The sequence below is a fragment of the Alternaria metachromatica genome (genome assembly GCF_023757995.1).
Source record: "Alternaria metachromatica strain BMP 0045 chromosome Unknown scaffold_5, whole genome shotgun sequence".
Taxonomy (NCBI): domain Eukaryota; kingdom Fungi; phylum Ascomycota; class Dothideomycetes; order Pleosporales; family Pleosporaceae; genus Alternaria; species Alternaria metachromatica.
Window position 1 is genome coordinate 978,294 of NW_026055496.1, and position 947,138 is coordinate 1,925,431.

The following is a 947,138-nucleotide window of genomic DNA, read 5'->3' on the forward strand; positions in this document are numbered from 1 at the left end:
AAAAGTCGCGGTGACAAAGATTATTGTATGTGTGTGCTGAAAGATCAGATGGTCGAGAGAGATGGGCGGCACAGCCGGCGATAAGCTAGCGCAGTCTGATATCTCCGGCGGCGCGTCTTGAGATTTTTGGCGCGTCCAATTTTCGTCATCGCAGTTGCGCGTGACTGCACAACCCTCGACTATTGCGCGCCTCTCGCTGTTAAACATGGGTAATGCAAAGCGCATGAGTGAGATGTTCGCATCGTCGGCCGAAAAAGACGCCAACACCACGACGGTGACGGCGAGCCCGCCGTACTCGAGCGAAGGACCTACCCTTCCCATCATTGGGGCACCCGAGGACGCACCGACAGCTAGTAAGAAGCGAAAGGCGCAGGATAAGATTAATGGCGTAGCCTCGAAGAAGCCATCGCAACCACCATCTCCTCACACCATCCATCCCTCCCTCTACGAGCCATGGACACAGCTGCCTACCGAGCTACGCAAGCTCCCCGAAACCCAGAAGCGCATGCGAGCCACACAGAACATCGTACCCGTCGTCTTCTCGAAGAATCAGAACATCAAGTCTGGTATCAACAGGCTGAAGACATATTTGGGCGCGTACAAAGACCCAGCGTCTACAATCGAGATGCCCGAAGCTCTGAAAGAGGATGATGTGATCATAGCCGTTTCTGCTCAGGGCGAGGGCACTACCAAGTTAGTAGGCATAGTCGATATGGTTCGGCGCATCGTAGCGCCGAGTGGTGGAGAGGACGATGAACACGGGAAAGACGAGGCTTGGTGGATGTATACAATGCTCACGAGCGTCGAGGTTGACAGAGAGATCAAAACTTCAAGGCCCACGGACAAGGGCGACGCGGACGTCGAAAAGACACAGAGTGCACAGAAGAAGGATGAACAGTCAAATGAGAACAACACGATGAAGAGGAGGAAGATACCAGTGTTAACAGTTTGGATGACCAAGAAGCGGATAGCCGCGTTCAGGAATGTCTTTGGAGAGCAGACATTCGCTGTGAAGCTGCTATCACAAGACTCTGACTGAATGCCACGCGACGAATCAATCGAAATCTTAAGAAGCCGCTTGCGCTGCGGGTATGCCACCGTCATATCTCTGGGCGAGCTCGATTCGCTCGGTCCAATACAACCGATTTGCGGACCTGCTCCCCTCGCCCTCTTTACACCGACCGCATATAGCAAATCGCACAGCGGGCCCGCCAGCCGCCAACATGAAGGCAGCGTCCTCTGCATCTTCCATCTGAAATCGCCGACGGTTCTCCGGCTCCATCCTATCGTATTCTTTATCCATCGCATAATCTAGCTCAGGGTGACCCAGGCCTGCTCCGCGTCCAGAGTAGGTGTAAACCGGCTTACCCACCCACGTTCGTGGAACGGGCGTGTTCAGGGGATAAGAGAGGCTCATGACGACGACAGTGTATGGACTATCTGCCGAATTCGCTGCCATATCTGTAGAAGAAAGATACTTGTCGGGAAAGAATTGCGCTGCCGACAAAGCAACTTATAGGCAACGACATGCGTGTTAGCACACGCCTCATGACCTAGTCACGGCAGCTCAGCAAACTTTAAACTGGCAACTAATTGGCACCGGTTTATCAATCCGATGTGTCTATCAACTTCCACTTTACGTTGGCCAAATCTTGGACCCGATGGCGACGGAGGTGTACACAGTGTCTACCGACCTCAGACCCAAAGCATTAGTCCTGATGACACTGATTCGCCCCATCCCACCCTCCCCATTCCCCTCTCCTACCTCCCCTCCCTGGCAGGGTGAGCCACTCGGCGTGTGGGCACACGAGCTTCCATCGGCCAGTTTCCTCCGACTTCAGATGCTTCAACTCCGAGACTCCATGCGTGCTGCCGGCGACGTCTCAGCTGCGATAGCTCGCATCACGCCGGGAATGTACAAGCTGGTAAATGGTGGGCCGGCCAGTAACGGTGAGCCGCTTTCCGATTTCGGTGTCCTGGCTGGGATGGAGATGAAGGATGGAGTACAGCACGAGAGGCTGTACTGGGTTGAGCTAGCGGAATATCACGCTGGTATGTGAGTCTACGGGCCGCATGCATGTGTCTCATGAAGATGTCTCGTGATCTCCAATATACCCTAAGAATACAATTCATCACCTAGAGCAAACATTATCTCAATCTCAACAAGAACACAGAATACCCCAAGCCATCCCAATACTCAACAGACATGCCCTCACACATCACTCCCGCAACCAATACCCCCCTCCCATATCCCCCACCACCGAAGCCTCCACGCCCGCGCATAAGCCAATACGTCCTGATGCGCACCACTTGCTCCGCCTGGCCTCTCCAAATGGTTCCGCAGCATTCCTGGGTCGGCAACGCAATCCAGGTCTTTGATTGCTGGAGTAGAGCAAAAGATGCCTTGAATAGAGCGGAGACCGACGCAGGTTTATGGGGCTGTACTACGCGTAGGGTGAGGGCGACGAACTCGGCGGATGGTGGGTACGAGGACTGGAGCTCGAATTCGACGGTTGGACTGGTTGAGGCAAACAATGGTACGTGGGATTTGTGGTGGATTAGAGAGGTTGAGTTTGGGGGATGATGGACGGGTACACGATAAGATGCACGGTATTTTAGGTTGGACACACTAGGTAGTCGGAATAGGCATTAATTGTATTGCTTTTGCCTGAAAGCTGGGCATGGACGCTATCTATCACTTATGGTTTTATCGGGAACCACTGACTGAACACTCCCTTCGGGTCGTATTTTCTCTTGAGTATTTTCAGCTCTGGAAGACTGGACCCGTAGATAGCAGTGTTCGTCTCGTCGCCAAAGGCGAAGTTGGCATAGCTGTATATCTTGTGAGCACTAGTTCGTTTCGATTGTGGCAGCAGAAACTTACGTGGGGTCATTTTTGGGATTATCGCTCCTTGTCCAAAGAGCCCTGACCTTGCTTCCAAATTCTAGGGCCTCAGTATCGAGGCTAGCATCATCATACCACGGTATGACAATAGCCTGCGAGAACGCATCCCTCCTGAGTGCTTCATTCATTGCTGCCGAGCCAACGGGTGCCGACATGGCCTTGGTCAAGTTGTAGCGCTCGATGAGGACGGCGGAGTTCGGACCTTTGGCCTGGAAGCCTTTGTAAAGCTCCCAGATCTCGGGCCACTTCTGTGCGTTCATGCCCATGATGGTGGAGCTGTACGAGGGCTTGCGACCTCCGCGAGTGCAAAAGCCAATGTTGGCATCGTTCCAGTGATCGTACGTAGTGATGGCACTGGACTCAGAAATGGGGCCGATGTCGTAGAAAGGAGCGAAGGCCTCGCGTCCTGTTTCGTTCGTGCCTTTACGAAGTAAGCCAGTGACGAGGATAGAAGGCTCGTTAAGTGGCTCCCCACTAGAGGTCAGTACAAGGTACACTCGCTGTTGGGGCGTAAGGGGAAGTTCTTCAACCGCTTGCGCAACCTGCTCGAGCTTGTCGGGTGAAAAGAAAAGGTTGTTGATGTATGCTGTGCGATCCTCTTTAGTGGCGGGCGTTGCCTTGACGGTTGCTGAAACGACGATTCCGAAATTGGGTCCTGCCCCCCGAAGTGCCCAGAACAGTTCCGGATGCGACGTGGCTGATGCGGTAAGTATTTCGCCTGATGCAATGACCACTCGCATGGAGATGATGTTGTCGACTCCGAATCCGACCTCGCCCATGAGATTGCCATAACCGCCACCGAGCATCGCACCTAGAGCGCCAACGCAGTTACAGTTTCCGGTGATGATCAATGCACCTGCAGTATTCGCTGCTGCAATCGTGTCTCCGATGCTTGCACCGCCACCGATAGTGGCAGTCTTCTTGTCTGCAGCGACAACGACTTTGTTGAGATTGGCAAGGTCGATCAGGACTCCCCATTTCCCCAACTTGAAAGTCTTTCCCCATCCGATGCCGCCATTCTGTGCAAGGAACGGTATCCCAGTTTTCGTACAGTATTTGACCTTTTCGTTGGATTAGCATCGACGATCCATTGTACCAGCAATTTGGTTGAGGCTGAACCTACTATCTTTGCTACATCCTTGTCATTTTGCACGCGGACGACCACAGATGGAAGGGGGGCGTTGTAATCACTCCAACGTGCTCGAACCTCGACGTTGACCGAAGATGGCGACGAGACCAAAGTCTCCAGATCCTTGGCGACATCAGTCTGTCGTACAGCAAGTGCAGAGACCGCCGCGGCAAAAGAAACCAGTAATGATAAGACCCTCATGTTAACAGTACCAAGCGAATGGGTAACGGCCCAACGTGCTTTTTAATTGACATCAAACTTTCTCGGCTACCTGCATGGTGGCATAGAATGCCCGGACCACAAGTCGTCAGGGCGAGGGATTTGTCGTCCCGGTGGACCCTCTAGTCGACAAACGGGATGCAGCCAGTGTCCCTGCATACTAAATCCGCGCTGGGTTAGGTATAGTCACCGACGCGGTTATCTGCCGTACTCGTTCGCAATCGACCCGGTTACCGCGGGCGCAGCCGCATTCGGTTATATGTCCTCCGACGGCCCCGGACCCGTGCGTTACCCTAAAGCACACCAGCACAGTGTCTCCACACAAGACTTTCGCAAGAGTTCAGCGAGCCATGTTGAGAGCATGACGTGGGCCGTAGTTCTTTAGGCGGTTCCATCCTTGCGCACGTGGGTTGAATTCCAGGTAGCATTGAACCACCATCGAAGGATTCGGAAGGTGACAGCGCTGCAGGAACAGGGTGTCTGTGAAGTGTTGTCGGTGGTATGCAAGATATATTTCGCCGATGAACTTGGCACTCGGCAGTATTTTGCGAGAAGGATGCCAATCCAATCAAAAGATAATGCATATGCTACGCCAATAGCCTGGAGACCACCTTGAGCAACCAGTTCCGAGACATATACCGAGCGGAGTATCGTAGGATTCGCGGTTCAATATGCTAACACCGGCGCTTCTTGTTTGCACCGAGATAGACGCCCTTTGTGGGAACACATTCATCCCAACGTCTGGTGAATCGTGATTTCCTTCGTGATACCGCGCTTGCCTAGCGTTGAGGCGTCTTCGGGAGGCGTAGAAGGAGCTTCAGAGCGCGCCGTCAGCTCTGCATAGCATTAGTGGAGCGCTTTACGGGACGTCATGCATTACGTACCGATCTCGTCAATCTCCTGGTATGGCTTGCGTACCAACTTGCCGCCAAACGTAGTACTTTTCGTGGTGCCGTTCAGCGCGGATGAGCCAAAGCCGTGACCTGACGATCCGTATCCGTAGCTCGAACCAGTTTGTGTTGCTTCGCGAGGATAGAAGTAAAACCAAATGGGCCGGAGCGTGGGCAAACAGGCGCAAACAACACCCAAAGATAGTTCAATGTTGGTCCAAAAGAACACCGGTGCTGTGTAATAAATGACGTCGTCGGGATGCTTCAGGTATTCGCCGGCGATCGAGTAAGTCGCCACAACCCGTGTGATGCTGACAGCACATACTCTGTACGACTCAGTTGTCTTGAACACAATGACGTACGAGACGGAATAAGACTTACGCAGCTCCAAGTGAAAGCATTGCGATCACGGCTAGCTTCTTCTTGGCCTCCATTCTGACACTCAGAACCATCGGGATAGGAAGAATAAGGATGACAATGTCTGCGAAGACACCCGTGTACTGGTAACATGGTCAGCCTGGAATCGAAATCATTATGCTGAGTGAGAGACAGTAGCTTACAAGTAGGGCCAAAAACATTGGCACGGTTTCGACACAACTATTCCCATAGTACGGTTCAATAAATACCGTTATGGGGTAACAAGTGAATAGATGCGAGAATGTGAAGCTGACGGTCCAGCATACGACATACGCAAGCACGCAGTATACCACGATGCGAAACTTTCGTACGTCAAAGATGTTCTTGTACAATACCAAAATCGACGATTTGACAAGACCTAGTCCAATAATAGAGATCATGTTCAAAGCAAACTTCGTCTAGAGAAGTCAGCAATTGCACTGCTATCAGCAGCTGGGTGTACTTACCTGCTCAAAGAATATCAATCCCGGATCGTCCATAATGGGCTGGCCTTTTTCATCCAGTGGTTGATGAGAACCTAAGTAGCCGTGTATCGCAGCTATCAATTGGCGTAAGTTTATAAAATGCCTTCCATTCGAAACACTTACTAGCTAACTGTAAGGAGCAGCAAGCCATAGACACAGCCTATCAACCCTCAGTCAGAGGGTGCAATACACACTGAACTGCTCAAAAATCTCTTACCAAAGCAGCAACCGTGAGAAAGTCGTCCCAACCCACGCGCTTAGCGATCCTTTTTGCCCATAAACGCAAACAAACGAAGAAGAATGGCAGTACCATGAAAGCCACGGCCAGTGCGACCATCATACTTTTGGAGTAGTTGTGATACATTTTGACTGTCGCTCCAGAGTACTGTTGGTACAGAAGACTTGTCAATAGCCGGACGGTCAACAAATACTTCGCATTGGTGCAGACAGGCGAAATATAGGCCGCACCAAGCAACATTGAGCTTCAGGTCCTCTCTTCTCATTTGGCCGACATATCGACAGCGTACCACGTCCTAGGGACCCCATGGCTTGCCCGTCACATGTAACCTGCGACCCAACCATAACCATCCTTTGAGCTTGGCGGGTCTCCAGTAAACGCCCTGTAGGTATCACAGCACCGAGGGTGCCACGCTTGGTCTGTCCCGAGACTGACTAGGATGAAGTAAGGCTGAGAGATTGCAATCACACATCTCTTGAGCCTGGAAGTCACCCGAAAGTCCCCAGGAGTATGACATCCCAGTGCTATGAGCATTTTCGCACGGGTCGAACCAGCGTAGCTTTTGGCCTGCAGGTCGGTGCGTCCCAATACGTCAATCTGGGATATGCGGTGCCCACAGCTTCAGCTGAGATTTGTGCTCCTGGCATGCCACCACGTTGAAGATAAACTCACACACGAATGATGCCCAGCTATCAACTCCAAGGCCGTTCGAAGTGTCTAGCCATCCCAGTAGTAGACCGGTAAACCGGCAAACCTGTATTGTTGTTCTCATGAAACCGAGAGCCGTGGGGGTGTAGCTGGGGTGTTCCAGACAGGGGTTCGCCGCTCGGGTGAACCTTTCAGGACGGCAGAAGCCGCACTGCTAAGCCACGGGACGTGCAATGACCCGCTATTATAAGACAGCCTCGGCCAGAACCCATGCGAACTGAAGCTGCGCTGATTCCTCATCTTTCGGCGGATGCGACGTTCTACAGACGCCAGCAGTAAAGAGGTTGTAGCTCCTGGAGGCTCTTACGGCTTCGTCGTCTCAGAATAGGCATCTCGCTGCATCGCGTGCACGAATTTGCTTCTGCGGCTTCGAGTCGTCGATGTGGACGGAGGCTTACTTCCGATAGTCGTGCATGCGAGTCTTATCACGTAGGATCTGGTCCAAAATCACTGACACCGAGGTGTGGCCGCAGTATGAACTCGCCTACAAGGATGAAATATTAAATGGTACCGTCTTCGACAACATGCGTGAAGGTCCTAGTGCGGAACGGGACTGATGCTGAGTTTGACGTCGGCAAGCTTTTTGAATGACCGGAACGATATCTCTGCCGTGTTTGGTCAACTTCCCGTGCGCCTGTCGTGGCCCATTGACGCATTCTGAGAAGCCAGCTCAGCCAGTCCTAAGATAATCGCACGGCGTCTGCGTGCTCGACATGTTGTACCATCTCTCAAACGGCACTAATTTTGGGGTAGGAAGCGATGGTGACACCTGGTTGCTTCTTCGTGATCAATGGTGTATGACGCGTACTGAGGAACGGTGGAAATGTATGCGTCACCCGGTTGGCCCCAGCATCGTCGCTGACAATGTGTTTCATACATGGCTCGCAAAACCGTCGGGTTCCTGAAACTGGCAGCGGTAGGCCATCCATTTGGATGTAGAGGAGTTGCTGAGGCTTGCAGCGGAGTTCTTAGGCCATTTGGCCCAAACGAGGTGATTCAGCGCGGGCATTACGTCATTGTAATCAATCCACGATAATCAATTGATGCCACCTAACACGACTTCCATTTGCAGACGGTTCTCAGTGCACATGCAAATCGCTCTAAATCGTACTATTCTCTTGTCCTGACGCTTAAGCCCACGAAAAGTGTTCCATGTGCAGATACACATCCCGTTTCCCATCCTTCATGCCACCGATCTGCGCACGAGCAACAGCGTTCGACACATCGCTCTGCATACTCAACGGGCCGCATACCAGTACAGACGTACTTTCACTTCCATACTCTGTTGCGTCGGAGATGATGGCTGGAAGGTCCGGTCGTTGCGATACATGCTTTGGGGTGAGCGCAGACTGGATGATGTTTGATGCGGCTTCCTCTGAGCGACGTACATCTGTCGACAACGCTTTCGTCCCTGAGCCAACACTCTCATTCGAAACTTGAGACTTCTCTTCCGATTTACTCGGGCCTCCGATGGCACTATTATGGTCCTCCTCACCGGTGTAGTAGATGTCCACGCTCAATTCGTCACAGCGACGTCCGCTCAGCTTGTTCGCTACTAGCTCCATGACGGCCTGCTCGAACCAATTCCTGGTCAGCGAATCTCTTGTCGCTAGTATCACTTTCATCGCAGCTTTCCTGCTGAGATCTTCGTCGCCGTCGCGGTGCGGGTTTGTTGCGCTCACTGCAGCCTGGTGCTCACCCTGCCGCAGGAACGCTTCAATTAGCGGCAAAAGCCAGCCAGCACCAGATCCACCAGCAACAGCCACAGTATTTTGGCTTGCGGCAACTCTCCTCATGTCTATGCCGCTATAAGGGCCATCGAGTAACACCTTTAGGCTTGTCTTAGGATGTTGCTGAGCGTGCCTCGCCAAGCGTGCTGTAAAACCTCCCTGCGGTCGAATATAGAAGACGAGTTCGTTCGTGAGAGAGCGAGTCGCTCCTGGAAGAGAGCACGCCGTAAAGGGATGTGTTGTCATCCCATGTACACCTAGGCCAAAGACTCTGATAAAGTAGTGTTGACCCGCTTTCCAGCTGCCGTTCATCGGGATTGAAATCTTGACGAAGTCGTTCGACACCATGCTGACGGCAGCCGTTCTGATGCCGTTCTGGAAAAAGATGCGCATGTGGCTATGAAGCCAACACAATGTATAGATGACACCTGTTGCGATGAAATAATCCCACGACGACAGCCGAAAGTCGCAGTGAAGAAAGAAGAACAAGACGAACACTAGGGCCGCGATGAAATGAGTTGCTTTGAAGAACTCATAGCTGACATTTCGAAGGTAGGAGTTGGAAGCGAATGTCAGCCAGGCCTGGACGCTCATCAGCTTTCCTCTGGGCATAGTCTAGATCCCACACGGGAGGGAGACGGATTTGATCACGAACCTGCGCAATGAGAGCGATGACACCGGTCCAATAGCATACGTCCGTATGCCACTCGCTCTCCATAGTGCCTTTCCATACATTGAACACAATGAAGGGGAATGTATGCATCAAAGCAAGCACAAAGCATGCATAGCTGATCCATCGATGGAACAACTGCAGCTTCTCATGCGATACTCCCGTCAACAGTGTAATCATGTTACTTTTCGTCGACGTCGCCATGATAAAGGGTAGGCAAGCGAGCGACATCCATCCTGTTCTTGTAGCGATCGGCGGTGAGCCTCCGAATGAGATCGGAGGGCTCTTCTGGTTGGGCCAATAGTACGGTCGCGGACCGAGTGTCATACAGACGAAGAAGACTGTGCCTATCGCCCCAAGTATGAGAATGCCGAGTGGTGCGGAGTTCCAGTTCAAAGGCCGGATGCGATATGAACGGTAGGCGAGGTAGCGAAAGATGGCAAGCAGTTGTCGCACAGCCTTGATCTTTGGGGGAGGTTTTCGTACGAGCTTCGAGGTGAGAAAAGGGATGGCAAAGAGAACGATGGTCGCCATGAAGAATGCGAGTGTTGGAAGAGCATACCTGTGGTCGGCTTCGTACCAAAATCTCCAGTACCCTTGCTGCCACTTACAAAGCGTGTCGCTTTTGAGACTGCAGGTGTACTTTCGAGAGGAATGTAGCATAACGGGTTGAGTGAGCCATGGTGTACCACCACTGTGCATGGAATCCATCGACATCATGGTCCGAATTTTGCGGTGTTCGTTCGTAAGGTGGTAGCTTGTTCCAGTCTCAAGGTCGCCAGTCCGACAGCCGGTCAAGGGTAGCAGTGTTTATCACTTCAAGGACACCTAATTGCTTTCGTCACCAGCAACACTCGCGACCCACATGTTTATATGTTATACAGAAGTCAGAACGCGGCAGTGGGGTCTATGAGAGGTCAGGATAGTGCACTTCCGGGTGCTCAATCGCAGATACTTGCTCATATTGCGGTATGCTACAGCAAACTCATCACCTATGAACGTGTTTCCGGCAGCGGGAATAAGATATGCAACTCGTGGCTGACGAGGCGCACCGACGTTGTTTTTGCCCGGTTAAAAAGAGGGTTGACACACGCTACTCGTATGACTGAGCAAGTTTGCGGTCGTTGTGATTGGCGAAATCGTCCAGCGCATATGAGGTGACGGGATACTGGTAATTATGCCGCTCAGGATACGTGATGAGTTTTCAACTTCGCAAACGGTTCATTATTTGTTTTAGTTAGCCGCGCGACTCCTGTGCACCTTGAGGGTAGTGACACAAAGCTTCGCGTTAAATGTCTACATGCGGGCTGTGAATAGGAGTGGCACAAGGTACATCAAGGCTACAACACCTCTTCAAGCCTTTGTAACGCTTCCCAACTTTTCCATAAATGCCGCTTCGATAGGGGCTAGTTGAGAGCGCGTCGCAGTCATGCTCGCCATAAGGTAGATGACATGACCCAGTATGCGCGAATGAATCTGTACCTGTGATTCAGAAACATCGTGGAGTAAAGAATCGCGAAGGCCGACCGCTGCAGAGGAAGTATAGCCTAGATCACATTAATTAAGAAGCTTGGAGGAGAAAAGATCGACATACCGGAGCCGCCTTCGTCAATGAGCGATACGGCCAGCACTGAACCCAGCGCGTTCACATACTCAACCCTCTCATGATTTGAGACGCTTGCCACGAAGGAGTCGGACCACATACTCCACACACGATTGCCGTTATCATGGCTTACCATCTTGTCCTCGTTCTCGGCCAAGTTCCGCTCATGGCCCAAGTTCAATTTCTCCATGATGTCCAGACTTGTGTTTGCAACGTGGCACCCGACTGCATGAGCGGTATAGCTATGTCCATGCAGGAGAGCTTCCGATTTCTCGTCGCCCAAGAAAGCCTCGAAGATGGATTGGCTGGCGCTGGTAATCGAAAGCGGAAGCAAACCTCCCGTAAGCAGCTTCGCATTCACGCTTATGTCCGGGTGGATATCAAGGAATGAGGCCGCAGAGAAGCGGCCCAGACGGTACAAACCAGTGAACACCTCATCAAACATGACAGGAAGACCAGACCAAGCATTCTCCTCCTTCGGAGATTCCGTAACCTTGGAGCCGTTTGCAAAGTCGTAATGACGGACGACGCGCACTAAGCTTTGCTGGAAAAGCGGGTCCACGAATAGCATACCTCCGGCTCCGAGGACGACAGGCTCTAGTACCAAGGCACCGAACTTCTTGCCTTGCTTCTTGACCAGCTCGTCTAGTGTTCTCTCTATGTAGGCCTCGTACTGCGCCGATCTACCTCTGGTAGCGAAATCGAATATCCCGTCTTGACTCTCAAAGTTCTGAGCTGGACCCAATTCTTCTTCCATGCCCTTAGGCGGTTCGACTACCCATTGGCCATTCTTGAGCTTGAAGGTCGGGTAGTCAAACCAGAATCCGCGACCGCGATACCAGTCGACTTTCTCGTTGAAGACACAAGGTTCAGAGGCATCCATGGCCCCAATCGTGTCTCCGTGGTAGCTGCCTTTGAGTCCAAGGACGCCAACGGCCTCTTTCGCGCTATCCCAGCCATAGCGCTTACTGGACGCACGAAGCGCCATTTTGATACCGACTTCTGTCGCTGTACTTCCGTTGTCTGTGTAGAACACTTTCCTCAAACGAGTCCCTCGTGGCGAGCCCGAAAGTATCTTTTCCGCTAGAGTGAGAGCTGGTTCGTGTGTGGCGCCGGCGAACATGACATGACCATAGCGTCCTGCTGCATATGCTGCTTCCAGTGCCAATCGCGGATTACCGTGTCCAAGACCTTGCGTCCACCATGATGCGGAGCCGTCAAATGCTGGGTACAAGGTCTGGTTCTCAGGATGGGGCACCTCTTCATTTCCCTTGTGCTTGACCTGGAAGAAGTCGCCATATGCCGAATCGATGACTAGTATGTCGTTTGCGTTCTTCACATGCTTGTGCTGTGTGAAAGGATGCCAAATCTTGTCCTCGGTTTCGTACGGCATGGATCCTAGGCGGCTGAGTCGCTGGTCGTGGCGATGAATCAGGTCCTCGGCAACCTTTCCTACTATCGTACTATCGCTTTCCGTGTCGTAGTAATTCCGCATAATTTCTTTCTCTCCTTCGGTACCTGGAGCAACACCTTGGAGATTCGGAATCCATTGTAGTTTGTAAGCTGGTATACCCATATCCATGAAATACTTCTTTAAGTAATCCGCGTTCTCATATTGGCTCTTGTCGTCGAAACACACAACGGCATCGATATCATATCCTCGCATGATCAGGGACTCCGCAGCTGATATAGTAGAGGCGATGCCACCTAACCGGTGGTCGCCTACGAGCACCGCAGGAAGTCGTAGTGGTCGAAAGATATCCGCCTGTGGGGTGCCGGAAGGTCCTGGGCTCAGAACTCCTCCAGCTGTCTCAATTATCGAAAAGAGTCTGCCCTGATCTAATGTGCCTGCTGCGTTCTGGACCGTCTTGAACACCGTTTGGCTGATGAGCTCATCGCTGGGCTTTGCTAGTCAATCGCTGTTGGCGAAAGCACGACAATAAAGGTAGAACTCACAATGTTTTTCGAACCCCTTGCCGCAACATGCGGGCTCACAGCTTTCTCGAATTTGAAGAGTGTAGAAACACGCTGGCCAGTGTACTTGTGCACATAGCTAGCGTACAGTCAGCCCTTATGTCCCAAATATCTGTCGGATCACGCATCACCACACTGACCTATCGTCGGCTTCATCAGCTGGGCCTGTAGATACAGGCTTTATATATTGTACTTTGTAAGGCCCGTGGCGTAACGGCGATGCCCTGCTCTTGAGGCTTGCCCTACCGAAATGCGCACCCAAGAGCGTCGAGAAAACTGTTTTGCCAACTCCCGTGTTGGCACCATAGACCTGAACAGCAATCGCGTTCGTCCACAACCCTCCTGGCACCTTCGCCATTTCTTTTTTACTTCCAGATAGTGGTGAGTCGAGGAAGGTGCTATGGTAGATGGCTGCACCTGCATGCTGTCCAATGCGGAGAGTGCGCTAGTGGTTCCGCGTCCACACCGACGCTAAACATGCAGGTACAAATGTAATGAGTCAAGCCGCATCTCCGACGGCATCGAGGGGTCAGCTTATGCGGTCTTTTAGCTAATGAGTATGTTTTTACTTTTGACAGCTTTCGACGACGCGGATAGCCGCGGCAGACCCCACGCTTCCTTCCCGCTTTCCGCTGATCCTACCACGCCAGCCATTTGGTCAGCTCCACACCATCACTGGAGGTCACGTTATCGTGGGTCAAAGGCGTTCCTATCATCACCTTCACAGGAAGAAATGGGGAGCAAAATGCATTCGGCGCCGTTGCAAATCAGGTTACAAGAACTACTCGATCGCCGACGGACAAACGCAACACTCCGTAATCTGACATTACCACTTCAAAATCAGACCGACTTCTCGTCCAACGATTTTCTGTCGCTATCCACTTCGCCACAACTCAAATCGGAGTACCTTCAAGAGCTGCAAAGAATTGATTTGCCATTGGGTAGCGGCGGGTCAAGACTCCTAGATGGCAACTCGACGTACGCCGAACAATTGGAGCAAGAGATTGCCAACTTCCATGGAGCTGCATCTGGACTACTGTTTAACAGTGGTTTTGATGCAAACGCGGGCTTCTTTGCGAGTGTACCGCAGCCGGGAGACGTGATAGTCTATGATGAGCTTGTACATGCAAGCGTTCATGATGGCATGAGGTTATCACGAGCGGGGAAGACGATTGCTTTTGAACACAACTCCATATCCGCCCTAAAGAATGCTTTGATAGCGGTTCTTGGTGAGAATGAGGGTGTGCAAGACAAGAGCTGTAATGTGTTTGTGGCATTGGAATCCATCTACAGTATGGACGGGGACGTATGCCCTTTGAAAGAGATGGTGGAGGTCGTAGAAGAAGTCTTGGGCCCTGAACGAGGATACATCGTCATCGACGAGGCGCATTCTACTGGTGTATTAGGACCAGAGGGTAGAGGTTTGGTATGTGAGCTAGGCCTCGAGAAACGCATATTCGCACGGCTCCACACATTCGGGAAAGCGGTAGCGGCGAACGGAGGTGAGTTTCCTTCTGTTGCTTACAAGTATGGCACAGGTACTAAGCGTTTTGCAGCAATCATTCTCGGCTCAGACACCTTGCGTCATTACCTCATCAACTATGCACGTCCACTCATCTACACGACGTTCCTGTCCTACCCCTCGCTGGCGCTCATACGATCTTCGTACCGGCTACTCCAGTCTGGAAAGAGTGTTGGGCTGCAAGCTCATCTACAGCATCTTACCCAGCATCTCTATACCAGACTCGGTCATCTCCAGAATAATTCAGACTTAGCTTGTCGGACACTCACGATTCCAAGTGCATGCCCAAGATCGCCCATATTCGCAGTACAACTGGCAAAACCGAAAGTCCTGGCGAGCTTTCTGCAGACTCATGGGATGATGGTCCGGGCGGTTGTACCGCCAACAGTGCCGATGGGAACTGCTAGAGTAAGGATCTGCTTACACGCTGGCAACACATCAGCGGAGGTGGATAGACTGGTAGCATTGCTTGGGAAATGGTGCGAGAGTCAGGCAGGCGAGCAGTCACAAGGTCCTGTACAAGAAGCGGGTGTGCAAGCCAAACTTTAGCTTCAATTGAGAGAATCATACGGCTCAGCATTGCAGTACTTTGCTGCATGGTAACTCCGTGATGATCGTTCTACATAGATCATTCCTGCCCTCAAGCAAGTGCCTGAACCGTAGCCTCAGCCTCAGCCGCCGCGACAACCGCTTCAGCTTCATCCTGTCCCGGAAGCTTGCGCTGCTCTCCAATTGTCTCCTCCATCTTCATCGGCCTCAGTCCCCACCTGCCAAACATAGCCTTGTCCTCTTCCCAACCATTGCAAGCAGTAGTCAACATCTTCTCGCCAGTGAAGACGGCATTGGCGCCCGCTTGGAAACACATAATCTGCTTCTCCTCGCGCATTGTGTGGCGGCCAGCCGCGAGACGGATGATGGTGGTCGGCATAACGAGTCGTGCGGTAGCGATGGTACGGAGAATGGCGTCGAAGGAGATGGCTTGTGTTTCTCCGAGGGGAGTGCCTTTAATCGGTACTAGGGCGTTGACGGGGAAGCTCTCGGGATGGGCTGGTAGTGTTGCGACGGTGTGGATGAGACCGACGTGGTCGCGAGCCTTCTCGCCTAAACCAAGGATACCGCCGGTGCACACATGAATGCCGGCTTCTTGGACGTTCTTGATGGTGGCGAGTCGCTCGTCGTACGTGCGAGTGGTGATGACACTGGGGTAGTGCTCCCGGCTGGTATCAACGTTGTGGTTGTATGCAGTCAATCCAGCGTCTTTGAGCTCTTTTGCTTGCGCGGCATCGACCATACCTATCATGTAAGAACATGAAGTCAGTGTGTGTCTGACATGCAGTTCGTAAACTTGGTGCTTACCCAAAGTGACACATGCCTCCATACCCATGCCGCGAACCCCTTTTATCATCTCCTTGATGTTCTTGAGATTGGTCTTGCGGCCTCGCATGTCTCGCCAGGCAGCTCCCATGCAGAATCTTGAGCTTCCATTCTCTTTTGCAACCCGCGCAGCTTCCAGGACTGAGTCAACTGATGACAGTTTCGTAGCCTTCAATCCTGTGTCGTAACGCGATGACTGCGCACAGTAGGAGCAATCCTCGCTGCAGCCTCCAGTCTTGATGTTGAACAGTGTGCACATCTGGATGGCGGCGGGGTCATGGAAGCGCCGGTGCACCGAAGCCTACAACGGGATTGATGAGACATTGTCCATCCAAATAGTGATAGAGCTGTGTGACACACCGCTGCATGTGTAAGGTCTATCAACGAAGTATTGTAGACTTCAGTGATCTCCTCCTTCGTCCAGCTGGTCCTGGGAGCACTTGCATTGAGCGCATTCTCGAAGACGGAGCCTGTCCGCGCTGGTGAGCGTAATTGTTGAGTTCCAGGGTCGACAGGGGTATCGAGAACGGTGCTGAAGGAGCGGGTGATCTGCAGGGAGCGAGGCGCGAGCGACAAGCCCCGGCCTGTTCGAAGAAGCACTCTTTGAGCCATTGCGAAAGGTCAATTGATGCTCGATACTAGTCGTCGAAACCACGTACAGTCAATAGGTGCCTCGAACTAGCTGCCCGCTCACGGCTTACGGGAGACGGCTCTAGGGCTCCAGGAACGCGTCGGCCTGCGTTGGTAGATCAGCGTGGGACTTCCGCCAATCAGAATCGAGGCGATGACCGCGGGGTTCCGTGGCGTCTTTACATTATCTAACCCCCCTAGACCGAGCGGTCCAGCCAAAAGCGCCGAGGTAGTCATATAACTCAATGGCTAGTATCGCTGATGTCGACATCGAGTGGAGACTTTTGAGTTTGTTGATGTTGCAAGGTTGCAATTGTCTCCCCGGGGGCCTACCCCAAACCACACCTCCAACTCCAGTCTGCCGCATCATCTCCCCAAGACCGTCTGTTTGATATGGTTCAGCGCACTCCCCGCTCTCAGCCACTTCAATTGACCGTTGCTGTAACTATGGTTGAGCGGCGCGACCCACTCTTCTGCATTATTCGCGCGCACCACACGCATGCTAGCCTGCCTTCCCGGCCGTAGCTCGCCGTCTTCAACACCTTGTAGCGTAATGCGATCGCCCAACTGGATGCGATCGTAGTCCTGGGTATTTGCAAACGTCAGAGGCAGCATGCCCTGCTTCTTCAGATTGGTTTCGTGTATCCTGGCAAAAGAGCGCGCTATGATCGCGACACCACCGAGGAAACGCGGTTCTAGTGCTGCATGCTCACGCGATGACCCTTCTCCGTAGTTGAAGTCCCCGACAATACACCAGTTTACACGTTGATCGCGCAAGTCTCGGGCGACTTCATGCACAAGTCCGATTTCGCTGGTTAGCGGGTGGACCGTGTGGCCGAGCAACTTGGAGTCGGAACCTAGGAAGGCGTTCGAAGCTGCAAGAAGCATGTTGTTGCTGATGTTCTCAAGATGACCACGGAACTTGTACCACGGGCCTGCGGGGCTAATGTGATCGGTCGTGCACTTTCCTTGGACTTTGACGAGAATCGGCATGTCTTTCGTCGAGCCGGGTGACCAGGGTTTGAAGGGCTCGAGTAGTTGCAGCCGCTCAGATTGTGGGTCAATGTCGACTGCCACATCGTCGGCGTCATGAACTGGAGCTTGGTAGAAATCTTCGCCCACAACGAACTGCATGGGCAACTCGACATTCTTTGGTGCTGTAAACTGGAACCCCTGCGCTGACCCTTCGATTTGAAGAGAGTCGATGACAGGATTAAAATCTAACCTTCCAGAGTAGGCAAAAGCCGTCACCATCTCTGGAGAAGTCACAAATGAACAGGTCTCTGGGTTGCCGTCGTGCCGACCAACGAAGTTGCGATTGAAACTGGAAATCACGGTGTTTCTCTCGCGGCCTTTGACATCGACGTCTGTACGCTGCCATTGCCCTACGCAAGGGCCACAAGTTGTGCTCAGCACAACAGCACCTGCCTCGCGCAATGTTTGCAGTATACCCTCCGCCTCTGCAGTCGCGCGTATGTCTTCGCTGCCTGGAGAGACCAGAAACGGTGTCTTCACTTTCGGCAGCCCAGCAGCCTTGGCCTGCTCGACAAGCTGGGACGTCTTGTATAGATCTTCGTATGAGCTGTTGGTGCAGCTGCCTACCATGGCATGACTGACTTCGACAGGCCAATCGTTCTTTGCTACAGCATCCTTCAGTTCTGAAAGAGGATGCGAAAGATCCGGAGTGAAGGGTCCGTTGACATGTGGCTCTAAAGAGTCTAGGTCAATCTCGATAACCGTATCATAGTGCTTCTCGGAGCCATCATCTGCGGTCAGCAGAATATCCTTGTAGCTGTTTGTAAGACGCGCGATATCTTTCCGCTTCGTCGCCGAGAGATACCGATTCATGGCCTCGGAGTAGGGAAAGATACAGGAAGTCGATCCAATTTCAGCTGACATGTTGCAGACTGTTGCCATGGCCGTGGCACCCAAGGTCTGCGTACCTGGGCCAAAGAACTCAATCACCTTGCCCTTTCCGCCTGAAACAGACAGTATACCGGCGAGTTTGCAGATGATATCTTTTGTCGAGGCCCATCCATGCAGGCTACCAGTAAGTCGGACACCTACGATCTGTGGGCACATGAGCTCCCAGGGCATACCAGCCATCGCATCGACTGCATCAGAACCCCCAACCCCAATGCCAAGCATTCCCATGCCGCCGGCGTTGGGCGTATGCGAGTCCGTCCCGATGATCAGGCCTCCAGGAAACGCATAATTCTCGAAGATGGTGGTGTGGATGATGCCGGCACCCGGTTTCCACCAGCCGATTCCGTATTTCTTCGCTGCGCTACTAAGAAACGCGTAAACCTCGCGATGCTCTTCTCTTCCACGGACAAGGTCCTCCTCGGCGCCGTCGCGCGATACAATGAGGTGATCGCTGTGCACTGTTGTGGGGATCTGGACTTTCGGGAGGCCTGCGCTGATGAACTGTAGCAATGCCATAGTAGCCGTCGCATCATGGCATGCGACTCTGTCTGGGCGGAGGTGCAGCAGCGTCTCTCCACGCCTGATTTCATCCAGAGACCAGTGGTGCTCAGCGGAAGTATAGAGGTGACTGTACAGCACCTTCTCCGTCAAGGTCAACGGGCGCGGGGAGCCATGTCTAACAGACTTGAGCTGCAAGACCTGTCGGTCGTAGTCGAGTGATATGCCTGCATCGAGAGGGCTGATCGACACGCGCGGTGCAAGCGAAGCCAGACTCCTCGCATACGAATTGCTACATCGATGTAGAGGGTACCTTCGCGCTGCAAGTTTAGTAGTAAGCATGACTTAACAATGGCTTGGATAGCACAGGAGGAACGACACAAGCCATGTTTGCGATGTTGTGAGAAAAGGCAGGCCGGAAACATGCTCCTTATCCGTAGCCGGTCGGCTTTTGAATATAGCGCTAGAATCTCGGGATATCTTTTGAAGCCGAGCAGACCTCGGGAACAGTGCCGAGGGAACTATGGATAATAAGGAGTTTGAACAACCACAAACAACAGGGCAAGCCACCAAATGCGAGGGTATGGAACCTGCATTTTCACACGACGGACTCGTCGTAGTCTTCAGCATGCATAGTAATTGTGACGGAAGCTGATTAGTCTGCCTTTTCTCGAAGTTGGCGCATGAGCCGAAGTTGGGTATCGATAGGGATATGAAGCAGATGCGATAGGTCTACTCTACAAAGCAAGAGCGTTTCGAATGTGTTCGCGTTGTCGCGTCGCGTTGGTATCGCGTTCCAACACAGTCATCAGCAGCCCATCCCCTCAACCCTGCAAGTTCTAGAACGCGATGACGTAGCGTCCCGTCCCTCCACCAAACTTCCTTCTACACCTTCACACCCACCCCAGCAAGCACATCACCAACAATCCCTCCAACCCCACCGCCTTCGTTGATTCAGACGCCCTCCTCTGAATCAACCATGTTCTCCCCCTCCATCTACACCGTCAGCGTCTTCCAACTCGGCCTCACCTCGGCCCTCAGCGCCTACGGCCTCTACCTCTCCTACCAAAACATAACGCGCCTGCAGCAATACGAAAAGCAGAGCGAGAAAGCTGCAGAATGGTCAAATACTGCGGCGCAAAGACTGCACAAGACGCGGTCGACGCAGACCAGTGGGACTGTTACGGTTTGTAACCCCCCTGTCAGGGCCAATGCGGGAATATGTGTAACTAACAAGATGGTTGTAGCTACTACTCAGCCTCCTCACCTCCACGGCCCTCCTCATCGTACCTAGTCTCGCGTCTACAAAAGTGCTTATTGGGGCTGGCGCGGCGAACGCGGCAGCTGCGTACCTTGCTCGGGTACACATGAACAACTTCTGGAACGACAAGAATCAGACGAAAATCCCGTTTGTCGAGAAGTTCAATGAAGCGATACGGGGTAGTGAGCTTGTGGTGTTATTGCTGGGTACATTGAGTCTGGGATGGGCGGCAGCAGGAGGCGTATGGGCGGGCATGGCGAACGGTGGATCAGGGATACTGGGCCTGGGTGTTTGGGGGCTGGTCGTAGGTGGCAGGGTCATGTCGATTGCGCCGCAGATGGGGTGGACCAGTACTACGCAGTCTTAGAAAGTGCAACGCTGGAATGATCTATGGTAACTTCATATATACACGGGTATCTTGGACGGTGAATCACGATTTCATGTCTTCCATCTCACTCATCTCGCGTACCAGCCGCACGCTATCCGCTTCTCTGACCCAGTCTTCTATCCTTGCGCCGACATCTCCTACTAGCTTCTCATATGTCTCGTTGATGAAGAAAAGCGAGGTATGTGCTGTCACCTCGTCCATATTCTCCATGAAGACTCGTATCCATGTGGGGTCTTTGTTCCCATCTGCGTCTTTCGGTGGTAGCATGCAGAATTTCTTGAGCTTCTTGGGTTTGGCAGGCGCATTCTCTTCCGACTCGGTCTTTGGTCGATGACTGTTCTGGCTGTCCATTGTGGAAAGGGTGTAGGAGGAATCGGCGCGGCCGTCTGGTGTGTCTTGACGCATGATTCCGCTACGGGAGAATTGGTAGTTGGCGTATGGATGCTGGTGGTTGTGTTGAGCTGGCTCATCGTCTCCCAGTTCAATAGCACCAATGTCCTCTTCCAGGTCAGTGGTAGCACGCTTTGGTTCGGCTTTATCTTCTGCGGGTATCTTCCCATCGCGCAAGTCTGCCTCTCGTTGCCTTTGCCGCGCTTCTTCTTCCCTCTGCTCTGCCTCCGCTTGTCGCTGTTCTCTTTCTTTCTGCCTTTGCCTGTCCTCTGCTGACATGTTGTTTGCCTCTTCAGCCTTCTTCATCTCTTCCTTCTCCTGCTCCTTCCTTGCTTTCTCCCGCTCTTCTTGCCTCTTCTTCTCTTCCTTCTCTCGGTCCTTCTTCTCTTTTGCTTTTTCCTTTTCCCATTTCTCTTCCATCTTGGTCCGTTCATTGATCGTCTTGTTGCGTGTCTTCACAGCTTTCTGATATACTTTAAGGGCCTGGTCGTGCTCCTTCTCTGCAGCTTTGCGCTGGGCCTTGTCGGAGAATTGCATCAGATCAACAAATGGTGGCTCCTGCGGGATAGGCGGAATCTCTGGTAAATTTGGAGGACCGCTGTCTTCGCGCGCTGATTCCTCGAATGTTTGAGGTGCTATGGGGCTGGTAGCTGAGAGCAGGTCTTGAGGGCTGACAGGCACGACACAGTCCTCTCGATGCTCGTGGACTTTAATGGATAGTGGTGGAGAGTCTACCATGGGTTCAGGATGCACGTGTGTCATCTCTGGCTCGGACGATGTGACCGATGAACTTCTCGACCCCTCTTGTTCCTCTGTTTGAGCGGGTATATGTCGCGATACCTCACTCGAGACACTCGTATTGCTGTCCTGATGCTGTAGTTGCTGACTGGAGGAGCGGGATGGGGATGGCGATTTGGGAGAAGGCGATTTGGGAGATTTCGGCTTCTTTGGTCTCCCGGTGCTTGCAGTATAGTAGTTGACAAAGCGTACGCGAGGTACTGTGCGCCCTTGGCCAAACCCAGATCTCCTCTTGCTTTCGTCGTCTTCTTCAAGCGCGCGCACCCTTGCGTATCTGTTCTTCAGTTCCTTGTAGTCGGCCATTGCGCTACCGAACTCAAAATGAGACTTGACGAGACCTTTAGTGGCTTCTTTCAAGCCGTCTTTGTAGTGTTTGGTAAGCCAGTGTAGGCTATTTTCCCAGCCCTTCCGATTTGGCAGATTCACATCATTTGGGAATGCCGGGTTGTAATTGGGATCCGTCGGCTTTGGGTTGAAGATTGTACTCATTCTACTGGGCCTCTTTCCAACATCGGCGTCTTGCACAATCGCGTCCTGTGGTGTTGGTGGTGAACTAAAGATGCTGCCTAGTCCAGCTTTGATAATTCCAGGATGCATGCCCAGGAACGGAACATCGAAATTCACGATGCCAATGATGCGATGGCGGAATACTAGCGCGATGTCTGCAGCGAGCAAGCCACCCATGGAATGACCGAGCAAGACAACGTCGGTCCATTGATCCTCGTGTGGAGCTAGCCTGACAGCGGTCAGTCCTGAGCATGTTGATGGGTGAGAGAAGCGAACCATCTCGAGAAATTGTCTCTCGCAATCTCAAGCGAATCCCTGGACTTGTATCTGGGATAGATTTTTGTGTGGACGACATGGGTTTCGGCGAGCGTGATAGTTACAAGATTGTGCACGTGGGCTGGGAAGCTCCTAAAACTTGTTTCGTTGCCCATGAAGCCATGAATGAAAACGAGCATTAGCCGCCGTCGCCCGGTGTCTCCCTGCGAGGGATCTGGAACGAGCGACTGCGTTGATGAGGAGCGCGGGTCTTGCGACGACATGCCCATGACGGAGTAGGGTGGAGGCGCATCACTTGTTGAAGAGTCTCGGGGAGGAAGAGGTGGTGGGCGTCTTTGGTGCTTTTGGGGGTCCATTGCTTGACTTGTGGGCGACGTCATTGTTGGGTGTTGGTGCACCTGTTACGACACGGGCGACACGCATGGGAAGAGGCACGAATTATATAACCAGTGTCTTGAAAACTTGGAAGTGTTTGCGAGGCTTGGAAGGCGCGCAGTTCAGAGGGGCAATGTGGGGTAAAACGCGACAACTCATACGCAGGTGCGATACGAGGGACGGCGTATTCGCTCGCCACTCGCGTATTCACCTATACGCATGCTCAACAAGTAGGCATAACGAATAGATACGCGCCAGAAAGTCAAGACTGGCTGGTTCGAGAGTGCGCACCGTCAGATTCTTGGATCCAAACGAAGAAAGGCATGCGCAATGAGATGTAGTAGTCCACAAGCGGCAGGCAGTCGTAGTTGGGCGTGTGGAACCCGATGAGACGCACGCTTTCCTAGCGGAGACAAAGACTTAGAAAGCAGCAAGTGACCAAACCGCGGAATCTGGCGCGCCGCCGATCACTCCTTTGGTTATATATTACATATATATTCTACATGTTTGTGTTTCGAAGTCGCGCTCGTGTCAGAGGATATTTGAAGTTCCGTGTTAAGGTGCATGACTCGTGCGTATAGAGCTGATCACTGAGGCCTTGTCATTTAGGTTTGCTAAGGTCTGTGAAGCTATATGACGAATAGTCATGCACCGCAGAGTGGCACATCTCACAAGTCATGAGGAATGAGGCATGCTGAAGGGCAGGTCTGCATCAGGAGGGCAATGTCAGACGGCGTGGATGGCCTCGCTCTTTGTTCGGCGTGGTTCATGCGCTGTTGTTTGTTGACGCGATAGGCCAGGGGCTCCAGACAAACATACTAGACAGTGGCGCGTTCCAGAGAGGAAGCTCGTGATGTTGGTGGTGAACTATGAAGGCCACCCTAGCGAACAATGAACACTACTCGGGCTTGGCAATACGCCAGCCAGCAGACACGGGCCGGCGGTGGTGGAAAGGGCACGGCGGCAGATTGCAGCAAGCGAGTCCCCCAAGGCGACGAGCACGAGTCGGCGATGCTTGTGCGACAATAGCAATGGCAGGTGCGACAACCCAAGGGCGGCAACTAAGAATAACACCTTGACAGACTTTGCAGTGGGCCATAGCCCTGCATACTCCGTTCCAGAATGCGGTACCTGAAAGACCGTCGCTGGATGGTGTGGCGCCACTGCAGGTGCAAGCGGGACGGCTAGTTAGCAGCCCCTTTGGACCATGGTACGCCAATTCTCCGAAGTTATACTGCCGAAGAATGAAGCTCGACGACGCGCGACGGGTGGGCGAGGTCGAGATTAAGCAAGAGATTGCCGTCGTCACCAGTCGTCATGGCAGCGAAGATCGCGTCGCTGCTGAGGGCGTGTGGTGATATCGTATGCCGGTGGGGCCTGCTATTCCTGGACATATCATCTCGGTTGCGGGCCAATCAGTCCCACAGGGCCCGTGCCAACGGCCGACGGACCCCAAACGGTTTCTCGTCTCCTCGCTGCATCTGGCTGGGCTGGAGCGTCGGCGTGCGCTGTGAAAGTGTCTGTGTCTGCTCCCTGTGTCCCGATCGCTCTTTCCCACGACGCTTCCGCCGCGACGTCGACAATTCCACGGACCCAGCGCTACCACGGCCAAGGGACCCTCAGGAAGAAGCTGTTGGAGCCGCCGTCGCGCGACACCCACACCACGTCTGGCCCACCCCGTTGCACGATACACGACGCTAGAAATTGCGTCCGCCGCCCGTTCCCCATAACCACCCCGTCTGCCCCCTCAACCGCGCGACCGTCGCGAAGCAAATGCTGGCCTATTGATCGCCTTCACGTAGGTCCTCCTCTGCACTCATCCTCCTGACATGTGAGTGCTGATCGTTGCCGCCTCCAGACCATCCCTCAGTCAGTCACCTGGCGTCCATTCTTTTGCCGACATTCACTCGCTCCCACCCAAACCCACTCCATTGACTGGACTCCCTGCATCGGCTGAAGCCCGTACGTCCGCTCATTCGCAACACCGTCCCTACAACACATGTACCGCCAAACCGCGCGCCTCGCCACCGATACTCTGGAAGCATCGCCCTAGTCCATATTGCCTGGCCCCGTCTCTAGACCTTTATGGACCCCGTTGCAACACCTCCCAGGATATCCAGAGTCGATTCGCGCTACCGTCACCGCGCGCAAAACGTCCCGCTCCAGAGCGAACCTGTGCCGCAATCTGAAGAGAAAGAGGAGGAATCAAGCCAGGAGGACCTTATCCCTGAACTGAGAGCCAGAGACAGCATGAGCAGAGGCCATCGCTTCTTTCACCGTCGTGCTGCACTAGGCAACACGAAGGTTGTCACTGTCGCCGTCGAAGTAGTTGGAACCGTCGATACCAGCGGAAGTTTCATCCCTCAGGAGACTATGGCGCCCGTCACACCTCAGTCCCCAGATGCACCTGCACTACCGACTGCTGCAGCAGTCGCAGCGCCTTCACCCGCACCAGCGCCCTCGGTAGCTCCCGCGGCGCAGCAACCACTGCCCTCCGCTCCCTCACCCGGTGTTCCAGCAGTACCAGCAGTACCTACAGTTGCGGCTCCTGTGCTTCCATCCGTCCCAGCAGTCCCACCTTTCCCAAGTGACCTCGTGGTTCCCACCGTTCCTGCGTACCCATACTCTACAGGCGGCCAAGTCCCGGCCACCTCCGACTTGAGCGCATCTCCAATTCCATCTCCAATTCCAACTGGTGCCCCCGTAAGCATTGCGACTCCATCTGCAGCCCCTGTGCCGCTATCAGATGTTAGTTTTATCTTGAACTCGACCGCATCTAGTAAGCCAGACGATACTGTCAACATGATCAAGTCTAACATTTCCAGGCACTGCTTCCTTGTTCTCATCTTCTTCATTCGTCTCTCTTGACAGCATCTCGGCGTCAACTGCGACTGACCTGATTGCGACCATCGCAGACGCTCCGACTCGCTCGACATCTTCATCGGCATCGCAATTCACGTCCTCGTCCGACGCAGCGTCATCTTCTCAAACTTCAGCAGAATCTGCTTTCACTAGCAGTACCGTCATCTCCTCGGATGCTGCGTCAACAACAGCATACTATGGTGGTGCCGGTGGGGATGCGTCTGGAACGGCGGCTGCCCCTGCTGCCACCACAGCAGGCATCTCAGATGCTGATGCTGACACCGCTCCTTCTCCACTTGAAACACCACAAGTCGTCGGAAGTGTAGTGGGCAGTTTGGCTGGCGCTGCGCTCATTCTGGCCATAATACTGCTGCTGCTTAGACGTCACAAGCGGAAGCAGGGCGGTGCTTTACAACTCACTGGCGACGATCACACCGATAACAACCAGTCGATGAGGCAAGCACCCACCACAGCTAGTACTTTGGCTCCTATCGCCTTCTTGAACCGTTTCTCTGGTTTGTCAGGCAAGACTGCGGAAACCAACCTCAGTGGTGGTGAACGCAGCTTTCAACGGGTGTCAGGGCGCAAGCTTCCTTCCGCCTTCAGTGAGGGCATGACATCAGACCAGTTCTCTCGTGGCGGCACAATGTCTGGGTCTTCTTTCTACCAAGATGAACACGGCACATATGGCGGTCCCGGCATGTCAAAAGAGTTTGGCAAGGAGATCGGTGACAGCCCAACGAACCGAGAGTCAGGACCCATGAACATTCGACCCAGCCCAGCCAGGACACCAGTCATACGGCATCCTGATGATGGCAACCCCTTCTCGGACCGCCACTATCTCAGTCCGCCACAATCTCCAAATCCTGACGCCCCACCTAGAGGCACTCTTGGTAGAAGTCTGCCTTCGGCGGATGGATCCAGGTCATCTCGGTTTACAGAGAACGTTTGAACGATCTACTAGTCTTTTATTGCCTTCTTACTCTCGCTCCAGCATCTGTTTTGCCTAACGACACGCATGAACGTGCGTATTGCTCACCTCGCATTGTACCCACCATCTCGCATCTCTTGTCGGTCTTGTCTTGTATACCCCAGGATCCGCTCGACATGTTCCACTACTCACCACATACTGTCTTTAATCCGGCCGCAATCTGGCGGCCCAGAACTAATGTCTTGTCGGATTCCTTTACTGTTTGTTGTTTTACTATAGTCGTTTTCAGTTCCATTCTTCACGATACTGCCGGATCGGGAACGGTGCCTAGTTTCATACCCCCTGGTTGTTGCTCTCCAAGGGAGAAATCCCTGGGTCTAGACCATTTGTTTATATCGGCTCTGTGGTCCGTGTATATATTCTACGCTGTGCTTCCTTGAAGCCGGCCTCGTGCATATGGTCGCCATGTTTGTCATGTATGTTGGGGCGCGAGGGCAATTCGGACTAGAGGTCTCGACTATAGGGTTGGCGGAGTTCATAGTGGTCTCTCCCAATGCTCAAAAGTTTTGGTCTTGCAAATTACAGTCTGACATGCGTGCACCTCAATTGATCCAGTGATGCATCGGGTAAGTATGCATGCTGCTTACCACGTTTCTATTTCTAGGACAAGACGCAATACTAGCACACGAACGGCTGCAGTATTTCCTGTCCTGGCCGGCGCAGCATGCATTACCGTTTCCTTAACACGGTCCATGTCATGTTCATCACCTCCGTGGTCTTTTGATAGGGTACTTGGCATCCTCTTGACATCGCTCTCGGTTGGCCGGCCGCAGCTCAGCCCCACCCGTGCTTGCCTAACCGTAAGCACCGCCCCAAGATCGACGGTTGTACCGCCTAGCGTCACGTAAGGCTTCCCAGATGGACATGATTAAATGCCAATGCCGACACCAGACTCATACCTATTGCTCTTACTATCTGACTCTCAGCACCCGAACGTCACCCTACCTACCATTTGCGCACCTATCCCTAACCTCTGACGGCAAGCAACAGCAGCAGCAACAACCCAAACATCACCACCACCAGCCTTGCAACCCCCAAACACCCACGCAACCATGGCCCTCGCACCAGCCCCCCAGCCCATCGGCGTATTCCCGCAATTCTTCGCCGCAGGTCCCGAAACGCTCGTGCTGAAAGAAAAAGTCATGTCCCTCAGCGGTGACAGCTTCAGCATCAAGCTCGCAAACGGCACGCCCGTGCTCAAAGTCGAAGGCAAAGTCATGAGCCTGACGGGCCGCAAGAAGATGTTCGATATGCAGGGTAACCACCTGTGTAGCATTGTCAAGGAGCATTTTCATATTCATTCCACGTATGTGGTTGAGAGTGCGGGGGGTGAGAAGATTATGGAGGTGAAGAGTAGTTTTAAACGTAAGTGTTCTGTCTTGTCTGTGATGATGATGGGAGATGTGCAAGAGAGGGATTTCGTAACGATGGGCGTGATTTGAACTTGATTCCAGAACGTTCTTGGCTGACGATGGGGTACAGTGTTTGGAAGCAAAGCAACAGCAACATTCACCTCGCAAAACGGCAAGCAAGAAAGCCTCACTATGAAAGGCGACTTCTTCGATACGCAAGCTGATATCATAGATGAGGCACAAGGAGGTACGTATCTCCCACTTCCCTTCCTTACTCACTCCTTACCCTACCAAACCCATCACACCCCCACCCAGTCCCCACCCAGTCCCCATACTAATCCCTTCCCTACATAGGCCTCGTCGTCGCCCGCATCGACCGCAAGCTCCTCAGCGGCAAAGACATATTCTTCGGGCAGCAGACCTACGGCGTGCAAATCGCACCGGGCGTCGACATGGCGCTCATCGCCGCACTGTGCATCTGCCTCGACGAGAAGAACAACGAGGGGTCATAGAATAACTCGAAGAGAAAACAAGTGCCGTATGTGCTTACTTTGGCGAACAAGGCGACCAAGGGGAGGAGTGGGGCTTGGTGGGAGAGGGTGGAGGGCGTGGGGATGAGGAGGGGGACTTGGTGATGGGGAGGGGAGGTGTGGTGTTTGTTGTGTATACCCTTTGCGTGGAATATCGATGTCTCTTTCTAGTTTATTGAACTGTTTCGTGGGTTAATGTGTCTGATGATGAGAGAGTTTGTCGAAAGTTGATCTCTTTACGCGTCTCTGCGGGAGAACGACAGTGCTTGTAACACATGTAACGTGGTTGCCAAAACTATGAGGCATCACCAGACCATACATGGTCTAACCACTGCGACTAAGCGGCACGACTCATCACTCTCAGTCACGACAAGAGAACGAAGAGTGAAGTATATAATCTTAATATTAAAGGAGCGTCTTTAGTTGCTTATCACTCACTCATCTCCATCCCAGCATCTATACACAACAACACCTAGAACTTCCCCCAGAAACCCCACAAAAAACAACAAAGGAGAGATCTAATAAGCCGAAGTACAGGCAATCGGGAAAACCATGGGTAAATGACCACGTCCCGCAAAATATATGCTAGTAATGCAGTCTAACACGAAGCAAGACGGAGAAAGCAACAGAATATAGAGAAGGATGGGAATAACTCAGAGGCTACGCATGAAGAGATAACGAGAACGCCTGCCCGATGAATGCTATGCTTGACTTGGAAAAACTTATCACACCTTCTTCTGCAACAAAACTTTTGGCCGGCCTGGTTGTATGCTCACGTCTGCATCCGTTCCTTGTCCCGATCTTTTCGCGGAGGGGGTATATATGCCACTTGACTTGACAATGGCGGGGCGCGGGAAGGGCCGGCTGCGAGGGTACTGCAGCAAGGTCGATGACGACCAAAGAATTAAGACACTGTCTGGACCGTGTGTTGGCAATCCAGCTACCATGGTCAATTACTTCGATCCAGCGAGCAATTCAGATCCCGGTACATTGTGGCCGAAATCTAAGATCAAAGTCCTGCCATCCTGGCTTGTAGCAACAACGCGTCTGTAGTCACTCTTGGCTGAGAGGATCCAGCTCGTTGTCCAGTTCTTGTAAACAGCATATGTTTGCCCAGTCTCATAATCCGAAACTTGTATACTCTGGTCGTACGAGCCAGAAACGATGCGACCGTTGAAGGCGTCGAGGAACAGGGATCGTACAAGACCGTCGTGCTTAACTCTACTGTGGACCAGCTCGCCGGTTGAAGCATCAAACTTGTACACGACGTGGTCATTACCACCAGCGAGAACGTATTTTGCATCATCGGAAAATTCAACAGCGGCGAGACCACGGTCTTCGGACGGGAAGTCTTTGATTGAAACACCAGTCTCAAGGTTCCAGAGCTTAGCTACACCGTCGCCACTAGCGGAAACGAGGAAGTTGCCGCGTAGCTGAACGGCGTTGACGGGGCCTCTGTGACCCTTGAGTGTGCGGACACAGTTGCCAGTCTTGCGGTCCCAGACCTTGATCATGGCGTCCTTGGAGCAGGAGATGATGTACTTGTCATCGAGGCAGACGTCTAGGACACCAGCCTCATGGCCGCGGAGTCGGTACATGGGAACGTACTCATCGCCGGTAATGTCCCATACGATGCAAGTGTAGTCCGAGGATCCTGTCACCATGATCTCGCTATCGTACTGTAAGCACAGAATGGAAGCGTCGTGGTAATCGGTGGGGACGGTGTATATCTCGTTGCCAACCTTGGTGCCGTTGAGCGAAGCGTGGCTGATGACTCGTTCCGGTCGCTCCTCCATGGGTGGGGGAGTGTTGGCTGTTGGCCGGTGGTTGGGTCCACCGTAGACCCTGATGCACTTGTAAGTTTTCAGGTCCCACACGCGGATAGTCCTGTCTCGGGAGCCGGTGATGGCCTTGTTCTCGTCAAACTGGCAGCAGTAGACGCTATCTGTGTGACCATTCAGGTAAATGGCAGCGGGTGTACCGGTCTTCCATCGCCCGTCGATTGTGCTCCGCGCCCTGAACATCTGCTTCCAGTCCTGAGCTGGTGCTGGGTTGCCGCCTGCCATCTTGCCAGTGCCCAAGCCGCCCATTTGGATAGGCGCAGGGGAGACATGTACTTCGGGTTCGTGTTTGCGGAGGAAGACGTTCCGCCAGACGTGCGGTGACGAGGCGTGTTCGTTCCAGCTGCGCGAGACGCGCTCAGCCCGTACGAGAGAAGCGGCATCGAGGTTTGACAGAACGGTGGTGGCGAGCTCAGCTGGGAGGCGTTGGAAGGGATCGACTGTGACACTGTTAGCGTGGCCCCAATGACTGGTGTTTGCCAACTCACTCATCTTCTTCTCCGTGACACTGTCGGCGCGGACAATGGGAGAAGCACATGTCATGTCCACACCGCTCTCGTTGTCCTTGATGTCGTCATCACGCATGGAGGTGGTGATGAGGCCATTGAGAAAGCGGTGGGTGTGTTCCTGCTCGCGTCGCAGCTGGTTCTGGCGATCCTGGTTTGCGGCGGCTGCTGCTTGTCGGGCGGCGGCGCCTGGTACGGACTGGCTGGGGTAGGAGACGGCGGGCGTGAAAAGGGTTTTGGTGATGTCTGTCGATGGCCCCGAAGCTGTGGGGCGGCGTCGCATGCTACTCAGACGCTTGAAGGGAGCAAAAGCCTTTGAGCTTGTGCTTTGTGGTTGCAGTTGAAAAGTGGGAATGCCAGAGTCTTGGTGTTGCAGGGGCATTCGCTGTTGATCCATGGTAGATTTCTGGCTAGTGCTCGAAGAGGGCAACGACTCGAATAAGGAATGAATGGAGCCGCGGCGACGCTGTGCAGGTGTGGCGGACGACACGGACGACATGCGCCGGCGCGTCTTTTGGCGGGTGAAACTACCAGCGACTGCACCAAACGCGCGGGAGAAGGAGCTGGCCTGTGAATGCTGCGACAGGCCGTCGGCGTGCATGGTGGCTTCGTTGACGGCGTCCAACATGTTGGTGTCCTTGACGTCGTGTTGGTAGTGGGTAGGGAATGTCTGCGAGATGGTGCGCTTCATCGTGTGCGGCGGCGGCGCGGCAGAGGTGTAGGTGTCGTCGTCCACGTCGGAAGAGGTCTTCGGTCGGTGCGACAGGATGGACTGCCTGCGATGCATGCTCCCAGGGATGCTGACTACTGAGCCCAACGAGTTGCGGTGAAGGGCAGGTGCGAAACAGAAAGCGAATCGTAACGTCGCAGGATAACACGGCGGTGACTAAGAGAGCGTGCACAGCAAAGCGGGCTGCGAGGAGTAGAGAGGGTGAGGGTTAGGCGGAAAGCAAGGATACGCAAAAGAGTCGGACACGAGGTTTATAGCATGAGTATTAGTAGTCGCAGGAGAGGGAAAACAGAGCTTGTTAACAACGCCAGACGACGTGCCACACACTAGGCCAGGAGACTCAGCCGATCTCAAGCCGGTTCGAGTGCCTCCCGAACGTGGTCTGTTCACCAAAGCAACTCCAGACCCACCCCTGCAAATTACCACTTATCTTATCATGCCAGCACTACCCACACCGTCCCACTGCTGCTGCTGCTCCAAGTCGTCGTAAAGAGTACCGTTCAACCGCCTGCTGCAGCATCCGGCTCCTCCGATCCACTGTCACCACGGCCTCCTGCGTCTGCTTATGCTACACCGCTCCGACGGTACGCCATCCAAGTCGCTTCACGGTACACCATCTTGAATCGCGTGGAGCCCACAACCTAGATCACGCGAAACCGGGCCAAACCATCGCTCAAACATCATGGCATCAACCGCTCCACCCGCCCCCATACCCACCGTCTACCGCCTCGTCTTCTGCTGGCTAGAGCCCGCTTCCATCCTTCTAGGTGCCATCTACGCGTTTTTCTTCCAATCCACCTACCTGGACTTGACCCATGCAGCCAGCTCGCCGGGCCTGCCGGTTCCAATCTCAACATCCATAGTCATGTCACAGTTAGCGAATCTGTACCTTGGACTTGCTTTTTTGGAAGCCTCGATCCTGCGCGCCACGGCCGACGTAAAAGTCTGGAAAACCTTCATAGTCGGTTTGCTGCTCGCCGACCTAGGCCATTTGTTCTCTGTGTTGCCGGTCGGAAGCGAGATCTACTGGGCCTTTTGGCGATGGAACGCCATCGATCTGGGGAACGTCCCGTTCGTCTACTTCTTAGCCGTGACGCGCATTTGCATGCTTCTTGGCGTCGGCTTCCAGAAGGAAGGTGTGAGATCGAAGATGACATGAAGGTGCACTGGTAACAATTGCAAAAAGACAAGTCCCATGTATATGTTTGTAGTCGTGTCTATAGAATGTCATGCATCGTAGCAAGTCCGCCAGCCGTCACTACGACCATCGCAATCTCTCATTTCCACATGCGCGCTCGTCACAAACAACCCAATCCTGCCCAACACGCTCCTCGAGCGACCCAACCAAAACGAGGACATTCGAGCATGCCTCGCCTATTCACGATTCATCCCTAGCTAGGCAGCCCAACCGAGCAAATCGCATACCTCGTTACCCCAGACCCACAGTACAAGACCCTGCACATCATCTTGTGCATACCCTTCACCCGTCATCTCACCGACGGGCCTCACCGCCCCAAATCTCTTCACCAAAACCTTCACCACTCGGAATCATTCCGAGCCTAACAATCATCAAACCCGCAAATAGCAGCTTACCCGCAGCACCACAGTGAAACGCCATTACACTTGAAGTCCGCCCTCTCTTACCGCCGCGAATGAATCCCAAATTCTGCCTTAGGTCCTTTGTCCAACAGCGCACTCAGGCAATCCAACAAAGACGCTGACACGTCTCCATGCTTCTCGACAAAAAATCATCGCGTGGCATCCCCGGCACCACCCACATGCAGCATGCCGAGAATAGCAACAGCAACCTCGCCTTCGCCACGCCTGCTCAGCCTCTTGCCCTGCATACCCGCCAGTCATCAGCAATCCCAGGCAGGGCAAGGGAAGCGGGTATCCCGGAGGCGAGGCGCAAACGTCATTACTACCACGAGATTTTTTCTTTCCCTCCATTCTTTTTTGCTCCTTCGCAACTTTCGCATCATACTCGGGCTTAGCACGCCACTGTACATGTAATTGCAGATCTTGATGTTGGGAGAGGCAAATTTGAAGGGAACACGTCGTTGGGAATTCCCTTTGTTTCGCCGAAACACTAATTCTTGTCACTACCATGGATACGGGCTGCAGCTGCACACAATTGCTAGGCTCGGTCTTGCCCATGACACGCGCCTTGCATCATGTCATGTCGAACCAAACGTTATCTTTACATGCGTACCATGGTTTGCGCGGCGCAAAGGGGTCTTCGCCGACCTTTTACTTCGTACCCTCGTTCCGAGCAGCCTAGATAGCTACGTGAGTATGATGGGGTGGCCGTCATGTGTACCAGCGGATGCTTGGCGGGGTCGTGTAGGGAGGTCGCGCGGAGAAGGGTGTAATGGACCCCGCACCCACGATGTTCAGCTCTTGGGTATACCGTGGTACACGTGCTTCCAGGCGGGCCTTTGACAACGCAGCGTGTTCGAGAACAATCGTGAGCATTCATGGCGTTTGTAAGATTGCGCTACGTCACAGAGTTTGGCTGTAGTGTACCCGCAGCTTGAGATTGCTGCAAGGTAATTAACATGGCATGGGAAAGGCACGATGGTGGTCTACCCTTTCCAACGTTTCGCACGGCTTTGATTCAGAAACATGTCGTCTCACTGCAAAACATCAACACACAACACTCGTTACAAAGACGAACAATGATAGAGATTCAAGACACTGCTTCCCCTGCACCGCAGAAGCCGGAAGCGACAGGAAGATACGGGGTATAATATCCACACCAGAAAACAGTAATCCAAACACGAGACCCAGCTACAAAAGTCAACCCAATGCTGTAGAGAGACCGCTTTTCCCATTGCAACATGAAAAGCGCCTTGACCCCATACCAATCAATAAGCTTTGCTCATACATGTATATTAGGCCGTAATCAATCCGAACACCGTGCAAAGTGACGCAGTATAAACAGAAAGCGAGTGAAATCATGGTACATGGCAGATACATAACAGCGCCCGAAGGCAAAAAGATGAGAAAGAATAGACGCAGAAGTACGCGTCAGGAAAGGAACAGGATTCCAAAAAGGTTGTAAGAATGAGGCTCAAAGCATGGATGGATCAAGTGTTCCACCCATGCTGTCCATGGTCTTCTCGAGCATGTCGAGATCCATCATAGTCCCTGGACCATAGTCAGGGAATAGCATCATGTCTTCACTGTCCATGGGAGGAAGAACAACGCCCAGATTCTGCAGGTCTTCAGAGAGTTGCATATCCATTGGGAGGACATCCCCAGCCATAGTGATGTGCCATGCATCAGGCATGTCGGCGTCCTTGAGATCGATATTGATAACGAGATTGTCGTTCTCGGAAATGTCAGACTGTCGTGTGGAAGGCGTGTCTTTGTTTGATGACTCGGGCGTGGCGGATGGTGAAGCGGGCCGGGAGCGGAGTGCCCACGTGTTATCTTCGTCCTTGAGATCGAAGACTGTGAAAGGCCCGTTCGCATCGAGAGCGGCAAAAGTATCTTCGTAGGAATAGTCAAGAAGAGACATTGGCAGCATGGGCTGCTGCGGCGTCTGCTCTTCGTCTTGAACCACAGGCTCCGGAGCTGTTGCTTGCTGCTCCTTGGGTACAGATTTGGGGATGCTGGCCGGTGTGGGTTTGCCGCGGGCACCCGAGCCAGGTGTAGCCACCTTGGTCATCGCCTGGGGTGTCTTGAGCAGATTCGACGACGGTGAGTCCTTGACGCCTGTTTGCGTTGGCACCCGCGCCATCGCCGTAGTTGCCGGCTGTTGTCCAACTGGAGTGGCAGCATTGTTCGAAGCGCCGGGAGTCTGCTCCGGCTTAACAGCCTGTTGGGTTGCTCGTGGGGCAGCCGGCGCGGGCTTCGAGGCGCGTTTGGCAGCGTTTTGGTCGACCTTAGCTTCGCCAGTCTTCTGGTCAATATCCAGGTAATCCGCCATGGAGTCGAGAGCAAACTGCATCGGATTCTCGACCTTGACATGTATCTGACTATGCGCCTCTAGTTCACCCTGGGTGTCGAACCCCCTTACAGAGAATTCACAACTCGCATCGTTGCATCGGAAGGTTGGCCGTTGTGGCATTTGCTTCTCAGGGGGCGGTTGTCTTCTCAGTTCAGGCGAGTTACCTGTACCTGAACCGATTCGAGGAGACGCTCTCGCACCGGGAGTAGATGATTGGCTACCCTCAAGTTTTGCGCGCTTCTTCTCCGGCAAAACCAGATTCGTGACTGGTCTCGCTCCCTCGAAGTAGTGTGCTGCTCCGTGGCCTGAGTCAGCTCCGATGGCGAACGGTGGTCGGTCGGTGGTAGGGGCAGAAGGCGGCTTCTGGCTGCGGTTTTGTTGTTCTACGATTTTCAGATTTGCGGCATTAAGTTGAGCGGGCGGGGCATTCGAACCACCCTGGAGCTGCGGCTGCGGCTGCTGACCAGCTGTTTGCTGCTTGACCTTTTCCATAATCTTGTTAACGAACTTGAGTGTTGCGCCCATATGGTTCTTGAACTCTTCGATAGTGAGCGTGACTTGAGGGCGAAGCGTGCCATCTGACAGATCGATCTGCTGGTACAGCAGCACGCGAGATGTCATGATTTGGCGGATAACTTGCTCGGGCTCAGAGGAATCGTACGAAGCGTGGAAAATGCGTAGAGCCTGATCCACCTGCTTTAGTCGGCTGAGTTGTTCTTTAAACGATCGCTGTAGTGGTATTCGCATCTGCTGCGGCAGCTGTACTGGCGGTCTGGCGGGGATACTCTTTTCTACTTCATCCATCAGCTGCTTGAATTGCCGGGTCCTCGCTGGGTCTGCCATCCTTTGTCGGAGTTCTTCATGGTTGACGACACCACCCCGTTGTTGCTGCATCTTGTTGTTGGAGGCATCTTGAGCCTTCAATAACTGTGCCTTGTACTGAGCGTGCTGGGCAGGGGTAAGTTTCGACATTTGCTCGTGGGTAAGATTGAGCCCGGGTTGAGACTTTGTCGAAGCCATGGCGGTGGCCTGTGGCGCAGCATCTGCAACTGACTCGGCAGTGTCCTCGTTGGGTCGCTTTGTGCCCTTGTTCACATTGTTGTTGTTGGATAGCTGTGGTTGCATGGGCTGCGATTGTGGTGGAGGAGGTCTGGCCGCTGGTTTGGGCTGAGGGGTTGGTTGTGCTGGAGGTTGTACAGTCGGTGGACGGTTGTTTTGTTGCTGCTGAACTGCGATGTTCGCAGGCGGTTGCGCCTGACCACGTTGGGCTTGTTGCTGCTGCATCAAGTGTTGCTGCGCCTGTTGCTGCCGCTGATGCTGAAGATTCTTCATCTTGATGGACATCATCAGACCTCGTAGTTGCTCGTCTGGCATGTTGGCTTGTGGCTGGCCTGCCATTCTTGCCCGGAATTGTGCCAATTCTTGAGGGGTGACCTGGAGCATGTTCTGCATGTTCGGTTGTTGTGGGGGATTCCTCAGAAGACCTTGATTAGGATTTCCTTGCGCCGGTGGGGCAATGCCATGGCCAGGCTGTGGTGTGCCATTGGGGCCCGGTCCATTTTGGTTAGAGTTCCGTACCATATCTTGGAAGTGAAGAACCTGTAGCATAAGCAGCTTCTGGCTGTCGACACCCGGAACGAGAGCGGGGTTTTGGCCAGCCCATAGCTTCAGTTGCTGCCATGTTCTAACATCCGGAGGAAGACTGTTACGGATGGAATTGTTCAAAACGTTCGGAGGAAATGGCTTGGGGTCAGTAGCATGTATGATGCCAGGGTTGGCTCGTAGCAAGTTGGAGGCCGCCTGTAAGCGTTGCTGCTGAGACTGCATTGGCGCACGCTGTGCTCCCATAGGAGGCTGTGGTCCAGCCCCAGGTTGTGGCTGCGTAAGGTTCAAGCCACGATTTATGCCTTGCTGCATGTTGGGGTTCATCATGGGACCGCCCATATTAGGCGGCATCTGCTGTTGCGGTTGTTGATTAAAAGGCAAGTTTTGCTGCCCAGCATTGGGTTGACCCGGGGGGAAGGCTCCATTTTGAATTCCGCCATTGCGACGAAGATTCATCATGTAGCTCTGTAGTATTACGCGGAACTGAGGCTCCGGAACCTTGAGCAGTTGCTGCTTGACGTTCGGGTCTAGGTCGGCCGGCATCATGTTCATGCGAACCTGATCAGTCAGCGGTTGCTGGTTGGCCTGCTGCACGGCGGCAGCTCTTTGTTGCGCTTGTCGCATAAGCTCGGACAGGTTGGGGTCAGTCTGTCCAGGTTGAGGCGTCATGATGGGAACGTGAGCTTGAGGGGGCCGTTGCTGTTGCGGTGTACCAGGAGGTCCTGCCTGTCCCGGTGGAGCCATCGGCCGGTTGAGCATAGGCATGGCAGGGCTAGCCTGAGAACCCTGGGGCATGTTCAGACCGCCCATTTGGCCTTGGAGCATCTGGTTCTGCTGGTTGCGTGCTTGCGCCGCCTGTTGCTGCCGTTGTTGCTCCAACCGCGCCTGAGCCTGAGCCTGAACTTGAGCCTGGGCCTGTGCTTGTGCTTGCGCTTGTTGCGCCTGCTGTGCCTGTTGTTGGCGGTGGAATGCCTCAGCAGCCTGGCGCTGTGCCATGGCATTTTGTGATGCATTTTGTTGTGCGTTTTGGCCCTGGAAGCCGCCCATCTGACCGCCGTTGTTCTGGTTGTTACTTGCAGGCACTACTGTGTTGCCCTGGTCCTGACTGCGCATAGCTTCCATTTGCCGATTTGCTATCTCAGTGAAGTCAAACTCTTGGTTAGGCTGACGTGGATTCATGCCCATCTGCTGGGCCTGCATCCGGTTCGGCTGAGCAGCTCCCTGCATGGCGCCGGCATTTTGCGCAGCTCCCTGCTGGTTGAGGGCGCCTCTTCTGTAGAGCATGTCGGCGTGTTGTCGGAAACGGAGGAAGAGAGGGTTGATACCCTGAGCGAGCAGCTGCTGCTTCTTATCCTCGGGCCATGCGCGAATATCAGCTTCGAATTTAAGCCGAACCTCCTCTTTACAAGTATCCATGAGCTTTTTAGCGAACTGGTTGATGATCAGTTGGTCCTGACGATTCTGTGTGGGCTGGTTGGGTTGCATGTTCGGTTGCTGGTTGTTTTGTCCCTGTTGGGGCATGTTGGCGGGGTTAGCCCCATTAACACCCATAGAAGACTGCCCTTGTGACATGGGCACTGGTGAAACTTGCATGGGCCGTTGAAGTTGGGCATTCGGAAAGGCCGGGTTGAACTGGGGGCCTCCGGGCCTGGCGCCTTGCTGACTCATCTGATTCATCATGTTCATCTGGTTCATCTGGGCGGGATTCATGCCGTTCATCGGGTTGTTCATGTTGTTGGGAACGCCGCCTTGCATGCGTTGTTGTAGTTGTTGCTGGCGCGCAGTCGTCATGACGATGAGCTTTTGCTTGATGTTGGAGACGTATTGGTCCTTTGTCGAAGAAGACATGAAGGTCTGCGTCTCGAACTGGAGGGCGGCGCGCATAGACTCGACCTCGGCGATTTCGGGCTTGAGCAGGCGGTACTGAGTGAAGAACTGGAGGGCCAGCTGACCGCGCTCTTCCGGCTGCGTGCCCTGCTGCCAGCCATTTGGGATCTTGCCTTGCTGCTGCTGCACGCGATAGTGCTGGATAAAGTGGTGGAGTCCCGCGGTGGCCCGGTTCTGTTGCATGCCGTTCTGTTGCATGTTGGGGTTGTTCATGGTGGTGGAGCGCGAACGGCCACGGGCGCGCTATGTCGCAGGCTGGCGGAGGTGCGCAAGATACAGGCAGCGGTGCAGTGCCGCGGATGTGCAGTGAACAGCAGCACTCATGCAGGCCGAGAGTTTCAGGTGCGCGGCGGGCGGTGGGACGACTCCGGCGTCGAGGCGTCGTGTCTGGTGCCGAGTAGACGACTTGGTGAGACGTGGGATGGGGGCGGTGACGGTAACGGCAACGGCGAGGGCAGCGGTGACGTGGGAGAAGATGGAAGCGGCCACGGAGGAAAACGTGTCGGGTGTCGTGGAAGAGAGCTGGGCCTGCGGCTCTATGGGCAAGACGCGAGGAAAGGCAGGGCCACAGCTGCTCACCTGGAGTGAGGCTTAGGTGCTTAGGTGAGTGAAAGGCGGAGGCTCGAGAGGACGACGCCAGCTGCGGCTCGAGACTGATCGACACTTGCGGACAGGGCGCAAGGTTAGCGCAGCACCCGTGGACCCAAACGACGGCGCCTAAATGATGCAGCTGCAGGGCTCAGGACGACGTGTCCATGGGAACAGGATACAGCTATCGCAGTGAAGATGTCGTCGCAACAGGAAATACTAAGATGCAAAGGCAGACGTGTTTGGTGGGTGGGTGAGCGAGGAAGATTGCGAAAGGCGACAGAATGGGCGTGCGTCGCAGCCCAGGTGCAGCAATCGCGCCCGTCGCACCTACCTCGTCCAAACTGCAGGGATTATCCGCTAGCCTGCAATTGGTAGGCCCTCTAACGCTCCTGCCCCGGTCCGCCTGGGTCATGCCCCCAGTGCAAAGGAACAGCTGTCGAGGCATGCGCACGACGACTTGCTGCGCTGACGACGTGCTGCATGTCTGATTCATGTATATCAAGCTGCTCCCATGGCCAGCGACGGATCCAGCGGGTGCCTGTTGCGCCCCCCATCTCTGTCGACGACTAGGTCTCACAGGTTCGTCGAATGAACGGCACTAGCGCTTGGCTGGGACCCGCCAAATCTTCCGCACTTCTGGTGGCAGGACGAACCATGTGCTCTGCTCGTCTTCCCTCCTCCCCGCTCGGCCGGTCTAAGCGTCGCTCTCATCTTGCAGTCGTTCGTCGTCTTGCTCTGTATTGTGTTTGAGCCCTGTGGCAGCTCTACGGTGCAGCGCCTGGTGTGCGTATCGACGACTCTTCGGTTTCATCCCAAACGTCAGGAAGCCCTGTGGCTTGGATGGCGCCATGCCATCTGCCTGATGCCCTGCGAGGGTTCCGCTGCTTTTTCCACTACCATCGCTCACTAGCCGCTTTAGCTGTCATCTGCGCCAGGCGGTGATCAGGGCAATAACGCCTTCAATTCAAATCATCTCGTCCATTTTCCCTATCAAGGACACATGGCAGCCCCGTGGATGCAAGATGCCAATCGCACAATTCTTCATTCTCCATGTGTATGAATATCAAGATGAGTATAGAAGCCTCCATATACCATCGCCACTGAAAGCTGTCAAAGTTGACGTCCTCGTACTCGTCCTCCAGGTCGCTGGTGATCGGCCACCCGTTGCCCTAAAAGATGGTGAAGGACTAGTTATCCACATCTCGCACTAAAGCGCCGGACGCTATGGCACAGGACTATGGGCCTCCACCCCGTTCCGAACCAACAACGCCGCTGTCAAAGCAGTCACCTTGCCCTCCCTCATACGCCCTCCATCCCTGACACTGCTTTTTCTTGACATCTCCGCATCTAGAGCTGCCTGTCCATCGCCTACCCATTGAAGAGGCCACCTTCTCTCACACAAGTTTCGCTTGCTCCGCCACTGCCCCTTCCGTCTCTGGTTCGCGTCGATCCTTGGCGGAAAGCCCCCCTGCAGTCCCATGTCAGTCCCATGGATTGGGCATGATCGCCAGGGAACAATGAAGCCGGACGCCAGCCAATAGCATCCAGCGTTTGACACGTTTCTGCTCCCCCCACCGCTGCTTTGTCTTGCAGTTCAACTTCGGCCTTTCTTGCGTTCAAATTCTTGCGTTCGTGATGAAGAAACAATCTAGCATACAACGTGTCGCGTCGCGCCTCGTGATCCCCAGCGTTCCGTCATTGGCCTGATACGTCACAACGGCCTATCAACAGTTTCGTGCACGCTTAGTGAGACGACTTGTAACCACCATCATCGATGCATCGGAATTGCATCGAACTTAAACACGGCCAGGTGCCTTTCTTTACTGCTTCGGGGCATTCTACACAGTCTTTGCGACTGGCGGAATTCCGTGAAGCACATGAACAGAATGGTATCTTCGGGCTATGTGGATGCTCGCAACCACACTCCAAGAGCGGAGCAACTCTCACGATGAGTCCGTGCGCTTACCCTCAGCTCACGTCCATCGATCGCGAACAACCGTCTATGTTTATTTTTTTGTTATCATCCCTGCGCAACCGTTGCTTTGAGAAGACAGCGCACCACACACCCCTTCAAGGGGAAAACCGGACAAAGGCCCTGAAGTCTACTTTGCCTTGAGATCTTGAGGCTGTAGCTTGTTAAGGCAACGCAGACTTCTTAGCTTTCTCTTTGGTAATTGTACTGCGAAGATAAGTGTTCAGCTTTTCCCTTGAATGGGTTGCACCCAATTCGATATCGGGATGATCTTCATCGTCACGTACTTCACCCAAATCAACAGCCTTGTCATCACTCTGCACGTCTCCTCTATGCCTCGGGAATACATGAGAACGCTCGATGGCCCCCTTTCTCTATGCCCCTGAGACTGCGTATTCACTCTAGATGATTGTTCAAGACCGCCTTACCTGCCACGATGTGAAGGCTTCGCGTGGAAGGAGCGAAATGATGCCGCCGCGGATCCGACGAACAACGCCTTTCGATGGGTTGTAAATCTTAGGCATATGACGAAGTTCAAGCCCGCCCGATAACCTTCTGCAAGTTTATCAGACTCGTGTTAGGCATGGGTAAATGCGGATCACATCGTATTCTGGAAAAGCCTAAACTTTACGGCCATTTTCTGACGTGCAGAACGCCCAAGTCCAATGAAGCGGCCCGCGTAAGAATCACATGTTCGAGCAATCATATCGACGACTGTGAGCGCGTGGAGCCGTCATTTCACAAACAAGTAGCACTGTTTAAGAGCGACGAGACTGGGTATTTGTATGGATAGCCGTAGTCACAAAGCACATTACACGTGAGGACGCATACGTGGGGTCGTTTGACGGAGTCTGATTTGGCTTGCTGTCGAGAGATCCCCCCACCTATGATACATCTGATCCCCAGCTATGCCCATTCTATGCTTTCGTGACCTGTCGATACAAAGGAGATGTCGATTCGCGAAGGGCAGTCGCTTATTTCTGGCCGAGAGATGATGCGCGCTCGTCTTCGAGCTTCTGGTAGAAGGCGTCACGGTGACGGACGGCAGGGACGTGGTAGCCTTGGATAGTAAGTATGGGCGTGACAAAGATTTCCGAGGATAGGAAGCGCAGTCGCATCGCCTGTGACTGATTCACGTACCGTACCACCAGCCGTAGCCGGCAGTGAGGCCAAGACCTGTGACTGCTGTTAGCCAATGTCCAAAGCTGACGCGCGCATTGCTACAGAGCTCTTTGAGCCCCGAAAATAGCAGACATGCACTGCCCGATTCTTACGCACCCATAGCGACAGAGAGGTCGAGCACGACCTGTCGTCGGAGCATCTGCAGTCCAGTCATTAGCGTCCAGCGCACTACGGCCCACGGCACTCAATGGCAGCACCTACGCCGGTGATCGGTTTGACAGCCATTGCGGAGTTGGATTCGGGAGAGCGGAGAGTTTTGAGGCGCGGGTGCGGTTTGCGGGAGCTGGTGGATGTCGTCGGCGGCTCTCTGAAGGTGTGGTGGTTCGACGGGAGAACGCAGTGCTGCTGACGTAAGGCAGGCGTCCTAGCGTCCCGCGCCTTGGAAGCTCCCGACCCAACTGAAGAACAACGGCAGCAGGCAGGTGAAAGGAACAATACCATCGAATAAGAAACAATACGCGCCTGCACGTCCGCTCCCATCGCGAGGGCACCCTTTCGCAACCGATGCGCCCTCTCACTCCCGTCTGCGCCCTTACCCACCGATAGAGACGTCCCCGGAACCACCATCGCGTGCGCAACCTGCTCCCACGGCGTACCCTCCCACCGGATCCGCGACAACGAGCAGCATATGCCAGGCATCATACTATCCCCCAGCGCCAGCAGCGAGGGCGCAATCGCAGGCATGAAGCGGGCACATGATGCGGACCATGCGCCGACGTACGGAGAGCCGCACCCCAAGAAGCGACAAGTCGTACGGGCGCTGCACCACACGCAGCCGGTCCAGCACATTGCCGACCCCATCAGCGCCGAGCACGATGTCTTTGGCGAGAGCAAAGACTTTTTCGACCAGCAGCTGCGGCGCGCAATAGCCATCCAATGTAAAGGCATCGGTTTCGAGAGCGCGCGTCCGGACGCGTTGGAGGAGTTCCGGGCGCTGGTTGATTCCTGTATGGCTTCACCTTGCGACAGAGACTGGCCGCGAGTGCCCACTGCAGTTTTCCAGACTGACCCGTCACAGACATGACCAACTTCCTAACACAAGTACGCACGTCTATGATCAGCTCGCGACGCACCGAAACGGTCGCGCACGACTGGATCTATGCCCTCACATCCGCCGGCCTTCGCGGCTCTGCGCCCCTCGAACAACATTTCGATACAGGCGAGATTCCGCCGTCTGTCTTACAGCCCTACTTTGCACCCCCCGCGCCTCCAGAAGCTCCGCCGCCCGACACCGAGTCCTTGCTAGGTCCTGGACTCTCCGGCAAGGCGGACAAAGAAACGCGTCCATACATACCAAAACACTTCCCCGGGTTCCCGTCGAAACACACATACACAGCGACGCCCGTCTTCACAAAACGCGAGAATGACCCGCGCAAAATCAGGGAGAAGGCGACAGAAGAGGGCATTCTTGCTGAGCAGAGTCTGCGAAAACTCATGGCGGCGCAAAAGGCGGGCGTGCAGAAGCAGAATGTTGGCAAACGGAAGCGCAGTAGGCGCATGAAAGAGAGCGACCAACTGTGGCAAGCCGCCATGACAGACCTGCTAGATGAAGAGAACCAGCGAGAGAAGGAAGAAGAGCGGCGGCAAGCTCAAATGGACGAAGACGACGATGACTACAACGCGCATCAAGACGCTCCAATACGGCAGCCCACCGCCGATCGTAACGTCAATCTGGAAGAAGGCGTGCACGTCAACTACGACCAAAAGTACTGGAGGAAATCCGCGACGGGCGTCTCATAGTTCGTCACAGCCGGTCAATGGCGGCGACACCTTCAGAAAAAGTCGTTTTACTAGCATTTTGATAGCGAGGCGTTTGGGTATCTGCATTTCGGCCGCGGGGCTTCGAGATACGTTTTAGGCATTAAGGCGGCGTTGATTGTCTATTTTTTTCGTTGCAAGTTGTACTATAGTCTACTCGCTCTCCCACACAGCGTAGCTGAAGGCTACACAAAGTTTGGTCAATGCGAACTCATTATTCATCCCATCGAGTTCATATCTAGATTGGATTTACTCCTGGAATCCTTAGCAAGATCTCATAGTTGAAAATACATGTATAATAATCATGCCTCCTGTGTAAACCGCCACCCAAAGTACGATGTTGTGTGAGGCAGTGGGTGGTGACTTGATCTCATCGCTCGACCATCGCACCTTCCTGTTTCGCCTTCCACTCCTCCCACGCCGTAGTCTCCACAGTCAAACCTCCTGAACACCTATAATCTCATTAGCCATGCGCTCAACCTGATAACACCAACTCCCAGTTCCTGGTCACAATGCCAAGACCTCGTGCCTTCCACCTCACTCCACCAACACTCACTTTCTTAGCAAGTGAACCAGCGGCTCGCATATAATTTGCGGCACACCGCCCTTCTTCTTCGGCGCCTCTACGTTGCATTTATACTGCACGAGTTCCTTTAGCGCGCAGTCGCTCAGATTGACCGGTGGATTCCGTCGTTTTCCCGACGGCAGAGTATTGATCGAGGCTTCCAAGTCGGTTACCGGGATTGTGGAGATTGGTGGCGCCATTGCGCGAAGGAAGATATATTGAAAGAGTAGGGTCGTGCTTGGAAAGGTCTGGGAAGGATCAAGGGGTGATCTGCATGGGAGATGGAAATGAACGGTGATGGGGCGAAGAGGTTGGGGGAGAAGTTGTTGATGGAAGTTGAGGTCGAGGACCTGAGCTCGGTATGTCATATCGACACACGCTCCATGCACGAGGTGAGTAGCGTTAACGAAAATACAGCTGTTCAAGTCTCTACGTGAGTTTATGGTGCAGGAAGATGGAATGTACGTTCATTCTTCACAACTCACCTAATCTATTCTCTCACTTCTTACTCTCGCGACTCACAAATTGATACTCATCTGACAGAGCCAACAACACAAACACCGCCCAACCCTCTCATTTCAACATACCAGAAATCGACCGCCTAATGCTAAACTCATCTTCGCCAATCCTCGAAATAATGTCTCCACCGCCAACCCATCACGCCTCAGGAGCCGGAAAAACCTCACTCATCTACCTCATCATCGCCCACGCCATCCTCCCTCCCAGCTGCTCTTCCGCCCCTCTCTATGGCCAAGAAGCAGCCGTCATACTATTCGACCCACTGCACCACTTCAGCATCCCTCGACTAGTAGAAGTCATGTCCAGCCTTTTCAAAACCAGCCTTGTCGCCACGGAAAAGGAAATCAATGACGTCCTCAAATCCGACATGAAATCCGTAATCAAGGCTGCACTACCACACCTCCACATCTTCCGCCCACAGTCCTGGCCTTCTTTCCTAGCGACACTCGATTCGCTACCAGAATACCTTCTCAATGATAATCCTCAACACAAGAGTATGCACCGTCGCATCCACTCCATCATCCTCGAAGACATCGATGCGTTCGTCTGGTCGATACGAAATACCAGTACTACCGTATCTAGCTCCTCGAATACCCTCGCGACGGCATCCATACAGCTTACCACCAGCGTTGCGAAACTGGGCAAGCTACTCTCCTGCGCTACAATACTGACATCGCAATCTACCACGCTGTCATCGTACCGGCCGTCGTTGCCTACATCGTGGCCACAGGGCTCCCCAGTTACAAGATTAGCAGTTCGGCGGGTAGATGTGCTCAAGTTCGCTCCGGCGATTAGTGTGGAAGATGCTGAGAAGGAGAGAGTGCAGCGATGGGAAGTGGTTAGTCGCGGCCGATTTGAGTGCTGGAGGGTTGGTGTGGGCGCGAGAGACGGCGAAGGATTTGTTTTCAGGGTAGGGAAGGGGATTGAGATGGAAAGAGAGGGTGGAAGGTGATGCGTGGTATTTCATGAAGCAGTCTGGCGTTTGCAACAGCTTGGGATGATACCCTCTAGACCATGATTCAAAAACAGCTCTGATCAGTATGTGTTTCAAATCGGTAGTATGATATACCAGACTACGAATATTCCTTTGCTCTTTACACATATCGTATACCACATCCCCGTCATTTCCGTAACCCAACAACCCAGGCTCCAAGCCATCTAAGCTAAGATCATACAAGAGCCACCCAAATAGCCCCAGAAACAACATCCATTTAAGCGTCCCTCCCCCAAAGCACCTTCCTCCTCCCCCGATCTTCCCTAGCCTCCCGTCTCCTTGTGCCCCACTTCCTCCTCGCAGCCTCATGTTCCTTCTCCACCCTCTCCGCCTTCGCCTCGTTCTTAGCCACCATGCCCACAAAGAATTGACTACAGCCAAACTTCTCCGCCAGCTTAACTCTAGTCCACGTATCCGGATCCGCACTCCTCAGTCTCCTGATCTCGGCAATGTCCGCCTCGTTGAGATGGTACGTCTTCTCGTACGGCTTCCGGAGCGGCGCAGGCAGGGACGCAGAAGGGCGTGGAGGCAAGAAACCTTCTGTGCTGAGCGGTGTGCCGGGTGCGGCAATGGGTGAGGATTGGCGTGTGTGCGCGAGTTTGGTTGCGTATTGTTGGGCGGCAGCGTATAACTGTCTCCGCTTATCTTCCTTGGGCAGGAACTTGAGCGGGGTGTGGTAGACGTTTGGCGCCGAGGACGGCGGGTTGAAGACCAGTGTGGGCGCAGAGCGGTCGGGTGTGTATGATGGGGCTTCGGGGAGTGCGAGCAGTTTTCTGTGTCGCCGGGTTGTGGATTCGAAGCGGCATTGCGTGAGAGGCAGGAGCGACGGCGTGGTCCGTTGCGAGGGACAGGCTCGGAGGAGGGATTTACATGTTGACATTGTGGAATTGGGTGTGTGGGTTGGCGTGCCTGCTGTGGTGCACGCGTTGGCACGGTGCTGGCCGTTCCTGGTGGAGCGATGCCGAACTTTTTTAGTTGTTCCGCGCCGGGGTGGTCAAAGCTGGGCGGGATCCCATCTTCCACCCCCAGACTACCGCCGGCGCATAGTCAGGGTACAGTGCGCATGACAACATTTTAACGTTGTGCGACTTGTCATAATCCTAAGAGATCGATGGAAATGCACGATATGAGCCTGTCACGTCATTAAGCCGGGGTCGACCGAGGAGCACACTGCTGAATGGGTATTTATTTCTTGTTGGTAGCAAACCATCTAAGTATTTACGGGAACAAGACCGACGATGTTACTCATGGTGCGGCATTCTACTCGCGCTTCATCTCTCCTGCAACGTAGTGCAAGTAGGCTCCTAGCAGCTTGGTGCCCTCGATGTAGTTCCTCTTGTCCAGCTTCTCGTTGATCGAGTGAGCAGCATCAGTCGAGCTACCCATTGGCAGCAACAAGACGTTCTTGCCAAGCTCTTCCTGGAAGGTCAATGTAACAGGAATGCTACCACCCTCCCGAGTCATGTCTGGCTTCACACCAAAGACACGCTCGACAGCCTTGGCAGCAGCCGTGTAGTTGGGGTGGTTGGGGTCCTCGACCCACCACTTTCCGCAGTGTACCACGCTGAACTTCATCGTGTTCTTCGACTTCAGCTTAGCGAACTCGTCGTTGACGTGCTTCTCAACCAGCTTGGTGACTGGGTCAATCTCCATGTTGGGTACTGTGCGAATGGAGAACTTTCCAATAACCTTTGCTGGGATAACGGTCTTTGCACCCTCAGAGTAGAAAGCACCCTCAATACCGTGGAGCGATAATGAGGGGTATCGCATCTTGTGCTTCAACGCTTCCTCCTTGTTGTCGTGGATCGTTACTGCACCACCTAGTGATTCCCTCAGACCGTCCATGGTGAAGGCGATGGGTGGGTAAAGCGCGGCTTCCTCGTCAGTAAGGGGAGCGACGAGATCGTCAACGCCCTTGATGAGGATCTTGCCATCGGGGTCGACGAAGGAGTTCATGATGCGAACCAAGTCGGTCATGGGCTCGTGTGTCATTCCACCGTAGACACCGGAGTGCAGATCTTGACCAGGGCCAGAAACCTCAACTTGGTAGTAGTTGCATCCGCGGACACCGTATGTCAAGCATGGCTTCTCAGTTCCTAGCCAGTAGTTATCCGAGATACAGACAACGTCGACGTCCTTGAAGAACTTCTTGGCCTCGGCGCGGATGGTGTCATCCAGACCTTCTGATCCGTTCTCTTCCATGCCCTCGAAGCACATGACCAGGTTCACTGGTAGCTCTACGCCGGCCTTCTGGTGGGCCTCAATGGCGTTCAACCAGCCAAGAACCGGACCCTTGTCATCTGTGCTACCGCGTCCGTACATGCGGTCCTTGTCATCGATGCTCAGGGTGAAGGGGTCGGTCGCCCAGCCGTCGGACTTGTTCGCGGGCTGCACATCGTAGTGACCGTAAACGAGGACGTTGAGTTTCTTTGGGTCGTTTCCGTAGCGTCCAAGAAGGCACGGTGGGAGGTCAAGGTGCTCGCGACCAGGCTGCTTTCCGAGCTCGCGGAGCTCAACTTCACCACCGAGTGCCTTGATCTGGTCGGCCAACCAGTGGCCCATCTGTGTTTAAGTCAGTCATACATTCAGATATGCATCCAGTATCTTGGCCCAAAACATAGACTAGACTGCCTATCTCTTGGGGCTTTATGCCGTACCTTGACTACATCAGGTCTCCTTTGGTCCTCGGAGCTGATACTGGGAATAGCGACCGCCTCCCTCAGCCTCTCAATAAAGTTTCCCTGCAAGGCATCTACCTGCTTGAAGTACGGGTCGAGGTGTGCCATCTTGTTGAACGGGTGGTACAGATACGGCCAGGCGGCGTTGGGTATTCTTTCGGGCGTGTATTGGTCGCAGCGGATAGGCGTAGCGACGAGTCTAAGTGAGGGCGAGAAGTGGAAGCTTCGTGGATGACAGAAGAGGCTTCTATGAGTGGCTGTGGCGCTTATTCGCGGTCTACAGGCTGAGATGGATCGGGCAGGTGCTCGTCCAAGGGCAAATTGGGTGGGGAGGGGCAAGCGGGGCATGATTGAGAGGGCACAGGGCAAACGCGCGAACGCCAACCACAGCGTCGGTCAAGTCAAGCCTGTCAAGCTTCCGACGAGTGGATCAGCTGGCCCAAGCTTGCCTAGGGAAGCATGCACGAAATGTTCCCTGCATATTCTCGCGCATGCCCCGGTCTTCAGTCATCGTTGGCATTCCAACTCATTCAAGGAAGAGTCTGAACGGGCCTGCAGCCTACATGACGATGAAAATATGCAAACTAGAAGACCTAGCGTCAATGTAGGCTCCAAGGTGGTCAGAGTTCCATTGACTGAAGTGAGTCCATCACCCTGTACATCTTACAATTTGAAGCAAACCCTGCAAGCAAGTATGGATAATGAGCTCCAACAGATCGCTATGCAGTGACGATGCAAATGCTACAAGGCTCGCGAACGAAAGACAAGAAACATACAGGTATCAAGACGAAAGGGTAAAACTGAGATCGCAACATGTATCCTCCATCGTTAGCAGCAAGAGATCGTCCATGGTCAATAACCGACAAATTGGTACCGCAAACATTGATATCCATCATTCGTTCATCATCTTGTTCTAGGTCCGACTCTGTGTCGGACTGAGATCATCCCCAGCGGCTTGCGCCTCAGCTGAAGCACCGTCCTCGAAGACGGGGACAGTGAAAGTCATGCCTCCAGCCTGGACTGACTGCGAAGATTGACTGGTGGTCTGTTCTGTAGACGTCACCTGCGATGTGGAGCTTGAGAAGTTCTGCCCGAAGGTGCTGGAAGATCCAGAGGAAAAGTCCTGCTGAGAGTAGTGCTGGGGCGCAGAGCTCTCGTCCCCATGTGCGAAGGAACGATCACTGGAACTCGGTCGCACGTCTGGTGCAGGGTCGCTGCTAGCAAAGTCTTTCTCGACAACGCTTGGAAAAGATCCGGGAATGCCCTGATCGTTCGCTCCATCAAGTCCAAACGAAGTGCCTGTCTTCTCCTCCCCGGCAATTGAATGCTCGGGAAGTGCACGCATCGGCGGGTTTGGGTGCTCGTCTTTCTTCAGGTGCTCGAATTCGATCAGGGATGACCGCCGTAACTGGTCAAGCTTCTCCTCCGGATTCTTAAAAGTTCAAAGTCAGCTCATGATTGAAAGAGGAAAAGGTGTATCGTAAACATACCCATTCGGTCTGATCCGGCACTCCTGTGGCAGAAGGTAGCTCGCCTGTCTGGTTACTCTCTTCGCCCCAGAACATTGGACGACGAACCGGCGCAGGTGTTACAGGAAGACTCGGTCGCTCCACTGCGGACGGGAAGTCGGTGAGGACTAAGCTCTCACGGCGTTGCTTGCGATCCAATATAGGCGAGCTGATGTCGTCCGTGCCTGTGGTCTGTTGTAGCGACTGGTTCTTACCCCGTATTCCACTCAGATCCGATATGGCACGAACATAGCTGTCGATGCCCGGAACATTATCCCAGGCGTTGCCGCTGTTGTTCTGGTAAGACTGCCAGCCTTGGTCAGTAGAGCTCGAAATAACATCGTTGAGGAGATTCCTAACCTTTTCCGCTGCCACTGGGGCTACTTTATCGCTGTCGTCGAAGTGTGTGGTCGAGAAAGCATGTGTCGGCGACATTACCTGGGGAGTTGGCTGTGGTGACAAATCGTCGGCGAATACACGCGTCGGCTTAGGTCTATCCGCCTCTTGCTCCCATGGGAAGATGGGCTTGGGCGCGTCCCTGGTTTCTGGAACCTGGTACCACATGTCTCGCGGCGCATCGGGATAGGCTCGTGGTGCCTTGAAGAGCGATCGGCTATCACTGAAGGCATACGTTTGCGTAGGGAAGTTGGCAGCTTCGGGTCTCGATGACGCTGGTGGCTCAAACCTGGACTTGTCAGTTGTTACCCAGGTATCTCGGTGTGAAAGAGCCTACTTGGTGGCGTCCCACTGCATCTCGGGCGCAGAGAACTTGCGTTGTTCGACCGTGGGGGTTGGTTCTATCACACCTTGGTCAATATTCTGAATCTCATCTTCAAATTCGGTCATGGGAGGCTCAGTCGTAACGGCGGAGGCTTCGAGAGGGGCAGGAGTAGAGGAAGAAAGCATGGAGTCACCAAGAGTGCTCTTTCCCTCACCAGCTCGTTGGCCCTTCGCCTTGTGCAGATGCCTTTGATGCACCGCCCACCATCGCGCTACCAGTTCTCCATAGACACCCTTCCCACCCGCATGTTGGGCCATCCAGGGCTTGTTCTTGCCGATGAAATGGACCGCGGCGATGTCGCGCTTGTAGTGGCGGTATGCGGGCTCCCATTGGTACTCGGCATTTGGCGTACAGTTGTAGGTAAACTTCAATCGCTGCCACGGACGGTGTTCGAAGTACTGGTTCAGTAAGCCTTGGTCTGCGCCATCGAAGCTGTCACCAGTCGCTGCCATAGTCTGCAGTGCCCAGTATTCGCCCATGTCTGGCTTGATGACCATGACACCGCTGTTGAAAGCATCGGGCCAGCCAATATCTGGAGCGGCAGCAAACGACGCCTCGATGTCGAACAGCTCGTCCAACGCCCTCAGCGCTACCACGTCTGCGTCGAGGTACACGAGCTTGCGGAACTGAGTCTGTCTCCACAGAGCAATCTTTGTGAATGCAAAGGCCAAATCAGGTCGCCCCATGACATAGAGGTTTGCAGGATTGGCATTCCGTATGCGCTCCACGGGAATCAGGTAGTCGTAGAGCGTCTTGAGCTCCGAAATGGTATCAGCTGAAAGCGTCTCCATCGTGACGAGCACGGCAAGCTTCTTGGTGGTGCCGGCATCGCGCAGAGAGTTTGCAAGAACGACTGCGCCTGGTAGGTAGGAATCGCTCATAAGAAGCTGCACGATTGATTAGCTCGCGTGCGTGGTACTACCTGCATATTGCTCACCGTGATGTACGCATCTTCCAGTGGTTGTGCCATCTTGTGGACGGTGAAGAATAGAGAAAGGTGGAGGGCAAGTGGGCGGCGGGTGAGGCCTGGGGAGATGGGTCTAGAGTAGAGTAGAGCGCGGAGCTTCGATACGGGTTGTGGTAGTTTCCCCGCAGCCAGCGAATGTGTCGAGGGAGGCGCTGATCTGCAGTGCAAGTGGTACCGACGCGAGCAGCGGTAAACTGCAGCACGGCAATTCTAAGTACTTCACGCGGGAACAGCAAGCACGCGCTTTCACGCCAGCTCGACCCTCTGCGCTGTCAGAGTCCCTTCTGCACTCCTTCGGGCAAAGCGCCTGCAGTATCTGTTGAGAGATTGTTTGCACACAACAAACCATGGGTCCACGAGCTTGAGGGAGCTTGGGCCAAACCTCGAAGCTCCCCGAGGCCATGACGCATGAACCCGCCCGCTAGTGAGCCGTTCTTTCATCATCGCACGCGCACCCGCCGCCCTGCTTTCCCTCTGCTTGCTTTTGACTATAGCTGCTACTATCTCTGCATGCATGCAGCGTGCAGCTGCACCCTCTCAATCTCAACAACGTCTTTCGGTGCTACTTGCTACCCGACAATTGCTATTCGCCCATGTGCGCCACCAATTGTCCCCGCAGCCAGCGCACCTCATTTCGGCTAGCAAAGCCGTGATACTGCCCAACAAGACAACTCATGTGCCTTGAGAGGACCCTGGACTGTGTCTGGCCAGTGCCCTGCGTTTGGGTTTCTCGGAGCAACTTGGCTGATTTTAAGGCTTCACGCTGCGAAAGGCGCGTTTGAGGTTGGGCATGCGCAGAGGGATGGGCAAATTTCCTGACCGCCATCTTTACGCAGGAAAAAGCTACCCAATTGCCGTCCACCCTGGGCAGGCCTTGGCAAAGATTAACATGAGATGAGACCGCAGGCGCATCCGCTGTGTGCTGTGTCAAGGGCAACAACCACCGGGGCTTCGAGTAGCTGTCAAACAACGTCGAACTTGCAGCTGCAAAACCCTCAGCATGTTCACACAAGCTCAGGGTTCAGTCGTCGTCCCAGGTCCCACCGTCGGAGAGAGCAGTGAGACCGATTGGTGTCTGGGATCTGGGATGGACCAACGAAGATTAGCGAGTACCCTAGCTCCGATCGATGACAGCATTCATACCAGCCATGCGGTTTTCCCCCAGTAGTTGCAGTGTACCTAGGTATTATCTTTGCTGTAGTTCGGTGGGTCCATCACATGGAATCGACTGAGCAGATCCCCGTTTTCTCTTCTCGAAGCTTCACCCTACCAACTTCAACTACCACACGTGCGTGAGAGATGTCGAAACCACGAGTGATCTACTGGTTCCGGACCGATTTAAGACTCCACGATTCTCCAGCTCTCAAAGCCGCATTGGATCTCAAGCCAGAATGTCTCTACCCTATATGGACTTGGGATCCGCATTACGTTTACCGCGCTCGAGTAGGCCCCAATCGCTGGCAGTATCTCCTGGATTGTCAAAACGATCTCTCCAAGTCGATAACCAAGCTCAACCCAAAGTCGAAACTCTTCCTTATTCGTGAAGCACCGCAAACGTTGTTACCCAAGCTCTTCAAGGCATGGAAGATCACACATCTGGTTTTCGAGAAAGATACCGATGCATATGCAAGAGAGCGGGATGATAAGGTGACTGAACTTGCAAAGAAAGCCGGGGTTGAAGTCATCATGAAGACCGGAAGAACCTTGTACGATCCTGATGAGCTGGTCAAACATAACCATGGAAAACCCACCATGACCATCAACCAGGTGCAGGCTGCAGGAAAGAAGATTGGATCGATTCCAAGACCTATCCCCGCTCCCAAGTCTCTGCCCGACCCAGGAAAGACGGATCTGAAGTTTGATCAGGAAAGACCAGAAAGCGAGCCAGACATCAACGCGATCCAAAGAGACGGCGAAGAAGCTTCGTACTCTGCTCTCGCAGGACCAAAAGGCGATTTCGCAGTACCAACAATGGAAGAGCTAGGCCTGAAGCCTGCGACAACCTCGCACCGGGGCGGCGAAACGGTAGCATTGCAAGCCCTCGACAAAATCATAGCGGACACAGACTACACAGCAACATTCGAGAAGCCGAAAACCGCCCCGACCGATTTCGAGCCCCAGTCCACAACCCTCCTCTCCCCACACATGCACTTCGGCTCCCTGAGCTGCCGACTCTTCTACTGGCGCGCCCAAGACGTGGTGGACAAGTACAAGGGGAAAGCTTCACAACCACCCACCAGTCTAACAGGTCAACTCCTCTTCCGCGACATGTACTTTGGCGCACAAGCAGGGCTAGGATACTCCTTCGGCCAAACATACAACAACCCACACTGTCGCTTCATACCCTGGCACCTACCCTCTAAAATCGACACCAAAACCAATCTCATCACCGGCGAGTATCTAGTCGACAACGCAGAAGCGGAAACACATTTCCAGCGCTGGAAACACGGTCGAACGGGATTCCCCTGGATCGACGCGCTCATGCGTCAACTTGCCCAGGAAGGCTGGATCCATCACCTTGGTCGTCACGCCGTCGCTTGCTTCCTCACGCGGGGTGGTTGTTACATAGACTGGGAGCGCGGCGCCGAGGTCTTTGAAGAATGGCTCATTGACCATGAAGCTGCGTGCAACATCGGGAACTGGCAGTGGTTGTCTTGTACAGCGTTTTTCGCGCAGTTCTACCGATGCTACTCGCCCATTGCCTTTCCACAGAAATGGGATAAAGAGGGTGAGTTTGTGAGGAAGTACGTGCCTGAGCTGGCGAAGTTCGACAAAAAGTACATCTACGAACCGTGGAAAGCGCCGATTGCGGATCAGAAGAAATGGGGGTGTTTGGTCAAGGGGGATGGGTCGGAGGAGGTGGGCGAAGGTAAGATGAAAGTCTATTCGAAGCCGATGTTTGATTTTGCGAAGAGGAGGGAGATTTGTATCCAGGGTATGAAGAACGCGTATCACGTTAATCTGTACGGAAACTCACCGCAGGTTCTCGATGGGACGTGGCGTAAGCTCTTTGAGGATAACGCAGAGGGACCGACGGGAGGGACTAAAGGGCCGCCGGGCGCGATGGTCAAAGAGGAGGACCATGAAGACGCTGATGGTCATGAAGAGGATACGCATGTAGACGAGCCGCCGAGCCCAAAGCAAGCGAAGAAGATGGCGGTAAGGAGTGAGAAGAAAGCGGGACATAAAAGAGAAGCGAGTCAGGGCACGCTGGACGGGATGGTGACGAGGAAAAAGAAGAAGGATGGAGAAGTCTTTCCTAATGACACACACTTCGGGTAGCAGAATCTTGAGGAATGAATCCATTCGTCGCGGCTACCGCGGTGGGATCAGCAAGTAGCAATGTATCTAATCTCCTGTCCTCAAATAAACAAATGGGTATCACAAACGCGCATCATCACCTCCATAACCTACGCACTCGCTATGCGACCCGCACCAACAACCGTCCAGAACGCCTCCTCCCGTTTCTCTCTCTCCCCTTTGCTTCCTCTAGAATCACCCAAGCCCCTCTCTTCTGCGTTGACATCTGCCTCGAACTCAATACGCACAAAGATTGGTATCTCAAGCAGATCCTCATCTTCGTCTAGTTCGTCTTCGCCCCCAAGCTCGCTAAGAAAGCCTGGGATGACTTCGATAGCCACGCTTGTCCAGTTCCGCCCTTTATCCCATATCTTTCCCGCTTCAATTTGTCCTGTTTCGGCGTTGATGGTCGAGCGGCGAGGCATAGGTGCGGGACCTGAAGCGAGCGCGTCGTCCCAGACGTCGGTATTGGCGCCGACTTCGAATTGCGGGCATAGTATCGTTACGCGGGACTGTACTTTGCCGGGTGTGGTGCTTGACGTGGCGAGTGTGACCTGTATGGGATCGAAGAGTGGGTTGCTGACGTGGAGGAGGAAGTGCGTTGCGATGCCCGGACGGAGGGTGTTGTAGTTGAAAGGAGGTTGCGGGGCGGGCATGGAGCCTGGGACTGGTGGCACAGCTGGGTTGGGGGGTAGTGCGCGGATGCTGAGCCTAGGGATGTGGTTAAGTGCTAGCAACTTGATCTTGTATCGTGTTGATGTTATTTTGGACTCTGGCTTGGACAGGATGTGTCGACAGGACCGGCATCGCTTCGATCGCTTTGTGCAGAGGAGAGTCGGTATTGGCCGGAGCTCGTTGTCGAACTGCATGTGGGGATCTAGTTGTGCGAGCTTCTGGGCAGGCGACAAGGTACTGCCCCAACCGTCTCGTTTGATGCGCTCGATCGCTGCGTTGTCCGCGGCGGGGTCGTGAACGACCAGGCCTTCTAACTCCGACGCAGCCTCTCGCATCGGCGTCGGCTTGTTGCGCTTCTGCTTCTTCGCTGTGTTCGTTGAATAGAGATTCATGATGCGGGAATAGGCCGAGGGCGAGGAGAAGTTCATCTCGAGAGGATTCGCTGGTGTCTGGGAGTCGAGCTGCGCCTTGTAGAAAGCACCTAGGTTTGAGAATAGGTCGTCGCGTGTCGGTGGCTCATATTGTTCGATATCCTGAGCTGTAGAGTCGCTGGAAGGAGATAATGGGTTCCTTGAGTCTCTCTGCCGAGCCTCGAGCTCCTTGCGCCTCTCGCGCTCCTTGTCGCGCTCTTTCGCGGTCGGTATCGGCTTCCCTCCATTTGCTATACGTGCAATTTGCGAGTATACGCCTGTGTGCTTCTCGAACTCTATGCCCGTCTCGATTGTACTCCAATGGCAGTACGGACAAGCGAGTATGTGTCGGTCTGGCACTCCTTGGTCCGCGTCAGGGTTGTCGAGAAGGTTGACTATGAGCGGCGAGATGCACACGGGGCAATTGAAGCAATTGCGTGTGCACCGGTTTCCATCGCTCTTAACCACGGAGCTCGGTACTTCGAACAGGCAGTTTGGGCAGTACCAGTTCAGTGTCTCCTCTATGACGCATCGCGGACATCGTATTTGCAGGCAGTCTTCGCAGTAGAGGAGATGTTCGAGCGGGTATAGGGCGTAGTTGGAACGCGGGTTCCTCGGATCCAGGGTCTCTTCTTCGTCGTCAAAGGCAGCGAGGACGTGCGTCGTGCGTTTCGTAGAGGTCGTGGTGTTGTTGTCGAAGCAGTCGCAGGCGTAGTACGTGTACGGGAAAGCTTGCGCCATGGCGAAGTCGCGGGCTCAAGAAAAACGTTCGAAGCTGAATGGGTGCTTCTTCCCCAGCCAGTCGTCCGGGTTGGCAAAGAAGTGGTGCTGGTGATGGACTTCTGGAGGACGGAGGTAGATCTCGGTGGAGCCAAACGCCGATTGGCGCAGGAGCTCAAGGGTCTTGACGTATTGCTTTCTCGTCCTCTCTCTTGCGCGCCATCCGTTTTCACGTCGTCCATACCGCCCTTATAGAGTCAATTCGTCTTCCATTGGCACCATGGCATCCTTTTCGATCCGCGCTTTCATCCCACCACTAAAGCGACGATGTTTGCCCCTCCAAACCACCCGACGGTATGCGGTACAAGCGCCCGGTGCTCCAATGATGGAGATATTCAGTGGCCAACAGAAGTGGTTACAGAAGGAAAGAGCCGCAGCAGACAAAGAGAACAGCAGAGGTGTAGACTACCTCAGAGATGAGGTGGCATCAAGGCTGTGTGAGCGAGTATTAGTATGATGCTCCCCATTCTAGAGATGGACAGCGACTAACGACCACAGGATATAAATCGGCATTTTCCCAAAGTCCTCGATCTCGGTGCGAACGCATGCAATTTATCCCGCGCACTTACTCTACCCTCCGAAGACGCCCCAGACAAAGGCCCTCGATCCAAGCGAATCGGCACCATCACAGCCGCAGACTCGTCGGAAGCGCTCTTATACCGCGATGCCGATCTCCCCTTCAACAAGGAGATTGACATCGTACGCGAGGTTCTGTCGACATCGGAGCTATTGCCATACGAAGCGAACTCTTTCGACGCCGTCTTGAGTAGCCTGAGCCTACATTGGATCAATGACTTGCCCTCGGTGTTGGCGCAAGTGAACAACATTTTGAAGCCAGATGCTCCTTTCATAGGCGTCATGATGGGAGGAGACAGCCTTTACGAGCTTCGTACGTCTCTACAACTAGCAGAGCTGGACCGAAGAGGTGGTGTCTCGACACATACCTCGCCACTTGCGGACGTCAAAGATGTGGGTGGACTGCTACAAAAAGCAGGCTTCAATCTCCTCACCGTGGACGTGGATGATATCGTAGTCGACTATCCCGATACATTCTCGTTGATGAAGGACCTGCAAGCTATGGGCGAGTCCAACGCTGTGCTTGCACGAGAGAAGGGGCCAATCCAGAGGGACGTACTACTGGCCGCTGAAGCTATATACAAGGAGCTTCATGGCAACGAAGATGGCACGCTTCCGGCCACTTTCAGATTGATCTACATGATTGGTTGGAAACCTAGTCCCACTCAAGCTAAGCCGCTTGAGCGGGGGACGGGTATGTTCAGCATCAAGGACCATCTGGAGAAGAATGGTAAGCCTGGTGGAGACAAAGAGTAGAAGTCAAACGAGGATTAGGTTTACGACAACTCGTCACATGAAATAATTAGTCGAACATACGTCCGGCGCCAACGATACGGCAGAAACTAAGCATCTTCACGAGAAATTAGCAATCTCAATTCGGACACCACGTCCTGTAGTTCTACTACTAAGCTTTGTATATATCTAATAATCTATAGATAGCTCGGTCTTCCAACGACCTCATTGACCTCCATCAAAGAATGATATGTTGCATGACTATGTCGCTCCGCTAATTCAGCTTGTGATCAGACTTCCTGAACTCATCCTCTCAAATCTGCTTCTCATGATCAGGTGTCTTTGCGCCCTCGCCTTCTTCCGACGAGTCAATAGCGTTTGCCTGGTTGACGCGAGGGTCAGCGGCAGCAGTTGCGCGAGCAGGACCGAGAGCAGGACGCAATCCATTGACGAGCTTTCCACCGCTTGTGGAGGCCTTGGTGGGGGGCAAGGCTGGGAAAGAGGAGAGGTCAACGTGTTCGTTGCTTGACACGTCCTCCATACACTCGCGCGCCATGTGGCCTTCGCCGCCGCATTTGTAGCAGATAAACGGCTGCTGAGACTTTGCCTTGCTCCGCTCAGATTGCGGCTTCTCCTCCGGACAGTTGCGTGCAATATGGCCGTCCTCGCCGCATTCGTAGCAAACGGGTAGTGGACGCTTGTCCGTTGCCTTGTTGAGAAGACCGGTAATGATCGCGGGTTTGGCGGCGGACTGCTCTGCTGGGCAATTGCGGGAAAGGTGGCCGGTTCCTTTGCAGGTGTAGCAGACTGGACCTAGACGCTGCTCTGGCTTCTTGTATGACATTCCAGTTGCAGCGAGGGACTCACCAGCAATCGCCGTGGTGCAGTTACGTGCAATATGACCCTCACCACCGCACTTGTGGCAGGTGAACGGTGTGTAGGTTTTGTTGACATACTTCTTATCGTGCTTTGCTGCGAGAGCTGGAATAGTTCCTGCTATGCCGTTCGCATCAGCCTTGACGTTGTTGAATTGACATGCGGCGGCCTTGCCCTTCTGCTGAGGCTTCCAGGACAACATATTACAAGGCCTGTCGGCGAACTTGATGTAGGGACGACGACCGGCGCGGATGTCCTCGATGTAGTTGATGGCCCAGATCACACGGCGATCCTTCGTAGTGCGATAGTAATCTTCGCTGACCTTGACACGTGAGGCGATGTATTTCTGCAAAGCACTGTCCAGCGCCTTGCCGAAGGCCTCATTCGTGTTGGCAAGCTCTTGATACGGCTCGTAGTCGCAAGTCCACGGCCTCGCCATCTCATCTACAATGCAGCGAATTGCGCAGTCGTATAGCGCTGGGATCGAATCTTGGTAGCGCTTAATCTCGTCGATAGTTGGAAGCGTATGGTAAAACTTGCTCTTCAGGCGATTGAAGATACGCTTCCTCAGCGAGTCGTATTCAAGAAGGTCGCAGTGTTTGTACACGTCGATCAAGGCATCCGAGTTCAGTGCCTCGAACGTAGGCATGTCCGAGGGATCACGCTCGCCAGCTTGCATGTACTTGTAGATCCAACGGATGGCGTTCTTCGAACCGTTAGGAATAGTCAAGACTGTGCTTCGTTCTTCGACGAGCTTCTTCCGGGCTACGGGGGAGAAGTGCGCTAGTAGATTCACGGATGCACTCTCAAGACCGATGTAGCGGTTATCGTCGGGACCGATGACAATGTTTGCCTTTGGACCCTTCCTGAAGCTGATGCAGTTAGCACACTTCGAACACAAAACGGGAAGACTTTCAGGATAAACTTACTCGGCGAGCTGCTTTGGCGTAAGCTGGTTCGTCTTAGGCGGAGGCATGCGCCCAGAATTGGTCATCGTTGTCATGGCTACAGGTCCTTCTTAATCCAAGCTTGTCCTAACTGCTGTGAGTAAAAAATCTAGCAGTCTGATAGCAGTTGAAGGAGTGATAGGTTGGCGGGCCAAAGCTGGTGAGGCCCTTACAAGATTATGGACGAGGAAGTGAGGGGCTGACTTACTTTGAACACGGTTGAGTTAGCGACAGGTAGCCTATGTGGGGAGAAGAGAGTATAAGAGCATGGCCACGGGTTATATAGTGAGGAGTGTTTCTGTGGGTCTGCGTTGGGAGAACAGTGAAGGAACCATCACGTGAGAAATAGTGAAGTCGCAACGACCTTTACTCCGGTGAAGGAACTGCTCGATATTCGTGCATAGGTGTCGGCTATCGTATCACCAGCGATGCTACAGCGACATGGGGAGTGAAAGGTTCACGTTGTCGGCAAGACCGAGTGAGCACTCCTCAGACCGGGACAAGTTGCTTTGTAGCGGCGACACTTCCAACATTCACAGCTGACCAGAATATAGCGTCGCTAGTCGTGGAACAATATTGTCGACTGGGATGTCGTCAACTCGCAAGGTTGCTGATGCCACAAGCACCAACGAGTAACACTGTTTCAATTCGAATGATGAAGAAACTTCACTTCTCAATATTGTACCTATCCGAACCCATATACAATTGCGTATTCTTGACATGTCGCGAAAAGAACACAATGAAGGAATCCATAGTATACGTGAATCCGACTTGATAAGTTGGGATGGAGCAGTCGCGCTAGTTGGCCAGTCGTGTCCACTACTTCACCATCTGAGGCAACCGCGCCTGCTTCCTGTACTGTTGGACTACCCACGCAAGCACCAACATCGACCTCGTCACTAACCCTGCTACAATGCATTGTCGCAGTATCGACGTCGGACTGCATTCCCAATTCGACATCGAAAAATTACCCGAGTATCGCCCAGATCCGCGTGGTAACACCAGCTTCACGCCGCAATTGGATGAGAAGACGTCGACTTGCAGCGTCTACGTCCCAGCTTTGCCAGGCAGCACCTTCTGGATCGAATATGCTGTGTCGCCGCCAGTCCCCGAAGGGCATTACTTCCTGTTCAAGCTGTACATCAACGGCGCGCACGTCGTGAGCTGGTCGACGGGCAAGGACGAGGAATGGCAGGGCAAGACTATGTTCGGTCTATTCGAGAGCCCCGGGGATGGCGGTGACAGGAAAAAGTTCGAGAAGCGAGTGCTTTGCTTTACAACCAAAGATGACGTAAATGCATTCGACGAGACCGCGCGCGTCGAGATCAGAGTACATCGTGCACATGGACGGAAGCGAGTCGAACGACAGGCAGAAAAGTACAAGGAAACGGAGCATGCTAAGACTGAGACTGGGATAGGGTAGGTGCCCGACAGGACACGCACGTACTGTGCTAACCTCGACAGCCTTGTAAACGCTGGGCCTGCGGGACCGCAGCATCCGAAGCGCTTTTACAAATTCGCCCTCATCGACCCTTTCGATCAGCCTTTTGTGACATTCCGATACTACTGCCGCAGCTGGGATCAACTGCGCGAGTTGGGGCTGCTTGATCACAATCGCGGCGGTGCTGGCGAAGAGAACGACCTCCCTGTGATAGAGCCGAACGAAGGCGGTGGTACCGATGAAACCATCGAGGGCATAAGGGCCTGTAGCGCCATGAGCAGGGATTCGGAAGATGTCTTTCAGGACTGCAAAGAGAACTTTGATGGACGAGCCGCGAGTGCCACAGGCATACAAGGACAGACTAGGAGTTCGTCAAGCCCTACGCGATCTACATCAGCGGGGAGGCGGAACCCATTTACCCACAGAGCGTCACTACGTCTGGTGAGCGATACAGAGCAGCCGCGCGCCTACATCCCACGCGGTGCACCAGGCCCGAAGGCAGATCTGCCAGTTGGGCATGTGGGCGAGAGTGCACAACAGCGCTATGGCATTGTCCGCACGCCAACCCCGTTCTACCGGCTCTCGATACCACCGTCTATCAGACTCGGGCCTCCAGAAGAAGCTTCACGGCCTCTTCCTACGCTTCCCATCAAGAACGACTTCGAAACATCCACGTCATACCACCCGCATCCTGCGTATCCATTAGACGACTGGACTGTGCGCACTCCCAGCCCCGTCAAATCGGTTCGGGACGGCATATCCACTCCGCCGCCGTTCAAGCGCAGAGAGCAAGGTCGGTCGGCTTCTGCATTGATGAGCGTGATTGCATCTGCTTGGAAACGCCGAGGATCACAGACGCCAGATGGATCGCTGCGAACAGACGGTACGGAAGATGCGCAGAGGTTGCTGTGATGTTGAGGGCGTGATAGAGCCGCGGTGGGCAGTGTGGTTGCAAGTGATCTGAAGCGGGCACGTTGACATTGCGAGATTGGAGCATAGGATTCGGCTGAGAGGTCAATAGAGCTCTGATGCTGCTCCACGCTACCCAATCAACATTTGAGATGTCATGAGGTCAGGACGCGTAAGATGAAACGTGGGACGATTGCCGATCGGCACGATGATGCAAGGCACCGCGCCGTGATTCGCTCCTCCACAACCCCGCAAACTGCAGCTACCTCGAGCTTCCATCCCAGCTGACAGCTCCAACACTGTTGCGTGCTTCATGCTTCTTTGCGTATACAATAGCCCATAACTCATGTTTTCGTCATCATAGCGTCGAGCATATTCTTTTGGTATTGATCTGGCGGCGATAGTCCTCGAACTACACCATGCGTCCCTTTGCTGTCGCAGCTGCGGCGCTCCTAGCAAGCGTGGTAGATGCGTCGACTCTCCAACCACCCGTCCTTCCGTTGATCGTGCGGAACCCATATTTGAGCACATGGCTGCAAAACGCAAGGGAAGAGCCATGGAGCAAATGGCCCATGTTCTGGACTGGATCTGAGGTTGGCTTCAGTGTCATGGCGTCGGTCCCTGACACGAACGAAGTCTACCCTTTACTCGGCCGACCTCATGATTCTCTGGAGCAAAAGGACAAAGAGTATGTTTACTCTAATCTTTCAAAGCATAGCCGTCACTGACTCTTGCCGGTTCTAGTTACGCGATAGCATACCCCATATACCGAGGTGCTAAATACGACGCGTCGACCACCAACCTTACGTACTCGATACCCGCACCCGATGCACTCCGCTCCGCGAAAGACGTCGAGATCATCTTGTCCTTCCTCTCGCCCATCACACCGACCTCGACTTTGCGCCAGACCATACCGGCAGCATACCTGTCTATACACGTAGAAGGAACGTTCGATGTCAACATATACGTGGACGTGAACGGACAATGGGTCAGCGGCAAGAGGGAGAGCCTGATAGAATGGGGCTTGTTCCAGCATGTCGCGCCGGGTCTGAACGATAAGCTCAAGACGTGGCAAGTCAAGCGACAGGTTGAGCAGCTCTTCACCGAGACGAACGATCAGCCTGAGTGGGGTCAGCTGCACTTTACTGGGCCAGTCGATGCGCGCCATGAATCGGGCACATCCGCGCTATTGCGTCAGCGGTTTGCTCGAACCGGAACGTTGCAGAACGAGGTCGATGGGAACTTCCGCGCTGTCATGGATGAAGAGCCCGTGTTTGCGTTTTCGAAAGCCTTCAAGCTGGCAAACTCGTCCAACACTGGCTTCAAATCCAGCAGCAACAGCGACAGCGTTCTGTTTACGATAACCCACATCCAGGATCCAGTGACACAATATGCGTCCGCTCGCGGTCTTACGTTCATGCGGCCGTTGTGGAAGTCCTGGTTCCCCCAAGACGACAAGCTCATTCAATTCCACTACGGCGATTTTGCAATGGCAAAGAGCCTCGCTGGCAACTATTCGGAACAGCTGCGCATCGATGCCTACCAATCTGGCTCGACGAACTACGTGGATATCGTTGCCTTATCTGCACGACAGGTCATGGGTGCCACGAGCTTCTCCGGAACCAAAGACAACCCGTTGCTCTTCCTAAAAGAGATCTCCTCCAACGGCAACAGTCAAACGGTCGATGTCATCTTCCCGGCTTTCCCGTTCTTCCTGTACACGCAGCCTAGGTGGTTGGCGTACCTCTTAGAGCCACTTCTGGAACACCAGCTGTCCGGCCAGTATCCCAACAAGTACTCGATGCACGATCTTGGCGCACACTTCCCTAATCTGACGGGACATGCCGATGGACGCGACGAGTACATGCCTGTTGAGGAGTGTGGCGATATGCTGATCATGGGTCTGGCACTGGTCAACTCGTTAAGCTACAACTCCGACGCACAAGCTCAGTCCATCTGGTCAGCTATCGGCAACGACGCAGACCATAGTGCTGATGCAACCAACGCATTCTCTTTGAACAGCGTTGGAATGCACGACGGAGTTGAATACATCGATGAGACTTGGGGCGGAAGTACCAAAGGCATCGACCAAGCGAAGAAGTGGCTGGAGGGCAGCTATGACCTGTGGAAGCAATGGACAGGCTATCTTGTCGAAGACGCTCTTGAGCCTCACAACCAGCGTAAGCATTGACTCGCGATAGTTCAAACTACAAGCTAACGAGTATCACAGTCTGCACTGATGACTTCGCTGGCTGGTTGCCACTTCAAACGAATCTTGCCTTGAAGGGCATTGTCGGCATCAAAGCCTTCAGTGAGATTGCTGACCTCATGGATCGACCCGGCGACGCAAAGCATTACCGCAACATCTCCGAGACGTACATCAAGAAGTGGCAAGACTACGGCATGTCGCGCGACGGCACACATGCCAAACTCGCGTACGATTGGTACGGCAGCTGGACCACTCTATACTCACTTTACGCCGATGCCGTACTCTGCTTCCACCCCACCATCACAAACTCGTCTTCTATCTCAGAACAGCCAGATTACGCATCTGGAAACGATGAAGCGCAGAGGCCTTTGTCGCCTTCTAAGCACTCCTCCGGCCGCGAACCCATCACCGAAGATTTCATCCCCGACAAAATCTACAACCTCCAGAGTGACTGGTACTCCACCGTCATGCAGAGATACGGCCTTCCCCTCGACTCTCGTCACTTGTACACCAAGTCCGACTGGGAGTTTGAAGCTGCTGCCGTTGCGAATAAGAAGGTGCGCTCGGAGATTCTTGATCGTGTGGCTCTTTGGTTGAATGAGACCGTCACGGACCGCCCTTTCACGGATCTTTATGTCACTGAAGGTGATGGTGGATTCCCTGGGCCTTGGTTCTTTGCGAGGCCGGTTGTTGGGGGGCACTTTGCGTTTTTGACGCTTGAAAGGGCTTGTGGTGGGAGTGGGGAGAAGTAGGATGGTGGGCGTCGATGAGTTAACATGAATGCATGTAGAGGGTATTCAGCGGTGAGAAGATTGGACGCTGCGCAGATGCGACTATTCAACACCATTAGTCGAATATGAATTGGCAGCGCTATGTTGCAGCATGGTCTCCAGGGTCTTCTGAACTAGCCGTATCCGGCGCAACCGAGGTATAACCTTTTAGCGCTTCAACGTATCTCTCCTAAACAACAATCCTCACCCCTACGCACATTCGCATCAACATCAACCAAGAAACACGCGTCCAAGCTCCATGATGTCGTATTCAGTATCGCATGGCGGCCGATTGGTGTCCTGTACTCCGTATGGCTGAGTTGGTAAACGCGCTTTGTGCCGAACACGGCGCGCTCAAAGAAAGTGATGCCTCGCGTCGATGGCTTCGGAAAGTTTCGCCTTCGTCAAAGGAACCCAAATCAACAAAGGGCGCGCAACATCGAAATGATGTCTTTTGGCAGCGAACCTTGGAGTTCTCGAGTCCTACTAAAGATCACCACTATACTCTCTGAGCCACCGATTCGCGCATCGACATCTCCGACGGATATCTGGACGACACCATGGTTCTTTATCATGCTAACGGAAGAGTTGTTGCGGACCACGATCGATATCTAGATGAAGAAGCACGGAATCTAGCGGATCATTATCGATACATCGAACAGATTGATATCTGTGACCAAAAGTCTGCGGACGCTTCTACTGATAACGTTCAAATCATTATCGATAAGCAAGAGTATAGAACACTCTATTGTGAGAGGGAGGGATATTGGGAAACCATAAAAAAGTTCAGGCAGAAAACTTCATATAACGACTTATCGGCGGTTGATCGCGCTACCCTGATGATGTGCTCGACCTTTGCCGATGACCACTTCAGATACAATCCGGGCGCCAAGACTCTTCATCTACCAGTGCGTTATCCGAGACAACACCAAGCTGGTCTGGGTGACAGAACGAATCAGTATTTCAACGACAACTATGAATCTTGCGTAGATGGAAAAAGACTCGCCGAACAACTTGATGACCAAATGGCGTTTATACGACCGGAGGAAATCGAAGAATACATCATTCCATGGCTACAAAAAGTGCAAGAACAGAGTAATCGCGAAGAAGATGAACCAGACAAAGAGGACGATGCAAGACCACCCAAGAAGACGAAGCGCGCACGCAAACCAACAGGGCCTGACGGTGCCGTCACCATGAGAATTCCAGATGCACTTGACGACAAAATCCATCTCTACAACGCTATGCTGCAGCTAGGCCTGTCTAAGCTCGTGCAACTGGTAAGAATCACTTCTCCAATGCCTACCTATTTTCAAGACATAGACTGACCATACCCCTAACATTTAGCCACTCATCGACGCAATCGTCATGCAGATGTACAAAACCAAACTCAATGCGTGTCATCTTGCCACTCTAGAGCATACTGTCGGGCGCTTCTACTCCAGAGGTGTTGCTGTCCTTGACCCAGTTCTCTGTCATTTCATCGGAACGTATCCTCGCAGGACCTTGCAAGATCGCAGAAACGTCAGACCTCCACCTGAAAGCGAAATTGAATCATCAGATGATACGAATAAGCCCAGCGAACAACCGCCAGAAGAAGCGCTGGATGCTGATAATCAGTCGGGAGAAGAACCACCCGCAACAGCACCAGTACCAGAAATAGAGAGCAACTTCGACTTCAAGAACTCGGAGAGAAAGTATCTCGGTTACCATGATCAGCCTGCGGGCCGCGAAAAACCTTATGATGAAGACAAGTTCATTCTTCCCCCTGAGCTGCCTGTCATCGGTCATAGTATAAAGCATTGGTCTGGAGTCCGCAAGAACGGTAGCACAGCTGCGGCTCATAACGGATTTCCTCTCAACATTGGAAAATACAAGAAGTTCATTCGGAGGAATGCGACAGATGCGATCGACGTAAATGACTATTTTGAAGAGGAGACAAATCGATTGGCAGGTCATTCCGACTACGAAGACAACGGTCCGGGGGAGGGTGATTTGTGATGTCTTCGTTGGACCAAAGGCTACTTCCAGTACGTCGTAGTTCTTATTCAAACCCAATCCTCATCGCTTTCGTCACATATATCACTGTCAACTTGATACCTTGTCTTCTCCAATGTCTCATCTACATGCTTCTATCGAGATACAGTGAACGCCTCTTCCACACAAACATGACCTCGGCAGCGACAGGAACAAAAACAACGGTAGCGACAATCTGACCAAAAGTCCACTGCCCATCTGGGAAGCTCCCACCAGCTGCTCGGATCATGACACTTTGTAGTTGTCGCAGCCGAAAGAACGCCCAGAATTGCACAACAAGTGCGATGGCGACGACAACGTCGATTCCCAGTTTTGCATACAACCCAACAATATCTCCATCAAACATAGAACAGCACTTTGTCAGCCAGGCTTGTTTATGGTCCATGTCCTCTAAAGCGGAAGAAAGGATTTTCGAGATGACCACAATGGACAACAGCAGATAGCTGAGAATGCCGAACGCCGTGGTGAGATCGCGTTCATGTGAGCTGATAGTGCTAACGCCTTCGAAACAGACGCCTGCGATCACGCTCCATTCTTCGAACGTTATGGCGGTGTTTGGCGAACTTCCGATCCGGCTTTCGCCTGCATTGGTCAGTCGGTAATCTATTAACAGGTCGTTACCACTTACCGAAAGTACCTCCCATGCGAGAGAAGAAAGGGCAAAACCCCATAGCCCAGCATATCACAAACAAGACAAAACGTTGTCCTCTCCGAGCATCGGAGAGAAGCCCGGGCTGTCCATCAGTGCCGCTTCCTGCCTCTTCATATCTGTCTTCTGGAACATCAGTACCACTAGACAACCGTCTTCTAGCAGCATCTATTGCGCCGCCTTCCAAGAACATTCCCGGTCGCAACACCATTGGAAGGAGAGGCAGAAGCGTGAGCGACGAGACCAGCCAAGCAATCTCGACCGTGAAGCCACCCATTCCAACAGCGTTTACACCAAAGTCTACCCCAGACAGTGTAACAATGCTAGCAGTTTGAATCGCGAAGGTGAAGAAGATGGCGTTGTCGAAAAAAGTTCTTGTGGCGTTCGCAACCAATAGCCTTCCGATGATTGGATGGCCTTTTGCGCTTCGTTCAAACCACATCGATGTCGCTACGAGACATGCGCATATGGAGCTCTCAAGAATATATCCAATCGCCATACCAATACCGCTGATGTCTGGATTCCCTGACCCCCAAAGAGCCCCGCATACGTGAGTTTTGCAATCCTTCACAAGGCTGAAGTCCCCGCCCGTGGCGTTGCGGAGCAGGTCGATGTACGCTGCGAAATCCGTTCGAGTGGAAAGGGCAAGACAACCCGATGGGTCCATTTTGGAAAGCTGTCAGTATGAAGAAGCAGCGAAGGAAAAGTCGGAACCGTCTATTGTACCGACCAAAAGAGGATGTCAGCTCTGATCAGGCTGAAGTCTGCCTTATCGCTCAGCAGAAGCCCCCCCTGCCGCGGCGTAAGCTTAGCCCCCAACCTTGAGGTTTTTTTTAGACCGACGCCCCATCGCGACTCATTACAAAGCAGATAAACCCAATGATTACTCTAAGCCGAGTTTAAGTCTTCGTTCTCACTTACTGCTGTCGAAAATGAAAGCGTTTCTTGTATACTTGCTCGTTTCGCATCTCATCACAATGACAAGCGCTCAATCGGTAAGAAACCTCCCCAAGTTTCACAGACGAGAGTGAGACTTACTCTATAGCTTGATACTACGCTCGTCAGCTCTCCGTTATCTGCATCTGAATTAAGCGTATTTGAGGGAACAACTCAGTTCAATGGCCAACCATCATTGTTCATTACCATGACACGACCTTTCACCACAACAACATCAACATCATCGACGTCTGCATCTAAACACCCGATAGCTCCACCCCCGCATTCATCACCGCCTCAACCTCCACCTTCACCTCCACCTCCGACAGCAGTTCCACCCCCATCTCCACCTCCCACAGCAGTCCCACCTCCAGCCCCGACAGCAGTTCCAACAGGTGTTCCGACAGGTGTTCCGACAGGTATTCCAACAGGAGTCCCATCTCCGCCAAACCCTACCTTCACCCTACCACCTGTTTCGGGTGGCGGACCTCCAGGCTTGTCTACAGGTATTAATACATTACAAACAACCTGAAAGCCTTCTGCATATGCTGATCCCGGAGCAGGTTATACAGTCGGTACCGCAGTTGGCGGCTCCGTCGGCGGTTTACTCATACTCTCCCTCCTTATTTTCTGGTATTAGTCCAGCTCTCGCAATGTGTAATTACATACTGACTAATCAGGTTCCGCGCGCATAATAACAAGAAGAAGAAGTTGCGACTCTCTGTTAGTAACGGGTCAGCGCTAGCAAAAAAGCTTGAAGAAGAGAAGACGGAGAATGTCAAGGCCAACGGTGTTCCAGAGAGAAAGCCACTGCTTATGAATCCTAATGCTTCTGGAACAGAGACAGAGACTCATGTGAGGAAGCTAGACGGCGAAAGAACTCCGAAGTCTACTAATACGATGTGAGATGGTCACATATCACAAGAATGCGTTGGCGGGTTGAGCGGCCTAGATCACGCAATTTTGCAACATTTTATTCCATTTTTACGATGATTAAACTATCAAACATATCAAAGATCCATAGCTACGTGTGACGAGCACATGTGCGACCCGCGCAGTGCCCGCTTTGAACTTCGCATTGATGCAAATGGACTGATGCTCTCTCGACTATCTTTGCTCCTCTTCTTCGGAACGCTCTCAAATGTGCGCTTGAAAAAAGCAATTGGGTATCGTAGATGGGTCGCTCGTATGTGAACAGTACATGTGCCGTGTAGCTTTGGGATGGATGGCGACTTGACTGTGATGACGCGCTTGCAACGCATGCCTGTTTGGGGTCTCTCGGCCATGTGTAGTCTGCCTCTGCCCGTAAGGCTCATCCGCTAGACCTTACAAGTGGCGGGTATGGTGAGAGACTGAAGGGGCGCAGCTTTGGCGCTTGGTTTCGTCTTTTGTGTCTGATTTGGCGTTTTTCTGTTTTCATCTTTTTTTGGTAGGGATATCTTCCCTTTCAGGAAAAGAAAGTCTCAAATTCATCGCGTGCATATCGCGAAGGAAGAGATCTGAGCGTTGGCCATGCTGGCAGGGCCTTCTGTGGTACATTGATGTGGCATGATCCCCATGTGTTGGGATTCTGCTTAGCAAGATCGCACCGTATGCTTGGTGTTCGTGACCAATGCCAGCGTCTTGGGCGATGGCTTCATGCTGTGCAGACGAAGACAGCGAGCTGCTCCTCTACTTACTCCAGAAGGCCAATCGTACTGATTCCGTCCTATACCTCGCCATCAATGACGACACCCAGGTTAGCGGTGTCGCACTGACTGGTATAGTCTCCGTCTCTTTCTTTCTGCTCAATGTCCTTGCAAGAGCCTATGACCGTCTCACTCCTGTAGACTGTGTCATTGCAGTAAGGTTCAGGATACTTTTGTTCTCAACTCAAAGCTCTTCGTCCTCTTTGTTGTGAACTGGGCTTTGGTTTTGAGCTTCATCACCCTCGTGGATGTCGGTATCGTCCCAATCTACCTCAACATCGTAGCGTTGAGATACTGTAGACGGAGTCTTGCACGGTCGCACTGCTTTAGTAACCGGTACTGTAGGCTCATGTGAAGATCCTCCTAGTCCGTCACGACCTGGTGAGGCCTGGTGAGGACTCAAGGACGGATCCATCGCCGTCTCTTGTGTCACAACAGACCCAACGTTTGCGACTTGTGTAGGTAACGTGGCATCGATGGTTCCTTGAGATACATCGTCTTCGCCAGTAACATCGCTGCTGCCCTTATTCGCAATCTGTCCAAATTGGGAGTTGGGACTGTCATGACGCGAAATACGTCCATCCTTGACCTTCGACGGTGGCGATTCTCCCTCTTTTGGCGAGACACGAGGACCTGGAGATTCAGCATGCATCAAAGACTGTAATGAGCTTTCCGCTGCAAGCGCAAGTTCAGACAAGTAATGTTCGCCATTGCTGCCAGGTGTCGCTGCTCTTCCCGCGGGAGATGCCAATGTTGGTGTGATCGGCGGGAGTGGTGTCGTGGATGCATAAACTGTTGCCATTCCCCGCGTTGCAACCGTCAACTTACGCTGCGCCGCTTGTTGAGCTGCAGCTCGAGCTGCGAGAGGACTATAGTCAAATGTTGACCAGTCAATGATGGTAGGGTCGTGTGTGGTTGTAGTTGTCTCTTCCGGGTCTTTGAGCCAGTCTATACGACATGTTTTCGAATAGTCGAACCAACCAACAACGCCATCATCCTCTCGCGCACCGTAGGCCATTCGGGTCTCCGTGCCGGTGTTGTGGTCGATGTCGAAAACGCCATGCTCGTATACTACCACGGTAGAGCTGTGCGTGATTGAGATGCAGCCGCCTTCTTTCAAGGCTGCACTAGGGTGCCATGACTCCAACACACGCCTGTGCTCCGGCTTGGGCGTAACTTGGCTCATCCAAGCGGGTTTGTTCCCATGGAATCGTACTGGCTGCGTATCCGGAACTCCGATGAGCTTGAGGTACTCTGCTGCTAGAAGAAGTCCTCGCTCGGTAGCGATGTGAACCTTCCCATTGTAGAGATAGAGATCACAGTCGCCGATGTCTCTAGTTGGCTCGACTTTCGAAGCATCTTTGCGGCCAAGGTCTTCGGACGTCCAGAACTTCTTCCTGGAAAGGCGAAGCGCTTCCTGCCGCAGAACAAGCATCTTACGACCAAAGACATGGACCTCGTTGTCATCAGTGAACGACCGTTTCAGCCTGTCTGAAGGCTTATCCATAACCTCGAATGGGTACTGATGTTCAATCGTATGTGAGCACAGGAGGGGTATGCTGTAAACGTCATAGTCGACAAAGGTAACTCCTTCCTCTGGGAAGCGATCCTGACCGGCGTACAAGTGGTGATCATCCAGAGATTTCTTGATCTTAGAATTCCGTCTCTTTATAGCCTCGTGGCTCGCTTTGGCCTTTTTGCGTGAAGCTACCTGGGGATTCTCCAACTCCACGAACTTCCGCTTACTGCGCTCAGCCGGCGGTGTGACTGTTTGGCTTGGAGTAGAACTAGGCTTTGGCTTTGTGCCACCTGCGCTGCTTTCGCCATCCTTTGCGTCTTCCATCTTGTGTATTTCCTTCCCTGCGCTCGGTTGCCGTGACTTGGGGGTTGAGGCGGCGCCCTTGGTGACGGATGTACCGGGAGGCATCGTGGCCGCGGTCTTGGTGCTAGCATTGGACTGCTTTAGCGAGCTGGCTTTGGTGTTTTGACTTGGGGTCCGTGGAGTAAGCGCCTTTGCCTCCGGCTTCGCTTCGGGTGCTGTGATCTTGCAACCGTCTTTGACACCGTGTCCCGTCTTAGGGCTCTTTAGCTCATGAGAGACTGTCTCCAATACAGCAGTTCTGCTAGGAACAACAGGTTTCTGTTTGAACTTGTCATCACGGAGCTTCTTCCTGTCTTCCTCGGTCATGTTCTTTAGGTCAAGTAGGCTAGGGACCTTCTTGCCTGCATCAATGCTTTTCTCCACTGCTGGTGCGCGTACATGTTCTTGTCCGTGAGCGACCATTGTCGGTTGCATTTCTCCAGGTCCGCTACGCGCTTTCTTCTTCGCATGCAGTCCATCATCTTCAGTTGCCTCTTGTTTACGCTTCCGGGAAACCTGTTCAGCGGCGTCGGTAGTCGCACTTGCGCGGAGTTCTTGGACCTTGATTGGCCTATCGTGGATCTCTCTGGTTGGGGGTGGGGTGCGCGAGCGCCTGTTGTCTCGATGCTTGGATTGTTGCTCGGGCTGAATGTCTCGCCCTGGCGACTTGCTCCGCCGGTCGCCATGTCCACGTCTGCCACCGTATGCACGTGCACCATTACGGCCGCGTTCTTGCTGTTGTGCTTGGTCTTGGTGTTGAAGTCCTTCTTTTGCCTTATATCGAACATGGGTAGTCATCGCAGTCTTGGGGTGAGTATTGTGGGCGCCGTCCGTCTTTTGGTGCGAACCGCCGTTGCGTTTCCTGGCCATAGTGTCGATTATCGAGGACAGCAAAAGACCTGTGATTTGATACGGAAGGTCGTGTGTAGAGGGGAGCAAGTCAGACTAGTGAGACAAAGGTATTGTGTGGGTCCATTGTCGCGCTAGTACCACGTGCTCTAGTATTGTCTCTGTCACCCACATTCACTACGGCCATACTTTCGAAATGTCCTTCTCGAAGGATAATGGTCATTCTATGCGCCTCCAGGAACGAGTTGTACCGTTGTGCGCGCATAGTTGCGTCATCACGGCGTTGCAGGCGCTGTTGCCAATCATGGCAGGCAGGCGCAGCCTATAGTGAAGAGCCATATTTTTCCGTCGCAGCATTGCAGAGCCTCAATCCGGCTTAACAGACTTACAAAGCTTAGAAACAACCTCGGAACGAAATGCTGCCGCTACACCATCGAGACGACCAAGCTACAGTTGCAGGCGCACAGCTCGAAGAGAGCTTCGGCAACATGGACATAGATACTACGGCTTCCTTCGATGATAGCCCGAAGCAGCCATTTGGAGATCTTTCGTATGAAATACGCGCTCTTCTCCTGGAAGGTCCTCCAATTTTGCTTGTCGCGTCTCATTCGGGTGCGCCATCGGACTACGCCCACCAATGTTCTGCTGCCAAAGGTCTCGTTTCCCTCGATCGTAGTCGTCAGATGACCGAGCAAGCCGAGAGCGGCCACCGTCCATATGCCATCGAAATTTCGGTTTGGGCGCTCGCTGCGGCTTCGCAGGCGATTCGAACCGGCTATGAGGAATACCCAGACGTTTCGCAACTCGCTCTTGCCATGGGCCCCATCTTACCAGGTTACGCCATGTGTGTCCTCGACTGGCTTGTTCGGTGTTTCAGAAGCAAGACGACGACATCTTTCATTCCCGATGACCCAGAAGTCGATGGCGAAGATAAGTGGTATTGGCTGTATAGCTATGCGGCGATGCGCGCTCTCGGTATTGACGCTGTGGAAGATCTGCAGCCGTTCATCAAGCGTCTTATTGATCATGAAGGCCTCGTCGCGGAGATGACCAGCTACCTACGTCTTCTGAGAGCCCTGAAGCCTTCGGATCCAATCGTCACGTATCTTGCTGTAAGAACAGCCAGGCAGATGTTGGGAAATGCGCACGTGTTGTCGGAGGCGCAATGCGACGCCATAGGCGCAGCACACCCGCATTTCGCCGCGCTCGTCAACGAGCAGCTACAAAAGTCAAAGTTGTGATCTCTTGTCGAACACCAGGCAGCGGTGAGGGGACGGGTCCCAATACAATAAGCAAGTAAACCTCATTGCTGGTTGAGATGTCTGGTCGAAGTAAGGCGGGGTCCCGGAGCTCCACATGCTAAACCTTTTCGGAAAGGTTCGCCTGATAACAAGGGACCCATCCACCTGGGCAACAAAGATGCTCTACATCACTCCCACCACCTCAACCAAATGCGCAAGTCGGTCAGCTGCGCAATCTTCTCTCACCGCATCAGATGAGAGAGTCTATCTTCATGACAAGTTTATGCTGTCTCTTGTCAGCCCTAGCAAGGCCCCAGTGTAGTCGTTTTTCCTTTTCAATCCCCTATTTCGCTACAATGTCAATGCATCGGCTTGTTCCACGGTACTGCCAAATGATTCGCTCATGCTATTGAAATGGCTCACGATTTGTTCGCTGGACCGCGTCTTTTTCAGTCTCTCGTCTCTCATTTCGTCTTCATCGTGACACAAGCGCATCTCCGATTATGGAAATGCTGATGTATCGTTCGCGGCAAACCCCTTCGATAACCCTCCACTGACATTGATGTCTGATTGCCAAATGTTTCGTTGTTTCTGTCATTTGTGTTGGGAAAGTTGACCGCTTTCTCTCTTCAGCTAAGGTTGCTGTCACCGCCAGGTGTGATGCGTGTTCCGCTCCGGTCATGGTGCTGTCCGGGCCAACGTTGAGGGACACCAGAGGAAGTGAGGGCTCGGAGACTCTGCCGGCGCATCCATTTGACAGTCGCGCTAACACATCTTAGCTCAATGCGGGAGGATGTTCCTGCATGGATCAATATTACACATCCAATGTTGGGACTGTATGGTACAGCTGCAGGTACTTGCTACCAGCACACAACGCTTTGATTCTATCTGAGAAGGGTGAGGGTAGTGCGAAAGTTGGTGTATAAGAGGGGCAACATCCTCACTCTAATCGAAGCACAACATCAAGCATCACTTTCAACACATCACCTCACCAACAACCACACAATCATCATCATCATGCGTTTCTCCCAAATCGCCACTCTTCTCTCCATTGCTGCTGCGGCCAGCGCCCAGTACACCTACAACATTACCCAAGCTGAGAAGCATGGTAACATGGAGAAGTACAAGTGCTTGTATGCTAAGCCTCCCCGAAACCTCGTTATACTCTGTACTGATGTCATCATGCTAGGGACAACAAGAAGCTCAGCAAATGGATGCCCAAGTGCCTTCACCAGTGCCAGGAGAAGGCCAACCATGCTGACGGCTGTGCGCCCGATGACTTTACTTGCCATTGCATCAACTACAGCGTCTACTCTGCCGTGAGTACCATGTCCGTCCTAGTTTCAGCTGCAGCACTTTTCTGACACCGTAACAGGCGATTGAGCCCTGCGCCTTCCCTGCCGCCCTCGGCGGTAAGGGCACTTGCTCGTTTGAGGAGCTCGGCAAGGCACGCCCTATCGTTCAGGACATGTGCAACTTCTTCAACGCCACTCTATACGACGACTACGCGGAGTGCGACATAGAACTGAGCGAGGAGAAGACTTACATGATCCTCGCTGACGAGGAATTCGGAGAGGTCACTTACTAGATGTGGACGAGCAAGGCTTGGTGTGATAGATAGGAGTATTAGACTTAGGATTGAACTTTAATAGACTTTCATCTTCTCAAACATCTTACTTACAGTGGGACATGTCTTATGCAGTCGTAGTCACTGGCGTCGTTACAGCCAAGTGATTTCACAACACCTGACATTCGTCTCACATGGTGCCTTCACGACCGCCGCCCCGACTACTACAAATAGACTTCTCGCGCTGCAACAACCGAACCACACTCACACCCTCACACTTCCACGCTCTCACACAACCATAACCACTATCCCCAATACAAGCATCCCTCCCAACAACCTCACTACAATGCCAGAGACATACGGCGAGTACGAACAAGAAGGCGGTCGTCGTGGCGGCGTCTCCGGCCAAGGTACCGGTAGCGGTAACAAGTGAAGAAGTCTAGTCGTTTTCGACCTTACTTCAAATAGAGATAGATAATGCCTGGTTCTCATCGGCGAAAAGCGCATCGTGTACACGAGCGCTTTGCTGCGTCGTCATGTGTTCGCGCACATGATAATCTTATCAGTTTAATGTAACCTTGAAATCATTCTTGTTACCGCCTATGAGGAAGTAAGCTGAACTGTGATTCCCAAAAGTGGATACCTAGGTAGGCTGCGTGATGCACAGATGTGATGTTGGGACGGATATAGACGAGTGTAAGTCGATGATGCAGGTCAAGACATGACGCCGTGACTATTGAACACGCTAGGAGACCAGACACGCGCACCCAGGAACTCATTTCGCCGTGTGTTGTTCCGACGCCCAGGAGATGTCGCGTTTCCAAGATGAGGAGCGGCGCAGCGCGATTCTAGCTAGCGTGCTTGGCATGAACGTGACGCGCGCGTGTGGCACATGTCTCCTTTCGCGCGAAAGTTCCACCAAAACCTTCACATACCTACGTTATCCCTGAGCCTACTGACTTTCTGTTCTTTCCGGACGCGTCGCGTTGCCCTGCGATACAGCAGCTCCGAAGCTGCCCAGTCTGCCAGATTCGACTGGCCCTTCCGGTGGGCTTGCGCCATGGCATTATGTACTGTCTCCAACCCCATTCTTTCACATACGACCATAGGATCATGAAAATTAGGCTTCCCGTCCGCTCAGCCATATACAAGCATGATACCGGCGGATTAGTAGTTAGGTGGGTGACCACTAGCGAATCCCCGCTGTTGTATGTTTTTGATCTTTTTTGCCCCAGCTAAGGACATGCGACAAGCTCTCGAGCGGTGCCGTCTGCGGGCATCGCTCCTATTTTTGCTGGTCTGGCAGTACTATTCACGCATCCATCACCCCAAAAGGCATCAATTCGGTTGTCTCTACCCCGAGGTTAAATGGCGAACAGGTCTTCGCCCTCCCACAAACATGTCGATCTACCCCACCTCCACAGTAGCTCCACTCCTGGCCATCACACACGAGGCTCGCCAAGGACACACCAGCCTCGTTCAGGACGACCTACATTACGTTCTGTGGACACCTTCTTGCGTGCGGGCTAGTCGACGGGTATGCTACCGCAAGTGACATGGTGAGCCGGGTATTGGACGGGCCACGGCCCGTTGCGGTCAAGCCGTAGCCAGGTACCTGGTCGAGACATGCAACTACAAAATGCTTGCCCGTCGGATGGTCAGGGAGAAAGTCAAGCCTCCCCTCTGGTTGCGACTTCTTCCACTGTTTGCACCATCTCACAATGTTTGGGGCCTTCATTGGCCTTGCTGGCCTTGTCAGCTATGCCACCGCCCAAAGCGACTCTGTCAAAGTCAAGTGGCTTGAGGATACACCAGAATACCTCGCTGGCGTGACATTCGGCCTACCGTGGCCTCGAGGACAGCACCTTGCGAACGCGACAACCTTCACCGTCTCTGGGGATGCGGAACTTCAGTCGTGGGCAACAGCATACTGGCCTGATGGCTCGCTGAAGTGGGTACGACATGTCCCTGTACGAACTGCATATGAGACATTGACTGACTTCGTACACCCACCTCTTAGACCGGACATGCTCTCGGAGCTAGCGACGTACCAGCCAGTGAATATACAATCACAGCTTCTGGTGCAGGAAACTCCTCGGCTTCGCTATACAAACGCCAAGCCAATGGCATCGAAGTCACCGACTCTGACAACACCATCGTGGTCAGTACTGGCAAAGTCTCAGCAACCTTTCCCAAGTCGGGCAACATTCTGGTTTCCACCATTGAAGCCGGCGGAAAGACGGTCGGAAGCAACGGTCACCTCGTCCTACGCTCTCAAGACGGTACTCCTGATGACGACGAAGATGGCAAGCCAACCGGCATCGACTACTTCAGCTTCACCAGCAAGATCTCGAACGTCACTGTATCGGAGGAGAACAGCGTTCGATCATTAGTCACTATCAACGGCATCCATACTATCGACGGAGATGGCGCTCATGACGACTGGATACCCTTCACCGTTCGGTTTTACCTCTACGCCAACTCCGAAGCAATTCGGGTCATTCACACCATCATCTACGATGGAGATATGTACAAAGATTTCATGTCGGGTATCGGCATTCGCTTCGATATTCCCCTAGCTGAAGAGGAGTTCTACGATCGTCATGTCCGAATCGCGGGTGTTGAAGGCGGGATGCTACACGAAGCTGTCAAGGGCATTACTGGTCTGCGTCGCGACCCAGGTGTCGACATTCGATCGGGCCAGTTCAACGGCACCGTCTTGCCACCGAACTCTACATGGGATCAGAGGGTGACCACTCGTTTACAGTGGATCCCAACGTGGAGCGACTATCAGCTCACACAACTCTCACCAGATGGCTTCAACCTCAAGAAGCGCACGAAGGCTGGCCAAAGCTGGGTCAAGATTCCTGGAGGCACACGTTCAGGTGGCCTGGCATATCTCGGCGGCGCTACGGTTGGCGGCCTTGCCGTGGGCCTTCGCGATTTCTGGAAGAAGTATCCTACCAGTTTGGATATCTCTAATGCCGCAACTGATACTGGATCAATCACCATGTGGCTGTACAGCCCTCAAGCAGGGCCCATGGATATTCGCCCATACCACGACGGACTTGGACAAGACACCTACAAGCAGCAATTGGACGCTCTTGATATCACATACGAAGACTGGGAAGGAGGCTACGACACTCCCTATGGCCTTGGCCGCACCAACGAGCTTTACATCTACGCGTTTGACAAGACTCCATCCGCCGAGCACCTTGCAACGCTCACCAACTTCACCAACAACCCACCCGTTCTTATTCCTGAGCCAGAGTACATGCGCGACACCAAAGCGATTGGGTCGTACTGGGACGTGCCTGGTGCTGTGGACTCTGCGCAAGCACAAACTATCGAGAACAACATGGACTTTCTGATCAAGTTCTACGAAGACCAAATCGAGCAGCGCCGTTGGTACGGATTCTGGGATCATGGGGACATCATGCATACCTATGATAATGATCGTCACCAGTGGAGATATGACGTCGGTGGCTATGCTTGGGATAATTCGGAGCTGTCGCCTGATCTCTTCTTCTGGGACTTTTTCCTCCGCACCGGTCGTGCGGATGCCTACAAAATCGCTCATGACCAAGTGCGCCACGGAGGCGAGGTCGACTCGTATCATCTTGGCAACTTTACTGGGCTTGGGACGAGACATGGCGTCCAACACTGGAGTGACAGTGCCAAACAGGCTAGAATCTCAACTCCAGTCTATCGCAAAACGTTTTACTACATCTCCGGCGGCGACGAGCGCACCGGCGACCTGGTAAGTGAGGTCATGGATGCTGATAAAGCCTTCCTTCGCGTAGATGCGAGACGCAAGGTGCGAGAACCGGGTATTGTCTACAACCCTGATCCCGAAGCGCTGTTCCTCAACTTTGGCACCGACTGGGCTGGTATTGCCCAAGCGTATCTTATCGAGTGGGAGCGTCGCGGGCCTCGCTGGGAAGAATCCCACAAAAAGCTCGTCCAGTCCATCATGACCTATCCAAAGCTCAAGAACGGATTCGCCACTGGCGAAGCTTTCTACAACAGTCTCACTGGTGCGTGGGCACCGCCACCCACAGACCCGAACAACACCGGCAACGTCACGGTTTCGCATCTGTCTGGTGTCTTCGGCGTCCTTGAGACTATTGATCAGCTTATGGACCACTTCGGTACGGAGGAGAAGAATCTCACGCAGCCTTTCTTCGAAGCCTTTTTGGACTATTGTTACTATTACGGCGCCGGGAAGGCTGAACAGAAGGCTCGTTATGGCAAGGACTTTGGCACTTTAAGTCTGATGCAGGGCCACTCGCGCTTCACCGCATATGTCGCGAATCATCGCAACAACGCGACACTCGTTCCAAGAGTTTGGTCAGAGTTCTTGGGCGATGGTAGTAAAGACGGTCTTGCACCGGGTGCTCCATGGGCGAGGGTGAGGGTCGATGGAAGTGACGCACTTACTGCTGTCGATGAAGCCACATGGGTCAGTACGAATGCCGCAGCGCTATATGGCGTTGCTGGTATTGAGAATCTGGCTCTCGTAGGCGCGCCTGACGTGAGCACCATAGGAGGTGGTAACGCGACAAAGGGATCCGTGTAGTCCTAGTCATTCGTATTAGCCAGAATTCTTCCCTGCGAACTACCGCCACATTCCTATCTCTATGCATGTTATCTTTGTTGGCTCACTACCCGCTGAGTGCACGAGCATTGGTTACGCTTTATACGATGCATTCCACTATAACGGTCCGGCACATCCGCGTGGCACAGTCCGGATAAAGGTCGGCGTCGGGGAGAAGACCTTAATCTGTGAGTAGCGAGCTGCATGGCCCGTGTGACAGGTCAAGGCAATGGGGTAAGTTGCCTTCAGTACGTCCCTGGAGTATGGGTTGATGCATTGCAGGCTGCTTCAATACACACCGAAAAAGATACGAGGGCGACACAAATGGAAGGCAGTTGTCGCCCTGACATGTTCCGCTGCTCCCAAAATTCACCCGCCACTTCTCATGATGGCTGTCTTCACGAAACTAAGCGCGCTTCCTAGGCTCTCTGTCGTCTTCGGGAAACTCTCTGTAGCGAAACTCGTTTCTTTAGTCATGGCATTTGTCTGTTCGCACTAATTCGCTTTCGAAGACCCGGGTGTACTAACGTTGGCAGATTGTTGTACGATGGGTGGTTAGAGGCATCTACCGAGTCTACTTTCATCCGCTTAGCCATTTTCCCGGGCCAAAGTTCTCTGCCTTTACGCGCCTACCTTACCTCACTGCCATAGCGAAAGGTGAACTACCACGACACGTTGCCCAGCTCCACACGCAATACGGAGAAGTAGTGCGCCTCTCGCCTGATGAACTCAGCTTCACCAATCCAAAAGCTTGGCGCGACATCTACGGCTATGGGTCAAAGGAAGGCCCAGGCTCGGCGCCGCCCAAAAATTGGAATCGCCGGGGAAGTTCTCCTAATGGGGCCAACTCACTTGTCGCAGAGCAAGACAATGCCGAGCATGCACGGGTTCGCAAAATCTTCTCTCCCGCGTTCTCTGACCGAGCGCTCGTACAGCAGTCACCATTATTTATCAAGTACGCTGATCAACTTACCCGCAACTTGAGAGAAAGTGTCCAGGCGAACGCGGTCGATCTCGTCCGAATGTGTACGTTAGGTCTATGTACGAACGCATATTAGACAAACACTGACTTTGTATAACTATCTCTAGACAATTTCACCACTTTCGACGTCATGGCCGACCTAACATTTGGCGAATCTCTACACCTGCTCGATAACGCAGAGTACAACACCTGGATTCAAGTTATCTTCAAAAGCATCAAGCGCGGTACGCTAATGAGCATCTTCTTCTACTACCCTCTCGCCAAGTTTATGCTATTTACATTGTTGGGTAAACAGATTGCGACATTTCGGAGGGAGCATCACAACTACACTGTCGAAAGGGTCACTAAGCGACTTGAAAAAGGACGAGTGTCGGAGGGTGTCGGTCTGTGGGACCTGGTTCTCCAACAAGAAGACAACGGCAAAGCGAGTCTGACCCGCCCTGTCATGGACATGAACGGCGAGTTATTCATGTTAGCTGGCACGGAAACGACAGCCACGTTGCTCAGCGGACTGACGTACCTACTCCTGGCGCACCCTGAAGCGATGGCGAAGCTCGCGGACGAGATTCGGACGGCATTTGACTCATCAGGCAGCATTAGTATGGAAGTCACCGCTGGCTTACCCTACCTCAATGCATGCATCAAGGAAGCGTTCAGACACTATCCTCCTGTACCGATTGGTCTGCCACATCTCACTCCGGCCGAAGGCTCGACCATTTGTGGCAGTTTCGTTCCTCCCAACGTACGTTGTCATCTCACCCACATGTTGTCAAACAGCTGTCTAAGACTCACATCCTATAGACGAATGTCGCAGCCTTTCATCTGGCAATGTACAACTCCCCCGACAACTTCAAAATCCCCGAACGTTTCATCCCTGAGCGCTGGCTCGGCGACCCACATTTCGCCTCCGATGAACGCTCAGCTCTTCAGCCGTTCCACATAGGTCCAAGGGACTGCCTAGGCAAGAAGTAAGTAACGCTGCCCCTTAGTCTCTACAACATCGCAAAGATGCTAACATGCTGCTACTAGCATGGCCCTCCACGAAATGCGCCTCATCATGAGCAAAGTGCTCTTCAACTTCGATCTCGAATTGCTTCCCGAATGCCGCAACTGGATCGCGGATCAGAAGATATACTCGTTGTGGGAAAAGACACCATTGATGGTTAAGATCAAGGATGCAGTAGTTGTTTCGACGTAACTGCGCTGTCGATCTAGACATACGTCAAAAGATAGCCTGGGGGCTTTATTGAATAGAAGCAAGACAAGAATCTTTGTCTTTCACTCCAAGCGTTGACTACAGTCTACATTTTCTGTACGCTAGTACTTTTACAGCGTTTGTCTCACCTCCGCACTGACGCCGTCTCCCATTTGCAATTTTTCCTACATCCCACTCTCATATTTGATCTTTCTGCCAACGCGCAAGCGCTTTCGAGACACACTGCCACCTATTTACACGGCTCATGGCATTCGCAGCCACGGCGATGATGGCCGCCCGGACTTCCTCCTTGACGATCAAAACACTCAGCAAGGTCCCAGACGTGGATATGTACGAAGACGTCATCCAATTAACGACACCACTCCAACTCCAACCACCTGTATCCATCTACATCAAAAGCGACTCACCATATCGGGTCACTCTCATAAGGGGCAACAGTATCGACGTCGACGCTGGCCCCGAGTCCTTCACCAAGATCACGTCCTTGAGGCCGCTCGTCATTGCGTCGTCAGCACCGCTTAAGTCCGCATTCGCTGAAGGATGGAACAAACTGCCAGCCGAGCTGAAGATCCTGACAATCGAGTTCAATATGAAAGCCGAGAATCGTATCGGCGCAGGTGACAAGAAGGTCTACCCACCGATAGTCCTTTTTCAGCTGCTTCCTCACCTGACAATGACACGCGAAATCGCCGCAATAGCGCGAGAGATCTTCTGGGCCAAGAACGAGTTCTATCTAGAGCCGTCATATTACTCTGTCGTTATGGGCAATGGAAGACTGGACCCCCGCCTCTACTTCGCCTATCCCCCACAAGCATTTCACCATCTCATTCGAAGGCTCGCTGTGCGCATCCGCCCGATGAGGGATGAGTGGCTCAAGCTCGCTAAGCTTGCGAACGGTGACTATGGTTTCGCTGCGCTTCGCAACGTCGTTGTTGAGTTGGACACGCGGATTTTGCACTGGGCCAGCGCGAGAAGATACAACGATTTTCTCACTAACACGGTCGGCGATGGCATCGACTTTCACTGCGCTGGCAATCTGAAATTCCTTGCTCCACAGAAAGCTAAGGGCAGGTCATCAGAGGTTTCGTTCGAAGATGTGAAGAAGATGTTCAACAGCAGGATCAGGTTCGCGGTCGAGGAGACCAAGGCGGAAGGTTAAAGACTGTCGCTGCGTCTGGTAGGAGCCACAACGGTTAACAGTTCGTGGGAGCAAAGCATGGTTTCGAGTTCAGGGAGAGATTGGTGGATTGTAACAGGAGGCGATGAAGAAGTCAAGGAATGGATAATGGAAGGACATGAGGGTAGTGATATGAAAGCAACTTCTGTGACGTAACCCAGCAGTGTGGTCAGTTACTTTCTTAGATATTATGCTTGGGTTGATGTAATGACGTATATGGTTTTGAGATCCGTATCATACCTTGAGCACCTGTCTGCTCATAACGCCCACTGATCCTGGCTGGCAACACATCATCCCTCTTCGATCATGTGGCCTCTCCATCCGGAGCAGGTCTTGTGCCATAGCTCTTTCCATGTGGACTTATTTAGTCTTCATGGAACCCTTGCCAGCCTTTGCGTCCTTGACCTTCTGCTTCTCCTTCTCCGTCTGCGGCAAGTCCATGCTCTTGGTGCCGAACTTCGGAAGGAACTTCCCGACCCGCTCCTGGTAGACCTTGTATTCAGGGTACTTGCCCGCGCTGAGCAGCTCAGTCAACCAAGTGCTAGCCTGGAACAAGATCAGGTATCCGAATGCACCGGCGAACGCCCAGTTGACGTAGGTCTCGGTCTCCAAGCAGCACCATTGGTATAAGCATACCCAGAAGGATTGTTCGGCTGCGAAGTTGGGGTGGCGCGACCAGCTGAAAAGACCAGTAGTGTTGAAGCCACGGTCTAACTGTTCACGGGTGTATTTCTGGTCGGATGGTACCTTGGCAGTCTTCTGGTATGCATTCCTCGCCTTGTAAAAGTTCCATTGCGCTTGGTCGGCAAAGAACTCGAACACGACGATAGCGAGCATGGAGCGGCCGAAAAGGGTATCGTAGGTTGTGATGTCGTTGCCCTTGATGCGGTTGACGAGGAGGAGGATATACGTGGGCGTGGTGACGAGCCAAAGAAGAATCTATCATGATCAGTATCTCATACACTGATAGTAAATAGTAGGAGTATACTTACATTCTGCCCTAGCGAGATGAATGTGACATTGAAAATGAACATGGCGGGTCCGCCGACGTAGTCCTTGACAATTTCCCATCGGTAGTCTTCGCTGCCGACCTGATATCCGCCCTTCCGCCAATAGTTGAAAGTCAAGCGAGCACCCCAGATGATTGAGACAGCCATGATATGGTCCAGCTTCATGGTGGGCAGGCCGTTGAGATGAGCCCATAGTGCGTAATGCACGTTGTAGAGGGCAGGCAATATACTCCAGATCCTGTCAACCTGCGAGTAGTTCCGGTTGATCTCGGAGACGGCAAGCACGATCGGCGTGACGAACATCGTGGCAAATGCCAGCGATGACATGAGCGGGTTGGTGTTGACATAGAGGTCTTTCAATGCTTGCACATCGGTGATATGCGCTGCAACCTTGTACGGGAGGTCGTAGAATTGTGGCAGGAACGGCTCGACGGTCTTGAAGTAGTCGACGCAGTCGGGCAGCGTCTTGACAAGCGGCAGTGCCATGTCGGTGTATGTACGGGGGTCAGGCATCGTTGCGATGAGGGTAGGTGAAGATGGGGATGTTGCGATGCGCCCCTCGCAAGCTGGCGTTAGCGTTTGTTGTGTGAAGCGGACAATGACCTCATGAAGACCTGTTTTCCCTGGCGTCCCCGGCTTAGCGAGCTGCGGTAGCGTCCGTGCGGCTCTTGGACGCGCTAGTACGCGCCAAGGTTACTTTGACGCGTCTTCACATGACCGTGAGGATCTTTCCCCACCATCGCCTCCAGACCCACGTGAGCCTCTTTCGCGGTTTCAACGGCAGTCCAGAGGTATGACTCGGGTATTGTGCGTGGCGGAAAAGCCATCGATCGCAAAAGCAGTCGCAAATCATCTGGGCGGCCAAGCCCGAGCAGTAAGTTCAGCATGTCGCATTGACCTTCAACATATACCTTGAAAGTTCGAACTTGTGTTTGATTGATATTCCGATACCCGGAGAGGATGCCAGATGCGTTCAGCTCATGTCTTGGTATTCGGTGCAAGGATACAGGCGCCTTCATGGCCTGACGTGCAGATCGGACGCAGGCTGACTTCAGATAGGAAAGTGTCCGCGGTATCCAGTGGGTCAAGAACTACAAGTTTGATTTCCGCTTCCAAAACTGGGGGCAATGCTCTGTAACGTTCACATGCGTTGCTGGACATATTGTTGCGCAGGACTTCAACGATCGATTCAAGAAATGGCACTCATGTCAACCCGCAGCACTGTTCGAGGCTCCCATAGTGTCGAGCATAGCAGAAGTGGGTGATTTGGTTCATTTTGACGAAGTTGGCTAATCCATATACAGGACAAAAAGGTTGTAGCGAGCAATATCGAAGCGCAAGCCAGGTGGGCGAACATCTTGTTCATCTGGACTGATTGTGATCGCGAAGGCGAGCATATCGGCACTGAGATTCGTGATATTGCGCTGAAGGCGAACCCAAACATGCAGGTTTGGAGAGCGCGTTTTAGCAACATCGAGAGAGCGTCTGTGACACTGCAAGATCTTCATGAGCATCAACTAACGTGACCCAGGCACGTTATACAAGCCTCACAGAACCCGATCCGCCTAGACGAAAAGCAGGCTCAAGCTGTTTCGGCTCGTATTGAACTAGATTTGCGGCTCGGTGCGGCCTTCACACGCATGCAGACACTGGCGCTACAAAACATGATTCCTCAGCAGGGCGAAGAGCGAGGCAAGTTGATCAGCTACGGCTCCTGCCAATTTCCAACGTTAGGGTTCGTTGTCGACCGCTATCTGCGAGTGCGAAATTTCGTTCCCGAGCCATTTTGGTACATCAAGCTCGCACACAAGAAGGACGACATCGAAGTCAAATTCAACTGGCGACGAGGCCATCTCTTCGATCGTATGGCGGTCGTCCTCATCTTCGAGCGATGTCTACTCTCAAAAACAGCAAAAGTGATCAAGATGACTAAGAAACCCACAAAGAAGTGGAAACCGTTACCTCTGACGACAGTCGAACTACAAAAGAATGGAAGTAGATTTCTTCGCATGACCTCGCAAGACGTCATGAAAGTGGCCGAAGACTTGTATACGAAAGGGTGGATTAGTTACCCGCGTACTGAGACTGATCAATTTGATCGTGGTATGGACCTGCGAGCGCTTGTCGGAAGGCAAACACAAGACGGTCGCTGGGGTCCGTTCGCACAGAACCTCATGAACGGTGGCTTTCATCAACCTCGCGAGGGCCGCAACAACGACAAAGCACATCCGCCCATCCATCCCGTCAACTACGTCGCTTCCACTCAACTCAACGACAGGGAGCGCACCGTCTATGAATTTGTTGTCCGCCGCTTTCTCGCCTGTTGCTCTGAAGACGCTGTCGGCGAAGCCACAGACATCGAGATCGAGTATGGAGGCGAGGTATTTCATGCACATGGTCTTACCGTGATTGCCAGGAACTATCTCGAGGTCTATCCATACGACAAGTGGGAGAGCAGTCAAGTGCTCCCCCAGTACACGGTAGGTGAGACTTTCGAGCCTACAGAAGCGAACATGCTGGACGGACAAACGTCGGCACCTAGCTACCTCACCGAGCCCGAACTCATCGCGCTCATGGATGCGAACGGCATCGGCACAGATGCAACCATGGCCGAGCATATCGCCAAGATCAAGGAGCGCGAATACGTCATTGCAAGACTCAAAGCGGGCGGCGCAGCAGCAGCAGCCGCAGATGGCGCAGGTGTAGGTAGAGGCCGCGGCAGAGGAAGAGGAGGGGCACGAGGGGGACGTGGTGGGCGAGGCGGCGCAGCCGTAGGCCAGAACAACGGAGGAGGGACGGGCGGAATACAAGAGTTCATCCCAACGACTCTGGGTATCGCGCTTATCGAAGGATACGACAACGTGGGGTTTGAGACAAGCCTCAGCAAACCATTCCTCCGGAAAGAAGTAAGTGGAATGTTGGGCTTTGATGACCCGGCATGCTCGCTAACACATTGGGTAGATGGAGGTCCAGATGAAGGCCATCTGCGAAGGCCGCACTACGCGCAACGAAGTGGTGCATCAAAACCTCGAGCAGTACCGGGCCGTTTTTACTCGCACGGTGCAGCAGATCAACGTCCTCAAATCGGTACGTCGATTTTGGCTCGAACTTTTGTGTGTGTAGTCGCATCGCTAACGGAATCCCCACCCACTAGGCTATCACGAAGTATGTTGTCAACGCAAATCATGGTTGAGGCATTATCACGTTGTCTGGTCGTAACGCTCACGTCCCTCGGTTGACGGCAAAAAGCTCCGATGGGTTGCGCAAGCTCTCTGTAGAGTTTGGCGATCTTCTGCGACGGGATGTCTTGCAGTGAGGCTTGTCGGGCAAACACGTGTGTCAGACGGTGGTTGCTGGCCGCGAAAGCAGGCCCCTCACCATGTGCCTGAGCCTCTCATTAGTAGGCGCATGGCGAAATCGGACCTTTGGATGGTGGGATGGACCCCGCAGCGCGATAATGATAGCGCCAATCGCCGGTGTGGGAGCGAGGCATGGAGAGACGGATGGCCAACGTAAGAAGCCGATACACACAGCATGGCGATATGGGGCATCGGCTGCGAACGGAAGCCACGATCGCGATGGCTGAATGCAGCAGCTGCGAACATCGCGACATCGTTCTCACAGCGTTTCGCAGCATTTCAGACAAAGTACACGGCTTCACCGCATCGCAAAGACACGATACACTTTGTACTACTCTAGCGTTGCCCTGCTTCTTCTAAGCTTCGAGTCCCTGCTGCTGCGAGGGGCGAGGTTTCATGACGCTTGTGCGAGGTGTGTGGCTGTCAAGGACTCAGTCAGCTGCTTCCGAGCCAATCACATGGCTGACAGGGGCACGAGTCGTAGCTTCCCGTCAGATGCGCGTGCCTTCCTTGGAACCAGCTGCCTTCGGAACCAAGGAGCCCTTATCATAGCGACCCTGCCTTGCTCGTACGTAGACTCATAACATAGCCCACACCCGAATATTGAACCTCTTCTGATAGCTCGTTTGTACGCTGTTTGCCCGTCTCTGCCTCTACTACCGTTCGCCTCTGCTGCCCCGACACGCTACCTGCATCCTCCCGTTACCGACTCGCTGATCCATCGCCGATCGCTAAACCTCTCGGAACGGTGAAGGCACAAGCTACGTTGCTGCAGCTTGCTATAACAACCCAACGCCAACGCATATCCGCCCCATAACTGCATTTCGCTTGTCGCACAAAGCAGTTCGACCTCTGTCCTCAATTTTACACCCAAACTCCTGCTGCAGCCCGAAGACCGTACCGTCGATACCCGACAGTGCAAGCCAAAGCTCCTGGTGCGTTTGCCGCAAGACGAGTTGCATCGCCCTGCAAACTCACCGTCTGAACCCTACAATATCAGACATTCTGGTTGCTGACTCTTTCGCTCTCCAGACCTCCTTTCCATCCAGCGCGACTCCCGACCAACTCGCGCTTTGACTCACCAGTCAGCCCCTGCCTCCCAACAGTAAACATGGCTGCTTCCGCCCAGAAGCCGATGTCCAACATCGCCATGGCCTTTGGACGCCAGGACAGCGGCCATGCTGCTTCGACCGGTACCCTCCCTACGCCCCCGAGCTCCATCTCCCCGACGCTCCCTGCGCACAAGCGACGCCCCATGCCCGTCGTCGGGCGCCTGCACACACCAGAAGAGGAGTCTATGGACATAGATCTTCAGGATGCGGTGGAACATGCGGCAGCGCAGGATCAGCCTTCTGCGCTCTCCAAGGAGGCGCTGGCGGGTTTAGATGCGACGCGCCAGATTACGGCGCTGATGCTGGCCAAGCACCACCTGCCAGACATCATCGAAGGCCACGGCGCAATGCCCATCCGCGAGATGATGGCGCATCTAACACATGCTGTGCCTGGCTTCTCTGGGCTGCCCCCTGCGAAGGCCCGTAGGCTAGTCGTTGCGGCGCTGGAACATCGCGCCGGCGGCGGTCTGCACGGAGAGGTCAAGTTCGAGAAGGTCGGCTGGGGACGTTGGAGTGTAGCTGGCTCTGGCTCCCAGGCTGCTGGAATGCCCATCGGTGGTAAGCGCTCTGGAAACGGGCGCGCAACGCCGGCGAGTGTCGATAGCATCGGGGGCAGCCTCCAAATACCCAAGTTGCGACAAGAGCGCGACGTCTACTCGGGCAGTTGGAATGCTGGCTCGTGGTCGCCGCACCGCCAGGGCGAGGACGAAGAGATGGCTGACCAGATGTCGCTGGACGACTCTGAGGGCAGCACCGAATCCGACTCGGCTTCCGACATGGATTTGGAGGAAGAACTTAACGACGACACGGATCAAGAAGACTGGGCGACGATGGGGCCTGAAGCTCTTCGCGAGACCCGCCGCGGTCCGCGCCGAGAACACCGCGATTACAACTATCTAAGCCGAACTCAGACGAGCAACCCGCGCTACCGGAGCATATCCGCCCAGGCCCACTCTCTGCCTCAGCCTCAACCTCACCACGGACGCACTGCGACGCCCACGTACAAACCTTTCCTTACTGTTCCACATGCATCCCACGGTAATCACGTCGTGAACGCGGGCTCTCCTTTGACTTCTTCCGTTTTTAATGCACCAGCTGGTGTAGCCGGCTCTGGCGCTGAGCGCGACGCCATCGAGGCACTCATTGCTATGGGCTCCATGTAGACCCTTTTTATCTACAGCATCGAGCTGTATAGAGCTGGCGAACGTTGCGAAAACGCACAAAGCCGTACGAGACACGACTGTTACACGTCACATACCCCCCACATTCAACATTAGATTATGGCTGCGCATTTATTCACACGCAACAAGGGCTGGAAATGGTTTTGGGTCTGATTGGATTACGTTGGCATGCCCCCCAGGTTCTCGATCTGCATGGTTCTGGTATGCAATTGGGACGATCCGTCAAGTGCTGATGTGGATCATATTTGGACTTTTTGTTTACTTTCACCGCTTTATTTTTAACAAGAGATGATTGGGCTATGCCGACATCTACCATTTTGCTCAACTCACACCACACTCTTCCGCGGTATACGCAGTGTCTTTGTCCATGGTCTGGCGCTTGTCTGGCGTTATGGCGTATGGTTGATGATAGATGATACGATGGACGTGGATCAAATACAGCTTGTATATAGTCTTTTGTAAAGACAGACACCCTACTCCGCTCATCAACTGGCTGAGATGCTAGTGAGCTTCCATGATGCCGATTATGCGCTTCGGCGGTAATGGTTGACTGCAATACAATCCACGCTCGACATTTCATCTCTCTCAAGGATTTGAAGGTTGGGTGTGTTCTACGAGATCTAGTATCTTCTTCGCTTTTGCCACACAATTGTTGCTCCCACACTTGATGCAACTGCATTGCTCCGCCCGGATTCCATAACTTCCATACCCTCCATATGTATGCCTCTTAGATCTGCTCAAACCCCGTCCTTGGAATCTTCTTCAAACACCACCTTGCTCCTAACGAGTGCCTCCACCTTCTGAATGCCGTCGGTAATCGAGGGAATATTGCCGCTCTGCCACAGCCTATCGGTGAATGTGACTTCGCCTTTGCATTTGAATACGATAGACTCGTCACAGCTGTCAGGTATCCACCCAAGAAGCTGCGTGATTGAATCATCGTTTAGAGGACTCCAACTGACTCCACGGCAATTGATCACAACGTTGACGTATCGCAAGTTCGAAAGTCCGCGGCTCCCCTTGGAGATCTTTGACAGAGTTTCCCAGTCGGTAAAGGAACCCATCAGAACGTCTACCACAATCTTCCGCATTGACTCATGGGCGATTGGAAACAGAGGAAGGCCACGATGGCTCAACATTCGTTTGAGCCGTATGCGGAAGGTGTTCTGGCCGTAGAATATTTCCTTTGCAAGACCGGCGATCTCGGGAGATATACGAAGATGGTGGTCGAGGGCTTGAAGATTTTTTGTCTCGCATCGGTCGATCGTTTCGGGAAAGGACAAATTGTAGCTTAGTATTTGGACCTTGAGTTCTGTCGGAAGCTTGTTCCAGCCAGTAGCGAAAGCAAAGTCAAGCGGCAGTGATGGTACGAGCCATGTATCGTGGTGAGGTCGGAGATATACCGCGTTGGTGCAGGTCAATTGTGTGACGCTCTTGATGATGGTACTAGCACTGACTACATGTAATGCCGAGGGCGCGGTGACCCAAAGCCATGATCCCGCAGGCATTTGAAGCGGCGTGCGAATGCAGAGAGGCGAGTCTTGGGACAGACCAAGCGCAGCCGTACATGAGGCAGATGGAGGTGAGCGATTTGGCGGCGCTGTAGTTCCGAAAGCGTGGGTACGCGATGGTGTTTGACTGGTATGGAAGTAAAGCACATCCATGGCTTGTATTTTCGAGAGGCAAGTAGAAGCTGACGGGGTAGTTTGGGAGTATGCCCAGATGTGGTGGATTGCTGGGATTGTAAGGAACTGAGGTGGTCTAGCCTGCTAACAGCGAAAAAGCAGATGTGTAAGGATTAGGCGCCTTGAAAGTGATCAGGCAGTAGCGTATAGAGGGAATCACAATTCGGGCTTCAATTGCACGAACACAATCTTCACTCCGAAGCCCGCAGAATCGCGAAATATCTCTCACACGCCACCATCAGGGAATTTGTTTACCCCATCGTGTAGGTGAAAGCTTTTTTTCGAATAAAAGAATAGATTTGCATTGAAGCCTTCACTCATTACAGTTTTGAGGCGCGAGGCCTCGAATGGACTTAATTCGAGCGCCTAGAATTCACAAGCTGTATGTCAAGAGCCGTGTGAACTACGATTCAATATGAACAACATACAAATGCGCTGTGAATTGTACTACAATCATTGTGAGTGGTCAGCTTCACAGCGAGTAGATACCAATATAAGTCCGAGTTTTATACCAAGATGGAGTTATACATCTAACCTCAGCCGTTGTTCTTCAGGCTCATCGCGCCTTTCAGAGACAACCTAAAAGCAATCGTATCTTCGCAGTACTCCTTGAGAACAAGGTGCAAATACTGCAAGAGCCATGTCCGCCCCAACCCCAGAGACAACCTCAATGCATGCACAAGGAAAGACTTCAGGGCAAGATGAGGAATTTGAAGAAGTGATAGAAATCAACTGGCCCATGACTATACCCAGACAAGCTAGTTTCGCCGTTTACTCGTCCCAGCCGTTAAACATATCGGCACCCTGCTCGATGCAAATACACGCGCTTACACCGATCCATATCCAATCCGACAGCAAACTTACGGTTTCGCCGGCTGGCCCTGCAACACCAGGATTTGCAAGGGGCTGGAGCAAGTTACCGACTGAACTGAAACTCGAGATACTTCGTTACAACCTCCTGTATCCCTCCCCACTATGGCCAGCAAACATCAACACCGTCATACGCAGGGAGCTGTTCCCGTACCTGAGGATGACACCAGACATCGCTGAGATGGCCAAATCTGTATTCTACGAAGAGAACAAGTTCGTCATGCAGTTCACCAACTCGCTACATTTTCCAAACTCGATATTGGCTAAGCCTCCCATGAGTATACGGCCTCAGCTCCGTCATATCACTTTCCAGACTCGTCTGTGTGAATTCGACTGGCAAATACTACGAGCAATGTCGGGAAAAGATCGTGCTGGTTTCACGGGATTGATTCATCTCAAAGTGAGATATTTGTCAGGTGAGGATGCAGCAATCCTCGAACTTGCTAAAAATGACTTTCTACGGGGGCCCATGTCTTTCGACGAGTGCTATTTATTGCGCCGAGGAGAACCCGTGCATCTGCCGTTTGACGGCGTAGTCACGTTTGATCGATCGGGGTTTGTGGGGCGTCGAAACCCTGAGGAGGATGAAGCGCAATGGGAATTGACGCGTCGCGTCGAAGGGTTTGTGACGAGGGATATTACTTTCACTAAATAACAAGCGTGAAATGTAGTGTACACTACTGAAATTGGATTGATTCATGATAAGCGTGCACGACACCTGTATTGAGTTAGATGACTGCGGCTCCGGCGATGCCTGACGGGGACCTCGGAAAGGTGACGATGTGTGACGTCATCACCCGATTATCTAATCGCCAGCCCCCTTCACACCCCCGCTACTGCTGGCGAAGGACTAGCTGAACCCAAATTCACTCCAAGCTCTAGATATTAAAAAAAACTTGAGACCACGTTGTACATAGTTGGTCAAGCGATCAAACAGCATCGCGAGAAACAGCACCCAAAATGGTGCTTGGTACCTAAGCACATCAGACATAGGTAGGTAATGATTGGCGTTGGCTAGGAGCTAATACCAATGGTAGGATAGCGATTTGGGTAAAACAAATACAGTAACGAAATACATCTTGCAGCAAACGAAGTGCAGACCGCAATGGTAATGCAATTGGTAAAAGCGCAAGCCAAGATTCGTGCACTTCGCGCTCTCCAAACATACTACGTACTAACCATACCAAGTGACAACTCTACTATTTCCGGAGCATGCGCTGCAACGTCTCTTGGATGATTTTCGCGCAAGAACCACCACAAATACCCGATCCGTCGCCACCCGAGCATTCCATACCTCGGACCTCAACCACAATCTTTTTCGCATCGACGTTGCAGGATGTACCTCGGAGCCCCTTTCTAGCATCTTTGCGGCGCTGTTTGAGTGTAAGTCCACACCAACGCCTGGATGAATAAGGACCCCTAGCCATGAAGCAAGTCTCGTCTTTACCATCATTTTCAAGAGTGACGATGATCTTGAGCAACTGGGGGTGGAAGTACTGCTGCCAGCGCACGGGATCTGAGGCAGGGGTACCCTCGGGGATACGGGTGTCATCAGACGTGCATTTACCCAAAGTCAACGGGATCTGGGACGGCTTCCATCTGTTGGGGACTAGGAACAGCCAGTCGCCATCTAGCTTGAAGATATCTTGAAGGTACCGAGGGTCGCCATTGTAGCGCTCCGGCTGAAATCGCAGATCTAAAGTCAATTTACGCACCAGTGAGGCGGTTGGCGGACTTGGATACATGAAGTTATACATCGCTCTCCGAGGATTGAAGAGTAGCGTGTTCGTTTTCGATAGCCCGATGACAAATTCATTCTCCTTCCAGTAGACATCCATAGCTAGGTCGTATAGCCGTTTGTTGATGCTAGCAAGTCGAATGAGACGAACCATGTACACTGAGTGCATTAGGGCCGTGATGGGTTTGTCAAATACAAGACAATATCCAAGAATTTGCATCAACAGCTCATTGGATAAGGCTAGAAATTGCGACGGGACGATATTGGTTTGCGTCATTTCCGCTGACAGTTCGTGAGACTTGGAAGGAAAGACGCCTTGAAGGGCTCGTATAGGCTCTGTAATTATTTCTGATGTGCTATGCTGTGAAGGTCGAGATGTCGAATGAATGAAATAAAACGGTGTTAGATTGAGATTGCTGGTGGGTTGCTTCTCGGCTCGCACGGTGAAAGAACTACACCCGTGGGAAAGAGGTTTATATGTAGTAGAGGGATGGGCACGCCCTTTGTGCACTGTGTGCATTCACCCAAAGCTTAGACGGACGTCCAATGTGAAAGCTCGTTCAGCGTCCGCAGGGTTGACTTCGTTTCACTCGTACGCAATGAACAACTGCGTAGAATACATGGGTAGACCCCAAGTCAATCTGACGCCTTTCAGCAACGTGTCTGCTTGCCTTGACTTCACCGTACCGGGCTCAACTGTGGCCATTCAGATAAATATGTGCTGAATTTGCTCCCTCAGTCTCCCCCAGTCTCACCGAACAACTACTCGTATCCACCACCAAGCAAAACACCACAGCATGAACGGAGACAAAGAAACCAACGCAGGGTCTTTCAAGGATAGTAAGTCTTCCTATTTCATCACCCTCCATCTCGCACGCTAACGATTTTAGCGAGCATGTGCGATGAGGCCTCCTCTGCTCCTGCATCTTGGAATAGTTTACCAGAAGAGCTGAAACTGGCGACCCTTGGCCATCGACTCCACATTGATGGTACTCTCACGGCCATAACTCATCCCATCCGTGCAAAAATGGCTAGTTATGAGGCTTTGCTCCTCACCAGCAAAGAGATGAATAGACTAGCCAAGATTTCGTGGGGAGAGAACCAATTCCTTCTCGGTTGGCCGAGCGCTGGCCTACAATACCCGCGACCACCCACGTCTCTCGCAGAACAGGTTCGGAACTTAACCATCGAGATCTTCGTGGATGGCCGACTAGGTTGGAACAGGACGAATGAAAACCCCAGATTCCCGTACTCATGGAATGTCCTCCTCGACACCGAAAAGAGCTCCAGACTGCGTCGAACAACATGGAAGGAGCTTAGAGGGAACGGGGATCCGGCCGTCGCCTGGCAGTCAGAGTTTGTCGTCCTGAAAGAGCTCACAGTCGCCTGGCAGTCAGAGTTTCCCGCCCTGAAGGAGCTCACAGTCGAGATTATACTCGCTGGGGATCTAGATGGCTACCACAACGACAGAAACAAGATCGGTAGGATTCACGGCTGCAGGGACAAGGAAAAAATCGAAGAGCACTTCGAAGGCTGTCGTACATATCTCAGCACCCGCAAGCTTACAGTCAAGGTCCGTGGTTTCAAATGCGGAGACTATTCAACCGATGGAGACGCTGGTCCCAACACCAAAGCCTGTCCCAATGGGTGCGCTGAGAGGGTCGCGACATGCTTTGCGGATCTCGTCGAAATCAAGGATTAAATTGACCGTATGGACGAGAAGGACGATGGTGAGGTCCTTTGGGGACGTTTTTATGGAACGGTAGTCTTGGAAAGAGTTTGTCGACTTAGTAAGCTCAGAGCTCTCGAGGGGAATAGGACAGTTGGCTAGATGTTTCCACGGCCGACTTGGTTCATAGGAAGAAGTTTAGACGGTTAACAGAACAGTACGTTCATGCTACTGCTGCACTCTTAGCTTAGTGCACTAGGCAGCGCCCGTCTTACACGGTACATGCTAGCCCTCACTGTCAAATACCACTTTGCTTCTTCCCCGTGTACCTTCATCAACCGCACTTCCAACCTTTCTGACCACTTCTTTGTCGAAAAAGGCAACACCTAGCTCTTGACTTGTGAACCAACTCGCCCGGTCTAGATTCCCGGAGCCTAGGACGAGGACTTCGTCATCTATAATAGTCATCTTGAGATGCGACTGTTGGGGCTCTCCTGCTTCGTTGCCCCTCTTCTTGGGTCCACCGATCGGCTCGAAGTATGATACATGTAGGCGACCGGGCTTGGGAGTCGCCATAGCTGCTTCCTCATCGTTCAAACTGCCACCGTCGTGGGTCAGCTGTTGATAGCGTTTGATGAGCTTCTTGATGCAGCGTGACGTTGTGGTTCCTGCTGTGACCAACTGCTCGAGTATCATGAGACGTTCGGAGGTCAGAATGCGTACGTCGATGCCGCGTGCAAGCGCTCTGAGTATAGCGGACAGGACAGGTGGCGCAGTGACATTTGGCGTCTGAATACGGATGCTTCTCTCAGCCTTCGCGAAGAGTGTGAGTATGAAAACGTTCAGAGGCGTTGGCGGAGCTCGAAGGGTGTCTTGAGCTCCAACGAAACTAAAGCGCGGATTACGACGGTGTGGGCTGGGAAGGAAGACGGTATGTATACTGCGAGCCGATAGTAGTGCAGACGATTTCAGCGCACCGTGAAGCTTTACCGCAGCGCTGTCGGGAACGTCGAGACTAGTCGGAACATCCTCTCGCCGCTCCCAGAAAGTACGATAGAATTTGAGGAACTGTTCGACAACAGGTCCAGTAAGGGTGACGGCACCCTCGAACCATTCTTCCCAGCTGATGTTGCAACTTGGTAACACTGCCGTCTTCCGATCGACGATGATGAACTTGGGATGCATGACACTGAATGGTAATATGAATATAGACTTGATCTCGAGGTCCAGTCCATTGAGCTCAGACGGGTCAGGCAAGCCCAACTTCTTGACCCATGCTGAAGGCGGATACGTCTGTCCTGAAGTGGCCTGCTTGTGAAATAGCTTCTGAAAGACCGAGCTGGAAGAAAAGCAAAGTCGAACTCTGATCTTGTCCGTCCCTCTCCTGACAGCCTTGTCGGAGAGTCTTCTCAGAACCTCGTTCAGTGTTTCTAGAGTTGTCGATCTAGCCCAGAAGCAAGTGACGAGAATAAGCTCACGGCTAGTAGACTCGAGGAGAGGCACTAATGATTCGTAGATTGCAGATCCAGTTCCAGTCATGAAAGTGTCGAGATTAGAGGTGGTGATCAGGGACCGCGGATAGCGGGCATAGTAGCTTGGGTCATCGGTGGCATTGGCCGGCGCCGCAGCATCCAGGGCTGAGATGAAGGGCTCGTTGAAGCTGGATACGACAGGGGATGGTGTTGTCGGTGCCATGGTCATCGTATTCGAGATTCCCGTTCAGAGCAGGGATGCAGCAGTGGTCGAGAGGGAGTGGTAGCGAGATTCGACTGTTGATGGATGACGTCGGGTCGGACCTGTCGCGACTGCCATGAGGTAGACGCGTCAAGACTAGGCCCCATCCGGAAAGCTCGGCAGGGATCATTGGGGAAGCTTCAATCCCCGCCAAAATTTCGGAAGCTCTTCGCAGTAGACAACATCACCAACACCCCCGCGATATCACACGAACGCAGCCTCGACTAGCTTAAAACCATTGGCTGTAACCGAATCGATCGATCATATACTCCACTCCTTCGAGACAGAACGCGCCGTCCGCACAGGCGCATCCTTCACCATGCCAATCTCCATCCTCCCACCCAGCGCACCTCTCCCACCACGGCGCGATGTGCAAGACGAATATGACGACTCTGATGTGGAAATGGAAGACGATGACTTCGCGACTTCCGGCTCAAAATCGATCGTAACGCCCGGCGAACAAATAACCTCAGATCCTCAATGGATGCGCGGCCACGGCACTTACATTCCAAGTCTCCCTCCGTCCTCCACCACGATAATATCGACCGTCGCCGGTACCCTGCACAAGACCAACAAACTGCTTTCCGTACAACCGCTGCGCGCTCGATACCAACCCGAGATTGGCGACTTGGTCGTAGGACGCATAATGACAGTGGGAACCAAGAAGTGGAACGTGGACATCGCAGCACCAATGCACGCAAACCTGCCTTTGTCAAGTATAAATTTGCCCGGTGGAGTGTTGCGCCGCAGAACCACAGTAGACGAACTGAACATTCGGACATTCTTCCAAGAAGGCGATTTACTCGTCGCCGAAGTGCAGAGTCTGCACCAAGACGGCACAGCATCCCTCCACACACGATCGCTCAAATACGGAAAACTGCGGAACGGCTTGTTCACCAGTCTGAGTGGCGCAGGAGGTGGCATACTGAGTCGCAAGGGTGGTGTAGTGAGGAGTAGGCGGCAAGTGTTCACACTGAACACCGCGGCAGGGGAAATCGACATTGTACTCGGCGTCAATGGATACATTTTCATCAGCAAACATATCGCGACGAATGCGGACCCTAAAGAGGTGGGTATCAACAGGCTCGACGAAAGCGTAACCGAGACGCTGTACTCCAGCCAGAACGACGAGATCGAGCCAGCTGTTATGCGAGAAATTACCAGGGTCAGCACATTGATCAGGGGATTAGTAGCATGTGGCGCGAAGGTGGATGAGGACATGATTGTCAAGGTATATGACGGCGCGGTTGAGCTTGAGGCAGAAGAGCAAAGTCTAGGTGGTGTGGAGAGGGGTATTGGCGCCAAAGGTGTCGTAGAAGCGGTGCTTGGACGTATGGAGGTGGAGGCCGCCGGCTGAGGATAGACGAAGTTCGAGGCATCACAAATATCCAGAAGTAACAGACCTGGGCATTTCATGCTGCTCAAGCATCAGATCTATGCGTCCTGACGGGTTGTACCCGCCGAGTCGTTAACGAGCAGCTGCAGCAATCATGACGCTGTAACATGTAGTCACTTGCCAGAAGTGTTCTAACAACAGCACTCACGGAGCGCACACAGATCGCGCACGCCGAACAGAATTGTAAAGATAGTCAGTCATACATTAGTCATTGTGCAGTGAACACATAATACCCCATCTAAAATCGTATATGTAAAACATCGGCCCTGTATAAAGCGAGCGAAAGAAGAAGTCTCAACATAGACAAAACTCCGAAAGTCGGCGGTAGGTACACCGCCAATCACCCTTCCATGACCAGCAGCCCCTCCCTCTCCAACCTCCTCAGACTGTCGATATCACCACCGGCCTCTATAACAGCCTTCATAGCCGCTCGACTAAGCTTCCTGCGCTTATCGGCGGCTTCCTTCTCTCGTCGTGCCTTTGTCTTGCTGGAACCGCTGGGTGCGACACCTGTGAGGATTTTGCGGCTGTCGTCTGGTGTGAAGTTGACGAAGCCGACACCGCCACCGTTCACGCTCGTCTGCCGTGAGGACTGCTGGGAAGAATGGTTGGACTTGCGTCTTGACGATTGGCTAGAGCGATGATGGCTTGATGACTTGGAACGATGAAAGCGGGGTTCGACGCGTGGTGAGGGAGAGCGCGAGACTGGTTGACTGGTGGACGGCACCTGAGGTTGCGCGTAATGGTGTGATGGTCTGTTGTACATGGCACCATAGCTAGCCATATCGAACGAGGCTGAGGCTCTGGGGGTCGAATAGCTATCGTTCATAGCGCCGAACTCGAATGCGGCTGAGTCGTAAGAAATCCCTAGTCCTTCTAATCTCACATTCTGGCTCGTAGATCGCAGATTGCTTTGACCAAAGCTGGTAGAGTATGGCGGCTGAACGGTGGGGTCGTTCTCATTCCACCAACCTGCTGTCTCAAGGCTGTTGCTAGTGTCGCACGAGGCTGAGAAACTAAGATCCAGAGCTGGCGAGGTGTCAGAGCCCCATGTTGTCACGGGTAAGTGGAGAGAGGAAGGCGGGGTCTGCAAGGCTGAGAGAGCCGCACTTGACGTGCTAGAAGAGCAATAGGCGAGTCCCATGTTAGCGTTGAAGCCGCTGTCGGAGTTGCTGGAATTTCCCATTGCTGGCGATGCAGATGGAGTCAATTGGTAGTTCGTATAGTTCGACCTGTCGTTGGGCAGGCTCGAATAATCATTAGTGTAAGCCTGATGGTGATTATGGGCAACACCGCCATTGTTGCGCTCTTGCTGATCCAGATTGGATGAAAGCGGGGGCGAAGCGATACCATGTGACGAGGCTCTCGCGAAAGATTCTGTCGGGCTGTTCGTCTTGCGAGTCCACGCATTCGTGATGGACGATTGGAAATGAGATGATTGCATCATCTTGGCCGAGACTGAAGGATGTGGTCTCTTCGTAGACTTGGTAATGCCGCGATACCTCGGTTGACCGTGAGAGGAAAGAGTCTTTTTGACAGATCGTCCAGAAGGGTGGGGTCGAGATGTAGGAGGCTGAGACGTGGACCTTGAGTGATTTCTCTCCAGCTCAAAGAGATCTTCGAAGCTTAACAACTCGGAGTCGCTACGAGAATCAATGCCGGAAGATGATGTAACATAGAAAGAGGAGGCAGGATCATCAGATCGAAACGAGGTTGCGTTTTGTGCGTACTTTTCGAGAGCCTTGTGCCAAGCAGCCTGTGTTTCCCGATCGAGTATAGGCTCAGGACCAAAGCATTCGCTTCCATTTGACAAAGACGATTCGAAATGATGCGTCGTATTATCTGAAGTGGATTGCTTCGGCGTGCGGTCATTGAAATGATTGAGTAAATCTGTCTCGACATATTGTTCGAATAAGCGGTCCAGGTCGACTGCTTCGACCTCTTTGTCGCTGGTCGGCCGTATTGGCATAGTGTCGGTAGAGTGTTGATGTTATGGCGATGAAATGAAGTAGGTTTGCAGCGTATTTGGTTATGTTGACCGACAATGGATAGGCGAGCGAGTGACGTTGAAGGATGTAGCAGAATTAGTGGCGAGTAAAGGCGATAAGTAACACGGTACTTGTACCTGACTGATAGATACGCTGTGGTGGTTACAGGCCTGCACGAACTACTTCTGTAACGTGCCAATGACGCACCGTAACAAACATGCTAGACAAACCTAGACTAGAGAGATTCAATTTTGCATCCAAATATGGCAAAATACCTTACCGGCCATTTCCTACTCGGTGTACATTCCAGCTATACTTAGCGTAGAAGGTCGAATTGGGTTGACCCGGGGTTGGCATGGGGGGACCAAGCCCCAACCCTTTGGTTTCAGGTAGCTTTGAGGCGTTCGCACCGTCCGTGCCTCACAACCTCTCGAGCCCGCGACTAGGGTAATTGAACATGTCGTAATGATGGTAGGTGCGTGCCCATGCAGCCACATACCAGCCGTTGGGTATTCTCCCTAGGTACGTTGCCCATGCCGCAGGTACCCGTAATACGACAATCGGGTTGTAGGTGACGTTCTTTGTTGTAGTGTCTTTGTGTATACCGAAGCTCGACCTGCATATGAGTGAGAGGTAGCGACCTGAGGGTTGTTTCAGAGGTAGAAGTCGGAGGGGTGCCTGAGCAACTTCAAGAGGGCCACAGCTCAGATTGTTGAGTAGACCACGTGGATTACGAAATCTTCAATGCGACGATACGGCCTCGCCTGTTCAGTTACCGAAAGCCTGGTATCCGGCAAAGACAGATGCCGCAGACAGTTTCGAATCGTCGATTTCGAAGTAGGTCTCTAGATTCTGAGAAGTGGATCGATGGCCAAAAACAGATGCAGGAACGGGGATTTCCAATCGGCCAGAATGTAGCTAGTGCAGGAACCAGGGCCGTGGATCAAAGCCAGTTGAGCGTAACAACGTGAGATCTGCAGCACGGTCAATCTGCCCAGGTGATGTGCACTCCGGGGCTTGCACGTTGGGGGAGCCGCAAGGACTCAGTATGGGTGGACCTCCAACTTCACGAGGTTTAGAAACAATTTGAAACTGTATCATAGGATCGGGATGATAGTGTTTCGATGTGCGACAAGACCGCCAGGCCTCGCTTTTGTTCTTACCAAATTGTGACGGCATTGTCTTCAGTCTCATGTGTGTGGTTTGATCCTGGACATATGGCCAATGCAGAGACTCGTCATCCTAATTCAAAATGAACTGCGCTTTTTGAGTAACTGACCGGCGTCGGTTGCCAAGAACCTGATGGTGGAGGTGATGCCAGAAATTACGCGTTCACGATGGCAGCGTGGTGTTGAGGCTTGCCCAGGCGCGCACGGGCAGTTAGCGCGTCGTACGAACAGCTGTGGGTCAGCCCCGGACATGGGCAGCTCGCGAGTCTCTGGAGTGACGACTGTACCAGCACAGCACCGACGAGATCGACGCTCCTATTGTCGTGTTTGCTGTCGCAATTCTCTTGTCTAATTTCGCACCCTACACCAGTGCCATGGATCCCGACGCGCCCATGGCCAATGAGCCGGAGCCAGGAGTCTTCCGTTGGATCATGGGCTTCCTTCTGGTCGGCGCATGCTGGGGGCTTACAACACCGTTCATGCGCAAAGCTGCCATGTGAGTCTCAAGCTCCGTTATGGGCTCTGTTCTGTCTATTTCGGCCTGTCCAGAACGCGTTCAGAGCTAATTCGCATTCTAGGAACTACACGCCGCCCCAACGCCCCGCCCTCACCGATCCAAACAACTCCTGGCTGAAGAAGAAAGTCTTGGGCGTACTCTACGCCGTAATTGGCGTCTTGAGCAGGCCAGCGTATGCGATACCGCTATTACTGAACGTCACCGGCAGTGTGTGGTTCTTCATATTGATAGGCAAGGCGGAATTGAGTCTCACGGTCCCAATCACCAACTCACTCGCCTTCCTCTTCACCGTGTTGGGAGAGTGGTGGGCAGAGAAGAAGGTCATCAGTCGAGGTACGTTGTCTAATCGTGTATGTACGAGGGATATGGGCTAACACCAAACAGACACCTGGATAGGCATGGCCTTTGTACTCGGCGGGATCGGATTATGCGTCCAGAGCAAATCTTGAACAATCTACCTAGAATTCTACATGGTCGTTACCAGTCCCTCGCGAGCCTGTTGTTCGTATCCGTCCCGTTCGCTGCTGTTACTCCCTTGGACAATCTCGAAAACCCTTGTTCTGGTGGCTGCAACCAGTTCCTCTCGTCGTACTTCTCCTCGCCCTCAATGACGTGGAACGTGTAGATGTTGCGGCTCTTGCTGCTCGTATTCTTTTCCGACTTGTGGAGTATGTTACCATGGATGAGCACTAGAGTCCCGGCCTTGACCTCACCCATGTCGTATCTTTCCTCCTTCTCGATCATCTCGTACTCCTTCTCGCCGTTTGTTTCCTGCTTCAAGCTTTTTGGAAATCTGGCGCCCTCATTGTCGATGAAGCCCGTGCCGTTGCCTGTTCTTACAAACCTCTTCTCAATGGCAGCACGCTTATGACTCCCAGCAGCGAAGCTCAGACATCCATTCTCCTGTGTCGCATCCTCGAGCGCATACCACCATCCAACCGCGCTTGGCGGATCCGTGTACAAAAAGGTGCTATCTTGGTGTGGTGGCACTGCGCCGCCTATCTCTGGCTGTTTGCAGATGACCATGGATTGCAGGACACGAGGGTCGCGGAAGCCGAGGGAGGAAGCGATGGCGGCATTGCGGGCGGACAGGGACATGCTGCGGAAGGAGGGTGAAAGCTCGTGGAGGTAGTGCCCGATCTTGTTGATGGCGCGGTGTTTGGGTTTTGTCAGCGAGCCAGACTTGTCGAAGGCGTCTGCGCGGATGTCAGTGCATTGTCTTGAGTTTCCGAACGCGCTACGTACCCTCTTCAAAGAAGAACCGCACCTTATCGCCGGATTCTAAGAAGTAGCTGTCTCCAACGTGATCGGCGCCGTCGTCGCCACCAGTTGAGAACTTAGTCATGGGATGGTCGTCAAGTGAGAAGTCGTTGAGCATCTTGTTTGTGTCTTCCACCAACTGCTTGACCGTTTCTTGCGACAGAGCATCCGGTATCAGTAGGTAGCCGTTCTCATTGAAGAAAGCGAGCTGCTCGGGCGTGAGCCCTTCGGCGGATTGCGCAGTCATGGCCGGATGAAGGATTGGGAATACGTATACACTGTGGTATGAAGGATTTTGCAACGACAGCTATGTACAAGTGACTGTTTCCCAGCTATCGCATGCAGGCCGTGGGTAAGCGTCGGAGTTGGCCGTAGCCTGGCGCGATGCCATGTGCTGCCCCGCTATCGTCCCGCGTTATCGGGCTTAATTCCGCTCAGAACCAAGCCAGCCAGCCTCATCCCAAACGCGTCGCGATGTGAGCAGTCCTCGACCCATCCATCGCCCCCATCCGCGCCCCCATCAACGATATCCACCACTAGCCATCAAGATCCGAGCATCTGGTCACAGGTCCTCCAACCCGCAGTGCCACGAAACGATAGCTCGTCCTTCTGGCTCATCCCCAGCAATAAAGAGGCACGACCGGGCCCTGGCTTCAATACTACGCGACTTATAACCACGCTAACGACGACTGTGGTCACATCGCAATCCCGAAAGACAGGAGACGACCACACCGAGATGCAGGGAGATGAAATGTCGGGTCGTGTAACTCCAGAATAGCTCACCCAGGCAGCAACGACGCCATGACCTCGACCCACGAAGGCTGTCACCCTTGCGTTTGCGGCTCTTACGACTCTGCACGTGCACACTTCCCACACCGAGGAGACGACTGATGGCTGAAACAACACGTGGAGGCTCAGCGGGCTCGCATCCCTCCGCCCGTAGCTGGCCCTTCACCTAGCCATGCATGACATAGGGCTGATGTGTAGCGGGGAACGCCCTCAGGTCCGGAGACAAACAACCTCATCGTATCCCGACTGCATGTACCTGGCTGCATGAAACAACAGGGTCTCGGGTATATGGAAGTCATGGCTCCGAGGTCTCACCGTCTCTACTAATGTTGTCGAACACAACTCGAGGGATGCGATGAACAAGGGCCTGCTGGAATACGCTACTTTCTCCTCCATGTGCCCTGCGGAATCATGTCTCCTCCTCAAATCGGGTGTCCAGACTTCCAAGGTTCGCTTCCTCAGTCACGTTTACACGACAGCCTGGGCGTCAACACTCAAGATTGGTCAAGGCTGTCGCGGCTGATGGCAAAATGGGAAATACCGCTCAAATCGACTTGCGAATAAAGGTAGCTCCTTCAGTTACGTTGATTGGCTAGCGCACCTGACCAACCCTTGTTGTTGCTATAAACGCAACAAAGAACCTTGACTCGCGCGAGTAGCACGCCAGACTCTCCTACAGTTACCTCGAAACCATGAAAGGAATAATCGTGCTGCCTGCTGGGAGCTATGTTTCGTCTCCAAAAGGATGAGCACCTGCCAACTGAGGATACATTAGCCAGTCTTTGTCAGATCAATGACGTCCATGTCTCCGACCTACAGGACAACGATCGAAATAAGCACTCCATAATATTGGATCCTGTCCGTCCGACGGCACGGCAGCTTTCATGCATCATATGTATAGCGTCATGGCAGGGCTGCTTATCACACGACGTCTTTTGAGAGCTCAGGTACAAGGAAAGGGTTTCATTGCTCCATCTATATGATCATACCATCCGAAACCCACGCCCCCAGAAAGTTGCCCGACAAGAACATCGCCTGTCGTCAAGTTCCCATCCGTTTCCTTACACTGTACCTCAACACCCCGGATGATGCAGTACTAAACATTGCGAGGGACGAATGTCATGACGACTTTTGCAAATGGCTTGATGAGCAGAAGCATCGAGCACCTCTCCAAAACGGTCAATGAGCATACATGATGATGATTCACGGCCTTCTGGGCTGGTGAGCTGTTGCCTTATTCCCTTCATGGACGCATGCTCTGACATGCACTGTCTGGTCTTGGCACTATACTGCATAGCATCACCCTCGTCGTTTCGAGCATTCAGCAACTTAACGCTTTGCCAAAGAGAGCGAATGAACTCGAGATGTTTCTGCAACATCGCTGAGAGGCGCTTCAGAGGTTGCGGCCTGAGTTCTACTGCTGACGGAGTGTGGATACCTCGGAGGCTCTTCGGCCATTTGTCAGCCTATGCGACGAGACAGTCAAATGGCGTCAAGAGCCAAGTCAGGCGTACCGGAGCCTAGTCATATTATACGAGCAGCCGGCTACCCAACCTACGAATAGATTAGGGCAACCTGCTGTTGGCATATACGAGACGACTGAACGGTCGGTCGGCACGAGGTACGCTAATCAAGAAGTCTACGTGGCTAAACAGTGCGTCAGCCTAAGTAAGTCGGCATGCAAAGTATACGCTCTGTGACATCTCTGTGTAACGGAATTGCTGCTATGTACTTGAAAATGCAGGATTTCGATCACCGAGGAGCCTATCATTGCCCCTGGTGGCGTTAGCGAGTGCGCCAAGTCGTGCAAATCTACTTCGTATCACCACAATCGATCACGGCGCGTGCCGTTACTGCATAGCCATGGGAACGGCTACCCGTAGCCACCGGCTTGCCGTTCTGTTACACGGTCGATCATGCGAGGGCAGCTTACACCTCACTCCGATCTTGCAGTTTAATCTGGCTCAGACGGGGTTCAAGAACATATCCCTTATTGCGATGGGTAGTCGTCGTCACTTGAGAAGAGACGAAAGAACTCAGTCACCGTATTACAATGTACGCGCCCGGATGTTCGTGAGGTTCGAGACATACGCCCGGGCGCGGGTCAGACACCCAGGTGCCGTCTACATCAGTCTAGCCTCATATGGCAGACTACGCCTAGGTCTTCCTCTTTCGACTCTCGAGCGTGGGTTCCTCAGTCTGGAGTATCAAATCACTACTGTTTGCGGGAAGTCTTTTCTTTCATGGCGCCGGTAGCCTGGTAATGCGGAGCGGCCTGGGAAAGGGCGCCCCCACATGCACAGTACAATCTCTAGAAACCGAACGCACTCACTACTGGTTGGGAAGCCATGATGTATTGCACCTTCCAGTTGAACTCTAGGGGTGAGCGAGCGCGTTTGCATATCGCCCGCCTGGCGCGGTCTCAAGATCAGGCAGGCACTTGCAGCACGCAATTGCCTCAGCAGACGCTTTATTAACTTGCTCAGGCAGTCGCTCACTCACCTGTACAGTGAAGTTGCCGCCCCGCATTCCCCAACACCTCACTATAACTCACTGCAGTGCCTAACCTCTTAACCGGTACCTTAAAGTCGCACTTGCCAACACCAGCGACTCCCCGTTTATCCCTACTTTCTCAACACCTCAATCGACCACACCTCACGATATGAACACCTCCACCGATACTGAGCAGCCAACCATGGCTTCCTCGAGCCAACCCTCTGGCGTAGAGCCAATTGCCATTGTAGGCTTTGGCTTCAAGTTTCCACAGGACATTACCGATGCTCAGAGCTTGTGGAAGCTACTCATGGAACGCCGATCGACTATGACCGAGATTCCTAAGAATCGCTGGAACATCGATGGTTTCTACAAGGAGCATGGTCACCGTCCTGGTACTGTAAAGAACAGAGGCGGTCACTTCCTCGCAGACGACCCCGCTCGCTTTGATGCTCCGTTCTTCTCTATTCAACCCGCGGAAGCGGAGTGCATGGACCCTCAGCAACGCCTGTTGCTTGAGACAAGTTATCATGCTCTCGAGAACGGTACGTCATATCTCAAAAACTAACTCTACCCGCACTGACGTCTACACGCAGCCGGTATCCCTATGCAGGCAGCCATAGGCACTAGGACATCTGTTCACGTGGGCTGTTTACTTCAAGAGTACAGCCAGATCTCTCAGCGAGATGCCCAGATGCCAGGAGACTACCGTATTGTAAGTAATTGCCCATCGATGTACGAACTGCTTGTGAGACAAACACTGACTTTGCACCCATCTTTAGGTAGGATCCAGCGGTTTGGCCATGCTTGCCAATCGTCTGAGCTGGTTCTATGACTTCAGCGGGCCCAGTATGACCGTCGATACAGCTTGTTCAGGTGGCCTCGTTGCGCTCCACTTGGCGTGCCAAGAATTGTTGGCTGGAAGTGTAGACATGGTAAGTCACTTCTTGAATAGGTCTGGAGCCTACGTCGACTTGAGGTCGTATACATTGCATGTTTTCATGTTGATGTAGGCTGCAAACCTGTTCAGCCTTTTCCTAGGTTTGACGTGACAACATAACTAACACACAATTATAGTCACTCGTTGGCGGTAACAACTTATGCCTACTTCCAGACTCAACCGCTCTCTTGAGCAGTTTGAACATGATGTCAAAAGATAGTGTTTGCTACTCGTTCGATGAGCGCGCATCAGGTTACGCCCGCGGTGAAGGCTTCGGTGTACTCATTCTCAAGCGTCTGGACAAGGCCATTGCAGATGGAGACACCATCCGCGGCGTCATACGATCAACCGGATGTGGCCAGGATGGTAATACCCCAAGCATCACGTCGCCCAGCCAATCCGCTCAAGAGCGCCTCATTCGCGAGACGTATGCGCGCGCAGGTCTTGATCTCGGTGACACTCGCTATTTCGAGGCGCATGGTACCGGTACACCCGTGGGAGATCCTTGTGAAGCTGCGGCTATCAACAACGTCTTCTCCTCCCGAACGCCTGAAGACCCCATCTTCGTCGGTGCGCTCAAAGGCAACATGGGACATCCCGAGGGCGCCAGCGGTATCGCGGGCGTCATCAAGTCGCTTCTTGTACTTGAGAAGGGCATCATCCCACCAAACGTTTACCCCGAGCGTATCAACCCTGCTGTCGCAGCGGCTGGCCCTAACCTCAAGTTCCCACGCGTACCGGTAGCCTGGCCTACAAGCGGCGTCCGACGCGCGAGCGTGAACTCTTTCGGCTACGGAGGCACCAACGCTCACGTCGTTATAGACGATGCGCTGAGCTTTCTTAGCAGCCGGGGACTGAACGGCCGACACTGCACTGAACTCATCCAGGACAGCCAATCTGCGTGTCAATCGGATATTTCCGGTACCATGGAGAAAGAGGGAGATGACGACGATCGTAGCACGGGCACTAATGTATCATCGGAGCCTCTGGCTGATCTCACCCCATTCACCACCACGGACGACCCCAGCATGCTCCTTGGAGAGGTCGGTGGAAATGTCCCGAAACTGTTGATACTATCTGCGTTCGATGAGCGTGCAGCTCAGCGATCTGTCTCCGCCCTTGAGACATGGATGAGCAACCACGCGAACGAAGACCGTACTCAACTTCTCAGTGATCTTGCATACACGTTGGCTGAGAAGCGAACACCATTCCCGTGGAAGACAGCCTGCGTCGCGTCACCAGATTTGCGGTCGCAACTCACCTTTCCTGCTCCGACACGAGTCAAACAACAAGTAAAACTGTGTTTCGTCTTCACTGGTCAAGGTGCGCAGTGGCATGGAATGGGTCGCGAGCTCTTGGCGTACGAAACCTTTCGAAGCGCTATGCTTGAAACCGATCGATACTTCAAGTCACTCGGTAGTTCCTGGTCCCTCATCGACGAACTATACCACAAGTCGAAAGAAGAATCCGTCATCCATCAGCCGGAGCTCAGTCAGCCTATTTGCACCGCGCTACAGGTGGCTATTCTCAACCTGCTGACCTCGTGGAATGTTCACGCTTCCATCTCGGTAGGTCACTCTTCGGGCGAGATCGCCGCGGCCTATGCTAGCCGTGCGATCTCACGAGAGTCTGCCTGGATGGTAGCTTATTTCCGAGGGCTGGCCGTTACAATTACCCAAACTCTCAAACCATCTCATGGCGCCATGATCGCAGTTCAAGCTCCTCTCGATGCTTGGAAACATGTGATGGACAAGATGAATGCCGACAATCCCGATGATCCAATTGCTATTGCCTGCTACAACAGCGCGACCAGCTTCACACTTTCCGGTTCACATGCTATCGTTCATCAGCTGGCTGCAGCTCTCAAAGAAGCGCAGATCGAAGTACATGTTCTCAAGGTCAACGTTGCGTATCACTCGCCACACCACATGAATTCAGTCGCCGACATCTATGGGAAGCTACTCCGGAACATTGAAGTTGGAGAGCCGCTAGAGAGCCCGCCATCGTTTGTCTCGAGCGTCACTGGGCAAGATCTCCAATGTCTAGATGAGCTGCGATCCTCCAGCTATTGGCAGCGGAATCTCACTGGGTCAGTACAATTCGCCGCTGCACTACAGGGTGTATGTGCACTGCAAGATGCCTCAAGCTATCTCTTCCTCGAGATCGGTCCGCATTCCGTTCTGCGCTCGCCGCTAGGCGATATTCTCAAACAATATGGAAGGGACATTACAACCGATTACAGCTCTGTCTTGCGTCGGGATCGGGCCGCCGACATTACCGCTATGGAATGTGCAGGAAAGCTCAACACCATGGGTAGCACTGTCGACATAGCTGCAGTGAATATGGACAGCAGGCACAGCCCCAACTTCCTGCCGTCACTTCCACGTTATCAATTCGAAGATAAGAAGAAGTACTGGCTTGAAGGCAGGACGAGCATTCAATATCGTCAGACACAGTTCGTTCATCACGAGCTTCTTGGCTCGCGCACCCCTGACTGGAACGAACTTGAAGCACGCTGGACGAACCGCATTCTCTTGGATCAGTCACCATATCTCAAAGATCATCAAATCAATGGTCTTTGCCTCATGCCTGCGGCGGGCATGCTTGCTATGGTCATTGAAGCTATGCGCCAGTACTATGGTCAGCGAGCTGAGAGCGCATCGGGTTACAAGCTCGAAGAAGTCAAATTTACGAAGGCTATGACACTTTCGGCTGATCCCCGCGGTACGGAAATACAGCTAACACTCCGACCTGGATTGCTAGAATCACGTGACGTGCAGCCTGGTTGCATGTGGCACCAGTTCTCCCTCTTCGTCTACGAGGACGGCGGATGGCACCTTTGCTGTGCTGGAGCTGTTTCGATCGAATACGACGAACAACATGAGAACCTAGGAGAATACAGTGAATATGCAAAAGCACTGCATGAGAAGAAGCTCTCCTTTCTTTCGGCCTTGGACGAATGCCGCATCGATATCAACAGCGCTGACATCTACGGTGCATTCGATGAGGCCGGCCTCGCCTATGGCCCAACTTTCCGGGGCATGCGCAATGTCAAGTGGGATCGAAACAATCAGGCGGCTGGCACAATTGGGCTTCGAGACTGGCAGACGCACGCAAAGTTTGACTACAGTGATGCGCACCTCATTCATCCCGCTGCACTGGACACCATACTTCAGATGACATTTCCAGCGTATTCTATCTACGCCAAGGACTCTTCAGCCACCACTGTACCGACTGGTTTCAGCAAGGCTTGGTTTTCTGCAAACTTGCTGCGCGAATCTTGCGATGCGCAAGATGTTAGGGTACATGCGAAGGTCTCAGGACGTGGATTTCGCAACAAGCTCTTCTCCGTCACTGCAGCATTTGCCGATACGCGAGAACTCTGCTTCTACGGCGATCTAGAGACTACGACTATTGGTCGCAGCGACCCATCCACAGAGAAGAAGGACGTGCCGCGCAGCCTATACCGCATCGACTGGAAGCCAGCTAACTTCGATCACCCTACAACTTCGTCTACTTCATCAGCCTCTTCTAAATCCTGCATTCACATCATCTACGATGAAGCGGATTCATCACAGGTGGACTTGATGCAGAATCTTCGCCGAACAATGTCAGCGCAAGACGAGCTTGGTGTTGCCTTGGTAGCATGGAGCTCTGTACCAGAACATGACCTTGAGAAGGCTACCTGCGTGTTTCTTCCTGGTTTGGACGGCAATTTACTTCGACACATGCAAGAGGAAGAACTCGAGAAGATCAAGACCTTGGTATCGAAAGTCAATGCCCTGTTGTGGGTCACGTTCCAGCATCGGGCTCTTGACCAGAGCCCTACCGAAGGCCTAGTTTCAGGACTTGTGCGCACGCTAGCGACGGAATCTGAAGACTATCGGCTCGTAAGCATCAGCCTCAATTCGGATAACGGACTTGACGTAGCCGCTGCCAATATTACGACGATTACCAAGACACTGTTAGATCCACAACCCGACCCGGAGGACGAGTACTGCGAAATTGACGGCCAGCTCTGCATTCCACGTGTGGTCGACGACCCGGAACTCACTGCTCAAGCACTGCCTACCGAAGATACTTTAGTTACTGTCACCAAACCTTGGAGCGAGCTTGACAGCCCAAAGTTGACCATCGGCGCGGCAGGCATCCTAAGTACACTGCATTACGAGCAGGCTTCCGAAAACATTGGAGAGCTTGAGCCGGATGATGTTGTCGTTGAAATCAAGGCTGTTGGACTCAATATGCGGGACGTCTCGGTAGCACTTGGCCAGGTCCATGATGAGACCTTCGGAAGCGAGATCGCTGGAGTCGTGGTACGCACTGGTTCATCACACGATGGGGGCTTCCAGATTGGTGATCGCGTTTTCGGTGTCACACGAGATGGCATTGCGCAAATTGCCCGCTGCAAGTTCTCACAACTGCACAAGATGCCGAACGGTATGAGCTTCTGCGATGCTGCTGTTTATCCAGTGGCATTCTGTACGGCCTACTACGGCTTGAAGCAGTGTGTCGGTATACAGGGTGGCGAGTCCATCTTGATCCACGAGGCTGCCAGCGCACTCGGCCGAGCGATCATCCAAATCGCCGTTCTCCACGGATATACGAAAGTCTTTGCGACTGTAGGCACACCTGAAGAAGCGGCTTTCCTGGAGAAGAACTTCAACGTTCCGACGTCGAACGTGTTCCTCACTGGCAATCTCGACTTCCAGCATGGTATCCTCCGTTTGACAGGAGGACGAGGTGTTGATGTTGTGATGGGCTCTGAAGAACTCTTGCAAGATTCTTGGCCTTGTATCGCTTCGTTCGGACGCTTTGTTGGCGTTGGAGAAAAGGACGTCTTCAACTCGACCGCGAATGGCTCAAACGAGATTGTGGTACCTCCTACAACGAAGAACATCACTTTCATCAGCGTCAACTTCCAGGACCTAGCGCAGAGCCATTTGTTTGCTGGCATCTTCACAGATGTGCTATCACTGATGGAAGGTGGTAAGATCACCATGTCTCTCCCTCCGACCGTGTTCAAGCAGAGCAGGGTTCAGGAGGCTTTCCAGTCGCTCAAAGATGGAGAGAGGTTTGGAAAAGTAGTCATCGAGATGGACGGCGACGACGTTGTTGAGGTGGAACTTTCGCCAGATTCTGACAAGCCCTTATTCCCCTCGGATGCCAGCTATCTTGTCGCTGGCGCATTCGGCGGTATCGGCCAGAGCATTGCTACGTGGATGGTACACAATGGAGCCAAGCATCTAATCTTGCCGTCACGATCAGCAGTCGAGGGTACTGGATCTGAGCGCGATTACTTCATGCAAGGACTGATGGCACAAGGCGCCGCAGTGTATGCTCCAGTATGCGACGTCGCCGACTATGACCAGCTTAAGGAGACCCTTGCGTCCTTCCAAGCTCTTCCGCAAATCAAAGGATGTGTCCAAGCAGCAATGGTGATGCGCGACTCTTCCTTCGCAAAGATGCCGAGCGAGAAGTGGCACGAGTCACTCCGGCCCAAGGTAGACGGCTCCTGGAACCTACACCAGCTTCTACCTGCCGATCTCGACTTCTTCGTCATGTTGTCATCTTCCACCGGTATCATGGGCTCGTTCGGTCAATCAAATTACACCGTTGGCAACACATACCAGGACGAACTAGCGGCCCATCGTATGCGTCACGGCCAGCGTGCTCACACCCTCGCTCTGAGCATGGTCACCGGTGTTGGCTACGTCGCTCAGAACGAGCAAGTACAAGCTTTGCTCCGCGTGCGGGGTATGCTGGAGGAGGTGCCCATGAGCGACATCTACAAGCTGCTACGCTTCTGCTGTGACCCCGAACGCGTCGATGCAAGCACCGTCGGGTCCCAGATCATCACACCCTTGACCCTGCCGGCTGATCTCCGTGCCATGGGTATCGTGGCACCTCTCGGTAGTACGCGGCCGTTGTACCACTATCTCGACACGCTCCCTTCGCGCTTCTCTTCCGACACCGCGACCGCCGAAGCCAAGAATCGCCCTTCGTACAAGCTCTCAGAGGCCACGAACCTCGCTCAAGCCACCGATATCGTTGTCGACGCGATCCAGAACCAGCTTTCCAGTCTCTTGGTTGTCAGCAAGGACGACATCGATCCTCAGAAGGCGATCTATCGGTACGGCGTGGACTCGTTGGTCGCGGTGGAGATGCGGAACTGGTTTTCGAAGGCTATCGGAGCGGACGTTGGTACTGTGGATATCATGAGCGATATTAGTATCTGGCTGTTGGCTGTCAAGGTTGCGGGAAAGAGTAAGTTCGTCAAGGAGGAAGTGAAGGAGTAGACTGCCACAGCGAAGATGGGAATGCGGCTTGACTCAGACCGGGGCTTGGCCTCGCGCTGGTCAGTGAAGTGAATTGCGTGATTACATAGATACATATATTTCAATGTGATGTCTTGTCAGCTTCTAGGTGTCATTGCGAGATCCACCAAAACATGCTGATGACGCAGGTGTTCGTCATGAACGAACCTTGGAAGTGACGCGACGCGACGCGACGCGACATGACGCGTGCGGGCTTGCTGCTGACTCATCCGCACTAGAGCTCGGCAATCCGGTGATATTCGTTGGAGCACCCAACATCACCCAAGCAATCGCTCCTCTGCCCTCCTATGGCCATGATATCGGAGGCCAAGAAACAGCGAATATCCCGAAAAGAGCATCTTCCAAAATCGCTTACCACTCCGGCAACTCCTGGGCAGCAATCACCTACATCAGTCACGTATCAACATCGTCATCACAGCAGTCGTTTCAGGGCTATCATTAAGAGCTAGAAGTATGGGAGTACATGAAATCCAGGCCATTAGATCGTCTTCTTCCCCCTGTCGCCATCTCACTTCTTTACCATTAACCCTTTAATATCCGTTTCCAGATCCTCTTTACAAGTGCAGCTGCTTTCGTCATGATGCACATCTTCAGGTCTGTCGACCGGGCATCCATCCGCCTCGATCTCAAAGGTGATATCTTCAGGCGTAAGACTCAGCACGTTCTCCGTCAGAATCCTCTCCCACCATACCAGCATCTCCCCGTTAATCCGTGCGTCCACCCAGATTCGGGATCCATCCATTGTGGTACGCCAATACCCACGCGCATCAAGGACGATGCGCAAAGTCTTCAGCTTGGGGATGTTCTGCTGCCAACTCCTTGGTATCTGGTTTGCCGGCTGCCAGAGGAGACCTAAGCCTCCGTAATCATTACGAGAAACTGACTGAAACCGGAATTCCAAGTGGCGGATTTCGCTCCCGACACGTAGCGATGGTCGATGTCCGTAATGTAGCGTATAGTCTGTGACCTGGAAGACGTTGTTATTGTAATATGCTGCTTTTGCTATGGTCGCGAAATCTGTACGGAGTAGGGGAAGGAGGCGTAGCTTCATTAGGGCCCAGTGTTTTGTGTAGGTGATTGGAGTTGGGAAGGTTAGGTGCTGCTCCAGAACTATTATTCTTAGCTCTGCTGGAAGCTTATGCCAGTATTGGAAGAAGATTGAGTCTTCCGAATCGGCCTGCACTAGTGAGTTTGCGGAACCCGTGGTTGTAATTACTTGATCGGGCATTGTTGTTGTGGAGTAGAATCGGTGGAGGTAAGCTTGGTGAGTTGGGAAAGGAACGATTGATATGCTGATGGATGACATGGTCTATACGGTTACATGGAGGGTGTTTTTACATAGTCGCTGGCCAAGCTGGTAGTAGTGAGCCGCATTGTAGGTGGAGGTGAAAGCAACCTCACATCACTTGTTACATGGGATTTGCACGCGCGCCACACGATCCTTGTCGCGATACGACTCGCTTCCAGACCACTCGAAGGTGTTTGCGAATAGCAAATGCTCTTGAGATTAACAAACGTATATCCATTCACCCAGGTTCACGATGACTTTCTCGCCTTGAAACTACTCACCACCGTCACATGTATGGCGACCGCTACCGCACCCCAGGAGACAGCGTCTTTCCATTCATGGTCAGACTTACCTACTGAACTTCAACTAGAAGTCCTCAGTCACGCCCTTACCTTTCCCGAGCCTATCGACAAGGACACCAGTTATCAAGCGATGAGCTTGTTGATACCAGTTTTGCGCTGTGGCAACATAGAGCTGGCCGCGCTCGCCCGTGAAAGCTGTGAGTGAAATAGGGGTTCTGGCCAAGTAGGCTCTGCACATCTAAATCAACAACTGACAGAGGCAGACTACAAAAGCAACAAGTTCGTCACCACAGTTCCTTTTTTCTCGCCGTTCTTTCCTAAATTCCCGCCACTTGATGCGTGTAAGTGGATCCGGAGATTCGAAGTCACTTTCAATCTCTATACATCGCGGCCCAATGACCAAAACCTCGATATGGATACAGCTTGGAGAGTTCTTGTTGCGTCCACTCAGATGACACCAGGCCGAGATGCCATGCGTGAAGGTGCTGTCCTACAAGCAGCTCGACGCTCCACTAACTGGCAGACGCGTTTCCCCAATCTGAGCACATTCAATCTGAGCCTCAACATTCGTACCGATCCCACAGACCTTGTGAGGTATTACTTGTCACGTGGAAAACCATCGCCGCCTACCTTCCGATGCATTCATGACTTCAAAGACGCTGTGCTTGACGCTTTGCGGCATTGTGAGCATCGAATGCAGGCTAAAGAGGTTGTAGTACGGGTGTATTGCGAGGGCTGCAGAAACGTTGGACTGTCTCAAACTCAGCCGGCTCGGGTCACAGAGCATCAGATATCAGCACCGCCATGCACGTGTGAGCATGAGTTGGAAGAAGGTCTGGCCAAGGTGTTTGGAAAAGACTAGGAATTTGCAAAGCGCGATGGATTATGTAGGAGATGGACAAAGCGTGTGGTTTGGATGTCCGCTATGTTGGGGGCAGAGCTGTGTACCGAGGGACGCATTCAGGTGGTACATTTATACCCGTGCCACAGCATGACGCGTAGGGATCAACTACACAACTAAGTTAGCAATGTATCGTCTCCCGTCATTCGAGAGGAGGAATGTGTTACATACCTGATTCCCTAGTGCTAGTCGATGACATCAATGCACGCTTGTACGAAGCCGACTTGCCAACAACATCTCCATCCCATTTACCGGTCGAACCCAGCCCCTCGATGACACTCTCGAAGTACCTCAGCTGCGGACATAACTCCAGCACCTCCTGAATCCTCTGATCCTGCCACGGCATGATCATACCAGATCTAGATTCGATTTGAAGAGAGCGGAGTTGGGGTCCAATGGCTTCACAAACCCTCGTGACTGCTTTGTCAAAGCTACCAACATACACGTTCGACGTGCTTCCAGCAACCAGCTTCAGATCTGACAACAGTGGCACAGTTCCCAGGAAACTTTGGAGAGTAGCGTAGTCGATAGATGACGGGTTCAAACTCAGCGTGTGTAGCTTGGGTACTAGGCCAGCGATCTCTCGTAGTAGGTGTTCGGAATTAGTGGATACCACGTCCAAGATGCGCATCTCACTCCAGTCCATCGCGTAGGCCCAATCGCTGCAGTGCTTGGGGCTAAACTCGTAGGCATGCGCAAGGTCATCAGCTCTGGAGATGACCAGCTCTTCGAGCGTGGGGAACGTATCCGTTTCCTGGAATCGGAAATGAGATCCGCCAACGGCCATAGCCGTGTAGCTGTTGCCTTGACTTCTCGCAGCCATGGTAAAGTGTTGCTGTTTGCTGAGACGCAACCGTAGGATCTTGAGATTGCGACCCCGCATGAGTAGTGTCTTGAGCTTAGAGAGATCGCTATTTTCGTCCTGTCGACGTGTTGCTCCCCTATGGAAGCACCGGACTGTAATGCCGAGTGTGTGAAGCTGAGGTGATGACAGGAGAGCTTCATCTAGAGCAAAGTCCTTGCGGTTGTGGTTCGTGACTTTTAACTGAGCTGAAGGATGATCGCGGTGCAGCGCCTCGAGAACACGTAAGGGGATAGCGTAGTTGGCGTTCCAACTGAATGATGCAAGGTTTTGTATGCATTCCATGATGTGTAGAATCGTCGTGGGGGAGATATAGCTAGTGTCGGGATAAGATGGGATGACCAAGTGACGCACTGTTTTCGCCAATCTACCATCGTCCCGTTTTAGACTGCTCACGATGCTTGTGGGGGAACCGGGTCCGCTTTTCTTGGATCTGCCCGAGGTGATAGTACGAAAAGGCCATCCCAGGCCATTGGTGATGCGTGCAGTCATAGTTGAGCCTCGCTCTTTGCAAGCACCCAAGGTGATAGTGCGGAAGATAATTGGCTCGCATTGATTGCGACATGTACGCGAAACAAGACTGAGCGAGATCTGGTCTGACAGTGAGAGCTAGACAGATGTTAACGTAAGTCAAAGTGTTTTGCACTGGTGAGGCGCACTTGATCAAGAAGAAGGCGATATATGTCTGTCGGTAAATCAGGTAGCTTCATCTTTCGTTTGCTGATTACTGGCGATTCGGAACGTAGAAAGGCGAGTACGATACGCGATACTTGGTAGCGACGTGCAGAGAAGATGCGCAAACGATCCAAAGTATACATGAACGAGGTTATGTGCATGCCTTTCGTCTTTATTATGATAATGCTGCGAGGCTATGATCGCATCGCATATTGTGGCGCCGTGGCTGGGGTCGCAGGCAGACACGGAGGGGCAGGCTGCGCCACGCGATGTGCCTGAGTCCCGGACATGTGACAGACGACCACACGCGCCTTGTCGCAGAAACGCAACCGAGGAATTGAGATAGCCAGTTGGTTCACGTAATAACGGGGGTATTATGCATGATGCGAGCGGGACAGTATTCGAAGGTTACCTTTTAGACGGCGAGTGATTGTGCTATTGCAATAGTGTTTCCTGCTCTTCCTTTGAAATACCGAAGAGATATAGTACATCCAGCATGCTTTTGGAGTTGAGACGAGCAGGAGCTTGCATCTGCACCTTTGGCTTCGCGTGGAAGGCGACGCCCAGACCGGCTACGCCCATCATAGGAAGATCGTTGGCGCCGTCGCCAACGCATATGACCTGGTCAAGGAGTATATTCTCTTTCTCGGCAATTTCTAGGACGTGTTGGCGTTTCTTCTGAGCGTGCACGATCTCACCGGTCAGTTCGCCTGTGAGTGTGGCTCCGTCTTCGGAAACGACCAGGTGGTTAGCAAAGGCGTAGTCAAGACCAAGTTGCTGTCCCATCCATCCTGTTAGGGGAGTGAAACCTCCGCTAAGTACTGCTGTCTTAAAGCCCAATCGCTTCAGGGCAGTGATGAGATCCTTGACTCCCTCGTTCAAGGTTATCCTTGGCTTCAGCGTCTCAAATACACTGCTTGGCACGCCCTTGAGCAGTTTGCATCGCGCGCGTAGGCTAGCCTCAAAGTCGAGCTCACCGTTCATGGCAGCAGCGGTGATGGCAGATACCTCCTTCTCAACGCCTATCAGCGAAGCGATCTCGTCAATGACCTCTTGTTGTATGAGGGTGCTGTCCATGTCGAAGACGGCAAGCCTCTTGTAGCGCCGGTGTATGGTGTCTGCCTGGAAGACGCACTCGACGTTCCACTCGCGCTCGAAGCGCGACACGGCTTCATGCCTGCGCAGCGTCTCAAGCGCGACGGGCGAGGCGCTTGGCAAGGGGAACGTGACTTCGACTACCCTACAGAGCTTGCTTGCCTCGAGCCTTTTGCTCGTTATGGTGTTTTGCTCCAAGCCAGTTATGATGCTGGTGAGGGTGACGAAGAACTCGGTGAGACAGCTTTGGCTGACGTAGCTTCCGTAGAGATTGTCGCGAGCGTTGGGCCCAGGTGTGGGCGGTTCGAGGGGGTAGTCTGCGAGGTTCTCGGTGGGCACGGCGCCGTCCTTCAGCGACTCGAGCGAGGCGGAGGGAATTGGGTCGCCGGGACTTCGGGGTGACAGATCGGCATGTTGGAAGAAGTTGGGCGTGTCGGCCTTGTAGAAGAGCGTCGCGACGATGTGCGTGGCCGACACGTCGAGGGCGGGAGGCTTGGCCGCCATGATGGAACGAATCGGGAATAGCTTGGTCGTGATACTTTCGGACCTTTAGTACCCAGGTGGTCCAGAGGAGCGGACGTGGATGAGGAGCAGCGAATGTATGACTTGTTTGCAAGGCGGGGATGCTTGCGACTGGAAATTTCGGCAGGGGTTCAGGCACAGCAGCGCTAGCCTGACAACCCCCACCAGCTCGTGTGTGGACACTCAGGACGTCGCCCATGTCATCTTACCACGACCATGTCTGACGGCTGATCGACCTCGCATTCGCGTGTGCACTTCTCGGTCGTACTTCTCCCCTTAGTTGCAGACTACACCAAGCTCAACACTGGGGCAGCCTATCATGGCGGCGGGCTCTCACTCGACTAGGTGGATGGGCGACCTGACGCTCGCGAGCCGAGGCTGCTCTCCTTAGTGCGCCAGGTGAGAGCTGCTGCACCTCCACGGGCGTACATGCGGGTGGGTACCTCACGATATAAGAGCCATACCCAGCCTCACCCTCATAGTACCCCATAGTACTTGTTCAATCATCCTCACACTGCAAGAACCACTGCAATGGACGACTACAAACCACAGAAACCGAATGTCCTCCAGTCTCCGCCCATCGACATCACCGTTCCCTACGATGCAGCTTGGGTGAAGGGCAAAGTCGTACTCATCACGGGAGGAGCCAGTGGCTTTGGTGCGGGCTTCGTGCGGAAATGGGTAGCTGATGGCGCTACAGTCGTCGTGGGGGACATCAGTGTTCAGAAAGGCGACGCGCTCTGTCGTGATATCAACAAAGACAGCAAGAACGGCGGCAAAGCCCACTTCGTGCACTGCGACGTGACGGACTGGCAGTCGCAGGTCGACCTCTTCAAGAAGGCAGTCGAGCTGAGCCCGCACGGCGGTATCGACACGGTCGTCGCAAATGCAGGCATAGCAGGTCGCGACGTGCTCCAAGAACCTGCAAACCTCGATGCGGCTGCACCACCCCCACCCGTCTTCAAGATCATGGACGTAAACCTCACTGGTGTGCTATACACCACTCACCTGGCCTGCTTCTGGCTGCCCAAGAACCCCGGCTCCAGAGACTGCAGCTTGAGCTCGAAGCCCTCCACCACCTCCCCACGCGATCGCCATATCCTTCTGCTTGGCTCCATCGCCTCTCTCGGCCCCATTGCCATACAACCCCAATACTGTGCCGCAAAGCACGCAGTGCTTGGTCTTTTCAGGAGTTTGAGGGTGACAAGCGGCCTTCAAGGCATCCGCGTGAACCTACTTTGTCCATACTTCATCGATACACCCATCGTGCCCGCCAGTGCGCGCTTCATACTCGCGGGAGGCGGCGTAGGCAAGGTGGAAGATGTCGTTGACGCAGGGACGCGCTTCGTAGCCGATTCTCGCATACTTGGTCGGGCGCTAGTCATAGGACCCAAGATGCATGTGCGTCAAAAGGACAATGGCGAGTGGGATCTGGTTACGCCCGGCGCGCCTGGCAGTATCGAAACGGCCATCTTCGAGCCTTATGCCGATGATTGGGAGGACCAAGATCAGTGGAACCGCACCTTCATCAAGATCTTGAACATGGTCCAGGCTGGACGGGGCTGGGCTGGGTGGGCACAGGACGTTGTCAAAGCATCCTTGTATGGTCTGGGGTTCGGGCGATGATGCGCATCATCGTGAAGCTTGGCAGGGCCCTTCCCTCGAGCACGGTGCGAACTGCGATGGGGCTAGAAGCTCGGGGTCTTCCAATAAAGCTTCCACGTAAATAATCGACTTTTTCTTGCCCGTGCTGCCATGACCACATCCTTCTGCGGAAAATGCACCTTGATGCGCTGGCCTGCTGCGGCGGTTGTTACAAGCATCATCTGACCCTACAACAACGCGGTCACCATCATGCACTAGAAGCGGCAACGACCTAGCTAGATATGCTCGAACTCTTCCAAAAGCATCTGCGGATCGACAGCCGGCTGCTGCTAGAGGCCGACCATAGCGCATTCGGAGAGTATGCAGAGCAGCCCGGATAGGTCGGGACGCTACACGCCTAGGGCTGCATCATAGGGTCACGATCGTTGTGCTGTATTGGCTCCATGCATCGCACTTGAAAACATGCCGAATTATCCATACCACCTCAGCAGTGGCGCCACGTCTGTGATGTGCCACGTTTCTTGTTAGTATCTCGTGTCCAGTGGTGTACGAGAAGTACGCACATTGGCCGGTGAGATTGCCATGTTTCAAGACATGGGATTGTAATCCCTGTCGCGCAACCTCGGCAAAAAAGGAGTCGCCCAAGAACGCCCAGGCACAATTTCAAGACCATCGATTTAACCCGACCAAGTTAACTCCCGCGTTGGCGCCTTCCGTTAGATCCACACTGCAAATGTTTGGACGTGATGTCATGCCGCCTGTTCCTGCTGGTGCTGCTGTCCACCGAGTGGCCTTGATCGGCCGCTACGACCATCCCACGCCATCCGCATGTGTGTTTATTCACTTTTTTGCGCGCCCGTTGTCCGGATCCAGGCGACTATACGAGAAGCTTTGTTGGCGCATGCAGGTGAAGCCGGGTGTCGCGCGTCCCTTCAGGCTTAGACTTCGCTCTTTCTGCGCTGTCACCATCATCGCGCCGTCACTACCGGCAACGCGGAACCGTCACTGACCCAGATCTTCCGACCCACCAAGACGCCAAACCTCTTCGCACAGCTCACTATGGCAAACCCTACGCCTAGTCCCAAGCGCGAGGGTCTCGTCTCGCCCATCGGTATGGTCATCGAAGAGCCGACCTTTCCGAATATCCCTGGCCAAGAGCCCACCACGCCCACGCCCGTCCACAACACTTCGACCGCAGACATGGCTCAACCAGCAGGCGTATCGTCGCCAGACCAGCCCATCGAAGCCCCACGAGACACCGCGGAGTCTACCCCCGATGATCAGGACTACTTCGCGTCGACGACGCGTCCCACACAGCAGAGATGGGCAACGGAACGGCCGAAGCCCTCTGTGCGACACTCTTTGCTAGGAAGGATGCAGAAGCCCCGCGAGGCAAGACCAGCCGCACCCGAGAGAGCAGCAACAATCACCTTCGACCCCGAATCCGAATCCTCAGACTCCTCAGACGATGAGAGGCAACTCCCCCGCAAGAGCCTCGGCCATGCAGACGACCTCACCAAACAAGCAACGCGCCAGCCTCGCGGACGCCGATCGGGGCCCTTTTCTCGTCTCAAGATCGCCAACGAGCATTTCAACACAAAGGGCAGGGTATCCAAGGCGGACGGACGTCTGAAGCTTAGTATACTCGAGGAGAACCATGGCAGTGGATACATCGCAAAGGCTCTGGGCACAGCTTTCAAGAAGAATAGCAATGACGAGAATCAAGGCCCTACGAGTTACGACGATGCCGGAGCTACCAAGATTAGCCCTGAGGATGACGAGATGGAACATGATCCTTCACGAAGAATCAAGCTCAACATTGTTATCATCATCATTGGTTCGCGCGGAGATATTCAGCCCTTCATCCGGATAGGCAAGATTCTGAAAGAAGACTACGGACATCGCGTTCGCATGGCCACACACCCGGCTTTCAAGGACTTTGTGGAAAAGGACTCCGGCTTGGAGTTTTTCTCTGTTGGCGGCAACCCGGCAGAGCTGATGGCCTTCATGGTCAAGAATCCTGGACTAATACCGAACATCGACACTATCAAGGAGGGTGAGATAGGCAGGCGAAGGAGCCAGATGTACGAGATGTTCCAGGGCATGTGGCGTGCCTGCATCAACGCAACCGACGACGAAACGGATAAGACGAACGTGAAAATGAGTAAGTTCCTCGGTTGCATCCGTGTTACACATGACTAATATCAAGTAGTGGGTGATAAGGCACCTTTCGTTGCAGACGCTATCATTTCAAATCCGCCAAGTTTCGCACCCACTCATATTGCTGAGAAGCTCGGCATTCCGCTACACATGATGTTCACGTAAGTACTTGAAATGCAGACTTGCGAGTCAGTACTAACTCCCGATAGCTTCCCTTACACGCCTACGAGCCAGTTTCCTCACCCACTGGCGAACATCAAGGCCAGTAACGTCGAAGCCACCTACAGCAATTTCATGTCGTATCCGCTCGTCGAGATGATGATGTGGCAGGGTCTCGGCGACCTTATAAATCGATTCCGTACCCAGGTCTTGCATCTTGAGGAAGTAAGCAGAATATGGGCGCCAGGCCAACTCTATCGGCTCAAGGTACCTTATACCTACATGTGGTCACCCGGTCTCATCCCAAAGCCAAAGGATTGGGGCCCAGAGATTGACATTTCCGGTTTCGTCTTTCTGGATCTTGCTTCCTCATTTACGCCACCGGATGAGTTGAAGAAGTTCCTGGACGACGGGCCTCCCCCGATCTACATTGGGTTTGGCTCCATCGTTGTAGATGACCCAGACGAATTCACTAGTTTGATCTTCGAAGCTGTCAAGTCCGTTGGCTGCCGTGCCCTTGTTTCGAAAGGTTGGGGTGGCTTTGGCTCCAACGCAGACTGCCCGGAAAACGTCTTCATGCTTGAGAACACACCGCATGATTGGTTGTTTCCCAAGTGCAGTGCGGTTATCCATCATGGCGGCGCTGGTACAACCGCTATTGGCCTCAAGTGCGCTATACCGACAATGATTGTGCCCTTCTTTGGCGATCAGCCATTCTGGGGTGCGATGGTTAGTAAGGCAAAAGCTGGAGCGCACGATTGTATACCCTACAAGAAACTCAACGCAGAAAGACTAGCAGAGGGCATCAAGCAATGTCTGACTGAAGAAGCCAAAGAGAACGTGAAGAAGATCGCAGACAGCATTGCGAAGGAAGGCGATGGAGCGCTCAACGCCGTGCGCTCCTTCCACAGGTCATTACCCCTTACCGGCGCAGGCAGCATGCGTTGCGATTTCCTCGACAACCGTGCGGCAGTATGGAAGATCAAGAATACTGAGGTCAAGCTGTCCGCACTCGCTGCCGAGATCCTGGTAGAGAAGAAGAAGCTCAAGTGGAGCGAGTTGCGACTCATACGACACTACGAGTGGAACGACTTTGGTGGCCCAGGCGAGCCAATCACTGGTGTCTGGGGCAGCCTGATGTCGTCATTCTCTGATGCGGCTGCCGGTGTAGGAGGCATGCCTGTCGAGATGGGGAAAAGCATCAGGAAACGGGAGCAGATTAAGGAAAAGAAGCGCAAGCACCATCAACGCCACGAGCACAAAAAGGCAACACTAGCCAAAGCAAACGCCGACAGTGCAAATGCAGCCGAAGATACGACGCACAACAAGAGTGAACAAGACGGATCCAGGCCACAAGCAAATCGCAACGAATCATCAATTTCGAAGATCACGGAACCAGACGAAGAGCTGGCTGAGGAGCTCGGTCGCGAAGCTGCCTTTGGGTTCAGGAAGACAGGTCACGCTATCGCTCGATTCCCTATGGACTTGACGCTTGCCATCACTCAAGGCTTTCATAACGCTCCCCGTCTCTACGGAGATGAGACTGTACGCAGACCACCCCGAGTCACTGGTTTCCACTCAGGCACGCGCGCCGGTCGCGACGAGTTCCTTTACGGCGTAAGAGATGGCGTTTCGGGCCTTGTCACTCAGCCCTACAATGGCGCGAAACAGAACGGTGTTATAGGCGCAGTCCGAGGCGTGGGCTTCGGTATTGGCGGCTTCGTGCTCAAGGATATCGCGGCTCTTCTTGGCCCTTTGGCATACACGATGAAGGGGCTTGATGCAGAATACATGAAGCGGTACCAGCCTACAAACTACCTCCGCCGTGCACGCATTGCTGAGGGGCAGAAGGAGCTGACGATGTTGGAGTCAAAAGCTCACATTACGGCTATCAAGGAAGCTCAAAATGGAGCCAAGCGACCTTCCGAGAAGAAGGAATCCGTAGAAGAGAATGTGGTCATCCGATGGAAGGCTCTACAAAAAACGATCGCCGACGAGAAGAAACAACACAAGAACGGAATTGTGGGCTCTCTCACCGGTCGAGGGGATCATAAAGAAGGCCAACGAGTTGGACGCAAGTCTACTGAGGTCGCCAAGAAGGATGCCAGGCGATCGCAGTCCAAAGGAAGGCCAAATATCCATACGCCCAACGACAAGCCCGGCGGAGGTCTTCCAGAAGATCAATCCAAGGTGATGGACCCCGGAAAAGCGCGAAGAAGCGTTGACGGTAACGCAAGAGGTGGAGGAATGCACCGGATGAGCACCGCTCCAACCACCACTTTGGAGCATGGCGAACACCTCGAAAGAGAAGAGCTACAGCTTCCTCCAAGACATCTGGCGACTGGCGATGCTGCGTTGAAAGAGCATGATACCAACTCGCTTGGCTCAGCACATCTAGGTGATGACGCAAAGAACAAGTCTGATCCTGAGCTTGCTAGCCCTATCACCGAGGCTAACAACTTGGGACCTGTAGATACGAAGGGTGGATTGGATGTTGCGGATCGTCCTTCCGCAGATGGCTCCGATGAGACGAGGGTCGATAGCGATCTTACCGATTGGGCTGCCGTAAGGCAGAAGACTGATGGTTTGGCACCGGCCAATGAGCCTCCTAGGGTGGTTGGTGTGTAGAGACATGGCGGCTTTGCATCACATTACATGTAGCGTGGCGTTGTTAGTCATTGTCGTCTTTCAGTACTGGTCCATCACCCATATTTTTCCTTTCCTTTCCATTCCATTAGTTAGTTTTACATTAGAGGTTCTAATAACTGAGATACCCATACTTGTACACTAGAAGCCTGATTACATGAAACTCACAGCGCTCTCTCTTCTACCCTTTCAAAAGCCGCATACTCAGGTAGCTTGAAGCCATCATCCCTACTCTCCGTATCCCCAAGCCACGGACCGACCCACTCCCATCTCAGAACCATCGACACCAGCCTCACGAAGCCGTGCAAGACCGTCCTTTTCCAAGCCGAACCTGGATGCATGAACCCCGGTACAAAAGGCGACATGACCTGACTCTGCACCACAAACGGTCGAAACTTGTCCTCGTAGCTGGTAAGCGCTCCAGTAAGACCGTCAAACGTCGTAGAAGAAGAAAAGTCCTCCACACAACTCAGCTCACCCGCCAAAACATACGCCCCCAGCACCGCAAGCGACGTCCCCATACCCGTACAAGGACTAGGACAAAACGCGGCATCACCCAGACATATCACACGATCGCGACTCCACCGTTTCATCTTGACCTGATTGATAGCGTGGAAGTAGAAGTCTGGCGCCTGAACCATGGCATCAAGCAGTCTCTTGCTAACCCACCCTGCATCTGCAAATCCCTCGCGAACAAGCTTTTCCTGAGCCATCCTCCCAGCCCTACCCGCTTTCTCCCAGGCGAGTTCCTGGGCAGGAGTTGACGGCATGAAGGTAAACATCGCACGGGTTGTACCGTGGGGATCTGGTCGCGTGGCAACGGTACGTGAACCTTTTGCGACGAAGATGTCCCACCAGGGTGCGTCGGAAGGGAGGCGGGGGGTGGTGAAGTATGCGGCGTACATGCCTTTGTGTTCGATGGATACGTCCTGGGCTGGGAAGACCAGACTGCGTGTTTTGGACCATTGACCGTCTGCTGCGATGAGTAGGTCATAGGTGCGTGTTGTGCCATCGCTAAGGAGGACTTTGACGCATGCAGAGTCGTTTTGGAGGATTTGCGCGACTGTTGTGTTGAAGAGGTAGGTTACGTTGGACTGGGAATTTGTTGCTTGGTGTAGTAGTTTTGCGAGGTCGCCGCGTAAGATTTCGTATTCTGATGTTGGACTTGCTGAGCCGCCTTCTTTGATGGGGAAGGGGGCAAAGGGAGTTCCTTGCGAGTCGATGAATCGAGTGCCGAGTTCTTTGGTGTTGCATTGCTGGACTTGTGGCAGTAGGCCCATCTTTTTGATGCAGGTTACGGCGCTACCTTGGATGTCGACATTCTGGCCGTGGGGCTGGAGGGAGGCGGCCTTTTCTAGGATGGTGATGGTGTGCTTGGGGTTGAGGGAGAGCCAGTAGGCTAGGGCTGGGCCAGCGATGCCTGAGCCGACGATCAAGATATCCATGGTAGACAATGATGTTGTTTAGTTGAGCTGGAATTTGGGGGCTGTCCTAATAAGCTCGGTGTTTGATATCTTGTCATGGTTGCGAGGTTGATCATCGTTATATATAGGATAGAACGAAAGCAATCGTTATGGTTGAAGGCGCGGGATCGGGCGCATTGAAGCATGTGCTGAGGTTTCGGGGTTGGGGTGCTTCGGGCTTCGTGCATTCGGGCGACGGCTCGGGGGTAATGGACTGCGCACTATTCCCGATGTGGTGTCACGCATCTACCATCATCCCGCATCGCCACTTCTTCAACTCTTGTCATCTTCTTTCGCATCTTGTGCTCACTCCAATGGCATGTAACGAGACAATAGCGACACCTGCCGTTACCTTCATTCAGCGCAGCTGACTTCCACAATGGCAACCACAAGCCTACCCACAAGCGGCCACAAAAGACCCACTTTCTCCTGCATCCGATGCGCTGAACGGAAGGTCAAGTGCGACAGGCAGAGGCCATGTGCTGGTTGTGTCAAGAGCAATGTCGAATGCATCTTCAACCCCGTGCAACCGCCGAAACAGAGAAACAAGCGCGTCAAAGTCAAAGTACTGACTGATCGGTTGAAACAGTATGAGGCTCTCCTTCAGGAAAAGGGTATCGAACCCGCGAACATTCCGAATCAGACGGATAGTAGGCCGCAGTCGCAACCCTTGATGCACGGCGCGCCCGATCAACAAGAGCAGCATGTCGTTCAATTGCAGACGCCTTCGTCTCCTGAGTCTGACTCGTCGCCGTATGACCTTCAGACTTCGACTGTTCGTGGCCAGGCACCTTTTCGATTTGTGGAGAACAGTCTGTGGGACAGAGTGGTTGAAGAAGTGAGTGGAACACCTATGCCATACGTTGTTACGGTAATCTCATCATCACGCCGATGCTAACGAGTGTTTAGTCTCTCGACCCTAACAACGATTTAGAAGACTCAAGCGATATCAGCGAGGAGGAGTCGACAACGGGCAACTCCGGTTTTGCTGTTATCAGGTCCTCCCATCGCAGCGGCAAGCCTCGTCATCCACCGCTCGAGCGCCTTATTCAGCTTTGGGAGATCTTCGTCAGTAACGTGGATCCGTTGACTAAGGTGGTACATGTACCCAGTCTACGGCCTATGATTGAAAAAGCTGCCAAAAATCTTGGGCTCATACCGCGGCCGCTCGAAGCTCTCATGTTTGCTATATATGGCTCCGCTATCATGTCATCGAGCCAAGAGGAGTGTGAGCAACGTTTCGCCAAATCGCGCGACCAACTACTTTCTCAGTACATCTCGGGGACAGAAGCGGCATTGTCTAGAGCAAGAGTGATGGAGACTTCCAATCTTGTTGTTCTACAGGCATTAGTGATACATCTCGTCACAATACGTGAGATCTATGCGCCACGCGCGACCTGGACGCTTACCGGCGTAGCTGTTCGCATCGCTCAAAGCATGGGTCTTGAGCGCGATGGTAAATATCTAGGATTATCTCCCTTCGAGACCGAGATACGCCGCCGTATCTGGTTTCAGTTGAAAGCTCATGACTCTCGAGCAGCGGAGTTGTGTGGTCTCGCGAAGTACCGAGATCCTGACATCGGCCCTGAGCGAGCTGAATGGCCTACCAACCTCAACGACGATCAGCTGTATCCTGGTATGTCTGAGCTACCCTCAGACTCCAATGGACTAACGGATGTTATCTTCGTTGTAACAAGATGTGAAATGGGAAAGTTCGCTGCGCCACGCATTGCAGCATTGCGCCAAGAAGGAATGGACCCCAGGCAGATGAACCTTGACCATTCGGCAAAGAGCAAGACCGCCCGTGAAAGCTTAATCCAAGAGCTTGAGGATACTATCGAAACGAAACATCTTCGCTACTGTGACCCATCTCAGCCTTTACATCTTGTTGCAATGGTTGTGGCTCGGTATGGTCTCAATGTAGCCCGCTTTTTGATACATCATCCACGAAACTGGGGTACATTGGAGAAAACACCTCTCGAGGAGCGCAAGAAGATTTGGGAAGTCTGTCTCAAGCTTCTCGAGCAACAGATCATGTTGCAGACCAACCCCGTCATTAAGCGCTTTGCGTGGAGCGCGTCCTACTTTCGGCAGTGGCACGCCTTAATTCATCTGCTAGATACTCTTCGCGCTCATCCCAACCTGATCGACACTGATCGAGCTTGGCGACTCATCGGGGAAACGTACGACAATAATCCGGAGATGCTTGAGGACATGAGAAGGCCTATTCATGCAGCTGTTGGCAACCTATGCTTGAAGGCCTATGACGATCATGAGGCACTGATGCGCTCGAAATATGACCGTTCTCATTCGCCACCTGGGTTCATAGCACGTCTACGACACCAACGCGATAGCGCCAGGTTGCGACGCCAGAAACGCACTGCAAACGGCGGTCATGCCGCTGCATCTACTGATCAAACCCGGGCTGACATATACCGCATCGATGGCGAAGCATTAGCTGATAACTGGAATGCGTTGATGGAATCAACTCAGGCTTCTTTTCAGGCATCGTTCGGACCGACGCAAGACACTGTATTTGACAGCACTCATTCTTTCACCTTCTCCAACCATGCGGACGGCACATTTTTCGACAGCATGGATTTGGACGGTGCGCATGATTTTTTGGCTACCGACTACATCATGGACGATTCATCACTAGAGTTCATAGACTGGGGCAAGTTGGATAGTTGGCTTGCTCATGCTTCCTGACGGAGTTATACAATTTATCTAGCACTGCGTTCTAGCGGGAAGGGAAGAGTGCCGCTCGGCTTCCTAGGATGTTGGAGCACATACGCATATACAAAGAGAATAGCTTTCGCTCAATGAGCCCCCATCAGCCAGCCTGATTACAACACACAATTAATGGCAGCTGCAGCTATCCCCGCGCCCACAACTGCTATTATCTTCGCGCTCTCCACTCTGCCACTCGCACTGTTCGGTAACCCGGTCTTGGCTGTCGCTGGAGCTTGGGTCGGGGTAGCAATCGACGCGATAGAAGTCGTTTGCACAGAGCCGCCTCTTGATTGCGCAGTCGTCGGAGTTTCATCGATCTCACGCGCCTCGGCGTAGCATCCCGCGAACGCAATAGTGTTGTTCAGCCAGACTTCGCCGTACAGGGCCTCGCGCATTTCACTGATCCAAGTATTGGGGCAGCTTTGAACGACTTCGACGGCTCGCGAGCTATGCGCAGCCCACCAGGAAGATGCTACACTAGCATAGGAAGAGTAGGCCGGAAGGACTTCTTGAGGAGCAGCGGTAGTGAATGCGCACCAACTAGTCCGTTCCGGAAAGGGACAGGTTGGTACAACCGTGGCCGAAGGCGTGATAGTGAGTGTGCAGTCCTCGATAAGTTTGTCTCCGTAGATTAGAAGCTCATCCAGAAGAGCTCCAGTTGGCTTCGGCATGTCGAAATATTGCGCGATGCTTTCGGTCGCGCAGTACCAAGGATCTCGGGTGGTCGTTGGCTCCGCGATGGGCATGAGCGTCAGCTGGACTGCGGGCGCTGTAACGGCAGCTTTGATTGGAGGAGTGCCCGTGACAAGAGCCATTTCAAGCAATATATCGCTGAGGGTTGATATGCTAAAGTAAGGTTATTCGTCAAGTGGTGTTACAACGCAGAGACTTTAGACATATAACTCCGTTAAATTGTCAGGGTAAGTACTACATTGATCAATAGGGGTTTCACGCCATGACCAAGTGCAGCTGTGCCACACACAACTCGATCAGGCTGAATGAAAGCAGGGCATTCTGCCAGGGTGGTTTGTTGCATGCCATCGCTTTTGGATGACCTTGGTAGCTTGAAATGATTCGTTCCTGCGTGAGGCCCGCTATCTATTGATAAAGCTCGACAGTCCTGCTCAGGGCTACAAGGCGGCCACACAGCCCTTTTGATAGTAGTAGCGTACTTTCTACTGACTGTAGTCAGGATAGTGCTGCTGCAGAGCGACTTCCACCGCGGCGAGACATTCAGTCTTTCGATAGCGGGCTAGATCCGGCCAACCGTGCTCGCGATAGATCTTCTGCAGCATGGCCACAACCCCCTCGTTTTTATACGCTAGCGTCGCATAGATATCGATTACGGACTTCGGACCGATGGGAATGAAAGAGAGTTGTCGAAATTGGTCTTTGAGCTCGTCGAAGAAATCAGCAACAGCCCAGCAGCCCGATTCAGCCCGCCACTGAGCCTCATTTTCCGGCGCGTAGTCGTAAGGATCTTCTTGAATGGATTCGCGCGATGGGTTATTCGTGATCTCGTTGGGGCATTCGATCCAGTAGACGGCACCCAGCTCTGTATCGAGCAGGAAGTTCGCATTGTCTCTTCCACCCGTTGTTAAACCGATGACGTGGGCCGGTACTTCGTCAGTGATGCATGCGCCTTCAGAGCAAAGCTTGAGTGTTTCCGCGGTGCTGGTACCCTGAGATACGTGCTCTAAGTCGCCCTGCCAGTCGGAGAAGACACACCATGGGGCTCCTTGGGGGTTTTCGAAGCTGCTTCCGGATCGTCCACGGATGTACGGGAGATGTTTGAGGAGGGCTGTTACTTCGTCCGTCTTGTGGAGATCCCGCATGGAGTCGGGAGTGACAGAGGGCCAGCCTCCTTTGGGTGGCTCAACAACGACGCTTTCTTCCATATACATGCGAGTAAGAAAGTGGTAGTAATCGCGGACCGCGGCGATGCACGCCTCGCGCGAATAGCTGATATCTTCGAGCATCGGCATGATAATGGCGCGAGGAGGATACTGTTTAGAATCGTGTTGAAGAGATTTGTGATTTAAATCATAGCTCGTTTACCCGACTAGCCATACATGATCTTAACTCTGTACCACCAACATGTTGGTACTAAACACCCGACGGTCCTATATTAAAGCGTTCCTACGATCTGCAGCTGTGCCGCATCACTGCTTAAGTCCGGTGAGTACGAGAGGATTGCGTAGCGGTTGTTCCCAAGATGTGGATGTGTTCCAACAAGTGCGGAAGTCAAGCGTTTTCTGTATCTACTTGACAGCAATATGTTGTGAAGTAAGCCTCAAAAATTCGACCAGACCGCGATGGCAAGATTTCTCTCCTTTGGGTCAGCGCACGGGGCACCCCGACGATGGTACGTGGGTTAGCGAACCCCTTACTGAGGACGATGCCTCACCCATTGACAACACGAATACCTATTATCGCAACCAGTACGACTGCTCGCTAGCATGTGCAGCCTACGCAAACACGCACAGCTGGATCACGTACTTTTCCGTGCACCGTATCGAGCGGTGCGAGAAGATTATGCTGCTTGAGTTGTGTTTTAACCGTACTTGACGACCCTCAGACGACGACGCTGATCCGCGACTGCACAACAGGCTGAGGAGGCAATGAACCAGAACCCATGATCGCAGACGCCCTTCCGGAGAATCAAAAGAAGGCGGAAGACCCTTTTCGAGCGAGCCTCGAGTCTGCGCCAGCACGCGTGGATGGCGCAGAAAATTCACGCGACATACAACTGACGACTCGCGGTAGCGGAAAGCGACTTTCAGGCGACGTTGTGGCGTTGCTCAAAGGCAAGAGGTCGTATTTTGCGGCGCGCAACAATTGCGACGAGAAGTTGTTTGCGCGTCACCAAGATCTAGCTGTCGGCGGCCAGAGACGACTCAGTACTTGGAGATGAGAGCTGCGGATCTACCTAGGTATGCTGTTTCCGTACTAGCGCTCTTCGCCTCGGGACCGAACCCAATCCGTCGGCTTGCTTGGGAACCCGTTTACTTCGGAAATCGATGTCGCAATGATGAATTATAATGCCGCCGGCTCGTACGAAGCCCGTTCGATTCCAGAGTTGCTGTCGCGATGATCAATCACACATTGGGCAGACAGACGCACAATCTGACTTCTTGGGCTCAGAGTGAACCAGAAACGATATCAGCAGATGGACTGTACTGTGGTGGTTTAACGCCATCTCGTTGACGTCTCGGCACTAACTTAGCACCAGCACTAATCTCTTGTGAGCCTTCCTTAGCAGAGCTTGTACTTAAAGTCGAATGAACCTTAGCTACCATATGGATCTGCTTGCTGTGCGCTTGCGGGCGGGACTGTTTTCGGTTGTCAGACGGTTCAGGTCGGAAGCGCGCAAGGCTGACCAGATTGTGCTCACCTCAGCTCTGTGATCTCACTAACACAATGCATAGACTTCCCAGACAGTTGTACGAGGCGGAGTTCTCGGCTTCTTTGTTCAACTCGGCTCTCACGGTTTTGATAACTGCGATGTGTTGAGTTTCGGACCTATTCGATCAGCATAAAACCATCGACTCAGCCACTTGGAATGAGAACCAACACATTCATACATCTCGGATCTACACTCCTCTTCATCTTTTTTCTATGTCAAAGATGCGTTATCAACTTTGTCTCTTGCTCTGCGCCAGTAGTTCTGCTCACGGAGCAGTCCTCTCACCCTGGCGCCGGGACATGTCGCCCTTCTCGATTGGCACCAGCTCCAGTTCCAGTACGCGTGCATCTGCGCTTGCAGAGAAGCGAGCTGGCTGGCAATACGGTCCCTCAATCGCCGGCAACACGGCATTCTATCCAGCTGGCAGTATCGGTGGACCAGTTGCGAAGGCGCAAGGGGACCGCTTCGAAATCTTTTCTGACAAATTGAGCACTAAGAATGATGAGGATGCTAAGGCTGCCCAAGCATTCATTGTGGCAGTAAGTACATCTGAAAGACTGATTCCGGAGATCTATGCTTAACATACCTCAGGCTGGCGGCTTGAACACTTTGGATGACTATGCGAAGCTGTATGACGGCCTGTGGAAAGAAAGCGCGCCCAAAGGTCCATACCCAGGACTATTGACTAATTACACGGAAGACCTACTCTTTTCAATGACTCAGCTCTCAGACAACCCGTACAAGATCGTGCGAGTGTCAAAGGACGCAAAGCTTCTCTTTTCCGTCTCCAACGCCGACGCGATATCGGGCCAGACACTGGAAGCCCTCCAATCCTCTGGCCGTCTCTTTCTTGCCGATTATCTGGACCAAAAGTATCAGCCACAGACCGCTGGCAAATACGGGGCTGCCTGCCAAGCGTACTTTTACATCGACCCCAAGTCCCAGAACTTCCTGCCGCTCGCCATCAAATCGAATGTAGAAGGTTCTGACCTCGTCTATACCCCTCACGACTCGCCTAACGATTGGCTGCTGGCCAAGATGATGTTCAATCTCAACAGCTTGTGGTACGCGCAATGGTATCATCTCGGAGCCACGCACGCGGTGAGTGAGATTGTGTACCTGAGCGCCATCCGGACGTTGAGTGAGGAACATCCTGTCATGGCCATACTGCATCGATGTAAGCTTCAACTCCCCTTCCACGATTGTGACTCCCAACTCATAATGGCAATGTAGTGATGAAGGATGCTTGGGCGTTTCGCGTCATCGGCCGCGACAGCCTGATAAACCCCGGTGGCCCCATCGACCAACTCTTCCCATGGTCCGGCAGTGAAGCCGGTAACTACACCGATTCACTGTATCATTCAGGCGAATCCAGCGCTTTCCAGGCGAACTACTTCGAAACCAATTTGAAAAGGCGAGGCCTGATTGACTCTAGCTTCGGTCCCGAGATCAAAGCGTTTCCTTTCTACCGAGATGCATCCGTTGTCCATACTGCCATTCGCCGGTTCATGACTACCTTCGTGGAATCGTTTTACAAGGATGCAAGCGCCATCGTAAACGACAATGAGCTCCAGGAATGGATCCACGAAGCAGTACCAGCTCAGATAGTAGACTTTCCATCGACTCTAAAGGACAAGCAAACTCTCATCGACATCCTCACCCATATGGCCCACCTGGTATCAGTAGTTCACGGCACGCTCAACACAAACGCTCTCGCCGCCTCAACCGGTGTTCTTCCTTTCCACACACTCGCTTTCTACTCGCCATTGCCAACTGCGAAAGGTGTCACCGACATCATGCCCTTCATGCCACAAGTTGAAGCTGCTATTGGCCAAATTAGCTTGGTCGTAGATTTCAACCGGCCTACGTTCGTCAACAGCGGGGAAACGGTATCGCACATGTTCGACAATTCAACTATGCTAGCCAGGATGGGTAAAGAAGTGGAGGAAGCGGAGCAAGATTTTCGATTCGCGATGAAGAATTTTAGTGCGGTAATTAGAGGCAGGAGGTTTGGGGAGGACGGCCTGTGCGGAGACATGCCTTATTGTTGGACTACTCTAGATCCGGATACAGCTAGCTATTGGCTGACTATCTAGAGAACTAGTGTCGCAGAGCAGAGCTTACCTAGGTAGATAGAACAGGTGTTTGGCGGCTCTCTCTCACACGCGCACACACATTTCCCTATGTATATCTACATCCACTACGTACGAATTGATGCTCGGATTCTTGACTTCCTACGCGGTTATATGCTGAATCCACCTGCCCATCCACTTCTCATTGACCCGCTTCGCCTCATCCACCAAACCCAACTCAAGCAACAGCTGCACAGAACCCCTAACAGCTGAATGCAGCGACGAACTGACCCAAGCATGCGTTGGTGCAGTGTGCTCTCCAATGAAGATAGTGTTGTGCTCTGTCTGGTGATATGCCGGGATATACAGCTTATGCTGCATCACATCCGGACGACACCAAGCAGTCCCCGTATGCTCGTCCTGCAACCAACACAGCTTCTCGTAGTCGCCCGTATACAACTCTCTCGCTTGCTCTCCATGCACACTGACAACAGCATCCAACACAGTCTGCACATACTCTTCGTCTGAGAAGCTCGTGAACTCGTCACTCCAATGGCCTCCTCGGTAGTGCAGGATCAAGCCTGGGCGAGACTCGTTGAGGCCGTAGACGGGGTAGTAAAGAGCGCCGACGGCTGCACTGGGTGGTGTAGAGTATCCGCCGAAGATGGGACGGTCGCCCTTCTCCCAGAAACGTTCTTTGAAGAGCAGCGCCACTTTGCAGGCGGATTTGAAGCGGAGGCCAGCTTCGCTGATCGCGCGACCGAGTACGGAGGAGAATTTCGGAAGCGACATGAAGCGTGTCATGGTGAATGGCACTGCCATGATTGTGTATTCGTACTCTTTCGACTCATATGTTCGGTTACTGACGCTGGGATACCACGACAGTTTCGTGCGTGTGCGACCTTCGGCATTTTCAACAGCCTCCAGTTTTCTGATCTTACGGTTGAGGGTGAGACGGTCGCTGACATGAGGAAGGAACGCATCGGACAGTCTATTGAAGCCGCCGTCTACACACCTCCACTCAGTCATGCCCAATGCATCCGGTCCGCCATCTTGCGCAAGGTTGGAGTTGTGCACCAACTCATCCCAGAAGACGTCGTAGTCGCTCGCTGTCCAGATGGCGTCTGTGACGGTTTCGCTTGCGCCAAAGACGTGGCGCATCATGGCCTGCTCGCTCCAGTCGTCAAGACCTTGATCCATGGCTTTTTTGTGTTCGCGCCACACGTCGCGTTGCACGGCCTTGAGTCTGTCCTTCGACTTTAGAAGCTCGTTCATGCGCTGCTTGGTTTCAGTGTACTCCTGCGTGTCCAGTGGTGCTGGTCGCCCAAGAGACGAGTTTGCTTGGATCTCCGCTCTCGTCGGAAGTTGTCCATTTGGAAGTCTGCCAGTTCCTAGGCCGAGGAGCTCATTGGGATGATGCTGAACCCATGGGATGAAGTCGACTTTGTAATGAGGATCGTTTGCGTTCATCTCATTGAGCATCTCGGCCAACTGGAATACCATTTGATGGTCGCTGTATTCGATCGTCTCTCCATCCTTGTATGTAATCGAGTGAGGAAGGCGCATTGGACCCATCTCCGCCCATTCTTGCGTTCCACCAACGTACTTGGTTCGGAACCGTCCTCCGACTCGGTCACTTGCCTCGATGATCTCCCAGTTGTGCACACCAACGCTGTCAAGCATCAGGGCCGTAGCGAGACCAGAGATTCCGGCGCCGACTATCGCGATGGTCGCATTCTTCTTAGATGAGGCAGAGGTGGTTGTGTTGATCGCCGCGACACCGTCAAACCATGCTCCAAGAGCGTCGAAGTCTTGCAGCAATGGTTTGGTGCGGCTGATGTCCCTAGTCTCTGTGGATGGTCTGGGACTCGAAATGGGGTTGCTGATCACCAGCCCTATAGAAGCTAATGTAATGATTAGAGACCTCAACACCCTCGCCGCTGGATACACCATGTTGGTTAACACTTTCGACTTGGGGAGCTCAAAACTGAAGGATGAACAAGCCGTGTTTGGAACGCCTTGATCGTTTAAGCTTAATATAAGACACCAATTACCCGCGAACCATGATGGCCAACCACCATGCACCTCCACTTGGCGAATGGACACACCGCGCATCTTGACTGAAAACAGCAATCCAAAATGTACTATCAGCATTAGAGTGCCATCACGGTAGGCAGAGGACTGTGTCGCATTCCAGCACTTGCAAAAATATCCTGATCAAGCGAAGCTGGGCGGTCATACTCAGCGACCCGAACGCGCACCCCGAAAAGCTTTCAACATGTTGTATACAGCAGCGTCTTTTGTCTTCCACTCTTGATCACGCGCTGCACCTTCGTAGTCGCCAAATCTGTACGTCATCTCCTCGTTCTGTTTAGTCGCCTCTTGGTTCTTGTTGATGTTTCTCGGCGGTACTTCGTACCGAGTTGGGGTGAGGACGTGGACTTGCAGAGAGGCGCTTCCCACATCGCGGATGAATTGTGCTGTTGGCTGTCAGATCCTGTTTATGCATGTGACAGTCGATTTGATGAGGACCGGTGCGTGCAAGAAGAAGAGCAGTCTTACTCCATGGGATACCCAACTCTTCGGCCTCATTTCGGGCTTTGATCCGTGCGATGCAGCGCTCTTGTATCTCCCATTCTTCGAGGGTGTGGGCGATTATATTCCCCGCCGCAGTCTTTGTGAGGTCTTCGAGAGATGGCGAGTGCAGACGCTGCGTTACAGCTCGGGAGATGAGTTGTCGGTATTGTACTGCTTCCTGAACGTTGTTTGTCTTGGCTTTGCGAGCTCTCGTATGTACGTCGGTGGTGATGTATGAGGGTCTAGCTGAGCTCAGTTCTAGTGATCTGGTCGCCATGGCGCAACGAATGTATGGACGACCGTCAAGTAAGGACATGGGGTCGTACAGAGAGAGGGTGAGCATATAGCTGCTGGTGTCAAAACATTGGCGTTTGTGGTATGATGAACTAGACGCGCCGTGTGCTCATTATTCAATGATGCGATTGCACCATCGTATGACTGAGTATCGGGGTAGCTAGTACTTTCTCAGTTTCTTCACCATCCTCCTCTTCACGTATAGGCAGCACCCGCTTCTTATTTACATCGTCGTCTTATTTAAAGACCATCCCGTCCAGTATTTACAGCATCCTTAAGACCCTACAAGCTCAGCCCATCAGCCAGCACCGCACCGTACCAAATCATGGCTCCCAACCCCACCATGTTGACCAAGCTGCTGACACCATGCAAAATGCCGAACTGCTTGTTCAGAGCCTGCATCTCCTTACTATGTGGCCCAGCATCATAGCTCTTCTTCCCATCCCTCGTCTCCTGATGTTTCCTCAGACCCATGACCTCCGTTGTCTTGGGTCCAACGTAGACCCAGTTGACCAGCGCAGTGAGAAACATTGTGGTGTGCAGCCAGGAGCTCAGGTTATCGGTTGCTGTCGGCGGGATGGGCGAGGAAGAGAGGAATGGTAGCAAGGACGATGCTCCACCGCGTGGGTACGTGAGCAGCATGACGACGGGAGTGAGGGTTTGTAGCGTGAAGTAGACGGGGAAGGTGTGCTTCTGGAGCGTGGAGAATTGAGGACGAGGGAGGACGCGGAAGGCTACGATGCCTGAGACGAAGGACTGGAAGAGCGTGGAGCCCAGGAGGGTGCCATAGCTGTGCTTGTGTTAGAGGATCTTGAGCGTCGAGAGCTAATAAAGTAGCTTCGTACCTGAGCAGATGGTATGTCGCCGGGTTCTTGAATGAGGAGAATGACATGTTGGTGATTGTGGCTTGTCAGTCAGTCGATCGTGTTGTCAATGAAGAGGAGGGTAGGAGTGAGCAGGAAACTCGGCGTTTCAGAGCGCCACGAGCAGCAGCCTCGGCAAATGATGATCTCACGACATGTCGGAGCCATGCGGTGACCCTGCATGCTACCCGCGCGCTATCCCATCTACAGCCTCGCGCGTCTGCCCCGCTAAAGATTTCGCGAGCCCCTCCATTGCGCATCATGGCGTCGTGCGACAATCCTTCAGCCCGCCTAAGAAAGGATCCCAGCCCGCGCCCGACCAAATCTCCGTACACCGACCCTCACGATGCTACTTCCTTCGCTGATCAACCTCCGCCGCCCAGCCAACACGCCCCTCGAGCCTGAAGACATCTTTGGGTCCTCCCTCGGCGGCATCTTCACCGACGATACACAGAACCAGCATGGCGACGATCCGAGCACCGTCATTCTGTATCGCAACGCCAAGTTCGGAGAGCAGGAGATCAGGGTCGCGGATGTGAACGGCGAAGAAGAAAGAAGAAAGTTCGCGCACTACCTATGGAATGCCGGCGTCATGATGGCAGAACTGGTCAGCGGACGAGTGGAGGGTGGCGATCTAGGCGCCAGTGGGAAAGGTCTACACGAAGATGAGGAGGGCTGGAGAGACGGCAAATGGTGGACAGACAAGGAGGAAGAGAAAAAATGGAGCGTGGAAGGCGAGACGGTGTTGGAGTTGGGTGCAGGTGGGTCGGGCTGAGTAAAGAGAGGTGCAGAAGAGAGTACTGATGGACTATTTGCTCGCAGGCGTAGGACTGGGCGGGATTCTGAGTACATTGGCGGGCGCGAAAGAAGTACGTCCATGCTCAGACTCGATTCTGCACAGGCTCCAACTGACAATCCGCTAGGTTGCCATCACCGACTACCCTGCCGCTCCTATCCTCGATACCCTCAGAACGAACGTCGCTAAAAACGTCCCCACGCATCTCAAGCCCAATGCGACCGTCGAAGGTCATCAATGGGGCTCTATAAGCACACCCTTCGAGATCTCGCACGCGAACCGCTACACGCGCATTCTCGCTGCAGATTGTCTCTGGATGCCGTGGGAGCACGAGAGCCTGGCCAAGTCCATGCTGCACTTCCTATCCGACGACCCATCCGCACGTATATATTGTATCGCAGGCTTCCATACAGGACGCGCCAAAGTCGCACCCTTCTTCGAGGAAGTGATACTGGAGCAAGGGCTCGAGATCGAGGAGATATACGAGATGGACGTCAACGGACAGCGGCGGTCGTGGGCGAAAGAGCGCGATGGCGGCACAGAGAACATGGGCGAGCGGAAGAAGTGGCTCGTCCTCGCCCGGATACGGCGGGCTGTTCGATAGCGTAGTCGTAGTAGTTCCTTCTCTCAGCAGACGAAGCGCTGAATCACACCCTCTTGAAGCACAGCGTAACAACACTGCTGCCCGTCTTGCCTCCAAACGTGAAGCTGGGGTACTTGACCTTGCCCTCAAACTCCAGCTCTCCGCCTCCAAACCAGCCCTTGAGCTCTTCTTCGGTCCAATTGCAGCTCGTGATGAGGAACCTGCCGCCCTTCTTCATGAGAGGCTCAACCTTTTCCCTGTATCCTTCGCATATCCTACGACCTTGCGCGTCTTCTTCTTGCGACAAGCAGATAGCATCGAATGTACCCTTGTCCAGTACGACATCGAAGCCAGCGCCTAGCCACGCGCCTGGTGCCTGCGACAGAATATCCCACTCGTGGAACGCGATGTCCTTGTAAGAGTCATCCTTCGCGTCGCGAATCGACGTGGCAAGCGTGACGCTCTGCGCAGAGTAGTCGACGCCGACCATCTCGCCATTCCACTCGTCCTCGCGCAGCGCAAACAGCAAATGCCCATTGCCTGTTCCCAGATCTAGGAACCGCGCCGCGTTATGGTCGTCCCCGTCGTCCTCTTTGTGTATGTGGCCCTCGTCGCTGAGGTCTTCAAGGAAAGACAACATGCGCTCCTCGGCGCCCGCGTCGCTGAACCATATCGTGCCTTCGTCGTCGGCGTTTGCGGCAAAGTTTTGGCGTTCGGTGTTGTAGGCGGCGTCCCAGTAGGATTTGGTGCCCAGTTCGCTGGGGTCGAGGTGCGTGGGTGCGGTCATTGAGTGAGGGTTCGAGGAGGAAGGAGCGACCGCAGCGAGTGTAGAAGTGTAGGAGTGTAGGAGTGTAGGAGTGTAGGAGACGTGGGAGATGCGACGTCGTGGTAGAAAGTTGATTATGTTTTTGGAGGGGCAGATCTTTGGTTCCTGGCTAGACGCTCGCGCATTGCGCTGCAAGCGAGGCGGGCCGCCCTTGCAATGACACAGCATGTTAATTATCATATGCCAATGGAGGTCGTTTTAAGAAGAGTCGCATGGAATAGCTTGTATTCATTGGTTTCCCTGACAGAGCCTGTAATGATCGTTGTAGTTGCTCACGCGAACTACGTCACGCTACATTTGTAGTCCACTGTCCGCCGTCCAACGCTGCCCAGGTCTGCGAGTACCGTTACAACGGTCGGTCGCTGCTGCGAATGACCTCACCCTGGTAGACTGTCCGATAAACCTGACCGAAGCCTCGAGGGTCTATCTGATACCAAGCGTTAGATCGCTTCCAGAAATCCGTATCGATGCTCTTCACGATACCTAGGTAATCTCACTACGCCACTCATGACGCCATTGATCTAGTGTCCAGTCTCTTCGTTGGAAATAGAAGACATCCTCATCCCATAATTCACCCATATCTCCGGTGAATGTTATGTTGGTCGTGCCCTCGATTGTGCGGCGGATCGTGTCGGAGAAGCCGTCTGGCAGATGCCATGGTAAAGCCGTGGGACCATAGATGCGACCAGCTATGCTATCATATAGCCTAGACGTTGGATGCGTGTTGCGAACACGACATTGTTCGAGCATGGCTCCTTGCATGGCTGCAGCGTGCTTGATAACGTTCCACACTTCAAGAGCTTCTCGCGACGTACCATCGATGACGAGCTGGAACGAGCCTTCCGGCATGCCGTGAGTGCGGAGTAGTGGGGTCTCGGCGAACCATGGAACGGCAGCCTCCATGACATTGAAACTACCTATGCTGCTACGTCCTCCTCGGTAGCCATTAGGTTGATCTACAGGTAGAAGACTGTCCAACAGATTGATGTGTCTTTCAATCTTAAGGTTCGGGTTTGCTCTGCATATGGGGATGAGGCCTCTTGCGTGGCATACGGATCGCGGCCTAGACTTGAAGTCTTCGCAGATAATGAGCTTGCGCAGATTGTTTAAGCGCTTCTGAGGAATGTGACTGACTGCATGGATGTTAACAAAATTTCCCCGTTTCAGTACGAAAACAGATACATGACTGGTTCTTTCAGCCCGCAGCATGAAGGATGAACTTACGAAAGTCAATCGCTACCGCTGCGGCAGAGAAGTAATATTTGTTATTGCTCAGTTGGATAGGATTCGTCACATGGCACCATTCGTAGAGCAGTGTTCCATCTCCTTCTGGTTCACAGACAATTTTTTCCATTCTGGAAAGCTCACGATCTGTGGGGATTGACCTAAAGTATCGGTGCGTCAAATCAGTATACATCACACATACAATTCATATCCCAAGGTTCTTACCAGGGTTCCGGCCTCCATGAAAACACATCATGTAATGACCCCTCGACGAAAATATTGTTCTCGACGCTACCATGGAGATTTTCGATATGACACGTGTTGTTCCCAAACACTTGTCGTGTGAGCTGCACAAACTTTGTCGGATTTCGATTCTTCGCGATGTCCAGTATGAAGACTAGGGCGTCGATGAAGTCTTGGCTAGTGTGGTCGTCCAGGCTTATGGCCATATTACCGGAAAGCTTTTCCAGATTTTGCGCAACTGCTTCTTGCAGAGGCCTCCCAAAGGAATCTTCGATCACTGGGAACCGTGCCATAGCATTAGCAAAGTCTGACTCCTCGAGTAGCTCGGCAACGCAAATCAGCATGTATTGCCTCTGGGTTTGAACCATTTCGAACACTGATAAATGAGTCAGCCCTGCAATGTTATCTCATCGCCAAACGTAGCACTTACACTGAGAGAATCGCGCCACTCTAGACCGGAGTTGTTGGAATTCCGCGCCATCGTTCGCAGAGCAAAGCGTACTAAACTCGATGTTCTGGAAAGCGACATGCTTCATCTCGTCTGCAGCGATCTTGCAGGTCATCATAAGCCCGAGACCCTCCGCCTGAGCTGAAGCATCGGAGTAACGTAGCTTTGTCGTATTCTTGTCGTACACATACTGTGGTCGACCCTGGGCATAGTACTCGTAGATGGTATCCCGTATTTCTCGTGGAAGCCGAAAGAATGGCGACTGTGTCTGTCCGAGAATGTACTTTGTCTTCGGCATTGTCATGAAAGGGAACATGTTCCAGTGCGCAAAGTTGTTGGGGCCTCTCTTGTTGAAAGCCATCATGGGTGTATTGGGCCATCCAGACATTGACTGCGACTGCCCGGCATCTTATATGGTGAGGGCGCAGTTTCCGTCATACTGCCTCTGGCCTTTTGCCGATGACTCCCAAGAAGGATGCACCATGGTACCAAACTACCTAGGTATGGCTTGCTGGTCGTAAGCGGATTCATTAGCTGATCACCTGGGCACCATTCAGCCTCAGTGCAACGACTCATCGGCGACCGCAGGGTTGAGTGCATAGTATGAGTGACATGTCCATTAAGAGCAGAGCTGTAATTGTTGGGTGGTAGTGATTCTACGCGACGCGAACGAACAGATGGATGGTCGGTCTGGCGCGGACCGGTTGGCGCGAGCCTGGTGCCCAGCCTCCTCAGGAGCACGGAGCTCCACCACCCAGGCGAAACATCGAGGCTCACTCTTCCACAACCTCTTCAGCTATGACCTCACTCGCTTGTTGGGTCTGATTTTTCAAACGTTCCTAGGTAGACTCTTCGAAACTCCAGAGACTCACATTGCAAGCGCTCTTGCAGACCGCGCGCAATCTCAGCGATGGCTGTCGCCCGAACCCACCCTTGAACCTCGACGAAGACAAGAACGTTGTCCACGCATAATAAGCTCCGCACGCCATCCACATCCCTCGCCCTCCAGCATCGCGGCCTGCGTACAGCCGGTCGAAAACGCGCAACCCGATTACGGCGTACCCAAGCATTCATAGCATACCACCAACTCGGGCTCACGGCACGACACGCCCTTGACGGAGAGGAAGGCAGACCTATACATTGTGACAACGGGGCAAAGCAGCTTATAGTATAGCTTTCAGGAATATGGCTCGCGCTATAGTTCTCTTGCTTCCCGTAGAGGGATTTGTGATCTGAAGGTAACAGGTCTCAATCGATACCATATTTCAAATCCACGTTGGCAGCAGCGCAGCTAATACGACGACCCGCCTCCCCAATGACGTGCCATGACGGCCGTACTCCCCCTTCCCCATCAATCCACCGATATGCTGCCAGAAACGATTCCTACCGTCCAACCGATTCCGTCGACATACCGTTGCTCAATGCCTGTCCACACATCCTCCTGACCGTTGTTACTACTCTCTTGAAGCCCGCCGGCTCGATGCTGTATCTCGGATGTAAACGTCTCCAGAAGTCCGTGTTCAAGCTCAGACACAGCACAGTCACGTGCCATTGATGCTCCCAGGTTTCAGGGGTGAAGTGCTTGTAGTGCTTCAAGTTCAGAGTTGTGGCTTCAATCTCAACTGAGCTCATGCCCGACGTCAGCCGCATGATTGAGTTTCCTTCTGCGATACTCCGAACATTGGCCTCAAATGTTGATGGGAGGTTTAACAAGGTTTGATAGGGACTCAAACCTGTACCATTGTAGGGCCTGGGATGATTATGGGATGCGCGAAGCCATTTTTTAGAGACTTCTTGCAGGGCTCTTGCGCGCATGACGACCGCATTCCAGACCCAGTCGCCTTCCGCCACACTGTTGTCGAAGAACAGTGAGAAGCTCTCTTTCGGCATTCCAAGTGTGTGGAGTGAAGATACTGCTTGAATCCAGTGTTTCATTGCTTCCAGACATTCCGCGCCTTGGATAACATCACAGTCGTAGTATTCGCTTCGTCGGTCGTCTTGCCCGCCGGAATGTACCGGAAGCATAGATTTGAAAAGACTGACGTGTCGAGTAATCCGGAGGTTCATGTTCTCGCGACAGAAGGGAATGAGACCTTGGGCGTGGAGTTCTGGATTTGAAACGCTTTTGAAGTCTTCTCTTATCACGATCTTGCGTAGCAACATACGTGCTCTTGGATTCATCCTTTGCACTGTGCAGCAGTGTCAGAGACATTTGGCAGCATTTGGTATGAAACTTACAGTATTGGATAGCTACTGCTGTAGCGGAGAAGTACCACTTAGTATTCCGTGCGCAATAGAAGGTATGCATGCCTCCCACGGCTCTGATCGATAATACCGCTTCAATAGACGCAAGTTCCTCATGGCACGGTATATGCCATGTCTCAGGCTTCCATCCGAGAATCTCACACAAAGATCCCTCGGAAAAGAGATTTCCCCGTTTTGGTTCATGTGAGGCACGAAGAAGCTGAGGATACTCTTCTCCAAAGGTCTTCACAGCAGATCTTGCGAAAGCGAAAGGATTGCGAGCCTTGGCGAGTTCAAGTGCAAGTTGGAGAGCTTTATCGAAGTCTCCATTCGCAAACAGAGAGTCGACATGATTGTCCATCTCTTCCATCTTCAACCCATCTGTGCGTTCTCTGACAGCCCAGCGAAAGGGGCCATCAAACCAAAACGCAAAGTCTTGGTACTCTTGAGCAAGTGTCGCGTAGTCGGCTGTCGTCAGTAATGAGGCGGTGCAAACAAGCATACGGACTCTCTGGATTTGGCGACACTTGAGAACTACCATCTGGAAGTCAGTCTAAAGAACCACAGTTGGTAAGGCACTTTTCACACTCGGAGTATACGTACGAGTTTTGAAGCGCCCAGCCCTTGAGTTGAGATTCATGTACCCATGTCCGTCGTCCACGGAGCACATAGCATGAAAGATGACCTCATTACGCTTGAAAGCCAAGCCTTTCATCTCAGCGGCCGCGATCTTGCAAGTCTTTATCAAGTTGATGTTGACAACCTGTGGTTTTGGCGTTGTGGACGAGGGGTGGCCATCCATCATTTTCCGAGTTTCCGGGTTGTAGAAGTAGCCGTTATCGGCGACGACGTAGTATTCGTATATTTTGTCTCGGATCTCGCCTGATAATCGGAAGAAGGGCGATTGAAGTTGGTTCGATCTCACGTTGATGAACGGCCATTTGTTCCAGTGCGCGAAACGCGTAGTCGGCGTTTTGTCCGACATGCTTGAGGAATGAAAGATGCTACAGATGCTGCTTCCTATATACTTTAAAGTCGAGACGATAACTCTCGGTTTGAATATCTTCATACCTTGACTCACACAGGCTTGATTGGGATGAGTCGCAAGTACGCTGTTAATTTGGATCGGAGTCAGGGTACCACGTGGCTGCTCGAGTAGTCCATGGTACGTCTTAGATGACTAGAGAATCTATGAATTTGGACGGTATGCTATGACTCAGTCTCTCTGAGAACATTGCGCAAAGACATGCACCAATGCGTATCGTTAAAATTGTTTCGGGTTGTCGTAGGCTAGGTACACAGGCACATCGCACTTAACGCTTCACTTCAGTACGCGGCACTATGGCCTCGCGCCTTTGACAAAGAAAGACCCCAAAGCTTGCATGCAGGTTATTTGAGACACAGAAATGCTCATAATGGTTCGTTATCACCTGCGAAGTATGCGCACAGCCACTTTGATTCGCCATACTGTGGATTGGTTCGAGGTTGAGGTGCTGCTCATGCGAGAGAACAAGCGATTTATGGAGAGTACGCATACTATCAGACTAGCGTTGCAGTTGCATACAGAGGCGAGATATAGAGACAACAAGCCACACCGACATGCGCTTGATCATGGAGCGATTTCTTTGCCAAAAGATTACAATTGTCTCATGAAACCCAAGGCACAAAGAAAAAAGCCCCCACATCCACTACGCATTCCTTGACCCAGGTGCTCCAGTCATGTCAATGTCATACCTATCCCACACATATAGCCAGAATCGTGAGGTGATAGCTAAGTTGATCTTCTCTTTCCAATCTGACTCCCATTGCTCCAATGTCCAGTTCCTCGTTTCAAAGCAGTAAGCGTCCAGATCCCACAACTCGCCCGCATCTCCATTGTATCGCACAATTGAGTTTCCCTGAGCGATGTCGCAGATGGTTTGCGCGAAGTTGGCGGGAAGGCTCCAAACAGCATAGATGCTGTAGTAACGCGGCGGAGTGATTCTGGGTGGCAAGCTTGTGCCACTCCGCCGGTGTTGTCTGTGACGAGCTTCCTGCGTGGCTGCGGCGTATTTGAGCATGTGCCAGAATTCCGTTGATTCTCTGGCGGCGCCGTCAACAAGAAGCTGGAATGATTTCGTAGGCATTCCGTGCGAGGGTAACAACAATGCGTCCTCAATCCAAGGGATCAGAGCTCTGAAGCAATGCTCGGTATTGATGTACGCGCGTCTATTAGCCGATATCTGTGAGGAGCCCACTGGAAGTAGGTTTGTTAGGAGGCTGATATGCCTCGTGATAAGAAGAGAAGGATTCTCGAGACAGAATGGGATTAGTCCTCGCGCGTGGCACTCCGAACGGGATACGGCCTTGACATCTTCGTTGAGTACGATAGATCGCACATTACACCTGCGCTCTCCTGGTATACGGTGTACTGTATTGAGATTAGTAGATTGCTTCAATCGTCGATTACCAATTATCAAATCGCACGGGTGAGTATAGATTCGAAGAACGAACTGAACTTACGAAATTCGATTGCTGCGGTAGCAGCAGAAAAGTACCATCTGCTCCTCGCTGCGTGGAGATGTTCAGTGATGTCTTCGAAATAGAAGACTCCGTCTTTCGTCGTAGGAAGGGAGGTATCCGATTTCCCAGGCTGGCAGATAAGGGCCTCTAACTTCGAGAGTTCTTGGTCACTTGGGATGCACCATGGTGCGGGATGCCAATGATATATGTCGGATAGTGCTCCCTCTACAAAGAGGTTATTTTGCACTAAGTTTAAAGCACTGTTCCTGATGGGGCAGTCACCTAAGCCAAACGTCGGACCTACTAGCTTGGCGAACTTTGATGGATTCCGATTTTTTGCCAGTACCAACGCGTGTTGAAGAGCATCGCTGAAAGCTTGGCTGCGGACATCTTCGCCATGGTCTGTCGATGGGCCAAGCTCGTCCCTTCGACGCGCGATTGCTTGCTGCAGTGGTATGAGAAACCATTGTCTTACCGAAGGGTAACGATTGTGTATGTCGATGAAGTCCTCGGTTTGCAGTAACTCGGCAGCGCACACCAGCATGCGACACTTTTGCCTTTCAACGTATTTCAGCACTGCGGCTTTGTTAGATCTATATGAAGGAGCTCTTGTATTAGAATGGCACTGACAGCATCTAAAGCGGCCCGCCCGTGAGCGTACTGTCATGTATTCGCCCCCATCATCGACTGACTGCATGGGATAGAATTGTATCTTTCTAAACGCACTCGTCTTCATCTCTTCTGCAGCGATGCGACATGTTATCCGTAGGCCTATTCGCACGACTTGCTTAGGCGTTATCGACGGGTTCTGGTACAATAGTTTGCCCATCTCGCTGTCGTAGTGGTAACCGTCCTGCTCGAGAAGGTAGTATTCGTAAATGATGTCTCGGACCTCTCGAGGAAGCCGAAATAGCGGCGACTGGAGCTGAGCTGAGTAGTATTTGGTTTTCGAGGCGGTCATGAAAGGAAATACATTCCAATGCGCAAACTTGTTCGTCCTCATATTTGGGCGTGCAGAAGCCATGGCGACACGAGTTTGGAGTGTGGGTAGGGAAGGAATAGTCTCAGCAAATATAAGTAAGTTAAGTGTTATCAAGTGGCGATGACTCCTCTCGATACTGCACTGGTAAGGTTGTATGAACCGTGGCTCGAACACGATCGCGGCGTGTCCCTACCTAGGTAAAAGGCGGGGCCATAACTCATGCGCGAGGATGGTTTGAGAGAATTGCCTAACATGCCGTGATTAAAGGCCTGAAGCGATGGACTTAGGCAGTATCTGCACAGAATTGACGCTGACATGAAAGAAAGGTGTGTATTAATCATGTACGAGGTTGAATGGTAGAAGTGGTGGTCGCCGCACCCCACCTGGGCATAGTTGAGCCCCACACCGAGCTTCCGTGCAATCAGTCCGCCTCGAATCGGGCGTACCGGATTAGGGTTTGTCGTCGCGCTACTCTACGTCATGGATTAGCATTTGAGTCATACTGTAGCTCGATAAATCTCACTCAATCGTACTGCCTCTTTCTTGAGACTTCTCCGGGCCCCATATCCACCGAGGCGAATGCCACATGTCCAACCTCCGCCGCCATGTTCACATCTCCAATCCTGATACGTACTTTTCGCAGCGCTTTCGCAGCTTCAAGCCCATCGATATGTGATGCAACGTGTGTGGTCACATATGGATTGTCGCGCGCCGATGTAGAGACGTAGCCCAATGTATCGGGGGCTTTGGTGAGGATACCCAGAATCAGAGCCACCAATGCGGCTGCCACAAGGAACATACTGATTGCAATGGTAATGATTGCAAACCACAAATGACAGATGTATCGCTCGTCCGCATGTTGGACGTTGTGGGTGCTGGTCGTGTTCCAAGTGTAGCTTAAGCTAGGAAACCTCCCACTAAACCATTCGAAGTCGGCCGCTTGAATTCTTGTGAAGTTTCCCTTGCGCAATGTTACACCGAGTGTGATGTCCCAGTAAGTGTTGATCGCCATCTCCAAACGTTGGTTGAAGACTGCAATCGGCACTGTGCTAAGATCAACCCATTGAAGGGGCTCGGGCTCCCTCCTGTCGGGGTCAATGTCGGCTTCGTAGGAGCTGAGATTAGGATCCAATAGCCAGTGCTCGATAATACCGCTGGAGTCCGTAGTGTCGACGGATCTCCTATTGCGGTTGCCAGCCGTTGCTAAGGTTAAACCCTTGGCGATCTCCTGGAATGCTATTTCTTCGGGAGTAAAGTTGCTCTTGAAGATAGAGCGTTTATCGATTTGCAGGATGTTGGTGCGATTGAGCATCCGCATCTCTTGGACCGCGCAAGCGCGTGCCTCACAGGCGACCTTTGACTCAACCGCGATAGGCTTCTTCAGGCACAATGTTTCGGAGATCAGCGAGCCTGGGTCTCGAGCTTCATCGAAATAGGGAACCTCAGCTGGAGAATAGTCTATGGACGCAAACTCAAACATTGACCCGTTAGTGTACAGCAACTGGAATGTAGTATTCGAGCTTAGAGTACTATCAGTTCTGCCTTTAAGCACTGTCATATTGTTGCAATCGATTGACCAATAGTGCGAGGCTATCGTGAATGTAGTGTTTCCCTTCTCCGGTAATCCGGCTACAGGTATCCCAAAAAGGGAAGAGTATTCGACCCTGGCTGGATTACTGACTGAATGCCATTCGAAATCGCGGCCTCCAGGAATGTACGTGGGTAGAGAAACTAGACGAGGTATTCTGACATAGCCAGCCATGTCTACTGACGAGTTCACGTAAGATCCCGCGGTAATCAGAGCAGTCGTGTAGAGTAGAGCGTTTTGAGTCCAACTTCGGCGGACCATGGCCATTCGCATGTTGCGGATGTAACCCTCGATTGGAAAGTACATCACACTTCCATCATTGGACACCACAAACCGGGGCCTTGTTGAAAGAAGACGCAGTGACGACTGGCCGCCCACAGGAGACAGAAGCCAAGCTAACAGGATTGTCACACTCAGTGTGTCGACTTGCCGAAATGCCAGCTGTCTCTCGAACGCAGAGAACATCGATTGACAGCCAATCAGGCGCTCGATTGTCTGATAGCTGTCAGCATACGTTAGCACTCCAAATTTCTGCGTAGTTGTCCGATTCAACGTACACCAATTGTGGCGCTACGCTCCGCCTTGTAGACTCCGATGCGACGGAGCATTCTCCCTAGTATTGCCGCATACACAACGGGAAACACTGTTGGCAGGAACAACGTGATTGCGCGGATATCGTTTCCATACTTGGAGACAGGTCGGTTGTTCAATGAGAGAGCCAAGCAGGCAATTACTGTGAATCGTCAGTCATGGCTCCGCTCTTGTCACATGAGGACCTTACTTAGAAAAAAGAAGGGGATGAGCGTTAGAAGTACATCGATAGGAGTCAAAAGCCACCACTGATAAGGACTTCTCCTCAAGGAACCGATGCCTGGCTTCTTTGGGGCATAGCTTTCTGAATCTTGTATAGATGCATCCGTTGTAGAGTCTTCTAACCTCGTCTCCCCTAATCCCTGTTGCGAGACCTGCTCGTAGTGAGCAACATCTGATCTGGAAATTGGTGATATCAATGGTTCCTGGTTGGGAGTTTTCGAGGTTCGCAAGATCGAGACTGGCAAATCCACGGGTTTCTGGTTGATGAGCGGGGCACGTACGCGCACGACGGCTTCCGGTCCTTGTTTCTCAGCTTCATCGCTCTCTGCTTGGGATATGTAGGCACTGATCATGCTAGCGATCTCCGGTGGAATAACTTCGGAAGTTCTCTCCGGCATTGTATGGCACAGTAAATTTCAAAGAAATTGGAACAACATATGCAAAATGTAAACGATCTGGAAAAACCTGATATCGAAGTATACTGAGGAGGTTCCTGCAGTTAAGTAAGGCCCGATATGAAACAGGTCAGCAAGCCTCATCCCAACGCTTGGCATTATGGGGCCAGAATCATAGCCCCCAAGACGCATACTGATCGGTAGGAACCCGGTATCAGTCCTACATACACGATATCTTCATTGGCTTATCGCGATGCTGTGCCACATGAGAACGTATGGGGCAGACCTTGGTAGACTGTAAAGGGGATTGGGGGCTGTAGTCAAATACCCATGCAATAGGTCTGACACTATCGGTAGGACGAGTGCAGGTTTAGCGCCATGTAAAATTTCGCCAATTTATCCACTGACATATTGGCTCGTCTTGTCTTTTGAACCGTTATACGCGCTCGTTCGTAGAAAAGACTTGATGACTTACCATTATTCGATATGCGAATGCCACATACCAAATTAAACTTTGCTGAATTTGACCAGGCCAAAAGCGCTTGACCCTACGTCATAGTTGATGGAAAGTTGGCTGCAGTGCCTCCACGCTTCACAGGCCTCGTTTTCATCTATGTGCATCTCGCCTTCGTCCTTATGAGATATTAACTGACTTTTTTGCGCTCTGGATAAGCAGATCAAAGACCCAGCGAGCTTCAACACTACCCAGGTGTTCTCGCGCTCTGAGCATCGCAAGCCAAGGTTTGGCCTATTGATACCAAAGCCCAAAGGCATCCCCGTTCTCAAACTCTTGGTTGACGAACTCATCCACCAGATCGCCAAAGTCAAACCTCGCATCTTCTTCGTCTGGAAATGCGGAATCATGCCGTCCAGTGGAAGCAAAGTCGTGCCCATACGCGTCAGCAAGAATCGTGTCGCTGTAATTGAAGTTGCCGTCACCAACGCCTGCCATGAAGTCGTCGAAGACAAGTTCCGGCAACAGAGGCGCATCCAACCCAGGCGCGTGAGCGAATGCCAGTGCAGTATCGAAAGCGTCGGCGGCCTGAATTTCCGACTCGTAGTGGTGCTGCTCACGCGATGATCGGAAAGTAAGCGTCCGTGCCAACTTCGAGAGCACATTCGGTCGTCCTTCGCTCGAAGTCGGCCTCTTCTTACTCGCCTCAGCATCCTGTCTTGTATACCCTTTCCAATCTGCCATTGTCAACCCATCTTTGAAGTGCCCCGCTACGTGAGTCTCACGATCATCCCACGTCTTCAGCACCTTTGCGCAGAAACCGCAGGCCCAGTTCTCCACGGCATGGCTACCTGGGCCCTCTCGTCTCCAGAGATCGCGGACATTATCATCCAGTTTTGCTTTATGGAAGTTTTTTGACGTGCTGACGCAGATGATCTGGTCGCAAAAACGTTCTTTCACTTTCACCCTTGGCCATGCACTCAGCTATGCGGTGGCATTCGGCAAAGTGCTTGTCGCTGGGGTTCGCTGCCATGCAGAATACACAAGACGTAGACGCATCCGATCGAGAAGAAGTTGTGATGCTAGGGCCAGTGTGCAAGCATGTCCACTTTCGTTTCGGTCGATGCTGGGTCTCCTCATGGCGGCGCCAAGATTTGCGCGCGATGTGTTGGTAGCAAAAGGTGCACTGCCACGTCTGTGATTCGCTATCGACATCATCGGCAGATGGAAGTCGTGATTTGAATGGAAAAGATTGCTCTTTGGAGACTGAAGTAGGTACGTTGACAGACTGGCCGTAATTCTTCTTCTTGCCTCGCCTAGATGTAGTTGTGTTCGTATGGCTGGAGTCGTCACCTGTGTAATGAGACGTGACCGAATACCGACGATCGGATGGTGCCTCGAAGCCTGATGAGGTGTCTCGGTTCGACAGCGCTGTGGATATCACGCTAGAAAGTCGAGTATTCCGAGCTCCTTCATCTTCCGAGGCCGGGTTAGACGATTTCGCATCGAGGACCCTTCTTCGCGCTCGCGCATTAGTAAACCAGGTGTTAACCTGCTTCTCAGTGATACCACATTTCTCGGCTAGTGAACGCTTGGTCTCGTTGTCTGGATACGGATTGTTTCGATGTTCTCTCAACCATCCTTGCAGACATCGCGTCGCATGTGACTCGAGCTTGGTGGGTGGCCGTCGGGCGCAAGAACGTTTGACTCTTGATGGCTGGTCTAATGGAGGTGGACAGAACAAGCCCATGTTTGGGGTGCACGAAGTACAGTTGACGGGCTGGCCTGGGTGAATGAGTGTCGAGATCTCGCACGCAGTACATCGCCCGGTACTCTTGGGTTGGGAGAAGTCTTCCGACGAAGTCACCTTCAAAACGTCATGTCGAGGTGCCGCAGTCTTCGTCTTTGGTGGTTCAGCAGTACCTAGTACAGCATCAAGCGTCTCGAATCCTTCACTCGTGCAGTCGTCGCATCTAATGTTCCCGTCGGGGTTGATGATGTTCCAAAGCTGACATCGGAGGCAATCGATACCATCACTCTGCGTCGGTACCAACGATTCGTTACTAATGCGAACTTTCGCCGTGAACACGTCGACTCCCGTAGCAAGAGGCTCAGTCGAGTTGGTGATTGCTCTCGCGCGAATTTCGTCTCCCAGTTTAAGGGTCACAGGTCCGCCAAGATTTGACTGATTGGACTGGTTGGGGGACGTAGGCAACGTTCCATAGATCGTGGAGCTTCCGGCCTGGTCAATCTGCTCAGCGTCAATAATTGCGCAACATACAACATTGCGCACGATTGTACCTGGAACCCCTCATCATCTTCCAAGGTGCCTGATCCGTACCCCGAATCAAAAGACCATATACTAGCGGCCTTACTCTTAGGCGGTTGGGATAACATCGTGTTGAAGCGCTACACTAATGTTAGGGTGCGTCAAACCAACGTCTAGACGCCAAGTATCTATCGCAATACCGTCAATGGGACATGGGAAGTGGACCGCGGGTAGAAATAACTAGACACGTTCCGCGACGACGCGCGAGGACAACCACTCGATCTATTCTGAGATACAGGGTGTTCGTGGCTTGGGCTGGACGCCTAACGTGTGGCACGACTGTGGCGTTGCTTTGCTATTGGCTCGAAGCCTGTCGTTGTCGGGACAGGGAGGATAGGTACCTCAGCCTCGCCTGGGGCTGAGTACATCGAGGGTTGTACTGTTTGCTTGCCACGCTATACTGAGCGTGGCGCTGACCTGGACTGGCGGTGCGCATCAGGAAGCATCCAGACAGGCGGTATGCACTATGTGTGACCAGTATGACGGGGCAATGGACTTCTGTTTGCGCGAGTGCATTTAGTGTCATGAATGAGCACCGTTCGAGGTTGTGGTGAGGAGTCGCCCGTCGCGGATACCAGACGTCATCACGGGGAAGGAACCAGCCTCCCGCACATCGGCGCCCGGGAGCTATCGCGTCACCGTGTTCCCAGACAGAACAACCCCGTCAAACAATAATATGCGAAAACAAAGATATTGGGTATTCATTTTTTCCATCTCTCGCCCTACCAACAATGCCGTAATGCTATGGCGCAATTTTGCGAACAATGTGTGTAACTCGAAGTAGAAGGAGAAGCGCTCTATAGCAGTGCGCCTGACCTTATCCATCCCATAACCATTCCTAGTCCAGCCGCATGCAAAAGATCGTAAAGTCGTTCCATATATTCGTTCCCATGTGTTTTGGCCCTCAAGCGGCTTCTCCAACCACCCCACTGCCAGCACCAGCGCCCTTGCACCAAGGGTGCTCGAGCACCATGCTGATGGTAATCCTTTTCTCCACATTTCGATCTAGCATCAGTCGCACAAGATCGATGCTCTCTTCCGACATGACCCACGGTACGCGGAGATCATGATCCATGATCTCATCGATGGAATAGAAGGGGTTTTCTTTGTATATGATGGTGTAAAGGAGAATGCCAAGGGCCCAGACGTCTTGTTCTTTGCCGCGGTAGGCTTTTCCAGCTAAGACTTCCGGGGCAGCGTAGTCTGATGAGCGTTAGTATGACCATAAGGATTCGAGAGTGACGGGGAACATACCAATTGTGCCTACAAAGACGTCAAAGGGTCCGCTTTTGATGTACGCTGCGCTTCCAAAGTCGATGAGCTTGATGTTGCCTTCACCGTCAAGGACGACGTTCTCATCCTTGATGTCTCGATGCACGACCTTCGCTTTAGTGTGCAGATGATGTACCGCTTCTGCGACCTGAACAAAGATCTTACGACATTCTTTTTCTTCCATATTGACACGTAGCTCAATGTAGTCGAAGAGATCCATGCCCGGTAGACCGTGCGGTATCATCTCGATGTAGTAGTTGATGTCATCCTCGAAGAAATCGGCCATTTCCACAATGTTAGGGTGTTTGAAGCCGTCGCGGCGGAGATAGTCCAGGACGTGAATCTCGAGCGGCACAGTTCCAAGCCTTCGGTCTCGTGTCCACGTGTCGACTAAGATACGCCGCTTCGTAACATACTTGATCACAACCTTCTTGTTGCTGTTCTTCTTGTATCGACATAGCTTGACTTGCCCATAGGCGCCTTGGCCCATATCCTCCAACACTACAAAATCGTTGATAGTCTTCTTCTGGGATGGCTCATCCTGTGCAGGTGCTGGCGGCGGTGCCATGGCTCCTTTCTGAGATTGTTGCGGAGTATTAGGCCGCATGGCTTCTTGAATCTGCTGTGTGAGGAGTGAAACTGTAGGCGGTGTTCCTTGCGATTGATGTGATTCGGGTTCTTGTGGCACGGAGAAACTGGACTGGCCTGGCTCTGGTTGGCGGGGTGAGGGTGGCCGTGACATAAGGGGAGTCACTGGACCGATACCGTGGTTCGCAGCGTGCAGTTGCCTGGAGTATGTTATCCACAAAGCGTAGACCAGCTCTGGACCCTTGTTTGGTTTCGATGACCCATCTTCCTCTTCAATGACATTCTCATCAAATCGGGGCGACTTTTCGCTCTTCACAACTCGCATTTGCACGTCAACCATTATTTCTGATCCGTCGCGATGTAAGGCTGGCAGACCACTTGGTCGCAGGAAGATGGCTGCGGCATCTGCACTACCTTCGCGCATTGCGAGCAGGGCTCGTGCGCGACGAAAGCTGTGTTCGGGAATAACGATCCCGTCAACCAGCTCTATCTTGTCCTCGTCTGTCATGACGTGCAGAATTCTGTCGAACGCGGGTATGAGCTTGCTGACGTGGATACCTTCAGGTCGCGGCTGCCCAAACAGAGCCGCGGAGAACACGGAATTGGAACTCGTAATTTTGAGGTCGTCGGACGATAGGACAATGATGCCGGCGATGTGAGGGAAGCTAGATATGCGGAAGGTAGGTTCGCCAGGCAAGGCTTCCACAGTCACGGGTATATTGATGCTGTTCGACGTGCGAGCTGTGTAGCTGCGGAACTCGTCAATGGAGTCGTAGTCTAGTACTCCAGTGTTTGTTCCTCGGAGTCGTGGTATACCTGGTATGAGACGCTTGAGATCCATGCCCCTCCGTAACCGATCGCTCCCGAAGACAGCTTCCGTTGCGCCCCAGCCCTTGGATACGCAGCCTGTTTCGTCGACCGTGATGTACACGACGTCTTCGGCGATCTCTTCAAGCACCCATATGAGACTGCCCCGCTTCTCTTTGACCCACAAGCTGGCAGACCCGGTCGAGCCGTCGCGTTTCTGTATCGGAATAACGTCTCCACAGAGTAGGACGCCCCTTGAGCCCTTGTGTTCGTGGTTCAGCTTGCCGGTCTTCTTCGCGTTGTAGTAGGAGGATCCACTGCCGTCGTCCGTTTGTGCTTTCCTCGCGGCTGTCACTCGTGATGGAGCCTTGCTCAGTAACCGCGCTGTGACACCGCTGCCGACCTTCAGATTGTTGTTGGCAGCCGATACTCCAGACGGCGCGTTCTTCGAGCCACTTTCAGGATCCTTCAGCTTGCTCTCGAGCCATTTCCTGCGGTCCTCACGCACGACCTCGAGGATGCCCAGCTTACGGACCTCCGCCCTTGTTACTCCAAATACCAAGCATGCCAAGTCGTTTGCGGATGTGATAGTCCACGGTGTGTCTGTCTCGGTAGTAAAGATGGCCTGTGCTGCTGGAGCGTGTCGGCTCCCGTGTCCATGCGGCGCTGACCCCGCAGAGTGAGGCCCTGGTGCATTGCTGAAACTCGGTGGCAGAGTCGGTATGCTCGCGGGAGAAACGAGGTCCCCGATCTTCTCCTGATCTCCAACTCGGTATGGCTGTGCCAAGGCATCGTGAAGCTGACTTTGTATCGTAAGAGGCGCGACGTCGGTGAGGGTACGTTTCAGTGCGGCTCGTTGGGGTCGTGCAGGCTGCGAGGAGGGTGGAGGTGGAGAGGCGGCCGTTACGCGTGTGCTCGACGCGTCGGAGGTCAAATCGGTACTCGATGAGCTTCGTCCCTCTCGAGAGTCTGACGTGCTGCTGTTGTCGGCTACGTCGATTGTAGTCGCCCTGTGTACTGGGGGTCTCGCTGCTTCGAGCATGCTCTCTGGGCTGGCTGATCGATCGACTGTGAATCCCTTCTCGAATGGGTTCTCGCCAGACATGTCGGCGGGTCCTGTCACTGGGCCCAAAGCGCCCAGCCCATGGGCTCCTGTGCCGTCCTGACCTATGAGGTTTGCCCGGGTCAGGAGCTCCATCATGCTCTGCACTTCTTGATCGCCGCTGAGTTTGGCCTGAGCGTTGGCTATGCCAGGGTTGGTCGCAGCCCAGCCGAGCCTGTCTCGCATGAACTCAATGGAGCGCTTCAAAACATTCTGGCGGTTGTGTATAAACTCTTCGGATTGGGTCGCGAACGAGAACGAGTGCAGGGACTCGGAGGGGAAACGAGTGAGGTCCTCGCCAAAGGCGAAGGTCGGTGACGCGGGCGCTGTGGGCGTAGACTCTGAGGGGTGCCTCGACACTGGCGGAGTAGCGATGTTCAACGAAGCGGCTCGCTGGGTCGTCTGCAGCTGTCGTGGGCCTGGCTGTTGGCGAATGCGACGCAGGCCTGAAGAGCCTAGGCCGTGTTCATGCTCAGACACAATGGGCGACCTGGAGCATGTGTCAGCCGTTAGCCACGAAGCGGAGGAAGCTCCTGCCTGCCCAGCCTCTCGCACGTTGCACTCACCTGGCCATGCGGTCCAGCTGCCCTGCATCGATGCTCAGGCGCTTGGCCGTGTCGATGGGTGGCGGCGGCCCCGTCCGCCAGCTCAGCAGGCTGGATGTGCTTTTCGTCTTGACCAGCGGGGCATATTCGGAGAGGTGCTGCGACTGTGCGAACGAGTCGAAGGGTGCTTCTTCTGGTAGAGAGCCTGGCGGGGTGAGGGCGTCAGCAAGCAGATCCATGCAGAAGAGCAGGAGGTGGTCCAGGTGGCAGGCAAGGCGGGTGTCTATTATCTACTGCAGCAGCCCGGTGCCGTTCCTCTCGCAGTCCACGGGTGCATTGAGCGGTGAAGCTTACAAAGCGGGCCATCTCTCGCCGGTGGCAGAGGCAGACGCCGTGGAGGCAGTCGCGGGCATCACGACTCGGGGCAGAGGGTCACTTGACGTACCATGATCATTTGGCCTGCTCATTCCCTGAGGCGTACGAGCGCCTGTTCCCAGGCCTGGGCACAAGTCTCGGCTCGGTAAGACTACGCGCAGCGAATGACGACGAGAGGGCCAGTCTTGGTCTACAGGCACACAAGTCAATGTGTACTGACCCGGTGTCGCGTTGGGGGCGGCGGCGGTATCGCTTCTGGGGTACGGGTGCAAGATGCGCGGGCGGGCGGTGGTGCAAAGGCTTTGGCGGGGAATGCAGGGCTGATGGGGGCTTGGGTCGGATATCACCTGCGACGCAAGCGGCTGTTCAGTAAGAAATGCGACGCGTGGAGCGGACTAGAGTCAAGGGTGATCAGTGGGCGTGTACAGTGAATGGCATGTAGTTACGTCGCCCGCACTATGGATGCGACTTGAGACGGCAACGGCGTTATTTGCATTGCGCCTACGCTGGCCCCGCGAAGTGCACAGACGATGCACCCGCCCTCGACGCTACCAGAGATCTGATCTACCATAGACCGGGGCGGGACACCATCATCATACTCCACGCCTGCCTCACCGCACGCTAGACGTCAAGGTTGCACAAGACTCCAAATCTGCTTTGCCCAGCTGAAACCTAGTCTCTACCATGCTTGCCATGTACAATGCTTCTTGCGGCGCATCCCACTTGTCCCACAAGCTTCCCCAGCCGGGCCTGTCACCATCCGTCCGACAAGCCTCCGCTAGCCTTCCTTCTGACATGTGCTGCTCTGCCGCCTCTTCCATTACTTTGCGCAAAGAGCAAACGTTCCGTCAATCTAGCCGACGTTCATGTCGTCATAGCATGCCCTGAACAACACAATATACACTACCGGCACCTAGCAACAATATGCACACTGAATGTGGAAAGTAACAGATGTCACTTGTTCAATGGAGGCCTCTGAATTCTCTGCTCATCATGCAGAAAGTCGTGCAGGTTGCGTCCACCGTGATTAGCTCCGCATACCCCGGAGGACACCATTGGCTGAACACTTATCCTGTGCATGCCGTGTGCTGTACCCATGCATTCACCCTCGATATCCGGGGACTTCAGGTCATCAATGATGTCGAAGTGTGTCTTTATGCTGGTTCCAGAAGTTCCTACAGCCTAGTCTATAGTCAGCAATCGTCTCCATCACGGCCATTTCATAGACACACCTCTGTGCATGTTGACCTGGTCAATCCACCACTCGCCAAAGCTATCGTCCGTGGCCATATCCGCTGCAGTCACTCTTTCCTCTCGTTTCAGTCCACACAGCATGCAGGGCTGCCGTGCGGGAATACCACCCTCGGACTGCTTGAGTGTTTTCACCGGCATCGTCTCTTGTAAATCTGGTCCACGGTCTAGAGTGCCCGCCTTGATTTGATTTGCGCCAGATACGACATGCCGTAGTCTCCCAACCTGCTCTTTCCAGCTTCTGACCACGTCGGAAACCTCTCGCTCTTCCTTCATGTTCTCGCCCTTGTCAATGCCCGTCAACTTCATCCCCGAAGTTGCTCGAGATGACGCTGGGCCGATTCGCATGCCTTGTGACAAATGCTGGTCTCGCTTCCAGCGCAATTTCCTTCCTGCTATGATGTGCGCTGCAACATTCCCGAGGATGAGATAGCCCTGGAGGTAGGCAATTGTCGCGGGCTCAGCCAGTAGCTTGTTCCTCATCGGCAACGGTTGCGCTGCCATGGGCTTAAATAGCTTCTCCTGTGCTTCGGCGAACAGAGACGGAAAAAGTGACAGTAACACGCCAGGTGGGGGCACGTTTGTAGGAGGTAGTTCGCCGGCCTGTGGATCTATTGTTGTAGGGGAAAGTATCGGAGCTGGCGTGACATTCATTTTGGCATTGCTAGTCGACTTCACGGCTTCGGGTTTGCTCGGTGCTTTACTAGGAATGGACGCCTCCCAGTCGTCAAATTCATCCCACCCGTCATCTTCTTGAGTCACTGCAGGTGGCGGCACGGGTTGCTTTGGTTTGGCCACAGCACCAAAGCCTGTGCCAGGTTTCTTACTTGTCGTTGCTTGAAGCTTTGAACCCCGACGTGCGTTAGCAGTATCTCTACTAGTCGTGCTGGGTGGTTGAGCCTGTGTTATGCTCATATCGCCCAGTAGGTCTACAATCGCCGAAGGCGATGCCACGGGTGCCGTAGACTGTGTCTTGGTCTCCTGTTCGCCTTCGAAATCGCCAAAATCGTCATCATCATCCAGATCATCCTCCGCGTCGAACAAAACGCTTGGGTCGGCTGATTTCTTGGCCTTCACAACGGGCGCTCGATTCCATGTCTGCTCTAGCGGCTGCGAAGATAATTGCGATGCGAATGCAAAGGGATCGTGGGTTTCTGAGGTGATGTTCCATGCATTTGATTGCGGTTGGGCGGCCGGAGGTGGTGCGAATGCGAACGGATCTTGTTTGGCGGCAGGAGCGGGCTCGAGAGATGAGCCGCCCTCAAAATCGCCCCAGTCGTCATTGTCTTCGACAGTAGATGTTTGTTCGTAGGTCGATCCATAATTCTGAGTGTTGCTCGTTGAAGGGGGTTGCTGCGACGGTGTTGCTAAAGTCGGAGCGTTGTTCAGGCCGCTGAAGAAGTTGAAGTCCGATGCAGCAGGTGCACTTGTTATGGCGTTGGGTGCAGGCTGCGATTGCTGTTGAGTAGGAGGGGGGTCTGCTCCGAACTCCGCAAAAAGATCTGCCGACATTGTTCCTCCAGAGGGATTGTAATGTGAGAGCGTAGAGCGATGGTGACTTGCATGCGGTTAGTAACCTAGGAAGTGATGGCCAGCGCTAAATCCAAAACAGTGGGTCGTTCCTTGAAGCCGTCAACCAGCCACGATACTTGCGAGCTTCTTTTCCTATGATGCATGAAGGCATATAATATGCGACGGATAATTTTAGTGGTGCAAACACGGTCGAAGTATACGCATGTATGCCTGCTTCTGGTGTCTATCATGCATGTGTCGGCTCAAGCACCAGCGCGGCTATGTCTTTCCATGAGGAAAATCTGGACTGGTTTGCAGACTACATCAACATGAAAACATGCAAAGTAGATGATCCAACGTCAATGTAGGCTCCAGGGTGTTCAGGCTTCTAAGGTTTCGTTGAATGCGATGCTCCTTCTAGGGCCAGGATGACGAACACACGGTTAACAAAGCTCACCACAATCCGCGGCGAAACCTGCCTTGGTCCTTGGAGTACTACGGGTGACTACGATGCGTGCTGCATACATGCTATTATATTTGAATAACTAGACAGTCTCTAAGTTGATGTAGGCGTCTAGCTGAATAATAATTTTGTAGAAGCCGACACAAGTTGTAGCCACCCCAGGTGGGAATCCAAACGAAGATGGATGACGCGGTTGCACCATCATGCGAGGGAAGCAGGACAGCCAAGGGAGGGGTAAGTCAAGACACCATCAAGTCACTCACGTATGCAGAAGAAGTGTTATTATTCATATCCCACCCATGTTTTCATTCAGATCATTATGGAAACTATGGAAGGACGACGCCAGGACCCCAGACCGTTATGCATGACACGTTTCAAAAGTCATCACAGCTTTTCCGAAGCAACCACATCCCCAGAACCAGGTATCTAGAGACGAAAGAAGAGAAACAAGCAACCCAAGAAGAGAGCGCTTATTTCTTGGAAGCCTTCTGGGCGGCCTTGGTGACCTTTCCAGCCTTGTCGGCCTTGGCGACGGACTTGATGACACCGACGGCAACGGTCTGACGCATGTCACGGACAGCGAAACGACCGAGGGGAGGGTAGTCAGTGAAAGCCTCAACGCACATGGGCTTGGAGGGAACCATCTTGACGATGGCGGCGTCACCGGACTTGATGAACTTGGGAGAGTTCTCAACAGACTTTCCGGTACGGCGGTCGATCTTCTCGAGGAGCTCAGAGAACTTGCAAGCAATGTGGGCGGTGTGGCAGTCGAGGACTGGTGCGTAACCGGCACCGACCTGACCAGGGTGGTTGAGGACGATGACCTGGGCGTTGAAGGACTCGGCACCCTTGGGGGGGTCGTTCTTGGAGTCACCGGCAACGTTGCCACGACGGATCTCCTTGACGGAGACGTTCTTGACGTTGAAGCCGACGTTGTCACCGGGGACACCCTCGACGAGCTGCTCGTGGTGCATCTCGACGGACTTGACCTCAGTGGTGACACCAGCGGGGGCGAAGGTGACGACCATACCGGCCTTGATGATACCGGTCTCGACACGACCGACGGGCACCGTGCCAATACCACCAATCTTGTAGACATCCTGGAGGGGAAGACGGAGGGGCTTGTCGGTGGGACGGCTGGGAGGGTCGATGGCGTCAATGGCCTCGAGGAGGGTCTTACCAGTGGCCTTGGCCTTGGTCTCCTTCTCCCAACCCTTGTACCAGGGGCAGTTGGAGGAAGCCTCAATCATGTTGTCACCGTTGAAGCCGGAGATGGGGACGAAGGGAACGTGCTTGGGGTTGTAGCCGACCTTCTTGATGAAGTTGGAGGTCTCCTTGATGATCTCCTGGTAACGCTCCTCGGACCACTTGGTGGTGTCCATCTTGTTGATGGCGACGATGAGCTGCTTGACACCGAGAGTGTAGGCGAGGAGGGCGTGCTCACGAGTCTGGCCATCCTTGGAGATACCAGCCTCGAACTCACCAGTACCGGCGGCAATGATGAGAATAGCGCAGTCGGCCTGGGAGGTACCAGTGATCATGTTCTTGATGAAATCACGGTGACCGGGGGCGTCGATTACAGTGACGTAGTACTTGAATTAATAAGTCAGTGAACGTCACAAGCATCTTGTAGGGCCGAAGCTTACCTTGGGAGTCTCGAACTTCCAGAGAGCGATATCGATGGTGATACCACGCTCACGCTCGGCCTTCAATTTGTCGAGGACCCATGCGTACTTGAAGGAACCCTTACCGAGTTCGGCGGCTTCCTGTGAGGCTTGTTAGCAGACTGAAGCCGAATTAGGGAAATTGGATGTGCGTCATGGTGTTGGGGTTCGCGAAAGCCGCATGCGGACTAGCACTAGCGCGTAAAAGTTCGCACAACCCCACCACCCAAAAATGCCCCTCATCGCGATAAGCCGGAAATGGCTGAGCGCTCAAAGGTGCACTGGACGGTCGCGGATGTCCATGTGAAAGGAGAGTGATGCCGTACCTTCTCGAACTTCTCGATAGTACGCTTGTCGATACCACCGCACTTGTAGATCAAGTCTGTATCCCATTGTAAGTTGTGTGACCCCGCAGGCGTTCGGAGAGGGAGGGCTTACGGCCGGTGGTGGTGGACTTTCCGGAGTCGACGTGGCCGATAACGACCACGTTAATGTGCATCTTCTCCTTACTGCAGACATTGTTAGTGAGCTGTACTGAGGATGGAGGTGGCGGCCAAGGCTGCTGGAGTGGGCGATGTAAAGGCTCCAGCGACTTGGGGCAGAAGGCGGGGGAGATGACTTACCCCATGTTGGCGGTGTTGTGTAGTTTGCTTTGGTGGTGGTGAGGGGAAGTTGTTTGATACTCAGATTTACAGCGCGCGGTGTAAGGTATGAGTTGGACGAAGAAGAAAAAGTGAGCGATGGAGGGGCTGGGTGTTGCTAATATACTTGGAGGGCTGAGTGGGTCCGTGCTAGTTTTAGGCGCTAGCCCCCCGTTGGGCTACGAAAACTCCTTCACTTGCAACGAATTCGACTGTGAAAGAGGCAAAACGGGTCGTCTTCATTGGCCCACATGCCATGGAGCCCTTCCAACCGCCCTGACCGCCTACTGTGAGCTCGCCACAGCCGCAGTTGCCTCACGCGAGTATTTTGGTGCATCGTCATTGCTGTCCATCAGCCCTTTTCGTACCAGTTGACCCGCGTCACCTACGCGCTACAGCTTTTGCTTTTGCACAAGGCTCGATTTTTACCTTCATTCTCGATTCACTTTACCTGGAATAATAATCCAGTATGCAGCCTTTGCGCTGAAACCACCTCGGTGTCACTTTTGCCGCACTGCAAAACTTTTGGCGGGGTACTGAGATTGCCATCATACCGTGTACCCAGCCCCACTACAAGCGGAGTCTATTGTGGCCTTGTCGATGGTACCGCCCAGATCCTGCACACCACCGTGTTCAATTTCCTTTCTCCGCTGCTAGCCACTCCCTCTATTGCTTTTACCGCTACCTTGGGCATTGATGCTTATGGAGCCAGAACAATGGGTCTGGTTTGACTCACACGCGCTATCGCAGACGCCCAGTATCAGAGGACCCAACTATCGTGGAACCGTCCTTTGAGCTGTTCAACGCCGCCCCTTGCCGGACGTACCGCAGTTGGAAATTCCACTGCCCCTTACATCACTCAGTGGTCTTGCTCAAAGGAACCCCGCTACGAAGGGATCTATCGGCATCCAGACATGGCACAGGCGTTTCAGTCTGAATCCGAGGAATGGTAGACTTCGAACGCCTCACCGACAATCTTGGTCCCCAAAGACCTAACGTTCAGTTTGTTTTCACAGGCCACCTTACCCAAGGAGCGAGAAAATCTGAACACCCTGGAGCCTACGTTGATGTTGGGTCACCTACTTTGCAAAGTTTTATCTCGATGTAGGCTGCAGACCTATTCAGATTTTTCCTTCTATGAAGCGATGCCATGTGTATTATCAGAAGCTGGACATACGAAGTAGGATCTGGCCGTCGCCGTTTTCGATACATTCGCCTCTTTGGGCTGTTCTCTTCCAAGCCAGCAACAGGATCTTGTATGATATAAAACGCAACTGATGACGACTGATACCCAGGCTTCGAAGCTGTCGAGCGGCTGACGCTGCGTCGTTCTCTAGGCTCCCTCTTCGACGTTCCCGATTTCGAGCCACGATCTTCCACTCCGCATCCAGAACGAACCGTGCCGGCCTACAGTACCTCCGCACCGCGATCGCGCGTACCCATATAATACAATATAAGGGGAGAAGCACTCCTTGGTCTGAATGGATGGGACACTTCGTATAAGGAAAAGGCGAATAGGCTTGAGGCCTACATTAGGATAACAATTCGCAAACAAGCGAGTGTAGCGTCATTGTAGGCTTCAGGGTGTCCAGTTTTCTCTTGATCGAGGTGAGGGGACTTTGCCTGAAATGCTATCATCGTCCACGTATAATAGGTTGGTGAAGCGCTGTGAGCATGAGTGCTGCTCATTGACGACTTCCACTGGTGATACTCAGCGAGTATCGGAGGGTTGCATCGGCACGAGGCTGGAAGATCGAAACAGCGATACAAACATCGGGCGCCCTCTGAAGTATGCCCGAGGCAAGGCCCATACACCCAAGGCTTGGACGCCACGCATATGGTGGACAGATTTCCAAGCAAGGGCACGTCTATCGGATTGTACCAATTCTCGGCAGTTCATAGGCCGGTGTATGTCTCGTGCTCCTAATTTGCATTCTCTTTGTAATCAAACTACAAAACTTACACTCTATACATATGATCGTTCTACCATCTTGTGAGGTCTGGAACCGTTCAGTCGTGTAATTACTACCCAGCGAGCTTATGATAGAGACACTCAAGCACGATCTGCATTCATCCACTACTCCATACACTAGCATCACGTTCCGCCAGCATCAATATTCGCGATCACACTGTGCTTCAAGCATCTGTAAGGATCGGTTCCGAGCCATCGCCAATGAATTGCATTGCACATCCAACATATTCGTCGTCACGCTGCTAAAGACTGCGACAGTACTGAACAGATGTCTCCAGAGCTTACCGCTCCACTGGCCACCCCCAGCCCTCATCAACACCTGTGAGTGTTAGCGGCACAATGCGGAAAACATTTTTGACGTCTCGTGCGATCTGTCGCGCCTCTTGCCCCCAGAATTCACTCTCAGCAAAGGATGTTATCAGGTCTCTAACGAGACTAGTCACCCAATAGATTAGCAGCAAAGGTCCAGGACCTACAAAGGCTCATATTCAAGCGTGCCATGCTCCGCTGTTCAGAAGGCATAAGAATGGCAAAACTTGAATCAACTACGACCACGTCAGCTACTATAACTCGCTCAAATAGCTTGACAATTAAGGTTTCCAGGAACACTCGTGCCATTCACGATGGGAGTTCTGTCTCTCATCGTTCATATATCGGACAAACAGCACCAAACGGCGGCAGCGATTGCGAAGCGGTCGTTACGAGTCTTCCAAAGAACTGTAATTGACTGGACACATTGGGCGGACTAGTTTTAAATCACATCAGAATTCTTTGGTTCATCAAAAAACTCACACCATTTAGTCAAGCATTTCGCGCAGGAGGCTAGTAATGAGGCCGAGATCAGTGTCAAAAAGGTTCGAACATGTTTAACAACCTCGACACAACTCTCTCATATGTCTTGCTTCATGGCTAAATGTAGTTGCCGCGTTTTGTTCGTGTCGCTTGCCAGTGGCTAAGTCTTGACAAAGTATATGGCACCGTAAGACATGTGGTAGAAGTTTGTGTTTCTGTACTCTCGGACTGGATGTTTTAATGACACCGCGGCAGTCGTATGTTACACAAGTTGACTACACATCTCGTTTCCAGTACCTATCTCCTCATAGCGACAGCCTGAAACTGTCCATTTCCACAATTAGTCCACCCACACGTCGTTCAAAAGCCACTGCTGTCCAGCCCATTGCTCTTTCACCACCGGCCAGATCAGATCTGGTGGCAGGACAAAGCCGCCACCTGCTTGGTCTTGAGGACTCAGCTCCATCGTCCACGAATGGTTCGCGCCATGCACAGCATAGTGGTGGTCTCTCGAGTTACCGGTTGAGAAGTAAAGGATCTGACACCCAGGACCAAACTCGTACGTGCTGTTCTTTGTGCTAGCAGCCATGATAGCATTCGCCGTACCGCCAGCAACCTCAAGCATGCGAGGAAGAGTTTCGGGCAGCGGATCGCAAGAGAAGCCATAAGGAGTGAGAATGAGCTGGCCGTACGAGTGGAAGTCGATGAACGACCGGATACCAGCGCCTGTTTGCGATAGTTGAGCTGAAAGACTGTCCATGGCTTGGTTCTCAGGCGTGTCACCTGGGGCTTCTCCGCGGTATGTTTGACCGCATGGGTCAGGTGTCGACCCACCTTCTGGCGGCTCAGCATCCCACTCGTACTTCCAATTACGGTTGCCGTCAGTACCAAGGCAGGTAGTGTTGATGTTTGGGCGTGGCTGACGATTCTTGCGCCAGAGACGGTCGTTAGTCTGCGTGTACAGGAAGCCATCGGGGTTATGGAAGGGAACCAGGTAGAAGTCGTAGTAGTCCAGGAAGGTGGTCACATTGGCATCGCCCTTCTTGTAACCGTCGATTAGTTGGTAGGCCAGGTACTCAATCACTATGGAAGTTAGCTGGAATCCACATGTGTCGCGATGCACCTTCTTACCCATAGTCGATATCCACTCTCGAGCATGGACTGTCGCATGCCAAAGGATGACTGGCTTCTCTTCTTGCTTTCCGTACCCTTTCACCTCATCTCCATAAAGGTGGAATGCCCAGATGGTCCGGTTCTCGTAGCTTTGTCCAATTGGAAACTTTTTCGAGTTCTTGGGGAATGCCTTGACTAGATCGTCCCAGTATTGGAGATGGTCGGCATACGGATGATAGGTGTCAAACCAAGAGAGATCTGGCAACTCGCCACGCTTGTGCAAACCTCTCTTGTATACCGCCTCTTTGTCCGTTAAGCGTATGTAATTGCCCAGATCAGAATTGACGAGGCGAGCCTTCAGACCGAGGGCGTTGAATGCGTCGACCTCTTCTGGTGGAATAGCAATCGACAGGGTGTCGCGAATGGGATGAGTGTGGTATTGGGAGAAGCGCTTCCCAAGGTCACGAGCCTCGTCAGCAGAAGAGGGTGTGACTGAATAGACGTGGTAGCCATCGTAGCTGGCTTTAGCACTGCGCGTCACAGAGCTGTCGCGAGACTGGAAGGGAGTCGCTGCAGCCAATTGAGCGGCGAGCAACACTTTCGTCCACTTCATGATGTACAATAGTTGACTTCAGTGCTGACAAGAAGCTTCCGCGGTCAGTCCGAAGATATTATATACACATCTATGTATGCTGTCAGAACCTTATCGTGCGATGAAGGCCAAGCAAATGATGATGCAACGGTTCGAGTTCATCTCGCAGTCTCGCACAGAGATATCGCCATGACATCCGGCGCTTGGTTCCTAACGAGTATGCGGAGTGTCGTTCAACGGCAGCCAAGAAGACGCCGAGACGTTGAGATGCCTTGGATATCACCAGCTTCCTGATCTGGTCTCGCCGCCAAGGAGTGCGACATGGTACGTATCCGCCTTCCCCTCACTCCGGGTATACTGATAAAATTACGAATCATGCTCCGTGCGGTTCTTGGTTTTGCGGGGCGATGATATGGTACAATTTGAAGAGACTGAGAGTAGACTCATGTTGTGAGTTATTAAACAAGGCTTGCGAGAAAGCTGGAAAAAGTAGAAGGACCACTTCTGAGCTTTATGACGTCGTGTCTGCTTCTACATTGATTGAGTTTGGTGTTCCATCAAATGCGCGCTAGGTACTAGCAGAGCTAAGCAAAAAGAGCCTCTGCCTACCACAACCTTTCACACAGGCAACAGGCAGGCAAATAAAAAGTTGCGCCTATGCGTGTCACGTAACGGCAAAAAAGAACGCTCTTGCGAGCTGCTGTGTGACCTAACCAGGGGTCGCTTTTCTTGGCGTTAGCGACGGTATTCGAACGTGGGCTCTGGGAGCTACTTACAACCTGGAATCTCTTGATATCAAACGAATCGTAGTCAAGCGCCTTGCCATTGGGCCATTAGGCCAGTTGTACTGTTGATGGAGAGCCAGCGAAATCTATCGTATATATACTAATGACAATAAACAGACCTTGCGACGAGCGCTAGAGCGCGGGGCAGCTCCCCATGTACAGCCAAACGTCACTAGCCCCACCATACCTCTCCTTCAATTCGACGCACGTATCTTAGGCACCTACCATGACAGCATCCATCATGGCCGTCACACACCAAAGAGGCCGCTCGCTGGCGCAAGGTAACAGCGCTATAACCTGAAAGCCGCCCGTCGAGCAGGAGCTACTTCCGCAATCCCCATGTGTGGCTTCCTTTCATCCAAGACATACACTCCTCAGCCTCAACCACCAAGACCGACAATGTCTACAAGTAAGACTGAGATATACACCGCGCACTACGACAGCAACCAGTTTGTGGTCGGAGGCGGCGTCGCGATCTTTCACCTCGCGACGAGTCGTGTGGTGATATGCAGCTGCGTTCACCGAGGACGGAAGTTCTACTTCCTTCCCAAGGGTAGACGCGACGCCGGTGAGGAGAGCGGCACAGGCGCGGAAAGAGAAGGATATGAAGAGGTACGCGATGTGAACAGATCCTTGCTGCAGAGCACGTACTAATCGCGCGAACAGTCGGGCTACCGCAACCGTCTTCTCCCTCTACCCACCGTACACCGGCAACCGCAAGCCCACCCACGAATCCACGCATCTCCACAGACCGCCGAGCCAGTCTCCATGCAACTCATGCCTCTCGGCACGCGACAATACATAATCTACTGGTACATCGCCGAGACACTCCCTCCAACCCTCGAGACCCTGCTTGAGACGGAAGCCGGCGCAGTATACAAACCGCCACCGCCATACCCTCAGAATCTCTCTTTACGAGAAAGGATAAAACAAGAACCCGAGGGATACCAGCCAAGACATCATGAGAACACGGGGGTAGATGAACTGGAAGTCACGTATGAGAGCCATCTCGTGAGCGTGGAGGAGGCGATGGAAACGCTTGGCAAGGAAGGCAGTATGGGTCGCGTTATGGCGGAAGTGGTGAGGAAAGGCTGGGAGGGAATACAAAGGAGGTTCGAGATGGAGGATGCTGCAACGCATGAGAGCCCAGAGGCAGTCTAATGCGCGCGAAAAGACGCGACGAAGGAATGATTCCCGGAAGATTTCTTCGGGTTGGAGAGCTGCTATAGCGATAGTCACTCGTGTCCACGGTTTTCATCCGCAGTCGACTAGAGCTTATCAAGTGAAATGTCCAAGACTACGAATTACGCGATCAAAAGCTACCTCATAATCACAAATCACTCCCTATCACATCAACCCCATCCAACAGCCACACCCACCACGTGTCTTCGCTACCGCAACACCTCCCCAGTCCAACAAACCTCGCTTCAGCAGAGCAATATACCTCACCCCACAACGTCATGCGCGTGTTATCAGCTCTAAATGAAGCAACCCCGCCCTGCGCACGCGATAACCGTTTTCTCAAAGCGTGGTAGCGACGGAGCATTTTCTTGAGCCAGGTAGCAAGAAACCTGCTCGCGCCGGCTCTTCTTATATTGCATTCCCCCATCCGTGCGCGAGCACGGCGTATATTCGCATGCGGCGGGGACGCACAGATGGCGACGGGGTGTTTTCTTCATTTGCCGTGTGTCGCACATGAGGGACGCTCATGGATTTTGAATATGAGGACGGTAACGGACGATTCGCGTGATGTGCGATGTGTAAGTAGGCAGAAGCTCTGGGCCTCGACAACATTCGTTGCGGGTTGATTGGTTAAGCGACCAAGGCCCCTGCTCTGTTCTTTCATCCTCGTGGGCAATCCTTCAATATTAGCCAAGCGTCATACGAACGTCAGTTATCACGGGCATCTGACAAAGACGTGATAAATTTTCCGAGGCGCAGCAGTAGGGTTATGGTTGGATGGGAACCTTATCTGCACATGTAAAGGCTCGGAAGGTGCACGGATGGGGAATGCGGACGTTGGAGATGCAGGACGGCTCGTGTTGAAGGTCAGGTCTGGATCCTGGAGGAGCTGTGTGAGTCGATGGAGGCCTAGAGGCGGGGTTTGATGAAGAGCCGGTTGCTGAGGAGGTGTAGTGATAGAAGGGGTGTTATGATATTTTTCCAACACGGGTAAGTCGGTTCTTCCAATCATACTTCTACCACTTTCTTCGTACACGAGAGATACGACCAGCGATTCTAGTACGGTATGACGAATTCCGGACGCATACAGGAATCGTTTGCGATCGTTCGAAGTCTAAGAGTGGAGAAGCCATTGTTCGAGATGTGGTTTGTTTGACGACTGATTACGAATGGGATGTAGTAATTCTACCTGCAATGCCTCTCAGATCGATGCTAGGTGACAACATGACGCGGGAGTAAATGCGCAAACATCTCCAAGGTCGATGCGTTGCTCCGGATCCTTCTGAGGAAGATGCAAAGGTACGTAACTGCCCGATACCGTGGTGATGTGCGTTGGTAGTAGGTTTTGGTGAAGTACCCGGTCACAGGTAGCTGCAGCTACACTAGCTCAAGATCGGGATCTATCACCCTTGCCAGCTGCAAGCTGGACTTGCTCGGATACCTCTCTGGCATCATGAACTACGTATCTCTGAGATGATGGCGTTTGTTGAGATCCAGTCAACGGAGTTGACACTGCCCATACGTAAGCAGTGCAGACCAACATACGTACTCCGTCAGCACGATGTACATCTACAAGCATTGCGACGCAGAAGTCTTGTCCAGAATTGAAGGACGATCGACATATCCGTTCGCTCAGCTGCAAGCCTTCCGTTCTTTTCATGCACCGAATTCAGCCGCGATCTGGTGTTCGCGCACCTTCGGATCTCCTCACATCGTCCGAATGGCAGTAGAGCTACAGCGACTGGAGGAGCGCTGTGCAGTGCAGCATGAAGGCGCGCCAGTATCGATGCCTATGATGAATTACAGCGACTTGTTGAGTGTGGATGAGGCGTTTTGAAACAACCGGGCCGTTGTATCTCCCAGCGCTCCCGTACACGGGAAGGCGCACTAGAAACGCATAGCGCGCGGGTCGCAAACGCCGAAGGCTTACGGTCGCTGAGGTATCATAAGAAGATACCGAATAAGAGTACGCGGAATCGATCCTATACGAGGGTTTCAGATAAGCGTTCGTGATGGGGAGGTTTGTTCGCTCGGCGGACGCGCGTCGTAGTCGTTGGGCTGCGGCGGGATCCGGCTACTCACAGCCAGCCGTCGAGCGAAGGCGGAGGGGAGATGTTGCTGATGCAGTATCGTCCCGTCGATATACGCATGTTGTGTGTCAGGGTGTGCGACAGGTGTCCGGATCGAAGCAGGGGCATGAGATTCACGTTTTGACGAGAACGCTAATGTAAGCTGACTACCAGGACCAGGGTATGTCATGTCAGGAAAGAGCGATGAAAATCGAAATTGTTGTTAACTTGTCATGATTTCTGAGGTGATAGAGATATGTACACCATCAGTCAAAGTAGACGCCTTGAACACCAAAGAAGCATCGCCGTGCTCGTGAAAGAACCGTTGTGGTGACGTGATAACATTGATAGTTAGCCCGAAGGCGCGCCCGACCACATGAATATTTTGTCTTCGTGCCTGCTCCACAGGATAAGATACAAGGAGTGTAAAAAGAGACCAAATCGAGCGACGATGCGGTAAAGAAAAGAAATGTAATGTATACAGCGAAGTAGTAGATGCAAGCATGTCCTCATTAGATCCAACATTGGTCCTTCCAAACATGATAGATTGCAAGGCTAGTGATCAATGGACGAAGGGTATACCCATGTGACGAGACCAGAGATGAATAGGGATGATACGTTTACCACGAGAAAGACTCCTCGCGGAAGTCGACGTTCCACTGGGACTCGCGATTGCGGACGGAGCGACGGAGCTCATCCGCCAATCCACCAGTACCGCAGGTGCTGACACAGGCAGCACCAATACCCTCTTGCATCTCCTGGTCGACCAAGGCTTGGACGTTGGGACGTCCAGGGAACATTTGGACACTGGAAGAGGGCGAGTGGATCTCCTTGGTGCTGCGAGGGCGAGTGACGAAGAGCAGAATCTTCAGGATCTCGCGGCGGCGTGGCATGGACAAAATTTGTGTCATCCATGTACGGATCCATTCCAAGTGCTCGGGCGATTGGATGATCCAGACGAGTGTAAGTCGGCGGGTGGCGACAGTTCCGTTGGCGTAACCAGCGACGATATCACGAACGTGGGGGACTTGGTGAGTGATACCGATACCAGCAGCCCACAGCATGACAGTTCCGTAAGAGCTTAGGTCTTCACCGCCTGTCATATGATGTTAGCATGGGTTGTGTAGATTGGATTAATATAAGCGATAGTGAAAAGTCCGGGGAAAAACAAGCTTCGGTACTTACCATATGGGCCCTCGACATATGCCGAAGTGGAGAATCTGCCGGAAGCAGAGAGATCGGCTTTCTTGAACAGCTTGTCGGTAAAACCAGTTCGTCGGCGAATAATGAAAGACATGCTAGTCTTGTGGTGCTCGAGGATGTCTTGGCGGTTCATGGGAAGACCCTTCTCATCGGCGACGGATGAGGCAATGGTGAGATCTTCTTCTTCCTCACTCCAAGCGACAGAGAAGGGATGGTTGGTCCAGAGTCCGACGGAAGGAATGTACAAGTAGGCGTGCTGGCCGGGGCGGAACCTCCATGGGCGAGCCATGCGGACGGTTACACGAAGGGCGTCTCCGGGGAGAACTTCAACATCGCAACCGGTACCACCGTTTCCAACATTGCGCGTGACGAGGCGGACGAATCTCCAGGTTCGCTCCATGACCCAGAGCGCGAGTACGCCGTAGAGCATGAATTGCTGCGGGCGCTCCTTGAGGTGGACCCATACGGCGCCGAGCGCGATGGCAGCACCAACAATGTGGCCGTGCAGGAAAACCTCGTAGAAGGAGTGACGCACTGGAGATGGAGACTGGATCAGGAGGAAGACGAATGCGACAGTTCCCTGTGGATGTTAGACGTTGTTGGTACTGGCTTGGTACATAACTTACGATGAAACCTGTCATGATGAACTCGCTTCCAGTGATGGAGGCTTGTACGGCACCCCAGCCCTCTGCAAATCTGTTAGCATCGTGATGTTATGTCTGACCGGGCAAACTTACTGGTGTGGACCTTGTTGGCGATCCAGCATACAGTGTGGGCGATGGCCTCAAGGATTACGATCCGTCCGAACCAACGGTGGATGAGGTTCATGGTGTCGAATGAGATACCGGTGAGCTTAATGATGGGGTTGTTGCGACCAGCAAGCAGGAACAAGGGAATCATGTTGATGACAGCCATGATACCGGAGCGGCTGAGAAGTTCACCGGCTCCGGCTGAGAAGCTGCTGTAGTCGATCTTCCATACACAGAAGCCAACGTTGACAGCGAAGTAGCCAACTAGGAAGAAGCTTTGCAGACGGCTGGGCAGGGTTCCAACACCAATGGCGGAAGAGAGCTTGAATTCGCGGTGGTGACGGGTGCGGAACAGAGGCGCATCGAGGCAGTGCTTCTTGAAAGCTGCGTAGGTCCTGTTGGGGATGGCGAAGTATCGTTGGGTTTCGTTGTTCAAGCACGTGACGGTGCGGATGTAACGGACGAAGAAGAGGATGACTTGGTACATGAAGAAGACGACAACAATGATCCACCAGATGTATCCGAGGTAGTGCTGGACGTCGAGGTTCTCAAGACCAGCAGTCGGGTCTTCCTCTTCATGACCCGCACGCTTGGAGAAGCCACCCATAGTTTGGAGAGACATTGTCGTTGATGGAGCGGTAGGTGACGGGTAGGAGTCCTAGGGGAGGGGGACGCGGTCTAGAAGGTGTGCTTTAAGAATCCAGGACGGTAGGGTTGAGAGAGTGGACTCTGTCTTGGCCAGCAAACGACAGACGGGGGTAGGTGGGAAGAAGCACAACGGCACTTGTTCCGAATCGGTGATGCGGGAGTAGGCTAGAGATTCACTCGGATCGTGGCGATGATGTGGTCGTGCGTCGTGACCGGCTTCACTATAGTAGATTGGGCGGGCTGGGTTCAGGCGCAGGAGGCCAGGGTGAACGGCAGGCGCAATGCAGGCTCAGTTGACGTCGCCGGCGGTATTGACAGAATCCAGAGAATCCAGATTGGGCGAGTTAATCAACAGGGATAAAGCAAACAAGGCAGCTGATGGTATGTAGCCGTTATGCAGGCGGAATGGGCTGCGGTGATAGGGCCTCGAGGGAAAATCGCCAACCAGGGGATATATTGCAAAGAGCCGGCGGGGAGGCGACGACTAGCACGCGGAGCGACGAAGAGAAAGTAAGTGCCAAGGGGGGCCGAGGCGATAAAAGAGTGACGTGTGGTGAGCGAGTGTGGAGGTAAAGGGAAGAAGAAGGCTACGCAAGAGCGGGCGTGTGGGTAGAAGGGGAGCAATGCGTGAGTTTGATTATCGCGGCCTCTGATGCAGGATTGGAGGGAGTGCCTGACGCCAGTGGCAGGGGGGGTGCCTGTCGCGCTCCGCCTGGCCGCCGCAGCGCAGCCTGCTATTCGGGGACCGGGCGATGAAACGGGGGGTCCCACGCCACACGCGAGGCCCTAGGCGACAGGGCGTTTCATCGCTCCGAACAAATCCACGCACCCACCGCGACTTTCACCACACCTTGCGTCATCGAGGCCTGGACGCTTCAAAACAACACATGGCCGCGGGCTTGGTTTGCTGAACGACAAGCGGCACGCCAAACAGGGATCCACCACCCGCTGCTCCTGCAACACTCCCTTGGCACCCATTCACCCCGCCGCGCCCCAGCCTGCAACGGCCCTTCATCATCTGTCCGCGACGACGAAGACCGTCTCCGCAACGCCTCGCCTTGGCCCACTTCGTCGCCCGGCACACCTCCCCGCTGGCTCGCCAATACTGTAGTTCTATCAAGTGCCCTGACTTATGCCATTCCAGTGCAGACTGCTGCCATGATCGGCCTCCTCCTCAGTACACACCAAGTACATGCCGACTAAACACACTGCAGTCAGCCAGCGTGCAGAATCGACCGCTGACTACCACTGGAACCGAGGCTCACTGGGGCGCTTGGGTGAGCATCACCTCAAACAATTCATGCCCGCTGGCATCATGCCGTGGCGCCCCATGCAATGCATGACTGGTTGTTTCATTTGTCCCGTCTTGCGGAGGCTCCCACCGTCTGTTTTGACCTCTGCCCGGTAGCCCAGTCCTTGGGAGCTGTCAATCCATATCGGGCCGCCCTGTCTCAGCAACCCTACACATGCTGAAGGACTCTAGATTCGCAGGCAATTTGACGCGAGCCCTGGGTTCGGGGAGTAATTGTTTCTCCACATGGTTTGGGGCAGCACCACGATCCACAAGGGCTGGGACTGCTCGTACTACGGATGCGATTCTAGATCCTTCACGCAATCACCGCCGTGTGCTACCTGGCTGTTGAGAACGAGTGCGCATGCGGTAGCACCAGCCATATCAGCTGTTATCGCAACCTGCTGTCAACTACTTCTACAAATTACGCGTGCTCAACGCCCCCATCTTAGAGCAGCTGCTATGCTCCACGGCAAATTCACCGACGACGCCACAATGCGTTCAGAGTCCTCAACACGAACGGCTGGGACCTACGGACGTTCGTCCTGACACTTTAGCCTGTACCCGTCGTACGTCTTCGTACATCACCCAAGATGGCAAAAGCAAATCCTCTGCGTTTGATGGCTTCGAGGATGCCGTGGTTCGGAACACTCTATAGTACAGCCGCTGCAAAATACGAGTCAAAGACAGACGTGCATCCATACTCCGCTCGAGTCGCGGGACAGATCACATGTGACAGCTTCACGTTCACTCTCGCCGCTGTCACCGGCAGGCAGACCCGTGCTTGTCACGGCGACCGCTGAGAAACTGTCAGATTGCCGTTGTTTCAAACAGATGACGAGGTCCATCTAGGCCCCGCGATGTCGAAACGTCGTCAACGATCCCCAGGACGACGTTTCAAGGACAGGCACCTTTCATCTTCCTTCACTGAAAGGCAATCACTTCCCAACGTTACAATCACTCCGCAGCGTCTGACATGCGACACGACTACGCAAGCGCTGAGGTGGACCTAGCGCAAACGTTCGCAGCTATCGATACCTAGTCACGCGATTCGGAGCAGGCGCTGTGTGTTTGGACTTCCGCACCCCTCATCGCGATCTGCCAGTCGTTGATGAATGAGCACAGCCTAGCAACCAGCTTGATGAGTTATTTCTTACCACTGCTAATGCAATGTTGAGCAGCGTTTTGACCACCCTAAGACTCAATGCGCAGTTCTTAATCTCCGCATTCGTTTTGCTCGCTGCTCACTATTTCGCTTACCGGCCAGTAGGATGGCGTGCCCTAGTATGCACGAAATCCTTCCGATGCGGATCGGTTCCTGGATCGACGAGCACGCGAATCTGACTGACAGGAACCGCGCCGCATCTTTCGACGTCAGAAGCAAACATTGCCGCTAGAATACTCGGATAACGCTTATGCGGGTGTGGGCAGGTGTGGCTCCAGCGAGCGTCTGGTGTGGTGTTCACAGAGACAGAAGCATTTGGCACGTTGTAGGGGCAGGCTTATCGCGTCGGGGGCCAGCTGTCTCAAAACGCGAGTCTGACTGCAATCTGCTTCCGGCGCGTACTGCATTCCTGGGCCTCTATGTAAGGTCTCGGGGACCCAACAGGATGACACGAAGATATAAGTAGTATCTTCCGACCTGTGATTAGCATACAGTCAGGAGAATGAAGCTCGGATGCCTCACGTCCCGACGAAAGGCAATCTACATGCGCGAGACATGTCTTCTACGCAGCCCCGAGGCTTGGAGACAAAGCACATCTTCAATCATGGTTTTGCTCACCGGAGCTCTGCACGATTGGCTACGTCCGCTCATTGTGACATCATACTTCCTCCAGCCAGCTGTGCAGCGAATTGTACTATGATAAGTATGTGTGATCCACGGTCGCCACTGTGCAAGGTTGGCTTACTAGGTGCGCGTATCAATGGGATAGAGTGAGCATAGGAGTACATCGAGTCCGAACATCCGTTTTCCAATGGAATTTCATCTGGAGTGCACAGCGCGCGCGATTGCATTGTGGTAGACCACCAGTTGCATGACTGTTGAACATGTGTGCGGAATTGGTGCTGCGCGAGTGAAAGCAGTGTTTGGACGCGGAGACAGCAGCGCGTCTGGACCCTTAACGCCGACCGCCGATGTTGGTCAAACAAACAAACATCGACAAGACAACATAGCATTGGCATAACGCATCACGATTATTAACTTGCGCGTATTGCTTCTATATGCATTAGACGACATATTTACTGTGATGTCGACCGACGACACGCTGCCATGGACGACTTCACGATGCAACCGCCTGCTGCGCCCGCTCTCGTCCAAACTCGCGAAGCTGCGCAAAGAGCTTGAGCGACCACGTACTGTCAGCGCCGAATCGCGCAATGCCTCCTCTGCCTTTGCGGTCAAAGGCTCCCCACAGAAGACGACCAACTTCACCCGCCCAGCGAACAAGCCCCGAGGCTTCGAGAAGGCTAGAGACCCAGACTGGCGGCCAGGCGCGAAGGCAGGGACGGGCAAGAAGACAACGTATGGTGGCCGGGGTCGAGGAAGAGCGCCGGCATTGCAGAGAAATGGCTCTGGCACGGGCAGGGACAATGTCTCTCGGCCAGGCGAGATCGCGTTTACGCCTCTGATCTCGAGGATGGGCGGACAGTTGCACAGCAGCCCACAGATACCAATCTCGCCGCTGCGCAAATACTCCAAGATCAAGGGCCCCCTTCTGGCTCCGATGAATCCGCCCGCGACACATGTGCCTGGCGAGATCCGCAAGCTCACACAGGGACTCTCCGAAGCCTACGCGAACATCCTACAATCGACTACAACGGGCGGTGAAGCCAGGTGGAAGGGCACAAGGTCGCTTATGGGTGCTTGCTTGAGAAGGCTGCCGGCCTACATCGAACTCGAAGAGCATTTCGCCAAGCTGGACAAGCTAGAAGAAGACGGGGAGGAGGAGAGGGACATTGCGAATGAGATCTACGAACACCTCGAAACACAGTTCGAGCAAGAGCATGGCCAGGGTTGGCGGCCTTTCAAATGCGTTGTCCGGGCGCATGCCACGACACTGGTGTGCGATGCTGTAACAGATGAGGTGCTTGGCCTAGACAACGTGCTGGTTCTCGTTACACATTGTCTGAACTCCTCCGCCTGGGATGAAGCTGAGAGGTTGCTGTTAGCATATGCACCACTCCTAGAGTCTGTGTCTATACCCATCAACACGCGAGCGGACCTGTTTGACCCTCAAAAGTCGCCCTACCTGTATTCCGTGAAGAGCTTTGTCCACCACACAGGACGCTATCGCTTGCTCTACGATCTGCTAGAACACATGGTGGCGTTCGAACTTCTGCCTCTCGAATGGCTCGCGACAGACTCCATGCGCCCGGTCTGGGACCGACTTGTTCGAACGATCACCGAGAACGACCGTCGGACGCTTGCAAGTGCTTCTCGGTTTTTCGAAACGGTCACCCTTGCAAGTATGGGATTACCGGATGCACGACTTCTAGAAGATGAAGTCATTGGATCTTCGTCGAGACGGTTCGTGCCCTCGTCTCGAGAGGAGCTTCGACGCGCGCTAGACACTACCTTCTCGAGCCTACTCACTGTCTTATGCAGCATTGCTTTGGTCAACAATAGTCGTGACGATTCCGCAGGGAAAGACATCGTACGGAGAGTCGCATCGGTGTTAGATTCGGTTGTCTTCGCTTTATCTGCCCGTGAAGACATCAGGGATGAGCTGAAGCTTCTTGCGCCGGAGTTGGATGATGTTCAGCTCATGGCTCAGCGCGCTCTCTGGATCATCTTCGCATCGTATCTGGTGCATCTTGGAGGCAATGAGAATCCGGGCAAAGCTTCACTCGATTCCTCCACCTCTATTGGAATTGTCAACTGGGTGATCAACCAATATTCATCAAATATCATCAACCTTGCATCGATATTTGCAACTATTCCAGCCTTGATATCTTCAACCGCACGCGGTACGGGGCGCATCTGGAAGGACGATGGTTTCGATCAACTACAACGACTCGTCACAGCACTAACCTCGAGCTCCGGTTGCAGACTACCGCACAAGCTATGGACTCTGAAGCGGCTCGCACTGGAATCAGCCAGAGACTTTGCCCATGGCACTGGCGATGCTAAGCACATGGCCTACGTACGCAATATCGAGAAGATGATGCATACGCAAGGACGCCTAGTCATCATGCAGTCACCACAGAAGAACGAGTCACCTTCGGTCGGTGGCGGCTTTAGATGGGAGGAGGGCATTGGCGAATGGGTTACTTGTACACCATTCGCAAAGCAGAACATCAAGCGCCAGACCAAAGAGCCGATTCGAGCATTGGAGCTCTTGCCAACTCCAGCACAGTCTGAAGATGAGAAGACAGAAGCATCTGATATCGAGGATGGACTGCCGAGTGGCATACCAGACACACCAGTGTGGGAAGTCACGGCTCTCGACTACGACGACAACCAAATACCACAATCGTCGCCCATCAAGAAGAGACCGCGGGTTTCCACATCTTCACTCGGAAAACGAACTCGCGCACCATCGCCAAAGGTCGTCATATCCATGAAGCGAATGCATATAACACCCCCGGATACCCCACCAATCAGGTACTACTCTGAGCTTCCTGAAGAGAAGCACGTCGGTCCCAGGCGGTCTCGACGTCCGAAACAGGAGTCCCATGCATCTGCTGCTCGACTGCGCACCCAACGTTCCAGAACATCACTCGAAAGCGGATTGCGCAATCTGAGAAGACCAGTCTATGCTGAGCCAGCACTTGAGGTCAGCGAAAGCGACACAGAAGCGTCCAGTTCCTCGCAGGGTGACTCAGAGGATTCATCAGTGTCGGTGGAGAGTGCGCGCACAAAGATCTTCCAAACACGCTCTCGCTCGTCGGAGCGCACTCGCACACGCCGTTCCCTTCCGACCGTTCTTGCCGTCCACGACGACGACGAGGAATCTGAACGCGACGAGCTCGGCAGGACACCCGCTCGACCTCGTCTTCCACCCCGCAAACGAACAAGCGCTCGCCGGTCCATTCAGCCACGCACGCAGTGGATGAACTCACGCAAAAGCATAGTAGCAGACAGCGATGATGATAGTCAAGACGAGCTTAGTTTCTGTTAGGCACAGATTATGTACTCGTTGCACAGCTCAGACGCATGTGTACGTTCAGATGGAGTTTGTCATGATCTTTTGCTTAGCCGGTGTTGAATTGCCTCTTGTTTTTGTATCGATACCCCAATTTCTTCGTGTTACGTTGTTTGAATAGTAGGAAATATATATACATGCCATTATCGCGCTTCCCTTTGAATGTATGAAAAGGCGTGTTTGAAGTACTCACGTATCGACGAATGCAGAAGACTGTGACGCACATGCGATGAGCACACAACTGAGATCTATGACCGTCCCGTAGGGCTGCAACAAGCGTTTTGCTAGACTTACGGCTACGGAAAATGGCATGTTACAAGATATACCAACGACTCAACAGTAAACAGCCTGACCGAGCATGCATGCTTCCTTCCTCTGCATGCCGATTACAAGAGAAGTAGAACAGGAATACACTGCTGCCACTCTCCTGTACTCAGCTCCTCCACGAAGCTTCAGCATCCTTTACACAACGATACTTCTAATCACAGTCATCACATACCCAACCACCCAAAGTACCATCAATGTCATTGCAATCGGATCATCACGAGACGAGCGCGCAAACAAGAAGATGCAACGATACTTCTCTCTACTGCGCACGTTGACAGCGAATAGTGGGGCGACGTTATGCACAAGAATGCGCTCAAACTTTCTCACATTGGCGACATGCATGTTTCATACGTGGGAAAAACGGCGAGGGTCGAACAGCATAGGATGGGAAAGACGGAAAGGATGAAAAGGGCAGCAATACATGAAGTTTTGGGTCGTGCATGCGTGGGGCTGTTAGAGCTTTGCTTTACCAAAGTCAGTACGTCTGATCAGTAGAAATGAAGACACTCGCATGATGGTTTGCATGTCAAGCACTTGATCACAATAGACATGCACGCACAGGTGGTCTCATTTGATGTGCCTAAGCCATTTGTATTTGTTTATTACTCATTCCTGCATCCTATATTCCAGTCCATGTATTGTGCTGTTCAAATGATGGTGTGGGTCGATGGCGTTTCAGTCGCTTGTCGTATGTGGATATGAAATCGTTACGTGTTAAGGACAGGTGTCGAATCGAAGATTGCCGTGCCACATGTCGATGGTGCTGGTGGTAGAGAGGGTGAGTTTCTATCATCTGTTAGTAAAGCGATCCAACGTGGGAGATGCAGCAGGCGCGCCACGCGGACTGGCTGAGGGGCGAGGGCAAGGTGACGTACAGTTGCAGTTGCAAGCTCCGGGAGCGCAGCCGCAGTCGGCGCAAGTGCATCCAGAGTTTCCGCAGCCGCCCTTCATGTTGATGATTGTTTGGAGAGGTTGAAAGTGTTGGTTGTGTAGTTGAAAGAGTGGTGTCGTTCTGTTACTTTGATCGTTTGCTGGTGGGAGAGGAAGCAGGTGGAGGGGCAGAAGCGGGGCACGCCTTTTATGTCCCTGACTTCCAAGGTTCGGTGACATACCATTTCCGGAAGGGTAAGATGCGACACCGATAGCCGCACTTACCAATAGATCATGCGCTACGGGTCGGGCTCTTTTCCAAGTTCGCTATTTAGGCGGGGCCGGCACGTTACTTGGCGAATCATGGGTAGAAAGCGCTGTAGGTAGTGACTGTGGTGGCGACTCGAGCGGTTGGATGAGGTATTGGCGCAGCACGTAACCTCGTTTGAGCAAGTTACGTGGGGAGCTAGTGTGAGCTTGCCGGGTGGGGCGTGAGCGGGCGCGTGAGCCACCGGATGCGAGCACGCTGTAGACACCCAGGGATGTATGATGTGACGTAGGAGGGTCATGAAGCAGAGGAATGTCGTTGCGCTGTTGTTGCTTTTGTAAAAGAGCTCTTGTCCCGACGCGGATGCTGAGTTCAGTCTTCGGTTCACCGGAGATCTGCAATGATGGGATAGCCGTACTGTGAGGATCCAACGTAAGCAGCCAGCAAGATCAGTGGTGACTGAAGCTCTTACACGGCCTTCAGGTCTGCCTACACGGGTGTAATAGACAGACTGAGACCTTTGTTGATGTTCAGATCACCCCTCTTTTCCCCATGTTGGCAAGATCGATCACTTCCTCTTCTACTTCGCTCTCAGCAGCATGCTTCCCTTTGGTGTTCTTGCTGTTCTTCGTTCCACCTTTGCTGTTAGAGTTCCCTTTCTTCCCGTCTTTGATGCTACCCTCATCATCCGTATCGTCTCCGAATAAAAAGCCTTTGCCCTTCATACGTCTCTTCTCGTCAGATGAGAAGGTGGAGTGGGCGGCGCCAGAAGCAAAGTTGGAAGATGCTGAATCTTCACCAAGCATCCAAGAGAAATTGGAGGATGTAAGATGTGGCCGCGACGGTGGGGAGAGGGTCGAAGCAAGCTTGGATGGAGGTGATAATGTACGCGCGGGTGGTGAGGTCGGACGGGAAACGACAGGAGAAGGGTTCTTAGAAGCTGTTGTGGACGGGGTATTCGACGGAGACGTCGTGCTCAAAGAGATGGGTGGTACGACTGTTGTTTGTTTCGGCGACACCGGGGATTGAGGAGGCGGAGAAGATAAGCTGATCGCAGCCTGTGCAGTGGAGGCCTGTTCTGTTGCTTCGTCGATAGGAAGCGGTATGGAAGAGTCTTCAAGATAAACTTGCACGAATTGCACTTTCGCGATGGCAAGGCTGAGTGCCTCCATAGCTTTTTTTCCTTTCTCATCGCCTTCTCTCCCCTTTTGTGCTTCGTCACGCTCTCTGTGGTACTCCCAGAGGTCACCGACGGCGACCTCTAACATTTTAGCGAGACTCTTATTCCTGCGATCCAGCTCTTCCATCTTCTTGAATGTGTTCACCGAGTGTACCCTTTCGAGACTTGGTCGTCCATTGGCACCAGAGGTGCCTAGTTGGCCAGGCTTCCGGAACTCCCTCCCTCCAGAACGCGGTGTCGACTGGCCAGAGGTTGCTCCTGACTGATAAGCCTCAACGTTCTTCCTTACTTCGCCCACTGCATCTCGCAGAGCCTTCCCCACACCCCACTGCGATCCGCGATCCAGTACATTCTTCGCCGCACCCTGTATCAAGGCCTCGAAACCAGCGCCCTGTTGTGTCACAAAGCTTCTTGGCGATCCGATGCTCTGTCGCGTTCGGCTCGAGACGAATGACGGAGATGGCGACGGTTCGCGGACAGGTGGTTTTGATACAGGCTCGATAATGGGCGCTTGCTTCCCATATCGTGTGATAATCTCTGCCCCGCCGAGTGGAGTAAGGTGATCACGGAGATATAGCGCGTCTTTGATGAATGTGTACGGCGGTGCAGCGGGTTCAGGGTATCGCAAAAGGAGTGCAAAGGCTTCATTCGTATCAGCTGCCATCAACTCCCACCGTATGCGCAGCAGCATGGCTAATGAGATCATATCGACAAGCTCTAGCGTGGAGTCTATGGCGAACAGGGCGTCCCACACGTCGAAGACGGCGTCGAGTGAGAATTCTCGTCCGAAGAGAAGGCGTATCCAGCGCCTAGGCATATTAGAGAGGCGTGGCTCGAGTACGCACAGTGACTTACAGGAGGAAAATCTGGGGCACAATCTCAAGCTTGACAAGATGGGTATAGAGTTCTGGGTCCACCTTTGGGAGATTGCCCTCAAAGATCCTGGAACTTCGCGCAAGCATTGGTGTGTCTTTGGTTATAGATCCAGTCTCGGCCGGCGCGTAGAAAGACTTGGCTGTCTGCATGATGATGGAGAAGAGCATATGCGTGTCGTGCTCAATGTACCCAGAGTCGAGCATCTCGGCCAGAGTGTGGTCCATTGCGCCAGTCTGCTGGCCGGCCACGTCTATGGCATCTCTTTCCACGACCCACAGCAGTGGCGCAAGTATCTCGTGCATGCCTTGGCGATATCCTATGTCAGGGTGCATCTTGCACCACACGAACAGTATGTCCAACATCATGGTCTGCGTCGCGGGCTGGCGGAAGTATACATTGTCGGGCATACATCGTTCGATATCCTGGAATATCTCGGCGCGAAGTTCTTCGTCGGCGCGGAGGGCTACCCATGGTGACTTTTAACGCTTAGTACTTGTCAATAAGCGACATGTCTCGGTGGCGGCGGCCGGTCGTGGGTGCACACACCTCTGATAGTTCGCTCAATGGGTCTACGGAAGACTCGAATTCGTCGGGATTATGTATGGCACGGAGGTAGTGCGATCGCAGGGACTCGTATGTCTTGCGCGCATGGCTGAGATGGGTAGGCCATGACGAGCGGTCGAGCGTCTTGAAGACAAGGAATATCTGACCTTACTGTGAGCGATGGAGGGGAAGAGGGGTAGGTCGGACCGCACCTTCCAGCAGACGGAGCGGAGTCCTGCGGTGATCTGGGGTTCCTTGTGCGCAGATACGTGGATCTTAAGGTCAGTCAGAGAGTGGAAGTCGTCGAGCTGCCGCCAGTGCTTTCTATGCGATGTCAGAATTGGGACCATGGGCAAGGACAGGCATGACGCACTCAGCTTCAGATACGGAGCGCATGGTGGAATATTACAAAGAGGGGTGTGAGTACTGTGTCGGCAACCCAAGCACCCTGTTGGTAGCTCGGCGCCGTGATGCAATCGCGCGCGGCGGGGCAACTCGAGCCGACGACGTCACGTGGCACATGAAACATCACCTGGGCACTTCCAACGTTGGTCGCAACTATGGGAAACTCGGATGGAACGTCCCAAGCGCGTCAGCTAGGGTGCTGCTTGCAAACGCGTTGCTAGGTCGCGTCTATGGTCAGTGTCAGGGTCTGCTGCGAGTTTGGTCGGTTGCCAGAGGAAACAAGAATAGATCACGACGTCACAGTAAACCCATGATACGGATACGATAACGGTACAGTGTAGCATCGGACGATAGCGTCTAACACAGTCAATAGCTTCGTTCGTGGTAAGTTTCTAGATTTCTAAATGCATCGCACGCTACGTTCGCTAAGAACGGGATCGCAGGTGGATGAGAGAACGATTTAGTTTACGATGCAGCATCTTCGGCTGAATGCCAATGGCGGCGCGGGAAGTCGCATACGCCGTGTGGCGTAGACTATCCGTACGAGGGATGCAACAGGAACGAGAACGAGCTCTGGCCTATCGAACCAAACTTGGCTCGTTGTTCTCAGCTGCCTCCGGGGCTGGGAATGTCGGCATCGTCGGAGATCTTGGCAGTGACCAAGCGAACTCGCGATGATCGACAATGTTTTGGCTCGGCACGGCTCACTCTCTCTTCGCTGGGGGCACGGCGTTCCGCTGGCCCTCGATGACGAGCCTGTCCATGAGGCCTGGGGCTAGAATGTCCTGGCGGAAGCGCTCCTGCTGCAGCAATTCCAGTGCACGCAGCGTGGGGCCGGGGTGACTGCGCCGACGGGGTCAGTAAGCAGGCGGTGTGAGGGGCGGCGAACATACTGCAAGAATCTGGTGTACTTTGGGTCTTTGAAGTACTGCAGGTAGCCGAGGTATGCGACAAACTCGGGCTTGTCGAGCGTCTTTTGCTGGGCCAGGTAGTTGAGATAGACGGGATTGGCAAGGCACTGGACAAACTAGGCGCGTGTTAATGAAGGTCAAACAGGGGCTAATGACGACGCAGTATAGGGGAATTGCGGACCTCGAGCTCGAGCTCAAAGCGCGAGTAGCCTCCCACGCCCGGGACATGTTGCGCCGTCTCGTGAGCCATGGCTGGAGTCTCGGACGTTTGACAGCTGACGGTGCAGAGTCGCGATGGGAGCGGCGCTTGCAGGTCACGCTGAGGCTGAAGAAAAGCAGTTCAGGGTCTTCCCCGCAATTGCCAGGTTGCGTCGAGTCGGCAGCTAATCCAGTTGGGTGTATGAGGCGGGCTAAGGATCACGCACTTGCACAAACAGGTGCAAGGACGGCAGGGTTGATGAGCTTGTCGTCGACGATGGCGGTGGGATGTACGCAGTGATGGAGATAGTTGTTGGCGCTGGCTGCGGAGAGGCGGTGTTTTGGGATGCGTTGAGGCGGCCTCTACCAGACGTGTATCATGCTCTGCGCGCGCACTCTGCAGGCGGCCGACACAAACAGAGGGCGTCCAGCGCAGCCAAATGCAAAAGCGATGCACATCGAGGTCCAATGCCCCTGCGCTGCCGTGCACGTGCAGCTCGGGCCTTGACCCCACAGCGTAGCGGATTGGCACCCTGAGTTGCCGTCTAGACAGTCTTTTCCGGGCCAAAGTGGCTGCCCAGGAGCGTTCTGGGAAGCTCGTGATCGGGCGCTCGAATCACAGACAGACGGCGCCACGGAACCACGCACCCACGGTTTTGCGGTTGCGGTAAACACGAGGCCCAGCCCAGCGCCCTCTAAAAGCCTAGCTAGGCCGCGCTTGCTCTCGACGGCCTACTGCTCCCTCTGCTCCCGCCTCCTGCCTCCTGTGCATTAATCACTGCCATTGCCATTGCCATTGCCATCACCTGCTTTTGCTTTCCTCCCTCACCGTCACCACTCCACCCACGCCCAGCCCCCGCGCATTGCTGTCCTGTATTCCATAGGCGTTGCATAGACTACTAACGGGCCTCAAACACCAGCCCATCAAACACGCGCCCCGCCCGCCTGTCGCCTGCCCGCCAACGGGGCCCGTCTATCCTCAGCGCGAAACACAGCAGCATCGGTACCGCCAGTCTTAGCAAAAACCGCGCCCCTATTGCTGCTTCTGCCGTAGGCGAGGCGCGCAGGAACAGGATTGCCCGCCGTGCGTCACCAGCCAGCAGTTGCACAAAGCACGCCTGTCGTCTCCCGCGGCGCCAGTGTTTGATTGGGCCGCCCAGCAGGGTTGTGAGCAGCAGACGGCATCATGTTTGCAGAGCCGTCAATGCCAGGTAAGGCTGCTCCTGAATTTGCCTGTTTCACCGAGACTTGGGCTGTGACGAAATAGGACGCGCCGCTGATCATATTGCTTATCTACAGAAAGGCGACCCTCGCCAGGCCTGCAGCTCAACCTCTCCTCCAACAACCCCTTCCGCCGCGCTGCCTCTCCCGGTTTCCCCTCGCCCGCCAGTGCCAACCGCTCGAGCTCGGGCAGCAGACCAATGTCGCGCAATCCCTTTATATCTACCTTCGAGGCCGAGTTTAACAAGGAGGCATCCAGAGACCTCGTTGACATGTCGGCCACCATGAAGGACTCTCCCAAGAAATCAAACTTTGGCTTTGCCGCCGAAGAGCTCTTTGTACGTTCCTCCCCCTTGCAGGCCAATCGCCCGTGCCGTGACGGCTGCCAGCGCCGTCACGTCGTGCAAGCCGCGCACGCTGCACGCTGTAGCAAAATGCGGTGCAGTCTCTAGCTACACCACCGCCATTGAGCCATCAACATGGACCGCTTCAGGCGCTTTGTGATGCAGTTTGCTGACTATCCTGCCCTTGCCCAGGCCAACCTCACGATCGACGACACCGATAAGAAGCGAGCTCCCCCGCCACGACCTGCCCCTGCTCGCAGCGGCACCGATCCCCGTGCAGGCCACCGTCCCTCGCGCTCCGAAGAGGAGAGACAGCGCATGCGGGAAGCTTCTCGCGGAGGCTCTCGACCACGTGGACCTCCCAGCTCGTCGCGCCCTCCCCAGCTCAACAGCCCTGAACGCCGCGAGAACCGCCGTCCCCGACGCAACTCCGAATCCTCCATCATCGACCGAGGCTCGCTCGACCCGCGTGAAGAGCGCAGGCGCAGGGAGCGCCGCAAGGAACGCGAAGAGCGTGCTAGAGACGGCAAGGACAGCAAATCTGGCGGCAAGAAGGTCCGCAGGCCGCAGGGTCTTGATCTCATTGACAAACTCGATGTGACTGGCATCTACGGACCTAGCATGATCCACCACGATGGACCGTACGACGCTGTGCAACCCCACCGCAACCGTAAGAAGGACCAGCGCGCACCCATGCATGCTTTCCCCGTCGGTTCAGCCAACAACACTCTGGGTGGTTCTGGACCTCTGAACACAAAGATCGATCTGGACAGGATCCATGGCAGGGGTGCCGAGGGCTTCACCGACTTTGCCGGTGCCGAGACCGAGTGGAAGAAGCCAGCCCCAGTGGCCGCAGAGTTCAGCGCAAAAGGCCGAGAAGACATTGTACACGGCGAGCAGACCCATGGCCTTGGAACATCCACCTTCCTCGAGGGTGCCCCGGCTTCCCGCAAAGCGATCCAAGAGGAGTCCGATGCTCAGAGGCAGAAGCAACTAGCGGATAACGGTCTCGGTCGCAAGAAGTCCATCGCCCAGCGATTCCGCGGTATCTCTCAGCCCCGTCGTTACGGTGACGGCCCACGCATTACTTCGCCCGAGGCACGTTACGGAGCTGCCACCAGCCCAAGCGGCCCTTACAGCGCCGGAGCCATCTCGCAGACCAAGGCCGCAGAGCAGAACCCATTTTTCAGCGACGACTACGACAAGGCCTACGACGCCAAGGGCGCAGCCATCAAGACCAACGAGGGCGGAGCTTCACCACCTCGGGGCGCTGCGCTGCAACGATCCATCACCACCGACAGCGTAGGATCTCCCACAGGCGAGGCCAAGCCCAGCGGCGGGTTCCTCAACCGCGTCAAGTCTCTCAAGGGCGGACGTCGACGTCCCGCTTGAGTATTCCCAGGCATGGTTGAAACGATTCGACCACTTCACTCATCTTCCCTCTGAGCGGCTCAAGTCCATCTCGAAGGACACCAAAGACACGATGTATATCGCCCACGGCGACGACTGCAGCCAGCTTATTTCTCCTATCGTCACACACCTCCCTTCGGGTCATACACTTTCCTTCCGTCTGGCGCTGGAGTCGTTGGGGCTTGAAAGCACGAGGTCTGGATACCACTCATGTGTAACAGAACTCAGGCACGCTTCAACAAGATAAAGAAGGCTCTCCCTTCTTCAAACCACCAGCTTCAATTTTTTCAATCGAGTCACTTTTTCCTTTCAATGCGCAGAAATTGGGCTACTTGCATAGCTCTTATAACACATCAAGTTTGCGATAGTTTGGGGATGCGAGGCGTAGAATCTGTAGCTAGGAATCAAAATTTGCAAACATCAAGATACCATACCGTTGGAACTCTACACATGTGATGCCGTTTATTTGCCTCCGTTGATCGCCATCTAGACCCGCTCGATGTTCAGGGGCATCCGATTGTTCCTGGCACCCGCTAGGATCGTCCTTGACGCGTTCCTGTCGCCCAAGAAACCCCACTCGAGCTTACTGCCCAATCCTTGAGGGGCGGACCATGACGCCGCAGCTGCGTTGCCCCTGGCACATGACCTGAGAATCTATCGCCGACATCAATGCTCTCAGCCGCACGCCACGACGCCAGCACTAAGATCGGCGGCGCGGAAGTTTGGATCGCAAGCCACCACCGTATTTCTCCAGTAAGATCTTCGATGCCACGTTTCGGCGAGATATTTGCCTAGTGTCGGCTAGGCGATTGGGTGGTGCGTTGCTGTGGAAGAGGTTAGCTGCGATACGTACCTGCGGGCTGATAGGCGTTGATTGATGCCTCAGGATTGGGTTGAGCATGCAGTGCATACATAGGCTCAGGATTTTGTAGAGCTAGTACATGACGTGAATGCATCACTTGGTTATTTGGTACGTGAAGAAGGATGGAAGTGCAGGCGCTGCTCTTCTTTGATCAAGGCCTGGCGCGCCGAGACAGCGATGGGTTTAGTATCAGGCAATGTCGAAGAGATTCCTACATGCGCGTGGTTCTGGTAGCCACATCGTTATTGTTGTGTGTCCATTTCTGTCCGAGTTGAATGAACAGTATAATTGTACGTTTTCAACAAAGGTTGCACCTTCCTCCATTCCATCTCGCGCTAGCGCTTCTCTTTCCGGATGCGGTTCCGACAAGCCTGTACCATTACACTCACAGTACCGTGCCTCACCATCGTACACCAGATAGCGATATGGCTGCCGCTCAACTAGCTCTTGATAGGTTGAGTATATCAGCAAGACCCGCAGAGCCGTTGCTCGCATCCCAGTTGATTGGCGACCAAGACCTTGATGAGCTGCTCGAGAGCGTGTGCAATGTTAATCTTCAGCACCAAAATGGCGTTGGAGCGAACGTACTACAAACTGGAGTCAAAAGCTTGGACGATGCTTTCGGTGGTGGCATACAGAGCGGAAGAGTTGTTGGAGTCAGTGGAGAAGCTGGGGCGGGTGGGAGTGAGGTGAGTATCCTAACTGTGGATGTCAAGCGACAACATATTGCCAAGAAGTCCGAAGAAGAACGGGCTATAGTTTAACACTTTTAGATCTGCTGTACTCTACTTGCGAGCTCTCTCCTTCAATACGAAAACTCGACGGCTGCTGTAGTTGACACCACTGGCAACTTCGATGTACTACGACTTTACACCATGATCGTCGCTCAATTGTCACGACGACCAGATATCCTTACGTCACTACGTTCTTCACTAAACCAGGGGCCTGAAACCGCGACTGAGGATCTAGCAGCAAAGATACTTGACCGTGTCAAGATTATGCGTGTTTTCGATTTCGTGGGTGTGAGAGAAGCCATTGGTGAGATCCGGGATGGGATCGAAAAGAAGAAGGATGTTGAACGAGCTTCAAGTACTGAAGAGAAGAAAGCGACTTTAGCCATTGAGGAGACTGCGCAGGAGGAGCCGTCCGTCGAAAAGGTGCGAGTGAAGCGGACTTATGTTGCAGACAGCGAAGACGAAGAAGACGACGAAGAGATGTTATTCGATTCAGATGTTCCCGATACAGTAGCGCAGCCTGTACAGAACCCAGAGCCAATCCAGATTGAGTCTCCAGAAGACACAAATGCAGAGATTGTACCGGGACCCACCAAGACCGTGGTGATCGACAACCTTGCTCAAGTCCTCAACCCTTTGTTGAAGAAAGACTATATACAAGGTATCTACCATCAAACCCCAGATCCAGCATTGACTGACCACTCCCAGCAAACGCAGTAGCATCCACCTTCCTCACAACGCTCTCAAACCTCACACAAGCCTACGCACTCCACACTTTTCTCGTAAACCCAGCTCTTCCTCCACGCGCTTCTTCACCTAAACGCCCTGTACTACAAAATCAGTTAGGCCTTCTACCTCCACAACAGCGGCGAGAGCTCCCACTTCCACCTTCCATCTTTGCGAGTAACGATGTTGTACCGAATTTGGTGCATTTACTAGGACGGTACATGGATATGGAGGTGTTGGTGAGTCGGCTACCAAAACGGAAGATGGACGCGAAAGTGTACTACAGTGATCCTGGCGGGAAAGGGACAAAGCGAGGTGTCGAGATGGTGAGCGTGCTGGAGGTAGTGAGTGATCGGTGGGGAGGTAGGAGTGGTGCATGGGGTACGTTTCGTGAGAGCAAAGATGGTATCAAAGATATTTGAAGTGTGTTCAATATCAAAATCTGAATCTAGGATGCTAATGCAGAGGCTTCTAGGGAGAAGTGGTCGTCGCCAGTATTTCTTACCCATCCCTTCAGTGCTTTGCGTATGTCATCTTTGACTTTGATTCTCTCTTCCAGCCCTTCAGACTTTTTCAGGTCCGCATACGTCTTCATGCGAAGCGCATCACTAGCCGCCACCGCTCCACCCAATAATCCTGCTAAACGAAGAGCTTCCATCCATAATCCTTTCCGACATATCCTACTTGCTCCCCGGGGGTCTAGTTGCTTCCGACCCTGCAGCACACCGCCGATCAAAGTCTCCTGCCAGCCTGGCGTCCACACAGCGGAGAGATTACTCGGCACGGCTTTCTCGGCAGTAGACGGTGCGCGGCGCGACCACGTGAACTCGCGGGTTGTTGGAAGGATATTGAACGTTTGGAAACGATAGCCGCCCTTCCACTCCGTGGAATGCTTTGGGTCGAGACTCTTGAGACGACCTGAGGAGGAGAAGGCCCGCTCGCATGCTTGTGGTACATATTGGGAGTCTGGTAGAACCAGAGTCTCCAAGTAAGCATTCCGAGGACTGATTAGTAGAGATGATGTAGATGACAGCAAGGAGGTAGCTTGTTTGACTGCCAGTTTGTCGGTGCAAGATTTGCTCAGCGTAGGCGGGGCATCAGGTCGCGAAGGCTTTGCGCGGACAATGCCTAGAAGAGAGAAGTTCGACCGACCTCGAAGAGCCAGAGTGTCTACTTGGTCAACTGCATCAGATGCGGTAGATAGAGTTGGTGGTGCACTAGTCCACGGCGTTGCATCTTCCTGCGCAGCCATGGTGAGCTCCATACTGGCATCTCCACAGGGAGCTTCAGAGCAATACATGTGAATGGACACATCTTCTCGGATAGTGAATGGCTGGCCTAGGCTTTCGGAATGTTCATCAGGCGACAGCCGTCGAAGGAAGTCGGATGTTGGATAAGGCGGCGTCGAGATGAGAATGCATTCATCTAGAAGGTAGCGGTTGAAGGCTCGGAGCGCTATGACTTCGGCGTGCCAGTCGTGGAGGATGTTGCCGTGCGCGAGGGGTAATTTGTTGGAGGGGAGACATTTCATGCCAGTTCTAAGAGAGGTTCAGCTGGTGTCATGCCTTATTCACAGGTCGTATCGTAGTATGTTCGAGCATGCTAAGTTCAGAGCAATCCAGAAGCCTCGCTTCCTCAGTGGGGCGTTTTGCTCCTGCTGTCTGAAGTGTATGCGTGGTGTCACACCCGGTAAATCACTGGACTACACGATACCCGTTGAAGAGACAGTCTTCGGAGGTCGGCTGATGGAAATGGCTCACCCTAACGATACGCATGATAGAGCGCCACCTTGACTAGGTCATGAGCATAAGCAAGCATAGCTCCTTCCGGAAGCAAGTGAGCGATTACCTTTAGATAAGACGATTCCGGCGAGGGGTACCCATTCCCTTGCGCCATCGTGGCGGGGTCTCGGCTTCCGCTTTTCAGGTAGCTGAGCAAAGGCCCGGAGCACGCAGTCTGCGATGGCATCTGCGTCGGCGTCTGCAGCCATGGCAGCGAAGCGAGGTGGTGGGTGAAGGAGCGAGGGCGCAGCTGGGGCTCGGAGCATCCGGGGAGCCAGGCACGTCAGGGTCCATTGTTACCTTCGCAGTCGCAGAGCATCGCTCCTGCTACTCAGTCACAAAGAACCCTGTCACACGCTCAGCGCGAGTGAGACCCAGACTCCTTCACCTCCCCGTATCGCCTTGTTCCTCCTCTTCTCTTCTCAACATGCAAGCGTTTGGTGAGCAATGGCCGTGCGCCGCACCGTCGCATTCGCGACTCAGACACTCACAATCACAGTACCCAAGAACCGACGAGTAAGACTGAGCCAGCACCTCAAAGTTACACGGGCTGACATTTGCGCAGCCAAAATTTGATCTACACCTACGAGTGAGCTATCCATACACAGGCATACGATCACATTCTGACGACAGTAGATAATCGACCTCAACAACGTACCACTCGTTTCTGGCACCTCATTCATAAAATGGCACCTCTCCCACTCGACGGCCGCCGAGCACCGCGGTCGCACAGACAGCTGCCAAGTCAAAGACCATAAAGTCGCCTACAACTACGACATCACCCTCCCCGTCCGCCTCACCGTCGACAAGAATGGCATGCTGCAGGAGTGTTATGTGGAGTTGGAGGTCGTGCAAGAATACGGCCGAGGCTCAGGACGAGGCGAGCGCATCACGTTAGGAACTGTCAAGCTCAACCTGGCCGAGTACGTGGAGCAGAGCGAGATGGCGACCATCGCGGGCGAGGAACCAGGCGTCACGAGGAGGTACCTCATGCAAGACAGCAAGATCAACAGCACGCTCAAGGTCGGAATTTATATGAAGCAGACGGAGGGCGACAAGAACTTTGTCGCGCCGGCCTTGAAGACTGCGCAGGTCTTCAGTGGCATCGCTGGTATCATGGCGGGAGAGCAGGCCGAACTTGAGGATCATGGAGGTGGGAAACTCTGAACTATACACGGAGCTCGTGCTAACGCCCACAGCTGCGCCCTCCCTGACGAGCAAATCCCGCGAAGCCGGCGAGCTCCAAGACATGTACAGACGCACCCTCGCCGCATACTGGTCCGCACAACCCGGCGAGCTCAAGGCAGACGAATGCATCGAAGACATATTCGCTGGCGGAGACGGATGGGGCGACCGCGAGAAACCATACTCCCAGCAGCCACGAGCTCAGCCCTTGCGATTCGCAGCAGGCGATAGCAGCAGCTCTGTGAGTGAGAGCGAACACGGTCACATGCGCGGCGGCAGCAGCGCTCATCGCAAGTCGCATGAGACGCTGCGCCCTGGAGATATGAAATCGAATCACTCGCCTAACGTGCGGGGCCGGGGAAGTTTGGAGCAGCAGGCATCGCAGATGAAGGCAGAGGCGGCTCGCAAGCGACATCGTCCACACCATGAGGTAGATGAGTTTGACCTGCGCGAAGATCTTTGCAGCTGGCGTCGTCCAACTTGAAGTTCAAAAGGTGCCACTGAATGCAAATTCCTACATTTAATATTGAACTCTGAAGTATTGCTCGCGGGCGTCGCACTATGACGCGCCTCACACGTGAAAGCGCGATGGCAGAATTAGGGCGGTCACGAAAGTTGGAGCACGCATCGCACTTTCCGAGCCCGTCGCTGCCATCCTCATTGCACTTTTTCCCCGCTTCGTCCTCCTTCATGCTTGCGCCCCGGACCTCGAGTGCATTTGTATGCCTCCGATGTGAAGCGCAAATTGCCCGACGGCGACTGCCCGCTTTTCCTCGCCCACCATCCCGAGCCAGGTTTTCTGCGTCTGCACGCCGCCGCGGTGATGCTGAAGACGAGCAACCACCGCCTCTGAAGATCACAAAACAAGTGACGCCGATCAATCGCTTGAGGAAGAGGAAGGGAGAAAAGATCCTACGAGAAACTTCGCAAGATCTGGGCGTCAAGCGATTGGGCGACGATGCCGATATCTTGGTCCTGAGGGAAGTCGGGGAACCAGCACAAAGAGAAGCCACCACAACCACCGAAGCCTCCGAAGATGCCGAAGTAATCGAAATCTCCGAACCTCTCGAGGTCCCAGACATTCTTGCCTCAATCGAAGAAGAAGGGAAAGCGCTCGCGCCCGAAGAAATATACAAGCAGATCGAGACCTTGCGACCGAACAACGATGGCGACCCCAATGAGCCGAATCACGTCAAGCAGACTACGTTTGTCAAGCTGAGAAAGAAGCTCATGAAAGGCTTCACGCAACAGCAATTGATAATCTTCTACTCGGTCGCAAAGAATATACGGCAAGAGAAGGTCAATCAGGGAGTGATCGACAGCATCAAACGGAAGGACCAACTAGGAAACGAGAAGCAACCTGTGGAGCGATCAGAATGGCAGCCAGGTACTACGCCGATAACTCAACGCCTGCCTGGCGTTGATCGTATTGTCAAGATCATGGGCTACCGCAAGAACGTCAGCAAGCAACTGCTTGTTGATCGCATAATGAGGGATGTTTGGAATCTCGTACTCTTGGAAGAAATCGAATCCCCCGGAGAGCTAGAGCTTTCTCTGCAACCGTGGCAGGTGATGCTGCTTAAGGCTGGTGGTACGTACTATAGCATCCTTAATCGTGGATCTCGCTAACATGCCTGCAGACAAAGACACCCTTTTTGACAAGATTCGACGGACCCGACGAGTGAGGCTCGACATGTACAAACCGGATAACGCCCTCCGCATCACATCCGATAAGACGACAGCAGAGTACGCTGCCAATGATATCGAGGAAGCCTTCCAACACACTGAATTGAAGCGGATGAACCTGAACAACTATTTACGCCAGCTAGCAAATGGTCCTGTTGCGTTGGATTCAAAGTCCAATCTGGTAACTTTGTTTTATACACAGAAAGACTTTGATGTCGTCTCGGCTCTGACTCGCACGAGTATTGAGGCAGTCGGCAAGTCTATGGTATGCACGATCTCTGTAAATCGTTCAAAACCGAGCTAATTCTTTTAGTTGGTAATCAGAGGCTTCGACGTGAGCTCCATAGAAGAGGCAAAAAGGACACTGGTCAGGTTTTTGCCTTTCAAGAATGCAGCTGAGCGTACCTTCGACACTCAGAAACTAGGAAGTGCCGAGAGTGCAGCGTTCTTGTCGCCGGTTCTTACCGAACACGATTCTTTCGAATACAAGTATCGCAAACGAGAGCTGGGACGTCTGTCAATGCCTATCATGCGGCTCACTGAGCCTGACACTGTCGAAGCTCAGGCTGCGAAACCCGCAAAAGCCCCCAAAACAACACTCCACGGTCTCGTGAACCGGACTCTAGGGACCATTCTGCGACCCGCTTCTGCTGTGCCATTGCCTAAACACGAGTTGAGCAATTGGATACCGAACCCAACATACGAGGTCTCCGCCGAATTTGGCCAGGCTCTATTCCCTCTCGAAGATGTGGACCCCAGCCGAGTAGTGGAAGCTGCTCTTTCTGATCCATCTAAGGCACCTTTTCTGTCAACATTCCCAGGGCTGAATAGTGTCTTCACATCGCCCAACTATTCTGTCGTTTCGCGCTTGCAAACACCATCTTTGCACTACGGATTCAGACCTGACCTGGAGCACGAGCCAGGACAAATATTGCCCAAACTCAGGATCCAAATGCGTACTGGTCGCAGTGGTGCCAGAGCCACTTTCCGCAAACTCGCACTGAGCTTCGATCATCGTATCCACGATGTTCTGCTCCCAGACAAGGCCGTAGATGTACGATTTCAACGCCGAGCAAACCTCAGCTTCAACAACAGGGACCACAATGACGAGAATGTACAGGCATGGGTTGATGCCGTAACAGACAACATTGAGAGCGGTGGCCGCCTCACTGCGCCACCTCTCCGCATCCAGATCCCCAAGTGGACCATACCCGGATTCCCAAGCGAAGAAAAGGGCCTGCGCACCGTCACGTATCACTTCTCTGGTATCCAGTTCCGGCAACCGGTGATTGGGGATCTATTCGGTGTAGCTGTTTCGTACAATACTGTACAGTCTGGCAAGCTCGGTGCCAAGGGCGCGGCGCTCACTGCGCATTACAGTGGCCATGGCGATACAGAGTTGCGCGACGAAAGTGCGATGAAAGCCTTTGTGGAGAGGTGTTTCAAGATAGCAGACTTGATCACTGATGCGAGTAAGCAGACACTTCCTCCGTCTCGCGTAGTCCGCCCACGCGATATGAACAGTGAACGGAAGGCGAAAAGAATGGGACGGTCGGGCGATCGAGCTCAGGCTGTGGATGAGCAGAGCATTGAGCCGTCGAACGATCTTGTCGAGCGCGTTGGGGAATATCCGGATGTGAAGGACGATGTTGAGGCGAAAGAGAACGCGGCAGCTGTTGAGGATGTGGTGGAAGAGCAGCCGGTTGACGGAAACACGGAGTCACGATCTGACGACTCGGTTACCGGAAGCGAAGACAACGTTCGCACTTTGTAGTCACCAAATTCAACTCTTCAAAGCAACTCATGTTCCTAATTTGTTAGCACTCATCTCATGGAGCGTCACGTCAAGAACATCACAGTGAGATATTCTCTTCGAGCAAATCATCAGTTCGTAAGAATTGATTAGGGCATAGTATGGCGATCTTAAGAAACCGCGGATGCAACGAGTAATAATGTGTCCATGCTTCTACATGGGGTATCTACCGTGTATCTTGCATGAGTTGTAGCAGACCTTCTGCGGCGTCGCTCTTAACACCGCCGACACTGCTAGCCAGACTGTAGTGTTGTTGCTTCATTCTTTGAAGCCTGTAATGCGGGTTCTCTTCCTGCATGTTGATGCGCTCTGCATCGTGCTCACCCATTCGTGTTCTTGAGTCAGAGTGCGGCGGGTAGTAATTTCTGGGTCGCACAGGCGATGAGAGCTGATCGGGGGCTACTGAGTGGGGCAGTTGAGGCCCGGGTGGTGAAGACGTGAATGCATAGCCGGGCACCATGCGCGATGATGCGGGCATGTTGCCTTGGGGTATGGCGAATTGAACGGGTGCGGGACCGAGTTTGGAGATCGGGTGGAAGGGATCTAGGTTGGCCCTTACGAAGACTGGTCCTTGATCGCGTCGCGGAGAAGATACGGTGATGTTGGGTACGCGGGGATCGCCTAGAGATTCGCGTGAAGTCGTCATGGCTGTTGATCTTGACGCGTTGAGCGCGTCCGACGAATAAGAGGCGCGAGCTTCATAGGGTCCAATGATATCCGCGTCGCGTTTCGTGACTTGGTTTGTCTTGAGCTTATACAGTCCAAACTTGAGACGCGTGCGCAACTGTTCGGCACGCGATTTCCTCTTTCCTTCCACGGGTGCTGGTGCGGGGGCAGCCGCTGGCATAGCTATACGTTCTCCATGTTCGCTCTTCTGGCTGGCACACAGCTCGTAGTTGAGAAGGTCGGAGAAGGACTGATTGCTCTTCTGGGAGGCTTGTATCGGCTCTGGTTCGGGTGAGGGTGTTGGTGTAGCGCGCTCGGTGGGGGATCCAGGATCCGCGAGGCCAATAGGGTTGTTCTCCTTCGATATGTCAGTGGTGTAAAGACGCGTCAGTATCGCGTATGCCTACCGTATGCTTCTGCACCGCATCAGTGGTTAGGCGCACGCCGGCGGTAGTAAGACTCTCGTTGCGGGCGTGGGCAAGCATCTTCACACTCTCAACGGCCTCAGCGCCGTCGACGTCTTCTATGCCCCTCTTCTTGCTGTTTGAGTTGGTCTGGGGAGTCATGAGGTTTTCCTTGCCGACCGGGTTGGTTGGGGTATGCGTAGTAACCTGCTTCAGCGGGCTTTGGGCTCGACCGACTTCAGACGGACCATGAGGGGTGGAGGGCGTATTTATGGCCTTTGGGGTGAGATCCCCAAGCACGCGTCGCGAGGGTGTCTTGGAGGGGGTATACTGAGTGGCCATGTTTGGCCGCTGCGGTGTTGTGGCGCTCATGTTGTCTTTGCGACTTGAGGGATATTGCGACGCGTTGAGACGGGACGAATGACGCGCGTGGATGCGCTCTTGTGATGTGGAACGGAAGTGTAGCCACAAAATAGTAATGAGTCTTTCTGTGTCGTGTTTCAACGTTGGGAAAGACAAATCAAAACAGAATTGGAATGAGGGTGATGGTGTGGGAGCAGTCGCGTCGCGGTTGGGGAAGTCGCAGCAGAGGCGCTAGGCGACGCGATTGGGTGGCATGTCAGGGTCCAGCTTGGCGAGAAGGCGGGATGGCGCCTGAACTAGCACAGCACAAAGTTGGCATGACTTGGATTAATTCTATTCCTCTATCCTCTTATCTGCTATTGTCACGCATTCGCATTGAATTAGGCGTCGAACGACACCTGTTGAAGCCCTCAAAGAACGCGTGGCATGAAAGACCTCATCTCTGCACTTTCCCCGTTGCTGTTGCTGCTAGCAGAGTCACCTCGACGAGTAATCTACGACACGGACACGGGGATGATGATCAATCCACATCTTCTTAGCCATAGTCATGTCGCTTTGCAGTGAGTAGACCACCCCGACTGTAGTACGGCGCGTCTCAAGCTAGAGAACCCACGCGTTCGTCAAAGTTCCGAGGCACTTGCACAGATAAGATAGCACGATAAGATGCAGCCACAGTTTCTGTGCACGAACCTACGTGCATGCCGGCCGCACTTGCCTACGGGTCTCCATTCCTTGTCTTACGTCATCAAAATAGAAGCAAATGCACGGCTACGCGGCTCCATTGCTCCACCATGATGGCTCAGCCACACCTACTCACCAGCACAGCCAACCCTTTATACACTCGACATTCAAACCTCAAAACCCCTACAATAGGACTTGTTTAAGTGCAGAGACTCACTTGTACCTTAAACTCGACTGAGCATCTATCATCAATCTGTTCGTTACCCAACTGAGGCATCCGTCACTAGTGTACTAACCCGATCAGCATATCCACGATGAAGGGCTTCCTTCAAAAAGCCAAAGCCGAACTCAAAGGCTTTACTCAACGCGACGAGCATTGCAACTCAAAATTCGATGGAACCGCTGAGGCACAACATCAACAGCACTTTCCTCCAGCCCATCAGCAAGGGCAGCAACATGGAATCAGCGATCCGACAACCCTAGATATACTTCGCTACCGCTATCATCACGGCACTAACCTCGGCTCTGTCTACGTCATTGAACGATGGCTTCAAGGTTCTCGATTTCCTGACGGTTCTGAGGGATCAAGCGAGCTTGCAGCAGTCCAGGCCTGGGTTGACAAGATTGGCATGGCTGAAACGAAACAAAAGTTCGAAGAGCATTGGGCCAACATCGTAACCGATAACGCCATCGGATGGCTTGCTAATGTAGCCAAATGCACTACCGTCCGCCTGCCCATCGGTTACTACGACCTCCCCGGAGCTGTTTTCACCCAGGGCACACCCTTCGAGCCGTACGCAGAAATATACACTGGAGCATGGAACAGTATCCGCACCCTGATCCAGCGCCTGCGTGCACGCTCTATTGGTGTTCTTATCGATCTACATGCATTGCCAGGAGGTGGAAACGCACAGGAACACTCCGGTACCAACAGTGGGCGTGCTGAACTCTGGACAAGCCATACCAACCGCGCGCTGGGCGTTCACTGCTGCCAATTCATTGCTGAGGACACAAAGGCTGGAGCTGAGATTGCCGGTCTCCAGCTCGTCAACGAGGCTGAGTGGGAATCAGAACGCATGTATGAGTGGTACGATGAATGCATAGCTGCTGTCTCTGCTATCGATCCTGGTATTCCTATCATCATCTCCGACGGTTGGCACCTAGAGAAAGCAGTCGACTGGACTTTGCAGAAGAACTCCATCTACTCGCACCCGCAGTGCCCAGTAGTGATCGATACGCACTATTACTGGGCTTTCACCGACGAAGATAAGGCAAAGACACCACAGCAAATCACGGAAGAGGCCGGTACCAAGCTTGGGCAGCTCGACGGTAAAGAAGGTTCTGTCCATGACCGCGGTGCGGTACAAGTCATTGTTGGAGAGTACTCCTGCGTTATGACCGAAGACTCTTGGGCCAAGGGCGGTGGGGTCCCCAAGGAAGAGCTCGTGCAACAGTTTGGTCAAGCGCAGAGTAGGCGGTACCAGCAGCGAGCTGGCGGCAGTTTCTTCTGGACCTGGAAAATGGATTGGATGCCTGGTGGGGAGTGGGGCTTCAAAGCTAAAACAGAAGATGGGAGCATTGTGCCACCTCAGTATACAGCAATGTCCGCTGATGATAGGCGAGGGGTGGTCGAGAAAGCCAGACACGAAAAAGACGGGCGGATGCATGAGGCTGTCCAACAGCACGTGTCTTACTGGAGTGGAGTGGATCCCAACGGTCACTATGAGCACGAAAAGTACGAACATGGTTGGCAAGTCGGATATCAAGACGCTCTTGCTTTCTTTGGGTGTGGAGAAACAAAAGGCGACAAGATTGGCATGCTCGAATTGTGGGTCCTCAAGCGAATCAGAGAGAGTGGATACAGAGGTGGCTTCACTTGGCTTTTCGAGCAAGGCCTGAGGAAAGGTGCGCACGACTGTTACTCTGCGCTCGGCATTTAATGGTTTGTGCACGGACGATATGGCTCTCGGTCACAACCGTTTGCTGTTGCTGCCTCAGTCACGAGGTACGTGCTCGGGGTGATGACGTTACGGTCAACTGTCGGATTCGCGACCTTCGTCGGTGGAACGTCTATAAAATCGGCAGAGACAAACATTCAAACAATGTATGTTGAGCGTACAGTGTCACTTTCTCAATGAATTTCCACGTCCCCTCTTCCACCCCCCCTAACTTGATCTCGCGCAATCCCTCAATTTCCAGAAAACGCCAAACCCATGGATCACACCCATTTTATACCCATTGGAACACCTGAAGAAGGGCCTGGCGAGGCGCTGCTTTTACTACATGACACACTCCCCAGGCGACCATATCAAGCTTATTGCGTCACCGAAGCCTCTTCACGACCGTCGAGCCCGGACAACCTTATTCCACAACCTCTTCGAACATCAACGACACCTGTATTGCAGGTTTTCATCGACACAGAGTCTGTTGAGACTGAAGACTGCGATCAAAACAACAACCTCACCCAGACTGCGGCAGGCAGTCCTGCGCAGTATGTCGAATCAGCAACATTACGCAGAACGGGACAGTATAGCAAAAGACAAACATTACTTCCCAATCGAAAGCTGTTGCCAGAGCGTACAAGATCGGGAAATACACCAAATCACATTACACGGGCTGTCACTCCACGCGGAAGCCACTCGTTAGCTCCATCTGAGGTGACGGTGTGCGACCTGCCATCATCACATCCACGGATGCAACAATCGACTCCTTCCAACAAAGAATCTGGTCGGACCGGCTCACACAAGCCAATTGAGCAATGCGATGATCTTTTGGGTACGTATCAGCGTCCGCTACCACCACTACCGCTCGGGGCGGCTTCAGTGATAGGCGAACAACAAGACATCGGCGCGCGGAGCGCAGACATTTACCGAAGTTCGGACGAGCCGGCTCATCCAGAATACTTTGAAGGAGAAAACGAGCTCAATACCCTCGATACTCAGGCGGGACCGCTGATCAAGAGAAACTGCTGCCTCGTTCCACGTCGGCCGTTGCCAGATTTACCGATAGACATCAGCCCAGATCATTCGAGTCAAGGAACTGCAGCGCAGAGCGCGTCTTCATCACACGTGACAGATAGACCCTCATATGACGCTGTCTTTGGTGAGTCGAGCATTAGTGCGCGAGAGCATCGTGTCTCGGGCAGCAATACACAAGAGCTCAAGGCTACTGACCCATACGAACCTCGCGGCCAATGGGATGACATTGACGATGACGTGCGACCCTTGCGGCGAACACAACCCAAAGATGCAAATCTAAAATACCAGTTTGGACAATTACCATCTTTCAGTTCAGCTTCGCCGCCATTAATCTCGCCACTCCGCGACAATTATCAGCACTCGGTCGGCAACTTCACAAACGCCGCGCCCTCTTTTCATTCGTCGACCGACATCCAAAACGGTCCCAGACCGCCTCCTTGGGGCTCATACGAAGATCTTGAGATGCAACGTCGACAGCGCGGCGATGCGAGAGAGCGCGCAAAAGTTAGAGGTAGCCGTTTGACGGCAGACAGCTCTTCAGTGTACCAGAAGTCAATGTCAACGGACAGCCTGGGTAAAGACCCTTCAAGAGAGGTAGAAGAGTACAGGGAGCAGATACTCGTAGTGTACCCGGATATGGAGTTCAATGGGGAAGCTGGGAGAGGTGATCGGGGATGGTGCTGCTGCGTCATGATGTGACCGGCTTGCCATTGATGCTCAATCCAGTCACTATGGGCATATCGCACTCATACTCGCAGAGTCTCCATGAACAGAGACGTGTAGTTCACGCTTCAACGACATACCTATCTCCTGACATATCAACATTGCGCACCAGGCCACTTCGGGCTTTACAACAACAAAGCTCAACTATCGCACCCATCCCTCCACAAATCTCCACCGCCAACTGAGTACACCACATCTTACATCCAGACTATTCAACTCATTGACAGCCTCCATCATGTCCACTGTCAAGGTCGACGGGAAAGCAAAGCCAGGACGCTCGAACACTGGCAGCAAAGCGCAACAGACTGCATCTGGATCAGCCGTCAAACCAGCCCCCGATAGCACCAACAGGTCACAAGTCACCGTGACAGTCAGAGAGCTACCAAGCACCTCCACAAAGACTCCAACAAAGCCGCACAACGCAACCAACAGCGTAGCATATGGATTGAAGAAGACCCCGGTAAAACCTCACATTGTTCGAGCTTTAGCAGAAGCAGAGGAGGAACGACAGCGGGAAAGGGAAGTCGAGGAGCTCAACCGTAGGAAGAGATTGGGACTCGCGCCATGGCAGAGATAGAAGGTAGTCTGGTACTGTCAGAGTTTTGGGTTTTGACATGTGGTTTCAGCATCCTAGTAGGTTATTGCTATTTTGTTTACTCAGATAGCGAAGGGGCGATTTCTTTCTTTTCTATACTGAGGGACAGTAAATGTACTTTGGATAATCTTGCGCAGGCTTGCGTAGGATCAGCTTTATATATTATGCTTTTCGAAACAATGACACGTATGCGCATGGTTATCGAATATGTCACGTGAGCCTACCAGTAGACGTTATGTTGGCTACAGATACTGCTTACTGCCCTTGAGTGAGCTGAGAACAGGCATGTGATGTTTGAAGTTCGATGAGACGGTACTGTAAACTTCAGGCCCTTGCTCCAGCCGGCTAGGTGATCACTGTCATGTGTTTCTCCGGCGTGTGACTCACCATCCCTGATCAATCCGCGGTCGTCGTTGACGTCTTTTGCTACACTCGTGGGAAGGTTACACAAACAGCCCATAAGTCCTAATGAGTCAACGCTGTCGTAGTCACTAGCTTGGAGTCACCTAGGTCAATGCACCCACGGTAGCTTTTGATTTGTGACTGATGCTCGGAATCTACAGCATCAATGATATGAATAATGAATGATACTGTTATCGCAGGTGTGACTAATCGCAGATATAAAAACCCCCCAGTGCCTACCTGGCTTTCCTTCACATACACATACTCATACACCTTCGTATACGCGCCTATCTTCACAAGATATTTACAACATATCTCGTCACTTCCTTGGTCGATCGGACGAGCTGTGTCAAACAGCCGTAATAAGACGAACTTAGGCCACATTTTCTGCATTCGTCTTCCGCGGTCTATAATGACGGATCCAACGAAGTCTAGGAACACCACGATAAGTTTCGAAGGTCGCACTCTTCCTGAGAGAACAGAGCTTTCGAAGCTCTTAGGGCAAGGTCGAGGTGATAAACAGACAACCGGAAAAGTTCAAGAGACGCAGAAGGTGAGAGATCGCGGCTGCAGACGCGGAACAAAGCACGACTAACTGCTAAGATAGGAGCCGGAAATGTTCAGTGAGAAAGACCAATCGAAGACTTGGTCCCTTAGTGGATCTCTTGGAGTCCCTGAAATCCCGTGGAAGGGTTCAGAGCGGAAGGGTCCAGATGAGAAACGCAAATAGGACGAGACTATCCAAACTACACCGGAGGTCTGCTTACTCGAGAAGGTTCTGAACGGTTGTCATTCATTGAATCGGTTGTATCGGATGCAGTCAGCTTATTGAAGGCCATTTCGTACGTCTGAGAGTTTGGTGCAGCGTGGTATCATGTGGTCAATGTGAACGTGTCGTTTGCACCAATAAACATGGACTACAATCAGGTACATTGAAATGAGGTCAAATATATCACAGCATCACAGCATCACAGCATCACAGTCTGCCGACTTCAATCCCGATGCCGTCGACTGAAACAAACACAAGACAAGTGCATCACACACAGCACTATATAAAGCCGGCTATACCCCTAATCTGTCTACATAACTCGGCACTCAAGCACTGCATCACTAAACATCACTATCAAGACTCTTCAGCACCCACGCCAGGAGATTGTAGTCCAGAGTCAGCTATATTTATTCATAGTACCGATAATCGACCTCTATCAAGATGCATCTTCCAGCCCACAAGCTCCAGCTGCGCCCTAAACTTACCAACGTTCTACAACACTCAAGCAAGACTTCCACACCCAAGACCCCCGAGGCTCAAACTTCAACCAAAACGGACAGCGGTATCAACACCAAAGACAAGCGCAACATCAAGATCGGCATTGCCGCACTTCGTACCGTCAGCAAATGGACCGATAAAGCTGCACTGACGCTCGAGAAGCTCGAGGGCCAAGAAGCCTCGAAGCACTGCCAGGATCGCCAGGCACGCTTGATCGCAAGAGATGGCAGTGAAGGATACGGAAAGAAAGCCCAGGATACCGGGGTATGGAGAAAGACTGTAGTATACCCGGTACCTGCCCAGGTTGGTAGTGCTAGGAGTATCGAAGTACACGATCAGCCAAGAGTGTACGGAGCAGCAACACCTTCCAGTAAAGAAGAAAGCCGCATTGCGGCCAGCGCTGTGGAGCTACCGCTCGTCCAGACTCATCATGCGCATGTCTTGGCTTCCGTTGAGGAGTACTATGACGAAAGCAGTGATGACGAAGACGAAGGCAGTACTTCTCGGCAGGTTGGCCTCAACAGCTCCACAGACGTTGGTGCAGATGAAGATACCGATGAGGAAGATACTTCCGATGATTCTAGTGACGATGAGAAGGAGGATGACAGCGATGACGACTCGGATAGTGAGCAACATGATAGCTCTGATGATGCTGAGGATTCGGACGAGGAGGAAGCTGAGGCGAAGCATCAGATGATCGTGAATGCTAAAAATTGAGGAGATGAAGAACGGAGGTAGAGGTGGTTTAGGTATCTCGTATGTGAAGAGGACGCGTTGTTGAACGATGTGGTCTTGAGGGCCTTAAGGGACGGGTTTTGACGTAGATTAAAGACTTGAGCGGAGAATGGCAGTAGTAGCATGAATCTACCTATAAATAAAGTGTTAACGCATGGCTGTACTTATTCTGCGAAAATTGCGACCTTCTGGTACTCCAGGGCTCCACTAACCTCCAGCACTGAAGTAGGAGATGCCAAATGGAGGGATATATACTAGCTAAGATGTTGGAAATGGAGTCGAATGATTATGTTTGGCTATGTGGTTGAAATATTCCAAAGGCCCGAAGTGAACTGCACGTCAGGCAGCATTGGTTCGGCACATATGCCGTAAGGTTTACACAATGACGTACCTGTGTAACTGCAACAAAAAGCCACCGCGAAAACCTCCAAACAACTTTCGTTTGTGAGATATTTGACCATCCCTTGGTATACCAACCAATAAGTATTAGCGAAGTGGCAGTGAAGGCAACCGGTACAGTAGTCCGACGACAGGCAGTGAAGGTAGGCTATCTGGCGGCTGTTAACGGCGCTTTGCAAACACTCCACAGCGCGTCACTCGTCCTCTCTCACCTTACTTGCACGCCTTGGGCAAGTTTTACGTTTGTGTTTTCATCCCACGTGCGCCCTAGCCCGAAAGTCGTGGATCGGCTTTGCCCTGCATTGTTCGTTCAGTTCGGTCCCACCCACATCCTCCTAGCAACGCCCGCATCCTCGCAGTCAACATCACGACTGTCAATTGCGAAAATGTCAACACACTTTCGCCCGCGCGCGACTACGCCTGGCCCGCCGAGCCCTACACGTCCATCAACAGCGCGCTCCACGATTCGCGCTATCTCGCCGTCGCCGCCACCGAGTTTGGATGAGGCTTCGCGACAAGATTCTGCGACTACTGGGTCACCGAATGTTGATCTTCACAGTGCATCAGAGAGTGCGAAGGTACGGCCAAAGAGCGATGGCTACCCGCGAGCCTACGTGCATGGTTCTGGTCGTGAAGAGTCGGACTTCGCCGACTACACCACAACAACAGGGAACGGTAACTTCGGAAGCTCTCCCGCAAACATCACTGCCAATGTCACCATCAAGAGAGGCGGCGGAATGATGACAAGGCGGTCACCGGTAAAGCGCGGTTCCAGATCAACAAGTCCGAAGAAACGTCCGTACAGTACACCGACGGAGCTGTCTTCGCACCGCGAGTCGACATTGCGTGACCAAGACGACATAACAGCCACCAACCCGCGAGATGCAGAGATCCAAGCTGGTGACTACGTCGATAGCGACGCATACACCGACTGCCCAGACACACCCACCCCGATGACAAACTCCCAAAAGCGCTCCGCCTATCTCCCGCTCGGAACTCCGACGCCCTTCCCAAAGTCCACGCGTTCATCCAAGCCCAAATCCAGATCAAGCCTTCCTCTTGCCACCCCTACTACTACGCCCACAGCACCGACGCCAAAGCTCGAATTCTTTGAATCCTTCGACGAGCAACCATCCTATGGCTCTGGGCTTTTCAACACGGACCATCCTCAGATGTCTATTGGGCCAGAAGACAAGCTCATGGCGTTCTACACCCAGACTGAGCGTCGGAAGATGCGTGAACGAGCGCTCGCAAGGGCTGCGCAACCGGAGAGGGCAGTGCCTGGCTCTCAGGCAGACTACGCGACAACGTCAGATCACCCAGGAAACGACGCCTTGGTTATGCAACAGCCCCTGCGAGAGGAGGACATTCGTGCGCGCATGCATCTGGCCCCTGCACAGCAGGCCATGGAATCACCGCCTCGGAAGCCTATGTCAGATGCGGCTGGCAACGTAGCGCGACACGTCTCGCCATCCGAGGGCTCATGTGTCTCCGGCGGAACGGTCACTAGCAAACGCTCTGTCTTCAGCACGCCGGGCAGAGACGAGCTTGAGAGGAAGAAGGCGATTGTAGAGACTGACGATGGACCATTTGCTAAAGCAGTGAGCATGGCAGATCTGAATGAAAGACGCAGGGTGGTCAGTGAGGAGGGAGCACAAGGTGTTCGAAGGAGCGAGGATTTGGAAGCAGAGGGCATGCAGAAGAAAAAGAAGGAGGGTAGGACTTGTGGTATGGGTATCGGGTGCAATGTCATGTAGAGATTGTCAAAAAGCTCGGAGATGTTTGTATAGACTTTGCATCGATGCGACGGAGGATGGTTCTGAACCGTAATATGAACGACAGCAATGAGTAACGATGAGGCTACTAGTTTGATGCTTAGCATAATATTGTAAAGTAACAATGAAACTGAAACTTCTCTGACGCGTGTGACAGAAGTATATCGCGAACAGACAGTGAATGCGACCACTAGCGAGCGCAACCGCAATACACTTTTGTTTGCTTCTTCGACGTCCAACTCTTCACTCGTACAACCCACTTTAAAGATCGCGACACATTAGCAGCAAAATATCACGCAATGGATGCCGCGCCCGATCGAGTACAAGCGCCGTATATGCTCGACAACCTGACCGCCGACGCGCAGCGAATATCAGCGAGCCTGCCACCGGACGGCTGGGATTCAAGCTCCGCCCTCGTGGGCTTAAAGCGTGACGTCAGTGGGGTATCGGTCGTGGTGAGTAGCACCAGCCCTAGACGGGTAACTTTGTCTGTATCAGCTGCTAACTAAAGGCTCCGTGAAGCCGTCAATAGCTGCGCCGGGCGATGTCAACAATGCTGGACATGCGCGCGCTGGGCTCTTCGCATGGCTCCGGCGATTAATCCGCACCGCTTGTCGTCGCTTCCGTAAACGCCACAAGAATGCGAAAGGCTCCTAACGGAAGGCCGGGTGGTTGTTGAACACTCCTAGCGATCGAAGAATAAGACATTGGTATGTGTAGAATGCGTTTTCGAGAGTCGAGCTAATAGCGCTTCTTAGATGAAGAATCGGCTGCGATGTCGAGTGCCTGTAGGATATCGGTACCGAAGACGACAGTCATGTATGCGGGGAAGATGACCCAGAGACCACTGCGGAATCAGTTAGCTTTTCTGTCCCTTGTAGTACGAGGTGCAAACAGATGCAGGATATCAGCTTACTTCATGACAAGGTAGAAGACCAAAAGCGTTGCCCAGTCGTTATGGCGAACGTTTGCGAAACCAGAGAAATACTCATTAAAGTCTATCATGGTTAGCCTGTGTATTGCCCGTGTGTCGCATGTGTACGTACAGTAGAGTACTGTCTTGCTGACTGTCATAACTGCTGCAGCAAACCCGATGATGAGCGCGCGGTTGCCAGTCTTGCCGCGTACCTTCCTGCCGCCAGAGAGGAACTTGCCCACGCCCTCGCTGAGCTGCAGGCCAGTACCTCCAGATGTAGGGACACTGTGGTTGTATATGATCATAGAGTAGAGGCCGTATAGCACAAGCTCCACAGCGTTCAGCATGGCTTGCGCGCCGCCAAACCCATCATGGTTTTCCCATCCGGGCCATCCGTATACGTGATCGATCGAAGCGTAAATCTCATATGGCTTCCAGATGGGCCATTGAAGCGCGCCACCGGCCATGGTATGTGGGCGCAGAAGAACATAGAGGGTGTCCCATAGCACAAGCGGAATCGAGATGGCAAGCCAGACTATCGTAAGATTGGATGCTGTGTGGCACCACGTCGGCTCGTCGATTTCGGATGGAGAGGGAGGGCTGATTTCGGCTTTAGCATTGGAGATTGCGCGCCTCGCAAGCGACTTTGGTGGGGGTGAGGTATTGAGGTCTGGGGAGGTGGGCGCTGGGGACGCGGTCGATGTTCGTGATCTTGGCGTCTTCTTGACGGGTGATGGCTCCGTGGCAGGGAAGTCGCCTTGCGGATGCGAGCGCGTAGACACCATGACGATGAAGAGATCAAGACGGCGTGAAGAATCTGGAGTTCAGCAGCAACTGCGAGAGGCGCAATGGAAGGGAGAATGTAACGTGTCGCAATGATGCAAAGGATGCTAGGGAACTAGTGGAGAACGGCTTCTGCTTTAGCCGGGCGGGGCTGTACCTGAGACGGAAGGCGCCTTCGCCCTTGATCCAATGATGCACCAAAGTTCAACCTCGATTTTCTCATTGGCGGCGCATCATTGTATCCCCTCACTTTTACGACGCGCTCTCATTCCTCACTGCTCACCTGCATGGGGGGCTGCAGAACACTGCATTAAACCCACTCCGAGAAAGTGCATGGCACGCCACACCCGCTGTTGCTGCGACCGTTTGAATGTGCACATGGAACAGTCACGAAGAAGTTTGTCGTGACTAGAATCTGGATTGTGGGATAAAAAAACAACCATGATTTAAAGAGCAAGCCCAGGGGTTGCGCTCAGCTCATGCAGCAAACAAAAAGAAGCGATTGGTTTCCAGTGGAGATGCGCTGTTGCGGCACGGACAGCTGCGGCGAGTACAGCCGCCGTGATGTTGGAAGCTGACCAACGGCCTTCACTGCAGCAGGATCATCTCAGCCTCAAGTGCATCTTTTGCAGTACAAGCCTTATCGCCAGCAAATCTTCCATTGTACTCGGGCCCATTGACGTTCATGTCGTTTCTCCTCCGCGCGGGCGAGGTTCTCAAGGGCCGCATAGGCAGCTACACGATCATCAAGCAAGTCTCACCGACACTTTGGTTTGCGAAGTGAGGCCAGGATATCGCCTTCTATGCCTTAGCCACTGACAGCTATGCAAGGGACCAAGGACAAACAAAAGTGGTGATCAAAGGCGGACCTCCAACGGTGCGAGTAGAACGTGATGCGCTCAAAATGTTCCAGCATTGCCCTCATATCAGACCAATGATCGACGAGATGGATGGGCCACCTGCCATGCCTCCGCTTATTACCTTGCGGTATCTCGACAGTGATGTCCTAACTGCATCGATCGAAAGGAAGTTGAGCCGAGAGGAGCTGAAATATGTTACTCGGAGGCTGTTGCTAGCTCTGAATACTCTGCACGAGAAAGGCTATGTGCACTCGGGTACGTATGCGCAATCCATTCGTTGAAGTAAGTGGACCGGCCTGACAGAACGACAAGACGTCAAAACCAACAACATCTTCTTCAATTTTCAGGAAGGACCCAACCGCTTCGCCGATGTTCAGCTCGGTGATCTGGGCGACTGTTGTACGGTGGACTCAGAGCGGGCTCGATCCGGAAAGCTTGTGGGTGCGCCTGTGTGGTCTAGTCCAGAGGTTATCCTAGAGATGCCTTGGAACACCGCAACAGATATATGGTCGTTTGGTACCGTGGTATGTAATGAGATTCGGCTGAAGATTGTCAGAAAGCATAAGCTGACCGTCTGCTCATCAGGTCATCAGTTTAATCTACGGTGGGGATAGGAATCTGTTCCAGCCGCAAGATGTAAAGCGCGGTGAACAAGGGTACCTGTTAGGTGTCCTCGAGCGACAATTCCGCTATTTTGGACCCTTTTTTCCACCGTTTATAGAAATGGGTGACGGAGGGATCGCCCAAGTCATACAGTATTTGATGGAAACGATCCCGTATGACGAACTAACACCGTTCGCGTCTGTCACGGAAGGACAAGTGGCGAAGAAGGACAGGGATTTCATCTCGAAGATCATGCAGCTTGATTGGAGAGATCGACCTACGGCCAAAGAACTTTTGGAGGATGAGTGGTGGCAAGATGACTGAGATAGCTTTGGTTTGTAAGGCGTACCGGAATCCCCACCTGTACGATGTGTATTATGAGTTGTACCATACACTATACTGATGGTAGAAATACTAGATGTCTCTACTCAACGCTTACGGCCCCACTCGAGTTTCACTCTCAAGGCTCCGATTCCGTGAAAGAGGGCTACAGAAAAGCGCCACCTCGCTAGCGCTCTGTTTAGCTCCATCGATACAGAAAGACCATTGCATCGGTACAGCCAAAGTTGGCGTTCCATTCACGTCTCTACCTATCGCCATCAACCATGGACATCACTGGGCTCGATCGCGCTACCGGCAGACTGGTCATCCAGATCAGACTAGACGAGATTACAGAAGCGCTCGAAGGCGTTCAACTCGACGACAATGGTACTGCAAGCTATCGCGCTATTCGTCACACGCTTCAAGATCAACTATCGATCATCTATGGGCAGGTATGCTGTTAGCCTACAATTAGCCGGACACTCCGCGAATCTGCGATAATATCCCACTACGCTGAATGCATTAAGATACTAACACATCAGCAGGATACTGATAACGAAAGCGACAATGGCGACGAAGCAAGACGTACGCCATCGAGATCAAGCAGCGACACCTCCGCGAATAACTCCGATGACGAAGGCGTCGTAGCAGAGGAAGCAAGTCCCACACCAGAACTCATTGAGGTGCCGGAGTCAGAACCCGAGCTGGAACCAGAGGCTACTGCCGATTGTGGTGCTTGCGGTGATACAAAGCCCGAGAAGGACACCATCAAGCTTGAATGCTCCCATGTATACTGTAAGGACTGCATCGTAGATCTATTCCGATTCGCTGTCCACAAAGATACCTCACTCTTCCCGCCTCGATGCTGCAAAGCCACCATCCCACTCGACACGAACGAAAACGGCGTGAAGGGCTGCAGTGTACTACTGCCTGCAGAGCTATTGACCGAGGTCAATGAGAAGAAGGCGGAGCAGGAGAAGGCTCAAGAAACCCCATGTTCTGGTGCGGATTGCGATCACGTTATTCCGAAAGAAAACATCAGTGGCGGCGTTGCGACATGCAACATTTGCGACACCGAGACGTGTACGGTATGCGAACACGAAGCGCATAAAGGATTGTGTGCTGAGGATGATGACACCAAGATATTGATGGCCACAGCTGGAAAGGTCATGTGGCAACAGTGTACCAAGTGCAAGAATCTGGTCGAGTTAGACACAGGCTGTTTCCATATCATGTGAGTGCAGCGCGCGAGACACTCGCATTTGAACTTGCTGACAAATATAGTTGTCGCTGCAGTCATCAGTTCTGCTACATGTGCGGCGCCACATGGAAGACATGCATGTGTCCGCAGTTCGACGAGGGTCATCTTTTAAGGCCGACTCCTACCGATGCTCTAGACATGGCACCGACCGTTTGCCAGCACGTGTGGAAACAACATGAAGGTACCGCATGTGCGCGATGTGAACGTACCGATCTCTTGTCCGTCATGCAATGCACTCGCTGCCTCCTTGAGCAGTGTAGTCGTTGCGTGAACAACAGATAACAGTATGGATATCATTTCAGAATGAAGGAAACTGTTCTTACAGCGAATGGAGAGTTGATATGATTAGAGAGGTATTGGTTTATTCCTGGCTCGATAGCACGGTGGAAATGCAAGGGCTCCAGGCTGATCAAAACATGTCGGTCTGCTTCATTGATGCTAAATACCTGTGTCATTTTCTATTTACCGACCCTCTTCAGCGAGATCGAAAATTCAGAATACGCGAGCAAGTACACACACGAATGATCTTGATGTTGCTTTCGTCACGGTTGTTCCTGCAAGTCACCCAACTTGTCGTTAGTGCCTTGGCGATCGACATGACAGCGGGAGTCCAAGGACTGCGCCGCACAAAATCTTGTGCGCCATGTCTTCTTCATCCGCGAACATACCACCCAAGATGAGACGATAAAGCTGTACGTATATACAGACTAGTACCGCTAACCAAGGGTTCTCGCGTCAAATACACCATGTCGACTCTTTTCCGGGTCGGCCAAGTTCTCAAGGGCAGCATCGGGACGTATGCAATCACTCAAGAACTCAAAGAAGCTGTCTGGCTCGCCAAGTCTGTGTTAGGGTGACGATAGAAACATATAAACTTCTAACGACCGCCAGAAACCAAGCGCAAAAGCTGGCGGTGATCAAGGCCCAGCAGGGTCACCATGGGGTTACGAACGAGCGAAATGTGCTCAAGAAACTTCAACATCGCAGCCCATACATTAGATCAATGATCGAAGAGATTCAGGGCCCAGATCTCCCCGTCACAATCGCTTTGGAGTATCTTGACACAACCATTTCAGAGGCGTCCGCGGAAAAGGCCTTGAATAGAAAAGAGCTGAAGCACGTTTCGCGCAGCGTTCTAGAGGCCCTAAAAAGCCTTCATGATGACGGCTATGTACACGCGGGTATTCATTGTCTGCCGCTAGGAACCAAATATTGGAGCTGATTAGACTCGAAGATCTCAAACCGGACAACGTCTACGTCAACATCCAGGGAGGCGACAATCGGTTTAACGAGGTCAGACTTGGCGACATGGGGAATTGCTCTCATGTCACCAGTGCAGGTCCTACTTCTGGGACTCCGTGTGGCGCAAAAACATGGGTAAGCCCAGAGATCATTTTGCAACTGCCGTGGAATACAGCTGCAGATATCTGGGCATTTGGATTGCTGGTAAGAGACTCCATATGATACGTTTCGGTCTCATCTCGAATGAATCCGACGTTGCTGGGCTGACGACTCCCGTGATTAGTTTGTGCACATGCACTACGGCTCTCACTTCAACCTATGCGTCCCTCAGGGCCAAAAAGCTGAGGAGGATAGGGAAAATCTCCCCTTGCATGTTCTTCTGCGACAATTATACTGGTTCGGGCCGTTTCCAAACAAGACCGTCGAGATAGCTGATGAAGAGATTACTAAGACTCTAGCGTCTCTAAAGAGGAACAATCTACCAGCGCAGCAGGGAATGTTCAAGGTCATCTCAGAGATGGAGCTGTCAAGGAAGGATAACGAGTTTGTCCGTAGGATAATGAAGATGGACTGGAGGGATAGACCGAGCGCGAGAGACTTGTTGGAAGATGAATGGTGGGAAGACGAATGAGGGACGGCTAATGACATACCGTGGACGGCATTAGCATTCGCGTTTTTGGTGTGATACGCCAACGGGGTCATGAGCGATGTATAACACTTACTGTACCATAGTTTACTTCACTCAACACAAAGCGCCCTCCGGGCTTGCTCTCCTCCACACAATTACAATTGTCTTTACCAGGCAATCAACAGCGTTATAAATACCTCCCTTTCCAAGATCCTGTCTTCGCTCATCATAACACTACCACCCAGCGTCTTCAAAACATACGAGCACTTCGAAAGTCAACAACGCGATGTCTTACCCACCAAACAGTCCCGACATCGTTCGTCGCCACCCCCAACATGGCATCAGGACAGCTGGTGCGATCGACTCATCCTCATTTCAACCATTGTCATCTTCGATGAGCGCTCACACCATCGTCTGCGCGGAGGATGACTGCAACAACAAGCTCGATGTCGTACCACATGGAGACCATGCTGGGCTTGTCGGCATAGACAGTGCGATATATATCAAGGCTAGGTGCAAGGAGTGTGAGCCGCCAGTGACTGTAGCGAGTTGGTGGGAGGGATACGAGAAGAGCGAAGAAGGCAGTGATGATTGGAATGAGGAGTTAGGTGATTGGGCGGATGAGTTCTGAGACGACAAGAGAGAATGATGGCTGGGACGATGGTAGAGGCAGCCGCACGACGTCTCAAAAAAGATATTCCATGTAATCAGTAGAGACATGGGGGTTTAGAGATTGGGTTGGATTAATACACATCTGTATCTACCATGTATTCCAAAGTCACTTTATTTTGACTTCTACGTGCGCGGTAATTGATACCCTAGTGAGAGCAGGAAGAAGAAAGTGCTAAGACATCTGAGTGCCTGCGCATGCTTGTTTTCATCCCTTCAGCTGTCCTTATGGCCTAGTGAGATGCTGTTAGTCTCTTTTACGCGCCATTATACAGCCAGTGAAAAGATAGTGTCTGTTAATCCGAGGTGAAGGCAAAGGCTGCGTTCAGCGGTCTTCTAGCGGGTGCGAGTGCGGCCTCGAAGCAGCTCCGCCTCCTCCGCAGTGACGGTCATCAGACCGGAACCCTTCTCGTCCATCTTCTTCCTCAGCGACTCAGCAGCAAGTCGCTCTTTAGCAATGCGCTCGTGCTTCTCGGCCTGGTTGTGCTCCCAACGCTGACGGCGCTCTTTCTCTCGCTGTTGCTCCCGGCCCTCAACCTGCCTCTTTGCCATTCCAGCAAAGAATATATCAGCGGACTCCATAGCTTTCCTTAACCGAGTGTGCTTCTCCAAGAACGCCGCAAAGTCTTCAGGGTCGGGTATAAGGCGTTTGTAGCGGTCGTGGCAAAGGTGGTTGACCATCGCGGTCCAGAGTGGGTCTTTGTCAGACGTGGCGTTCTGTTCGACGGCAATGATCTCTTCGTAGCTCGGAAGCTGGGTCTTGAGGTACTCGACATAGCCGGCGTGGATGTGGCTGCAGTAGCGCTCCATACCTAACAGGCGAGCAGCGCGCAGGAGAGCAACGTCTTCACCAAAGGTCTTCTGAGCCGGGACGGCGTAAGCCTCGAACTCGTTGCACGTCTCCTGCATCCAGCCGATGAGTAGAAGGCGGACTGCGCCAGGATGTATCTGGCCACGTGAGAATACATATTCATGCGACTGGGGATTAGCTGAAAAGTGCTTGCTGAGAACGGTAGAAGCAGCCATTGCTGCGCGCTTGGAAATGCCCTCAACGAATGTATCTCCAATGCGAACGGTGACGCGAGGGCCTTGGAGAAGAGCTTGACGCTGCGCTCGTATCATCTCGAGCAGGTTGTCGACAGGCTGATTTATGACCGGGGAAGACACCGGTTGAGCTGACTGCTTTGCTGCAGTCTTTGGCTGGGGCGGGACATCGGCAACCTCGGCGACGGAAGATAACGACGGCGTAGACAGCTTGGGGTCGGGTCCAGTATTGGCAGCGGGCTGAAGGTTGATCTTGGTAGAAAGTGGCTCTTTGGGCAAAGAGGCAGTCGCAGAGGCGTCAGTGTCGGCGATGCTGACGGCCTTGACGGTCAAGTCTTCGCCCTGATCCGGTATGATGTTCTTGGTAGTATCAGCAGACTCGGCGGAACCAGCCTGCTCAGTAGAGGAAGCGGTGTTCTTTACGTTCTTGAGGAGTGCCGCCTTCTTAGCAGTCCTGTTGCGACGAGCACGCGCAGACTTAGACATGGATTGGCCTTGAACAGCTGGAGATGGCTCACTACATGTGGAGTCAGTATATGGAGTGATTTCAATGGTGATTGAAACGTACGATAGTTCTGCAGCTAAGTGGCTGCTTGCAATGTCCGTGGTCGCCATCGCAAATACGATGATGATGCGGCGCAGACCGAGCGATTTGACGTGGAACCGAGTCTGTTGGTGGGAGAAGAGAAAAGACTTGTTCTTAGGAAGGAGTAGATTTGGGGCAGAGTCCAGTACTTCTAGGCAGCGAGCTCGAGGCGCGGTTTATTTACATGCAAACGGACGGGGCCCAGTGCACGTGACTACCTAGGTAGGCAGGGACCCGAGCGCAGAACGGTCGCACAACGCGAGGAAGCCGGATTGAATGAGGAAAGAGCAATGTGGGGTGGTCCTAATCGGGGCTCTAGAAAATCATGAATATCGCCCTCATCGGACTACTCGTGCCCGTTTTCATACTCCTGGCTCTTTCTAGTTATGCTGATGTAGCATCTCATCGCAGCTTTCTTACGCATTTGGAGAAGGCCATCGCGACTGCTGAACCATGTGCCTAAACCGCTATAACTCTTTCTGGATTGCAACTGGTCAATGATCTAAAGGACTTGTTACCTGGTCTGGAGTAGGTGTAGTGTGGCAACGTGCGGCTTGTAGTAAAGCGTCATCTTTAATTAGACGGCAGAAGACTCTTGTGGAACGCGTATGAAAACAATGAGTATTTGCACACGATGAACGACTGACTTTTCAACGACGACTGGGGTTCGCGAGAGAGTGTTGAAGTGAAAGAGTTGTCGCGCGTGTCGGACGCGTGCCCTCTGGCACAGTAGCGCCAGCCGAACTTACTCCGGATGACGCGAGTCCTGGGCAACACTCTTTGCTCTCCACCCAGGAACGCCGTCATAGTCCCAACGGCCCCTAGCCGGCGCGACTACGTGCACAAGGCCCAAATTATCTGTCTCAGCTTATACATCCAAGTACTTCACTTTCTCTCAGCGCATCCGACGCGTCAGACATCGAATGGCGTCTGGTCGCTGGCCGACACTCGCATACGGAGACTGACGACCGCATGGACTGAGCCCCCATCAGCCTCAAGTCATGCGCTTAATTAGGATATAGGAACCCTTCGCAAAGCTGCCGCGTCCCAGCAACCGATAGAACCGCCATCTTCGCTCCGCGCCGTAGCCCGATCGTCTCGCCAGACAGCCTCGCATCGTCTCCAGAGCCACAAGCTGGCTATTCTCTGGTACCGACAAGAACCTTGAAAACTCCAACATGCACGCTGCGACTACCATCACACTTTCACGCATACCAACACCACTCTAGAAGTACGGCTCTTGTCGAGGTAGACAGAGGGGTTCCAACGTCCACAAAGCTCCACATGCGATTGAAGGGAGCATAGTCTGAAGCTCGCTTGGCTGGCGGTTGCCCAACACATCGTAATCCACGAGGATACTGTGTCGTCTGCGGCCTTGGGGAACATAGCCGTAGCTCAGCAGTATCCCCCAGACAGATACTTGATAGCCTCGCCGCTACCTCATCCCCCGACAATGCCCACCCATTGTTCTGTGAGATCTTTACAGGGCTCTTCGAATGGCTGTGATGCCACGTCATGGTTTGTGCGTTGTGCGATACATTAGCATATCACAATGGCCTTTTCGCTTGCTCGACTTCACTTGCTAATACGCCCACCCTATGTTCTAGCTGGAAGACCGTACAACAAACGCATTTGAGTAGAGCGACATTATTGTAGCTTATCCATCGCCATCATGCCGGACCCTGTACTAATCACTCTCCCGACTGCGCCAACTTGGTCGCCTGTGATACGGCGCGACGCACCGAATGTCCGCGCTAAGCCAATTACTGGCCAAGAGCAAGAGCGCAATCGTGTTGTCACGGAAGCGATTGGCATCCCTGAAAGTGGACCGTTAAAGCGCATCGCTGAACACTCGATAAACGTCCTTAGTTTGGATACCAAAGACCGCAAGGTACTCCTCGAGGGACCAACCGTGGATCTCATTGCCCGTGGTATCGTCATCCGGAAAGACGTAGCTCTTCGTGCATTGATAGCTTCATGCCAAAAGGTCAACGATGTCGTCCAGATTACGCCCCGAATCACCCAATTTCACACACATGGTCACGCCGATGAAAGAAGTATCAAACGCTTGCTTGACGTATTCACTACATCCAAGCTTCTTGGCCTTGATCGCGTTGACCTTGTGTCCGGTAATTTTCGTAACGATGTATTAACATACCAAGCGTGTTTAGTTCTCGGCATCCACTACACTCACTCTGCACCTCTCCTCGGCACCCTTTGCGCGCTCGTATCCTCTCGACTTCTCAGTATTAGCGAGCTCGAGATGTTGGTACGTCGCTTCCCTCCCACAAACCCTTTAATTAAGCATACTGCCAAAGACCTCTGCCGCAGAAGGTTCAAGAAGCAGATACCAAACATTCTTGAATTTGGGAATTGGCTCAATGGAAAAGGCAAAGAAGGACTAAAAAAGGCTATGGCGACGTGCGACACAGTACACAAGATGACAAGGCAAGCAATCACTCGGAGAAAGTGCGACTGGAGGAAGGATGCTGTGCTACGTCTGTGGGGCGAGGATGTGGATGGGGTTTGCGTTGAGGAAGAGGCCGAAGACGACATGGAACCGGACAAGATCAAACGACGAGACTCAAAGTTACTGGAGTAGAGCTCTTAGAACTATCATAAGCGACTGCTGGGCCTGGTTAACGGGCATATAATATATGGTTAAGCTCAGTAGTGATTGACGATGTGTCGCTTCTTGCGTATCCTGAACAAGCGATTAACGGACTTCGTTCTTTGCGAGGATACTGTATTGCTAAGTCCCAAGACCCAACGCCTTCGAATGAAAAACTCCCACCCGGCACCAGGCGAGCTAACCTATTCTATGCTACTGAGGCCACTCAAGGGCCGCGAGCTTGATCTGAACTCTCAGGAGCTCCATTGGTTGACACCGGTGCTGCGAATGGGGTATCAACACTCATCAATAATTGCCGCTTCATCTCCCAGCCCCTGCTGGCGCCGTATACACAGAATTTGACACCATGTTGCGATGCTGCAACCACCGCATTGTGTAGGCATTCAATCATTTCCGATCGTAAGTCACGGAGGGATGCAGGTTCACCTTCGCTTACCCATCCAGAAGTTGGCGTTACGGCCAGATTGAAGCTTTCAAGAGTAAGCACTGTCGCCGGACTTACTATGAGCCGCCATAAGCTAGACCTAGATGGGGAGTCCAGTGGCCCTATTTCCTCTGATCGCAAACGAAGATCTTCGAGTGGCACTGTCATGGCATCGGTTACTTCTAAGTGTCTGATACTAGGGGGCAAGAAGGATACACGGCTGTCTTGTGTCATTTGGCGTAGGTATCGGGAAAGTAAGGTGAAGTCGATGTGCAGGGTATGCAGCTCTTGAAGAGCGTAGAGCGAATCGAGGATGCAGCTCGTTGGCATTGAATCGTCGTCGGGACGAACGCAGCGAAAGGTTTTTAGACATGGTAGGTGTTTCCGTAAGAGATTTGACATGACTGGGATTGCTTGCCCTGGCTGTATTACATCGCATATGTGGTCGAGGCTGAGATATTCCAGTCTTGAGGCACAAGGGTGCGAAAGTAACGACTCAAAGGCACTGGGCGTGATGTGAACATTGAGCAGCTCCAATTTTCGAAGGGCCATCTGCGGAGTGGATATCATCCTAATATTGAGCACGTCGCAGGCCCACATGCTCAGCTTTTGGACTGCGCTGGGGAGCCCGAAACTGAAGGTGTCCCCTCTCGCCTCGAAACCATAGACATCAAGCTCCGCAAGCTTCGGACATATAGGTGGTTGTCTATAATGGTCCCAATCGTGTAGGGAAATAACCTGTAGTGTGATATCGAGAGATCCTGGTGCGATAGATCCCAGATGCGCCTCCTGTACATTTGGACTGAGGGCGAATATTAGAGCTAAAACTCCATCCAAGCTGGGATCTTCAGGATCGGCATCGTCTGTTCGCTTGAAGACGTCCGCCAACCACACTTTGGCCAGTCTATCGCTCTTTAGACCAAGGCTGTCGATCGTCTTTGTAACACTCGAAATGTATTGTTGCAGCATATGCGTAGTATGGCTGAGCTCGGTATGTTCTGATACGATTGATGTGCAAGCGTGGCAAGGTTTGGTGTACTCTTTGGTATCTTTCGCAAGCAATGTGATGCGCGAGATGTGGCGTGCGAGCTCCGGTCGGTCGAGCAGAGTGATCATCAGGCGCTTCGCACGAATTTCAGCTTTGTCGCAAAAGCCGATATCACGGTACAGGATAGGTTCCACTACGTGATGGTAGTATCGAGACACGCGCGATAGAGCGCAGAGAGCCTTTCGAGATTTGCCGTCGGAGAGATGATTGGCTATCATAGTATCAAGCTCTGTCGAGAGAGCAGTGAGAGACATCGTTGTTGCCCCAGATGAAAAGTTAGAAGGACTGTCCTTGATGCGTGGCTGAGTAGCTGGTATGCGTGCTTCGTCTATGTATTCAGCGTAAAATCTACCACTAGACGGTGCGTCTGTATATGCATGGCTGGGCGGTCTGGACTTTAACAGTAATGCGCAAACCATATGCACGGCGTGACTTGCTCAGCTAATGAGAAACTTGGTCATGTATCGGTCTCATGTGCCTACTCAGGGTAAACCATCTTTCTTCCGACACCGCCGTCTACAACCACCTCCTGACCCGTGACAAACTCGTTGCCAATGAGGTACTCCACCGCCTTCGCAATATCCTCCACTTTACCTACTCTGCCAGCAGGATGCCAGTCGACGTCAGCCTTTGAAAGACCTTCTTCCCACTTGGTTTGACCTTCATCTCCAGCTTTACTTTCGTTGGCAACGTGAATCCATCCGGGAATGATCGCATTCACCCTAATCTTGTGACGATGGCCTAGCGATACTGACATGGACTGCGTCAACCCCAACAGTCCAGCTTTGACAGATGAGTAGGCTTCGTGGTCATTTTCTGATTGGTATGCGCGCGTTGATGACATGTTGATGATGGTACCAGGAGAGCTTGGAGTGGAATTTCCAGCAGCGAGAAGCGGAACGCATAGCCGGCTGAGCATGAACGGTGCAGTGAGACCGATCGCGACCTTCAAGTCCCACTCTTTTTCCGTGTCTTCCCCTTCGGCTTCCATGCTGCGATCCTCCGATATCGCTAGGTCGGTCGGGAAAGCATTGTTGATCAGAACGTCGAGTTTGCCATCAAATTTCCGCTTGACTTCTTCGACAGCCGTCTTCAACTCCGTTCGCTTGCTGAGGTCACACTCAAGCGCAGACCAGCTTTGCTTTCGCCCATTTGACCATTCTTCAGCTCGTGTTCTGACATGCTCCAGCTCTTCTTTATTGGAATCCAGAATGACGACGTCATGTCCAGAGCTCAGCAGCTGTCTGAACAGCCCGCGTCCGATACCCCTGGCACCACCTGTTAGGAGAACCTTGAGATGCTGGGGAGCTGCGTTCATTGTCATTGCTCCTTGACAGTAGATTAGGATGGGGCCTCGATGTCGTGAGCGCGGCACTTTTGCCAAGGGTTGGTATCTTTAATTTACTTTCATTAATGGGCTGCCGTGGGTTCGCGCACCCATGACGTCATGACCAAATCTTCCCGCGCGAATACCCCGAGCTCATCTCCCATGGCGCCTACAGCCCGTTGCTACTGCAAATTTAACCTCGGAATTTGACGATCGGCAAGAGAAAAAAAATAGGATATTATCGAACAAACCCGGTGGCATACAAGATTAAACGTTCGGCGACATTTTGGAGTTCGACATATCGATTGCCTGAGAACAATGCACGCTAGGCCGCCTTTGAACGCGTCCTCTTCAACACAACTGCCCGGGTCCATGCGTCCTTTCGAGACGCTTGACCTGCGCAAGACGCAAAAGAGATGCGAACTACTCTACTAGCTCAGGCAATGAAGACTATCTGCATCGAACTGCGAGGTGTGAAATCACGTGATAAAACCACTGGGGAAAGTCATGGGTATGTACTGTTCTCGCGCTCTAGGGCCCTATATACATGAAAGTCTAATTACAAGCCCGAGTCGATCTGATTCAGTACGACCTGGGAAGTGTAAGCATCCCAGGTGTCGCAAAGTTGAAATTGTTCGTCCCCAAATGTCTGCTTCTGAATCTCCTCTGGCCTCTCCAAGATCTGCATGAAGAGCCCTCCACTAACGTGCCAAGCGAGGTGGCAATGCAGTGGCCAGGCGCCTGGGTTATCTTGTACGAATTGCAGTACCAAGTACGAAGGCTCAACAGTGCCGGTGGTATTTCGTGCATTCTGCATCTGGTGGACATCGCGGCGCAGCGTGTTCTCCGGGTTTGTCACAACGCCGTCCCACTCGCCGAAGCCTTCAGCCAGGATGTGGTAGTCATGGCCGTGAAGATGCATGGGGTGGCCGCCAATGAGACCGTGATTGACCATGTGGATGCGGACATGCTTCGCACCGGGGAATTGGTACACGTTCCATTCAGGGTTGAAGTCCGACTCGTTACGCTTTGCTTTCAGTAGCGTTGGCTTGTTGTAGTTACCGTGGTAGGTACTGTTGTTGAGATACCAGATGAAGTTGGTGCCATTGGAGCGGAAGTCAAAGTCCACACGTTCGACATGGTCAGGCTCTTCCAATGGAACTTTACACAGCGGGATACCTTGAGTGATGGGGTCGTTCTTGCATTGCTCAAGTTGTTCCTTCGTGACATCAGAGGTAGACTTGGGGATAGCGTCGGTACCGGCATTCTCGTAGTATACTGCCGCAAGAGCGTTAGGTGAGATACCGTCGGTGAGTGTACAGCGAAAGCCTTGAGCAAGTTGAGAGCGCATCCAAAAGGTATCGCTAGGCTTGCCGATAGCTTCGACTATAACATCAGTGCGCTGACCGACGGCAAGCGTGACGACGTTGGTCGTGTACGGCTCGACCGGGATGTAGTCTACGGCGATGACTTTCAGTTTGTGCCCATCGATGCTGAACTTCTGGTTGCCTTCAGCGCCTGTGTTGATGAGGCGTAGTAGATGCTTCTTTCCAGACTGGAATTTGAACTTAGAGATACCTGCATTAGGCGTGCAAGGCAAGGTCGTGTTGGCACATGGGTAATTCATTCTTCCATTGATGAGGTTGTTGTTGGAGGGCGGGAATTGGCCGTTCATAGTGCCTTCAACAAGGGTATAGTAGTCAGCGTGGAACCAATCTTCGAGTATGATGGGGCCAATGTCGATGTCGTAATCCTCGTGTTTCGGCCCATGTATGACCATGGGGCCGTGAGCGCCACCGGAGTATTGCGCACTGTAATGGCCTAGGAAATCAGCTTTTGCGTATCTCAGTGTAGTACTGAAGAACTTACTGTGATACCAAGACGTCCCGTAGCGGTCGGCTCGGAAAAGCATCTCATAGTAACCACCGTTTGGAGTGATCGGGCATTGACTGACCGCAGGTACACCGTCATACCAAGTACTTTCTGTCTGGAAAAGGCCGTGGGCATGAAGGGTAGTACCCTCATCAGTCAAATCATTCGTAACTCTCCACAGAATCCAATCACCCCTGATGCGGTCAGTAAAAGCATTACAATGTTGTGTGACAGTCCATACCAGTTGGCTTCAATCAGAGGACCGGGGAATTGACCATTGACTGTGAGTCCATTCCTGGTGACACCATCTGGAGCGATCGTTTGATAAGCCACGTGAAGATCGTATGTTCTTGTCACGCCAGTGTCGGGCATGGAAGGACAAAGAAGATCAGCCTTTGGTTTAGAGGCCGCAGAAGCGATGGGGTCGAGCGTCCCGGTAGCAGTTGGTCGGAAAGTGCTAGACCCCGTGGCATTTGCATAACCGTATGGATAACCAGATACTGTAGGGTGGAGAGAATGTGTTGAAGGAAGCCTCGTTGGTTCAGATGTATATGCGCCATCGGGATTGCTGCCTGGGAGACCATTTGCCGGGAGATGGGGAGAGTCGATCAAACCCCATTGTGAGTTACCACACTGTTCGACATTTGAAAGTGAGCTCTTCAGATGGTCGGTTCCCTTGGGAACCCAGCACGGTTCTTTGTAGTCATGTTTGGCGGGCCCGCCGTATTCGTAGGGTGTCGAAGGCTGAGGGGGAGCGTACTCTTCTCCATGTGATGGTTTACCCGGCCACTCGAAAGGCAGAGGTACGTCGTTGTAGGGATTGTAGTACGGCCCACCATGCCCATGAGAGTTGGTCGTGGGTCGTGCTGTGGCGTATTCAGTGACTGTAGCTGTGACGACCTGGCAGATGGGCGCGGTGCTGAACTCAGAAGGGGTGACTGCGTGGAGGACAGACGACAATGAAGCCGTAGCGGCGAAGTAAGGAGCGTAGGCTACCATGGTTGTAGCAACAAAAGTTGGCCGTATGGTTGTTCACGAGCGACCACAACAGGCTTGACTGCGCAAAGAAGGAACGACTGTGTTGAGAAGCAAGACACTGCATCTGAAGATATGCTGAAGGCCATGTTATATGGGATTCTATGACAGTATGCCAAATACCCAACGTTCTATGTTTGGCCGTGGGGCTTGAGAATACGATGAAGCGAGCTATGTGGCGGGAAAAAGTATGGGCCGTGAATCTGAATATGGTCGAGACACCCGAGGCGAGGCGAGGCGCAAGAAGCAACGCGCTGTAAGGCTCCCATTTGTGGATCAGGCAAGCAGTATAGCGAGTAGATCATGAGAGCTCAGCGTTACTTTTGAGTCCAACCCGTGTTCCCCTTGGCGTCGTTCGGACACCGAGGCGGGAGAAGGAGATGAACTAAGCCACTCAATGTTTGGCATCATCGACGTTGCGAAAAGATCTGCAGACGCAGCATCCGCGGCATACATGCCGTCGCCGTTTTCGCGTTTAAGGTTCTCCCGACGATATGCAGGTACGTGCCGGAGTATGCCAAGCGACACGATTGTACATCATTAACGTATCCAGTGTGATGGTGGCATTGCCATACTTGTTTGCGAGTCAGCTTCGAGAGATGTGGGACCACATGTGGTATCTATGTAGACTTATTCTGAATCAGCTACCATATTTCGATACCTTGAAATGCGGGACTTATAGCCTAATCTTTTGTTGTTGTGATGGTTCGTATTTTGCTGCCGTGAGTGCCGTGTGCGTAGGTAGTCCAGAGACATGCTAAGCTCCCAAGATCGCGTAGAACCGTTCGCAATAGTGGCTTAGACGAAGCAGGCGACTGCATGTTCTCCTGACCGTGTGGAGATGATGAAGAGAAGGCTGCGCTGTGGAAGCTGAGGTCATTGGCAAAGTGGTGTTGAGGCGTCGGGATAAGCACTGGTTAGCGCTGACACCTCCCGCACACTTGGGCATGGCATCCGGCTAAAAAGGGGCCTGGCGCTGATCGCTCAAGACCACTTCTACTCCAGAGTAATTCCAACTGAGGGCTGACAGTCGTTACTGGCGGTGATGTGGCGACATAAGGAAGCTATGCAGCTAGGTGTCGCATGCCTTTCTTTCCTGCCCGTCGGATCACGACCATACCTAGGTACCATGCTGTCTGTCAGTACCCACATCGCGACTACCATATTGCTCTCAAGATGGGAATACGGCAAAGAAGAACTTATACGTGACGCGCTACAGGCCGTTCATCGATAATGCAGCACATGGCACGAGTCATTGAGTGATATGTTGTTTGGCAAAAGAAACCTTATGGGCCAGGCTCAAGGCTTCTACCGCCACATCGTCGGCAGTCCTCGGGTACATCCTACCGAACTCAGAAAGGTACAAAAATTGCTGATAAGGTTTGAACAGCTAATCCGACATGCGCAGCTAGTTTCGCGGTCTGTTTAGTATCGTTCGTCGATCTTGCGTGCAAATTTCAGGTCTTGACACCCGCTTGCGACACACGCCCTGCGCCCACATCATCTTCTGGCCAGGTCCCCGGATCTTTCTCTTCATATGTTGGGAAACAGTATCCTTCAGCTTGTTCTGAGGCATCGAACGCCTCTAATGGAGATTGCCGATGCACCGCCAGCAACTAGTAACACCGCACCCGCCGCAGTGCATGACGAATCGTAGCCAGTCGGCGCTGCAATCCTCACAGTCCCCCCCAGTCACACGTTGCCAGACGTGCAAATGCTCAGCGGGCTCTGGTTCTGGAGCGGGGGCTGGCTGGCCGACTGGATCAGGGCGAGTCAGGAACTCCTCATCCCACTGTGGGCATCTGCATGTTTTCCAGGGCACGCCGCAAAGGTAGCAAAACTCATGACCGCAGCGGCAGTACATGTGGAAACAACCCTGAGAAAGCTCAACCATGTTTCTACATTTGGCGCATTGCTGCCACTTGGCCCGCTTTGCTGCATCCATGAGGAGTTGTACATGTGGGTCGCTCGGACACAGTCCGTCATGTGCACGATGTTTGCACTGCACGCATGTCGTCTCTTTGCAGTCGATACAGGTGCCTATATCGGCGCTAATATCCTTGACCCGAATGAAAGCGGTGCAGTCGATATTTGCGCAATATGTCGGATTCGGTGTCGCAAGCTCCTCCACCTTGAGGTCGAACTTCTTGACGTATCCTTGCGGAAGCATGGTACGACATACTTCCAGCGGAATTGGAATGTTGCAGCATTTAGGAGGAAAGATCGAGACGTCTTCGAGGGCCCTGACGAAGAAGTCATGAAGACAATCTCGACAATAGCTATGAGCCACAGGCTTGCATTCGAGTGTCAGGGTGTCTGTGGTCGGTATATTATCGAGACACATCCCGCACAGAGTGAGGGGCTCTTCCAGGGTAGGTTCCGAGTCGTAGTCAGTCCCTTCTTCTTCGGTATCGCTTGTCTCATCGGGCTCCGTTGAAGTTTGCGAACCCATCTCGTATGCGTGGATTTCGGCATAGAGCTCCTTTGCACGAGCCCACTGCTCATTGGTACCGAGGGAGCGATCGTTGGACAGGTTCGTAGCGTAGGTCGAGCTGAGTACGAATTCTGGGTCTTCGGTACTCAAGCCGGCCAAAGTCAAAGCGAGCTGATGGTCGGCAATGGCCTGTCTTTCCTCTTCGAGAAGCTTTTCGAATTCTGCGTCAGTCTCACGCTCAGTTTTGGAGAGCTCGCGCGCCATCGCGTCCGGGTCAAGGACTATGCCGAGTGTTTGGGTCATTGGAGGGTGTGTGTGTGTCGCGCCCATTGAATAATGGACGGGATGAGAAAGAGGTCGCGTCGCTCAAATTTCCAGAAAACTTTGTGGGCGCTGAGTTCCAAGGTTGAGTTGGTGATCACAACAACGCTACTGCGTTTGTCTTCCAGATTGGGAAACCACTGATTCCTCTGTCACCGGTGTAGGAGCGCTGCCACAGCATCCTCAGTAAAGGGCTCCAACTGTTGCAGGCTGCAATGATGCTGCTGCATTACAGAACAAGAATCCGATGCCGGCTGCAGATGTATCTTAGCATTACGAAGAGCAACCCTCTGTAGAATCGCTGTAATAGACCTTGTCATCCTTGAATAACGCCTTTGGCGGCTGTGTGCACAAGCCCGTATCTCATCCTAGATGTGGGAGGTAGTGGTGAGTTTGATAACATGAGCTAGATACACTGAAGCTCTGAGTGAGGGGACATGCAGCGTCTTGTGAATACGGTGATAACCATATTTGCTGATCGAAGGTCTCTCGGAGCGTCGCTACCTAGGTACTGGGAACGATAATCATGCCGATCATCTGTTGAAACCGAAACGAATTCTTGTTGTAGGCTTGATCCTTGACTGCACGTGTTATGCGACAGAGTTTTCGTGATATGAGACGGCGAAGAACGAGTTGCATTGTGAGTCTTGCCGATGTGGCGCGCTGGCGATGACATCATCACCATCCTTAGGCGCGTACCAGCCTGGCGGCCTCTTTCTCCTGGCAACCACGATCCAACACCGCCTTTACATACGCGCCTTCATCTCCTCAACGTTGGATACTTCATCCTTCAGACTCAGTCACTTTACCGCGATCCTTCACGGCGTCGACCGCAACCCCAGCAGCGATCATGCAGTTGGTGTTTCGTCTCGCCCCACCCCAACGTTTCAACGTGCCGCGCGCAAAGCACATGAGCATGAGCGCGCATTTCTCTATGACTCCATCCGCATACGGCGTAAAAGTCGACTCAGGGTATTATCCTGTGGCTATTTAGCCGTCTTGTCATTCTCCGACGAACATGTTCATGTCCACACTCGAGCCGTTGTTGATACCTCGACCCTGGGTTGGCAGACCCGCATCGTATCTTAAGCTGCAGATTCTTGAGATTGCAGAGGATGCCATCATTAGATTCTGCAGCCATACCCTATCGCACCATCATCTCCGAGGCAAGGCAGGTGCCAAAGCAAGTGCGATCAAGAAGTTGTTGCGATCCATCCTCTGCAAGCTCTGCTCCAGCCATCGCAATAAGCAGTTGCAATGCGTTAACAGCCACACCAATGTGCAGTTTGCAGCGCGGGATAGTAACGCCAACACTTTACAGAGGATGCCTCGGAGCCCCTGCAATGTGAAGGATTCTCGCCTCGTCCAATGTCAAAACAGCACTAAGCTCTACTCGGCTCGAACTCCAGGCACAGTGCATCTCCACCAATCAGCGCTCCACATGTCAAACCTGTCAGTCGTCGTTTGACCCATGGACCTGGTTCTGGTTCCCAAGAGTTCTGTTCTTGGCCTAGGTATCCATCCTTCGTTCATCTATCCGAGTGTGGCTGCAGACACATAGCGCCCCGGCGTCAGGTTCGAGATTGGACCGGTGGTAAACGAAACGGCTAGCTATGCAGCGTGCCACATATTCCTCGGCTTCACGGCTGGACTCATCTCCTGCGCTGGAGGATATAAGTCTTCGGACTCGCCAGACTTTGAACAGTAACGCAGCTGCGCTGGACATTCTTTCACTACGGGACTTCGTCATTCATTCGTTCTTTTGCCTTTTCAGTCACCCTTTTGTCAACTTTTGACTAGTCACTCATTCCAAACATCACTACTCGCATCAATATATACAATATGAAGTCCGTAGCTGTTCTCCCCGCCATTCTGGCGCTGGCCAACGCCCACGCCACTTTCCAACAACTCTGGAAGAACGGAAAGGATCTTGAGAGCACCTGTGCCAGGCTGCCACCTTCCAACAGCCCCGTTGAGGACTACACAAGCACTGCGCTGCAATGTTGGTACCCCTCGAGTTCCTACTTTTGATCTGTGCTGACATCGATTCAGGCAACGTTAGCCCTGCTCCCGCTGAAGGAAAGTGCGACTTCGAGGCTGGTGACACAGTCACTATCGAGATGCACCAGCACAACACCCGCGACTGCAAGGAGGAGGGCCTTGGTGGTGCTCACTGGGGTCCCGTCCTCGCATACATGTCCAAGGTTGAGGATGCTGCCACTGCCGATGGTTCCAGCGAGTTCTTCAAGGTTTACCAGAACACCTGGGCGAAGAACCCAGATGCCACTCAGGGCGACAACGACTTCTGGGGCACCAAGGACCTCAACTACAACTGTACGTACGGCATCATGTCTGGAAACTACTGCTAACAATCCAATAGGCGGAAAGCTTGACTTCACCATCCCCAAGAACATCGCCCCTGGTGACTACCTCCTCCGTGCTGAGGCTATCGCCCTTCACGCTGCAGGCCCCGCTGGTGGTGCTCAGCATTACATGACCTGCTACCAGCTTACCGTCACCGGTAGCGGAACCCTCGAGCCCAAGGGTGTCACTTTCCCAGAGGCCTACTCCAAGACTGGTCCTGGTCTTGGTTTCTCCATCCACGCCGATCTCGACTCGTACCCCGCCCCTGGCCCTGCGCTCATCGCTGGTGGTACTGAGGCTACCCCCGAGCTTCTCACATTCGGCGAGCTCGCTGGTGCCCCCGCTGCTACCGCTACCGGCGGTGCTGAGACTCCTGCTGCCTCCACCCCGGCCTCCGCTGTCGCCTCTTCCACTGCTGCTCCCGCTTCCACCAGCGCCGCTGCCGAGGCTGAGCCTTCTTCCGTTGCCCCAGTTGAGGTCTCTTCTGCCGTTGAGAGCTCCGCTGCCGCTACCTCTGCCGCCGCTACCTCTGCTGCCGCTTCTTCTGCCGCTGCTCCTGAGGTCTCCAGCGTTGTCGCCCCCTACCCCGTAGCCAACAGCACCTCTTCGATGCTTCCCGGCACCGTCTCTAGCGCTATCGTTGCTCCTACCACCATGCTCACTGCTGTCCGCCCCACTCCTACCGCTGAGCCATCTGGTCCCATTAAGGAGTACTACCAATGTGGTGGCCAGGGCTTCAAGGGTGACAACACGTGCGCTGAGGGTCTTGAGTGCAAGGAGTGGAACCCATACTACTCCCAGTGCGTCAAGCCTGAGGCCAACAAGCCTGGTCCTTCCAAGGGTCCTATGCCCTCCGCTCCTGCCCCCAAGCCCACTGCCGTTGCCCCTAAGCCCACCGGCGCTGCCCCCAAGCCTACCCCTGAGGCTCCCAAGCCCTCAGCTGCTAAGCCCACCCCTGCTGCCCCGATCGAGGCCGAGCCTACCTCCGTCGCACCCGAGGCCGTTGAGCCCACCAAGCCTGCTGCTTCATCCGCACCCGAGGCCGGTGCTGGTGAGAAGACCTACACCCTCGAGACCTTCATTGCTTTCCTTGAGCAGGAGGCTGGTAGCGAGTCTGCTGCCAAGATCCGCCGCATGATTGAGGCCCTTCAGTAGACAACTTCGCATCTTTTGCGATGTTCATCTTGTATATATACTTACCCTAGATGGGTAACTTCGATTCTTGTAGCGATGTTTTTGGAATGATACTTCTACCTCTTCATGATCACCACCCTGCTCTGCAAACTTTGCTATTACGTCTATTGCATGCCGTTTCATACACTTGGTCGGGTGCATACCACTGCAATTCGTTCATGCGCTTGTCCTCCGTGTTCTCGTCTGTATGTTGCCGCGGCCAATTTGAAGCTGACTCACGTCCTGATAACGCGCCCACTCGAGACGAGTCGTTCTCAAGAAATCAATGCCACTAGGTGCGGCCACAGCTCGTCCTGTCTTAGCTTGCTGTTTACAGTATATATGATATTAAATACTGATAACTGGGCAGTCTACAAGATTATGTATCCTCCCAACCCAAATTATTTGTAGAATGCGATACGAGTTCCGCAGCATACCGTAGAGGTCTCTGTTCCATCAAACATCGATGAGCGACAAGTCATGCGGTATCGTATGCCTCAGAGGTGCTCGATCACCACAACACCAGTCGATCTCGTATTGGTGTTGCCGTGCAGATACCGCGTTTTGCATGCGCTCAATCTTATCTCTCTTGCATTTTGATCAATTACAAGCGTTGTAACCCAGAAGATGGTGGAGCTGTTGTAACAAAAACCATTGCTTTTGATTCTATACCGCTATTTCGCCCTCTAAAACTGTGAATGCCAATCTTTTCTCGACCAATCGACCAGGACCCCAACCCATTCTTGAATTCCACTCCGATCCCTCAATAACAACCGCTAATCCTCGTCTTGAACTTCAGAGATCTGCATCCGGGATTCAGTCGCCCCAGACCGATGCCACGTGTAGCGCCTCTCACAACAGCGGAACTCCGTGATGAAGTAATGCAATTTCTCCAGCCCGGTTGCCTTGATAAAGTCCAGCATGGTTGCGCCTTTCTCATCAGATGTGAGATCTGTGAAACAGGCGCAGCGTAATCCAATGATCATCGATGGCTGCTCATGAGCGCCGTGAGTGCCGTGAACCTTGCCCATGGTCAAATTGACAGAGGCGATGTCACGCTCAACAACCTCGAGACCCTTTGGCGGTTGGGCCCAATGGTAGAACAAAGTAGTGAGCAGGTTGCTAGTCTTCCAGCGGCTTTCCTCCCCAAGAGAATGCTCGGTAAGCCAAGGAAGCGACTTCCGTTGCTTGGAAAGCTTTCTCAGAAGCGGCAGGATGTCCAATCTCACATCTGGAAGGAGGGGTTGTTTTATGATGGCCGTGAGCGTCTTTCCAAGAGTCAACGCATTTTCTGTTGTGCCGAAAGCGTAAAGGTATTGGCTAAGATGCCGCGCTGAGATGGTGAAAGGTAGAGTCCTCTGTTGTAGAGGGCGGAATTCCCGACGCAATATTTGACAAGCCTGGATAAGACCCCAGTATTTGCACTGCCCATGCGCTGCTCTCCAGCATGTATCGAACTTGGACTGCCAGCTCTCGAGTTCCTCAGTCATCGGGCAAAGGTCCATAACGAGATACATCCTACTTAGCTGGCGAGAGGCCTTGATTAGCATGTATGTTAGACGGATTCGACGACCATCAAGTTCTTGCATTGTGTCGGCTAGGGCGAGTTCGTAGATACGATTTCTGATCTCTATTCGAATGTCAGTACCTTCATCTCTTGAAATCAAGAGATCCCTACCTCCAGGTAGGCTGAGAAGTGGAGACTTGTTGTCGGCAACGTCTTTACGAGCCCGCTTAGGAGGGGGATCCTTGAGATCAAGAAGTGCGTTGCCTTGGCGCTTTGGTCTGGTAAGCGGTCAGTCTTGAAGCTGTTGAACGAGCAGTGGACGCTTACGCCATGGCTGTTGGGTTGCGACGTCTCGTCAAGAAACTTAGAAAGGTTGAACGTATTGTGGTGGAGGTTGCAGCGATCGCAGCTTATATGCTTGTTACTAGTCGGTGTGGCACGTGCGTATAGTCGGATCGAAGGTCAAGGTGATAGTAGAGGTGAGAGGAGATTATATGGTGCTGCTGATGTTACAAACCGGCCTGATGAACCGATTACCCGATGCGACACCGGGCTCATCTTTTGGGCGGTAAGCGTGCGGTACTCCCAGTGACGTAGCTAAGTTTAAATACTTCCAGCCCCACAAGCCGGCCTTTACACAAGCCCTCCTTCCGTAAATCTCTCCCCATATCTCCCGGAGGGTTCATATTTACCACCGGTGTATTCGGATTACGATTACTAACCTTGTTTGTTTGCGCATAATCTTGCGTGGAGAATACAGCAAGAAGTGCTGCCATAGCATGCGCGCCTGTTCTCCTGACAATGATGATGGGTATGTAGACGTTGAGCGGGTTGTGCCACCATGCCATGTATGTGATGAGTGCGAACGTAGACTGTAACACCGTTGTCATCTCCAGCAGTGGTCTTTGGTATTCCTGGAGAGACCAGAGGAGGATTTGTGGGCAAGAACTCGATAGTTGAGAACGAAGTGTCGCTTTCGTGAGTGGGTTCGCTTTGACACGATCTGCGAGTGTTGAACTGGAGACGTCAAGGATGGAGGCGCGTTTATGTTGTTACTATGTAGGCAGAGCTTGTTGTTAAAGGGTAGGCGTGGCACTGCTGTCGTACGAGTGGACGAAGGTCGCAGCTTCCCTCTGAGGTTGACAGCCGAAGACCCTTTCGCCCAGGTTTGCGCGCGTGACGTCAACGGAGTCAGTAAGGAAACTTCGACCAACATGTGTCGTCGAGACCGCCATACTCATGATATGTCGCAGGTCCCTCGAAACATGACGCTGCAACCGACGTAACATACTGTGGGGGTATTCACTATACTTTCCATTTCTGTGCATTGATTCTCATGATAGTGTAAATCTCCAGAGTTATACGTGCATTGCTACGCTATGAGATCTGCTTCAATCGAAGGATTGCGGCTTCTACGACGGCACGTCGCTAGTCCAAATCTTTGGCTATCACAAATAACTTTCGCATCTTGACACTTGCCCTCGTTATCCTATGGATGCGTCACGGAGCTTGGCCCGTGAACTAGCGCGAGTCGGTACAGCATGACCCCGTACCACTCTGCCGCACCGGTGGTGTACGTGAAGCGCTCATGCCCGCAGCGAAACTGCGTGATCGTGTTGTTAAGTTGTCGTAGACCAAACCCAGATATCAACCTCCTCATATGAGCGTCCATGGTCTGGTGCGTCTGCGACACGAAAACATTTGCGTCCAAATCTATAACCAGCATCGGTCTGTCGTTCGGCGGGTCGTCGCGTTCTGCATCCGGGCGCTTGACGAAGGTAATCTTGGTGATACCAGATTTTGCTTCAGCAGAAATACCAAGTGTATGACCATGCCACCAGAACCAGATTAGGGCAAACAGACTGTCACAGTCCCAGTATCGCTCTCCACCGTATATAACGGGGTGGTCATCGATCAGTCGCGGTTGCTTCAGCTCACGGAACCTCTCCAAGACTGGAAGCAAGTCTGCTCCATCCTCTGAAAGTGGAGATTGCGAAATGTTCGCAACAGACTGACCGATAATCTTTTCTTCTTCGTTGGATCCAAAAGCAGCGAGGCATTGACCAATCTGCCCAAGATCGATAGAGAACCCAATTTCGCTCACGTACAGAGGACGAAATTCTTCTCGCAGCGTACGACAGGTTTGGGTCAAACCGAAGTAAGGACGACGATCGTGTGCGACAGCCCATTGCTTAGCCGTCTTGTAGCGTTTCCGAGGTTTGATGGACGTGTATCTGAGATAGATGGGCTCATCGTTGTCGAACGTCCTATACAACCCTCCACGACGTTTCGGTGCTTTTGATGTCGTGCCTTTCTTGTGCTCCTTCACATCTTCCATAATGTACTCGTAGATACGGTTTCTTAGCTCTACCATCCGGTTAGCTAGACTCATGAGGTTCTTTTGTCGATGTCACTCACCTCCAGGGAGCTTCAGCAGCAGAGACTTGTCGTTGATCACCTCTTTGCGAGCGCGCTTGCGGCGGGTGCTTGTCGCAGCAGGAGGTCCGGCATCAACGGCAGGCTCGAGTGCCCGTTTTCTTCCACTGAAAGGTTAGCGCAAAAGCGATAGTAGGGTTGATGGGTACTTGCGCCATGTTCATTGGCGTGGAATCGTGCCACTCGCGGGGGTTGATGGTGTAGTGGTGTAGTGGAGCAAGTTAGGATCTGGCAGAACTAATGATTTAAGCTCCAAGACGCTTTGACGCATCGCCTGCGTAATGCGATGAAAGTGAGTGGTGATGGTGAACAACCCCACGGGGAGGATGGTGAAGATGAGCGCGCAATTTGATGCAATCGGGAGATAGCTTGAGAGATGCCATAGAAGTATCCACGTTCAGCGCTCATGCTGTAGGGTCGTACCCGCTTGTTTCGGTCTGGTGAAAAGGTCCCAGACGTCTCTTCGAGGATCCGTCTTGGAGATCAAAGTAGCTTTGTCGAAGAACAGCGCATTGCCACACCGCCTCTCCCCACCCACGTGTCCAGGAAAGCTTCTCTTATCTGGCTTTGTCGCTCTTTCTCTTGTAGGGCCCATATAAAGTGCAGAATGAGACCAGCGCGCACAGGCCGGGGATGATAGCTGCAAGAATAAGATGAGATTGATTTAATACATTAATGAAAGTAAACATTAACGTGCAACGTATTGCGGAGTATCATGAAAGCACAGTAAAGCCGCCCCAGAACCACCATGGTCTAATACCCAAACGCCATGCCATCGCTATTAGTGTCCAGACTGAGCAACATATGCTATCATGTCTCTTACAACCTGAACTTGGCGCTCATCTTCTTAGTGAAAGCCATGTTGAACGCCTGCCTCTTCGTGGTCACGAAGCCATTGGGGACCAAGCTCGAGCAATCTTGGAGCTTGCTGGCGTCGCTTCCAATGACGGCGAATCGGTCCCACGCGCTAGTGAAGGCGGTAGACCAGCTGTTCGCGTCTTCAGCGAAGTTGGACCAGGTGGTTGATGTCTGCAAAGATAGTTAGTGACGGATCAGGTGAGGATGTTGAGATCGTGAACACATACCTCTGAAGAATTTGACATGAGAAGATCGCTCTGGAGACTGTAAGGGGCCTTGCGGTCCTTGGTCTCTTGGTAGAAGGTGTTGTCGTATCTGAAAGGAGTCGAGTCAAGACCCTTTCCAGCTTGCGATGGGTCGTCGTGGAACTGGACTGCCACACTGTGCGCACCCATGAGGGCAACGACATCATCGGATGAGAAGCCCTTCGCAGCAAAGGCGCCCAAGATGCTTTCGAGGGTGCCACGGCTGCTGGGTACACTCCCGACAGGCGCGGCGTTTGAGCTGTCCTTGCGGCCAACCAGTGCTTGCACTCTGGGGCCGAGCGGGCAGGCTGCGATTGCTTGTGCGCCGGCGAATTGGATCATGTCTGCTGCGCTGACTTGGTACTTGTCGCTCCAGTCCTTGAGCTTCGTGCAGATAGCTGAGAGACCGGCGTTCTCTGATCTTCCACACTCGTCTGTAAGAACGAGACTGCCGTCACAGCCATTGTTGATGCAGTCGTGGAAGGGGGCACGGAGGGCTTGGTGAGTATCCGCGCCACAGCCAGCAAAGTCGGCTTGAAGCTCGGTGGCGACGGCAGTCCAGACGGAAGGACAGCTAGAGCTTTGGCGAGGCCATAGAGAGAAAGCTGAAGACGATGTCGCCGTGAGGGCAACGAGGGTGATGGCGGAGTAACGCATGTTGGAGAAGTAGCGAAGGTCCTTGGAGATAGTGTTGTGTTGCTCAAAGATCCGACTTCAACGATCGTAATGATACCAGTATATGAACGCAAGGCTAGCGAATTTGGAAGAAGAAAGAAAGAAGAAACCGTGCTGAACTGTTGAGCCTGACGAAACCAAACTCGAGAAAGTCCAAAGAAATATATACCCAAACACCAACGTTCGCCGCTCTCAACGGCTGACCGTGAGATGGGTCGCGATCAAAATTAGACCGATGGTGATGACAGCCGTACCGACGCATCCGCGCAAAACTGTAGGAAATTCGATAAACACTAAACAGCGATCTTACCCACCGGCAATCTACAGTTCCTCACCCTCTGCATCTCTTGTATCCATTCTGACCGATTCGAGCCGTACCCACTTCTAAGATCTGACGATTCCGGTCCACGGCATTGGTGGATGGGGGGTCGTGTAAGCCGTTGGCGGCCTCGCGCTACATGCGACTTCCTGCCTAGTATCGCGCACCGGAACACGTTCCCAGTTACTAATCTCGAGCTACAGCAAGGCCCGGACCCTGACAGGTGTGATAGACGTATCTTCAGCGCTGGCGCTGACAAGTGGCTTCAAGGTTTTCGCGGTTGTGGAATGTTGATCTTGGCGCTTTCGCTGTGTTGTTGTCGGTGCTCAAAATCCCCGACGTGAGATCGACAGCATCGGCACAAGGGTGATCCACAGAATGTTTCCAGAAGCAGTGCATTCGTCGCACAGTCTGCTCGGACCTCAGCATGGAGAGCCGAATTCGTTTTTTCGTCGTCTCGTTTGGGCACGATGAGATTCTGAGTGCGTACTGTCAGGTCTGAGGGTCGTTGCTGACACGGCGAGGCATTTCGCGATAGTTTGACAAGACGTCAGGGCTCGCCCGCAGCGCGCTACTACACGGTTCCATAATTAGATTGGGTTCTACCAGCGATTCCATCCCGATTCCATCTCATGCAGGCCCTGCTCCTTCATACACAGATTCAGCCAGACCCTGGAGTAGAGTGATCTATTCCCAAGTATTCGGTACTGTGCTACCTGCGCAGACGCAGGCGAATGCGAGGCGTCCTGCCGGCAAAACCTTGGTGTTCCGGTCAGCGCTACCCCACTACCCACTCATTAGAGCTCCGATGCATGCATGTTCTCGCTAGATGTCGGGATGGTGGATGCGATGTTGATCGATGAGAGATCAAGCTTTTTTGGTGGCGGTAGTGTTGTGGAGCAACTGCATGTTCGTGTAGACATCTCGCTCGGTGGTGTGTGCCGAATCAAGGCCATCATCTTAGTCGGTGGGGACTGACCGGTATCTAGGTCGTTCACGAACGAGCGGAGGTGAAATGAGTTAGGATGTATTAGTTATCAACTGTATAAGCCTTCCAGGCGATGCGCAATAGTCTAGCCTCGTAAGCACATCAGCAGACGGTGGTATTCTTTCCATTTCAGTTTGAAGGGTAGAATCCCTCTCGTATACCTAGGATCTTTACAGGCAGCCCATCTTTAGAGATTGACATCAACGCATTGTACTAGACCTGTATGGTACCCCCGGTCGACGATCAGAGATCGACTCAGATGTCCAGGTCACAGCCCACAGCGCCTTCAGCTCGAACCGGTCGATCCCCTCTCCAGCTTGACCATTTCTTACTTCTTACCATCCTTGTTGTGCGTCAACTTTTGCCTCTTCGACGCTGCCGCCTCCTCTTTCGTACGAGGAGGTACTTGCCACCAGTCTGCATCCACTTCCATCACGTCTTTGTCGATCTCGATTATCTCATGGTCTTTGATCTCATGAATCCGCCCCGCGGAACGGGTTGCCGCTGTGGGGAACGAGGAAGGAAATCCCTCAGTCCAGGACTGCAATGCCGCCTTCGGACCCGTCCCTTTAGTCGTGAAGCCCATCTCTTTCTCCAGGGTCTCGACCTTCTTCTTCAAGAATTCGTTGCCTGCTTTGCACAAGAACTTGCTCAGTTGCTTAGGAGCGAGCTGGCCGTCGAGTCTTTTCCCAATCAACTTCTCCGCAATCCCCATGAGCAATTGGTCGTTGTCACCGCGGCACGACCTGACAAGCTCTGTAACCTGCTGGGAGCTCAGCGCAAGCTTGCCGGCGTTTGTAATAAACTTGTCAGTCAGGTGCTGAACATACTCTGGCGCGTGTAGAGTGTGAACGCAGATGAAGCGGATGCACGTCTCGATCGAGAAGCTTGCTCCGGCAAGAGGCATGAGTGCGGGTGTGCACAAGGCTGTAAGCCACTGTGAGATCGCAACAAGAGCAGCTTCATGGATCCTGATCTGAGCTTCGCGCATCTTGCCCTTCCCGGAGACGAGTTTTGCCTGGCCATGTTCACCTCGCAGCTGTACCGCGGGTACGTCGAAGGTGAAGTTGATTGCTGGTGCGCGAGGGTGCTTGACGAGGAATGCGAGCGCCTTTTGAGACACAGCCATCAAAGCAAAACGTGGCGCTGAGCCTACGCGACGGCCATAAATTGTGAAGTCGATGAGCCCACCGCGAAGCAGCGAAAAGCGCATCATCGGGTTCCACTTGGTCACGTCGACAGGATTGGCTTCAAGCTGTTGCAGGAATAGGCGGACATCGGACTGCGAGAGTTGAGATGCAGATGTCATGTTGACCGTGGCCGGTACGGTTGAGGAGTGTATCAAGTCGTGTTGCGTTGAGGTGGGTGGAAACCAGAATATCACCCGATGGACTGTGATAGTAGTGAGCCGAATGGGCGTTGATTAATGACAACGCAAGAGCAGAGTGGTGTAGTTTGGTAACCGTGGGTGAGTCTCTCATTCACTTGGTACTGTGGTACTGGCTCTGGCCAATGACAGACCAGCGTGATGATGAGGGTCAACGAAGCCACTTTCTTGTGAATTAGAAGCACCTGCTGTAGTATCGAAGACAGCAATGAACTCATCCACCATATCGGTCATTGTACGATGTCCTCGGGCCACGTCCAGACGTCGGACTGGATGCTCTGCCCCCGAGTGCGAGCTGAAGCGCAGATGTTCGAGATTCCCACACTCCTTTAGAGCGTGTAATAATGACGACCAAATGCCAGTCACAAGGCGAAGGTCAGAGAATACAGCTCGTCGCAATGTCGCGGCCTGGCTTCTGATGATAGCGACTAGGTCGTCTCCATGCAATGCGCAGAACATGAGCTGGAGTACTTCTAGCTTAAGGCAAGCGCAAGAAGCAACCATGTGGTGAACGATGGCTGCGGCATAGTTAGTCCGATCTAGACTCATCGTGAAGCTTTTCAACTTTGGTGCAGTGGCAATGATATTTCCGACACCGTTCTGCCAACCAGGTGTGCGAGAAAGGTCATCGTTTCTAGACAAAGCAGAGAGAGTGAGAACTTTGAGTTGCGAAAAGCGATGATGTAGTGTCCTCAGAGATTGCGTAGGTATTTGGAGTGCCGAGAATGGTAAGATGGCCTCTTTATGTAACGCAGTCCCACGCTTGCACTTGGCCATACGAAACTCGCTCAGACGGACCTCGCTTTTGACGATGGCATCTATGACGACCTGAAAGCATCTACTACGGAATAGGCAATCGGTTGCGGAAAGAAGACTGCTGGATTCCGCGAGCTGGGATCCCCTCGGATGGAAGTGAATGGCCGTCAAGTTGGTGAAGCCTCGCAATGCTCGAACAAGGCCATCGTACAAGCGGGTTGGATACTCGCATTCCACGACATATGTGAATGTGGGTGCTTCGTCTTTGATATCTTTGTCTTGGATGCCAGGTACCCTGGGGAATCGTTTGGGTGGCGGAAACCTGCCGACACGGCTAATAGCAGCGAGGACACTATACTCCGCTGATGTCAGGAGCTGGATCTGTAGGACTTTGACAGAACCACGCAAATGAGGCGACTGGGCAACGTTGACGAGACGGTTGAGAGAGGGGGGTCCAAGAGTAGTCTTTAGCCGGGAGAAAGCGCGTTCTACAAATACAGAATGGGTGAGGAAGCGACATCTCTTGGATGCAAGACGAAGGCTCTTGTGAGACGAGAGATTAAGAGTGGCAGCAACGAGCTCGAACAGCTCGACAGGAAGGCGTTCTAGGTGCGAAGTCATGATGGCATGCTGACTGGAAGCTGGGGCTGTGAATCAAGGATGTTGACGGGGACGGGTGAAGGGTGGCACATGCTGTCAGGGCCTAGCCCGGAGCTAAGAGCCCGTGATAGCGTCAACCCCGCGAGTCCAGGAGCAGCGCACGACCTCAACCCAGCGAGCGACGAGAAGCCACGCTCCTTCCGAGTGAACCGCACTCTCGTTCACCTTATCGGCTTCATCTACTCTTTTTCTTCCATCACGCTCCCCATCACGGCTGCATCGCCCGCGGGTGCCGAACACCGGCCACAACGCAGTGGAGCCCGACAAAGATTTGACACGACCGCACCTGCCGCCAACAGCTCAGACAACCACCATGGACTCGATGCGCAGCCTTAACAAGTCGCTGCCCAAGACAAGAGGGCAGCACGCCGTGCACCAGTCCTTCCGCACCGCTGCCCTCAACGTGACGCATCTGTACAAGTCCGCGCTTGCCGACATCGACAGAGCCCGTACCGACGGCTACCAGGAGGCTCTCGATGAGCTGCTCACCTTCCTCGACAAGGAGAATATTGGTGTGGGCGACGGCGAGGGCTGGCGGATACGGCAGTGGGCGACGGAACGACTAGACGGAAGCTTGCCCAAGCAAACGAGCAGCGACAGCGACGACGAATACCTCGACAACAACCGCGCCAGAAGCTCATCCCCCATCATGGACCGAACCCACGGCATGGACGACTCACGCACGCTGGTACCCACGACAGTCACGGAAACACGCTCTGACTCTGCGCCGCCCCTCCAGATGGAAGCTTCTACGACCGAGGCCGACATGTCGCCACTACACCACATCTTCGAGTTCTCTGCCGCACAAGCTCTACCCTCTGAATCGCCAAACGAGACCGCTGCCGCCGACATGTCAGCTGCTGCCCGCCGCGCTTTCCCTGCTTCTCGCCGCCCCACGAACCGCTCGTCTACCCGAAACCTCCAACGATCCGCCGCCCAGAACCTCTTCCAACTAGGCAACGGTGCAGGGCAAAAGAGACGACTCATGAACGACTTTTTCAACGTCGATGGCTTCAACGACCGGCGAGACGGCTCATCAGGCGGAGGATCCAAGCGCGGACGCATGTCATAGCACCGCAGCTCGAAGCCTGAGGGCCTGTCATCGAACTCCAGGCAATGACACGAACGACTGTTCGACGAATCACGACTACTTGCATCATACCCAGACGGCGCACAGGGCTAGTGGATCATTTTTCATACGCATTGGGGGAGGCTTACTAGACGCATTCTGTGGTGTTATTGATTTCGGAGGCTATATACCTTTTCGCATTTTCTACGGGGTGGGACATCATTCGGGGTGGAAGTAGATAGTGTTTTTTTTGGAGGGTTTGGTGTTAATAGCATTACATGTCCTCAACTGTTGTATGCCATATGCAGTGACTCATCTCGTTCGTGAAGACGTGACTCCCAAACGCCGATGCATGTCCAAGTTTGTACTCAAGTCTTTCCGCCTACAATACCTAGGTATACGTTCCCGGCTTGTGACCTTCAAGCGTCTCCTTGTATCCCTCCCGTTATGCAAACCACCGATATAACCCCAGGCCCACCATGACGGCGCTTGTTCCTGTTATTGCCATTCCCCTACTCCGCATTCCGAACATGCTTTTGCTGGCTCGTATCGCGGCTTCGTTGGCTTTGATCTGTGAATGGCCCGAGACGTACGTGAAGGCGCCGAGGCCCAGAAATGTAGCGCTCCCTAATAACCATGTCAGTACTGAGGGAGATACAGTGTGTTCTAGAGCACAATACCGACTATGCGACATGGGGTGCAATCTTCAAATTCCGCTCTGTCATTCTTGAGAGCCTCTTTGAAGGTCGGCGCGGAAGGAGGTGGCAGTGCCATTATCGCGACGCTAGACAGACAGCACCGCGACTAACTCAGATGCAACACGCTGGCTCTATCGTGTAAAGATCTTGCGACCAGAAGTCTGCATGACATGCTAGGCAGGCAGGGATGTTTCTAGCTCCGGCAGCTCCCCGCCCAAACTGCCCCACGACGCGGACCTCACGTCTTCCCACGCGCATGGCTCGCAGCTGACATTTCCCACCATGAGCGCAATCGAAGCTCTCTACATCTTTGATGAGCACAAGTAAGACGCGTCTATTCCAGCGCTTACGTCATCCGTCGCTAACATCTTCAGCACTCCACTGCTCGAACACACATACCTCAACCGCCCGCCTCCATCCTCCGTCCTCCTGCCTCTCTATCTCGCGCATCCTGCCCCCCGGCCACCGCTGATATATCTGCCCAACACCAATCCTCCGACGCTGCTATACAGCATAATACAAGACCAGCTTCTGTTCCTGTGCCCGGCATCAGCAGACACCGATCCCCTCGCCGTCCTCACCTTCCTCCACCGCCTGACCGACGTACTCGAAGACTTCCTAGGGTCACCACTACTGGCGAGCAAGATCGAGGGAAACTACGATGTCGTCGCGCAACTACTCAGCGAAATGGTGGATGGCGGAATCATCGCGAACACAGAACCGAACGCGCTGAGAGATGTCGTCGAAGCGCCGAATCTACTCAAGAGTCTACTGGGAGGAGTGGGTCTGCCTTCTTCAACACCGAGCTCGCTCGCACCCTCTGCTACCGGAGCATTTGGTCTAGGGGGTGGAAGAGCAAGCCCGCGATTGGGACCATCACCGAGCTCAAGTCAGACAGGCTCACCGGTGCCGTGGAGAAGAGCGAACGTCAGGCATACAAGCAATGAGATGTATGTGGATATCGTGGAAACACTAGAGGTCACCTTGTCACCATCTGGTCGCCCTCTAGCCGCGATGGCCAACGGTACGATCGCTTTCACGGCAAAGGTCTCCGGAATACCTGATCTCATACTACACTTGGGCTGCGCAGGTGGCATACAGAACGCGGTATCATTACCCGTCTTCCATCCTTGCGTCAGACTCAACCAGTGGAAAGCGAGGCCAGGGGAACTTTCCTTCGTACCGCCAGATGGTCGCTTCGTGCTCGCTGGGTACGAAGTCGACTTGCTGGGCTCTGCGGCATTAGATGCCTTCTCCACAGAGAAGAACGCGAAAACCGCAAGTCCAAAACTAAACATACCAGCTACAGTATCCGTTCACCCCTCCCTCGGCCCGACCGGCACAGACTTCGAAGTCAAACTCCAACTCAACCCACGCTTCAGCGGAAACAAGCCCTCCCAACCCAGCGCAGCGAAAGCTAGCCTGGGACGCGTATCCTCCTCTACAGGAACCACGTCCGCCCCTGCGATCGAAGAAATGACCATCCACATCCCGCTTCCAGCGTCCGTCAGAAACGTCGCCGATCTACGCGTCGCGCGCGGAACAGGAGATGCAGGCTACGCGCCCGGCGACAGGGCAATAGAATGGCGGATCAGCAGTCGCGAGATAAGCAATCTCATGTCGCAAGACCGCGGAGGAGGGGTCGGTGCTACGGCTACATTGCGTGGGACTGTGATTGGGCAGGATGACCCATCCGCGGAGGACGCGTTGGACGTCGGTGGACCTGTATCGTTCGCGACGTCGACATACGATTACGATGATGATCAGGGCACACAGGTCTCTTTACCTGCGGCTTCGTCGTCCAGCGCACCCAAGCCGGACAGCGATGCGAAGATCAAACAGGCAAACAAAGTCCTAATGCCGAGCTGCGCGACCATCAGCTTCTCCGTCAAGGGTTGGCTGCCGAGTGGGATCAAGGTGGAGAGTTTGAATGTAGACCAAAAGAAGAGTAAAGGTTTGGGTAGTGGCGTTACGCCATACAAGGGCGTCAAGTATCTTTGTGTGAGTCGGAAGGGTGTAGAATGTAGATGTTAGAACATACACTTGGCTATGACGACAGGATCAAAGAGACAAACAACTCCCAATGAGAGATATTCAAGAGTTTGCTGCACAGATGTATCACGTATGAAGGGTGTTTGTGTCCATCGATGACATTACCAACTATAACTACCTGACATTCGTTGATGGCGCTGAAAATACACCCAGACATCCTATACTGCCTTATCAATGAATCAAGCTTTCGCTCTATATACCCTTTTTCGCTGTAAATGCAAAGCACTACAGAGCATACAGTACTCTCGCTCGCTTGAACGCATTGGAATGCGCTCGCGTCGCTGAAGTCGTCAATCATCCGTATTTTTTTCCACGGTGTACTCCATCCCTCCCTCCTGTACACCGCGTCATGTCACTAGGCGGACCTAGTGGAGAGTGGTAAACAACGCTTCACCAGGCGCCGGAGTAACGGGCTTGTTGCCAGGCGCTGGCGAAACAGGCTTGTTGCTCGGTGCCCGCTGTCCACGGTTCCCACCCTTGCCGCCGCTGCGATCGTTGCTCCCACCACGAGCGCTACCCTCGGGCGAGTTCCAGGTCTTACGTGGACGACCTCCGATCCGCTTCTCAATCTTCTCCACTTTGTCCTTCAGAGACTGATGCTTGACCATCAACTTCTCCAGGTCGGCCGCTCCCTTGGCGTTGCCAACCTTCTTCTGGTTGACGAGGTTGTGGACCATGCAGTCAAACACCGGGTCGTTCTCCGGGTATGCCAACTGGCAAAGAAGGTCCATGAACTCGAAGGAAACGTCCTGGGCACGGATCCGGTCGCAGAACTGTTTGGTGAACTGGGCGACGTAGGTATTATTCAGACCGAGAACGCGGGCAGCGCGGCAGATATGCAAGTTCTTCTTGTCATATACCGTCTCAGTCTGGAGGCGGACTGAGTAAACCCTGCTCTGGTACGTCATCTCGTCCATCCATTTTAGATGCGCCGTTGCAGCATCGGCGTCCATCGAGCCGGCGGGGAGGTTCCAAGAGGTTGCGTCGGGATTGGCAGTGAAGAACTTGTAGGCCTTGCCTGAGCATTGCATCAGGACGTACTTTGGGATGGTAGCCAGCTTGGTCTCTCCAAGCTTCACAATAACCTCGGGACCGTTACCGAAAATAACGCGCTGCCCGTGCGACATGTGACGGATGTCAGCCGCAGGGTTGAGCTCGGGCATAGTACCGGTCTTGTCGCGCGCCTGCCTAGACGAGTGGCCCCAGGGGGTGGTATGGCCATTTAGCTCAGCAACGGGCGACGATTTAGGTGCAATCTTCGCCGCAGCCGACGCGACAGGCTTCTTCCCGTACTTGGACATATCGATGCCGAAGGTCAGGGTCTTAGGCTTCGGGGCCGGAGGAACGACCTTCAGCGTCTCCTTCGTCACGAAATTGGGGAACGTGGATGTGATGAGCGATGGGCCGCTGGTGGTCTTTGCCGGTTTGGTCTCCTCGGACTGCTTGGTGGTGACGGTCGCAGGCTTCTCGTCCTTGACCTCCTCAGTCATGGGAGCATCAACGATTTCAAAGCTGTCTGAATCAGAAGCCACAGATGCGGTCTTCTTAGTCTTGGTCTCCGTCTCACTAACAACATCGGTGCCATTGGACTTGATGCTCTCCGACACCACGTTCTTGGGCTCATCCTCGGGGGTCACCTCGTCGTTTGTGGGCACCGGGACGAGTGCGGCCGACTCCTGCTCGAGGCTGCTAATGGTGGCAGCCTTCTTTGCTCGCTCAAGGTTGTCGATGGCCGAAGCCTTCTCTTCAAGCTCAGCCTTCAGACTCTTGATCTGGCTGTCCTTCTCTCCAGCCTCGCGCAGAAGCTGCTGGTTGTGAGCGAGATGGTCGCTATTCGTCTTCTTGAGCTTCTCGATCTCAACATCCTTCTTTTGGACATCCGTCTCGAGATCGCCAATATGAACGTCCTTATCTTGGACTGCGCCTTCCAGCTCCGCGATACGAAGCGTCTTGGTTTCGATCAGCGCGTCCAACTCTTTGATGCGCTCCTCTTTGAGGGTAACGGTGGTCTCGAGGGTAGCAATCTTCGGATCCTGGCTCATGAACTCGGCGATGAAGGTGTTATCATCATCGTCCTCGTCGGCCCAGTTGGTCTTCTTGCCAGTGGCAGCCTTTGGGTAAAAACCCTTCGATGCGCCGTTGGTAGTCTGACCGTTCGTCATTCCCTTCAGTACCAGACCCTTCTTCTGTTGGGGATCCGGTTTCGACTTGGCCGGCGCCTCTGCGATCTTGGGGTTCGGGGAGTCGGCGGACTTGATTTTGCTGCCGCCAGCAGCCCAGAAGGAAGGAGCAGTCGCCATCTTGTGAGATCGCTCCACGAGTGGGGTAGGAGTCGGGAGTTGGGTCGCTGTTCGTGAGGTGTGGGAAGTGGAGGTGAGGGCGAAGCTCGCTTGATAGACACAGATCGCCTAAGGAAGGCTCAAGTAGCGCAAGGTCGACAGAAGATTTTGGCGGTAGGAGCTTCGGAAGACAAGAGCTGTAGCTGCGCAGTTGAGGAGCGAGTGTGGAGAGAGTGAGAAGAAAGGTGAGGGCGGGCGGATTATGTACTGGGGAGGGAGCGGCTAGCAAAATTGAGAGGTGCGTGTGAAGGCGGAAGTGTGCGAGGCGAGTCCAAGCTTTTCGTGGTGTTGAGGGTCGAGTGAAGACAACCTTGGAAGGAAAGAGCGCCACACGAGGGAAAATTCGACAGAAAGCAGGCGCAGTCAAGCTGTCAAAAGCTGAACCTAGTTTCACCGCACATGCAGACAAGCATTGTACCGCTTCCAAAGCTTTTCACAATTCCAGGCAAAGCATGGTAGCGATGCGTTTACGTGCGCTGATATTTGAGTTGACGAACCTCTGATAGGACGAGACCACGGATAGACGAGTTTGCCATGTGCCTATCCGATTCAAGGAAGTAACCCCATCCAATCCCAAGATAATCGCTACTGCGAGCCAATACGCCCACTCATACTCACAGAGTGAATGAGCGATAGCATATATACGCCTCCCGGTATGCACTCAGCCATGATGCCTCTACGACCCTGTTTCCCCGTGCACTCCAGGCCTAGAGTTGACAGAAGTCGATATTCACTCTCCATCTCTTTCCGGGAAGCTCCTGTATTCATTCACGCTTCCTTTCTCGTGAAAGCCTCTTCCCCCTTCATTCGGCATTGCAGCGCGCTCGCTGGGTGTGGAGGAGAAGCCGGTATCGCCCGGGGCGTGGTTCACTGGAGACGTGTCTTCACTGTGACGCATGCCAGGAAGCCATCATCGCGGGGTTTTATCAGGGGAATCGAAGTAGTAAGCACGTATTAATCTTCACAGTGGTGTTCACATGTTGTAGAAGCTACGAGGCGCGAAGCGATGGGGCGGAAGACGCGTCGACGCGACAGGCCTGCGATCCCCGCAGCCGAAGTCCGAACTCGTCAGCCAATGGGAGTTGGAGGAAGTCTACATACACCTACATCTCTCCTGCGTCGATGGCATCCCTTTCTATAAGATTACACCATGTCTCGTCTCGTTTCTCCAGCCTTGCACCGCTGCAATTCTCTCCGAGACCATCCTGAAGGTCAAACCAGTCCGCCACCATGACAACTCAAGCCCGCAACCTCTTCCACCACCTACCTCCGCCAGCGGAATGCCTCGCGCTCTTCATCGCAACCCTCGAGATCGTCCCTTTCGGGATAATAGGTCTACGCAACCCCTCCTTCTTCGCTGATGGCTATGGTCTACCCATCTCAGCCGAATCCGACACATCACCCGCATCTGCGAAACGCTCCAGCAATACCGAAAGCACCTACGATGAGGATCAGAATACCAAGAAAGCCCTGGTTGCAGCAATAGCAGCGCGCAACGTTCAGAACGGTGTCCTGCTGGCAGTCTTTGGTCTGGTACTGCGAGACAGGAGGAGCTTGGGAGTTGCGGTCATGGCGGGATTAGTCGCAACCGTTGCGGATACGGTGATTGTCAGCGCGTATGGAGCGAAGGACAAGATCGCGGGTCACTACGTTGGCATCTTCAACAGCTTGGCGATTGGGGGAAGTTTGCTATACTGGGGAAGGAACGACCCGCTGTGGTAAAGGTACATTCGAAGGTGTACAGGGGATGGAAGGAGAGAATCAGGCACGATGACCCGGCGGCATGAAGCGAGGTGTAGACATGAATCGCGGGGGTTTGCCTAGCGTCCAAGACAACCATCCGCCATCCAGGCAGCAGTCCCTATTCTTATTCCTTCTTCTTTCATTCCTTTCATTCCGTTTCGTACTGACACCTGTTATGGCATGTAAGCACACCATTCTACAACTAAATCCATCGCCCTTCGCAGAATTAGCTGGATATGAACAACCAGATGCGGCAGCACGCGCAGCAGCCGAAACGACATCTGGAAGAGCGCCGAAGAATGTCAAGGATCATCCCATTGGGACATTTCCCGCTCCTCTAGTCCTACCTCACGACGAGCTCAACTATGATCCAGATTCTTTACCGCAGAGTATGAAGGAATGGCTGAACGAGGAGTGTAGGAACAAACTTTCATCGGCGCCAAGAAGGAACAAATTGTATGTGGTGCAAGTGCCTAGGATCTGTTTCAAGGTGGATTTTATGAGGCACTGGGTAGTGCCAACCGGTTGTGAGGAAGTCAAAATCGAGGGTAAAGTCGGACCATCTCCTCCATCTGCGGATCACTTCGTCGACTATCTCACCGCATTTTATCACGATATGCCTGTTCGCCTCTTCCCCACGCCATTGACCTGGACATCATGGGGCTCCAATACCAAGTCCGCCAAGGGCTGTCGAAGTGCCGCTCTGCCGAAGTACATCGGTCTATCACATGGAGATCGTTGTACCAGAATCCGCGTCCGCCCTGCGCCAGACACCGCTTTCCCTGCTCAACTGAATCTAGACGACATCCTCGACACAGCAATCTCAATCCTGCCTGATGACGCTTATGCAATGGTCGTCCTAGTCGACCACGACATTCACGAATCTGACGATGACGACTTCTGTTGTGGTAGGGCATATGGAGGCAGCAGAGTGGCAGTTGTGCAGACTGCGCGATATAACCCAATACTGGATGAACGAAAAGGAGAAGAAATCGACCGAAACCACATGTGGCCATGGAGTCATTGCAAAACCTTTGTCGATGAATTATGTGCTGTAGAGGATGTAAAGGCAAAACCTGCGACGAAGAAACAGAAAGAACTAAGCAAGAGTGGGGCGATGAAAGCGGCTACCCAGGCCGCGACAACATATAAGCCTACATCATCGGTGCAAGAAGTCCAGGCGCTTTGGTTCTCACGCCTCGCGCGTACGGTGTCACATGAGCTAGGACATTGTTTCGCGCTCGACCACTGTGTATACTATGCATGCAATATGCAGGGTACAGGTAGCATGAAGGAAGATGTAAGACAACCGCCATATCTGTGTCCAGTGTGCGAAGCAAAGGTAGCATATGCCATTGCTGGAGAGCTGCACGGTGGCCGCGAAGACGAAAAGAGAGATTGGATCAAGCAGAGGTGCGAGGCTTTGAGGCACTTCTGCAAAAGGTTGGGAGATAAAGATATGGATAGTTCGATGTGGCAGGGCTTGAACGGGTGGCTGCAAGAAAGGATGGTAGTGTTGTAATGCCGATGGCATCCCATGCATCTGTAAATCTGTGAGATAATCACAATTCTTCATGATGCCGATATTCGGAGTGGAGGTCTTGGTCATAGTACGTGTCATTGGCTGTCGCTTCGATGACACGTAAAGCATCGGCTCACGGAATTGCAGCAGCAGAGGAGTATCTCTTCTTACTCGTTCTATTTTGGCGCGACGCAACTATCTCAACCAAGTAATCTGTTGGCTGGAAAAAGACAAGATCGTCGTCTGAGATCCCAAGGACGTGGTTCAGTAAACCTAGACCAACCACCCAAGTTAGAGCCACGGCTTACGGACAATCCGTACTCGATTCTGAACGAATGATGATTGCTGAAAGACATCCCGCCTGCATGATGAGACGCGTGTTGTGGTTCAGTGATGTGTTTTGACCCACGCGGGAAGTGTACCCCTCATTGCCCCACCATGTCCCAACACATGCACCTACAGTGAGCAATTTATCCATACATTACCTCAGTCGACAGTATGAGAAGTAAAGTATAAGTATCCGGCTCTAGCCGTGGCCTCAAGCTGCGTCTCCAATTGCTTCTCAACGTTTTTCAATCGCACATATCCAGCTTTCACCAACCCAATACAACCCACTTTGGTACGATGCTATCATCGAACCAGCAAAGCGAAGCCTTTTCGGCCTCGCTCTTCGCAATGCAGAATTGCATCTCGGTCAAGTAACAGGTGCCCAGCATGGCATCATCAGGTACTCATCTCAACCATCAGAAGCAAAGCATGGCGGGTGTTCAAGTCATCAGCGGATCAGGTCACTCCCCGGGGCCTGATCGTTAATGGCTTGTTCTGAGATCATACCGTTCAAACTTGATCTGGATAATTCCAGCGCGAAGGACTATTGCTGCTTCATGATGACCCCTTCCCCACTATGTTGGCGTACTGACTAGCTCAGCTTCTGCACTCAAGTCAAGATGTCGACTGATAAGATCACCTTCTTGACCAACTGGTGCGCTTTGCATCTTGATCGAGCGAGGTGTATGCTGACTGTGAATAGGCACGCTACGCCATACCACGCTCCCCTTTATCTTGCTCAGAGCAAGGGATACTTCAAGGATGAAGGCATCAAGGTCGCTCTTCTCGAGCCCAATGATCCTAGTGTATGGTCAATACAAGCTGTCTTACTTCATCAGCTTACCATCCCAGGATGTCACTGAGATCATCGGATCTGGCAAGGTCGATCTCGGCTTCAAGGCGATGATCCATACGCTCGCCGCCGCCGCTCGTGGCTTTCCGGTTCAGTCGATTGGCTCTCTTCTCAATGAACCTTTCACTGGTGTCGTGTACCTGACATCGTCCGGGATTACTCCCGACTTTACCACCCTCAAGGGCAAGAAGATCGGCTACGTCGGCGAATTTGGCAAGATCCAGCTCGACGAACTCACTGCGCATTACGGCATGTCACCTGATGATTACCAGGCCGTCCGTGTCGGCATGAACGTGACCCGTTCCATCATCACTGGCGAAATCGACGCCGGCATCGGTCTCGAAAACGTCCAGATGGTCGAGCTTGAAGAGTGGCTCATCAGCCAGAACCGCTCGCGTGACGAAGTGAAGATGCTGCGCATCGATGAGCTCGCTCAACTCGGCTGCTGCTGCTTCTGCAGCATCCTCTACATCGGCAACAACGCTTTCATTGAGCAGAACCCCGAGAAAGTCCGCGCCTTTCTTCGCGCATGCAAGCGCGCGACCGACTTCGTCCTCGCGTCTCCTGACCAAGCCTGGGAAGAGTTCTGCAACTTCAAGTCGGCCATGAACACGCCTACCAACCGCAAGATCTTCGAGCGTAGCTTTGCGTACTTCAGTCCCGATCTTCAGAACGTCCAGCGTGACTGGGAGAAGGTCACTCGCTACGGCAAGAGGCTCGGTGTGTTGGATGACAGTTTCAAGCCTAACTACACCAATGAGTACTTGGCTTGGGGTCTGGAGGAGGAAGCTGACGACCCTACTGGCGATCAGAAGCGGATGGTCGAGCTGCAGGAGGGTGTGAAGCAGCATGGCGGGTTCAAGCGTCTCGAAACCATGTCCGGCAAAACCGTCGTTGGCGCTGCTGCCCCTGCCGCTTGAATTTGTCCCTCGGCACACAAATCTGGAGATGCAATCATTAGCTCCATCTCAACGCTTCGGATATCTTTGGGCTGCTATTCAATTGCCAGCACAATCTCGATATGAACAATGAAATTGTCACTCGCTCAAGATCTCTTTACTGCCCCTTGTACGTAGCTTCCGTGATGCTTGTGACGAAGAGCCTACGTCATTCACCAGGGCTCAGGCCCATCACAGTCAGAGAAGCTCTGACGTAATCCGCAGCCAGACGACCATCTGCGGCCACCAAGTACATGAGTGAATGGCCATGCACGGGTTCAAGGCTTTCACAGTCACGCCATGTGATCCGAATCTGTCGCGTGTAAAGTACGCAGAAAAGCGCGAGGAGTAAGCTGATGTGCGAGTTGGCATATCTTTGTCAGAAGCAGTGCAGGAAAGGACCAGGGTGCTGTTGCTCACGAGTGCAGGCACAATCACGTGCCTTCCTCGATTGCGCGGTAAGCTACCCAAGGTCGTCTCACGTTCAGTCGCCACCCAGTGGCTTCACGCTCACAACATATCACAGCTGCCAATTTCCCGAATGCGTCGCGCATCTTCCTAGGCGCAAGCATCGCCGAAGCAGTTACGACTATCGCGGAGATGGAAAAGCTCGCGTTGGTCACAACCCGCACTGCACTGAGAAATGCAGGTGACGGAGAAACATTCTAGTTATCTGAATCCTTACTCTGGACGAAATCTTCTATTACCTGTCCACGTGGAAAGCTAGTGCAACATACCTCAATTCTCTCACCTGGGACCCTTGCATCGTGATACATAAAACCTCGTGGTCTGTTCAGCTCCATCCTTCCTACACCATCGCAACAATATCTTTCGTCGATTCTTCCTCATCTCTATCATTACTATTTACTAAAACAATCCCAACACAACAAGAAAAGCCAACAAGATGCCGAACATCGAAAAGGAGATGACCGCTTCCTACACAGATACGAAGGACTACTGCGTAAGATTAACCCAACACGTTACGCTTGGGATCATCACTAATGCGAACAGCTGGATGAGGACCTCAAGCACTACGTCTTTTCTAATGCCTCTAAACGCATGCTTGTCGCCGAAGGCCCCGAAACAGGCAACGAGGTCTGGATGGCTGTACACATCAACAAGATGCCAACAAAGGATAAGTTCAAACTGAAGCCATCCTATTACAACTCTCCGAACAAGGACAAGCAGCTCAACGTAGTCGAGGCAAAGAAAATCAACAAGGACCATTTGTTCAATGGGCTGCCGAGGAATGGATGGTGGATTCAGACCGCGCTCGCGATCTACAAGCACAAATATCGAGACTACCTTTCAGAAGAGCTCGTAAGAGAGCAGAACGATCTGAAGAGCAAGCGAGCGAAGCCAGCCAGGATCACTAAACCGCAGTTCAAGAGCATTAAGAGCACCAAGAGCATCAAGCACACGGAGAGCAAAACCGTCAACAAGGAACAGCCCAACGTAAAGACCATAGACCTGCAAGGGACGTTCTTCGCCTTCGAAAAGAACTTGTCCGCAGGCGAGTACGAGCTCATCGGAGCCGAAATGGCCAATACACTCAGCCTCAAGACAACACCTCCAACACGTGTGCTCTCAGAGATGAGGGACTTTGCGAGACTCACCGGATACAGTGTTTGCTATGCGCCTTCTTGGGGTCAGTGGCTGGAGGATACGCGACAAGAGCTTCCCGAGCCGGCTGCTGTTGATGCCGAGGCAACGAACAAGGAAGAAGACGAGGCAAGGGAGCCCATGGATCTAGTGTCCATTGCCCATTCCATTGCCGATATCCCGAGCGGCTTTCGACTAAGGCTCCTGGACCCCATGCCCGATGACATGATCGCTGGCATCGAAAAGGTGACAGCATATTTTGAGATGAGAGCGAAAGAACTTGCAGCTGGTGCTTGAGGGCAACAGGACAAACGGAACATGAGGCCACGGCGCGCTCTTGGCGACGATGAGCTAATTTGCATTTATACCCAGCTAGAGTCCAACAGGGCGTCGGTGAAACTTGCATAGTAGGAGAGGCAAGAAAAGCGTGTCTTTTCTTTCTACTTATTATCAGCTCTTTACCAGAGTGGGCATAAATCTTTTCGGAAAATATAGTCAATCTGATATCAATTGACGCAACCATGACACAGCTCTCTCTCCATTGTGACTTGCTGTTGACTCCAAGAGACTCCGCTTGTCTGGTTGGATACAACAGACAAGCCTAACTACTATGCTTGTGAATCTGTGATCGTGACCACAGCCCAAGCGACCGCGTCCCGCGCGTATCGATCCCTACGTTACGCATTCATGCACCTTGTACATTGTTGTCACACGTCTTGCCGGGCAGCATATTGGCTACGCTGGGTTGACTGGCTGACGGGCACCCACCCCGTGGCTAGGAGCTGTCGTGTTACGTATGAATCAACGATCAGGCTTTGTGCGTAGATGTAGACAAGATCAGAAAGTCCGATGTAAAAACATGGCAATTTTGTAGGAATGTCATCATCACAGTGAAGCAGATCAGACTCATATATAGTTTACACTCATTATATTATACTACATACACAGTGCTCAGCACCAGACCAAGAGGAAAGAGGACATCGAAAGCCAACCATACCGGCTCCGATCCATGGGAAACCAATCCTCAAACGCCAAAGTATGCAGTTGAACCGTAAGCGGCCGTTGAAACCCACGCCTTGATAAACACCAGTCAGGCCCGTGTAGGGCCTTGACATGCGACCGTACTCCAATCCTCTGCCATTACTCTTCCATTTTGTCGTTGTCCTTGTTTGCCTCTTTCGCAGGCTCCTTCAAGAACTGTGCGCGGAAGTCTGCGTTGCTCTTCGGCTCGCCGTTTGTTGTTGTAGCACCTTTCGGTATAGCTGGACGACCAAGACCGGGCTTTCCTCGTCCTCGTCCACCGCGAGCAGCAGTAGGTCGGTTGACACGGTTTGGCTGGATGAAGCTGTTGCTCGCCTTCCACTCTCCCTTCTGCTTGTTAAGGTCCTGGACTGTACCGATGCGCAGTTTCCTTCCCTCGAAGTCTTTGCCCTCAAGCGCGAACTGAGCCTTGCCAGCACCTTCCACAGTTGTGAACTCAATGATCGCACCCCCATGATGGGGTTCGAGCTTAATCCTCTTGAAGCCGTACTGTTCGACAAGCGGTTTGATGCGCACGTCAGGCACAGTGTCAGGCAGGTTGAGGATTGCAATGGATCGGTCCATGAATGATGCGGGCTTGATAGCGGCTTCAGGAGCAGCGTCGCTCTGTCCAGAAGTACCTTCGCGAGCGGCTGCGTTTTCCGTGTTCTCGAGAGTTGATTGCACCTTTGGCTTCGTGTCAGGACGCTCTTTTGCAATCTCGACATGAATCTTCATGCCCGCAAACTCCTTCTCATGCATTTCTGCCACTGCTGCATCAGCGCTATCCTTGTTATCGTAAACGACATAACAGAAACCGCGGTTGTTGCCAGTCGACCTGATAGTTGGGCAATTGGTCCTCTCAATCTTGCCAAACTTGGAGAAGGCGTCCCTAACTTCTCGTTCTTTGACCTTGAAGTTGAGATGCCAGATGTAGACTTCGCGACCCTCGGAGGTAGCGCCATCGCGTTTCTTTTTGGCGTTCGGGTCGGAGATCTTTGAGATTAGCTTCAACCCTTCAAAGTCAGTGTCGTCCAGCTGTGTCGCAGCGACCGCCTGTTCAGCTGAAGCAAACTGAACGTAGCAGAACCGGCGATGCGCATCGTACTTGAGTGAAGGGAAGCGAATGCCGATAATTTCTCCGAATGGGCTATAAAGGTTCCGGATCCAGGCTTCGTCGGCATGCGCAGGGTAGTTTGCGACGTATAGTGTCGTGCCTTGGCCTCGCTCGATCGATATGTTGTGACCTTCGAATCCTTTCGCCTCTTTGCTCAGGGCATACTGGGCTTCTTCAGGTGACTCAAACTCCACCACAGCCGTGAGACTATCCTTCTCCTCTTTCAGTACTAGATTGCGGACTGTGCCTGCGTCGGTAAAGAACTGGCGTATTCGAGTCTGTGTAGTGTTGAGTGGTAGCTTCTTCACGATGACTGTAGTGTGCTCGCGATCTCGTTTCGGTCCTGTAGAGCGAGCTTCCGAGGGTGCTTCGCTCGCGACTCTGGCTTGACCATTGACCCCGTCAAGAGCCTCTGAGATCTCTACATGTTTGCTCTTCTTCAATACCGCGTCCTCGTCACCGTCCTCCCGTTTCCGCTTCGTCGAGCTATCTCCGACTTGGCTATCTGGCGTGTCTTGTGGCGGAGCTGCAGCGGCCGCAAGTGCTCGTTCTTTCTCCCTCCGGACGGACACGATGCGCTCCGCTCGTCGTCGCTCGATCGTTGCGCTACGCACCTTTAACGCTGATTCGTGCTGCTCGCAATGGCTAATGTACATGTCGATGAGCAGCTCGGGTTGATCAATCGTTTGTAAGCGCTTCATGCCACGTTCCAGAATGGCAGTGGCCTGGGTGGGCGGCAATAACGGTTGACCTGCATTTTGCTTGCCCCTCGTTGCGTGTGGCGCCCACAGGAGCATCTCGAATATGTAGCAGCGATACCAGAAGTCGTAAGAGTCCTCCTGGTACTTGGTGATAGAGTCCTGAATCTGCCGGGCTTGATCGATGTCACCGCGTTGGAGCCAGAACTTGATATGGGCGCGCTCAAGACGATATTTCCGGTCCGTCCATTCCCTGCCATGCTTCTTCATGCCGACCTCTCGGACAAACTCCAAAGCCGATCGAATTCCGACCTCAGCAACATCGACATCATCCTCCGTTGCTCTGGGGTCATCGAAAGCCCTTCGCCGAAGATATCCACACCAGGCGAGCTGAACCTTGATGAGTTCATCCAGATCAGTGTGCTCCAGAAGTCCAGATCCAGTGGCTGTGTGCTTGACAAGTTCAAGGTCCTCGAATGGCTTGTTTTCCGCTTCGAGTGTCAATAACCGGTGGGACCAGAGTGACCCGGACCATGGGCAATGGCGTGTCGCGCGCTCGAGAACGTTGAGTAAATCTACCGACCGGTTATCTTGCCAAACGAGAAACTCAACGTGGTCTTCCCATATGGAAGGATCAACGGGAAATCGGAGCGTAGCTCGCTCATAAAGTGCGTTGACGAGGTGGAAGCTGTAGACACCCATAGTCCTCTTCTCCCATTTCAAGTAGCGTGTCATGGCGGTGTACTCTGCAGCCTGGTCGCCTGCTTGGATAGCCTGCAGGAGTTTGAACTCGTACTCTTCGCGGTTGGCGTATTGCTGCTTGATGTGTGTATTCTTTTGCACCACTTCATCCATAACCTGCTCGTAGTGGCTTTGGTTATAGCGAGAATTGAAAGAAGAGTATCTGCTAAGGGTGTTCGCCCATGTTGCATGCGGTTGGCCGAGGCGGTCGTTGTAGATGGCGGCCACCCTCTTCGCCTTCTCTTGGCTGAAGCCTCCTCGCTCGAGGTCTTCTTCCAAAACCTGTAGGTAGCGGTCCCAGACGAGATTGCTCTCCTGGAGGTTGTACTTGACTCTCTCAGCACCTTCTTGCAGCGCGTCCAGTAGCAGTTGGGGTTGGAAGAGCTCTCGACCAATAAGCCTCTCCTCTTCAGACCACTCCTCTGGGGGTACTTGCTCCCAAGAGCAGGCGACCAGGTAGCTCACATACTCGCCGTATGCTGCCCAAAGCTTTGCGCTGTAAGGTTCCTCCTGTGTTGCCTGCTTGTGCAGTTCGAGCACACCCATGCGCTGCTCCACATCCTTGGCCAGAGTCTTCTCGTCGTTCAGCCGGTAATGCCACAAGAGCTCGCCAAGCGGGTACTTGTCTGACATGGTTTTGTAGGCATCGCGCAGAGTCTGGACCAACTCGTACGCATTTGGGTCGTACGCGTTTGGGTCGGAGTCGAACGAAGCGAGGTGTTTTTGGAGCCCTTGGTGTAGAATGGTGACGAGCGAAACATGGCTGTAGTAGTCGAATGGGTTTTCCAGCAGCGTTTTATCGAGTTGGTTGAGCCAGTCGATGTGCTGTTGGTCGAGAGAGCGAGTGATGAAATTGCGCGGTCGCGGTGAGGCCTCGGACATGATGCTAGCTACGGACTCGCCGGAGAGGTTTTGTCCGAGGTGTTGCAGTCTGGCAAGTGGTCAGTGTTTGGTGGTGGAGTTTGCGCGACAAAACTAGGCTGCCGGAACAGGCTACAGCAACCCGTGATCACGGGCAAGCGCGACACCCGGACGTCACTGCCTGCCCCACAAAACACAAAGCGCGCTACTTGTGGACATGCAGGTGCAGTCGTCGGCTCAGAAATGGGGCGGCCGAGAAAAATCAGCAAAGATGAAGAACTTACGTGACAGGCCGTTGGTGGACTACAGAGTTCTGGCGCGCAGCTTGTTGTTGCTGCATGCTGGCAAGGTCTGAAAGTTGTTAGCAGATTCCCTGGGAGCTAGCGACCCATCGTCGTTTGTCGTAGCTCTTTCCTCCCTGCATCTAAGCTGCGGCTCCCTCATATGGGGGCCGTCTACAGCAGTGTGCCTCTACCCCAAAGAAAGCGGGCACGTACCTGCAAGAGTGTCCATGCCCGGTGTGGATGTTTGGCGGTACATGGGGTTCGGGGTCGCCATGCGCGCGTCGTGCGGCGATGCTATTTGTTGTGGCGTTCCCATTGCGCTGTGTACTCCTCTTGCGCCGTTCGCGATGTGGGCGTATCCCGGGGACGGCACACGCTGTTGGAGCGTCTGGGGCGGCTGCGGGGAGGACCTGATCTGTTGGCTTAGACCCGAAGGTGTTCGCGATGGCATCTGGCGTCTTGTGCGCTTGCCCGGGGATCGGAGTAGTGACGGCGACGGGATGGTAGGGGCGGCTTGTGGTGTTGGGGTGCCCGCAGGCGAGTCCGATGGCGACAATAGCGAGTTGATATCCATGGTGTACAGTGTTCACGACCTTTTGTTTCGTTTGGCACGCACTGCGATCCAGCAGCTGTCTTGAATGCTACACGCGCGCCAGGCGTCTGTCGATGCTCTCTCTTCCTATGGTCGCGAGCTGCAGAAACTACTAGGCATCGGGTCCCTCGTAACGAGCGGCATGGGACGACGGCGGGCGTTTGGCGCGAAAAGGACCGTCGGAGGCGCGAGGCGATGGGGATAGCGAGTGTGATGGGAGATGACCTCGTCGGCGTCGTGGGTGAGAAGGCCTACACCCGGTCTAGAAGAAAAGGTGGTTAGGTGCACCAGGCAAGCTTGGGCCTGCGACTAATCGAGTAATGATGGAGCGAGCACGTCGCGACTCGGAGCAGCTGGATGCGGACTCCCGGAGTGAGTTGGCGGCGGTACAGCACGATGTTTGGCGCGTCACGGAATGCGCGTCAGGCAACGGGGTCAAGAGTCTAGAGTCGACGGTGGTCTGGACAGGAGCGGGACGACACGACTCCTGCACATTTCTTCTGCGTTCTGATCGCTCTGGTTCAATGATGATCCCGCTGCCAAGCCAGCCCCCTGCAAGCGCCCTGCGCCAGCGCGGAGCCTTTCGCCGTGCCACAGAATTTCCCGCGACACTTCACAGCAGTGGCATCATCAACGCCGCAGCGCCGTGGTGTCGAGCATCGCTATGAGCGCCCGGATACCCTCACGGCGGCTGGGGCAGTCAGGTAAGCTATTACTGGGAACATTGATCCCCTGCACCATTTTCTCCGCACCTATCGGACCGCTAGTCGTTCTTCCGGGCGGTACAACACCATGACGACTAACATTGAATAGCCCTCGCCGCGCGCCCACACACCCAATGGATACCCTTAACCTCGATCCTTTCAATCTCACAGCGCAATATCTCGTTCGGGCGCAAGAAAGACAACGATGACCTCTCCAATACCGTCTATTCAGGCGCTCATCGCACTGAAGAGTTCAGAGGGGTCAAGAATACCAACGATGACCTCACCAATCCGATCCTCGAAGACTACCTATCGAAGAGGGCAAAACGAACAGGTGCGAAAGGAAAAGACGCATCAGCAGGGCCCGTACGCCCCACTCCTCGTGAAGGAGACTTCGCCGTAACCCCAACTTCCCTCTTCCCACCCGAAAGCGACATTCCCGGCTGGCGGCCAGACCTGAGCCCACAGGAGAAACTCGAACTCAAGGCGAAATACCGCAAGGGAGAGCAACAAGAGGCGCTTAAGGAGGACAAGAAGCTCATGGATATGTCACTCGATCCCGACCAGAAAGCCCGCAGGCGTCTCGAGCGCAAACTCGTCATTTCTGGCGTGAAGCGTCACGGCCGCATGACAAAGGCGCAGAAGCTACTCCGTACCGAACGCCAGTCAGTCTACAGGTCACAACTCCTTCCTACGTCTACCAAGAAGCTGCAGAAGGTCGTAAACCAGATCGCCGGAAAGACTGTCTCGGAAGCCCTCGTCCAACTCCGCTTTTCTCCGAAACGTGTGGCCCGCGACGTCATCAAGGGCCTCGAAATCGCGCAGAACGAAGCCATTGCGGCCCGCGGCATGGGTCTCGCTGGCGAAGACGCTGCGGTGTCGCGTTGGAAAAAGCAAAGAGCAGCTACGGATGCGGGGAGACCGAAGGATACTTGGGACTACAAGACGTCGAAAACGAATGGCAGTCTGGAGGCGAAGCCGGTTAAGGTGCCTTTCTTCAAGGACACGACGATCCAGTTGAAGGATGGGAGTAAGAAGGTGGTCCGCGACCCCAGCGAGATCTACATTGACCAGGCGTGGGTTGGACCCGGGCAGAGCTGGAAGACCCCTGAGTTCAGGGCGCGGGGCGCTATCAACATGCTCAAGCACCGGACGACGAGTGAGCTTGTCACACACTTAATCTTGGAAATTGGGCGCTAACAGTGCACGACAGGTTTCTCCGTCCTTCTCAGGGAAGAGAAGACGCGCTTGCGCATCTCAGACGAGATTCAGAAGAAGCGCGACAACCGCAAGCTGTGGACCGCACTTCCCGACCGACCCGTCACATCACAACGGCAATACTGCCTGTGGTAAACGATTGTACGAATTCAGTGTATAGCATATATTGCCGGTGGAAGAAACTGGCTTGTACAATATACCATTCAAGATCAACCGTTCCCCATCATCCAAAGCAATATCAATCGCTTTATCCGGGTATCTCTCTATCACCCATCCAAGGTGCATAACGTACATGGCTGCTGATGCCTTTTCAACTTTTGGAACATGTGACAAGATCCTGAACGCCTTCGCTATGCAAACAAAAGATCCCTTTACCATTCTCATGCTTCCACGCCGTCTACTGCGCCGACGCTGCTGACGAGCATATCTAGCATGCCACGTACCTTCCATGCGTCTTGGCTTGCTTCGACGGTCACCTTGACTCGCTGCATCAGCGCCATGATTAGATCGTCAACCTCCTCGCTTCTGCCCAGTTGATCGGCGTATAGGTCCAGGACCACGAGCGCGACGTCGGTGGTCAGACGTGTGATGCGGTAGTCGGAAACGTTCTTTATGCACCAGCGGAGGATGGGTTGGAGTGTTACGGAGTCGCGGTTGCTGAGAGCAGTTCGGAGAGCAGAGCGGTGGCGTAGAGCGGTCAGGAGAGTAAGGGACTGGCTGCGGGCGTTTGCGTCCTTGAGAGATGTTAGTCCTAGTCTCAGAGGTGTACAGGAGAATGGAAAACATACCTTTGATTCGAGCACCATGTCCAGCGCCTGCGCGTACATGCCCTTTCGCAGCGCATGCGCCCACGGCTGTCCGGCCGTGATCTTTCCCCGCGCATTGCCCTCGATCACGATGTCTGCGCTCTCGCCGGTGAAGTCTTTGCCTCGGATGCGCTTTTCCCAGCCCTTTCCGCGCTTCCGCTTCTTGCTCCTGTCGTACTCTTCGATCTTGCCTTCCATAAGCGCTTTCATCTCCTTCTCTCGCTCACGAGCCTGAACCTTCTGCTCGCCGGAGAGATGGGTCTTGATCGAGAGAAGACCAGATTGCATACCCACCGCAATGTGTCTGTCCTCCTTTTGGTTCGGGATGACGCTGAGTGACAGGATGGGCGAAGGGTACTTCATACCACCTACGACATTCCAGCCTGTTGTTTCGAAGACCTTGACGTGGCCGTCGAGGGCACCGGAGAGTAGGCGTTCGCCATTGTTCGCTAATGAGAGCGCAGTCACAGTTTTCTGGTGGTTGCGCAGCATGTGGATCGGCTTTGCGGCTACAATGTCGAGAACGCTGATGACGTTGTCGGCTGCTGCGAGGACGGCCGTTCCAGACGGCATAGGGAGGACAGTCTCGACGGGCGCAGCGTGTTTGAAAACCATGACCGCCTTTCCGCCTACTCGCGAATCCCAGAGTCGTACCGTCTGATCGTAACTACCAGATACAAGCAGCCCACTTTGCGCAGGCATGAAGGTACCGCTGCGCACGTAGTCTTGATGCCCGTCAAACTTCATGACGCTCTTCTCACTCGGCAGGTCCCATAATCGCACGGTTCTGTCGTCGGAACAACTCATCAGGCCAGTAAGATCTGTGGGATTCCACTGTGTGACCCAGACGGGCTGCTTGTGTTCCTTCCATGTCTTCAAGATGGCCCTGCTCTTGACATCGAACGCTTGTATGACACCAGTATCTCCTCCTGCGACCAGAATCCTGCCATCGCGCCGTATGTTTCCCGAATGCGCAACGTCGTCGACGCCGAAGCGCGATATCGTCTTGACGACCTTTCGGCTCTTGGAGGAGAAAATCTGGACGCGCGATCCAGTAGTGACTGCGAAGAGATCCTGGGTGGCCGAAAGCGTATTGGCGGGCTGAGGGGGCGGTATCGAGATGTGAGTGACGGGCGAGGAATGTTGCGAAGGGTCGAGTTTGAGCTCCGAGGCGAATGAGTTCCAGTACTTTTGCTCAGACGTAAGGGTGGAAGGGCCCTTTGGCAGCTTCAAGGGCTGCAGGAGTTGTACTTCGGCCGCCATTGTGAAAGTTGGATGCGATCAATGCGCGTGGAGTTGCGAATGTCGTGAGCTTTTCGGGTGGAGGAACTTTTCGGTGGGTCAGGAAGTCACGCTAACGACATCGGATGGTGGCGCCTTCCCGGCCTGAACGCGGACAGATGCCGACCGTAATCAATTTCAGCATGAAAGTCGCGAGTGAGCAGATCCTGATAATCTGTGCCGTGAGCTTTACTTGTCAAAATCGTCTTAATGGATTGCTATCATCATCGGAAAACGCCAGTTTCTTCGTCACACAGCATGAGCTGACTAGTGTTGGTTGCCTGGAGGATCGCCCGGGCGCACCCAGTTCATCAATAGACGACGGACGGCGCAGCACATTCCACCTCATCAGCGTCAAGCCGGCTTCCACGTTCTGTCATGCGACCCCCAAACATCAGATGTCTCTCTTTTCGATTCGGACCTATTGAACTGCCAATGATCAATTGCCTGGCTCCAGGATAACCCACTCGCAGCGCGTCCACCAGGGCCGCACTAGACGCGTCACGATGGATCCCGACGCGCTCGACAGGATGAACGATTTCTTCGATTTCGCCGCTCTTGAACAGAACGACCAAGTCGAACACACCCATGCCTCAAGTGGGCAAACCGTGTCATACTTTCAACCAGACAATGTCACGGCTATTGACTTCGCTTTGGAACCAGCGGCCCAAGATACCCTCCAATTGTACGACGTGCCCATGTACGACGTGGCACACAATCTCTCCTCTGGCGATATAAACCAACAATGGCTAACGTCTCACCCAACAACATATGCTGCGACGTCTATGATTGAAACGAGTGTAGACTCAGGAGCAGACGTCGATTGGCAAACTGTTGATATGGAACATGCGAAGGACCACAGGATCCGCGATGCGACGGATCTCGCTCTCCCGCCTTCATTGTCATCGCTTGCGCTAATGCAATGCGATGATGAAGGCAGTTTGATTGATGCCCCGCACTCTCAGCTCGGGCTATGTCCTTCAGTTCTCGATCATTCAATGATTCCGGCCGATGCCTCCCTTGGACTGGAGCAGCTACCAGTCAGATCGGCCGCATCCCAGCAACAACCTTCAATTGCCACCTGGAAACCAGCATCAGCCAAACGTAAAGGTCCTCAGTGCCGTATTCCACTTGAGGCAAGACAGGTGTTGGAGGACGAATTTGCGGCCAATCCATACCCCTGCGCGTGGGAATTGGACATCATCGCACATCAAGCCAATCTCGACGTGAAGAAAGTCCGCAACTGGTTCAATAACACCCGAGCCAGGAAGAAGTGTGGAGGTGAGTCGTATCCCATTCCATGAGATCATGCTTTGACTCATCTATTCAGATTCCCACCCCTCGGTAACGGATGGTTCAGGCCAGAGCAATCGCACTCTGAAGACAAAGCTGTCAAAGGATAGTCTGGAAAGCCTCCAAAAGCAAGCAGATGACACCAATCAACTGCCGCAGCCGCCTCTGGCGGTATACCTTGCACAGTCGTACCAAGAGGAAGCTGTTGAACTTTCTGCAGTGCAGGCTGCCGTTGATGTTGAGTCTCTCAACGAAAGCATCCCAAATAGTGGATGGTCTGAGTCCAGACAAGGTCGCAGAGGTTCTGTCATCACCTCGATTGCTTCTTCTGAAGGCACTGCACCCACAACATACACAGTGTCCTCCAGCGGTAGCCGCAGTAAAACCTCATCCTTTGGTCGTGATCGCCGCCGGGGTAGACGTCGGATGGCGTGGAAAGAATCTCCTCGCCAAGCCATTAACGGTGTGAACAGTGCGGGTGAACCCCAGAAAGATCTGCCTTTTTTCTGTACTTTCTGTCCGCGGGCATTCAAGACGAAGTATGAATGGATACGCCACGAAGACTCTGTCCACGCGCTTCGAACCACTTGGATTTGCTGTGACACAAAGTCATCCGTAAATCTTGAAGCATGTCCATTCTGCGGCCAGGCCCATCCCGACGATGCTCACTTGGCTGGCCACAAGTACCAACAATGCCGAAGCAAGCCCGAATCCCAACGAACTTTCTATCGCCGCGATCACTTCATCCAGCATCTGCACCATGTTCACTTCGCCAACACCAAACATCCGTCCGTACGTACCGGCTGTCAAGCTCGATTACTAGCCGCTGAAGGCCACAACTTTGGTTGCAAGGACCTCGCCATGAAGTGGCGTCGCTTCGGTGCTCCAATGAAGCTTGACGATCCTATGCTTCATTGTGGCTTCTGCGGAAAGAAGTCAAAAGACTGGTCCGAACGATGTGAGCATGTTGCTGAGCACCTTGTCGCGCGTGAGCTTGACCGTGCTGTGTGGTGGAGCGAGCGCAAGGAAAACCATTTGGAGAACCTCTACTCGACTACACCATACGAATCTTTCCGATGCCGATACTGCCAAAAGGTCTTTACGGATGTCAAAGATATGAACGAACACTCTCACTGTCGTGTGTGGAGCTGTCGATTTCTCCGGAGCTTCGACGACGTTGCTGCAGACAATGCAGGTCCGCCCCTCTGTCCAGACTTTCCTTCGGCCAAAGCTCACCATTGTCACCTTTGCGGCTCCGGCTATCGAACGTTCCACGTCGAACATGCGCAGAACTACCATCGGTATCGCTCGTGCAATCAAGAGTTTTACACATCTGAAGACGCTTTCCTCCAGCATTTGCACAACTTTCATGGCGCTTCACAGCCAACATTATTGCGAGGCTCTGGTGTCATCGAGCAGAGCTATATGCGCAACAAAGGCGCATCGTTCGAGCCCGTGGAGTTCAATGAGAGCTGGCAACCTTGCGTTATGGATCTAGACGTAGCCTCTGTCAGTCCATTTGTTGCCGACAACACTGTTTCAACCCTACCTGTCGACCACAGAAAGAATCAAAATCCGACCCGAAAGTCGCTCGTCATTCCAAAGAAAGCTCGTGACAATGTGCAGACTCAGGACGTCAATGTCAAGAAGGTATCAAGACAACGATCTGACACATCAACCTCGAAGGCCGAGAGTCATCACCCGCGATTCTTCCGACTCAGTACTTATGTACCCTTTCTGTCATCTCGTATCTTCTACTCGCGGTCTGCAAAGGCAGCGGACTTTCCGAGAGACAACCAGGCTGTGCTAGAAGAGCTACCGAAGCCGCACATTGCGACACTGGCAATGAGTGCAGGCACAGTCAGCATGGCCGCCGCTCGCTGGTTCATTCGGCCAGACACATGTTCGGTCAATGGTATGGTAGAGCTTACCATTGATAATGAAGCAGATGTAGATTGAGCGAACTTAGCCGCTGCCGAGTGGGGATCGGGATTACTGTAGATTGCACGAGACCTTTGGCACTGTCCCTTCCCTCGGCAAATGCGTTACTGCGTTGCCTGAGAAACTGTCCGACAGCTGACGTCGTGGTACTGCCTATCCGATTGGTCAAGCAGCGTTGTTTTGAAGTGGATTGGACCTTGGTGGGCGCACAGACTGAGTTCCTTGTCCACTTTAATACTGGTGGGCATCCAGCAGCTCTACTGACAACACACCCAAGCTACCTGGCTGCTAAGTACGCACCCAATCAACCTCCCACCCCGTCAGTCCCTCGAACCTGAAGCCAAGATTCGAAATCGCTCAAGACAACATGGCCGAAGACTCGGTGATCCATCTCCCGCTCGCCATCGACGTTCCCAAGGACTCACCTGAGGACTTACTCCTCTCCACTACCTCTTCCGACACTGATGTCAAATTCGATCGCTTCAATGAGCTTCCGGAGGAGCTTAAGCTTGAGATCTTTCGACACCATCTCCGCTTTCCCTGGAGTGTCACCTGTCGTAGCCATGACTTTATCTACGGACCCCGCTTTCTGAACACCGCGCTTGCCAATAAAGAACTGTGTAGTATTGCTTTCCAGATCTATTACCATGAAAATACATTCAAGTTGGCCTGGTTAGTTATTCCCGAGTCACGTCGGACAGGCATTCCAACTGCGCGCTATCTCCGACAACCTTATTGCGCCCCATTGTGGTTCCGTTATCCATCTAAGGCCATCGCACATCTTGTTACGAAGCTCGAGCTACACATCAAAATACACACTTTCGAGGTACCCTTTAAGCCATTCTACTGCATCGGTTGCCAAGGCTCCCAACTAGATGTCCTAGCTCATCCTCGCCGCGCGTCCGTCAGAGCCGGGCACACAACGTCAATGTTTCTGATAGGCAGGTTCCAGGAGCCGCACTTGTGGGCAAATGACGGTGAGGCCAAGGCTGGCTGGGGAAGATACTTCACCTCGTTGAAACAACTCCGCATTGTGATTCGCTTGCCTTGCTGTCTTCCAGAAGGTTCAAGCGTTTTCTTCGAGAGACTGCCAGAGCAGGCGCGCCTTTTGTTGCAGGCCAAGAACATCCAGGTCGAAGTCGAGCATGCGCATGAGCGCACTCGCTGTGACGGTCATTGCGAGCGCACGATCGAACGTGGTATTATCGGTATGACAAGACCGCCAATTCCGAGTCACTACACAGCGTGAGAGTTGTCTCCAAGACTATAAGGCTCCGAACCACTATCTGGAGCGTTTCTCCTTCGAGGTGCACTTGGACTGCCTGAACGAGGGATATTTGTCGACATTACGCCGAATTGACGTGGCAGAGTGACAGAAGCGTGGAACGTGTGAAGGTGCTATGAGGACAGGCTCCAGAGTTTATACGGGCTGGCGTCATGGCGCATAATTCCCATCAAGCCGTCAGAGAGCATGTCCTGGACATGGGCGGTGGCGTCTTGACTGTCATGTATACAATAATTTCCAACCTCGATAAGGAACGTCTTTCCCAGGAGCTTTTCATCTTATAGTCGTTATTGCGCAGATCATGAGCGCAATACCACATTTTCAAGAAAGGCTTATCGCCGAGGTATTTGTGAAAAGCCATTGTTAAAACACATGAGGCCTGGTAACGCCTACCTGGTCTCAACCCACTTAAGTCTCACTGCCATTTTAGAACCTTGGAAGAGTTTCACTGCACATTGTTAGTTCTGCACCTGCCTAGTGAGTCGCGGTGCACGGACTTTACCTCAGGTGGTACCTGCCTTGCATCCCGCTCTGAGGCCACTACTCTATACTATGGATCCCGCTCATACCATCAACGCCCTCACACCATACGAGTCTCATCACCCAACCAAGAATTACGACTACCAATATGACAACCGGATCCGACTCATTCCTCCGAGGGTTCCGCAGCCTCCCTGGAGAGCTGAAGCTGCTCATCCTACGCTACGCCGTCCACACTCCAACGGCCGTGACATCCTGCACTTGGCTCGATGAATGCAACCTCCATTTTCTCTGTTATCCTCAAGACTGTTTCGAAATCAATCTTTTCCAGTACGGTACGATTGAGACAAGGCGATTTCTGAAAGAGACAGTGATGCCCCTCCTCTCTGTTCCTGAAATTAAGCGCCTTGTTCTGGAAGCTTTCTATGGGGTCAATCGAACGGTGATGCTGTCCAATGACACCCCCTCTTCGAATAGGAATATTTGCTACTGTCCCCCACCTGTTGTAAGGCCGCTTGTTCGCCGTCTCGAGATTAGCCTCGATTACAACAGACCTCATCACCTAAAATTATTGAGGGATATATCGGATGGGTCAATATTTCCGAACTTACACTACTTGACGGTCAACCTCGACCCGGAGTGTCTATTCTTCGACACCCAGGAGGACGACGAACCGAGGTCGTATTTCGAGGCGTATTTTCAGCGACTCGGCCCAATCCACTTCCCCACGCTCCATCTGACCATCATGTCAATCACATTCGGATCAAGCGACGTCGATATCGAAGCGGTGGAATCACTTTTTTGTGAGCAGCTTGACCTGAAAGCCAGCGGAATTCGAGAAGAACGATGGCAACGCTTCTGTATATTTGACGACAAAGACGTAGACGAGAGGTCTCAATACGTTACAGAGAGGTCGAAATTCGTCACCGGTATTGCCTATGCGGGCATTTATCAATACCAGTACCGTGTGACGATCAAGACCGTGTCGACTCGGCCGAAGGACTCGCCATATGGGCACCATATGTGGGCAGATTATCCAGTTCGGAAGTAGCAACGTGGTGGTGAACATATGATGCGCTCCTTCTTATGAACTTGAAATATGGGGCGGTAGGCTATTGGACGTGGGGAAGTATCGTCTCATCCAAAAATAATCTAGACGAGATGCATGTTTGACAAGCGAGTGGGCGAGCTTCTAGGTGTATAAAGTTAGCTACTCAGATGTATGATCACGAAGGTATTCTCATTGATCCCCCAACGCATCAGCCCTTGAAATTGTGACGCCCTTTTCTGCTGCCGCAGTTTAGCTGCAAGCAGGAACGATTGCTGATATCTACGCGCTGATTCGTCGCCTTCTCCACCCCTAACCACAGATTAGCAGTCGCATCCCACGCTCACCTCAGTCAGAGCGGTGCGCATACATCCTGCTCTCATTTCAACTTCTACTTGAACAAATTACACCCAACGAAACATCGCGCCGTTGAAGCCTCGCAAAACCATAACATCTCAGTTCAATCCGAAAATGCCTTCCAAGGCCCAACAGAGCAATGCAGCGTCCAGCATACCTACAGATGCGAAGACAAACTTCCTGCACCAGTCCGATGCCGAGTTCCTAGAAAAGCTTCGACCTTTCGCCAAGTTCAAGGAACGCTCGCGCCAAACGCACCACCAAGTACACGTACCAGAACTTACCGCGCGTCTTCAACTCGATACTACGTTACCTATACCGAGCGAAGATGCTTCTCCCCCCGCACCAGATGCGCTCGTACCAAATCTCGCAAACACATCTCCCATCAGTGTCGTCTACCTCGGCAACTCCATGCTCGAGCGCTTCAAAACCAGCGGCATCACCACGGATATCGGCAAGCTCGGAGACACTGGAGTCGCATTCAACGCCGGTGTAGGCGGCGACAGCAACCAAAACGTCGTATACCGACTCACGGAAGGTCTCTACGACATGCTCAAGACGGCGAAGAAAGACGTATGCGACATCAAACTCTGGATCGTGGCTTCCGGGACGAACAATCTGCAGAAGAAGCGTGCGTTCCGGAAGCAGGATGTGGAGAGCTGGAGAGTGTTGGTGGAGGCTTGTCTGAGGATTGCGCCGGAGAGTACGGTGTTGGCGTGCGATATTTCGTACAGACTGGATATACCTGATGGGATTGTGGATCAGAGTAATAAGATGCTAAGGGAGGTTGTTGGAGAGATCAACGGGGCTCTTCGGGTTGAGAAGGAGCACGAGCTGCAGACATGTGAGGATCAGACTGAACGGGATCGCGAGGACAAGGTGAAGTGGGTTGATACGAGGCACATGTTCATCAAGAATATGCTTGACGACCATGTGCATCTGAATGAGGAGGGCTATTGGTTGTGGGATTTTGTGTTATGGCCGCATGTGGCGAGGGTCTTGGTCGTCCCGACAGAAGAAGATGATCAGCTTCTTGATTGGACGTGAGTCTCAGCCATGCCTGGGTTTGGTCAATGAGGACGTATTCATTAGCATTATGGATAGTAAAAAGCAGCTATTGGAAACTTGAGACGAGGATCTTGCACGTCCAGACCTTGTAGCTTTTCCGCTCATCCTACATGTTCAACACCACCCGGTGCCGCCCCTGCAATTCCCCCAATGATTGGTAGCATGACTCAAGATTTCTTGCCCATGATCATGTCTTTTAGATGTTGAAAGACTTCGGTATGATCCTGCTCGCAAGGATGATAGTGCCACAAGAACCGGCGGCCATTGTACGTATCACGGACCGTAAACTCCACTTTCGGTGCCCGGAGACGTATCCCAGAGTTTTCTATACAAGCTCTTAACATGTCTCCTATGCCGTCCTCGAGAAAGCATCCGGGCATGATATCGCGTTCAAGACGCCACTCGATCCCAAGGGTATGTAGGTTGACGAAGCGTTCTTGCCATTCAGGGTTTATATTGGCGCGAGGTACATTATCTTTGGTACCGTTAATCCAAAAGTCTCGCGGAGGTAGATCTATGAGGTACATCCAACTCGTCGAGTGCGAGGCACATATAAGTCCCTTCTCTATACCGACCTTGCAGTTCATCGCCACAATATGCAGATGACGTATCATGGCAGCAGTATGTGGCTTGGGACACCAGAGACCGCTGATGCGGTCCTCAGGGGGAAACGAATAGCCATTGCCAAGTTTGACGTCCCCTGTTTGCATGCGGCACCCGATACACAGCTCGAAGACATTGTTGTTGTAATATACTTCTTGTGCGATGTTGGCTAGATGACGGTTGCGCGTGGCCAAGAGCGGAAACAGGCCCGACTGTAGATACTGGGCGTGTTTCCTCTTGTCAATTCTTTCATCCAGGGTTAGATTGTGCGAGAGAACTTCGCACTTGAGCTCATCAGGAAGTCGCGCCCAGGCGTGGAATGACCGAGAAACTGGTATGACTGGTTCTTCGGTGCCGGTAGCTTGAGCCATCATCCTAGCATAGGTTTCCGACCTCGGTGGTAGGCAGGGCTTGCGGGTGTGATGAAGGTTGATGAGGCAAAGTCTGTCAGCAGAGCCGGGAGATAGTTGCATGCTTTTGCGAGAGGCCCGAAAGCAATGATGGGAGAGAGAGGAACAGGTAGGAATCCGCGCCATCTTGCGAGGTCGTCCACGCTGCGGCACGGGCCAGCCAGTGCAGAATGCGCGTGTGACTCAAACTGGGGCATAGTCTTGGTTCGCGCGAATCGTTGATGGAGATGCATCGACGTTGTCGTGCGATGATCACCACGAGTATGAACCGATTCGAGGTCGGGAATCTGAATCATCCTGAGCCTTTCACAAGGACTGGCACCTGCAAGTCAAAAGAGAACATGAACTTCATTCACCAAATGCAACCGGGGTATACTAAGACAAGAACTCCGCTTCCAAACTCCTTGGATATTTGAACAGGACTCGCAGATCATTCTCGCCACTCTTTCGCGCATTGGGTGCACTGGAACAGGTCAGTGGGGTTTTTGAGGAAGTCGTGTATGTGGCGTACCTTGTAGAAAGCAGTCATGGGCTCGTCGGCACTTCGAATCTGCAGCTGGTACCAGTATGCTTCGTGGTTCCGGCACTTCTCGTTCGGACATTGTACTGTGCGTTGTCAGCCATATCCAACGGGAATAGCAGCCTCGCTCAAGATGGCGCAATCTTGGGCTGAAGTATCGGAGCGTACCTTCCGTCTTGTCCACATTATCCCAGGCGCCCTTTCCACCCAAAATGTCTTCGACCTCCTTCTTCTTTAAGTATTTTCGTTCGTAGTAGCGTTTGTTGATGACGAAGTGGTAGGGGCAGGTAAGACATTCGAAACGGTTTTGGCCGACAGCATCTTCGGTGGTAGGATCGCCGGGGGGTACTTTGGAGACGCGGAGCATATTGCTGCATGTTGGGCAAACTGTGGCTGTTAGCTGTGGCTGAACTGGGACGTGGGGCTGTGAATGTGGCCATGTAGCAGACGCAAGCGGGACACGCGGGTATGTGAGTATGGGACTTACAAAGCAACATGGTGGGCGACAGTGGATAAAAGTCAGTCAGACGCGTGAAGCCGAGCGCGAAGAAGATCAAAAGTTATGACGGACCCTGATCCGCTAGGGCTGGAACGGCAAAGTGCGGGGCGACAGTGTAGCAGCGAAAAGCCACCGGCGACGCGCACTTGGGAGCGGACTGTCTCAGATTGGGGCTTATGCACGCTGGCCTGTCGACGTCGCCTGCATCCTTATCGCCGTATTAGAGAGATACTTCACTTCTTCACACCGCCCTGCCCTGTTCGCTTTCCGTTAGCACCTCCGAGTACCCCGCCAAACCACAGCTCGAAACATTCACGCGTACCTGACTGGACCGCCGTCCCTGCCCAGTCACCCGACGCATCCTCAACACCACACACCATGGCGGACGAAGAGGTGCATACACATGCATACCCAGCGCCTATCAATGCTGACCAACATCTAGGGTGCTTCCCCCCGAGAACTCGTCCTCGAAGCGTGCCGACGCAACAACACCGAGCTGCTTGAGGAAACTCTGAAAGACCTTGCTGCTGCTGCCTCGAAATCAGGGAAGAAGCCAGAAGATCATGTCGCGGAGACATTGAACAACACGCGCGACGGCGTGGGTAACGGCTGCCTTCACGTCGCGGCAACATACGGAAGTTGTAAGTATCTATCCCAGCGGCGCAGCACCAGGACGTCTTTGTCGCACGCCACACGGGGCATGATTTGACTAACTCTGTCACAGTCGAAGTTATCGACATGCTTCTCGACCAAGACGGTCTTGAGATCGACGAGATCGACCGCATGGAGCAGGATACTCCCCTTCACAAAGCCGTACGCTACGTCAACTCGCTCGAAAAGTCCGTCTGGCCCCACGGACACTCCATCGTGGCCATGCTCCTAGATGCCGGATGCGACCCGAGAATAAGGAACAAGGCCAAGCTCAAGCCCATTGAGTTGGTGGACCCGAGGAACACTGAGCTGAAGAGCATGCTGCAAAAGGGTGAAGTCTCGATGCTAATGGGCGGTGACGTGGTGGAAGACGACGACGATGATGGTCCAACAGGAAGCGCGAGTGATAGCGATTGAGAAGTCAAACATGGGAGAGCACGAGTTGGAGAAAGACTTTGGGCCCCGGCTATGGTGGCAATTGGGGTATCTTGAGAGGGGCCGAGGTGTGTACACCTCACTACCGGCACTCAGCGTGCGCTACGCTACTGAACGACTTCATAGTATCGGCTTTGATAGCCTAGACAAGCAGCATGTACCCATCTGTTCCTCTTCATCCACGAGCCGGCCTCGCGCGCATTCGTGTTGGGGATGGAAGGCGGCTTTCGCTTTGGATCTTCGTTCTCCGCATGTCTCCATAATCAAGTCTGTCGTTTCAGAGTCTCCCGATCAATCTTGTTGCTACTTCCTGTCAGCTCATTGCTTCTAAAACTCGACATTCCCATTACTCACCTCAGGCGGAGGCCCGACAGGCCTAACCATGCGCTCTAGTAACTGTAGTCGGGTCTTTTCGCGCGGCTGTCCCAGTCCGATGCTCATGTACTGTAGAAGAGGCGGGTGACCAACGTAGCTCGAGAGCGAGTCGCGCGCGATGTTGGACGTCCACTCGTGCTTGGTAGTGTCTGCGCTTCCGATACCGATGTAGCGGGCCTGGAGAGCCTCGAGTTGTTGCTGCGCGCGCAGTTTGTCGGCCATAGTCGCGATGTGGAGTTTGATCGGTTGTTTGGCGATGTGCGACTGGGTTGGTGTTGGGCTTGGTAGGCAAAAGTTGGGCAAGTCGCGACCGCGGAGGTGCTGCGGAACTTGGGCTTAGTCATGCGGCATCAGCCCCATCATCGCGACAGTCTCGAGACGGATCCCCTCAATCCAACAAACTTCGGATCGCAACACCCTGCTTCTCTCCATTACGCGTCGCATGGCTAATTACAACCGCGAAGACGACAATATGAGCAACCATGACACGATTATGGGCAACACGCCCCTCACACCACGCGACGAGCCCGAACTCACATCCCCCATGGTCGACTTCTCGCCATCCACAGTACAATACGACGAGGCGTTCGAAAACAGTCTTATGGAAGTCATCCTCAACCCACCACCCCAGCCCTCGCCGCGAAAGCCTTCAGACGAGATTCCCACAATCTCCGCATCGCAACTGCCTATCTCGCTCTCCTCCCACCTACGCACACATCCTTCCGCCGTGCCGGGGCTTTACATGACCCACCAAAACGGATATCATACAGGTGGTCCAGGGCCATCACCACACACTATCGAAGAATTCGCGGACCGCTTCATCAGAGAGCATGGCATCGAGGATGCGGGGCAACTGGAGAGGGTGGTGGAAGATGTTGTGAGGCACAAGCTGGAGGAGGCTAAGCAGAGGATGGAGAAGAGGAAAGAGCTTGTAGAGAAGAACAGAGGGATTGAGAGGGAGTTGGAGGATCTGAGGCTGCAGAGGAGTGCCGAGTTGAGGGTCATGGAGAGGGTCAAGGGGAAGAGGAGATGAGACCCGAGAGTTACTGTGCCTGTGGACGTTGGAGTCTTTGTGCGAGATAGCGTTGGAGTTGTTATGATACCCGACATTGAAATGTCAAAGTTATTGGGGGCGCTGCGTTGAGTCCCAGGTGAGCGAGCTCTTGTGCATATTGGGGCAGGACCTCCAAAATGGAATATCACATTGCGCACACGTCAGGAATCCGACTATGGCTGTTCCTATCTAAGGGCCAAGGCCATGATTGCCTTTGATAACGTACGAGCATTGCGCGTAGAATCTCGTAGATAGACGAGTAGACCCACGATATCCCAGCTCTCAGTGGTGACAACTCAAGCATATATTAAATGATGTGCAGCGCACGCGCATCGCCCTAACCCGGTGCCCAGGCGACCAGCGACTGCACCCTGAACCGGGGGACGAAGCTACCCGACCGATCAGACTGCGTCAGTCCGCGGCATAGCAGAAGCTATGGCCAATAGCGTCATACCTCAACGATCATCACTGCAGCTTCCATGGACACACAGGACCCTTGATCGTCTCTGCCGCGTGGTTTCGCGGGTCATCTGCTTCGCCATCGCGATCTGCCCCTGGGGCTACCGCTACAGTCAGGACTATGTTCTTGCTTCCAGCATGCGGGGGTGGATACCAGCCAACCTTGATTTTTGATCGCACTTTCTCAACTTTGCTTCCGCGCTACATGTGACAGGACCGTCGCTCAACTACAACCACCACCAACACATGCGCACGACCTTTCATTGAGCGCCTAATCTACAGACAACTGAGCAGAGCTGTACTGCGACACACCTCCAGCCAAAACGCCAACATGGCAGACAAACTCGGGAGTCTGGCCTGGAGCGGTTTCAAACTTGGGTTTGGACTGTTCAGCCTTGCCGGAGTATGGACCATGGCAGTTATCAAGAACGGAGCGCTCTGGGCGAAAGATACCGCCGAGGAGAAGCGCGCGTTGGCTGCTGCGCAAGAGAGTTTCTGGAGTCTTGACCGGGAGCCTCTTCCAGGTTTCAAGCATGCCTTCTACAAAACCACCAACGGTACCCGCCTGCACTATGTCGTTAACCAGGACACTGGATCGTCACCCGCGAAGAATGTCACCATCTTCATACATGGTATGTATGCACTGGCAGAGTCATGCAGGTACTAAACTTTAATGGATTACGCAACTAACAAAGACCAGGATTCCCCGACTCTTACCTCATCTGGCGCCACCTACTCCAATCCGCTTCCCTACAAAAGGACTCCATCTTGATAGCCGTCGATCTTCCTGGCTATGGCGGCTCCGACAGTCTGTCCGCGTACGGCCCGAACGAAATGCTCGAGGTGTTGACCGAGTTCATTGTTGGCATACGAGAGCAGTTCCTGTCGGAAGGCAAGAAGGCAGTGGTAGTGTCGCACGACTGGGGTGCGGTCATTGCTGGCCGGCTGGCTTCCGAGGCACATGTCCTGGCTGACCACTGGATCATCACAGGCGGCGCCGTCACAGCTCTACTACACTCGAACGCGACGAACAGGATCTTGTTGGCGAAGCAAATGCTGAGGACATGGATACACTCTCCGTTCAACTTCCGTCTGCTGAAGAATGGGTTACACGCACTCGGCCCTGTGGCTGGACAGTTCCGAAGCTCTTTCTACATCTTCGTATTCCATCTACCCTGGCCTCTCCACAACGTCTTCGCGACTTTTGGCAACTACTTCTTCCTGCGTGTTCTCCACCAGTTCGGCAAAGGCACACCGAAGAAGGGCAAGGCTGCTACTGTGTTGGAACCTACGGAAGCTGCTGAAGCAATGGCAATCTCTACTGGACCCGGAAGTGCCCAGCTAAACAAGGCGAACGACAAGGGTGAACGATACGGCGATTCTGTCAAGAGCAGAGTAGGCGACCGCGGCATGTCCGAGAAGATCCACATCTATCGCGACAGCCTGGCTTTCGGCAAGTGGGAAAAGTCGCTCGAGGTTACTGCCGCGCTGTACAACATTTCCTCTGAAGCTGCTTCTTCGCAGACCTTGTCTGCATCAGGCACCCTGTCCAGCATGGCACCACAGGGCGCGCTGAAGGCCCCTTCGACACTCATGATGGGGCAGTTTGATCCTGCATTCAATCAACGGCTCTCATTTGATAACGCTCGCGACTATCTGGTCAAGGGAAGTCAGGTCGTGGTTATCAAAGGAGCAGGCCATTGGTGAGCTGACCCGAACACCAATATTGAGGGTGCATCTGCTAACATTATATAGGCTACCTCTTGAGCACACAGGTAGACGTGCGGTAGAGAAGACCCTGCAGTGGGCCTTGCAAGGTGCAGGAAGCGAGACGATACCCTTTGAAGCGATGAGCGATGTGCGCATTCTGGAGGCGTTGTAAGAGACAGCACGAGTGAGATGTACGATTAGGTACCAAAAGAATTTCACAGTGCTCTTCAAGATTTCTCACAGTGCCCTCCAAAGTTCAGTGACTCTTATACAGCGTTGCTCTTTCCCAACCTGGAGCGCACAGTCCTGAGTTGGCTAGGCTTGGCAGCTACAGTAGATAACACCACTCACCTCTTCGCCAGTTTCTCACACCCTTTGCCTTGATTCTGAGCGCCCCAGAATCTTGGTTAGGAGACCACATCATACGGATCTACGAGGCTCACAATTACAGCAGTGAACGCGAAGTCTGGAGTGCAGACAGTCTGCGCGTTAACACAGCCTCAAGGTGAGTGCTCGTCTACATCGTCCGCGCGATAGCTCATTGATCATTCTGTTCTACTCAAAAGCTAACACGGCCTATAGATCTCTCTTCGTTGCAACTAAAGCAACATGGACGATTCCAACACCAAACCGCCTGCTACCTTCCGTGGCTGGTCGCGGCTTCCAGATGAGTTGAAGGTGGAGATTTTGGCTCATAACCTTGATCAAACCAACGGGATTGATTCGATTGCACACTCTCGTGTTTTCGCAGAACAGCTTACGTCCATCATCGGCACTCGGGACCGCGAATTCACTACGCTAGCTTTAGAGACGTATTATACGCGAAACGTGTTCCAGGTTACTATTGACGAAGACATACAAAAGAAATGTGCATACGTGCAACATCCTCCGGCAGCCTATGGACACTTCATTAGGAGGATGGAAGTACTGGCGTGTACCCACTACTTGTATTGGATGCTCCCAAGGCTTTTAGTCACTGGAAGTTCGGCAATGCGTTGCATTCTCAGCCGCAGTCCAAAGTCGCCGCTCGGAGGAGATGACGCCTTCGATTTGTTCGCCCTGTTGCCGCACGATTACATCGTCTCGACCGTCTGGCAAGCAAACTTCATGCATCTACAATCACTGGCATTCAGATTCGAATATCCGATGCAAAAAGAGATTGCTCTGTTTAAACGCCCTGGCGAATGCGACCACTGCGGGCTCGCTCCTATTCACGTCGAGAAGGTCCTCACTGCGGTACAAGGGTTGCACATCGCGTTACAGGCCGCGAAGACGACCGTTGTTTTCGCCTCGACCTGTCCTTGTCTCACTCGTCTAGCCCAATTGCTTGCACGAATGGCGACAAAGTCGGACAAGTGAGAAGGAGATAGCTGACAACAACGCGTTCATGTCAGACACCACTAAAGATGCTTGAGAAGATGAGAGACGCCCTCATCAACGTCAGGTGTCATCGCATTTCGCCCTGTACCACAAGCCTGGGATCGGAATGCATAGATTGACAAATAGCCAAATGCACATGCTAGTATGCACAAAGAATCGAAAACAATACAAAAATTCCACCCATGTCCACCCTTTCAAAGGCCATCTGTGCCCTGTCTACTAACCCCAAACATGGGTACAGCACTGTCACTAATACCCTGCACCCGCTCGCTCACCCCGCTTGCTTCCATCGCTCGTGGACTGCCCATTGCAGGTGTGTTACTAGGCCAGGCCCACAGCGCATCGAAATCGATCTGCTCATCCTGCCCGCTCTCCTCAGAGTGCAAACTAGGCACGCGCGTTGCTTCCAAAGCAGATAGATCGAGCATGGCTGATAGCGAGGGCGCTCTCGAGGCCGACGTATATGAGGGCGTGGCCATGTCTACCGGCGGGGGCTCTTGAATAGGGGACAGATGGACACTAAAGTCTTCACCTGTAGGAGCTGGGCTGTGCTGGACGTTGGCATGGTGTTGGTTTTGCCCGAGATTATGGTGTTGCTCAGATGCTTGATACGTCAGTACCGGTTCGTTGATCGGCGCTGTCTGCATGCCGGGATATATGTGTACGGGCACTTGATGGAGTCGTGGTGTTGCATCCATCGGGTTTGATGCGCGCGCTGGATCGGGTGCCTGGGGCACAGAGCTACGTTGTTGCTGCGGCATCTGCCTGCCGTAGAGTTGTGATGCGATGCTGGGTAGTGTCGCATTACTTGTTGAGTCTTGTCGCCGGCGTAATCGCTGCTGTGCGACGACGTCTCGGAAAGAGCTCAGGATGTATACTAGGCGGCTTGCTTGTTGATCGCTCTCAGCACAGTAGTTCATGACGTTGATAGCATTCACAACGCAATTATTCGTTAGCTCGATCTGGTATAGGCCGGCAAAATCGCTTGCAAGAATGACGAGGGTGGCTGCGAAGAGGAAGTAGATAACGGCTGGGTTGCGTCGGGACAGATAGCCAGCCTCATAAGCGTTCTGTATGAGCAGGATGGTATGCACAGAAGCGATGACACATGCCTCGCTGAATCGCTCCATGCGGTGGAAAGGTCGTGGTCCTCTCGACCCAGGTTGTTCGACATGTCGTTGGGTTTCTTTGTTGAGTATGTACAGTAAGAAGGGTCGAGTGAGAAGGATGACGGAATGGCAGTAGAATAAGTTGACGTGCAAGATGGCCACGCCTTGACTGGGCGAGGCAGTCGCTGCTTGTCGCCATTGCAAGATGGGCGTCAACAACCGGGGCCATGTCTTGCATATGTCCGATATCTCTTGGGCGAGACGAGTGCTGATCTTGCGTTGCTGGTACACCCTCCGCAAGATGACGCCGATGACTCTGCAGCTTCGAACGGTGGCTTCCAGAGCAGGTGGGCCAGTCTCGTTGAAATCGTACACAGTCTTTGCGCTGAAGCTCCACGACTGGTTGCGAACACTGCTGTCAGGCGGGCGGAGTGTATCTCCCGAGCAGTCGTCTTCCGATATTGCGGTCGGACGGCCGAGAGAGCAAGACAGTAAGCGATCCATCACGAATATCGACCGCCAAAGGTCTTTTCGCTGTGTTTGTTCCTCCGGGCTAAAGATGACCATGGTCTCTTCTCTGTGGAGACCGAGGGCAAGTGCAGACCGTACTGCCATGCCAAGTAAAGCGAAAGCAGTGTTTCGCTTGCTTTTGGCCAACATGTAATATGACATAAGAAGCAGCGCTTGGACAGACCAGAAATCCTGATCCTCCAGACCCGTCATCGGATCGTTCATGTTCCTGGCATTTAGATAGAAAGCCTCGGCTCTGTCGAGGTGTTCACTTCGGAGCTTGTCAATGATCAGTGCCTCAGGGCTGCCCGAAAGCGGTGTCGCCATGGTGAGGCCAATAGCGAAAACGAGGTTGAGCAAGCATGACCAAGATGTATCGACAGACAGCGGATCGGAGTAGCAACGCTCTAGTTTCTCAAGAAAGGAGTCACGTCGAAAGACCTGCAACAAGCCGTGGGTATTGACGAAAAAGGCATCCACCAGCACGCGTGCCGTTCGCTCATCTGGGAGTAGACTCGACTGTCGATATCCCAATGGAAGTGAATATTGGCCTTCGACTATCTTGTGACGACGAGGGTCAGTCGTAAACGGTGACGGGCCGGCTACCGTTTCAACCATCATCCGGAGCAGCTGAAGAAATGATAGGGTAGCTGCATCGCCAATGTATATCACTCGACCCGTTGGATCTTGTAACATGCGGCTCTGGCTTGGAAACTCCGCCACTTCATCTGTGCCATCATTTGGAGTGGAAGCGTGTGTCGGAGTAAGCCGGTCACGGGTGTTATCATGATTGACAGCCAGACGATCAATTGAGCTGTTTGCATGCTCTATACTGGGTTTTGGGCCGGGAGACTTGAACGGTACTTCTTGGTTGACACTGAGTGTGCGTGTCAACAAATTTGGATGGTTGACAGAAGACGTGCGGTTGTGTAACGAAAGTGGCGTTGTTTGTGCGTGCTCGACAGCCGGAGTGTTTACAGTCCGGTTGTCAGTTGGACTACAAAGTGAGCAGTCAGCGGATTGTGCTTCGGAAAGCGTCCAGGCATATAGCGATGGATAACGCTTTTGGAGGAGTGCAGAGTCCCATATTTTTGGCAGAGTGATGAAATGCGAGATACGTACATTGAACTGTCGCTGTCATTGCCGCTCTCAATTGTACGTCTCTTTGCGGGTGGTCGGTCCTCGCCTGGAGAATTCGGATCTCGATCCGCGTATATGCAGGTAAACTTGCGCTATCTAAAGTCAATACATTGCAGTATGCAGTTGGGATGGGGGCCTAACCTTATCACATGTGTTGCAGGGGCACAAGCCGTTGCACTGTGATCTGTCAGTCTCGTATGCCAACTGGAGAGCATAGTTGCACGTGTCCGCGAGTCATCTTGCGAAGGAGCCGATGCAGATACTGTCCATGATTACAAAGCGTTCGGGTGAAGCATCGCCCAGCCGGACAGTTTCCTGTTGTACAACGTGATGGAGCCGCACAGCTAGCCGATGGCCTCCCGCAATGCCTCCACCCGGCGATCGGTGAGCATATCAACCTCAAGATGCTAGCGTAATGGCATGCAAGAACTAAGTTGCAGGTCGTGAACGTCGACAGGGGTCTGTGCCAAGTGCATCTGTAGCCGAACGCGAAAAACGTCGTGATGCAACAGTTGAGAAATTGAACCGACCTTCTGTTTTCTCCTCTTGCAACTTTCGCACGCCTGAGCGGTGCGCTGTCGTTGGTCTGCGACGCGTCAAATTAGCCGTGACCTCGGGAAGTCGCCAGTACGAGCGCAGACGAACCTGGTGGGACCTTGGGTCGCGTCATCACGGTATCGACTCCGCGGGTAGTCGCAGTCGTTATCACGTGCGAATCCGGATGGTCAATGCCTGGGAGTACATTGCCGACGCGACGGATGGATGAGCTGGTCGGAAGATGCACTCGTGGTAATGATGGAAGCGAGTCACGGAAGTCCCATAACGCTACGCGAAAATGACGCGGAAAAGGGCCCCGCAGCCTTCGCCGTCTGTATTGATGAGATGGAGACGATCACAGTAAGATCCTGATGGCCTTGCTGATGGAATTGGGTGACGAGTCCCTCGTGGTTGTCGCGAAGCTGCGAAGCTTGGGCTTCCCACTGTTCCGAAAATCGAGTAGCGCTGGACGTCTGCCGATCGTCATGAAATCGGCCTACAGACCCCAGCCCAGCCCGCCTTTAGACTCAACCCGTTGGTATGCATGCAGGACGCTCTTAGCCGATGCTGATAGCAATGGTCATGACCGCATGCGGTCAACAAGCTCGATATGCCGCTAATCAGCTTTTCAACGGCAAAGCCGTTACCACGCAACCTTACCTCGGGCCGTCTTTGGAAGGGCTACGAGTATTTACCCTGAGATTCCCTTTGCTACCATCTTGTACCGTTCTGTTTTGCCTTTACATTCTTCGAAATGGCGCCATATCTAGGATCTGACAATAGTCACCATCAAATTGCCACACACGCCAACACATTGCTAGCGGGAACCACGGCAGCATTAGAACAATTGCTCATCGAGGCGAAAGACAATCTGCCCAAAGAGTCGCTGCCACACATCGCCAATGTCAAGTTCTCGACCGCAAACACCGGAAGCCCATACTTTCCCAGCCCACTGAAGCAAACAGAGGCCATCTCTGCGCTCAAGGCGGTTGAAGCAGGAGTCGCATCTGCCATCGCCGATCTACAAGATGCTCAAACGCCACGCGGTATCGCTGTCGATCTCGAAAGAGCCACAGCTTTTCTATTCTCTACCTATTTAGCCACGGTGGGCGGGTTCGATAAATCGGACGCAAGGGCTAAGAAGCTACTTAAAGGTTGAACTCACTGCCTCAGCTTGGCCGACGATTAATACTGACCGGGACAGACACCGACTTGCTTCAAGCACAATCTATCCTGTACCGCAGACTATCCGCAAACCTCTACCAGACCAAGAATCCAGGAGAATACTTTCACCTTCATGGATCTCTTGAGGCAACCAAAGCGCTGAACATGATCGGTCTCGAAGGATCACGGCCTGATCTGATAGACTACCATGAATGCATCAAGGTCATCGAGGATCATGTCAGTCGATACACTGCTGATCAGCTCGAAGAGATGAATAAAGAGATTGGACAAGCTGGTGTGACATGCCTGAAGTGGGAAGATTTCCAAAAGACCCCACACGGACGTACACTTCTTCAGCAACCGCCTTGGAAGGTGGAAACTCTCGAAAGCGAAACTCCCGCGGCTCCTTTTCCGTTCAAGTCATCTAACACGCCCAAACCACAGATTCTTGCCGGTATCCGCGTTCTTGAACTATGCCGGATCATTGCCGGGCCCGCTATGGGTCGGGGGCTCGCCGAATACGGTGCTGAGGTCATCAAAGTCACATCGCCGAACCTCTCCGACGTACCTTTCTTCCAAGTGGATGCAAACATCGGCAAGCATACCACCGACCTAAATTTGAAGGACCTAAGAGACCGTCAGACCTTCGAGGAGCTTTTACAATCGTCAGATGTAATTTTGGATGGCTATCGACCCGGAAGTCTAAATCGTCTCGGATATGGGCCCGAGCAGCTGCTTCGTCTTGCCAGAAAGCGCGGCAAAGGCTTTGTCTACGTTGCCGAGAATTGTTTCGGTCACACTGGGCCATGGTCCTCACGTCCAGGCTGGCAGCAAATTGCAGACTGCGTGACGGGTGTGGCATGGGCGCAGGGTCAAGCAATGGGATTGAGTGAGCCTGTTGTACCACCTTTCCCTATGAGTGATTATGGAACAGGATGCATGGGCACCATCGCTGCGCTAGTTGGACTCCACAGACGAGCAAAGGTTGGTGGAAGTTACCTAGGTACCACGTCGTTGGTTCAGTACGATATCTACCTACTCCAACTTGGACTCTACGACGACCGTATGATGGCGGAGCTACGCAAAGAACATGACCAGGAGTTCTTTCAGTTGCGACATCACGATTCGGTAGATGAAGTGGGAAAGAGAGCATTGAAGACGATGAGACGAACGCATCCAGAGCTCTTTGAAGACCGACACATGCAGGAGTGTTACAGCAAGGGATTCAACGCCAAGGTCAGGACTATCCGACCCGTGGTCAGCGTTGAAGGTTACTGGAACGGCTTCCTACGCAGCTCTCGTCCCAACGGGTTCGATAAGCCTACTTGGGAAGATTGGGAGATTGATGAAGCCTTACTACGGACTTGAAGAGGCCCAGCCATTGTTGCGTCATAGGTTTTTCTCATCTTACCATGTCGTCTTGAATACCCAAATTAGCGTTGTTTCACTTGTACATCACGTCCTCCTTTCATTCCCATATCTCGTTATCATCAACCATTTTTTCTAGCATCTCCTTGCTGATATTCCTTCACGATCTCGAGCACCCAAAATCGCGCCTCGGCATGATGTGTATTGTGCCCCACATCGCCCCACAGTGTCGTCGGAGTTTCCCAGGCGGACTGGTGCAGCTTCCGACATACCACTGCACGATGTAAGCACACGTGCAATGCGTCTGGTACGTCCTTACGGTACCACCGGTTGAATATGATGTCGCTATGTGTACCGTCATTTCGCCTCGTACGCGATGCTCAAAGTAGGAAGAAGGCCCGGTCGGGGATGTTCCCTAGGTACGCTAGGACACGCCTTCCGTCGCGAGACTAGCTAGGGATACAGTCGCTCAACACCGAGACGGGCCGCTAATGCTGGGGAACGACGCCATGGATCAGTGGAGAAAGCCTAGAAGAATTCCGCGCAGCATTACCTCGGTGCACCCGTTGGCTCTCATTACCTAGGTATTGGTAAGCGGCGCACGTGCTACGTGGGACAAACGTGGGGTGCTGAGGTAAGTACCTTGCCGTCATGTCAAGCTTACTCAGGATCCCAGGTACTCTGTAGCCACGAGCTAACCACGGTTAGTATCTTTATACGATCCATGCTCAGACCCTTTGCAGGCGCACAAATTGTTGAACCGAGGTGCTTGCGGGTTGATTACATTTTGACTTTGCTATAGTGACGAGATTTGGCCGACGATGGTACCAACTGGATGGACAGTATGTTTATCGGACAATGCCTATATTACCGCTCTTTGCACCGTCCCGGGATTCAACGAGAATCACTCTTCGGCCTTTGATGCCGCCAAAGTCATGCTTTGCTACGAGCACTTTGTAACTCGTTGACACTGTATCTGTCTTTTGAGCTAGCTTATGTACGGTGTGAGAACACACAGGTCAATCGGATATCAGCATGATTTCAAACTAAGATGTTGAAACAGGCGGTGCGATTGGCATTGCGAAACTCAAACGCCATGATTCTACGACGGCATTTGAAGGACGAGTACCGATCCTGGCATACACCGGCAACCGGCGATCACCAGAACACTCGTACAAACCTTCGAATATGCCGGCTCGAAGATAGGACCGACAGATGTACCGCTGCACTAGCTAGACTATGGGCCTGACCAGTATCCTAGCACTGCTTGAACATCATCATCCTCGTTTCCAAGCTCGCGAGAATTCTCGGCATCTCTAGCTTAACGGTCTCCATGACACATACTCCGAGCTTGTGAGGACTCCACTCCACTGCAAGGCTAGATATATTTTGCGTTCTCATGTCTCTTTTGCTCTTGCGTCCGTCACATCCATGAATAGCTGCAAGAGCTAGTCATGCAGAGCCTGCTTCTAGCTTTGTATCGCAACCGTTTTCTTTCCTTGCTCTATAGGTTGCCCTTATTGCGGAAGGCTCTTCTACGGTAGTAGATGTCTGTCATCTCGTCTTCGGAGTCGCTACCGCCCTGCTGGCTGGGTTGCGCATGGCAATTCGTTGCCGTAGTCAATCGCCGCGGCGCAGCCTCCAGACTGTCACTCACCGAGCCGCCGTAGTAGGGACGCTCTGTATAATCCTCCTTATGTCTTATGCGGGGGTAATCCGAGTTGCGCGTGCTTGGGCAGACTGGCGATCGAATTGAATTGCAGCTGCTGTGGGGGCCGTCGTCCGCCATGAGTTAGGTCTCACCGTCGGTTGGTGAGTGCCTCTGGGCGCAATGACAACGGACAGCAGCCCGAGCACTTGACTAAGAAGCAGGCGACCTCGTTAGCATTGAGTCGACGTTCGCTCGCTGAATGTAACTTTGACCCAGCTTGAAGCGCCGCCTCGTCGCTCATCGCAGCCCCAGTCACTACCTACTTAGGTAAGCCGAGGGGCGTTGAACCACCTCAGTGATGCACCAGCAATGGAGAAGATCCATAACTAGGTATAGAAAGCCAGAGACTTCATGCTATCCTTAAACTCCTTCTATTTGTGCGGTCACCTTGCTGTCGACACTATTAGCTTCAGCATGACTACCTCGTCAGAAGACCTTACGTTCTCAGGAAAGGCTTCACTTACAATGGAGCTCCTGTTCTTTGCTTTTACAGTCTCTCGTTCTTGCAAAAGGGTAGCTTCGACTCTGGCTGACAATCAACTGTCATCAATGGATCGCTGGCTACAATCAAGGTGAGCCACAGGGCGCCTTGGCGAGACTTGCAGCGACAATGCCGCAATGTGTACGCTAGTACAGCTACTCTTATACCCCGAACGCTCATATTGACACGTCGATTTTCGTTCACGGGCGTGCTGTCGCCGGCTAGCATTGCCGTGGTAAGTGGTTGCCTGGGCTCAACCACAACAAACGGTCACTCAACCACCACATTCCCCCTTCACCTGAGCAACTCCAGCCAACGCAGGCAGCCCGATGATCTGCCGGCCAGGCGCTAGTAGAGCATCACGTGACGCTAGCGCCGCCAAGCCCTGAGGGCCTACTTAGTTTGGCTACCTCCACGTCCACTACCACAACGCCCAATGGCCAACACATCAATTTGGAGCTCAGGTACCTTTTACCAAGTTTTAAGCTCTTCCTACCTCATCCTTCTTCAGCCTTGACCTTCATCACTCTGGTCTATCATGGCAACATACATTCACTCATCCTACCTTGGCACTTGGTATACTTGAACACTTCTTCAACACCTTCGACCTTCTCCAGTACTACACCATTACATCATGTGAGGCTTTGCCTTACTTTGATCTTCGAATACCTTCAGGCTACATCATCATATCTTCCAACTCCAGCCATCACCATGTCGGTATTCATCAATACTCCACTGGACGTTTATGTCGACTTCACTTCCCGTCAAGTGCCAGCTGCTATAGGCTAGAAGCTTTCAAGGTTTGCTTCTATCCCCTCTTCGTTGTTCACTGACATGTCTTCTGACTCGTTCAGAACAAAAACAAAGTAGGGTCTTCATTCGTCTCTGATCATCCTGTACTGACCTTCACCAGAACAATATCAACAACTTCATTCAACTTCAATCACCTCCTCCCTTCATCGACTTCATCCTGGACATGCTGGACTTCCACCTTACCTCACTTCATTCCACATCAACATCAACCTCATTATCACCTTGGACCTCCAGCATGCTCCTTCGCATACGACAAAGCTCAAGAACCGATCGGACGAGTCCCCCCTTCATCGACTGAACCAATCTGCGACTACGACAGATTGCTTCGACTCTCCCTACCGACCGCGGCGCGCGACAATGATCAGATCGAGTGGTTGCGACGGGTGAGAGACCCTTACAAGATTGTGTTGTGCTTTTGGAGCGCTTGACGGCTTGTGGTTGTGTCAGGAGGACAGAGGGTCAATGACAACTTGGTTGTTATACCTGGCCTACAACCACTACTGCGGTCTTGCGCACCCTGCTTACATACCACTGGCGTGCCTCGATGGGGTTCAGGTTGGCTTCGGCTGATATCAACGTGGTCACTGTTCGCAGAAGCATCCGGTGTGTAAGAGCTTTGGATGAGATCCTCTGCCGGTTGTTGGATTGGCGCACACTCGGCTGGTCAGTTTGGACTTGAAATGGTGGTAGGAGGTTTGGACTTGGTGGTGGTGGTTCTTCATGGGCTTTTCGATCTTTCATGGTCTTGGTGGTTTGAGCAAGGAATCTGGTTGGTCTTTGGGTGCAAGGAATGGCTTCTGGCCTGGTTTACTTCAGTGTGTTGGTTTTTCAAGGACATCTTCAAGGGGTTTTGGTCGTGGGTGGAAACTTCGCAGCACTTATCAAATCAATATGTTGACTGCAACTTCATCTTTTTTGCTCGTGACTTGTCTTCTCTTCTTACTTTGCTTTTTTACTTAGCATCATTGCCTCTTGTTCCACGCAATGATCTACAGCGCCCATTATCCTCCTACTACCACCTCATACAATGGAAAATCTGAACACCCTAGAGCCGACGTTGACGTTGGGCGACCTACTTTACATGTCTTCGTCTTAATGTAGGCCCTAGGGTGTTCAGCTTTTCCCTTGTATGAGGTGCTACTCCTCGCACCCTCAACTACCATCACCGCGCCTCACCACCCACCTTCCCATCTCCACGGCCCAGCACCCCAAACATCCACTCCCCAATTTCCTGACTCTCTTCCGGCTGCACAGGATACAGATGACCCTGCTCCCAATGTCTCACTACGCTTTTCCCTTCGCCGACCTCATACCACCCATCAATCAGTCCCTGACCCGCCCAATTCCACTCATCCTGCAGGCCCTGAACATGGAAAGCCGGCAACTTGATCTTCCCCTCTACCAACTCCTTGCGCTCCTCCACGCTCATCCCAAACGACGAAACCGCTTCATCAAGCGCCGCAGACGCAGAAGGCGGTATCAGCGGCGGCGGATACGACCCACAAACACTGAGACCGAACTCGAAATCCAGATACGCAAGCTGCGATACATCGCCCCCCTTCTCAGCGAGTGCGCGCCGGATTTCGCAGCCTTTGAGGAGCCCGGCTACGACTTTGGTGCCTTGGGAGAAGCCGATGAGACCGACGACTTTGCCGCCGCTGGAAGTGATGCGCTCAACGGTGCTGCGGACGAGGTCTTCGACTTCGGAGGGCATGGCGGTGGTGGAGTTGCCGGCTTTCATGTCGGAGATGGTGACGCTGGATTGCATCCAGCGTTTGAAGGGCCCGCAGCCTTCGAAGAAGGGGAGGATGCCTGGGCCGGGTTGAGAGGGGAATGGCGCTGGATAGCGACGTTAGCACGGGAGCGCATTCCAAGGGGTGGGAAGGTGGGTGGAGATGGGGTATGCATACCTTCTAGACTCTCGACTTCGAAATGGTCTTTGATCACTCTCATTAGTCTTGCTAATTGGATGGTGTGTACGGTCGCGTTGCTTCCTGAGCCATGGAAGGCTAGCAGGGTAGGCTTCACAGGCCCACCCATTCCTGCGAGTTTGGGTGCTGTGCTGGGCGTCATGTATGTGCTGTTCTCTGTTTGTGCTGCCATCTTGGCAAGGTGTGGTGTAGGCCGTGGTTCGAAAACACCGAGAAACAGTCCCCCGTGAGGCTATCTAGATCTCTTCGATGTTACCCTTAGGCTCCCTGGCTGTAGGAAGAAGAACGCAGGGTCCGGTGCTGTTTTTCCAGATGGTGGGGGAGGGTGTTTGCTTCTTTTCGTTTGTTTCAGCTCTACACGTTGACTACTTCCTTCTTCTCCTCTTTCTAAATTTGGATAGACAATTAAAGCTGTAGGTTTCGTTGGATGATTCCTGTACATGGGTTGAAAGGCATGTGCTTCGTAGACGTGGACAAGTGGCTGCTTATCGGGCCGTAAAAGTCGTCATTCGCCAAGGACGTGTGTATTGCTTGTATGAGAAATAAGTGTCTATGGCCGTCGCATTAGAACTGAGGCGCCGAGAAGTATCGTCGACGAACAGGAACGTGCATGCTAAGGTACATGTCTACATGCGGGATGTAAGGTCAAGACCGAGGATGCCTGCCCAAGTGGGGTTTAGTCAGAGGCGAGATGCGCCCATAGATTACGCACGCGTTCGCTCATAGCATGGCTCATAAATAGAGAGCACCCATTCAAGATGCGTCAACTCATTGTTTGGTTTCTCATTCGAGTCTGCTACTTGGCAATCGTTTGTCTCGATTGTGGTGCTCCTTCTGGAATCCCATAGCCCGCATCTGAACTACGCCTTGCTCACTCGCTAATAGTACTTCATAGGAAGGATAAAGGGAAGAAAAGAAAAGACAGCAACGCCATCTACCCGTACTCAGGCTCAAAAGTTTGTTGTACCAGCCCTAGGTAGCGTGTTCGACGAACCACTCGAAGCTTTGCTCCTCGTTCCACTCATCCCGGAGCTCACACTCGTTCTTGAGCTTGCCCTTATTCTACCCTTATCCCCCTCCTTGATCGACCGCAGGATCTCAATGCCCTCGGGAGTCTTTCCCAACCGAGATACGAGCGTCGTGTTTTCATGTTGCAGGTCACCAATCTGCTCCTTAATCAACTTGTTCTCCTGCTCCAATATCTCCACGCGCTGCTTGAACTCGTCCCGCTCGCGTTGAGCTTTGGCAAGTTGATTCTTATCTGCTTCCTTCTGTTGGCGGAGGAGCAGTTTCTTTGTCTCCTTCTCGCGGCGCTCTTCGAGTTTGCGCATCTCTTTCTCATACTTCTCTTTCTGTTTCTTCTTCTCCCTCTCGTGCTTCTCATTCGCTTTTTGCATGTCCGCATTCGCCTTCTGGCTTTCAGCTTGTAGTCCCGACTCCTGCTTTTCGCGCGCTTGGTCGAGTTTCGCCTTCAGCTGCTCCTTCTTTTCTTCAATCTTCTGTAAGCCCTTGTGGTGTGGGCTGTCTTCTGTCAACGGTAGGGACTGTTGCGACGAAGTTGATGGTGTCGGGATCTCTCGGTCGATCGGGAGTCCTTCGCGGGCAGTAGTGAACTGTTCTGCAGATGCGAAAGAATCGCCGGAAGACGACGAGCTTGAGGAGCTATCGGATCTTGTGCGCTGTAAGCTGTATTGGCTGCCAGCCTCCCCAGTTTTGTCCACTATGCTGGTTCCTACTCCGGCACCCATACCGTTCGCGTCAGTCGCGGAGAATGTTCGCCCAGTGTCGTGCGCTTTGGGCGTCTCTGCGGAGTCGTCTTGGCCTGCCATTCCCTCTGCATCGACGTCGTCGTCTTTAGCACACGCCCAGTCGAGGAATTTGACCGCGTCCTGGACTATGCTGCTAGGCACATTCCGCTCGACCATGAATCGAGGAATACCACCACCTGGATCACTGCGGGTAACCATTATCCACTCGATAGGGTTGGTCTCTGCGTCGCCGTCGCCCATGGGTATCTCCCTGATCATCTCGATCGACTCGTAGAAGCCTCGCACCATGTTGCTTCGCGGCGGCGCATCGGGATGTGAACAGGGTATGGAAACGACCATGAAGTGCCGCGGTGTTGAGTTGGCGACTTTGGAGGCATCGGTAAGACATGTGTCCGAGGTGATGAGTAGGGTGATGAACTCTCGCGGTGAGGTCGGGCCAGGGAATTGCGCGGATAGCTGGTAGACTGCGCCTCTGTTAGTTGCTATAGGCGACTGGAGATATTCGCTCTCCCATACCTTGCAATTGGCCAACGCCGTCGACTGTCATGTCCTCTAGTCTCTGGTCTCCTCCAATGCCTCTAATGTTGCCCTCGCCGGGGCCACCCTGGACTTCCAGACTCTCCGGGAACTCCCTCTTCATGGCGCGCTTCCACTTCTCGAACCCGAGGCCCTCGTGGACGCTCGAGCGCGAGAACCAGGCTCCATGCCTGTCCTTTCCGGCCATCTTGTAGACGCTCATGCCTGTGGCGGCATCATTGTTTCCTAGCTTCACGGGCTTGCCCCATGACTTCTGCAGCTCTTCATGCTCTGGCGCAGGTGGTGGCCGGCGGACTTGGGAAATTGTGAGGTCTTTGGAGCCTGTCGCAGGTTCTTGCTCGGTTCGGGTTCGTTGTGACGACTCGTAAGGCGTTCCATTGGGTGGTGGAGGCACAGAGTTCGCGATCACTTCTGCTTTGGCCAGTATTTCGGATAGGAATGTCTGGAGGTTGTCGGTAGGGACGTCGCTAAACTCCTTCGGCCGGAGGCACGCGAGCGCTTCGTGTAGCTCCGACATGATAATGTCTGACGGAAAGATGGGACTTGGAAAGATCTGGGGGAGGTAGTAACGAGGGATTCAAAGCCACAGGATACCTAGACCCTTTGTGGCTGCTCCCAAGCTATTTGTGTGCTGTGAATGTTCCGAGGTACCCGTGGTGCCAGCTAGCAGGGTCCGGTGACGGACGATGAAATCATTACCTGCGATTATCGATTCGATTTGCAATGAAGATGGAGCTTGAGAAAGAACTAATAACGAGTAGCAAACTAGGCGAGCTAATTTCCTATGCTGAATTGCGAGGCCTCCAGTCGATATGGCGGTTGTTTGCATGTGCAGGTATAATTGATGCAACGTCATCCCTGCACGTCGCTCGCTCTTCCCAATCCGCGACGCGTGACGCGGGGTCGCCCGCCGCGCCACCGACGTATCAATCCCTGGCCGCCCTGCATACGAATACGCCGGCAGCCACTACGTCACATATGGCAAAGCTTGCGAAATTGCGACCTTCGCGTTTGCTAGCATTCTGGCTTGGTATAGCACTCGATGAAACGCACCAGGCGGATATAGTGTAAGAGAAATATTCTATCTATCTAAGACGTGCTGGACACGTAGAGAGGGGTATTTCGCAGGTCTAGATAATGTAGCAAATTAACCTATTCCAAAGCAACAATCCATGAACTACACAAGTACGTATAAAGCACACATCTGTCAAACTGTTAGTCTCCATGGATATACGCCGGAAGTTCATAGCTTACCATGCTAAGCCCCAAGATCATGCTACACCAAAAGAGAACGTTGTTCAACAGAGTGCGGCCTCTAACCCACTTGCTCCGTTGCAACATCACAATCGGCATCTGGAGCATCATCGCAACGAAACCGTAGCCTCTAAACTTTCGTGTAATGCAGCCCATGACAAGCTCGTGTGCCAATGCGGAGATGAGAAAGGTGATTGTTGTGGCCAGAGGACGCGACATGTGGTTCTTTGATGCAGAGTAGACGTGTCGTCGGAAGAAATGGTGTCTAAATCATAAGGCTTCCAGTCAGTATATTTCTCACATGCGACTCGTACAGGGACGTGACTTACACAGGCTTGTTCCATTCGCGCGAGAATTCTAACCAGTCGCAGCTGTTCCACCAGTCTGCATAGAATTGACGGTCGGCAAAGCCTGCAACTCATATTAGCATCGGACGCTGGGCTTGGCAATGGAAACTCACGTGTAATCTCTGCAAAAGCACCCAGGATGTACTCAAAGATGACGAGGAAGACTAGCAGGAAAGTAATCATAAATGGAAATAGCAGACGGCCGATAGTCTCGCTGAGAATCAACGTGAAATCCGTAGCACCCTTGGAATTTTGGAGACGCACAGCCGATACGTCCAGCACTGGGAGGATGAACTCCTCCGCAGTAATGACCATCAAGAAGATGCATCCAAATACGGCAAGAGTTTTGTAGAAGACCTCCAACCAGCGGATGCTGGTGTTCCTCGGGTACTCCAGCTCGTAACACAAGGTCGGACAGAAGATAAAGTCGACAAAGTTATACAGGGTGAGGTTGTTAGGGTAGGAGACGTTACCGAGAGGCGAAGCAAGCTCCAATGCGAGATCATCTCTCAGCTGGCCAAGATACTCTGCATTTGCCTTCTTTGGGTCGGGCTCCTCCTGTGAGGGCGATTGCGGGATCTCGTGCAAATGAGTGCTTGAGCTTGGATAGCGCACTGCAGCTACCTTGCTGGCCTTGTCGGGTGTATCAAGATCGTTCAAGCGACGTAGAGTTTCGCTGAGATGACCGTTGTAGAAACTTCACAAGGTTAGCTATACAATCGAAGCTCTAGTTACTTGGTGCCATACGCATAAGAATGCATCTTCATGAAAATCGCAAGCAGGTGCAGAGTGAAGAAGACCTGCGCAGTCCAGCTCCAGTCGCGAATGAAAGGGTATCTTTGCATTGGTCAGTCTACAGTACAATGTATAACCAGGGCCAGCGTACGTAGTCCAGAAAGCAAGCCAGATTGCCTGAAAGATGCTCTGTATAGCAATGCCAGACGTGTTCCAGCGTAGAGACCCCTGTTTGAGAAACAGCCTCTGGAGTGGCAGCGACAGGGCGGTGCTGAACACCATGGCCCCGTCGACTAGGCCAAGCTCAACAACCTTCTCCTTGAACAGCGCCCACTGTCTCATCTGAAAGGGGTATCCGGTCTCGGTCATGTTGCGTAGCATCGATGTAATGACCATGATGGCAAGTCCGATCCAGAACAGGACGAAGAAGCCGCGGAAGTCATGATAGTCGCTGTTTGGGTCGAAGTGGGATACGCGATCCACGTAGTCTATGGTAGGGAATATGCGCTGCTTGTGCTGGGCGCGTATCTGCCTGCGTGCGGACGATGAGGCCTGGACGGAAGGCGGGGCATCGTCGGGTATGGGTGTGCTTCTTCCACTGCTGAGGTCAGCCATGTATCGCGTCGCGAGAGGTGCTCATGTACCTAGAGATGCCTGAGCCGGGCTCCCGGAGCGTGCCATTCTTGTTAAACGCCTCGTCGCTGAGTTGGGGCTTGAGCAGGTCGATTCTCGTGGGTTTGCGCGGTCGCGGCGAGTGGAAATCGGTGTTGCCGTTGTGAGCATTCGCGTCAAAAGACGTAGACTCGGCCATTATGAGGAGACGTGTATGCGCATGTCACGGAGGAGAAGTGGGAAGGAGGATTCAAGTGTGGACAGGCCAGACTATGATCCGCAACTAACAGGGTCACTGGCTGTGTCAGATGGGGCAGTGAGTGGCAGACGAGGCTTCCGGACAACCGCTCGACACAAACAGGTAATGGAGAGGTAATAGGCCTGCATTTGATACGTATATATGCTACAAGGAATATGCAAGTACATGCGGTCTGCTGATGTAGTGGTGGCCTAGCGACTCGGAGAGTTGGCACTGAGGGTCGAAGGGTCGGTTACATCAGCGGCCGCGCGAGTCAGTGCGGGCGTCTTGGGAGCAGTGCCAGGCATTGTCGTGTTTCTTGGTACGCAGAGTAACGTGCAAGTAGTTATATCTCAGGGGTTGCTTAGGAAATTCCGCCAGGATCTATGCGCATCAGGAATAGCCAGAGTTCAGAGTAGAGTAGAGTCTAGGCATCCGTACCCGTTGTTGGTGGCATGTGCGTCCGACCTCTGGACTCTGGAACAAATGACGGCCCGGCCAGCTGTAGGCCACGCCCAAACGTTCCGCCTACCAACGCGCAGTCAGGACAATCCACATAGTCGCCCGTGACCGATCCATAAAACCCATCGACGGCCGAATACCCTTCCCGTCCTCGCCAGCCTCTTTCCCATCGAAACCTCTTTCGCTGTCCGGGTGGGGTCCAAGAGGCCACCGCAATGGCTTCCTGTACGCCAAGCACCGCGACCCCCAGCAGCTGAGGACTTGTGCTAAGGATATACAGTGAAGCAGTTCATTCGCAATGTGCGCGCTGCAAAGACAATTGCCGACGAGCGTGCGGTTGTGCAGAAAGAGAGTGCCGCCATCCGCGCCAGCTTCAGGGAGGAGAGCCACGACTCCAACGTGAGGAGGAACAATGTCGCAAAGCTACTTTATCTCTTTACTTTGGGCGAGCGGACACACTTTGGCCAGATCGAATGTCTGAAGCTGCTGGCCTCTCCGCGCTTCGCTGACAAGCGGTTGGGATATCTGGGTACCATGCTGCTACTGGACGAGAACCAGGAAGTCCTGACTCTGGTGACGAACTCGCTGAAGAAGTAGGCAATGATGCACTCTCTGATATGGATACACATGCTAAACAATGTGTAGCGACCTCAACCACCCCAACCAGTATATCGTCGGCCTCGCCCTCTGCACGCTCGGCAACATCGCCTCCGTCGAAATGGCTCGAGACCTGTTCCCGGAAGTCGAAACGATAATATCGAGCGCGAACCCATACATACGTCGCAAAGCCGCGATCTGCGCCATGAGGATATGTCGGAAAGTGCCCGACCTCCAGGAACATTTCTTGGAAAAGGCCAAGTTGCTACTACAAGACCGAAACCACGGCGTCTTGCTGTGTGGCGTCACTCTAGTAGAGAACCTCTGCGAGGCGGACGAAGTCGAGGACGACGAGAACGGCGTAAGGGAGATCTTCAGACCCATGGTGCCCAGCCTAGTCAAGATATTGAAGGGGCTCTCATCGTCTGGTTATGCGCCCGAGCACGACGTGACTGGCATCACAGACCCTTTCCTACAATGCAAGCTACTCCAGCTTCTACGAGTCCTGGCCCGTGGCGATGCGCAGGTTAGCGAACAGATCAACGACATCCTAGCCCAGGTCGCAACCAACACAGACTCGTCGAAAAACGTCGGCAACTCCATCCTATACGAGGCGGTACTTACAATCCTCGATATCGAAGCAGATTCTGGACTCCGCGTGCTCGGTGTCAACATCCTAGGAAAGTTCTTGTCAAACCGTGACAACAACATCAGATATGTTGCGCTCAACACACTGATCAAGGTTGTCGCAGTCGAACCAAACGCCGTGCAGAGACACCGCAACACCATCTTGGATTGTCTACGGGATCCTGATATTAGTATTAGACGGCGAGCGCTTGACCTCAGCTTTACCTTGATCAACGAGAGCAATGTGCGAGTACTGATAAGGGAGCTCCTTGCCTTCTTGGAAGTTGCTGACAACGAGTTCAAACCTGTCATGACCTCTCAGATCGGTGTCGCAGCAGACCGCTTCGCACCAAACAAGAGGTGGCACGTTGATACCATGCTGCGCGTGTTGAAACTCGTAAGTCAGTCATGTTCCTGTAAGCTGCATGTAACTAACGTACGCATCAGGCTGGAAACTATGTCAAAGAGCAGATTCTGTCCTCCTTCGTACGACTGATCGCTACCACACCTGACCTCCAGACCTATTCCGTACAGAAACTCTATGCGGCCTTGAAGGAAGACATCACACAGGAGGGTCTCACATTAGCCGGTTCCTGGGTCATCGGAGAATACGGCGATGCACTGCTAAGAGGTGGTCAGTACGAAGAGGAAGAGCTTGTCAAGGAAGTCAAAGAAAGCGACGTCGTCGATCTTTTCGAAACCATCCTCGGTAGCAGTTACGCCGGCCTCATCGTTCAACAGTACATCGTCACAGCCTCTATGAAATTGACGACACGTTTGAGCGATCCTGCTCAGATTGAGCGTTTACGACGGTTATTACAACGATACGCGGCAAACCTTGACGTTGAGATTCAACAGCGTGCAGCCGAATACGGAAACTTATTCGGTCACGACCAGATTAGGAGGGGCGTTCTTGAGAAGATGCCACCGCCTGAAATCCGCGAAGAGTCACGAGTCCTGGGCGAAGCTACCAAGAAGCGACAGTCGAAGATTGCGAAGAAGAAACCTGCGCAAGCAGCGACAGAAGACTTGCTGCTGGACCTCATGGGCGATGCAGGCCCGTCGACTAGCATGAATGGGGCGGCCAATGGAACTCAACAGAGCCAGGACTTACTTGCAGACATCATGGGCGGGTCTTCATCACCGCCTCAGACATCCTCCCCGGCGCCACAATCAAACGTGGCCAACATCATGGACCTCTTCAACTCTGGAGCCAGCAGTTCTCCAGCCCCAGCGCAGTCTCACGCGCCGCCGTCAGGAAACTCCATGGACCTTCTGGGCGGACTCGGTGGTATGTCCTCGCCACCACCACAAGCTTCAACACCGTCGGTGGCCTCAGGCCCACCCGCGCATCCAGCATACAACAAGAACGACCTACAGATCACCTTCCAGCTCAAGCGTGACGCAAACGCCGTGCAACTTCTCGCACGTTTCCGCAATACTGGAAGCTTTGGCCAGCTGTCAGGTGTGAATCTACAAGCTGCGGTACCAAAGAGCCAAAAGCTGCAGTTACAACCTATCAGTACCAGTGAACTGGAGGGGGGCCAAGACGCGACCCAGCAAATGAGGGTCACAGCTGTCAATGGGGTAAGTCATTCTCAGATACGTTTTATAAGCACAACGTGCTAACATACCTAGCCCCCGCCCGCAAGGCTAAAGCTCCGACTCAAGATCAGTTACTCGGCAGGTGGTGCTCCAGTGACAGAGCAGGTTGACTGGGCCGAGCCGACATGATCGCAAAGCACACTTTGGTAGTAAAATCTTCAAGTAGCGAGCAGTATAGAGCAAATGACATACCCGAGCGATGATGACATGCAGAATAGAATAGATCCAGCGCAAGATTTTCGTGCGCGCATCTTTGGAGCATATATGAAGTGCTGAGCGCAGGGCGGGTTCTTTAGTGTTAGTGTATCCTCGAAATGGATCGCAAGATTACTTCGGGGGGCGCCTAATCTTCCTGTATAAAATGCAGAAGCCGCCTTCTGCACCTGTCGCAATAACCCGACAGAGGTGGAAATAAGATGCGGGATTAGCGCCTCAAGCCATCCGCGCCCGCTTTTCCGGTAGATCCCCCCGCCATTGCCAGGAACGCGATCTGCTGGGTCGCTTCTCTCTCCTGTACAACTGTTTCTCCACTGCACCAACCATTCCGAAGCGGAACTTCTGCCCATTCAGGAACGATTTGTGTCGAGAGAACATCATTGTGTCACATATCGCGACGACGGCAGCAGGTGATGCACGACCAGGGATTAACACAGATTCTGGGATCGACATGATAGCACGCACCAGCGCCTGCATGCTATAAACCTTGCCAGCCACTCACTTTTGTCACTACAGCGGTCACCCTGTCCCGTCATGCGCCCCAAGAAGTTCGGTTCGCATTAGCACGAGGGGATCGCGGGTACCCAGCTTCACAATGCCTGCTGCCAGTATCTGTTAATGCCCGCATAGAGCTACTACCTTCCTTATTCAGCGTTGCATGGGACGTTATAATGGTGTCCCGATATTCCCGAAGTCCTGGATCTGGCTGCACAACTTGCAGTAGAGAGGGAACGTGATGCAATTGCCAATAGACGGGTCTTGGTCATTCTCCACTATGAACAGGTGCTTAACCTCTCAGATCTGCTTCTATTACTTGGACACACCCTTCTATCACTTGTTTCAACTTTCGTCTTCATTGGAGACGGTGAAGATATTCATACCCGAACTTTGTTGGTCTCTCATTAAACTGAGTAGCAACCGGCCCGAACGGTATCCCTGACATTCAACATATTTATACAAGAGGCTTTAGGGACCACAAGCGTCTGTGGAAGATCACACGCTTGAACGCAATGCACATCACGTCTCTCACGCTCGGAAGTGTCTTTTTGTCGCTGGTGTCGGGTCTACCATCGAACACACCAGTAGACCTACCGAGGAGGCAGTATGAGACCACCCCACCATCATACGACCCTGTGTCGCCTGATCAGAGAGCACAAGCCGTGATCGACACCTTCAGAATAAGCTGGGATGGATACCGCCAGTATGCATTCCCGATGGATGAGCTGAGGCCTGTGAGCAACAACGGAAGTAATTCGAGGTACGTACCCAATATCCATGTTTCAAGGAAGTCTTGCTAACATGGTCTCAGGAACGGATGGGGTGCCTCTGCCGTAGACGCGCTCAGCACAGCACTCATCATGGGCCAGAAAGACATCGTGAACGAAATCATAGAATATATCCCCAGCATCAACTTCGCGTATACTGAGGATCCTGTCTCTCTATTCGAGACCACAATCCGATACCTTGGCGGCATGCTGTCCGGCTATGACTTACTCTCCGGTCCTTTGGCGTACCTCGCAGACGATCCAGCAAATGTAGAAGCCCTTCTCACACAATCCGTCAATCTGGCCAACAATCTCTCCTACGCATTCGAGACACCCACAGGAATACCCTGGAACATCCTTACTTTCAACAACCGAAGCAACGTCGATCAGGAGAACGGACTCGCAACTGTCGGCACACTGATCCTCGAATGGGTACGCCTAGCCGATCTCACCGGCAACCAAACATATGCGGATCTAGCTGAAAAGGCAGAACAATACCTACTCTTTCCATCTCCCGACTTCGCCGAACCGTTCCCTGGACTTCTCGGCATGGGAATCAATGTAACGACCGGGCAATTCAACGACGCAGTCGGAGGCTGGGTAGGCGGCGCCGACTCCTTCTACGAGTACCTGATCAAGATGTACATCTACGACCCACGCTACAGCTTCCTCAAAGAACGCTGGATCAAAGCCGTAGACAGTTCCATTGCGAATCTAGCCTCGCACCCAGCCCCCCGACCAGACATAACCTTCCTCGCAGCCTTTGAAAACACGACGCTCGACCTAGAATCCCAGCATCTCGCCTGTTTCGACGGTGGAAACTTCATCCTAGGCGGCCAAGTCCTCGACCGACAAGACTACATCGATTTCGGTCTCGAACTCGTCAACGGTTGCCACGAGACGTACATTCAAACCGCAACACGCGTTGGACCTGAAGTCTTCTCCTGGAACACCTCGGCCGTACCAGCGAACCAAACTTCCTTCTTCAATCAAACTGGATTTTGGATCGAGAACGCGGGTTACCAACTCCGTCCTGAGGTCATAGAATCTTACTATTACGCCTACCGCGCGACTTCGGATTCAAAGTACCAGGACTGGGCGTGGGATGCTTTCGTTGCTATTAATGCGACGACGCGGGTTGGCAGTGGGTATAGTTCTATCGAGGACGTGAATGTGGTTGGGGGAGGTAATTTTACGGATTTCCAGGAGAGCTTCTGGTTCGCCGAGGTGTTGAAGTACAGCTATGCGATTCAGGCTGGTGAGGCGGAGTGGCAGGTTGGCAAAGATGGGGTTAATGAGTGGGTTTACAATACTGAAGCGCATCCGGTCAAGGTCTATGGGGGTGGGAATGCGACGAGGGGGTTGTAGGAGGATGGGTCTTGAAGTACGTGAAGATTCTGTAGTAATCGAGTTTTGCTGCAGAACAATCTTATTGGCGACTGGACGCCGGGTATATGATGCAGATGAACGGATTTCCGTGCCGTGAAACTACTCGAAGAAACCACCGTCGCTCTCCTCCGCCTCTTCTTGGGCCTGCACGCCGAGTGCTCTCCTCTCGCGACGGTTCTTGGCTGCCGCCAACTTCTCTTCCACCTTCTTCTCTTTGACCTTGACTGCTTGTTGCACTTGCGGCTGTGCCTTCTTTTTCGGTTCTTTCTTGGGCACAGCAGCGGGCATGCCCTCCTTGCTATTCCTAAGCGCATCCAATGTGCCTGCTGTCATCGCCTCCTCCACGGCTTTCCACATATCCAAGTCGCCTTTTGGCCCGTCGACCTCGCGGTTCGCTTTGTCATCGGTATCCCCCTCAGTTGCTTCGTCGGAATCTGAGGCCTTGTCCTTCTTCGACTTTGGGTATAGAGACGCGTAGGGCTTCATGAGCGGGTAATAGATGGCGTAGTTGACATCGACTTGAGCGTTGTGCACCTTTCGCGCTAGGCCTTGCTTCTTCGCCTCGTCTTCCTCGGCCTCGTGTTCTTTCTTCAGCTTCTTGAGTATCCTTGTGCCCTTTTGACGATCTGAGGCGCGTTAGCAATCGCTTCGTGTTGACTCCCATGTGCCATGCGCAATCTATGACATACCGAAGAATCTTATGTGATGATACTTTCCAATCATCTTCTTCCTGTATTCGGCCTCTCTGCTGCTCTCCAGCTTCTCTTGCAGTTCGTGCTGACAGGCTTCGAGCTCTCTCTCCCTCTCCACCCTGTTGCCCGCTGACATCTTGTGGTCGCCTACATTGTCGACGTGCGCAAGCAGTCGCTTCAGGTCTCGTATACGGCTCTTGAGCGCGTTGGTGCTGGTGCTCTTGTCGATGTCGCTCGAGACGTGCGGCCGCTTCTTCGACTTGGGATGGCTCTGGCCGGGCTTGAAGGTGCGGTGCTTCTTGAATGGTTTGGGGGCAGAGGACGACGACTCGGTCGCTTCGGCATGCTTGCGCTTTTGCGACATGGTGGCTGGCTGAGATTTGGGATTTGAGAGTTGCTGGCTGACTGCGGAAATCTTGGGATCGAACGAAGGGAAGTTTTAGTGGGGCGGCAGAATTAAGGTTGCTAGACCGCCCGATGCGCGCCAAGTGAGATCACGCGTCTGGCGTTCACCCACCTGCATGCTCCCGATGTCTTCCACTTGCACGGTAACTTAGCAAAGTCGACTGTACTGCAATATGCACACGACACCATCCCCTCCGGGCTCTTTCAGATCATTTCTCACTGATTCATGAGGCTTCCTTACTCCGCTTTCGGACCTTGAACTTCCATCATCGCGGGATCGCGATAGTCAGCCAGTGAGATGGAAGCTGCGATAAGATGGTCGCCGCACTCGACACGAGACAACCCTCGCTTCTTGATTATCGATGTCGCGGGTAATAGGCTACGTTTGTGTCAAATCGAAGAGTTTAGTAAGAGCAAGGTCAATTATAAGCAGATATGCATCCGAGATAAGCTGCCAAACTACACGGCCTTCGACTGGTCGAAGAAGGATCCGAGTGTAGTTGCTGTGGGTTCTGCTTCTGGAGAGGCTACAATCGTTACATTGGATCCGGACAAGCCTGATCACGACTACATCCACTCGTTTTCGATACGACACCAGAGGAAATGCAACTCCATCGCATTCAGCGCGAAGAATCTACTTGCTACGGGGCTGGATAGAGTCAGGAATGATGTATGTCTCAACATCTACGATATGAACGACTCGCGAGTCACAGCCAAGGATGAACCGTACAAGAAGCTTGCGAGCTCAGAAGCCATCTCTAGCATCAAGTTCTTCAATGGACAGCCTGATATGCTCGTCGCCGGCGTCTCCAGGCAATACGTGCGTATATACGATCTCAGAGGTGGGTCACACATGAAGCAGTGAATATCCCCTGCTCATTCTTTATAGACTCTAGCACGGCGGGCATTGCGCAATTCCAAACACGTCAGGTGCACAACATTTCCATAGACCCGTTGGACGAAAACTACTTTCTGTCAGCGGGGACGGCAGGAGACCCAACGGTGACTGTTTGGGACACACGCTTCGTCAAGCAACGAGTAGCGTCCAACGATAATGCGAGTGGAGGCGCCGTCCTCGAGTTCAAGCCAGTCGTGGACAACTCACAGTCGGCTTCTATATGGAGTCTTCGGTACTCTGGTACCAGGCGAGGCACATTTGGAGTACTCGCCAATACTGGAGAATTCAAGATCATCGAATTAGCACAACACTCTCATCAACCTTCCGAGACAGCAGATACACCTTTCGCTCGAGCATGGGCGTCTCCATACTACACCAAAGCCACACATCATCTACGCTATGCCTCACACGACAAACAGCATCGGCACGATGAGAAAGAGCGCGTCGTGGCATACGACTTTATGACTACGGGAAACCCGCTCGGTGGACAATGTGCTTTAGCTCTACATTCAAATCGAGAAGTCGAAGTTCTCAGAGTACCACCAATACCACCTCGTATCAACGTCAGTGCGCTGGAAGAGATATACAAAGATCGCACCTGCATCGCTAGGCCGACTTCGCCATATGGTACGGTAGCAGAGGATCTAATCCAGGTACAAAACAGAGCACTGGGCGACAAGTACGATATCGAACATGATCACAAGCCCAATCTCTCCGCCAGTTTCGATAGACTGAGCCTCAGCAACAGCCAACGAAGCCTACCTCTTTTGTCAACAGAACACCCCAGCCATCACATGCATGAGGACCTTCTCGACCTTGCGTTCCCCGAGTTCAAGATTCCCCTCTCTGATTATTTAGCCGTCCTCCAGGCACCCAAACGCCGTGTCCAGGAAGGCTACTCGCTCGATTGTGCCAAGAATAAAGCTATTGTCCACAACGATCCCTGGCTGGTTGATGTGTGGACGCTGATCGACCGCATGGATGCGCATGCCGCAGGAGATGGCATGGTGGGTAACGGTCTCGATCTCAAATATCTGGGAGTCAGCTCAATATGGGCAAACGAACTGACGATGTATGACGAACGACTCATCGATCCGGATACAAAGACGAGTCAAGAGATGTTCAGCGATGCAGTCAAAGAGATAGTCGAGGCTATGGAATTCACCATCTTCGAAGGCGTGAACACAGAATATCCAGAGAACAGGCAATTGTGTCTCAGTCTCTGCGGCTGGCCCCTCGAGAAAGCCGGCGTAGAGCAAAACTGTCAACGGCTTATAGATGAAGGCGAGATATACAAAGCGATCGTTCTCGCCGTCTTCCAGGGACATAAGGACATCGCACTAACCCTCCTCCGGGCAAGTCTCACAAGCAAGAGACTTCCACAAGATGACATCGGCCTCGCGGCCGTTATAGCCTGCGCCTCGCCCTCCTCCGGGGTCTCAGCCGAGCAAAGAGAAGCCTGTGCCTGGATGGCCGACATGACCAGCGATGCCTACCTAAAATCACTCCTCACCTACTTCATCACAGGAGACTGGTCAAGCGTAGTCTCGATGCCGCAACTCACCCTCTCCGACCGCGTAGCCGTCGCCCTCAAATACCTGCCAGACGCCTCCCTAACCACCTTCCTCACCACCACAACAACAACCGCAACAGCCCAAGGCGACATCTCCGCCCTCCTCCTCACAGGCCTAACTACGCGCTCCCTCTCCCTCCTCCAAACACACATCTCTCACCACCCCACCACCGGCCTGCAAAACGCCGTCCTCATCCTCTCCCGCGCCTGCCCCCTCTACATCCAAGACCCGCGCTGGACCCTCTGGAAAGACATGTATCTCGAGCAACAGCAGATCTGGCGCACGTTCCTCGAGCGCACACGCTACGTCAAAGAACACAATCTACTCAGTGTAACGCGCGAGGGAAGGAGTGTGAATAAACCCAGTCAACCGAGCTTGACGCTCAGGTGTCTGAACTGCCAGCAGAATCTCGCGTTGAGGAAGGATCCGAGGAGTAGTACAAAGAGGCTGCTTCCTACTGCGCATCAGGCGGGTGGCATGAACAACGCGCCGTCCACGGCGACGACGACGCATCGTGCAACGGCTTCGTTGTCGTTTGGTGGCGGTGCTGGGAAACCTGCTGCACCATTGCAACAGAAATCTGCAGCTAGCACGCCTGGACTTCATTGTCCGAATTGCGCGGCGCAGATGCCGAGGTGTGCGCTGTGTATGTTGTGGTTGGGCTCGCCCGATCCGAGTAAACAGGGGGCGTACGAGACGCTCAAGGGAGAGGACAAGGAGGGCAGGATGATGGTGTTTTGTATGAATTGTACGCATGGGTTTCATGGTCATCATGCGAGGGATTGGTTCGCTAGACATGCCATGTGTCCTGTGCCGGACTGTGGGTGCATGTGTGGGTTGATGAAGTGAGAGAAGATTTGTATTTGCATATTCGCTTAGGATTCGCATGCTTTCAGTAACAAGGTAGCACAGTTCAGCATAAGGAGTGTACCAAAGTAGTGGGGAGTAAACAGATATAGTTTTAAGAAGCTGTGCGGCCGTTTGTCCGTGATGCTCCTGGTCTGGAGATCTCAAAGTCTTCCCTATACGCGCTATTGTACCAAGAAAAAGCTAAAGAAACGCAAAAAGGGTATAATCGCCACCGAGGTGCGGCTTGTCAAGACCAACTGTTCGTTTCTGTACCCTTACAGAAACGATAATATCCTATAGCGCCGCTAATGATGCCAAAATGACTGACACGTCCAAACACCTCTATAAATGCGGAAAAAGCGACTGCGAACAGTTAAAATGTGCGATGCAGACACTAAAGAATCAGGAAAACGTTCGACGGCTGTCCAGTTGACCGCCTTCGATGCTCGCGCGATGCGCAGATTTCCTAATCTTGCCCTGCCATCTCACTGTCGTCGTTGCCGAAGTCGTCTTCTTCGTCAATGGCCATTATGTTCGCTTGTGCGGTGACAACGACCATGTTGTCACCATCCTCTTCCTCGTGGTACATGGTGCCGTCGTTGAGGTCGAAAGCGTTGTCCTCGTTGTCAACGTCGTCTCCACCGTTGGTGTTCATGAAGACGCGCAGACGTTGTACGCCAACGCCGCTGAAGACGCAGAACACTTCACGCTGGTGATCGTTGAATTCGGGGGGTGCCTCGCGGCAAAAGGCGAGAAGATCGTCGCGAAGGAAAGCTTGGACGCCAGTGAGAGAGAGGTGGGTCAGGCGGGGGCAGTTGTTGAGGAGCGCATGGATGCCCTGTTCATGTCAGTAACGGCACGGGATTTATCTTGGGTGGGGCACTTACGGCTAGGGAGAGGTTGGTGCAGTAGCTGAGGTGCACTCTCTCGAGCACACTGGGTGCGATGGGCCCGCTGGAGCCGATCTGCTTCGGTTTGGCGAGTGCGAGTATGCTGCGGTCCGTTATGGCGGCACACTTGACCAGGCCAATGCGCTTGAGCTTGGGTAGAGCAGCGAGTTGCATGACCGAGGCGTCGGTGAGAGCAATGCAGCATGCGAGATCAATGTACCGTATGCGGTTGCATAGTTTGACCAGCTGCGCGACACCGACATCTGTGATGTTGGCGCAATGTCCCAGGTGTATGTAGTGGAGGTTCTTGCCCAGACGAGTAATGGCCATGACGGCTCTGTCGGTAATGTTGCGACATTTGGCGAGGACCAGGTTGCGCAGTCGCGGAGCTGCGTGGACTATCTTCTGGACGCCAGAATCTTGTAGCTCTTCGCAACCAGTAAGATCTAGGATACGCAGGCAGTCGTAGGTAGCCTCGGCTGGGAGACGGAGGAAGGCCTGGTCGGTGATCTTGACGCAGTGGGCTAATCGTAGCTCGCGGAGGTTGGGGCCTTCTGTGATGAGCGTAGTGATGGAGGCATCGTCGAGGTTCTTGCAGTCGTGAAGATCGATTTCGAGGATGTAGCGGCAGTTCCTGGCAAAGGCGATGATGCTCCGGTCGCTGAGTTGCGAGCATCCGTTCAGCTTGAGGCGCTTCAGATGTCTGCAGTTCTTGGCAACTTCCTCGAGCGAATCGTCCGTGATCTTCTTGCAGTTTGTGATGTTGAGGCCCTGCAGGCGGACTGCGTGCTTGGCCAGAGCGAGCATTGACTTGTCGGTGATGGACTCGACGTTGGTGACATCCAGGGCGAGAATGTAGCGGTTTTCCTCGAGCATGGCCTCCAGACTAAAGTCGGACAGTCGTGAGCAGTTGGTCAGCGTTAAGCGCTCAACACGCTTGCAACTTGAAAGCGGTTTCAGCGTCCCGTCACTGACTTCACCGCCCAAAGCGGACAGGTTCAGACGCTTGATCAGACTGCTATAGTCGAAGAAGCTGTTGACCGTCTGTACCGTCTTTATGACGCTCTTGACATTCGACCACTTGTTCGTTGAAGGACGATGCCAGAGCAGACCGACACTGTTCCCAGCCCATGTCTTGGACACGAGCATGCAGTTCTTGAGGTCGGCGGGCGAGGAGAGTTTTGCGAAGACGGCGATCATGAGCTCGGCGGGTAGGCGGGAGACGGGCGAGATGCGGTTCTGCTCTTCGATGGCCCGCCGGCGAGCCTCCTCGTCCGAGTCGGGCGATACTGACGGCGCGAGCGACGAGAGCGAGTCGTTGGACTGCAGCATGATGGAGTCCTTGTCTTCATCGTCGTAGCCGCGCTCGGGCGAGGTCGAGGCGGAAGAGTCGGAGCGCGAGGTGCTGGCGTCTCTCTGGGGCCGTCGTGAGCGCGCCGTGGTGCCTTGTCGGACGCGGGCGAGTCGTGGGTTTTCGGCCATGGTACCGGGTGTGTCAGGAGTCGCGGGGGCTTCAGTTTATATAGACGGGCAGGCGTGATTGCGGTGGGCGTGGAACAGCGTCTAAAGGGCACAATCGGTGTGCTGGTATACGCGGCGGCTGGCGGGTGTATGGGGCAGCCCGCTTACTCTACAAATACAACAACAACAGTGCGGTCTGGAAACGAGAGCGGAGGAGGCGACTATCTTGACGCTCCTAAATAGGCACAGGCGAGGCGACAACACACGACACGACAGTGCGGAGGTAGAGAGGGAAGGGTCAAGTCGTCTGGGCAGTCATGGGTGGGTCGCTGCCCATCGTCGCATCCCGCCAAGGTCCTTCCCTGCAACTCAGCTCGCCGCCCGTCCAAACACGACGTCCTCGTCTGCCTCAGTCCTCTCCCACACGACGATCCCTCTGTTCCTCCTCCACCGCGCTTACACTGCAGGGTCAACGCTTTGCCATGTTTGCTGTCGGCATCACGGCCGCCCTCACCCCCGACCTGCACCCTACCACGGCGTCATGTGCTCTAGCACCGTCCACGCCTAAGTCTTCTTCCCCCGCCATCGTCATATGACACAGCCGCGTCCAAGTCGCGTCGTGTGCAGTAAGTCCAATGTTGCCATGACTGCAGGTCGTACGGCAGACTGTTGTGGAAGCCGCGACCCCGCGCCTATGCCTGCCATGATCGAGTTGGTGTTCCTTCACCGTCACTGCCTGCTCACTTGCGTGTTTGAACACAAGGACCCCTCATCCGGGGTTTACAACAAAAGCAACTTCGCAATGACATCGGCCGCGTCAGTCAGGAACCTGCCGTCTGCGTCTGCGTCTGCATGTGCATCTAGATCTCTCGGTACTTGTTCGAGTTGTTGCATCCATGGTACACCCATCTGGAGATCTAGAGATCGACAGGGCCGTTGTCTTGGGCTTTTCACATCGCCCTCTCTTTTAACTATTCGATCTGTGAGGTCGTCGAAGAAGGAATCATGGGGCTGGGATATCTGATAGTCTACCTAGTACCTTTGCTGTACCTCCTGCTGTACCTCCTGCTGTACACATATCAAGCTACGCGGCGTAGTCAACATCTGCTACCTTCTGGAGCATGTCACACCAAGCCAGTCCGTGGACGAATGTATTGACCAAAGCAACCAACCAGCTCGCATGCGTTCAGAAATCGTAATGTTGCACGAAACGTCTTGGTGGTAGGTTGACCTGGCTGCGAACATCAAGCTGTGCCCAATGAACACGTCGGGAGAGAAACCACGTACTCTACCGAATAAAGTGCCCCAGCTTGGCGCTACATGCCCGGACTACGGCTTCCTCGAGTCCGTGATACTGAAATAGTCGTCTGAGGAGCAGAGAGAGTAAATAGACACGTCCACGCCCGGCGTGCATGCCCGAGGCGTCGCGGTCTAAAGATACATTGTGACGTTGGTGTGGCTTCGTCCATGCGCTCGTGGATGCAAGGGTCCGTTTCCTACGGTACCATCACAAGCATCGCCAGGCATGCCACCTTCACTCCACCTCACCACCCGTCCCCCCGTCTCGCGCTTGAGAGCCACCCCCGCCCTGTCTGTCGTCTTTTCGATGCGCAAAATATAGCCTCGTCGTTGTCCTGCACCGCAGCAGGCTCCCTCACCGCCCAACATGTCCACCGCTCGCTATGCGCCCTCGGCCGCCCATCCCATGGCCCAGCAGGCCGCATACCGCGCTCCCGCGCCCATCGCCGTCTCCAATGCTCCCCCGGGCACCTTTGCGCCCGGCACCAAGGTCCAGGTCGGCAACCACCGTGTCACCATCGAGAAGTACCTCTCCGAGGGTGGTTTCGCGCACGTCTACCTCGTCCGCGTGCCCAAGTCCGATAATGGAACCCCCGAGACTGCCGTCTTGAAGCGGGTAGCTTGTGCGGACAAAGATGCACTGGCGAACATGAGGACCGAGGTCGAGACCATGAAGAAGCTCAAAGGCCACAGCAAGATCGTCACCTACATGGACTCGCATGCTTCACAACTGAAGACAGGAGGTTATGAAGTCTTCCTTCTCATGGAGTTTTGCTCAGGAGGCGGCTTGATCGACTTCATGAACACCAGGCTTCAGCATAGATTGACCGAGCCTGAGATTCTGCACATCTTCTCAGACGTCGTCGAGGGCGTTGCTACCATGCACTACCTCAAGCCGCCGCTCCTCCATCGCGATCTCAAGGTCGAAAACGTCCTCATTACCACCGTGGGAGGCAACAAGATATACAAACTCTGCGATTTCGGATCCACCGCACCCCCGAGACCCGCCGCCACAACTGCCGCCGAAGGGAGGCTGATCGAGGACGATGTGCAACGGCACACTACACTACAGTATCGCAGTCCGGAAATGATCGACGTATACCGCAAGCAGCCAATAGACGAGAAGAGCGACATCTGGGCGCTGGGTGTACTATTGTACAAGCTATGTTACTATACTACACCTTTTGAAGAGGTCGGACAGATGGCTATTCTGAACGCCACGTTCAAGTACCCAGCCTACCCCCAGTTCTCTGACAGGATAAAGAAGCTCATAGGTATGCGCAGCAAGACTAGGTCATGGACGAAAGCTGATTAGGAACAGGCTCGATGCTGCGAGAGAACCCACAACACAGACCCAACATCTACCAGGTCGTCGCCGAAGTCTGTTCGATGCGACACCGTCCCATTCCTATCAAAGACGTATGTTTGACATATTGGCTGCACAGCCCCATGCTAAGACTAGCCAGATCTACTCTGGCAGAACACAGTCAGAAGCCCGCCGGAACCAGGAACTCCCCCCTACCGAGCCTCAGGTCTCTTCGCCGCCTCCTGTCGTGGGTCTGCAAAGGGTGGCACCTACAGTGCAGGTACAGCAAGTACCAGACATTACACCGATGAGAAGAGGCAGGCCCACAGGTCCAGCCCAACCCCCTCCAGCGGCAGCAAGGCCAAGTCCGTCGCCTATGAGAGGGACAACATCCGACCCATTCGCTGCACTAGACTCGCAGGACGTCCAGGTCAGACGAGCTGCGGCTGATGAGCTTGCGTCGCGCTTCCCATCTCTGGATGAATTTTCATTACTGCATGATCGAGGCCAGAAGTTTGAGTTTGGTGAAGCGCCAACGACTTCCGACCCGGCACTTACCAAGCGGGTGACAGATGCGCTTGCAGATGAGGCTTTTGCGTCACCGCCGCTGTCCAAGGTCGACTCAACACCTGGGGTAAAGCCCTCGGCCGCAGTGTCCTCCACGGGTGTGTCCAGGACCACCTCTCTAAGAAAACCACAGCCCTACGAAGCCAAAGACAGTCCGCGCAATGACAACGCAAGCATACAGTCGCCTATCCCACAGCGGGTTGGCATGGTCTCTACTGGCGTACAGACATCCCCACGAGCATCTCCCGTTCCAGCCCAGCAGAAACTCCCCGATGTCAACAACCGGCCCATCTGGAAGGTACCTCTGTCATCGCACCACAACCGTGCTTTGAGTCAACAGGCGTCAGAACCTCGTCCAAGGAGTCCCTTGAGCAGTCCTTCACTGAGGCCCGAATTTGCTTTGCCAGCACGGCCCTCTTTCGAGTCGAGATCCAAATCTCAACTCAGCATCCCTCAATCCCCGGCTTCATCTAGACCCTCCTTAGAAAGCCAGCGTCCCTCTAATATGGACCTAGGCTCCGCCATTGATCGGTCGAGATCTGCAAACTCAAATGCACGCCCGGCCAGCATGCATGTAGAGTCGAACCTGGACTATCTACGTGATCGAGAAATGACACCTGGTCGTAACTTTGACGCTCCATCACTACAACGCCGCGTCACATCAAACGCAATCGATGACTCTGAACCTGAAGAGAAGAACGTCAGGTCAAGCGTTGATTTCCTCCGCTCCATCGAACAGGATGAGCATGGTCACAAACACCGCCGTAGTAGCTCCCGAAGTAGCCAACAAGGCAAACACGGAAAACGTGGCAGCATCACGAACATCGTCAAGGGAAGATTTGGTGATGCCTTCCGTCGCTTTGAGTCCACGAAGACGCCTGAGCACGAACGCGATCAGCCGCCCATGACACCAACCGACCCTCTTATCGATTCCAAGGGCGGTTTGACTCCCATTGCCGGCTCCGAAGCTACTGGTGGTTTGAGTGACGACGACCGCAGCCAGATCGACGAAACGCAGGATCTATCACCAGAAGTGAGAAGAGAACTTGAGAAGAGACAGTTGGCTGAAGAAGAGCGCCGCGTTGAAGCTGCGGCAGCAGAGTACAAGCAACGCGTCGCTTCGCAAGGGCAAGGAAAGCCCAAAGGCGGCCCATCCAAAGCTTCGTCCATCCAAAACCGCGTCAAGAACCTGCTCGATGAAAGCAGCAAGCCAGCAGCTTCCAACCGCACAGCTGAGGGATACGGCAAGTACACCGACACCGGAAAGCCACTACCCATGCGGCCCCAAGACCAAAGCGGAGCAAGGCAGCCACCTACCATTGCTCGTAAGCCCATGAATGTCTCTTCACAACAACCTCAAGATCTCTCGTACGCGAAGCCGTCTTCGATTCGGCCCAACATGCCTCCACCAACACCCTCCGCCTCCGCACCGCCCACAATCAACGTGCGCAACCCCTCCGGTCCCCCTCCTCGGGCTCCCAAGCCCAAAAATCTGCAGACCGGCGGCTCAGTAGCCTCCGGCCAAGCATCACCGGTGAAATTAACCCCAGGCACCAAAGAGAAGCCACTCCCGCCCATCGCCCGCGACGGTGGTGACGACTTCGACGTCGACACCTTCAGCAAGCGGTACCCCAGTTTGAGCGGCTTGGAAATGGTAGAGACGGAGATTCCTCGTCGTACCGTTCGCGACGTCTAAGCAGCGTCTGTTTGAGTTTGCTTAGTTTGTGAAGGTTTAGATCTATCTACCTCCTGTACCTTTTTTTGAAGCGTTTGCATAGCATGTGGCAAGGGATCAGCATTGTCAGACAGATCGCAATATATATGTAGAGTGAGGGAGTGTTGGCAAGAATATAGAATTATCATTGGGATGTAGCGGATTTTGAATTGTGATGTTTCCTGATTTCTGTTTGACATATTGAGATGACATGTTGGGATGAGATCTCAAGTGACATAAAGCGTAATTTTAGGAGAGCCCGTTCGAGATGGAGCTTTCACGGGGTCAGAGTCTTCGCCAAATCGAGAAAGATATGTGAGGTGTCTATAGTGGATCGGGTTATTCTGTCAACAAAAAACAAGGTGACGAAGATGGCGTGAGAAGGTGGTGAGGAGCGTTTTGCAGGCTCATGCGTTTAGATGTAGCTGCACACGAAGAAGTTGTTAAGAAATAGTATCGATGTAGTCTCACACCGGTCAAAATGTGAAACCTCATTCTCTGCATGATCATCCCGCTTCAAACCATCTCGCATTGACAGCAGCACATTCACGTAGCATCTGGACAAGCTGATGCAAGTTTGACGTTCATTCAATCCTTTCTCATTTGGTATCATGGCCTGATGACCTGTCTAAATCCATGCAACCCATCACATCGTGAACCCTATATCCGCCCTTCCATCCCTCCCAAACTCCGTGTCATGCCGACGTGCGACCGAATCGATGCAGCGGAAGGTGGATTGTGCGAGACAGTTCGTGTGTTGATGGGCATCGTGCTCGCGGGTGAGGCACGTTTACTGCTCGGTCTGGAAGTAGTTGAGGAGGATGCTGCGCTCCTGGGACTCCTCACCCCAGTCCTTGACGACGACGCAAGAGCAGTTGACGACCTTGCGGGGGTTACCCTCACGGTCGATCTGGCCTGTAGATGTTGTTAGTCGTTGTTCAATCTTGACAGTGGATGGTATCGCGCGCAAAGTTTTTCAATCTTCAGCACTCCACCACGGGATAAAACGTACAGAGACCGGCCCACTCGCCGAGCTGCTTGCCATCGGGAACCTTGATGAGGGGGATCTTGTGCTCGGAGCACAGGGCAACGACGAGCTTCTTGTATGCCTCCTCCTCGCAGGCCTCGTTGAGAACGCACATGTGCGCCTCACGACGGTCGAGGGCCTTGGAGGCCTCGCGCAGACCGCGGGCAAGTCCGTCGTGGATGAGGGAGAGCTTGAGGACACCCTTGAGAGCCTCAAGGACGCTCATCTGGCCCTTGCCACCGGATGCATCGGCAGAGACCTCGACCTCGGCGGCCGCGCTGACTTGGGATTTGGTATCGTCTTCTCCGTCCGACTGTTGGCGACGTCAGTGATATTCTGGGAGTGTAAAGCGCGGGGTTGCGGTGCTGAGCGCTGTGCCATTCTCGTTGCGCCACGGACAGCTCGGATCGCAGCTGGGACAAAATTCCACATACCATGATTGATGATTTCTATCTGTCGACTTTCCTCGAAGAGAGTTGGTTGTGGTGATAAGGAAGTTCGAAGTTCTGCGGCGGCTCGAATTTCGCACTCTGTGGAGACGCTAGCCTGAAGAGATGCTAGCGCACGGACAAGCTAACCAGCACTTCCAGCAGAATCAGAAGATGATGAAAGTCATGTTGCTTCCTGTCTACAAAGGAGTGATTATCAGAATTAGGTTGTATATTACAGAAGGTGCACTCACTTCACTTAGGTACAGTGAAGGCTAATGAGCAAATGGCCTTGTAGGAGTTCAACTTACCACAAAGCGTTCCCTCATCCAGATCAGAAGCGAGGCTACGTCACTCTCCTGCCGAGATGATAATTCGCGAAAAGAGGTTGAGCACATTCACAGTTTCGAACAATTGATATCATTGTATGTCTGTACATTCTACTACCACGACACAGTTCCATCGCTGCTGCTTGGACCTGCCGTAGCCATGTCTCCTCCAAACATTTCTCATCCTCCTACTGAGGCCATTGCTAGCCATGGACATGTATGTCCCATCTCTGTATACGATAAACTAAGGAAATACGGGCGGTCGGCCGATCGGATATGCTCATGGATGTAAAAGTATCCCAAGTCAGATAAATGAATACAAACGCCAGACGCACAGACTGTACGGAGGGTTTAGAAAGATAGCAAGTGGTAACACGAGAATGATCGCTGAACGCTATCAGCCCAGGCGTGTAACGAGTTGAATGTAGAGAGGAATGTAGCCACCAAGCCAAAGACTGTGCTCCAGTAACGCCGTACAATGAAGGAAACCTGTCTTTGAACGCAGTTGGTGTAAGTAAGGAATGAAATGGGTATATAAAGCAATGAAAGCTACATGACGATGCAGCAGCAGCCCTTCTTCTCCTTGAGCTCCTCCTTCGGCTCCGGCAGGCGAGTCACCTCAGGCTTTGGCTCGGCCGGGGCGATAGGAGGAGCCAGCTTTGGCGAAGGAGCACGCTCGGCACCTTGAGGTATTTTCGGTGTCAGGCTGTAGCCGCCTTCGTTGACCGGGGATTTGGCGGTGTTTGTGTCAACCTTCTCAAGCGATGCGGGTGAGTCCGGCTTTGTCGGGCTGGGAAGTGGCCAGGTCTCAGCCTCTCGGGCTTTCTCGATGGCGATGGGGTCAAGGTTGGCGAGCTGTGAGAGTCGCTTATCCCCCATGTCGTCGTCGTTCAACAACCGGAAGTCTTTGTCATACATGGAACCAACCCTCCCTTGGTTCTCCCATTGTTCTTGCTGCATCCGCTTGGCATGGGTTGGGATAATCTGCTGGTCTGGAGGCAGACGCGGATCGGGCTTATACATGGACGCTATCCATGGAGCCTCACCTTCTGGTCGGTGGCTAGTGGTAGGCCTAGTATTGGTAGACCCGCCACTGGTACGGGGACGGTTTGGAGGCGAGTTGTTGGAGGTTACCCGGGACCGAGGCTGTGTCTTCTGGGCACTGGCTTTGCGTGCTCCAGTAGCGTTCGTTTTGCCAGGCGTCTTGGCTTTCATAGGTGACTTCTGGGGCGATTTAGGCGGACTCCAGCTGCCAGTAGAGGTATTGCGCCTGTGGCTGCCATATGGAGGCGTCGTCTGCCGACCGTCGTCGACATCATCGAGCAATGCTTGGCTGCCTACACTGCCGCTCCGTACGCGTGCACCCATGGTAGCGATCGCGTCGCCGTTCCAGTTTCCACTGTTGCCTCTAGACCTTGGCAGCGGCGCATCACGTTCTGCCATTGAAGCAGGCACAGGTATACCGCTCGTCTTGGGCAGAGGAATGCGAGACGTACTAGGCCTCACAGTGTGGTTTGTTCGCTGAGAAGATGGCTGGAACTCGGTTGTGCCGTCGGCCCCCGGGCTCCAAGCATGATATTCCTCCGTCGCATCCTCATCTTCAGCTGGTATCGTGGATATGCGTTTGCGGGGCTCGGTTCGCTCTTCGCCGTTCTGCGTGTGGTCCGTGGATGCAGAGTTTGTCCGGTCTCGCGCACGTCGCGTGGCGCTTTGCGAGCGACTGTTCGACCTGCTCGACCGTCCCACCCTGAAGCCTGCCTCCTCTAGTTCCCGAGTCTCAATCTCCTTAAGCTTGTCTCGGTGTATCCAGTGGTTTGCGTCATACTCGGGCTCTGTTGCACCGGGCTTGGTCGTCTTCTTCTTGGGCTTTCCCTTGACGGAAACGGGGCCCTTTTTGTTGGTGGTGTGGCTCTTGTAGTACTCCAACACACTGTCCTGGTCGACATTGCTGGCAATCATGTCTCCACTTTTCTTCTTATGCAGTTCGTTCATGCGGTCAGGGACCAACTGTGGGCGGTTCTGGTCCTGTGAGTCCCACGTGGGCGAGCGTACGGGCTTGACGAATCCGTTGGCTTGCGAAGTGAGGGGCTGTCGAGAACCGTGGGCGGGAGCACCGTATTCAGACATGTAGGGCTCCTGGTCGTATGACTGTCTCTGCACAATGGTCAGCACGCTACTACTCGCACATTGACATCACTGTAGGCAGGCCTTGAAATTGCACTGTGAGTGGGCGAACTTGGCGGTCAGATGCGCCATGGGGAGGGCCGCAGTAGTGCACCTAGTGTCCCAGCGGAGTCGTGCCGGACCCAGATGACGCAGCTTTACAGAGACTAAACTTGGTACGTACCGAATCGTTCACAGGCACGGCAAAGTCCCACGATCCTCCTGCGCCGTGGGAACTACTGGGGGGCGTGAGTTGCTGGAGTGAAGCTGGCGTATGGCGGGATGACGCGAAAGTAGCCATGGACGGGGCTGCGAGGTGGCTGGGGACCAACCGATGACGTGCCGGAGACTATGAGGCGGTAGACAACGGCGGCGTAGGCGTACGAGACAGTCGACGTCGGGTGACGACGCAACCAGGAGTGTCGAGGGCGGAGAAGGGGCGATGCCGGGCAGAGACCGCGGCCGCTGGCAGACTGCGGTGTACAAGTAGCCTCACGGTAGCAAGGTCCCTATTATAACGCTGTAGCTATAAAAACAATGCCATGGGCGAGAAGGAGGCAAGACGTCGGTGTGGGGACGCTGGTCGGAAGTTGTGAGGGGTGGTTTGCATGCGCGTGCAAGCAACTTCCCTGTCTGGTGAGGGTGTGGTGCTGGCGCGTGCGATCAGAAGGGAAGTGAAGGAGAATTACAACGAGAGACAAGCAAATATTAGCGATCGGAAACGCCGCCGCGCACGATGAGTCCAGCCACGGCAGTGACAATGATTCGTGAGAGAGTCGCGACGGGATGCAGGAGCCCTTGAGAAGAGGATTTGGGAGCGTTGCTCGCCTTGCTGGGGAAGATGGTGATTCGCCCTTGGCTGCAGCCCGCTCGGGCCTCGTCTAATCTGCGCCGCGGCCAAAGAGGAATGGCTACATCATGGGTCCAACTCCTTAAACGCAGATGGCCTTGCTACACGCGCATGCAAAAAGCACTGAGTACCTGCATGTAGTTCGCGATCCTAGACACGCAGAGTCTTTTTGCTGTTTGACGACGTCTCCATCGCCGACTCCCAAACACCTACAGCAGACACCACGCGCCGGGTAAACACTCGCAGGCACCCATGAACCCAGTTTGATTGTTTCCCTGTTATGCACACAGCCTGAACAGTGCACAACTGTCTTGACAAGCTTCCGTCTCCCTGCGCCTTTCCCGTTCCTGACAAGATAGCCTCCGGCAACGGCCCACAGTCCGCCGTCATGGAGATCGGGCGTGGTCCAGAGGCGGTCAGCGGTTTAGAATTCGATCTAACGGCTAGCCCGAGGTATTCATCGAATGTCCAAACCTTCAAACGAGAAGGTTGTGGTGTGAATTGAAGATCCCGGGTTGCGGGAAGAGGCTTGACCGATGCGACCCACTGTCAATACCCAATTGCCGGGTTGACGGCAGGAGCAAGGCTGATGAGCAGCTCAGATCTCTTAAATGCGCCTGCTATGAACTTGTCCTTCACCAGCCGAACGTCTCGTCGTACCAAAACACGTCGTGTCCCTTCTTAACCCAAATCTCAACGCTTCTCTTGAGATCGTCCGTCAGCCTCTTCGGCCCGCAGCAGATTACCGCCGTTTTCATACCCTTGCTAAACACCTCATCGACAACGTTACTTAGATCCGGCCTTCCGCTTCTGACAAGCATCCCCTTTCGCGGCTTCTCCATCTGCTCCTCCATGCTCAGCAGCTGCTCGTTCTCTTGCATCTCAATCCCCTCCCCGTCCTCGTCGTCGTCAATAGCGAACACGCCAGCCGCGCTCGCGTCGACTTGCAGGTTGGGTCCCGAAGGTCGTGTAACGTAGACCTCGACAATCTGCGGCCCTTGCAATAAACCACCCTCGTTCGCATCGGCCGCTGCGTCATCTTCGTGCTCGTCATTGGGTGCGGAACTTGCAGGGAATGCCCACTGCGTTTCAGCCAGCTTCTGAACCGCCCAAATGCACCGGATCTGGGTACCTGCAGGTGTGGGGTCGTGCAAGTCGATGATGCTGCGATAGATGGGCATGATGAACGTTGCACCAACCCCGCCAGCTACCAAAAGTATTTTGTCAAAGTCTGATAAATCAGGTAGTCGGTTGGAGGCTCCGTATGGTCCTTCGAGGGAGAAAGGCAGGATGGGAATGTCACCACCAGCTGTAGGTAGCATGGGCACATTGCTTCCCCCCTGTGACAAAGAGCGCGCCAGTTCTCCCAGATACTTGGTGTTGCCGTTGAGCGTTCTTGCAATGAGAAGTAGTTCCTTGTCTTTTGACGGGAGGGAAGCAACCGTGAAGGGGTTCGTCTTATTCGTCATAAGCCATTGGTCGTACCACGTAGGAGCTTTCCCCCTGATATGCGGTCTGCTGAGGTACACATGCTGGCCAGGCTTCCAAGTAAGCGCGGCGCTTTCTGCCGGCAGCGGGATGCGGACCTGGACGAGATTGGTGCCTGGCAGAAGTCTGAGAGTACCTTGGTACATCTTCAGACATACAGCTCGGGAAATGACATGTAATGCCTCTACCGCAAGAATCTCATACACGTAGATGCGGATATGAGATACGTGCAGATACAGGGGCACGACGATGAAATTTGCAATAGCGATATGAGAGATGTAGAACACTCGATAGTTCTTGCGGCGTATGAATCCGAGGGCAGTCGTGGAGATGGTGGTGAAGAGGATGATGCTCACAAGGCCCCAAATGACGTCCCAGTCCTTAATGCGCTTTGCTAGAAACCCTGATAGAACAAAGAAGTTCAAATACAGGGCCGTATGCATTAGGAAAAGCAGGAATGTGATGCGTCCCAGGATCTGATGCGAGGCCTTGATTTGCTCGTGGGAAAGCCGTGTCAGCCATTGCACAGGACTCCATGGTGCTCGCACTGCCAGTAAGTAGTGAATTGGTAGCTGCGACGCGCCAACTTGTCCGAAACGCTTGGTGAGATGGAGGTAGTCTACATATTGTCAGTAGTAGACGCGAACGTCGGAGATCTTCAGTCCATACCGTTCCCGGTGTGAGCAATGCAAAGATACAGCAACCACACTGTCCAGACGCTGGCTCCGATCCATTCTCCTCTTGTGCCCCAGTTCCAGCCCCGAATGACATCCTTTCGCATCCACCAGCTCATCCTGCTACATCCGGTCTGTATGCTTCGCAGCCATCCGAGCCTGTCCTTTGGCCGTTTGGTGAATGACGGTGATTTGGGCTGATCAATCTTCAACCCGGTTTTCATCACCCACGAAAAGGCGAAGCCAATCTGAAAGAGCGCAAATATGACCAGGACGGACCATTGTGCGACGAATCCATACCATTCCAGATATTCCCGGCGTTGATGTTTCTGCTCGTCGTTCAGGCTTTCAAAGTAGTACCCAAGTGCCCAGTATTGATCTGTCTTGACCTCATGGTGGCCTTTATGACGCCGAAAGAGGTCCATTTCAAAGCCCCTTCTCGACTATCAATGCTGCGTATCGCGGATAAGAATAACCCTTGCAGTAGCTAAGCTTCACAGCGTACAAGTCCTCATCAAGAGGATCGAAAAGGTTTGCCTGCAGCGCAGATTATAGAACGAATGCGTAGCGACCGAAGGAAACAAGGCCAAGTGTTGGACGGTGATGTTGAGGAGTTGTGTTGTATACGTGTGCTTGTAACGGTGCAAGACTTGGATTCGGACTTTGCTGATGCAGGGCTGACGGCGCCAGTGATGCCAGCCAATCGAAACGTGCTCAAAGCACGAGCTGAACACGTTCCTTCTGCCGTCGCTTGCTTGTTCGACGCGTCGGTGAACACAGTCTTGTAGAATGAGAGTCGAGCATCGACGAGAATGGGCGTAAATAGAGATGCGCGTTCCTGGGTCCTCAGCCAGTAGCGGTGCAGCAACCCCACCAAGCATCCCGCCTGCAACCCTGCATGTGCATGCAGTGCATGTGGTACGTATCTGCAGTTGAAGCTGCATCTAAATAGACACACAACTGGTAGACTCATATAGAACTATGAGCAACCCTTCTTCCAAGACCCCGATCTGGCTCGACTGCGTGTGTATCCGTTCGCGCTTTCCTTATTTGTAGTGCTGACCAAGGAAGGATACTGGGCATGATGTGAGTCTCGGATAAGCTCTCCCCCACACGCTGCTCATGACCACCCCAGGATGCCTACGCCCTCCTTCTCTGCGCACACGACCCGAAAGTCGAGCTGCTTGGTGTGAGCACCGTCCACGGCAATGCTGCGCTCGACCAAACGACGTACAACACCAGGGCAATCCTCGAGGCAATCGGAAGACGCGACGTGAAGGTCTACTCGGGCGCTGCGAAGCCAATCATACGCGATGCCGTACACGCCGCTGACATTCATGGCATGTAAGACCTCATCCAGTCCCCATGGGTATGCGCTGACATGAACAGGCGAGTCCGGCCTAGACGGCGTGACGCTGCTCCCCAAGCCCGTCGAACCAGCAGCTACCGATGTCGACCACCTCGAAGCCATGTACCGAGCGCTCATTGCTACACCCCAGAATACCGCCTGGTTGGTCTCTACGGGCACCTTGACCAACATTGGTCTGCTATTCCAGAAGTACACAGATCTAGCGGCTCATCTCAAAGGCCTCAGTATAATGGGAGGTGCAGTCGGTGGTGGCTTCACGGATGCGCCAATGGGCACAGTTCAAGGAGAAGGTGAACGATTTGGCAATTGGACACCTTATGCTGAGTTCAACGTATGCTGCAATCTACATGCATGATGTTGCCCGGCACGGCTAACAACTCCCACAGATCTACGTAAAGACATCGATCATTCGCATGCTTAGAGAATGCTGACAACAACAGTGTGACCCCGAAGCATCCCACTTCATCTTCTCGCACCCCGTTCTCAAATCAAAGACGACGCTTATACCTCTCGACCTGACGCATCAAGTCCTCGGTACGAAGAAAGTCCGCCAAACACAACTATATGGAGACGAGATATGGGATCAGTCAGTCTCGAAGAGTGACTACACACCCTCAGCTATGCGGGCCTTGTTCACCCAGATCATGTCCTTCTTCGCTGGCACGTACGCCGAGGTGTTCTCTATAACCGAAGGACCGCCGTTACATGATCCTCTCGCCGTAGCGGCCGCCTATAATCCTAGCATATTCGACGACAAGGGTGGCGAACGCTTTCAAGTGGATATAGTCACGGAAGGCCTTCACTCGACAGACAAGTCAAAGGTTGGTGAACTTGGTAGAACAAAGGTCACCAAGCTACCGACCGGGCAAGGTGGCTGTCGTATACCTAGAGGCGTTAATCTCGATGACTTCTGGGGCAGCATCGAAAGTGCACTCAAACGTGCAGATGCCGTCAGCCCCATGCCAAAGATTTCTGAGAAAGAATTAGAGGAGGCCGGTGTTTTCAATGGAGTTGGAAAACTACAACGATGAGCGCCTAAGCGCACCGCCGCGTAAGATTATGGTAGTCCAGGGAAAGTATAGAACGAGACAATATGAACATTCAACTCCAGACACTGCGGGAGTTCGCCGGATAATTCAGCCGTAACCAACGGACTTCCATTTAGCCTGATCTCAACATTCCGCGTACCTTGCAGCGCCGAGCTTGCTAATCGAAGACCACAACTTTTTACGACGGCCTGTACTGATATGACTCCACCAATTGGCGTCGACTGGTTCTTCCCCAGATGCGCACAGGCCGTGTCAGGATCCAACCCAATGGCATACCAAGCTCGTAATGAACACCATGAAATCCCGCGGTTAATCGCATCATGATCCAGACAGCCAGGTCGCCTTTCGCAATGTTAATACTCTTATGTTCGTGAAAGCCACATCATATCGCAGTACAAAATTAACTTCCGACGTTACGTCGAGTTCTGCAGAAGAAGTCTGGCTACAACAGCGCCAGTAGAAATCTTCAATGGGTATGATGGTATACGAGCAGTAAAGATACCAAGCCCGGGTCTTGACAGACCGTCTCGGAATCGGACCGCATGCTGAGCTGTATAGAGCAATATGGCAATCTCGAATGCGGGGAATACCCGAAGAAGATGTGATGTGCACTTCACTTCCGTATAACATATGCTACGCCTCCCACCTGTAGGCTCACTATCACCGCGAAGATGAAGTCCTCCGTTTTCCAGCTGCTCCTTCCGCTTGTGCTCGCCTCTCCAACACCGGCCCCCATATATGCACACCCCAAACAGGGTTCCCATCCCAAACCTGCTCCAGGTCTCGGCGATCTCGCAAAGAAAGCTGGACTAAAGTACTTTGGCACCGCCATCGACAACGTCGTCCTCGATAATGACGAGTACACTTCGATAGCCTTCAACCGCTCCGAATTCAACCAAGTTACCCCGTCCAACGGCCAAAAATGGATACACACAGAGCCCCAACGCAACGTCTTCAACTGGACGCTCGGCGACGAGATCGTTGACCCGAGCAAATATGCTCACCAAATGCGGCGTTGCCATACCTTCCTCTGGCACCAGCAACTGCCCGACTGGGTGAACAACGGCAACTGGACCAAAACTAGCCTCCTCTCTGTCCTAGAAACACACATTAAAACGGTCGCCGACTACTACTGGAACGACTGCTACGCCTGGGATGTTGTAAACGAAGCATTCGAGGACGACGGCACGCTGCGCAAGTCCATCTGGCTCGATGTCATTGGCCCGGAGTACATTGAACATACGTTCCGCCTTGCAAGAAAGTACACAAGTCCAGGCACGAAACTATACTACAACGACTACGGGATTGAGAGGGTGAACAACAAGAGTTTGGCTGTTGCACGCATGATCAGCGAGTATCAACGCGCTGATGTGCCGATTGATGGTGTAGGACTACAGGCGCATTTCACCGTAGGCAGAGCGCCAACTTATGACGATGTGCGGGCTTCGCAGCAGCTGTTCTCCGCGTTGGGCTTAGAGACGGCGTTAACGGAGTTGGACGTTCGGATTGGGCTGCCTGATAACGCGAACAAGACGGCTGCGCAGGCGGCCATCTATGCGGACTCCGTGCGTGCGTGTGTCGATGAAGAGAGCTGTGTTGGAGTGACCGTTTGGGACTTTTGGGATCCGGTTAGTTGGGTGCCGGAGTCGTTCCCGGGTAATGGGAATGCTTGCTTGTGGGATGAGAATCTGGAGAGGAAGCCGGCGTATTATGCTATTGCTGATATGTTGAAGGAGGCGGCGGCGAAGAGGGGATGAGCTGGGAGACATCGGGCATAGAGTTTGAGAAGGTGTGCATTCTGGACTCATCATCACAGCAGTGTTCTGTCTTGCGGAATGTTGCGGGTTCCAGGTTACATGCCGCATCCTTACATGTCTATGGGCTTCCTTAACAAGTAGGATTTTGCCTGGGCGCTGCAGGGAATGCGCAGCATGCCACGTGGATTCTCAACAAATATACCTCTATAAACCCTTGCAGGTCAGTGTGGTGAGCTCATTGAATATAGAGTGAGGCAAAGTTCATGCTTGTGTAGCTTGAGCTGATGCGAAAAAAGATGAGCCTTGCAATATGGTAAAAGCTAGGAAAAAGCCATGTATTTTCATTGAGTCTTCATTGCATGTGGATGTCATCTGCATTGGTTTGTTGGTTTGTAAGACAGCGTTAAGACAATCTGGAAATCTAGTCTCAACGCGATCATCGATGAACTGCTGATAACGAAGATAGTTGTGGAGGAGGAAGTACCTGTTGGGGCTTGGCGACTGAGAATCAAGAATTCCGCTCTGCCGTACTCTTGGTGTTCGTGCGGGACGAGAACGCGGATGCATCGGCAGACAGGCACAGTGCCTGATGGGTGCTAAGACCTGTCTCCTATCTTCCAAGGCCCTCCGCTGATCTTGGATGACGGCGCAGAGGCGTGGCGTCCGTCATGGTGCAGATAGGAGACACGTGTGGCGGTGCTGTGGCTTGCTGGTTCGTCAATTGCGACGCGCATTCTGACTGCGCAGGCAAGGTGTTACAGGTAACTGATTGCATGCATCATACTTGATGTGTGTACACGCGTCTCCTGCTTGGTAGATGCAAGATGTTACAGAGAGATCGGAACTAAGTCCTTCGAGGCGGTGATGTGTATGTGGTTAGATGCGCTGGTTCATTAGAAACGAAGAAGGCCCGGTCTCGACGTATCACCGAGAGTACTGAGATGCATGAACAACCCAGCTTTCCTTGTTCGGATTCAATCAAGTAAAAGTTACGTCGAAGAACGTAGACGTATGCAGTTCCTGTTTCGTTCCAGATGCACCTCGTGAATTCGATGCAGCAACGTCTCATGCAAGATCTGCCGAACTTAGAATTGGTATACTAAGACATGATACAAGCCATGCAGGCGTTCGCAGTTCGCGCGATGGCTGTCATGCCCCTGAAGTACGGAGATCGAAATCCGGCTATGTTTGGAAAGAAGAAATGTATGAGCCGCTAATAGAACGTAAAATACCGCAAGGCTGCTCTGGTCAGCCTCCTGGGACCGGTGCGACTTACTACGAGCGAACTACGCACGCGGTAGGTGTGATTGCTCCGCAAGGTCATACCTCCTGCCTCGTAAGCGTGCATAGCCTCAATGTGATAATCGCTCAATTCTTGGCCTACTTGCTGGGCACTTGGCGAAGAGCCAAGAGTGGAAACGTGGATGCGTGGACATCCCGCCCAAAGCTGGCGACCGTTTGAGACATGGAAACCCGGAGCCATTCAGGGGACCTTTTCGAGGGCCTCGACGTGTTGGAAGTGTACTATATGCTCAGGGAATGTCAAGGGGAGGTGGTTGCGACAGAGTTCATCTACATACGGCCGGCGCGACTACAAGGTTGACAGGCTGGTATATTGACATTTGCGCCGAAGATCGAGATCATGCTGAATGATTCTACAGGCGTGTACATGATCTGGTGTGCCGTAAACATCTCGTTGAGATGAGGGGCATTTGGCAAGCATCGATGGCCCACTGCATAGAATGCGAGTGCGACAGGCCATTCGCCCGAGCCGGGAAGTCAGCAAGACATCCGATGGGCAGTCGGGCGGCTCTGTAATCCAAGTAATTCAAGGTATGTGGTATAGCCAGCCAACCAGCCACAGCTGTCGCCACCAGCGATGATGGGATGGCGTGACAGGAGCATGGGATCGCAGCGAAAACTGGAGTAGATTGGATGCCAATACTTCCCGCTGCTGCTCATAAGCCAAGGGCACCAAGAATTCCGCATTTTGATTGCTGTTTCGGTTGTGTCGCTTCTGTGTGAGGGGTCGAGCGTGCGGCAAGGCACCCAGCGGCGCGCGCAACAACGCCCATGGCCCTGCTTGTGCGTGGTGTCTCTGGATGCGCCGACCAGATACCCCGCGAAAACAGGGAGCGCGTACGTGAATCTGGGTCGCATGTGGTCATTTGCGAGTGACGGATGTCGGCGAAGCCATCGCGTTCGGCCAAGATGAGGGCCAAGGCGCCAGTGAGCACGAGAGTGGGGCGGCTGAGCAGGCAAGGCCGAATCACAGGACGTCTGCGCCCACCCTACACGGACCATGCCTGCCCCGGCCTAGCCCGGCAGTGCCTCGCTCATGGGCCGCGCCAGTTTCTCTTTCTCTGGGCGAATCTTCGCCCGCTCCGTTCCGCTGGTAAAAGCTGCCAACTGCCCCCGAGAACCTCTGGGCGCCCTCTCCTCTGACTTTGCTCCACGACCCCAGACTGCCCCTTCCTTACCGTAGCTTAACTTTGCGATAACTGTCATCGCTCTGCGCGGTTTTGACTCTGTCACCCACATTTTACCCTCACCATTGTTGGTAACTGCCAGCACCTTCGCCAAGACGATGAGCGAGGTTCAGAATACAGTGCCCGCAGCGGCCACGACTCCTCAACAGCAGCCCCAGGGCACCCCCATCCAGCAGAATGCCCCAACACCCGCCTCAGTCTCTGCAGGCTCGGGCGACCAGCTTACCTGCCAGTGGCAGAACTGCGGCGACCGTCTTCCCTCTGCTGAGCAGCTCTATGTAAGTTCTTCGCCAAGTGTGCTTAGCGACGGCTGCATACCGCGCCGCGACGCGTAGAACACTGCCATTACTCGTCTTTGCAGCTCGCTGACTTGCGTGCAGGACCACGTCTGTGAGCGCCATGTTGGTCGCAAGAGCACCAACAACCTGAATTTGACCTGCCAGTGGGGTAACTGCCGCACCACCACGGTCAAGCGTGACCACATCACTTCCCACATTCGCGTGCACGTGCCGTTGAAGCCGCACAAGTGCGATTTCTGCGGTAAGGCGTTCAAGCGTCCTCAGGATCTGAAGAAGCACGTAAAGACGCACGCCGACGATTCCGTGCTACTCCGCTCCCCAGAGCCCAACCGAGGCGGTCCCCACGGCGCCCAAGGCTACCCGGGCCAAAACGGCAAGCGTAAGTACTCCTCACATGACTTGGTCGATCTCAACTTCGATCCATGTCCGCTACCCAACCTCGATCATTATCTAACAGAACATACAGTTGTCGCTGACTTGCAGGCGCTTGCTGCCACAGCGAGTGGATACCAATATCCTGATGGTGCCCTCGGCCCCAACGGAGGTTACGGCCAGCAACACCCAGGTGGTGCCCCAGCCGGATTCTACGGAGGCCCACCCCAGAACTCCGCCTATGGCCCTGTCTACTATGCTGTGAACCAATCGCAACAGCTCAACAACGACTACGAAATCAGGAAGCGCGCCGCGTATGATGCGCTCAACGAGTTCTTCGGAGACGCCAAGCGTCGCGCCATTGACCCAACCACCTACTATGATGTCGGCCAACGGCTCATGGGTCTCCAAGGTGTTCAGCTTCCCGTCCTTGGTGGAGGTGGAGGCGGCTACCAGGGCCAGGGCATGTCTGAGTATGGCCACGGCGGCTCAATGGTTGCTCAAGCACAGCACCCACCCATGCACCACCCCTACTCTCTGCCGCTTCCCAACCTCAGGACCAAGAGCGATCTCTTGAACATTGACCAATTCTTGGAGCAACTGCAAAGCACCGTCTATGAGAACCCCAACCACGCTGCGGCTGCTGGTGTGGCCCACCCCGGACACTACGTTCCTACCGGCGTTGGCTACCGCTCCAGCAACTCGCCACCTGGCCTTTCGTCTAGCCACTCCCAGTCGTCTCACGCCACTGCCATCGGATCCACCAGCGCTGAGACCCCTGCTCTGACACCAGCATCCAGCGTGCTGTCATACGGATCTCAGCACTCTCCTGGTGCGCAGCACTCTAACAACGGTGTTTCTCCCACATCAAGGAGTTCGATTGGTAGCATGTACCCTACTCTACCATCTGTCAGCGCGATGTCAGACATGTCAGCTGCTGCACCATCTTCTGGACTTGCACCAGCGTTTGATTCTGATGGCCGTCGCCGCTTCTCTGGTAACCTCCTCCAGAAAGCCGCTCCGGACCGATCAGAGCACGACTCCATGGATATGTCAAGCGACGGTGCGTCGCCCAAGGATCGCCGGGACTCTGAGCAAAACAGTCTTCACCATGACGTTAACCAGTTGGCTATCCACTCGCCCAAGGTTGACCCTGCTCTTCGCTCACCAAGCATTGCGTCGTCAAACAACACAGAACAAGGCGACCAGTCTCAGCAATCCTGGGTTGAGAACATCCGAGTCATTGAGAGGCTCAGGGCGTATCTCAAAGACAGACTCGAGTCGCATGACTTCTCTGACGATGAGGAAGACGTCAAGCACGATCTCGAGCGCCGCATGAGCGACGACGATGCACACAACCTCTACCCCGTACTGCGCGCTGTACAAGAGGGCCGAGAGTAGTGTTTCTCTTCTTGGGCGGGTTCAAGATGCTTTATGGAGTTCAGAAGGGAATGATGGCGTCAAGGAGTTAACCAGGCTTGGTGGCATCATCAGGGACGATGGCCAATAACTGTTTCGATCGGTATAGCGATGTCTTGTTATGTTCTTTCACGGCTGCCATTAGGGAATAGGCCCTTCGGTAGCATGTTCAGCTTTCCACTTGTTAGTAGCAGTGTGCGAATATCACGATTATTCAAAGTTTCAACTCGAGGATTACATGACATGTATGTGATTGATTGACATTTGAGCAGTCGTCGCGCAACTAATATGCAAACCTTGAAGCATGTGTAGAAGATCATCATACCCGAGTCGTCTTTCAAGACGGTGACATCTGCTTGGCAGCCCGCGTTATCAATTTGCCAAGCTTATGACCAATTCCGACCCCACACTGAATCTCGTAGATCGTCGTTTAGACAAGCCTTTCCCCACGTTCCTATCAATCCAGAACATTGGGCGCAGATTGATATGGTTTCGCATGACCCACTCGGAGCCGCGTACCGTGTAGCAACGTCTAACCTCTCCATTCATCTTCTTCTTTGATCAATTCTTTGGTTCAACATTGATAGCTCTTGTGCACCTACGCCCAATACAACAAATTGCAAAACGAGGCCGTAGTCTGTCGCTGTAAGCATCTGATCACGATGGCGTACGGACGCGGTGGTGCAGGCAATTACTACGCGGCGCAGGAGCAAAGTAAGAAGGTTGCCGAAGTGAGTCGATAATGATCATGCATTCTTAATCCTCTATGCCCAGGTGTTCTTAGGTATGCTGACCGTCAACACAGGACGTCGAAGCCAACCGCTCTTCCACCACTGCCGCTGCGCAACCTTCACGCGACCCTCCACAAGTGCAGCCCTCCAATGCGTCGCAAGACTACGCACACATGGGTCGTGGTGGTGCCGGCAATTGGTACCAGCCCACTGAACTTCAGAAAGAGGGCACCTTCACGCAGGCTGCTGACGCAACTGCTATTCCCACATCATCGAAGCCACAGATTAGCAAGCCATGGCATCCAGAAGGCCAGGAACTTCCTGTTGCGAGGAGTGGAAGAGGTGGCGCTGGTAACTTCGTATGGAAAAGTGAGGAACAAACGAAGGGACAGATCCAAGATGAGGAGAAGAGAATTGAGGGGCTGAGGAACGAAGTGGAGAGAAGTGTTGAGGCTGGCTTGGCGAAACCGCCTGGCGCACTGCTTGGGAAGGAAACGCGGAAGGGCTGGTGAGCTGTGGACTAGTATCCGGTAGAACATGCGCGAAGTCAGTGCAGGGCGATTTTGACATTAATGTGGAAAACATTCCATCGCGAAACAACGAAGCTCTGTCTTGTGCGCTGTGCGCCAGTTGTGCCTCTCTGCAGGACGTCAACCTAGAAGCCCTGGAGAAACCTGAACATCCTAGAGCCTACATTAAGGCTAGCTTACCCACTTCCATGTTTACATCTCAATGTAGTCTGCAGTCTCCACGTGCCCTCACATCTCGTGGTTCCTCATGACGTCGTTTCCTGTTCGGGACGTTAAGGCCCGTGCGCTTTGTTTATCCATGCTCTAGCCGATATCTTCCCCGTCCCTCCCCACCCACAGGCCAGTCCCAATCTCCGCTCCCTTCGTGTTGCAACCTAGTAGCTGATCCTTCTTGAACATTTCTTGACAAGATGGCGCGTCGATCAGCTCGTCTGCTCAAGGTACGCGCACATTGCTTTTCCACCGTTTGTTTACATTTACTGATGCGTCTGTTGTAGCGCGAGACTACGCCCTCCGAAGATAGTTGGCACACTGCCTCGTCGCCCAACTTGGGCCTTCCAGATCTTCCAGAATTGCCAGAGCCTGTTATGGCGCGGAAGACGCCCTCGAACGCCTCTGCAGGTCCCAAGGCCCAGTCCAAGTTACCGCAAGCGGCCGCGACACCCACACCTCATAAGAGCAAATCAACCAAGTCGCTCATTGATGACGCCAAGAGCCAAACACCGAAAGATCGCACTCCGATCAAGCCGGCAGGACAGGAGATGCATCCAGCGCATCACCACGCGAGCACAGCCAAGATCCTGGATGAGGCGCGCTGGCTCGGTTTTCAGTCACTGGGTACCGCGCCATCCAAAGCGACCGGCCTGGTGGGTCAGGCAACGCCCTCGAAGACTCCTGTAGCTGCCTCCTCGATGGCCAATGTAGGGTCATCGCCTAACTTCCGTTTCCGCTTCAAGTCGCCTTTCTCGAAACAAGACGAAGCCACGCTGAGCCCAAGCTCGCGCAACATCCTGAAAGACGCTGGGATCGCAGGCACTCCTGGTGGTGGCAGCCGTGCTCTGTTCGGTACGTTAAAGTGATAGTCAACTCAACCTGTTTTGCTTTTTCTAATCGCTATTTTCATATAGGCACGAGCGAGTGGTCCTCCAAGGTCGACGTGTCTCCCCAGCGCAAGATGGCCGAAGCCAAGGGCAAGATGGCTCGCTTCAGCGACGTACACATGAAGCAGTTCAAGAACATGGACTCCATCGCGAACCACCCGTCAGCTTTCCGCGCCGACCCGACACGATTCAAGCCCGTCGTGGGCCAGTCGATCAAGAAGTCGCCCTCGAAACCAGAGCTCGCGAACACGGAGACGAACAAACTCAAGCGTACACAGTCGAAGGCAGATCTGGCGGAGCCGAGCTCGAGTGCCGCTGGAGGTCTAAAGCGCACACAGTCGAAGATGGACCTCGCAGGATCCGGAAGCAAGATTCCCCCAACCCCGTTGAAGCGCACTCAATCCAAGATGGACCTCACCGGATCTGCCCTGCCACGCTCCCAGCCACCAGCTCGCATGGCTCCTCCTACACGCGATGGACGACCGGCCTCCCGCGACGGCGACGGTGACCGTAACCCGGTAGCTAAGCGTGTCAAGCGCACCGAATCTGACGATGCTGCCACCACCCGCCCTGCGTCTCGCGAAAAGGTGCCCGATGTCCCAGCCCGCGCAGCTGCTACTCCGGCCCGTAAGAAGACATCTCAAACTGCACTCCCTCGTCTAGCTGCGCGATTGATGACGCCTACGAAGTCGTCTATCGCGCGTTCACAGAGCGTCAAGACTCTGAAGACGACATCGATGATTCCAACTCTAGGCAAGTCGCCTTCCACGAACAACCTGGGAGCTTCGCCGTCTGTCAATCGTAGCTTCGAGTCGTCCTCTGCCCGTAATACCTTCTCTCCTCCTAGCAACATTGGCCATCTGCAGACTTTGAGGGACAATGCACGCGAGAGCATGCGCAAGGTATGTCTTTTTATGGGCGCTTTTCCAAGTATCCACTAACATCAGCAGGCAAGCAGCAACTTGCAGCGCGTCCGATCAATTCTTCGCACGCCAAACCGCAAATTCTCGGACGATCCTAGCAAAATCGCGGCAGGCACTCACATGTCACCTCCAACCATGAGCCTCGACAAAGCACCGTCCCTGGTCCCTGCTACAGCTCCTGTGAAGAAGCAAGTCAACTTCAGCAGTAGTACTTTGGAGCGCGCGTCGCACGACGAGCTGGGCAAATCACCCTCCCCGATGAAGTTCAGGGCAGGCAGTGAAGTGCCTGCTGGTGCTGTGATCTATCCTACTCTCGGCTCAGGAGCACACAATGGCCCAGATCTTTCTCAAGAGATTGAAACTCTGACCGCTTCTCCATCTCGTCGCCTCACATTCGGTGGCGAAGCTCCTAATCATCCACGTTCCTTTTCCTTCGAGTCCGGCAACACTGTCAGCTTTGGTAGGTCCTCGTCTTGTCTCTCTTTACCGACGATTAACTAATTTCCTTAGGCCCTGTATCGACTGGCACGATCCGCATGGTACGTCCGAGCGATGCATCTTCTCTTGTCGACGGCACAAAGCGCAAGCTGGAGACCCTCCAGGAGACATCCGACAAGGAGAACGATGGACCTAATGACGACGACACGCGCTCCAACAAGAAGATGAAGCGGACACCTGCACCCGCTCCAAAGGCCCCTGCCAGCGCAAGCAAGCCAGCTCGCCACACCCCAGGACGTGCGGGTGCTATCAGCAAGTCAAGGCTCGCCTTCCTTGCTACGCCTAAACGAAGCAGGGCGTAAGCTTGCTTATCTTGGTCGGAGAATGTGATGCTACTGAGGTGTGTTCGTCACAAGCTGTAGCGAACATGCATCATCCATGATTCGACGGGCATTTGTTCCCAGTTCACTCTCCAGTCATTTGCTGGCGTACTTGTCACGATGCTTGTGCATCGCCTCATGACTTACGATACTTCCTTCTTGTCAAATCTTTGTTCTTTCTCACGTCATAATTGGCATCGGGGCGTAACGGTTCTCCAGGCATAACCCTCAAAATCTTTCCTTTTGTTTCTGGATCTTACGTGTCCGATGGACACTGATCATTACGAGAACGGTACACATGATCAAGCCTAGCTTGTGTATTATACTGAATCAACGATTGCATGACCACCAAATTTCCAACGAGTGATGTGTGAGTTGTGTACTGCGTCAGCAGGGGCGGCAACAAGTCGTGGCGTGTTGTAAAGAATTGTTGAAGAATCCATCAAGCTAGAAGTATACGTGATCTTAGAAATTATTGACTTGCTAAGTTATAACAGTGTGTATGCAGCGAAGCCTAACGTTCAGTGACTATTCGTAGGTGGGAGACATGTGCAGTCAAGTGGGTCGATGCGGCACTGGGCGGTCGGAGCTTCCGTACCAGTCGCTCATACTTTTGGCCGATCAACATTGATTCACACCGCCTACAGCCGCCCCCCACTACACAACCAAGGGCTTTTTCTGGCAGCTTACTACGTCATTCGCATACGCGGACTGCTTACGGCCTGCTACACTGGCAGGGCGAGTCTCACACCACCACCGTGGCGTCGCTAAGTAACCTGGTCGACGAATTGAAGAAATCCTTCAACTTCCGCGACTCTCGATCTCTACTAAGCTCCACGACAACTTCTTCGTCGGGCGACACTGAAAACCAACACACGAACGCGCTATCGAAACTGTTGCGCGCCCTACAGCACCGCAGCTTCCACGACGTCGCCGAGTTCCTCACGAACCCTCGCCTCGACGACCCTACCTACCTTACCACCCTTGCTATCGCACTAGCCTCTGTCATCGTCACCATGTCCTGGTTCTCCCGCACCGGCGGAAACTGGGGAGGACGCTTCTCGCCATTTGGCCGTCCAGGCAACTCGCCAAACGCCGGCGTCGTTAACGACTCTGACTTTTCCTACATCACCAACGAAGACCTCCGACGAAATGGTCAAGCGCAAGCACCCGAAATCGTCGACTGGGATGACAAGAACCCAGAACGGGAAACAGACGTTCTCATCTTCAAGAACGGGCGCACACATTATCCTACACACTTCCCCGCGCACAGCATACGCGATGGAGACCTGAAGATTGGTACAGTTCGACAAGCGGCAGCAAAGAAGCTGGGCGTCGATGACCACAGGCGGATACGCATGTTCTACAAGGGCAGGAATTTGAAGCACGACGAGCGGACTGGCCGAGAAGAAGGCCTCCGTGGTGACGGAACCGGGAGTGAGATTCTAGTCACAGTAGGCGAAACCCCAGTCGGTGGCCTAGCACCCGGATCAGAAGACGCACCACAACACGCATACAGCGAGGGAGAGGACGACGATGATGACGAAGATGACGTCGACTCTGGCGCGAATACCACAGGCAAGAAGAAGTCCCGCAAGCGCGGCGGCAGGAAGAGCAAGAAGAAGGGTCCTTCTTCCGCAAACGCCTCTGGCACCTCAACACCCGGCTACACAACTGGCGGGGCCGGCGCAGAATACCTCCCTATCCCCTCGCATATCAGTGCGGCACCGCGCCCGAGTCCCACTCCTCCCCCAGCCAAACCCGCCGAGCCCCAAACCCCGATCGGCAAACTCGATGCCATCGCCAGCAAGTTCCACACCGAGTTCGTACCCATGTGCGTGCAATTCATGGCGAGCCCGCCAGAAGATAAGGCGAAGAGGACATTCGAATACAAGAAGCTGAGTGAGACTATCTTGACCCAGATCATCTTCAAGCTAGATGGTGTCGAGACGGAAGGTGATCCAGAAGCTAGGCTCAAGCGCAAGGCTCTCGTCAAGGAGGTCCAGGGCATGCTGACAAGGCTGGATGAGGCCGGAAAGGCTGGTTAAGATGTGATCGTAGACGAGAGGAAATAAGCTTAAGCATCGTTACATGGTGCTGTGAGGCGGGGAACTAATTTCGTTAATGGGGATTGCACGTGCATGCTCTCCTTGCTGTCGCTCTACTTTCTTCTCGGGTCTGCATTGGTGATAGTTATCAAGGAGCATCTAGCGAGCGATGCTGATGATCGGCTAGCGATCGATTTGCGTATCAACATTAACGAAGCTCTTCGCTCTATTTTCTGCTTGTGTGAAGTGTCTGATGCCTGCATCATTGTTCTTTGTATCACTCTCTTGGTCCCGTCTGCCTCTCTTTCACGACCTGTATCCTTTATCTCACGCTTTGTCAGTGCCCCATTGTGTTCATGTCTCTCTAGCTCCTGCCTGGATGCGAAATGCCAAGAGCAAGCTACATCATCTGATGACTTTCCGTATGCGTCTTGCACATGAAAAGCCAATCTCAAGTTCGAATGCACTGGGATTCATATCGCTCGTTGGCCATTCACAACTCGCAAGACCACGCGCCATGAGTACGGAAGCTAGCCACCAATCGCTACAAAGTCTCCACGAAGCACTTGCCTGGAATGGTCTCCCGCCTATAGGATCCTCCCAAATATTGTCGTCGAAATCCATCGATGCTCTCGACATTACAAGTGTCCCCCGTTTCAAGGCAGCCTCTTACATTACTACCGGGGTTGATCGTGTCAGCAGCAGAGGTACCGACAATCTTATCTCTCATGCCATCCCAATCGGCAACTGCGCTCGACTTCTTAAAGCTGTAACCAACAACCAGACACTCCGCAAATCTGAGATTAGGTCAACGAAATATCCTCGCCGCTGGTCGGTTGATTGCTCGGCCTATTCTGGGGGAGGAGATCTGTCGTCAACCAAGAGTGATGGGCATCACGAAGCGCGCAAGTATGATAGTGTCTTCGAAGACACTGATGCGTTCAGGGAAGCAGAAGCCTTTAGTTGGGATACCTACACGAGTATTCGGCGGCTAGATGTCTTTGATCGCGACTACATTCCCACCGCAAAGCCCAGCTATACTGTCCTCGAAACCGCAAATGCATCGATCGAAGAATCTCAGTTTGTCCACTTTCTCACTCTCGGCCCTGAAGACGGTTGGTTTCACGATAGTCACATAGATACATCTCTGGATATACTGGAACGAGCAGTCAACTGCCAGAAACACGGGATCGCAATCTGTCGTATTAGTCAGGGAGCCGAGCTCTACACCAGTATGAGGAAAGCGCAGGAACTTCAAGATCAGGAGGCAGTATGGTTCGATAGACTGCTGATTGAGAAATGCAGGGACAAAGACTTCATCTTGGTACCGATCAGTAACGCGTACGAAGAAGTTTACGAGACAGGCATGGAACGTGAACGTCAGTATGAAGCGGCCAAGACGAACCTTAACACAGATTCCACGCTTCCTGAACAAACCGCAGGCAATCACTGGTCTCTTCTCCTCGTCGACTGTCGCTCTTCGACCATCAAAGGCCGCTACTTTGACTCCAGCTACCACGAATCCGCTGGCCTTGTACATCACTACGCAATCGAAGACTCGAACATTTGCAAGGCGGCCCTAATGATCTTAACTGGCGTACGAACGATGCTCAATCATGTCCAACCGGGACGTTTCAACGAGGAAGAATTTGTGTTTGACATTGACATACACTGCCCTAACCAAGGCCATGAGAATGTCAGCGGCGAAGAAGACGGCCTGGGTGCTTGTGGCCCTTTCGTGTGGGAAATGAGTAAGGAAATTACGCAATACATTGCCGACTGTCGTGAAGACCCCAACTTTCCCGATGTTGGTCAAGTCGACCCTTGTTTACCAGACGGTTACCAGCGCCGTAGGAACTGGGACTCGACGAAGACGCGTAGGACGATATGGAATCTTGTGTTGAGAGAGCTGAGAACCCGGGAGTGGCTGAATCGTACTTCGGAATGGATGGATAGTATGGGAAAGAGGAATTCCACGCCGGGGGACGGCATGGCAGGTTGGAGATCTTGGCTGAAAGGAAAGGGATTGAACGAGATGACCTTTTGGGATCCATGGAAGCTAGAGAGTGAACTGGCGCCTCAATTTGGGCGGCCGTTCATAGTAGGCTCATAACCTTGTTACCTTTTCGATATCTCTCGAATGTATAGTGAAAAGAGGGATGCTCACGAAACATATCGAAATCTCCCAAGGTACCAGTCCTGACTTGGCTACTACTTGGTGATTAGGGAAGTTGAGAACAGTATGATGTAAACTTTGAAATCTTCATAAGCTGTCAAACTATGACGATTGCTTAGGATCTTAACTTTGAAGGCCATGCCACGGATCCCAGAAATAATCCGCAGTTATCCTTTGACTCCTGGCCGCCAGCCAATCTTTCCACCCGGGCTGCCCATCTGTCTCCCACCAGTCATGCGTACCATTGAGCCAAACCCTCGACCTTCGTTCTAGTTCAAGCAGGTTCTTTATCCTTTTCCGCGTCGCCCCCGAATCCCAACACCAACGTTGCGCAAAGCCAGCGGGCAAGGTGATGCCAATGTCAACATGTCGGCCCAGACGGTGAGCGTCTTCATGACATTCGATGATATACTGTACCATATCTTTCGCGAAAGCCCATACAAAAGGCCCACAGGCACCGCCACCATCAGCGTAGCACCGGTTGTGGAGCTTTTGGTTTGGGCAGCGCATTTCTCGGTGGAGGTTAGTGTCAAGCGTCTTTTGATCAATCTTGTAGTCTGGTCGCGTTTCCGCATAGATTCTGCTGAAACCACGGAGTAGTACCATAGCCGCTTCAAAATTGGTGGACGTACCATCAGAGTCGTAGTGTCGTGCATGGATAACCGGCTGGTGACAGTCGATGATCACCAAGGTCCAGTGTGTACCGAGCAAATGGCCGCTACGATCTCCAGCGTGTATCCTTTTCCAGCCATTACTCACGGGAATCATGACGAACTTGTTTGTTCCTATCGTCTTCTGCAGCGCACCCCCGGCTTCTAAAGTCGCGGTCTCGTCGCGGCCAATCGTGTACAATTCCGCAGCGAAAGGCGTACCGAGAATGGCGATGTCGTGATATTCGCAACCAAGTATACGGTAGATGGCATCGAGGCCAATGTCCAGAACTTCATCATAGAACCAGACTCCGATGTGATCAATTTCGCCGAAGTGTTCGTTGCGAAGCTGAGCCCTTTCCGTCTCGAGGTATACCATGTGCTTGTCGCGGTCTAGCTCACTGGTACTAAGCTTATGCCTTTGAAGCACAAGATCTCTTTCCACGGCATCTTCTACCGCTCCGCCATCGTCGTTGCTCAATTGAGGGTATCGCTGATCCGGCGTTTGGTACAAGTCGACAGACCATCGCCGGCGTAAATAAGGAACTGTGCGGGCACTTCCACATGCCTCATCTATTTTATCGTCGCGATCCTCCGTTAAAAGAGCGCCGGACCGAGTGGTGTGTGTATGTCGTGTGCGAATGCGCTCGGTCGATATAGACTCGTCCAGGTCGACCTGGGAGAGACCTTGCGTACTAAAGAAGTCATTCAGTATGTCTTGTTCGCTTGCTACGAGCGCTTCAGATGAGCTCTGGATCTTTTGGAAAAGGTGCCTGCGTTCGTCCATCATCGCAAAGTCCTTCTTTCCCTCTTCATCGACAGAGGTGAGCTTGAGGCACAACGCTAAAGCCACGGTCGTGAGGTATACATCAGAAGGCTTTGAGTATGCTAGAGAGCATATAGCCTTTGTCTAAGCGGCTTTTGTTGGTATTGTTGTGATGTCATCAGCTTTGTGGCTGTACGACCCCTTGATCACTAAACAAAGAATGGTGAGTGACAAAAGGTCAATGAGTGCCTCAGTGTGTACAAATATAATGATGATACATGGCGATGAAGTAGTCGAATGGTTCTGCTACATGGTCTTTGCGTAGTCAGTATATGTGGAAAGGCCAGTCATGAAATCTAAGGCACCTGGCACCCACGACGTTGGATTAAGGATCACATTTTCGACGTTGGATTAAAGTTCGAAACAGCTATGAAAAGCCCTCCGTGGATCTGAGCTAGGATTACCAGCCGTCGGCCTGTGCTACACTAAGGAAGGGGAGTCAGTTCCCAGGAGACAAAGTGTCGGAGTCGGAGTGGGTGTATCGGTCTCGGTCTCGGGATCACCCTAGCCTTTTTCGTTCGGTGGACGTTCGCCCGAGCCCGTCACAGAAACTGACTAGAGCACCCGAGCATCTCCCGCTTTTCAAAATGCCCTTGTTTTGTGCATACGCCACCCTGTGGAGACTGTTTTACCTTGTCTACGGGTCTGTCCTCGCGTTATGGGGGTGGAGCCTGTTGACGGCGTGTCAGTACCACGTGGGACCGCGCCATAGCGGAGGCGACGATCAGGTCATGCTAGGATCAATGGATGATGAGTAAACAGTACTTGTGCGACTTAGGCTAAAGGTATACAACGCTTGTTAGAGCGAGACTCTGACGAAAAGGTACATGGTAGGCGCGCCCCACTGAGCGGTGTCACGTTCGCTTTTGATTGCTCGACTTGACTACTTCAAAGACCAGACACCATTTTCCTCAATGATGTCAATCGGCCGGTTTTCATCGAGCGATCTCCTACCTGCCTCGAGAATTGCTGTCGTCGCGATAGTGTTTTTCAGGGTTGGGAGTGGCCGCGCGTCTAGCTGTTCGAGTGTGACCTCACCTGCGTTGAGCTTGTTGACGGCATCAACGAACTTCTCAAAAGAAATGTATCCGTAGCCGATCTGGCCTGCGAAGTTGCCCTCCTCATCGGGAGCGTACTTCATGTAAAATCTGAAAGTGGTTAGTACGCAAAGGGATGACTTTGCGATATTTGAACTCACGGGTTGTACCAGAGGAGACCACCCTCGTCGTCAGTAACGTCGTAACCGCGCTTGGCCTGATTGACGCGGATTTCTCCTGTAGATGCCATGTAGTGGAAGTACTGATTCGAGTGCACACCGGCTTTCTGAGGCGCTGCCCAGCCAGCTGTGTAAACACCTGTTCCGACCTTGCTAGGGTCATCCTTCTTCACCCAGTTGGTGAGCAGTGTGATGGTATCCTCGGTAGCAGGATCGCAGCCCAGTTCTGTTGCAATGCCCTTTGCAGCACTAGCCATGACGCGTACTGGCTTCCAATCGGGGATCATGGACTCGTTGATGTCGATGTGGTGAGAATTGAGGTAGTAGGAGATATCAGAATCGATACCCGCCCAGGCCTTGAACGTCTCCAGTTGGCTCCTGATCGAAGTATTAGCAATTAGAGTCTTCGATTCAGTAGGGGTTAAATGTACTTTGGCTGGCTCATGTAGGAGTAGAAGTAGTTGAAATCGCCCAGCTTCTGCGCCCGGAAACGCGCATCAGCATACGCAGGATCATATCGCTTGTGGTGCTCAATGTAAACGAAGACATTGTGTTTCTTCGCAGCTGCCAAAAGCGCCTGGTGATGTTCCAGAAGCTTCACCGCGGGCTTCGTGATAAGGACGTGGATTCCGCGTTCGATGGCGTACAGGGCGATCGGGTAGTGAGTGGTGTCAGGTGTGAAGATGGTGACTATGCAACGTCAATGGGAGGAGGCAATTGAGCGGGTATATATTGCAACTCACTGGCACTGCCCTTTGGAAGCGCGTCAATCGCTGTCTTGTACGCATTCGGATCGGTTTTGCCTTCCTTTGGGAACTCCTCAAATGACACGTCCAAGCTGTTGTATGCCTCGGAAATGTTCTTCTGGAGATGCTCGCCTGGCAAAATATCAGCATGCCGGACATGGTGAAACCGTCCAGATGCTGTGCGACTCACGGATTGCGGGGAATTTGCCGCCCGATGTGCCCACCATGGACAGCTTGCCCACTTTGCCGCGTCTTCGGAGGTCGAACAGCGTCAGGCCTACGACACCGACCTTCTTGTCCGACTTGGAGGCGCCTCCTCCGACGAATCCTGTCGTGTACTCTCCAGTACCGACCTGGCGTGCAATTAGCATTGACATGCGACGCGCCGCAGATGTGAGTGAGCCACAGAGCTGCGGCTAGACTGTGGTGAGGGGCAGCGTACCATGAGTACTTCTACTGGCGCCATGTTGACTGTAGTTTTGCAGGTCTGAGAAAAGGTCCAGATGATAGAGAGGATTGGCAGCTACTGTCCTGATCTCGAGCAAGATGAGACGAGACAAGAGCTGGAATTGAAGGGGATGCGCTGCTTCAATACCCGACACAGCTTCGTCGGCCTTTGACCACTTATCGATAGCGACGGAAGATATATGACCCAGCAACGCGATGAGGGGCACGAGGCCTCACGCGTGCTGCCGGCAGCCGCGGCCGGATGACGTTGCATCATTCGAGGCCTTGGTCATGGTGGGGGCTGTGTCTTGCTCAGCGCGCGCTTTACATCTGTTTCCGATGGCCGTGGCGTCTCCAAGCCGTCGAGGAAGCAGCAAAGCTCGTCTCGACATGGCGGAATTGTCTTGGAGCAATTCCTTGGGGCACGCGTGGTGGTTGGCGTTTATTGCGCTGCGAGGGGTAACGAGGTTCCCCAGAGGCCAAGGAAAGAGCGACACTGGCTTCCCCCACGCGCGTGCCTACCTGCTATTGGTGGAAGAATGCCACCCCGTCCACGACAGCCGTGCTGTGCCACTATGTTCGACAGCTAACCCTGCCCCAGGTGCAGCTCTATCCCATCAGACAACCGCCGACTTTAGTCACTCTCATAGAAAAGGCCGCAGAATGTCCCGCATTTCGCCCAGTGGTGTCCCGAACTCGCCAGATGGCCCACAGCCCTGCACCCAACCTCCAGTCTAGCCCTCGCCGTTGCGGTCCTTGGCGAATCAAACTCGACCATTTGACGAGATCTTGAACGGTAGAGCCACTGAGACACGCCAGTCCATGTGGGATGAGAAGTGAGCTCTGCCGAACTTAGCTCCTCTGACTTACTTTGCGCCGATTACCTCCATCTCGCTGCTATATTAAAGCTGACCGAACCCGTGTGTGCATCATCTTTATTGTTCGCCCCTTCCTCTCCCCCGAAACTTCCCTACTCGTATATTACTCACGTTGTTCTTTTCCAGTCTCAACTCTTCTTGATCATACATACCGCAAAGATGACATCAAACGGAAACGGGGCCAATGGCCACTCCAAAGAGCGTACTCCTCTTCGGCCAGGCATTTACTCGCCCACCATGACGTTCTTTGACCCCGAGACCGAGGAGCTAGATATCCCTACCATCAAGAAGCACGCAGTACGACTTGCCGAGGCTGGCCTTGTTGGTCTCGTCACCATGGGATCCAACGGAGAGGCTGTCCATCTGTCACGGGCTGAGAAGACCGCTGTCACGCGAGCAACCCGTGAGGCCCTCGATGAGGCTGGCTACCAAAACGTCCCGGTCATTGTCGGAGCTTCTGAACACGGCATCAAGCTTACCATTGAGCTCTGCAAAGAAGCAGAGGCGGCAGGTGGCGAGTACGTTCTTACTGTCCCTCCCAGCTATTACCGCTATGCCATCGACGAAGACGCCATTTACGAGTACTTTACCAAAGTCGCAGACGGCTCACCACTCCCAATCATTCTATACAACTACCCGGGAGCTGTTGCCGGCATCGATATGGACAGCGACCTCATCATCAAGCTTGGAAAGCACCCAAACATTGTTGGTACCAAGTTCACATGCGGTAACACTGGCAAACTCACCCGTGTCGCCCTTGCTACCAACGCCTGCACAATGAAGAGCGAAGGTAGTGGCTACATGGCCTTTGGTGGCATGGCCGACTTCACAGCTCAGACTGCTGCTAGTGGCGGATCGGGAATCATCGCTGGTGGTGCGAACGTTCTGCCGAAGACATGCGTCAAGGTCTGGAACCTATGGGCGGAAGGCAAATACGACGAAGCCATTGAACTTCAGAAGGTACTCAGCAAAGGCGATTGGGTTCTCACAAAAGCAGCTATTCCTGGAACCAAGTCAGCACTCCAGTCGTATTACGGCTACGGCGGATACCCCCGCCGGCCACTCAAGAGGCTTCCGCAAGAGAAAGTCGATGCAGTTGCAGAGGGTATCAAGGAAGTCATGGAGGTGGAGAAGAAGTTATAGTTGCTTTCAGTTGTGTTTCCTTGCGTTCATGGTTAGTTGCACTGCCTTTTCTCCGCCCATACTTGTTGACATTGGGGGGCAAAAGCGTCTGTCTGCATTTACGATGCTTCCGTTATCATGTACAGCCGTACCACAATAGATATCTTTTTTGGTTGTTCTCGTCGTGGAACTCGTTTTGAGTGGGGCAATCCAACATAGCTGACTGCACCGGAGGTTCCGAGCTTGCGCCTTCCTAGCTGCATCGTCACGTGCTAGCGCGAAAACATCGCACCTGCCTTGCAGTCCCAATGCACCATCGTAGAACAGCAACACACTCCCTCGCGCCACCTTTGCCTGCCTTCAGTCACCATCTCTCAGCCTCACCGGTCGGCTGCTTGCTGCCATTCCAATACCCGGTCGCGTCTGGAACCTAGCTGCCCTAGCGACTAGCGACGCAGCATCCTTGCCATGGCGATCGAAATATCGGACGCAAAAACTAGATCGCACACCAACGTTTCGCCGCCTTTGCCATTCCAAGGTTTTCTGCCCGAGCGGTAGTCGCGGTACCTATCACAGCCGGCGTTTTGTCTCGCATGTTGAGCTCAGCCTCGGCCGATGCCGAAGCTTCTGGCCATGTGAACGTGACACGGCACATACGTGCGTCCCCAGCTTAACAGCTGTAGAGTGTACATTGGCACTTTGGAAAATATCTACAGTTCGCTGGCCTGATTGCAGCACAGCTAATCGCCCAAAAAGCGCCATCCACAGCTGCATGCAGCTGATCGCATGCGCCTGTTTACGTGTCTTCATAACCACGCGTCGAAAAAGAGATTATAGTTGTACAACGCTCCAGCCAGGTATCCAGCCCGCAGGCTTGTCCGAGTCGCTCCAGACGCCGAATCCCACAAACTTGCTTCGAATGATTTGCGGCTCACTTATATGGCCAATCCATTTCCTAAACTTGTCCAGCGATACAAGGATAGGACTTCCCGCCGCTTCGCAGGCGTCATCTCTCTGGCGTGGCCGTGGCCTTTTATTTGCGCTAATGTCGAGATCATCACTTTGCGGAAGTTTCTCTGTGTCTCGTTAGCGCTGTCACGTCCAGAGACCGGAGTGATGCGGCTTACCTGATACTCGGTGTTGAGAGTCACAACCGCCGCCTCGTGTGCCCGGACAATGGTTTCGCACGCTCGAATAACCCCGTCATTGGTCTCGGTCGATAGCTTGTCCGCTAGAAGGAGCAGGATCAGACTTCCTTGCAGGAGATACATGCCGAACAAGTAGGGCATAAACGACAGATCCGGATCAACGTCCAGTATGACTTCTACCGCATGTGCAGCGGATATCGCGTTGGAAGTCGCCGCAAGGAAGGACTGTGAGCAAATCCACATGTTGTCGTCCTCTAATAGTGCCACCGGATCCCATTTGCCGTGTAACAGGATATGCAACACGTGCATGATGTGGGTGGCATATGCCGCGACTTTCCTCGTCTGATGCATCCACTCACTCCGAACTGGGTCTGGGGTGCTGTTGGCCTGCGCTTCCTCATTCGAGCCGCAGCCATGTTGTGCCTTGAAGTCCTCGATGCTGTACGCGTACCGTTCTAACTGGCGGGTGATTTCTGCCTCGTGGAGCTCCCAGGATGTCCGTTGACCAAATCTTGGATGGTTCTTCTGTGCATTCAGATCTACAATGTCTCCGAGAATCGTCATTAAGGGCAGGAAGAAACCGAAAATGTCATGCCTGTAAAAGTTAGCCTCGTGTTCAGACTCATCGTCGTGTGCCAAAGAAACTCCGGCTAGAGCATCTTTCGGCCGCGGTGCATACGTACGATGTGCACTCAAAATTGAGTCCCCGTTTCCGTGACCCAGGGTGGCCAGTGTAGAACTCGCCCGCCTGCCAGAGGGTGTCAGGAACCGGCTGGAACAAGTCCTCGCATTCGTTGTCGAGCATCGCCAACGGTCGGTTGTAGCAGAGGCCAAGGTGCCGGTCAACCATGTACAGCAACCACCACAGTCGGCGCCTTTCTTCCTTCATCTCTTCCACGATTGCTGCGGATGGTGTGCCCACGGGTGCCTGCGCGCTGGCGCCTTCTGGCATACCCGCCTCAATCTCCTTCTCTGTTGCAGCTGTCTCTCGCTCTTTCACGGGTCCTTGTGGCAGTTCTCGCCCTAGTTTTAGTTCTCGAGCCAGCGACCATGCCGCGTTCCACCACCGCAAAGAAGCCGCTTTGTATTCGCTCGCGGACGTCACGACTCCGAGGTTGATGTACGTAGCGACATCATCCAGGGTGCTGGTGGGTGGCATTGCTCCGTCGGGTCTTCCATCGTATCGTCCTATAGCTCGGTCAACTCCGAAAGCGTCGTGTGCGGCAGATGTCAAGCCAGGTCCAGGAGCGAAACCGTGAGAAGATGGAGAGTGGACAAGAGGCTTGAGCAGATCTACTGTGAGCTTCCACAGCTTTTGGCTGATGATAGCTCTGGCTGACGGCGAAGATGTCAGATAGCTCGCTTCACTCGTCTGGGCAGCGACCCATAGCATGCTTGATAACAGAGCAGGGCTGCATTTCCTGGGCTTATGTTGTCGGAGGAAACTTCGCTTCCTGAAAACAGATCCGAGAATGTACGGCGAGACCGGTTCCATGAATACCGACGATGAACTTTGAAAGTAAAATTCGAGGAGATCGCATGCGGTGGTGACATTGAGTATCGGTCCAAGGTGGGGTAGTAGTGGCCCCAAAACAGGGTATCTGCAAGCGGCGATGGCGGCGCCGTTCTGGGAGGAGTTCGCGCTCACTCCAGACTGCGGTGATCCGGTGTCTACAGAACCATAGCTGTGTGGAGACGATTGCCTTCCTGTTGCTTGGTACTGCATTGGATACGTCATGTTGGCGTACTCAGGAGGGATCGAAACCGGTGTACCATTAGGACCAGGAATAAGGTGCATGCCTGTGACTGTCAGCGGCGCTGCTAATATACCACGTATCGCAGATACGCTGGGAGGGTTTCGAGTAACATACGAGACAAACGAGACATGTACACAGACTGGGAGTTTTGTGAAGCACTCCGAGCTCGGCCATCGTACGTACCGTTCATGGCGTACATCAGCTCTTCGCGAGGCATCTCGGCATGCATTGCCGGGTACGCAGCACCAGAACCAAGAAGCAATGGGTCGATCATCATGTGGTTGACAGGTGGATCGAATGTCGTGCCAGGGTTCAGAGCTTGCCAGTCACCTGCAGGCAGACCACCTTTGCCGGCTGGGAAATGTTGTACAACTGGTGTTGCTTCAGACTGCGACCAAACATCTTCGTCCATCTCTGCCATTACGCCGGGCCTTTCGTAATAGCTCGAAATTCCATTGGGGGTTTGCGGACTACCACTGGCAGCTGCCTCTTCTCGCTGCTTCTGGATGTGCCTCGGGACCTGCGACTCGTTAGCTACTCGATGCACTTCAAATGCGCGATGTACACGCGATACCGAATGCTTCACGTTGAGGGACAAGGCTGTTGATCGTTGGAGGTGCTTACTTTTCCGCGTCGTTTCTTTTCGCGGTTGTACTGGCAGACGTACTCAAGCTCTATGCAGCGCGAACACGGAGCTTGGCCGTTGCATCTTGTTCTCATTCGATGGCAATGATCGCATGCTCGGCTCACTCTTCGCTTCACGGGTGCCGAGCCACGACGTTCAAGCTTGGGTGTCTCTGCTGTTGTGGTCTCCATGGTTGCGTCTGTGAGTTGGGATGACGACTATGACTTCAACCGGCCGCCGTTGTCCCTACATAAGATCAGCATCAGACGGCCCCCACCAAACACGGCCGACGTACTACTTTGTTCCAATGTGGCGACTCAATTCGAGAGCAGCGATTTGCGAGGGAACGGCAGTTTGTGCACGCGGGTGACGTCGCGGGAGTACTTGAGGACGAAGGAGTCGGTTGCCGGAAATCTGGGGACGACCACGGGTCATGCGATACTTGGGGAGCATATGTGGGCCTCCGACAAAGCTTTGGGTGCCGAGGGTACACCCCGATTGTGAAATGTCCTAAGCTGCAAAGACGATTCCAAGGGTCAGTGTGACGATCTGTGGCTTGAAGATTCCATGCGTCCACGCGGGCTTCGAGAAGCGAGATCAACTGGAGAGCAATATCAGAAGACGCAATGTTTAATTCGAGCATTCATGGATGTATGAAAGCTACGACCCATTGGCTACGGCAACCAGGCTCTGGGGCAAGACGTGGCAAGGGTCAGGAACACCGTAGCAGGGGACCGTAGCAAGGGTCAGAAAATCCTACCGCATGATTCGAGCATGGCTAAATACAAATTAGCCGGTGGGAGATGTGCTGCGCAGCGTCGGCGCTAGGAGCGAACCGCAGAGAGCCCCGCTTCTTCGAAGTTCACACCGCACGTCAGCTTCCCGCCAATCCTTGCCTGCGCCGACTACCAATACCTCCTGGCACTTTCTCCAGGTTGTGGCTTGTAGCGCCTGACCATGAATAAGACCCCGAAGCTCTTGCGCAACATGCGTGTCGGAGGTATCATCTTAACGCGCCCGCTATAGCCCCCCTTCGCCGATATTTGGCGCGCCACATTGGGAGCGCTGCTGGTTTGGAATGCCCTCATCTGCTGAAACGGCTTCCGTCCCGTTTCATGGTACCTGGACATAATTGGCGTGCCCTTGCCCGTCAAGGACCAGACGTCAGAACGTCAAAAATATGCACGCTGCCATGGCATCTGAAACCCGATACCTGATACCGACAACGATCTTCTCGTGAAGGCATGGCACGACCTTTGCGCTACGCCCAATGATATCCACACCCGGTCCCACTCCCTTGAAGGAGCGTGCGTGAGTCTCGACCCGCGGACAAGCTTATATTTCAGTATCCACAAAGGAGTCATTAGTACTGAGCGTCGCCGGGCTGCTAACACGAGTATTCGAGCGCACACCGCGACAGCTACGTTGGTTGAAGCGTGAGCTAGGTGTGTCGGTGGATTTTGGCCAAACTTTGTTATGTGGCTTCGCGGTCCCCGCCATGCAGGAGAAGCCGAGCAGTCCTAGGGCCTCTAAGCGACGTTGTAGTGCCTGCAAACCCACCTCCGATATGTGGTCGGCCCAACGTCACCGTTTTTCGTCTATATGCGGAACACCGCGAACTGGCCGTATAATCCTTCTGCCAGCACACCAACAACGTGAACGGTCCAACGACTAACGAACTGGCCGTAATAGATCTGGAACCAAAAGTCCAACATTGGATCCGCTTATAACTTCATCGAACGGAGACTATCCAGGCATCCTGCGCTTATCTCAGGTACGCGCTACACGGCAAGTTCTCGAAGACTCAAACTTGGAAGCCTCCTCGGGTGTCTTGACCAGTTCGTCAGAATCTTGCAGCTGGGTCTTCAGACCCACGTGGGCGCCATCCGTTGAACAAAACTCTCCTCAGCTGAAACCGTTGGCCGATGGAAAGGGATGGCACTGCTCCCTGGCTCCGTGCCAACGATCTTCATAATTCTGTCCAAATTTGTCGTCACATACTGAGAGTTTGATCCACACCAAGACGAGGGCAGCGCCTGCCGGGCCGTTGAACTAGCTTGCAGCCTCGCAGAATACTAGATGCTGCACCACCACTGAAGTGTTGACTTCTCCGGCCCTACAGGTAGACAGTAAGATTGCTTCATTCTGAGAGGCTGCGCGTTGCGACCACGAGGGGGGCCCGCAATACATCTGCAAGTTCCAGTGCGAGGGCCCGCACAATGAACATGCATAAGGGCAGGACCCCTTCACTCTGGCTTCGACAAGATGACCAATCTGTGCCTTCTGGGTCCTCTCGCCTGCAGACAGGCGCCAAAGCTCATCCTCTTTGTGTCAAGCCCCGAGACGTGTGACCATACAGCTTTGGCCTTCCTATCTCTGTAAGAGTCAAGCTGATGCAGGATCCCACTCACATTATACTCATGAACGCAATTGTCCGGATCATAATCTATTGAAAGCCATGTTTCCCCACAAAAGATGGATTTGGATTGCAGTTTGGCGACTGCGTCTGCTCATGCAGTTCGACAGTTCGAGGCCTCAAGGCTTGTTGCCAGCTTGCGACGCTTCACTCGCCCTGGCTTATTCACCACTCACAGACCGGATCCCCGCACGTATTTGCTGGATTTTTGCTCCTTTCCTGTAATATGGAACGACATTATTCCAGCCACACACAGAGGTTGTTCAATATGGGCGGGAGGCGTGTTCAGTGCATACTGTACTTACTGCTAGATCAAGGATTCAACACCAGGACACTCGTGATCAAGCGCAGTTGAGTTCACTATGACCATCCCCAGACTATATACTCCTGAGCAATATGAGCTGGAGCTCAGACTCGCTAGTTAGGTACTATGGCATGCAGCAGGACCTGCCTCTGTCATGTACCCCAGATTTTCCAACCAGTGAAGCCGGGAACGTGGCCTACACCAAACCTGGGGAACTGACAGCGTCGGCTGAACGGACGGTCCACCCGCTTCGCAAAGACGATGCTTGTCTGCCCTGTAAATCTTATGACCCGCTTCGCTCGACTATACTCTAGGAGGTGCGATGTTCACCGTTGAGATCGATCCGTGACAGCTCTGCGGGGGCGCCGCCTACCGCGTCGGCTATGGCAGAGGCGAAATAGCCGTAGTATAACAGCTACGGCTCGAAACCTCACAGCTGGGGCATCAGGCTTCCTCAGACCCTTGAGGCTTAACCGGCTCATTCTAGCGAGCCTAACCGTCGTTGCCGCCGTCGCAGAGCAGCGTGCGATCATGCAGCCTGCAGCTGATCGAGCAATAATGCGGGGAGAGTATCAGACTGGGGAAGGGACTAATGGTGTTGCGGGACGCAAGTCTGACGCATGCTGCATGGAGGAATAACTGATGAAAGGGGCGACGCCTGTTGGTGGCTCAAAATAGTCCGTCCTGCTGATACAGGTGCAGGCACCACTATGGGTGAGATGCAGGTGCTCTGCACAAACCCGGGGCGATATACATGCTCCCCTGAAGTGATAAACACTGCGTGTTCGCCCTTCATCAAACCAGTCAGCAGCCCTCGCACTTGCTCTGGGAACACGACTGATCCTTCTTCGAGCCCCTGTAGAATGATACCGGGAGGCGACGTGTTCCGTACCCGTGGTTATGTCCTTCCATTCACGGATAGGCCGGGTGAGCTGATGCTCCCGGCACACAGGAAGCTCTGATGTCTTTGAGACGAGTAAGATTCAACCATGCCTAGGCGCGCGTTCTTTCTGAGGCAATTTCTGATCCCTCGCTTGATGGCTGAGTCCATGGCTGAGTTTCCAAGTTTCGAGCGGGTGTCACCGCATGGCCACCGTCACGGCAACAGGCGATGCCGTCCGGATCTTGCCAGCCACCTGAGCGGTAGGCACCAGCCCATGCGCGTGGCAGACACTGTCACAAACGCTTGGTCCCTCTGGCAATTAACAGACACTAGATCTGTCTGTTGGGCCCAGACTGACGGTGAGCGTTAGCACACAGGCTGCCATTAGGTCCTTTTGTTTTTCAAGTGTCTGAGTGCAGCTGCATCGGCACTTGGTGGTAGCGTACTCTGGGGACAGCCGGCTTGACACTAGGCTACCCAGCTGTGCGATCGCGAGCAAGCAAGCGTTCCTCAGCTCCGACACCGTACGGGCAGTTTCCCGGGCTCCAACAAAGTCTTGGGACACCCTTCTCGAACGTTTCAGACAAACAAATGTGCAACTTGACAGCAATCGGAGCGTTCGCGGTGTTATACGGGATCAACGGGCCTGACCTCGCGAACAGACACTAGTATTGTACTAGTGTAATGTCCCGTCAACCGTGATGAGCCCGCCACTTTCCATCCATCATTTGTTAAGTTACACCCCTGATGACTGAGTATTACGCAACCAAGCTTGTAAACCTGGATATTCCCTACTTTGTTGACATTCTTGGCAGGCCGCATAGACTTTACCTTTTAGGCTTAGAGTTATGGTGTCGTTCTGTGACTAAGTAAAATGATGAATGGTCTTGAAACTCACCCGAGCTCACGCGAGAAAATGCCAAGATGTAAAAGTTCCAAGTGGGTCATATTCAAGAACGAGCAGTGGGAATGGTGCAGGTCTACCCTGACTTGTTTGGCGTTTCGTAGATGGTACCTGCAGTGATGCGATGGTGGCGCAATGTTGTTTATAGTCTGGAACTTGAGGGTGTTAGTTGGCGTGAAAGTGTGCGCCGTCTAGGACAATTGTAACAAAGTTCGGATTCGGGTTCGTGGTGCGCTACTAGGTAGACTCTAATTTGACTTGATCCGATTGGTCAAGCACCCAGAATCCTTGGATGCGATTGGCTACAGATCAAGGGTTTCAAGGTTGCTTGTCCGCTCCTCTCTCACATGAAGCACCTTCATGCCCAAGGACCTTCACTATGACGAGACGTCGTCTGTAGTCATTTGGAATATGCAAAAATAACTTACTTTTGCTTCTCAGCATCCTGCTTCATGCCGCCCTGGATCCATTTGCGGCTCTTGGCAGCGTACTCCTCCATCTTGTTCTTGTCTGCGAGGAGCTCTTTGATCGTGTGAGGGTCCGGGACATGACGACCCTTTTCAATACCGGGTCGGGATGTCATGCGCTCTTCCCAGGCCTTGAGGGAAGGAAATTCGTCGATATCAACCCCAGCCCAGCCTGCGGACGCCACCCAGCCATAGTGCGAAATATCTAGCATGTATCAGCACATATCATCATGGGTATGCTGGAGTAACCAGCTGCTTGTGAATTTTGGGTAGGAGATGTGGGTTTTGACGAAGTTTCGGATAGATCATAGATGCTTCCATAGATGGTGCCATCATCTGCGGATGTAGATGTCGAGCTCACCGCTCAGTACATTTGAGGGGAGTGCTTACCGGCAATTGTACATTTCTCGCCACACAGATACGGCCTGTTATCTGAAGCAAGATGCTTGTCAAGGACTGAGTACAGACGACGTGTCTCGTTCTGGTATCGGTTGACACCGTACTCAATGTGCTCAGGGGCATATCGTGTGAAATGGTCTGCGGTCCACGTTAACCTGATATCCCAGCTGACATGGTACGTCTCGGCTCCATTGCAGTATTGTGAAGCAGTCTGAAGCCAAAGAAGCAGTAATCTGCGCCACCAGGGTGACTGTGCCTCCAATGGCTTCTGAAAATACCTCCACATCGGAACCGACCCCCACATCGGAACCAAGATCTACAGTACAGCCGCTCGAGCGGTAATGCTGTCTCGTGAGGCTTTCCTCGCTTACTATGAGAAGACTGATTCGATACGGTCATCTGGGTCGATGGAACCTGAGTACCAAAGCCAAGACGATGAACTCGGCGATCAAGCCATGCTGCGCCCATCTTACTATACATAACAACATCTCATTGCCGCTCCAAGTATGGTATTGAATGACGACACCACCTTGAGAGCGGTAACGAACCGTTGTTGCAGCGGGTGACAAGTCCACATGATCTCGGGACTGCCGTGAAAAAGCAAAGGCCAGAAAGAAAAAGCATAGGAAAAGTCATACTTACTAGCTTGACCCTGCATCGGACCAACGCCGGCGTTCTGAAAGTAAAGCCAATTTTTCATGGCATACCAGTCTCGTGTTCCCTTGGGAAAGCTGATCTTGTGATCTGAGTCGTAGCGATCGACAAGGTACTCCATGATGCTTCCGGATTCGAAGAGGTTGATAGTCTCGCCGTCGGTGAAGGTGTCGGTCAGTGTGGGGATTCGCCCATTGGGGTTCATCTTCAGGAACTATCTACCGTTAGCATGGCATTGATGCGAAAGGGGAATATAAGGCTGACCCATTCTTCCTTTTGTGTGTTCTTGGAGATGTCGATCTTGTGGACTTTGTAAGGGAGACTGGGGATATCAGCAAGTTGAGCTAACCTTGAATGCATAATATCCTTTTTTCTATAACCATTGTGGATTATGAGTAAAATGATGTAGCGCTTCGCAAATGTACGTTATTCGGCAATGGCTATCCAAGGGCAATATCCAGAGGCATCCGAAGGTCTGGCACGAAAGTGAACTATCGCAATAGACACTTTCCGATGCGCAGATGCTGCTGACTATACCCCAAGGTACTTCATGTAGGTCGAATACATCGCTTAGCTTGTTTTTCGTTTGCTTCGAGCTTCTCGGAAACACCGAGGTTGCTGTCCCTTTCTCTCGCACTCGTGCAATGACAAGAGCCTTGACAGCGGAAGAGATGGAAATAGAAACATGTACTGCTAGGTTTCCCCAAGGAATATCCCCGAGATTGTAGGAGACGTCTTACATGGTCAGAAAGATACGTACCCTAGTTCCTCCAAAGTGATGGAGACCTTGATGCCATTAGGCGTCTGGGTGGTGTACAGGTTGATGTCCGATTGCTGAGACATTTTTGCGATGGATCGGTAGCTGTAAGTCGACACAGAAACAAGCAAAGAATCGCTGTAGTTCGTAGCTATATAGCTTGAGAACTGACGTAGTGGAGCTTTGTGATCAGACAACTGCGATGATGAAAGTGGGGTGTAATGAGGGGCAGCTTCGGGCGAAACCAGCCTTCATGCTTTGTTAATAGTGCCGACGGCGAAAACTGCGGCGATTCGTAAGCGATTCAAGAATCCGAATCTTATGCTTTAGCTACTGTGGTCAAGAGCCTTGGTGTCAAGGAACAGCTTGTTCAGCAAGCTCATTGCTTAGAAGCGACTGTCAAAGCCTGCATCATCCAAGAGCAACGACAGCCCCAGCACTCGTAACTCGGCCATCAAACGTGTCCCTTGTAGAGGTACAGAAGTTGGTGAGGACTATGTAGAGGCCAGCATTTCGTCGAATAAAACATAGATTTGAATGTGGTAGCAGCTGAAAACATTACCTAGGTAGGTACAGAAGGAACGATTGTTAAGCAAAGCGGAGAACAGAAGCAGCCCCAAGGGTTTCGGCAAGTGAGTCTTCGACACGGCAAAATGGAAACTTGCCGATAAACGCTTACGGCGGTAGCTTCCCTAGTATTACTGACGAAGCGCTGTACAGTCTGGTTGTACTGCACGCGCATAAGGTTGATGTTGAGATACCCGCAGGCTCCAGAATGGGCCAAGATCGTACTCAACGCGGGGCCTCGGATATGCTAATACGATGACCTAGGGACAGGCGCATCATAAAGAGCTTACATAGTGATATCAGGCGGCGAACCACGCGAATATGTGAATGTAATCGTGAGATTTGCGCAGCGGCGTGCACGTGATCTGCCGGGCAGCAGACTGCAGCCTAAAGCGGCCAAGCGTGCTCCCTACTAGCCTGAACCTTTGCCTCGTCGCGACAGCCTCCACTTTCTCACCAACTACACCTCCATCGCAACCACAACCTCTCGTCAACAGCAAACATGTCGTGGCGCAACCAGGGCATCACCGGTTCTAATAACATACCTCTAGGTACTCGCCGTCGTTTCGGTGGAGGCGACGATGATGGCGGCTACAACCCATCAGCGCCCGCCGAAGGCTTGTCTGAGTTGAAGCGCGGCCGCAGTCCTGAGCGCAGTAAGTCGAGTCTTCCCACGCACTCCCATTCATCTGCTAACAGCCAAGCTGCAGACTCTGCCGACGGTCCGCGACAGCGCAAGAAGCGCAACCGATGGGGTGACGCGAGCGAGAACAAGGCTGCTGGCTTGATGGGCTTGCCGACTGCCATCTATGCCGCAATGACTACTGAGCAGCTTGACGCGTACACTCTGCATCTGCGCATTGAGGAGATTACCCAGAAGCTCAAGATCAACGACGTGGTCCCAGCCGATGGTGACAGGTACGTGGCTTCCCTCCTCAAACGTTGGAGATGCTAACATGAACAGGTCCCCATCGCCGCCCCCCCAGTACGACAACTTCGGTCGCCGTGTCAACACTCGCGAGTTCCGCTACCGCAAGCGCCTCGAAGACGAGCGTCACAAGCTCGTTGAGAAGGCGATGAAGACGCTTCCTAACTACCACCCACCTGCCGATTACAGGCGGCCTACTAAGACACAGGAGAAAGTCTACGTTCCGGTCAATGACTACCCGGAGATTAACTTCAGTACGGAACTAACCCCTCTAACTCCCCTCCCCTTGTTTTGCTTTACCCCAGCCTTTGTCTTGACCAGCCTGCTCAGACTGCTGGATGTTCACGTGCATCTAGTGGCACCTGCAGTACAGCTATGTCACTAACCCTAACCCTTTTGCTCACAAATTTTTGATCATACACTAACCACAGCTTTTTGCACTAACAGTTGGTCTACTCATTGGCCCCCGTGGAAACACCCTCAAGAAGATGGAGACCGAATCCCAGGCAAAGATTGCGATCCGTGGCAAAGGCTCCGTCAAGGAGGGTAAAGGACGTTCTGACGCAGCTCATACCAGCAACCAGGAGGAGGATCTTCACTGCTTGATCATGGCCGACACCGAGGAGAAGGTCAACAAGGCGAAGAAGCTTATCCACAACGTTATCGAGACTGTAAGACACCACTCTCTTCCTAATCATGTACATGTACTAACAATTACAGGCTGCCTCTATCCCTGAAGGCCAAAACGAACTCAAGCGCAACCAGCTTCGTGAGCTTGCCGCCCTCAACGGTACCCTTCGCGACGACGAGAACCAAGCCTGCCAGAACTGCGGTGAGATCGGTCATCGCAAGTACGACTGCCCGCAGAAACAGAACTTCACCGCCAGCATCATCTGCCGCGTCTGTGGTCAAGCTGGTCACATGGCTCGCGATTGTCCCGACCGCAAAGTTGGACAGCCCTGGCGCAACGACAACCGTTTCCCCGACCGCGGTCAGCCAGCTCGTATCGCTGCTCCGGAGAACGAGCTCGACGCTTTCATGGCCGAGATGGGAGGTGCCCCTGGACAGCCTCGTGCGGCGATCGAGTACAACGGCAACGGTGCTGCTGGTGGAGACGGCTACGGTGGAGGCGAGCGTGCCGTCAAGCCCTGGGAGCGTGGTCCTACTGGTGGCTCTGCACCCTGGGCGCGCAACGATGGCGATGACCGTGGTCGCGGTGACAGCAACTCTGCTGCTCCTCCCCCCTGGGCTGGTGGTGGCGGCCGTGGCGGTCAGTCTTATGACCAAGGCTACGGTGCTGGCAACGGTGCGGCTCCTTGGGCTTCTGCCACCCCCACTGCGCCTGCGGCAGGTGCTGGCTACGGATACGGTGGTTATGGTTACGACCAGAACGCTGGCATGGGCGCTCCTGGTGCGTATGGTGCCCCTGGCTATGGCGCTCCTCCTCCTCCCTCCGGTCCTCCTCCTGGACTGGGTCCTCTCTTCCAGAGCTATGGTGGTGCTGGCAGCCCTCCTCCGCCTCCCCCGCCGCCGTCTGGATCTGTGCCTCCACCACCCCCTCCGGGCGAGGCTCCTCCTCCTCCCCCGCCCAGCGACGCTCCCCCACCACCGCCACCTCCTCCGGCTTAGATGGACATATGATGCAGCGATCGCGCAGATTCCGGATTGTGCATAGCCAGTTTTCGTGTCTATGCCCACTGGTATCTAGCTATTAACAGCTGTAGCAATATTTTTGTCTTGAAAGCGCAGATGGTGGTCTTTGGGAGTCGTGTACATCTAATTCGAGCAGAGAGCCGCTGGTATATGGCACAGGTAAGCTCACGGGCGAGGTCTAGTAAGTATGTAGCTTCTCGCACTTTGTGCTTGGATAGCTAGGTGCTAGATATACTCTGTACATGAAAAAGCGAGGTCTTACTTAGCATCTTGCTGAATGCATTCCTCTTCGATACTCTGACGATACCGATGCTTCATGTGTGAAAAGCAGCCAGTGATGTCACCGTAGCAGTTTATGATTTCTAGGTAAACGTAGAATTGATTATGGCGATGTAGATGACGTTGTACGCCAAGGCGGTGCTAGGACAAGCGGCGGGACCAGGCATGAGCGTGACAGGGTGGGCACATGCAGACAAGCTCATGTTGACGATACGCGCTTGACTACTCGACCCTCTCATTTGCCTGTATCCTTCTCTCTAGATGCTTGCCTTGCGTGCTTCTCTATTTTCTTAGCGAGTTGCGACCCCGCTCTGGGCCGCCCGCCCTCACTCTCACCCACCCTACAGTCGTTATGGAGCGGATACGCGTGAGCAAGGTACGAGTCGCTGCGAGCTCTACAGGTTCCTCGAAGCCTTGCTGATACTGCTCCTAGGTGGAAGGCGTCTACCTCCTTCGTAGAGGCACGCGCTTCGACGGCACGCTGCATCTTATGCCCCACCATCTCGTCTTCAGCTACCTCCCCAGCCCGCCTGCCGATGCTCCTGCCGACGCGAAACCACCGCGACAGAAAGAAGTATGGATAACGTATCCTATGATCAACTATTGTTCCCTCAAACCGTGCCCGCCAATCCTACGCCAGGAGCCCTCGATCCGCATACGATGTCGCGACTTTACCTTCTTTGCCTTCTTCTTCCCCAACGAGAAGAAGGCGCGTGACGTGTACGATAGCATACGAGCACTCTCGTGCAAGATTGGTAGACTGGACAAACTACTAGCCTTTAGCTACCAGCCAAAACCGCCGGAAGATCAGCAAAATGGTTGGGAGATTTACGACGCCCGCCGCGAGTGGAAGCGACTGGGCATCAGCCCCAAGGACACGGAGAAGGGCTGGCGGATCTCTGAAGTCAACGTCGAATATAAGGTACATCAGATGTGACATATAAGGTCAAACACAGATCTTGACGAGTGGAACAGTACGCGCCGACATATCCCGCCCTCCTCGTCGTTCCCACCAACGTCTCGGACAGCGTTCTCAGATACGCCGGTGAATACCGCTCGCGACAACGCATACCAGCCCTCGTCTACCGACATCCCATCAACAACTGCTCTATAACTAGGAGCTCACAGCCTACACCGGGTCTGCGCGGGAATCGGAACCCTCAAGACGAGCGGCTCGTCGCAGCCATCTGGGCTACTAACCGTGGGTGGAAACCTGCGAATGCCTCTTCTTCAAACTCTACAGAACTCACTCCCGACACCAGCGTTGTGAACCTGAATGATTCCAGTGCTAATGGCTCTTTTGTTGGGACAGTGGACGAGAATACGAACACCGGTAGGACCACCGCAGACGATCTGACGGCGTCTTCGGAGACAGACCCAGACGCACCAAAAGTATACGGAGCCCAGCAGCGTAACCTCATTGTCGATGCCAGACCTACAGTCAATGCCTATGCGATGCAAGCTGTTGGACTTGGCTCGGAGAAGATGGACTATTACCCTGGTGCGGAAAAAGCCTACCTCGGAATCGACAACATCCACGTCATGCGGAAGTCGCTTGATACAGTCATCGAAGCGCTAAAAGAGTCCGATCTAGTGCCTTTCCCCCCCAATCGACAGCTCCTGGCAAAGAGCAACTGGATCAAGCATATTGCCAACATACTGGACGGGACTGCGCTGATAGCCCGAACGGTCGGGATCATGCACTCCCACGTCCTTATCCACTGTTCTGATGGCTGGGATCGTACGAGCCAGCTCAGTGCACTCAGTCAAATCCTGCTAGATCCATACTACCGGACATTAGAAGGCTTCATTGTCCTTGTCGAGAAAGACTGGTTATCGTTTGGACACATGTTCCGACACCGATCGGGTTTCTTGAGTCACGAAAAGTGGTTCACTATAGAGAACGAGAAGATTGAGCGCAAAAGCGACGGCACTGGAGGCAGCAATCCCTTTGAGAATGCTCTCCGTGGTGCGCGGGGTCTCTTCAACCGACACAACGAATCGAACGAGTCTCTCAACCAGCTACCAGAGACGAACGTGCCGGAAAATGGCACAGATGTTGCAGAACCTACTTCAGCTAAGCCGGCCCAGATCGGAGCTGCAGAAGAGCATCGCATCACCAAGGTGAACGAGCTGTCACCAGTCTTTCATCAATTCCTCGACTGCGTATACCAATTGCATTACCAACACCCAACCCGATTCGAATTCAGCGAGCGCTTCTTGAGGCGCTTGCTTTACCATCTTTATTCTTGTCAGTACGGAACGTTCCTCTTTGACAACGAGAAGGAACGCATAGATACCAGGGCTAAGGAGCGAACAAGGAGTGTGTGGGACTACTTCCTGTGCCGGAAGCAAGAGTTCATGAATCCAAAGTACGAACCTGAGATCGATGATGCTGTTCGCGGCAAGGAGCGCATGATCTTCCCTCGGAAAGGAGAGGCAAGATGGTGGGCTGAGTGTTTCGGTCGAACTGATGAGGAAATGAATAGCTTTGGTTCTCAATTGCCGCCGAACCTCACACCACAGACCAGCAATGCCAGTACTGGCAGGAGTGGTACAAGTACGCCAATCATCCAGGAACCTATCGTGACCGGTACAGAGACCGCGGAGGGAGCGACTGGAGCAGGTACGACCGGTCATCCTCCACCCACACACGCCGTCGGGGACCGTTCTCCGATGGCATCGAACACACCAAAACCCCTCGATGCCGCAGCAGCTCTGGGACAAGACCTAAGGCAAGGAGTTATGGCGAGCTTCGAGAAGTTGGGGTTCACTGGCAACGGGAACAGAGCAGCGAGCCCAGCTGCAGCAAGCAGTAGACCAAGCGAAGACGTCGCACGTGACATTGTGAAGCCAAGCTCAGACCTGAGTGCCGATATGGACACGGATCGACCAGCGCAAGATGTCACTCAGGACACGGTCGATGAGAAGCCGGGAGAGCCTATACAAGACAACGAGAATACGAGCTCCGGAGTGAAAACCGAACAGCCCACTGAGCCCGTGTCGCACCAGGGTGTCGATTTGGGGCTGGGAGCGGATATCGTGGAAAAGAAAGCAGAGAACAGGAGTAGAAGTCGGCAAAAGCCTAGTCAGACGATGGCGGCGAAGAAAGAGGTTGAGATGGAGATGCAATGATGATTTGTGGTGTTGGATGGTCAGTAAGCTGATTGTCCTTATGAAGTATGGAATCATGGGAGAGGTTTGACGAGACACGGTAATGCAGAGTCACGATGGATGCAACGAAAGATACCCCTCATCAGTTCTTTTAAATGCAGCTCATCTGTCGGCTGACATGTTTCACGCAACGTCCTGGTCTAGGTCAGATCTTCGCCTCGTGTGGATGCTACACCCTTTCGCGCAGCAGCGAAAGCTCCGAACGAGTTGATGCCAGATTGCCTTTACAGACTTCCACACTGATGTTCTTTTGCATGTTGGTTGTATTGAACGAGTCTGTGGCTTGTCAAGTCGAGCGTCCTTGAGAATGATAGCCGGACACTTTGTTTCTAGCTTTCACTACCCCGCAAGAGGCGCCTGTTATATGTGTTGTTTCTTATCAACTGTTACACAAGCCCCGTCACCCCTTCATCAAACCAAAAAACTTCAGCTTCCTGCAATATCAACTCTACGACATAGTCGTACTGTCGGACAGTGACATGACTTCGAAACCTTCAACATTTCATCTCCGCGATGCGATACGCATTGCGCTGATCTTCGCCATACTCGCATATGGCCAGCTGCTCAGTCCACTGTCACTTTGGGCGGTTATTGTGCGTCTCTACGTTGTAGGCACTACGTGCGTTTCCATTGCGCACTTCAGCAGAGGCTGGGTCAGAACCACCATGGCTTGGGATGTCATTTACGGCCTTCTTGTCTGCTTGTGTCCATTCTGGGGCAGGTTTCTTCTACGCATGACATGGTTGGGGTGCAACATTGATGGCTGGCGCTTTCAACTCGTCTATTACCCCTTTGTTGCTAGGAAATTGATCTATCTTATGCCCGCTAACTATGGCAGCGATGTCGAGGTAAGATACTCCACCCTCTTTCTAGACATACTCGCATTTTAACCGGAGGCTTGCGTAGGCATTGCTTCCAGAATATGAATATGCATATATTCATTTTCGAAGCTGTGTTGGCACGGTCACCTTCGCCATAGTATATCTGGCCTTCTGGCGAAAAGGATATGGTTGGGTGGATGTAGTGGTCGCGCAATCCATCGTGACCTCGTTTGTCGAATACCTTTACCTAGCACACGCGAACTATGTGTAAGTCTGCCTCAACTCCGCATGCAAGAAGAACATTAGTACTCATCACTTGTCAGACATCTGCAAAAGACTGGACGGACGATTCGACAAGACGTCTGGCCGTATAAGGACATGTTCACGAAGAAGTGGGCGACGAATGATCGGGGACAGCGGCTGTACAGGATTAACCATAAGTTATTGGAGCACCTTGAGTGGTTGAGCACGGGAAGGGTAAAGGATAGAGACTGAGATTTCTTTGTATTGCAACGACGCAGCGATTTCTGGTACACAGTCATCGAGTCGCCGTTTCCGAACGAGAGCGCCCATGACTTCCATGTTTCTTTCGCATATCAGCTCTTTATCGTAAGGCTCGGGGCGGGAACTTTTTCTATGTAGTTTCTTCGAAAATTGCACGTAAACGTAGACCGTTTAGCCTCAGTATGTCATCAAAAGCGTATGAATATGCAAAAGAAACTGCCTGGTGCCAAGGCCTCTGAGCCGCAGCTCCTGTATACCTTGGTGGGTGCGGGCGCCGATCTCCAAGAAATGAGGCGGGTGATAGAGGGGTCTTTTGAATCTGGCTAGATACGCTACTGCGTAATACAGCAGCCGAACAACATCTGACATGGCAGCGGGCCAGGCGCAACCAGTCAGCTTCTCGTACACGTGCCAAGAACCAGGTTCTATGCACGCCACCGTTATGCCTGCGTCAAAGGGCGTCGTCGACTTTGGTATCAACACGTCGCCTACTTGTAAGAAACCTCCTGCTCGGTTTGGTGGGCGGTCGTTGCCTACTTATGCTTGTCGTACTAGCGCGTGGGACGCCACCATTATACTTGCGTCAAAGCGTCGACTTTGGTATCAACACTTCGCCTACTTGTAAGAAACCTCCTGCTCGGTTTGGTGGGCGGTCGTTGCCTACTTGTACTGAGTACCAAAGTACCCAGGTACCTAAGTCTCTTCCGACTCAACTCTGCTCCGAGGACAATGTGTTATCAATAAGACGCCAAGAAAATTACAGGAGACTGCGATCGCATTTCTTCCATGACTGCAGACAGAATAGGGGCCCGAAGCTCATTGAACGCAACTGGATGGTTGTGTGCGCATCGTGTGGGTAGGTACCCAGGTACCCGTAGTTCACTCGACGCTCCCTTGCGCCGTGCTCTCCGCTGTCGCAGCTCCCCCCCGTACGTTAGATCCTAAGCTAGCCGCTGTAGGCTACTAACTGCTTTCTTCGCGAGGCCTCTTGTTACACCACTGACCGCAGGTTGCATACTCGGCCGCCAAGTTGTCCCAGTAGCTACCCGACATCTCGGCTCCCGCACCAAGCACCCCAGAAACTGCTCGCAAGTCTGCCACGACACTACGCCACGGAGGGCACAATGGGCTATGTAAAATGACCATGTATCGGCTTTTGCTCAAATCAGCGGTGCTCTGCAGCTGAGAAAGCTTGTGCATAAAGAGAGCGACCCTGTTGCGATATCAGATTCGATGTTTCACCCACGCCAGCTTTCTTTCCCTACTCAACCTGGATATCTTGAATAGCCACATCAATTCACTGAGCTATGATGAGCCACGGTAGCAGTTACAACTACCTCCGCTGGTTGCATTATGTTGCTGGCACATGTGGTCCTTCATGCCCGTACTGCCCCGACTTCTTGTCTGACGAACCTTACACCACGTTGTCCTGTGAGCATGTTCTTCACTATTTGCAAGATGAATTCACTAATCATTTAGCGTCTTCCGTCGCTCCTTATGTAACGAATCATGATAACTTCGACGAAACTCAATCGACTATTGCTAGACCAGCGGATGCCACGAGCACGCTCTCGATTGGAATCGACCATGATGACAGGACTAGTGTAGTTGACACTGGATCGGCATACACTTATAGCACACCTCCAGGTTCATTTCATGGGTATCAGAATATTGACGAGGTCTACCAGCCGATGGGATCACACTATCATCAGCCCGTCCAGAACGCTTACATGTATGTGCTGAGAGCCTATGGCCTCCAATATCCTGGCTGACATCGAGACAGCACTACTGATTCGCCGTTTAGTCCCTTCGATGACGGAAACAACGTGCTCCAGGGAATGGTGGTGCCAGAACTGTTTGACCTCCAAGGTCGAACTCTCAACAATACGCCACTGACTCTTGATCCAACTCTTTCGGGGGTTGCGTTCTCATCAACATCTACTCATCTCCCGCACAGTCGGGCCCTCATGGCGTTTCGCTCGAACCCAGCAAGGATCGACATGAGCGATAACATCAGATACGTACCCGCTGCCAGGAGGCTCATGTTTGTTTGTAGCGAGCCTCAGTGCTCTGGACGTACCTTCGGTCGTCGGCAAGAGCTTGTGCGGCACTATAACGGGGCCCATGCACCACCAGATACGGGCAACATGTTCTGGTGCGCAGTGCCGGGTTGCGACCGTGGTGTCCGACCATTCCCAAGGAAGGATAAATTGAACGACCATGTTCGGAAGGTACACATGTCGATGGTTGGAGCCGCGTCGTCGAGATAACTATGTGGTAATGTAGTGGTGTACAAGTAGATCCTGGTTGACAAGGGTTATCTGTTGTATCAGAGACGAATACCGAGTGTGCCTGTAAGGGAAATGCAAGCAGCCGCACAGTCGTAGTTCTTAGTGCGTATGTCATTTGGTAATGCGATTTGGAATTCCTGGATATTAGAGCTATACCATCTCCGTCACGTTACCCAAGGATGGCCTCCTTTCCCAAACTTGGCATTACAAAAAGCTAACTTCGTCAACCTCTTTTCCAATATCTCTTCCTTGTGCATCTCCATCTCCTCGTAATCCCAGTTCACGCTCACCATACTGCCTCGCAACCACTCTGCTCTTTCTGTAGATAGGAAAAGTGTCAAGCCTCCTGTTAGCATGTGATTGTCAAGGGCAAAGTCCAGATACTGCTTCGGCGGCATCTCCGTTGCAACAAGGCCGGGAAAGAGGCTGAATGTGCGGATGCCAGGCTGCTCATGATGAAGGAACTCCATGAACTTGGTTTGCGCGAGTTTACTGGGGATGTAGGAGGAGAAGTCAGGGTACATGTCGCCCAACGTTCCGGTGGAGACCGAGATCACAGTGCCCTTGCCGTCCGGCGCTTGGGCGAGGAAGTGATGCACGTTCAGATGTACGGCCTTGACATTCACTTCCTAGGCAGGCGTCAGTAACCATCGAGGGCTTCTAGGAAAGAGACGGGAGAGGTCTCACAAAATCCTGCCACCATTTTCCTGGTTCAAACTTGCCAATCATAGCTTGCGTCAAGGATCCGGCGTTGTTGACGAGGACATCGATTCGGCCGACGGCTTCTCCTGCCCTCTTCCACAACGTCGCAACATCTTCTTCCTTCGTGATATCGATGGATCCAGATGAATGCACGATCGTCCCATTATGGACTATGGCGTCCAACTTGTCAACAACCTCTCGTAGTTTCTTTTCGTTCCTCCCGGTTATGACGATGGCCTTAGCACCGGCGGTTACCCATGCTTCAGCAATCGATCGACCAATGCCACCTGTGGCCCCAGTGATCAGGACTGTTTTGCCTGCAGCTGAAAGGGCAGGGTCGCTAGGATCCAGGAGAGGGTTGTTCTTACGATGCACTTTGCTCGTGAGTTGGACGGGCCAAGTTATCGCGTCGTAGTCTGGTTGGTCAGCCATTGTCCTGGTAACCGATATACGGATTATGGTCCAATTGCAAGTCGTTGCTTAAGGAGTATAGTACTCATTGTACAGTAATTTGTGGTATCTATAACATGACGCGACTGCGGGGAATCTGTGCGCGTCTTGTGCCGTACCCACAATATGCGGCACGCGATAAGTACCTTCCGAAGCGGGATGCCGATGCCGACGCACGATCGCGGCGCGGACCACAGTCGCTAGTAGAAAGCACACGTCGCATATCCTTCGAATACGGGAACAGGATGCCGAGCCATGTGAACAAAGTCATCGTGTGGGTGCAATTAATGAAGTAATAGGTATCTCAGATTCGCAGTTACTGTGTTTGTCCAAGACCCCAAGAGGGATCCAATATATCAGCGTTGAACCAGTCCAGAGAAGGTTGCGACTGAAACAGCTGCCACATCATGTCGTCGTTCCATGAAGATGGCATGATACCAGCAGTGTTGTCACTCCCGCTATTGTTCAAGATGCCAGGACCGTTCCCGAAAGCTGCCGACATGGGATAGGTGGTCAACGGTCCAGTCGAGTCTCCAGTTGGGTGCTGTGTCTGTCCATGGGTACCAGAGCCCTGCACCAGGGGCCTACAGAGGCCCAGCAGCGTGGCACACAGCCGATGTAGTCGATGTACATACTTGTTCTCTGTAACGAGTGCAGAAAGACCATCGGTGACATCTTGGAGGAGCTGGAAATCTTGGGCGCTGGATGTACCGACGACGTTGCAAAAGACGACGAAGAAGGGACAGAGTGGGTAAGAAAGCATGCTCCTGGTCGTTGTCAGTAACAGTGTTTTCGCCAATTTTTCTTGCACCTACCAAGCGAGATAAGGATCATAGCCTTCAATGAAATGGTCTAAAGATCTTCCGAGCTCCTCTATGTACTTTGCGCACTCGAGTGCTTTCCGGGCGCTTTGGAGGCACTCTTCTCGTTCCAAGGGATTTGTCGTAACGGTGGGACTCAGGCGGTGGACCGACGTCAGGGTAGAAAAGTATCTGAACTCCATGCTTTTCCAGTGTATGAGAGCATCCGTTCTGCTATCCAAGAGATGCAGTTGCCGTTCCTTCTCCATGAGCTCGTAGATTTCCTTCATCTTTTTCCGTAGTTGCGCAACCTCATCGTTGAGTATAGTAGGCGATGGCTTCGTGTCCAATGTCAGATCCAGGATCTTGTCGAGTACGGGAAGCATCTCTAGAATGCTCATAGGGCTGGCTGGATCGGCTCGTAACAAGTACGAGGCTTTGACCGGAAGTTGAGGAAGAGATCTTGGTCGCAGCAGCAAAAGGCTCATGATACTGTCAAGAAATGCGCATTGGCCGACAAGTGCATAGATTTCGCTTTCGGAATCACTTTCAGGCATTGGATTATCAATGTGGTGATATCCCAGAGCTACAATAGTGCGAGATGCATGTGCCGTGAGTTCCCAACAACTCACTGGGTTACCCATAATTTGCATCATGATGGCCTGCATCTATTAGTAAATCATCTCGAAGTAGCACAGCTACCATAGACGTACCCCAGTGATCAAGGCCTGAGCAAGTAGTAGGGATGGCGCGGTTAGGAAACTAATGCGGTCCAGAGCAGTAAGCGCTGCTGTCAGATGATTGAACTCCATTTGCTGGATGTGCGTTTGGACGGCTGCGCTTTTGGGGCCTTGTAGCTGATTTGCGTATAGTACAACAGCGCCTTGAAAGTGCACAATGACCTTGTACAGATTAAGGGTCTTCTCGTCCGCGTTTCCTCCCATTAAAGCGAGCGCGATCTTCTCAAACGCCTTTGGTGGTACATGATCGACAGTGTGGTAGCGAACGGCAGCGTTGCCTCGGTCTTTGGATTCAGCTAGCAGTCTCATCAGTTCTGTGTCAAGATTCTCCAAGCATATCGACTTACTGCCAAGGATAATGTTAAAGATCTCGCGCTTGGATATTTCAGTAGAGACATGCATCGACTCGTCAAAGGTACTTCGATCAGTCATGGTCGGCGTTGGGGTATTTGATAGCTGGTCAACGAACGACATGGCGGTCTCGAGGACCGAACGCTGATGACCGGACAGCAGTCCATTGGTAGAGAGCTCTTTGCTAATATGTACACGAGCTTCATGTGCTGTCTGGGGACTGTTATCAACATCCGAAGCTGCCACCGGGGCCGGCACGTCTAGCGAGCTTGTTGTTCTCTGCCTCTTTGTCGGTCGGTCTGACGATGCTTCAATGGTCGGTACAGCGAAACTGTTTGTACACTCCTGCTCCTGCGCCAGGCTTGGGCTTCGGTGAACACTCTGGACCGAGTGTTCAAGACTCGACAGCCGCTCCACGAGAGCTTTTATTTTTTCGTCCCTGCATCATCATCAGAGCTGGAACGAAAGGTGCTAATCGAGAAAAAGAACTCCTGTTCTGCATCTGTCACAAGCACGAGAGATGGGCAGTTGCTTACGTCCGAACTTTAGGCTTAGGAACACGCTTGTGTCTGTTGCGCAAGCACTCCGTCTTGGCTGCCACACAGTTTGCACATGGCTCTTTGCGATCACATTTCACCTGCGAGCTGTCAACGCTTCAGTCGCAATGCGGGTAGTGGCCCGATTGGGTCGGCGACTCACCTTTCGGGAATGGCATAAGTCGCACGCGGGGACGCCTCCATGAGCAATCCAATTCTCTTCCGGCATTTTGTAATCCTGAGAGTAGTGGAGAACGCGACAAAGTAAGTAGTCCCCGACTCTAGGCTCGCTGCTGGAGGAGGACCGGCTTGATGCTCGGATATCTTGGCAGATTCAGACGGGGAATGATCCGTCCGAAGCTCCGACGTCATCTGCCCGACGTGCCCGGGACTGCCTTGTCCATGGCAAACTCCGAGGGCAGTAAGACATCGTCAGCAAGCCCAAACCTTGCTGCACGGTTGTTGAGACGAAGGCCCAAATATGATTCTGCACCCCTATCCGTACGTTGTCCAACCACGATGGCAGTCATGGAAATGAAAAGGACCGCTCCCCGCTGACTGCAGCTGCCGTTCTGGCCACGTGATCGCGTTAGGAATATACGAGTGAGCACTCATATCTCCTGGGCCGCGCGTGCTCGAGCGTTGCATGTCGCGTCGTCGCGAAAGCAGAGATCGAGGCACAGGCCCGATGAGAGCCGGTTTTATGATGACAACCGTTCCCATCTTATTTTCAGCACGTGGGAATCCTCCAAAGGTGCGATGACTTGCAGCGATTGCACGCGTGGCAGGATCACAGAAAAGCAAATAAAATATGCGCAGATTTTCACAGCCGTTTCAGGAAGGACGCGATACACATTGCTGGCTGCCCCACGGCTACTCCCGCGAGGCTAGCCTTTCTGGTTGGATGGGGAGTTGAGGGCGTAAGTAAGACGCGATTGAGCGATGCAATGTCATCAAGCGAACACGCCGTGACGGTGCCGAAGAAGGAAAGTGGTATGGCATGTCGCTAAGAGGACGTGGGATACCGACGTTTCGCGACGTGAAAAGATATATTTCCGTGGTCGTACAGATGTCATACTTACCAAGTATCCGGTAGCAGGAGTTCTCGAAGGAGCAAACGTGCAGTCAAAGTCTGCAGTGTTTGGAAGGAACTGGTATCCATTACCCCATCGGTTCCACCGCGATGGAAGCGAAGTCATGGAATTTGATGAACATGCCGCGCTGTGTGGGACGAATCAGTCATCGTGGCAAGCATCGTCCACGTTTCGCCGAGGCCCTGCGTGTGTAACGTCTTTACGTGACGTGGGATTCGGTGGTTGAGCTGGTGCGCGGTCCTGCAGCGCGCTACTTGGAGGAGCGTGCGACGGATTAACACACCGTCTCATGTGACAGCGCGTTTGACAGAGCGCGTTCAGAACGACTATCCTGAACTCACCAACTCTTCAGGCGCTGCGCCGCTTGAGACGATTGACTGTGCCGCCTACGTTGGCGCGAGAGAGGGTCTGTCTCACGAACAAGGGGTGGCGTGTGTGGCGTGTTTTGGTCAGCGTCGACCTCAGAATTGGGTTGAGAAGATATCGACACAAGACTGTCAGACCCCTGACTCGACCAAACGGGCTCCTTCATTACTACGCCGCTGCCTACATGCATCAATGGACATTCAGAGGATGCGGATGAGGCTGGTGCTCGAGTACCAATGGAGCAGGCGCGCCTTGCCACATCGAAGACCCCGTGCAGAAGGAGCGACCGGCATTGGGTCGGGTGCGAATGTTGATGCATGCCGTGAAGCCTGAGTGCCGGGTAGGTGACGGGCATGCATGTGAAATGGCGATCGTTCGCTGCAGCAACAGAAGGCCGTCGGCGGTGTAGAAGCAGCAGAGAAGACGGCGGACGTACAGGCTTCTTGGGCTGTGTGGCATTGAGTGATTTTGCCACAATCGGGCCACTATCTCTGTCCTCAGCGCGCTGGCAAAAAGAAGGCGGTTCCAAAGTTGTTCTGCGTTGATGCGACGGGAAGCCAATCAGATAAGCGAACCCCAGGCTGCGTGGGGTGTATCAGGAAGTCGCGATAAGGGACAGACCACCATGGATCCTTCCCTCGCTCACGGGCGCCTGCGAAGCGTCTGGTACGGGTGACGACCATGTCCATCCAAACCTTTGACGACGCTGCACGTGGACCAGCGTCTACCAGAGCCAGCATCCTCACTGCGGAATCGGGGCGCTGCTCCGCGTCTGCTATGACGAAGAAGTGTTACAAATGGCCTCAGGCCGTCAGGCTCGGCTCGTGTGGGGTTTGGCTCACCGTCCAGAGGCAGGGCATGGCACGTCTTGTGGGCGGTGGAGACAGGCGCATATCAGATGAATGCCGTGGCCGCGATAAAGCGTCGCACAGGGGCGCGGCGTCGAGAAGCCACCCGGTGTGCTGCAGGGCATTGCGGCTGCAGCAGCGCAGGCACGCAATGAGAGGGCACATGGGGCCTGCGGCGACTCCAGGCGGTCTCGGGGCTCCCACGCCCGCCGTGTCATTGGCGCGTTTTCTGGCAGAGGGCGTGAGTCTTATCTCTTACTCCTGGCTCGGCGGCCACCACACACCCCAAACTCCAGCTTCCAACCGCACCCACAACCAGCCCAGCACTGTCCCCGCCCAGCACAGGGCTGGCCATCCCCGGCGCGGGAGCTAGTTCCAATGCCAAAAACAAAGAGTACCTGCACATCCCAGCGCCCCAAAACCTGACCAGCACCCACTGCGCTCCTACGCTCTCTACCGCTGCTCCAACCCTCACCCTCACCCACGGGTGCACAGGTCTGCCGTCCTTTTGATTGTGCCACCTTCCACTCGGATGCTCCCGCGTGCACCGCCTGTCCGGCTCTGAATGTGCGTAGTCCATGATTGCTTATCTTGTGCGCCAGCCCCATACATGTCCGAGCGACATGCCTGTGCCTGTATATTACGAGCCTCGCCCCAGCTAACCGTTGTGCCTCAGGCTCTTGGCTTCGTCTCCCCTGCGTGCGATACCGTAGACACAGTCGCTCCTTCCGTACACCCAGAGACCCTCTCTGCCGGCCTTCCATGAGCCGCCCATTACCCGTACAGCAACCACGCTACGACCACCACCTCAGGTCGACTCCTGATGTTCCATAGCAACATCCAGGCCCCCGTCCATCCGACTGGAAACCCCGCGCCTGGCGACGAACCTCAGCTCCCCCGCGGAGAATGCGGCTTCATCCTTCCACCATCTGAGGGGCGGGGCGCTCGCCAGCGCTGCCCCTGCCGTAGCTTCTACCCCGACTCCATCATACGCTCCCGCTGTGGGTGCGGACACCAGGCGTGGAACCATGAGGCCCAGCCCATCTCGACTGTGTCAACCGAGGCATACATACAAGCAGTAGAGCAGATGAAGCGGCTGAAGCAGGAGGTCAAGCGTTTCGAGACGCTGGAGCAAGACTTGAAGCAGGAGCTGTTCAGGGAGCGGCTTGCTCGAGAAGAGCTGGTGCGGACCAACCATGCAGTACAGGCACGCATGTACGAGAACATGCAACTTCTCAAGTTGTCTATTGACGACCGAGTCGAGGCCGTGGTGGATAGGACAACAGAGCTCAGTGATCAGATCAAGGTGCAGGGCGAGAGGCTCACTATGGTAGACGAGTTCAGCATGGATTTGGAGAACAGAGTCGACCGGGTGGAGCAATTCAGTGGCATGTCGCGAGACGTCACGCCTGCTGCCTCGACGCCAAAAACGCGTCTGTCAACACCAAAGGCCTCGCCTGCGCCGCCAATGCCACTGTTGATGCAGTCAAATCACACCCTTGGTCAACTTCCGATTCGAACTGATAAGAAGTACCCCCTTTCGTGGAGCGTCCGTGTCGTCTTCGTCCCACGCAAATCGCAGAGGTTCGCGTACGATCCGGACAGCAATGGCTACCGACGATGTGCTTCGCGCAAGCTACTACAAACCCTCGAGTTCCCCAGTCCGGACAGCTCCTGTTTCGCGAATGGCATCGAGACTGCCTTCAAGGGCGTGTTCCGTGGCAGACCATGGATGCCAATGACCGGTCATCGCCCAGCCGACGAACCCTATGGCCGCATGGCGCTGACGCTCTTACCACCTGATCTCGTTCACCGTGGTGTATGGGATTATCCTTTCCTGGAAGACCACTGCATCGCGCACGACAAAATGCAAGGAGATCTCCTGTACATCACCCTGCAGTATGAAGATGTCACCTGGAACGAAATCCGATTCTTGCCTCCCGTGACTGGCATCGACGAGACCTGTTGGGAACACGACGAGGAGCTTGACGGCACTGCCAAATACAAGAGCCTGGACTCTGAGATTATGTACGACTACCAGGATCCTCCTCCTACTTATTCATCTCGAACTCACTCGATGGCGACTAGGGCGCCTTCGGGGCTGGACGTCCTCGCCAACTCCGCTGCCATGCTGAGTCCGATCGAGCGCGCTCAGACAGCATCATCGGTCCGTTCTTCTAGGCTGAGCCCTCTGAGCCCTCTGCAGCGTGCGCCGACCCAGTCGTCAAGCCATTCCAGTCATCCGCGTTTCTCCTCTGAGCGCAGTAGCCTTCGCAGCTTCGACACGGAGACCACAGATGACGAGCATCGCGACAAGAAGCCCAAGCTGCGATCGAAGCAGAGCATGCCCAACGTCAATGGCAACGGTCATGCGCAGCAGCCAATGTACGTCTCGGGTCGCTCCAAGCGTAAGATGCCGGTCAGAGAGAAGGGACCCAAGGAGCCTCTGCATTTCAATGTCGCTGGTGTCGCCAAGGGCGGGCTTAACTTCCTGCACCCTCGCTCCTCGAAGGGAAAGGAAGTAGCCCATAACCCGTAAGACAACAATGTCTGGTCTCTCTTTTCCTTATGTACAAAGTTTCTTATCTGCACTCGGTAGAGGCGTTCACGAGTAAAAGCCTCACTTTGTTTACAGGATACCCACTGGCGTTGTATATTATGGTTGGATGTACCATTCCGATTGCGTTTCTTCCCTGTTCTCCTCAGATCTGTCGTTGCGTCTTATGCAGTCATCATGCACGAGACGTATTCTGGAGCTTCAGCAGACACATTTCCTTTCTCGACTATAGAAGACTCGGAAGACAATATGTCCGCTTGAACCAAGAGCCTGCAATGTACTCACAGCTCGCGCGATGAAGATGACGATATTCTGGTACACTCACCGTGCGAACCCTTGGAAAGTCTCGACCCAATCAGTGATCTAACCACAGACGTTCTTGCGCTATCAGGATGATCTACGAATAAGACACGGCCCGTGTCAAGCTGCCGCATCCAGAAAGCTGTCGTGCGCTCATGTTGGGAGAGGCTTGGTTGTGGGTCCTCCGATAACGTATCGTGCTACCCTGCGTTGATAACCGCCCGCATAACCCCATTCCGCATTCAACAGCCAAGGCGGCGCAGCGGAATTGATATGAAGCAACAGGCCTTGGTACTGTGCATGATCGGATTGAGGGGGCTTGATGCTAACGGTGAAAAACGTTTCTTACTCCGACATCATATCTCCCATATCAAGACAGCTTAGAGTGATTGGCATAAGAGAGAAGCCTTGGAACATCAGAGCCAGATGTCACGTGCAATCTGCCGGGTCGCGAACTGTGCCACTGAGATGTTGGGGGCGACCAACCTGCCATCTTGTACAATGTGATGATTGAACATCTACCATCGAGCCTGACAGAACCCGGATCTCTCCCACTCAATTTCTCCAGATCGATAGCTTGATTTGAACTCCTTTTACGCTGGCTGCGACTATTGGCCTCACATAGCTGCCGCTATTGACTCGAGCCTGGGCTTTGCAAGAGCGTCTACTACCACCATGAGTCGTACATTTTGTTGATGAAGAACTTTTCTGGGAATGCACAGATAAAGGGACCTGCAGATGCAAAGCGATTAATTCTCCCACGCGGTATGGCTTTAAGAGGAGAAGTAAATCTGGATTTCTTTCGATGAACGCACCGGACCCCCCGTCCCAAACGAGAAGACCCTTTTGTCAACCGCCTAGCTGGTCTAGGGCTTCGCGCAAAAGTGATGGTTTTGTTGCCTGGTACAGGCATCGAGGAAAACATGTAAGACACGCGCAAGTTGCGGCTGTCTCCGTCACACCAAAGGGCCTGGATCCGGCTGGAGAAGATCACGCTGGATCCGTGATAATATCTGGTAGACGTGTGACAGCTCACCTGGGATTCAAGGATGAGAAGCCTTCTCTACTTGTTCTGAGCAGTATACTACAAGATGATGGCACGAGTCGGAGTTATACCCCTTCAAACTTTTATTGATACCTACTGCTGCATTACAGCGAATATAAGGTGTTTGGGAAATACACCTACATTGAGATCACTATATAGAGTTACTAGACCGCGTTTTGTTGCCCTGCTCTGCATCAACATTCCACCATAATACCCCTTCAAACTGGTCGTTCGATATCGATATTACGCTTGGCCGAGCGATGGAAGTGGTGCTTCTCGAACTGGCAGTGGACAATCTTGAGCTAAAAAAAACATCATCACCTTCTTGTGTCTTCGTTCGGTCGGACACAGTGCTATTCACAACGACTATTCTACTGGGGGCGACATTCCGACGTTTGAAAGAATTGGTATTGGCCAATTCTACCTCTCCGAAGAAGCAATTACTTGTTTCGAGTCTCATCCTAGTACCGTTCGGCTGGTCTAGTTCTCTTTGTCTCCAGCGTTGGCTAGGATTTTGTATGTCGGAATGTTATGGGCCTGCTGTCAAGTGTAAAGAAACATATGAATACTGCATGCAATATCCGGTGTCTCTTACTTGGAGTAACGGGTGGCTTTTGAGTACGTGATAGCAGTGAGGAAGACAGGTCGCAACTAATTGCGGGGAACAACCCCGAATTCCACTCCACCTCCGCTAGCAGACGACAACACGACGAAACGATTACTCGACGTTGCGATAATCGTACATGTATGGCAAAGCTGAATACGAGAGGCACACCGATGGATTATCGCAGGTTTGATGTCAGTTGCAATGTTCGCGGATCCTTCCGATACCGCATGGTGACGGGCCTTTTCTTATCATGCCGTATCTGGTATCTCGGATGAACCCCTCCACTCCTCCATGCCGATCCCTCCATACAGGCATCGCTGCCGAACCACTCAAACCCCGGACGTATGCCCCGACACGAGGCGAAATAATCGGTATTGGTCAGAAAGAGCAGGGAGTTTATCAGGAGGACCATGCGCGACGTGAGATAGACAGCGGAGAAATGTTACCTTGCACTCGCTACCACCGTGCGACGCCTGGATAAACGGCTGCGTCAGCGCTTGGCCTCAGGCCGCATGTAACTCCACGGAATGGGTGCATTTCTTGCAGATTTTATAATCGGAGAGGCTAGCTTGCGGTGATCGTACTTAAGCTTGTGGACGCAGTTGGTTCGTTCGACGTTGAGTCGCATTGCACCTTCCTTCACGACAGCCTAAGAAGCGCAGCTCGATCGCGTCGCTCCAAGCTAGGACTTGGTCAAGCATCAACAATATCACAACGCTTTCTCGACTCTCGGCCTGTCAGTATGTTGACAAACAAAGATCCCGAACTTGCGAAAGACGGTCTTGAAGTCACGGCATCCCTCTCTTCCTCCAAAGATGCCAATGCGCCCGTGCCAGTCGAAGGCACGACCGAACACCTACCCACATACGAGCACGAGAAGGCTTTGACATGGAAGTTCGACCTCCGGATACTGCCCATGTTGGCAGTCATGTACCTCTTCAACGCGCTCGACAAGGGTAACTTGGGCAACGCAAAAACGGACAACATGGACAAGGACCTTGGCTTCGTTGGAAATCAGTACAACATCATGCTGAGCATCTTCTACGTGCCATACGTTATCTTTGCGCCACCGATTGGTATGCTCGGAAAGAAGTATGGACCGCATCGCGTGCTGCCGATCATGATGTTCTGTTTTGGTAGCGCAACTCTGCTTGCTTCTAGTGTGCAGAACTGGAGTGGAATGATGGCTTTGAGATGGTTCTTGGGTAAGTACATTAATTAGGATCTCGAAAGGTTCATGACTGACCATGTACAGGTATGGCTGAGTCCGCCTTCTTCCCGCTCGTTATCTACTACTTAACCACCTTCTACCGTCGAGGCGAGCTTGCAAGGCGACTAGCCCTGTTCTACGCCGCGTCCAACATCGCGAACGCGTTTTCAGGCCTCCTCGCCTTTGGCGTATTCCAGATCGAATCGAAGCTCGACTCGTGGCGCTATCTGTTCATCATTGAGGGAGCGCTTACAGTTTGCTTCTCATTCTTCGCCTACTGGTACCTTCCCAAGAACGCATTCGAAGCCAAGTTCCTCAACGAATCGGAAAAGCAGCTCGCGTTTACCCGTATCCAGATTGACTCCTCATCAGTTGTTGACCAAAATTTTGATCTGAAGGACGCGCTTGGGATCTTCAAGGAGACCTCGACCTATGGTTTCCTCGCTATTGAGGTCTGTCTGGGTGTACCACTTCAGTCCGTGTCACTCTTCCTGCCGCAGATTGTAGCGCGACTTGGCTACGACAAGATCAAGACGAACCTCTACACCGTTGCGCCCAACATTGTCGGAGCTGTTGTGCTTCTCATCTTGGCCTTTGCCTCCGACCACACACGTCTCCGTTTCCCTTTCATCGCCCTCGGCTTCCTGCTCACGTTCATCGGCTTCATCATCTACGCCACCATCGACGTGGAGCACTCCCTTACCGTCGCATACTTCGCCTGCTTCATGATGACTTGGGGAACATCCGCACCTTCTGTCCTCCTCTCAACATGGTACAACAACAACGTCGCCGACGAGAACCGACGTGTTACCCTTACTTCCGTTGGTGTGCCGCTGGCGAACTTGATGGGTGTGGTCAGCTCCAACATCTTCAGGCCGCAGGATGCGCCCGAGTATATTCCCGCGCTAGCCACCACTGCGGCTTTTGGCGCGACTGGATGTGTGTGTGCCGCGCTGCTAGGTGCTTATATGGTCGTAGACAACAAGAGGAGGAACGCGAAGCAGGGCGTCAACCACACTGCTAGGGATGTATCGACTGAGAAGCTCAGGGATGGGCCTAAGAACCCAGAGTTCAGGTGGTTCTTGTAGGGCGGGCATGAAGTTGCGGTTGCTCAAAAAATCTTTCTTTTGGATTGAATACGTCGACTTTGTCATTTTTGTGCCTTTGGATAGATCTAGATACCCTTTGAATCCATGTTTGCGTCTTCAAAAGGAACACACGCGAGCCGCGCATTGATCCGATAGCGGGAAAGCTCCTCGAGCACGGGCGTGACCGACATGGTCACGCGTCACCATCATCCAAACCAGTGTGAGACAGGTTGGGAGGATCAACGCGGACTCGAACAGGCCTGGAGACTATTTGCTGCTAAGAGTGTAGAAATTTGAAGCGACAGTTATGATGTAGTTGTTAGATGAGACATGAACCATAGATGCATACATGAAGGCGAGTTGCAGCACAAGACGCAGCTGCAAGGGTGTTTCCGTCCAGGGATCGTCGAGAACGCGGCCAAGCGTTAGCGCCATCTCTTATCGCCGAGGCAGCTGCTACATCACCCGTCACATAGCCTCACGCGCCTCACTCGACAGTCATCACGGGTCGCAGCTCAGAGCTGCCTAGTACCTTGCTGTCGCTGCATCTATCTATACTCTGTTCTGCATTCATCTCTTCTGAGGTTCATCTGGACACTGGACACTTCTTTGTCCATAGCCCATCACTTGCGACACCGCGTCCGATAAGCGTCGCTGAGCTCCGGGAGCTCGACTCATCACTACCATGGCGGTCAAAGCTGCAGTGCCATTCCTGGTGGCCATGATGCTGCTGACAGGTGTGTGTAATACACTGTTAACCAAGTACCAAGTATGTGAACTCTTCCACACAACCGCCTCGCTCGAAGTCTGGTGCTGACTGCGCGCGACCAGGACATGCAATGCGTCGACAACTGCGACTCTCCCTCGCCGAAATACCGCCAGCACTTCGAACAGCCCGTCCTTCAGACCCTACAGATGTTTGTGGGCGAAATGGGCTGCTGGCTCGTCATCGGCCTATTCACCCTCTACCAGCGGTACGCGAGCGCGAAGGCAGGCTACGAGGCCATCCCGGACAACGATGGCGCTGCTACACCAGGTTCAGATGATAGCGAGACCGGCGCTGTTGCCAACCCGCTGAAGCCTGCGCATCCCGATGATGAGGGCAGGATACCACTCGAGGGACGAAGCATCTTCTTGTTGGCGCTCCCAGCATGCTGCGACATTGCCGGAACAACGCTCATGAACGTTGGTCTGCTGTTTGTCGCAGCCAGTATCTACCAGATGACTAGAGGTGCTCTGGTGCTTTTCGTCGGTCTGTTCAGCGTCTGGTTCCTCAAGCGTCATCTGGGATTGTACAAGTGGTTTTCGCTCTTTGTTGTCGTTACTGGTGTTGCGGTTGTTGGACTCGCAGGCGCCATCACCAAAGACGACAAAGCATCGCCCGGGCACCAATCCATTCACGATGATACCACTGGCTCCGTTGGCGCGCAAGCTGCCACTACTCAAGCTGCCATGACCATCATCGGTGTACTGCTCATTGCTGGTGCGCAGATCTTCACCGCGACGCAGTTCGTGCTCGAAGAGAGGATTATGGAAAAGTACGCCATGGAGCCGATCAAGGTTGTCGGCTGGGAAGGTGTGTTCGGCTTTTTGGTTACGCTCATTGGCATGATCATCCTACACTTCGCAATTGGAACTGGATACTTCAACGCGAGAGAGGGATTGTACCAGATGACGCACTACCGCGCTATCGCAGTATCGTCGGTGCTGATTATGATCAGCATTGGGTATGTCTTCCAACCTCCTCCCTCACTCTATCTCTTACTGACCCGCCACAGTGGCTTCAACTTCTTCGGTCTATCCGTGACTCGCACCGTCTCTGCCACTTCGCGCTCGACCATCGATACTTGCCGCACCCTTTTCATCTGGATTGTGTCGCTTGGCCTTGGCTGGGAGACCTTCAAGTGGCTCCAGGTTGCAGGTTTCGCTTTGTTGGTGTACGGCACGTTCTTGTTCAACGACCTCATTCGCCCACCGCTAAAGGCGTGTGTTGAGAGGAAGGCTGAGCCTCTGCTACCTGAAGGTCCGATCGAGCACCTTTAGTCTGTGGAGAAGAATGGAAGCAAGGAGGTCGAGGAATACTGTATATACTGTGCATGAGATTGGCGTTGGTTGGCGCAGGGTAAACTTCTCTACGCGGGCATCGAACATATCTTTTGCATCAGGCCTACATGAATTACGTGCGTAGACATTCATTAATCGTGAGACCCCGAAAGCGCCTCTTCGTGCGAGGGAGATACTTGAGAATACTCTTCACTTGATCGGGTAATAGATGTGAAAGGAAAGACAGTGTAGTACGGTATCTACTTCTGCTGTTCTTGGTAGGGAGGGGCTGTCTAATCATGGTCGGTGGTGGAGGTGGTCCGAGCGTCAGTCCACACCACTCGCTTAATATTGTGATTCCCAAGTCCATCAACTACGACTTCAACAACGGCTCGACCTTTCTGAACACCCACGCCCGGAGTTCAGATACGCCCTTCCAAAGTTCGACAAAATGGCCACCACTCAAACCACCATGTGAGTTTATCCGGACGCCTCCATGACGCGCAATCGGGAATGAGTACTGACGGCCTGCAGCTCCAAGAGGAGAAAGTTCGTAGCTGGTACGATATACCCTTCCCACACGCAGTAGACGGAGAACAGAAGGAGACGGCGATCATTGGTGTTGCTGCATGGCAAAGAGCCTGCGAAGCCTAGGACGTCGAATGCGAAGATCGCGGGACATTGCGCACACAGAACGGTCGCTAACATATCCCCTCACAGACGGTGTTTTCTACGCCGAGCTGAACGAGTTCTTCCAGCGCGAGCTGGCCGAGGAGGGCTACTCCGGCGTCGAGGTCCGCGTCACCCCCACCGTCACCGACATCATCATCCGCGCCACACACACCCAGGAGGTTCTCGGAGAGCAGGGTCGCCGCATCCGTGAGCTCACCTCGCTCATCCAGAAGCGCTTCAAGTTCCCTGAGAACTCCGTCTCCCTCTACGCCGCCAAGGTCCAGAACCGTGGTCTCTCCGCCGTCGCCCAGTGCGAGTCCCTCCGATACAAGCTTCTCAATGGTTTGGCCGTCCGAAGGGCTTGCTACGGTGTGCTGAGGTTCATCATGGAGTCTGGCGCCAAGGGTTGCGAGGTCGTCGTTTCCGGAAAGCTCAGGGCCGCCCGTGCCAAGAGCATGAAGTTCACCGTACGTACACACATTGGGCACATCGCAATGACATACTGACGTTATCTAGGACGGTTTCATGATCCACTCCGGTCAGCCTGCCAAGGACTTCATCGACCACGCCACCCGCCACGTCCTGCTCCGCCAGGGTGTGCTCGGTATCAAGGTTAAGATCATGCGCGGCTCCGACCCCGAGGGCAAGGCCGGCCCATCCAAGACTCTTCCCGACTCCGTTACCATCATCGAGCCCAAGGAGGAGCAGCCCGTTGTCCAGCCCATGTCGCAAGACTACGGTGCCAAGGCCATCGCTGCTCAGCAAGCCGCGGAGCAGGCCAGGCAGGCCGAGCAGGGCGAGGGCGAGGCCCAGCCAGCTGGTGGTGAGGGCTACTCTGAGGAGCAGTAGGTTGATACTTTGCTGCGGGCGCAATGAGGTTACGAAAAGGCATTTAGCGGAAGGATATGATGCCATGACGAACCCTGACACATCTTCCTTTGCACATTCGGAATGGACTGGGCTGCTTTTTTGACACGGGAGGGAAAGGAGTCTGCACTGCTTTACTGCTATGTACTCAAATGAAACCACCCAAACATCAAAGATGGCTCTGACCATGAGTATGTTCTGATCGACGTCACTGCTGTCTCCACTACATCTTTTGACTTTACGTATTGCCCATTTATATTGATTCAAAGGCGGGCTGATGTCATAGAACGTGCAGGTGGGGGCTGTCACAACATCCCACACGTGGTGTCTTTGAAGTTCTATCGTACGCAATATTTACAACTTCGCACCTCACACAAGAAAAAAGCTGAATAAGTCTGAAGCCTACATTAACTCTAGGTCACCTACTTTGCATGGTTTTATCTTAATGTAGGCCCCACAGTGTTCGGGAGAACGGCGATGTCGCTCATATGCTGGCGAACACAGCCAAGCTACTCATGACCTTACCATCGTCACCAACCATCAAATTCCACCCACAGCTGCTGCCCAGCCCAGGGTTTGCGATCCAGGCCGGCTCCCAATAGAACAACCCAGTACCCTTGCCATTCGGCACAGCAGCCACACGCTTCGCAATCTCTTTCATCCACTGCGTCTGTCCATCCACACTAATCGGAATACTCTTCACGTCCGCGGGGAAGGCATTCGACGGGTTAGGGCAGTAACTCGGCCAGTTGGTCTCTACAACCATAACCTCCTTACCGTACTTCTTCGCCATGTTGTTCAAACTCGTACTGAGCGCAGACAGCGTAGCAGCGCTGTTGTAAAACGGATAGTAAGACACGCCCTGAACATCGTAGTCTGCAGCCGATAGCCCGCCGCCCGAGCCCAACACGGTATCGTACCACCACTGCTGCGTATCCCATTTCCAGCCATTGTCCAGATGAATCATGATCTTGGGCTTGGGGCTCATGGACGATTCTTTGATAGCTTTGGATGCGGATTTGAGCAGGGCAGCGACATTCTTCGGTCCATCGGTGCCGGAGAGCTGGCCGATGGGAAATAGGAGTCCGGGTGTGATTTCGTTGCCAATACTGACGAGGTTGAGGGCGATGCCGTTGGTAGCGAAGGTGTTGAGTACGTTCTTTGTGTAGTCGTAGACTTGCTTGATGAGGGCTTCGCGGTTCAGCGACTTCCACGCTGCGGGCACGACTTGTTTGCCTGGGTCCGCCTGCAGAGGTAGAGGTACGAAGTCAGTAATTGTCTCACATGCATTTCGGACAGTCAGAACTTACCCAGTTGTCGCTGTAGTGGAAGTCGAGGTAGATGCCTAGGCCGGCTGTTTTGGCGCGCTTCGCGAGCTTGATGTTGTAGTCGAGGTTGTAGTTTCCGTCGGACGGGTTCACCCAGATCCGTTGGCGCACGGTGTTTACGCCACTGTTCTTGAGGATGGTTTCCAGGGGCTGGACGGTCCCGGCAGCATTTTTGTATTTTTTTCCGGCTGCTTCTTCGATCAGGAGGGAGGACCAGTCTGCGCCTTTGTAGGGGAGCGCTGCAAGTGCCGTGCTGGCGAGGAGGAGGAGTAACGTGAACCGCATCGTGAGGGAGAGTGATCGATACAGAGATAGATGCCCCTTACCTTTCCAAGGATATAGCAGCTATATACCAGAGAACATCCCGTAACCTGTTACTGATCAACGACGTTTTAGAAGTACGGACAAACCTCTACATGTGGCAACGCATCCCCTCCTCCAATTTGCACCGTTAGCTGTATGCATCTGAACGTGACACCAGAACACTAAACAAAATGCATGAACAATAGTACTTCCTCCAATAACACCCGGTGCCACTATACAGAGCGCAGTTTCGAAACATATGAACTACCGAAGCGAGCTTTGCCGTGTGGGGAAGTTGGCCGGGGTAAAAGCTCCGGAGGAAATCTAGCCTAGGATGCCGCGGAACACGTGGGAGCGGGCGGAGGAACGAATTCCGGAACAAGTAGCTTATGAGTGCCTTGCTAGGCTCCTAGTGTTGGGAAGAGGTTTTGGGGGGTGGTGTTTTGTCTGGGTGAGGTTGTTCATATCGAAAATGGCACGATTGTGACAAGGATGCTGGAAGAAGTGCGCAAATGGTCTGTGAGTGAAACAGACCGAAGACGTGCAGGAGGGAAAGCATAGGGGCAGTTGTAGGCATTATTTTTACAGGATATGGTGACAAAGGCGCGATTTCTGCTTTACTGGTCGAAGTTCTTGATCTCAGGCATCATGCCGAGACCCTTTCCTTCCTGTTTTGTGGTGCCTTCGCCTTCGATGACGCCTCCCGCTTTGCGCTCGTTGACGTGCTTCCGGAGCAAGCTGAGAATCTCACTGCCCTTCCACCTGCTAGGCACAGGCCTGTACGCGGGCTTGAAAGTTCCGACAGTCTGCGCCCACTCGCCCTCTCCAGGTTGTCTCTTGCGCTCGTCTTTCTCAGGCAGCTTCGTCTGTGCCGTCGCGTCCATGCCCTGTGCATTGGGGTTGGACATAGCAGCGCCACCGCCCTCAGCTGTCTCGTGAGACGTAGGTGTGGGTTCTTGAGTCGCCCAGTAGTAGATATCCCAGTCGTTCTCGTCGAGGAAGGTGTCGTATTGCTGCATCAGGGAGGGAGACATGGTGCTTAGGTGGGCGTCGGCGAAGGTGCTGAGGAGGAGATCACTTTCTAGGGTTCCCCTCTTGCGGCTCTGATCTGATCGTGCGTTAGCCATGTTTCGTCCTGGTCACCAAATCGTGTATTCCATGGGAAATAGGGAATGGGCAGTGTATGAACGGACATAATAACCTCGCACGCATGGTGTTCGCGTCCTCGCCAGTCCTGCGGATAGGTTCGACCTTGAACTTGGCGCCCTCCATCTCGCCAACACCCAGTTCGCTGTTCGCTCCGCTGACGTCCTGATCCTTGCTGCCCTGTGTACCGCCTGTCATGCGCTCCGTGTTCTCGGGCACAGAATCCTTGGGTGCGAATTTGGCGTCGGCGTTGGTGATCAACTCGGGTGGGGCTGCGTCATTGCCAATTGAAGGCATCTCATTGGCAATGGTAGATGTGGTGTTGGTCAGGTGAGGGTTCAGAGGTCTCTCGATCTGGTATTTGCGGTACGTCTCGGAGGTGTCGTTTGTGCGCTTGTTGAGAGCTTCAAACTCATTGCTACGGATAGTGGAGATGCTGAATGTGCGGCATTGGGTGCGCGGGAGGGAGAGGAGAGCGCGCGATGAGCGAGCAACTAGTCTTGAGGACGCCATGGTGCAGATAGTCTGTCGTGAGGCTTCAATTGGCGTTTGGACAGATTATAGAAGGTGGGTGTTGCCGAGGGTTGTAGAAAACGTCACCGGGCCAAAGCTCGCTCGAGGATTACTAAGACGAAAATGAACCCTGTGATCGCCTCGTGAAGTCTATTACTCCTACACATCGCCCAATAGCATCGGTCATTCAATGCGCAAATCCCGCGACATAACCGATACCATCAAAGGCGACCACACGTCCGTAAAATTATCGCACCGTCACGGGTCATGGACATTCGCAGCAACGGTCTAGCGGTAGTCGCCGCGCATCGCATTCATTCCTACGCTAGAACCGCTTTGGATGAACGTCTGCCCCAGTGCCTACTTGAGTCCTTGTTTGGGTGCTATGAGCCAGTACGCAGTTGCCAACACGGGAGCCTAAACAACCGTGCAGCTATGACCGGCCAAATGTATTCGTCAATGCACTCCTCAGTATCACTACGATTCTTACGCTCCTCAACCGCCCTTAGTATAAGACTGGTCGCCAATGCGTTGCTTCTATTCTTCACAAATGACCAACCCAACTATCGACTCTAACCTCAAGTTCCTGAACAAGAATAAGCAAAACGACGATACTATGGAGCAAGCAGACATCAAAGCCCAGCAGATTCGGTGCTCCAGTCTCGTCACATTACCGGTCGAGGCAATGGCCAGAACGACCACTTCACGCCCCCCTCTCCTCGCTCTACCGGGCGAGATCAAGTTGATGGTACTGTCTGAGTACCTACCTTCCAACAAATTCTTTGTTCGCCCGGATTTCGAGAGAAATCAGCTCCATACCTTCGATTTCGCGAAACAAGTCTTGCCACTCTTGATGGCCATTCCAGAACTGAAGTATTTGGTATACGACGTGTTGTTGAAACAGAATAAGATCCTAATAACGACCTCTCCTCGTGGCGGCATACCATACCCTCCGGGGTGGATAAACGCGCTAATTCCGCGACTATGCGTGCGCATACACATGACTGAGGAGGGTATACAATTTCTCCGCCAGCTAGCGACGGGGAAGCTTGGGTTCGAGAAGCTCGTCGAAATCGATATCAGACTTACGGCCGCAAGGATGAAAGTCATCTCGACAGAACCTACACTCCTAACACGTCGGTCCAGCGAGCCTCTAGTACCGCATGTCGCAGTGGTCTTAAAGAATATGGAGTCTATCGTATTCCCTTTCAAGACCATCTCAGTATCTTGCGCATATGCTGATAACGTAGGCTACAGAGACAGCTGGAGAGATTTGTCGGGTCGAGCAAGCATACTAGGTGCATTCGCAAACAAAATACTGAGCAAGATCAGCCTAAGCGAGGGAAGAACAAACGAGGATGTTTCGGAGAGGTATAGCTGCTATAGGAACAAAGATGGCTCCATACTGAAAGGTGACGAAGACGCGGTGTGGCCTTATGGGCCGGTCTGCGAGTTGTTCGAGTACACCCATGTGTTACAGATAACGATTAAGTAGGGCGAGCACATCTCCAAGTCAGATAGCTCATCGTTGCTATTGAATGAGGCGATTCGTGGAGAGACGCGGGCGACGATACTTCGATGTCATGACTGTAGGGCTACGGAGCATGAAACCGGATATGAGGTGTCAAAATCCAATTAGAGGTATTCAAAGTCGTCACAGACTATTTGACCGTTCCCGTACGAGGCAATTCAGTGACTCTTATCACGAACCCAATGAGTTGTTATATATACTTTTTCAAGCTCAGCAGTTATCTACCGAAGGCGGTGTGTAGGTATATTAGAACGAACAGGGGTATTGCCTCACTGCCGACTTCGGTTCAAAATCTATACTCAGCTTCTCATCTACTTGATCAGAAGCTTGATTGAAGTGCGCCCGAAGCCACGGTCAGACAAAGGTATACCCACCGCTTCTCTCTCGGGCCACGTATCCACGTATTCTTTCTCTGATTCAGGCGATTCCCCGGAGCGGTAGTATCGACATAACTTCGCATCGCTGTTCTGAGCTTCAGCTATCGCAATCTTTTGCAATAGCAGCTCTTCCACAGGATCGCAGACTTGGGTACGTATCCATATCAATACAGGGTCCGTGACAGTAAGCCAGGCATGTTTGTATGTGATCTTTAGTTTCTGCGTGTGGAAAAGCATTGGTGCCATAGCTTTGAGAGAGTGTCGCATTTCCTCGATTGCGGGCGGGAACTCATTTTGGTCGTCCGTGAGGTCCAGTGTTTCGGTTGCCTCTACCGACGATCGGAGGTACGGCAAAACACGACCATCGATGTCTATCTCCACGGAGCGTAGATCTGGAAACCCCATATCGCCATTAGCTAGCCGAGATATGTAGTTCAGACTCTTGAGTGTGAGTGTGATGTTAATATGGAGATGCCGAACAAACATGTTGATTGAGTGCGGCGGAAAAGCGCGATTCTCCATCGCAAAAGGATTGCAGACGACCATGGTGTTTTGACCGTAGAAAACTTCATAGATCATTCCGGCCATCCCAGGGATTGCACGCACAAGATTTAGCCAGCAGTCTTTGTAACAGGCGAGTCCATCGTGTGTATAGGACTCGCGGATTCGACAGTGACACGACCTCCGAAACTTTTGTCGATTGGGTAGAGCTAGGCGCAGAATTTGTAACTTAAGCTCATCTGGAAGAGCTAGGAAATAATCGATGGAGCGCTTGGACCGAATCAACTTCTTCAATCTGTTGATGCCGGGAAGACTGAAGCGAGCGAGAAAGCGCTTGATAGAGCGTTTGGGTTGAACGACCAATTTTAGTTCCATAATGCGGAGAGGCCGGGTTGGTTGAGTCGATAGTGGTGGAGTGGAAACAGTTTCTAGGGAATAATTGCTTGGGATTAAGAGTAAGCCTGCAGGAGTGAGTGGTATAACATGAGTGCAGATTTGCGGTGGCAGCCAGCATGTTGCTCGAGCTTTCACTAAATCACAGGCCCACGCCAACCTAGGAGAAGCTGAACACCCTAGAGCCTAGGCTGACGTTAGGTCACCTACTTTGCAAGATTTTGGTCACATGTAGCCTGTAGACCTGTTCAGCTTTGCCTTGTATGAGGTGGGCCGTGAGATAAGCCCGCAAAAGCTCTCAAGATCGTGCTTGGGGCAGCGTGTAACCGCCCAAATCATTGAAAAACTTGCCACCTCTCGTCATGATGTCAGAAATCTCTTCTCCTAACCAATCTTTCGTTGACGTAGTTCTTGGCTCTTCGATCTCTCTGACCAAGTTGCCTGCAACCTGTGACTCGATCAGCACTACTTCTTCGCTACATGTCGAGTCATCGCAACCCACCATCATACTATGACCCTGTCTTGCGGGATCCACGCTTGTAGACACGATGGCATTAGCGACGTCCTCGGTTGTGTTCGCAGGTAGACCACTCTCTTTCCACTTCTCTGAGTAACCCGAGGTAATATGCGTAGGGGTAAAGAAGGGTGCAACGACATTGACTCGGACGCCTAGCTGTCGGGCAACGGATTGTGATGCTCGTGATAAGCCTACTACGCCATGCTTGGAAGAGATGTATGAGACTACTCCAGTCCCGCCAAAGTATCCGGACGTCGAGGCGATAAGTACAATAGAGCCTCGTGTACCGTCCGCGTCCGGTGGGTTTGATTTCATGGAGTGCATAGCCATTCGGAGAGCTACATGATGTTAGAGATAGACCAGGAGAGTACTAGTGAGACAATGTAGCTCACTGTTCATAGTCCCCTTGAGATTAATGTCGATGACCCTGCCAGCTTCAGTCGCCTCCATCAATTCCCCATGTTCGTCCTCTTCGAAGTCAAAGAACCCCTTACTCTCCATCGTCCCTGCATTCGAAACAACGATATCTATCTGACCGAATGTCTCTTTCGAGAGACGAAAAAGAGCTTGTATATCGTGCCAACTAGTGACATTGGTGGGGTGATACCGGGCCCGTGATGGCTCTGTGAGAGATGCGATGAGGGCATTGGCAGCGTCACTGGAGGAAGGGAGATCAGCTATGATGATATTGCAGCCATGGCCATGGTAGGTACGGGCTGTCTTGGCGCCGATGCCGTTTGCGCCGCCTGTGATGATGACAGTCTTGGGCTTGTTGTTGGGAAGGTGATAGCACGAAGCGCTTGTATTCATGTTTGATCCAAAATGAGTATACCACCCAGTCTGGTTTTCAGATATTCCAGCCTTGTTCTCGCGTGTATTTGGGTGGTTTGAGAGAAAAGGCTGCCCCCGGGGAAAGACGCGTTTCTCCGTGGGGCATGGTGATGGGTGGAGGTTTACCCCGCTTTAGCGCGACGCGCCCCTCCGAAGACGCGTCGCAGTCGCGATCGGTCCTACTTGTCCACCCCGACTATCGGAACACGCAATGACGACAGCCAGCAATCATCCAGCAAGGCGCAACATCCTACTTCGAATTCCGCCTTGATCGCACGAATAACACCATGTCGACCAGTACTATTCCGATACCTCGCGACCCAACCGATGACGAAGCTCTTGCTCTGTTCAAGGCCATAGAGGAGAAGTTCCCATCGCAGTCACTTGGAGATGACAAGTGGTATGTTCTTCTGGTATGGTATGTCTTTTATACACAGACGAGAGCATTGACTAAGCCATTATAGCTCGCGGCGATGGTAGGCGGCGGGCAGCCGGGCTTCGCGCCTCTGCTCTACAAGGAACTCATCAAACGACCCGAATGCCAAACACCCGAACAGCGTCAGGCGTTGATGCGGAGGATCCGAGAGACACTGTTCAAGCTCATCGTCATCGTGGGCGTGTGCAAGCCGTTGGAAGCCATCTTCGATATCGATGCCATCACGAGGCCAGAGGACAAGGATTATACATTCTCTAGGTATGAAGTCATGCGTCGACAACAGGGCGGCTGCGGAAGCTGACAACAAGCAGAGAGGGATGGCAGTGTGACGAAGCCAACTCAAAACGTGGTGCAGCATGGCAAGGTCGCTTATACCAACACAACCAGGAGGGCATCGACAACGTGTTGGCATCACAAAAGGATTTCGGCATGTAGCCCCTGGCCGCTTCCTGATCCTGAGCTAACGCAGTATAGATTGGACGAGCAAGCAAATCACCTATGGCCTCTATCTATCCGATCACAGCATCCTCAACGACGTCGAGACCGAGCTCACCGTACTCAGCGGCATCATGATACAAAATCTGCCGAGAGAGACAGCCTGGCATCTGCGCGGGACAAGGCGCATCGGTGTCAGTAAGGAGGACGTGGAGATAATCCAGCAATGTGTAAGACAGCAGTCAACCTCTGTCTCGTAACGTGCACTGACCAGGCATAGATCGAGCTTGTCGCCAGCTTCTGTGGCTTGCGGCTACATAGGGTGCCAAGGGTCGCTGAAATTGAGCATGAAGTCTGAGCGGACTGGTCACAGTCATTCCGCAGATTATGTGCCCTGCTGACATACAGGAGCAAACTTCTAGCTATGGTATAAGATATGCTCATTGACCTTGAGTCACAACCAAATCCAAAGTTATCATATGCCGACAATGACCCAGCAAGATCAAGACGGCATCACAACAGCAACAGTGTCTCCATCGCTCAGGCAATGGGCAGACCTTCCCGAGGAGCTGAAAATTTATGTCTTATGCTTTATCGTTGGTGACATTCCTGAAAGCCCCGTGCCAGACAGTAACTATACAGTCATCTTCCGCAAACATATGGAACCTATCTATGAGGTGCGGAACAAGGAACTGTACCGGCTGGCCCGGACCGCTTACTACAATAACAATGTCTTCGAAATCTGTATCGAGGAGAAACCGTCTCATTCGTCTCAACGAGTCACCTTTCGTTACCCTCCTGCAGAAATAGCAAGCATGATTCGGCACTTACGCGTTACCGTTAAGGCTTACACCATGGATGTTTCACGACTGGAACATATACTACTGTGCAATTCGCAACCTTTGGCCTTTATGCTGCAGGCAACAAGGCCCTTATTACAATCGAACGAACTGGGCCTGCCTTTACCAATCGTGAGATCGAGATGGCTCATGACGGCACCCCACGACAATGTCTGGCAAACTAGATTCACGAACCTGCATACTCTGAAGCTCAGCTTCCACTTCTTTGATGATGACAATCTCACAGAAGGTGATGAAGACTGTTGTATGTCGCCTGGATTGATAGAGGAAACGAGAGCGTGCTTAGCTGACACAAAGACGTTGTTCAAGGCGAAGGAGGTGGAACTTGACCTGACGCTGGAATGCCACAATAGCATTGCGAGTGTCTATTGCAATAAGCACGCCAACATCATTCAACATTGGAAGCTGCTGGCAACGACGAAGAGTGATGAATAGCATACGAATCGCTCTAGTTCGTACTAAGTCCAAGTCTGGATTGATACGAACAGGCAAAAAGAGAGGTGAACCAAGTCTACCACCATACTGACCCGCTCTGACACCGCTTTTCTTGTCGACGGTGACGTTATCTTGCGAGCTGAGCATGTAGAGCAAACGCAGAGGTTGCTGCCTAATCCCTGGTCACCGTAGCTTTTGACTCTCACCTGTCGCGTGCGCGGTCATGACGCGCGCACTAGTTGGCACGTCAACAACTCATATCGCCAGCTCCTTCTCTCTCTGCTACAATACACCAGACGCCGAACCTCACGGCTACCTCATCTGTTCAATTCCCTCTTTCACAGCTAACAATGCCTCAGAACATACCCTCCGGCGGCACTCGCGTCGGCTTCGACGCCCTTCCCGATGAGCTCAAGGTCCAAATCCTCACGTACGCCCTCAGCACCAGCAAATTCATCATGGCAAGGAACCACAAAGCCATCGAGGGAGGTTTGAACCTACCAACTTTGCTACTCGTCAACAAGCGCATGCATGCCCTTGCCGCACAAGTGTACTACAGCGACAACACCTTTGTCATTAGGCGCTCTGGCGTGTCTTGGGGGCACGTTACCCCGGGAGCCGACGACAAGTGGCGTTTCCCTCCGTTTGTGTTCGGTAGTCACGTTCGCAAACTGGTGATACAGCTGGAGTTGTACAATCGCATTGACAACGCGGCACAGTGCCTGGAGCCGTCGTTCGAGAACGATTGGCTGGTGCTTCTCCGTCCCCGACCTGTCCACAAAGCTGCTACTCCCAACGCGCCACAGCAGGCAGGAGGGCAGGATTGGCAGACTCGATTCCCCAAGCTCACCGAATTGACGGTGCGACTGAGCACTTCTCTGCACTTGCATTTACAAATCAACAGTGACAGCGATGAGTACCGACGAGCACTACTTGACCTGCCAAACAAAGCAACTGTTGTGCTGCAGCCAAAGCTTTTAAAGCTCGAGAATGAATCAAGCGCGGAGATCAGGTCCAGTGACCCTATGCATGGCGCCATTCACAAGATGGTCAAGCTCAGAATTTAACCTGAATACCAGAAGAAAGGTGGTGGAGGTATGAAGAACTTGGAATGACTTGTCTTTCAGCAGATTGGTGACATGGGTCAACAATAAGAGCGGCCATATAGACATTGCTATTCAGTTTCTGGAAAGGATTGCTGGCTGGTTTTGCTGGACAGGAGGATACTAGCCTAGCGTGCAAGGAGATCCGCCAGGAAAGCGGAAGCTTCGAATATGGATTGTGTTCTGTCGAGATCGTTCTGCACAAGCTAATGTCCATTGTCAATATCACGAGCAGTCAATTCCAGTACCAGTTCTTACCCATAGGCCAAAGGTGATGATAGATCATGCTGTCGCACCTTATCTAGTGACATCGTACTTTAGTCCTTCGCTAGCGAAATCTTTGAGCTCGAATACGGCGATGAGTACCGTCTCGGCCCGTTGTTTGATGACGGCCTTGCATCCTCCAATTTTGGCAAACCATCCGCTCTTTTCGCACTCAACGTACCGGTCGCGAGTGACATCTTTGACTTCCTGCACGAACTGAACTGGAGACCATGGCTCGGTCTCACCTCCGGTAGGCGGACTGAGGAGTACTAGTGACTGCTCATTGCTTAGTCCAGAGCGCTCAAGAGCCAGCAGCTAAAGATCTGGTTTCTCAATGCGTGGTCCTTGACACTGTCGTGGTCCTTGACACTGTGGTGATATTATGGTCGTCGGATGCGATAGATTTTAAACCGGCTGGTCGAGAGTATGGGTTAATAGGCTCTGTGGTATCGCTTGAGGCTCGGGTTTGGGTGTAAGAGGGATCAATGATTCAGATTCCGAACGAGAGGAGCTGGTAGCAGACCGCTTCTGCCCGCTGTCGACGTGTCCGGAACTTTTGTTTCTTGCAAACAATCTTCTGCCGATAGAATGCTTCATGACGTCTGCATCGACGGGACATCCAAGTGAATTGCAAAGGAAAGTACCCGTTCTTGCGGACTGAACGAGATCTGGTAAGCGTGACTAGATGGAATGCATCCATGTCGTCGCCCCTCACGTCGGCTGCTGCAGAGCAGATTCGTCCATCTAAACCCGAACCAGTCGTTCCACTCGAAGTACCACGCCGCAATATAGTCGTTAGCGTTGGCGTCGCACAAGAGAGGGGGAGCTGCAGTGCACCAATGCGACTGCACATCGTTTGCGACACTGCATCGCGATAGCAGAAGGCACGTGCAGTGCTGTATTGCGCAAGGCTGGTATTCTTGCCAGGCGTTCATGACGCTCGTGGGCATCGGTCGGTTGTCGTCTTCCATGGATGTTCGCGGGGTTATTGGGCGCGTCATCGCACCGAGGAGGAAGGAGGCACCCGGTCGGCACACGATATCTGCGATGCAGATCAGTAAACAATACACGCTCACGTACCTGTGCATCACCAACGTATTTGCTCAACGCAATCGACAACGTGAAAAGAGGTGGTATTCCAAGTGGCTATCCTTGCCTAACAATTCTCATACATGATCAAGGAAAGCCGTCTTTGATGCACGTCCCACCCAAGTCTAATATAATGATGTAACATGCTTGAAAAATCGCTGTGCAAAGACGTAACGATAAGACATGGGACGCCTGTAGACGCCGACAGAAAAGTACTGCCATGAAATAGCAGCGGCGTATATGATGGTTATATAAAGGTCGTGCGTAAATGGCGCAAGATTGGTGAAATAAAATGCAATGCGCGTGCGCGGGGTGAGGGTCAAAGGCCGTTGCGAAGTTCAGAGTCGTCCTACCACCCTTCATCTTTCTGGTTCTTGCCCTGTCCTTTCTTGGCCGCTGCCTTCTCCTCTTCCGTCATCTCGATGAGCTCCGCGCCCTCGAGCTTGAAGCCCTTTGCGTCGACAATGTGCTCGCTCGCTGAGCCCAGGTACGCCTCGTGTAATCGTGGCAGGAAGTACTGCATGACGCTGTCCGCCAGGTTCTTAGCCACCAGGCCCTTGTCAACCCAGAAATGTCGTACAAAGACGCCCTTGCAGCCGCCTCGGTTCGCAGCCTCGGGTGCACCGTTGGCTTCGACGCAGGGGAGAACGCGAATGTCGTCCGGTCGGTCGTAGTCGTAGCGCAGGTAGTTTCCGAAAGCAGCCTGTTCGTGTGCCCAGTCGGTCTTCCAGTGCGCGCAGCCTTTGTACTTGGTCTCAGAAGGGCATTCCGCCCAGGCCTTGTACATCTCTTGTGTCCTCTTGCTCTGTCGTGCGATCACGAAACCAGTGTTCAAGTATCGGTTGCCCTTCGCATCGTAGTTTTGCGGTTCGTTCGGGTCAATGGACATCATCGCAAGGGTATCGTCGGTCATGTTCCAGTAGTTGAGCAACCATTCGAGAGGCAGATGCGGGTAGTGGAACATGACATCAGAGTCCATGAAGACGATGTACTCGTGGGTCTTGAGCGCCTCCTTCATCATGGGAACCTTGACCCAGGTGCCCCACCGGTCGGCGTAATCGGGTGCGCGGATGAACTTGTAATCGTAGCCGTGTATTTGCGCTGTCAGATGTTAGCCGAGTCGCTCGTTGTCCACTCCACGTGCCGAATGGCCCTGGATGTCTCCTCCTGTATGGTCGACAACGTACCAAACATGTAATGCCCGAGCATGCCCGCACTCAACGAGCGCATGCCCTTCCACTTCAATTGCGGGTCCATGAGCTGGCCCTTTTCCGTCAACGGCCGACTGTCGATATCCAGTATGAGCACCTTCTTGCCCAACTTGCTCTTGAACTTCGGTTCCCCTGCTAGTCTGTATATATCTCCGTCCTCGTCGGTAAAGTTGGCAGCATCGATCGGATGTAATATCGGGCCGTAGAGTGCTTTTATTATCGTCGCCATGGAGATGTCGTCTTTGGGGAGGGAAATGTTTTGCGTATGCGGGAATCTGCGCCTCGTCGTCAGTTGTTGCAAATAATCAAGGATCGCGACACGTACTGTGCCCGGAGACTGCTCGGCACGTATGAAGGAGAGCTGAAGTAAAGCAGAGCCAATGCCATGGGTATTATGGCAATCAACAGCACACGCCGCCATCTCCCCTGTGGTCCCATGTTGGCCAGCGATTGGTATGAGTAGTCGGCCATCGTCGCGGCTCGTCGTCTGGGGTTCAGAGGCCTAGAATGCGATCCAGTTCGCCTGCGCGTGGGAGTCGAGTATCACGCCCTCGTTTTTTTGCATCCAGATCCAGTTGGTCCAGTCCAATCCAATAATTTCCCAAAGATGCCGAATCTGAACAATGGAGCGTGCGTCGCGTAGTGGACACCACGGAAAGACGGTGGTGTATGCAAAAGATGACAATGTATGCGGATACCGGAGAAGCGCTGCGCCGGGTGCCAAAAAGGAGCGGTAAGAAAGGCAGGATGACAAGCAAAGTGTCCCTCTGCCTCAAAGGAGGCGGCCGACACGCCCCCAGTTTAGTGGCAGTTGTGTCAGTCGGTAGATCCTTGCTTCCATCCCTAAGCAATGCAGGGGCCACTACCGTCTGATTGGGCTTAGCTGCCGCGCCGGGAGAGGGCTGGAAGGCTGAAACGCCGAAATCTGGGATGCGCGCCCTGTGGCTGTGCTATGCTCCCCGTCGACGCCTGTGGGACTGCGATGAGGGTATTCGAGATGCAAACATGGGCCTGTTATGTATTCACAATTTGGTTCTTGTGCGGAATGTGTCGTGCACTGTATTAGCCCAACGAGCCGGTGCCGCATGCGCCTTTACGATAGTCAGCTTAGTAGCCACTTTGTACACGCAAGCCTCTCGTACTCGGCTGTAGATGGCAGGATCGACACGGGTGCGGCGGTGCTGAAACATCACCATCAGTCGGAGCAGAAGACGCGACCATCCTAGAAACCGCAAGCAAGGCTCATCGTGTCTTCCTTCGTCTCGACCTTCTCGCAATTGACTTTTGCTGAAACGCAGACTTGGTCGTACGTTGAGTGCCCAAATGCGACGACGACGGCTGACAAAAGCCTGGCTCGAGTATCTGTGGTACCGTGTTACGTCTGGCAGCGTGACGCAGGGTCTCACGCGAACTCGTTATGAATATAATCATGTTGGCTGTATACCTACGGACTACACTGACGTTGCAGCAGCAATCTGTAGAGTTTCGCGAGCGTGTCCATACTACACGTCTGGAGCTAGGCGTCCAACAAGCGCAATAGCTCGTAGTCCTTTGCAATACCAGGACTGCTTCTCGCACAACTCTCGATCAAGGTCATCATGATACCTACCCACTCGCGCCATCCTTCCGGCAGCGTTTCTCGTAATCTTGGGTCTGGCAACTGCGCTACGGCGTGAAACAATAGCACCTGTCCAAAGCACTGACAACACCACCCAAACTTGATTGGTAGAGCCGACAACATTTGCGTGCAAAGACCCATGGTAGTTGGCCAGTACATGCCACCGCGCAGACCCTCGCGCACCTCGTTGTACTCTGCATCACTGGTGAACGCTGGTGCATGCAGCGCTTTGTAGAGGAACGGACGGCCAATGTGGAACTTTGCGACGAGGTAGCGGCTTCGCAGCATGGCCTTCGCGATGACGTGTGCAGGGCTGTGTGAGTCACTGGCGTTGTCGGTGTCGGAGAACTGAAGCGACGGTGGGAGGTTTGCGCGCCACTGCTCTAGTTGGTGATGCATTTCTGCTGTCAAACTGGCGCTGGGGTAACCGTCTTTCTCCGCAAAGGTATACAGGCTCTGCTTTACGCGTGTCAGGATGATGCGATGGGCCGCTTGAGCGAGAAAGTGGAAGTTGAAGAAAGAGTCCTCTTCATCGGTAAGCAGTCCCGATATGGACGTCTTTGGCCGTGGGCATTGGGTAAACTTCGGTAGAGGCGTATCTGGCTCGTAGTCTAATAGGCCGCTATGCGGAAGTAGGTCCAGTTCCTGTGTGATGACTGTTTCGTACATCAAAGTACACCAAAACAGTCGTGATAACATATCGCCCTCCCATGTGTCATAGTCAATCGCTCCCGTGCGGGTGAGAATGCTAGCGCAACAGAGGGCCGCCCTGTTCACGGTGGTCCAAGAATCGAGAGGCCGGAGAACCTGAGCATAATACAGAGTCGAAAGCATGTAAAATTGACCTGCTTGAACATCGTTATCGCACATGAGGAAGCCGAAGCGATGCCTTGCTTCGTTGAAGAATTTGAGCCCCGGTGGATCATCTGCAACGAGTTCGTACCAATCCGGGTGCACGAAGCCACGTCTGGCTGGAGAGTGGCGCGAGGGAAGAGCAAAGTCGCCTTCCTCGTGAGCCTTGACAGCTAAGCAACCTAAGGCAAGCACATTGAGTACCAGCGCAGACTCCACGTCGTACCCGAACTCGTTCTCCATAGCTGTGCCTAGTGTGCTTGAGAAGAAATGATACTTGTCAAGGATCGGCGTGTTACGGTGGAAGACGGCAAAATAGGCATCTGCAAGGCCTTTGACTGCCGATTGCGGGAGGCTCATCAGCCAGCTCTCAGGGACAGTGCCGTAGGGACGATCGATATGTATCGGCAGCTGCGCTCGCCGGTTCTCAATATCGACTATGTAGTCCTCTGGAAGCTCTGCTCGGACAGTGACGAAACCGCTAGGAAGTATTTGCTGTATGGCCGGCCAGAGCGCGACACGATGTTGGCTGAAGGAAAGATTTACTGCGCCTTGGACTTCCATCACCGGGAAAGGACTTTTGGCGGGAGATCCCACGACTTGTGGCGACATTGCTAACTCGTGTATGCTTAGCCTGCCATTATGAGAGTGGTGAGAGGGCATCGCTGAGATGTGATATCCTGGACTTGGTTGTGAGAAGATGGTGTGAGGTGACTGATGGTCGTTGATAGGCCCTGCCGGTGAAAGTGGTAATGTAGACGACGGCTTTGGCGTATTGATCGCTGTTGTCAGGTCTTCGATCTTTGCTTCCAGTCTTCGGATAGCATTGATTGCCAAAGTCAATGACTGGTCTTTCTTCGTACTGCGTGGTGCCTGATACGTGCACTCCAAGTTCATGTTCCTACAGTAGCCGCATCTTGGCCGATCTTCATCACAGCGCGTCTTCCTCGATCTGCAGATGTCGCAAGCCTTCTCTAGTCAGCAGAGCAGTGCATGTCATTTCTTGACCACATACCAAGGTCGCCATGAACGATCGCGGCTTCTTCAGCGACGAGCCATCCCCGTCCTCGTGGCTTCCGCTACGCTCCCCATCGTAGGACGTCTGCCGCTCTGGAGGTTCTGCTTGCGAGGAGGATATGTTGGCATGGGACCTCTTGGTCATAGCATATCACGATGTATTGTCGATTTCGCGCATGGGAAGCGGTGTGTAATTGCCAAGGTTGTAGGAGATGACTGGGAGCGATCATGGCCGGCGACGGAGATGACCATGCTAGCGTGCACAGACCAAGGCGGAAGTTCAATCTTGCCCAGCTGCCTACGGCCTCCATCTTTCCTACACCAACACCTTGCCTCACTGCCTTGCTATTGACCTGTGAAATTTGCACTCATTGACCTCAACTGATACAATTACAGATCTCTCGCACGGTATTGCGACACGACAGTACGACCAAGCTCGTTCTCGACGTATCGCGATCCTGATACCGAAACTTACCCTAAGGTTATGCGCTCTACGGGCGATGTAGCAGTGTATATCCTGGGGTACGTTCGAGGTACGGTTCGCAGACCACGAGCTTGTTCGTATGCGTGCCATGCGCCCATGCACCCATTAGTCCTGGACCTCGAATTTCGCGTCCGCTGATGTGTGTCCTGCCGCGCAGCGTGGCGACTGCGACCTGTTGTCTCTGATACTATTGCCATGATTCTAACGTGATTTGCCAAATTCCGTCCTCTGTGACCACCGACTAATGTATCTCCAGGTTCACATGGCTCTTCTCCGCCGAGGCTTGCCTACATGGTGTCCTGGTATCGCCTGTGCCCGGCCTGCTCTCTGGCTCTCTTTTCGATGAGCATTGAAGTGGCGTCTTCATGCTGCCATCGCGCTGTCTTCCACAGCCGCTTTTCATGTCCCTTCTCGTTGGCTTGTTGCGACACCCTCCCGCGTCGAAGCTGAAGAGTTTTCTTGCCACGGAGTCACCACTCTTGTCTCCTCAGCTGGCCTGTCTTGCACAGTGCAGTTGTTCGGGCATTCTTCTTCTTGTCATCTCATCCAAGTTCCTTCAACTCGTTGTCGCCGCCGTTGCGGAGAAGAGGGGGGAGGTTCGTCGGGGTTCGAGAGGAGCAGGCGCGGCAGCTTGCATCGGCAACGACTGCGGGCAAGGTCTGGTTCGTCTCGTGAGAAGTATGCGATGGGTACAGCTCACTTCCTGTGCTGTCGCTTCGTCAACTGGGGGTGCAGCTGGTGCTCCAAAGTTTCGGCGTTGATATTGGTGGTCGGTGTTTGGTAGCAGCTTCCCCGCGGACGCAGCCAGCTGTGCAGCGCAAAGAACTACCTGGCAAACGAACGCCATAGCTGACTCCAGTCAGCTTCATGGTGCTTCCACCGCAAGTAAAGCAAGACTAAAGGCATCGGACGCTACTTGAGCTCTTCTTGCAGGATGACACGGCCTTACCGACATGTGCAGCCTTCTGGAAGTTATTTTTCCAATCTTTGGAACGCTCCTCTACCTCAGCGATTGCTTCGGCCTCCCACCATCGTAGCCCTCACCCTTTCACTTGGTACCAACAGAGCCACGCCGTCGTCTAAGTGTCTTGATTCGCTGGACTCGTACGGATGTCCAAGGAAGCCACCTACCCCTTTTAGATCTAGTCCTGGACATACTCGATTCGTTCTTCTTCCATCGTCGCTGAAAGAAGCATCATTAGTGATGGATTCACTGCCAAGGCAGCATTCATACTGCCAGAACGTCTCCGGTAGCCTTTCTGCCGCCAATCGGAGCCCAAAGAAGAAGTCTAGTCAGATATGAAGGCTACTAGTACGGTGAAGGACACAGAATGGACAGCCCCAGGACGAATCAGAGGCCATATAATAGGGCAAGGGCCCGGTTTCATCGCAGACTTCATGCTTCCATTCTGCAGAATTAGGAAGCTTCAGACTTCCTCGCTCTTCTTCAGCGGCGTACCGTTCTTCTGGAGGAGACGCTAGAGGGTCTCCCTCTGTCTATATAAACTGGCCTCCCCCTGCCTCCCTTCAGTTCCCTCAGCCTGAAAGTTCCTCACTTCTCCAGTACAAAGTCGCCTTCAAACTTCTTTTTCCGAGCACTTTCAAACCTCCTCACACACCTCGAAACACAACACGCTTCCTCATCACCTCCACTCACATCGGCTACAAGCACGATGTCTTCTCCAAACACCATCACAATGGTGACGCCCGCGCCTCGTCCGAGCGTTGTTCTCCCCAACGAGATCCTCAAGATGATTCTCATGAACATCCTCATCTTCTCCACGGTCTCGCCTCGGGGCAGGCCAATCAACGCGTCCCGCTTCGCCATGCTCCACAAGAGCATACTGCACAAGCTCTGCGTCGTCTCTCGCCAGTTCCAGGCGGTCGCTCTCCAAGTTTTCTACGAAGAAAACTATTTCGAGTTCATCTCAAAGACATCACACCGCGCGCCACTCATGCCCTCTGTCCACCTCCTCCCCTCCCTCCGCCACATCCGGGTGCAGCTTGTCCTCACCGACAGCTACGCAGGAGAGCCGACTGTACTGCCCGACCGCATCCTCGACAACAGGATATACTTCCGCAACACTGCCGACCTCTTCAAGCACTGTCGCAGTGCCCACACCTTGCGGAAGCTCTCTGATCTGATGACCATGCAGAATCTGAGGACGATTCAGCTTCACATCACTCCCATCTTCAGCAACCCCGACTCCGAGGCGGCGGTCGCTATCTACCATCAGGCTCGCTTCATGATCGGCGCTCGTGATGAGTTCAACATCACCGTCGAGGCTGGCCTCTCCGACTTGAGGAGCGCCATGCTGAGCGAACTCTGGGCAGCTTTGTGAATTGTTTGTGGTGGTTGGTGGGGTTTGTCGTCTCCTGGCTTGGTCATTGCCATAGTGTAGTGCAGAATGAGATTCTTTGTCTTCTCCAACATGCTTTTGTGCATGGTGAATGTCGCTTGTGATTACTGTGAGTACCTCTTGGCTATTGTGACACGTTTCAATGCGACGATTTCCGATGCTACGTATGTCTTCAGGCTCAATCATTATGTGCATGATTGATCTCTGATAGTAGATTAAAGAACTCCTGGCTTACTTATGAAGTTCCTTATGACTGCTAATAATGTGAGGGAGACTTCTACTCGCGACGTACTGTTATATCCATTTCACGACCTCAGCCTCCACCTTGATAAATGGCTCTGCCTGCCACCAACCTTCAATGACCACCTCTTTCTTCGCCCTAATCACAAAACCCTCATCCCCTAGTCGGTTCAAAACAGTTTGTTCTCCACAATACATGCCCGGGGCTTCTTTTATCACCAAGCGCAAGAATTCGACTCTAGTAAGTCTGGCCCTCCCAGAACAAAGCTTGACAAGTGTCTGCCATTGGTATGAAGTGGTAAAATCCCGACTAAAGTATTCCAAAGAGATCATCAACTCCAGTCGCCGAATATGCTGTCTGGCATGTGGCGGGGGCAGCAAGACAGGACTTTCCCGAGGCTTATCTTCCATCCACGCCTTCAGAGTTCTCCCGCCTGAGGCGCATCGAAACTCGTTCTCGCGGTAAAAAGCCTCTAGAACGAGGGGATAGAGTGACTTGGATATAACCAGATACCTAGCCAAGCGACCGTTGCGAGATATATGGCTCTGAAATCGATCAGCGCAAACAGGTAGTCGTGGCACGGATGAGCCGAGGCCGAGACGAAGAGCGTGATGGAGGATTTGGATAATCAGCTCGTTAGGGAGGTGCGGATTCGTAGTCGATGGGGAAGTCATCTCTTCGGATTGGGTTGAGGAGATGGGTCGGCTTGATTTGTCGTTGGAAACTGATGATGGCGCGTTATTCATCGGCAAAGTCGAGGGTGGTGATTCCGATGCGGGAAGAATGGTGTGAGGTGAGTGGGACTCGATCTCGGCCATAGTCAACCCTCCGAACAGTTCAACCAGCTGCCTGAGTGGGGAGTCGACTTGGCTGTTAATCTCTTCTGGGTGTGTGGTTGCTGCGTATCGACGTGATCTTGACCCGATTGCACGGACTTCCAGTTTCACTCACCTTTAGTGCGATATATGTATTACCGGACTGTCCGAGTATGGTATGAGAGATCGATCCAAACGGACAGGATCTTCATTTTATTAGCATCGCATAATTCGAAGTCACGTAACTATGGGAAATGGCAGCATGGAACCGTGGTTTGCAAGTGGGTCCCATCATGGTCTCGAATAAGGTATAAATCAAAGGTGACCTTGGACAGCTTAGTATGAACAAAGAGACAGGTCGGCCTGAACGGCAGGATAGTTCTTCTTGGATGGAAACGTTGGTAATGCCAATGGCAGACATTGCAGGCGCGGGGGTGGTGAACAGCGACTTGGTGAGGGCTTGTCTGGGGTCTCAGCTTGAGACAGCGAATTTGGGGTAAAGGCATCTTCGCATAACTACTGTACATGGGCGGGCTGTCGCTGTGTCGAAAGGCGCGTCAAGGTATTAGAGAAGAGTGGAGGAGAAAGTCGGAAAAGTATCCGTCGTGTGTTTGGCCAGAAGGCGCGACCCGCGCGGAGCGTGTCCCCGCTGTCTGCCTTGCCTTCCTCTCCGCGCTATCTTCCCCACCATCGTACCCGGGTCCCCCATTGAGTCACATCCTGAACAGTTTTAATCAGGATGCATCCAGCTCATCGCCGCTCTCGTCAGTGGCAGCCATGTCCTCCTCAGCTCTGCATGCCTCCCTGACGCGCGCCTCGGTCGAAGCCGCCCACGCCCTCATCAAGCCGCACATCCACGATACGCCCGTCTTGACCAACACCACCCTGAACACTCTCGCCAATAAGCCTCAAGCTCCAGAGGCACTCCAGGGAACCCAATGGGAAGGCCAAGAGCCCGCTAAGCCCAAAGTGAATCTCTTCTGCAAGTGCGAAAACTTCCAGCGCATCGGCGCCTTCAAAGTACGCGGTGCTTTCCATGCCGTCACGCGATTGATCGAGCGGGATGGATTGGAAGAGGTGCAAAGAAAGGGAGTGGTTACACACAGTAGCGGTACGTCTACTTATGACCATACCAGGCAGGCAGGACTAACATCAACAGGAAACCATGCGCAGGCCCTCGCGCTTGCCGCAAGAACCTTCTCCATACCCGCACACATCGTCATGCCCTCCATATCCACGCCCTCGAAGATAGCAGGCACGCGGTCACAAGACGCCAACATCCACTTCTCCGGCTCCACGAGCACCGAACGCGAAGCCGTCGTCGCAGACGTAATCAAGGACACAGGCGCTACCCTGATCCCTCCCTACGACCATCCCCACATCATACTCGGCCAGGGCACCATGGCGCTGGAGATACAGCATCAAGTCAGCAAGCTTCTGGGAAGCGGCGAGAAGCTCGACGCTGTCATCGCGCCCTGTGGTGGCGGCGGCATGCTGAGCGGCATCGCAGTCGCTCTCCACGGCACTGGGGTACGTGTCTTCGGCGCAGAACCTAGTTTCCAGGGTGGTGACGATGCGAGGAGGGGCGTCGAAGCGGGCGAACGCGTTACCAGCGTCAAGACCTTGACTATCGCGGATGGTCTGCGTACGCCCCTCGGTGACCATACATGGGGTGTTATTTCGAACAAGGAATACGTGCATAGTCTATACGCCGTCACAGAGCAGAACATCAAAGACGCGATGAAGCTGGTGTTGGAGAGGATGAAGTGCTTCGTCGAGCCGAGCGCGGTTGTGGGTCTGGCGACTATCCTGTACAACGAGGACTTTAGGAACATGGTGGAGAGAGAGGCTGGGGATAAGGGCTGGAACATTGGCGTCGTCTTCAGTGGGGGGAATACCACGATTGAGGCCATCACCAAGATCTTTGCTGAAGTGCCGGAGGAGAGGGCGCAGAGACAAGAAGGCGTGTTGGGTAAAGATGGGCGGAGGGTGGCTGAGAACGTTGCCGGTTAGTGTTGTTTCGATATCACAGTAGAACAATCAATCTACGCAGACATCACGCATGCTTCATGATTTACATTACGTAGTCGCATTCATTGCGTTATACCATTAAACGGGCATACTGATAGTCTAGAACCACTTCTTGAACTCTCCACCCATGGTCCCTAGATCCCGAGAAACGATGCTGGTGTCGTTGCTCTGCAGGATCTTGGGCAGCGTGGTGAAAGGCTCCCGGCTGGTCAGGCTCTCAATACGTCCAAGCAAGAACTCAAGCTGGCGGTACGCGCTGCTAGGCTGGTACTGGGGTACCATGTGTCCACTCAGAGCTTGCTGAACATATGTGAGCTTCCTCTCGGTGATGGTCTTGCCCATGAGGCCCTTGGCGCTCAAACTGGTGAGGCTCAAGTCGTCGTGGTAAGGAACGTAGAAGTCATCGACAGGTGGGTTCTGGAAACCTTGCATGCCGCCCCAAGTCATGTTCTGGATAGCCATGAGAGTACCATTGTAGAGCAGGATGTAGTCGAGCTCGCCGTGTGCGATGACGGTGCGGTCTAGTGCGTCGATAACGCGGGGGATAACTTCCCAGGACGACTGGGGAGACGAGTCGGTGTCGAGAACGCCGTTGGAGCACTCAGCCCATGGCTGGATGGGCGCGTTGATGGCCTTTTGGACTTCGGTGCGGTTGAAGTAGATCTCGGTGTTGGGAGGGAGGTAGTCGAAAGAACCGGGGAAACCGAGAACGTCCCAGAGGAGAGGGCAGGTGGTGGCGATGGCGTAGACGTCGAAGCAAGGGTTGGTGTAGAAGACGGCGTTGTAGATGTCTTCCCACAGCCCGCAGCCTTCAGTCTTGGCGTCCTTCTCGGGGTACGGGAGCTTGCTGGGAGGAGGGAAAGTAAGGTACTTCTCCATGTACTCGGTGTAGCCGCAGGCCTCGGAGCGGTTGTGGATGTCGTCCATGAAGGTCTGGTTGAAGTTGAAGAGACCGGCCCATTGGTCGACGAAGGGGACAGCTGGGATGTCCTCTAGCAGGACGTCCTCGGCTACACTGGGGTCGTAGAACATGATGCCCTTGACGTCGTAGTAGCAGGAGTCGTTCTTGCTCAACATGGCATCGGCGATATAAGGGACGTAGCGTCCGGCGTACGACTCGCCAGTGATGTACACCTTGCGGTTCTGCAGACCGAATGTGTCGACAAAGTTCTTGAAGAAGCCGAGGAACTCCTCAGCGGTCTCCTCCTGAGAGGTAGCGGTAGCGTTTCCTTGGGTGAATCCGGTTCCTACGGGCTGTTCGACCCAGACCATGTTGGTAAGGTTGGCCCAGTTCCAGGGGTTGTATACAGCTGCTGGGCCGCTGCCGTATTGCCAGGAGATGGGACCATTCTCTTGGAGGAATCCCTCTAGAGAAGAGCAACCTGGGCCACCTATAAAATATGTTAAAGGTTGTCGATCATGTACTTGTGACTGCTCATACCGTTCAGCCAGATGGTGATCTCGTCATCCGCGTCTGGGTTCTCGGATGGGAAGAACCAGAAGTACAGTTCAGAGGTCTCGTTGGCGGCATCGCTGATGGGCAAAAGACCAGCGTAGGACTCGCCAATGTCGAAGTCGACGTCGGGGATCGCTCCCGCAGTTCCGTTGACAGCGAATGCTGCGAGCTGTTAGCTAGTGGTGCGTAGGATTAGACGTTTACCATACCCTTGGACGCCTCAGTGGTGATGATCTGAGTGGTCTGACGCTTGTGAGGGCGAAGACTGGTCTCGGGGACAGTCAGACGAGGACGAGGAAGTTCCGTCTTCTTGCCGACAGATCGAGCGCTTCGTGCGGAAACGCTTGCTGTGAGGCCACCAACGGCGAGGAGTGAAAGAAGCTGCATCTTGACGTGCTTCGCGATCGCAGTGCCGGGGTTGTTCGTTAGTCAAGCTCGTGCTGTGACTATCAATGGCCGTGAAGAAGAGGGAACCGAGCGGGCAGCCCAGCCTTCTTGAAGTAAAAGCGTGGAGCGCCAGACCGACGTCACTTCGGGTCTACCACGCACGCGACGCGGCCTACATCTTCCTGTACCTGCACAAACACAGATAGCTCATGGCGAACATAGCTCCAGCTCTTTACCTGATTAGGCAGGCGTGAAGTTCCGTCGCATATTGTTGCTTACCCCCGAAGCACACCGAAATCATTCAAACGCTTGACCCTGCGCATGAGCTCCGTTATACTCTAGTATAGTTGTATGCGCACGATCGCGAAGTTGTGTAGTTGAGGTTTGAACATGGCGCGATGGTAGTCGACATTGCTGCGATTGCTCATGATGCTGGTACTGTTTTCCAGGTACGACCGCGATAGAGGCGGGGAATGCATGCGACTAGACACACGACCACACTGGTGGACCGAAGCTAACGGCGCAAAGCTTCTCCAAGGCCCGCCAAAGACGCCGCCACTGCCTTCAAGCACTGGCAGGTCCACTTCGTATTTCTTGATAGTGGACGGGGAACTATCTCTTCGGGCTTTTCGACACCAACTCTTATCTCTGGCCGCAATCCGGGGCCACGGTAGGCTCAGTGCGCGTCATCAGGTACTGGGGCAAAGGATGGTCGAGCTGCGCGATTGGCTGAAGTCGGCCTTCGAGAAAATCGCTCCCATACAGGTGTCGAAGGATCAAGCACCATGGCGGATGCTTGTCATGCTTCGGCGCAGATAAGTCTTGTGCGCTTTAACCGCATGGGGAAGCTCGCGAAAATTGATGCTGTGGCGGGTCGCTGTGACGAAAACAATGTGGTCAATCAAACACATGGGCTTTCCCGTCTCCTCTGAAGGGTCTGAAGCAACGACTGTTGAAATGATGTCTGCAGGACCATGGCTTGAGGTGCGTTCAAGGTTTGTGAGAGTGTCAGCATGTCAGCAACAATCGGTTGTGGCTTCCGCGCGTCAAGTGGCTGATTGGTCGCGCACCCGGAGAAGCCGCCATCGTCACTGAGGGGCGCGTTTTGATATCGATTCCACTGAGTTAAAGCAAGCAGACTGGAAAATCTCGCGTCAAAGTAGACACCAGGATGTCAATTTCATGACAGGAATTGCTCTATGGATGAAGAATTATCTAGGTAAAGAAGGTCACAAGTCTTTGCTTGCACTATGCCTCTCCACGTAGGCCTCCACGACGAACGCGGCGCTCACCGTATTGCGGCGCAGTTACGAGGCGAACCAGTTGCTCGAAATCGGGTGTACCATAACCAGTCACAGGATCCCATCCCTCCGTCGCATTCCAGGAAGCGTAAGGCACAAGTGCGGTTGGAAGTCCGGAGTAGATGGAACGACCAGTGCAACCACGAGAGCCTCCATCGACAATGTCGTTTAGACCCTTGTAGCCCTGCTCGTAGATCCAAGGGTTCAGGAAACCAAGTGAAGGCATGCCAGCCGCAATGCGAGCGTTGTTGAGAAGCGCAATGACCGATGCGAAGACGGGCGCTGAGGCACTAGTTCCTCCAACAGACGACAGTCGACCCTTATCAACGACCTAGAGAAGGAAGTCAGTATCTGTCTCACATGCAGTTTGTACAGGGAGTATAACTTACCTGGAAACCGAGTCCTTGAGCGGCGACGTCAGGGAATCCACGGCCGTTGGGGTTGTAAAGGCCTTCCCATTGAGATCCGAGCTTGCCAAGATAGTCGGAAACTGCCTTCTCTTGGTATGTTGGGCGAGGCCACAGATCAGAGAAGCCACCAGAAGAGAAATCAACAGCACGCTCAGGCTCTACTCCGCGAGTGCCACCTACGGAGGTGACGTAGGGGCATGAGGCGGGGAAGATTGGCTGGAGACGGGTCGTGTTCTTGCCGTCGTTGGTCTGACAAGCGGAGCCTGGACCAGTATCACCGCTGGCTGAGTATTGTTAGCACTCAGGTTTACATTGATGGAAGCTTTGAGTGAGAAAATACTTACAGAAGATGACTGAGACGCCACGAGAACCGAGCTGACCGATCATATCACAGACCTTCTTGGCGTACTCGGCAGGGACGCTTTGCTCCGTCTCACCGTACGAGGTGGTTAGTACTTGGGGCAGCTCTTCATCCTCCAGACCCACAAGGTAAGTGAAGAAATCCAAGTAGGGCTCATTGTTGTTGTCGTCCTCATCGGGCTGATCAAGATCAGGGACCAACAGTCCTCGTCCTGGAACAGTGTAAAACGTGGTTGATATGTTCACCAGGCCGGCTGTGTACTGGATATCGAGATTGGCCTCGACGCTATTGGCCGATGAGTTCTGGGGAAACGGTCCATCGTTGACAGACTGTACTCCAAAGCTTTTACCAGCGAGACTTTGAGAAAACCTCTGTGTGAACAGGTCGAGATCGTTGAAACGAGCGTATTGCTCAAGGAACCCGCTCACTCCGATCGTTACGTTGGCCTGGTCGCTAACGTCATAGTCTTGGAAGTTGTATAGGTCTGCGAGGCAATCAGGCGTGATCCTTGTGTTACACGTGGCATTAACAGCAGCAAGCTTGGAGAAAGGCGCAATTTCCTGTGTGAGGACTTGGCTATCTTCGGCGCGCATTTGACCGAAGCGAGTAGTAGGTTGGATCATATCAATGTGGCTGCGAACCTCCACGGGGACAGAGTAGCCCAACGAACGAGTCCTCTTGACTCCAGGGCGTGCGTGGCTCTGGTAGGTCTTGAACGTGGTGCCCATCATCTGTTCTGCGCGCTTCACAGGAGCGAGGAAGTTGATCCATTCGCCGTCATTCTGGATGTCTCGAGGCTCGACGCCGGATTGCTCCAGCCAATTAAGCACATTTGCAGTTGAGTCGGCTCTAGGCTTGATGAGATCCTTCAGTTCGTCTCGCTTAAGGTGCTGGCCGTAGCGGGGGTGGCTGGGAGTTGAAACCTCCAAGAGCGTCCTCTCAAACAGGTCTGGGTTTGCCTGCGATGATCAGTATTCGACTTTCAACATCTCAACCATGGAGGCCTTCCTGATCTGCTTCGCGATGACTTACCGAGCGTACTGCAATGCGGAAATGGAGCTTGCGCTCGGGCGCTGGAACACCAATCTCGCTCCATCCCTCAGGTACAGTGTTCAGACGTTCGACAACTTCGTTGCCCTCGATGTGAGAAGTACGGGAGGTAGATCCAGCGCTGACACCAGAAATGGCCAGTAGGCCTGTGAAGGCGGCAGTGGTGTACCTCATGCTAGCCGGCGACGTTGATCGTGTGGAACCAGAAGTGGCAGGACAGAAGGAGATGTATGCTCGACCCTGGTTGCTTGGCAGCAAACGAAAGCAACGGATGGGTTGGAAACTGCGATGACAACCACGGCGAGAGCGGACATATACTGGGCTGCCAAGCCGTGGAGATTTAGACACCCAACGTAGTCACCTGGGTGACCTATCGTATCCAGATGTTTCAAGTACATGATGCAGGTAGCCTCCGGGATCAACGTGATCGGCTCTTGATTGGAGTGATGGCTGATCACCCCCAGCCGTGTTTAGGTAACAACGTTCTGAAGCACCTTCCCCTTTGCCTCTCGCGGTTGTCTCGAATATAGAAAGTAGGCCGTACCGCTCCTCACAGCTTTGGGGATGGGTATCGCTGTTTATTGCAGGGCTCCATGGTCCACGGGTGCGGAACGGCCCAATTTTGTCTAACTCCGTTCCGTTCTGCTAGAAGGAGCACAGATCTGCGCAGCATGCATCCTTTTATCCTCATACCAATAGCCGGCTCATGCATGCAGTGCGCTGATCTCCAGGCTGGCTCAATGCTTACAGGATCTGAACATTGGCGAAAAGAAGCGTGGGCTCATGCATGGTCTCAGTGCTCTTGTCCCGGATAGTGTGCAGCGCAAGAATGCTTGTGAGAGCTTCATGGGATTGGCGGCGGGTCGGCACTGTGACGACAAGTGGCGCTCGAGGGCGGCCCGTGCTGCACCTCAGCCTGCACGCAGCCTGGCCCAACGATCGCAGCGAAGTTGCTCCAGCGACCATCAAACAACGAACAGTACGGGCACGATGTCTCAAGACGCATAATGACGGACTTCGTTAATGCGTATTGCACATCAGCTCTTACAGACAGCTTCCTCTACTGCCCTCCTGCATCTACTTCTCTTCGCTAGATTCAACGCGTCCCTCGAACCCACTCTCAAGGATGGCGATGAGATCATCGAGCCGCTGAACGACGAGATCCGTGTGCTGGTGCTCCGCAAGATGCTTGTTGACGTCGTTGACTAGCAGCACAGTCGCAGCTCCCGCACGATGACCAGCCGTCATGTCGTCAATCGAATCGCCAACCATGATCAGACTCTTTCCTCCGTCTTCGTGCATCCAGTCCTTCGCAATGTGCAGAATGCCTGCCGGGTCGGGCTTGGGTGGCCTAAACTCTCGCGTCACGACAGGGCTAAATTTTGATGTTGGCAGAAAAGTAGTGAGAAGATGAGTGACGGGTGCGTCGAAGTTGCGTGTGCAGATGCCCTTCTTGATGCCACGAGAGTCCAGATATTCCATGAGCTCTACGAGCCCGGCCTGCGGCTGTTGGGACTTCATTGCGATGCGCTCAATGTCCCGGATCTTCTCCTGTGCTTCTTCCTGCTCGCCCTCGGGTAGCGAGTAGATGTGGTCCAGGATGTCCGTCGGCTTTTCGATCCCCAGGGCTGATCGCATCTCTGCGAACATGTAGTTTTGAGGCAGACCTAAGTCATTCAGTACATGAACACAGGTGCACGATATCAGAAAACATACATAACGTGCCGTCGACATCAAACACAATGCCCTTTAGCAGTGGTCTAGTGTCCCCTTCCTTCTTTTTCGCGGGATCCAGTGGTGCAAACCGCCGCGGTCGCACGGGCTGCGACATGCTGTTCACCGATCGTGTCGCACGCAAGCAGATCCGGATGTTGTTAGCTCCAGATGGCTTGCAGAGGCCCCTAAGCTGGTTGGAATGTCGTGATATGATGGCATTCATGTTGGTGGGGTTGTACAAGCCGGTCTTATTCTGGAAGTGGGTCCGTTTGCAGCCGCAGCCTTTGCGCGTGGCCTCTGGCCTTCTGGGCTAGTTTGGCGGGGATGACGCATCACCACGACTCCCTTCTGTCTTCATACCAAACTTCGACTGCGCGCTCCAGCATCGAAGAGATCACTTACTTGTGCATCAGACTATGAAGTTGGCTACACGATGATGACAGTGCTCCAGCCCAGAGACTGCTCCTATTTGGGACATGTTTCAACAGTACTACAAGGTCAAGAAAGGGCAGGGAAGGCAAATATGGTCAAGTCAAACGTCTATTAACTCTTTGAGCGAGCTTCTCGTGAATTTGCATCACGTGCGTATCTTGCATTAAGGTCTTGCAGTAACAGTGCAAGTAAAAAGGTTTCTAAAATAAGGTTCTCAAGAAAGGAAGTGCCAAACTGGGGATCAACTAGCTGATCGCATTACTGCGCCAGAGACGCTTACAACCAACTATCTAGAACAGGCTCAAGGTAGAGTTGGCCGATGGGCGGATGTTGTAGTACTTCGACTTGGGGTAGTACAGGTTGTTCATGTTCTGGACAAAGCTCTCGGGACCACCCAGCTTCTTGACAACGGTAGCAACGATGCTCTTGTCGCTGGTGGCCGGGAAGTCACCAGATGACTCCCACCACCAAGCACCACCGAGACCCTCCTCCATCAAGTAGTCAGTCTTCCAGGAGGCGACCTTGGGTGTGTCGAAGGTGACGAGCTCCTTAGCAACAGGGTCCCAGCTCCAGCTGGCCAGAGTCTCCTTGTCGGTGTAGACCTTGCTGCCGTTGACGGGAAGGACCTTGTAGTCAAGGGTACCGGGCTCCCAGGTTCCTGCAGTAGATCCGTTGAACTTCTGGCCGAGACCGCGTTGGTCCTTGCTCATGTCGATGACGTTGGCGAATCCGCGACCGTAGAGGGGCATACCGAGCTGGATCTTGGCGGGGGAAGCGACGATCATCTTGTAGTAATCGATGGCCTGCTTGGTGTTGAAAGGAACAAATGACTTTGTCTTGCTGTTCCAGCCGTCGGTGGACTTGGGGTTGGTGGAGCTGGGGTACACGTTGCTGAGGTGTCCAGTGTAGTTGGAGAAACCGGGGCCCTGGTAGTCGAAGGCCATCAGGTTCCAGTTGTCAACGTAGGGGTCCATCCTGGCAATGGGCATAACGACGAAACGTTCGGGACCAGCTGGGGCGGAAATGCCGATGTCGAAGTGGTAGCCGGCGGCGTTCACAGCAGAGTAAGCATCGAAAGTCTGTTAGGGCGTTAGTTTTGCGAATATTCGAATCTTGAGGGCACGGTTCGTACCTGGCGGCAGCGCATGAGAGTGTCGACAAAGTTGTCACCGTCAGTCTCGTCTTCTGGGTACTCCCAGTCGACGTCGAGGCCATCAATGCCCAAGTCGGCGATGAGTTGGATGGCACTGTCGCAGAACTTCTGTCTGCCCTCAGCAGTGGCAAGAGCAGGCTTGAAGTTGGCCCTGAAGCTCCAGCCACCGACTGAGAGAATGACCTTCAGGTTGCGGTTCTGCTGCTTGAGCTTGTAAAGCTGGTTGAAGTTACCAAGCAGCTGGGTACCGTTGGTGGCGACATCTCCGGGGTAGGGGAACTGGGTATCAGCCCACTCGTCGGAAAGGATGATCTCGCCGGTCTGGTTGTTCACATTCGCGAAACCGTAGTTGACCTTGGTCAGCTTGTCGGCTGGGAGGTCGGTGACCATGTGCTTGCGCGCGTAGATGGCCCAGTTGGTGTAGAAGATACCAGACTGGTACTGACCACCACCGTAGCCACCACCGTAACCGAGATCACGTGCGTGTGCGTGCTTGTGGCCATGGACGGCTGGAGCAGCCGAGCCTACAGAGGCCAGAGAGAAGAGAGCGGCGGCGTTGGAGAAACGCATGTTGAAAGAGAGGACGGCGAGTAGCCAAAAAGGTCAAAAAAGAGGTTGAAGGGAAGCTTGCAGGATGTGCGAGTGATGGATACTGCAACACTCACGAGGATGCAGCCCTTACATACCTCTCATATTGGCCGCTGCCCTACTTAGTGGTCTTTCGTCGGTCTACGTCGGTGTCCAAGCCCCAAAGCTTAACATTTGGCCGTGGCGTGGACTCGAAACGGCGAACAACTCTCTTTCGCTGTTCATGCCAACGCTCCCCAAGCCAGGTTTCGCAGTGCTCTCCAGAGTATACGGACCGAAGCGATCATGTTCATGGGGTGTGGGTAATTAAACCCAGTCCAAGCGCTGAGTTTATTCGCTAGTCTGTCAGAGTCGGGCCTTCTTGGGCTTCTTCGTTTCGTCTAGAGTGTCCCTTGATCTTTGACAAGGCGCCCGCCTCATCCGATTGCTCCCCTGATCCAAGATGATACTTCGACCGGAGGTTACCGTCACAGCGCATGAACATAATAGGGCTGACGTTGGCGACGGACGTCAGATGTGACCGCGCAATCTAAGTTGGGATCTTGGTCGCTCTAGCTTAGCTTGACAACTCAATTCTCGTCGCCGTTAGGCCAACCCATCGACTTACTTCACGTTTGACTTGCTGAGAGATCTGGTGGTATTCCAATCGGGTTCGCATTGTTGGCGGTGTAATGTAGCCCGATCGCTTGGCTTTGATGCGAATTCACACTGGTCTCAACTCGCGGTCGATCTTCCGGCTTCATTTCGATGCTGACAATATCGACTGTTCCACCCCACCTTGGTCGCGACGATGTCAAACGTAGAAACGTTCTCGTACAACCTGTCGCGGAGGAAATGTCGGCACTAGAATGCTGTCAGATCCACGGCCCGGTTCGTTCAAATAGACTGCGCGAGTGCAGGCGCTGGCGTCGCCTCCGAAGCTGCGCGCACACCGATTCCTGTCCAAGTTCTACCAAGATGTCTTGTCAGCTTGTATGAAGCATCTCAGACTATACTTACGGCGCGATGTTGATGTAATCAACTACGTCCCCTCTCTTTGCAGTACAATGATTTCCTACATCGCGCGATTAGATCTTTGACATGAGCGCATGCCCAATCTGTCACGAGTCATTTGTGCTTACTTCGATTGCTCATCTTCGCGCTCGAGCCCCAGCAAACCCAATCGTTAGCGTCGATGTTTCCAAATGCGCATGAGCGGCCACAACGTGCTAGCAGACAATGCCATTTCGAGAACGCCAGAACAACGGCCGGGTCATTTTGGCTCTCTCTATACACACCCACAACGTCCTGTCATCGGGCCTACGAACAAGACGCGTAAACGAAAGCTCTTCTCACACTGCTCACGGGCGCAATACTCGAAATTTCTGGCTATGCTCAGCTCATGCCAATACGCGATTGAAGGAAATCGAGTGTGTCGTAAATTGACGTCAAAAATGTCAATTTGACGAAACGCTCACGCTCAATACCTTTTCCTGCTGTTTTAGTATTACCTCAGCGTCTTGCTCAAGCAAGGTCATACTGATCGAGTAGTTACTGCGTGGCGCTATCGTTGAAAAGATGGCGCAGTCGTCTTGTTAACATCTCGTTCAGCCTGAAACGGTGCGACGAACCAGCTTCTCATACCACTGAATGCGAAGGTGAGCATCTGACTTCCTATGACAACCAGTTCTCATATCCGAATGTTGCCTGTCTGGAGGACACCTACTGCAACCTTGACGACCAAGGATAGAATGAACAGAGTCTGAACCAGCGCACTTCTGCCGCATCGCGAGGCGACGAAGCTTACCGCAAAGCTGATAGACTGCAAACAGGATGTTGCGAGTAGCGGATGCACGTGGTACCAAGACCTGAGAGGCGTTTGATCGTGGGGTGAGACATTGGCGATGTGCTTGACAGTCTCAAACCGCTTGTTGGCTTCCAGTAAGTGAGGCTAACAGGTGAAAGAGCTGGACAAGGAAACATTACCTGTACCCTGAGAACTACCTGTATCTGTAGCTTGGCGCTACACTCACATTGCGGTTTCACGGCAATCGCACTCTTCCGACGAGCTTATTTCGATATCACTGCGACAACCGCGACAACCGCGACAACCGCCAGTAATTCAACAGGTCTTTCGCTGGGTACTTTCACAATATACTCCATCCTACTAGTGGATCCAGAGCTCGACATGAACCGACCGCAATGCTTCAATGTCGCTCTCCAGGTACCTACCAAACTCATGGGTCGGCTCGTGAGTAATTTCCGATGTACGAACTGCATGTGAGATGAACACTGACTTCGTACATCCATCTTTAGGTGACAGATAGAGTTGCATGCCGCCAACATACCGAAGTACTGCAAGAGAGACCTCAAGATGCCCGAGCGTGTGCGAGGAAAACTGAATATCGGCGCAATTTGCTGAATGCGCTCGTTGCAGCGTGTGCGCAGACAGAAAGCTTTGCTCAGCGCGATGTTGCTTTCAAGCTAGTCGAGAAGTTCAGGACTCTGGCGCAGACACTGGATAGGTCCAAGGCTGTCGCATTCACCTTTGGTGTCGAAGAAGACGAGGAGATTGTAGCTTTGCCGATCGAGGAGCAAGTTGCTGTGAGTGGGGATTCGTCGCCCGAGCCACAATCTAGTCCGCTTGAGCTTTCTACCTCAATGCCTGCCGGGGAAGACGCGTTACACCCTCTCTTGGTCGCGCTCCTTGCCTTCAAACTAGGCGGTCCCATCAACGCAGCCTTTACTGGACACCAACATGAATGGAGGCCCCCAATCGACACTGCGCGCGATGCACCAAGCTTCTATTCTGAGGGCGATGTAGGTAACTTCTTCGATGATATTCGAATAACGGTAGTATGGGAAATGCGCGATGATAAAGCGACCGGTCCTTCGGGGAAACACAGTGTGTTCCTGACAGGCGATGCCACGCCCCGACCGCTGGAAGCGCTGACAGTCCAAAAGCGGGCTGAAGCCAGCTCACCAGTTACTATACTCTACGACTGCGGACACGCAGCGTTGTATTACGTCTGCGATGATCCAGACGCGATACGTGAGAGCAAGAGCTTGGATGTCCATCTGAATACCATCTCGGACAAAGACGTCCGCCTTCTGAATGCAGCAAGAGGCGACAAGTCTCGCGGGAAGCCATCACTAACAGAATTGGTGACCAATTTTCCCATCGAAAATTATGCCAACCACTTTCACGATATTCTTTTCGACAGTGTCTCAATCAACGCCATCTTCACCAAACTTGATATGTTCGACGTACCGCCAGCGCCAGCTCTTCCCACAGACCGGCAGCATCTGCAAGACAAGCGATTTGACGCATACAAAAAAGACAACTTGGCTCATTTGCCAATTGACATTAAGAGACTGGCGGGCGACGTATATCTAGAAGGCAGCTATCCCACAGCAGCCAGTTTCCTAGATAAGGTCGTTCTGAAAGCACGCCGCGACGTTCATCTGCCTGTTGGGGCCAGCCTTTTTCCACAGTCCCCTATGGAAGAGAATATGGAGTGGGCACGGAAATCCATTCGAGACCTAAGCGAAGACCTGGTGTCGAGTCGCGTTGCACACTACGCAACAGCTCTCGTAGATTCTGCGTATGCAACCAGAGATCTGATTTCGACCGCGAATTTGCGCAATTATGCGAAGATGCTGGAGCGGCACTATCTGGAACTCATCGGCACCGGTTTCACAGACGACGCACGCTCGCTTCCGTCGATGGCTGCCTTAGCTTGTGCTTTCGGTAACGCTATCGATGGGCTCAAGGAAGTGCAGATTGTGCCGGAACCATGGATCGAAGAGATGGATCTGCAGGTCTTTCGGACGCGCTGTTTGTGTCTCTTTTGGTGCGCCGACTGGTTAGTACGCTACCTGGTGAAACCAGAACCAGGACCGTTCATGATCATTGATGAGAAGACGGCCATAGCAGGTGCGCAAGGTATGGGACGAGCGGTGCGCCGGATAGCGACTATGCTGTTGCGCAATTGGGTAGCCTGGAGTCTTTTAGTAGAGGGCTTGCCACAAGGTGGTTTCTTCGTCCGAAAATCGTGAGCATAGCTGCGACTATGATTACTCATAGTGTCCAGAGCGGCGTGGCGGTGAAAAATCTAGGGGTAGATCCGAGATTTGAGCCTATACCTAATTACTTCCCGTGTCCGACTGGTTCGCGGACCGTGTGCCTGGGAGCCGGAGTCGTGCTGCAATGCATGTTCTGCGAGTTCACGACTATGTTGATGCAGATGCAATACAACTGATGCAACAGTCTCTCAGTGCGCGTCTGGAGAGATGGCGATGAGATGGAAAAGGGTTCATGCAGGTGCGGGATATCGCTGCCGTCACTTTCGGTGACGGGACGCTAGTCGGGCGCTAATCCGGATTCGTTTCTAGAAACCCCTCCGGAAGTCATGCAGCTGTCCTTTCACTCAAACAATTCTCCGTCAATCCTGCGCATCGCTCCAATCCTACGAAGGTCTCACGGTGTGGCTGGTGACATTCCATCAATCGGCGGCCGGCGGCGTGAACGTGCTTTCTGTATCCGCAATGGCGTCTGACCTTTTGCGCCACGCGACAGCGGCGCCACGCGTCTGGACCAGTTGTTTCGTTTCACCATTGATCTAACACGGCAAGACACGAACACCTGATAGTAGTCCAGATTGCCCGCGTGCTGTAGAGTATTCAACTCTGGGTAAGCTGTATGCTTCGTCGCAGTGAGATTCTGCTCAGCGCTACGAGGCTGGCAATCGATTTGACGGAGAATTGTCACAGAGATCGCCCACCACCATCTGCGATTCGGTCACATCCAGATCTCGTTTCATTTATACAAAGCGGAGTAGCCCCAACCGAAGATCCACCTGTTACATGCTGCGAGAACACCGGCGCAGGTGCCATCCGCTTTGTGCCCTCATTTCTCGCAGACCCTAGACCTTCTGCGATGACAAGCCTTGCCCAGCAATGACAAGCTCAAGGAATTTGAGCTTGTCGACGACTCGTGTGAATCCTCCGATGTCTCCACCTATCAATACGTACCACTGTCGATGAAGCCCTGGTATAAAAGGCATGGTGGTACGTCTCTACAGCACCCAACAACTCACTCATTCATTCATTTTCTACACAACAGCCTCACATTCACTTCAATCATCCCCATTTCCAAGCTACATTCATCATGGTTGCTTTCACACTTACCTCTCTCCTTCTCGGCGCTGGTGCGCTCGTCTCGGCTGCTCCTTCCAGTCTTGACACTCGTGCAAGCTGCACCTTCTCCGATGCTGCTACAGCCATCAAGAACAAGGCGTCTTGCTCTGCCATTGTCATACAGGGTATGACTGTTCCAGCAGGAACGACCCTTGACTTGACAAAGCTCAAGTCAGGCACCACCGTCACCTTCCAGGGCACCACCACCTTCGGCTACAAGGAGTGGGAGGGCCCTCTCATCTCTGTCTCGGGAACCAACATCAAAGTCATTGGCGCCGCTGGCCATGTCATTGACGCAAATGGTGCTAAGTGGTGGGATGGCAAGGGAAGCAACGGCGGCAAGACGAAGCCCAAGGTATGTTAATACTGATCTTTTGCTGAGCTACAACTGACTTCGCAAGTTCTTCTACGCCCATTCCATGATCTCGTCTTCCATCACTGGACTCAACGTCAAGAACACCCCTGTACAGGGATTCTCCATCAACGGCGCGCAGGATCTCACCCTCGACAAGATCACTATCGACAACACTGCTGGTGACATCACCAACGGCGGGCACAACACCGATGCTTTCGACGTTGGCAGCTCCACCGGTGTGTACATCACCAACGCGAACATCAAGAACCAGGACGACTGCCTGGCTGTCAACTCTGGTACGGACATCCACTTCACCGGCGGTACCTGCTCTGGCGGACACGGTATCTCCATCGGCTCTGTAGGTGGCCGCAGCGACAACACCGTCAAGAACGTCGTCATCTCCGACTCCACCATCAGCAACTCTGACAACGGTGTCCGTATCAAGACCGTGTCTGGTGCGACCGGTGCTGTCTCTGGTGTCACATATAAGAACATTACCCTCAAGAACATTGCGAAGTACGGTATCGTTATCCAGCAAGACTACCAGAACGGCTCTCCCACTGGCAAGCCTACCACCGGTGTCCCGATCACTGGTCTTACCATCCAGAATGTCAAGGGTACCGTTGCTGCCAAGGGTACTGATGTCTACATCCTTTGCGGCAAGGGCAGCTGCTCCAACTGGACCTGGACCGGTAACAGCGTCACTGGCGGAAAGAAGAGCACTAGCTGCCTCAACATCCCTACCGGCGCTTCTTGCTAAGTTCCAGAATGAGACGAGTGCTATACCTCGGAGCACCGTGAAGTAGCTTTTCAGCGGCCTGTGGCCTTTTCTATTTTCTCTTGTACATCTTCCTCTTTCAGTAAATATTTAGTCATCGCAGCAGCTACGCTGCTGAGCGATACACATATCAATCCATTGCTGTAGCAATCTGCATCTTAAATTACAACTGTGACTGACACTAAATCACCAATGCATTCATGCGCGGCCAGTACATCTCAACGTATGTTTGAAAAGCGACTCTCATATTATCCGTTCTCAGGTGGAACTCTATCTCAGCCCGTCTTTGTCATCATACATTAGGCCATTATCATCCCTATCCTGTCTAGACCCTCGGCGGCAGCACCGTAGGCACCGGCCCCCTAGTTGTCGTCCTTGGCAACTCAGGCACAGCAAGCGTAGGCAAGCAAGCACACGCACTGCTAACCTGCGCAACCACTTGCTCACCCGCACAAGCCTCCTGCGCAAACTCCGGCACGGCACGCACATCGTCAATCAGCCTCTGAGTGAAGTTACCGCAGAACTCTTGCGAAGCCTGAAGTCTACCCTCCACGTTTGCTGTGCGCATCGACGTAAGACAGGAGTCTACTTCGCAAACGGCTGGCTTTGCACACTCCTTGCTCGACATCTTGACGACGAAACTACCACGCTCGATAGTGTGCACGAAGATGAATCCGCTCTTGAAGTTCGCGTAGCTGGACCAGGAGCCGAGGAAAGCTACTGTACCACCACCTTCGTTCTCGTCGTCTTCGGGGTAGATGTCGAAGAATCCGGCTTCGCAGATACCGTCGCCGCTGGGATCTTGCGTGATGGTGTGGATGTCCAGGACGTTGAGACCGTTTCCGTAGTTCGATTGGTAGAGGTAGTCGCCAACGACGTATTGGTTGTGGTCGATACTGCGGCGCTTTCCTTCATAGTTGCCAGAGTAGAAGGGGTTCTCCAGGTCGCGAATGTCGAAGATGTGGGTGGTAGGCAGACCCTGTGTCATGGGACCGACTTTGGCGTCGCGCTCGTCGAATTCATCGTCGAGGAAGATGTATTCCTGCCAGGTTGCGTTGTTGACGACGCCCTGATGCACGTACTCTGCTCCAGGGTATGTGGTGCGAGAGATGATGTTGGTAGTGTTGCCGGCTTTGTCAGTCACGTCGTAGATGGTCAGCGTGTCTTCGTTGTAACCGTAGCAGATGTCGCGGCCGTAGTACTTAGTGTCTGGTCCGCGGTAGACGATGCATTCGGCATCGTGGACATAGCCATCAGCAGAAGCACAGCCTGGACTCGTCGGGTTTTCAGGGTCGCTCATGTCGATGAAGATGAGGCCTCCGCGGCATGGTAAATCGCCACGGACACGGATAGTCTCGTTGCCACCAACTGATCCAACTGCCACGGCGTAGTTGAGTTCTTCGTTGACAACGATGTTGTGGGTTCGGCCAACCGGAAGAGCATTCCAGTCATCAGTCAGACCCCAGTGGCCAGTCAGATCGTCTTGGGTAAAGTTTATCGGCTCGCTGCCGTCGAGGTCCAATAACTTCTTCATGTCGAAGATCTGAACACCGTGGTTGATGGCCTCACTACCAATGACGGCATAGTCCCTCATCACGCGAATCTCGCGCCAGCGGGATCCGACAGGGTCGAAAGGAGGCAGACGGCCCAGATAGATCAGCTTTCCTTCGCTGCTGATCTCTGCAAAGGCGGTACCGTCGAACTGGCCGATTGCTACAAACTCGCGTCCATCCTCTGATGTCCAGCCCCAAGAAGAGGAGCCTTGTCCATCAGAGCTGCCAAGGAGGGAATGTGGGAGGAAATGGTAGAGGTCGATCTACGCACATTAGCAAGCTGATAAGCGTTTGGACGTAGAGTCAACTGACGTTGTGGCACCTAAACGTATTGTTGAAGTCACCAGGGATTGCAGCAGCGAAGCCGTTCTCACATGGTGTGTGACCTAGTTCAGGGTAGCGGGTGCTATCCATCTCTCCCGAGGCAATCTCAGCATCCCATTGCGCCTGTTGGGGTCAGTATGAGCATGTATCAGTGTGCATCGACAAGGAAGCCTTACGATCTTCATCCCCATGATCCTTGCATGCACGGTACCATCAGCATACTCCTCCGCAGTACCCAAGGCGGCCGCATTACTCAGCCCAACCAAGGCAGAGCCAAGAACCGACAACGAAGATACGTGAACCATGACGATAGTGATTCTCCGTCAGCCCAATGGTGCGAGATGTTCCTGGTACCTCACATATTCAGCGTCACCGCGCCTAGATATACACTTTCCCATGTTCCTTCCGGTAAACCACGAGCCGATATCCTCCTTGGTTCTGCGACCATACTCACTACGATATCCTCCAAAACCTGTTAATCTCTTAGCCAACTGCTCGCTAAGGTACAAAAGATCTAGTCGGTCAGCCCCGATGACCTGGTTAAGAAGGTCGCTAGATACCATCTCTTGGGACACAGAAGACCGCTTGGAAACCGCTTGGTAACCAAGACCCCAATTGTCGGTAAACACTAACCCACACTACTTGCCGTTTTCTCAATGGTGGGTGCTAGCGCTTGGCCCACGTTGAGCTGCACTTGGCGGCTTCGGCGCCGAAGGTGGAGGTCTAGGCACGGCCTTGGAAGTCTGCATGGGATTTACCCCGCTCCGCCGGCCTACCGTGGTGGCTGGGTGTCTGTGCTAGGCTCCACTGAGGCTTCGTTTTAAGACCATGGCTTCTCTTTCAATTCTCGTGCGTCTATAGCTGGCCTAACTCTAACGTGGGCTTACCGTTCACTAAGCTAGGTCAACATGGATTTCAGCCAGCTTCTGGTGTTCATGCCAGAGCATTTTCAGCAATGTGCGTTGTACTTTAGTCTTTGTAAGCTATGCGCGATACCTAAGTATCGCCTTCAGTCAATTTACTAATCTACGGCGTTACCCGTTACTGGCTCGGACAAAACGAGTGTGGTCCTTCAACGCACTTCTTCCAACCTTCATGAGTATCTTCGTGGGATGCTCAATATGCACTCGCAGCCGCGAGGTCCGTCACGCTCAAAAAGTCTAGCTTCTCGAACGCCAAATCCAAATCGAAGTCTTAAAAGCCAAAAAAAAAAATCAATGCTGAAATGCATTGGACAGGTCGCGATCGTAGTGGACTGAAAAGTCACAACTACGTCAGTGAGGCTCTGTCCTCACCCTACGCATACCGTTGGAAAACGCTTAGCTCATCGGTGCCAGCCGGTTGACAATGGGGTATAATGCTTTTGGTAGACTCGCAAACGCCGGAATAAAACGCTCAGTGTACTAAGGAAAGATCGGCCGTAATCGTTGTGTGGGAAGGAGGGCGCAGGCGAGGGCACCGCTCATAGTCGAAGCTGATGCACATCGATAGACTGGACTCAACATGCTTTACAACAAAGTAGAAAACAAACGTTAAAGCGTTGATAGCCCCGTCCAGTGGTCTGCGTTGTGTGGGTCGACGAACTAACGCCATCCATTTTGGCCAAATTGGGCATTGTTCAGCGATGACCTCCCATCATTTATGTTCATCGCAGGGTCCATGAAAGATTGCGACCAGTCTTCTTGATGCATCAACTCATCAAAAGGCATGTTGCTGGATGTTTGCATCGGCATACCCTGCTGAGGTGGATATCCGCGGTATTGCTGGTTACCCTGCATGAAATACATGGGCATGGAAGTAAAGATCTGTGCCTCACTGTCCATGGGTCGAGCTTGCGAATTGGGCGTGCTCGTGGGAGCAAACATGGCCGGGTGTCCTTTCATCTCCATACTGGTCGAGAGCTGAGGAGGATGTCCGCTCACCGGGGTGCCAGTACTGCGGTCGAAAGTTTGTGGATGTTTGTTTTCGAAAGCAGTCATGGGCTGGTTGGGGTAGGCGAGCGGGTCGGCAGACGGAAACATCATTGTTGAGATGTCTGCGATCGGGACATTAAGACCTGACGGGTCTGCCAAAGGGTTGCCTAGACTTGTTGGACCAAAGGCAGATGATGTCTGCTGCGAGTCATGAATAGGAGCCAAGCCAAAGCTCGGTAGGCTATCGTTGGATGATGTGGGTGTAAGGCCTGGCACACCATCGAATAGATTGGGGTTGGAGACCGAGTGTGCGGGATAGGAAGAACCCAAGCCAATGCTACCGAAGTCAGGGCCGCCAGACTCGAATGACTGGGCTTGACCAGCAGTCTTGACATTAGGAATACTATCGGGATAGGTGCTCGCACGGCGGGGCGCGGCAGATTCGCTTTGACCAAAGAAGGTAGGGCGGGTGCCAAGAGAGTGCGGCGAGCTTCCTTGTCGGCGCTTCCGCGATGCAATGATCTCTCCACCATGTCTGATTGATTCCGGGAGACGTTCAAACATGCCCTAAGAAACATTGTTAGTGTTGTCAATCAGAGGAAGCTAGTGCTGTGCTTACCTTTAGTGCTGTGCTGCACCTATCAGCAGCGAGACTCCTCTTCGCGAAGTACGCCAATACGTCCTTTCCTTCCACTGCATCCCGTAGCAATTCAAAGCTGGTGGGACTTTGTGGGTTCTCCAAGACGAAATACAAGATTGATACAATAGCGAAGAAGGTCGTATACATGGAAAACCAGTATGCACCAGCCAATTGGCCGCGATTTCGCATCTCCGTGGAAATGTGAATAATGTTGCGCGAGACGTTGACGCAGGCAGAAGCGCACGCAAAGGCCCTCTGGTCCACGGTGTTCACGTTGTAGGATTGCGAAACGTAGTGTAGGAATGGCCGATAGAGTAAAAGCTGGGCATGTCCGAACGCCATACGGAGAAGTTGTTGCACCCTGCGTATGTCAGCAGCTGCAAGAATGATGTTAGATATCCAGCTTACCTCCTGATAATTGGAGGGGCGTCGCCGCCCGGCCTGAGCGCAACAGGCAGCTCGTCCAGCCATCTTGCTAAATCCTGCTCGATTTCGCGAATCTTGGAGTAGCCGACAGAATAGGTCACAGAGTTCTTGGCGCCTGATTGTGTGCCCTTAATAGGGTACACGTACTTGCAGATCTTGTTCAAGATTTGGACGAGACGCGTGTGGGCATTGAAGGCCGCCATGACAGAAATGCTTCCATTGGGCATGGGCAGAATCTCCGTCTCCGTAATATACTCGTCATCGACCTCAACCGGCCACTCCTGATCAATGTCCTCATCGTCCAGAAATCGCGGTAAACCGAGCATGGCTCCAACGTATGTGTCCATCCTTCGAATCACCCAAAATATGCGTTTGCGTGTTTCTGCCTCGATGGGATTGAACTTGACGTTGAATGAACGGTGCAAGCCCATGCGCAGTGCTGAGCGCAGAGCAACCCCGATGTAGGCATAGCAGGTGCTAAGCTTGGCTGACGATTGCAAGAATTGAATCATGAAAATGATGGCTTGAAGTGAAGTCAGATCTCTGCAGTCGGTGATGTCTAAAAGCTGACGCGAAGCTTTGAAGTACTTGAGTCTGGATCGTATTAGCATGGACGAAGTCCGCAAGGAGGGCTTTGCTGCATACCCCTCATCAGTCAGGATGTCGTAGCTTGCTACATCGACCCCGGTATCGTTTTCGGAATAGAGTTTGCCTAGAGCCAAAACGGCGTAGAATAGAGGTAGAAAGCTAGTCTCGGCACTACTGTAATTCTCGGGGGCGACTTCGTAGAGACGGCTCATTTGCTTGTAGAAAGTGGGGAGGTGGACGACCCGCAGCATGGCGCTATACTGGATAATGGCACTGTCACAGAGAATGCGTGCATTTTCCTGGCTGGGCAGGGGCACGTTTGACGGAGCTGTAGTGGATCCAGCGATTGAAAGGGAAGGAGACGGCGGTTCGTAGGACATGGATTGGTGACGGAGGGACGGCGACTCGTCCGAAGGGATTTGGAACATGTCATCGAACTGCCGCAGGCCCCTCATAAAGCTGAGCCCTGAAGAGTGGCCCTGGTAGTCCCATTTGCCCTCTTCGTCGAGATCAAGCTGGCCCGTCGCTTTCACCATGGCTTCCAGGTGCGAATCAGGCTGGTCTTCGTTGTGGGCCGATGCCTGGTGTTGCGCGATCCGGGGGTCTACAGGCATCACGGGAGGCCGCGCAGCTGCTTGGGGCAGCTGTGGTAACAGACCATTCTGGAGGTGGGCGTCTATGGCGGGGTCATTCAAATCCACGGTTGGCAGCACTACGTGCAGTAGCGCCTTTGCGCGCTTAAGCTGGCTTTCGAGAGCCTCAATGTACTGGGGCGTCGCATTGCGGCGGCGGTTTGAGGGCTGGTCATAAGTGCTAGAGAGGGTCAGTTCTGTGTGCAGTAGCGAGTCCGTCAGGGGACATTATTTACCATTCTGTAGGCTGTTAGCTTGCATTCTCCCACACAATTCAGTGTACACACAGGACATACCATAGCTGTAGACAGTGCAATGGGTGCACGGCTGCTTGCCGTCGCACTTGATCTTCTTGCGCCGGCATTCGTCGCAGGCACGCGTCACTCGTCGTCGCTTCTGGGGTTGCTGTTTCGGTGCGTGATCGTCGCCGACGTCATTGGTTTCTGAGTTTTCCTCGCCAAACTCAGAGGCGTCTTCCTGCGGGTTGTCGAAGGGGCCCGAGCGGCCCGCGTCTGCTGGAAGGCTCTCAGTTGTCGTGAGGGCCGGAGAAGTCATGGGTGTCGGGAGGAGAGTGTAGCCAGCTGTGGCTGGGGGGAACGCTGCGCCTAAGAGCAAAGTGGTGGATGCGCGCGGCAGGGGTGTGTGAAGACGGCGGAGAAGCTTGTGGGTCAGGGATTAGAGTTGGGTTAGCGCCAGCGCATGGCACCGTCCCGCCCTTTGGACGCCGGAATCGAATCGTTGCTCTCCGCCGAGTCGTCCGCTTTTCTCTCCTCACCTGGCAGCCAAGCCTGGAACTGGTGCATTCATCTCGGCGAGCTCCCTCGACGCTTTCTGGAATTGCCCACGGCCGCATCGCACGCTGCCAACTGCCCGCTGCCTCTGCACAGTATACACACCGCTCCTGCGGGCCCCACTTTCCGATAAACCTCCTCACTGATACACCACTCTTGCACCTTGCCAAGTCGTCAAGCACAGCCATGCTCACCTGTGCCCTGTGGCGTCATACCGCTGCTGGCATGTGTCCTGGGGACGCCCATGGGTTGAGACAGAGGTGAGGGGTCCTGCTGCGACGCCACCCAACAAGTCGTGGAGCCCTGCGTCCAAGCGAAGCCGAGCCTTCTCCATGGCTTTTTGGAGCAACTCAAGCCGCATTAGTGGTCTGATCCGCCATTCCGTTGCAGTTCAGTCGTTCCCCGATATTCCTCGTGCGCTCTAAAGCCACTACTTCGAGCAAAGATCAGCCACCGATAGACTCGCTTACGGCTGAGGTGTCGAGTGGCACCGTATTCTCCTGCCAGCCATCTGTCATACGCCCAAGCGAAGACAAATATTCACCCCAGATGTGGGCTCTTCGGTCTCTCATCCAGGGCGAGCTTCCGAAGGCCTGTCTCCCCACCAGCACCAACCAGCATGCAGCCTTGCGCGACAGATCTTAGCGCCGGATAAAGTCGCCATGATGGTGACAGCGTGGCTTGACTGCGGCTGGTGACCCTGGCTGTGGTCTGCAGTACACCGGCAGACAGACGTCGGACACGGCTCTGCCATGCCTGGGCTCCTCCCACAAACAGGAAATGTACAACAAGCGAAAGATTCACATCCGCATCCAATCCGTCGTGGGCATTCGGGCAATCTCAGTCAATTCACTTGTTTTCCGTATCTGTTCGCTTTCGGGTGACGACCTTGAAATGTGCTTAAAACGTTCAGTGGGGCCAACTACCGCTTTAGTTTCCCCATGAATACAATCTGCCAATATTGTAGAGCGTATCGACTCGCCAAGCGGGAAATCCTTTGAGATATGAGATATCTTGAAGGCAAACTCTGCTCAACCAGGCTCGTTTATGCGTGTTCTGCCTGGCGCATGTCGCCTAATTCTCCACGACCGTTTGCGATGCTTGTCAACCGATCTCTCGCCACAACTGCAAACATGCATATATATGGATTCCCACGAGTAGTCCTGTCGGAGGTACCGATGATGGACTCATGTCATACCGAGGTCCCTTGGCACTGCCACGCTTGCGGTTATGGAAGCCCACACGGTGGTTATTGGAACACCCTACGAGGTTTTAGTGGTGCTTGTCTTGAGCTATGTGTGCCGACTTCCGGATGACTCAGCGGATCGCTTGTTGCACCCACTTTCGCCCGCCGGGTGGTCGCGCGCTGACTCGGCGGGTGCACTGGCAGGTCACGGTCAGCGTTTAATTCGAATGCCGTTGGCATTGGCATTGGGCTGATCGTATTCCTGCTCTAGCCACAACACTAGCCACACAGCCAAGAGGAAAACGCACGATATTTCCTGCTGATGGTCACCTGCCAATGGGCCAAGCTACGTCAGGAGTGGCGCAAAATTGTCTGGGAGATGGGCCAAGTCATGACTTCGTCTTGGTGAAACGTGGCTGAACAGGAGAATGTGTGCATGACGCCAAGCGAATCCAGTCTCGCGATCGGTTCGAGTTGTGGCGCATGACGATGCATATGTCGTTGCGAGAAACCTTGCAAGGATGCTGTCCATGTGCTTAGCTTGCTGCTTGCGCCTGTACGTAAAAGCCAATGTAACCTACAGGGCGAGGGGCCGATCACCGGTGACTCGTCCGTTGGGGCTCTCAGGCAACATCTCGAATCGAGGCGTAGCGTGATGGACCATCAGGATATGGATTTACCTGAGGCTCCTTGGCTCTCTAATGTGACGTTCACTGCAGATCCATGCAGCCTCTGTGATCGACAATTTAAGCATCACACCCGCAGTAGGACCGCAATCGACATGCGTTTAGTGAACCACGATCAGCGCACCCTGCAATGTGTTGGTAATCGCGAAAGAAAATTCTGTGTTCTTGTCATGTCTACCAGCAACAAGCTTCGGGCTGAACACACCCGCCATTGGTACCAGCTTTAGATTCACCTGCATTAGCTTCATCCTGGTCGTGAATCCGACTTCGGCATCGAGACAGCCATGAGATCCATCATCGAAACGTTTTCCCCATGCCGTGACGTAGTGGGCGATCTGGCTCCGGTAAAAAGGTCGAGATCAAAACTACGGCTTGGTAGCACAGGCTAACGGATTAGCCTCCGGAATTCTGGACTTTGATGTTCTTGGTCGAAGGGTGAGCATCCTTATGACGAACTGAGTATGATTGTCAAGATTGGCGTTCTTTGGAGCGCCCACAACAGCATGGCTAACACTGTCTGTATCCCCAATGGAAAGCGTATCGACGGCTTCACACAAGCGTAGGTTCGTCGAAATGCATGGCTGAGGATAGTGGTGCCTTGTCTGTCCTCCGTCCGATGCACAGTCGAGGCGAATGACGAGATTGTGACAGATGTTGAAACTAATGGAGGATGCCGAAAGTAGTGAATGGGTTACCGGATTAGTTAGATAGCCCGATACTACCAGCCATTAGCGCCAGGCATCTATACATTGCCAAGATCTCTGTGTTGTAAATCGAGCAAGTATACTACGGACGCGAGAGGCGAAAGACATAGTAGCCGTCGATTCCACAAACCTTAAAGACGACCGGGATGTACCGACTCTGGTACAAGCAGTCTGCGTCAACTAAGAGCCGTTAGCATCCGTTCAAGAGCCGTGATAGAGAATCTAGACCTACGTGCCGAGGCTACCGAATGCGTACGATCATTGCGTGTGCAATACAATGGTGCCAACGACGAATGCATCCGCTTGCAAGTTGGGATATGCGCTTCGAACATCATCAGCACAAGCGACGAGGCAGGGTGCAGCTATCGTCGAAAAGAAATTGCCGGGTGAGATGATGATGGCTGGCGAGATGGAAAAACGCGTTGCGATAACGTGAGTCGTGGCTCTTCTTGCAGACGCTTCTGCTTACCAGAACTGATGATGCGCGTGGTAGAGCTGGGAGGCGTGCCTGCCTAGCATGAGCCAGATGGGGCGCAAAATTCATTTTGCAGCTCAGTCTGGCAGGAGCGAGAGCGTACGCTATCGTGACCTTCTTCGATTAACAGAATACCTGTAGGCCCTTCCCTTCAGCCAGAAAAGTATTGCGATGTATACCCTAGTACGGTTCAAAGACAGAGCCGACTGTGCATTTGTGAGCGACGATGTTCAAAGCCATTAGACCCACAACATCGTCGTGCTCTGGCTCTCGCTCGCTCTCTCCTATCTCTAACCAGAGTTGGTCATCGCAAAAGCGCTTACATCGTTGCTGTTCGACATGTTGAAAACAGACACATGCTGGACATCGATAGAAACGTACGCATCTAGGAAGAGTATCGGATCAGAACGATAATGAGTGCTAGTCCTTGAGTCGGACTTGGAGTATTCGCAGCTTGCAGGTCGGCAATGTATCCAGATGTTGAGATCAGTTTGGATTGGCATGGTCGCAGTAGTGGCAGCATCAGCAGCTCAGACTGGGGTAAAGGACTGTCGCAAAAAAGCACATGGAGTTGTGCGTTCAACGTGTAGCCTAACCACGCCGCAGAGATCGTTCAGCAATCCATCCCTCACAAGATCACACAGGCCAAATCTGAACTGTTATTTCTTTCGCAGTCGAAGCCGTTCAATTAACCTCAACGACCCTGGAACGCGCGCGTCTGACATGACGGGACGAGCAGGCGGTCCGCCAAATGCTGCGACAGTTCGCCGCAGCGACATGCGTGCATTGTATCCGGACTGCTACCTCACAGGCGAGCGACAAGACGTGCGTTGGTTGTTGGCGTTGGCTGTCATGCAGACGTTGGTGATGGGCAAGCTCACCTCGTTGGAGATGAAGTCACGCTAATGGGTCCGTGCACCACAAACTCGAATATTCAGTTCGCTTAGTCGAGCCACCTGGAATTCGCATCCATCGAGCTCTCCATCACGACAACTAACCTCACAGCACACCGGAGTCGAGCAAAATGTCGACATTCGAACCCGTCATTGTACGTACGCCCCGATAGACGCAGCCCGATATCCCAGGCACTGGCCTTCGCATGCCGCCGCGATGCCAGCCTGCAATCCCGTCAACACCACGCATCTTCCTTGGACGTCTCGCTGACAGCGCACGCAGGTCATCGACGGCAAGGGCCACTTGCTCGGTCGCCTCGCCAGCACCGTCGCCAAGCAGCTCCTCAACGGCCAGAAGATCGTTGTTGTGCGATGCGAGGCCCTCAACATCTCCGGCGAGTTCTTCCGCGCCAAGTGTACGTACACCCACCGAACGAGCGAGCGAGATCAGGAGCAAGCCATGGAGTGCAATTGGTACATGGGGCTACAAGAGGATGATGTGGCCGGCGATTTGCACTTTGGCTGCTTTTTGGCGGAGCGCTCTAGGGACAATTTTCTGGCAAGACAGCAACTGACATGACCCTACAGTGAAGTACTCTGCTTTCCTGCGCAAGCAGACCCGTTACAACCCCACTCGTGGTGGTACGTCTCCCCGTCCATACATGGCGCATTCGCGGTCCAACGTCGAATGTGCGCGTTACTAGCCGTCATGTGCTGACCCATCTGCCAGGTCCCTTCCACTTCCGCGCTCCCTCCAAGATGTTCTGGCGAACCGTCCGCGGTATGATTCCTCACAAGACTCCCCGCGGTAAGGCCGCCATGGAGCGCTTGAAGACCTTCGAGGGTGTCCCCGCTCCCTACGACAAGAAGAAGCGCGTCGTCGTTCCCCAGGCCCTGAGGGTGCTGAGGCTCAAGCCCGGACGCAAGTACTGCACTGTCGGCCGTCTCGGACACGAGTTCGGCTGGAAGTACCAGGACGTCGTTGCCCGGTATGTCGCTCCAATTCCTGCATGCGAGATCAGAAATGCTAATCCATACGCAGTCTTGAGGAGCGCAGGAAGGTCAAGGGTGCCGCATACTACGAGCGCAAGAAGGCTATCCGCCGGCAGATGGCTGAGGCCAAGAAGACGGCCTCCGTCGACTCCAAGGTCCAGCAAGAGCTCACATCCCTCGCATACTAGAAATCGGCAGTCGATGAACAGTGTCGGTTTCAGTTTCGGTGACGTGGTTCGGCGTGGATTGCATTGGGCTCATGGGATGTTTATTTCCTCTACTATACTCCGACCATTCGAAAGGGTGTCCAGGCTAAAAGAGCACATCAATACCAGGGTGCTTACGTGTTCATGGGTCTCTTCGCGGTCGGTCTGCTGTGTCTTCAGGTACTCTTCCGGCTAGAAGCAATACGAAATGAAAAATCCCAGCTGATGTAAAGCATGGTGACGGCGTTGAGCATTCAGCAATAGACTTGTGGTTATGTTAATTCACTCACGATTCCCTTTATGCTTTGCCACCCACCTTGCCGTGACTTGATGGACAAGTACCTTGCATAACAGACTCGTAGTCCGACATGTCTGCTATCCGACGCGGTCGGGAGGATAGGGTATGCCTACTGGCGCTTAACCTCGGCTGTGACGTCGTGCCGCACCGGAACCGGTACCCTTCCCCAGGTTTCCCCATGGCTGGGAGCTTCAGGGTCGGCTGTCAGCCATTGCGCCCTGTAAGAAACGTATCAGACCACGTTGTTCAGAGTATCGCGACATCCTTCTTTCCGCTGTCGCGCACCCCTGTCAAAAATCGCGTCCTGCAGCCCTCTCATCGCTCAAGACCTCGGACATCTCTCGCATCTCGTCCCACAGCGGAGCTACTCCGCACTCTGGCGTCTGTAGCTTCAGCTCAGCTGGGCCAAACTGTAGATCAATATTTCCGTCGCGTGTATATAAGCTGCTATTAAAACGTTGATCAACCAGATCCTCGTGCAGATACCATGGAAGGTGCTAAAGATCGTCTCAAGCAACTCGCGTCGCATTTCACGTCCGCCAACCCTGTCCCTGGGCCACCGCCCATCCATCCCGGCGACAGCCACGAATACCATCATCGACACAACTTCCACACCCTCAGCCCAACATGGTTCCTCTGGCGCGCGGCGCAAATCGAGCCAGACGCCATGGCAATATACCACAAGACGGCGAACGGCAAGATCCTACGGCGCTCTTACGCTGAAGCTGCGGACCGCGCACGAGGGCTGGCATACTACCTGAGGAAACACGGGTATAAGAAAGTTGGCATATTGGCGACGAACACACCAGCATTCCTGGAGAGCACATTCGGTATCGCGGCGGCTGGAGGTGTGAATGTCGCTATCAACTACCGGTTGAAGCATGATGACATCAGTTACATCTTCCAGCACTCGGACGTGGACATGATCATTGCGGATGCCGAGTTTGTGGGCTTATTGGACGAATACAAGAAGGAAAGACCAAACGTACCCATACTGATTGACACAGACACGGATGCGACAGAAGGTGAACTCTCGGGCCCTTTCGACGATGCAGTACTCGAGGGATTGAAGTACGATATTGAGCAAGGAGGCAAGGGCTGGGCAGATCTGGAGTCGCAGGCGAGGGACGAAGAAGACGTCATGGCACTCGCATACACCAGCGGAACAACAGCACGGCCGAAGGGGGTCGAATACACACATCGCGGCGTCTACCTTGCTGCCATGGGCAATGTCATCGAGTCTGGGCTGAACTATCATACCGGCCGCGCAAAGTATCTCTGGACTCTGCCAATGTTCCACGCGACGGGTTGGACATTCCCGTGGTCAGTCACCGCCGTCCGTGGAACGCACTATTGCCTCCGCAAGATCGACTACGCAGAGATCTGGCGCCTGCTCAAGGAGGAAGGCATCACGCATTTCAACGCCGCACCAACCGTCAACACCCTCCTCTGCGCAGCGAAGGAAGCAGAGCGCCTACCCCAGCCAGTCAGAGTCACCGTAGCCGCAAGCCCACCGAGCGCATGGCTCTTCGAACAGATGTCCAACTTGAACCTACACCCCGTCCACGTCTACGGTCTTACGGAAACGTACGGTCCGATCACGAAAGGCTACCACATGCCCGCATGGGAAACGCTCCCCGAGAAGACGAAATACGATCGTATGGCACGACAAGGCCACGGCTTTATCATGGGCAAAGCGACGCGAGTCATCAAGACTGAGCAGCCGGAAGGTGTCCTCACTGACGTGGAAAGAAACGGCAAAGAGATTGGGGAAGTCATCTTCGAAGGCAACATCTGCGCAAAGGGCTACTACAAAGATGCCGAAGCGACGCGCAAGTTGTGGGAGGGCGGCTGGTTGCATACAGGCGACCTAGCTGTTTGGCATCCAGATGGAGCAATCCAGATTTTGGATCGTGCGAAGGATATCATCATCAGTGGTATGTTGTTGACTTTCCGAACCTCACTCTTTTGAAGCGACTTGCTAACCGAATGGCTCACAGGCGGCGAGAACATCTCCAGCGTAGCGCTCGAAGCTATGCTTTCCACGCACCCCTCCATCCTCGAAGTCGGCGTCTGCGCCGTGCCGGACTCACACTGGGGCGAGCGGCCCAAGGCTTTTGTTACCACAAAGGACGGCACAAACAGCGACACATTGGGTGGAGAGGTGATTCAGTGGGCCAAAGAGAACAGCAACATCAGTCGCTTCATGGTGCCCAGGGAGGTTGTGGTTGTCAAGGAGTTGCCTAAGACGAGCACAGGGAAAATACAGAAGAATGTCCTTAGGGAGTGGGCGAGGAAGGGCAGTGTAGAGTAGCTGTGCTCATGGAAACGTATCATACCTCCTCCATGGGGCCTCTCAGTCACAAACACAGATGCGGAGTCATGTTTCTGCACCACGCGTGAAGTCTGAGCACATGGTGAAGCAGCGTGGTAAGGGAAGCAATCGATGCTGCTTCTCCATTGAAAAGGAACTCAATGAGCCTGGGGTTCTGACTCAGAAGTCAACTGCTCTTAATCAATCCATCATGTTTTCACCTGACGGAGCTTTCATCAACACGAGCGAGATACTCAGCGATGCCGAGGCTCAAGCAATCCACAATAGAGTTCAGGACGAGGTTGCCGCTGGGAATATTGCTGACGGACGTGTGGGAAAGTTCAAAGACGATCCTCAATCCGCAGCAGCTAAAGCATATGCCGATTCAGAAGTTTCCAGGCGACTGCGCGCGGCTATTTTACAGGCTGAAACTAAAGCTAGGGCCGGACAGGGAGATGAGGATGCAGGTAAATATCCCTCGTTATTCTGCTTAATGCTGATCAGCTGACTCATTGAACGATTCTGAAGCATCTGCAACACAACTACTGGAACAGTACAAAGGCTTTGTCCTCTCCAAGCTGGCTGTATCAGAGGAAGTTCAGAGCCAGATACGCGGGCTGTTTCAAAAGTACGGTTGGCCAACAGTCTGGCAGTCTCTTGACTCAATCGAGGGCTGCGGAGATGGTCCTACATGGACTTGGCAAGATGTGGACAATGACCTGCTCGTGAGGCTGGGGGACGAGAAACTGCTGGGAATGAATAAGATAGGAGAGTACATTTTCATTGGTATGCGAGTCAGCCAGTGTCGTGACCAGTATAATTCTCTGACAACGGAATAAGAGGGGGGTTTAGGATATGTGTATAGTTTTGCTGTATACACACTGGATTAGCTGAATTAGCAAGATACTGTCGTTGTGACCCTTCGCCGAGGATCGCACCCTCTGTTGAGGGTCACCGGAAGTGCCGGTACGATTTCAATACCACGTGCCCCCTTACAAACGAAAGAGTACCTAGGTAAACACCAATATGAGTCCTACGTCAACGTAATATCTTGGGTCGCAATGATACGCCGTGGCAAGCACGACCCCGTCCTACTGACTGATATCGCATCAAGTTTGTACGTCAGCAAACGGAGAGTATTATATAGCGCTGAAGCCATCCCTCGTGTAATTCCTAACTGATACCTATCATGGCCTCCACATCATCTAGTGCACATGTTCCCGCACCAGGCCCAACTATGGCGCCTACAACTCAATCACCTGGTAACCAAGCGCTAAATGATATCGAGAAAATCCGGGATCTGGTCGCACGACGCAACCGAGCGCTCGACTCCTTATACCTTGACCAAGAAGAGAAAGATGAATTACGTAAGGATTTGAATCAGACAGGTTGGCCGGTAACTCTTTGTAAAGGTGGCTCACAGGCAATGAGGGTCATGAATGAGTCGTTCGATACCCGCGATCTCTATGCACTGCTCTGTATCATGCGACACATGATCATACGACACCCCGATGTTGTGCCCGACGAATTGAATCTCTTCTTCTTGAATCAGGACAGCAAGAAGTTCAGCAATAAGTGGAGCAAGATGCAACAGAAGTGCAACGATAATTGGAATGAAGCAGATGACGAGGACCTGATAAGGCTGTACGAGGGCGTCAACAAGACTTTCAAGGATATTGCTAGTGAGAACTTCCCAGACTTTCGAGAAGCCGCGAAAAAGTTTCCGGAACCAGGTATCCTGATCGAGATTGCGCATCTGACAGCTAAGAAGAGGTTGACAGCTAAGGAAAGGAAAGCGAAGCAGATGGCGTTAGCAGATCAATGAAAAGCAGTACAAGGGTAGTGGGAGTCTCAACAACTGTTGGGAGTACTCAAAGCTTACCGCAACTCTATGAACATCCCAAGTCTCCCAATATCTGTAGAATGAATAGTACATGCCTTCATTGCAGTCAGTGATACCTGTGTGCGTACTGCGCGTGACGTATGGAGCACATGGCGAAGCCATGCGGATACGAAAGCAATCGATACTGAGAACGTAATGGGAATAAGAAGACATTCAACTCACCGAATCTATAGCCAACTCCACCTATCCGCCATCACTCACCCTCAATCTCAACCACATCCACCAACCACAGCATGTCGTCGAACGACCCAGTCGCCACTGCCTCCGGTAACACAAGCACGATACTCAGCAACCTGGAGTACTTGTTCGTCTATAACGGTCTAGCAGACGTGATAGCTACCGAGAGTCAAAGAGACGGACGGACGGGCCCGTTTGCCGATGCGTATGCTAACGCCCAGATGTCTCTACGATTACCTGCGGCGGTTGTACGTGCTGAGGAGCAGAAACTAACCATGGTAGCCCATCTCGCAGCGAGAAAGAAGAATGATCAGGGATCTGGTGGTAATAACCAAGGAGTTGAAGGTAATGAACGAGCTGGCCAGGACTACGACGATGGCACAGGTAGCAGTGCAGGTGACAGAAATTAGGTCGCCAGGCGAGAACAATACTGTGTCGCCGCCCCAATTGAAAGATTACACGGAGCTGTAGTCAGCAGAGATACATAATGGATGTAGCCTCTTGTTATTGGGAGGTGATGTTACCAAGAGTGTGAGAGATGGATGCTGGCACGTAGCTTTCAATTCCACGATCGCTGAGACTTCCAAGCTAGCGCAAGCTGCTAGCCCATCTGGGCGTGTGACTTCCGTAATCCCCATAAGCTTGGAAGGGCGTTGATCTCCAGATAACTGAGCTGAATCACACCAAGCTGTTGCATCGACGCCTTCGTCGCAACATGACCCTTCTTGTCACCATAAGCACTCACATCACCCACCCGTGAATCCCCACGAACACCACATCGAACCAAGCCTGCGCCGCCATGAACACTACTGCCCAATTCGGTGTCTCAAGCCCTTCACACCACATCTTGTATGCCTGCCAGATCGATACATGAGCCGCTGCGAGCACCGCCTTCCCAGCAATCCCAACACCGATAGTGATCTTGCGCTTGAGAACCGAGCCGCTTTCATTGTCATGCGCGATAAACACGAGATAGGCGATCCAGAAGCACGTTGATACTACGAGAGAGATGGATGCGAAATACGGAAGGAGGGGCGCGGTGTCAGTGTGTGGGGTGTGAGGCTGCGTGAGACGTCAATAGAGGACTATCAAACCTGGTTGATTACTTACGGGATCCGCTTGCGTACCACTGCTTCGACTTGCCCAGATAGTCGCAAAGATAGCGCTGACACATGAGACAAACACGAAGAGAGTATTCATCAGTGCGCGAGCGGCATTGGTGTGCTTTCCAACAAGACGGTATTCGCTTGAGCGGGGGCGCTGGGTAGCTGCGCCGTAGGAAGGCAGGAGAGGTTCTTGTGACATGGTTTGGAGTGTGTACTGCGTATGTCTTGATACTTGCTGCTAATAGAGAGAGTGTGCAGTTTGTGTTGGAGCTCTCGAAGAGGAAGTGGGGTAATTGGGGCGTGGTGGTACAGATGAGTAAGGCTCAGCTTGACTGCTGTCCGAGCTCATGAATTGAAGCTAGTCTAAGAAAAAAGGTATTCTCTATCAACTGCACAAGAATCGTCTACCGCTTTATGAAGTCAGATTATCCTCTAGCAGTCTCAAAAAATATGTATCCCAACTCACATAATCTATCGTTTCCTCTTCTCCTCCTCCAACTTCTTAGCCGCAGCCTTCTTCGCCTTCTCCCTCCTCCCCACCGCCGCTTCCGCACCAATACCACCAAACACTAGTCCAACACCTAGCCACTGCATGCCAGTAATCTCATGACCGAACCACCACACACTCCAAACCATGGTCAGCATCTTCCTCGTAACCGTCACTGTAACAAGCAGCAATGAGCTAAAGTGGGCTAGGGTGTGGAAGATAAAGACCTGGCCTATAGCGCCACAGGCGGAGAACATGAGGACGTCCCAGCCGACAGCGGGGTATGTTGTTATGAACGAGAGCGCGTCGGAGAGTTCACCGGATGAGGAGCGTGGGTCAAGGCCGATCCAGCCAGCGAGGGGCGTGGATGCAAGGAGAGGTGTGATGAGGAGGTACGACACTGTCAGGGCTGTCGACATGATGTTCTGGGCGCACATCATCTGGGGTCCAGTGAAACCTTTGAAACTGCTGAAGATGTGATCTTGGACCGTGTTCGTAAGGCCGTCGAAGAGAAGATTTACCCCGAGCAGAATTAGACCAATAGTTTGCGAGGCGTCTGCGCTGACACCCTTCTTCGCGGCCTTCTTCGCCGTGGACGGGCTGTGTAGTGTAAAGACTGCGACACCGAGAGTCACGAAACCGACGACGGCGTACTTGTACATTGGGTATCGCTTCTGGAAGAGCGAGATGTGGAGGAACATGACCGGGAGCAGTTTGCAGCTCTTGGCTAGGATGAAGGTGACGTAGTCAATGTGCTTGAGACTTGCGTATCCGAAGGGGGACGCGAGCGATGATGTGAGGGCGATTCCGAGGAGCGGCATGAGGATGTCCTTCGAGGGGAAGATGGGTAGCACCTTGCGCACGCCGGTCTTGGGGTCTTTCTTCGCGGAGAGGTTGAGGTAGAGGAGGCCGGTGATGGCAGCGAAGGCGGATTGGACGGTGTTGAGGAAGATGGAGTACGTGAAGCGCTGGTTGCCGGGACCGTGGGTCGTGGTTGTCAATCGCTCTTGGATCCATGCCCAGGTCATGCTATCCTGTGTTAGCTACCTCATACACGGAAAAAGCTGAACATGCCTGCAGCCTACATGGACGTAAAAACGTACAAAGTAGGCGACGTAACGTCAACATAGGCTCCAGAATGACTTACAAACTTCCATATATACCAGCGACACAGATTACCAACTGGAACAGCCCTGCTTCCTTTTGCTCCTGAGGGTTCCGCGCATGGAGCTCTGCTTGCTCTTCCAGCTTCTGCTCGATCGAATGCACCGCGCCGTCCAATTGGTGGGCGCCATCCAGTTGATGCGCATCTCCCTTCGCGATTCCATTCGTCCCGTTGACCTTGCGACGAGAAGCTTCCGCCATTGTGTGCTGTATCGTGGGTCTCGCTACTGACGTCGTGGGAGTTGGTTGAGGAAGGCGCGCGCCGCGTTCGTGTTGGGGCGTGTCGCGCTTTGTCTAAAAGAGTGGACTGCGCGATGATAATGCGCGAGGGATACAGAGAAACAATGTTTCTTGAGCGACTGTGGGTCAGTGGAAAGTGTACACCTGGCTTTAGGTTTAGATTACACCTGCGCCATAGGCAGTTCTAAGCTTCAACCGTGGCATCAAGTGGCCGGGGCTAAGACGGAGTTAGAAGCGAGCGAGCACGGGCCGTGTTTGAGCCTCAGGGATCGACTCGACCGGGGCGCGCCACCCACTCGCTAGTGTGTGGAGCGAGCGCCGCTTCACTGCGAGCTGGAGGAGCACACACATGATGCAAAGGGCGCCAATCTGGCGGCTGAGTTTTCATGAGGTTGTGTCATTTATTGTGGGAGAAGGTATCTACGCATAGTCTGGAAAAGGCATCAAAGCCTTCTCCGCGCTTACCGCTCCAGCCGTTCATAAGGTCGTGAAAATATGCTCGCTAAAAAAGAAGATCCAAGGCCAAACGCCAGCAGATGCAGCCCCCACTCTGTTCCGGGGCCCAGAAGGCAAGCTCACGCCTCACCTCTGACAATCTTCGAAACAGCGCTCTTGACCAGCACCCACATTGGCCCAGCGTTGACTTCCTTGCCGCCGCCCTCCTCCATCCCGCACTTCCTCTTCCACGCATCTCTCCACCCTCGCTCCGTATCCTTTTGCTTGAGCCTCATCAGCTGCCCCGCTCGCTTTCCTTGCCTTCTGTACCCCGCCATGAATGCGTCCCATTCTTTCCTCTCCTTGACGAAGACGACTACTCCGTTGCCTGCATCGATAGGCTGGCTGCCTCTAGATAGAATCCGCGCTTCCCATGCGCTGCCCATGGACTGAAACGTGAAGTTCGCGCTATGCAAGACGTAGTAGCGCTTCCGCTTGCCGAACTTTGACGCAGCGTTGGAGGAGGGCGTGATCCAGTGTGTTGCGCGTGAGTAGATGCCGTCTGCCAGTGCTTCGTGGAGAAGCTCTGAAGGGATGTACTGGCGGCACTGAAGAAGCAACTTGTTACGCAGCAGACTGATGTCGATGTCTGGGTGGGCGGTAGGTATTTGTGGCGAATGAGACAACAGTGCTTTGGTCTGCGTACGCGTTGATCGCGCTGGTGGCTTGGATATGCGTCCTGATGCTCGAATGACAGTGACTGGGTTGCTGAATTGGTGAGGGGTAATCGTCTGCGTTTGGATGGGCGCCATGATAGTCGTGGTGCTCAGTTGAGAGTGGTGTGTGCTTTGTAGGCGGTGTCAAGTCTCGTAGGCTTCAAACCGTGAATCCGTATGGTGTCGTCTGGTAAGGAAGTTGCGGATGGAGTAAGGAATATTGTGGAGGAGCAGAAGCGAGGCAGAGAGGGAACATGCGGTCAAGAAATCATCTTTAACCATCATGCACCCCTTCCTAGAAGAGCTAGCTCCTGAAAAGAAACAGCTACTACCCAGCCTTCGGAAATCAGTCGGGGTGCCAAATCTGTCTCTGCCCTAGTCTACCGCCTGCCCGCGTCTGGCGTCTGGGCGATCCTGGAAGGATTAGCGAGGCACACGAAGCCTGCCTGCCGAACCTCACCGTGGGCGAGCATCCCGCGCCTGCAGCGTTTGTCGTTCGAGCTTGTGCTGCTCCAAGGACTTCTTTGACGGAACACCTTCCTCTCACTGCTGAACCCTCTGTGGAAAGCTCAGTTGTTGTGGCGAAGACATCGTGCTCAGGTGCTCAGCGTCCGAGCGTGACACTAATGACGTATTCCCGATTGGAGGGTCCAACGGTTCGGAACATCTGGGCAGCCTCGTTCTGCACGTGCAATGCTGCACTCATTTCCCCTTGGGCAGCACCATCATCAAACGTTCGCAAGTACCACATCACGTTACGAGTAGTTCGCAGTCTAGACACTATCATCATAGAATTCTAAATATTGGTAGTAGATGTTGTTTGTTTGTATCGGAGTGTCGGTAGGGGAGCAAGGGAGAGGGAAGGGTTTCGGGTAAGGAGTGAGGGAGTGATTAGGAAGGTACATCGGAGTGTCGGAGTAGAGCTCGGGACGTGGTGAGAAGCTTCTCACTTCTTCCCAACTCTTCTTCGCCAAGAAAACCCAAAGATGGATGTCAGAGCTGCTACCCTTGAGCAGATGTACTATCCGGATATCAAAGGCCATAACGTCATGACATTCGTGAGCCGCTCAGCGTGCACTCAGTTCTCTCTCGACAATAGTAAGAAAAGTAAATAATGCTCCAGACAATCCGTGGTATCCATCAGTAACAGCAAGTAAGAAATTCAGCAATTCCATGCTTTTGTTGTCGGTTTTCGTGGTCTCCGTTTTGGGAGACATGAATGCAGATGGCGACGGACGTGAAGAGCTGGCGACTGATAGCGAGGCCTGCACGGCCTCAAGCTATCTTGCACCTCCCAAGAGGGTTGGCAATACCCAACGGCGCCGACGTTGGGTAGCAGATGCGCTAGAGAGCGGTCTACTCCTGGGCCTGGCTGCGGCGCATCTTCTCGGCCTCCAAGTTCTCGTACAGCAGATAGAGCGCCTTCTCATTGGCACTGGCACTACCAGTGATGGTGAACATGCGCTCGCCGGTGTCATCGTGAGGTGCCTTGGCGATGGAGATGCGGGCGTTGGACGTCTTGCGGATCTCGCTGATCTTGCTACCGCCGCGTCCGATGATACAGCCGACCATGTCAGACGGGATGCTGATGTTCTGGGTCTGCATCTCTTCGCCATCCTCGGTGTGCGTTGGGGGCGGGGGCCTGCTGGCGGCATCGGAGCCAGATCGTCGAGAAAAGGCAGGAGGCGAGTCACTGAAATCAGCGCCGTGACCAGTGCGGTTGTACGAGCGTCCGCCCATACCACCGGCGGGTGCGCCACCGCCGTTGGACAGAGGGACCGGACCAGCACCAGGCTGAACCCTGACGGCGGGGTTGTAGAGGACAGTGCCGTAGCCGCGCTCGTGGTCGTCGATGAGGCACTTGCCAATTTCCCAGATAGCCTTCTCGATACCGCCGGGCGAGCCCTGGACTTCGACGATGCGCTCGGTAGACTGGGGGAGCATCTCCTTCTGTGCGACCATGCGCACGCCGGAGGCATCCTGGATCTGCTTGATCTTCAGGCCCTGGCGACCAATGATGGTGCCCATTTGGTTGTGCGAGATGAGCAGGCGGATGGCTACAGAAGTTAGCTTGGTATCAGCGCTTGAACGCAGCCATGTCGCTGGGAAGCGCCGGGGTGTCGCAATTGTACGTACGATGAGTGCCGTCGGTGCGGATAACGCCGCCCATGCCCATAGCAGGGGCGCCCTCGAGCAAGCCTTTGGCGACTAGGCCATACGCCTTGGAGATGCCAGAGAGGCTACCGGTAACGGAGAGGACGCGATCGTGGACACCTTGGACGACCTTGCTGACACCGGCGCGCACGCCAGTCTCGTCGCGCAGGTCAGCGACGTTCTTGCCCGCCTTGCCTATGATGACTCCGGCCTCCTTGGACGAAACAATGGCTCGGAGGGTAAGCTGCGACTCAGCGTATTCCTCTTCGGTGCGCGGGACTACTTCGCCCTCGCCGTCCATGTTGAGGCGGTCCAGCTGGTCGGCGACGCGGCTAGCATCCTGACCGGGGCCGGGTTGGGGCTCTTCTGAGGACATGTTGTGGGGATGGCCTAGGGACGGGCTGCAGCTGCGGTCAGTGACGTAGTTTTGCGACGCGCGCACTATCGCGATACTTACAAGAGAAGAAGGTGGGTCGCGGAGACAGAGAAGAGAGCTGGGTGTGCTGCGGCGGAGGGGTAGGAGAGGACGAGTCGAAATTATCGAGGCTATCGTGCTACGTATCAGCAATTGTGTCAAAGGCTCGTGTTTGGGAGTGTGCATGGAAGCTACTCACTGGCGACTACGGAAGTGGCGGGGGAGGTGGTCGGTGCGGGATAGCGGACAGATAGGTAAGAGGGGGAGGGCGCAAGGGTAGGTGGGAGGGAGCGGAGAGGAGGATTGGGGGACGCGTGGGAGAAGAGAAGAGGCGTGTTGGCGGAACCTCTCTGGAGCGTGCAGATAGAGTGGAGGTAAGGTGACGGAGGGGAGACGAAGCCCTGGGTCTGCGCAATATTAGGGCGGCAGGATGTAGCTTTCCTTAGCGAGACGGACGAGCCTTGCCCTATTCACAAACATTGCAGGTGCTGGGAGACACTGCAGGGGATTCGGCGCAATCGCTGTCCTCGTGCAGCAGGCGGCACTGAATCTACGGGAGCAATCACCATGCATGGCCTGCATGCCGGCGTGAATGCATCAAGCTGTTCGCAACTCTCGCGCGCCCCATCACCGAACACAGAACAGAATAGACCCCGCGTGCACGAGCCCCGAAAACGGCCAAGGCCCCGCGAAGATGCAGCTAAATCCAGCATTTTCAGGGTACTGGCTAGCCACGACTAGAATGTGAATGTATCGTGCCGCTGAATTCCATGATTGGCTGAGATGCGCGGGTTTTCTGCCTTCCATTGTTCGATTGAGACTAGGCCTTCACCACGCCTACGTATGCAGCGGCCTCCCAACACCACCCAATGCGCGCTCACACATCAACCAACGCCAGCTCGTGCTTTATCCACTCTCTCAAACGCCGTATCATAGCCTCACACCGCCTCAACACCATTCAATGCAGTCAACCTGCATGCGCCCTACTTTTGCGCCTCGAAAACGACCTTCTGCACCTTCATCTTGTCGAATAACTCGTAGCCCTCAATGGCGTCGCTCAACGGCATGACTTTATCAGCCATAAAGCTGTCACATATTAGTCAGCGGCTTACACTCCTGCATTATCATCAAACTCACCCAAGCTTATCCTGATGCCTCTTCAAGCTGTCAAGTGCTTCCTCAAACACACTTCTCACAGGGCACCTTCCCATCTGAACTCTGACGTTCTTTCCATACGCCTCATTTCCAGACCAGGGTATCTCGCCGTTGTGAACTCCGACCGAGCTGATGACGCCCCAGGGTCGGATCAATTCGTATCCCATTCGAAGCGCAGGAGACAGACCGACCACTTCGATGACAATGTCTGCTCCCCGGCCGTCTGTGAGCTCCTTGACGCGCTTATCGAGACCCTCACGATCAGTCTGGAAGTTCCAGGGTTCCGCACCCAGTGACTTGGCAAGTTCGAGGCGCGAAGGTACTGAGTCGACAGCGAGAATGTGCTTTGGCTTGTAGTCGGTGATGTTGCAGAGCGCGCAGAGAGCTACGGGACCGCAGCCAATAAGCACAACGACGCTGTCCTTGATCTCCTCGGGAGTGGAATATTGGAAGCCGTTCTTAGCTGCAAACATGCCTGTTGGGAAGATGTCTGCCATAAGAACCAGTGCCTCGTCTTTGATGCCAGGTGGTGCTTTGACGGCTGTGGAGTCTGCGAGGGGAATTCGGACGTATTCTGCCTGGCCGCCGTCTAGGGCAGGGCATCCAAAAAGCTGACATTTGACGCATCGCGAGGAGAAGCCGTGGGTGCAGTAGAAACACTCGCCACAGCATGTTGTGAAGGGAGAGACGACATGGTCGCCAACTTTCAAGGTCTTTACCGATGAGCCTACTTCGTGAACGTGACCGGTAAACTCATGGCCCATTACAAAGTCGGTAGCAGATGGCTGATGACCGCGGAAGACGTGTAATTCGCTTGGAGTAAATGTCAGAGATGCTGTTGTTATAGGTGGTGACTTTCAGTACCTGCCGCATAATGCCGTCTGAAGAATAAGAATTAGTAGGAGGTGATGGTATTGATCAGCGTACGTGCCTTTTCAACTTTCACGACAACATCTCCTGCATCTTGAATCTTCGGAATTGGTCTGTCTTCAATCACCACCTTCCCCGGTCCCTTGAATACGACTGCTTTCATGCCGTGCCTCTTGGTATGTTGTCAGGAGTAATTATCGTTATTGAAAGTGAAAAGAAAAGATTGTGATCAGGAGATTCAGGAGAAAAGCAGATGTAATTCAAGAAACTGCCTGCAACCAAGTGGAGCTTGTGGACTAAGTACAGGGCGCACGCCCTGACGACATCGGAGGCGCGAAATGCTCCTCGGTGATGATGTGGTGTGGTAGCTCCTACCCCGCCGAGGTTCGACTGCGGGGTAGAGAGGATGGGCAGTGAGAGCACATTGGCTGCAGGCGTGTATAGTAGCTTAGATAAAAATCGCTAAGACAGTACGCGAATCCTGAGAGGTTGATCAAGGAATGTTTCGACCCGCGTCTTGGGTTGCTGTCGGGTGCCCCAGTTCGCGACGTGGCTACACCTTATCCAACTATTAGATTTTTGTAGGTAACTATAGCCGCTAGCTAGTTAAGGTTGTTAGGGGTAGAATAAGGCGTAAGCGATAGTTAGATTAGATAGAATTATTCTCTATATAGCTTAGCGTACTATATATAAAAGAAAACTAAAATCTAGCTCTAGAACGTATTAATAATATATTTATATTTTATCTTTGTAGAAACTATAGAAGCGCTAGTACTCTTTCTACTAGTATTTAACGCTAAGTAGCTTAAAGTACCTTTACTACTCTTTAAGAACGCGTTTAAGAACCTAGATATAGCCTTCTTAGACCTTAAAATAGCTAATAATATACTAAGTAAGAAGAGTAACTCTAAGCTAATTTAACCTATATACTACTTATAACGTCTTTATATTACGTTCTTAATATAATTTAGAAGAACTTTATTCTACTCTCTATAAGTAGTAATAGTAGTCTAGGTCTAATAGTAATATTATATAAGTATATTATAAGTATACTAATATAGCCTAAAAGTACACTAGATAGCTACGTATATATTATCTACCTACTACCTACTTATATAATATAAAAAGATACCTTAGGTAAGGCTATTAATATAAGAGGCCTAAAAACGTAATATTAACGTGTTTCTAACATAATCTAGTTCTAATATAGAAAGGCCTAGAAATATAAAGAGCGTATATTCTCTTTACTTTTCTTAAATATAATTATATAACGTTAGAAGTATATTTATATAGGTATTAAGTATTATACTACACTTACTAAGCTACTTAAAGCTTATTATTATTCTAAAATTATACTTAAAGTAGAGAATATACTTAGAAGTCTAAGAGATACTATTATATCTAATAATAGAATAACTTGCTAGAAGTAGGTAGCTAGGTACGTTTAACGTATACGTAACGTATTCTTAACGCGCTTCTACTAACTTTAAAGGCTCTACGCTATAACTCTTAGACGCTTTATAGGTAGTAGATCTTATAGTAACTAGTAACTAAACTATAGATCTATATACTTCTAATAGTAATATAAAGTAAGAGATACTATAAATAGAAATACATTTATAACACGTAGTAACTAAGTTATAGAGTCTTACTAGTAATAAACCTTAGTTTATTAAGTGTATAGCCTAGATATATAAACTTAGATATACTAAGAAGTATATCTTCTGCGCTGTTAGTTCTAAAATAGACCTAAAATACCTTAAGAACTTATTTAATAATAGCTCTCTAGCAGAGAAAAATAATAAAAGAGTATATAATACTATAGTATTAATATCTACTAGAACTCTAAGGTATAGTAAGTAACTTTATACTATATTACGTTTAGCGCACGTTTATAATACGTTTTAGAACATAACTACCTCTATAGAAATAAGTAGCTAGTTAAATAAGTATATAATAAGGCTAAGTACTATATTATAATTCTAGTAGATCTAGTATCTTATCTATACATAATTATAACGTGTTATAGAGAGTATATATATATCTCTTCTTTTTCTTTAATTCTAAGTAAAGACCTAAAGGCTAAGCTTCTTATAGTTATTCTTTCTATGTTAACTCTAGGTCTTATACGTAGTAAGTCTACTTTCTACGCTTCTATAATATGTTATAATAACATTCTAATTACGTTTAGCTAAGGCTTTAGTATTCTTCTAAGTCTAGGTATAAGTTAAGAGTAAAGGCTTTAGGTCTATTAAGAAGATATATATTATACTAGCAAATAAGAATAAAATTAGAAGCTTACTTAAAACCTGCAAAGCTATAATATACCTCTATAGCTCTAGTGTAGAAGGCGTTATACACAAGCTTAGAACTAAGTATTAAGATCTAGCTATAGTAAGTAGCTAGTAACGCGCTAGAAACGTGTTTCTAACATAATATAGGCGTATATCTAACAAATATACTCTACTAATAATAGTATATTTATATACTACTTTCTTAATAAGTAAGCCTTTCTATTACTTTAATAAAATACGTTCTAAATAGACATATTATATAAGCGTATCTATAGTAAGTAGTCTAAGTTACTCTTTGCTATCTTTAATAAAGATACTATAAAATATAGGTAAAAGTATATTAACGCGTCTATAATATATTCTAAATATAATATAGTAATTTCTTTTAGAAAGGTTATTATAGACATTAATTCTATAGAAATATATATAGAGGTATTTACTAAGTTCTTTAAGCTCTATTTAGAGGTGTTAGAAAAGCTAATTTACTTCTACTATCTTTATAAAGACAGTATTATAAGTATTACTATTAATATAGATAATAAATAGTTATAAGGTTAGTTATATTTTAATAGATTATATTAAGAATACGTTACTAACATAATTCTATAGGCTAGAGACTCTTTCTCTAAGAATTTTTAAAAGTTAACTATAGATAGAAATAGTATTATCTTTATATAGTTTGCCTATATAAAGCTTACTTTCTCTATAGTATTAACTACGCTATTTCTAATGTAGAGTATATAGAATACTCTATTTAGAGGTGTATAAAAGCTCTTCTTTATTATAAATTACTAGATAAGTATTATATCTATATTAGGCTTCTATAAGGTATAAAACTTCTTTTAATTATAAATATAATATATTCTTATAATATAGTAGAGAATAAATCTAAGGTAGTTGTAGATTAGGTAGCTTATAAGGTATACTTTATTATTATAGGTAGTCTTGTAAAGTGTAATAACTATATAGAGTAACGTATTTAGAACTTGTTAGAGCGCACTTCTAACGTAGCTAAGTAAGCTAGTATAAAGTTATATTATAATAAAATTAATAAGACTTTACTTAAGGCTATTCTAATATAAGTACGTTTAAATATATTAAGAACGTGCTAGTAACGTGTTATAGCTTCTATAAGTAAGACTTCTAGAATATAGAGAAATATAAAGTAAAAATAGTCTATAGCGTCTACTATAAGAATAGATTACGCTATAGTTATATATAGAGATACTTTAAGGCTATAGAAAAAGAGAATAAGTCTGCTGCGTACAACGTATTTTATACGTAGTCTTATTAAGTTTAGAGTAGAAATTAGAGTACTAGAATCTTATTATTATTAATAATAATAATAGTATCTTAGAGTAGGCTAATTTATCTAGTTTTATTATATAGAGTAGATAACTAAGAGGTAGAGGCTGCAGGCGCTCTTCTCTAGCCTGCTCTTCTCTAGTCTACTCTTCTCTAGCTTACTTCTCTTTAGCACTAGAAGCTAGCCTAGAGTAGGTCTACTATATTGCGTTCTTATTACGTTTCTAATACGCTCTTAAGCCTAACTCTTCTTAAGCTCTAAGGTAGTAGATACTTAAGAGTAACTAGACTATTATAGAAAGAAGAGCGCTTTTAGAAATTAAAAGAGAGAAGATAGAGCTATAGAAGTAAAGACTACAACTAGAGAAACGTAAGGTAGAACTAGAAGAGCGTAGATAGTAGCTTTAGAGAGATAACTCTAGCTAAATTATACTATAAACGCGTTCTAATTATAATCTAGTATAGTTACTATATATACTAAAGTCTATAGATAGAATACTAGCTAGTAGAACGTAATAGAAATACGTTATATATATAATCTAAGCCTATATTAATCTTTACCTAATATAGTAAGGCGTAATAAATTTCCTCTTACTAGCCTAGCCTCTTGCCTTTCTTTAGAGTTAAGCGCCTACCTACTACTATTCTTTCTCTCTCTACCTTTTCTCTTTACTCTACTATAGAACTTAAGACTATATATTAGCATGTAAGTCTTCTAATAACGCGTTTCTAACGTAATTTAATTATATTTAGAATAACTATCTATAGTATAGCTAACTTAGTGTTCTTTCTTAAAAGATACTACTATTTAGTAAATATAATAGAAGTAGATATTACCTTATCTACTAGAGAGAGATCTTTTATTGCGTTTACTATTACTAGCTTAATAGGCTGCTTTATAGTGTAAGTGCGCTAAAATTATATATAGAATATATACTTATAATATTATAGTAGTAGTTTAGTAACTATAGTGCGCTAGTAAACTATATTAAAAGATACTACTCTAACTACCTAGTAGCGCTTATACCTATAGAGTAATTATTAATAAAGTAAGAAAGAGAAGTAATATTCTTCTTTAGAGGTATTATTTTACTAAGAGACTCTACTTTTAGAGTATCTATAAAAGACTTACTAGAACGTATTTCTAGCGTAATTCTATTACGTTTACTAGCTAAGATATAGGCTAAAGTATAGTATAAAGCACTACTTTAGCTAAACTAACCTCTACTACTCTAAGAACGCGCTTTTCTAGACTTAGACTATAAGCTTCTATAGGTAGATAGCTCTAAGTATAATATCTTACTATAAAGTAAAGCTAAAAATAATATAAACGTATCTACTACACGTTCTATATTAACTCTACTAGCTACGCCTCTAATAAAAGTAATACGCAAAAGAAAGAAAGATAAAGCGTAGAAGAAAACTATAGAAGCTTTAATTTCTATTCTACTCTATAAGTCTACTAACTTAAAGCGTAAGTAGAAGAAAAGTAATATATATATCTTCTCTAACGCGTAGTAACTACGTTACTAATATATATAGGTAAATTTAAATAAGGTTAGACGCCTACTTTTAAACTAGAAGCTTCTAACCTAATATAAGACCTATAAATTAAAGAAGAGAGATAGTTAGTAAACCTATCTCTCTAGTAAACGCGTTACTTATATATTATAGAGTGTTATCTAGAGGTCTTCTACTAATTAAGAAGATACTTTACTTTTCTAGATAGATAGTTAGCTTCTTTTTTTAATATATTATTATAATATTATATACTTCTATAATTAGATTAATATATCTATAAGAAATATTATATAAACGCATTATTAGCGTATTTTACTACTTAACTTAGTAATAGGTATAAGTTTTAGTATTTCTATCTATGCGTAGCTACGCGTAAGCTACGTATATGCTCTATAGCTATCTAGGTTATATAATACTAAGCGCATTAGTTATAGATTAAGTAAGTTTAAGTAAAATATAATAATATTATAATTATAACGTAATAGTTTTTTTTTAGCTACTACTAACTCTATTACCTACTAACTACTACCTTAAATTACTACTACTCTCTATAATACGTTATTAATAAGATAGTAACACGTTTCTTAATAAGATAGCTAATTATAGTTATCTACTTTCTCTAGGCTCTAGCGCTATAGTAAACTATATAAGTTTTATATAAATATAACTAGAAGACGTATCTAATATATTTTAGCCTGCCTATTACGCCTACCTTACTTTACTTACTCTACTTCTTCTATACCTACTCTTTAAGAAGAACGCTAATAGTAAGATCTTAATTTAATATACTAAGCAGCGCTATAGGCACGCTCTAGAGAATAGAACTCTCTATAGTATAAGTCTTTAAAATATATCTTCTATATATTACTAATATATTTAGGCTATTATAGGTTCTTATAGCTCTCTTATAACCTACTATATTAACTAGTATAGCTCTATTATCTAGAGTAATACTTACTCTCTAGGTAGAAGGCCTAGCGCTGCCTTTATCTATAGTAAAAAGAGTACGTAAATATATTATCTATATATTTGTAATATATACCTCTTCTCTTCTAAGTCTTTTTCTTTTTTTACTTTTTTCTTTATTTTTATTCTTAAAGTTTTTCTCTTTCTTTTTTTTACCTTTTTTCTTTATTAGCAAAACGTAATATAATTATAATTCTAATATATTTTAGAGTTCTATTAAATCTTAATAGATAACTATAACTTTAAGTATAACTACTTACTTAAATAAGTACAAGACAACGCCTTAGTTTAATAAAATATTCTAGCCTAGGTCTAGTACCTTATAAACCTAGTCTACTATTAAAATAGTTATTTTTAAAAATAGGTAACGTGTTCTCTATATATTTACTACGCGTTTCTATACTTATAATTCTTAGCTTTATCTTACTACTATAAAAGATATACTTAATACTTATACCTTTTTTAATCTCTACGCTAACTACTACGTTATTAGCTATAGTAAGCTTTCTTAAAATATATTTAATACGCTCTACTAATATATTATAGCGTATAACTTCTAAGAGAATAAAGATAATAATAAGAATTTTTATCTCTTTTATACTTACTTTAACTAGGCTATAGGCCTCTAGAGTATTTCTACTAATACTTACACTAATATACTACTCTAGCGTAACACGTTTATATTATATTTAGTATATAATTTAATTAGTAATAATAGAACTATAATACTCTAATATATTTTCTTTACTTACTCTTTTTTATTTCTGCTATAATAACTTATAAACATATTGTGCAGTATTTATGCTAGTAAGCGCTAGCCTAAAAGAAGTCTTGGCAATAGTTAGGCTAGTTTTTTTGATGGTCGGATAAGCTGCGCTCTCGTTCGCGACGGACTCCGACAAGCTTGAAGTTCGACGTAGCTCTCCGTCTCCTTCCGCACCAGTACTTCGGTATAGCGATAGGAAATTGTAACAACGCTATAGAGTGCAACATACCATGTGAATCCACATGAACGCCTTGTCCAAAGCTCACCAAAATCCAAGCGTGTAAACACCATCCGGGTAAACAAGCCGTATCGCAGTATCCAATCCAAAACTCCCAGCAAATGCCCTTTCAATATGACGTCGATGCTGCGTAGTAGAGTTCCGTCTTCAGGTGACGGTGCACAGAAGCTCTTCCTCCAAGATGAACTTGCCCTCCTTGTACTTTTCACTGGCTTCATACGCCTTATCGTATTTCCAGCCGACGGTCTCCTTGCATTGGCGGCAGTGGATGTCGCGTACTATGTGACGTCCCGTGGTCATATTGCGCTCGTTGGGGTCTGACTCGGTGATGTTGACGACGGTATCGAAGAGGTACGCCTTGCCGTGTTGACCGCGGAAGTTCTCATGACGGTTAGCGATATGGCTACGTGTGGGAGTTCAATATGCGCTCACCCTGCTGAGTATGTCGTCATGGTTGGAGAGATGCGTCTTGCAGTTCTTGCAGCCATAGATGCGCGACGTGGTCGAGTTGAGGTAGATGTTGTACGTGAGGCCCATAGTGATAGACAGGCGATCCGACGCGTGAATCGAGGGCTGCTGCGGCGTGGGAGTTGTGTCGAGACCGTGGCGGTAATCAGAACGGTAGTCAGAGGTGGCCACTCGTTGTTGGTCGCCGCCGGTCATACGTGCTGTTGGCGCGGGTGCAAGGGGAGAAAGGTGGCGGGGAGCTAGCGGTGAAGCGTTTGAGGGGCCGATGGTTGTGGCTCCCGCTGTTGCGCCCAAGCGCGATTGCTATCTTGGGATGTGGAGTGAAGCTTTGGACCTGGAGGTGACGGCGCGGTCCCTGATGGCACGTGCGCGTCAGTTGGGCGGGATGACGAAGACGAGGGGCACAGCCGGGTAAACACTTGGGCAGGTATGAGATCGGATGCTCTACGGATATCTATGTGGCATGTGCTGTGACTTTGTGGAACCAGGTAACGAGTTCCATGGGAGCCTGACAGCTGCTGAGCTAGTGCATGGTAAGATGGTGTGTAGTCAGCTGGTGACGCACGTGAGGGCACGCTGAGCTGGAATACCCAGGTAGTCCGGATACAGTCGTGTCAATGAGAACCGATAACATGAACAGTCGACTAAATGGAAAGCATCTCCTGCATCAGATCATTGACAGACACCCTGTGACAAACCACAGCCACGTCAATTTGCCTGTTCGGGAGATCATTGTCGGTCTTGCTGCCTTTGAACGTCTCTCCGCAACGGCGAGTCATCGTATAAGCGCTTGTCTACCTCAAGTCATCTTCTCGGTGTTGTTGTTGCCATGGCCGAGTGTGTGCATGCACCTGCAAACAGAGAGCGTTTTACATTGGCACACAAAGAAGCAGGCTGGTGGTTGAGAGGCCAGCGCATCGACGATGAAAAGGACGATGAGCGTTGGTAGTGGACAGACTGTCGCATCCTCTATGCAAGGTATTGTTGTCGTCTGTTGATACTGCGCGCCCCAGCCTCTCTCCGCGGATTGGGCGAGTCGGATGCCCCACTCGAAGTAGTCCTGGAGTCCCACAGCGTATAGTCGCGTGTCGAGAGTGAGAGAAAGGTAATTGCAGAGCGTTTACCGCTTCCGCGACGTGACAACGGGCAGTAAGTCGGTGCCGCATGCAGGGCGATTGGCGTGGTAGGCGACTATCAGCCCAGCCTTCCGATGCACGTCCGCTGCGGCTTGACTCTGTGGCAGAAGTGCTAGCGGGCTTAACCTCGCTGATATGGAACATTCTAGCAACGTTTTTAGGACCAAAATCCCAGCTTAATTTTTATCCGCCCTGGATCTCAACCAACAGTCGCTGCAGCCAGACTAATTTTCTAGTGACACCGTCCAGGCCGCTATCCTTCCGCAGCTCGCCCCCATGGTTCTTCCCTCCTTCTTCGCATCCTCAAAGAAGTCGTCCAAGACCAGAGATATCCCCAACCTTGCCCCCCGACCCTCCCCCCAGGCTAACTCAGGCACCCCTCCGGCCTCGCCTGACAAGCACACCCACTCCAAGGTCAAGGACCGGGAACGCTCCTCCAGCCGCCGCTCGAGCTCCTACTCGTCCAAGCGCTCGTCCAAGTACGACCGCGACTCCCACCCGCTAAACCTCCCGCCCGAGGAGCGCCAGCGCCTGTCCTCGCAGATGTCCGCCATGGACCAGCCCACGCCCCAGCCAATGGACGTGGACCGGGACCACTCGTCCTCGCCCGCCCCCTCGAGCCCCGTCGCCGACACGCCCAAGACGAATGGCGCCAACGGCGCCCCCGACGGGCCTGCTCCTCCACCACACCGCTACACGAAGAGCCCGCCGCCGCCCACTGCAAACTACGCCGCGACCCCCGAGGCTGCCACCCCGCCCGCTGAGCCCCCGACGATAGACGCCGAGGAGTACAAGGCGGCCGGCAACAAGTTCTTCAAGATCAAAGACTACCCGCGGGCCATCGAGGAATACTCAAAAGGTGCGTAGTGATACTGGCCATGCTCTAGCCGAAGCTTTGCACTACAGTACACCGGGAGAGCTTCTGGCTAACCAATCCGCAGCGATCGAAGCCGACCCCAAAAATGCCACCTACTACTCGAACCGGGCCGCCGCCTACATCTCCGCCAACAAGTTCTACGAGGCCATGGAGGATTGCAAGATGGCCGACGAGCTGGACCCCAACAACATGAAGATCCTCCTGCGGTTAGGCAGAGTATACACCAGCCTGGGCCGGCCGGACGAGGCTGTGCAGGTGTACGACTCCATCAATGCCACGGCCAAGGACAAGCAGCCTGCGTTGACAATGCAGAAGCACCTCCGCATGGCCGAAGACACATCACGGAACGAGGGCTCGGGTTCCATGGTCATATACGCCCTCAACGAGGCTGAGAAGGGTCTCGGCGCTGGTGTAGACAAGCCCCGGAAGTGGCAGCTTATGCGGGGAGAGGCACATCTGCGCATGGGCAATGCCAATGCTCTTGGAGAGGCACAGAACGTAGCCATGTCGCTACTGCGGTACAACAACCAGGACCCTGACGCCCTCGTACTGCGCGGCCGCATCCTATACGCCCAGGGCGAGAACGACAAGGCTGTGCAGCACTTTAGACAAGCACTGGCATGCGACCCCGACTTCAAGGCCGCTGTCAAGTACCTGCGCATGGTGCAAAAGCTGGACCGCATGAAGCAAGAGGGCAACGCTGCCTTTAAGTCCGGCAGGTACCAAGAAGCCATCGACACCTACACGCAGGCACTCGCAGTCGACCCCTCGAACAAGGGCACAAACTCCAAGATCCTACAGAACCGAGCCCTGTGCCACAGCCGGCAAAAGAGCTGGAAACAAGCCATTGCAGACTGCGAGAAGGCCCTCGAGCTCGATCCCAGCTACACAAAGGCACGGAAGACCCGGGCGAAGGCCCTGGGAGAGAACGGCAACTGGGAGGAGGCAGTACGTGATCTCAAGGCTATCCAGGAAGAGAACCCATCGGAGCCTGGCATTGCCAAAGAAATCCGCGATGCCGAGATGGAGCTTAAGAAGAGCAAGAGGAAGGACTACTACAAGATTCTCGGTATCGAGAAGGACGCCACAGAGACACAGATCAAGAAGGCATACCGAAAGCTGGCCATTGTCCACCACCCCGACAAGAACCCAGACGACGCGGATGCTGCGGACAGGTTCAAGGAGATTCAAGAAGCACATGAGACTCTGAGCGACCCACAAAAGCGCGAGAGATACGACTCCGGCGCTGATCTTGTCGATCCCAACGACATGTTCGGCGGCGGAGGCATGGGAGGAGGCATGGGCGGCATGGGTGGCGGTATTGACCCAGAGATCCGTAAGTATTCTCATAACCATGAAAGCAAGTTCACGACTAACGCGATTCACAGTCATGCAAATGTTCGGCGGCATGGGCGGAGGTATGGGAGGCGGCCGTGGCGGCGGAGGTGGTTTCCACTTCAGCTCCGGCGGCGGTGGAAGTCCGTTTGGCGGTATGGGCGGCATGCCCAGCGGTGGCCGAAGAGGAGGACCGCCCGGTGGCTTCCCCTTCTAAACGCCCCGATCATACCCACGTAACGACAACCACCACCACGCTCCGTTTCAAACACATCATCCGACCTTTGATTCGTGTGTATACCCTTGGCAGAACATTTCCGACAGATTTCATTCATGGCGTTGGATACAGGAGATGCGCGAGCAGTAGATGCATAGACGGTCGTTTGGATCGCTCTCCTGTATTTGGGTGCGAAGCATTGATTTTCACATTGGCCTTCGAGGGATTTGAGCATTGCCTGGCGTCTCTCATTATTATCTTATGCACGAGATCTGCTTGAGGAAATGAATGCCGCTTGTGACTTGTTGGAAGAAGTAGTGTAGAACGAAATTTCAAAAGTTAACGATCAAGAAGAGAGCGTCTTTGCACATGTTATACTGTATGTATTCGTGATTGTTCTTCAGGGATTGTGATAGTGTCACGAGAGTATACTTGTATGCCGAACGCATCAAGACCTCCATTCCCAGGTACCTCATCCCCCAAAATGCTCCTCGACATGATGCGCAACCGCCGCCTCGTCCCCCTCGAATTCCCCGCAAACTGGGCACGTTGCCATCTCCACCTCCACCCCCCTCACATCTGCATCCCCACCCTGATGTCTCCGATCCGCCTCTTCCAACGCCGCAAAAAGCCCCACGTCAGCTGGCTGTCTCCGAGTCCTGCCTTCATCATAAAGGTACTCGTCCTCATCCCTAATATCTCTCTCCACCCTGCCTCCAACCATCCTCCCACCTGCTCTTCTCATACCTCCGTCACCTTCACCATCCCTACCCAGCCCCGCCCCAGCGCCCCCAACAACAGCCTCGCCCTGCTGTCCCTCGCTCTCACTGACAAGCTTCTGCACCCTCCCCACCCTTCCATCTCGTAACCTCACTTTCACACCTCGCGGATGATCACCCCGCGTTAGCAGATCGGCGACGATACCGCGGACTTGGTGTCCGGTGGGTTGATCCTGTTTGAGAATTATCGAGACGCTTGTTCCGGGGTGGATATATGTGAATGAGGGGACAGGGGGTTCGTCGGGGTCCGGTCTGAAGTTTGGTCTGCCGCGACCGCGGCCTTGTCCTCTGCCTCTAGATGCTCCTCGTCCTCGTCCTCGGTCTGAGATGAGGTTGGAGTCGCCGCGGCCGCGACCGCGGCCCGTGTGGGTACCTCTTGATGATTCTGAAGAAGGCGGTTGCCGGTTTGGACGGCCTCGTCTGGAGGGCGGTTGTTGCATGATGTGTATAGGGTGGGTTTGTTCGCTGGCTCGGAGATGCTGGCGCAGAAAGAAAAGCAGCGTTTAAAAGCCGTCTTAGCGAGCCCTTTGTTCCTCCAATGAACTTTCAATCTCTTTCTCAGGATGTGTTCGGATAGTTATTGTATTCGCCTTCTCAAAATCGCAAAAGACGACTTAAGAACAAGTGCTGGTGAAAATGATCTTAGCTTAAATTGGCACAGAGCTGATCTGATACAGAAAGAAGAGTTGGCGTGAAAGCCCGCATTTGTCGGAAAAACTATTATCCCTGTACAAGGAAATGTTGATGTTGAGATCTTAAACGGGATGAGGATGTTGTAGGATGTTGGTGTTAGGGCAGTTTGCACAGTATTTTAGTGCGCATTACGTCATTCGCTCGCTCCCTTCACATTATGTAGCAGTGCGTACCGCACTCCAAACCGTGAGACACACAGGGATATAGACAATAGCCAAGCTCCCGAGGTCGTTTGGAGATTTTTCTATGTACATGTACGTCTGGTTAGAGTAGCGCATCGTTATCCTCGCGATATCAGCGTCTTTCATACAAACCACACACATCACACCGTACACCTCCCGCCTCCATCGTCATCATGCCTTCCGCGAGCAGTACTCGTTATGTAGTCATCATAGACTCGTATATACGCCCCGTTCGTCCCGTCAGAACATCAGTTGTAGGTGACGTTGACCCCACGTTGACCGTCAAGGTTGTTGAACTCGTCCCGCAGAAGCCAGAACCGAACACCGTTCCCTTCCTGAATGCGTCCATGAGCCTTGTGATGCTTTATTAGCTTCTGTCGGCGATGTGTATACCCTCTCATGAACTGTTCATCATCCTGCCAATCCCGAAAGATGTCCTGTGCTACTCTGACAGCGGTAGGCCCATACGATGAGTTCCTTCCGTCAGGGACATTCCTAACATTATCGTGCTCGCAGTCGAAGGCTCGGAAGTTTCTGTTGGCTAGATCGAGGTCCATCACGTAGTCGAGTGCGTTCCATCTGAGCTCAGCGAGCTTGTCCTTGATGATATCGACCTCGTTCTCTGCTTCCGGGTCCTCATCCACACGGCCGTCAGAGGATGGAGGATGTCCGGCAGCTTGGATGTTCCTGTCTGTCTGCATCTGCACCTCTGCTGCACGGAGCCTGTGACCATGTTAGTAGGTGCTCAATGAAAGGAAAAGTTGTGACTAGGTTTTGGGTAGGCCTGGAGGAACTCGCAGCACTCTCATGAATTGTGAGAGTGGTAAAGATACACTGAAGGCCTTCTGGGCTCACCAACAAATCCCATAAAGCGGATAACAATGTGATGTAGTACGTACCGATCGCTGGCTGTCTCGGCATCAACGAGTTTCTCTTGAAGATCTTCGAGCTCTCTCTTTTGACCGTCGATCTTGCTCATCAGGCGCTGCACATCCGTAGTGTTGATGTTCGCCTCCAAAACATACTGACGATTCTGAGCAGACAGCTGGTCGACCCGCGTTTGCAGATCGTCAAATGCCGCTTGATTGATGGCCATTTCGTTGGAGCGTGTGTTGGCATTGGACAGCTCGCGCTCAAGAGAGTCGACTCTACTCTGAAGACGACGGACGTTGGCCTGTAACTGTGTACGGGTCTTCGCTGCATCTTGTTCCGCTGTAGTTGCAGCGCGTCGTGCGATGATCAGTTCGGTATCCTTTTGCTCAATGGTGGATCCGAGCACCTGTACTCGTGCGCGCAGTGACTTCGCTTCAGAGACCGTGATGATATGGAGCTCATTCGTCCGCTCCAGATCCCTTTCCCGAGTCTTACTGGCGTCGACTTCACTTTGCAACCGCTGAATCTCCCGCTTCAGATCGCTATTGTTGCGGTCCGCGATAGTCAGCTCCAGTGATAGCCTGAACAAATCCCTCTCGTCGTCGCTGTCAGAGCCATTGTTCTCAGATGCGACGGCGCTGTTGGGGAGGGGTGTAGGCTGCTGCTGTCTTCCTAGATGACTGCCGTCATCATCGTTGTCGAAGGCGGAGGAAGCCATGTTTTCGCGAATTCGATGACCGATTCTTGCGCTGCGTGTGTGTGCTGTGGTGATGGTGGGCGAGCACCTCGGGTCGTACCTACCAGATGCAGAGTAGGGCCCATGCTTGGCGTAGCGTCCTCACCAGGGAGGAAGGCACGCCAGGCGCAGATGTGAGCGATGAATGGTGAACTACGAAAGAGAAATTTGAAATAAGAATGACAGCGGCTGGTCTCTATAGGAGGTCAACCTGCGAGGTTCGCGACAGGCTCTGACGCTTTCCAAGCAACGCGACAGGATGATGGCCGCTTGCTCACACCGTCTGTTCGCGCGGGTGAATGAACACAGCCCATCCAAGCAAGCCATGAGAGTCATTCTTGAAACGCGAGCTGCAGAAATGTGATCATTGTACAGATAATCATATGCAAATGAGGAATACAAGCGAAATGAACAGAAAGGGTTGACACATCCTTGTGTTGTCAGGCGGCCAATTATCACTCATTACCTGCCAGTGTTGCTTCTCCATTGGCGGCGATATTGATACCGTTTGACCCGCCGATTGACTTGCTGCCGTCGGAGCCCTGCGTGATGCCCAGGTTTCCACCGAGGTTCGCCGCGGCACCGTCCTCGCCGAGGGTGATACCAGATTCCTCAGAGAACTTCTCGGACTCTTCAGTAGCCTTGACGCCGTTTGACTTCTCACCCTCGGCCTCTTGAGCTTCCTGTTCAGATTCTTTCCTTGCTGCGTCTCCTTCGGCGCGTCCGGGCTGGTTCTCCGTACCAGCGCCAGCGCCAGCCGCACCTTCTTCTGACTCTTGTTCAGCGGCGACAGCAGGCTTTTCACCGGCGGCGGCGGACTTCTCGCCCTCTGCTGCTGAAGACTTGGGCTCCTCCGCGGCTGCCGCAGTACCATTACCCTGCTGACTTCCGCCGAGCTTGAGACCGTTGCCAGTAATACCACCGCCTGAGCCACCTAGAGTGAGGCCTCCGATCGTGAGACCACCTCCTCCACCACCTTGCTTTTGAGCCTCGCGGCGGCGACTTCCTCCATGGGTCAACGAGTCCAAGCTCTGAAAGTCTGCGTCACGTCTGACAGGGTGTGCGCGATACGAGCGAGAGGCAAGGTTTGCTTTAGTCTAGCATGAGTGTCAGCATACGCAGTGAGTGACAGGCTTTAACAAGAGAGATAACGTGTTGAGTAGCCAAGATGGTGCATCGGATCAACATACTGCCCATAGCGTGCGAGGGGGAACGACGAATGCATCGACGCATGATACGGCCAGTAGACCGAGAGTCAATTCCAGAGAGAGCTTCATATCGAGAGAGTTTGTTGATTAGCGGATCGAAAGAAGACGTAGACGAGAAACAGCTGTCCGGCAGCAAGATGAACAGATGACTGTGAAGTAAAGCGATGGTACTAGTGAACTCATCAGGTGCACCTCCTGAGGCCTACTGCGAATAAATGCTTCTCAAGCCCATGAGTCTCAGTGACATTTGCTTCCCTCAGCCACCCGTCGTTGGCATTGCCGGAATTACATGATGGAACGCTTTCACAACGTTTACAGGCCAGCTTGGCGATCCAGAGTGGTCGGAACAGTGTGTCAAACGCCAGTGCGCGGCGGGGCCGACCGCTCGCTAGGATGCTGGGGTTCTTCATGTCGCACAAGCGTCGCAGCTCCCGTCAGGGCCATGATCTTCGGCTCTTCGGAATTTTCGGCCTCAGATGAAGCCGTCTTTGAAAGCCCAGATAAGAGCTATCCCCATGGTTAAGCAATCCAAGTGCTGTCTTGTGTGTAGTGCCATGAAAGCCAAGACCGGATTTGAATGGGATCCTGACAATTGTGTACGGTGTGTTGACTGCTGGGTTTCGAATCAGAACAGAAACTAGTTGTCGTACGAGTTTCTCGGTTGTCAGAGAGCCTCGCGGTATTGCTGCGTGCATCGCGGGATCCCGAGGTCTGTCTAGCAAAACAAGACCACGTGTGGACAGACATGATCACGAGCTCCACACATCCATCTTGTGACTGCCTCTATGCCACGGATGAACGCATGTTATTCGCGAAAGGCATGAAGCGAAGTGAGGAGAATGTGCCCGGAAGGAAATGGGATGAGATGCGTTTGGTGAGAGGACAATGGAAATGACGACTGGCGGCCACGCGAGATTGACGCGCTAATGTCGATGACTAATCCCGCGCAACACGCGCCTCACGTCACGATAACTCGTCATTCTTTCCAGTTGATTCATTCCGACTACCCATTCAATATTCAATACACATCTGCGTCGCGGACTTGGGCTTGGAGTCGTTTCCTGTTCGGACGCGACGATATGCAAAACATTATCGCCTTTCCGACGTATCCTCATACTATGGCCTGATGGGGCACAGCGCTATATTACCCATTCAATCCAACAAGTTCACTGACGTGAAGCCAGCATCCCAAATCGCATCAATGTCCTCCGTTCGTCCAACGAATACGTATACGTCCTACCCAAATCCAAACAACACCGGTCCTGCGCACCCTTATCCGTTCAACAAACGCTCTCCTTCATTTTTGTACAACTTGAACGCCTCGTGTAGTGACTCCGCAGTCTCACCAGGAAATAGATGCAAAAAGAAAGGGTAGCCCTTCTTGCGCTTTACTTTCCACATGAAGAGCTCTCGCTTGGCTTCATCGTTCCAGCCGGTGAACACGAATTCACCATTGCTGCTAGGTGATGGGGCTTTCACGGTCTTTCGAGGAGCCACAGGTGTACCTCGCACGGCACTATCACGGCTACCAGGAACTGGAATCGGGAAGGCTGCGAAATAATGATTTAGCGGGAAGACTACCAAGGTGTTTTGAGTCATCTTACTGCCTGGCTCACGCTTCTGAAGATCTACTGGAGCTTGCGGCTGTCCAGTGAAGTCAAAGACACCAGGACTATGTAGGCCCCTCGGTGCTTGGCTTTGCCTAGGGTTTTGTGGAGCTGCAGCTGCAGTTGAAGATCCAGAGGTATGCGGATTGGCCCTGGCTGTCCTTGTATCCGGCCGAGTACGACGGGAAACTACGAAGGCCTCGCCGGTCCATACCCTGTCGTCATCCACGTACCGCCAAGCCTGAGCCGGGTCTTCCCATGGGGGTGGATTTGCCGCTGGGGCTACGCATGAAAATTAGATTGAAGACTACAGTATCGTTATAATGGCTTACGTCGAGTGTGTAGGCGACTGGCTGGTCCATGTGGCTGCATGAATGAAGGTGCAAAGTCCCCGTCGTTGTTGGGGAACAGAGATTCGTCCAGGTATTTCAGGGGGCGATATCCAGCACTACCAGAAGGTTCTTCGTGATTGGGGCTGTTAGAGTTCGAGTTATTGGCCATGATACTGTATATGATGATTATTCGTTATAAGTTTGAGGTTGCAGAGGGAAGACGATGGTAAGAAAGAGAACTTATAGACACTGAAGCTATGAAAAGTGAGCCAGAATCGACCGTGAGTACGACACTCTTCTGAGTGTATATACCAGGTGAAGGCAGGAATAGTTGAGTCAAACACCCCTTAGCTATTCAAAGACGATGTGACCTTATTGTTCCTCGGCTCACGCGTGTATATTCCTTCTTTATGTAACAATACGAGTACGTTTGCTTGTTCCGCACGTACAGAGGAGTTGACCACCTACTATCTGAGCAAGCTAACTATTGTGTAGACTATACTAAACGCTGGTAATGAAGTTACATTCACGGTCGGTATCATGGCTAAGGAATCAAGAACTAGGCAGCCTACCGACCAAAGGCGAAGAATTCATGAAACATTGCAACCCGACTAGCTTGTTCGTACAGAATACCACGAATGTGTCATCACAACCAGCCTTCCGCTACGTCTTGCACGAATGGGCCAAACTCTCGTATCACTCACTGATACCGACCGAAATATGGACCTCCTGGAAGTACCGAGGGCGCCTCGTTCCTCTGGCTAGCCATTATAGGACCTTGGTAACCTGGGGAGACAGGAGATATGTGGTTCGTCGACATCACACCTGGCTGTGACGCGTTCCTTAGGGCGTTATCATTATAGCCTGAGCCCCACGGCAGTGGATAATTCTGAGTTTGGTAGCGTGCTGCTACCGGGAAGTTATAGTGTTGGCCAAAAGGCTCGCCGGATGATCGAAAACCTGGGGCAGAGTACTGCGGAGGACCGATATGTACGGTTTGATTTGAATACGGCCCATGGACTTGACTGTAAGTTGCCCGGGCGGGTGTCGCATACTTGACTGAGAGGTTCTGTCAGCGTGGAACCATATTGGACTCTCTGTAACACTGACCTCGTTCCATACTCAGAACGCCGCCGAATGCTCGTCGAAATGTCATGATAATCTCGACCAAAGCCTTGCTGTCAATGTGGTACGACAGCCGCTGAAAGCTCATCTGCAGCGCAAGCATTGTGTTACCTGCGGCCGCCGGCAGTAGGTCGAATGCACCATTGAGAGCCGTCTTCAGCGCGTTCTCGTTGATGTTTAGAGTGGCTGCGAGTACGGCCAGAGCAGACTGCGCTGCTGGGCTGCCTTCGTTCGTGCGGACGGCGACTACTGACTCCATGTGGGCGACTTGAAGGAAGTGGGGAGAATGGACTGACCTTCGAGAGAGCCATAAGTGACATGCGGTGAGCGGAACTAGGCAACTACAGTGAAATGTGATTGTGGAGGTGTTTCACGGTGAATTTCGCCTTGTCTAGTTTACCTACGTAGTTCAACATTTCGACGACTTGACTGAAAATCATGCAATCAACAGTATCGCCTCCGTGACTTACTATCAGATTGCCAGGGCTCGGTGTATTCTAATTGAGCATGTCACTCGGTTCGCCAGTAGTTGATTACTGCACGCCCCTGTCACCGATCCACCGAGATTTATTGAGAGTTGATGGCTCCCTGTCCAGCTCGGATACCACCTGGGAGACACGAACTTGAGTCTGTGCTATACCGTCTCCCGGTAGTGAGCTCTTGCTGTGCTGACGTCTTTTAACCGAGCCTGGGAAGCCCTGGGGATAGACAAGAGACCCACGTCAACCAATGTAAAACTTAAACACCCTGGGGCCTACATTGGGTTGAGCTCAGCTACTTTGCATGTTTCCATCTTAATGTAGTCTGCAGACCTATTCAGGTTTTTTTCTTGCATGAGTGCTGTCATTGTGGAGATGCTGGCGGTGGCAGGCCGAATAGGGCTAGGGTGTCGCGCCTGGCTCAGCCGCCAAAACCAAACAACGTCATTGTTCGCGAGTTTCGCTTCGTGCCCAGGTGGGAACTGCCACGCCCTTACCCTCCAGCTCAACAGAGCCCATCCCCCGTCCACAACAACCATGGCAACGCGTCGAAAAGCCGACACCGACATCAGCAATGGGGCTCCCATCACAGCCGGTATGCCCAGCGGTACCGTCCGCTCTCCGTCCGCGCGACGCTCGCCGTTTCTCCCCACCCGCCTCGAGGCGCAGCTCATCGCCATCTACCCATTGACGCTCCTCATGGGTAGCGTTTTCAGCATAATATCGCCGTCAAACCGCAGTGCGCCCTACTCCGCTGTCCTCCAGTCCCACCCCGCCGAATTCGCGCCCTCGTACTTTGCGCAGAAGAAGAACATCTTCAACGTATACTTTGTCAAGCAAGGATGGTTCTGGACGACGCTCGCGTTCGCCGTCTTCGTCACCTTTCACCCTGGATTCGGTCAGGGTGCCAGCGCGAGACGCATCCGAGCGGTGATGCGATATGGCGTCGTGACAACATGGTGGTGCTTCATGACGCAGTGGTGCTTTGGGCCGCCGCTGATTGATCGCGGGTTCAGGTTCACGGGAGGCCAGTGCGAAATCATCAGGGACCCGGAGGCGAGAGAGGAAATGAGCACCACGAGAGAGTACATTACCGCGGCGACGTGCAAGGCCGTTGGTGGAACATGGAAGGGCGGACACGATATCTCTGGACACGTCTTCTTGCTCATACTTGGCTCGTCACTCCTGTGGCTGGAGTTTCTGCCTGCGTTGACGCGTGTAGAGGGACTGAGGGATGGAAGGCTCATCACCTTGCCCGATGGCAAAGTTGCGAGCGTTGCAGTGGAGAAAGACCTCGTCAAGTCTGAGGGCGAGGCTACTGCGCGTGGCGTCAAGTTCGCGCTTGGTGTCGCCGCACTGATGTGGTGGATGCTCCTCATGACGGCCGCCTACTTTCACACTTGGTTTGAGAAGTTCACGGGCCTATTGGTTGCCTTTGCAGCGTTATGGACTGTTTACTTCCTTCCAAGAGGCGTCCCACAGGTCAGAGCGTGGTTGGGCATGCCTGGTGTATGAGAGCCCTAGCTAAGAATCAGGCTATGGGTGATGGCTCTCATCTTGCGGAAGACATATCAGAGATAGATCGCAAGACGGGTTTGTGGGTTGACGAGTCAAGCGTTCGAGCAAAAGCTTATCCAGCGTCAGTATAGTTTAATAGCATGCATCACGACTTTGGCCCTTGTACAGCACTGACAGCTGGGCGCTCTAGCCTCGAGCATACATCCCGAGATTTGCACCCGTGCCATGTTCTCCAGCAGCTGGCACCTCATTCAAGGAAAAATTGGATACCCTGGAGCCTACATTGACCTTGGGCCGTGTATTGCAGCTTTCCTCGTTAATGTAGGCTCTAGGGTGTCTAGCCTTTCCCTAGAATGAGGTGCTGACGCTACTTGAACGGCTTTTCTGCGGCAACCATATCGTTTTCCTGTAGTTTTCCGCTCAACGTTGTGCTAGTGTACCTGATGAGCGATGGCAGCTGCAGCCTTCTATGGGACCGTTGACGACATCAACCGCGGCTAAACGTCGCACCGACCCAGAGTCGCCCCGTCCCTTCTCCATCCGGCATACTATCCGCCGACTTCCGCAGCTGGCCCAATCACTGCAATTTACGCAGAGTTCCATGGCAGAAGAGCTTGTCTGTCGACCCCGGACCCTCCCCACTTCCCCTCACGATGATCAGTCCACTGCATCCCCGATGTAAGCTAGGCATGCGACCAGGGTGGTTGGGAGTGTACTTAAGCAGGTACCTTGACGAAATTTCGTGATGCATTGCTCACCTGTAAGATCTAGCAATGATTGCAATGAAGGGTCTCGCGTTGAGCCTTTTGGCCAGCGTTGTCGTGGCGCAAGATGGTAAGATATAGCTGTGGGTTACAATAGAGGCAGTCGCTAATTCGAGGCAGCTGTTCAAGCATCTGGCACGAACTTCACACTTGCCGCCGACGGCATGTCATACCTGTTCCACGTTGATACTGAGTCTGGCGACCTCATCTCAGATCACTTTGGAGGACCAACCGACGACTTCACACCACCAGCCTACATCCTACCATCCGGGTGGGTAGCTGGCGAGATAGGCAACGAGCGTCGCGAGTTTCCCGATATTGGCCGCGGTGACTTCCGTTTACCAGCTATCCATATCGAACACGCCGATGGCGACACGATATCCGCTTTCCGCTACCAATCCCACGACATTGTGCAAGGAAAGCCTTCTCTGCCAGGACTACCTGCGACTTATGGAGAAGCTGGCGATGTCACGACGGTAACCGTGCACATGTACGACAACGTGTCGGATGTTTCCGCTGCATTGATGTACTCAATCTTCCCCAAGTACAACGCTATTGCACGTAGCTTCAGCATTGCGAACAACGGTACTGCTGATATCGTCATCGAGAGAGCGTCGAGCTTTAGCACCGACTTCCCCAATCTCGACCTCGAGATGATTGAGCCCCACGGTGATTGGTCGCATGAGTTCCAGACCGTGAGGAGGAAGATCGATTATGGCGAGACTTCGTGAGTTGATATGCCTAGGCGTTGCTGTATAAATACTGACATCTATCAGATTCCGAAGTACCGCAGGATATGCATCTCATCTTCACAACCCTTTCTTCGCGTTGGTTTCGCCAACCACCACCGAATCTAGCGGAGAGGCTTGGGGCATCAGTTTAGTGTGGACTGGTAGCTTTGAAGCTACAGCACAGCGCTTCTCCAACGGCTATGTGCGCGTTCTCATGGGCCTTAACCCGCTTCATTCCAGCATTCGCGTGGCACCAGGGGAGATGTTCCAGTCTCCCGAAGCTGTTGGTGTGTACTCCTCTCAGGGTGTTGGTGGCGTGTCGCGCTCATTCCATGATCTCTATCGCAATCACCTCTCTCGACACAAGTTCACGGACCAAACCCGCCCCATTCTGCTCAACTCGTGGGAGGGGCTGAGTTTCGATATCAACGAAACGTCCCTTGTCAGCCTGGCCGGCGAGGCGGAAGAGCTTGGAATTGAACTGTTCGTGATGGACGATGGCTGGTTTGGTGTCGAATACCCACGCAACAATGATACTATGGGTCTTGGAGACTGGACGCCCAACCCGGCAAAGTTCCCCGATGGTCTGGGCCCGTACGTGGAGCAAGTCAATAACTTCACGGTGTTGAATGCGTCGTCCACGCCTTTACAATTTGGTATCTGGGTAGAACCAGAGATGGTAAACCCCAATTCGACCTTGTACCATGAGCACCCCGACTGGGTCCTGCATGCTGGAAAGCACCAAAGGACGTTGACGCGAAACCAGTTGGTTCTAAACGTAGGATTGCCGGAAGTCCAGGACTACATCATCAGCTCGATTTCTCGTGTACTCGATTCCGCCAACGTCCAATACGTCAAATGGGACAACAACCGTGGCATGCATGAGCTTGCCCGCCCATCTGATGACTACACCTACATCCTCGGTCTGTACCGTGTTATCGACAACCTCACAACGAGCTATCCTGATGTACTCTGGGAGGGTTGTGCATCAGGTGGAGGCCGATTTGACCCTGGTCTTCTACACTACTGGCCTCAGCACTGGACCAGTGATAACACCGATGCTTCAAACCGTCTCACGATCCAAATGGGCACATCACTGGTCTACCCGCCCTCCGCAATGGGTTGCCACATATCTGCAGTTCCCAATGGCCTTACCCATCGCAACATCAGCATCGAATACCGTGGTCACGTCGCCATGATGTGCGGCTCCTTCGGTCTCGAACTCAACCCGTCCGAACTCTCCCCAGAGGAAGCTTCTGCCGTGCCTTCCATCATGGCCCAAGCCAAGGCGGTGAACCCCGTTGTCATCTCCGGTGATTTCTACCGCCTTGCGCATCCCGACAGCAGCAACTGGCCTGGTGTGCAATTCGTCAGTGCAGAAGGAAACCAGAGCATAGTCTTTGCGTTCCAGCAACAATACATGATCAAGCCGGCAGCACCCCCGCTTAGACTACAGGGCTTGGATCCTAAGGCGAGGTATAGTAACGATCTGGACAATGCCACCTATAGCGGGGCTACTTACATGAACGGTGGGCTCAACATCGCGTGGCCAATGGGCGACTACCAGAGTAAGCTCATTTGGCTGAACAAGGTCTAAGTACGTTAGTCTAATAGTACTTTAATCGAATTATTATCTTGATTGCGGCAACGCGGTACACTGCGAAGAATATGGGTGCTTGTTCGATCTTACGCAATACTGGTCATTGCTCACACTTGCTATCGCCTGGCGTTATCACGTTGGCTGCCATATCTTGGTTACGAATGTATAGCCAATGGTAACGAAAACAGAAGCTTTATCAAACTATTCTAAGTCTACTTCGATGAAACTAGTGATGAGTCTAAGACTGCGCCAGTGGCTGACGGCATATAGCCTGCCATCCGTTCTGCGCAATAGCTCGAATTTTGTCGTCTTTCACGGCATCCAACAGCTTCGCACATTTTGCCCCGGCAAGCGCGACCAGATATTGGTCTTCTATGTCCCTGCTGACCAGATGGTACCGACACAGATAAGCGACATAGTTGGCCAAAGCGTCCACGATAGGATCTTCTACCGTTTCCTTGCGCGTTAGCTCAGCCACCAGGACCAATTCCTCTGCTTCCACGGGACGGCAGATGAGGCCGCATATGTAACCTTTGATGATCTGAGACGTGTATTGCGTCATTCCCAGCACCTGCGCAGCAAGACACAGCTCTAGACCCTCCTTGTCGTCTTTGGGTATGGGGATATCAGTGTACTGCTGGTCAGTACAGATTGTCCGCAGCCACTTAGCGATCGTCCGCATGGAGTTGAGAGAGACGTCCTTGTGGCAGAATTTGACCCAGGTATCATCTGGGTTAGCCTCTAAGTGTTGGCGGAAAGCCGATGAAGCAGCGAAGAAGGCTAGCTTGGGCATGTTGACGTTCACTTTGTTGCCGTTGGGGTCTAAAACCTCCACTTTGATGGTGATGTTAGGGGCTAGCTCCTTGCGCGCGGAAGCTGACCAGTTGCGGAGGTGGTTGCCGCCGTTCAGGTTTGCCATGTCTGTCAAGACTTTGTTGACTTGGCCGGCGGGCGAGAGGGTATTGACGTAGGCCTTTGTGTTGGGACCGTTACGGCGACGGAAGTTATTGCTCTTCGTAGGGCGGCTGCCCTTGGACTGTTCTGAGGTAGTAGACATCGCGGTGGCTTGTATCGAATGAGCTCTTGTCAAATCGGATGTCGAAGCTTGATGTTGCCGAAGTTGCAAGTGGTGTCAATACGATAGAGAGCAAGCGAGAAGGGTTAAATGCTCGTCTAGACGACTTGTAAACCTACAACAGTGTCCTATCGCTGCCAGTGACTCGTGCCTGAAAAGAGTGAAACTATCGGATGTGAGTGGATGAAATTTAGTACTCTGGTAGAGATCATCAGTAGGTAGAGCGGAGTGAATCAACCCAGATCACTATGCGCATAAGGGAGTCTGGGTTCTGATGGTGAATGATGATGTAGAGACCAACGATCTGGTCCTCGATGGCGCTGGACGGTCTCATTTGCGTAGCAGACTCGTTACCATGGAGACGAAACTCTGCATTCCAGCCTTCACTGTTGTGTACTGCATCACTCGACATGGAGATGATGCCGCTACGATGCGCGACGGCCATCGCATCCAGAGGTACTTAGCTTCGCTCGCGAGCGCGATTAACACAGCGGCACGGTCTTCTGTTCTGGCCACACGCGTGGACCATTCTTAACTAGAGCTTATGAGCTGTCTCATGAATGAGCCGGATGAAACTCATCGGTCTTTGTGCCCAGCAAAAGACTCACGCGTGAAGATCGGAAGTTTTCAAACGGAACCGATCGAAAGCCATATATCGATGCGTGGCTGATGGTACGGGTAACGAAAGTTCTCAAAGAAGTGCGCTTGATGACAATTAAGGATGGGGGAGATGAGACGCCCAGTGGTGTTTAAGCGGGGCCCGGTATGTGACCTCGCCCGGTCGGAAACGCGTGCGCACGTGCTCTCGATGACGTGCCTAGCTCGACTTTCCAGCCCTCACGAGAACGTGGCGCGGCCACTTTCCGCCCATCTACCGAGCGGCGCTCTTTCACCACCAATCCTTCCATTCACGTCGTGCGAGCGTATCTTTGACTATCCTGCAACACGCGGTAAACCTGGGCTCATAGTTATTCACATCGCATTCTCAACCCGCCCGACCTGATCAGAGCGCTGCTCGCCAGGCTTGTCACCTAGCGCGACGTGAACAACATCATAGAAACCCTTTGCCGGAGAACGCATTCGAGGTCTGTGTCTTCAAGCTCATTCAACCTTAACAACAACACCATCCGATTGCGCGCGATGTCAAGCAACGTTCACCTGACGCGAGCGGTATAACGTTGCCGTTGCTCTACGGCTACAAGGATATACGCAGTTTTAGGCCTCTGTCTCATTTCCTTTAGCAGGGTGACATCTCCCCCGCGGGGCCAGCCCCGACAATTCTTGTAGCCCGCCACGTTCCCTACCGCGTTTCGGAAACAAGGCTGCGTTTTAGTCTCTTCATTTGGGTCACGGGGACACGTTTCTGAATGTCTGTGCCCTGCCGAGTTGACGTAGATCGCGTTTGCGACCAGTGAAGATTATTGCCTAACCAGGAACCAGGATGCAGGGTAGTGAATTGAGAGGTGCAGAGTTTCTTGGCGGCTGGTTGACTGTAAAATGAGGCAGACTACTTGTGGCGTCAGCTCCAGGAAGAGTGATCTTACGTCCCTTGAAGAGGAGACTGCGCGCCGTTCCCTGCTCGCAACTGGCGTTCGGCGACCTCGTAACTGAAGCCAACCACATCACAGGACAATATCGCACCCAACGCCGACAATGGCTTCCCAACAAATGTCCGACCGGGTGGAGGGTATGACCACGAACCATACGCTGTCTCACAAAACCTCTCTTGTCGTCATCGTCTTCCTCGCCCTCGCCGTCTCCCATACCCTCGAGGTCTTCGTCAAGATCTTCCGCCTCTTTCGCACCTATCACGGCGTGTACTTTTATACGCTCATCGCAGCCTCGGTCGGTATCGCCATACATGCCTTTGGGTACTTCATCCGCAACTATGGGATATCCGACTCGGCCCCGCTGGAGATCGCCTTGGCCTGTGGCGGGGGTATGCTCATGATCACTGGCCAATCCATCGTACTCTGGTCACGACTACACCTCATCAGTTCTGGAAAGAGAGATTGGTGGTTACTCTGCATGATTATAGCAGCCTGCATAATCGTGCAAGGAGGGGCGACTGCGCTTTTTGCTGGCTCGAATTCACCGAATCCCAAGAGGTGGCTACAGATCTACGAGAAGTGGGAGATCTTCCAGGTTACCTGGTTCGTCTTCCAAGAGTGCCTCATAAGCGGCCTCTATATCTATCGCACCTTCGCTCTCATGCGCAGCTCGGCCGCCTTCCGAGGCCCACACGCCAAGCGGGTCTTCAACCATCTTATCATCGTCAACACGGTGGTCATCTTGCTCGACGTCACGATCCTGGTCCTACAGTACATCGGCCTGTACGAAATCCAAACCAGCTGGAAGACACTCGCATACGCCATCAAGCTCAAGCTCGAATTCGAGGTCCTCAATCAACTTATCGCATTCGCGACGAGGGGCTTCGATGCGAATGCTGAATCGCACGATATATCCGGAAGCGCGGCCTTGAAGGACGACACAGGAGATCTTACACGGAATTCTCGATTTGGTCACTCGGCGCATCTCCGTATGGACAACGATGGTACAACAGCGCTTCCGATGGGGAATGTGATGAAGAAGACGGATATCCAGATCAGCGTTGAGCCGGATACTCTGAGCGAGAGAAGTGCAAAGGTGCTATACGGGAGGGATAGCGGGGCGATGTGTTGAACACATGCGGACGGGCCGAGGGCAAGAGGCCATTACTTGACGACCATTGACGCCAATACACTACACAATCCTCGGGTGCCGAGCCGCGAGGCTTGGTCCGAGCTTCCCCGTACTGTCGAGGATACACTGCATTTCTTTTGTTTTACGATCTTTTTGATACTGGTAGAGGGCTACACTAGACTTAGACGATTTCTTCACGATACCCACTTGCTCTTATATACTCATTTTAATGAACTATACGATTGTCAACACGATTTAGTCAGGCTGATGCAGCAAGTATTGAAGTAGTGAATGTAAGTTTTTCTGCGTTACTTTTGGGGATGACTGACCGTGAAGAAGATGGACAGGTGGTCGCAATACAACGTCATGGGGTTACAATACATCTAGACGACTATAAACACCGGTGATTACCCAACGTATGATCACTACACTTGCAAATTTACTAGCCGCACGCCTCAGTAAAACATGCTTGACACCTACAGTGCGGAGCGCGGGAGCGACGATCGAGCTCGTAAAGGTATCGTGAGATTTCAGACATTTTAAAAAGAGAATTCAGGTCTGCTCCGTGTTTACCCGGATAAGAAACAAGTGTGCGCGATGTGACACCAATATCACAAACCAGAGTGTCGAAGGCTAGTTCTTCAACCCTGATCCTGACCGAACAACCCATCCACCCATCCATCTTCGGCCCAGTCCGCCTCCCACACTGAGCCTTCCTTCCGAGCTAGAGCCGCGAATGCTCCTGGTGTCTCTTCAACCACACGCACATCGATACCAAGGTCGTTTAGCTGCGCGAAAACGTATATCGAGACGTCGCCTTCGAACTCCTTAAGTCCAGCACCGTAGCCACATCTGCACAAAAGCACGATCTTATTCAGGGCTGGCACCTCCGTCTTGCGCTCGACTATCATGTTGAGCCATGTAAGAATAGCCTTGGTAGGACATATTACGGTGAGTGACTCGAGGCTTGGAGGAGGTATAACACCGCTAAAGTAGTGCAACTCACCGAACGTATTGCGGGCCTCGAATACAAGTACACCTTGCAGAACCTCCATCTTCGTCAACTTGCGGAATGAGCTGAAGCTGTGCAGGTTCGTACAACCACCGAAACAACGCCTGGGATCGAAGTGATCAGACTCCTCGTAGTCGATTTTGATGAATTGTAAGCTTGCAGATACGTTTGTGTCCTCACTCAGAGCACGCGCGATATGCTCGAAAGTACCCAGCCACTGCTTGACAACAGTCGGGCTCCTCACAAACAGTATCTCCAGACGGGTGATGGTAGATCCAGCGAAGTCTTGTAGCAGGATAGGAAGCTGGTAGCCATGACTCATATGGGCGTTATCGTTTAGCTCATTCCAGTCGCTTCGTATGATGAGTGAATGGAGGCTGGCACAGCGGGGTAAAAAGCACCGAGTTGATTTGTTGCCGAAGAAGACATGCTCCGGAGTGGGCAGATCCTCACTAAAGTACTCCCACGAGAAGTCGATCTCGAGGACTTGGAGGGAGATGAATGGGAATCTCAGTATGTCGATGCTCAAACCGGAGACTCTCAGGCGCTTAACGTTGTGGAATTGCTTGAAGTCCGACCAGCGGCTTGGTGGTAGCTGCATCAAGTCGCTGTAGATGCCATAAAGCGAGCGAACGACGTCGAAAGCGGGTATATCTATGTCGTCCCTGTGATAATTGCCCATACAAAGCATGTCAAGATTGTCGCAAAGAGCAAGAAGCAGTCCAGCTAGCGAACTCAGCCGACCGAGTAACAGAGTGCACCGCCAATCAATCTCTTCCATGCTCTGAAATGGGTTCCCGGCTCCGAGAATGCTCAGACTATCGAGACTTTTAGATATTTGTAGCACCAAAGCTCCAAGCTCGTCGCGAGATGTCGTTGGACGTGTTCTGGTGAATATGCTTCCGACTACCACAGTGTCACCATTGCTGTCGATACGCCAGCTGGTCGTGGAAAACGTTAGTTGACGGATCTTGCTTCTCAGTTCCGGTCTTTCAACGATGGTGCGCACGAGGTAGATGACGCTGTCACCTCGGTTACGAGGCAAGCTGATCGTCCGATATAGGAGCTCATCACCGATGGCTTTGAAGCGACGCGATGTCCGAATCAGATTGCCAAGCGTCGGGTTGTCGCCCTCAAGGTGTTTGGCTATCTCAAGCAGCAGCTCGTCGGGTAGGTCGTTGATCGAGCGGAGGTCGGGTCGAAGAATATCCAAGGACAGCTCGGTGACCGCGTTTCTCCGCTTCTCTTCGATCACTGTCGGCGGAAGATCCATCGCAACAAAAGTCCCGGGCGGGTTCCGTTGGCGATGTCAAATTGCTAAAGCAGTTAGCCAAGGCGTACGATGAACTGACGTGCATGGGGTGACTTACTTCTCTTCGAAGTTACGCCAGGATGGCGGGTAACAAAGGCTTGTGACGACAGTTAGAAGGTTCGCGATAAACTTTTCAGCTTTACCAAGCTGTGTATTCATTGACCACCTAGGCAACCAATGAGCGTGCTGCAAACGCCGGTGTCAGGCACGTGATACGGCGGCGACACACCGCCCGCGTCCGCTTGTAGCACGTCAACCTAGGGAAAAGTGAACACCCTGGGGTCTACATCGATGTTAACACACCCACTTTGCATGTACACATGTTAGTGTAGTCTGCAGACCTGTTCAGCTTTTCCCTCGTATGAGGTGGTAGCGCAACGTATTCCATGCTCATCTTTTGATGTCGCGTCCAATCTGAAATGACTTGGCCGTTTTGTTCCCATTGTGACTACGTACCTAGAACCGGGGTATATAGGGCTCGTCTGAGACTTCAATCTCAGTAGACGGGTACAAGTATGGACCTAGATCTTCTGGAATCCAGACGCATCTCCCGTTTACCCTCTCGCAATGTCCTCTCCAGTTCCATCTAACGAGGTGGTGCTTAATGACGCGCCACTTCACTGCAGCCCAGAGATCTTTGTCGTACTCATCACCCCAGACTCGCTTGTTGTCGAGCTTGTTATGGATGCGCAGAACCTCGTCGAGATCAACATCTCTGATGTGTTGGCCTCTGCAGTAGTTCTGATACCATGGCATGCGATAGTTAGGAGCATTGGGATGATCTCGAAGAAGCTTTCTCAGCTTCATACGCTCATTATACACCAGCGCGTCGGCTACATCGTCTTTGCCGCGGTTGTCAAAGATCCTTGTGCCGTCTTCCCTGTAGGGATTTCTGGGGTCGAAGTCTTTGGGATTTTGCTTGGTTCCTATCCCTTGGTCCTTGGTCCATTGGTCGTATGGTACAGGTAGGTAGTCGTCGTCGATCTCGTCGAAGCTTTTTCCAACGTGCTTTCCATAGGTGAAGACCCACTTTGAGCCCGGCATTTCTGGCTCTCTATCGAGGAAGTGATATTTTAGGGCTATCCGGGTGTAAGTGTGTTTGTGCCCACCGGTGGCGTAGATCCAGGAATTGATCCATGAAATTGGTGCTTCACCAAGTTTGCAACCGTTGTAATAGCCGCCAAATTCACTATCGATTTTGTAGATGTTATTCGCCCAATGAATGAGAGCCTCACGTAGACCAGGTTTTGAGTTCACCACGGCATCGTCGTCTGATATTCTTGCTAACTCTTCGTCGGAGAGGTCCTCAAGGGTGCGGCCTTTGTGTTCTCCGAAATCGAGCTGATAGACCTCAACTTTCACGCGCTTGTTATCCGGCGACAGGGAATCTTGTCTTGAAAGGAGGTCCGGAGTCTCCTCGCGCTCCCTCTTGAACGACATGGTGGATGGCTGGACTGCAGTCGCTTCTTGACGAGAATCGAGCGTTCCACGTTGCCAATTGCAGTACGTCAGTAGGAGATACTATGTGTTGCAACCCTTCCAGCACATGTAGTATGAAGAAGAGAGTTTTAAGATATGGTAGCTCAATAGAGCAATGAGTGGAACGTTGGATGAAGTGGATAAAGAGGTTACGGGTCACAGTAGACGAGATGGACAGAAGCGGGGTGCGCGCAGACCGTCGAAGCTATCCCTGCTAACAGCCTTCATCGCTGGGCATTGTCCAGCATGTTCCATCGCTTTATCTTCAGCCTATCACGGACGTGCTGCTCCGCATCCTTAACGTTCCTTCTGCGGCGTCAGAGGGTCTGCGATGATCGCTGCCGTTTTGCCGGCGTTTCGTCCCCTTGTGACGTCAGACCCGTCCGCGCCGGCGCCGTTCCAACCACGCACGTTTCGTGCCTTGCATCGACGGGTACCACTAGGCCCGGCTCGATCCATCGCGCGGTGAGTGAGCCCAGCTGTCGCAGCATTGCAGTCACGAATATTCAACTACAGAGCTGCAACAGAGGAACTAAGGTTAGACAGTGTAGTTTAGCTAACCTCTAGACTTTAGTTAGCTAACCTTTAATTAGACAAAATTAAACACTAGTAAGCTAATCTTAAAAATTCTAAGGTTAGCTAGCTTTTTAGTTTTATACTTTTATTACCTTACTAATACTCTATATACTATATTTAACTTAGTTATATCTTAGTGTACTTAGCTTTACTACGTAGCTCTATATTATATTATAATAAATATACTTATATAGCTATTATTATTATTAAGCTAATATTATATAAAATAATAGCCTACTACTATTAGTCTAGCCTATTACTATAACTAAAAGTTAACTTAGTTATAATCTAATATTATAATAGCGTCTAGAAAGTAAAGCTATAGTTCTAATTATATCTAGACTACTTATAGTAGCTATATAGCTTCTATTTATAGAGTTAGATAGAACTAAGTTACTATTTAGTAGACTAACTAGCTATTAGTTCTAACTAAGTTCTAACTAAGTTCTAACTTAGTTCTAACTTAGTTCTAACTTAGTTCTAACTTAGTTCTAACCTAGTTCTAATCTACTATAACTACTACTTTCTATTTATACTTAGTATATATATATATATATAGTGTTAACACTTCTATATTAGAGTATACACTAAGTTTATACTTAGCGTAATTATATTTAGCTCTACCTATATTTTAAGAAGTAGTACTTTTATATCTAGTAGTCTACTATCTTATATCTCTACCTTTACTACTCTTATTAGTATTTAATTTATCTTAGTTATAATTTAGCTTTTTTACTTAGTTACCTAAACTCTATATATTTTTATTACTATAGTAGTAAGACTTATTTTAGTTAAGCTAGAGCTAGTTTATACTATATAACTATAAATTAAGTATTATATTTTATAGTCTATCTATAATAATACTAGCCTTAACTAAGTAATTTATCTTAGTTATATTTATATTAAATAAGCGTATTTATATAAATAGTATACTATCTTATTTAGGTATAAAGTTATTAAGTTAAGCTATATTAGAATTTAACTTAATTTAAATCTATTTAGAGAAACTTATTCTTAAAAATAAAATAAACTTTAACTTTAAGTAAGTATCTAACAGCGTATTAATACTAAAGCTACTAATACCTATATAAAACGTAATTAATTATTCTAAAGAAGAAGAGCTAGTAAGTAGCTAATAAGGTAGATACTTCTAGGTTTAGTCTAATAAGACTAGATACTAGAACTAGATTCTTTACTCTTATTAGATAAGTCTAATACTTCTTTTAATAGTAATAATTCTAAAGACGCTATAGTATATTAACTCTAGATATAACTTAGCTAGGTCTTATATATTAGTAGTATACATCTAGTTCTAAGACTATTATATAGATATCTAGGTAAAAATAATCTAATTCTTAGATAAAACCTATTACTATAACTTACATATTTAGAATAGTAGTAGTACTAATATTTTTTAGAATATCTAAGAATAGAATAGTATATATTATTAATATTTTAGATATTAAAACTTACTAAGACGCGCTTACACTTACTAAAGTATAGATACTATCTTAGTTTCTTCTATATACGCTAACTATAATATAAAATATATAGTATTATACTTTCTTATAATAGAAAACTAATTATACTACCTATAAGAATACTTAGAAGAATCTTACCTAATATATATTACTTTATAATATAGAGTACTATTACTATATCTATAACTATACTAGTATTAAAGTATACGTAGTGTTAAGCCTAGTAGTATAAGATTTATCTTACTTTTATTATAATTATAATATTAGAAATATCTTACGCTAGATTAGACTTAAAAATAATATCTCTATACTTTAAGATATAGTATATAGGTAAGTAAATAGTCTTAGAATCTATTTTAGTGTTATCTAATAGTGTTAAGTATTATCTAGGTTATATTAAGGCCTACTAAAGAGGTAAAGTTTATAGTTATAACTATAATACTACTATCTACTATTCTATAATACTATAAGAGAATAATTTATATATACGTATAATAAGTCTTAGTTACTATCTATTATATCTCTTACCTCTATATCTAATAGATCTTACTAAGTCTATACTAATAACTATAGATACTAAATTCTAATCTAGCTTAGTATATAGTCTATATTAACTAGCGTATACCTAGTATATACTATAGAGAGCACTAAATTAGTAAGATTAATCTATATTACTACCTAGAAATTACGTTCTTACGTAATTAGTTTAGTAAGAATTAGTAAACTACACTTTTAGCTAAGTGTATAATAGTTTAGTAAAATAGTAGTAATAAAAAGTAATGCTATATATATATTATAGACTATACTAAGATAAATCTAACTATATCTAGTAGTTAACTACTTCTAAGAAGCTTAGAAACTCTATTTATTCTCTAAGAGATACTTATTATATAGACTCTACATATACTATTTTTATATATTTATTCTAGTAGAAACTAAAAGATATCTATATATAGCGCTTGTATTCTATAATATTTATAATTACCTACTACTTTCTTTATCTAAGCTTCTCTAGATAATAGCTTTTAAATTATCTAAGATTATATAGTAAATTTATAATCTAAAATTAAGTATAAGTACGTACGCGTGTGCTATATTAGAAATATACTAAGACTAATTCTATAAAGTAACCTTTTTATAGAATTCTTACCTTATTAACTAGCTTATAAAGAATAGTAAAAAGTTTATTATTAATGTATATATATTACTAGTAAACTATAATTAAATATAAGCTATTATATATAAGAAAAAACTAACTATAATCTAGGCTAGTAAGTATATAGATAGCGTATAGCTAAAGTATATAACTAATCTTTATAAATATAATTTTATAAGTATAAAATAGGTCTTAGTCTAATTCTAGCTAACATAATATAGTATATTAAATATTTCTATTAGAATAGCTATAATCTTCTTATAGTTTACTTTTTCTAGTCTTAACTTACTTCTATTAAGAATAGTATATACTACTAATTATTTATTAATATAAGCTTTAAGTAGGTATATTAAGCTTTTATATAAAAGGTTATATTTACTATCTATATATATAGTGCTAATAAGCGTTAGTTTCTCTATAATATAACTAAGTATATACTAATAATATATACTAGTCTATACGCTATATTGCGCCTTTATAAATAATAAAACTACTAAGTCTTATAAAAAGATGTTTAAGTAGGTATTTACTAAGATAGAAAGCGTAGACTTTATTATATATTAGTACTATAAAGATAGAACTAGGTTTAAACTAGTATATATAGATATATACACTAAATAGCTACTAGGTTTATATCTTTAGTACTAGATTATTCTTAGTGTACTTATATATATAGGCTTTAGAAACTATCTTACTAGTAAGTATAATAATAGCTAAATATAGAGATACTATATTTTCTATATAGTTATATTCTATTACGTTTATCTAAAAAGAGAAATATAAAAGATAACTAGATTAGAGAATTAGACTTAGTTAAGTCTAAATAAATTTACACTTAATCTTACTAAATATAAAACTAAAAATAAATATAAGAAGTTTGTTTACGTAGTAAAAGATATATTAGAATATATCTTAGTTACTTCTTAATCTAACTATTATAGACTAGTACTCTAATACTCTACTTATAAACTAGTTTAATAATAAGTATTTAGTATATACTACTAGTATATACCTTACCTATTTAAGAATACTAGACTATATATAAAACTAGTATTAGACCTATACTAGTAACTATAGTAAGTAGAATAATTTTAGAATAAACTTATAAAGTAGAGTAGTAATACTATTAAAAGTAGTTCTAGAGTAGATTATACTAGACTAAACTAAGACTATACTCTACTAATTAGTTCTAGTAGTAAAAAAGTAGATCTTAATAATACCTATTAGTTTAACGCGTATAATAAATAAAGTGTTACTTCTACGTAGTCTAAAACTAGTATTAGTAATTATATAGCTATAAATATTACTAATTAAGGTACTATCTCTAATCTAACTTAGACTATACCTAGTTACTAATTATTATAGAGCGTATTAAAAAGAATAAGTATAAGAATAGATAACGCTATAAAGAGATAGAACTAAGTAATAATAAGACTAATAATAAAACTACGTTTTCTCTATTCTATAGTTAGAGTAAGAGGTTCTATATAATATCTACTAAAGTAATCTAAATACTAATCTCTAGTACTAGTATAGATTTATTTTAGTCTAGATTTTATAGTTAAAGTAATAGATTCTACACTATATCTACTAGAGTAATCTAAACACTAACCTCTAGCGCTAGCGTAGATTTGTAATAGATAGAAATATAAGTTAAGATTATATTACTTATAAGATACTACGTTATTAAACAAACAGCTATATACGTAAGGTTTTAATGTTCTTTACTTAATACAGAGCTAGGCCTAATTAGATAGAGATTATAGGTTTAATCTATAATACTATCTTCTCTCTTTTTTAGAGTAGTTCTATTACTTTTTAAGTCTTTTTACCTAAAGTTAATAACTTTTTAGTTTAGTATGTTGTAAAAGTAATCTTATGCCTAAGCGCTTATTATAAAGAAGACGCCTGTTTCGCGAAAGCTATATAAGCTAAAGCATCTTCTATATCTTTTATTATAACCTAGACTAGTATTCTATATTCTCTACTTATATTCTTCGCGTTAGAGGCCTAGAGCTATTAGTTAGAGCGCTTAAGCGCTAGTAGAGGTGCGTTAGAATACTAGAGTAACTATATAGAATATAGAATATTCTGCTATTATTAGCTTGCTTTAGGCGTAGTTATTCTATACGTGTTACTTTTAGAACGTTATAGATCTAGCTACCTCTATCTTAACACTAGTCTATAGAATTATAATCTCTAAGTTAATATTGCGTAACTAAGCGCAGCAAAATTCTATTATTAGAAGATAGCGTAAGAGAGTAAGCTATAGGCCTCTAATGTATTAGTTTATATAGTGTAAGTATTAGTGCTAGTTAAGTATTATATACTAAGATAATACGTAGAGGTAGCCTTTCTATTACGTAAGTAACATGTCGCAATAGAGTGTTATGTAACTACTTATAATATAATAGTTTACGTAGTTTATAGTAAGCTCTAATTATTATTCTAATAAAGTATTATTATTAAAAGGTTCTACTTACTAGTTAGCGTGCTAAATTTAGCATAGAGTCCTAGTTTTCTAGGTTAGTAGTAGTAGAACTTAGTAATAAGATTAGCTAAGTCTACTAGATTTATGTAGAGCTTCTAAGAGAAGTTATTAGGTCTATTAGAGTAGTTAGCTTATTAGACTTTATACTATAGAAGGCTCTTCTAATTATCTAGTTTAGAGTCTAATAATTATCTATTAACGCAGCTGTTAAGAACAGCTTCTATAGAGTAATTAGTATTATTATTAATATTAGAGTTAGCAAGTTTAATAGAGCCTTTATTATTCTATAGTTGCTTAGAGAGCAGCTCGCTATTAGCGTAGTAGAGTAACTAAGAATAAAAGACATTATAAGCGCGTATTCTAGAAGCTAGAGCTACTTTATAAGCTATATTATTAATAACTTATATAATAAGAAAGAGCCTATAGTTCTTAAAGTTAAGAGACTAGTTTAGGTAAGTAGTGCGTAGATTCTAAAAGTCTACTATAACGTAGTCGCTAACCTTAAATTTAGAAGCTAGTAAATAGTAGTTATTAGCGTACTCTACTTGTTTAGACTAGGCCTACGTAATCTATTCTCTAAGGTAGAAGCAGAGTTTGTTTAATTATTCTATAAACTTATTAGTATTAAGGTAATTATAGTAGGCTAGAGTAGTAAGGTAAGCCTTAAGAGCTTATGTAGGCTTAATACCTAACTATAAGTTGTACTCTTTTATAGCAACAAAGGCAGATACACTAGTGCTTACGTTTATAGTAGTATTAGCTTTAAACTTAGCTATTAGTAATAGAAGAGCTTAGTTATCTTAGTTATAGTTAATATAGGCGCGTAAGTATTACTTAAGAAAAGCGTTAGCGTTCTTAGTTTATTTATTAGTTTTAGAGTAATAGGTAGTTAATAGCTTAGGCTTAGTACCTAGCCTCTAATAGAGTTATGTCTAGAAATAGAAGGTAAATTAGAGTCTATAATCTAATATAATATACTCTAGGTAGCTCTCTTCGCGCTATATAAATTTAACAAACGCCTTTACTAAGGTATTAATACGTAAGTTAATAATAGAGATAAACTTCTTCTTCTTGCTAAGCCTATTAATAATAACTAGAATATTCTTATATATGCGCCTGTTGTCTATGCTTAGAAAAAGATAGGTAATATAATCTATTAAGATAGAGCTCTAGTAATAGTTAGGTATAGGTAGTAGATAGAGGAGTCTCTATTTCTCTTTATAATATAACTTAGTTTATTAGTATATAAGATATATATAGGTATACTAGGCAACATTATAGGTTATATATAGCTAGTAATACTACCTTATAAGCTTAGCGTATGTTTTATACTTACTACTATAACCTCTACTATATAAGAACTAGTGTACTTAGTTAAAGACCTTTATACGTAATTAGTCTATATTAGAAACGTAGATCTTGCTATAGACGTATAATAGTCTATTAAGAAGAGAATAATTACCTAGCTCTATGCGTAGCTTATAATTTAGGCTAGTAATATTAGCTAGTAGTTATTATAAACTATCTTGCTTAGCTATAATAATAGCTTATAGAAGTTTATTATTAGAGTAAGTAGCGTAAATAACCTGCGTAAGGTCTATTAAGTTATTAACTAGGTTGTTATTTACGTTATCTTTCTCTAGATAAGCTATAAGCTTAGTAGGCGCTAAAGAACTAAGAGAGAGAGCGTTAAGTAAGTAGCTTTTAGACATAGTCTCTATTTCTCTATTATAGTATATATAGTAGGCCGCGTCTAGTATAGAAATACTTATATAGTAGAGGTAGTAATAAGCTAGAAATAGAGTATACCTAGTATCTAGGCCTTATTAACTTATTAACGTCGCAACGTATAGTAATAGATCTACCTAGTAAGGTTTAATAAGAACCTACTACTAATATTAGCGTTACTTATTATTAGCGTCTTCTAGTAAGTTACTAGGTCTTCTAGTTAACGCGTTAGGTTTAGTGCTCTAATAGCTAGGTTTGTAAGTAACTTTAAAATTAAATTTAGAGAGAAACTTAGACTAGCGTGCCTAGTAGTAATTTAATCTCTTGTTTATTATAAACGTCTACAGCGCTTAATAGTTAGTAAGAACCTTAACTAGGTTAATAGTACTAGCTAGTTTAAAACGCTACTCTTTAAAAGCGCGCATAATTACTAAGAGTTTCTTATTATAGATCTTATAGTTATATTCTATAGAATTTATCTTATGTAAGAGAAACGTAATAGAGCGTAGAACGCTGTTAGGCTCTATCTAAGATAATATAGTAGTAGTAACAAAGTTAGAAGTATTAGTCTCTAGCTACGTCTTATAGTCTATGTTAAAGTAGGTAAGTATCTCTATAGTGCTAAAGGCGTTCTTAAGCTTCTAAAAAGAGTAAACAGCCTTTAAGTCTAGAGCTAGTAGAAAAGCCTTCTTACTATTAGCCTTAGTTAACTCTATAAGTAGTTTAGCTAGCGCGGAGAAGCTCTTAATAAAGCGATAATAGAAGTTCGCAAACCTAAGAAAAGCTTATACGTTCTTTACTATCTAAGGTATCTACTAGTTAAGAATAGTAGCAATCTTTTTAGAGTCTATTTCTAGGCCTTCTATTATAAGAATAAGCTCTAAATAGCGCACGCGCTTAGTAGAGAAGAAGCACTTAGTAGCGTCTAAGTATATACTAGCGCTACTAATCTTGCCTAAGATAGTAAGTATATAGTCTTTGTACTTGCCTTTATTATCTAAATAGATAAGAATATTATTAAGGTAAGCTATATAAATAACGTCTAAGTAGTTCTAAAGCGTCTTGTTTATAAATATTTAAAATGTGCTAGAAGCGTTATATAGTCTAAAGAGTATAACAAGGTACTTATAAAGCTTATAATAAGTAAGAAATACTATCTTTTCTTTATATTCTTTCTTTACTTACACTAAGTTAAATACAGTAATAATATTAATAAGTATTATAATCTAGACCTTTGCTATTCTTACTAGAGTCTTCTTAATAGTAGGTAGAGCGTTATAGTTCTTACGTATAATAGCGTTAAGGCCGCAATAGTTAACGTAAATCTAGAGTTCTCTAGATAGCTTCTTAACTACTAGTACTAGCAACGCGTATAGAGATATAGAAGGTTAAATAAAACTCTTTCTAATTATCTTATTAATATAGGCCTTTATAGCTATTATCTTCTCTCTAGTAAGCCTATAGATATAGAGCTTAGAGATACCTATTCTAGAGTTAATATTAATAGTGTAGTTAACACCTAGTTGTTATAGTAGTAGAACGTTAGCTAGTTATAGTAAAAATAGATTAGAAAACTTATTTAAGATGTAGAAGAGAACAAGCTTACGTATCTTCTTCTTACTTATAGTAGGTTATTCTATCTTAGATATATAATGCTTAAAGTTCTCCTATATTACTAATACTAGCTCTACTACTTATTTCTAGAAGGTAGGTAGGTTATAGTTATCTGTATATAGGTTCTTAGGCTACTTAACCTTATTAAAGTAGTAGAGCTCTAGCTATATAACTAATTCTAGGTTGCTTATAGTAGTAAGATAAGTAGCCTTAGCGCTAATTATAGAAATCTTAAAGTTGCTTACTATAGTGTTAGTAGAAGTAGTCTTTTAAGATAAGCTCTTAGGTAGGTAGTTCTTATAAATAGTATTCTAGAGACTATTCTTTAGGCAATTAACTTTATAATCTTTATAGTTAAATATTATAGAGCGTAAAGTTCTAAAACCTAGAATAGAGTAATAATAATTAAGCTAGTTTATTCTAAGAATAATATTAAACTTATTTATATTTATAATATAATACAGAGCTATAGAAACGTAGTTTCTATACTTAATAGTAATATTAGTAGCGTAGGTTAAATAGGCTACTTCTTTACTATTAGCGAGAGCTAACTATATTAGCTTTGCTACACAGTAGGTAGTGTATTATTATTATTTAATCTAATCTTAACTAATAAAGCATGCGCTTGCGCTAGTATTAACAAAGATAGTATTCTATTACTAGGTACTCTGCTATTACTTTATGCTACAGCGAAATTAAAGTTAATAACTAACGTTAGTCTAGAGGCTATAGAGAGTAGTAGTAGAGATATAATAAGTCTTCTAAACTTTGCTATCTATAGTATAGAAGGTAGTAGTAAGCTTCTAGACTTTACTCTATCGCACGTAATGTTATAAGACCTTAGCTAAGCTACGCTAATTATACTTCTATTTGCAATTTTAATTAGAAGTATCTAAAAATTTAACTTATTATTATCTATTCTACTAACAACGTTATTATAGTCTTTGCTATTACTATTATTCTTCTTCTTAATATTAATAGTAGCTAGGTAGAAGATATTACTTAATAGTATAATAGGCTTACTACAGTAAGAAGCGTTCTTATTAAACTAGATATAGCTCTTCTTACTACACTTATAGCACGCTAATGCGTCTTAAAGTTTCTTCTTCTCTTTAGTAGTATAAGTATTCTAAACCTTACGCTTAGTGTAATAGTTTAATTATTATTTACGCTTAGAGAATTAATTACTAAAGGCTTATTAATAAGGCTTTAAGGTTGTAGAGGTAGTAGTAGCTATAGTTCTACTAATTTAGACGTTCTAAAACGCTTTATTAATACTTTACACTTAGTAGAGAAATTTAGCTAACGTCTTATAATTATTTAGAACTATTACTATTATATTACTAAGGTAAGTATTTATTAGACTCTACGCCTTCTTAATTAAGGTGCGTTAAGAGTAGGTATATAGTACGTTAGCAACGCTAAGAAAGTAAGCTTACTATTTAGTAAAAGTCTTACTTTACTTCTATTATAGGCTACTATTTATAAAAGTAGTCTTAGCTTTGCTAAACTAGTTATAAGTAAAATATATACTATTAAGAGCGTTAAGATAGTTAATAAAGTTAGTAGCCTTTATCTTCTTAATAATAGGCTAAGCTTTACCTATAATATAACGCTTTAGGTAGGTAACGTAGAGTAAAGAGTCTAGAATAGTGTTATACTTGTCTATAGCAGTCTTGCGCTATTACTTATAGTCTTAGTTAGATTTACTTCTAAATTTCTTAATGTTTAGTATCTTATATAATGTAGAAGCTATGCCTAGAGAATAGACGCTACTAGGTAGGCTAGTAGTACCTATCTATAGTAGTAGTAGAGCGTAAGTAGCTAGCGGGGGGAATATCTATAGCTCTAGAGAAGCTACGCTATATAGATTTAGTGCCTATAGTAGAAACGTAGTAGGCGCTAGTTATTCTAAGTTCTAGAAGAAATAGTTATAGCTTGTACAAGCGTTGCAAGAGTTATATAGTAGAGATATACCTTAGTAAGTGCGCTAGTTAGTGCCTTAATTATAATAGAAGATAGAGCACTCTTAACCTAGGTCTAGGCGTCTCTAAGAAAAGTTAGAATAATCTTAGTAAGAGTTTAGTTGCTTATAACGCTTATATTATAGAAACAAGTATAGCTAATAGCTAGGCTTATAATACTAGAGCTTAATAAGGTAGTTTCTATTCTTACGTTATACGCTCTATAGGTCTAGCGTTACCTAGTCTAGTTACTACTATAGGCGCGTAACCTTAAGATTCTTTACCTTAGTTAGATTATTAAGTTTATTCTTATACTTGTTATATTTCTTATATTTATATTAGAACTAAGCGTACTAGACGTCTACGTTACTATTTACCTTATTAAACTTTGCGCGCATAGCGTTAAAGGTAGTAGTGCCTACTATATCTTTAAGGCGTTTTTTAAGTTTATTAACTTTAAGCTAGGCAGTGTTGCGCTTAGAGACTATAGCCTTATAGATTAGATATTCTATAAGGCGTTCTATCTTAGAGGCCTATAGCTATATTATAGCCTTCTTAAGAAGCTTAAATTTCTTATACTTAGCTTTATAGACGTTGCTACTAACTCTATTAATAGTCTAGAACTAGTTAGTAGTCTTAGAGAGCTTCTTAATACGCTAATTCTTAAGCTTAATAGTATATATAGCGTTGTAGAGAACTGTAAGAAGTCTAGTAACGTAGAAATACTAATTATAGAGGTAGTCTACAACTTACTTACTAAAGTTCTCTACGTTAGTAATAGTAGATGTAACAACACCTTAATAAGTGTTATTATTATTACTAGTAGAGTAGTCTTAATCTACCTAGATTATAAATAATCTAATATTAGTTTTGCTATTATTACTAGAGTTATTATATTATTATAATTTAACCTAGTTATAAGGCTTATTATTGCTATTATAGAATAGAATATATGCCTTATAGAAGTTATTCTATAAAGCTTCTATAGTAACGTTGCTAATCTTAATATATATATACTTGTTATTGTCTAGAATAGTAGGTTCTTTGCAACTGCTATCTAAACCTACTAGCTAGAGAAGTTGCAGGTAAAACGCCTAGAAGAAGCTCTTATGTCGCTAATTAGATATTAGTAAAAGTAGAAGGTAGAAGCTCTTGCGCTGCTAGCTAAATATTAGTAGAAGTAGTAGAGGCCTTATACTTTCTTAGGTATTACTTATAATAGTCTAGAACTATATAGCGTTATTACTAAAGCTAAAGCTATCTTAGCTAGTAGAGAACGCGCTAAGAGCGTTAAAGCCTTAGCTTGCTATAGAGATGTAGAAGATAAAGTTATAGTATTGTAGAGACGCTTCTTTGTTAGTTGTACTAATAGCGTATACTACGTCTACTTACTTAGTAGTTATTTGCTACCTTCTTATTTACTAGCAGAATAAGCTAGTTCTCTACTAGCTCTGTAATCTAATATTGTTTATGTAACTAAGCCTAACACTTCTACTATATTCTCTATTAACAAAACTAACTATTGCGGTAGTAGGCTTCTAGCTAACTACTAATCTATTTTGTCTTTATAGCTCTGTCTTTAGTACGCTTATATACGTAACGTTAGACCTATAAGTTCTACTCTATAGTTATGTAATAGAGCTCTATAGTCTTTAATTAGTAGCGCCTATAGCGTTATTTCTAAAAGAGTATAAGTATCTAATTTACTTAATAAGCGACTGCGGTAGCAGCAGCAGCGCTTCTTTAGAGTTAGTAAGTTATACGTAGATAATAGCTCTAATTGCAATATAACTTAACAAAGTTAACCTATAGTATTCTAGGTATAGAGATTTAAACGTAGTATAGTATAATAGATAGAAATATAAGTTAAGATTGTATTACTTATAAGATACTATATTATTAAACAAATAGCTATACACGTAAGGTTTTAATGTTTCTTGCTTAATATAGAGCTAGGCCTAATTAGATAGAGATTATAGGTTTAATCTATAACAGATTTATCTTAGTTTAGATCTAGATTCTAGAGTATTTTACGTAGCTATAGTTATAGCTATAGGCGTAGTACTAAGTCTAGCTAGTATAGTAGCTCTAGCTTATAGCTAGATTTTAACTTAAAGATAACTAAAGAATATATAGTAGAACTATAAGATAGATAAATACTACTTTTAACTTAGTTAACTTCTACTAATTAGATATAGTCTATTTATAGTACTATCTATAACGCTATTTATATAGAGTTTCTCTAGTATACTATTATAATAGAACTCTATTTTACCTCTATAACGCTAGCTATTCTAGAATATTCTTAGTTAAAACTAAGTAGAGGCTAATACTACTATAATTACTACGTTAGAGCTCTATAAGCGTAAGATAGCGCTAAAGAAGTAGTATATAGTATTAGAGAAGTAGCGTATAGTACTATAATAATAGAAGCTAGTTAATACTTAGAAGTTACTAAAGTAGTTAGTAGAAGTTTATTAGCGTAGTTTAAACTTAGATAACTTTCTAAAGTTATAGTATTTATAAATAGTCTTACTATTATACTATATTATAAATACTATAATAGTAGTATAGTAAGGTTCTAACTAGGTTAGAACTAGGTTAGAACTAGGTTAGAACTAGGTTAGAACTAGGTTAGAACTAGGTTAGAACTAGGTTAGAACCTTTAGTAATTACCTAGGTAATTACCTAGTCTTAGTATATAGCGCTAATACGCTAACTAGGTTCTAACTTAGTTCTAACTTAGTTCTAATCTAGTTCTAACTTACTTTATTATAGTGTTTTAGCTTTAGAAATAATAAAATAGCGTAGCTATTTCTTTAGCTACTAATATACTTTCTTTTACTTTATCTAGTACCTCTAACTATAAAATCTATCTTAGTTCTATCTAACTCTCTACGCCTACGTTACTACTATAGGTATTATAGTATAGTTACTATAGAAATCTATATAGTAATTACACTTAGTCTACTCTATATATACTAACTCTCTTAGTATTTCTATACTAAGCTAGTAAAGTTTCTTTATTTAGAGTTCTTCTCTTACTTATATTATATACGTATAGCTAGTAGAGAGACTATACTAGATCTAATCTATAGTAAAACTATTTATCTAATCTTTATTAGTATATAAAGAGTTAAGTATATTATAATATTAATATTAGCTATAGTAGAGCTATTCTAAAGATATACCTAGTTAACGTAAGTTAACTTAGTCTATTTATATATTATATAGTTTACTAATATATTATAAAACTCTTTTATAAGTAAGTTATCTTATATATAGTATATAGAGAGAGCGTATATATAATATAATCTAAAATACACTAAAACTAGTCTTACGCTAGTAGAGTATTATAGTTAGTAGATAAACTTAGAGAATACTAGCTTAATAAGCTAAGAAGGTAAAGTATATATTTACTACGCGCTTAGATCTGTTAGAGTCTAATCTAACTAGTATATTAGAAAACTTTTCTTAATTACTTTTAGAATACTTATAAGAAGAAGCTTATTATTCTACTTCTACTAGTTATCTTTCTCTATAAGAGTAGAGTATAACTTAGATAAGACTAGATTAAGTTTAAAAATAAATTTGCGCTACCTAGTTTATATAATAATATAGATAGTGTATATTATATTAACTAGTCTACTTAGTGCTATTCTAGTCTAATTTCTATTAACCTATATATATATAGAATAATAATAGTCTTAATACTCTACCTCTTCTAACCTCTATTAGTAATATAAACTAATTACTATCTATAGGCGCTAAGACTACACTAAGTAGAATCTTACTAATACCTATAACTAACTTAGCTAACTAGCTAATAGATAACGCACTTATAGAATAGTAATATAATAAGTTAGCACTAAGATTAATTAGTATCTTAGATAGTAATACTATAGGTATACGTATAGCTAACACTATTCTAGACAACGTTAGTATAAATAATATAGTAACTATAGATACTATAACTATACTAAGTTTTTACTCTAGTAATAAGAATGTAGTTAACTAGCGTAAATAATATCTAGTAGATAAGAATAGAGTAAGTATATACATATTCTATATTATAGTAGAATCTAACTAGGTAGAAACCTAATATAAGTCTTGTAAAGAGAAGGCTTTAAATTAAAGCCTTATACTAGGCTTACTATAAGAGAAAACTTAGTATATACTCTACTCTCTTAGCTTAGATATTACTTAATACTTATTCTTTTCTAGATTACCTATTATAGGCACTAATATTAGTCTATTATATTACTAGGTAATATACTCTACTATAAACTAGGCTAAGTTAAAACTAATACTTTTTATATTATAGTACTAACGTATATATTAAGTTCTAGCTCTAAAGAGTCTAAGCTAACTTAGTATTAGCTATAAATACCTTAGAATTACTATTATAGCTTAGTAGTAATTTATCTCTAGTCTTTTTAAAATAATATACTTAATTATAGTCTAATATTATATATCTAGTATTTAACTAACTTTATTATTTAATATTTAAATTACTCTACTCTATAATACTCTTATATATACTATTTAGATATAATAAGCTCTAAAGTAGGTTTCTCTAGCGTAATATAATGTAGTAGTAAGTAAGCTATACTATTCTTACGCGCAATAGATAATAACTAGAAAAAATTAGCTTCTATATTTTTAGAAGTAGTAATACTACTTACTAAGAAACTTATAGACCTATTAGAAGCCTCTTTAGATATTACTAATCTAGCTTTAATTATTAGAGATAGTAATACGCTATTAGAGTTTATTTTAGAGCTAACTAGGCTTTTATAAGCTACTACTACTAAAAGTAAAGATAAATAAGCTACTTTAACCTATAAACTTAAGAAGTTATATAAGTAGAAATAATTAGAGTATACTTATTAAGACGTAGTCTATCTTAGAGAATTAAAGTACAAAGTACTTATAAGTAACTACTTAGCTTTTAAAAAAAATATTACCTACTATATCTTAGCCTTAAAAGGTAAGCTTTAGTTAAACTTAAAAGCTTTATACTCTAAAAACCTAGAGATATTTACTACGCGTAACTACTTATAGTATAACTACTAAGTATATAATTATAAAGCTATTTTTAAAGAAGCGTCTTCTACCTTCTTTATAGATACCTAGAAAGTAGACTTTACTATAAGGTTTTTAGACAAAACTACTTACTCTACTTAAAATATCTACTTCTAGAACTATATAAGACTTAAAGCGTCTTAGATACTTACCTAAAAGAAACTTAAAATAGTTATACTTAATATACTTAGTCTTAAGTTATTATAATACCTTATAGCTTATAATAGACTTAAATAGGCTAAATAAAAGCTAAATTAAAATTTTAACTCTCTTTTAGCCTACCTTAATATACTTTAGAGTAAACTAAGTAACTATACTAAAAAGTAGCGCTATATAAACTTTATAAGCGCTTTTTTTTCTAATATTTAGAAAGAACTTTTACTTTAAGATCTAAAAGACTATAATATAGTCTCTAAGCTTAATACCTTAGCTTACTACTATTAGAGTAAGATAAAGTATACTACTATACTTTTTAAGTATCTAGCTTATAAAAATAAATTTTATAGCTATTAGACTTAGAACTTTTTTTTAGAGCCTTCTTAAACTTAGAAAAAAGCTAAAAAAGCTAGTTTAGTAAAATCTAACTTATAACTAGCTAAATTAGACTAAAATAGTCTAAAAAACTCTAATATAATTTATTAGAGATATAATAAGACTAAATACTTTTAAAGAGACTATCTAAAGTCTAAAAAAAACTCTAAAAGCTTATCTAGTTAAGAATTAGAAAAAAATAGTAAGTAAAGAAGCTAGAGTTCTTCTTAGCTACCTATATTACCTTAGATCTAGTATTCTAGAACTTAGAACTTCTTTATAACGCGCTTTACTCTAAGCTAGTAAAGCTACTAATAGTAAAGGTATTACTTAGCTAATTAGAGCCTATTAAGGCTCTAGTAGATAGAAGTTTCTAGTTAAACCTTATTTTAGTATTACTTACTATAGAGTAAAGCTTACTAGTTTACTCTCTACTTAAGCTATTAGTAGATAGAGTAAATAGTAAAGAATTAAAGATTTATAGCACTACTATAGTAACTATAAAGATAGTAAATTCTTATAGAAAATAAAAGATCTAGAATATTCTATATATTATTATAAAAGTCTATAAGTATTAGATATACTTAGATTTACTCTAGATAGACGCGTATTACTTAAAGATTAGCTACTCTATATAAAGGCTGCTTTTTTAGAGTACTAAGTCTAAAAATAAAACTATTTATAGAAAGATTACGCTAGAAAAAGCTAAGAAGTTTAAGAAGACTATACGTAATTCTATAGTAGATATATATAGCTATTTTATTACTTTAATACTCTAGTCTAGTCTAGAAGAAGCTAAAGAAAGTAGTTTACCTCTATAATATACTAAGTTTACGCACTTTAGGTTAGAAGATAACTTAAGAGTTTTTACTAACTATAGTCTATAAAACTTAGCTATTAATCTACTACTTAGAACTATAGCGCTTTATTAGCTATTATATAACCTCTCTAAAATAGAGTTAGAGCTCTTATATAAGTATTTAGATAAGTACTTAGTATAAGAGTAGATTAAGTATAGTAAGTCTCTAGTAAAAGCGCCTATACTCTTTACTAAGAAGAAAAATAGTAGTATATATTTATGCGTTAACTATAGAGGTTTTAATAAAGTTACTATTAAGAATTAGTACTTCTTACTACTTATTATAAAGTCTTTAGAAAGATTAGCTAGCGCTAAATTTTATACTAAACTTAATATAAAAAAGGCTTACTATAGAGTATATATTAAGAAAAGTAATAAGTAGAAAACTACTTTCTATATAAGATATAGTAGTTTTAAGTATACTATAATACTTTTTAGCTTTATAAACGCTTTTACGTAGTTCTAAACTTATATTTATTAAGTTTTTATAAAATTAATTAATATAACCTATATTATATACTTAGATAATATTTTTATCTTCTCTAATACTAAAGAGAAGTATAAAAGCTATATTAAGAAAGTTTTATATAGATTACGTAATATAAAGCTATTCTTAAAGCTTCTAAAGTATAAGTAGTATACCTAGCGTACTAAGTACCTTAGATACGTAGTTTTCTCTAAGAGAATATAAATTAATAAGAATAGAATTAAGATAATCTAGAAATAGCCTAAACTACGTATAGTATATAAGATTTAGGTATTTATTAGCTTTATAAACTACTATAGATAGTTTATTACTAGATTCTTTTAACTTACTCTACTATTAACTAAACTAATCTAAAAGAAGCTAAAAGTAGCTAAGAGTAGCTACGCCTAGTAAAGAGAGAAGAGTTAAGTTCTTAACCTTAATAAGAAAGCTAAAGAGGCCTTTTAGAAGCTAAAAGACTCTTTTTTAAGTATTTCTATCTTAACTTACTTTAAGTAAGATAGAAAGACTAAGGCTAAGATAAATATCTTAAGTAGCGTAATTATAGGTATATTAAGCTAATATATACTAAATAGAGCTAGAGAGTACTAATAGCGCCTAGTTAACTTCTTTTTATATAAGCTTATTATAGTAGAGTATAATTATAATATATATAACTAGAAGCTACTTATAATAGTTAAGAGCTTAAAGTATTAGCGCTAATATTTAAAGAGTATATACTTTAACCTCTAGACTAACTATTAGAACCTAAAATAGTTTATAAAAACTAAGACTTTTAACTATTAATAGATTAGGTTTTATATTATACTATTTAGGTTTAATTTTAATATTTACTATAAGGTAAAGTCTACTAACTCTATAGATAGGCCTTCTTACTACTCTAACTATATAGTAGAAGTTTAGAAACCTACCTAAAAGTATAATAAAGCTTTTATCTAGCTTATAAAAGATTTTATAACTAATAGTAATAAAACTTCTCTTTTAGTAGCTATAGTATAGACACGCTTTACTAAGTATACTAAGAAATAATAAGACTTTACTAAGAGTCTAGAAAGCTTTAACTAGACTAGTAGATATACTATACTAGAGCTCTAGACTCTAAAGAAGTATAATAAAATAGATTACGTCTTTTTAAGTACTTTAAATAAGTCTAAGTCTAAAGCTAACTAGTCTAGCCTAGATAAAGCTAAAACGCGCTATTATATAGTAAGAACGCTAGTAACTACTAAAGAAAAGTTATAAGCTCTCTAAAAATATTATAATAACTCTTTAGTAGGCTACTTTAGAGTAAGATATACTTTAGAAAAGCTATAAAAACGCTACTTTTAGAAGAGTATATATAAAAACATAAAGTAATACTATAAGAATTATCTTATATATAGAAAGTCTACTTCTATAAAATATAAGCTTTATAGCCTACTATAGCCTCTTCTAATACTTAACTACTCTTAAAAGAAAGTAATAATAGACTTTATTATAAAACTACTACTTAGTATAGTTTCTAGTATAAAGTATAACGCTATACTAGTTATTATAAATAAATTAACTAAAATAGCCTATTACGTGCTAGCATAAGCTAATTAGAATAGTACTAATCTAGTATAGGCTTAAATACGTAAAGTTATCTAACTTTATAGTATACTAAAGCGTATTATCTTAGATTAAGGCTCTTTAATAAACTCTAAGTATTAGAATTCTTTTCTTTACTACCTTAATACTAGAAGAGTCTTTACTTCTACTTTCTATTCTTAAACTAATAGCTAGACTAAAAAATAAAACTAAACTTTAAAGTAGTATCTTTACTACTATTACTTTCTAAAATAAAATAATTAGGCGTACTAAATATCTATTAGAAAGTTTACGTATAATAATAGTATCTACTCTACTACTAGAGTTACTTCTTTCTAGGTTTACTATAGAAGGCACTTTTATAAAGTAAATTAGCTTAATTTAGCTCTTAGTAAGAGAGAAAGCTCTATAAAAGCTAGTCTTACTAAATAAGTAATTAAACTATAGTAGAAGTACTATAGAAAGATTAAGGTAGTAAATACTTACTAGAAAGAGTATACTAATAAGCACTATACGCTAATACTCTTTAAAGTAGAAGACTAAGTTCTAGTTTCTAACTAATATATTAGAAGTACTTACCTAAAGAAAAAGCTAAATTAGAAGTTTCTTAGACTTAGAAAGATTATAAACTAGATTAGTCTCTTAGCTTTCTAAGTTAACCTTCTAAAACTTAATAGTGTCTATCTAGTGTTTTATATATTACTTTTAGAGCCTTTTAATCTAAAAAGTACTATTCTATACTCTAAGGCGCCTAAATAAAATACTTTAAGAGAATTTAGTAATAATATATATAAAGTAGAATATATTATTAAAAGATAGCGTAATAAAGATAACTAATAGAAGTATCTAATTAAATAGGTTAAGTACTTAGAGAAAGAAAACTTATAGAAACTAAGTCTAAATATCTTAGCTAATACGCTATAGAAGTTTTAGAATAAAAAAGATATCTAGTAGTATAGAAAGTTTTTAAAAGTATAGTCTATAAAGTAATACTATAGATAGCTTTATAAAAAGAGAGAATAAGTTATATTAAGCTATAATAGACTATTCTAGTGTAAACTAGAGTATACCTTTACTTTTTTTTCTCTATATAGAGTTTTTTAGAGTGTTTAATAGTGCCTTAGACTATAATAGCTTATAACTATCTAACTCTAACTTACTTTCTAGCGTAAGAATTAATAGTTTTTTAGGCCTTATAATTAGTTTTAAAGAATTTAAATATTATACTTTAGGTAAATTTATATAGATAAATAACTTTAATTATAGATATAGACCTTTTTATATTTATAAGAATAGATCTATTTATAGATATTAATCTAAACTAGACTAAGCTATAATAGCTTATATAGAGCTAAAAGAGGCTAGTTTTAGTTAATACCTCTTAACTCTAGTTAATTCTATATAAACTCTATTAAACTCTACCTAAATATACTAGAAGAGCTTATACTACTCTAGAATAAGCTAAAATAAACTATAAGAGACTATTAGAAGTTATCTAAAAGTAACTTAGAGAATACTAGCTCTAAAGCGCTTAATCTTATCTTTTTTACTTTTAATCTACTTCTTAAGCTAGCCTTTCTTAGTAGTAGCCTTATTACTTTTTAGCTAGAAAGTAAACTCTATCTAAAGTTCTTAAATAGTATTTTATAAATTTTTAACTATAGAAATAATAGTCTACTTAGTAGACTTTAAAGTAGAATACTATAAAAAGAGTTAGTATAGACTAAAATAAGCTATAAAAAGCTAAAAAGAAGTAAATAAAAGTAAAGTAGCTACTAGTAATCTATAAAGAGCTAATTAGAGCTATAAGAGCTTAAAAGAGAGTATTTTAGAACTTACTAATTACTTAAATAGTAATCTAGCGTTAAGCGCACTAGTAACTTTATTAGCTCTTTTCTTAAATATATAGAAAGTACTATTAGTAAAGCTAGTAACTATAGCCTTAGCTTTAGTCTTATTATTAGAGCGTACGCTAGACTTAGTAGTAGTATAGCTATAAAGTACACTAAAATAAAATTATAAGTACTTCTAATTAGAGAAGTAGTTACTACTAAAGTTAGTTAAAATAGTCTAGAATAAGCTATTATAGGCTAATCTAGCTCTTTTAGGCTCTATAAAGGCTTTACTAACTCTAGAGAAAATAGAAAAGTTTATAAGACGCTAGATTAGGCTAGAATAAACTAATATAAGTTAAAACTTATTTAATAATATTATTATAGACGCTCTTACACTCTTCTACTAAGTCTATCTTTAAGTAGCGTAAGTTACTATACTTAAAGTTCTCTATAGCTAGTAGAGTAAGTACTAAGGTATTATTAGAAGCTTAAAAACGTAGAATAATAAGTCTCTTACTAGAGAGCTTCTAGTTAGTAGATAATTAGTAGATAATCTTATATATAGTTTCTAAGTTAATAAAATCTTTTAGAAGCTATATTAGTTAGTATTAGCGTAAAAAGACCTAAAATAGGCTAAAATAAACTAAAACTACCTATTCTAAAGCTATTTACTATATATTAGCTTTATAAAAGCTAATAAAAAGTAATAGTAGCTAAAAGAAGATAAAATAGGTACTTATAGTAAAGTACTACTTATTTATAGCCTAATACTAGCTATATAGAATAGTTTAGATAATAGTATCTCTAGATAGTACGCTAGTAACCTTTCTAATTATACTAGCAAAGATAGTATACTCTTTCTTAGTTTTAAGAACTAGAAAAGTATAGCTATAGTAGTTAAATATATAAGGCTTATTAAGCTTCTATAACTATAGATAACTAGTATATAGTACGTAACTAATCTTAAGAAGCTTAGGCACGTAAAAGTAGCTTATAGTAATCTAATTATTACTAACTATAATTAAGTTAAGGTAAAAGAAGCTATTAAGGCTTAAAATAGAGTAATATAAAGTATAAAAAGTAAATATAAGTAAAAAAAGAGTAAATTAGTATAAAGTATACATTAATAGTTTTAGTTAAGGTACTAGAGGCTAGTTAGTAGTAATTTAGTATAATTTGCGCTAGAAACCTCTAATTTAGACTAAACTACTTTATTATACTCTAAAATAGGCTATAATAAGTTACTTTAGATCTTCTTAGAATTCTAGAAATAATAAGTAAAAAGAGCTAATACTTACTATTATAGAGTAATTAGAAAGTAAAAAATAAAAAAAAAAAATCTAACTAGCTAGAAATACCTAGAGCGCATAGGTCTACGCTAGCTTTACTAGCGTAGGTAGTAGTCTTATACACGCGTCTATACGTAATTTTCTAGAACTACTACTTTTTATAATAAATTCTTACCTTTTTATAGACATAATATACCTATACTAGCTTAGAATAGGCTATTATAGGCTAAAATAGCCTATTATAAGCTATAGTTACTTTATCTAGCCTATTAAATAACTTTAAAGGTAGATTAAAGGTAATCTACTCTAAGAGAGAGAATAATATTAGATTCTAGCTCTAAAGAGTCTAGGCTAACTTAGTATTAGCTATAAATACCTTAGAATTACTATTATAGCTTAGTAGTAATTTGTCTCTAGTCTTTTTAGAATAATATACCTAATTATAGTCTAATATTATATATCTAGTATTTAACTAACTCTATTATTTAATAGTATATCTCTATTTTCTTCTATTTGTTATTAGCTATATTCTAGAATATTACTAAGACTAAACTTACTTTATAGCTATAGCTAACTAAGTGTTCTAGTATAATAGTATATTAGCTAGATCTAGTACCTAGAAGATATTATAGTTAGAGTTATCTACTATAATATATAGATAGGCTATATAGTATTAGCTAAGATTAGACTAAGTTATATCTAATACTTACTACGCTTCTCTATAGTCTTGCACTTATTATATTAAGTAATGTTTTTAAAACTAGTAGTGTCTCTAGTCTTTTTAGTTTATATAGTCTAATAGCGCGTTAGCTAGATTAAACTAAGGTAAATCTAATAACTTACTATATTAGTATTACGCTTAATATAAGTCTAACTACTAACTAGAACTTACTATATAGAAGCTAGAGATAACTATATAAAGGTAGTTACGCTACTAATATATATTAGCTACTAGAATAGAACTAGGTTTAAACTTAGTTCTGCTAGTATTAGCTAATAAGATATACTTAAGTTTAAGTTTACTACTAGCGTATTAGAAAGAGCTTAGACCTAAGATAGAACTTAGCTACCTCTTACTAGCGTTAGCGTTAACTTTAAGTAGAATAGAATATTAGCTAGGTAGTATATTATATTACTATTTATCTCTACCTTATCTAAAGACACGTTAACTAAGGTTCTATACTAATCTAGAATATATTAGCTAGAATTACTCTTAGTATAGTCTAACCTTACTAATTAATTCTATTATAAATAGACTTTTTATTTTACTACTAAGTTAGCTTATAAGAATAAATTCTATATTAAAATACTATATAATTAGTAGATAAGACTATACTAAGTTAGAACTAATATATAGCTTAATAGTATACCTTTATAATATAGTAGGTAATACTTAATAGTATAATAAACTAGGTCTATATATTATAAGCTAAGAGTAGACTAAGTTAACACTAATATATATAGTATTGTAATTACACTATATAGGTAGTAAGAATCTAATATTCTTATCTATAAAGTAGTCTAGTATCTCTTTTAGAATATAGTATAAAAGTACTCTATTAATAATAGCTTATAACTATTAGTAAAAGAAAACTTAGTTAAAATATATAACACTTACTATATAAAAAAAGAGTAGGTTTAGTAAAGAGTTACTTATAAATAATAAAGTAATATACTTCTTATAGAGCTTTTATATAATATAAGCTATATATTCTCTATATAGAGTAAACTAAGTATATACTAACTACTTAAGCTTTAAGGTACGCTTTGTTTTAGATATAATATATATATCTTAGTATTTATTAGAATTCTCTAAGAAGTCTTACTTACGCTTTTAAAATAGTATAGTAGATAGAACTTAACTAAGTATTCTTTTAGTGTAGGTAGTACCTAGAAAAGAAACTTAATAGGTAGTAGAAGTACCTAGACCTAGCTAAGTAGTATCTTTACTATTAATATAGTCTTTATAGTTAACTAGATTAGCTTATTAAAGTTCTAGCGTAGCTTAGATATATTCTAACTTAGTTATATCTAGAGCTAGGTTCTTAGGTTCTAGTGTAGCCTAGTCTTCTCTATCTTTAGGTAGATGTAACTTAGTTATCTCTATAGTAGTACTATCTTACTTATAGGTAGCTTTAACCTAGCTAGTAATAATAGAATAATCTATATTACTTAGTTTTAATCTAGTCTAATCTTATATACTATATAGAAGTTAATATTAAACTAGTAGTAATACGTTAAGCTAGTTATTAATTTCTTTAGGTAATAGTAATAGTATAGTGTATTTAGTAAGATAATTATTTATATAAAATACGTATAAGTAAAAGCGTAGATATAGTATAGAGAATTAAGTTAAGGTAAGTCTACTATTAGAAGCGCCTTACGCTTTAACTACTTATAATATTATAAATATATACTTTTAATTATACTAAGTCTATACTTACTTATCTTTATAGAGCTATCTTTAATATATATAAAATATTTATATAAACTTATAGAATCTATCTTAGTCTATACTAGAATAGAGTCTAGTAAATAGGTATAGTAGCTTTTATATTACTAGGTTTCTATAACTACTTTTGCCTATTTCTCTCTACTATATATTTACTATCTATCTAGTTACTTATACTAGTGTTAACTAAGACAAATCTTCTATAGCTTTAGTAATAGCCTACTTACTCTCTTTAAATACTAGCACGTTAACACTAACTTAACTTAGATTAGACTAGAATAAATCTAAACCTTCTTTACTAATAGACTCTCTATTACTAAGCTTTATATTATTAAAATTCTTATTATTAATATTTTTATTATTAATATTTTTATTATTAGCATTCTTATTATTAGAACTAATATTAGGTTCTAAACCTACTTCTAACTTAGATCTATCTAAGTTACTACTAGCAGCCTTCTTCTTACTTTTCTTAACTAATTAAGTTAACTTCTTTATAATACGCTTTTACTTCTTAGGCTAAGACTTATAAGGTATTTAGTTAATATATAAAATAGACTAAGTTTAAATATAGACTTACGTAAAATAGTATACTTCTATAGACTTATAGATATAATAGCCTAAAAGTCTATAGTCTAAGTTAACTATAATATCTAAGTATACTAGTATAGTTAGCTTAGTTTACACTTAGACTTATTATAAACCTACTATAGTAGTTAATATTATACTTAATACACTATAGATACTTAAAGTACTTAGCCTAGGCGCGCGCTATAGTAGTATATAGCTAACTAGAATTATAGATAGTAATATTAACCTAGCTATTAGTATTTATTAGAAATAGTTTCTATAGTAGTTAGTTAGATAATACTAAGTCTAATCTTAGATATATATATAGCAGCCTTTTTTATAAAAGTATTCTTAGTAAGCTTCTTTAATATTAGTTTACGTAACGCCTAAGACTATTAGTAAATATTATAAGTAGACGCAACTAAGAATATACTACTAGTAGCTATTATTACTTAGACTTTATATATATAAGTACTCTTAGTTAAGAAGAAGCTAGTAGATTTTTAACTATAGTAGTATATATAAGGTTTATATATTTATAAAAGTCTAGTTAAACTATTAGATATAACTAAGTTAGATTCTAGAAAGAGAGAGCTACTAGAGAATTTATATATCTACTTAGTAGGCACGTTACTAAGTAACTATACCTACTTAAAGAATCTAGTATTATTATACTATATAGACGCGTTAGTATTAATATAAGAATAAACTTAGTATAATTTAAATATATATCTTTTTTATAGACTACGTGTATATAAGCTAAAGTAGTTTTATTAGTTTTATATATAAACTATAGACTATAAGCTAGAGTTATAAGAGATATATCTAAGTATATACCTACTTAGTATATATCTTTAGTTAGGCGCTAGACTTATTAATATTCTTATTAAACGTATAATATTATAGTCTCTTAATATAAAGAAACTATCTAGTTACTATATTCTTTCTAAATATTAGACTAAACTAAGAATAATCTTATACGCTTACTATAGGTAGAAATAGTATACTAAGTAGCTAAAAGGCGTAAGTTAAATAGTAGTAGTAATATTTCTAATAATATATATTAACTAAGTAGTTTTAACTAAAAATAGTCTATACTTATATCTACTATTAAGAGCAAAAATTTCTAGACCTATTTCTTATCTTTTTCTTTAATATTACTCTTACTCTAGCGTTTATTATTAGAATTAGACTAGAAGTTATCTCTCTTAAACTAGAAGTTATCTTTCTTAAACTAAGAGTTATCTCTCTTAGACTAAGAGTATTCTCTATTAGATAGTAATAACTCTTTATTAGACTAAGATAAAGCTAGATCTAACTAAGTCTTATCTTTCTTTCTACGCTTATATTTAGTATTCTACTCTTTTAGTCTAGAAAGTAACTTAGTGTCTTTATAGTTAGAATTTACTAATATAGCTTTATTATTACTATCTTATACTATAGAATATAACTAAGTTAGTACCTAGCTACTATTATACTAATAAGCCTATTATTTTAAGCTCTTTTCTACTTCTTAAAGCTTTAGTTTAGACTAAAAAGTATCTAGCTATAGTACTTTCTTATCTTTATTAGAGAAATTAGAACTAGAACTTAATAGACTTCTCTTAATTATAATTAGATTAGTAGACGCTCTACTAGAAATAAATAATATAGATTTACTAAGTTAGTTAGAATTAATCTAAGTAGAATTTAGTTAGATAAGTATAAGTAGTGTAAAGAATATAGTTTAGAAGTTCTAAAAGAAGTTCTAAGAGAGATACTACTAAAGAGTAAGATTATTTAGATAGAACTTAGTAGTATCTAACTATAATAATATAAACTATTCTATTAAGCTTAATACTTTAATATTCTAGACTATATTATTTAACACGCTATAGCTAATTAAAGAAGATATATCTAGTTATAACTTAGTTCTATCTAGACTATTATAGTATATAGCTAGCTATAAACTTTTATCTTTTTAGGTTAGTATAGTTAGTATAGACTTAGACGCATTAACGTAGACGTCTTTATTCTACTAGTTACTATTAGACTTAATAATCTTAGCTATTAGCGTTATTACTATAGTATTAATTAGATTTAACTTAGTTAAATTATTATAAGTGTACGTTAGGCTACCTAAAGAAATAAGAAAAGTAGATAGTTAAAGTAATAGAAAACTAGATAGGTAGTTTCTTATATATCTACCTAAGCGCTAGCTAGTATATAAATCTATAACTTCTATAACTTTATATCTATAAAATAAAGATTTATCTAAGACTAAACTCTCTATAGATATAAATGCCTATAGCTCTAAACCTAAATAAGAAGATAATATATTATCTCTATATCTAAGAAACTATTTAAAACTAACTATACTTAGTTAGACTTAACTAAGTTAAATATTACTAGTATAACGCTTTTATTTCTTTTTATTTTTCTTCTTATTCTTCTTCTTATTTTTACGCTTTTTATTATTCTAGTTTACCTTCTTAGCTTTCTTCTTATTATTACTACTCTTTTATTAGTTTAGACTCTACTAAGTATTATTATATTAATATATATAGAGTAATTATTATATTCTTATAGATAGCTAAAGATACTTTAGTAAACTTAATAGAAATATAATAATATAGCTTATTATTCTAAAGAATAGCTAGATAAGCTATAAGAGTTAGCTAAGTCTAATCTTAGTATACACTTAACCTACTACAATTATTAGCCTTATAGTAGAACTAGTAGAACTAGTAACTCTTCTTTAGACTAGCCTAGATATAGACTTTACTAGCTAAGACTTTTTATATTATATTAGAATAGGTATAGACTAAGTTAATTCTATTTATACTTATACTATTCTTATATATAAAGAGCTCTAGTAATTTCTCTATAATATATACTATCTACTTATTTACTTCTTAGGCCTATAAAAGTTAGTTATAATTAAACTAAGATAGATCTTCTATATATCTTTTAAGTAGCTAGCTACTTAGCTAGCTACTTATTATAAAAAAATAGTAGAAGTAGAGCGTCGCTAAAGCTAGGCTTTTCTAGAGTTTTATAGTTAGGTAGTTAAGGCTTAGTTTAGTCTAACTTATACTAGACCTTAACTATATTCTTAGCTTTAATATATTTTTCTATAGTCTTTATATAGTTAAGTATATTCTAGAAGTAATTTATTTAAGTTAGCTATAATTAATCTAAGTTAAATTCTTAGTATTTATACTATTAATTATTTTATAGTAGCTTTTACTTATCTATTTCTTTACTTAATTTATAAAGAAATATCTAGTATAATAATACTATTATATATTAGTAGGCTTAGATAAAACTAAGTATAATCTAACTTACTACTTTACTATAGGTTTATTTAAGATACTTTATAAGTATACTAGTATTATTTATAGTAAACTATATTACGTTAGTTAAAAGTTAACTAAGTATATATAAAACTTCTTATCTTACCTAACTTATATCTACGTAGTAGTTTTCTAGTTCTAAAGTTAATATTAGCTAAGTAGTAAATTATTTCTTAGACTATAGTAACTATTTTAGTTTTATTATTCTAAAGAATATTAACTAAGATATATCTTAAAAAAATATAAGTATAGCGTATAGTCTAAAAGTAGAGTAGACTAGCTAGACGTAGTAGAAGTACTTAGTAAATCTTAATAAATTTTTATACTACTATTAGTTCTAAATATAACTAAGTACTATTTAGATAAACTTAGTCTTTAAGTTTTTCTATTTTACGCACGCTCTTTATTATTACTTTATATTTTTATTTAGCTAGATCTAACTAGATTAGATCTAGAGTTAGCTACTTTATATTATAATTAGAATTTAGATTATTAGATTCTAATATTATTAAATACTTTAAAATATTACTAAGAAAAATCTTAATAGTAGTATATATACTACTAGTACTACTTAAAGGTATAGTATAGTAGTAAATAGTAGTAAGAGAGTATAGTTACTAAGTATATAAGCTTTAATTAGTAGCTTAAATTACTAGTATACTAGTAGCTATACGCTAATTTAAGTAAAGGTTAAGTTACTTTTACGTAATAAATTAAGAGTTAGCTAAGTTAAATCTAGAGGTTAGCTAAACTAATCTCTGCTAAGGTTACAACCGGCAGCTTCCTGCCGCTCGCTACTGCAGGGGTTAATGTATCGTATGATTCGATGAACTACCGAGGCACATCGCCCCGGGCCTTCTCGACGCATCGCACCTCCTCCATTTCGCGGCTCCGCCACGCGCACACCACAAGCAGCAACGACGCCATGCGGTACTCATCCTTCACATCTCTGCCTGTATGAGATGCGCATCCACTGAATTTTACACGCGACGTATGCGACAAACCCTTTGGTACAGGCGTTTAGGACACAGCGGCATTAGCTTCGTCAATATTGTGGATAATTTTCGCATCAATTTCATCTTGTTACACGCCATCCATCGCACGATAACATTACGAGACCAGCAAACTTCCCATTCGATCGTCTCTGAGCTGCGTCCCATACCACCCACCTCACAACAGATCTACCGCTAGCATCTCATGAACAGCTCCATCAAATCTCATCGAGACCTCGCCTCAGTGAAATACTGTATGCGGGAATGTCTGTTGCCCCGTTCGCGATCGCGACCTCGCGGATCATGGTGTATAGCATCTTGGTCTTGGGCCAGCGCGCCCGAGGCGGCATTGTGGCTCCCCTGCTCATGAGCAATTCCAGTAACTCCTTGCTGTTTCGGTTGAGAGCAACTTCCATCGGCGAAACCGTCTCTGTGGACCGCTGGTACCTAGGAAAGGCGCCATTGACGTCTGCACCTGCATCCAGGACCGCGGCGACGACCGGGATGTCGCTGGCCTTGATGGCGCAACAGAGGAAGTTGGTGAAAAGGGTTCCGTCGTTGATGTCCAATTCTTCGTCGTCCAGAAGCAAGTTGACCATGTCAACATTACCAGTACGACATGCAATTGTGAAGAGGCGATTATTGACCAGGCTGCCTGATGGATTCAGGCGTAGGATAGACTCTACTATGTCTGTGTTTCCGTGCTCGATGCCCATCTCGAGCCACCCGTTGTACGTGCGCTTCTCAACCCTGCGAAAGATTGTCTGGCGGAACTTGACAAGCTCATCCACGAAGCGTGTGTTGCCAGCCCGGATAGCGGAGCAAATCGCTTCTGCAAAGTTGTAGTCGTAAGAACCTAGAGTATCACGTTTGACCGACTTCTTGAGGTTATTCAGGTGGTGTAAGACTGCATCGAAAAGCTCGTCGTGTTTCGAAGTCACAGCCATCACCAGAGGGCCTTCGCCGAAGGTCGTGTAAGGAGACCAAATCGCGGGAGGCATTTGCGCTAGCAGAGGGCGAACCAAGTCAATCGCCTGAGTCGACATAGCCGCTACGATCTTCTCCCAGTGGTGCATGTCCGCGCCGTTTTCTGGATTGTTCCTCAACTGAATGGCTGGGTGGCGGTAGGAACGCCTCCAATTCATCATCATATACATTACTTCGTCAGGACCAGTGACTCGGACAAGACCTTCAACCATGCGGGTCTCAGTCTCCTTCCGCTGTCCTTTCGGGACTGAGAGTTCCGAAACCAAATAGCCAATCATTCGGTGGATCGTATTGAGTAGCCGGTTGTCGACATCGGCGGGCTTGTTCAGATGGGCAAGTATATACGTTGTGATGTTGGCAGTGATGACTCCCGGGATCAATCCAACGATATGCTTGGGCTGATTGCTGAGCAGGTCATGCTTGATTTCGCCAGCGAAAGTGTGACAAACGCTTCGAAGTTTCCAAGTGGCCCTGGGGCTATCAGAGTTGAGCGAGTGGATAATGTTTTGGAATATCTCCGTGGGTAGATCCAGAAGTTGCGCCATGTTGAGTTGTTCTTGCGCTCGGTTGATGTCGTATACGGCGACTGGGTCGTTGGAAGATGGAGAGTTATATGTGGAGGAGCTAGTGGCTGGGGGTTACTTTGTCAAATACGCTAAACAGCGCGCTAGTGCCATATTAAGGTGTTCGTGTGAAAGGCCTTCGACCCGCCTAGGGTAGGCCCAAGCGCTGAAGAGTTTGATCACATTCACTGCCACCATCACGAGAAGTGGCTCGAATTCGTGCCACATAGGTAGGGTTTGCTGCATACATCGTGTCAGATCTTAACAAGTAAACTGCTTCCAAGACAATGTATCCTTCTATTCTGCATGTCGGGTGTCAGGATATGGGAACAATGGTCCGTACCGTGGTAGAAATGCAATGAAATAGCTCTCGGGGTAATTATGTGCTAGGCCTCCAGCGATAATGGTGGGTGTATGGCTCTCGCTACTTGAAGCATTACCAACTAGATACGCTTGCACCGTGTGTACTCGCATAGCCTGCCCCGTGACAAGGTTCCCTGCTTTCCATGCTGCAATCTCCCAGTAGCCGTGTATTCCCCCACGGATGTACCAGAGATCTTAAGACAGCAAGGGCTCTCTACTGCTTCTGCTTGGTCGTTTTCTCCTGAGAGGCTTGCGCATTCCGGATGATGACTTGCATCTTTTTTGAGAGGTGCCAAGTATAGGTAGCAGGAACGCTGGCTCCACATTTGATCAAGTAGCACACGGCGTCAAAGTTGTTCAGGTAAATGGCGTACTCAAGTGGTGTAATGGCATCGCAATGCTTCAGGCGATGGGTCGTTATAACCAGATCAATGTCTGCACCAGCTTCGACGACTGCGCGAATTACCGCAACACCGCCAGCTCTTATGGAAGCCGCCAGGGCTGACATCTGGGCGCTACTAGAGTCTAGCTGAATGCTTCCGTAGTTGATGAGAGTGGTAACGATAGCTGAGTCTCCGGTCTTGACGCCCCGTTCGAAGATAGTAGTGTTGATCTTGAAGGGCTTGGTGTCGGGTGCGGCTTGGAGAAGAGTTCTGAGGACGTTGTTGCTTCGTGAGAGAATAGCACGATCAATCCACTGACGATAATAGGTTTTGTCGGGAAGAGTCAGGTAGCGACGAATGTAGCCAAGCAGGAGCTTTACCATGTCGACGTTGTCATCCGCGATAGCTGGTTGCATGGAGCCAAGCATACTGTATGGAGAACCGGAATTCATTACCTGAGACCTTTTGAACCTCTTGGACTTTTGTTGGTCCAGAACTGTCATCATAACAGTGATCATCTTGTGATCATCTTGTAGAACAGCAGCTAGCGTTGGCTCTTCAAACACATCCCGCGAGAGTGAGGTAGGAGCTTGGGGTAGAAGTTTTGCGACTACGTCGTAAGCACCTACACTTATCGCCGCGATGAGCTGATCATGATAGGTGATATCCTGGCTCAGTGCTTGGCGCCGTTTTTTGTATCTTTGCTCGCTCCCTGGCGAGGTTGAGCTATTCCGCCAGAGAAAGGTTTGAAGAAACGGACATGTCTGCGCAACGCCTGCACAAACCTCCAGGAGAATGTTACGGCCGTCGAGATTGTCTGTTGCGGTGAGCTCCTTGGTGACATACTCCACCATTTTCTGTATCTTGGCGGGAAGCTCCGGTAAGACATCGCGTGGACTCTTGACGTGATATGCGAGGTAGTGCTTCATGTTGTCTTTGTGGGCGAGTAGGGACCAGGCGTAGTAGCCGCGAAACGCCTGTCTAGGTTGTACGGCTAGAATGTTTTCACTGATGTCCTGATCGAAGGTCCCTATAGAATGATCAGCCCTGAGCATCTGCGCGACTACAGGAGTGAGAGTCTTACGACACACGCTTCGCAGTTTCCAGGCGCCTAGCACACCAGTATCACTGACGAGGCAGTGAATTATGTGCCTGAAGATCTCAGGCGGAAAGTCGAGCAAGTCCATCGCAGTGACTGAAGTCGTTACTCCAAGCTCGTCACTTCTCGAATCTGGCTGATGTTAGTACATATCGCAATCAAGCCGACGGGGATTGTTTACGTAGGGGTTTCAGTCGTTGCAGTCGCGACACAGTGCGGTGGAGAAAGGAAGGAAGCAGAGTGGGTTGCCTCAATAGGGAAAGGGCCTGTGTGCCAAGCTTTCCTGGTCCAGGCAGAGGTAAAGGTAGTCGCAACCGTCGATCACCTCGACTTATGTATAGCCCTGGCAACTGCAATTCGAGGCGAGCGCGACTTTGATGACGAAATAGGCCGTCATAGGTACCAGGCAGCCATGATTTTGAGCAGAAAATAATGACTTCTAAGATAGGTACAGTACGAACCCCAGCGCCCGCAGATCCCATAAGTAAAATAGTAAAAGAACGTGTCCAAAGGGAGCTGCCCGCCGTCATCGCAAATGATCTAGTATGGTCGTCCAATCGTATGGGCTAGATGATGGCTCCAACCTTGTGCTGCGCCTGATATTTCTCGATATCTTCCTCGCTCATTCTCTTGAAGCGCTTATACTTTAGGACATGTTTGCCTCCATCTTGGCTGATCTTTGCTTGTCGCAGCACCTCGTACGTAGCCTCATGCATTGGCCAGCCCTTCATGTTGGGCAGACGTGCGCCTGCATCGATCAGACGCTGAGTTATGATCGGATTCTTCTTGAATATCGCGAGTTCAATCGGAAGCATGTCTTGACGGTTGAACTTCGACTTAGTGTTCACGCTGGCTCCAGCTTTCAAAAGTAACTCGACGATCTCGATACAGTCCGAGCGAACGCCCTCAATCATAGCAGAAGCTGTTGTTTTCGTCTGCAAGGGATCGATGTAGCCTCTATCGAAGAACAACTCGACGATGTCCTCACGTCCATGCGTACATGCGATAGAGTACTGAGCGAAGGTGATGCGGGCTGCGGACCGGTTCCTATCGCATGATGTGTATGCTGTGTCCAACACGTACTGAAAGACGATCAGAGTCGACTCGCGGATGGCTTGCTCGAGCAAAAGGTTGTACATAGCCTTTGAGAAAGTGAGCCCTTCTTCTTTATACCAGGTAACAAGAATGGTAAGTATCTCCAAGTCGGAACGTTCGAGAACACGAAATATCACCTCCATGAGACGAAATCCGTTCTTCTTCTTATACCGCCAACGAAACGGATGTGCCTTCAGAAGCTCTTGCACTTCTTCCGTTTGTTTTGGGTCCTTCAGAGCAGTGCCAAGATGATGTAGCATAGCTTTGAGAACGGGAATCTGTCGATCTGTGCTCGCTCGCTCAAGTGGACTTCCGAAAACAGGATGAGGGTCGTAGTTGCTGAGTGATTTCATCACAGTTCCAACAAGATCATGATGTCCAAGGCTTGACGCAGCTATAAGCTTGTCCATTTCTCCAAATGGTATGTGAGAGAGGAAATCCCCGTAGTATGCATGTTCATCAATCAGAGCACAAAAGACCGTGCTAGCCGAGGTGGGGTGACCTAGTTTATCGCAGAGATCCCGCCTTAATACTTCTTTCTCACTCTTCTTGGTGATTTCTAGCTCTTCTGCAAGGTAATCGACCATGTCATTGATTCTGTCGGGTAGATAAGGCTGGGCCTCCAGAGGATCCTTGCTGCGGTAGTAGAGATAGAGACCAAGATTCCGAGAAAAGATCGTGTGTAGTGAACGCCAAGGACGGAAGGCTTCGATGGACTGTTTTGCGAAGATGTCGAACGTTATAGCTGCCTTGAATGTGCCTTTACTCGGTCAACTTGCGCTCGGAATATGAGACCTCACCACCGTTGTACTCACGACAGACCCCACGGAGCTTCCAGGCTTTGCCGACACCAGCGATAGAAACCAGCTCGTGGGCGACATTCTCAAACACTTCCGGTGGGAAATCTAAGAGCGGCATTGTAGCAGACGGTATCGACGATAAATCTTTGGTGCTTCTAGCCTGCGAGATGCTGACGTTAGCTTCTTATAAGAGATTAAGGCCGCTGTGGTACCTTTGTAGTCTGTATACTTGCTTTTGCGCGCTTCATGGTGATATCCCCGCTTTAAGATCGCCTCAGTGAACAAGTCGGGGAAATGAGGATGAAGAGAAAGTTGGAAGAGGAGTACAGTAGTTGCCGTGCTAGATATACTGCTCTAGTCTGGCGCTAGCGTAGTGGTTGTACTCTTGGTAAGAGAGTCGTCTCGGTGGGTAGCAAGGTACCCAGGTAAAGGTAGCAGTGATATATACACGTCCCGTACAGCTGTCCGGGTAAGCCCAAGTAGCCAGTGAACTGGCAGGTGATGTGCAATGGTCAGTCCTGCACCTCGTCCTCCATGTACTCCTGCAGCAGGTCCTTGCGGCCGGCGTACGGCGACGGCTCGACATACGTGCCCTGGAAATGTGCCATCCAATTCTCTCCTACTCGCGCCGGCGTGCTTTCCCGGTCGACTGGGATTGCCGTGTTGCTATCACAGACGCTCAAGTCGCCTATGTCGAAACGAACATTTCCCTCGCCTTGTTGTATCCCTCGCATAACGCGTGTGAACGATTCAGAAAAGAAACAGCAACTGTCCAGGAGGCTAAGCGGGCTTATGGGACGTGGAGCGAGCGATTCGAGTGTTCTTTGCCACCTGGCATCTTCGAGCATTTGCTCAAGGAGAGCGAGCGTGCTTGCAGTGTTTCTGGAGTGGAAGATCAAAGACAAGCGATCGGGAGACAATCTCGATGAAAGAGCCACGGCTTCCTCAAACCACCGCATGAAGGCCTGAGATACGCGCACTCGTTCTATCTCTCCGTCGATGTCCCAGACTTGACCATCGTGGTATTGATCTACGAGTTGCTCGAAATAGGGCTGACCGATCTTACTCGTGATGGCCATAGTCTTTGTATCCACTTGGCGACGAATACTGATGCGGGGATACTGTTGCAAAATGCTGACCAGACCCAGGCCATGGCACTCCGAATATGCTATGCTGGCGTGGGCTTCATCGAGTACAATCTTGCGAACAGCGGATAGAACGCTCGGGTCTAGACCGTTGAGAAATTGTATGGCAAGCGCAGCTGCGGAGAAGTAGCGCTTAATGGGACCGTCCTCATATATGGGGCTATCACTCTTTGATGAACTCCAGGAGATGCATTGTTCTTTCAGCGAGGCGATTTCTGCTGGGTTGGGTATCATCCAAGGGTCAGGGGTCCCAGCGAGCAGTGATGCTACATTTGGCTGTTCAGGCCGCTGCCCAAGGACTTCGTCATCTTTCCAAAACTCCCACCACCTTCTTGTCCCCTTTCCCCGGGACAGCATGAACTTGACGAATCCACGATGAGTGGAAGGTGGATGACGCCAAAGTCTCCAGTCAACCACCATTTGCAGGGGGGTCGGTGCAATCGTTTCATGACCTCCGCGAAGGCGGTGAAGCAGCGAGAGACATTGGGGAAAGTCGACTCCGGCATGCTCAATCATATCTTCGGTGATGGCTTTACGAACCTTGTAGAGTTGGTAGGCGGTCTTTATATGAATCCATTTGAGAGCGATTGCAAAGGACGCGGCTCTATCGCTCGTCTCACGGTCGACCCAGCCCGTCCGAAAAGTGACGGTATTCTTTTCAAAGATGACGGGTCTTAACTCGTGGGCTACTTGACTGCAGGTTTGCATGAATGCGAGATTGATCGGGTCGCCGTTGGCTGTGCGTAGCCTGCGCGTGCGCTGATTATAGAGATAGCCGCCATCCTGGGCGGCATAGTAGGTATAAATCTCATCCCGTAACTCTCGAGGCAGATCGAAAAACCCCAGCATGGCAATGTTGTAAGTGGTGACGGGTTGCGGGATAGGTTGAGTGTTCTGATGAAATGGGTGAGTGATGATGGACAACTAACGAAGGAGCGAGCCATGGACCCCACACATGTCGCCAAGAGGAAGCGGTAGCGAGAGCGCTCAACCATGAGCTGCGCTGAACGAAGTGAGACTAGCGACATCGCTGTGCCAAACAACACCGATGCCTAGAGCACTGCGTTGTCTCTGTGGCAATGCGTGCAAGTGCAAAAAGCACGAAGATTGACCGAGACAGTGTCGGTTGAACAATTGATTCGCGTGCCAACACACCTCAACCGGCATGACGTCTCTAGTGTATCGTAGATAACCCAAACGCCATGAAAATGCAGCCTGTATAAGGATCGAGACCGATGTACACCATATGATACATTCCGTCATTGTAATCCATCCGTCTCTTCTGTACACCCGCTCATGATGCCATCACCTGAAGTTGGCTGTTCCTGGCACGTCCTTGATCTCCTCAAACTTGGTGCCCATCTTGACGACGCTGTATCTTATCAACCGAGGGTCCAAGCTCATGGTTCGCCGTAAAGCGTGCTGTGCGCGGGCGCTCGCATCGAAGCGCATGATGAAGTGGTGGCCGTAGTGGTGTGTGGTTTGCAGCTTCTTCGCTGGCTTGGGTAGGAGGAAGGTGCCCCAGTTGGAGACGCCGCGGACTACGCCTTGTTGATCGAGGACAATCTTTCCGGCGGTTTTGGCGATTCTGGAACATATCGGGTCAGCGTTTGGCTGGGGGTGTTGGAGGGCGAATTTACTCTTTAACTTCAGAGAGGCGGCCGGGCCGTACCTGCACTTGTCAGCATGTACTCTGTTGATCAATGCGACGCTCCTCATACCACTCCGATCATCTCGTACAGCATCTTGCCTCGTTTGCGCCGTGGTGTTGCTGCCGTCGTGCCTTCCGTCGCGAAAAGTGTTCGAATGCGGCCAACCTTTCCGTAATCGCGGAGGAGCTCCACCAATGTCTTGGCGCGTGTTATCACCTTTCCAGCGCCCGCAACTTGAAGCTTCACAACCCACACACAATCTGCTACAATGGCTGCCCGGACTTCAATCGCACGCGCTGCGCGCCAATTCACCTCCGCCGCCGCGAAGAGGCCATCACCATTCGTCTGCCAGAGGTGGCAGCAGGCGACTCAGAAGCCACGGTTATTCTCGGTATCTGCCGCACGTACGCACATCTGAAGCTCTGAGAAGCAATTGAGAGGCGAGCATGGGTGCTGACTGAGGGTAGTGAAGGAGAAGAAGTACACCGAGGACCATGAGTGGATTGAGATGTCTGCAGACGGCAAGACATGTATGCGCACCCTCCCCCACATCCCCACATCCCCATACGCCCTTACTGTCCAAGCGCTCTGTGACTGACACACCGCGCAGGCACCCTAGGTATCTCCGAATACGCGGCTAAGGCCCTCGGCGACGTCGTCTACATCGAGCTTCCCCAGATCGAAATGGATGTTAGCGAAGGCGATGCCATTGGCGCCGTCGAGTCCGTCAAGTCTGCCTCAGACATCCTCACACCTATCTCTGGTACCGTCGCTGAAGTCAACTCAGCGCTGGAGCAGACTCCAGGCAATGTCAACAAGGACCCCGAGGGCGAGGCGTGGATCGCCAAGATCACCGTGTCTGGAGAGCCAAGCGGCAAGACCATGACCAAGGAGGAGTACGCCGAGTTTACTGAAGAGTAGACGTGCGGGAAGGAGTTCGGGGGAAGGATGGATGCATGGGATTCAGGCACCTAGGCGCATACTTCAACATGAAATGCGAGACTTCAGTCAAAATCTCCTTCTGCGCGTATCAGCTATCGAAATCGCCATACCTGCGAGAGAGAGACTACAGAGCATTGACAGCAAACAGGATTGCACTGACATCCCAGGAATTTCGTACATTTCTACGCCAAACGATCCTCCTCTTCCCATGCTGTTTCCGACTCCCCAATCCTGTCCACAGCTTCAGTCACCATCTCCGAAACCTCCAAATACAGATCACGAAAGGCTTCCTCCTTCCCTATACCCCTGCCCTCAAGTATAATCTTATCATCAACGACAAGATACATGACTTATGTGCTGTCGCGCGCAGGGCGACTACCCATCTTCCGCAAACGAAAATACACGTCTGATCTGATGTCCAGCTGAGGGAAGTAGCCTTGCTTATACAGCCAGGCCATATTTGCTACTCAAGGGGTCAGTAAACATACAGAATATTTGAATACGGCCGATCGAGCGAAAAGCGAGGGAAATGAATGAGCGGGTCATACTCAGGAGGGAGTTACTCACTGGTCAAGCTAACATCGGACTTGGAGACCCGAAGCAAGAGCTCGTTGAATCTAATGAAGATGTCTTGTAGCGACAGATACTTGCGATCTGTATCCTGTTAATTGGGTGCGCTCTCATTAAAGTGAATCTGGATCCAACGTACCGTTGGCATGCCATAGTCTAGTATCTTCGCGCTCTGCGACTTCCTCCGCTGACTCGGTTGAAGCAGATGGCGACTTCAATGGGCTTTTCATGGATTCCGAGGGTTTCTCTTCTTTTCCAATACCCATGGCGAGGGCGACGTATCCCAGCATGGTCGTGGGAGGGAGCATGCATAAGACGCATATCGTAGTTAAAAGCATGGCTTGATGTTGTAGGTTGATACACCAGGAGGCTTATTGTGTTCGAAAAAGCGAGGGCTGATGGTGAATTTCCACTTCGCTTATATATAGCATCGAGCGCTTGATATCTGGCTGTCGCTATGCGAACCTTGGGAGAGATGTTTACGAAGCGAGAGTAGCCAGGTTATGTCTTCCACGGGTCAGAGACTACGAGCCAACCAGACCTTCCGCAATTCATACGACCCATGAACAATGATATGGTCTCGAATGAGAAGCATGGAAACTCTACAAACTTCTTCCCAGTGTTCCAAGGTTCACGTATCTCAGTCACACCACGCTTCTAACCTTTATGAAAAAAACATATAGATACGCACACCCGCACCAACACCGCGATGACCAGCTAAAGACCTACAGATCACACCGCCGCATACGTTCCCAAGGCACAAAGCTGACCACGAAATCTCATCAAAACTTCAACATGACGAACGGCAAAGCCATAACACCCGGCGATAGCGCCCTCACTACAGGCCCAACTACAGATCCCAATCGACCATCATCTCCAAGGTCCTTGGTGTCAGAATTGAGAGTACTACTGGGAGTGATAGATTCCCGCCCGAAGCCCACTTTCACACAATCGCAAGTCGCAGTCGAACTCAAATCGGCATTCTCACGTTATTTTTTCATCTACGACGACGATGATGATGACGAAGATGACGAGGACGACGTTGATGAGTGGCTGAAAGAGAGCATAAGTGCGCAATTTCCCGCCCCATTCCGACTCATATCCCGCTAACACGAAAGTCAGACAACCTATCTTTCCTCGCCGTAAACAATCGCTTCCCTTCCAGTCTTTCGCTGCAGGACTATGCAAAGATCGACGTGTTGACCTCTCTGCGGGGTCATAATCAGTATTCAATGCTCCTGGTGCACGAGAACAAGGTGTTGGTCGAGGGACAAGCTGGCGAACATAGTAAAATGGCTAAGGGCTTGTTTAAGTCGATTGCGATGGAGGTGGGGAAGGTTATCAAGGAGAGGAAGGAGATGGGCGAGCGATGGGTCGGCCCGTGAGAGAACAAGGGGGTTTGTAGAGAGGACTGAGATGTTGGTGTTGGATATAGTGTGTATTGAAGACTTATAGCTATGTACATACCAAACCACCAGTCGGAATTAATCCTCCATCGTCCACATTTCCCTTCCTTACCACACGCTCTATCAACAACCTATCCAGTCCACACATTGGGCCCAGGGCAAGTATACGTAGTGGCCTTGCTACCATATGTATCAACCATGATTCCTGGGTCACTCTGCGCCGCGTATCCGGGAATGTTCGCAAGGAAGTCACCACTCGGCGAAGCACTGCCGGAACCCGTGACTTCGATTTGTGCGCATTCAGCATAGAACTGAGGTGAGTTGGCCTGGTGAAGAGCAAGAAGCTCGTGGCGAACGAGGTAGTTGCCCGGTGCGAGGGACGCGGGGACCTTGGATTCCCAGTACAAGTTCTTGAGGACCTTGGCGGTGCCCCAGCTGCGGCCCGAGAGGGGAGGTGCGGTCATGCCTTCTTGGTCGATCTAGCCAGCGTCGTTAGTAAGAGACTTGTGAATATCAGACTCGATAAGATGTGTACCTTGAACCACTTCTTTCCAGAACCGTCACAGCTCTTAAAGTCGCCAGAGCACTTATACATCCACACCATGACGGGGCCTTGCTCGTGGGTCCATTGCTTCCAGTTTGCGCGGATCTTCCCGCCGGCTGCTACCTTGGCGGAGAGATCGGCTGAGGTGCCGCCGTTGCACATAACCTTCTTGTCGTTGACGCTCATGGTGGGGTTGTAGTCAGGCCATTGGCGTTGAATGGTCTTGGGTGAGGAGGAGGGCGAGAAGCCTTCGTATCTGAGGTGGGAGTCAGGTAATTGTCTTGATGGTACTGCTGAAGTTGAGGGATGGCTTACCCGGGGTAGGTCACTCCGTCGATGACATAGCTGGTGACAGCGCCGTGGGCTGCGGCTTGGGCTGCGAGGAGCGCTGTGGGTAAGAGGACGTTTGAGAACAGCATATTGAAGGCGAACAAATGTGTACTTCGAGGTGTGATGTGATATTCATCCCGTCTGCACCCCAGCTTTATATACTCGCGTCGTTGCAGCATCGCCCGACCTCAACGCCCACCACTACTCTCCAATATCCACCATGATCACATTACTACAGCCCACCACTCACCTCTTTCTGACAAGCCTTGTCGCGCCCACTTCACATAAACGCGATAGTACTACCTCAATATCCACGTAATATACAAAGATGCTGTGCCCGGACCGGTTAAACACCATTGGCTGCACAACACTATACATGCTTCGCTAGCGAGCGAGCCTCCATGTCGGCTCTTGGGTCCCGAGCCAGATCGGGAGAATGATGGGGCCGCGAGCGGTACCCCGGATGTTTAATCTGCACGCGAAGGTTGGGATGTGCGGCGTGACGAGGCACAAGGTGAATGGCGCATGTGTTGTCGTGTAAGCGATGATATTCTGGAATATGCAGAAGAAAGGCACATGTGAGGCGGAAGAGGCGGAAGAGGCGTCAATAGCAGTGGGAAGAAGTTTTAATGGGGGTGTCGTTTCAGGTGCTCGATGCGAACGAGTGCAGCGACGAATGATCTAAACACTTAACCGGTAGTCATACAATGAAGTATTGGCTTGATTTGTGAGTATCTTTGGCTGGATGAGCCTCACACTGTAAGATGAAGAGCATCTTCCTAGTCACCTTAGAAGGCGAGGTTCATGTTGGCTGCGCAATCGTGCTAACGACCGATACCTGTCTGAGGTGTGAATGCCACGCGCAGGATGCGTCTGGGTGCACTTCGTAACAGTTGTGGCTTGAATGGGACCTGCCGACAGTTGAACACGAAGCAAAGACCCCCGATGACCTCATGAAAGCGATGATAAAAGTGATGGAAGTCGCGAAAGAGCACTGGAGGTGTCAGCACAAGCACCAGGCGGAGGCGCTAGCCGACACGCTAGCTGAGTGCCACCGGGCCTTTCTTAGCACTCCGCGAGTTTCATCAACTCCACATGACACAGAGAGTGCAAAGAGCAAGATCATAAAGTGGAAATTCATTGCGAAAACGACTGTGACCCAAGGCGTGGTCTGGTATCTCTCACCCTGTCCAAATTTTGCAAGGAAAAAAACATAAGCGCCTCCAGCGTACTAACAACAGATGATCTAAAAGTTCTTCGACGCTTCAACCCCCTTTCCGTCTCCGCCGTGCATGATTTCTTCATCGTAACGATCAGCATCGCTATCGGTGTATGCGACACTGATGTCTGTGATCTCGTCGCCAACTTCCATCCAGACGTCACTAGTCGCTGGGATAGGGCTGATCTTGCACAGCGCCCAATACGTAATGCTTGCGACCAGAAAACCAGCAAAGAAGTTGAGGTCATAGATGCGCTTCGCACCAATGGGTACGTCGCGACCGATAGCTCCTGCGAACCCGACGACGTTGATGAGGATACCGGCAATGTACGCTGCGTAGCCGCGCCAGTGGAATCCAAGGGTGTAGTAGTAAGGACCAGTCTTCTTTCCAGAGTATAGGTCCTTGATCTGAAGGTAACCTTTTCGGACGATGTAGTAGTCGCAGATCATGACACCCGCAATGGAGGAAAGGAAGACGGAGTAGGCAGAGAGGTAGGTTGTGAAATTGTTGGTGTCGGAGAGGAGGTTCCATGGGCACATGACGAGGCCGACGAGCGCACAGATGTATCCACCACGTCTGATACTAATCCATCGGGGTGCAAGTGCTGTCATATCAGTTCCGGCACTGATGGAGTTCGCTGCGATGTTGGTTCCGAGTTGGGCGAGCGCGAAGGCTGCGGCGATGCAGAAGACACCGAAACGTTGCGCTGAGCCACCCTCATCCAGGAAAGACTCCAGCAACTTCAAAGGATCCCAGATAGCCTCGCCGAAGATCACAGTGGATGAAGATGAGACGATGATACCAATGAACGAGGTGATGGCAAATCCAATGGGGATAGTAAGCAGTTGCGGAAGGAAGGCGTTCGATGGCTTCTTCGCAAAACGGGCGAAATCAGGGTCGTTGACGATCAAGGTGGCGAAGTTCGCAATGGCACTCATGATTCCGCGGACCATCATCCAGCCAAGCGCAGATCCGCTGAGTGTACCTTGTTGGTGAACAATCGGTCCCAATCCCTTCGCACGAACGACGGCCCAGATGAAGAAGGCAACGCCAGCAGTCGGAACGACATAGGCCTTTACGGTAAACAGGTGGCGGATCTTGTGTACTGGCGGGTAGATGAAGGGTAGCGATCCAGCCCAGAAGAGGAAAAAGGACACAAAGGCGACGGTGGTCGTGCCGGAGCTGGGGATGCCGTTGGTGATGCCACCTGTACCGGGACCCTCAGAGTCTCGCCAGTTGTTCCAGATGGCGCGAATCATGAGGCGAACACAAGTACCGCCAATCCATGCTTGTACACCGTACCAGATACTGGCCATGGCTGCACGGTTGAAAACGGGCCATAATGCTCCCCAGATACCGAAAGATGAACGGTTGACAACGGGGAAGGAGATGTGGTATGTTGCGCCGATACGGCCAGTCATGCAGACAAAGCAGGCAGCGATGGAGTAGCCAAGCTATCAGTCAAGTCAGCCAATGTCGGTCTAGTTAATATCGATTTCCATACCCAGACACATATCCAAGATTGCCACCATGAAAGACCGTCAACAATGTTTGCGGACGAGATCATCCAGGTGTTGATGTTGAACGAGTCGGCTGCACAGTATTAGCCTAAGTCTGTCGTTGCTTGGGAAAATGTTCGACGTACCGACCCAAAAGCCCACGAAATTCCAAGCGCCCCATTGACGACGCTCCGGCTCGACAGGCTTCAAATCGTGGTTGAAGAGCATAAGCTGCGCAGTGGTGAGGTTGGGTTCGCTCTCCACGGCGAGCTTGTCGGCCCAGTATGCGACCTTTGAGTTCTTGACTTTCTCCATGATCAGGCTATAGGAGAAGAAACCTTCGTCGCTGGAATGGTGAAGAGTCGAGGTTGCAACAGGCCTTATGAAGCTTTCGCTTCGGCTGCTCGAAGCCGCTGCTTGGTAGGATTCAAGATCCCCGCTCGGATGACGTGGGGTGCTGGCAGAAGCGAGTGAAGGCCTTGGTACGCCTAGTCTTGGTGAGGATTGTTGGTGGAGGAGTGGCTGACGTTCAGGATCCACGATGGGTGGCGTCTGAGAGTAGTTGTGAATTATGAAAGAGGTATTTATATAGGCGCACTACTGCATGAGCGAATGTTGACGATGCTGAGGCTCCCATCTGGGGCACGCCCCATCTTAAATATCAGGAACGACTTCGCGCACCTCAAGATCTACCCTGGGTCCACTCCACGCCTAGGTGCTAAAGTGCCTCCGCATCGGAACGCTTCATGGTTGTGGTGGTTGACTGGTAGGCCCGTTCCGGTAGCCTTATCTTCGAGTTGCGATAGCCCACGCGGTGAGCTCCACCAAGATGCTCGCTGCAATTGCGCCACGAAAAGTCCCGACGACCAGCCCCGTGTGATGCGCATCTGCACCCTGCATTGTCTCCGAGGATGAAGATGCAGACTTTGCAGAGTTTGGGTTCTGGGCGTGTGAAGGATGGCAAGACGAGTGGGTGGATTTCCGCGGATGACGCAGCGCCATCGTAACAATGGTATCGCGTGCCCGTCCAGGGTGTGTACAGATGTCTTGGGGACCATGCACGTCTGCACAGCTATCTCCGCGATAGGAGCCCTGCAGACAGAAATTTCGCTACTCTTTGACTCGATAGAAACATGTCACCACGTCCCTGGGCCCGGAGAAACTCTCTATCTTGCAGCATCCGACGCCATGATGGTTCGAGGTTGCGTCTCTGCGTTCGCTTGGGATGGTTAGCTGGGGTGCTATGGCAGGGAAGGGATAGCGGTTCTGCGGTAGGGAGATAAAGGCAATGTGGGGTATAACGGGGCGCCGCCCCGGCTGCTGAGTGGCCGCCATGTCCAGTTTACTCGATGACATCGAGTAAACCGTCGGGCTGCTTATAACATACCTCAACCGCCAGCTCCCCTGCCTCAAGGCTCAGCTGTGAGCTTCGGCTTGCCAATCCCACTACTGTTGGCAACAACTTGCATGGTCATGCGCTTGTACATGCCTCTTGCGCGCTGAAGGCATCGCGCCAGCCGACTTCGCCAGCCTCGATTTTTCCCGGACTCGTATACCTCTTCGAGCCTTCCGATAGCTCGCATCAGCCTAGGTGGTTTCGGGGACGCCGTGCTAAGTGTGGGAGTCGCATGGCAGTATATTTTACCCACGCAAAAATTGTCCTACATGCTTAGGACTTTCGTATGGCACAAGCTAGAGGCTGATCGCGTGCAATGGGAGTAGGATGCACCAACCGATACTGTCCACCACAAAACGGAGGTATATGCTCAAGCAATACGTCAGAAGATCCGACTATCGTTAATAGAAGGCACGTGGTCAAGTGGCAGTCGCTACCAACCTTGGAAGTTGATAACCCATAGCACCTTCCTAGGCGTGTCGAGTCACGAGGTTTTCCCAAAGACCATCATGCTGCTGAAGAACGACACGATCCCACCCTTCATTGAAACCCCCTCGGACATTCGGACATCCAGCATCTCAGATCCCATCGAAATCTCCGCTGTTTCCAATCCCGAACAGAGGCCAAGATGTTCTATGCCTTGCGTGTTTACAACCACCATCTCACGATGAACGCGCAGATCGGAAACATTTGCCGAACAATGGCTGAAGTCGATACACCATGTCGAGATTGTTGCGCGTTCATCAAACAATATACGCCGGCTGGGACTGTTTGTCTATCGGGCCGTTGGAAAATGCCCCAAATATGCAGCCTGGCTGAGTGAGGTTGTTTCGCACGTTGGCGTGTTTCAACGCCCGCTCGATGTAATTTCCCGTCCACAAGATCACAGTTCTAGACATGAAGTTCACTGGAGCGTCCAAGATTGTTTCGCTTTAATGTGCAAGTGGAGAGATCGTGGCGTCTATTAGAAACGTATTGATTCGTGACTACCGTTCATTCTAGAGATGATCATTCATACCCAATACCCAAAGTCGTGACGGTCATCCAAAACGCCGTGAAAGAGCAACCCACCCATTGCGGAACCAAAACAAAAGGCATTAACCCAAAGACTTCGTCCTTGTTTTCCCCTTCTAGTGGTAGCCGTTGCCGTGCTTCGGCTTCTTGTGCTTGTCCTCGAGCTTTGAACCAAGGATGGAGCCCGCTATGGCTCCAATAATGCCGTGACCGCCCATCTTGTTGCCTCCGAAGTAGCCAGCTGCACCGCCACCTAGAGCACCCATGAGACCTCGGTCGCCTTCAGCCTGCATATTGGGGTCTGTGGCGCCGTATTGCTGTCCTTGCTGCGGCTGGCCGTACGCATTGTGGCCCTGTGGGTACTGGTCTGCAGCGTATGCGCCCTGCTGAGGGAACTGTCCTGATGGTGCTTGACCAGGGTATTGGCCTTGTGGAGGGTATTGTTGTTGCTGGCCGTATCTGTGATCGAATTAGTACACATACGGCTACATTGTAAACATACTCTCTTACCCTTGCTGTTGCTGGTCGTACGGCGCTACTTGCTGGCCATGCTGGAAGCCGCCGTGAGCAGGCGCACCATACTGCTGGTTATAGCCTTGCTGTTGGTAGCCCTGCTGTTGCTGGTCATAGTAGCCCTGGCCTTGTTGCGGCGGGTAGCCTTGTTGCTGGTAGCCACCCTGTTGTCCATAGCCTTGTTGGGGCGGGTATTGGCCTTGGGGCGGGTATTGCTGATAGCCCTGGTTGTATTGATCGTAAGGGCCAGACATGTTGCTTGTGTGTGTGTTCGTAGGACAGGAAAGGTGAGTAGACGCTGGTGTTGCGCTGATGAGGGGTCGATTGAGGGGTGGTTGACGTAAGATTGGGGGCGAGTACGGAATACGGGGTACGGGTTGATGTGTGAATGAGGCAAGAGCGTCACAACAGGAACATCAGAGTCTTATATCTACTGCCACCTGCTGCCGCAGCACCCAACAAGATCTGCTGACTACCAGATCCGATGACTGAACAATTCATCGCGTCTTTGGGGGCGGAGCACCGCACACGCAGCGAACTCGGGCTGCACTCAGCCTCAGCCACCCAGAGGTCAAGCTCGTCCGGCAGCCACGGCCAGTTCGGCGCGAGCGAACCGCCCACGACTCAACGCCGCATCATCCGTCGTGCAATTCCTAGCGGTGCGCAATTCGAGCGCTGCGCATGTTGACGTAATGCGACTTGCCTATTATTGTTTCCAATCGAGATGTACTGACCATCCTAGAGAGCGATCGCGGCAAGGCAGCCTTGGCTAGCCTCAGGAAACACTCTCTTCCGCAAGCCCACCAAACCTTCTTGCGAAACACTGTGTGCCTCTTGTCCACCCAAGAAATTGGCCTCGGCCGGATTCTCGCGAGAGCCTGGTCCCCAGCACCACCGCATCGCGCTACCGGAAAAGGCACATTGTGGAGCCCAAGAGCATTCCACGCCATCCGAGGCGCAGCAGGCTCTGCAGTCCGCGGACTAAGTGTGGCGTCGTCATATGCAGGCTGTACGACATCGCGCATTTCGCCGAATCCCAGAGCCTCTTGTAATATGCGGGGAATTATCAAAGGGATTAAGCTCTACTAAACCTCACGTTGGGCTTTCGACATCCAATATCTGTACGTCGGTCGTCGGTCTCACGACTCAACCCCTGTGGCGTTTGATCGTCCCCGGAAACGGGAGCTGAAACCTGACCATGGCGCCCTGAGACGACTTTAAGACAGCCTCCCAAACCTTGCACGCGCATTTTGTTCTCGATCATGGCACATCTTACCCCATTGAGGGTATTTAAGCGCATTCAGGGTTATGATATCTCGCCATTTGGATCACGACCGGCATCGAAATTGCTGCTAAACACTCCGTAATGATCATAGCGGCGCATCCACATCTTCGCGTCTCCCCAAACTGACATGGGACCAGCAGCGACTCACTGCTAGTGTCATTCATGCGCGCTCATATCCCACCCCTCCCGCTATTCGCATGAACGTGTCTCGTCTTGAGCGTTCGCCCAGCCTTTCGTTGCACCTTTGCTGACTTTGCTTTCCCTTCTGTCCTTCGTTCCGCAGGCCGGCTTGTTGCTAATCACTTACATACATTCGCTCATCACCCTTTCCTATCGACTACGCTGGTCGCGGTCCTACAGGCTTTCGACTCAAACACTACCTTCGATCACGACGACCTTACATCGCTGGACGAGTTTGCGGATTATGTCTGGTGGAGAAATCGAGACGCTGGAAGATTGAGAGGGGCTTTCCCTATTTGACGCCATCGCATACCGAACGCAATGCCCGCTCCATGGCGCCGTGGAGTTTACGACAAGGTGGATTATGTTGTAGTGGAAAGAGACGGTGTTGAGAACGAGATTGAGTTGGTGGAAGACGAGCCTACGCCCACGCTGAACCGACTATCACGAGCAAGACGTCAGGAGCCAAGCCCTACAGATGGAGACTACGACAGCGACTCTGACGACGACGATTACCCCGAGAACCCGACCATGACGCCTATGACAACACCTTCGCTTATGATACCGTCCGGAAGTGCAGCAGTAAGCAGCATCGCGCCAAAATATGGACTTGACTAACAAGAGCAGATGTTGGTCACAATGACTCTCAGTGGTCTGGAGCCAGAGGCTACGACACCTGCCTTGGCTGAGAGTGACCCCACGGAGACCATCGTGATTGCCATGCCACCGCCCAGACCCCATCATGACCGCCCCATCTCCCAAACGACCGAGCACCTGCTCATTGCTGCTGGTTCAATCGGTACGTTCAAGTCATGGTACTTCTTGTAATGTATACTGACATACTCCAGGTGCGACTATCATCATTGTCATGGTCGTTCTCGCCATGTACACAATGAAGAAACGAGGTCTTACATTCAAGGACGTAATTCAGCAAGGCAAGCAGCAGCTCCGTCGCGGACCCCCACCTCCACCCTCTTCAAGATACGGCCAGGATAAGAAGCAGTTCGATGATGGATACGCGTATGGCATGAACGACTCTTTCCGCGCGCCTCAACCGACACTCGCACCTGTACGATCTAGTTCGCTCTCTTCGCAAAAACGATTGCGAGACCTCGAGCGAAGTGACAGTTTCAACCAGCCTCCGACTCGGGATGGAAACATGAGCTTCTACGATGACACACCGTCGCGTGCAAACTCGCATCATCGAAACGACAGTGCAACACCCTCATCGCCGCTTTTGCCCATAGAGGGGCGACGGCAAAGTAACTCGACTCGCAACACCAGATCTTTAGATGGTGACGAAGAGTCGCTGCGATACCCTGAACCTCAGGAGCAGACTAGAAACCTACCTCCTCCTCCATCATTCCGTCAGTTCTTGTCGAACCGTCCTTCAATCTCTCAACGACCCGGTTTCGGCGGTGCATCCGCAGCAGCCGCAGCCGCCGGTGGTGGGATGGCCAGCAGATTCAGCTGGACAAACTCCCAAGCCCCGCAAACCCCACACGACCCCTCTCGCGACACTGCTACTCAACCTCTTGGCCGTGACAGCTTCATGACCACGCGATCTTCCGTTCCTCGTTTCCGCACTGTCGACTCCTGGGTGAACCAGCAATCCAACCGCGTCGAGGAACAAAAGCTCAAGCAACAGTTCCGCATGACACAGTCTACCACATACTCTGAAGACGAGGTTCCCGAGATGCCAGCCCTACCGTCCTCCGTCCCCAAGAACGCAAGCGGCATAACCAGGCAACCGAGTGCTGCGGGTCTAAGCCGCAATGGCAGCAAGAGCGGTCTAGTAGGAAGGGACATCAAGCACCAGAGACACGATACCCAGACGACGGCCCCAATCTTCAAGGCACACCCAGGCACGGAAGTGCGCTTCAGCACACGCAGCGCTGTTCCTTCAGAGATCTTGGATAGGGGACGGGACAATGTCGCCCTATGAGCATCACTAAGCCACTGTTATCAACCACTTCGTGTCTAACCTGTACAATCAAGTCATATTTCCTTACCAGTACCCCGTCAGCGTCGTCACTTCTCCAGCATCAGCATGTTTTCTTGCATTTCCGAGCGCGGCATCAGGGGGGACTTGGGGGTTTGGGACAAAATGGGACGGCAAACAAACAAACAAGCAGTTCACCACCGGAAACCAGGAACGAGACAACTATAACAAACTTCTTGTTTCCACTCAACTTTGTTCCCGGCCAAAGCCTCTGCGCTATTCACCTATCTGTCTATCCTTTTGTACATTGCAACTTTCTCTGCTTTTTTAGCTTGAGCTATCGAAATATCCCGTAGAGTCATCTTCCTCTCGCCATCTACTTAGTAATAACCAACAAATCCGGGGTTTCTTCTTCATCTGAAGAACCCATTGCCATGTTTCGTTCCCGTGTCTGTGCTCAAGTGCATTCGTGAATGCGTGACGTAGCCCATCCCAGCTAAATCCCCACCATCGTCACAAATAGCACGCTGACAGCATACCAGGCTTGTATATCACTGTACGAGGTCAAAAAGACACCCGTGCACCTTCACTCCCACCTCCACCTCCCGAAAAATAAGCTCATAACCTCCGACTTGGCACGATCTCGCATTTACCAAGCCGACGACCAGGGTAGTGGTAGGGACGTCACGCCGATCAGATAACCGGTTTACCGATATGCCGAGGGTATTTGACTAGCTGAGACGCGTCTTGCTGACATGGAGGGCGTTAGCATGGAATAGCATGACGTCCAGTCGGTAGGTTGACAAAGCGGGACGCGTTTCAGGTGTGTCTGGGGTTCATGAGATCATTGCCGTGGAAAGCGGAAATGGAGTCCGCGGGCTGTTACTGCTGTGCGGACGACAAGGCCGCGGACGGGAAGGTTGGGCGGTTGCGTTGGGGTTGTGAGGAGAAGTGCGGGTGGCAGATGCATTTGACGGAAACCACGAGACTGGGAACAAGGGATAGATCTGTTCGGACATTATTCCGACAGTTTTGAGAGCGTCCTTAGGATTCGTACTTGTGTTTTGCTAGCCATACATACTTTTACTAAGCAAATAATGTCCAAGCCATCTCAAAAGATCATAACCCGATTGATCTTGACGCATAATCCCAATTGCTGTCCGGTCAGCTAACCCTGAATAACTCATAATCCGCCTCGAAATGCAAAAACGCCCAGAACAATGCAATAATTAGACAGAGGACACCGTTTAGCGCCCACGTCTAGCCACATCTTCCAAGAAGCCCAGCAGGAAACTCTTATCAACGGGACTCTTGCCTCCGCTTGCGCTTCCCGCTCTAGATTGACCGGCACCCAGCCCGGCTAGACTGACACCATCGTTCTGCTCTAGACTGATGCCCGCGTCGGCTGGGTGACTAATTGGCGGTATTACAATGCTAGGCGGTTTTCCGTCTCCGATGCTGCTGATGCGACTTCTGTTCGCCATTCCTTCTGGACTGGTTGCACTCACACTGCCGTTCGCTGGTAGTGGACTGACAGGGCTGACGAGGCCGGACATGGACGTCTTTGGAGTCGGCGGGAGAGGTGATCGGGCCGGTGGTATTGGGCTCTGCGTTTGGGGTTTCGGAGATGGAGATGGTTTGTTGCCGAAGAGCGAGAGCAATGCGTTCTTCTGCTCCGAGGGAACGGATTCGCGACGGTCCATGCCAGAAATGGGCGGAGGGACGGGTGAGCGAGACGGCAAGACTGCTGGTAGGGTCGGCGGAGGCTTCGGTGATGAGCCCTTGAACATGTCTAGCAAGCCTTGTGCATGCGGTGTCGTCTTCTCTCCTGTACCTAAACAGTTGTTAGTCTCATTTACAGGTCCCGTCATTCTGCCAGAAACAGGCAAGCACGGGGGGATGAACGTACCTGCTGGTCCTGGCGCTTTTGACTGTTGTTGAGGTCTCTTCAGAATCTGAGGCTGGAAAGCAATTCGCGGTGATCCAGAGACCTCGGCCGGTGGTGCAGGTTGAGGCGAAGCTTGCGGCGCACGTTTGAGTATCTGCTGAGGCATGAAAGGCATGTTCGTGGCTGGCGAGGGTCCGCGTGAACTGCTGTTCGTCGGCTGCCTGTTCTTCTTCATGGTGTCGAAGTCTGGCGCGTTCACTGGCCCACTCACAGTAGCGGACGTCATATTGGCCTTGCTAGACGGAGCATTGAAGACGGCAAGAAGAGCGGCATTGGGCTGTCTAGACGGGTTTGCGACAGGTTGCGCGGACACATAGCCGGGTGTTGTGGGGAGCGCAGACAGCTCTGCAGGTGCGGGATCCGGGCTTGCCAGTGGCTGGGTAGGCCGGAACAGATTCAACAATGAATCTTGATGAGCGTTTCTTGGCTTTGGTTGTTCGGGTTCGAAAGCCGAGCTGATGGGTGGTGATTGAAACTGCGGCGGACTCGGAGCGAATTGTGCTTGTGGCGATACGAGCCCATGCGGTCTATGTTGAGGCAGCGGATGCTGTATCCTGGGCGTTGTTTGCGAGCTTCGGTGCAATGGAGCGGCGATTGTGGTCTGAGGCGACGGTGGGAAAGTGGGTTGCTGATTCTCGTTCTTGAATGAATTCAGCAATCCGAGTGCATGCGCATTCAGATTTGGTGCGGGCAAATTGGACGCCGATGGTATCGCTGGCCTTCCGTTCCCGCCTGCGAACTGTGAATCCCCCATCTCCTGGAATTGGGGCCGCAGATTGTGCTGATCAAACGCTTGCTGCATGTTTGGAGGCTGAGGTGGAAACATGGACTGCTGCTGCTGCGGCTGTGGTTGTTGGTGCATGAAATGAGGCGACATGTGTGGCGGTGGTGGTTGCATTCCGTTCATGTGACCTGGATGCCCTCGGAAAGGCATACCTTGGTGTGGTGAGAAGAAGGGCGGTGGAGGCCCCATGTTGCCCATCTGCGGTGGTCGTGGACCATGCTGGCCATGGGGACTTGACGGCTGCATGGGTGGGGGCATCATCTGCTCAAAGGGCGTTCGAGGTTGTTGGTTTCCTGCATGCTGGTTGTTGCCCTGCTTGAATAGAGCCAAGAGTGGGTTTCCTTGGGGTGGTGGTTGGCTGGGGGCCTCCACCGGCGGTGACTGCATGCCCACACTAAGGAGACGCTTGAGTGCCTCCGCTGGGTCTTGACTCTGTTGCGGTGCCTGATGCTCGTTTGATAACTCTGGTAATGAGTCGCTCGGGCGGTGTCCGCGACCTAACCGGGCCACCATCTCCGCAAAGTTGTCGGCCACCTGGGCGTCGGCGACGGGCGCTGCCTGATTGACCGTAGTCTCGTAGAGTGTGTTCTGAATGTCTTCGTCATCAGTTACTGCCACAGGTGCCGGAGCAACGTGCGCGCTGTTCCGTTGCCTCTGCCTCCCAAGCCTGTGCTGCTGCTTTATCCATTGCCTCAGAGGTCCCAAGAATGGCGCGACCATGTAGAAGTTGCTCTCCTTGATCAGGTCATTTCCGTTTCCCTGCTGTTGCTGCACCTGGTTCTTGCGCCTCAGAGTAGGCAGATCCGTGAGTTTGTACCAGTCGATCTTGGAGATTTCCTTTCTGGTCCGCGGCTCGAAGTATGTATCCATGGGCACGCCGCGGAAGACGTACAGCATCATACTCTGTTCGCGCATCGTGACGGTGATCTTCTTCATGTGCTCGTCGGGCTCGACCAAATCAGCCTCGCGCAGATCGTAGCCCGTCTCCTCCCAGACCTCGCGCACGGCGCAGTCGAGATCCGTCTCTTCCTTGTTGATCTTTCCGCGCGGGAAACTCCACTTGGCGCCCTTCTTCCATCCCTTGACCAGCACGGCGTGTGTCATGTCCTCGTTGAGCATGATGGCGCCGCGCACCGGGACGCGGGTCTTGTAGGCGAGGAACTGCTCGTAGGCCTGCTGGTGCAGCTCCTCCGAGTAGGCGGAGAAGAGCGGGCAGTGCTGGAACATGAGCTGGGAGAACTTGCGCAGGTGCATCGAGGGCAGGTTGTTGGGGTCGAGCGGACGGATGAAGTCTTCGTAGAACCACTGGGCTTCCTCGATCTGGAAGCATATTCGCTCCACCGACTGGAGTTCTTCATTGGGCAGATTGACGATGAAGCGCACGCAGAGGTCGTCCAGCCAGTCAACTAGTGATCTGTTTGTGTTTGTCATGGTGGGTGAGTGTCTGGCCCGTGTCGAGCATGCCGCGTTGAGCTTGCGTCGCAGAGAGTGGTGGGGAGCGCTCGGGCGCCAGTCAGCCAGCTATCGCGCGTCGCGGGCGGCGGGCAGTAGCGAGAGGGTCCAGGTGAGGGAAGGTTTGTTTGCTGCGATGCTGCACAGCCGCAAAGAATGGCGAAGAATGTGGGGGGAGCGGGTGGACGTGTTGTTGATGTGTTGTCAAAGGCCTATCGGAGAGTTGGGCTGTGGCTGTCGGCAAGAGCGATCGACACAAGTGTGGCGGCTGTGGCTGTGCGCGCAGGCGAAAGAAGGAGCGGCCGACCCAGGCCATGACGTTCCTGTCTGGGATCGCGTCACAGAATCAGGGCACCTGGACCTGGGCAGCTACAGCGACTCACCGCCAGCGCACCTCGATGCGATAAGTAGGCCCGTCGTCTTCGCTCTGCCGCTCCTTCTTGCTCTTCACAGCTCAATCATACTCTGTTCGTTGCCAGTCGCCCGCCAGCTATACATAGGGCAGCGACGCGCCCGTTTCACATTTTCCCAGGAGAAGCGCCGCTGGCCAACCACACAACACGCGCGCTTTGAGACAGCCGCACCACCGCGCACTGTAAAGCGACACCGTTCGAACAACAGGAACTTATAAGGCCTCTTGGACGGTCTCATATACCTGTATTCATACAACTCCCCTTACATCACGAACTGCCTCAGCAACACCACCCAACATGGCAGGCATGGTCGCTAAGTACGCCATGAAGAAGGCGTTGGGCAAGGAGATGGAAAAGTACAAGTCCAAGGACGTATCTGGACCCTACGTAAGTTAACCTTCTGTCATTTCGACGTACGCAAACTCATTGTACCCCAGGACCCCTACTACGCATTGCAGCCAGACCCAAAGAGGCCCCACAAGATGAAGAAAGTCAAGAAGGACATTCCCAACTACATTCCCGAGAATGATTGCGTTGTCCTAGCCAAGGCCCGCAAGTCTGCATACAGGCTCGATTACGCTCTTTTTACCTTTATGGGAATCCGATTTGGCTGGTCTTCTGTCATTGGCCTCGCCCCAGCCGTGGGTGACGCCGCAGGTTCCGCCTTGGCCCTGAACCTCGTTCGCAACATGTGCAAAGTGGAAGGTGGACTGCCAGCCAGCGTTCTTATCATGATGCTGTTCAATGTCGCCTTTGACTTCCTCATCGGCCTTGTTCCCTTCATCGGCGATCTTGCCGACGCGGCTGTCAAAGCCAACGGCAAGAACGTGCGCCTTCTCGAAGAGCATCTCGACAAGCTCTATAAGCCCAAGGAGCTCGCAGACAGAGATTCCAAGCTCCCCAGAGAACGACGACCGCGCCCTGCTTCTGTCTACGTCGACTTTGACGATGAGATTGATGAGCGACGCAACACGTTTGAGGATGACCATGACGATGTTCGCCACCCTCAACGTTCCTACGGTGGAGGGCGTGTCCACGACGAAGAAATGGGCGGACGGTACGACAACCAACCCCAAAGATCGCGCCGGGACGACAGGCCTAGCCGCAACAACACTAGGAGCAGCAGACGTTGATGAGTACTTCCTTATGTCTCTTTTCCTAGCGTCGTTTCCTATCACAGCATGCCAGTACTGTTGCTAGACCACTGCTGCATTTCATGCATTGTGCATTGCGCATTTGGCGTTGGCGGTTGCTCGTACTCTCTTTAAAACTATACCCTAAGTGCTGTTGGATGTACACAACAATATTATGTATACTCTTTGTAATATCTCCGATGTAAGACCCGGATTCCAATCCTCTTTTCGTTTGTTGATTAGGCTCTATCACGTTCACGTGTAGAACCAGGACGCTTTGTTCCTGCAACAGCGTGTGCCTGGATCTGATGCGCACCAATGGAATTCTTCCTCCATGTTGTACCCGCAATTATACTACCTAATCCACGACCACGACTGCTTGCTCGTCCAAGGTCCGTGTGCTCCCTTCTATCCGTATTCACACAAACTTCTCGCGTAAGCGTCTGGCATATGCTCGCCCATATAAATTCTAGTGATTTTCACTCTGTTTCCATGCTCATTGCGTTCGCGTTCAACCCCCCAGCAACAATTATAGTATACCTTGCTTTAAAGCCCTCGCTTCTCTTCCCATCATGAAGTTCTTCATCATCTTGTCGTTCGCCCTCAGCGCCATTGCCGCCGCCGTCGTTGCACCTCGGCAGCCCACGTCGCCATCCCATATCGTCGCCCTCGGCATTGATAATTCCGATATACCCCTCTACTCAGACGCCGACCCATTCCCCACTGTCACCACCTCAGTCTCAACCGCAACTACAGAAGACAACCACCAAAACGCCCGTGACAAAATTCCTTTAGTAACCGAGCACGTCACATCCGCGTACAAACTGATATGAGACACTTGCTAACTCCTCCCCTTTCCTTACAGAACCTCGCGCCCCGGCGACCCAGAACCCATCGTCATCCTCCCCTTTTACTTCCAAGTCATTGAGAACTGCCTCCCGGACAACAGCATCCAGGCCCGCGGTGTATACAAGAACATGGATTACGTGTGGGCCTACACTCTAGCCAAGGGCCGTACTGTCCAGGTTGACCACGGCATCGGGGGATACCCTTTTACGTTCCTGATCGAACCGTTCGATTACAAAAATAGTATCCTACACTTCACGTACGACAACGGCGATGATTTCCACTGCGATTGGAACGACAGCGAGTCGTGGAAGCGTTGTGGCGAGTGCAGGACGGGTTTGTGGAGTGCACCGAAGCTTGATTGTAATGGAGGTGGAGAGAAGACTAGGGTGAGTGGTTCCTTTTTCTTGGATGTGCCGCGTCGTAGAAGTCGGTTATGCTAATCGTGCCGTGGTTGTAGAAAAAGATTATGAATTGCTCATTCATTATGGGGTGGAGGAGTAAGCTCACGGGCCATCCCATCACTCCTCCTGATGGGGCAGCCTGATTTCATAGTTCTTTCGAACCGGGCAGAGAGCATGGCAGCTGGGTTCTGGATATCGCACGAGGGGTCACGGCAGACGCTGGCTCGAGCACTTCGTTACATGTAATGGTACGAAGGTGACGGAAGGGACCAAAAATAATCAGTGACGTGAGAAACCACGCTTCGTTCATGACATGGTTTCCAACAAACAAGATCGAATAACAACATATTTATTAGCCAAGGGTATCAAGCTATTCTGTTTACCCAGAAAAATAGAGAGTCATAAGTGAACATGCCGCCCTCATTACCCAAGTACCCGACCCAGGTCAGACGCCGATACCCAATGCTTGACATTACTAATGCATTACCTCCACACTCTCACGTCCGCAGCCTTTAATCGACGATGACGCCCTTAGCGCCAAACCTCTTATGGCCGTAATCGTTCTCATCTTCGTCACCGTCCCAGTGGACGGCCTTGCGCGCAGGCTTGTGAATGCGCACGCACCATAGGAAGTAGTCCTCTAGCGGTAGCAAATTCAAGAGCACCCTGTTGCCAGTCCATGCAAGTCCACAGACCATGGCACCCGCCACGGCATCCAGGATGAAGTGGTTCGCGGTAGCAACAATGGCGACCAGGATGATAGCAGGGTATGCGACACCCAAGAAGATGCAGAGCATACGGCGGGCCGACGGGAGCCGCATGCGCAGACCCATGGTGAGAGCAACGGTGCGGGATCGGTTGTGTTGAGGAGCAAGAGGAATCGACATGATGGTGAGGCCGATGAGGAGCGAGTACCCGAAATGCAGGGAAGGCATGGCAGCGTATTGGTTGCAGAATTTGTTCTGCGTCCACACGCTGCTTTCGCCCTCTGCGCCGTGAACAGTGTCGACGAAACCGTAGCTACGCGCCTCTTTGCCTACGGAGCCGGGAACCTCGGGGTCGGAGAGCAGACGCGGTGGCATGCACGGCCACAGCGTGAAAACGATGAACGCAATCAGATTGCAAGTAGCCATCGTTCTGCGCCTGGCAGCATACAGCATTGGTCCTGCAGGGCTGCCATCTGCCTCGCCCATTGGCTTGTTGTGGAGGGGAAGATCGATTCGGTTGCGCGTTGTGGTGTAGTAGAAGAGCCATACCAAGAACAGGATTGTGCCTGGAATGTGGATGAAGGAGTATGTGCGGTTCGTCCAGTGGAGGAGGAAGGGGTGCTTCAGGAACCACGCTTGAACATCGAGTTCAAGGAAGATGTGTAGTTTCTGTTCGAGGTGGATGATTTGGAGGGCGTGGCGGCGAGCGACGTTGACGGTGCCTTCGACCATGGTTACTGCGGAGAATGCGCGACCTAGCTGGTATACCTGAAGAAAGTCAGCATCTGCAGAAAAGATGTATAGTACTCGCGAGTTTGTTTACCCAGTAGATAAGCGCCCAATACCAGGCCTCCACAAGGAAGGGAAACTTCTTCAGCAGCCGACTGAGGAAGTAATCCTGGAACCTCTTGGTATTCGGGCTCATGACCTCCTTCTTCATACCCAGGACTACCACCTCTCGTTTCCTCCATTTGGGTTCCTCGTCGACATTGGCGAGAAGCGACGCGCTCGACGACGGACTAGATCGACCAGAATCTGGAGAACTTGACCGCGGCGAGTTTTGGTATACTCTCCGCCGACCAATAAGGCGGTACTCGGTGTTTCGGTTTACCCATGTACCTCCGAAGAGCAGGGTGACTACCACAAGTGGTTCTATGAAGGCTCCTGCGCCCATGGTGGGGACTACGCGCGAGGCGGCGATGTATAGGTGGTATGGGCGGTCGCGCGATGTCTGAGCAAAGTATGCTTCCCGGGGTTTCAACTCCGATATGATAACCCAGAGGAACTGAGTATATTTGTAGGGATGGCGGTAGTGTTTGGCTAGCCGGTCGATCCGGGAATCTATGCGTGGAGGTCCTGACGCAGCGCTGTATCGTGCCTTCTGCTCTGACTTGAAGGGTAGAAGTGAGGAACTCGTGGGTGTTTCAAGAACAAAAATGTTAGCTATGACAAGCCCAGAAGTCTTCGCATCAAGGAACAGGCAAGAAGACTGGCCGATGCCGAGGACTACATCCTACACTAAAGGCAGGGCGCATGGCGCGTAGTGAAGTCAGCGGAACGCACGGCATGCGCAGAGTGACTAAACAGCCACAGCAGCCACGGACAGGGCAGCGGACGTTCGGACGAAGCTGCGCTGCCATGGCATTTGGTGCGGCGTGGTCCAGCTGGGTGCAGAAGGAGCCGGCCTTCCGATGTGACTGCTTGCTTAGTGTCGCGTGCTCGCACATCATTTGCTACCAGTTGCGTCATTGACATTTCAGAGTTTTGACAGCAATGCTCGGTCCCAGATACTTATCGCGCCCGCGGAGGTTAAGAATGCGTCGACCAGCAAAACTTCGTCCAAGTTGTAATGCGCGCATCATGGGCGAGGATTGACGCCTTCGCGCGCCGGAGTCCTGTTGGTTGCGGAATATCGTGGTCGGTCTCACATGAACACGCGACTGTCGTCCATAGGCTTAGCTTCCGCGCAGTACCGGCACTAAGCCGCTTTGGCAGATGCGCATAATCTTCGATTTCGATCAAGATAATCTCCCGTAGTGGGTACGGAGTCTCGCGTCTTGCCGGTGCCGATACGCTTACGCGCGAGTACGAAATACGAAATTACATTGGCACTCATCGTTTCTGAACTGCACAACCTCCACCGCAGCTACGTGCCCAGGTGGTGTATAGTCCACGGTCTCGACAAATCATCCACACCTGGGCATCTTGTCTCCTCCATCTGCCCCTGGACGCTCCGTATTCTGTTGAAACAGTTTCTTTGTATACCTAGGTAGCGTTCACGTATAGAACTCTACCGCCATCATGCTGCATGGTCTCCTCAGCACGTCGTTCGCCCAGGGTTCTCACAAACTATAGCAGCGAATTACATTCGAGCAATAACTAGGTATGCTTGCGACTCACTTTCATCAGCATTGATCAGGAGTTTGCGAAAACCATGTGGGGAAGCATGAGCGCATGAACGAACCCGCGCAGAGGACATAGGCACCCAAGACCCTTCGTAACATGTTACATTCTTACATATCAACGAGAACCATAGAGCAGTGTCTAGTAGCCCCTCGACATTTCAGCCACAACACCGGCCCACTAGAGAGGCCTAGGTACACTCGCAGCCCAGTTTGATCAGGCCACGGGGGAGTACTTTTGAACAGTCAACATGGGTTCTCAAGTCAAAAGCAAATCAGTTCAAGTGCTGACAGAATTTCATTGTCTCACTCTCAACTTCCACTACTCTTTACTCTTCCTTTTCCACGGCCCGATCTACTAAGAAAAGAGCGGCTCAGCAATCGGGCAGCGTCCACTCAGCGGTCTCCTGATCTCTCCGTCCCACCATCATCTAATCGCAGTAGTAGCCGAAGCTGAGATAATCCTCAAATCCATTGGGGTTCGAGAAGCAAGCCGCCACGCCAGTGTCGATCCTAAGATTGCCGCCGTTGGTCTGGGACTGATTGGGGCCGGTGTAAAGCGTAAGATGGCATCCAGGAGACGTGACCAACATCTGGATGGACCCGCGGGGTCCTTTGCACATTGTTAGAGCATGATATCACGTCGTCAGCGATGTTCGGAGCTTACCTGGGAAGTTTCCCTTCACCACAGCGGGGTTGAGGTCGTAGTTCTCTTCGAAACCTTGGCAGCCGGGGTGGTCGAAGGAGTTGAAGCGAATTCGGCCATTGGCGGCTGCGAGGGGAAGGAGGGGAAGAAGGGCGTAGAGGAACTGCATTCTGCTTGTTGGCGCTGGTGTGAAGTGTGGTTGTGTTGAGGCTGGGTAGATTGATGCTTGGTTTTGGAGGGGAGAAAGATGAGGTTTTATACCTGAGTGCTGTCTTCAGGTTCAAGTCGGGATCTTCATGGTTCTTCTCACAGTGCAGCAGCATGCGTTAGCAATACGACATTATCTGACGATTACCTTGTTCGTGGTAGCTGGAAGCTGAGAATATTGTGCACCTTCAAGGACCGAAGTGGTGTAACCTTCTAAAGTTGTCAAGGTAATCTGTTTCGCGTCGCACAACTTACTCATAGCAGCGATCTGGATACGGATGCTCTCCTTAGGCCAGCTCCATCTTGACGTAGGTCTTCCTGTTTGAGGATGATGGTATCGGTTGCTTGTTGCTGGATACCTCGTTTGGGGGAAATGGGGTGTACAGGTAATGAACTGCAGGAACTGATAAAAACTGCTTTCTTGGTTAGCTTCCTAGCTCGTCGTAGCAGGCTTACTGGTTGACGTAGTTAGTCATTCGCGGTCAACGTTGCGTGTAGATACACCAATCAGGCGTAGACCTGTATATTAAGCATGACATTAGCATTTACTGCTCCTGTCTTCATGTTGCACACAGTGCGCAAGACAGGAAACATTCTACGTTAGCACATCGTATTGAACTGCACGTAAGCGAGCGGCGCGTCCCATCGCCTTCGCTCGCCTCGCTGATCTCAACCCGCAATGGCTCAACACAGCGCTCAACGTCGAACATACGGTGTCAGATGTGACATTCTGATATTATTTAATTTAATGAGAGCCAGACTGGGGTGTAGTCCGTCTGAACGACCACTCTGAGACGAACGCTGGCCTACCAGAGACGCCCAAGTACCATGCAACGCATGGCGAACATGATGTACAGCGAATGTATCGGCTGCGATACGCAATGAAGCGACGAGTCTTTCCAATTTGCAAAAATGCCAAACACAAAAGGAGGCCAGCCTTAGCTGTGGGTAGGAGACGCATGGTTACAATAATCCCGAGTTTCCTTGACGCCTCGCTGAACAGAACAAAACAGTAAGGGAAGGTACAGTGGTAATAGTATATGGACAGGCCAAATTGGCGGACAAAGGAAATGTGTGTAGTCATCAACGGTGATAACTGGTGGCGCTGATGGGACTCTCAGCACGCGACGCTGTTGAACGGCGCGGTCTCTTGGAGGTCCTCGACAAGGTCATCCACGTTGGGGAGGTACCGTCCCAGCATGTTCTGCTTCTCCTCTTGTGACCGAATGTGCTTTCTGGTCGCACCTCCGCCATCGTCGCCAGTCGCAGTGCTACCCCGCCGCTCGAAAGCACTGGTCAGCTTGCTAGGACTCCGATGCGGGCCAGAACCTGGGATCTCGGGCATGAGGTAAAAGTATAGGAATTCCAGCAGCTTGACTTTGACGTTTTGTGTAGTCTCTTCGTCCTTGAACAGGCTGGTCACGGTGAGCAGGCCGTCCATATGCTCAAACACTCGCGTGTTCTGTGGTGTCGCAAGAAGCGCGGTGACTAGGACGAGGAGGGCTTGGGATTGGATGGCGGGGCAGTTGTAGGGGTCGAGCAGGTCGAGGAGGACGTTCATGTAAACTTCGCGACCGAAGATGATGCGCGATGGCGGGTGCAGCAGGAGAAGACCCTGAATATTCGATAACGAGGAGAGGATGAGGATGTCGTTTTGGCCATCTATCGGTAGTTGATTAGCTGGTGTTCGGCATTTTCTAGTCGGGCCTCTTACCCTTACTGCTTCCCATGCCCAGCAGTCGATCCAGACAGTCGGCTACCCGTGTTACAACTATAATTGTTAGTATGTACTGGCATTGTTGCAAGTTCCCAACTCACCATTCCACTCGAATCCCTCTTGCAACCGAAAGAATTCGCGAAAGGCAAGATCGTCTGATAGCTGCCCCAGCTTCTTCGGCGTTGGTTGTTGTTGATCTCCCAAATTGAGCGCAGAGGCGTTCCGTCGGTGACCCGGTGGTGAGTTTCGTGGCTTGCCGCTTGAAAGACATATTTGCGCCAACATGCCCTCGATCTGGCGCAACCCTTTGCGAATCTTCTGCGTATCCTTGGACGCTATGTTGTCGAATGCGAGGGAGAGTAGAGCTTCCATTGTGAAATTGATCTGAATTTACCGGTGCAAAAACAGTAGCGACAGCTCTATCAACCAGAGTTAATATATGCTGCGACTAAGGATGCAGTCCAGATGTTGTTGAGATCAAGCGTTGGAGGTGCAGAAGGCGGTAGGGGAAGGCGGGAGGGGGGTTACATACATGCAGCTAAGAGGTCCAAAGTGCGGAGTAAGCAATATTCTACGCCTGTGTGGGCCGCAAGATTCAGGCTTGGGCCTTCTCGAGCTGGCCGACAGTTGGCGTGGGAGAGCCTGGTGGCATCGATAAACACCCGCCGTTGCCATGGAAATCGCGACCCACCGGCGGCGGTTCGAGCCGTGCACTACTAGCCTGGCCAGGGAAGCACTACCACAACTCAACACCTCATCTTGCGCGACACCCTTACCTTGTCGACAACCGTTTACTACACCCTTGAATATGCCCATAGTTTCTGCTAGCAAAATGACAGCGGCATCGTGACGGGCAACGTGCGGTCAAAGCCACTGAGAACTCTGCACCGGCTTGGTCCCGCAGGTGCAACTACGTCATTCACGACTCGCATTCACTACTCGCCATGCGTGGAATGCCTCGCACGTCTGACTGAGAGTAAGGCTGTTGCGATGTCGCTCGCAAGGGGTGACGAATACGAGCATGCGTGCAAATGACCGAATCACAGCCTTGCCCGTCATGGTGTTGCTGTTCACCGGACCTTGGCAGCCTTCCGACTATGCCATTATGGCTGACCGCAGCTGCTTCTTCGCGAAATTCAGAGCTTCGCAGTACAAGCCTCCGACGCCAAACCTCTTTCCCGCAGTTTCATGCACACCTCTAGAAGAAACTGCCGTGGTGGCTTGCGTCCCGAGGTCTGTCAGAGACTCAGCCGCTCAGCCTTGTGCGCCAGGCACCATCTACCTTATAACTCGCGATGGCTCCAATGATTGAATTGTCGTGAACTTCCGGCTACGGATTCGCGATTACACCCACCAAGCCACCCTCAACATCAACTTTTCGTTTCCTCACTATGGCAGTGAACTCTTACTTTTGGAACGCGAACGTGTTCATTGCCGTCATTCGTTTTGCCCTGTTCTCACCCGCGATAATTTACTGGGTCGCCGCGTCAGACCACCACGAGTTTATCAGGATCAATCCCGAACTTCACGACGGTATCTACGGCACGTCCATGCTAGCTGGCGAAAGGCTTGGGGACAAATGGGGCCTAATCTTATGGATCTGGAACGTGGCCTGTTGGTGGCCTGCGCTGGTATGCTTCCCTCCACTGAACCTACCTTTCACGATTGTCGACACTACGATCACCGTCTTTCTGGCGATGGCTACAAACTACCAGGTTGGATACATACCTCTTAATCCGAAAGCTTGTCATGACAAAGCGGGCCTCGAATTGCAGCGACCCATTGGCACGAATGAGAGCTTTTTCGCTGCTGCCGGAAGACTCAACGGGACAACGGCGACTTCGACTGCCATGTGCTTGGAATTCGTGGAGGAGGCACAATATGGTGTTGCGCTAACGTAAGCTGTACATTCGTGGATAGATGGGCCTTGCTGACTACCACAGCGTTTTGTACGCCCTCGTGTCGTTCATCGGTATCCTTGCGTTCCCCGTTGGTATTTTAGAGTTGAGAAAGAACGGCGAGTCCATTCTCGACATGGTAAAAGAAATCCTTAAAATGCACAGGGGTTGCTTCGCTTGCATGTTCAAGTGGCCAGCGCTCTTGGTGTATGGCATTCTGGTCTACACCCCGATCTTGTTCTTCCGTTACCTACCGATGGACTTCAAAGCCCCGGTGCGATCAGCCCGCCGGTACGTCACGAAGGCTACGATAGGGGCGGAGCAAAAGATCGAAATGATGTTGACGGAGCGCATAAAGCACGCGAGTAACAGCGGTGATACTGTTCTACCATGTCAAGGTAGTGGTGGTACTCAAAACGAGCTTTCACGATTTCTGGCTGTCTACGACATGTTGATCATGGTCGCCAAAGATCTGCACTACACCGATATCGCCAGCCTATCATCAGTCTCAAAATCAGTCCGCGAATCAGTCCTACCTTCGAACGATGTCTCAAGCCGACTTGGTATCTTCAGGCGCTACACGTGCGGCCCTGGCGAGAAGAACACCTGCTGGGGCTGCACGAATCAGATATGTGAAGGGTGTCAAGAGTATTCTTATATGCCACATGCGCCTGCACTTCATCATCTCGAGGATTGCGTCCCATACTGCGCATCGTGCTACCATACACACATCGTTCGCAATTCTCGCAATCGTAGAAGTCGAGCGAAGGGGAACCCAGCCTGCGTCTGTGTGAAGCTCCGTTCTTATCGGCCTCAAAGAGCGTTTTGGGGATTTCTCAACAGACACGCGTACTACACGGAGATGAGGCTATCTCAGACTACTAGGCGACTCTGTCGTATTTGCAGTCAGGTGGACAATGAAAAACTTGCCATGCGAAAGGCAGAAAGCGCGGTGGGGTTGCTGAAGAAGGGATTGAAAAGCGATGGAGGAAAGTGGAAGACGTGCGCAGTCTTGGAATGTGGTAGGAGGCTGGGGAGTGGTCCCAGATACTGGGTATGTAAGCACTACAATTGCGACAAAGAGTGCAAATGTACTATTCACCCAGCGTGGGGCAGCAAGACAGATGCCGGCGTTACTGGAGAGGCTATTGCCTAATGGGAATACCTACGGATATGGATCACTATACAATTCCGTCGATTGTCTGACTAAGTTCTTTCTTGTACAACGTGGCGCAATGCTCTCTAACCCCGTTCATAACAGGATCCATGTCTCGATACTACGCATTCATTTGTGTGGGACATGTATTACATTATTGGTATAGTTCTATGACTGAACAATCAAATAGTACCACTATCTACAGCATCATCGCGGCAAAGACACCGGCCGCAAGAGCAGCAGCACCTCCACCAAGCTTGGTAGCAGCACCAGTGTACTCAGCTGGGTCGCTGCTAGTGGGGCTGGGCATGGCCATGGTGCCATTGGGAGAAGTACCGTTGCCACCGACCATCTCAAAGTTCGCGCAAGTAATCCTCGTAGTGTTGCCAGTGTGCAAGACAAACGCCAATCCACCGAAGAATCCAGCACTGCCCTGCTCAACACTGAGGTACGGGTCGACAAAGCTAGTAGTGAAACTTCCTTCCGTCATGATCTTGCCGCCGTGCTTTCCAGCCAAGTCACCAACCTGGCACGTCTCAGGCTGCGCGGAGTCGCACATGACGAGCTCGCCACGGTTTGTAGGGTCCAAGTGGCCCATAGTTGCTGTGCAGTTTCCGTCGGAGGGGACGGGCATGGCGTGGATGTGCCAGGCGAATGGGCCGAATTGCGCTTGGTCGGGTAGGTTGGTCAGGTCGACGGTGAAGTTGACACCACCTGCACCACCCACAGCTTGGATGGAACCGGAGATGGTGCTGCCCACGAAGGGGTTGTATTGCACCTCTGGCATGGTGGCGCGGTAGGTGGCTGAGGGCTGGTTGGAAGACGCGGTTGCAGTACCCTCGAGACCACCAGTCTCACCTGGGAGGTAGCCAGGCGCAGGCGGAAGGGGAGAGACGATGGCTCCCTGGATTGTGTCGACGCCAGTGAATGGAGTGGCGGTTGGAGTGGCGGGAATGACACCAGACTTTGCGGTCGCGAGGACGACCGGCGCAGGAGCACCCTCTTGGACCTGCTCCTGGGCGTATGCCAGAGCGCCAAAGGCGAGAAGGGAGAAAGACTTGGACAGCATCTTGTAGTTTGGCGATTGGTGTCTGAGGAGCGAAGGTGTTGAAGATGCAGGTGCTTGACTGCAGGTGACAGAGACTACCCTTTCGTCTCTTATACCAATTCAATGATCAACACACGCCTCGTCAGGCATGCAAACAATACATTAGCTCTCCTCCCAATAGACGCCCCTGAGCTTGTCACCAAGGTGACATCAGTAACTGTCATATCCTTCGCTTCCTCCACCAACAACACCCATCCCATGGACGCCTCCAGCCGAGCTAACACGGCTCATTCCTCCGCCGCAACAACAGAGCCAGCATGCCCTCGCGTGCGCATTCCAGCCGCCTCGATGCATTCAACAAGCTCCATTTGTGCTGTGCCAACGGATAAATCGTGCCGTTAGCTGCTCGTCGCTTGCCTCGCGGCAATACGCAGCTATTGCCGGTCATGAGATTGGCGAAAGCTTGAAACGCAGCGGAGTCTGCAGCGAAACCTTGCAAACAAGCCTTTTACAGGCCAGCAAACGTTCGGATATCCGCCCGGTCCGCATTAGCGCTGTCTGGGGTGCATTGCAGGACCGTGCCTGACATCAGCATGTGGAGAGGCTGGCAGAGATGGTCGTCTTGGTCCGAGATGGCGGGTCGTCGAGCGTGATGTCAAGACTCGATGGATGCGGGGTGCTAAGCGAAATATGACAACGCCGCGCGCTAGGATTCAATACTGTTACTCCGCGGTGGCTAGAATTGAGGTGACGCGTAGATGTAGAAGAAAGGGCAATTAGACGTTTTGGCGAGACGAGGTGTGCCTGCTTCCTTGGTTTGTTGGCCGTGTCGCAGCAGCATGTCAGGGGCGTATGGCTTGCGACTCAGCATGAAGAAGGGACGCGACGGGTACCTTACTTCGAGTGTACACCGTGTTTTGAGGAGAAATACAAGCTGTCGGTGGCTTGTTCGATGGTATCCGGCTGATTGGACACGACACTTCTGAAATAACGCGATCGCGCCTTCCTGGAGATTCATTAACGATAACCTGTAACCTCATCATTCTAGGAGCAGAACGCAGCAATACTTCAGACTAAGTATACTGCAAGCAATCCGAAACTGGTTACGAAAGTTAGTGATGAATAGAGATGATAGTGGAGTTCGTTGGGAATGCGGCCCTCTGGGAGCACGATTGTCAGCTGCAATGAGCAACCATCTCAGACGCACAAAGACCCCGGAGCTCGTGAGCCAAGCTTGATGAGCTTTGTGTTCTAGGCTGCCTGTTTGGCGACGCGAGGGGTCAGAAACATCTTATAGTCGTAGTACAGATGTGTGTACATCATAACCTGCTCAAAAGGACTCTTCGCCTCATTGGTGCCTTCTAGAAGCCTTATAGCAGCGGCCAACATGAGATGCTCGATTTTTTCTATTCAAGCATAACTCAATACCCAATGCTGTAGGCTGATAAGAGGTTGGTGTAGCCAGAAAAGCAGAGCGTGATGTGATTTCCGATGCGCACACTTGCGACGATTGGAGGGATTTCAAATCGCGCGAGCTGTACAAGCCCGATCCGCGGAGCCCGGTTGGACATGTACATCTCGCGCTGATGATGCAAGATCCGAGGATCATTGGAAGAAGGATATAAAGATTGTTCAGTGTCAAGACCGACGTGGCGTTGCAACCGATGCGCGTAAAACCCACCGCGCCTTAGCGTGTCGCGGTCGCGGCTTCCCTCCTCGACACCTCTGATCCCCCACCAGGACATCATCGCCAACGCTCTGTGGAGACCTCTGTCAGAGCATCTATCAAAGTTATGCCGCTCGCAACTTTCTTGGTCTCGAAGATACCGATGTGATCCGATACGCCCTTCCACAGGAGGATTTGCGATTCCAACAGTGGCACCGCCCCCTGTCGCGAGCCTTCATCGCCGGGTGGAGCTATGACCACCATAACGGGGTCCTGCGAGTACGAACAATCCCAAGTATCGTGAGCATTCGCTGTTGCGCTCCGTATACAGCTTAAAGGTGTATCTCATTTGCTCTGCCAAGGATTCCTGAAAGCGAGTCTCTTCGTACCGGAAGATCAGTCCACCTGGGCACCATTGGCGGAGCAATCCGCCGCAGGCCCAGCAAGCATTACATCTCGATTGAAGGCCACCGACCAATCCAGAAAGGTAGAGGCATTGAAGCACGCAATCTGCATCCAATGCAGTATACATGCTTCGTGAGCATCGTAGTAACAAGTGGGGTTGCACATTATGACGGCGGGGTTGAGCAGGTATGAGGTAAGACGCTCGTCAGGGAACAACATGCGACGCCTCAAAGGCTTGCAGCTCGAATAACACCTATTCACTGTTTGGACTGCTTGATACAACAGAAGAAACGGCGTTCTCATCATTTTTAACAACATGTCCGACTACAGCGATTATTGTTGCAAAAGGCGAACGATTCAGCAACTTCCAGTCCCCGCTCGGAAGGGTCACAATGCCATACTCAACTCCAACTACTTAGACGATATTGTCGACGCGATTGGTACGTGGAGCTGCCAGCGCATCCTCATAGTGCACTCGAAGGCGCTTCACGAGAACACGGATATTGTCGAGAAGCTGAAAGAAAAACTGGGCTCGTTTGTTGTAGGGACAAAGTCGGGGGTCGGCGCTCACTCTCCATACGAAGACGTACTGGAGATCGCGAGACTATTCCACGAAAAGAACGCGGATTGTCTGATCAGTATAGGAAGTAGCAGCTACTCGGATGCAAGCAAGATCGCTCGCTTGATGCACGCGAATCTCGCTCCAGATAACCTCACGGTAGAGGCCATGGAATCCTTGGTAGACCAAGAGAAGGGAAGTGCAGTTGATCTGAAGGACCCAACGACAAAACTCATCCTCGTACCGACGAGTCTATCCGCAAGCGAGTGGAACAACAACTCATCTGCAACGAACCCCAAAACAAAAAAGAAGCAGCATTTCGCAAGTGAGCATGCAGCACCAGACCTCATCCTCCTGGATCCTGAAGTAGCGTCCACATCGCCTCGGAAGTTGTGGCTGTCGAGCGGGATGCGCGCTATAGATCATTGCGTCGAAACGGTATGTACTGCCCTCGGAGTTTCGCAAGGTAGAGACTGTATTGACACTGTGTCATCAACAGATGCTCAACGCCAAGTGCACCCGAGAGGTTTTTCACCATATGGAAGATGCGCTTGCAGTCCTATTGAAAGGGCTGAGAAACTACAAAAACGGCGAAAGCGACAGCAACCGATCCGAGCTGCTCGATGGAGTCGGAAATTGCCAGATAGGTTCTAGGAACGCGATGATGGGTCTCATACTGTGGAGCGTTCCGATGGGGCTTTCGCACGCCATTGGACATCAGCTGGGAAGTGTGTGCGGCGTTATGCACGGCGTCACGTCTTGTGTCATGCTCGCCCCTGTTCTACGGTACAATGCCTCGAAGTCGGAGAAGCAGAGAGAGGTACAGCAACGCGTGCTGGGAATCTGGAACAAGGTCCTTGAAAGCGACGAGCCAAGCCTTGCGGATGCGGTGGCCAACTTTGTGAGAAGCCTTGGGTTGCCGAGTACGCTGAACGAAGTAGGTGTTACGGAGCAAAAGGAAATTGAGAAAGTAGCGGAGCGCACCATGACCGACGTGTTCGGAGCGATGGAAGGTATGGGCGAGAAGGAGGATGTGCTGGCTATCTTGGCTTCAGCAAATGCCCAAGGTACCGAGGATGGAGGACTGGAAGGAGGCGCACCGATGTAGAACACGCTCTAGGTAGAACAAACGTAACACTCGCTTATATCAGCTGCGCTCTCGACTTGCCCTTGGGGAAATAATGCAACCGCAGGTCACCCATCGGAAGCTTCTCAGACTTTGCTACATCTTCCATAATGACAGTCGCCAGCTCAGCAGGAAGCTGGCCACCGCCCCATCGCCTCATAGTCCTCCAAATCTCGTATATCCTGCTACTTTCGTGCAGAAACTTTGTGGATCGACGGAACCAGCCAGCGGTCATGTGCTGAGCCACAGTGTACGAGCGGGCAAATCCCCACCTCTCCCAATCTTGCAGATCTTGCGCGGCCCATATGGGGAGTAGATCACTGGCCCTTGACAACGCTAGCGTTACCGGTGCCGTAGCTTTGTCCCAAGCAATGAGTTTGGGGGTTGATGATGAAGATGTGCGCGGTTGGGTAGAATGCGAGGATGGTGGATCCCACTGATCCACACAGATCGTCAACAGCGCATCATCCAGGATCCAATACAGACTCTCGCGTTGACTGTGTAGGAACCGCTCCAGTCCGACGTCCTTGTGTCGCAGAATGTTGACGCCCCAATACACCAGTGAGCATGCCGCCTCTGCCCACGATGCTGGCGCGACGTCCACCAGCTTGTGCACGGTCGCGGCAAATTCGCGGGTACGATGGAAGAGCATTTGGTATAATTGCGGGATAACAGTTAGACCATGAAGATCGGCTAGGGTACTGATGTTCATGGACCGGATGGCAAGGTCCATGGTGTAGGTGGGGTGGTGAGACCCGCGGTCCCAAGGTCGCAGAGTAGGGACGCGGAATTGTCCATCTTGCGGCAAGGGATCAGAGCCTAGACGTAGCGGAACCTTGGATTCGGGAGGTAGATTTAGCGCAGGCATCATGGTGACCATCACAGCTACAAGGCAGGCCAGAATGATGTAGGAGCGATGATTGTGGATGCTGTTGGTTGCGGCCTTACACCAAGTGAGCTGAGCTGAGCTGAGCTGAGGTTGTCTTGTTGGGAAGCGGGGTACACAGTCCCTTCCAGCTAAGGGAGTGCAAGGAAACCTATGGGATAACGATCCAGAAAGCGTGCCTGTGTGTGAAAGGGTCCCTCACGTGGAAGGGCGGCTCCTGCCCATTCGGCACGCTAGCGCCCTCCGACGCCGGACAGCCGGCAGCTCTGGACGCGTACGCCTCAACACACATAGACCCTTCTTCATACAGCCCTTCGAAAATCGCGTGTTGTTCGATCATCCGCGCCATTCATGAAATCGCGAGGCCCTTCTCAACAGAGTCAAAAGGTTCAATCGCGCATTCTTGCCCGTATACCCATGTCGTATGCTCCGATCTAGCCCGTTATGGGCGTCGATCTAGCCCGTGATGACAATGGTAAACCATGCGAAGCACCCGTTCCGAATGTCGAGAGAAGAATGCGGTGGACAACGGAGCTTCAGAGCATCTCAATGGATGTATCCAGCGGGGTAAAGTATGACCATGTAATGCGAACCCTCATTCTGGGCTCAATACATCGAATATATCTCATCATGATCAAGACGTAGTCTCTGGCACCATGTCCCCTTCATGCAATCATCAATGCTTCCTACTCGATTTGAGAGCTCATCCGTCAGTATAAGAAGGCGACTTCCCCATTCCAACATAGCAACAACCAACATCTTTACATCGTCAAGATTCAGAGTTTCTTCTCTGACAACCTTTTCTCATCCTTCACTCTGACCTAAGGGTCAAGCAACATACAAGATGACGAAGTCCTCTTCCATCATCACCATCTTCTTCTTCTTCTTCTCCGGTGCGGTCTTCGCCGCTGTCGTCCCTCCTTTCGTCACCTCTGCCGCATCCGCCATCTTTGCCACACCTGCCCCCCGTTCCGAACCCCTCTGTGCGCCTCTCGGTGACAGCACTGCCCCGGAGCCATCCTCCAACGCTCTCTCGGCTTTCACAGATGACGAGAAGTACGACGAGTTGGCCTTGACGGCCCCAATTCCTGCCGGCTACACTGCCACCATGAAGAACGCAAACTGTGCCTTCTCGTCCAACAGGTACATGCTGTACGTTCAACTGGACTCATACAGCCCGGAGGCTTGCGCCGAACTCTGCAACAACCATGAAGGCTGCGACTCCTGTAAGTTGTACTCTTTGGCATGATGTTATTATATAGCGAAGCTAATCATCTTCCTCTATGTAGTCAACATCTACATCCAGCGCAGCCCGTCACAGATTCCCGGACCTGCTTGCCCCAATCCTGCTCCCATTGCCGTCGCCCAATGTGCCCTCTACTCCCTGCCGGAGGATGCATCTTCTTGCACAAACTTCGGTCAGCACATTGGCCCCGCCGATGCCAACGGTGAGGCCTTCAAAACTGCTATGCGCAGCTCCAACGGTACGTTCTTCGCCTATACATCTACGTACCAGCTCAAAACTAATCAGTGTACGCAGCATACAACAAGATCGCCGTCAAGCAAGTCACCGTGACTGTCACCACTACCCACCACATGCACACGACCTTCACAAGGCTTGTCTCACGGAGTGATATTTCACGGAGGGATATCGCCACTACTATTGACAATGGTGATCGAACAATCAACATGACTACTACTGTCACACACACTCGTTCTGCAAAGTCCAAGTCTGTGGCTGCTGGAACCCCGGCTGGTGTTGTCACTGTCACTCGGTCGGCAAATCCTGCGTCTTACGTTGGTACGGTCACTGTTACCCGTTCGGCAAACCCGACTGCACATGCTGGCACTACAACCGTTACTCGGACCAGGTCAACTCCCACTGCTCACGCCGGCACTGTCACTGTGACCAGGTCCCAGAGCGCAGGCGCAACGCCCTCCCAGTTCCAGTCTGTCATCTACACAACCGTCACATCCTACTACGACAAGCGCGCCGAGCCGTATACTGCGCCTGCTGATTACGTTACCGTCACTGTGGAAGGAGAGCCTACATACGTTGACACTACGACCACGACCATCATTAACGCGTCTGGCGTAGTGACGGTAACTACCACTATCCCCAACACCCTGCCCGCAGAGACCACGACCATCACCATTGATGACGCTGAGACACCTACCTACGCTGGAAAGCGTAGCCTGGGCCCTGCTGTCACGGCTGAGCCAATGCTCACCATCACGATTGACGAGAACTACGTGTACACTGGTCCTACGGATGTGCCTATGAAGACCTACACTATCTACCCAGACCACTAGAGTGAGTAGTAGGGGTGCATCTGACTTTCTTGTGCTTTGGAAATTCGCTGGACTTAGCACGGAGTCTGGCGTTAACAAGAGAATTGGATTTGATTGTGCGGGCTGATGGTGTCTTGACTGCTTGCGCTGTAGACATAACTAGCTAATGATAACAACCCGTAAAACAACTTTGTGACTTTCCAGTGATGCATGTTAACACCCCTTCTCACTCCCCAGCACAATCATCGCAAAACCACTCTCCCTCCGGAACTGTCTTCGACGTCATCCCGATGCAGTCAAAGTGGAACCACTCGCCCGCGCAATCCTCCCCATCACACCCCACCATCCGACCAGTCTCACGCCGACATCCTCGGATACAGTAGTGGCTTGACTCCGGCTCCGGCTCATTGTCGCCGCCATCCTCGAAACCCTCCTCAGAAGCAGAGGCGGAACCATCCTCGTCGTCGGCAACCAGGATTGGTGTGTCACCGCTGGCACCAACAGCAGGAAGCCCGGCGACTACATCGTCACCAGCCTCCTCAACCTCCTCACTCTCTGCGTCGTTGTCGGCGCCAGGCTCCTCAGCGAGCAGCTGCTCGACGACCGCAAGGGGAACGTCGGCGGCAAACGCCACAAGCTCAGCCATCTTGCGCCTCTTGCGCGGCATGTCGTCGTCAGAGTCATCTGACTTGCGCTTGTTGGAGGGAGGCGCGCAGGACGGACAAGACCAATGCGCAGGGCGATCTTCCAGCCCTACACAGCTGAGATGGTAGTACCGGGGGCGGCACCGGCGGTTGACGCACCCAATTATGGGTGTGAGGTAGGTGTTTGGTGTGTTGCAGGTGCAGATGCCGGGAATTGGAGGAGAAGCGCCAGCGCTTCCAGAAGTGGCTTGTTCGGTGATGGTAGAAGTCATGATGGCTGTTGTGAGGAGAGATTTGAAGATTGTATAAAGAAGTGGCTTGGAATTGGTACTGGTAAGAGGAGATGGGAGTAGAGGTTGCTGGGAGAAAGTAGGAGAGGTCAGAACCGCTTTATATAAGGAAGCCCAGGGCTGTACTGCAATGCTGGTTTATTGTATCCGTGATAACAATAGCTAGGTGAGAATTCTGCGACGATAATAGCACGGCAGTGAGGGCGAAGTGAAGGCGGAATTCTTGGCACGGATGTGAGAGACGGAATTGCGAACTAGATGTAACGAACAATAGGCAGAGCGTTTGCAATGGTCACAAACAATCCTTCCTGCGCTCTCACAATACATATCATCCTACTCTCCGTGACCAACGATCTGCCTCCTCCCATGTACACCCTCCCACTGCTCCCAAAGCCCCTTCCAAATGTCTCTCTCACTCCTGCCTAGACCGGCGAACATAGCGTCTAGTCCATCCCTGTGCAAGCTCGCCGTGCCGATAACTTCCCAGATGCCTGGCATCAACTTCTCCCTCACCTCCTGATCTAATCGTCCGTTGAGCTGGAAGCGGCAGAACGATGCGAGGAGAGGGTACAGGAATTTGCTAGCCTTGTCGCGGGCTGCCTTGATGGGGTCATTGAGGTCTTTGGAGTTACGTGACTGATGATGCTGGTGTGCCTTTGTGATAGAAGATTGCGGTGGGTTGCACAGAGTCGAGAGAAGACGCGTAAATTGCGCTGCATTTGCGGGTGTGAGACGCACTGGCTCCGTAGCTGTGACGGTACGTAGCCACGAAGGCAGAGCGCCACTGCGACTAGCATTCGGGATGAAGAGGCAGAACAGCAGGCCTTGCAGAAGTGGTAAGAGGAGGTGGAAGCGTCCCCCTAGGCGGCCACGGTGTACGAGTAGGGTGAGGCGACTCGTATGGCAGAGCCTTGAGAAGATCTCAGGAGCATACTGAGATGACAGTACGGGGCTGCTTCGGGATGTGAGCTTTACGAGTACGCTGAAGACGCATTCGATACTGTGTTGTGAAGCAAGCGAGGGTTTATCGTTTAGAATCGTGTCAATGCAGCCGATCAGAGCGTTGAAAGAATCATAGTCGGGGCTCTCGGCAAGCAGAACGCATATCCTAGGTAGGAGTGCAAGCTGCCTCTGCTTGAGCTCGGCGTTGGACTCCAGCTGGTCGTCCACGGTCTTGATAAGATCGTCGAGGATGCGGTAGGACGCGGCAAGGTTTGGCTGTTTTTGATCAACAGTCATTGTTGGAACCAAGTCTAGCTTCTCGTGGAAGGCAAGCGGGCCGAGCGTATTGCGCAGTGTTGTATACACGTTATCTTGTATGCGAACTGGGCTACTTCTGAGGACGGTGAGCGCCAGGCTGATCAGCCACTTGACGTCTGGGTAGATCTCGTATTTGGCGATCAATGTGTATACTCGTGCGAAGTAGTCTATAACTTCGCTCGGGATGAGAACCGATGAATCGATGTATTGCTCGAGGTCAATGGCGTCCTTGAGCCATGTGCGGAGCCATGCCTGCACGCGGCCAAGCTGTTTCACTTCTTTCAAGGCGTCTATGGACAGCTCGTTGAAAGCGTCCAACGACCCTTGAAGCAGTGCAATATCCTCACTACCAAGACATTGCTTGAGCAGGTCGACATAGCGCTCGATGTGAAGCAATGAGTTTTGCTTTTGGGAAACCGACGTCGCTCGCAAGACCGAGAGCCTTGCTAGCGTGCACTTATTGGTGGCTTTTGCAATGGATAGCAGCCGTCCTGCGTAGGCGATGAAGAACTCTTTGTTTTGGGCTTGAGCCTGATTCGGAATGATATGGCCAAGGGTTCTTTGGACGAGCTCTCGCAGGAGCTGCAATGCTGCATCTGTTTCGAGATTTTGACGATGCAGCTGTTCTGCGACGTCGAATATCACGTCTGCGTCGGTAGAAACTTTGGCTGTTGCATTTGGAACATATTGGAGATGTGCCATGACGCTTAAGGGTACTACTGTGTCGCTCTGTCCGAGGTCGAGGAGTTCGGTCGTGCGGTCCAGTATGGCTTGTCTTTGCTCGCGGGACAAAGCCGAAGGTTGAATATGAAGTATTGCTTCGCCGACCACAGCAGGCATCTTGTTTCCGGCTCCCTGACCGAGAGCCTCCACAAGAGCTGCACAGTATGCGTCTTGTATGACGGAGTTTCCATGCTCGAGGATGGACTGAGAAAGTGATTGACAGATGAGATCCCTGGTAACGCCATCGAATTGAGGTAGCTTCGATAGTAAGGCATGCAAAGATTGGCGGCATGTATCCTTATCTGCGTGCTCGAGGAGACTGATAGAGTATGCGCAGAAAACTTGGATCATCTTCTGCTGTGCGTCGGGTTCTAGCTGGTCGGAAGTCAGTGAGCTGATCGCCTTGCCTAAACCACTGCGAATAATATCCTCCGAACCGGACAGGGTCTGAAGACGATCACAAGTGTTAAGCCAGAACAATGTTGCAGCAGCTCTTGCAGATGCATCTGCGCCTTCGCCGGCGTCTCGGCGCCCTGCTGACTTGACTTTCAGAGCTTGTTCGAGCAGCGGGTAGAGTAGCTCATGTTGCAGCGGGGATGATGCGTGAAGCTCGATGGGCCACAACTTCTCTAGTAGCTGGCACAGTGTGAACCAGGAGAGGTGGGCCTTGGTGTAACGGCTGTAATTGAGTTCCTGAACCCATGTCTTGTATGTGAGGAACAAAGCATGAAGCTCAGATTTAAGTGCTTCGATCGTGTTCTCGGACTGGATTGATTGGAGAAGAGCCGGCAGCAGGACAGCACTGCTTGCTGCATTCTTGTAAGCGGCGAGTTTCCTAACCTTGACGTTCTCTTCGGCGGAGGTCTCGATTGCCACAGCAAGCTGCGCCAGGCGCTCCGCATGCTCCTGAATCAGTGTTGTTATCTGGTTCTGGGTCAAGGATGGTTCGAGAGACTCCGCTAGAGCATTGTGCAGGGCGCGATCTTCCCAAATGATTTCCTGTCCGTCCTTGAGAGAATTGCGCTTGCCGTGCCTGTAGCTCTTGACCAACTGCTCATCCCATCTCCGGATGAAGCCGAGTAGATTCCTGTGGCGCACAAACGCCAGCATCAGTGGGTTGATGATCCTCTCCAGAATTTCAGCGCGACCTAAAGGAGCACCAGCCTCGTTGTTGGATGCAGTATGTCGCTTTTCTTTAGAGGCAATGGCTGTCTGCTTGTCGGTAAAGCCTGTGCCCTCCAACTCTGAAGCCGTTATCTTCTCGAACAAGAACTCAGTAAGGTCAGTCTGACGCTCTTGCGTGACTTTGGCTCCCAACTTCGACTCCACAAAGACCGATGAGTCGAGCTGAATCAGAGATGCGATGAGGGACCAATGCACCTGCTTCTCCTGGCGTTCGGGGTACTTCACACCACAGTGATACCAGAAGATCTTTTTGACAAGGTCTGCAGAAAGGCTTACTTCATGCGCTTGCAGAACGTGGATAGCACCGCTAAGCGCAGTAACGGCCGTCGGCCGTGTGATAAACTTCGGAGGTGTTGTTAGCGAGCACCCAGCACACTCAGCAAGCGCTGAAAAGACAGCTTGTATCCAAGGCTTCTCCATCGCCCTGCTCCTGGGCGTCCGTGATGGAGAGGCGCGGATTGCTAGATCGAGCACATGAGGGACTGTGTTGAAAAGAGATGCGAGCTCTGTGGGTAGCGCGTCGCCACCATCTTCAATCTGCGCAGCCTGGAGGAGCTTTGCGCGGAGCGGTTCCAGGTTACTTGCAAGGACTGTGGTATCTCGGGCGTTCGGACCAACATCGTTAGAGCCTGTAGCGACACTGACATCTGCAAAGAAAGCTGCTCTTGAAGGTGCGAGCAGGTGTCTCGCCAGAAGCTTGTCGAGCGCTGCGATTGCGCGATCAAGGGTTCTCTGAGAGCCTCTTGTTGTACCATCGCTACGCATCGTTTTGAGAAGTTCCAGCAATGTCAAGATAGGTACAAGGCACTCGGTGTTGAACTCCTCGGCGGATGCCCCAGTCTCGTCTTTGACCTCAGCGGTCCGCAGGTCCCACATGTCGAGCGCAAGCGACAGGTTCAGGTATTCGTCCAAAGAAGTATCCTCGGAAGTGGATGGAGGAGTCGCGCACAATATCCGGACAGCAGTAAGCCAGAACCTTAGGATGCGCGAGGCTTCTGCGCTGTCCGTCCTCAAAACCATCTTCATCAGCTCAGCCTGGGTAGTGTCGTCGCTCTGGTCGCTTCCGGCTAAGCGAGCGATAGAGTTGACCACAGTCCTGACCACGCCGAAAAGACGGTCCAGGTTTACAGGGCCGGCTGCTGTCGATGCTGCCGATGATGCCTCAGCGGTTCCTCGTTTGCGCTTCTTGGATGGTTTGGTTCCTTCGCGGACGGTCGCGCTCGACTCGGAGTCATCTTTCATGTGAACGTCTTCTGAAGTGGCCGTCGACTGTAGGACTGCGTCTGTGTTGAAGTTCTCAACGAGGGTTCTCTCCAAGATACTGGGGAAGGCGGCATCGCGTAGATGCGGTGCGCTTCTTGAGACGGGCAAGACATGTATCATCCAGTCGAGAAGCTGCCACGCGCTGGCATTTGTTCGCGCTGTCCGCCCGGTTTCCGTCTCGTCTTTCAACTTGTCGAGGATCCATCGCAGAACCCATTCCGCTCTTGCGCGCACAAGTCGTCGTATGATTTCTGATCTTGTGTCGTGGTCCTGTATGGTACTCCAGTCTTCGGGAAGGCCTATAATATGCGCAGCTTGGCGGATCTGTTCGTCGAGGTCGGAGAAGTCTTGGTTGATGGCTTGCAGCCGCGGTCGGGTCGACGCAGGGTCGTTCTTGGAGGCCTGCTATGTTGTCAGCTATGTATATACCTATGAGTATGAAGAAATCCTACTGGCTTGATTGGTGCCATCTTGTCACCTCGGTACCCGTTGTGATTGCAAGAACTGGGGAAGATCGCAAAGGCCTGGTATGCGGAAAAAGTTTGGGCACGGACCAGCCATCCTAGTCGTGCCTGCCAAGTGCCGGCGACGTCAAAGTTCCGCTTGGAGCTCCGCCCAGCGCCCATCAACACCACGTCGAACCGCTGTCCATCACCCCCAGCACACCGAGTGCGCCCTTGAACCGCCCAATTGCACTCGCAAACACGCCCGCCATGGCCGACAACACCCCCCAGCCCGTCGCTCCCATCTCGCGCACCACACGTCCCATGAGCGAAGCTCTCCTCAACGAAAAGGTACAATCCCTGGGAAAGAGGCCTCTGAGGCATGGCAAAAACATCTGCACATCTTGAAAGAGGCGTCAAGATATGCCAGAAGCGGGGTAGTCGAATAATGGCAGTCTTGGCCCGCCTCACGCGACTACTGCCAACTTCCGTTCGATCATACGCCGAGACAAGAATGTTGGAACGCCATCGGACAGTCATGCTAACATGATCCCAGTGGGACCGCTGCCTCTCTTCAATGCTCATCCGCTCCGGCCTCGGCCTGTCATTCGGCGTCGTCTTCTCCGTACTTCTCTTCAAGCGCCGCGCATGGCCCGCATTCACCGGTCTCGGTTTCGGTGCCGGAAGGGCCTGGGAAGAGTGCGACAACGTAAGATACAATTAGTCTTGGAACTGGCATAAGAGACCGAATACTGACAGAGGAACAGTCCTTCAAGCGCGCAGCATCACCCCCGAAAGACGGCCTCCGCATTATCCGACCATAAGCCAACTATCCTCCACGAACGACAAGAGGGATCGGAACTATTCTATGTAATTCGAACTTTGCATGCGGAAGATGCGCTGTACAGTAGGGCATGGTATAGATCATTTTGGGCAATTGAATGCTGTACTTTTCCACGACCGCTGCACGATTTCTTCCAGCTACACCCACCTACACTTTCTCTATCATATACTCCCTGCCTGATATTGATACTGCCTTCGTTATCTTCTTACGTCTTACCATTTCTTCTCCTTCTTGCATATTTTAATGTTTTGACAAATGCTGCCCATATCCACCCCCACCTCACTTGACCCACTCCTCAAACTTGTACTCCTCCGCTCCATCCGCCACTGTGAATCTGTACGTACTAAACACGATACTCTCATACAGCTCGCGTCCAGCAGCCCTCGCCTTTCTATGCCACGGCCCCAGCCCTCCTTTGTACGCATCTTCCCTGCTGTGCCAGAAGCCTACCACCATTGTCAGCGGAGCCCGTCCTAAACCACTTCACTTTGGGTATTGGAAAGAAGAGAACAACAACATACAAGTAGCAAGATTTCTCCTCTCGCCATCTGCCTTGCCGAACCAGTACTTCAACAGTCCCCCACTCTCACACGCCTCTCGATGAGATTCCTCGTCGAGTCGATACAGATACTCCTCGTCGATTCCTTCCTTGAGCTGTGAGCGGAAGACCACAACGTAGAAACTCGTGTCTCTCCAGGTGAAGTTTTCCCTTGCGATCAGATCGCGCAGAGCGGTCAGGACAGAGTCGAAGTTCAGGGCCTGAGTGTAGGACGCGGTTGCGTAAGTGGGTGTCGCTGGTTTCAGGACTGTAAGAGCTAGTGCGAGCAGCCTGGAAGAGGTGGTCAGGTGCGGAGAGGAAAGATCGAGGTAATGGCCTGGGATGTTGTACGGGGAGGAGATCAGAAGAGTGGAGGATGGCTGCTCAGCTCGTAAGGCGGTCTTGTTGGACTGCTCGTTGCAAAGTGTGAGTTGCTCATGTGCCACGGCCTCGAAACGCAGTTCATCGAAGTCGGTGGATATGAATCTTGGGTCGAGGAGGCCATGAAATTGAGTTGAGTCCAACATGGGCGGTATCGCCGGTGGCTTCATGGAAACCTCGTGTGGTGACAAAGGAGTTCTGACGGCGATGTTGGCGCCAGGAGTCTGTATCATCATCGAAGTGACCTCCACAGCCATAATGTAAATTGCACTTGTGGGCACTTTTTGGGGGATCTGGTGTATGTAGATGTCCGGTACCGAGATGTTGCACGAAGTATCTTCCACTGCGTACTACTCCCAGCTCTTACACAGCATTGATCTTGGTGAGTACTGTAACGATGACAGACTACAATTTGACATTAATTGGTGGAATACAAGACGTATGTAGTTGTTTCGTGGATTCGAATAGGCAGTAGTAGGAGGCCGAGCTCGGCGCTATGAAGGCGCGGTGACTTATGGGTGACCTTTCGCTACAAGCACGTTTGATCACGCAATCTGACGAATACGATACTAGGCCCTCCAAGATCAGCACACGCAACAAGGTCGGTCTGTTGAAGGGTAGGAGCGACTGTACGCTCTAACACGTGGAGAAATATGGGGCTGATTGGTTCGTTGGCCGGTTACGTACAATTCCATGTATACCCTGGCTGCATCTGCAGTGAGCCATGATCCTAGCGACATTCGGAAAAGAGCGCAGATGAAGGCCAGGTCCAAATTTCTAAAGTCAAGCTTTCCCTCTTTCCATATCGATTATCGCACGTTGCAAAAGTCCGAGGAAAGTGGACGTGTCTCGCCTGCCAGGTTTCCCGTCTCGGCCATCCTTTGTAATCGCCACGTGGATATCCAGCCCTTGCGCATCCCTTACGCCTTGCCAAAAGAAAGACCAAGTACAATTACACAGAGGGTATCGAACAAGATGAGAGGCATACAAGGTATCGAGGTCGACCGAATTTTCGTAAAGAAAGGGCTTATTCCACAATCGCCGTCTGCGCGAGCCTATACATGCGTTGATAGCCAAATTTATGCTGGTCTTTTGTCGGGGGTACCTCGCAGCCATACTCTTCAATGCAAGCGTCAAAAGGCTTGTTCTGCAAGCGGTTGTCTCCCGGCGGTAGCGGCAGATCGTTTCCTCGATCTCGCAGCTCGGTCTTGAGCTCCATCAGGTTACCCCACAAGATGAAGAGCTTCTCCTCGAGTTTCTTGAGAACCTTGGGCTGATTCGTGAGACTGCGAAAGTATTAGTAAGGTAGTAATCATGAAGGAACAGGCTTGCTCACTCAACAGCGTTCATCTTTAGCAGAAACTGCGCAGCTTCATTGTTGACGACCACGCGCAGTTTCTCGGCCACTGTATCGCGAGGGACGTTGGCATCTTCGAGTAGAAGAACGAATCCCCATTCCCACTTCTCGTTCGCATGGGCACCAGTCAAGCTCTGGCGCTTGGGATGCTTGTTCCACTTCCTGTCTCTTGTACTATGCGCGAAGAGCTTGATTTCAGGAGGATAAACATCTACTATCCGCACGCGAGATCGATGTCTGCAGTTGATGAATGGAAGTTCAAATGTGGTGTACTTTTCTGTTGTCGTCACCGTCCGGTGAGGGTTGTGTATGATTTCGGAAATTGTGGATAGTTTCATGTGGGGGAAAGCGGCGGTGACTGAGGAGAGTCAGTGTGGAAGAAGAAAGAGGCCGGGCAGTCTTACCGTTTGTGTTAATACCACCACGACCTTTTTCCCATTCTCGCTCTGTTCGCTGGAGCTCTTCCAGTTCGGCCTCCTTGTCTGCTCGCGCCTTCAGTTTCTTGGCCTCTCTTTTCTCTTTTCCAGATTTGGCAGAAGGCTGCTTCGGTTCATTCTGCAATGACTGGAAAACTGTTTTGGTCTCGCGTTTCTTTTCGTACTCTTCCCGCCGTTTGTTAATTGCTTCGATCTCGCCCTCGCTCTTCAGGAGCATAATATCGACTTTTGAATCGTTCATTTTGTCTTCATGTAGAGCACCCTCCAACTTGCCATTGGTAGCCAGCTTGGCTCGCATGTTTCTTACAAAGACGAAGTCACCCTGGCCAAGGTTTTCCTGTATCCAAGCCGCATTTGCTCCATACACGGTGATGTTGAGGACCATGTGACCAAATGGACTACTCCAGCGCCTTTCTCTGACCGGGAAATCTTTTTCCGAGTCTGGATCTGGGTAGTAGAGCATTTGTTCATTCGGAGTATAGTCGGTCACTTTCAAGTCGACTCGGTCACCTAACTGAGTATAGTAGAAGTCGACAACCTGTGCACAAACATCGTAGAAGGTATCAAGTTGCAGATCCTTGATTAAAGACTTCTTCCTTGCTGTCTTGGCTTTGGAAGCACTAATGGCCGCATGCTGCTTCACTTGTGGTGCTGCGCCCTTGGATGCATGCTTTAGATGTATGACAGCCATCTGCTCTGGAATCGTCGGGGGAGGGCCCCCAGTCCTTTCGTGAGGCAGCTTTTGACTGCCGGCCTGAAACGCCTCGCTCAGCCCCGGAACGGGAATCCTGTGGCTTGGGAAGACGACGATGTGGCAGGTCCTAGAACCAATGGCGTCCATGCGAAACTGGTACTCTTGCAGCTGCCACCTTCGGAGTATGACGACATCGCCAACGGTCTTGGGAAAATTGTCTTCGGTTGGTCTGAACAATCGGCAGGTGATGCTTGATTCACCTCCAACCTCACCAGACGTGAAGTCATCTTGAATAGTGAAGTTTAGGGCCATGTCCTTGCGTCGCGTTGTTTTGGGAAGATCAAGACTGACCAGCACGCCGATTAGACTGACCGTGGACTTCGCCTCGGTGGCATCTTTGATAGCCGTGAAGCCGTTGGGCAGCTGCAGCGGCATTGCAGCTGGAGATGGCCGAAAGCGGTTAGCGTGGACCGCAAGGCCGTCAAAGGAGAAGCAATTGCAGGAGAGGCGAAGTGGCTGAGACTAGGCCTTTGTCTGTCGTAATGGTCTCGCAATACGGGCGTGCAGGTGTGACAAACAGCTGCAGGGTGGCGGGGGCATATCACTGCGACAGTCGCGACGCGTCGTGGTGGTTGCTTGGGTAGAGCGCTCGAGCCAAGCTACTAGCGCCAATACCCGCTTCGCCGCTTCCGCTTTCAAAATCACCCCTCTGGTAGGAAAGTTTACTCCCCTTTACAAACAAACAGCCGCACCCAAATCTTGTCCGACTCCCACACTGCACGCCCACCAGAGTCGCTAGCATGGCCGACAAGTACATCCCCGAGCACCGTCGCACGACGTTCAAGGCGAAGAGCGCCTTCAAGCCAGACGAACTCCGCCGCCGCCGTGAAGAGCAACAGGTCGAGATCCGCCGGGCGAAGCGTGAGGAGAACCTCGCAAAGCGCCGCGGTATCGCTGGACGGGACCAGCCGGGCGCCTCGCTCGGCGCTGCCCCCGACAGCGACGATGAGGGCGGCAACATCGAGAGCCAGGTGCGTGTATACCCCACCATCCCGTGCCTCAGCGAGCACAGAGAGTGAGAGAGTAGCAGGCTGACATAACGCGATGTAGCTCAACGAGGAGCTCCCCCAGATGGTAAAGGGCGTCTTCTCGGAACAGATCGACGAGCAGATCCAGGCGACGACCAAGTTCCGCAAGCTGCTGTCCAAGGAGCGCAACCCCCCGATCGAGCGCGTTATCGAGACCGGCGTCGTGAGCCGCTTCGTCGAGTTCCTGCGCTCCCCGCACACGCTGGTGCAGTTCGAGGCCGCCTGGGCCCTCACCAACATCGCGTCGGGCTCGGCGCAACAGACACAGGTCGTCATCGAGGCGGGCGCCGTGCCCATCTTCGTCGAGCTGCTCAGCAGCCACGAGCCAGACGTGCGCGAGCAGGCCGTCTGGGCCCTGGGCAACATCGCCGGTGACAGCCCCGCCTGCCGCGACTTTGTCCTGCAGGCCGGTGCTCTCCGCCCGCTGCTGGCCCTGCTGGGCGACAGCCGCAAGCTCAGCATGCTGCGCAATGCCACCTGGACCCTGAGCAACTTCTGCCGCGGCAAGACCCCTCAGCCCGACTGGCAAACTGTGAGTTCTGCTCGCTGCCCCACTTAACTCCAAGTACTAATTGTCCAGCAGATCCAGCCTGCCCTGCCCGTGCTCGCCAAGCTCGTATACTCGCTCGACGACGAGGTCCTCATCGACGCCTGCTGGGCCATCTCGTACCTCTCCGATGGCTCCAACGACAAGATCCAGGCCGTCATCGAGGCTGGCATCCCCCGCCGCCTCGTGGAGCTGCTCATGCACGCCTCGACCTCCGTCCAGACCCCCGCCCTGCGCTCCGTCGGCAACATCGTGACTGGCGACGACGTCCAGACCCAGGTCATCATCAACTGCGGCTCGCTCCCCGCGCTGCTGTCCCTCCTCAGCTCCACCAAGGACGGAATCCGCAAGGAGGCTTGCTGGACCATCTCCAACATCACCGCCGGCAACTCGACCCAGATCCAGGCCGTCATCGATGCTAACATCATCCCGCCTCTGATCCACCTCCTCCAGAACGGCGACTTCAAGACGCGCAAGGAGGCCTGCTGGGCCATCTCCAACGCCACCAGCGGTGGTCTGCAGAAGCCTGCTCAGATCCGCTACCTCGTCCAGAGCGGCTGCATCAAGCCCCTCTGCGATCTCCTCGCCTGCCCCGACAACAAGATTATCCAGGTTGCCCTCGATGGTCTTGAGAACATTCTCAAGGTCGGCGAGATGGACAAGGAGGCCAGCGAGGGTGGTGCTGGCGGCGAGCCCATCAACCGCTACGCTCTCTTCATCGAAGAGGTCGGCGGCATGGAGAAGATCCACGAGTGCCAAAACAACGCCAACGAGGAGATCTACATGAAGGCCTACAACATCATCGAGAAGTACTTCGCCGACGAGGAGGGTGAGGCGGAGAACATGGGCGAGGCCGGACCTCAAGTCAACCAGGACGGTCAGTTCGGCTTCGGCGCCGCTGGCCAGCAGCAACAACAAAACTTCAACTTTGCCAACGGAGGTGACTCCATGGACATGTAAGCGGGTCTAGGTCCGCGACGAGTCCGAAGTTGAAACGTTGCATTTCAGTGCAGCCCTTCCACTACGCTAGCCAGCCACGAGAGCACGACTAGTAGTGTTTGCAGTATCCTGGACGAACACGGAGATCATACACGATATGATACATGATCCACGGAAGTGCTATGATTGCGAGGACCTTTGTGTTTCCTTAGCAATACCCCCATCCTTTCCAGCTATCACTTCGCCATGATTTCAATGAAGCCTTAAAGATACACCGTCTTGTACCCCACCCATGTTCAATAACCGCATCATATCCCCGGCGTTGCGTGTTTGTCTAGCTTGTCTGAAGATCGGAATGGTTGGACTGGGCGGTCTGCTCTGGAATGGCGCTCTACACAATTGGGTGCAAGGGCAACATGCGCTCGCAGTCCAGCCGCGCCAGCCAGATAGCTGAATAAATTGCCGAGTAATCGGCTTACAACATAGCCTGGTCGACATGAATGAAGTTGCATGTGATTGTTGAACTAACAGTGCCGCTAGCTGGGAAAGTAACACGTGCGTCATCCGCGGAACCCTGATCACCCCGCCCCGGCATGTCTCCGCGAACCACGCGTGGGGTTAGCTATCTTTGCTGGCTCGCTTCGTGATAGCATGTCGCGTGTCTCAGGATGAAATCCGTAATATCGCGTGCGCGCCTACGCGACGTCTCTGCAATCTGTGCAGAATCCAATGATATCCCAAGCAACGCCCTGGACCGATGGCGCAATCATCGCGAACACACCGCCGCCCCGAACTCGCAGCCAGCGCACCACCATCTTGACACAACTGCCATTCCACACATTCGGCACCAGGGTCACTACTTCTGCGTGATATGACACGCTGAAATTTGACTACACAACAACAGATACTCAGCATGTGTAGGTTCATGGTAAGCAGAGCACCATAGACCCGGGCAGTACGCAGCTAACATCCACAGGTCTACAAAGGCAAGGATGAGATCCTCCTCTCCGAGCTCATTCTAAACCCTTCGCACTCTATCCTCACGCAATCCTTCGACTCGCGCCTCCGGCTAGTGCGTTACCACCCACCACCCACATCACCCCTTCCACTAACCACCACCAGGACAGACGGCGCCCACACAACGGCGACGGTTTCGGCATCGGCTACTACACCTGCCCATCCCTCGGTCCCACGCCCTGCGTCTTCACCTCCACGATCCCAGCATGGAACTGCATAAACCTCTCGCGCATCGCGTCCAAAACCACATCGAGCCTCATCTTCGCCCACGTCCGCGCTACAACCGAGGGTAACCTCAGCGACAGTAACTGCCACCCCTTCAGCTACAAAAGCCTCATGTTCATGCACAACGGCGGTATTGGGTGCTGGAAACAAATCAAGCGGAGACTGGCTATGAGTCTGGACGAGAAGTGGTTCAACGTTGTAGGCGGGAGTACGGATAGCGAGTGGGCGTTCGCTACGTTCCTCGATTGTCTCGATAAAGCCGGTATTTCACCCGATAAGGATGTTGAGCCAGGTGTAGGCTTCGGACATACGGTCCTGCGCAAAGCCATACTGAAGACAATTGAGCGGCTCAATGGCTTCATCAAAGACGTCGTGGGCGAACAAGGTGTTGGCGAGGAGGACAGCAGGAGTTTGCTCAACTTCGCTGTGACGGATGGTGTTAGCGTGGTTTGTTCGCGGTACGTGAGTAGCAAGACAGATGAGGCAGCAAGCCTCTTCTTCAGCAGTGGAACGAGTTGGCGCGAACTCAACGCCCAGTCTCAGGACTCTGATGCTGGTGTTTCTGTCGATGACGAGGAGAGGGAGAGGGACTATGTTATGGAACGTAGGGACAAAGGGAGCGACATTGTACTTGTGGCTAGTGAGCCGTTGACGTTTGAGAGGGGTATGTTACTCTTGCCTTCGTTTATCTCCGAGTTCTTCGTAACGTTCCTGGTGTATGGATGTACTAACGACAACAGATAACTGGGTTACGGTTCCCACGAATAGTACACTTACTATATCGAAGCAGACTGTCATGATTCATCCCATTGTCGATGAGTTTTACAGCCCCAACCCGGCGCACGAGCGGAGCGCGAACTTCGCGCAGGCCAAAGGGCAGACAGTCACGGGTAGTGACAAGAGGGTCCTAGGTGCTGTCGGGGACGCGGCTTAGTGAAGAACTTAGAGAGTCAGAAATATTGTATTGGGTTGGCCGTAGCCTTGGGAATCTACGTGACGGCCGTAATCTAGTCCAAATAAGTCATCATGTAATGGTTGCGTTGCATATTGCAGTTGTATACCGAAAGCAGACGCGAGCCAGTCAGCCAGCCCCATGTTGGAATTCGACTCTCCTCCCCTGTCGCGTTGGATGAGAGAATATTGCCCCTTGACGGTTCGTGTGTCGCAATATCAAGGTTTCCGCTTGAGGACGTTGCTGCTAGCCAAAGACTCCATCCACAGTCTTGCCTTCTCCCTCTCTATTTTGACCACATCTGGCTGGTCCTGACCTGGGGACTTCTTCTCTGCCATCTTCTTGTCCGACATTGCTTTCTCAATAATGGGATGAGTCTTGTCGTCGCGCACCGAATACGATGCCTCTGCCCTATAGGGATTGATGTTGACTGAAGCTTCGTCTTCCATGAGAGGACCATAGTCTCGAACCACGGTCCGGCAGAACTCCTTCCAACCTCTACTCAAGATTTCTTGCCCCCGTTCCTGTTCTTTGGTGTTGAGGCAGCTGTATTCAATACTCCATTTTGCCAGCTGCTTCCAGCTCCAAAGCGACATGGTGGGATCGCCGACCATGATCTGGTAGAACTCGTGTGACATTGAGTTGCTGTGCGCATCGTTAGTACCCAACTCATTCGCGATGCAAAAGGTTCGCATGGGCGGTATCTCTTACCTGAAGAGTGATGGGTTGTCTGAGTTGACTGTACAAGGTATGCCCGCAGCCAGCAGTTCTGGGTATGGGTGTTCTTTGACGTTTCTGCAAAGGTGCAAAAGCTCATTCGAGATAGGACAAAGCTCAATGCAGATACCCTTGCTGGTCTTCGTCTTCTTGAATTTCTCAATGAGATGGGTATGCTTCATGAGCGCGTATCCGTGGCCAATGCGCTTCGATTCCAGCGCCACTGCGTCGTAGAGGTTGGAGTTCTCCGGATCGGAGGAGCCCCCGGTATCGAGCAGTGTCTCACCGGCGTGGAACATGAAAGGTATGTCCAGTTTGAGTTTCTTACACGTTTCCTGGAATGTGACGAGCTCTTTCCTATAAAACCCAATGTGGTTGGGCCGGTCCTCCGCGCCCACGAGATCGAAACCTAGGGGTGTTAGAAACGGTTGCGCTTTGAGTGTCAGGTGCTGCTTACCACAAATAAGATCCGGGAATTCCATCTTGAGCGCTATGCAATCTCTCATCTCCTTTTGCATAAGCGGTATGGGAATAGACCGTGGCGTGCAATATATGATCTTGAGTCCAAACGGGAACTTGTCATCGTTGCCATGCTGCTCTGCAAGCATTTTCCTCTTTTCCTTCATTCCATCTACAATGAGTCGCATCTGTTCGTGGTTTTTGATGCGCTTCTCGTGAATGCCGCTGTCGGCAGGAATGAACTTGTCCAAAAGCATTGGTCGTAGTTCGGCGTACATGACGTTCTCCTCGATCATGCGGTCAATAGCATCGCCTATGTATTCTTTGTAGACGCTCTCATAGTTTAGTAAGCCTTTGAAAGCCCTGGTGGCTTGGTTGAAGCGAGCCCATACTCTGTGTATACGTTAGTGAGTACTGCGATGATGTAGGAGCAACACATACCCATTCACAGTCTGTGTAGGCCCATAGGCTTCGTCAAGGCTAAGAACCATCTTCGATCTTAACCAGTTCTCAGCGGGACGAAGCTTGGTAGGCTTTGTCTGTCCACAGTGTTGTGGCTGTCCAGCTTGAAAAGTCTCAGGTTCTTCGTCTTGGTATTCACCTGGGAACTTTCTTTCAAATTCCTCCTGGAAGTCTGACCATGGCATCCAGGTAGTCTTCAGATAGCTTTCAGCCTTCGGGTTTTCCTGATCCATTAGTTTGGGATAAGAGTCCGAGAAGATGTTGACACCAGTGTCGACGGTTGTTGGGTCGCAGATATTGAAAATCATCTCAGTCTCCCCCAGATGCTCCTTCTTTGTGATTGGTATGATACTGCGGATGTACATGTTCTTCATCTTGCGCGCTCGTACAAGAAGTATCTCAGGATGCAGTTCGGCATTGAAGTGAAGATGTAACAAAGCGCCCTTTGGAACGTTCCTGGCGATTTGGTATAGCTTGCTTTCGTTGTCTATGCGGTCCTTGTTGGTAAGATATTGACCGCCCATGTCGCGATCGTTTTCTAAAGGCAGCGCTTCAGACGGTCGGTTACCGAAAGTAACAACCCGCTCATACTCGCGAATCGCTCGGATGATGGCAGCAGCCCTTTCCTCAACCTTGTCGTCTTTGGATCTGGATTTATCCTTGGGTCTCACTGGTCGATCCCAAGCACTCTCGTTCTCTGCTTTCACGAGATCCTGTGTCTTTTTCTCGTGAGCAGTGGCTACTTGATCAATACCTTCCAGAACGGCTTTGAACTGGATCTCCGCCCTCTTCTGAAACTCGGTCAGGTCCTCAGCGTTTGGGGAAGACATCTCGACGGTCTTTGGTTCTCCTGAATGTAGTGGTATCTTCCTAGTAGGTTGCGGGCTGAGGGCCCTCTTTCTCTTCTTTGGTGAGTCAGCTACAGTCATAACTGGTCGGTTTGAGTCTCCTGGAGAGTTGTGCCTGTCACGTACAAAGCTGCATCCAAAAGTCAACACAGCCGCGATAAATATGAGCCTTGACTTGGAGACTCACAATGTGGGGATGACAATACCACACGTTGCCAACAACCCCGGACGGGTTCTGTGGGACTCACTCGAAGTTTTGGGTTCGGCGTCAGTGGGCATGCCGATGACGATGGAATGAAGAAGCGTCTATCACCGGCTGCTCATGCCACCTGCGATAAGACTGCAGGTACAATGATATGAAGCGACACGACTGGTTCCCGCCGCACTCGGTGACCTTTCTCGATTGACCGGTTTGGGCTGTGTATGATTCGGGATATCCAACACAATCCTTAGATCCCGTGAAACGAGGTTGGTTCAAGGCACACCCCGTGACTAGATAGTGCTCTAACCAGGCGATTGATATGGTGTACCAAATTCAAGTACCGCTGTCCCGCTTGTCGGCCTATTACACGTAGCGAACTGGGTTAGTATTGGAATTCACAAGGTAGTCGCGGCTGTGGTTTGTTCGCTGCGCCTCATACCCCGCGGCTAAGGAAATGCGCGAGGCTGGGAGACGAGTGATGCCTGGAGCGATGGCCTCGACCAAGTACATATGTCGTAGCGGTGAGATCAAAAGAAAGCTTAGGGAATAGAAGAAAACGGCGATGTTTGCCCTGACTAGACGATGACGTTTCTTGCGCTCATAAATTCTGATGACTGGGAAGGAGCGATGCCACCAGCACTATCGCGTGCCTGAGGACACGCAAGACAGAAGGAAGGAGCAACCACATACATCAGCGCACGCTTTTTGCGTTCAATTCTTCCCTCTCTTGACAGCTCGAGTGAATGCGACACCGCTTTTAACGTCTTTTCAGCGAAAACCTCGACGTTTCGTACAGTTGTCGCTATCGGATCGTGTCACGGGGATGTCAGCCTGGTGCGTGCGCCTGTTCTGGTGTTGCGAGCAGCAGGCGAAGATGGCGATCACAGACGAGTTCAAGCTCCACTCGCAGTCGGGGCGCAGCGATCCAAACTTTCGCGATGTCGTTGCGACAAGCGGATCAGTTACTAGAAAGAAGTTGGAAGTCAAGCTGAAGCTGGGCAGGACTGCCCATCGCTCACACGATGAAGGAGGCTATGCAAAAGCCTCATGCATTCTGCCATACGCCGGATAACCCTGGAGCCTAGCCACTGGCCCTGTCAGCCATGTTGCCCCTCACTTCTTCAGCCTGAGGCACCCAATAGCTGCACAAGCCCCAATCCATGGGGCTGTGGGATTGCACAAACTCCCGTGTCCTCGAGACAGCGACTGTGCCTCCCTGACCGGAGTGGAATGAGGTGCCACACGCAGATCCGGTGGGCGCTGCACGCATGTTTTGGCCCCCAGCGTCTACGCTGTACGCGCGCCTTTTCCTGCTCCACGCTGGGGCTTCGTCTTCATCATACATGCCTTTTTTTCGCCTCAATCCTGGCTCTGTTGTATATACGCTTGCGGCCGTTTTGTCACTGCATCATAGCGCGTCGATTCAGATTTATGCATCGTTCCCATCACATTCAGCTTCGGCCATCAGTTTGCACTGAGTTTTGAAGATCGCGTGTATCTTAGCGACATGTATTGGCTGCCCGCAGATGAGAACGGGAAGATATCACTCAATGAACTACAACTAGATATCGTTGGTTTTCTCGCCATCTTGGGCGAGGGTTCCGTGCTCGCCAACGCTCAGGTTTCGACGCTTTCGAAATGGATATTCCTACCACGGTTGATCCCGGCACCTCAAGCCCTGATGAGGCCGACGAGACCATTTCAACTAGAGCCATCCCGGGGTCACGTAACCGGCATCGTCTCGGGGAACCACAGGGATCACATCAATCATATTGGAAACATCGTCTGGTAAGTGCATCTTCTCGGTCAAACTCGGTAGCCGCCAGCTGCCACGAGGTACTTCCCCACACGTCTACCGTGGACCGGAGTGAACAATGCATTAGACACCACACGTACCAATATACAATCATAGCAGAAGCGTGCCATACTAACAAAGTACTAGTGACGCGAACAACCTTAAGCCCTTCTCCGTACGGGTTGTCGAAATCAAACGCGTCCACGACCGACCGCTCAAGGCCAAGACCTTTGGCCCGCTCACAATCGTAAACTTCATCGGCTTCGCCCTCTCTGCTCTCCTACTTGCGCTATCGATATGGCAGGACGATGGCATGTCGGTGGTAGCGACGGTACTCCTCTCGCTTCTTTCCAGTCTGATCGGACTGGGTAATAAGTGGGAACTGGAACTACCCTCGCGGAAATACAAAAAGACAGAGGTACCCGGGGGAGACGTTGTCATTCGATATCCAAAGGGGTCTTTCCTGATCGTGCGTTGCGAGGAGGACGTGGCCCGAGAACTCTACTTCGCACCGGAGAACATTAATTACCTCTTGACGCACGGTCCGGCATACCGAATCCTGAGTCTGGTGGGCACTATGATGCTTATGGGAGGCGTCATCTGTCTCGCCAATGCTCAGATTCAGGTTCAGATCGCCTGGGCCGGTTCCTACATGCTACTGGGCGCTTCGTACTGGGTTGTCGCTGCCTTGCACAGCAAGTTGCACTGGGACACCTCGTGTTATAAAGTCGAAAACGAGTGCCTATCTGACTCCGACATGGACAAGAAAGGATACCCTTCGGAAAACGACACGTTCACACAAGCTCTGTGGAGAGCCGTTTGTGTCAGCAAAAACATTGGATGGGTTAAAATGAGCGATGCTTGTCCAGATACCGAGGCCTGGCACGAATGGCTCCTAGAGGCAAAGGCATGTAGTGAAGACGTCCAGTTAATTGAAGACCAGGAGAAGTCGAGAGGCAAAATAATGTGGGAGGTCCCCGAATGGGACGCACAGGGTTCTCTTGGGAGACTGCTGGCTGAGCACGCGGGAAACCAGAAAAAACTCATTAGACAAAAGGTCGAGTCAGCTTGACCAGTTTCATCGGGCTTCATGGACATTCACTTGGGGGTTATGCATAGCGCTGGGGCACGACAAACTAACCATCATACAACGAAAATCTTTCTACGACGAGCGCTCATTGTACGATTTACGATTTACGACTGAGAACGACGAACTTACCGCGGAGCCACCGTTGCCATCATCTTGTACCATCCTACAACACTGGAAACCTACATCAAGCTTTCATTTATACGTCTCGCATCGTTAGCGCTTTGAGCGTTCTTGTATCTAAAGCATTTTTCACGTAGCAGAAAAGAATACACACAGCAGTGTTTATACAGAGCTCGCCACTCCCACCAGTCACCACTTCTCACCAACGTAACTCGTCACACCTGTCTCATCACGCAGCCATCACCACACCGCGATCAATGCTTGTCAAAACCGGTGTCTACAGCGTGGAATAGCCTTAAATTGTGCGCAGTCATCTATAGCCGGCGCAACGCTGCGTCTAAACAACGCAGACCCATGTCCGTGGTATGACACCTGGACACACCGTGCTCAGCTCCAGACTCACAGCGGCTTGGCAACTCCGAGTAACCTCGTGGAATGGGAACCACGAGTACAGAGCCGAGGAGACCAATGAGCCCAGTGATAGGCTCTTCCCGATCTATGACCATCCTCTCGAGTCGCTGGTTATATGTCATTCCTGCTGGTTGACGAAGAACCCAACAGCGAGAGCCTCAGCCTCCGTCTTGCAGTCATCATTGTATCTTCGCGACTAGACTTCAGGTAGCGCTCTTCCACCGCTGCTCATATTCCACCTTCCTTCTGACTACACTCCTCAACCATTTCTCCAGATTCTCCCCCTCAACCTGCGCGTCGACATCCATAGCCTCGCCTTCCGCCTCCAATCTCACACCACCCTCCTCCTCTTCATCTTCCTCTCCACAGCATGCATCCTCTGCCATTTGACATGCCTCGTTCCACTCCTCGTAGCTGAAGTTTCCCTCGCTTTCGCTCAGCAGCATTTTCCTGTCGCCAGAGAATGCGAAGACGTGTACCGATCGTATGGGTTTCGCGCGTAGTAGTTCGTTCGCGGTGGGCGAGAGTAAGGGTGGGAAGGAGTTTGTAGACGGCGAGGCGGGTTGAGCGATCATTACGGAAGTGAGGACTGTGCGGAGGGGTATCGATGCGGAGAGGAGCGCGAGGAGCGCAGTGTGAAGAAGGTGTGGGAGGAGGGTCAGAGACTGGGGCTGTCAGCGATTGATGTTCATGGGAGACGGTATCGCAACTGGACATACGGTATTGACGCCTGCTGTGCTATCTTCTTCCGGTAAACTCCTGACTTGGAGTGTGATTTGTACAAGTGTTCGCGGTATCGCTCGGGTCAGAATTATACTGCGCAGTGTGTTGTGTACCAGTGTTTCGAGATGTCGTTCTCTTGGACCTGGATTCCCGTCAGTATATAAATCACTACCCCATCAAGCGTAAAAACATACTTCCAACTCCCATAGCGGGTCTGACGTTCACCTCGATCGCTGCTTCCTCGGGTAGTTCATCGCGTCGCTGTACTTCGATTGGACCATTGACGGCGCCAATGATTGAGTAGCCATTGTGGGTATATGTCGCAGAGCCGTCGGCGCGGTTCAAATGCGTCAGGGTGACTGTAGGTGCGCCCATGATTTCGTGACCCGATTCGAATGCGCGTCGCGAATGAAGAGTTCGACTCTCCGTACTGCCAACTGTGGAGGTGGGTGGAGGTGTGCGATAGGATCAGAATACTGATAAAGCCAGTAGACGTGTCGAGTCAAAGGACTTTAATGCGCAGAAATTGAACGAAGGGGTGCGTGCTCTAAGATGCGCCTCTGCACCTCAGTGACGATATGCCATCTCCAAAAGTTTTGGTGGGGATGACGCTCAGCCCAGTCTGTGGCTCAAGCTTCAGACCTCGGCGCATCACCGCGGCCAGCTCAGCCATCCGATATCCTTGCCAATGCGACAATTGAGCTGTCCGTAAGCCTCCACTCGCACTTTCACCGCCATAGACATACAGCGCATCATCTCCACCCATTATAACATCAATACCAATATCAGAACCTATCCAAAACATATATAGTCACCATGGCAGGCTCGTCGCGCAACGCATCGCCCATCAAGCGCCTCATGACCGAACTGCAAACATACCAACACGACTCCAACGACGCGCTGTACGAACTCGGACCTACAGACGACGATGTGATGCAATGGCGAGCAGTCATGAAGGGTGTAGAGGGAACGGCATATGAAGGTATACAAAACCCGGCGCATACTTCGCCTACACCGCTTACAGCACCACAACACCCAGACCTCATTCACTGACTAACACACTCCAGACGGCTGCTGGCTCCTCTCCATCGCTATCCCCTCCACTTACCCCCTCACCCCACCCACCATCCGCTTCGTAACGCCCATCTGCCACCCCAACGTCGATTTCAAGACGGGCGAGATCTGCCTCGATCTACTCAAGACCGCTTGGACACCCGCGTATACTATATCGTCGACTCTGACGAGTATACACCAATTGCTCACTAGCGCTGAGCCAGACAGTCCGCTGAATGTGGATGTTGCGCAGCTATTCAGGACAAACGACGACGTTGGGGCCAGGAGTTTGATCAGATTTTACACTGTTAGCGAGAAGTATGATTGGAAGGGGAAGAGATAGACTGTATAGCGTGATTTGGTTTGGAACAGATGTGGCTTGTTGTACATTGGCGTAAGAAGGCTATGCCAGAGGATCTATTCAGGCGTTTGGTTTGATTTGGGACGAGATACCTACATTGGAGAGCGCGAACGCATCATGTATTCGCAATGGAGTATACTACCGACACAGCATCTGCATGTCTTCATCTTGACTGTCCAAAATCGATTTATTTACCGGCAACGTCAGCAAGCCCGACACAGCCCGCCACACGCACGTGGGTCCACGGCTGTGTTTCAACTTCAGCTCCCCACAACACTTCTCGATTACGCACTCCACTGATCGTCAATGCAGCATCTCAGACCGAGCAGTCATAGACGAGAAAGATCGACGGTATCCCTTCTTGTCCGAGTACGGTTCATACAAGCGACCTGGATCGACCGCTAACTTGACCTCTACATGCGACTTCCTGCTGACTGTGTTGCATGCGGTACGTACTCTTTATGGAGTTCAAATGATCATCGTTACGAAGCCTGCAGTGAGATGAGTAGAAAGTGCTTTTGGCGCTTCGCATATGAGTTGTTTGGCAAAGCTTAGATGGGCACATTTGTCTGGCGCTTAGAATGGACCGTAGTAAAGCTGTCGAGATCACGTCATTCGATCCCTAGGGACTTCCGATACGAAAGTACGGCTACTAAGTTGAGGTAGCGGGAACTAGTTATGCGTCGTCTAGGCGCTCGGGGACTTCGGTATGCGCTCGGCATGTGAAGTAGAAGCAGTACCGATTTATACTTGGAGAATAGGTTGCAGCTTGATTCAGACCGATTACTTGAAGAAAGTCCAGGAAATTACGGTTGCCTAGATTACAAAACAAATGCTAGAGTACACCGAAACATGAAGACGATCGGGTACATCCCCCGAACCTTTCGTCTCGAAATACCAACATGACAAATACCTACCGCGGGTCCAGGAAAAGCAAGAAAAACATGATAAGCAACCGGATCTACCCATGCCGGCTGTAGTTTAAGCCTCGCAAACAGTAACAATACATACATCGTGTCGACAAGTCTCGTCTACCCGCCCCACTTTCACTCCACTTTCCTCAGCTAGTAAGCGTGGAAACTACGCAAGCCACAACACTCCATGCTCAAACTGGTCCGCTTCAGCACTTTAACGTTGAGCCTCAGTATCCACATCTGCTGAGGTCATGCGACCACGATCGAGCGATGGTGGCTTGTGTCCAGGCAGTGTGCGTTGTCGTGGGAGGTAAGGTATCGCTGTACGGAAGAAGGCATGTTGTGCGAGCGTGCGATCGCACTTGCTTTCCGACATTCCCCTAGCTTGGATTGATCATGCGGTGAATAGGTGGCAGAGGAGGCTCAACCTGCGGTGACGGTCCATTGAGTGCGTCGCCAGCCTTTGGTTGAGACCGTGACTGTACCCTCGAGGAGTGACTCTTGGTCTGGAATACTGTTTGGCGAGACGCGGCGGGTGTATGAGATAGTTGATAGTTCTTCGGGTACGTCTTCCGAGGGTGGCTCGGCCTTGATAATAGTCGACTGAGTTCTGTCGTGAAGTGACTCTTCGGTCTTGATAGTCGGTAATGGCACTGGGTAGTAGGGCGCGTCGTATGGTCCTGGTAGGTTCTGCGGCGCTGATATCCAAGGATAGATTGGAGACAGTATTGGCTGGAGTGTCTCTTGTTGGAGCGAATGGAGGTACTGGTTTGGTTCCCGGTCGAGCGATGGCCGACGAAGAAAGACATCGTTCTGTCGTTCTATGCTTGACTTCTCTTCTAAAGTTGTGCCGACAGTCTCTACGTTTTCTCCTTTAAGATGCACTTCCTCTTGATATGAATCTTTTCTTTGGTGAATGGCCAACTTCTTTTCTTGATTGACGGGCAAGTCACTTTGACCCATACCCGAACCAGTCATCGTTCTTCGTCTCCGTGCAAGGAAAGCCGATCTCAAAGCTGTCGAAAAGAGCGCCAATAATAAGAACACTTCAAAAAGATGCCGTAGACTGACGAGCGGGAGCCGCCTTTCTGTACTGAGCGAATCCGTTGGGTTGAGAAGTGGAGGCATAGGTACAAAATGACGCCGACGGAAGACAGGTGAGGCTTGGTGGGATCCACTCAGACTATGAGAAGCGTGGGATGATGCAGGTCCTAGATGAACTAGCCACTGCGTCAGTCAAGAAGACGGGGAAGCAACCGCTTTCATACAACTTACTTCGAGTAAGAACGGGAATGACTGTTAGCATAAGCACTAAAATCGGAATCCTCCGTTGTATAGTAGACAGCTAATAATACTCGGGTACGGTTATTGTCTCGTTCCTGTAGGATTGGCACTGGGGTCTACGTATAAATAAGGATATCGCATGTGAGAGTCAGGTTTGTTCCTGGGGCATCAATCTCTGCGGAACGCGCCATCCTGGTCTACGTATATGCTTCGACGGCGACATCAGCACGCCCAGATGCGGTTGAAACATCGAGATATCGGCGAGCTAGCGCGGCGTAGTCCTGGTGACGAAAGCTGGTGGGCAAAGTGAAGCGTAAGCCCACGATGCGCAAATCAAGCAAAAGGCAACAAACTGATCGTGTTCAGCTGTGACGAATAGCGCCCGTGGAAGGCATACATCACGGATTCTGCTGGGGTAGGCATGGTTTGGTGCGTGGCCTCAGCAGGACGACCAGTGTCCTCGTGTCTTGGCTGGTGGTATCTCAGCTGAGTTTGCGATGGTGGCGTTTGTTGTGGCTAACGCCACTGGTTCACTGGCCTAATCGGCAGGGGTGACCCGAGATCTGATCCTGCGCGCAAGAACAACGGCGAGCTGGCTTGACACGTCTGGCGAGACCTTTGCGCGGATGAAGGGGCCGCCAGTTGGAACGATGCAGTTGCGCCATTACGGGCGTTAGAGCGAGGTGTGGTGGGTGAGTAAGGCGTCCCGTGACGGATCGGTTTCAGCTTCTGCAGGAACGCCAACCGAAGGGCAGGCGCTCATGATACGTCGGGAAACAACTTACGCAATATGTAAGAGAGGCGGCTAAACAAAGACTCGCAGTTGAAGCACGAGCATCAGTATATTCAGGGAAACAACCGCCACACATGTGCTTTTTTGCGGGGCGGTACCCTTTTTCAACCCCAAAGAACCACATCGCGTGAGAGGCGGCTGGTACGCGATGCTGGCTTAGTGGGCTGTTATCACGTCTCGATCTTTACCAAACTCAACCGTTGTATGTGGCTGTCGGAACATGAGTCGATCCGTCGCGTCTCCGACCGCCATTCGTGGAATATCCACGATCTGGAGTACCTCGTGCGATCCCCACAACACCACGCGATATTGTAGAAGCTGGGCAAACCTCAAAAACAGGTTCTCGGTAGCGAGCGCGCATCGAACAACGGCGAGGTTGGCTGTCTGTCAGCTGGATGTTATGGATAGAACCTGGAAGATACCGAATGTATGGCGTACGGTGTAGGAACTACCGAGACGCGATCGCTTTCATCCATGAGCTCGAACCTGATACACAGAAGCCACTTCCCTATCGTCAGATCGGCGGCTTTTACTGGCCGCGCACGATATCACATCCCCCAGGCTTCGATTGTCCTCGCGTATTCAGGCTTCCAGCAGCTTGCCCAGTATCCACATTCTAGTAATTTTGTAATCCTTGCGTAGATCGAGCACGCCTCTCGCGAACAGTTGCCTCAATTTCGGAGACGCCGTGGATGCGAGAAGATCTACGTCTAGCGAATCCGAGATTAATACCAGCGGCTTCGAAGCAGGAGCACCGGGTCATCATCAAACGCGCGGGAGCTTGGGTAAACCCCTGAGTGTAACAATGGGGATGCATCGATGGTAGTGGCATGTTGGTGGTCCCGTCGATCTTACGCAACGTCCAGCTGCCCTAGTTTACTCTTCACGGCGATGCCGTCGCCACGTGAGCACGTGACTAGCCCTTACACTAACGCTTCCAGATTGGGCCGGTGGTCACATAACTGAGTGAGATTCCATAAACAAATAATCTTAGATAATCGTGATAGATTGCCGGGGCATGTTTGCAAGAATCCGCCTGACCTGCAGTCTCATAGTATAGAACATGCCGACTCGCTCGTATTTCCCCGTCCCATGCCTGGCTGGTATCAACACCAATCCAATGACTGTTTCGCTTTCGTACGCAATTCTCTTCTTGACCCCAACGATGGGCAGGAGCGTGAGTACTTGGTCCTCTGAAGTAGTATCGATGCATTCTAACCTTCCTATAGATGGCGTGCCGCTTACTGCTGTGTCAAAAAAGATTTCAGGACCAGACGAACTGTCTGGTGTAACCGATACCGGAACATGGCTGCCGAGTTCTTGTGGGAAGATCTGGGTTATCTTGCCGGTTTTGAGCTCAGGTGAGGAGTGGGTGTTGGGGTTGGCTGTCCAACATACCGAGGCTAACGGGCCAAGAAGTTTAACGTACCCATCAATCACTTGACCGAAGCGATAACCGTCTAGGTCAGTCACTACTGCCTCCTGAAGAACTGTCAGGTAGTCGTCGGAGTTGTAGTTGTGTTGGCAAGATGCGAGTGAGATCTTGCCTCTGATTGAGGCCCAGGACCATGTCGGCGCGATCAGTCGTCCCTCCGGGCGCGTCGGTAAGGCGCGCGACAATTCGTTTTTTGTAGTTTTCCATAGGAAGTATGCAGGCAAAGAAGACTGCCACAGGCCTGCGAGATAGCCGTCCCCAGGTGCGCCCGGTTCCACAACAGACACACTGCTAGCAAGACCTGCCACAGCTGGGAGTTTGTCAGAATCAAAGCTGATATGCAACGCGGTGTATAATTCAATAATCGCGTCCCAATCTTGGAACACCGCCGCAGATTTCGTAGTAGCGTGCATGATAACCTGCTGAATGGAAATAGGCGCCAAGGTTGCTCTGATAGCGTTCAAGATCCTTCTCGAAGGGCTGATACCCGGTGGAATTTGCGAAATGTGTTTTGCAGGCCAGCGGTCGTCTCTTGTCTCATCGCCGAGTTGTAGTCTTTTGATGTTGATAGATGTGTGTCCACGCACACTATCCGGAAGACCTTGGTGGTAAGTCTCGCAGGCAGCAAAGTGCCTGCATTCCCAGAAAAGCTGCCCTCGCCCGAAGTGAAGAACACGTCGCGAAAGGATACGCTCCTGAAGTACCCAGCCACGTTGATTTAGCGGTTCACGTGTGAGCTTCTGAGCCCACACGTTAGATTCGCATACGGTAAGGTACCTCTTCGTTGCAACCCTTTTGCAACCGACCCAGGGTATACTTAACTCGGTTGGCAATACAGCTCGTGGGTTTCTGTCCCAGAAGCAACCTCCATTGGAGTTCTGTGACCCTGTGGCGGCTATATTGATAAAGCCGTACCTATACACAAGGCTCATGAGACTGGCTTCATTGTTCCAATCGTCCTGGTCGTCCTGTATGATACAAAAAGCATCAATCCAGAGATATCGAAGGCCCAATTTTCGAGTGATGCTAAATGCATCCAAGAACGTTCTCGTGAAGTATGATGAATCAATGCCGGTCCTCAATCGAGATAAAGACCACGAGTTCGTATGCGGCATAACAACTTTTCCCCAACAATGAGAGAGAGTTGCGTAAGGCTGCCCAGGGGGGATGTCTTCACGATGCAGTAATCGTACGCGATCTTCATCGGAAGTGCCGACATCCAGGACCCGCGTTGGGAACCAGCGTTCGGGAATAGTTGCGTTACAACGAATATGCTTTTGAGTACACTCATCCATCCAGCGTTCGATTAAATTCCAGCTCTCGGGAGAAGATGTCGACGAAGCGGGTTTGTACGCCGCGTGTTCGCCTGTGTTCGAAAGTGAGTACTCAATCCAATTGATAGATGCTTCCAGACAAGGCTTACTTCGAAGCGTCTCAATGACCTCAAATGTGAAACCCAGACTAAAGTTGTTCACACCATCCGATGTCAACTTCCACTCGAAAGCGCTTTGCCAACTTGCCGACGAAGTATCAGATTCGCATTTGATTGGAAACAATGTCTCCGAGGATTCAGCGAACTCCCTTTGTATGTATCCGAGAGTTTCCGAACATATCCCGCAGAACTGCTCGGAAGAGTTCTCAAGAGATGCGAGTGATTCGTGATGGACAAGATCTTTATGCCATCCCGGATGGCTGATAATATCGACGATACCCTGACAGGTTGCACAAAGCTCGTTGAAAGTAACAGAGGCCACGCTAGGAATTTGAACGGGTTCTGCATCATGTCGGCCAGTCAAACGACGCAGGAAAGTCCCAGCAGTGAGTTTGAGTAACAGACACGTGATCTCCAGTAGTTTCAGAACGACGAGTAGAAGATCGAAGAAACAGGAGGTAGCAGACGCCATATCGGAAGTAATCGAGCTTTAATTTGATGACCTCCTCAGGCTGGTGTAGGATGATCGCACCAATTGTGGGGTTACTTGAGGCTGAGCAACACATCACACAACGTGCACCCCGCTTCCGACCGGTCAGCTACCGCCTCGTTCATTCGCGGAAAGTCTGCATGGTACGTTGCCACCACGTCGGCAGTACATGCAGGCATCAGAGGAACTTTTGCAAGCCTGAACGATAACGCGCAGATCTATGCCAAGATAGTGGGTTACTTGGGGAGATGCGATAGGAGCATGTAGTATTTGTAAAACTGATGGCAGAATTTGTAGCAAGTGCCTCCTGAGTAGCGCTGAGTCCTCTAGCCTATGTGTTGAGCTGAAGCTTGGGCCCACCTCATACAAGAAAAAAAACCGAACAGGTCTGCAGGCTACATTAAGCTAAAACCTTGCAAAGTAGGTGACCCAACGTCAACGTAGGCTCCAGGCTGTCCAGCTTTTTCCTAGGTTGGCGTAGGCCGGCCCTCTCTCCACTCGTCAAAATCTTTCTGACCGGGCATCTCTCTGCCATCAGAGAGCTTGAGTCTGGGAAAATGTACATCCTCGCGGTTGTATGTGGGCTCCTTCTGGGCCAACTCTTCGTTGACCAGAACCAAAGCGCCCGAGTGCCATCCTGCAGCACTCACCCGAAGAGCGAAATAGGCACCAAGACCGTCTTCACCACGGTCCTGATCCCAGGCTCTTCCTTCCTGCTCGAACCACTCACTGACCTCGCCTTGGACGTTGGGGTCGGTCCTGAACATCTCCCTGCGCTCTTGGCTCTCTTCTGCGTGTGCTTCGTCATGAACCGCTTGCTTGAGCCATTCGTTTTTTCTCGCGTCGAACCAGATCTGACGACCGCGTGTGTGGGCTTGAGGGGCAAGTTGTCCGTTGCCATTGAATCGGTCATACACGATACCTCGTGCGTTCCCGACTAGGTTGTCACCGTTCGAGCCTAACCCCAGTGCGCCACAGGCGGAGTTCTCGGTACCGTATGAAGTTATCTTGCCATCCGAGTGGAGTGCCAGGTAGTGATAGTCGCCGAAAGCAATCGAGATGACGTTACTGTTCTGCAAGGCCGGAATTTTCTTCAGCCCTTGCACATCCCCTGGACTGTGACGATTGCTCCAACATGATTCGAGGTAGTTCTGGTCGCCGGTAATTACTTCATCGTCCCTGAAGATGGCAAAGTTGCGGAAAGAGCCCTGAACGTCAAGAGGAGCTCCCTGGTCGTGACGCAGAGTTTGGAGCTCAACAATATCCTCGACACGATTCTTTTCCTCGAATCTTCCACAGAACACCTTACCCAGGTCTGTGCTGAACAGCACAAAGTGCTCCAGTATAACGTAGTTCAGTACTGCTCCAACCTCTTGACGCAGAACTCTCTGCTCATCTGAATCGCGGTTGCCCTTGACATGCTGGTAGCTGGTCTTGGGAACTTCAGCATGTTCCAGGACAAGCATAGTGTCTGTACCTTCATCGCCATGGTCTCGCTCAACGGGGTCCCAGACGACGATGCCAACGCCATGAACATAGGCCGAGCTGCGGCTCCATCCTGCTACCACTTGTTTTACTTGTCCGAAGTTGGAGGTCGCGTTCGACTTGTCGTTCAAGGAGAGTTCGTTCAGCTGCAGAGTAGCGAACTTGACTTGGAGCGCAGGCTTCTTGACATCGTACCACGACCAGATTCGGCCGCTGTCGGAGAGTCCAAGTATGTGTGCACGACCGGAGGAGAACTGCCGGATGGCGACAGTCGGCTCTTCGTATTGGGCCTCGGAGGTATTTGAAGGATAGCCTTCTGGGAAGCGGAGTGGTTGCAGAGGCCCGCTAGCAATGAGTATCCTCTGGCCATCAAGGGCGCCAGCAGTGTAGAGGGTACCTTTGGAGGTGAGCAAAGTCGTGGACCAGCCACCACATTGCATGTCGGCAATGACTCCTAGTTCTCGTGTCTTGTCCATCTCCGTCGGGAAGGCTTGATGGGCGTTGTACATGCGCCTGCCTGGCCGCATCATGCCAGCTCTCATTCCTCTCATTCGAGGCGTCCGACCATGTGCGTGGTCCTCCGGGTCTGAAGCATGCCCCAAGCGGTTGTGCGAGTTATGGCCCCATGTGTATACGCGGCTCTGGGTGAGCATGCGGCGATACATCTTCTGCCAGCGGTCGCCGTCATGTTGTACGACTGGCTGGTTCGGTACGCGGAAGGTCGTTCGAGCGAGATAACTCCAGTACGCTGGGTCTAATCGAATCGACGGTTGCTGGAAGGCTTTGCACGTGCTGCAAAGGGCGAGGAAGCTCTTGGCGTCGAGGTATGGGAATACGAGTACGAGGATGTCGAGGGGGAGGTCGGTGATGGAGCTGATGGTATCGGCCATTTTGGCGTTGCGTCTGGACACCTTTTCGGCGCGTCGAATGTAAAGTAGGAGTATCTTGAAGGTGGTGTCGCTGTTCAACGTTGAAGTAATGAAGCCTGCTCCATGTGGCAATGACGACGTGTGAGTAAACAAGATGTTTGTGCTGTTGGAGAAGGCGCGATGGATGCCTGCCCAATGACGCAGGGAGCGCGGGGATCATTGCGGGACATTTCCGTTTTGGCGCTAACCAGAAGCGGCGACCAAACTTCTGACTCAATTCACGCATCTCTATCAAATTTCCGCCTGCCCAGCCACGCTTGACCATACACGCGCTGCACTACTCTACCTAATAGAACCGACCCACGAAAATCTCCAGGCTTGGAGATACTGAATTTGGGACCAACTTCACGCCACGACACTTAATTTTGCCCCACCACGCCTGATCGTTTTACACCTGACTGGCCACATTCCAATTCTAAAAGGACGACGAGAACAGAAGAGTCGCATCGCCATGTCTGAGACACCCGCTGCAGAGGCAGCGCCTGCACCCGCTGCGGCAGTAGTACCACCTCAAGAAGGCGCACCTGCAACACCAAACGGCGATGCCACAGACGGGCCCAAAAAGCTCTCACCAGCGGAGTTGAAAAAGCAAAAGGCGGCCGAGAAGCAAGCAAAGCGAGCCCAAGCCAAGGCTGCGTCTGGCGCACCAAACCAACAGCAAGGACCTCCAAAGGACAGCCAGAAACAGCAAAAAGAATCGAAGCAGACACCAAAAGACGACAAGTCAAGACCACAGCCACCATGGCGGCAATCATCGCAAGCCAACGCACCAGTCGTGAAAGACCCAGAGAGAAAGACGAAGAAGGGGAAAGAACCAAACCAGACTGGTCTGTTCTTTGGTCATCTTTACAGCCAGCCAAAGCAACAATCTCTTGTCGGCGCGTCCAAAGATGTACATCCTGCGGTTCTCGCGCTGGGCCTACAGTATAGCAGCTACGCCATCTGTGGTAGTACGGCACGCATGGTGGCCATGCTCTTGGTGTTCAAGACAGTGATCGAGGCCTATCAAACACCCCCAGGAAACAGTTTGGCCCGACATTTGACCAGTCATCACCTTGGTCCTCAGATCGAGTTCCTGAAGAGCTGTCGACCGCTCAGCATCAGTATGGGAAACGCCATTCGATGGCTTAAGGACAGTAAGTTGGAGTTTCACATTGACCTGATAGAGCAGACATGACTTAATTGAGCAACGGGGTGTCTAGAGAACGTCTGAAGAGATACTGACATCTTCCAGTCATCATCAAGATAGATCCTTCAACTCCGGAGAATGAGGCGAAGCGAGACCTCATCGAGGAAATCGACATATTCATCCGCGAACGTGTTACAGCTGCTGACCGACTCATCCGTGACCTGGCAGCTACCAAGATCCAAGCTGGCGACGTCATCCTGATCTACGCGGCATCTTCGATAGTCGAACAGACCATTATACATGCTCACCAGTCTGGTAAACCTTTCTCAGTCATCGTCGTGGACTCAAAGCCGTTATTCGAGGGCAAGCAGCTAGCTCGGAAACTCGCAAACCACGGCATCTCAGTACGCTACTATCTCATCACAGGAGCTTCGCATGCTGTCAAGGACGCGACGAAGGTCTTCCTGGGTGCCCACGCGATGATGTCAAACGGTCGCCTCTACTCGCGCGTTGGCACAGCTCTGGTTTCCATGCTTGCCTACTCCCACTCATTGCCCGTCATTGTACTCTGCCAATCAGTGAAGTTCACTGAGAAGGTAGCGCTGGACTCCATCGTCGGAAATGAAGTCGCCCCTGCCGAGGAAATCCTCTCCGAGGCTGAGCGCCGCGAGCTCCTTCCTCTCAAGTCACGATTTACGGCTTCGAAGAGCGACGACAAGTCGTCATCGGAAGAGGCGCCTGCCGATACCACAGACGTTCTGAAATGGATTGACGATGCCAAAAACCTGCATCATCTCCAAGTGCTCTACGACGTCACGCCCGCGCAGTACATCAACATGGTCATCACCGAATACGGCAGCTTGCCACCAAGCTCGGTCCCCGTGGTCCACCGACTGAGTACGAACATATAATCCTGTCCAGCGTTTTCTTTTTGTATTCAGGGTACTTCCTATAGCAAGTGCTAACATTGGACTTTCAGGAACTGAAGAGCAGGAGACGATGCCTACTAAGAGGGGCGTTCGTCAAGCTTCGGGCTGGTAGGATTCCATTGAGATGTGTCAGGGGATTCGCGATTTCGGAGGTATTCACAGTGGCGGTATTTTTGGTATTTCTACGAGTAAGATAGCATACGAGGTATGATGTTACGAAGGAATCAACGTCCCACGCCAACGATTTTGCGCACTTCCAGTCTCACCTCCTCGATCCCAAAGGAGAAAATGCTAAACCTGACTACCTAGCTACAAAACCTCATTCTAAATTCTCAATGGACAGCCCCGCGATCTCAGCTTCAAGCGCTGCCATTTGGGCCCTCAGTGCCCGAACCCGCTCTCCCTTCTCAACCACCTGATCAGTCTGAGTATTCGCAGGCCCACCTCCACCCCTCTTCATCTCCTCCCTCATCATTGGGAACGCCAAAACTTCCTTGATTGAGTAATTGTTCGTCAAGAACATCATGATGCGATCGAGCCCAGGCCCGCACCCAGCCGTGGGCGGCATCCCATACTCCAGCGCTTTGATGAACGCTTCATCAATGCTCTGCGCTTCGTCGTCACCTTGAGCCTTCTGCCGAGCCTGCTCTAGGAAGCGCTCGCGCTGCTCGAACGGATCGTTGAGTTCGGAATACAGGTTACAAATTTCCTGGCCGCAGACAAAGGCTTCAGCGCGTTCTGTCAGACCAGGGATTGCGCGATGCGTCTTGGCTAGTGGAGACATGAGCTTCGGGTGGTGGATGATGTACGTGGGATTTGTAATGCGCGATTCGATGTAGAAGCCCACGAGCTTGTCGAGCAGACGGGCGTTTGTATGCGGGGGCGAACAGACGATGTTGCGGTCATGCAAGAGGCTTAGTAGGAACTGTCGACTTTCCTCAGTGTGAAGTTCAGATGGAGGAGGAAAGCTGATAGCACAGGCAGCTTCAAGAGCTGGTATCATGTCAATGCGCTCCCATGGCCCCTCCCAGTTGATCTCGCACTCGTCACCAGTCTGACTCTTGAACCTGGTCACATAAGACCCAGTCACACTCTTCACCAAACCAGAAATCATATCCTGCGTCAGCTGCATCATCACCTCGTAATCAGCATCCGCCTGATAAAACTCGCAGCTCGTAAATTCAGGATTATGAGTCAGATCCATATCTTCATTGCGAAACACACGTCCGATTTCGAACACGCGATCAATGCCACCAACGACTAAGGGCTTGAGATGGAGTTCCGTAGCCGTCCGGAGGTACATGTCTCGCTTGAGATCGTTGTGGTGGGTGATGAAGGGCTTGGCTGCTGCACCGCCGGCTTGCTGGCAGAGGATTGGTGTTACGACTGAGATGTATCCGCGGCTGCGCAGGAACGTGGTGATGTAGGCTTCCATCGCGTCCCAGGTGCGCAGCATGTCGCGGCTGCGTCGATTCGTAATGAAGTCGAGGGGTCGGTCGCGGTGTCGCGTTTCGGCGTCAGTGAGCGTCTTGGGCAGCATGTGCAGGCTGGGTGCTAGCAAGATGACCTTGTGCGCGAAGAGCGAGAGCTCGCCTACAGGCCGGTTTCGTGGTGCTGTTCGCCCTGGGTGACCGATCACACCGATTTGGTCGCCTCTCGCAAGGTGTTCTTGTTGCTGCTTGTATACTTCGATGTCATCTCGTTCAGTCGCCTGGCACACGACCTGTATCTTGTCCTCGCCCGATTGAACTTCGTAGAAGCGCAAACGCTCTCCTGCACTACGAATAGTGACGATGCGCCCACGTATTGCGTACTCTACGTCTTTGAGCTGGTGGCCAGTCGTTATAGATTCGTGTCGAGCGCGGAATGCGCCAAGGTCCAGGAGATTGGAGATGAAGGAAGAATAAATGCCATTCTCACGTGTATTCTGACGTAGACTCTGTACTAAGGTACAGCGGTTTTCGTAGTACTTGTGGGGTGGTAGCGTCTCCTGCTGGTTCGGTCTCATACGTTGCTTGGGCGCCTTCGTGGTGACGTCGATGGTAGCCATCACGACAGATATTTATGTCTTTAGGATTTGTTTGTTCGTGAGACGAAAACGAAAGTATGGATAATGGCTGAAGAAGATGATTTGAAGTTGTTTCGTGCTTTCAGATGTGACGATGTTCTTAAAGTTACGAACCGCGAGTCCAGTCATCGCTTGTGAGTCAAGCACTGCATCCTTCGCGAACATCTGCCCTCAGGCGCCCTATCACTGGTCTCATCAAATACCAGAGACACGAGCCCGAACCTGCACTCGCAATTTGTTAACATAATTTCCCCGCAGTTATACTTCTTTTACTACTGGCGCTGTTGGCTTCCCATCTAGACAAGCACAGATGAACGTAGATCATTCACGGAGATATTCTGCAAGTAAGCATCTAGTCCAAGCAGCATAGCAGGATGCTCTGATGTCATTTTATTTGTGCAAATCTTCCGTCTTATGACTTATCCTTCATGGCTCGCAGCGCTCCCATGACATCGATTGGCTGAGTCTTGCCAGTAACCTTCTGGAGTTCAGGATCGTCGACGCGCATGAAGACGTTGTGCTTCTTCTCGTCGCCGATCGTGAACTTACCCTGCGTCTGCTTATTCTCTTGTGAGAATGTGTCGAGCTTCTTGATGGCATCATTGTTCAGCACACTCTTGGCAAACTTGACATTGCCCTTCGTGTATTCATGCCCAGGGTAGACCTTTGTATCGTCAGGAAGAGCCGCTAGGGTCTCATTCAGAGCCTTGTGCATCTGTTCTGGGGTGCCTTCGAAGAATCGGCCGCAACCGCCGATGAACAGTGTGTCTCCGGTAAAAACGGCGCGGTCGTTGCCGTCTTCGAAGTAGAAGCATATGCTGTCTTGTGTATGGCATGGTGTGTGGAGCGCTTTGACGTTGATGGAACCGATCTTGAAGGTACTGTTGTGGCTGGGGGTTTCGGAGACTTTGTCGCAGTCACGACCGCCAATTACAGGTAGGCCGAATGCCTTGATCTGGGAGGACGGTTAGCTGATGATTTCCCACCCTGCTTGCTTCTTCCTAAACTTACTGTATCCACGTTGCCTCCTGCATGGTCTCCATGGCTATCCGATACGTCAGCGAAGTCACATTGTGTAGCGCGGTTGCCCTACTGGTGAGTGTTGATGATCTTGGTCAGCTTGAGACCTCCAGTGGTAGTCTGTTCCCGCAACACGGGTAGAACTCTACAGTCAAGTCAGCTAGGCACCTTCTTCCCTATGTCTCCGACGTACTCTGGAGGGTTGGCAGGGTCAATGATAACGGCTTCTTTGGTCTTGTCGTCTGAGACTAGGTAGGCATAGTTATTGCCCGAACCCTCCCCTGATTAGTGAGTTAGAGTGTGCCTGACGATTCGAGATGCTCCATCAGGGTGCTCGTACACATGGGGATTGATTGGATGTGCATGGCGCGTGCAGCTGGAGACGATGGCTGCTTGGCGTCAACTTCCGATTCGAGATTGTGGAAGCAATTGCTCGCGCTTACCTTGGTAAAAGTGCGAGAGATTGATGCTAGAGAGTATCGTTTGATGGTTGCAGTAAACACGCTCATGAGGAAGACACCGAACAGAAATTGGCGTAGAGTTGAGGAGGCCATGGAGCTCTGCGAAGGCCGAGGTGATGATGACGTTATCGCTCATTATCGATAAGACATTGTCACGTGAGAAGCGGCCCACTTCCAAACGCGTCGAGCTGTGCCGGACGCGTTCACCTCAAAGACACGATGCATCCTAAATGGCGCGGCATGCGGCACATCTTCTTTTTCACAACAAGCGATCAGGCACGACGCGTTTCAACGAGGAGATCTTTCAATACAGTATCTACCATGGAACTAATGGTACCCATACGCCTGACAAACACCTAAACCAAACCCAGCCACGCCATTTCGATGCTCATGTACAGTCATAACAATCGTCCAACATTACAACGTCCCAACTACAGCAGCGCCTTCAGCCTCTTCTGCAGCTCCGGCTTCTCCGATGATCCTTCACCCCTCAAGCGCTGCTCCTGAGGATCGTGCAATGGATCGCGAGTCACTGTGGCCTTGATCTTCTTGCCAAAGTACTCAATCTCCACGGTCTTCCCTTCACTCACAGTGCTGGGTAGCCATGCGTACGCGACAGGCTTGCGTACCGTGTAGCCGAAAGCGGCGCTGGTAACATAGCCGGCTCTTTGGCCTTCCACGAAGACAGGCTCCTTACCCAGAACCACCGAACGACCGTCGTCGACCGTCAAGCATCGAAGTCGCTTAGACGCTGCCTTCCTCGAAAGCTGCTCCAGCGCAGCCTTGCCAACGTAGTCCGCCTTCTTGTCCATCTGGATCGCGTACGTCACGCCGGCCTCCCAAGGGTTGTGCTCGGAGGTCATGTCGGAACCCGAGGCTCGGATGCCCTTCTCGATTCGCAGTCCGTTGAAGGCAGCGCGACCAGCAGCGACTAGACCGTGGGGCTTGCCCGACTCCCACAATATGTCCCAAAGCCGCTGGCCATACTCAGGTGTGGTCTGAATCTCCCAACCAAACTCTCCGACGAACGACTTTCGGAACATGGTGACGGGAACTCCAGCTATGCTTGTCTTCTTCACACCCATGTACGGCAAGCCTTTGTTGCTGTAGTCATCGGAGCTCACCGTGCGAATGACGTCGCGTGCGCGGGGACCCCAAAGACCAAGGCAACATGTGCTTCCAGTGATGTCTCGCACCTGAGCCCACTGACCGGACGTGTGCTTGTGTTGACGGCGAGCTTCGCGCGTGAGGTAGGCAAGATCGGTCGCTGTGTTTGCACCTACTTGGAAGAGGGCCTCCTCGATTCTCGAAACGAAAATGTCACTCAGTACGCCACCGTGGCCGTTGACGAGCAGTGTATGGGTGATGGCGCCGGGTTGCTTAGAAACGTCACTGGTCGTCAACCTCTGGAGCAAGTGCACGGCACCAGGACCTGACACCTCGAACCTGTGGAAGGTTGTCATGTCGTACAACGCTACTGCATTCCGTGTCTTCCAGGCCTCCGCCGCGGCAATCGGTGAGTAGAACTTGGACGACCAGGCGTCCCGATCAACAGGCTTCCACTCTTCCGGTAGGGTGTTGACCAAGCCTGCGTTCGCTTCGTACCAGTGTGGACGCTCCCAGCCTCCTACCTCCAAGAAGAAGGCGCCTTGTTCTTGTTGTCGTGCGTAGAAGGGGCTGACACGAAGGTTGCGAGGGTTCTCTTTCGGCGCGAGAGGGTGGATGATGTCGTAAATCTCGACGAAGTTCTGTTGCGAGGTTTCGCTGACGTATTCCGGGCTCAGCTGGACTTCCTCGAATCGTGTCAATTCACACTCAGCAATGTCGATAGTTGAACGGCCCTCTGTAAGGGTCTCTGCCACAGCTCGAGCCACACCGGCCGAGTGTGTCACCCACACGGCTTCAGCGACCCAGAAGTTGTCGAGATTGGGAGCTTGTCCAACGACGGATCCACCGTCTGGCGTGAAAGAGAAGATACCGTTGAAACCATCTGCGATCTCAGTGTTGCGCAGTACCGGAAGCAGCTCCTTGGTGGCCTTCCAGGCAGGCTCAAAGTCTTCGGGTGTGAAGTCCAAACGAGAAGGCATGTGCTTCTCATCGACATGTTTGGGTGTCACGCCCAAGTCTGAAGCCTTGACGGGCATTGGACGGTGGCCATAGTACCCAATACCAAACTGTTCGCCATGCTCTCGGTAGTATAGGTCTTGGTCCTGGTGTCGTAGGATCGGCAGCTCGGCGTTCATGGCGTTGATCTTCTTGTTGACTTCGCGATTCTCGAGACCGGGGACAGCTGTAGTCTTCGCGTACTGGTGCCCTAGAGGAAGGAGAGGAACCTTGAGCCCAATCATAGCTCCAATCTCTACGCCCCAGAATCCAGCACACGATACAACTATATCCGCTGGTACAGAACCGTTGTTGGTCGTCACACCGGTGACACGGCCGTCCGCTTGCTCGATTCCGGTAACGACGGTGTGCTCGAGGTACTTGACGCCGGCGTTGCGCGTGTTTTCGATGAGGATCTGTGTCGCACGAGCTGCTAGCGCTAGGCCATCGCTTGGAATGTGAAGACCACCTAGCACCATGTCCTTGTTAAGGAGAGGGTACCTCTCGAGACATTCATCGGGACTGATCAAGTTTGCCTCGATACCCCATGATTGCGCATATCCGTGTTTGCGCTTGAGCTCCTCCAGTCGTTCTGGAGTCGTCGCAATTTCCAAGCCACCCAACTGGTTGAAGCAGTTCTGTCCGTCTTTCTCGAGCGCTTGTAGCTTTTCGACTGTGTACTTCGCGAGTAAGGTCATCGTTTTGGAGGGATTGGTCTGGAAGACTAGGCCGGGCGCATGCGATGTTGAGCCACCGGGCATGCTCAATGGACCCTGCTCAACGACGGTGATGTTGTTCCATCCTCGTGAAACCAGCTCGTCAGCGAGGTTAGTGCCGACAACGCCGGCGCCGATAATGACAACGCGCTGGGAGGTCGCCATTGCAAAAGAGTTGAAAAGTATGGAATTGGGCAGTTGGTTGCTCAAGGCTGTAGGACGAACTCCTCTTAAAGCTGCTTGCACTCGCGATAACGGACCATTTCACTACGCTCTGCCATCATAGAAGCCGAAACTAAGCGCAGCGCAAACTTCAATTGGCAAAATAATTCCCACGGTGTGGCCAACGGCAGAGTGATGCACGGAAGCAGCCCACCGCCCCGCATGCGATACTTACAACATTGGTGGGGAAGATGCCAGTCGTGGACGTAGGGTCCTGATGTCCATTTTGGGATTAGTGATTATGGTGCGGACGCATAGAGGCAAATCGTCTCGGGACTACAATAGCCTGCAACAACCCCGCCTCGCGTGTGCGCAACACCATCCCGTCTTTCTCACGATCTTTACTCCAACCCAAAATTCGTCTCGTCTGATATCAGACCTGGATTTCAGGTAAGTATGCATAGTATGGAGAGCTTAGCATGCTTTTCCCGTCAATCGAACCTAATGCGGCTGTCGTGCCGCAAAGATTCACCGATCTTGCTCGCTACAATATATCATTGTAACAAGGATAAGCGTTGCTTCAACATTGAGGGTGACTTTCCGCCATCAAACCTTGCGCCAACCCATCGCGACCACAAAGCCGGTGTGAAAGACACTAGGCCTTGGAAGCGTGGCAATAAAAGCCATGCGACAATCACCCTCCCGGACCCAGCCTCGATCCTACGGGGCTTCTCGAGAGCACAACCCCCTTTTAATCGGCAACTGCACAGTACCACGTGCAGAAAGGCAGACCCATCTGGACCATGATGCCGACCCGTGTGGTGTCACCCACATCGCATGCCCTCGATCACTGAGTCACGCCCTGAGCAGTCTTCGCAATGGACTCACCTTGAAGTTGTCTCTGGTTGCGTTCATCGATGAGTCGATGCTGCGAGACAAACGACAGCTTATATCGCCAAATCACCCCAGACGCCTACAGTGTTAGGGCATGCCCAACGTAACACGTTGCTGCGCTGTCAGCACCAGCCGGCAAATTCACGACTGCGATTGCCAAAAGCACCCAAACCCTCCCGATTACTCTCCATATCGTCAGGAGGGGTAGTGACACGCGAGCTGCTGCGGTAACCATCCACGAACAGAGGCGCTTCCATCGAGACCAGTGACGCTTTGCTGTCGTATGCGTTGCGCGACTCGTGTGGCGTCATTCGCACTCAATGACAACGCGCTCAACGGTACGTGTGCTCCGACGTTCGCTCTATACCCTCGATCAGAGTATCATGGGCTATAGTCCAGCAGACGTTATCAGCTGCGGTACTACATCCAAGCCCGACAGCTCATCAAGATAGCATCGCTATCTCGATATCTCGACGATAACAGCTGCGATCAACATCTTCAGTGAAGATTTTCGATAAGAGCGCGATAGCACTTGGATAATGCGACCGTAATAGTCCCGCCAGAACTTGGTGGTCGCAGTCTGATCGCGCCTTGGGCTGGCGTCCGTTGTCCGCATTTGGAAATCAGATCCATTCAAGTCCGTGCCAACATGAGGGGCAATGACGAGAACGGTCTATACGTTCAGTCACCATGATTTTCTCCTGCATTGTATGCACAGTCAATGAAACTACTCTGGGGTAATACGACGCTGCCCAGTCATATGACGCCGTTGAGCTCTAGCACAGCATTCTAGAATGTTGAATTGATCACGATGGCAGAACGTGCGGTAACGGAGAGACGTCAAAAATAGTCAGGTTGTGTGGCGCTTGACGGTCACCTGCAGCCGAATTACGTTCCCACGTCCCACTGGTTATCGCTCCTCGGGCACGAATGGAAGCCATAACCCCATGGGGACTTAGTTGTTTGTCTTACTTGATAAGAGTGAGGAGTTAAGAACCTCGAGAAGAGGGTATAATAACGCCTGCGACATCCTCAACCTGACGTCCATCCTCTTTATCAGACTTGTACAACACACAATCGTGGTCGCTTCCAGTTACCTTTAGCACTCCACTATCCTACAACAAGCATAACACCACATTTCAACACGCATCCTTCACAATGGTCGGGTCACTCCTGAGCTACCTTGGCTTTGGCGGCTCAGCCGCCGCCCAGGCTCCACCAGAGAACCAGCCCGTACGGGCCCTCCCCGCCAACTGGTATACCTCTGAAGAGATGTACCAACTCGAGCGACGCGCCATCTTCACCCGAAGATGGCTCATTCTTACCCACAAGTCGCGACTCGCCAACCCTGGCGACTTCCTCCGCTACAACGTCGCCAACTACGACATCGTCGTCTCCAAGGACCGGTCCGGTGAGATCAACGCATTCCACAACGTATGCAGACACCGCGCGTATCCCGTAGTTGAGAAGGATGGTGGCAATGCTAAGATCTTCTCCTGCAAGTACCACGGCTGGTCGTATGGCCTCAACGGCAAGCTCGCGAAGGCGCCCGGATACCAGGAGCTCCAGAACTTCGAGAAGGCCAAGAACGGTCTCTTCCCCATTCACACACGCATCGACCGCAACGGCTTTGTCTGGATCAACATGGATGCGAAGAAGGAGCCCGAGGTGTCATGGGAGTCACAGTTCGACCACGTCGACGAACAGGCGCGCTTTGGTCAGTTCAACTTTGACGACTACGAGTTTGACCACACCTGGAACCTCGACGGCCCATTCAACTGGAAGATTCTCGCCGACAACTTCAACGAGTGCTACCACTGCAAGAGCACACACCCCGATCTCACAACAGGTTTGATCGACCTCGAGAGCTACGACGTCTACTGCTCGGCAGACCACATCCAGCACGACCCCAAGACCCCTCAAGACCGCAAGGACCTCGGCCAAGAGATCTGCTCCACGTACTGCTTCCCCAACGCCTCCTTCACCGTCACAAAACACTTCCTCTTCATGCAGAAGTTCATGCCCAAGTCACCTACCGAGTCAGTCATGTACTACGAGGTCTGGCGCAACAAGCACTCGAACGACGAGGACTTCAACCTCATTAGCGACACCTACAAGCGCGTCATGGGCGAGGACAAGGTTCTATGTGAGCGTGCGCAGAAGAACATCGAGGCCGGCATCTTTGTCAACGGTGAGCTGCACCCACACATGGAGAAGGGCCCACTCTTCTTCCAGAAGCGATGTCGCGAGATCGTCATGGAGCACGGCGCGAAGGAGAAGAAGGCCGGTCAAAAGATCTGGCCTGCTAAGCAGCAACTCGAGCCCACTGGTGCCTCGGCCATCAGCAAAGAGATGGAGGACTTCTGCGAGGGTCTTGCTTGCGGCAACGACAACGAGAAGAGCGACCTTGCTTGGTAAGCAAAGTCTTGACTATCACGATTCACGATGCATGGCCTTGGTGTTTGGGTGTTATGAGTACTTGAGGCTTTGAACTCGTACTTTGGGGTTTGTTGTTTGACAGCATTCTTTGTAATGACTCTTAGCGATGATTTTCATAGCGCATCTATTCCCTCCCCTTTTCTATGTAGAATCCATCTCTATGCCTTTACTACACATTGTCTTTGGCTCTTCTTGGTGACACGCATTTGCGGGTATAGCTTTGACCCTGTCTGCTTCTTCCTTTATCATGACGTATCAGTATCTCTATCCCTTCTCTTCCCCACATGAACACATCCACGCGTCGCATGCCAGATCTGCATCGCCGTTAACGGCTGTTTGATATCGCACGGTGTTTCGGTCCTATTTGGGAAAGATTGTGCGCCGACCAATCGGATGCATTGGTGCTACTTGAGATAGCCGCTTGGGCTGCGAACGATGCGATAACAATGATGGCTTAGATGAGCTGATGATGGCGCATGAAGAAGTTGAGTGATTAGTATGGTGACGGTTCTTTGACTAAAGATGAAGGCACCGATATTCTATGACGAGAGCTCCATTTCACGGGACGGAGTCAACCATTACGATGCGCCCCTCTCTGTGGAGCTCTTCCCGGCGTCACACAATTGCATGTAGTCATAATGGAGAAATGATGAGATATCACCATGGTCTTAGTCGTACTGCGCAAAATGCCATGTGTGCGATCCCAAACATGGCGAATGTCACGTTATGTGATGACGTAATCTGTGAGCAACACACACCCTGATGGCGCGCGGGGCGTGCTTGACGTGCCTTGCATGTATGTAGAGCCTCATCACAACGAAGACCTGACATCTCAGCAAAGCACCACGATCAAGGTATGCGCATCAGCCAAGTCCGGTACCATGTCTGGAGCGAAGCACATCATTTTCGATATAGTCGGCACGCTTGTGTCGCACGAGCATTTCTATGCCGTCATTGACCAACGCCTGGGCCCCAAACTTCAGGCCAACAACATCTCCGCACGCCTCCTTGGTTTTGCTTAGTTAGAAATCGCGGAGCGTTAGTACACCTACCTCTCGATTTCGGGTTCATACGTGCCCTTCGCGAAGGTCTTCGAATCCATCTTCTTCCGCATCCTGCATTTCACTGGCGTAGCAGAGCCGCGCAGCACAGCGACCGAGGAAGATGTAAAGTATTTCATACAAGAGTATACGAAGTGTGAAGTCCGACCGGGCGCAAAGGAATGTGTGGACATAATGAAGAAGGCTGGCTGGACAGTCTGGGCGTTCACTAGTGGAGACCGGCCAAGAGTCATGGGCTACTTCGAAAGAGGCAACATTGACATCGACAACGAGCATATTGTAACGTGTGACGACGTTGGTGTGGGAAAACCGGATCTCAAGGCGTACGAGAAGCTGATAGGAAAGATTGGTGTTGACAGCAAAGCTGGTGATCTTTGGTTCGCGGCTGCACACGGTTGGGATGTAAGCGCAGCGGGTAGGGCAGGGTTCAAGACAGCATATTGCTTGGTGTTGGAGAAGGAGGCATTAGACGATGTGTTTGGCAAGATGGACGTTGTGGCTGCAACGCTGCCCGAACTTGCAGAAAAGGTGACTTCACTGTAACGACAGCGGACAATATGTTGCGCTTGGGTTTGAATCTCTCAATGAAAACGTCGGCGCTGTCTAGTACGGCTTCTGCGCGCGTGACTTACCGGCTGCGCTTGATGTCGTCGGCAATCTTCTCTGCCAACGCGTATATCGTACTCTGGTGGAAAGTCAGTGATGCACGAACGAGGCGGAATAAGATGGCATACCTGTGGATGCCCGGGAGGCAATAGTGCGAATGAACTAGCATCGACAACCCTCAAACCGGTCACACCAATAACCTTCGCCTTGCTATCCACGACTGCATCTGGATCGTCAATCTTTCCCATCTTGCACGTGCAAGAAGCGTGCCACACAGTCATCAACTGCTATCGTTAGTACATGCCGGTTCGGTAGACTTGGCAGACTTACGGTATCGCGAACGGTGTTGAGGATTTGCTCATCGGTCTCAACCTTGGGTCCAGGGAAGTATTCTTTCCTATCCGCGAGACCAGCCTTCATGGCGTCTGTAGCAAAGGCTTGACGCATGCGCTTGTAGGCTGCAACTGCGAGGGCTTGATCAGTGGGGTCAGTCAACCAGCCCGGGTCGATCGAAGGGAGCTGAGCTGTGCTAGAGCTTGTGATAGTCACTGAACCACGGGAGAGGGGCGCAACAAGAGCGCCGAGAATGGACGCGTATTGGTAGCCGTCCTTGGGCTGGCTTGCGAAGAGATTGGAGAAATCACCAATATAGCCGGGTGCAGAGAGGTATTCGATCTCGGGCCAGGAAGCAGGGAACTGGTCCAGCGCTGCGGCGGCTTCTGAAGAGATAAGGTTGCGAGGAGCCTTTTCCCAGGCTAGGAAGTCGCAGACGGGGTTGGTGAGGGGACCCTTCTTGAGCAGGCCATAATCGAATGCAAATTGAGCGCCGACATAAAGAAGGTCATTGGCGAGTTTCGTGAGCGTCTGGACTTTGTAGCGGTAGGTTGGACCGAAGAAAATGTGATCTTGCATATTCTGGCCAACACCCCGGCGGTCAGCAAGGACGGGAATGTTGAACTTCTTGAGCTGTGCAGCAGGCCCAACTCCAGAGACCATAAGCAGCTGAGGAGACTGGAAAGCACCGGCCGAAAGGATCACTTCACGCTTTGCAGTAAGGACGATTCCAAGTGGTAATTGGACACCAGTGGCACGCTTCTCGCTATTGAAGATGATCTTCTCGGCGCGAGTCAGTGTGTACACCTTGAGGTTAGGACGACTTTTCGCAGCCTCGAGAAAGGTTGTTTGGCTCGACGCGCGCTTCTGGTTGCCGGGCGTGATCGTTGAGCTACAGTACTGAGCTCCCATGAGTTCTCCAGAGTTGAAGTCGGGCCTAGTCTGGATACCAATGCCGTTCATGCCTCCTTCCATGTAGCTTGAGAAAGGTCCAGCGTAGTTCGCGTAGGAGACATCCAGAGGCCCGCCGCTGGCATCGAAGGCACTTGCGACGTATTCGGCCGAGCCATTGCTTGCACGAAGCTTGGTGTTGGGTGGTGTAAATTTGACGGACTTCTTGAAATACGGCATCAAGTTATCGAAAGTGTACGAGTCGTCTCCGACTTCTTCTGCCCAGCGCTGGTACGAGCCGCGATCGCCCCGCTGGTAGATCATGAAGTTTCGAGCCGAGCTTCCACCCAGGCATTTTCCTCGTGCGTACTTGATTCGCCTACCATTCGCGCCGGCTTGAGGGGCGGTAATGAAGTTCCAGTCCACGAGAAGGTTCTGATCCAATGGGCTGGAGCCCGACCACAGAACATCTCCAGCTGGAGTCGACGACAAAAGCGGATTCGCGATCTGATAGAGAGCACCGGCCTCAATGACAGCGACCTTCATGGTGCTGTCTTCAGACAACCGATTTGCAAGTGTAAGACCCGCGGTACCACCCTTTACTACGTGTTAGCGCAACCGTTTCTTTACAGATTGGCGCAAGCCGGATGAGCGACAACTTACACCGACAATGACATAGTCGAATTCAGCATTCTGTCTCTTTTCGTGCTCTGCAACTGGTACCGCAGAGACCAGAGAAACTAGCAAAGTAACGAGTGACAATGAAGTGCGCATGATGACTGGGGCGGGAAGATCAAGAAGATGCAGTATCCTGATGATACCATATTAAACCTGGCGATCATCTTTTCTATATACGCGCCTTCGCTTCTTCCAAGTCCTGGGCAATGCTAGTGAGATCCGAATGCCGGGCTCAACCACAAACTATGGCTTTTCTGCGATCTTGGACACTACGTTAAGTTGGAGCAGTCGCAAACTACAACACCCCCAGACCTGGTTTGGAGGGCATGGCGCGATAAAAGGCTGAGCTCAAGTAGGTCTAGAGAAAGGATACCTAGCTACTTTGAACGGAAGATCACCCGACAAGCTTTTTAATCCAGGCTCCTCGCTCGGCTGCATTTGCCTACGAAACATTGGCTTTTATTTTACGAACACTCAGCGAGTGTGAGATGCTTTTCAGGTGGTCGAAGCTCGAAGCCACAAATTATACTTTATTTGGAGGCTTCAGATGTCCCGAAGAGCCGAGGCCAAATTGGCAAGCTTCCCTACGATTACTTAGGTGTGAGTCTGAGCGCAGTGCGTATCGAGCCCCTATCCCTGGAGACAGCCGTTTGGAGCCGAATTTAAGTACCGCCTACGTGCGCTATAGAATCCGTGCCGTCTTTTGGTCTCTGGGCCTGAGCGCTAATGGACGTTTGAGCTGGAACTTTAGCCGAGCTTTTGTTTTAAGTATTGGGGGCTTGATGACGATGTGCGCATCTGTACCTTGTGATCTCGTGAATGCTGACTTGGCAGAGCGATGCGATGCTTCCTTTAGCATAGGCTTTTGCGAACATTCCACTCCGATACAAAACGTCGTGGTCGACCATGACGAGATCTTTCCGAAGAAGTGCGCGCACAAAACACCAACACCGGGCTAACAACGTTGGATGCCTGTAGATCGAGCCTTTTCCCCGAATTTCATCTTGGGCTTAGGAGCGGGCTGTTGTTCTGCTCTCTCCCCAATGCTTCGCGCGTCGCGTTACCAGAATACTTTTAAGATCTAGACAACACCAAGCCGCTTGAAAAACGGGTTGCGCGAAAGAGCTACTAGTACAACGTCTGTGCGCACCATCATCATGGAACACCACCACTAGCGAGTAGAAAACCAGTTTGGATAGCTGCATACGACAGCTGGAGGATTCACAACCCCTCCCATTAAATTCGGTACTACACACCCTCAGCCTCCTGCTGCCAACTCCCATAGTTGGAATACGGATATGCGCAAGCTTTCATCCTTCACAGGCCCAACTTGAGGCACATCCAAGATGCATGCTCAACAGCATCCTTCACCCAATACTCAAGCACTCTTGCGCGGGGTGAATCGTAGCTGAAGAGCCGGAAGCGTCACGGTGAATGTGTCCATTATCTCCTTCTCAAATGCCTCTCCATTCTCTCCAGGCGCGAAGGAGACGTCGAAATTCTGCGCGATCATCGAAAGCGAGATACGTAAGCTCATTTGGGCCAGGTTCTTGCCGGGGCAGCTGTATGCGCCTACGAGAATGTTAGCTGCTGACTGCGAGTCTAGAACGACGACCGTATGAAAGGACTTACCCAGAGAGAAAGGCAGGTATGGAGCCTGGTCAGTCTCCATCTCTAACCTCTTTTCACCAAAGCGCTCTGGGACGAAGTCTTCAGCTTGCTGCCACCATCGAGGGTCTCTTTGGATGAGCGAGACTGGAACCACAACGTTCGTGTTGCCGGGAATGTACGTGTCGTCGATTTGGATGCCCTTTGCTGGTGTTTCGCGCGCTCCACCTGTCAATAGCGCCGGACGAAGTCGCAGTGTCTCGCTGAGGAAATCATCCAGATAGGAGATTGACTTGACCTTTTCGTACGACCACTGGCTGTATCCACCCGGCATTGCTTGGTCGAGGAATTGCTGCAGCCTTTTCTGCTTGTCGGGGCATTTGGCGAGGTAGTAAAGAGCTCCTGCGAGCGTTGTGGCTGTAGTTTCACTTCATATCGTCAGCAGTGTCTTTGGGTTTGTACATCACAATTGCCTACCTTCCGGCAATAATCATCACTCTCGAATCGTCCTCCAAGGCTTCTGGGCTTGGCGAGGCGGAGACGTCGTTCTCTTTGACGGCCTTGAGTAACCAGGATACGACGTCCTGAGGATACTTCTCGCCATCCCAGGTCTGTATTCCGTTAATTTTTTGTCCCCGGTAAAACGATCACAACACATACCTTATGCTTTTCGCGAATCTGGCCTGCGCAGAAGGAGAAGAAGTCCGAATAGCCGGCCGCCGCTCCAGGAATAGAGCCCAGAACGTTCAGGAGCCACGGAACCGTGCTCATAATTCCCAGCATGGTCATGTGGGCATGCACTCCCTTGATAGCAGGGTGCTCGACACCGCTCGTAAGATTGTTAAAGTCTTTGCCGAAGCCGACCTCACCCATGACGTCGAAGCTGAAGAACATTGACCAGGTGGACACATCCATTGACGTTGCTCCTTTGGTTGCCAGTTGGGACTTGAACAAGTCCGCCTTTGCCTTGATGCGTGGTTCGTAGGTGTTGAGCGCTTGTAAAGTTAGAGGTACTCGTGTAACTCGTGAGCCTATACACACCTTTGATGGAAAACCCGCGATCCCATGCTCGGCGACGAAGGCGGTGGCCGTTGAAGTCACGCGTCATGTGTATGGAACATTTCTTTGGGTCGTTCCCGGTTTGGCCGTACCATGTTGACTTCAAACATTCCGAGTTGGGCCCATAAAGAATCGGAACAGCTGACTTGCGTAGAACACTGATCTCTCGGGGACCTTTGATGACTATTAACATCTGCTCGTGCAAAGCCTCAGTTGGATGTTCGCTCACCTGTGCGCACGAAGTCACCGTACTGCTCGTGCATCTTTTCCAACTCTCTGAAGTATTTGACGTCCTTCGCTGCGAGACTTGCAGCGTGAAACTTGGAGACTTTTGCTGCGAACGGCCCTGGGAATTTTCGACACCGGTGGAAGAATACTCGGTACATGGCAATGCTGGCGAGCAATCCGGTGCTGAAACTGGTCGCAAAGAGTAAAGCTTTCGCCAATCCAAATACGTAGAACATCCCGAAGAAGCTCAAAGTGAAAGCTGCCATGAATTGGAACATGACCAGCTCAAACTCGAACGGTCGAATCGAGAAGTGGAAAACGATACCACACAGAACAGCAGCTGCGACACCTTGCGACACGCTGCGCTGAGCGGCATCTCGAAATAGTTCCATTGTCATCGTGGAAGCTCCGAGAGTCTAGCAGAGCTCTCCAGTGGGATTCAAGATGTCGAGGAAACGAGCAGGGCGTCAGCTCGGAGACAGAATCCAAGGTGCATGGCTTCGAATATAGGCGTCCCAGCCAACACGCGCTATTCGCCCACTTGATCGTTTCCAGTAAACCTCCGCGAGTTTTGAAGACGGCTGGTATCTTCTCCACGGTCCGAAAATCCCCATGATGAAGATGCAGGAGTAGCGCGCATCCTTCGAGGGGGTTTGATTTACCTAAACTCTGAACGGTTCAACGCCATTGAGCGACCTCTGATAGGCCCGAGATATTCCAGGCGTGCCTTGCTAGCTGCAGCATGCCCTGTACAACCCACGTCTCGAATTTTCCGACTCTTTGCCAGTGACTGCGTGGTCTGCGTGTTGAGCCCGGGGCTCGATTCTCGCAACGATAACGCAGCTGCACAGCACCTGGACTTGAGCGGCCAATATGCTCTTCCAGTGGATGCTTGTATGCGTCTACATACTGTTCAGGAGCGTCGGGTGTCCCACTTGGGCTCTTGTTGCAGTGAAGCTAACGGCTGTTGTGGTGGACGTGCCACCTGGCAGCACGGCTCTGCTAGCGGGGCGCGGAAGCGGCTCGCCTGCAGCCACGGCTGTTGTCTTCACCCGCTCCCCTGGGGACCACGCGTTGACGCCGGGCGACTCGACCAACGGGAACCACGTCTTGTTGCGGCAAATGCGCAGCACGAAGGATCCTTCGCTTCTCGCGATTCATGCCAGGCCACCCATATACGCACATCCTTTCCAACAATCGGGCCTCCTTCAGCTGCCCAGGTAGAGTCTTCGGGCTGGGGATCCTGCCGTGCTCTTCCCTCGTTTCCTGCGCTCATGGCTTTGCGGAAGCATGCTGGCATCTTCGTGGAGATTTCAAGCAGCTTCTTATGTTCACCTGTTCTAAACGCATTCCTAGCTTGTGCTTGTCGCCGGCTCGGGGCAGCCCTCGCACTAGATTAGGTTGAGGGTCGAGCCGCGAACCCACACGCGGCCAACCTGCCCGCTCCCTAGGCGCCGGCTTGACGCTATGAAGCACAATTATAATCATGCATAGCGGCCTGGAAGCACAACTTATCCTGGAGGATGCGGAGGATCCGACAGGAATACTTTAAAAACAAAGCTCAAATATGGACATCACTTACCGATCGTGGCAATGCATGCATCGCATTCGGTTTGATGCATCGGGGATATTTATCTCGAGGCCGTGGGGGTGGGAAGGGCAGGGTGTTGGTGCCAGGCCTTGAAACCGTTCGTAAACGGGGCGTAACGAGGACTTCTTTTTGTGAGCATTCATCTCCTACAGGTACTTCTTGAATCGTCGAGCTTCCGCTCAGGTTGAGAGTTGAAGTATTCGAGAGAATACTGTCGTGGCCATGGCACTGACGACTCTCCAGCCACTGGCTTATGCTGTGGCATACGTTTCTTTCTTCTTTGGAACCGTTTCCATATTCCTTCGTTTTTATTGCCGGCACTTTGTGCTGCGCACTAGAGGATGGGATGACAATTTCGCGATCTTGATTCTCGTAAGTGTCCCAGATCTCGATACATCCATATTCGTATGCCTAACAAGCCTTTAGCTCTTCAGTGTTGGACAACAAGTTGTCCTGCACATGTTCATATATTGGGGATGCGGACTGTAAGACCACTTCGATTACTCCCTGACGATCTATCACTTACCATTGGCGCAGACACATGGATACCCTCAGCGTAGTTCAGCAGCTGGAGATTCTCAAAGTATGGTCCAAGATTGACACTCCTTCTTCACCGTTCTGACTAGTATCAAGTGGCTCTTCATTGAAGAAGTGGTTTACTACTCAGTTCACTGGGTGATCAAATCAGCTTTCCTCCTTTTCTACCTCCGTCTTTCGCCAAGCCCTACTTTTCGAATAGCGGTATACATTGGTGGCGCTTTGAACGGTGCCATCCTGATTATCAACATGTATGTAATACCTCCACTATCAGCACCAAAAGCTGTTCTGAATACCACTGCGCAGTCCGTTCTGACCCTCACCGCAGTCTATTGGCATGCTTCCAATGCGTTCCATTTGATGAGATCCTCCACCCAGGCACGCATCCAGATGCTGTCTGCATCAGCAAACTCGTCCTTCTCATAGGGCCTTCCATCCTCGTAAGTTCAGGACTGCCTTTCCAAAGAACGAATTACTGATCATGTTGCAGAACATCTTGGAAGACTTTTACATCCTCATCCTCCCTATATATACCGTCATGAATCTCCAGATGTCGCTTCGACGCAAAGCTGCAGTACTGGGCGTCATGGTCTTTGGCAGCAGTTCCGTCATCATCGCATGTTTCCGACTCATGCCCCTCCTCGAGCTCAACGACTCACCGGACACATCATGGGTGCTGGGAAAGATGGTCATTGTCGCGGCACTCGAAATACAATTCGCGATCATCGCGGTCAACCTGCCGAGTCTCAAGGCACTGTGGACAAAATTCGGGGGTGGAAGTTCATCTGGATCGGGGCCTGGCGGAGGCAGCTCAACCCAAAAAGGCTACAAGCTCTCATCGCTTGGACAGATTGTGACTATCGGCTCTGAAGCAAAAGGACCGCGGGGATCGAGATGGGGGAAGAAGGCTCGCAGAGGGAGCATCACACGGTTGGAACAAGGCGTCACAGCTACTGAGTCGGAAGAAGAGCTGTGTCGGAAGGGCGGAGCGACATCACAGACAGGGCACTTGGCACAAGAGGGCGACATTGGCGCTATCAAGGTTACGAAGGATTACGATGTGAAGAGTTCAGACTGTTCAGGGCGCAAGGAGCCCGCCGGCATTACCTCGGACTACTACTTGAAGAGTATGTAAGTCTCAACATCAAAAGTATCTATTATCGTCACATACACCTAGATCCTCACTGGTCCAATGTGAACGCGATATGGAGGCATATGAGCATATATCTTCCACATTATGCATAAAGCCTCACCAGTAATCCCCTCCGTGCTAAATCAGGCAAGCGTTCTTTCCGCAACACGTCTTGTGCAACATTTTTCACCATGGACATTATCGGAATTGCCGAGAATATGAGTGGCTCGCAGCTCGCTACCTAGGTTCCGAGACCCAGCGGATGGTGACCACTAAATGGCGTGTAGCTAGTGCTGCGCGACCATATTTCAACTTGCAATCTTTTCCTTATGATACTTGACTACCCTTTCGCCACATTCCAGTACTCACCTAATCAACATCGTCGGCCGTCGTTTGAAATGTCTTTTTTCGACGCGGCCCTGGCTAGGTTCCAGTTCACGATGTACCGACTGGCCGTCGTACTATCACGTGTCGAAGCCGACACCCTCCGCATTCCGCCGCTCCTGCGTTTCTTCACAGCAGGAGCAGAGCCGCACGAGCTGCACCTGCAAGCTTTCATGTTTGTTGTTGCCCCACTACACGCCTTCTTCACCATGCCCCTGCTTGACAAACTGTCGGGTAAGCGCGAACCCATGTCATGGTATGGCCACCTTCGTCACTGTCTGATGTGGTACTTTTTCTATTTGACGCTATTCTGGACGGTCATATTCATTGTAAGATGATCATCCAGCTCATCGAATTTCGTGACGCTGATGTTATCGCAGACTCGTGTGTGATCGCATGCTCCGAGTGCGTTGGTGTTGTTTCTCACGTTACATTAGTCTGGACATCATTTGCTGCATCAATGATATCCTGCGCCAGCTTCTCCGCATGTGCATAAGTGACACCCTGCGTGTGTCCTGGTGCCGAGAACGGCAGAGAGCTCGCATCCACAACCCTCAGGCCACTCACGCCGAACACCCTAGCTTTGGAGTCTACGACCGCTCCGCTCGATGCATCTCTTCCCATCGCGCACGTCGCGGCGCCGTGATGAATAGCGCCCATACCCTTCGTCCTGATATACTGTAAGATCTGCGCATCGGTCGTGATGTTCGCCCCCGGCGCTATCTCTTCTCCAAACGCGGATACGCTGGCTGCAATCGTGCGCGCGCGTCTGTATGCCGCTACAGCAAGTTCCTGGTCTTCGAGCGAATCAAGCCAGCCGACGTAGACGATGGGTGCAACAGCATTGTCAGCCGACTGAATGGTAACATTTCCCTGGCTCGTGGTGGAAGTCAAGATTGTGCCTATGACACCCGTGTCGCTAGCAGCCTGGGCCGAGGACAGAATGCGTTCTGAAGCTTGCAAAACATACTCCACGTTCGGCCAATCGCTTGGTAGATTCCGCAAAAAGTCGAGAGTTGATTGGCTCATATTCGTCGTAAAGCGCTCGGGAAACCTTTCCCAGGCGGCGAAATCGCTCGCGGGACTACTGAGCGGGCCAGATCCGTTCGTCAAGTATTGCTCAACAGCGGCTTCGAAAGATGATGACTGGCGCTCCCAGGCACTTCTTCCAGGAACGTTCGTGCGATGGACGACACCACCAATAGCGGGTGTGTCTCGGAGATTCTGACCCACGCCGCTGAGGTCTGAGAGAACGTTTATATTGTGTCGCTCGAGCACCTCACGCGGCCCGATTCCAGAAACCATGAGTAGTTGGGGAGTATGAATAAAACCACTCGAGACGATGACCTCTTTCCGGGCATGGACGATGAACGGCTTCATCCCAGCGACGGTGACGTTCACACCTATGGCGCGCTTGGACTCATCGAAGAGAAGCTTACGCACCATGCAGGACTGGTAGATCTTCAAGGATGTCTTTGCAGCTGTCGGAGAAAGAAAAGCAGACTCGGTACTACTTCTCGTACTGTCCTCGGGCCTCAGGGTAAACGGCCAGTAGCCATACCCTAAAAGATTCCCATCTAGGAAGCCATTCGCCGCATTCATTCCAGCGGCTGCGTATCCTTCTGGACCGTACGAAGATATGGGCTGCGCGTACTTGGGCAAACTTAAATGAACAGGGCCTCCCGGGACGTCGAAAGCAGAAAGCGTGTAGTTGACGTTGCTTGCGTTCTTCGCGCGGAAACGAGAATCTGGGGGTGTGAACGAGAAGCTTTTCTTCATGAAGGGAAACATGTTTTCCCATAGGTAGGCGGGATCTCCAGTGAGGTTTGCGAACGACTCATACCAGCCTTTAGTCGCTCTGTGGAGCTCAGTCAGACCGTGCAGTGCAAGTACGCATGGAAGATATTACCTGTGATAAATCTCTTGGTTCCGTGCCGAACTACCCTACACATTTGCCCAAAGTCAGTTTCTTGAACAGCTTCACTTGTTCAAGATCAGAACATACCCCAAGTGTCTTCCCCTGCGCATAGTGAAAGCGTCTCCCGTTGGCACCAGGTATAGGCTCGGTGAAGATACCCCAATCTATCAACGGCTGGTAATCCTCGGGATTTGGACCAACATACTTAGTCGAATAGTATGGACTGTTTCACAGTCAACATGTACGCCTGATATACCATTTCGCATTTACTCACATCTGGCTGTAGTTACCGTTCGATATCTCATAGAAAGAGCCCGCTTCAATGACTGCGACGGTCATGTTCGGCAACGCCTCTGCAATCCGGGATGCCGTGAGAGCGCCGGCCAAGCCAGCTCCAACGACGACATAGTCGTACGTCGCGTTAACGCCAGGGTTTCCGAAGGAGTTACCAAGTAACCGCCCAGGAGCGTAGAATTGCTGTAGTAAGCTTGGACTGTCAAGGTCGGCTGAGATCAAAGAGGCCAAGAGACTGACTGTCGTTGCGGATACGCGCATCTTGTTGGGTTGTGGTGCTAAACGAAGTACCTCTGACACAGCGAAAACACACATCGCCATCCATCTTTTATACTGTAGGACTGTACTTCACTAGGTATGACACAGTCCCATGATCTGCGGACATCTTAAGCGAATACAAGTCGGCGATGCTATAGCCTTATGCATTGTCGCAATGATGGCCTGCAGAAGATCTGTAAGGGCAAGTTGCCGTTTGCGATTGAAAGCATCCTCGTTGGATGTTCTGACAGCCACTAAAAGGATTGACGTGTGACGGCTCTGTCCCGAAGGCTTTTTTAGCGGCGATCAGTGCATGCCCAGCTTACTTGGGGTAAGAGGATGGTGCTTGCGCTGCAGGATGAGTGATGGCGAGTAAGCTGCGATCGACTGTGCCACCCTCATACATCGGATCGATCGAATGCTTCATCGAGATAGGGGTGGCATCCTTTCGGAACGCTGCACGCACTTATGCGGTCGGGAGGCACGGCGGCAGCTGAACGTTCGTGGGATGCTTCCTGACGGCTTGGTCCGCGGTCCGCTGTCGCGCGATCGTGAAGTTCGAGGTCCGCGGAGGCAGGCCGGTTTCGTCAGCGATCGTCGGCCGTCACGTGCAGTGGTTCCGACCTCCGGACCCTCCACGAAACTCCCGACCACCGATCCATCAACGCAGCGCCGCCAGCCTATAAACAAGCTCACTCTTTAAACAGTATTTCGCTACTTGATTAGCCAAGCACAGATGCAGTGGACGCCTTTGAGGCACGTTTTCAGGGTAGTTACTAAGGTACCGTCTTCAAATCCAGACTCTCTTCGCCTTCTGGAGAATTATCATCTGTATGTTCATGGTTTGGCTGTGTCATGTCCAGTTGCCTTCTTTCTGGACCACCAGAGAGAGAGGACTCTCAATCGGAGTCGAAACCTCGCTCATCGTAGCCAAACTAGAAGAGTTGACCCGTGGAAGCTGCTTGCATCTCTCGTCCGAAGGCCGATGCCGACAAACACCATGACGCTCCGCAAATGAACGTCGTAGGAATCCAAAATATGGTTTCATTTGGGCAAAGACACTGGATGAACACGCCGAAAGGGCGACACTAGGACGCATAGGCACGATCTGTGAACATTGCAGGAAACATGAGACATTATGGCAAGCGATACAGCCCTGGAGGTGTCAGCTGATCAATGTCTCTGAATTCAACTCGATACCACAGTGAAAGCAATTATCGAAGCTCGCAAAACACCCAGATCTAGGCTCCAACTTCGTGTGAACATCCACTAAACCGACCAATTCTGAACTCACGAAATCATCTATCGACTCAGTAGCACAGCCCGCCTGTCGCGAGTGCATTCCACCCCGTCCATTGTTTCCTGAATTGCGCCACAAACACACCATCGAACAACATGAACAACGTACCCAACCCTCCACCCTCCGCCCCAGCGCAAAAGCGACGGAAAATGTCACTCCTCGACACCTTCCGCGGGCGAAACGGGGGAAGTTCCACCTCCTTCATAACCACCTCCAACACCGGCATAATGGACACAACGCACGGCTCCGAAACCGACGAAGAAGACAACGAGGACAAAGCACAAGAGTATCTCAACAAGATGACCGACGACACAAATCGAAAAGTCGAAACCGTATTCGGCAAAGGCGTCGAAGTGTGGAAATCGTTCAACGGCACCATCTACGCCGATGTAAACGACAAGGTCAAGAGGAAACAGCGAGACGAAGAGGTGTGGGGAAAAAAGAGGAAGCGTGGTGGCGCGGACGGGCAGGGGAAAGTGTTGGAACAGCGGTTTGATTCGCTGCGGAACTCGACGTCTTCTTCTAGTTCTACCTCTACTGCTGCTTCTACGCCAACACGAGACCTACCGCAGAGTACATACTTCGACAGTACGATTACTTACCCTTCACTGCCAACGAGATACGATACCTCACTTCCATCTACACCTACAGCGTCGCAATGGGAGAACTTCCCGGTGCGGCCGTCTCAAGAAGCGGATTTCCCTGCTGCACCCTTGGAGTACAAGTCTCTGTCGAAGACGATGTCAGGGCTTGGAGGTACGGGTACAAGTATGCCTGGCAGCTTCGATCGGCCCATCAAGCCATTACCAGCACGTGTACACCGGATGGAGGCGGTTCAGACGACGGACAATACGTCTACATCACCGCGGTCAGATCTATCGAACTCCCAGGTACAACCCGTCACTCCTCCGCCCTCTACACCAACAAGCTTCTTTGGCACCATGCTATGCGGAGCTCGCAGGGTGATATCAGGGTCTTTTGGTAGTTTCGAAAGTACACAGGCGGACCGATTTGATGAGCGGACGTATAGGCTGTTACCAGGAAGTTTCTATGGGGTTGGCGAGAAGCAGAGTGACGGTGATGGAGAAGAAGATCGAGATGCGAATCATGAAATGGTCGAAGGAAGACCTTGGCTGAGGAAAGGGTAGGTGGGTCGATGTCTAGTGTGATGGGCAAGACGGGAAAGGTTCAAGAGTGGCTGGCTCCAAGTGTTGTGTCACAGGCCTTGTGTTGTCGTTCCACAGCAGCAAGGTACATAGTCAAATGGTTTGAAGAGACATATGATGGGCACCGGCAAGCAAGTCATATTCCACAATCATCATCCTGTCTCCATTCATATTCCTACACAATCAATAGCTGGGGTATAATAAACAACGTCGTACAAAAACTCGCGGACGATCCTACTCGTCGTCGTCATATCCATCTCCTACTGCGGCCCATCCGCACTGCCATCTCTTTCCTTCGCTCTCGCCACCCATGCGGAGGTCTCTAGCTTGACTTCCTTCTTTCCATCGTCGGACGCGGAAGTCGTCGCTCACGCTGATCAAGCTGCCGTTACGCGCCCATGATACGCTCGTGACTTCCGCATCGTGTCCTCGTATGAGAGCTGTGCCGTGTTCGTAGATGGGGATGGTGTCTAGGCAACGGCTGTTTGTCGATGTGCGGGCAAGCGTGGGTCGTGCGGATTTCGCGGCAATGCCAGTAATATCAGGGAGGTCGTCTGTGTCATCGTCGTGTCTTGTTTCGCGTTTGAGGAAGTTTTCGTCGGTGGGGAACAACACGGGGCAGCCGTCTGTGCTGCCTACTGCGAGCATCTCGGTGCGGTCTTCGCATGCTTTGCGCAAGGATGCCTTGACGTAGAAGGAGCCGGCGTGGAAGTTCTGGTGTCGGAAACCGTAGATAGGTCCCAGGCCTTCTTGGCCTACACCGCAGTATTTCTGTTTTGAGGAGGAGGTCGTGGAGAGCTCTGGTGCTACGCCGAGGATGAGGTGGCTTGTGGAGTAGGCGTAGACGGTGTTGTCTTTGCTGAGGGCGTATAGTCGTGATGCATCGCCGCTAAGAGTCAAAGAGTTGATGGCAAAGTGTCGGTGGCGGTTGTGGGATTCGGGATGGCGGGTGGTTGCGATGGGGATGGCTGGCCCTCGCAGGGAGTATCGGCCTCTGATGTCCCAGAGCTTAACGCATGTCGATGCGTCTGACGCGGTCAGGAGGAGGTGTTCGCGGCCTGCGGGCATGAACGAAAGCGCTGTCACTGAAATGTCGTTCCGTCGGCTGATGTTTTCGGTTTTGCTGTTGGAGAGTGATCGGGTGGCCGACGATGTGGATGTTGGGAGACTGATGTCCGCGTGCGCTGAAGCCAGCGTGCGTACAACACTGGCATACGGTGCATCGGAGCCCCAGGCTGAATGTATTGAGCCTTGGTTGCCCTTGCATCGGAGATCCCAAATCTGTACTGCACCGTCTCGACTTGACGTCGCTACCATCTTGTCGTCGCCGGGCTGAAAGCGGACTTGCTTTACTGACGACTTGTGTTTCGCCAGCACAGCAAGAGTTTGTTGGGTGCGAACGTCGACAATCTGTGCAGTCTGATCTCCAGAACCGGCGGCGAGGTGTAGGTCGTCTGAGGAGAACTGCACGTCCATGATGGCGTTGGAGTGGGCTTTCCATGACACATGGGGTTTGGAGAAGTCGCCTTCGGAGTCTTGTAGGTGGATGTATCCGTCTTCATCGCCTATTGCGAGCATAGAGTTGGCTAGGGGTTGTCAGTATCGTGATGACGTAGGGTAATGAGTGAATGACATACTGTTGCAACTGGCCGTGCAGAAGGGCGGCGCGCCCTGCGACAACTGATGTAGGTCGTCTGCGCCACTGTAGAAATTGGCTGCCTGGTCTTGCCATGAGGCGCCATGGTCTCGTCGAAACCCTCTTCCTACACCCAGTATTCCACCGAACGACCGCTGCAGTGTTCTTGACGGCCGACCCAATGTTGTTAACCTCCGGATGGGCGCAGGGTATATGGCAGGCTCCTCATCATCCAAGTCGAGCTCGTCTTGAAGTATATCGATTTCAGGCGGAGTGACGTAACGCGATCGCTTCGACGGTGACGACTGGGCTGGTGAGCTAGCGGGCGACAGGTAGGGTATCTTCCGCTTCCGCGCGCTGCTCTGGGGGGTTCGCATTGGGTTCTCGATGTCGACGAAGTTGACTGTCTTGCGTGGGGTGCTCCGCGTCTCCCGGCTGCGATTGAGAGCAGATCGTGTGATGTCTTGTAGTTGGCGACCCGACCTCGTGAGGGTGGTGCGTGATGAGACATCTTTGGAGTTTCGCGGGGTGAAAAAGCGTGTAAAGCGCTTGGGCGTGATAGGCGGTGGCCGTTTGGGTTTGCGAGAGCAAACAGTCGCGGAGGAGGGTGGAGGTGGTGATGAAAAGAGCTCAGGCGTGGGCTCTTGGAGCAGCAGACTTCGAGGGGCGCATGGAGAAGACATGTTCCTTTTTAGCAGTACACATACACAAGCAACACCAATAAACGACCAAGCGAAGACACGCGAGCAATTGAAGATGCCGATAGTAATAGAGGACGAATGCCCATAAATGACGGCGAGGTTGGAGAGGAAGGCGCACGGCCAAAGCACGTCGCGAAGAGCTGGCGCGACCGACGTGCTGCACTATGCCGTTCTGGGCGTTAATGGCCATGGTCTTCCCTCGAGATATCCTTCCGTTTGCCGTACAACATAGCTAAAAGTTCTGGAATTGCCGCAGAAAACACCGTGGATGCAAATTTACTTTCATTTGGTGGTCTAGGACTTCCTACAACTCGTGAAAGCTGTTGCATCGAGCAGTCGCTCTCTTTCGCGCGCGTTGCCCTGCCACTCTAGCTCACGTGCCAGCCGCGGCTTCCCTGTCGTCGGGGGTCGGAGAATCTGCGCGCATGGACCCACCAAAAAAGTCGAAGAGCATATGCGACTCTCGAACTCTTGGCGCAAACCTGAGTACCACCACCCTCTCCACCACCGGAGAACTTGCGCATCATGGGCGCAATCAAACGAAAAGCAGAGCAGGGCGCCGCGCCATCGAAAAAGGCAAAGGGCGCATCCACCGACCGATCAGCGAAGCGACGGAAATCCGATGCCGAGCAGCCATCACCGGCCAAGTCGAAGCCTGAGAGCGCCGCACCCAAGCCCAGTGTCTTCAAAGATGAGGAGAAGTCGTTCCCCAGAGGAGGCGCCAGCGTCTTGACGCCGCTTGAGCACAAGCAGATTTCGATCAAGGCGAACCAGGATGTTCTTTTCGAGCAGTCTGGCGAAAAGCGACCCAGCGGCGGCGACGATGGCTTCAGCGACATGGGATCTGAGGACGAGGAGAGATCTGCCGCCAAGTCCAAGAAGAAGCCGCTGCTCAAGAAGAGCAAGAAGTCGCATGACAGTGGAGAGAAGGACGACACTGTGAGGGCAGAGGGTCTGAGCTACAAGGTACGCCAGTCTCTGCGCAATGCGAGGGTCATGCTAACGATTGCAGAAATTGTCGCCTGGAACCATCATTCTCGGCCAAATCACAGATATATCTCACCAAGACATCGTCCTCGCGCTCACGAACAACCTCGTTGGTTACGTCCCGCTCACCGCCGTGTCCGACAAGCTCAACGAGAGGCTAGAGAAACTCCTCAAGGAGGAGGAGGCGGACAAGCAAGAAGGAAGCGACGATGAAGACTTCGAAGATGTGCACCTAGAAGACATGTTCTCGGTAGGACAGTACGTCCGCGCATGCATCACAGCGACAAGCGACGCCAGTGCAAGAGCACGAAAGAGGCTGGAGCTCTCCATCGATCCCAAGCTGGTGAACAAGGGCCTCAGCAAGCGCAAGATACCCGTAAACAGCATGGTGCAGGCTTCCGTAGTCAGCAATGAGGACCACGGCTTGGTCATGGACCTCGGCCTCGACGATAGCAGCCTGAAGGGCTTCCTGCCAAACGGCGAATTAGGTCCCAAAGTGCAACATGCCAAGGTACAAGAAGGCGCCGTCTTCATGTGCTTGGTTACCGGCCTTAACTCGGATGGGCGCATTGTCAAGCTCTCCGCAGACCACACCAAAGCAGGCAACTTGACCAAGGGCAACACGCTGACTGAAGCGCCCACTGTCGATATTTTCCTCCCAGGAACCGCCGTCGATGTACTTGTTACCGACACTACATCCAGCACGCTGACCGGCAAGATCCTCGGTCTCATAGACGCGACTGCCGATGCATACCATTCTGGAGCGACTGAGAAGGCTGCCGACATCTCCACCAAGCACAAGATCGGCTCCAAAGTTAAGGCCCGTGTCCTGTTCACATGTCCAGACTCCGAGCCTAGGAAAGTCGGTGTATCATTGCTAGACCATGTGGTTAGTCTGTCCACCCGCATGTCTGGCAAACCCAAGGAGCGCAAGCCTCCGATCGACCTCCTCCCCATATCCACCATCGTCGACAGCGCGAAAGTTATCAAAGTAGCGCCAAGCCACGGTGCTTTCTTCGATCTCGGCATCAAAGATGTTGTCGGTTTCGCGCACGTTTCGAGACTTTCTGACGACAAGGTCGACGTTCTCTCCGAAGAGGCTGGCGCATACAAGCTTGACTCAAAGCACAAAGCACGGATTGTAGGCTACAATGCTTTGGACGGACTCTTCCAACTTTCGCTCGAGCAGAAGATCCTTGATCAGCCCTTCCTTCGCATTGAGGATATTAAGGCTGGTGAAGTTGTCAAGGGCAAGGTGCACAAGCTCATTGCTGACAAGAAGGGAGCTACCGCCGTTCTTGTTCACCTCGCCGAAGGCATCACCGGTTTAGTCCCAGAGATGCATCTGGCCGACGTCCGTCTACAACATCCGGAGCGCAAGTTTAGGGAAGGACTGCCTGTCACAGCCCGTGTGCTTTACACGGAACCCGCCAGGCATCAGATCCAACTCACACTAAAGAAGTCTCTCGTCAACTCAGATGTTAAGCCATGGACAAACTACTCCATGCTCTCCAAGGGTGCTACTGGCCCTGGTATCTTGGTCAGCGTTCGCAAGAATGGTGCCACCGTACGCTTCTACGGCGACGTGAAGGCATGGCTCCCAGCTGCGGAGATGAGCGAAGCATACATCGAGGATGCCACGCGACACTTCTCGGCCGGTCAGGTCGTCAACGTCCGTATTGTCTCTGTAGACGCAAAAGAGAACCAGCTCTTGGTATCCTGCAAGGATCCCGCTGCCGTTGATATCAACAAAGAGGCTGCTTTCAACGCACTGAACCCTGGTGGCATCGTCAAGGGAACCGTCATCGAGAAGTCCGATGAAACCGCTACTCTGGACATTGGCCATGGTGTCAAGGCTACCCTCCGCATAGGTCACCTAACCGACGGGTCGGAGAAGAAGGACATTTCGACCATGAAGAAGATTCGGGTAGGTGGAACTCTCGAGGACCTTGTGGTCTTGACAAAGCATGGCAAGTCTAGGACTGCAACAGTCTCGAACAAGCCTAGTCTTCGAAAGGACGCTCAGGCTTCAAAGCTGGCAATCAGCATTGAGGATCTCCAAGCTGGCGAGACGGTACACGGCTTTGTGCGCGGCATTCTTCCCGACAAGATCTTCATCGAGCTTGGCAACGGCATAAGTGGTGTTCTGTTCAAGTCGCAATTACCGGAAGACATGCTTTCAGCGCCAAACTTTGGTCTTCGTAAGGATCAGTCTGTCACTGCTCGTGTCACACATGTGGACGCTGGGAAAGGATTCTTTTGGCTGTCGATGAAGAGTGAATCTGATCCGGAAGCGGCCAACGTCGTTGATGCTCCAGCCTCGAAAGGGGAGGCCTTGGTAGAACCTGTCGACCCCAAGATCACATCTACCGACGACATTAAGTTTGGCGCCCTAGCAACAGTTCGCATTCGATCGGTCAAGGACACACAGCTCAACGTTGAGCTTGCGGCAAATGTTCCAGGACGTATTTCGGTTTCAGAGTTGTTCGATGGTTGGGATAGCATCCCAGACAAGAAGCACCCAACAGCACATTTCAAGATGAACGACAAGATCCAGGCCAGGGTTCTCGGAAGGCACGATGCCCGCAACTTCCGTTTCCTCCCCATCACTTCCCGATCAAACAACAAGACGCCCACTTTCGAGATGACCGCAAACACCGATAAAGTTAAGACTGAAGCCGACGTGTTGAGCCTTGACAAAATCACCCCCGGATCATCTCATGTCGCCTTCATCAACAACATTGCCGAGCGTTACGTCTGGGTGAACATTTCCGCCAACGTTCGCGGTCGCATTGATTACTTTGATCTGACTGACGACCTGGAGAAGCTTTCGGACGTTGCAGAGAATTTCCCCATTGGCTCTGCTCTCAAGGTTCGCGTCAAGGCGGTCGACGTTGCAGCCGGAAAGTTGGATCTAACAGCTGCGACCAATGTGACTGGCAAGTCATTGACCCTTCAAGACTTGAAGGTAGGTCACATCTTGCCTGCACGTGTCACAAAGCTACACGACACATCCATCGTCGTCCAGATCAACGACAACATTGCTGCACCCATATTCCAAGAGCAGTTGGCAGACGACTACGACAAGGCCAAGCCTAGCGAGTTCAAAGTCGGCGACGTCTTGCGCGTGTGTGTAATCGACATCGACCTTCCAAACAAGAAGCTGGGATTGTCTATTCGGCCTTCTAGGGTATTGAGCTCTTCACTACCGATCAAAGACCCCGAGATCAAGGACAGGGATCAACTCAAAGTGCATCAGGTTGTCCGTGGATTCATCAAGCACGTCGCCAACAATGGTATCTACGTCCGTCTAGGGCCGCATGTCGAAGCCTACGTTCGTGTCAGCCACCTCTCAGACGAGTACATCAAAGATTGGAAGTCTGCTTTCCATGTCGACCAACTCGTCACTGGCAAGGTCATCTCGAACAAGCCAGACCAACGCAATCCACAGCTGAGCTTGAAGGCCTCTCACGTCCAAGGAACCTACACCGAGCCGGTCGAGTTCAGCGATCTGAAGGCTGGTCAGGTTGTTGCTGCTAAGGTCCGGCATGTAGAAGACTTCGGTGTCTTCCTGGTGGTTGACGACTCGAACAACGTCAGCGGTCTTTGCCACATCTCTCAATTAGCCGACACTACTGTCGACAAGGACAAGGTCAAGGAAATGTACAAGAAAGATGACGCCGTGAAAGCCAAGGTTTTGAAGGTCGATCCAAAGACCCGAAAGATCAGCTTCAGCTTGAAATACTCTGAAGTCAAGGGTGACGACGAAGACGAGGATGAAGACATGGAGGATGCCTCGGATGCCGAGGCCTTAGAAGGAAGTGACTCAGACGGCGGTATCGAGCTCGATGACGTAGACATGAGGAGCGTCAAGAGTGCTGATAGTGACGATGATATCGAGCTTGCAGACGCAGGAGTCTCAGACGACGAGTCTGACGATGATGCGCCAAAAGCGGCAACACAAGGGCTTAGCACCTCTGGCTTCGACTGGACAGGTGCTACTCTTGACTTCGATGAGCAAAAGGGTGCTGCAGAGCCTGATTCCGACGACGAGGCCCCCAAGAAGAAGAAGAAGAGCAAGAAGGCTACCATCAAAGAGGACCGCACTGGTGATCTCGATGCCTATGGACCGCAATGTGTTGCCGACTACGAGCGCTTGCTCCTGGGACAGCCCAACAGTGCGGAAATGTGGGTTCGATACATGGTCTTCCAACGCGAACTCAACGAGATCGAGAAGGCACGCCAGGTCGCCCGTCGCGCACTGGCGACAATCAACCCCAGGGAAGAGAAAGAGAAGCTTGACGTGTGGACCGCTCTTCTCCATCTTGAGAATGACTTCGCTAGCGACGATGCTATGGACACAGTCTTCAAAGAGGCGTGCCAGAACAACGATGCCCGCGAAGTGCATGAGCGCATGATCAAGATCTACATCTCATCAGGCAAGATCGACGTAAGTACCGCTGTATCCCCATACCCTTGCGAAGTTTGCTAACACCAGAACAGAAAGCGGACAACCTCTACCAATCCATGATGAAGAACAAGTCTTTCACACCTGACCCTCAATTCTGGCTCTCATATGCAGCGTTCCTGATGGACGTTGTACAGCCACCCTCCCCCACGCGAGCTCGCGCTCTCCTTCAACGCGCCACCCAATCCGTTGCATCAACGCAACACCGCTACCTGACACAAAAGTTCGCCGCTCTCGAGTTCAAGAGCCCCAACGGCGATGCCGAACGCGGCCGCACCATCTTTGAGGGCCTTGTCGACACCTTCTCCAAGAAAGGCGATGTCTGGGATATGTACCTCATGTTGGAGCAGAGCCATGGCAGCGCAGACAACGTCCGCGACCTGTTTGAGCGTATGACCAAGGTCGGAAAGGCCTCGAGGATACGGAGTGTGTTCAAGAAATGGGCTGAGTGGGAAAGCAGCGTGGGGAACAAGAAGGGTGTAGAGAAGGTCAAGGCGCTTGAGGAGCAGTGGAGGGAGAAGAAGGCGGAGAAGGGTGATGATGCGTAAGTGCGTTGATAAGAGGATAAAACTCGCATTGCATCGATGGGTGTTTCCGGCGCAGTCTGATGAAAAGTCTGTAGCATTATGTTGGACGATATAATCTATTTCTTCGTTGATATTCATCCAGTCGTGCCACGTCGCGGTGCTTCTCGCAGAGTGCATTGCTTCGTTTCCACTCGCGGCTGCCCAACGGATCATGGGTAATCCAATGTGGTTAGCGTCTTGGTCAGCACGATAACGCGTTGCCTCACTTTGGATCTTTCCAAGATTCAATTACAAATTGAACTTTGCTCCAAATGGCACGACAACAATGGAACGAGATCCACAAGTCCTCTTCAAGGTATTCTATTGCTGTTTTGTGCCAAGGTCACTACTGATGCTTTAAAGTGCTGTCGGGCCGATTGTGCTCCAGCGAAACGAGAGCTAGTTCGCAGCCCCACATGTGCACCATGGACGCGCCACGGTCGCGACATCCAGACCTGTACACTCCCTTGCCGACAGCGACATCGATCCGCGTCATCGAGCTTCACCCAGTACAGAACGACGACGAACCTATCACATGCACGCTTCACCTGACTGATCTTGAGCACGATACCCCGAAATTCCACGCGTTGTCTTACACTTGGGGCGACCCACTGTATCGGTACTGGTTCGAGGAAGCAAAGTCCACAACATGGGTGCAGGAAGTGATTATCATCTGCAATGGACTGCGCGTCAATGTTACGGCCAATTTGGAGTGCGCGCTCAGGGCTATCTGCAAGCTGAGGGTAAAGTGTCAGGAAGTCGAATGCCAAGGGCAATACCTCTGGATTGTTCGTAACCCACCGTGCGAAGCAAATATGGTATCCCGACTAACTGTAGACGCTGATCGCTAGGACAAATTATGTGTCAATCAAGACGATGTTCAAGAGCGAAATACGCAGGTTGGCTTGATGGCTCAGATCTATAGCCAAGCTTCATTGGTCATATCGTGGCTGGGCCCCGCGGATGAGGATAGTGAGCAAGCTATACCACTCATGCGGCGCCTCAACAAACTGCAATGTTTCGACGATATGCAAGAGGATCAGCAATGCTCAATACATACAGACTTCGCGGAGAAGGCGTTGGAACAAGACAACAAAACAAAAGTCAGCTCGATCCCTGCCGAAAAATTTGAAAGCTTGACTCGTTTTCTCGCAAGGAAGTATTTCTTTCGCTGCTGGGTACTTCAGGAAGTCATGCTTGCTCGACACATCCGTATGTTGTGCGGTACGGACATCTTGGATTTTTCAGAACTTCAAAGAGTCGCGCTACTGGTTGCATGGATCAAGAAGCATCGATTTCACGAAAAAGTTGGACAAGCACTGACTCTCCCCATTAAAAACAACCGTCACTACGACCATGAAAAGGCCATTCTGGAGCTATTCCACAATCGGTGGCGATTATTAAACCCGCCTACAACGCAAGAGAAGACATTGCCTTTTACTTTTCAGCAACTCCTGACTTTGGCCCGCATGACCGGGTGCGAAAATCCCAAAGACAAGGTCTTTGCATTGTTAGGCATAGTACCTCGCGGGGCTTTTGGGCTAACTGCCGATTACAGTAAGAGCCCAGAGCAGGTTTATATCGAAGCGCTGCGCTGTCTTATTGATGAGACGAAGAACCTCAACTGCCTGAGTTGGGTTACCGACCTATCGGTACGAAAGTTTCCAAGATTTCCAACTTGGGTCGGAGAATTTGAAGACAAGGCCTATCAATCAGAGCTCGCCTCTGCAAGCGTGGGCTATAATGCCACTTTGGGGTCGAGATTGGACGCCTTGACGATTGTGCCTACGGATGACCGCGTGCTCCGAGCTCGTGGATATAAACTTGACTGTATTGTGGAGCTTGCCGGATCATGGGCATGGCACGGAAAGCGCTTGCAATTCGATCCTCGGTGGAGCGCGCTTACACTGAACCTTCCGAAATTTTATCGGTCTACAGGACAAACACGATGCGAGGCATTAACCACCACACTGGTCGCCGATGACATTGGTAATCTGCCTCTTGACCACCAACCCGACATGGACCGTTTCAAACACGTGGTGAAGCGACTAACATGCGCTTCGGTCGTCCGCTGTCTCCATCGCTTGCTCTACTACCCCAGTAATGAAGAGACGACAACGGATTACGAAAGTATAGCTTCTCCAATCCTCCGCGATATAGACATGCTCTCCAAAGGCGATAACTCTGGCTTCGCGATATCTCGGGCTGATGTCCGACATACGGAGCAGCAAAGCTGCACTTGCGGGGCGAACCTGACACAAATGGACACCAGCCGTACATATCCGCGCCGTCCTCCATTCAATTCCAAATGTCCTTACATCGCCGACTTTCATCGCCCAGATTCCTCTCTATCTTCCATCAGCGATCGCATAGCCCGCCTCGGGCCGACAGCTAGCGAGGCGGAAATTGAGCGTGACTGGCAAGACCACAAATTCGGTGGTGCAATCAATAGAAATGGTCAATTTCGGCGCTTGGCTAGGACCAAAAATGGCTTCTTGGGTCTGCTGCCGACTAGCTGTGAAGCTGGGGACGTAGTTTGGCTACTGCAGGGTGCCAATGTTCCTTATGTCTTACGGGAATCAAATCGGCACGTTTCCGATGGAGATGCGAGAAGAGCATGGGAGGTGATGGGCGATGCATATGTACATGGGGCTATGCAAGGAGAGGTGTGGAAAGATGTCAAAGATCAGCTTGTCGATATTGAGCTGGTTTGACCGTATCGAACGACCTAACTGACTACCACCAATGCGTCACAACAGTCCGGAAGACCTTCTCATTTCTTGCCAACGGGACCCAGAAACCATGCTCACGAACCTCTGAAGTCGTTGGTATTTCCTGGAATCATCAGCGCGACATTCAATCATGGCACAGGAAACACTTACCGTAATGGGTTGAACCACCCTTGCCCGTGCCAATGGTTTGACTTCCGTAGTTGGCCAAGGCACCTCGATCGTTATTACCAACGTGGCTGACGTTTGCTCTCTGCAAACTCGGGTCGCTTTGGTCTCCATGCTGTTCTTTCGCCAGCTTGATCATCCGTCTCAGCTCAGCCAAGACGTTCTGATATGTCTGGTCCTCTCTCTTGGAGAACTTGGTCATCTCAATATGGTTCGCATCCACGACGATGCGCTCATACCCCGGTGGGCCGGCCGAATAATCTGGAACAATGATGCCGATTCCGGGAAAAGGCACGCTCTCGCAGAAGCAGCGTACTTGTACGGCCTTATCTGTCCCTACGCGCTTGGCGAGAAGTTGATGGAAGCGTCGATCGATTTCTTGCAGCTGCGCATTCTGACTTTGAAGCCCTTCGAGCATCGAAGAGTTGACTGTGTGGAAGATGCCGACGATCTTGGTGAGGAAAGAAGCCGCATTCGCCAACTCTGAGCCACAATGAGGTGTACCCATGAAGATGATGCCGCACGTATCGTGTACTAACGGCGCGATACTGTCGACATTGGAGTCTTGCGAATTGAGAAGGGCTTTCTTAGCTACTATACCTCCCATGCTATGAGCGATGAAAAGGATTGGGCGATCGACGACACCGACTCGGAGACTTGCTAGTTCTGAGCAGAGCTTCTCCGCGTGCTGCGTTGGGTTTGCAATCGATACGACATCCAACGTCTTGATCGTTGCTGCGGCATAGCCCCATGTGATGATGCGTGCGTCGGGAAGGTCGACAGGAAGTAGATCACGGGGCCAGAAGCACGCATTCTTTTTGTCATCCGCCGTACGCTCTGTCCAGGTTCCTGTTCGATCTCCCCCAAGGCCATGGACAAGGACGATACTGTCAGAGATTAGCAGGTTTTCTGGCAGTAGCGACGCCTTCAGCACTTACTCGACCGCAGCCTTATCGGGGTCGCTCAGTACCAGTGGCCCGTAGGCTTTGGCTGCTTCGGTTGGCATACTGTATTGTCAGAGTCAGGTAGAATGCACATCAGTGTCACTCACCTCGTCTCTATTGCTGACGATAACACCAATGCTTGCGTCTCGGGTGCTGGCGCCGTCGAAATGGCTTGCTCACCGCCGCGGAGGTCTATGCGGCCTGTGGCTGATTTGTGTTTTGAGAAGAACCTACGCATTGCTTTGTCTTTCATCGTCGAGGGATTGGGACAAGTATACATCGAACTCTGTCAGCAAGCAACAGATTGAAGCAAATACGACAGCTGGTTCATCGACCGCTTGATAGTTTTCGCAAGCTCGGGCTAATGTCGCAAGCACGATTGCCGATGTTTTGTGATCAGACGGGAGCGTACTTTCCTATCGTCACAACGAATTCCCGCTCTCGTAACATCTCTCTTGGGCTTGCCCTTCATGAATTGTTCATGCCGAGGAAAATCTTCCCTCCGGAAATTTCAATATAGCAGACGACCTGCTCGTGGACCCTCGGAGCCGTTGATATTCCCTTAAGTGATCTCACTGACAATCAAGCATGGCATTTAGCATGTGGTATGGTTGTAGTACAGGTTTGTTCTCTCGTAACAACACAGTAAATTGCTATGGCCTATATCCACAACGTGTACACTTTCCAAGGATCCTGCATGCCGCGTATTAGCACTGAGGATTAACATAGTGAACTCTCTACTCACGCGAGACCATAGTTATTACAGTCATGTGGGGCAACTTGGGGAGGCTCAGTTTGTATGCGCTGGGGTGGTGCGAATGGCTGCTCGTATGGATTGTCGAATGTTAAGCTACGTTGTGGTAGACGAGTGTGAGCTTGTTGGGGTGGCTCTGGACTACTGTGCGTTGGTGGCGACGACTGGAAACCGCCCTCCGGTGAGGCATTCAGCGCAGGCGGCGGTCCGTAATTATTGTTATAATTATAGCTTTGGTTGTTCTGGTACGCACTCCCATCTGCATTCAGGGGCGCGAAGGAGGGTTGACCCTGTGGGGGCGAGGACGGCTGCTGAGGGCTGCTGTAGCCTTGCTGTTGGCTTTCATAACCTTGCTGCGGGTACCCATACTGCTGTTGTATACCAAGCCCCTGTGCTTGGGTCTGTGGTGATTGATGGTAGCCTGGATACTGAGGGCCTGGCGTCGGATTTGCGTAATAGCCCTGTGCTGACATCGGTGGTTGAGGTTCCCAGACACCGAAATAAGACGAGTTCTGCCCTTCACCAGGTCGAACGGGAGCAAAAACTGGTTCAGGCGGATCTTCTGGTTCCGCCTGTGGGGCGTATCTATTATCATGCTTCTGGTCGGCAAATCGAAATGCATTGACAGCTTCGAGTTTGCTCTTGCTAGATTTCCACGGACGCATGACTTGCTCTTAGCCCACGGAGCGGGCCGCGCGAACGTGGCTATGTGAATGAGACCAGCTGAGCTTAGCAAGGCGATTAATACAGTCTGAGTGGATACAATCGCGATGAAATCCGGTCAGGTATATCGTGACGAAGTGTTAGAGCAGGGCTGAGCGCCGCTGGAGGAGTACTCTTATCTGCCCCGCGAGGCAGCAAGTCAGACGCACATTAATTAAAAGGTCTATTCCAGTGAGGCTCTGGACATTGAGCTTCTCCGGTACTGGAGACGTGTGGCGCAGAGACGGCACGCGCGAACCAGTGGCGTCGCGTTCCGGTCAAGCGTAAGACGAATGACACGAACAGTGTATGCACGCGCTGCGTATTTCATGCGGTCTCCTCTTCAGCTTTCCGTTTGCGGCTGTGCATATTTGGACTTAGGTGGCGGCCAATAACACCTGTAGTATGTAACATAGCACTGCCTGGACGGGCGGGGTGTGCAGCTCAGCCCGGCCTTGTGTCACCGTCATCAAACAAATAAGTAATGTGTTGGCCCGGGCAGTCGATAACAGCGAAAGACGTGCATCATGGCAAATATATTTCGCGCTCGCGATCCTATACTGCCAGGTCCTGGTGCACACATACCCACTACGTTTTCCCAGGTTCCTATGCAGAACCTCGCTCCAGCGGGAAGTACCCTCAGTGACGCATCAGTGACCGATAAGGAAAAGTTTGAGAAAGCCTGGAAGTATGAGGGCTACAAAGAGTTTGGGAGGTGGATGGCTTCAGACGACGACTTTTTCGTGTTTCGACGCTTTGAGAGTCTAAACGCGACAACAATAGCGTATTTGCAGTACCGGATCTCGCAGCTCGAGCGACAATTGGAAGACATTCACAACGCGAATGAGCAAGAAGAGAAGCGGAAAAACTCCAGCTTCAAATGGGATGAGCAATATCAGCAGGACCGCTTCCAAATCATGAACGAACTCTCGCGTCTACTCCTACATTATAGTAAGTATTAAAAGGCTATACAACGCGACGAGACTAACCGCGATAGATCAATTTATCGACGCGTTCTCCAAGATACGCAAACGTCCTCGAGCAGAGTCCCGTCAAGTCAACAGTATCGAGAATTGGCTGAAGCGTGGAGCCATCACCCCGTCAGAAACATGTTTCGTCAAACACAAGAGCGATTTGATATCGATCAATGAGCGAGTTCGTCCACCACTAGGCCGTTGGCTAGAGGCGTGTCGTATCCTACACACATGGCGAATATTCAAGGCGAAATTTTTAGAGGACCTGCATGTCCAATCGGACGCTACATCCTACTCTAGCGACCACACCTTCGAGAGCTTCACCACGCTCAGTATAATAGCCTTAGGGCTCTCTATGCTGCTTGCACCTTTATGGTGGATGCAGAATGTTGCTGATAACAACAATCGGCTGGGAATCATTACGGGGTTCGTGATCCTCTTTACTTTACTAATGGCAGGGGCTACCATCAATAGACCCTTCGAGGTGGTGGCAGCGACTGCGGCGTACGCGGCGGTGCTTATGGTGTTCATGCAGATTGGAGGTAAATAGAAGTGCTAGAAACGCGTCAGGTATGTCGTTATGACAATGTTGCGGGCTGGTGTTGGGAGTCAGGTGCGTAGTCGAAAGCAAACCTTGGAGGCAGGCCCAGCCCCGCCGCTGAAACATGACTAAGCAGCGAGATTGCCTCGTTTCCACATCTGCCACTTGGACCTTCATCTCCCACCTCATCGCGCAAAGTCAACCTTGTTTTCAATGCAATCAGACAGCAGGGTGTTGGCGTCTCGCAAGCCTTCTGCTGTTTCTTTCCACTTCGCTCGATCCTGGAGCAATGTGGATAGAAACTGCCAATGGAAAGATGGCTTGAAGCCACCATCTGTTCTTCTGGCGTCACCGGGCATGATGCTCACCTCTCGACCAACAAAAGTCCGTGGTACGAAGTCATCGGTTCGCGTTAGCATCTCCGAGCTGCAGTTTCGAAGCGAGGAAGTCCGTGGGCCATCGCATCGCATTTAGCCTATAGTCACTGGGTGGCAATGGCTGATCTGAGTGGTAAGATAATACAATGGGACTTTCTACGACTGGTGCTTGGATACAAACGAACACTGCCAGGGCGATGATGTTGATGTACAGAAGAGACGTAGATGAGATAGTATCTCGGTGATCGGTCTCAATTCGCACTGTGCCCTCCCTACTACAGTTCATCTACACCCATCTGCACCACCTCCTGCAGGTCATCGTTCACGCTTAGCCCATCTCACCAACATCGCTTCCGTACGGCTCACCAAGGAACCTAGCGCTTCCGCTACCATGCGGCCCCTTCGGAAAGCCTAGACCTTGTCAGCGGCACGGGACGTCCAGCCTCGCAGGATCGCCTACCAGGGTAGCAGACCAGGTTCATACGAGAAAAGAAACATATCATCGATTCGATGGCTGGTGTCAGGCAAACGAACGTCAGAACTTCTGCTTGGAGATGCAGGTTGGTCACATCACTTGCATGTCAGATTCACTCGGAATGCGCCACATCCAGTGACAGGTCGGGTTATGCTCACGGGAGATCGAGCAACACATCGGCTCGGATAGCTCACAGCCTTTTCTTAGCAATGAGAACGTCGGTTTCCGCAAAACCAGCGTCTGTCACCTTATCTACGTACTCATACGTTGCTCACAAAGTACCTCACTGCGAAGACTGTGATGGCGTTGAGGAATACAAGGTCCACATATTCCACGATGAGGTGCAGCAGAATCATGCAGGAGATGCATACCCTCTCATCCTCCTCGACCTTGGCGGCTCCCATCAGCATACTGTTGTATTATCTCCAACAGGTACCAGTCAACCCGACGATCCGTTCGACTCATCGCGGCCTTATCCCGGACGCTGTTACGTGCTCGCAATTGGTGTTGCGCTTCCTGAGTGAGCTGAGCAGTAGCATGTACCTATAGGTCACACAACTATTGCACAGTAAGATGCGCTAAGAAGGATATGGCCTACCCACGAGGGTGAATCAGCCTTCTAGAAGAGAAGGATGAACAAGTTTGGCTCACCACCAACACGATTGACTACTGGCGGTGAGGCGAAAGTGTGCATCCCAAGCTCTCAACAGCATCGCGGAAGACCCAGCCTAGTCGCATAGGTGTTGGAAATGACGCCTCTTTTGGCCTGGAGCCAGGTTTCCCAGAATCCTATCCAGTGGACGACCAATCATCTCTCGCAGGGTCGGATGTGGGAGCTTGATGCACCATGATACCTGCGCCGTAGGCCGACATCGCCAGACGTCAGCCCTCGTATCTATTCACACCAACATCTTCAAGAGATCCATAGGCCATGCAAACTTCGTTGAGATGTCCGTGCGAAGAGGCATCCTTCGTGTCAGCAGAGGTAGGCTAACGAAACTTTGTGAACAGCTAGGCATACCTGGCCCAGGAAATGAGCCTCACGACAAAGTATAAATATTACAGCATCTACTCATCATCTAGTCTTCATCACAACAGTATCGTTAACACTTTCAACTACACTTCGCTCAAGCAAACCAACCCCACACACACTTCAAAATGCAGTTCACCACCACCATCGCCCTCCTCATCGCTGCCGTCAGCATCAATGCCGCCCCAACGGAGATGAGCAAGCGCCTCGACACAATCCCTCTCAAGTTCTACTCTGGCCCAGGCTGCAACAGCGGCATCGCCGTGACGACCGCCTACATCCCCGCCGATGGCTCCTGCTTCCCTACCTCGCCCATCTTCAGCGGAAACACAGACTCCGCGTTGATCCTCCCTACCGACTTGCCGGCGCTGCCTGCTGGTTGCACTCGTGAGTTACCTGAAACGAAGTAATTGGTTTCGGGATGATGAGAACTAATCTGATCGTGTTAGTCGTTGCCTACTCTGACAACACTTGCTCGAGCGTCAACAGCATCGTCTACGATGTCACTGGTCGTTGCGGTACTTTCGGTCCTAACAAGCCCATCTTCTCCGCGAGGGCTGTTGGCACTTGCCAGTGAAATTTTGCTCAAACTTGAGGATGATGTGGCAAGCGTTTCTGCGAGAATGGTTTAGTGCTCTCTGGTCGATGTTCGGAATTCTTGAGTCAGCGGCGCCGGGTCCAACACTCCGATACCCGCTGACGAGAGAGAGGTGATGTGGTGTAACATGGTTGGCGATGCAATCTTCTCGTCGCTCTTTAGCTAGATTCTTCGTATGGATGGGGACGCCCCCTCTTACTATTACACTTTTGTCATAACCAACGTTGCCCAACCTTATATACAATCGTGCGAATCTCTTTGCCATTACCAAACATTACAAAAGCTGTACAATCTATAACATGTCTAATCCTGCTTCCTCGAACTCCTCTTAACCAGCGTCTCATCCGAACCCGCAGCATCCTTCGTGCTAACGACATGGAACGAGAAGTCCAATTCGCCCACCAGCCCCTTGACGGCCTTCAACAGCCGTTCAATATCCATGTGTATACATCTCGTACTTATGCTCATGACTGCGAACGCGGCGTATCCTGGCTCGGCGATGTGTCTCAAGCTCAAGATCTCTGGGTCCACCATTTCTAATTTCCGGCTAAGCTGGCCACCTGGTGGGGCGTGTAGATAAGGAGGCAAGGGCTGTGCGTTTGTGACACTGGAAGAGAGCATTGCGAGTAATGAGGTAATCTCATGCGAAGTTACTTTTGCGGAGAGGATGACGCGGCGGAAGTCGTTGAACCATTGGGCAGAATGGTGGTCTTGGAAGGCGCCTTCTTCTGTTTCGGGGGATGTGGGGTCGGCGGATTGGTGGTTAAGGGAGGGGTGAGTGAAGGCTTGGGAGGCGTAGCCTAGGAGGGCCGTGTAGTTTACGATGCTGATGTGTTTTGTTAGTCATGCTCAATCCATTACGGTGCTGCATTGTTGGGGGTAATACGTACTTCTCGACGTAGCCAATGATTTTCTCGTACTCTTCTTTGGGAAACTTGCCTCCAAGTGGGAACTCCCACTTGACGAATCCGGCATGCATCTTCAGTCCTTGCAGGGTGAGCATCTGTTTGGCGAAGACCTTATTCCGAGCCTTGACGAGCTGGTAGCCTGGACTCTCTTTGTCAGTCTCTTCGTCGCCGCCTAGCTCACCGCGGATGCGGCCCATGACCTGTTCGTGCATGATGCTGTACATATTTGCGGAAAGGTATAGCGCGCCACCAAGTTTCTGTCGGAGCGCAGAGTGCTCGGTGATGGGGTAAGGAAAGATAGTCCAGAAGAAGGCGACAGCTAGACCACCCACTACGGTGGCAAGACGGTAGGGGCCGAGTGTATAGATCGGGTATGCAGGCTGACCTGTCGTTGCTGTCGCGGCTTGTTCTCCAATCTTGCGAACTTGTAGTTCATAACCAACAATCATAGTAGCAGTGACCACACTGATCATTCCAACGATGACGAGGTCCATGCGTTTTAACGGGATGTAGAAGCCGATTGCGACGAAGAACCAAAGGAAAACCAGGATACCCGCAGTTTGTTGCCCAGGAATGTACCAAATGAGCCAGGCTACGATCATTGCGACGGCTGTACCTGCGATTCTGAGTATGAACTGGAAAATTGATTGACCAGCTGTCGGAGTCATAGAGATGGCCACCATGATCAAAGCCCAGACTAAGCGTTGTTCAACGAAAAACTGTTGCGTTGGACGGAGGAAAGCGACGACGGCTATACTCATCGTCGCACACGCAGCACGGAAACCAAAAGCCGACTCATCACTCCGCAGGAAACGTGAGATGCCACGTACACCATTGCCAAACTTCTGCCATGCGTTTGTGGGTGGCAGATGCTCGGGATCTTTCTTCTCCTGGTAGGCTTCGCCCATGTAAACAGTGGTGTTGCTCCTGTCGAAACCCGCAACTGTCGTCTCGTCGTCGGAGGTGGAGTCCTGGCTCGCGAAGATGCTCTTCGCCCATTTCTTGAAACGCCGTCCACCAGGCCAGATAAACTTGCTTTTCAAAGTCGCTTGATCGCGCTCATCTGCGAATTTGACGAATTCGATCACGGACCGACTTATGGAGTTGAGTAGGAACATGACGTAGAGTACCATGAAGAGCTGTCGTTGATCCCGGTTTCGTGTGGTGATGCTGGGCATGAGCTTCAGGGTTTCTTCGTCAAGTGCTGACGGAGACGAGAAGTAATCGTCGCGAAGCTTGATGCCCTTGGTTTCGACCCAATGGCGCAAAGTAGGTTCCTTCCTGCTGAAGAAAGCGTCGGCTTGCTTCTGCATGTACTCTGCGAAGCCCGGTTCTCCTGGTTTGATAGCGTCACCCTTCGCCTCAGCGTCGTCCTGGTTCTGGCCCTTCTTCTTTTTCGGCGGCTTGGCCAGCTGCAACTTAAACATAACGTGTGTAAGTCCATCATCGAGAGCCTGGAAGATGTTGTTGAACGGCTCATGAACAAATTGAAACATGTTGTTCCATTCCTGAACGGTTTGCCTTCTGATCTCCTCGTCATGTTCGTCTTCTTGTCCATCCCAGTGGTTGATTTCAGCCGCCCGCTCAAAAAGATCCATAACCGAGCCGAGACCCAAGATTGGCAGCATGATCGCCCTCAGGTTCTTGAACATGCCCTCGAGGTCGTCTGGCGTTAATTTTCCATATGCGATCTCGCGCTTTGCAAACGGTAAGTCCGCAGTAAGCTTGCCGTGCAACGCCTGCAGTGAACCAGTCATCTTCTTGATAGCCGCTACTTCCGGCCTGGGTTTCGCCTTCTTCTTCCCATCTCCGTCCTCTGGCACGTACTTCTCGCCGAACATGTCGCTTGTTTCCAGGCTGTGGATGTAGTTCTTGTGCGCGCCCAGAGTCCCTCGCAACAAGCCAATGTATCCTGCTGCTTCCTTCATCACCACCTTGCGCGATGTAACAGGGAAGATGAATAGGGCCACTCCGGTTGCGATCGCGAAACCAGTCAAGAATGCCACTAGCAGTCTTCTGATGAAGGACTCGCATTGCGGTACTGTTTGAAACAAGAAGCCATTAGTCGCTGCAACATTGACCTGAATTGCGTAAATGATTGCCGGAAAAGCCAGTTGGGGAAACTTCGCCTTCATAGCATTGATAACATAGATTTGGAAGAAAAGCCACACTCCAAGGACTGCCGACTGCGAAGAGTTGTAACGTTGTGGTGGTGCCCCAGGTACAGTCGTATGTTGTCGGGCTTTGACTCCCGACCAAACCATGAGCATAGCGAGAGCCGAACCAACACACGTCGCCAATATGTTCATCGTCATCGTCTGAATGAACTTTGCGCGCGGCATGATGCAGAACCCTAGGATACTGATAATAGCAGTCAGGTAGCCCAACGTAGTGAAGTATTGCGCAACGGGCGTCGCCTGATACATCGCAAGGCAAATTGTCGGAGGCAGTGCCGCCTTGCCCATCATCATGAGCGTGCCCGGATCGAGACCGAGTTTAGTCCACGCTGCTTTCAGTTTTGACGGCTTCTTCTCTTTCTTCTCTCCATCTGCTCTGTCCTCCGTGAGTGTCGCATCTTGGTGGTAATCGTTCGACTGCCCCTGCTCGCCGCGTGGTGATTCCCCTGCTGTGTTCGTGGAATCCACCTCTTCCTTATCCGCAACATTCCGGCCCGTCGCGGTAGACGCCATTGTGGCGCTGTGAGTTCAATCGACTACCCAGGTAGATGAGCAGGTAGCGAGAGATGAATCGAGTAACAGTTAAGACATTATTGAGAGTCCTTCAGGGCTAGATCGCCCAACGAATCCCCATAGGGGCCACCGATCCTCCGCACCCGACAGTCGCGCCGCGTTCGGTATTTTTCACACGCGCGGTCGACGTCATGGTCCGTGATGTGAGTGGCCAAGCAGCGCGCTAAGACAGATCTAAAGTTTAGTCACAGGGACATCCCAGCCATTCGGGCCTTCGGTCGGGTCATCATCCGCATGAATTGCAATGTCGCAATGTCGGGATGCGGTATGGGCACACGAAGGTTTATCAGACTCGTCCGGTCTATCTGTATTGGTAACGCCGAAAAGAAGATGCTTGGTAGTTCGTACGATCTGTGGTATATGCTGCTATATACAAACTTCAAAAGCAATGCCTATACAACAATGCGCTCGAAGCTGTACTTCGGCACGCGTTTACTGATCAGCATACCCATCTCTCTCTTGCTTCGCGGCTCCTTCTTTCCTCCCTTGCCGCTCTTCATCTTCTCCACGCCCTGGTCTGCCTTGGCTCCAAGCGGCAGCATAGGCAAATCTTCCTCTCCACTAAGCTTGCTGGCGACACCGAATGGTTTGCCTTGTACCTCCAAAGTCTTGTTAGAAGGCTTCTTCGAGGTCGGTACGGTGGAAGCGTAGCGTAGGAACTCTGAAAGTAGACCACGTATGAAATGAGCTTCGAAGAAACCACTGAGTGCTACAGACGCGTCCCGGTTTAATGATTTGAGCATGTCTTCCCCGGTCTCTGAGGCGGAGATTGTACCGACAGAAGCCAACCAAGCTCCTGCGCCAATGGCGTCGAGAGTGGTAGAGAGAAGAGAAGCAATGATGGCGACTGCATGGTCGTCAGGGTCATCGCCTGAGTTCTCAGCATGAGGCGACTCTGTCTCTACAAAGCCCAGTGGCGAAGACCACCCACCGTTCTTCAACTCCAGATGCAGAAGGCGAATCAGCGATTCGAGGTCTCGCCGCGGCAACATTGAGCGAAGAGTTGCACTGACTATTGGTGCTGAGAAGGTATGGAGCCGGATCAGAGCGGGTCGCAGTGTGTGGCTGCGCGTCAACAGACCATGGTCAAGCACCGACAAGGCATGATCGATTTCGTGCGAGGCTGCTTCGAGCTCGGTAGCAAAGTCCAGGTCCATGTCATCGTCTGATGGATTGGTGCCATTCGTCAAAAGCTTAGTTGCTTCGTTGTCCTTTGGCTCGTCATCTATACTTTGGATGAGAAGCTTGATAGCTTGAACGACCTCGCCCACTGGGAGGAACTGAGTGTGATTGAGTACCGCCGAGAGGATGTGCAGATCGGGGTCATATTCGACCAAAGCCTTGACGATATCCCCATCCACGATAGCGGAAGCTGACTGCATTTGCTCGTTTGTTCCATCAAAAAGGGATCTGCGGATGGACTCCTTGGTAAGATGTCCAATCTGTAGGAGCCACTGGAAAACGTTGGGCGGGAAGAAGCCGACTCTCAACTGTCCTTGTGATTCCTCTTCGGTGGCATCTACCCAGTAGAAAATCTTACTCAATGCATATAGTGCATACTGACGGTATTGCTGTCGTTGGTGTCCTGGAATGGTTTTGGGGATTGTCCATCGGGGCAGGTCATCCTTGGAAGTTTCATCGTCGAGTTTGTCAACGACCATGGCATCCTCGTCAGGAAGACTTGGGCCCCCTCCGTTCGTCAAGGGTCCGCCATTTACCTCATTCTCATGCTTCTGAGCTGTATCGGCAGACTCAACGTCGATACCCAGGTCCGTCGCAAAGGATCGCTCGAATTTTGCAATCTTACCCCTTGTGGCGTACTTGTTGAGCTTCCATTTTCGCTCCTGCCATTTCTGAGCGTCGCCTGTGCTGAGAGTCGATTCTGGTGCGATCCCCTTACCGAGAGCGTCGATGAGAAGAGTACCTTCGGTCTTGGTCCGTTTGCGCGATCCTGCTCCACCAAACTGCATACCAAATATCTCGTCCTCTCGAGCAGCAACAATCAGTCCGGTGTCAGCGTAGTACGCCACGAGGCTGCATGGTGAAACCTTCTGCTCATCGCTCTCGGGCTGCGTATGCTTCCTCTTCTTCGATGGGCTAAGAGACTCTGATGTGGACGGACTAGCGCTCATGGATTGCACAGCTTGCAAAGAGTTGTACTTGACATCGAACACTCGGCATGTGTTTTGTGACGTGGTGAAGATGACATCTTGGGAAGTTCTGAGGAAAGAGTCGACAGCCGACCCGGGAAGCGCAAATTCCGACTGGAGCTTTGGTACGGTTCCAGACAAGTCGTAAGATAGCAAGTTCCCATTGGCGAAGATGTGAAGGGCACCACTGGAAGGGTATAGAGCGATCTGAGATGTAGGAACCCGTGCGGCTGAGGCCCTTGGTTGCGGTAGGTCCAACGAAACTAGGTGTTTCAGCGGCGAGAGCTGGTTCGTAGTAAGATCGACGGATCTTGGCTGTACTTGAACAAGGGTGAGTGTCCTCGTTTTGTCTGCTTTACGTTCGACGATGCAGAGAACCTGAACAAGGTCGAGAAGATCCGAGGTTTCGTCTGGAGTGGGATCCAAGATGGTAGCGATGTCTTGTCGGCTGCGCAGGAGCCCTCGTATGACCGACCTGGCACTGGCGAGGGTAATGTGCTCGATATCCACGTCGGTGCCTCTGGACGGCAGGAGGACCTTCAGGTTTACGGCCCAGCGGACGTCCTGGAGATCGGCCGACAAAGACATGACATCTCCATTGTCGAAAGTCGCCAGTATATCGTGCGTCGCATCATTGGTTGAGCCGCCAGGTGCGACAGGGAGCGAGTCGAGTGACGAGACGCGCGCAACATCGGAGGGCGTATACGAGGTCTTGCTGGTCTCGGTGTGGTCGCCAGAAGACTTGTCGTGGAAGCACACGAGTGAGGGCTTCTCGGCCGGTGACGACGCGGCTAAGGAAACGTAGGTAAAGCGTTGTGTCGAAGTCTTCGAGGAGCCCTTGCGATAGATCGAGTATGGGGCGGCCGCGAAGGTTGCGCTCGGCGGTAGCGCATAGGAAGTGACGAGTTGAGGATTTTGGAGCTGAAAAGTTTTGAGCGCATATCTCATGTCGCGATATAAAAGTACCTACGCTGTATATGGATACACCCTCTCCATCGACACCGACTGCGATTTCGGTGCGCTTCCTCTTCTTTATGCCGCTAATGCTGCATACTCCAGCAGCGTGAACATGGCCGTTGGTGGAGCCGATGGGCCTGGACAGCGAGGCCAATGTAAATGGAGCGCCAATCGGTTGGTCGAACGACATGATGTTTGCCAGACCCGGGTGTCGATTAAGCTGAGGTCTGCGTGAACCGTCGGGTGAGGCGCGTGCTTTGGTTGCGCGGTCGAGTCTCTGTCGAAAAAAAGATTGGAGCTCCGGCAGAAAGGCAGGCGGTGCGAAATCTTGGCGGAGGCTAAAGTGTGGCTCTTAGTGGCGCCCTTAGCGCGTCGGCGCGTCACGTCGCGTGTCCCCGGAAGTGTCTTCGATCATCGTTGACGGCGACGACGACCACACGCCTTCACCCTGCACCTCCGGCTATTGCAATCACCTGCCACGCCCTGTCACTACTATATTTGGCTCTCACCCATGTCTGGACTACTCGCATAATCTTACAATCTGTAAATGGCCCTCGCAGCAGTACAACCTGCAATGAATCTAGAGGGCAAGAACGTGCATCCATTCTTTACCAAAGCTACCAGTATGCCACCATACTACTCGCAAATCCCGCGCTTACCTAATTCCTAGACGGCCACGTACCAGATCCATCGCCAACCGCAATCGCAAACGCAACTCCCATCGATCACGCACTCGACGATCCAGAGACCACCGAGGCCGATGCCAATTCCACCCAAGGACAGAAGAAGAGGACGCGAAAGGCCGACCCAAAGAGCAAAAAGGTAGCTTCTCACGCGAAGAACCAAGCCTCTCTAGACCAATTCACTCGCCCTCCGACGATACAAAACAATGATCGAGCCAGCTCGGGCAACGCGAACATACCCGTAGAGGCTTCACTAGAGGTCGACCCAAACCACGAGCGGAGGAAGAGGCAGAAGACCGCGTCTCCAGAGCCTTCCATTCCACCAACTTCGGCGCAATCCGAGCCCAATGCATTCAATTGGCACCAGCAACTGCAGGTGGAGGCTGCGCGGCCGATTGAGATGCAAGGGTTACCAGAAACAGCGTTTCAGACAGGTGATATGGTGGTAGATGCAATACAAGAACAAGCTGTCGCGCCTGGCACACAGCCTCTGCCAGACTTGGATACAGCCGCCTTTCCATCCGGTCCTGTCGCAGACGAACCTCAGAAAACAACCCCGAAGAAGCAGATAAGAGTTACCAAGAGCGGCAGACTAGTCTCCAGCCCACCAAAACCAGCGTTCGATACCGTAGCCTCACCGGAGAAGAGAAGAGGTCGCCCGCGCGCAAAACCAAAGATACTTCCCACCGTGACAGTCATACGATACGGAACCGATGCAGCAAGCCGATCTGCTCTGGGCCAGAAGATTGAGGAAATTCTGAACGCAAAGAAGAAGCTGGCAACGCGTCCCGCGGCTCAAAAGAAGGCGACATCGAAACCAGCTGGGCCGGCCAAGAGCACACATCCCTTCTTTCTCGGCAAAGCCCCGAATGACGCTCTCCCAGCAAAAGTCGTCGCACAATTGCCACCTCCAACCCCAAGGAAGAGCGCTGTGACTCCGGGAAAGCTGCGCGCCGAGACTCGACGAGATCCATCGCCTGAGGGCCCACCGGTTTTCAGGCGAGGATTGCAGACAAGTAATGCGGGAAAACAATCTGGTCTTAACGAAGTCTGCTGGCCCACTTGTGAGAACGCGCATGTCCGCAACCTGGAATCCCCATCGCCGTGTCTGGACAATGCCACATGCATGCAATTGCCACTCAGACCTCGCAAGCTGAAGCAAGCTGTGGTGATACTACCGGAACACGAGAACGTGGTCGCGAGGCTGGCGCGAGGCCTTCAGGGTTGCAGTAGGAGCGAGAGTCGATCAGTTTCCGAGTTTGAGCCTACTGAAGATGTTCGTCTGCCCAAAAGGCTACTCACTACTGGGTCGGAGATCCAGCGCCTGGTACGTGAACAACTGCTGGCTCAGTTACCTTCTTCAGAGCTTCCAGAGAAGCCGTCTCACCCCGCTGTCAAAGATCTGTTCCGAGAAATCGAGCATTGTCTCACGCCATTTGACGAAGCCAAATGCGAGTCCCAACCTTGGACTCTAAAGTACTGCCCGAAGAGTACATCGCACGTTCTGCAAACTGGCATTGACGCAGTGGTTCTCAAAGACTGGTTACAGAGTCTGACCGTCATGGCTGTAAGCGGCGCAGCCAAAGTCGCTACAACGCTGGATGTCAAGCAGCCGCCGCGGAAGAAGCGGAAGAAAGCTCTAGACGATTTTATTGTAGCGGACGATGAAGAGGATGAGGAGGACATGGTCATGCTTCCAGCTGCGGAAGGGACCAGCTTCACACACCCGAGATCTTACAGACAACCGCAGTGGACGCGTAACAAGAACGTCGTACTTATCAGCGGTCCTCACGGCTGCGGGAAAAGCGCGACTGTGCATGCCGTCGCAAAGGAAATGGGCTTCGAAGTATTCGAGATTCACGCCGGTATGCGCCGTTCAGGGAAGGACATACAAGATAAGGTCGGTGATATGACCGGGAATCACCTCGTAAATCACAAACGCAACGCACCGTCCGTGCAAGAGACTGCTCAAGCGGCCGACGACGCGAATGATGCCGACAGAGACACTGCTCTAGAAGAGGACATCAATAGTGGCCGACAAGGGACAATGACCTCCTTTTTCCAAGTCAAGACCGGAGCCGGAGCGGTCAAATCGAAAGTCAAAGCAAATGAACCAGAAGTCAGCAAAGGCCCTGCACTCGTAGCTCAAGCTACACTACCCATGGCACAAGCCTCGCGTAACTCGCAGAAGCAATCGCTGATCCTCATCGAAGAGGCTGATATACTCTTCGAGGAAGATCAGCAGTTCTGGGCGCAGATCACAAAGATTGCATCTTTGTCCAAGCGTCCCATCGTCATCACTTGCAACGATGAGCGACAGATACCCATGCAAGACTTGCCCCTTGCAGCTGTCCTTCGGCTATCACCCCCTCCCGTGGACCTGGCTACAGATTACTTGCTTGTTCTTGCTGGCAGGGAAGGTCACATCTTGGAGCGGCAGACTGTAAAAGAAATGTATGAATCGAAGGACCACGACCTACGAGCTAGTATCATGGAACTTGACTTCTGGTGCCAGATGTCTGTAGGCGATAGGAAGGGAGGCCTCGAGTGGATGTACCAGCGTTGGCCACCTGGTAAAGACTTGGACGAACACGGTCAAACCTTGAGAGTTGCCAGTGAAGGCACATATACATCTGGCATGGGTTGGCTATCACACAACCTCTTCGAAACGCAGGGCAATCCGGCGTTTGATAATGAAGAGGAGCTTTTGCAGGAAGTCTGGGCTGATTGGGGTATCAGTCCGTCAGCATGGGGAGCCTCTGAAGCAACCGGTGCACAGTCATCCGAAACACCCAATACGGATCGGACTGATCAACTGAAAGAGCTCGCGCGTCTGGAGGATTACACCGACTCACTCAGTGCTGCCGACGTGTTCTGTCGCGTCGACCTACCCACATATGAGTCCAGCTCTCACCAGCCTACCGACTCCACCCAGCCACTGATTACCGACAAAGCACGCCTTAGCTATACGCTTGCCGCACCTCTACTCCAAGTCGATCATAGCTCAGACTTCTTGAATCTCGACACCGCCTTCTCCACACAAACACATCTGCTCATCCAGCGTACATACCCGGACCTCTCCCAAAGCCATAGCCTATCAACAACCTCCCATCTACGCACTGAAACCGACTACGCAAAAGCCATACTCCAGCATCGCAGAAACCAAAACGCAGACACCACCCTCACACGTCTTGACTTTGCAGGAGCCCTCGACCCCCTCGCCGCGCCACCAGACCAACTCCTCCCCGAGCGCACTTCCTTCACTCTCACACCATCGTCATTCGACCGCACGTTCAGCATCATCACGCTCGACCTAGCACCCTACGTCCGCAGCATCGTAGCCCACGAGCAGATCCTCGAAGAACAACGTGTCCGCATGTCGAGCTTACTGACCAGTGCTGGTGGAATAGGAGGCAAAAGAGGTCGAACCACGCGAGCAAGTCGTGTAGCACTCGAAGGAGGCGTTAGGGAAACGAAGAGGAAGGATAGGTGGTTCGATGCCGATGTAGATTTCGACGCTGTCATGCGCACCGCGGGTAGGGAGTGGGCGGGCCTGGGCTGGAGAGGCGAGAATTGGAACGAGGAGAGTGGGGAGGAGGGTACGGCGAGTCTGGCGGGGACGCAGGAGGGAGTTAATGATGGGGATGGGGATGGGGATGGGGATGTTGTGATGCAGGGTTCTCAGGCGTGAGACCAAGAATCTGGTTGACGTATAATGTATATAGATGCATGATGTATGGGAGCGTTTGGCACTGCATTTTTTGGGAGCGAAGTACGGGATATTAGCATAGATGAGTACATAGGAAGCCCGACTAAGAATATTACTACCACACAACACGTTGAAGAAGACTGCAAGTACTACGTTTGAAGAATTGATAGCATGGCAGTCAACAATAGCGATGACCTCAAGAAACTAGCTATGCGATACCCACACGAAAAAGATGAGTCAATCAATAACGCCAACCTGACCCTGTCGGGCAAACAGGTAACCTCAGCGCCAAATCCCATAGAAAACATTCAACACCCTTATTTTCATCCGCGCCAGCACACTATCCCCGACTCTCCACTATCCTCCCTACTCTACAAAACACCACACCACGCACCCTCCAGCTTAATCCGTTTCGCGCCGCTGCCAAACTACGTAGCCGACACCAACGGCAAACTCTGCCTCCCACTATCGCCTCTACTCGACGCATTCCCTGCCGTGCGCATAAGATGCGGACTGACCTTTGGCAAAGTAGGCGTAGATTTCGGCGGCGTCGAAACATCGGTTTCAGACTCGTAATCCGAAGTGAGTTGGGTGGATGGCGCGTCTTCGGATTCTGCGTCGCTGGCTTCGGTCTCGGGGTCGTTTTGGATGATTGGGTGGGTGGGTTCGGTGGGAGTGCTTATTGTGAGGGAGGGGGAGGCGGGTTCTGAGGCTGGAAGTGCTGGTGACGCAGAATCGAGAGTGGGAAGTGGTTGTGTTGGTGTGGGGAGGGTGTCGAGGAGATCGTCGTCGGAGTCTTCGGGCAGGGCGACCTTGATAGCTTCATCGTCTACGACTGGTGATGCGTCGATGGGAAGATCGGCTGGTGGTAAGGGCGCCTCTTCTGCTGCGGATATAGACTCTACCCTGGCGTCTGGCAATGAGGGGTTATTTTCATCAATGCGCTCGTAGAAGAGCATGAAGACATTGCCTTGGTGCGCTTCTTCCTCAGATACTGGATATACGCTGTCATCGCTGAAGCGCCACCACTGTTCTGGCTGTGATACCGCTAAGTCTTCTTGTGAGTCCTCCATCGCAACGTCTTCGGCCTCCTCGTCCTTTGTTGATGACACTTCAGCGTCTTCATCACTCTTGGGCTTAGGCGCAGGTTTAGGGTGCGTGCGGTAGCAGACATAGTGGCCATTACCATGCGAACCGTAGTGCGTGACTGCGGCGCGAAGTCGGTATTGGAAGGGCGAGTCTGTCATGGGCTCATCCCTTGCTAGCATCGACTGTCTAGGATCCTTTGGCCACTCCTCTTCCGATGAAGCGGGCTTTTGTGAACCATGAGGAATGCCACCCAAGCACCAGTTCCCAAGATCCAACACTGATGGATATGCGACGCCTGCGGTATTCTTGAATGGCATACCAGTATACTCGTTAAAGCTGCTTCGGTTGACGTGAAGGACTAATGATTGGGGGGCTCGCGCAACGACTGCCTGTTTCGACTTTGTGCTCTGCACCCAGTTCTTCTTTGGCACGTTCAGGGTCTTCAGCAGTGTCTTATCTTCGAAATCCTCCTTTTCGAGTGCTTCCTGTACAGCGTCTAGTCTTGCCTTCAGCGGCGATTCCGGCTTGCCAGCGACTAGGGGCGCGAGTGTCTTCTCCAGCTTAAGCAGCGTGCATTTGGCGCATTCGACGCCATCGATGAATTCTAGGGTCGTATACTCGTCTAAACATTCGCGGACGTCGTAGTTGTAGTTCCTGCCAAGGGATACGGTGATGCAGTTGAACGGAATGAGCGTGAGGCCTTCAGAGTAGCCGCAAGATGTGCAGCCAACGCGCTGGGCGAGGCGTCCCTCGAGCGGGTTCGATGGAATCTGAGGTGATGTTTCCGTCGCGTCCGGTCCGTTTTTTGTTCCTTCTTGCGCTTTCTCATCCAGGTCCTTAGAGTCACTGAGGCTCTTTGTAACTTCAAGCCACGAGACAGAGGACCGCCTTTTACTGCTCGCAGTCTTCTTGACCTCCTCATCAAGTGCATCCAATATCTTGCTATAATATTCCTGCGCGTCCTGCTGCTCGAAAGTGCTCATCGACTTCAACTTGCCACGGATCCAGAAATGCTGACCCGTGTTCGCAGGGTCGTTGAGCTTAGTGATGATGTCGAATAACGCGCCATTTGTGCTCTCGGAGGTAAGCGCGGGGTGTGCGGAGGTCGTCTTGGAAAGGTGGTCGCGTAGCGATGGAAGGGAGGCGAGGCCTTGGATAACGCTGTTCTGGTAACAAGAGTTGCTGATATTGCCCAGGCCTGGTGGCACGTCGCTGGGGCCATGCGAGAAGGCGTTCGCGACACCTATCAAGCTGTCAGCACGAATAGTAAGATGTCTTAGAACCGCGTTAGCAAAGTATAGCAAGGGGGCTACATACTAGTAATAAGTTAGCAAAATATCTTGACAGCTATTCGTGGCGGCTACTTTACCCTCGTACCCCTTTCTGTAGTAGATTTCCCGGACTCATGCCAAAGAGGCTACCGAACATGCCGCCCTGTTGTGTGGTGTCGTCGTCGCTGGTGTTGGAGGTTGTTGAGCTGAAGGAGGCGCTGCGCATACGCAGGACGTCGGTCGCCATCTCGAGAAAGCGCTGTATAAAATCCCAGACGGGAAATCCGAGAACGTCCAAGGCTTTGAAGAATACGTATAGGCCGATGATAGCGCCGAGCAGAGCGGACGTGATGGTATGCGACTGGGTTGTGTTCCAGCGTTGTTGATAGGCCTCGAATTCGGGGTACTCTGCGTAGCTCATAGCTGGGTGCAAGGTAGGAATAAATTTGAAACGCTAGGCTGCTACAGGCAGGCTGTGGGAGCGGCGGTAGCGAAAGGCTTTTCCAGGTTGAACTAGGAGTTGGGTAACGCTTGCAGGCGCAAATGGTGGGTCTTTCAACCTTCGGGCCAGCGCATGGATGTAGTCAGACAGAGCAAACGCGGCGGTGTGTTTGTCTGCGACATGGGCGAGAGACTGGGTGCGACAGTCGGGGCGACGGCGACGGCGACGGCGGTGGTGGCGGAACGGCGTGAATATCTAGGCCAAGGGCGAGGCACGCGATTCTGTTTGAAGGGTCATCGGGGAAGGTGCGGGAGCGCGCTAGCGGCTCAAGTGGATCGCGTTCACGAGCTAGTGGGGACTTTTGGAGATTTTGGGTCCAGTTGAGAGTTCTTTCGAGCACCTCATACGAAAAAAGCTGAACAGGTCTGCAGGCTACATTAAGCTAAAACCTTGCAAAGTAGGTGACCTAACGTTAACGTAGGCTCTAGGCTGTTCAGCTTTTTCCTAGGTTGGCGTGCGAGTGCACACGAGATTTCACTAGGAAGTATACCACGTACCGTGATTTTCACAATCAATCGCGCGTCTTTGCTCAATCCCTTCACACCACTGGAACTCTGTAGCGACAGCCAGAAACCAACACACAATGGCAAAGACAGCGAAGGTCAAGAAGCGCCGTATGTACCACGAAAACACCATCCTCATGAACAACTCCTAACAACCACACAGCGGTGAGCATTCACTCCCGCACCGCCCGTCGCGCCGTCTCCCCCTCCCTCAACCTCGACAAAGCCGCCCAAAAACCCGCCCACACAACCCGCGACTCCGCCTCGCCATCGCGGCCCTCCAAAGTAAACCCCCACGCCCTCGCCGCAAAAGATGCCGGCATCCAGAAGAAGCGTAAGAAAGGCACAAACATGACCCGCGCACAACGGTTACGCTACGAAAAGGGCCTCGACCGTGCGGAGGAAAACATGGAGAAGCTCGAGAAGAAGCGGATGAAGAGCGTGGGCAAAGAACAGAAGATCAAGGATAGGGCCAAGGGCTGGGAGGATGTCAATGGCGATGGCACGAAGAAGACGAAGAAGCAGGTTGCGCTCGAGCAGTTGGAGGCGGAGGAGAAGAGGAAGGAGAGGGAGTGGGTTAGTGATGAGGATATGGACGAGGAGGAGGCGGCGGCCGAGGAAGGTGCTGAGGTCAAAGATGGTGAGGTCAAGGGCGACGGCAAGGAGGTGGATGTTGAGATTGCGCAGAGCGTTCCGGCGCCTGTGGAGGAAGAGGAGATGCTTTGAGGTAGAGTGAGAAAGAAAGAAGGCTCGAACACAAAAGTCACGAAGCATATGATACCCAAAAGTTACGAATTGATACGTTGGAATTCTCTTCATCGTCAATTCAGCGTCACGCTCGTTACCGATCGAGATGATGTGCTGATATACAAGCCAGCTCCTTCGTCAATAACAAAGTAATCCAGGCTATCAGTACCGCTCTGTCCCTCGAAGCAGACGCACAAATCATCAGCCTCTCCTTCCCCACCCATTCGCATAGTCATTATCTGCCTCCACCGCTGCCCTAAGCTGATCCTTGTACGAGTGGTAGAGCTGCCTGATGCGCCCGTTCTCCTCCATAGTGTCCACAATCTTCCTTGCCTCTTTTTCCCTCTTGCGATCACTTCGACCATCTCGCTTGACCAACTTCTCCGCTGTCAGATGTCCCTCATCCTTGAGGTAGTCTTTGACCCATTGGTAGAGATTGTAGCGCCAGTGGTACAAAGTATGCGCAACTTGAGCATTAGCTTTGCAAGTCGAACCCAGTGGGAAGCGATGGGACTCTGGTGGTATCCGGTCTCCTTGGTAGTTGAAGGTTGGCTTTTCGCCGTTGAGGTGGGTTTCAGAGTCGGCGGATAAGGCGGAGTCACTGTCGCTATCGCTGTCGTCTGAGGCATTGGCGAGAGGTTCCAGTGTCTCCGGATGGTAGGGCTGGCCCTGGAAGAGGACCTCGAAGCTCGCAGTATGGTTGGTTCGGTTGCATGCTTCGCAATGTGGTGACATTACTGCCCTCTCGGCTGCGCTGAGTTCGTTCATCAAGAGCAACGGTCTTGCGCGAATGGCTCTGGTAAAGTCTGCTGTCCAGGCTGAAGATGTGTACTTGGAACCCGCGAGACCCTTCACTTCATCGTCCAGTTTGCGGAAAGTCAGCACGTAGACGTTCTTCTCCGCATCGAAAGCTGGATGAATCTTCTTCATGACCATCCACTCGACAGCGTGCTTGAACAAATCCCGTGTTTTCGCACGCGACAGACTGAACGCTAGACGCATTTCATCGAGATCGTCGTTGACAGACGGTTCTCCGAGCACATTATCCGGATCGTCGTCGATGAAGTGCTCATCTTCTTGGTCTTCCTGGAACATGTCAAGGGCGTTGGCATCGCGGTCTGACTCTTGCTCGTCGTCTTCGATGTCATCCTGTTCCAAGATCTCGAGATCACTGTCTGGCTCTTCCTTGATAACCTCGAGTTCAGACTCGGAGTCTGTTTCCACCACAATCGCTCTTTTACGCCCAGGTGTAGCAGAAGAGGGCGGTTCATTGGTACCAGCGCGTCGCCTTTTCAATGCCTCTAGAGCTTCCTGGCGTTTGTTTTTGGGCTTGCCTTGCGTGCTTCTCAGTCTGCCGCGATCCGGTAATGGAGAGGATCGCAGAAACGCAAGTTCCTCTTTCAATTCGTCTTGCTCCTCGTCGTCCTCGTCATTGTTTGCGCTTCCCTCGCCCTCTTCCTCGTCTTCGTCCTCTGACGCAGAATCCCCACGATTTGTAAGTTGAGGCGTAGCTGGCGGCTCTTCCTCATCTTCTGAAAGTGACTTTCGTCTTTTCAGTCTGCGCCTCGTGCTTCGAGGTGGGCTCTGCTCCTCTTCTTCAGCGGATGGAGAACGTCTGCGGACGATCTTCCGCCTCGAGCTCGGTGCTGGGGTAAGAGGTTCGTCCTCGTCCTCATCTTCGTCTGGTGTCGGGGCCTTCTCCGCAATCTTTCTTCGGCTGTTGCGAGGCGCAGGCCGCAACTCTTCCTCCTCTGGTGTACTCTCCTTCCTCTCTCGCCGTTTGCTGGCCTTCGAAGACTTAGTCTTCTTTTTCTCTTCCTTCTTCTTGCTCTTCGGTTTCTCCGATGTATCAGATCCGATCTCGATAACACGGCGTTGTCGTTTGCGCGGAATGACCGTGACTGTCGGTTCCTCGTCTTCAGATTCGCTGGGCGTCGCTGCTCGTCTCCGCTTTCGCGACTTCGGTTGCTCCACTTGTACTTCGTCCTCCTCTTCCGACGTCTCTGAGCTGGCAGAGCCATTGTTCGATCCATCGAACATACCACGCGCTGTGCCCGCGGCTGGCATCCCTAACCGCATCGCCTTGTTTGTTCCCACTACCAATTCGTCCTCGCTCGAAGATTCAGGCTTGTTGTTGTTGCTCTTGTTGGAAACTCTGCTAGGCGCTCGTCTTGTCGGTCTCGTAGCCGTGAGGTTCGGTCGCGACGGCGAGGTTCCCATAGTCGTGGCGGCAGTCGATTTAGTCGCGGGTGAGGATTGGGAGGCAGGTGAAAAGTTGATTTTGGTCTGCCGTTTGCGATCGCGCGCCTTCTTGGGTGCCATCTTGGCGTGTCCAGTCTTGGAGTCTGCTTCACTATGGATGTCTCTCACTGAAGTGTCGGCCCAGATTCTATCTTGCGCAGCGCCGTCGCGTCGGACAATCGCGTTGCGAAAACGTCGCTGTAGATGTGCGAGTGTCGCAAACTCCCGAGGATGAATGCGCGACTATTATATTATTCAAAAGTTTGTAGAGAGTGCTCCAAGACGGCAACAATGCGTCTTCCTTTCGATGACGGTGGGGCGGCAGAAAGAGTGCGCATCTGCAAGGCCCCGGCGATTCAGGCAGGCGCGCGAGCACGTGCGCTAGCGTCATGCGTCTACCGTCAACTGCATAGAACGAACCTGTAACACAAACATCCGCTGAACGACATCCAACAACCTAACGAACTGCTCCTATGCCTTGACGTCTCTTTGGTTAGACATTAGTCTAGTTTGTTTGATTTCACGCGTGTCCCACTCATCCTGGTTGTTAGCAAAGTGTCGCAACAAATCAATGTCACCCCCACCCGCCAATCGACTGTCAGGTTTGGTTTCTCATCGAAAGCACCCTATTAATTCCAAGGTTACATGTACATGTATAACTCCTCTTTGTCTAGCTCTGCCTGCTTACTGTATCTCATCCGGAACCAATCCTCCTTGAAATCCTGCTAATCATGCCTAGCTGCAGTCTAGTGGAGTGCTCTGAACAGTCCAACTGGTCTCTTTTTCAGAAACTCTACATCGCGCCTTTGACGCAGACTTTCTTCTGATCGTAATTCGATCCGGTCATCGATATTTTCTCTCTTGCGCCTCGCTTCGAGTCTTTTGTCCTGGTCTTCGAAAGATTCTTCAATCTTTCTCAGCATAGCATCATGCTCCCTCTCAGCGGCTTGTAAAACCTCCATCCTCGCTGCTTTCTCCGCTGCTTCCTTCTCCTTAGCTTTTGGAACATAATAAGTTGGAACTAAAATGCCCGTTTTGTTAATTGTTGATTGACCGTACGCGTTGAAACTCATTCTAGGAGTCGGGGTTTGGACCGAGGGAGTCGTCAATTTGTCGTGCAGTGCCTTCCCTTTGAGTATCTCTGGCTCTGCTTCTAGCTGCGGCGGGCTCTTATGCGCTGTCTTGTCGGCCTTCGACTTCCCTCGAAGGCTTGGTCTACGAGCCGGTACATCAGCCATTAGCGGTATAGGAATCTCACTTCGCTGCGCTCTAGTCGTGATTTTCGGTCCTCCACGTGGTTCTGGATCGCACATGTCTATCATTTTCGCAGCCGCTGGCATACTCTTCCTGAAATAGGTTTCTGGCATGCCCCTAGCTCGAACAGTGTTCGCGTGGTCAATCCTCTTCTTCTCCGCTCTAGATCGAGCGCTGTTGATGGCTTTGAGGTTCTTTTGTGCCTGTGCCTCTTTATGTTCAAGACGCTCAGCTTTTATCTGCTCGTCCCAGCCGTTCCCCCAGTAGCTATTTTTTCTCTTCTCCACGGTACCCTTTCTTATGACTGCAGGTGGTAGGCCCTTTCCGTCATCTGGGGGCTCAACCCACTTCTTCTTGAATTTGGGTTCTGGCTCTCCGGCACGCAGAGCTTCCAAGGCTTTGACCTGTTGGCGATATTTCTTCATCTCGACCTTGCTCTTTGGTGCCAACACTGGGTCATACAGGCCCTTTCCCTCATCTGGGGGCGGAAGGCGCTTCTTTTTGTTGAAATTGGGTTCTGGTTTCCCGGCCCGCAGTGTTTCCAAAGATTTGAGATCTTGGCGGTATGTATTTATCTCGATCTTACTCTTTGGTGCTAATACTAGATCTTTCATCGTGTTCTAAAGAGCGTGAAGATATCACGTCCTGCGTGGACGGGTGCTATTTCAGGAAGTGGGGTTATCGATGGGACTTCAGGCGTAATATAGCTAGGAGGCGTTGGAATGGTCTCTTTGTAATTTTACGTGACTGGAGGAAACGTGCTTGGTTGATATGCTGATGTTCGCTCCTGGCGAATACTGATGTAAGTGATGAGTAAGTTGAAAGGTATATGTAGTTGTCGATGGTATAATGCGTGTTCTAAAGAAGTAACGCAAGGATGGCTATGTCGAGGGATACTTATACCTAGCATATCAACTATGTTCACATACTCCTATGTGACAAGGCATTCGTTGAATTGAATGTGGCTTCACATAAATGTCTGGTAATGGACTGTGTATGACAAACAGTTCCAACCTGTACGTACGGACTCACGTACCCAGGTTTCCACAAGACATCTCATAAGTCAATGCTACAAACCCGCTTGATATCCTCAAAGGCGACGATACCCTCGTTCGACGAGCTTCAGGGCACCAAGCTACCCGAATTTGATAGCTCTGTGCACCTAGAAGGTTTTAGATCCCACACTTACATATGAGCATTTCTAATCCTTAGAAAAGCTACGCTGCGCCGATGTACAGAGAGCAAAGTGTAAGATACTGGAAGGGAATTGTAAAATAGAAGAGCGCGCGTGTTGGAAGGGCAGTTTGAGCCGACATGTCACGCAGACATACAAATTAGATGCATGCGGTGTTCGGAAGTCTACGCTCGACTTCAGACGCGAGTATCTTTGTGTCGAACTCCAGCGGACAAACGTGGAGGTGATGGTTTTGGTGATACCTGTTCGCTGTATACATAGCCCCAAGTTATCGCAAGCGGTGAGAGCTGTCAACAGAGTTCGGCTGACAGCACGTTCCACAGGTTCGTCATGTTGCGCGACACTGACTGCAGACTATGAGCGGCGTCAGGATCGGAAGTCGGCAGCATGTAGTGTCCCTTGGCGAACAGCTGCAGAGGTGTTCACGGAAGGATCAAGCGCGTCAGACCAGGCCGAACTGTGTTGGTGGTTCTAGACGCGCATGGCCAGAACGTGGGCGTGTTCAAGCTTTCCCGGATGTTCGCCCGCACGAAGCAGCTTGTCCCGATTGCCTCTTGAGGTTGGTGTTCTCCAAGGTTGAACAGATCGAGACAGCTCGATTCGTGTGTCGAATGAACTGAATGCGCTCTCTTCAATTAAGCGAAGCGCATGCACGTGGTCGACTCGAAGTGTTTTTCGGACGATGCCCGGCTACAACGGCTGGTATACAGACCACTCGCGATGATGTGTTCGCTGGTGCATTGTGAGGACGCAGAATCCGGTTTTGGGATGCAGTCGACGTTGAACTAAGGATTTCGATGTTGTTGTGCGGACTGGGCTTCAGTCATGGTGCAGCTGTCACCGAGATCACGCCATCTGTGAGCCTCAGGCCTGGGCTGGGATAGACGCAGTAGCAGTAGTGAATCTTAGCCCCGAGCTGTCGTTTGAAGCGTGAGCAGGGAACGGGCAAACCATATTCTCTACCTGTTCAACATCGCATGAACGTATTGATTTGGCGGTGCAGTAGCGGCCAGGTGGTTAGATTTTGCTGTCAGTGCTGGGGAAGGCATCCAGCTTCCCCAGTCGCGAAAAGAGGGTCCCCCATGTCTCCCCGATATGATCCGAGGCTGCGCGCGCCCTGCCACCCTGCGCCGACGAGATTGGTTCATGCGCGGACGAGACTCACTCACCCTGAGGAGGCTGCACAGTGTTCGCGATTGATACGGGCGAGAAAGCCCAGAGCGCGCGTGAAGCAGTTTGGAGTTGCACACGCGGCCCACTCTGCTGGCTTCAGTCTGCGACGTTTCGGGCTGCGGAGTGACTGGGGGCTCCGCGGCTGGTGGTAGTTTCTGACTTTCTGTTTGGAAGGGCCGAAAGACGCGCCAATCAGCGGCGGGCAATGGCAGTCTGGAACGGCAGGTGCCACCGGGACCGCCTGCATTCCCTCAAGCTTCGCCCAGACACCTCCCACTTGGCCTTGACGCTTAACCCACGACGGCGACCCTCGACCTCAACACCACACACAGGCCATGTCGCTCGTCTGAATCTCCATGGGCTTCTTCTACCGGACACGAACTGCTGCTGGACCAGTATAACCGCCGACCGACCATGTGGGAGGCCGAGTCCTGGCGGCATGGAGCGCCTCTCCTGGACCGTCGCGCGCCCGATGCCACCCGACCCTACGTGAGTATCACGACCGCGACGCCCTCCACGCACGCGACTGACGACCGATACCAGCACTGTCCCTCGTACAAGCTGCCGGCCCACGGAACCATCGAAATTTCGCCCGGCAACACCATCACGCTCGACCAGAATGCCGTCTTCCGCCCGCTCTGCACCAACACGGCCACCCAGCAGGGCAACATCGACGACGGCACGGGGGGCATCACCAGCGTCGCCGACATGCGCGACCCCTTCCACGCATCCATCACGCCCCAGGCCTACGCGACAGGCGCCGCGACCGTCATCGCCTGGATGCTCGTCATCATGCTCATCATCACACCACGCACTTTCTTCGTCGGCAACGCTTCGGGACGCTCAGGGCTCATGGGACGACGCGGCATGATCAGCGGCGCAACAGGGAGCGGATCCATCATCGGAGTCGGAAGCCGTCCATGGCTGCAGAAGGCCGCGGCCCTGACCGTCGCCATTTCCCTGACGCTCGCCACCGCCGACACGTTCAAGATCGCCGAACGCCAGTACGAGGAGGGCTTCATCGACGCCATGGAGCTGCGTGACCAGGTCGTAGCTGGCATGGAAATCAAGGTTTCGCGCGTTGTTTCCGACATCTTCCTCTGGCTCGCACAAGTACAGACCCTGATACGCCTGTTCCCGCGCCACAAAGAGAAGGTCATCATCAAATGGGTCGGATTCGCTCTCATCCTGCTCGACATTGCATTCAGCTGTCTGAACAGCTTCGGTCCCTATGAGAACCAACGCCGCCCCGCACACTTCGACACCGCGATCCCCGCCCTCAGCTACCTGTTCCAACTATCACTCAGCATGCTCTACGCCGCCTGGGTCATGTACTACGCCATCACCAAGAGACGATACGCCTTCTACCACTCCATGATGTGGAACATGAGCGTCGTTGCCCTGCTATCTATCATTGCCATTCTCACGCCCGTCGTATTTTTCATTACCGATATCGCCAACTACACCATTGCCGGATGGGGAGACTACTTCCGCTGGGTAGGGGCTGCCGCTGCCAGTGTCATCGTTTGGGAGTGGGTGGAGCGCATTGAAGCGCTGGAAAGAGAAGAGAGAAAAGACGGAATTTTGGGGAGAGAAATATACGATGGAGACGATATGCTCGATAACACACCCTCCGACTCGAAATGGCCTTCGAAACGCAAGGGGCAGCTATCAGAAAAAGATGAGAAGAAGAGTGGGGGAAGCTCAGGCGGCTTCGGCGTCGGCGCGTTCACATCAGCACATGCCGGCCGCTTCAACGACCTTGCTCAGAGGTTTGGACGCAAGATGACCGAATCGCCACGAGCAGAAGCACGAAAGAAGCGCACTATCCACATTCCTGCACCACCCCCGGTTGTGCGACGGTCGGCATCTGCTGCACGTGGAGACCGCAACTCGCGGGCCTATGTACGAGTGCAGACCCCGCCTCCGGTACCAATCATTGCATCACCAGTCAGCAGGACAGACACCACCAGTGCTGACTCGACTGTATACACAGTTCGCTATCATCCCCTCAGCGATACACCTGTAAATCCACGGCACGCACCAGCAGACGATCGACCAGGAAATCGTGAAGCACAACCATCAACACACAACGCACCGCAAGAACCTCAGGTTCAACCAGCTGACCCTGAGGACCCTGAGAAGGGAGGAGAACTGGAACCTGTCACCAGCCGAAGTAGATTCCAATGGCAAGCTTTAGGGAACCCATTCCGACGAAAAGGACGGACCCCGCCAAAGGAACTCCAGAGGGGGCAGGTCATCGAACCACTCGCGGTAGACGACGTCGCAGCCAACATACCCCCTCGCAACTACAACGGGCTAGCTCTAGCCGATCGCCTGGGTACCTTTGCCGCACAGCAAGGCGAAAAGCTCAGGTCGAAGAAGAAGCCTGGGTCACAGCACGAAACGACTCTACCAGTCACAATCATTCCTGCCCAACCTCGGGGCCAAACCTGGTCTCCGGACATTATTCGCCAACAGCAACAAGCACAACAGGACGAGTCCTCTGCCAGTGCGGGTACCCAGCAAGCGAGTGCGCCAACTCCGAGCGAACAAGATCAATCTCATGGAGGGACTAATTCAAGCGAGGTCGTCAACTTGTCGGCCTCGCCAAACTCCACACGCACTCCCCGTATCCGGTTCTCGCCGGCAGCCCCGCTTGGTCGCCAACACAACACTGGTGGTCTCGGGACAGAGATGCGACCAGCGCTGTCTGCACCGAGTTCACCTTTGCCACAAGATGAGTCGACATCGACCATCGACTTTAGCAGGCCCGAAAACCACCCTCGGACAGATCACGACAGGTAGCTTGTCGGCACACCATCTTCTCTCGCATGTTTCTGTTTATATTTCGAACGTTGATAGCACGTATATACCCCCACATTGAATGGCGCATTGATGGCATGGATTGAGGACAGTGGAAACCCCACACAGCATCGGCATGGAATGGCGCAATTGGAACTTAAAAAATCTTTGGTGTTTGTATGAGGGATGGATACCCGCCGGCCATAAGGTCAGGCTCTTTGATTTAGGTGGAATGGCGCAAGCCTGCGACGACAGGGGGAGCAGTGGATACTGCGATCTATTAAGCGCTATAGCATGTACAGCAAAATATCAATAAATCAGTAAATCACACGTTTGCACTTGTCAGTAACTCCTACGTCTACAGTTGTCAGAAGTCAATCAGGTGTGCCAAGGCATTGATAAGGCTGTGACGATCTGGTAGGGCATGGGACGGGCGTTAGTGGAGCCCGGTTCCTTGCACCGCCGCATCATAGCTCCATGTTATCATCGCGTGTAGCACCTCCAGTCTAAGCTGTGGCCCTGCATTCTGTCCATCGACGACGTGCAGCTTAGAAATAATTAGTCGGCTGCGCATCTTCTCCCGGCGACAATGTCTTTATTCGGTGACGATGACCCGCCGCAGCGCGCGAAGCAGTCGTCGTCGCTCTTCGATGACGATCCCAAGCCCGCGGGCAAGACGGGCAACAGCTTGTTCGCAGACGACCTCGACGCCAACGACTCGCCCTGGGGCTTCCCCACGCCCAAGAAAGCCGGACGCGAAGCTCTCGTCAAGTCGCTGCTGCCTGCCTCGGACGTGCCCGACTCGTACATTGACGCTTTCGACGCACTGCTAGATGCTGGCGACCGCGAAGGCAATGGGGTCAGCGTCGAGGGTGTCAAGAAGCTACTGGCCGAGAGCGACATCCCCGGTCACGCGCAGTCCAAGATCCTCGAGATTGTGCTACCGTCTGGTGGCAGCGCCGAACTGGGCAGGAACGAGTTCAATGTTGTCTTCGCCCTGATTGGGTTGGCGCAAGAGCATGAGGACATCACCCTAGACAGCGTCGACGAGAGGAAAAGGAGTGAGTGTTAGCATTGTCGCGCATGCCGCGAAAGAACGACATTGACGCCCCGCCAGATCTTCCCGTCCCAACCGTGACGCTGCCGCAGTCCACCAAGGCCCGCGAACCATCACCTCCTCCCCAACAAGCCCAGCCCCCGACTCCTCCCGCGCCGCAACGCCAGCCGTCTGCGCAGCAACCGTCTCCTGCAAGCAAGTCGAGCGCGCCTATGCGCAAGCAATCCTTCGGCGACCCAGAGGCGGATCCTTGGGGCAGCCCCGACCTGCACAGAGGCCACAGCCACGCGAGCTATACAAGCTCCCAACCGCACACCAACGGCTCGAGCTTACCCCCAACCGCACGAACGACGAGTCAGTTTACAACACAATCGACCGCCGCTTCCTCCAACATCCCACAGCCCGTCCAGCCAAGTTCTTTGAGCAGTGAAGGTGGCTGGGGCGGATACAATGGCGGAGCGAGCCAGCCATTCGCTGCCCCTGGCTTGGGTGAAGAAGGCTTCGGCGCACCCGCAGGAGGAGAGGGTGGCTCCAATGCGACACCAGAGTTGGGCAGATCCATTGGGCGACTGAATCCAGGCGGCAGTGGGAACGAAGAGGTCATTACCATTACTGCGCTCTCAGAGAAAGAGGGCATGTTCATGTTCCAGCACCGCAACTACGAAGTTGCCAGCTCGAAACGCACCACAAAGGTCGTGCGCCGATACAGTGATTTCGTCTGGCTGCTGGACTGTCTGCACAAGCGGTATCCCTTCAGACAATTGCCACTGTTGCCTCCGAAGAGGGTCGGTAGTAAGTACTCATCCCGCTGTGGCCTTGATACGTATTGAGATTTCTTAGTCAACGGCAACCCAATAGCTGCGGATGCCACTTTCCTCGAGAAGCGAAGAAAGGGCCTTGCGCGCTTCACCAACGCGCTCGTACGGCATCCAGTTCTGAACCAGGAGCAGCTGGTAGTCATGTTCCTGACAGTACCTACGGTATGTTTAATCTGTTTGGAGAATGCCCAGCACGTACTAATTGGAACAGGAACTCGCAGTATGGCGCAAACAAGCCAACTTATCCGTTCAGGAAGAATTTACCGGCAAACCCCTACCACCGGATCTCGAAGACTCCCTCCCGAAGACCCTCCCTGAGCTCTTCGATACCGTCCGATCTGGCATCCGACGCAGCGCAGAAACCTACATCACCCTCTGCAGCATGATGGAGCGCCTCTCTCGCCGAAACGAAGGAATGGCAGCGGAATACGCACGCTTCTCCTCCGCTCTCAGCGGACTCACGGAGTCAAGTCAAGAAACGTACGCTGTCGACACGAACGACGTGCCATTGCTGAACGAGGGCATGAATGCTACAGCACGACACCTAGACTCCAGCAGACAATTGCTAGAAGACGAAGCAAGAGGATGGGAAGAAGGTGTTCTCGAAGACCTGAAGAGACAGAGAGACACTCTAGTCAGCGTACGCGACATGTTCGACCGCCGAGACAAGTACGCCCGCGACAACATCCCCCAATTGGAAAAGCGCATCGCAAACAACGAAACCAAACTCCACAACATCCGCCAGAAACCCGCCGAGCAGATCAAGCCCGGTGAGGCGGAGAAGGTGGAGGATGCCATTTTTAAGGTTAGTTTCCAATCCCCTTTAAACAATGAGATCATATTCTAATGCGTGATGCTAGGACAAGGAATCCATCGTCCAACAACACGCCCGCGGCGTCTTCATCCAAGAATGCATCCGCGACGAACTACTCTTCTTCCAAAAGTCGCAATACCACGTTAGTAGACTGCATCAGGAGTGGGCACAGGAACGTGTCAAGTATGCGGAGCTGCAGGCGGATAACTGGCGGGCGTTGAGTGAAGAGGTGGAGAGTATGCCTCAGGCGGAGTAAGCAACACGTGTGTTTGTGGAATCAAGAGAAGGGGGGGAATAATGTCTCCTTGTCCGTTTCTTCATGGCAATCAAGGGCGATGAATGAAAGGGCATAGCGGTGATGGATGGGTGGATGACGGATGCTCGCGCTCTTGTTTTTGGAACAGTCGGTTGTCGGGATGTCATGAGCCAAGGTTGTAATTTGTACATGTCTCTTACGTCTTGTTTTGTTGCTTTCGTTTGCGCGCATTTGATATCAAGAGGTCGACGTATATACCTGTGTATGAATGAGATTGGATGCTTCTGTCTTGTCCTCAATGTATATCTGCTGCCTGCCTGTGCTGGCGATATTGTATCATCTCCTGCTTGACGGGTTTTGTGAGATGACGAGGAAGATGAGCGCTTGCCCTAGCCATGACTGTGGTATAGTGGGACTAAGACCAAAGCCGGGCTGTCGATGATGAGATCTTGTTTCGGGGTGGCGAGCCCCAGGTCCTGGTTGTCGATGATAGCCTGCATCATGTGTCCTGAGTTCGAAAGACACCCCTCTGTTACATCAGTGCACCAGTAAGAGCCGTATTGTGAATTCAGGATTGATTTCTCATTGCATGCAAGGCCGGGTATCCCCCATTGCCCGTAAACACAGTATGAGGAAATACGCCATGCAGAACCATCCCCACCCGACTACAAAGCCCACTCTCTCTGCTTTTCCTTTTATCTCAGACCCATATCCGTCCTCTTGCTTGATCGTGTGGGGCGGTCGGGTCGAGGTAACATTGTTGTATCGTATCGTCAGGTAATCATCGTCGTCACATGCGCCTTCTACTCCAGCCCTCGAAGCGAACGGTAGAGAAAATCTATCGGTGCTGTTGCGATGTGAGTATGCGTGCTTTTGTGCAAGTGTGTGTAAGGACGTACCTTGACGAAGCCAATGTCGGAGCTCTTCTCGCGGAAGCACTGACGGCAGATGTTGAGGCCGTACTTGCGGATTAGACCAGCGGGGTGGGTGCAGACGCGGCTGTGAGTACTGTGTTAGCCATCGTACTGGTATCCTGGCCCGTTGCATCAGGTGCATCCAATCCCTCCCCTCGCGCAGACCAACACGGTGCGCTCGCCCTGGCCCCAGCCGCATATATAATCGGCGCCTCTTCCCCCTCCCTCCTCCATCTAGTGTATCGGGATTTTGGGTTCAAACGTACCACTCGCGGGAGCCCTTGCCGTAAGTCCTAGGGCGCGAATACCAGACCGACTCGTGAGACATGATGTGTGGTTGGAGGGTTTTGGGATTGTCGCTTGCTATTTTCAAAGTCAGCTAAATTTGTGCTTTCATGGCGGTTCCTGTAACGGCTGCACGAAAAGGGCGACTGACAGTATTGACTTGTTGTCGGCGGAGTTGAATCGGGCGTGCGTGGGCGTGCGTAGGCTTGTCGGGGTCACGATGCTCGACTGTCGAAATCGAATATTGTGTGGGGTGGTCTGTGCTGGCCGCTAATTGCCGGCGCCACCGCCGCGGGGGGCAGCGCCCTCTCAGAACTGATCGCGACGTTTCGCTGTGCCAAGAGATCGCCATAATCCACGGTTTTGCTCCCAAACATACCGCATGCGGTAGTTTTACTAGTAAAAAGTGGGGTTTGGGAGCTGATTAGATCTGTGACCGCTACATGCTGTATCGCCGGAGAGCGGCTGCTTGCTTCTGCACGTGCGCTCTTGTGCTCTTTGGGATAGAGCTTGGAGTCGGGAGCGTACGATAGGGACTGAAGCACTTCTACTTGTGTAATGCACTATAAACCCCTACCCTAGGATAAGTGGAGTAATGATATACACATGAAGAACCTAGAAGATACAATGACATTTGCACAGTGGTGTCTCTCTGCAATCCACTGCTACTCCAACATTCATACACAATCATATCGTACAGGTTAGGATGTCGACCTCCAGGCGCTGATCAAATGTCTACTCCCGACGGTGATTCAAGTTGACCACCAGCGTGCCACTCCTGCTCCTATTCCCTGGTTAGTTTCGGTACGCCCTTCACTCTTGTTGGCTGAGCAACTTACTCTACTTTGTGAAATCTTATCTTTCCGCCATTGTCCAAGGTGGTCGGGCTGTATGAGTCGGCCTTGAGGGGTGCCCTATATATAGGAGGAGAAGGCTCCACCCGTTTTTCCTCATCCAGTGACGACGACACTGTTTTGTGATATCTAATCTTCGCCCCGCTCTCAAGGCTCTTCGTCTTGTATTTGCTGGGGAGGGGTGCGCCTTCCTCTAACAAAGTTATTGCTGGGTTGTGGATACGGGGTGGATTTGATCCCCGATCTGTAGCCGAGGTGTCGTTATTTGTAGCCGGCGTGCGCCCTTTTGTGAGACGCTGCTCTTCGGCTGTGAGAAGCTCCATCTCTCGGTCAAGAGCCTCGATCTCTTCTTGCATTGCCCTCCGCTTTTCGCGGTTCACTTGCTGCCTTTTCCACTCATCGCTCTCTTCGCCTTTTCCGGCATTGAGATCAAGTGGTTGATCAAAGGGATCGATGGGTCCGCCGAGCAGCCGGTTAGCTCTGTGCTTCTCCTCCTCTAGCATCGCTGCGAACTTCTTCCTGGTCTCCTCAAAATGTGGTCTATTCCAGTAGTCCTTTCCATAATTCGCCCGCAAATCGCGATGAAGGTCACCCACAAGGTACAGACTACCTGTCAGGACGATCGGTCCTTCGGGTTCGCGAAGATATTTCGCTGTACAAAGCGCTCGCAGCGGTCCACCTTCTTCCACAGCCAGTCCCGTGATAGTGGGCTCGATCGATTTTGCTATGGCGAGGAGTCGTTTTGGATGCATTGGTTTCACCCAAGGCATACCATCCACCGGACCAAACGACGTAGTGACGACATTGTCTCCTCGATGTAGTATGTTTCTCAGGAATTTGTGTGCATCTTTCCCATCGGTCATTGCAAGTACCCATGTGATAGGCCATCCCCTGCGTGGCCTTTGAACACCAGGAACCTTCTTCCTTACCCGCAAATTCCGTCCAACGTGGCCACTCAGCAATGTGGCAGCGTCGGCGTTATGAGCTCCATCTACCAGAATAAACTCTCCTTTTTGACTAACTCCAGTCGTGCCATCCGTGCTTGGCACACCAAAAATAGGCGGTACTCGAACCGGCTCTAGTCGTCCTGGGTATGGAATGTTCCTGGCGCCGTGCAAGGTTTGTTGCATCACAAACGGTTTCATCTCTTTGCCGAGACTCTCCATTGCTGCCATCGTAGCCCTCGCTGCGAGGACAATATTTTCTCGTTGATCGGTCGGTTTTGGTGGCCGGTCTTCGTTCGCAAACAGCATCTTCGAAAAGCCCGGGGGGTCATATTCCAAACAAGGTCCTGCCCCAATGCTGCGAGCATGTTCCTCAATGACCTCTTTGACGTTTCCCTCATTTTTAGGATTGACAAGGTAGGGCACATCCGGCCTGAGGATGCCAGCTTTGTGGAGTGCGATCTCTTCTAGGGTATCACCTAAAAAGCCTTCGTGGTCTCGCGCTATCTTTGCAATGACTGAAACCGCTTGGTTGTTCAGTATATTGGTAGCGTCGAGCTTTCCGCCCATGCCCACTTCAACGATGCCAATGTCAATTTTGGCTTCGTTGAAGATGTGGAAAGCAGTGGCGGTCAATATTTCGAAATTTGAAGCACTGATGCCATCTCTTATACTCAGGTCCAGATAGTGCTTCTCGATCTTGCGAAAGAGGGCCTCTTCCACGGGCTTATGGTTGATGCTTATACAGTCCCATCTGGAAAAGTTCCAAGGTTAGATGAGAACTAGCTCACGTGACAGCGTGCGTACCTGTCTATGAGATGTGGAGATGTGAATTTGCCAATTGTGAGTCGCTTGGAAAGGAGCCTCGAGGCATAGTGGCAAATGGATCCTTTGCCGTTTGTGCCAGCGACATGTATCGATTTCCACGGAAAGTGGACATTCTTCAGAAGCAGACTGATCCGTTCCAAGCCAGGCTGGATCATGACCACGAGACGAGTAGTTTACAGTAGCATAGGCAACTATGGGTCCAGGCAGACGCGGAATGTTCTGAAACGATGTACCTGCAGGTTAAGTTGACTCATTGGGGCGAGTGGACCAAAAGCTGCGGACAGGTGCGACCTTGCTGCATTGGGTAACTGAGGCTTGGCGATCGCGGTCGCGCCTGGCGAAGACGATGGGTCGTTTGCTGTGGGAACATGGAACTGCGATACACAGTAAAGTGAAGCTGAGACAAGCTATTCAGAGGTGATAATCTAGACCAAAGACGTTTGCTATATGAATGTTGGGAGACAAGTGTCAGCGCTGTCATCCCACTTGAAGTTCTGCGCCTCCCCTGGACCCTTCAGCCTCACTGTCCTGGTTTAGGCGGCTGCGACGTGCGCCGCTCTGCCGCCCTAGTTCCTTCTCCGACCCATCCCATTAGCATCATCCGGCGCGTCACCATCAACACCGCACCTCACCCATCTTTTTTGGAACGAAGCAGATCACACATTTGGCGCAATGGGTATCCCGATCGGATGGAACATTAATCGCGAAGAAGACGCGAAGAAAGACGCACTGAGGGCTGACATTGCCGGCTCACGCTCACCCATCCGCCGCCGCGTCAGACCTAACAGGTCACCGCGCCCTCACAGCGCCCTCGACACGGATTTCCTCATCTCCGGTCCGCATATTGAATGGATTCCTCGCTCGTCGCATCGCGCGCGTCTGGCACCGCCACCCGTCCCCGAAGTGTCGAGGACCGAATACCGCAGCAACGAGCCTTCGAGACACCCACCTACTCTACAACGCGACGAGAGCAGCGTGCGCCGATCGCGCAGTCGCCTTGATGGCTACATGCGCGCGTATGAGACGCGCGCCACTCCCGACCATGACCGCCCCTTGCCCGCTTTCACCCCGGGATTTGCGCCAGCGGCAGCGTCGCGAACGCCCGAAACGGAAGCACAACGCGATGCGCAAGACCCATTTTCACGCCTGCGCGAATACAGATCATACCGTCGCACTACCAGACGATCAACGCGTTCTCAGAGCCCCCGTGCTGACCGATCGACGCGAGGCGATAGTGCGAATGCGCCCGAGGAGAGCCACGAGACAGGCGAGAACCACGCTGTAGCATTCCCTCCGCTGCGTAGAATGGGTCGCCGCACCATTGCTGACGGACCGCTACCTGCCAGCTCTCTGCGCGAGTCCTGGAGTCCAGCTGGTGCGCTGGATGGCTTAGGCGACCGGAATCGCAGCGTCAGTCCCTTTGAAGATCAGTTGCAATGGGACAGCTTCCTCACCACCGTCGTGGACGACCCCGTCGCACCAAGTGCGGGGTCATCATTCGCATCAGCCGCAGCCGCAGCCTCATTTACAAATTCGCATCCCAGCTCACGAGCAGGAAGTGCCAACTCAGCCGCATCGTCGCATACCCACCTTACAGTGCCATCACGACGTCCTTCCCCTCCACAAAACGAGCAATTCATGAGGGCATGCGATACCTCAGAGGACGACTCAGCCTCCGACACCGAAGAAGAAGAGATGGACGTACGCGGCAGCATACGCCGTCGTACCGGCACCGAGGCCCGCAGGAACCGCTTGAACATTTCAGACTCGACCGCCCCTCGCCGAAGAATGCGCCCATCGTACTTCTCCAGCGAACCTCCTGCGCGCGATGCAGAACGCTACGGACTCCGCGTAATCGACAGATCCCGCGACGCCAGCGAGGTCGTTCACAGCTTCTACAACTCTGGCATCTGGCGGGACGCCGACACGGACACGCCGCAGAGACCACAAATCCCCCAGCTCGACGGACCAGCAGAGGAACCCGTGAGCGCCAATGACTACGAGGGTATGCCTCCACTCATACCCGCGGAGTCGCCGCAACCGCCACCACTCGACCAGGAGCTCCGTGATGCGCGGTCGTTGTTGGAGCGTCTCGCGCGCAGAGAAGATGTCAGTGACGACTTCTGGGCATCGGTTGGCTTGACGCGGTCTTTTGCCGACCCTGTTGAGCGCTTCCAGGAACTTGAGCGATTCTGATCTGGCTTCGTTATTTGCATTCTTGGTTTGGCTTGGCTGGTCCCGCCACTTTGATTCTTCCTCTTCTGCTGCTATCATGCTATTTGCGCTGTATTCATTCATCGATTGGCATTCAGCCGCTTAATGCTCGTCTTACGAAAAGTTATGGTAGTAAGGACGACGACTTGTTTGAATCGGTCGGATCGAACTTGCGTCAACCATTCTAGGATATGCATACGCATATCCGCTTGAAGATATTTACATAGCTAGCTATAATTCCCTGAAGGAGGGATAAAATAAAAAAGCTCAGTCAGCATACATGCGAATCACTCATCACTTCTACCCGCGTACTCCGTGATATACAGATTGCAAGAAGTTGAATTCATATCGGATGCTAGACTCCTAAGTGGTATGCAACCGCCCCAACGCTCACGTGTGGTATCGAAAATTCCCAGTATAACGCCATGCTCCCAGTCCTGTGAATCGCTCCCTATTTTGCTGTGCGCTCGATTTGCAGGGCAACGAGCTTCTCCGTGTTCTTCAGCCACCTCTCGGCGAATACTTGATCGGTAAAGCGCTCCGCTGACCGGCGAGCCCGCTGTCGCATGTCCAGCGTGTCTTCGGGGGAAAGTGTGAGGGCTTTGCGGAAACCGTCGGCGTATTGCTCTGCGGTTGTGGCATGGAAGCCTGGTTGAATGTTGGTAGTGTTCTGAATGTGGTATTGCGAAGTGCTAAGACTTACCAGTAGGTTTTCCGTCGACCTCAATCACGATATCCAGCTTGGGCCCACCGGAGTTGTTGACTACAGAGATCATGCCAGCGGCCTGGTATTCTACCACTCCGATTCCGAAATGCTCGTTCCACATGGCGTTCACTCCCACACTGGCTTTGCGCATCCACTCGAGCATCTGCGGCCACGGCGCATCGCAGATAAACTCGACGTTGTCCTTGATATGTAGCTCGTGTGCTAGAAGCCTCAGTTCGTAGACGCGCTTCGCATCGTCGTGCGAGTTCCGTACTGAACCTATCAGAACGAGCTTCGGGGTATCGTTGGGGTACGCTGGGAGGTCGGGTTTGGAGTGCAGGAAGGATGCAAAGGCCTCGAGAATCAGTCGGTGGTTCTTTTCTGGTCGGAACTGCGCGATGTAGAGCAGGTAAGGGCCACGGTCCTTCTCGCTAGACTCGGAGACTGGAACGGCTTCTATGACTTCTTCGACTGCGACGGGTGGGAATACGACGTCGATGTCGATTGCCTTGCTTCGTTTGATACGGTATGGTTCCCAGAGAGACTTGATGTGGCTTTGCGTCCATGTAGAGTTGGTCATTACCACGTCAATGGTGCTGCCGACTTTGCTGTATAACTTCGCAAAGAGTTGCCAGTACTTCTTCTTTGCCATGCCTCGGTATCCTGCGCCTGATCCTGCATTGATGCCTTGGCCTCCAGCCTGTAGCGAGTCTAGCATGTCGGTCGAGATGGTCGGATAGTGTACGTATGCGCCGGTCGGTACAGTCGGGAAGAGGAAGGACGATAGGCCGAGGGCGAAGGCGTAGCCCATAGTGTCGACGAATATGTCGGGTACGAGAAGACTGAAGGCATCATAGGCGAGGATGAGAGAGCCGAGAGATTGGCCCAGTAGTGTGAATCGCGGCCATGAGCTTGCGAGTACCCAGTCGCGGGTTGTGAGGTATAGGAAGTGGACGGTCGGTGGGTATAGCTGGATGTTGAAACGGTCTTTGACACGCTTCAATATGGCGGCTTTGTCGACGTCGTGGTCGCCGGTGTAGACTATACAAGTAGCCTTCGGCCAGCGCTTCTGGTTTGCTCGGATCGCAGCCCAAAGGACTCGTTCGCCGCCGCCTCCTGCATTGCTATACGAACAGCCTGTCAGCGACAACTCTTAGTCCAAGAGCAAGCTATCCATACCAGAAAGGGTGGAAGAAGCCCACTATGCCGTCCCATTCGCTATCCGCTGGTCCATCCTTCACTGCACTGCCAGGAGGTGTATTCCCGACCTGTTCCCAGTCATCGTCCTCTTTCTTCTTGTTCTTTTGCTGCGCCTCGAATGTCTTGGTCTCGCTTGCTACCCTAGCCAGGAGTAACTCTCGTCGTGTACGGGAGGATCGTCGGAGATGTTGTCCCACTATTTCCGCAGCGAAGCGCAGGGTCTTGGGAAGAAAGACGGTAACCAAGAGTGCGGGTAGCAGTAGCGAGAGGAAGATGGGTAAGAGACCCATCGTGGAACAACGCCGGGCGGAGGCACAGTGAGGAGAATCAGACAGCGAAGACTCATTCAGCCATGGGCAAATGTTTGGGCAAAGCGACAGCTGTTCAGGTGGGATGACATCGGTTCGTTCCTGGCGCCGGCCCGAGAGCGTGGGACCCTGACGCGCTAGTGGGAGCCTCTTCCTCCCGGGAATCGGACATTTTGATATCCAGCTGCAACACCAAAACTACAGCAAGATGCTCTCGTCGCGCCTCCTGCGGCAGCCAGCATGCCAATTGCTTCCGAGAATCTCCACCACGTCTACATCTTCGATATGCCGACCATCGGCTCGCGCCTTCCACGCTTCGACCCCGCGACAGGATCCCCTCGTCGATGCCATCCTGTACCTTCCCCACGAGCTGATGTCGCTCGTCCACACCGCCGTACCATGGTATGCCGCCATACCAATCACCGCCTTCATCACCCGCGGTCTTCTTGTTACGACATTCGGAACTCGGTCGCGCGCTCTCGCGGCCCGATACATTGGTCTCCAACCGCTCCGAGAAGCACTTGCTTACAAGAAACGTGACGAGGTATTGAAGCGCGGCGGTTTCAGAACAATAAAACAGGGCGTCGTAACTGCGAGCAAAGAGATAAAGGAAGTCACCACGGCGATTGACAAGAGATGGAAGGTCAGCCTGAGTGGCCAAATCATGTGGACGGTTGGGCAACTACCTATATTCATCGCCATGGCCGAGGTCATACGGCAGAAATGCGGCGCTCATGATGGTCTGGTAGGCATGGCGATCGCAGCCATCAAAGGTGAAGGCACAACGATGACGAACGAGCTTGGGGAAACCGTTGCGCGTGTAACACCTACTGCATATTTTGAGCCTTCGCTGGCAACAGAGGGGGTACTCTGGTTTCAGGATCTACTTATTCCAGATCCCACAGGTGCGCTCCCATTCATTGCATCAGCCATCATGTTCGCAAACATCTATACCTCGAAGAATAGTGTCGAAAGCAGTAAAAATCGGAGGTGGCCCGGGATCCTTCGAAGGACTTTGCTCTGGGTGGCTCTGTTGATCGGCCCAATGTGTCAGCATCTACCTGCCGCACTGATGCTGTACTGGTCGTCGAGTACAGCCTCTGTCATGCTATGGAATCTCTGGCTGGACAGAAAGTACCCAGCGCCACGAGGATTTACAGCGTGTAAGAGGCCGCTTATCATGCCACCACCACCTGTTTCGAAAGGGCGGAAAGTGTGAGGTCTCGCCAGTATTGTACACTGCCATGAGACTTGGACTACCATTGAAACACTTCACTGCCACAGATGAATCTTAAGAGAGCATCTGGGTGGGGGGACAGGCGGTGCAGGGAATGTCTGAACTACTAGCTTACAATGGAGCCACTCGCATCTTGTTGCCTCGACCTTTTCAGGGTATCTTGGAGGCTGTGGTCACTACCAGCAGGTCCCGTTATACGGTTTCTCACCACAGATGCTCGCAGTATCCCCTATACGGTCTAGACTGCCTGTAGGTCCCGGTCTTTGGCCGGCAGGGTTTTGCCTCTGAGGGATGGAAAGTGAACATGATAGTTGCAGAGATGGAAGAGAACAACTTTTCCTACCTAAGTCGGAGACACGACAGAAAACAACCCAACCGATCTATGAGCGCCAGAACAAACACCCCGCCTGCATCTCAGCGATTCTCAAACCGCGGTTCCTACTCAACAACAAATTCGCTAGTCTTGGTCTCGGCATTTACGTGAGTTCATTTGATGTGATTACGATATCGAGCAAACCCACATACTGGGGTATGGTTGTATGCTAGATCGAGGGTTTGTGCGTATAGTAATCACCCAAGACTCTGCGACACCCTAAGTGGGGGATAGCCTATGTACAGAAAAGTTCGTGGTTTTCCATGATTCGAATCAGACAATCCCCAGGAAGGCGCCGTGTCGCATATGTTTGTCACGCCGTAACAGAAAACTGCAAGTTCTTTGGGGGTACATTATTTGACTGAAAGCCAAGAAATCAAGCTTTGCGCAGTCATGAATTCCGCAGCGCAAATGATCAAGGGGGTGTTCAGCTAACTGCTCTTCAACATCTCGAAAACGCGCTAGCGGTCTAGTATGACCTGGCACAGTGGCCAAGGATCTAAGATATACCTGCTCACTCCAAGACGAGCTGAGGTCGTAAAACCCTCAAAGCATCCATCGCATGATGCGCTAGCTGATAAGTGATAGGAATGCAAGAGCGTTGGTGATGCACCTGTACCTGTTGGTCGTACTTGAGGTTCAGGTGTTTCGAGATGACATGATGTTCACCGTAGAACATAATAACGGCATCACTGCTGCAGATGTTCAGAAGTGGTCGAAAGGACCAACATACGCCCCCTCCCGAAAGTCGACTGTTCTGGAATTCACAGCCAGTTTGATCTCGATCTCGATCTGAATCCAGCCACGTGAACGTCGTCCAGGGTTACTAACCGGAACATACCGAGCCCGCTCGTTGCCAAGTCGCATGCCCATGGTAAGCGAAGTGGAAGCTGCTGGAAGGACAAAGCAGACGGCGATGACCATATGCTGAATAGATCCAGGTGCTGAGGGAAGTATTACCGGATGTCACCGCCTGGAATTGATTGGGTATAGTGTATCAGCTCGCTGGCTGTGATTCGATGTGGGAGGGTTGTCCGGCTAGAATTTCTTCCCCGCGTCGAACTTCGCAGAGCACCTGCATCGACGTCACGGCACTCTGCAACATGGGAACGACAGCTGCGTCTCACACCGTGAGGAGGCGGGCATTGCGTACTACAACTGTGCTGGATAGACCATTCTAGACTCGCAACCCTGGCGCAGATCGTATGATAAAACTGGGCGCTGCGAGATTACCAGCAGTTTGGCCATTCAAGTGGCGGTTATCATGGCTGCAAGAAGGCCATGAAAAAAGTCTTGTCACCGGGGTTTGGTTGGAGCTGAGGTTTTGGTGTGACAGTAGTTCAGCGGGTTGCTTCTCCGCCGTCTTTGCTGCGCGCCCGAGCTCGGAATCTTCTAGGCGCAGCGCAATCAAGCCTACCGCAGTCTCTGGGAGCTGGCAAAAGCCGGTGTGCTGCCTGTTGATCGTTCGATATTCTGCTTCAACCCGATCACCGGCACCATCACTAGCCAGGATACCAAGGGAGGGCTGATGACAGAGTGACGACAGGACGAATAGCCCTTGAATATATACTGGCATGAGACTTCGCCGAACTTGAGTGACTAGGAATAAACGCCCTCCCACGCAACTCCGCGGCAGCCAGACACCAAGATGGACTTCTCTAATCTGCCTGCCTTCCCTGTGGCCGCGAATAACCCAATGTACTCTCCCAACAGCGATGCCTTCCCATCACCAGACGAAATCGACGCTTACCTCACGGAGTCATATCCCGCACTTTCCGACTATGGTTTCAATACCTACGACAGCAGGAGCGGCCAGTGCTTCAACCGATCCATCACGCCAGGGGCCCGAGATGTCAACTGGAGTGCACCGGTACCCAACAGCTACGTCAGCACACCATCATTTGTCAGTGCAACGAGCGCAGGCGGTGAAGCTCCTCTGAACGCATGGCCGAATTACAGCTCAACGCCCTTGAGCTGCCCAGCCGATTTCCAACACGCCTACACTGCAACCGACTTCCCCAACGGCTATCCGTCCAACCCCTCTCCCTTACCGACGCCGCCCACTGGCCACGGCAGCCCAATATCCCTATCGCCCACCGCACACCACGGCATCTCTCCCGAGGACACCTCACTCAAGCCACCTGCTCCACGCAAACGAGGCCGACCTCGCATCCACCGCCCCGCCTCTGAGCCGACCGCCACTACTACCGCCAAAATCGCCCGGACACAATGCATGCCCCACACCGAAGTCGAGCGCAAGTACCGCGAAAAGCTCAATGCAGAGCTAGAGCGACTACGTCGGGCAGTACCCATGTTACCGCAGAGTGATGCCACGGATACGGGCGCAGTGAAGCCTAGTAAGAGCATGGTGCTGGCAGTGGCCATCGACTACATTAAAGAGTTGGAGAGGCAACGAGATGCAGCCGTCGAAGAGGTAGAGCGACTAGGAGGCAAGATGAGGTTTGGAAGGGCGGGGGTTAGGAAAAGGGAGGATGGGGATGCTTGAGCGGTGGCGTGATACTTTTGTAGTAACGCCGAGTGGTCATAACGGCGTCATGACAGGCACTGGGGATCGCACGATGGGCGACCATGACTCTCAAAGGTCGACTTTGCCTTCTCACGTCTTTCTTCGAATTACGGCCTTCGCATACGAGCTCAGTCTCGTGCTTTGGGTATATATAATGTCTGGAGTTGACGGTGTTTTACAAGGTGTGGAGGGAGGGTTGCAGAGCGTGGCTGGTACACGCTGCATGGTACACAAAATCTTGGGCACGATGCAGCGGAGTTGCGTACCGCCACTCAACATTCGGATACACGATTAGATACCCAGGTTATTGTTAGTTTAGGGGGTCGCGCTCTTATTGCGCAGGGTTGCGGGTAGACGGCAGTGATACACTGCAAGAACACAGTTCAATGTAATATATACTTCAATTTTTTTATTCTCCAACTGCAGTCATGTGTGCTCATGAGTGCAAAGAGACGGATTCAGACGATAGGCACTCAATCGTATGTTACTCTAATCACAAGCCGTAGGGTTTACGTAGTGTTGGACGATGGAGACTGCTAGCATGTAGTGTACATCTCCTCTGTCGCAGCATCAATCGTAACTGTAAAGCAAAGAGAGCCAACCCGATCTATCCGAATGAATCACAACCTCTGTCTACCAGACTTCGCCGAAGAACGTTACAGAAGTCAAGAATGCCGTCGCCTGGATTTTGACTCTTAGCCATCATCACACTTCCCACGACTCTGGAGTTGATCGCCCATGATTGGCTGTATCACGCACAGTCTCTCTAAAAGGCCACTTGCTTGCGCTGATACGAAGATACACGACCTCGGAAAGTCCGCTGTTCTGGAGGAGCAATGTCGCAACACGTGATATTAGTAGGTTCGTTGGAAGGTATGTAGTGCATCTTTGTCACGACGACTACTGCATTCCACACCACATATGGCTTGAGAACTCATCTTGTACTACTAGATACAAGAGTAAAGACCGTGCTCTGATCGTACTTGCCGTGAGATGAGCATGTCTTCTGGTATTCACATGTCACGAAACACTAAAACTCCCAGTGCGATGAGTACGTGTTTGAGGGAACATACGTTAGCTACAACCTTGAGAGAGACTAACGATAACACATCTGACCGATCAGTCACCATGCACATAAGCAAAGATGACACATACATCTCCTCCGCCTCATCCCGCTTCACCCATTCCTCCCTGCGCCAGTACGTGTACCAATCGGTCTCGTTCCCTAAAAGCCTCCAAGAACGCTTCTAATACACATCAAGCACATCGCCCACCGGAGACACGCATGCCCAGAATAAATACCTCCGAAATCTCACATCATTTTATAGTGCATGTAGACAGCCGGCTCACGCAGCCATCTCATGTCGTATCCGTATAGCACTCTCCGGTCTCAACAACAAGACCCAACACGGACAGCTCACCTTGTTGCAGGGAAAGCCGTTTGTGGGAACGTGGAATACAGTGCAGCAAAGGAGGTTTTGTTGGGATGGCTATACAAGGCAATCAAACGAGGATACTCCGCGATAGATGAAGAGCTGGAGCTAGCTTCATACAGCTGGGGTGCACAGATCACAGTCCCACGCTTTCCATGGCCGACAGGAGGGAAATGGTAAAGCGGCGCATCACTTTTCTACACCGTCGCGAAAGAACGGGGGTCGTGAAAAGAATACCATAGAAAGTGGAGTGAGATGTTTGTCAAATCGTGGAGAAATGTGTTTGATGTGCAAACGTGGACGATCGAGGTAAGCGGATGGATCTACACACGGGTTCCGTTCGTTCCAGCCCCTCTTCCCCCATCGATCCTCCCCCTCCCCGCGTACTTCCACTCCACCAATTCCACCAAACCGTTTACGGAGACAAGACACTAGCGCGATATTTCGAAGCCACTTGCGCCGACCTTGGGCGTTTTTACTCGGCACCAGTCATTCCATTCTTACTCCACTCGACTGTCTGCACGCGTATTGATGGCGCTGGAGATAGCCGAGAGAGACGAGGCGGGGAATCTGGTGGCGCAGTATGTTACTTCTGCGGAAGGCAAGAGGGTTGATGTGATTGTATGTCGTATGCACGTTTTGTCTTACTTCGATATGCGTTATTTGGTTTACTTGCGTTTAATATCCCGGTGTTTTGTACTGCAAGTCTGACTTCAGAGACGCGTTGGTGGAATATGTGTTTACGGTCACTGACATAACATCTCCACCGATTTAGTATCCCACAGGAGCAAAGAGCTATGCGCAACGCCTTCTTGACGTTTTTCTGCCAGCGGGGTATCCGCAGAGCGTGACGGAGGATTATATCCATTATCAGATCTATGTATGTTTCAGTGAGACCCTTCCTCTTCTGATGCACGATAGTTTGAGTTTGAGTATCAGGAACACAGGAAAGCTGATGGGGATATGTTCATGTAGGACTCGCTTCAAGCATTCTCATCGTCAATTGCGGGTATGTTGGCTTCGAGAGCTGTTCTGGAAGGTATGTTTCCATGTGCGGCTTGGAGTATACTCCCCATGTTTCCCCCGTCCTTGGGTAAACCAGAGATTCTGCGTTGTCAACAAGGCTCTCAAGAGAAAGGACTGTACATCATAAGCACTAAACATGGAGATACTCCATCACGATGACACCCAACAGCAAATCCTACCACCACACATCTAACCACCCACCCAGGCGTCGGCGTTGGCGACTCAACCGCCTCCCCCACCTCCGCCCTCCTCCTCTCCGTACTCCAAGAGTCTACCGGCCGCATCGCTACGATCCTCTTCGCGCACCGTCTCGGTACAGCCCTCGAGCCTGAATGCAAAATGTACCGACTAGCTGCTGATGTCTTCAACGACACCGCGATGGTGCTTGATTGCTTATCGCCTGCATTCCCAAAACCCATTCGCGTGGCTGTTTTGAGCTTCTCGAGCTGTCTGAGAGCCCTATGTGGGGTTTGTGCAGGAAGTGCGAAAGCGAGTTTGAGTGCGCATTTTGCGAAGAAAGGTAATTTGGGTGAGGTGAATGCTGTGAGTTTGCTGTTTTCTTTTCTTCTTCACTATGAAACAGCGAGCAGAAAAGTAATCGGACGTCTACAAGCACGTGTCTTACAATGGGTGTTAAGACCATGTGCTATCATGCCCAATACACAGATCTGCATAGATAGCTTACGACTTATGCTGTGGGGCACAGTGTAGGTTGGGTACACATGACCGTTACTGACTAATGCTTAGAAAGACTCGAGCCAAGAGACAGTCATCTCTCTAATGGGTATGCTCGTAAGTACCGCCGAGCTTACACACTGCTGATGTGATTACTAATACGCCGGCTAGGCAGGCAGCCTGGTGGTATCCTACATCACCTCACCCTTTGCGACATGGAGCACACTTATCTTCCTGCTAGGAATACATTTAGCAACCAACTATGCCGCTGTAAGGGCCGTCAGCATCGCATCCCTCAATAGGCAGCGCGCCAACATCCTGTTCAGCAACATGTTCCAGCACGGCGTCGTGCTGAGTCCGACCGAAGTGTCTAAGCGCGAGCGCATCTTCCACAGAGGTGACGTATTGCGCTGGTCCGACGACGAAGTGCTCGGCCAGTGTAAGATTGGCGTATCTCTCCAGGATATGCTAGGCCGGATAGGGGAAGAAAATAGGCAAACGGGCTCGCTCGCTCTGCGGACTATACAAATCTCCGAACTACTAACCGTCTTCGCTGGAGAGGCATACATCATGTGTCCCGCTGCATCCGCATCTTATATCTCCATTGCACTGAAAGCAGAGTGTGGACCGACGGATCATCTCAAAGCATGGGCTCACGCACTGTTGTTTGCGAAGAGGGCCCGAGATGGGAATGGGCACTCGGGTGATCAGCCCAATGAAGCACTACCTCCGACCAAGGATCGCCTGAAGGCTGAGTTGAGGCAGACGTTGGAGGACGTCCGGGCGACGTTTGAAAAATATGGGGACGAGATGAGGGGGAAGGGATGGGATCTAGATGTCGCTGCGCTTGAGACGCAAGCCGGGACACGGTTGCAGATGGACATCCAGAAAGTGGGATGACGAGGTAGCATGGACCTCAACTGCCTTGTCAAGAGCCGTGAAACGAACGACGTGAAAAACACCAAGGAGATACCTAGACGGGCGTCTTGTTGGGAAGACAGGTAACCCGATCGAAGCACTCGCGTGTTGCAGGCTGTCGTGGGATCCAGGGCAAACGTAACCAACGTCGCTTGGTAACGACGTCAGCCGATTGACTCATCGGCAACGGCATAGGATCGGCACCAGCATGTACGGCTGGCCCTATGTTTGAAGCAGTTTGATAACCACCAGCATGTCTTTTACCTCTTTCCTTTTTCTGCTCACTGTGTGTGCCAGCGCAGACGCATCAGTGCATCGCTCAAACAGTGGTTACGGTCCACATCGGTCCGGTTTCATGTACACCTGGCGTCTCTTCGGCGGGCGGTCGCCGGTTCCGAAGCAATCAATGCTTGAGTCCAAGCTCAACACCACAATGTGGAGTGTGGACAGGCAATGCTGTGCAAAGAATGGAAACTAAGGCTAAATGCCATGAATCTCGTGATTGCTCAAAATCATGACACAGGGCCAACATGGCCTTGGTAGTGAGGTTTTCTTCAACTCAATGTCGGGAAGCTGGTACCGAGGGCGTGGTCGTTGGGGCTCTAACAAGCAAAAAGGCGCACATTATGGACGCCACCATGCAAGGAGAGGACATGTCGTTCCGACATGACTGAGGCTCGAACAGCAGAGACTCCGCCAAGGTCAGCGTGTAGTTTCAGCGATCGCGGTGCTCCGACGGAGCGTGGGATGCGGCTAAAAAACGAAACCCCACGAAGCGGTGAAGCGGGTGAATCACGACTACGCGAACAAAAAATGGCCCACTGGCTGCGTCATGCTGTGTTCCTGAGGCTCCGAGCTTTTTTTGTTGGCGGCTCAAAATTTTCGGTGCGGAATGAATTTGGGTGCGCGTCGGCGCGAGCTGAGTCGTTAGCCGGCTACTGGCGGTGCTGCAACGACACAGCAGTCCTTCTAGAAGCGCCACATTTGCATCTTCACGAAGCACGGCAGGGTCGGCGCTTGGAGAAAGCCCGAAGGCGCCCTCAACAGGTGGCAGCGCTACATCGAATGGGTGAGCGATTTCCGAGGTGAAGGCTTCGAGGGTGGAGTGTTACAGGCGTTTCGCTGGACATGCAGGAGGTTGACGGAGATCCTGGATCGACGCGCAGGGCAGGTGTGGAAGCACTAGGCAGGTTCGGGTAAATTTCTAGAAGGATGAAATCGTTCTAGAAGATTTCTTCGGTGGCACGGTGAAAGAAAGTGCGATGGGGCAGGGATTGGGGGTGGGTGGCCTGATGGTAGCGCTGGTGGAACGTCAGCATTCCCTCGTTTGAGACAGCGAGACGCTGGCGGGATAGCTGGCGGGATAGCAGGGCAGGATTGTATAGCCGGGTGGATAGAGCAGCGGGCACAAAAGAAAGAGCATGCGTGAGTGTACACCTACAGTCGTTGGCACGGTATACTCATGCACGGTGTGGGAGTGTTTGCTAAGAAGGGTGCTAGAAGGCTAGAGAGGCGCCGGCGCATCCCAAGTGGAGGGCGGTTGGCTGAGGGCGGGTTTGCGTCAGTAATGGGCGAGATTGGGGAGCACTTGGAGGACGAGTCTGACCCCAGGCGTAGGGCGAGGGCCAAGCGTGTGGCCGTGCGGGCGGGCGTGGTGTAAGACATCAGGAGCGTGATTGGCGAGGACGACTTGATCAAGTACCGTTGCGCGTGCACATCACGCGGCAGCAGGTGACACTGGGCATGGTGTCGTTGTGGGCTGTACATGCTGTGACAAAGCAAGCAAGAGACATGGGCTTTGGTGCGATCGATCTACTTTCCTTTGTTGCGTAGGCAGAGTCATAGGGTGGATTAGTGGGCTCCGGCGGGCGCAGGCCGTCGTTTGCGGCGTGCTGGGAGGTGCTCAGGCTGCGCATTCCACGTCCCTGGGACCTCCACTGTGCACTCGATTGCCATCCGTCTCGCAACTCGTACGGACTGGTAAGGAAAGGCGACGGAAACTGGAGAAGGGTGGTCTTTATCGTCTAAAAGGGCCGTTTGGGGCAGGCTACGCCCAGTCGGCTGCTAGAGAGGGCTGCGGCGACGCACAAGGCTGGGGGGCCAAGGTAATCTATGCACGCAGCTAGTGCCGGGCGTCGCAACCAGACGGGCATGGCTGGTGAGATAGAGCGCGACCGTGCTGGCTGTCTGCGGTGCGACCTCCCACGCCCTCGGAAAGCGACGCGTCGTTCGTCGGCGGCGCTGATGTCGCAGTGTGCAGTGTCGCAGTCTGTCACAGCAGGCGGCCAGGTCGGGCAGGGCAGAGGGCCATCAGCACCCATCGGCGTGGCAAGACTGAGCAGCAGGGGGCGGTTTCGGCCAGGATGATGATGCGGGCGTGCGTCTTCCAGAAGACATGGGCGGCCAATGCCCAGGTAGCGCGTGCCGCCGCTTTTACGGCAGCGAGCCCTCAGCCATGGGCCCTCGATCCTTCGTGATGGCCAAACCGCTGGTGGGCCCTGGCGTGTGCGTCCTGACTGAGCTTTCCGCCCAAGCATTGACCCAAGACTCCCTGACTCTCCACTGCCGCTTGCTCAAAACCACGCTGAGCCGCACCTGTCCATAGCCTGCTGTCCATAGCCACGTCCTGACGCATATCGGTCTCACCACACGCCTACCCACGCCAACGTATATACAGCACCCGCCTACCACTCCCACCCACCCCCCGATGCTGCCGCCGCCGGAGCGATAACTTCCCACCACCGCCCAAGACACTAGGTTCGCCCGAACCTCGTGCCGCCAACGCCAAGCTGGCGCAACAACTGCAACTCTGTTCCTGTGAAGGCTTCGACGAGCAGAGCAGGAAGGACGCCCGCCGTGTTTACAAGCAGTTCTGGCGCAGCGTCATGGTCACACGCAAATCCGGAAGCCACGCTCTATCTATCCGCACCGACTCGACCGCCTCGTCCTCGCCCACCCCCTCGCTGCAAGACTTTGATGCCCGCGACGTCAAGATGGCCCTGTCCGACTGCCAGCCCGCCCCGCTGACCGTCTCGATACCCAAGAACATCCCCAGCCCGCAATGCCGGAAACCCAACCTGCAAGAGATTCTCAGCAACACCGCCCCGCCGCCCTACACCCTCACCTCCTTCATGGCCTTCCTGTCCCAGAACCACTGCCTCGAGAACCTGGAATTCACCATGGACGCCTCCCGTTACCGCAAGCACTACTCCAAGATGGTCAACCGCCATCCGGGGAGCCCCATCTCGCCATTGTCCGAAGAGTGCGGCTACGTGCTGATGCTCTGGCGTCGATTGATTGACGCCTACATCCGCGAGTCCGGTCCACGAGAAGTACGTTCTTTCAATCCTACCCACCCAACCTCCACTAACAGCCGCAGGTCAACCTTCCCGCCGAAGTCCGCGACACTCTACTAAGCCTCTCCGACTCATACGTCCCACCCCACCCATCGGCATTAGACAGTGCCGTGGCCAAGATCAACGAGCTCATGGAGGAGAGCGTACTGGTCTCGTTCCTCAACTCGGTCAGCCCACAGAGCGCTCACCCCGCCAGCCACGAGAGCTACGCCGGTAGCAACATCTCGCGCTCATCGACCCGCAGCTACGAGGAGCGGAGTATGCTCTCCCGCTCGTCACAGCCGCCCGTGCCTGCCCACCAGCGAGCATCGGCACCGTCGTCACTGACGTCTGGCTTCATGGCCTCGAGACCCTTCTCACACTCTCGGTTCCACTCTCAGCCGACCTCTTCCGGTCAAGCACACACCCGTGTTACATCTGGCTACACTAGTGGCAGCGATGCATTGACCGATGACTCTGGCAGCGCCAGCAGCCCGTCGGGCATGAGCGATCCACTTACACCGCCTGGCACACCGCCCATGAGCGATTACCCCATGGCCGACTTTCATCAAGCCTACTACGACACTGGCTCGAATAGCGGCACACCTAGCCCCCGCAACAGCCGAGGAGAGCACAATGGCCTCGCCAGTGCTACCCGGGATAGCTGGAAGCGAGTAAGCAGCAAGCTCTGGCCCAAGAAGAAGAGCGGCGGCCAGCTCCGAGACGACGAACCAGGCGTTGTCGAGGGCGGCCTGTTCTAAGCTACCCACTCACCTCTTACATTCTTCACTATCACACCGACATTCCGTCATTCAAAAGCGACACGATTACGACGATGCAATCAGAGCGATTTGCATCACCTTGACCTTGCATACTGGGTTGCATAAACACCGGCGTATCTGATTTCCCCACCCGAGTCTACGGGCATGCGAAGGCGCAACTGGCTCACACGACCCGGCGAGGTTGTTTTCGGCATTTCCACTTCCTTCTCAACTTCAAACTACTAGACATTTTGCGAAACGGCGTTGCGAAACTTGGCGGCCACACTTCCTATATCCACTTGTAGTGGCTAGGCCCAGGCGTTACATTTGACGTTTCCATCTATCAAGAGCATATCACGAATGACCTACTGGGCGGACGGTTTTGAATATTTTTTCTGTATCATTACGGCTACTTTTCACTTTGCCCCAAAGCGGGCGTGCTTCGGATTTGTTTCCGAGGCGCATTGACTGTTCATAGGCATGGATGGGGTTCGGATTGGAGTAGATACCAAAGCGCATGAAGCGCTAGAATCACGACTGTTTACCATTGTTGGTCAACAACACACAAAAACTGTTTCAATGCCGTTCCCTTGCTGTGACGTTCTTACTCAATCAGGCAATGTCGGATACAGGTCGTCTACGCCATCGCCGTGGTACCTCCGACTCCCTTTCTGTACCAACATATCGGAACTCCACTGCCTCCACATCAGCAAATCGCATCTTACACAGCGCCCACCAACCTGATGCCTTGCATCGGAGCTCGTTCGTCCGGGACACCATGTAGATCTTCTCATGCGCATAGGCTACGCAAGGAATCGCCGAACGCAAAGCAAAGGGATATCCTCAATCAATCCCTTTCGCCGTATAACCGGGACGCCCATCGGTGGTCATATGGGACACACCACTAATAGCAATCTCCTTTCCACTCCTTGAACACCGACTCCGCGGTATCCCTTGGATCCTTTCCGCCCCTACTTCTCTCCGCTGGGCTGGAGACGGTCGCCGAGGACCCGGGCGAATGAGCTGCTGGATTGGGAAAGCCCTTCTTTCCATCATGTACTTTCAGCTACGCCATTGATGTGCTACCCATGGCCACGGGTTGGGTAAGGGATGCGGTGCCCGAGGTGCCCGGTGCGAGGGCAATCGCCGAAGGCAGATGCGTGACGTGTGAAGCGTAGACCAATGTGTTGGGTGGTGAACTTGAAATTGGGGTGGAAGGATGAGTAGGCGGAGACTTTGTCATGGCAGTTGTCCCATCACGGGGTGGCGTTTTAGGCCACGTGCTGTGAGTCGGTCGATATTTGCCACATTTCAGGCGTGCACGATACTATTCAGATGGCTATCGCTATTTTCTCACACGCCTCTCCCCTTCCTATCCGGATCCGAACCACACACCATACGAGCACACCAACCAAGGCGCAACGATAGGCCGCCTCCGCGGATCTCTTTCTCACATCATCCCAATGAACCCAAACTCTATCCCTATATCACATACATGAGCACACCGATCAGCCTCGCGCTCCAGCTCAACCACGCAGCACCAACGACGTGTAACCGAGCGCGCCAGCCCGCTCGCCGACCCCAAACTTCAGGAACATGGCACATTACCAATCCCATGCACGCGGAATCCGCCCTTCGTGTCCAGAACGCCGTTCACATGTCGTTGCCAAGCCCGAAGTCCTCCTTTCCTGCAACTGTGCCGCACGCCAAAGGATGCGAGAGCGAGTAATGTTGGTGGTGGCGGCGTAAAGGGAAAGTGTACATCACAAACGCTATGCACAATTCCTGGTTCCTCCCTCGTGCACGAACGTTTGGTTTTGTTCTATTCTCTTTTTAGGTGGGCCCTTGAGCGAGGCAGCACGTGGAGTTGGCGTGCATTTGCATTGCCGCGAACGTGGTTTCGGGACCCCGTTGTGCTGGGGTGGATGAGGTAATCGCTCTCCTGGGACGACGATGTGATGTCTAAGGGGAGTTACATTGCTGAATGTATACGGTATACGGCCAGCATCTACAAATCTCCCATATACTGTGCCCGGGCCAGGTATTATCTACGGCATCAGCGATATCCGTATGTGCTATACCATGGCTTCCTTGATATTGTTGTCGTTCAGCGCTTACGGCGGCTCGAGGTACCATGCGGGTAAACTCGTTTCAAAGATGGGACGTTGAATCGATGTTCAGGCGTGACATGTTTCACTTGGATACTGGTGGAAGATATGACTCGACGGCCTCTGGGATGCCTTGTCTTGTTGAAAGGTGTTGTTCGTGGAGGTATTTGATATTCTGTTGGCGTGTGCTGAAGCACGACCTCAACTTCAGGACCTTGACGCTTGGGGCGGAAGATCTCGACAGCGCAGAGTCATGGAGCTTTTCGCGTTGCTGATCAACTGTACAAGCTAGCGACGTCGCACCGTGTATGTATATCCGAATTCAACGTTGTCAAGGTCACAATGGAAAGATACTTAGGTACAAGATACGCTACATGACTAGATTTTATCGCTTTCAACGGTTACCCTCTCGTCAGGTATCGCGCACACACCAACCAAGAACATGAGCACTGCAAGTATTCGTTCGCAGTAATTCAGCCTCAATCAATCTAAAGATCTATTCACAGTATCGCAATCTCCCATTCCCGCAACTCTATCGCTTTATTCCCGCGCGCACACTGAGATTGTCCTGTCTCCTTCCCCATCCACCCAAGCCTGCCCGGCACTTGTACCCAGCGCACAGCCTCCCGCGCGGCCATTGCATTGCAGATAGACTTGCCAGCAGCGCAGCACGCCGTCCAAACCTACCAGTAATCATTACGTTCCAAGCCAGACTACATAATACCAAGACCGACCGACTAACCACTTGACGGCAACACCCGTTCGCCGATGCAAGATGCCCTCCGCGGAGCAGAAAGGGGACGTAAAGCCGTGATTCGTCAATGTGCAGGTAACATCGTTATCGACGGACTTGTAAACCGCGAAAAATCACTCCACCGGGCTAACTTGATCTTACCAGCTAAACGTACAACCAGTCTCTCAATTGCATAGCTATTACCAACGACGTCGAAATTCGCGCAGGCACGATGACGAAGTCTGCGCAACGTAATAGACCTGTTTACCCTGGCCGCTTTGTGCGACTTACCCCTCATCTCTCTTCCATCATCGCACCCACCAGCGTGGAACACATGGACCTGGGGCCAAGAGAGGGGTTTCGCACAAAAGCAAACACGAGAGTGGCAAAACTTCTCGAAGTCTTCTAGAAAGCACATCTTGTTCGCTGGAGATAAGCCACACGATGTGACGTCGAAGGTTTAATCGTCACCTAGTCGCGACGATCACCTAGAGATACAACAGCAGCGTTGTGGAGTACCAAAAGCCCGCTGATCTTTCGCTCGTTACCCAGTGGAGATGCTGCCCATCTATGTTCACGTAAGACATGGTCGGAGCATGTCCAATCTCCCTGCGCGTCCTCGCGAATAGGAAGATGGGGAACTGGCGGAAGGCAAAGAAGTTTGTCTTAGCATTCCCGACCCCGCACGAACGTTAAGGGGGCGCAGCTGAACCGCCGACGCCATGGCATGTCGAACATCGAAATCGCGAGTTTTGTAATGACACAAATCTTCAAGCAAACCAATCGACGCAATATGGCCCAAGCATGCAAAGTGCTTGTCTAACCCGCGTGCAGCATTCTACCTTTCCCGCCAGCTCTCCTTATCCCGTTAGCGCGAAGGACGTAGCAAAAGCAGCGCACACTGATCGTCGCCTTCCCGTTGAGGTCAAGATAGACAGCTGTGTCAGCGGATCAAGACACTAGTGAGGGGCAGGAAGCAGGGCCAAAAGCAGCACGCCGCTGATCGCATGCGCCATGAGACATGATCGTGTGTGACGAGCGGCGCTAAGCAGTAACTGCCGTTAGGATAGTGGGCTCTCACAGCCACTGCAGTTTGTTGATCTTGGTGTGCGTGTGGTGGGATGGATCGGAGCACATGTCGGAATGGAGAAAGGAACAGGTTGTGATGGTGCCTTGCATGCTTGCAAGTAATCGATGATGGCGATATTGGTATGAATAGCATCACAATAACCGACTAAGCGATTCGCTCTGGTTGGTGCTTGGCCAATACTTTGGGGCCTCTCTTACTCGGTACGTGTATCGGTGTAGAAGTATGTATATGGGATGTATTCCGGATAGCTTATGCCTCTGCTTACAATTTTCAGCCCCGCTTAAACTCACGATCGGTAGGGGACTGTGTCTGCTGCACTAACCTCACCATGTTCAGCAAAAACAGCATGATGTAAACTCGAAGTTCCGCCCGTACTACTGCACACACGGGTCGCTAGTGCATTCAAACATGTACAATCTGTGTATACCATGTCAAAAGCCTAGACAAGGCGGCACGTTACACCGCGTCACCCCCATGCCGCATCGTTGATCGAGCAGCAGTGATCGTGGATCGTGATCGCGCTTTTGCGCGTGAAGCACCAGCACAACATCAAACAGATGAGATCAAACAGATGAGGCATCACCCCTACTTCCTTACCCCCAACAACATTCTAGACCTTCCAAACCGAGCAGATTAATCAACTTGCGCCGCGCCCTCCTCCTTCGGGCCTGCTCTCACGGCTCTCTGCAATAGGAAGGTTCCCACGATACATTCTTCCCTGCGATCGACGATGAGGCTGACGAAAATTGATGGACAAAATACCAACACCATGGGCTATCGGTCCTGTAGCTCTCTCACGATACCACATGCCACTCTACATAATATTGGCATGAAGAGGCACGTGAAAGCACGCCATTTAATCCTTACTCGCACCTTCCTCGCCGCGTCCGTCGCAGAAGGTTTATTCGACATCCACGTCCCCTGTTAGTCTTCGGTTTCCTGCAGAAAGGTTAGACCCAAAACTCCACTTGACTGACCGATCCGGGCCGGCCGTGGACTGCCATGGTGCCGTCTGGGCGCAGTGTGTCGTGTTATTTCCATATAGTAGGGCTTTAATCTATTTTGCTTACTCGTTTCCCTTGTTCCCCGGTAAACCACATGGGCGTTAATAGACGAAAGCGACGATGTGTCAGACTTGGCTGAGCTCAACGTATGCTCGCGCAATCTATGTTGCGGATTCTAGAAGGTGAGAATCCGTCTGGGTGTGGTTTCTGTTAGAGTGAAATGGTTCTTGCATGATGCGGGAGTGCCCTATCTCGCTTCCCCTGGTCTTCAAGAGACCATTGGGGATTGTGTTTCTTTGTTCCTTTGGTGTTCAGTGTTTACACTCATCCTATCATTCATCTCTACGCCTGTAGCGTGATATTCCCCGTCAATAACACTGTCTGAGGCCCCTACGAAGAAGCGTTTGGTATTCAACGGTGTGTCATCTATATAAGTGATGGGGGGTTCAAGTTCATGCTGAACCCTCCTACTTGAGATATGTCGTGTCTGTTTTCGTTAATGTAGAGCGAGAGATACTCAACTGCATCGGCAACGGTGATACTGCCGTTATCTGGATTGGTAATGATTAAGTGACGCAGTCGCTTGCAGCTGGCCGTTTTTATGTAGGCCACCACAGGGAGGTCGAAGGCGATCTTGCGGCAGGGTAGTGGACTAGCGGACTGTTTGGCGATGGGATGGTCTGGGAAGGGTGTGTGTGTATAGAGGTAGGCCTTGTGGATGCATCGGAGCGAACTTGGATACGAGATGCGTTTTCGAGGAACGACCAGTGTAGGGGCTCGAAGTCTTCACTTGGTGTCGCCCCTACTTCGTATTCGATTGCGCTCTCGCTGTCACTTCCGTTGTCATTGTCAGCATCCCTTCATCTGTACTTTCGTCTAAGCTGTTGCTGGTCATTTTCTCGGCGATCAGAGTTGCGTTCTCGGTCATATCCTGTTTGTTGCTTGTAGATGATAGTCGCAACAAACGGGAAGGAGAATGTGAGTTGGCATGCATGACGGGCACGGAACATCCCTCAAACAATCGAGATAGACATCAAGTACATGTTAATGCAATCCAAACTATTTATATCGATATGGCTACTTCTGCTCGAGTGGGCAGACGTTGATGGAATATCTCTCACGTTTGGGGTAGACCTCGCGATAGTCGATCTTGATAAGATGTATTACTATTGGTATCTGTAGATGGTGAAACGAACCGAGACTCCATCGCTTAATACCATTACCAGTTTCCGTTATGCGCCCCTTGGACATATGAAAGAGATATATAATACACCATAAGCTCAAAACCATCCGATGACATATGAGAAGGACGGAACTCAGACGATGCGCTCATAACGCAGCGACGACAGAAAAAGTGCAAGGGCGTCTGCATGAGCTTGCAGACAACATCCAGCTCAACGTGTCTAGAACATGACAACCCGTAAACCAACACGTTGACGATGCACCCAAATCTCAAAATGCATTGGTAGCAATTTGCGTACACCACCTCGCCGTACACCTTCTCGCCGATGTGGAGGGCTACACCCGAGGACGGCGAGATGTCATCCCTTTCACCGATAGTCGCCGTCCGAGAAAATCCGTGGAACGGCACGATGCGCGCGGTTGGTGTCTGAGTGAGGCGTGGGCGGTGGAATGAAGGACGTCACATGTCTGGGATTGGGTCGCCAAGCATTGACACGAGGATAAGGTTTCCAACCGAAGGAGGACTTGTACGGTGTACTCGCTGCTGGGCTCAAGCCACGCGCCATGGTCTCGGAATTCGTAAAAGCAGCAAGTGTATGAAAGTCATGTCGGTTGCCGGTACGTAAGGGGGATCCTACCTCCCAGAGGGTCGGGCGCATCAGCGGAGGTGTATCGTAACTCCGAGCCATGAACACTAAAGGAAGGTATTGCCAGCAATGGGACTAGTCCACTTTCCCTTCTTCGCCGCCCGCATCTCAGCGTACAGGGCTGGGTTGATGCCTTTCTTCTTACACCTCTTGAGTTCAGCTTCGGACAGAGTAGTTGTGTCGAAGTCGCTCGCACTCCATTTACTGCTTCCGCTTGACTTTGAGCCAGATCGACTTCGCTCCACGTTGTCTAGTACAGACTGAAGGGAACGTTCCTCGGGCATAGACCGTTGCTCTTCTGATATGGATGTTGTTGATCTTGAAAAGCTGGAGATGTGGGCGGACGTCCGATCAACCGAAGTTGACTTTGCTATGACTAGGCGAGTAGGGCTGGGAGGAGGATCTTGCGACTTGTCTGTCAACCGCCGAGGCATCATCTTCCGGAATAGTGACTGCGGTGTGTGGTGATCGAGACTCCCGTACTCTAGGGGCGTCTCCACAGGTGTCGACGTTCGCCTCGAGCTTCCACTTGATGAGTTCATTGAAGAGGGTTTGGACATGATACTGGGCGGAGGATTGGTCGGCGGATCATCTTCCAAGGTAAACCAATCCGGCGAAGGAGCCTCGACCTCAGGCGGATCATGGCCATAGATGCTCTGATCATCAGATGCTGTCGTGTTTACCGAATTGATAGTTTCTAGTGAAGTCTGGCGTCGCAGATGGGGAGGAAAGCGCTTGATGTTACTGATTTCCCTCTTATTGTTGCGATATGATATGAGCCCGCGTGGGTGTCGTCGCGTTGATTGCGGCTCAAGTTGGGGATCCGGTTCGGCTGACCGCACAGGTTGAGGTTCTTCATTTCGAAACGGACGAGAAAACTGGCGGGCTGGATTCTTTGGCGGTGGCGCATCGACTGGATGCGCTCGGAGTGGATTGAGGCCTGCTGAGGCAGGACGAGATGTCGCTTGACCGTCAATTGAGGCAGATCGACTGCGCGCTATTGGGGGTGGGGCTGCTTCATCCAGGTCTTCGTCGGATTCGTCAAAATCAAAAGTTCGGTGGTCTCTGTACTGCTTCTGCGCCTCAAGGGCAGCTCTCGGCGAACGACGGATGGCAGGCGGTAGGGCGTCGTCAATGTCCATCGCAGGTTGTGTGAGGTTGAATCATGGCATCTGCAAAAAGGAAAATGGGATGTGAAAATGCCCCGATACCCAGCCTTCACGTCCCCGCCCAACCAGCCAAAATACGTTCAATCATGACGCAGAACGGGCTGCCAGAATCCTATGGCGTGGGTTAGCGTGATCGGAGGATGCCTGTACCTTGCATAGCGTTCACGATGGGATCCGTCGACATGTCAGATCAGATCTGGTGTTGAGCATTAGCGCAGATGTAGAGACGCACGCTGATTGCAGCTCGTCAGCTTCTATATACGAGTGTCTAGGAATGTGTAGACGGTCTTCTCATTTGCAGAAAGGCCGATTGGGATGCGGAGACGGACGGCAGGAATCCTGTCGATTACGCGGGTGGCTAAGGTTTTCGGCCGTTTTGGCCGTTGGAGACTGGCCAGCCGTGCCAACGGTCTCGCCAGTCACGTGGGCAGGCGGCGTTCCTGCCTCTGCTGGGGAAGGTGTTCGGCGTCACTCGAAGCAGGCGCAAAGTCAAAACGCGTTTCAAGCGCCCAAGACGTGTCAGCAGCGGGCTGGGACATGGATGGGGCGCTGCGGTGGCTCCGAGCTGATCAGTGATGTTTCGACTTGAGCGGGACCTGACAGGCCCAGGCCGCTACGGCCGAAAGGGGCTAGGCGACGACCAACCAACCGCAGGTGGCTCCTTACTTACTTGAGCTTCACGGTCGCTGTGCACGCGAACAGCATGTATGCCACCACCACGACTCTAGCACCCCCGCCGCGCACGACAAGTGCCCGCTCGCCATGAGCAACGACGCGCCCACGCCCATCTCGGACGACGAGGTTGTGGCCCTGACCAAGGCGGCCTTTGAGCACTCCCGCCAGGACATCAACCACCGCGCCGCCGCCGAGACGCCCCGGGAATTGCAGCAGCAGCAGCCCGGCATTACGATTGACCTGGGCCACAAGAACATCGCCCGCCTGCCTGACGAGGTTATCGATGTCATCCGGGCCGAGATTGAAAGGTACACGGCCTTGCCGCCCGCGCCTGCTATGCCTGTAGTCGGCGGTAGAGAAGACTTATTGACCTGTTAGGCTCGCTCTTTCCCACAACCTCCTCTCGACCCTCCCCTCGCGCCTCATCGAATGCAGGCGCCTCCGCTACCTCAACGTGCGCTACAATGCCATGCGCGAGATTCCCAATGCCGTATGTTGGCCCCCGCAGTACCCTCCGCCGGCAAGACCCGCTGACACCGCCCCAGATCCTCGAGATGACCTCGCTGGAAATCCTCGACGTGAGCAGGAACAAGATCAGGATCATCCCGCCCAAAATTGCAAACTTGACGTCTTTGAAGGTGCTGGCAATCGCAAAGAACAAGATTGAGGAATTGCCCGTGTGTCTGGGCGAGATCAACAGCTTGCAGGTCCTTAAGCTAGACGGCAACCAGCTGGTCTTCCCCCCGCCCGACGTGTGCACCATCAAGGACAACGCCCCCTCACCCGCAAACGAAAACGAGCGCGATGCCGTCATAGCCACACAAGTCAAACGCTTCATGCGACAACACATTGCAAAGGAGCGTCAGCGGTCCGATCTGGAAAGGCTGCGTGTTGAGTCTTCTGGGGACGAGAGCTGGACCGAAAGCAACCCGGAGACACCCCGTCCGTCGAAGCGAGCCAACGGGGGGCGCTTCCCCGTCAGGCCCAGTGTAGGCAACATCGATGGCTTCTCCGACGCCAAGGCAGACTCTCCTGGCTTGCCCGTCCCGCCTATCCCCGTTCGATCTCACTACCGCGTCGGTTCTACAACGAGCAACGGCAATGGCGCGGGCATCGTCGTTTCGAAGAAGCCTCCGGTTTCGCCGCTGGTCTTGACAAACGGAAACAACGAGCGTAATCGAAGCCAGAGTGAGGGGTCAGGGCCTTCGTCGCACCGCCAGAAGCGGATGGGCATATACACCAACAAGACGTCTGAGCTGGGTTCCGTCGACGAGCTGCGGCGGACAAGTCACTTCCGCGGCTTCAGCCAGGGAATTGTTGTTCCTGCTCACTCCGCAGCGAATGGCCTGTCAGGTCCTGCGACCGCTGGTGTTTATGGAGATACTGGTACCGTCAGGTCTCTCGCGAACCGTCCATTATCCGACGTACGAGAACACAGGCGGAACTCGCGTGCGCCGGACATTGTGGTCGAAGCGGCCAAGAACTTTCTCTATGCCATTTCTCAGCTGCACGACTGCGTCTCACACATGGTACGCTCAATCAAGCTCACCGCCAAGACGAAAGAAAGCCTGCGTCGCAAGGAAGACTTTTACCGCAGGTACTCAACTACATACCTGAACATCCGAGCGTTGAACGAGGTCTTGCACAAGTTTGACAGGCTGGTCGAAGAGGACGAAGAAGATGCCCAGAAGCTCTCCCGAAGCGTGTACATGTATGCGCTAAGGTGCCTCGAATCTTTCATGTCCATCAGCCTCTCAATTGCCGAGAACCGCGTCGAGATCACCCAGAACGCAAATGTGCACATTATGCGGACTTTCTTGTTTCTCCAGCAAGCAAGCATGATCGAGATGAGGAACGCCTGTTCGATTCTGGGTGCGCAATTCAAGGACACTTCGGTAACTTTGCGCAAGCCCAGCAATCCTGACCCAGTAGCTACAGTGCGCGCACGCCCATCGAGGGCGAATCGTCGATTCCAGGCATCACCGCCCCAGCGCAACGGTGGCTATCAGATGCCTCCGCCAGTCATACTGCACAGCAATGATAACAGTCGATCAAACACTTTGACGAGCATCAGTGCCGCCACGCCGCGTTCCGGAGAGTCGTTCTCAACACTAGCGCCGTCTATGACCCGATCGAACACACTGACCAGCAGTTTCGACGAAGCAGATGAAGATGCTCAATTCGACCGAGTCTATTCGAAACTCAGGAATGCATCCGACAGCTGCAGGCAATCCATGCCACAGATCACACGTATGATGCGAGAACAGTTTGACGGTCTGCGACGCGATCTTGACAACGAGGATCCCCGAATAAAGGCGCTAGCGAACCTCATTGATAAGAGCAATGATGTCCAGCAGATGACGAATCCTCTTGCCGCCCGCCTGTCACAGATGCAGCTCAAAGACAGCTACACTAGGAACCAACCCGAGTTCTGGCAGCAATGCATGGGTTTCATCAGGGTACGTTGATCCATGTCTTGTTTCGAATCGAAGTTTCGCGAACTGGATGTTGACTTACATTTGTTTCAGGCTTGGCAAGAACTTGCCGCGGCGTATACCCAGCAGGGCCGAGAACACAAGCTGCTCTCTGGTGAGATCAAACAGCTTATGCGGCCACTGCACAAGATGGTCAAGGAAGCCACTCTGGCTATCAACGACAGCCCATGGTCGCATCTCACTAGCAGCAATACGGGTTTGATGGGTCCACCGAGCTTGTCGTCGATTACTTCACGCGTCCAACCACCTAGGTTCATGAAACAACCCAATGGGACCATGTCTTCGAGCGGCGGACCTTCGTTCCCGGGCCCCATCAACACGTCTATTCCGGCGATGGCTTCGGTCTTCTCCGCGCAGCCATACTCTAATGCAAGCTTCGGGTCGCAAGGCTCGGGTGGGTACGGCACACCCGTTCCGGCGACACCCCTCAGTGCCGCCTTAGGAGCAGCTGCTCAAGCGACTGTTCCAAACACGCCTCGCGTCTCTCAACCTTCCAACACGCTCAACGTCTTCGAGCGGGCTGATCGCTTGCTCAGCCAGACCAGTCGACGTGTGTGATTCCATAATGCTTGGGCCTGAACTTACCCATTATAATGGACCGCAACGTACTTCTGACTTCGCCTACACAAGTCATGCTGACGCACAGCAACGTAAGTACGTATTCTCTCTTTTACTCTACTGCTTCAAATACTTGTACCTGGCAGAATGATCTTTTTGTTTTGTATTGCATACTATTAGCGACGGCGTTTGTCCGGATTTCACTCTTTTTTCCTTTAGCAACGGACGGGGCATATCCGGGCTTGCATATCGGACATGGTGTTTGAGAGAGGTCGGGATCAGTCTTTTTTTCTATTGCATACTGGGCGTTTTCTTGTCTTTTGGTCTTGATGGAGCTGGATGGAAGGTTGCTTGATCAAATGGTCGGCTGGAATGATGGATTGGTCGAAACCTCTGGTTAGGTCGGAATGATATGGCGCACATACGACACGGGTCTTAATGTCTACAATGAGGGCTGGCTGCCTGGTTCGTGGCAAGAGATGGGTTTCCAGTTCGCTGGCAGAAGTCGTAACGGAATATATGGCGCTAGCTGCCATGATGCTGAGAATGAGAAGCGATTGTTCATGCATACAAAGTGCCTAATGTCGAAGACACCACGAGAAGGTGTACTCGTGAAGTGAACAACACGCAGGAACCGGAACACAGATACTGATAAAATAGAAATAAGACTTATTGATACGTCAAAAGCGTTATAGTAGCCAATTTCGAGAACCTCAACGCCGTTCCTGCCTTTGTAGATGTAACCCAACCAACGCGACCAGGCGTACACACTCCAACCCATCCAAGTATACACACGAATACAACATCCTCAACTGTCCACCCTTCAAAGCCTAACATTCGCACCAATCTTCCCACCCTTGAACCAGATATCTTCCCTCCACTCCCCAATCCTCACACCCACATACGCAAAAGCACTAAGTTTCAACTGCCCACCCAGCGCTCTCTTGATAGCCTCGTACCCAAGACTACCAAATGACCAGTCAACGGGCAGGCGAGGTGATTCCGACAGGCCAGGCGGAACAGCAAAAGGCGAGTCGTAGACGATTTTGCCCGCAGTGTGGCCTTCGTAGTAGGCGGTTGCGTCCATGCTGGTGATGTACATGGTTGTGGAGCGGAAGGGGGAAGCGAGGGTGAAGACGGCGGTGCTGGTGATGAGGTGCATGGTGGTGCCGCGGATAAAGTGAGATTTGCCATCGTCGTCTGGGTCGGGGTTGGAGCCGTCGTCGGGTTTCTTGGGGGTGGACATGTGCGGCATGGGGCGTTCGATGGGGAATTGTGAGAGGAACCGGCCGATGAAGGGGACGGCTGGGACGGACTTTTCGTGAGCTTGTACGGTTATCGTGGTGTTGTAGCCTGGTAGCTGGGTTAGTGATTGGATGTGTGGTGATCGTTGTGAAGCACGTACCTGAGATGTACTGGGAGAGTAGTTCTGCTCCGATCTTCTTGCCCTTCTCACCCCCGTAGTTGTAAGGATCCCATAGGACAGAGGCAAGCTTGTTCGTGTTGTTACCAGGAGAAACCTCCATATCCTTAACCGTCGCACTGCCAATGTGAGAGCCATTGGCTAGGATGTTGATGTTAAAGTAAGGGACCGTAGCAGAGTATTTCGAAGGATTCGTAAAGTTGACGAGGGCCGTGATGGTAAGGGAAGTGGGCGAAGTTTCGACAATGGCTAGATTACCAACCTGTACGTTGATCTTGCTCGCCTCGTCTTTACCGTCACCGGGCTGAGCGTCTTTGCCGCCACGAATCGCTGAACGCCAAAAGTTAGCTAATTGCAGGAATTGCGGCCAAACTTGGATCACGAACTGGTTACGAACGTTTGACTGGTACGACACCTTGCGCCGGAATGCCTCGCACCGCGAGTTTGCCCATGGGCGTATCCACGCCAACGCTGACCGCAGCCTTGAGGTCCATCAGAATTGATTTGCCGCCGAAGAGCAGAGCTTGCACGACCTCACTGAAGAGGTCATCGTCGAGAATCTCAATGGGTGCGTTCTTGATAACGGATTGAACAAGGAGGGAGGGTCCGTCAGAGCCATGGCCTTCAATGCGGGTGGAGTTTGCCTTTTGCCACTTTTCAAGGTTCATCTTTCCGAGCTTCTTCTTGTGGTAGTAGATATCTGCATCAGCTTTGACTTGGGTGACATCAACGGGGAAATTCATCTCGTGGGGTAGTCCGATATCGACATTGACGATACCAGAGATCTTGGGACGGGCTTCAGGTGTGCCAGGCTCGGCGAAAGGGTTGGGCAAACTGAAGTGCATGTCGGCAAGAGAGAAGTTCTTGATGAGGCTTCCCATGGACTTTCCGGCAAAGGGAACCGGAACAGTAATGTCCTTGAGCAGCTCACGGGCCCAATCGGGTGTAGCTGGGTCAGGGAACTTGCAGCAGTTGATGTAGATGGTCGCGTCTTGGCCCTTCATGTAGTCGCCCAAGAAAGCGTCGAGCGGAGACTTGGCCGAGTTGGGGCAGACTTCAGTCATGCGATCTGAGAGCTTGTCGACGTTGCCAGTGACATCGACCTTGACGTCTGAGTTGGGCTTTATTTCGAGTTGCCCAGTCTGAGCGGTTCCAAGCATGATGTGCTTGTCGGATGCCGAGCAGCCCTCAATGCCCACGTCGACAGCTACTGGAGGCAGCGTGATCTGAACAGGGAAGTCGTTCTGCACGACGATAGAGGCGTCGGCACCGAGACCCTTTTGCCCATGCTTGGCCTCGCCGAGGTTGAGTTTCGTGATGTTGTAGTGAGGAAGAGTAGGAATGTCGCCGCTCTGGAAGACCATGGACTGCTCGATGAGCTGCTCGCCAATGTTGATCAATCCAGACTTGAGAGGGACGGAAGCCTTGCCCTTGAGCCTTATCTGCCCCAGTCGGCCATCGATCCAGTCGTTGGCGACGCTGCGGATACCGTCGGGCGAACCAGGCTGGACGGTCGCAATAAACGAGACATGAGTCGTGTGACCATTCCTGATGTTTACCTTCAGGCCAGGTATCTTGGCTGTGCCAATCAAGACGTTGCCGTACTCGGGCAGGTAGACGTCGGCATCGAAGGGCCCCGTCTCAGCCTCGTGCGCAATCCAGGTGCCAAAGCGGCCGAGGTTGCGCACGCTCTGCTTCTTCACTTTGTTCGCGTCCATTGTAAAGTCGCCCTCTATGTGCACCTTCGCGCCGTGGTCTGTCAAGCCGTCCATGGAAAGCTTGGTGGGCTTGAAGTCGGCGGCCTGCATCGAGTACTCCTCGATGCTCTCCTTGGCCAGGAAGCCGAGCATGATGAAGACGACGAGCAGACACAGCAGGATGAGAGCCAGTATGCTCGGCCATCGCTTCTTCCACAGCGGGACTTTGCCACCGCCGCTCTTATCTGAGGAGCCACTGAGCGAGCGCAGCAACGAGCGTGTTGCGGGCGTGGCTTCCGCGTCGTCTGGTCTGTCGTGGTCATCGCGGTCTTCCTGCGACAGGAGCGGCGTCTGTTCGGTGGTGCGACTCGACTGCTGCGAGCGTGCTGAGCGCGACGAGCGGGCGGACTTGTGCGAGGCCGGGCGCGAACTAGAGTTGCGGGTGTTGGCGGCGGAGCCCCACTGCTCCTCTTCGGGGTTGTCCATCTTCAGACGGAGGGGCGTCCAGGCGAGGGACATGACATGCGGAGAGATGGAGGGGTCGAGGTGAAAGGAAGAAAGGAAACAGGGCGGTTGACGGGTGGTGGAGGGTCTTGTTCATCGTCTCGTCATGAACTCAGCCACTGCCTGGGCCGGATAAGACGCCCAGGAGCGACGTGTGCCCGTGCCTGCCGCGGCCGCTAGCCCCGACCCCAGCGTCTCCACAAACATGCGTCACCTCTTAGTGCGCTTTCACAATAATTCACTGCTGACAGGCCAGCGTGTGTGACTCAATTGCCTGCTGTTGGGACGACATAAATATTTTGGGTTCACTCAGTCCAGCTTCAGATACGCCATTGAAGCAACATGCCCGCTTTCCGTCCCTCGCCTGCTGCTCTGCGGAGCTTGCGCCGCTGCTACTCTACCTCCTCACCAGCGACACCGCCGACATCGCCATTCGCACCTCGACATCTCCTCTCTATAGCCGACCTCACACCTGCTGAGCTGACCACGCTCGTCCAAAATGCACACCAACATAAGACGACCATCAAGCAGACAGGCGAGGTGCCGCATTCGATGCGCGGGGCATTGGCAGGCAGGACCGTCGCAATGACCTTCAGCAAACGCAGCACGCGCACGAGGGTATCGACAGAAGGCGCCATCGCGGCATTTGGAGGCTCTCCCATGTTCCTCGGTAAAGACGATATCCAATTGGGTGTATGATGGCTCCTTCCATATCCTGAGTGCCCGCTGACACAGCATGCAGGTCAACGAGTCTCTCTACGACACCTCGCTTGTCCTCTCCAGCATGACCGCCGCCATTGTAGCCCGCGTAGGCCCTCACTCCGACGTAGCCGACCTCGCAAAGCACTCGAGCGTGCCCGTCATCAACGCCCTCTCCGACCTCTACCACCCCCTCCAGATCATCGCCGACCTGCTCACCATGGCCGAGATCTACCCCTCCACATCCTCTACCTCTCTCGGTCTCGAAGGCCTGAAGATTGCATGGATAGGAGACGCCAACAACGTCCTCTTCGATCTAGCCATTGGCGCAACAAAACTCGGCATCGACATCGCCGTTGCAACCCCCGCTGGCTACGAGATCCCTCAAGCAATGCGCGAAGTCATCTCCCACGCTGCACAAACCTCTCCCCACCCGGGCAAACTGCTCGAGACAAACACACCCGAAGAAGCCATCAAGAACGCCGACATCCTCGTGACAGATACATGGGTGTCCATGGGCCAGGAAGAGGAAACCGCCAAACGCCTAAAAGCCTTCTCAGGCTTCCAGATCACATCTGAGCTGGCGAAACGGGGTGGTGCCAAGGACAACTGGAGCTTCATGCACTGCCTTCCCAGGCATCCCGAGGAGGTTGCCGATGAGGTCTTCTACGGGCCCAGGAGTGTCGTATTCAAGGAGGCAGAGAACAGGTTATGGGCTGCCATCTCCGCGCTCGAAGCGTTTGTAGTAAACAAGGGAAATATCCAGTGACTAGATCCATGGTTCGAATGAGAGAAAGTTATACGAACTTTGATCTTCACATCTACGATGAATATATACCAAACTACCCAGGCAACTATTCAGCTACATGTCCACCTCATTCCCTCTTCTTCTCTTTTTCCTGTCCAACTTCCTTCTCCGCTTCACCATTCACTTCATCTCCATCCTTCCTCTCCTTCAATCCCTCAACACCCTTTCCCCAAGCCCCAGCCTTCTTCCCCCACGTCATCATGCCCCAAGCATGCGTCCAGCTAAACTTCGGCGGCGCATCAGGATGCGTCCGGAACGGACTCGCACCATGTTTGAACATATCCTCCATTTCCCTCTGTCGATCCTTCTCCAGCTCCTCTCTAGACAGAATCTTCGTATTCGGCGGTAGCGAATCTGGGGCCGGCGCAGGAGTAGCAGCAGGAGCAGGACGAGATGCAACAGCAGAAAAAGGCTTCTCCCAATGTCTCGACTCCACCGGCAACGGTCTCCACCATCCAGTCCCGTCTCCACTCTCCATACCCGTCGCCGATGCAGACGAAGCAGCAGCAAACCTCTCCCACCACTTCTTCGAACACATCTCCCAAATCCTACTCTCGGCCCTCTTAACCGCAAACTTCTCATCCTCACCCGTCAAGCCCCCTATATTCGCAAAGTCGGGGCTGCCAGGCCCAAACTTGCGTTCGTCCGTGAACGACGTGCCCGCCTGGCGTGACCGGTTCGGCGGGTCGTCTTCGAGTGCGTCTTCAGCCAGCGTGTCGGAAGAGTAAGAAGAAATGTTTGGTCTAAAGGGCGAGTTGAGGTCTTGGTAGATTTCAGAATAGGTTTCTGGGTACACGGCGTCGGAGTCTAGGGTCTCTTGGCCTGGTTCGCTGGATGCAGAGGGGATTTTGGCGGGGAAGAAGATGCCGTCTGGGCCGGCGGCTGCGGTGATTATTAGTCTGCAGCGGGCTTCGTACATGGCGTCGAGGAGTGTGATGAAACGTCGTGCTTCGCTTTTCATTAGCAGACCCATGACTGGCACGTCGGTTACGATGAACGTGTGGTAGGTGGATGCCAGTGTGATGTAGTCTGCGGGGCCGAGGACCGCGCCGCAGAGTTCCGCGAAGGTGAAGAATGCTACGCCGTTGTATTGCGCGGGGATCTCTAAGGGCCGGTTGTACACGGTGAGTGTTGCGGGTTCCCAGGGGATGGGGTAGGAGTGGTTGGTTGCGGACTCGACAATGGTGTTGAAAGATTCTCCGAATTCGATCATGGTTTCAGCCGTGGTGGGCTGGATGAGGTAGTTCTTAGGTAGGTAGCTTGATGGGGTGGTGGAGTCTGTTGGTGCGTCGGAGACTTCTGCAGCACCTGTCGTCTCAGCTGCTGGAGTTGACATCGAGGTAGCGTTGGTGAGAACATCGGATGCAGGCATCTGCACACTATCCTTCCTCCCTTCTTCTTCATCCCTCTCAATTTTTCTATAATCCTTCTTTCCCTCCATCTCCCAAACCTCGCAACGCGCCCTGAGCACCTCCAAGAACGCAGCAAACTCTCCCATCTGGCCCGCTCCATCGTCTCTACGTGTATACGCGCTCTTACTCATACTCCATCCCAGGCGACTGAGTCGGTTTACTGGGCGCGAAAACTCCATCCCCGCGGCTTTGGCTAGCTCCTCTGGCATGCGGTTACTAGTCGCAATAAGGACGCCACCAAGCTGGAAGAAAGACGTCATGAGATTAGACAGAATCTTGCTAGCCGCACGATCTGGGAGTTGGAATTCGTCCAGGAAGAGGATGGGAGACTTCTCAATGAGGTCGCGTGCGACCAGGAGTAGGGAATACTCATCGTGAGTAGCTCCCGGGCCAGCGACTAGCGATCTCGACATACGGAGTTGCTCGAGACGCGAGATGGTGTCGAGCATGAAGGTGTTGAAGTGCCAGCGTCGCTTCTTGCGGTTCGGCAGACAGTCTTGGAACAGGTCTATGAGCATGGATTTTCCCGTTCCGACCTCGCCGTGGAGCATGAGGCCCTTTGGGCTTTGCAGTTGCATAGCTTCATCGTGGCTGGTTAGGACACGCGTCAATGCTACAGAGTCTCTTTTGTCTTTTTGCGCAAGAAGAGATGTCCACACGCCCCTTCTACCGAAGCGGTTGACGTGGGTATCTGTTGATGATGATGCATCTTGACCCGCATCGACGGCTCTGGTGAGTTGTTGGAGTCTCTTGGAGTACTCTACACTCGGTTCATAGTCAATCAAACGGTCGTAGAGCTTCTGTAAATGTAATGCTGTAATTCATGTTAGTACATCTTCACACTAGTTTCGTCTAAATGGTAGACGTCATACCCAAGCGATGCTGCGCAGGATCAGGTCGGATCTTCTGTGTAGCAATGAGACTGCGATAGAGCACCAAGGGGTTGGTGATGGTAACACCGGTGGAAGGCATTGGTAGTCATTGGTTGGAAGAGTCAAAGTCTATGTGGCATGATGTTTGAGTGTTCGACATGGCCGAGGTGATCTGCCATGACATTGGACTAGACTGCAATCGGCGCTAGCGCTTTTGGGAAGTCCCGATATTTTATCGACGTGGTACGCGGCATCGAACGAAGGGAGGTTGGCAATCAAAACGTGGAAATCGAATATTTGCTATAAACGCCGGCCTGATGCAACATGGTATCGTGCTTGGTATAAGGTTGAATCAAATGCTGGTAACGCCTGGAGACCATGCGTCGGCTATCTTCTTGACTTCTTGGATAAACTTGCGACTTGTGATTTGAGTCGAGCCGATCCTTTGCTCGGCATTTGCTGTGACTGGAGAGTGCTCATCTGGGTCGTAGAACCTACATAATGGCACCAAAGTCAGTATGCGTCTCAACCGAGCAGCGTCCTGGAGTCTTACGGGTTTCTTAACAGCTTGATGTAAGCTGTCTGCAACGCCCTAAACGCCTAATGAATGTTAGAAAATGACGCTTATCTCCATAGCTTCAAGCTTACGGGTTTCATATCTGCATCTCGCAGCCCAACGGCAGTCGAAGTCTTGCTGTCAAGCGCAGTAGCTGGCCTTCCTTCCATGTCGACCACAATGACAAACTTGACTCCGGTATTGGTGAGCCATCCATACATCGCTAACCTCTCATCGACGGCCTGGAGAAGACCAAAGTCTTGATCTGCTGTTTTGTGTGGTAGGCGGGCTTCGAAGATGTCTAGACATGACGAAAGAAGGAACTGGAACTCCAGTGGCGCCCTCTCTTCTGCTGGGAAAAGTGATATATGGAGGGGGTTGTTCTATCAAAAGGGTTAATTCTATCTAGGTTGGAGATGTATACCACGTGTACTAACATGCTTGCCAATTACGCCGATGCACGCAATGGACGGGACCTGGGACAGTCATCAGCGCATACCTCAAGTCCTTGGAACTTTCACTCTTACCCGGCCTGACATGTTGAAACGAGATCACAAGCTTGGATAGGTTTGGTGGATCTGGGAGTATGCGGAGTAGGCTGGCCGACGTAGACCGAAAGGGTGATGGAGGGAGGAGCGATCGCCGGCTAACCTATCAGACGCCACCAAAATCGACGACTAATCGATTTCCGCCAAGCACTTTGCTGCACCTATCTCATCGACACAACTTCGCGACTCCTCGACCGCCACCCCACATCTCGCCTCTCCACTCCTTCCCTCCCGACCTTCCCTTGTGTCTGTCGCAATCATGTTCTCGACAACACGGTCTGCGGCCTCAATGGCTCTGCGAGGTTTGTCCCCGCCACCCCGAAAGCTCGCCGCCGACCGGGACTGACAATGTGGACAGCCAAACCCGCGACGGCGCTCATGCCCTTCCGCGCCGGAAGCGCTGCTTTCCTCTCCTCGAGCTCTTCGGATAGGGCGACAACCATGAAGACGCCCGCGACGATCCCCGGCAACCCTGGAGCGCCACTACCGATGAAGTCCGCGCGAGTCGAGGTGCCATTGCCGAGTCAGGAGGGAAAGAAGGGTGCTATGCAATACGCATTGTATGTGATATCTTGAAATGGCCCCGGAGCATGAGACAGGGCGACAGGATGGGATGTACAAAGGCACAGGCTAACGTGCGGCAACAGGACCACACTCGACCAAGTAGCCAACTGGGCCCGCCAGAGCTCCCTATGGCCCATGACCTTCGGTCTCGCATGCTGCGCCGTCGAGATGATGCACTTGTCCACCCCACGATACGATCAGGATCGTCTCGGTATCATTTTCCGTGCCTCGCCCCGACAGTCCGACGTCATGATCGTAGCCGGAACCCTCACAAACAAGATGGCCCCAGCGCTGCGACAGGTCTACGACCAGATGCCTGACCCCCGATGGGTCATCTCCATGGGCAGCTGCGCCAACGGAGGAGGATACTACCACTACAGCTACTCGGTCACAAGAGGATGCGACAGGATCGTGCCAGTAGACATCTACGTACCCGGCTGCCCGCCTACCGCCGAGGCGCTCATGTACGGAATCTTCCAACTGCAGAAGAAGATGAGGCATACCAAGATCACCAGGATGTGGTACAGGAAGTAGAGTGTGTTTTGGGATGTGCGGTCTAGTCATTGGTCGTTTTATCTGCGAGTTTTGAGGGAGCAGATTCCTCTTGTACAAATCGATCTTCTATATGCATAGTCTATACCAAGTCAAGGTGTGATGAGCTTACGCTGTCTCACCAAGTCCAAACATTTTGATCGAGTTCTTCCATGCTCTAGATCATGATTAGCATCTTCCTGTTGTACATATCAGAAGGGATAGGATAAACTTACGCGTCGCAAACCTCCTCTACGGTGATCTCCTTGATCTTTGCAATCGCATGTGCCACATGTGGTATCGTAGCTGGCTCATTCCGCCCCTTGACCATCATGCCCTTGGCGAACTTCTCCTTCTTGACCGCCTTGGGTAGTGGAGGTGCGTCTTGCAGATACTTGGCTGATGCATGACTAGGTCGCATTTCGCACCACGGGCCGTCCGTCTCGATCTGCAGACGCTCAAGTGGTATTTGCTTGACGACCTCGATGTTCTCATCGGCTAGAAAACCAAGTCAGCCGAATAAGCAGTCACGACAGGCTCGAAAAGACTCACTCTTCATGCTACACCCGTTAACCCCGATATCAAATCCTAGATCAACAAGCCGTTTCATCTCCTCTGCCGTTCCAGTAAAACTATGCACCAGCCCCCGTTTCGGCAACTGCTCCAATTTCGCCGTGAGAATCTTTTCAAAGTCCTCGCTCGCAGCTCGCGAATGTAGAAACAGCGGTAGCTGTACATCAATCGCGATGTCCAACTGTGCCTCAAAGTACTTCAACTGCGGCTCCTTCGCCGTCAAGAACAGTCGATCATAATCAAGTCCAATCTCGCCAAACGCCACCGCATGACCCGCTTCTTTAGCCTCAAGTGCCAGACTCTTCAACGCAGATAGCAGTTCAGACGGGCCTCCAGGATGCGTATCGAAGTGTTTTGCGGAGCAGGGATGTACACCGACGGTTGCGTAGCATTGTCCTGGGTGCGCTTTGGCGATTTCAATGGCGTGTTTGGATTCCTCGAGGTCGGAACCTGTTACCATGAATTTCTTGCAGCCGGCGTCCACGGCGCGTTGGATTACGTCTTCAAAGTCATCTTCGTGCCGTTTGGTGCCGTGGTATTCTCCTCGGTAGATGGGGTCTGTGAAGTTGATGCCGATCTGGGGTGGGTTAGTGGTGGATGGGGTAAGGTGGTGGGATGCGGACCGACATCGATGTATTTGAGTTGAGGGGCTTCTGTTGCCATGTTGGGTATATTTAACTTTGGATTCCCGCTGAAAGTTCTTATGGCTAGGACGTGTATTAGTACGGAATATATAAGTTAAGATGTTCTCTTTCAAGACGGAAAACGTGATGACGCACTTGCAAAATTGCTAGACAGAGCTCCAACGTGGCTGAAAGGGCGCAGATTAAGAGTCGGATAGATTTTGGGGCTGAAATTGCAGAGCCTCAGAGTTCGAGAGGACCTCAGAAACATCGATGACACTGATGGTGGGAATCTATTCGTTGGTTTGATCGTTGTTGCCTCAAAGTGACTCTGACTAAGCTGCTTCGAGCCTAGTTTCAATGCTGGCATCTCTCGCACAGCCACCCTTCATCACAACCACTAACCTCTACGCCCTTTTTTGTCACTACAAACCCAGACTGCATCAAGCATTCATATCACTCGGTTGAATTCTGGAGTAACATAGACCTTAGAGCAACCAGGAGACTAGTCTGTTGCTGTTTTACTGCGTTCTGCGTTATCTTAGATACCTAGGTACTTTGCGCACTCACGCGCTTCTGTTACCGACGTAGACAACAACCGCGAACACAATTTGGAATCTCGATGGAGAATCTGTGGCATCTTCGCCGTGTGGCGGACAACGCCGCGAAGGCTTGCTGGATCTGCTACAAGCCATCTACCAGTGTTTTGATTACCCCTACCAACAAGGTGCGAAACGACGAATGGTAGGCTGTACTTCAACCATGCTAACTTATTTGAAGGACTTCTTTTACATATGTCCTGGACACTTGGTCGACCGTGGATTCTGTCAACCGGAAGCGGATGAAGCCAAACGGGTCGCAGATCAGAAGAAGCAAGAAGAGCTGGATCGCGAGATCGAAGCTGTGAAGAAAGAGTACGAGGAGAAGCAGAAGCTTAAGCGGGAAAAGCGGAAAGGGAAAGATAAGGAGAAAGACAAGGAGAAAGAAAAGGAAACCAAAGGCAAAGAAGCAGAGGAGGACAAGCAGGATGAGAAAGCCAAAGACGACAAAGCATGTGATGTGCACCTTCACTTCGTCACTGTGCTAACTCCCTATGCAGATCAAGGAGCTCTCCAAAACCAAGGATCAAGCCCAGGCGGAACTTGGCCCGCGTATATACCAACTCAACAAGTGGGGCCGCATTTACAGACTCCTTGCCCCAGCTACATACTGACCCTGCACAGGAACTTCTATCAAATGCGTCTAGACAAGCTGCGGAATGCTGAGATTGCCAAACGGAATCGCGAACGACTGAACAACCCTGCAAACTTTCCGTCCGTGCCTAGCGGAAATCCTTAGACGCAGAGCGCGTCCTAATATCGACAATGGTCAATGTCACAGACCAGTCGTTGCTCCCGTCGCCTTGGAGGAATTCATACCCGCATTTCGCCCGGCAGCAGGCAGGATCGGCTTATGCGAACAGCGACGGACCCCACGGCCGCCGGCCTTAGATCCTTCGAAGACGATGCAGTCAGCTTTTAGCGGCCGGTTCAAAGGCCATGCTTACCGAATGTCATACGTGTCACGCATATCATCTGTTTATAGTTACGGTCAAACCAGATCTTTCGCCCTTCGGTACATTCCGCCTAGGGACGTTAATCGCTACCAGTGTGACGGGGATGATCGGATACATTCATCCGTTCGACAGGTGCTACTTTCAGTCAACAACGCTCACACACTGCAGATTTACTCGCAGGATTCGGCCTGTCACACTTCGCTTGTGCAGACATCGTGCGGAAGTGGCTTGGGAGCTTGTAAGACGGCAGTAACTCCTATACCGATCTAAGCTGTCTTCATGCAAGTTTGTATATCTAGTCTTGGCTACTCCCAATTGAAGTGGGGTTCCAGTTCGCTGCATCCATCGTCAAAGTTTCGGGGCCAGATAATAACTCATGGCTCTCGGATTCGGTGCGCTCATGATGAAGAGGCAATGACCAGCTCACTCAGTTGGCCAATTTCAGCCGTACACGAACCCACATGCTGTGTCATGAACCTTCGTCTATGCCAGAGTTGCTTATCAGTATGTTCAACAAGTCGTGGTACCCCGAGATCTTGGTATAACAACCAAAGCTGTGTATCCAATCACTTCCGAGACCGGCACGCGTCGTGACAGGTACAAATCCTCGCTACGCAAGCCTAAACAAGGACAAGCTATACTGTAATCGAACGATCTGCAGTCAATCTGACAGTAATGGCACTGTGACCGATCTCTATGGGGCAGAGAGGGAGTGGCATGGGTACACAGCTCGTTGTTACCACGCAATGGCGCACCCCGCCTGTTCACACTTTCGCTTATACCATTTGTCACCACATCGCATCTACTGATTCATCCCATATCTGCGCGGGTGGTGACACGATAGGAGTCTTGGCGATGTGCTATCTCAGGAAGGATGCCCTTCTCAACGACACCTGCTGTGCCAAGCATCGCAACGGCTTGGGCACTTGGGTGTGTATGCAATGAGGAATGTTGCTCATTAGTACTCCGTTTCGAGCACGATACTATACAGCAGTCAAGGGCCATACGTTGTCTCTAACTTCTCCAACTCCCGGAAGCGCTGATGCTATCCACCGCTTGGCACTGCATGCGATCTACGCTCCGCCGCTTCGCAATGCAGTCTATCCAGCCCTACATTATCTCCTCAAACGCTCACCCGTTCATGTCTTAGCTTTTCACCACAGCTCCAGATATCCGCTAATACTACGGTACAGGCCGTCAAACTGCCGCCACCAATCGCGCCCTCCAGCCAGCCTCTTCTTTACAATACCGATGAGTGAGCACGAACGGGTAATCACGCGAACAAATCTCAAACCCTGCCTCAAGCAGCAGACTAAACGGTAACAGTAAGCCTCGCTTCCGATCTGCGCGCGTCAGCATCGTCCCGCGCATCTACTCAGCGACACATCACGTACTTGCATCACATGCATGCTAGCAGCTTAATTTTCCGTTCGATTTGTCTTTTCTTTGTTTATTGGAATCGCTTATATCTTCCCATATGGTGAAATCCATGACGGCGCAGAAGCCCTTTGCAGCATAGTCTGTTGGATGCGTAGGGCGTAATGTCGACACGCATCTTGTGACACCTGTTCATCTCTAGCCTTGCAATAGGGCAATCTCACGATCCTGCAGCCACAATGCTGCTAGCTCATCGGGTGTCCGCTGCTTTAGTCTGTTCAGGCGTCCCAGGGAAAAGCTTTTGCGAGAGTGGACCTAGGGACCGATCCTGCAACCTGGGTTAATGTCAGCGTAAGCACTTGACTGAGTGCAGTGCTTCGCGAACTCAGTTCCCGGTGATGTTAGAACATTTCCTTTTTGGTCTTGATTGATATTGAAGTATGTCGGATGCCGTGTTATGCGGTAGTAGATCTTGCGAGGTCCAGTATCAGAGATGAATGTCTGCACGCGGGACCGAGATATAGATTTTGGTGACGGGTGACAATGGACAATTACGTGTAAGATAATTAACTAAGGAATGTTGGTGTTGGTGTCGCACGTCATGCAATCACGAATTCGCAGTGGACGAAACTTGACAGTACGCCTTTCAACAGCAGTAGCAATAGCAACAACGACTCGAAGCAGGGCGTCTCGTTTGGCATACTACACAGTAAAGCTATAGCGCTGATTGGAGACCAGAAAAAGCACATCTCATCTGGCGGACGAAGACACTGAAACGGATTGGATTACTCATCTCCCCGTTGTCCTTCTTCACGCTATCCTCAAAATGTGCCATACACATTTCCACAAGCCCTATCCGAGAGCCCAGGAACTCAACTTGAATCTATGCTTAGATTAGAATAACCCGAGGTAGTGATCCGTCCTTAAGCGATATTCCGGCTCTGAGAAGCGGTGGTTGGCGCTAACTGTCGTTAAGGCTGAGATTCTGAGGTCGCTGCTTGTACTAGCCCAGGTGGTTGGTGTCTTGACTATAAGGCCCAGTTATAGCTGTCGACGCGACTATGAGCACTGTAGAGTGTCATCAATATGATTTAGTTGCTGATAAATTATTAAGGCTTTTGATACCTGAACAAATGCGGTAGAGAGGGGATACACGAAAAGCACAGCGATATGACACTTTCACATTCGTTCTCCCCTCTACTTCAGGATTTAAACGTGGTATGATGCCTCGGTAAAGCCAACTCTATCCCTTGATACAGCGTTGACACAAAGACGAGCCACTCGAAATTCCAAAACTCATACCTTGCATACAAGGTGTGTCCATCTCAAAAGTAGCCATGGCGAATATCAGACCTAGATGTAGGACACATCGAAACTTACACAAGTATCATGACTTAACAATCTGACGGAAACCTCAATCCAGAGGTGGCCATCCCCCAAGGTAATGCTACTTAAAGTCATACCTCACATGCACAATCCGTCCCCTTGGAACCTATATTGCAAGAGCAAGTATAAAGTAAGAAGCGACGTCGAACTCGCCAATCCGCACTTCCTACTAACAAGAGAAAACCCTTCGAAACACCAGATCCTCTACAACATTTGCTATACACCTCCACCCTCCACCCACACCACCCCAGCACTCCTTCCCTTACTCCCTCACTCCCCTACCACATTCCCCTACCACTCCCTCCCTCCAAACCACCCACCACTTAACCTCATCTCCCCCGAAACACCCTCACCCCACCCCTCGCATGACCCGTCCCGCTCCGTCCTGTCAGAGAACCGAACATCCGAAACAAGGCATGATCCGTGCTCCTTTTCGGAGAAATTACCAACGAAGCGTGGGATGATGGCGAGAGGGGAACCGAGCCATGGCCCATGGATGGCGACAGCGTAAGCACTAACGAGCCGCACACGTGTCAGGTCCGTCTGAACGCGTGTGTTTTGGTCCGTGTACATTGTAGAGGGGGAAATACCTAGGTACGCGTGTCTGGGTCGATGATCGGGTTTGTGTGTGGGCTGGGAGTGGTTTGGGTGGTAGAGTTGGTGTGAGAGTTTGGTAGGTGTTGAAAGATATTGTGCTGGTGCAGGTGATTTATGGGGGAGATCAAGGGGTTCTTGCTCTTGATGATGGCATGGGTTGAGGCAAGATAACTCGGTAAGAGCTTGGGCGGAGTTCATGAAGCTACCACTAATGTACCTTTGATATCTTGGCTTCCTATTCCAGCGTACAATTAAAGAGACAGCATCTTTCAGAACGCAAATGCAGTGTCATTTGCCCTTCCAAGTTGCTATGCACAAGCTCGTTGGACGAACATGCATACGCGGGCAGATGATAGCATATGTTCAGCTTGCTGTACACTTTCTTTACATTGGCGACGGAGTGCCATTATCTAGGAGGCATACTCGCTCTTCAATGTGGTATCACGCGAGCATCTCCTCGCTGACAGGACGCGCACGCCTCTGCCCACATATTCTGATACTTGGGTACGTGCTTCAGATCTTGGCGAGTATCCATCCGCCACATACAGCTGACATGAATTCATGTAAAATGCTGTCGACGAAGGGAGTCAGTGTCGGCGTAGCTGATATACTGTGTAAAGGGGGTAACGGGTGTTGGCTGATGGTGGTGGCGTGCCAAGGCCAAGTGCTGAACGCCGACTGACAGCTGAACTTGCTTTGCCTCTTGGCTGTGCGCCAGCAGGAAAACTCTTTCGAATTACTGATGATGTCAGATAAACTGAATCCGCCGTACGGGCTCGCGGCTCAAACGGGTATAAAAAAACCCGGGAATAACGATCCCGCTTGCCAAGACTATGGTTCTAGTGTTGCATTCGGCCTCGCCGGCGAGGCTTCAGGTCAATGAGACGGCGGAAAGATTTTCTTCATGCATTGGCGTGACACACATGCTGTATAGTAGGTAAATAGACTGTTTGGACGTCTTCGCTTGAAACAATAATCCTGGACTTCCCGTCCTATCAACGCCCGCTGAATCGATAAAACATCCTTGAAATGCAACAGATTTGCCGCTCTGAGTGGCACCAGAAATGTCATGGGCCGCGTAGATATATCTCTAATGTGTAAGACCGAATGCCGTCATCAGTGTCGTTATACCAAAGTGCCCCGGTTTCGCCGCCGAGGCAAAAGAAATTGCGAAGCAGTCTGCGGGCGTGAAAACTTTTCGTAAAAATGAGGCAACGTGTGAGTGCCACTCTATGGGACGAATACTAATGTGAAGATAGTGCTAGTGTCGGCTCGACCGGGACGATGTTGCTGAAAGGTCCGGTTCGACAGGTAAAAGCTGCTCGGATAAGCCACAGGGTTCGTTGCTACGGATCTTGAATAATATCCGGCATCCGGCAGCGCTGTACATGGCTCCAGGCCAGTAGTATCAAGTTTTTCGAAATCATGCCTCGTCGTGTGCTTCGTTAATAACACCTGGCTTGGATGCTAGGCTCGAGGGGCCGGATATAGAGCCCATCGAGCCAACACGCTCTTGTGGTGGGGGCTCGTCTCTCATGCAGGCGTTCTCTAGCATGTTGGTCCATTTCCCACTGGTTCCAGCATGACTATGCTTCAAGTGCTGTCTGAAATGGTCTGCGCGGAAGAATTTCTTGGCTTGGTTGCATTCACCAAACTTGTGCACGTGATTAAGATGCTCAGTTCGCGCTTCCCAGTCGGCGGGGTTGGAAAACTCTTCACCGCAATACCCACACACATCTGCCACGGCTGGACGAGTAGGTGAGGGATGGAAAGCTGCCTCGATCTTGACGAGAGTGGCGCACGACCAAGAATGACGGCGTAGATGAAGGGAATTCTGATGGCGCTCCGCCTCGTTCTTATTCTTGAAGCGATTGGGACAATACAGGCAAGTGTACTGCTTCTCTAGTTCGTGTGCTCTATTGCCAGGGTCAGCGTGATTATTCAAGGGTGGGCAGACCAAATGGCGGTGGGCAAGCGAGGATCCATGCACTTACCGTAACTCATCTTCACTGTCGAATTTCTTGGGTTTCTTAGGACAGCATTCGCAAATATAAGCCCCCGGTATGCGGCTTGCGATTGAATTCTGACGCGAGTGTAACATGCTCTCCGTAGACATCTTTCGTATCTGCGGATGCTCGGCCTCTGAGAAACCCCGTTGATGCGGAGGTCGCGACAACGACCCGCGGGGACTAGGGTCCAGCGACCTATTAGCTGCATATGGCGAGACTGCGCCTAACTCTGTTTCGCCCAAAGGCGACAACGCACTGGGCGATAGGCGCTGATCTCCGCAATAACTTGCCATGCTACTTGGAGCGGTTGAAAAGCCAAATGAGGAGCCAATCGAGCCACTACGTTGACTTGCGGATCCAGCGGAGGACAGTGAGTTTTGGGTTGACTGAAAACGCGAAGCTGTGCAGTTACGATTGACGAGCATTTGCTGGGAGCGACGGTGGTAGAGGTCGTTATGGCCAGTCGGAATCGGACGGTCATCGCGCGCGGCTTCAGAGGGCGGGGACGAGGCCCGCCGTTTCAGGCCACCCTTTGGGCCTAACTGATAGTCCTCTGACTCGGCAGGGCTGCGCTCGTTGATGTTCAAATCGCGCATTCCATTCTCTTCCATGCCAACAAACTCAGGGTCCGAGAATATGCTATGATCGTAGCTACCACGATGTTGTGAAGAAGTTTCGTCCAGAGGACCTGGCGTTGAGATGCTGCCGTAACGTGATCTGTATGAATCCGCCGAGTCGAAGCCAGGACTTCGCCAGCCACTGTAGCCAGGTGATGTAGCCGGTACGGTCAGTGGCTTCAGCTGGCCGTTGAGCTTATGTGAAGAAGCGTGTGTGTCGGCGGCGGGGTCTTGGGTGTTGCCAGAGGGGAGTGGTGGTGCAGTCGTCCGTGTGGGTGTATTCGGGCCGCCAATTTTCGAAAGCAGTTGTTTGTCGTAGGCTTGCGATGAGTTCTGGAGGGCTTTTTGACCGAGTTGTCGCTCACTCGTAAACCTGTCGCTCATTGTTAGTTACTCAACTGGCACGCAAGACGACTGAAATGAGAAAGCCAGCCATTTGTATGCACAAGGGATACAAGCAACCCTTGACAAGTTCTGGACCAATCGAAAAGCGTGTGAATCCTCCAAAAGACCGGGATCTGCCAGAGAAATGACAACACCGCATCTTAACCAAAGACACTCAAGTGCTGCAGGGCCTTGCAAGAGCCTTGATAGTACTTGCTCTATGATATGAAGGGAGATGTGCTAGCGTGTTCCGTACCTGTGGTTCCCGAGAGAGGGCCGAGCTTTGCTACTACGGTCGTCTTCGCTGGTGCTGTGTTCGCTCATACCGTCGATGGATCTTGAGAGGGACGGTTCGCGGCCGTGGTTAAACATATCGAGCGAAGGTTCCCGCGGGTGGCCGCCTGTGGCTCCACCGTATAAGCTCGAGCCAGGTTTAACTGTCGCGAGCCGATTTCCGCCAAAGCCGGTGTCCCTTGGGCTGTTTGTGTTACCCCATTGCCAACCAGGGTCTTGACCACCTCTGACTTCGATGTGACGTGGAGGAGGCAAGGGAGGTGGTGGCTGTTCGCGTGCCTGTAAAAACGGTACAGTCAGTGAGGGATTCATATGACGTATTGTGTCTCGGATGAGGCTGAAGTGCTTTGCGACTCAATCAGGAGCTATTTCTGGCGTGATGAAGCCACAAAGCGCTCTAGACCTCTCCGTTGTATCCAATAGCTGGAGCACACGCTGACATACTCTCGGGATGGCCATTGCGACAGCCGGGGTTGGTATCGACGGTCGGCGGTGGTGTGGTAGTTGGTAGTGGTGGGATTCACGCTGAGAATCATATACGCGAATACTCGGTGTGGAGGACATGGCTCGCGTGGAAGTTGAGGTCGCCGGGAGCCCGCCACTAAGGTGCAGCTGAAGCGTACTCGCGCAGCACGCGAGCAGCGCAAATGTGGCGAGCGCGACGAGCAAGAGTGAGTATGCTCGCTACTGGATAGTGTATGCAAGCACGGACCCTGGAGTAGAATGGTTAGCCGGAATGTACACGGACTGGCCGAAACAGGCAGGGAATGGGAGCAGGAGGGCGGGCAGAGGCAGCTGAGCTCGCGCGATTGCGTACTAACGTGCAACGTACCTGTGCGGTCGGTCGAGGGGACGTACGCGTCGTTGGGATGGCTTCTCGACGGCGAGGCTTACAAAAGCGAAAGCGGGGGCGCTAGCGCTTGCGGCTGTTGAAAGTTCAGCCCTACGAGGGCGGAGGGTCCTTCAGCTGAACGGGAGGGTTCTGGCCAGCACCGCCACACAAAGATATTGCTTCTTTTCACCCGAAAGCAGTCGTCATATGACCAGTCTGGTGCGAGCAATGCAGCGAAGAGTCGTCAGGGCCCCGGAAGCGCACAGTTCCTGCTACACGGCAGCGAACAAGATGGCGCGGGAATGCGGTAGGGTCCCTAGCGTCGAGGCGAGTGGAGTAGAATGGAAAAGGAAGCGTGCTCGGCCGCCGGCGTCGTCTGTTCCGTCGCGGCGATGTTTGTGCAGAACAGAGGCGCCGCTGGACAGCAACAGCAGCAGCAGCAGTTGGCAGACGGAGCAGAAGAAATGCCCTCCACCGGGGAGTGCGGTTAGCATAAAGCATACGCTCGAATGTCGGTGATTGGCCATGCCTTGGTTGCTCCTGGCACGGAGCGCAGTGGAGCTCCAGCAGGGGTGAGATGCAACCCTTAGGCGGTCGGAGGAGGGCTCTCGCTTTCGAGAAGCTTCAAGGTCCACGCCGCGACGCTCGTCTCGTGCATAGGGCTTGCCCTTAGCGCCTCGACGTCGACTCGTAGATTGCAGTGACGGGCGACGACCTCCCAGCAGCGTGGGCGGGCGCGCAGGCGAACCAGAACAATCAATCGGGGATTGGCGCCCGCTCTACGCAGACCAAGTAGAGCCGCCGTGCGTAGACGTCAGGCCGGTGCAACGGTGAGAGGGCTGGTAGGGCAGGCGCAGAGGCTGCCGACGGCGCAGGCCCGCTGGCTGACGAGGGCAGCATGCCTGGAATCTGACCAGACTGTCCAACATGCAGACGTTGCGCTTCGCCTCGATGGGCATGGGGGACTGCGGTGCAGACGGCACAGCGTCAGATTCAACCGTGTGGGTTAGACTCGACGGCGGGTAGCGGGAGGCCAGTGCACGGATGCTGAGCAGTTCCAACAGCGTAAGCCCCTCGCAGCCTTACACTCTCCCTCCTGGGCATCAGTCAGGCTGAGACGGCTGTCACCCAGACACGCTGATCTGCTGATCCGTCGTCCACGGCCTGCCTTCATCACTGCGGGGCGTACACACTATGCACTCTGTCTGGTGCACCATGGTATTTTTGGTACCTGCACTCGTCGTACATACAGGCCGAGAACGGCACCCTCTATCTGGGGCCCTATCTCGATTGGCATCGCCTGCACTGTCCCTGCTCGCTGCTGCATCCAGGGTACCTCGTGCTGTCACGCGTATTACTCCGGGGTATCGGCCCCAAGCCGAACCTACTATTGCAGTCGGAGGGCGACAGTGGTACCTCGTAGCATTCACCGGCGAGTGGGTCCTGCTCTGTGGTCAGGTAAGCGGCGCTCCAGCTGCTTTGAGACAGCGCGAACCAGCAACGCGTGCGTGATGTCAGCGACTTTGTAACCCTCGTCGGCGACATGGAATATCAAATTCGCAACTACCGCTCCCCTACCCGTTTGCCAGAGGAGTCTGATGCGATTCGCCGAGATGCGGGACGAGGCGGCACCGCCAGCCTTGCGAGAGGCCGGGGAGTACAAGCAATTCGCTATTTCTGTCTCTCGGTAGCGGCTGCAATATTGCCTGTCTCACGATGCCAGCAACACCACACCACCGACACGAGACAAAACATGGCATTCAGTGACCGCTGTCGAGAATTCCGGCTGCTCGGGCAACTCAAATACGCTGGGGGCGCAGCAACAACGGTCTTAGCCCTTCATAGAACTGGAATTTCTCGATTCGAGCTATAGCCTCATCCATGTTAATGGTATGCAGTCCCTGATCCACTGTGTGTAGCCCCGCGGTCTTGCGGAAAATACCGCTGACTGCAACGACGCATGACTCTCTCCATGACAGTTCTTATTGCAAAGGGCTTCACTAAAGACTGTGAACTACGGGTCAGTACGGGCAAGGCGTGGAACGTAGTCCATGCACCTATAAGGCTATCAACTACTAGCTCGGCAACGTAATTGAAGCTGGTGGTGTCTTCACTGCGATGCTTGGCCGTGCCTCTGACACGCAACTTTGGAAACTCATACATCGATGCAAGGGTTCTGAAAGTGACCACACTATGTAGCAGTCAATCGAGCGTGTTGCAGCATCTCCAAATTTAACAAACCACTTATCTGATGCAATTACGGGTGGTCCGCAATTTTGGCGGGCAAGCGCGATCAGAAACCCAGGACCCTCGGCCAAAATTAGACCCTCTTCTCGCACACCTCCAACAACTCGCGCCTCTTCCAAGTTTATTGATCGTCATACCCTCATCTCCGGCGTCCGATTGTTCTCGGAGCCCTCCCTTTGCCTATCATGGCGCTCATCGACAGAGTGCCCGGGGACCTGAACCTGTACATTGGTGGGTACGTAATGTCGACGGTCGACCATCGTTTCGCATCTACCCCATGGCCCAGGTCTGGGGTCACCAGACTACTGTCTAACCAGTGTTGCGTAGCATGTTCACGCTGCGACGGCGCGAAGCCCTCCAGCAAGCCAATATCACGCACGTCTTGTCGGTATTGCGTACACCACTAGATCAAGACTTGTTTGGCCCCTTCAAGCACATGGTTGTCGAGGTCGACGATGTCGATGACGAGAATCTATTGGAGCATTTCCCTGCTACAAACCGCTTCATCCAGGAGGGGCTCCAGGGAGGTGGCGGAGTCTTGGTGCATTGGTAAGTCAACATCCCGGTCGAGCTGAATGAAGCCTTGCACTTGCATATTCCAACAACTCTGGATCGCCGCCGACGACTGCCCTGCTTGGCAATTTTGCCATCTTCACAAAAGACGACAGCCCCTGGGCGTCGTCACCAGCATGCAAGTCATGCAGCCTGCTTTTGCTTTCCGCGCGTCCTGCATTCTCTTTTCAATCTTTTCTCGCCTTCCGTTTTCCGCGTTTTTTCTCCGAACTACACCGCCCTGTCGCCACTCTATTTGCCCTCAGCCACTCGTATCAATATGCCAACCACAACCTCTGTTCTAGTGCTATGGGCAAGTCACGATCGGCTACCGTCGTCATCGCGTATTTGATGCAAGAGCACAACATCAGCCCATCGGAAGCTCTGTCGCACGTTCGGCAAGCGCGATCCATCTGCGAACCAAACGAGGGCTTCATGAAACAGCTCGAGCTATACGGTGAGATGCAGACACCAGAGAACGTCGAAGACACCCCGGCCTATCAGCGCTGGGTCTACCAACGCGAGATCGAGCTGAGCCGCGCGTGTGGCCAAGCTCCAGAGGCGGACAAGATCCGCTTCGAGGACGAACATGTCACCGATGAAACTTCCGGCTTCGAATTGAGATGTCGTAAATGCAGGTAAGTGGAGCTGTGCGAGAGCAGATTGATGTCACCCTGCTGCCTGTTGCCGCCCGTCTTGCTCAGCGCTTACAAAATTTCAGACGAGCATTAGCAACGTCAACGTATCTACTATCGCATGGGTCAGCTTCCTCCGTCAGCGATGAGACACCAGAAGCTAAGAAAGCCTCTTCGCAAAATTGTTCCCACTACTTCCTAGATCCCCTGTCCTGGATGCGCCCCGAGCTCGAACAAGGCAAGTTGGAAGGCCGACTCGAGTGTCCAAAGTGTCACACCAACGTAGGCAAGTATGCCTGGCAGGGCATGCAATGTAGTTGTTCAGAGTGGGTCGTCCCCGGTATCAGCCTGGCGAAGGGTCGAATCGACGAAGCTCGGAAAGCAAACTTTGGCATCCGTCGGCCGCCGGGAGCATCAGGTGCGCCTCCGCTGGGGGCAGCTCAGGCAAAGGAGAACCTATGAGGTGGTTGGACGAGGTTGCCACGTTCTGTTCGGCGAGATGAGAATGCGGCTCGTACTTAGCGTCTTCACCGGCGGCCTGTGCCTTGATCATATACTCAAGATGGATATATCTCCGATCCACTCACCACCACGACGTCGATGGTGAAGTGCTCATCCGATCGGAAATAACACTAGCCGGGCAGCGACAGGCAACGAGCAGTAAGCATGATTGATCGATGGATTGCTACCAACCGATCCAAAAGCCTCAGACCATTACGAAACCTACGACCAGAGCGCGGGTACGTCGCCCGTAAAAAGTCAATGTGCTATGATTCATAGCGAATGAATTAGTGATACTATGTCATCAGAGTCCTTCACTCCACATCTCCTGATAGCTACGAGCCAAGCAACCTGGATCACGCCAGATGTGCTCGTACCTCAATGAGTTCGCCTATCAGCGTTTTCAAACTTCGTCACTGTGACACCTGAACAATCTTTCTTGATGACATGACATGACACGGCTCTACCAAAACGACGTTTCGACAACTGATTTACTTCTAGATGTTTCCCTCTTTGGATGATGGCTCAGATGATGCTCATATCAAACGCAAAAAACATGCTTGAGCGCCTCTTCATAGACAAATGCTCATCGAACTCCTGTGACATTCGTTCTATGTAGACTCGCTGTTATGACAGCCAGTAAGATATGAGATAAACAATTAACCCACCATTAGGGAACAGTAGAATCAATGTTGTACTGCTGCATGGTTGAGTCCACAGTCACCCAGTATGAGCTGCCGCAGTGATGGCATACAGACGGTCTCAAACCACAGCCGTCCGGCTCACACGATCTTGAGTCCTGCCCAGGCTTTCACACGACCTCTTGTAGCTCTACTACTACTGCATCTATTCTAACCCATTCCGACCTCAGTATTTGAGTATGCAGGCTATCCTTTTTCCACGAAGTGAACTGTGGTTCTCTTGTAGCTCAAGACTTCCATTACAGCCTCCAACATCTACATTGAACTATCGCAACAACACCACAGCACACGAACCTTTGAAATGGGCAACAGGTAAGATCGATGTAAGTATAGAAGAAGTGAAGTGTATTGATCAAAACGCCTGATATAATCGCCCCGCATACCCCAAAAATGAAGAAGCTATCTTGCTTCGTATGTGCTCATAACCGGTAGGCTTGTACAAAACCCCACACCAAAAAACTATAAAACACCCCAGCGCCATGCAGTAAACGACAGTAGAACGACATGAACGCCTAAGACAGTAGAGGAAAAATTAACAGACTGGTATCCGCGCCCAGAAGAATACAAAGAAAGGATAACGCCGGTTATCACTCCCATGTACACACAAGAACAACTGCGCAGCCATTCATCTTCTCATCTTATACAGAACTCTCGGAGCTCGTCGAAGCAACAGCCTCACTCTCAGCACTAGAACTCCTTGTAAGCTCCTCGCCGCCCTCGCCGCCTTCGAGGCCCAATCTCTCCATTTCTTCAGCAATCTCCTCGTACCATTTACCATGGCACTTGCGGTCCACCTCACCAACCTTGCTAAGCTGCTCACAGATATCCGCAACTTGGGATACAAACTCAGGCAGACCGGTAGTAGCAAGCCCCTCCGTAGCCGTACTGGCAGCTTTAACGCGCTCGCCGGAACTGCTAGCGCTAACGCGGTTGAAGATGTGTGTCTTGAGACGCTGGAAGAGGACTTTCATGACGGGGTCAGAGAGCTTGCCTGCCTCGGCTTGCGTGAGAAGACGGGTGATGGTGGAGGAGAGCTGGGAGCGTGTTGAAGGTGGCATGTTGCGGGATGACTCGAGGAGAGAGGAGATCTTGGAAGGAGTGGTGGGGTCGGACATGTAGCCGTTCTCCTTCAAGACCAGCCACATCTTGTTCGCCTCGGATTTCCATTGTGCGCGTACGTCACGTTTGAGGAGGTTCTTTGCTGTGAGCAGGATACCCCCGATTGTCGTGATGCGCAGTGCGTCTTCGCGAATGCGCGAGATGCGGGCGCGATCCAATTCGAGGGTCTCTGGTAGCTCAGACTTTCGTAGTGGTGGTGTAGCGATGGCGAGGTCGACGAGACCGCGAGCGTAGATCTTGTGCGCTGTAGGGCGGTTGATGGGGTTGGCTTGGCTCCAGGGATCGCGACGGTCGGCTTCGGTGTGCATGTTGACTGCTGCACTCCGCCACCATCGACGTGTGCGGTCGAGAGTAAGATTGTGCTCTTCCAGATCCTGGGTGAACATGCGCTGTTCGTAACCAACAGCCTCCTTGATGAGGGTCGGGGCAGCGTTCATCAACAGGAAGTTCGAGTAGTCTAACGACAGCAGGTCGATGACATGCAAAATCTTGAAGAGCTTCTCGATCATGCTTGAAAGCTTACCCTCTTCTTGAAGCTCCTCAGCAAGCAACTGAACCTCAGTGTCTCGGAAGGGTGCGCAAAGCTTGGGAAGAATGCTAGCAATGAAGTCGAAGAACTTTGCGTATGAGAAGACACCTTGACTGCACTGCCTGCCAACATGCTCAGGGTCCAAGGTCTCGGAGATGAGTGTGTGCATAGAGTTGCCAGGTTTGAGAAGTCGTAGTAGCTTTCCCCTAATATTCTCTGCCATGGCGGCAGTCCAGTTTGTACTGTCGCCCTCTTCGAATCCGCGTCTCATCGCGTCGCAAAGCTCACGGTTGAGAGCATCGCGGAGGTCAGCCGTTGGCGAAGGATCGATACGGTAGTCCTTGTCGATGGAAAGCTCGTGGACGAGAATGCGGTTATCGGGCACGACGGTAAAGACCTTGGAGAGCGACTGTGCCTGATGACCCTGAGCGGTAGAGTCTTGAATCTCAGCTTGTCCAGAAGCTGCAAGCTCCGAAGCAGCCTCAGCCTGCTTGGCCGCACTGTCGACTGAGAGTGGGGACTCCGGTGTTGACTCGCTCGCAACGCGCGGTCGAACAGTGTCTCCGGCCAGCCTCTTCTTCGGCCTTGACCTCCGACTTTCGCGAATGGCCTTCCTGATCAACGTCAGAGCCTTGTCAGGCCCTGCCAGCTTCTTAATTCTACTAAGTAGAATAGCCTGGTTATCCCTGATACCATTCCTGTACTCGTTTGCGACCTCATCCACCGTCGCGTCCTTGACGCTTTGCCATATCTCGTCGAGGCTGACGAATGAAGCCACCATTGTCTCGACGAGCGCAGAGGAGTCGCGAGCTTTCCAGTCGTTGAAAGCGGTAACGAATGCGCTATGGGCTAGCAGTACAGTCTCGGTACGTGTGGGAGATGGGGTGTATGAGTTGAGCTTTGTCAATTTGGCCAAAGCAGACTCGAAGCTGATGACAAGGTCTTTGGCTTTGGTGATGAGATCCTGTTCTTGGTCTCCGTCTCGACTGAAGACGTGTGTGGGGTGTCCCAGGATGAGGTAGGAGGAGAGGAAGGTTCGGACGGCTGCGCTGCGGGAGGCTGGGTCTGCGTCGGGCAGTAGCACAAACAGTGTCATGATTCTATCCGTTGTCTTGAGTAGCTTCTCGTCTGCGAGCATGCCGGTGATAACTTCGAAGCTGGTCTCCTGGACCATCTCAATTGACAAGCCAAGTTGTAGCCATGCTGCGACGATGTTGTGCCTAACTTTACCCCTCCAAGCAGCTTGAATCCTCTTCGCAGCGTCCTCGGTCGACACGATAGGGCGCTCGGTTCGTATCTTGACGTCGGCTGGGGGTGAACTAGCAGTCCGTGGCCGTCTGGGGTTGCGCTTGTACTCCAGCCTGCGCTTCTCGGCCTCTGCAAGCTTTTCCTCCATCTCGGTGCGGTATCGTCGTTCCTCAGCGGCCTTGCGCTCCTTCATATCTTCCGCAATCTTCTTGGCTCTCCTCACTTCCTCAGCACAGGAAGCCGCGACCTGTGCCAGGTGCTTCTCGCGGGCCTGCTGCGCTGCCAACGCCCTCTCTTCACTGTTCGAGCCACGTGGGGTAGCCTTGGCCAACGCCGCGCGCAGCCTGACCTGCTCAGCATGCGCGGCGCGGTCTGCTAGTCGCGCTTTGCGATCCTCGAGTATAGAAGCACGGCGGAGGTGCTGGGCAACATGGTGGCTCTGGCAGCTGTTGCGAAACGATCGATTGGACGTGTGCGAGTGTGTCGACGACAGCGAATTTCGGCGGGACGAGGTGGCCGAAGACTTGCGACGATTGCTGGTATGACGGTAGAAGCGGGCGGCGATGCGTGGTGGTGGAGCAAACGACTGGCCGTTCTCGGCGTCTGATGAGAGGATCATGTCAGGCTCCTCGGGGATGTCGTCGTTCTCCCGCTGCAGCTGCGAGCTGACCAGCTCCAGTTCGGAGTCGGTGAGGGACATGGTGTGTGAATGCGACGCCGCTCTCTAGCTCAGGAGTCGCGCGAGTGTGTCGGGTCTCTTGGGCAGACAGCCGTGGGAGGGTGTTTCCTAAGATGTGAAACGAAGCACGGTCTCGGTGGTGCTTTTTAGTGTAACAAGCCACAAGCGGACGAAGTAAGTAATAGCGACTATCTTCGCGCAAGAGTCAAAGATGGGAACGGGAACGAAAGGTGCAGATGTCCGTGGAGAGCGTGGTCACCGGACGAGTTGTATTGATGGATGATTGATAAGCTGTAGTGCCCTGAGAACGCCTGAAGGTGGGCACCGTGCGCACTGTAATGTATACACCGTCGTTACTGTAGCAGAGTAGTTGCGCGCGACGGCCTCTGTCGCATGCAGAAGAAGGTGAAATTGGTGGCTGGGGAAGGGTCCATGAATCACCTGCCTGACCGGAATACAGCATATGACGAAGTGAGGCCGCATACTGCCAAGACCTCGTAGCGGCTGAGCTGCCGAAGTTAATCGAACCGCGAAGATCCTCGATGCAATCCACGTCTCCACTCTCAGCCTTACCGACAGTGTCCGCCTCGTTCGTCGTCCAGTCGGCCTTTTTGTGCGCTAGAGACGATCGTCTGCGGTTCTCTCTAGCCTGTATACCCATGGGCAGGATGTCCGCGTCACATCAGACCTCGAAATACTACCTAGGTGGTGTCTAAACTCGCGTCTTGCTTGGTCGCTGACCTTTGGAAAGCTCTGAAAAGAAAAGGCAGGCTGGAAAATGGTACACGCGCTATACTAACACTATATTTCAGAAATACTGCAAGGTCCTATGCATCACAGCGACCTCCATATCGAACGTCACGTGATATTGATCCGTCGGTACCTGCCTAGATAGGTACTCGTGTATACTTCTCCGCGATGCCTATCGCTTGAACGCTTCGAGCAATCTGAACTCTCGCCTACCCAGAGCCGCGCGCGCCGTAAATCGTTCGTGGATCTGTCAGCCAGACACTTTGTCCTGCCTGCGGCGCTTTTCGAGACGTTTCGTACTCAATCCCAACCATTCTGTGGACAAGTCAGTGTATTGCCTTACAACCGGGCGCATCTTGCTCTTACAAGGAAGTTCAAATATCTCTACCGTCTTCGTCCGACGTAGCATGTGCCGAAGTTGAAGAACGGCAATCGATATGCCAACGCCTGCGACCAGTAGCCCAAGTACGCCGAAGACTACTGTCAGACTGAGTGAATCTTCCTCGGTTTGAGACACTGCGCCTGCTGAAGGTTTCGTATTGGAAAATTCGAAGACGGGTAGTGTTGGCGCCGACAACGTCGAACCAGGGGAAGTCGTATTTGCGATGAACATATCTGCCGACGACAACTGCTATCGGAACAGTAACCGGAAGGTCTTGAGTGGGTGCGGGAGGATACCTCTCAGCGAATATTTATCTGGTGAGTGTATATGACTGGATGTAGGGAGCAAGAGGGCTTGAGTATGGGGACGTGAAGTCTGAGTGAACTCCATGTTCTCTTATACACATGGCGAGAAGGAAGTCGCTTACGCCACCTTGGGTATTGCACCCTCGAAAATGCGACCGAGTGCGATCATATTGCCAGAAGGCACTCATACCCGCACAAAAACCGTGCGGAAAGGTGCGACAGCTGTCAACCGGTGTGGCTTCCCCTGGTTGTAGACGTCAATTCAACAAGACACGGTGTGCGATGAACTGCGACTGCGAATGAGAAGATGGCACCACGACCAGCCTTGTCAGTACGGCGCAGGCGCAGATGTTTTCGCGCGTGTGAGAACTGCGACCAAGTGCGATATACCCACCAAGAGCACCGACGTCTTTGACGTTTACAGCCAGATAGATTCGGAAACCACGGAATCCGCCAGGGATGGAGGTACTCGGCTCACACCTTGCGAGGCTCCGCAAATGCGACAAAGTGCGATTACCAATGGGAAGTGTGAACGTTAGCGGCAGGCAGCAAGTGAATTGCTTTCTGAGCCAAGTGGGGCCGGGCGCGCTGCAAACCGCGCCTGAATACACATTTCTGCTACACAGCCCGTCATCAGACGTGCGACAAAGTGCGATAGCCAATAGCTGCTTATGCCGCTGTTCCACCAAATCGTCAGCCACGAAGCGAGCTGCATAAGCTCGCACCGCCAGCGCAGCATGGCTACGAGTCGCTCCCGCCGTCGCACTTCGTCGCAGAACATTTACGTTGGCCTGTTCGCACTTTATCGCGCTTTCTAAACTATCGATTCGGCAGAGACTCTTACTGAAGCATGGTCTTTTGACCAGGCGAAAGCGATTCAGTACGTACGATAATCTCTCCACTCTCGCCTGCAACTTGCCTCTCACAATATCTCTCGCACGCCTATATCCACGTCAAGTACTGAGATGTCGGCTTCCCACCGTAAACGACAAGCTAGCCCCTCTGAGGTTACATACGCGAAACGAAGGGCCCAGGAATTAGTTGGGAACAGACTTCAAGCTCGAGCACGAAGCCCAAATGATCACCATCAAATTCGTGTCCAACGTTGCTGCAATTGTGCTAAGATATACTCGACACCCCACACCTTGCTCTCTTGCACTGAGTGCGACCACACTATATGTACAAGATGTCCTGTGGACGATCCGCTCCTTCTGTTTCCTCACCCGGGGCTTATCCAACAGCGATATGAAGACATGAACAGAGAGGATGGGAATGGGAATCTGGGAATGGTGCTAGCCACATTCGGGAGAGATCAAGAACATGAGATGAGCCACAACGCCGAGGAGGAGGAGGAGCATCAGCAAGAGCTACAGTTACAACCACGACCACAGCCGACCGGGAAGCAACGACAAGTGGAAACAGGCGTACAGAGCAAGCGCAGTTTGAACATGAACAAATGTGAGCGATGTAGGTTGGATAAGAAGAAGGTGTGTTGTCTTCCTATCCTTATCACAATGTACACCAATGCAGCTTTTGAAGACAACAAAGACGTACAGCTCTTACTATATCTCACCTAAATATCTCCAAACAAATACTAACGACCGACAAACAGTGTCTTCCCGTGGATCGAGTCTGGCCGATAAAGTGTGATCTCTGCATCAAGAAAGGCTTTCCTTGTTCAGAAAGCAAGAGAGTAGTTCGCTCAACGAAACATGTACCCGCTACAACACCATCACCGACAAACATAACTTCTCCATCAGCCACTTCTGTCTCTTTTGAAGAGCGTCTCAAGCAATGGTAAGTATATCTTTGTGCAGGGATTATAATGTGAGATCGAGAGAATACAAAGTTAATTTGCTTTTCGCAGGTGCTTTCTCTTGAGTTACCGCAAGATGATAATGGCGGCTAAGGATCGACTTGAGGAGCTGGAGAAACATTCAATTTCTCTCTTCCCCTCACTAAGTCATGTTACACGAAAGACTAGATCATACTCGTATTCTCGCTTTTCGTTGTTTATCGAGCGCCTTGCCACCGTTCTTTCCGAACATGCCATGAAACTCTTTACTCTGGAACCGACGTCACGGAATCTTCCAGGCTGGTTTCTCGCCACCCATCTCAACCAATATGGCCTTGAGTCAGAGATCAACTTCGCATGCTCCGACTGCTTCCCTGCATGTTCACGACCAAAAGCTAGTGAAATGGAAAGTTCCCGCGATTCATGTGGTGAATTGTTGTTACTTCAACATCGCTTAGTATTTCACGACGACGACGACGACGACGAAGACGACAGTGAAAACTGCGAAGGACTTGTACGTTTATCATACGAAGTACAAAGTGAGGCAAGTGGGATGTTCGAGTCTCACGGATTCCACGAAAGCGCAAAGTGGGCAAAGAGCCTCGGCGTCTATCATCCCGACATACTTCTTTACGATATACCTGGTCTCTTTGAGAATGTCTCCGATTGCCTAGAGAGATCTTGGTTGCATATGCGTATGGACAATGTGGATGGTTGGGACGATGTAGACTCCATCGGATCCAGTGTTGATGTTTCCATCGTGAGAGATGGACAGGACATCCTCGGAAGAACGGCTTTGATAATAGCATGTCAAGAAGCATGGCCGGGAACAGTGGGATGGTTACTGAAAGAGGAAGCAGACCCTGGGCTCACGACCATATACGGCAGCCTTCCCTTACACTACGCAGCTGTGAAGGGCTCGTTCAACATCTGCGAGCAATTACTGGCGCACAAGACGAGTTTCGACATTAAAGCCAAAGACTGCGTGGGCAAGACCGCATTAGACTATGCAAGGGAGAAGGGACATTACGAAGTAGTGGAACTGTTGTCTGCTGAATACGCAGCAGCAGATCAAGCACTTGAAGAGCTGGAAAGAGCACGTAGCCTCCAGGCGGGATTAGAAAACCATGAGGTGCAGGGGTCGTATTTTGTATAACGAACGATAGTATCGCGAAGTCGACATCTGGTACATGAGCGAACCTTAGCTTTTTCGCGGTAGGGAACGCTTCGTCGGGATATACATCGATTCAGTGCCTACAAGGGCTACATACATACAACCACATCCTTCACCCCAAGTCCATCCAGCCATTCCAACCCCGCGCCCAAGACATCAACAAGTTTCAGCCCTGTCACACAACATATCCCACAACATGACCAGGCTTCGAGCGGCGAGCGGGGAAGCGTGAGATAAGCACCAGGATCGATCGATTAAGAGCACCTGCAGAGCCACGCTCCCTCGCCTACGCCTGCATCAACGACCAAAGCCCACTGAATCCGGGGTCTCGGAACCGACATCGCTGGCGTTTTACACAACCGCCGTGTCTCGACATGTGGTGGAGGAAGACCGAGCTATATGCCGTACCACGCCATTCAGTGGGGGGGATAAAAAGACGGTGCTGACACATGATCGTATTCCTAACCGCTATCACGAAGGCGATGCGGCATATGCAGATGTTGAATATCGAAAATGGGTAGTGAAGGAGGGTCGGAAGGGCATGTGTTTGGCGACGTGTCAGATGAATAGAGTTTGGAGATGTGACTAGAGAACTCACACTGCTGCCGCTGTTGTCAGAGGGAGAACTACTGCGGTGAGGGATGTCGTGGGTTGTAATGCGATGCGGCACGAGCCGTAGCTTGTTGGCACTGCAGTAGTCAAGGCGTTGCGGCACCACGCCATTCGCTTGGGAAGATGTCAGGCTGTGTGGGGAAAGATAGTTTAGACAGCGCCAACTTCTCTTCTCGACAACGATCTAGAATCTGGAAGGAATGTGTCAAGTGACAGAAACCGTAGTCAACTCGAAACACCAACTCCCATCACCGCCTTCCGCGGACGCCACGTCTCAGCTGCCGGCCGGGAGAGCCGTCATGCACCCAAGATAGAATGACCTACATACACGCCTGCCCTCTCGTATGCACGATCTTCCGAGATTCATCTTCGCCGCATATGCAATGTCTCATGTAAACAATCACTGTTCGTCATCAGACCTGCGTTGCGCATTCTCCGATCGGAAGATCGTCCTCGAAACTGCCTGAACCGAAGGGAGAGTCTTCCGCAGCATATACCTGACTTCTAACGTGCATGTACAGTCGCGCAGCCTACAGCTGACTTAGGCGCGTAATGAGAGGGAGGGGAAGTATGGACGACGACCAGCATCTAACATGTGGAAACGCCCAAATGCACAGCCCACCCAAATGCCATACCACACCAAACCGCATTCCAACACTGACTGACAGATGACACTTTAGACTCGCCAGTAACCTTGCACACCCTCCCCCGTCCCACCATCTCTACCATTTCGCTTCCCCCAATCTGAGTAACACTCGCTTCCCCCATCGCACAACCGCAGCCAGCAAAGATCCCCACTGTGACGCAAGGGAGAGAAAGTGTGTGTGTGTGGTACAACCGGTCCCGCCCATCTTTCGCTTGCAAAAAGCTCCCGTGGTGACACAACGTCCTGCCGTTCCAGAAGCCGGATACGAGTAAGCGCGGGCTGCGCAGCGAAAGACGGATAGCCCTACGTTGCCCGCACCATGCAGATGTTGTACAGACGACTGCCTGGTACAGCCAGCCACCGCCATTAGGTACGGCCTCGAGGGTCATCTGCCGCGCTAGGAATGCGGAACATGGTGGGGTACCAGATGCTGTTTTGTGGTCGATGTGTGGGATGGGTTAGTAATGAGACAGTGAAGGGAACTTGGGGAAGAGGATGTTGCGCGTTGAGTGAAAGAGGCTTGTTTGTGCAGACGCAATGGCGTGCTGGAACGGGCCATGAGGTGCAGAGCTGTGCATCATTGTGCGTCGGGGACTTTGCAGGAAGGAAAAGGCGTCGTCATGTGCCGGGCTGGGCGGTGTAATGGCTTGACCGGGAGGAGAGGTTGTTTGCGCGCAGTTTGCTGCGGGTTGCTTCCCGGCGGCAAGCGTGCGGTGGCTACTACCACAGACGACGACGATGAAGAAAGAGGGCACTACAATCAGGTTTGAACAAAGTATGTGTGCTTGGCTAGGTGTTTGAATTCATGTTGAGCGCTTGTTGCATCTTCTCTCGAGGACACGCTAAACTAAGGCTGTTGGTACAACACACCATTAACCCCCCATCCGTACCACCTCCGTAGACCAATTACAAAGTATCAATACTGAAACATGTCCGAAGAAGCTTAATCCTTCCTTCTACTACTACCAAAAGGGTAACAAAGACCCACGACTGCGCTTGCCCCCTCGAGTCCCAGACAAGGACGAGTAAAGGTATAGCCGCCGAAACCAAAGAGTTGGTTTTGAACGCAAGGAAAAGAGTACAGAGATTGTAAAAAGAGATTTGGCTGAAGAGCCACCGCTGCGTGAATCATGATGTGATGACGACGCTCGCTTTTATCGCCGCAGACCTTTTTTGGAACCGCCCAAACACCAAACAAGTAATCCCAGTGAAGGGAAAGCGCAGTACAGACAGACCACTGTACTGCGCAAGACAAGAAAAGCCTCTCTAATAATTGTTGTATCAACATAGGAAATTCGTGACTCTGTGATGAGAGTCGTAGTGGTCGTGGCTCCAATGAAGGGCCGAGATCTGGTTGTCATACAGTCGTACACTTTCGTAGAACATGCCCCTTGGACCCGACAAGCGCAAGGGGAGGGATAGTAAGGGTACAGGTTTGTGCGCAGGATAGAAAGACATTACTCGCACGCAATTATCGACAGGGGGAGAAAGGAAAAGGGTTGCCCGTTTTGTTGGAGGTTGGGGTTTAGTGGCCCCGGACGCCACCCGATGAACGACCGAGAAGGGTACCAGGGAACCGTAGGTCGCTAAGGAATTTGAAAAAGGCACGCTTGCGCGAAGGCGTTTTCGGGAGTAATGCGGCCGCCTGTTGCATGGGACCGACAATGTCTTCATCGCCGAGTTGGGGGAATTTTCCCTCGCTCTTGGGGTCGTGTAGCGTTGGCATCTTGCTTAGAGGCCCTGGCTCCGTGGGCGAATATGGAGCGAGCTCCTGGCCGGTGGCAGCCGCATGTGACTTGGCCAGATCGTGGTTCTTCTTCCATTCGGCGTCGATTTCAGCCCACTTTTGCTCGGTAAGAAGGTAGTGCCTGGATGTCACTCCATAGTGTTCCGCGGTTCGCACTTGGTGCTTCGCGTAGTTGCGCCGTGCTTGCGCCCATTCGGCAAGGTGCTCTTCGATGGACGCGGCAGTGCACACCTCAGGGACGTAGGGCTCGGGTAGGATGGTGAAGTTCGCATGACCCAATTCGATGGCCCACTTGTCCTTTGGGTCGGCGAGCATGAGACGGGGTATGTCGGACGAGGGAACCATGTACCCGGCATTCGGTCCTCGGATTGAGGCAAAGGATGTCTTTGAGGACAGAGGAGGCGTAGGGTAAGTGCGCATTGGCGGGGTGCCGGCCGGGGTAGGGCCCACAGATTGGGCTGCGTCTGCGACTGCTGGCGACTGCAGTGGCGACGACGCTGGTAGGTCATCGTTCCGGCAGTTCACAAGCAGCGGCGGTAATAGTGGCGTCGTGGCATAGCGCTCCCGTTCCACCTCCTCAGGGTCGATTTCCATGGCATTGGCCTTGTTGACGTCGATGGCCATTGGCGTAGGCGCATCATCGCTCAGTTGTTCCTTGCTTGCCAGCGCAGGCGTAGAAGTTGGCGACGCGTAGTCTTCTGGGAGATCGACGGTTGAGACATGGTGGATAGAACCAGCGAGCGACGAGGATCGCGTAGACGGGACCCTTGAGGGGGTTGCGCTGCGTGAAACTCTGCTGAGGGTCGAGCTGCGGTCGCGCACTCTGCGCGACAACGAGGGAAAGCGCCTCTCGAGCTTGCCGGCGATACTGTGCGCAGAAGCCTCCAAGGACCGTCGGCGCTTGGCCAATCGCAGTTCCGAGTCGCAAGTGGTGAAGTACTCGTCCTGAGGCTCGTAGGCTTGGGATATTCTGCAGTCTTGCGCGTGGCTGTAGGTGCCTCCGACGTCACCTAGACGTGGATTAGTATGGCGAACACGGACGAATCGCGCGTAGTACTTACAAGAGCAGCGGTACGGGTCCTCACTGCCATAGTCGTATTCACGCTCAAGAGGCTCCTCGGTAAGCTTGGGCAGCTTGCCTGAGCTGTTAGGGGCGTCGGTGGGCTCGTAGGTTGGCGGGCTCGACGACAATGACGAAGCCGAGCTGGGAAAGCGAAAGTGGCCCCGGGTGTACTGACTTGGCGTGGGCGGTGTCGAGCACTCCGATGCCGAGTAGAAGCCAGAGTCGGCATTGGAGTAGATGGACGCAGTCGGGTCGTCGTACATGTTGAGTGAGCTTTTGGAAGACTTGCGGGCAGCGATAAGCTGGGGAAGCTGGAGAGGTTTAAGGTCGTGCATGGTGGTTGTTGGTTCTTTTGGCGGTCGGGACGTGACGTGAATGGGCGCGAGCGACCAGGATCACATCACCAGCTTTCTCAAGCAGCTATGCGCGGGCGCGACAGTACGCCAGCACGTCGGGGTCGCGGCGCGCTGCTTTGGGACGGAGAGGCGGTCGGGCAATGTTTGAGAGGATGCCACGATAGCCGACCACGTATGTCGCTATGTACTCTTCGGCCTGTTTATGCTGCAGCAGAGACGTCTCTGGGGCTGGATGCAAAGTCAGCGCCTAATGCGGACGGCACGTGAGCGCGGTGGGCTCGGATTGGCACAACTCACCGAGGCGCGCGAGATGATCAGACTGCAACCGGATTTGCGAGTGCAAGCGAGAGACAGCGCAGCGATAAGGCGTCGACTTGAATGGCGAGAGAGTGTGACGTGGGCAAGCAAGAGAAACGGGCGGTGGACGGGGTGTGGGATAGTCGAGCATTTCTGTGTGGACAGCGACCGCACGGGTTCCACTGCTACGGTGCAACTCATGCCTGACCTTGCGCCTGGCTCGATTGGGCATGGCCGCCCGGCATGTCGACTGCTTCCGCGCGACTCAGATAGCCCGGTACACGAGGCCGTGACACTCACACCAGCCCTGGACTGTCTCCGCGCAGCCAGCACGCCAGGGCGCCGTCGCTTCAAGGTCCCCCAGCCTTCAATCCGCCGTTTAGACCACCGCGTCCGTGTCGCTACAGCCTGACCACAGCAGGTGGCTTGAATCAAACCCTACTCAACAGTACGGGGCCTGCCTCGGTGTTGAATTTTCACCTGCCCAACCTAATTATGCGATATGTCGTTGGTGGAGGCGCAACAAATCATCCCTGGCCGTTCCCACTCACGCACTTTAAACTTTGTCGTCGTGGGAAAAGCCTCTGAGCAAACTATGCAGGAACAAACGCTCAGTCACATCGTCCTCTCCCACCTTGACCGATCGACGACTCGTGGTGTTGAACGGTGCCTCGTCTGTATTGCAAAGTGCCGTACCACCAGCGCTGTGGTTGTCATCCGCTGTCTACCACTCAACTACTGTGAGCGCAACCGTGGCTGCCACTTGACAGACTCGTTTATCGGGCGGTGCAAAGGAACCGGCGTGGTTCGCCAGGCCCTTCTGCCCTCTCCCGCCGTTCTTCTTGCGCCGTTCTTCTGGCCCTTTGCCGTCTCGCAGCAGTGACATCGACAGGCATCTTCTAGTAGAGTCCATTCCATGTCGTTTCTCCCGCCTCTATCCCGTGTCACGCCCATCCACCGATTGGCCCACTCTGAATCGTCAAAATGGGCCAAGGAGGCTGTGGCATGTAACCGTGAAAACAAACAAACAAAGCCTCACGATCTTCAAAACACTGACTGATCCAACTCAGTCCGTGTCTCAAACACGATGCCTCATTGACGAGTCAAGCGGTCGATCACAACGTTCTGCGACAAAACAAGGCGCGACAACACAACTTGGTGTGGGCGGTACCTGACAGGATTCCCGGAACTTTCCCAGAGGAGGTTGGGACAGCCTTTCAGCCCAATGAAAATCCTCCAGACAAATCGGGGAACATGATGGAAGCGCTAGACCGTTGGGCCGTTGCTCATTGGCGTTCAAGCCCCTGACGCACTATCTTCCATTCCTTCTCCCCGGTGCCTTGCTGTCGCTTGGCTCGACTCCCTGTTCGCACGCTGAGCAAGCCTCACACCGCCAGCGCATTGTCTAGCTGAACGTCCGCCCGTATGGCGTTTCTCGTAGCGGCCGGCAACCTTGCCGACATGTACTTCGCGACTGACGATGCTATGTAATCAGGGTGTTTCAATTCAAAGAGAATCGCGCGGTTTGATCGCCGTGCTGTACCTCACGATCGAGCCCAGCAGAAGAAAAACCGGAGCAGGACTATTCTGTTCCAGGCTCTCGGGACCTCGCAGCATGACGACAGGGAGAAAAAGCAGCTGGTTCCGGTCTCAGGTCGGCAGGCGCCCCGCCTTCTTCGCTCGTCTCTCTCCTTGGCCAGACGACCGGACGGCACGGACATGCAGAAGCGGGAGAATACCGTTGCCAGTCCACCCATCCACACCGGCCGGCAACGCTCAACGTGCATGAAAGAACAGCCAGTTCAGTCTTAAAGCTGACTGCACACGGAAGAAGAAATTCCTGTACCTGAAAATTTTGCGTGTTCTGGACAAACACGTGGCGGGCTCATATTGACATGCGCGCGCGCACTTTGCTCACATCCAAAGACTGCATTTTCCCATATTGAACTGCTTTGCTATGGAGGTGCGCGCAATCATTCCGACGGTTCGTCGCAGGATTTGGGCGAGACCGGTCTGGTGTTGCTGATCTCTCAATTTCACCGGATGATTCCCTAGACTAACGTGGCACTCCACCGACAGTACAATGCCGCGGCCTGGACATGGGACATGGGGGTAACGACGAACGTGGAAGTCCATCTACGGGGATCATTTTAGCTAGACGCACGAGATGAATCAGCACACGACTTTGTGGAAACGATGATGTAATATTCCTCCATGTCAATGCTGTTGCGCGCTTTTCTTCTTGTCGGCAGTCCGGAGTATCATTACAGCGATGTCCATGTACAATCGTGGTATTCCTGCAGAAACTTGGAAGAAAAGTAAGCAATTTCGCACTGGAAATCAAGAATCTGTGCGTGTGAACTGCCGTTTTTCGATTAGCACGGGAGCCACACGCTCAACGGCGTAGAAAAGGAAGAAGGCGTAGACTAGAGCTGCGAACCTGCGCTCGGGGGACGGCCCCTCAGCAACATTCTCTTCTCACCCAATCACAGCATTTCGGACTTTCTGTCCACACAGCAGTGGTCGATGAAGACGCGTTCGAGGCTACGTAGCTGCCAATGATTGTTGCGATTGGGGACATTTCTTAGTCACATGATTCGCTTTCGCTCGCTTTCGCGTTCTCCATTATGATGAGGTCAGAGCCAGTATCTGCTCCATAGTAGTTTCTGCTCCTCGGAGCCTTCAAACTACGCAATGCATGCCTTGGTTAGTCCATGTTACATTCCTGCAGCCCAGCCTGCGTGGAAAGTCTTGGGTTACGCGTACCTCGAAATCGTTCTTGATTATGTCTGCGAAACCTTCCGAGAGCTTAGGCTCGCGGTATCTGGAAGCAAAGCCACTGAACGCAGCGTGCGGCAGGATAGTACGAGATTCGCGGTTCGTCTGTGGGTGGAGATCCGATGTTAGCATGGGAGTTTCTCCGTGTGGTAATGGGATTTCAAGCATTCCGGATGTTCCGCACAACCAATTTCCACATCGGATAGTGTGATAGTAGGTTTGAAGCGACCGCAAAGTCTATCTTCCGGCACTCACGCACGGGAAGAGGCTCAGTAGCTAAACTTACTTCTGGACCAAGGTTCAAGGCGCGGAACGTATCGTTGTGCTCGCACAGCTTTGGTGTCGCAGTAAAAAGTACGCAGCGGATGGGAACTTTCAGCTTCTGCGCCAACATAACCCACACAGCGCGTGTTTCTGGATCGGCATTGGTATTGTCTGAACAGGTTAGCTTAGTATGCGGAATGTATTGGGGCCCCAGATCAACATGAACATACCGATAACCGCGCTCGTGCCTTCTTCGATGAGTGCAGTAGCAGCCTTTACGCACTTCTCGCGCTGTTTCAGAGTGTTACTCGGAGTATAGAAGGGTCGCACGACACGTGCGGCAGGATGACTCAGTCAGCAACGTACAGTCTTCAGAATGTCTTGATTGACACGCCCGTATCCGAGTGGCTGCAGATGTTTCCAATAGAACGATGATTTACCTGAGCCCGGACTGCCGCAGAACATGACGATCTCGGGGCTTTCCGTTTGTGCAAAGGCGTTTGCTGCAGATAAAGTTAGCACACGGACGACGGGGAGACGGCTGAGATGTTGCATATCAGACTTACGTGCAGGTGTTGAGCCTTCAGCACGCACTCCCGTGTGAGCGGTCGGGTCAAAAGCCCTGACGAATGGTCGGGGATCTTCATGGCGGAAGTACTCTTCTGGGGTATGAAATGGTATACCGACATTAGCAGCAAAGTCTCTACATAGAGTTAGTATCCTGGTAATCATGAATGCACGATTCGGGATTTTCACAAACCTGTCGACACATGAGTGGTCCTTTACACCGCCAGCCACCGCCTCGCGACCACCAGCATCCCCAACGAATACAGAGTTCTCTAGATCGATTGATTCTGCATTCTCAAGATCATAGTCCTCCAGTAGCTCGTCCCACATCCCGGTCCTGGGCTTCCTGTACCGGTCACGACTCGTCGCAGCGTATATCGATATCGGAAAGTCGAGATGGTTGAAGACTGCTGTCACCTTGGTCTTGAAATCCGCTAGTCGCTTCTGATCTGACTTTACGGTCTTGGGATCCGGCTTTAGACTGATTCCACCTTGATTGCTGACGATAGCGACAAGGAAGCCTTCTGCGTGCAGCTCTTTCAACCGTCCTGGAACGCTACTATCCCACCACTTCCAGTCATTTGCATCACGAGCGAATGTTTTCCCCGATGCAGATGTGACAAGTGTTGAGTCAAAGTCAAAGGCTGCTATTCTGCGCCTGCCCTTCGTTGCCGACTGCGCTGCCACGCCAAAACGTCCGACTAGCAAGCTGTCTTTGACTATCCGCCAAGTCATCTTTTCTGGCTCTTTCTTCGAGGCAGGTGTAAAGAAATTGGCGACTGCTTTGCCTGAGGCATGTCAGCAAAGACGCACATCGAGTGATGGCTGACGAACTTGTTGTAGTCGACTGTTGCCGCCGCTTCGATGGAGGTGGCGACACGTCTTTTCCGTTAGAGCTCGGTCGCTTGCTGAGACCAGATCGAGTGGACATCTTGCAATTTGTGTTATTGCCAGGGTGGGTGCATGGCGATGAAGGTTGATCTCTGTTGACAAAGCAACGTCGGTGAGGTTGCTCGCTTGCGCTTTCCTTCGGCGCGAAACGCGAAATCGCGCGAGCACGTGCCTGGACTGAACTTGCTGTCACGACAACAGCATACACGCTTCTTTGGCAGCGATCGCACCACAAACATTACAATGCTCTGTTCATTACAATATACTATTAATGTTTATCCAGTAGCAACCTCCGCCGAGCCAACACTGGTGATTTGCATCTACAGAATACTGACTCGTCTGAGACCAGATACACAGCAGAAGATCGAACCTGCCTAGCTTCCTGATCCGACGCACAATCTCGTCGCGATGCTTTTGTCTCTAGGCTGATTTGAAACCCGGCGTTGATGTTCTTCGCTGATCATTCCATAGTGCGAGACCACATATTGCATGTAAAGTACCCTCACGCTTCTCATGGTGACTACTGTCTGGACAATACCCAGTCCATATCCATTGCTCTCCGTCGGCGAGAGACCGTTCATCACCTAGGCCGTGCTTGGGTAGCAGGAGCTGCAGGAGCCTTGTACTTGACACGGGGGTCTAGTGCGAGCCGATCTGGCAAGTCCAAGTTCACGCAACCCTTCATTTGCGCCTGGAACTTCTTCAACTCGTTCACCCCCTCCTCGAGTACGGCTGCGTTGTTGAAGTCTTCAATACGAACCGTAGCTTGAAGTGTGTATACGCCACTTGGGTCGAGGAGCTTCAGGCCTTTCCATGTCGGTAGTGTGGCCTTGGGGCTCTTCTGGACGTTGCGGATGCCGGGCTCGTGGAGGATACGGTGGAGGAAAATGACGACGTTACCGAGCACGAAACGGTAGCCCTCGACGTAGAACTCGGTCACGAACCTGCGCTTGGGTTAGAGGTGAAGGCAGGAATGGGAAGGTGGTCTCACTGATTGGGTCCCGAGGCGATCATGAAGGCATGTGGATCGCCAGACAATAAGTCAGTGGTGTTGGTGAAGCGGATAGAGACACCTCTATCGCCAGTATCCGGTACATCTCTGAAAACGAAGGACCATGTTGGCTCTTCCCCATCGTCTACATCAGCAGACAGGACCTTTGTGCTCTCCTCCGGCACACCATCATCAGCAGCAAAGTCGTCTTCCGACAGCTTTTGGACCAGCCGGGTGTGGTAGAGGACGACGGGAGCAGCTTGTTTGGCCTGCTTCTGCGCGACAGTCTGGGTACCGCCGCGACGGCCAAGATTGGAGCCCGGCTCTTCAGGCTCGCGCGTGGGCTTGTAGACGACATGGCGCTCAAAGACGCGCTGGGGCTGCATCATGGCAACCCCCGCCAGGATGTTCAGAACCTGCTCATAGCGCGCGTAGGTGACCTGGCCGTAGAGGCTCAACTCGTGCATGGTGAGCAGGTCGGGTCCGCACGTCCGCACCGCAGTCGGAGAAGCGAATATCAATATGCAATTCCCGCTGGTCAGGATCTGGAGAAGGCGGCGGGGTGATAAGGCGAGCGGGCGTGTGCAGCGTTGTCATTGGCGGCGAGCGATGCACTTGTAAAAGTTTGGAAAAGACAACCGGGGCGGCCTGGGAGCTATGACCGCGAACGTTCAAGAACGACTCCAAGTGTTGCGCGTAAGCCCACAAACGCCGAGGCTTGCGCTGGAATTGGCTTAGAAATACCCATTGCCTTGACATTTGCTCATTCGAGTGTGGGGAGATGCCGCTCACGTGTGAGTGGGAGGGTTGTTGGTTTGCAATCATGGAGCGGCCTTCGGCGCAACCTAGTCTTCCTTCCGCAAACGCGAACAACATTTATGCGGCTCCCCTCAACCTAACTGCTCCTCAATAACTCAACAAGTCGTCCGTCCGCCAGCATCTGTCCCGAGATCGCCTTGCTTCGCTTCTCTAATACAAAACCTCATCTGAAGTCTTCTGCGCAAGCTTTTCAGTGATTCCAATCCCAATCGCAACCTGCACATCACACCACCACCACCAACCCCACTTCATCTCTTTCACAATGAACGCTACACGCGCCCTCGCTCGCCAGCCCATGATCCGCTTCCTGGGCAAGCGCAGCACTCCTCAGAGTACGCATTACCATCACACGGCGTCATGATAAATAGCTAACGTTGCGTTTCAGAGGTTGACCACACCCCGCACGTCCACCCTGCCTCTCCCATGAGCGAGCTTCCCTCATCCTTTGCGTCCTACCGCAAGAAGGCGCAGCAGCACGGCCCACTCAACCACATCCCCAGCGCCTTTGTTGGTGGCCACATTGGCGGCGCAGCCGGCAGGAACCTTGGCCCCATCGAGGCAGGCAAGGGCCTATACTTCGACCGCTCCGAGCTGCCCGCGCGCTTCCAGAGCCCATCCATGACGATGGCTGAGATCGAACTGCTCGAGTCTGGTGGTGCCAGCGCATTCGCATAGATCAAGAAGGCACAATGAAGCGATGATAAAAGAAGGCTCGGACCCGGATACGCCGGATGAGCTGGTGTACATATATACCCACACGCGCCAGGAGGCGCACTGCATGCGGACTGCGATGATTTGCTTTATGAGATTGGGACACTAGGTTTGAGGTCAAATTTTGGGGTCAAAAGCGACAAGTACTGGTATTACTTTCATTCTATACCCATCAAGATCGATGCTCGGGACGAGATGAAGATTTGGGAGACTGCCATCGGCTGGCACTGTATGAAGTTACTGCATGGAGATACGGACTACTACGTTTGTAATTCGAGAAAAAGCACAAACAATTGAAAACACAACTATATTCTGAGGGACAACTACATTCTCCCGTCGCAAAGAACGAACGTTCATGACGAGTAGATCAATGAAGGCGTGACTGAAGCCTGCAGACTCTTCGAAATAGACATTCTTTACAAACATCCAAGTGTCGGGAGCTTCTTGAAGCGGTTACCTTCACCACTCCAAGACGTGTTCAGCGAACAATATGCAGTAGTCTTTCAGCTTTTACTTTACTTTTGGCATCGCAGCCGTCCATTACTACTTACCCTGCATGCTCAACAAACCCACCAACACCCCGCCAATACGTCACAACCCAGCTACTTCCTCCAACACTACCAACAAATTCTCGTATGCAGCGTGGGAGATGTTTGCTTATTCCTCGCAGCCAACGCGGGCTCCAACGGAGGAATCTCGGGCGCAACCCACCACGCCATCGACAGCTGGCAACCCACAGCCTCGGCTCGCCAACAGCAGCCCTCCACGTGCCTAACCACGTTGGCACAAGGCGCGCACGTGAGATAGCGCTCGATAAGACAACGCATGGCACCACGCGCCTCGCCTTTTCCCACGCGAACCAGCGCGCGCACAAAGAAACTTTCTTTTGACCACCGGATGAGTGCTGGTAAAACTCACACCCGGGTGCATCAGCTCAGCTACCGGTTCCGGTAGGAAAGAAGCGAGCTGTGGAATGCTGCGTCTCCCGGCGGTTAAAAGATGGGTGTTTTGCGTGGGTGCGCTGAGGGTTAGGTTTGGGGAAGCGGGTAAACGTTGTGCAGATGGACAGGGAGGTATTTTGGGGGTATGGGTGATTGTGTGGATTTAGAGACGGATGCTGGAGATTTGGGATATGGAATGTAGGTATCATATATGGTAATTGCTGCGCTCTGCTTTACTCTAGAGTCGCTTCTCTTTCTGATCCCAAGTTTCGCTGCAGTGAGGAACATCTGGAGACAAGACCTTTGTCCTATATTGCCCGCGGATATAGTCTGGGACTTTGAAAAGAACCGTTTCGTCAGGCTTTATCCGTCACATCGAGTGTACCTGGATTGTGCGCTACAGCTTTCCCTTTCTGGTCTGTGAATAGCACCTAGTCAATCGAATCAGTGTCTTGTTGTCGCCACTTATGCCTTCGCAGATTCTGGATACGTACCTTTGGTGGGTGCTTTACGCCCTCTGCATCGGCTTCTTCTTGGTTGGCCACCATCTTGTCTACCTTCTCATGGTGTCAGCTCTAGCCTGTGAGGCTTACGTGCTGCAGATGCAGGCGTGGATAGCATACATCGCCCTCGTGCCTTCCACCTCTTATCCGCGTGTGTACATGATCGCCTTCTTTTATCTGCTCGCCGTTCTTGGAGGTGACATCGGTGTCCGCATCTTGGGACTTGATCGCGGGAGTGTGCGCTTCAATCTCATCGAGAGAGTGAGAGAGGCGGTTCGCCATTCTGGATAGATCGTTGCGGTTGTGGGTTCAGCTTTCAGAAACGTTGGTACGTAATTGACGTGTGTTGGATGCCCATTACGAACATCTCTCCGTTCGTTCCTTACTGTTGGTCATTTTGGTGTTGGTCCACAATCACGATGATGTCATCTTTGCTGGCACTCTCAAGGGGGCAGTTGCGTTGTCCATCAACCACGAACAAAACATGATCAACACAGCGTTTGTTCTTTAGTCATATTCCCAGCCGGAACAACGTCGGTCTACGACAAACTTCAACACGCACAAAACTTCCGACTGAGAAAACCAAACTAGTGTTCACGATTGAAACAACCAACATGTGGAGCCCAGCAAAGCACCAACACCCCGTGCTAGACCCTTCCCCGGCGCATTATGAGATTACCAAGGGGCAAACACCTCGCACATCGCAACTTGGTTCCTTCTGAAACGAGCCGCAAGCGTTGTTTGGACGTCAGGCGTTCAGTGTTTTCTTTGTGTGCTTGTCGCGACATAGTTTTCGCAAATGGCCAGAAGTCTCATTTCTTTTGCGGATCGAAATTTCACAAGGTCGGTCTGCATCTGGGATCTGTGGCTGAGTAGCCTTGCTTAGGAGAGTGTGATGGAGGGATGAAGGTAGCATGCATTGCGGCCCAGCGTTGTATTTTCGGAGGCATCGGCGCTTCCTTTTGGCAAAGTACGCACGGTGGCTAGGCGTGAGGCGCAGCCACATCGTCGCATCGGCATGAGTCGAGTGCTTGCGCGTTCGTTAATAGCTCAGCTCGTATTATCAGGGGATGTCGTATTAGCCACTGTGAAGCGTTTTGCCGATGCCATAGAAAGAGGTTAGCACAAACAATGCGACTTTGATAATCGTTCACGTTAATGTAGTAGGAGGAAGATTTGGAAGTTGCGCAATGCGTCATGTATTTTCTTTTGGTAGATGTGAACCTCCGATGTCCAACTTGTATGGGTATCTAAGATGTTCTCCCATACACCAGCCCTAAAGTCTTATACAAGGAAGTGAAGAAAAGCAGGGCAAGCCCGCTGTAGTCAAAGAGCGACAAGAAATGTGAGAATGAGCCCTCCAATGCGCAAAGTATCCCCACATACATCATGGGATCTGCTATGCAACAAGATGGCAAGGCGAAATCTAGAAGAGCAAAGCTGAACAAGAACCGCAGTATCTGACGGTTCCCTTTCCGTATACTCCGGTCACCGGTCCCTGACTGATGCGTGAAAAAATGAGTCGTAACTTGGTCGTGCAAAGCGCTGACCCTGCCTGCGCTAGCGAGATATCAGAATCTTGGGTATATGGATCGTGGCGTGGCTGAGGAAGACGTTTAGATGATCTTCCAGTTGACGCCGTGGTAGCGGGTAGTCTCAGACAGGCCAAGCTCAGACCAGACAGAGCGGGAGAGATCGATGTCGTACTTGTTGACGCAGCCAGGGCACATGTCCATGATCTTGGCTGTGGCAGTCTTGCCTTGGTACTCAATCTCGATTTGCTTTCCGCACCATGGGTTGGAAGACTCGCCGGTCATGACGTCGTGGATGCTTCCGCCCATGGCGTTCCAGGCACCGATGCTGATGGCGACGACCTTGGAATCATCGGTCTGGAGCTTACCGCAAGCACCGAGGTCGCCAACGTTCATGTCGTAGACGGTAATCTCGACATCGTCGAAAGATTCACCAGAAGTTACGCCACCAGAAGAGCCGTAGCTGGGGGCAGCGCTTGAGGGAGCAGGAGCAGGAGCTTGAGAGTAGACGGGCTCGGGGGCTGCGGTAGTGGTTGGCTCAGGCGCAGGTGGAGGCGCGACGTAAGAGGAGACTGGGGCAGGAGCAGGAGTGGTGGGAGCAGGAGGAGTGTAGACGGAAGTAGGGGTCTCCACAGGAGGAGTGTAGACGCTGGAGGGCTTCTCGGGAACAACTGGAGTGTAGGCTGGGGGGGCAGCCTTGGAGGAGGTGGGGGCGGCCTTGGTAGGAGCAGCCTGAGGAGTGACCACAGCAGAAGACGAGGGCACGACTACAGTGCTGGTGGTGGAAGGCTTGCTGGGCTGCTCGTAGAATTCGCCAGCGCTGGTGGTAGTGGGCTGAGCGGTGGTCTCGTCGTCCCAGACGGTGGTGTAGACAACGACGGTCTCAGTGACGACCTCGGTCTTGTAGACAAGGGCGCGTCTGTCGAAAGGCGCAGCCACGGCGTAGGAGCCGAAAAGGATAGAAGCGAGGACAGCGGATGTCTTCATTTTGACGGTTGGTAGTGTTGGATAGCTGAAGGAATGGTGCTATAGGTGTTTGTTTGGGATTTGCAGGAGTGACAGAACCGACTAGCAGTTCGAATGAGTGGTATTGTGAGTTGTCGCGTTGACAATGTATTGTGTCAGGAATGACAGTGTTGAAGACAGAATGTCTGTAGGGAGTGAATGAATGAACAAGAAGACCTCGAGCCTGTAGAATGAGTGTTACAGGAGGGAGGGAGCAGGTTGAAATATAGAAAGAGTGTGTGGGTGATGGTGTGGGTTAGTGAGTGAAGGAAAGGTGGGCAGAGTGGATTCCCACGAGCTTTTACGCTAGGGCCGGCACTAGGCCGGCCCCTGGCAACGTGCCTGGTGCCATCGCTTGTGCATCGCATCCTCCGCTCACCACGACGCATCTAGCCTGCTTCTGTCATCGGGGGGCCTGCCACTCCGGGCCGGCTGCTGGTGGAACGGCGTGCCATGGCGGCCTCAACAACACCGCAGACAAGCTCGAGTCGTCGCCCCACTACCACGCTCATTCGCCCATGGCCGTCGCTCGCTCGAAATTGTCGGCGCTCATCTCCACCGCAACGAACTCCAGTCTTCCTTTTCCTTGTGTTCATGTGCATGCGCTTGCCAAGGGCCCTCCCACCTCTATCGATTGCCTTCTTTTTCCTTACACTGACAGTGCGCTGGTTTCCAGCTAAATATGGCCAAGCTCAAAATATCGCAAGCTGACGGGTTTCATGCTTCCGCAAGTGGCATGGCGACGGACACAGTCAGCCAATCACAACGCTGTGCCTGACGATCACTGCATCGCGGAGCTCTTCGCGCCCTCTTCCGCCAGGGGCATGGCTGGAGCTGAAGCCGGTAAACGAAACATCCCAGGCACAGCGTGTCTGCGCCTCGTTCGGGCACATGTCATCATCGCAGATGAGGCACCGACCGCTTTGACTGAACCTGCCTTGGGGAAATGCTACACACGTGTATCGCAAGGAGTCGCGCCATGTCTCCCTGGACTGACAGCAGATGGGCTAGAACGCAGAAGCGGTATGGCGACGGCGGCGCGTGGCTATGTGGACACGCTCTCGTTATTCAGACTTTGCCTCTCCGTACTCACCATTGGCTGCGTACGCTCCACTGCCTGCCAGCCAGCTCCAACTTGCTGTGCGCCGATTCGCAACGTGGGACCGGTTGGCGAGCCGTCACAGCGTCAAGGTGACATATCCTCCTGCGGTTCTTCTGCCGGACCGTCTCAACGAAAGCTGTCGTTCGCTCGCTTTGTTCTGCACGCTGCCAACTCCACAGCTTCTGGACTTTGTGATGATGGCATTCACAAGCCGTCAGCATGCGCTGGAAATGAATTGTGGGGCTGCTGCACCTTCGGCGTTGTCCTACTGGGCGGCACTGGTTCCGCGCGGCAGCCATGTGCGAGAATTTGCGCCCTACCTTATCCACTTATCGATTGCGATACCTATCCATCTCCACATCCATCCCATCGCGGCCTATCACATGTGTGTGGTGAGTAACTCAGTCTCGCTCTTGGGTAGCAAAAGAGTTTTCATCGTTCGCTTCTCGGCAGCATGCTCATCGAACGAATCTGACGTTCACCCGTCCTGCCCGACCGCGCGTTCTCACACAAGGACTGGGTTGTTTCTCGTGCGCAATATGAGAACCTTGATTTCGTCACCACTAAACGAGTTGCTTCTCATGATCACTTGGAAAGATATTCCGGTTCAACGGAGAAAGCCGCAGAACAGGAGTTGGCGCTACGGCACTTCTGATGCGCTGCTTCTTCAGTTCCTATGGTTCGCCGGGTTTGGCTTGAGCAAGTCTACCAAACATGGTGGACCGCCCAGGACCGAGGATTACCGCATTGTTCTAGATCGCAGAATCCTTCGCTACTACGTGCCAACACACCTGTATCGGCATCTGGGGTTACATGCACGGAAGAAGGCTCATGCGTTGACCTCTGTGCGTATCCGATGTCAAGCTTGCTTATGGTACACTAGAAGACGTCGAGATGCTTTTGCCGCGCCCGGCCTGCAATACATCGTCATCGTTCAAAGGCAGCGGCAAGTTTCTCGCCAACGGTATGCGTACCTAGAACGTATGTGTGAAGGATCAAACCCCCGGCAACAGATCACAACGTTGCCCCGGCCGATCCTGACCCGATCGACATTTCAACAAGTGATCTTCATTGCTTGTATGCACGCGATCTCGATCAACTTTGCGTTCCTCTTACACACACATCGGACTACTCGGATAGACGCTGTATACTAACAGACTACGCTAGCTGAGGTGTGGTTGTGCGACATTAGCATCTGGACAACTAGCCGAGAAAACTGCTCCAGCTTACCGATGATGAGAAGAGATTGTAGGGGTTGAGTAGCGGCAGAAATCTGTGCAGCGTGCAGGTGTGCGAAACGGCAGATGTACCGATGATGAATACGCTATCGGCTGGTAGCTGACTTGAGATTGTGTATTGAGCACTGTACGTGTGAGACTTCGATCATAATCGCAGTCCAGGGATGCATGAACGTCTCTGTTGCGGCTTTCATCTTGGGCTTATCTTCCCAGACCCATGTATTATTGCTCTCACGAGTCTATCTGACAAGAATGGCTATTTTTCGTTGGCTTCCCGTAGCGTCTTGCTCGTGTTCATACTGCATCATTCCCGGTTGCTGGCTACAAATACGCTACATCCAATGTCCATACAAGCAGAGAATCTTTCTCTTCCTGCTGGCCACAAAACTATTGGCAATAGATTCGTAAAAATTTGACGCATGAGCCAAGGCGTTCAGCTTCATGTCACACGAGGTCGTACCGAAAATTAGTATATTTCGTATCTCTTCCGCATGTCAGCTTATGGTTACACGATATCAACTCAGCTTTGCTGTTGTAAATGTGCCATTGTTAACCAAGCGAATGTATCTCTTGATCCACGGAGTTCAGTTCTCTTGCTCTTCTATGGCGCTCAAGATTAAGGGTTGCCTACTAGATAGTACATTCCCTTGTAACTGAACCCAAACACAGCATTATCAAAGCTATCGTCTCTCGTTGCCTCATCTCTGTTCGCAAAACGTCTCGTCAAGAAAATCCTCCCCGGCACCAATTCTTCACCGGGCTCTGCAGATTCCGAAGGCCTTAAGTACTCGTCATGGAACTTGACCTCATATACCTCTCTCTCCTCGTCCTCCCTCCCAGCCACCCTTCTCGCCTCTACGATTGGTAGACCGAACAGACGACCAACTATCTGCTTGTACGAGCCCATAATAAAGATCGGCGCGCAAACGAGTTTCTGCCTATCTAGAAATCCCCTCGTATCAAGGTCGGACCAGAACACGTCGTTTTCGTCTCGGACACGAGTGTTCATATCGAGAGGTAAATATTCGTCTACTGCACGCTCTCCTCGTAGTAAGTCGCGCAGGAAAAGCATACCCAAATCCTCTGCGACGGCGAGTACAAATAGCTTCTGTGCATGCTTATAAACTCGATAGGCGAGAAATGAGCGGCTGTGATCGGGGAAGTGTATCTTTTTAAGATCGGAATCGCAATCCACTACTTCTCTGATGTTTTCGTGCGTGGCAAGAGCTTTTATGGCGGCTGGGGGGAGGAAGGAGTTATCTTCGCCAAAGATGGTGAACTTTATGGTGTTTTCTTGTATGAAGTGCCGGATGAGGATGTATTGAGAGGTATAAGGTATGGTTGTAGGTATGGTGATTGACAATGCCATTGCTCTCGTGAGATTCGCAGATGAGAGCTCGAGTGACTAGACTAGTGCAATGAAGAGTGATTTGGATTCCAGTGAGAATATGAGGCAATTAGAGCTCATGATTGTTATTCACAAACTAATCACGCTCCAGCCGTCAGCAAACTTGCGTGCTCATTCACTGCCAGCGAAAAACATATCCTGGCAAGTTCTTCACGTCCGGTACATCTATGACCTCGTGTGTGGCGCCCTCGCCCCCTTCCCGATAATCTTCATCATCGTCATCGACGTCGTGGTTCGGCATCTCGCGGAAGAAATACCACCTCCCCTCACATGTAAAGCCCCATTGAAACCGTGACTTCGCCGCATCTGCCGTTTCTTCACTTCCGAAATCCTGCATTCTCCACGCCTTCAACGGTTTCTCTTCTTCTTTCTCGTAAATAAGATGTTCCTTGTGTAACGCCACGTTGTACACATCGGGTTCCCGGACGGCATCGACCACTTCCAATGGGAAGCAAGACAGATACGGAAGCACTTGATCAAATTTGCATGTATCAAGCACCGGCGCACACACCAGGGCTTGGTTGTTGAGAAGCTTGAGCATGCTCATCCGATGTGGCCCCTTAGGAATCATGGCGTATTTCTTCCGTTCCATAGGGAGGTCATCATCGCCCACATGATCCAAGAGTACGGAGAGGAACTCCAGACTAAGTCCCAGCTTGACGGTGAGTAGGAATAGTTTCTTGCCTCTTTTTTCGATAACTTCCGCGAGCCCTGGGGCATCATGAACATGGAACATCCCTTCCTTTGGGTACTCGGCCCCCTTTATGAATGCGGTGATGTATTGACGCTTGGTGAGAGTGCTCAAAGCGCTGCGCGGGAGGTAGAATATTTGTACACCTTCAAATCTGCGCTTTAGGGTGCGATCGTCGATAGCTTCGATATACGTAGTGTATATCTGCTCCTGCGCTTTTGTGGTCAATGTTCGAGCGTGGTTGGACAACATTTGAAGGTCCATGCTTTCAGTGTGCGGATGAAAGACGACTGTTGTCTTGAACCAGTGGCTGTATCTTATACTTGGCTTGGTGCTTTGTTGTTTGGTGTGATGCTGTGCCCACGTGTATGTCTTGATCACATAGTAGAGTAGGGTGACATGATCTTGAATCTTTTCTGCCAATCATGTAGCCGGTCTCAGAAGTTTGTCAAGCGCATATTTCCTCTTCGTTCATATGAACAGCGAAAATAGTACCGAGCATGCTCTACGGATGAGAAGAGGCGTGTACAACGGGCGGACGAAGTCAGAAGACCATATTGATATCCAGCGGTGATGTATGCTGGTGCTGTAGATACATGAATGGCTGCTCGGGAGGTACTTAGGTGACTGCCAGGGCACCCCATGTGCTCATTCAGCGCATTGCTCTGCCTTTGTGTAAATATTCAATCTTTCACTCCTCATCTTTTGATCAAAGTGCACTACCAACTCAAGTGTTCTCTCATTATAGTGGCACCTGGGTCCTTGTAGAGAGTGAGGAGGTGCCAAGGGCGACATTGCGATGATGTATGGCCAGTGTGTGAGCGGTGGCACCTGGGTCATGTATAGGATGTGAAAGAATGTGTGCTATAGAATTACTCCAAAGCTGCTCTTTCGATATACCCATTTGCTGGAATCGAATGCTATGTTCTCAAATAAATCCATGGAGAGCCCAGCAAAATCCACAGCAACGAATCACCGTGCTCATCCCATCGCACGCGTTGTCTGTAAGCAATATCGCTTTACGCACTCGAAAGGATTTGTATCACGACGCATGATGCATAGAACCGAGGTTTCAGGCTGGTCCTCGAAGGTCCATGACGTCAAGACCGCTAAGCTACCTACCTAGATAGGTAGTCCACCATTCTACGCGCTTGACCACGGAAGTAAACCCCAGACACTATTCATTTGGAATTCGTAAACTTTAGGGGTTAGTTTACATCGATACTGCATCACTCGGGTCATTACAGATATTTGATAGTGTGGTGGATTGCAATTAGTTTTACTATTTACTATACCCAAGGACTTGATGTCCTTAGTGGCATGAGGTTAAGCCTCGCTCTCAAACATCATGGTTCACTAAGGACTGTTCCTCAACTGGAGCTCAACCTGCGCTCTAACAGCTGCTGGCATGCTCAACAGTCAAGCGTGATTTACTTGCTGACCATCAAGGGGCATCCAGCATCCTTGAAGATGGGGTTCAACTTTCCAGCGGAGAAGTCGATCAACGCATCTGTGAGGTCGGTAACGCTGCTGACGGTACTGGGAATGAGGTTGACAGCCAGCTGGTAAAGCAGGCAAGTAAGCTGAGCAGCGGTAGCATCGCTGGGCAACTTTCCGTCGACGATGATATCGAATGGAGTAGAGAGACCGTCGAAGTTGCCCTTGCCAACGTTGCCACCGAATAGCTTGGGGTACTTGACGTACTGAGCAAGAATCTCGTTGGTGACATCCATGTTCTTGTAGGGCTCGACACGCGAGAACCAGTTCTCGGGAATGCGCTCGGGGACGTGACGCCAGCCACCTGGGGCAGAAGAGTCCTCAACGGCACCGAAGAAGGACTTCATGGTTGCGAGATCTGGGACACCCTTGTCACCGTAGCTGGGGAAGAGCTCGTAAAGGAAGGATGCGGCTCCATAAAGGAGAAGCGAGAGGGGACCGAAGTAGAAGTTGGGGTTCTCTGCGACAGAGTCGTCGTACCGGTTGCTGCGGTACTTGGCGAGGGCCTCACGATCGAACTTTCCACCGGAAGTGGTGTCGGCGACCGCCTTCATCTGCGCGAACAAAGTGCCGTTGAAGCTGTAGTTGTCTCCGTTGGCAAGGAAGAAGTCGTTGCGTGTGAGCGAAGAATCGGCCTCGAACTTGTTGTGGCCATCAAGACCGGGCTGGCTGCCCAGAAGAGGGAGTGTGGCAGTGCGAGACGTAGCATCGCATCCGATACTGAGACGTCCGGAGAGCACATCACCACCAGCTTCAATACCGAGGACAGCGAGGAGGACGGAAAGGTCGTATCCTACGTTGTAGACATTCTGCTGGGCGTCGACCAACTCCTGGAAGTTGGTAATACCATCGTGTGAAAGGAAGTTGTGCTGCCTTCAATTAGCAAATGTATAGTACTCGCAGTGGATGCTACTTACGTTGGCTGCTGCGTTCAATCCTGGGCAGGGTCCACGGATGTCGTTGGATCCAGGAGCAGTGTAGGCGTGAGCCTTGTCGCCGTCTGCTGGCACCTTGATACCACCCTTCTGGCTACCGGGAACACCGTTCTTAGCTCCAGAGTAGGTGTAAGGAGCAACGTATGGAGCAGCGCCCTTGTGAACAGGGTTGAAAGGGCAGTTGGCCTGGCGCTTGACTTCGGCGTTGCGTGCGAACAACCTGGAGTTGACACCAGGCTGGCCAGCGACCCAGCCGTAGCTCATGGCACCTGAGGCCTGGAGGAGGAGAAGAGAAAGAGTATGCATGGCGAATAGTAATCCCGAAGTGTACTGTGGTGGTTTACTCGAGATGGCCTGAGAGGATGATCTTCTTTCTGTCGTCTGAGTCTTCTACTTATAATCTTTTGCCATCATCTCCTATCCAACTTCTGTTTCTCGATCGAGAGACGTAGATCGGGACCGAGGCAACTTCCTTGCACGCTGTCAAAACCCTACATCTCCGCCAGCAAGTCTTCGATATCCGCGCACCTCGATTGGCTGAGACATTGCTTCCACCCCTGACTTCGCAGTGTGTAGTAGATGATCGACATACCCCGGAGTCGATCGGCGGCGATGTTCTGAGGTCTAGGCGGGGCAAGATAGGTAGTTAGGAGCCATTTCCGAAAGCGAGTTCGCATCTGCCATGGGACTATTGATGCGTACCTGCTTGGTAGCTCTTCATATGGCAGTGGCGTTGCACCTGGACGGAAGGTTTACGCTCCGCACGGACTAGTTCACGTCTCTTGCCCAAACTAGCTTGGTGCGTCGATCATTTCCCCAAAGAAGCTGTTTGCGCTCACAAGGTCCCATGCGGATGGATTGCGGGGAAAGCAAGTATCCAATGACGCATGGCCTATTCCCGCCAGACTGTGGTCATGTTGCATACGCTCAAGAAAAGATCGACAAGAACTACTATGATCGCAATAATACCGAGGCAGCTGTTTCAATGCCGCAAGATCTATAGGCTGAAGTAGAAGTTGCAAAGACGTAATTGACGTGGGAACGGGCGGGCATTGCCATATCAGAGGCTACATTGGCTCAACGTCTCTTCTCGTGTGCGTCGGTACGTGGAGGTTGCCGGCAAGTGCGAATCAAGTCGCCGAGAAGCCATGCGTGACGATGCTCTGAGGCCCAAGATCTGACCAAGGGGTATTCAGACCTGGTTCGAGGATTGAGTGGTAAAACAATAGCCCAAAACCTGGTAAGATCTGTTGCGCGGCGACAGACACCGATAAATTCCTCTTTTGGAATGCCTGCTCCCACAGTGTTCATAATTCTCCGAACAGGAATATCGATCAACTCACAGGCTGCAATTTCCCTCAGCCCAGTGCTGTGGACTTGATTTCGGATCCAAGAATTTCCAAGCCTTTCGAACCGATCACCAAACTCTCATCACGGTCCATTCCGTCTGATGCACGCTTGAAATGACGACCTGTCTTAGAACTTGAAGCCTGCCGAGGCAAGTTCCAGCTGTTTGCGAGAGTTGCCCCCACGCTGGAGAGAGCGTGACGAAGAGCGTATCAGGTCATGCTGAACATTTGCGTAGGTCGACGCCGTCAAGAACCGGCTCAATGGACTGAACGAGTGCAGCATGGGCTACAAGACCATGGTGTCGCACTACAACGCGTGAACCTTGAGATCTCGATGGAGTTTTGCTTGATTGAGTAGTTTACTTGCTCGGCGTGCAACTCCGTCGTCATACTCAGTCCACTTTACGATTTGGAGTAGGATGAGCGATCCAGAGTATGAAAAGTCATGCACAGCCCTGTAATGTCGATGTAGAGAATACCACGGCTCTACTAGGGTAACCATGAGGAGCCGCAGGCCATGACGGGAACGCGGAATTTCACCGTGCAGACTGCCAGAAATCTTCTCTTCCCAGGAAAGCATAATCTGACTCGCGTCCAGCCTGACGCTACGTAAAACGGGAAACCTGGGGCTGACAGCACGTGGGCGAAGATCCTTGAACGAGACATCATCCTAGAGATCCAGACAAGATTGAGTCAGGCAAAAGGCATACACACAATTTGACTTGTGTCCTGATGCCTGTTCCGCATACTTGTGATAACATGCACGAAGTAGGTTCCAGGTTCTTCATCAGATCATGGCGAGGCGTCAGGTATGTCCCCTGGTCTTCGATGTAGCTGACATGCTATTAGTCCAGGCTGAGTATCGCTCGAGTAATGATTGCACACTTACCTCTAGCCCCGTCAACAGCAACTAAGAAAACATTTGCACCTTCCAGACTTGGAATGGAGAGCCCAGGATAGCTGGGTAATGAGCAACGGTAGGTTGGAAGAAGCGCATCGGGCTTCACTGATCAGTGATCTCGATGGTCAATCCCAACCAAGAACAAGCCCCAGTCTGAGTCAAAGGCGCACTCTGTTCTTTGCATCAGACTTCACTAATCTGCTAAGCGGCCTTCTCAGCAGGCAACTTACCCTTCCACTAACAGTACTGAAAAATCAGGAAAAGCAAAGGGCTTCCAGACCGTATCAAACGCGCGCTTTGCCTGACCAGAATGGGTTGGCAATACCTAGGTAGCAGACAAAAAAAAAAGACTCAACCAAATCGGAGCTCTACACCACACCAGCACTGGCGAAAAGAGGGCCAAAAAAAGAGCGACAGTACTCTCCAGCGGGGAATTGAACCCCGGTCTCCCGCGAGTTGCCAATACTGGTGACAAGCGGAAATACTGACCACTATACTACTGAAGAAGAGTTGGTATCGCTGATACCAGTGATGGCAAACCTCAAAATCGAAACATACAAGACCACAGACGATCAAACCCACTCAAGATCATTTGTAAAGATAATCGACTACGCCTTGCAAAGAAATTGTAGTAGAGCAGCGGAATGTGGGTATCAGTGGAGACAGAAGAAACTAGCGAGCGGTGAGAGCAGCAAGCCTCGGCAAAAAGATAGATAGCAACGACAGGACTGTAGCATATCGAGAGCGCAACAAAGTCAACTCAAATTCTTTCAGGTAACGCTAAGAGTAGACGATTATATACATATCGCGATATGGAGACAAGGACGCCAGTCATGCGGATGGTATCGAGCGCCAACAATATGATGCAAGTCGACTCGATTACGCCTCCGCGCCGAGTAGGATGGTACAGTATGCGAGTGATGTGTATTGGGGGAGAGGATGTGACAGGTCCTCAGCTCCCAATGTCAGATTTGTGAGTGCGTAGCTGTACGCTTATTTGTTGACCTTTGACTCGCGGCCGATGACGGGGTTCTGACCGCTTGCGAACTTGCTGTCGGACTGAAGCAGCTCGTCGGGTTTATCTGCAAATACTTCATTTAGCCGAATTCCAAATGCAAAGAGGTTTGCACAAGCTTCCTCGTCGGAGTTTGACGTACCGTGACGAGCGTAGAGGTGGTAGTCCTCATCTGTGTACTTGCCGACGTGGCCGCTCTCGACATCCTTTCGGGTGAGCGAGAGCTTGTTCTTAGGCAGACCCATGGAGCCGAGGTAAGTGACTGAGTTCTTCCACTCAACGTCCTTACGCTTGTTGTCCCACTTTAGCTCCTCGGCCATGATGTCAATAACCTTAGGGAGAGCTTCCAGAGCAGCCTGGGCGTTCAGGAAAGCCAGGCGCATGCGGCGCGCGATTACGTCGGTGGCCGTCTGAGCATACTCGTGACGGACGCAGTAGCGGACCTCACCATCGATGTAGGGGTAGAGCTCAGCCATCTTGACGCCGCGGACAGGGAATCGCTGCTCAGTGGGCGATGCAAGAGCTGCGACGGTCCACGCACGGTCACCGTAAGCCTGGCAAAGGTATTTGGCTACGTCAGTCTCAATGCCGTAGTGCTGGATGAGGTTGATGAACAGGGTCTTGGAGAAACCGTGAGCACCAACAAGTCGAACACGGTGGGTCTGGCAGGTGCCGTCAAGAGGAGCCTCGTCCTTGACCTCAGTTCCGCTAACGAGAGTGGGGTTCACAAGCGGCTGAGTCTTCAGGCCGTACTCCTTGATCGCCTCGTCGACAGTCTCTTCTGCCATCTGGCGGTAGGTAGTCCACTTGCCACCGGAGCAAGTCATCAGGCCGGAAGGAGAGGTGGTCACCAAGTGGTTGCGGACAAGACCCTCAGTCGCGCTCGCGTTGGGGTCACGGACGAGAGGACGGATACCGGACCAGGCAGCGAGGACGTCGCCGCGGCGAACGTTGATCTCAGGCTGCAGATAGCGCTTAACCTCCTTGAGAATCCAGTCAATCTCTTCCTCGCCAGCAACAGGATCTTGCTTGATATCACAAGCAGTGTCTGTTGTACCGGCGATGGTGTTGCCCTGCCATGGCAAGAAAAAGATGACACGGCCGTCGGAAGTGTTAGGGTCAATAAGACCCATGTTTGAAGGGCTGTAGTAACCAGGGAGAATGACGTGAACACCGGAACTAGGGGCGACGATTTCCTGAACCTCTTGGTCGTCCATCTTACGGATGGAGTCGGTGAAGGGACCGGTAGCGTTGATGATACCCTTGGCCTTGATGGAGAACTGTTCAGACTTCTTGCCATCGCGCTCAGCAATGCAGTCCTTGGCCTTTGCTCCGCACAGACGACCATTGGCATCCTTCTCAAGCTCAGTGACTTCGAGATGGTTGACAACAGTTGCGCCGTACAGCGCAGCGGTCATGGCGATTGAAACGTTCATGCGGGAGTCGTTGTGTGCACCATCTGGTGACGTCAGTTTCTGCTGCAAAATGAGTGACCGTTGAACGTACCGTAGTAAACAAGGGCTCCGACAAGGCCTTCCTTCTTCAACATGGGGAACGCATCCAGAGCCTTGCTCTTTGTCATGTAGTACGAGCTCTCAATGTTCTCTGAACCAGCGAGGAAATCGTAGAATTTGGTACCGGCCCAGAAGTAGGGCGCTTGCCACCACTTCTGGATCGGAATCATGATCGGGAGCCATTGTGAAAGATGAGGCGCGGTGTCCAAGAAGTAACGACGCTCACGGAGAGCTTCAACGACGAGGGCGTATCTAAACGAAGTCAGAAATCGCATGGATAACATTCTGGGGCAACATACTGGTTGTAGTCGAGGTTCCAGACAGCCTTCTCTAGGTATCGTACACCACCGTGTACCAGCTTTGTACTCTTACTGCTAGTACCACTGCTGAAGTCGTCGCGCTCGACGAGCGCAACCTTCAGACCTCTTGTAACGGCGTCAAGCGCAATACCGGCTCCAGTTGCGCCACCACCAATGACCAACAGGTCATATGGCTCTTCCTCAGCCTTCTCAGCTGCTGCCGCTGTAGAGCCACTTCCACCAAGCCACTTCTTTGCCTTCTCGGCGACCTGCGAGACGACACCTGCGCTGCGCTTCAATTGCGCAATCTGCTCATCGCGGCTCTTGGCAGAGGGGAATGACGGTGGTCGGAAGACACCTCCCTCGCCATATGTGGGTGGTGGGACCGCGGCGGCTTCTGAGCCGGGGATATCGCGAGGTCGTAGGGTAACGTAGAGGGCGGATGCACCGACTGCTCCAGCACCAGCTGTGTAAAGCAGCGGCTTGATGAAGCGGCTTCCTCGTCGGGCAGCCATGATGCTTTATGGATGGGGTATAAGATCTGGAGATGCAGTCGCTCCAGGCGGTGTTGGTCTAATGTACAAATGCGTCGATGGAAAATGCTATAAAGATCTGCTGAGCCTGGGAGGCTTCATCGACTGTCAGCGCGCCCGCGCATCGGAGATAACGTTGGGTGTAGGCGCGGAATTCAACTCACCTCAAAAATGAGTTACAATGGCATGGCGACCATGGCGCTGTGTATAAATTATTCCGTAGGTTTAGGATGTAGGACAAATGGGCAATTGGGAGCTGCAAAATCTGATTATCATACGCTTCGGATGACGACAGGTGGAGTTCGCGGCGACTGCGGTCCACTTTCTCCTCCATAAACTCTGGCGGCTCATCTCCAGCCGATTTCCACGCGTCTGTGCATTATCACGCCGAGATAATGCGGCGGGGTCGTGCCTTGATGTCCTACCAAAGCAGCGCGTGGCATGGCAACTTTTCCTCGCGGCCGCGCATCTTCCAAACCTCCAGGCCGCTCATGTAGACAAGATAAATGCACAGAGTCGACATGCAGCTAGCTGCCACTAGGAAGAGGGCTTCCGCTCCCATCACAGATTCGGCGGGTGCGGCACACCCCCAACGCCCCAGCCCCCGGTTTGCCAAGAGCAGAGCCTCATGATGATCTCATGCTATGTGGGGACAAGCTTGACATGTGTCGGAAGCATTGACTTTTGTTGAGCATGTTGGCGACGATCCCGTCTTCTCTTGGACGCCTCACCCCTTTCACCGTACACTCAGGTATGGCTACACGAGGTATGACAGCCCTATAAACTTGTCGGTGTGTCCTGTGTCGCGGTGCTATCCGCTTCAGGTAGACTCGCGACGCATTTCCATCAAATAATGACGGTCGTCTGAAACGCTGCTCCAAGTCTTCTAACGCAAGATTGGTATCAGAGAATTCCTCCTAAGTTCCGAAATCATCCATGAGCTTTTATAAGGTGCCAGATCGTTGACGTGGAGAGTGCGCTTCTCGAAAGGTGACCGCCTGGTCGAGATCCATACCCAACGTCCGCATGATCCCTGGAGCGATCTGTGATACCCCGAAGGCCGCTCGACAATCATCAAGGAAGAGTGACCGAAGGAGAACCGGCTCATCAGGAGCATTCTATTCGGGCAGCATCGTCTCACTGCCATGGCGGATTCCGCTTGGAGAGGCCGTGTGTATTACCTCCGGCGGAATACGCAGGTTGGAATTCCGAATAATCCATCCAATGACCTGGCGCGGGGATGGGGGACTGATTATGCGAGAGTTGGGCGTGCTGTGGGCCGTTGGAAACGGTAGACCATGTTGGGCATGCCGGGCGTTGTCGTCTAGAGCCAGCTTATCGATTAGCGAGGGTCGTGATCACCCCAATCCACCTGGGCACCATCCGAGGTAACGCCTACACCTACGATAGACCGTACGCCTACGCGAAGAAGTTTGCGGATGCTGGTTGCAAGAACCAGCGCGCAGTGTGATGGTACTGGAGCTCGAGCCCGCATATCAGAACGAAACACATCACTATACCACAGCACAGCAACACCAATGTGTAACAACAGGGTATATTCCGAACCTACGTACAAATGGATAAGCGCCAGCAGCTCCATCATGTACACTTCCCTGCCCATAGCACAGCGGTAGACTTCTCAAACACCCAAACGCCTAGCTACCCAAACACAACACCACACATGCAAAGACCCTTCAAAACCATTACTCCACCCCATCCCATCATATCCTCAACACCCACAACAACAATAAAACATCCAACGCCACAACCGCAGCAGCAATACTCAGCACAGCACCCTGATGCACCGCACCCAGACGCTCCTGCCTTGTCCGCATGCTGATAACAGCGACAACGCAGAGCACCAGTGTACTAATAGTGCCTAACAGGACAGCCGCATCAACAACGCCCCTTTCCTTCTTGCGACTCGTCATCGTCATGAGACCCAAGATGAGGTCCATGACAACGGCTGCACCCAGTGCGGTAGAGTAGAAGCGCAGTTTAGTCATTTCAATCTTGTGTTGATGCGTTTCGACCTGGCCGAGCAGTGCGCGACGCTCATTGAAGAGGTCGGCATCGTGGCGTGGGTCGCGGAGGGAGCGGAAGAGTGTGCTGAAGTAGCCATCGCGGTTCGATGACTGCCCGTGGGTGTCTGTTGTTCCGTAGTTTGCGGCGTGTAGTATGGGGGATGAGTCGATCGTATCGTCATCTGAGTCTTCGGCAGCGGAGAGTGATGCCTCATCAGCCTTGTCGTTCCTGCCAAAGAGCTTCTTTGTCTTTCTTGCTAGTGCTTCGACGAAATCTTGGCCGGGGTATTTGATGGGCGCGTCAGGGTCGACGTAGATGTAGTAGCCAGTCTCCTCGTCTTCGGGGTGGTCGTACTCGTTCCAGTATCTCTGCTGCACTTCCGGCTCTGGCTCGGTCCGGCTCATTGGTGGAGGATAGTCAGAGTAGGGCTTCCGGCTCTTCTTCCGGAAAGCTTGTAGTGGTGGCGGATCGACAAACTCGTGCACTGAAGTCGCAGAGGACTCCTCATAACGAGAAGCCAGTGGGCTGGATTGTCCATCGTATGAGGTGTTGGATGTCGAAGTTGCTGGAGGCGATAGTCCAACTTGTGAGCCAGTTGCGCTCTCCCGGCCTCTGCGACTCCGCTTCTTCACCGGCTCTGGCAGTTTCCGGATATCCTTCTCGAGGAGGGAGATCCAGAAGGGGGCGGACATGGCGCTGGGTTTGCAGCAAGTCCAGACAGCATGTGCTTCTAATGAGAAACCTCGAACGCGTTCAACCTGCAATTGTTAGTATACTGATTGTGTGTAACCTTGGATATCGACGTACCAAATGACTGCGGTCAAGGGTCTGGATGAGCGCCATTGCTTGGTTGCCTTCACGCCGAATCTCTAGAACAGCATGAGGGAACTTCTTTGCTGATTCTGCTCGAGCAGCTGAAGTCCAGTCGTCATCTGCTAAATCTTTGTACAGTGTATCTTTCAGACAGATGTCTTTATCCAGTGTCGCCCATATGCCTCCCGTTGAGTTGTTGTGGAGTCCAGTGAATCGTGTGCGTTTGGAAACCGCACCAGCGATAGGCTTGGTAGATTGGTGCTCAGCAAGCCACTGTCGAACCGCCGGTGCATCGTCTTTGGCCGATCCGTTCTCAGAATGCTTCATGTTGTCCTCCTTTACGGAAGTGTCGAGAAAGCTTTGCAGACGCTTGCGCTCCATCTTGGCTGTCTTGACGGCTACCGGTGACTGCCCCTGCGCATCCGCCTCTGTGCATACAACAACCGCGGCTTCGCCAGATGCGCAACACCGCACTTGACCAGCGGCCTTTATGCCGATGCTTCCCTGTAGTTCTTCCGTCGCTCCAATCGTACTTGCGTTTTGCTTGAACGCGAAAGCTTCGGGATGGTCCAAGACAACTACCCCAGTGGTGTCTTCGCTGCCAAGGTACGGGTCGAGGTTGGTTGTGGAGGAATGGCGGCGGAGAGGCGTTCCTTTGCCCGATGCGTGCCGTCTGGCCTTGCTGACGTACAAGCGGGTATGTTGGAGCAACAGGACCTGTGCCTCGACGATATGGTCTGGATGTATCCAATACGTTGCCTTGTTGCCCTTGGACCCCAGAGGCACCGTGTTCATCACCAAGTCAAAGTCGAGATCCCCGCCCTTCTCAATGCTTCTAGATATGTGTGCCGCGGACGACTGGCCGTTGGTGTTCTCGGCATGCGACGTAGACGTGCCATCGGCATCAAAAGCGGAGCGGAGCGCGTCGAGCACATCGATGTATTGGTCCAGGAGATAGCCCAGATCCAGCTGGAACAGGCTATCCGGCCGGCTACTGATCTCCTGCTTAAACACATGACTGAGTTCCCTGTCCTTTGTCCAGCGCTTGTACTTCTTGAGGATCTTGATGAAGCCCGTCCGTTGCGTGACTTGGAAGCGGGAGAGCGACCTGATCTCCTCGCCGGTCCTGCGGTTGTGTCAGCGGGCGTTCTCTCTACGCGTGTTCCGGCGCATCCCGCGTACCTTGCGACGTCTGCGTCTATCTTCGCATATCTCTCCACGATCCGCGCGGGGAGACGCCCACTCGCCGGATTGCGTCGCGCGCGCAGCTGGTCTAGCGTCTTGCTGATATGCTCCAGCCTCCGTTCGATCTCGCCGCTCTTGCTGCGCACGAAGAGATTGATGCGGTCATGTTGTTGTGCCAAAACATTGAAGAAGGTGTCGCCGAATGCGCGCTCGGTGCTCTCGCCCTGGCCTGGGATGGATACGGCCTTGTTCGTGCCGGGCGTCGTCTGGTGCTTGATAAGGTCTTTGAGATAGTCGTAGTCGATATTATCTGTAGGCGCGTCTGTCAGCGGAACGCTCTCCGTGTCGCGCGGTAGCGTGCGGGCGTGGTACTCACAATGGCCCCATTCTGGTATGGACCTCTGTCTGAGAGTGTCGCCGTACTTCATTCCAACAAATTGATAAGTGGGGTGGTGGAAATAGGCCCAATTGGTTGCGTCGTGTGGGTTTGTTATGAATTATGAAAGCGATAAACTGGCACGGTCAGATAAGCCCTCGAGGGTTCATGATTGCACGGTCGTGCAATATACGTGCGAGCGTTGCACGTTCACACAGTCAGACAGCAATTGAGCCGTTGGACCGTTGAACCGCCGAGACAGGGCGCCAGCCGGACTACGTACCGTTGGTTTCAACTGGGTGAATCAAGATAACACCTCCGCCGTCGTCATGCCAAGATATCCGGCTTATGACGCGCTGCTAGCCGAGTATGTGAATTTTAAATGTGAGACGAGTGCGGAAACCTAGAGAGAAAGTGCCAGAGCAACATGGCGCTGTGAAGGGTGTATGTACTTATCGATCGAGCGCAGGTGTTCCTCGATAGCTTCGATCCACGCTATGATGGAACCTTGGAACCCTTCTCCGGTGCTACGCAGGCATCCTTGTACGTGCGCAAGGGCCCACATCCCATGCAGCCGGGATATCATCTCCACTCAACACTCAAGGTTATCGTATGACGGCGAGGGAACTGCTGAACGTGTTCCCTGGTGTTGAACCTCGGTTGGTGAGGTAAGCTTATCATTCTTCAAGGGTCAGCCCAGAGTGTCTACAGTACAGCCTCAACGTGTGACCAACCACTACTGATAACCTAGCATCTTCAAGGTTGATGTCTCCGTTAGAGAGCTTGTTGCTTCCCGCACGCCATAATCGATTCGAATTGAGCAAACGACATTAGCCGTCTGCCGTGTTGCAGAGAAGCATCACGATCCACAGTTCAAGGCGGCAATCGGCATGTACCGCGCAATGCCGGCACGTTGAACATCGAGACGAAGCCTCAGCTGTGGCTGCCATCACAGTTAATCTAGATCGTCAAGCAGCAGGAGGCATTGCCAGGAAAGACGACAGAATGTCACTACACCAACGCGATTGGCCAATGCAAGTATCTGGAGAAAATTGGAGAAGAAAAGCTTGCATCTAGACAAGGATAGACGTGCAGCTTAACGAACCTCCACTTGCCTGTTGCGAGACGAACCAGGGATGTTCTCTACACCACACAAGACATCTCTACATAATTGGAGCCGCGGAAGAAATTTGTCGCATGATTATTCCTTGCACACAACCTTCTCTTCAGTACGATAACAACATGTCCCCGCATCTATCTGGTCAATGAGAGACAACAGCGATGAATACTCATCAACCGTCCCCACACGATAGTACTTGCGGCCGCCGGCCACCCGTCGCAGGGACCTGGACCCATTGCCGAAGTGGAGCTTCATCATGCCCATCCCGTGGAGCCGCGGTAGTGCTGGCTGAATTGAGCGCCTCCGAGGAGCTACACGACTCTCGTCGTGCTAGACGATGGAGACGAAGTGAGTCAGACCAAACATTGTGAACTTGATATACGAGAACGAAGGATGAAGGCAGCCGTTAGTTTCGCCACTAAGTCTACCTTTTTTCAAATCACAAGTACTGAAGGAAACGAGTGGCAATCCCACATATCCAAGTACACGAATTTGACCACCGAGAGGAGGTTTCTGCAAAGAAATCCGCCAAACCAATCCATATTCTCTCAAAGGATCGATATGCATACCCGAGTTCCACGGAGCTACGGCACTTGTCCGCCACATTGGCGATGCTTGTATCAACATCTGCATGCACGTCTGCGCGTCTCCATTCCATGCTGTTAGTCCTGCGTCTTGAAAGGTCGCGTGCTCACCTGCCTATACCGGCTCCGCTATGACGAGCAGGGGTGCTGCATATGTAGGATCGCTAGAACGCCGTATATGACATCGCGCTTGCATGATCCAGACCCAGACGTTTGGAACCTGTCTGCCACTTGCGACGCGTGTGTTGCCCACGTGGGTGATCGGTGTGGTTTCCAGGGCTTGGATGTGGCATGTCGGTTCGAGTAATTGTGAGGATTCGAGGTGTTATACTGCCGGTGGTAGGGGTTGAAATCGACTCAGAATTGGGGTTTGTGGGGCGCTTCGCTTGCTTGCTTGCTTGCTTGCTTCTTGTTGCTTCATGTGAAGGACGAGTTGCTTAGATATCGGTTACATGTACGATTGGCCTTGATGATGGATCACAGGTAGACAACTTGGCGATCGCTGAAGCTGCCAATGATGATATAATAGTCTATGCATCAACAGACGTGAACGCAATGGCTCATTGCGTCGGAGAAAATCCTTGGTGCAACGGTCCCTACGTACTTGTCAGAACACGTGAGCTGTTTCCAAACAGTAAGCGATATTCGCACAGTATCATTCCAGCGCACTTCGTGGAACTACATGCACACTGAAGAATCTCAGCACTTCATCATCGCCCAAAGCTTCACACCTTCACCCCCCTCTCGTCCCCTCCCCTCCCCATCAACCTTCCCCTTCCCCACAACAATCTCCTCCAACAACTGAAACCCCAAGTGCGTATACACATCTCTACTCCTCGGTGACGTAGATTCCAAAACCACAGGCCACCCCTTCTCCCTCGCCATCTCAAGAACAGGGCGAATGAGATCACTGACTTTAGCCGGGTTTGAAGTAGAAGGGTGAGCGCGGTCGTTTGCTAAAAGGACTAGATGTAGCATGTGAGTTGCTTGGGAAGGGATGAAGCGTTTCCGGACGTGATGAGCGAGGGAGTTTAGTTCTGTTACGGCGGGTGGGTTGTGTGGTTCTTCGGTGTAGTTTTCTGTTACTTCTTCTAGTGTCCTGTATAACACATCGTTAGTGTGTTCCAACATCTACTCCTAAAACCTTTTTCTCTTTCAACTCCTCCATTTCTTGAAAGAGAAATCTCTCATGATGATATATCATGTACTTACCAAACACTAGCCACCCCACTCCCAGGAACCGTCATACACCTCGCTCCAGCCTTGATAAAATCCGGCACGATAAACGCAAAAACCTCCTTGTTCATCTCCTCTCCAATATCTGTCTTTCCAGAACCCTGCATTTCATCCAGCAGAATATAACGCTGGAAAGCGTCGGGTTCGAATTGCTTGGCGAGAATTTCGATCGTGTGGTCTAGCGTGTCTTCTATGAGACCAGCGGGAACGGGGATTTGCGACATTATGCTGTTAATGAGAGGTTCTCACGAGTTGAATGCAGGCTTCAAGAAAAGATTGTGGATGTTGTTGCAGATGGAGGTACATGGACTTTTGGCAGTATACTAGTAGTTGATGGGGTCGGTCCGAATTTTCAATGCTCCGGTCCGAAGTTCTCTACCTTATGAGCCGGCTGGGCAACGTGTATTACGGTAGGTGTTAGACGTCGCTAGCTTCATCCGACCGGTTGCTCGCTCGTACGAGGCTTCCACGGGCCCCGCAGCGGTACCTGTTCACCTGTCATACGCTGTAACATACTCGAACGACTAGATTCTGTTGTGGGGCAGGACCTGGGGTAGGCCGTGCATGACATGTATACATCACGCGTAGTACGTCTCACGTTGTGTCGAAGAAGAGGGTGTTTGGTCTCAAATGAATGAAGCGCTCCGACTTGGAATGTCGTCTTCTGCCTTGATTGAACGCCATACTATACACGTAGATTAAACGCCCGCATATGTTGACACTGAACAAACTTGGTACCGCCCGCATTTCAAGACGTTTAACCTGGAGGGAGCAGACTGTTGTCGACAACATCCTGCGCCTCCATTTCCTCCACGTCGGCACTGTTGTGTAGCGGGGAGCGCGGTAGAGCCATGAGGCCTGTGTGTGGTTAGCAACTCGACCATGCCTGGACATGCCACGGTGCTTACCAGTTCTTGCGGACTCCAGGATACCGAATGGAGCAATCAGCTTCATGAAGGAGTCAATCCTGGTAGGCTTCGCGGAAACCTCTACTATGCAGTTGTTTGTGCTAATGTCGAGCACCTTTCCACCGAATTGATGAGTCATGAAGGTAATCGCGCGAAGATGTTCGTGCTTGTGTCGGAGCGCCTGGCTGACAGGCAGGTTGGTCGGGTGGTAGTCTTTCCGCAACGACTCGCGAGCAGCCTCCTGTGCCATTGCGTTGCGCTCCTCATCCGTCATGTCTGGTTCGTATTGCTCCTCCATCTCCGGGGTCTGAGCCATTTCTCGGTGGTGCGCAAGCAGCTCTTCAAAGTACTCTGGACCAAGAATCGAGACCTTGGCGAGGAGCAATTCGCGCTGGACGAGGGGCGACTGGGTGTAGTCAAGCACAGCCCATACTGGGACCAGGTCCTCGAGCTGGCGGCGGGCTTGTTCTATGACACCATCCTGTCCTTGCAGCACAATTGTCATGCGGGAGAGATCGTCCACCTCGGTGTTGCAGACGACCAAACTGTCGATGTTGAAGCCGCGGGCAGCCAGGATACCGGATACGCGGGACAGCACACCGGGCTCGTTCTGTACCAAACAGTTGAGGATGTGGCTCTTGGGCGGAGCTTGGGATGGGAGCGGCGTTTCGTAGAGAATGTTGCTGACGGCAGCGGGCGCCGACCACGCCGGAGGACGGTCTTCGGTGGGGAGGGGCGCGATGCGACGGTGAAGGGCCTTGTAAGCCAGCGCCTGAGTCGACGAGGAGCTGGACGCTCTTTGCTGCTGGCGGAGGGAGGCGGCGCATTGCCTGTTGAGCAGACTGCGCAGCGGCAGCATTGCTCTCCGGGAAGCCATGGCGGGCAGTGGGCGCGGTGAAGGCGAGTAGGCGGGGAGTGACTGCGGATGTGGATGGGCTTCACGTCAAACTGCCCCAGAAAGTGAAATAGAATCCCCGGCCGATTGTCGGAGGAGCCACCAGGCCACGAACAGGCAGGTTCAGCCGCGGCACGCTAATAAGCGAGTCGCTCCTGCCAGCGCCTAAGATTCATCGACAAACACCAACCAACCCGAGCCTCACCCGCAACACGACAACTATCGCTACGGCCACCCGCATCATGTCTGAGGAACGCCGCCCCCGATCGCGCTTTGACAGCGACGATGCTGAGCGCCCTGTCCGCTCGCGCTTCGACTCAGATCGTCGCTCCAGGTCGCCGTCGCGGAGGGAATCCGAGTCGCATCGCGCCCGTAGCCCTATCGCCCGTGAAGGCACAGACAGCCCCGCATCGTCCAACTTCAAGAACGAGGCGGCAGCAAAGGCAGCGGCGGCGGCTGCGAGGATCAACGCGCAGATTCAGGCGAAGAAGGGCATCCAGCATGTCGACGTGCCACCGATTCGCTCTGTAAGTTCATCCATTCTTTCCAAGCATGACAAAACTAACAACCCAGGCCGCTACTCCTCCAGTCGCCAAGTCGCCCGCCTCAAACTCCGCCGCGGCCATAAACAACGAGACGTACCAGCAGGATGGTGACTACATCAAAGACATTGAGATCAATGATCTCCGTAATCGCTACACACTGACTAAAGGAGCTACACAAAAGAGGGTAAATAACTGTTTTTGCTGTCCACTGATCATGTAGGATCATGCCTTCTCCATGCTCTGCTGCGCTGCACCTGGTGCGTGTGCTGCGGGGCTGGAGTTGGTCTCTGTTTGCGCATCTCTCTTTGAGAGTCAGAGCTTACTTGATCTAGCACCCCACCCCATTTATCAAATGCTAACCTCCATGTGCCATCTAGATCAAAGACGAGACTGGCGCCGGTACGCATCCCCGATTACAACCATTAACCTTTAGAATACCTGCTTATACATGCAAGATGTCACTACTCGCGGAGAATACTACCCTGACAAGAACATGGCTACTGCTACTGTAGGTGAACACACAGGGTCTCGTCGACAAGGCTAATGGGAACAGAACCCGCCGCTGTACCTCCGCATCACTAGCACCTCCAAAGAAGGCCTGGACAAGGCTGTCGAGATGATCGAAGAGATGATGAAGGAGGACCTTCCTAACCTTGTAGACGAACGTCGTTTCCGCCGTAGAGAGCCAGAGAACTTTGAGCGCGACGAATTTGGCAGAGTATGTCGCCCTGTCTGTCATCCAACACTTTGCTAACTCTTCCCAGCGCAAGTGGCCCGAAGAGAAGATTTCCGTAGGTCTCGAGCCTATCAGCGGCTTTAACTTGCGCGCACAGGTTGTCGGTCGCGGTGGCGACAACGTCAAGTTCATCCAACAGGAGACAGGCTGCAAAGTCCAGATCAAAGGCCGCGGTTCCGGCTTCATGGAGCCAAACAGCGGACAAGAGAGCGACGAGCCCATGTACCTCCACATCGCGTTCGTATACCCCGCCATTCGTACCCTCCAATTACTGACAGATTGTAGTGGACCCCGTCCCGAGGGCGTAGCCCAAGCCAAGCAACTCTGCGACGAGCTCCTCGACAAGGTAAAGTCGGATTACCACGCTTACAAGGAACGCCCTCCACCGAACCGTTACGGCGACCGAGATGGCTATGGCGGTGGACGACCGGGATACGGCGATCGTGGCGACCGTGGAGATCGCGGTGACCGTGATGGTCGCAGCCAGAGCTACGGATACGGTGGAGGAAACGGAGGAGGCGGCGGCTACGGTGGCTACGGCGCTCAGGGTCAGAACGGTTACGGCGGCCAGGACACAATCATGTCTCCTGCTGCTGCGACGCCGACTGCTGATGCTAACAACCAAGCCTACGATGCGAATGCAGCACAAGCATGGATTGCCTACTACCAGCAGAACCCAGAGGCTGATCCTTACGCGGCCTACGGTGGATATGCAGCGTACCTCGCACTTCAGCAACAGCAGTATGCCGCATACTATGCTCAGAACGGTTATGGCCAGACGCAGTCGCCTGCTCCCGGTGCTGGCGCGGCTGCACCACCGCCGCCGCCGCCTTCAGAGCCATCCGGCTACGCTGCTCCACCGCCGCCTCCACCGGCTGCATCGCCTTCCAACTATGGCGCCGTCCCTCCACCTCCCGGTTTGTAAGTCCGAAGCAACGACTATGATTTCGCGCTTACGACAGCCTTTCAACTTGACTTGATTGATCGAAACTAGTCCGATTTGCCTTTGCATATTGACTGACGGCGGGTGTGGTGGATTGGTTCGAGGGTTTCTCTACGCTTCGGCACGTTTAGTTACAGGTACGGAGCATCGTCTCGGGCACGGTAATAGTCTGCCAATCTGGAGTTGTCACTTTAGTTAGGATACCAGTGCCATTGCTATAGCTTAAATTTAAGAATGGTACATCGCCCATCGCGTCATCTCTCAGATTACTTTGACGCGTGCTGTGATTGGGTCAGAGGGTTTCCTTCTCCGCGGTACATATGACTCGCGTGCATCTCCGCAGTCGGCTCGGTATATTCTGAAGGCACCATTTTTGACGTGCTCGCACCGCGTCGCCGCCACGGACAACCTACGAAAAGATGCGGTCGCAAATACTTCGTGCTGGTCAAGCAGCCAGCTGCAGGGTGAGTCTACACATACCATTGGCCGCTCAACATCTCTCCAAACCTCATGCGACTTCCGCAATAGTCATCGTCATCGCGCTTCTCTACTACACCTCCAAGTGACACAAAACCGCTGACATTACCTCTCCAGCCCCATCTCTCCTCCCTCAGCCAACCGCTCAGATGCCTAGCCACATCGCACTCGCCGCCGTCGGCGCGCAACGTCGACCTCGGCTCGCGCACCCCACCGTACGCCAAACTGCTCTCGCGGCTCGAAGAAGTCCGGCGCGTACTCGGTTCCTCTCGCCAATTGACTTTGGCAGAGAAGATCCTCTATTCGCATCTTGAGAGCCCCGAGGAGTCGCTGTTGAGCAATACCAATGGAGGAAGGGATATCCGGGGCCAGGCGAACCTCAAGTTGAAGCCGGATCGCGTGGCCATGCAGGATGCGAGTGCGCAGATGGCGCTGTTGCAGTTTATGAGTTGTGGGTTGCCGAGTACGGCTGTGCCTGCTAGTATACACTGTGATCATATGATCGTAGGAGAGAAGGGCGCCGACACCGACCTTCCACAATCGATAGCGGGTAACAAAGAGGTCTTCGATTTCCTCGAGTCGGCAGCAAAGAAGTACGGTATTGAGTTCTGGCCACCCGGCGCTGGCATCATCCATCAGTCTGTCCTGGAAAACTACAGTGCTCCTGGGCTCATGATCTTGGGCACGGACAGTCACTCACCGAATGCTGGAGGTCTGGGATCGATTACAATTGGTGTTGGTGGTGCCGACGCAGTGGATGCTCTGGTGGATGCGCCATGGGAGCTGAAGGCACCCAAGATCTTGGGTGTGAAGCTTACCGGAGAACTCAGCGGATGGGCCTCGCCAAAGGATGTGATCCTGAAACTGGCTGGCGAGCTGACCGTCCGGGTATGTCATTTTGAACATGGCCAAGTACTTTCCGGCTAACGCATGTGCAGGGTGGCACTGGCTTCATCATTGAGTACTTCGGACCTGGTGTACAATCTTTGAGCTGCACAGGCATGGCGACTATCTGGTAAGATCCTTACATGGTTCGACTCTTGGATAAATACTAATACAATGTAGCAACATGGGTGCTGAAGTCGGCGCAACTACCTCACTCTTCCCCTTCTCTCCTGCGCATATCCCTTACCTCCAAGCCACACACCGCGGACCGATCGCTGAAGCCGCCGCAAAGATCGCCGGATCACCAATGCAGCAGAATCTGCTACGACCTGACCCTGACGCCGCTTACGACAAAGTTATTGAGATCAACCTCTCAGAACTTGAACCACACATCAACGGACCATTTACCCCTGACCTATCAACACCTCTATCCAAGTTCAAGTCTGTAGTTGAAGAGAAGGGATGGCCACAAACATTCGGCGCGGGCCTGATTGGTAGCTGCACAAACAGCTCATACCAGGACATGACACGGTCAGAAGAGATAGTGAAGCAGGCACTGGCAGCGGGTCTCAAGCCCAAGGCAGACTTCTTCATTACACCGGGCAGTGAACAGATCCGAGCAACGTTAGAACGGGATGAAACCCTTCAAACGTTTACTGCCGCCGGTGGTACTGTACTGGCAAACGCTTGCGGGTGAGTTCCCAGGTTGTCCTGATTGATTTCAAGTACTGACAACCTCGACGTCCCTGCATTGGGCAATGGAAGCGTACCGACGACGTAAAGAAGGGCGAATCTAACGCTATCCTCACCTCCTACAACCGCAACTTCCCCGGCCGCAACGATGGCAACCGAGCTACCATGAACTTCCTCGCTTCTCCCGAACTCATTACTGCGATGTCATACTCTGGCTCTACGACCTTCAACCCAATGACCGACAGCATCCCTACACCCGACGGCAAGCCTTTCAAGTTCGCGCCGCCAAAGGGCTCGGACCTCCCTACCGCTGGTTTCGCAGACGGTAACCCAGACTTCATGCCTACGCCAGGTGTCCCCGACGCCAGCGTGGATGTCATTGTCTCGCCTACATCCACCCGTCTGGCACTCCTTGATCCTTTCCCAGCATTCCCTGGCTCAGAGTTTACGAGCCTGCGAGTACTCTACAAGGTCAAGGGACAATGCACAACGGATACCATCTCGGCTGCCGGTCCATGGCTCAAGTACAAGGGCCATCTCCCCAACATCTCTGAGAACACACTCATCGGTGCAGTCAACGCACAGACCGATGAAGTCAACGTTGCCTACGACTTTGACGGTAAGACGTCAGGTATCCCAGAACTAGCAAAGAGGTGGCGAGACCAGGGCATCGAGTGGCTAGTTGTAGCGGAGCACAACTACGGCGAAGGTTCTGCCCGTGAACACGCTGCCCTGCAACCGCGATACCTCGGTGGCCGCATTATCCTCGCCAAGTCATTCGCCCGTATCCACGAGACCAACCTCAAGAAGCAAGGTATCGTCCCTCTCACCTTCGCCAACGAAGCCGACTACGACGCTTTCGAAGCATGTGACCAGGTCGCTACACGGGGCCTGTTGGACGTGCTGAAGAGCGGTGGCAAGGGCGAAGTCGAGCTTGTCCTCAAGAAGAAGGACGGTAGCGAGAAGGTCGTCAAGACCAAGCACACACTCTCGCACGATCAATGCGGATTTGTGATGGCTGGCAGTGCGCTCAACCTTCTAGCTGCGAAAGGCAGGGAGACGAAGGAGGAGGTTACCCGGAGTGCGGAGCTGAGTGATTGAATCAATTTTGTATAAGCAGGCAAAAGTGAGCATCTACGGCGCTATTGGTGTCACGGCGCATACAGTATCCTAGCAATAGACTATTCCCAGTCAAATGAGTACGCAATGAATTACCTACAATCAAACCGACGTAAAGAATGGCGGTGTAGTTTTGATGTTGGGCCCTCCCCCACCAAGCCCAAAAAAAAGTCTGGCAAGCTTCATCCGCGCGCAACCAGACCAACCCTCTATCTATCCAAACAATCACACTGTGCATGAGTGAATAGCATCAAAAGGGAAGCAAAAAGCATCTCGGGCGGGGCTCGAACCCGCAGCCTTTGGATTAACCATGGATACAGTTAGTAGAAGTCCAACGCGCTACCATTGCGCCACCGAGACCGTCAAGCGGAAATAGAGACTTCTGGCAATTTTCAAAAACTTTGCGTTGATATACCGTACATTTCTCATGGATGTGATGGAGGGGGAGGATATGTGCTGCATGAGAGACTGACTGATTGAGGTTTGCATGTGAAAACGTTAAGGGTGCCACGTCACGGGCGCGAAGTGGGGGTGTGCAGACATGGTTTGGTTCTTTGTTTGACACCGTGTGTGGTGGGCTGAGCAACATCACCATGGGATCGAGACTGCGCTGTTATTGCCTGGCTGATTTATGTTGAGAATTCGTGCCTAATTCTCGAAAGGTACTGCTTCACATGCTTTCTGCGAAGTTGCGGTACCTCAACGAGGTGTGCCCATGCTAACAGCTCATCAGCAGCTAACCCTGCGCGCGTGTTATATATCTTCTTGTATTTGCCCCATCCATCGCATATTCATGGCCAGAGCAACGATAGAAACAGCTGACATCAAAGCCCTTCGATCTTGTCAATCATCTCCAACATAACCTCATCCGTTAGCCCCTCCCCTTCTCCATCACCGCCCTTATTCCGCTCACACACTTGCCGCAGCTGCAGACGATTCGACTCCCAGCTGATCCACGCAGCAGCCTGGAGAAAACAATCCGTGACATCGTCCAGCTTCTTGAGCGCAGAGCCCACGACTGCTGCAACTGGAAGCACATCATCTGATTCATCCTTGGCTTTCTTACGCCGTTTGGATGTTGACTGCGATAGGAGCGCTTGGCGAGTATTTTCCGCATCTGGCGCGAAACTAAAGGTTATGCTCGGTACCGTGTCTTGTGTTACCGATGCCGTGGACGCGGGTGTTGCGGTGAGCCAAGAGCGGAGTAGAGCGATTTTCACCTTCTTTTCTGCTTTGGATCGACTTAGCGTCTTTTTGGGAGTAGCCGCTTCATCTTCGTTGCTCCCGCTTGGTTTTACGGCTTCTTCGTCTCCTTCCGTAAGGCGTCCAGCAGCTCGGGTGAGCCAATACTGGCCCACGCGTTTGGGATCTGCACTGAAGACTTCGTAGAGCTTTGCTGTAGTCGGTGCTGACGCTCCCTTTTCCAGTCGTTGGGCGTATATGGTTTGTAGTACAGCCCAGAGCATGCCTTCAAGAGTGTTGACCCGCAAAGTCCACTGTTGCACCGCGCTGCCACCACCGGATCTCCATCTCTGCTTTTCGATCAAGATGATGTCTGGCGAGCCGGCCAGGATCGTGTTCTTAATCAAGCCATACGCTGTCTTGGACAAAGCATCCGCAGAGTACATATCCGACGCTTCGTCAGCACCCTCCGTGCTTTGCTTCGTAGTCTTGCCCTTTCGTGGAGATTTCTTTTCGCTCTGTATCTCGTCCCCTGGGGCTTCCGTAAGGTTGATCTTCTCCCATCTCAAAACCTTCATGTCCGCATCTAGGCTATGCTTCGATGGGTAAGATACCTCCGCCTCACAGAACGCCAGGTTCTTGATTCCCATGTCGATGCTCATAATGCGGAGCTTCTTGTTTGCAGCTCCAGATTTTGGCCATGTCGGTTGACTCTTGGAAAGATGAGATACCCCAATATCACGTCGGAACCGTTCCTGTAGTACTGCTTTTGTTCCCGAGGATGGTGCGCCGATGTGTACAAGTAGAGTTTGCAGCGCCTTGGCTGTCACGGCGCGAGGTTTGGGTGCCATTGAAGCTATCGGCTTTTTTTTGTCGGGTTTATAGTAGTCTAGGATGCAGATTGATCGACGAAAAGAAGTGCTATTGACCTAGCCCGAGCGGAGAGAAGCGCCGGAGGCATTGTGAATCGCGGCGCGTTGAAGGGACTATGTAAGAAGAGCAGTGGCAACTCAATGGACTGTAGTCATTTTATCAAACCTCAGCTTTGGTGTACGAAGACGTGGTGGCGGATAAAGTTTTTGGGGTTGAGAGTTGACGAAAAGTCAAGGTAGACACGTCCCGACTTAGCGTGGAGCACGCACGTGATGCGGTCATTGACATCACAACCCTCGAGTTCAAATAGATAGTTCATGTCAAAACATGAAACAGACGTACTTAGCTAATGTATCGTTATCATATTCTTTGCACGCATGCTATTAACTCTGCGTTAAACTCCATCCCAAGGCCTCTTCACGTCTCTTCACGGCCATAGTTCAAACCAAACCTGGAAGTCACCAAATACTTCTTTCCCTCGACTACCCTTCACAAATAAGATCGAAATCCGGAAAATCTGGATCAGGACCTATGTTCGTACTCGCAACCGCACTATTGAAGTCCTTGACCTGTGCGTTCTTCTGCGCATCGTTGCACTTGTCTACCAAGTCTGTTAGCGATCCGTCCCAATCTCTAGTGAGTAAGAGAAGAAGGATAACTTACTCTTCTGCTCATCACAATCATTAACACTCAACCCCCCATCCTGCCTCTTCTTCCCCTTCTTCCCCCTACCTCCACCCCCACCATTACTATTCGCAGTGTTACTGCACCCTTGAAACTGATTATCGCAACTTCTCTGCGCCGCAGAATCGAAACTGGTGAATGTGTCCCCATCGACCTGGAATGGTCGTTCTTTGTCGCCTGAATTTGTAATGGGTGATGCACGCGTTCCGCCGAGGTTGCCGTCAAAGGTTTGCAGATCGGATACTTGTCGCAGGAAGAGGGTGTGGCGAGGGACTAGTGACATCTCCCAATCGGAGGAGACTAGGGCGGGCTGTGGAGAGGCATGCGATAGGGCGGGGAGGGCGAGATGGATTAGAGCTAGGAGGGCTGTAGGAAGGAACATGGCTGTGTAGGGACGACTTGTCGACAGAGACGTTTGTCGGTGTTGGAAGGTGCCGAACGTGAATGATGCCGGGCGTAATCCTTATTAGTATGAAAGTTGCCGGTATGGAATGATTTTGCCGGGCGTGAAAGGTGTCGGTATGGAAAGACGTGTCGTGCGTGAAAGATGCCGGGCGTGAAAAGTGCCGGTATACAAAGATTTGTCGGGCGTGAAAGCTCCTGCCGTGCGTGAAAGCTCTTGCCGCGTGTGGAAGTTTGCCGGGCGTGAATCTTGCCGGTGCTGAAAGATGCGGGTATGATAAGATTTTGCCGTGCGTGAAAGATGTCGGTGTAGTAAGATCTGACGGGCGTGAATCGTTGCCGCTGCTGAATATATATGCCGTGCGTGAAAGACGAAAAGTGACGTGCGTGAATCAACCTCGTGCGTAAAACCTCAATACCACAATCGCCAATATCCTCCGAACGTATGTAGGCACAGCCTTTGAAAATAATCGACTCAATCGCACCAAACGAATGTAAATATCGCAATCTCTCCAGAGAGCAAAAGACGCAAATCCCCGTTCCAAACACCCACCCGGGGCCAACCGCATCTAAGTATAACCCACTGCCCCCAACGCCAAACGCCTCCACATGGCGTGGAAGCGCCGAACATGCATTATCTCACGCCAAACGAGTTTGGGGCCCAGCGGTCACAAAGCTTGTTTGGGCAAGTCGACACGTTGGTTGCTTGCGACGGTGCTGAAACACGATCCTTGACTCGACCCCTGGCAACGCATAAACATGTGCACGCTGCACACGTAAGGACGAGGCGGGCAGAAGAACGGCCTTGTTCGAGTGTGAGGGAGAAAAGGAGAGCATGAAGATGGTGATGTAATAGAAGGAATCGGACAGTAGACAATTTTTGCCTATGTTGATTTCGATATTTCGCGCTATGGATTGGGGTATGACTATGCTAAAACAAACAAGAAAGACAATGACGCTCTATTACAACTGACGTAAAACAGGTGTAACGATGCAAAGCGCAACGTACACAGACAGGATAATGGGGAGTGAGCGGACGAAAGTGGTTGTTGTGGTGCCTCTTCTTCAACGTGATGGTATACGTCTAAATCTACACCGTGCGCAGTCCTTGCGGGACTGACTGACCACGATGGTGACGGTATACACGAATCTAACATCGCGGAATCAGCGCCTGGAATGCAAACTCACAGAGAGGCCATCCGTGCATTAAAGCCGCGATTGCACATATATACATCCTCCGCCGTGCTGTCGTCTCTCAAAATCGCTTCTAGCTCAGACAAATTCCGCAGATAGTCGTTGGTATCGTAATGGGCCCTCATGGGCCTATGTACTTTAGTCGGGCTGCGCTTCGCCTAGAAGTTGGCAGCTGCGTTGGGGCGTCCTCCTGGGTTGTGGTACTGCTCCAGGTTCGACTGGAAGGGCGATGAACCGGTGCCGTTCTGAGGCTTGTCGCCGAGGGCTGAGCCAGTGCCGGCCATGAGGTCGTCGTCGTCTTCGTGAACACGTGCTTGGCGCTTCTTCATGCGCCAGAAGACGAGGGCGATGCCGCCGAGGAGGAGGGCACCGCCTACGCCACCGACAACACCCCCGATAACCTTCTTGTTGGAGTCACTGATGCCACCGCCGTTGTCGCTGTCACCTGCTTGTGCGGTGGGCGGGTCGGTGACGACGGCTTCACCGGTGGAAGAGACGGAAGTGCTGGTGCCTGTCGAGGTCGCTTTGGTTACTCTGCCATCGCTCAGGGTTGTGTCGAGAGTCGTGGTATACTCGAACACCGAGGTGGAGAAGAGAGCGGAAGTCCTGACAATCGCGGTCGTTCGTACGGAAGAGCTGCCATCTTCGGTGGCCGTTGGTGAGTTAGCGGCGCCGCCACCTCCACCAGTGCGACTCGTGCCCGCCGCGGTTGTTGAAGCGTCGTTGTTGTTATTATTATTGTTGTTGTTGTTGCCGCCATCGGAAGTGGGTGCGGCAGCGGTAGTCGAAGGTGCGGGAGCGTCGGATGTGGGATCGTTGGACGGCGGTGGGTTGTTGGTGGTTGAGGGTTCTGGCTCGGGAGTCGCGGATGTTGCTGGAGGTGCGGCCGACGACGTGGCAGGTGGTGCGGCGGAGGACGCTGGAGGTGCTGCTGAGGATGGCGCGGGCGTGGCGGATGGTGATGAGCCGCCAGTGCCTTCGGCGTCTTGCCTCTTGCCCTGGTGGAGGTACTGGTTGATGCCGTCCATGTGTAGATCCTCGAGGGTAAAGGCCGACGATGCGACAGTCAAGACAAAAACGGAGAGCCAGGCCTTGGGCAACATGGTGGGCGGTTGTTGTTGGTAGCAGGAGGGCTGGCAGCGTTTTTACGATGGAGCTGACTGACGCGCGTTTCACGAACAGCCAAGGTTATATTAAGGGCGATACAGGTGAATCTCGTCGCCTATGAGCTATGTGGATGGATCAAACGAGTGAACAGGTAGAGACAAGAGAATAGTGTAGCGAATGTTAGCCGGAAGCCAGTGAAGGTGCCAGGTGATCAAGAGGGAGACCTCAGGAAAGGGTTTAGGCCCGGCCTCACTCTCTTCCTTGCGAGGCACCTGGGCATAGTCACGTGAGACGTTATTTTAAACCCTCACCCCGGTCCAGACCCTTCACAGGGGCGGCTTCGCACTAGCACTGGCCATACAAAACGGTGGTCAGTCACAGTCATTGACTCAATCTGGCTTCGAAGGTTTTGCATAACCAACCATGGGTTGACGTTGCACAGTGAGCATTCGTACCTAGGTACGCAGGTAACGAAGGCTTTCTGCCCTCGTTACGTATCTGGCCAGCGTATACTGTATCACGGTACTTCAACGCGCCCTCAAACGCACTGCACCAGTTGTTGAAGTACAGACGCTGTTTATAAAAAGCGCCCGACCCTCACTGCCCTGCATATGCGCCCCAAAGGCTTGACAGCTCGAACAAAAATTCTGTCCCTCAACAGAAACACCAGGGAGATTTGCACACAGATGACCCGAGAGACTAGTAGTCTTTTACCACCCTACTAGCCAACCTCTGCTTTTTTAGTCCGACATCCCGCTGCATTGTTCGACGCGCATCGTACCTTAGCAAAACCTCCCTTCCCATTCGTCCAACCGCCAATCTTTACAACTTTTGCTGCTTCTAAATCCGTTGCTGCAGCGGCCCCATTTCGCGGCTCCCTCGGCTGGACAAGCTAGTTACGGCATTCTCTCCGTCTTGGACGTGCGTCATCAAGCCCTGCGATTTCTTTGCATGCCCTTGTACGGAGTAACAGAAGCAAGAAATCATTATTACCTGTAGCCGCACGCGCTGTGTGGGCTGCACCCTTACCCGTCCAACCCCCGTTGTCCGTCATCACGCAACGCAACCATGCTCGCAGCTGTCATGTCGCACAGCGTGTCGCTGACAACTCACGAGGCGCTTTCCGGTGTCTTCGGCTCAATCTCGCTGGCTTCGTGGATCTTTCTGTTGGTGAGTAAACAACTTGATACGACGACGTTGTTGTTCTTCATTTCCTATGCTTTCGCGGACGTACAGGGACCTTGACACGTCGTCCTGCAATGTTCATGTATCTCTGATACCACCTGCGCTATTCATAGAACCGCGACTGGAGCTGCAGCACGCGACATCATCTGGGCATACATCACCAAATCGCATCCTAACACACCGCGCAGGTCCCGCAACTAATCGAAAACTACAAGTCATCCTCCGCTGATGGCATCTCCCTCGCCTTCCTCGTCGTCTGGTTCGTCGGCGATATAACGAACCTTGCTGGCGCCCTCTGGGCCGGTCTCGTACCTACCGTCATCGCCCTCGCAATCTACTTCTGTTTCGCAGACCTCGTCCTCATCTCGCAATGCGTATACTACAACATGAAGAACTCGCGCCGCGGCGAGCGCAAAACCTCCGTGCAGTCTACAAACAGCGTTGAGGCGCCCCTGCTTGGCAGACGCGATAGCAGTAATGTCGGTCTTCCGGGAAGCCACAGGCGCGATTCTGCAGCTAGTCGCAGGCGGCGCGCGAGTTCCCTGCCTACGATTCCTGATGTAGGCGATGGCGCGAGCGAGTGGGTGAAGAATGCGCTGAGCATCGTGGGTGTATGTGTTGTTGGTGCTGCAGGCTGGGCTATCGCGTGGAAGACTGGTGTGTGGGTTCCGCAGCCTCAGCATAATACGGAAGACACCACGGATAACCCTGTTGGTGCCATGATCTTGGGATACGCGAGCGCGGTGGCTTATCTTGGAGCGCGCATTCCACAGATCATTAAGAACCAGAGGGAGAAGTCCTGCGAAGGCTTGTCGCTGCTCTTCTTCATGTTGAGTCTTTTGGGCAATGCTACGTATGGCGCAGGAGTAAGTCACATCTACATTTTGCTGGGAATTAACGGCGACTGACATCTCACAGATCATTTTCCACTCGCAAGAGAAGGAGTACATACTCACCAACCTCCCCTGGCTCATTGGCTCCCTCGGCACAATGGTCGAAGACATAACCATCTTCATCCAATTCCGCGTGTTCGGCAACGGCGAGGCATCTTCAGCCCTCGAGGCGTGATGCGCTCAGCTGTGTTTATAAAAATGATCTGTATTGGATACGTCTGGCGTTTTGAAATCTACCGCAGAGCGACGGTATGATCTGCTCCAAAAGTTTGTGTGTATGTATTTGTATCACTGGCCTACGATACCCAGTCGAAAAAAAGATGAACGTATGTTTGGGCGCCGGCGGCGAGGTAATGTTGTATTATGAGAATAGATTTGGCATATTGATCTTGAAACTTAATATCAACCTGCCCTAGTGCGCACCACCCTTGTTCATGGCCCCCGAAAGCGACTCGTATCTGTGAAGCACTTGGAGATGGAGACGAGGGTGCCCCGTCAATCCAGATGACTGGGAGTCCTGCAGTGACAACGAGGAGCCTGCCAACGACGAACAGAAGACTGTCAAGGAGGAGGATGTCAAAGAGCACAAGAGGAAAATCGATGATGGCGACGAGTCCACCGACGACGAGCCTGCTTGGGCACGAGGTCTGCCCAGCAAAGATGCTAAGTAGAGGAAGGAATACGATCAATACCACAAGATGCTCCTCTCACCTATCCCCCTCCGCTGCTGCCACCGCCGCCTTTACTAGTAAGAAGAGAAGGCGACATCATACTCTACTCCTGCAGACACTCGGAATCCCGCTGGTGAGAATGGCAGAGAGACAAGGAAGCAGGGCATTTGGGTGTGTGTGAGTGAAGCCTGTTCTTGCTGGCATGAGCCCAACACTGTACTCACAGACCACCTTGTCTCATGGCTTTCGCACGACATGTGCGCAGCCTCTATTGAAACCTATGACTCGATAGAACGAGTTGCATGTATGACAGAAGTATTGATAACCCACCTGTTTGGCGTCTACTCGTTCCACACCATGAGACACAACTACTTCTTCGAAAAGTCAGCACATGCATCATGCTTTACGATCATCAATTTCACGCAACATGGTGCATTAGTGTGCTAAAGACCGAACCCTTTGACAGATTTCCCGTGGGGTATGTCTCCCCGTAAGCAGTCTATAAGCGCCATAAGAGACCTGAGAATGAGATCCGTAGTTTCTACCGTACCAGCCTTGCCAAATCAATCATACCGAGACAGGAATCTACTTGGCATGAGCGTACTTCTGCTCGTGAACGCCAATGGCACTATACCGAATTAGCTTCTTGTCTTAATGATAACTCAAAAGGAAGTCTTACCGTCCAGAAGGATCCGTCTGGTTGCTCCATGTGGGCGTCCATCGCATGACGGTGTCGGCGCAGTAGCTGGGGAAGTGCTCGTCGAACATACACCTGTACCAGTACGCCTCCTTGGTATCCGGGATGTCGTTGCCCCACTCCGGCTTCGGGTTCTTCATCATCTCATCGGTAACGTGGAGCTCAGCGGTGTCCTTGAGCGCGTCAATCCATCCGTAGCCTACACCGTCAGAGAACTGTTCCTTCTGTCTCCAGAGGATCTTCTCAGGGAGGTAGGGCTGAGTTTCTGGCTCGTCGGTGGTATCGAAGGCCTTGCGCAGAATGTACTTCTCGATGCGGCCGGCTTCGCGGTCAATGAGCTTGTCGGCAGGATCGATGTTCATGGCTGTGTTGAGGAAGTCCTTGTCCAGGAAAGGCACACGCGCCTCAACCCCCCATGCGGATGTTGACTTGTTGGCGCGAAGGCAGTCGGCAAGATGGAGGTTCTTGACACGGCGAATACATTCTTGGTGGAAAGCGGCCTTGTCAGGCGCGTTGTGGAAGTAGAGGTATCCACCGAAGATCTCGTCACTTCCTTCTCCTGAGAGCACCATCTTGACTCCCATAGCCTTGATCTTTCTGCTCAACAAGAACATGGGTGTTGAGGCACGAATGGTCGTTACGTCGAAGGTCTCGAGATGGAAGATGACATCTGTGAGCGCGTTGAGGCCGTCTTCGATGGTGAAGGTAAAGGTGTGGTGCTTGGTTCCCAGGAAGTTGGCTACCTCCTGCGCAGCGATGGCATCGGGTGCGTTGGGCAGACCAATTGAGAAGGAGTTGAGCTGTCCCAGAAGGAGATCTGTCTGAAGCTCGTTGGAGTCATCGATACCCACCAGTTGGTTCTGTTGTTCGCTGGCGTTGCCAGAGGACGCCGCGGCCTTCTTCCTTGTGAGCTCGTTCAAGCGCAGGGTTTCACGTTGCGCGATTGAAGCGACCAGACTCGAGTCAAGACCACCAGAGAGAAGTACACCAAAGGGAACTTCCGCCATCATGCGTTTCCGCACTGATCGCTCAAACGATGCCCTCAATTCCTTGTAGTTTACGGGTTGTGTAGGGATGTTCTCGGGCTCGACCAGCCACTTGGGGTCGTAGTATCGCGTGAGCGAATCCGTCTTCGAGTCGTAGACGTGCCCGGGAGGGAAGGAGATGATGTTGTCGCAGACGGGGTGTAAGCATTTCAGCTCGGAAGCGAAGAAAACCGCGCCTGGTGCTGTGCTGGATCGGCCCATGTAGAAGGTGGTGATACCGATCGGGTCGCGTGCTGCGATGACACGATCTTGAGCCTTGTCGTGAAGGACCCAAGAGAACATGCCGTCGAGTTTCCGGGGAGCATCGATGTCATGTTCGAGATACTGCCATGCGTCAGCCTCTATCCCATACAAGAAGTGTGCCCAATATTACCAGAGGAATGATAACCTCGCAATCTGAGTGTGTCTTGAAGTTGTACGGGTTCTTGAGGGACTTGCGGAGGATTCGGTGGTTGTAGATCTCGCCGTTGACGGCCAGGGAAACGGTTCCCTCATCGTTGACGAGCGGCTGAGCGCCAGACTCTGACACACGTAAGCTTCCGCCAAAAGTAACATATGGCTTGTAATTTCTTACCGACACCGACAATACTCAAGCGCTCGTGAACCAGGACTGTCTGTCTTTAGTACTGTGTGAGACTGAGTGCTCTCAGAGTTACTCACTGGTGTTGTTCGCAACATGGTTACCAGCTGTACAGTGTCAATTATCGTAATTGTTGGCGCATAAAGCGTCATAAAAGATGCTTACACCAATCTGGACCTCGATGGCTGATCTATTAGTCAGTATGGAGGTTCTCGTGGTGTAGTCGCTGAATGGAGGGGTTTCGAGGAATCACGCACCGAACGGCCTTTCCCATCTACAATTCGTTAGTGTATGCTCATACGCAGTGGATACAGTCGAAACTTACCTTCAGGGCTGTTGGTTTAAAGGTCTGCACATCGGGGTGCCTTTTTGGAGGGTCAGTATTTAATCAACATAATCGCAACACGTCTGAACGAGAGCCAATTCGACATTATCGAGCGCGCAAGAGGTGTGACTTACTTATGGCACGCGAATATGCCACACATCTTGTCTGCTGGAGTTGATTTGGGGTGAGATTATAGGGTTTTGTCGGAGTCAAAGAGAAGGCGCGTGTTTTATCTTGTCTTGGCCTGGAAATTTACCAGTCATCACTCGCAGCTATCGCTCGCCCGCGGCGACTTCGGGCATGCTCCGACCCGCTTTTGACTGTGCGTTCTGACCACGGGATTGGCACTATCTACCGTCTCGCAACTGCAGGCATGTGACGTTGGGAACCGTCACTCCACAAGTTTGCTCGCACTTTGTGCTGCTCAAATCCCAACCCCACAACTGCGATGACGGAGATGTCGCATCTTGCTATTGGCTCGTGCGCTTGCGAACATCGCCGCGACTAGACACCCACCTCTCACGCGACACGGTCAAGGCACAAGCTAATACAGATATACGTAGACATTATTTTTGTTAAACAATTTCGCAACTTTGCAACTCCGAATTATGTAGCTGTTGATACATGGACGCTTGCACACAAATGTGGTCATGCCTCCCTAGCAGCTGCCACTTCGTATGTGTAACCAACAAACAGCTCCAGTTCCATCCAAGCAAGAGATACCCACATGAAAGAGAAAAGCACCTGTCCATCCTGTCGTCCAGCGCCATACCACCGCCCTATCTCCCCATCTCCGTGTGTTGAAAGATGTCGCCCAACTTCGCGCCGTCTCCGCACAAGGTAGATCCGGGGTCGCGGTTGGCGCACGGTGCTTCACTGGCTTTCCGGTGCCAGGTATGGTGGGAGGACGCTCAGAAGAGGAAATAAGCAATCAGGAAGCTGATAAGGCATAGAAGGGCGGTGATCTGGACAGACACACCGCCGGCAGGGGCTTGCCGTGTGTCCATGGAGGTCGAGACTCCTTGCTTCGTGTCTTGGGCGGATCCTGTCTTTCGCTGGCGAAGACCAGTGGCTTCGCTGACCTGCTGTGTCAACCGCGCGATCTGAGCCTTGGCTTCAGCGAGCTGGGCCTCCACGTCGCTTGAAGATGGCATGGCACTAGCAACAGTTCCAGCAGCAGAGCTGAAGCTCGACCCCATATTACCACTCGATGCGGGGTTGTAGGTCTCGTTCCTGATCTCGCCCAAGTCTTTGCTTCCTGACGGGCGCTCCGAGGGAACAGAGACGGGTCCAGAAGCGTCCGATACGCCGCGCTGAGGAGTCACGGCCTCGGGTGACGGAGAGGAAAGCATCGAATCGCGGCTAACGCCGTTGGTTCTCGCAGGAGTTGCGCTGGAGGCATCGTCGGGTGCGAGGAAGAGGACTCTGATCTTCTTCTCTTGGATGGAAGACTTGGCGGTCTGCTCGATGTGCGACCACTACAAGTAACTATTAGCACGCATCCAATCCTAATTCCCTGATACTATGACGTACCAAAGACCCGACGTTGGTGAACTCCTTGTCGGCGGTGACGAGGACAGATTGCACGAGGAACTTGTCGCGGCACTTCGCATCTGGCGGTGGGTCTTCCTTCATGGCTTGGAGGAGAACTGGGCGCATGCGTTAGTTTGCTATAGACTCCTGTGGGTGCGCGCATGGAGGGCATGCATACTCTGAACTTCGACATCTTTCCCAGGCTCGATGCGTCCGCTGTTCGGCCTCACACAGTATCTAAACCCGTCATCAGTGGTTGTGGGGAGAGGTATCGCGGGCGTCGTACTGCTTGGGAGCCGTTGTTTTCACCTTGATCGTGTCAGCTGCATGTCCAAATTCCACGGGACCTCACAGGACTCCCAGAGAAGCGTGCTTACCTTGAAAGCAATGGGGTCAGAGTGCGGGTTCTTCAAGCGGAGGGTCTGCGACACCTCGTGCTGGAAGGGTCCTAGCCATCTCAGTATGTTTGTCGGCTCAATGCCACGAACGAAGCTTACGCTTGAAACCAAGCTCTACGGGATCGAGCTCGACGGACATGGCGGGCGCGTGTGGGTTGCGGGTATGGGGTGGTGGTCGTGTCTTCCAGGGTTGGTAATCGGATCCGCGGTTACGGGGTACCTAGGCAGGGTCGCGACGAACCTCGGGAACCAGGGGAAGAGAGACGGGCGCGTATAATGTATTGAGAAGCTGAGTAATCGTGAGATGGGGTGCGCAAACGGCGTGGGTATCGCAGCGGGTGTGGATTGGGGTGGGTGCGGATAGTAGGGAGAGGAAGGCAGATGGTAAGGACAAGTTGCTATGACGTGCAGCGACGCCTCTTGATTCTCGATCGCGAGCTGCCTCTAGTGCCCACCCACGTAGACACTCCCAGGCGACGACAACCATCACTCCTCTCGCTGAAATAGGCTGCAGTGACAGACGTATTCCACAAACATATTCATAGTGAAGATCACTGTACCAAGACAACCATCCGAGGATCTCACGCGCCTCATCCACGGTCCACCTTCTCTGTGGTTCCACCGCTACCGCCTTACACCCACATCCCACGTATAAAGCTAGACTCCTCCACTACACTCACTTCTCACTTTGATCCGCTACTAAACTACAACCTACGCGATCCAAACGCCCAGCCCCATCACTGAACAACCCACAAGTTCCCACATACACGACCGTCACCACCGCCACATTCACCATGGCCGGAGATCTAGATACCCTCATCGACATGGGCTTCCCCCGCGAACGCGCAGAGCTCGCCGTCAAAGCCACCGGCGGCCTTCAGTCTGCCATCGATTGGCTCGAGACCAACCAGGACAAATCTGTCGACGAGATCAAGCAAGAGCAAGCCACCGCCGCCGCCAACGCCTCAGACGAGCCACCTGCCCTCCAGCCCGGCGAAGAAGCCAAGTCGCTCGTCTGCGATGAGTGCGGCAAGAGATTCCGCTCCGTCAACCAAGCCCAGTTCCACGGCGAGAAGACCGGCCACGAGCAGTTCTCAGAGTCCACCGAGGAGATCGCGCCCCTCACAGAAGAACAAAAGGCACAGCGCCTCCAAGAACTACGTGAGAAGCTCGCCGCCAAGCGCGCCACGCAGTCGGAGCAAGACAAAGAAGACCACAAGAGGAACGAGCAGATCCGCATGAAGGCCACAAAGGAGTCGCAAGATCTCCGCGAAGAGCTACAAAAGAAGGAGCGCTTAAAGGAAGCTGCCGCCAAGCGCGCTGAGAAGAAGGCAGACGAAGACGCAAGGAAACGCGTTCTAGCCAAGCTCGAAGCCGACAAGCAGGAGCGCAAGCGTAAAGCCGAGATTGAGAAAGCGAAGCGCGCCGGTCAGGCTCCTCCTCCCGCTCCTGTACAGGCGCCTCTCGCGACTTCCTCCGGTCCTACTACCAGCAAGCCCGCGAGCGCATACACCGAGGCGCGTCTGGCGCTGCAGACGCCCAGTGGAAGGGTCATGAAGAACTTCCCGGTTGAGACTACGCTGTTCGAGGTTGCGCATGCGCTGGAGCAGGATGGCATGACTGTTTCCACTTTCACGACCAACTTCCCCAAGAAGATATACGATCGGAGTGACTTTGGCATGACGCTCAAGGAGGCCGGCATGGTGCCCAGCGCGGCTTTGATTGTCGGATAGAAGCCGAGGCTTCGAAGACGTATTGTGTAGATGCTTCAGAGGATGCATAGGGTGGCGTTGAGGTGGTGCAGGTGGTAGATACCCACAGAGGGATGCTTATGAGAGCGTTGAGTATGTATCGGCGGCAGTAAGCCAGACCGTAGATGAAGTCACGATGAATGAACCATGAGATCTACGGACTACAGATGCAAATATGTTGATTTATCCCAACGCCTACTAATGCTCATTCAACCCCCATATTCCTTCCCTCACGAACACATCACCTCAATCATACTCGTCAATATCATACCTCCCCGCCTCCCTCTGCGTACTACACCACTCCTCACTCGCCAACCCACCCTCCTTCCTCCTCACCAACGCTTCCGCATCCTTACACCAATCACACGCAAAATCACACTCTGGCGTCTCCTCATCCGCAAAATATTTAGCAATGAGTCTATGCCGACATTTACTCGTGGTCTCACAGTAACCGACCAGTGCCTCTAAACTTTTCGCTCGATGCGTCATCTGCTGCTGCTGAGCCTGTAATCCCGCTCCGGCTTTAGGCTGACGAGCAATATCCCTCGACAGTGAATGCGCAGCTCGATCACGATCTTCGCGGCCGTAGTATAAGATGCAGATCGATGCTTTGCCGTCTCGGCCTGCGCGACCGGCTTCTTGGTAGAAGCCTTCGAAGGACTTGGGAATCTGCCAGTGTACTACGAAACGCACGTTTTCTTTGTCGATGCCCATGCCGAAGGCTGTTGTTGCGACAACGACGTCGTACCCGGCTTTGTTGGCTACCCAGCCTGATAGCGCGTCTGCACGGTCTGAGACGGAGAGGCCGGCGTGGTACGGCTTTGCGCCTATGCCGTCTGAACGGAGGCGTGCGGCGAGGGACTCGCAGTCTTTGCGGAACAGCGTGTAGATGATACCTGGGACGTTGTCTGAGCGCTGGTTCTGGGATGCTAGTTGAGAGGCGCGCTCAGGATTTGCAGCACGACGGGCGTGGATGGATTTGAGAAACTTGATGAAGTCGTCGTAGTGGTCTTCTGCGTCCGATTTAAAACGCACTTCGTAGTGGAGGTTTGGTCTGCTGGTACTCATGCGGAACATCTTCAGCTTCTTCGGATCCAAGGCGAGCGTGGTGATTATGTCGTCTCTTACGCGCGCCGTTGCAGTGGCTGTCAGACATATGACCGGTACGTCAGGAAACTCCTTCTTGAAGAATGACAGTTGCTGGAATGAAGGGCGGAAGTCGTGTCCCCATTCGCTGACACAATGGGCTTCATCGACAGCGATGCGAGCCAGTTCTCCTTGAGAGTGGATGACTCGAAGGATCTTGCGGAAGTTGTCGCCCTGACAGAACTCTGGTGTTACGTAGAGCAGGCGAGTTAGGGGATGACCGCATTGAAGGTCAGCTATTATCCTCTTTTTGTCTACCTGTGGTGTGGTGCTGTTGATCGTCTCGACTCTGATGTTGGCATTGCGCAGAGAGGCGACTTGGTTGTTCTGGTGACTAGTGAGCTTTCATTTTGAGGAATAGGTAGTGTGGAACAGACCATCAGTGCCAGCAATGGAGATATCACAATAGTGACTAGCAAGATTAGCGGCGATGGCAGCTCTACTTTGATTTGAACATACTGCCAAAGTCGACCACTGCCGGGAGCTGATAGCATAAACTCTTTCCAAAAGAGGTCGCTGCTTGTAGGAAGACATCCTCACCCTCCAGCGTAGCTGTGACGACTTCACGTTGTAATGGGCTGCGGAGAACATCAGTGAATGCAACGAATGATGAGCAGAATGGCATACCGAAAGCTTGCCTTCTTAAACACCTTCCTCAGCGTAAAATCGAGATTCGAGTACGGTCGTTTCCTTTTGGCAGGCATGACTCGTGATGTGAAGCAGGGAGAAACGAACGAATGGAAGGGTCGAAGAATTAGATTCAAACTTTTCACCGCTCGTGTGGTTGTAGCAGCGTCTTTACTGAGAGGCGTAGGCCCATGTTGGTCCTGCCAACTGAAAGTGACAGTACACGAGATTTGGGACGTTGCGTGTTATCTGCAAGCAAGAACGGGACGCGTCGCGCACGTTGAGGTCAACCGCGCTAGCACGTGAGGCCCCACCTGGGCACAGAAAGATTCCATTGACTCAAGCGACTACCTCTTCCACCATTGGTGAACTGTAGAACCTACTTCTGCGAATGCCCGGGTAGCCGTTTCTTGAAATGGCTAAGATACCTGCATAAATCGCCTACCACGGGCTTGTCGCAAACACCCGTCTTCACGTCTCAATGCTCGAACCAGCACCACCATGACGGATCGAAACTCTCCAGCGCAACCTCCACCTGGCTTCACAATCAAAGACTTCTCCACCTTCCCACCAAAGTCGCGCCTCTCCATCGCCGACAAAGTAGCCAAACTCGAAAGAAAAGTCTTCCCAGCAATCGAGCATTTCAACTACGACGTAGAGCTCAAGAAAAAGAACACCGGACTATTGTTAATCTTCAAAGAAGACGACGCCGACAATCTGATCGGATATCTTGTCTACCAGCGAATGAAGAGGTTGGCTTGGCTACATAAACTCTGTGTCATCGAGCAAGAAAGAGGGAGAGGGCTTGGTAGAGCTTTGATTCATTGCTTTCGTCATCAAATGGAGAAGGGGGGTTGTAGTACGGTCCTTTTGTGGGTGGATGAGAGTCGCGCTCCTGCTAGAGCACTGTATGCGTCGTGCGGCTTTCAGCAGGCGGAATGCCGGCCTGATTACTATGGACCGGGTCGAACGGCCTTGAAGCTTGAGCTGTCACTCGACAACTGAACATGACTAAGAAACCCGAATGTGTAGCAGAAGGGGCTGTCTCTAGCTCAGTTGTAGCGAAGGTAGACACTGTCAAAGAGATGGAATGGATCATAAAATGTTTATTCAAGCACAGGACATCACGGTCCTTTCATCTACTTCGTCATTTATCATCCAAAACTCCAGAGAAAGCTATGTAGCAACGTTATCTATCCCAGACTGTCGAAGCCCCTACACCATACGCCATACCATGCAATAGTCGTTCTGTCGCCTGCTCCTACAACTGAATATCGTTGTTCAGCAACCGTACTTCCTCACCGGGCTTGAATGCCGGCAGACCGATGTACGGACATCCGTCACATCTGAACGCGTCGCCCAGTGCGCAGTTTCCGCAGCTGCCAACCTTTCCTTGTACTGTAAAGTCTACCTCGTCGAGGTCGTCGGCATCCAACTTGAGCGAGTTCAATGCTTTATCGGCGGAGGTACGTTTGGCGGCGTCTTCGGCTTCGAGCTTCTCCTTCATACCGCAGGTGCAGTCTTTGCATGCGCGTCGTCGCTTGCCGGGTTTGGGTTGGCATTCGAGTGCTGGAATCATGTTAGCAGAGTCATTCGTGGCAGCAAGAAGAGTAGACGTACGTTGAAGAACTGGACGAGCCATATCTGCCTCTGTAATGAGGTCGTCCTCGTCAATTAGATCGTCATCCTCGCCCGTGATGATCGGATCGTCGAGATCATCACTGAAATCGACGAAGCCCACGCCTGCTGCTGGCTTGACGGGCTCAGGCTGGTTGCGCTTGCGAAGGTTGAGCGGGACTGAACCATCCGGGTTGACTGTGACATTTGCGCCATTTGTTCCGTTCGTCCCATTCGCGCCATTCGCCTTCTTGCCGAACTTCAGCGGTATCGACACCGGCTCCTCCTGCTCGGGCTTGGTCATGCCGTCGGCCGTCTCTGTCAGTCCTGCCAGGATAGCCTCTGTCTTCTCCGCGCCTTGGAAGGGGCCTGCCTGGCTCTTAAGAACACCTCCCACCTTCAATGCGCTGACTACTTTGTTCATGACATCCCGTGCGAGCAACTTGTGACTTTCGCGCGTGGTACCGTCGGCGTCGGCGAGGAGGAGAACAACATCGTATGTAGACGCGGGGAGATTGACCAGACCAGCGGCGATACGGTCAAGCATCTGCAGGTCGGTCGAGTTGCGATCGTGGATCTCGTAAACTTGGTCAAGTCGCTCTGGGTGCGCCGCAATCGACGGCGTGCCGATCAGAAGGCATCGCGGGGCCATGGTGGGGTATCGTGGCGCTGTGTGTCGATGGAGGGGTAGATGGGTGTTGCAAAACCAAAGTGTATCGAGGTATGAACTCTGCGAACAGTGTGTAGAGACGTGTGAGAAGAAAGGATTGTTTTAACGAAAGGCGCGTGAAACTTTTCTGAAAGTGGTTTGCGGCCTCGGAGGCGGAGAAAGCGCTGCTGATGCAATCACTGAGAAATCCGCGGCGATTGGTCATACCACCCTGGGCTGATTACGAGCTGACCGGAACACGTGATTCCGGATCAAGTGGGATGGCGGCATATGTGTGCGAGTGGATCCAGCGCATTAGCGTGCGAGGGACAAACATCTAGAATCTGGGGTAATCACCGTTGCGCTGAAGCCATGGCACGCAGGAGGCCGTTATAGACATATTCCAGAGATTATGCTTCCTCGATAGCATCGTTGACCTGTGATTGACTTATAGACCAAGTTTGTGCATGGCTGCGGTGCTGCGTCTGAACGAATTGTCGCCCACGCGACACCACCGGTGGGATTCAGGTACCAGTGACGTACCCTTCCCCTCGTTGCTTCCTCAAAAGCTCAGGGTCACCGAGATCCGACCGACAACAATGTGTGTCCAGTTACTGTATACAGGTAGAAGCTATGAGCACAACTGCAGTAGCTGGAGCTGGGCAGCTGAGGGCGAATCTTCTAGAGGCGCGTCGTTCCAGGGCCCATCTTGGTTGCGATATAAAGGCAGGAGCTCTTCCCAGCTTCCCCGCCTTCCAACGCCAGTCGCGTGAGATGCATTGCGCCTTCCTCTATCAAACCAGCCACCATCGTCTCTGCTAACCTCGTCTTCACTAACACATTGCTGCCACTTGTCCACAGATCTGCAAGGTACGCATCTGGCCGCGTTGCTTCGCGCAAGACGACGCCATCGGGTCAAAGCTCCCATCACGAGACCATGTACTGACCCGCTTGAGCTTCTTACAGTCACAGTAGCTCCGAGCCCGCCGTTGCAGGATACTTCAATCCATTCTGACCTTCTTCCATCACATCACAAACTACCTCTAGTCAATCCATCGACTCAAGACATCAAACAGTAAGTGCTGCCTTTCGTCTTGTCTACCGACGCTCTTGCCTTCTTTGCATTGAGTGTCTGAGGTAGATATGACCTCAATGGCTCCTCGGCGTAAGACGGCAGGAGGCTCTGGAGCAACACAAGCTTGTTTGTACATCGTACTGACATCTAAAGTGACTCGCTCTCACAAGTTCACTGATCGCGACCACGCCGGCATTGCTGACGGCACTGCCGAGCGTGAGACGCGACTTCCCAAATACTTCGCCAAATCCGGCCATGCCGACACCGACCCGACTAAGACAAAGAAGGGTGGCAGCGGCAAGGGCAATTGGTGAGTACAGTCTGCCTGCTTCCTTCCAAGCTACTCGAGTGACTGTCGCAGCCCCGAGACAGTTCTATTTTCATGAGTGGTTGTACCATAGAACCCATGACTGACAACATCGTTCTAGGGGCGCCGCTGGTGACGAGGTCGAAGATATCAGGCCTAATATGGCTTACGCCCGCCGTCGAAGCAACTCGTCCACCCACAACATGAAGGACTTCAAGACCAAGTTTGAGACCATCGAGACCGAGCCCGTCTTCGAAGAAGAGATTCACGGCCCTCTTGGTGAAGAGCTCGAGAAGCAGAGCACCACCTCGACGGAGAACAGCATCGCTGAGGAGGAACACGACAAGAAGATGTAGAGGCTGAGTGTGGAGCCTACGGATAATGGCATGGCTGCGTGTCGACTGGCTAGTCGACATGTGGGAAGCCATCGCTTACCGCGAACAATTTGACAGAGCAGATATCGTCGTCTTTTCAGACTGATATGCTCACACATGTACCATGTTTCTCCGGGAGGTATTACGTTCTCTAGTACGGCCATGCAAGTTCACACGGGCATGCATGGTTGGAAGTTGACCACATGGCGTTTTCTGACAACTGTAACGAGTATGATAAATGATAAATGAAACACAAACACAAAGCACTTGACTCTTTTGTTTGATGTGACTCGAGAAAGATGGCGCTCCCACCTGAATAGACAGTATGGTAGATTGCGAGCAGAATTGTGTGATGAATAGCAGATTCAAAGAATGACCAAGCGGTTGCAATGATTCCCTCGCGTATATAAGATTTGTGGTTACCTAGGTAGTAAAGTACGGGCGTAGTGCAGTGAATTGTCAGATGAAAGTGCGTGCCTGGCGACTCACTAGCAGCTGGAGCTGGCTCCAAACTGCGGGCGCTAGCGTTGGTTGAATCCCTGCCAAAACAGAACAACTCAGCGAGCAACATCATCACCGGCGCGCTCCTTCGCGTTTTCAACCGCCATCTCCAAACTCTCGCATCATGTTTTCGCCCGAGGCGTCCATCGCGAGCGCGCGCAGCTCTTTGCGCAACCCCCGACGCAGACCGCGGATGGAATCCGAGAGCCTACGAAGCAGAAAGCGCAGTAAACTCAACGACGCGACCTTCAAGGACCCTGCCGACGCCCACATCAACGGAAACGGAAGTGCCTCGACAAATGGCCACGCGGTACAGAGTGTCGACCACTCGGTTGTTGTGGTTGACATGCCCTTGAGCATTCGGGAGAAGAAGACGGCACCGAAGCGCGCGCCCAAGGAGGACACGGGCACGTATCTTGTGAGTAGATGCGCATCTACGCGAGACGGCACTGCTAATATGAGACTGCAGACCAAGAACGCAAACTACAGTGTCAAGAAACTGCCTGGCTTCCCGTCAGCGCTCCTCCGCCCATCGAGTACGGCATACACATCGTCATCCACCGTAATGCGCGCCTGCTGACACACATCTCTAGCTCCCATATATGCCACCGCCCTTCCCTCCGCCGGCCTCGCGCTTGCCCTGACGTCAGATCGAGCCCTCGTCTGGGACTACAGCGCCCCGAACGGCCCTTCAAAGGTCGTCTCCCTAAACCTGAACTTCGGCCTAAGACCAACTGAACCTCTACCGCTCGGCGCCATCGTCCGCAACGGCCCCACCAACGACTACGGTATCGTCGCGCTCGCGCCTTCGACAGGCAAGATCAGCTTCTGGGAGAACATCGACAGCGCAGACACTCGAAGCCTATACCCCCAGCGCCAGCAAGGGGTGGATGGCTTTGTGAAGCTGTACTCTGGGGAAACCATAACCGGCCTGGTCGATGTCGAGCACGCGGGCTACGTCCTGGTCTTCAGCAGCGGCAGACTCGCTCAGCTGACTCTGCGCGATTCTCAGGGTCGACCAAGCGTTGCGACAACAGTCTTGAGCGCACCAAATGGCTCGGGAGGTAGCTTCTTCAGCTTCAAAGGCCTTCTCGGAGGATCCATCCGGAAGACCATCGCCTCCGTCAAGGCCCGGACATCGCAATCCAAGGGCCACATGGAAGTCATTTCGGCGACGCGAAACGGCCTCTTTCAGACCTGGGACTTGAGCTGGTCAGGACAGAACAGCCACCAACGAGACGTAGACGTATACGATGCGATCCTGTCGGCAGTTCAAACAGACACCGTTCCAGAAGTACGCAACCAGCAGGACGTCCACGTGCTGGATTTTGCCATTATGGAACAACAACAGGGTCAGGATGCTGTCAACCTTCTGGTTTTGGTGGCACTGTCTGGTCGGGACTCAATGGACTACTTCCTCGTGGAGGTGGATCTGTCGAGGACAGCCGGTACCATTAGCAGGGCGATACCAGTCCGCAACTTTCATCAGCCGCAGCTTACCAAGGAGCCGACCGGAACGCTTCTCCTGCCACAACCTGGACACACAGCCTACGTCCAGTTCCCAGGAGCAGTCTTTGTCGCATCCCTCGCTCAACCAGAGGAGAGCCCAGAGGCACAACTGCTCGCAGACTCAGGCCGTTCTAGTTTACCCTTCCAGGACACCGTATATTTCCGCCCAGAAGTGACTCTTGCAGGCACTGCCCTGGAGACCGCGATACGGAAGGACAAGAAATCGACTGCTCTCGTATTCGTCCAGCAATTCGGCCTTCTACAGATCAGCGCATTGCCTCCTACCACAGACGATCGGGACAGAGAGCGCGTGAAAGTGACCGCACGCAGCAAACTCGAGCAGGCCACCTTCTTCAGTACCATTCCCTCCAACATCATAGACTTCTCTGTCAAATCACGCTTTTCGTTCGCAGAGGAGGAGACTGCGGAAGCTGCACTTGCTATCAGTGTCGGCATCTTGAGCTCCTCGTACGACTACTTGGAGAAGGGAGTCTCGAACTTGGACGACCAATTCCAGCAGCGCTCCTTCGCCCTCCGTACCCTGATCACTCAACTACAAACCGATTATCCCCCCATATCTTTCCAGACAAGGTGGCGGCTATTGTGGCATGCCGAGAAGCTCGCGGCTGCACACAAGCTCTGGCTCTGGTACCAAGACAAGCTGCAGGACCAACAAGCACACCCAGATACCTACCCAGAGAAGATTCTCATGAGCGACATCATCAGAGCCTTGAATGAGCGCTACAAGAGCGGCCTCGATTCTGAGCTAGGCGAGAACGACACTATTCGACAATTCTTCGTTAAGGACGTTGACAGCCTTCACACGCTGATACCTTGGGGCTGGTTCTACCTGAGGACCTTCTATATGAAAGAGGGACTAAAGCAAACACCGTCCATCATGCAGAGGCTCAGTGAAGGCACCGATGTCATGCTTGTCGCTTTGGAAACAGCTTTCGAATTCCGCCAAGCGAATGTGGAAGTATACGGTCTCGACCCTGATTGTCTAGACGACAGCATCCTCAAACCGGACTATGGCTACGATATGCTACCTCCATTCTGGACCTCGTCTCACAACATCGTCAGTTCGATTCGGAGCCTCATCGACGTTGGCCGTAACCTTGCGGTGGACAACTACGAGGAAGGCTACCAAGAACTCTTGGCACAAAAGATCGGCAAGGACAACCCTCGCTTGGTGAAGCTTGGATGTCAGACTCATATTGAACGCTTTGAGTGGGCTCTCGCCCAGAGCGATGAGAAGACACGAGCCATGGGCCGCAGCCTCAAGGATGAGTGGAATAACAACGTCCGACCATCGCACATCATGGGTCTGATGGAGATTGGACTCCCTACTGAAGGAATGGAACTGGCCGAGCAGTATCACGATATGTCGACTCTCGTCAACTTGATCTGGGAAGAGTCCAACTGGCTCGAGACGGAGAAGGCGAACACCCGCAGCAAGATGGAGCAGGCAGAAAGCACAGTCAAGCTGAACCGGATAAAAGAGCGCATCGCGCGCTACTTCGAGGTCTACGGTGATGACTGGGCTGGAGCGTTCTACTCAAAGTACATCAACGAAAACCAAGCAGGACAACTCTTCATGAAGGAGTATCTCAACCAACCGGCGCTCACGAAGTTCCTGCGAGCTGAGCCGTCGCGCGTCAGGCTCGCATGGATCAATGAAGTCTGCGGCGAGAAAGATTACGAAACTGCTGCTGAAGCTCTCTTTGAGGCTGGATCGAAGCAGGAGACGAATGCGTGGTGCCAGCGCGTTGAGCTCTCCATGGCCAAGCTCGCTCTCCTCTGCAAGAAGGAGGCAAAGCATGGCGATGACCAAGCAGTAGTCGACCCACGCAGGGAGAAGCCCAAGGCGCTGAAGATGCGCGAGGCCATGTACCAAAGCATCGATCAACAGCTCGAGTACACCAAGATCCAAGAGGAGGTCTACGAGCGGTTGCTGCCCATCATTACCGGAGCTCTGGATGAAGACTCTGCCGTTGAACTCCTTATGGCCGAGTTTGGACAAGGTCGTTTGAAGGATCGACCAGCACACCAGACCATCCTCAAAGAGGGATTCGAGGCTCTGGTTCACCACAGGGTTATCGACCCTGCGCTCATGGTTGACATTCTCACACTCATGAATGCAGACGACAGCGAGGAAGGTGTTACTTTGCTTGGGAACGACGAGTTCATCTACGCTTTCAAGGTCTTGACAGTCAACTGGAACAATATCCACCGGACAACTCGCGACGGCCTGCTCAAGCTTTTCTGGAAGCGCCTGTGCATCAAGGACAATTGGGCTTTGATCAATAATGAAAAGGAGGTGCCTGATGCCAAAATCCACGATGTGTTGCAAGGCACAGTCATGGCATGGACATTCCGCGCCTTGTCCGCCATGTGCAGTAAGTTGATGTCTAGTACCATATGTTTGTTCACCACTAACAAGTTGCAGTCGGCAATTCTTTCATCCGGACCCTATGGCCTAAGAACCTTCGGGACCTTCTAGGTGCTGGAGGAACGCATGGAGAGCTTTGTGTTCGCTTTGCTGCCGAAGACCTTCGCAACCCGATCATCAAGGACAACCTCTTAGATGACGATATCCTTCGCGAGCAGGTTAGCAAGAACAGGCTCACCGATTGGTTCAAGGCAGCCTGGAACACGGGCAAGACCATGTACGCCCGCGAGCTGGCACTGCAGGGCAAGGTTCCTCCTCAGTCTATACCAGCAGCCCCTCAGATGGCGGAGGAAGAAGTAGAGGACGAAGCGGAGCAGGACGCTGCTGGGTCGGAGACGTTTGACGGAGACGACGAGAGCGCACAGCAGGAAGACGTGGTGATGCAGGATTCATGAGAAGTCGTGACCGTATTCGGGGTTTCATCGGGCGCAGTGCATTCAGGACAGGCGCGTATCAAGCATTGGGCACGGCGTTTGAAACGTGTACTCTGCAGACGCGGACAGCGTTCATTTTCTTTTTTGTCATCAAGTGTATTTCTAGCGATGGTTTTGCAGACGACAGGCGTCCTATCTCGTCCCATGTCAGTACCTGACTAGAGACGAGAAAGAGGATGATTAGAGTTGGAACCCAATGTATAAAAGTGACTATCTGGGCAATGCATGAAGTGCTAGGGGAGAGCCATGAATAGTGACATGCATAACCGCCTATCGGCAAGGGTCTCGACTCTGTTCTGTGGACTCAAGCGACGACAAGCGTTCATTTGCGCGGTGGGTACCCAGCCGTGTCAGGGAACCGAGTGTGGCGCGAGCGAGAGGGCGCGGAAGCCGACGCGCACCAATGACCTGACTCGGCAACGGCCGTTGGGTGACTTGAGGCCGGGTTGTGAAAAAGTGGTGCTGCGCGTTGAGATGAGAGGCGGGAGATGTCGATGGAGTACATGTCAAGAGGACTACCTTTGCTTCTTTCTTGTCGCACCAAAACCGTTGGCCATGCCGTGAGGCGAAGCCACCGACTTGACGTAGGCGGCATGCATGAACAGCATGAGGCACAGCAGCGGTGAGGCTGGACAGGACACACGACCGGCCAATACGTGCTAGCCGTGCCGGTACTGTTGCGGCTCTACAGCAGGAAAGATCGTCGAGCTGCGACGGCGATGGCGATGGAGATGTCGATGTCGATGGCGATGACGGTAGACAGAGTCTTCACCCTGCTGATTGCCGTCGCGAATCCGCTGACCAGGCTTCCCTTCGCGCGGGCGCGCTTGTTGGCTGGGAAAGGATGCGTCGAATTTCCGAGGGCGTCCCAGGGCTGCTTTTGCTCGGAGGATGCTAGTTCTGGTGTGGACTGTGCTGCAGGTACAACAACAAAGTGACAGCTCAGTGGGGAAAGGACGGCTGCGCCGCGAGCGACCTGGGATGGGCTGCGGAATGCATGAAAGCCAGAATTGAGCCGCTGCATCGGGCTGCCCACGCCTGCGCCCACGACGACGGCCAGCGTGCACTTCCGTCTCTATGCAGGCGGGTGTAAATAGCTCACGGTGGCAGTCCCGTGCTCTCAGTGAATTGGGTGCTACTAAGAGTCTAGCGAAGGGTCGGTTGATAGGTTGCTAGTGCACGCCCCATGCCCAGTCGCTCCTTCCCCTTCTCCACGTCTTTTCCGCGTCGAGAGTCGGTCGCTCTTTCTTCACTATACGTGCCTGTCCTACGTGCCTTCCTCTGACCTCCCCGTCCCCTCGCACGCTGCTCGTTGCAGCACCACAGGTCGCTCCCGCCTCGCCCTCGACCCGCCGTCTCAGCAACGCCGAGTCGCGTTCGCCGGTTGCATAGCCTCGTTCCCGGCCTACGGCTGCGGCCCTGTCTCGCTGCTGTCACAACCACCAAGCCACGCACCTCTCTGCCACTCCCGTCCACCTCCCTTCTCCCTCCCCTCCGTTATCCGGACTCCATCGACACCATGGCGAGCGGCAGCACGAGCTCCAACGTCGTCGGCGTGCACTACCGCGTCGGCAAGAAGATTGGCGAGGGCAGCTTCGGCGTCATCTTCGAGGGCACCAACCTGCTCAACCAGCAGCAGGTCGCCATCAAATTCGAGCCGCGCAAGAGCGACGCTCCTCAATTGCGCGACGAGTACCGCACATACAAGATCCTCGTGGGCTGCCGTAAGTACCGACCTCGCTTCCCCTTTACCGCTTGTTTTGGTGCTCGTGATCAACACCACCCTGTATATCAACGCACGTATGCACCTCGACTATGTGGCTAACCATCTGCAGCCGGGATCCCTAATGTCTATTATTTCGGCCAGGAAGGCCTCCACAACATTCTGGTCATCGACCTCCTCGGCCCGAGCTTGGAGGACCTGTTCGACCACTGCAACAGGAAGTTCTCCATCAAGACGGTCGTCATGGTAGCCAAGCAGATGGTACGTTCCGACGGCATCACTGTACTCTCCTCTGCTTACACCTCCTCTAGCTGTCACGGGTTCAGACCATCCACGAGAAGAACCTCATCTACCGCGACATCAAGCCCGACAACTTCCTCATCGGCCGCCCTGGCTCAAAGAGCGCCAATGTCATCCACGTCGTCGACTTCGGTATGGCGAAACAGTACCGTGACCCCAAGACGAAGCAGCACATCCCGTACAGGGAACGCAAGTCTCTCTCCGGTACCGCTCGATACATGAGCATTAACACCCATCTCGGGCGCGAACAATCCCGTCGCGACGATCTCGAGGCGCTCGGTCACGTCTTCATGTACTTCCTGCGCGGTGGACTGCCATGGCAAGGTCTCAAGGCTGCCACCAACAAGCAGAAGTACGAGAAGATTGGCGAGAAGAAGCAGACCACCCCCATTAAGGATCTGTGCGATGGCTTCCCTGGTACGTTGGCTGCATTCACTAATTCTATCACTACTAACAATGCGCAGAGGAATTCAACAAGTACCTCAGCTACGTGCGCAACCTCGGCTTTGAAGACACACCCGACTACGACTACCTACGGGAGCTGTTCACTCAGGCTCTCAAGAGCACCGGAGAGGTCGAGGACGGCGAGTACGACTGGATGAAGCTGAACAACGGCAAGGGTTGGGAGGTCCTCAAGTCGCACCCATCGGCTGCGCAGGCGATGCACCACTCCAACGCTAACCCCAACTCGTCCATGGCTGTGAACATGCAGGGCCAGCAACACAGACAACAAAAGACGCACCTGCCTATCGACCACCACCGTCTCAACGAGCCTCTGCCAAAGCCCGGCGCGACCCGCGCCCAGCCCGGAAGGAGCCCACGCGAGACTATGAACCGTGATTCGCAAATCAAGCGGAAGAGCATGGGCGAGCTTGCGCCGCCCGAGGGTGCCTCGACGCAGGCCCAATTCCAACACAGCCAGCCCAACCTGGCACAGAACAACCGTGCTGCGCCTGCCAGCAGTCCGAACCCGCAACCGACGCGACAGAGTGCCGAGAAGCCTAGCTTCATGCAAAAACTGGCGAATGCCCTGTGCTGCGGCGCCAGCAAGTAGTAATCGCGGTCGCCAAGCTTGGTTTCCTTCCCTTTGCGTTGCATCCTGGAGTCCGTTCTTTGAGCGATAGTGTTCCCGGTCACGTTTTCTTCCTGTATAGGTATCTTGTAATGATTGATAGACGGGATCGAAAATCTCCTTCCACGGTAATAGTTACGACGACCGAGCGACCGAACCGCCTCCCACACCAGCCTGGATTCCTCATCAGCGCCGAAAAACATCATCACCACCCTCTCCTTCACCTCTGCGCTCCCGCGTTGCGAGACTACTTCAGCTGGCAGTAGTGTGGGAGCGATTTTCCATTGGGCGCTTGCGGCGTTGCGGTGTGCTTGGGGAGGCTCGCACTTGTGGCATCTCATTTTCATTATTCATTTTGGCACGAGGAAAATATAGCATGTAAAGGAGTCTCTTCTGACGGCCCATCGCGTGTACAGGGCGACAGACGGATCTCGTTCTAGTTCAGGTAGAGTAGTCGGGCGAATAGACGCACTCACTACACCAAATTTCATCTTTGTCCAGTAGTGACGTTTGCCATGGTCAACATCATTGATGATCCATGGATGTCTGTCTGGCATTCTTGGTAGCGGCGATCTGAGGGGTCGGTCATGGGAGGGCACCAGGGAGCTATGGCCTCTTTGCGTATGCGATTGGAAGGTGCCGTAACAGCGGCAATCCATGACTCCATAGCTGTGCGTGCCTATAGCGCAAGAACTTGACTTGTAGCTTGATTTGCACTTGAATCTCTTCGAAAACCCTTGCGCATTCTTTTGGATTTAGGTATCCGCCCATTTTGACTTTTTCCTTCGCCATTCCAATATTCCCACACGTGAGGTACCCGCGCAGGGTCCAACGCGACTTCCCAACAACGAAATTAAGCTCGTCCACCCCGGGGCCCTGCGATTCCATCACCCGCACCCTCTCCTACTACCGGCTCATCGATCAGCGGCGCCTTGCGAAAGTTGCGATGGCGTCGGGACGCGATGTGCGCGATATGCTCGGGCTGCCTGCTGCCGGCGGTGATGCGCCAAAGGCAGTAGGCCCAGCAGCCGTGGCAGCGCAGACTCAGAAGCGCTCAAAGCCTGCAGGAGGGAGCAGGAAGATACGTACGTTTGGCAGTCCTTACGTCTTTCCTTGGGAAATCGTCAAAAGGTCGAGACTGACTCTCATTCGACCAGAGGGCGTTGCGCGCGAGGTTGCTGCGCTATATGGCGAACGGCCGCCGCCTGTCGCCGTCTACGAGGAGAAGAAGGCGTATCGGGCGAAGAGACAGAGCACTGGCCCTGCAAAGAGATGGTATGTACGCGCGACGCACTGCGGAGGATTGGCTAATTCGCGCTTCTAGGGTACAACAGCCGTTTATGAATCCGGCGCGCAACGATGGCCTTGTCCTCAAGCACTGGCGGCGCAAGCCCACGACCGCACCACCCGTACAGGAAGCCGACGACGCGCCGATGCAGGAAAGCGACACCGCCGACAACTACATCGAGACGTGTGCCGACTACGCCAAATACGACATCAAAGTAGACATGCCGGGCTTCACAGACGAAGAATACAACCAGTACCTGCGGAGCGATGACTGGAGTCGCGAGGAGACAGACTACCTATTCGAAGTGGTAAAAGACTACTCGTATCGCTGGCCTGTGATATGGGACCGCTACGACTACAAGCCGACGCAACCACGCCCGTCAGAGCCAGCAAACAGCGAGGACCAAGCGCTAGCCACCATGCCCTTTGCACCGTCGAAGAAGCGGTCGCTAGAGGACCTCAAAGCACGCTTCTACGATATCTCAGCCAAGCTCATGAAGCAGCGCATACCGGAAGTCTCCATGGACGCCGACCAATACAGCCTGTACGAGATGCTCACAAAGTTCGATCCGGTTATGGAGCGGAATCGAAAGATGTTGGCCACGGCACTCATCAACCGCACAATGGACGAGGTCAAAGAGGAGGAGTTCCTGCTCACCGAGCTGCAGCGCATCAACATGGCGGCCAACCGACTCGATGCCGAGCGCGAGGAGCTCCGGGCACGACTGGACGCACCACCGCAGAACCAGGCCGTTTCCGCAGGACTACAAGCCTTTACATCATCACAAGCCCTCCAGGCCCTCTTCCAACAGCTGTTCCAGCAGGATCGTAGTAAGAAACGCGCATCTGGTGGTGGAACAGGACCTGGTAGACTCAGCCTCTCCGCAAACGACATGGTACACACTCCTGGTTCAGCACAACAACAGCTCTCGGCAGCAAATCGGCGGCAAAGCATGGCACAGAACCAACAACCCACCGCCCAGACGCCTGTCAAGCACCTCTCTCCACATCAAGAACACCGCTTCAACGTCTCAACACACGAGAGACTTACCTCGGGTGTCACATTTGGCTCGGACAAGCTGCTTAAGATGCGACAAGCAAAGAGCAACGTCCAGACACAAAAGATCGGCCAAATGCTCGCGGCGTTGGGCGTTAGTGACATCGTCAGCATACCAACGAGCAAGGTCGGCGAAGTCTTTGAGAATCTCGTATCGAAAGTTAGCAAGCTACTCGACGTGCGTAAGGTCCGAGAGAAGGAGGAGGGAGAGTGCAAAGTCTTGCTTGCTATGAAGGCCCGACGAGATGGCGGTGGTGAAGGAGGCGAAGGACAACCAAAACAAGAAGTCCCTGAATCACAACAACAAACACCCGGTGGGGACGACGACGCCGACGGGGAGAATGACGACGAGGAAGACGAAGACGACGTCAACAAAAACTACGGCGATGATGCCGAAGCCGATAGGGACGACCGCGAAGATAACAACGACGCTGACAACCCCGATGATGACGCCGAAGGTGAAGAAGATGAGGGTGGTTTCAACGGCGAAGACGACGATGGCGACGTGGATGCAGAAGGCGAAGATGAGAGTAGTAAACAGCAGTCTCGAGCAACCAGTCAAGGTGCGACGGGACAAAGCCATAAGCGGAGCGCCAGTGTCTTCTCTCAAGGCAGTGAAGTCAGTAGCAAACGGGCGAGGAAATGAGGGGGCTGGCTTTGACTGGGAGTGTGGTTTATACTTTTGACTTCTGCTTTTGATAGCATAGCGATGGCGTTGGGATTGGATTGGCAAGAAGGGAAAACATTCGTCATTGGGAATATGATACAGATATGGATATGGACAAGGGACTGGAATAGCCCTATTGGTATTGTTATACGATGCATCATCACTATCCACTGCATAGCGCAGGAATGTACAACATCATCCTACCTCATGCAACTACTTATATCTTCGCCTTGACCTCCTCCTGTTCCAGCCTCGCAAACAACGGCGCGCTTCTTCCCCCACGAAACAGATCCAACATCTCCTTACCCATCCACGCCTGCCTGCTCTTCGCCAACCCCGTCTCCAAATCCGCAAATCGATCCGCTTGGATGAATATGCCCGCACCATTCGCCTTGCTGCCCTCGTTGAACAACCAACACACCGCCAACGCCACAGCTTCCGGTCGATTAATCGGCACACCCGCCTCCGCCATCTGCTTCGCGTACACATCAGGCTGCATAGCCAACTTAGTGTTATTCGCCGTTAAGATAGGCGTAACCGTAATCGCAGGCGCGACAACGGATATGCTAATCCCCAGTTTCGCACATTCCTGCTTCAACGCCCTCATCAAGCCCACCACCCCATGTTTCGCCGCAGAATACAACGGCGCACCCGCTGAAGCCAGATACCCCGCTAGACTCGCCGTCAACACAATCGAACCACCCTCTGCCCCGTTTTTCCGCAGGTAGTAGATGGCGAGCTTGGTCGTGGCAGCCGCGGCATTCATATCCAGCGTTAGCGTCCGGTGATCTGGTTCCGCCAATTCCCCGTCGCTATCCAGCGCATCGTCGAAGAATTGGTCGCCGTGTTCGGCTATCCCTGCGTTGACGAATACACTGTCTATACGGCTGAAGCGTGCGTAGCCTGCGGCGAAACCGGCGCGTTGCGAGGGCCAGGAGGTTATGTCGCACTTATGGAATAGCAGGTTGGAAGCCGAGTGCTTGAAAGTTGCAGGTGGGGGTTGGAGATCGAGTAGGATGAGGTTGTGGGATGGGTTTAGGGAGGAGAGGAGGGTTGCTGTTGCGAGACCGATGCCGGAGGAGCCGCCGGTTATGAGAATGGTTTTTGGGGTGTTGGAGAGGGTTTTGAGGGCGGAGGGGGAGGGCGTGAACAGTGTCATTGTTTGGTTAATGTGGATTTGGCTGGTCCACGGCTTGATAGAGGGTTGTTGGTGTGCTTGGTGATAGGTGCAGTTTTGTGAAGATAGTAGTCTCGAGGAGATCAGGTTATGTGTATTTGAGTTAAGGAAGATTGAAAGACTGTGAAAAGAGAAGAGTTTGGTCGATGCGGCTGGAAATATGAACACGATCTGTTTACCTAGGTTATATGTTGTAGTTGCGGGGTTGGCCTCGGAGGTGTCTGGATTGAGTCGACTCCTGGTATAATCGCCGCTGACTCGACTGGATGAATGAAGATAGTCTTACGTGAGCTCGCATCTATCCACCCGTATGTAGTAGCATACTATGTTGTCTTCACACTACGACGACAGTACTTTGGTCTGCCATCAGCAACTGCAGCAGCCCTTTACAGTTGTCGTGTCGAGTTTCCGGAATGCATGTATCGCCATAACCTGACAGCTCTGTTGAAGCCTTGAGCATCGAAAGGGAGGATAGTAGAGAACTGCGGGTGAAGTCGCGGTGCTGTAGTGTCAAGACGCCCCGGAGGGAGCGACGCGGGCACGTGTCGGAGGTCTAACCGCTTTCGGAACGTACACCTGGAGTTTCGCGATCTCGAGCATACGAGCTTCAAGATTCCCAAGTGACCAGCTCACCCACCACTCAAACTCCGCGCTACAATCAGTCCTCCGCGCGGGATTAAGATCGCAGATATGTGGAAACCAACACTACTGCTCGCAGCCGCGCTGGCGGTGCCGTCACAAGCGCTGCACTTCTTCATGGACGGAGCGGTCCAGAAGTGCTTCTACGAGGAATTGCCCAAGGACACGCTGGTTGTTGGTACGACACTTCCTCATGATTGAGTCTCGCGGCCCGGAGACGTCGCAGAGTCAGCGGGAGAACCCACGGCTAACAAACCCCAGGCCACTACCACGCCGAAGCATGGGACGACGCAACCAAGACCTACCAAACCAAACCCGACGTCGGCGTCTTCGTCACCGTAGAGGAGACCTTCGACAACAACCACCGTATCGTTGCCCAACGGGGTAGCTCGAACGGACGCTTCACTTTCAGCGCTGCCGACAGCGGCCAACATAGGATCTGCGTGACACCCCAGAACGTACCGAGCAGCGGCGGTGGCTGGTTGAGCTCAGGCGTACACGGCACAGTCAAGTTCACGCTGGACATGGCGATCGGAGAGACGAGCAGGATCGAGAGCACGGACAAGGACAAAGTCCAGACGCTGGTGCAGAAAGTCAAGGACTTGAACTCGAGGTTGCAGGACGTCAGGAGGGAGCAAGTTTTCCAGAGAGTACGTTTGGCGTCCACCCATCGCCTGGGGGAGACAATAGAAAAACACCGGCTAACATCTTTTCTAGGAACGCGAGGCCGAATTCCGCGACCAGTCCGAACACACCAACTCCCGCGTCGTCCGCTGGACCCTCATCCAACTCGTTATTCTGGGTGTGACATGCGTCTGGCAACTATCGCACTTGCGAGCTTTCTTCATCAAGCAGAAGCTTACCTAGAATCGTCGTCGATTACACACAACTTGTTTCGTTTCCGGCGGGCGCGACGATATGACAGGAGATAGGGAACAAAAGGCATACTTTACCTGGCTCGGTGAAACGCTCTTGTATGTGAGCTGTAGGATATGGCGTTGCAATAACGGATTGGTGGGTTTAGTGTTTGTGTATTTGAATGAAGCATGGCATTACGCTGAGAGTGTCTCCAGAGGTGTGCGATTGCGTCTTGTCTCCTGGTCGTGTGCCTGAGCGGATGCTTGATATAAACATTCGCAGTTGGAAGTGCTAAGTTGATTCAGCACCGAGAGATTACCATACCGGCGAATGATTCACGCGCGGCAGTTCTTTCCATACCGACAAAATTGCTCGCTATCGATAGTGGTTCACGCACGGCAGACCATTCACGCACGGCAAGGGATTCAGCACCGGCATGTTTACCATATCGACAGATCTTCTCATACCGACAAGATGCTCGCTATCGATAAGCTATCACGCCCGGCATCTTTACCATACCGGCAAGCCCTAAAGTGAATCAGCACCGGCACGTTCACGCCCGTCAAACTTCACGCCCGGCATATCGGCAAAGGACTCACGCCCGTCAAATCTTCTCATATCGATAAGTGATTCACGCGCGGCATCTTTACCATACCGGCAAACCATTCAGCACCGGCAGATTAATCACGCGCGGCAACTTACTATACCGACACTATTCAGCAGCGACACATTCACGCGCGGCATGTTTATCATACCGGCAAACTATTCGACCTCGACCGATTGTTCAGCCCCGTCAAACCATCCACGCCCGGCAGACCATTCAGCCCCGTCAAATCTTTACGCCCGTCAAAGGATTCGGCCCCGTCACTTTCCACCACTCACATGTTTACCATACCGGCAACCTATTCAGCACCGACAGACCTCGGGATGCATAAAGCCCAGCAAATTGTTCATGCCAACACACAATATACCAACATATCCATACTGTTACTATATCTAGCACCCACATATACTCTGCGGCAAGGTATTAGCATGCTAACCATCTGATTCAATCCCAGCACATTGCCAATATTAAAGACGTCCACTGCCAGCGATCTAGCCTCCAAGCCATGGGCAGAGCGGCCTTTCCCTAGCTCATGTTCCCGCGCTTCGTCTGCTGCATGGTCCCGCCGTTCCCGCCCCCACGCAGCCTCGCAGCCTCGCGCAGTCCAGCCTTGCATATGCAGTACTATCAATGCAGCCAAACCAATCGAAGCATCTTCTACTTACATGGGACCTGATAAACCTAACCTCGAACGGGTTTCACTCGACCCTTTCTGAATGTTCATGATGCAACGTTACTGCAGTTCAATGAATTTGTGTAACAGTAAGCAACCCCTGAATGCGAACTGCCGTCGATGGAAACAGGGTGTACTGTCTTCAGCCTCATCTCGATAAAGTCGGTGTATCTAGGTACCGTAAAGAAGACGATTGTGTGCATAATTACGCCTTATAGATTACCGGAATTATCCCACGCCAAAACGAATGGAAACGCCTCTGGTCAACGGTTGGGTCGCCTCGCCAAACGCACGCGGGACGATAGACATAATCTGGAGCTGCGTTGTCACTGTGTTCTTATGCAGTTGGTCGGTGTTATTCCTCAACGTACCCGACAAGCACAGCTTCCGATCGTATCTGTCGACAAAATTATCATGGGTTGCCTTTACCATTTTCTTTCCAGAGATCCTTGCGTCGTTCGCTCAGGTCCAATATCTCTCCGCACGACATTCGGTAGCCGCTTTCCATGAGCTCGGATATTCCGACTGGTCCATGACCCATGCCTTCTTCGCCGACATGGGCGGTTTTATGCTTGATTCTCCGGACTATCCACGCTTTCCCGTAAACGCCCATCAGGTTCGCTACCTTGTGGAGCATGGATTTGTCGATTACCCTAGCATACACCGCGACACCATACAAGACAAGAACAAAGCAGACGCTTTCGTTCGTATCCTTACGTCCATCCAGATACTCTGGTTTGCTCTTCAATGCATCGGACGCGCCGTTCAGCAGCTCCACGTTTCGATGCTCGAGCTCGACGTGGTTGCTATCGTGCTATGCACTATTCCGACATTCTATTTCTGGTTCCATAAGCCATTGGACGTTGATACGACAGTCACTTTGTATATGGAAGGATCACTTCAACTGAGCGATGTGCTGGCATTAGCAGACCCTGACATAGCGAAAAGACCGTGGAAACTTACGCCGCTCGACTTCATCAACCCGCATCCAGATCCTTTCCAGATCCTCGATCCTATCATGTGGGCTTTCGAGTACTTGTTACGAATTGGTACTGACTCCAAGCATGTACCCATCACGCGCTTCAAAAACACTGCGCGTATGAACCCGGGCAAGGTGACTGTGACGGAATGGATGATTTCCACGACTGCAGCACTCACTTTCATCCTGATACATTTCATCTCGTGGAACTTCCACTTTCCAACATCTTTGGAACAAACTCTTTCGCGAGCTGCATGTCTAACACTTCTCGGAGTTGGATTTTCTTTCGGCAACTTGTGGATCTTGATGATCTGGCAACTACCCAATCTTTGTAGGTGGACAGGTATCCCGCAAGTGGATACTGTTACGGAGTACCTCCCTCATATACATCCTTTCTTCCAGTACTTGCTCACTGTTACCCATATTGGGGCATATGGTATCGCGCGAATCTTCATCATTGTAGAAGGATGTGCTGGTCTTAGGGCACTTCCTGCGAGTAGCTTCCGTAGTGTGGAATGGTCAGACCTGTTGCCTCATATATAGGAAAGGAGGAGTTAGACTAGCTCTTGCGACTATGATGGTGATGACTACCAATAAGTATTCAGCCTTTGTCCATGTTGACGATACATAGTCCTGGATGTACCATATTGTATGTGGTGTATTGAAACCAATGGCGGATAGAGAGACAGAACTGCGTAAGACCATAGCAATGTTCATATTGAAACCGTAACACAGCAACTTGCCCGAAATAGGTTGACCACATGTTGTATTTTATCTAGGCGAAAGCGTGCCTGGTCTGAAACGTCAATATTTCCTTCAGTAGGTATCAAAGACGTCCGTACTACGGAACAGCGCTCACATCAGCCATAGCTGAGATACCGTGGACGCACCATCGCGATCCATCACTCTGCAACTCAGATCTCCGAACACCTTTCTCAAAATACATGCGCGCAATATATTTTGCACCGCGGAATAATCATGCACGCGCGCATCCATAGTAGCAACTCGAACCAATAGTTTCACGACCACAAACAAGCAGCGCATCATGATCAGTAAACACTGACGCGACAATGCCCTTCCGATGCCTTCACATCATATAACCCTCGCGCATAAACTCGCAACGAGATATTTACCCAAAACAACATGCAGCACACTCCGCGGAACATCGGATGTAGTCAAAGCCAAACAGTGGATAACGGGCGTCATGCGCGTGGAGCCGAGCAAACCTTGAAAGGGTCACCGCTTAACCCACGTACCCATGAACGTGACGATCTTCTAGCGTAAGAACAATGACACCTTCTTTCCAGGGCGAGTAAAACCTTCCGCGGCACATACGTCTTGGACGCATGAACCATTTCCGTCAAAGATGTTCCTCGCTATCTGACAACTCTGACGTCGACAGGTCCCGAACCGGATTTCCCCAGAACTCTAAACACCACACAGACGACGTCAACAGCCGCGTCTTGTCAGGACCAACCAACACCAACGCCAGCGCCAACAATAACGCGGACCTTGGTTTTCTGAAACAAGCCATGCGAACTCTACAGCCGCACCAGCGAAATGTGAAAAGTCGTTCCTGCCGTCAAAGCCGTTACTATCGATACTACTACCAAATCGCTTGCGCGCGATCCCCAGCGCTCTTCTCAGCCCTACATGACGTCCTGCAGTCCAACCGCATCGGCCGGTTCCCCCAGCACGCCAAAAACCCACCTAACGTGCGTCCCACAATACTCTCAGCGCAATTCCGATAGGTCGAATCACTGTGGTACACACGCACCCACAAGCCAGGGCCCGGACGCACTGCACCTCGTCGTTCGTGGTAGGCAAGGCCCAGATCCGACGTTTTTCGGTGGAGCCCACATGCGTTGGGTCACGTCTGCTCGGTGAGAGTGTACCGAGCGGAATGCGAACCATGCCATTCATGTCAAACTGTTGTTTTGACAAGCTGTTTTACTGTCAAACCTCATAACAAAGAGAAGTAGGAGGGTTATAAGGAGTACTTCCTACATCGTTACAACATCATCTTAATATAACAAGTTTTCAACAGGTTATGAGCCCGGGTTCTTTCGTTGCCAAGATGACAACGTCAAATCCTTTCCAGACGTCCAGCAACGACCTGAACGTCAAAGACCTCACTGCATACAAGATCACCAAACTTACTGGACAGCAAAACTTCGCCAAATGGGAACGAGACATCAAGGTCGTCGCACAGTATCTGAACGTATGGAACCAAATCAACGGTACACAGATGCAAATCGAGGAACCTCAGATGCTACCCTATCTACAAGAAGCTTTTGATGCTGTACGACGCGACACTTCCGCACAAGTGGATCCCGAAAACGCCAACAACATCCTTGTCCCACCAATGATATCACCCGGAGAAGCGGAATTCTACCGAATGATAATGATGAAGAATGCTGAGAAGAAATACGATGCAGCACTCGCGCAATATCACCAGTATCAAAAGAAGGAAGGCAAGGCTCTGACACTCCTACGTCTCCATGTCTCAGACTCCATTCGATCAGTCTTGAACGAACACACTAAACCGGATATCGCCTTCCAGTACATCAAGAAACAGTACCAACTCAGCGATCATCAGAATCTCCAGATTCTTCACCGAGAAATCGAATCACTCAGTCTGCGACACTGCAAAGATCTTGACGACTTCTTCAGTCAGCTAGAAGACCACATTGTACATCTCCGAGAACTCAACGGAACATATGACGATACAGCCATTCAAGCCAAGATCTTCAGATCACTAACTCCTGAGTACGAAGAGACAACTCGTGTCATGAATCTACTCTACAATCGACAGGGAGCACAGTGGCCCGCACTAGACGACATCAAGCGACAACTACAAGACGCCGAGATCGACATCAAGCGGACCAAACACTCAAAGAAAGACAACAAAGACAAGAAAGACAGAACAACTAATGTCGACAAGAACCGAGACGAGAACACCAAGTGTCCAGTTGAAGGATGTCGAGGCTACAACCACTCGGAAGACAAGTGTTTCGTCAAACATCCTGAACTGAAACCCGAGTGGATGAAACTCAAAGAGAAGGATCGCAAGAAGAATAACAATCAACCCAGCAAGACAGCAAGCTTCGTGTTCAACCCTGACAAGGATGACACCGAAACAGCAATCCGGCAAGCTATCGAAGCTAAGCGAGACAACAGTGCGCAACCCACCAATCAAGAACAGTCTGACGTCACGACCTCTCACAGCAAACATCTTGCATTCCACATCAACAGTCACTCATCAGACTGGCCCGACGACGCCAACACCGCTTCTCAACGACATGTATCTGTCAACGACTCCGATGTTTCACAGCAAGCACCAGTCAATGATACTGCGTCTTCTTCTTTGTCGCAACCTGTAATCAAGTTTGCATCTACGTCTCACCTCAACCTTGAAACACTCGACAAACAAATCCCACGCACCCGCGGATCAAAGACAATCAAAATCGATTGGAACGACAATCCTGATGCCCTTGTTCCAGCACCTGTCACGGACTCATTCCACAAGACCGTACAGTCCTTCAAGTTTCCTCATGGTCAAGCCTTCCACTCAAACTGTCATTCATCTGACTGGCCTGACACATACAACATGACGTCTGACAACGACACCGATACCAATGACTCCAACAAAACCAGTATGCAACCATCTCCAATATCTTACAGTTCATCAGCTGACCAACCTCACAGGTTAGAGCATGAACTAAAGGATACTATGGAGATTGGGGATAGACTGAGTTTGAAGGAACAATTGGAGTTGAAAACGGTGGTTGGCTTAGCTCTTGTTGATGACACATGTAACTCTCTTATCAATGAATGGATCATTGACTCCGGCGCAAGCATGCATCTATGCAACAACAAGGAATGGTTTACCGAGTTTGCAGATCTACCAGTCAAGTCAGTCAACATAGCAAACACCAAAGTTCACCTCGACATCACCGGTGGTGGTACGGTACTTATCAACGTTTACACCAAGCAAGGACTTTGGAACCAAGTCACACTAAGCAACGTCCTTTACGCACCTGATGCTATGTGCAATCTATTATCTGTGTCACAGATCACTAGCAAAGGAGCCAAAGGATACATCGACGACACCACGTTCAACATCATTCACAATGATGAACTCCTCATGGACTCCACAGTTCACAATGGTCTCTTTCACCTCAACATGCACCATGACAGTACATTCAACATCATCAATACCACATCCACTGATGTCGCACTGGCCAATACGTTACCAACCAATATCGACAACGATCGTCCAACCGAAGATGTCAACCCTGTTGATGAGGATGGTAATGATGAAGCCAACGATCAACCAACTGAGGATACTGAATCCGTTGATGATCCAGATACCACACCAACACCCGGCTTCAACTTCAATGACCGTGTGTGGGCACTTCATCGAGACCTTGGACATATGAGTCTTGATTCCATGAGCAGACTTGTTGACATGTCTGAAGGGATGACAGTGTCAAAGAAAGAAATCAAAGCACGCATGGGTCAGAGTTGCCCTGTCTGCAAGGTCACTACCTCCGTGGTCCGCATACCCAGAGATCCTGCCAGCCGTACAAGTACTGCACCAGGAGATCTTCTTCACATTGATGTCTGGGGACCATACGGTGTCAAGGGAACTGATGGTGTCAGTCACATGCTCAATGTGATTGACGACTTCAGCCGCTATCAGTGGAGTCGGCCTATGAAGGGAGCTGAATCCAATAAGCACGTCATCACGTTACTCAAGGAACTTCGTACAGCAGAGGGACTTACCATTCGCAACATCAAGACAGACAATGCCATCGTCACTAAGGTACTCAAGGAATACTGTGCCGACGAAGGCATCCGCATCACTCCCAGCGCACCACATCGACATCAACAAAACGGAGTTGCAGAGCGAGCCATTAGGACTACACGGGATCGATCAGCTGTTATCCTTGGTGATGCTCAATTAGGTACATCACAACCCATCCTCAGCACTATTCTCCGAATTGTCGACGTTCAAACTCAACAAGCTCTCACAAACACCAACCTATCAGAAAAGCTATGGCCGGAAGCTTGGATGCATGCCGTCTACATCAAAAACCGTACTCCAACACGCGCACTCAAATCTAAGAAGACACCATACGAAGCGATGTACGACCGGAGGCCAAATGTCGCTAATATGAGACCATGGGGTGCACGAGCCTATGTGTCCATTCCTCAAACGGCTAGGTCAACCTTTCATGGTAGCACTCGACCTATGATACGCAAATTGCATCCACGTGCATGGCTAGGTTACTTCATGGGCTGCGAAGGCGATGCCAATATACGAGTCTGGAACCCCGACAAGGACAAGATACAGCGAGTCGATGTAGCAGACATTACACATGGCGAACAAACAGATGACCCTCAAACAGAAGGTACGCAGATTGCTCAATTGCGACGCATCGATCACGACAACAATGACCATCAGTCCGATACTGATGCGCACCACTCTGGGCAAGCTACACAAGCTCCTACACCACAACTTCAAGATCATGATGAAGATTCCGCATTCGATGTCTCTTCGGACGACCAGGACGATGCCATTGTCACCTCCAAGTTCTTTGTTACCAACGCGAAAGGTAGATCCAGAGGACAAGACCCTGCTGAGAAATGTCGCGCATGTTTCAAAAGTAAGCGCATATGCGATGGTATCGCACCGTTCGACAAAAAATGTACTTCGTGCGAGAAGCAGCACAGTTACTGTGTACCACAAGACTACGACGGAGGAGACGGTCGATCAGTTTCGGGTAAATCCAAAGGACAAGACCCTGCTGAGAAATGTCGCGCATGTTTCCGATATGAGCGCAAATGCGATGGTGTCGCACCTTTCGACGGAAAATGTACTTTCTGCGAGAAGCGGCAATATCACTGTGTACCACAAGACTACGACGGGGGAGGCGATCGACCAGCTCCAGGATCAGGCCTACCGGCAGACGAAAAGTGTGCCGCATGTAGTCACAAGAACCGAACATGCAACGGCACACCACCTTTCGATGAACCATGCTGGAACTGCGAGAAACGCGGTATCCCATGCTATGTAAAAAAGGCTAGAGGATACGGTCGATCAGCTCCAGGATCAGGCCTACCGGCAGACGAAAAATGTGCCGCATGTAGTCACGATAAACGAACGTGCAACGGCACACCACCTTTCGATGAACCATGCTCGCAATGCGAGAAACGCGGTACCCCATGCTATGTAAAAAAGGCTAGAGGAGTCGCTCTGGAGGATAAGTGCGCGTCTTGCACAAGTAAACAACTGCTATGCGATGGAGGAGATCCATGTGGAGCATGCATACGACAAGGAAAGAGGTGCGTTCCCAAGGACCTCAAAGACGCAGTCAAAGACAACAAGTGCACGAGATGTGCCAGTTTACAGCTCCTATGCTCCGGGAGCAGTCCTTGTGAAAATTGTATCAAGCATGGATGCACCTGGTGCGTTCGTCCCAACGGCGATGGTACGGACACGAAATATGCCACCCCGAAGTGCACTGGCACATTTTACGACAACCCTCACACCTGCAGATCTTGTCAACAGTTCAATGAGACGCACTTCGGTACTTCCAAAGACTGCAATGGTGAAATACCATGCAATTGCTGCAACGTTGAGAACATGCGCGGTCATTCCGGAGGTTCAAAAGTCAACCAGTTGCAGCGCTGTTCGTATGATCTCTGCCATGGTGTACGACTGACCCTCTCTAATGCCAGGCGGAATAGTCGCATTGACCCTTCTTCACTGCGTGATCAGGGGTCAGGGGGCGATTCAAGCTCCTATCACTCCAGTGACGACGAGGATTACATTCCAGGCGATGACAATGACAACAACTCTGATAAATCATCCGACGACAACGATGACAATGACAACAAGTTTGATGAGTCATCTGACGATGAGGATGATAATTACGATACCAACGATCAATCAACTCAAATCGACGTTCCACCGACACAAACCAACCCTACACCAACTCAAGCCGACAGTTCAACGACTCAATACATACTCATGGTAACTCCAACGGCTCTACAGTCAATCAACACACCACAGGATGCTATCACGCTCAAACAAGCCAAACAACTACCTGACTTTCCACAATACTACGAAGCCATGAAGACAGAATACAAACAACTCAATGAGCTTGATACATGGGAAGTAGTTGACCGACCTACTCATAGGAAAGTCTTGTCAGGAAGATGGGTTCTTCGTACAAAACAAGGAGCAGATGGCAAAGTGGAGAAGTACAAAGCACGATATTGCGCCCGCGGTTTTGAACAAGTCTACCTACTCGACTACAACGAGACCTTCGCAACAGTTATCAAGGACTCCTCATGGAGATCTCTGTTCGCACTCGCAGCACGATTTGGTTGGGAAGTTCACCAGATGGACTTTGTCACCGCATTTTTAAACGGAGAAGTAGAAGAAGAGATATACGTTGAGCAACCAGAAGGATTTGAACAAGGCGGAAAGAGCAAGGTATTGCTACTACGAAAAGCGCTATACGGCCTTAAGCAAGCACCTCGACAGTGGTACGAAAAACTGACTGACTACCTTCTCGTAACCGGATGGGAAGTATCTGAGTTTGATCCATCAGTCTACCTACACCCCAAACTGACAATACTGATGGGAGTATATGTAGACGATGTACTTATTACTGGACCACACATCAACTCGATCAGTCAAGCCAAGACAAAGCTGACTCAAAAGTTCAAGATGAAGGACTTAGGCAGATGCACATACTACCTTGGTATGAACATCGAATGGCTCGACGATGGCATCTTGATTCATCAACGCAACTACGTCGACAAAATTCTTGAACGACGACAATTCCAGGGACTTACGCCAACTGCAATTCCGTACAGCACAAACGAGCTATCAAGCATCAGCAGAAACCAGGACAAGTCTCCTGTTGGTCTCAAGGAAGAGTACCAGTCAATGACCGGCGAACTGCTATATGCAGCACTGAAAACTCGACCAGACATCAGTCATACAGTAGGAGTACTGTCAAGATACGCATCGAACCCTTCACAATTTCACATGGATCAGGCCATACGAGTGTACCAGTATTTGAGTAAGACCAAAGATACTGGTATCTTCTTTCCATATGGGAACCAAAGTCCATTAGTAGGTTTCTCCGACAGTGACTGGGCTACATGCAAGGACTCGCGCAAGTCAACAAGTGGATGGATAATACAACTTGGAGGAGCCACCATCGCATACAGTTCAAAACGACAACGCATCATTGCACAGTCTACTCAGGAAGCTGAGTACGTAGCTGCTGCAGAACTATCGAACGAACTTGTGTGGGTTCAACGACTACTTAACGAGATCCTGACGAAACTTGGTAAAGCAGAACTCAACATCGGACAAAAACGCACTGCGATTATGATCGACAACGACAGTGCACGACTTCTATCAAAGAACCCAGAGCACCACCGGGTCGCGAAACACTTTGGAATCAGATATCATGTACTTAGACAGAGGGTCAAAGAAGGTACACTTCATCTGGAACGTGTGAACTCAAAGGACAACACGGCAGACATCTTCACCAAGGCCTTAAAGCGGGAAGACTTCGAGAAGCTACGGGATCAAATGGGGATGAGAAGCCTGTAGAGGTATGACAGATGGTATCTTGTCAGGAGGAGTGTTGTTTTGACAAGCTGTTTTACTGTCAAACCTCATAACAAAGAGAAGTAGGAGGGTTATAAGGAGTACTTCCTACATCGTTACAACATCATCTTAATATAACAAGTTTTCAACACAAACCATGTGGTCTGTATATGCAAGCTGATGAATATGGTTCCGGGGGGTTAAAATGGTTGGTGCCGGGTTATGATACCATTGTGATACTTGCTCTATCCACATTTCTTCTTCTTTTGACAGTGACGGGCATCATGCGGGTGGTGTATGCCACGCAACCACGGAATCATAGATGCATTGCGTCCTTACGTAGGTACATGCACCACAGTAGGAGCAGGGAGTCTATCTAGGCACACGCACGTAATACATTGTAGATAGACGAATTCATCGCTATCCCCGAGCCTCGGTCCGATTTCCCACTGTTCTTTTGCTTTGAAATGCCAAACCCTGTGCAACACATCAAAGACCAAGAAAAAAAAAAGGCTTCTAGAATGCCCCGAAAATTCTTCCTCGGGGTTTGATAGGAGATGCATACTCCAGAAAGCAAAAAAAAGAGAAGAGGCTGAGGGCTGTGTTACTGCACATTGCTAGCGTGGCCGACGCGGGCGGCACCGGCATCTGCCTGGGTCCAGATATCACGGCGCTCCCATTCTGCCGCTTATGTGCTTTTCAGCCCGCACTTGTGCGTCGGAGAGACGTCTCCGCGGGAACAAAGTCGGATGTATGCTTGGTTGATGGGGTGGTGGTGGCAGGGGATTAAGGTGCTGACAGGTGCTGGGTGTGGGAACTACTTGCTGCCCGTGCAGACGTTTGTGCTTTTGTTTGTGGTATGCAGAGCCGATGAGGTTGCACATGGGTCGAGAGGCTGAATCTAGAGTGTGAGACCTTGATGTGGTGTCAGCTTGTGTTGTTCGTGCTGTGGTGTAAGGAGACGTACGATGCTTGCAGTAGGTGGATGCCAGAGGGAGGCATTCTGGTTGAGACCGGCGTCGCCGTTGCTGGGTGCAGGTATATCGAACAGGTGGTAGCTGGACATGCACGCCATGGCGACCACTGAAGAACCGTCACAGAGGAACGAGAGTTCACTAGAGAGATATTGGGTACTGAGATAGAACATTGCTTGACGTTGATATTACTCTGGGGTATCATTGCTAGCTACAATGCATATAGTACATCCGCTTGTGTTTTCCCTCCTCTTGCGGTTAAAACTTTGCTGAGTACGATGTATAGACGAAGGACTGGCTTTCGCAATTTGAGGAATAGTGAAGTGTTGTACAAATTAATAATGCTCCCAGTGGAGCCGGGTGTATCGAAGAATAGGTAAGGAAATCTAATCGCAGGCGAAACCAAAGCCCACTGGAGCCAGCGATGTCGTCTATGGAAATCATCGCTTTTTTGTTGCACATACAGAAGCCATCTCTTTCGTCAAATCATCGTACCATGCGCCCGCTGGTTCGTCGCTCAAAGTCATGTCCGTGGGAATGTGCTGGAAAATCAAAGCAGAATACTGTACAGTCGAAGAAAAGTGAGCAGAACGCCGGGTGATTCAGTTCGGACCAGCGACAACTGAATGCAATGTGACCGCGTGACCGCGAATGCAAGAAGCATGGGTATCAACATCGCCCGGTCTCAGAGAGAGCCTTGGTGCGTCGCATTTGATCCGTGAAATGATCAGGTGCATGCCATGGAACGGTCGCGGCTGTTCTGGAAGGTGCGCGATAGCGCGGCAGAGGCTCGGCCTCCGCGGAATCCCACCGCGCATGCCATCGGGTCATGCTCAGTCGTGGTTACCTCCGCGCCTGCGGTGCTTTCCGGGGAAGTCGACCTCAGGATGCACGACACGCATGTGGCGTGTCAATGCGTCGTTGCGCGAAAAAGTCTTCTCCTCGACACAGAGTGCGCAGCGGACCTTTTGCTTGCGCGCATTGTGTATCGTGTCCTCGTGACGGGTGAGGTCATAGGGACGCGAAAATACAGTGTTGCAGGGCTTGCCGGTCGTGGGGTTGATGCGCTCACACTTGTGGGGTCCCGCCTGCGAATTGCGCTCCAAAATAGCCGCCGACGTCATAGCCTGGCTGAGATTGGCACTTCGATGACCCTCACGCTTATGCTTCTGAAGCTTTTGTGGGGTCTCGAAACGCTGGGAGCAGCCATGATACGTGCATGAGTAGGTACCAGACTCGGCGCCCGTCGATGCTGGCTTCGTAATGTAGCGGTCTGAAAGGACGCTGTTCTGGCTGCCGCTCGGTGGCTCAGCTTCGCTCGCGCTTGACTCCATTGAAGTCAGGTGGGCAGGGAACTCTGGTGTCTGGTCGACGCCCGACGACATAGTGTTGGGAGTTGATCGATACTGAGATGGTGCGTTCATAGGCATGCTGTGCATGTTCTGTATTGATGGCGTGGCGAAGGTGAAGCTCGATGACTGTGGTAATGATGGGGCGGGGGCAGTGGAGAAGTTTGGTGAGAACTGTGGTGTTACCCAGCTGTCGCGACGGTAGGACTGTGATGATGGAGTGTCGAAGCTGGATTGGGTGGCAGTCCTATATTGGTCGCCACCGGTGTATTGGCTGTCGTACTCGCTAGCGCCACTGTCCGGGAACAATGGAACTTTGGATTCTTCATCGGATTCCCGGTAGTCTAATAGAGCGTCCTTGGGCGAGATGGTCTTTGGCTCAGAATCGTCGCTGGGCTGCATCTGAGACTTCATAGCGTAAGCCGCATCAGCCTGGCGGGTCTGCTCACGTGCCGCAACAGCAGTGTTCATAGCCGAGTTGAACGTGTTGCTAGGCTGACGGTAGGGTGAGCTCTTGCGGAAGGGTGAGTCACTTCTTGAGGCAGTGCTGCTTGGCGACTGTGAGCGAGCGTACTGTGCTGCCTGGAGCGCACGCTGTACGTTCTCGTTGGGGTTGTTGCGGTATGGCGACAGCAGCGACGACTGAGCTGGCTTGGAAGACACAGCCTGGGCGGAGGCACTGGGTTCATAGAAACCAGCGTCGGCAGCAATGTCGGTGTAGGTCCTTTCGAACTTGGGGATAGGGCGGGTGTCTGGGTCATTGTAAGTACAAAACTGATTGAAAAGCCAGGAGTCTATCCTGCAGAGCTTCTCACCATTGGCAGGCATCTTGAAGTCGATGTCGTCCTGTGCAGTGTGTGGCGTGGCAGGAGAGTCGTGGCCGTAGCTTGATACTGATTGACCGGCCGAGTGTGCGTAGTCTGGTACGTCATCACTCTGCTCCATGAGCGCTTGCTTCATCGACATGTGTGCGGACATGGTGTGGTCCATGTTGACCGAGTTTGGTGTGTAGTTGCTGCTGAAGTTGTTTCCGCTCATGAACGAGTCCTGGGTAGGTGTATGTGTGGGTGTTGGGAGATGGTTCTGGAACGACCTTGGATATATGTCAGCCACGTTCGATGAGTAAGCCAACGCAGCTTCGTGCGAAGACACGTATTCGGGGAGAGAGACGTACTGGTAACCCGCGGAAGATCCAACGGCCTGGTATTGCGAGGCACTTGAGCCTACGGAAGACGATGACGATGCGCGCTGGTGGCCGCGGTTCTGGTTCTGGTGTGGTGTCTGGAGCGATTGGCCCTGCACGTTACCATAGTTCCAGGACTCAAGTCCCGTGCTGGTGTTGCTGGTCGAGAGCATCGGCGGTTGTGCGAAGGCCTGGGGAAGCTGCGGTGTGGGTGTCGACTGCTGGATTCGGATGGCCGGGTTCGCGAAGTCGGTGTATGCGCTCGTCATATACGAGTTGGGTGCACTGCTGGATGAAGTGCCGTAAGACTGCTGCTGGGACTCGAGGTAGTCGTTGAGGAGCTTCTGGTCGTAGAGGTGTTGTGCGGCAAACTGCTGGGGCAGGTGTTGATAGGAGGAGTGTGAAGACGGTGGTGACGGTATGGTTGAAAGGTGGTGACGTTGTGTGGGTAGCGCTAACATAATGGTCGGGAGGAAAAGTAAGGGACCAGCGCGGGTGGCAAGTTGCTTTATACTAGTGGGCTACCGGCCGATGACTCGGTTAGTCTTCGCCGATTTGAGTGAAAGACCACTTGATGAGGTGATCTGGGCAGCACGCGGTCGAAGACGTTCGAAGAGTTCAGAGTCTGCGTCGGCTGTGCTCGGAGTGTCGGGATTAAGGTGTATGTGTGTGTCGTAAGAGATTGCAAATTGCTGAGCGACAGTTTAAACGGCTTGGGCTGCTGAGTACGCGGAATCGGTTTCCTTTCATACCTCATCCTATGACGCAACCCATGTTGGGCGTTGCAGGGGTGTCTACGCTAACATTACGCCAACGCGCAAAAGCGGCGCGATCGACACCACCCTCACGCACCCTGCATACGGCCGCCGCGGGCCCTGTCCGACCGAAGGCTGTGCAGAACCCGGCAGACGACTGTCTACCATACAGAATTTTCCACATGCCTTCGGATACCAGCCGAGAGGCCTTCCCCCAGCGTCCATGACTTGCTCCCAAAATACTGTGCAATCGCTTGTGCCCATCTAGGCGATCTCTGCAGGCATGCTCTCCACGTGAAACGGAGCCCTACGAACCGAACCGTTACTCATCGCTATGCCAGTCGCTCTAGTGTGCAGTCGGCATGTAGCTTGTAGGGCATCGTGCGACGGACCAATTCCAAAGGTCTGTCCATGGTGACACGCCCGTATCTGGTCTAACAGCTGGCCGTTTAGGCTCGCTGGGACTACGATGCTCCAAGACGGGCTGAGCAGCATCGTTCCATGCACAACCTACTCGACAGCGCATGTGCATTACGAATACCAGATGGAGTACGCGACGGGCACCAGCCACACCTCGGCCAGCGTCTACAGTAGTCACATGTCCTCACGCGTGACTCACAGCTGCTCTCTGGCATTTGAGTTATTGGGCCCAAGACTGTGATATGATACTGCTTTCAGCTCGTGTGTATTGGACGCGAGGCCTCGCGGTATCGTTTGGAGATAACCGTCAATAGCCTACCCCATACTCTGTACTATTGATAGCTGGATCTGGTGGCCAAACGGCTCCCGAGGACCACTCTGCTGGCTAGCACAATGCACATCTCTTCAAGAGATGCTGAAACTGGAGATCGATCCACGAACCAATAAACTGGGATGTGCACCTACCAGCTGCGATACTACTAGCATCTGCATCCGAGGTCAGCTCAGATACCGTCTATCCTGCAGGTGGAACCTCCACTTCCGCTTCGGCACTGGCAGCATCCTCTACTCAACAACGGCACTGCCGTGCAACATCCCGACAGCCACAGGTCGAGCACAGCCAAGGTCGCACAAGGAAAACTCTTCACTGAGACTCTCCCTGCTGAATAAACGGCATATGCAACGTGCTGCAAGCATCCTGTGGAGTTGCAATGCAGCCCTAAAACCAACGTGGCATCGCATCGACGGCCTCGAACGGGTAAGATCGGTGGAGAAGGGCACAAATGCAGGGTCCATCGCATCACCATGTGGCAGTGCAGCCCTATCGTATGCACGGACAATGTAACTGTTCCGGCGGCCGCGAGGCGATCTGGACCGTTCATTCGCGCGTCGAAGTTACTAGCCACATTTCTAAGCCGGCGCCCTGCCACCCGAGGCTTCTGTATCCTTCTATGCCACAACCCGAGGACTTCTTTCATATTTTGCATTCTCATGCCATGGGGAATACTGTGTCCTTGCAGTCGCATTCGTATTGCGTCCATCTCCGTCGGACCGAACAAATGCTATCTCGTCGCTTACGAGGGTCCATGACATCATCTCTCCGAAGTCTCCTCACCATCCCTTCCCTCACCATCCATCCCAAACGACTGCCGTGCAGAACTCCTGCTTTGCGCTTCTATTTTTGCGAAGCAATATGTCCCCAATGAATATCCTTTCCCTGACGTCTTAGTCGACAACCTGCTGGTCATTGAAACTGCCCATCACTTCTCGAAGCTCGCCCGATGTGGTCATCGATCGCCAACGGCTGAGCGGGCACCATCCCTAGCCCTTGTGCCCGCCAATCCGCGAGCGCGGGATGATGAGACCCTGCGTCTGCTTGTTTTCGACAAAGTTTCTGCCGGTCCACCTGCTATGACAGGAAGCATGACTGCCGATCATGACGCCTGAGGCCTGATAGTCGCGTGTTTGTGACTTCTCCACTCACAACGCAGCTGTGACATATTCGATGCACCGGTCACTATACATCTTCAAGTATGTATGGATAGCATAGCAATGCTCGCTCAGGGATTTCTATTCCTATGCTCTTATCTGTTCTCCATCTGCCGGGATAAGAATTTTACTAGTCCTGCTCGCATATGCAGGGCAAGCGCCTTCCGATGTTCTTCCACCCAACGGTTCTTTTGGGGTTCGTGAGGCTTGGAAATGTAACAGGGCGTCGACCGTTTCCGGTTTTGTGCCTCATGGCATTCGGGACCTGGTTTGCAACGTCATCCGTCATGCGCTCAGTCACAACCGCTCTCCTGACTGATGCATCACCAAGATAATTGCTTCTTTGTCACTGGAGATGCGACCTGATCTAGCGGATCCTGCGACACCAATACCGCGATGCGGAGTTCATCCGGTCGTTCGGTCGGTCGAGTTCGGAGATCTGCCGAGTCAAATCTCACCACACCCTCTGCGCTGACTGCATTCTCCGCAATCTGTTGGCCCTCAACACTGCAAAAGCATTCCTGCTTCCTCTTTCGTTAACCGGTGGCATCACCTCGGCGTGACCTTAAAGCGACTTTACGCCGAGACACACTTTAAGCGCGAATACGCGCGGAGTTGCGTTATCTCCGGATTCAACGCGACCCTTTGCAAATTATCCATGCGTTACTCAGCGCTGACAGATCATGAATCTTTGTCGCAGTCGGTTGAAGGTCCGTCGTTGCTCCGAAGTAAACCCATACGCACTGCATACGAGAATCCTATACACCATCGGCGCAAAATAGCCGGGTGCAGGCAGCTAGTCCACGTTACGAGCCTCTTGCGAGGCTGATGATGGTAAGCAAGCTAGCTTACGATGGTTCAGGCAACGGTACGCTCAACGCGGGTCTCAATACGGGTGTTCGTGCGCTAAGCCCTCTGTCTGTGGGTTGCGCTTTCTCAGATCTTGTTCTCTCGCTAATCTGCGATCAGTAGTGTGTCTCCACATGGCGACACTGTCAGCGCTGCTCGTTTGGGGCCGCGTAGGCTTTGGCCACCTGCATGTCAGCCTCGCAAGCCTTGATCCTTGATGTAGGTGTAAGCTTTTGGGCTGTATGTAAGGTTGCCTAGGTATGCTGGATGTCTATCGGCGAAAATGTACCGTGGAACTGGATTCCACGTGTACATGGGCATTAGCGTTAACATTGTTGATGCCTTAGCAGCGATCTTGGTCTTCGCAGGCATGTGGAGGTTTGAGATATAGAGAGCTTTTGTATACATGTGATGTTCAGAGTTGGATGGTCTATGGTGCATATCATTCAACTAGTGCGGCTGCTTTAACGACCCCACAGTCTATGCTCCTTCTCCTCTTCACACTGATCATCACCTTTATGGTTCTGTTCTGGATCTTCTAGGGCCACATGGATATTTTGATTCGCGAGTGAGAATTGGACGTGCCTCATACGAGCATACACGCCCCTCGGCGGGTATTAACACTGATTGCGAACGACTGGCTCGCGCCAAAGATCAAGATACTCAGATATACTAAAAACATAACGAGCGGGGTCTTTACCAATAGCCTTACCTATGAGCTCAACACCGTACGGATTCGCTTCGTCTCTAGCAACAACATTCTTTGGCGCCTCTCACATTCCGTGACCAACCTAGGGAGGCATTCCAAAACTCATATGTTACGTGGTCAGTCACCGCTTTCCTGGCTACTATTATAGTGGAATGTTGATGCAGAGCAGGGCAACAAAACGCGGTCTAGTAACTCTATATAGTAATCTTAATATAGGTATATTTCCTAAACACCTTATATTCGCTGTAATGCAGCAGTAGGTATTATTAATAAAACTCTCTCAGTAACGTTTGCCGTGGATCTAGTGCGTCGACGACGTCTTTCCTGGCTACACTTGCGAGCTTGATGCGTTTCAAGTTGTAATATGATTGAGTAGCTGACTGAACGTAGATCTTCAGTTTGCTAATCGCATGCTTGTTGTTCGAGGCGGCTCTCTCTCAGTGCAACCCGTGCCACGATGCTTCATTCCTGGTTGCTATCTTCGCCATCTTCATCACAGAGGAGGTGCGCCTGTCGCATGAGATGAGCTCTGATTCACACCATCGCGAAAGCCGAGCATGCCTTGCTTTACCACTGTCGACATCTCTAGACTTACATTGCTGGCACGCGGTACGCGAGGTGAGTCCATGCTTCCGCCTCAGTGAATGCGCACGATAGCACCCAGGTAACTAGTGATCTCGACATCCTCCGCCGTGTGCTGAGTAGCCCCGAGTGTACTAATCCTGTCAAATCTGGAAAAGTCAAGGGTGCTGAAGCGGACGCTCCTGCCTACGCTCCTGCCCGTCAACAGTTCTCACCACGCGCTAGCCGTCCCGCCTTGCCGTATTCGGTATAGAGCGAGCATTGAACATCGAGCCTTCAGCACACTCACTGCTTCCATTCCAGATGAAACCTTTGCGCTGCAGATCGCATTCACCTGAGACGATCAACAAGTTCTACCCTCCATTCGGTCGTCAGTGTTACATCTCACCCCGACGCTGTCCTCAGTGCAACAAGCTTAGCGGCTCTTCTTCGCAGGCACTGGACTACCGCGGGGGCATCCTCAATTCCGACAGATCACTCCAAAGCGCAGCGAGATGGCCATCCACCCTGAGCTTCCTGGCTTGGAAGTCAAAGTTTGCGTCCAAGGCCAGCCATTGCAGGAGTACGACGACGATAAGATTCCTGAGCCGAATACAACGACAAAGTACATTGAAGCGCGCTCAGGCAAGAGTTTCTCGATTATGACCGAATTCAAGACCCCATTCCCAGCTCAGTATGACGTCCTGGCTCGAATCTCTATTGACGGGGTAATGATGGACATCAAGATACGCAAGCGAGATGAACTTTTCCAAGGCTGGAAGGTCAATACCTATCGTTCTTACCAAGGCGGCGAGTGTGTCAAACAGAAATTCACCTTCGCCAAACTGAATATTAGCAAGTACTATAAAGACCTGTTGTTGTCATCTACTTACGGTTTTGTGCAGCGGAAGAGGCTGATAAGGCTGCCCCCGATGTTGTTGCTCTGGAGCAAATTCTCAGCATCAAAGGTTGTATTACTCTTTCTCTCAACTTCGTCGAATTCATCCAAGATGTGGTCACAGACGATACAAGTTACAACGATGATAGACATCAGCAACTTGCAGCGCTCCAGGAGATTCCAGAGAAGGCGCTTAAAGGCGACGCCCTATCGCACCAAGCAGTGTATGTAGAGAGTGGGTAAATTTGTTGATTGGCAAAGGACTGACTTCTTCAAAAGCTTATCAAAGCCTCGGAAATGCCATTTCAACTTCTCTAGTCAATGGACAGAGTTCGATTATGTAGATAGGAAGCCATTTGCGACTTTTCACTTCAAATATCGGTCGCTTGGTGAGTCACGATCGCGCTCATATAGTGCCACCCACTGACACTTACGACTTTCAAGCGAGCATAAAGGCACTTCATCTTGTCTCCATGAACGAAGCGCCTCCTGTCCCCCTGGAAGACAGACTCGCAAAAGACCTGTCGCCCACAGAGCTGAGAGAACTGCTAAATCGTGCGCAACAAGTATGTATGCGCCACATGTCTCTGGCGTTAATACTTACCTACATATAGCGAGAGTCAGAGAGCACCTCGATCAAGACCGAAGACGAAGCCACTACTGGAGTCAAGCGCGAGAGGATCATCGATGATGACGACGAAGTGACCTATGTTGAGACGCGACAGCGCAAACTTCCGCACGTGGAGCGAGAAATCATCGTGTTAGACTGAGAGAGGATATCTATTCTATCTTCACGGCGCGGAGTTCAAGGTGGTATAGAAGTCAAAAGACGGTATAGTTCGAGATGGAAGCGAACTCCGAACCCTGGGCCGACTCGAATTTTACGCATGGAAGTATACTGCCAAAGTATTGATATATGGAACGGCCTCTAGGGGCGTGTACGAATGATTAGGCTAATCGCCATGGAAGAACACATCTTTCTACATATTTAGGAATGTTTAGATGTAGCCACTCGGGAACTTTAGTCACCGCTCATGTACCTACAGCATGCCAGCACTTGTCAGTATGATATTTGCCTTTACCTCCTTAGCTCCATTCACTCCTTGCCTGCGTCTCTCACCTGGTCTCAACAGTACGCAGTATTTAAGGACCCGAGCATCCTGCTTTCGAGACCTTCTTTCCTTCTTCCTTCCTATCAGTAACACAACTTACTTCCAGATATCTTGCTACGCCATGGCTGTTCATCCATTCTTGCCCGGCCTTACGGTCGAAATCATCGTCAATAACGCTCTACTCCCTGAGTACGACGACGATAGCGACACTCCCGCGTCCCCGACGACGGTCACGAAATACGTCGAAGCAACATCTGGAGCCAGCTTCGCGATCAAAGTATCACTCATAGAAAAAGAGTTTCCTTTCCCGAAGGGTTACATTGAAGCTGTGGTCAGTCTCGATGGGCGAAGGTTGATGAGTGCAATCATAAGCGAAGCCCAGTTCTTCAAAGGTAGAATGATTGAGGGCCGTCAGTCCCAAATCGGCGAACACTATAAGATACAGAGATTCCGCTTCGCTGAGCTCGAAATCAGTAAGTTCAAGCGAAGAAAGATTTGAATTATGCTGAAGCCGATCTAATGATTCAAGTTGACGGGACCACATACCTTTCTGATGTGGTCTCAGCTGGCACTATCACTGTCGACTTGACTTACGTACGAAACCTGCGGCCGCGTACCCCAAATCACATTGTCGGGAGTATCTCAGAATCATTACAAGTCTCTGAAAAGGCGCTGAAAGGCCAGACCTACACTCATAGAGCTGGGTACATTGCTCCGCACACAGTATAGATGACGCTAATATGTATAGGCTATCTGAACCCGTACCTTGGCAAAGAGGGCACTATGCAGATTATGACAAGGTAACCGACTCGCCTTTCACCATTTTCAACTTCAAGTATCGCTCCATCAGTAAGTGAAAGCAGTCTGCAACAGGCTATGGCACCTGTTGACCCACTTAGATGCTCTTCGGATCCTAGGTCTCGTCCCACGCGAGCCCACCCCTCCACCTCTAGAAGAGCGACCCGAAGATGAACTCACTCCGGATGAGCTGCGCCAACTCGTCAAGCAATTCAAGGTACGTTGATGGTACAGGTTCACAATACCACATACTCACTACTACAGGAGCAAAAGGCTGCTGCAGTCAAGGTCAAGAAAGAAGCCATCGACAAGCGCAAGCGGGTCGACGAGGTTGTCGAAGCCAGCGATGGCGAGGAGGTCACGGTTGTAAGGTCTAGAGACCGGAAGCGTCACCGTGGTGCGGATGACGAAGTTATCGTGCTGGACTAGGAGTGTGTTTTGGTTGTGCAAAAGTTTGTCCATTATGGCTTCCCTCGGTGGGAGCTGACGGGATAGGAACATGATAAGACCTGGTGAAGGATACAGATGCTCATGCACTCACCTTCAACACTGGTTGAGCGCTATGTCTTCTTCGATAGCGACTTACTGCTGTAGATGGTAAGACTCTTCCATTCACTTCCCGTCATCGCTTGTCCCTAAATCCAACTTGGTATACTTGTAATCACAATGCATGCGTAATATCTCTCACTCTCTTGGGAACACTCACTCACCTCGAGCCCAACCGGCATGCCATACCGCCTTTACCTGGCTGTCGCCACACGCTAGCGTACAGTTGGCCTCATATATCCAGCGTCTTTTTCTCCCACCTCTTTTCTTCTACCATCATCACCGTCTCTCAAGTCGAATTAAACATCAACATGGCGATCCATGCCGACTGCCCTGGTCTGACGGTTGAGATATATGTCGACGGAAAACCACTTGAGGAATACGAGAACGAGGAAGAGGAAGATGTGCCTAAGACAACCACGCGATACGTTGAAAGCCGGTCGGGTGCGGAATTCGCGATCAAGACCAATTTCAAGTCACCTTTTGTACCGATGGACATGAACTTATGCGTTCGTCTAGACGGAGTAACCATGAGCAAGTACATCGTATACAAAACGAAAATGTTCACGAGACCTTACACTCAGTCGAAGACGCGCTGGATCGAAAACGGGACATGGAGGGCATCTAATTTTCTCTTTTCAGACCTCAGTGTGGGTATGTAAGCTCCGAATGAAGCCGCAAATACGATCGCGTACATACTGAGACATCATAGTCGAAGAGAACAGTGCAACGACCTTTGGAGGAACCCTAGAGGCTCTGAGCTGCGTGGGCATTATATCTGTCAAACTAATACCGGTCCTAAGCTATCGGAAAGGACTGCATCCAGAAGGCAAAAAGATGGAGTTAAGAGAGGTTGGAGAAGTCTCTGAAGAATCTGTTAAGGGTGATGTGCGCTCTCACATGATAAGGTATGTCCGTATCGTAGATGCCGTTCAGAAGGTGCTAAACAATGAATAGGTTGGCACCAGCACATATCATAAAGCCAACTGCTAAATGCATATCTAACATGGCGAAAGAGCCTCTGGTAGCATTCCAGTTCAAATATCGCTCTATCGGTAAGTCGTTCACGTAAGCGCATGATCATCATACTAACAAGCAACAGCCGCACTGAAAACTCTCGGCATGATATCCCGGTCACCAAGTCCATCTTCAGCTCCAAAACTAGAGTTGGTCAAGAAGGAAGCGTTACCTGAGCCCACACCGGATATTATCCCGAACGTCATATCACCTGCTACTACTCCACAACCACAAGCCGCCAGCAGCACACCCACTCCGTCCCAACAGGATTCAGGTCAACCCATTCTTACCGAACACCACGGACTCAGAGATTCAGAAATCATTGCTCTCATCAAGCACTACCGGGGCGACACCAAAGGGCTGGCGGGTCAAAGCCGGAAGCGTCTACTGCTACTGCTCAAGCATTACGAGGTACGGACCTTCAAATTCGGGATCTGTAAGCCATTAACCATTATGCAGGAAGAAGACGCGGAAAGCGTACAGATCAAGCAAGAGCCCATCTCGAATGCATCGCAGGCGCGGATCAAGCGCGAGCACGCTGATGATGGCGCTGCGCGCGGACAGGGAAAGAAGCGCAAGCCTGAAGTCATAGTCTTGGATGATTGAGCAGCATGGACGGCGACTAGACGAGGAAGCTGGGGGTATGGTTTTCGGCGGTTTATGCTGTGATATTGATCTGCTTTGCGATCTGGATTTTGGAAAGAGACGTGGTATTGGGAAAGCACTTGGAAGGGAATGGGCTCAACATCCCCTCCAGAGGCCCCTGCGACGAAAAGCTCCCAGAAAATGGACTGCGAACGACTTTCAGAGAAATGAATGCGTTCTGATTTGCGTCGAACTATTGCACATGTCCTCTCAACCCCGATCTACCAACGCGCTGCCGTAGCAGTAGGCGTAGCATACGTGTCGCTCCAGCTCGCAGTGTACTTCGAACTTCCCACAATCGTCTGACTCTTCACATCCGCAAATGTCGCGCTTGTAACAACACTATCGGTGCCAATCCATGTGCTCCATGCAGTCGCAGTTGTGACACCGTCAACAGGTCCGACTGGGACTACAGTAGTCTCAGCCCAGGCACCAGACCATACGGTAGGGCCTGGGATAATGTAGTCTGTGACGCAGGGAGTAGTAGACGTCTTCGGCTTTTTTGTCTCGGTGGAGCAGTATACCTGCGTCAAGTTAGGGAACGAACCACGCGCTATGACTTAGATAGAGAAAAGACTTACGTTGTGCACAACACCAGGGTCCTCATAAGAGTAAGCTCCAGGGAAGCTCACACCCTCAGGCAGCTCAACCTCGCCATCGCCTTCAACCTCGATCTGAACACAGTCGGGGTAAAACTGTGCGCCTCTCTTCGGGTTCGTGAGATAGCTCACGTCGCCCTCGTGCAGACCAACCATCTCAGCACGGATGATGTAGTGTCCCGCCTTCAACCCCTCCGGCACCCTAACATTCATATGCCCAAAGTTCATCGCAATATCACCAGTAGTACTCCACTTGCCCGCCTGCGGAAACGGATTACTTTCGAACTTGCCCTCGTGCCAAATCTTGACGAAGGAGTTCTCCGTCGGCGGATCAGGCGAGATATAGATGAGCGAGGGGCCATGGTGCGAGTTGGCGATGACGTCGTCCTTGTCGTTGCGGTAATCGTGGTGCCAGTCGAAGGTCAGGTTGTCGCCGGGCTGTACTTTGATGGTGTCGTGGGCTTGGATGTCGCCCATGACGTTGCAGCGCATGTCGATGGAGTCGAGGTCTTTGACGGGCGAGTTGTTGTAGCCGCCTTTGCCATTTTGGCCGTTGTAGGCGGGGATGCGGATGCCTTTGAAGGTTCCTTGGTCTATGCCGTTGACGAAGACTCCCTGGGGGTGTTAGTATGGGGAACAAGAGGATGAGAGTGGCTGAGCATACCCAGATGAAAGTGTGAGCGCAGGCTTGACCTGCAAGAAGCGAGATGAAAAGTGCAGAGGTGCGAGCCATGATCATGGACTGTAGCATTGACTAGATTTGGAAATACGGAGACGTTCAAGACAGTGTTGCTAAGCATCGTAAATACATATATACCCAAAGTCTAGTCTGTCGTACAGTACGCTGGCAGGTGATGAGGCTAGTGTATTGCGACGCATTTACCCGATCGGACTCAGATTGTTAATTTATCAGGAGTTTGGTAACGTCCAAACACAGCTGCAGATATGGAGGCTCCAGCGGGAACATCGGACGTGTCTCCGGCAATGTGTAATTGGATCCGTAGACTGCGGCCGATCATGGTGTTAGACGTGGGTGTCGTTGTATAAGTTACATGAAGTCCAAATGCTGTATATTCATCAAACGCTTCTGACAGAACCAAGACGGCCGCGCTCGCCTCGCAACGAACCGCTTGAATAGGAATGTAGTGATTGGGGCTTTCCCCCCCACGTAAGGACATGAATTCGTTGTACAAACGCGTCGTCAAAAGGGGAAGCCCTTGGATGTCATCATATCGTGTAACTGCTAACAAGCGTAGGCTCTCCAAAGAGCAGGATGGGTCTGAACATCAGAAGTGACGTGTACGATTGCCTGAAGGCTACAGTGATCGAGTAGGTGGACGTTACCTTCAGCAAGACTATGGACCATGGTCAACAACGAGTACGGTACCAAGAACACGTTGCTTGACGATGCGGGCTGAAGATACCTGCCTTGCAGGCCTCCTTCTAGTCCAGATGAGAGGTCCACGAGGTTCTAATGACGAACACTGCACGATGATGGAATGTGACCTCTGCTGATTCCCAACCTATCAGTATACTCAGAATGAGTTTTCCAGATCGGGCGCCCAGCCATGGGTCTAAATCTCTTCTTCGCGCAGCGCGAAAACAGGCTCATTCATCAGAGAAATGAGAGTCTGCCATTACGTAGTGTATTTGTTGCTGGCGATGATGAAGAGAAAAAGAGCGACGGCGAGGAAAATCGCGGTTTTGAGGCTGGGGCGGAGCGGAGCTTCGGTGGTGCTAGGCCCAATTGGGAGCGCTAGGGCAAGAACATCTGGCCGCATCGCCAACTGGTATCCACGCAAGTTCAAGTGCGTGAGCTTCCTACGACGTTGCATTATCCTGTGCAGTTGTTGCCTTGAGGGAGGAACACTTGACACGTCTCGGTATCTTCTGCTGCATACAACTGCAGCTCCCCGTCTCGCGCCTGCTACATTCACACCGCCCCGCCAAATCTCCCATCGTGGGCGCCCTCGGTCCCTCCACCACCAACCTTCGACAACCCTCACCCACCCCAGACCTCCTCGCGCAGCCCAGATAGCTGCAACCGCCCAGCATGGCCGACTTTGAGGCGCTCAAGGACCAGTGGAGCGACATTGAAGACAGGGATGGCGTCCGTCTCAGCTGGAACACGTTTCCCAGCACGCGCATGGTACGATAGACAAGGCCGGCGCGAGGGATGCAAGGCACTGATATGGTTCACAGGAAGCTTCCCGCCTAGTCGTTCCCATTGGTGCACACTACACCCCTCTCAAGGAGAAGACGGACACTCCGCTCCTCCAGTATGAGCCTGTCAGCTGCAGGGCGCCATGCAAAGCTATCCTCAACCCCTACTGGTTTGTCTGGCATAGTCTCTTACAACTTATCTCAAGCTGACATTGAGACAGTCAAATTGACATGCGCGCAAACCAATGGATATGCCCCTTCTGCTTGAACCGCAATCACCTCCCCCCGCACTACAAGGACATTTCCAACCAGCAGATGCCCCCAGAGATGCACCCGAACAGTACCACGATCGAATACCGCCTTCCCCGACCCATACCGAGCCCACCTATCTTCATTTTTGTTGTAGACACATGTCAAGAGGAAGACAGCTTGAAGGCGCTGAAGGACTCGATCATCATGGCTTTGAGCCTGCTCCCAGCATACGCGCTGGTTGGTCTGGTCACTTACGGTACAATGGTAGGTACAGGAAGCTACAATGAGTGTTAAAAGCTGACAGCCATAGACACAAGTACACGAGCTGGGCTACACCGAATGCGCCAAGTCGTACGTCTTCCGCGGAAGCAAGGACTACTCCACCAAGCAAGTGCACGAGATGCTAGGCCTTAGCCAGATGGCTCCTCGACCCGGTGTCCCACAGCAGCCTGGACGACCACCTATGGGCGCTCCAGGTGGCGTTGGCACGCGCTTCATCCTACCCGTATCGCAGTGCGAATTGCAGTTGACCAACGCTCTCGAATCAATCCAGCGGGACCCCTGGCCGGTCGCGAACGACAAGCGTCCCTTGAGGTGCACCGGTGTGGCGCTCAGCGTCGCTGCTGGACTTCTGGAGACGAGCTTCATGAATAGTGCCGCCCGCATCATGTTGTTTAGCGGTGGTCCAGCCACCGAGGGACCTGGCATGGTTGTTGGCCCGGAGCTGCGCGAGCCCATCCGATCGCATCACGATATCGACCGCGACAACATCAAGTACTACAAGAAGGCACTGAAGTTCTACGAGGGCCTTGCGAAGCGCATTTCCCACAACGGCCATATTGTTGACATTTTTGCCGGATGTCTGGATCAGGTCGGTCTTCTTGAGATGAGGGGTCTTGCAAACAACACTGGTGGACACATGATCCTGACGGATAGCTTCACCTCGTCCATGTACAAGCAATCCTTCGTGCGCGTTTTCAACAAGGATGCGGACGACAACCTCCTTATGGGATTCAATGCCGAATTTGAGGTGCTGACAACCAGAGAGTTGAAGATCACTGGTCTTATTGGACACGCTGTGTCGCAGAACAAGAAGTCTGTCTCTGTTGGCGAGACGGAATGCGGTATCGGAAACACATGCGCCTGGAAAATGTGCGGTATCGACCCTGAAGCCTCATACTCGATCTATTTCGAGATTGCCAACCAAGGCGGGTCGAACGTGACCTCTTCGCAGCAACAGGCTCTCATTCAGTTCCTCACATACTATCAGCACTCCGCTGGCCAGTATCATTTGAGAGGTATGAGTTCTCTGAAACGTGTTTAAGCTAAGCACGCATACTAAATATTTACAGTTACCACCGTGGCCCGACCCATGAGCGGCCCATCTGGCGACCCTGCTATCGCCCAGTCCTTCGATCAAGAAGCTGCTGCTGTCCTCATGTCGAGGATAGCAGTCTTCAAGGCTGAGGTCGACGATGGCCCAGACGTTCTCCGATGGGTCGATCGCATGCTTATCCGACTATGCGCTCGCTTCGCCGAGTACAGGAAAGATGACCCGTCGTCATTCAGGTAAGTCTTTCATCACTTTGGACATATAGTTCTCACTTGAACCTCAAATACTAACTACTAGACCAGGCTCGAGAAGAACTTTACACTATACCCGCAATTCATGTTCCATCTCCGTCGGTCGCAGTTCCTGCAAGTCTTCAACAATTCGCCAGACGAAACCGCCTTCTACCGTCACGTCTTGAACCACGAGGATGTTAGCAACTCTCTCATCATGATTCAGCCGACACTCGACAGCTACGGCTTCGACCACGAGGGTGGTCAGCCTGTTCTGCTTGACTCTAGCTCCATCCAAAACGAGACGGTGCTATTGCTCGACACATTCTTCCACATTCTCATCTTCCACGGCGAAACAATGGCCGAATGGCGGAAGGCTGGATACCAAGAGCAAGAAGGCTACGAGAACTTCAGGGAGCTTCTGGAGGCACCGAAGGAGGATGCCAAGGAGCTCATCCAGGATCGTTTCCCATTGCCTCGATTCATCGTCTGTGATGCCGGCGGTTCACAAGCTCGTTTCCTGCTCAGCAAGCTCAACCCCTCGACCACACATCAAACTAACAGCTATGGCGGTGCTGCGACAGCTCAGACCATCTTCACCGACGACGTCAGTCTGCAGACTTTCATGGACCATCTCATGAAGCTCGCAGTATCGGGCACAGGCTAGATTTGCTGTTCCTTGTAAGCTTAGTTGTCATCGATAATGCAGCGGCGAGGCAAAATAAGGGTTGTATGTGTGGTCTTTGTGTTACATCATTAGCGAAATGAAATCCTTGAATGTCTATATAACTTTGGGTGCGACCTTTGGTGATCTCTTCATATTTGTAGTCGTATGCTTCAACATCCTTGTGCCGCTCTTATATCCTCTTCTAGACTCTAACTACGCTCCATCCTTCCCCAGATCTCCGAGCCACTCATTCACATCTTACTGACATCCCAGTCTTTAGCCTCACTTCCCTGGACATGTTCCTCCGTCAACATCTCCCCCGTACCCGGGACCTTAAACGGCTCCGCAGGTAATGTGATAGCAATGAACCTCGCGGGCTCAGTTTCCGACGCGTTATGCCACTTGTGCATCGTGCCTCGCTGGATAATATGATCCTATCCCCAATCCATCAGTAACGTTGCAACAAAATCACGCGTCCTTTTGCGATACTCCCAAAACAACCCGAAACGGGGAATCCCCAAGGAGGAAAAAGGGAGTACGTACACCAGGCCTCAAATCCACCATCTCCCCAGTCGCAGTCTCCATACGAACATCGCCATGGGTGCAGATTACGTAGTCCATAGATACAGTGCGGTGCATCATACTCGCCTGCCCGGGAGCGAGGTCGCACACGATGAGGTGGGAGCCAGAGCCGTTGGCTACGATGCTGCGACCGGTGTAGCTTGATTCTCCTTCTGTGGAGGTATAGGCCAAGATGTCCTGGTCGTTTTGGAGGGAGGCTGGGATGGAGGATGTGGCGTCTAGTCGGGGTAGGGTTAGTATGGCTGCTTGATGGATATGTCGGCGGTGTGTAATGTTGTTTGAGTCTCGCCGGTGGATGGTGGTAGGGGTAAGACGTACATGATCGAGATGTTCCACCGATACCGGGGTATCCGTAGTACTGCAACGTTGGGCTCGAATGGACAGTGCTTTTACCCTCTGCGTTGTGGGTGATGATGTGGCGTTTGGCTGCGGGCAATGTGGTAACAGACTCGTACATTTGGGATGCCGCGAGGCGTGCGTCGTTCTCCGCCATTTTGAAGTGATGACTCTGATGGGAAGATGGGGAAATGAATATGACGAGGGATTGATAAAGAGGAACTCTTTACAGTGTGTTAGCAATGTAGAGTTGATGGATATCTTGGCGTAGGAAGCACTGTCATCTTATACGAGAACTATTCCCCCGTGCCTACTAGACGTAAAATCCACTCTACGGAAACTTTCTACATCCGGAAAGGTAGCTAGTGTAAGCGCGAATATTCTTCGTGCTCCTTCTGCATGAGGTTTAAATGTGGAGTAGAGACCAGGGGGGAAGTGCCCACTTGAGAAGTACCACGTCAAATCAGGTGGATGGCATGTGAAAAACACGCATAACGTGCGGTGGGAAACGGAAACTGGATGGTTGAATGCTGCATTGGTATGGATACGCTAAAACCACGTTTTGTCTACGTAACGCCGGCTCATCGATGAAGAATGGTGCAGGTGGTCGAATGCAGAAAGTCGTAAACTGCCGCGGCCATTAAACATGTACAACGAAGCTGACAGCTGTCAGAACTGACATCAGCGCGTTTAAGCCTTCGCCTTCTTGGCCTTCTTCGGCTTGGCAGCGGTCTTCTTCTCCTCGACCTCCTCGACGATGGGCTCGACGACGACCTTCTCCTTCTTGGTTCGCTTGCTCCTGGGCGTTACTTCTGGGACGGTCTCCTCGGTGACGGTAGTAGTCTCGACCGTGACATCCGACTTGCGCTTCCTGGTCTTCTTCTCCGGGGCAGACGCGGCAACCTCCTCCACAACGACCTCAGCTGCCTCAACAGGCTTGGCCTTTGCACCCTTCTTGCCCTTCTTTGCTGGCGCAGGTGAGACAGCCTCGACTACCTCTGTGATCTCAGTAACCTCAGCAGGTGCTGGTGCTGCTTGAGCCTTGGCACCCTTCTTGCCCTTCTTGGCCTTGGGGAGCTCAGCAGCTGTGGTCTCCTCAGTAGCCGTCTCGGTAAGAAGCTGCTGGGGCTTCGCGGCCTCAAGTGTAGTAATGCTGGTGTGCTTTGGTACGCTGTCGACAGTCTTGAGCGCTGGTGCTTCGAACTCGTAATCAAAGACCTCCTTGAGCTGCTTAGCCTTGCTTGTCCTTCTCTTGTTCTCGTTCTCCACGCGCTTCTCCCATTGCGCACGCTCAACACCGCGCTCCATCTCGAGACCGGCCTTCTTGTTGCGAGGGTCGACCTTGAACCGCTCATTGGCACCCTTGAAGAGGTCGGGGTGTACCTGCTCAGCAGGAATGAGGTGGACCTTGAGGATGTGACCGAACAGTAGGTAGTTGTTCATTGTTCGTGCGACGATGTCAGCGACTTCTTCGGACTGGAACTCGACGAAAGCGAAATGCTTGGAAGCACCCGTCTTCTTGTTGCGTGACAAGCGTAACCGGTTGACCTTGCCGAATTGCGAGAAGTACTGCTTCATCTGGGGCTCGAAGAAACCGCGGGGCACACGACTAAACGCATTGTTAGCAATATGTAGTATATAATGGACTGGTCCACATACCCAACGTAGAGGACACCGGGCTGGTTGGACTTGGGTGCCGCCTCCGCCTGCTTGATCGCTTTCCGCTGCTTGGCGCTGAGCTTGGGAACCTTTGCTTCTTCGTCAAAGTTGACGTCCTCATCGGCGTCGTCTGAGTCGGAGTCGCTGAAGCCAGCGAGGAGAGCCGCCGTCTGGTCATCTTCGGCAACATCGTCTGCGTCGTCTTCCACCGCTGTGACCTCGGTGACCTCGACCTCGGGTTCGGTCGCCTCCTGCTTCTTTCCTCCCTTTGCCTTCTTTGGCTTTGCGACTGTGGTGGTCTTCTCTACTACAGCGACGGCGTCCTCAACGGGTTCAGCCTCTGCAGCCTTTCCCTTCTTAGACTTCTTGGCCTTCTCCTTAGGGGCCTCTGCTACGACGGTCTCCTCTGCGACTACAGTCTTGCCCTTCTTGCCGCCCTTCTTGGGCTTTTCTTGCACTTCAGTGACCTCTACAACGGAAGCGACAGGCTCAGCGGCCTCAGTATCGACCTTGGCAGCGGCCTTGCCCTTCTTCGCCTGCTTCTTAGGCTTCTCTTGTACTTCAGCAACCTCGACTACCTCCGCGACGGGCTCGGCCATCTCGGCATCGACGTCGGCAGCGGCCTTGCTCTTCTTGCCCTTCTTCGGCTTGACAGGCTCGGCAACGGCGACGGGCGCAGCTTCCTCTTCAATGTCCATGAAGTCGGCGGCTTGCTTGCGCGCAGATTTCCGCGTTGGCTTGGCTTCGACGGGCGTGACATCGTCCGACTTTCTCGGCTTCTTCGCTTTGGGCGCCGCCTCTGATGCGCCTGAGACAAGTTAGCGACCGTGATCGGGAATTATTAACGTCGCAATTGCTCACCCTTGCGCTTCTTTCCTGTGGTGTCTTGAACAGCCATTGTGATTTGGTGTAATGGCGTGGGGTCTGTGTGGTCGCGAATGTTGTTACGCGCAAAAGTTCGGAGGAGAGCTCAGACGCGGGAACTTTTTTCGTGGCAGTCGCGCTAATGGACACTTGCCAAGATAGTCCCCAGCCCTCACCATTAACCTACAACTCCAGATACTTACCTCACACCAAGCGAAATACTTGAAACCGAAAAGAAAAAGTGAACGCCCTCACAGCATTTTACCAGGCTAGCAACTCAACTTGCTCTGTACACCGCCGAAGATCCAAAGTTCAACATGGCACCCGTTGTAGACATGAGCGACAAGAACGCGTGGGATGATTCTCTGCTGATCGATTCCTGGGATGAGGCGGTAAATGAGTACAAGGTAAGTTTCTACACGCGTCGTTTTCGTAGTTTCCGCGAGGATATCGACTAAACAGAACAGAAATACCACAGTATCCACCAATCAGGCAAGAAACTTGAAGACGTCCTGACGGAGGAAGAGCTAAAGGAAGCACGGGGGTAAGCAGCCCCCCAAGCCTTTACATCACGATACTAACGTTTCTAGGGAATACGGGGACCTGATGGATGAAGCGGAGGCCGTATCGGCAACAGCAGAGACCAGCGGTGTCGCGGATCATGAAGATGTAGACACGCCGCTGTCAGAAACCAATGGCGTTGCTCAAAGCGGTCCGTCGCCGCAGCAGGTACGTGTACATATGAAACAGCCCAGTACCGAACCCTGTCTTACGAGAACCAGGAACCAGATCTCTCCGGGAAGCAAGAACCGCAGATCCAATCGCCAAGTGCTGAGGCTCCTCCGGTGCCACATGCTGCCGGCACTCTTGCAGATGCCATGCCGCAGGCCATCCTTGGAACCGGTAAGTCGTGATTTTGACAGCCGTTACTTCCGGATGGTGTGGAAGTTTGACAGTTGGTGACATGCTGCTAACTCTGAACAGTGCAAGACGAGAATATGAAGAACATTATGATGTCCTGGTACTATGCCGGTTACTACACTGGTCTGCATGCTGGCCAGCAGCAGGCTCGCAAAGAGCCCCCAGCGACTCAGTAGCGGATCCAGAGAATGACGCATTTTGGAGGCAGTGCGCATCACACTGTGGCTGCCGAGCAAGTTTAGAAGACGAAGCAGACATATTGAGGCTTGAAAGTCGTTGTTTTGAACCAATGGGGTGAGGAATGCCATGGTCTAGTCCCTGCACGCGACTGACGACCTACACAGTTCGTGCCTCAACTCCTCGGGAACACAGGCTGCGAGATGAAAGCTTTGCAGTTTCCATGCGGCTCACGAGTTCCCAGCCCCATAGTCCAGGCATTCTGATTAGTTCTGTCCCTGCGCCTATAGCCTTGGTGGTTCTTAGATTACCGCATTCGGCTTGTCTGGCGAGAAGCGAGACGGATCTGCGACACCACCGCGACAGTCTCGAACCCACCTCCAACGGTTCGAGTCCCAAACACCCCCCGCCGTTGCGCCCAAGCAAGTGCGCATCACCAAAATCTCGCCATTCTTGCAGCCGATCAACGTTTCCCCCATGCCATGCCGAGCGCAAGGGGCTGGTGTTTCGCCATGTGCGCAACGGCCTGCACGCCTTCCAAATCCAACAATTTCATGCGTGGATTTAAGGAATAGACAATCCCCAGGCATAAACTTTCTCCTCATCTCATCGCTCTTGCCTCATAATACCAGTGCTTCACTGTCTCTTTCTCTTACTTCATCTGCTTCTTACTGTCCGAGCCGGCCCTCGTAGTGCCCTTTCAATCCTTCAAACCTTCTATCGTATATTCTAGTGCTTGCAGCGCAGGCTTACGTTCACTTTTACGACACTTTTACACGATACGCAATCTAGTCATAATGAAGTACTTCACAGCACTACCCCTAGCGGCCGTACTTGCCTCCGCCGAGATGCAGGTTATGAGCCTTGCCCCCGAGGTCGCAGCTGGCGCGATGACGCACACTGTAAGTACACTCATACTACTTACTATTGAACTTAATCTGACATACAATAGGTCGTCGTTGGTGGAGTCAAGCCCGTCGAGACTGGCATGGCACCCGTACTAGGATACAACCCCGAGTCCATCAAGGCCGCCGTCGGCGACATGGTCGTCTTCGAATTCATGCAGAAGAACCACACTGCCACTCAATCAACTTTCGCCGAGCCCTGCAAAAAGATGGAGGGAGGCATGGACTCTGGCTTCATGCCCAACCCTGAGGGCAAGGCTGGTGTCACATGGAACATGACCGTCGAGACAACAGAGCCGCTCTGTAAGTATTCTACATTGCATGATGACACGAACAACAGCTAACATCATCAAGGGTTCTACTGCAAGCAACAAAACGGCATCCACTGCGGAAAGGGCATGGTCTTCAGCATCAACGCCGCCGAGACTGGCGACAAGACCATGGCCGACTTCAAGGGCCTAGCCATCAAGACCAACGGCACCGGCCTCGTCGCCGGAGACCTCCAGTCCGTTGACCCCGGCGCCGCTGCCGCCCCTACCACCGTCACCGTCGAGGCTGGAGGTGCCGCCACAACTGGTACTGGTACTGGCACCGGTGCTCTCGCCTCCGCCACCGTCGTCGCTGGACAAGGAACCGACGGTGCCGGCCAGACCTGCTCCTGCCAATGCCTCTGCGGCATGGCCTCCTTCCCCGAGACCGCCGCCATCAACAACTTCGGTGGTTTCCCCGGCATGATCGCATAAACGCCTTCACGAATATAAACTTGGAGAAACGGTGTAATGAGGAGGAGCAGGAGAATGGATCGACTAGGTGTATGCGCTTGGTTGATCTTGTAGGAGAGGTGGTTGGTCGAGAAACAATATTCTTACGACGGGTTCGGGCAAGAAAGCTTCTGGTTTAGCATTTGTTCCCCCCGGATCCTTATACCATTTTTATCATTTGCTGGGGCGTTTCGCATTATACCGTAATCCACATGCTGCGATGGTAGCCGCGCGGTGGTGCTGTTTGAGTTAAAGACTTGATTGTAACGTTGTAAAAAAACTTTAGTATTAGAGCTAGATCCAAGAGATCGCACTTTCACAATCTTTGCCATGTTCAAAAGTGCTATTGGTGCTTGGTGTTTTGGTTTGAATCGTGGTGAAGTGTTGACTGTGTTGCATGGGGAAAGGGCGCAATGGGCTCCTCACGGCGTTCAAAATCAGAAATCGGTGTATTCGGTATATCCAGGAATCAATCCAAGCACACTCCTTCGCCTTCTAATCCAAACCCAGGAAACTCCGCTTCATGATGATAGGCTTCTAAACAGCTTGACTGTGACGGCGGTGGCGGCATCAAGATGTTGTCGTTTGTCGCGTTGCGCATCTTGTCTGACCGCTCATTTCTTAGCGCCCTCAGCGGCCCTCTTTGCCTCAGCTACACAGGCAGTCAGCGTCGCCGTCTTGAGAGTATCGCATGGCCTTTTTGAGGTCTAGGTGATTCGAAATGCGAGATGAGGAACTTACCAGCTGCCTGCTTAGCGCGCATGATCTCTGCTACGTTCTCCTTGGTGCGCGCGAATTCGGTACCGGATTGCTGCAGCCTGTGGTTAGCCAACACCCCTCCAGGCCTTTATCGCCAGTCTCTCCTGGATACACATACAGTGTTCTTGCCTTTCTGTTCAGTGGGTTAGCGATTTATTCTTCATAAGAAAGACGACAGAGATTGCCGATGTTCGTGGTGCCGGAAACGAGGCTCAAACATACCTTTCCAGCCTGCTCCTTGAGGTTCTTCTCCCTAGCCTTGTCGCGCTGGTTGCCACGCGCCATTTCGTCGTCTTTGTACTAGAAAATCGACCGGAAATTGTCCAAGGCAGTCTTCTTGGCTTTCTGTGCCGGGGCGTGCAGGCTGTTGCGGATTAGGATATTTATCGAGGGCGCGCTGAGGAATTAGAGGTTTGGGTAGTCAGCGCGGCGGAAGTTCTGATAAAAATAGCGCGTTGTTTGTTTCCGCTGGCCAATTGGGGCAAGGGCCAGAACGTGGAAAGTGGAAGCCGCGATTCGGGGCTTCTTCGCCACGTGCGGCGCCCTTCACGATCTTTCTTCTTCATCGAGATCGTTGATTACTTTCGCTGTCACATTCCGTTGTCGCACCGAAGACATGTGTTTGATGGATGTGACCTTCTTCGCTCTACGCATGTCGTTTGCTCCTGCCGCCTGCAACAGAGGGACGATTTAGGTGTCCCGACACCGCAATGCCTCCTCACCACGCACTCGCATCCCATAAGTCAGCTACACTGCGTGGATAGGAAGCGCCAAACATAGGATTTTCACACTCTCAATTGCCGAGCGAATCGCTGCAGCAGTAGCCACTGTGACTTGTCGAGCACCCCGCACAAGGCTGAAGGCTGACATTACAAGCCGTGGTGCACCTCGTCATGCGCGCTGATATTGTGCAGATAAGATGCGCCACCAACTGTATAAGAAGGCTGGACATTCTCTTCATGCAGCCTTCCAGCTGATTTCTTCTACTGTCGGCCGCCGCATGCAGTACACCCTATATCGTTTCGGTCGTCATACACGTTTACAACCTCTACTTGCGATACCCGCCTGCCGCTTACTGCATTCGGACATGGCAGCTCGATAGCTGCGGCGACAAAAAGAAATGGCTCAATATGTTTACCAGCCACTGGACGAAAGCAACGATGAGATCCGTCTCATCACTTTACTACCCGCGGCCGATCGAGATAGCGAAGTGATCTGCGACCTCAGCATCGTTCGACTTACAAAAGAAGATGTGCCACAGTATGAAGCGCTCTCCTACACCTGGGGTTCTGCCGAATCACCATGCCGGCTTCGCGTTTCGTCGAGCAGCGATCATAGCATCGACGTTACCGAAAACCTTGCGGAAGCTTTGCCGTATCTTCGCGATCCTGTTGTACCCAGAAGACTATGGATAGACGCTATTGCGATCAATCAGAAAGACCTAAGTGAGAGAGGTCAGCAGGTCCAGCGGATGGCTGACATATTCAGCTTAGCAGAAAGAGTTATTGTTTGGCTAGGGCTGGACGATGGCGACAGCAAGACAGTCATGGAAACATGCGAGTTTCTCGCTACGAAGGTCGAGGTCGATCATAAAAAGGGGGATTTGAGAAGTCTGTCCGATCAACCATACGATGCTCATTGGGGCGATATCAGAGAACAGCTTCCCTATGGCGTAGCCACCTGGCAGGCGATCATAAGCTTCTTGAGACGACCCTGGTTCCAGCGGCTCTGGATATGGCAGGAGATCCGCCTAGCTAAGCCAAACACAATAATACTGAGTGGCACCGACACGATGCCTTGGGCGAAACTTCAAACTCTACTGGGTTGTATCGCCTACAAGAGAAGTGTGCTTCCATGGAAAATACGGGAACTGGGAGACGCCGTAACACTCTTGAATCATTGCTTTTATCTTGCAAGTGCATTTGATGAACCACTTTTATCCTTGTTTATATTCATGCGACATTCTCGATGCATTGATCCGCGAGATCGTGTGTACGGTATTCTGGAACTGTCATCCAGAACGGGAACCCGAATAGATTTACGGCCCGATTACGAGAAACCAGTAATAGATGTATACATGGATCTGATGACATACTTTACACATAAGTGGAATCGCCTCGATATGTTGGGCCTATGCCAATACGATGAAACAATGGGAAACTGGCCCTCATGGATACCTGATCTCAGGACCTTGGTTACAAGCGCCCCCATGAATGCGCACGCTTCCGGAAAGTCCGCATGCGAGATAGCGCTTTTGCAAGACAGGGTGTTGAGAGCGACGGGATTGAGGCTCGGCAGAATTACCAAGATGGATAGTTTTGATGGGTCAATCAACGATGTCAATTCCAGTATCCGACGATGGGCGAAAAGTCTAGACATGGCTTCTGATTACGTCGATCGTAAACCCATAGCCGAAGCGTTTTGTCTTGGTATTGGCGGAGGTAGCGTGTCGGATCTTTACGTGCCACCTTTGAAGACGGTTCCAAGTTTAGAGTCAATGCTAGCGTTTTTCCAGGACATTGTAACGCTCAGTAACAACGAGGTCGACACGTATCAAAGAGAGCATATCTTATCAGAGCACGTTTTCCAACAGTGCAATCGGCGAGGGTTCTTCACGTTATCCTCGAATCATTTCGGCATAGGCCCTTTAGGCGCATGCGAGGGCGACCACATATGCGTCCTGCTTGGGTGTGACGTTCCCATGGTCATTCGCGCAGTTTCAGATGGGAGTTACAAGGTCATTGGAGAAAGCTACGTATCTGGACTCAGTAACAACGAAGCATTCTTGGGTCCCTTACCAAGTGCATCTAAGGAGGTGGTACATTATGACGCGGAATCAGGGAGATACTTCTGGGCCTTTCTACATACGGAGACCGGCATGATTCAGGTCGAAGATCCAAGATTGAACCATGAATTGCCATCGGGATGGCGTCGAAGAACTGATACACAAGGACAATTTTGGCAAGAGTTTAGCCATGAAAGTGCACCAGATACATGGACGAGGCATGATCCGAGATTGACGAGATCAGAACTGCTAAAGCGCGGAGTGCCGCTGGAAGACATCGAATTTTCGTAGTCAGCAAACACTACCATCTCATGTTGCATTACAAAAGACTGTTACTTCTACCTAGGTAGCAATGAAGTCCAGATTCGCGACCTATCCGTAACATGTTCAAGCAGACAAGACGTATCGTGATTAGTGCCAAGTGCACACCAAGATTTGCGGATGGGAATTCTATTGCTCGAGGACTTGCTGTGTCTTTGCGAGCTGAGCTTTCGAAAGCTTGAAAGCGATGTCAATGGTGTGAAGGTAGTATGGCTCGTGATGTGAGGCAAGGCGGCGATAAGCGGGGCTTATCTGTCAGACTACGCGCTAAGCGAGACCCTGATCAAAGTGATCGCGCTCTCCCGCGCTATTTGCAGAACATTTCCCCTCGCCTCTACACCAACACATCCACTCGATCCACCACCATGCCTATTTCCAAGAAGGACAGAGTACGTTGAATAACCAGGCTATCTACACAGTATGGGATTTACTGACACCACCCAAGATCCAGCGCGAGCACAAGAAAGCCGACAAGGCTGGCACCCGCGCGCCAGTCAAGGCAAACGGCCTGCCCGTCAAGGCGCCGAAGCCGACGTCCATCGTAGGCACTCTTGCGCTTCCCAACTGATGCTCTTGCATTGCACGGCATCATCGCGCATAGCTGACCACCCAAACCCACACAGTGCCAGAACTGCCGCCGCGAAATCGTCAACACCAACAAGGCGCAGCTCGAGGCCCACGCCGCTAGCCACGACGCTACAACATGGCCCAAGGAGAAGTGCTGGCCCAACGACTTCTGAAGGACTGGAGTCAGCTCTGAATAAGAGGCTTGATCGAAATTTGTGGAGGCACACGGACACGGATATCTTCGCTATGAAGAGTGAACAAAGGGAAGGCGAACGGCCTATTTCGCTTCACGATGAGGAACGTCTTATCGATACATGATCAACACACAGTCCCAAGGAAGGACATGTCACACTGTGGTCACGTACGCTCGCTGTGGTAGCCGTACGTGAACGTAGCGTGTGAGCAGTGAGTGGCTACATGGAAGATTCAGTATTTGAACGGCACCTGTACCATACCCCAAAAAGAAATACCTTTACTTTACGCTATATGGCTGCACATGAAACAACTTGGAAGGACTGGTCTGGCCAGCAATCAGGGTTGATCGCCTCTCCAAATCTGACATCTAGCCCTCAGAGTCTGTCCGCAGGAGTGTTCAAGACACGTAGCTAACACCACAGCGCTAACCCAGGACCCTCCCGCTGTTTCGCGATAGCAGCGGTGATCGTTCCGCTCGATCCACTCCCTCCTCTTCATCGTCGCCTACGCGCTCAACGTCTCCATGGCTACTCTTCGTCCTCCAAACAACATACGCGTAACCAAGCGGCGGATAGAAGAATACACTACACAATATCAGCCCACGCTCACTTTCGAAAACGGTCGCGGACTCACAACAACAATAGGCTGGCGAGCGCATCGCGCTGGACTCGTCTCCTGACAATCTCCGGTTCCGTGTAGTAACCTCGATTGGGGCCAAACGCAGAGTCCAATATAAGCCAAAGCCATAGACCTGTTGCGAGGACCGATTTTGCGACCTCGAATGCGAACACCTGGAACGGCGTTGCAACCGCCTTGCGCTGGACGTACACGATGAACACGATGCCGGCGGACATGAGCGCCGTTATGGAAGATGCACTGCAGAAGTTAGTTCATCTGCGCATGAAAGGATTGGTGGATTGTGTCTGTGGGTTGACGGCGCACGTACAAGAAGTAGTAATAGTTCTCTTCGTAAGGAAATATCATTTCACGCCATGCAAAGAAGCCCAAGATGACCATTGTGGGTACGGAAACGATAGCTTGGAAGATGCCAAAGCCACGAAGAGCCTGCTGCCCAAGGGGGCGGCTTTCGATACTCGCCATACTGGTGGAGTTGTTCAAGTGTGTAAGCTGATGGCTCAGTGAACACGACAGGCAGAGGAAAGGCCTGGGTTTGCTAGTATCCTACTTAGAATTGGACGGAATGTTGTTGTACCTTGTACTCTCGAGACCTGATAGCGCAATCAGGTGCAAATGCTGCTGCCTGGCGTGTGAAACATCGGACCTGAAGATTGTGTGGCGCAGCCTGAACATCCTATCAATGCGGCCAAGATATGCGGAAGTTCGCCTCACTGAGCCGTGATTGCATGCATATTGATGCTTTGCCAGATAAGAATCAATTTACACTGATAAGCTACTACGCCTCTCACTTCTTCTCCAACCTCTCCTTCTCATCCTTCAATATCTCCTCAACCGTATCCTCAATACTCGGTCCCTTGGGCTGCCAGCCCACCAACTTCTTCGCCCTCTCCGCCTTACCCCTACTGTTGAACCCCCAACTCACAGCCTCGAAGCCCGCCTGCTCAATCGCCTTATCCTTACCCAGCTGTTGCTCTTTCATCTCCTTCTTGCTAACAAGGCCCAGCTCAGTTGCCTTCTTACCCATGAGACGCGCGAGATCAGCCCAAAGGTGCTCACCGTTCTCAACAAGGTAGTAACCCTGTTCGTTCCAGAGCTTGGCGTCGGTGTTGTTGTCCACCGCGGCTTCGGCGAGTAGAACGAACAGCTGTGCGAGGTCCGAGACGTGGACGTTGTTCCAGCGTGCTTTTCCTTGGCCGATGATGGGGATGTATTCGCCAGTCAAGATGAGGTGCGCAAGTTCATACGCTTGTCGACTCCTGGTATTCGATGGGCCTCGTCCGCGTCCGTAGATGGTGGGTGGGCAGAGGATAGCTGTCTTGACTGATTCTGATCCGGCGGAAAGTACGAGGTCGTCGACGTTCTTGTGGAAGGCGTCTTTGGGTAGGCCGGTTAGGTCTTGCACGGCGGTCCAGTCGTTGTATTCGCGTTCTGACCATTCGCCTAGCTTGTTGTCGTCGCGCATGGTTTCCCAGCAGAGGATACCGGTGCCGCCGGTGTGGAGCCAGAAGCCGGGCTTTTCTTTGGAGTGGCCGGATGCTAGGCCCTTTGCGATGGCCTTTGCGGCGCCTTCGTGGTCAGATGCATCTGCGGTGTCTGCGATTGTTAGTGTTGACCTATGGGTGAGGAAGGCTATGGGCTACTCACGAATGACTACATCTGCCTTTGCTGCCTCGTCTTCCAAAGTCTTGGAGTCGTCCAAACCACCGATGACGATCCGCACCTTGGGGAAAGCTTCGGTGACGGTCTTTGCTTTCTCCTCTTCATCACTTTCAGCATAATGCCCCCTTCATCATGAGGAGGGTGATAAGTACCTGTTCGCACTAGAGCCGCGATCTCGTAATCAGAGTGCTTGTCATACAGCGCAAAGAGGGTGTCGCCTCCAATGTACCCGGTCGCGCCGGTGCTGCATGGAGAGTTAACGTCAGCAGAGTTGACAAGCTGTGCAATGTGTATACATACAGGAAGATCTTGGGTGCCATGATTAAAGAAATTAAGGTTCTGAATATGAGCTCAAGTTCTTTAGGATCTCTCCTGATGCTTGGAGCTGATACACTTCATATCATAGATGTAGCGCGACAGCTGCGGGTGACGTCATCACGCTAGAAACATCGGGACCACTGGAAGAACGTTTAATCGCACGGCAAGCCTCGGATCTAGCCCTCCTGGTGGTGCACCTCAAACGTCACTTTCGCTCCTGTTGTTCTTATTAATGATTTCAAATGTCGATGTATCCTGCAAGAGGCTGGTTAGCAAATTCGTGGCGCGCTGCATAGCCGCACTTTTTACAACTTGCATCGTCACAGCGCGTACTCTTCTCCGTAGATCATCCTTCACTTACAAATGCGGTACAATGACATATCGGGAGGAAAGAACACCAGCTCTGTGCATACGCTTGGGCTAGTACAGGTACATGCGATTGTACCCCACCCCACGATCTCGGTATGATCCGGCCATGTCGTTTCTGGTCAGTCGTCTTTGGCACTTACCACGCGCCACCGGTCATGAGGTCGCATGGACTGTCACATTTGATACGTGCTATGACGGTCTCAATGATGTGTATTTCTTGGTAGGCGGCCCTAGAACAAGTATCTAGGCAGGATATAGGGCTCTAGTATGCCCAGGTGAGACTGCAACATGACAGTGTATAGTACTTTGATAGAACGTATGCTGCCGAGGGCGGCTCTCGTTCTAGCAGATGGAGTTGATAGCATGTGCTGATTCGTAAAATTTTGACATATTTCTTGTAGCGCTCAAACCGCCTGTTAAACTCAGATCGCAGCCTTCTCCATGTACCTAGTGTCTTCACGATTCTTCGCGTTCCAGCATCTCCATTCCTATAGCACGACTCTTGTCAATCAAACCCTGCGATATCCGGACAGATGTGTTGGTATATTGGAAGATTTGAAAGTCGAAGAGGTCGTCAACCATGTCCTCCAGCTCCTTTGCAGTCATGTTAATCTTGGCTTGCAACTCCCGTATTGTAATCCAGTGCGCGACACGCGCGTGAACAACAGGGACAGGTACTTGATGAGCCCTCGCCTTCGTCATCTTATAATGTTCGTTTAAGAAATGCGGTATTCGTTGCCCATACAGTCGGCCCAACATTTTGTTCATCTCGTAATGCATGAGACGTAGAATAGAAGCTGGCCATAATTGAGAATGCTTGTCAAGGAAAGCAAAATGGTCGTAGAAATGGTGAATAGGCTTAACCCGAGCCGCACCAGCTCGGTTGTATTCTGTCGAAGCGGAGTTGTGCCTTGGCTGAGATGTTTGAGTCTCCCGAGGATTGAGAATCAACTGAAGCCAATGGCTACCATGAAACCGTGATGGCAAGGCAGAGATACGTTTCCACAGGCCAAGTCCAGAGTCTGAAATGGATGGCTCGACAGTCGACCGTACATGTTGCGTTGACCTACGCACATTTCGCAAAGCTTCTCGTTGGCTTTCCCTCTTACAATGAAATTGTACCTTGATCTGGAAGTAGTCCATGTCAAATAGTGATGCTGCCGATACTACGCGAGTATTCTCCAGTTCTTTGAGCATCTTGTTCATGAAAATCGCAGTATGAAAAATGTTCTTGGCCGTCGTGCGCAAGTCTAGAGCTCGTTTCACAAATTTCCGGTCTGCGAGGAGGTGTGCAGTCGTCAATGCGTCACCCGTAGCTATCCGTAGTGGTAATGTGCTAAGGATAGCTTGCCGTGTACTGCCATGATACTCTACCAGGTATCTGTGTAGCTTAGGGCATTTCTGTTCGATGTCTCTACGACTATGCAGATATTTATCCTTTACCATCTTGTGATACTGGCCTCGGCATAAAGAACGAGTTGTCTCCCCGGATGTCGTTCCCGAAATCCAAGGCTTTTCGGGCAAATCTTTCCAATTATAGTTCCAAAGGGGATTAGTGTCGCGGTAAAAGCTTGCAAGCAGTGAGTATGGAGAGTTGCGTGTCAAAGCTTTGAGGTCTTCTCCTAGCTCTTCCAGTCGTTCTTCGAAATACAGCTGGAATGATGCATCATCAAAGCGTTCTTGTTTCTGGCTATCCAGACTTGACGGCGGCGGTCTATTGTCGAAAGTACGCAACCTTTGGTGCCGTTGGGCATTTTTCTTCCCAAATCCGCTGCGAGCGGGAACGGAGGACGGATGCGTCGTTGGAGTAGGCACGCGCGCACCAGAATTGAGCTGCTTTGTGGTTGGCTTTGGCAGCCTCATTATGGAGGTGAGCTGGTGGGCGCTGTTGCTGTTAGAGACGAGTGGTGTGAAAGAAGTTCTGCCGAAGACCGGCTGGGGATTCGTGCACGGCAACGGCGCTAACACCAAATTAGGCAAACGCTAGACGCCATTGACGGGAGTAAGGAGTTACGACACAAGATGTTGAATCATGGAGTTTAAGGACTTGATCTCGGGACTAATGTAATACCAGGATACGGTAAGCCACTACAGTTTAATGATTAAGGACTATCGACATAACTATAGAATACTAACATCGTCCCTTGTACCTCCAACACCAAGGCACAACTCCAATCACGACATCCTCCTCATCGACTAAGCCACCTCCTCAACCTCAGTGAACCGACCGCCAGCCTTAGCAAAAGCACCTTCCTTCCCACCCTTCAACACCATATCCAAGAAAGCCGCAACATACGTAGTCGTAAGGCCCGTGATCCTACGCCCCTCAATAGAACCCAGCAGCTCTTCTACCTGCGCTGGCAACTTTCCATCCAGACCCAACGCAGAGATGACCAAGGGGAGATCCGAGAAGCTGTAGTGTGCTGAGTGCTTGACTTCAAACTCCTTCTTCCAGCCAGTGAGGTTTGGCCAGATAGTTTTCCAGGAGGGATCGGTTTCTTGTGTTTTGTTCTCGTGGCCCATTAGCATGAAGGGGGAGTTGAAGCCGGTTGTCAATACGGGACCGAACATGGAGCCGTCGAGGTTGACTCCGCCCTTGAGAGAGGTTATTGATATCATCGCACTGGCTGCTGCTGCACCTCCTAGAGAGTGTCCGACGACGGCCATCTCGGGTGCGTTCTTGGCGCTCACGTATCCCGGAAGTAGCTCTTTGATAGCTGAAGCGTTCTTCATTTGCTTGGAGACAAACTCGATGTCTGCGACTCGCGTGTTGAGTGCAAGCTCAATCTCGGCATCACTCTCGATGTCGACACCAGTCACTATGGTGCCATCCGGGAACTCAACCATATCTGCATCGTAGGGATGGTCAATGGAGAGCACTATGTAACCAGTAGCCGCAACGTTCTGGAGCATGGCGTTGTACAGGTGTCGAGATGTAGCGAGTGCGCCTGAAAAGAGGACGACTGGCAAGTCTTTCGAGCAACCGCCTCGTTTGGCCGGAGTCATGCAGGTCTCAAGGCCTAGTGATTGGAAGCTGCCATTGGGAAGACCGTATGCGCCGAACTTGGTGTCCATGAAGGATGCGGTCGCGGGAGGCATGTAGGGTTCGACCTTCTTGCGACGGCATTGCGTGGTGGGGTAGAAGCCGGATACCATGATAGATCGAGGGCTGCCGTCGTTGGCGTACGGGTCCGAGCGAGCATGGTCGGTCAGCGAGGCGGAAGCGATTATCACATCTTGATGATGAGAGGCGACGATTGGGAGTGTAGTTTTGGCAATTGTAAGGCCAGGTGAAGATGCCAGAAGTACCAGCAAAACTGAGATGCGAAGTCCCATGTTGTCGATTGTTGATAACGGTGAAGATGATATGTAAGATCTTTGGAAGTTAAAGGCGAAAGCAGAGAAAGGTGCTTGTGATGGATATGTTTGAGAGCATGAGTGGTATCTATAGTCTTGACTGAGGTAAGCATCTAGTGCTTGAGATGCTCGACCCTCTTCCGAGCGCTCTATCGTGACCAAAAGCGGACATGACAGTGGATACAATTATACTCCAGTTTCTTCCCTAGTGCAGCAGAGCCGCATTTTCGACTGACATGGGTAGTGGAGGAGATCTTGCTCGGCGGCTTGTCGGTGTCGTTGGCCTCTAGTCCCAAGGAAGTCTAAATGCGTTATTTCGTTTCCTAAAACGGTCAAGTTAGCTGGCACCGCCTCTAGTGGGCCCGTTGCTCCTATGCTTCGTCCTTCAGCGACGCGATACCACTTCCCAAAGCATCTTTTTACGACATCCTGCAAATGTCCGATGCTGGGATAGACGACGCCTCATCGCTTGCCTTGCATTAACAATCTACATTTGCCGCTACACGACTTACCTTCGCACGAGCGCCACACATGTCACCCGGCATTGGGCCGTATGATGGTCGTAAGGCTAGACGGAAAAGGTGCGAAGCCTGTGTTAAGCGCAAAATCAAAGCGAGTGATTCAGCCCTACCAGGTCTGCCAGCACTAACCGGTTATAGTGTAATGGCGGCGTTCCTTGCGATTACTGCAAAGGAAGAAGACAAGCGTGTGTGGTGCCCACGAGGTCGGCAGTTTCGAGTTTTGTCTTCGTTAACCCAGGAGCCGAGAAGCAGCTTCAGCCACGATCGCCAATTAGCCCAGGGAAAACTGAGCAAAACATGGCTTACTTTTTCAGCTCCTTCCTACCGATGAATGTACTTTCCAGTGGTGGTCTACTACTGCAAAAGGAGTTGCAAAGCATGATGCATTCTTCGGTCGCTTTGAGGGATGCTCTCTGTGCAGTAGCAGCCTTGCATCGATGCCAACGGGTCCAATGGGAATTTTTGGGAACCAAAGACCCAGAAGGACGTCAGGGCGCGATGCAGCTTTACGTAGGATCCGTGAGAAATGTCCAAGCCCGCATTACCCACAACAAGTTTGCGGACGATCCATCAACACTGTGGACGACCTTTCTGCTCGGCCTTTTCGAGGTAAGCGCCAACCTCAGATAGGAGGTGACAATGGCTAACGTGGCTTAGCTAATGTGCGATGCTAGCGGGACCAACTGGCTCTCGCACTTCCTGCACGGGACTTGCGCAATCCTGCGGCTCCAACCACCTTCATGCCTTGCTCTTCCAGACCAAAAGAATACGCAGAAGCGTAACTTCTTCCTTTCAGCCCGTGTATTCGAGATATCGAGGGCCTTGATTTACTCTGAACCGACGTTTCTCAGTCAGCCTGTGTGGACTACCGCACTGGCAGAGCTCTGGACTGGCGAAGGTGCAGCACTCTGGCACCCGAAAGAAGCACTCTTCGACATGTTACCCAGCTTTTCTGAGTTGAGTATACGTACTATCCAATTCTGTGAATTTGAAGCAGAAAATTTGCCGGAGCAAGTGCAAGCTGAGCGTGCACAGTACCTTGCTGCTGAAGGCTTACTACTTCAGCAATCCTTGCGCGAATGGTGCGAGGTGAGCAACTGCTGGCAGCATGCATCGGGTGCATCAGACCCAGAACTTCTCATTGCTCACATATACTACAACGCCATTAGCATCTACCTTTCGGGTACTTACGACTACCATGTACATTGGACCAAGCCAATGGCACCGTGTGCGCCGATCCTAGCTCGCTCCCAGATCGAGTGGCACATGCGTCAAATCCTTTGCCTGAGTCGCGAGTTGCTGGCTAATGGGGTTGCGGGTGTGCTACTGTTTTTTCCTTTGAGGGTCGCAGGAGCGCGTGTCCGGGATGCTCATGACATGCACGAGGTCTTGGATTTGTTTCGTAGCGTGCTGCAACGCGGGTATGCCGTCGCTGATGCAATGATAGCCGATCTTTCGGAACTGTGGTCGGATACAGCTACAGCTTAGTCTCAAGGTCCAGATGCGCACTTCAAGCCAGGGTTTCCGTTGTCTTTTGTGGTGTCTCTCCGGTTTGAGTTTATGATATTGCTCGAAAGTCCAGGCCGATAGACGCGTGGGAACATTCGCAGCCGGCGTGATTGAAGGCTTGGGTAAGTGTCCGCACATCACGAGGTAATCGCCGTCATGTGAAAGCTCCTCCAGTCCGGTCGTCGGAAGGTGAATGTTCGAGAGAGTTGTATCGGGGGTGAGCGGCCAATCATGTTGGTGTTATTCGCTCTTGCCGCGCCTTGCCGCATTTGGTGCTAGCAGAAAAGGCTTGGCATTCCAGCACCGCTCGCAGCTTTCTGACAGCAACGCCAACGCCGCCGCCCACGCATTGCACCTCCACACGCAACTCTCACACCGTCAAAATGGCTATGGGACCGTCTGAAACCCTCGCAAAGACCAAGACCACGTACGTCCGCGCTCCACCCGCACGCAGCCCCGGCCACCTTCCCCGAAAGAATCCGTTCCTCGACCCGCCTCGCATCGCACACCCATCGGAGTAGGAAGGAGATCATGCTGACAGTGGCATAGTTGGCACATCGGCTCATGGGGTAACCCCTACGAGGGTGGTGGCCGCCCCGGCAAGGGCGTCGTCACCTATGCCTTGAGCCCCAACCGACAGCGCCCCATGGCTACCTTCATCGGCAAGGGCTTCTGGAACGTCATGCGCCGCTCAAGGAACCAAGTCCTCTACTTCATCCCCCCTCTGGCTATCGCATACGGCACCATGCAGTGGGCTATCGAGAGGTGAGTCAATGGATGTTATCAAGAATAGCAGGGTCATAAATAGGCCAAGGTGCATTGGATGGCAGGCTGACAATGATAACAGGAACGAGTTCCTCAACTCCAAGACTGGCCGTGCCCTGTTCGCCGACGAGGAGTAAGTGGCTGTATAATAAGAGATGAATGAAGGTGTATAGCACCAGGAGTTGGAGGAAGGAAGCGGAACACTACAATTCTCTTTGCATCGAGCCAACGAATAGACTGTACAACCAACATGCACCTTCTTTCCATTCGGATTGCATTCCTAGTCTACTAGATGAACGTCTGTCGCCCCATACACGGCCCTTCGTTGATCACCTCATACTGTGGAACCACACCATCGTCAAAAGGCGCAGTAATGGCGACTGTGTCTTGGTCACTCGGATAAGTCGTTATGTGTCCCTTGCCCGTTGTATCCGCAGCGACCACCAGACCGCCCTTACCCCCAGGCAACCATAGCTCCTGAGATGGGTCCTGGGGTAAAGTGATACGCGCGAGTCCAGATAGGAAGTGTACGATTCTTGAAAGTGTCAGCGCAGCTCAGCGTACAGCCAATCTACTCACTGTGTTGTAGGCGCATTATGCAATCCGCCGTCAAATCGCGGTGGCTGGATGACATAGCCTAGACTCGTAACGTTGCCTAATGCTATGGCACGGCTTCCCGCGGTCCCTGCTGTTGTAGATACTGTGAAAGGGTATTTCAGACGCCAGCATTGAATGGTGGTGGTGTTCTCAGGTGTGGTGACTAAAGCAGGTGCAGTCAGGTAGGTAGCGTCTGAAGCATTGGGTGCTTGGGCGAATATGAGAGGGAAGAACGTGAGCGCAGCGAAGGCTATGATAGAGTGACGCATTGCTATGGTTGGATTAATTGGGGAATGGAAGTCTTTCGCAGTTCGAAGACCTTAAGTATCTATTATACCGGCCCGGATGAATAAACATGGCGCTGACTGCGTGTGAATAAGGTTGGTGTTTTCGTGCGCTATAGCTGCGGGCTGACGAGCCATAGTAATCGCCCCGGACCAGGATGGATGATGGAACTAGTCGGTCGGTGCATGTATCGTGCATCTGCATGATCTACATGCAGTGGCTTGACGGAGTTGTTCGGGTGCGAACTTTACATGAGATCTGGATGTCATATATATTGTAGTGCGCTGATCAAAGACTTTACTGTATCATCAATTAATTCCTACTTGCGCGTCTCTTGGACATGGAGATGAATACCCGTGGCGGTCGGACCGAAGCAGGGAACCTACTCTAGAAGGAGGCAATTGGTGTCTACACGTACCGCACATTCTTGCAGAGCATTGAGGCGGAATATAAGAGGCTCAAAAGCAAAAGAAACAATCGAGTCAAGGCGTGGTTCTAGACTCTGGCACATGTTCACGCGTAATGCGGGCAGGCAGCCCCGCTTAGTAAGGCAGTCGGCGTGTCGGTGGCATGGGTAGAACTTCGATGATTCTGTCATATCCTAGCTTTCGCCATCGAAGCGCACCCGCCACAAGACATTCTTCTACTGCCAGCCCGAGGCAGTGAACAGGCGCGGTAACACAGTCGCTCTTCTTTACTTGTCACATACCCCCTTCCATTGTTATATTATACCCCACCCCGCAGTCCCGGCACCTCTGTTCCGCCGCCATGTCGACACTCCTCCGCCGCTCAGGCAACCTAGCGCGCCTATCCCGACCCTGCCTCAACGCTGCCACGAGGGCACCACGCACATTACGCACACGAGCACCGATACCACAATGTATATATACCCAGCAACGGGTGCGGAGATTTGCGACCGGGCCCCCGGAGGAGCCCAAGGAGAAGAAGGATGACGAGCCAGCGAAGAAGGACGGCACGCCTCACAAGCCTGAGTTCAGATTGTCTGGAAAGAAGGAGGGAGAGCCTCAAATGTCCAAACTTACGCCAGAGGAGGAGAAGATGCTGGATCAACTGGTCTCGTTCGTGTCGATGGGCGTCCCCAAGTCACAGAAGCAGAACATCAAGGAGGCAATGGACGAGATTAAGCGCACTGGAATACCACCAGAGCTGCGACAGGAGATGGACAAGCTGGAGAGAGGCGAGAAGCTGGACCTGGCCACCGCGGCTAAGATCTCGCGGTTAACAACCAACATGGCACGCAAGGCGGCGGACCAGCATCAGCAGAAGTTCAAGGACGGCTCCGAGGAACCACAGCAGAAGTCGGGCGCACATGACCCAGGCCCAGGCAAGGGCTCCAAGGGTGGCGCTGGCGGAACTGGTGGACCAGTGGGGCCCATGTTCGGCGGCGGTATGGACACCAACACCATCCTCATCAGCGCCTTCCTCGCATACCTCACATACAAGACCATCTTCCCGAGCGAGAACTCCAAGGAAATAACATGGCAGGAGTTCCGAACGACCTTCCTGGACAAGGGTCTGGTCGAGAAGATCGTCATCCTGAACGGCAACAGAGCAAAGGTCTACCTGCACCGCGAGGCTGTATCGTCCATGTACCCCGACTCGCCTTCCGTCAACCAGAACTTCTACTACTACTTTACAATCGGTTCCGTCGAGGCCTTTGAGCGCAAGATGGACGACGCACAGTATGAGCTAGGCATCCCAAGCTCCGAACGCATACCCGTGGCATACTCGAGTGAGATCTCCTGGTTCGGCACCTTCTTGTCCTTCGGTCCCACCATCCTCGTCCTTGGTGCGCTCTTCTACTTCACAAGACGTGCGGGAGGCGGCGCTGGTGGAGGTGGTGGTGTGTTCGGCATGGGTAAGAGTCGCGCCAAGAAGTTCAACCACGAGACGGATGTCAAGGTCAAGTTCTCAGATGTCGCCGGTATGGACGAGGCCAAGCTAGAGATCATGGAGTTCGTCTCTTTCCTCAAAGACCCAAGTCGATTCCAGAAGCTCGGCGCCAAGATCCCTCGTGGTGCTATTCTATCTGGATCCCCCGGTACTGGTAAGACGCTTCTTGCCAAGGCTACCGCAGGAGAATCAGGCGTTCCTTTCTTCAGTGTCAGTGGTTCCGAGTTCGTCGAGATGTTCGTCGGTGTTGGTGCATCGCGTGTCCGCGACTTGTTCGCCAATGCGCGCAAGAGCACGCCTTGCATCATCTTCATTGACGAAATCGACGCTATTGGTCGTGCCCGATCGAAGCAGAACTTTGGCGGTGGCAACGACGAGCGCGAGGCTACTCTCAACCAGATCCTGACAGAGATGGACGGATTCAACACCACGGAGCAAGTCGTTGTATTGGCCGGTACTAACCGACCTGACGTCTTGGACAAAGCGCTGATGAGACCGGGTCGTTTCGACAGGCATATCAGCATCGACAAGCCCACCATGGACGGACGAGGACAGATCTTCGGTGTCCATTTGGCGAAGATTGTCACCAACGAGGACATGGAATTCTTGAAGGGCAGGCTAGCAGCTTTGACACCGGGCTTCTCCGGTGCCGACATTGCCAACTGTGTTAACGAAGCTGCTTTGATCGGTACGTATTTATGATCCTCTTGACTGCACATGCACTAACAGCCTGCAGCCGCCCGTGCTAACGCCGAGACTGTTGCTATGGTACACTTCGAGCAAGCCATCGAGCGTGTCATCGGAGGTCTCGAGAAGAAGTCCCTTGTCCTGAAGCCTGAGGAGAAGAAGACCGTCGCCTATCACGAGGCCGGTCACGCTATCTGCGGTTGGTACTTCAAGTGGGCCGACCCTCTCCTGAAGGTCTCCATCATTCCCCGTGGCCAAGGCGCTCTTGGATACGCCCAGTACCTCCCCAACGGCGACACATACCTCATGAACGTCAACCAGCTAATGGACCGCATGGCCATGACACTAGGAGGACGTGTATCCGAAGAGCTCCACTTTGACACCGTCACCTCGGGCGCATCCGACGACTTCCGCAAGGTGACCGCCATGGCCACCGCCATGGTCAGCAAATGGGGCATGAGCAAGAAGATCGGATACATCTACTTCGAAGACGGCGAGGGCCAACAACTCACCAAGCCCTTCTCCGAAGACACCGCCAAGAACATCGACATGGAGGTCAAGCGCATCGTCGACGAAGCCTACAAGCAATGCAAGGACCTCCTCACCGAGAAGAAGCACGAAGTCGGCCTTGTAGCAGAGGAGCTCCTCAAGAAGGAGATGCTCGGCCGCGAAGACATGATCAGGCTACTTGGACCCCGTCCCTTCGAGGACAGCCAAGATTTCCACAAGTACTTCTCCGGTGAGTACGGCAAGGCGCCTGGATACATCGAGCCGCAAGGCAACGATGGTGTCAAGGGCCCATTGGTACCTCCCAGCCCAGCGACTTTTAAGGATCTGGACGCTAGGAGGTGAGAGTGGCTGGAGATGTAGTTTTATCGATCTTTTCCTTCTTTTTAGGTGCATTGTGGCATGGTTATGACATGGAGGAGTGCTTGGCGATGATTCAAAGGGTTTCATTCCACTCTAGACGTAAGCATGCGTATGGTGTCGTGGCTTTTGTAGCATAGACAAGTGCGCATTGGCTTTGTAACAGTATTGTTCGCCTGGTTCGCAAGAGTTGACCGGCGACAGAAATATCCATTGTAAAGTTCAAAAACCTTCTCTTCTATAAGCTTGGTGTGACACGGGTGTGTACCTTTCGTCGACAATTTGCGTCCTGCACTTCGGGTTGGCTGCCGCCTCATGCAAAGGAAACACTGGATAGGCAGGCAGTGTACAGTCTACATCAGGCCAACAACACGCGACTGAGAAGATGTAGCGTTGAGTCAGGCCTCACGATGTTGAGTTTCTCATCTGAAGAGGGTGCTTTAACTGGATTGTGGGTCACAGGAGAAGAATTGATAGCTCAGTGTTCGTTAGAGGTGGATGGTGTATTGCATTGAGGAAAGCTATGGAGAGTGAGAGCTGAAGCCCATTGCGCATAGACAAAGAAAAGAAGAAAGCAAGTACTTTTGCTGAGTGTGATTGTTTAGTGGATTCGCATGCTGAGAAGGGAAGGCAAGAATGTCAGAAGAGGAAAAGAGCTTTGAGATGTCAGAGACATCCAAGAACATGGAAGAGAAGTCGTAACGGAAGAACTTTTGCCGCAGTCATGGATCGCCAAACCAGCACACAGTATATGAGTGCTGTGGATGATATCGCACACGACTAAGCGTCAGTGAAGGTCTCTTTCTCTCTCCGATCTTTGGCTTGGGCTGCCTGACATATCAGTGCTTCAATGTTCTCTGTGGTGTCCCATTCTTTCCGCCAGTCACAGCGTAATACTTCTGAAAAGTACTTGAAGGGCCCTTCATCTGACTTGTCAAAAGCCTTAGAGATCCAGCGTTGCGCTGGCTCTGGATCGGCGTCATGATCAAGTAGAAGCCTAACCATAGTCTCGTCGCGTTTCTTCACGGCTCGGACCAGCGGATACTCGAGGTTGCCCTCTGGGTTTTGCAGACCATTTGGACTCAGACCAAGCTTCAGGTATCTCGTGGCGAGTTGGAAATCACCCTTTTCAACCGCGAGGGCTAAGAGAGAACCGGAGAGTGCGAGTACATGACTGTAGAACTTTGACGGGTCTAAAATGTTTCGATTGATTAAAGCCCTAGCAAGACGGTTCATGCGACCAACGCCCCAAGTAGTTTGAGAATAGTAGAGGCATTCCACTAGTCTAGCTTTTGCGGCGGGTGTATGATCATAGTCCAGTATCCGGTGTAGAAACTTAGTCGTAGGAATACCAGCAGCTGCTATGACCCAATCTTCTACGGACGCTGGTAGGGGCTTACGAAGATGCTGAAACCACCAGTCTATGACGATGATGGCAACATTCCAGTGTCCAGACCGAATAGTGCGATCGATGATGGTGCTCAGATGCATCGTCGGCTTGGCCTTAGCTGACTTCGTAAGGCTGCTCTTTGCGTTCTCCAAGAGCTGAGCCACGAACTCAATAGCTCCAGATTGTGCGGCGACCTTGAGAGGTATTTCAAAGACTTCGGTTCCGTTCCACACAGAGACGCTTTGAGAGAGGTAGTGGGTGACAAGCTCCTTGTCTTCCATCAATATGGCGATCGTTAAGCAATAGGTTTCGACCGGATTGCTGGCGGCTTTGTTACACATGAGGAGGGTAGGTCTGGTGGCGAGTTTGAATAGCTTGCCTTCAGGAAGGTGATTGACGATGGCGTGGCAAACTCGGTCCGTATAGGCCTCGCGAACTATCTCCGATGTCTGTGATGTAGTCGTCATGAAGTGCTCAACGACGTTACGGACGAGACTGGGCAGTAGTGTCGGAGCCCCGTACAAGCTTTTGCACCGGTATGTAAGGAACAGTTTTACGTGTCGGAGGAAGATTCGTTTGCCTGCCGGCTGTGCGTATCTGATCACGGGCTGTCTGCCGAAGCACTCTTCGGAGATGAAGGCGGCAAATGTTCCTAGAGCGAATAAGTTCATGTTGGGAGATCATCGGATGGCACTCACTGCAGACATCGCGTCGTTCCCATGCCTCGCTGACTCCAACCTTATGAACGTAGCTCGCGATGATCTTCTGGAATATTTCCGGCGGTAGATCCAACAGATCCATCATGATCTTGCTGGGAGGGTAGTCGTTGAAGGGCTAGTCGAAGTTATCCCAGTGGGGTGTAGAGATCCAGAGATAGCGTTGAGGAAATGAAGTCTTATATGCGAGGCATGAAGTCGTTCAAAAGCTAACTTCGGCAAGAGCGCTAGTGGGTAAGAGAGTCCAAGGTGAGGGTGAGCGAGCCGGGATAAGGTGATGATACTAGAGGATATAGAGGTAATAGAGGCAAAGTGAGGTTTGCAGATCATCGAATCGCGCACCCTAAGAGCTATCAGGCTGCGTGGTGCGCTCGAAGCCACGTGCGGGCACGTTTCGCAGCATCTGAAGAGCAGTTGGAAAGATCGGGGCGTATGCAACATTTGGAATAGACAGAGGCATAATGATCGTTCGTCGATGAAGTCGCACTCGTTGGTGGGGAGAAGAGGATGCACGGGGAGCGATGACGCACATACTTACCTAGGGAAGGAAGGCACCGTCAGGGAACGTGATCTGTCAGACACGACCTCGGGAAGCTCAAGATCATAAACATGTTGTTGAAGCAGAAATCCTGTTCTCGCAAAAGAGTCTTGCCAGAAGTAAATATGTACACTAATCAAGTTTCACCAACATCGCCATGTACCGGCCATTCCTTCCGCATCGAGCAACGCGATAAGTACATACAGCACAGCAGCCCATCTCCGATTCAACGAATCTAGCAGGTTCCCTGACCGTTGGGAGTACCACTCTTGTAAGCACCCTGTGCATCACCAAGGCACTCAGCAACAGTGACCATCTTAAGCCCATTGTTCTTCGCCCAGTTAATCAACCACGGGGTAAGCGTGTTAACCGTGCTGGCATAAGTCTCGTGCATGAGAGGAATGTGGCCATTGCCACTGGTGCCCGCCTGCTGGAACACCTGCTGGCTCTGCTGGGGCGTCTTGCCGTTCCAGTCGCCGGAGTCGACGTCGTCGGTGATGACGCGGTAGCCCAGGGTCTTCATCGTGGGGAGCACGTTGCCGCCGGTGGCGAGGTAAGGCGGGCGCATGTAGGTGGGCTTTACGCCGATGATGTTGACGAGGGCTTGCTCGAGGCGCGTCATTTGCGATGTCAGGTCGTTGGTGGAGAGGGAACCGAAGTTCGAGGGGTGGGACCAGGTGTGGGACGCGATTTGGTGGCCCGCTTTGTGCGCGTTTTGAAGGGCGGTCTTTTGGTTGTAGATGCAGCCTGTTCATGTTAGATGGTGGTTTCAGCTTGTAGTAAAGGAAGCATATACATACCGTAGAGCGATCCAGTAACGAAGAAAGTACCCTTAGCTCCACCAGCAGTCAGGGTGTCGACGAGCTTCTGGGTGTATTGAGATGGGCCGTCATCGTAGGCAAGAGCGATTTGACCAGGGTTGGCGCACTTGGTGATGACTTGTCCGGCAGCAGGCCCAGCCCGCTTCATCATGTCGAGAGGCTCGGGAATCGGTCCAGCGATGGCAACCGCAGCAAAGGCCGCGACAATGAAAGACTTGACACCCATGTTGATGAAAGAACGACTGTTTGAACGACTGATGTTTCGAACTGCTCACATTGTAGGCCAATGCCCTCCATCTTATGTATAAACGCCAAGGCCCCGCCCGCTGTCCTGAGGTCATTCCCGTGAAGCTTAGGGGCTCTTGGCTCGTTTATGGTAGACGACATGCTTAAACTGCTTGAACCGGGTCATCGGAGGCGGCGAGAAACCCTGTCCGGTAGTTGCTATAGTAGAAGCTCGGATGTTTGGTGACACCTGTCAGTGTGCCAATGTTCTGGCCAAGCTAAGTGAGGCATGGACTCTGTGTCAATGCAAACACCCAGGGAACCACAGTCGCCTGTACTGAACATCGCGCAAGATCCTCTTGGATTGACATCACATCAATGAAGATGCGCCGTTCGCCCGGAGCGCGTTCAGATGTAAATTCGCCGCGTTTCATTTCTCAGATTCCCGCCGGCTAATGTCTAAATCCGGGGAAGCTTGGAAACACGCCATGTGGAGCCGCGTGACAATCCGCGAAATTAATATAGAGGTCCAGAAGGCGGTGGAAGAAGTCTTCTGATGTAGATTAGGAGTGGCGTGTCCGTGTAATGTACTGCGACATCGCATCCTAAGGATGGATTCCTGTCGACCGCTGCTAATCTCGTACCGGTTACCTACAGTAGCTGCACCACACTAGAGCGGTGCGAGTGTGGTCTCTGAAAAGGACTCGGAGGGCGTGCTTAGCTGTTGCATGCTGAACTCGATGACCCCTGGAGGCCCATCAGGCCACAAGCCGAACTCGTTGCCAACACACACCGCGCCATCTGGTGCTATAAGAGGTATCCTACCAAGGAATTTGGAGAATAGCGACTCTTCAACATAGTGGGCAAAGTGCGACGCATCAGAAAGCGTAGATCCTCGTGCGAAGACGGAATTGGTGGCAGACTTGACAGTATGTGCTAAGCGCTGTCCTTCCGGTGAGTTGAACCCACCCAAAGCTTGCCAGGCTACCTTGATAGCTACAAAGGCTATGGTATTAGATTGCGGTGCACCTTCCCGCTGCTCGTACTCTTTCAACTCTAGGCATGTGGCGATTTTCATCGCGGCGGCGTTTCGCAGTGCGGTGTTGACAGGCGATGGAGATAATGAATCTTTGATCTGAATGACGCATATGTAGGCGGTGTTGTAAAGCATCAATGCTGTTGCAGAAACGTGGTTGGCCACTCCCAGTGTCTTCGCCATGTCAGATCGCTCAGTCGTTCCAGCTAATTGATTCCGATTCAAGACATCCCAGAACGGACGTAGCGATTCCAAGTTGTTAAGCACATTCTCCACTTCGATAAGCAAGGATTCAAAGCTCTCTGGACATGCTTTTGAGCGCAGTAGAGCATTCCGCTGACTGATGAGGCGGGTGCAGTCAGCCAAGATGGAGAAAACGTGGTGTTGGAAGAGTCCCGACTCGTTGGAATGTGCAGACGGAATTCGCTTCCATTCCTCGGTCGCGTATATAGAGGGTCTGGATTCCGCAAGTGCCCCAACGATGGAAAGAATGCGCAGGCCCCGAAAGATGATAGCGTTGATACCTTCAGACTCCTTGGGTGGGCCCCGTAGCATGGCAATGGCGTCGAGACCTCGCAGGTGTTTCAGAAAGTTCGTCGGTCCAGTAGGTAAAAAGATCTCGAGAAGCATGCAAGACAGTGACGTAAGTAATGTTTCGTTCGTCGTCTGAAGCTCTGTACGAGCAAGATGTGAATTGAGCTGCCGCAGCACCTGACCATACTGTTGATAGCCTTTGGTCGTGATATTGCCCTGTCGATGCTGGCTACCGAAGAAGGTGGTAGACAGGCTCACTATGCCTTTTCGCAATAGATCAAGACCAGGATCGTCGCTTCTCATTGATGCGGCATGGCTCTCGATCATGTTGCAGGCTATCTCAACAGGTCCCCCGCGTAGCAAGTTCTTTCGCGTATATGCTAAGCAGATATCATCTTCGAAGGCTGCGAGAGATAGCTGGTTTGGAGTAGCTATTCTGACCATTGCGTTCTGGGTTGTGTTTGCCGGCTTGCTTTCAAACGTGCTACTCTCGTTGATCCAAGTAAGGTCTTTGGGCCCTTGACATTTGAGTCCACGCTTGATGCATTGTCCACATTCAGGGCGGTTCTCGTCTTGTCACGTCAGCACATGCAGCAGGTCTCTGCAAAGGTTGACCAGGTGAATGGACATACCGCATTTCACACGCCGGCGACGACAATTAGCACAACCTTTTGATCGCCCACCCCGACTGACCATGATGTGCTATGTATACAAAAGGAAAAGAACGCGTTGTCTCGACTCTTCAACATGCAGAAAAGCAGGAATCTTGTAGACAGGATGTGTCGCGATATGTAGCGTGGTGGGAGGATGAATTTGGGCTTTTGTTCGATCCTAGATCGACGGAATGCACGATATTCATATTGAAGGATCAGCAGCGGAAAGGGCAGAGGGCGTCGAAGCTTGGTGGCTGAGTTCGCGAAGTGTTCCCCGTCTGTCGAAGGAGCGGGCTAGGCAGACGCCAAACCTCTTGGCAGGGCGCCGGAAGATGACACCTCGACTAGCAAGAGGCATCATTGGTTTTCCTCACATCAGCAACGAGTGCATCACATCAACGAATGCCACGAACAAGCAGTTCCCATCACACGCAAAATTAACACAGGCAAAAATGTGAGGCAGGCTGCGTTTGAGGAGCCAATATTATGTGTCAATTTGAGGACCTCGGAGGTGATGAGCTATTAGGTGTCTGTAAGGACTGTATGCTATCGTAATAGAAAGAAATGAGACACACTGGAAAGTCTCTATACGGGAGCGGACATCACACCATGCCACTCAACCGTGTGATCGCAAAACAATAGCAAAGACCAAGAACTCATACTGAAATCTGATGTTACTCAGGCTCAGGGTTCTTGACTATCGATGTTGGCCCTACATGCCAATCATCCTTTTGACCATGCCTTGCGCCAATCGAGCAACCTCGCCATTGCTACAGCGGTCCTCGTTGCCACCAATGGCACTGGCCTCACAGCCGTCAGGGTAGAAGAAACTGGCCAGCGCAATGATGATATAGGCAGCGATCAGTAAACTACCCTCGAGATAGTTACTGCGACCATCCAGTACCAAGAAGTTCACCACCAGGACTGTGACGAATAGTGCAACAGTCTCGAAGATGTTGAAGTACAGCGTCATCTCCTTGCCCATGATCCAACCGAGGATAACAATGACAGGTGTGATGAAGATAGCAATCTGGATGGAAGAGCCGACAGCAATACCGATAGAAAGATCCATTTTGTTCTTCATCGCGACAGTGACCGCAGTGACGTGCTCTGCAGCGTTGCCAACGATGGGAAGAATGATAAGACCGATGAACGCTTGGCTGATACCAGAACTCTCAACCATGGGCTCAATAGCTTCACTCATGAAGTCGGCGCAGACAGCAACGAGACCAGTGCTGATCAGAAGCATGAAGATAGCAGCTTTGATGGACATGTCAGGTGCTTCATCGTCTTCGTCATCCTCGTTGAGGGCCATGGCGGCCTGTGGAGAGACAGCAGGATGTTTGACTGCGTTGCCGGTGGCGTCGGCGCGTCCAATTTGATCCGGGAGGGACTTGGATCGACGAAGGGGTGCACGCAGAGCTGTGTTGTCGCGGGGTGCTGCCATACGAATGTTGGGCGCGGGACCGCCAAGTGGGGCGAGGTTCTGAGGGTTCGAGAAGACATTGTTGGAGAGTAGCGAAGGAAGAGCAGGTCGGTTGTATCTGCGAGGGTTCGAATTCATAGTAGTGGCACTGTCATTCTGTACTTCCTCCGCGAAGGTAACCTTGGGCGTGGGCTCATTCGGCACGACCTCCTTTTCAGGAATGGTGTCGACCTTGTTGCGATCACGGCGGTCCTTCTTACCCTTCTTATGCCTACGTTTTTCCTTCTTCGTTACCGAGCGCGAAGTTTGCGAAGCGGCTTCGAAGTCACGAACGACTGGGACGTATTGATCGTTATCGGCCTCGTCACCACTCATGACGTCGAATGAGTGTCGGCGAGAAGTAATAGGAGCTGCGTTGTTGGCAGTGGCGACGCTGTTGGTTCTCTCCGAGTCGAAAGGACTCTGATGCAGCTCACCCTCTGGCGAATTGAGGGCCGAGAGCGCATCTGCGTCTTTGGAGCTAGCGCTGGACTTGCGGCGAAGCCTCTTCACCATGCGCTTGGCCTTCTTCTTCATGGTGCCATCAGAGTTCTTGGAGGAGCTGTCGCTGTCGCTACTGCTGGAGCTGGATGAAGAGTCGGAGCTGGATGAGTCGAAAGCACCGGCAAGGACACCGGGATGTGACTCTTCGTCAATGATATGTTGGGGAGTGCTAGCGTAGAGATAACGATGGCTCTTGAGCTGGAAAACGAGGTACAAGCCGTAGACTAGTAGGAGGATGACACTGGTTCCACGACTGACGGACAATGTCTCGTGGTCGGCGATGGCGTTGTTCTCGAAAGCAGCGTGGAAGGCAGTGGGTAGCAGAAGACTCATTACGGCGAGGGCCAGCATAACACCGCTCATCTGAGTGACGGTATTGTTGTAGACCTGCTCCTGGTACTTCAAACCACCGAGTAAGAATGCCATGCCCAAAATGAGAAGCAGGTTGGCAAGAATGGATCCAAGTAGAGACGCTTGCACGACCTCGATCTGGTCAGAGGCGAGCAGGATGATGAAGAGAATCAACTCGACAGCGTTTCCAAAGGATACGTTAAGCAGTGCACCGAGCGCATCTCCAACCCGGGCAGCGACAACTTCGGTCGCGTGCGCGAGCAGGCCAGCCAGCGGAATGATGGCGATGGCGTTCATGGAGAAGACAATTTCGGGCTTCAGGTGCACAAGCTTGACTACAATACCAAGAGGCACGAAGACGAGCAGGAGGTTGATCCAGCTGTGTGTGATGGCATTTTTGGTGTGGGATATGAATCGGAGGCTGCCGTTCTTGACACGCACGAGCGAGTAGAACGGACGCTTCTCGGATCCTATGGCGGGAGGCGTCGTTCCATCGGGCGCGGTATTGACGCTGCCATTGTCGATGTCTGTGGAGCTATTATCGCTGGCAACGGGCTTCTCGCTGTGGTCGCTGGTGCCATGTGCACTACGCGACGGGTTGCTGCCATCTAGGCCAGGATGGGCGGTCGAGTGGGGGTTGTGGGTCGGAAGGACGTCGGTCTGCGTGTCTTTCTTGCGTCCCAAGCCAAGTGCAGATGCTGCCTTAGACTTGAAGCTGCGTATAGAGGGGTCGTCGGGTTCTCCCATCGGTTTTGGTGTTGTAGAGTTTGGGGGTGGTTGAGTACAAAGATGTACTTGGGGCGGTAGTAGAAGTGTGGCCAAGTAAGTGAGGCGCGGCCACCGCCTTCCTTATCAATGCTCGGCAAGCTTGACCCGGCTTGGTACGTGCTTAGTATGCAGGTGGATACCGGAAGTCGAGCGAATGACGTCGATCAGCCAGATTGGCTGCTACACGTGGACGGCGCGCACAGCCTCAGTGGCGCGCTATGGCTTGCTGAGGTTCTTGTTTGCGCGCGACGAGTCTAGAAGGTGGCTGAAAGATGCAATCATCAAACGCGTCCTTCATACAGTCTGTATGTCGCGACATGTAAATGATGAAACTTAGATGGGAAGGTGCGCCTACCACGCGTTATCGTAGCATCCCTGACACGTTCTGGGAATTGGAAAGCGCGAGGCGACGACTAGGAAGCCGCCAACGTCGGCTTTTCCCCGCACGGTCATCATCATCAATACTGAAGCCGCTGATCGTTGACATCAATCACACAGCGCCGCGCCTCCTGACATCCACTATGCCATCAGAACGTGTAGGCTCCCAATCTAGACTGCACACGACGCCTCACGATGCAGGGATCATGCCGAGCCTGATAGCCTCGCCAACGCAGACCGTTTGTCACGTCCCTTTTCCCCGAACGCTTAGCGCTCTTGTAGTACCTGGGCACGCAACAACAAAAGCTTGAGGTATTCCTTGGAGCTATTGCCATCAGTTCTATGATGCCCCGACTGACGCAATTTTTGCAATGTAGGCAACTGACTTCTTCAATATGAACCTGTTGATTCGGAGATTTCTGTACTGATATCTGGTTGTGGGTCTCGCTACCATAAAGACCCTCTGGATGTTCACTTGGAAAACATACTCATTCGGGCGGTAGTACTCGAGAAACCAGACCACATGGTATCTCTGTGGACACTGTTCGACTGCCAGATCAAAGGTTGAAAGCTGATCGCAGCAATAGCGCGTCAATCCTGTACTTGGAGTCAGATGACTACGCGACTTAACACCCGTGGATTGCAAACGCGCAAATTGCTTGGCAGCGCAGCGATGAGTACAACTCAATCGCAAAGTCTTGCACCATGAGCTCTTCACCTTCCGGATACCATCATGAACTTACTTGATCTCCCAGCAGAAATTTTCGCTGCTATCATACACAACTACCTGCACGACTACCTATATAATGGCCGCGGATGGGCTGTGGCAGTTCGAGCACGATATGTCTGCAAAGCCTTCGCGGTCGCAATACACGACGATATGTTTGGTCGATACTCCGCAAGTTTCTACCGCAGCTTCAGTGACGACCGCAAGCAGCGTCTACTCGCACCAAATATGTACACTGTCCTCTCCAAGATGGGCCCCACCCGCTGCCGCTCGACGTATATTCTCGATCACATGGAAGCTACGGTCAATTTCCTCATGGAATTTTCATATCACCAAACGCAAGCGCAGCGCGAACGCTACCGCCTGGCCCTCTGTAACGCCATGTCAGCGGCACTCTCGGTAGACGACATTCTCGCATATCTCTGCCAGGGACCATTCGATGACTCGGTCAAGGCCAGGAAGAACATGGGACGCGCAGATACCGTGGGAATGCTCGCTGCTGCCGCTGCTGTCAATAGTGAGCCTGCCCTTCGTTTTCTTGTTGGCAAGGTATACGACGTAGGTCTACGTAGCGAGCTGTACGGCACGCCGCTTACCGCCGCCGCGGTCAATGGGCATCTTTACTCCGCTTCTTTCATTTATGAGCGTATGGAAAAACGCTTCTACAAGCGCAAACAACTGCACAACGCGATCAACGCATGCATGTTCGAGCAACGTACTACTATACTTCCTACACTCATGTCCTGGTATCTGAAGTATTGCTACTCTGGAAAATTGATCAGGGAAGCAAAGCGGGGTTGGATCGACTGGGCAGTTCGAAACGGTGAAATGGGCGTACTACGATTCAGTTACTATCCCGAGGATGCAATCAATTACATACGCCGACTGGAGCCAACGCCCTTCCACTCAGCCTGTCGATACGGCCACGCGCACATCATTCAGTACCTGCTCAAAGCCGATCCCAACCTGAAATACGCAATTCGTAATCATGAAAAGGGTTATATCGGCCCTAACGAACTATGGCAGGGTCTTACAGTGGCGGTGGAGAATGGCTGGCTTGTGGCTACCAGGCTGCTCATCCGCAGTGGTGTGCAGATCACACAAGGAAAGGAGAGCTACGTTCCATCTACGCCAGTGCTGTGGTATGCACTCAAGGGAGGACATATCGATATGGTGGTGCTATTGCTGGCTTATGGTGCTGTGGTGCCGAAGAGGAGCTCTGAGCGTAATGGCATTTGGAATATGGCCGCGAACCACAGTGTGAAGACGGCAAGACTGCTTCAGGACATCTGGGATGAGCAAGAAAGACGTAAGTGAAGGTCAAGGTTGATAGTATACACTAGTGGGTGTGCGCGTTCGTCATCCTATGAGCATGCGACTCGCCGTAGCAGCTGCCTCTTGCTATCTAGTAAAAAAGGTGCATGAAGAATACAGCAGAAAGTCTGCTCCAGATAAGCATCATGCCATTAGTGGTCCTGGGAGCTTGTACTGACATTATTTACCGTGAGTTGGCTGCGATGTGTGTGTGTGAAGCAGCCATGACCGCCCATTAGTCCAGCCCGATGCACGCTGCAGATCCACCCGTGGACGCCACGGAAAGGCCGGGGCCCACATCCCGTCGTCACGTCTCCCGCGCCGCCGCCACGCGTCACAGCGTACAACGTACCCTCCTGCGTCCAACTTCGCTTCTTGTGCAACTGGCTGTAACAGCGTCATATGAGACCTGAGCTTTTGTAGCAATCCCGCAATTAGCGACATCGCAACCGCGCATTCGTAACCCTCTAGAGAACCACCAACCTCCCTAGCATATCGCAATCAGCATCATACTTACCTTCACAACTTACCCTACCTAGCCCAGCCCTCTGCACGATGGGTCGCTGGACGGACATGGATAGCGTAACTTCCCTTCCATACCTCATCTCCTACCATTTCACTAACACAACCCCCAGGACGCCGAGCGCCTCCCCTCCGGCTTCGAGCGCATAGGCTACGACGCCGACACCCAAACCTACACCTTCCGTGACGCATGCGGCCTTATCTACGAATCCAAGCCCGGAAACCGATACGGCGAGCTGCGTGCAACGGGCGAGCAGTCGCAGCCCCCGTCCGACGAGCAACGACGCGAGCAGGATGAGATGATAGAAGAGGGCAATAAAAGCGCTGTGCGTATGATGTTGCCGTTTGCGCTGCTGGTGCTGGTGTTTTTGTTCCTGGTGTTTAAGCTTGTGAATAGGAGTGATGGGGCTGATACAGTTGTTGCTGGCTGTGGAGATGGGGAGCGCCAGTTGCGGGTTGAGAAGGGGGATACGTGTTGGGCGATTGCGGAGGCGAATGGGCTGAGTGTTGATGGTTTGTTGGGGTTACGAGGGAATCATGGTGTGGATTGTGGGAATCTCAGGGTAGGGCAAGGTATCTGTGTACCGACGTCGAGGTAAGGGTGGTCCTCTGTCGCTCCTTCAGGCCTGCTTTACCTACCCATAAGGATGTCAGGAAATGGAAAAGAGCATAGTAAGAGGAGGAGGTGGTCACCGCATCTCATCTAGGTTAAGATGCTGCAGACATGTCAATCATCAGATGGTGACGAAGGATCATTCTTCACCAACCCGATTGGTATTCTGGAGGCGCTAATCGACTACCCACCGATTATCCCACAGCCAGATAGAAGAGGATTGCGTTAATTGAGGTCCATGTCTCAAGCGTCAACTCGCAGAGCTTGGTCATGACCTTACGCCATGATTTCGCCTAGAACCCTCGGAATATCAGCGCGACAACATCCAGAACGACAAGAAGACTTGGAGTCGCCTGCGACGCAGGTATATAGCAACCCGCAGACGATAAATCTCATCCTGCTAAACCAAACCCTTGGCATTTCACGCATTCTCTTCAAGTCGAACGTCACGTTGCGAGGAGCTCGGAACTTCTATCTGGTTTCCCGACTGAGGCTAAACGAAAACGAGCGCATTACCGTAACTTCAGGCGCCCTGCGTGGAGAACGGCCTTGCGATTACTGATATGAAGAAGTCATCTCTACTTTATGATATTCATATGCATAGCCCGTATGTTCCACTCATGTTTTGGCTATGTAGTCGACAATCGGTGCTGTTGTTGGATGATCTAGAGCAAGCATCCGATGCACCCAGAGATGAACCGATGCGCCGAGCATTACAAAAATCAAACTTGATGGAGGTGTTTAAGGCGCGGAACCGGTTAATTGGCGTAAGTCTGAACGTTGTTGACAGCTGCGCGACACTCAATGTCCTCACATCCAGGCAGAAATTGCGCTAACGTAAACTCCAGGGTCCAGAAGTCAATTGGTAGAATGCTACCTGGCCGTCAGGTTGGTGCAAAAATCTGCAGGTCCACTTCGTGGAGATATAGCCTATACTGGTAAAACCCGGCTCGTTTATTCACATCCTTGCTCTTCAGCCTCTCGTAGCGTCGGTTCTTCCCGCATTAAGCAGGTCTCTCGTGTCTACACATTTAACAGTCGGATATAGCGGGTTGGAAAGGATTCTGGGTGGAGGTTACTCCACCAGGGCGTAACTTGGCCCACAGCTACACCTTGGTGTATTGAACTATCTTACGCCCGATACTTGGCTGAGAAACATTCATCGGAGGACAAGTCTTCTTCCAATCCCACAGTCCCAGTTCTCTCGTACGCCCACGATTAGCGCAATCCTTCACAAGAGTTGCCCGTACGTGGATTGGCTCATACTTCCCGCAATCTACATCTTCCCGTGTAGGATCACGACCAGGCAGGATTCCAGCCTCGCTCTTGCGACGGTCGATACGCGCGCAACCCGAGTGAAAGACAGGTAAAAACAGCACGTTCCAGTTTAAGTCAGTTGCCTTGACGTATAAAGCCAGCAGCCTTTGTTCCTGGTTTCATCTCTCTTTACTCTCATCAACTCAACAACAACAACACCACCACCACACTCGAATTTGCCTCTCTTCTCATCAACCTCTTCACGATGAAGCTCTCTATTCCTCTCATCGCTTTGGCTTCGGCCACCAGCACCATGGCCGGCTGCTATGGCAGCGGCAAGCCCTACCTCAACGACTGCAACAAGAATTCGTTCCTTGATGCAGCTGACGACCTGTGTAAATCACTGACCCTCGCGGGATATTTCAACTATCGCCAAACGAAGAAAGCATGCGCCCCGGCCAGGTGCAATGGCATCAAGATGAACTACGAGGTGGGATGGAAGGGTAGCAGCGGAGGACATACCTTGGCTGTAGCAGACTGCCAAAGGCGACTTAAAGAAAACATCAACAACTGTCCATTGGGCGGCACTCAGACGGTCGCTGACTGGTTTTTCAAGTAAGTGGCTGTACACATGGCGCGAACTGTGCGATGAGGACGAGAGCTAACGCCGTGGGATTGTAGGTCTGACCCTAATGATGGTGGCTGCTGATCGAACCACTTCGGTTGGTTCAACAGCGTCGAAGAAGTTGTGATTGGGATCTGTGAGGTCGGGCAAGTGAAGGGCGATATATCAGAGACACAGCGTACCGATATTGGATAGATGATTAATGAACAAAGATACTTGCCGACTTGACTTCTGTGCTCTGCTGGTTTCCTCTCCATGCGTTCCAAGGTTGAGTCTTGAACCGCAGCCTGCCCAGGTTGCTTTCCTGAAGTGATGTTTTAGTCAGAGTGACTAAGGAGGGTGGCAGGGAAAGCCCAGGTTAGGCGTCCTATTAGCCCAATTTCACAACAGCGCATCGGCCCACAACCCTTCCAAAATTGCACCCAAGGATGCCAACATACCTTTAGAATACGACTTCAGTGTCTTGGACACAAACCAAGGGTCGGATACATCGCGAGAGCGCACACTGCGTAGCCTTCACATGACCCGATGTTCAAGATTATCACGTGTTCGACACCATTCAGGTTAGCTTCGGTCGCGACGGCTCCACGGCGGGCTTTCCCCCCGAAGCCACACCAACCGACAAACCTCACTTCTCAGCGCGCCCAACACCATCATCAGCGCATTCAACTAGAAGCGTGCAGGAACTCGGATGGCTTATCAATCATTTCGATTCTTTTCCGTCATCTACCCAGGTTACCACGTAGTAGGCAAAGGCCTCGTTCCTGGACCCTGCGAATCTGGCCACACCTGGGCACATGTCCATCGTTCCTTCGTCTACCCGCAGCCGATTTCTCCACAGCCATTTTACCCGCAGCCAGCTTTTCACAGCCATGTTACCCGCATCCACCACATGAATGTATGAGTCTCTTCGCTGTATCACCACTGGTAAGCATGGAACGTCAAAGTAATACGAAATAATCGATTCAGGTACGCCAATTCCTGAGACTGAACTGCTTTGAGCAAAGAAAAGCGAAACTTACCGAATTTCGAAAGACGAATCTATCTCGGGTCTTTCGTACCAAGATTGAGATCAGGATCGGCGCCGTGATCTATCAACAACTTGCAGATATCGAAACGGCATTGTTGAGTAGCGTGGCGCAGAGAAGTTGACAGACCCTTAGCATCGGGGCGTAGGCGATCAGAATTTGCGCTGGCCGCCATGACGCGCTCAAGTGCATTCAAGTCTCCTCTCCGTACCGCAGTGTATATCAAACCGTGGAGTTGAGCGCGCTCTGTCCATTCGGATGAGTCCATGTTGATACGGTCAAATAAACCGGCATCCAACAAGAAGGACACGAGAATACCGAAGAGCTGAGGACTGAAACGATGGCGCCTGCCATATCCATATACCCTGGAAGACGGTTCGGCTATCGTGAGGAAGCTCCGTCTAAACTCTTTTCGCATACTTTGCGTGGACAGTGCAATCAGCCTACCTAGTAAGCCCATCAATTCAGATGCGCAGGCTTCTTCGAACCAGTCCCTGAGGTGGCGTATCTCCTTGTGCTTGATATTTGAGATGTACCATTCCAGCAAAACCAGCGCGATAGGCTCATTGCTCCGGATAGCATGCGTAATGCTGTTTACGACCGTGATGGTTTGTACTTTCATGACATTACTCACAGTCGATCGCTGAGTATGAGATAGTAAGACCTCAACAAGATCGAGGTCATCGTTTTGCACGGCCAACTCCAGCGCACAACCCAGCTCAGATCCTGTTGATAACTTTGTCCACATGGCACCCTGCTCGGTAGTGAGTGCGCAGACCGTGTCCCTCTTCCCCATGATGACCGCGACACTCAGAGCCTCTTGACGCCCCGATGACGAAATTACCCTGCTCTTGCTCTTATCACTCGGCTTATAGGCGAGCTTGCAGATGTTCGGGGTTTTGATCAGAGCGCCGATTACACCGCGGACCCAAATCGAGCGCTTTTCAGACGAGGTGTCACCGCTGACGTTAACGAGAATGTCGACAATCTTGTTGATATGCGTGGGGAGAACGTGATTGGCGCCGTACAGTGCAACCACTCGATGCTCGAGGAAGGGTCCGAGTATCTTTCGCAGAAACGCTGAATCGCGCTTACTCAGGCCCCAATAGGCTGAGGCAGGCTGCTTGGCAAGCACCTCTGTTTTGATATGGTCGCCGAAAGTTCCTGTAGTCGTCAGCAATGCTGTCCGTCATGAGTGGTGACATAATCGATTACTGCACACACTGCGACGAAGCCAGGCTCGTCGGATACCGTCCACCTTGACGTAGTGCGCCATAACGCATTCGAAGATTTCGGTTGGAAGATCGAGCAGCTCCATGGCGGGATACAACCGGTTGCGAAATGTTGTAGTTGCAGCAATGGCGAGGGCTATACCGAAAGACTTATTGGCTCGCCGATCTTGTGTGTGGCGAGGTGCAGACCGCAAGGACGAGATATGTGCACCTTGTGACATTCAGAGTCTCCGCAATGGTAGGTGATCAAAATAGAAAGCGGGGTGTACTTTGACCTGGTCAATGCATTCACCGAGGTCAAGGCGCTAGGCAAGATTAAGGTCTAAGATCCTTGTCATGGGTTTAAGCTACGTAGAGACCCTATTATACCAATTCTCACATCGCCGTGCGGATATCACTAGTGAACGCTCATACGACTAGACTTCCCGTAACCCCATCTGTATCATCACATTCTACTCTTTTTCCAACAAGCCGCGAATGTGAAGATCGACCAAATTCAACAATTGTTGTGGGACGCTGTATATGAGATTAGCGGTTTGTTCAAGATCCATAGAGAGGCCTTCTGTGAGTTGAGATGGCTTACCTTTAGCGAAGAATGCATAAGTGTCCGCGTTGTTAAGGTTATCCGTGGAGTTGAGCGTGATAAAGTTGTCATATCCGTACTTGACATCTCCGACGCTGAACAATGCATGAGAGAGCTCATGCGTCATCGTCTTGGTCTTGTCGCCTTCATGACATTCTGGATGATCAATCTGGTACCACGCATCGAACCAAAACGGGCAGAACCTGACGTGAAGTTCCTCGCCAGCCCACACAGTCATCCCCAATACACCCGGTGCACAGCCATCGAGGTTGTTGCAAAAGATCTTGACGCGGCCCTCGTTCATGTTCCGACATTCACCTCCCATCGCGAGAAAGCCGTCATTGAGCTTCTTGCGAATCTGCTCAGTGTCGTCCTTGAAGAACTCCATGATCCTCGTGTGATTGCCAGCGTCGGAAAGCGAGTTCTGCCAGGCGGAATAGGCGCGATCGGAGCACAGACTGCGACATTGATCTAGAATGTCGTACTGTTCGTGGGTGCAACCGCCTTGGAGGTTGAATTCGGCATTCCATATGCTTGAAAGCCAAGTCTGACGGGTCGCGGCTGCTTCAGATCCATCGATGTTGACGGTAATAGTGTTCGAGACGAAGGAAATGGTCTCTACGACAGATGATCCGGAGGTCGCATAGAGGAAGGTGCCTTGCGACACCAAATCGATCACACCGCCAGCACCAAGATCGTAAACATGGGCGATATCGAAGTTCACGTCGACTGTCTCTGAAGGTGACAAGGTCTGGAATGAGGAGTCTGCAAGCGCAGTGAGGTCGATGTCAACGTGGATACCGTAGAAAGGGAGCTTGTTGCCTGTACAATGCATTAGTATCTGCTCCGCCGTGCATCGGAAGCGACCTACCATCTTTCACGACAGTGACCTTGTCGACGGCCAAGTCGCTTAGAAGACCATCAACTTTGACTAGGCGCAAAGACTCGGACCCGGTGTTCTTGATTGATATCTTGACGTTGGTGTTGCCTGCCATTTCCAAGTTGACTTGGACTTGAGGCGAAGAGGAAACCGAATTTGATGTGCTTGGAAGAGCTAGAGCACCAGTAGCCAACGCGAACGCTGCAACTAGGCTAGAGTAGAGGAACTTCATCGTTTCTAGCCGTCCAATCGGTTGAGGTGAGGTATACGGGAGACGAAGTCCAGGATATGGGAGTATAATCTACACAGTACAAAGATATGACAGGAAGGATACGGGAAAAGGAAAGAGTCAAATGTAGTAAAGGAGGAATATATAATACAGAGGAGACGATCTACCAAAGGAGAGGGGCGAGGGAAGACCTCGTGATTGACACAGGGGCTAACGGCCACCTGACGACTTTGACGGGGACTTTTTATCCTTTACAGATGAGTCTATACCGTTATTGATCCATGAACAATACCCACTATAAGCCAACTGCAAGGCTATTTGATCTGTGTGTGGTAGGCTCGTCTTGTGACTTTACTATGCACTGACCCCTTATCAGCTCCTTCACTATCCTTTCCCAGTAAGTATCTTGCTCAGTCATCTTCTCCAAACGCGCCAAAAGGAGCATAGACTAGTTCCAATCTTTCACGAGATAAGTTCTCGTCCTGCGCCTAGCTTAGCATGATTAGCTGGATACGTAACACTACCGTCACGTCAGCAGAACTTGTCAAGTACCTGTATGGACTACAATCATGATTCGACGGCCCCAGGATACCTGAGCAGTGTGTTTGCCGCATACATGTAGTTCACCTCTTTCACATCACATCTCCAAACCGAGCACTTGTTACATACATCCTCATTATACATACAACCTGGTCAAGGTGTTCTGACCACGTATCCTCCTGCCTCAAACTCAGAGGCTCAACTCCAAAGACCACCAATTCTCACCCACCAACACCGAATCCAACATCTCCCCCTCCTCGATGCCACGATGGCCAAGAACTGCCTCTATTAGAGGAAAGGTCCTCCTCGCAGGGCCACCATGAAAGATCGTGACGAAGAACCGAATCCGCTTGCCCAGTTTCTCCACTTCATCTCTCGCCCAAGCAATGTAGCGAAGTTCTTGAAGTTCTGCAAGATCTCCAGTGTCGTAGTACTCGTACTGGATTTCGACTGCCCAGTACGTATACCTGTCCTTCGCCATTCTCTTGATGGCCCCAGCGAACTGGAAGCGACTTGGCCAGCGCAATCCATAATGGACTGTAGCCTCTCGACGCAACTCTCGGTTTCGACAAAGATTTGCCGATGCGCGTGTATATAGCTTGAGAGCTTTGTACAGCTCCCAACCATACTGTCTGGTGCTCACCTTCGCCGAGCTTCTGCCTTCTCGCTGCCTTCTCTCGTTCTCGACAGGGTACTGAATGACGACCCGCATGAACGAGTTTAGTGTGCGTTTTGCAGTTCGGCTGAGTCGCTTTGTTACTTGGAGATCGACTTCCGCGGGAGTGAGTTCAGCGAATAGAGATTCAGCCTCTCGGCATATTGCTTTGCAGGCGAGCAGGAGGTTCGTAGACGATTGGTGTTGCTCCAGATGGCCTTGGAGGTTGATGGAGCCGGGCGCGGAGGTGCTTTGTGCCGATCGGCGTGAAGAGTGTATGAAGCACATGTCAAGTGCGTAGTAGTAGATCCTGTTGCGGATTTCTCCGGGCAACTGGAACAGCGGACTCTGTGTTTGAGCGTGCGTGACTGAAGTGGTGTCATCGGAGAGCTTCGCCATCTTGATCGTCGATCTTGATGAGTGTCAGCTTGTGTGCGCGCATTACGAAGAGGCTGGTTTGTATAAACTGCATTTGAGTAAACCATAGCCTGATCGCAAGAGATTTTTCCTACGTTAGCACAGAATAAATTAGTAAACACCGGCTCCCACTACGCTACAGAACAAGTTCTGGCGTTCGCTGTCACAAACCAAAATCTGAACGCTTGACTGAAAAACATCGCAAATGAAAGAACGCTTGATTCATTAACGGGAAAGTAGTACTTACTGGTCTCGTAGCGGGTGTGACTGATCGAAAAATTGAAGACACAGCACTGGTGATCAAAACAACACGAGCGTTTGCGACTAGCGCGGTATTACGAGATGGTTGCCTGGCAAACGGACGGGGACGCGTTGATGACGTCGAGAAGATAACGTGGAAAATGAACAGTCAAACAAGGCTACCCGGTCGGAGAAGGAGATCTCGCGAAGAGCGGCGAGTATAATTTGGAGAAGGCTGCTGAGATATGACAGGATGACAATAACAGGGAAACCACCTACTTACATCGTGTCCTTCTGGCTACAGTTACCATCTTGGTACCCAATCCCATTGAGCCCGTGGACTAAGCATTGCCACGAGCATAAAAGTCCTGGGTGAACCGCGACCTTGTGACCAGCTTTCGATCACCTGAAGAAGCAACGTTCTCCTGTCGCGGTGAAGGCAGATCACCAGAACATCGACTCTGCATCACATGTCTTCCCATTGCTCTTTTACTTGCTGCTGCCCACCTTCTCTTTCCCTACCACAAACTCATCGCCGCGAACCTCTTTTGCAGGCACCAGGGAAAACATGACCGAAAGCATGGAAACTGACTGTTCCGATAGACATCGAGCTGCATCGCCAGCACTGACGGACATCTCGGAGCTGACCACACTATCAAGATCTCCAAGCCCGATCCCTGAGTACAACGCCTACGCTTCTCCCAAGAAGTGCCGAGCCATTTCGAGCGCATCAGTTGGGCAGGAGCAAGGTGGCTTCGGAGCCCTCGATAGGATCCCCATGGAGTTACGACAAGACATATACAGCCTCGCGTTCGATATAGACGAGCCTGTCGTAGTCAAGGAGTGCTGCCACCCTGGAACAACCAAGCGGATGCTCGAGCTATGTCCCAAGCATGGCGCCAAGGCTAAATCTGGAGCAGGTCGATTTAACATCCTCCAGATCTCTAAAGCGATCAGATCGGAGGCGATGTGGGTCGTCTTCGACAAAACCCCTCTTCTCCTCAATACCGAGGGCAGTATAAGCAAGTACTACACCACCCTCCCCCGCCCGCGTACTCTCCGCAAGGTCATCGGCTACAGGAAGCCTACTACATGCAAGAGCGCAATCTGGAAGACAGCCAACTAGTTCCGTACCATCAAGATCGATCTCTCGGAAGACCTGCTGCAATACGGCAATCCGTACGCCTTTATCGATCGTCTGGTGTGCATCGTAACGCTGCTGTGCAAGGAGCAAGACAAAGACCAGGTCGCTTCGAAATCTGTGCACCTGAACCTCGGCAGCTTCTTCCAGCAAATGCTCCCTTTCAACGAGAAGTCCCAGCTAGATAGGCGGTATGGAGAGTATCTCGACTGGTTGTTCTTCCATTCCGACAACCACGAGCCTGACCACGACAAGCTCGCTAAAGGTATAGTACGCAGCCTGCAGCGACTGGTGGCTACGATCGTCAAGCACTCCGGCCGCGAGCAGTGGAAGATCTTCGTGAAGACTGAAATTGCGGAGGAGGACGTGGGTGGTGCGGGGGCGCTGTTCGATTTCCAGGTCGCTTGCGCGGAGCAAGGTGTCGAGGTTTGTCAGATTGAGGGCTGACTGTCGGAATATGTGGTAAGGTAGAGTAGGGTATTTGAGCTTGGGCGAACGCAAATGGGACTGCACAAGGTGAGCATTGAAGGCGTCGGGAGGCTTCAGAGAGGGCGGGCGCTCATGGTGTGTAATCAAAGACAACGGACGGAGCACTGAAGCCGCAGGAAAAGTCGTCGGTCATGTCTGGTACGGCGTCGGCGCGTTCGTGAGTGGTACGGGAGGTCGTATCATGGCGGAACAATTACGGGGTTGGAAACGTCAGTATAGCATAAATGAACAAAAGCGTGATCTTCAGCTGCACATTTGACTCGCATGGGTGCGCTTGGGCAAGAACCGCGAAGCAATGCTTTGGATCGCGTGGTTTTGACGCGTATCTTGCGAGAATATGCATTCAAAGAGAGATGACGCGACAACGCGGAGATGTGACAAGACGCTAGTTACGTCATCCATCCGCCATAGATTCACTATCAGGGGTAATGACACCTGCGCAACACCGTCCAAGTAGCAATTTCTGAGACACATAGAATTGTAGCTTCAGGAGTCTCAAGCATGGCTACTTTGAAAGACCACAGCCTGCCTATCCCAAAAGGCTAAGCCTCTCAAACATCTTCACCGCAGGCGCCTCCCTCTTCTTTCCAACCTCCTGCAAGCTATCCCAAAGCGTCGCATCCCCACCAGTAGGTTTCATCGCCTCGCCCTCAACTCCAATCGGTGCCCCGTTGGCAGCCTCAGAGCTTCCAGCAGTAGCAGGTGGATACATCTCCTTGATAGCATCTTGACACCGTTCCATCACCTCGTTGACAGCGTTGGACACGGCGTCAGCACGCTCCCTCATACCCCGTCTAACCAAACCCTCGACAAGACGCTGGATCTCTTCTTGCATGCTGTTGATGCGCTCGATGAGGCGTTCGATAGAGTTGGTGAGATACTCCTCTTCGTATACCGTACCCTTCTTACCGCGCGCACGCTTCCTCTCTTCTCGCCGCTTGTTCTTGCTTGTCTTGCGCGTAGTTGTTGTGTTGACGGTACCAGTCTGGTTTGTGTACCTGGTCATGAACGTGCCACCGCTTGTTGTATCCGTGGGCGCCAGAGAGATATTGTCGGGGATATTGGCATCGGCAGGACCGTCGATCATGCCCTCGTAGAATGCTAGCGGATCTTCTGCTTTCTTGGCCCTGAGTTCCTTGAGTCGAGGTACTTGTGCTTGCAGTTGACCCTTCATGTCGGCGAGGAATTCAGTCATGTCTGCGCTGCGCTCAACAAGGCCGGGGTCGATGATTTCGGTGATGAGAGAGGGCTCGCGGCGGAGTGTGACGATGCGAATTGCTTCGGCGAAGTGGCAGCCTCGGCATAAGAGACGTGCCGCGGACGCAAGGTCGGAGAGGTAGTCGAGTGTTATTGATGAAGCTGACAGGTAGTCTTTGGATTCTGTGAGACCTTCTGCAAGATCTGTCGCAATGCTTGAGAGTTCTTCCGCGCTTACTTCGGCGAGAATAGCAGACGACAAAGCCTCACGCCAGAGGTTGGCTGAACGGTAGCACGGCCAAGCGGAGGCATGATCGTTGAGGTATTCGTACGCCAATGCAGCTTCTTTGTTCTTGTTGTTAGTACTCAAGAAGTCTGCGTACAACCTCATGATCTCCTTCAGCCGGGTGCTGTCGTATTGGTACATGCTCAAGGCTTCAGGGTAGAGATCATGCTTTTGCACATAGTCTTGTACCTCATCGTAGGCTTGAAGATCCTTGAGATGCGTGAGAGCTTTCGCTTTTCGTCCGAGCTGGTCGTCGATCTTGAACTTGCGACGAGTTTCGGGCAGATCTTGCAGAGACTGCAGGTGTGGCAGATACTCTCGCGGATCCTATTGACGGTCAGCTACTAATGCGACCCATGCATTCGATCAGCATACCTTTTGTGACTGTTGAGCGATTAGCAGGGCGAGGTCAAGGTTGTACAGTCCCAAAGATGTGTCGTATAGTTGGTTGACGTCTGCAAGGAAGCATATGTGTTCGGCGGCCTTATCAGTGAGGGGATCGCTAGATGCTATGATATGTTAGAACTGCGGAGAACGCAAATGTATAAGACTCACCTTGTAGGCGACCTATCATAGCAAGACCTGTTTCCAGAGCTGGTGGTGTCTTGGAGACATGGGCTGTGATGATGTTTTGCAGGTGTGCGTCCTTGTATTGAGACTTCTCTAATACGGCCAGGAAAGCGTCGCATATCCGGTTTACTTTGTTCTCGACTTGGTCTTGGGAGAGCTTTGGCTTCGTAGCCAGATCTTTCGTCTTCAATGTTTCCTTATACATGGTCTCCGAGACGTCCTCGTTACTTGAACAGTTAGCAACCATCTTCTCAGATGTATGTCTAATCGCTTACCGGAGCTGTGCCAGAAGCAAGTCAATATGTTCGATCTTCTTGATCTGTGAAACAATCTTTTCCAGGCTCGCCATGAACCGCTCCGGATCGTGGTCATGAAGTATGTTCAGATCGACACGCTGATTACGACAGGCAAAGAAGGCTTCATCGTAACGCTCTGCCTCGATGTTGCGACGGATAGCAGCAAGCACAAGCGCTCGCGGATAGATCGTCTCAAGATTACCTCTTGGCATCTGTAACACGACTGAGTATGTCGTAGGCATCACAGTAACGATCTTTGCTCCTCTTTCGATGCTCCTGCATCTCTCATCCTTTTGTGGCTCGTCTGCGGGTACTTCGAGCTCTGGTGAATGTCAGAACATGCTCCCAGTTCTCATATCGTGAGGCGGACTTACCATCTGCACTAGCGAGATGCACGAACTTGAGTAGATGTTGCGTCGTTGTGAAAATGAGATGCGCTGTAGTAACCACGAAAGAAGTGCAGTTGCGGACCAGTATGCGCTCATTGGCGTATAGCACTCCACTCTTTGTCAATCCAAATGCTAATGTCTGGCTATGTCAGCTAGCTGATGCGGCCTCGCGGAGAGTATGTTTGCGTACCTGGCCTTCAACATTGATAACTTGAACCTCGGGCGCAAATGAAGGAAACTTATGCACAAAAGGCGTTAATGGAGCACAATCCGATCTCAGCTCATCTACAACGACCTGATGTAAGGCACCATTCTGAAACTCGATGTACGGCGTTTCTTGATGAACGTTGGAAAGAAGTATGGACGCGTTCTCGGTCTCCATTATGTGTCCTTGAGGTAGTAACACATCGCCTTCGGACTGCCAGAGCGAGCTTTCCTCTTCGTCCCAGCTGTCTGATAGTACGAAGATCTGATCCTCACCAAAGAACGTGACGTGACGTGGTGAGCCATGACTTATCGCATCACTGCGCCAGAGGAGACTAGGCTTGGGTATAGGCCGCTTGTTGAGATCGAGAGCGTATACGGCAAGGTCGCCGTCGGAGAGCACTGCCAAGCGGTTGCCAGATTTTGAAAGCGCTACGTCCGTGGGTTTTGAGTCGAGAGCCAGAGTGTGAAGTGACATGGGAGGTGGCACATTCGCGATGCGAAGTGGTGTGAGTTTCAGAGATACTTGCAGTAATCAGTATCAGACAAATCACGCATATAGAGTGCATCACTCACATCCATCTATTGATGCGACCATGCCAAAATCGTTCGGCGGGGCGACTGAGCCAGCCGAGATTGTGGACGCGTACTCAAGCACTTGAAGCGCATCTGGACTGTACTTAGTCATATTAACCTCGCGTTGACGAGGGCCAGCTTACCTGGAGTTGACAAAGCTACTACAAGCGGACGCTCAGCATGCCAGCTACATATGACTGTTCGAGGAGCAGCGTCCGGAAATCGAAGTTCTTGTTTGAGATAGTAGTGGTAGTTACTCATCGTCCAAAGTTGTACTTTGTCAGGATATGACACAGCTAAGACGTTGGAGTCGCTATTCCACTTGAGTGTTAACGGAATCGAGAGGGCTGCTAGCTCTTCCGGGGTAAATCGAAGATCGAATTGGCCGTGGCGAAGACCATTGCGCTCGAAGAACACCACTTCAATCTTATCTTCGGTGCGACGGGTACTCGCAATCAGATTACCCGATGGTCGCCAACTGAGAGCTCCTTCAAGACCGTCCACGGGCTCGCTCACACTGTCCAGCTGTCCTTCGCGGGAGTAGACACGGATCATGCGACGGCGTTCTTCCTCGACCTTGTTGACTGCAAACCATGCGCCGTCACCTCTCCAGCTTATCGTGACAGAGCGATCGTCGAATGGGCTAAGTACACCCTCGTCGATACTTTCCGGCACTGTTGGATCTTGCAGTGCTCTGGCTCGTTTGCCCTTGAACTGTGTCTCTTTCTTTCCCCAGCCAACCGAGACATGACTGGAGACGTTGACATCTTCCGGAGTCAGATTGATACTCGCAATGTTTTCGATATCCCGGCTCATCAATAGCAAAGTGTCCGCCTGTGTGGTGATGGCGAGAAGTTCTTCATCTGGTGACCACGCCGCAGCAGAGATACCGGCATCGACTGAGCCCACGATCTCAACTAGCTCTTCTGTAGATGATGGGTCCTCTCGCACGAGCACGATGTCTCCTCCGGCCAAAATTAAACATGATGTCGAAGTGTCGGCGAAATGGTGCAGGCTCAAGATTGAGTCATGGGTAAGCGAGGGCAGCGGGCACGGCGCATCCCACGATGCGATGCTTTCAAGCTTTTCCTCGACGCCGTTGCGAGTATGATGCAGTCTCTTGAGTTCGATGGTCGCACGTGATTCCGAAGGACCGAAGGCGCATACCAGCGCATTTGATGCGGCGTCCCAAGCAGTCGCCGTTAACGGTAGCGGCTCGTCTCCAGAGAAGAGCAGAAGCGATCTTCCTACAATCTTGAGGTTTCGCATTGCCGAAGAATCATGGACTGTGTTCGTGGCAATGTTGCGTCCTGTTGCTCGAATGACTGGTCACTAGCCCCGTTGGCAGAATCGCGCTTCCGAATTTTTGGTGATGCTAGCGCCGAGCTTCTACCGAAGGGTAACGCAACGCATCTCATCGTCATCAAGGTGTTGCAATTGAACCACGTTCGCTCACCGTCCATCCCCTGGTTCGTATTTGCTCGGAAAATGCTACTTCTCAACAGTGCTGGTTCATGGTAGAATAGAATTGCAGAACCTCGTTTCGAAGTTAAAGAGACAGCTCTTGCCCACCGAGGTATCCAACAAGTATCATTAGGACTGGTAATCTGCATGCATTGGATCATGATGGAAGACAGACAATGAAATTGATGCTGTGGTGTCTATACGGGTCTCCGAGCGACCCTCCGATATTCTACAAATCCCGTGTCCTTCCCATAGTCCAGTATCGTGCCCACGCTCCGAATGACTGCATCTATTTGTTCTTCTTCGTCTGCCAGACTGTTGTGAAGATTCTGTTAGATATGTTCTCATAGTAGATATCAGCGAGTCGGGCGCCTCACCAGCAAGGAGGAATGGCAGGGAGAATCCGGTGGCTGCGAATGTTAGCACAACCCAGTGATTGCGACGCGCCAGTGCGTACCCATAAATCCCCAGTACTTGAAGGCAAAGCCCTTCTTCAGCGGGTCAAATGGCAAGTTGCTGCGCGGGCCCTCGGGGTAGTGGTATGGGCTGGCGAACTGGGCGCGGGTGGATTGGAAGCCGCGGCGGGCGACGAGAGTTGGGGCCGAGGCGGCGCGGAAGGTAGCACGGGCAAGCATCTTCGGAAGTCAGCTGGTGTTGCAATTGGCGTGGAGTTGGGGCGTACTTTGTCTGTGTTGTAGAGTGGAGAGGTTGCGGAGTTCTGGTCGCGGTGGTTCGATGAGTTGCAGCTTCCATGGCTGCCATGTCTTGGCAATGACCCGCTTAGTAAGGCCCATCAAAGTTTCTCGATCGCCGTTGCGCTCGCCTTCGATAATCTTTCGCGACAGGTCAAAACTGCCTGTCTGGTCCACCACGCAACCCCACGAAACAAACTCACTCAACCGCGCACAGAGTGAAACCAACCACCCACCATGGACGACGACATGTTCGACGTCTTTGAGGGCGGCCCGTCCACGGACACGGCGCCCCGGAAGAACAAGAAGCGCCAGGCGAATGGCACCGTCAAGTCGCCTGAACCCGTCGCTGACACTGCTATGGCGGATGCGCCTGCAGAGCCAGCTGGGACCGCGAACGACAACAGTAGCGCGCAGGCTCTGAAGAAGAAGCAGAAGCGCGACGAGCCCGAGCCTATAGTTACCGACGATTTCGAGACAGAGCAGACGCGCGAAATGGCTGCCGCAGCGGGTCTACAAGCGCAGTCGCAAGAGGGTCAGGCAGTGGTGCTTTCGCATCAGGTCCGCCATCAAGTCGCGCTCCCTCCGGACTACGACTACGTCCCCATCTCTGAGCACAAGGCCCCCGCAGAGCCCGCGCGCGAGTGGCCTTTTACCCTAGATCCCTTCCAGCAGGTCTCCATCGCCTCGATACAGCGAAACGAAAGTGTTCTGGTATCAGCGCATACCTCTGCCGGAAAGACAGTTGTGGCAGAATACGCCATCGCGCAATGTCTCAAGAACAACCAGCGAGTCATCTACACCAGTCCTATCAAGGCGCTTAGCAACCAGAAGTACCGAGAGTTCATGGCAGAGTTTGGCGACGTCGGTCTGATGACTGGTGATGTCACCATCAACCCCACTGCAACCTGTTTGGTCATGACGACGGAGGTATGTACGCAACGCTTTGGAGGAGGATGAAGACTAACATATCCAGATTCTGCGCTCTATGTTGTACAGAGGTTCCGAGATCATGCGCGAAGTAGCTTGGGTCGTATTCGACGAAGTTCACTACCTGCGCGACAAGTCAAGAGGTGTCGTCTGGGAAGAGACTATCATTCTTCTGCCAGACAAGGTCCGCTACGTCTTCCTCTCCGCCACCATTCCCAACGCCATGCAGTTCGCGGAATGGATCACCAAGACCCATAGCCAGCCGTGCCACGTTGTCTACACCGATTTCCGTCCGACGCCCCTACAACACTATTTCTTCCCCGCTGGTGCCGACGGTATACATTTGGTGGTAGATGAAAAGGGTGTGTTCCGCGAAGAGAACTTCCAGAAAGCCATGTCTTCCATCGCGGACAAGGGCGGAAGCGAGGCCAAGGACTTCATGGCGAAGCGTAAAGGCAAGGGCAAGGACAAGAAGACCAACACGGGCGGCAACAAGGACCAGACGGATATCTACAAGATTGTCAAGATGATCATGGTCAAGAGCTACAACCCGGTCATCGTCTTCAGTTTTAGCAAGAGGGAATGCGAGAACTACGCGCTTTCTATGAGCTCGCTCGCGTTCAACGACGATTCCGAAAAGGCCATGGTTACCAAGGTCTTCAACAGCGCCATCGAGATGTTGTCAGAGGAGGACCGACAATTACCCCAAATTCAGCACATTCTCCCCCTTCTCCGGAGAGGTATCGGTGTTCATCACTCCGGTCTTCTGCCGATCTTGAAGGAGACCATCGAAATCTTGTTCCAAGAAGGACTGATCAAGGTTCTTTTCGCGACCGAAACCTTCTCAATCGGATTGAATATGCCGGCCAAGACAGTCGTTTTTACCAGTGTGCGCAAGTTTGACGGAGTATCGCAGCGATGGGTCACGCCTTCTGAGTTCATCCAAATGTCTGGCCGAGCTGGGCGTCGTGGTCTCGATGACCGTGGCATTGTCATCATGATGATTGGCGAGCAGATGGAGCCTGCTGTGGCTAAGGAGATTGTCCGCGGTCAACAGGATAACCTCAACTCAGCTTTCCATTTGGGATACAACATGATTCTCAACCTCATGCGAGTGGAAGGCATCTCCCCCGAGTTCATGCTGGAGAGGTGTTTCTTCCAGTTCCAGAGCACGGCAGGGGTCTCCAACTTGGAGAAGCAACTCGAGAAGCTTGAAGAAGAAAAGGCGAACACCAATATTGTTGACGAGCCGGCTATCAAGGACTACTACAATCTGCGACAGCAACTGGACAACCACACTAAGGACATGCGTGACGTGATCATGCAGCCGAACTACTGCTTGCAGTTCTTACAGGGTGGCCGAATGGTCAAGATCAAGTTCAAGGACTATGATTTCGGCTGGGGTGCTGTTGTAGCGTACACGGCTCGCAAGGCTAATAAGGGCGAAGTTCTGCCACCTGAAGAATCCTACATTGTCGACGTTCTACTACCGGTCAGCAGCGACACTAAGTTTGTACCAGCGGTGAACGACGGCCTACCGCCTGGTGTGCGCCCACCTGCGGCGGGAGACAAGGGCAAGATGGAGGTTGTCCCTGTGGTTCTGAACTGCATCGAATCTATTGGTCATCTCCGTGTCTTCCTCCCCAACGAGCTTAAGTCGACAGAGCAACGGAACAATGTTCGCAAAGCACTGAGCGAGGTCAAGAAGCGCTTCCCTGACGGAATTGCTATCTTGGACCCAATCGAGAACATGGGCATTAAAGACGACAGCTTCAAGAGGCTGCTAAGGGTAAGCTTCACCATCAAGAATCTGCATTTTTGTCTAATATTGTGCAGAAAATCGAAGTACTGGAGTCTCGTCTTCTCTCGAACCCTCTCCACAACTCGCCTAGGCTACCCGAACTGTACAGCCAATATGCGCAGAAGATTGCGATTGGTGAGAAGATCAAGAACATCAGGAAAGAGATTGCGAACGCTTTGTCGGTCATTCAGTTAGACGAGTTGAAGAGCAGGAAACGTGTGTTGCGACGCCTCGGCTTCATCGACGAAGCCGATGTCGTGCAGCTAAAGGCCCGTGTCGCTTGCGAAATCAGCACTGGTGACGAGCTCGTGCTTAGCGAGCTGCTCTTCAACCGTTTCTTTAATGAGCTGACGCCAGAACAGTGCGTCGCTTGTCTTAGCTGTTTCATCTTCGAGGAGAAGACGCAAGAAGTGCCAGCGCTCAAAGAAGAGCTTGCCAAGCCATACCGCGAAATCCAACAGCAAGCTAGGGTTATCGCGAAGATGTCACAAGAGAGCAAGCTGACAGTCAACGAGGAGGAGTACCTCAAGTCGTTCAAATACGAGCTGATGGAGGTCGTCTTCGCCTGGTCGAAGGGTGCGACGTTTGCACAAATTTGGTATGTTCGCTTTGTTACCGCGTTGAACGGCAACTAACTTCGAGCAGCAAAATGACCGATGTGTACGAGGGAAGTCTGATTCGTCTGTTCAGACGGTTAGAAGAGTTGCTCCGACAAATGGCCCAGGCCTCCAAGGTCATGGGAAGCGAAGAGCTTGAGCAAAAGTTCACTGCAGCACTTGAGCTCGTCCGCAGGGATTTGGTCGCCGCTCAGTCCCTGTACCTGTAATGCGTGAAGCACGTCTTGTATATTATGGTATTGGTGGGAGTATTTGGTAGCATCATCGTTCAGCAGGTAAGTATGGCACTCACATGGCGTTCTCCTTTATGCGGTTGAATGAAAACGCCACCGGACATGCCATTGTCTCAGGCGCACGCAAGGAGCTATCGACGCTGTGCACCTCAAGAAGGGGCACAGCGTTAATGCGTCCTGAATAGAAATTCACTAGATCTGATGTTGTGGGCTTGCACCATGGCTGAGGATCCCCCACGTACATTTTTCCAGAAATGCATGGTGATATGTGATGCGATATAGATAGTGCCGCCTTAGCCGCTGCGGTTTCTTTTGTGATGAGGGACCACCTGAAGGCAGGGCATGAAGGGGCGATTTTTATGGAAAAAGCAAAAGTGGCGAGAGAACCCACCCTCAACCCCAGATGAAAGGGCAATTATCGTGGTTGACATCGGTGACATGTGACGTGATTGGTTGGGTGCACGGACTTGCCGGTTGTTAGCACATTCTTGGGCCTTCGTATGGCTCTGCTGTCTCCACCACAGCAACAACACAACACCCGACACCGCCCACGGCCCACGCAACGAGAGCCCGCCCATTGCATCACCACCCAGACATCGCTATCCGGCTCCCAACAAAGCAGGCGTGCGAAATCACTGCGTTTGCGGGCCCTTTCTCGTCATGAGTGTGCAGTACCAGCAGACATTCACGCCCCCTCATCTCTTGAACAACAACCGCCGCTCTCCCTCCCGCAACCGTACGTCCACTCGCTGCTCGCAACACCTCAACTCCATGTCAGCCACTAACTTTCACCCTCACGCAGCCTACGCCCCTTCCGCCGCCATGACTGGCCGCAAGCGGAAAGCCGAGGACGATGGCAGCGCCGGCGACGACGACCGCATGAGTGCATCGCCCACCACATCCTCCGCCGTACTCCCACGACCCGCGCCACGAGGCATGAAGCGCATGCGAACCAACATCTCCGGCCGCCCACTCCCTCTCCCTCGCCTCCTCGAGACGCTCAGCCCCGACGAGATGCGCAACCTGCTGCAGTCCATCTGCCAGCGCCACCCGGACATCGGCAACGAAGTCGTCACAACCGCGCCCCGGCCAAGCATACAGTCAACGTTGGAGGTCCTGTCAAAGTACGAGGCGGCGTTCCAGGCAGCCTTCCCCTTTGGCGGCCGTGCGTCATCAGACTATGCATACAATAGGGTGCGGCAACAACTCGATGAACTGCTCGACTCCCTCAAAGACTTCACACCTCACTTCCTCCCGCCGCACGAACATCAGCCCGCCACATCGCTCGCCTTCCTCGACGGCGCCACCGAGATCATCCATCGTCTACCCAACTGGGATACGTACCAACACAACCGTCACAAGCAAGAGGCGTACGAGGAGATGGCCAAGGCATGGGCGATGGTCATCCAGGAGGCAGCAAAGAAGGCGGGCGGAATACAGCTCCAATACGGCGGATGGGATGAGAAGATCGCGAAACACAATGAGATCTCGGGCGGAAAGATGCAGGAGGCAGTCAACGAGCTGCGCGGAGGACTCGGCTGGATGGGCGCAGAGACACCCAATTCCGCCGCCGGCGGGTCCAACGATGCCATGTCTATCCGCCAGCAGCTGCTGAGCGGAAACTACGGAACTGGCTCCCCTGCAAGCATAGGCGCATGGTAGATCGACACAGCAACGCCCTTTGACCATCGACCGTCATCACCATTCCGCCACACTACAATTCCCATTCATCACAGCATTACTACCATGGCGATCTCCCAACAATTACGGCCTAGTCCATACCCGCGAATGATACCATTGCATGGAGGCATATTCCCATGATAACGACTGCATAGCGTTTCATTTCAGTCTTTATTCACGTACAACAGCATATGGCAGGGCGGTTCCATCATTGCACTGGCGTACCGGTTGCGACATCCACCACAAAGAAGACCACCGAACCTCTGATCTTTTGTGCAGTCCTGTTCTCGCCTGTTTAGGGGGCGTAATGTTTTGTCATTATTACAAGCCATGTACCCGATCTAGGGGTTACTGTGCGGCGACGGATTGCACTCTTTTTTTTACTTTGTTACTTGGGGGAAGGAGGAATGATACCATGCTCGGTACTAACAGAGCGGATGGGAATGGATGGACGGTATATAGGTGGGTGGAAAGCTGGACTGGACTGGAGTACGGAGATGAATAGACTTTTTTGTGTATATACTGACTGACTTCAATATAATTTTCGCAGTGCTTCGACGTTGCTCACTGGTACATAGGGATGCTCCTTCCGTTTAAGCGCATTGTTTGGCACTTTCACGTGGCAACGCGCGTTAGCGCCGCGGCGCGAATCCACGGCGGTAACCACGACCCCGGACCTGAGGCCGCACCTCCACTTTCAGCGCGCTGCGCCTGTCACGTCTCATCCTCACTTTGACCACTGCAGGTCTCTCGCGGCCATAGACGCTCTTTTTGTTCGTTTCCGGCTCCACCCCGCCGCTGTCTTCAAGATGGCGATCACCAAAGCGCATCCTAATCTCAAAGTCGAGGTTTTCGTCAAGGGCGCTCAGCTTGAAGAGTATGTCGACGATGATGATCAAACTTCGGATGACGAGGTCACCAAGTACATCGAAGCCTCGTCTGGTGACAACTTTGAGGTCAAATACTGCTTCTCTCCGGGATTCAGTATTCGCCACAGTATTCTCTCGGAGCTGAACATCGACGGTGAATATGCGACTGGTAGTGTCCTCAACCCTGGCAGTTCAGTTCGCTGGAATAATGCGTATACCTTCAAGGGATCGCGCGCATTCGAAGATGGCGAATACTATCTAAGGAAGTTCTGCTTCTCGCAGCTCGAAATTAATGGTCTCGTCTCTCTGTTTCTTGAGTCAACTAGTTGCTGACTTTCACTTCAGACGACGGTGATCCACGCACATTTAAGGACTCACTGAAGAAGAAGCTCCATAAGGTGGGTGTTATATCTGTGCGCTTCTATTGGGCGACAGCTGGCGCAACATACAAAACCCCGGTCACGGTACGGAAGGACAAGAATCTGGGTGTTGTGCCGGAGAAAGCCCTCAAAGGCAGTGCGCTATCCCATCAGGCTAGGTCAGCGAGCGTCTTTCCCAATACTCACAAATACTTATACTGGGATTAGCTACGGCCCGCGAGAAGTCATGCAGGCGTACAGCACGATTGAAACCACGAAGATCGACGAAACGCCGTTTGCAGAGTTCACTTTCAAGTATCGCTCGAGAGGTGTGTGAGCTCTTCGTGGTCGCCGTATTTGTACTAATGTCGATGTCATTTAGCTGCTCTCAAATCCCTCCTCGTCATCCCACGAACTCCTAGCCCGGTACCGCTCGAAGAGCGCGACGTCAACACTCTTACTTTGGAAGAATCACGCGAGCTCATTCGTCTCCAGCGTGAGCAGAGGGACGCCGCTCCAGTCATCAAGCGAGAGCGTATCAAGCGGGAACGAAGCAGCACCATTATCAACGAGGATAACGACGATGACGACGTTACTTTCGTATCTGCTAAGCGTAGACGGCTTCCCGTTACTCTCGATGAGAATGGTGCCGAGATTATCGATCTGACATAAGGATGGATCGGTGCCTATACCATGGTCCTGGCAGGGTTTTGGCTTTTATCTTGGTTCTTTTCGAAGGCTCTCTAGCTTTCTGCGGCGCGGTTCTAGTTGCTGGCGTATGAATAAGGCGTAACGGATTGACTCTAGCGCAAAACACCGCGGAGTGGTCTTATCGTAGTCACCTTGAGTACAAGCAAGGCTTAGTCCGAATTTCCTCATTCCAGCGTCTTTCTCAGTTGTTTTGTGGGCTTGTAGATTGGTCAGCTCTCTCACCTGAGCAACTGTGAGCCTCAAGTGAGCCTCTCCTTGTGGCTGGTGCCTCTAATCGTTCCCTAGCGACATTGTCTACTCAGTCGCTCGCAGCTTCTTCTCTTATCTCTGCATTCCATCGCAATGGCCATCGCAACGGGTATCCCAGGTCTTGAAGTCACTATCGAGGTCGACGCGGCATCACTACCAGAGTACGAACATGGAATCGTCGAAGATGATGGCGTTGCGACCTCTGCATCCAGGTATATCGAAGCGCCGCCAGCTGCCAACTTCTCCATTCGCTACTTGTTTCGTCCGCCTTTCACCCCGCCATCGGCAGTGCAAATGGATGTATTGCTAGACGGTAACTACGTACAAGCTCCATTTGTCGAGTGGGGTGGAAAGGAAGAGTGCGAGGGTTACTTTTGCTCACGATCCACTTCGTCGACTGGCGGACACAGCTTCACGCAGGGCTTCCAATTCGCTGAGCTGAGGACCGGTAAGTTCTTTTGTCTCAATATCCATCATAACGGTCGCTGACGAAGCTTAGATGAGACCAACATTCCCATGACCAAGGAGCTCGCGGATCGACTGTCACCCATTGGCCGCATTGTGCTTTACTTCTACTTCATCGAGCATCTGGAAGTAGTGATGCCCGCAGAAGTGCCTCAGCTAGCTAGCAACAAGTTTGATGTTCTCAGCGAGAAGGCATTACACAAAGCGGCTGCGATGCAGGGCGATCAACTGTCTCATCAAACGAGGTAAGTTCTTCCCACGCACCACGAGGAAGGATGATCGCTGACATGGCCGCCAGCTTCACAGCACCCGAGCAACGTGATGCCATCACTTACAACGAGGTCAAGACGACTGACAACGAGCCTTTCGCAACGTTCACCTTCTACTATAGATCGACCGGTCAGTCGCACGTATACATAGTTAGTTCGTGATGATAGCTGACAGTCACTCAGATGCGCTCAAGTCCATCGGCGTCATCCCGCGTACGCCAAGCCCATCTCCGGAGCCAGAATCAGAGGCTGAAGATAGGGACCCAGAGGACATGACCGCGGAGGAATTGAGGGCGGTGGTTAGACGCATGCGCGTAAGTCGCGCCACATCATGGGGGATGCAATTCATGTGTCCTTCACTAACTGCCAAACAGGAGAAGGAACAGAACGTAATCAACATCAAGCGCGAACGCGAGGAAGACCGAGAAGGCAGTGAGGATACCCTAGTTGGTGAGGAGGTCGAGTGGATCGGCAGCCAGCCGGCCCATCCGATTGTGAAGAGGATACGTCGCATTCCTGGTCCTGATGATGAAGTCGTGGCTCTGGATGATTGAACGTGCCCACCTGTCAGGCTCATTGATGACTTGATCGTGCAATCCTAGGTCATTACAATGTTCCCCAAGGCTTGGGGATCCGGTGTCATCTCTCAGTTGCCATCGTTGGTAGCAATGCTGGTAGCATTAACGGACGTATGTCTATTTCGTATCCATCTATTCATACATATCTCTGCATCTTGGTTCTTCATTCTACTCCCTTCGTTTGTTTAGGGCGCTAGAAATCTACGCCAAATCTGAGTTCACTTGAAGGGAAGGAGCCACCAACGCGACAGCCACGTTCACCTCTCGTACTGGAGCGCGCGACTTTCGTGACGCGTCGGAGCCGAGAAATATTGGGCCACCATCTCTCACCTGCCAATACTCGCCTTCACCTCGGCTTCTGCGCTCCAGCACCGACATCTTCAGTCGAGGTGAAGTCTTCTTTCAAGAACATATCTTCAGCATACTCTACGCGTCGTAGATCTACCGCAGCTTCTCATTACCCTCATCGCTTACCTCTCATATCGTACTTCAATCGTACCTTCCCAATGGCAGTCGTCGATGAGGCCCCCGGGCTCGAAGTTCACGTCCAAGCTGACGGCAACCCGCTTCGCGAGTACATCGACCGCCACACTACCGTATCGGAAGCTATCTCCGAAAGCTACATCGAAGCAAAGTCAGACTCAACATTCGAAATTCACTACTCTTTCAAGGCGCCTTTCCCCGTCGACCGTCCTGTGTCTATGATCGTGACCATCGACGGCAAGGATGTTGATGAGCCGCTCATTCGCCCCGACGAGCTGTACGACGCAAATGGTCACGTCAGCTCTGGACCGATATCGAACGATGGTAAAGACTGGTTCACACAGAACTATCGCTTCTCGCCGCTTGATATCAGTAAGTCATCTTCACCTCCTAAAAGGTGACACTGTGCTAAGAGAAACGCAGGAGAGTACAGCGAGGGGCGCATCCCAGAAGACATGCAGAGCAAACTGCAGCCTATAGGTATCATTACCTGCGAGTTCTACTTCCTCGACAACGCAAGACGCAATCCGAAGATGGTCTTTGTACATAAGGAGTTGGAGAAGCTGGATACGGTCAACGAGAAGGCTATCAAGGGCGAGTCGCTGTCGCATCAGGCAGTGTATGCAAAACCCCACATGGATGTCACCCCGAGCTAACGTACTCGCAGTCTCGGTGATACAGAGCCCACGGAAGAGATCCAGTACTACGATGCGGACTATGCTGATGGCGGAGAACCGTTTGCGACATTCCACTTCTACTATCGCTCACTCGGTAAGCTTTGTAGATATGAGCCAACAGCAGGCAAACACTGACTATTGACGTTCTAGCTGCGCTCAAAGACCTTCACATCATTGAACGTACGCCTGATCCAGTCGACGTTCTCGACAGCGATGATATGGTGCTCGGGCAGTTGAACAGGGAACAACTAGAGTCTATCGTCCGCCGCTTCAGAGTAGGATGATCCCCATTACCCACCCTACCATTTTACATGCTGACATCGACTAGGATCAAGAGGAGACCCGCGTACGCATGAAGCGCGAGCTTTCCGATACCTCCACCGTGGCAGGCGACGACCACAACGTCGATAGTCGAGTTATAGCTTGCGACGACGACTTCATCGAGATACGTTCGGTTGATCTACGCAAGAAGAGGAAGCTTGAGCGTGTCAGACAGATGCCAAGCGATGAAACTGAAGTCATTGTGTTGGACTAAGGACTGTGGAAAATATATCGACGGTTGATCTGTCAGTTATGTAAGGGTCATTCAAGAATCTAAATCATATCATAGCCTCAACTTCACGCACGCATATATCAACATCGACTCTTCTTTGTCAGTCATGGTGAATAACTGGTGTCAATGTCCACCGAGATTCAAGAACGCTGTGACATTACACAGTATATATCCGACAAAGGAGCCCTAACCAGACCCTTGGGGCCAGTAAGTCTGCAGTAGAGCGCACAGCGAATGACCTGAATACATAACGTTCCCACCACGTCTGCAATACTAAAGCACCTTGTTTAGAACCAGGTTTAGAATAAGTCCAAAATGGTAACTCCACACATCAACATACCGGCCAGCAGGTCTGCCAGCACACCCACCAACACACAACCCAACATCCCACGTCTAGACCACCTCACGCTCCCCACAATCCAAACCGGCTACCAAAACCGCCTCTTCACAGCCGTCGACCTAACATCAGCCTGCTTGAACAGAATCCGCGAAACAAACCCCACATTCCACGCCGTAGCAGAGATAAACCCCGACGCTACATCCCTTGCCCAACACCTCGATGCCGAGCGCCTCTCAAAAGGCCCCCTCGGCCCCCTCCACGGCATACCCATCCTGCTAAAAGACAACATACCCACTCTCGACGCCACATCCACAACATGCGGCAGCATGGCCTTAGTCGGCGCCAAACCGTCGCGCGAAGCCGACGTCGTAAGCGCAGTACGGAAAGCAGGAATGGTAATCCTAGGCAAAGGAAACATGGCCGAATGGGCTGGTTTCCGCTCCACGAGCGGGTGTTCAGGCTGGAGTGGGAGGGGAGGTCAGACAACGGGTATATATTATCCTGGTATGAAAGCGAGTGGGAGTTCGGGTGGTTGTGCGGTGGCTGTTGCGCTGGGGATGTGTTTCGCAGCGCTGGGAACGGAGACGTGCTACTCGATTGTGTCTCCGGCGGAGAAATCTGGGATTGTGGGATTCAAGCCGACGCGTGGTCTGCTCTCCTCCGAAGGTCTCATTCATGCGTCGAAGAGGCTGGATACCGTTGGTGTGCTCACGCGAACAGTCTCGGATGCTGCGCTCCTCCTCATCGGTATGGTTCAACACAGCGATCACCTCCCCGCCCAAACGAAAGAGAAGATAGTGCAAGATCTCAGCACCGCAAGTTCAATCCCCCACCTCCATGGCATACGAGTCGGCATCCCTAGCTCCCTGTCCGACATGCTAAGTCTGCCTACTTGCAAGAAGACAGCCTTCGAAAGAACGCTCAAACTGTTAGAAACCGCCGGCGCAACCATCGTCCGCAACGTCACCGTCACTGGCGCAAAGGGTTGGGAAGCCCTCCCGCAAGAAGCCAAAGACATCGTTTTGACTACCGATATGAAGATTGCGATAAACGACTACCTCTCCTCCCTCGCCACAAACCCGCATAGCGTGCGTAACCTCGAAGATCTCATCGCGTTCACAAAAGAACACCCAGCAGAGCAGTACCCGCAACGGAATGTCGAGGGTCTGGAAAGGGCGCAGGCTTCTGATCCGAATAATCTGCTCTACGAGAACATGCTGTTGAGAGACGAGTACTACAGGGGTGAAGGCGGTATCGACGCCGCGTTGTGTAGGAAGTGTTGCGATGTCATGCTCGTGCCTACGCTGAGTGTTGTCATGCAGAGCTTTGCTGCGAAAGCGGGCAGTCCGGTTATGAGTGTGCCTATGGGTGTTTTTCCGCGAGATACGCCCGTGGAGAAGGATGCGAGGAATGGGTTGGTTAATGTGGCGCCTGGTATACCGTTCTCGGCGTATATCTTTGGGCGGGCGACGAAAGATGAGGATGTGGTTAGAGTGGGGCATGTGCTAGAGCGGTTGACGAATGTTAGGGAGACGCTGGTGCCGTATGTAGATGCTGAGGCTGGGCCTGGGGCTGCTGCGGCGCCCTAAGCTCTGGCTCTTAGAGAAGAGGCGTCGAGACTGTAGAAGGATGGCACGGTGTAATGGGAACATAGAACGACACCAAGAAGAACACCAATGATGGTAAATTGGAGAATCGATTCAAGATGAGAATCTCAGTATCCGATGCTATGCTAGTGAACACAAACCCGGGCGGTAGATGAGCCTGCTTGTAGTTCACGGTACTGTTCCAGCGAAACCTTCGTATCCAGTAAATGCTCCGTATTCAGCATTCCATGCGCGCTGCCTGCTGTACGATGCCACAATGTGTCTTTGAAGTGTCCTCAGTCGAGCGAGATGACTTCGTCGGTGCTGGTGGGGAAGCAGCGTCGCTTCGCGGGTCGCTCCTCTACCATCTCCACGTCTTCGTAGTTATGGTCGTCATCGGGGTGGTCGCGCTTACGAGACTGGGTCTCCTCGTGCTTGAGCTGCGGTGTTCTGTAAGCTTGCGTCTTGACAAGATGTAATGAAGAAGACTTACGTAGATCTTCTGCACCTTCTCCTCCGACACATCTTCCTTGAAGGGCTCTGGGCTAGGTGTGCGGGGGATTATGGACAGGTACTTGAGAGCTTCCTTGGACCGGTACCGGAACTCGATCTCAGCAAGAGGGCGTGAAGGGCTGTCGACATAGTCTGCGTCCATGAATGTAACGGGTGCAATGCGGTGCAGCGGGTCGAGGCTTCCAGAACTGTTAGCGCTTTGCAGGGACGAGGTTATGCTATACATACGTTGTCTTGTGCGAGACGGACGAGCCTTTCAGTGCCTTCTCGGGGACCTCGTCGTACTCTCGCATGGACGGCACGTCTTTCCACGCACGGGCGAAGCGTACGTTAGTGACCCGGTGAAAGGTGATTGAGATGTTGCCAGTCCATTTCAGCTGCTTCCAAAGCGCGTGGTCAATCTCGTAGTTGTCATCATCTGGATCTGTTAGCGGCATGGCACCAATGCTCACTGGCTAGGCTTACGGGTGTTGAGATCAGCGAAGCGGAAGCGCTGGCCGAGGTACTTGTGACCGATGAGCGCGCTGCTGTCATTGACCTGTCTGGTGATGCCGTAGAGGTTGTACTTGTGCCTCTCGAAGATGAACTTGCGCATGTCAACACCGTCGATGTTGACAATGACCTTAATGGAGTGGCGGTCGAAGACGTAGCCAGGGATGAAGAATCGGACGCCAAACTGCTCGCCCGCTTCGGCCTCAATGTAGACTACCTTAGACTCGGCATTAGCATCTTCACGGTCAGCATGTTCTTTAACGGGGCGACCGTCCACGAGGACGGCCGCCTCGAGCTTGGGGAAGAGGGGATGAGGGGCCATAACGAGAGGTTCGGCTGTGGTGAAGAGGAGTCAGAAGAAAAAATCTACCTAAGTTGCGCTCTGCCTCCAAACAAACGGTGTTGCTGGGGGAAGGAGCAGTGAGTACGTAAGCAGCCACGTGCTCCATGCCCAAGAGGAAGGCACGACGCGACAGTGTCCTCACCGTCTTCACCGCTCACCTCATTGTTTGTTTGACCTTTGATCCAGTCAACGTGTAGCTTGCAAACTCCGCCCCCTTTGCACTGAACGTCACGCCAAAGTTCACCCTGAAGGTATACAGTGCCTTTCCATCTCTTACAGAAACGACTGTAGCGCAGCGTATACCTCTAGGGTATACTTTTGATATGCATAAACCAAATCGTATAAGCGTCTGTGTATAACCAGGGTACATTATGATATACGGAACCCACAGTGTATGAGCGTATGTATATCTCAACAGTCGTTCTAACAGCAGGCTGCGCGAGACGCTGACGTCATGTAGCCGCCTGTCCCGTCCTAGATGCTGTTGTCCACTACAAAAGAATGTTCCCAGGCGGTAGCCTAAACTCCAATGATGCAACGCTTGAGTGAGAATGAATAGTAAAAGAACGTGTCATGAAGTTTCGTAATCATATCGTAAATGTCGAACGGGTAATAGGATGTTAGCTGCTTTCCTCCATCTTTTCCTCCGGTACTGGTTCATTCAATCGTGCTTGTCGTGACTTTCTTCGTAAGAATGCTTGCAGAGAAAACATCACCAGCAACATCAGCGCGTTAACGGTCATTACGATCTGCAACCACTTGACGGTAACCTGTGATGATGTTAGTGAGTCGTGACGCAACATACTTGTTTGTAACTGACTGCCTCGGCGCATGCTACGCTAGCATTTTCACGGTCTCCCCTCGGGATAAAGCCCGGTTGGTAATTGCAGGTTGCCATCTCGCGCGTGCAGTACACATTGGTGTTCATTTGACCACTCATCATGAGCCTCTCGGAAGTGCAGCCCCACTTGTCGTCGCCTCGCTCGGTGTAGTGAAGCACAACAGCTGCGATAGCGGTGGCGGAACCAGCAATAGTGGTGACAACAATGCTGAGCATCCAGAAGCGACGTGTGCTCTACTAAACATTAATGTGAGTTCTTCGGGTTGAGATCGTTGATACATACGCTATTGTATTGCGAGTCCATGTCCGGCTTGCGCAGAGTACTCCAAGCAATAAGAGCCACCACGGCTGCCGTGAGGTTCAAGCATCCGGATACAATAGTGGCGTCTGTCGGCGCCTCTCTGAAATAGACAATCGTGTCATCGACGACATATTGTTGCAGCCGGTCATTGAACTCGCTCGTTACTACTTTGAGACCTCGAGGTATAACCCAGTCTGTAAGGATCCAGTAGTGCGTTGTCAACGCCACCGAGACTACCGAGAGAAGGAGGAAGACGATCGACGGAACGAGGGCGAATTTGAGGATATTGTCATATCGTAGCATGTTGTCGTTTGGGAGTCGGTCCTACACCGGGGAAGGACGCTGAAAGTGATCGCCGGATTCCAGAAAGCGGAATGGCAGCCCGTAAAGACATGGGCATGGCCCTACCTAAAATAAGGCGCGACGCTCGTCCGTTCCCTGCTGCGCCGTTCCAACTACCAGCGCGGATGTCTAAAAGCTTGTCCGGGGCTCGGCGCTCATCATGACCCGCCTTTGGCACCGCCATGTCAGACAGTATTAGGCTGCGCTATGCGTGATCGACGTGACAATAGCAATACTTAGAATGACTGGATATTATGAGAGCCTTACTGTCGCACGATTGTCTTTCAGAGGCCCTCGCCGCCTGTGCCGTGGAGAGTGCCTGATGTATCTGCCGTGTCTGTATAGCGTCCCAGCCACTCGCGCCACGGGACTCACCGCATAATCGGCAGTGACTCCGAAACCTCTGACAACTGAAAAGACGCGCTCCATGTCCGCGCCGCTGGTCGCCTGGCTGGGCGTAAAGAAAATTCGACTATGATTGGCAATGTTCCCATGGTCGCAGCTCTAGTTGGAGTTGAACAACGTCATCATAGCCCCGTGAGGGAGCGAGCCGAGTTCCGTGGATGGTATTGCCAAGACTCACGTACTTGCTGATTTGCCGGCCTATCCGACACCATGGCCCATTGCGCACATACATCACCACTTTTGGCTCAACGTTAAATGCAGGTACGCAGCGGGGAAACTGGGGTTGGGGGTTGGCACGACCAGCCTCAGGATATTTGCATCGTTGATGACGCAGTGAGTGCACGTGCTTCAAGATCTAGGCGGCGCTACATACACGCGCCAACACCATCTTTTGCACTTGCATCATTTTATTACTTCCATAGAATGCGTGTTCAGTGACAGGTGTCTAACATTATCATGGACATTGACTGCATACATTGAGTACCTCCTACATCCCGAGGTCGGTATCGTCGACCCACGGCTCCTGGAATCCACTTGCCCCGAATAATCAATATCGCCGGACTTGACACACAACACAGCCACCCCTTACCACTCGAGCTTTCCTCCGCTAGCAACTTTATGACCAAGCAACCCACAAACTTTGGGTCTAGGCTCCCGAGGTCCTTGACGAACCGGTCACTCCCACCCTCGAATATACTCTTTGATCTCAACTCTCTTTCACGAGCCGGATCTCGAAGAAGTCCGTTCTCCAGAACGATGTCAATTCGCACTTGATTCGACCTCCTGAATAGTGACACACGACATCTCCCTCGAAAAGTGACAACGTATTCCCCGGAGTAAGATCTGCGAACTCTTTTCATATTGCGGGTCAACAAGCACACTCACATGCCGTAGCGACTGGAGCAACTCCCAATCAGCCTTGTCTATGTGCTCTATGAGACTGAGCATACAACCTGGCATGGCCAACAGCGAGGTCATGAGCTTGAGGTTGTGAGCTCCCACAATCTTCACCAGCCTATCCCAGAACCAACAAGAGGTGATATCGAAGGTGCAGGTGCTAATGAACACAGAAAAGGCTTCGTACTTGATCTGACGTGAAACGTAGAGTAGAGCTGCAGATTTAGGTGGGGGTCGCCGAGGAGTGCCACTGGGTTCGTATAGCGAGATGTGGACAGTGGAATCGGTGAATGTGTACTCGTAAATCTTGACTCGAAGCTCGACTGGAAGTTTTAAGAGCGGGGACATCAACTGGTTGCGTCTAGCACTTCTGCAGTGTTAGCAGTTGTATAGGTATATTTGCGGCATATCTTACATGATGTTGCAATCTTCGCCATTACGCAGAAGCGGGACAGACGGAGTACGATGGCCCGGGAACGACATGATATCAGGCCGGTGTTACTAGGTTCCTGTTATATAATTATGGGTCTCGAGTAGAGCTGTTGTGTGGTGAAGGAAGCAAAGCTTGCTCGCAAAGTAGTCGCGTCAAGACATTGATAGCCACAGCTGACCCGCCTCACAATGCCATTTCACGCCAATTGCGAACATCAATTTGGCCTTCACTTTGACCTTCAACTGCGCGTGGAACAAACGCTTAACAGCGCAACGTCGCAGAAAGGTTTCCAGCCCCACACCACGGACCAACGCGAAAGTCACAAAGAAGGCACAAAGACAAGTTCAACAGTGGAGAGAAAACAAATCTCCAATTCAAAAGGATATATACGAAGTAATAGAAGATATTTACAAGAACAGATGGATCCACACTCCCCTAAGCAACAGCTGACTCTATCAGACTCGCTTAGATCTTTCCGTAACCAGCAGATTGCTGGACGTTCTTAGCGCTGGCAGCAGTGCCGGCAGCGGCAATGTTCTTGCCCTTCATGCCAGCAAGGATGCTGGTGTCAGAGCCAGCAAGAGTACCAGAGCTGCCGTAAACGTTGGGCTCGCAGTTGCGGCCCATGGCAGACTTGCAGGCAGCGCCGTTGTTGCCGACCGCGAAGACCTTGCCGGGAAGACCAGACTGAGCAGGCTCCTTGACGTTCTGGAAGACGTTGCCCTCAGCGATGATCTTGGCGCCGGAGTCGGCCTCGAAAGCGTGCTGGGAGTTGGCGTAGAAGTAGTTGTTGACGGCGTGGAGGAGGGTGTTACCAGCAACCTTGGGCGAGCGGCCGGAGGTGTGGTGGATGTAGTTGCCCTTGAGGGTGACCATGTCGTTGGCACCGGTGAAGTACATGCCCCAGTAGTGGTGGCTGTCGCAGGTAGCAGACCAGGCGGTGGCACCGTTGATCTCGTTGTTGGTGATGGAGACCTTGCCGGAAGCAGTGTTACCGAGGACAATGTGCTGACGGGCGATCAAGTCGGTGGTGACGTGGTCAATCCAGATCATGTCGGCGCCGTCGACGGTGATGGCATCACCACCCCAGACGTATTGAGGGTTGATCTCAGTAATGCGGATGTTCTGGATGATGATGTTCTTGACGCCTCCAGTCATGCGGAGACCCTTGCCCTTCATAACACCCTTGGTGCCTTGGCCGATGATAGACTTGTTGCTCTTGACGGTGATTCCTAGTACACCAGCCTTGTCGTAGGTGATGCTGCCAACCTTGGGAGCGCTGGCCTGGTAGTTGTCGCACCATCCGTTCTGGTTGATGGCGATCTGGCAGCCGGAGCCGGTACCCCATGGGCGGCAACCGGAGGAAGTAGCCTTGCCCTCGGTACCAGTGAAGTCGAAGGTCTTGGTGAGGACGATGGTGCGAGGGGTGTCGTCGCCGAGGTAGCTGATGAGCTGAGCGGTGCTGGTCGGGTAGACAGGTGCGGCGTTGCCACCACCAGTTACACCTGGGTGATGTTAGTATAGAGCAGTGATAAATGTGGCACCAAATGCTTACCCTTTGCGAAACCCTCAGCAGCGCCCTTGACGGCATCAGCAGCGTTGACGCTGGAAGCGAAAGCCGCGACAACGGCGGCGAAGAGTTGGTACTTCATAGTGGAAAGTTATCGAGTCGAAGATAAAGAATGGATAGCAAACACAGTTTGCTGAAAAGAATGACAGGTGATGAATGAGAGAATGAGAGAATGATGCTAAGAACTGGATGATATGATATCCGGTGGCTGACCCGTTCCTTTATATCTCGTAGGATTCTTGGCTGGTGTTTGAAGCACGCCCCACTCACTCTACCTACGGGGGTATGTTCCTTTCGAGCATGCACCTGAACCCTTGACGCCGTTCATCACCGACGGCAGTGGGTATCGGACAATTCGAATCGCTACTAGAAGCCAGGACGCGCATACCAGTGCCTGGAGCGGGCGGAAAGATACTTCCACCACCAAAGAGTCATGAACATGTCGGCAGTGCGTAGTTTGGTGCTCATGCATCCATGGATAGGTTGCTTGACGGGCGTTTACAAACAGAATGGCGTTGCGGAAGTAGCTTCGCAACGAGTCTAGTCCCGGCAGTCCCGCTGTTGTCGTTTCATGAACATAACAGGGCAGCCACTAGCTCCACAAAACCGTGCCCGGGCCAGACTCGACGGAAACATATTGATTAAGCTTATCCGACATAAGATGACAGGACTGCCCCTTGCGGGAGGGTAGAAGACCTGGTCTGTGGCTCATGAGGCTGAGCTTTGCGAAATCCCAGGGTTCTGTGGGAGTGATTGTTCCGATAGGTGGAATCTGCAACAGCAACCAGGTTTTTCCGAGAGCGCAAGGCTGACGAGAGATGAAATGTGATGAACAAGAGGAGAAGACAAGACTAATCAAGCATTGCCTGAATCGTTCTTCATCATTGCGAATGTCGTTGGTTGCAGTGGTGACGAGATCAGTTAGCGCTGTCAGCTGTCACGGTTAGCAAGCGCGCCATCCACCAAAGATTCCCGGGTTGGTGGACGCGCAAACTTTCCATCTTAAAGTTTACTTCCCGGCTATAGAACGGGTGGTGGGAGACAACATCGCACGGACGGGTTGTGATGGTGATGGTGTTGAAGCATCGAAGATGGCGGACTGGTGAGGCTTGGTCCGATGCGACACTAGCGCGTTTTACTTGCGGTTAGACGCCCACCACGTGGTTCTGCATGACGCCTTTCCCTACTCTCCAGTAGCTAGCCACGACAACGAAATGAAGCGACTCGCAGCCTGAACCTCTCCTCTGCGAGACTGCATAACCCAATTACGCAGCTCAACGTCAACTAATCACTAGATCGTGGTGCTTCCACGCGTTTCCCAGCAGCATGTGGGACCAACCACACAAGAGCAGCCGAAGCCGTCAGAAGCAGAGCAGCTCCTACCGCGCAGCACCGAGATATAGTGGCCAAGTCCCGCGTAGTTACCGGGATACCCAGCATTCAGAAAACTACGTCTCGTCGCCCACAGATTCGAGCTCGGACTACGACACCCCACGCCGTGGGTACTACGAAGATTTACCCCCCAATCATAGGCGATATGTGAATCGGGCTATGGCATCCGAATACGCTACGCAGACAAGAGAACCAAGGGACGTGTACGGTTTCTCACAGCCTCGCCCAAGGCCTCAACCACGACCATCTGGGCGTCCACAGTATCGGGCTCAATCTTCAGATCCAGACTGCATCGCACAAGATTCTCAGTCTGACGAAGATTACATAGCCACGCCTGAAGTGAAGAAAGATGTTTGGAAAAACCGTGGGTCTCGCTACGATGACCGTTCCACGGACGATTCCCTGGGTAATGGCTCACCGATCCGCCACCCTCCTCGAGAGAACTACAGTGATAGCCCCCCCTCAGACTACGCTCCTCATCCCAAAGCCAAGTCCGAAGATCGGAGGGTAAAAGCGGGCTGGGGCAATAGTGATTCCTTCAGCCAACCGCCCCGCCTAAACCCTAGGGAGCACGAGAACTACCGCGAAGCAAAGCAATTTCTCGACCGCTTCCAACAGCTCCACACTCATACAACGGATCGGTCCGACACCGAATCCTACAGCGATGGCAGCCCGGCGAATCGCAACCCAGTGAATCGCCAAGCTAGATTTTCCGGGCGATACCCAGACCCTGAGCGAGATGATGAAGATGACTACGCGCCAAGTCCACACAATTACCGAGAGAGGCACCATGGTGAACGTACTCGTTGGAGGGATTCAGAAGAATCTTACCACCGGTTCGAGGCGGATAGCCGCCGCAATCATCGTGAGCCTCGTACAAGGAATCTGGATCCCCGATCTGTCCGGCCCAGTCTACACCGCCCGGACAGCTCCTTCCATCAGGCCAGTAGTTTCTCTGCTCCGCCTCCTCCTCCTTCTGCTCCAAGACATGTAGACCACTCCCGCCACCGACGCGGTTCAACATACTCAGACGATGACGACCATGCCACTTACTCCGACCACAGACCTGGCGCCCACACAGCCGCATTATCAGACATAGCATCTCGACCCAGCTCCTCCCACTCCGACCGCCTCTCCCGCGTACCCACAGCCGTAGACTCAGAAGACTACCATTCGCCACCCCCTGCAGTACCTTCACCACCACCTCTATTCCGACGGCATCGGGACAGCGGCAGTGACTACGCCCCCATGCCCGGCGCCTTCCGCAGCGTGAGCAGAAGTCGAAGTAGGAGTCCCTATGAACCAGTAAGGGGCAGAAGACACCGGAGTCCTTACATGTCATCTCCTGTTCGTAGTACACCTGTTAGAAAAGGGAGGGGCATTGGGAGGTATAGGAGTGACAGTGATGATAATGGTGTAGCAGAGGGGAGTGACTATCTTCCTAGTGATAGCGAGGATGATGAGCGGATTAGTGGAGGTGGGAATGGCGTGGCGGAGGGGAGTGACTATGCTTCTAGCGATGATGGGCGGAGTGATGTTTGTGAGAAGGATACTTGGGGTGCTAGGGTTGCTGGTGTTGAGAGGGCAGGTGCTGGTGGGAGGGCGTATGGGAAGATGTGGTGATGATGGTTGGAAGGGTGCGCATGAGGATGATGTGATGAAGCTTGACGAAACGATGTAAATGTGTAACGACTTGGTAATATGATAGTTCTTTCCTATTGCATTCCCAATTGTGGCGGGACGACGTCACTACCATTGCAGTAACATCTCATCCATCGAATACGGAATAAGGTCGTATACATAATCGTACAATTGCCTTGCTCCGCCTAATGCATGCTGGTAACCAGACAATCCAAAGTACCTCACTCTGTCATATGATACAATGCCTCATTCCTCCACTCGTTCATGTGTTCCTAAGCACTGACTGTCGTCGCCTCCGTAGCATCCAGTACACCCGCTTCAGCCAAGACTTGCTCTGGCTTAAGCTCAGCCGTCGACATGGGTCCCTTCGGCCACGGCTTCCCCCTCGCATCCTGAACACGGATAATCTGGTTCTTTGGTCCTGGAACACAGCCTACACCCACGTCGTTAGCACCAACTCATACATGATCGTACTTTGCATCCCGTACCTTGAACAACCACAATACCATTCGGCTCGTCCACCTGCAACACCCTCAAGTTCTTGACCGTCACACTCTCGTTTCCCATGTTACCCGCCATACGCTTTCCAGGCAAGACACGCGAACCCGAACCCTGGGAACCTCCGGCAGAGCCCATACCACGATGCATGAGCGATTGACCGTGAGAAGCTGGTTGACCACCGAAGCCATGTCGTTTCATACCCTGAACAAATTGCCCGTTAGCATTCCATCCCAACTAGCATCACCCGTGCTCATGACCAGATAGAGATCCAGAACTTACACCAGCGAATCCCATACCCCTACTTATCGCCTTAACATCCACCCACTGTCCCTTTGTAAACCACCCCGCACCCACCATCTCCCCGATACCAACACCCAAGCCCTCCTCATCTTTAACCTTGAACTCAACAACCCACCTCTTGGGGCTCACGCCCGCACCCGCGAAATGCCCCAACATAGGCCTCGTCACATTCCGCGCTTCTTTCTGCCCAGCCCCGATCTGAACAGCCCAGTACCCGTTGATATCTCTCCGCTTATGCGCAACGACTTCATTACGGTCGAGTTGCAGAACTGTGCATGCTGTCCGCTTCCCTGTTTCAGGCTCGTAGATGGATGTCATGCCCTTTTTCAAAGCGAGGAGACCGGTTCGCAGGGGCGTGCTGTGGGCTTTTCGCTCGAGCGCTGCCGTTGATGTGCTGGTGAGGGCTTCTCGCGCGGGGTGATGTGCGAAACGGTCGGGTTTGGGACCGAAGGTAGATTTTATGGTTCGGATCGATGTGTATGCGATGGCGGGTCTTGAGGAGATTTGTTGCGCATTTTGCTGGAGGAGGCAGCGCGCTGATGAAGGTATGAGGAAGGAGGGTGGTAGTAAACCCCAATTGAGGGGCGCTTTGGGCGGCATTGTGGTCGTGGTGTTTGTTACGTTGGAGATGCGGCGCTGGCTTGTTCGCCGCGGATATTTTGAGATTCCCGGCCTGAAGCTCAGATTCCGTGCACGGGCCATGCTGCGCACGTGTAGTTCTGTTCACGGCCAGGATCCGAGCTAGGCTCAATGCACTCTAGTAGGTCATGGCGGGGTAATCGCAGTTATGGAACATTGATGTATCCATGCATGTCTACCCGCGAACAGGCAAATTCAGCCCATCTGTTCAACGGAATGCAGTTATGGATTGAAGCGACCGCGTGTAGGAGATGTTATGTTTTTGAGCTTTTAGAGCCATGTCCAGCAGGCGCAAGGTACCAAGATACAAGGAGACTATACAAGTCAGATACCACCCGTGCTCAACGTACCACTATATACTGGTTCCTCTCTCCCTTCCATAAATAGCAAGAAATTTTAGCAATGGGTATCCTCCAGTTGTAGAAACACCGAAACTCCTGCACCACACAGTGGCGCTTAATATGACATACATGACCCATATCAAATAGGTTAACTCAACCCCCATATCTCCTCAGTGCAAAGGAATGTCTATAAAGACGGCAGGACGCAGGGTATCCTTACACTGATCAGTTCAGAGACTCAATAGTGGCGGGGTTTCCGGAAACGATGCAGTTGGCGGGCAAAGGCTAAGCGAGGTCAGTATGGGCACGCTCAAACTGATAAGGGAGTGATCAACCTACCTTTGACACAACAGAACCCGGCTTCACTATGGTATTGGGACCGATCTGGACGCCAGCCGCGATTATGCAGTTATCACCAATGTACACGTTCTCCCCGATAAGGACCTCTTGCGCAACCTCTGTGCCGTTGCTGCCCTTCAGAGATTTGGTGTCGGTAGGTGTCTTCAGAGTCTGTATACTAACTCGGGCCCCAATCTTGCAGTTCCTTCCAATGGCAATCCTCGCGGAGTCATGAAAACGACAATCAGCGCCGATGACAATGTTTTCGCCGAAACTCAGGTGGTAGCCATAATCGCAAGCAAAGGGCGCAGCAACATGACAGTTGTCACCCATATGAGTTTCGATTCGTCTGGCTTCATCACCTCTCTTGCCCGCGTTCAGGATTTGTTTGAAAAGGTGGTCGACCGTTTGGCTAGATAGAAAATTGGAGGGGTTAATATTTCCGTTGAAATAAGATTGTGCTAGCGCGCTCAAATGACGCTCTTTCATCAGGACCTTGTCAAAGGGGTTGAATGGCTCTCCAGCAAGCATCTTGTCTTTTTCGGACCTGTACATGGTCGATGTAGACGACGAGGAGTAGCGTGTCGGTGACCGCGTAGGTGGCAAGGATGTTGGTGGTGGGGGAGGCGGTGGATGCTGTGGTGCCACATGCAGCTGTTGGATAGGCTTGGCGGCCCTAGAAACGTGTTAGCTGATGAAATGCGAGTGCATCCCAGTTTGAGTTCAAAGACAAGTGATAGACACGATCCGGTGTCCAGGAGCTGTTGACAACCCAGTTGATTCTGAACTGAAAGAAGAAACTCACATAGTGGTAGGAACAGCAGTGTTGATAGCGAGATGAGTCGTGCTTGGCGGAGCATGGTGATAACCACGAGAACTGTGGTGTGGTTGCTGTTGCTGTTGAGGTACAGGTCTATGGCCCAGGCTTGAAGGCCTTTCATAGTGGTTGACCGCAGGTTGCATGTACTGTACTGATGGTGGTGGTGGCGGCGGCTCTGGTTGGTAGGCAGCTCGGACTGGTGGCGGTGCAGGCGCAGAGTCACTCCAGGGTTTCCATGACTTGCGGTCGATACTGTTGGTTGAATGCATCTCAGAGGGTGTGTATGACACTTCAGAGCTATGAGGTGGTCTGCAGTGAGGTGTGTGCGTTTCTTGACAAGTTGGGCACGTAGGGTAGGCAGCGAGCTTGTCCTTGGCTATCAGTGCAGGTGGTTTGGCGGGCCCATTCTTCGGCCAAGGTACTTTGTTGGCATAGCCTTCACAGACAAAGCCACCGCGTGTGCAGTTGTTGCCTGCTAGAGGTCAGACTTGGTCAGAACGGGAAGCCATTTTTCAAACGTACATTCTGGTTTGGCCTCGTCGCACTTCTTCTTCCTCCTACGGCATGTTCCACAGCCAGTCTTGGTGCGGTTGGCAAATTGCTGCGGAGGTTAGTATTGGTCAGGGGTTAGGCTCAGGGTACATACCCGTTTCCGCTTCTTGAGCTCGACCTGTACACCAGCCCGCGTGAACTCAGTCTCTTCGATCATGTCACGGCTAAGAGACTGCGAATCAGGAGACATGTCATTGGTGCGGGTGTGCTCTATAGGACGCGATTCATGGCGTTGGAAATGCTGATGGGCTGCGTGAGGCAATTCACGGGGCTCGGTTTGCCAGCGTCGTTCAGCGTCTGGACGACCTAGTGGAGGCAGAGTCGGTAGTGGAGGGGCTTCCATGCTCATGGTTGTGTTGCGGTTCAAGGGCTGGTATGGAAGTGGAAGCTGCCTGGGGCCAGCGGTCCTCTGATCAGGGCTGTGTTGGCCGTAGGCGTCTTCTTCGGAGCCGGAGCGTCTTCTCTTATTTGGGTGTTCAGGAGAAGACCTTGTCTTGTCTGAACTATCAGGAGATCGATCTCCACTGCCAACAGTGGACGAACTCGTGTCGCTCTCTGGGGAGCGGGAGTGATGTTTGGGCTCAAGATCTGGGGAGACGGGACTCCAGGCAGAAGGTTTGGCGGCAACGGCTGGCTTCTTCTCGTCGGGCGGGCTCAGAGACAATCGACCATTGACGGAAGTAAACGCAGGGCCATGGGGAGCGGAATTAAAGGCGGGCATATGCAGTATGGTCGACATGTCCAAGGCGGGATATCAGAGCTGGGGGTCAAGGCTGGATAGTCTACGGAGTCAAGTCGAATCTACGGCGGGCTATGGGGAGGGTGTCCAGCGACCATAATCTTGGTGTCTCGTTGGGGTCGTGGAATTCTTTGCAGTGACGATCTTGAGTGATGCCGGGGACGATGTCGTGGTTACACTGTAGCGTACTCGGAGTAAGATGAGTTCAACGGTCAGGTCAGGCACCGTGCGGGACTCGACGACTGGTGGCCCGGGAGTCGTCTGTGCTCTTCAGAGTCAGTGTGTGCGTAGAGGGAGGATCCCGGGGTTGGCAGCGCGGGCGTGGTGTCGTTCGGGCGATGCGATGCCAGCGAAGCCGCCTCTCCACGGCGGGGGCTGTATATGGCGGGAAGACAGTATATGGCGCGACGAATGTGGGAGGGGCGACCCGACGCCAGACGCTGGCCACGGATGAGCAACAGGATTCAACGGAGGGCGGCTGTTCGCTCCTTCTGCTGGCGCACACATGGGCTCTACACATCCCGGGCGGCCACCCATGTCGTCCCTTCCTCATTGGCCCGAGCTGCAGGCGGCCCCTGCCCCCCGCGTTTATCTGTCCCACCCGGGCTGGCACAGAACCATCACCGAACACCTCGTAGAAGGACCACAGACGCGGTTCCTTCGACTATCTACATAACAGACCCTGCATTTTGGCCGCTGCCACGTTTTTTTGGCGGAAAAGTCGCGTCTACAGCCCTACAGCCGTTTTCTGGGTGTGAAGGAGGGTAGAGTGGGCGGAGAGGCCTCCAGGATGGCACAGACGGCTGCGTGCGACCAGCGCTCCCGGCGTGCTGGCATGCGAGGTTGATCGACCAGGAATCGTTAGAAGGATGCAAGCCAACGCGGAAACCTCACATTAAAGTGCTGTGTCGTTGTTATTGGCGCTGCCCAAACCTTAGCTTATCCACCTGCTCCATCGCCAAACGCAGTAGCCGCGCTGCACGCCCGCGCACCACCAAACTCTTCACCAGACCGCGGCACCGCAGCCTGCCCGACACATAGCGAGCACACAAAACAGTGGCAGCCCCCGCCTGACGGCGCCCGCGACGCCTGCGATGACGGCTGCGAATCACTCCCTCCTCACCACCACGCGCTGCGTATCGCCCGGCCTCCCGCGCGCTTCCATCAAGGGGTGCCGTCATGGCCCATCGGCACTGCCTCCTCCTAACCGCCTGCTCAGAGGCCTGCTGGGTGCCTGCCTCCGCCGGTTTCAAGGCCAGCACCAAACAAGAAGGCGCTCATGGGTCTCGCCGTGTTTCATTTATCAGATCCACGCCGCACACCTTCCCACCACGCCCACCCGTCCTATGCCCTTAGCATCATCAATATGCTCGGCTGCGGCACTGCCATAGGCCTAATGCTTGTGCTGCGCTCCATGTCCAAGTCGCGAGTGCCACTGTCTGCTGCGTGATACCCTCCATGGTTGGCTGCCCGGCCCGTCTCGTACACCTTCATCTATGGGCGCTTCGCGTGCAAACTTTGCTCGCCAGGAACCCGCCCGCTCAATATGGTCAAACCTCCACCACTACATACGTCAAGAGCCGCGATGTCTGTCCTCGGCTAATTGGCAGGTGCGCAACTTACCCGTTGTATGCTGTACGGAGCACTGTCTGACTCTCACGCGTTGCTCGACGATCGGTCATGCGTCTGAGCAACCCCGGTGCGTCAGCCAATAGCACCTCACCAGTTTCGCCACGCATTGCACACGAAATAACGCCTCGTTAAGCGCGGCCGTTTGTCGGCTGCGACTTGTCGTTGTAACTCACTGCAAATGTGGTGCGTGTTATGCGTGCGCAGCTTGTTCACAATTCCATCAGTCCGTCTCGCTGGTTCTCGCGGCGCGTTCCGTTCCCGCTAGCGATCAGACAAAGACCTGGACCTGCGCCGCAGGCCGTACGGCATTGTCCTCACAGCTGTGCCGCCCGCTGGATTTCCAATCCGCTGGATTCCAAGAACGGCTCAGCCCTTGCCATGGTGCTCACGGAGCTGACGTCTGCTCTCTCTCAGCCTCGCCTCATCCTTCCGCTATATGACTCGAGTAGCGACGGGAAGCGCGGAACAGCGCGCTTGTCACCAACGTCTACATACGCCGCCCACCTCCGTGCCAAATCTCGATTCTCCATTCATATTGATTGTGGAGCGCCACCTTCCGTGACCAACCTGACTGCGATGATGCCTTACCGGATTATGCATTCATCTGGACCTGTTATGCAAACTCACATGATCACGCCTGCTGTTGACGTCGTCGCTGGGTCCCAAAACAAATACCCACGGTCGCACTAACCCATCACGAGCATTAACAACATGCAACAGCTCAAGACTCCTCACCGCGGTACTCGCGCTCTTTTCGCCGAAGAGATCCGGCAGTTCTCCAGACACGGCCTCACCGACAGGATCCGAAGGATTCCTCTTCGGTAAAGTGTTGCGGCATGAGTCGAATGTGGTCCAGTTTTTGTGTAGTGTGCTATGCTCAAGCTTGACAGCTTCACGACACCAGCAACCTTTCTACACTAAGATTTTCAAACCACAAACCGATACTCGATTGCCACGTTGGACATGTAGTCCAGCAACGGTGCTTCGCGCAATCTACCCATTTGGCCTTTGCAGCTCGGGATGCGAGCATGCCGGGCTGCGGCACAGTTCGTGAGCAATTCCGATTACGTATGCGGCGTTGGCAGGATGCATAAAGCAGACGGATTACCAACGCACCTCCCCGGCGTGAGTTGTTGGGATCGATCAAGAATCTTGATGTACTGGCGAGGGAACTACTGGTGAACTCATCGTTTCCCGACAATATGGTACCGACTGTTCGCTTCAACCGATTCCGCAACTTTCGCATCAGACAACGACTACTGAAAACTGCGTTTCTAGCGAACGGATTCGGAGCAAACTGGTGTAACGTACTGGATGCTGATTGCAGGATCGCGCGCTAGTACACGACGATTACTCCGAAGTCCGCCCTTTTGCAGCCAAACGAGCCCTTCCAATGTTTACGCCCGGCAGCTGAACAGCACGCCAGGCTCCCGGATAAGCAAAGCCTATCGACATATGTAAGGGGTTATTTACGCCCTGTCCGTGCCGCATTTACCAAGCTGTCGGGACATGCGGTGATGCACTTTGGAGCCGAGCACACTTTAGCATTCACCTTGCCTACTCGATTTGGACAATGCCATTCTGACACCAAGAAGGAGGATTATTGAAACATCAATCACCCGACCAGCTTCGACTACGATAAAACGTCATAGTCTCTATGCGCTGCTTGACGTGGGCGAGTCAGCGCTTACCGAAGCGCTTAAGGTTTCACAAGATGCGTAGACAACTGCCGGCCGCTTTGAACCGACATCCTCACTCTGGCGACACGCGGTGTGACGGATCCGCATAATGTGAGATCTCACCCGCGTATCGATCGTCCAATCAAATAGGGAGGACGTCCGATTCTACCATTCTACGTTCCGGGTATTGATCGTTGGTGTCGCCGTCATACCGAGCATCCGAAATGTCACTTGGGGTTGGAATTCTTGGGATAGGGTTTCCGTCCTCAGCGAAGGGTTCAAAGCTGCGTGTTCACTGTTTAGCATATGCTGACTTCAAGGGATATCCTAACATGAGAGAGTCGGTCCGAAATCTGATTACAGATGCGATAGACGTACGATACAGACGCGATGCAGGTTCCCAACATCTGTTGGTACCCAAATATGACACGCCATTACTCGTCACACCGCCAAAGACAGAGTATTGTCACCGGACACTTGGGAGGTGTGGAGACGATCATCAGATAGGCAATTAGTATATGCCGTGTTGCAGCTAACTGTGTACATCCTGGATAACACTAACGGCGTAGCTTAATATAGAACGCAACGGTATTCGGAGGCTAAGTAATCCGTTCTTCAATGTCAGGGCCGATTGATTTTCGGGAACACCACACCATTAGTCAGATGGTTCGAAGAATTCTCCTAAAAAGGTCATGCGGAAGTTCACCATCGACACCCTGTGATCAGGCTTTTCATATCGCTTTAACAACGTACTTTGAATCGCCAACTGCTTTAGACTGGCACCCGAAACTCTCTGATACGCATTACTCATATGCTAGGTGTACATCATCTTGTCGCCCCATGGCACTTCCTCGCGCGTCTATGAAGAATGACACTCGACTTGATTACCCAAGAAATTTACTGCCATCAAACTAGAATCTAGGTCTTTCGGACATGGCTATGCTCTACTCCCAACAGTAGTCTTGGACGAATCCCAGTGGTAAGGCTCAAACGCTCGCTACCTCAACAATGACCGTCGCTTTGGTTCCATAACGGGAAAGTTGGTCAAACACTTCATGCTGTTCCAGAACCGATTAAGTTATGATCGTACTCTCTTCTCCCATAGGTTCTCCTCCATTAACATACCATCTGCTTCTCACCCAGCTTAAGTTTAATGCAGACACACATCGGCAGCATCTTGTAGTACTTTACTCCTGTTGCTTTCATCATGCATGCCAGATCAGCCGAGCAACAAGTCTCAACTCAGACAAACTACTTCAACATCTTCGCGTACTTCCGTACTTCTCATCACAAAACTCGAAATCACAAATACACAAATCAACTCTCCACTCAAAATTCTTAGTCAATATGCCATTCGATGCTATTTACTCCTCTCTCCTTCCCTTTCCTTCCTCCCTATCTCACTGTCTTTCCCACCAACCCACATAATATACACAACCGTCTTACAAAAAGGTTTCCCACAAAGATCCAAATTTGGGGGGTATCAGAAAAATGCGCGCTCTTGTTTGCTTGCTTCGGGGGTTAAAAGAACAAAACGAGAAGTGAAAGCCCTCCGATCCTGCCATTCGTTCTCTCTATCTGTCTTTGCACACTTGTCATCCTTGTGTGTGTGTGTGTGCTTGATTCTGGGTACACATGCTCTTTGGCATGGCTGACCTCATTCCTTGATGTCGCAGCTTTGGTGTCTGCTGCTGCTCTCCTCGTTTCTGCTCTCCCCCTTCTTCGCTCCATGTACCCTGATTGGGTTGGTTTGCTGGTTCCGCCATGTAAATGCAAACTCTAGTCCGTCTTCCAGTGGCTTGTTAACCGGCCGTCGTCATCTGCGTTTGAGATCTTCAATTCAATGGCGTAGAGACCCATTGTGATGCCAAGATTAATCCATCTCCAGAAGTTGCCGCCGGCATCACCACCTTGGTTCGTCCACCACTCGCCTGTAACGGCGCTTCCGTCGCCGCCGTTTCCGCTGGCAAAGTGCTGCATCAGCAGACTGGTGTAGACGGCGATGATGATGCTGGGGCTGAACCAGGTTAGGAAGCCTAGGATTTTGGAGGTCTCGTCGTCATCGTCTAGACTTGGTTCTTGCGACAGTGCTCGAGCGCCACTTTCTCTGATGGCAGGAATGATACGCGCCGCGGCGTACATGACGAAGACGCGGTAGGCGAGGGAGATGATAACGGATGGTGTAATGGTCATAACGGCACCGACCATGAGGTTGAAGCCGGTGTGAGCAATGGTAGGCAGAGAGCCTAGCGCATGCAGAAGTGTTGTGTACGAAGCCATGATGATAGGTGGCAATGGTGGAAGAGCGGGATCTGAAGGAGCGCTCGACTCGGCGAGCGAGCCTGGCGATGGCTGGTAGTCGGTGAAGATCTGGTAGATGCAGAGAGTAACATAGGCGAACTGCAAGTATTAGCAAAGAAACGCAGTTGCTAAAGGCCGACGCACCAAAAGCGAAGATTCGACCGGGTTGCCCCTAGCACTGACGATACCCCATCCGCCGAGGAAAATGGCAGTTGTGATAGCGACACCGATCAGGATGGCGTCGACGTTGCTGATCTCGGGAAAGGTAGTGATGCGCCAGAGGAAGTAAACGGATGTCGAGATGATGGACGCGGAGGTGATGAGAAGGCCGATCTGGGGATGTCAGTATATTGTTCCAAGCACAGAGAGAAAAGTCGTACCATCCAGCTGTCACCACGTTCCTTGTTTACAACCCATTTGGTAATCTGGCCTGCGGCTTGAATGACCAGAAGACTGCAGAAGCCCTCGGCGATCTGGAAGACGGGTGTGCTGTATCGCAGAGTCTTGTCCCAGGCCCCTATCGATGCACTCTGCAGCAGTCCTTCACTCCCAAAGATCCATTCCTGAACGCTCTCAAAGTCGGCTCGCTTGCCGCCAAAGGTGCGTTCCACCCAGCCCGAATTGGCGTCGGCATCGATGGAGAACTTGTTGAGGCTCCAGATCAAGAGGGTGGGTATGGCCAGCCACTGCGCCCAAGCTATTACATTACACAGAAACCATCTGAAGCGCGAAGAGTCTGGCGTGGCCAGGCGCAGTATCGAGTAGACGAAGTAGTAGGCGCTGAGGGAGAGGGAGAAGGCGAGGCCACAGGTGCGGCCGCCAATGTCGAAGGCGAGGGGTATGGTGAAGATGATGGCGCCGAGGAAGGTTGTCGACGAGACTACCCGCGATGCTGTAGCCCACATGCGGACGCCGGCGTCGCCAAGCTCGTGCAGCGACGAGCGTGGCGTCTGAGCGGGGCGGCGGGGGAGGTGCGAGGGGATTGAGGCGCGATGGACGCGCAGGCAGCGCGGGAGAAGCTGGTGGGAGTCACTCGAGGGGGAGTGGGCGTGCGGGAGACGTGGTTGAAGATTCGCGAGCAACGGCCTGGCTATCGATTATCTTCACGTGTCAATCTCGCTAAGTGCAATGCTCGAGCGTCGCGGAGCGGGCTGCACTGGGCTTGGGCTGGCCGGCGGCTGGGGGTGAGGTCGCTCGGCGGGGAGCAGGCTGCAGGGCGAGGAGCGGTGCAGGAGAGACTTTGGTATTGCTATCGATACGATATTGAAGCTGCTCTGTGCGAGTAGGCACGACTTGGGGCTACGGATGGATGCGTGCTCGCGTGCGCACTCGGGGAACAGCGCACGATGATGATGGCGACGGCGCGAGTCTAGGCCTGGCCGTCCTGCGTCTGCCGTCAGACAGTGTCTTGAATCCTCCTGCCCTGCTCTTGCTGCCTCCGACTGTGACGAGCTTGCCGTGCTTGCTTTTGCGTATCCCACCTACTAGCGCCCGCGGGTCTTGCCAAGCCCAGTGCCCGCCGCGGGACCGTCTTCTTATGCGAAACTTCTACTAGCAGCAATTGCATGTTCAAACTACGACCTTTGTTTGCCAGACCCTCGCGAATCGCCTGGAACACATACAAGCCGCCCACACCAAACTACTTTGCCAGCTACTCTGCAAACTTCACCCGCACCATGGCCGAAAGCCCCACCAAGAAGCTCAAGACAGACGTGCCTGTCATTGGCACGCACAATGGCCACTTCCACGCCGACGAGGCCCTTGCCGTCTCCATGCTGAAGGAGCTACCCACCTACCGCGACGCCCAGCTGATCCGCACCCGTGACCCCGCCGTCCTCGCCGAATGCCACACCGTTGTCGACGTAGGCGGCGAGTACGAGGACGACAAGAAGCGCTATGATCACCACCAGCGCGGCTTCGAGGTCGTCTTCCCCGGCCACACCACCAAGCTCTCCTCCGCTGGTCTCGTCTACATGCACTACGGAAAAGACATCATCACCGCTGTGACTGGTCTGGAAGGCGCCGACCGTGATCTTCTGTACGAGAAGATCTACACTGACTTCATTGAGGCTTTCGACGCCAACGACAACGGCATCAATGTTCTTGCGCCCAAGGACCTAGAGAAGGCGGGGCTTGAGAAGAAGTTTGAGGATCGCGGCTTCAGCATCGCCAGCGTAGTGAACCGCTACAACTATGGCAACAAGTCGCCGACCGCAGACGAGACCAAGACCCCAGAGGCCAAGCAGGCTGATGAGGACTTCCGCTTCACCAACGCATCTCGCTTCGTAGGCGAGCAGTTCCGCTGGGAACTCCTCGACCGCGCCCGATCGTGGCTCCCCGCTCGTCACCAGGTCAAGCAGGCCTACGACGCCCGTCTCCAGTACGATCCTCAGGGACGCATCCTGGTCCTTCCCGAAGGCATGCCGTGGGCCGACCACCTCTATAACTTCGAGAAGGAAGCACAACAGCCACAAGGTGTTGCCCCTCAGGTTCTCTATGTCCTCTTCCCCGAAGACAAGCCCGAGGGCAAGTGGCGCATCCGTGCCGTCAGCAAGGAGAACGGTGGCTTCGAGAATCGCAAGGACCTGCCCGATGCATGGAAGGGTGTGCGCGACGAGCAGCTCGACCAGGTCTCTGGTATTCCGGGCTGTGTCTTCGTGCACGCCGCTGGTTTCATTGGAGGAAACAAAACGTTCGACGGTGCGCTCGCAATGGCGAAGAAGGCTTTGGAGTTGTAGATGGTTACGATGGAACGACATGGACACTCAGTTGAGTGTATCACATGATGCAACGAAAGTTGCTTACACTTTGCATATGCATGGTTGGCGTTCTGGCGCTTTCATACAAAAGTTATGATACCAACGATACACTTGGTTAGATGAATCATGAAAATACATGATTAGCCGTCGAAAGACGACAATAAGTTGCTCTTTTCTTGCAATACGTTTTGTGTTTGTTTGAATCGCAGCCTTGGGGCCTTCACTCGTTTGCATCTGGATCATCTCAATGTTTGCTCATTGCAGCAAACGTAGAAAATTGAAGTAATTATCATGAATTCTATTCGTCATTGATGTGTGATGCTATCGTCAAAGCACTGTAGACACGCATAACCGAGGACTTCCATCCCACTACACACGTCGTGGATCACAGTCCCAAGCCAATAACCGCCTTGCGCACACGACAGCCGGAAGACCCTGATTGTTAGCTTGTTGCGCGAGCCAAATGCGCAGCTAGATCTTCGGTGCAAGCTTCAGGTACTCCACGCCCTGCGTCAAGTCTAGAAGAAGTCCACCAACGAGACCTGGCCAATTCGGGTCGAGACGTCATACGGGGAGAGTCGGGATGACTGGGCCAGACGCCGCTGAGAATGGCACACGACTCGTACCCGCGGCTGTCAGCGTCTCGGCTGTGATTGGCCGGAAAAGTGGAAAGGCGGCTGTCCGTGGCAAAGATTTTGTAGATCCGCAAGACGTGAGGTCGGATAGAAGGCTCTCGTGCACTCGTTTCACATTGCTTTCCTACCAACGAACCAGAACATCGCGACTTTCTTGCTTTTTGATCTTTTGACAACGCATCTGTCTCCAACTCCGTACACCGCACTTTAATCGGCACGACTTTGCGGAGAAACAAGAAACAAAGATACAGGGCACGAGCGGTGAAAAGCGTTGAGCACTTCCCGCTTTCCCCGACGATCGTTTATCGCCAGCGCACGGCCTGCTTTTCGGCCTCTGCCCACCCGTCTCCAAACCTTTTGCACCCTTCACATTTCACAACCCACCTCAACTCCACACTACGGCTATCACAGCTCATCAATACATACCATCGGATTCCCGGGTCCGAATCACTGCGAACACGTCACATCGAAGCGACAACGAACATTACCCGACCCACACGACAGCGCACACGACCACACGATGAAGTACTTCCAGCAGACAGTCGACTTCGACTACACATGGGAAGAGGTCTCGACCAGTAACTGGCGCAAATACGGTCCCTGGAACGAGAAGACACCCCATGTCATCGCCGTCGACACATTAAGCCGCTCCGTCGACCCAGCGACAGGAATTGTAAGTGACTCCTTCTTTCACATGTCAATTCGGCGCGCCCCACCAGCCTCACCGAGCAGAAAACTAACACACTGCAGCTCCGCACCGAACGTCTCATCACATGCCAGCAATCCACACCCAAATGGATACAAACCATTCTCGGCGGCCAGGACACCTCCATGGTCTACGAGACCTCCTACGTCGACCCCGTTGCCAAGAAGCTCACCCTCTGCTCCATGAACATGACATGGTCCGACCTCCTCAACGTGCGCGAGACCTGCATATACCACCCCGTCGCCTCATCACCCGATAAGACCGCCTTTACCCAGCGCGCCGAGATTACCGCGCTGTGCGGTGGCTGGCAGAAAATCAAGAACAGCATCGAGCAGTTCACTGTTGAACGCTTCCAGCAAAACGCTGCCAAGGGCAAGGAGGGCTTCGAGATGGTGCTTGAGCGCGCGCGTCAGGTGTTCCAGGAGCAAAGAGAGATCTTGGCGCTACAGCAAGCGCAGCAGGACAGCCGGATCCTTCGCCAGGCCAAGATATAAGGACCAAGAACAATAATCCGCAACATCTCGAGTTGACAGTCCGACTCGTAAGCGCTGCGAATTTTCCATCCAACATCACCACAACGGTCTTTCGGTCCACTCCGCTCGATCTTTTCCCATCCATCTCGACTCTGCCGTTTCAACACCATTCAAGCGTTCTTCATACCTGGGTGGGATCCTTCCTTTTTTTTCACTGCAAAAAGTGCACTTCAACGGCGTTATCAAAAGCATGGGAGAGGCGCAGATACCCTTTTCACTGCATATTAGACGCCATTATGCATTATATACACGATAGAGACGAACCCATATACAAAGAAGCATTATTAGATATTTTGAGTAATCAAATGAAGGATTATCATCGAGATTGGCTTGTTGTTGGTGTGGATATCGACGTGCGAGATGAGTTTGGGTCGACCGTTCAACCAAAAGTGAGGATGCCATCACAACTCTGGTAGACAGGGACGTGATGGCATGTACTTGTAATACACTATGCACACTACCCCAAAGTCAAGAGTTCCCCTTCCAATGCGCATACACGCCCCTCCATCAACTTCAACAATCTCACCTATCACCCAATCCTTCAAATCCCTCCACAGCCATGCAACACCGCCCTCTCAAGCGCCGCCGCAGTACCTCCAGCATCAACGACCACAACGATCCATGCCGGAAACGCCAAAAACTGTTAGCGTCGGTGTTCAAGCAACTTCAACAGACGGCTGAGGAAGTCAGATGCGCGCTCAATGATGCTACTTGGTTGTCTGTGGAGGAACGAGTGCGTGCTGCTTTGATTATTGATCATGTGGCGGGCATGTCGAGGATGATGGAAGAGGGCTATGAGTTTGGGGATGGGGATGAGGAGATGGATGAGGATGATGGGGAGGAGTATGAAGACGGGCATGGAGACGGAAACGGAAACGAAGACGATGCTGGGGATGTTGTTGAAGATGTTGCGAACGGCGATCTTGACAATGCTTTTCTTGAGGATGTGGGTGGATCTTCGGAGGTGGAGAATGATGAGAATGGAGGGAGTGATAGAGAAGAGGGAGATGGAGATGAAGATGGAGATAGTGATGGAGAGAAAGAAGACGAGGATCCTTGGTCGCCTTGGATAAAGAGGGGAGTGAGCTTTTCAGCGGGTGCAATGTGTATGGCATGCACCGAGAGTGGAGGTAGCGCTGGACTTGAAGTGTTCTCATCACAAGGTCGCGACGCATGAGATATTTGGTGTATGGATGGTTTAAAATGAGTTGAGATGGGTTGGTGAAGTGGGTAAGCGTAGGGATTGGAAATTGGATCGCGAGATAGTCCTGTATTCAACGAAGAACGTTCGCATATTGGGTTCTTTCGAATAAAAGACCCTTGATAACCTTACTTTGTTGTGAGATGATGCTACGTGCGGAAGTAGCCATATCGCAGTAGCGATGTTCAAGGGATGTGACGAAAGGGTCTGTGCGTTGGTCAACGCGTAACAGGACTTTGGGCAGGCACGATCTGTATACGCGCTACATGAAATTTTCTTTGTGGCATGGCCTGCAATACATAAGAGGAGCAATGGAATAATCACCTTATATCTGGACGAGGTTCAAGATCCATACGGCGGATGCTCCGCAAAAGCAACACTGCTCCCAATCGCGTCCAAGCCTAATCCCCAAACCCCAAGCCCCCTACGCACGTCATTTCGGACCGTCTCGCAACGCGTAAATCCTGGCTCTTGCGCGACAACGCCGTCCATCTTCCTCTTCCCTGCGCAAATTGCAGCACTCATCATTTCCAACATCTATCCATAAGACACCATCAGCATGGAACCACCTCTCAAGCGCCCTCGTGCAGACAGCGCCGACACCGTACCCTCCCAACCGCCTACTACCACATCAAATGCAGATCCGCCCTCAAAAGCAGAGCCACCTGTTACATATTTCGAAATCTCCAAGAAAACAGAGGCCCTTGATTTAGCACCTGACAACAACAAGTATACCAGTCCCTTCAGCCAACGCCTCCTCAATAAGCTAGCAGTTGAGGACCCCGCAGTCGCAGCCAGAATCAACGAAGCCTACGACGCCTACTTGGAAAAGGAGAAGAACACAGTCGTTGACTTCCAATACGACATCAAACAGCTTGACAAAACCATCCCTAGCAAAGGCGACGGTCCCACAACACCGGCAGCGATCCCTTTTTTATCCGACAAAATCCAGTCGACGTTCTTCGACAACGTGACCAGAATTTGCGGTCGAGCACACGAATTCTCGTCTCTCGGCACCAAGAAAAACGCTTTGGATGCGGTGAGAAAGTTGCTCGTCTTGATAGTCCAGATCCCGGACAAGAAATTGCGGGCCGCAGTCGCGGAGCGTATCAACATCGAAGATGCGGGCACAGTCGCCCCCAGCATGGCAGACGTTGTATGCTCCTTGACGTATGCACAGCGCGAAGAGGTGTGCAAAATGCCAGTAGATGGAGCCACAGTTACAGCTGCAAAAGGCGAGTCTGGATGTCCCAGAGGGTCGTTTTATGACAAGTTCCTTGAGTTGAAAAAGCGGGATTTACTAGAGGCGGGCTTTGAGATCAGCTTCGCTCCCTTCACGCGGCCGCTGACGATATGGCCGGACGACGTTTCGGATGGCCATGAATTTGATCCTGAGGAAGAAATGGAGGCGATGTATGAGGATGCTTTTTAGGGTGTGGGTGGTAGAGTACCTTTGAAAGAACGGGCTGCGGGAGTGAGGGCTGCATGGCGAGTGGAGTCTGAGTGCGATGCAGGGATGCGAGCTGTAGGGATGTTTGTGCGTGACGTTCTCGTCCTGTCCTCCGAACACACACACATACATCCCTACAGCTCGCACCCTTGCATCTTACTCAAAGTGTTGGTTTTGAACGTTCAGGATGGGTTCGTGGTATCTCACAACGCGCTTTCATGCATGTTCCGTTCCATAAAACACTATTAGTAACTTCGCCTTCGTCGTTAGCTAGCTGACGCCTCTTTCTTTCCCCATGGCATAATCTCCGCACGTACATCCACTTTAGGTGTGCTATATGCTCCATGCTCCTACTCAGTGGGATCCTCCCAATAAGGTGGCGTACCATACTCATCCTCGGAACCGTGCTCGCCATCACTCCCATCATCACTTCCATCATCACTCGCCTCCTCATTCCCACGACCCCACCAAAACAATTCCTCACTAAAACCATACAAATGCATGCCACAAATCAACCATGTCTCATGAAGACGTTCTCTCAACTCCTGCATCTTGTCCATGAACCGATTTCCCCCTCGGTGCATCTCCCCCGTAGTCGCCACCGTCGCCCCGTCTACTGGCATATTGGCCAGTTCTTTGCGCTCTTGCCCCGACATGTCTCTGAGGATCCCAAGCATACCGAGACAGTACTCATCGGATTGGTCCTCGGTAATCCACCCTGAAAGCCGCTTCTGCAATTCTTTGTCCCTTGTATTAAGCCATGCAAATGCCATTCGTCTAAGCGTATCCAGCGCCGACTTCTTCGTCTCAAACGACGAATAGTCGTGTGTTTGGCGCCGAATTTCGCGCATCTTTGTGATGAAGCAGTTTGCAATTCGTTCTGGATTTCTTGGTAGGTGCGCTGGCTTTGCTTCTTCATGGCGTATAACTTCTTCAAGCGCGTCGACACAGTGTGAGAAGTCTTTGCGCTGCTCTCGTTCTGCCTGCATCTCTTTTTGCTGTTGCAGGTGGGAATGGTACTCTTGTCGGATTTGGGCTCCGATCGAAGGGTCGCGGAGATTTAGTTTGACGAGCATTGCCTGGCTGAAAGTATGGTCTGTTTGAGATTTGTCGAGGGCACTCAATGCCGTCCAAAGGTCGTAAATCGGTACATTCGGGTTCGTTGTGGTAGATGATCTGGCTATTGTGGATGGATTTACGTCGCTCTCGGCACGCTGTCGCTTGAGTGATGGCTCCGTCATTTTGTTCACCAGATAGATCATGAACGTGGTGTAAATCGCGTTTTGCGCAAAGGCGAGGAAGAGTCGACGTATTGACGCGACAGCGTCGCGAGGCTACGCGATCCGGCAAGTTCCACCGCGAGAATAAGCAGGTCATCTTAATAAGTGGAGCATTTGTACTGGATCGTGATCTCTGTTCCGTCCGGAAAAGTCAAAGTTCTTGCAGCTCTCAATGGCCTTCACTCACATCGACGTTCGAAGCCCAATTACGAGCCCTCTCATTGGCCGCCCCACCCACTAGTGGGTCCATACCAGGCGGCTTAGGGATCCATCCAAACGCAGTCAAGAGCCTCATGCAACGCAAAGATTTGAAAGTGGTGCTCAGCTGGTGACGGCGTACACGACTTGAGATTAAAATACTAGAAGGGTACTAGAAGCTGTCGGCAATAAGAAGACCTAACATCCATGACAAGAAGTCAGCCCAAACTCGGATTACAGATCAGCCTCTTCTCGCTGCCTCCTTCTTGTGTTTGGCCAATATCCATCGGTTCATCGCGTCAGTTTGAGGGGCGCTACAGGAGTTTTGAAACTCCAACTACTCCTCCTTTTTCGATCTTCCATCCACAGGCTTCGTGCCAAATATTTCGCACCTGGTAACATCTGACGAAGGGTTTCCCTCATATTCGTCTTACGCTTCTTATTCTTCTTCTTCTTCGCCTTCGCCTTCCCCATCCTCGTCCGACTCATCCTCTCAAGTAAGATTTGCGATCACGTCTTGGAGCCCCTCGAAAACGCAATGATCGTCGGCAAGCTCCTTGAGTTGCTCCATTGCTTTTAAGAACGGCCTGCCCGAATATTCTAGGGCACACACCCTCTCGCATTCCTCCACGCTCATCTCGTCAATGACGGCGTTCATTGAGCTTTCCAAAGAGTCATCCGTCTGGAAATGATTACGGATTTGTTTACCGATCTCCTCTTGGCCTCCACATATTGACACTGCAATGCAGCGCAGAGCTATAAGCGCGTTTATCTTCGTTCCGAGAGAAGCATACTCCTGAGTGGCTTGTTCGACAATGAGTGTAAACGCTTCTTCTATCTGTCGTGTGACGTCAGAAGCGGCGTCGTATTGCTCGGAACAGCTGAGATCCATGTAACGGTCTTCGATTGAATAAATCACTTTATCGGCGTGACTGCTGAAACTGATGACCTTGTGACGCTCTCGCTCAATGTATTCCTCTTTGTGATTGCGTAGGGTTGCGGCGATCTCTGGTGTAGCTAGAGCTGCCTTGAGAAGTATTTGCTTGGTGAGCTCGCCATCGTCGTCTGCATAGAGCAGCAGTTCGATGCAATGCTGGAGATCAACTTTGGCGTAATAGTCGGCGATAAGTTCGGTGAACGTTGGCTGCGCGGTTGGACATTGGTCGGTGTCGACGCGCTGGCGTTTATGTGGCGCTTCCATTGCTGCTCGCGATTTCGTAGGACGTGGACGTAATGGTAATGTATTGTGATTTCTTGAGATGCAGTTGTGACGCGTCGCGTCAGGATGTCCAAGACAATCACGCGCGTTGCGCGGAGATACGTTGAGACAATAACATGAGAAGCGGGAGCTGTCTCGGAGCGACTATAGGGGACGCGTGTTTATTTTTTGCCGTGTCACCGTCTCCGGGAAATGAGTATAATGATCCGGGTTAAAAAGTTATTGATCCGGGTCAAAAAGTTATTTGTCCTGGTCGAAAATTTCCTGATCCGGTCACTTTTGGTGCTAGCGAGAATTATTGATCCTGGTCAAAGGAACACCAGAATCATGTGACGGTCGGCATCAACGCCTGGCTCGACTTCCTTACCCTACGCGTATCTCGCATCTTTACGAAGTGTTCTCTGATTAGCGTCAGAGAGACAATCTTGGCGCCTACCTGCCGAAGACGAAGAAGACATGGACTAGCCAGGGGTATGATGCAGCGACCCAGGCGATATCTCGTGTGATGATGTTGGCTCCTTGTGTCGCCACTTCTCAGTCGTGATATAGCCACATTTGGAAGGTAGAGACTGCTACTGCTTCGACAGTGTCATAACGATCATACGACGAAGATGGGCGGACGCATTTAGAGAGGTGGCCGGAATACCGCAAGTCTGATGGAAACGATGCCTACGGGCTGCAACAAGTGACGAGCATGTGGGGCAAGGTGCGACTGACAGCTTATCTCCGGGCTGCGCGCCCAACACTTAACGGCTGATTCACATGCAGCGACAACAGTCGAATACAGCAAAGGTACGTAAGCATATTGTGTAGCAGTGTTCAAAATCACCGTGGTACCGTCAAAATGGGCCTGCAGCATGGCTTTTGCTAACGTATCTAGTCCCTTCTAGAGCCACATCCTCTATACACACTCCTGGCACTCCAACATGAAGCAGGTGGACTCAGACGATTCCAGAATGGGTGGTGCACCCAGCGTGACTCTTCCAGAAACATCAGCCGCCCTCAACGTAGAAGAGTATGCATCGCAAGCGCAAAGTCACGGTCGTACAGGTTTCCCCAAACAAGGTGGACAGTCACTTTCGTACTGGTTACAGCAGGTTCGATGCGATCCACTTCTAGACCATCGCACTACCGATGAGTTACCACAAGAAGCCGATGCGGTCATCATTGGATCTGGTATCACAGGGACACTTGTCGCGAAGCATCATCTCGAGACGTTTCCCGGAAAGAAAGTGGTCATTCTCGAAGCGAGAGAGTTCTGCTCCGGCGCAACAGGTCGCAACGCTGGCCACTGCAAACCTGATCAGTGGCGGGGTTACGGGAAACACGCCAAAGCGTACGGCCACGAGCAGGCGGTCAAGATCTTGGACAACGAGCAAGCTACGTGGGAAGCGTTGGTAGCATACGTCAAAGAGAACAACGTGGATTGCGATCTCTGGGTTGGAGAGACCCTAGACGTTCCCCTGGACGAAGAAGTTGCGAAGATAGCTAAAGAAATATTCGAGAGGTACGCGGAAGCAGGTGGAAAGGTCGACCATATTCAAGTTACCCACGATCCTGTCGAAGCGGCGCAAAAGTCTCGGATCAGGAGTGCGAAAGCTTGCTACGCATGGCAGACATCGACCCTCCAACCGTGGAAGCTGACTGCACACATCATGCGCGATAACATAAGCAAGGGCGCCAACCTACAGACTCGCACTACTGCGAGGTCTATCTCTGACGGAAACGGATCTAGGAAATGGGTCGTCCACACGGAGCGAGGAGACATCGCATGTGACACCGTCGTGCACGCTACGAATGCATACAGTGCAGCCCTCGAGCCATCACTTCGCGGTATCATCACGCCCAAGCCGCATATGTGCAACAGAGTAGTTCCACCGCAAGCCTTCAGCGGATCAAAGGCTATCAGCAACTCCTATGGTGTTCTGCTACCGGATGGCGCATTATTCAGTATCAACCCGCGTTCGTCTTCAGATGGCAACATTATGTTTGGTGGCTCCAATCCAGGCCAAAAGGAACTGGATGCATGGGTTGAGAAGAATCCAGAGAACTGCATCAATGATGGACTTGCGAACCTAGAGGGTGTGACAAAGCATGTCAGAAAGCTTGCAGCATCCGAATTCGAAGGTTGGAAAGACGCCCCTACAGGTCCAGGGGAAGGCTTTGAGTATAGTTGGAGCGGCATCATCGGGCTGAGTGCGGATGGTGTGCCGTTCGTCGGAGAGCTGCCCGGAAAGCCTGGTCAATACATTTGTGCTGGCCATCATGGACAGTAGGTTCAATAGTCCACGAAGAAGTGCGAGGCTAACATCGGGACAGTGGGATGGCGCGAATCTTCACAGCAGCGCCTGGCTTGGTGAAGCTCATGAATGGTGAAGACTGGGGCGCGACGGGATTGCCAGACGTGTACCAGGTGACAGCGGAAAGACTCGAGAAACTAACAAGTATGAATCCCGCACCTGCCATCGCGGTTATATGAGGAAAGGAGTTCGTACTTGCATGACTCGCGCACTTGAACCGTCCCTTTCCTTTCCCTTAGCTACCAAAAATAGCACGCAGAACCACAAGAAAAACACGAACAGCGCACAACTTTCCGTAATCATGTCTGGGACGCTTGCGCGACCGCAATTTCGACCCCGTCACCTGCAGTGGTTCACGAGCGTAAGAGGCGGTGAACTGTCACAGTCGGAACCGTGAAATCGCATGCCACAATCCACACTTTTCCTCTTTTCTTTCCTAACGCAGTAACTTTGTAACTCGTCTTCTGCTCGCCCTGGCATTAGATCGTGGTAGCGAGGCCGCAGCGGTAATTTGCTTGGTGTTGTGCCGCTGCGTAGCTTATTGGTTTGGGTGTTGTGGAAATTTGACACGGCGGTGTCGTGCTAGGTGGTTGTTGGCGGTAGCGAGGGAATAGGCAATATAACGGCAGGGGCGATAACGGTTTGTACGACCGTAAGCGCATGGCTGTGCCTGGGAGGTTACATCTTCAGATTTTCGGTTTGCAGCCTTGTCTTTGGGGTGGTGACAGATGCTACTCTGACAGTTCGTGGAAAGTGCGGGGTGCGCTCGGGCCGACATCGATGCGGCGGGTACGAATGACTTCACTCCGGACTATACATGTCCGCTAATATATACTTCGGATGACAGCCAGGGCTAGACGAGGTCCAACACTGGTCGTACCTCACGATTGCAGGACTACACATACCGGAAAGTTTGCGTCATGTCTAGCCTACCAGACAACATCCGCAGGACGCTCGAAGTCCTACTTCCCAAGATCAAGTCGCGACATGAGGAGTCGTCAAAGCCTATCATACTTGGTATCACCGGTCTGCAAGGCTCAGGCAAATCGACATGGGCATCGGAGCTGGTCAAGATTCTGTCGAAAGACCATGGCCTCCATACGATAACCGTTTCACTGGACGATTTCTACAAGACGCATGATGAGCTAGTGGCCCAGCGGGATCGTGATCCAAACAACAAGCTCTACCGTACTCGTGGACAGCCTGGTACACATGATGAGCAGCTAGCTCAAGAATTCTTCGGTAATCTGAAAGAGTACACCGGAAAAGGCGATCTCAAGATACCCAGCTTCGACAAGAGCAAGTACAACGGCGAAGGCGACCGGGCACCAGAATCAGAGTGGCCAACAATTTCACAAAAGCCTGACGTTGTCGTATTCGAAGGCTGGTGCGTCGGCTTCCAGCCCGTTGCACAAACTTTCATCGAAGAACGACATTCGTTGGCAAAAGCCGGGAAGCTCACCGTCAACACCCCTGCAAAGCATCAGCTTCTTCACTTATTCGAAGTGAACGAGAACCTCAAGCGTTACTGTGACGCCTTCATGGGACCTCAGAACTTTGACTTCTTCATTCATATCGACACGGATGATCTGAGGAACGTGTACACGTGGCGGCTGCAGCAAGAGCACAAGATGATTGAGGTCAAGGGGTCGGGGATGTCGGACGAGCAGGTTCGCGCGTTCATTGATGGGTATATGCCGAGCTATGAGATATATCTAGAGCGTCTGCGCGGAGGATTGTTTGATGATAAGGGTAGGATGGTTAGGGTGGTGTTGGATAAAGAACGACGGGTTGAGAGGATTGAGGAGCTGTGAAAGAGTCGGTGTTTACACACCGATATGCAACCACCCTTGGGCGACTATAGTACAAGAACAGGGCGGTATACAGCGACAGCAGAACTAGGATGCGAAATCGGTGATCATGAGAAGAGGATACTTACTTGATGTCTTTTCACAGCGTGCGCTTTATCCAACATACTCACTTTCACCATCACCGCGATTAGTTCTGTGTCGTACTAGCAAAATCGTATTTGCCAAACGAACATCCCACCGCCAACGCCACCTCTTTGACGCTCGTATTTTTTCTGCATTTGATCATGGCTAACGCGAATCACTATCAGGTTCTTGGTATTGGTATCCAAGCCAACGACGCCGTAATCAAAAAGGCATACAGGCGGGTCGCGCTCGCGAACCATCCCGACAAGACCCTGCACTTGTCGACAGCGGAGATCGAGCAGCGAACACAAATCTTCAAGCTAGCGACAACGGCGCAGGAAGTTCTGCTCGATTCCGCGAAAAGAAAGAGCTACAACAAGACACTAGCGCGGGCAGTGAGGCCATCAAATACACCAACTGCGCGACCTCCCTCAGCGAGACCTCCTCCAGGGCAACCTCCCCCAGCGCAACCTCGCCCGGCGCCTGCCTCCGATGCACCAGGCTCCAAAAGGCCTCCGCCGCCCCGAGCCACATCGAGGGGGACTGATCCGTTTCAACCTCCGAAGTTCCACTACTTCGCTGGCCCAAGAGATCCGCCATCAAGCAAAGAAACGCAGACGCCACCCCAAACTCCGCACCCCTTCACCACCGGCAGCCCAGCCACCTATCCCCCACCAACCCCCCACTTCTACGCGCCCGTAATAGAAACGCCCCAACGCACAACCCTCACCTACTCCAACAATGACAAGTGGAGCTTCAGTATCGGCGTCTCAAAGAGATACGAATGGACCATGGCTCCAACACTGCCTTTCTTGGGGGAAGAAACCAAGGATATGATCGCGGTGAAATTTTGCCTGCGCCGAACATCCACCTCCCCTGCCACCGTCTTCATTAGAGACGTCGAGCTGACCGTGGAAACTACACCTGATGACCGGAGTATAGCAGTTAGCTCCATCTTCGCCGAGAGGAAAGACGGTATAAATCTTCGGATCACGCTTGCAGGGATCGGTGCGGCGCCTACTCCTACTATACCGTTGCAGGTAAAGCAGTCATGGATGTGGACGTGGGATGTAGACTTGGGCTTCCTGGTTCCGTTCTATCAGACGTTGAGAGCGACGCACCTTATGTTCTATCCGCAGTATCCTGTGGATGCTGTAGATGTGAATGGGTCGACGCCACCGACGAAGGGACCTTTTCCGATGGGGTCGCCGGCGGCAGAGTTGGTGAGGATATTTGGGGAGATGGTGTTTGTGGGTATGACGAGGCAGTCCTATTGTCAGGAGGTGAAGAGGGACGGGAAGACGTTTTGGCAGCTTGCTGCTGTTGGGCATGTTTGAGTTATATGGCAGAAGTGCGATGCTGGGTTGGAGGTATGCTGGTCGTGCTATGTGTTGTCAGCATGAGAGGTCATGGGAGAGGTCGCTGCTACTGCAAGGGTGGACTGCATTGAACAGTGAGTTTGTTGATAACGAATAATACTTCTTGATTCTATGCTCTTATGAAACCAGGCCGCTCAGAACGCCAAATATGCAAACCATCTAAAAATGATCTATAGGACACCAGGGATGGGGCCTTTCTTCTCGTTGGAGCCCAGCTCTTCCTCGTTCCATCCACTTCCAGCGCCGACCTTGCGTCCGCCCTCTTCTCTCTTGATCCTGCACCAGAGACTGATGTCCTTGTCCCAGATGAACTGCCAGATAACGTACACCCAGCTCTTGTGCTGCGGCAAGTCTTTGTAGAAGTCGTGCGCGATACGGTTCAAGGCGTGGAGGCGCGTCCAGGGGATCGCAGGGAAGTCGTGGTGCTCGTTGTGCAGACCGACGTTGTAGGTGAAGAAGTTGAGAGGTCCGTAGTACGAGTAGGTCTCGGGAAGTGGGATCTTGTTGGCGGGGTTCGACGGGTCCTTCTTAGGCTTCTCGAAAACGTAGTGCTCGGCGATGAAGTGACCTGCGCACGGGTGTAGAGATCCGGCAAGGAAGCTGCTCATAATCAGGTAGCCCAATGCCCTTCCTCCTGCGAAGCGGACAAGTGCGAAGTCGAAGGCTAGCTGTGCAACGACGTTGAAGAGGTGGATCTTGGTCATTGGTAGGGCGTAAACGAACATAGGTCGGAGGGCGTAGAAGAGGATCTGGAAGGTCGCGAAGAAGGCCTTGCCAGCGACCGAGTCAAGGAAGATAGCCTCAAAAGCAGTCGGCAGATCGGTGTCGAGGCCATTGACGCCCAGCGACTTGTGATGCGTCAGGTGATAGGGTCTGAACGAGGCGCTGTATGGAATGCCAATTGGCAGGTTCGCAAACACGGCAAAGATCCTGTTTGCCTGAGGCGATCGGAAAGCCAAGTTGTGCGATATCTCGTGAATGGCGAGGAATAGGTTCTGGTTGGCCGTGGCACCGATTGCATATGCGGTAAGGAAGAAAGTCCATGATATGACGGGCGTGTCGCGGAGGAGGTATGCGCAGAGGATTTGGATCGAGACGACGAGTAGGACAACGTATTTGGTGAGAGGCTCAGGACCACAAAGCTTCGTTACCTGTATACGATTAGATTATGCTCAATTACAATGGTATCATGAGAATTGTACCTCTGGGTGTGCCTTGATGATGGCCATTCGTCGTGTCCTATGGGGCTCTTCGGTGTATGTCCAGAAAAAGTGATCGTGTTCATTCTTGGCTTTTGGCTCCTGCTGTTTCTCCCCTTTGACAGTGAAGCTTCGGGGAACGGGCTCCTTTGACGGCACTGTCGCGGTAGAGACTGAAGACCGCATATTGGGCAGTAGTAAAGAACAATTGCAGAGTGTGTGAAGGGCAGAGGGGTCCAGCTCTCGAAGTTTGTGGAGTACTTGACCCTGAGCTTGGCGCTAGTGGAGGCGGTGGGGCGATCTCACGCCATGATTGGCTGACAAACATGATCCATTCGCCACCCCGCTAGCGCAGGAACGATAAGCTTGCCTTCTAGAACTAGCACGTTTTAAGCTTTAATCCGCTATATTTATATAACGTTCTCTCTCTCTTCTATAATCTTATAGGCTTATGCTTAAATTTAAAGTCTTTTTATAAAAAACTTTAGGTATATATATTAGTAAGTTAGTAAGTTAATAACTATAAGAGTTAAGTTAGGTATTAAGTAAGATTCTATATATAGAACTATCTAAACTATATATAAGGTTTTAATATTTCTTACTTAAGCTATACTAGTTCTAATTAGAATAGATTATTAGTTTAATTTATAATACTATCTTCTTCTAAAAAGAAAGTAAGTTCTAATACTTACTTAAGTAAATTATAAATATAAATATAATTATAAAAAAAATACTTATATTATAAAAGCTATATAGACTAAGTATAGGTACGCTTATCTAGTATTCTATACTCTAGATATCTCTTTTAGCTTCTATTCTTATCTATTATTACTATTATTACTTTTATAAGCTTTATATTAGTTAGTTTATTTAGATACTATAGTATTATAAGAGTTATATAGATAGTAATAGTATAGTATAGTAGCTAGAAGTAATAGGCACTATAGTATATTAGGTAAGCTAGTAGTATACGCTATATTTAATAGTTAGTAAGTAGACTATACTTACTATAGATTAGTTTACCTACTACTATATTATATAAATATAAGGTATTTAGAAAATATATCTATATTAAGATTACTATATAAAGTTACTAGACTATGTTTTATTACTTTACTTTATATTAATATTCTACTATAATAGATTAGTTTTTATTTTTAGCTAGATTAATATTATAGTAAATAACTAGTAACTCTCTAAAGGCTAAATTACTTTATTATTATATACGCCTATCTAGAGCTTTTATTAACTTTTAATTATAAAAACTAAGCTATAGCTAGTATAACCTAAACTTATATATATTAGTTAGTTAATCTTATAGAAGATATTCTTAAAGCGTAGTAAAATAAAAATATAGTAGTACTTTTCTTAATTATAGAATATAATATATTATATTAAGATATTATATAAGTACTTATACTAAGCTATTAGTAATAAAGTAACTTATAGTATAAATATACTAAGCGTTATTATTATAAAGTTCTATTTACTTACTAATATCTTAAACTTAGTATAAATTTTTAGTTTATTAAAGTAAAGCTAATAATACTTATAAATAGTGTTAGAGCTACTAACTAGATTTATATATAGTTTCTAAGAAGAGTTATTAAAGCTTTTAGAGTAGCTAGCTTAGTAGACTCTATACTAAAGTAAACTTTTCTTTTTACTATTCTTAAGCTTATAGTTAATATAGTAGTTTTTAATTACTTTAATTATATAGTTTTTATTATCTTTAATATTAGAGTAAACTATAGCTAGTTTCTTTAGATTAATAGTTTATTTAGATAATAGATTAGATAATATATAGTAAAGAAGCTATAAGTAAAAGATATTATATACTTAGCTTATCTAAAAGAAAAGTTCTAGCTTATAAGCTAAGTTACTAATAGAGCGTATAACTTTAAATAAACTATAGTTTTTATAGTCTAATAATTAATTTAGCTATATAGTATAAATATTATAAGTATTTAGTATTACTATATTACTTAGCTTAAATAAGAGAGTAAAGAGATAGTTAGTATTAGTATAATCTATCTATTTTGTCTAGATCTATTATATAGATCTATAGAGCTCTTATTAGAGTTTATTAAGATATTATACTAGCTAGTTAGCTCTTACTTTATCTATATATATAAGCGCTATATTTTAAATACTATTAGTCTAAAGTATTAGTAGTTTAAGCTTAGAATATAGTTTATATCTCTTTATAGCGTAGAATAGTAAAATACTTATTATTATACTTATAGTTAAGTTAGCTTTAAACTTAGTAATAAGTAGATATAAAGCTTAGTTATTTTATTTATAGTTAATATATATATAAAAATACTACTTTAAATATATATTAGTATTTTTAGTTTATCTATTAGTTTATAGATAAAAGACTAAAAAGTACTTTAAATAAGTATCTAAGTATTAGTATAGCTTTTTCTAAAAGTAGAAAGTAAATTAGCTACTATAATTAGAGATAATCTTTTTAGAGTATTTTTTTTTACGCTAAATATACTTTATAAAAGCTTAAATAAGTATATTAATAGTTAAAGAGCTTATAAAAATAAACTTCTTTTTTTTATAAGTCTATTAATAATAATAAAGATATTAGTAAAGATCTATCTATTATAGTAGTAAGAAAAGAGATATATAATAAAGTCTATTAAAATATAAAACTAATATTTAGTAGAAACTAGTAATAGATAAAGTAAACTATATCTTTTATTATAATAGCTCTTAGTGCGCTTATATACTAAATAATTACGTATATATTAGATAATATCTATAGTTATTCTTAGCTAGTAATACTATTAAGATAAGTAAGAGTAAAATTTACATTTTTTACTATAACTTTTATAGAACGTTTAGTAAGCTTATTTAATAATATAAGTATAAAGATTATTAATATTAGAGATATACACTTACTTATTAATATATAAAAGATTATTAATAAGCTTATAGTTATTTAGTTCTAAGTATACTTTATAACTACTATAAATAAAGTTATATAGAATACGTCTTAGTCTATCTTATTTTACTTTAATTAGCTTTTTAAAAATACTATCTTTTTCTTTATTATATTCTAGTCTAATAGCTAGCTATAAATTATATTAATTAATAGACTAGTTCTTAACTTTATTCTTAGAGTTAATATTATTAATAGTAAAAGAAGCTATTATAAGTAAAGTTTTAGCGTATAATTTACTAATATTTTTTATTTTACTTAGTTAATATATTATTAAAGTAATATAAACTAAGTCTTTAGAAAGTTAGCTAGAGAAGTATCTAGTAAGATATATTATATAGTAGCTACTTTTATTCTTTTTAATTAATAGCTATATAACCTAAAGCTTAGAGTTAACTTAATTAGACTTAATAATAACTTATACTTAGTACTTTTATTACTTATTATTATAGTCTTCTAGTAGGTTACTAAAATAGTAAGTAAAAGCGTTAGGTTTAGTACTTTACTTCTCTAGTTAGTACTTAATCTAGAAATTAAACTTAGCTAGAAACTTAGTCTACTAAGCTTATTAATAGTTAAGTTTTTTACTTTTTATAAATATTTATAGTACTTAATAGTTAGAGAAAATCTTAATAGAATCTTTAGTTTCTATAAGCTTAAATTTCTATTTTTTAAAAGCTTATATAATAGTAAGAAGTTTTTTATTATAGATTTTATAGTTATATTTTATAAGTATTATTTTATAAGTATTATTTTATAAGATAGAAAAGTAATAGAATAAAGTACGCCTTTAGAGCTTATTTAAGAGAGAATAGTAGTAGTAATAAAGTTTAATATATTTATCTCTAGCTAAAACTTAAGTTTAGAATTAAAATAAGTAAGTATATCTACTTTAGTAAAGGTCTACTTAATACTATAAAACGCTTTATAGATAGTAAAGTTAGATAATAGTAGAAAAGCTTTTTTTATATTTAGATTTTTTATTATTAAAGTAGTAAAAGCTTTAGTAAGATATAAGAAGCTCTTAATAAAGTATTTATAAAAGTTTAAGCTCTTAACCTAGACTCTCTAGTCTAAGTTAGAATAATCTACTTATATACGTCTACTTAATATAGCTCTTAAGCCTACTAAGACTATATAGTACTTTAGGCGTTTACTACCTTAAGTAGCTACTTAGCTAGTACTTTTATAATATACCTATATCTATATATTTATCTATACTTATATATCTATCTATACCTATATACTTATCTATACTTATATATCTATCTATATATACTATCTTATATACTATATAATACCTAATTACTCTATACTATATATATTATATTATATTATATATATATATACTAATATACTAAATATAGCTTTATATTTAGCTACTCTTATAGAAATACTATTACTAGTAATATTATAATACTATTACTCTTAATATAAATAATTATCTTACTATATAAATATTTATACTAATATAATACCTAACTAATATATTATATACGTTTTAGCGCTTATAAAGTATATAAGTATAGCTCTAACTTATTTTATACTCTTATTACTACTATCTAATTTTTATAAATCTATTTTATCTTTTTTTTATTTTTCTTAGACTTCTTATTTCTTTTATTCTTTCTAAGTAGTACTTAGTCTCTTAGATTCTCTAGCTTCTTAAGCTATACTTTTAGAAATATATTAGTACTTTCTATATACTATTAGCTATAAACTATCTTATATATATATATATACTTTACGTGTTAAGGTTTTTAATAAACTTACTAAATAACTTAATAATATTTTTATTTATTATCTTACGTAACTACTTTCTATAGTTTATACTTATATTTTTTTACCTCTTAATAGTCTTAGCGTTTAGATTTATAAGATCTACTATTTATATAAGCTAGTATCTCTTTATATACTTAATTAGTAACTATATATATATATATATATACACTTATAATACTTACTAGTCTTTTAGAGTAGTTTTATAAAAATCTTCTATATACTTTAGCTTAATTATATATTTTTTACTTTAGATAAAATATATTTAATAATACTTTTCTTAGACTAAATAAAGTTCTTTTAAAGTATACTTTTTACTACTATACTCTTATAACTATACTCTTAATTAGCTTTTTTTCTCTTAGCTTTTTAGCTACTATAGTTTAATATATAACTTAAATTAATCTAAATCTTTACTATATTCTAGCTACTTAACTTATACTTACTATATCTACACTTTTTATTTTATTTATAGCTACTATAATTATACTTACTATCTTTTTTTATAAAAGTTTATAAAGCTAAGAAAAGACTAGATATTCTTTATAGTCTAGAGTAGTAACTAATTTAGAATAGTGTCTATTTTCTTTAAATCTATTTTAATACCTTTAGTAGTAAGTATAAGCTCTATATTAGAAAAATATTTTACCTTATATAGTTAGACTAGTTAGTCTAAAAGACCTAGTTTTATTCTAGAATAAGTAAAATAGCTAGAATAACTAGGCAAGGTAGCTTATAAGTTATATCTTCTAGAGCTTTTAGCGCTACTAGAGCTACTAAAGCTACTAGAACTACTAGAACTACTAGAACTACTAAAACTACTAGAACTACTAGAAGTACTAGAGCTACTACAGCTACTAGTACTACTAGAGTTACTATAGCTACTAAAGCTACTAAAGTTATTAAAGCTACTAGAGCTACTAGAGCCTCTATAGCTACTAGAGCTACTAAAGCTACTATATTTACTAGAGCTACTAGAGCTACTATAACTACTAGAGCTACTAAAGCTACTATAAACGCTAGAGCTACTAGAGCTTCTATAACTACTAGAGCTACTAAAGCTACTATAAACGCTAGAGCTACTAGAGCCTCTATAACTACTAGAGCTACTAGAGTCTCTATAACTACTAGAGCTACTAAAGCTACTATAAATACTAGAGCTACTAGAGCTTTTATAACTACTAGAGCTACTAGAGCCTCTATAACTACTAGAGCTACTAGAGCTACTAGCACCTATATTATATCTAGTATAACTATTCTTATCTAGTAATATATTAGCTATTATATTAAAGTAATATAATATATATATCTAACTAAATTAAGCTAATTTACCTTAAACTAGTATAGTATTATAGTTTACGTATAATTACTATTTTATAATTATTATATAGTATAGATATAGAAAGTCTTAATATATTTAATTTACTTTATTCTATTATAGTCTAGCTTTCTACTCTTTTTTCTTTTAGTATATTTTATATAGTAGCAAAGTAAGGCTCTTTACTATTTTACTTAGTAGTTATATAACTAGCTTATTCTCTTCTTTATTATTATCTACTATAAGTATAATATAATTTTTTTGCCTCTAGTAATATTCTAAGCACTACTCTACGCCTATTAGTATTAGTAGTAAACTTCTATTCTTTTTTACTCTAGATAAAAGCGCTTTTACTAACTTTTATAATAATATTAGTAGATTTAAAATAGCTATAGTATAAGTCTTTATATAGACGCTACTATTATACTTATATTTAAAAATAATCTACTAAGAGTACTTTTATAAATAAATTAGAAAGAGTTATAAGTAGTAAAGTATTACTTATCTTTAGTAGCTTTATTATATTATTAGCGTTAAGACTAGTACTATTTTTATTACTTTTATCTATAGTATACTAGTTCTTATATATATATACTTCTTATCTCTCTTTTTCTATATTATATCTTTTCTAGCTTTATAGACTAGTTCTTTTCTCTAGCGTTAGATTAATATTAAGATTTAGCGTTAAGTTAATATACTTATCTAGTATTAGTATTAGAGCGTTATCTTCTTTAATATTTATATTACTACCTCTATTACTACTATTATTATCTTAATTATATACCTACTAAGTATAGTAGGTTTTAGACTTAGAACGTCTACGTTGTTTATAGGCTTACTATTTATCTATAGTTATATATAGAAAGAGGTTATTTATTATATTAGTATTATAGTTTATAAAGGCGTTAGATTTAGTAATAGAAGTAACTATACTCTAATAAGTATCTATCTCTCTCTAAATTATCTTAGCTAGTACTACGCGTTACTCTTAGAATTAAGTATTCTAGTTACGTATAATAGTATAGAACTAAGCTATACTTATTAGTATATAGTATCTAGAGTAGATAGATAATACTAATATTTAACTTACTCTTTATTTATATTCTATCTCTAATAAAGCTACTTCTATAGCTTCTTAAGTACTAAGTATAACACTACGCTAAAGTAGATAACTATAGTTCTTATAATCTTAGTATAAATAAGTCTTAAGTATATTTCTTTGCTTAGTAAGGTATAACTAATATATACTTTATATATTTCTATAACTATAACCTTTACTAATATATTACTAAGAAAGTAGAGTTTATTCTAGATAAAAAAGTAAGCTTATATTACGTAGTATAATTATATACTAATAAACTTACTTTTATATTCTTCTTATTTAAGAACCTCTAGTTAAGTAGTAGTAGTTAAATTCTATCTTCTATACTAGTAGTACTTAGCTAGTATATCTTCTTTATAATATTTTTAGCGTACGTAACTAGTTATAATTAGTACCTCTATAACTACTTAATTATCTTACTATTATTAGTCTAGCGTAGATAACGTTTATAAAGAAATGTATACCTAATAAGCTTTCTTCTTATTTAGCTAAAAGCTAATACTATTAAAGTCTACTATAAACTACTACTTACGTATAGTTTCTATTATAACTTACTAACTTTTATCTATTATATTCTATATTCTCTCTTAGTTACGTTTAGAATATAAGAAATTACTATTTTTAACTAGTAAAAAGTTAACACTCTATAATAGTATTATAATAAAGTATAGAGTTACGTAGTAGATAAGTAGTCTATTTTTCTCTTTATATTTATTATTTTAGCTCTTTCTATAGATAGACCTTTAGAAATTATTTACTAACTAACTACTATTAAATAATACTACTTATTATTAGTAGTATTCTATAAGCTAAAACTAAGTATATACTATTTAGAGTTATACTTAACTATAGAGAGTATTCTTTTAGAGTAAACTATATTCTAAAGGTAGTATTATTATTATAGTAGGCCTTCTACTTCTTTACTAGTATTATAACTTTATAGAAAATTTATAAAAGAGTTAGCGCCTATATATAGTAAGTATATATTAATATTAGTATATTTTCTATAATATATATCTATTCTTATATTCTTGTCTTTGCTTTCTTATATTACTTATTAGTAGTAGTATACGTTCTTTACACTATAGCTACGCTTCTAGCTTAATTAGCTTTAGCTAGACTTTCTTAATATATTATAGTATATATATACTTAATTAGTAGTTAGTATTAAAGCTTTTAAGTTATAGTTTAGTTTATTCTTAATGTACTTTAGATAGCGCTTTCTAAAGAAGCTACTAATTTAGCTAGGCGCTATAGCTATAGTTATCTTTATTTACTTTATTAATATAGTTAAGATAGTAAGTATATAGTAGGTAACTAATCTATATAATAAATAGAGCTATAGTTTAATAAGTAGAGGTATATAGAGGCTAGTACGTTTGTCTATAGTATAAAAAGATAAAAGTTTACGCCTCTTACTAAAATAAGTAGAAGATTAGGTTTAGGCTATAGACGCTAACTATAATTAGTTATATTATATATTTTTTCTATTAGTATCTACTATTTATTATTACTATTAGTTATATATAGTTCTCTATCTATACCTCTTCTCTACTATACGTATTTTACTAAACTTCTTACTTCTTAGCTATATATACTACTATTATTACTTAAATAATATTATATATATAGAGCTATATTATTATTACTTATAATCTATTCTCTTTTTTATACACTCTTTCTAGTCTTACTATAAAGTAGTTATTATTTATAGTCTTAGTAGTTAAATACCTTTCTAATAAAGTAAGTATTATTATTTATATATTATAGTGTTACACTAACTATAACCTAAGATTAAATTATATAGTAGACTCTCTTAGTAGTAAGTCTACTATTAATTACGTTGTAGAGGTAGCTCTATTAATATATATCTACTATTACTTATAGACTTTTTTATAGTTATAGTTATATTAGATTATAATATATTTTATATATTTAATTTATTTATCTAAGAGAACCTTATAGAATATAGCTAGAAATCTATAGACTATAGCTACTATAATCTACACTAATATTTCTCTACTTATTATTAGCTTTAGAAATTTATCTAAAAGTTTATTCTACTTTAGACTAGCTTCTATCTTATAGTATAGTAAGCTATATATAGAGGTGTCTAGGTTTAGCGCTATTTAAATAGAATTAGTTCTCTTTTTAGGTAGTATTTTAGGCGCGCTAGTAGTAAGATACATAGTAGTTAGAAAAGAGTTAATATTAGTAGCTATTAAAGTATTTTATAATTTCTAAGATTATAGCACTACGCTTAAGCTAGAGTAGACTTAGCGTTATACACGTAGCTAAAGTAGATAATAGTTACTACTACTAATTATAAGGTAGACTTTACGCGTAGAGAAGTAGACTAGTTAGAAGATAGCTTATATTTAGAGTTAAGAATAGTAGATATAGAATCTAAAAGAAAAAGAGTCTAGCTAGATCTATATAGAAAGAGAGAGAGAAAGCTAGTAGAAGCTAGTACTAGATAGTACTAGCTTATAGTAGTAAATATCTCTTTTAAAGAGTCTAGTAGCTTTAGTAGAGTCTAGTAGCTTTAGTAGAGTCTAGTAGCTTTAGTAAAGTCTAGTAGCTTTAGAGATAAAGATATTTAAAGTTAAAGTAAGAAGATAGCTTTAAGTAAACCTATAAAATTTATAGAGGCTATATTCTTATATATACTTTTCTCTTTAAAAAGGCTATAGCTAGTTCTCTAGCTAGATCTACTAATAGTAAAAGAAAAGAAAAGAAAAAATAAAGAAAAAAGTTAAAATTTTAACTATATTAAAAATTCTTAGATATAGCTTATAGTTTATATAAGCGTATATATATCTATATAGTTTCTTATATAAAAAAGCGTACCTTTAAAGTATTTTCTACTACTTTAACTCTAGAACGTAAAATTTAAGCTAAATAACGTTTCTATACTCTATAAAGAATAGTATCTTAATTAAGGCTATATTCTAGAAGACTTAAGATAGCAAAGTAGAGATACTAAGTAATTAATAGTTAACTACAGCGCTATTTAATAATTAGGTATAGTATATATTAATAGCGTAGAGTTTAGATAGTAGGTATAAAAGTAGCCTCTATCTCTTACATACGTAAGCTTCTTTAGAAGCTTTTACACTAAAATCTTATTACTACTAGTGTAATTAGGCTTCTAATTACTAATATCTTTAGGTAGAAAAGTCTAGTCTAGAGATATATTAAGGCTAGAAGGTTTAGGCTTATTAAAGAATTTCTAGTAGAAAAGTTTAGTATTATAGTAACTAAAATAGTTACTAGCTACGTACTAGAAGGCTTTAGAGAAATTAGTCTACTTAATAAAGTAAGTCTACTTTTCTTAGATCTTATTTACTTCTAGTAGAGCTATATTCTTAAATAAATCTATAAGCTACTCTTTATAATACTTACTAGTACTATTTACTACTTCTACGCTAACTAGTTAAGTGTAAGCTTAATTAGAAAGAGCCTTAGTAGCTAATAAACGTAGTAGTTAGAGGTAAAAGACTAGAAATATACTATTTTAAAGTATTTTATTAGAAAGCTTTAATTTATACGTACGCTTTTTATAAATAATATAGGTAACTATGTAGAAGCTAGCCTATTAATACGTAAGTTTCTTAAAACGCTACTTAGTTTACTAGTTAGTTATGCTTATATAGACTTTATTACTAATAGAGTATAGTAGAACTATATAGTAAGTAGAATTAGCTTAAGTACTTTATTCTTACTATAACTATAAAAGTTATTTCTTTAAATAGGCTACTAAGTTACTATAGTAGTTTATTATTTTCTTAGCCTATAATTATTAGTTCTAGGTAGGTAGAAAGAGATTAGCTTTAATATCTTTAACTAGGTAGACGCTACTATAGAGGTAGTAGCCTAAGTCTATAAAAAATAAAGTTATACTAATACTTAAATTAACTATATTATTTACCTAGAACTTAGTAATATAAAGCTAGGTAGTCTAGTTATCTTACGTATAGTTAATATATTACTATAAGTAAGTCTTAAAAGACTAATTAGCGCGCTTAGTTTACCTATTTATCTTAGAGTAGTAAGTAGTAAATAGAACGCGTTTAATTCTTAACCTTTAGTAAATATACCTCTAAAATAGAGCTATAAAGTTAGTACTATAATTAGATATAATAGTAAAAAGTAGTCTATAATTTTTAAATATATTTATAAAGTAGTGTAAGGCCTTATAAGTAGTTTATCTATAAGTAGAGTAGAAGAGCTTTTATTTAGTTAAGTAATTAATAATAACTAAAATATTTTAATACTCTCTACTATTAAGGTAGAATAAAGGTAGGTCTTAAATAAAATTAATAGTTAGGTCTAACTATTAGGTATAAGAAATAGAAAGTAGCTATAGATAGCTATACTTTTTATTCTATAGGCTCTTTGTATATTTATAAGTAGTATAAGCGTTATAATACTATGCAATAGACTAGCTTATTTTAGACTAGTAGTAGTAATTATATATTAGATAAAGCGTAGACTAGAGACTTTTATAACTAGTAATCTTATAATTATAGTATAGGTTAAAAATCTACCTCTAAAGTCTAGCGTCTTTAGAGATATAAAGTCTAGTTTAATTAATAAAAATTTAATAGCTACGTCTAGTACTAATAGAGGTAAGATTAGCTATACTAAAATAGTAGCTATTTTTATAGAACTATTTAGAAAGTTTAGTATTATAACTATTAATAGTAGTAAAAGCTTACTAAGCTATAGAGTTATTCTTATAGGTAGTATCTAAAAAGTTCTTAGTAGAGTAGAGGTTATCTTTATAAGTAGAAAGATTAGAATTATAGGCACCTTTAGGTAGTAGAGTATCTAAGTTATTAAAAATAGTATTTTTATTAGTAAAAACTATATAAAGAATATACTACTATTCTAGATTTAAAGAGAAATTAGATTATATAGTAGAAGCTAGCGCATAAAGAGTAGTAGTAATTACTAGCTATATATCTAGTAAAAGTGTCTTTAGCTCTAGAATAATTAAGATAATAGTATAACGCAGATTTTTAGAGTCTAAAAGAATATCTTAGAGTTAGTAACTAAGTATATTAGCTTTAACATTTTTAATACTAAGTGCGTAGGTTATCTTAAAGTTAAACTAGAATAAAAATAAAAACTAGTAGGCCTAATATTAGGTAAGTGTCTTAGTAGTTATAAATATTTCTAGATTTTTATAGTTAGTTACTACTATAATAGAGTAGCTAGAATCTATAAGTTTAGGCTTTTATTTCTTAAATACCTAGATAATTTCTATAAGCTTAAGATTATAAATATTATAGTTATATTTTATAGATAAGTGTTTCTTAGAAAAAAAAGTAATAGGTTATAGAACGCTCTAACTATTAAGTTACTTTATAACTCTACTAGTAGCCTATATAAATACGTTAGTAGTAATATAGATAGGCTTAGAGAAGTTAAAATATTAAAGTACTAGACTTTTATAGAAGGTAGCTTTTAGTGCGTTAAAAGCTTTCTAATACTTAGAGGTCTATTCTAGTAAGTTATAAATAGTACGTACTTTACTACTAGAATTCTTAACATTTAGTATAACTTTAGCCTTAATTAACTTAGTAAGTAGAAGAGTAATAAAGAAGTAGCGCTTAATAAACTACTAGTAGAAGCCTATATAGCTAAGAAAAGCTAGTAATTTTTTTACGCTCTATAGCTACTTCTAGTTATAAATAGCCTCTACTTTAGATAGATCTATCTCTACGCTCTTATTAGTAATAATTATCTCTAAGAATTTAACTCTATTTATATAAAACTTAGATTTCTTAGAGTTAATATAAAAGCTTTATTCTTTTAGACAGGCTAAAACTTTCTTAACGTAGGTAATATACTCTTTAATAGTTTCTAAATAGATAAAAATATTATCTAGGTAAGTAGTATAGAACTAATCTAAGTATTTAAAAAGTATACTATTAATAGCTTATTAAAAGGTTATAAGAGCGTTACAAAGGCTAAAAGGTATAACTTTATACTTATAAGTGCCTATTTAAGTAGTAAAAGCTATAAGCTACTTAAAACTAAGTTTTATCTAAATATAATAAAAAGTGTAAATAATATTAAACTTAGAAAAAATAGTAGCTTTATTTAGCTTAGCTAAAGTCTTATAGAAGAAGAGAATTAGATACTAGTTCTTAATAGTAGCGTTATTAAGGTTCTAGAAATCTATATATACTCTAATACTACTATTAGACTTACTAATAATAAGTAGAGAGTTATAGGTAGAAGAGTTATAAGAGCTAATAAAACTCTTTATTTCTATTTTAATAATATATACTTAGATAGCGTTCTCTTACTAGCTAGAGAAGAGGCGTAGATAGTAATTAGAGATCTTAGCTCTAAAGTATAATTTAATCTTATAGTTATACTTAGAATACTTAGGTAACTAAGATATAGTAGCTTTATTAAATACTAGAATATAATTAGTATATTTCTTAAAAAGTTCTAGTATTAGAATATTTTTAAGAGTAACCTTAGTAAAAGTACTTATAAACTTAGTATAGTCTTTATCTACTATAGCGCACTAAAATTAAAAGTTCTAGAGCTCTCTAGTAGCTATTAGGTAAATAGTTAAATTCTACTTCTTATATAGCTTTTATATTACCTTAAGTAAAACCTATTAAATATTAATCTTAGAAGTAAGCTTAGGTAGCAGCGTTAGCACTTTAGAATCTATAGACTTAGAGAAAACCTCTACGTAACTAGAAAACTAAAGTAGTAGTAGAGGCTCTATATTCTTAATAGTAACACTATAGTCTATTAAACTAAAATTCTATTTAGCGTAACTAGAAGGCTAGGTGTTAGAAGAAGTTTTTACTTCTAGAGAGTTATGCGTATAATAGAAATCTAGTAGACTAATAGAGTTTATTTTCTTTTTTTTATAAACAACTAATAGTGTAACTCTAGTAAGCTAATATAACTAGTAATAGTACTAGTTAGTAAATTTAATTATTTCTATATAGTAATTAAGTTTAGATTAGTAGAGCTTTCTCTACTTAAACCTAAGTATAAGATTAAAAAGACTATAAGATTCTACTATATAAGTAGTTATACGTTCTACGTAGGTATCTATTTTAAGAAAGAATTTAATCTAGTAGATAATTAATTTAGTAGTTTTACTATTATAGCTCTTATATATAATAGGTTATAATAGTAGAATTAAAGTAAAGGCGTAGATTTAGTTTAAAAACTTCTTTAAAACAAAATTACTATCTACGCTATTATTAGCTAAGGTCTTATACTTATAAGAAACTACTAGAGTAGAGCTAATAAAGAAAGAAAAAGTAAACTATTCTAAATTATAGAAGATAATATAGCTAGAGCTAGTAGTAGATATAAAAGTAAATTATATAAAGCTTAGAGTTAAGTAGTAGTCTTTCTACTACTAGACTTAGGTCTATTAAAGTAGCGCACTAGTATTATAGATAGTAAGGCTTATAAATAACTTAGCTAGAGCATTTTACTATAGCTATAGTTTAACTCTAGAAGGTAGCCTACTTTCTAGAGTTAGTAGTTTTCTAAATTAGATTTAGAAGCGTTTTCTATATTAGAAAGGTTAAACTAGTTATTACTATAGTTAGGCTCTAGAAAAAACCTAGCTTAACGCTAAGTAGCTTTAACTAGTTCTTTCTTAAGCTTCTTAGAGTAATTACAGGTAATATAACTAGGCTAGTAATAGATAAAATAAACTTTAGACTTATTATTAGCTAGCTTAGAGGTATAAGACTTTAAGAAGGTTAGCTTAGTAGTGTCTAGCTAACCTATACCTTAATATATAAAAGCGTCTTTTACCTTAGAACTCTCTACTATAGTAGCGTTATTAGTAGTAGTAGAACTATAGTAATTATAATTCTAAAAGTACTTATAAAAAGCTGCTCTAGAAGTATAGTTAAAGTTATATATATAAACTATAATAGACTCTAGAAGCTAATAGAAAGCCTCTAATATAAAAGTAGCCTAAGATAATATATTAAAGAAATTAGCGTAGCATAATAGAAGCTTACTTATAATCTTAATACTATATAACTTATAAAAAATATAAAAGTCTATAGCTAGAATACTAAAGTTAACCTTAAAAGAAGCCTAGGCCTTAGAATTAGTCTAAACGTTAATAGATATATAAGAGTATTAAAGCTAGAATATCTTATTTTTATTTATAGTAAAAGAGTTAAAGTTACTCTAAGTCTAATATAGAATAAGAAAGTACTCTATCTTAGTAGAGAAAGTATAGCTATACTATAATTCTAGAGAAAAGAAAGTAATATAAGCTAATCTATTAGTATACTAGTAGATAGATTAGGCCTAAGTCTTAGAATCTTAGAACTACTTACTCTTAGCTATCTAGTAAGTAAATATACTTAAAAAAAATAAGTTTAATAATATAGAGTTACTTTTAAAAAGGCGTAGCTTAGATAGACTACTATTATTAGCGTCTACGTAGACTTATATATTATCTATAAGACGCTTTATTTTATAAAGAGTAGGTAGAAGAATAACTACCTAACTTTTAATAATAATAAATTTATTATTCTTAGTAACTATAAATACTAGCTAAGTAAAAGAAGAAAGCTAAGTAGTAGAAGTAAGTTTACTACGTTATATAATTAAAGATAGAAATTTAGAAGTAAAATCTAGAGAAGCCTCTATAAAAGTAGAAATAAGTATAACTAAGAGCGTTTAAGTAGATAAATTACTTAATAGAGATAAAGAAAGTTATAAAAGCTATAAATTTGTCTATTCTTCTAGAAAAGTATTACGTTAGGTAAAATCTAGCGTATTCTTTATCTTAGTAAGTAAAGCTAATAGCTTAGTAGTCTACTTCTACTAGGTCTTAGAGTTATTAGTAGTGTTATTATACTAGACACGCTTTTTATTAAGCTATATAATTAAGTAGAAGTAATAGGTAAAAACGTTCTTAAAGTTCTTTTAAAGTAATTTAAAGTTTTTACTTAAGTAGATATAGTAGTTTATAGTATTATAATACTCTAAAGTATAGTTAGCTAGAGTATAAAATAGTCTAGAGACAAGAGTAGCTAAGTAGTTATAGTCTAAAGTAAAAAACGTAGATAAGTTAGTAGCTTCTAGTAAGTGTATAAAATAAAAGCTTAGAAAGATTTACTTATCTAGATTAAACTTAGCTATATACTTAGTAAGGTAGTTCTAGATAGCCTCTATAGAACGTAGGTAAAATGTATATAAATTATTAATATCTAAAAGCTATTTACTAGAATAGCTAGGTATAGTAGAAAGCTAGAAGGTAGTAACTTTTAGCTTAGAGTAAGAGAGTAAAGTGCTAGAGTAGCTAGCCTATAAAGTATTCTTATCTAGAAATAAAAAAAAAAAGTAGAAAAGTTTAGAATCTAGAACTTTAGTAAGTAAATCTAGTAACTTAATTATATAACTCTAAATATTCTAAGCTACGTTAATACTAGAGTTAACGTAGTAGAGTAGAGTAGCTAGTAAGAGTAGCTTTCTAGAAGCTATTTCTAAAGGTAGAAACTTATTAAAAAGCGCTTAGCTAGTAGTGTTAAAGCTAGAAAGCTCTCTAGTAGACTTTATAAAAGAAAGTTAACTAAAATAAGCTTAACTAGTAGTATTAAGCCTATAAAAGAAGTTATAGCTCTTAGACTAAGACTTCTTAGTAACTTTAATAATAGGCTAAGACTTCTTAGTAACTTTAGTAATAAGCTAAGGCTTCTTAGTAACCTTAATAGTAGGCTATTTAGTATTTATAGAGTCTCTAGAGTTAGAAGTAGAAAAAGCTAAGTAGAAAACTATAAAGACTTTATATAACTAGCTATAAAACTAAAAGTAAGTTTTAGCGTAAGTATAACTTTTAGAAAGAAAGCTATTAAAGAATATCTAGCGCTATATAGAAACGCTATAGCTATACTAAAACTTATCTTTATTACTAGTATTAGCTATTACGTGTAGTATCTTTTAAGAAAAGTAGAAAAATTAGTAGTAACTTTATAAAAGATAACTTAAAATAGAGTTAAAGTTAGTTAAGAGTTCTATCTAAGTACGTAGGTAAAGAGAAGTAAGTTTTAATTACGTAGATTCTTAAACTGTAAAGGTAGAGTAGCCTAAGGTAGTAGTAGGTAAGTACCTATTTATATAATAAGTAAAATTTCTAAAATTTACTAGCCTACTAAACTTAAAAGTTTATAGCTAGAAATAGAGCGCGCGTATATAAGCGCGTAAAGATAAATAAATAAGTAGAGTAAAGGCTATAGCTCTAGGCTATTAGGTAGTAAAAGCTATTTTATAGTAAGAGAGCTATTCTTTTTTATCTAATAGTATACTAAGATAGAGTCTAAATCTAATCTACGCTAGTAGTAATTAGAGCGCTAAAATTTTAGCGCGCTCTTCTACTATTTAAAAGCGCTAGACTTAGTAAAGAGCTAGTAACTAAAGCTATAATTTTATATAATAACTAAGAATAAGTAAGAGCTACTTATTTTTATTAAGACTAGAAGTCTATAGTAAGTAAAAATGCTTATAAAGTCTACTATTATATAAGATAGACTTTACGCGTAGAAAGATAGGCTAGTTAGAAGATAGCTTATATTTAGAGTTAAGAATAGTAGACGTAAAATCTAAGAAAGAAAGAGTCTAGCTAGATCTATATAGAAAGAGAGAAAGAAAGCTAGTAGAAGCTAGTACTAGATAGTACTAGCTTATAGTAGTAAATATCTCTTTTAAAGAGTCTAGTAGCTTTAGTAGAGTCTAGTAGCTTTAGTAGAGTCTAGTAGCTTTAGTAAAGTCTA

General features: G+C 51.6%; 300 protein-coding genes and 2 non-coding genes across 302 annotated transcripts; 140 read left to right on the top strand and 162 right to left on the bottom strand.

The window, feature by feature from the left end:
• Positions 1-205: 205 nt before the first annotated feature.
• J4E83_003270 (uncharacterized protein) lies at positions 206-1,039 on the top strand (the record flags this gene model as incomplete). Its single annotated transcript, XM_049330207.1, has 1 exon — positions 206-1,039. The coding sequence occupies one exon, from the start codon at positions 206-208 to the stop codon at positions 1,037-1,039; it is 834 nt and encodes a 277-aa protein (XP_049190703.1).
• Positions 1,040-2,699: 1,660 nt separating this feature from the next.
• On the bottom strand, positions 2,700-4,235 carry J4E83_003271 (uncharacterized protein; the record flags this gene model as incomplete). Its single annotated transcript, XM_049330208.1, has 3 exons — positions 2,700-2,832; positions 2,885-3,966; positions 4,029-4,235. The coding sequence occupies 3 exons, from the start codon at positions 4,233-4,235 to the stop codon at positions 2,700-2,702; spliced, it is 1,422 nt and encodes a 473-aa protein (XP_049190704.1).
• Positions 4,236-5,129: 894 nt separating this feature from the next.
• J4E83_003272 (uncharacterized protein) lies at positions 5,130-5,577 on the bottom strand (the record flags this gene model as incomplete). Its single annotated transcript, XM_049330209.1, has 2 exons — positions 5,130-5,256; positions 5,525-5,577. The coding sequence occupies 2 exons, from the start codon at positions 5,575-5,577 to the stop codon at positions 5,130-5,132; spliced, it is 180 nt and encodes a 59-aa protein (XP_049190705.1).
• A 2,523-nt stretch (positions 5,578-8,100) lies between these two features.
• Positions 8,101-9,048, bottom strand: J4E83_003273 (uncharacterized protein; the record flags this gene model as incomplete). The annotated part of the gene is made up of 1 exon (XM_049330210.1): positions 8,101-9,048. One exon carries the CDS (start codon positions 9,046-9,048, stop codon positions 8,101-8,103), a length of 948 nt encoding a protein of 315 aa, XP_049190706.1.
• A 1,869-nt stretch (positions 9,049-10,917) lies between these two features.
• J4E83_003274 (uncharacterized protein) lies at positions 10,918-12,958 on the bottom strand (the record flags this gene model as incomplete). Its single annotated transcript, XM_049330211.1, has 2 exons — positions 10,918-12,871; positions 12,930-12,958. 2 exons carry the CDS (start codon positions 12,956-12,958, stop codon positions 10,918-10,920), a joined length of 1,983 nt encoding a protein of 660 aa, XP_049190707.1.
• A 734-nt stretch (positions 12,959-13,692) lies between these two features.
• Positions 13,693-14,722, top strand: J4E83_003275 (uncharacterized protein; the record flags this gene model as incomplete). Its single annotated transcript, XM_049330212.1, has 2 exons — positions 13,693-14,474; positions 14,629-14,722. The coding sequence occupies 2 exons, from the start codon at positions 13,693-13,695 to the stop codon at positions 14,720-14,722; spliced, it is 876 nt and encodes a 291-aa protein (XP_049190708.1).
• A 387-nt stretch (positions 14,723-15,109) lies between these two features.
• On the bottom strand, positions 15,110-16,455 carry J4E83_003276 (uncharacterized protein; the record flags this gene model as incomplete). Its single annotated transcript, XM_049330213.1, has 3 exons — positions 15,110-15,762; positions 15,826-16,144; positions 16,204-16,455. The coding sequence occupies 3 exons, from the start codon at positions 16,453-16,455 to the stop codon at positions 15,110-15,112; spliced, it is 1,224 nt and encodes a 407-aa protein (XP_049190709.1).
• Positions 16,456-16,839: 384 nt separating this feature from the next.
• On the bottom strand, positions 16,840-19,239 carry J4E83_003277 (uncharacterized protein; the record flags this gene model as incomplete). Its single annotated transcript, XM_049330214.1, has 1 exon — positions 16,840-19,239. One exon carries the CDS (start codon positions 19,237-19,239, stop codon positions 16,840-16,842), a length of 2,400 nt encoding a protein of 799 aa, XP_049190710.1.
• A 637-nt stretch (positions 19,240-19,876) lies between these two features.
• Positions 19,877-20,525, top strand: J4E83_003278 (uncharacterized protein; the record flags this gene model as incomplete). Its single annotated transcript, XM_049330215.1, has 2 exons — positions 19,877-20,083; positions 20,145-20,525. The coding sequence occupies 2 exons, from the start codon at positions 19,877-19,879 to the stop codon at positions 20,523-20,525; spliced, it is 588 nt and encodes a 195-aa protein (XP_049190711.1).
• Positions 20,526-20,588: 63 nt separating this feature from the next.
• Positions 20,589-22,596, bottom strand: J4E83_003279 (uncharacterized protein; the record flags this gene model as incomplete). The annotated part of the gene is made up of 2 exons (XM_049330216.1): positions 20,589-22,470; positions 22,592-22,596. 2 exons carry the CDS (start codon positions 22,594-22,596, stop codon positions 20,589-20,591), a joined length of 1,887 nt encoding a protein of 628 aa, XP_049190712.1.
• Positions 22,597-24,977: 2,381 nt separating this feature from the next.
• On the top strand, positions 24,978-26,706 carry J4E83_003280 (uncharacterized protein; the record flags this gene model as incomplete). Its single annotated transcript, XM_049330217.1, has 2 exons — positions 24,978-25,702; positions 25,911-26,706. 2 exons carry the CDS (start codon positions 24,978-24,980, stop codon positions 26,704-26,706), a joined length of 1,521 nt encoding a protein of 506 aa, XP_049190713.1.
• A 1,091-nt stretch (positions 26,707-27,797) lies between these two features.
• J4E83_003281 (uncharacterized protein) lies at positions 27,798-28,609 on the top strand (the record flags this gene model as incomplete). The annotated part of the gene is made up of 3 exons (XM_049330218.1): positions 27,798-28,110; positions 28,228-28,344; positions 28,452-28,609. The coding sequence occupies 3 exons, from the start codon at positions 27,798-27,800 to the stop codon at positions 28,607-28,609; spliced, it is 588 nt and encodes a 195-aa protein (XP_049190714.1).
• Positions 28,610-29,580: 971 nt separating this feature from the next.
• Positions 29,581-31,761, bottom strand: J4E83_003282 (uncharacterized protein; the record flags this gene model as incomplete). The annotated part of the gene is made up of 2 exons (XM_049330219.1): positions 29,581-30,908; positions 30,957-31,761. 2 exons carry the CDS (start codon positions 31,759-31,761, stop codon positions 29,581-29,583), a joined length of 2,133 nt encoding a protein of 710 aa, XP_049190715.1.
• Positions 31,762-34,777: 3,016 nt separating this feature from the next.
• Positions 34,778-39,364, bottom strand: J4E83_003283 (uncharacterized protein; the record flags this gene model as incomplete). Its single annotated transcript, XM_049330220.1, has 1 exon — positions 34,778-39,364. One exon carries the CDS (start codon positions 39,362-39,364, stop codon positions 34,778-34,780), a length of 4,587 nt encoding a protein of 1,528 aa, XP_049190716.1.
• A 4,160-nt stretch (positions 39,365-43,524) lies between these two features.
• J4E83_003284 (uncharacterized protein) lies at positions 43,525-44,636 on the top strand (the record flags this gene model as incomplete). The annotated part of the gene is made up of 2 exons (XM_049330221.1): positions 43,525-43,843; positions 43,915-44,636. The coding sequence occupies 2 exons, from the start codon at positions 43,525-43,527 to the stop codon at positions 44,634-44,636; spliced, it is 1,041 nt and encodes a 346-aa protein (XP_049190717.1).
• A 1,400-nt stretch (positions 44,637-46,036) lies between these two features.
• J4E83_003285 (uncharacterized protein) lies at positions 46,037-46,690 on the top strand (the record flags this gene model as incomplete). Its single annotated transcript, XM_049330222.1, has 1 exon — positions 46,037-46,690. One exon carries the CDS (start codon positions 46,037-46,039, stop codon positions 46,688-46,690), a length of 654 nt encoding a protein of 217 aa, XP_049190718.1.
• A 259-nt stretch (positions 46,691-46,949) lies between these two features.
• J4E83_003286 (uncharacterized protein) lies at positions 46,950-47,612 on the bottom strand (the record flags this gene model as incomplete). Its single annotated transcript, XM_049330223.1, has 1 exon — positions 46,950-47,612. The coding sequence occupies one exon, from the start codon at positions 47,610-47,612 to the stop codon at positions 46,950-46,952; it is 663 nt and encodes a 220-aa protein (XP_049190719.1).
• A 380-nt stretch (positions 47,613-47,992) lies between these two features.
• DUG1 (Cys-Gly metallodipeptidase) lies at positions 47,993-49,518 on the bottom strand (the record flags this gene model as incomplete). The annotated part of the gene is made up of 2 exons (XM_049330224.1): positions 47,993-49,294; positions 49,390-49,518. 2 exons carry the CDS (start codon positions 49,516-49,518, stop codon positions 47,993-47,995), a joined length of 1,431 nt encoding a protein of 476 aa, XP_049190720.1.
• An 805-nt stretch (positions 49,519-50,323) lies between these two features.
• Positions 50,324-52,669, bottom strand: J4E83_003288 (uncharacterized protein; the record flags this gene model as incomplete). The annotated part of the gene is made up of 4 exons (XM_049330225.1): positions 50,324-50,842; positions 50,901-51,603; positions 51,652-52,586; positions 52,637-52,669. The coding sequence occupies 4 exons, from the start codon at positions 52,667-52,669 to the stop codon at positions 50,324-50,326; spliced, it is 2,190 nt and encodes a 729-aa protein (XP_049190721.1).
• A 1,296-nt stretch (positions 52,670-53,965) lies between these two features.
• J4E83_003289 (uncharacterized protein) lies at positions 53,966-55,948 on the top strand (the record flags this gene model as incomplete). The annotated part of the gene is made up of 1 exon (XM_049330226.1): positions 53,966-55,948. The coding sequence occupies one exon, from the start codon at positions 53,966-53,968 to the stop codon at positions 55,946-55,948; it is 1,983 nt and encodes a 660-aa protein (XP_049190722.1).
• A 128-nt stretch (positions 55,949-56,076) lies between these two features.
• On the bottom strand, positions 56,077-57,792 carry J4E83_003290 (uncharacterized protein; the record flags this gene model as incomplete). Its single annotated transcript, XM_049330227.1, has 1 exon — positions 56,077-57,792. One exon carries the CDS (start codon positions 57,790-57,792, stop codon positions 56,077-56,079), a length of 1,716 nt encoding a protein of 571 aa, XP_049190723.1.
• Positions 57,793-58,153: 361 nt separating this feature from the next.
• J4E83_003291 (uncharacterized protein) lies at positions 58,154-59,163 on the top strand (the record flags this gene model as incomplete). The annotated part of the gene is made up of 2 exons (XM_049330228.1): positions 58,154-58,282; positions 58,330-59,163. 2 exons carry the CDS (start codon positions 58,154-58,156, stop codon positions 59,161-59,163), a joined length of 963 nt encoding a protein of 320 aa, XP_049190724.1.
• A 289-nt stretch (positions 59,164-59,452) lies between these two features.
• Positions 59,453-60,991, bottom strand: J4E83_003292 (uncharacterized protein; the record flags this gene model as incomplete). The annotated part of the gene is made up of 2 exons (XM_049330229.1): positions 59,453-60,887; positions 60,945-60,991. The coding sequence occupies 2 exons, from the start codon at positions 60,989-60,991 to the stop codon at positions 59,453-59,455; spliced, it is 1,482 nt and encodes a 493-aa protein (XP_049190725.1).
• An 884-nt stretch (positions 60,992-61,875) lies between these two features.
• On the top strand, positions 61,876-63,315 carry J4E83_003293 (uncharacterized protein; the record flags this gene model as incomplete). Its single annotated transcript, XM_049330230.1, has 2 exons — positions 61,876-62,381; positions 62,427-63,315. The coding sequence occupies 2 exons, from the start codon at positions 61,876-61,878 to the stop codon at positions 63,313-63,315; spliced, it is 1,395 nt and encodes a 464-aa protein (XP_049190726.1).
• A 416-nt stretch (positions 63,316-63,731) lies between these two features.
• Positions 63,732-66,273, top strand: J4E83_003294 (uncharacterized protein; the record flags this gene model as incomplete). The annotated part of the gene is made up of 3 exons (XM_049330231.1): positions 63,732-64,000; positions 64,057-65,492; positions 65,543-66,273. 3 exons carry the CDS (start codon positions 63,732-63,734, stop codon positions 66,271-66,273), a joined length of 2,436 nt encoding a protein of 811 aa, XP_049190727.1.
• Positions 66,274-67,316: 1,043 nt separating this feature from the next.
• On the top strand, positions 67,317-68,292 carry J4E83_003295 (uncharacterized protein; the record flags this gene model as incomplete). Its single annotated transcript, XM_049330232.1, has 2 exons — positions 67,317-67,571; positions 67,639-68,292. The coding sequence occupies 2 exons, from the start codon at positions 67,317-67,319 to the stop codon at positions 68,290-68,292; spliced, it is 909 nt and encodes a 302-aa protein (XP_049190728.1).
• A 3,493-nt stretch (positions 68,293-71,785) lies between these two features.
• J4E83_003296 (uncharacterized protein) lies at positions 71,786-74,332 on the bottom strand (the record flags this gene model as incomplete). The annotated part of the gene is made up of 1 exon (XM_049330233.1): positions 71,786-74,332. One exon carries the CDS (start codon positions 74,330-74,332, stop codon positions 71,786-71,788), a length of 2,547 nt encoding a protein of 848 aa, XP_049190729.1.
• Positions 74,333-74,727: 395 nt separating this feature from the next.
• J4E83_003297 (uncharacterized protein) lies at positions 74,728-75,552 on the top strand (the record flags this gene model as incomplete). Its single annotated transcript, XM_049330234.1, has 1 exon — positions 74,728-75,552. The coding sequence occupies one exon, from the start codon at positions 74,728-74,730 to the stop codon at positions 75,550-75,552; it is 825 nt and encodes a 274-aa protein (XP_049190730.1).
• Positions 75,553-76,569: 1,017 nt separating this feature from the next.
• On the top strand, positions 76,570-77,140 carry J4E83_003298 (uncharacterized protein; the record flags this gene model as incomplete). The annotated part of the gene is made up of 3 exons (XM_049330235.1): positions 76,570-76,685; positions 76,742-76,871; positions 76,928-77,140. The coding sequence occupies 3 exons, from the start codon at positions 76,570-76,572 to the stop codon at positions 77,138-77,140; spliced, it is 459 nt and encodes a 152-aa protein (XP_049190731.1).
• A 1,700-nt stretch (positions 77,141-78,840) lies between these two features.
• On the top strand, positions 78,841-81,698 carry J4E83_003299 (uncharacterized protein; the record flags this gene model as incomplete). The annotated part of the gene is made up of 2 exons (XM_049330236.1): positions 78,841-79,074; positions 79,140-81,698. The coding sequence occupies 2 exons, from the start codon at positions 78,841-78,843 to the stop codon at positions 81,696-81,698; spliced, it is 2,793 nt and encodes a 930-aa protein (XP_049190732.1).
• Positions 81,699-82,738: 1,040 nt separating this feature from the next.
• Positions 82,739-83,896, top strand: J4E83_003300 (uncharacterized protein; the record flags this gene model as incomplete). Its single annotated transcript, XM_049330237.1, has 4 exons — positions 82,739-82,742; positions 82,806-83,440; positions 83,500-83,666; positions 83,728-83,896. The coding sequence occupies 4 exons, from the start codon at positions 82,739-82,741 to the stop codon at positions 83,894-83,896; spliced, it is 975 nt and encodes a 324-aa protein (XP_049190733.1).
• Positions 83,897-84,182: 286 nt separating this feature from the next.
• Positions 84,183-85,073, top strand: J4E83_003301 (uncharacterized protein; the record flags this gene model as incomplete). The annotated part of the gene is made up of 1 exon (XM_049330238.1): positions 84,183-85,073. The coding sequence occupies one exon, from the start codon at positions 84,183-84,185 to the stop codon at positions 85,071-85,073; it is 891 nt and encodes a 296-aa protein (XP_049190734.1).
• A 378-nt stretch (positions 85,074-85,451) lies between these two features.
• J4E83_003302 (uncharacterized protein) lies at positions 85,452-86,614 on the bottom strand (the record flags this gene model as incomplete). The annotated part of the gene is made up of 2 exons (XM_049330239.1): positions 85,452-86,030; positions 86,084-86,614. 2 exons carry the CDS (start codon positions 86,612-86,614, stop codon positions 85,452-85,454), a joined length of 1,110 nt encoding a protein of 369 aa, XP_049190735.1.
• Positions 86,615-86,894: 280 nt separating this feature from the next.
• J4E83_003303 (uncharacterized protein) lies at positions 86,895-89,294 on the top strand (the record flags this gene model as incomplete). The annotated part of the gene is made up of 6 exons (XM_049330240.1): positions 86,895-86,975; positions 87,161-87,358; positions 87,406-87,584; positions 87,633-89,007; positions 89,063-89,188; positions 89,256-89,294. The coding sequence occupies 6 exons, from the start codon at positions 86,895-86,897 to the stop codon at positions 89,292-89,294; spliced, it is 1,998 nt and encodes a 665-aa protein (XP_049190736.1).
• Positions 89,295-90,571: 1,277 nt separating this feature from the next.
• On the top strand, positions 90,572-91,735 carry J4E83_003304 (uncharacterized protein; the record flags this gene model as incomplete). Its single annotated transcript, XM_049330241.1, has 1 exon — positions 90,572-91,735. One exon carries the CDS (start codon positions 90,572-90,574, stop codon positions 91,733-91,735), a length of 1,164 nt encoding a protein of 387 aa, XP_049190737.1.
• A 755-nt stretch (positions 91,736-92,490) lies between these two features.
• On the bottom strand, positions 92,491-93,261 carry J4E83_003305 (uncharacterized protein; the record flags this gene model as incomplete). The annotated part of the gene is made up of 1 exon (XM_049330242.1): positions 92,491-93,261. One exon carries the CDS (start codon positions 93,259-93,261, stop codon positions 92,491-92,493), a length of 771 nt encoding a protein of 256 aa, XP_049190738.1.
• Positions 93,262-96,843: 3,582 nt separating this feature from the next.
• Positions 96,844-97,748, top strand: J4E83_003306 (uncharacterized protein; the record flags this gene model as incomplete). Its single annotated transcript, XM_049330243.1, has 2 exons — positions 96,844-96,886; positions 96,991-97,748. 2 exons carry the CDS (start codon positions 96,844-96,846, stop codon positions 97,746-97,748), a joined length of 801 nt encoding a protein of 266 aa, XP_049190739.1.
• Positions 97,749-98,000: 252 nt separating this feature from the next.
• Positions 98,001-99,410, bottom strand: J4E83_003307 (uncharacterized protein; the record flags this gene model as incomplete). Its single annotated transcript, XM_049330244.1, has 1 exon — positions 98,001-99,410. One exon carries the CDS (start codon positions 99,408-99,410, stop codon positions 98,001-98,003), a length of 1,410 nt encoding a protein of 469 aa, XP_049190740.1.
• Positions 99,411-99,768: 358 nt separating this feature from the next.
• On the top strand, positions 99,769-100,806 carry J4E83_003308 (uncharacterized protein; the record flags this gene model as incomplete). Its single annotated transcript, XM_049330245.1, has 1 exon — positions 99,769-100,806. One exon carries the CDS (start codon positions 99,769-99,771, stop codon positions 100,804-100,806), a length of 1,038 nt encoding a protein of 345 aa, XP_049190741.1.
• A 379-nt stretch (positions 100,807-101,185) lies between these two features.
• Positions 101,186-102,814, bottom strand: J4E83_003309 (uncharacterized protein; the record flags this gene model as incomplete). The annotated part of the gene is made up of 2 exons (XM_049330246.1): positions 101,186-101,477; positions 102,576-102,814. The coding sequence occupies 2 exons, from the start codon at positions 102,812-102,814 to the stop codon at positions 101,186-101,188; spliced, it is 531 nt and encodes a 176-aa protein (XP_049190742.1).
• Positions 102,815-104,376: 1,562 nt separating this feature from the next.
• Positions 104,377-104,968, top strand: J4E83_003310 (uncharacterized protein; the record flags this gene model as incomplete). Its single annotated transcript, XM_049330247.1, has 3 exons — positions 104,377-104,498; positions 104,581-104,852; positions 104,904-104,968. 3 exons carry the CDS (start codon positions 104,377-104,379, stop codon positions 104,966-104,968), a joined length of 459 nt encoding a protein of 152 aa, XP_049190743.1.
• Positions 104,969-104,996: 28 nt separating this feature from the next.
• Positions 104,997-106,026, bottom strand: J4E83_003311 (uncharacterized protein; the record flags this gene model as incomplete). The annotated part of the gene is made up of 2 exons (XM_049330248.1): positions 104,997-105,715; positions 105,765-106,026. 2 exons carry the CDS (start codon positions 106,024-106,026, stop codon positions 104,997-104,999), a joined length of 981 nt encoding a protein of 326 aa, XP_049190744.1.
• A 3,204-nt stretch (positions 106,027-109,230) lies between these two features.
• On the top strand, positions 109,231-116,300 carry J4E83_003312 (putative PKS-like protein biosynthetic cluster; the record flags this gene model as incomplete). Its single annotated transcript, XM_049330249.1, has 4 exons — positions 109,231-109,606; positions 109,724-109,776; positions 109,844-109,996; positions 110,139-116,300. The coding sequence occupies 4 exons, from the start codon at positions 109,231-109,233 to the stop codon at positions 116,298-116,300; spliced, it is 6,744 nt and encodes a 2,247-aa protein (XP_049190745.1).
• A 2,693-nt stretch (positions 116,301-118,993) lies between these two features.
• On the bottom strand, positions 118,994-119,977 carry J4E83_003313 (uncharacterized protein; the record flags this gene model as incomplete). The annotated part of the gene is made up of 1 exon (XM_049330250.1): positions 118,994-119,977. One exon carries the CDS (start codon positions 119,975-119,977, stop codon positions 118,994-118,996), a length of 984 nt encoding a protein of 327 aa, XP_049190746.1.
• An 825-nt stretch (positions 119,978-120,802) lies between these two features.
• On the bottom strand, positions 120,803-121,966 carry J4E83_003314 (uncharacterized protein; the record flags this gene model as incomplete). Its single annotated transcript, XM_049330251.1, has 1 exon — positions 120,803-121,966. One exon carries the CDS (start codon positions 121,964-121,966, stop codon positions 120,803-120,805), a length of 1,164 nt encoding a protein of 387 aa, XP_049190747.1.
• Positions 121,967-122,515: 549 nt separating this feature from the next.
• On the top strand, positions 122,516-123,610 carry J4E83_003315 (uncharacterized protein; the record flags this gene model as incomplete). Its single annotated transcript, XM_049330252.1, has 1 exon — positions 122,516-123,610. One exon carries the CDS (start codon positions 122,516-122,518, stop codon positions 123,608-123,610), a length of 1,095 nt encoding a protein of 364 aa, XP_049190748.1.
• An 880-nt stretch (positions 123,611-124,490) lies between these two features.
• On the top strand, positions 124,491-128,536 carry J4E83_003316 (uncharacterized protein; the record flags this gene model as incomplete). Its single annotated transcript, XM_049330253.1, has 4 exons — positions 124,491-124,496; positions 124,604-125,753; positions 125,802-125,910; positions 125,959-128,536. 4 exons carry the CDS (start codon positions 124,491-124,493, stop codon positions 128,534-128,536), a joined length of 3,843 nt encoding a protein of 1,280 aa, XP_049190749.1.
• Positions 128,537-128,782: 246 nt separating this feature from the next.
• On the bottom strand, positions 128,783-129,999 carry J4E83_003317 (uncharacterized protein; the record flags this gene model as incomplete). The annotated part of the gene is made up of 2 exons (XM_049330254.1): positions 128,783-128,885; positions 129,140-129,999. The coding sequence occupies 2 exons, from the start codon at positions 129,997-129,999 to the stop codon at positions 128,783-128,785; spliced, it is 963 nt and encodes a 320-aa protein (XP_049190750.1).
• Positions 130,000-130,396: 397 nt separating this feature from the next.
• J4E83_003318 (uncharacterized protein) lies at positions 130,397-132,726 on the top strand (the record flags this gene model as incomplete). Its single annotated transcript, XM_049330255.1, has 2 exons — positions 130,397-130,855; positions 130,927-132,726. 2 exons carry the CDS (start codon positions 130,397-130,399, stop codon positions 132,724-132,726), a joined length of 2,259 nt encoding a protein of 752 aa, XP_049190751.1.
• A 1,199-nt stretch (positions 132,727-133,925) lies between these two features.
• On the bottom strand, positions 133,926-134,735 carry J4E83_003319 (uncharacterized protein; the record flags this gene model as incomplete). The annotated part of the gene is made up of 1 exon (XM_049330256.1): positions 133,926-134,735. The coding sequence occupies one exon, from the start codon at positions 134,733-134,735 to the stop codon at positions 133,926-133,928; it is 810 nt and encodes a 269-aa protein (XP_049190752.1).
• A 1,720-nt stretch (positions 134,736-136,455) lies between these two features.
• On the top strand, positions 136,456-138,252 carry J4E83_003320 (uncharacterized protein; the record flags this gene model as incomplete). The annotated part of the gene is made up of 3 exons (XM_049330257.1): positions 136,456-136,695; positions 136,748-137,333; positions 137,390-138,252. 3 exons carry the CDS (start codon positions 136,456-136,458, stop codon positions 138,250-138,252), a joined length of 1,689 nt encoding a protein of 562 aa, XP_049190753.1.
• Positions 138,253-138,390: 138 nt separating this feature from the next.
• J4E83_003321 (uncharacterized protein) lies at positions 138,391-141,082 on the bottom strand (the record flags this gene model as incomplete). The annotated part of the gene is made up of 3 exons (XM_049330258.1): positions 138,391-140,078; positions 140,490-140,708; positions 140,791-141,082. The coding sequence occupies 3 exons, from the start codon at positions 141,080-141,082 to the stop codon at positions 138,391-138,393; spliced, it is 2,199 nt and encodes a 732-aa protein (XP_049190754.1).
• Positions 141,083-141,381: 299 nt separating this feature from the next.
• On the bottom strand, positions 141,382-141,991 carry J4E83_003322 (uncharacterized protein; the record flags this gene model as incomplete). The annotated part of the gene is made up of 2 exons (XM_049330259.1): positions 141,382-141,889; positions 141,945-141,991. 2 exons carry the CDS (start codon positions 141,989-141,991, stop codon positions 141,382-141,384), a joined length of 555 nt encoding a protein of 184 aa, XP_049190755.1.
• Positions 141,992-142,308: 317 nt separating this feature from the next.
• On the top strand, positions 142,309-143,362 carry J4E83_003323 (uncharacterized protein; the record flags this gene model as incomplete). The annotated part of the gene is made up of 3 exons (XM_049330260.1): positions 142,309-142,723; positions 142,785-142,831; positions 142,886-143,362. 3 exons carry the CDS (start codon positions 142,309-142,311, stop codon positions 143,360-143,362), a joined length of 939 nt encoding a protein of 312 aa, XP_049190756.1.
• A 43-nt stretch (positions 143,363-143,405) lies between these two features.
• J4E83_003324 (uncharacterized protein) lies at positions 143,406-144,128 on the bottom strand (the record flags this gene model as incomplete). Its single annotated transcript, XM_049330261.1, has 1 exon — positions 143,406-144,128. The coding sequence occupies one exon, from the start codon at positions 144,126-144,128 to the stop codon at positions 143,406-143,408; it is 723 nt and encodes a 240-aa protein (XP_049190757.1).
• Positions 144,129-144,650: 522 nt separating this feature from the next.
• On the bottom strand, positions 144,651-146,443 carry J4E83_003325 (uncharacterized protein; the record flags this gene model as incomplete). The annotated part of the gene is made up of 2 exons (XM_049330262.1): positions 144,651-145,300; positions 146,065-146,443. 2 exons carry the CDS (start codon positions 146,441-146,443, stop codon positions 144,651-144,653), a joined length of 1,029 nt encoding a protein of 342 aa, XP_049190758.1.
• Positions 146,444-152,333: 5,890 nt separating this feature from the next.
• J4E83_003326 (uncharacterized protein) lies at positions 152,334-153,368 on the bottom strand (the record flags this gene model as incomplete). Its single annotated transcript, XM_049330263.1, has 2 exons — positions 152,334-153,311; positions 153,363-153,368. The coding sequence occupies 2 exons, from the start codon at positions 153,366-153,368 to the stop codon at positions 152,334-152,336; spliced, it is 984 nt and encodes a 327-aa protein (XP_049190759.1).
• Positions 153,369-155,354: 1,986 nt separating this feature from the next.
• On the bottom strand, positions 155,355-155,804 carry J4E83_003327 (uncharacterized protein; the record flags this gene model as incomplete). Its single annotated transcript, XM_049330264.1, has 1 exon — positions 155,355-155,804. One exon carries the CDS (start codon positions 155,802-155,804, stop codon positions 155,355-155,357), a length of 450 nt encoding a protein of 149 aa, XP_049190760.1.
• Positions 155,805-158,293: 2,489 nt separating this feature from the next.
• Positions 158,294-161,942, bottom strand: J4E83_003328 (uncharacterized protein; the record flags this gene model as incomplete). Its single annotated transcript, XM_049330265.1, has 3 exons — positions 158,294-158,592; positions 158,644-161,648; positions 161,725-161,942. The coding sequence occupies 3 exons, from the start codon at positions 161,940-161,942 to the stop codon at positions 158,294-158,296; spliced, it is 3,522 nt and encodes a 1,173-aa protein (XP_049190761.1).
• A 1,345-nt stretch (positions 161,943-163,287) lies between these two features.
• J4E83_003329 (uncharacterized protein) lies at positions 163,288-164,841 on the bottom strand (the record flags this gene model as incomplete). Its single annotated transcript, XM_049330266.1, has 1 exon — positions 163,288-164,841. One exon carries the CDS (start codon positions 164,839-164,841, stop codon positions 163,288-163,290), a length of 1,554 nt encoding a protein of 517 aa, XP_049190762.1.
• Positions 164,842-165,774: 933 nt separating this feature from the next.
• On the bottom strand, positions 165,775-167,596 carry TEF1 (translation elongation factor EF-1 alpha; the record flags this gene model as incomplete). Its single annotated transcript, XM_049330267.1, has 5 exons — positions 165,775-166,896; positions 166,951-167,070; positions 167,295-167,350; positions 167,407-167,477; positions 167,592-167,596. The coding sequence occupies 5 exons, from the start codon at positions 167,594-167,596 to the stop codon at positions 165,775-165,777; spliced, it is 1,374 nt and encodes a 457-aa protein (XP_049190763.1).
• Positions 167,597-170,713: 3,117 nt separating this feature from the next.
• Positions 170,714-172,099, bottom strand: J4E83_003331 (uncharacterized protein; the record flags this gene model as incomplete). Its single annotated transcript, XM_049330268.1, has 2 exons — positions 170,714-171,456; positions 171,505-172,099. The coding sequence occupies 2 exons, from the start codon at positions 172,097-172,099 to the stop codon at positions 170,714-170,716; spliced, it is 1,338 nt and encodes a 445-aa protein (XP_049190764.1).
• A 1,163-nt stretch (positions 172,100-173,262) lies between these two features.
• Positions 173,263-174,024, top strand: J4E83_003332 (uncharacterized protein; the record flags this gene model as incomplete). The annotated part of the gene is made up of 2 exons (XM_049330269.1): positions 173,263-173,475; positions 173,530-174,024. The coding sequence occupies 2 exons, from the start codon at positions 173,263-173,265 to the stop codon at positions 174,022-174,024; spliced, it is 708 nt and encodes a 235-aa protein (XP_049190765.1).
• Positions 174,025-176,734: 2,710 nt separating this feature from the next.
• Positions 176,735-178,688, bottom strand: J4E83_003333 (uncharacterized protein; the record flags this gene model as incomplete). Its single annotated transcript, XM_049330270.1, has 4 exons — positions 176,735-177,210; positions 177,300-177,897; positions 177,944-178,005; positions 178,055-178,688. 4 exons carry the CDS (start codon positions 178,686-178,688, stop codon positions 176,735-176,737), a joined length of 1,770 nt encoding a protein of 589 aa, XP_049190766.1.
• Positions 178,689-182,254: 3,566 nt separating this feature from the next.
• On the top strand, positions 182,255-185,128 carry J4E83_003334 (uncharacterized protein; the record flags this gene model as incomplete). The annotated part of the gene is made up of 1 exon (XM_049330271.1): positions 182,255-185,128. One exon carries the CDS (start codon positions 182,255-182,257, stop codon positions 185,126-185,128), a length of 2,874 nt encoding a protein of 957 aa, XP_049190767.1.
• A 2,019-nt stretch (positions 185,129-187,147) lies between these two features.
• J4E83_003335 (uncharacterized protein) lies at positions 187,148-189,612 on the bottom strand (the record flags this gene model as incomplete). The annotated part of the gene is made up of 5 exons (XM_049330272.1): positions 187,148-188,606; positions 188,653-189,149; positions 189,220-189,378; positions 189,429-189,540; positions 189,590-189,612. The coding sequence occupies 5 exons, from the start codon at positions 189,610-189,612 to the stop codon at positions 187,148-187,150; spliced, it is 2,250 nt and encodes a 749-aa protein (XP_049190768.1).
• A 713-nt stretch (positions 189,613-190,325) lies between these two features.
• On the bottom strand, positions 190,326-190,782 carry SOH1 (suppressor of hpr1; the record flags this gene model as incomplete). The annotated part of the gene is made up of 3 exons (XM_049330273.1): positions 190,326-190,464; positions 190,515-190,648; positions 190,714-190,782. The coding sequence occupies 3 exons, from the start codon at positions 190,780-190,782 to the stop codon at positions 190,326-190,328; spliced, it is 342 nt and encodes a 113-aa protein (XP_049190769.1).
• Positions 190,783-191,916: 1,134 nt separating this feature from the next.
• Positions 191,917-193,687, top strand: J4E83_003337 (uncharacterized protein; the record flags this gene model as incomplete). Its single annotated transcript, XM_049330274.1, has 3 exons — positions 191,917-191,941; positions 192,030-192,289; positions 192,461-193,687. 3 exons carry the CDS (start codon positions 191,917-191,919, stop codon positions 193,685-193,687), a joined length of 1,512 nt encoding a protein of 503 aa, XP_049190770.1.
• A 1,305-nt stretch (positions 193,688-194,992) lies between these two features.
• Positions 194,993-196,021, top strand: J4E83_003338 (uncharacterized protein; the record flags this gene model as incomplete). The annotated part of the gene is made up of 2 exons (XM_049330275.1): positions 194,993-195,256; positions 195,341-196,021. 2 exons carry the CDS (start codon positions 194,993-194,995, stop codon positions 196,019-196,021), a joined length of 945 nt encoding a protein of 314 aa, XP_049190771.1.
• A 2,234-nt stretch (positions 196,022-198,255) lies between these two features.
• Positions 198,256-202,453, top strand: J4E83_003339 (uncharacterized protein; the record flags this gene model as incomplete). The annotated part of the gene is made up of 7 exons (XM_049330276.1): positions 198,256-198,324; positions 198,374-198,397; positions 198,445-198,961; positions 199,008-199,409; positions 199,784-200,584; positions 200,634-200,944; positions 200,993-202,453. The coding sequence occupies 7 exons, from the start codon at positions 198,256-198,258 to the stop codon at positions 202,451-202,453; spliced, it is 3,585 nt and encodes a 1,194-aa protein (XP_049190772.1).
• A 205-nt stretch (positions 202,454-202,658) lies between these two features.
• On the bottom strand, positions 202,659-203,904 carry J4E83_003340 (uncharacterized protein; the record flags this gene model as incomplete). Its single annotated transcript, XM_049330277.1, has 2 exons — positions 202,659-203,516; positions 203,566-203,904. The coding sequence occupies 2 exons, from the start codon at positions 203,902-203,904 to the stop codon at positions 202,659-202,661; spliced, it is 1,197 nt and encodes a 398-aa protein (XP_049190773.1).
• Positions 203,905-204,920: 1,016 nt separating this feature from the next.
• Positions 204,921-206,546, top strand: J4E83_003341 (uncharacterized protein; the record flags this gene model as incomplete). Its single annotated transcript, XM_049330278.1, has 1 exon — positions 204,921-206,546. The coding sequence occupies one exon, from the start codon at positions 204,921-204,923 to the stop codon at positions 206,544-206,546; it is 1,626 nt and encodes a 541-aa protein (XP_049190774.1).
• Positions 206,547-210,514: 3,968 nt separating this feature from the next.
• J4E83_003342 (uncharacterized protein) lies at positions 210,515-211,288 on the top strand (the record flags this gene model as incomplete). Its single annotated transcript, XM_049330279.1, has 1 exon — positions 210,515-211,288. The coding sequence occupies one exon, from the start codon at positions 210,515-210,517 to the stop codon at positions 211,286-211,288; it is 774 nt and encodes a 257-aa protein (XP_049190775.1).
• Positions 211,289-212,091: 803 nt separating this feature from the next.
• On the top strand, positions 212,092-213,462 carry J4E83_003343 (uncharacterized protein; the record flags this gene model as incomplete). Its single annotated transcript, XM_049330280.1, has 1 exon — positions 212,092-213,462. The coding sequence occupies one exon, from the start codon at positions 212,092-212,094 to the stop codon at positions 213,460-213,462; it is 1,371 nt and encodes a 456-aa protein (XP_049190776.1).
• Positions 213,463-214,221: 759 nt separating this feature from the next.
• Positions 214,222-215,181, bottom strand: J4E83_003344 (uncharacterized protein; the record flags this gene model as incomplete). Its single annotated transcript, XM_049330281.1, has 3 exons — positions 214,222-214,327; positions 214,397-214,478; positions 214,527-215,181. 3 exons carry the CDS (start codon positions 215,179-215,181, stop codon positions 214,222-214,224), a joined length of 843 nt encoding a protein of 280 aa, XP_049190777.1.
• A 2,066-nt stretch (positions 215,182-217,247) lies between these two features.
• Positions 217,248-218,201, top strand: J4E83_003345 (uncharacterized protein; the record flags this gene model as incomplete). The annotated part of the gene is made up of 2 exons (XM_049330282.1): positions 217,248-217,415; positions 217,509-218,201. The coding sequence occupies 2 exons, from the start codon at positions 217,248-217,250 to the stop codon at positions 218,199-218,201; spliced, it is 861 nt and encodes a 286-aa protein (XP_049190778.1).
• A 2,898-nt stretch (positions 218,202-221,099) lies between these two features.
• J4E83_003346 (uncharacterized protein) lies at positions 221,100-222,293 on the bottom strand (the record flags this gene model as incomplete). Its single annotated transcript, XM_049330283.1, has 1 exon — positions 221,100-222,293. The coding sequence occupies one exon, from the start codon at positions 222,291-222,293 to the stop codon at positions 221,100-221,102; it is 1,194 nt and encodes a 397-aa protein (XP_049190779.1).
• Positions 222,294-224,656: 2,363 nt separating this feature from the next.
• Positions 224,657-224,995, top strand: J4E83_003347 (uncharacterized protein; the record flags this gene model as incomplete). The annotated part of the gene is made up of 2 exons (XM_049330284.1): positions 224,657-224,662; positions 224,699-224,995. The coding sequence occupies 2 exons, from the start codon at positions 224,657-224,659 to the stop codon at positions 224,993-224,995; spliced, it is 303 nt and encodes a 100-aa protein (XP_049190780.1).
• Positions 224,996-226,975: 1,980 nt separating this feature from the next.
• On the bottom strand, positions 226,976-227,821 carry J4E83_003348 (uncharacterized protein; the record flags this gene model as incomplete). Its single annotated transcript, XM_049330285.1, has 1 exon — positions 226,976-227,821. The coding sequence occupies one exon, from the start codon at positions 227,819-227,821 to the stop codon at positions 226,976-226,978; it is 846 nt and encodes a 281-aa protein (XP_049190781.1).
• A 562-nt stretch (positions 227,822-228,383) lies between these two features.
• J4E83_003349 (uncharacterized protein) lies at positions 228,384-230,695 on the bottom strand (the record flags this gene model as incomplete). The annotated part of the gene is made up of 3 exons (XM_049330286.1): positions 228,384-229,645; positions 229,694-229,890; positions 229,938-230,695. 3 exons carry the CDS (start codon positions 230,693-230,695, stop codon positions 228,384-228,386), a joined length of 2,217 nt encoding a protein of 738 aa, XP_049190782.1.
• A 2,246-nt stretch (positions 230,696-232,941) lies between these two features.
• On the bottom strand, positions 232,942-233,468 carry J4E83_003350 (uncharacterized protein; the record flags this gene model as incomplete). Its single annotated transcript, XM_049330287.1, has 2 exons — positions 232,942-232,974; positions 233,022-233,468. The coding sequence occupies 2 exons, from the start codon at positions 233,466-233,468 to the stop codon at positions 232,942-232,944; spliced, it is 480 nt and encodes a 159-aa protein (XP_049190783.1).
• Positions 233,469-235,328: 1,860 nt separating this feature from the next.
• Positions 235,329-237,005, top strand: J4E83_003351 (uncharacterized protein; the record flags this gene model as incomplete). Its single annotated transcript, XM_049330288.1, has 3 exons — positions 235,329-235,488; positions 235,539-235,820; positions 235,867-237,005. The coding sequence occupies 3 exons, from the start codon at positions 235,329-235,331 to the stop codon at positions 237,003-237,005; spliced, it is 1,581 nt and encodes a 526-aa protein (XP_049190784.1).
• A 794-nt stretch (positions 237,006-237,799) lies between these two features.
• On the bottom strand, positions 237,800-238,862 carry J4E83_003352 (uncharacterized protein; the record flags this gene model as incomplete). The annotated part of the gene is made up of 3 exons (XM_049330289.1): positions 237,800-238,653; positions 238,702-238,808; positions 238,858-238,862. The coding sequence occupies 3 exons, from the start codon at positions 238,860-238,862 to the stop codon at positions 237,800-237,802; spliced, it is 966 nt and encodes a 321-aa protein (XP_049190785.1).
• A 1,157-nt stretch (positions 238,863-240,019) lies between these two features.
• On the bottom strand, positions 240,020-242,726 carry J4E83_003353 (uncharacterized protein; the record flags this gene model as incomplete). Its single annotated transcript, XM_049330290.1, has 4 exons — positions 240,020-240,897; positions 240,949-241,073; positions 241,790-241,995; positions 242,052-242,726. The coding sequence occupies 4 exons, from the start codon at positions 242,724-242,726 to the stop codon at positions 240,020-240,022; spliced, it is 1,884 nt and encodes a 627-aa protein (XP_049190786.1).
• A 1,653-nt stretch (positions 242,727-244,379) lies between these two features.
• Positions 244,380-245,360, bottom strand: J4E83_003354 (uncharacterized protein; the record flags this gene model as incomplete). Its single annotated transcript, XM_049330291.1, has 1 exon — positions 244,380-245,360. One exon carries the CDS (start codon positions 245,358-245,360, stop codon positions 244,380-244,382), a length of 981 nt encoding a protein of 326 aa, XP_049190787.1.
• Positions 245,361-247,167: 1,807 nt separating this feature from the next.
• Positions 247,168-247,926, top strand: J4E83_003355 (uncharacterized protein; the record flags this gene model as incomplete). Its single annotated transcript, XM_049330292.1, has 1 exon — positions 247,168-247,926. One exon carries the CDS (start codon positions 247,168-247,170, stop codon positions 247,924-247,926), a length of 759 nt encoding a protein of 252 aa, XP_049190788.1.
• A 977-nt stretch (positions 247,927-248,903) lies between these two features.
• On the top strand, positions 248,904-250,655 carry J4E83_003356 (uncharacterized protein; the record flags this gene model as incomplete). Its single annotated transcript, XM_049330293.1, has 2 exons — positions 248,904-248,944; positions 248,996-250,655. 2 exons carry the CDS (start codon positions 248,904-248,906, stop codon positions 250,653-250,655), a joined length of 1,701 nt encoding a protein of 566 aa, XP_049190789.1.
• Positions 250,656-251,038: 383 nt separating this feature from the next.
• On the bottom strand, positions 251,039-252,973 carry J4E83_003357 (uncharacterized protein; the record flags this gene model as incomplete). Its single annotated transcript, XM_049330294.1, has 1 exon — positions 251,039-252,973. One exon carries the CDS (start codon positions 252,971-252,973, stop codon positions 251,039-251,041), a length of 1,935 nt encoding a protein of 644 aa, XP_049190790.1.
• A 1,269-nt stretch (positions 252,974-254,242) lies between these two features.
• J4E83_003358 (uncharacterized protein) lies at positions 254,243-254,734 on the top strand (the record flags this gene model as incomplete). Its single annotated transcript, XM_049330295.1, has 1 exon — positions 254,243-254,734. The coding sequence occupies one exon, from the start codon at positions 254,243-254,245 to the stop codon at positions 254,732-254,734; it is 492 nt and encodes a 163-aa protein (XP_049190791.1).
• A 2,490-nt stretch (positions 254,735-257,224) lies between these two features.
• On the top strand, positions 257,225-258,377 carry NMT1 (glycylpeptide N-tetradecanoyltransferase; the record flags this gene model as incomplete). Its single annotated transcript, XM_049330296.1, has 3 exons — positions 257,225-257,259; positions 257,308-257,410; positions 257,457-258,377. The coding sequence occupies 3 exons, from the start codon at positions 257,225-257,227 to the stop codon at positions 258,375-258,377; spliced, it is 1,059 nt and encodes a 352-aa protein (XP_049190792.1).
• A 922-nt stretch (positions 258,378-259,299) lies between these two features.
• On the top strand, positions 259,300-260,294 carry J4E83_003360 (uncharacterized protein; the record flags this gene model as incomplete). Its single annotated transcript, XM_049330297.1, has 2 exons — positions 259,300-259,356; positions 259,407-260,294. The coding sequence occupies 2 exons, from the start codon at positions 259,300-259,302 to the stop codon at positions 260,292-260,294; spliced, it is 945 nt and encodes a 314-aa protein (XP_049190793.1).
• Positions 260,295-261,137: 843 nt separating this feature from the next.
• On the bottom strand, positions 261,138-265,292 carry J4E83_003361 (uncharacterized protein; the record flags this gene model as incomplete). The annotated part of the gene is made up of 3 exons (XM_049330298.1): positions 261,138-264,504; positions 264,719-264,785; positions 264,932-265,292. 3 exons carry the CDS (start codon positions 265,290-265,292, stop codon positions 261,138-261,140), a joined length of 3,795 nt encoding a protein of 1,264 aa, XP_049190794.1.
• A 341-nt stretch (positions 265,293-265,633) lies between these two features.
• Positions 265,634-267,367, top strand: J4E83_003362 (uncharacterized protein; the record flags this gene model as incomplete). Its single annotated transcript, XM_049330299.1, has 3 exons — positions 265,634-265,682; positions 266,124-267,173; positions 267,228-267,367. The coding sequence occupies 3 exons, from the start codon at positions 265,634-265,636 to the stop codon at positions 267,365-267,367; spliced, it is 1,239 nt and encodes a 412-aa protein (XP_049190795.1).
• Positions 267,368-267,612: 245 nt separating this feature from the next.
• On the bottom strand, positions 267,613-269,301 carry J4E83_003363 (uncharacterized protein; the record flags this gene model as incomplete). The annotated part of the gene is made up of 2 exons (XM_049330300.1): positions 267,613-267,966; positions 268,021-269,301. 2 exons carry the CDS (start codon positions 269,299-269,301, stop codon positions 267,613-267,615), a joined length of 1,635 nt encoding a protein of 544 aa, XP_049190796.1.
• Positions 269,302-269,825: 524 nt separating this feature from the next.
• On the top strand, positions 269,826-272,571 carry J4E83_003364 (uncharacterized protein; the record flags this gene model as incomplete). Its single annotated transcript, XM_049330301.1, has 3 exons — positions 269,826-270,600; positions 270,650-270,673; positions 271,436-272,571. 3 exons carry the CDS (start codon positions 269,826-269,828, stop codon positions 272,569-272,571), a joined length of 1,935 nt encoding a protein of 644 aa, XP_049190797.1.
• Positions 272,572-275,837: 3,266 nt separating this feature from the next.
• J4E83_003365 (uncharacterized protein) lies at positions 275,838-276,770 on the top strand (the record flags this gene model as incomplete). The annotated part of the gene is made up of 1 exon (XM_049330302.1): positions 275,838-276,770. One exon carries the CDS (start codon positions 275,838-275,840, stop codon positions 276,768-276,770), a length of 933 nt encoding a protein of 310 aa, XP_049190798.1.
• Positions 276,771-278,234: 1,464 nt separating this feature from the next.
• J4E83_003366 (uncharacterized protein) lies at positions 278,235-278,691 on the bottom strand (the record flags this gene model as incomplete). Its single annotated transcript, XM_049330303.1, has 3 exons — positions 278,235-278,267; positions 278,316-278,410; positions 278,493-278,691. The coding sequence occupies 3 exons, from the start codon at positions 278,689-278,691 to the stop codon at positions 278,235-278,237; spliced, it is 327 nt and encodes a 108-aa protein (XP_049190799.1).
• A 510-nt stretch (positions 278,692-279,201) lies between these two features.
• Positions 279,202-279,891, top strand: J4E83_003367 (uncharacterized protein; the record flags this gene model as incomplete). The annotated part of the gene is made up of 3 exons (XM_049330304.1): positions 279,202-279,216; positions 279,266-279,464; positions 279,548-279,891. 3 exons carry the CDS (start codon positions 279,202-279,204, stop codon positions 279,889-279,891), a joined length of 558 nt encoding a protein of 185 aa, XP_049190800.1.
• A 125-nt stretch (positions 279,892-280,016) lies between these two features.
• J4E83_003368 (uncharacterized protein) lies at positions 280,017-280,506 on the bottom strand (the record flags this gene model as incomplete). The annotated part of the gene is made up of 2 exons (XM_049330305.1): positions 280,017-280,154; positions 280,264-280,506. 2 exons carry the CDS (start codon positions 280,504-280,506, stop codon positions 280,017-280,019), a joined length of 381 nt encoding a protein of 126 aa, XP_049190801.1.
• A 250-nt stretch (positions 280,507-280,756) lies between these two features.
• On the top strand, positions 280,757-281,317 carry J4E83_003369 (uncharacterized protein; the record flags this gene model as incomplete). The annotated part of the gene is made up of 1 exon (XM_049330306.1): positions 280,757-281,317. One exon carries the CDS (start codon positions 280,757-280,759, stop codon positions 281,315-281,317), a length of 561 nt encoding a protein of 186 aa, XP_049190802.1.
• Positions 281,318-282,128: 811 nt separating this feature from the next.
• On the top strand, positions 282,129-283,679 carry J4E83_003370 (uncharacterized protein; the record flags this gene model as incomplete). Its single annotated transcript, XM_049330307.1, has 3 exons — positions 282,129-282,429; positions 282,498-283,500; positions 283,553-283,679. 3 exons carry the CDS (start codon positions 282,129-282,131, stop codon positions 283,677-283,679), a joined length of 1,431 nt encoding a protein of 476 aa, XP_049190803.1.
• Positions 283,680-285,081: 1,402 nt separating this feature from the next.
• On the bottom strand, positions 285,082-288,316 carry J4E83_003371 (uncharacterized protein; the record flags this gene model as incomplete). Its single annotated transcript, XM_049330308.1, has 5 exons — positions 285,082-287,503; positions 287,629-287,738; positions 287,788-287,823; positions 288,177-288,232; positions 288,292-288,316. The coding sequence occupies 5 exons, from the start codon at positions 288,314-288,316 to the stop codon at positions 285,082-285,084; spliced, it is 2,649 nt and encodes an 882-aa protein (XP_049190804.1).
• A 621-nt stretch (positions 288,317-288,937) lies between these two features.
• J4E83_003372 (uncharacterized protein) lies at positions 288,938-290,715 on the top strand (the record flags this gene model as incomplete). Its single annotated transcript, XM_049330309.1, has 2 exons — positions 288,938-289,337; positions 289,388-290,715. 2 exons carry the CDS (start codon positions 288,938-288,940, stop codon positions 290,713-290,715), a joined length of 1,728 nt encoding a protein of 575 aa, XP_049190805.1.
• A 4,167-nt stretch (positions 290,716-294,882) lies between these two features.
• Positions 294,883-295,823, bottom strand: J4E83_003373 (uncharacterized protein; the record flags this gene model as incomplete). Its single annotated transcript, XM_049330310.1, has 2 exons — positions 294,883-295,532; positions 295,631-295,823. 2 exons carry the CDS (start codon positions 295,821-295,823, stop codon positions 294,883-294,885), a joined length of 843 nt encoding a protein of 280 aa, XP_049190806.1.
• A 778-nt stretch (positions 295,824-296,601) lies between these two features.
• Positions 296,602-301,104, bottom strand: J4E83_003374 (uncharacterized protein; the record flags this gene model as incomplete). Its single annotated transcript, XM_049330311.1, has 9 exons — positions 296,602-297,884; positions 297,937-298,510; positions 299,147-299,161; positions 299,212-299,476; positions 299,541-299,622; positions 299,672-300,255; positions 300,306-300,395; positions 300,445-300,891; positions 300,938-301,104. 9 exons carry the CDS (start codon positions 301,102-301,104, stop codon positions 296,602-296,604), a joined length of 3,507 nt encoding a protein of 1,168 aa, XP_049190807.1.
• Positions 301,105-301,820: 716 nt separating this feature from the next.
• Positions 301,821-304,563, top strand: J4E83_003375 (uncharacterized protein; the record flags this gene model as incomplete). Its single annotated transcript, XM_049330312.1, has 5 exons — positions 301,821-301,830; positions 301,886-302,198; positions 302,251-303,226; positions 303,277-304,416; positions 304,468-304,563. 5 exons carry the CDS (start codon positions 301,821-301,823, stop codon positions 304,561-304,563), a joined length of 2,535 nt encoding a protein of 844 aa, XP_049190808.1.
• Positions 304,564-305,425: 862 nt separating this feature from the next.
• J4E83_003376 (uncharacterized protein) lies at positions 305,426-307,283 on the top strand (the record flags this gene model as incomplete). The annotated part of the gene is made up of 3 exons (XM_049330313.1): positions 305,426-305,433; positions 305,612-305,908; positions 305,960-307,283. The coding sequence occupies 3 exons, from the start codon at positions 305,426-305,428 to the stop codon at positions 307,281-307,283; spliced, it is 1,629 nt and encodes a 542-aa protein (XP_049190809.1).
• Positions 307,284-307,403: 120 nt separating this feature from the next.
• On the bottom strand, positions 307,404-308,360 carry EFG1 (18S rRNA maturation protein; the record flags this gene model as incomplete). Its single annotated transcript, XM_049330314.1, has 2 exons — positions 307,404-307,930; positions 307,994-308,360. 2 exons carry the CDS (start codon positions 308,358-308,360, stop codon positions 307,404-307,406), a joined length of 894 nt encoding a protein of 297 aa, XP_049190810.1.
• Positions 308,361-308,699: 339 nt separating this feature from the next.
• Positions 308,700-311,812, top strand: J4E83_003378 (uncharacterized protein; the record flags this gene model as incomplete). Its single annotated transcript, XM_049330315.1, has 3 exons — positions 308,700-309,243; positions 309,351-311,605; positions 311,753-311,812. 3 exons carry the CDS (start codon positions 308,700-308,702, stop codon positions 311,810-311,812), a joined length of 2,859 nt encoding a protein of 952 aa, XP_049190811.1.
• A 376-nt stretch (positions 311,813-312,188) lies between these two features.
• Positions 312,189-314,094, bottom strand: J4E83_003379 (uncharacterized protein; the record flags this gene model as incomplete). Its single annotated transcript, XM_049330316.1, has 2 exons — positions 312,189-312,560; positions 312,610-314,094. The coding sequence occupies 2 exons, from the start codon at positions 314,092-314,094 to the stop codon at positions 312,189-312,191; spliced, it is 1,857 nt and encodes a 618-aa protein (XP_049190812.1).
• A 1,645-nt stretch (positions 314,095-315,739) lies between these two features.
• J4E83_003380 (uncharacterized protein) lies at positions 315,740-318,941 on the top strand (the record flags this gene model as incomplete). The annotated part of the gene is made up of 3 exons (XM_049330317.1): positions 315,740-316,646; positions 316,694-316,791; positions 316,839-318,941. The coding sequence occupies 3 exons, from the start codon at positions 315,740-315,742 to the stop codon at positions 318,939-318,941; spliced, it is 3,108 nt and encodes a 1,035-aa protein (XP_049190813.1).
• An 808-nt stretch (positions 318,942-319,749) lies between these two features.
• RPS12 (40S ribosomal protein S12) lies at positions 319,750-320,423 on the bottom strand (the record flags this gene model as incomplete). The annotated part of the gene is made up of 3 exons (XM_049330318.1): positions 319,750-319,874; positions 319,972-320,299; positions 320,421-320,423. The coding sequence occupies 3 exons, from the start codon at positions 320,421-320,423 to the stop codon at positions 319,750-319,752; spliced, it is 456 nt and encodes a 151-aa protein (XP_049190814.1).
• Positions 320,424-321,292: 869 nt separating this feature from the next.
• On the bottom strand, positions 321,293-323,207 carry J4E83_003382 (uncharacterized protein; the record flags this gene model as incomplete). Its single annotated transcript, XM_049330319.1, has 2 exons — positions 321,293-322,897; positions 323,091-323,207. The coding sequence occupies 2 exons, from the start codon at positions 323,205-323,207 to the stop codon at positions 321,293-321,295; spliced, it is 1,722 nt and encodes a 573-aa protein (XP_049190815.1).
• Positions 323,208-324,391: 1,184 nt separating this feature from the next.
• J4E83_003383 (uncharacterized protein) lies at positions 324,392-326,343 on the bottom strand (the record flags this gene model as incomplete). The annotated part of the gene is made up of 2 exons (XM_049330320.1): positions 324,392-325,863; positions 325,914-326,343. 2 exons carry the CDS (start codon positions 326,341-326,343, stop codon positions 324,392-324,394), a joined length of 1,902 nt encoding a protein of 633 aa, XP_049190816.1.
• Positions 326,344-326,899: 556 nt separating this feature from the next.
• J4E83_003384 (uncharacterized protein) lies at positions 326,900-328,318 on the top strand (the record flags this gene model as incomplete). Its single annotated transcript, XM_049330321.1, has 4 exons — positions 326,900-326,941; positions 327,054-327,258; positions 327,308-327,618; positions 327,728-328,318. The coding sequence occupies 4 exons, from the start codon at positions 326,900-326,902 to the stop codon at positions 328,316-328,318; spliced, it is 1,149 nt and encodes a 382-aa protein (XP_049190817.1).
• A 689-nt stretch (positions 328,319-329,007) lies between these two features.
• Positions 329,008-330,093, top strand: J4E83_003385 (uncharacterized protein; the record flags this gene model as incomplete). Its single annotated transcript, XM_049330322.1, has 1 exon — positions 329,008-330,093. The coding sequence occupies one exon, from the start codon at positions 329,008-329,010 to the stop codon at positions 330,091-330,093; it is 1,086 nt and encodes a 361-aa protein (XP_049190818.1).
• Positions 330,094-332,680: 2,587 nt separating this feature from the next.
• J4E83_003386 (uncharacterized protein) lies at positions 332,681-334,654 on the top strand (the record flags this gene model as incomplete). Its single annotated transcript, XM_049330323.1, has 3 exons — positions 332,681-332,860; positions 332,963-333,260; positions 333,348-334,654. The coding sequence occupies 3 exons, from the start codon at positions 332,681-332,683 to the stop codon at positions 334,652-334,654; spliced, it is 1,785 nt and encodes a 594-aa protein (XP_049190819.1).
• Positions 334,655-335,334: 680 nt separating this feature from the next.
• On the top strand, positions 335,335-335,915 carry J4E83_003387 (uncharacterized protein; the record flags this gene model as incomplete). Its single annotated transcript, XM_049330324.1, has 2 exons — positions 335,335-335,403; positions 335,478-335,915. 2 exons carry the CDS (start codon positions 335,335-335,337, stop codon positions 335,913-335,915), a joined length of 507 nt encoding a protein of 168 aa, XP_049190820.1.
• A 428-nt stretch (positions 335,916-336,343) lies between these two features.
• On the top strand, positions 336,344-338,756 carry J4E83_003388 (uncharacterized protein; the record flags this gene model as incomplete). The annotated part of the gene is made up of 5 exons (XM_049330325.1): positions 336,344-336,373; positions 336,431-336,998; positions 337,061-337,935; positions 337,984-338,416; positions 338,467-338,756. The coding sequence occupies 5 exons, from the start codon at positions 336,344-336,346 to the stop codon at positions 338,754-338,756; spliced, it is 2,196 nt and encodes a 731-aa protein (XP_049190821.1).
• Positions 338,757-339,140: 384 nt separating this feature from the next.
• On the top strand, positions 339,141-340,822 carry J4E83_003389 (uncharacterized protein; the record flags this gene model as incomplete). Its single annotated transcript, XM_049330326.1, has 2 exons — positions 339,141-339,144; positions 339,330-340,822. The coding sequence occupies 2 exons, from the start codon at positions 339,141-339,143 to the stop codon at positions 340,820-340,822; spliced, it is 1,497 nt and encodes a 498-aa protein (XP_049190822.1).
• Positions 340,823-341,339: 517 nt separating this feature from the next.
• Positions 341,340-342,935, top strand: J4E83_003390 (uncharacterized protein; the record flags this gene model as incomplete). The annotated part of the gene is made up of 1 exon (XM_049330327.1): positions 341,340-342,935. One exon carries the CDS (start codon positions 341,340-341,342, stop codon positions 342,933-342,935), a length of 1,596 nt encoding a protein of 531 aa, XP_049190823.1.
• Positions 342,936-345,357: 2,422 nt separating this feature from the next.
• Positions 345,358-346,902, bottom strand: J4E83_003391 (uncharacterized protein; the record flags this gene model as incomplete). The annotated part of the gene is made up of 6 exons (XM_049330328.1): positions 345,358-345,622; positions 345,673-346,068; positions 346,122-346,380; positions 346,434-346,568; positions 346,627-346,789; positions 346,879-346,902. 6 exons carry the CDS (start codon positions 346,900-346,902, stop codon positions 345,358-345,360), a joined length of 1,242 nt encoding a protein of 413 aa, XP_049190824.1.
• A 1,018-nt stretch (positions 346,903-347,920) lies between these two features.
• On the top strand, positions 347,921-348,904 carry J4E83_003392 (uncharacterized protein; the record flags this gene model as incomplete). Its single annotated transcript, XM_049330329.1, has 1 exon — positions 347,921-348,904. The coding sequence occupies one exon, from the start codon at positions 347,921-347,923 to the stop codon at positions 348,902-348,904; it is 984 nt and encodes a 327-aa protein (XP_049190825.1).
• A 914-nt stretch (positions 348,905-349,818) lies between these two features.
• On the bottom strand, positions 349,819-352,604 carry J4E83_003393 (uncharacterized protein; the record flags this gene model as incomplete). Its single annotated transcript, XM_049330330.1, has 5 exons — positions 349,819-349,959; positions 350,011-350,626; positions 350,715-351,831; positions 351,903-352,308; positions 352,413-352,604. The coding sequence occupies 5 exons, from the start codon at positions 352,602-352,604 to the stop codon at positions 349,819-349,821; spliced, it is 2,472 nt and encodes an 823-aa protein (XP_049190826.1).
• Positions 352,605-357,344: 4,740 nt separating this feature from the next.
• J4E83_003394 (uncharacterized protein) lies at positions 357,345-359,283 on the bottom strand (the record flags this gene model as incomplete). Its single annotated transcript, XM_049330331.1, has 5 exons — positions 357,345-357,592; positions 357,778-357,924; positions 358,429-358,654; positions 358,705-358,762; positions 359,201-359,283. 5 exons carry the CDS (start codon positions 359,281-359,283, stop codon positions 357,345-357,347), a joined length of 762 nt encoding a protein of 253 aa, XP_049190827.1.
• Positions 359,284-360,266: 983 nt separating this feature from the next.
• BBP1 (Branchpoint-bridging protein) lies at positions 360,267-362,321 on the top strand (the record flags this gene model as incomplete). Its single annotated transcript, XM_049330332.1, has 5 exons — positions 360,267-360,420; positions 360,475-360,682; positions 360,729-360,946; positions 361,140-361,363; positions 361,413-362,321. The coding sequence occupies 5 exons, from the start codon at positions 360,267-360,269 to the stop codon at positions 362,319-362,321; spliced, it is 1,713 nt and encodes a 570-aa protein (XP_049190828.1).
• A 655-nt stretch (positions 362,322-362,976) lies between these two features.
• Positions 362,977-365,759, top strand: J4E83_003396 (uncharacterized protein; the record flags this gene model as incomplete). The annotated part of the gene is made up of 3 exons (XM_049330333.1): positions 362,977-363,000; positions 363,058-363,546; positions 363,600-365,759. The coding sequence occupies 3 exons, from the start codon at positions 362,977-362,979 to the stop codon at positions 365,757-365,759; spliced, it is 2,673 nt and encodes an 890-aa protein (XP_049190829.1).
• A 3,819-nt stretch (positions 365,760-369,578) lies between these two features.
• J4E83_003397 (uncharacterized protein) lies at positions 369,579-370,548 on the bottom strand (the record flags this gene model as incomplete). The annotated part of the gene is made up of 2 exons (XM_049330334.1): positions 369,579-370,043; positions 370,102-370,548. The coding sequence occupies 2 exons, from the start codon at positions 370,546-370,548 to the stop codon at positions 369,579-369,581; spliced, it is 912 nt and encodes a 303-aa protein (XP_049190830.1).
• A 334-nt stretch (positions 370,549-370,882) lies between these two features.
• J4E83_003398 (uncharacterized protein) lies at positions 370,883-372,538 on the bottom strand (the record flags this gene model as incomplete). The annotated part of the gene is made up of 4 exons (XM_049330335.1): positions 370,883-371,333; positions 371,382-372,028; positions 372,080-372,402; positions 372,454-372,538. 4 exons carry the CDS (start codon positions 372,536-372,538, stop codon positions 370,883-370,885), a joined length of 1,506 nt encoding a protein of 501 aa, XP_049190831.1.
• A 3,586-nt stretch (positions 372,539-376,124) lies between these two features.
• Positions 376,125-377,840, top strand: J4E83_003399 (uncharacterized protein; the record flags this gene model as incomplete). The annotated part of the gene is made up of 2 exons (XM_049330336.1): positions 376,125-377,329; positions 377,390-377,840. The coding sequence occupies 2 exons, from the start codon at positions 376,125-376,127 to the stop codon at positions 377,838-377,840; spliced, it is 1,656 nt and encodes a 551-aa protein (XP_049190832.1).
• A 2,712-nt stretch (positions 377,841-380,552) lies between these two features.
• J4E83_003400 (uncharacterized protein) lies at positions 380,553-382,108 on the top strand (the record flags this gene model as incomplete). The annotated part of the gene is made up of 2 exons (XM_049330337.1): positions 380,553-381,015; positions 381,066-382,108. The coding sequence occupies 2 exons, from the start codon at positions 380,553-380,555 to the stop codon at positions 382,106-382,108; spliced, it is 1,506 nt and encodes a 501-aa protein (XP_049190833.1).
• A 685-nt stretch (positions 382,109-382,793) lies between these two features.
• Positions 382,794-384,151, top strand: J4E83_003401 (uncharacterized protein; the record flags this gene model as incomplete). The annotated part of the gene is made up of 3 exons (XM_049330338.1): positions 382,794-382,877; positions 382,940-383,835; positions 383,887-384,151. 3 exons carry the CDS (start codon positions 382,794-382,796, stop codon positions 384,149-384,151), a joined length of 1,245 nt encoding a protein of 414 aa, XP_049190834.1.
• Positions 384,152-384,602: 451 nt separating this feature from the next.
• RPS3 (40S ribosomal protein S3) lies at positions 384,603-385,672 on the top strand (the record flags this gene model as incomplete). Its single annotated transcript, XM_049330339.1, has 4 exons — positions 384,603-384,625; positions 384,686-384,711; positions 384,872-385,290; positions 385,340-385,672. The coding sequence occupies 4 exons, from the start codon at positions 384,603-384,605 to the stop codon at positions 385,670-385,672; spliced, it is 801 nt and encodes a 266-aa protein (XP_049190835.1).
• A 502-nt stretch (positions 385,673-386,174) lies between these two features.
• Positions 386,175-387,303, bottom strand: J4E83_003403 (uncharacterized protein; the record flags this gene model as incomplete). Its single annotated transcript, XM_049330340.1, has 2 exons — positions 386,175-386,936; positions 387,001-387,303. 2 exons carry the CDS (start codon positions 387,301-387,303, stop codon positions 386,175-386,177), a joined length of 1,065 nt encoding a protein of 354 aa, XP_049190836.1.
• Positions 387,304-387,938: 635 nt separating this feature from the next.
• J4E83_003404 (uncharacterized protein) lies at positions 387,939-388,980 on the bottom strand (the record flags this gene model as incomplete). Its single annotated transcript, XM_049330341.1, has 2 exons — positions 387,939-388,429; positions 388,515-388,980. 2 exons carry the CDS (start codon positions 388,978-388,980, stop codon positions 387,939-387,941), a joined length of 957 nt encoding a protein of 318 aa, XP_049190837.1.
• Positions 388,981-389,530: 550 nt separating this feature from the next.
• J4E83_003405 (uncharacterized protein) lies at positions 389,531-390,475 on the top strand (the record flags this gene model as incomplete). The annotated part of the gene is made up of 1 exon (XM_049330342.1): positions 389,531-390,475. One exon carries the CDS (start codon positions 389,531-389,533, stop codon positions 390,473-390,475), a length of 945 nt encoding a protein of 314 aa, XP_049190838.1.
• Positions 390,476-390,822: 347 nt separating this feature from the next.
• J4E83_003406 (uncharacterized protein) lies at positions 390,823-391,374 on the bottom strand (the record flags this gene model as incomplete). The annotated part of the gene is made up of 1 exon (XM_049330343.1): positions 390,823-391,374. The coding sequence occupies one exon, from the start codon at positions 391,372-391,374 to the stop codon at positions 390,823-390,825; it is 552 nt and encodes a 183-aa protein (XP_049190839.1).
• Positions 391,375-392,080: 706 nt separating this feature from the next.
• Positions 392,081-393,109, bottom strand: J4E83_003407 (uncharacterized protein; the record flags this gene model as incomplete). The annotated part of the gene is made up of 3 exons (XM_049330344.1): positions 392,081-392,230; positions 392,285-392,637; positions 392,692-393,109. 3 exons carry the CDS (start codon positions 393,107-393,109, stop codon positions 392,081-392,083), a joined length of 921 nt encoding a protein of 306 aa, XP_049190840.1.
• Positions 393,110-393,417: 308 nt separating this feature from the next.
• Positions 393,418-394,359, top strand: J4E83_003408 (uncharacterized protein; the record flags this gene model as incomplete). The annotated part of the gene is made up of 4 exons (XM_049330345.1): positions 393,418-393,543; positions 393,595-393,824; positions 394,051-394,231; positions 394,282-394,359. The coding sequence occupies 4 exons, from the start codon at positions 393,418-393,420 to the stop codon at positions 394,357-394,359; spliced, it is 615 nt and encodes a 204-aa protein (XP_049190841.1).
• Positions 394,360-394,855: 496 nt separating this feature from the next.
• J4E83_003409 (uncharacterized protein) lies at positions 394,856-396,363 on the top strand (the record flags this gene model as incomplete). Its single annotated transcript, XM_049330346.1, has 2 exons — positions 394,856-394,861; positions 395,656-396,363. The coding sequence occupies 2 exons, from the start codon at positions 394,856-394,858 to the stop codon at positions 396,361-396,363; spliced, it is 714 nt and encodes a 237-aa protein (XP_049190842.1).
• Positions 396,364-398,101: 1,738 nt separating this feature from the next.
• J4E83_003410 (uncharacterized protein) lies at positions 398,102-399,434 on the bottom strand (the record flags this gene model as incomplete). Its single annotated transcript, XM_049330347.1, has 3 exons — positions 398,102-398,853; positions 398,940-399,238; positions 399,289-399,434. The coding sequence occupies 3 exons, from the start codon at positions 399,432-399,434 to the stop codon at positions 398,102-398,104; spliced, it is 1,197 nt and encodes a 398-aa protein (XP_049190843.1).
• A 1,045-nt stretch (positions 399,435-400,479) lies between these two features.
• J4E83_003411 (uncharacterized protein) lies at positions 400,480-402,595 on the bottom strand (the record flags this gene model as incomplete). The annotated part of the gene is made up of 2 exons (XM_049330348.1): positions 400,480-402,402; positions 402,449-402,595. The coding sequence occupies 2 exons, from the start codon at positions 402,593-402,595 to the stop codon at positions 400,480-400,482; spliced, it is 2,070 nt and encodes a 689-aa protein (XP_049190844.1).
• A 2,036-nt stretch (positions 402,596-404,631) lies between these two features.
• On the top strand, positions 404,632-405,276 carry J4E83_003412 (uncharacterized protein; the record flags this gene model as incomplete). Its single annotated transcript, XM_049330349.1, has 1 exon — positions 404,632-405,276. One exon carries the CDS (start codon positions 404,632-404,634, stop codon positions 405,274-405,276), a length of 645 nt encoding a protein of 214 aa, XP_049190845.1.
• Positions 405,277-407,127: 1,851 nt separating this feature from the next.
• On the top strand, positions 407,128-408,363 carry J4E83_003413 (uncharacterized protein; the record flags this gene model as incomplete). Its single annotated transcript, XM_049330350.1, has 2 exons — positions 407,128-407,461; positions 407,510-408,363. The coding sequence occupies 2 exons, from the start codon at positions 407,128-407,130 to the stop codon at positions 408,361-408,363; spliced, it is 1,188 nt and encodes a 395-aa protein (XP_049190846.1).
• Positions 408,364-408,480: 117 nt separating this feature from the next.
• Positions 408,481-410,224, bottom strand: J4E83_003414 (uncharacterized protein; the record flags this gene model as incomplete). The annotated part of the gene is made up of 3 exons (XM_049330351.1): positions 408,481-409,772; positions 409,823-409,999; positions 410,047-410,224. 3 exons carry the CDS (start codon positions 410,222-410,224, stop codon positions 408,481-408,483), a joined length of 1,647 nt encoding a protein of 548 aa, XP_049190847.1.
• Positions 410,225-411,472: 1,248 nt separating this feature from the next.
• Positions 411,473-413,520, bottom strand: J4E83_003415 (uncharacterized protein; the record flags this gene model as incomplete). The annotated part of the gene is made up of 4 exons (XM_049330352.1): positions 411,473-411,856; positions 411,915-412,219; positions 412,280-413,255; positions 413,329-413,520. 4 exons carry the CDS (start codon positions 413,518-413,520, stop codon positions 411,473-411,475), a joined length of 1,857 nt encoding a protein of 618 aa, XP_049190848.1.
• Positions 413,521-414,423: 903 nt separating this feature from the next.
• J4E83_003416 (uncharacterized protein) lies at positions 414,424-415,177 on the bottom strand (the record flags this gene model as incomplete). Its single annotated transcript, XM_049330353.1, has 2 exons — positions 414,424-415,013; positions 415,063-415,177. The coding sequence occupies 2 exons, from the start codon at positions 415,175-415,177 to the stop codon at positions 414,424-414,426; spliced, it is 705 nt and encodes a 234-aa protein (XP_049190849.1).
• Positions 415,178-415,784: 607 nt separating this feature from the next.
• Positions 415,785-417,217, bottom strand: J4E83_003417 (uncharacterized protein; the record flags this gene model as incomplete). Its single annotated transcript, XM_049330354.1, has 2 exons — positions 415,785-416,573; positions 416,627-417,217. 2 exons carry the CDS (start codon positions 417,215-417,217, stop codon positions 415,785-415,787), a joined length of 1,380 nt encoding a protein of 459 aa, XP_049190850.1.
• A 2,236-nt stretch (positions 417,218-419,453) lies between these two features.
• J4E83_003418 (uncharacterized protein) lies at positions 419,454-421,273 on the top strand (the record flags this gene model as incomplete). Its single annotated transcript, XM_049330355.1, has 2 exons — positions 419,454-419,465; positions 419,531-421,273. 2 exons carry the CDS (start codon positions 419,454-419,456, stop codon positions 421,271-421,273), a joined length of 1,755 nt encoding a protein of 584 aa, XP_049190851.1.
• A 1,111-nt stretch (positions 421,274-422,384) lies between these two features.
• On the top strand, positions 422,385-423,528 carry PGN1 (glycoside hydrolase 28 protein; the record flags this gene model as incomplete). The annotated part of the gene is made up of 2 exons (XM_049330356.1): positions 422,385-422,768; positions 422,815-423,528. 2 exons carry the CDS (start codon positions 422,385-422,387, stop codon positions 423,526-423,528), a joined length of 1,098 nt encoding a protein of 365 aa, XP_049190852.1.
• A 343-nt stretch (positions 423,529-423,871) lies between these two features.
• J4E83_003420 (uncharacterized protein) lies at positions 423,872-425,728 on the bottom strand (the record flags this gene model as incomplete). The annotated part of the gene is made up of 3 exons (XM_049330357.1): positions 423,872-425,362; positions 425,412-425,546; positions 425,600-425,728. The coding sequence occupies 3 exons, from the start codon at positions 425,726-425,728 to the stop codon at positions 423,872-423,874; spliced, it is 1,755 nt and encodes a 584-aa protein (XP_049190853.1).
• A 1,278-nt stretch (positions 425,729-427,006) lies between these two features.
• Positions 427,007-430,177, bottom strand: J4E83_003421 (uncharacterized protein; the record flags this gene model as incomplete). Its single annotated transcript, XM_049330358.1, has 5 exons — positions 427,007-427,903; positions 427,956-428,337; positions 428,385-428,996; positions 429,048-429,819; positions 429,919-430,177. 5 exons carry the CDS (start codon positions 430,175-430,177, stop codon positions 427,007-427,009), a joined length of 2,922 nt encoding a protein of 973 aa, XP_049190854.1.
• Positions 430,178-434,488: 4,311 nt separating this feature from the next.
• On the top strand, positions 434,489-435,538 carry CRP46 (60S ribosomal protein L16; the record flags this gene model as incomplete). Its single annotated transcript, XM_049330359.1, has 5 exons — positions 434,489-434,512; positions 434,641-434,773; positions 434,946-434,999; positions 435,088-435,346; positions 435,400-435,538. 5 exons carry the CDS (start codon positions 434,489-434,491, stop codon positions 435,536-435,538), a joined length of 609 nt encoding a protein of 202 aa, XP_049190855.1.
• A 3,859-nt stretch (positions 435,539-439,397) lies between these two features.
• J4E83_003423 (uncharacterized protein) lies at positions 439,398-439,993 on the top strand (the record flags this gene model as incomplete). The annotated part of the gene is made up of 1 exon (XM_049330360.1): positions 439,398-439,993. A coding segment is annotated over one exon (596 nt), but the record flags the coding sequence as incomplete, so codon positions are not given.
• A 1,832-nt stretch (positions 439,994-441,825) lies between these two features.
• J4E83_003424 (uncharacterized protein) lies at positions 441,826-443,206 on the bottom strand (the record flags this gene model as incomplete). Its single annotated transcript, XM_049330361.1, has 2 exons — positions 441,826-442,870; positions 442,989-443,206. The coding sequence occupies 2 exons, from the start codon at positions 443,204-443,206 to the stop codon at positions 441,826-441,828; spliced, it is 1,263 nt and encodes a 420-aa protein (XP_049190857.1).
• Positions 443,207-443,820: 614 nt separating this feature from the next.
• On the bottom strand, positions 443,821-444,492 carry J4E83_003425 (uncharacterized protein; the record flags this gene model as incomplete). The annotated part of the gene is made up of 1 exon (XM_049330362.1): positions 443,821-444,492. The coding sequence occupies one exon, from the start codon at positions 444,490-444,492 to the stop codon at positions 443,821-443,823; it is 672 nt and encodes a 223-aa protein (XP_049190858.1).
• Positions 444,493-445,752: 1,260 nt separating this feature from the next.
• Positions 445,753-446,926, bottom strand: J4E83_003426 (uncharacterized protein; the record flags this gene model as incomplete). Its single annotated transcript, XM_049330363.1, has 2 exons — positions 445,753-446,453; positions 446,533-446,926. The coding sequence occupies 2 exons, from the start codon at positions 446,924-446,926 to the stop codon at positions 445,753-445,755; spliced, it is 1,095 nt and encodes a 364-aa protein (XP_049190859.1).
• A 1,022-nt stretch (positions 446,927-447,948) lies between these two features.
• Positions 447,949-449,153, bottom strand: J4E83_003427 (uncharacterized protein; the record flags this gene model as incomplete). The annotated part of the gene is made up of 4 exons (XM_049330364.1): positions 447,949-448,051; positions 448,103-448,933; positions 448,985-449,001; positions 449,052-449,153. 4 exons carry the CDS (start codon positions 449,151-449,153, stop codon positions 447,949-447,951), a joined length of 1,053 nt encoding a protein of 350 aa, XP_049190860.1.
• A 7,074-nt stretch (positions 449,154-456,227) lies between these two features.
• J4E83_003428 (uncharacterized protein) lies at positions 456,228-456,743 on the bottom strand (the record flags this gene model as incomplete). Its single annotated transcript, XM_049330365.1, has 2 exons — positions 456,228-456,461; positions 456,513-456,743. 2 exons carry the CDS (start codon positions 456,741-456,743, stop codon positions 456,228-456,230), a joined length of 465 nt encoding a protein of 154 aa, XP_049190861.1.
• Positions 456,744-457,960: 1,217 nt separating this feature from the next.
• J4E83_003429 (uncharacterized protein) lies at positions 457,961-460,113 on the top strand (the record flags this gene model as incomplete). The annotated part of the gene is made up of 3 exons (XM_049330366.1): positions 457,961-458,543; positions 458,626-459,897; positions 459,950-460,113. 3 exons carry the CDS (start codon positions 457,961-457,963, stop codon positions 460,111-460,113), a joined length of 2,019 nt encoding a protein of 672 aa, XP_049190862.1.
• Positions 460,114-462,015: 1,902 nt separating this feature from the next.
• Positions 462,016-463,358, bottom strand: J4E83_003430 (uncharacterized protein; the record flags this gene model as incomplete). Its single annotated transcript, XM_049330367.1, has 2 exons — positions 462,016-462,490; positions 462,667-463,358. The coding sequence occupies 2 exons, from the start codon at positions 463,356-463,358 to the stop codon at positions 462,016-462,018; spliced, it is 1,167 nt and encodes a 388-aa protein (XP_049190863.1).
• Positions 463,359-463,831: 473 nt separating this feature from the next.
• J4E83_003431 (uncharacterized protein) lies at positions 463,832-464,653 on the bottom strand (the record flags this gene model as incomplete). The annotated part of the gene is made up of 2 exons (XM_049330368.1): positions 463,832-464,473; positions 464,567-464,653. 2 exons carry the CDS (start codon positions 464,651-464,653, stop codon positions 463,832-463,834), a joined length of 729 nt encoding a protein of 242 aa, XP_049190864.1.
• A 4,011-nt stretch (positions 464,654-468,664) lies between these two features.
• On the top strand, positions 468,665-469,642 carry J4E83_003432 (uncharacterized protein; the record flags this gene model as incomplete). Its single annotated transcript, XM_049330369.1, has 1 exon — positions 468,665-469,642. One exon carries the CDS (start codon positions 468,665-468,667, stop codon positions 469,640-469,642), a length of 978 nt encoding a protein of 325 aa, XP_049190865.1.
• A 776-nt stretch (positions 469,643-470,418) lies between these two features.
• On the top strand, positions 470,419-472,737 carry J4E83_003433 (uncharacterized protein; the record flags this gene model as incomplete). Its single annotated transcript, XM_049330370.1, has 3 exons — positions 470,419-470,479; positions 470,539-471,136; positions 471,186-472,737. 3 exons carry the CDS (start codon positions 470,419-470,421, stop codon positions 472,735-472,737), a joined length of 2,211 nt encoding a protein of 736 aa, XP_049190866.1.
• A 241-nt stretch (positions 472,738-472,978) lies between these two features.
• Positions 472,979-473,797, bottom strand: J4E83_003434 (uncharacterized protein; the record flags this gene model as incomplete). Its single annotated transcript, XM_049330371.1, has 1 exon — positions 472,979-473,797. One exon carries the CDS (start codon positions 473,795-473,797, stop codon positions 472,979-472,981), a length of 819 nt encoding a protein of 272 aa, XP_049190867.1.
• A 1,671-nt stretch (positions 473,798-475,468) lies between these two features.
• On the top strand, positions 475,469-476,497 carry J4E83_003435 (uncharacterized protein; the record flags this gene model as incomplete). The annotated part of the gene is made up of 1 exon (XM_049330372.1): positions 475,469-476,497. The coding sequence occupies one exon, from the start codon at positions 475,469-475,471 to the stop codon at positions 476,495-476,497; it is 1,029 nt and encodes a 342-aa protein (XP_049190868.1).
• A 641-nt stretch (positions 476,498-477,138) lies between these two features.
• On the bottom strand, positions 477,139-478,782 carry J4E83_003436 (uncharacterized protein; the record flags this gene model as incomplete). The annotated part of the gene is made up of 1 exon (XM_049330373.1): positions 477,139-478,782. The coding sequence occupies one exon, from the start codon at positions 478,780-478,782 to the stop codon at positions 477,139-477,141; it is 1,644 nt and encodes a 547-aa protein (XP_049190869.1).
• A 495-nt stretch (positions 478,783-479,277) lies between these two features.
• Positions 479,278-480,261, bottom strand: J4E83_003437 (uncharacterized protein; the record flags this gene model as incomplete). The annotated part of the gene is made up of 1 exon (XM_049330374.1): positions 479,278-480,261. The coding sequence occupies one exon, from the start codon at positions 480,259-480,261 to the stop codon at positions 479,278-479,280; it is 984 nt and encodes a 327-aa protein (XP_049190870.1).
• Positions 480,262-510,532: 30,271 nt separating this feature from the next.
• On the bottom strand, positions 510,533-511,846 carry J4E83_003438 (uncharacterized protein; the record flags this gene model as incomplete). Its single annotated transcript, XM_049330375.1, has 1 exon — positions 510,533-511,846. One exon carries the CDS (start codon positions 511,844-511,846, stop codon positions 510,533-510,535), a length of 1,314 nt encoding a protein of 437 aa, XP_049190871.1.
• A 595-nt stretch (positions 511,847-512,441) lies between these two features.
• J4E83_003439 (uncharacterized protein) lies at positions 512,442-513,539 on the bottom strand (the record flags this gene model as incomplete). Its single annotated transcript, XM_049330376.1, has 1 exon — positions 512,442-513,539. One exon carries the CDS (start codon positions 513,537-513,539, stop codon positions 512,442-512,444), a length of 1,098 nt encoding a protein of 365 aa, XP_049190872.1.
• Positions 513,540-514,275: 736 nt separating this feature from the next.
• J4E83_003440 (uncharacterized protein) lies at positions 514,276-515,722 on the bottom strand (the record flags this gene model as incomplete). The annotated part of the gene is made up of 2 exons (XM_049330377.1): positions 514,276-515,440; positions 515,571-515,722. The coding sequence occupies 2 exons, from the start codon at positions 515,720-515,722 to the stop codon at positions 514,276-514,278; spliced, it is 1,317 nt and encodes a 438-aa protein (XP_049190873.1).
• A 394-nt stretch (positions 515,723-516,116) lies between these two features.
• J4E83_003441 (uncharacterized protein) lies at positions 516,117-516,983 on the bottom strand (the record flags this gene model as incomplete). The annotated part of the gene is made up of 1 exon (XM_049330378.1): positions 516,117-516,983. The coding sequence occupies one exon, from the start codon at positions 516,981-516,983 to the stop codon at positions 516,117-516,119; it is 867 nt and encodes a 288-aa protein (XP_049190874.1).
• A 1,071-nt stretch (positions 516,984-518,054) lies between these two features.
• Positions 518,055-518,494, bottom strand: J4E83_003442 (uncharacterized protein; the record flags this gene model as incomplete). The annotated part of the gene is made up of 3 exons (XM_049330379.1): positions 518,055-518,337; positions 518,390-518,421; positions 518,471-518,494. The coding sequence occupies 3 exons, from the start codon at positions 518,492-518,494 to the stop codon at positions 518,055-518,057; spliced, it is 339 nt and encodes a 112-aa protein (XP_049190875.1).
• A 175-nt stretch (positions 518,495-518,669) lies between these two features.
• On the top strand, positions 518,670-519,322 carry J4E83_003443 (uncharacterized protein; the record flags this gene model as incomplete). The annotated part of the gene is made up of 3 exons (XM_049330380.1): positions 518,670-518,805; positions 518,869-518,931; positions 519,012-519,322. The coding sequence occupies 3 exons, from the start codon at positions 518,670-518,672 to the stop codon at positions 519,320-519,322; spliced, it is 510 nt and encodes a 169-aa protein (XP_049190876.1).
• Positions 519,323-519,902: 580 nt separating this feature from the next.
• Positions 519,903-520,203, bottom strand: J4E83_003444 (uncharacterized protein; the record flags this gene model as incomplete). Its single annotated transcript, XM_049330381.1, has 2 exons — positions 519,903-519,997; positions 520,053-520,203. The coding sequence occupies 2 exons, from the start codon at positions 520,201-520,203 to the stop codon at positions 519,903-519,905; spliced, it is 246 nt and encodes an 81-aa protein (XP_049190877.1).
• Positions 520,204-521,450: 1,247 nt separating this feature from the next.
• On the bottom strand, positions 521,451-522,282 carry J4E83_003445 (uncharacterized protein; the record flags this gene model as incomplete). The annotated part of the gene is made up of 3 exons (XM_049330382.1): positions 521,451-521,798; positions 521,855-522,119; positions 522,179-522,282. 3 exons carry the CDS (start codon positions 522,280-522,282, stop codon positions 521,451-521,453), a joined length of 717 nt encoding a protein of 238 aa, XP_049190878.1.
• Positions 522,283-523,439: 1,157 nt separating this feature from the next.
• J4E83_003446 (uncharacterized protein) lies at positions 523,440-525,227 on the bottom strand (the record flags this gene model as incomplete). Its single annotated transcript, XM_049330383.1, has 3 exons — positions 523,440-524,867; positions 524,918-525,006; positions 525,059-525,227. 3 exons carry the CDS (start codon positions 525,225-525,227, stop codon positions 523,440-523,442), a joined length of 1,686 nt encoding a protein of 561 aa, XP_049190879.1.
• A 2,211-nt stretch (positions 525,228-527,438) lies between these two features.
• Positions 527,439-528,089, bottom strand: J4E83_003447 (uncharacterized protein; the record flags this gene model as incomplete). Its single annotated transcript, XM_049330384.1, has 2 exons — positions 527,439-527,781; positions 527,833-528,089. 2 exons carry the CDS (start codon positions 528,087-528,089, stop codon positions 527,439-527,441), a joined length of 600 nt encoding a protein of 199 aa, XP_049190880.1.
• A 1,532-nt stretch (positions 528,090-529,621) lies between these two features.
• Positions 529,622-531,245, top strand: J4E83_003448 (uncharacterized protein; the record flags this gene model as incomplete). The annotated part of the gene is made up of 3 exons (XM_049330385.1): positions 529,622-529,882; positions 529,928-530,099; positions 530,149-531,245. The coding sequence occupies 3 exons, from the start codon at positions 529,622-529,624 to the stop codon at positions 531,243-531,245; spliced, it is 1,530 nt and encodes a 509-aa protein (XP_049190881.1).
• A 1,244-nt stretch (positions 531,246-532,489) lies between these two features.
• On the bottom strand, positions 532,490-535,405 carry J4E83_003449 (uncharacterized protein; the record flags this gene model as incomplete). The annotated part of the gene is made up of 2 exons (XM_049330386.1): positions 532,490-533,070; positions 533,152-535,405. 2 exons carry the CDS (start codon positions 535,403-535,405, stop codon positions 532,490-532,492), a joined length of 2,835 nt encoding a protein of 944 aa, XP_049190882.1.
• A 731-nt stretch (positions 535,406-536,136) lies between these two features.
• Positions 536,137-536,972, top strand: J4E83_003450 (uncharacterized protein; the record flags this gene model as incomplete). The annotated part of the gene is made up of 2 exons (XM_049330387.1): positions 536,137-536,226; positions 536,277-536,972. 2 exons carry the CDS (start codon positions 536,137-536,139, stop codon positions 536,970-536,972), a joined length of 786 nt encoding a protein of 261 aa, XP_049190883.1.
• Positions 536,973-538,734: 1,762 nt separating this feature from the next.
• J4E83_003451 (uncharacterized protein) lies at positions 538,735-540,103 on the bottom strand (the record flags this gene model as incomplete). Its single annotated transcript, XM_049330388.1, has 2 exons — positions 538,735-539,697; positions 539,753-540,103. 2 exons carry the CDS (start codon positions 540,101-540,103, stop codon positions 538,735-538,737), a joined length of 1,314 nt encoding a protein of 437 aa, XP_049190884.1.
• A 1,659-nt stretch (positions 540,104-541,762) lies between these two features.
• Positions 541,763-542,146, bottom strand: J4E83_003452 (uncharacterized protein; the record flags this gene model as incomplete). The annotated part of the gene is made up of 2 exons (XM_049330389.1): positions 541,763-541,944; positions 541,999-542,146. 2 exons carry the CDS (start codon positions 542,144-542,146, stop codon positions 541,763-541,765), a joined length of 330 nt encoding a protein of 109 aa, XP_049190885.1.
• Positions 542,147-543,301: 1,155 nt separating this feature from the next.
• On the bottom strand, positions 543,302-544,273 carry J4E83_003453 (uncharacterized protein; the record flags this gene model as incomplete). Its single annotated transcript, XM_049330390.1, has 3 exons — positions 543,302-543,846; positions 543,899-543,955; positions 544,003-544,273. 3 exons carry the CDS (start codon positions 544,271-544,273, stop codon positions 543,302-543,304), a joined length of 873 nt encoding a protein of 290 aa, XP_049190886.1.
• Positions 544,274-547,154: 2,881 nt separating this feature from the next.
• J4E83_003454 (uncharacterized protein) lies at positions 547,155-548,024 on the bottom strand (the record flags this gene model as incomplete). Its single annotated transcript, XM_049330391.1, has 1 exon — positions 547,155-548,024. One exon carries the CDS (start codon positions 548,022-548,024, stop codon positions 547,155-547,157), a length of 870 nt encoding a protein of 289 aa, XP_049190887.1.
• Positions 548,025-550,390: 2,366 nt separating this feature from the next.
• Positions 550,391-551,741, top strand: J4E83_003455 (uncharacterized protein; the record flags this gene model as incomplete). Its single annotated transcript, XM_049330392.1, has 2 exons — positions 550,391-551,071; positions 551,133-551,741. The coding sequence occupies 2 exons, from the start codon at positions 550,391-550,393 to the stop codon at positions 551,739-551,741; spliced, it is 1,290 nt and encodes a 429-aa protein (XP_049190888.1).
• Positions 551,742-551,775: 34 nt separating this feature from the next.
• J4E83_003456 (uncharacterized protein) lies at positions 551,776-552,492 on the bottom strand (the record flags this gene model as incomplete). The annotated part of the gene is made up of 1 exon (XM_049330393.1): positions 551,776-552,492. The coding sequence occupies one exon, from the start codon at positions 552,490-552,492 to the stop codon at positions 551,776-551,778; it is 717 nt and encodes a 238-aa protein (XP_049190889.1).
• Positions 552,493-553,753: 1,261 nt separating this feature from the next.
• J4E83_003457 (uncharacterized protein) lies at positions 553,754-554,958 on the top strand (the record flags this gene model as incomplete). The annotated part of the gene is made up of 3 exons (XM_049330394.1): positions 553,754-553,871; positions 553,935-554,129; positions 554,177-554,958. The coding sequence occupies 3 exons, from the start codon at positions 553,754-553,756 to the stop codon at positions 554,956-554,958; spliced, it is 1,095 nt and encodes a 364-aa protein (XP_049190890.1).
• Positions 554,959-555,163: 205 nt separating this feature from the next.
• Positions 555,164-555,853, bottom strand: J4E83_003458 (uncharacterized protein; the record flags this gene model as incomplete). Its single annotated transcript, XM_049330395.1, has 1 exon — positions 555,164-555,853. The coding sequence occupies one exon, from the start codon at positions 555,851-555,853 to the stop codon at positions 555,164-555,166; it is 690 nt and encodes a 229-aa protein (XP_049190891.1).
• Positions 555,854-556,204: 351 nt separating this feature from the next.
• J4E83_003459 (uncharacterized protein) lies at positions 556,205-560,772 on the bottom strand (the record flags this gene model as incomplete). Its single annotated transcript, XM_049330396.1, has 2 exons — positions 556,205-560,704; positions 560,755-560,772. 2 exons carry the CDS (start codon positions 560,770-560,772, stop codon positions 556,205-556,207), a joined length of 4,518 nt encoding a protein of 1,505 aa, XP_049190892.1.
• A 243-nt stretch (positions 560,773-561,015) lies between these two features.
• MIC10 (Mitochondrial inner membrane organizing system component) lies at positions 561,016-561,569 on the top strand (the record flags this gene model as incomplete). Its single annotated transcript, XM_049330397.1, has 3 exons — positions 561,016-561,096; positions 561,302-561,454; positions 561,513-561,569. The coding sequence occupies 3 exons, from the start codon at positions 561,016-561,018 to the stop codon at positions 561,567-561,569; spliced, it is 291 nt and encodes a 96-aa protein (XP_049190893.1).
• Positions 561,570-561,868: 299 nt separating this feature from the next.
• Positions 561,869-562,765, bottom strand: J4E83_003461 (uncharacterized protein; the record flags this gene model as incomplete). The annotated part of the gene is made up of 2 exons (XM_049330398.1): positions 561,869-562,035; positions 562,111-562,765. The coding sequence occupies 2 exons, from the start codon at positions 562,763-562,765 to the stop codon at positions 561,869-561,871; spliced, it is 822 nt and encodes a 273-aa protein (XP_049190894.1).
• Positions 562,766-563,535: 770 nt separating this feature from the next.
• J4E83_003462 (uncharacterized protein) lies at positions 563,536-565,431 on the bottom strand (the record flags this gene model as incomplete). The annotated part of the gene is made up of 3 exons (XM_049330399.1): positions 563,536-563,794; positions 563,845-564,223; positions 564,270-565,431. The coding sequence occupies 3 exons, from the start codon at positions 565,429-565,431 to the stop codon at positions 563,536-563,538; spliced, it is 1,800 nt and encodes a 599-aa protein (XP_049190895.1).
• Positions 565,432-565,796: 365 nt separating this feature from the next.
• J4E83_003463 (uncharacterized protein) lies at positions 565,797-567,591 on the top strand (the record flags this gene model as incomplete). The annotated part of the gene is made up of 3 exons (XM_049330400.1): positions 565,797-566,027; positions 566,107-566,616; positions 566,668-567,591. The coding sequence occupies 3 exons, from the start codon at positions 565,797-565,799 to the stop codon at positions 567,589-567,591; spliced, it is 1,665 nt and encodes a 554-aa protein (XP_049190896.1).
• Positions 567,592-568,483: 892 nt separating this feature from the next.
• Positions 568,484-569,746, top strand: J4E83_003464 (uncharacterized protein; the record flags this gene model as incomplete). The annotated part of the gene is made up of 4 exons (XM_049330401.1): positions 568,484-568,498; positions 568,547-568,642; positions 568,693-569,476; positions 569,553-569,746. 4 exons carry the CDS (start codon positions 568,484-568,486, stop codon positions 569,744-569,746), a joined length of 1,089 nt encoding a protein of 362 aa, XP_049190897.1.
• A 236-nt stretch (positions 569,747-569,982) lies between these two features.
• Positions 569,983-572,331, bottom strand: J4E83_003465 (uncharacterized protein; the record flags this gene model as incomplete). Its single annotated transcript, XM_049330402.1, has 3 exons — positions 569,983-570,409; positions 570,476-571,333; positions 571,382-572,331. The coding sequence occupies 3 exons, from the start codon at positions 572,329-572,331 to the stop codon at positions 569,983-569,985; spliced, it is 2,235 nt and encodes a 744-aa protein (XP_049190898.1).
• A 1,628-nt stretch (positions 572,332-573,959) lies between these two features.
• Positions 573,960-575,319, top strand: J4E83_003466 (uncharacterized protein; the record flags this gene model as incomplete). The annotated part of the gene is made up of 2 exons (XM_049330403.1): positions 573,960-574,240; positions 574,395-575,319. The coding sequence occupies 2 exons, from the start codon at positions 573,960-573,962 to the stop codon at positions 575,317-575,319; spliced, it is 1,206 nt and encodes a 401-aa protein (XP_049190899.1).
• A 752-nt stretch (positions 575,320-576,071) lies between these two features.
• On the bottom strand, positions 576,072-576,966 carry J4E83_003467 (uncharacterized protein; the record flags this gene model as incomplete). Its single annotated transcript, XM_049330404.1, has 3 exons — positions 576,072-576,533; positions 576,588-576,733; positions 576,786-576,966. 3 exons carry the CDS (start codon positions 576,964-576,966, stop codon positions 576,072-576,074), a joined length of 789 nt encoding a protein of 262 aa, XP_049190900.1.
• A 441-nt stretch (positions 576,967-577,407) lies between these two features.
• Positions 577,408-577,987, top strand: J4E83_003468 (uncharacterized protein; the record flags this gene model as incomplete). Its single annotated transcript, XM_049330405.1, has 2 exons — positions 577,408-577,573; positions 577,659-577,987. 2 exons carry the CDS (start codon positions 577,408-577,410, stop codon positions 577,985-577,987), a joined length of 495 nt encoding a protein of 164 aa, XP_049190901.1.
• Positions 577,988-579,342: 1,355 nt separating this feature from the next.
• Positions 579,343-579,897, bottom strand: J4E83_003469 (uncharacterized protein; the record flags this gene model as incomplete). Its single annotated transcript, XM_049330406.1, has 1 exon — positions 579,343-579,897. One exon carries the CDS (start codon positions 579,895-579,897, stop codon positions 579,343-579,345), a length of 555 nt encoding a protein of 184 aa, XP_049190902.1.
• A 4,923-nt stretch (positions 579,898-584,820) lies between these two features.
• Positions 584,821-586,728, bottom strand: J4E83_003470 (uncharacterized protein; the record flags this gene model as incomplete). Its single annotated transcript, XM_049330407.1, has 1 exon — positions 584,821-586,728. The coding sequence occupies one exon, from the start codon at positions 586,726-586,728 to the stop codon at positions 584,821-584,823; it is 1,908 nt and encodes a 635-aa protein (XP_049190903.1).
• Positions 586,729-587,218: 490 nt separating this feature from the next.
• Positions 587,219-588,807, top strand: J4E83_003471 (uncharacterized protein; the record flags this gene model as incomplete). The annotated part of the gene is made up of 2 exons (XM_049330408.1): positions 587,219-587,903; positions 588,002-588,807. The coding sequence occupies 2 exons, from the start codon at positions 587,219-587,221 to the stop codon at positions 588,805-588,807; spliced, it is 1,491 nt and encodes a 496-aa protein (XP_049190904.1).
• A 337-nt stretch (positions 588,808-589,144) lies between these two features.
• On the bottom strand, positions 589,145-590,875 carry J4E83_003472 (uncharacterized protein; the record flags this gene model as incomplete). The annotated part of the gene is made up of 1 exon (XM_049330409.1): positions 589,145-590,875. One exon carries the CDS (start codon positions 590,873-590,875, stop codon positions 589,145-589,147), a length of 1,731 nt encoding a protein of 576 aa, XP_049190905.1.
• A 430-nt stretch (positions 590,876-591,305) lies between these two features.
• Positions 591,306-592,467, bottom strand: J4E83_003473 (uncharacterized protein; the record flags this gene model as incomplete). The annotated part of the gene is made up of 5 exons (XM_049330410.1): positions 591,306-591,848; positions 591,905-591,938; positions 591,987-592,058; positions 592,107-592,194; positions 592,254-592,467. 5 exons carry the CDS (start codon positions 592,465-592,467, stop codon positions 591,306-591,308), a joined length of 951 nt encoding a protein of 316 aa, XP_049190906.1.
• A 338-nt stretch (positions 592,468-592,805) lies between these two features.
• Positions 592,806-595,358, bottom strand: J4E83_003474 (uncharacterized protein; the record flags this gene model as incomplete). Its single annotated transcript, XM_049330411.1, has 1 exon — positions 592,806-595,358. One exon carries the CDS (start codon positions 595,356-595,358, stop codon positions 592,806-592,808), a length of 2,553 nt encoding a protein of 850 aa, XP_049190907.1.
• Positions 595,359-597,407: 2,049 nt separating this feature from the next.
• J4E83_003475 (uncharacterized protein) lies at positions 597,408-598,667 on the top strand (the record flags this gene model as incomplete). The annotated part of the gene is made up of 1 exon (XM_049330412.1): positions 597,408-598,667. One exon carries the CDS (start codon positions 597,408-597,410, stop codon positions 598,665-598,667), a length of 1,260 nt encoding a protein of 419 aa, XP_049190908.1.
• Positions 598,668-599,482: 815 nt separating this feature from the next.
• Positions 599,483-600,292, top strand: J4E83_003476 (uncharacterized protein; the record flags this gene model as incomplete). Its single annotated transcript, XM_049330413.1, has 2 exons — positions 599,483-599,542; positions 599,732-600,292. 2 exons carry the CDS (start codon positions 599,483-599,485, stop codon positions 600,290-600,292), a joined length of 621 nt encoding a protein of 206 aa, XP_049190909.1.
• Positions 600,293-600,377: 85 nt separating this feature from the next.
• J4E83_003477 (uncharacterized protein) lies at positions 600,378-602,353 on the bottom strand (the record flags this gene model as incomplete). Its single annotated transcript, XM_049330414.1, has 4 exons — positions 600,378-600,434; positions 600,484-600,639; positions 600,686-602,176; positions 602,243-602,353. The coding sequence occupies 4 exons, from the start codon at positions 602,351-602,353 to the stop codon at positions 600,378-600,380; spliced, it is 1,815 nt and encodes a 604-aa protein (XP_049190910.1).
• Positions 602,354-603,635: 1,282 nt separating this feature from the next.
• On the bottom strand, positions 603,636-605,544 carry J4E83_003478 (uncharacterized protein; the record flags this gene model as incomplete). The annotated part of the gene is made up of 6 exons (XM_049330415.1): positions 603,636-603,829; positions 603,890-604,293; positions 604,343-604,476; positions 604,526-604,860; positions 604,907-605,098; positions 605,154-605,544. The coding sequence occupies 6 exons, from the start codon at positions 605,542-605,544 to the stop codon at positions 603,636-603,638; spliced, it is 1,650 nt and encodes a 549-aa protein (XP_049190911.1).
• Positions 605,545-607,529: 1,985 nt separating this feature from the next.
• On the top strand, positions 607,530-608,415 carry J4E83_003479 (uncharacterized protein; the record flags this gene model as incomplete). Its single annotated transcript, XM_049330416.1, has 2 exons — positions 607,530-607,535; positions 607,771-608,415. 2 exons carry the CDS (start codon positions 607,530-607,532, stop codon positions 608,413-608,415), a joined length of 651 nt encoding a protein of 216 aa, XP_049190912.1.
• An 804-nt stretch (positions 608,416-609,219) lies between these two features.
• On the bottom strand, positions 609,220-611,269 carry J4E83_003480 (uncharacterized protein; the record flags this gene model as incomplete). The annotated part of the gene is made up of 4 exons (XM_049330417.1): positions 609,220-610,654; positions 610,706-610,740; positions 610,802-610,937; positions 610,989-611,269. 4 exons carry the CDS (start codon positions 611,267-611,269, stop codon positions 609,220-609,222), a joined length of 1,887 nt encoding a protein of 628 aa, XP_049190913.1.
• A 1,392-nt stretch (positions 611,270-612,661) lies between these two features.
• J4E83_003481 (uncharacterized protein) lies at positions 612,662-613,714 on the top strand (the record flags this gene model as incomplete). Its single annotated transcript, XM_049330418.1, has 2 exons — positions 612,662-612,670; positions 612,707-613,714. The coding sequence occupies 2 exons, from the start codon at positions 612,662-612,664 to the stop codon at positions 613,712-613,714; spliced, it is 1,017 nt and encodes a 338-aa protein (XP_049190914.1).
• A 252-nt stretch (positions 613,715-613,966) lies between these two features.
• On the bottom strand, positions 613,967-615,745 carry J4E83_003482 (uncharacterized protein; the record flags this gene model as incomplete). Its single annotated transcript, XM_049330419.1, has 3 exons — positions 613,967-615,318; positions 615,370-615,451; positions 615,500-615,745. The coding sequence occupies 3 exons, from the start codon at positions 615,743-615,745 to the stop codon at positions 613,967-613,969; spliced, it is 1,680 nt and encodes a 559-aa protein (XP_049190915.1).
• Positions 615,746-616,594: 849 nt separating this feature from the next.
• Positions 616,595-622,072, top strand: J4E83_003483 (uncharacterized protein; the record flags this gene model as incomplete). Its single annotated transcript, XM_049330420.1, has 3 exons — positions 616,595-617,035; positions 617,082-621,506; positions 621,560-622,072. The coding sequence occupies 3 exons, from the start codon at positions 616,595-616,597 to the stop codon at positions 622,070-622,072; spliced, it is 5,379 nt and encodes a 1,792-aa protein (XP_049190916.1).
• A 2,874-nt stretch (positions 622,073-624,946) lies between these two features.
• Positions 624,947-625,993, bottom strand: J4E83_003484 (uncharacterized protein; the record flags this gene model as incomplete). The annotated part of the gene is made up of 2 exons (XM_049330421.1): positions 624,947-625,874; positions 625,926-625,993. The coding sequence occupies 2 exons, from the start codon at positions 625,991-625,993 to the stop codon at positions 624,947-624,949; spliced, it is 996 nt and encodes a 331-aa protein (XP_049190917.1).
• A 4,919-nt stretch (positions 625,994-630,912) lies between these two features.
• On the top strand, positions 630,913-631,361 carry J4E83_003485 (uncharacterized protein; the record flags this gene model as incomplete). Its single annotated transcript, XM_049330422.1, has 2 exons — positions 630,913-631,190; positions 631,265-631,361. 2 exons carry the CDS (start codon positions 630,913-630,915, stop codon positions 631,359-631,361), a joined length of 375 nt encoding a protein of 124 aa, XP_049190918.1.
• A 324-nt stretch (positions 631,362-631,685) lies between these two features.
• Positions 631,686-634,980, bottom strand: J4E83_003486 (uncharacterized protein; the record flags this gene model as incomplete). Its single annotated transcript, XM_049330423.1, has 2 exons — positions 631,686-632,208; positions 632,273-634,980. The coding sequence occupies 2 exons, from the start codon at positions 634,978-634,980 to the stop codon at positions 631,686-631,688; spliced, it is 3,231 nt and encodes a 1,076-aa protein (XP_049190919.1).
• Positions 634,981-635,432: 452 nt separating this feature from the next.
• Positions 635,433-638,337, bottom strand: J4E83_003487 (uncharacterized protein; the record flags this gene model as incomplete). Its single annotated transcript, XM_049330424.1, has 2 exons — positions 635,433-638,111; positions 638,161-638,337. The coding sequence occupies 2 exons, from the start codon at positions 638,335-638,337 to the stop codon at positions 635,433-635,435; spliced, it is 2,856 nt and encodes a 951-aa protein (XP_049190920.1).
• Positions 638,338-639,269: 932 nt separating this feature from the next.
• On the top strand, positions 639,270-642,521 carry J4E83_003488 (uncharacterized protein; the record flags this gene model as incomplete). The annotated part of the gene is made up of 2 exons (XM_049330425.1): positions 639,270-639,275; positions 639,318-642,521. 2 exons carry the CDS (start codon positions 639,270-639,272, stop codon positions 642,519-642,521), a joined length of 3,210 nt encoding a protein of 1,069 aa, XP_049190921.1.
• Positions 642,522-642,967: 446 nt separating this feature from the next.
• Positions 642,968-645,056, bottom strand: J4E83_003489 (uncharacterized protein; the record flags this gene model as incomplete). The annotated part of the gene is made up of 3 exons (XM_049330426.1): positions 642,968-644,871; positions 645,006-645,011; positions 645,050-645,056. The coding sequence occupies 3 exons, from the start codon at positions 645,054-645,056 to the stop codon at positions 642,968-642,970; spliced, it is 1,917 nt and encodes a 638-aa protein (XP_049190922.1).
• Positions 645,057-645,984: 928 nt separating this feature from the next.
• Positions 645,985-646,630, top strand: J4E83_003490 (uncharacterized protein; the record flags this gene model as incomplete). The annotated part of the gene is made up of 2 exons (XM_049330427.1): positions 645,985-646,015; positions 646,068-646,630. 2 exons carry the CDS (start codon positions 645,985-645,987, stop codon positions 646,628-646,630), a joined length of 594 nt encoding a protein of 197 aa, XP_049190923.1.
• A 222-nt stretch (positions 646,631-646,852) lies between these two features.
• Positions 646,853-648,973, bottom strand: J4E83_003491 (uncharacterized protein; the record flags this gene model as incomplete). The annotated part of the gene is made up of 1 exon (XM_049330428.1): positions 646,853-648,973. The coding sequence occupies one exon, from the start codon at positions 648,971-648,973 to the stop codon at positions 646,853-646,855; it is 2,121 nt and encodes a 706-aa protein (XP_049190924.1).
• A 665-nt stretch (positions 648,974-649,638) lies between these two features.
• J4E83_003492 (uncharacterized protein) lies at positions 649,639-650,760 on the bottom strand (the record flags this gene model as incomplete). The annotated part of the gene is made up of 1 exon (XM_049330429.1): positions 649,639-650,760. The coding sequence occupies one exon, from the start codon at positions 650,758-650,760 to the stop codon at positions 649,639-649,641; it is 1,122 nt and encodes a 373-aa protein (XP_049190925.1).
• Positions 650,761-652,928: 2,168 nt separating this feature from the next.
• J4E83_003493 (uncharacterized protein) lies at positions 652,929-655,322 on the top strand (the record flags this gene model as incomplete). Its single annotated transcript, XM_049330430.1, has 1 exon — positions 652,929-655,322. The coding sequence occupies one exon, from the start codon at positions 652,929-652,931 to the stop codon at positions 655,320-655,322; it is 2,394 nt and encodes a 797-aa protein (XP_049190926.1).
• Positions 655,323-655,908: 586 nt separating this feature from the next.
• J4E83_003494 (uncharacterized protein) lies at positions 655,909-658,264 on the top strand (the record flags this gene model as incomplete). The annotated part of the gene is made up of 5 exons (XM_049330431.1): positions 655,909-656,380; positions 656,437-657,168; positions 657,217-657,356; positions 657,406-657,999; positions 658,055-658,264. The coding sequence occupies 5 exons, from the start codon at positions 655,909-655,911 to the stop codon at positions 658,262-658,264; spliced, it is 2,148 nt and encodes a 715-aa protein (XP_049190927.1).
• A 2,034-nt stretch (positions 658,265-660,298) lies between these two features.
• Positions 660,299-662,244, bottom strand: J4E83_003495 (uncharacterized protein; the record flags this gene model as incomplete). Its single annotated transcript, XM_049330432.1, has 2 exons — positions 660,299-662,000; positions 662,069-662,244. 2 exons carry the CDS (start codon positions 662,242-662,244, stop codon positions 660,299-660,301), a joined length of 1,878 nt encoding a protein of 625 aa, XP_049190928.1.
• A 517-nt stretch (positions 662,245-662,761) lies between these two features.
• J4E83_003496 (uncharacterized protein) lies at positions 662,762-664,285 on the top strand (the record flags this gene model as incomplete). The annotated part of the gene is made up of 1 exon (XM_049330433.1): positions 662,762-664,285. The coding sequence occupies one exon, from the start codon at positions 662,762-662,764 to the stop codon at positions 664,283-664,285; it is 1,524 nt and encodes a 507-aa protein (XP_049190929.1).
• A 469-nt stretch (positions 664,286-664,754) lies between these two features.
• ALG11 (asparagine-linked glycosylation protein) lies at positions 664,755-666,499 on the bottom strand (the record flags this gene model as incomplete). The annotated part of the gene is made up of 3 exons (XM_049330434.1): positions 664,755-664,951; positions 665,007-666,133; positions 666,189-666,499. 3 exons carry the CDS (start codon positions 666,497-666,499, stop codon positions 664,755-664,757), a joined length of 1,635 nt encoding a protein of 544 aa, XP_049190930.1.
• Positions 666,500-669,775: 3,276 nt separating this feature from the next.
• J4E83_003498 (uncharacterized protein) lies at positions 669,776-670,633 on the top strand (the record flags this gene model as incomplete). Its single annotated transcript, XM_049330435.1, has 1 exon — positions 669,776-670,633. One exon carries the CDS (start codon positions 669,776-669,778, stop codon positions 670,631-670,633), a length of 858 nt encoding a protein of 285 aa, XP_049190931.1.
• A 3,417-nt stretch (positions 670,634-674,050) lies between these two features.
• Positions 674,051-674,688, top strand: J4E83_003499 (uncharacterized protein; the record flags this gene model as incomplete). The annotated part of the gene is made up of 2 exons (XM_049330436.1): positions 674,051-674,058; positions 674,091-674,688. 2 exons carry the CDS (start codon positions 674,051-674,053, stop codon positions 674,686-674,688), a joined length of 606 nt encoding a protein of 201 aa, XP_049190932.1.
• Positions 674,689-677,591: 2,903 nt separating this feature from the next.
• J4E83_003500 (uncharacterized protein) lies at positions 677,592-678,802 on the top strand (the record flags this gene model as incomplete). Its single annotated transcript, XM_049330437.1, has 2 exons — positions 677,592-678,038; positions 678,086-678,802. 2 exons carry the CDS (start codon positions 677,592-677,594, stop codon positions 678,800-678,802), a joined length of 1,164 nt encoding a protein of 387 aa, XP_049190933.1.
• Positions 678,803-687,497: 8,695 nt separating this feature from the next.
• J4E83_003501 (uncharacterized protein) lies at positions 687,498-690,463 on the top strand (the record flags this gene model as incomplete). The annotated part of the gene is made up of 4 exons (XM_049330438.1): positions 687,498-687,718; positions 687,789-687,900; positions 687,956-689,869; positions 689,939-690,463. The coding sequence occupies 4 exons, from the start codon at positions 687,498-687,500 to the stop codon at positions 690,461-690,463; spliced, it is 2,772 nt and encodes a 923-aa protein (XP_049190934.1).
• An 823-nt stretch (positions 690,464-691,286) lies between these two features.
• J4E83_003502 (uncharacterized protein) lies at positions 691,287-694,102 on the bottom strand (the record flags this gene model as incomplete). The annotated part of the gene is made up of 3 exons (XM_049330439.1): positions 691,287-691,816; positions 691,869-692,216; positions 692,284-694,102. 3 exons carry the CDS (start codon positions 694,100-694,102, stop codon positions 691,287-691,289), a joined length of 2,697 nt encoding a protein of 898 aa, XP_049190935.1.
• A 327-nt stretch (positions 694,103-694,429) lies between these two features.
• J4E83_003503 (uncharacterized protein) lies at positions 694,430-695,555 on the top strand (the record flags this gene model as incomplete). The annotated part of the gene is made up of 2 exons (XM_049330440.1): positions 694,430-694,780; positions 694,830-695,555. 2 exons carry the CDS (start codon positions 694,430-694,432, stop codon positions 695,553-695,555), a joined length of 1,077 nt encoding a protein of 358 aa, XP_049190936.1.
• A 106-nt stretch (positions 695,556-695,661) lies between these two features.
• Positions 695,662-697,978, bottom strand: J4E83_003504 (uncharacterized protein; the record flags this gene model as incomplete). The annotated part of the gene is made up of 2 exons (XM_049330441.1): positions 695,662-697,820; positions 697,879-697,978. The coding sequence occupies 2 exons, from the start codon at positions 697,976-697,978 to the stop codon at positions 695,662-695,664; spliced, it is 2,259 nt and encodes a 752-aa protein (XP_049190937.1).
• Positions 697,979-699,360: 1,382 nt separating this feature from the next.
• On the top strand, positions 699,361-700,080 carry J4E83_003505 (uncharacterized protein; the record flags this gene model as incomplete). Its single annotated transcript, XM_049330442.1, has 2 exons — positions 699,361-699,542; positions 699,630-700,080. 2 exons carry the CDS (start codon positions 699,361-699,363, stop codon positions 700,078-700,080), a joined length of 633 nt encoding a protein of 210 aa, XP_049190938.1.
• Positions 700,081-700,309: 229 nt separating this feature from the next.
• J4E83_003506 (uncharacterized protein) lies at positions 700,310-700,636 on the bottom strand (the record flags this gene model as incomplete). The annotated part of the gene is made up of 2 exons (XM_049330443.1): positions 700,310-700,575; positions 700,630-700,636. The coding sequence occupies 2 exons, from the start codon at positions 700,634-700,636 to the stop codon at positions 700,310-700,312; spliced, it is 273 nt and encodes a 90-aa protein (XP_049190939.1).
• A 1,399-nt stretch (positions 700,637-702,035) lies between these two features.
• Positions 702,036-702,611, top strand: J4E83_003507 (uncharacterized protein; the record flags this gene model as incomplete). Its single annotated transcript, XM_049330444.1, is given in 3 exon segments — positions 702,036-702,353; positions 702,373-702,443; positions 702,497-702,611. 3 exon segments carry the CDS (start codon positions 702,036-702,038, stop codon positions 702,609-702,611), a joined length of 504 nt encoding a protein of 167 aa, XP_049190940.1.
• Positions 702,612-712,756: 10,145 nt separating this feature from the next.
• Positions 712,757-714,220, top strand: J4E83_003508 (uncharacterized protein; the record flags this gene model as incomplete). The annotated part of the gene is made up of 4 exons (XM_049330445.1): positions 712,757-712,806; positions 712,899-713,120; positions 713,429-713,751; positions 713,889-714,220. 4 exons carry the CDS (start codon positions 712,757-712,759, stop codon positions 714,218-714,220), a joined length of 927 nt encoding a protein of 308 aa, XP_049190941.1.
• Positions 714,221-715,598: 1,378 nt separating this feature from the next.
• J4E83_003509 (uncharacterized protein) lies at positions 715,599-718,556 on the bottom strand (the record flags this gene model as incomplete). Its single annotated transcript, XM_049330446.1, has 1 exon — positions 715,599-718,556. One exon carries the CDS (start codon positions 718,554-718,556, stop codon positions 715,599-715,601), a length of 2,958 nt encoding a protein of 985 aa, XP_049190942.1.
• A 7,168-nt stretch (positions 718,557-725,724) lies between these two features.
• J4E83_003510 (uncharacterized protein) lies at positions 725,725-727,344 on the bottom strand (the record flags this gene model as incomplete). Its single annotated transcript, XM_049330447.1, has 2 exons — positions 725,725-726,956; positions 727,008-727,344. 2 exons carry the CDS (start codon positions 727,342-727,344, stop codon positions 725,725-725,727), a joined length of 1,569 nt encoding a protein of 522 aa, XP_049190943.1.
• A 5,398-nt stretch (positions 727,345-732,742) lies between these two features.
• J4E83_003511 (uncharacterized protein) lies at positions 732,743-733,620 on the bottom strand (the record flags this gene model as incomplete). The annotated part of the gene is made up of 2 exons (XM_049330448.1): positions 732,743-733,106; positions 733,154-733,620. 2 exons carry the CDS (start codon positions 733,618-733,620, stop codon positions 732,743-732,745), a joined length of 831 nt encoding a protein of 276 aa, XP_049190944.1.
• Positions 733,621-734,234: 614 nt separating this feature from the next.
• Positions 734,235-734,647, top strand: J4E83_003512 (uncharacterized protein; the record flags this gene model as incomplete). Its single annotated transcript, XM_049330449.1, has 2 exons — positions 734,235-734,304; positions 734,358-734,647. 2 exons carry the CDS (start codon positions 734,235-734,237, stop codon positions 734,645-734,647), a joined length of 360 nt encoding a protein of 119 aa, XP_049190945.1.
• Positions 734,648-737,743: 3,096 nt separating this feature from the next.
• On the bottom strand, positions 737,744-738,646 carry J4E83_003513 (uncharacterized protein; the record flags this gene model as incomplete). Its single annotated transcript, XM_049330450.1, has 1 exon — positions 737,744-738,646. The coding sequence occupies one exon, from the start codon at positions 738,644-738,646 to the stop codon at positions 737,744-737,746; it is 903 nt and encodes a 300-aa protein (XP_049190946.1).
• Positions 738,647-742,527: 3,881 nt separating this feature from the next.
• J4E83_003514 (uncharacterized protein) lies at positions 742,528-743,367 on the bottom strand (the record flags this gene model as incomplete). Its single annotated transcript, XM_049330451.1, has 1 exon — positions 742,528-743,367. One exon carries the CDS (start codon positions 743,365-743,367, stop codon positions 742,528-742,530), a length of 840 nt encoding a protein of 279 aa, XP_049190947.1.
• A 1,166-nt stretch (positions 743,368-744,533) lies between these two features.
• Positions 744,534-745,799, bottom strand: J4E83_003515 (uncharacterized protein; the record flags this gene model as incomplete). The annotated part of the gene is made up of 2 exons (XM_049330452.1): positions 744,534-745,469; positions 745,518-745,799. The coding sequence occupies 2 exons, from the start codon at positions 745,797-745,799 to the stop codon at positions 744,534-744,536; spliced, it is 1,218 nt and encodes a 405-aa protein (XP_049190948.1).
• A 2,405-nt stretch (positions 745,800-748,204) lies between these two features.
• J4E83_003516 lies at positions 748,205-748,291 on the bottom strand. Its single transcript has one exon. It is a non-coding gene; the product is annotated as a tRNA-Asp (tRNA).
• Positions 748,292-748,778: 487 nt separating this feature from the next.
• On the bottom strand, positions 748,779-751,128 carry J4E83_003517 (uncharacterized protein; the record flags this gene model as incomplete). Its single annotated transcript, XM_049330453.1, has 3 exons — positions 748,779-750,259; positions 750,307-750,566; positions 750,614-751,128. The coding sequence occupies 3 exons, from the start codon at positions 751,126-751,128 to the stop codon at positions 748,779-748,781; spliced, it is 2,256 nt and encodes a 751-aa protein (XP_049190949.1).
• A 1,739-nt stretch (positions 751,129-752,867) lies between these two features.
• J4E83_003518 (uncharacterized protein) lies at positions 752,868-755,597 on the bottom strand (the record flags this gene model as incomplete). Its single annotated transcript, XM_049330454.1, has 3 exons — positions 752,868-753,929; positions 753,979-755,110; positions 755,167-755,597. The coding sequence occupies 3 exons, from the start codon at positions 755,595-755,597 to the stop codon at positions 752,868-752,870; spliced, it is 2,625 nt and encodes an 874-aa protein (XP_049190950.1).
• A 2,351-nt stretch (positions 755,598-757,948) lies between these two features.
• On the bottom strand, positions 757,949-758,709 carry J4E83_003519 (uncharacterized protein; the record flags this gene model as incomplete). Its single annotated transcript, XM_049330455.1, has 2 exons — positions 757,949-758,348; positions 758,462-758,709. 2 exons carry the CDS (start codon positions 758,707-758,709, stop codon positions 757,949-757,951), a joined length of 648 nt encoding a protein of 215 aa, XP_049190951.1.
• A 533-nt stretch (positions 758,710-759,242) lies between these two features.
• ILV6 (acetolactate synthase, regulatory subunit) lies at positions 759,243-760,270 on the bottom strand (the record flags this gene model as incomplete). Its single annotated transcript, XM_049330456.1, has 2 exons — positions 759,243-759,343; positions 759,394-760,270. 2 exons carry the CDS (start codon positions 760,268-760,270, stop codon positions 759,243-759,245), a joined length of 978 nt encoding a protein of 325 aa, XP_049190952.1.
• A 519-nt stretch (positions 760,271-760,789) lies between these two features.
• On the top strand, positions 760,790-762,494 carry J4E83_003521 (uncharacterized protein; the record flags this gene model as incomplete). Its single annotated transcript, XM_049330457.1, has 3 exons — positions 760,790-760,797; positions 761,416-761,551; positions 761,598-762,494. The coding sequence occupies 3 exons, from the start codon at positions 760,790-760,792 to the stop codon at positions 762,492-762,494; spliced, it is 1,041 nt and encodes a 346-aa protein (XP_049190953.1).
• A 437-nt stretch (positions 762,495-762,931) lies between these two features.
• Positions 762,932-763,916, top strand: J4E83_003522 (uncharacterized protein; the record flags this gene model as incomplete). Its single annotated transcript, XM_049330458.1, has 3 exons — positions 762,932-762,936; positions 762,970-762,976; positions 763,107-763,916. 3 exons carry the CDS (start codon positions 762,932-762,934, stop codon positions 763,914-763,916), a joined length of 822 nt encoding a protein of 273 aa, XP_049190954.1.
• A 481-nt stretch (positions 763,917-764,397) lies between these two features.
• On the top strand, positions 764,398-765,668 carry J4E83_003523 (uncharacterized protein; the record flags this gene model as incomplete). Its single annotated transcript, XM_049330459.1, has 3 exons — positions 764,398-764,405; positions 764,573-764,579; positions 764,640-765,668. The coding sequence occupies 3 exons, from the start codon at positions 764,398-764,400 to the stop codon at positions 765,666-765,668; spliced, it is 1,044 nt and encodes a 347-aa protein (XP_049190955.1).
• Positions 765,669-765,955: 287 nt separating this feature from the next.
• J4E83_003524 lies at positions 765,956-766,046 on the bottom strand. The gene has a single exon. It is a non-coding gene; the product is annotated as a tRNA-Arg (tRNA).
• A 464-nt stretch (positions 766,047-766,510) lies between these two features.
• J4E83_003525 (uncharacterized protein) lies at positions 766,511-767,530 on the bottom strand (the record flags this gene model as incomplete). Its single annotated transcript, XM_049330460.1, has 1 exon — positions 766,511-767,530. The coding sequence occupies one exon, from the start codon at positions 767,528-767,530 to the stop codon at positions 766,511-766,513; it is 1,020 nt and encodes a 339-aa protein (XP_049190956.1).
• A 2,649-nt stretch (positions 767,531-770,179) lies between these two features.
• J4E83_003526 (uncharacterized protein) lies at positions 770,180-771,124 on the bottom strand (the record flags this gene model as incomplete). Its single annotated transcript, XM_049330461.1, has 1 exon — positions 770,180-771,124. The coding sequence occupies one exon, from the start codon at positions 771,122-771,124 to the stop codon at positions 770,180-770,182; it is 945 nt and encodes a 314-aa protein (XP_049190957.1).
• A 3,432-nt stretch (positions 771,125-774,556) lies between these two features.
• ASN2 (Asparagine synthetase) lies at positions 774,557-776,298 on the bottom strand (the record flags this gene model as incomplete). Its single annotated transcript, XM_049330462.1, has 3 exons — positions 774,557-775,944; positions 775,994-776,140; positions 776,281-776,298. Coding segments are annotated over 3 exons (1,553 nt in total), but the record flags the coding sequence as incomplete, so codon positions are not given.
• A 1,138-nt stretch (positions 776,299-777,436) lies between these two features.
• J4E83_003528 (uncharacterized protein) lies at positions 777,437-778,595 on the bottom strand (the record flags this gene model as incomplete). The annotated part of the gene is made up of 6 exons (XM_049330463.1): positions 777,437-778,003; positions 778,059-778,174; positions 778,237-778,295; positions 778,345-778,367; positions 778,436-778,506; positions 778,556-778,595. 6 exons carry the CDS (start codon positions 778,593-778,595, stop codon positions 777,437-777,439), a joined length of 876 nt encoding a protein of 291 aa, XP_049190959.1.
• A 655-nt stretch (positions 778,596-779,250) lies between these two features.
• On the top strand, positions 779,251-780,189 carry J4E83_003529 (uncharacterized protein; the record flags this gene model as incomplete). The annotated part of the gene is made up of 1 exon (XM_049330464.1): positions 779,251-780,189. One exon carries the CDS (start codon positions 779,251-779,253, stop codon positions 780,187-780,189), a length of 939 nt encoding a protein of 312 aa, XP_049190960.1.
• Positions 780,190-783,241: 3,052 nt separating this feature from the next.
• On the bottom strand, positions 783,242-784,249 carry DRE2 (electron carrier; the record flags this gene model as incomplete). Its single annotated transcript, XM_049330465.1, has 2 exons — positions 783,242-783,549; positions 783,601-784,249. The coding sequence occupies 2 exons, from the start codon at positions 784,247-784,249 to the stop codon at positions 783,242-783,244; spliced, it is 957 nt and encodes a 318-aa protein (XP_049190961.1).
• A 1,149-nt stretch (positions 784,250-785,398) lies between these two features.
• On the top strand, positions 785,399-785,984 carry J4E83_003531 (uncharacterized protein; the record flags this gene model as incomplete). The annotated part of the gene is made up of 2 exons (XM_049330466.1): positions 785,399-785,631; positions 785,750-785,984. 2 exons carry the CDS (start codon positions 785,399-785,401, stop codon positions 785,982-785,984), a joined length of 468 nt encoding a protein of 155 aa, XP_049190962.1.
• Positions 785,985-786,627: 643 nt separating this feature from the next.
• On the top strand, positions 786,628-790,859 carry J4E83_003532 (uncharacterized protein; the record flags this gene model as incomplete). The annotated part of the gene is made up of 4 exons (XM_049330467.1): positions 786,628-786,921; positions 786,973-787,039; positions 787,097-790,411; positions 790,462-790,859. 4 exons carry the CDS (start codon positions 786,628-786,630, stop codon positions 790,857-790,859), a joined length of 4,074 nt encoding a protein of 1,357 aa, XP_049190963.1.
• Positions 790,860-792,417: 1,558 nt separating this feature from the next.
• CKI1 (bifunctional choline kinase/ethanolamine kinase cki1) lies at positions 792,418-793,975 on the top strand (the record flags this gene model as incomplete). Its single annotated transcript, XM_049330468.1, has 4 exons — positions 792,418-792,622; positions 792,734-792,882; positions 792,933-793,338; positions 793,386-793,975. 4 exons carry the CDS (start codon positions 792,418-792,420, stop codon positions 793,973-793,975), a joined length of 1,350 nt encoding a protein of 449 aa, XP_049190964.1.
• A 964-nt stretch (positions 793,976-794,939) lies between these two features.
• On the top strand, positions 794,940-796,983 carry J4E83_003534 (uncharacterized protein; the record flags this gene model as incomplete). The annotated part of the gene is made up of 2 exons (XM_049330469.1): positions 794,940-795,268; positions 795,318-796,983. 2 exons carry the CDS (start codon positions 794,940-794,942, stop codon positions 796,981-796,983), a joined length of 1,995 nt encoding a protein of 664 aa, XP_049190965.1.
• Positions 796,984-797,221: 238 nt separating this feature from the next.
• Positions 797,222-798,163, bottom strand: J4E83_003535 (uncharacterized protein; the record flags this gene model as incomplete). The annotated part of the gene is made up of 1 exon (XM_049330470.1): positions 797,222-798,163. The coding sequence occupies one exon, from the start codon at positions 798,161-798,163 to the stop codon at positions 797,222-797,224; it is 942 nt and encodes a 313-aa protein (XP_049190966.1).
• A 774-nt stretch (positions 798,164-798,937) lies between these two features.
• On the top strand, positions 798,938-799,687 carry J4E83_003536 (uncharacterized protein; the record flags this gene model as incomplete). The annotated part of the gene is made up of 3 exons (XM_049330471.1): positions 798,938-798,998; positions 799,082-799,470; positions 799,538-799,687. The coding sequence occupies 3 exons, from the start codon at positions 798,938-798,940 to the stop codon at positions 799,685-799,687; spliced, it is 600 nt and encodes a 199-aa protein (XP_049190967.1).
• A 1,515-nt stretch (positions 799,688-801,202) lies between these two features.
• On the top strand, positions 801,203-802,477 carry J4E83_003537 (uncharacterized protein; the record flags this gene model as incomplete). The annotated part of the gene is made up of 1 exon (XM_049330472.1): positions 801,203-802,477. The coding sequence occupies one exon, from the start codon at positions 801,203-801,205 to the stop codon at positions 802,475-802,477; it is 1,275 nt and encodes a 424-aa protein (XP_049190968.1).
• Positions 802,478-812,382: 9,905 nt separating this feature from the next.
• Positions 812,383-814,542, bottom strand: J4E83_003538 (uncharacterized protein; the record flags this gene model as incomplete). Its single annotated transcript, XM_049330473.1, has 1 exon — positions 812,383-814,542. The coding sequence occupies one exon, from the start codon at positions 814,540-814,542 to the stop codon at positions 812,383-812,385; it is 2,160 nt and encodes a 719-aa protein (XP_049190969.1).
• An 8,681-nt stretch (positions 814,543-823,223) lies between these two features.
• J4E83_003539 (uncharacterized protein) lies at positions 823,224-823,840 on the top strand (the record flags this gene model as incomplete). Its single annotated transcript, XM_049330474.1, has 2 exons — positions 823,224-823,272; positions 823,320-823,840. 2 exons carry the CDS (start codon positions 823,224-823,226, stop codon positions 823,838-823,840), a joined length of 570 nt encoding a protein of 189 aa, XP_049190970.1.
• A 260-nt stretch (positions 823,841-824,100) lies between these two features.
• Positions 824,101-825,211, bottom strand: J4E83_003540 (uncharacterized protein; the record flags this gene model as incomplete). Its single annotated transcript, XM_049330475.1, has 3 exons — positions 824,101-824,403; positions 824,461-825,093; positions 825,143-825,211. 3 exons carry the CDS (start codon positions 825,209-825,211, stop codon positions 824,101-824,103), a joined length of 1,005 nt encoding a protein of 334 aa, XP_049190971.1.
• A 1,320-nt stretch (positions 825,212-826,531) lies between these two features.
• SEC23 (GTPase-activating protein S23) lies at positions 826,532-829,123 on the top strand (the record flags this gene model as incomplete). Its single annotated transcript, XM_049330476.1, has 6 exons — positions 826,532-826,627; positions 826,681-826,811; positions 826,863-827,157; positions 827,204-828,191; positions 828,246-828,462; positions 828,529-829,123. 6 exons carry the CDS (start codon positions 826,532-826,534, stop codon positions 829,121-829,123), a joined length of 2,322 nt encoding a protein of 773 aa, XP_049190972.1.
• Positions 829,124-830,731: 1,608 nt separating this feature from the next.
• J4E83_003542 (uncharacterized protein) lies at positions 830,732-831,396 on the bottom strand (the record flags this gene model as incomplete). Its single annotated transcript, XM_049330477.1, has 2 exons — positions 830,732-831,237; positions 831,390-831,396. The coding sequence occupies 2 exons, from the start codon at positions 831,394-831,396 to the stop codon at positions 830,732-830,734; spliced, it is 513 nt and encodes a 170-aa protein (XP_049190973.1).
• A 219-nt stretch (positions 831,397-831,615) lies between these two features.
• J4E83_003543 (uncharacterized protein) lies at positions 831,616-832,598 on the bottom strand (the record flags this gene model as incomplete). Its single annotated transcript, XM_049330478.1, has 3 exons — positions 831,616-832,508; positions 832,562-832,568; positions 832,593-832,598. 3 exons carry the CDS (start codon positions 832,596-832,598, stop codon positions 831,616-831,618), a joined length of 906 nt encoding a protein of 301 aa, XP_049190974.1.
• A 1,861-nt stretch (positions 832,599-834,459) lies between these two features.
• Positions 834,460-835,310, top strand: J4E83_003544 (uncharacterized protein; the record flags this gene model as incomplete). Its single annotated transcript, XM_049330479.1, has 3 exons — positions 834,460-834,564; positions 834,615-834,870; positions 834,922-835,310. The coding sequence occupies 3 exons, from the start codon at positions 834,460-834,462 to the stop codon at positions 835,308-835,310; spliced, it is 750 nt and encodes a 249-aa protein (XP_049190975.1).
• A 6,068-nt stretch (positions 835,311-841,378) lies between these two features.
• Positions 841,379-842,573, bottom strand: J4E83_003545 (uncharacterized protein; the record flags this gene model as incomplete). Its single annotated transcript, XM_049330480.1, has 4 exons — positions 841,379-842,187; positions 842,239-842,352; positions 842,406-842,497; positions 842,554-842,573. 4 exons carry the CDS (start codon positions 842,571-842,573, stop codon positions 841,379-841,381), a joined length of 1,035 nt encoding a protein of 344 aa, XP_049190976.1.
• A 2,563-nt stretch (positions 842,574-845,136) lies between these two features.
• Positions 845,137-846,067, bottom strand: J4E83_003546 (uncharacterized protein; the record flags this gene model as incomplete). The annotated part of the gene is made up of 2 exons (XM_049330481.1): positions 845,137-845,974; positions 846,063-846,067. 2 exons carry the CDS (start codon positions 846,065-846,067, stop codon positions 845,137-845,139), a joined length of 843 nt encoding a protein of 280 aa, XP_049190977.1.
• A 2,643-nt stretch (positions 846,068-848,710) lies between these two features.
• Positions 848,711-849,229, top strand: J4E83_003547 (uncharacterized protein; the record flags this gene model as incomplete). The annotated part of the gene is made up of 3 exons (XM_049330482.1): positions 848,711-848,754; positions 848,877-849,092; positions 849,175-849,229. The coding sequence occupies 3 exons, from the start codon at positions 848,711-848,713 to the stop codon at positions 849,227-849,229; spliced, it is 315 nt and encodes a 104-aa protein (XP_049190978.1).
• Positions 849,230-850,742: 1,513 nt separating this feature from the next.
• Positions 850,743-853,427, top strand: YTA12 (Mitochondrial inner membrane m-AAA protease component; the record flags this gene model as incomplete). The annotated part of the gene is made up of 2 exons (XM_049330483.1): positions 850,743-852,576; positions 852,625-853,427. The coding sequence occupies 2 exons, from the start codon at positions 850,743-850,745 to the stop codon at positions 853,425-853,427; spliced, it is 2,637 nt and encodes an 878-aa protein (XP_049190979.1).
• A 795-nt stretch (positions 853,428-854,222) lies between these two features.
• J4E83_003549 (uncharacterized protein) lies at positions 854,223-855,539 on the bottom strand (the record flags this gene model as incomplete). Its single annotated transcript, XM_049330484.1, has 2 exons — positions 854,223-855,419; positions 855,531-855,539. The coding sequence occupies 2 exons, from the start codon at positions 855,537-855,539 to the stop codon at positions 854,223-854,225; spliced, it is 1,206 nt and encodes a 401-aa protein (XP_049190980.1).
• A 782-nt stretch (positions 855,540-856,321) lies between these two features.
• J4E83_003550 (uncharacterized protein) lies at positions 856,322-857,133 on the bottom strand (the record flags this gene model as incomplete). The annotated part of the gene is made up of 2 exons (XM_049330485.1): positions 856,322-856,833; positions 856,887-857,133. The coding sequence occupies 2 exons, from the start codon at positions 857,131-857,133 to the stop codon at positions 856,322-856,324; spliced, it is 759 nt and encodes a 252-aa protein (XP_049190981.1).
• Positions 857,134-860,067: 2,934 nt separating this feature from the next.
• J4E83_003551 (uncharacterized protein) lies at positions 860,068-862,422 on the bottom strand (the record flags this gene model as incomplete). The annotated part of the gene is made up of 1 exon (XM_049330486.1): positions 860,068-862,422. The coding sequence occupies one exon, from the start codon at positions 862,420-862,422 to the stop codon at positions 860,068-860,070; it is 2,355 nt and encodes a 784-aa protein (XP_049190982.1).
• A 1,132-nt stretch (positions 862,423-863,554) lies between these two features.
• J4E83_003552 (uncharacterized protein) lies at positions 863,555-864,865 on the top strand (the record flags this gene model as incomplete). The annotated part of the gene is made up of 1 exon (XM_049330487.1): positions 863,555-864,865. One exon carries the CDS (start codon positions 863,555-863,557, stop codon positions 864,863-864,865), a length of 1,311 nt encoding a protein of 436 aa, XP_049190983.1.
• A 5,726-nt stretch (positions 864,866-870,591) lies between these two features.
• On the bottom strand, positions 870,592-871,596 carry J4E83_003553 (uncharacterized protein; the record flags this gene model as incomplete). The annotated part of the gene is made up of 2 exons (XM_049330488.1): positions 870,592-871,544; positions 871,590-871,596. 2 exons carry the CDS (start codon positions 871,594-871,596, stop codon positions 870,592-870,594), a joined length of 960 nt encoding a protein of 319 aa, XP_049190984.1.
• Positions 871,597-874,650: 3,054 nt separating this feature from the next.
• J4E83_003554 (uncharacterized protein) lies at positions 874,651-875,271 on the top strand (the record flags this gene model as incomplete). Its single annotated transcript, XM_049330489.1, has 2 exons — positions 874,651-874,656; positions 874,810-875,271. 2 exons carry the CDS (start codon positions 874,651-874,653, stop codon positions 875,269-875,271), a joined length of 468 nt encoding a protein of 155 aa, XP_049190985.1.
• Positions 875,272-875,842: 571 nt separating this feature from the next.
• Positions 875,843-878,039, bottom strand: J4E83_003555 (uncharacterized protein; the record flags this gene model as incomplete). Its single annotated transcript, XM_049330490.1, has 5 exons — positions 875,843-877,123; positions 877,172-877,305; positions 877,352-877,593; positions 877,642-877,984; positions 878,033-878,039. 5 exons carry the CDS (start codon positions 878,037-878,039, stop codon positions 875,843-875,845), a joined length of 2,007 nt encoding a protein of 668 aa, XP_049190986.1.
• A 900-nt stretch (positions 878,040-878,939) lies between these two features.
• On the bottom strand, positions 878,940-880,294 carry J4E83_003556 (uncharacterized protein; the record flags this gene model as incomplete). The annotated part of the gene is made up of 2 exons (XM_049330491.1): positions 878,940-880,141; positions 880,288-880,294. The coding sequence occupies 2 exons, from the start codon at positions 880,292-880,294 to the stop codon at positions 878,940-878,942; spliced, it is 1,209 nt and encodes a 402-aa protein (XP_049190987.1).
• A 930-nt stretch (positions 880,295-881,224) lies between these two features.
• On the top strand, positions 881,225-884,544 carry MTR4 (ATP-dependent RNA helicase mtr4; the record flags this gene model as incomplete). Its single annotated transcript, XM_049330492.1, has 4 exons — positions 881,225-881,917; positions 881,964-883,706; positions 883,754-884,316; positions 884,364-884,544. The coding sequence occupies 4 exons, from the start codon at positions 881,225-881,227 to the stop codon at positions 884,542-884,544; spliced, it is 3,180 nt and encodes a 1,059-aa protein (XP_049190988.1).
• An 846-nt stretch (positions 884,545-885,390) lies between these two features.
• Positions 885,391-886,230, top strand: STS1 (Tethering factor for nuclear proteasome sts1; the record flags this gene model as incomplete). Its single annotated transcript, XM_049330493.1, has 1 exon — positions 885,391-886,230. The coding sequence occupies one exon, from the start codon at positions 885,391-885,393 to the stop codon at positions 886,228-886,230; it is 840 nt and encodes a 279-aa protein (XP_049190989.1).
• Positions 886,231-887,841: 1,611 nt separating this feature from the next.
• J4E83_003559 (uncharacterized protein) lies at positions 887,842-888,148 on the top strand (the record flags this gene model as incomplete). The annotated part of the gene is made up of 2 exons (XM_049330494.1): positions 887,842-887,849; positions 887,899-888,148. The coding sequence occupies 2 exons, from the start codon at positions 887,842-887,844 to the stop codon at positions 888,146-888,148; spliced, it is 258 nt and encodes an 85-aa protein (XP_049190990.1).
• Positions 888,149-889,478: 1,330 nt separating this feature from the next.
• On the top strand, positions 889,479-889,724 carry J4E83_003560 (uncharacterized protein; the record flags this gene model as incomplete). The annotated part of the gene is made up of 2 exons (XM_049330495.1): positions 889,479-889,484; positions 889,545-889,724. 2 exons carry the CDS (start codon positions 889,479-889,481, stop codon positions 889,722-889,724), a joined length of 186 nt encoding a protein of 61 aa, XP_049190991.1.
• A 530-nt stretch (positions 889,725-890,254) lies between these two features.
• On the top strand, positions 890,255-890,632 carry J4E83_003561 (uncharacterized protein; the record flags this gene model as incomplete). The annotated part of the gene is given in 2 exon segments (XM_049330496.1): positions 890,255-890,260; positions 890,273-890,632. The coding sequence occupies 2 exon segments, from the start codon at positions 890,255-890,257 to the stop codon at positions 890,630-890,632; spliced, it is 366 nt and encodes a 121-aa protein (XP_049190992.1).
• A 234-nt stretch (positions 890,633-890,866) lies between these two features.
• On the top strand, positions 890,867-891,443 carry J4E83_003562 (uncharacterized protein; the record flags this gene model as incomplete). Its single annotated transcript, XM_049330497.1, has 2 exons — positions 890,867-890,872; positions 891,237-891,443. 2 exons carry the CDS (start codon positions 890,867-890,869, stop codon positions 891,441-891,443), a joined length of 213 nt encoding a protein of 70 aa, XP_049190993.1.
• A 1,233-nt stretch (positions 891,444-892,676) lies between these two features.
• On the top strand, positions 892,677-893,390 carry J4E83_003563 (uncharacterized protein; the record flags this gene model as incomplete). The annotated part of the gene is made up of 2 exons (XM_049330498.1): positions 892,677-892,683; positions 892,708-893,390. The coding sequence occupies 2 exons, from the start codon at positions 892,677-892,679 to the stop codon at positions 893,388-893,390; spliced, it is 690 nt and encodes a 229-aa protein (XP_049190994.1).
• A 293-nt stretch (positions 893,391-893,683) lies between these two features.
• On the bottom strand, positions 893,684-894,714 carry J4E83_003564 (uncharacterized protein; the record flags this gene model as incomplete). Its single annotated transcript, XM_049330499.1, has 4 exons — positions 893,684-893,827; positions 893,881-894,079; positions 894,129-894,318; positions 894,366-894,714. The coding sequence occupies 4 exons, from the start codon at positions 894,712-894,714 to the stop codon at positions 893,684-893,686; spliced, it is 882 nt and encodes a 293-aa protein (XP_049190995.1).
• Positions 894,715-898,419: 3,705 nt separating this feature from the next.
• J4E83_003565 (uncharacterized protein) lies at positions 898,420-899,606 on the bottom strand (the record flags this gene model as incomplete). The annotated part of the gene is made up of 2 exons (XM_049330500.1): positions 898,420-899,459; positions 899,510-899,606. The coding sequence occupies 2 exons, from the start codon at positions 899,604-899,606 to the stop codon at positions 898,420-898,422; spliced, it is 1,137 nt and encodes a 378-aa protein (XP_049190996.1).
• A 5,062-nt stretch (positions 899,607-904,668) lies between these two features.
• On the bottom strand, positions 904,669-906,063 carry J4E83_003566 (uncharacterized protein; the record flags this gene model as incomplete). The annotated part of the gene is made up of 2 exons (XM_049330501.1): positions 904,669-905,224; positions 906,059-906,063. The coding sequence occupies 2 exons, from the start codon at positions 906,061-906,063 to the stop codon at positions 904,669-904,671; spliced, it is 561 nt and encodes a 186-aa protein (XP_049190997.1).
• Positions 906,064-911,878: 5,815 nt separating this feature from the next.
• On the bottom strand, positions 911,879-913,305 carry J4E83_003567 (uncharacterized protein; the record flags this gene model as incomplete). The annotated part of the gene is made up of 3 exons (XM_049330502.1): positions 911,879-912,499; positions 912,545-912,733; positions 912,781-913,305. 3 exons carry the CDS (start codon positions 913,303-913,305, stop codon positions 911,879-911,881), a joined length of 1,335 nt encoding a protein of 444 aa, XP_049190998.1.
• A 771-nt stretch (positions 913,306-914,076) lies between these two features.
• On the top strand, positions 914,077-915,138 carry J4E83_003568 (uncharacterized protein; the record flags this gene model as incomplete). The annotated part of the gene is made up of 1 exon (XM_049330503.1): positions 914,077-915,138. The coding sequence occupies one exon, from the start codon at positions 914,077-914,079 to the stop codon at positions 915,136-915,138; it is 1,062 nt and encodes a 353-aa protein (XP_049190999.1).
• A 1,176-nt stretch (positions 915,139-916,314) lies between these two features.
• Positions 916,315-916,994, top strand: J4E83_003569 (uncharacterized protein; the record flags this gene model as incomplete). The annotated part of the gene is made up of 2 exons (XM_049330504.1): positions 916,315-916,467; positions 916,545-916,994. The coding sequence occupies 2 exons, from the start codon at positions 916,315-916,317 to the stop codon at positions 916,992-916,994; spliced, it is 603 nt and encodes a 200-aa protein (XP_049191000.1).
• Positions 916,995-918,793: 1,799 nt separating this feature from the next.
• Positions 918,794-919,666, top strand: J4E83_003570 (uncharacterized protein; the record flags this gene model as incomplete). Its single annotated transcript, XM_049330505.1, has 1 exon — positions 918,794-919,666. The coding sequence occupies one exon, from the start codon at positions 918,794-918,796 to the stop codon at positions 919,664-919,666; it is 873 nt and encodes a 290-aa protein (XP_049191001.1).
• Positions 919,667-928,164: 8,498 nt separating this feature from the next.
• J4E83_003571 (uncharacterized protein) lies at positions 928,165-929,145 on the bottom strand (the record flags this gene model as incomplete). The annotated part of the gene is made up of 1 exon (XM_049330506.1): positions 928,165-929,145. A coding segment is annotated over one exon (981 nt), but the record flags the coding sequence as incomplete, so codon positions are not given.
• Between the last annotated feature and the right edge of the window lie 17,993 nt (positions 929,146-947,138).